We start from the raw sequence: 1,009,250 nt of genomic DNA on the forward strand, positions 1-1,009,250 counted from the left end.
TGGTCTTTGTCCCTGAGCCGCCAGTGCGCCCGAGAACGGGTGGAGTCCGGCTCCCGTGAGGGGCTGGGAGCCACACCAGACGGCAGAACGCGCACCTTACTGGAGATGCTCGCGTGCTTCACCCTCCCCTGAGAGAGGTGCACGAACGCCCAGCCTGGTGTTCTCGGACCCACGCGGCGATAGAGCCGATAGAGCCGATAGAGCTGGAGACGCCGCGCCCCAAACCCTCCCCTGGGAGAGGTGCGCGCAAGCCCGGCGCTCTTAGCCCCAGCCAGCGGGAAAATCTCAGTGTGCGATCGCTGCTTGGAACCTCTCTGGCGGTCTGGAGCTGCCCAGACAGCCACAGCTGCCTTGGTTTTGCGTACGAGCAGGAGATCCTGCGTCCCCAGGGACCGCGACTCAGAACCTGCTCTGCTAGCGGCCCAGCGGCTGCAGCACCTGCAGGGGAGCAGACTGAGGCTTCTCTCTGAGAGGGAGGTTGGGGTGCAGTTTTCTTTCCTCTATACCTCCAAAAACCATCAAAAGCTGTCAAGGCGAGAGAAAAGAAGTGAACAAACATAAAAACCTCCAGAGAACAAAAACCTGAAAAAATTGTTTTTCTAAGAGCCCACCCCCTTAAGGGGGTCTGGAGGACTTAACTCAGGGAAAATCATTGACTGAAAACCCACGTGGCAGCCCCCTCCCCCAGAAAACAAATCAGGAAAGGAAAAAAAAAAAAAAGACTACAAGAGAACAACCACCACTACTTCATAGATACAACTTTCATTTTTAATTCTTTCCCACGATTCTGGTTCATTTTTTTTTCTTTTTTTATATAGATAATTTTTTAACCTATTTACCATCATAGTGAGATGTCCAGTACATCAAATTCCATAATAAACTTCTAACCTGAATTTTTTGATACATACACATGTGTTTTTCTTTTGCTTTTCTATTTTCTTAATTTTTAAAAAAAATTTTTAGTTTAGTTTAGTCCAGTTTATTCCTTTTTTATTTTTATTTTCTAATATTCATATAGAGTTAAACTTCAAGGTAACCCCCTTTCTCCAAGCAATGCTACCCCTATAGTTGAACCAATTTTTAATCCCCCTTTTTCTTAGGAAAGTTGAGTCCTTTAACAAAGATATCAAGATACATCCAGGAAGAATCAAAATAACCTTCCTCACCCACACCGAGAATCTATAACCATGCTCCCATCTTTTTCTTCTGCCAGTGTCTCTGTGTATTTATGTTTGTCCTGATAGTATATAAATCTTATACTTGGGGTTCTTCTTGACAAGGCTCCTCCTTTTTCTGTTTATATATATATATTTTCTCTCATCATATACTTTTATCAGTCTTTTTGTTTGTCTGTTTTTGTTTGTATACGTCATAAATCTTACCCTGGGGCCCATTTGGGCTGAACCTTCTCTTTTATCTTCCTTTTTTTTCCTGTCTCTCTCTCTCTCTCTCTTTTTTCTTTTTCTTTTCTTTTTTCTCTCGTTTGGGTGGGGAATCCTGAGTGCTCAGAAGCGTTCCAGGGTGCACCTTGACTGCACCACGGTCGATACATCCAGCTACATCTGTCCAGTCATCTCTCACCAAAATGACTAGGAGGAGGAATCCCCAACAGAAGAAAAATACAGACGATGGGCCTTCTGCAACAGAGCTAATGGCTATCAACATAGACAATATGTCAGAAAGAGAATTCAGGCTAACAATTATCCAGGCAATAGCTAGGTTGGAGAAAGCCATGGATGACCAAACGGAATTGATTAGGGCAGAATCGAAAGCGACCAGGGAGGATGTTCATAATATTAGGGCAGAGCTGAAGGCCACCAGGGATGAGGTTCACAACGCTCTCAATGAGTTCCAATCTAATCTAAATTCTCTAAAAGCTAGGGTAACTGAGACAGAAGATAGAATTAGTGATCTGGAGGACAAATAGATAGAGAGAAAGGATCAGGAGGAAGCCTGGAACAAACAGCTTAGAAGCTACGAAAACAGAATCAGGGAAATAAATGATGCCATGAAACGTTCCAACGTCAGAATTATTGGAATCCCTGAAGGGGAGGAGAAAGAAAGAAGTCTAGAAGATATAGTGGAACAAGTTCTTCATGAAAATTTTCCCAATCTTGCGAATGGAACAAGTGTTCATGTACTAGAAGTAGAAAGGTACCCCCCCCCAAGATTATAAATTCAAAAAAAACATCCAGGCACCTCATAGTAAAATTGAGGAATCATAATTGTAGATACAATCTCTTGAAAGCCGCTAGGACAAAGAAGCTCCTTACATACAGAGGAAAGCCCATCAGAATAACGTCAGACCTGTCCACAGAGACCTGGCAAGCCAGAAAGGGCTGGCAAGATATATTCAGGGCACTAAGTGAGAAGAACATGCAGCCAAGAATACTTTATCCAGCAAGACTGACATTCAAAATGGATGGAGAGATAAAGAGTTTCCAAGACCGGCAAGGCTTAAAAGACTATGCAACCACCAAGCTGACACTGCAGGAAATATTAAGGGGGGTTCTATAAAAGAGGAAAAATCCTAAGAATAGCATTGAACAGAAATATAGAGACAATCGACAGAAAGAAAGACTTCAAAGATAACACAATGTCAATAAAAACATATCTCTCAATAATCACTCTCAATGTGAATGGCCTAAATGCGCCCATAAAACGACACAGGGTTGCAGATTGGATAAAACGACAGGACCCATCCATATGTTGTCTACAAGAGACCCATTTTGAACCTAAAGATACACCCAGACTGAAAGTGAAGGGATGGAGAAGCATCTTTCATGCCAATGGGCCTCAAAAGAAGGCCGGGGTAGCGATTCTCATATCGGATAAATTAGATTTTAAACTAAAGACGGTAGTCAGAGATACAGAAGGACACTACATCATTCTTAAAGGGACTATCCACCAAGATGATCTAACAATTGTAAATATCTATGCCCCCAATATGGGAGCAGCCAATTACATAAGAAAACTATTAATCAAGATAAAGAGTCATATTGATATGAATACATTAATAGTAGGAGATCTTAACACACCTCTCTCAGAAATAGACAGATCATCGAAGCAGAAAATCAATAAAGAAATAAGAGCATTGAATGACACATTGGACCAGATGGACCTCATAGATATATACAGAACATTCCACCCTAAAACAACAGAATACTCATTCTTCTCAAGTGCACATGGAACCTTCTCCAGAATAGACCACATACTGGGTCACAAATCAGGGCTCAACTGATACCAAAAGACTGAGATGATTCCCTGCATATTCTCAGATCACAATGCTTTGAAACTGGAGCTCAATCACAAGGAAAAGTTCAGAAGGAACTCAAATACCTGGAAGCTAAAGACCACCTTGCTTAAGAATGCTTGGATCAACCAGGAGATCAAAGAAGAACTTAAACAATTTATGGAAACCAATGAGAATGAAGACACTTCACTCCAAAACCTATGGGATACAGCAAAGGCGGTCCTAAGGGGGAAATTCATAGCCATCCAAGCCTCCCTCAAAAAAATTGAAAAATCCAGAATACACCAGCTGTCTCTACACCTTAAAGAACTAGAGAATCAACAACAAATCAAACCAACTCCACACGTAAGAAGGGAAATAATCAAGATTAGAGCAGAGATCAACGAGGTAGAAACCAGAGATATAGTAGAACGTATCAACAAAACTAGAAGCTGGTTTTTTGAAAGAATCAATAAGATCGATAAACCATTGGCCACACTAATCCAAAAGAAAAGAGAGAAAGCCCAAATTAATAAAATTATGAATGAAAAGGGAGAGATCACAACTAACACCAAGGAAGTAGAAACAATCATCAGAAGCTATTATCAACAGTTATATGCCAATAAGCTAAGCAACCTAGATGAAATGGATGCATTCCTGGAAAACTATAAACTCCCAAAATTGAACCAGGAAGAAATTGACAACCTGAATAGACCGATATCTAGTAACGAGATTGAAGCAGTGATCAAAAACCTCCCAAAAAACAAGAGCCCAGGACCTGACGGATTCCCTGGGGAATTCTATCAAACTTTCAAAGAAGAAATAATACCTATTCTCCTGAAGCTGTTTCAAAAAATTGAAGCAGAAGGAAAACTTCCAGACTCTTTTTATGAAGCCAGCATTACCCTGATCCCCAAACCTGGCAAAGACCCTACCAAAAAGGAGAATTTCAGACCGATATCACTGATGAATATGGATGCTAAGATTCTCAACAAGATCCTAGCAAACAGGATCCAACAGCACATTAAAAAGATTATCCACCATGACCAGGTAGGATTCATCCCTGGGTTACAAGGATGGTTCAACATTCGCAAATCAATCAATGTGATAGAACAAATCAATAAGAGAAGAGAGAAGAACCACATGATCCTCTCAATTGATGCAGAAAAAGCTTTTGACAAAGTCCAGCATCCGTTCCTGATTAAAACGCTTCAAAGTATAGGGATAGAGGGAACATTCCTGAACTTCATCAAATCTATCTATGAAAAACCCACAGCAAATATCATCCTCAATGGGAAAAAGCTTGCAGCCTTCCCATTGAGATCAGGAACACGACAAGGATGCCCACTCTCACCACTCTTGTTCAACATAGTATTAGAAGTCCTAGCAACAGCAATCAGACAACAAAGAGAAATAAAAGGTATCCAAATTGGCAAGGAAGAAGTCAAACTCTCTCTCTTCACAGATGACATGATTCTTTATATGGAAAACCTAAAAGACTCCACCCCCAAACTACTAGAACTCATACAGCAATTCAGTAATGTAGCAGGATACAAAGTCAATGTCCAGAAATCAGTGGCTTTCTTATACACTAACAATGAAAATACAGAAAGGCAAATTAGAGAATCAATTCCATTTACTATAGCACCAAAAACCATAAGATACCTCGGAATAAACCTAACCAAAGAGGTTAAAGATCTGTACTCGAGGAACTACAGAACACTCCTAAAAGAAACTGAAGAAGACACAAAAAGATGGAAGACCATTCCATGCTCTTGGATCGGAAGAACAAACATCGTTAAAATGTCTATACTGCCCAGAGCAATCTATACTTTTAATGCCATTCCGATCAAAATTCCACCAGTATTTTTCAAAGAGCTGGAGCAAATAATACTAAAATTTGTATGGAATCAGAAGAGACCCCGAATTGCTAAGGAAATGTTGAAAAACAAAAATAAAACTGGTGGCATCACGTTACCTGATTTCAAGCTTTACTACAAAGCTGTGATCACCAAGACAGCATGGTACTGGCATAAAAACAGACACATGGACCAGTGGAACAGAGTAGAGAGCCCAGATATGGACCCTCAACTCTATGGTCAAATAATCTTTGACAAAACAGGAAAAAATATCCAGTGGAAAAAAGACAGTCTCTTCAATAAATGGTGCTGGGAAAACTGGACAGCTATATGTAGAAGAATGAAACTTGACCATTCTCTTACACCGTACACAAAGATAAACTCGAAATGGATAAAAGACCTCAACGTGAGACAGGAATCCATCAGAATCCTCGAGGAGAACATAGGGAGTAACCTCTTCGATATCAGCCACAGCAACTTCTTTCAAGATATATCTCCAAAGGCAAAGGAAACAAAGGCAAAGATGAACTTTTGGGACTTCATCAAGATCAAAAGCTTCTGCATAGCAAAAGAAACAGTCATCAAAACAAAGAGGCAACCCACGGAATGGGAGAAGATATTTGCAAATGACAGTACAGACAAAAGGTTGATATCCAGGATCTATAAAGAACTCCTCAAACTCAACACACACAAAACAGATAATCATATTAAAAAATGGGCAGAAGATATGAACAGACACTTCTCCAATGAAGACATACAAATGGCTACCAGACACATGAAAAAATGTTCATCATCACTAGCCATCAGGGAGATTCAAATCAAAACTACATTGAGATACCACCTTACTCCAGTTAGAATGGCCAAAATTAGCAAGACAGGAAACAACGTGTGTTGGAGAGGATGTGGAGAAAGGGGAACCCTCTTACACTGTTGGTGGGAATGCAAACTGGTGCAGCCACTTTGGAGAACAGTGTGGAGATTCCTCAGGAAATTAAAAATAGAGCTTCCCTATGACCCTGCAATTGCACTGCTGGGTATTTACCCTAAAGATACAGATGTAGTGAAAAGAAGGGCCATCTGTACCCCAATGTTTATAGCAGCAATGGCCACGGTCGCCAAACTGTGGAAAGAACCAAGATGCCCTTCGACGGATGAATGGATAAGGAAGATGTGGTCCATATACACTATGGAGTATTATGCCTCCATCAGAAAGGACGAATACCCAACTTTTGTAGCAACATGGACAGGACTGGAAGAGATTATGCTGAGTGAAATAAGTCAAACAGAGAAAGTCAAGTATCATATGGTTTCACTTATTGGTGGAGCATAACAAATAATATAGAGGACAAGGGTAGATGGAGAGGAGAAGGGAGTTGAGGGAAATTGGAAGGGGAGGTGAACCATGAGAGACTATGGACTCTGAAAAACAACCTGAGGGTTTTGAAGGGGCAGGGGTGGGAGGGTGAGGGAACCAGGTGGTGGATATTAGGGAGGGCACAGATTGCATGGAGCACTGCGTGTGGTGAAAAAACAATGAATACTGTTACGCTGAAAATAAATAAAAAATTTAATTTAAAAAAAAAAAAAGAAGCAAGAAATATCTCACATAAGAGCCTAACGTTACACTAAAGGAACTAAGAAAAAAAAGAACAAACAAAACCCAAAACCAGTAAAAGAAAAGAAATACAAACGATTCAGACAGAAATAAATGAAATAGAAACTAAAAAACAAACAAAACAAACTGCAACAACAAACCAGTAAAACAGATCAATGAAACCAGGAGCTCGTTCATTGAAAAAAATCAATAAAATTGATAAACCTTTTGCCAGACTAGTCAAGAAAAAGAGAAAGGATTAAATAAACAAAAGCAGAATTGAAAGAGGAGAAGTAGCAACCAATAACAAAGAAATACAAAAGATTATAAGAGAATATTATGAAAAAGTATATGCCAACAAATTAGACAACTTAAAAGAAATGGATAAATTACTAGAAACATATAAACTACCAAAACTGAACCAACAAAACTCACAACAAACAAAAGTTCAGGACCAGATGACTTCATAGGTAAATTCTAACAAACATTTAAAGAATAATTAATACCTATTCTTCTCACATGGCTCCAAAAATAATAGAAGAGGAAGAAAAACCTCCACATTCATTCTATGAGGCCTGCTTTATTACTCTGATACCCACACCAGATAATGACACTACAAAAAAAAAAAGAAAGAAAGAAAGAAAGAAAAGAAAAAAAGAGAGAGAGAGAGAAATAGAGGGCAATATCTATGATGAACATAGATGCAAAAATCCTCAAAAAAATATTAGCAAAACAAATCCAACAACACATTAAAAACATCATTTACCATGATAAAATGAGATTTGTTTCTGGAATGCAAGGATGGTTCAATATTTCAAATCAATCAATGTGATATCTCATATCAATAAGAAAAAGCATAAGAGCCATATGATCATTTAAATAGGTGTGGAAAAACTTTTGCTTAAATACAACATTCCCTCATGATAAAAACCCTCAAAAGGGTAGGTTTACAAGGAACACACCTCAATATAATAAAAGCCTTTTATGAAAAACCCACAAATAACATCATACTCAATGGGGAGAAAATGAGAGCTTCCTACTAAGATCAAGAACAAGACAAGGATATCCATTGACACCACTTTTATTCACCATAGCACTGGAAGTCCTAGTCACAGCAATCAGACATGAAAAAGGAGTAAAAGGCATCCAAATAGGTAAAGAAGAATTAAAGTTTTCACTATTTGCAAATGACATGATACCACATATAAAAAATCCTAAAGATTTCACCAGAAAAACTACAGAACTGGTACCTGAAATTAGTAAGATTGTAGGAGGCAAATCAATCTACAAAAATCTGCTCCATTTCTATACACTATTAATGACGCAGAAGCAGAAGAAATTAAGAAAGCAAGTCCACTTATAACTACATTAGAAGTAAAATATCTATGAAAAAACTTGACCAAGCAGGTGAAAGACCCATACTCTGAATACTATAAAACATTGATGAGAGAAATTGAAGACAACACAAAAAAATGGAAAGATAGTCCATGCTTATTAATTGGAAGAATGATTATTATTAAAATGTCCATACTACTCAGAGCAATCTAGAGATTTAATGCAATTTCTATCAAAATACCAACAACAATTTTCACAGAACTAGAACAAATTAAGTAAAATTTGTATGGAAACATAAAAGGTCTTGGGTAACCAAAGCAATCTTGAGAAAGAAGAACAAAGCTGGAAATATCACAATTCCATATTTTAAGATATACTACAAAGCTATAGAAATTCAAACAATATGGTACAGGCACAAAAATAGGGGACATTAAACAATACACTCTTAACCAATAGGTCAAAGATAAAATCAAAAGGAAATCAAAAAACGTCTTGAACAACCAAAATGAAAACACAGCATACCAACAATTATGGGTTACAGAAAGCAGTTTTAAGAGGGAAGTTTATAGTGACAAATGCCCATATTAATTAAAAATAAATAAAAGTCATACAGCCTAACTTTACACCTCAAGGAACTATAAAAGGAAGAACACACTAATCCCAAATGGAATGGAGACTAGAAAAACAATAAATCAACAGAATTAAGAGGTTTTTTTTTTTTTTTGGAAAGGTAAATAAAATTGACAAAACTTTAGCTAGACTCAGAAAAAAAAAAAAGAAGACTCAAACAAAATCACAAATTAAACAGGAGACATTACAACTGGTAACAAAGAAGTGCAAAGGGTCATAAGAGACTACTATGAACAATTATGTGCCAACAAAGTTATCTATTCATAATTATACATCAACTAGGTTATCTAATAAATTAGAAACAGATAAAATCCTAGAAATATACAACATACCAATACTGAATCATGAAGAAGAGAAAATGTGAATAGACAATAAGGACTAAAGAGATTGAATCTGTAAACAAAAATCTCCCAATAAAGGGAAATCCAGACCAAGTGCCTTCACTGGGAAATTCTACCAAACATTTAAATAATTAACACCATAGTTTGCCAAATCCTGATCTATGAAATGGGAATAATAATGCCAGTCCAAGAAATTCAAGAGTAGAGAATACATCCATACTCATTTTATGATGCCAATATTACCTTGATATCAAGGCCAGACTTATGCACTATAGAAAAGGAAATTACAGGCCAATAGCACTGATGAATATAAATTTATATTTTTTAGTGTCAACCTGATTTTATAGATTTTCTTAAGAGTAGTCTGTGCCTCCTGGATCTGGATGTCTATTTCCTTCCCCATATTAGAGGGCTTTTCAGCTTTTATTTCCTCAAATAAATTTTCTGCCCCCTTATCTCTCTTCTTCTTCTGGGACTCCTATAACAACAAATGTCATTACTTTTGATAGAGTCCCTGAGTCTATTCTTATGTTGCATAATTCTTTCTCTTTTGTTCAGCTTTATTATTCTCCATTCATTATTTTGTCTTCTAGGCCACTAATTTGTTCCTCTGCTTCTTCTAGTCTGCTATTCATTGCACCAAGTTTGTTTCCAATCTCATTTATTGCCTATGCAAATAAATCCAATACCCGTAAATCAATGAATATATGTAAACTGAGGCACTTATTTGTCTTTTTGTATTATGTAGCTGAGTGGTGTCTGAAACTTTTAATCTCGTATAAAGTATTATACTTTATAAACCAAAATGATTTAAACATGTATACAATCTTGTATTGACATATATTAAATCATAATTTATTTGAGACAAAAAAATAATAAAGCACATTAGTCTGCTAGAGACATAAAGAGTTACAAAGAAAGAAATCGTGTATAAATATAAAGAAGCAATGGGTGAACATAACATGTAATTTATTTTCAAGAAAAAAATGACATTAAAATACCTGACCTTTATTAATAAGGCAATAAAATTCTTTGAAATTGTCAAGCCATAAACACAGATTGGAAAAGGAAAGTAAAATGTGCTTAATTATCATGGTATTTGTTAAAATGACATAGTGAGTTCTATGATAAAAATTCAGATACCTATTATTAATATAGTAAAACCTATAACAATTACCAGAGGACAGCTTCCAGGAGCTCAAGAAGAATAGAAAACAGCTATTAGAGCAGAAGGCATAGTAGAGTCCTGGAACTACTGAATATTTTTATTTGTTTATTTGGAACCTCAATGTTGGTTAGCACACTTGTCTCTGACTTTATCTTTCATCAACAACCCTTCTCACCTAAGCTTCCTTCTCCATTCCTGAGTTTTGTCTTCAAAAACATTGCACATTCCTATGGCAAAAGTGGCTTAACCTTGTGCTCTTCAGGATTGAAACATAATGCCTGGTATATAAATATGCCTGGTATATAAATATGGAGTATTAGTCAAACCTTCTGTATCTCAGTTTAGACATTTGTAACAAGGTTGGACAAACTTCTGTAAAGAATCAGAGAGTAAGTATTTTAGGTTTTATAGGTTATACTTTTCTTTCAGGATACATTGCACTCCAAAGCAGCCATAAAAAATATATAAATGACTGGCACAGTTATGATCCAATAAAATTTTATTTCCACAAGTGAGTAATAGGCCAGATTTAGCCCACAGACCATAGTTTGCCAAATCCTGATCTATGAAATGGGAACAATAATGCCAGTCCTAACTCTTTCACAGGGTTAATAAATACACAGGACCGGACTCCTTCATAAACTATAAACTGCTATATTCTTGCATGATGTGATTATTAGTGACCTTATAAATTTAGAATCCATTCTACAAGATACTTTTATGTTGAAATATCATATTATGATCCTTCAATACCATAGCAAATAACTTCACTCACATCCATGAGCAGTTTGATTATAAAATCTTCTCTATAATATTGAAATACAAAATCCTAGATTTCTTTTTAAAGATTTTATTTATTTATTTGTCAGAGAGAGAGAGAGAATGAGCACAGGCAGACAGAGTGGCAGAGGGAGAAGCAGGCTCCCTGCAGAGCAAGGAGCCCGATGTGGGACTCGATCCCAGGACGCTGGGATCATGACCTGAGCCGAAGGCAGCTGCTTAACCAACTGAGCCACCCAGGTGTCCCCATAATCCTAGATTTTTAAATATAATTTTAAGTGTAAAATATCAATGCTTCATCTATGAAGAATATATAGCATAAACACACCACTGTACTTAATTTGATTAATAAACATATGAAAATGGATTAAATTATAAAGAGAAATGAAATTAATGATACAAAATTAAGAATATATAATACAACATACTTTTTTACAGTGCTACCTTAGAGAAATAGAATGTTCTGAAATGAATTTCTATCAAGAGTCCTAAGAGATGAGACTATCCATTTAAATAGATTTTAATTCATTCTAAATTATAATTGAAATACAAAGCACATGAGATGACCACATTAAAGAGTCATTGTTGAGCAAGATGGAGCTTGATGGCAGTTTTGCTGTCTGCTTGGGAATGCTGAGCAGAGACAATGGCACTTTTGCTAGGAAATCTGGAAGAGCACATTTTATGGACATCTCTGAGGAGCAATTAAATTAACTGAATTCAATTAAAAATTGGCTTAAAATCAAGAGGATATGAACTTAGCCAGGAGAATAGAGTGATGTATTAAAATTTTTTCTTAAACCCTAGACTTTGAGGTAAGAGGTAGAGCATCGCTCTGACTCTTTCAGATGCTATCTCGAATAAGGTTGTGTTGTTGCAGTAATTACAAATCATTTTAATAAGCAAGGACATTCAGGAATTATTTCCCAGTCACTACTTCAAAGGATTAACTAAGAAACTGAGTATGGACCTAGCCAATGTATTTAGTTAGAAATCTCTCATACACCACTGAATTCATTCTAATTACAATTTGTTTGAGCTAAATGTGCCTTAATCTACCGATGTGATACATATACTTTTCTAAGTTAATCATTTTGATCTAGTTTATTATCATGATTTACGTATTTTTTCTACTTTACTGTTTCTTGTGTTAGCTGCATCAAAGCACACACAGACACCCCCCCACACACATACACATGCAAACACACATATGTAAGAAATCGTGATTTATGGAGACTATGCCAAGATGTTTGTCATTCTGTTATAAACATGTAGGTGAGTAGATAACAAGAATTACATATTGCCTTCTGTTCTTAATGTGAAATTTACTACTAAGTAATTGGACACCAAGGATAATGAAATGGACAGCATGTTTCTCTTCCTAGGCATTTTTATATTTACCTATTAAATATATGCTATTAATGTTTGAGTTTGATTTGTGGACCCAGTAGAAATGCTTGCTTTTAGTGTCAACAATAATAAACTATCTTATTTAATATTATTTACAAAATATTATTAAAATACTATAAATGAATAAATATAAATGAATAATTATAATTATTGGATATATTAAATATATAGAAAATGTTACATTATTGCTAATAGTGTAGCGATAAAATATATTGCTCACTATTGTGTGTCATGGGCTATTTACTGTGCTAAGCATTTTAGTTGCATTTTTTTCACTTATACCTCACAATAACTTTATGAAACAAGTATTATTACTATCTCCAACTTATATTGAAGGAACTAGGTATAATAATCCGTACTTAACACTCCTTACCATTAGTCCCCCAATGACTCTATTAGGTGAACATTATCCTCCCCATTTTACTGATAAAGAAACAGATTCAGAAGTTAAGAAACTCAAATAAATGGTAGTACTACAAATTAAACCCAGTACTCTGATTTCAGAATTCACCTTCTTAGCCAATACAATATGCAAAATAAGATCAGTCATATTAATATCAATGTTGATACTGATTTTGCTATATAAGATTGAAATGATCTTTATAGCTGGTGCTAGAACATTGCTTGGGGAGGAAGCATCTTATTTTGGAAAACTACATTGGTGAGCTTCCTGGGGGTAAGATCTCAATACAGGGGTACAGAGACATGATTGAAAACAAGATAAATTTTCAGTCACATTTCTGGAGAGGAGGAGAGAAAATATGCAAGAGGAAGATTGCTATATAATTAAAAGCAATTTTAATATAAATTTCTAATGTGGAATGTCAAATTATGTGTTGTGGGGTTTCTGGTGTAATTAGTCCACAGATGGGAAATTGGGTTTTAAGCATTTTTTTTTATGTTAGTCACCATACAGTATAACATTAGTTTTTGATGTAGTGTTCCATGATTCATTATTTGTGTATAACACCTAGTGCTCCATGCAATACATGCCCTCCTTAATACCCATCACTGGGCTAAGCCAATCCCCCAGCCCCTCCCCTCTGAAACCCTCAGATTGTTTCCCGGAGTGCATAGTCTTTCATGGTTTGTCTCTCCCTCTGATTCCCCACCTTCAGTTTTCCCTTCCTTTCCCTAATGTCCTCCATTCTATTCCTTGCATTCCACATATGAATGAAAGCATATGATAATTGTCTTTCTCAGCTTGACTTATTTCACTTAGCATAATCCCCTCCAGTTCCATCCATGTCGATGTAAGTCATGGGTATTCATCCTTTCTGATGGCTGAGTAATATTCCATTGTATATATGAACCACATCCTCTTTTAAACATTCGTCTGTTGAAGGACATCTTGGCTCCTTTCACAGTTTGGCTATTGTGGACATTGTTGCTATGATCATTGGGGTGCAAGTGGCCCTTCTCTTCATTACATCTGTATCTTTGGGGTGAATACCCAGTTGTGCGATTGCTGGGTCATAAGGCAGCTCTATTCTTAACTTTTTGAGGAAATTCTACACTGTTTTCCAAAGTGGCTGTACCAACTTGCATTCCCATAAACAGTGTAAGAGGGTTCCCCTTTCTCCACATCCTCTCCAACATTTGTTGTTTCTTCTCTTGTAAATTTTTACCATTCTAACTGGCTAAAGGTGATATTTCAATGCTTTGAATTTCCCTGATGGCTAATGATGTTGAACATTTTTTTTCATGTGTCTGCTAGCCATTTGTATGTCTTCTTTGAAGAAATGTCTGTTCATGTCTTCTGCCCATTTCTTAACATGATTATTCATTTTTTGGGTGTTGAGTGTGAGAATTTTTTTAAAGATCTCAGATACCAGTCCTTTATCTGTAGTGTCATTTGCAAATAACTTCTCCCATTCTATGGGTTGCCTTTTAGTTTTGTTGACTATTTTCCTTTGCTGTTCATTTTTGCTTTTGTTTCCCTTGCCTTTCGATACATGTCGTGAAAGAAGTCGCTGTGGCCAGTGTCAAAGAGGTTATTGCCTGTGTTCTCCTGTAGGATTTTGATGCATTCCTCTCTCACACTGAGATCTTTCATCCACCTAGAGTTTATCTCTGTGTATGGTGTAAGAGAATGGTAGTTTCCTTCTTCTGTATATAGCTGTCCAATTTTCCCAGCACCATTTATTGAAGAGACTGTCTTTTTTCCACTGGATTTTTTTCCTGCTTTGTTGAAGATTAGTTGGCCATAGAGCTGAGGGTCCATTTCTGGGCTCTCTGTTTTGTTCATTGACCTGTGTGTCTGTTTTTGTGCCAATACCTTGCTGTCTTGGTGATCAAAGCTTTGTAATAAAATGTAAAATCAGGCAACATGATGCTCCCAGCTTTGTTTATCTTTTTCAACATTTCCTTGGCAATTCAGGGTCTTCTCTGGTTCCATACAAATCTTAAGATTGTTTGTTCCAGCTCTTTGAAAAATGCCAGTGGTATTTTGATAGGGATGGCATTGAAAGTATAAATTGCTCTGGGCAGCACAGACATTTTAACAGTGTTTATTCTTCTAATCCATGAACGTGGAATGTTTTTCCATCTTTTTGTGTCTTCTTCAATTCTTTCATAAGTGTTCTGTAGTTCCTAGAGTATAGATCTTTTACCTCTTTGGTTAGATTTATTTCTTTTTTTTCTTTGGTTAGATTTCTTTCTTTCTTTTTTTTTTTTTTTTGGTTAGATTTATTTCTAAGTATCTTGTGGTTTTGGTGCTATTGTAAATGGAATTGATTCCCTAATTTCTCTTTCTACAGTTACATTATTAGTTTATAAAAAAGCAACTGACTTCCATGCATTTTTTTTTTTTTATCGTGCCACATTACTGAATTGTTCTGAGTTCTAATAATTTGAGGGTGGGTTCTTTTGGGTTTTCCACATAAAGTATCATGTCATCTGCAAAGAGGAGAGGTTGACTTCTTCTTTGCCAATTTGGATGCTTTTCATTTCTTTTTGTTGTCTGATTGCTGATGCTAGGACTTCTAGTACTATGTTGAACAGTAGTGGTGAGAGTGGGCATCCTTGTTGTATTCCTGATCTTAAGGGAAACTGTCTCAGCTTTTCCCCATAGAGAATGATATTCACTGTGGGCTTTTCATTTATGGTTTTTATGAAATTGAGGAATGTTCCCACTATCCCTGCCCTGAAGAGTTTTAATCAGGAAAGGATGGTACATTTTGTCAAATGCTTTTTCTGAATCAATTGAGAGGATCATAAGGTTCTTGTCTTTTCTTTTATTAATGTGTTCTATCACATTGATTGATGTGCAAATGTTGAAGCACACTTGGAAGCCCAGGAATAAATCCCACCTGGTTGTGATGGATAATACTTTTAAGGTAATGTTGGATCCTATTAGTTAGGATCTTGTTGAGAATTTTGGTATCCATATTCATTAGGGATATTGGTCTGAAATTCTCCTTTTTGATGGGGTCTTTGCCTGGTTTGGGGATCAAGGTAATGCTGGCCTCACAGAACAAGTTTGGAAGTTTTCCTTCTGTTTGTATTTTTTGAAACAGCTTCAGGAGAATAGGTATTATTTAGAATTTAATATTAAATGTAAACTCTTTTTCGATGATTATTAACAATCTGCTTTCTACTGTAAACACAGGACAGAAATTTAATTTTCTAATTACTTGGGTTTTATTATGGAACCATTTCATTATACTGTCAAAATTATATACTTTGAGTGTTTTTCAGAAGGTTATAAGTAATTTGACATTAGCTAGAAATATTCATCTCAGGATAAAACTTTATATTCAAAGTCTCATCTAGCAAACTTTTTAATCACACGGATTGGAAAAACATGAATTGTTACCATGTGTCTTGCATCCATTCTTGCGTAAACCTTAAAAATAAGATAATCATTAAGTAATCAAAATTGGAAGATAAGTTTAAGATTACAGTACCAGGTTGCTGGGGGGAGGGGAGGTAGGAAGAGGGTGGTGGGGTTATGGACATTGGGGAAGGTATGTGCTATGGTGAGTGCTGTGAAGTGTGTAAACCTGGCGATTCACAGACCTGTACCCCTGGGGCTAATAATACATTATATGTTAATAAAAAAATAAAAAATTAAAAAAATTATAGTACCATATATGTATATGTAGTAAAATTTAAAGAGATATTTTGATAGTTTACTATTTCTTCCATTGTCACTGAAATAAATTTGAGTTTAAAATGTTAACATTTTTTCTGAACTTTTTATTCATTTACCCAAGTTTGACTATATTAAATCATTCAGCATAATTAGGAATATATCTGAATCATGGTATTATACATCACTAATAAATATATGCTATAGTCACATATGAGAACAAATTTATGTATATTTACTGCTTAAAAAAATTCATAGCCTGTCATACAAGAAATATTTCTTAAAAGAATTTAAATATTTTCAGAATTTACTAATACCCAGTCAGACTCCAAGGTTTACTGCCTAAATGTTACTATCTCTAGGAAACTGTTTACTCAAATATTTTTCTTTTTTTTTTTCAAATATTTTTCTATAGTGGGATTATTTTCTTTTCTTTCTTTCTTTCTTTTTTTTTTTTTTTTTTTTGCTTTTCATGGAAAGAAAAAAAAATAGATAAATAAGCTTAAATAATTATATTTTAATAATTAAACCATATACACAAAGTAGGTATATATATATTAGCTATTTTTAACTTCTCTCTGCAGGGTATAAGGAATGTTTGATACAGCAAGTAGTGTCAAATCTAAATTAAATACAAGTAAATGACAATTACATTGTGCAATGTGAAGTCTTTCTTCTTTCTCTCTGCTCAGTACTGTGTTCACTGTTCCAGGTCAAACTTTTTTCTTTGCCTTGAGGTCAGGAAACTTTTATATTCATCATTATATCATCAGACATATAAATATGCTTGTAAACAGTGCCAAGAGTTACCAGTCATTGAGGTTCTTCTCATTTTCTCCATCATATTTGACACGTCTCATGTGATCCTTATTCATGACAATTAAATGAAGTAAGTAGTGTTGTCTTAATAACTAATTTTTTTAAAATACTGAAACTCAGATGTGAAGTGACTTATCCATGTTTACACAGTCATTAGGAGGCTGACTCAGAATTCAAACTTTATTCTGTCTTAAAGTCTATCCTGTGCACTAAGACATTTTAGTTATCTTTGCACTGTAGGCCTTGACAATAGTCTTTGAATTATTTAAAATACTGTACACATGTTGCTGGAACAAAGGCACAACAAACATTCTTCTTAAATGGTTGCATTAATAAAATTCTATTGGTTCTATGACTAGCCCTCTTTTACTTCAATGAATTTCATCCACAATTTTAATTAATTAATTTCAAAGTGTACCCATCAAAACTCTTATCAGTTAAAAATGTTTAATCTAAAAAAAAAAAAAAAAAAAAAAAAAAAAAAAGAAAGAAAGAAAAGCATTTAATCTGTCTAGGCCCAGACAAAATGGCTCACCAGGATAACTTCACATTGTGTGAAAGTTCCCATTCTCAGCAGCTATAATGCAGGTCCCAATGCAGAAAGATAAACAATGCCTAGATTTTATCATCAAGTACGAGACGATAATGCTATGTAGTTTTGTTGATATAATCTAACATAATAATAAAAACATGTACTTTGGAGAATTAGATGAATAATTATCTCATTCAGAAATTAAGATAAAAATATCAAAATAGACATCATTTTGGAAATGGTAATACTAGACCATAAAAAAACCTAGCATTTCTTCTCAGCTCTGGCTAGATAACTGTGGACAATTCACTGTTGATGCCCATGTCTCAGTTTTCTTATCTATAAAATGAGAATCTTGAACTACACCATTCTTTTCCAAACTTGTCTGATCATAAGAGTCACTTGAAGTCATGGTTACAAAAATAGCGTGGAATACCAATAGAACAAGAAGCTTTGAGGAATGGGCTTAGGATTGTGTACTTAAATGAATACCCCTGTTGCCACTGATGATGGGACAAGTTTCAGAAACACAGAATTGTAGTGTTTCTAGTGTTGGTTATAGTTATGAAGATCTATAATTCAATATTATAATTCTGTGACAAGCTTTTATGTGGAAAAATCGAGAGTAGATAAAACAAATGATTGATTATTGCCAATATTTGTGCTTAATTTAGATTTTTTCCAGTTTATAAATTATTTTCTTGAGGAAAATAAAATATAGCTTCATACATATTCTGTTGTTACTGGGGCACTAAATGAGAACAGCATGAAGAGTGAAATTTTGAGTAAAATAAAGTTGCATGTGTGAAACATGAAATCCTTTCTATGTTTAATGTCTTTGGTTACTCTGAAGGTAACATTTGTTCAATAAGGATGCTTCACTTTTAGCCTATGAAGAAACTGAATAAGCTGATATGGACCTGCATTTTTATATCTTAATAATAGATTAAAGTGAATTTTTTACTAGTTCTCATTCAGTTTGATTCAAGGGAAGCACAGAGGGAAAAGATTAATAAAATCCATGCTGAATCTTCTTCTCTTTCCTATAAAGAAAATATCTTCTATTTCTTATAAAGAAAATATGAAGATGCATTTAGATAACTGATATCAAATTAGCAGTTTGTTTTTCTTTTTAACTCACTGAATAATTTCTTAATAATTAATGTTTTAGGATTAAAATGTTACCTGAATATTGTGCCTACAATCTGGACAGCATCAACTTCAGAGCAATACTGAGTGGACTCTGGGATACAGAAAAATTATTTCAGATGTTAACACTGAAAGAGTCAAATAAGGTGGTTTAAGTGGCTTTTGAAAAAAAGAACAGTCTGAGAATTATTTACCAATTTTTCCCTTAGTAGAGCAACTAATATCATAGAAAGAGAGTGTTGATATGGAAATGGAAAATTTGCATGAGATTTAACCTCCATAGTAAAATCAAAAGAGAACTTATTTTTAAAAATTCCTTCTCTATAAATTGGACCTATCCAATTAATTCTTCATGGTATTAAAAATCAGTGTGTGTGTGTATATATATATATATATACACACACACACCCACACGAGATTTAGTAAACAAATTGCCTTCCAAAAAACTTTGAAAATTTTTATACATCACTTTAAGGCAAAATATTTTTAAAGTATTAAAAAAATTAAATCACCCCAGATGGATAACCCACAAAACTCCTGTTAATTTAGGCCAAAATTCTGAGAGACAGTCAGTTGCATCACTAGGAACTCTGAAACTTAGATAAAATTTTGTAAGGATATTTTTTTTTCTGTCTGTCTGTCTCTCTCTCTCTTTTTTTAAGATCGTATTTATTTATTTGAGAGACAGAGTGAGCAAGAGAGCACAAGCAGGGACAGAGAGAGAAAGAAGCAGGCTCCCTGCTGAGCAGTGAGCCCTATAGGACACATAGCTGAATCCCAGGACCCTGGAATCATGACCTGAGCCAAAGGCAGATGCTTTGACGAACTGAGCCACCCAGGTTTCCCAAAATTTTGTATGGATATTAAAAAGAGAGAAAAATGTCCACATAAAGAAAGATAAAACAAAAAAGTTTAAATATGTAATAATAACAGGAAGTATGAAGAAAACTTTATTCATGGCACAGAAGGTTTAAGTATAAAAAAGACAGAGGGAAAGTAACTTTATTCAACTCCTATTTCTATTTCCTTTTCTACCAGAAAATGAATGATCTTTCACTTTAAAAGTATGGTCTTGCAATGTTTGAGAGAGATGATACTCCAGAAATCAAGAAAATAGTAAAAGAACCCTTAGATATTTTATATTGATTCAAATGTCCTCATCTAGAAAAATCACATCACAGTATATGTAAAGAAAGTATAAAAGTTCTTTTGAAAGCTTTTCAATGATTTTTGAAAAATCTTGGCAAGGAAGTGGGCACAGAAAAATAAGACAGTTTCAGATAGTAGACACTGACTTTACTTTAAAAGAGGGAAAGAACTTATTTCTAGAAATCATAGTTTAATGAATTAAATACTGATCCCTGGAAAAATTATTGAATAAATTATTTAATAGATAGTTTGTGAATATATAAAAAACAAAATAGTAATAAGTAGAAATCAGCCTGGATATACTTAGCTATGCTGGGATGTTATAAGAGAAGAATGTTGTAGACATAATGCAAATGTTTCTTATTCCAAAATATCTGACATCATCTGGCATATTCCTGGAAAGGGAAGATTAGCATGGGTTGTTTGGCTAAACAGCAAACTGTAACAATTAAAAGAATATCAATTAGTGTACTAGCCAACACATTTTTATGGGGTGCTGTCCCAAAGGCTAATACTGTGACATAAGACAATATTCTGGCCCTCTAAAAATGTATATTCTAATAGAAAAGATTCTAGTTGTATGTTACTGGACACTGTATTTAAAATGGGCTTATTTAACACTGTCCACTAACTTGGATAAGCACATAAGAAATGGAGGTATCATGGATTATGAAATAAAAATTAATGTTTTGAATGATATAGTCCACTAAAGTGTCCATAAACAGAATGTGCACCTTGTATCACACATTCTTTGTATTCCTTCCAATGACAGAGGTGATTGCATCACGAACTAGAGACATTATTCTTAAATGCCCCCTCTTCTTCCACAGGCACCTTGAATCTGAACAAGCTTAGTGAATGCTTTGACTAATAGAATAATGTCAGATGTGATACTGTGCCAACTTCCAGACATAGGCCTTAATATACTGGCAGCTGTCTTTTTCTGAATACTGACTCATGGAAGGCAGCTGCAAAGCCATGTGTAAGATCAAGTAGGCCTATGGAGAGGCCCATGTGAAGAGGTACAACAGCTCCTGCTGGGCTTCCAGCCGAGAGCCAGCACAAAATGTCAGTCATGTGAGTGAGCCTTCTTGGAGGTGGATTTTTCAGATACAGTTGAACTGTCTATCCCAGACAATTGCAAGGCATAGAAACAAGGTTTCCCACCAGAAGAAGGTTGCATATTTATGACAAACGCAAAGGGCTGGTAGTATTTTATCATGTTCTTAGAGTCCCTTGGGACTCTCTCTTTTTAAAGATTTTATTTATTTATTTGACAGAGAGAGAGAGAGAGAATGAGCAAAGGGGAAGAGATAGGGGAAAGGGAGAAGCAGGCTCCCTGCTGAGCAAGGGGCCCAATGCAGGATTCAGTCCCAGGACCCTGGGATCATGACCTGAGCTGAAGTCAGATGCTTAGCCAACTGAGCCACCCAGGCGCCCTCCCCACCCCCACCCCACTCACACAGGATCAAAAAAATCCAGTTGTTTGTATGTGTATGTGTGTATATATATACATATATATATATGAATAAATAAACAATAAATAAATAACTCCATCAAGTATTATAATTGACTGTCACTTCTATATGAGCCAGCACTATACAGATTCACTAATAAATACCCTTATTCAAATACAGTCATTCTTACTATAGCAAACCATTGACAAATTCTATTGATTTTACCTCTAAATGTCTTTTGGATACTCTTTCTCCATCTCCATGAATGCCACCATTGTCACTAACATATTTGCCTCCTCACTTGTTTCTTCACATCCATTCTGACCTTCCTCAAATCACTCCTCATTCTGAAGTGAGAATGAACTGTCAAAAATGTAAATCCGAGTAACTTATTTCTCTGTTTGCCATCCTTTAATCAATATTGCTATTGAAATAAAGACCCACTGGTTTTTATCCTAATCTTTATCAACAAATTCAATTGCCACTGACCCCTTCATTCTTTTTATTCCCCTCAACTTTTCTTTCCTTTTCTAGAATGTGTTCTGTTCCTTCCTGCCTCAATACCTCTGTTTCCCTAGCCTGGAATGGCTGGTACTCTCTTACTGTCTTTCAGATCCCTGATCAAATGCCACTCTTCACATAAATGTTCTCTGCCCTCTCGCCCCAGGTCTCATATTTCCCTTATCCCACCACACACACTCCACACTTCTCATAGCATTATATCTTTATCCTCTGAAACATATGACACAATTGCAAGTTATAATTAGGTAGTGGCTAACTTTTAATTAGCTATCTCTACCAATAGAAGCAATCATCACAGGGGCAGGGATTATTCCTGTTGCCTCTTGAACATCTTACAATGTGTCTTATGTGGAATATGTGCTTAGTAAATATGTGTTAAAGACATCAAAAATTAGTTCATTTCTGGGATTTGAAAGCTTTTTGTCCTCATATGGAAGAGCATCAGATATTCACCCTTGTAACTACAGAGTTTGTCCAACTAGATACCTAGTGAATGTTTCTTCGTTTGAACAAATAGATTTTTTCTGTTTCTATACTGGAAGTTAAAATATGGCGTTCTTTTAACAACTATGACATCAAGGAGGTGTGACAAACTGAGACAAATCCAATGGAAAACAGCCATAAAGATTAGAGGCTCTGGAGACCAAGTCACATGAGAGAGGTCTGAAGGAAATAAAATATTTGGTCCAGAAAAGAGACAACTCTGTGATACAAATATATATTACATAGTTGCTAAAATTATACAGTTACATAAAATGACTCCAATGGGAAAAGCTAATGCCAGTATGTGGAATTTACCATGTTGCAAATTTCGAACAATTCCTTCACTATTTATTAAGCAGTTACAATGTGCTTTGCATTATGTTAGGCAAGAGTATATTGTGATGGGCCAATGAGGAAAACAAATAAAAAGCAATTAAAAATTAAAAATGAGCAAATATTATAAAACAAATAATTATCTTGAGAGAGAATATAAGAGAAGAGACCATACATCAGGTGGTTTAAAAAATAGAAAGCTTCCTTAAAGAGAGAATTTTTGTTAGTGAAAATGCAAACTGGTGTAGCCACTCTGGAAAGCAGTATAGAATAGACATTCCTCAAAAAGTTAAAAATAGTGCTATAATCAACAATAACCAAATTATGGAAAGAGCCCAAATGTCCACCATTTGATGAATGGATAAAGAAGGTGTTGTGTTATATACAATGGAATATCACTCAACCATCAAAAAGAATAAAATCTTGCCGTTTGCAGCAATGTGGGTGGAACCAGAGTGTATTATGCTAAGTGAAATAAATCAGTCAGAGAAAGACAAATACCATATGATTTCACTCATTTGTGGAATTTAAGAAACAAAACAGATGAGCATAGGGGAAGTGAAAAACAAGAGAGAGGGAAGCCATAAGAGAATCTTAACTATAGAGAACAAACTGAGGGTTGATGGAGGGGAGGTGGGCAGGCAAAATGGGCCAAATGTGTGATGGATATGAAGGAAGATACTTGTGTTGATCACTGAGTATTATATGTAAGTGATGAATCACTAAATTCTACTACTGAAACCAATATTACACTTTATGTTAACAAACTAGAATTTAAATAAATATTTGAAAAAGAAAAAGAATTTTCAAAAAGAAATCTGAAGGATGAGAAAAGTGCAGCCAATGAATGTCATCCCAACAGCAAGAGAAAGAAAGATCGTTCCTTACATAGGAAGGCTATATATAGGGAAAAATAAATTGATGTCTTTTAGGTACAGTAAAAATGTTAATACAACTTGAGCATCGTAAGTAAGCAGTAGGGTGGCTCAGGATGAAAGGGAAACAAGCATCAGATGATGCAGGGCACTGTGGGCCATGATTAAGGGGTTGGATTTATTATATGTGTCACTAGTAATAGGGTTAAAAAAATGAAACAAAAAAGATTTTCAACATTTTTTGAAAGGACCCATTTTTTTTTTCCTTTGAACAAAATTGATTGGGAGTAAATTAACAAAGAATATTTAACACCAGGTGGGAGGTTATTAGATGGGAGTAGGCAAAAGCTACATGCTTTGGAAAAGAAAGATGGCAGCGAAAAGGAAAAGAATGTTAGAATTGAAATGTATATGTTTGAAGTGTGTTATAGGTTTAGTTTCTTTCCTTCCCAAATTCATATGCTGACTCTCTACCTTTAGTATAATAGAATGTGATTGTCTTTGGAAATAAAATCTTTAAAAAGGTAATTAAATTAAAATGGGGTGTGGGCCCCCATCCAATCAGGCTGAAGTCCTTATTTAAAAAAAAAAAAGAGAGAGACAGAGAGACAGAGAGACAGAGATTGGGACATGCAGAGACACCCGAGGTACAGCAGACATAGTGGGACCACCATGAGAAGAAACAGCAAGAGCATGGCCATTTGCAAGCCATGAAGAGATCTCAGAGAAAATCCACTATGCTGTCACATTGATCTTGGATTGTAGTCTCCACAACTGTGAGAAAATAAATGGCTGTTGTTTAAGCCATCCAGGCAGTGATATTTTGTTATGGGTGATATTTTGTTATGGCAGTCCTAGCAAACTAATACAAAGTGGAACAGGTAGCAATCATCAAGGGATTGAACGTGAGAGTGATAGAAAAGGAGGCAGAAAGCAAAATTCCTATGTTTATAGGATAAATAATTGGGTGGGATAGTGGTATCATTTCCTGTGATGGGAAGATTGAGGGAGAACACATCTTTTTGGAGTAATCAATTTTGTTTTGATTACCTTAAATCTGAAATGACTGTGAGACTGAGAGACTATGAGACTGTGAGATATCAATCAGATAACTGACTACCTAAAAATCTAGCGCTCAGAAGAGTTTTTCTAGCTAAAGAAATACACGTGTGTGACTGTGTGTTTGTACGTAACAATGTATGTGCATATACATTCTTTTTTGTTATTTTATTTATTTATATATTTATATTTTAATTCTAGTATACTAAACATAGATTATTATATTAATTTCAGGTGTACAATATAGTGATTCAATAATTCTCTGCATTACTCAGTGTTCATCATGATAAGTGTACTCTTTAATGCCCATCACCTATTTCACCCGTCTCCTCACCTACCTCAGCTCTGGTAACCACCAGTTTGTTCTCTAGAGTTGACTCTGGGTGTTTTGGTTTGTTTCTTTTTTTCTTTGTTCATTTGTTTTGTTTCTTAAATTTCACATGTGAATGAGATTTGTCTTTGAATGGTATTTGAATGGTATTTGTCTTTCTCTGACTGACTCATTTCACTTAATCTACTCTCTAGATCCATTCATGTTGTTGCAAATGACAAGATTTCATCCCTTTTATGGCTGAGTAATATCCCATCTCCAGAGAAGACATACAGATGGCCAACAGACACGTGAAGAGATGCTCAATATCACTCATCATTAGGGAAATGCAAATCAAAACTATAATGAGATATATCACCTCACACCTGTCAGGCTGGCTAAAATAAAAAACAAGAAACAATGGGTGTTGGCAAGGATGTGGAGAAAGAGAAACCCTCATGCATTGTTGTTAACAAAGCTAACTGGTACATCTATTGTGGAAAACATGATGGAGGATCCTCAGAAAATGAAAACTAGAATTAGTGTATGATCCAGTAATTCCACTACTGGGTATTTACCCAAAGAACATGAAAACACTAATTCCAAGAAGATATATTCACCCCTATGTTTAGTTTATTGCATCATTATTTACAATAGCAGCTTTATGGAAGCAACCCAAGTGTCCATGGATAGATGAATGGGTAAAAAGAAAAGGTGTATGTATACATGGAATATTACGCAGCCGTATATACCTTCTTACAGTGACATTTGGTATTAAAGGATGTATTAGATCACTAAGGGAGAGATGATAGAGAAAATGAGGGAATTATATATAACAGTTATCCCTAAGGAACTGGCATTTTATGGTCAAAAAAAAAAGTGACTGGAAAGTCAGTGAGGTCTAGAAGGGTATGGTAAAACAGGAATCAAGATGGAAAGAAGTGGTATAGGAAGCAAAATAGTGTTAAAAGTAGGGGTAAATGAAAAAAGAAATTTATCTATGAACTTGGCAACATGAAGGCCTTTAGTGACCTTGGCCAGAACTTTTTCAGTGGAACAGTGAGGCTGGAAGCCAATTAGAATGAACTGAGAAATGCGAAGGAAGTGAGGAAATGAAGTAATTGTGATAAACTTCTTTTTAAAGATTAGTTATGACGGGGAAATAAGAAATAAGGATTGTTAATTAAAAATTGTTACAGGATGGCCATATTGCTTTAAAATATCTGCATACTGATATAAATGATCCAGGAGAGAGGGAAAGATTTTTGGTTGTGTGAGAAACCATAGAAATCTGAGATACTTATGGAGGGCATAGCTTTTGAGATAAGAGCAATATCTCTGTAGAGACTATAAGAAAGGAGAAAATGGGCAAAGACATAGGTTTAATGATTTTATTATGTAAGATGAGGGAGTTCCCATATGATCACATCTGTTTTATAAATGAAGAATAAAGAAAGTTATCAGAATTGAAGAGTTGAAAGGAAGATTTAAGATTTAATAATCAAGGAAAAGTTACAAAATATTCATTGGGTATAATAGGAGAGTGAGCTTGTAAGTGAAAGTTACGAGTGACAGCCTGTGTGGTGAGGCCATATGAACCTGGTGATTATGAGTGCATAGGGACATCAGATTGCCTAAGAGTGTGAATTTCTTCACCAGTGTTCTGCTTCATGGGTGTGGCACAGAGACAGTGGTTGAGTACATACAGTATGCATAGTGATTCAGCCATGGAAATGTAACAGAAAGTTGAAAGTTATAAGTAAATTATTATAATAATTGGCATGAAATCCATAGAATATGCATTAGTTACCTACAGTTATATAAAAGGTTATCCCTAAATGTAGCAATTGGAAACAATAAACATTTGATATCATATAGTGTCTGCAGATCATGAAACCAGGAGCAGCTTAGCTGAGTGGTTCTCATTCAAAGGCTCTCATGAGGCTACTTCCAAGATTTTGGCCAGGACATCTCACTACCTGACTGGGGAAACTTTCACTTCCAAGCTCATGCAGATAGCTATTGACAGGCTTGGAAGAAAACTTCTAATCAAACTCACCTGGGTTTCTCCATAGGGCTGTCTCACAACAGGACAAGGGGCTTACCTCAGATGAGTGCTATAAGGGAGAGTGAAAAAGCTCCCAAGATGGAAGACAGTCATTTTATATCCTAAACTTGGAAGCGACATCCTATCACTGCTGCCTGCTCAGTAGAAGCAAGTCTCTAAAGCTAGCTCACTCTCAAGTGGAGATGATTACACAAAGGCATGAATGACAAGAAGTAGGGATCATTGAGGGACATGTTAGAGGCTACCTATCACAGAGTATAAGGAGGAAAGAAAAGACAGGAGAAGAAAATAGTGGGAATGGGTTAAAGATCTGAATTTTCTGGAAAACTTGACTCCATGTGGTCATTGACCAGGTGAGTTTACAAAAGTAGGAGACAACAGGTATAGATTTGGAAAATTAAATTTGAAATATTGGAGGTGGTGCAGTCGTTGGTTATGACCTTTTTAGTTAAAGACCACAGGAAAATGTGGTTGAGTTGGTACGAAGGAAATACAGAAATTGATCTGAAAAGATAGACAGTATGCCATATAAGCCATCTACATGGATGCTGAAAACATGAGAAGACTGGAAGCTGGATGGAGAGAAAAACTGAGTGGCTAAAAGACTGCATGAATAAAAAGTAAAATTTGTAAGTCAGTAAGAAGAGAGAAAAAGGAAGAGGTGAAGCTACCAAAGGAAAATTATATAACCTCCAAGAAAAAGGGATATAAAAGTGAGATAAGAAGTAAATATTCAAAACCAGTAATAAACAACAAGGACACAAATCCCATCCACCCATAAACCCTAGTTAATCAGAATATGGGAGAAACATGCATGTTCCACTTGACATGGTTGCAAGAGAATGCCATGTCCTCACAAAATAATGGGCTTTAGTCAGCAGAAGATATAGAGAAAACATTCTGCATAAAAGTGTGTTGGAATAAAAGAGAAAAGAGATCTAAAAGTTCAAGTGAGGGAATCTGGTGGGAAGAGAAATGGTATGAAGAATGAGTCAGGACTGGTAAGGAACAGAGCTGGAGAAACCCAAGAGTTCAGAAATAATAGGTGATCAATAGACCTCAATCTCTGGTGTTGATTCAGGTCAACAGATATGCAGGTCCTTACAACTTAAGTTCTTATCATCATTGTTCGTAGGGTTGGGACTCAATCCAAGAGAAAAAGAAAAAAAAATTGATCACAGTGAGGGAAGGCTAAGAATGTAATGAGTTGTCTGCATTAGCAGGTGGCAGCCAGGAAGGAAGGGTAAAGCTGGTAAAGCTATGCAGGTCTTAAAAATTAAGACAGTAGAGCATTTCCAATGTTTGAGTGAAAGAAACAGTTTTGATTCTTCCTAGCCTAGAATTTTGTTGCATTTTTCTCTCATTGCTTCTCTGCCTTGTGAGATGCCTTGTTTTATTTAGAAGATATGAAGAGGAACCATAGTCAAGCCCTTTCCTGTAGGAAACCAAAGTCCAGAGAGTGCACAGCTTCTTGTCCATAACTAGATAGATAACTAGTATCAGGTTCAGGGTAAAAATGAAGAATCTTCATTTCTAGTTCATTTGAAATCCTAGGAATTAAAGGAAGAGGTATAAATATAGCAAATTTTATATAAATAAGTAGATAAAAACAACAGACAAGGGAAAAATTTGGGAGTGAGTTTATATTTAACCGCAAACATATTCTGAGCTTCTGAAGTCATATTTTCCAAGACACTTGTACAACACACAAAAGTGACATTGTGTGTTACCTTATCCATGGCATTTCCTGAATCCCAAGTGAAGTCTTGGTAATTGATGGCCAAAACCTTTTACCAATTTAAGTGTTTTACATGTGCCATTGTAGAGGGAAAGAATGGTAAAAATGGAAATTTGATGCAAATGGCCTCTGGTTAAAAATTGCTCTGGCTATGCATGGATGGGGCAAGGTTGGACTAACTAGCCCAGGAGAACCATCGTTTCACATATCCCTTTGTTCTATTCTACCCTTCTTCTTCCTTTTTTTTTTTTTTTAAGAACTTCTGTCATGTATTTTCTATTCTGGGATGTCCGATTAGAAAATGGTCAATTTGGGGGCGCCTGGGTGGCTCAGTCGGTTAAGCGGCTGCCTTTGGCTCAGGTCATGATCCCAGGGTCCTGGGATCGAGCCCCGCATTGGGCTCCCTCCTCGGCAGAGAGCCTGCTTCTCCCTCCCCTCTGCTTGCCTCTCTACCTACTTGTGTTCTCTCTCTCTGTCAAATAAATAAAAAATTTAAAAAGAAAAGAAAAGAAAATGGTCAATTTGTTTTTAGATAGGGAACTGAGAAGAATCAACTTATTTCCTGAGAAATTACATTATTTCATAATAAGAAGAAAGAAGAAGGGGAGGAAGAAGAGTAAGGGGAGGAGGAGAAAGAAGAATATGGAGATGTTCTTTCAGTTCATAGTAAATATGTTAACTTTAGGTATAAGGTACATACTCACCCATTTCATCATGTAGTATTTTGATCATTTATTAACACAAAATATTAATATATTAGTTGACCATAGTAAATAATAGTTAAGGTTCATATCTCTGAAGTTGTTACATTAATTTCCTTTTATTATGGAATTAGTGGTTTTCCAAAGTCTGTGTGTGAGTGTGTACTGGAGACATTAAGTATTGAAAAATTAAAGCATATTGAAAAGGAATAATCTACAAACTTATTTGTGCTTTTCTTTACGTTTTTAAATTTTATTTATTTCTTTTTTATTTATCTTACAACCCTGAGCTCAAGACCTGAGCTGAGATCAAGAGTCAGACATTTAACTGACTAAGCCACCCAGCTGCCCGTTTGTATTTCTTAAAGCTTTACTGAAGAAAAATTCTAAAATTTGGAAGTGGTAATATATTAATATTGCAAGACTGTGAGAGCAAAGGGTGAGGGGAAAGAAAACACTTTCTAGAACTAAGTAAGCATATTCAAAACATATTCTTATCATTTGAGTCCAAGAATTGTGCAGGTGATACTGAATTTAGCAATGATCCTGGAGGATGGGACTCTTTTTTTTTCCCCCCAAAGATAGAAGGAGAAAACTGCAAAAAATAAAAACCAATAAAAGAAAAAGATTATACTTGGAAATCTCATTTCTCTGAAGTAATCTTTAAAATGTATAAATAGTAGGAGAGATACATTTAAAAGACTTCGACTTTACATGCTTGGGCCAATTTAAAATACAAGTTTATATTCTGATGTGTTAACACTGGTTTCTTAATAGTCCTTTTGAAAGTTGGCAAGGAAACTTAAGTGAAAATTAGTTTATACAATTAATCTGGAAGTTTGGGGGTGAGACTACTTTATTAGTAAAGAAAATTAAAAAGGAACCTAGTGAAACCATGCTTCCAAATACATGTGTAATAACTGAAATATAAATGAACACACTTATATACATGTATGCGTATGCACTTAATATAAAATGTATGTATATATACACACATGTATACATAATGTGTGTGTGTGTAAAATATGGGTCTGTGTTTGTATACATACCAATGTATGTACACAGATACACACAGGCACTTGTGAGAGGCAAATGAAGGCTCATAATTGTAATCCGAAATGGTGACTTTTAAAAATGCATTAAAGCATAAAAACAGACCAATCTCAATAGGGAGGAAAGGACACAGAGAGCCTACAGTGTGTAAACTGCTGCTCTTCTTACTGTTGGGTCAATATGTCAGCAGTGCTTTCACATGGAACATAGTGCAGACATGAATCAGGGTGGTTCTTCCTTGCTTTGCCTTTGGATTGTGCTGTTGTCAGGGTCCAGAGACCAGATTCTCCATATATGATTCTTTTCGTGATTCTTGATTATGACCCCCTGAGGAAGTCAGACCAGCCTGGGGTTACTGGAGATGGTGTCTTGCTTGGCATATTTATCATCCACAAATCATCTGCTATAAATATACCTCAGCAGGATCATCATCAGGCTGGCTCAGTAGCCTGCAATTTATGAAGGTTATGGGAAACAGTGTGAAGGGTGAAGTGCTTTATTAAGGGTGGCTTTCTCCCTGACCCAGCCCTGTGTTCTACTTGAATATAAATGACCCTGGGAATGAGTACTCCTTTCCATTTAGGATTAAGTCTTTTTAAATTGTCCCTTTCAGCTGTTATTCTTATGTCACTATGTCATGACTTTAAGATTTTTCTAAGAAACATCAAAAGCACAGTGTTTGAAGATAATGTGAGAAATTACTAGATGCAGGATAGATATATATCTAAACCTCACATTGTTTCTTCTCCTTTTTCCCATTTTTGAGCATTTGTCATTAATCTCTATATTCTCTTGTGGCAAAATAACAGAACTGACCAAAATGTCTTGCAAATATCATAATTATAATCTCTACGGAAGTTGAAACAGAAGAAATGTGATTCTCCTTTGTATTGCTGAATGTTGTTTGTTTTTAAAAGAAAATGTTTTTGCTTTGACACAATGTTTTGGATTATGCCCTGGACATAAACCTTATTTTCCTTTCACATTCCCCTAAATGAATAAAAAATATTGTAATGAACCAAAAATGACACAACACCAAACGCCACACAGGCTGCTCTCTCAGCCAGTGAATGTTCCTGGAACATGGTTAAAGCTTGTTGGTTGGGGAATGATTAACTGTTTCCCTTACAGGATGTTATTCTGAACACTTGTCCTAGAAGAGAAAGCCTTGAAGAGGGTCACCCCATTAATATGTATTAAGAAGTAAAGGGCCAATTTTAATATTTCAAACAACTTCAGTGAATAAAAGATCATTGGCACCTTTCTGTTTTCACTGTGGTCCTCTTTTAAAATGATGTTCTTCACTCTCCATTTGCCCCAAGGGAGAGGAACAACAAGAGGAAGAAAAATGCCGAAAGAGTACAGAGAGAAAATGATGGAAATCTGTTTTATTCCACTTCACCTGCTGCTTAAGCCACTCACCCTTAGAAAGACTGAGACACTTTATATATGAATTACCCCTTGTGGTCTCCCCCACCATATTACCACACTATTTTGCCACTTGTTTTGCAAACCACCAACTGCGTTTACAAGTAGAGACATAATCAGTAGGCGAATGACCTTTTGCAGCATTGTATCTGAAGCTCGCTCATCAAATGCTTGTCAGCCAACTATCCAGGGGGCTAAATAAATAAATAAAGATGGGGAAATTTATTTATTTATTTATTTATTTTTTTGCTGCTAAATTGAGAATCTGGTAGCCTTTCCTCCCCATTTCCCTCGTTTTCTTTCTTTCTTTCTTTTTTTTTTTTTTTCCACTCCTGTCCACAAACCTGTTACTAGGGAAACTTGAAAAGGAATCAGATACATTAAGAAAACAAAAGTTTAGACCCCACAACCACGATCCCATTGCCATGCAGAAAGCAATGCAAGATGCCCAACCTCAGTCGCCGCACCGCGGTCCTGACAAAGCCTGTATCTAGCCAGAACAAATAAGATGTTAATTGCAGCCTCGCTGAGAAAAACTAGTATTGTTCCAGCCAGAGGGACACGCAGCGTTTCAGGAGCCGAGATATGCCCCCTCCGCTGAGGACTGGATCAATTCATCTGAATCCCGGTGATGAAATGACAGCTCTTCAGCTGCGACAAGTTCACGCTGAAAGAAAGAAAGACGATCAAGTCCAGTATTTACTTCCCACCCGGCAGAGTCTCCTTCCAGTCCTCCGCACCCCCCTAGTGAGTTTCTCTTACAGTTGGTCGCCGCCAGCCCCAGCGGTGGGAACTGAGGATGCAAAAACCTCCCAGACGCAGAAAATACTGCTTTCGGGACGTGCTTGGTTTTGAGTAGCCGTGACGTGCAGGCTCACCGCGGCCCTGGCTGGAGCACCGAGGAGCCCCCCTCCCGCCCGCCTCTCTCCCGCCCTCCCGCCGGGCCTCCCTCCTTTCTCACCCCGCCGCTTCCCTCCTCTTCTCTCACACACACCCGCCCGCGCCCTCGGGAGGCAGAACTCCGGGAAGGCACAGCCGGCGCGCCGCGCTCGTCGAGCCTCGGGCCGACCGCCTGGCGCACGGCACGGGTGCTAGCACGGGGCGCGCGGCTCCCGGGGACGCGCGCGCGCACGAGCACGCGGGAGACCGGCGCGCGGGCGCGCACCCCGGGGACGCGCACCCCCTCCCTCGCGCGCGCCCCGGGGAGAGCGAGGGCCGCGCGCCGGCGCGCACACCCGAGACAGAGCTTTACTATCTCGCTCCCTCTCGCGCCCCTCCTCGCTGGGCATTCAAACAGCTTTCCGACATCACCAGCCAAGGATTTTTTTCCCCCTCTCCTTAGTCGCGGTCCGTCCATCAGTACCTGCGGGGGGGGAGGAGGAGGAGGGAGGAAAGCGGAAAGAGGAAAAAGCATAAGCTTGAGCCTTCCGATCCGACCACGAACACTCCTGTAATAAACCCACCGCCCCAACAAATCTGCCTTAGCAGCCGCTGCTGTCGCCGGTCACTTCTCGTCTCAGCGCTTTCTTTGCTTCTTGGCTATTCGGTTTGTTGGGGGTGGATTTGATCAAACAAATCCTCGCCTTTAAGCCACTTGCATTTTTTTGTTTGTTTGTTTCCTCAGAGTCTCTCTACGGGGGGCTTCTCCCCCGCCCCCCCCACCTCCGTTGGAGGTTGGATTCAGTTGGATCCGGCGTCAGGCTCCGGGGTCCTGGGGGCTTTTTTCTCCTACCGCTCCCCTCTTTTGATTCCCCCCCTCCATCTTTTGCTTCTCTTAAGTGTGCATTTTAAAAAATAAATCCTGATTTTTGAAGCTGAGCCGGGGAAAATGGGCAACGGTGATTGGGACCGAAGGGGAGTCTCTCCGTCACTGTTGCTGGGACGCGTGCCTGTGCTGGTGTCTTAGAGCAAGAGCCTCCCTGAGCTTTCGGAGTGGAAGGTAAGGAAGGGGGTCCGGGGTCACCTTCCCTCTGCCAGGGGTCGCCGCCGAGGAGCTCTCCGTCTAGGTGTGTGCGGAGGGAGGACAAGGAGAGGAAAGGCTGTTGCTGGCAGATGGAGGGGCTGCGAGGAAACCCGACTGTCTGCATTTACTTAAACGCCGCAGTTGAAAAGTTAGAGAAGTCTGTTTTTCCAGAGATGTGCTGGGTCGGAAGGAATAGACAGGGAGACCCAGAAAATCTGAGGGTTGTGTGTGATTGGGGTGATTTTATGGGGAGAAATTTTTAGGTTAGAAGGAAGTTAAGATAAGGGGAGGCAGTGGGTCTTCTATTGGGGACAAAAAAAAATTAGTGGAGTGATGGCGCCGTCTATGTTCGACTAAACTAAAGTGTCACCCAGAAAATCAGTTTTGAGAATAGCTAAACTAAATGCCGGTTTGCTTCTCAGCAGGCGACAAATAAATAAATAAATAAATACAACATCCTTGAGACCTTGGTAGCCATCCCTGAGACACCCCCCACCCCAGTCTTTCTTTCTTAAAGAGGGAAATACAATTGTTTGAACTGGCCCTGCAGTTGAGGGCGGGGGTGGGGGGGATCGGCAGAGTTCAATGATTCATTTTTGATTCTTTAGAATAAAACAAGGCTCCGTATACCAAGGCTTAAGGATTAAAATAAAGAGCATTATGTTGAGGGGGCTCTCTTGAGCGAGCTTGAAAGTGAAATCAGAGCTATTTCCTCACTCTTTCTAATCCTTGATGAGCACAGCAATGCAGACATGCACTGTCAAATAAATGGAAGCAAAAGTACCGGATTTCATTAGGAAAAGAAATACGACCTCTTTTTGAGTTACCTATTATAAAATGAAGCCCCCTTTCATGGATGGAATTCCTAATTTAGACACTTATTGTCACATTGGCTCTCAACGCCTACACTCTATCCTGAAGAACACTGCGCAGACCTGCATTGCCTGCAAAGTGCTACAGCAAAAAAAGAGGAAATTGTTTCCAAAATTTCCTGCAACTTTACCAATTTTTTAACCTTTAAATGCTCATTGGCTTTATTTTATCAAGAAGAAAATGCATTATTCATTGAGCTGTATGCTTGAAAGAGAGAACGCTGTTTTGATAGTCCCAGCAGTTCTGATGTTATTTTAAACTGCTGCTATATAGAGATTTAGAGTTGGGGCTGTTTTCTCCTATATCAAGACATAGAATTTGAATTATGATCTGGAAAATGCAGATCTATCTTCAGGGACTTCGGTCACTGGTATTTGTGTGCATGCGTTGGTGTGTGTTATGCAATGGGAAGGAAGAGGGTTTTATCCTTTGGTTCAGAGAGGACCCAGGCAAAGACATGAAAACTCTTAACTGTCTATATGTCTGTATGTCTGTCTCTGTTTACAGAACAGTGGAAGAGACTGCAGCCTAAAGACTTTTATAATTAACTTGGCATCACTTTTCTCAGCTCAAAGGCTAAACAAAAAAGCAGTGTCATTTATTCTAAGAAATAACTTCTTAAAGGTTAAAGCTGAAAAAATTCGAGTTATTTTTGGATAACAACTTACAGAGGTAAATATAACCAAGGATTACTTTATTATGCAAGGCCAGGTTAAAAAATATAAAGAAAAGGAGCTTTGGAGCTCTTGTTGGGAAGAGAGCAATTCAGTAATTGAAATCTGCTAGGAAAGAAAATGCTCATGTCTTTTATCTACCATGTGTAAATCTTAAATTACAGTAGATAACTCTAGATAAAATAGCCCTAATTAAAAAAAAATTAAAAGGCTGAAGCCGGCTCAATTACTGTGGTTCTGGGATTTTTCACTGACATCGCCTTTGGATACAGATACTAATACAGTGATCCACTTTATGTATCCCAAGAGGGCATGTCACATTGAAATGACTGCCTTAAATCCTGGTTCTCACTGGTGATGTTGAACAACAAGTCTTTCCCTCGTATCTACCCATCTATGCCCTTTCTCAGATGATGGTTTTAAAATTCTATTAATCCACATGAATGCCAGTGTTTTTGCACAGGAATTCCCATCAGTTCACATGGTGGTCCCTGCAAAGACAAGTATGGACATTTGGGAGATGATGTTTCATCCTCAACAAATTATCTTTCATGTTTTTTAAAATTGTGGCTATCCTTTATCGAAATTGCTTTCCATATTTAAGATAAAAGAAATAATGTGATGACAGCTGTTCCTAGATTATCAGATTAGATTTTGTATGATGATGTTTACTGCAGGCCGAATGAGAAAATGTTGTATAGGTTGCTTAAAAATATTTCAAAAATTAAAATTTAGGTTATGATATTTTAAAAAGATATGTTTTCCTCTTCTTTCAATAGAATCATAATTCACTTGGAGGAAATCCTGGTAGATAAATTAGAGCATTCCTGTTAATCATCTATTAAATATTATTTTTAAATTGAATGTGGAGAATTTGGCCATTGTGAATGACCACGTGAGGGCGCTGTTCACACAGCAACAGATAATTTCCTAGCGTTATAAAATAAAAAAAAAAAATACCTGCCCTTCTTTTAAAAAGGCTTTTTTACTGAAATCTTGAAAACAGCTGGCTGTAATATTGGAAGGAGTTTCTTTTTTAAATGCGCGTAGACTCCTACTTGCATTTTACTTTCATTGCCATTTTTACAGGCCAAATGACATAGGATGAAGGCTGTTCGTAACCTGCTGATTTATATATTTTCCACCTATCTCCTGGTTATGTTTGGATTTAATGCTGCCCAAGACTTCTGGTGTTCAACTTTGGTGAAGGGAGTCATTTATGGATCGTATTCTGTAAGTGAAATGTTTCCCAAAAACTTTACAAACTGCACTTGGACGCTGGAAAATCCAGATCCAACCAAATATAGCATTTACCTGAAATTTTCCAAAAAGGACCTTAGCTGCTCTAACTTTTCCCTCTTGGCTTATCAGTTTGATCATTTTTCCCATGAAAAAATAAAGGATCTTTTAAGAAAGAATCATTCTATAATGCAACTCTGCGATTCCAAGAATGCTTTCGTTTTTCTACAGTATGATAAAAATTTTATTCAGATACGTCGGGTGTTTCCAACCGATTTCCCAGGATTACAGAAAAAAGGGGAAGAAGATCAGAAATCTTTTTTTGAGTTTTTGGTATTGAACAAGGTGAGCCCGAGCCAGTTTGGTTGCCATGTATTATGCACTTGGCTGGAGAGCTGCTTAAAATCAGAAAATGGGAGAACGGAATCATGTGGGATCATGTATACAAAATGCACCTGCCCTCAGCATTTGGGAGAGTGGGGGATCGACGACCAGTCGCTGGTTTTGTTAAATAACGTGGTGTTACCCCTGAATGAGCAGACCGAGGGCTGCCTGACCCAGGAGCTGCAAACTACCCAGGTCTGCAATCTTACCAGGGAGGCCAAGCGACCGCCCAAAGAAGGTAAGTGCTCAGCAGAGAGGGGGAGATGGGAGGGAGGGGTGTTGGGAAATGGCATTAAGATGTGCTATTTCAACACAAGGGCTTAATCTTTGGTCTTTAACTCTGTCATCTTTGAAGTCATTTGATTTGTGATCTTCACTAGTAAAGGTCTCTTAGGCTAGTTTGGGGTTTCAGGATTTTAGAATGGGGCGGTGAGGATAGGAAAGCCCTCATCAAGATGCCCTGGTAGTGTGTCAAAAACGTGGAGCCAGTTTGCAGTGGAGGTTGCTGAGGTGGGGGCGGGGGTCTTTATTGGCTGCAGCCCCTCAGGGAGAATCTACCTCTACACAATCACGCTCTCATGCACACTCCTTGAAAGGGATTTGTAGGATTTCTACTTGATGCTACAGCCCTGTAAAAAGTACACTTCCCTTCCTCTCACCTTTGCCCTCTCTGCCTCACTGTGTCAACCAAAACCCCTTTAGCTGTACTGCCCGAAGTTGGGGAAGCAGGACTAAAAGATGACACAAACTCAGTAAAGTGCCTATTTGGACTAAATGACTTTCTGACACCTGAAGACAAGGGTGTCCCCCTCCCCGAAGGCCCTATCATTAAAAAAATAAATAAATAAAAAAGAAAGGAAGAAAGAAAAGAAAAGTGCTTCTCACAATAAATCCCGTGTGCTTGCTCTTTCGAAACCCCACCGGGAAGCGCAGACTCTGGGGTCTCCTTGCTGTGAAGCCACTTGGAGGCAGGGTAGAATTAAAGCACAGGCTGATCCTGTAAAACCTGATTGCCCTCTTGCGTGATTTTTGCTCTCCTTGGTCCCTTGTTGATATACACGAGGAGAGTGGGAGCGTGTCAGAGATGAACTAGGTGGAACAAATAGTGCAACGGAAATGCAGAGGAAAAAGAGAAAAGTACAGGAGTGATTTATAGCTTTCTCCCAGTTCCCAGTGGGGGAGCTACTAGAGGATTTCAGATTGTGGATTACGTTTAATAATGCAAGAAAGCTGACATATTTTTGAGAAAATGACTTTCCTGTTTGGAAGGTTAACGGATGTGTTCCATTCCTTTGAGGACACGGCTGATGCGTATTCGTTCTCCCTCCCCAACCCTGCAACTAGAGAGTGTGTTGATTTTTTATGCAGGAAATGTTTTCTGATTGCCACAAAGATCCCTGTCTGTGGAAAGGGACAGCCAAGCTCCAGTCCCTCTTTCCTCCCCCTCCCCCAACAGAAGTTGTCTTTGTGGCCAATATAAAATTGACACGTTGTTGGAGAATTTTCTTTAAGAGTAGCCAAGGCTTTGTAAGGGGTGGGGGTGGGAGGGAAAGAGAGCGAAGGGCTTAACTAGCTAGATGCGGTTTCTCTGCTGAAAGCAATTTGGGGGATGGGGATTATGGAAGAGCAATCGTACACGGGGAGATGATGTGTTAGAAAATAAATGCAGACTAATGGCAATGAGAGAGGGTTGAAAACCTTTAAGATTTCTACAGGTCAGTGTTTCACTAACAGCTGTGGCTGAAGAAAACAAAGTGGTTTTAAATTACAGGAGTTCTTTTCTCTAGTAAAAATCCCAGAGAAGCACTTGCAACTGCAGGGATGGTATTTAACACCATTTAAAACTAATTAGTGTCCCCTAGAATAAGAAGCTACAGTACACACAGAAAATGTGATGCTACAAGCTGGCTAATAAGACAATTAACACCAGAAACTAGTATTTGTCTGTTTGTTTTATTGCTGTTTTAATAAAATCTAGAATCTCTTTTATCAGTGGTTACAATTCTGTCATGAAATTGACTGCCTGTGAGGAGTGGGAAAGTGAATCTAGTTTTGGAAGCTTTTTTTATGAATGGTAGCAAGTCATGAAAACAAAGTTGTGTGCGCATTAAGCATGATTTTCAAAGATTTTGCAGGTCATGATCGTGAGATGTGGGTTGAAACAGTGCTAGGATTTATAGAAGTTGGACTCGATTGTCATTTGTTTTGTAAATGAGTAAGAATATGAGTGATTTTACACATTCGATGTATAACACGTGGGACCATGTCTATGTGTTTCGGCTAATTAGCTGGCAAAATGAGAAAGGAATAGCTCCAAAACAAATAAGTGATTATGTTAAAATTGTTATTGTGTTAATAGAACTGAACTAGGAAAACTTTATATAATAGGGGAAGAATATATGCTGTATCAGTAAAATTGAACAGTCTGTATTCTCTTTATTCTAAATGTGTGTTCTTTAATTGTTTGGGTATTCTGAGTCAGAAAGGTAAGGATAAGTATTTCCTGATGACATAATTGTAGCTGATGCATTTATAAGTAGTTCTTATATATTCAGCATTCCTTACCTCATTGAAAGAAGACCTTTTTGACTATGCTGCTTTGTAGGAAAAGAATGTGAAAATCTGCAGACTCTTAAATTTTGTAAGATTTATGCAAAATATATTAAATCTTAAATATTTTATATAAACGCTATATAAAATCTTATGAAAGAATTATTTATTACCATTTCAAATAAACTACCACATAATGATATTAACAAGGTTAGAGGTTAATAATTACATACAGTTGTGCTACTCCTACTTAATTTTATTCCAAAATGTCTTTACTTTATATGGTAACATGTAATCCCAGGTTTTAAAATAAGTCTTTAAAAATTCTACTTACATTTTACATTAATAAATGACTTCCATTTTCTATAGAAAAATAGACTATAATTTAAGTCATCAAGGGAATAAATACACAATTATTCTCCATAGTTTTTCTTTTTTTTTTTCCCATAGTTTTTCTTTACTTCTGTTTTATTCACTGTAACAAGTACTGAAAACCTTGAGTGGAAATATTTTCTACATCCATTACATCATAGAAGTGGCACAAATTGGACAGAAGACTCTTTACATGCAATAGATGCAATTCTAGGTTGTTTTGTGCGGTGCTGGTGGTGATGGGAATGGTGTACCAAATGCTGAATATTTTGAATGTGTCCACTGAGATCACAAATCCTATTTAGTTAGTATTTGAGGAAATTATAGGCTCCCAGGACTGGGCTGTTAATTTTGTTGATGTAGGATTTCTACTAAAATGTCTGTTAATAATACATTCATGTACTGAAGAATTTCATAGCCAGAAAACAGCAAGAAGAAAACTACCACTGTTTATAGTGATGACCCCAGCGATTACAAATGTGATCTTGAATGTATTATAAAAGTAAATAATTGGACTGATGCTTTATTAAAGTATTAACTAGTTAAGTACTAATACATTTAAGTATCTTGTTTTTTAAGATCATGTTTGATATATTTGAGGATGATATATGATTATAAAAACTTAGTTGCCATTCCCCAATTTTTATGTGAAAATTTGAAAACCAAGTAAACCGACAAAATGAAGCCTTTTAAAATAATGATGTCTTATTTCAGGCATTATTTAAAAAAAAAAAAAAAGCTGTCTACATTTAATGTATGTAACTTTTTTTTTTTTTTTTAAAGAAAGCTCAAATGATATTGCTGTTACCTGGTTTTCAGATGTAAGTCTGGGAGGTACTAGCTTGTATTCTTGAGGCCTTTACTAGATTTTGTAGAACTTTTTTTTTTTTTTCCTACCATAGATGATTCTGGATTAGTTAAAATATATTATATATATAAATATTAGTTAAAATATAAGATGTGCTATAAGATCTTACTTCTTACCACTTCACCTAAAATAAGCAACTAAAACAGTTTTGGCAGAAAAATTCTCTACCAGGGTATCTAAGTCACATAATAAACCTTAATGGAACCTTTGTTTCCTACTTACATCAATGGTGCTACTTATGTGAAGGGAAATTGGGATCCCTGTATAGATTCCAGGAAATCTGAACACACATACTCATTTGTCTTTTCACTCTGCCTGTACTAATCCTTGATATTCTGTCACCCAAGGGGAAGACTCACTATGTGCCTGTGTAAAATCTAGCCTGGGGTTGTGTGTATGTTCACAGTTCTAGGTACCCGTTTTGTCATCTAGAGCAATTGGTGTCTCAGTGTGTTTTCATTTCTTTCTACTTTTGCTTTTTTTACCCTCAGAACTGTTCAGCACTTTTCACCTTTCTCTTTACTGTCCTTGGATCTTACTCCCTTTGTAAATGCCATGATCCCACACACTCTATTGGAATGTAGAAAGGCATATTGAGTCTGTTGTTCCTTGAAGATGCGGAGCCCGAGAGTTTCTCTGCCCCTTGGCTGCATCCCATAGTGCTCTGCACAAACTGTACTTCTGTTCTAGCATTTATCATACTGCGGTTTGCAGTGTATTTTCTGTTTATATTTCCGTCTCCCTCCACTAGACCTGGGAATTCTTCAAGCATAAAGAATGGGACTTCAGTGGTCTATGACATTCTTAATAGAGCTTCAGTAAATATTGAATGTCAAATGATCAAAACAAAGATCTCAATAGGAAAGATAGCAATACATGGATACAATCAAAAGAATAAAACTACCTCATTTGGGGAAAGAGGCCACCTTTTACGTTCTGTTTTTTTAGGGGAAGATGGCTACCATTTATTTATTTATTTATTCCTATTCCATCAATGTGTTATTTATGCCAGTTTCTGATCTCAACATTATTATTTAACATCACTTTTTAAACAAGAAAATTGAACCATTAGGAAATATTCTTAATTTATATATATATATATATATATATATAACAAGACTTATGGTCCATATAACTTTCTACATATGACTATCTACAAAAACAATGGTAAGAAAATTTGCCAGTTTCTGTTTAACTGTTTTCATTTCTCTTTATGTATCTCTTTTCTGACTCTAGCATTACTTGTACAGTAATGACATTTCCCAGTCCTCTCTAGCAGTTTGAAGACAAACATGCAAACTCTTTCCAAGAAAGAGGAAAGGAGGATTTGCATGTCAAGTTCAGTGCTTCTGTTATTCACTCCTATTTAATAATCTGTAAAATGTAATAAGAGTAGAATATCATTAAAATTATAGTTCTGATGAAGTAAAATGCCATAATTTTTACTTTTGCCATTTTTGAATTTTGACAAACAATTTAGGATATCTTATCTATCTGTTAATAAAACAAAATTCCATTATATGGCAACATATTTTTGTGGGCGATAAATTAAAATATTAACATGAAAACTTGTGGGTGGGGATGCCTGGGTGGCTCAGTCAGTTAAGACTGACTGGGTGGCTCAGTCAGTTAAGACTGACTGGGTGGCTCAGTCAGTTAAGACTGACTGGGTGGCTCAGTCAGTTAAGACTGACTAAGCCACCTTTGGGATGGCCTTTGGCTAGGTCATGATCCCAGGGTCCTGGAACTGAGTTCCTCATCAAGCTCCCTGCTCAGTGGGGAACCTGCTTCTCCCTTTCCCTTTGCCTCCCCACTTGTGCTCTTTCCCTCCCTGACAAATAAATAAATAATATCTTAAAAAAAAGAAAATTTGTGTGTGTGCACATATGTTCCATGCTTGCACGTATTTGTCAAGATGTGTCAGTGGGTTTTATGATAGTTGTAGATATATGTACTGTAGGTTGGTTTTCTTCCAAAATTGACAAGGAAATTTTGCTTAGAGTTCAGCTTCATGCTTTACCTTATGGACTTCATTTCCTAATAGAAGCGATTTTATTGTTAAACTGAAGGCTTTTATAAAATATAATATTCTTTAGAATAACTGGTATACATTACCTGAAGTCATGTGGCTGTTGGGTCTCAAATCAATGTTCATTAAAAAAATAAACTTTTCTTATTTTTTCAAAATATCTTTGCTGGGTTTTAAAATCTACTATTTCGAGTTTGAATCTAACTCTTCCACATCGTGATTGTTACTCTGTATTACTACTTTCCCCTTCTTAGATTGTTAGTGATGCTTATTTCTCAGGGTGTAGGAGAACAGGAAATGACATAATGCATTGAATTTGAAGAACCTAATAAAATTAATGGCTTGGAATATTTTAGTTCCTGTCAGCTCTGTGGAAATTTCTTCCCAAATCAATTAACTAATAAAAATCAGAGAGGTATGCAATTTTTCTAAGTATATCACTTCATTGAAATGCAAGGTATTTGGGTGTACACTTGAGTCCTCTGAATGACTCAGCCTCCTGGTAGCATCTGTCAGGTGACTGAGCTTGCTTCATCCATCTTCAGTAGTAGAGTGTTGAATTAAACGAGATTGAACATGTCGAACACTTAGTCCATTGCTCAAGTTATAGTAGGCCCTCAATTCAGCTTTTGAATGTCTTTTTTATTCTTTTGGCTATAAATGATAGAGGATTAATAATAAATAATGAAGCAGACTGTCATTTAATTATTTGAACTTGTTTAGGAATTTAAGGCATTAAACAGAGGATCGTTAAGCATCTTGAATGTTTATCTGTTTTGTATTAGATACAGAAAAGGTAGCATCTCAGTACCTGTGTGTTGATGGAGGCATGACTAATACGTCAAATAGATCAAGCTAGTGGTGTGTGAGTCATCCTAGGCCTGGGAAGATGTCCTTTGGATATCATTGCTGATAGCCTGCAAATCCATTTAAATTGAACAGTTTCATAACTATTTTACTCTTTGCTGCATTATGCAAAATTAAATTCATGTTTTGAAATGTATTTTGAAAAAGAATTATCATGAAATATTAGCCCATATTAAACTATTTGGGGAAAAAAGTAGGATCACTGGATTGTGATCACATACCAGTAAGCCCCAGGGTTCCCCCAAATGCTTATATATTCAGATATAGAAAAGAAAACAAATTTTTTTAGTACTCATTTAAAGATTCTGATGTTTTCTTGAAGAAAAACTACAAAATGTGATCTATAAGACTCCATGAAGTGCTAAATGCTCTATGTTCAATTATCTTTCAACTACCATTCAGAAATTTTGCTCACTTGCAGAGAATGACCTAGCTATGTGTTAAAGGTTAATAAATAATGTATTTCTGCTATAGACAGAAAGTATAATAAGTAACAAATTCATAATGAATACATTAGTATGGAGCTGTTTCTCTCAAAATTAAGTAAATAGGAGTCTTTTCTGAAATCTTACATGTTTGCTGATATCCATTTTCACTATAACCACGCCCATCCCCATCACATAATCGTTAACGTTTGGAACACCTTATAGAACATGAAGGTAAAATAGTTACTGTTTGGTTTTTACTATGTTAAATGAAATAATTTGCCTGCCAACCTAATCCTGGATATTATATTCTCTGAATATTTCTTCTGGATAATAAGTTTCTTTGGGAGTATTCTGTTGTTTAGGAAAACAGAATAACTATGTGCATGGAAAAGATACTAGAACACTGATAGAACCAGACTATAATACAGTTGACCCTCAAACACCAGGGAAGTTATAGACACAGTTGAAAATCTGCATATAATTTTCGACTCCCCCAAAATTTAACTTCTAATAGGCTGCTGTTGATGGGAAGCCCTACCAATTATATAAATAGTCAATTAACGTATTTTGTGTGTATACACACACACACACACACACATGCTGTATTCTTTTAGCAAGCTAGAGAAAAGAAAATATTAAGACAATCATAAGAGAAAATACATTTATAATACAGTACTGTATGTATATAAAGAAATCTGAGCGTAAGTGGACTCATTCACTCATTCATGGGCAATTCAAGCCCATGTTGTTCAAGGGTCAACTGATTTAGAATACAACTTAGATACACTTCAACAGAGTAAAAAGCATTAAAACATTTGGGGAGTCAACCAGAGAAGGCTACCTTGATGAAATTACTTTTTAGCAATAAATATGTTTAGGTGATAGAAACATCACAGAAATATCATCTCTCCTGGGTAATTCATGCTGGGTGGGTGTTACACGGTATTTCTTTCATAACATTTCTACTGGTATTCCTCACTTTTAAGGTAATTTTAAAATTTTTGATAATTTTTAAAAAATTAATTTCTATGCTTACGTATCTAAACAATCTGTTTTCCAGTAAATGTTTTAAAGAGAAGCCTCCTCTAATACCACTCCTGAGAAAAACAAGGGAGTAAAGTATTATAATAAGCATCTTATAAATTTAAAGAATATATTAAAATCTAACATTGAGAAAATGCTTTCCAGTTTTCCAGGCTCTGTTGCATATATTATTTTATTTCAAGAATAATTATGTGAAACACATACTATTTGTTCCATTGAATATATAGAATACCCTAAAGACTATGGTTTTCCTTTCTCTAAAAATTTAATACAAATTGGTTCAAATGAAAAACTAGAGGAGTTCTCACCGTCTCTGGAGTGCTTGAATCTGAATCACAATTTCTCAGATATATGAGGGACTTTAGGTGTTAGGTAGTGCAAATCTTAACCTGATTAATGGATTCCCAATCTGCAAATATATGATGGGAACATTGTTTCAGCCAAATTTAAGTCTTCTTGGAATTTATATTTAATACCATTTCTCTAACATGAAAGAGGCACAGTCATTTAGGACTGTGTGACAGTTCTACTGTTTGATTAAAAATATATATATATCTGGTATCTAGCCAGGATAATAATCAGAGTATACTTCACTATACTACTTAATACAGAGTGGTCTTTACAAATTAAAGCTTTGATCTATTAGATTGTTGTTCTATGTGGTATATATTATTTAAATAATCTGTTGTCAATCTCACAGAATAATTTTCAGTCTAAGCTCCTTAAATTTAAAGAGTGTTGTATTTCAAGTTCAGAGGCTGTGTAGATTTACTAAGACGATTTAGCAACATCTATCTTGGATTTTCATTTCAGTCTCATTTTCTAGGGAAATCTGTGTTTTGGGGGAAAAGCATGTCTTACATTTTTTAGTTATTCTATGGTACCCTGAGAAATAGTTTGTTGAGGGTGGGAGAAGAGAGAGGTCCAGACTCCCTTCTTCTGTTGAAGGTCAGAGCTTCAGTGAGGTGGGCTTACCCTTGGACCTCTGGGAACCCCCTCTCCTCTCATCCCTTTCGCCTATGGGGAGTATGGCTCTCTGCTGTTTCTAACCCTGAGAGCTGTGCTCTCTCTCCTTGGTTTCGCCAAGCACAATCCATGCCTTAATATTTTCTCAAGTTATCTTAATTGAGGACACCATTTTACCTTACTGGGACCCTGACTAGTATAGGGGTGTATAATTTTGGTGGTGAAGTGGTTTCTGATTTCTTTAGAGCATGGTCGGAAAACAGCATTTTAAGTTTCGAGCCTTTCTTTTAAGGGGCTAAAGGTCTTACATATTTTTTAGCCCTTTCACAGATTAGCATATAAACCAGCTCAAGTAAATGGGGAAATAATAAGAATTTAAAGAATTGAGTTAATGAAAATTAACATCAGTTGGCCATGTTTTTGGCTCAGTTGAAATGATTTTTTTTTTACACTTAATCCTCTCTCGGAATCAACGTGTTTATCTTTATAACTCCTTGAATTTAGGCCCTACAAGTATTTTTGTATATATACTTGTTGGTTTGTGGATTACTTAGCTAATTCTTAAATTATATAATACATATACATTCATATACAGCATACATTCCTATTCATATACAACATTTTCAGCATTGATGTGACCCCAGAACATTTAAACTGGCCTGGATATGTAAAAAAAAAAAAAAAAATTGTGAATTGATCATTAAAAACAAATGACTTCAAGGGGCGCCTGGGTAGCTCAGTGGGCTAAAGCCTCTGTCTTCCGCTCAGGTCATGGTCCCAGGGTCCTGGGACCGAGCCCCGCATTGAGATCTCTGCTCGGCGGGGAGTCTGCTTCCCCCTCTCTTTCTGCCTGCTGCTCTGCCTACTTGTGATCTCTCTCTGTTAAATAAATAAATACAATCTTTAAAAAAAATTTTTTTAATAAATAAATAAAAATAAAAACAAATGACTTCAAGATTCCCACATAAGACTTAAAAAATACTGACAGATTAAGATTTTGTTCTAATTTTATATCATCATGATGTAAGTAGAAGTGGAAATGATGGAAAATGGAAAATGAAAATAGAATTTCAGTTTCATTTTGCCTATTGATTTCACCATCCCCCTCAAAGCAAAACAAGAAAGCACACAGAAAGCATGTTTTTTCTTTGTTTCATTACAAAAACCAAATTGAGGCATCTAAGTTTGCCCTTGTAGTTTCATAATAAAAATTACAGTTTTTTACTTTTTTCTCCATGTTAGTCTGTTTGTTGCCTTTCATATCAAGGAAGGATCCCAAGAGGAAAAAAAAGAAGTACTTTTCAAAAATTATGTGCAAACAAATTATGTTGAAACAGAGCTTTATGATTTTTCTAAATAAGTAATACATAACAAATATTTTTTATATACTGGATGCTTTTGGAAATGTTTCTTCTTATGTAGCTAGTCATAATAATTGTAATGTGGAAAAGAGGGCACCTTGGGAAGACAAAAATCTGTTTATGTAATCTTTCTACATAAATCTGGCAAACTTTCAAAGATCTGCTTCTGCACTGTAGACTGAGAAATTTGAGTTTACTTTGGCTTCTCAGAGAGGTCAGCTTTCTTTATAGATATGTCAGGCTGTGGTCAGCTCTCTTTGGCTGGCCTTGGTTTTTGTAACTTGTAGGGCAAACAGTGTGTATTTTTTAATACATGTGCCTGAGAAATTAACCAAGAACAACTGCTTTAAAAAAAAAAAAAGTCAGTAGGTTTTACTTTCAAATATGATGAAGTAAATGGCTGTGAAGCATCATTGTTCCATTTGCACAGCAGAGAATATTTTAATCCCGTTGTTTGTAGTATATTACAATCTGCTCTCTTAAGAACCTATGGCTTGGGTGCCTGGGTGGCTCGGTGGGTTAAGCCTCTGCCTTCAGCTCAGGTCATGATCTCAGGGTCCTGGGATCAAGCCCCGCATCGGGCTCTCTGCTCAGCGGGGAGCCTCCTCCCCTCTCTCTCTGCCTGCCTCTCTGCCTACTTGTGATTTCTCTGTCAAATAAATAAAAATAAAATCTTTAAAAAAAAAAAAAAAAAACACCTATGGCTTTTTTCTGTCTTAGTGATTTCCCTGGAATTTTCTGATGACCATATTTTGGTGTTCAGTTGGTGATAAGGGCATAAATGAGTTCCAGGCATAATAAAAATGATGTGTACTTGCTCCTGGCCTCTGGATCCGGAGACCACAAAAACCACAGAAATGGAGCAGAGGAGAGAGTTTGGAAGCAGAATAGAAGTTGATCCACTAAGTTGTAAAAACTGATTAAGGTGAAAGAAATAAGTACATGTAGAATGTGAATTAATATAACGTTTCCTTTTTCCTTAGCAATGGAATATTTTTTCTAAATAAAAGCCAATATTATTTTAAAAAAAGGATGTATTTATTTATTTATAAAGATGATTTATTTATTTATTTGACAGAAACAGACAACAAAGAGAGGGAACACAATCAGGGGGAGTGGGAGAGGGGGAAGCAGGCTTCCCGCAGAGCAGGGAGCTCAATGCAGGGCTCCATCCCAGGACCCTGGGATCATGACCTGAGCTGAAGACAGCTGCTTAATGGCTGAGCCACCCAGGCACCCCAAGATTTTTTAAAATGGAGTTGTTTTGGTAGAGGTGGGAAGGAGGCCTAGAGCCTGACCTCATCAGTCTCCTTTCTTCCTGTGTTGGTCCCAGAGGCAACTCTGCTTGAAAAACCGCTGCCGAACTCTAAATCTTAGAAGACTCCATATGAAGCTACATATAAGAAATTAATGGCAGAAACTTTCTTCCTCTGAGGAACTAAAATATTTAGTGTTTTGATCACCAAGAATGTGTAAGAACTGGCATTTTGTTTTTATTGCATTTTGCTCAGAACAAAATTCTTTATTTGTTTGGAATCCATAGGTCTGTGGCCCATTTATCCGTGCTTAATTTTTCTCCAACCGCTGCTCCTTCCCATTCAGCACTCTAAAGTTTGCCTGGGTCTAACTCTCCAACCTCAGGAAAGCCCTCAGTCCATTCCGTCCTGCTTTTCAGGCATCTCTAATGCCTTGTGGGGATGTTCATAAGCTGACTCTGTTACTTTTCTGCCATGTCTCATCCAATTTGCTGGTCATTTGCTACCTTCTGCCAGCCAGTAGTGTTTCTGCCTATGCTTTACAGAGACCTCATGTGATGAACGCATGCTGTGTTTAGACCATAGGTGAGATCCCCACCCCTTCTTTCTGTCACACTCCTTGTATGAGACATGTTTATGGCCCATTTTAGTGCCTGTCATATAAACATTTCTTACAGAGTTTCTCTGGGATCAGTTAGTCCTGGAGCTCCATGCGGAACTCAGGATGAATGTCACAATTCTTCATTTTTTCTTCTAGTCATCCAGATTCCAAACCTCTTCTACCATAGGTTCCCAACCCTCCTGCAGATTTGCTTATTCCTGTTATGCCTCTTGCTCCCATTCTAGCTTGCCCAGATAAAAATGAATATTATTTTAACTCTTTTGACTCTTTAACTTTAGTTGATAAATACAGAAGCCCCAATTTTAAATCTTTATAAATGTAATATATTTGGTGCTATGCATTCTGACACTCTTCCACGTTGTTTGGTTATCCCCAAAGAGTTCAGTTGCAAACTGTCAAACACCTTGGAATGCATAAGGATAATAGGGTAGTGAAAATTATTTTGAGTTCCATTGATAGTTCACATATAAGGGAGATCCATAACTGAAAACAGCTTATGAAAACAACAGCGAAAAGTTCATTAGCATTGGCGTTCTATCGATGTGAGTGGATAATTGAGGTGTTCTTGAGGTTCTACATAGTGCTAGCCTTCTCCCATTCTGGGCACATGGAGGAATTGTGTTTCTGGCTGGGTGGACAAGAACATGAAAATCTCTTTACCTCTGGCATGGGAACCTGTCCTTGAAGAGAAGGGGCACCTCTGTCATCCAGAGTCCTTGAATGTCTAAAATGAGAGGAGGCCTCTGCCTTACGCGCTTACTGATCCTAATATTTGTGAAGCATGAGCAAGGAAGAACTTTTTCTGTTTTGAGACACTGGGAATTTTGGGTTTGTCTTTGTTACTACAGCCTAACCTAGCATATATAACTGATACAATATCTGGTTGTGGAGGGTAGGGGAGTAGTTGTGTTGACTGGTGTTGCTAAAAGTTTATTAGGCACATTGGTAACATATATTTTAATTCAAATGTAATGATATGACGGTGATGTCAGTCAATGATATTTTGGGAGGAGAAACTCACCCACATATTCCATAATGTACTCTGGGCAGCTGTATTTTAATTTATTGCTGGCAACACTGTGGAACTCATTTTAGGTAATATTTATCAATTTGTTACTATTTTATGTTTTAGCCTAATTAAAATTAATACTAAAATAACTACAGTAATTTTATGTTTATATTACAAGAGACCATTCTTTTGTTATTTATTTTAAAAGTTGTTAGATTTTTCTACATTTTCAGACCTACCCAGATCAGAGAGGGTATTGTGGTAGTCTTTTGCTGAGTCATAATTATCACAGAGAGAGTGAAGTAAAAAAAAATTCGTTTTAGCATGGCAGTTCTTGCCGAAAGGTAAAACTTGTCCAGCTCTCTGTCCCTTCCCCCTTCCCTCTCTTTTCCCTCCCTCCCTGTTTTTCTGTTACTTCTTCTTTCTTTTTTTTTTTTTGATACATAGGCTATGATTTATATATGTTGATCTAGATTCCTCACTGCAATGATTCGCAAAGAATCTGTTATCAATATTTGTGTAGGTGTTTTTGGTAAACAAATATTTCTATGGTAGTTCACGAGGAGCTTGTAATCACTTAGTAAGCATTGCTTCATTAATCTTAACAGTTTTCTTGCGAGTTTAATTATGGAGCAATAATTAACCTTCCCTTTGAGTAGGTGGGTTTTTGTCACGTTGAGAAGTATTCTTAACCTCCCATGAGAGACAAGAGGGGAAAAGTAGGTGGCTATGAACTATAAACAAGCCTGTGTGAGTTCCTTAGTGGAGAGTGAAGAGTTCTTCCCAATGTTAGTAGGCACCGGCAAGTTTTGCTCTACTGGGCTGTGCCTTCCATTATTTTTCTGGCTTTCCCCTTCTCAAGAAGCTTGGAGAATGGTATGCTCATTAATCACAAGAGACACACTTCAGGATTCAAAGGGGGTTATAGAAGCCATTGAGCAACTGAGAAATTAAAACAGAAGCAAAAACAAAGGCTTTCTGGTTGGTTGTTTTGTTGTTGTTTTCAATCTTGTGTTCTGAAGAAAATGCAGGGATGGAGGGAATGATCAATTCCCTTCCCACATGTTCATATTGATAGGCAGCACGCACATGTACACGTACTCACTTATGCATGCATTTATGACATTAAATGATCATAAGTATTATATATATATGATTTGAAAAGATACATATTTTTCAGTAGTTTGAGAATATATTCTCTGTTAAGCTGCATTTACTAATTTAATATTTGCTAAAAATAAATCTAACTAGAGTGACTTATAAGGAGAACATAGGAATGATAAGAATAAAAATACTCTTTGCAAAGGAAGCTTTAAACTTGAAGTTAATCTGTTCAAAAATTCAGTTGGAGGGGCGCCTGGGTGGCTCAGTGGGTTAAGCCTCTGCCTTCGGCTCAGGTCATGATCCCAGGGTCCTGGGATCGAGCCCCGCATCGGGCTCTCTGCTCAGCGGGGAGCCTGCTTCCTCCTCTCTCTCTGCCTGCCTCTCTGCCCACTTGTAATCTCTATCAAATAAATAAATAAAATCTTTAAAAAAAAAAAAAAATTCAGTTGGAGTGTTTTTTGTTTTTTTAAAGATTTTTATTTATTTATTTGACAGAGAGATCACAAGTAGGCAGAGAGGCAGGCAGAGAGAGAGAGGAGGAAGCAGGCTCCCCGCTGAGCAGAGAGCCCGATGTGGGGCTGGATCCCAGGACCCTGGGATCATGACCTGAGCTGAAAGCAGAGGCTTTAACCCACTGGGCCACCCAGGCGAGGCGCCCAGGAGTGTTTTTAATAAGTAACATTCAGAGCAATATTCTATGGATCTCGGATATCAGAAACTGAAGTTTTACTTAGGATTTAAGAGTAAGTCATTTGCCAAGCAGGTTTCTAACAGTTAAGAACAGGAGCGCCTGGGTGGCTCAGTGGGTTAAGGCGTCTGCTTTCGGCTCAGGTCACGATCCCAGGGTCCTGGGATAGAGCCCTCCATCGGGCTCTCTGCTCAGCAGGGAGCCTGCTTCCCCCTCTCTCTCTGCCTGCCTCTCTGCCTACTTGTGATCTCTGTCTTGTCAAATAGATAAATAAAATCTTAAAAAATAAAAAAATAAATAAAAGTTAAAAACACATGTCAGTTTCATTTGTAGGGACTCCTGGGTGACTCAGTCTGTTAAATGGCTGACTCTTGATCTCAGCTCAGGTCTTGATCACAGGATCTTGAGTTCAAGCTCCACATTGGTGTGGAGACTACTTAATTAAAAGAAAAAAAAAGTAAACTATTTACTTTTACATTTCTGAAAAATTCACAAATATTATAACAAATTTATACTCTTTTATGTTCTCTTTACTCATTGATTATTTTCTTCCTTTGGAACTTTGTTACCTACTAGGTCCTACCCATCCCAGAGCTATAAATTCAGTTTCAAATTTCAAATATTTCCCCATAGAAAGTAATTGCATAGTGGTTGAATTAGACCTCCTGAGTTCAGATCCCATTTTCTCTGCTTTTGACTTTGTGGTCCTGAGAATTATTACACACTTTTCTCACCCTTGGCTCCCTTTGTCTGTGAAGAGGTGATTATTACAGTGAGGTGACTAGGACATTGAATAAAGTAATTAATGTAAAATACTAAGCATGATTTTTGGACTGTATAGTAGAGACTCAGTAATTGTTAACTTGCACTAATTGGACAATTCTGGAACTCTTTACTGCATTAGATTTCTTTAACACAACAAATAAAATTGTGATTCATGATAAAAATAGTCAATTTGTTTCATTGACCCCAGAGAATGAAAATGCCTCTGGATCATTTAGCCTATAGAAATGTACTGTATTCTGGGGCGCCTGGGTGGCTCAGTGGGTTAAAGCCTCTGCCTTCGGCTCAGGTCATGATCCCAGGGTCCTGGGATTGAGCCCGCATCGGGCTCTCTGCTCAGCAGGGAGCCTGCTTCCTCCTCTCTCTCTGCCTGCCTCTCTGCCTACTTGTGATCTCTGTCTGTCAAATAAATAAATAAAATCTTAAAAAAAAAAAAGAAATGTACTGTATTCTATCTTTAATCTTTTACTCCCTCTGAATATCCACGTTCCTGAGAAAAAAATCCAAGCTAAGTAAGCTACCATGTCTATTCTCCTTTATACCTCATTTCAGAAACGAACCACCTATTTCATTGATCACATCAACATTTTTCCTTTTAAAATGGACTGGTCAGTGATATTTTACAGATTGTTTAACAAAGGGTAATTGCCCCAACTGACTTTTTCCTGAAGACCCGGATCCACATTAATCAAGAAGCAGTGTTGATTTTGTCCTTCTAAGCAACTCCATCCTCTGAATATTTTCCTGAAAATGTATGTGTCCCTTTGGTCTAGTCCTTTCTTCATAATATTGTGGTTTAAATAAATAAACCAATATGAATTTATTGGTTAAGTCAAGTTTAAGTCTATATCCTGATTTCTTTCTAAGGACTGATACACATATTAAAATGAAACAAGCTATAATTTATGTCTTGACCTGCAGTGAATCCCTTTTGCCTTCTGAGCAGAGTCAGATCTCCTGGAAAATGTCTTGCTTGCTGCCTGCTTTTTAAAAATTTGTTTTAAGGCCTGATGTAAGAAAATATCAACACAATATACATATTATATTTTTTAAAAGATCATACTTTTTTACATTCAATTTTTTAAAAATATTTATTTAAGTGACAGAGTTTGTTAATGGGGGAGGGGCAGAGGGGGAGAGAGAGAGCATCTCAAGCCGACTCTGGACTGAGCATGGAGCCTGATGGGCTCTATCCCACCACCCTGAGATCATGATCTGAGCCAACATTAAGAGTCAGGTGCTTAACCAACTGTGCCACTAAGATGCCCCTTTGCTTTCAATTTTATCCAACTTTTACTTTTGTCATTACAAACAAGAGAATTAGCAATGTGACATTCAAATTTCAACTGTCTATAGTCTTTGTATTAGAAGGACACTTGGATTGGAAGACTGAACAACTGCCTTCCAGGTGAGATTTGCCACTGTTGTCTGGGTAACTTTAGACAAGCCATGTCACCTCTGAGGAAGCTTCATTTTGCTCAGATGTAAAAATAAAAATGACTGTCTGAAATGCCTAGAGTCCATGGAGAGTCTATGCATGGAGAGTCCAACTGTACTAATACATGCAGGCCATTTAGAAAAGGAGAAGCAGTGGGGCACCTGAGTGGCTTAGTCGGTTAAGCGTCTGCCATCGGCTCAGATCATGATCCTGGAGTTGTGGCATGGAGCCCCAGAACCCCACATCCGGCTCCCTGCTCAGCGGAGGGTCTGCTTCTCCCTCTGCCCCTCACCCCATTTGTGCTCTCTCTCTTTCAAATAAATAAAATCTTAAAAAAAAAAAAAAAGAAAGAAAGAAAGAAAAGGGGAAGTGGCATCCAAAAATGTTCTTATTATTGTCAATATTAACTTATAAATGTGATTAGGTTTATTAGTTTAGTTCATAGTATGCATATGAAATAATGGTCTTGTCCTATGATGATCAGTATCACAAATTGTTGGATGGATTGTTAGGCTTGATATTTTTAGGTAAGACTCTGATCATCTGTCATTGGGAAAACACTCAACTCCCTTGGTTTTTCTTTTTCTTTTCTGCAACAGTGGAGGCAATAACAGTTTGAGCTTCACACTCAAGCATTTCAGTTTGATTCCCAGACCTGGTTTCCACTAGCTTTGTAACCTTTGGCCGTTTACTTCATGTTTGTGAACCACATTTTCTGCGTCTGTAAAAGAGACATCATCTCTATGCCATTTTTTAAAAATGTAGTCCATACAAAAAAACAGTAGTAAGACTAATAATGTGACAGAAGTGGTCAATTCTCTTAATTCAGCTTACGTAATTGAAAACCTTGAATTTTAGACTGCTCAGAGTAAATTAAAGTTATGACTTCAGTTGTGTTCAGCCCTAGCTTTCCTCACCAGCAGATGAAGATCAGAAATACAGTGCATCACTTCATTGTGAGATTCTACTCTTATGTCAGTCAGAAAAAGTTAGAAAACAAACACATCTTTTCTTTCCTTTTGTTTCTTTGGAAAGTCCAGTGTTAGCATTAGAGGAGAATGAGGACAGATGAATGCTGGCCAAAAAGAAACTAGGAGAAATTGTAATCTTACAGAACTACTTATTTTCCTCTAGGACACAAAGGCTGCAATATAAATAAGCAAGGGTTTCTGCGCCATGTCAAGTAATGAAAAGTTAAATGTATGAATCTTTAAGGAATACAAATTAGTTAAATTTTGCATCATGTAAATTTTGGAACTGACTAAAATATAGAAACATGTTCATAGACCTCCATAATTTCATGTTATTGTATGTTTATATTTATGTTTATATATATTTAATATTATATATATAATATATATTTATATATTTCATGTTTTTGTATTTGTTCTAAAAAGACTACAGATTGGAATCCATTCTTTACAGATCACAGGTAGGAATGTTTAGGAGGACAAATGTGTTCTAGCAGCCAGCCAGTTTTGATGGGATTACTCATCAAATTTAGTAGATAAAATGCCTACAGGTTACTTTTTTTAAAGATTTTATTTATGTATTTATCAGAGAGCCCGAACAGGTTGCAGTGGAGAGGCAGAGGCAGAGGGAGAAGCAGGCTCTCAGTTTTGTGCTTTTCACCAAGCATAGCAAACTTAATAGATGGCACTATACTCAGATTTTTTAAACAAACCTTGCTTAATTTAGGTTCTGTCACCCTAAATATTTGACTTGTAACTTTCTACAACTGACATTGAACAGTTTAACCCCTAATGTCGTAAACTTAGTTCTGTTAACCTTACATTGGTGGGGAATGGCTACTTCAGAAGTCCATTAATAGAAGTTTACCACAGATAGTGGAGATTAGCAAGGAAGTCACTTAGCAAGGAAGGCTGAATGATAAGGCCCAGTATCACGGTGAGAAGGGGAAGAGCTGAATTTGACTCCTTCTCTTAACCCTTACAATGTATTGCCACTCTGTAAAGATAAATACAATCTAATATTTTTCAGTAGTTCAAATGGTGCTTACCTCATCCAATCCTTTGTAACTACAAGATGTTTTAAAATAGCGTAAAGTTTTATCTTAAGCTCTCCAAAATACATTTCCTCATGTGTATTTTGTAGTCTCGTGTCTTGATGCTCCTTCCAACTCTCGGTCTTTTCCAAACTGTAGACCATTAAAGAAGCTTCTTCTTTAACCAAGTCCATTATTTAAGACCTCTTCAATCTAATCTCTCCCACGGAATTTCCAAGTGATTAAAATGGGAGTACTGATTTGACCTGCTCTGAGACATACAATGCTTATAAAACACTTTTTACTCATAAATATACATATTTTTGAATTTTTACATTTGCAATTAATGTAAATATTCATTTAGGTGTAAGTGTAGCTGTTTATAATATTTTCTTCTATTAAAAATATGAATTTCTTAGTCTTCAAAAGTATAGATGGTAAAGACTTTGATTTAATTACCTTGAACTTCACTTAGCACCACATTAACACAATAAGGTGCTTAATCTTTCCTATAATTACCATCATAGAAGATCAAAATAAAATTAGAATTACAATGATCTTTCCTTGTTTAAATTAATGATTTTAAGTTGGTAAGATGCCATTTACATTAGATAAAAATAGTTTAGAGTTAGATTAAGCATCTCTAATACTAGAAAATACAGCATACTTATAAAAAGAAACAGAGGTGAAAAGTTCATTCTCTACTTAGGGAATATGCTATTTAATCTTTGTCTTTAAATTAATTTTGTTAAGTCCTTTTTAAATTCTCAACTTTTATTTGCTTAGGCATTGAAAATGAGTGCTATCCAATTGGGAAAAAGAATAGATCCTGATCCATTCTGATTAAAATCATTCTTTGAATTTTCTTACTTGTGATACTCAAAATACTGAAAATCAAGCTGATGCCAACTTTTCTTTTTGAATGGTAGAGATTCAGTGTTTTGGAAATGTAAGGGTTTCTTGGGAGGAAGTAATCAAAACAAAATTACTTTTCTTCATAAAAAGAACAGCCATTCCATTTATTCTAAGAAGGGGAATTCAGAGACTTTTTGTAGGTCAATGTCAGTCATAAAACAAAAAAAGGAAAAGATAACTGAAAAATAATTATCTGAAAAGTGCAGGTATATTAGAGGATTTAGGATTTATTTCCATTTTCTCTTCATTTTTTTATGTTTTCTCAAATTTCTTTCACATTAAATGTGCTAAGAAAACATTCTTCAATAGATAGAATTTTTGTCTGTGTTTCTTATTGATTTTTATACATATTACATTTTTATTACAACACAAGTATACCTCATATTCTGTCAGCTGCATAATTATTTTTATACTTTATAATTTTAAAAAGTATTCTATTTGAATTCCAGAATTCTTATGTGAACTTTGTAGCAGAACTTTAGGTACATGATTAAAATATTCTATCATTTGCATAATTTAACAGATTAAGAAGAATTTAAGAAAAACATTCCCAGGCAATTCACTCGTCTTGAACATCTGGTTAACAGCTGGAGTAATGAAAGTTAACCCAGCAGTAACCATCTTTTACACTGATCCCCCATGCACACACAAACACCAGGAAGGATTAACTACTATTAATTCTTGCTTTCTTTTGCTGTAAGGATTTGCTTAAAAAAAGAAAAGAAGATTTGAGACTCCTTAATGGTACAGTATCAGCTGAAATGTATATGTAAAATGTACATAGCTGATTAATATGAGATTCCAATTTCATTAATAGAAATTGAAAAGAGAAAGGTAACTCTTGATAGTTGACACAGATAGTTATGATTGAATTTCATTGCAATTTATATAAATACATTTTAGGCAATAAACAGTATTATAGTAATAGCCACTTTCATATTTCATACAACCCTAATGTTGACTTGATTACTAGATAAGGGCTGAGCACACACCTTTTAAGATGTTTAATATATTTGTTAGATCACAAAGTTTGTATGTTTAATATATAATAAGTATCTATAGCATTTTTTAATACTGCAAGTTTTTACCTTTTCAAATGAACCTATTTTTACGTATTATTCTTTTTTTTAGATTTTTAAAATTTATTTGAGAGAGAGAGAGAGCGGGAATGAAAGAGTGAGAGGGAGAGCAAGAGCAGGGGGAAGGGTCAGAGGGAGAGGGAGAAGCAGTCTCTCCACTGAGCAGGGAGCCCTACAGAGCTGGATCCCAGGACCCTGGGATTATGACCTGAGAGCAAGGCAGATGTTTAACGGAGTGAGCCACCCAGGCACCTTATGTATTAATTATTCTATTTCTACCTAGTATGTTGATAACTTTGGGATGCTTTCATTAAAAATGTTAACTGAGGGGCGCCTGGGTGGCTCCGTGGGTTAAAGCCTCTGCCTTCGGCTCAGGTCATGATCCCAGGGTCATGCGATCGAGCCCCGCATCGCATCGCATCGGGCTCTCTGCTCAGTGGGGAGCCTGCTTCCTCCTCTCTCTGCCTGCTTCTCTGCCTGCCTGTGATCTCTGTCTGTCAAATAAATAAATAAAATCTTAAAAAAAAAAAAAATGTTAACTGAGCTTGCATGCTCAGATCCCAGTGGAAAAGTAAATTTTCAAATTTAACCTAAAAGATAATAATAATACTCCATTATCAGAAAACATCAGAGCTGGTGAATTATCCTTTCATATTCCTCAAAATCACTCAAATTGATACCCGTCCCTTTAAAATTTTACTCCTGTGTAAATCTCTAGCTGTATGTAAGGCTTAGTTAATAGAGTGAAAACAAAGATAAAGTTGAAATTTGTGTAAAATAAACCATAATGAACTTCTTTTAAAATGTCTCATCTTTGGGTACCTGAGTGGCTCAGTTGGTTAAGTGTCTCCCTTCGGCTCAGGCCATAATCCCAGAGTCCCCTGGCTCAGGTCATGATCCCAGAGTCCTGTGGATGGAGTCCCATGTTGGGCTCCCTGCTCAGCGGGGAGTCTCTTTCTCCCTTTCCCTCTGTCCTTCTCAGCACCCATGCTCCCTCTCTTTCCCTCTCTCTCTCAAATAAAATCTTAAAAAAAAAAAAAAAGTTTCATCTCTAACTAAATGCTTTGATAGCATAGCAAGATTACCAAGATACATTGTTTCATAGTTACTCTCATAGTAATTCTAGTTTTTAAACTATTGTCAGGGAATAAGATTGAGTTTTGTCAGGCGCTTCTTCTCTTTAGCAAAAAGTTAATTTAGTTCATCCCATACAATGGTTGTAGAGGCATATAAATAATTTATATGAGATAAGTTGAATAATTGGCTGAAGAAAAATCACAATTCTTGGTGTTGTCCTTTTTCTTTGTCTAAGATCCTTTTGCAAAAGTAAGATCATATGAGGATGAACGTTTATGTAATAGTTCACAAATATGTAACCACTAGCATACACATAGTGCCTCAGGGCTCTATAGTATATTGAGTTCAGTTATTTTATATACAAAAATGTTTGTTTTAGAACTTTATTTTCCAAGAAGTATCTCTAGGTATGCCATAAGCTAGAAATAGAAAGCAGTTTGCATTTGTTATGTCTTTTTTTTTTTTTAAGATTTTATTTATTTTTTTGACAGAGAGAGATCACAAGTAGACAGAGAGGCAGGCAGAGAGAGAGAGAGAGAGAGAGAGAGAAGCAAGCTCCCCGCTGAGCAAAGAGCCCGATGAGGGCTCGATCCCAGGACCCTGAGATCATGACCCGAGCCGAAGGCAGCGGCTTAACCCACTGAGCCACCCAGGCACCCTGCATATGTTATGTCTTGACCTTGAAATTAGACTCCTATAATACAAATTAAGAATATATTCAACATATACTCAAAATAAGAAGAATATTTAAGAATTCTGCAATTAGGGGTACCTGGGTGGCTCAGTGGTCAAGCATCTGCCTTTAACTCAGGTCATTGTCCCAGTGTCCTGGGATCTAGCCCTGCATCGGGCTCCCTGCTCCGTGGGAAGCCTGCTTCTCCCTCTGCTACTTCCCCTGCTTGTGTTCTCTCTCTCACTGTGTCTCTCTCTGTCAAATAAATAAATAAAATCTTAAAAAAAAAAAAGGAAAAAAGATTTTTGCAATTACTGGGAAGAAGAAAATACTATAAGTAGTAAAAAATAGATGACCCATGTGGTCCATGGCCATTAGGATTAGACTGGGCTTTTAAAGATGGGCAAGAATATAATTTAGATGAAGGAAATAGCTTTAACAGAGGTTACATAGGAAATGTTTATGGACTATTTTGAAAAGTGTAGAAATTGGATTATAAGAGGTATGAGTGCACACAGACTTAGGTGGGACAGATCAGAGGGTACTTTATTTAGGCTAGGCACCTTGGATTATGATCTGAACACAGTGGGAAGCTTTAGAAGGAATATGATAATAGTGCAGTGTGAGGCACCCAAGTAATCAGGAAGAAGGTAGAGGTTAAATGTAAGCTAGTAGAGTTAGACTATCTGGGAAGGGATCTATGTACCAGACATCTTGAGGGGACTAGTGATGGCATTTATGGAGTAATCTAAAGATAATAAGACTAAAACGGTAGTAATAGGAAAATAATGATGAACAACACTGTGATCAGTTTGAGATATTTAAAATAGCATGAGGTGATAAATTTTCAAATGAAAAACCAGAAGGGAAAAATAAAAGGCCTGAGTTAGGATGATTGTGGTTTTGGTTCAAGATAGGAAATTGCAAAGAGGAGCTGGTTCAAGTTGAGTAAAGTATATGGTTCAGAAGTGATGAGTCTGAGGTTTTGGCAGATAATTAAATTGGCAATGTCCTGTGAAAAAGCAAATAGACTTTCATATTATAGCTCTGTCACTTAATAGCTATGGGACTTGGCACATAAATAATTAAATAAGTGTAAGGAGCTTAGAATAGTTCTTTTCATATAATGCATATTTAATAATTTTGGAGAAAAAATAGTAAATAATTGTAGAAAATAGCCCAAGTTAATTTTCAGAAGAATAATTTGTTTCATATGATCAAAAATGAAAATTACCTGAGAGAAAGAATTGAGGTCCACAGGATAGGGCAAGATCATTGGGAGCCCTCCAGAGTAGTTGGGGGATGAGAGGTTAAAAACAGGATCCTGAGGCTTTAGAATTTTTGGTAAGGACTTTAAAGCTGTCATCATAGGACATACATTTTAGAAGTTGTATTTTTTTCCTCAAAGCATTGTAAAATCTACTGTTGAAAGTCAAAATAGTACTATGTAAGGCAAAAAGAAAGCCAAGAATAATCAGAATATGAAGCTTTTATATATATTATAGATGTTACATATAATGTTAGAATATAAAATTTCATAGAAAGTTTATACCACAATGTATCATATATAAGAATGCCATTTTATTCTTGTTAAAAATCTATTATGTGTGGGGCTGGGTGGCTCAGTGTGTTGAGCATTCAACACTTGGTTTTTGGCTCAGATCATGATCTCAGGGTCGTGGAATTGAACCCCACATACATCTCTGCACTCCACAGGGATTTCCTTGAGATTCTCTCTCTCCTTCTCCCTCTGCAGCTCTTTCTCTCTCTAAAATAAGTAAATAAATCTTTAACAAAATCTGTTATGTATCACAAAGGAATCATGAAAATAGTGCTTGTTGTCTTTCTTTCTTGACTGTTTCACAAATTAACAATAAGACCACTAGTCTAGAACTAGTCACTTAAAGGAGAAAATGAAAAGAGAAAAAATTAACACCTGAGATTTTAAGAATTGATTTTATTTATATTGTGAAGTAAAGTTGCATTTCTTTTCAGATATGATATGATCTTGTTGGTCAAAGAGACAATATTCATTACATCTAGTTCATCAGGTTTTAACATGTTACACAAAAACTAAAATGGTTAAGAAAAAATTTAAACAACTTATAATTTCTTTAGCTTACCTCTATTATTCTAATTCATTTTTCTAAAGTTTCGTAAATAAGAAAACCATTTAGATTTTTAATAGAATTTTGATATTTTGATGGCTTTATTGTAAATAGATTATAGTTTGTGAATATCTACATAGAACTATAACTGCCATTTCCCTATCAGTTTTATTTTGAAAAGATGTTGGAAATAGTGCTTAATTTTGGAATCAATTTTTTTCTTTCTAGAATTTTAAACGTATGCTTTACAAAAAATTTGCATAATGAATTATGTAGAAACACAAATCACACTTTAGTATTAAAAAAAAAAACAAACTTTGTATTTATGAGTCATTTTAGGGATTTTTTTAAACTTGAGATTGATAGAATTAAATTATCATCCAAGCCCATGCAACCAGTTTTCTGCCTTTTAAATTGCCTGTTTGTTGAGATTTACCATTAATATCCATATGTTCTTCCCATAGAAGGAAGTGCATCGTAGGAATTCAGAGTTATGAAGGAAACATTTTGCCTTTAAAGAAGATAGGATTCAGAAATGCCTGCTTAAAATTTTTGCTTTCATTCTTTGGAAGTCATTAATGGCTTTGAATAGCAATAATTTTAAAATAGGAATTCTGCAGCTATCAATGAGAAAATTGCCTTGATTTTAATATGAATTAAAAATGAAGAGCTGAACAGAGTATCTGGTCTTCCACTATTTCTTCTTCATCTAGAAACTTCATTATGAAATACGTGAAAGACAAAGATAATTCAAATATTTTAGTATACTACAGATGTGATCTTTAGAGTTAACATTATCTATAAATTACAAATAGCCTAACTAAAACATCTGCAGTGTGGCAGTTTCTGTGCAATTTAATTTTCACTAAAAGCATTAGAGTCAGTGAGAAAATCACCCAGTCAGCAGAATGAACATAGAAATTCCATTCGTGGAATAAAAGGGTAATTTTAAAATGGAGCAAAATAGGCTGAATGATATTTGTCATTTTGTTAATGATCATTGTTCTTATTTGTCCTAATTTATTTTATTTCCCCTATGGTCTACATTTATAAATTAGAATAATCACATTTTTAATATTTTATAATGTCATTACTACATAAAGCTGTGTCATTCTCAAAATCTGTGTCTTTTTAGTAATATGAAAATGTTTCAGATATGTTTGATAGTAAGGATAAAATATCTTCTCCCATTGTTTTCATGCTGTTCTGGCCCAAATGAGGAAACTGAGGGCAAGAGGTTTTGTGTATTGCTCAAGACACCCAGTAGCATAATGGTGTTGATCTTCCCAGAGGCAGTCTATCTCCAGGGCATGTGCCATTCACGAGCATTTGCCTGCCTCAAAATATTTGTTAAAAAATTATATAGGGAGAGGGCATGTGAGTCAGTATTTTGGGGCTGGGGTGTGGTTGCTAGTGAATAAGTTGGAGCAGCTTCCATCAGAATTTATAGTCTTCCATACATTCTTACTGTATCTTTTTAAGATTTCCTTTCTGCTGGTTGCCTGGGATCATGTCTCTTAGTTTTTGTTGTTGATATGCCTAATGTGTGGATCAGATTGGATCTTTAAGTCAAGGGATTGCCCCCCTTCCACCTTCACAGGTAGGTGTCCCCTCTGCCCTTTCAACTGGCCAGGATGCTTTAAGGAACTCTGTATCTTGCCTGTTGGGAGAGAAGTGATGTACCCCTCCGTAGCAACACTTTACGTTTCACGATACTTCTAAGTTGTCTGTAGCTGGTGTTGAAAATGGAGAGTTAGTATTTCCCTCTAAATGTGTTTTATTGTGTCCATTGGGTTTCAAGGATTGAGAGGGCTTAAGAAAGATGCTGATCCTCTGTAGTCTTTAACTGTGGCCCAAAATATTTTTCGTAAAAGCATTTTATCTAGGCTGATATTATAAGATCTTAGTATAATTTATATACTTCCTAGGATAAAAACAAAGTATATCTATTGCACACACCTGTGTTGAAGTTTAATGAAGCAGGCAAACATGTGCAAAGTGTTTCACCAAGTACCACATACCTGATAATGTTCAGCTGTCATGAATAACACTATCATCACGTAGTTGGGGCTTTTGTGGGGAGGAGGGAGCTGATAGTAAATCTATTTTTGTTTGGATTTCACTTTAAATTTTGAATGATTTCAAATTAAGAACTCCGTTAATACTTTATTCTGAATGTAATACGTAGTGAAATAATTCCAGTAATTTTATTTATTTATTTATTTATTTATTTATTTATTATCTCTCTCAGAGAGAGAGACAGTGAGAGAGGGAACATAAGCAGGGTGAGGGGCAGAGAGAGAACCAGGCCTTCTGCTGAGCAGGGAGCCCGATGCGGGCTCCATCCCAGGATCCTGGGATCATGACCTGAGCCGAAGACAGATGTTCAACCACTGAGACACCCAGGTACCCCCAGTAATTTATATTTAATCATCAAAGTGGAATTTGCTATCAGTATAGTCGCATAGTGAGCTTTGACATTATTACAAGCTGCAGTCATATGGATATAAATTTATATCACAAAAGCATCAATATATTAGTATCTAACTTCTGTATTCTTAAATTGAGCAATGCAGCACAATTTCTTAAAAGCTTACTTAACACCAACTGATAGACGAGACGTATTCTTAGGTTCAGTCTAGTGTCATTTAATTATTTATGGATGTATCTCAGCCCAGCTGGAATATACTTATAGGTTTTAATTACCCCAGCCTCAGATGAGACACTAACTTTCTGTGAGTCTCATGTTCTGCATTGTTAAATATCTCACAGATAAGTTCTAGAACCATAAACGAGCAGACCTGAATTTGTCTAGAGAAATGTTTTAATGTATCAGCATTGTGTTTAAGGCATTTTTTTAATTTAAATGTTTTCAGTCAGCTCATGGGGTAACAAGTTCTCTTCCTACTGTTCCACTCGTTATTAGTTTATGTGCAGCTACTTCATACGTTTATGTGAGGTGTGTGACCACTGATGGAATTTGGGGTTTTGACTCCTAGACCTTGTATCTCTTCAGTCTCTTCCAGCTGTAAGTATTTGTGTGTCCATGAGACACACATGGACAGTGTTCCTCTTTAGTAGAGAGTTGAAGAACCACCTGCCCCATCCATTATACTCTTTCACGGTACCTGCAACTGTCATATTCCTTTTGAGGGGAATTGTTGTTTCTGTTTTGATCATGGTCTCAGAGAATAACATATTACAGTTTTTTAACATGCTTGACACTTTAAAGTCTGTAAAGATATCTCAAGAAAAAAATGTGTATTATTAATTCACTGTTAAGAAAGTAGCAAATGTTGATTTTATCTTCTCAATGTTGTTATTTGCTGTTTTCATTATATTGTGTAGAATAAGGTATTTTCGTTTTTATTAGACTAATTTTTGAACACTTGTGAATGTCAAAACTATAACTTATTTTGAACTTCAGAAGCATGTTTGGATGACTACTCCTTAAAAAAGTAATGAATAAAAGATCTTGACATGAAAGTTATAGAATTTTGGTAGGCTAATGATCAAGATAATGAGGTAATGTAAAGGGAAGTGGCCTATACTCTTCGAAAAAAAGACCCAACTTAATATTATTATTTTTACTATTTTTTTAAAGATTTTATTTATTTATTTGACAGACAGAGATCACAAGTAGGCAGAGAGGCAGGCAGAAAGAGAGAGAGGGGAAGCAGGCTCCCTGCTGAGCAGAGAGCCCAATGTGGGGCTCGATCCCAGAACCCTGGGATCACGACCCTAGCGGAAGGCAGAGGCTTTAACCCACTGAGCCACACAGGTGCCCCTATTTTTACTATTTTATAAATATGAAGTTGACCAGCTACCATCAGTAGATCTGTTGGGAGTAATTAGAGTTGTGGTTCATAATCGATGACAGGCATTTATGTACAGTTAGTCCTTTTTTTTTTTTTTTTTCAGTTAGGAAGAAAAAGGAATATAACTGATACGTGAGGACCAAACATGGTCTCATTAGCTGAGATCACTTTACAGTTTTAGAATGACTAAGAATCTGCTCATAGTACAATAATACTAAAAATTCATTATTACAAATTTAAGCAAAACACATCAAACTACTTAGTGGTTTCCATGTCTACTAAAACTTGATTTGAATGTGAAAATATTAATTTATAAGTCGTTCTATGCTTAAAGTCAGCAATTCTGTGTCCTCTGCATTATTAAATATCTCACAGATGAGTTCTTGAACCATAAACGAGAAGACCTGAATTTGTCTGGAGAAATGTTTTAATGTATCAGCGTTGTGTTTAAAGCATTAAACAGCATTGTGTTTGAAGCATTAAAACAAGGCAAGAGGCTCATAAAATAAACTTTAGGAAACATGTCAATATAAATTTACATCATAGAACTTTAGAGAGTCAGACAAACAATTCTTAGAATTAATATGTGTTCTAGATAAATATTTAAATCAATATGATAAAAATTATTTTCACAATGGAAAAATAACAAAATTTTACAACTGTAGCTACAGAGAACCTTAATAAAAGTATATTAAGAATATTTGAGGAGCACCTGTGTGGATCAGTCGGTTAAGTGTTGGCCTCCGGCTCAGGTCATGATCCCAGGGTCCTGGGATCAAGCCCTGTGTCAGACTCCCTGCTCAGCAGGGAGCATGCTTCTCCCTCTCTCACTCCCCTGCTTGTGCTCTCTCTCTCTCTCTCTCTCTCTCTGTCAAATAAATAAAACCCTAAAAAAAAAAATTGAAAAAAATACAATGTTTTGGTAAAGAATGCATTTTTAATGGAGAAATATATTTTCTTAGAGGAAATATCTAAGAATTATAAATAATGTTAATTTTTTTCAAAGTTATATTATCATTTCAGTGGATTTTTTTTAGAGGGGGAGAGAGAGGGAGGAAGAGGGGGAGGGGCACAGAGAGAGAGAGAGAGAGAGAGAGAGAGAATCTTAAGCAGGCTCTGTGCTCAGCATGGAGCCTGACATGGGGCTCCATCCCACAACCTAGAGATCATGACCTGAGCCAAAATCAATGGTTGGATGCTTAACCGACTGAGCCACCCAGGCACCCCATCATTTCATTTTTTTAATAGAAAGTCTTGAAAATTTTATTATAATAATTTTTTTTCAGTAAGAGCTCTGAGGGAAACTCAGTTATTAAGTGATTATAAAGCTATAAGAAAAAAATTATATTTACCCAAGAAATGACATGTCAGTGAAATTTAATATAAAGCCCTAGGGACCCCAGTATAAATTGGAACTTAATATTTGATAAGGCAAGTATCACAAACAAATACAGATGGAATTAGCTATTCAACACATGGAATTAGAGAGCTATTTGGAAAACTACAACCTTAATTTTAAATTCTCCTGCCAAAGGAAAGGAAAAAAAAAAGTCTGGATGGGTAAAATGGGTCATGGGGTTAAATGCAAATGTATAATTATAAAATCTGGAAGAAATTGACATTTAAATAACTTCAGGATATTTAACCTTAGGGGGAAGAATAGATGCAAATACAAAATAAATGCTTAATAAAACTGACTACCAAAAAAGAAAAAAGGAAAAAGCATATTAAAAATGTTATAATCAAACTTAAAAGCCAATCTAGTAAGTGAAGTGTTTCTGGGTTCTGTGAGCCGCTGTAGCAAATTATCAAACCTGAGGAGGGAGTCTTAGGAACTCTGATTTATAGCCAGTTAGTTAGAAATACAGATAACAACCTGGGCTTGTGATTGGCATCTCAAATTTGTATATTGGGAATAGTCTTGTGGGACAGAACCCTTTAACCTGTGAGGTCTGATGCTGTCTGGGTAAATAGTGTCAGAATTCAGGCAAATTGTAGGACACCTAGCTGGTGTTCCAAGAATTGCTTTTTGGTGTGTGGAACCCTCCTCCCACTCCACCACCACTGCCCGCTCCACTGAAATTGGTACCAGAACCAATTAAAAAGGTATAATAAAGGTTGCACTATAATCTGCCATATCTACCTCAGTAAGCATAGGCTCTTTTTTCCTTTTGGTAATTGTTTTCACTTTTGTGAATTTTAAGACTATAATTTTCTATACAGTTTGATAAAGAAATATATCAACATAGATTATACTTTTGATAAAAGAAGATGTAATCTGTCTTTAAATTCATAATTGATTAACTCAAATACCAAGCAACATAGCACTTATTCTCTAGGACCAAAGTTCCCTGCAATTTTCTTTTTGAAGAAATTTGAAATTGTAAGAAAGCCTCATTTTTACTCAGTCTTTATCTCCATTGTCTGCCTAGCTATTGCTAAATTCCTTTATATATCTCAGGGCACACATGAAAGCTATTCCTTCTGCTAAGGTCTCTAGTTTCCCTTCTCCCCACCTCCAAAGTATAATTAACATGTACTCATCCTTTGGTCCCAATCTAAATACCACTTTTTAAAAAGATTTTATTTATTTATTTGACACAGAGAGAGAGAGAGAGAGAGAGAGAGAGCAAGCGCACACAAGCAGGAGGAGTGGCAGAGGGAGAGGGAGGGGGAGAAGCAGGCTTCCCACTGAGTAGGGAGCCTGATGTGGGGTTTGATCCCAGGACCCTGAGATCATGAGCTAAGCTGAAGGCAGACACTTAACCAACTGAGCCACCCAGGCACTTCTAAATATCACATTCTGAGGAAGGCTTTCCTTTATTCCCTGAACTTTGGCAAGGTCTCCTCTTGCAGGCTTGCATATTACTTCGTTATGATCTGATGGGGAAAATGTTAAGTCCATTAATTTAAAGAAAGAAATACCTGCCAAAGGGGCTAGCACTATGAAAATACTTAATAAAATTTAGCTGAATGGATGTATAAGGCCTGTTCATATTCTGAGGAGTTGTCATCTTCCTATCCTCTGTCAGTGAAGAATTCAGCTGCCTGGTCTAAAAGGAAATGGGGTTTCTGAGTTGAGCTTGTCTTGGAATGGGGTTACTGCCTGTGCATTAGAGACTGTGGTGGTTAATAGTATGTGTCAACTTGGCCAGGGAGTGGGTACCCTGTTTTTGGTCAAACACCTACCTCAATGTTGCTTTGAAGGTATTTTTTAGGTATGATAAGTATTTAAATCACTGATTACTATCGCCATAATGTGGCTGGCCCTCATCCAATCAGTTAAGGCTCCGAGAGAGAAGATAGAGAGGTCTCTTGAGGAAGAAGGAATTCTCACTCCAGATCATCCTCAGAATGGAACTGCTATAGCATCTCTTCCTGGTCCTCCCGCCACAGGCAAGCCTTGCGGATTTCATACTTGTCAACTCCATAGTCCCATGAACTAATTCCTTAAACTGAATCTCTCAATCTCTCTTCCTCTCCTGCACACACACACACACACACACACACACACACACACACACATCCTACTGGTTCTGCTTCTGTGGAGAACCCTGACTAATACAGAGAGAGCAAATGGAGGGAAACAAAGGAACTTTTGCTTGGATTTCTACTTACTATTAGCTATTTTAATTCCCATAGAAACCCTGGGAAGTGAGTTTAACTATTATTGCCATTTAGCAGAAGAAAAACTCAGTCCCAGAGAAGGGAAGATGTGCAGCACAGCATAAAGCCATCCTGAGAACCCCATTGTGTCAGTCTTCAGGCACTGCTATTCATAGATTATCTTGCTGCCTGCTCTCCCTGAGAGGAAGGGACTGTGAATCCTTGAGTAGCCAGAGAGGGCAGTTGTCCTAAAGTAAGAGAGCTCTGGGAATAGAAGAAGGCAAAGGATAAACTCTTAAATGTTATTGGGAACCTAACATGATTGTCACTTGGGTTTTACTAGCAGTTTTTTCCTCTTACTGCCCTGGGTTTCGGAGATGACAAAACAAATTCCCTGGAAAAAGAAAAGTAGTATTTTTCTAGACCTTTATTATTTTTATTTTTATTATTATTATTATTTACCTATTGGTGGATTGGAAAATGATTTTTTCTTTTTTTTTCCTTGTTTTCAAATTTATGGTTTCATTCCCTTGAAGCAGGTGCCACACTCTGATATTTCATGTAGGTTGGCCTACAACAAAGCTTTATACTACATGGAGGGTGTTTAGGAACTTTCTATTTATTAGGAATTAGTAACCATTAGTAGACGCAATTGCTTGAAGAGTGGCCAAAGTCAAAGTAGCCTTAGGAAGGAAATGTAAAATTACTGCACTTTTTAAACTCTAAAATATATATATGTAAAAGGAAGAGTTTTCTGATATTAATGTGCCTTCTTTCATTTTTGTTTGGCATTCTGTCAAATATCTTAGATAAAAATATGCATCAGGTGCAATATAACATGATTATAAAAGCAAATAATTTTAGAAGATGTGAGACATAGAAGATTTGGCAGAAAAGACTATGTTTTTCCTCCTGAAATAGTTATAAATAAAAACAGTTATAAGTAAAAAAAAGTTACAATTTAAAAACGACCATTATACAAATAGGTACAAATAAATACTTGGGGTCACGGAAGGAATTCACGTAAAAATCTTATTTTTGTATTTTTGAAAAGTTTTTCATCTATTAGGGATGGAAAAGAAAATACGAAGGACTAGCATTTTAATGCATCTTGAGGGATGCAGCTTTTGGTTAATCATGCAAGGGAAAAATGATTTCGAGTTTAGGTGATGTGTGAGATAGAACTTGAAGGGCACCTGTGATTTCAGTGTATTTCACTAGGAGAAACCCTTCTAGGCAGTGGTATAGCCCAGTGCAAGGATGGAAGCACAAAGAGCAGAAGGGAGAAGAGAGCTACATTCACTGGCGCCAGACATGAAAATAGTAGCTCCGGCAAGGACCTTCTCTCAAATACCAGAACCAATTAAGCAAAATAGGCAACATGGGTGTTTTTAGTTTCAGAAAACAGGCATTTTTCCAAAACTGTATTGGTAGAACAGAGGAACATTCTCAGGGTTCATAGGATTAGTTAGGTTTTGTCTGGGACAGAGAGTATGGATCAAGAGTAAGAGATAAAGAAATTTAGTTTGAAGTTAAGGTTTTCGATTCTGTATCAGAAGATGTCCTCATTCTGGTTGATTTTGCAAATATTGAAATTTAATATAGACCAGTCTTAACTTTAATGCTGTTTAGTTGCAAGCAATTGATTGTCAGGTACTCACTTCTAAACCCATGGTTAGAAGATGCTACAGTAGCTAGGAATAAGATAATCCCCATCCTCCTTAGTCTGACACATTGACATTCCCTCTTCCCAGCTAACATCATAAAGCTGGTAGTCACTTGGGGCACCTGGGTGGCTCAGTGGGTTAAGCCTCTGCCTTTGGCTCAGGTCATGATCTCAAGGTCCTGGGATCGAGCCCCACATCGGGCTCTCTGCTCAGCAAGGAGCCTGCTTCCTCACCTCTCTCTCTCTGCCTACTTGTGATCTCTCTCTGTCAAATAAATAAATAAAATCTTTAAAAAAAAAAAAAAAAGCTGATAGTCACTTCAAAACAGAAGAGAAAATAATGGATGTGAATAATTGATAAATTATTGCTCTGAAATTTGAGTTTAGGCTTAAGACCAGTAACTAAAATAAAATATAAAGAAGGAAAGAGGTACACAAAAGATTTAAGGTAAGAAATATAAAAGATTAAGAGTAGAGAGGAAAAAGAAAAATTATAATAGGACTTAGAATCCAAAATACAGTATCTGGGGGCACCTGGCTGCCTCAGGCAGTAGAGCATGTAGATTTTGTCTCAGGGTTGTGAGTTTAAGCCCACTGTTGGACATAGAGCTTATGTTTTAAAAAATGCAGTAGAACTAAGAAAGATAAAAGGTAAAATAAAAGTAAGAGAAAAATCAAAGTGAAGTTAGAGGCTTAAACATGGATTTAAGGTGGAGAGCGTAGAACAACTTACTGGAAAAGCTGAAAACCTAGCAGAAGTGAGATTAGGAACAGAAAGAAACAGCAGGAGCAAAGGGATGGAGACCAAAGATCTGCTGAGATATCAGTGCTGTGGTCTTTCCTCTGGCCGGTGGTGACTTCTCCGATTCATCTTTCCCTACGGGTGCACCTGGAGTCCATCCTTGTGGAACAGCCCTTAGGGACCTACTCCCTTACCTTGTACCCATTTCTTCCTAGAAGAGGAGCATTAGGTGAGGTCTTCAGTCACTTTGTAATTTGGAACCTTTCCTAATCACCCAAACCCAATTAGCAGTAATTGAAGAACCTGTTTTATGAAAGTCAGTGCTGCACTCTGATGACTTTCTTTTTTTCTAATTAGATTCATCCTAATTTAAAAATTTTATAGAATTATGCAAAGGCCCATTCTCTTTGCCAACTCACCCTTTTGTTTTCCACTGACCAAAACATGTTTATTTTTCTTTCGCCCATTTTAGCGTTTGTATTAAAATACTTTGTACATATTTATTCAGAATGTTTTGACCTATATAGTACCCTCCTTTAAAATTATTTTCCAACATTTTGTTGTTTGTTCCCTAAATGAAAGTGTGCCATTTTTACTGACAGTGTTATCTCCCTACAATGCTAATGCTGTAATGAAAGGGTAATAAAACTAACTCATAGCCAAAGAACTGCTGTTTAAGCACCTACCTATGTTGTGAATCTCTTTCAAGCTACATTATTATGCACTTGCTTTTGTTTTCTATTTCTGTAGTCTTCCATTCCCGACTAGATTGTAAAGTCCCCCAGGACAGGGACAGTATCTTACCATTTTTATGTCCTCCATAGCTCTTGGTATAGTGCTGAGTACAACGTGCTTTTTAATGTATGTGCCTTGAATTAATGACACAGTATTTAGGAGCATATAACTTGAGTCATGTGACGTCTCTAGGTTACTAAGGACTTTAAGCTTACTAAACCTGCACTTAAATGGAAAGAGCTTCCTCAAAAGGACAAGTTTTTTCTGAATTCCGGTAGTTCCTAATTCAACATGCCAAAGTGATGCTGTTCATTACTCAGGAGCCAAGCACTTCAGAATATTGTTTATTCTAATTGCATTTTGCTGTTTGATTCTAGAAATCTTAAATAAATCCTATTTAGCGCCATCTTTTTTTTTTTTTTGGCGAGGAGTGCACAGAAAGAGTAAGTACTCCATGCATTAAATTTTGGCGAGAATGCTTACTTTATATTGGCAAGGCTTTGTTGTTTCTTTTATTTAGATATTTGTGTTTCTTAAGAGCCTCACAACAAACCAAAACAGTGTGTGTATTACGTGAAACTGAAAGTTTATTTTTTTATGCTGCATATAGATTTCTTAAATAATAAAAGATGTGCTCTCTTCAGTACATTTCTACTGGCTTTGGTTCAGTATAAATCTTTGATAACTCTCAGTTTTCTGAAGAATTACTTTTTTTTTAAGTTATTTTCTTCTTGTCCACAGGGTCTAGCGCAGAATCTTTTTCATGGGCCATCACTACTCTTTACCTTTTATGTCTTTCTCCTCACCAGAATGTTTCAAGGGAGCATTCAGAATTTATTGATATAAATGGGCTACATAAAAAGAAGCATCCAAAGTTTTTTTTTTCCTTTTACTTATTCACTACATAAAAATTAAAAGAAAATTTGATGGCATGAGGTATAATACTAAAAAACTAATATTGATAATCTGTCTATTAATAAATCCATCATAGAAAAAGGCATCTTGTCTCTTTAGGGCATGCTAAATCAAAGGAAGGGCCAAAGTCTCCTTACTCCTGAATGATCTTTGCTTTTTATTTTCTTCACCAATTTAAAATATACTCTCAGTTATTTTCATATAGATAGAATCTTTAGAAAACACATCAGGGCAGTGTCCACAGTGTATTTTGTTTGCCTCCCAGTGTTTCAAAATTTAAGTTCATTTCATGTGTAGCTCTGGATTGTTATTTTTTCTGAAAAGAAAAAAAAAAATTGAAAGTTTCAGAAACACTAGACCAGCATTCCCACAAAGCTTTGTCTGGAGACTGGAACATGTGCTCCCTTTAGAGGGGACATACCCTCCTCCATTGCCTAACAAGCCCACCACTCTCAGGAAGTAGAACCCAAAGGCAGGGCTACTCCAGCCCCCTAAGACCCCCTGCTGTAGAACATGTAAAAGTTAGTATATAGAATAAAAAACTGTGGTTTAAGAAAAGAAAGTTTGAATTCATTTGGAGTGAGGGTGTCCTCAGAGGAAGGTTAAGTGGAGTAAAAGATAGGAGATTGGGAAATACACCCAGGGTCACATCGTTAGTTTCAGGATTCTTGCCTGTTGGATCTAACACATTTTGACTCTATCCTTTTTATGAATTTCTCATTTCATTAATTTTATTATGATTTTTAATATGCAAGATTGTTAGTATTATAACAATTTTAACACTCCATTAATTCCAGGATTCAGTTAAAATCTAGAATTAGCAAATTAAAATAGTAATGCTACTAATTCTAAGAACAAAATCAAAGGAACATTATAATAATAAAAACAATTTCAAAAGGATATTTCAAGTTGTCCAGCGACTTACCTGACAGGTGTTTTGGTGTTAGGCACACAAATGCAAATAATAGCTTTTCTTAACTTGGTTTCTTTTAAATTTATAACCCAGTTTAATTCCATGTTAGGAGTTTTACATTTCCCATGAACCTTCTTTAAATATTTACCCTGGGATTCTCTAACTTTCGGATTGTATGGGAGGCACTTGTATAAAATAAAGTATTTGTTAGATAACTCTGAAAATATTCAAGTCTACATGAAGAAATTCCTGAGATTGCTAAGTAGAGTAGTTTGGGTAACTTTTGTGTTGAAACAAACTCCAAAGTTCTAGTGGCTGAACATACAGAATTTCATTATTTGCTTATGTAACTGTTCAGTGAAGGGGTTCCTTGTTTTGGGGTGTTTTTCCTTCAGAAGGTGATACTAGGATTCATGTTCCTTCCTTTAAGGCTCTGCATCCCTTTGGAATAGGGTGCCTTTTGCATCCAACCAGAGCAAGGTGAAAGCTTGCAGAGAAAGCACACCTGCTTCTTATGGGCTAGAATTGCTACTTCTGCTCACATATGTATTGGCAAAAATTAGTCTGAAACCTAAGTCTGTACTCATCACAGTGGCTCTGATAAGCAAGGAGTCAACATTATTTTCAATAGAGATACTAGTAAAAACAACTTGAGGATACATTCAAAAGAAAGACATCATCAAAACACTTAAGGAGTGCTATAACAAATAATGAAAAATATTCTTGATAGCTATTTTGTTGTCAGATAATTAGAAAAAAGAGTGCAACAAAAAGAAAAGAAAAATCTTTTCATGTACCTGCTAACATTGGTAAGTTTTCTTTGCTTAAGTATCTATTCAGGTTTTTAGCCTGTTTTTTTAACTTGGTGATTAATTGATTGATTGACTGATATTGAGTTGTTTGAGTTCCTTACGTATTTCATTTCGGAGATTGAGTCCTTATCAGATATAGAATTTGCAGATATTTTCTCCCATTTTGTTAGTTGCCCTTTCACTCTGTTGATTGTTTCCATCAAATAGTTTGATGAAGTCTCACTTGTCTATTTGCTTTGGATGTCATATCTAAAAGAGTTATTGCCCAGACCAATGTCAAGAACGTTTCCCCTGTTTTCTTCGATTGGTTTATAGTTTCAGATCTTACGTCTAAGTCTTTACTCCATTTTGAGTTGATATTTATATATGATGTGAGATAAGGGTCCAGTTTCATTCTTTTGCATGTATTTATTCATTTTCCCCAAGACTATTTATTGAAGGGTCTATCCTTTCCCCATTGTGGATATCCATTGACTATAGATGCATATTTTTTCTGGGCTTTCTATTCTGTCCCATTGGTCAGTATATCTGCCCTTATGCCAGTACAGTACTGGTTTGATTACTGTGACTTTGTAATATATTTTGAAATCTGGAAGTGTAATGCTTCCAGCTCTGTTCATGTTCAAGATTACTTTGACTATTCTGGGTCTTTTGTGGCTCCAGATGAATTTTAAGGTTGTTTTTTCTGTTTCTGTAAAGGATGCCGTTGAGATTTTGATAGGGATTATATTGAATCTGTAGAGCACCGTATGTAGTACAGACATTTTAAACAATATTCTTTCAATTCATGAACAAGAGCTATCTTTACATTTATGTATGTCTCCTTTAATTTCCTTCATTAATATTTTCTAATTTTCAGTATATAAGTCATTCAACTCTTTGGCAAAGTTTATTTCTAAGTATTTTCTCCTTTTTATTTGTTATTGCAAATGGAATTTTTTTTCCTTAATTTCCATTTCAGATAGTTTATTGGCGAGTTGTAGAGAAAACGGAACCCTTGTACACTGTTGGTAGAAATGTAAATTGGTACAGCCACTATGGAAAACTACTTGGGAGTTCTTAAAAAAATAAAAAATAAAAACACAATATGATCCAATAATCCCACTTCTGGAACTGTTGAAATTAGTATCTTGGAGAGATCCACACTCTTATGTTCATTGCAGCATTATTTACAATAGCCATGATATCGAAACAACCTAAATGTCTGTTGGCAGATGAATGAATAAGAAAATGTGGAATATATACACAATGAATATTATTAGGATTATCTTATATTCTTCTTTTTTTTTTTTTAAGATTTTATTTATTTATTTGACAGACAGCGATCACAAGTAGGCAGAGAGAGAGGGGAAAGCAGGCTCCCTGCTGAGCAGAGAGCCCAATGCGGAACTCGATCCCAGGACCCTGAGATCATGACCTGAGCCAAAGACAGAGGCTTAACCCACTGAGCCACCCAGGCGCCCCTCTTATATTCTTCTTAAAGAAAAAGGAAATCTTTCCATGTGACAACATGGGTGAACCTTGAGGACATTATACTAAATGAAATAAGGTAGACACAGAAAGACAAATACTATGTGATCTTACTTATGTGTGGGATCTGAAAAAGTGGAACTCATAAAAGCAGAGAGTATAATGGTGGTTGCCAGATGCTGGGAGTTAGGGGAAATGATGGGAGTCGTTGGTTAAACAAATTTCAGTTGTGTAGGATGAATAATTTCCATAATTCTGAAAGGAAAACTGGGTCATTCCAGAAGCAAGTGACTTCCTAAATTACACAGATTGATTTGGACTTAGAACCAAGGATTGTCTGCATCCAGAACCTAAAGTCTTCCAGTGACATGACTCTGATTTCTCATCTCAGAACAAGTCACATTGCAAATCAGTTCATTATTGGGTGGACAAAATGGTGAAGTAAGTTAGAAGGAAGTATCTATGATATATTTTGTACGTAAAATTCTAAAAACAAATGTGTTTCCAAAGAACTTTGTAGAGAACATATTTTAAGTACAATCTATTGACACTTAAGTGAGAAAATTCCAATTTCTTGGAACATTTATATAGATGGAAAAACACATTTCATGACTGCTACATTTATAACCACAGAATCAAGGACTCTGTCAGAAGATAACTATGCATTTTCTCTTGGTTATTATTTTTTTAATAAACTTTCATGTTGAGTTATTATTCTTTCTGTTAGTCTGGGTTCTCCAGAGAAACAGAAACAATAGAATATATAACATAATATATAAATTTCGTGTATATATGGAACCAATAGAATGGATATAATAAGGAATTGGCTCATGCGATTCTGAAAGTTAAGTCCCAGCATCTGCAGTCAGCAAGCAGGAGAGCAGATGGTTTAAGTTCCAGTTGGAGTCTGAGTCCAAGAGCAGGAGGGGGAAAATGTCCTACTTTGGAGACAGTAAAGCAGAGAGAACAAATTCTGGGTTTTTCTATTTAAGCTTTCCATGGATCAGATGAAACCCTCTAACATTGGAGAGAACACTCTGCTTCACTTATTCTACTGATTCAAATGTGACTCTCACCCAAAAACACCTTCACAGACACACCCAGAAGAATGTTTAACTAAATATCTGGGCATTACGTGGCCCAGTCAAGTTGACACATAAAATTAACCATCAAAATTTCTAGGAAAATTTGCATCAGTACTAGTTTTTGTGTCATTATATATCTAATATAGTTACAAAAATGTATTAAACATTTAACATATATCATAAATATAATTAACCAACTCATTTTCAAAGCAAGTAAAGGATGGAGTGCTCTATTTCTTTCACCACTTTTACTTAAAAATGCTTTTCTTTTTCAAGATTTATTTTTTTCTTTGTTTTTTCTTTTTAAATTACAAATCCAAGATCAGAAAATTCATTATGGAAGTAAACTAGATTCAGATACCTTATGGCCAGGTATGCAACTGTAATGATAACAACCAAAGCAACAATAATCAGGGCATGATCAAACTAGACACAAGATTAGTGCACTTTAGAACTTACTTTAATTTAATCAAGGAGAGAGCCTGTAGCTATACATGTCAAATGAAGCTATTGACAAGTACCATATTCCACCCCCCCCATAGGCTTTTGTCCCCTCAAGTTTTTATTTAAATTCCAGTTAGTTAACCTACAGTGCAGTATTAGTTTCAGGTAATTTAGTGATTCATCAGTTACACACAACACCCAGTGCTCATCACAAGTGCCCTCCTTAATCCTCGTTACCTATTTAACCCATCCTCCACCCACCTGCCCTCCCCCAACCCTTAGCTTGTTCTCTATATATAGGAGCCTGTTTTCTGGTTTACCCCCATCCCCCACCCCATATATTCATCTGACAAGTAACATATTCTTAAACTGGTCCTAGGAATCTATGCCTTTACCCTGTCTGGTGTGATAGCTGGATTGACGAGTTGGTTCTAAGTGAGAAGTAGTCACTGATAATATAAAGAAGAGCTAGAGAAGGCAGGCAGATCAAATAGTAGGAAGTTACTGGGAGATTTTCTCAGTCAAGTGAGGGAAGTTCCTCTGTCAAGGCTGACACCAAGAATTTAAGGAAGAAATCACTGGGCTGTGTATTTGGGGAACCTAGTGGCAAACCGGTATCTTTCTATTCAACACTTAACAAGTGAAGCTCTGTTCTCTGACCTTTGGCCATCTTTCACAAGAATCACTTGAAAGTGATATTTCAAACACTTTGATGATAAGGAAGTACCTAAAGTGTGCCATTAATGCAGTCTGTTTTACTTGAAGTAATTTTATCTTACCTTGTTTTACCCCCAACTCAGGAATATCCCTGAAGACAAAGTTATTATAAAGATGCTGATAATAATCAGGGTGGCCCAAAGATTGAAATTAAACCTAAGAAAATAAATTCAGAACATTAAATTATGTTAATGTTGTTATTTACGTTGGTAACTTTCTTTTGGTTGTGCAATGTACTACAAAATTTAATTGGCAGGAAAAAAAGTTTAGAAACTCATTTCCTACCAAGTACCAGATGAAGTTTCAGAAGTATTAATGAGTTATTAATAATGAACATTTATAATAAATAATACATTATTATAAATAATAAGAGACAATATAGTATTAATAAACAATTATAACTTCTCAAGAAATTTATGTGACTATCTGGTCTTATCTGGCTTATCTGGCAGTGCTACTTTTTTTTTTTTTTTTGCAGTGCTACTTTTTAATCATAAAAAGCAAAGGAAGAAATCATGAGAAAATAGTTAGGTATTTGATTTATATTTGACTCTACAAATTAAAATTTTTTGTTATATACCAGTCACCTTAAATGAAATAAATGACAGATGACACATAAGTAGTTGACTCAGTGGTTTCTAGAAACCAAATAATTAAATATTTTTAAATAACAATATCCAATGCTGATTAGATTAAGGCTTAAGATATGCATTGCTAGAATATGTAAGTTGCTTTACCTGTCTACATTGTTAAATGAATTGGTTCACAGTTCTTTTTTGTGTAATTTCTCTTACAAAAATAGTCTGAGATATTAATATTTTTATGTTGGTAGTATTTAGAATCTACTGCTTTGGAAACTGAATATCCAAACATTGGACAGTAATTAAATTATGATATATCATAAGGCAATATATGATAACTACAAAAAGAAGATGATGTCTAAAACTTTTTCCTTTTTTTTTTAAAGATTTTTATGTATTTATTTGACAGATCACAAGTAGACAGAGAGGCAGGCAGAGAGGGACAGAGAGAGAGAGGAGGAAGCAGGCTCCCTGCTGAGCCGAGAGCCCGATGCGGGGCTCGGTCCCAGGACCCTGAGATCATGACCTGAGCTGAAGGCAGAGGCTTTAATCCACTGAGCCACCCAGACACCCCAAAAAACTTTTATTGAAATGGTAAATTTGTTTACATCATAATTATTAAGTTTTAAAAAGCAGACTAACAAAGATATGTGCATTAAAAACCATCATGGTGATTATTTTAGACTGTGGAATTATGAGTATTTTTTTTCTTTTACATGTTTTTCTATTTTTAAAGTTTTCCACAGTGACTTTGCATCACTTCATATGAAATACATATTTATATTAAGACTATTGGGTGAGTCATCGGACTCAAAACTAATTTTGTAGCCTGGCAGCTGGGGTTGTATTGATATTACAGGGCCTTTGGTTTCCACTCAGAGTGGGATTTGGCACCGATGGAGGGTTGTGAGCACAGGAGTGATACTGTCTGGCTTACATTTATAAATACTTGCTAACACTTCCTTGCCATTGACCTTTAAGGTGATTTCTTCTGTCTGTGAAAATATCTCATACAAGGCACAGCAAATGCAATGACCTATACGTATTACGTATTATGCAGGCACAACACTGGGTGAAGGGGGCCAGGTGTAAGTGTAAGGGAATGCCTACACTGTATGAGTAGTGGGGGCACCAAGAAAGTGTCTAGAGGGGACATCTGCTTCCTAGGTCCGGATGATTGCTGTCATTTGGAAATGGAGCAAGCATTACGTGATCTCACAGATTATGAAGAAAAGCTAAAAATCTAGACTTTCATATTAAAAATTTTGACTTTCAAATTAAAATCTAGATTTTCAAATTAAAAATTTTGCAACATGTGGCAATCCTGACATGGAGTAAGTGCAGCCCTGCAATGTCGCTTTCGGCCTTTGTTTTGTTCTCATTCACAGTGCCTTAGAAATTTATAATGTTCCAGTATGTTTCTTCATAGCTCTCATGTCGGCCCTCCAGTTTTCTCTGGCTTTATTCTACTTCGTTTATCTACCTATCTTATTTATTGATATGCTTTGTTCCTGAGCCCTTACCCAATGCCTTTCCTGGCTATTTGCTTCTTAATTTTAATTCCACTGCATTGCTTGTTACAGTTCGTATTAAATCAGTTTTAAAAAAGAAAAGAAAGCTCAATCAGTATTTTTAAAATCTTGTTGTTCAGAGGCAGAAATAGATAAAAAGAAGGTGTATTTTTTAGACCCTCAACAGCCTGATGCAGAATATGGCCATTTCTTAAGATTTGATCTTACATTTCATAATGGGGTCATTGAAATCTGAATTGAGATGTTTGGCCTACTTTTAATTAGGCCCTCTCTTTTAATATAGCCTTTATAAAAGGGACTTGATTTCCATTGGGAGAAAAATGAGAGCAATGTGATATAAATTGCAAGAATAAGAAAGTGAATATAGGGAAATTTTCCAGAAAAAAATTGAGGACGTGTTTACAGTAGATAAAGACTAGTTATACGTAAATAGATTATTTTTAGTAGTAGAGCTGATGCCATATACCATATAAACATATAGTTTAAGTTAATATTTATCATTAAAATCACCATAAAATTCTCTTTTTAATAATCAGTATTTAAAAAAAAAATTAAAAATTAAAAAAAAAATAAAAAAAAATAATCAGTATTTTTATTTTTATTTTTTTTAAAGATTTTATGTATTTATTTGACAGACAGAGATTACAAGTAGGCAGAGAGGCAGGCGGGGGGGGCGGGAAGCAGGCTCACTGCTGAGCAGGGAGCCCAATGTGGGGATCGATCCCAGGACCTGAGGCAGAGGCCTTAACCCACTGAGCCACCCAGGCGCCCTAATAATCATTATTTTTAAATAGAAGCCTATAGTCTTAAAAAATAGAGTATACTTTAAAATATAGAAATGTGGGACAAAGGAATGTTTGGACTTGGCTCCCACAGTCATAGGAGGCTGGGATGACATGTTGGACAAACAGGGGATGAAACTATGTGAAGAAAGAGATCATGCTTCACTCTTCTACTCCACTTGAACACAAATATTGGTACCACTTACATGCTTCAGTGGAAGACTGAGCAGAAAAAACTCAAATAAAAGAGCTTCACATACCTGAATGTTGAATGTCTCTAGTCTGAAAGTTGAATTTGTATTTCTGTGAATCCCATTAACTGGACACTTCCTGCAAAGACAGGCAGTGTTGAGTCAACTTATTCAGTGCTTTACTTCTGCATAAGTTAAGGAAAACCTCCAGTATTAAGAACCCAAATGAAAGGGAACTCAGAGGAAATGAAGAATTTCAGAGACAAAAGAACATATCAAGAAAGCTATCAATTATTATTCTGAAAGAAATAAAAGAATATATTGCTTCTCTGAAACAAAATGAGAAATATAAAACATTTAAACAAGAAGAACTCTTAGGAATTAAAAACATGAGAAGCAAAATAAAATTTCAATATATGAACTTGAAATATAAAATTAAAGGTGATAGAAAGTTGAAAAAGTACAGATATGGACAGTGAGGAAAAAAATTAAAAATATGTAGAATCAGTCTATAAGATGCAATGTTGGATAGCCATTCCAAAAATAGAAAAAATATCATGGGCAAAAAAAAGAGCAATTTTTTTATTTTTTTATTTTATTTTTTTTTATTTTAGAAATGAAGAGTAAAGGACATGGTATCTAGATTTGGTCCCATTTCCCAGCATAGTAAATTGTGGAGTGAGGGGTATGTGAATTATAGGCACATCATTATTAATTTCTAACCTTTATGAGTCAAAGGAAGATCTTAAAATTTTCCAGAAAAACAAAACAGAAAAATAGGTAGCACATACACAGTAAGGATACTGGGGACTAATAATGTCATTTCATAGAAACATTATAGACTAGATATAAAATAAATTCCTTCAAATTTTCATGTGTAATGATTTTTCTTGGAGAATTCTATTCAGGGGCTCCTGGGTAGCTCACTCAGCTAGGCAGTTCAGGTCATGCCTTCAGTTCAGGTCATGATCTTGGCGTCTTGGGATCGAGTCCCGCATCGGGCTCCCTGCTCAGTGGGAGCCTGCTTCTCCCTCTCCCTCTGCCTGCTGGACCCTGCTGCTTGTTCTCTGTCTGTCAAATAAATAAAATCTTTAAAAAAAAAAAAAAAGAATTTTATACCTAGCCAAATAATATTCCAATATAAATGTTGACTGTTGACATGTTAAGTCCAAAGCACTGCAAAAAGTTGCCTCCTGGGACATCTGCATGGCTCAGTTGGTTGTGTCAGACTCTTGATTTTGGCTCAAGTCATTATCTCAGGGTTGTGGGATCGAGCCCCGCGTCGGGCTCTGTGCTGGGCATGGAACCTTCTTGGGATTCTCTCTCTGCTCCTCCCCATCTCTCTCTCAAAAAAATGTAAAAATATCACCTCCCAGTATTCTTTCTTATGAAGCATCTAGGTGGTAGAGAGTAGAATACAATGTAAACCAAGAAAGGGGAAGGTACGGGATCCAGGAACAGAATTCAGGCAGTGGTAAAGAGACTTTGCGAACTAAAGATAATGGGAAGTGTTACATGGTAATCTGTATCACAAGCCTAGCAAGCAGTCAGCTCTGAAAGAAATCCCTAGAAAAGATTGCTCTAAGAGAAGAATACCTTAGATATTGGAACAAACCTAAAACTGTACAGAATTCCAACTTAAAATTCTAAGACCTAGCTCAAATGTGATTTCCCTCTAATTTTACTCAATCCAGAAACAAATTAGTAACCCCTCATCCCTTCCATATATTTAACTAATTCATCATAGTTGGCCATGTAACACTGGATGGTTTTAAGATGCTTCTTTGTGTCCATACCTAATCCACAGGATTCTAAGTCACTAGAAATAGAGGTTTCATTTTATTTATCCTGACAACTTCAGGGCTTCTTAGAGAGATCATGGTATGGTAGGTCTTTAAAATTTGGCTACATGCTGGAGAGCATGTATTTGGAAAGTGTTGGGCTGTTATTTCAAATTCAGAAAATATTTTGCTGTGGAATATTTAAACAGAGCTCATTTTATATCCATTAAACTAACCACAATAGCTAACTCTTGAATATAAGGCAGATTCTATCTTATGGTGTTAACTCAAAATAAAAAATGTTAATTGTTTCCATGTACCAGTGTATATATAATATAGGTATGTGTATATGGATAAAACTTTCAAAAAGAAAAATATGTGATGTAAAATTTAAATATCTTTCTCCATAACTACTCCTGCTGATAGAATCTTATTTTTCTCTGACTCCGAGTTGATATTTAGGCCTTTTCTCATATATTTAGAACATTAGAAATTTTGCCAAATGCATATGAATATTTTCCTATTACAATATTTTCCAAATGCACATTATTGTGTGTAAGTATATATGTGACCCCAGTCTACTAAAAGTCATTGATTGCATCTTATGTTTCAGAAAGCATATATTTTTTTAAAATCACTTCTTAATTTTTAGAGATAGCTTCTTAGATTGTTATATTTTCTTGAGAACTAGAATCTTTTTAATGAGAGGATATATTATCTGCAGTTCTTCCACCAGCTATAAATAATTCAAGAAAATTGGAACCGAATAAATAAACTTAGTGTGTGCTAAGTACAATTTTGTTGGTTACTTGGAGAGAACAAGAATTCAGATGTAATTAAAGATTACATTAGGAATAGATGACAATAAAATTTAAAGTTGTTATATAAGAATTGCTATGTTCGAGATGGAAATTCAACATTTCTGTACCCCTAATTTTAAGGATAAAAAAATTTTTGAAAACATTTTTTGGCTAACTGGATTGTGGAAGACTGTGGGATTTCTCTTTCTGTAGGTCTTTGAATATAAGATACGTTTTCAGCCACGGATGTTTGTGAGAAGTTGTGCCCATGCAATGGAAGTGAGCTAGCTAAGTCTTGTCAAAGAAAAAAATTATGCAGCCATAGTGGTTTTATATTGTTGGTGAAATTTTGCACATTATTAACCAGCATTCATTCACTGATTCATGAATAATCAACAAACACATACTGTATTGTGTAATTATTGTATACCACTCCCCATGAATCTTACCTTTTAGAGAAGATGTCAAGTATGTAACTTACACAAATCGATATGAAAGTATAAATTTTGACGCATTCTGTGAGGGAGAAAGAGAATCTTATGAGAATGCAGATGTACTTTAATTTGCTTGATGTTCACGTGTAGAATATCTGGAGTTCCCAAGTTCATTTTCCCACTGTACTAGCATTTATAAAATGGCTTTTTTTGAGGTACATTGTTCACTAAGGTACACTTACGTTTTAGTGTAAGAACCATGTAATTTTTCACCCTTCCTGCCAAACACATGTAGAAAGAGAAATATATTGTTATCTCTATTTGTCACTTGGGGAGATTGAGTCAAAGGCAGATTGAGCAACTTGTCAAAGAAAACTAAGTTGTGAAAGCTGGAGCTCTTAACATCTGGACCAGGTTGTCAGGGTTGGCTTATGGATAGAGAAAGAACCCAAGAAATTCTACTCCAGCCTCATCATTTTGTAGATGATAGGATTTAGATCAGTGAACCTGCCCACACTCAGAAAAGTACAGGAGTTTAACTAGTACCCAGGGGCCTCAGTTCTAAGCCTTGTGTTGTTTTTATGACCTTATGCTCTGATCAATAAGGTTGACTTCATTTTTAATTTTTAAAATATTTTATTTATTTTTATTTTTTTAAAGATTTAAAAAAAATTTTTTAGGGGGACAGAGAGAGAGAATCTCAAGCAGGCTCCCCACTGAGCACAGAGCCTGTCACGGGGGTTCCATCTCAGGGCCCTGAAACTATGACCTGAGCCAAAATTGAGTCAGGTGCTTAATTGACTGAGCCACCCAGGTGCCCCTAAGGATTTTATTTTTAAGCAATCTCTACACCCAGTGGGGGGTTTGAACTTGCAAGCCTGAGATCAAGAGTCGGTGGCTCTACTGACTGAGCCAGCCAGGTGTTCCAATAAGGTTAGATGGAATTAAGTCTGTTTTTTAAAGTTTTACTTTTTCTTTACATTTAAAAATTCCATACTCTAAGAGATGATGATTTTCTCCTCACTTACCTATGCTTAATTGGGTCAAATACTTGATATTCACCCAAACATGTAAGATCTCAAAAGGCTAAATCCCTAAGATTATTTAGAGTCATGATTTTATCTTTCTCTTCATGCTGGGATTTCTATTAGAGAGAAGGAGAATACATACAATTCCACTATTCCAACTTGTTCTTTCCAAAACACCAAGATATTTCATACTTACTTAAGTTTATAGCTTGTATTATCCATTCCACTGATTTTTATGCAGTCACATGCTTCACAGTGTGATTATGGCAATACATCTTTTGTTTCAGTCTTGATTTTCTAGAAAGGGCCTGTTCTAAATTTATATCCCTAATAATCCAGTAAAGTAAACTATGCAGTGGATGTTTACATAGATAGGATGCACTGAACATAAGCACTCAGTGTTTAACTTTTTGAAAATAAAAAACTTTCTTTTCCATGTATTGTTTTCATTCTTTAAAATTTTAGAAACATAATTGTTTTATTCATCTGACTTTTATTAACATACCATTGTTAACTGTGGGTTAGACATGAGTGCAAGGAAGTATGTACTACTTCCTCTTAACAGAAATATATATTTTGTTAATATTAGGGCTAATGTTAACCCAGTTGGTGATCTCAACTTCAACGTTAGCAGGGAAACACAAGGAAAACAAAACAAAACAAAACAGGTTTTGTGGGATCTGAAACCTTGACCAATTTTAAAATCCTTTTTAAAAAGAAAGAATACTGAGGGGCATCTGGGTGGCTCAGTGGGTTAAAGCCTCTGCCTTCAGCTCAGGTCATGATCCCAGTGGGATCCAGCCCCACATCTGGCTCTCTGCTCAGCGGGGGGCCTGCTTCCTCCTCTCTCTGTCTGCCTCTCTGCCTACTTGTGATCTGTCTGTCAAATAAATAAATAAAATCTTCAAAAAAAAAAAAAAAAAGAATACTGAAATACCACATTTAAGTCAAGGAAACGAATTCATAAGAAAATGCAAATTGCATGCCACAATCATTATGAAACACAAAACAATACTTTAAAAAATTTTAGTAAAGTGAGATAGCTCTTTAAGACTTTTTTTTTCCCTGAATTTTTGACTGCATACTTTTTAATCACTTCTTCATAAGACATCAACTTTATATTTTTTCTCCTAAGGAAAACAGAAAGTTAATTCAGTCTTCCGTCTAGCACGTATTTTATTACTCATAGTTGAGATTAAGAAAACATACGACTTTGCACAAAAACACATTTGCCACTTGTGGTACTTCTATAGTTTTTTTTTTTTTTTTTTTTTTTCTCTAAAAACTCATGTGTCCTGATAAGTTCTATTTCATACAATTCTCAACAGTAAGAGCGAGAGTACGGTATGTTTTTAAATAAGTGTATTGCCAATAGCCAAGAACTTCTGTTTTGTCTAGGCATTGATGAGAACCAGATCTCTACTTGGAGTTTTATATGGGCCTGAAGTTTGGGATAATTTTGCACAGAACTCATGTCATAGTCTATACCTTTCCCAGTCTTTTTTCCCCCTACTACCACATGCTTCTACTGCTAGGCTTGGTAGGAGATGTTCTTAATTGTGATAAAACCTTGTCACAAAGCTGGAAATTAACCAGTAGAAGGGTTCCAGGAATCCATCCTTACCTTGGGGAGGATAGCAATAATGGATTGATTACATATGGAAATGAGTATGACTACTTAAATAGATCCCACAAAACCCAAATTAAATGGATAGCTGATCTCAAATTGCCCGTGGCCATTGTATTGACACACAGCGGAGGGGACAATGTGATGGAGATAAAGTAGTCTTGGAAAGAGACAATACTCTTAACTGCTTGCAATTAAAATATCTAACGTCTGCAAATTTTACTAAAATAAATTACCATACAGACTTGTTGCTAAGTTCCCTTGAAGGGCCTTACTAGATCCTTGCAGATGCGGGCCCTGAAGCTTCAGATTCTGAGTTCGCTGCACTGAGCCTCTGGCTTCTGAAAGCTTAAAATCAAATTTGCAATCCACCTTTATCAGTAGAAGGACCTGATTTGAATATAATTCTGAAATCTGATCTTTTCGTTGACATTATTTACTTCTTCCATTAATGATTTTCCATTGTTATGCTTATTGCTTGTTTTATTTTGTCGCAATGTATATTTTTTCCCAAAGAACTTTGTATTGAAGTCCCAGCAAAAAACAAACACCTTCCAAGTGTTTCCCTGAGGAAAGTTTAAGGAAGGGCATATTTACAAAAGTGTGGTCAGAGTTCATGTATGCGTGAGTGGGAAGTTGTCAACTACCCGACACCTGACAGGAAAATGGAGGAAGTTGTGCTTTGAAGCCTGAAAAAGTTCAGGCCCAAGCAGGCCGCTAGCCTCTCCACCCCCAGCTTAGGTCTCCTGGAGGTGCCTCCCAGCTGACTGCTGTAAATAGGAAGCTAATGGAGAAGGGACTCTGCGTGTTGCAGTTCATAGGGTACAAAGCAGAGCAGACAATGAATATAGTAGGGAAACAAACCAAGATGAACCAGTGTAGGTCTCGTATGCCCTTAAAGTAAGATCTGGAATTACATAGATTACTATTTGATTATCTGGATACATGTTTATATGTGTTTCTAACACTATGAGAAATCTCTGGCACTAATTAAAACTCCATGGAAAAGAAGGGGAAACTGCTAGAGGGTTTTTTGGTTGGTTGGTTTTGTTGCTTGTTCTGTTGTTAATGAGGGTTAAAGAAGCAGAACCATCAAAAAAAAAAAAGTCTATAAGGTGCTGTGAAAGCATACAGTCGTGTGGTACTTGGGCAATTATTGCTAAACATGTTTGTGAAAAGTACATATTCTCAAACTGGGGTGAATTCTAATTTAAGCACAACCTAAATCATTCTGCAAACAAAAGTTCAGAACAGTTTCCTTGCCTACAGCGTGCACAAACCTCGTCTTCACCATGTATTCATTCTGCCACTCCTGATCCTTACTCTTACAATCCCTGTATCAGTCGCTTCCTAGAATCACTCCTTCCACTTCTTGGCGTAGTCCCTGTCCAGCGTGTCCGAGGTGGCAGCTTAAGAGGGTGTGACAGTGAAGCCCTTCTCAGTGAGCAAGAGGCAGCCTCGCCTTTCCTCCCCTGAGTTTGTGAACCTGCAAACTGAAATGAAGTGAGCTATTAATGAGGTTATAAATCATAGCCTTTAGGTGCTGCTTAACTGACAGGAGCAATGGGTGGGACCTACCCAGCTCTGGTGGGTGTGGGAGAGGTCTGTACCTGAAACTGTGGGGACATAGTACCACGTGCCTCTGTTGGTTTGTATATTTTGAGGCATGAAAGCACAACTTAAACATATGTTTACAGGCTACAAGTTTCTCCTCTCAAAATTGGAATTGTGAGAGGAATAACTCCTCTTTGTATGACATGATAACTAGGTTTGTAGCTGTCAGGATGAACGTTTCTGCCTACTGGTATGCTCTCCATAAACAGGATTCCTTTATATTTTAAATATACAGAAAAACTAAGAAGAAAAGTTTTCATTTCTAACTCCTGAATAATTCTAACATCAGTTTTCATGGAGTTATGGATAGAGGGTAGATTCTTTTTTTTTTTTTTTTTTAATTTATTTGACAGAGATCACAAGTAGGCAGAGAGGCAGGCAGAGAGAGAGAGGAAGGGAAGCAGGCTCCCCGCCGAGCGGAGAGCCCGATGCGGGGCTCGATCCCAGGACCCTGAGATCATGACCTGAGCCGAAGGCAGAGGCTTTAACCCACTGAGCCACCCAGGCGCCCCTAGAGGGTAGATTCTTGATTTAGGAAAGCTTAGTTTAGATTCATTTTACTAGTTTTGTAAAATTAAGGTTAACCTGGAAATCTGACTTTCCTCATTTATAATATGAGGTTGAATAACAGCTCCCTGGTATAAAGGATAGAAACATTTACAGGAGTTAAACTAATTCTGACTTAGTATCTCGCATATGGTTGACACTCCACATGTAACAGTTTCCTTCTTTCATCTTTTCTCCTGCTTTGTTATTTTATTTTTATTTTCTTGTTTACTTCATAAAGAACGCACGGTGGGTTACATTTTTCTCAAGGAAAGGAAGAAATTATTCAAATACATAAAAAAATACTAATAATCATCTCATAAAATGAGTGGGATATTTCTTCCAGACAATTAGTTACTTTACCCAACAATACCACATAGTTTTACACATTTTAGGGACTTCGTAAATGTGTGCCAAAATTTTTTTCACTGATTTTGTTTCATGTTTTACTACTGCAGACCTTAGGATAAAATAGATTAAAATACATACAGGTTTAGGTATAATCATATGCCCATCTTAGTACTCGGGGCATCCATCCAGCATGTATTTGATTGGCTTGTAACAAAACTAAATGTGTTTTAGAGAGTACATGGCTTTTTTCCCTTGATTAACTGCCTGAATTGTGGTAGACATGGCTGTAGGTTTCACATTATGTTTTCTTTCTTCTTTCTGAAAATAGCCACTGGCTTTGTAAGAGTGCTAAGTTACAGCTGCATGAACATACCAGGGCCTTGCAACAAGGACGTGGCATTTGGTCGATTGATAGATGAATGTGCAGTGTCTGAGTTTTATCCCTCTCAGGGAAATTTTAAAATTGATGTGGCTTTGGCTAGCAGCAACTTACACACACTGTTGGAAGCTTCTTTATTACCAAGTATCTGAATTAGTGGACTCCCCAGATTGAAGACGTTAAATTTATTTAAATTTATAATTTATTATATACCCACCTAAGTGTAAATGATTTTAAATGCATTGATTCTTTCATTGCTACTCTCTTATCCAACAGTTTTAGGTACTATGGCAGTCATTGGAAAGACATTAATTTAGTTTTATTTAATTCATATTTCCCATATTTAAAATAAATGTGTAACTATACATTTCATATCACAGATCATTTCAGTACAAAGCTAGTTACAGGTGTCAATGTTGACAACTCAGTAATAATAGTAGGCACTTTAAGTGCCAACTTCTCTTTCTACTCTGCTTGAGAGTACAATACTAAGCCTTAATTAAAATAACCATGATTTATAAATATGTAAATAAATTTAGCTTCCATTTTAGAAAAATACACATCTGGATTGCGTATACATTTCAAATGCATTATCTTTTCCTAACAGATACTAATGAATTCAATAAAAGAAGCTAGGTCCTAATTCACAAACATATTATTAGTGTCTAGAGGATTGACAAAAGAATGACCATATTTACACAATTATACAACTGTGTATATACACATTCATATACACAAAATCTATGATGAATTACTTTTAAAATTTCAGACCATACTATATGTATGAAAGAAGGAAGATTTAATATCTATTCCTAAAAATAATTTCAGATATATCCCTAAGAAATTTAGAACAGTGTAAACATTTTCTAACATTTTAAGCAACTGCAAAATCTCTCGAAATCAGTTTTTAGAGTCCATTAACTTTCATGTCATTTAAAATGCTGTTTACATATGGAATAACTACTTTGATTATTCTCTAGAAAGGCAATTTGGTGTTTAAAGCAATAAAATCTGCTTTCTTCCACATTTAAATTTACAGATGGAAAAAAAGAATACTAGTACAGCAAGCTAGGATACTGAAAAAAGTATAAGTAGGCTCAAAGTATGTGCTCCTGTCTTCTTTACCTTCTTCCTTCCTACCTACCTACCTTTAAGAAGTGAGACAATACTTTTAAATACTACCTATGTTACACTATTTCTGGACCTTGGTTTAAAAAAAAAAAAGAAAGAAAAAGTAAAATATACCATGGGTTACTTAAACCTGTACTCTAGGTACCCAAAAGCCCATGAAATACTCATTCACCAGCAGTGGTCCTTAACTAATGCTAAAATTAAACCAGCAAGGGAAGCCTTAGGGATATTTTGAAGTGGTTGTTTGAGACTAATATTGTCTGCTGGAGGTCATTGAACATTTCATTGCTGTGTTGTGTTAGTACAATTTTGAAATTGATGGAATTTTGAAATTCGATATCACTGTTTAAAAAGTCTACCTTTTGATTCTACTACTTTGAATTGTGGGAAAATGATTTTTCCTACTGCATAGGGGGTTGTAAAGAGAAATGAAAGTGGTAGCTATTAGTGTAGAGAGAGTTGGCCCCTTAAAAATGTTAGTAATGAAATAATGTTTTTAAAAGAGCCTTTAAAATCACACACTTAAAAACATATACTAAAAAAAAAGTTATTGGGATTTCTGTGACTCTCAGCTCTATACAATCAATTTAAGGAAACATAGAAGCTGAAAATGGACAGCATGTTCAATTTTAACTGTGAGCTTAAGGAAGGAAATAATAGTGGGAAAATGCTTGAAGTCAAATTTTTCCTGATAGAAATCTCTACTCTGGTGACTTCAATTCCAAATGACAATAATTCCAAATGCAGGTTTTAGGCTTAGGAAAATTGATTTCACAACAAGAAGAATGAATAAAATAAATTGTCAGGCTTGGGCTATGGCCATCTTTTGAAATATACCCAAGTGTATCCTGATCTAGTGAAGAGAACATTGCACTGTTGTATATTTTAGACATGGTCTTCCATATTTAAGATATTTCAAATTATTGAAAAGATATTGCTAGAAACTTCCACGTTAAATAACATAAACTGGTTAACTAGAACATGATATATTATTTTTCCCTGATTCCTTAGTAAGAATTTTAGAATTGCTTAGAAGTAAATAATGCATGATATCTTATATTCTTAGTGTTTCTTTTCTCTGATGTGAACTGCTCTTTGATTTTCATGTGTATTTATTCCTATGAATTACCAAAACTTTTTTTTTTTCATCCTGAACTTATGATATCAGCAGGACTGGATGTTCTATACTAATTGACAAATTAGATGGATATTAATCACCAGGAACACATGGCATCTACCCCCAAATTTGGAAAGTACTCAAAAGTATCATTTGCAAATTTTGGATTGTTAACAAAATGGACTTTTTCTTTGCACAAGGCATGATGCCAGGGACCTGGTGAATTGACATATCGAACCCTATTTATAAGAAATTATAAAGGGTATGAATATCATTTTTTAACTTGGATGGTAAGACATATATATCCATTTGGAATCACCATCCACAAGAAGGATAGAAACCTAATTTCAGTGAATTTCTGATACAACATTTCTCCCTCAATTGCTTAGGATTCATCCAAGTTCAGGGGCAACCAGTATCAAAGCACTGTCATGGAAGTGGGGAAGGGGAAAATGTGTGTGGGAAAACTACCATCTTGTTTTCAAGTTCTCTGTCTAGGCACATAGAGGTCTGCTGGAATGTCCATCACACCCTATGGCCCTCAATTATTTTTCCTGTAGGTAACCCAAGAGACAGTCTGTTCTCGTTAGAATGTCCTCTTAAGTTCTGGTGCTCTCTCCCTTTTCGTGGTTGGCAATAATTTAGAAGATTCCTCTAAATTTCTGGATTCCTCTCTACATCCCTATGAGTTTAAGCTTTTAGAAACCAAAGTCAGGAGTACTCTTTCCTTTCTTGCATTGGGCTATTTTATAACTCTTTTTATGAGGCATTAGACACAGTATAGCCTATTGTCAGTGCTGTCCCATAAAACTTGTTGTGATGATGGAAATATTCTCTATCTCTGTTGTTCAGTGTGGTAGCTACTAGCCACATGTGGCTATTGAGCTCTTGAAATACAGTTAGTGTGATGGAGAAACAGAATTTTTAATTTTATTCAGTTTTAATTAATTTAAATTTAAATTGCCCCATGTGGCTAATGTCTACTATATTGGATAGGATGAGTAGCTGCTTAAAAGTAGAGAAATGACAAAGGGGAGTAATATGAAGCTTCTAAAAAGTGGCTGTAGTTGCAAAACATCACAAATTCCTAAAATCGTATCTGGGAAGTATTGGATGGCATGTTGAATTTGAATTTTACTCATTATAATTCAGATTGCCTGTAAGGGGAAAAAAACAAAACAAAACTAAACTAAACTTTCAGGGAGAGATTTTTTTCTGAGTAAATTTTCAGTCTTTCATGAGAACTCTCACCTTTTCTTTCTAAGATGCCATCAGGCTGTCAAAGAAGGCCCGTGGATATGCTTTCTGGTGATGGGGAAGGGGCCGCTTGATTGCATACCATTCTTAGGGTCTCTTGGTCTGCTAAAGTCTGAGTTTGGGCAGGTGTGATGATTGGGCAGTGGCTTTACCCCTGCTATTAACAGTCCATGGTAAGTAGGACTCCTGGTCTGTGTTTAATGGTTCTTGCTGTGGGTGTCCTGTCCTGGTTTGACCATAATGTTGACAGGATCAAATTGCTGGCTCTAATGAAGATTTCTGACAGTCCAGATAGTTTCTGCTTAATTTCTCAGTGGTTTGGATTCTACAGATGCAAAATAGCTGCCTGTGCCACATGAAATGTGGTGGGGAAAAGGAGCCAAATGCTCACATATTCTTGGATTCTCCATTTGCACATCTGGAATTTCTGTGGTGGATTTTCTCAGCCCCTTGCTGTATTTGGCTGAGCCCCAAAGTGGTAGTCTTTTTTCAGGTTCTGTTTGTTTATCTGAATCTTCCCTACCTCTCCTCTGAAGGCTTTCCATTCCTCTTCCTGCCTGGGCAGAACTTCTCTTAAATCCTGTTATCAATGGTTCACAGTAAGCTTTTATGATCCAAATTAGTCAAGCTTGAATCTCAATATTTAAAAGGGAACTTTCAGAATCTCTCATTTTCTCTTTAAGCAAAGCCTGGCTTTCACAATTATTATGTCACTTTGGAATCAACTGCCTATTTTTTTTTTTTAAAGATTTTATTTATTTATTTGACAGATCACAAGCAGGCAGAGAGGCAGGCAGAGAGAGAAGGGAGGAAGCAGGCTCCCTGCTGAGCAGACAGCCCAATGCGGGGCTCGGGGCTCGATCCCAGGACGCTGGGATCATGACCCGAGCTGAAGGCAGCGGCTTTAACCCACTGAGCCACCCAGGCGCCCCTCAACTGCCTATTTTTTAAACTATAAAGTGAATATTGATTTTTTTCCTACATTAAAAATGCAAAGAAAATATACAATAATGTTAATAATGCCATCTATGAATTTGAGATTTTAAATTTTCTATACTTTTCTGTGTTTTTGAAAATTGACATTTGCTACTTTTGTATTCTAACAAAACAACATCTAAAAGGGAAAATTATGAAACATCACAAAACCGCACTTTAAAGTGAAAGTACAAATCACAGCTGAATTAATGTATTAAACTCTTGGGTATGATATATTATTGTTCTGACAGAACAAAAACTCCCTATGAACTTCTTTTAAAAACATTTAAATTTATAACAAGAGTATAATATTTCACATTATATGAAAAATTCTAATTATGAACACTTATATAATCTTTGTTCTAATGATGATAAGTAATTAAGGAGCAGTTTCTAATCTGACTCCAAATAGTTGATCATTAAATTGTTTTAGAGATCGTAGTGTATGGGTCCCTTAATCTAGAAAATTAGCCATTTTTTGTATATTATAGGAGATCAACATGAAGCAAATTTAGTCAAATTTTAGTTAACATTGCTTGTGCGTTTGCTTTAAGGAAGCCTGGAAAGCCCCAGGACCTTTTGATTAATCAAAGGGATCTTTCTTTCTCCTGTAAATTGATTCTATTATGTAAATCTCTTGTAGTGCGGCTCTTTTTACTCTTGAAGAATTATCACCTGTTCTCTTTAGTCAGATTAGTTAGTAGGAGAAAAATGAAAAAACCTCTGGTGACCAGAATCTTATGAAGTTACTCTCTGAAGAACTGAGTGAGGGATGGATCAAACCTTGAGATCAAAATGTTCAACCATGATTTTTATGTTTAAACAAATACAGCTTTTAATATTTCTATCTCGAAATTAACACCATTCTTTTTTTGTGGGACATCATTCTTGAGTTTATATTGACAAAGATAAATTTCATAAAATCACTGTTCCATTTTAATTAACCAGTTGCTTCCTGGTTCATTTTCGAATGGACCTCTTAAAAAAAAGATTTTAGATATTTTTGGCAGTTAACAATTTTGATATGGTCTGTTTTTTTGTTTTTGTTTTTGTTTTTTTGATATGGTCTGTTTTTGGTCATCTTTTATTGTCTATTCTGATCTAAGTGGCAGCTGACTGACTTTTTCTTCTTAGAGCATATAAACTACCATTCACTCACATTATTCTTTTAAAAACACATGAAATATGTTTCCATGCTGATTTGCTTTTTTCTGTCATTTATTTTTGTTTTAGGAGGTTAAGTCCTTCATAATAACATTCTTTGGTGCTGATTATACTGTTTATTTAAATCATTTTTTTTTAAGATTTTATTTATTTATTTGACAGACAGAGACCACAAGTAGGCAGAGAGGCAGGCAGAGAGAGGAGGAAGCAGGCTCCCTGCTGAGCAGAGAGCCCCATGCAGGGCTCAATCCCAGGACCCTGGGATCATGACCTGAGCTGAAGGCAGAGGCTTTAACCCACTGAGCCACCCACGCGCCCCTATTTAAATCATTTTTTGACTTTATTTTTTGTAGAGCAGTTTTAGGTTTGCAACAAAATTTAGAGGGAGAAACAGATTTCTTATTAACCCACTGCCTCCACACATGCATAGCCTCCCCCAATGTCAACATCCCTAACAAGATTGATGTATTTGTTATAATTGATGAACCTATATTGGTACATCATAAACACCCAAAGTCCATAGTTTGCATTAGGGTTCACTCTTAGTGTTGTATATTTTATGTGTGTAGATAAGTATCATAGAGAATATATTCACTAGCTTGTGTTCTCTCTATTCATTCCTCCCCCGCCAACCTTGGCAAACACTGATCTTTCTACTGTCTCCATAGTTTTTCCTTTTCTAGAATGTCATATAGTTGAAGTCATACAGTATGTAGCTTTGTTAGATTAGCTTCTTTCACTTAATGCTTTTATGTTTTATCCATGTCTTTTCATAGCATGATAGCTCATTTCTTTTCAGATAATATTACATTATCTGGATCTACTCACCCCCTGAAGGATATCTTAGTCGCTTCCAAGTTTTGGCAGTTATGACTAAAGCTGCTATAAACATCTGTGTAAAGGCTTTTATGGGACTTAAGTTTTCAGCTTCTTTGGGTCAATACCAAGGAGTACAATTTTTGGATCCTATGGTAAAAGTATGTTTAGTTTTGTAAGAAACTGCCAAACAGTGTTCTAAAGTTGCTGAGCCATTTTACATTCCCTCTGGCAGCACATGGGAGTTCCTGTTGCCCTATGTCCTCATCAGTATTTAGAGTTGTGAGTGTTCTGGATTTTGGCCCTTCTAATAGGTGCATAGGGGTTATTTTATTAGTAATTTAAATCATTCTAATGGAATGACTTAGCCATTTGTTCCAGCATAGTGGTGATCACTGTTCAGAAAGGATTCCATCCTCCTTTGTTGTCCTTGTCTTCTATTCAGTGAAAAATACCGTATAGCGTGGTTGTTCATTCTTCTCGTGGACAGTGCCATTGCTTGCCACCTGTCATTTAATCTTTAACATTTGGTAAGACAGATACCTTTCATCGTTTTCCATATTGTCCTGATTCCATATGTCCTGTTCTTCCTAGGGAAGAACATGACTAGTTCTTCCCTATTGAATATTTTCAAAGGCCAGAGAATTTGCAGGCGGAGGAACTTGAGATTGAATTCTGGCTCTACCAATTAATATTCAAATATTCTGAAGATGAGTTATAATATAAACTGGAATTTCTTTGTCTGTAAAATTGGATTAATAATGTAATACCAACTATTTAGGGTTGTCACAAAGATCAAATGGATATATAGGATCATAGATAAATATGGATATAGATTTAGATAGACTGTATATAAATTATTGAGTATAAAATATTGTAACTATTATAAAATATTATGATGCTTGTCATTTGTGTTTAGTTTATAACAAATGGATTAATAATTATATTTTAATTTTTCTGAATTGTCTCTCAATTTAGAACAGTTTTAAATTGAGGGCTTTTTATTTGATTGATAGTGAGCAAAACTGGGAAAGGTCAGCAAATCAAAGAAAAGCAAGTCTTAGAGAAAGTTTAAATGAGCCAGTAATCATTCAAGAATGTGAAATCATTCAAGTCACAAAAATAGAACCCAATGAGAAAAGACCAAAAAGAGCTTTAATTACACCACAAAGAATTGAAATAAGTTTTTGACAATAAATACAAAACTTTCATTCATAGATAAAATTGCCTATTAATTGCTCTGTTTTGTTTATTTAATCATCTTAACTCATTTGCTTCATTTATTCTATTCATTTTTTTAAAATTTTCTTGTTTATTTTAACAGACATCATTGTCTTACCGCATGACAAACATAAAGCATCATCTTTACCTTTCTGAAGGTTAGTGATGGGCACAGGGGCATTAAAAAACTTGGGAATAAAGAGAAATGGGATGAAAATATGTTCGAGAGAGGATGCTAGGAAAACGAATAGGAGAGGTATTTTGGGTTTGGGTAAGGTTCATTGAGGAGATGATGTAATTTGCCTTTGTGATGACCATGTAATATGAACCAAGAAGGACACAGGGAACTGGGATAGAATCAAAGATGTTGCTTCAGACTTGTTGAGTCGGAATCTTTCTTAGGTAGGTCTGGACACATATTATTTGTGCAAAGCTTCCCAGGATATTCTGATGGCTGTCAAGTGCGCTTTTCACTTCAACAAAAAAGTCTCTAACTTTTCTGTGTTTTTTTTCTCCAGAAAAAAAAATTCACAAAATGAATACAAAAGCACTTTTTTTAAAAAAGAAGTATTTATTTGTAATAAAATATTTCCTTACCCACTATGTATTTTGGACCACAGATCCTGAAGAGTTGAGTCCTATAATATGAAGAAACATAAGTTTTTCCCTATGTAACAGTAACTGGGAAAACTTATTCTTTGAATGATGAGTTTCCAATTTGCAGATACTTCAGGCTAATAAATCTTATCAGATTGGTATATCTACTTGTATAAATTACTGCTATAGAGAGAAAAAAACAGCCATGTTAATGAGATAATTTTAAGGGTAAACCTAACCAATTTGTTCCTAGAAATTTTCAGAGATCGGTATTTCAAAAATTTTTATAACATCAAATAGATATTCTTGGTATGTAATGATTTATTTTGAATACTGGCATAAGGGAATGAAACTATATAGTTTGGCTGATGAGATTTTTAATATGTGGAATAATTTTAGAAGAAGCTGAAAATGTATTGTCTGCAGTAGCTGGTGGTATTGGATCACATTTGCTTCTAATCAGAGAATCTCTTCTCTTACTATCCCATAAGTTCCTTTGAATGGGCATCTCTCATTTGGATACCCAAATCAGACCTGTTGGCATGGACACAATCACAGAAAGAATACAAAACCCCCTAACTGTGTGTTAGAGTGAAAAAATAAGACAGAGAAAGAAAATGATTGCACATCACCACCCAGAGCCATCAAGCAAGACAGCAGAGCTTCCTACCCTGTACCCAGCTTTGAGCTGTCTTCCCAGCTGTGGGGACATGGACAAGTGAGACACACCGGAGTTCCCTCTGCCAAGGGAGGTAGAGTTAGTGTTTCCAGCAGAGGGCAGTCTTCCACACTTGCATATGTGAGGTGCCTCTGGTTTTCAAAGCCATTTGCACTCTTGACCTGTTACTCCAATTTTCCCTTTATCAACTAATGGTGAAGATGTCCACTGCCATTTTTAGGAAATCAGTAAAATGCACAAATGCACACATACGCAAACAAACCAGGAGTTAGAGGAGATGAAGAGGTAAAAGAAAGAGTATATGAACAGGGTATGATCACCGTAATGCAGAGTCAGATGTTTGTATGAGTAACACAAAAGCCCATACAGGTGTGTGGATCAGAGAGCAGGGACAGAGCGTGGTCCTGAATGTGGGCTTTAGTGTGGAGGCCCAGCAGGAGTTCCAAGTTCAAAATATTTGTGCTCATAGCAAATTTTCAAGTAGGCATTTCATAGATATACCACCAAATTATTTATATTTCTTAAAGGCAAATGATACATTTTTTTTTTGCCCCTCAAGTAGGTCTTTTTTCAAAGCAGAAAATTTCTGGTTTTTACTTACTGCAGTTAGTATGAGAAGAGATTAAAAAGAAAATCTCTGCTGAGTTGGATTCAATTTAGTGTTTCCCAGTCATGGGGAAATATAAAAGAGATCTGCTATAATTTTTCTCTTCTAACTTCTGCCATTAAAACAAATATGGAACTATAATCAATGTTACTTTGTTTTGTTTTGAACGTGTTTGTTTTTTTCTCATCCACCAACGTCTAAACAGTTCAGTCAGTATAAGAAAAACAAGTAGAAAACCCTTCTATGAACCAATTGTTAGTTATGAAATTGAGCAACATTTGGATCTTTCCCTCCTTTGTAGCTAAGATAAATAGTTTTAACATTTTTTAGATTTAGTCCAGGAATTCTATAAATCAGATCACATGAAGGGAGTAGGTATCCTAATTGATACCTTTATTATGCTGAAGAAGCATGAAAAACATTTTGAAATGATTTGAATAACCAGTGGAACTTCCCATTATGATACTGTCATTTATTTATTTATTAAAGATTTTATTTATTTATTTGACAAACAAAGATCACAAGTAGGCAGAGCCTCAGGCAGAGAGAGGGGGGAGCAGGCTCCCCACTGAGCAGAGAGCCCGATACGGGCTCTGAGATCATGACCTGAGCCGAAGGCAGAGGCTTTAACCTACTGAGCCACCCAGGCACCCCTTTTTATTTATTTAGTTATTTATTTTTGTCAGCAAAAGAATGGCCTCTGAAATAAATCTTACAGTGTTGAAAAGGGTACTATATTAAAATGAAGAAATCAGTTCTATTAGTTGGATATTTCACAGCCGATGACTATAGTAATAGTCATTGTAATTTCAGATTAATTCATTGGTCAGGATTGACAAATAAACACAAATCTCTGCTAGTTCCTTCCGGCCTTTTTAACCACAGCCATGAGTCTCCACTCAAGGGTTCTTCTCCACCTGGCCCAAATGAGGACCTACTGTCATACTCCGAAGAGGGCTCCAGGCTGAACTAGCACAACATATGAAACCTATTCACCTCTCTCATATTTTTCCTATTCACCTCTCTCATATTTTTGTGTATATATAATACTCTCTCTGTATCTACCTGTACATATGTAAAATACTATACAGATATCTATGTATATAGTAAAATAATCAGAGGGAAAAACGCCTTTGTATGCAAGGTGTTTGTTATTATGATTATAACTCTGCAACATCTCAAATTAACAGAGTATATCCTTGAAACTTGTTTATTTTATTTAATGATCTCATTTTTACTGCATCTTGGTTCAGGGCTCTTGATAGACTGCTTGCAAAACACAGGTTCATTTTTCTCCTGTGCTTTGAAAGCCATTTAAATTGGCTGTTCAGTATTGTTGTTCTGCCTCAAAAATGGAAATCAGAAGTTTCCCAGATCAAGTGCCGCAGACAATGGCAACAGGACAATCCTCCTTTTCACATTTGTTCATTGACCCAATCCCTCTTTAAAGATAGAAATAGTGTTCATAAACACTTGAGGTCTTTGGTTTGTGTTATATTTTTCCTGAACTACAGGAAGCAAAAGAGATGAGGGAAAATTGATTCTGGCTTGACAAGATTGATAAATAGTCTTAGAGTCTGTGAAATTTAATTTTAGATATAGTCTTTCAGTGAACTTGTTCAATTCATCAAATTATATTTAAACTTCTTGATGATCTGAGTATAGGTAAAGTAGTCTGCAGCCCCTCTGCCCCACGGAATAGAGCAAGAGCTGCCTGGGATGGGATCTGACACTTAAAAAGCAAACCAATGAACTGCTTTTTGTCAAATGTTGGAACTTCTTAGTATTTTAATTTCATTAATAAGAATGCATATAAAGGTGAGATAATCCGTAATCAACCAAGATAAAAGAACCAATAAATATCTATGGTAATATTTTGGTCTTTTGGAACCATTCAGAGTGGTTTCTGTTTTCCTAATTGGACTCTGACTGAAGCATTTGACTGAATTATAAAATAAGTAGGATTTACTTTTATTTTCTGGATACACATATATGTAATTAGAACATGCATGCCATTTGTATCACTTTGGGCCATTACTTCACACAGTATTTAATTCAGATAGACCTATGATTTTTGAAATATTTTAAACTTGGGCTTTTAGCAATATTATTTAAAATGTTTTTAAGTAGCTGTAAGGTTTTTAAAAAAACTTAAATATTTGAATAAATACAGTAAACAGATGTACAATTCAGTATTGTCAATGTATTTATTTTTTTATTTATAGATTTATTTATTTATTTTAGAGAGAGAGAGAAAGAGAGAGCATGAGGGTGGGGAGGTACAGAGGGGAAGGAGGGATAGTCTTAAGCAGATTCCATGCTGAGAGCTCAGAGCCCTATGCAGGGTTCGATTTCATGGTCCTGAAATCATAACCTAAGCAGAAACCAAGAGTTGGATGCTTAACTGACAGAGTCACCGTGGTGCCCCACTGTATTTTTACTTTTTTATTTTTTTACTTTTTTATTTTATTTTATTTTTTCAATGTTCCAAGATTCATTGTTTATGCACCACACCCAGTGCTCCATGCCACATGTACCCTCCTTAATACCCTCCACCAGGTTCACCCATCCCCCCCACCCCACTCCCCTCTAAAACCCTCAGTTTGTTTCTCAGACTCCACAGTCTCTCATGCTTCATCCTCCCCCTCCAATTTACCCCAATTTACTTTTCTTTTCCTTCTCCTATTGTCCTCTGTGTTATTCCTTATGCTCCACAAGTAAGTGAAACCATATGATACTTAACTCTCTCTGCTTAACTTATTCCACTCAGCATAATCTCTTCCAGTTCCATCCATGCTGATACAAAAGTTGGGTATTCATCCTTTCTGATGGAGGCATAATACTCCATTTATATATGGACTCTATCTTTTTTATCTATTCGTCTGTTGAAGGACATCTTAGCTCTTTCCACAATTTGGTGATTGTGGCCATTGCTGCTATGAACAGCCCCAGTGTATTTTTAAATGCATCAGAAATAATATGGATTGATGATTGGTTAGAGAGATTAGTAATGGATAGATACTTAGAAAACAAGTATAGTAAAAGATTAATAGTAGAATCAAGGTAGTAGGTATAAAATTGTTTACTGTAAGATTCTTTGAACTTTGCTATAGGTTTAAAAATGTTCCAGATAAAATAATGGAAAAATATAAAATTTTGTGGATTCCAAAACATTTTTTTGACATCAGAATCAATGATGTAGTGTTCTTAATATTTTTGCTCTTCCTAATTTGGTAAAAATTAACAAGAAGCTTAAATAAAATTTAAATAGTCTGTCCCATAAACTATCATTATTTATGGGTCATCCAAAGACTATAACTTTGAAATTTTAGGAGCATCATCTTATTGTCATAAGGGCCAGATTCAGACATGAAACGTAAAAAATTATCATTATTATTCACTTCACTAATTTTGTAAAATAAATTATGACTATACTTGGGAACCTTTCCTATTATAAAGATTTAACTGATATTTTTACAAATTCCTAAAATATTAAATACAAGAAGCCTATTCATTAAGATTATATTGCTCTTGAAATACTCCATTTAAAGGAAGTCTTTTGGGTTGTGATGCCAGGGTCCTGGGATCGAGCCCCGAGTCAGGCTCTCTGCTCGGCGGGGAGCCTACTTCCTCCTCTCTCTCTGCCTGCCTCTCTGCCTACTTGTGATCTCTGTCTGTCAAATAAATAAATAAAATCTTTAAAAAAATAAAATAAAATAAAGGAAGCCTTTCCATGAAGCTTATAAGTATTGTCAGTATATAAATCAGTCACTAATACCTGTTAATAACTGTTTGATCATTTATATTTTACCATTGAATACCGTTTCACTATTTTAAGTGTAAGTTGTTATAAAACCCTGTTTGCATTTATTTTTTTTAAATTGGTGTAAATTGACGTACTGTGTAATTTTAAGGTGCACAGCATATTGATTTGACGCATTTATATTGCAATATGGTTGCCTTTGTAGGGTTAGCTAATACCTCTGGTGTCACGTGATTATTAATTCTTCTCGTCGTGGGAACACTTAAGATCTAGTCACTTAGCAAGTTTAATGTTTATAATACAGTTTTCTTGCTTATAATCCTTGTGCTGTGTATTAGATCTCCAAGACTTATCTATCACATTTTTATCCATTCATCCACTGATGTACACTTAGGTTGTTTCCACGTGTTGACTATTGTGAATAGTGCTGCAATGAACATGAGAGTGCTGATATCTCTTTGATACCCTGTTTTCATTTCCTTTGGATATATACCCAGAAGCGGGATTGCTGGATCATGTGGTAGTTCTGTTTGTCATTTTTTGAGAAACCTCCATACTCTTGTCTATATGTCTGCCTTTTTTTTTTTTTTTTAAGATTTTATTTATTTATTTGACAGAGATCACAAGTAGGCAGAGAGGCAGGCAGGGGTGGGGGGGTGGGAAGCAGGCTCCCTGCTGAGCAGAGAGCCCCATGCAGGGCTCAATCCCAGGACCCTGAGACCATGACCTGAGCCGAAGGCAGAGGCTTTAAACCACTGAGCTACCCACATGCCCCTATTTGTCTGCTTTTAATTTAAAGGTATCCCAAGTTGTTTCTTTTTTTTTTTTTTTTCTTTTTACAAAATACATGAAAAATACTTCCTGGAATATTGAGGTAAGCATAGTATTATTAAAGCATCAAGGCTATTAAACTCATATGTATCTTCATTGTAGAAGTTTTGCTCTGTTTTTAGATTTGGGGCATTTAGAGAATAATGCCAACCTGATTATCATTCTCAAGTGAGCTTTCAAGAGTTCATTAAAAGTTAAGAAGAGAACAGCATGCTCTAGGAAGCAGCTATTTTTAACAGCTCCAAATTTGAATTCACCTACTTTGAAGCTTTTCACTGTTTTTAGAAAATATTTCTATCAATAATTTTTAGATTACAAGTCTATTGAGGTCATAATTTGTAGCCTCTTATTGCAATGATCTCACATTTTTACATCCTGCAGAATTCATGAGGAACAAATTATTTCACTTCAAGAGCAGTCTAAATAGAGAAGCAGAGTATACAGGTTTGCTCTGAATAAACAAGCAAAAAAAACCCCGAAATGTTCAGTTTAATTGGGAGTCCAAAGTATGTATACTTATGCATTGATTTGATAAATGGCTGCTAAGCATTTTTGCATATGAAAACATCACTTTATTAAAAATGAAAGTTTAGGGACATCTGGGTGGCTCAGTTGGTTAAACATCTGATTCTCGATCTCAGCTCAGGTTTTCATCTCAAGGTTGTGAGTTTAAGCTCTGCATTGGGTTCCATGCTGGATGTGGAACCTACTTTAAAGTAAAGTAAATTAAAGTAAAACATAAAATTCCATTAAAAAATAAAATCCTATAACAAGCTGTAATCTGGTTTTAAATTAAAGTGAAAAAAAAACAAGTCTTGAAAGATATCACATCTTTTTAGTAATTTAGCTATGTCATAAACAGTGTATTTTTAAATGTATGTACAACTCTAATTATATCAATATAAATTATAGAAACTCTGGAAAAATATTTTTATGATTACAAATACATTTAAGAATACTTACGAGAAAAAATGCATTTTTGACATATTATGTCTGGAACAAATCACAAATCTCTCAGCTATTGTTTGCCTTATCTAGTATGTTCTTGCCTCTCTTACTTGCCCCTCTACTCTTTATTCTTGGGACCAGTTTGGTTGTACCACTTCCCTGTGCCTGAAGATTGACTTAGCTATGTTTCCCCCACCCCAAGTATAGCACTCTATAACACTTTCTACAATGTTTACTTGTATATTTTCTCCACTAGAATTGATGCTCAAATCAGTGATGGATTTGTTTAATGGTCATTCATTGCTATTTATGGCTCCCCCATGCTAAATGAATTGGCATAGTTGACTTATTCTCTGAAGCTTCCCTCTCTAAGTGTCATTCTAACATTTCTGTGCATTTCAGTGGTCTTGAAAGGGAGCAGACTAATTTCAAGAACTCCCTGTCTTTATTTTTTCATAATATATGTGTTTATTTGAGGAATCACAATGCAGCCAGTCTAAGTTAATTATTCTAGGTCTCTGTGTCAGCCAGATGGAAATGAGAAAGTTTCCATCGGAGAATGTTTAATAAATGGGGTTATTTAGAGGAGTGGGCAAGATTAGGTTTACCAGCCTGAGCTTGGAAGTACTTGAGAACTAGCATTAAAGAAAAACAGAGCTGGACAGTAGTTAAAATGGCAAAAACAGATGTTATTGAGGAACAATTGCAAGAGAGAAAGTGGGACCTCAGTATGGAACTGGGCTCAATTTCAAATACAACATGGAATTTTTAGCTAATACGCAAGGTGGGTGTCAGTGGATGGAAAATTACTGAGAGTGAGAAAGAGGGTATCTGGCTAATCCGACTCAATGGGATTCTTGCTGAAGGTAGGCTAGGGTGATTAGATACCACCTGGGGCTGGGGTGAGGCTAAGGTATTTGATCAGATATCAAGGTGATCAGATGTGGGTGGATTTCCTGTAAACTCAGATTACAGAAAAATTGATAGAGAAGTCTAGAGGTTGAGAACTAGTTGAACAGAGGGTTCCAGGAGCCTGACTACTGGATCATATGGTAGTTCCTTGATAAAGGAGAGAGCCTGCCACTAGCAATAGAGAAACCGTTGCTACCTCTAAGCCAGAGGCAAAAGGAAAGGACGTTGTAGGAGCGAGAGCTTACAAAATGTAGCCATTGCTAAAATTGTGACCCAGTAAGGAGGGAGCTGGACATGGGGAGGATTGGGCAGTGAAGAATAAATACCCCAATTGGTCAACCCCAATTGGAGGCCATTAAGCAAGGGAGCCCAAGTGTAGAGGTCAATCTCTCAGGCATAGGGCAAGACAGAGGAGGGTAAATGGAGACTGCAGGGGTCAATGGAGAATAATCAGCACATGTTCTAACTGGCAGGTACCTACTTTTAGATAAGTTACTCATTTTCTCTTAGCTTCTTTTCTCATCAATGAAATGTGAACAATAAAACCTAATCCCTAAGTACAGGATTAAAGGGAAGAAAAGATATAAGCCATGGTATATTACATTAATATATCCATCCCTACAATTTCCTTGTTCCTGGTGTTCTGGGTGTGGACCAACAAAAACTACATCGCTCAGGTTCCTAAACTTTGAACATTCTTCTGGTTTGAGAGTTAATATGTAAATTGAAAATATCAAGAATGAGCTAAAGAAGTAAAAGATATGGCAATGTAGTTAAAGCAGAAAAAATTTACTTTGGTGAACATAAAATTTTGCTATACCTAGCTGAGAAGGAAGAGAAATTTGTTGCAAATAATGGAGGTGACTGTATGTGTTCAGCATGTCTCTTATCTCTCTGTTTGTGTGGCAGCAGTGTGTTTGAACATAGGCTGTGAGCAAGGCTGGACATGATCATATTTTGGCTCTGATACTTACTGTCTATTTGACCTTGGGCAAGTTACTTAATATCTCTGTGCATTAATATCTACATCTGTGTAATGGGGATAATAATATTATTTGTTATAGGATAATATGAGATACATAAATTAAGTTCTGAGAACAAGTCCTGGGATGTAATAAGCACTTATTACATGTTAATATCACAACAGGGATATTAATTTTTTAATGCATATATAATGTTATATCCATCCATAATTTCAATTATAATTACGATAGTGTTGAACAAAGAATTTGCTGACAGTGACTAAAAGCTCATCTGTTTGTTTTTGTATAGCCCATTTGACCTGATCATCTGTTAGATTTTACTATAATTGGTCTTAAAACAAAGCCAAAATAGAGTTTAAATCACATCTTCTTGAATTGATTGTGTTCCATAGATAATTTCCTTCCTAGTACCATGTCTGCATTATATATCCATGTAAGTTAAGAAATTCCTTTAGTTAAATATTTTCTGTTAGAGTGAGGTAAAATCATTTGTGATGTCTATATGTATATGTGTATGTATTTGGAATGAAAATTATTTCAAATATACATAATTTATTATTATAAAAATCATACTCAGTGAAGAAACAAATGAGTTTGCTTTTACCCTTGTATCAATTGCTTCCAATTTGCACGTTCAGTTAATATAACCAATCAAATAGGTTGAAGATCAAACTATAATTTCTTGTAAGTATGAGATAAATTGAGTAATTATACTTATAAATTACTGAGAAATAATCTTTGTTCTCATTCAAAATAAATTCATCAAGTTATTATAATCACATTAACTAGTACAGTAAATGAAAGGATAAAATGGGGTGAATTATTTTTAGGAAGAACCCCAGCAATGTAAAACTGTAAGAGATTAGTTTGACCTTCCCTCTCCCAACCCCACCTCTGCCCTGATTAGAGAGTGGGCCTGCCCAGGGCCTCAAGAGGGATGGCCAAAGGGATGGGGCTGGTAGGTAGGACAACCAGATTAAGTCAGTTCTCTCTGGAGATCTGAACAGGAAGGTTAGAGAGCCTCAGGGGCAAAGAATTTGTGCAAGGGGACGTCTGTGTCAAGATGCAGGAAAGTCAAGGCATAGAAAGAAGCAGAGACAAAGAGCCAAGGTAGCCTTGGAGCTTGAGCAAGACCAAAGAGACAGACTATCTGGAGGTGTTCTAGTAAGTTTGAGGCCAGTGATACCTTGTATACTTGAGATCCATGAGATTTTTATGTAAACCTCTGGAGTTGAGTCATATCGTTCTTGTCCCCGAGGCACATTTGACTACCTGGCTCCCTCACTTTTTAACCGCATTAAATAGGGTGAAACCCCAGAACTGTCACTCTGTCTTTCTTTCTCTGAGAGAGAGAGAGAGATAACCCAAGGTAGATTATATTCATTTTTCTCCTTCTGATTATACAAGAAATTAAAACATTTTCTTGGGCCCGAAGCCATTTCCCCCCATGCCCAGTGGCCAAGTCCACCCTAACCTGAGCTGCTTCTGTGTATTCTGTCCCCTGTTCACATATCTCTACCAAAGAAGATAATTTACTTCAGTGAGATTTCTAAAGGGTTCAGTTCATGGATGCATACAGTCTGTAAAGTTAATAGAAGTTTAGATCATCTTACACTGTTAGGTCTTTAAAACACACAAACTAAAGATACTTCTAATTAAAAAAGTCTTGAATTTAAAAGATCCTAACCAATGACATCTGTGCCGAATATTTTTAAAAATATATATTTTAAATTATTTCAAGAATGGCTAATTAAGAATAAGATGATGGCTTGCTGTTGATATATATCAGATTTGAAGCTTCATTTGATTTCATTTTTTAAACAGTTTTGTCTTACAGAAAATTAAGTGAATATTTCATACTTTCAAAATGTATCTTATGAACTTCTGAAACTGAGCTTTTTTTAGAGCTTGATTAATGTCAATGCCTTTTATCAATCTGTACCTAATGTCATTTTCCTGCTTAATAGCATTGAAATCAGAAAAAAAAATCCTTATACCTCACTCGTTGGCACATACACTGGGGTTTTGACGAAAGGAAATGCATTTCACATGCACTGTTTGAGTAAGGATTTGTTTAAAATGTAGGTTGTTCTACTTTAAAGCTCAATGCTCTGGACATTTTGAACCTTTTGCATCATTAACTGCATTCATTCTAAAATACCTTTCAATTTAAAACAGGAGATAATTGTAATACCTTGAAGCAAATGAGATGTTATTGCAATAATTAAATCCAAAATGAGATGCAGATACTTTAGACCTGCCGCTGTTTCAGCTAGTTAATAGCAAATAACATTTCCATTGGTCACACTGATTTCTTTCTTTTCCAGTTGAGATGGAGTACTGCATACTAATCGTATTCTAATGTGTTTTACAAGAGGTAAAATGTGTATTAAGCTCTATCACACTATTTCAAATTAATTTAACTCGACAAAAATTATAATAATTATATGACATGATGCTTTCATCCCATACAAATATGCATCCGATTTAAGAAAATAATTTTACATAACAATAAGATTACTTGAATACTAAGTGCATGTTTTCCATTAATGAATCTGTTGGTCAAATCAGGGAGCTTTTTCTTAGTTCTCTCAAGCTTCAGAAACTTTCAGTGTTTAAGATGTGCCTCAGCATTTCAGCCGGAAGTTCAGGACCAGTTGACATGGTGGGATGTGGGATGGCTGTGCGGAGAGGAGAGAGCAGCTCTTCCCTTTGAATAGCGTGATTTGGGGAGGGGAGAAGAATATCATTTCCAACAAGGACACAACTATATTAAAATATTAAACTGGGATACTTTATTTGTGTCAAACTGCATACGCAAAGGGAAGTTTCTCTTTATAGAAATGACCTAAATTTACCCTTTCTCTTAAAAAACTACTTTAGGTAGATGGATTTTTCTTTCCGTGAAGATTATTATGCTCTTTGGTTTCTGAGAAACTGAAAATCACTATATTCTTCCTTCCCTTCATTTTAGTCCTTATTTACAGTGTTCCTTATTGCTTTTCCCTTTCTTTTATCTTAAATGTTACTTTTAAATCATAATAATGGTAATAATAGTAATAACTGACATGTGTTAACACCTACTGAACACTCACTGGGTGCTAGACACTATGCTTAATGCTTTGAAAGATTGCTTAATCCTCACAATAAACATATAAAATAGATGATCTTATCTGTATTTTATAAGCAAAAAATATATAAGTAGTATCTTTTTTAAAAGTTTTTTGAATACCTATACTCTTATCAGAAGAACCAGGGAAACCTCATTTCCTGGAAGTCCCTTTCTTCCCCTGATTCTGTTCGAATATTATGAAATGCTTCTGCTCCAAAGCTGGTGCAGTGGGTTTCCATTTTCTTGCCTTGGGCTCACCATGCTTGTACCTGTACTGCCACATCTTTTATTTTGGGTGGTTCTTGGTATTTTGCTCTTGCCTTTATTACTAAATTTTGTATTGAGATTGGCAATTTTCAATGACTAGTGCCATCTGTTATTTGGGTTTATCTGACCCCTTTCTTTGTTGCTGATTTGCTTTTGCTGAGTATTTAAAGAAGAACCAGATTCCATTTCCATTTCCATCCACACTATTTTTATAATATTTCTGCCTTAAGACAGAACCTTCTCTCCTCCTGCCAAAAGGAACTTGAGGGGATGCTTGGGAAACCGTCCCAGTGCACCACCCTGGCCCCTTCAGCATGCATCTCCACTGACCTTCCTTAAGGTGATTCCTTTGCAGAAACCACTCATGATTAAAGGGTCGCCCTGGCTCCTACCCTAGTTTCAGAGCCTTAGACTTGGAGATAACTATTTGTCCACTGTTTCTCCTCGTTTTCTTAGGATAGGTTCAGCAGGTGTTCTATAGGGAAATTGAACTCTGAAGGTGTGCATGGGTAGTTTGGCTTGCCTCCCACAATAATTTTCTTGTGGGGGGGCAGGGAGAGATTCCGTTCTTTCCTTCTCCCTTCTATTTCTTGAACTAAATACAAGATTTTGGTTGGGGGAGGGAAAACTATCCTAGTTCCCATTATTCCCTTTCACCCTTAAACTGCCATGAATTGAACCCCAGTAATTCTCCATATGTGTCTTTCTATTCTTTGTTTTTCTACCCAGGTCAGTCTCTTCATCCTCATGCAATGAGGGCAAGTGATGCTATCTTTATCTTTCCAGATCCCAGATCCACAACTCAAGACCTTATTTCTTTCTCTTGCCAAGAATGTGACCTTCTTATATCTCTCTTTCTCTCTCTTTTTCACCTTTTATGACACTTTCTTTATCTTGAACTCCTTTCCCCTTCAGAACACTGATAAACTGTAATTTTTAATCCATCTTTTACAATGCAGTTTTCAAAAACAGCACATAAAGTAATGTCTAATTTGTGTGAGTTTTTATGTTTAGTTCATAGAAAGTAAACAGAATTTACAAAGTTGGCAGATAATGACAGTTATGGAAATGCCAGTCCTCTGAAGGCTTAATTCAAAATGAAATGGGAGCTAAGTGTGCTTTCTCATCCTGAGATTAGAAATCCCTAATTCCTGAGATTGCCTCTTGACTTTCTGCATGGGTGTTCCCCTGCCAGCCTCTGGTTTTTATCTGGGGTCTCAGCCAACCCAGCAAAACAATGATATTCTTAGCTCCAGGAGAAGTGAGGTTGACTTGGCTGCTGCATCAGCTGTTAGTCCACCTGGTCCAGAGAGTGCTTGTTGTCCCACTTTTCATTCTCTTTAGTTACTCTAATTCATTAATTCACACTCTTGGCTTCAATCACCACAACTACTCTCTGCATAGTTACTCATCACATGACCCAAAGAAGCAACTTGCTTGGCCCTAAGTAGGTAAGCCTAATGAACATGGAAGTTTTTTGTGAACTAAGCACCATGAAAATGCCTTACCTACCTAAGATGAGGTTGTGTTGGAAGGAGTGGCTTTTGGGGGAACATAATTTGTTGGGAAGGCATAGTTTTAATGTGACTATGTCTGAAAGGTTCTGTCTGTTCTTGGCTTGATATATGTTGTGGAATTAAGGACAACTTGGGGGTGAATATTCTTAAAAAGTAAGAACGAAAACTCAAAAAATAATGACCGAGACCAAAAATACCATGAATAAATTTATTGACTTCCAAAGTACACTAAAATTTTTATGAAACAGAAGTTGAGCAGAGGCTTAATTTATGTGGGAAACATCATTATTTTGCAACTTATCTGAGTTCAGCTGAGATAAAACCTTTTAATAAATAAAGAGGCAGCAATTTTTAGTGACTATGAATAAGAAGGCAAAGGGCATAGCTATATTAGCAATTTTGGTCTTGATCTACACCACAGGCATTTCAATAGCTACTATTTCAAATTCATTTTAAACTCTTTTTTTTTAATTTTTGCATTTTAATAACTTTGCTTCTAACACTAGAATGCAAATGTGAATTTTTGCTTGTGGCATATTTTATCCCTACCTTGTCAAAATCACTGGGAATCTACATTCTGATAATAGTACTCTCCTGCTCTTTTCAGAGATCAGGGGAAGAAGGAATGTAGGGTAAAAGTGAGAGGTAAGGAAAGGACTCTTGGGAAAATGAGGCCAGAGATAGAGACAAAGAAATCGAAAAGAAGAGGAAGGATTAGGAAGAAAGGAGACCCCAGAGAGAGACAAGGAAAAACAAATTGGAAAGCATGAAAGAGAAGTTCAGTAAATTATGACTTTGGATAGTTAGACCAGCTGATTGGATTTTGCTTTCTCCCATTTACTTGGATAATAAACATTCTCAACTTCTATCAGTACTGTTTGGAATGCTCACTGCGTGACAGTTAAGAACACTCCTTTCTTCCGTGGAAAGAGCTTGCCACCTTAAATTTTCAGAGTTCAGAATTTTGATGTTTTTAAGATAAATCTTATTGAATACTGATGGTTTTGCTAATGAATGAAAGACTTTTTCTATACCTTTATTATGGAATTTTACAGATTTGGGTCAATTTATTACATGTACTTAAATACCTCTTTGACATTCAAACACTGACAGACGATCTCTCTCTCTTATTTTGTTTTGGTTTAGCTTTTGGATTATTAAGGTTTCCTTCCACTAAAATAGTTGAAGGTTATACTTTGAATCAGCAGATATTTTGTACTTCTCAGCCTTTCCTTTCAATTCAAACTCAGGTTTATGGTCTAATTAGGGATGACGTATGGTATGAACAGCAAAAACAAAATGACACCTTGATGGCACAGAAAGGTAAATGGATTAGGCACTTCCCCACAATTTCCGATTTTTGTGAGCATATCATTCAAAGAATGTTGTTCTGAATCAAATAATCAGAGTGCCACCATTTGTCTACCTGCTCCCACTATAGACACTGTCAACCTCATATTTGAAAGATTCCAATTTCCTTTTCACTGATATCCTGGAGTTCATGCTTTTCAATTCTTACGCATATTTTATATGATAACAAAATCATTCTAGAGCAGTTTTGTCTGGTAGGTCTTGACCTCTGTTCTGTTTCTCCCTTTCAGTTTCTCTGTCCATTGCTTTCTGAATCAAATAGAAGTTTTCAATTCTGCCTTAACATGTTCATTTGCTTTGCCAGCTTCACTTCCACTGTCATTTCCCACTGTGATTCCTTCATGTCTATGATTCTTGTTAACAGATTGCCTTTTTTTTACCCCTATGTTATAAGTTCCCATCTAGTATCTTTTCTTCAGACTGAATACTCCAAGAGTAACAAAAGGTAGCTTCTCTTTTAGTTACTCACATAGCTTTCTACACTCCCTGCTTTTTTTTTTCTAATGTGAAAGAGATTTGGGAAAAGTAAAGTGCAGGCATGAAGTCCTTGAGGAGACAAGAGAGAATGGCATCCAGTTCAGCAGGGAAAGAGTATCTCTCTATCTTTAAATCCAAGTTAAAATTTTATTTCTACTCCTAGAAAGTTGAAAGAAATATCTCTTTACCTGGAACATTTTATCTATATGTCTATTCTTTATATATATATTAATAATAAATACTATGTAATCATTACATAGGCATTATTAATAGGTATTATAAAATTTGCATTATAATGATTACTTAATTTAATATTTATGATTAATTATATTCTACATTTAAAATATAAATAATATATTTTATGTAGAAGGATCATTATGGAACAATTTTTAATAATTAAAAGGGTGGTAAATACTTGGTAGCTGATGTTTTAAAATAGTGGGGTTTTTTTTTGCAACATACAATCTAAACATTATATACCTTTGTTCTTATCTATAAAACGTAAACAGTTGCTTAGGAATTTCCATGAAATATTTGTATGCCTTGGTGGTTTTAAGTTGTACTTCAGACTCTAATTGCTGATAAAATCTTTTGAATTAAAATATCTTTAATTATATATTATTCACTGTAGTCTGTGGGTAACCTAAGCAATATTTTTTTTTCATTTCAAAAGACGAGAACATGTAAGAGAAAACATATCCAAAGAATTAAGAAGTTATTCAATTATGCTAAGAGTTTTTTGTCAGAACATTATTGCACATACTCTATTTTTCAGTCTCTTCAAGTCATGTGGCACTATTGACAGTGTTTGCAAAAGTTTCATCACCATATGGTGGTAGTGGGATGGCTGATGCTCAGGGTGCGTCAACCACACCGAGGTTCATTTGTTTATCTTACCTCAAGAATAATATGGAAAAAAAAGATGACAAATATTGGCAAGGTAGGAAAACACCGCTTGATTGAATGTTCTATGTACCACAATACTATTGGCATGCTGAAAAGTTGTTTTGAAAGTGTTTTAATGTGAAATGTACATGTCATCATGATCAAGAGGAAAATACTGAAAAGTTTATAAAATGTCAGGCTGTGAGGCTATCAGCTTTATAGTTTCAGATATGGCTTATTTAGGAATAACAATGAGTCATTTCAGAGAGATGAGGAAATATGAAAACATTGGTTTTTTTGGAGTCCTAAATATCTCCTATTATGATGCAGTAAAGGTTTGAAAATATATAGACTTTGGAATTAGATTTGAATATCCTTTTTCCTGACACTCCCAGCTTTGTAATTCTTGAAAGGTAAATTTTCAGAAATTGAGTATTCATAGTAAAGTTAATATGATCCATGTCTCACTTGAGGATATAAGGAGAATCAAATTAATCAATGCATATAAAGTGTATTAGAAAGTGCAGAAAGTAGTAGTTATCTTTGTTGTCATTATAGTTTTGCATTAAATAATTCACTTTTTGCGGCACCTGGGTAGCTCAGTTAAGCATCTGACTCTTGATTTCAGCTCAGGTCATGGTCTCATGAGTCCTGGGATCAAGCCCCTTCTTGGGCTCTGCACCCAGTAGGGAGTCTGCTTGAAGATTCTCTCCCTCTGTCCCTCCCCGCACTTGTGCATTTCTCTCTCTCTGTCAAATAAATAAATAAATCTTAAAAAAATCAATTCTCTTTTATTTATTACAAAACATTAAAGACTTTGAGATATTTATTTCATGACAGACCACAAGCACTGTGATGAAACTGTAAGTCTGTTAAGAAAATAATTGGAAAGTATTTTAATATTAATAACGATTATACCTCTGTACATTAAAATTGCATGAGAGACTTGAATGGATTACCAGGAAGTGTAGTAGTTTCTATAAACCTCTAGTTGGTAGCTCCACAGAGGTTTTTTGTTTTGTTTTGTTTTGTTTTAAGATTTTATTTATTTATTTGACAGAGAGAGAGAGAGAGAGACAGTGAGAGAGGGAATACAAGGGTGAAGTAGGAGAAGCAGGGTTCCTGCTGAGCAGGGAGCCCGATGCGGGGCTTGATCCCAGGACTCTGGGATCAGGACCTGAGCCAAAGGCAGATGCTTAACAACTGAGCCACCCAGGCGCTGCAGCTCTGCAGAGTCTTTAGGACACATCTGCTATTTATTTTATCCTGCTTCTAGACCCCTTCTATGTAGGGGCTTGTGAAGAAACAGGTTTCCTGATGTTTATCAAGCCCCAGTTGTCTGTGAAATCTTTTCACTTACTTTTCCTTGGTTATTTCTTACAATAATAATTTTCATTTGGCAAATTAGGTCCTTTAAAATAAATGGACAACCGGGGGATTGGAGAGGTTTGGAATTTTAAGACTGGAGTTTCCCCCAGTCATAGGACTAATAAATGATGTACCTGTTCTGGAGCTCATTCTCATTGCATAGCTCATTTTTCCATTAATCTTGCATGCTATTTCAAAGATTATGATTTATCCATCCTTCTAAAATTGTAAAAGAAAGAGACAAAATGACTTAGTAGCTGTGGGGGCAGCTTAGTGTACTTGGTCTCAAGCATTCCACTTGGTGCTTTACATATATCATGTTAAATCTCACCTGGACTCTCTTAGCCTTTTACTCCTTTTGGTATCCATTAGTATACTATTGGCTACAATTAGCAGAAAATACCTGAACTAAAAATTGTATAATAAAAATGCTAGTTATTTTACAAAACAGTATGTTCAAAAGTAAGAAGAGGAATGGTTATTGGGTTGATAACCCGAAGGATCAATGATTCCTCTTTTATGGAATCTTTTGTTGTGGGGGATGTTGACAGAATTTGGGATTTAAAACATTATGAGCTCCAACTAGATGCCAAGCATTATCCCATCAGGATTGGTACTATCTAGATTAAATAAATAAACTAAGGTTCAGCTAGGTCAAAAGAGTTTAAGGTTACACAAATATGGGCATCTGAATCCAGATTTTTCTGATTTTAAAATCTGTGTTTTGGGACGCCTGGGTGGCTCAGTTGGTTAAGCGGCTGCCTTCGGCTCAGGTCATGATCCCAGCGTCCTGGGATCGAGTCCCACATTGGGCTCCTTGCTCCGCAGGGAGCCTGCTTCTCCCTCTGCCACTCTGTCTGTCTGTGCTCATTCTCTCTCTCTCTCTGACAAATAAATAAATAAAATCTTAAAAAAAAAAATCTGTGTTTTTTCTGGTGAACACACAACTATTCCTCCATTTGCTTTGGGAATACCTGAAATTGATCTATTCATCTGTTTCCATTAATCCATTAATTAATATATATATATAGTATATATATATATAGTATAGTATATAGTATAGTATACTAGTATACTAGGTACTAGTATAGTATACTAGTATACTATACTATATACTATATACTAATACTATATACTATACTATACTATATACTATACTATACTATATATATACTATATAGTATAGTATATATACACATGGTATACATATGTAGTATACATATACACATATATGTCATTTTATATGAAGATATGTGATATATGATATAGACATATTGTAGGGAGATAGATAGATAGATAGTATAGTCTATTTGAGTAGATTCGAAATCTCGTTATCCTTCCTGATCCACTGCAACTTCTTAGTATGTCCATGCTCATTATGAAAGAACCATGAAAATAATAAAAATCTAAAGTTGTGGACCCAGTTATACTGGTCCTATAATGCAAACTTTTTTTCATATTTATTTGTACACAGTTAGTTTTCCTTTCTTTTTTAAAGGTGTGGTGGAACCAACTCATACCAGCTCACAGAGCTAGCATTTTTTTCCAAATACTCATTCAAAGACATCACATTGATAGCTTGAAGTCACACATAGGAGTGTCTATACCACAGAAGTTGGCAAACACTACATATTAGAGCTTCCTCTTTTCTTCCTTACCCATCTCCCATCTTCTGCTCTGGGAGAACCAGCTGTTACACTTTTTCAAACTCCTCACTGCTTTTAACTCTTAAACTAGGAAGTCTGCTGAAGTATTTGAAAGATTTGTGACAGTATGCATCTAAGCAAAATATTTTACCCTCCTGTTCTCTAGAGATAAGCTCTGACTTTTGCAAGTTATTTACTGCCTCTTAGCCTGTAAACTTAAGATTTAAATATTTTTCTTTATTGTAGGATTTATTAATTTTTTCATGTTCTTTATTTCCATGAAGAGACCTTGTGATAGAGCTGGCTTTCTTCGTTTCTCATTTAGGTGCTTATCTTTCTCCATGGGATATTCAGCAGTCTTCAAGTTCTACCCAAGAATGTTTTGTTTGAAAAGGCCCTCTTTTTCAAAAACTGCCACTATATTTCATAACATATTTATAAATAAATTGCTTCAATTTGCCTTGAACAACCTTTCAATAAAGGACATTAAAGGGAAATTTTTATTTCTGCCATATCAACAGTTTTAAATGTTAAGTATGCACAGCTCTTAAGAACGTTCTTATAGCAACAGACCTTACATAATTCACAGCATTTTATAATAATTCCAAATTTAGAGCCCCATAATACATGCTATTATCACCAATTCAAATCATACTCAATAAAAAGCCTTCACATTAAAAAATGATAAGAATTTAGAATGCTGCATCATAACAAATTCTGGTATTTTAGAATTTGTATTTTACAAGTATCTTAGATTTTCAAAATGATGAAAATAAAGGTTAATTTGTAGGAAGTCTGAATGGGTAAGAGAAATAATGAGTTTTAGTTAATGCAGATTGGAGTGAGTGTTCCTACTGACAACTCACTTGGGTCTAAGAAAGCTCTTGGACTGGGAAAGGACTTGAAACATCCAGTTTTTTGTTTTGGTTTTGTCTTTTTGCTAACTTTAGTTTTTATTTATTTATTTATTTTTAAGTAGGCTCTATGACCAGTGTGTATCCCAATGAAGGTCTTGAACTCACAGCCCTGAGATCAAGATCTGAGCTGAGATCAAGAGTCAGGTGCTTAACACTGAGCCACTCAGGTGCCCAGGTTTTTGTCTATTTAAAGTAATTGTCACATTTCTATTGATAAGAGAGGTCTTCATTCAAAGATGTTAAAAGTAACCTAAATGTTTTCTTATGATTTTATAAATTGATAAAGCCAAAGTGTATCTGCCATGTTATGTAAACTTCATTGATATGTCTCAAAAAGAAATATGGAGCAATTCCATTGGACAGATGATTTGGTCAAGAAAATGTGAAGTGAGGGATGGATATGAGTGAGAATAATGGTAAGGGGTTATATATTTCATTGCATTTCATTCCAGAGGCCCAGAAAAAGGACTAATTGAAGTATAAAAATTCATCAATGGGATGATATGATGATCACAGTGTTATTCTGTGAATTGAAATAAATTAGAATGAAAAGGAACTTCTTATAACCACTTGAAACAGTGAATTGTGAACTTTTGGAAACCTATTTCAAAAGAGTATGAATGCAGAAGACAGGCTCAATAAAAGTTGTAAGACAGTTGTGCTATGGTGAGTGCTTTGAAGTGTGTAAACCTGGCGATTCACAGACCTGTACCCCTGGGGATAAAAATACATTATATGTTTATAAAAAAATAAAAAATTTAATAAAAAAAATTGTGAGACAATTCAGCCTGTCTGTAATGTTTAGCTTGTTTTGAGTGTTAAAACTGTTCAGCATGTCTAAAATGATTAAGGAAATGTATTTAGAGATAGTTTAACGAACCATATATGTCAGTGGTTCTCAGGTGTCCATGTGCCTCAGAATCACAGCGGCGCTTGCTCAGAATGGAGATATCTAAGCAGTATCACAAATCTGAAGTGGAATTTCTGGTGATTGGGGCCCAGGAATCTAAATTTTAAGAAACAGAGATGATGCAGCTATGTATGGACCAATAGGAGAAATCCTGCTTTCTGTCGACATTTGGAAAGGACTAAAGAATGGTTGCCTCCTGCTGATATGTGTTCTGCTGCCTCTGTCAGCCCCAGTTACAATGATCTACCATGGACTCATTAAATAAGTCCTATGCTGTTAAGCCTTTTGTCTTTTCTCACATTGTTTCCTCTTGCAGAAATTCTCTTCTCTCTGTATTTACTTATTGAGGTCCTAGTCATCTTTTTTTTTTTTTTTAAGATTTTATTTATTTATTGGACAGAGATCACAAGTAGGCAGAGAGGCAGGCAGAGAGAGAGAGAGGGAAGCAGGCTCCCTGCTGAGCAGAGAGCCCGATGTGGGGCTCAATCCCAGGACCCTGGGATCATGACCTGAGCTGAAGGCAGAGGCTTTAACCCACTGAGCCACCCAGGCGCCCCCCTATTCATCTTTTTAAGACCCACTTCAAATTTTCCCTCCTCTGGGAAATTTTCCCCACTTCACTCAGTCAAAATCTATCACTCAACCCTGTGTTTTCGTAAGACGTTGAACATACCACATTTATCACAGTGAATCTTGCATCTATATAGAGTTCTTCACCTGTTATGGAAGTGTTTATCTATCAGGTAGAGCAGAGTTGGGCAAATTGTGGTCTGCGGGCAAATTCCAGCCCATGGCCCATTTTGTAAATAATGTCTTGTGGGAACACAGCCATGTCCATTCGATTACACATTGTTAAGACTGCCTTTGTGCTATAACAGCCGAACTGAGTAGTGGTAGCAGGGATGAATGGTTTTCAAACCCTAAGATATTTACCATCTCGTTCTTTAGAGTTTGCCAACCCCTGTGCTGTATTAATATACTAATTATGTATTAGCATTTAATGGAATATTTTGTGGAGATTTGGTACCCTGTAAATTATATAAAATAGTTGGTGGAAGAATGAAGAAATAGTTGGGAAATATATGCTTATTATACTAATAAAGAAAATATAAACTCTTCCCCCATTCTTGCCTTTGTTTTGAGTTCCCTGTTCTTGATTTTATTCTATGCTCCAACAGAGCTTCCTGAGAGGATGGAAAGTCTTCTCAGTCTATTCTGCCTAGTTCAGCAGCTAGGCCACATGACTGTTGAGCACTCGACATGTCACTTATGTGACCAGATAACTGAATTTTAATTTAATGTTAATTAATATGAAATTAATTGATATACTAGCTAGTGGATGCCATATTGGACAATTTAGAGGAAAAAATAGACAGATTTATAAATTATTCCACCTAAAGACAAACAGCATGAAACGAGAGTGAGAGGAAGAGAAAAGAATTGTTTAATAAAACCCGTAAGAGAGCTCTGATGCCTCTGTTTTGTTAATAGTTACATACTGGAGAGATATAGATATGTGTGTGTGTGTGTGTGTGTGTGTATCTATATACACACACACACACACACACATATATATATATATATATATATAATCCCTAGTTGTATTTTAGCTAAGTGCTCTAAGGTTTGAATGTAAAAAATAAAAATACAATCAAAAAGTTAGACTAAAATTTTTACAGATATAAGCTCTTTTAGTTTCCATTTCTTCTCATGGTCTTTCTGTACTTGCGTTGATTAATTGGCATTAATGGAAAGAGTAAATCGTCGGGCACCTGGGTAGCTCAGCTGGTTGAGGGACCGACTTGGTTTTGGCTCAGGTTATGATCTCAGGGTGGTGAGATCAAGCCCTGTGTTGGGCTCTGGTGTTGGCAAAGAGTCTGGTTGGTATTCTCCCCTGTCCTTCTGCCCCCTCCCTCTACTTGCTCTCTCACTCTCTCTCTCTGAAATAAATAAATCTTAAAAAAAAAAAAAAAGGGTAAATGGTGCCAAGATACAAGTGAGTGAAGAATGAATAATTTATCAGTTCTACGTGTGGGCTTGTTTGCTTATGCTGAGGTTAAGCATGGAGTGGCTGTAAGGAACAGAGAGAAAGGAGGGAGAGGCTGGCCAAGGGCTTTGGAGGCATTATCACTGGTACTGGAGCAGTGAAGGGCTTTTTTCTTTCTCCAACTTATTTGTGTAGTTATCATCAATCCACCTGTATTTATTGAACTTTAATTAAAACTTCTTGTGCATATGCACATATTTGATAAGAATCCCACAGCTATGGAAAAGTGCAAATTCAAGGAATTGGTTGTGAATTGATGTGTTTAAACCTATACACCTCCTTTGAGGCAGAGACACGAGACCTATCTAGCATACGATGAAATGGAGTAGGGTGGAAGAGAAGTTGTTTCTGATGTTACCTTGCAGAATCTAAGAGCAGTAAAACACTCATTGACTATTTTGTTTCATTGAGTTCTTAGAATTATCTTATCAAGCAATGTAGACAAAGCCCAGCTTAGTAAGATTTTTTTTTTCTTTTAGTAGTCGTATTAATGTTTTAAGTAGCTAATTTAATATGGTACTCAAGCTCTCTGAGAGTTTCCCATCTCAGTATATTTTTATACCTATATCTCTATTTATACCTATATAAATTTAGATATTGTATATATCATAAACATATATAGAGACATCTGTATCATTTGATGTGTGTACACACACACACACACACATATATTTAAAATATATTTATGTATACTTTTAAGATAAAGTACTCTGCTCTCCTCTAAATTGCCTAAGCAGAGCAAAGGAAGGGAAGACCATACATTAATTCATTATTTAAAAAAAAAATTAAGTCTATATTTTAAGTGAATCTATGTACCTGAAGAGGTGCAATCCCCAATATTAGGTGAATTCTCCTTTTCCAATGTGAAGATCTTTAAATTGGGGAGGGGAGAAAAGGACAGCTGAATAAACGTAGAAATGTAGAGTAAGCATTTATTTAACTTACGATATTTAATTTATTAATATAATCACACGCTCACATATTTTTCTTTATTCTCATTTATGAAACTACTTTCTTCATTCTTTTCATGTGCATTTCTACAGCTGTGACTGCATCATTACCAGGGTTATTTATATAATGCAGATTTATAGTATTATCACTTCCAACTTAATTATTTGAAATACAGCCCTTTTTGAATCATGTGTGATTTTATTCCAAGCCACAAGTATTCATTTCTATAAAGTAAGAATTTACAAAATCGATCCTGAAGTTCATAAGTGCCACAAAACATTATTGCTATTTAAAAGGTGAGGTTATACTGCTTGGAATAATGAATGAATTTATGTTATTTTTTTCCCCTTTTTTTAACCGAATCTATCAGATTACTTCTGTATACCACACCATCATTGATTGAGTCATTTCAGGCTGATGTATGTTTCCAAATAACACCTTGTTTTGAAAAATAAAGTGACCAGTGATTACCCCATAATATGAAGCAATGTGTGAAGGCTCAAATATCACTCAACTCTCTCTTCCCTAGGCGATAATTGTAGGGAGTGCCCCCCCATCTTGTCTATATTTAATTGTTACTTATGGTGAGGTTCATTTAGAAATGAGGCCAAGAAAACAAACAAAAATGGCAAGGAAAAAATATAGAAGTTCCAAGGAGAAAAATGTGTGCAGCAAAATGTTTCTGAAGGCATGGTGTTTTCTAGAGGGTTACTCTGAGGTCTTTCAAGGCTCTCATATGGCAGCATTCTTTAAGTGAATTTTTGCTGTATTCAAGTAACAGTGCTTGTAGATATCAAACATTCTGTCATATAACCAAATTACTTTGTTCTGATTTTATGCTCAGCTAGCAAACTTCTGATAATTTGGCTTCTCCCACATAGTTTGCTTATGAAAAGATAATATGAAGATTTGACTTGTTTTCACAAGATAACATGTTACATGGAGTCAGTCTTTGGATGGTTAGACCCCACGTTTGCCTCTATGACTTTCCCTTTTGCCTATTTTTCCCAGGTTGAGCAGCTCTCTGTTAACTGGTGTTTTCTATCTTCAGAGGTTAATACGTTCAATGAAGTTACAACCAAGCTCTTCCAATCTGGGGAACATTTGGCCCCTTCAGGATGACTTTTTATAGCTTCTGTCTTATCTGTTAGATGATGGGCTTGACAGTTTAAGTCTCAGAAAGTAGTCTTATTTTCTACTTAGATGAGGCCTCTGTAATCCCTGGAGAAAAATGACTGTAAATTGTGTTGTCTTTCACATAAAATATTATATGCATATAATTTTTTTATATATATAGGCAAGTGGAACTTGCCTATAAGGAAGTGAGATGATGCTGGTCTTCTAAGTTTACTCGGGAGCAAGGATAGGGATCATCTTCCATCAGTACTTATGAACTGGATATACCTTAGAACTGAGACATGTAATTGTAAGATTGCTGAGATAGACTACAACATGAACTCTTCAATACTAACACTCATTTTTTTTCAAGAAACATATTGAATACTTACTGGGTACCAGATGAGATCCTATGTGTTAAATATATTTAAAAAAATAAAAACCAAGTTGCTCACCATCTGCAGCAGTGGTTCTCAACTGGAGGTTATTTGGAAATGTTTGGAGACATGTTTGGATGTCACATCTCGGGGGAAGTAGGGATGTTGCTAAACATTCCACAATGCACAGGACAGCCCTCCATATCAAAGAAATATCCAGTCCAATAGTTCCAAGGTTGAGAAAATTTGACCTAGATGTTAAAACAAATGTAAGTAATTTTTTTTGCATGACATGTTAGTGTCTCTAACAGAAGTACATGTGACATGTTAAGGGAGCAACCTGAGCGGAAGTGTTGTTTTTGTCCAATAGATATTTATTTTATATGTTGCTTATTATAAACTGCTCCAGGAAATAGTGAAATCTCCACAAGTATTTTCAAGTTTCATAAAGATGTCATGTTATCACGATAGGAAGCGCAGCCTCCGTACTTTGATTCCTTTTAGCTTTAATTGCACAGATTCCAAATCCTGACTAGAAACAGATTTTAACTGTAGCACAGAGAATATGAAATTAATTTAAAAGTTCAGTAGACCTCTACTGACTTTTGGGAATTGGCAAAATATAGGTCAACTACATGTCAGTCCTCTAAGCCTCAATAGTTTATTGTTGTAGAAAGTATCTAATTTAATAACATCTTGCTTATGGTGAAAATAAGCTTTTCTACCTTGTGGATGCTACCAACATCTTTTAAAATAGTGAAAAAGGGGCGCCTGGGTGGATCAGTCAGTTAAGTGACTGCCTTCAACTCAGGTCATGATCTTGGGGTCCTGGGATCAAGCTCCGCATGGGGCAGGCTCTCTGCTCAGCAAGCAGTTTGCTTTTCCCTCTCTATCTGTGCTTTCTCTCTCTCTGTTGTTCTCTTTAAAATAAGTAAGTAAAATCTTAAATAAATAAATAAATAAATAATAAAATAAAATGCTCCATACCCAAAAAAATCCCACAAAGCTGTATTAGAAGTAAGCAAAAATAAATAACATTAAAATTTTAATCTGATACTTAATTTCAATCTGCCAAAATAAGAGAATTGATTACTGACTTTGCACATCCTTTTGTTTTCTAGATTTGTAATCTTGGTATATCCAGCCTAATGCATATAACAAATAAGCACAAATAAACATGAGTAAATTGTCTGTAAAAACTCATATCTCTTGATAAGTTATTATGAAGAACCTTTCTCATTCTTCTCTGTTTCTTTAACTTTTGTCATTAGGGGAAAAAAAATCCCAGAGCCATTTACTTAATTCATCAAAAAAATGCTTAAGTAGTTTATCAGGCATGAGGGATACAAACAAGAGCAAGACATGATCTGTGCACATGCACTTAACAGAAATACAATTATAATCAGTATAACAAAGGCACCAATACAGCTACCATACATACCAGAATTTCTAATGCTGTCTTGATGCTAAATGATATGACCTATAGTCTCTACAAATATATTTATATTTGTCAGACCTCATGCCTGTGCTATTGGGAGCCAGAGAATTTAGGAACCAAAGAAATATTCACAGGTTAGGAAGTGGTTGGAATATTCTAGGCAGAAGGGATGGGATGTTCAAGGGCACTGCAGTATGAACATACATCACAAATTTTACCAAGAGTAAGTCTGTGCCCTGAGGCAAAAATGGAATTTTAATCTAGGTTTTGAAATATACTGCAGGATATATTGAGAATTTTAGGGTGTATCCCATATGCAATTTAGGGTCTTGAGTTTTTAAAGATATGGGAATTATGTGATCAGATTTTTTGGTTTAGAAAGATAATTCAGACAGTAGTTCATTTGATGGATTAGATAGAAGAAAAATAGAATGATGGAAATTAATTAGGGAGCCACTTTGGTAGACTATGTGCTGAAGATCCAAACTAAGCCAAAAGGTGATATTACCCAGAAGGGTGTGTTTCTCAATAGTGTTTACACCACACATTGAATGGACTTGATGGCCAGTTAGATGTCAGAAGTAAGAAAAAACAAGAACTCAAGAATGGTGCCCTGGTTCTAGCTGGGTGACAAGGAGAATTGTAGACTGCAGAACCCTTTCGAGAGTAAGGATGGTTTTTCGTTGCCTGTGTCACATTTAGGGAAGAGCCTGATCTGGTCTTAGGAGAAAAGACAGAGTGGGACACGAGGATTTACGATACATTACTAACTACCGATGGTGGTTCTGATTCTGAGGGGATGAGGCTGCAGGAGTACAGGGCACAGTGAAAAGGGGGATATTTGACAGAGTTAAGGAAAGGACTGAGGAAAGGAGCCAAGAGTCTGAAATTAATTAAATTAATTAAAGAAATGCAGAGTCTGGGAAAGTGTTGTCAGAGTAGTCAGAAAGAAAACAGAGGAAGGCTGGAGGATTAACAACAGTATTAATTTTGCAGAAAGTCTAAGAAAGATAGACTGTGAAAGAGACCATCAGTTTGGCAACTAGGAAACTATTAATAATATTGACTATAAATTTTTCCACAAAATGTGTGGAAAAGAGCCAGAGGGTGGTATTAGGGTAAATGTTGGAAGGTTGCTGTTTATTTTAATTAGTCCTGGTGAAGATTATTTATCAAATACTGTATGCTATCAAACATTCTTTTATTCCATGACTTTTTAAAAAAAATCATCTTAAGAGAAATTTTTCATCCAAAGGTATGTACAGCCACATAAAAGAAAGGACAGGGATACCGGAAAGGGAGTTTGTAGATTATTATCTACCTACTCAATTTAGAGAGAAGGATATTAGAATAAAAAAGGTTAAGTGTCCTACCCAATACATGCACACAGTCAGCTGCAAAACTGAGTCTGGGATTGGTCTCCTGATTCATGGTCTGGTATATTATCCATTACTCGGTGAACAGAAAGATAGAGGTCATTTCTATGCAGAGAAAAACAAATGAGCTGTGTCATTGAAGAAATGTTCTGCATGGTTTGCTGCCATCTGTCTTAAAGCTCAGTCTGGACTCTGAGGAATTGAAACTGCTGAACTGCATTTAGATGGACCATGTGACAAGACATGGAAAATATTTTATTTGGAGGGCTTGGTTATTCCCATATGTGGAATATGGAAGATACAAAGTACTCAGGGCAAGATTAAGACCCTAGAGCTATGGAATTTTTGAGGACTGCCTTTGATTTCCTGTTGTGTAAGATTCTGGACCTTTATGTCTTCTTGTTAGACCTGCTGTATGTATGCTTGTTAAAATGCTGTTGGAGTAAAATAATAAACATTGCTTTTAGACAGAAAAATGATAAAGCATACAGAGCACTAGGGTGGAAATCAGGTAACTTGTATTTTACCCCAAGTGTGATACTTTGTGCCTCTGAGTACTTCACAGTTTCTGAATCTCAGCTTCCTTGTTGGGCTAGGTCAGGGTTTGGAACTGCAGGTCTTTTGAAGTCACTTGAAGACTTGTTTGGTCAAGCCCAGACAACTTTTGGAGTTTTGATGTCCTTAACCAGAAATGCTTTCTCTAGGATACCTGAAATCCTCTTATAGTATGTCATGACCTCGGTAAGCATCTGGCTTTCTGAATCCTGATGTCTACTTCTTTTTCAGTCCAGCCATTCAATGATTCTACAATAAAAGGATTCAGAGTTGGCAGCTTTGTGGAGCCAAATCTTCTAATTTAAAGTATTAAATTACTATGTTGAAACTGTCAAAACAAATGCCTTGAAACTATATCTGTGCAACAACAACAAAAAACAAATACAAACCTAGAACTGTTTTCCTGGCTTCTTATTTGTTGCCCATAACTTGCAAACTCCTGGAAAAAAACTAACCTTTAGGTTAAAGAAATATATATAATTGAATGTAATTAAGGTAATTCAAAGATTATCGGAGGAATTGCACCAAGGTGTGATCAGTAGGATGTTCTTGGTTGATTGTGTTCAAACAGCCTTTCCAAATTACTTTCAGTTCTATTCTGTAAACTAGGGAGAAAAAGCCAAAGTGGTATACATGGGAAATCTGTGGTGGTACATTCTAATTTAACTCACTGTTTCCAAAAGTCACCTTTTAAGCTAAGGCATGATTTTCCTCGTAAGGAGTCACTGCAATTCTATATTTTCTTTCATGGGGACTTTCTCAGTTTAATTTTAAAGGGCTCATAAGAGTTGTTTTATATATGGAACATTGGACTTTATATTCTGTAGAGTCATATGTTGAAAATCCAAATGTCACATGAAAAACTAGAAAATTGGTGCTAAGAATTATTTGTGTGAATTTACTTAAGTGTATTACATCCAGCCTGTTGACAAGGGGTCTTTCTGGGTGATAAGATGGTTGCCGTCTCAGTCAGACGACAAAAAAACAATTCTCCAGAGTCCAACTGAACTCCTTCAGCAAGGAGGACTGTTGAACTTTTAATAGTTTTTGAAAATGAAATAATCAGGCATTTATTTGTCAGAGGCTTAATATAAATATATTTCATTTGATTTTATCTGGGCATTTTTATTGAATCTTATTCGATTTGATTTTTCTGACTCTTCTATGAGAATGGCTTTTTGCTTGTAAGTTTCACTCAAATTGACATTTTGATGGTTTAACACATTAATGAAATTCCTAGAAGATAGGCTATGTTCTTTGAAAAATAAAATATTGACAGAGAACACTAAAGGGACATTTTAAAGTACATTTTTCTTTCCTTTGCAGCTTGATGACATATTTGCTGCTGTTTGGTAGTTCCCTAAGCCATACTTGCCGCTACAGGTCCAGATGATACTTGACCATGTTGCAGTACATCTTTCTCTTTCTAGATTTATGTATACAGATTGAGTTCTTGGCAATCTGTGAATACCACCAAACCTTCATCTTCCCGTCTAGCAATATGGAACCAAAAAAGTACTTTCTGAAACTATGAAGGGATCTTTTCTACAACCACTGAATCTTCCGGACCACACACAGAGTCTAATTAGCTACACAAAATTCTTTATTTTATTTAAAAAAAAAATCCCACAAAATGCATACATATATACACTTTCAGGGCACAGTGTCAGGCACTCTCCTAAATTATATGTATAATTCGTTTCATTTGTTCTAGATAGTGTCCTTATGGTATAGGGTCTATTACTAGACCTCTTTTCAGATGAGGAAATAAGGCACAGAGTCACACAGTCCACAAGAAGAGGCAGAGCCAGGGTTCAACAAAATATCTTGCCCTCGGGATTGCTGAACCTAACCAATAAACAGTGCTATAAAGCTCCGACTTAAATGGGCAGAATACTACGTAGGACTATAGTTCTCAGCCAGACAGTATAATTATCAGAAGTTCGTACTCAAACCAGAATTTTGCAATGTACTATTTTTTTTCCATTAAGAAGACATATGTAAGCTCTTTCCCTTTTCATTAGTGAGTAACAAATGAAGCTATGCCACTCTGACATAGGCAAGAAATTTAGAGAATGTGAGGATAGAATAATCCAAACTTAAACTAGTAAGTAAACAGAGAATTTTTTTTTTTTTTTGCATTGTAATCAGGTAAAAAAAAAAAAAACAAAACAAAACAGCATTAACAGTATAATAGTAGTCTGCCCACAGGAGTTCTTGTTCTTCTGCCTGGTTGCCCTTCTCTGAGCCATGCTCTTGGATGGCAGAGCTGCTGTGAAAACTCTTCTTGTTAGTTTTGTTGGTGTCACTGATGCTAAATCTAGGGGTCAGTACCCAGGGAAGAACCTTTGAGTAAGTAATCAGGAAAATACGGAGTCTCTTTGGAAAGTATAATCCTGAATTTAAAATCCTTTCTACATGCTCAAGTTGTCCTAAAAAGTATTATCTAAGTATCAAAAAGCTTCTGTTCTTAATTGTAAGATACTTTTTATCCTTATATATTTTTAATAACCTTGATTATACTAAGGAGACGACTCGCCATGTGATCTCTCATCCAGATAACCAGTTTGGGAGTGTTCTATCTAGTGTTGGAGAGCACGATGGAAACTGGATAAAAGTCCAAATGCCCAGTATGCAGCAGACTCTGGAGGGATTTCTCTGGCTCTTATAGATCTATAGCCTGAATTTTCTATGGGGTTTTTGTGCTCTAGGGCAGGCAGTTAAGGGCACTGAGCCAGGCTGGGGTCATGAAGCATCCCTGAGAATCTCTTTCCCATGCTAACTACTTACAGAATCAGAGCCAAAGTTTCAATGATGGTTGTGTGGTTGTTGCAATTACTGTTGCTATTATGGTGGCACTTTTCAGAACAGTTAACATCAGTGCTGTGCTGAGGGAAGCATAGTCAGATAATGGCTTTTCTCCTTGCTTTATTGATTCTCCATTTACAAATACACATTTCCCCCCCTATATTCTTACAGTATGGATCCACTTCTAGAAGCCAAAAGTCTATTGTGCCAAGTTATAAACTGGCAAAGCACTGTTCTCAACCCTGGGAATACAAAGATGAATAAGAAACTGCCTTTGCCTTAGAGTTTACAATGTAGTAGCAAAAGAATGTTTGAAATATAAGGCAATTGGTATTTGAAAATAAGACTGTATTTTATTCCATTTTTTAAAAAATTTATTTTACCAGAGTTTTCATATACAGAAATACTGAAAGTTGAAAGTACTACTACAGGGCTTAGAGTGAAAAATAGCAATTTCCTGAGACCCTCCCCAGAAACAGCTATATTCAGCTCATTTGGCTCTTTATTCTGATGTTCACCTCCAGATTTCTATTTTTTTTAATTTTCTTATAAACATATAATGCATTATTAGCCCCAGGGGTACAGGTCTGTGAATTGCCAGGTTTACACTTCATAGCACTCACCATAACACATACCTTCCCCAGTGTCCATAACCCAGCCACCCTCTCCCTACCCTCCTCCCCCTGGCAACCCTCAGTTTGTTTTGTAAGATTGAGAGGCTTTAATGGTTTATTCCATTTTTTTACTTGTCTGTCTATATGATTAAATAGTGAAATATTGGAAAATGGGGCAACTGTCCTATTCCCTTTTATATGTACAGGGCCTAACCCATTTACAAGCCTTTACAAAACTGAATCAGGTGAACATCTAAGTTCTTATGTTCAATTAAATGTACAGTAAATTAGGATTTAAGATTTTAGTTAATTTTTAGCCAAATACAATCATGTGACCTCACACAAGTCTTTTGGCTCTCTATATTTCTTGAAACATCCATAATAAGACAGAGAATGAAATTAATCCCCTAAAAGAAGTAAACTTTTATTTGTATATAGTATCTGCAGTGCTACACAGAACCTACATATTACCATGTCTCTTTCCTCTAGAAATTTGCATTTTAAGAAGGAATTATGACACATATCCAGCAAACATCCAATATGGATGATGACTCAGGCACTGTGGACCTAGAAGAAAGAATTAGAAAATATGGACACATAAATATTGCAATGATCCACATGGAGGAAATATACATGCAATTAACTCTTAGTTATTACAGGATTGTGAGTTATAGAGTTACCTTTCGTTTTTCCCGCTTGTTGTTTTTGGCCATTGTTTGGCTTACCCTTGTAGCAGGTGAACAGGAAAGGAGGAAGTGAAACTTGAAAGACAATTCCGTAATTTTTAACAACTCAGTTATAAAGAGAAGTAGTAGCAGAAGTTGCTAGAACTAATGGTTTAAATGAAGCTTTATATTATATGTAGCTTTCCGTGGTGCATAAGTATTCTTGTTTTCAGTTAATCATAAATCTACAGTAACTGTTATTCTAAATGTTTATCTGCAGATTGAGACAATGCATTGCTCTGTAGCACTGCTACTTGCTTTGAGATCATTCATAGGCCTCAGGGTTTTGGTAGAATCAAGAAAAAAATCTTAATTATCCAGAGAAGCAAGGAAAAACTTCTTTATGGAGAAAACAAGAAGGAGTTAATGATTTTTCTGAACTATGGCCAAACAAGTAAGTCAAGTGCACTGTTTCAGCAAGTTACTACAGGTCTATTATATGTTGTATTATTCTTATCAAAAAGAAATTTAACTTTAATTAGGGCTTGATTTAAGTCATTTCTATTTGAGTTTTAAATAGGAATATGAAAGATACTTTGATGCAGTAACGTAAACCATAACATAATTATATTTCAATGCATACCTTAAGCTCAATTTTAAGATGTCAAGATGAGTACAAACCAAATCATACAAAAAGAGTGACTGGAAAAAAAAAAAGCTTAAAATTTTAATCTATGACATTAGATATATGATTTACAATGCTGACATTTATATTAGAAAGCTTAAAGTTTAGAACATAAATGTTTTAAAACTTTGTATTCTTCAGGGGCGCCTGGGTGGCTCAGTGGGTTAAGCCTCTGCCTTCGGCTCAGGTCATGATCTCAGGGTCCTGAGATCAAGTCCCGCATCTGGCTCTCTGCTCAGCGGGGAGCCTGCTTCCTCCTCTCTCTCTGCCTGCCTCTCTGCCTACTTGTGATCTCGTGCTCTGTCAAATAAATAAATAAAATCTTTAAAAAAAATAATAAAAATAAATAAAACTTTGTATTCTTCAAATAAATATATTTTGTACTTTCTAATATGTATCATTAATGTTCAAACTCAAAATTTTTATACACATTATGGATTACTGAGATTTTAGTTACAGACATAGTTTAAAAATATACACTGACACAGTTTAAAACATACACTAACATATGCTTAAACCAAATTATTTTTATTTGTAATAAATCAATGAGTCATATTATCTTAATTACCTTACAATATAAAATCATATTTAATTTCAAGGATGAGAAAGAAATGAGATCTCTACATTTGGATATTACTAATTTATAGACAGGTGGATTATATTATAATAATGTACCAAAATTGATCACTGTTGATAAACAGAATAATGAGCTTGATTAAATTAAACAGTATTCCTTAACAACTTAAATACACATATGTATGTGTATATAGATATATACATACATACATACATATATATATTCAGTGCTTTCAGGTTGTTTTTCTACAATTTTATTGTTGATGAAGTAAAAAAACATCGGTAGTACCTATATGGGTATTTTTAGGTTATCCACTCATGAATGTACTATATTTTTATAAATCAATTTAGTTTTATTATTACTCCTTATAATAATGAAATAATTACTTATGAAATAATTGGTTTTTGAAAATAATTTTCTAATCTTAAAATTTTGCTCAATTACTTAAAACATTTTAATATTAACTATTTTTAAAAGAAATTTGTTTCTAGTTATAAAAGCTGTAACAACTTGAAATTCAGCAGTGACTAAAGAAGATTAAAGACCATGTTCTCCTATCATATGCCCAATGATAAAACTGTGGTGTGGTACTAGAGAGATGATGAGTAAGATGAGGACGGAGGCCTGAGGAATTGGAAAGCAAGAGGTTCAGGATAACTTTGCAGAGTATTACACTGAGGAGAAGCAGTTGAAGTGCAGGAGGTCTATGTGGGAGGGGAAGGAGACTGTGATGTTCCACATTCATTGTGTATCAGATTTTTTGTGAAACCTGGGGCTCTCGCCTAAAGATTTTATTCCTATGGTCTGTGATGAGTCCTAGGTGGCATTACTTAAAAGCCAGATATTTTTTAATGTGCATCAAGGTGAAGGAAAATTATTCAGGTTTTCAAACTTTGGAGAGCATCAAAATCACCTGGAAAGCTGGTTAAAACCAGCTAAAGCCAAAAACAGGTTACTGGACCCCACCCCAGAGTTTCTGACTCAGTCAGGCTGGGCCTGGACCAAGATTTTGCGTTTCTGATATTATCTCAGGTTATGATGATGCTGTTGGTCTGTGGACCCCACTCTGAGAACCACTACTCACTATCCCATGAAAAATTTGATTTTAAGATGTAAGAGAGTGCTGTTCAGTAATTAGAAAGGGTACTTTCTCAAATCCTCCGTGAAAGAAGTTGGTATCATAAATAGATATATAAACACACACACTTGAAAATAATAAACTTATAGATATATTTTTGTGCTAGAATATAGTTAAGAAAGAGTAGGATATGCAAAAATGTCTCATGGGACTTGAGAAGGAAGGACCTGTTAATGGTGCCATATATCAGAGAAATATAAATCACAGGCGGAAATGAGCAAAGAGTGGTTTTGAGCATTTCATTTTTGAGCATTCCTTTTCTATTTTCCCTTTTTTCAGCACTGCAAGCCTACCAATTATCTTCTATCAGGTTCTTACTCCCTATTCATAGCTAGGCATTCATATTTAAAAATTGCATTTTGTCCTTTTATCTTTTCTGGACTATCCTTTGGCAAAGGTAGCATTTGATGGTATTTTAACTTACCAAGAAGACCAAGGAAGTCAAGAATGTGGAGTTCTGTGGTTTTAGGAAATCCAGGGGGCTAAGGATCGAAACACTGTGGTGAGTGAAAGGAAATCATTTTTCTTCGCATAACAATGTGGGTTAAGTCTTGGGCATGTGTGGAATGAGAAAATACAAGAAAACATTGAATTTGAGGTTATGAAGCTTTGAAAGGGCCATCCATATTGGATATTAAAAAATATACCCAAGGTGATGCTAATTAGAAGAAAAACAGGTTCAGTAAGAACATTGAGAAGTGGCCTGAATACTGGGTGGAGGTGGATATAACCAGATGGCAAGAACATCCAAGGCTTTAAAAGGGGGCTACTAGGCAATCTGGCTAGATAGTTTTTCCATCTTACAGAGAAAACAGGAAGAGAGAAGAGACTGCTGGACTGCCATTTTAACAAGACATTTGGAACAATGGTTAACTCCTGCAGTTAAGTTTATAGGAATATGGTATGGGAAAATCTGGGTTTGGGATCAGAGTAGGTCTATTTATGGAAAACTTGGAGGTCAGTTGATCAGGCTACCTGCAAGATCTGCTATTTCCATCATACTGATGGAGTCTAACCTGGGCTTCTGCTAGGGTGTTCAGTACTTGAATGAGGAGAATGAAGTGATAAAAATGTAGAGATCACACAAGGTCAGTATTACTTATGAAAATGACAAATACTGATACAGAGATTCAAGAGAAATTTCAGAAGTTGTGATAGATTATATCATTGACCATGTCACTCCTAATTTAGTATCTTTAGTTACTCATTGCAAGTAAAAAATAAAGATTAAAGAAGTAAATCTTCATATCTCCACCCTCACCTTGTTGGGCTCCTTCCTCATTTGCCATTCTGTATCAAGTCATCTGGGGCTCATTTTGAATACTGAAAGTTCACCTTGACTTTCCTGCCTAATGGTCTTTGTTCTCTCTGTCTTTAATACTCTCCACTTCAGCCCTCTCTGGGACTCTCTTTAGGGTCACTAGTTCTGAGCCCCATGAACATCTCCTTTATACACCTATCATGCCTGAGATTATTTGCTCAGCAGCTGAGTCTGTCTTACTGTTCTTTATGACATGTCTAGAATATACATTGCATATGATAAAAAAAAATGCTAGTTTAATGAATGAATGATCAAGGTCTAGAATTTAGGTTGTTGGATAAAATGTAGAATGTAGATAGTCAAATCTCAGACACTTCTCACATGAAAAATAGGTTTACCCAGTTTCTGAAAGCCTATTCAGTGCTCAGAATTTATAACTTTTCTGTGATGGAGGATAAAATGATGATTTGATAGCAATCGAAAGGAAATAAACTACATTACATTTATAAGCTTATAAATATATATGATAGAGCAGGAAAGAGGAAAACATAGTGTTACAAATTACTGATAGAAAATACATCTATTGGGGCACCTGGCTGGCTCAGTCAGTTAGGCGTGTGACTCTTGGTTTTGGCTCGGGTATTGAAATTGTGACAAAATGAGGAGGGATGAATTTTACCTTCAAGCTGATTCTCTGGAAAGGTTCTAACCTGGCTGGTAGAGGTTACCCTGTCACCATACCTTTCACGTAACTGTTATTCAGTGGAGGCTTAAGCATTAGACTGATTTAATTTATAGAGAAAAAGAACTAGAGATTGCATAAGGCCATATTAGGCGTAAATTCTTAAAGCCTACTTTTTTTTTTTTTTTAATTTCTGTCTTACCACAGATGAATGCTTCAGATTTGGTGAAAGATTTTGAGTGAAAGATTTATAGTCTGCATAACACAACAACCACTGAATTCTTCTCTCCCCCTAAAAAGGATTTTATGAAACTGTTTTCTCTGAAGTTTGGATTTTGGGTAGAGGATGATGTGACTTTAAGTAGCTTATCAAAATTTTATAGTGAAATAGACCTATTTAAATTTGAAATCATTATTATGATAATAACATGGATTATTGGAATCATTATTGCCCTTATCAGAGTAACAGGAGGTTGAAATATAATTTCTCAAAATTTACAACATAAATAGATGTGAATATCTCCATGAAAATAAAAATATATTAAACTGCATTAATTCAAACCCCACTTCTCTACAACTGCTGATATCCATTGACAGCAAAGTTTGCTTCCCTACAATTTGAGTGGCTCTACTAATTTAGCCTTAGTAACTGCAGATCTGTTACTGTTCTGTGTAAATACTGGCAAAATTAATTTAATACTGACCCTAAGATAAAGACCCCCGGATGGATAAGTAACAGGGGGATGGGGTGGGGGTGGGGGGGGTGGTCAGAACAGGAAAACTTGAGAAGTCCCCAAAAGAAAATTAGGATCCTTTGTAGAGGGATTGGGCACTTATATGACTAAGGAAGAATAAAGATTGAGTTATATGAAAATAAAAGACTGGATATCAAATAAAAAATTTTAGTTGTTTAATTAATATTAGCATCTTTGAATGTATCTACATTCCTTAGGGGAGTAGGCAAATTTTTAAAAATTACTATTAATGTAGTAATTTCTCTTAGTATTTTAATAGTAATAGTAATTGTAATTTTCATAGTATTACTATTAAAGTAGTCCCAACATCCAGAGGCACTCAGAGCGAATAGTTGTTATATTTTCTGTCAGTCTAGCTCCCCCATTTTAAACATTCTTGAGTTATTCATGTTTAGCAATTTAATATCTCATACATTTCAAAAAGAATATTTTTCCTTAGGGGCTCCTGGGTGGTGCAGTTGGTTAAGCATCTGACTCAATTTTGGCTCAGGTCATGATTTCAGGGTCATGAAATCAAGTTCCACCTCAGGCTCCATGCTCAGCGGGGAGTCTGCTTGAGATTCTCTCTCTCCTCTTCCTTTGCTCTCGCTCCCCGCTCATGCATTCTCTCTTTCTCTCAAATAAATAAATATTTTTTTAAAGAAGAATATTTTCCCTTAATACAACATAATAAGTACTTTCCTATATAATAGGAAATATTACAAATAATTATGATTCATTCTGTGAACAAACCATAATTTGCTTAGTATTTTAAAAGATGTCATTTTTTAACATTTCGGTATAACAGGTGACAATGAGTGTCTTCGTGCTTTAATCTTTACATGCACCTCAGATTAATATTGCTCATAACTGGAATTACTAGTATAAAGAGTGATTAATACTCTTACAAGAGTTGTATCAAATGATTTTCCCTTCACGAGGAGCCAGTTCCCCACCACCTTCATAGCATGGAGTATTTTCCAATATGTTATTTAGTAAGTGAAAAAATTTTATAAATATTGCTTTGCATTTATTTCATTAAGTGATATAGCACATTTTTCACATGTTTATAAGTTGTTTCTTTTTTTTTCTCAATGGGATTTTTGTTGTTATTTGTTTCTAAATCCCATTTGAAATGTAATTGCACTGTTTCTTAATAGTAAGTCTTTAGCTCTATAAGGATGGCATCAGGGTTTGAATTCAGGTATCGAGGCTTGTAAAATACAAGTTCTTGCCACTTTCCCCATATGCAATATGGATGTTACTGTCAGGGACTAGACAGAAGGCAGGAGTGGCAAGGGGGACCGTGGAGATGCACGCTGGGAAACTGAGGGCCCTAAAATATAAGGATTCAAACAGAGATTGTCTCTCCTCCCTTGATGATTTAGTAGTAATCTCATTGGTCAGAAACCAGCCCAGCTTCCTATAAAAGACTCTTTCAAGCTAATGTTAAGAAATGCCAAACTGAAAGTCTCTAACAATAAATAATTTATTCATTAATAATTGATATATTGATATTAGTAATATATCGTATTAATATTAATTTATTTAAATATTTATGTTAATTATTATTAGTATCGATAAAATTAATATATTAATTTATGCTTCCTATGGGCCAAGCACTGCTTTAGGGGTTAATGATACCATAGTACAGAAGTTACACAAGAGATAATTGGAGTCCATATTTTGGTGGGTGAGAGTCTACAATAAACACATTCATCAACTATTTATAGAATCTGCCTGGTGGATGGAGAAAAATAAAAAAAAAAACAGAGCTGCTGGGGAGAATGAAATAAAGTTCGAAGAGAGTGTTCAGTGGGCCTCAGTAAGAAAGTGATATGTGAGCAAGAATCAGAAGGGAAAAAGGAGGGGGCCATGCTGCTATTTTGAGGTAAATAGTTCCCATCAGAAGAAATAGTAAATGGAAGATATAAAACAAGAGCATTGCTGGCAAGTTAGAGGAAGCATGGCAGGCCACTTTGGCTTGTACAAACTGAGTGAGGGAGGCAGTAGTAGCAGGTGAAGTCGGAGTGGTAAGACAGAACGAGAACTCATATCATTACACAGACCATTGTGTGAACTTTGACTGTTTCTCTGAAGGTAGATGAAGTATCATCAGAGGATTTTGTGTACAGGAGTGGCATTTTCTGACAGCTATTTTAAGTGGATCACCATGGCCCCTAGGCTGAGAAACAGTTGGGAGGACAATACTGGAAGCTGGGAGACCAGTTAGGAGAGAGACAGGAGGGTGGGTATTTCCATAACCCAGGAGGAAAAATGACTGTGCCTGTGCCAAATGAGGGTGGTAGTTATGGTAGTAGGGAGAAGGTGGTGGAGATGGTGACAGATTACTAGAGTCTGGCTATGTTTTCAGGAAAGAACCAACAGAATTTCATGACTGGTTAGGCATGGAATTTGAAGGTAAATGGGTAATCAAGAAGAAGGTAAAAACCTCACTGATCTTGAGGTTTTTGTCCTGAGCAACTTATAGTTGCTCAGTTATTTACTGAGATGAGGAAGACCATGGGAGAAGCAGGTTTTGCAAGATGAGCACTAGTTTGATTTGGTTCATAATAAACCTGACATATGTATTTCATATTCAAATAAAGGCATCATATATGCGACTCTGGAGTTCAGGAGAGGTCCAAGTTGTGATAAAAATATGGAGGTTTCCGGTGGATATTTAAAATTAATAAAATTGTAGTATCTTACCAAGAAAGTGGTTGTAGATAGAGAAGAGAGCTGAGGACTATGACCTTAAGAGGTCTGCTTACTCCAATATTAACCTTTGGACACACAAAAAGGATATAACAGAGACTGAAATGGGCTGATCAGTAAGACAGAAAACTAAGAGTGTAGTGTCCTGTACTGCACATCAAGAAAAGGGAATGACATCAGCAAAAGTTTCAAGTAATGCTATTGGGCAAATAAATGAGGACAGATCACTGACTGATGACTTAGCAACATGGTGGTTGTTGATGAACTTCCTGAGAGTTCTTCACTTCTGTGCATTTCTAAAGGACAGTAATCTGCATGACATAAATGGATTAGATTTAGGGATGAATGGGAAGAGAATGATTAGAAGTAGTCAGTAAAGACACCTCTTCCTGGGAACTTTATTGGAAAGTGGAGCAAATGAATTGGATATTGGTAAGGTATGTATGGTCAGGTAGGAGCATTGTTTTGATTTGTTTTTAAGGTGGGAAAAGGTTTAACATGCTTTTATATGCTGATGATAATTATACTGAAGAGAGGAGAAATTTGATGACATAAGGAGTCAAGAGGATAAAAGCTTGCCTTTGAGTGGGTGAGAGACGGATGGTTTCTGGTACACAACTGGAGAACCTTTCTTCAGTTAGGAGCATGGAAGGAGAGAAAGGAAACCGGAGTACAGTTACAGATGCAGGTAGGTGGCACATATGCAGATGAAAACCCTTGGAGACTCAAGCAGATTTTATTTTGTAGCTATAAACTCAGTTGTGAGTGGGGATGGGTTGTGTTGAAGGTTTGAAGAAAGAAAGGGGCTATGGTTTAGTTGGCCAGGAAAGTGAATTTTCTTTCCTTATCTCTGAATTTTAAAAAAAAATCCATAGTACTAAATATAATTTATATAATGTTTACATATCAAATTGTAGGTTAATGAATAACAGACATTAAGCCATCCCTGTAGTTCACTATACTTTAAGGTATCAGCAGTCATTCAGTTTCATTATCTCACCTACTTGGTTATAACTAACTCTCTCTGCTTTTGTTCAACTCTCTGCATTCCTGCTTGTAAAAGATTGTAGCATGTAAAGGAAGATGTTCAGTTAGCATTTTCAAGTGAATGACAACATTCATCAACACAGGCGAAACCATAGGAGATTTATGCTTATTATAGGCATGCGTTTTATTATTGTCCTTCACTTTATTGTGCTTTGCAAATACTGTGTGTTTTACTGATTGAAAGTTTGTGGCAACCCTTCTTTGAGCAAATCTATCATCAGTGTCATTTTTCTAACAAGATTTACTCACTTTGAATGTCTATGTCACATTTTGGTAATTCAATATTTCAAAAGTTCTCATTAGTGTGATATTTGTTGTGGTGACCTATGATTAGTGATCTTTGATGTTAACCATTGTAATGTTTTGGGGCATAAACTGTACCCATATGAGATGGTGAGCTTACTTAATAAGGGTCCTGTGTGTTCAGACTGCTTCACTGTCTTGCAGTTCTTGTCTCTCCCTGTCTCTTCCGGCCTCCCTATTCCCTGACACAAACCAGTATTGCAATGAGGCCAGTAACCTCATTGGCCTCTAAGTGTTCCAGTCAAAGGAAGACTACATGTCTCTCACTTTAAATAAAAAACTGGAAATGACTACACTAAGTGAGGAAGGTATGTCAAAGGCTGAGATGGGCTGAAAGCTAAGCCTCTTGTACCAAACACCAGCCAAGTTGAGAAGGCAATGGAAAAATTCTTGAAGGAAACAGAAAATGTTAATTTCAGTGAACATGAGAATAATAAGAAAGTGAAATTGTCTTGTTGCTGATATGGAGAAAGTTTGAGTCATCTGCACAGAAGATCAAAGCAGCCAGAACATTCCCTTAACCCAAAGCCTAATCCAGAGCAAAGCCCTAACTCTCTTCAGTTCTATGAACTCTGCGAGAGGTGAGGAAGATTTAGAAGAAAAATGTGAAGAAAGCAGAGGTTAGATCATGAGGTTTAAGGAAAGACACTGTCTCCATAACATCAGAGCAGCAAGTACTGATGAAGAAGCTGCCCCAGGTTTTCCAGACCTCGCTAAGATAACAAACAGAAGTGGCTACTCTAAACAACAGGTTTTCAGTGTAGACAAAACAGCCTTCTGTTGAAAGAAGATGCCATCTAGGACTTCCATAGCTAGAGAGAAGTCAGTGTTAGGTTTCAAAACATCAAAGGACAAGCTCTTTCCCTTGTTAGGGTCTGATGTAGCTGGTGAACTTAAGTGAAGCCTGTGTTCTTTTGCCATTCTGAAAATTGTGGGGCCCATATGAGTTATGCTAAATCTACACTGCCTGTGCTCTATAAATAAAATAACAACACCTGAACGACAACACATCTGTTCACAACATGGTTTACTGAATATTTTAAACCCACAGTTGAGAACTATTGCTCAAGAAAAAAAAAAAAGCTTCCTTTGAAAATATGACTGCACATTGATAATGCACCTGGTTTCCCAAGAGCACGGGTGAAAATGTTCAAGGAAATTAATATTTTCATGCCTGTTAACACAATATCCATTGTGCAGCCAGTGGCTCAAGAAGTGATTTTTCTTTTAAGTCTTATTATTTAAAGTATATATTTTGTAAGGTTATAGCTGCCACCAATAGTGATTCCGCTGATGGATCTGAGCAAAATGAATTGAAAGTCTTTTGGAAAAGATTTACCATTCTAGATCCCATTAAGAACATGTATGGGGTGCCAGGGTGGCTCAGTCGGTTAAGCGTCTGCCTTCAGTTCAGACCATGATCCCAGGATCCTGGGATTGAGCCCCGCATTGGGCTTTCCTTCTGCTGCTCCCCCTACTTGTGCTCTCTCATTCTCTCTCTCAAATAGATTAAAAAAAAAAAAAAAAAAGCCTTAAAAAAATGTGTGATTCATGGGAAGAGCTTCAAACATCAATATGAACAGGAGTTTGGAAGAAACCTCGTGGTTGATGTTGAGAAGTTCAAGACTTCCGTGGAGGAAGTAGCTGCAGATGTGGTGGAAACAGCAAGAGAAGTAGAAATAGAAATGAATCCTGAAGATGGGACTGAATTGCTGCAATCTCTTGATCAAACTTGAGCAGATGAACATTTGCTTCTTATGGATGAGCAAAGAGAGTAGTTTCTTGAGATGCAATCTACTGCTGGTGAAGATGCGGGGAAGATTGCTGAGATGACAATGAAGGATTTAGAATATTGCATAAACTTAGCTGATAAAGCTGTGGCTGGTTCAGATGATAGACTCCAATTTTGAAAGAAGCTCTGTGGGTAAAATGTTGTCAAATAGCACTGTATGCTTCAGCGAAGTATTTGTGAAAGGAAGAGGCAATTGACGTGGCTAACTTCAATGTTGTCTTATTTTAAGAAGTCGCCACAGCCACATCAACCTTCAGCAACCACTACACTGATCAGGCAGCAACTCTCATCATTGAGGCAAGACGCTCCACCAGCAAAAAGATTATGATTTGCTGAAACTCATATTGATGGTTAGAATTTTTTTTTTAGCAATAAAGAGTTTTTAAATTAAGAACATTGAAAAAAATTAAAAATTAAATTAAGAACATTTTTTTCAATGCTGTTGCATACCTAATAGACTACAGCTTAGTATAAACCTAACTTTTCATTTGACTTACTTTATTGCAGTATTTGCTTCATTGCAGCGGTCTGAAACCTAACCCATAATATCTGTGAGGTATGCCTGTATTAAAATGTAGTAGATTTACACAAAGCTTTCTGACACCTGTCTTTTGTCAGTTACTGTACATTTGATTAGGCCAATATTATGTTTTCTGCATGAATTTTTTTCTGTTAATCAATAAAGAATTCCTTTCAAAACAAATCTCAGTGTATGTCTAAGTGAGTGAAAGTCTGCACTGCTTATAATCATACACGATATTATGTGTTTGGGCAAGCTTTTAAAAGAGTTCTGGTTATACTGATCCTTAAAGTGATGAATAGAAAACAGGGACACCTGGGTGGCTCCATTGTTAAGCATCTGCTTTTGTCTCAGGTCATGATCCCAGGGTCCTAGGATCTAGTCCCACATCAGGTTCCTTGCTCAGCGGGGAGCCTGCTTCCCCCTCTGCCTACTCCTACCCCTGCTGTGCTCTCTCTCTCTGACAAGTAAATAAGTAAAATCTTAAAAAATAAAGTGATAAGTAGAAAACAAATAACAACAAATAAAATAGATAAGTACAACATATTTTAGAAAAGCTTAACTTGTAGCATTAACTTCAGAAGGGGGTACCAGAAGGGTGGGTTTAGAATTTGATACAGTGTTTTAAAAACATTCCAGTTGGCTAGTGAGAGTGAATCATAAATTTCTCGGGAACCATGGCATATATTGGCCACAATGTCAGTGTTCATTTTAAATGTACTTTCATTTTAAAAATATGTCCAATAGTTGCAGTTATTTTTTCACATATTATATTTTTAGTAAGACATAATATTTACTTGTATTAGTATGTTTTGAAAAACTAGCTTCAGGTCCTTCAGAGGGACATCAGTAATTTCTTATAGAATTTAGATTAGGATACAACCTATTCTTTCATTTCTATTCTCATAAGAAGATTGACTTTGTGGGAGCTGAGACATGGAGGCCAAGTAAAACCTTCACATGACTTCACCTCTGCTCCTACTTGTGCAGAGGATGATCTGCGTTTTAGCTGAGGGAATTAGGAAATTGATCTGGATTATTACAAAAGAAAAAAAGAAAGAATTATTTTGGTTTTCTGGAAATACTGTTTTTATCCACACAATACAGATTATGAAACTGAGGCAGAAGAGACCAAGCAACCTCCCCAAGTTTATACAGCTGGCGGGTGGTGATGCTGGTATTTGAACACAGTCTGGGTTTCTTTACCACTAGGTCACAGTGGCTTTTCCATCCAGGTATGTGGAAAGGTAATCTAGTATCAAGCTGGCTTACTGAAGGAGCATGTTGAATTCATGTTGCTAACTCCTGAGAGCCTAAAAATATTTGCTTCTGATGAAACATTCTTTTACATGTTCTTTTCTATCTTCCTATTTTACATTCTTTTCCTTATAATATTTCAGCTAAGTGTGGAAGTTCTCTCATCATCATTCGAAAGTGATTATGTTCCATTAGTAAGAAGGGGAACATGAGAAATTTCATAAAAATTTTGAACCCAATTCCTTTGTTAAGAGTTCAGTTAAAAACTGAACACACATGTATCTTATATGAAGAATTCAGCCTAAAAGTGAAGAAAGCTACACCACGACACTTTCTCTGAAATAAGAGTTGTAAGGGTCAATGATATCCTCACAGAGTGTACTGTTGCCTTGCAACTGACTTTTGGAATAATCCTGGAAAATAAATTGCTTATGTGTTATTTTTTCAGTCTTATCATAAATCATTGCTAATGAAAAGCTTCTTCATGATGTAAAATAGTTTAAATTCAATATACATTGTAGATTTTCCAACTCCTAATTAAACTTACTGTTTATACAGTATAGTGCAACATAAATTTCTGAATGAAGAGTCAAACCTTTCCAATAACAGGTGATATACATTTAAAAATAAATCTGGGGGCGCCTGGGTGGCTTAGTGGGTTAAAGCCTCTGCCTTCAGCTCTGGTCACGGTCCCGGGGTCCTGGGATCTAGCCCCGCATCAGGCTCTCTGCTCAGCGGGGAGCCTGCTTCCTCCTCTCTCTCCGCCTGCCTCTCTGCCTACTTGTGATCTCTGTCTGTCAAATAAAAAAAAATAAAAAAATAAAAAAGTCTTTAAAAAAATAAAAATAAAAATAAATCTGACAGTTTCCCTACTTTCTCTGGAATTTCTCTCTGACAGAGGAGAAAGAAAAAAATAAAAACAGTATATATGCCCTTCATTCCCAGAAATAAGGTTTTCTTTGAAAAATGAGTTGGTGGGGCGCCTGGGTGGCTCGGTGGGTTAAGCCTCTGCCTTCAGCTCAGGTCATGATCCCAGGGTCCTGGGTCCTGGGATCAAGCCCTGCCTCGGGCTCTCTGCTCAGCGGGGAGCCTGCTTCCTCCTCTCTCTCTGCCTGCCTCTCTGCCTACTTGTGAAATAAATAAATAAAATCTTAAAAAAAAAAAGAAAGAAAAATTAGTTGGTACAGTTGAAAGACAACAGAGAAAAAGGTTAGTTATTGTTTAATGGTATAGACTTTTCAGAATTCAGAGATGAAATGTTCCAGAGATGTTTCATAACAGTGTGAATATATTCCATACTACTCAACTGTACACTTGGAAACAGTTAAGAAGGTAAAGGTTATGTGTGTCTTCACTAAAATAAAAAAGTATTTTAAAAAATCCATATGTATCCTTCCATTCTTCCATAGGATTTTTGTGCATCACATATATATGTCACATATATATTTATCTTACTTCATATATCTGTGTATCTGTATATCTGTCTATATGTATTTAGAAATGAATTTAGAACATACCTATTAATATAATAATATAATATAATATAAACATATCTAGTTCCTGTTTTTTCCCCAGTGAGGTCTTATTATTTATTTTGTGCTACAGCTGGCCTTTTGCACTTCACAATATAACACGACTCTCTTTCTGTTGCTTTTTTTTATAGTTTGTGATAGAGGTATGTTGATGATAATGTTACAGTTATTGACAGCACATCATTTGTCAGTCACTGCCATTCTTCTGTTGTTGGCCATTTTTATTGTAAAAAGTGCTATAGTCAATGACTCTGTATAAATTTTCTCACAGATGCATTCCTGTAATTAGAATTCTCAATCACAGATATGTATATTTATGTTTTTCCATTTTTTAAAGATTATTTATTTGTGAGACAGCAAGGGAGAACATGAGTGGAGGTGGAGGGACAGAGGGAAAGATAGAAACAGATTCCCCACTGAGCAGGGAGCCTGATGTGGACTTGACCCCAGAACCCTGGGATGATGACCTGAGCCAAAGGCAGATACTTAACTGACTGAGACACCCAGCTACGCTGTTTTTGTTTTTGCTTTTTTAATTTTAATTTGTCCTGCAAATTAACTTTCATAAAAGCATTCCTTTCTGGTATTGCCTTGCCAACACAGGGTATTATCAATTTAAACAATTTATCTAAAAAATTAACAATATTTGCTAAATAATTTTAATGATCATATTATTGTTTTAACTTACCTTTCCTTGATTACTAGTAAGATGAGAAGTTTTTCCTATGTTTGTTAGTGATTTGTATTTTTTCTGGATACCTCTTGTTTGTATCCCTAGATGACTTCTCCCTCTTTATTATGATTATTTATGTTTTCTTATGATTTACAAGAACCTTTTTGTAATTTGTTAAGGAAGAATCTCACTATAGAAATTGTTACAATATTTTATATAATCAGATAAATTCACAGTGCACAAGCCATAGTGCCTTGTGACATCAGTGTTGTTTCAGTGGCCCTCAAGCATTCTCTTTCTTTGGTTGTGAAACTGTTCTTTTTCACTCTTCCTTTCTCATAGAGCATTTTATAATTCACCCTTGGGCTTTCTATCTTTTATTTATTTATATTTTCTTCTGTAGGTTTTCCAGGCTCCCCAAAAGCATTCATTTGATTTCTCTTGTAATTTTTTGAATCTCTAATCCTTTTAAACTAACATTTAAATCTTATTTAATACTCTTTGAAGATAATTTGATTTTCGTATACTCTAATGTTTCACTCTGTGTTCTTAGTCCTAGAGTCCACTTGTTTTCCCTAGTGGATTGTTGAATTTGCCATTATTGGGTTGTTGCGTCTTTTGGACAGATTATATCTGTCAAAAAACAGCAGGCTCAGAGTCATCTTATAGCTTCCATAAGTCACTACCTTGTTAAGGCTGCATGTGCGAGTGATGGTTCATCCAAAGTTTGGGTAGTCCTGACAAGAGGCAGTGAGACCCTCGGGAAATAGGAAACAAAATAGTTTTCTGTGAATTAAATTATATAACCACATGTAATATGTAAATTAGCTTATATATAAGTATACATTTATATATGTTGACATTTATATATGTGATATATATTTATATACATGTGTATTCTATATATATATCATATATTTTTTATATATATATATATGAGAAAATGCTTTAGATATGGAAATAGCCCATCTGAATGAAGACTCTTGTGTGGACAGAAAAATAGGCTCATGTAGATGTTCTGCACTGCATTGCTTCTCAGAGAGCAATGAATCATCTGTACATGCATGGTACACAGCAAAAATGGTGAAATCACTCAAAGGCAAACACATATATAACATTCATATTCATGACAGAGTTTGTGGTAATGGACCAATGGATTAAGAACTCCTTGTTGTGGGAGGTAAAATTTTTAAAACAGAGAATTATTAAAACTGCCAGATTCTAATGCAAAATAAACGAGATTATTGTCAACAGACCCATGGAAGCAGAAACAGAGCACTTTAAACCTAGGCCTTGTTGGTATCACGTTCTGAATCTCTACCCTGATGGGCTACTGAAATAACATGGGAATAGCACAGGTACTTTTGAATCCAAAACAAGGCTTAGGCCTTAGAGATTTTGGACTTGGGACCTAAAAACACAGCTCCGGGACCTGGCACAGGAACCCCAAAGACCTCACTTTCCTGAACCATGTATATGGAATCAGGTTTTCTTGAGAGAAACTGTTTTCAACAGGCACAGAGCACAAGAAAAAGCTTCAAACTGATTGATAATGAGCAGAGTAATTGCTAGAAAACACCTCCTTTCCCTCAGCACTGAGTACATGCTGGATAAAAAGTATTTTTAAAACAGAACTTTTAAATATAATCACCAGTGAAGTATAAATATTAAATAAAATAAATGTCTGCCATACAATCATCATTATTTATTCTCCATGTTTGTGAATTCATTCCTGCCTTTTATTTCTCTTCCAAATACTCATTTTACTTTTTTTTTTTTAAGTGACTATCACTGGATTAAATTTAAGTCTTTAGAGAGTAGAAGCTTGTGCCACCTACCTTTCTTAACATACAGCCTCTAGTGAACTCAATTTTTTTACCTTATTTGGCTTTCCAACCCAGTAAGAAGTAACTTTATTTTAAATAAAGGAGGAACTTGCTTATCCTAAAAAAAAAGAAAAAAAAGACATCTCTTGTGGTTTGTAGTCAAGTGGCATGCTTTTTGATCAATTATTCTTTTTATCCGCTTGAACCTATAGAATCCTTTCTCAGGCAACAGAAGGAATCTTATAGAATTGACTCAGAATCTGAATATGCCATTCCCATATACTTCAGCATATCTCAGAACTGTACATAAAATCATTTCAACAAGTTGCATTTGCAAATTTGGTGTTAATCATGGAGTACGAAAGAAGGTTGATATGAAAGTATGAAATGGAAGAACCTTTGAATAGTTGAGGGAAGATTACGAAACCTAGAAATAGAATTATCTAGTTGAGAGTTTTTTTGGCAACAAAATGCCTGCAGCCTTCATATTACCATTTGGCAAAAATTGTCACTAGCAGTATTACTATTTCATGGGCAATACTGCATGTAAATTAGTTCCATATTGTAATGTGGACTAGAAGTTGTTTCAAATAACTACATCACGATTAAGTTTTATGTCAGCGTGAATCTGTCCAATGACACTGGTTGTTAGGAATAGAGTGTCGTTACATTTCATAAGTCCTCATGGTTTAATCACTGTGGTTACAGACTATATCCTATTCATTTTTGCAGCAGCCACTGTGCAGTAGTTGCAAGGTACACAAAAAAAGGACTATGCCGAGTCAAGGATTATGACCACTGAAGGATAAGTCAGAATAGTCAAACATAGAGTAAAGCCTTCGGTAGCTGGTGTAGCAGTCAGCATTTCTACACAGCTGTCAGGGTATTGGTAGGCATACATGACCCTATAATAACACGAACTCCAGAAGCATAATCAGAATCAATAAAAACTTAGAATGTTTATAACAAATGAGGAATTCACTATTTTAGTTCCCTCAAATTCTTGGATAATTGGTGACCCATGTACAACATCTCTATGCAAACCAGGATATTTGATTAATGACATCTACTTTGTGACCATACTGGATCGTTGAAGACAAATTACACCAAAATTTCAGCACCTATATTATAAAACTGGGTTTATTGAAAGTCAGCAATTAACAATGCTGCCATCAACATCAATATTGACATATTTTGTGGTAAGAATAAAAAGTATTGCTCTAGAAAGAAGTAGCAATTTGTAGGTTTTTTTTATATTTAAGTTACTATTAAGACAAGGACCTTTTATTAAACACTGGGACTTCTTGTAATCACTGAGTTGTTATAAAAGCTTTTGTATGTTTCTGGACTACACAGTTCCAGTCTATGTGACTAGGGGGGCAGGATGGATTTGTGGGAGAGGGTAAGTCAAAATAGGACATATGCGTTATTGACTGCACAAGAACAGTGTTTTTGTATTCCTATTCTTTAGAGCCTGTGAATAAATGAATCCATAAATTAGAATACATTAGCCCTTATTTTTCCATATCATCAAGTGTAGTTCTTCTGTGTATTTGCACTGAAGCAAAATATTAACAAGAAACTGGTCAATTAATTTTTAATTTTATCTTGCTTACGACTTTGTTCATACCATTTTTTTTTTCTGGCATTTAACAACAGTTTATTTATTCTGCAAGATTTCCATTCATTTCTGCCATATTTTTAACAGCCTCTTTTGCTGTGTGTTTTAAAACCTACCATTTACCAGCAGATGGAGTGGAGGTAGAGGTAGGGGCTGAGGAGGGGGTGGTATGGGTTGATGGGAGATGTGTATAAGAGAGGTCAGAAAAACAGCACGTTTTTAAAGCATTTAGCTGAAATGTTGCAGACATCAGACATCAGCCTTTAATGCCCAAGCAGCCATTTGCCTAGATTGTAGCCTTCCTAACTGCAAGAAGTGTGTCCTTTCCCAGGCTCCTTTTTCCCATGTATTTTTGGGAGTCCCAAGGAACTTGTACTTTTCCCACCCATCTGCCCTGGGTTGCTCAGACTGTTGTCCTGCCTTTCTGGGGTTGTTTCTTGTGCCTCGAGTACAGCTTCCCTCTCGCTTTTCCTCCACCTTGATGAGCTGCTCTTCTAAGCCGGTCACTCAGAGCACAGCTAAATCCAAGCTGGACTATCACGACAGTACTTATTGAAAATGCCAGACACAGGCAAGAATGACCACAACTCAATTCTAGATATGACCGCTCTCAGGATCTGTAAGACTAGGTCCCTCGTTGAGCAAAGGTCCCATGCTTTGCCTTCAACCACGTTTGGTAGGTCAGTTTACCTCCCCTAACTAGGTCACTCTGAAACAGTTTATGACCACTTATCTTCCACCCCATCCCACTGCCCTTAATATGCCAAAGCTTAGCAGAGGAAAGCAAGTTTCCACCTTATCTCCCTTTTGCGCAGTCACAGACCAGCCTTCATATTCAAATAAAATAAAACAAAGCGGCAGAATTGTAAGTTCATAGAGACAGGAAGAAACCTATTTAAAAATATATCAATATGCAAAATGGTTGTCTCCTAGGTATTATAACACATTTACATAACCAAAAGCTTATTAAATTTTCTCCCATATCAAGGAAGCATTTTGCATGCAAATAATTCAAAATGCAACCTGTTAGAGGAATAAGAAAGGCTGATGGTTTAAAAAGAAAAACACAAATGTATCCTATCCTCACTCCTGCATCTGTTTGTAGTCATTGTCAAAACTGGGGTCCATTCACTGCTAGAAAATTCTGTTTCATACGTAGAGAGAACATAAGTGAAAGAAGACATGCCTCAGTTACTTTAAGTATTAAGTATATATGATTATTTATAGAACACAGACTTTGTGTGTGACACCACTGTAAATCCGGTGCCTACAATAACATAAAGTTCCCTGAGGATGTAATGTAGAAATATGAATGACTGGGAACTAATTATATATTTCCTGTAATTCTGTGTTAATTTGATTCAGTTATCATTAGCAGATTATCCCACATCAGCCCATACCAGATACTGTCAAAAATACAGACATTTATAACAAAGGTTCTAAATTTTCAGGAATCTATGATCTAATTGGGTAAAAATTTGTGCATGAAAATTAGAAGTGATAAAATAAGTAATATATAAATAAATTAAAAGGTAGTGCATTGTAAGTATAACAAGAAACTAAAATTGGGATATGGAATCAACTTATTAAAAGATTATGGGAATTAGCTTAGCCCAAAAAAGGTAATGGCTTTTTAGTTATAGTAGAATATTCCTGAAATATAGAGGCATGAATTAGCAAGTCTTAGAAATGTAAAGACTAAATAAGGGAAATATGTGAAATGAGATGATGGATCCAGTTGATAGACACTTTTTAAATGTCAGACTGAGCTGTTGGGGTTGAGTTCAAGAGGCAACATTAAAATTCTTACTCCAGAGGGCAGACGCACATACATTCCATGTTTGATTTATTGTTTTTGGTTGATAAAATCATATTTTAGTGAGTAAAGCTGGTGTATGCCTGTGAAATATTTTAGTGATGGAAGAAACTAGAAGCTAATTAACCTCAAAGATTCAGGTAGACCTTCAGCCATAAAAGAATGGAGTTGGCTTTGGAAATATTTAAGTAGCTGCTGATGGAAAGTAAAGGAGTTGTGTTTACTTTTAACAGAGATAGCGTTTGAGGTAGGATACAAGAAACAGAGGTACATGGGGAAAATGTTGATGGGGATAGGCCTGAATACGTGACAACTTATCATCAACATTTTCATCAAAACCGGAAGAGTGGCTGTGGAAAAGTCACCACCATGGGTGATAGAATGGAGTATGGTATAATATACTATACTTGAGGGGCACCTGGGTGGCCCAGTGGGTTAAGCCTCTGCCTTCGGCTCAGGTCATGATCTTAGGGTCCTGGGATCGAGCCCCTCATCGGACTCTCTGCTTAGCCGGGAGCCTGCTTCCCCCTCTCTCTCTGCCTGCCTCTCTGCCTACTTGTGATCTATCTCTCTCTGCCTACTTGTGATCTATCTCTCTCTCTCTCTCTCAAATAAATAAATAAAATCTTTAAATATATATATATACACACACACACTATACTTGATTTATAAGGAGACAGAATTTGTACATAAAATATCAGTAACAACTTGAGGGTAGGGCAGTGAAAGTAAAGAAAAGTCATTTTCTTAACCTGGGGCATTTTTAAGATGGTATGTCATTGACAAAAATAAAGTAGCCTGATGCTGATTGGAGGGGCTGGTAAATCCCTAAGACAACATGACAAATCTGGTTTGAAGTCTTGGAAGGGTACCAACTTGGAAATTTTTACTAGATTTAGAGATGTAATTATTTAAAAGCACAAGGTCATTTTAAAGTGGGATTTAGAAATTAAATCACCTGAAATAGAAGGACTTTGGGAATCAGAGAGGCTATATTCTTCGTCTGAGGTAACAGCTAAAAATATGAAGTGAATATAAATCTAGAGAAAATGTGAGTTCTATAAAAGAGCAAGTTCCTGGGGAAGAATCTTAGTGTCACATTGTGGTTTGGGTCACTCATTCAGCTAGGAAGGAAGTTCAACTTTTCTCTAGAAATCAAAGATTAAAACTAAGGATAAAAAATATATAAACTGCTTTCAAGTACAATGTGTATTTGATCTTCATGTTAACCATGGGGTATGCAGGATAGACAGTGTTATCCCCATGTTGGATTAGGAAAACCAGACTTTCGTTGCTCTGTGAACTCCTTCTCTGTCAACCTTCTGGTTAGAGGAGGAGGATCTTGAAGACCAGGAAATGAGAGAGGCAGGAATTTGGATGAAAGTGATCATGAGGTGTAACGTAGAGCCCTGGAAGCTGTAGCGAGGCCTCGCTCTCTCCCGTTCACTCCCATCCCATGCTGCGTGCATGCTACTGTACCAGTCACAGGTTTGTGCCTATGCAGGTGGACTCCAGAAACCAGCCCTCTGTTTTATTTCTATCCTTTACTTCTCAGCATTTAACATAGAGCACTGATGGGAGATCAGTTAAGTTTTCCTTGTATGCTGACTGTCTGCAAAGTATTGTTCCAGGGGAATTGAGAGGTAAGAAATGTATAAAATAGAAAATATGGTTCCTAAACTCAGGTACCTTAGAATCTAAATCTAGATGAGACTCTCTTCATTTGAAATTAGAATGCTTTCCTGTGGGATGTTACTTCTTGTGAGTGGAGAATAAGGAAGCAGAGGGAAATTTGCAAAACCGCCATTTGAGAAAATGTAGATTGAACATGGGTGCTCTCACTGATCTGCAGAGCAGAAGATTGAGGACTGAGTCCTGAGCAGTATTCTTGACTAGAAGGGTCTTGGGGTCGGGGAAGGAGACATAGGGTGTCGTCATGAGCAAGAACAGCCAGCCAAACAGACAAAGTAGTGGAGGTGTGGAGAAGAACTAGACAAGTTGAGTATAATCGTGTCAAGCAGAAAGAAAATCCAGAGAAGGTGAGATGTGTGCATGTCTGCCCATATGAGTTTTTGTGTGTGAGTGTGACTACACGTGTGTGAGTGGTTGAATGGATCTATAAACATGTCTGCTTTCAACATAAATGAGTGGGAGCAGAGGACAGTTTGAAGGCACTAAGGAGAGAAGAACAGAATCTTGGAGTGGCTACATGAATGAGCAGTAAGGTCACATGCATTTTGACGGTAGAGGATGATCCTTCATCATATGTAGATCTGATTATGTGTAATGACATAAAGGAAGGAGACAGATGAATGAGACAGAATATAGGCTGCCATTGATGAGGATAGGTGACAGGTCACCTCAGAAGGAGGAGATGTTGGTCGGGGGTCTGGGAAGTTTTGGCCTGACGGAGAAGGATGGGCTGTCTCCATTTTTTGACACTGGAAAGAAGGAGAAGAGAGAGGAGAGGAGAGTAGGATAAAGTAAGTATTGGGTGAAGTAGAGGGCAGCTCTGGTAATGAGCTCATGATAGATTCGATGGTCTGTCTGGATTTTTCTTGGAGAATCAGATGGCGAGCTCGCCTGCCTAGGATGAGGTTGATGCAGACCGAAAAGAAAGGGGGGTCAGTTGAGAACAACCACACTGTGGGAGGTGATCAGTGAAAGACAAAGATAATGGGAGTTTGAAGGGAGCACAGATCAGCCCAGGGAAAATTGAATGTTCAGTATTTGAAGGAAGGAGGGGAGAAACCACAAGGGGAGAGAGAGATTCAAAATATTTATGATAGAGGAGAGAAGAGCAGAAACCGAATGCTTTGTTTGTCAGGCAGTGGAAAGGTCGCAGGCAGGGGAAATATGTTTCTGAAGAATTTACTCGGGGCATCTGCTTTGTAATGTTGCACCTGAGACTTTCCATTTTCTGATGAACAATATTTTGTTGTTTTGTGCCAACCATCTGATATAGACGTGGTCCGTTTGTTTTGCTTCCCACTAAAATAAAATTCTTTTCAAAACTAAGCGCTTTAAAGGAAGATAATTCTCAGGGAGGGGAAAAATCCTTCTATGTTTTTCCAGGCCTTTTCAGAAAGAGCTTTTAGAAAACATTGATATATGTGTTCTCTAAGTCTAGAGTTCCGATTAATGGGCATGTTGGCATGTTTCCGCTTCCTTCACCTGCTGGCTAACTCAGCTCTGGGAAATCTCTTCAGGTCAAATTAAGGGTAGAGGACAGAGTACTAATGCCCCAGGAGATGGCTGTATATAACTTCCATTTAAATGCCACCAATGAAAAAATTGCTTTGGTATAATTTAAAACATTTGGTTAAGGAGAGAGTTACTTTATAATTAAATAACACTGCTTCCTTCCTATCTACCCCATGGGTATGAGAGTTAAGAACTAAAACAATTTAATAAGATAATATTTCAAGTGCATACAGTACTTCCCTTTCCATATGCAGAGCACTTTAAATCCAAGGGGAATGGTGTGTGCAGAGTAATATAGAAAGCTAGGCTTGTGGAAGAAAGCCATTGCCTAAATAGACACACAAAGTAGCAAATAAAAGCACAGTCTCCTTGTTTTTCAAAATCTGTTTGATAGAATGGCCATGGCTTATTTTCCTGTAGTGCAGGTGCTTACGTTACTGCAGGCCATATTCAATACAAAAAAAAAAAAAAAATCTGAGGGTTTACACAGCCTGCCCATGCTACACAGAGACTAGATGGGAGCTTGGGGTTGTTTTGTTTATCATATGGCTTCTAATGTTGGGGGGAGTTGCCTCAAGGAAGAGAGACTGTTTAATTCCAAAACCCTTGGTATTCTAATAGTTGCAGATATACTGCTTCTGCACAGAACACATTTTTACATTTATGGAGTGATTAAAATTTTGGGGGTATGGTTTTTCTCACAGTGTGATAATGGACATTTAATCACATAACATGTACCTTCCATTTGTGAAATATCATGCAGCATTCAGCCAAGTTCATGGGATTGTTACCAGCTCCATATCTCATGTCTGTAGCATGCCTTAACTTCCCCAAAATGGCTTTTACATATCTTCTGGTTCTTCTTCCACCTTTGTACTCTCTTCTCCACAGGGCCAGATTCCTGTCTGGGAAATTAGAAACCATTTGTTGAGGATTACTTTAACTTCTTTCCAGTTTGGTCATCTGTATAGTTTTTATAGGCATCCCTCCCTTTCTTTATTCTTTATCAAAGAGGTATGCAACCCCTTTCAGAGCATAATCTCTTCTGGCCAGGACCCTATCCTGGTCTTAAGGTCCTATTTCTCCACCTACCTAGATGTGTGAGTATTATCTCTCCTGATTTCCCCATTGCTGTGTTTTGTTCACCTCTTTCAACTTCATATGATCTCTTCATCTGCCTGCACTTTGAAAAATGATGTCATTCTTAGAAACTACCTTTTTTGAAGCAGAGCCTCTAAATTTAGTGCCTGAATCTTGGCAGTTCCCTTATCTCTACCCCATTGCTGTAACTAATTCTTAGTCTAAGATTCATTCTCTACCTGACCATTTATTTGAAAATAAAATGCCTTTAGTTTCTTAATCTGTGGCTTTGGCCAGCTTAATTACCAGTGTTTTAATCACACACAGTTTCATTTCCCCAGTGCTATGCCCCTTCATTTTCCCATATACTCCGAAATTTTCTTCTCACTTCTTATATTTTTTTTCTGTAAGCCCTGAAGATGCTTGAGACTTTCCTGTTGTAATAAGCAAAAGAGAGAGAAAAAAAAAAAATCTGTTGGTTTTGCTTTCTTCCTTCAAAATAACATCCTGTCTCTCCTTATCTTCCTAAAAACTCCTGGAGGCTTACCACCAATGTTTCAGTCCCTTATAGTCTGGCTTCCATGGTTACTACTTAGGGAAACTGTTCTCTAACATCACCGACCTCTAAAATGCCTGATTTTAGTATTTGCTTGTCATATTTATACACTTGTTACTTGATTCTATTTGAAACTTTGAAAGAACCTCCTCATTACATTCCCGGGCTTTTAGAGTGTGTGCCCCTTTTCTATCACAAATAGGAATCATTATGGTGAAAGTCTAAATATATGGGCTGCTGATTTGAAGGGCACATGCACGTGATGTTTATAGCAGCATTATCCATGATAGCCAAATTATAGAAAGAGTCCAAATGTCTGTCAAATGATGAATAAAGAAGATGTGTGTGTGTATATGTGTGTGTGTGTGTGTGTGTGTGAGAGAGAGAGAGAGAGAGAGAGAGAGAGAGATGGAATATTACTGAGCCATCAAAAAGAGTGAGATCTTGCTATTTGCAATGCCATAAAGCTAGAATGTATTATATTAAGGAAAATAAGTCAGTCAGAGAAAGACAAATACCATATGATATCACTATTTGTGAAATTTAAAAAACAAAACAGATGAACATAGGGGAAGAGAATAAAAAGAGAGAGAGAGAGGCAAACCATAAGAGACTCTTAACTATAAAGAACAAATTGAGGGTTGATGGAGGGAGGTGGGTGAAGGATAGGCTAAATGGGTGATGGGCATTGAGGAGGGCACCTGTTGTGATGAGCACTGGGTGTTGTATAAAAGTGATTAATCACTAAATTCTACTCCTAAAACCAATTTAACACTATAAGTTAATTAACTAGAATTTAAATAAAACCTTGAACATGGTAAAAATATATATGGACTGTAGAGCCTTTACAGACCTATCTTTTCATTCTGGCCTCTGATACTATGTGACCTTAACAGAGCTATTTAATTCTTCCAAGGCTCATTTATTCATCTGCGGTAGTTAAATTGTCTCCAGAGATTTGCTATTAACATTAGGGGTAAAGGGGAATAAAAGATTAGTGATAATGGATATTAACTTTTAGCAAGTTCATGATCCATGCGAAGAACTCACTAAGCAGTCAGTGCTGCACTGGTTCCTGACATCACTAACTCCACCATCACCCCACAATCACTGCGGTCACCATCACCGTATAACCATGATCATCACCTTTGTTTTCAGACAGCAAGGTCCTCTGTAGGCATGTTTTCACTCAATGATTCCTTTCTTGACACATCTGCTTCCATCAACAGTAGCACAACAACTGTAACAAACAGTGTTGCAAATAGCTTCATTGTATCACTTTCTTTGTAAAACAAAAAACTTCCAGTTATGACCCATTGCTTTATAATATGTCATTTATGTCATCTGTAAGATACTATTCCATACATGTCATGTTTCAGTCGCAAGATATCACATACTTTCAGTTTTCTGCACCTTAGTTTTTATTGTCCTATCAGTCATTAATAACATATTGTCCTATGTTATTTGCTGATGTTTCCTGCTCATGCAGTCCAGCTGAATTATTATCTCCTTCTTAAAACAATTTTTATAGCTCCCCATTTGGGAATAAATGATTAAACAGTCCTTCTGTTATGTTTATGGAGAACTTTTTACAGTTTTATGGTACACATGTTATTCTGCTTTGTAGTATAATGAGTTATTTATATGTCTATTTGACCACCCTTCTCCCTGTTCTGAAAGCTGCTTAGGATAACTACACTGTTTCATTCATTTTTAATTACAACCAGCTTACCCCTCTAATGGGTGATTTCTGAGACTGACAGCTTTACATATACCTGCCTGCATATAATTTATACACATAATTTCAAGGGTATTTAAGTATATACACACAATTTCAAGGGTATTTAAACATTGTAATTGTCCAGAATATGAAATTCTGGGCCATGAACTCTTGTGGGCATGAAGAACCTGAGAGAGGATCCCATGGGAAGAGGCACCCATGATAAAATATCATAAAACAAGCAACTTGCATTGACATTTTCCTTACCTGCTGATAAAATGGTAGATACCTGCATTATATAAGATCTAGATAGTTTCAATATATGTTACTTAGTGGTTTGTGGCCTGCTTATTGTTACATAGAGTACATAGCTATTCATGGCCAAGGAAAAGCCTTTATTTTTCTATGTATCTGAGGCAAAATGAAAAGAAAATATAATGGATATAGTCTAAAATATTTAAATTAATTTACTATTCCTTTGTGAGTAAAAAATGATTTATACATTACTGTGAATTTTTTTGTTTTATTTTATTCAGTTCTTGAAATTTCTGAGTAATCCTTATCCTTACCTTACATGGCCTAATTTTATATCAAATAGTGCTCATGAAATCTTTATATCAAATTGGTTTATTTGCTTCCAAGATGTTTCCAAAAAAAAGTATTTCCTTAATTTGTATATTCTTTTAAAAAATACAATTTAAATATAGAATTTTTTTTATTAATGAAAATCTTCTCAATATGTAAAAATAACTTTACTTTCCAGAAAAGTCAAGGAAACTAGGTCAACTGAGAGATGAAAAACGAGGGCTATAGTTTAAGAAAATGAATGTTAATAACATAAGCTATTTCATTACATTATCATGTATTATAAAATTTAACCTAAGAAAATTTTAGATAAATTCATTAACTAAAGGAATATCTTAATTGTTTGAAATTATTTCTTTTACTTCAGTTTGGTTACTATATCTTTGGTTTCATCTTAAAGTGTTTCTACCTTGGAAAATTACACTTAATGACATAATTAGTGAATTAGGGTATTATTTTTTATTAAGATGTGATTAAAAGCATAGGAGATAAGCAGAAACAAGCAATTGAGTACATTTGAGCATCATATATGTATATATGTACAGCATTTCATAATGAAAGTCATTTATTGGTTGAAGATCATGCTAGCTCCTTATTTGGTCAAAGTTGAAGAAAAAAATTTGGTATTCGAGTTATTTCTGAGAATGGCAGTTACACACACACACACACACACACACATCTCAAGGACATTTCTCTCCTAGGGGTGACTGGCATATCCTTCAGTAATGGAGACTAAATTCATTGTACTGAGTTGGATAGGGCTTTTCCTCACAGAGAAGCTAAAAGGTATTAAAAGCTAATTAGGAATGTATAGCAGGTTAATTTTCCATGTTAATAAGTCTTATTAAAGTAAGTAACCCATAAAGTATCAAAAGATTGTTTTGGACAGAACTAAATATAATGACGCTACCAAGTTATTGTTTCCTAAAAATAAACTAGGAGCTAGAAAAAGCAAATGAAGGCAAAAACTCAAGTCCAGCTCATCTTGCTTTTTGTCAGAAGGAAAACAACAAACATAATGTCCACACAACTCTATTAAATTGTGGCTGCTGGCAAAGAATCTGTGAAGTAGCAGCTGTCCATGCAGGTGGACCGCATCCCTTTTAGAATTCTAGCTAGAAAAAATCATGCCATTTGCCAGGATAAATTTTCCCTCAGCAAAACCTAACTGGGTATGAATTCTAGCTAGATTCAATGTCCAATTACTGAGCCTACCACAGGACACTATAATAGCAGTATGTCCAGTTCTCTGAATAAATTTGTCAGCTGCATTCAACGTGCAATTTAGATATATGGCATATAGTAGAAACCAAGGGGAAATATTCAAATACTATAATTTTTCTTTTTTCCAAACTTATAATTTCTAAAATATATTAGCATCATTTTTAATCTTGCTTTCTGGCTAAATGGCTTGGGTTATTTCCCTGCTGGAAAAATAAAGTTGATTCCATTGACAACCTTTCCTATTACCTCCTACAGTGGGTGTTCTCACTCCTTCTTGGTGGTCCTAGGGGACAGACAGAGCAGCTGCATGCAGCAGCAGACAGCAGTGCAATTCCTGCAGTCCTAGTTCAGCTTGCACGTCCCGGAGGGCAGTGAATCCCACACCTCCTGGTCTCCGTATAAGAGGAGAAACAAGAGGCATGCAGTGCCCTAAATATTCTCAAACAGGATGCTTTATTTACATATTTATACAAATGCCCTAAGTCTCCTCACTTTTGACCTGCCCAGGTTCTCAGTTAGTAACTTCCCGAGGGTAGTCTCTGGCATGCCCAGTTAGCCCTGCAGTGCTGGCTCCTTTGCATCTGAGTCAGACTTGGCCATCCACTGGTATTTCTCACACATGCCAGTGTAGCAAGGTTGCACTTAAGCATCCTTGGCAGCTAGGTTCAGTACCTGTGTGGTCTTTGCTTAGTTTTCTTCAATGTCCACATTATGCAGGAGCTACTTTTTTTTTTTTTTTCTGTCCTGTCATGTAGACTATAATTGGTGTTATATTGGCCTATTTTTTCATCACCCTTTTCTTTAGGTTCTGTTATTTTTTAGGGAAGTGTAAACTTGTTTTTCCTTCGATTAAGTTTTTAAAATATGAAAATGCTAATGTATTTTACTGCCAGATTTTCTCCTCATCATTATACTTTCCTGTCTTCCAAGATGATAGTTGAAAATGGAAAATGTTCTTATGGTGCCAATCAGATAATACTTGTGTCAAGTTTGCATTTATCTGGGAGATATTGTACATGACCATTATGTTGCCTAATATTTTTATATAAGAGTGACAGATTCTCATTATTATTCATATAGTGACTTAAGCCATGACATGGCAGTTAAAGTCTACTTTAATGTAAAATGTCCAACTCGTAAATATAGAAAAACATGTAAATATTGTGGAGACTTACTACAGATGGTCAAACTGAGTAATGTACAAATATCACTGTTTCCAAAATACTTTATAGATTGGATGCAGTCTTTCTAAGATTGACCTCTTCCCTTTTTTCCTCCTGTCTGCTTTAATCCCTTCTCCTCTTCTCTCTCTCCTCCTGGACCTTCTCTTCTCTTTTTCCTCCTTCTTCTTTTCCTCTTCCCTTTCCTACCCACTTTTTAAAAAAAGATTTTATTTATTTCTTTGAGAGAGAGAGAAAACACAAGTGGGGAGAGGGGCAGAGAGAGAAGCAGGCTTCCCACTGAGCAGGAAGCCACATGCTGGGCTCCATCCCAGGATCCTGGGATCATGACTTGAGTGGAAGACAGATGCTTAACTGACTGACCCACCCAAGTGCCCCCCACTTGCTTTTTAAGAACTTTGAAAGATAATACAGGAATTTATATGGAAGGGCAAATAGATGAGAAATAGCATATGTTTCGTTTTTTAAAAAGTGGGTAATAATGAGCAACTTGATCTACTAAGTGCTAAACCTTACTGTGAACTCATAATAATTAGCATTGTGCAGTTAAAGCATCAAGATAAGGGAAAATTAATTACCCCATCATTAGCCCAAGTATGAGTAAAACTATAGAGTGATAAATGTGACCAGAGAAATTGGTAAATCAAAGAATTATTCAGTAAGTAGAACTGGCAAATTAATTATTTGAAAAGTAAAAAAAAAAAAAAAAGTAACAAAAGAAAGATTGCTTTTTCATCATTCACCTAAACACAAAAGCAATGAAATAAATCATAAACATATTTGCATAAATTTTAAGTGCTATAGAATATACTTAAAGTTAAATAATATTATCATATGGTAACTGATAATTGGAACCCAAATAAAATTTTCAAAGAGTTACTTATAAATAATAAAATGAGAATTCTAGTGATAATGATAACATTTTAGTACTAATATAATATAGATTAATATTATACACAATTATAATGATATAGTAACAAAATAATATATAAATAGTACCATCATTTGCTGAAACCTTACATTCTGGAAAGAACTCTAGTAAGTGGTTTGCTTATAATATCACAGTTAATCCTCTATGAATCATACATTATAATCTTTATAATCTTTAGGAGAAGGGCATTGGGTTTAGTAAACTCTGAGTCATAATTTAAACCTTAGCCTGACTCCTTACATTTTGTTGAAAATACATAGTGTGTAGTCACTTAGGTTGGTTTCATTTGAGTGTTGTTATACTGCTGAGATGAGCTTTGTGATACACACACACCCATGCTTATTTAAGAGAGAATTATCACATTAACTGTTGTGTTTTAACCATTGAAAAGAATAAAATACTCTCATTTTATTCATTTAATGTCATATTGATAGACATTCATATTGCTTGTTGATTTTTCCCCTCAACAAATAAATTAGCATGATAATTTTCTTCTATCTCTCGAAACATATTGAAGGACTTCTTTCTTCTAAAATTACTGGATGAAATGGAATGTACTTTTTGAATGTTAACTAGATGTTTTTAGAAATGATGTCAGGTACTCCTATATTGTTTCTGATATTCATATATTGTTTATGACTTTAATGGAAATACACCTGAACATTGACCATTAATCTCACTTTAGATTTGTTTGTTTTAGAAGAGGAATTATTATTATTTTTTTTTAGTTGAGGAGGTTGTTTCTATTCTTTTTCAAGAAAACTGACATTTTTAGGGGCACCTGCATGGCCCATTTGGTTAAGCCTCCAACTCTTGGTTTCAACTCAGGTTGTGATCTCAGGTTCCTGAGATAGAGCCTTGTGTCAGGCTCTGAGGCTCAGCATGGAGTCTGCTTGAGATTCTCTCTCTCCCTCTCCCTCTGCACCACCCCCACTCTCTCTCTCTCTCTCAAATAAATAAATACATATTTTTAAAAAGCTAATATTTTTTTAGAAACAAACAGGCATGGCTTTATAAAATTTTACTCCCAATTGTTCTCTCATATGATTCTTACAATCACTATTAAATGCTGATACAAAATCTTATTGACAAAAGTTCTTCTAGTTCTGTTGAATGAAGTCCTGGAGCAAGTAAAAGATAGAACATGTCAGAATTTTGGAGCAAATCAAGATTTGGTTAGAAAAAGAAATGAAAAATACAGTAACTGAGCTGTAACATCTCAGGATGCCAAACATACTGTATTATTCCAAGTGAGAGTGAAAAGAATAAAAAGAAGTCTACATAACTCCTGTCAGGGGTATAAAAGCAACTTGAGGATCAAAATCCACCAAGCAAAAGATTAGCAGAAGACAAAGAAGAATGATTATTTCAGCTAAGATCGACAGGATATCAGATTGCTGTGGCTGATTCTGAAAGTGATTATGAAATTCCAGGGTCAGAATCAAATGAAGATGAGGTCACCAGGAAGAACCAAAACAGCAGCACTAGAAAAAAAAAATAAATGAATTTGGCACACGTTTTCAATGAAGATGTAAAAGCCAGGATGATGGAGATGAAGTCCTTTTAAAAATGCCCTCTAGTATACAGAAATCTGTTGCATCTGTACACTAATAAAGAGGCAGTAACAGAAATTAAGAAAAAAAAAAAAGGAGGAAAAAAAAAGAAATTAAGAAAACAACCCCATTTACAAAGGCAGCATAAAGAATAAAATGTATAGGAATAAATTTAACCAAGGAATTAAAAGACCTATAATCTAAAACTATAACACACTGATGAAAAAAATAGAAGAAGACACAAATGGAAAAATATATCATGTTCATGGTATTGATGAGAATTAATATTGTTAAAATATCCATTCTACCCAAAGCAATCTACAGAGTAAAAAATTCAACAAAGTTTTATAGGTAGAAGTAGCAATAGTATTCTTCACAGAATTAGAACTAAATAATCCTAAAGTTTGTATAGAACCACAAAGACCCCAAATAGCCAAAGCAATCTTGAGAAAGAAGAACAAAGCTGGTGGGGGTATCACAATTCCAGGTATGCTACAAAGCTCTAGTAATCGGTATGGTTCCAGCACAAGAGAGACACATAGATCAGTGGAACAGGATTGTCCAGAAAAAAACCCATACTTATATGGTCAATTAATCTGTGACAAAAGAGAGCAGTAATCTACATTAATGAAAATACAGTTTCTTCAATAAATGGTGCTGGGAATATTGGACAGTTACATGTAAAAGAAGGAAACTGGGGGCATCTGGGTGGTCCAGTTGGTTAAGGATCTGCCTTCAGTTTAGATGATGATCTTAGGGTCCTGGAATGAGCCCCACATTTCACTGGAATTGAGCCCTCCCCTAAGCAGGGAGCCTGCTTCTCCCTCTCCCTCTGCCTCTACCCCCCACACCTCACCCCACCAGCTACTTGTGGTCTCTCTCTTGCTCCCTCTTTCAAACAAGCAAACAAATAAATAAATCTGTAAAAAAAGAATGAAACTGGGCCACTTTCTTATACCATACACAAACATAAAATGAAAATGGATTAAAAACCTAAATGTGAGATCTGAAACCATAAAACTCCTTAAAATAATTGTGTTTCCTCAGGTAAGGGAAACAAAATAGAAAATAAATTATTGGAACTACGCCAAAATAAAAAACTTGCACATTGAAGGAAACCATTAACAAGATGAAAAGGTAGCCTACAGAATGGGAGAAGATATTTGTAAATGACATATCTGATGAAGGGTTAGTACGCAAAATATATAAAGAACTTACACAACTCAGCACCAAAAAAAAAAAAAAAAAAAACCACCAAAAAACCAAAAAACAAAACAAAACAAAACAAAAACAAATAATTTAACTAAAAAAATGGGCAGAAGACTTGTATAGACATTTTTTTCCTGAAGAAGACACACAGTTGGCTGACACATGAAAAAATATGCAATATCACTAATCATCAGGGAAATCCAAGTCAACACCACAGAATGGTGTATCAAAAAGACAAGAAATAACAGGTGATGGTGAGGATGTGGAGGAAAGGGAACCCTCACGCACTGTTGATGGGAATGTAAATAGAAAACCGAATGAAGGTTTCTCAAAAAATTAAAAATAGAAATACCATTGACCTAGCAATTCTGGGTATTTACCCAAAGAAAACAAAACACTAATTCAAAATGATACATGCGCCCTATGTTTATTTTAACATTATTTGCTCTAGGAAGATATAGAAGCAACCTGTGTCCATCAATAGATGAATAGGTAAAGATGTGGTATATGTTTACAATGGGATAATTCCCAGCCATAATAAAAAGAATGAGTTTCACCATTTGTGACCACAGGGATGGACTCAGAGGGTATAAATGCTAAGTGAAGTAAGTCAGACAGAGAAAGACAGATTTCACTCATTCGTGCAATCTAAAGAACAAAACAAACAAACAAAACAGACTCATAAGACATGGAACAAACTGGTGGTTGTGGGGGACGGAGGGAGTTGGGTAGTGGGGATGGGGATAGGTGAAATAGTGAAGGGGATTAAGAGGTACAGACTCCTGATTATAAAATAAATAAGTCATAGAATGAAAAGTACATGTTCAAAAAAAAGAAAGAAAGAAAAGTACATGTTGCATGGTGGTGACAGATGGTAGCTACCCTTCACATGGTGAGCATTGCGCCATGTATAGAACTGTCTAATCACCATGTTGTACACCTGAGACTAATATAACATTCCATGTCAACTATATTTCAGTAATACAAATTTTTTAAAAACCTGTCCTTTAAAATTATGTTCTATTCTTTGTTTTAATAACATTATCCTTATATCACACAAATGTTCTTCTAATAATTCCTGATGAGATTTTGATTTGAATTGAATTCATTGATTAATTTAGGCCAATTACCATCTTCAAATATTTCGACATGTTACATTACCTCATTTATTCATGTCTTTTATGTCTTTCAATAAAAATATGTAACTTCATTTGCAAAATGTTTCACATTTTGGTAAGTTTTACCAGTATATTTTATAAAATTTTATTCCTCAACTTTTCTGTACTAAAATTTATATTCAATTATTGCTGGTTTAATAGAATATTATTAAATTTAACATGCTGACCTTTTATCCGGCAACTTTTTGAACTCTCTCATTATTCTAATCGTTTCTCCATAGATTCTCTGTGTTCACATCTTGGTCATAAATGTCTGTTTTCTTCAAAATATGTTAATTTTGACTGCTTTATGATTCTTATACCCTTTCTTTACTTTTAAAAGTTTCCCCCCCTCCTCCCAGACTAGGCTTCTAGGATAATGTTGAAAAGCAGAGGTAATAGCTGGTATTAATGCATTGATTCTTATGGAATGCTTATAAAGTTATACCATTAAAAGATTATATTTATTTTAGGTTTGTCTGTTTTGGGAAGAGAGAAGACAATTTTTAATAGATCAAAGAAGTTACTTTCTATTCTGGTTTTTTATAATGCTTTTAGTCATGAATAGGCATTGAAGTTTATCAAATATGTTTTTTTGCATCTATTAACATTGATCGTATTTTCTGTCCTTTATGTGATGAAATTACATTGGTAGATATTCTAAATCTGGACCGTCATTGAAAAAACCCTTCTTGTCTGTGATATATAAATATTTTAAATATACAACTGGAGCAGAAGGTTGGTTAATTATGCTCCATAGTTCACAGTGTGTTATCATTATTGATCCCTGCAAGGTTCTTGTCTTATTTAATTCATCTTTATTTATAAGTTTGACAAGCTTATAATTTCATTTACATGTGATGCCTTGTAGTCCTAAGATCAAGGTTATACTAGTTTCATGAAATTGGATACCTTTGGATTGTTTTCTATATGATGTATATAAGGATTATCTATTTGTTGAAATTATGGAAAAAAAAATCTCTGCCAAGCCTTCTGGAGTAGGCACCTGTTTTTATTCATAAGTCAGTTTCTTATGATTTATATATTTCTTATATGCCTACAGATTTCTTGAAAAGTATTATTTCTTTTAGGTTTCCAAATCTAGGGACATAATTTAATCAAATATTCCTATTTTAGAATCACAAATTTGTGTGTGGTTATATCCATTGATATTTTTGTATTACATGAGTTTTATTGTATGTTTTTTCAGTCTTGTGAGATATTTTGGGTATTCTTAAAAAAAAAACAAAAAACAGGAAATTATTTTTATTGACCATACCAATCGTATTTTAGTTTCTGTTTCATTTATTTACTTTTTTCTCTTGTTTCTTTCCCAGTACATTTCTTGTGTTTATTATGTTTTTCCTTTTTAGCTTATTCCATTGAATGCTCAGATTATTTATTTTCAATTTTTCATGTTTTCTGTTAAATTATTTTTTTGGCTAAATATTTTTCAGAGGTACTACACTAGCTGCTTCCTACATAGTATGAGCTTTTTAAAGGACCATACACATACTCACCATTATTTTATAAAGACTATGCCAGTTTATACATACATCAGCTCCATGTATGAAAGCACATGGTTTTTGGTACCACATCATTTCTAGATCTGGAATTATACATCTGAGAAACAATTTGCAGTTTAATGAATAAAAATAATATGTTATTATTACTTTAATGTGATTGCCAAGTTTTCTTAGGTAAGGCTATTTGGAACATAATTTTATATTTACTTGATTCATGTTTTCTTGATTGTTTTAATAAACTGTTTCTCTTACAGACTATTGTTAACAAGTACATTAAATGATCCCAATCAGAAGTTATTACATCTTTTTTAATTTCTTGTCCCATTCCTCTTTAGATACTTCATAGTCACTAGTTCCTCTTGAACAATCTTCAAAAGATATACATCCATAGGTGTATCTTTATAGAAAAAAAGTTATAGCTTATTCATGATGCAAATATTATCCTGTCTGTTAATGATAAACTTACAAAACAACTACTAATACGAAATCAACTCAATGACATCTGATTAAGGAACCCATGTGTAATACACTGGTTTGTAACACGTCCTTCCAAGATAAATTGTATCAGCACGCTCTTCTTCAGGTTCTCATATACATTCTCACTACACCTAGTTATATTTCCTAATGCCAGGTGAAGTAAATTCTCTCTATAGTACCTATTTTCTCCATAACTTTAGACTTTCTTTAAAACCTTTTTAAAGGCTCATTTTTTTAGCGTCTTAATTGTATTTTTTAGAGGCATCAATTGTTTGTTTAGTATCTACACATCACTGATATAGAAATAATCAGAGTATGTTGGCCCATTTTTCACATATTATGAATTAGAATAAGTAACATTACAATACTGACTTAGTTGCAGTTAAATCAGGAAGTTGCCACTTACGAGATTTCATGAGCAAAGTTGTATGTCATTGCTCCCTTTAAAAGAATAGTGTAATATAACTTTGTGCTGAAAAACAAATGGGTTTTAAGTTTAAATTAGAAAATTTAAACTTGGGTATTTGGACTGTTAACATTTATAGTAAAAATAAATGGCTATCATATTTTATATGTCAATATATTCTAGTTATTGACCATAAAGGGAAAATAAAATTGGAAAATATTAGTGAACACAGCAGTTCCAGCATGAAGGATATAACATTGAATAAAAGAATAGGTTAAAAAAAAGAAGAAGAAGAAAATGCACATCTCTTTCTAGCAAAGTAAGTGACATTAAAAATACTGACATATTTTTAAAAAAAGAATAGTTATTAAAACATCATGCTTGTTATATTTTATGATTTCTACCTCACACTATATTATTTTTCTTAATTATTTTTCTAAAGATAATAGCTGAATTTATTCTAGAATATTTCAAATTATTTTTAAATTATGTAAATCTCCTTTAGGTTAAAGATGGTAAGGAAGAAAGCTGTGTATTCATTGTCAACACTTAAAAAGCTTCATCTGGAGACACTTGAGTGGCTCAGTCGGTTAAGTGTTTGACTTCTGCTTAAGTCATGATCTCAGGGTACTGGAATTGAGCTGGTTGGGCTCTGCGTTCAGCAGGAAGTCTGCTTGTCCCTCTCCCTCTGCCTCTGCCCCTCCGCATGCTCCTGCTTGCCCTCTCTCTCTCTCTCTCTCTCTCAAACAGATAAAATCTTAAAAAAAAAAAAAAAGCTTCATCTAATTATAAAAACGAATATGTAAAACACACATGCCAGGTTTTTGTCCCCATTCTAATTTATATGTAAATAAAGTTAATTAATTTAATATGCTGCATAAATAAGCTTACAGAAGATATTTTAGCCTGTATTAAGAACTCTAGAATAAAGGTTCATAAATCATTTCTATTGTATTATAAGAATTTTGATCTAATATAATCATAGCATTATTGTTTTTGAGAATATTAAATATTCAGAATTAAGTTTCCTTAAATTTCTTTTGCTGTATTTAGGAAATGAAGCTCTGATAAAAAACTTGAAATTGTACTTATTAAAAAAACTTAAGAGAAGCATAGCTATCAATGAGGTAAGGACTTATTTCTAGACTTTAACTCCTCTTACTCAACATAGAGGAAACTGAGAATTCATTGAGAGAATCCCCTAAATTTTTAATGATTTCCTATTGCAATTAACTGAAGCTGAATCATTAAAAACATGGCATGGCTTATCTTTATGCTTTCAGTATTTTGAATTACTCTGGCTGTTGTTCATTTTCAACTGACAATCACTGTCTTTATCATCCTAATAGAATGAGAAAAAGAAATCTGCATACTTTGTTTTCTGCTGTTTAAACACAAAATTCAGTAATTGGATTCTGAGACTCCATGCTCATTTTTATCCCAGGGCTCTTATTGATTATTTGGCCAGTAAAACAGGCACTCTGGAAGGAATACATTAAGGGAACAACAACACTGTCTGAGAAGTCGTTGCCAAAATCACTGATGTTGTAATTTTGGTAATGAACATCTCTGTCTTGAGTTATAAAGTGGAGAATATGTAGACCTTTTCTCATCACGTTATGTGTTATCTATGTCTTTTTACATCTTATTAGCATCTGCAATGTATTGTGAGCCCCCCCAACCAAAATTAAAAATAACCAAAAGGAATTAAAACTTTTTGATAGAACAGTTGGTAGACTTTTATGTTTTTTTACTTGACCCATAACTGCTAACATCATACCCACAAGCAATATAGATGAAATAATTAATTTTCTCTCCATGTGGGAACTTGTTACTAAACTGGGCTGTTGCAAGTAGGACTTATGTTCCGTTCTTCCTGTCGTGCAGGCATAACTTCATTGTGTTTCTAAAAGAACACATAAAGGTTTGTTCTCGGTTTTAAGAATATAATGTTGTGTTATTCTTTAGGTCTCGTTTTATTATAATTAGAAGAGTATTTATCAAATGTTACCAACCTGTGAATTATAAATAAAAGGAAACTAAAGTTCCAAGAAGTTGAGGTTAGAGAGAGGGCTTGTGCTGGAACCCATATGTTATGATCCCTGAGAATGGGCATGGGGTAGCGGCTTCATGGAGAGAGCTGAGTCCTTCCTGCAGTCAGACACACCTGGCTTCATATCCTTGATTCATTGCTTTGTGACATTGGGGAATTCATTCCTTCAGCAAATATTTGTGTAAGAGTTCCTTATTACACACTAAAAAGTTAGTTACTGCTTCTGAGCTCCCTATTAGCATTCATATAAATTTAGAGAGGGTTATGTGCAGTGTGACTAGCCTAGCATGGGTGGTCAGGAAATGCAATTTCTTTCTCTTAGTCCACAAAACACTAAGTAAACGTTCTTTTATATTGATCAAGTGAAGAGTGCATCCATTAACAGATCATAGTGAACGATCTTATTAGCACCACGCTCTAACCAACTGAGCTAACCGGCCAGCTCCTCATAGTGAACGATCTTAATATTTCATTTATACTTTTGTTATATAAACTTTTACTTTGATTATGGAAACATTTCAGTTTTCATGCATCAGATTTTGGTGACTTCAAAAATGAAGTAATTGAGCACAGAAAGGCTTTTGTTTTTGTTTTCTGTTTTTTGTTTTGTTTTTTGTTTTTCCGAAAAGAACTGTAAAGTGAGCAGTAACAAAAATCAAATACTCAATATATGCACAAAATTTGATTTGATTCAACATTTTCTGAACACCTCTAATGTGTCAGAGACCTTACTGGGTTTTAAAGGGGAATATAAAAAAAGACACATGACTGTGCTCATATATAGATTACAATCTAATTGGAGAAATTTAAATGTGTGTATCTGATTGTATTTTAAAGCTAATATGATAACAGTCCTATTCATCCATTTCTCCAATAAATATTATTTTGGTCCTTAATTAGAGTCTGGGTTCTGAGAATACAAGAATAAATGAAACAAAGTCAGTGTGCTCAATGAGTTTATATTCTAACAAAGAAAGACAGACAATTAACAAGTAAGCAAGTTAATAACATCACACAGTTTCAAGTGCCATGTAGAAAAACATGGCAGCATAAAGAGATTGGGAATGGCATGCTAGATAGGATGGGTAAGGAAGGAGTTCTCTGATTGCCTTGACATCTGATCAGCAAGGCAGGGGAAAGACAGTAGCACCGAAAAAAATAAGTAGAACTTGAGGGAGAAGAGGTTATCTCCCAGGCACGGTTGGTCAGACTGTACAGGGTTTTGAGTTCTTGATAAAAGAGTATGGCCTTCAAAGGCAGTGGGAAGCCCTTAACGGCTGTGTCTATTGCTTGCTCCTGTGTATAAGCAGAGGACCACTGTGAGGAGAATTGTACTTAGGCATGGAATATTGCTCCAACGGTCCTCTGTGGGAGGAATTGGAAGAGCAAAGCCCAGCTCAAGTAAATCTGTTAAGAAGCTTTAGCAACTCCCCAGGAAAGTGAGTAGTGAGATATTAATGGAGAAGAACGATGTGAATCATTGCTGAAGCCAAACTGAAAGTGCTCACAGCCTGATATACGTGCAAGAGGAGGTACGTTATAGGAATAAAAGCTGGGTGGACTGGAGGTTCTTCTGAAGTTTTGAACCAGGATAAGTGAAGGGATGGTGAAGGGATGGTGAAGCCATTAAGGGAGATATGGAGGTTGGATAGTAGAGCATGTCTCAGGAGTCAGGACAGGCCAATTTCAGATTTGAGCTTTTGAGGTAATGATAGGGCTTTTTGTTTGAGATAGCCAGGAATCTCATTCAACTATAGGCCGAATTTTGGAAGAAAGTGTGAAATTCAAGATGCAGATTTGGGAATGGAGATGTTCAGCATAAAAAAGTCCTACCTAGAACATGACTTTAAAACACGCCAGTAATTGATTATCATACTGGTAATCAGTTCTGAGAGATCTGGGCATGAAGATCTGGATGTGAGACGGAGGGGCAAAGAAAGGTTTTAGGCCTGAAGAGAGATAGAATGTTTAGGAACATAAATGGTAAGTTGGGGGGGTTCACATGTAAACTCAAAGAGGTAAGGTGGGGAAGATGATGGAAGGCCCTGATGTCTAAACTATACTTAAAACATAGAATTATATGCATTGAATTATCTTTGAAGAAGACAGAGTGATGTCAAATACATTTCAGATTTCTACAATTTTTTAAGTGTGTAAAGCTTATTATTATTTTTTTTTCGGACTATTACCTTGTGTGAACTGAGGATTTCCTTAAATAAGTGAGGTAGCCCTGTGATTCTTCCTATGATGATCTATTAAGTCATGGGGTCCAAGAAAAGGGTGGAAATAGTGGAGAGAGCAGTTAAGAGTTGGATTCAATAATTCTGATAATCTATTTCTGTGCACGCTGAAGGCTTTTTAGGTAGACAATGCTGAATTTCTCCTTGGCCTCTTTTTCTTTTTGGGGGGGATACAAAATCACTGCAGTTTTGAGTGAACTCCTTTACTTTCCTTTAAAAGATTTTATTTTTAAGTAGTCCCTACACCCAATGTGGAGCTTGAACTCACAACCCTGAGATCAAGAGTCTCATGTTCTACCAACTGAGCCAGCCAGGCACCCCTTGAGCAGACTTAGTTTAATATGGGTCTCCTCAGGGTTGCTTCCAGAAATATATGAATGTAGCTCTAACAACCCCCAAATTAAAGTAGATTAATCCCCACCTGGTTTTGTTTTTTATACTTATACGCATTTCCAGATATTTTAATTGCAGGAGAAGGGTCATGGGCACTGGGCATGCAGTGGCATGCGGCCTTTTTATGTTTATTGCTGTTAACTTTTTCACTGATATTCTGTTCAGGAAAAGGTAGTGGTTCAGTAACATTTGTTTCTGAGAAACGTTTCTCAAGATTGGAAGTACAATAGGAGGCCAAGAAATTCATCCCAGTTGGCCCCAAAAATATGTTATTTTGAAACAAATAGAAATTATAGGAGTAACATTTTATCAACAAGTCTGTTTATCCCAGGAGCAAACACATTTCTAGCAAAAACCTGTTCAGGATTCAACAAATGTATTCCAGACACTAAGCAAAATCCTGATCTATAAATATGCCCTCATCCTGTAAGGTTTTAAGAGGAGGAGTTCTGGAAGAGAACATTTCTTTATAGGCAAGAGGCATTTCAGTGATTTAAGAGAGTAATTGAGCAAAAGATGTGGAGATCTAGGAGATGGGGAGAGGTTCACCTGTAACATGGGAATAACAGACTTCCGTCGTGAGGGTTAATCAAGTCCCATAAATCCTTACTTACATATCTCTCACAGCAAATTGCTGGGGGCTGGGGGGCAGGCAGTGTTAGTTTTCTTCCCTGAACCCACTTCAACTCTAGTCTGCACTTTTCAGTGTCTCCTGACATGAGCTGGAACTGGGGGTGATCAGCAGAAGTCAAAATGATTGAGGCAGGGGAAGTTAGTGTCATCTTGCATTTCTTTAACTTGAGAGAACACGACCTGCTGGCCCAGGAGCATAGAATGTGGCCGCCTCTGTGCGTTGGGCACCATTTATGGGCCCCAGGCCTCTGCAGGTCACTGGACATGGCCTTGGGGGGGTGAAAGCCAGACAGTGCCTTCTTTTAGGGGGAAGAAAGCAAGATTAAGGTAGGAACTTCAACTGCTTTGTGCAAATACCCACCAGACAGGATCTGGCTAGGAAAAACTTGATGCCATACTCTTTAACAGTGATCCCCCCCCCGTCCAAGTCTTACACTTATCCTTGATGTCCAAAGTCGAATGAATTAATATTTATAAAACACTCAGAATGGGGCGCCTGGGTGGCTCAGTGGGTTAAAGCCTCTGCCTTCAGCTCAGGTCATGATCCCAGGGTCCTGGGATTGAGCAGGGAGCCTGCTTCCTCCTCTCTCTCTGCCTGCTTCTCTGCCTACTTGTGATCTCTGTCTGTCAAATAAATAAATAAAATCTTAAAAAATAAAAATAAAAAAAATAAAACACGCAGAATAATGTCTGACATGGAGTAGGAGCCATGTAACTGTTTCAAATAGAATAAAAATAAGGAAGCAAGACTCCCCCAAGATTTCAAAAACAACACAGCAATACTCCTTTTGTGCCTTACATCTTCTTTTATATGCCCTAGCCACAAACTTCTTTACTTCAGCCACTACCAATGATGACCTAACCATGAGAACCTTCCTCTCTTTTGATCCTCAGTTCACTTTGAATCCAGGACCCTTCTGCCAAAGGAGTTTTTCACTTACTTTTCTTTTTTCTTTTTTTTTTCTTTTTAAGAATACCTAGCTGATTTATTACAAAAACAGTTTATCCATACAGTATTTATTAAATCATATATTATTATTTTGTTGTGTTGAGTGGTATTATAAGTAAGAATTTGGAATTCACTGTAGAATTGTGCTGTGTCACGCCAGCATACAATTAATGTGGCCAAGTATTTTTCTTACATGCATTATTAGTGCATAGAGAGCGCATATTCAGTGATGATCCAGAGGTTGAGACAAACACAGACTTTCTGTTACTGCGAGAGCTTCTGTTTATCTCACTCTCCCATTTATTGGCCATTTCACTGCTTAATTGTACCTCAGTTTTTGTTGGATACAAAAAATAAGGGATACGGGACTGAGACTTGTTATTTTTTCCTGGTCAGAAACTCTATTAAAAGCCTTAGTGCAAAAACTCATGCTAAGAAAAAATTCACTTGCAAAATTAAGTCAGTGATGCTCTTCTTAACCCTCAGCAATAGACAACTGAAGAGGGATTACATATAATGATTTTTAAAAGTAGGATATAGTTTCACCTGCCTGGAGCGGCTGAAAAATAGACGAGGAACTTGAAGACTGGGCATGGATGGAGTAGTTGACCTCTCTGGATTCCTTTCAAGTCCCTTGATGCCATAATTTGAATGCATAATTTCACATGCATTTATTCAGAAATATGTGCACCCAGACTACTTTCTGCTAAATGCAGACTCCCACTCTTAAACATTGGAGAGAGACGCCAGTTAACTGACATTTGCAATTTCAGGATGGCACCGTGTGGGAGAGAGAACTGCCAATCATTTCTGCCAACATCATTCTCAAGGGGAGTCTAAACGAAGCTAGCTTAGTCCAATTAAAAGAAGCAATTATGAATAATGGAAAGTAAACAAATCTAAGAGAAATGATAGTGCCGATTATAGCGGGTACTCACAATGAAAAACTATAGTCTTAAGTGTCACCTTTGTTTCTAAAGCTATTAATCTACTTTGATTTTCTTGAAGATTTTTATATGAAATACTCAAAAAGAAACTGTTAATCTTCATTTCATAGCTAAGTAAAATTCACGGTAGTGGAAAAATTAAAAACCTCTTTACAGAGCTTTAATTAGGTCAAATTTCTACATGGCCTTTGGGTTAGGAAAAATATATAAGTGTTACATTGTGACCCATTTAGGTGCTTGATTATAGAAAATATTGCAAAACAGCCTAGCAGACCTGCGTACTTTTTTTTTTTTTTGCTAAGGTTAAATATAATATGTGAAATCTGCTTTGTTCTGTAATATAATCGAACTATCATAAAATGTAGACTTTGATAAGCTGCATCTTTATGCCTTCCCCTTTGTGCAGGGAAAATTGAACCTTGCATTGTAATGGCTTCTAAGTGTGTGTTCTTATCTCTGAAAGCATAGTGGTTGGGTATTTTTACCATTGTCAACAAACTTTGTGTTAAATTCATTGACCTTAGTTCACTTGCACAATGATGCAATTAACAGATGTCTGCAGACATCAACATTTTAATTGTATTTCCTAAATCGAAAAATATGCCCGCTCCCAAATTTTGGCAGGAATGTAAAAATAGTGTTTTCCAAATTATTTTCCTCCTCTGAATATCTCTATAGTTGGGTCATGCAAGATAAATTTATATTAGGGAGCCTAGTACAAACTCATAGTACCTACCAGTGATAACAGGAATGACCAGTGATAAAAGGCACAGGAGCGAGGGGAAATGTCTTTGGACGCATGAAACATGATGACACGTGGTTAAAAAAAGAAACTCAAGACTTTTTAATACTGGAAAATTGCTGATGGAACCAAAAGGAATAGGGAGCAGAATGGGGAATAGAGGTCAATTAATTGATCTCTCTGGGAACAAAAAAAAAAAAAACTAATGATAAGAATGGTTTGCTAACATGTATCTATGGAAAAGATTTTGAACGATCTCTTAAAGATGTTTACACCTGACTCCCAGTGGAGGGAAGGTGAAGGTCCAGAAGCCTTGTGTGCAGAAATGTACACTGTCTGCTTCAGAAATTCTAAATTGAAAGCTGAAGCTAAATTTTGATTTAGCTGATGTTAGGAGCATGCTGAAAAATGCTATCTTGGGAAGCAAGGTAAAGCAAAATCATCTGATCTAATAAGCTAGCATATCTTTACATCAATGAAGCAACAAACCCTGTTGATGCTAGTTTCAGTAGTTAAAAGACTACAAGTGTGAGTCTACCCATTCTTGTCTATGGAGCTGGCCATTTAGCCCATCATAGCCATCACATCAGGCATCCTGAAGTAGATGCTATTTCATTAGCCTCACTTACTGCCAGCAAATGACATGGTCTTGGAGCAGAGCCAAGCTACTGGCAGGAGAGTTGTATTAGTGATTCTGGACTGACTGGATTTCCCCAGGGAATGGATGAGAGCTACCTAGTCTGGTATTTGGTGAGAGATGCTATGAGAGACAGATGAAAAACTTTGCACAGCCCATGTTGTCGGGCAAACCTAGGTGTTTATAAATCCCCTTGTTACCACAGAAAGACAATTCCTTGAAGCTTGTTCATACGTGTGTACACATTCTAACTTAATTCTACCAGCAGTGCATCATCATGCCCACTTTCCAAATGAAAAAGTTGAGGCAATTTGTAGCTATGAAGCTGAGGTATATTTAGGATAAAAGCCACATGCAGATAGTGACTATAATCAGAGATTTGCACATGTTCTGTGTTTTGTGGGCTTGTTTTCAACTCTTGCAGTGTCATGGAGCAGAGCTTAGGTTAGTCATCAAAATATTTTTAATTCAGGCAGTTTCAATTGTTTGCTTTTTTATTTTTGCAGAACAGTTGTGATGAGTTTGTACAAAACACCTACATTTCATTTCTTACTAAACCAACCTGCGTATTTGTCAGTTTTTCCCATAGCAGAAAATACCAGAATTACATACGTCTATATCCAAAATACTACCAACCCCCACCCCTTTTTTTTCCCATCCTGATGCGGGACTGCCATCTGGTGGAACAGGGAAGGCACTTCTGGTTTGGACCTAACCAAAATCGTGGTTTCTATGTGAGGATTCCAAAGGAGCAGTATAGCAAATGGGAACCCTGTTTCTGGTCTCAAATGGAGATAAGCTTACAGAGAGGAGGCAATGATGATGATTATAGCAGCTGACAGTCTGGGAGCTGCACCGATAATAATGGACAATGAATTGGCAAGAAGAGATCACTCAGTTTTATTAGTCAAGTTTTTTTTTTAATCATATATGTGTATATATGTATTTATTCACACACAGTGTACACATGTACATGCATTATGAATATATACATACATTTTGGGCACATATATATGTGTGTGTCTATGTATGTGTAAAGGTAAAGAGCAACCAAAACAGAAAGAAAGTGGCCCTGAAAGTTGGAGCAGACGTGGTAGAGCTAGCATTCTCCCCTGACCCTTCCCTAAATGCGTCATGCCCACTCCCTAGAGTCCCTTACAGGGTCACACACTGCCCACATGATGCTGCCTGGGCAATGCTGGGTCTCTGGATAGAAGATTCAATTCTCTCTGTGCTGCAGCTCTATTACTCTTAGGGAGAATGTCTCTACTGCAGAAGACTTAAAATGACAAACCATGAAGTACTACTGGAGGTACTATTTATCAATATTTGGCATACCTACTCTTGAAGTAAAGTTAGTGTGACCCATCAGTGGGAAGAAAGCAGAGTCATTGCTCAGGTATTTTTCTGAATAATATGCCTACCTCTGGCTCCCGAGTTTTCAGGAAAAGGGCTTCTCATGTGCCAAAAAACCATGCCAAATTCATCTAAGCTAATCACAGACACTAGACATAGGTACTTTATTTTTTTTTATAAAAGGAATGGAGAGGCTAAGAACTTTTTCAGTTAGACAGCATTCATTTATGTCACAGATGGTGCACTCTGGGCAACTTTTTACATGTGAAGGAGGAAATAAGAGGGAAAGTATATTGACTTTTTACTTTCCCCATTTCTTATTCAGACTGTGCCGGTGGGACAGAAGTCACCTTTTAGGAGGAGAGAAAGTCCCAGGACAGACTCTTTCCTAGTCTATAGAGCAGTTTTCTTATGAATATGTTTGCTTCCTTGAAAGGAACGTCTCTGAAGTTAACAAATTTCATTTTCTCAAAGAAAAGAATGCATATACCATTTTCATCGGGACGAAAGTCAAAATGATTGTGTGAAATTACATAATTGCCCTCCCTGGTGGAGCTGGGGTTGAGGTATCGTCCTGCGTAACCATAGGAATCCCTACACTTGGGCTGGAATCATCCCTCAGATAGCTACAAGTCCGGTCACAGACATGCACAGAATTAAGAACGGGACTGTTCTATTTGTCCAGGTGTTTCTTATCCTTCTACTGCTCAGACAAACCGTACATATAAACCAAGAGGTAAGTATCATGAGGAACCGATTAGAGTCTAGTGTTTGGCTGATAGTTATATGACCTGTTTGTCATTTTGAAAAGTGAGCTGTGGAGGATTGGGTGACTTGTTGTCCTTGGATGTTCGTGGGGGATGACTAAAGCTCAAGCAGAGGAGTTGAAATTACTTCAAACCCGTGGCCAAATGAAGGATGGATCAGAAAAGAAGACAGAACATCACCTAAATGATAAAAGACATCAGGAGGCAAATGTGACAGCATATCCAGTGCATCATGGCTTGACAGTACATATTTGTGGAGTGATTTAAAAAATGCATAAGGATATTAGTTATGTGGCAGAGGAGGAACTGCATTTCTAATTTCATGCGAAAAGTCCTTTTAAGGCTTCGAAATTTGCACTTCAACTTTTTAATGGATTTTTTTCTGGAATATTATATATCCTCTTGACATACTAAGCACAGTATTTTTTTAAATTATTTTGAAATAGTTTTGGATTCACATGAAGTTGCAAAAATAGTACAGAAGAGTTCCTAGCTTCCCCCAATGATAAAATCTTATATAACCAGAATACATTATCAAAACAAGAAAATTGACATTGGTTCACTACTAACTTATAGACCTTATTTGTATTTCATCGTTATGCAGTTTTTAAAAAACATTATTCAACATGTCTTAGGTCTTAATTCTTGTCTTAAGTATTTTATTGTGACTAATAATTTTGTCTGGATTTTTTTATTAATTTAATTCAGGTATCTGCTCTGTAATACTTCTTTATTCAGAACTCAAAAATTTATGTGAAAGTTGGAATTTCTTACACAAAGCAAAGCCTTCCTATCTGCATTCGTGTTTTGCTTTTGTTTTTATATGTGTTGTTCTCAAGGAAATGGGTAATATAACCTGCCATTGCATGAATTCTTGCGGAGTTTAATGTGGTTGCTCATCTGCAAAATTAAGACTTGGAGGAAAATCTAAGGTGGCTGTCGTCCAAGTGGTTTCTCATCTTCAGTAAAATCATAATTTTCACTCTTTCTATCAATGTCTTCTGACTTATGAGCTCATAAATTCCTGCTATGCCAAACTCAGTTATCTTTGGACTTCGTCCTCCACTTTATTCAACTGTACAAGTTACAGGCATGGTGTCATTGGAAGACATCAGGATCCCTTAGAACATCACTGCTATAGGTCAGTGAAGCTAAGTTGTTTCTTTGCAATCAAAAATATTAAGAGCAAATATTGTATTTGTGTAACAATTTATACTTTCAAAATACTTACATGTCCAGAATTTTCTTTGATCCCATGCAACAACCCTGTGCAATAGGCAGAGCAAATATTTTATCTGCACTTAAACTTTGTGGATCACTAAGACTAAAGGTCAGATCCAAAAAAAAAAAAAAAAATTCGTGGGTTCAGCCCGAAAGACATATCTCTGCCAGATAAATCAATAGAGGGAATTTAATGTGAAGAATTTAATATGGTAGTTAGAATGAGATAGAAGAGGTGAACGGGCAAGTAGAGGAAAGTGAAGCAATCCTAGGGTTAATAATGACCTCATGCTGTCTCCATGCCTGTTGCTGGATGGACAGAGAAGAGGTGTGGTCGCGGACTGCCTGTGAACAGAGGCACCTTGTTAGACCAGCGCCACCCACTGGCCAAACCTACCTGGAAGCCTAAGGGCAAGGAAGCCAGGAAACCGTTTCATACCTATAGGTGCCCCAAGCAGGGGAAGGGAAGTGTTGGGAACTCACCTGAAAGCAAATGTACCGAATCATGTTGTGCTGGGCGAACTCATTTTTAATAGAAATGCTACATGATGGCGTTTTGCAGAGCACGGAGGATAAAGATGAAACGGATATTATCTCTGCTGTGAAGAAATTTTCGGTTTTATAAGGGGAGACGATCGTGTAAACAACAATCTCTGTCAGTATTACTGCTGCTAACTCTTACTGAGTACTACTTTTACAGAGGATAAAGTTGAGACTTTAAGAGATCAAGGGTCACAAAGCTGTGGAGCCAAGATTCTGAGGTAGACTCTGACTCTAAAATCTATGCTCCTTACCCTGCTCTATATTGATTGCTACCCTAAGTACAATAAGTGTTCAAAGTTCTAGGATCACTTCTACATCTAGGATGCAGCATAGGTACAAAAGAAGATGCAACCAATTTGCCCAGGAGGCAGACTTCAGAGGAGACCATACGTGTAAGCTGAACTTGAGTGAGGAGTGAGGGTTTCTCCAGGTGGACCAAAAGGCAAGCATGAGCAGAGCAGAGCAGAGCAGAGCTGCAGTATCAACATTGCATAACGTTTTCTAAGAGCCTGGTAAGCATGGCAACTGGCAGCTGATACAGAACTGTTGAGGCACAGTCTGGGAGGAGGAATTTTGAAGAAAAGAGAAAAGGCAAGGGAGACACGAGTCGTGCAGGAGCCCTGTCAGACTCTGGAGACACTTGACGCACAAGACAGTGGGAAATTGTTGACTGTGTGCTGGGAGAGAGTCGTAGCCAGTTTGGTTTTAGGAATGTGACCCTGCCTGCAGAGTTAGGTGGCTATTATGAACTGTTTGTGGAGTACATGGTCACTGTTTAGGACACCGAATGAGGGCTAGAAGGATGCCCTGAAAGTGGACTTGAGTTTAAGTGGTCCCCTAGTAAAATGAAGTGCCACCAGCTCCATCCTGTCCTTTACCATTCTTTTTCAACTTCTCAATGATTGAAAAACCAATGTTCTAGATAAGAACTCGGTGATATTTAGGCAGGCTTCAGCTCTAAATGCCTGATTGGGCCCTTTATTAATTTCATTTAAAATTACAACAATGGTATCTGAATAAATGTAGCTGTAGAGTTTTATACTTTACCACAAATCTTTCACATATATTTTCACATATAGTCCTCAAATAATTGAGTTTAGTGGCATAGCTGTATTTGCTACAATTGGAAGATGAAGAAAGTGAAAAGGAGCAAGGTGAAATTTTTGTCACAAACCTACTAAATAACAGAGCCAAGACCATCAACTGGCCTATTTGTTCAACCCGGTGTTACTTTGCATATTTTCACAGTTTTCTTGGGAAGCCAAATTATCTCTCATTATTCTCTCATAATTGTGCCATGTATGTGGTTAAAGGAATTAAATTACTATATAACTCCCCCAATTTTTCTGTGTATTGTGTTTTCTTTTCATATCCACATACCATTTTTTACTTCTCAGTAATAGACTTTATGATAGATTTAAATTTTTCCATTGGCAGTCGTCTACCTCTCAGAAATGTCACCTGTCAAGTATATCAATTTCTTCAGTAAATAGAAAGCTATTTAATATTTTTATACGAGCCTTAAACTTAGCTTCACCTGGTTTCCATTATGTTGCAAGGTGCTTTAGAGGTAGAAACGCGTTTTTAGTCTGCTCACTAACAGGTGAAAAATTATTTTCCTGCCTTCGATTTTACTTTCTTGTTGGCACTCATTTGAGTTACACATCATCTGTATGAAATGCAGCTAGCTTTGTATCTGCAGAGCAGGAGGGATTTTTTTTTTTTTAAGGTTTTTATTTATTTGACATAGAGGGAACGGGAGAGGAAGAAGCAGGCCCCCTGCTGAGCAGAGAGCCCTATGCAGGACTGGACCCTAGGGCCCTGGGATTATGACCTGAGCGGAAGGCAGAAGCTTAACAACTGAGCCACCCAGGTGCCCCAGGAGGAATTCTTGATAATGGAATAGTCCATGTTCCTTTCTTGTTTTCTTTTCCTTCACATAGTTTAATAGTGTGCATTGTATTTACCTGAATCTCAAAATTTTCTAGATTACTGCCTTGTTTTGTGATTTAAGCGGTTTGGATGAATGGAAAAGAGTAGAGAAGTGGCTGAATTTAATTATGGTTAATAAGCACATGATGAAGGGATGGAAAACTCTCCGATTCTCATAGAGCTTCATCACCACTATTTATTTCACAAAATAACTTAGCATTGATGAGCTTGTATTGGAATTGACATGCCTGATGAAAGAAAAAAAAAATCTTAGATCCTTAAATGACAATGTAGTTTCCTTAGTAATATTTCTAACTTGTCAATAGGCTTCATTCAGAGGAAATAGTTCAAATTGTCAGTATCATGATTCTAGAATGAATATTCATTTATGTCTTTCCACACTGTGGTTACATGCATCTATTCCCAGAGTGATTCATGATCGTGCAGATAACGACTAGACTATTGTTCTTAAAAAGAGTAAAAAGATTGTGCATTCAGATATTTATGTGTGAAATGTAAATCTTTGCAATATTAGTATAATGAAGATATACAACATAAAATGTTAAATTAGTTGATGATTTTTACTCTTTTTTAAAATTTTTTTACTCTTTTGGCTGATGTTGTTTCTCTGGAAATTGACTACTTAGGAAAATTCAGTTTCCTACTGGGAAAACTTGAATGCTGGGCAGTGTACAGACACTGCAGATTCTCGAGTTAGAAGACTTGAGCTTCACTTCTAGCTGTGCCCTTAGCGAGCTCCTGGCTCTGAATGATGAAACTATGCCTTATTTTCCACATATGGAAGTGTGAGCATGTCTTCCCAATCTGAAATGGTTTCTTGAAGGTAAAATCAAATAAAGCCCACAAGAGATTTTGATCAACAAGGTAAAAGTATTATTCAAATTATATGTTGCACATGACTTTTTTTATGTTTGAATCAGGTAAATTAGAAGTCAGTTAAATGTGACAGTAGACATTTTAGCCAAGCCAAGGATATTAAAACACTGTTTGTGAACAAATCTAAGTGATGGTTTGGAAGGGCCAGAAAAGCAAGTTTCTGAGTCGAAAGTCTGAAAGCTCACTGTAGGACTGGACAAGAGGTCAACCAGAGCAGTGTGGATATAACCTGTAGCTTAGCCAGAGAAATAATCTTTATTAAGAAAAAATTTGGTAAAAAGATAAATATTGCTTCCCTTCTTTTACCATCTGTAGGCCCTAGAATGTTGGCTAAAGGAGTTATGTATGGTGTTCCTGAGTCAGGTATCTCTAAACATTATTTTACAAAAAAATATTTTAAAGGTCTGTGTGTTGGTGAGAATGACTGACTGAATTCCACACTCAGTAATGATGCGGGAGTACAGCTTATTGGCTGTTGAATCTGTGTGTGCCTTCCTCCCTGAGGAGCTAGCATAGACCGTAACCTACAAGCAGGAGACCTGACTTCCTGTTCCTTGAGGATCCTTACCAGTGACCGGCAGTACTCCTGTCCCGAGAACTAGAATGCTCGGTTTTATTTCACCTCCCTTACTGCTAAGTCACAGGAGGTGCCTAGCTTCTTTTTAAGTGGTCTTTAAATTCTGAGTAAGGTCTTGCTTTTCGTTCCCTGTGATCTGAAGTGACGGTTGCTCCGTGGTTCTGCAGTCCTCCATCGCTCTGACCTGAATTCTTTCACGTCTGTGTCTATGCTGCCCTGGCAGCTTTATTTGTGCTGCACAATCAACGTTTCCTCTCACTGTCAAGAGCCCTGGCACTTTAAACCCCTTTTGGCAGAAGCAGTTTAAGCCTGGAGTCTGCACTGTAAATACATCTCGTGGTGGGCAGAAACAAGGATACTCTGATGCTAATTTTCCCTCAACAGTCAATAACCCCCCACCCATGCTCCCACTCTCACCCTTGCCTGAGCGCTTGTTGCTCTCTGCTCTCCTTTTAGGCCTCTTTGTCATTTAGGAGGACAGGTCAGATTTTCAAGTGGTCTACTGGAAGCTCCACGACCACTAGCATGGGGAGGAGTGAAACGTGAGAATACCTCGCTGTGTAGTAAGGGTCCGTACATGCTCTCACCTGGGGTTGCCCTCCCCCCATTCTGTTCTAGCATTCTTCTTCCTCTCGCCCTCTCCTCCTGTTTAGACCCAGGACCTCCAAAAATAACCCCTTTCTGATCTTAAAATGTTAATACAGAAGTTCTGCATAGAATACTCTTTAATATTAATAACTAGAATACTTAGCTCCCCAGCTGCAAGTGTTTGGATTCAGATACATGAGAAAATGCTTAGGCTTACCCCGTGGACAGTATGTAATACCTCCTTCACTGTGAAGACCCGGCAAGGTAATCCTTGTGCAAATATCATTCCTCACCTCCAGGAAGAACAGTTCTGGCCGTTCTAGATCGCTGCTGCTTCTCCTTTGTTTGTTTCTTTTTCCCTCATTTCTTGTTACCAAGCATCCAGAATTCTGGTAATTTTTTTTCTGTTCTCTTTAAAATATTTGCTTTATGATTCAGTTGGGGTTCCTTAATAAGCCTAACACAAGCCGTCATGGGCACTCACTTGTAACTAAATGGAGGGAGTCGGCACAGGTCTTCTGGGCTCTTTGGATATCGCAGTGCTCTGCTGCTGAGGCATTCCACTCTTGTGGGTGATAGCTGGATTTTGATGTTTAGAATTTACTGTATCTTTGGAATTCTTTGTGTGTGTGCATTATATACACTATTTATAGCCATAGATTATCCCTTTATCTACACAGTACAGTGTGAATTATGTTCTTAGCTCTGTGCATGCATTTGTTCTTAGGACATCCATAATTTTCTTCAAGGTTATACCCTGTCTTTTAAATTTTTAATTGGATAAAATTATCACCCTATTTACAAATTAGTTTATATGAGTTACCATCTCATTCATCATTGAAATAATCCTTCCTATTTTAAATCTGCAAACTATGTAGAGTTAGTGTTATTTACCGCCCTTCCATCCACGACAGAGTGAACCATTCCACTACTGCTTTCTCAAGATGCATGTAAAGCTGTCTCATTAGAACCCTAAGTGTTAAAAATCGCCTGTGCAGTTTGGGACTTGTATGTGAGAAGCAGTATTTCAGCTTAAATATCTTGTTTCTTACTTTCTACAGTATAACCAAACCAACAGTGGGACTCCTAGATGGAAAACTGCTTATGTATATTAGCAAATTTTATGTATCCTTTAAATTTAGAAATGATTCAAAGCTATAGCCAAAGCAAATGTGGCTATCAAAGTATAATCCCTTAAGAGAGAACCATATGACGTTAACCCATCTTTATATTTTAAGAGTGTGTATGTGTGTGTGTGCACGTGTGTGTGTTATTTCATACTAATCCGTAAATACAGATTAATAAAATAGAAGAATTACTAAAGCTGTGGATTCAGTTTGAAATGCAAGCCAACTCATTTTATTCTTCTATAAAATGAGATGCAGTGTGGGGAAGAAATTTATGCTGTGGAAATAGCTGCAGCATATTGAGCTCATATCATGTATCACTTTATATGCTCACCTACTTAATATTCACAACAACCCTATAAAGCAAGCAGTATTATTATTCCCACTTTACATATAAGGTGAGGCCTAAAGAAATTAAGTAGTTTACCCAAGATGTGGCAATTAGCACATCTACAACCTGGTGGTCTTTATTTCCTTTGTAGTTTTGAAGGAAATGAGAGCTACAGTGATGCACCATATGCCTGATAGGAATACAGTTCAGTAAGAGGCTGAATCAAGGATTGGGAGCTCTTCTCCAGACATTAATCCTCCCTGAGAGGTCTGTGTGCAGAAAGGATCACAAAGGTATTGGAGTTCTGTCGCTTAAATCCAGCTTGATTTTGTCCTCTATATGATTGTTAACTGTGCCTAGATAATTCTAAAAGTTTTAATGCCAGGCATTATTGGAGTCCTACGATGACAGAATATTGCATTTCCTCTTTCAATTCATGTAGCTCAAACAGACTGTTTTTGATTTCCTGGGGAAGTTCTATGAAGATTTTCATAAACTCTATTTTTCTTAACCATAATTATTTTTGTTAATTTTGAGATTATATAAAATGCTGACTAAAGCCATAGGTACCTAGGTGGAGCCAAGTTAGGGTGATTTTTGGTAACATGTTCATGAAAGTGAACGTGAAGGCATGTAGAGCCATTTAAACTCCAGGGCCCCTGAACTGTCAGGTGTGTCCAGTGATACTGTTAACTGTTCTTTCCTGCATATGCCATTGGAAATTCATGACTTTAACAATCACACATCCTAAGTCCTATAATCAGCCAACGGTATTTCAAAAGAAGGCAGGTAAAAATACGAAGTTAAAGTTATCTTTTATAAACTTTGGGTAAATGAAATTATCCTGGAGGAAAACAAAATATGTCTTGAAATAACATCTATAGTATAGAAAGGCATAGAGGTCCAAAATAAAGGAGATTTTTTCTTTCCAAACGAAGCTTGGTAAGACATTCAAGAAGCTAAAGGTTACTATGAAAAACAGGAGCAATTATATATTTCTTCTTAAAATAATCAGATGCAAGGATACAGTGATAAAAATGCAAATCGTAAGGTGCTCTTAGCGAGCTAGAGGTCAAATCAATGTTTTTCCTCAAATCAAAACATCAGAATTTTTCTTCAGTCAAGTTTTAATTTTTAAAGGTTGAATATTTATGGGGAATCTAAAAGCTAAAATTGTCGCAAGTCCTTGGAAAAAGGTTAAGATTTAAGTATTAAGTAAACGTGAAATGTTCATGAACGAACTTGAAGGTGTCCATGAACACCTTGAATTAAAATGCAAAGCATTCTGAAGAGAAAGTTTGTACCCTTCATCAAATCCCCCACAGAGTCCAAAAATTCATAATAATTATTTTCCTAGAGCAGTATTTTTCTTTTTCTTTTCTTATCTGTCTTCCTTTCCTTTCTTATCCATCTGTAAACTAGACAGGCTTGCAGGCTTCGTGCTTTATGTGTGTTAATGGCTTTTTATAATGTAGAATCTTAGATTCGCAGGATTTCAGGCTCCATCCTCGTGAATCTCTTCTGGTGTGGGTGCCAAGTAAATGATAAGCCTGTGCTTAAGAATCACTGGTGTGAAAAGTGTAAAGAGGAGCTTTGGAGCCAGGAAGATTTGAATTCAAAGTTTCCTCTGCTGCTTGGTCAGGTTTCATAAGCTTCTTGAGACCTTTTGTTCTCCACTTGTACTAGTGATAATTACATATCATAGGCTGGTAAAGAATTAAAGGGATAAGTATATTTACCTCATATATATACCACTTGGCATCTAGGTAGGCCTCCTTATCAGTCCAAGATATTTCATTCTGTGTTTTACCACTTATTAGCATATTCTGTATACTGCATTATTGACGGGAATCTGCCTAGATGTAATTTTCCTTCAATTTTTTTGAAGGCTTGTATTCATATGAATCTAAATCCTATTCAGCCTGACAACTCCTCCATTCTTTGTATTCTCATTGTCTTTGCCATTCTTTTGAGCCTGATGCATATGTTTTATACCGGAGTGTCTGTACTCATTCTGCTACCAGACCTTCCAAGTGATTTCTGAGGATTTCCTGTTTTGTCTGAAAGCTTCAGTTAAGCACTTTATGAATACAGATCTTCTGGGACTCTGTTTGGCCCATCTTTGAGGTTCACTGCATAGGTCTCAGGTTGTCTTGGTGACAGTTCTACTATTATGACCCAAATTCAGAAAACTGTGAAATGAAATGTTTGCTTCTATAACTTCTGATGCAATCAGTCCAGGGAATACCTTTGCCCATTCATAACAATGTAGACACGATTCCTTCTGTAAATGAAATAAAATAGAATGAATTGCCAGACACTAGGGTGAGCTTTCTTAGGTATCTATTTGTAGGTAGCCTCTGTGGGGAAAAAATTGTGTAGAAGAAAAAGAAAAAAGAAAAAAAAACCAAAAACACATTTTCTTTATGTATATTTGTATTTGTGCTATATATCCTCCTTTGTAAAATTAAGAGAAAAGAATCTCACAGGTCATGTTAGAAGCTATTTGAAAAATATTTCCAGAGACATAAATAATATCTTATTTCCCTAAGTTCCTAGGGTTTTTGATTGTTTGTTTGTTTGTTTTTGGAGAAAACATTCCATGACTAAAATGTCTACTTCTCTATACCAAGGCCCATCTAGCAGCTGAAGTAAGCCAGTACGTGGAAATGAATGAGCCATGGTGGTAATCCCTTATATCTGTCATCTCTGTATTTATTCCACACATATGCATTAAGTGTCTAACATCAGTCAAACATCATGACAGAAGTGTCTGGTACACAGAGGTGGAGAACAACATGACTCCCACTGTCTCACTGTCTAGTAAGAGGAGACAGACATATGAACAACTAAGTTGTGGAAAACGGACTATGTGCAGAAATATTCAACGCTTCCTGGGGCAGTAACAGAAAGCTTTCTGGGAATATTTTGCATCTGAGTCTCAGCAGTGAGGAGCAGGGACAAAGGAGGGTGTTTCAAGCAGAAAAAGCTACACTTGCAGATCTGCAGAGAGATGCCTGTGCACACGGAGACCTGTCAGAGCTCCGGCCCCACTGCAGTGCAGGGCCCTGGGTCCTTAAGAATCATTTCCCCATGTTACAGAAGTGAGAATGGAGCTTCAGGGTAGTTAAGGGCTTGGCATGGAGGCTCCACTTTATTAAATTTCCTCACTGACTTGAACTGAAGGCTTCCACCTCCTTGTCTACCAAATACTCCTGCTCGCTTTGGCTATCTGGAGACAAAGCAACCTTCCTTTCCTCAAGTGCTGCTCCTAAGATCTGGATTTGGATTTTTTTTTTTTTTTTCAGACGTGTATGCTTTCATCCCTGTTGAACAGTAGACATTAAGCAGGGAAGCTGAAATCATGTAATATAGTTGCTTTATTAGTAAACCATATAGAAGCATTTCAGTTTGGTGGGTTCTAACCGGTCATCAATGAATGTACCTCTGTGCCTTGCCTATTCTTATCTTGCTTTCCTTCTTCCTGCTTTCTTCTTGTGATGTTCCCACTGTTCTGATTTCTAGTATGAAGCAGTTCTCTACAAGACGCACTTTGAAATTAAAGACCCTCTTCCTGCTACCTCCTCCTTAGTGACAGACTTATTTTGCAAGTCGAGGGATGAGACGCGTAAATAAAATTTTAAATAAACTCATTAAAATGGATGGTTTATTGAAAAACAACTAACCTATACATAAGTTTATGAGAGTATATTTTCATTGAGTTCAGCAAATATTCATGTATTCACAAGCCTGCTGTGCTTCAAGTCTGTTCTAGGTCTTCATCTAGAGGATCAGAAGATAAATAAAACATTGTTCTCGCCTCTGAAGGGTTCTCAGGTTTAGTAGGAGAGGCAGACATTTAAGCTAATGAATGGGAACACTGAATACAGCGTAAAACAGTAGAAGCACAGTTAAAATACAGAAATGATCCTGAAGAAAGAGAGACTCAGTCCAGAGACTAAGGGCAAGTTTCCTGGAGAAAGGAACCTCAAAATTGCATTTTAAAAACTGCGTTTTCTAGGAGGAGGAAGATAATAGGAGCAGGATATTCAAAGTAGAAAGAATATTCTGTGCAAAGATGTTGATGGGCGAAATGTCATGTGTGGCTCCAGAATGTTAAGTCCATCAGCTTTAAATTTCCAGCATGAAAGCACGAGAGGAAGTCAGGTCCTGCCCGGGATAGGGGTGAAAATCTTTAGACATCCGTCTGATTCCTCAGACATCCCCCTCTGGGCTCTTAGGAGACAGTGGCGGGTTTAGAGCAAGAAATATAACTGAACAGACTCACAGCATAGAAAACATTGAAGGGGGAAGGAGTCCAGATTTAGATAAGGGAGACCCGTGAGGAAATTGCTAGAGAATCCAAACACAGGTAATAAAGTGTTAAAACAGAAACACACAAACTCACAAGCATAGACACCATTACAGCAAGGCAGTGCCATAGAGAAGGGAAGAGAAGATTATTTTGGAAGGAGAATCTTACTAGAAACCACTGGCTCATTGGATTTCAGTAGTGAGGAAAACAGGCCACACATTACTTCTAGATTTCATGCTGTGGAGGAAGAATAAGAGGTGGTACCACCCACCAAGGCAGGGAATGCACAATAAAGAGGTTTGGGGGGAAATAGTTAATCATTAATTTAAAAAATACCAGTAAATATTTACTCTATGTCGGTATTGCTCTAGGTGCTGTATATACAAAAAATAAAGCAGACTGATTTTCTGTTTACACTTACAGAGAAAACAGATAATGTGCAAAAAAACCGAAGTAATTCCAGGTAGTGGTAAGTTCTACTAAGAAAACTGAAGCAGGTAGGCAAATAGAAGGAGGATGTGCACTGGAGATGCTATTTTAGTTAAGACAGTTAGAAACAGGCCTCTCTGAGAAGGTGCTGTTTCATGGGAGAAATGACCGAAACGGTCACATGCGTGAAGATCTGAAAGAACATTTTAAGCCGAGCGAGCAGTGACGACCAACACCGCGAAACAGAAGTGGTTTGGGCGTGGAATGGAGGGTGTCAAAGTGAAGAGTAGAGTAAGAAATGAATTTCAGAGAGACAGGAATTGACCTTGTAGTAGAGAAGAGTTTGGATTTTATGCCATTTGAAAAGGAAATCCTGAAGGGTTTGACCGTCAGAGTGACATGGTCTGATTTGTGTCTTTAAGTAAAAGATCACGCTGGCTGCTGGACATAGAGAATGGATGACAAGAGGCAAGAGTAGAGGCAGAAAGACTAGTGAGAAAGCTCTCTCAGCATTTTAGGAGGGATAGCATGGAGTCTTGGACTAGGGAGAGGGTGAGGAGTTGAGGAGTGTTTAGATTCAGTGTGTCTAGATGGGTATGTGGACAGATTCAGTTCAATGTGTGGAAAAAGATCCAGGAAGAATACTAGATTTTTGGCCTGAGCAGTTAGAGTAAAGGGAGAGCAAAATTTGCGGGGACTATGGAGGAGGGAAATGAAGAGTTCGTTTTGGGGTATGTTTAGCTTGTGATGCCTTCTGGTCATTTATATAGAGAGGTTGGGTGTGTGGTTGGTTATCTTCCTCTGGAGTTAGGAGAGAGTTCCAGCTGGAGGCAAGGTGGGAATCATCAGCATATCTTCAATTGAGATCACCTAGATTAGAGGAGACAAATGATGGAAACAGGCAGAGAAACACGGAGCCTGGAGGAATGCTACAAAAATCAGAATCAGGAAAGCACTAGCAAGGAGAGGAAGAAGAAACAGGGAGAAATTTGGAGAATCTTAGCTGTGAATTTCAGTAATAAACATTTTACTAGAAAGAGGGTGTGGACAACTATGCCGTTTGCTACTGACATGTCAGAGAAGTTAAACATTGTTAGGACAGAGTTTTAAAAATTAACAGGCTTCTGATTTTGCACTAGCTCAAACATGAATCAAGACTAGTTTATATGAAATTATTGTACAAAAGGAAGAATATCATTATGGGTGAAAATAGCTGTCGTGGGACCAAAGACAGATGTGTGTCTAAACGGAGAGAGGAGGGGGAAGAACAAGCAGCTGACTTCAGAGCCAGAAATGCCTTTGGCCAAGTAGGCTTGCTTACTTACTTACCCCACAAACTGTGTAATATAAATACTTCATTCTGCGACAGAAGCAAAAAGAAGTCTGTGCTGCTGATGAGATCATGACCAAATTTAATTTTAGTTTTCTCTAGCTCCATTGGCCCGTGTGTATAGGCTTAATTAATATGTATAACATTAATTTAATTATTTTGATTGCTTGTTGCCCCTGTGTATAATGGAAAAGTCCACTCCTCTGCCCTGGTGTTCCCAGGGCATGGGTTCATCAAACATTCTGTTCTTAACAAAAGTGTTTCTCTCCCCTGCTCGGTGTCATGCTTTTTTCTTAGAGACTATCAGCATCACTCTTCCTTCAGTTTGGGACTTCAAACAGATTCCAAACTCAGCAAAAAGAAAGTCTCTATCCTATCCTTTCCATTTTTGATCTCCCCAATAATTATTAACCAAGCACACAGTGCTCACCCTTTCTTTGTTAAGCCAAAGAAGAATACTCACATGGAATGCATAAATCCACTCCTCTCCAGTCTGTCCCATTAGCTTGACAAATGTGTCCAGACATGTCTGAACCACAGCAGAGGACACAGCCTACGATTAAGCTGAACGTTTTGCCACATAGATTATAGGATTTGCAAGACACTGAAAGCCCACAATAATGAAGCAGATTTTTAAAAATGAGTGGTGTTTTAGAGCCTCAGGCAAGGAAAGCAAATAATCCAGCTCCTTTATTTTTTGCTTGAAGAAATTGAAATACAATAAATTTAACTGATACATCTAAGGGCACAAAGCTCAATTTTGTAGAACTTAGACATGTACCCAAATCTCCAAATCTCAGACAATTTCTCTTTCCAATTAAGTAAACAGACACCAAGGCGTGCGTGCACGCCCACACACATGCACAAACACAAATGCCACAGTAACTGAATATTAAATACAGTCTAAATACATTGAGTAGGTGAATTAATTTTACTGTACTCTTGGAAACAAGAACACTGCTTGATATGGGAAGCAAACATGGCAATATGTGGTTGTGTCACATTATGTAAGCAGAAAGAAAAGTAGGATGATGCTTGGTTAATTTCTTTGTGTTTCAAGTTTCAAATTGTATTCGCTTGTAATGTGGAAGCAATGATTTTGACCACATCTGATTAGAGGATGGGGAACTCAAAAAATGTTAACAGAGAATGTAAAATCTTAATATTTAATTTCTGAATGTTCATGAGTCTTGTGAAGAATAGCATAGTGTAACAAAAAATTCATAGTGATGTGTATTTGCTGAAACAACTGTCAGCTGAAACACAAATCTAATTGAACTAATTATTTGATTAATGAATCAACTCAATTGGTTAAACCGATGGCTTTTGTAAAGCATGTTAGAGTTTTTAGAATTTATTGGTGTAAATGGCTGGAAATAAGATTTTCCATGTAGATGGTTACATAAATACAGTCTCCGTCAATCAAGTCTGACTTCCACATTCCTACCAGAGTTACCCTGTTAAAAATCCTCTGCTAATTCAATCACCTTATTAAAACCTTTCCCCCTATTTGCCACAGAATGAATTTCACGTTTCTTTTTGTGGCACTCAGGGTCCTCTCCATCTATCTCAGTCTATCTTTCTGGTGGTGTCTCTTGTGTCCTTCTAGACATAATCATTTTTTCTCTTCTTTTTAATATTCTACCATATACCTTTTATTAGACAACTGCCCCCATATTATTTTGCATATAAACCTCACATACTTAGTCTTCTCTAGGCCTTTATGTTTATTTCTCTTATTGAAATGCCCTTATCATCTTTCTTTACTTACTGAAATCCTATGACTTCTTTAAAGATTTTATTTGTTTATTTGACAGACAGAGATCACAAGTAGGCAGAGAGGCAGGCAGAGACAGAGGGGGAAGCAGGCTTCCTGCTGAGCAGAGAGCCTGATGTGGGGCTCCATCCCAGGACCCTGGGATCATGACCTGAGCCGAAGGCAAAGGCTTTAACCCACTGAGCCACCCAGGTGCCCCCTATGACTTCTTTAATGACCCATATCAAATGTCAGCTCATCTGAGAATCCGGTAACTACTTATTGACTCCAATACAACTCATAATCTCTGTCTTCATAGGGTCGTCCAGGCTACTTAGCTGTCCCTTTTCCTATCCAAAATGGCATATATTTTCATTGCCCAAAGCAGCCAATTAAAATCTCACTAAACTTTTCAACCCTTCAATCCTACTACTGTTACCAGTCATTCAACTAACTTACTGAAAAACCAGTTGTTAGGTATGAACTCTACCAAATTGTATCCCTCAACCTCCAAATATCCCCATGTCCCCTCTCCAGCTTCTCTCTCTCCCACAAAGTAGTGTCACCCTTGTTCTCAGTTGCTTTCCTTTCCTCACCTGGGATTTTGCCGTATTTCTCTCTCATACTTTTGATATCTTCTTTTCCACTGTCTCCTTCCTATCATCCTACAGAACCCTTGTTTTTTCTCTTGTTTATTTTAAACAACAGTGTCTTTCAGGATTTCTGCCTCTTTCTCAAACAACTGCCACATTACTCATTGCATGTTTTTTATGTGATAAGCAAATTTTTGGAAATGGTAGTTGATACACACGACTTCACCTTGCTTCTGTTTCTTCTTCAGTTCCATGTACTCAGGTTTTTACTTCCACAGCACCACTGAGATGGTGCTGAAGTCCAAATGAGCGCTCCTCATTTTTGTTCTCATTTTCACTGTTCTCCATCATTCAGTACTGTCAAGCACTGTTCTTTCATGAAATACTGACAACTTTTGGTTTTAAGGGTATGGATCTTCCAGTATCCTCTCCTATTTCTGACTTTTTTCCTTGTGTGTTAGGAGCTAAGGTTGTAGTTGGACAGGTCTGATAATTCATGCCCTTCATGAAATATCATCAGGGGCTCCTCATTACCTACATAACAAACTTCATGGCCTTTCCCAATCTTTTTTCTTTTCTTTTATTTTTTTTTTTAAGATTTTTATTTATTTATTCGACAGACAGAGATCACAAGTAGGCAGAGAGGCAGGCAGAGAGAGAGGGAGAAGCAGACTCCCTGCTGAGCAGAGGGCCTGATGCGGGGCTCGATCCCAGGACCCTGGGATCACGACCTGAGCCGAAGGCAGAGGCTTTAACCCACTGAGCCACCCAGGCGCCTCAGCCTTTCCCAATCTTAATACAATCTAACTTTCATACAAACTTTTTTTAAAATTTATTTTATTTTCAGTGTTCTAAGATTCATCGTTTATGCACATGCCCTCCTTAATACCCACCACCAGACTCACCTAACCCCCCACCCACCTCCTCTCCAAAACCTTCAGTTTGTTTCTCAGAGTCCACAGTTTCTCATGCTTCATCTCACCCTGCAGTTTACTCCACTTCACTTTCCCTTTCCTTCTCCTAATGTCCTCCATGTTATTCTTTATGCTTCAAAAGTGAAACCATATGATAATTTACTCTCTCTGCTTGACTTATTTCACTCAGCATAATCTCTTCTAGTTCTGTCCATGTTGATATAAAAGTTAGGTATTCATCCTTTCTGATGGAGGCATAATATTCCATTGTATATATGGACCATATCTTCTTTATCCATTCGTCCGTTGAAGGGCATCTTGGCTCCTTCCGTGGCTTGGCAACTGTGGCCATTGCTGGTATGAACATTGGAGTACAGATGGCCCTTCTTTTCACTACATCTGTGTCTTTGGGGTAAATACCCAGTAGTGCAATTGCAGTTTTATAGGGTAGCTCTATTTTTAACTTTTTGAGGAATCTCCACACTGTTTTCCAAAGTGTCTGCACCAACTTGCATTCACACCAACAGTGTCAGAAGGTTCCCCCTCCACATCCTCTCCAACACTTGTTGTTTCCTGTCCTGTTAATTTTGGCCATTCTAACTGGTGTAAGGTTTTCCCTGATGGCCAATGATGATGAACATTTTTTCTTGTGTCTGTTAGCCATTTTTCATACAAACTTTTTAGTAGCCACACCAGAAGGCCTCCAAAATATCACACACATTCATACCTTCAGGCCTTGGACTATGCTGTTGCTTTCTGTCTAGAAGGTTGTTCACACTTTTCAACTTGATAAAGTCATGACTATCTTGTAAATTATCTCCCAAATGTCATTCCCACTGTGTCACTTGCTTCCTCTGATTATTACATGGAAAATTAGTAACTGTCTCCATGTTGCCTTAGCACAATATATGTGAACTACAATTTGTAATAATAATATACCATATTTTGGAAGTATTTTAAAAACTTTTTCTGTTTCCCATTATATAATTCCCTCAGTTAGATTAGGGTCTATATTAATCTTTGCATTCACTGTGCTTAGTACAGTGTAAATGACCACTAAGTATTGATTTATTTGATGATAGTCTTTCCTCCATCAAAGCTTTTGGTGAGGGGAATTTTATAATATTCCTTCATATGACCTGTCTCCATAAAAGGAATTAATGACGGAAATTGAATTAAAAATAGTTTCTCTGCAATTTAAATGGTAAATTTGCAGTAATTAGGGGAAATTATTTATCTTCATAATTACTATAACAAAATTTAAATCAATATTTTAAAGCATATTTCTCAATGTTTATTTTGCAAGTTAAATCATTCTAATTCAATTAATACTAGCTGTAGTTCTTGTTTTTTTATCTTAAATGACTTGTCTTTTCTGACTTTTCTGATTTCTCATTCTATTTTAGTATGTAGACCACGGTTCTGAAAAACTGTCATCTTAAAATGAGTCAATACTCTGAATGCACACTCAACAAGACAGAGTATGAACATTTTACAAATTGTTAATCTCTGGGGCGCCTGGATGTCTCAATTAGTTAAGCAACTGCCTTTGGCTCAGGTCATGATCCTGGAGACCCAGGATCAAGTCCCACATCAGTCTCTCTGCTTAGCAGGGAGTCTGCTTCTCCCTCTGACCCTCCATTCTTATGCTCTCTCTCTCTCTCTCAAATACATAAAATCTTAAAAAAAAAAAAAAAAGGAAAGAAAAAAAAATGAAAACAAATTGTCAATCCCCCAAAACCGTTGATCACTCATCTGATAGCTTGCTTCTTTCCTCAGTCTGATTTTACTTTATTTACTTTCTTGGATTCCTTCCCACTAATGAGTGCAATTAAATGTTTAAGAAAGACTTGTATGGGAAAAATTCCATCTTATTTTATATTAACCCATGAACTAACCTTCCATCCTACAAGGAACAGTCTGCAATTTTTGTCCACTGAAGGCCTTGAGGCCAGAAACAAAAGTTCATATACTTATGGTCATTGAACTGTGGGAGAACCAGATCATACTGTTCAGTCGGCAGAGACTGTGACTTAATGTGACTGAATAAAGAACTTACGTGCCAGAGCCTAGCACAATGGTTGTGTATTATGGATGTTTGTAAATGAAATAATGATGCCATGGTAGTTATTTTCTACACTTACACTCATTGTATGATATTTCTTGTGTAGTTTTAGGATTCTAAGAGTGTTTGCATATTCAGTGTTATGATTGATATAATTAAGGTATTAAGTGTTGATGGATTACTTTTCAACTCCCGGGATTTGCTTTTGTCCTTTTAAAAATATATAGACATCATGCCATTGCCTATACACAAATATAAATAAAATATCCATATGATTACACTTGTTAACTTTTAATCTAAATACTTAGGCTCATGTAGTCACTGCCCACATTCTAGTTTTATAGTCAGTAATGACCTTACCCATATACCAGACGTTCAGAAATAAAGAACTACAGAATGTGTAAACATTAGGACAGGCCTTTCATATTTATAACTATGATTTTGGATATACATACTTGAACTCAGACTTTTTTTTCAAAGAGCTTTATAATGGCATTAACATTTAAAATGTTAAAAAAAAAAAAAACACACAACAAAACTCAATTCCAGAACCTAGTACTAAATCATTAGTATTAATGTCCTATGTTCCATTCTGGATAACTTTTATATCCAAATTTGGACTCTTAGCAGGTATACAATTTTGTGTATTCACATTTTTCCAAACAGAATTATTTATGTTGCTAAAATCTGTTAAGTATTTATTTTAATTGTGGTATTATACTCTAGAGATTTGGTATTTTAAAATTTACACAATACTCTCAATATTGTTTATTTACAATATACTCATGTTTATAACAGAGCTATAAATTAGCAAGTAGCCTAAATTAAAAAGAAAAAGTACTTACAATTCCATTTTCCAGACACAATAACTGTTAATATATTAGAATGTATTTTGAATATTTTAAATATCTATCTTCCTTTCTATTTATACAAATGTGCATATAAATCCGTTATGTGTATATTTTTTAAAATGTGACCACATAATGCACAATAAGAGTACACAAATTATAATCAGACATTTTATAATAGTACATTTTGACCAGTCTTCACATCTATGAGTCAGAATTATCTGTATAGTATTTTCTTCTTGGAATATATCATAGTTGTTTTTTTAAGATTTTATTCATTTATTTTAGAGAGAGAGAGAGAGAGCGGGGGAAAGAGCAGAAGGAGAGGGACAGGCAGACTCTGTGCTGAGGGCAGAGCCTGATGCAGGGCTGGATCCCATTGTGCTGAGATCATGACCTGAGCTGAAATCCAGAGTCAAACACTTAACCGACTGAGCCACTGAGCATTCCCGGAGTATACCATAGTTTTAAAGTAGACCCCTACTTTTGCACTTTTAGAATGTATTTAATTCATTGCAGTGCTATGGTGAGCATCTATGTCACTATGGGTGTTGCCTTTTTAGTTACCCGGAATAAATTTCTAAAATGATGTCGAAGGTGTGCATATTTTTAGGGCTGATATTTGTTGATTGAACAACATTAAAAAATTTATGCAGTTATACTCCTAACAGCAGTGATGTAACACGAGTTAGCCTTTTTGAACATTTTTTTTAACTTTTTTTTTAAGTTTTTTTTTCTTAATTCCACTTAACATACAGTGTAATATTAGTTTCAGGTGATCAGTTTTTTGTGATTATTGATTCAATGCCCACACAACAAGATCATCGTAACAAGTGCCCTCCTTTATCCTATTTAGCCCATTTCCTTACTCGGCTCCCTTCTGGTAACCATAAGTTTGTTCTCTATTGTTAAGAGTCTGTTTCTTGGTTTGTCTCTTTTCTTCACCTATGAACATTTTTTTCTCGTATGGTATTTTCTTTGACTTATACCACTTAGCATAAAACTCTCTAGTTCCATCCACATCATTGCAAAGGGCAAGATTCCATTCTTTTTTATGGATGATTAATATTCCATGGGGTGTGTGTGTGTGTGTGTACGTGCATGTGTATCTCATCTTCTTTATCCACTCATCAGTCAATGGACATTTGGGCTCTTTCCATAATTTGGCTATTGTTGATAATGCTGCTATAAACTTTGGGGTGCCTGTACCCCTTCAAATTAGCGTTTTTGTATTCTTTGGGTGAATATCTAGTAGTGTAGTTGCTGGGTGGTAGGACAAGTCTGTTTTGAACTTTTTGAGGAACATCTACACTGCTCCAGTTTGCATTCCCACTAAGAGTGCAGGACGGTTCCCCTTTCTCCATATCCTCGCCAATACCTGTTGTTTCCTGTGTTTTTGATTTTCGCCATTACGACAAGTGTGAGGTGGTATCTTAGTAAAACAAATAAACAACAACAACAACAACAAAAAAAGAAAAACAAAACAAAACAAAAAATCCAGCTCTTTAGTGTAAGTTACAAATTTGCTTAAACCCATTATAAAATATCTCAAATAAAACTGTTTTTAGTTATAAACAATTTGAGACAATGGTTAATTTGAAAATGTACCTTTCATAGCATATTGAAATGGTCATTAATTTATCTTAACATGGCAGTGACTAGTGGTGTATTCTGTCACTTTATCATTAATTTCAAAATAAAAGTAGAGACAGTGTGATAATGATACACAGGCAGCAGCATCCCTATTATAAGTAGCTTGTAGACAGAATTCTTTCAGATTACAGCATTTAAAAAAGGTTTATGTGGATTTTACTTAAGTGAAGCTTCAGAAATCTGTGAAACATTGAGAAAACCAACTAGAGTTTTTTCCTAGGAGATAATGTGCCACTTTATAAGTGCAACCACTGAGAACAGCTCAGTGGTTAATTTTATCATTAGTTAATAGTTGAGATTCGTGGACGGAGAGTTATGAAAACATTTAGTAAGTATGTTACTTCCCATTTGCTTTTCCTGACTTTAATATCTAGTCACAATAACTTAGTTGTGCTTTTAAGAAAGCTCTAAAATATTTGTAAAATTAGTTCAATAAGAATATTTCAAGGCCAGATGAATCTAATTTCCTTTTTATCCTTGGAAAAATAAAGCCAAATAAAATTAAATCAGGCTCTGTGGTTTCTAGTATGGTAGTTTCTGACCTGACATTTAGTGGTGTCAGAAGTACAATCAAAGGGAGAAGTGCTTGTTTTGTTGATGTCATTTATCACCTTGTCAGCTGGATACAAGGAAGAGTTTTGGCTTCTAGTCCAGATAATGTTACTGGAACAGTTCTCAGTCTGACAGGCTTATTACCAGTATGCTCTGGTCAGAGAAAAATGTCTCACATTTCAAGACCTTCCATTTGCTAGTTCTAACTAGCAGGTACATTTAAGGGTTTTGGGGTTTTTGTTTTTTTTTTTTTCAATCTAGTTCATTTTCAATACTATCCAGATTGTATCTTTTTTATCCTCCAAATAGTCTTTATTTTGCACCTAAGTAATTTATGCTATGAATGGATGAAATGGAATATCAAGGTAGTCTTCAGACATCATAGTTATGTATATATTATGGTATCTCTCAGCATACATTAACATCCAAGAGATACTATACAAGATAACTCATATAAAGTACATTTTGTATCTATTCAATGGACACTGTCATCGGGAAGGAGGGGGAGAAAGGGAAAGATGAAAGAGAAGAGATGGAAAGGAGACAAAGGGAAGAAAGAAATATGATGAATGCTTAGCGAATAACAGAAGGTCTTTGCCTAGGTAGCTGCTCTCAGAGAATTAATTAAAACAGGATTTTTCCAAGTGTGTTCTGAAGACAACCTGGAAGGAGTAACACTCTGGGTTCGTTAAAAGTTGAGCTTCTCCTATGCTACTCCGTATCTGCTAACACAGATTCCTTTGGTTGAGGCTCAAGGATCTGTATTTGTCGTGACCACCCGAGATATGATCTTTTTGCCACTGAAGTTTGCAATCTATTGAATTAAAATGTAAAGTTAATTGAAAATTCTGACCTATGGCCTGACTGAAAAAAAGTTATATTGGCTTAGAAATTTTATTAATATATAATGGCTTGTCCTTAAGCATTAAGAAGAGTGTAGAACACTGAACACTCTCAAGAAAATAAACTTTTTATGGGGAATCCACTGGAAAGCAGAAACACTGCAGACTGACTTACCCTGTTCTGTTCACTACTTTTTGAAGGTGCATTCTAAAAACGCCAGCAGGAGAATTTTAGGATAAGATAACTTTTTACTTACAGAGTGATTTTATTTTAAGAGAATCTACATGATGAGTTTAGTAACTAATGTTTAAGTAACACAAAAATTAAGCTGTGTAGGTACAGCCTCTCTCTGAATTTCTGAAGCGTAAAAATTATTTTACAAATTTGAATACCAACACTGTTTGCATGCCAGCATATTTGCTATAAATCTATTGATGTTGAAACAAATTTTGTTCAGGCAAATACCTATATGCAATCTGAATAATAGATAATGGTTGGTGCTTGATCATTGTTAGTAGTGATTTTCCTTAAATTAAAAAAATACATTTGGGGGCATATTTTAATTATGACTTCTGAGAGTATAACCCTATTTCTCTATTTATATAATTTAAATACATTTTCTCATTTAAGAAAAAAAATTAGCATAAAAAAGCAAGAGATGAATTCACAGTCCCAAAGGTCAAATGCTAATTTTGTATTTCCTTCATTTAAAAAATATTACCAATATCAGTGTTGAAAATATTGATTATTAATGAAAAAACACACTTCCTATGGAGCTCTTTTTGACAGGTACATTTTAATCTGTGTTAAAAACATATTAATCTCTGCCTTTTTTCCCTCTAATGTTTGAAGTTGAATTGCAACACAAGGATATTATGCAAATCAAGACAATTCTTTTCAAAGCTTTGAAAATTTAATGTCAAAAAATACATATTTTAGCATATATTATTTAGTGAAAAGTTCATTTTTATTTTTTCTGCAAAAGTGCTCTAAGCTTTGGAGTAAGAGAATTTTGTGGGTGCCTGGTTATACCATATGTGTTAGAAGTTTTAGCTTCCTCATAGGTACCCAAAGATGTTAATATTTAAATATTTTCTGGTACTGCACCAATTTCATGTTCATTCTGTTATTACTGTTATTATGAGAAGCATAAATGGAAAATCACTCAAGAGATTAGTGACCAACAGCCATCTTACTCCTAGTCAGTAATTTAGGCTATGTTGGGAGACTGTGATACCTGTGAGGAGTAATCACCAACCCCAGTCCATTGACAATCATTGCCATGAACACTACAATAATGATAAGACCTTTAGTCACTTACCATGGACATGGCCTGGCATGAAGTAGGTGCTTATCGAAAAATGACTGAGTTGTAGATTTTGAGGCTAAGTGGCCACATGATGAAGTTTAGTGGAAGTCAGGAGACTTCCTGTGCAGTTACCACTGTCACTAACACTTTGACTCAGAGGAGATCCACCTGTCTTTCCAGGCTTCACTTTTCTCCTTTGAGAAGTGGTTTGAGATAGATGATTTTGAATGTTTTCTCTGGTTGCATAATAACACGCAAGGTGATAAGAAAAACAATGCGGGGCGACTGGGTGGCTCAGTCAGTTAAGCTGCTGCCCTCAGCTCGGGTCATGATCCCAGTGTCCTAGAATCGAGCCCCGCAGGGCTCCCTGCTCTGCAGAGAGCCTGCTTCTCCCTCTCCCTCTGCCTGCTGCCCTGCCCTACTTGTGCTCTCTATCTCAGTGTCAAATAAATAAAAACCTTTAGAAAAATACAATGCATAGTGATGAGATAGACAATGATAAGATCACAATGAAGTTAAGTGAAAGAATATTAGGAAAGAATAATTAGAAAAATATTGTGAGAAGAGTCTAAATATGGAACATGTTTGGGACAGAAATAAAATAGGTAGACTAAGAACAATAAAAGAAGGGATTATGAAAGTATCTTTAAAAGTAGAAAGGAAACAGACACTGGTAAAAGGGTCAGGTGAAAAAGAAAGAATAGCAGTATTTTTCTCTAAACTGGTAGTGAGTGGTTAGAAAGCAAATTAATAAAATGATATTTTTTAAAGATTTTATTTATTTACTTGACAGACAGAGATCACAGTTAGGCAGAGAGGTGGGGAAGCGGGCTCCCCGCTGAGTAGAGAGCCCGATGAGGGGCTCCATTCCAGGACCCTGAGATCATGACCTAAGCCGAAGGCAGAAGCTTATCCTACTGAGCCACCCAGGTGCCCCTAAAATGATATTTTAAAAGGTGCTTTTCAACACATCTTCTTTAGGAATTTTAACTATGTTTTTAAAATTATTTGATAAAAATAACAATATGGGTTCATTCTATAGTTCCTCACCCTTTGCTTTTTATGAGGACTATTTTAAATATAAAGATATCTTCCAAAACTGATTAAAAAAAAAACTCCATTTAACCTCACATGGTCAATAGCTAGTTAATGCCTGAATATACTACTGTGCTCTACCTTAATATCAACTTAACACATATCTGTTTCCACTCATTTGAACTGTGCTCTTTTATTTAATAATAATCTGGGATAATTTTAATTCCTAGACTCTTGCATTTTATATGTATTGGAATCCTGTTGAGTTTTCTACATCTATATATGAACAAAGAAAATAACCTAAGTTCGTATATGGTATAAACCTATATGATATGGATCTAACTAGAATTTGTGTTTCATGATTATTATTGTTTTTGGTATCAGCCTTATCATCATGACAAATCAGTCCATTTTTTTTAAAACGGTTGCTAACATCAGAATGGACAAGGCACTTTTCTATATACTATGGCATAAATGTGATATAATATAGCTATACAGATAAATAGGTGATGGTAGATAGACACACAAAAAACAGATGTATTATTAAATATATAAATATTCCTTGAGTGATCGAGTCAGCGAATATGAGTTTAGTTAGGAAGAGATAATTTTTAGTGGTAATAGATAAAGAAAGATTATAATGGTAAAGTTAGACTGATTCGGCTAGTCCTTTTATGGCTTGTGGGGTTTGAGCAGATGCAAGAGGTGCAGAGGGAAAGGCATGAGCCAAAGTATGAGCTTGCAATGTGTCAAGTGGTTTTTGGAGGCACTGAGTAAATTAGTAGACTAATCTTGCTTTTGCTGAAACCTCACACGGGTAGTGGTATATACTACCATCTAACTGGTTGGGACCCAGTTATAAAGACTCTTAAATACCAGACTAGCAAAGCTTGACATTTATCCTGTGGGCAGTAGAAAGCTTATAGATAATAGAAGTATTTACATTATTAAATATGCTTGAGGGTAGCATAATTCTATCTTAATTCTTATTTCTGATTTAACTTTTAAAAAAGAATATCTACTTTGTAAATATGTGTGTTTCAGAGAGTTTAAATACTTTTGTATATTGGATGATTTTATTAATTGCCAATGGTAGTAGAAGAATTTTAAGAACTTTAACGGTACTTATAAATAATAGTAGCACTGTCATAGTTATTTATCCTTTGTGCCTTGCCTAATGTGAACAGTTCCTTTGGGAATGATTGTACAAGACAGTGGCCTGCCTGTATAATACAATGAGGCTTATTCTCATCACAGTCATTTATTAGGTGCTTAATTGTGAATGTTGCTCCCACAAGACAATGTACAAAGATTGCTGCATAGGGGTTCTTTAAGAATTGAGTCCAGGGAATCTAAATGTTCTTAGCATCCTCAATATAGCACACTACTTCTCTAATCACTGGGCTAAATTGTGCTTGGTATAGCACCAGCTAAATATGTCAGATAGTCACAGGTACAAACAGGGTTCCAAACGTATCAGATACTGAACCTGATAATACCATGTAGCAGGTATGTACGCTCATATTAAGTTAGAGCATGCAGGAGCCAGACAGTGAAAAGAATTGGACTTGCCATGAATAACGGAGTGTTTTGTTCGCATCTGTTAGCCTATCCGTAGGCCCCTTTGTTCAGGTGCTCTGAGTATTCAATACAGTTTGAGTCAGAACTTAAATTTCAGTTCTTAATCTTTTCCTTTGTTTATGGTAGTCACAAGCTAAATACTCAATCTCAACACACGGGCCTTACTTAGTTGTAAATCTTTGTATCAGGTCATTAGAGCATTGATTTAATTAGCCGACAGGCTAAATTTGTCAAAGTAAACTGAACTTGTCTAATATTTCAGAAAGAAGTAAAACAGTATTCTCTGTAATTTTATTGATTTAGGAGACCCTTCTTATCAGTTTCCTAAAGAGAATATTTAGTTTCTTAGGTATTGCTTTTACTAACCCAGAAATACTTTTAGTACTAAACATTCATCTTTCAGAATACCCACATACGACTGATTTGATTACCATGAATACCTATATATATGTGTGTGTATGGTCCCTGTTTGATATAGTAGGTCCATGAAAACTCTTCCTGAATTATGAAATTCAGCCAAAGGAAAAAAACTCACATGTCTTACACATTTTGCACATATAATTGCCAAAAAATAGATGTATGTTAAGGATATACAACCAGAAATCTTCCACAAAGTTTACATTTTAATATTTAATTTAATATTAAATATTAAATATAATATATATATTTAATAATATATAATATATAATATATAAAAATATATAATATATAAATATTTAATTTAATATTTACATTGTTTTACATATTTTCTAAAACAGTGTAATAATTTGATTATGTTAGTGCTGTATTCTGACACAATAATTAATAATGCGTGTATTTATCATACTGAACTTGATAGATTTATTCACCGGACTCTTAAAATCATTTTATATACTGTCTTTAGAGCAATATTAAGCTTTTCAACTACAAAATGTTATCCTTCTCAAAATAAAGAACTTCCAGAGTGTCTTGTAGTTTCTCTAAAATTATAGTGGTCCACCATGTCATAATTTTAGACTATAAAAATACTTTAGAACAAAATATTTTTGATATTGTGATATTGTGATAACAGGAGAAAATTGCCTTTTGACGTTATAGTTTATCTAATAAAATTAAGAAGCCTTTAAAAATTGGATCCATTCATGTTTTTCAGCTTTCTTTTCTATTTGTTGGAGCATATGTGCTTTAGTTTTAATCTGATTATTATAAAATTGTATATCTTGAAAGAAAATCTTTGACAGTGTGGGCAGATATGGGGAGGAAGGCTTCCAGCATCCTTTCTTCTGTTTTTAGCTTTGAAAGGTCCCAGAGGAATTAATCAAAGATCCATCCCTGGAAGAAGAATAGAATAAAATAAAAGATGAAATAAAATTAAATACAGTGGACAAAAGCTTTCATTTAAAAGTATAAAACATTAGTTGATATTATATGAGAGGAAAATAATATTATTTCATTGATTTTAAATTTGAAAACTAAATTGACTCTGAATAACCAATTTAGGTACTCATTAATATACTGAGATGTATTAAATCTGAAATAAACCTAGAAATATTTAGTTTAGAACAAGTAGCCAATGCTTATTGAAATAAAATTTATGATTATTTATTAGCCTGAAAATGATTAAGAATCTGTACTGAGTTATGACACTGTTAAATGGAGAGTTATTAGAAAACATAACAGAGTATTAATATCTAATTATAGAAAATTGATTTGTAATTAGCTCTACAGGAGTGCAAAAATAATTCCTGCAGTATTAATGACAACCAGATAAAAGAGGAAAGATTTTTCCTCCTTGCTCTAATTAGTTTGGTTTGCAAATTCTTATTTATGAAATAAATATGTTATTTATTTTCCTCTAAATGTTTATGGCTCTCAAGCCAACTTTTCTACTGCATGAAAGGTTCAGTTGTGTTCTACTTACTTTGCCTTAAAGTTACTAATATAATCACACAAAGTGTACAGCTAGTGAGAAGAAGAGAGGGCAAAAAACCAGACCCAAACAGAAACCAATGTGTGAATTATTTCTAAATGTCCTGGTACTCCCTTTAGTCCCTTTAATTGTGTATCCCAGTCACCTTCCAGTGTTGGGAGCCTCGGCACCCTTGCTTGCACACCACCCAGCTTGCCCTCCTTAGCCCAGACCTGGGTTTTGCTTCTCATGACTCCCCTGCCTTACCAAAACTCGGCTCTGTCGGATACCGTTCCATTATGTCTTTCTAAATTTCCTGTTGGCAGCTCACTACTCTGATATGAAACTGCTAAATGCTATTCTCTCAAATATGATTTGGGAAATATGTAGAGAAAATTTCCTAGCCCAAAGAGACTTGTGAAGATAAGCCTTGGTTTTCATCTCCACAACACCCTAGATCTTGTATATGTCAGTATTGCATGCCTTTCTTCCCTGCTAGGCTACAATTTCTGAATGTAGAACATCTGTTTTACTCACCTCTGTATTCCTTAGAGGCTAACCCAACAGCAGTGCCATGTGCTTGGCCACTGTTGGCATTTTATACCTATTTGTTGAATGAATGAGTAGAAGAATAACTTAGTATCCAGTGTCAGTATCTCAGTATACAGAAAATGTATTTCAGTAACTGAGATAAATGCCAACAGTCAAGGGATTATTCAATGGTGAGGTAATTAATGATGAAAAGGTACTTATTCTTTCTATTTGTCTTTGTATGTGTGAAATTTGTTAACTCTATTTCACATCCCTTCCCTTTAAGGCATTAGTTTATTCCTCTAGCTAGCTATCCACCCCCAACCATGTCTGAATACTCTTTTCCAGCTGGTGCCCCCGTACAGTATAAAAAGCCCCTTTGATGTAGAAATGCTACTAGAATGCTAGAAGAGTACCTACCAGTTAAAGCATTACAAACACTGCATGTAAGCAATGCCTAGTGCAACGCCCAGCAACATCCCAAACGATTCTGTAGAATGGGCCTTCTAATAATCCTTAAGATGGTTATAAGTTTTGGTAAAAATGTTTGTATAGTATCTGGGATAGTACCCGGCTTCCATGGGAAGTCCTAAATAAACCGTAGCTATGATTGTATTTCATGCTGATTTTCAAGCCAAATGCATTTGTGAGCAGCAGAGAAGCAACTAAAAAGAATGGTTATGATCCATGTAGGAAAGTTGTAGGAGAGAACTTTGAGGAATAAACATGATCTGGTTTCACGGTTTTTGTTGTCATGTGCCTGCTCATTACTGTAAAATAACAGTTGTGCTGGTAGTTTAAATGTGTAGTGTCGTGATTTATGTCTTTGGCTGGAGTTGAAAGGAGATAGAAAAGAAAATGAGTAACCGAATTATTCTCTCTCTTTCTCATTTTCCTTTCTAAAGCAGCCAATCTGAGGGAATAGAATAGCTTTTTGTAACCGGGACCAGTTCCTCCTCCTTTGCTATGTTAGGTGAGAGGCTCACAGACCAGAGGGTCCAAAGGACACAAAAATGCAAACCAAAAGCATGGCGCTCAGCCGCTCCATCCACCCACTCTCTTTGCAGTCTGGATGGGAAACGAGCACAGACTTGGGAATTAGATACAGTTTGTTGGCTCAGACCTTTAGTGTTACGACACCTTCATGCAGAACGGGAAGCCCCGTGCCCACCTCCTTGAATGAGGACCGAAGGAGCCCGGGACTGATAGACATCCAGCAGCGTGCGTGGCCCACAGCAGATCCTCAAGTCCCTCCTCCCTCCTCTTTCCTTTCCCAGTGTCCCATCCAAGGTGTGGCGATGTGTGAAAGCACTGTTGAAGAAATGAAACCACAGTAAAAGGGGGAGATTTTAACTTAGAGTCAGTGACATAACTAATGTAGAAGCTTTACTGGAAAGGAGGAAAAGGCTCCAGTCTTGGCTCTGTCCCACCAGCTATATAATCTTGGCTCTCAAAACTTTTGGGGACCTCATTTTTCTCCCATGAAGATACAGGTTTAATTATTTATCACTTGCGGCTCTAATTATCTGCAGTTCCAGAATGAACTATCAAGTCTTCTTAGCCTCAGGCAGATGGACCCAAGAAATGTTATGATATTTCGCTAATACAAAAATTTGAAATACAGAAAATTTAAGGACAAGAAAGCCTCTCCATTCTTTATTTAATCTTCCAGACTTTCTTTCTTTCAAATTCTTAAAGAAAGCCAACTCTCTGAGGAGAGAGAAATTTCAAGGAAATCTACGGTGTTTCTATAAAAGATTGATAAGTACATGTTTCAGTATATAAAACATTTGACTTAAAAGGAACAGTGCACATGGCAGATGCTTCTTTATCTAGAAATTTCACAGCTGTCATCTGTTGTAGCAATGATGATGGAAGGAGTGGAATATTGTTTATTCTGCTAAGGAAATTAGCCAGCCTGCAGTAGAAAAAGACTTCTTTCATATTTCTCACCTTTATATCTGCAAGCAGTGGAATACATCTATCTTCACTGGTAACCAGCTGCACATTGCCAGTTGGATATGCTCCCCATGGCATTCATGCATCCCTTTAAAAATCTGGCTTCCAGCCATTTCACTCCGTTAAAACTGCTCATTCCCATTGCAATGACCACCTAACTGCCTGACCATTTTCACCTCTCCCTTCCTCAATTCCTGCACTCTGGTGCTTTCTCTGCCCTTCTCCACTATACATGCTCCTTAGAACTCCTCTGCACATCCTGCGTGCACCCTGTCCTCCTTGTCGTCATTATTAGCCCGCTTTCTTCTGTCCGGAACTACATTGCACTCTTAGAAGAGTGCTCCTTCTATAACTCTGTTTGGCATATTCATTCACTCTCATAAATTGAGTTTATGTCAGCAACCTCTAGGGCCTTGACTCTCAAAGCTCTATAGGTAGTGGCTGACATCTTGCATATATATGCAGCTGCTCTTGGGTATTTCTGCCTGGAGTTACCACAGGTCCCAAGGCAAAACTCATTGCCCATGGAAATTTATTTCTTCTTTCTTTTTCTGTTAATAGACATCAGCTCTGAAATTATAAAGCAAAACTTCACTTTCTCCTTCCCTTTTGCTTCTTGTTTGTTTTGAGCTATGGGATTTTCCTTCATGAATTCTTTTCAAAGTCACTATGTACTTTTTCCCCCACTATCACTATCCAACTTTTATTACCTTTATGTTAGCCTGAGCTATTGTAAGCTCATATCATCTCTTTTCTTGCCCCAATCCATCTATAACTCTTCTAGGATAGAGTTATGAAATATTCACATTGATTGTATAATTTTTCTGCCAATGTTTCCATTGCTTTATGCATTGACCTGGAATGTACAACCTTCCATGGAAGGGCTGGTCTACCTTACATCCAGTACTCTCCATCTTGTTAATTTAATGTAACCCACTTAGTTCTATGGCAACTGTACACATCTCTGTATCTTGCTCATGTTTTTCTTTCTTTTTTTTTTTTAAGATTTTATTTATTTATTTGACAGACAGAGATCACAAGCAGGCAGAGAGGCAGAGAGAGAGAGAGAGGAGGAAAGCAGGCTTCCCACTGAGTGGAGAGCCCGATGCGGGGCTCGATCCCAGGACCCTGGAATCATGACCCGAGCCGAAGGCAGAGGCTTTAACCCACTGAGCCACCCAGGCACCCCATGTTTTTCTTTGTTTATAAAACTCTTCTTCCTTTCCATTACAATAGTTCATTAAAACAATTCTCTCCCTCTTTTCCTTCATTCCTCCCGCACTCCTTTCCTTCCTGTTTTCTTCCTCCTTTCTATCTTTTTTAGTTCAGTTGCCTATCCTTTTATTTATTTCTATGTCCACCTATTTGACAGAAATTTCTTGAGCATTTATTGTGTGCCTGGCACAGTTTTGGATGTTGGGAATAGAATGCTAGAACAAAACAAAGACCACAGGGTATTGTCTCTTAGAGTTGAGACAAAGACACGGATGATGCCCAAGTAGTCACATATACTGTGGGCAGTACTGAGAATAGGAAGGACAGTGAAGAATGTGGAGCTCTCCTTTAGAGGCCTGGTCTCTTGTTCTAGGCTCCCTTCCCAGGATTCCCTTTCTAATTACTTGGCTGGGATATAAATGTTATATACCCATAAAAATATATACTTCATTAAGGTGAGGATTTTTTTCCATTTTTAATTTAATTTTTATATTCTGAAGAAGAAGTGATAGTGAATGCTCTATAAATATTAACCAAATGGATAAATGATTGTTAGGATAAAAGATCCTAGTTCTTTGTTTTTAACTTGTCCTGGGTCATTTATAGTACCATGTTTTATGCCATATTTATTTGCACATTAATTTTATCCTCCATTCGTCTGTAAGCACCAAGAAGTCAGGGACTACGCTTTACTTATTTTTCTAACCCTGCGATGGTTGGCCCAATGTACGATACTCTGAAGTATTTATTGAATTGAATAAACACTATTCATTCAAAACTATCTTAACTGATATAGTTATTATTTAAATACAAATGTTAGTCAAATACTCTTGTACTCATGTATTGACAGTCTCATTTTGCCATTTGGTAATATATTTTACAAAGGCATGACTTAATGGCCTCAACTATTGATTTGTTTCTATAAAAATTTTAAGTGTTGAGTGAAACTGACCATATATATAACCTGCACTTTGTTTTTCTAAAATATTTACAAAAGCCGGAATAGCATCATAGGGCTGGGAAAAGAATTGCTAATACTAATATGCTCAAATCACAGCAGAATTGCATCATTTTATTTAAACTTTAGTTGCATGAGTGAAGTTATGTATAAATTCCGGATATGTATCTTATTAAGAAACAAAAGAATGTTGTTCCATGATGCAATTGGATATTTGAGAAGCTGCAGATACTACTAATACTATGTATGTGTCTGACACAGTTCTTAAGACAAATATTAATCCACTTAATATTTTACAACAACTGTGGGAAACAGCACTGTTATTATTTGCATTTATGCGTAGAGAACCTGAAACACCCAAGAGTTTATGTAAATTGTCCAACATCAGAGAGCTAGTGAATTCAGTAAGTCTGACTCCAGAGTATGTGCCCTGAAGACCGTTGCTGCACTGGCTGTCTTAGATATGTACATGCCTGTGAGATGAGAAAAAGGAATGCTGACGGCATTTAGAAAATAAAGAGAAGAGAGACTAATCTCAAGTATCTTCCTAAATATGTTAAATGCCACTTAACAGACAGCTTCTTAAGTAACCAATTCCATCATCCCCAAAATGATTAATACTAAAATTAAGGAGAAGACACAAAAATAAGAAATTAAAGGAGAAGTGAAATAATTATTTATAATTTGATGCATACAATTTTAGAAATTATCAGAAAACCATGATCAAAAGCAGCCTGGTGAAATCATTTTTTTAAACATTTTATTTATTTATTTGGGAGAGAGACAGAGAGAGCATGAGTGGGGAGAGGGACAAACAGACTCCCTGTTGAGCTCAGAGCCCTAAGTAGGGCTTGATCTCAGAACCCTGAGATCATGACCTGAGCTAAAGTTAGAAGCTTAACCGACAGGGCCAACCAGGTGTCCCAAGATCTTTTTGATATTAGAGAATATGGTTCCTTTTTGACTTTTCCTCCTTTTCTCATATTTTGTTCCACTTATAATATCCATTATTTAATATATTTGAAATGTATTGTCTTAAGAGAGTAGTTTAAAAGCTTTCTTCAAATACAGCTATTTTGTCCTCTGAAGGCTGAAATTCCTATTGTTTTTCTTATAAAAATTCAAAAGCTGCCATTCAAGATCTGTCTGATGTCTATTTGTATGCCAGATCTCATCGTGAAGGAATAGCTGTTCATGTAGAATATATGAATATTTATTTTATATATTATATATATTTATATATAAAAGAAATATATATGTATTTCTTTTAAAAGTTGATATATATATATATATATTTGATATATGTATATTTCTTTTATAAGGTTGCAGTTTTAGATCCTTAGACTCTACCTTAAGAAACTCTATAGTGGGGCGCCCAGGTGACAGTTGGTTAAGCCTTTGCCTTCGGCTCAGGTCATGATCTCAGGGTCCTGGGATCAAGCCCTGCACTGGGCTCTCTGCTCAGCAGGGAGCCTGCTCCCCTGCCTTGCCTGCCTCTCTGCCTACTTGTGATCTCTGTCTGTCAAATACATACATACATACATACATACATACATACATACATCTTTAAAAGAAACTCTATAGTGATCTTCAGAAGTAGGAATTGTCATCCAATCATTTTATGAGGCACGTCATTTTAGACTCTGGATTGAATGGCTCTCTGGTGACTCAAGTTAGTGGCAATTTGAAGAGGCTACGCTGCCACTAAGAGTCTTTGGAAGCATTGTTTCCTTTTATATCCTACAAGAAAGTCGTATGGCTTTCCAAGCTAAAGAATATGTCATTCCACTTGTAGGAATCTAACTGGAAGGTAGAAACATAAAACACAAACAGTTTTAGACACAAAGATGAGGACTATGGTCCAGTAATTTGTAGCCACTGAAGAGGTCCTCTGCAGGAGCAAAGGCAGGCGGGTGTTGTTCAGCTGGTGTGGAGTATTATGGAGCCGGTGAAAGGTGCTTTGTAAAGGTGCTATTCATCTCAGCTGGGAGGCTGAGAACACAAAATTCTAGAGTCAATATGATCATAATTCTGAAAAGTTGTGCATAGGAAAAAAACAAAGTCAAGTATGGATACTTTTTATATTTAAAAATTGTTTACATTTTGAGTGAGAAAGTATAGCTTTTGCAATAAAAAAATGAAGTTAATTCCAAATGTTACAGCAAGTTCTCCCATCTTACTGTTGGGGAGCTTACAGGCTAGATAGACAAAGATAGAGAAGAAGATAAATAGGTACTAATATTCTGTGATTTCTTTAATAGTAGAAATGCTTATCACAGTTATGCAGAAGGAAGTGTGCTTTCTTTTGTATGCTCTTGTCCTCATTTTTTGAGACCTTTATAATAAATAATGATGAGCATTTTTTTTTCCTGTCATGGTTATTATTCCTAGTTGTACACGGGAAGATTTTTCTTAGAGCTCTTCACGTTTTGGTTAATCTTGATGCAAAACCATTCATGCTTGGTGTGCTCTGTAAAATGATGCAAGTAAGTTTGAAAAGATCTTTGGATTATGAGAATCATGTTATGAAATAGGAAATAGAATTTAGTTGCTTTATGAAACTTAGTAATCATTACTTCTTACATAACCGTCTTTCCAGCACTTACAAGTTCCTTCAGTGAGTTTGTTAGTGGTAAACTTGGTTAGATTTTGTATAAAAATGTCATCATAATTCCTCATTTCTGTATGATCATTTACTTAGGTATTCGGTTCTATGTTATTTTCTCTGAAAACTAAACATTTTACTCCATGACCTTCTGATTTCTGTTTTTTCTGTCTTGTCTAATAGTTATTCCTTTCGAGTATTTTTTTTTTTCTGTCAGCTTTTAATACTCTTCTCATTTGCCTGGTGTGAAGTTCTACTGCTCTATGTCTAGCTGTGGAATTTTTGTATTTGTCTGACTGCGGTAGATTATGCCTCCTACATCTGAGGTGGTTCATCAGCGATGTGAAATTTGTATCCATTTTCACTTTGAGCGTGTCCCATCCTGCATTGTATCAGGTTTATCATTGTGAGTCTCATGCTGTCATGTTAGAGATAGGTGGGACTTACCCATTCTCCATGTCCCTTACCCTCTCTTTCCTATTTCCATTTCTTTATATTTCAATGAAGAATTTTGTGTTGTTCTTCGGCTTTATCTTCTAAGTCGCTGTTTCTCATAGCATCATTAACCTACTGTTTACACCATCCTTTGCTCTTTACTTTCAAAATTTTTCCTTTCTATGACTTCCATTAAGATCACCTTTACTGAGTATAATTTACGTAAAATAAACGACTAATATCAAGTGTACAAGTCATTACGTTTTAATAAGTATGTATAGCTGTGCAACCACTACCATCATGGAAAACATTTCTGTCAGTCCTTTTTGTTTTACTTCCCAATATTTCTCAACTTTTTTGATAGTATCTTATTGCTTTCACATATTTTTGTTCATTATTTGTGTCACTTAAATGTGTTTATCTTGTGATATACATCCAGTTAGTTTTATAATCTGAACCTCTTGTGGTCTAATTACAGTTTAATTTTTGGTTTGTTTTGTTTTTGATAAACTATGCCTATGGTAGCTTTGCCTCTTGTTTGTTTAATAAATGTGCACTGTGAGTGCATATATTTGCACAATTTCATCTGATGATGAAATGACCATTTTTGTATGGTCTTCAAGGGGAAATTTGCATTTGCTTTTTCTAGATGCTCCACAGGTATCCAAGACTACTTAAAAGTATTTTTATTGTGTAGTAGCTCACATTTAAACAGAATTTTCATATATGTAAGGGAATACATACATATATACATGTATATGTCATATGTAAATGAAACAATAACAAAATTAATACATTTTTTCACTCCCCATAGATTAAGAAAGAAAACTTCATATTACCACTTCTTACAATAACTACTCAGCACCTAACTATATATTCTGGTCAGTTTTCTCCCTATTTTTGCACCAGAAAGTTTTTCTAATGAGGAAACCGTTCATTTATATTTTCAGCAAAGAGTTAGTGAATGTGTGCTATGTGCCAGAGACAGTCCTCAACGCTGGGAATGCATGAGCTGGCAAAACAAAATCCTCTGCCTTTAGAGAGTTCACATTCTAGTGGAAACAAGACAATAAAAATAATAAGTTACATACATCACATTTCTGATGGCAATAAATGCTATAGAGGAAAAAATTAGGGAAAGAGTTTGGAGAATGTTAGTGAGGGCAGGAATTAGACTTTCAAAAAGAAGGTCAGGGAAGGTCTCTCTGAGGAGAAAGACCTAAAGAAGCTGAGGAAATGAATAGTGAAGTTATGTGGAAGAGAAGTCGAGGTAGAGGGAACAGTAAAAGCAAAAGCCCTCATGGAAGGACATGCACAGGGAAAAGCCAGGGAGTCAGTTTGGCTGGAGCAGAGCGATTATGGAGCTGCAGACCAACTTGGAGCTGTAACAGGGGCCAGACTGCGTAGACATTAAATGAAATCTGGCTTCAGTTCCAAGTGGAACTGGGAGCTTTTGAAGGGTTTTGAGAAGAGAAATGATGTCATCTGATTTGTTTTAATGGGATATGCTCGGTTGCTTATTGAGCTATACTAGAATTGCTCAAAGATAAAGCGGGAAGATCTTCCAGGAGGCTCTTGTAACCCAGATGACCAGGGGTGGTGGTTTTGATCAGAGGGATGTAGGTGGAGGTGGTGATTTGTGGTCAGATTCTAGAGCTATGTTTAAGGTACAGCCTACAAGATTTGTTGATGGACTGGTTGTGGGCTCTGAACGAGAAGAGTCAAGAATGTTTCTGGTCTGAACAATTGCAAGGATGGATTTTCTGCTAGCTGCAATGGGGAAGATAACAGGATGACCGGAATTTGGAGAGGAAGGCCAGTTTTGGTGATGTTAGTTTGGGGATGCCTATTGGACATCCTAGTAGAGATTTCCAATAGAACAGTAGCTCAGAAGAGTGGTCGGAACCGGAGCTATACATTTGGATGGCATCACTTCATCGATTCTGTTTAAAGCCCTGACATTGGGTGAGCTCCTTGATGTAGTAAGGCTAGGAAAAAAGCTAAATTCTAGCAGTTGAGTCTTGGGGAGCACCATGTTGTGATTCTGGGAGATGAGGAAAAACGAGAAAAAATGGATTGAAATTGAGCAGGCCATTTACTAGACGGGAAACCAGATGAGTGTAGTATCTGAGAAGTGTGAGTGCCCTGAAGGAGTCATCAAGTGTACCAGGTGGTGTTGACAGTGTCACAGTGAAGACTGTAGATTTAAACCACAGGACTGGTCACTTGGAGGGCAAGTTTGAGGCTGATTGCAGTGAGTTCAAGAGAGAACGAGAAGAAAGAGAAGTGATTCTTTTTTTTTGTTTTTTTTTTTTAGCAAAGCAAGAAAATGGGGCCATAGCTACAAAGAAAAGTCAGATAAAAGGATATTTTTCAGATGGTGAAAAGAATATCATGTTGGGGGGGAATTTGATAATGCAGGAGAAAAGGGGGAAACTGGTGGGGCTTTGCTCTGTATGGATGAGAAAGCACAAATCTAATGCAGCAAAATTGGAGGAGTTGGCCTTTGCTAAGTGCCCAGACAGACTCGTGTTTAAAAGGATGTGTTTTGTTGTCGTTGTTGTTGTTTTAAAGATTTTATTTATTTATTTGAGAGAGAGGGGGGGAGAGAGAGAGCGAAAGAGAGAGAACAAGTAGCAGGGAGAAGCAGAGGGAAAAGCAGACTCCCAACACCAGATCATGACCTGAGCCAAAGGCAGAGGCTTAACCCACCCAGCCACCCAGGTGCCCCAAGGATGTTTCTTTTAAGGTGTTTCATGGATTTTTTTTTTTCTTATATAGTCTACAAGATTATCAGAAATGTCCATATATTTTTACAAATACAATGCATCATCTTTGTCAATGTAGGATAAAATGCTCCACATGCTCTAAGCCCCTTTCTTCATGGTCCAGCCACAATGCCCCTTCAGTTTCTGAAAGTGTCATGCTTCCCTTTACCACAGAGACTTTGCACATGTTGTTACACCTGCCTCTAAGGTCACCCTCTCCCTGGATTCATTCAGACCTTCAGAGCACTTTTCACAGCCATAACTTTAATGCCGGCCTTTATTATTAGGATTTAATCAGTCTTTACCATTAGGCTTTAAGTATAGGAGGCTGAGACTAGATCTCTTAAAATGTATAAAGAGCATGTAGAATATTGAGTAGCAAACAATGACATTCATTATTTATGGATTGACAAGCATGTTATAAAATATATGAATATATAACATATTAATATATAAAATATGATTTTATTCAAAAATATACTTAATTTGTATTTATGTGATACAAAGTAAATAATGCAGGTGTTTTTGTTATTCAGTTTGTCTGCCTAGGTGGTATATAGACTAAGCAGTTACTTGCCATAATTGTGATTAGCTCTCTGCTGTCCGGATAACATAGTTTAATGAGGAAAATGTCTTCTCAAGAGAGCAGCGAGTAGTTTACATTGGAAGGGGATGTTTTAGCACTTTGTTCAAAAGAACAGTATGATTCATTCAGAAAATGGTATTTAGCCATCCCAAACTAAGCTTACATATAAAAACCTTTACTTGGGCTTCTGCAACTTAGAGAGGGCCCTGCGTCCAATGTGTTTAATATTTGTTCACTAAAATAGAAAGTTCACTGGTCTCTAAAAGCATGTTTTGTTGGAGTGGGTTGATGTCGAATTTGAAGTTTGGGCAGGACTCTGGAAGCAGAGGATCACAAATGAAAATTTAAACAAAATAAAATTAAATCATTGGCTCCATGTAGATTCAAATGTATATACAATCAAGAAAATGAGGAGTAAAACTGTGTGGCTAAAATGTTTTATCAACACTCAAAAATCAAAAGACTTTCAACAATAATTAAAACCTAGTACCATAAACTATTGCATCAAATGAGGAATCAAATAAAATGAGTGTTTGGTCCTGACTCTTACTACTTCTGTGATTAGCAATAGAGTTTAGGGAATACAGTTCTGTAACAAATCTGTAACTGAGCGAGGGAGGCGATGGTATCCCTCTGCATGTGTGCACTTGTGAACACTGGCGAGTTCACAAGATAGAAGTGGAAATTGCAAGTATGGAGTTCCACAGAAGGACATTACCTACTATTATGCTATAATTTTTAAAAAACTTTCCATCAATAAATGTACAGCCTCAAGGTCCATATTATCCCTTTTGTGATTGTTCCAAATATCTCATACTTCAGGTGGAACAGACAAGGTTTTATGTACCTTTCAAGTAACTGTTACAAGGTCATATCTGCAGTACTGAAACGAAATTTAGCCCTAACAGTTTCTGGCTAAAATGAGTGGAGAATTTTATGATGCAAAGTCAAGGGAATGAAGGAATTAAGGTGGGATGAAGTATTGTATAAAATTGCTTGGATCTTTAATGTAATACTTTGCATTATTTCAGCATTAACAGAGAGAAGGAAAGAAAAGATGGTATTCTCCTACTTAGAGCAATGTGGAATTAATTCAGCATTTTATAAATAATTTATCCTTTTTCAAGGATAGCAAGTTGAATGTTGTGGTGGGTTATGGGCCAGGTTTAATTCTTTGACTTGAGTTGACTCAAAGCGAAGACCGTCAAAATTCCCAAATCATCCTGCTTAGTTGTGACTTCTTGTTGGAAAAGAAGTTAATAAGCCATGAGGATGAGAAAATATAAATTATTTAACATGCTTTTGATAGAGCTATATTAATGCCCAATATCCTACTTTTAGTGAATATAAAACAGGAAAAAATTTTATTGACACATACATTTAGTAACTTCAGGTACTTCTTTCTTAGGATCTGCTTTTAAATTAATGGGTACTCAGAAGAGCTCACTTCAAAGTCAGATGATTCAGGTTAATTTTTATTAATTTTTCCACATTCATATTTAAATGACTATCACGTAACAGAAGTCCTATTTTGCACATTGATTAAAACAGAAAATAATGTTCTGAATGGAATTTACTATTATTAGAAGATGAAATGAGATCGTCTCATATGAGCTAGAACATAATGAGAAGAGTTAGTATTTGAAATAGAGAGCTACATCTGCTTTTCAGACACACTGAGTTTATAAAATTATCAGTGAATAGAATTATTATACATTGTTCAAGAGAAGCATGAAATTGCTAAGATCTTACTATCACAGCAGAAGTAATAAGAGCTATCTAAATTTCCACCTTCAAACGGAATATTGGTAGAAAAATTTCATTGTAAGGAAAATCTCAATTTCTTGTGAATCACAGGTATTTCCATAATCAGAGCCAGTTAACAGTCTCTATTAACAAGTATTGTTTTTAATATTTGCAGTTCTATGATGGTATAGGAAGTGAAAATACCTTGCCCTTTATTGTCACGTAGACCAAAGAAATGCTAGATAAAAAAGAAAAAAAGGAGAAAAATTCAAATTAACCAAAGTTTCATATCCAAAATTGGAATTTATAATGTGAACTAACTTCTCCTATCATCTAATGTTTCAGTTCCAACTACAAATTCATTTTCTAAAGGAGCTTCCTTCCTACTTCTCTCAGGTACATGTTATTTGCTTTAAGAGATGTCTTAAAGTAATAATGTCTTTCAGTTTAAAGTAAAACAACTAGTGTATTAACATTTTAAAAAGTAAGGCAAATTCTCTTGCTGGATTTAATTTCATTGAAAATTTTTTTGCCCATGTGGCCATAAATTATATAGGTAAAAATACCACAGAGCTGAAAATGTCAGGAATTAACAGGAAGGGAATATTAGAGAAGGGACACCTTTGCTAATATTACAGAGGCACAGTTGGAACAATGGTAATGAACTAAATAGGAGTATAAAAAACAAAGATGCCAAAAATGGACACGAGGCTTCTTTCTCATTTACTAGGTGGGTAAATGATGAATGTTAGAGAAGACAGAAGGAAAGACTGGTTTTAAAGATTTTGAGTATGTTGAATTTGAAGTATTCCAGATTTTTATGGAGTCTTTAGATGCAAGGTCATTCAGCAGTTGAAAAAATAAAATGAGCATAGAACTCAAAAGGAAAAAATAGGGTGTATTTATTAGATTACTGAAAACTGTGATTTTCTGTCTATGGGATCTGCAGGTCTATCTTCTAAAGGTTTCAGTCATTGAGTGTAAATAGTATTGAATAGAGCAGTGGATAAGAGCTCCTAGAGAGAGCCCGTGGGCTGAGGCAAGAGGATAATCAAGTGTGGAACACTGAGAAAACCATTAGTTAGGAAAGTCATCAGAGAGCTAAGAAGAGAACAAGGAGAAAAGAGAGACTTGGAAATCAAGGGGGAATTAAGTTTTGTTTTTGGTTTTGGTTTTGGTTTTTGTAAGATTTTATGTATCTATTTATTTGACAGAGAGTGGGAGAGAGATCACAAGCAGGGGTAGCAGCAGGCAGAGGGAGAAGCAGGATCCCTGCTGAGCAAGGACCCTGATGTGGGACTCGATCCCAGGATTCTGGGATCGTGATCTGAGCCAAAGCAAACGGTTAACCTACTGAGCCACCCAGGTGTCCCGTAAGTTTTAAGAAGAAATAGTCAAAAGGATCAGATTCTTCAGGAAGCCAAATAAACTGAAAAATAAGTTGTACAGTAAAGATTGGGGAATATATTTATCCTAATTATATCCTAAATTACATCCTCTTGCCTCAAGTGGAATGTCCATCCATCCATCATTAGAGGGCCAAACTCTCTTTCAGAGCACAGGTAAATTTTAACTTCTACCATATTTAACACTTTGACTAGGCCCACAGTGATCTGAGCCCAATGGACTTAATGAACTTAGAGAGCCAGTGATGGCATTGCTAAGAGGATCATGGGCGATGATTAAGTATGAACTTAACGGTTGCCTTTTTTTTTTTTTTAAGTTCCAATACTGAGGAATTTAAATCAGAATATTTCATGTTAATTGCCTATATGAACTTTGTAGCCAAAGTATACAGAAATCAACTAGGGTTGAACAAAATTAACATAAAATCCTTAAATTTATTTGACATAAACACACTTGTTTTAAAAAACCCCAAAACGTCCTGAAAGTATTTTTTATTTTTTTATTCAAGTATACTTAATATACAGTACTATATTAGTTTCAGGTATATAATATAATGATTCAACAATTGTGTACATCTCTCAGTGCTCAACAGGATAAGTGTGCTCTTAATACCGTATATCTATGTTGCTCATCTTCCTCACCAACCCTCTGAAAACCATCAGTTCATTCTCTATATTTAAGAGTATGTTTTTTGTTTATCTCTTTTTCTTATTGTTTGTTCATTTGTTTTGCCTCCTAAGTTCACAAATGAGTGAAATGATATGATATTTGTCTTTCTCTATTTCACTTGGCATTATATCCATTAGGTCCATCCATATTCTTGAAAGTGGAAAGATTTCATTCTTTTTCGTGGCTAAGTAATATTCCATTGTATAACTATGCTATATCTTCTTTATCCACTGATCTACTGATGATCCATATTTTGACTATAATAAAAGATGCTGCAATAAACATAGAGGTGCATATGTCTTTTCAAATTAGTATTTTCATTTTCTTTGGCGAAATATACAATAGTGGATTTACTGGTTCATATGGTAATTTCATTTGTAATTTTTTTGAGAAACCTCCGTTATATTCTCCACAGTGGCTGTACCATTTTGCATTCCCACCTATGGTGAAAAAGGGTTCCTTTTTCTCCACATCCTCCCCAACACTTAATTCATGTGTTTTTTATTTTACTCATTCTGACAGATGGAAAACGATAGCTCATTGTGTACTTATTTGCATTTCCTCGATTATTAATGATGATCATTTCATGTGTCTGTTGACCATCGGTATGTCTTCTCTGGAGAAATGTTTATTCATTTTTAATCAGATTTCTTATGGGGTTTTTTTGGTTGTTTTGTTTTGTTTGTTTGTTTGTTTTTTGATGTTGAGTTGTGTTAAGTTCTATATTTATTTTGGATATTAAACCCTAATTGGATATATCATTTGCAGATAACTTCTCCCATTTAGTAAGTTGTCTCTTTATTCTGTTGATGGTTTCTTTTCTGTGCAAAAGCTTTTTATTTGGTATAGTCCCAGTAGGTTAATTTTGATTTTGTTTCCCTTGCCTGAGAAGACATATATTTAAAAAAAAAAAAAAAAAGTTTTTAAGGCCATTGTCAAAGAAATTACTGTCTGTGTTTTCTTCTAGGAATGTATGGTTTCAGGACTCACATTTAGGACTTTAATCCATTTTGAGTTTATTTTTATGTATGATGTAAGAAAATGGTCCACTTTCATTCTTTTGCACATAGCTGTCCAGCTTCCCTACAACAGTTGTTGAAGAGACTGTGTTTTTTCCATCATGTATTCTTGCCTCCTTTGTCATAGATTAATTGACCATATAAGTGTGGGATTATTTCTGGACTCTCTATTCTATTCTTTTGATCTGTATGTCTGTTTTTATGTCAGTACCATACAGTTTTGATGACTACAGCTTTTTAGTATATCTTGAAATGTGGGAATGTGATACCTTGGTTTTGCTCTTTTTAAAGACAGCTTTGGCTATTTCGGGTATTTTCTGATTCCATTAAAATTTTAGAATTATTTTTTCTGGTTCTGTGAAAAATGATGTTTATATTTTGATAGGGATTGCACCAAATCTGTAGATTGCTTTGGGTGGTATGGACAGTTCAAGAACATTTGTTCTTCCAAGCCATGAAGATGGAATATATTTCCATTTGTTTCTGTCATCTTCAATTTCTTGCATCAATGTTTTATAGTTTTCAAAATACAGATATTTTACCTCCTTGGTTAAGTTTATTTGTAGGTATTTTATTCTTTTTAGTGCAATTGTAAATGGGAGTTTTCTTGCTTTTTCTGCTACTTCATTATTAGTATATAAAAATACAAGTGGGGGTGCCTGAGTGGCTCAGTGGGTTAAAGCCTCTGCCTTCGGCTCAGGTCATGATCCCAGGGTCCTGGGATCGAGCCCCACATTGGGCTCTCTGCTCAGCGGGGAGCCTGCTTCCCCCTCTCTCTGCCTGTCTCTCTGCCTACTTGTGATCTCTGTCTGTCAAATAAATAAATAAAATCTTTAAAAATAAATAAATAAAAATAAACATACAACTGATTTCTATATATTAACTTTATATCCTGTGACCTCACTGAATTTGTTCGTCAGTTCTAGTAGTTTTTGGTGGAGTCTTTAGAGTTTTCCGTATATGATATCAGACCATCTGCAAATAATGAACATTTTAATTCTTCCTTTCCAATTTAGATGCCTTGTTTTCTTTTTCTTGTCTGATTACTTTATCTAGGACTTGGATCTGGTACTATGATGAGTAAAAGTGATGAGAGTAGACATCCTTGTCTTATTCCTGGTCTTAGAAGAAAAGCTCTGAGGTTTTTGTTTTGGTTTGGTTTGGTTTGGTTTGGTTTGGTTTGGTTTTGGGTTTTTTGGTTTTGTTTTGTTTTGTTTTTACCATTGAGTATGATGATATCTCTGGGTTTTTCATATAACGCCTTTAGTATGTTGAGGTATGTTCTCTCTAAACCTACTTTGAGAGTTCTTATTATGAATGGGTATTGTACTTTGTCCAGTGCTTCTGCCCTGTTGATATGATCATGTGGTTTTAACCTTTCCCTCATTAATGTGATTTATCACATTGATTGATTTGTGACTATTGAAGCACCCTTATGTCCCTGGTACAATCCAACTTGATTGTGGTGAATGATTTTTTAAATTTAATTTTAATTTTTATTTATTTATTTTTTTTTTTAGAGGAAGAGTGGGTGGAGAGGGGTAGAGGAAAAAGAAGAGAGAGAATCTTAAGTAGGTTCCACACCCAGCATGGAGCCTGACACGGGGCTCAGTCTCACAACCCTGAGATCATGATCTGAGCCAAATTGAGAGTAGCACAATGCCTGATGTTCAGCAGAACCTGTTGTTTCATCAGTGTCTCCTAATGTGGACTGTGTGTGCCCTACTATTGTAGCTGAGCCTCATTTGCCTTCAGTTCAGTTGGCTACAATGAGCCACTCTGCCTGTTGAGAGCTGGGTTTGGTCCCTGAGCTGTAAGGGGGCCAGTCTGGGGCTGCATGGGTTTGTATTTCAGTGGTGTTAACAGTCAGACCTAGTCACTGGGCTGCTGGGGCTGCAGTTAATTGGTGGTTATTTGCCCCCCCTTCCCAGGGCAGGCATCACTTTGGCGTGATCCTTGCAGGATAAGACTGGGAAGGAGCAAATATAGAAGAACTCTGGCCAAGTGGGGCGTGTTGAATGGGATGGGCCCGCAGAAGAACACAGGGGTGAGATGCACCGTGTTAGCAAGGTAGCTGCAGAGTGTTTGTGCTGGTTTCCACAAGTGTCTATTTATCTAGGCAGCATTGGATGTGGGGAGGTGAGAATGGCACCTGTCAGCTCTTTTATTCTTGGAGAAATCTCCTAAAGATCCCTACTGCTTCAGCACATGCTCTGAGATTAGTAAATTAATCTCCTTCATGTATATCCTAGGTACTTTTCAAACTGCTACTTCCGTGCTGTATCTAAGAGAGGTTGCTTGTTACGCTTTCTCTTTGAGGGCCAGGACTCAGTTTCCTATGGCTCTCTCAGCTCCCCAAGAGCTAAGCTGGCTGGTTTTTGAAAGTACTTGGAGTTAAGTCCCTTTGGTTATGAAAACAAACAAAGCAAAGCTCCACTAATTTTCAAAGCCAAATGTTATGGGCATTTGTCTCCCTAGTGCAGGTCCCCCATGTCTGTGGTGCCTGGTATGATGTCTGCTGCTCTTCTTTCTCTGCCTGTGGTACCCTCATATTTATACTTAGTTTTGCCGAGAGCTTGGTGTATGACTGCATCTTTGCCCTTCCTACCCTTACAGATGTGGCCTCCTTTCTGTGATTAATTGTGGAAGGTCTGTTCTGCCAGTCTTTGGGTCATTTTCTGGATTGGTTGCCCTGGTGTGGCTCTTATCTAAGTGTGTCCATGGGACAAGGTGAGCTTAGGATCCTCCTACTCTGTCATCTTCTCCAGCAATCCTAGGTAGGATTTTAATGTAATAATGGTGCATTTAAATCCAGCTCATTTGTTAAAAACTATTTATGCTTCTATAAACATGAATAAAGTATCATGCTGATTTTGTTTGCTTTTATTTTAAGTCTTTATCATTATAGTCTCAGTGAAGACATTTACCTTTTTTCCTTTTATTTTATAATTATTTTACTAGACATTTGACCTTTTCAACTAAACTCTTAATTTATCTAGTGAGAAGACTCATATCTGACTCATTGTTGAATTTCTCATATTGCTTTGCTTCCAGACCCAGAGTATAAAATTAGAGATATAGTAAAATATCTTCTCAACTTATCAAAATGACAAAAATGATATACCATATATCTGGTTTGCTGAGATTAATTTGGGTACTACCTCAATGATAACAGCTCACACTGTGTTGTATAGTTCTTCAAATTATCTGGTTTAATGTAATTTTCTCATTATGTCATTAACTGATTATTAGATTGTATATAGTATGATACTAATACGATTTACCAAAGGTTTGAATTTTATGTGGGACTTTTCGCTGTCTTTCTCAGAGCCACAAATTCACTCTTAACCTTGGACACATTTGCAACTATGCAATTCTGGTTAAAAATAAAGGGGCAGTAGGTGGACAAAAGTGGGAAAATCATTACAAATCCATTTCTACGCCTGGAAGATGAGTTCAAAGAACATTATCTATTCTCTCTGGAATATGTAATATGTTTGTTCTTAAGGGATAGCACATTTTCTTTGCCCTGCCCTAAGATCTGAATCTCCTGTATTGATGATCCTTGATATTGACCTGTTGGGTTCCACCCACAGTGTACCTTACTATGTGCTATTACCAGCAGAATGCTCAGAAATACAGTCAGCCCACACTTAAGAAATATAAGCCTATCTGAGGAGGATTTATAAAAGACATGTTTATTTCTAAGGCTTATGATTTTAAACCAAAATAGCCATCTCCATTCTGTATAGGAAAGAACATATGTAGGCAATTTAAAAATCCAAGATACCCTACTGTTTCTTGATTCAGTTTTATATTTGTAACTGTTTATGCTGAATTATTTCAAGAAAATTATTTTAGAAATGAAAGAAATTACTAGATAGGTTGCAAAATTTTTTCATTAAAAATAAATTTTAATGTAGTATGTTTAAAAGAAACTAAGAAAAATAGTGGGTATGGGAGAGAAGCTTGAAAATATTATAGTTATTCACTTTACACTATTACTTAGATACTATAAAGTCCTTTCAGTGTCAAAGGAGCACAGTATATCAAGTCATTCAGTTTGTGGCTTTGGTCATGTCTAAAAGTGTGAAATCTAATTGTTGAAATCAAGTATTATTACATTGTTTGTATTTTCAAGTAGTTAAAAGAAAAAAAAATCTGTATTTTAACCAGATACATATCTGATCTTTTAGGATGAAAATTATTTATTTAAAAACATTTTTTAGAGAGGGTGGAGGAGAGAGAGAAACTTAAGCAGGCTCCATGCAAAGCGTGTGAGCCCATCGATTTTTAAATTGACGTGGGGCTCAGTCTGACAACCCTGAAATCATGACATGAGCCAAAATCAAGAGTCAGATGCTTAACCAACTGAGCCACTCAGGCTCCCCAGGATAAAAAAAAAAAGTATTTTTAAGCTTGAATCCTCATCGTCTTTCTATTTTCCTGAAATCAGTATATAAATTAGCTAAATATTGTTTAACTTACTAAAGCAATAGAAATTCATTAATATTGTGAATTTATTTAAAATAGATAATTTAGTTTTCTAAAAGCAATTTAGAAATTACAAATGATTATGATTTAACTCCAGTATTACTGGGAAGAAAACATATTCATTACCCCCCTCTCCCAAATTAAAGCACGTATTTTTCTGGAATTAGAAAAGATAAAAAAAGAAAAAAGAAAATGTCAGTTTGTTTGATAGGATAACCAAGTCAAGAGGAGAATCTTTTTCTTTCTATAAGAAGGTAAGCTCTATGCAGACGAGGACTTTTTTCTGCTTTGATCGCTGCAATATCCTTAGCACCAATAATAGTGCTTTTATATACAAATATTTGATATGAATTCTTAAATGAGTGAAAAATGAATGTGATGGTCTAGAAATCAACTTCTATTTAAAGATCAACATAATTGTGCTATACAAAGAAAAGAAGAATATGTAAAGTCAGACTACAGAATAAACTCTTTGGTATCATTTTGCACAACTCTGGTCAATATTCTAGTCTATACAATACCCAAAGCCCTATGCCGTTACAACAGTATCTTGAGGTCCTCGGTGTTCTGCTCTCTTTAATTCTTAATATGTAGATGTCAAAAGTTGGTCCAAACAAAGTATGTGTGGATGAGCACAAAGTTAATAACTAAGTCGTATATATAGATATATCTGTATCTAGTTGAGCTGAATTCAGAGTTATAGAACAAAGCAACTTGAAAAAACAACTACTTAGTGTGAAAAACCAGGAATCCGGGTGATTGCAACAAAGCTGAAATTCTTCAGGAGAACACTTCAACCCGATATTTCTGTGGTCTTTTATATCACCAGTTAGGTTTGCTGAATTTATTCATGGGTGTTCCATCTGTTCAGCGTAGGGAGAGTCTAGAAGAATATGTTTATGGATGGCCTCTAACTCCAGTCTGATGAGTCACCAAAGCATGAAAGTACTAAGATCATGCCCAAATTGAGCAGGGTATGTGAAAGACTGTTTGTAAAATGAAGTTCAAGTCTTTATTTTGAAGAATCTGTGTCAGACCTTGAGCCTTTAAGTTTTGGACAAATCGGACATAAATATCTTTTCTCAAACTAAAAATTACTACTTAGTTAAATTGAAAATATATGAGTTGAGAAAACCAAAATCTAGGTCATTTAAAAACTATCAAACTTATTTATTTATGTAATCTCAACCCTTAAAATATTTGACATACCCTAATAGAGAAGAATAGTAAGAGAAAGTTAAAAAAATATTGTCATCTCCTAAACAAAAATATGGGCAGTAATCTTGTGGACATTGGCCTTAACACTATTTTCCTGGATATGTCTCCTCAGACAAGGGAAACAAAACTAAAAATAAACTACTGGCATCACACCTAAATAAAATACTTTTGTGTAGCAAAGGAAACCATCAACAAAATGAAAAGGGCACCTACTGAATGTAAGAAGATACTTGCAAATGATAAATCCGATAGGACTTAATATCCAAAATAAATAAAAACTTATACAAGTCAACACCAAAAAGACAAATAATCTGATTTAAAAATGGGCAGAGGACCTGAACAGACATTTTTCCAAAGAAGACATACAGATGGCAGGTGCATGAAAATACACTCAATATCACTAATCACCAGGGAAATGTAAATCAAAACCACAATGAGATATTACCTCACACCAGTCAGAATGACTACTATCATAAAGACAAGAAGTGGGGCACAAGGGTGGCTCAGTCGCTTGGGTATTTGACTTAAGTCAGAATTTGGGGTCCTGAGATCGAGCCCTACATAGGGCTCCGTGCTCAGCAGGGAATCCGTTTCTCCTCTCCTTCTGCCCCTCCCCCTTCCATGTTGTCTCTCAAATAAATAAATAAAATCTTTTTTAAAAAAAGACAAAAAATAGCAAGTATTGTCAAGGGAAAAAGGAACCCTTGTACATAGATGTTGGGTATGTAAATTGGTGCAACCACTATGGGAAATAGTATGGAAGTTCCTGAAAAATTTAAAATAGAAATATTGTATGATCCAGCAATTTCACTGGTGTGTATTTACCTAAAGAAAACAAAACATTAATTTGAAAATATATGTGCACTACTATGCTTGTTGCAGCATTATTTATTGTACCCAAGATATGGAAACAACCAAAGTGTTCATGGATAGATGAGTAGATAAAGAAGATGTGGCATGTATATATGTTTATATATATGTATGTGTGTGTGCGTGTGTGTGTGTGTTTGTATTCTCCAATGGAATTTTAATGAGCCATAAAAGCAGAATGAGATTTTGCCATTTGTGACAACATAAATAGACATTAAGTGAAATAAACCAGACAAACAGCATATCATTTCATTTGTATGTGGAATCCAAAAAACAATGTAAGCAAACAAACAAAAGTAGAAACAAACAAATACAGAGAACAGACTGATAGTTGCCTCAGGGGAGAGTGGTAGGAGGTGGATGAAATAGTTGAAGGAATTAAGAAATACACATGTCTAGTTATAAATAAGTTATGGGGATGAAAAGTATAGCACATATAGCCCACAATATTGTAATAACGTGGTGACAGATGGTAACTATACTTATCTTGGTGAGCATTGCATAATGTATAGAATTGTCTAATCATTCTGCTCTACACCTGAAATTAATATAACATTGTAAGTCAACTGCATTTCAATAATAATTTTTTTTTTAGTCTGTTAACATCTGAACACTAGACTCTGACCTTATACAGTTGGACTTCAAGATGTTTGGTGTTAGTCTGCTAAAATAAGGAGATATTATTTGAAACACCTTCTGTGGATTCACATACTGCTTTCTGATGGATGCATAGACCTTGCCAAGCTGCACAGAGGGGCCAGCAATTTGGTCATCGTGCACCAACACGATTTTCCTCATTCAGCTTGATTTTATATTATTGGCACATTGAAGAAGTTGATCTTCTGTGATTTGAAGTGACCAATCTTTCTATAGAGTTTATATTTAAACAAAATATGTACAAATGATATGTGGTGCTTCCTTACTCTTATTTTTTAAGAAGTGTGTCTTATGGTTCTTTTTCAGTTATCTTAGAAAAATAACTATCCTAAATGTAAGTGAAAATAGTCTAGATGAATTATTAAGGAACCAAACTGCATCCAAAACCCATATAAATATGAGGAATGATCCTATTATCTTTTTTTTTTGTTTTCATTTTTACTCTGGCTTTTCCAACTCAAATTTCATCTCTTGTTCATGTTTTAAAGAAGTTACAACTTCTGCAATTTCTTAGATTTCAAGGACTGTTTATAGTTTCTTGTCTGTTTACAACACAATTTTTCTTCTCTTGATTTTTTTTATCTGCCTTTATTTTTCATGGCATTTTCTCTTTGTGTGTGTCTTTTTCTTTTTTTTTTTAATTTTTGTTTTGTTTTGGTTTGGTTTTAGTTAAAATCCATTTTCTTCCTGAATACTGCTCATCATTCAGTGGAGGTTATCTTTTTGCTAGCCAAGCAATTTTGTACATGTAATGTAGGGAGATAAGCTGGTGGGGTATTAGTTGATCATTTCTGGGACTGGACCTTCTTAGCCCTCTACCATTTAAGGAGACCACCTCTGCTCTTGGCTAATGAGTTCACTGGGCTAACAGTGACTTACGCATTGCATTTCACTGTTCCTAGGCATTCCATGTTACTTTTCTCTAATACTCCAAAACACAGCTGCCTAGGTGGCAAATCGAAACTCAAGTTGTATTGGAGAGTCCATGAACATATATTTTCTCATCTGGCTCTATGCTCCCTGTGGCCCTTTAATGAGAGCCTCACCTCTCCAAACACCTCAATTTTGTCTTTCTAGATAAGGGACACTGGCTTGGCCCTGAGCAGTTATATGCTGCCTAAGAGCTGGAGTGAGGTGAGTTCACTATTTTTTTTCTTCTCTGGACCAGGTCCAATTTTCACTAGTTTTGGTAGGCTGTCTTCCTAGATCATCATTCAAGATTGTGGCCATTTTCTAGTTTCATCCAAGATGTGTGTTTCCTTCCTGTTTTTGTATTCTTGTTGGTTAGTTTCAGAAAAAAGAATCAGGCTGGGACAGCCTCAATATCAGTTTAAGATACTTCAGTATCTTAAACTAGAAATTTCAACATTTAAATATAGTCAGTGTCCTTTGAAATTCTGATGAACCTCTTTCTGCCAGATACTGATAGTTGCTTAATCTACCATGGAAAAATGATTTTTCCCAGTTTGTTGTGAACAGCAATGCAAATTTCTTACCTTAGCTTCAGGTACCTTAAGAGTCCAATGTCTGTGGAGTATATGTGTGAAGTGAAGCTAAAAGAAGCCATACATGGAAATATGGTGCACATGGGTTCAAACTTCATTTTTGTTGGATCATGAATTCAGGGTATTAGAAGTCCTTAGGTCTTCAAAAAGGTCACCGCCCTTTTGAGGATCCTAATTTAGAGAAAACTGAATGACTGTTTAGCTTTCCCCTTCTGCAACTCTCCACTCATCAATCCAGCTACTGACCTTCTCCACCAGCTCTTTCCTAGTCAAACCTTTTGATGGAAAGAAATGCATTACTTCATAGAATCATATACCTTATACACCAAAACCCAGGAACTGGATGAAAAATACTTTTCTCTGTAACTTGCTGGCTATTTTCCTGGGGCACAAGAATTAAATAAGCGTTTTGATTCATAAGGCTCATCTTTTTGACACTTGCTATACCATGAGATGGATATGTATATGAGAATAAATAAAGATGTTGGTAATTCAAACTATGACAACGAGCACAAAAATAAGTAAAAGTAATAGTTGATACATTTTACATTACGTTTACATTATTGAATAATAAATTTGTTTTGTAATTGGCATTAACTAAAATAGGTTATTTTCCCAACTATTCAAATATTCTTATAAAAATATGGTAAAATTAATGCATAATTTGTATGGCATGAGGTAGATAAATGCAATAATTTCTGTAATGTGTGTATCCTGTAAGTAAAAATGGGTTATTGGTAAAAAGCATTGTTTGCTCTTTTTGAAGACTTCAAATATGATGGAAACGTATTATGGAGGGATAGCTTATAGCCCCAGCCTGAGAAAGAGATATGGGCTTAAAGGTCACCTTTCCAAGATGGGATTATAGTCTTCTTATTTGAAAAATCGGTTTGGTGACCTGGGGGTCTGTTTCATGGCTTGTAAAGGCCAAGTTTACCTCGTGTGGATTTATCATTTAGAAAGCAACCTATGTGTTTAGACTCCCACTCACTCTCTCCAAAGAGAATACTGCTGTCTGAGGATTTAACCAGATTTAAAATCTATTTGTAGTAGCAACTACAGAACAGTAGCTCAAACTGAGCTGTAGGAAAGCAAATCAAAATTAACTTCCTTGGGTATTCTGATAATCATTGCCTTGATTCTGGATCTTAAATTTTCCGTATCTATGTTTCACTTTCACGTGAAAAATACAGTCCTAGGGGAAAAGCAGTGTTCAGAAAGAAAAAAATAAAATGTGTAGGGAAATACCAGACTGGAAAATGATAGGTAAGGGATGCCAGGAACTCTACAGTTGTTACTAAGATACCAGAATCTGGCTTTAGAAACCAGTCAGTAGATGCTTGCTGTAAAAAGGGATCTACAGAACCGTCATGTATTATCAGGGCTCATTTCCCAAAGTCTCCTTAGAACCAAAGAATTAGCATTGGCTCCGTCCATGACCATTTCCTTTCAGAACAGATCAGGACATCCTAACTGATTAGATGTGCCTGCTCTAACCCTGGACTCCTCTCCCTTTGTGGCTCATCTATTAACCACAGCATTTGCAGAAATAGAACTCTTCGAGGCATATCAGTAATTTGCCTCACTTTCTTTCGTCCCTCTTAACACCGTGTTAGAGGAAACAAGCAATAACTAAAACAAGCTACTGTTCCTGAGCTGAACTGGCTTTGCTCCATTTCTCCTTTTCTCTCTCCTTATTCCACAATGACCTTCTTTTCCAAAGAGTACCAATTTAGAGTGGATGTAACAGTAAATAATAATGTATTTATTTTCTTTGGTTAACTGTTTTGTTAGTAAAATTAAAATTACTACAGAAATGAGGTAATGGAAAGAACATTGGTTTAAGTAGGACTCAGGATCTAAGTTTAGAGTTCTAGATCTGTTACTTACATACCCATCTGGTTTATGTGAGTGACTTTACTTCTCCATGACTGGTATGTTGATTTGCAAAGTGAATATGCTATTTCACCTAATTCAAACAGTTGTTTTGCCAATTATCTCATGTCTGTTTGTGTGTATTTTTTCACCCTGCTTTATTCCAAAATCTGATTGAAGTGGCATACAGAGGCATATAAAATATAAATGGATAATTAAAACAAAATTAAGTTAAAGCAAAAACTGGACAAAACATGAGACTAACTTGGCTTTCAGTTCCTAGAAGTCAACACAAGAAGAAAAACGGAAACAGGTACATGATCTGAAGTTCTCCCTGTCCCCTTTGCTCTGAGTAGTCAAGAACAGAATGGTTCAAATTTGAAACATGGTTTTCATTTTCATGGTTTTTTTGAAACATGGTTTTCATTTTCATGGTTTTCATGCTACTATAGAAATCCAAGTATCACTTCTGTCATTTTCTTTTAGGAATTTCAACACCATCTAGCTTCTCACAAAGTTAGGTAAAGTTATTTTATCTTGCTGTCCTGCTCTAGTGTCATAGCACATTTTAGTCGAAGTTTATCTGAAACCATGAACTTCAGAATGTATAGCTTCTTATATGGTGACTTGATTATGTAGAATGTCAAAAGGCAGCACCATTCTAAAAGGTCAATTTTACCATTCCAGTGTGAACATCCCTTATTGTCCTGGGGAATGTTTGCACTGTCATTCTTTCAAGTGTTCAGGAATAAGAATTTCTGTTGAACTAACTTTAGGTAGACACTACCTTCTAGGGAGAAAGTTCCAATCTCCTCTTGGTGGTTTGGACATGCACTATTCATAGCCTTCTCCCCACTGGCCACTGTTAAAGAATATGAATTCAAAAGGTGTAACTAAAGTTAGGAACTTGAATTATGCATCTGAGAAACTAAGTCCAAAGAAGTTATCACCATAAAATATTTTTTAACAATGTGAGAGATTTGTTAAAATTTATTAACCATATTGCAAAATTAAGTAACATATCATTAAATAAAAATGAGAAAAAAGGTTTATAAATTGAAGGGATTAGAACATTTAAAAAATATAAAGAACTATGGAGTGATAACTATTAAAAACAACATTTAAAAGAGCAATAAAGAATAAACTTGAAAGATCATACTGGTTTTATTCAGTGATTCAGTGAACTAGGTAGCATCCCATTCAGCAAATAGAAACTTGCTCCACAGAAAACTGTACAAATGGGAGATTTAATTAGCAAAGGAGGACAGGGACCAGGAAAGAGCAGATGATCTCATCTTTATTTGGTGGCAGCAGGGGTCTGTATCTGCAGGATAGATTACCCCACCAGTGCTAAACAGGAAATTCCAGATTTACAGTTTAAGATTACAGTCCTGTGAAAGGTTGAAACTGCATTCAGATTGGGTATTAAGTCTGGGTTTGCGGATAATAGAGTTTAGCACAAATGACTCAATTTGGGGCCTGTTGCCTCTCGCTTTTTTTTTTTTTTTTAAACGGAAGAGTAAAAGCATAAATCTTCTATGTTAGATATTCAGTGCAAGGCTCTCTTCACTTTTACCTTGCACTTTGGTAAATACTATATAAAGAAAAGACATTTTATTATTCCTATTAACAGCAACAATAAAAACTTTCTTCTAAAAAGCAGAGGGAAAAATGCTGATCTTCACCCCTAAGAAATATTAACTAGGAAGACAGGTGGAAATTCAAGTTTTAAATATGTTCATTTAAAATTAGCTTTACCTATGCATATGTTGACTTTTGGGAGTAAAGTTTTATTTTTATAAACATGAACAGTATAGTGGTTATTGTTTTGAATTGATCTAAGAAACTAGCTGCCAAATACTTTGATTTTTAAGAAGGTCTTTTCTTTCTCAGGTTCATGAGATTTTTCCACCATGTTTTTTGTAATTTTACTAAAATCTGTTTAGGGGTTTTTGCATGTTTTACTAAATCTCAATTTCAAAATCAATAGGGAAAAGAAATATTCTGAATGAGGAACAAAATAATGTAAGCCATGTTTTTGTTTGTTTTACTAAAACTGGTTTCACCTTAAAAGTTATTATTCTCTCAATGATCAATCCTCTCAACATTTAATAAAACTTATCCATTTCATATATACTAACATTAAAACCTTCTCCTGAGATGGTATTAGAATCTTGTAAATTGCCCATTGACTTTTGAAATCTGACAATTCAAAGACTAACCCAATTTTTGTTGTACCTTCTCAGCAATGAAAAAGACCACGCATGCATTTTGCTAGAGGAAGACAGATTGATCTCCAAGGTTGATTAATTTTCTTTAAAAAAATGTTAATGTACACTCAGACTTGTGGTGAGTGAAACATTTGAACTGTTTTTCAGGAAGGTTTGGAAAAGAATTAATATTTGCTTTGATCTTGAATCATGGTTCTTGAATGATGAGAGTGCCGAATCCTAACCACTAGACCACCAGGGAGCGTCTTCTTGAATGATGAAAAAGGGCTATGGGTAAACATCAATGTACTTAAATTTAATCTTTCCCAGTGGGAATACTTCATGATATATTTTTATTAACATCATTTTTAAATCTGTATTTGGGGATTTTGCAGGAAAGTCCAAAGAATGACCAGAATGCAGAGACTGACAACTACAGTAAAAAGACTGAATGAAAATTAAAATGATCTCTTACTTAGGAAAGGAAGTATCAAGGGATGAACAGCTAAACTGTATACACATAAGTGTTAAGCATACAAATTATCCAAATCAACCTGTGAATAATCTTCATTTAGCATTCAGCTCTTAAAAATTGGAATATTAAGCTTTTTGTACACATCTGATTCCAGTTTTTTCTAAGATTTTATTTATTTATTTGACACAGAGAGAGAGATCACAAGTAGGCAGAGAGGCAGTGGGGGGGGGGGCGGGGAAGCAGATTCCCTGCTGAGTGGAGAGCCTGATGTGGGGCTTGATCCCAGGACCCCGAGATCATAACCTGAGCGGAAGGCAGAGGCTTAACCCACTAAGCCACCCAGGCACTCTGATTTCAGTTTTAAAGAAGAAATATTTCATTATTTTTAGCAAAATCTTATGTTTAAAGAATACAAGCAATACTGAGAATTAAAGATGAAAGATGAAATTTTGCCAGTCTAAAATGATCATCTTTAACATTAGCTGAACACCAGCCCATAAAACTCTCAATTCCCTTCTGTCTGCACAGAAACACAACCAGAAATTTGAATGCATGGGTGGGTAGGTGGATGGATACATACATGGAAACAATTTATAATATGGGAAACATAGTATAGATGTATTAATTAAAAACCAATTTAGGTAATATTTATTTGAATTTCATAGAAGAAAAATAAATGACATGAAATGAAGAAAATTGATGTCAAGTAAATGATTCTTCAATATAATATAGTACTTCTTAAAGTTTGCTGCTTGGGTTAAAGGGTGGGGGGATCAGAGAGAGGGGGGTAAGGAGAGAAAAGGTAAAGAAGAGGACAGATTAGGACTGACAAGAAATTACAAACTTTTTTTTTAAGATAGGGTCATTTCTCAACACTGCCATTTCAGTTTTAATTCCATTGACTCCCTGTTTGAAAGAAGGCTACATTAGCATTCTCACATCTTTTCGTTTTATTTATTTATTTATTTATTTATTTATAATTTATTTATTTGTTTGACAGACAGATTACAAGTAGGCAGAGAGAGAGAGAGGAGGAGGCAGGCTCCCCACTGAGCAGGGAGCCCGATGCGGGGCTCTATCCCAGAACCCTGGGACCATGACCTGAGCCGAAGGCAGAGGCTTTAATCCACTGAGCCACCCAGGTGCCCCTATTTTATTTATTATTTTAAAGATTTTATTTATTCATTTGACAGAGAGAGAGAGATCACAAGCAGGCAGGCAGAGAGAGAGAGAGAGAAGCAGGCTCCCTGCTGAGCAGAGAGCCCGATGCGGGGCTCGATCCCGAAACCCTGAGATCATGACCTGAGCCGAAGGCAGAGGCTTCACCCACTGAGCCACCCAGGTGCCCCACATCTTTTCATTTTAGTAAGGTATATTATTATTCTTACATGACATTTAAGAATATGATAACATCCATATTCTTTTCTGTAACCTCAGATCCCATGCTATTTCATTAGCAGTTCCGTATGTAACTAGTTTCAGCGGGCTTCACCGGTTCTTTTTCCCATGGGTTCTCAATTCCTCTGTATGTATTTTCATTTATCTCTTAATTGGGGGAATTAATCGTTTACTTGTTTCTGTTTGTTTGTTTCTGTTTTATTTTCTCAAGAAGGGCTTCTGGGCATTGCGGTATCTTAATTTGTTCCTGTTTGAGAATACCTACTTAGTGCCTTTACACGTAAGTAACATCTTGACAGGTTATGGAGCTCTTGGGTTACACTGTTGTTATCCTAGAACATTAGAGACATTGGTGTATTAATTACAAAGCACTGAAAGCTGGAAATATCTGATGGTGGCCTAATGTTTTCCATCCTATTAAGTGATTTTTTTTTTTTTTTTTTTTTTTTTTGAGAGGAAGGATAAGGGAGTCCAAAGAGTCCGTAGGTTGACTAGACTGTGTCCTGACATGGACTGTTCCATACTAAATTTATTTGAAATACAGTGTGTTCTTCAATGTTTAGTTTCAGGTTTTGGGTTTGTTTTTTGTTTTTTGTTTTTTTTTTGCAGGAATTATATTATAGATTTAAAATGTATCTTCTCTTGCATTTGTTGGGCTCTGTACTTCACAGATATAAATTATCTTTATGCTGGATTCCCTTTGTCTTGCTTCTATATTTGTTTTGTTCTAATCACTTTATTCACTTACATTAAAAAAAAATCCACATTTACTATATAAACCTCAATGTTTCCTCAATGTCCTTATTCAATTTTTAGTCAAATCAATTTTGTTTCTGCTGTTTCTTAATTACGTGTGATTATGTAATGGTGGAATTTTGATCCTCCATTTGTTCCTCCTTTCCTCCTTCCCCTCCTTTCTTTCCTTCTTTTTTCTCCTTCCTTCCTTCTTTTTTTTTCCTTTCTTCCTTTTTTTTTTTTTTAAGATTTTATTTATTTATTTGACAGACAGAGATCACAAGTAGGCAGAGAGGCAGGCAGAGAGAGAGAGGGGGAAGCAGGCTCCCCACCGAGCAGAGAGCCTGAAGTGGGGCTCGATCCCAGGACCCTGAGATCACGACCTGAGCTGAAGGTGGAGGCTTTAACCCACTGAGCCACCCAGCCGCCCCTCTTTTTTCTTTCTTTCCAGTGTAGGTGACACAAGATCTTTGACAACACCATACATTATGTTGTGCTCACCACAAGTGTAGTTCCCACTGTTCTTTCACTATACAGCACTGTTAGAACCTCATTGATTATATTCCCTGTGCTGCACCTTTTATTCCTAGGACTTATTCATTCTGTAACTGGAAGCCTATATCTCCTACTCTCCTTCACCCATTTTGCCCATCCCTTCCCCTCTGGCAACCATCAGTTTGTTCTCTGTATTTATGTCTGATTGTGCTTTCTGTTAATCTGTTTTATTGTGTGTTTTTTTAGATTCTTCATATGAGTGAAATCACATGGTATTTGTCTTTCTCAGTCTGACATTTCACTTAGCATAATACCTCGTAGGACAATCAAGAACACCTGACAAGGCTACCATTCAGATTTGAAGAAGAGCTAAAGAATTTCGCAAACAAAAGTTAAAGGAGTTTATCAGGGGCGCCTGGGTGGCTCAGTGGGTTAAAGCCTCTGCCTTCGGCTCAGGTCATGATCCCAGTGTCCTGGGATCGAGCCCCGCATCGGGCTCTCTGCTCTGTGGAGAGCTTGCTTTCTCCTCTCTCTCTGCCTGCCTCTCTGCCTACTTGTGATCTCTGTCTGTCAAATAAATAAATAAAATCTTTAAAAAAAAAAAAAAAAAAAAAGGAGTTTATCACTACTTAACTGGCCTTGCAAGAAAAATTAAAGGGACCTCTTTAAGTGGAAAAATGTGGCCATAATTAGAAAATTACAAATAAGAAAATTACAAATTGAGAGATGTAAAACATGACAGCACTGGTGCACCTGGGTGGTGCAGTCTGCTGAGTATTCAGCTCTTGGTTTCTGCTCAGGTCATGATCTCAGGGTTGTGAGATTGAGTTCTGTAATTAGTGACAAGTCTACTTGGAACACTCTCTCTCTCTCTCTCTGCCTCTCCCCACCCCCCCATGCTTCTCTCTCTCCTCCCTCTCTCTAAAATAAATAAATCTTTAAAAAGAAAAAAAAATGAAAACATATACATAAAACATGGAGGGGGGAGCAAAAAAAAAAAGAAGTGTTTTTTAGAAGTTGTTTGAACTTAAATGACCATCAACTTAATATACACTCCTATACACTCAGTTTGTGTTCTTGTTTGTGATAGCCATTTTAATTTCGTGTATTTGTTTCTTCTACACCTTTGAGCTCATTTCTGCAGAATGCACATTCTCGGTGTTATTTTATATCATGAAATAAATAATTGTGAGGAATTCCATTTTGTTCCATGAGTTACTTTTCTTCTACCTTAAATACTTAGTCTTTTTCTTTCTGTGCTTATATTGGCAATTCCAAAGAGACCTTCTATCTGCTCTGATAAAATATAGTTGACATGTTTACTCTCTTCCCACTGCCTCTGAGACCAGTTAGTTTTTCTTTCAAAGTTGCAGACTGAGGGCTGTGCATTTGGTTTTCTGTCCATTCTATCTATAGCATGAGGTAATGGCAGAACTAGTAGAAAGGGAAGGCTAAATTGAGGTGGTACACAGTCATTGCTGGATTTTTTTCTCCATCTGAAATTTTGTCCAATGCTCAGTTTTGGATTCACCTCTTTTAACATCGGGGGTGGAGGGGTATATGATTCCTGAAGCGCTAACCCTTGGACTTGGAGTTCAGTCTCCAATTTATTGCCTATGTCCAAACTTATTTTTTTTTTCTGTTCCTTTTATTTTTTTATAAAAAAATAGATCCAGAAAATATACACACTTCCGCCCAGCCGCCAGAGTGGGCTTTGAGGAGGCCAAAGTGCAATGGGGAAAAGGCAGAGGGATGAGAAGAGCCAGACCCGTCCTGGGTGCCCAGGCTTTGGAGAAAGGAGGTGCCCCCAGCCGGCTTAACCAGGCCTGCCCCTGAGAGATCAGAGTCTGGGCCAGCGGAACAGGGACAGAGCCGGTGGAAGGGGGAGGCAGCCCCCAGCTAGAGCAGAGGTGGCCAAAAGCAACTGGGGGCACAGAGGGCAAGACAGGGCCTGCCTGGGGCTGCTGCCCACAGAAGGTCCCATGACCTCATCCTCCTCCCCCGCAGGGACTTGGCACTCCCTAGTCTTCTCTCCAGCCTGCCCTCCGTGGGCCCCACCGGGCCTTCTGGGCCACAGTGGCCACACTCAGGCATTGATAGCCTTCCAGGGCTCACTGTCTGTGCTGTTGATGCACTTCTGCTCTATTTTACTAATATGGGTGCCTGTTCATTTTACTTCTACACAGAAGAAGCACTATTAGTGAGGACTCTCAAGATTTGTGATTTTGCAGTGTAGACAGTGTAAGCAGAATTACATGCCAGCAATGCCACATTAGGGAGCATGTGTCTGGTCAATGATTTGTCTGTCCACTTGTCTCTCCCCTGCTCCTTCTTCCTCTTACTTTCTCTTCTTCTTTTCCCAAGTCTTTCTCTGAGTCATTTCTTTCTCCCTGCCTCAATTGTTAGTTTTCGAAGATTATCATATTATGTTAGCCTATTTTGCTTGTCTGGGTACCATTGGTAATTTTTTATACGACTATTTGTTGTTCATTTTATTAGGTATCAGTGGAGAAAATTCTTATAAGGATATTTTAGCCATCTTAACTCAGAAGTCCCTATTTAATCTCTAAATTTCTGCAAATACATGGTGAAATGATTTTTCAAAGACCATATATAATCTTTGATGATCATTATATTTCGAAGATAATTATGCTACATGAACTGTGGCATTTTTAAAAATCTTGCATTAAAAAAGTTGTCCTTAATGACAAAGTTTATCACAATATATTGGAATGGTCCTTAAGTATATCCCTGGTTTTATTCCCCTGATGATTTCAGGTGGGTAAGATGACTTTTGAAGAGTTTCAGCATGGGAAATAGAAGTTGCCTTAAACATACAATTTTCATGGAGACAGTTTAGTCCCTTTTTTGGTATCATCTGATTCATAAACAAATTAGCTATTAATTTACATTGGGCAACGAATCAAGGTTTCCTTTCTTACATGAACAAGATACAAGAACATGTTCAAAATCTCTATGAATTATTTATTTCAACATTGATTTTTACAACCTATTGTAGTAGATTCTTAAGTCTTTGCACTTTAATCCAGTGCTTACTATGCCACTCCCCTAATAAATAAACAAATTATATTTCCTCTTTTTTTAAAAAAACAAGAGCTTAAAAATCATGTATCAAATGCCAGGTACTTACAAATATGTTCTAATCATGAGTGTCCAGATTTATCTGCTTATTTTGTTGTAACATTGAACTCTCTATTAAAAAATTATATTTGTATTTATGTCTTTTATTTCTAATTAGTATGGGCTCTGCAGATAAAAGCATTTTTGTAAAGAGGTTCAGGAGTCTTTAAATAGCTAAATTAGTCTACATTGAGCATATTAAGTGAACCTGATATAGGAAAATAAAAGAAATATAATAGATCTCTGATTAAAATGCTCAAATTTTCCATATAATTAGTAGAAAACTGAAATAGTATGTACCTAATAACTTGTGTATCTTTAAATACTCTATATAAACACTTTAGTTATTGTCAAAAAGTTAATAAAGGCCATGGATTTCTTCCAGAGGTAAATAAATGCATTTTGGCTTCATTAAACATTTTGATATAAGAAGAGATCCACCTTTTGGACTTATACCAACACCATCAGTGGTACCTTTTTTTTTTTTTTTTAAGATTTTTATTTATTTATTTGACAGAGAGCGATCATAAGTAGGCAGAGAGTCAGGCAGAGAGAGAGAGAGAGAGAGAGAGAGAGAGAAGCAGGCTCCCTGCTGAACAAAGGGCCTGATGCGGGACTCGATCCCAGGACCCTGAGATCATGACCTGAGCCAAAGGCAGTGGCTTAACCCACTGAGCCACCCAGGCGCCCAGTGGTACCTTTTTTAATAGTGTCCCCCAGTGGGGGAAATTCTGCATAAGCAAGATCCATTGTGGGTTTGTTTTTTTTTTTTTTTTTTAGTTTTAAGCATATATTTTTCTTTGTATAAAACCATGTAGCTTTCAATGTTGTACACCGTAACAGTACAGGCTGTCAAAGTCTGGAGAACTAATTTAGCTGGAAATGAATTAATGCCATCCTCGTCTCGTATTAATTTTGTTAGAATTGTGTCTCAAGTAGAAAATGTTGGCTCTGAGTATGAAATAATGAGTTACTTCTTTAGGCTCAATGAACTAAAATGCCAGGGATGGAAACCATGTCACCTTTGTGACTAGAAAACTAACTGATGAGCTGTGTGTATTGCTCAGCATCCGAAATCTCAATTTGTCAGTTTGGCCAATTACAATATTTAAATTTATGCCCGAAATAATGTATAGTTTGCATAGTATACATTCTATAGCCCAGATTTTTTTCAGAGAGAACTCTGATTCATTAGTGTATATAATTTATTTTTACCCATGGGTAAACTTTTAATCCTTTATGAAATCATGACAAGCCAAAGCAGAACAAATTATGATATATTGTTGTACAATAGTATCTGACAGAAATTGCCCAGAGTAAGTATAAAGAAAAAATTTCATTTGAGGAAAAAAGCAATTAACTTATGTCATAATTGAGTGGAGATTTCATAATCTGTATTGTTTTCAAAAGATTTTAAAGCCTGATATTTAATGATCATATGTTTGAGATAAATGAACATTTTCATTCATGTTTTTGGCAAAACATTTAGTTTTCCATTCTGTAGTGATTCTTATCTTTCTAAGTTAAGAAAAAACAGTTTATTATGAGAGAAAATCTGAAATCTGAAATGTTATTAGACAGAGAAAAGACATGTAGGCAATGGGGAAAACAACCAAAATCTTACATATCTGTTAATATTTTGAGTAAAAAATGTAATTATAAAGGACTTGTTTTGTTCAACATAGCACTTCTTATCTGCTCAGCCTGGGAATATTCTCAGCATTTGTCAGCTTGGTATCTATCTCTTTCAAATATCTTTATTTAACAATAACTGAAGAGGTTTTTCTAAGGTGGACTTACAAAATACAGCTTAAATGATGTGAGAATGACTGAAATCACACATGGAATATAATGTTTACGATTTATTAGACAGTTCACTGAAACATGAATAAGAATCAAATAGATTACAAATATTATGGCTCTGATGTTTACTTCCAATCTCTCCGAACCACCGAACTACAGGATTCTTTAGCTACACATGTGCAAAGGGAATTTTCTTCAACCGTGTATTCTGCAGATCTCTTATTAATCATCTTAGCTCTTAATTCTGCACCACCTGCTCATTTCTGGCTGTGTTTTTTTTGTAGTGATCATATAAGGATGGCTACTTCCTCCTATCCAGATGCATTCTAAAGGTTTTCTGTCTTTGCTTGATCAGAGGTTCTGTGCGCACAGACTCTGTCTACTGTCCCACTACAGCACTGATTGTTTCTTTTCTTGTGCAGTCTCTGCAGATCTCTGGCTGTGGCTGCTAGTTTTCTGGAAATAGTTTTTCCCTATTTAGTTTACATCTTTGCAAGTTCAAGAGCTCAGCTTTTTGAGTTCTGCTGGGTGGTGCAGAGAGGTGATCAGCCTGTGTGATGCTATCCTCATCCTGCAAAGCATTTGACTGTGGAGAATAGAAATGACCGGTCCCAGCATTTTCAGATTTAGAGACTGAACTGCCAAATCTGATACACAGCATATTAAACTTCATTCTCTTCAACTCTGAAGCCCAAGCACACTCCTCTCACTGTTTTTGTTACTTTGCCTTTCTGATTTTAACTTGACCCAGTTTCTGCCCTCCTCTGTGCCCCACCTCTCCCTCCCTCCCTGCAGGCTTTAGGTCTCTCTCAGCTTCCTTTTGTCTCTTCTCAGGGCAGGAATATTCATGGAGAATATCCTAGCTCTTGCTGGAACCTGTTTCTCCATGGAGCTTCTCTTCTCTCCCTGTCTCTGCCTAAGGAGCTAGACCCAGGCTGGACAGATTTGGTCAAGAAGGAAATTGCTTCCAAACTTACTCTGACATAAAAGAGCATCCCCTGTGCCTCAGGTCATTTGCTGTCTATTGTATTATTAAATATAAACTTAATGAAGGTTTAAGTTTTCTGTTTTCACACTTTTATGACTGCCCCTTACCATATAGAAATGTTGACTATTTCTGAATATCTACAGCCAAGGTGATGGTGGACTAAACTTTTTAAATACAACAAGTAGTAAGTTTAGCTCTAATTTGTAGTGTCTCCAAATATTTTATGTACACTGCTGGTAAGATAATCTACCACAATGGGAACTTTGTGATCCATGCAATTGATTTCAATACTTAATGTAAAACAAAACAAAAGTAGCAGCATTTGTAATTACTAGCTAAACATCTTGACATTATTAGTGATTTCTTAAATGTATCTTGCTCAAAGTATACCCTTTTTCCCTCAGATATCATAGATTGCTTTTCTACTTGAGATGATAAGATATATCTTTTTATTTCCCAGTGTGTGCCTTAATTAAATAAAATAGTTTTATAAGAGTGTGTGAGATGATTACAAATTCTACTCTGCAAAATATAATAGAAAATAACATTGTAGCAGTGCCTGGGTGGCTCAGTGGGTTAAGCCTCTGCCTTCAGCTTAGGTCATGATCTCAGGGTCCTGGGATCGAGCCCCACGTCGGGCTCTCTGCTCAGCAGCGAGCCTGCTTCCCCCTCTCTCTCTGCCTGCCTCTCGGCCTACTTGTGATCTCTCTCTCTGTCGAATAAATAAATAAAATCTTAAAAAGAAAAAAAGAAAATAACATAACTCATAAACTTCATTGTATTGCCAAACTTTAAGAGTGTACTGGATTAGTAACAGTTTCACAGTGTTTCTGCAACTAATATAGCCATTTAGAGCCCTTACATAGTGGAATGACATATTTTTTTAAAATATTTAATTTATTTATTTGACAGAGAGATCACAAGCAGGCAGAGAGGCAGGCAGAGAGAGAGTAGGAAGCAGGCTCCCTGCGGAGCAGAGAGCTGACTTGGGGTCCGATCTTAGGACGCTGGGATCATGACCTGAGCCGAAGGCAGAGGCTTAACCCACTGAGCCACCCAGGAGCCCCAGGAATGACATATTGTTAATTGCAGTGTGAAATAAAACTTTTAAAGATTAAAAAACATAACAAAACCCTGTACTTGTTACTAACAAAATGAAGGGCGGAAGTATTGATATTTATTGAGAAGATAATATGGGCCTGTTATTCCCTAAGCTTTTTGGACTCAGAACTACTTTGCATCTTTAAAAATTACTAAGGATTCCCCGCCTTGATTTTTTGTTTATGTTGGCTATATCCATCAATTGAAATAAAACTGAGAGCAATTAAAAATATGCATTAATCCATTTAAAAGCAAAGATGCTAAATTTGTAACTTTTTTATAAGCAATAAAATATTTTGTGAACAATAACTGTATTTTCCAAAACAAAACAAAAAATAGTGGGAAGAGTGGCATTGCTTTGTTTTGTTTTGTTTTGTAAATATCTTTAATGTCTAGCTGTATGGAAAGTAGTTGGATTTCCATATCTGTGTCTGCACTCAGTATGTATAGTTTTGACTACATATATGCTGTATGACTATGATGATATAGCTATCATATAATATATATGAGATATATATGATATATAATCTACATATATTCACATATATATTAGACATATTCTATATATATTAGACTATGTCTGTGTAGATATGATGTTTTGACCATATATAAGAAGAAAGTCAATCCTCACGCAGGTAGTTGAAAAAGAAAGGAGCTTTTAATATCCTTTTAAATAACTATAGGGAGTTTTTGGCAATACCCTAAAATTCAACATTGCTCATCCCTTACCGAAACCCATTCTTCTGTTGTGCACTTCAAATGGATCTTTTACCTACGTATGATTTTGACCTCATGGACCCCTGAAAATATCTTGAGTGCCACATGGAATTCCCGGACCCCACTTTGAGAACCTCTGTGTTAGTCCTTGCTTTTGCAAAGGAAAAGCACAATATTAAATAAATCCTGTTATCCTTTGTTTGCAGATAATGAGTTTGACTTGAGTACAGTGGATACCTAGACTTTATATTTCAGTTGTCCTGGGTTTGCAACCCAATTCCACCACTTCCCAACTGTTCAACTAAAACATGCCATGTCCTTACTCCTCAGTATATCACAGCCATGCAAATATACAAATATTTAGTATTTCATTTTCAAAGAGATCATATCAAAATTAACTCCCCTCAGTTTCCTTATTAGTAAGTTCCTTGATTTTGATTGAACCCCATCTTAGGTGATAATTAACCCAGTGTAATTCTTAGATAAGTGGACTCTTGGAGACAAATTTTCTCAGTTTAAACCCAGATTATGTCATTTTCTATCTGTGTAACTTTTAGATTCCTCATGTACTTTATGAAGTTGTGAGAGGTAATATATATTAAGTGCTTAGAACAGAGTCTGCCATATTATAAAGGCTAGATTAATGCATGCTAATTTTTTAAACTGTTATTCCCATTCCCATTAACATACTATCCTGCAGCCCTTGATCATTCTTACTTTCTCAGAAGTGAGTCAGGCACTGTCCTGCACTGGCTCCCAAACACAAGGAATTTATTTCAAGCTCTCTAATTGATCCTGTGGACCACTCTGTACCCCCACCATTAGGTTTGAGAGAAGGAGAAGGGACTCTGACTCCAGCAGTACTTTTGGGGTGGGGCAAGGAGGGAATGGGGACCTACTATGACACTTTCCAGATAAATGTCTTTGCAAATCCCTCTCCTTCATATTCTAATCATCTTTGAAGTCCTTGATCTACCCAGAAGTTAGGACATTGGTTTTCAACCATTTCTCCATAAAATCTGCCTTGGGGATATGCCTCTCACTCACTTCAGTTTCTGCTATCTATCCTATAGACACCATGGGTAAAATAGAAACAGAAGGTATCCCATCCTAATATTCCATTACACAAATAGTAATAATGCAAGAGAAAGCAGGAAGGGACTAAGATTTTGTGATTATTGTACAGGAGTGTTAACTCTTTACAAACATCTTCATAGTGAATCTGTGAAAAAAATATCCTATTTTACAGAGGTGCAGTTTGGGCACCAGAGCTCAGAGAGATTGAGTAACTTGTTGCAAATCACAAAAAGTATCAGAATGTGACCCCATCTGCCCAAGTTACCTTAAATTTGCCCAGGCTAAATTTGCCCAGCTTTGTGTATTAAATTTCCCTTCCCTCAATTTCTTTACTTTTGTTCTTACTATTGGTTTTCTAGGTCAATATATACAAAACATTGTTCATGAAACAATAATCCCTGTCCTTCTCCCCTTTCCATCAAGGCTATCGCTTCTGGGTTGGTTTGTTTGTTTGTTTGTTTGATGATTCATTTACCATTTACTTTCATGTCTTTACATGACATGTTTGTATCACTGCTTCTTGAAATGAAACAATGTTCAGAAATGATTTGTTAACTTTCTACCTACAAAAGCTCAGAACTGGTGCTTCTTCTTTCCCTGACACTGATGCACACATGCACCCTTTCAATCTTCTTTAATAGGATTGGGCCATTCTTTTGGTATAGATGGGTATCAAGGGTTTACATTATTAGTAGTTTACATAGTCATGTAAACATTATTCAAATTTATGATTTTTTTTTTTTACTTTTACACACTACTTTTTGGTTTCCCTGAAGTAAATAATTATTATACTTTTCATTTCCTTCATTTTGTCAATACTTACCACCATCTCAATCCCCAAATGTTTGCCAGTTATCTAAATTTTCCTACAAGGCATTTTATAAGTGTTGTGCAAATAAAGGAATGTTTTCCTTTCATTAATTTTCACATTCTATTTCCCACCTCTTTGGATTTTCAGAGATATTTAAGTGATTAGAAATCCAATTTTATCAGTACAGATGAAAGAAATAATCCTATATGTTCATTTAAGAAAAAAAAACACAAATTCTCATTCTAAATATCAGAAGTTAGTTGTTATTAAAGTTGCCTTATGTTTGTAAAGTAATACAGTCTACAATGTTTCTTGTTGCGTATTGACTACAAGTTTGAGGTAATTTGGAATACGTTGGCAATTAAGACAAGTCATAATGTTATTTCAGGGTAAAATGAATATATCTATTAAAATGACTATAATCCTAGTTATTAATATTCAGTAAAATTTGTAATCCTTTTAAGTGAAATGCAATTAATTTCCAGTCTCACACATTTAAAAATCTGTATATCCAAGTATATAGAAGTTGTTTATTGATGAACACACTTTAGAATATGAAATTAAACTCTCAACTATGTAGCTTATCTACAGAATGAATTGTCTGGATAGCTGAGTTTTCCAAAGGCCTGATGATTATTGCCTGTAAGCACAGAAATTAGCTTAACTTATCCAAAACTGCATTACATTTAACCATGCCTTCCTTAAAAGATCACAGCCTTTTTGAAAGCTCGTAATGAACTTTAGTTATTATTCCAGTGGTCCCTTAGGATAAAATAATGAGTGAATGGCATGTGCCTTATACTAAATATGTCTAGATCTTTGTGCTGTTTGAGTTGTCTCTTTTCCTTAATTAGATTTCCTTTCAAGATACCATAATTCGGTATGTTTCCACTTATCATTTCTTCTCCTCTTTCTTGTATTGGTTACTTCTTTTTAACTGTGGGCTTTATAGCCTATAATCAAAATTGTTTATTCAGGGTAAAAACTGCTCTGCAGATATGGAGGGTTCTTATGTAAATAAAGTACACCAAGCTTAGTGCATAGAGCTGCAATATTATTGGGACTGCCCAGAATATATTTATTACTTAATTCCTAGCTATGACTGTATCCATGTTGGGCTAAGCTAGCCATAAAAGTGATGTGTTAGTAACTGCTGGTTACTGATTGTCCCCTTATATATTCTCTCCTACAATAAGAGAACTTTCACTCTCAGCTGGGGTCATGGGGGCCAAGAGGAGCAGAGCAGCTATGTGACTGAGTTCTAGGCAATGAGATGGAGGGGAAGTGTGCCATTTTCAGGATGCAGCCTTACAGGAAGCAGTGAGGTTTTTATTCCCCTCTTTCCAACTTGCTGCTTGGAACTCAGAACTCCCCCTTGAACCGGGAGAGGGTAAGAGTCACACTCCAGAGATGGTGGAGCAGAGAGCTGATAATGAAGCCACTGAGCTAAGAGCAAAATAAACTACTTCTCTTTTGTTTAAGCCACTGTTGTTTGGAGTCTATGTTATGTTTCTGCTCATTAATCCTAATTAGTATTAGTGAACAGTTAATTGTGTGAAGACGGCATCTTCTCTGCTCAGGGTACTGGCCAGCTCATTTGTTTTGGGAGCCCTTGGGTTCAGGAAAATCCTTGGTACATTTTATCTAAATCCCACCTACTCAGGCCCCGCGGTTTGAAACTTTAGTTTTCTGAAGATAGTCGGTTGTCTTGAGGTTATTAATTTGTAAGGCAATGAAAAAGCAAGTAGAGCCTGAATGAGGTGTTGATTAGAACAGGACTCTCACTCCCAGTCTTCGTAGGATCTACCTCCAACTGAAAAATGAAACAATATATCCTAAATTCTCCTTATTTTAAGGTACTGAAGGATTTGAAGGAATGATGAACTTGCTTGTCTTCTCTTCTGCTGGCTAAATCTTGGTCTGCAGAGTTAATTGTATTTCTGGTTTCAGCTACCTTTCCTTCAAATATACACTCAAAAAATAAGCAGACCAACAGGAACCTGAGCCTAGGTGTAAACCCCGCCCCTTTATTGAGGAGTTTAACTCAGCAAGATGTTTAATTATAAAAGCTTTTTTTTTCCCCTTTAATCTTTGTCTTCAGACCCTTTCCCATCCCCTCACAGTATTTTGAATATGTTACTCAGTTTTCCTGTGAATCTGGTTATTAAAACCCCAGTTCAGGTAAAAATTTTATTCTGAACCTAATTAGAGTGTTATTTTTTTCTTCTTTCCCAAGCACAAACTTGACCCTGAGTGAGAGGCCTGAAGTGGGAAGGGAAGGGAAAGATCTGTCTCTTCAGGCCTCCTCTGGTTCTGTGGGGTTCACCTTCTTTATGATGAGAAGATGGAGTTCTGGTGCTCTTGTGAGACACTTAAGGACATACTGTGGGGCTCCTGCAGGGCATTCCTGCTACTCAGTTCCCTGGTGTGGGAGCAAGAGTCCTTCTGGAACACGACCCTTCAGCCCACTTGCCCTCACCGTGGGTGGAACACTTAAACCCTCTAAATGCAGGAGTCCTTTCATCTGGTGGGCTGCTATTTTGGGTGGACTACCAGCAGACTATGAAGTCCTCTGCCCTCCTCAGTATCCTCATGGCCCGTGGAAACTCACACATCTTTTCATACCAAATTCTGGGCAAGAAGGTGGTCCAGTCCTGCCCTTCTGTGTACCCTCCTTGCTGTCTCCCTCTAATTCGCTTTTGCTCAAAGAGGCGTGAGTCAGATGAGTTCGATCTACTATGTGAGCAGATACTCAGCCAGGCAACACCATGGTCGGACTTCCTCCTTCTTCCCCCCACAACAAAGAGAGGCACTTGCCTCTTATGTGTAACATAAAAATTTTCACAAGACATAATGACTCTTACTCTACCTCTGTTCTTTTTTCACCCACTTCTGAGACAGGAATGGGGTGTGTGTGGGGCGGGGGGCTGGAGTGAAGGAACCTGTAATTTCTTGATTCTTAGAGATCAGTGGTAGAGAGGTCTGGTACCAGTTATAGGTACTTCTCTTCAGAAGGCGGGTTCCTTAAAAAAATTTTTTTGTCCAAGTTTGGCACTAATCCCAGTCAATATGTCGTTACTTCTAGGAGGACATTCATAGTGGGGACCACAGATCATTTTATACAGACTAATACAATTTTAAACAAAATGACTTAAGCAATAAAATAGTAGTTTCACAACACACATTCAAAACAAACATTTATTTTCCCTTGATCCCAAAATACGTTTTCTAAGAGAGCATAAAATGCTGCTATTTTTAGGTTTTATCTTGGAAAATCTAGTTAAGGGAATTGTCATAACCTTGATAACTATTATAATCTTTCTCTGAGATGTTTTGAATAAATATTATGATACACATTTGTACAGTATTTCTGTGTAGGCATATGCCAGATGTGTAATGACATGTAGCCTTGGAACACAATAATACAAACTCCTGGAAGAATACTGAGAAGTATTTTATATACTAAATATAGAACTCTGGAGACAAGACTTGCAGATAGAGGTGTGTTTGTGTATGTGTTTATCTCAGTGTGTGTGTGTTTGTATGTGTGTGTTAACTTCATTTCTGTATCCCAGCCAGCTCTAAAATTCTGTGCTTTGGTTTTGCTGATGCCCTCTCAACGCACAATGAATCCTTTCCAGAAGATCCCAATGAAACTAATGAGTTTAACCTCAAAGATTTTATCCTTCTCAGCAGTCAACTGGAAGCTGAAGTACATCAGAGAGAAACTAATTACAAGATGCTTGCATTTCAATTATTCTGCATTTATCATCGCAATTACTAATTCCATCTATCTTTCACTTGCTAAATATGGGAAAATGAAAAACAAAGACCCCTAATTTCATAATCCCTTCAGAAATGTAAATAGTCGATATTCACACTTCTTTATATATTTATCATTTTAACTATACCTAAAACTGTCTTTAAAATTATTTAGAAATATTTTCTGCGGAAAGACATTAAGGGTATCTTTAGTGGTTTTAAGTGCGCTGGATGCATGGTTCAAATTTAGAGTGATAATTACATCTATAAAAGTCTAAATCTTCTAGACTGGAAAAACGGGGAGTGGAATCATGTAAAAAAATCAAAGATCAATTTGTGCATTTTTGATGAATAAAAGCTGACAGTAAAATCTAGTAAACAGTATTTGTATAGTCAAATCAGATCTTTCAATTCACAAATATGATGTAAAAGCCAAAATAATATTAAAAAAAACTGAGAAAACAATTTATGTTTCAATTCATTTAGAGTTCTGAAATGACTCCCATATGGAAAATCATAAATTCTACTTCATATAAGGGACACACACATGCAGTTTTGAATAATAGGGAAAATTGTGCTGTGGAAAGCAGACTCATCCATTTAATATGGTTAGCCACGTGGTTTTCACTGGATGACCTAGGTTGAAAACCAGTGGCATCATTTTCTTATGTTTCCCTGAGAAACGGCATTAAATATATCACCATGTGGGTATTATAGATGAGTTTTAGGGCATTGGTTCTGAAAGAAATAGAACTCTTCTGGTTGAGAAATTACCAACTGGTGGCTCATAGGAAGCATTCAACCACAGCTGTACTTGGCCTATTTAGTGTTTTAAACATTTTAAAATTTCACATGGAGAGAGATCTTGATTCTCAGCTTGTTCTGAAAATACACTGAGCTTGTCTAGCCATCAAGTGAAGCTGAGTTAACAACTAGTCTTTTTAGAAAGAGCACATTTCCGCCAGGTTTCTGCAGTTCTCACCATCCCTCGTGTCTTACAAACAGTATACTCCGTTATTTAGTGCCTGGATAACCTCCGAAGACATTTGAGGTTTTGAACCCCTGATCCAGCCAGTCCTTTAAAGGTGAAAACATTGACATCTCATTAACCTCCTGAGTTTTCTAAACAATAAAATGCAATGGGTAGGTAAGATAAGCATCTCTGGAATTAGTCTACATGGGTTCAAATCCCAGCTCAGCAATTTATCGACTCTGTGACCTTGAGCAAGTTATTGCACATTTCTGGGCCTTAGTTTCCTCATCTCCAAAGTGAGAGGGAAAATTGTACCTGCCTCATTGTGTTTTGTGAGGCTAGATCAGAAAATGTATGTGGTTTGCTTACAATAGGGGCCTGGCAAATTTTATACTCTAAGTGTTTGATGTTGCTATTAAATCACTCTATCAACAAGGCCCAAATAACATGCTCAAAGATAAATCCATCTGTGGCCAGGTGTCAAATTCAAGTACTGCTCATTTAGCCCTACCCATTGGATTCTTGCTTTTGGTCCATTCTCTTTCAGCTCTGAGTGTTTGAGGAAGGTGTAAGCAGCATTGGTGTTTGTGATCGTCCACTATTCTTGGACAAAGTGATCTTGAATATGAGGAAAGTGCTAAGGTTGGTGGAAAAGTGAGTCCCAGCATATAAAAGATAAGGGGCAAAAGTGATCGAGAAGAATTAAGAATTAATTAAGACATTTATAAGTTCTACTTTCTGTTGTTAATTTCAAGGAAGAGGAAGAATTTCCTTTTTTTCCATTTTTATTTAATAAATGCATTATTTATATTAATGTTTGAAAAGCTAGAAACAGACCACTCACTGAGGAGGGAAGGGAGGTGTGGCAGGACAATTTACATTCCTTCCCTTGCAAATTGATCTATAACTTGGTTAGATGAATTTAAATGGTGTTTTTTAGAATTGTATCGATTGCATTGGAGGGAAAAGGTTTTTTTTTCCTGACTATGCATATAATCAATTTCATATTCAATAAAGAATAATTCCATGTGATTTTGAACAGATATTTAGAGTACATCATAAGTTGTTCTCTTGTTGAAAGAGCTGTTTGTGGCAGAGTTTTAAAATATGTGCTCCCGAATGTCCTTTCCTATATTGTGTGTTGAGATTGACTTCTGAACATCAATGTGGAGGTTGTTCCTCTAAAATGTTCTTCTTTTCTAAGTAAATAATAAAGGATTAAAAGTTTTTCACATGCACTAGTGTATGCTCTGACAAAAAGGCTTGACAGTCCTTCATATAGAGGAAAATTTTTGTTTTTTGGCTTTGGGTTTTTTTTTAATTTTTATGTAAATTCTAGTTAGTTAAATATAGTGTAAATATTGGTTTTAAGTAGAATTTAGTGATTCATCACTTACCTATAATACCCAGTACTCACCACAAGTGCCCTTCTTTTTACACATCACCCATTTGGCCCACCCTCCTTCTACCTCCCTCCATCCCATCAACCTGCAGTTTGTTCTCTGTAGTTAAGGGTCTCTTATGGTTTGCTTCCCTCTCTCTTTTTTTTTCTAAAGGGAAATTATTTGTATTCAACAGATATTTATTGGACATATGTCATACTCATCAACATGTGGGACCTCCATGACCTCCAGTCAAATTAATTTTTTTTTTATTACTCTAGAATCAAGAGAGAACCTTTTTATGGAGTGAGTAATACTTCACTAGAATCTATTTCTTCTCCTTAATTTTAAAGTCTTTCTTCTGTCCATTAGTTGTTTCTTAATAAGATCGTTTCTGCTGCTTAAGCTTATGCTAAGGTTTTCTATAACAGATTAAATTATTTTCCACTGATTATAAGCAGTTTTTATGATTATTTAAATCATAAATGGTTTTTATTATTTTATTTAAATTTTATAAATTAACTTTCTCCTGTTCTACCCTTCATATAAATAAAATGTGTAAATACCTATATGCATAAGGCTCTGACATTTAGATAGTGATTGGAAAGAATACTATACAATTCAGTTAAGGCAGTATTTACAATATTTGTAAGTTAATGATTTTCACCAAGTTGCAGGAAATGAGAACCTCTTTGAAGATAAGTCTGTGCCAGTCTTAGGTAGCATTTGTTGGCCTGTGGAAGTACTATGTAATGACCTAGCCACCTGTTATTTCTTTTATACCATTCAATAGCTAGGTTGTTACTAATAGGAGAAAAAGAAAGAAAATATGGGGAAAGTAAAGATAACAATTGTTAGAAACATATGATTTGAACAGAAGGAACACCTATGAAAATGATTTTTAATGGGAAATATATGAGAAGAGAAAGTGAATAACAGAAGAGCAGTAAATTTGTTGGATAGAAAGTCTTTTTTTTTTTTTTAGCTTCATTCCTTTAATTGCCTTAATAACATTATTATACTCCCCAGAGTCCCAGATTATGTGTTGCTATTGTTTAGTGTATGGTACATAATATCCCAGAAAGATTGGTCAAATGCCTTTGGGAACGAATACTTGAGTAATCCTGTGCTTTATTTTACCTTATCATTTGAATTAAGGATGTAATTCTTAAAATAGCATACCCATAAAAACTACAGTACAAGCTGCATTTATGGTTTATGTGGCTGTATTTGTTCTTAAGTATAACCCAAAATGTGACTTCAAATGGACTTTTTAGTGCTTAACTGCTCTCTGTTGGTGACACATTTGGAGACAACTTGACAAGTTCTAGGATATCATAGAATTTTAACATTATTTTATTGTTATTTGAGCAAGCTCAAACATTCTAGGATCACTTATATATGTGTATCTCTGTGTATTGTGTATGTATGTATATATGTATATGTATGCATATGTATGTGTATACACACACACACACACACACACACATACACGCACGCACACACACAGAGTGTCCCCTCCTATTTGAAAGCAGATTAGCAAATTGTTCCTATGAAACTTTTCAGAAGCCAAAATAAAATGAAGAAGCAATTAAAATTAATTTATATGGAAATACATTTGAGCATTCCCAGACCCCAGAATATCCTCTCTTAGGCTTTTCTGATACCTTACGACTCATGTTGCTAATGGATACACACAGTAAGTGGAGATCAAGCACAGAGCTGCTTGATGCTGAGATGCTGAGTGTAGTTCCTGAGGAGGGAGCTTGGCGGGGCCACCCTTGCTGCTCTGGGTGCTTGCTGCCTCTGTAATGGTTCACGGCAAAACAAGCACTGAACACTATTTTTAAATTTTGTCTTCTTTGGAAAAGTGAAAATTTTCTTTGGATTTCTTTCGGTTAGTGAAAACAGGTACTAATGTAGGTTTTTCGTAAAAGCAAAATGATACAATGTGATCTGATGAGCAACATTGAATCATTGAACAACAAATGAATCATTGAACACTACATCAATAAAACCAATGATGTACTATATGTTGGCTAATTGAACTTAATAAAATTTAAAAAAAAAGATTCAATGTGAACTTTCAAAAAGCAGGAGATACTTGTATGCATATGTATGTGTACACACACACACATACACACACACACATACATCTCCCAAAGAAGGGGGTTTGGAAAAACATGTATTGAATATTTGGTGTTGGGACTCATAAATGCACTTACCAAATGGCTACAGACTCATCCTTCCCCAGTTTCCACAAACTCAAGACCACATGTGTTTCTCTCTGTCCTTAGCTACTGGAAGACCTGCTGACTTTTGGAAAACATCACTACTGAAAATCAAAAGAACTGAGATAGCCATTTATAAATTAAAAGTTTGCAATTACTAAAATTGTGACAAATCCTTCAAGATGTATTAAAATATATAGTATTAATATGTGGTATGATTGTATAATTGTGTGTATGATTGTATAATTCTGAACCAATGTCAGAAAAAATAATGATGAAAATCATTTCTAAACAGTAGGTGAGCGTATTCTGATTTTAGGTTTGGCTGCTTTCTATAAGATTATAGTTTGGATTACAGCCATTTTTCATGTATTTTTTTTCTCTGAAAGCTAATGAAAATCCCCTAGATGTAATGCCATTAATCCGTGGAGCAGAAATACCTGGGACAACATTTAGTCTAACAGATGTGATTGCTAAGTGCCAGCGATAAGATGGCAGTCAGTTTATTCACAATCAGGATTAAATAAGAAAAGTTGAGAAACAGCGAGTAAAGGTTCTGCTTGCCCTGAGGGAAATCTTGTGATAAAGCAATGCCTTCAGTTGTTATTTTCAATAATGTAAAAGTAATAATGCATAAGATTCAACCTTAAATTATTGAATCTGAGTTCCAACAGTGAAAAGTATAAGATACCATTACAAGATCTAAGGTTCTTCACCAAAGAAGCAATATTAATAAAATATTCACTCTTGGGGAGGGCAGTGAAAGGAAAGTAAAATTATGATAACTTCATTATACATAGAATTTATATTAAATATGCAAGAAGCTGATATTACATTTCTCTAAAGGTAATTCGGTATGTTTCAAAGGACATTTTTATTTTATAAAAATTTAGCATATATTCTCTCTTTATGCCACATTAGTTAACATAACTCAGAAAATTCTAAATATTAAATGAAAACTCTAAAATTATATTGGTTGTTAAATAGTGTAATTATAATGATTCAATACTGAACGTATCTGGATGTTAATATTCCACACATCACAGTATGTGCCGACTCTGAAATTTGACTTAGAGCTTTGCTGCCTGCATATATTTCTTGTGCTGTGTGACACTGTTGATAGTGTTAAGATTTTCTAATATGATGGGATAATATTCTCTGTAATAAATGCTATCATTTATAAGTGTGATTTTGGCAAGCGTAAAAATGTATGATTTCACATAAACACTACTGTCACTGTTTTCTTAAAACATGACCTTCTGGGAAATAACATGTTATGCTCTCATGATTTATTATTAGATTTCCAGGTAACACCTCAAGTTTCTAGGCCTAAGTCTTCTGACTATAAATTCTATAAAAGCATGAATTATGAATTATGGACTATAGACTATACTTTTTAATATTGCTACCTCAAGGAGCATTTAGTCTGGGAAACACCCTGCCTGGCCTCTTAGAAAGTTAGTAATAAATAAAATTTTCTGCTTCATGAATGAGCTTTATAGGAATCAATACATTAAATTTCATATTTAGGCAAACTTGAAAACACTATTTACATACCTTATACAAAAACCATATAATTTTAAGAAGATTAAGAAGGTAAATATTAATATTTAGTAATTCAAATGATAGACCTAGATCCCAGCAGAATACCATATATGAAATACAAATAAAGCCTGTTAATTAATTATTAGCATTGATGACTGTGTATTAAATAACTATTAGGGGGGCGCCTAGGTGTCTCAGTGTGTTAAAGCCTCTGCCTTCGGCTCAGGTCATGATCCCAGGCCCGGAATGGAGCCCCGCATCAGGCTCTCAGAGAGCCTGCTTCCCCTGCTTCTCTCTCTGCCTGCCTCTCTGCCTGCTTGTGATCTATGTCTGTCAAATAAATTAATTAAAAATAAATAAATAAATATTAGGGACTTCCATGGAATTTGCAACAAAATTGTTAAATTAATCAATCCATATATGAATGTGTCTCATAACTTTGTGATCATGATTCACATAATACATTTGTTGGTGCTTGATCTTCAAAAATTTCTCATTTTACTGGAGGGGAGGGGGTTGGGGGGTTGGGTGAACCTGGTGATGGGTATTAAGGAGGGCACGTATTGCGGGGAGCACTGGGTGTGGTGCCTAAACAATGAATCTTGGAACACTGAAAAAAATAATAAAATTTTAAAAAGTGATATATTAGTTAATTCCAAAATTTTTTTTTTTCTCATTTTACAATGAGGAGCACACGTATAAGTTAAAAGCAAGCTTGATCCCACAATGCCTAATGTTGCTAGGGGAAAAACCCATGTGTTAGGGTAAGTGCTCCCGATGCAGATAGAAGGCACTTCCTTTTCCTTCCAAGCCTTATGCCAGCTCACCTCAAGAATCAGTGTGGGCAGATAGGAAGTATTTTCTTTTATTCCTACTATTTTCTCCAAAGCAAAACTGTAAAGAGGACATTGAGTCTAAGCTCTCTTTCTCATTGATACTTGCTTGAATCAGCTGATAGATTTGCTGGAGATAAACGGGAAACTGCTATTGCAGAGAAAGCAGGTAGTTTCCCCAAGATAATGACGTGGTCATAGGATCACATCTAGCAAAAAATGTACGTAGAATTGTAAGAAATAGCTCCACTCAGTTAACAGACCTTCTTCCTCTTCCTGACATATGCCTGTCATTTACTGAGATTTCACTTTGTTTCAATCATTGTTGTGCTAACATGAGCTTCCTATGAGGATGTGGATGTTATTATTCCTATTTTAAAGATTAAGAAAACTGTCTTACTTAAGTCATACAGAAAGGTGGGATCTGGGGCGTGTGCTTGGCTCAGTCGTTACTAGTCTGCCTTTGGCCCAAGTCATGATCCCAGGGTCCTGGCATCCACTCCTGCTGTCTGGCTCCCTGCTTGGTGGGGACTCTGCTTCTCCCTTTTCCTCTCCCCCTGCTCATCATTTCGTTCTCTCTCTCTCTCTCTCTCTCTTTTGCTCGCACTCTTTTTCTCTCAAGTAAATAAGTACAATCTTAAAAAAAAATCAAAAAAGAAGTGAACGTTTTCCTCAAACTATTTTATTAGACAAGCAGTTTTGAGGTTTTTCTTTTAATGGGAAGAATAAGAAAACGCAAGCTTATTAATGTGTATGAATTTACCCAGTAAAATTATGTCTATAGACTATAAATTGAAATTAAGTTGTTAATGTTTCTTAATCCATGCTGAAGCATAAACTAGAATGAAGCTTAGCACAAGTTATTTTGGATACAAATTTTTAAAAAATTTAATATTTGAAACACTTCCATTCATATCTAACTTCATAAACACTAAATAATCTTAATTTTTAAGTATAAAAATTCATTTATTCATTAAATAAATAAATATATTGAGTATACTAGGCATTGAGCTTTGAAGTTAAATGAACCAAGGCACTTCCTATGTGGTGATTGCTACAGACATTCACAAGATGAATTGCAATTAAAAAGATATCAAACCCACTGTTGGTGGGAATGCAAGTTGGTGCAGCCACTTTGGAGAACAGTGTGGAGATTCCTTAAGAAATTAAAAATAGAGCTTCCCTATGACCCTGCAATCGCACTACTGGGTATTTACCCCAAAGATACAGATGTAGTGAAAAGAAGGGCCATCTGTACCACAATGTTTATAGCAGCAATGGCCACGGTCGCCAAACTGTGGAAAGAACCAAGATGCCCTTCAACGGACGAATGGATAAGGAAGATGTGGTCCATATACACGATGGAGTATTATGCCTCCATCAGAAAGGATGAATACCCAACTTTTGTAGCAACATGGACAGGACTGGAAGAGATTATGCTGAGTGAAATAAGTCAAGCAGAGAGAGTCAATTATCATATGGTTTCACTTATTTGCGGAGCATAACAAATAACACAAAGAACATGGGGAGATGGAGAGGAGGAGTTGAGGGAAATTGGAAGGGGAGGTGAACCATGAGAGACTATGGACTCTGAAAAACAACCTGAGGGTTTTGAAGGGGCAGGGGGTGGGAGGTTGGGGGAGCCAGGTGGTGAGTATTACAGAGGGCACGCATTGCATGGAGCACTGGGTGTGGTGCAAAAACAATGAATTCTGTTATGCTGAAAAGAAATTAAAAAAATATATATATGCCAGTTCTTCCAAAAAAAAAAAAAAAAGATATCAAACCAAAAGGTGACCTGCTGTTTTGTGAAGGACTCCCTACATAAAACTGTGTCTTGGTAGGCTCTGCAGAGCCTTCCTGGTGGTTCTGAAACTGAACTGTATCCATCTACCTACTGATGGTCAGACTTTGATAGACACACCCATCTTAACTAAACTTGTAAGAAAAGGATATAAAAATCAAAGCAATATTTTATTCATTTCTGGAAGGTAATAACTTCATAGGAAGTGCATAGACTTAAAATTATTACTAGAAAATTTGGTAAATATGCAGTCACAGTTAAGGGATTGAGATAATGTCAACAGATGGATAACTACATTCTCTTCTAGGTAATTAGCTCCAGTCTCTTCCTATAATCCTTTTTAGTTGGACGTAATACTCATATTTTTTAGATAATGTTAGTTTTTATAGGCAGTGATGAATAGATACTGAAAATGCTTTCTGTACACTTTTTTTTGCTTTGTGTTTAATATAATTTATTTAATTGGAAGTTTCTATAATTTATTTTTTCCAGTTTATTGAGATATAAGTGACATATAGCATTGTGTAACTTTAAGAATATTGTATTGTATTGTGCATTCTTTTTATAGGTTACAAAACCACCATTACAAAAATATTAAATAGGCTAATCGTTACATTTAAGTATTGTCTTTCTCTGGATATACCCTAGCCATCTGAATTAGACCTGGACATTTGCCTCTAGCAGAGTATTTGCAGAGTATATTCAATATTTTTGCATATGGATAAGTTTGCTTTTTATCAATGGTTTTAAGCAGTTTACATGAATGGTTTCTACTGACCTTATCTCAAGATTAGAAATCTCAGTTTATAAATGGCCCATAATGCATTGACAAAAATGGGTCTCATGTAACTGTTTCTTAATCTGAAATGTTTAATCAGCAAATAAGTACTTAAAACCTTTCAATTTGTAAATTCATCTATATAACATCTTTTTAATTTTTATTAGTTATAGTATTATTAGTATTGGTATTATTTGGATACACATTTAAGTCATTTTTTATTTATTTACCATCTTTTGCTAAGGTCATTGATAAAACTTTATTAATAATTTACATTTTTCCTGAAAAATTCATATAGATAAAATAGTTTACAGAAAAATTCAAATAGATAAACATATATATAAATTACTGTTTGGATATAATGAGATAATTGGATTTTTTAAATTTAATTTAATTTATTTCAGTGTTCCAAAATTCATTGTTTACGCACCACACCCAGTGTTCCATTCAATATGTGCCCTCCTTAATACCCACCACCAGGCTCACCCAGCTCCCCACCTGCTCCCCTCCAAAACCCTCAGTTTGTTTCTCGGAGTCCACAGTCTCTCGTGATTTGTCTCCCGCTCCGATAGTTGGATTTTTGTGTATCATCAGGGTACTGTACTTTTTTTGTTTCTAGACATTATTTGTCTGTACCCAACTTTAACCTTTAGGTGGCAGCATTTGAGAACAGTTACATATAGAAAGTTGCCACTATTTAGAGAAACATGATGAACAATAATAATACGTAGGTTCAGAAGAAACAGTTTAGGTTTTATCGTACTTTTTATTAGATTCAAGACAATCCCCTATCAAACCATAGCACAGTGTCATAATTTGGTGCATTAAAAAGTACTTCCTTATCCACATAAAAATATTTTATTCCCATAAAAAGGCCATCATGTTTTTCACTGATGTTTATTCACTGCTTATGTTTTATTGAAGGCAAGGGTGCTTGCAGATGGATACTCCCAAGCTGCCTCAGAATATGCCCAGGTTTAATGAGTCTTGGCTAATTAAGCATATCTGAAAATCCTTGCTCTGAAGTTCGTGAAGATAAAAAGAAATCTTCCTGTTTGCAATTCATTGGTTTAGAAGTATTTCACATGGATGTATAGCAAGAGATAAAAGGGGAAAATACAGTTGAAAATTAATTTATAGCAAGGATTTGGGTAAATAATACATCTTAGTTATTAACTAGAATAATCATCTCAAAGGTAAATTTTGCTGCATAAATGACAACTCCATTGACCTGACTATAACTCAAATCCTTGTTTTCTTTTTCAAAAATTTGGGTTAAGTAATTTTATTTCACTACTGAAGCATCTAATCAGGATTAGGCCATACATGACTAACTTCATTAAGAAACAAAATAGGGAAGCCTGTGTAGCTCAGTTGGTTAAGCAGCCAGCTCTTGATTTTGGCTCAGGTCATGATCTCAGGATCCTGGGATCCAGCCCTGAGTCTGGCTCCACACTCAGCATGGAGTCTGCTTGAGTTTCTCTCTTCCTCTCCCTCTGCCCCTACCCCACTTGTGCGTGCTCTCTCTCTCCCTCTGTCTCTAAATTAATTAAAATCTTTTTGAAAAAAGAGATTAAAAAGTGGCTAGAATCTATGATATTTAGTTGGATTTATGTTTTTAATATTTATAGAGGATCATGTTAGCTTTCCCACGGTGATTATAATTCTTGCTGCTGTATAAATTTTCATTTTATTAAAACCCAGAATTTAGGGCACCTGGGTTGCTCAGTCAATTAAGCGTCTGACTGGGGCTCAAGTCATGACCTTGGAGTCCTGGGACTGAGCCCCGCATCGGGCCCCCCAACTCAGCGAGAGTCTGCTTGTCCTTCTGTCCCTCCTCCCACTCATGCTCTCTCTCTCTCTCTCTCTCAAATAAGTAAATAAAAAATCAAAATAAAATAAAACCCAAAACTTATTTGGTTTTCCTCTATTTAGATTTTGATATATTCAAGAAAACCTTTGAGGGTAACTATTTATATAATAATTATTTTTCCTTTGATCCTATGCTTTCTTGGAAAATGTTCTAATATTTTTATTCTGGTTTGTTGAAAATATTTTATTAAAAAATTATTTCCTTATTATAGAGAGACATAAAATTTCAAGTAACTTCATTAAAAGCCCAATTTATGTATTGCTGCTCCAGAAAATTAAATAATCTATATCTGTTTGTTTGTCTAAAAAATTAAATAATTTTACAGAGAGTATAGTGTTTTCAGTGATGCCCATTGATTTTTAGAAAATTACTTTTTTTAAAGATTTTATTTATTTATTTGACAGATAGAGATCACAAGTAGACAGAGAGGCAGGCAGAGAGAGAGGGGGAAGCAGGCTCCCTACTGAGCAGAGAGCCCAATGCGGGGCTCGATCCCAGGACCCTGGGATCATGACCTGAGCCAAAGGCAGAGGCTTTTTAACCCACAGAGCCACCCAGGCACTCTGATTTTTAGAAAATTATAAAAAAATTCTCCATCAACCAGTAATTATCTTAAAAATTATAGGCATAATCTGAACTGTAAATATACTTCATGTTTTAGATGTTCATTTCTGTGTGACTGTTGAAAATTTGGAAGGGACCTAAAGATCCAAATGTGGGAGAATGGATAATCTGTTGATTTACATTATGAGATGTATACAGTCTTGATGAATATAAGATATAAAGTGTAGACAGTCTTTCAATACGTCATCTTTTATGGGGGTTCTTTCATTTGCATGAGTTACTCAAAATGGCTCAAACAAGAAAAAGAATTTATTAACTCAATTAGCTGAAATTTCCTGGGACTTGAATGACAGGATCTAGATGCTCCAACAATAATATCAGAAATCTGACTCTCCATCTCTCTTCTTTGTTTTCCTCCTGGTTGGCTTCATTCTCAGTAAATCTGTTCCAGTAGAGAAGTTTCCCACCACTCCAGACTGGCATTTTTGGCAGAAAAACTTCAGTGTATGTCTTTCTAATGTGCTTAGTGGAAATTCCAGGGAGGGCTTTCATTGTCTCAGCCTGAGTTACATGTTCATCTCTGAGATTATCATCATGAGGAAATAGACTTTGATTAGATGGGCCAGGTCCCAGGTCTCCTGAAGAGGAGAACAAGGTTAGCCTTAGCCTCATCCAAACTACATCCACTAAAGCAGGAGTAAATGTGGTTCTCCAGAGGAAAAAATGAGAATCTTTATTAGAAGAATGTGTGTGTGTATGTGTACATATATATGTATATGCCAGAGAACTAATGTAATAGACATCCACCATAGTACCTAAAAAAAATTAAATGAGACTATTTTACTAAAAATTCTAAGGTTGTATCCTACCATCTTTAAAACAGTTTTATCATAAAACCTTTGTAACAATTGCCAACTGTAGGTATTGGTATAGTAAAAGGCATATCTCAGATTATTTTTTAAAAGATACATCACATAAGAATTCTATGCAAATACAATTGCTGTAAAGGGACATGATGACAGAATCAACCCCTAAATTGGGGTAATTTAAGGTAGAATATTTACATTTGCTCTGGATCTACTTTAATTGTAATTGCTATAAAGGTACAATGTTTGTTATAAAAACTGTTTCCTATTCAGCAAGATGAAGATATAATAATACATTGCCATTATGAATGAGATGGGATTTCAGCACAAAAACTCACACATTGAGAATGTTCACCTAATAGTCATGGTATAAATAACACTTCTATGATAAAGATCATTAAAATTATAAAATCTGTCTTCTTTTTTTATTATGTTAGCCACCATACAGTACGTCATTAGTTTCTGAGGTAGTGTTCTGTGATTCATTGTTTGCGAATAATACTATAATAATACAGTGCTCCATGCAATACGCACCCTCCTTAATACCCACCACCAGGCTCACCCATCCCTCCATCCTTCTCCCCTCTAAAACCCTGTTTTTTTTCCCGGAGTCCATAGTGTCTCATAGTTCGTCTCCTCTTCTGATATGCCCTCCTTCATTTTTTCCTTCCTTCTCCTAATGTCTGTCTTCTAAGACTCACTGACAGAAAAATTAAATGTCATATATTTAGGAATGCAGGAAGATTAGAATTCAGTATATTCTTTTTTTTTCCCCTTCTCTCTCTCTCTCTCTCTCTTTTAGTTTTACATCCCAAGACTTACTTATTTTATAACTGGAAGTTTGTATCTCTTAATCCCCTTCACCTATCTCACTTACTCAACCACCCTTCACCCCTCTGGCAACCTCCAGTTTGTTCTTTGTATTCATAGTCTGTTTTGTCAGTTCATTTGTTTAGTTTTTTTTTTAGATTTTACACGTAAGTGAAATCACATGGTATTTGTCTTTGTCTGACTTACTTCACTTAGCACAACACACTCTAGGTGCAACCATGTTGTTGCAGATAGCAAGATCTCTTCCTTTTTATAACTGAGTAACATTCCAATGTATGTATATCACATCTTCTTTATCCATTCATCTATCAATGTAAAAAGGCTGTAGTGAACACAGGGATCCATATATATTTTTGAATCAGTGGTTTTCATTTTCTTTGGGAAAATATCCGGAAGTGGAATTGCTAGGTCATACGGTAGTTCTGTTTTTTTTAATTTTTGGAGAAACCTACACACTGTTTTCCACAGCGGCTATGCCAATTTACATTCCCACCAACAGTGTGCAAGGATTCTCTTTTCTCTATATCCTCACCAACACTTGTTATTTCTTATCTTTTTGATACTAGTCATTGTGATTGGTATGAGGTGATACCTCATTGTGGTTTTGATTTGCAGTTTCCTGATGCTGAGGGATGTTGAGCATCTTTTCTTGTGTCTGTTGGCCGTCTGGATGTCTTCTTTGCAAGAGTATTTATTCAGGTATTCTGCCCATATTTTAATCAGATTGTCTTTTTGGTTATGAGTTATATAAGTTCTTTATATATTTTAGATATTAAACCTTTATTGGGTATGTCATTTGCAAATATCTTCTCCCATTTCGTAGTTTGCTCTTTGTTTTGTTGATTGTTTCCTTTGTTGTCCAAAAGCTTTTTAGTTTGATGTAGTCCCATTTTTTTTGTAGTCCCACTTTAAAATTTTTGCTTTTGTTGCCCTTACCTGTGGAGACAAAGCCAAAACATATCACTAAGGCGTATGTCCAAAAGTTTACTGCCTATGCTTTTTTAGAAGTTTCATGGCTTTAGGTCTTACATTTAGCTCTTTAATCCATTTTGAGTTTATTTTTGTATTTATTTTTGTAAGAAAGTGGTCCCATTTCATTCTTTGATGTGTAGCTATCCAGTTTTTCTAACATCATTTATTGAAAGTACTGTCTTTTTCCCATTGTATATGCTTGCCTCCTTTGTCATTGATTAATTAATCATTTAAGCATGAATTGATTTCTGGGCTCTCTATTTTGTTCCATTGATTTATGTGTCTCTTTTTATGCTAGTACAACACCGTTTTGATTACTATAGCTTTGTGGTATAGTTTGAGATCAGGGCATGGGATACTTCCAGCTTTGTTCTTTCTCAAGATTGCTTTGGCTATTTGAGGTCCTTTGTGGTTCCATACAAATTTTAGGATTCTTTGTTCTAGCTCTGCGGAAAAGGCCATTGGTATTTTGATAGGGATTGCATTGACTCTGTAGGTTGCTTTGGGTAGTATGGATATTTTAACAATATTAATTCTTTCAATCTATGAGCATGGTATATCTTTCCATTTTTTGCATCGTCTTCAATTTCTTTCATCAGTGTCATGGTTTTCATGGTACAGGTCTTTCACTTCCTTGGTTAAGTTTAATCCTAGGTATTTTATTCTTTTTGGTACAATTGTAAATGGGATTTTTTTTCTTAATTTCTCTTTGCGATGGTTTATTATTGCTGTATAGAAACACAGCAGATTTCTGTATATTAATTTTGTATCCTGCAAATTTAATGAATTCACTTGCTAGTTTTAGGTTTTGTTCTGTTTTTTTGTTGTTGTTGTTGTTGTTTTGTTTTGTTTTGTTTTTGGTGAAATTGGTAGTGGCTTTTTTGTTTTTGTTTTTGTTTTTTAGCATCATGTCATCTGCATATAGTGACAGTTTTACTTCTTCCTTACCAATTTGGATGTCTTTTATTTTTTCTTTCCTGATTGCTGTGGCTAGAACCTCCTTTTATTGCCGTTGAATAAAAGTGATGAGGGTAGACATCCTTCTCTTGTTCCTGTTCTTAGAAGCAAAGCTTTCAGCTTTTCACCTTTGAGTATGATGTGAGCTGTGGGCTTGTCATATACGCTCTTTAATGTGTTGAAGTATATTCCCTTTATACCCACTCTGCTGAGAGTTTTTGTCATGAATGGGTGTTGAATTTTGTCAAACGCTTTTTCTGTATCTTTTAAGATGATTTTTAATCCTTCATTTTGTTAATGTAGTGTATCACATTGATTGATTCGAAATATTCTTTAAAATATAAACCTGTAAGGACTTTTTTAGACACATCTAAATCAAACCCCTTAGTTTTCATCTTATAATTGGCTTGTTTCGAATAAAGTCAGTAACTACAGGGTGGCAGGTAGGGTGGAGTATTTGGGAGGAAGAGAGGGAAGGAGGGGAGAATGTGCAGGGGACTCAACTAGATGTATGTTCCTTTCTCAATGACCTTGTCATTCAGTTACTTGCTTCCTTGTGATTATATTTCTTTTTCTGTATCTAAGAGCCTACTATTTCCAAATTTAAAATAGCCTTCTATGAAAACATTTAGTTTTCTGTAGTATGTTACGTATATAGGTACTGAAAAATATCAGAAGAATGAGGTAATTAATCAACATGTTTTCTGAGTTCAGTCTGTGATTAGGCCTTTACACAAATTTTAGCTCATGTACTGCCCAAGTCATTTTGGGGCATCGGCTGATCTTTATGCTCAGTAAAATTTGGGACAATTAATCCAAAGCGGATATTGAGGCTTTTCACATTCTTTCCATTGGCATTTTATATTCAAAGCATGTCTACATGACAGCCTAACAAATTGTTGATTACTAACCAGTTTCAATAAAATGAAATTGTGTATGTTGTAACACCTTTGTAATAGTAGCTAGGTATGATCAGACTGCTTGAATCTCTAGAAAGTAGGGAGATTTCTAAATAAGGGGACATTGTTAAATTATCAGAAGATTTGGTATGTCAAAGATGCTGACTTTGGACTTCCAAATAGCGCAGCCACTGCCTAGGGATGAGGGAAGAGTGTGGTAGGGTGCTGGCTGATAGCTCAATATCATGTGATGTTAAGTATAGTCTACCCCATCTGATAATAACTTCTACAGTGAATGTTAAGCATGGCAATAAGTTGTAGTGTCAGAGATGGCTTGCGTCATCTGTTCCACCTGAATAGTGTCCTGTTTTCCTATACAATTACATAATGTTATCACTTTAAAAAAGGACATGTAAGTCAAAATGTTTCCTAAAGTGTAAAAATTCTTACACAGTCAAAGCTTCTGTTGCATTAAATTATCTTTTTTGCTGCCTCATCATCCTAAGCATCTTTTTCCACTCCATCTAACAACACTTTTATTTCAAACTTGCTAGGTATGCTGTGAATACTGAGGAAACCACAAAGTTCTCCTAATTTATAGTACAGTATAAATAACTGCTAAGTCAATTCTCCTCCAAAGGGTTTGTACTGCCTAGGGAAGACTTTTAAAGGAGATATCAGAGGGGACTTTGCAATTAAAATTAGTGAGACATTTTTTATTAGAGCACCTACAGGGAAAAGAAAATCAAAAGAGCCATCATCCCACAAAACAAATTAATATAATCCATTCATGTATTTATTCTACAAATATTTGACTGCATATAATATTGTAGGCATGACAGATCTTTTTTTCTTTTTCTACATTGGACTTTTATTGGTTGGAAACTATGAGAAGAATTTTTTTTTTCACCAGGGAAGTATCATATACTAAGAGGGATAATAGGATGGCACTCCATTGCAAGGTGAATGAATCTGGGACAAAGAGTTTAATAATATGATAGCCCAGTTTTTAAACTACCGTTCTTCATAAAGTTATTTAGAAGAAATAATAAAAAAGTATGTGTTGAATATTTTCACAGATTTAGGGTCAAATCCACAATTTGGGACTGATAAATAACAAATATTGCTTCCTTGCATCTTTCTGTATGTTGCAGGGTAATCTCTCTCAAAAGCTAACTTATTATGTGCCTCTTCTACTTTTCAACCTTCAATATCTGCCTCTTGTTCTTAGGACAGACTTTCTAGTGTGTTCTACAAGTGTCTTTATGATTTCATCTAGGGCCATCCCTCCAGCCTCATCAGAGATCGTTTCCTCTCTATTCTTATATCCTGTTATGTTGCATACTTTTTAATTCAACTAATATAGCATGGTATCATTTTTACTAGGCACCCCACATTTACCTGCCTACATCCTTCTCATTCTTCAGGGCTCACTTTGTCTTAATGTCTTCCTTCAAAAGGCTTCCCTGATTATGTAATAATTTACCCCCCCCCAACATCCCATAACACACTCTTTTCATGTATCAGAGCATCTAGCATACATTATTGCAGTTGCTTTATTACTCACTGTCAAGTGGGTAATATTTAATTCCACAAGGGCAAAGACTGTGTTTGCTTTGTTTAATGCTTCGTACAATGCTGGCCCATAGTAGATGCTCAATTATTATATGTTTAATGGGTGAACGATGTTCCTCTGCTCAGCGGGAAGCCTGCTTCCCCCTCCTTCTCTCTGCCTGCCTCTCTGCCTACTTGTGATCGCTGTCTAATACATAAATAAAATCTCTTAAAAAAAAAAAAAGGTGACTGGGACACATTCTTTCTCTTCATGCAGCATTCTGTTTAGTATCTGTGGGCATTTGAGCATAAGTCATGACACAAATCCTGATAAGAGAGTATTACTGGGACCAAAGTGAGTCATTCATAAACAAATGGTTACAGGGATTTAGTCTCAGAGATCAGAGGTCATGGAATCTCTTGGAGATTAGAGCTCATTGTGGAACATTTCGGTTAGTGTTTTGGAAGGTAGCTCTTTGAATAGCTAGCTTTTAATTAGCTTTTTTGATAAATGAATAGAACATGGCTTTGTTTCCTTTATGCTTGTGCTTCAGTTTAAAAGAGTAAAAATGATTATCATATTCATCTGTTTCCAACTGAGGTCAATAAAATATTTGATGTATACTTAAGTATTACTATAATTATAGTTTGCATTTTGTTAGGCAGGTTGCATCCAGATTTTGTGTACGCAGTCCTGTGATTATAATAATCCATTTCTAATTGCTTCTGTGAAATCTATGAATCCTTTTCTTGTACACTGTTGTATCCTCCTAGGTGTTGATAAACTAGATCCATTAGCAATCACTAATGTTCTCTTAAGGTTATTTGACTTTGACTTAGAAGTGTTACATTCCCATTCATTTCATGAATATTCCTCTAATGCTTTTTCTAAACCTGGGACATAATATGGATCTTATTTCCACAGAAAATTATGGATATTATCAGTAATTGCTCTATTACCAAAAGGAAAAAAAAATATATTTAGATTGTAGAGTCTCAAGGTATTTCAAAAGATCTTTTGAAGCAGTGATTCAATATTGGTAATATATATAGTTTGCATACAAATAATAGTTATTATACTTTCATGTATAACATTTAAGTTACAGGATACTGAAGCTCTCATTTCCTGTTGGGAGTTTTCCATGTAAATGTGATACTGTTCTTTTATCTGAAGAGCTACAAATTTCCATTTATTGTATTAAGCATACAGCGGAATGATAATGTTTTGATGTGATTTTTTAAAAATTACTATATCAAAGGTCTTAAAAGAAGGCTCTGCTTCTTTCACATTGCATCCTCTTGTTCTGTTCTGTGTTAATACCCTATATAATTGTCTCCCTAAATTGAAGTTTACTCTGTGGATGGGCTCTGCTCTTTCTTTTTAGTGGCCCATAGACTCCTCCCTTACCCTATTACCTGCCATTTCTGTTGGGGTTTTGTAAGTCAGATGTGAGGAACCAGCTTGCAGGCCAAGAAAATGTTCATGATGGCAGATTTGTCTTTCTAAGGTGCTCTGTGAGATTGCTCATATAGAAAGGCACATAAGAAGAATTCGTTTTCTTATGTGTTTCATTATCCTTACTTCTTAACTGACCATATTATGATTTTTATCTTTCTTATATTTCTTATTATTCTTATATTTCTCTTATGTTTCTTATATTTTATAATGTGTCCTTGTGATATACTCAATAAGCTGCTTCGGTGAACCATCATACCATACAGATGGAAATACTGAGGCAAGATAGCTTTAAAACAACAGATATCTTATTTACTCAATTAAAAAGAGATTTAGTGAGGCTTGAACTCAAACAAGAAGTTAGGCATATGCCTAGATTGGTGTTATGTCAATGGATATTTCTTTAATCATATATTATGAATAAGAATGGAAGAATTAAAAAATAATTTAACGGGAGTGCAAAGTGCTTGATTTTAGTTCCTGCTTTGTCTCTCATTAAATGTGGGACCCAGGCTCTCCCTCCATCTCTAAAATGAGATCACTGCTTTGGTTTCCAGCATTTCCAAAATTCATCTAAGTTTAAAATAGATTTCATTTTTGGAATCAACATGGACTTTTCTATATTCTCTCACTTATTCGGCAGATACTTTCTAAGTACTCTCTTTATGCCAGGCACCTTGCTAGGCACAAGGATGGAGCAGTCCTTGTGCTATGGGGCTCAGGGTCTAGGAGGAGACAAACATTACATAATCACAGAAATAAATAGCCAAGTAGAAATTGTGATAAATGCTGCAAAGACATCATGGAGGGTGTCCCCGAAGGTGTTAAGAGAGTGAACCTAAATTGGATTGAGTTGGGACTTGTTTCTCCAAGAGAGCAAGAGCTTGAAAGTGAAGCCTGAAGAAGGAGGAAGCCATAGCCAGGTGAAGAGTGTAGCCAGTATTCCAGGTGGAAGAGAGAGTTCATAGGAAAGCCCTGAGGTGTGAAGTTGCCCATGGGTCTAGCACATGGTCTGAGATGAAGTTGGAGAGAGGGCAGCACATATATCATGGGAAGCCTGAGGCGAATTAGGGCTTTCATCTTAAATACAATGAAAATCTGAGAGTGACAAATTGAAAGGGGGGGTAGGTGTGGAAGAAAGATGTGTACAATCTAATGAAGACAAGAGTTGGGATGGGTGAGAGGTTTGGCTCCCCCCCCCCTTTGTTTTATAAAGACTTGCCTTTTTTTCAAAAGGCTGGGGAGCTATGGAATGGAATATGGAATATGGCTAATATGCAATTTAGGAATTTTAAAATGTTACTTAAAAGGCTTCCTGTACCTCCCCAGCTTGAAGATTACTGACATAAAAGACAATGCCTGCTCTCAGAGAGTTTGTAATCCAGTTGGATAGAAAAGACATGAATGTATGAAAAGTTAATTAATCATGAAAGTTTTAAATAACAATGCAAGATGATATTAGAGTAACTATTATAAGCAAGTCATGTACAATTCCTTAATCAATTGAGTAGACAATGACTTGTCAGAAGCCCATGATATTCAGGGAATTCTTTTGGGATTTTGAAAAACTGACAGAATATGAATGATTTGAAAGGAGGTTTTATGACATCTCAGGACTAACAGTATTGGAGATTATAGAAAGGAAAAAGTGGAAGATATTTTAAGGTGATTGGGATTTGGTGGAATAATCAGAAGTCAGGCAATCTGACTGCAAGGAATATGGAATGCCAGCCTTCAGAATCTGTACTTTAGTATATAGGTCATAGGACCATTGTAGGCTGTGGAGTGGGGGATGCTGGAATCAAAAGGACATATCAACAGTATCTAAAAAGAGCCTTAACAGAGATTGGAAAGAAGAAATGGTCTTTTAGAAATTTAGAAGCCTTGAGTAAGAATCCTGGCCTGAGTCAATAAAGGGCTGGAGTTATGAAGTGAAGAATATAAAAATAGGAAGGAAGAAGCATTTTTGAGAGATTGAATGAAAGTTAAAAGAAAAGAAAAGAAAAGACAGGACTGGGTAATTGTTTGTATATGGAACTCAAGAAAAAACTGATGCGTCCTAAAAAGCAGAAATTTACATGTTATAAATTTGGGAAATGGTTTCTATGATCATTTAATCAACTGAGATGTTTGATGAACTGTAATTCATTCAGTTAATAACGACATTTTCCAATAACATATATAGCTTAAACACCAACTGGAAATATTGTCTATTCCTAGCCTATGTTTCACTTCCTTGTCGTAATGGTAGATGAGAGCATCTGTATTTCCACTGTTGCCAAATCCTGATATTTTGACCTGCTATTTATAGGAGGCTGGTGTTTACCTTATTGGCCATTATTTACTCACCCCCTCACTAACTTAGTATTTCTCATAAACTGGGAAATACAATACGCATTACTTACTGGCCATACTTTCTTTTTTTTTTTAATTTTTTATTTATTTTCAGCGTAACAGTATTCATTGTTTTTTCACCACACCCAGTGCTCCATGCAATCTGTGCCCTCCCTAATACCCACCACCTGGTTCCCCCACCCTCCCACCCCGCCCCTTCAAAACCCTCAGGTTGTTTTTCAGAGTCCATAGTCTCTCATGGTTCACCTCCCCTTCCAATTTCCCTCAACTCCCTTCTCCTCTCCATCTACCCTTGTCCTCTATATTATTTGTCATGCTCCACCAATAAGTGAAACCATATGATACTTGACTTTCTCTGCTTGACTTATTTCACTCAACATAATCTCTTCCAGTCCTGTCCATGTTGCTACAAAAGTTGGGTATTCGTCCTTTCTGATGGAGGCATAATACTCCATAGTGTATATGGACCACATCTTCCTTATCCATTCATCCGTTGAAGGGCATCTTGGTTCTTTCCACAGTTTGGCGACCGTGGCCATTGCTGCTATAAACATTGTGGTACAGATGGCCCTTCTTTTCACTACATCTGTATCTTTGGGGTAAATACCCAGCAGTGCAATTGCAGGGTCATAGGGAAGATCTATTTTTAATTTCCTGAGGAATCTCCACACTGTTCTCCAAAGTGGCTGCACCAGTTTGCATTCCCACCAACAGTGTAAGAGGGTTCCCCTTTCTCCACATCCTCTCCAACACACGTTGTTTCCTGTCTTGCTAATTTTGGCCATTCTAACTGGTGTAAGGTGGTATCTCAATGTGGTTTTGATTTGAATCTCCCTGATGGCTAGTGATGATGAACATTTTTTCATGTGTCTGGTAGCCATTTGTATGTCTTCATTGGAGAAGTGTCTGTTCATATCTTCTGCCCATTTTTTGATATGATTATCTGTTTTGTGTGTGTTGAGTTTGAGGAGTTCTTTATAGATCCTGGATATCAACCTTTTATCTGTACTGTCATTTGCAAATATCTTCTCCCATTCCGTGGGTTGCCTCTTTGTTTTGATGACTGTTTCTTTTGCTGTGCAGAAGCTTTTTATCTTGATGAAGTCCCAGAAGTTCATCTTTGCCTTTGTTTCCTTCGCCTTTGGAGACATATCTTGAAAGAAGTTGCTATGGCTGATATCAAAGAGGTTACTCCCTATGTTCTCCTCGAGGATTCTGATGGATTCCTGTCTCACGTTGAGGTCTTTTATCCATTTCGAGTTTATCTTTGTGTACGGTGTAAGAGAATGGTCAAGTTTCATTCTTCTACATATAGCTGTCCAGTTTTCCCAGCACCATTTATTGAAGAGACTGTCTTTTTTCCACTGGATATTTTTTCCTGTTTTGTCAAAGATTATTTGACCATAGAGTTGAGGGTCCATATCTGGGCTCTCTACTCTGTTCCACTGGTCCATGTGTCTGTTTTTATGCCAGTACCATGCTGTCTTGGTGATCACAGCTTTGTAGTAAAGCTTGAAATCAGGTAACGTGATGCCACCAGTTTTATTTTTGTTTTTCAACATTTCCTTAGCAATTCGGGGTCTCTTCTGATTCCATACAAATTTTAGTATTATTTGCTCCAGCTCTTTGAAAAATACTGGTGGAATTTTGATTGGAATGGCATTAAAAGTATAGATTGCTCTGGGCAGTATAGACATTTTAACGATGTTTATTCTTCCCATCCAAGAGCATGGAATGGTCTTCCATCTTTTTGTGTCTTCTTCAATTTCTTTTAGGAGTGTTCTGTAGTTCCTCGAGTACAGATCTTTAACCTCTTTGGTTAGGTTTATTCCGAGGTATCTTATGGTTTTTGGTGCTATAGTAAATGGAATCGATTCTCTAATTTGCCTTTCTGTATTTTCATTGTTAGTGTATAAGAAAGCCACTGATTTCTGGACATTGACTTTGTATCCTGCTACATTACTGAATTGCTGTATGAGTTCTAGTAGTTTGGAGGTGGAGTCTTTCGGGTTTTCCATATAAAGAATCATGTCATCTGCGAAGAGAGAGAGTTTGACTTCTTCCTTGCCAATTTGGATACCTTTTATTTCTCTTTGTTGTCTGATTGCTGTTGCTAGGACTTCTAATACTATGTTGAACAAGAGTGGTGAGAGTGGGCATCCTTGTCGTGTTCCTGATCTCAATGGGAAGGCTGCAAGCTTTTTCCCATTGAGGATGATATTTGCTGTGGGTTTTTCATAGATAGATTTGATGAAGTTCAGGAATGTTCCCTCTATCCCTATACTTTGAAGCGTTTTAATCAGGAACGGATGCTGGATTTTGTCAAAAGCTTTTTCTGCATCAATGGAGAGGATCATGTGGTTCTTCTCTCTTCTCTTATTGATTTGTTCTATCACATTGATTGATTTGCGAATGTTGAACCATCCTTGTAACCCAGGGATGAATCCTACCTGGTCATGGTGGATAATCTTTTTAATGTGCTGTTGGATCCTGTTTGCTAGGATCTTGTTGAGAATCTTAGCATCCATATTCATCAGTGATATCGGTCTGAAATTCTCCTTTTTGGTAGGGTCTTTGCCTGGTTTGGGGATCAGGGTAATGCTGGCTTCATAAAAAGAGTCTGGAAGTTTTCCTTCTGCTTCAATTTTTTGAAACAGCTTCAGGAGAATAGGTATTATTTCTTCTTTGAAAGTTTGATAGAATTCCCCAGGGAATCCGTCAGGTCCTGGGCTCTTGTTTTTTGGGAGGTTTTTGATCACTGCTTCAATCTCGTTACTAGATATCGGTCTATTCAGGTTGTCAATTTCTTCCTGGTTCAATTTTGGGAGTTTATAGTTTTCCAGGAATGCATCCATTTCATCTAGGTTGCTTAGCTTATTGGCATATAACTGTTGATAATAGCTTCTGATGATTGTTTCTACTTCCTTGGTGTTAGTTGTGATCTCTCCCTTTTCATTCATAATTTTATTAATTTGGGCTTTCTCTCTTTTCTTTTGGATTAGTGTGGCCAATGGTTTATCGATCTTATTGATTCTTTCAAAAAACCAGCTTCTAGTTTCGTTGATACGTTCTACTGTATCTCTGGTTTCTACCTCGTTGATCTCTGCTCTAATCTTGATTATTTCCCTTCTTATGTGTGGAGTTGGTTTGATTTGTTGTTGATTCTCCAGTTCTTTAAGGTGTAGAGACAGCTGGTGTATTCTGGATTTTTCAATTTTTTTGAGGGAGGCTTGGATGGCTATGAATTTCCCCCTTAGGACAGCCTTTGCTGTATCCCATAGGTTTTGGAGTGAAGTGTCTTCGTTCTCATTGGTTTCCATAAATTGTTTAAGTTCTTCTTTGATCTCCTGGTTGATCCAAGCATTCTTAAGCAAGGTGGTCTTTAGCTTCCAGGTATTTGAGTTCCTTCTGAACTTTTCCTTGTGATTGAGCTCCAGTTTCAAAGCATTGTGATCTGAGAATATGCAGGGAATCATCTCAGTCTTTTGGTATCGGTTGAGCCCTGATTTGTGACCCAGTATGTGGTCTATTCTGGAGAAGGTTCCATGTGCACTTGAGAAGAATGAGTATTCTGTTGTTTTAGGGTGGAATGTTCTGTATATATCTATGAGGTCCATCTGGTCCAATGTGTCATTCAATGCTCTTATTTCTTTATTGATTTTCTGCTTCGATGATCTGTCTATTTCTGAGAGAGGCGTGTTAAGATCTCCTACTATTAATGTATTCATATCAATATGACTCTTTATCTTGATTAATAGTTTTCTTATGTAATTGGCTGCTCCCATATTGGGGGCATAAATATTTACAATTGTTAGATCATCTTGGTGGATAGTCCCTTTAAGAATGATGTAGTGTCCTTCTGTATCCCTGACTACTGTCTTTAGTTTAAAATCTAATTTATCTGATATGAGAATCGCTACCCTGGCCTTCTTTTGAGGCCCATTGGCGTGAAAGATGCTTCTCCATCCCTTCACTTTCAGTCTGGGTGTATCTTTAGGTTCAAAATGGGTCTCTTGTAGACAACATATGGATGGGTCCTGTCGTTTTATCCAATCTGCAACCCTGTGTCATTTTATGGGTGCATTTAGGCCATTCACATTGAGAGTGATTATTGAGAGATACGTTTTTATTGACATTGTGTTATCTTTGAAGTCTTTCTTTCTGTCGATTGTCTCTATATTTCTGTTCAATGCTATTCTTAGGATTTTTCCTCTTTTATAGAACCCCCCTTAATATTTCCTGCAGTGTCGGCTTGGTGGTTGCATAGTCTTTCAAGCCTTGCCGGTCTTGGAAACTCTTTATCTCTCCATCCATTTTGAATGTCAGTCTTGCTGGATAAAGTATTCTTGGCTGCATGTTCTTCTCATTTAGTGCCCTGAATATATCTTGCCAGCCCTTTCTGGCTTGCCAGGTCTCTGTGGACAGGTCTGACGTTATTCTGATGGGCTTTCCTCTGTATGTAAGGAGGTTCTTTGTCCTAGCAGCTTTCAAGAGATTGTATCTACAATTATGATTCCTCAATTTTACTATGAGGTGCCTGGATGTTTTTTTTGAATTTATAATCTTGGGGGGGGACCTTTCTACTTCTAGTACATGAACACTTGTTCCATTCGCAAGATTGGGAAAATTTTCATGAAAAATTTGTTCCACTATATCTTCTAGACTTCTTTCTTTCTCCTCCCCTTCAGGGATTCCAATAATTCTGACGTTGGAACGTTTCATGGCATCATTTATTTCCCTGATTCTGTTTTCGTGGCTTCTAAGCTGTTTGTTCCAGGCTTCCTCCTGATCCTTTCTCTCTATTTGTTTGTCCTCCAGATCACTAATTCTATCTTCTGTCTCAGTTACCCTAGCTTTTAGAGAATTTAGATTAGATTGGAACTCATTGAGAGCGTTGTGAACCTCATCCCTGGTGGCCTTCAGCTCTGCCCTAACATTATGAACCTCCTCTCTGGTCGCTTTCAATTCTGCCCTAATCAATTCTGTTTGGTCATCCATGGCTTTCTCCAACCTAGCTATTGCCTGGATAATTGTTAGCCTGAATTCTCTTTCTGACATATTGTCTATGTTGATAGCCGTTAGCTCTGTTGCAGAAGGCCCATCCTCTGTATTTTTCTTCTGTTGGGGATTCCTCCTCCTAGTCATTTTGGTGAGAGATGACTGGACAGATGTAGCTGGATGTATTGACCGTGGTGCAGTCAAGGTGCACCCTGGAACGCTTCTGAGCACTCAGGATTCCCCACCCAAATGAGAGAAAAAAGAAAAGAAAAAGAAAAAAGAGGGAGAGAGAGAGACAGGAAAAAAAGGGAAGATAAAAGTGAAGGTTCAGCCCAAATGGGCCCCAGGGTAAGGTTTATGACGTATACAAACAAAAACAGACAAACAAAAAGACTGATAAAAGTATATGACGAGAGAAAAAAAATATATATATAAGCAAAAAAAAGGAGGAGCCTCGTCAAGAAGAACCCCAAGTATAAGATTTATATACTATCCAGACAAACATAAATACACAGAGACACTGGCAGAAGAAAAAGATGGGAGCATGGTTATAGATTCTCGGTGTGGGCGAGGAAGGTTATTTTGATTCTTCCTGGATGTATCTTGATATCTTTGTTAAAGGACTCAACTTTCCTAAGAAAAAGGGGGATTAAAAATTGGTTCACCTATAGGGGTAGCATTGCTTGGAGAAAGGGGGTTACCTTGAAGTTTAACTCTATATGAATATTAGAAAATAAAAATAAAAAAGGAATAAACTGGACTAAACTAAATTAAAAAATTTTTTTAAAAATTAAGAAAATAGAAAAGCAAAAGAAAAACACATGTGTATGTATCAAAAAATTCAGGTTAGAAGTTTATCATGGAGTTTGATGTACTGGACATCTCACTGTGATGGTAAATAGGTTAAAAAATTATCTATATAAAAAAAGAAAAAAAATGAACCAGAATAGTGGGAAAGAATTAAAAATAAAAGTTGTATCTATGAAGTAGTGGTAGTTGTTCTCTTGTAGTCTTTTTTTTTTTTTTTTCCTGATTTGTTTTCTGGGGGAGGGGGCTGCCACGTGGGTTTTCAGTCAATGATGTTCCCTGAGTTAAGTCCTCCCAACCCCCTCAAGGGGGTGGGCTCTGAGAAAAACGTTTTTTTCAGGTTTTTGTTCTCTGGAGGTTTTTATGTTTGTTCACTTCTTTTCTCTCGCCTTGACAGCTTTTGATGGTTTTTGGAGGTTTAGAGGAAAGAAAACTGCACCCCAACCTCCCTCTCAGAGAGAAGCCTCAGTCTGCTCCCCTGCAGGTGCTGCAGCCGCTAGGCTGCTGGCAGAGCAGGTTCTGAGTCACGGTCCCTGGGGATGCAGGATCTCCTGCTTGTACGCAAAACCAAGGCAGCTGTGGCTGTCTGGGCAGCTCCAGACCGCCAGAGACGTTCCAAGCAGCGGTCGCACACTGAGATTTTCCCGCTGGCTGGGGCTGAGAGCTCAGGGCTTGCGCGCACCTCTCCCAGGGGATGGTTTGGGGCGCGGCGCCTCCAGCTCTATCGGCTCTATCGCCGCGTGGGTCCCAGAACACCAGGCTGGGCGTTCGTGCACCTCTCTCAGGGGAGGTTGAGGCACGCGCGCATCTCCAGGAAGGTGCGCGTTCTGCCGTCTGGCGTGGCCCCAGCCCCTCACGGGAGCCGGACTCCACCCGTTCTCGGGCGCACTGGCGGCTCCGGGACAAAGACCAGGTTTCTCCGCCGCACTCTCCGGCTCAGCGCCAGGGGATGCTGCCCTGGGTCTGGGGACTTAAGCCCCTATCCCTATCCGCCCCGATTCCCACAATTTCCCCGCGCGAGTCTTTGCTCTTTTGAGTGCTTTCAACAAGACTCCAAGTTAATGCTGGTCCCCAGATGCCGGGCACTCTCGTATTGGGGTATTATTTTCCAGTCGGTCGCCTCTGGTGGCTCCCTCCCCCTTTTGTTTATCTTCCAATATCAGTCCGACGTTCCCACTCCACTTTACCTGCCCACTGGCTTCTTCTGGCCCCCGTAGAGATCCAGATGTGTATAATTCTGATCTCAGGCTGATTTCATGGGTGATCGGAGTTCTTTGGTAGGTAATCAGCTCACTTTAGGGTGCAGGTTGAAAAGGCGCCTCCTCCTACTTCCCCGCCATCTTCACTCCCTGGCCATACTTTCTTTTTTTTTTTTTTTTCTTTTTTTTTTTTTTTAATTTATTTATTTGTTAGAGAGAGAGCGAGTGAGCACAGGCAGACAGAGTGACAGGCAGAGGCAGAGGGAGAAGCAGGCTCCCCGCCGAGCAAGGAGCCCGATGTGGGACTCGATCCCAGGACGCTGGGATCATGACCTGAGCCGAAGGCAGCCGCTTAACCAACTGAGCCACCCAGGCGTCCCCTTGGCCATACTTTCTTAATGTGATTTCCCGTGTGGCTGTCTTCCAATGAGGTGCAATTTGGGCTGTGATGACCATATGTAATTGTTTCTATAACTTTTCTCTGCCCAGAAAGTAAAAATGTAACACTAGTCAGAAGTATGGACACTCTCACATATATTCCCTCTTTGTCTTGATTCAGTAAGAGCCTTTCAAAAATCATAGTTCAACCTAACCATAGTTCATTTCCAAACAAAGAGTTATGATTTAATATAATGTCTACAAGCAAAATATCTTATTTATTATTAGAAAATTTTTCAGAGTGGTTTTTAAAATAAATATTTTAATACAATTATTCCAAATTAAGAAATTTTTAAAAAGAAAATTAGAATTAAAATTAGCCATAGTCATACCATCTAGACATAACTACTGTTAATGTTAGCATATATTCCCTCCAGCTTTTTTTTCCTGCATATACCTAAAATATAACTTCTGTTAAAGAAGTATGATACATATTTTATGTACTGAAGATGTGATCATTCTATATATACTGTTGTATGACCTGCTTTTCTGAAATCATAATTAGCTTGAATGTCTTTTCAATGACTAACTGTAATCAGCATCATCCCTATAACCTCTATGAAATTTTATTTCAGGAACTTTCTTCTTTTGTATGTTTAGATGGTTCTCAGTATTTTCTACTATAAACTGAGTTATAAAAATTTGCAGTCGTACATGTAGAGATACAGAAATATTTTATTTCAACACTGTTTAAACATATATACATACATACACATATGTGTGTGTGTGTGTGTGTATTCACACACTTGTCTGATTATTTTTTAGAGTGACATTATTTCTAAAAGTGACATTTTTGGGGTCAGAGTTTTACAACTTTAAGATTTGTCATACATAATTTCAGACTGTCTTATATCCCAAAGAGAATATGTAAATAGCCATTCCCACAACAATAAATCAATGACCAGTCTACTAGCAAGAACATATATCTTAGTTTGCATTTGGGTGGGGTGACCTGTAGGTGCACATCCTATTCTTGTTATTGCTCATTTGTGTTTTCCGTATTTGAACTGCCTGTTCATATTCTTTGCCCATTTTCCATGAGTGTTCAAATCAATTTCTTAAATATTCTTTATGATAATCAACCAACACAACCAGTTTTTTTTTAATATTTTATTTATTTATTTGAGAGAGAGTGAGCAAGAGAGAGAGCATGAGCAGAGGCAGAGGGAGAGATAGAGAGAGAAGCAGATCCCCCACAGAGCAGGGAAGCAGATGTGGCGCTCCCATCCCAGGACCCTGAAATCATGACCTGAGCCAAAGGCAGATATTTAACTGACTGAGCCACCCAGGCACCCCCAACACAGACAGTTTTAAAAGATTATTAAAATAATTAGATTTGTATGTCGGTCCTTACATTACAAAATAATTTTCTGTGCCATCGCAAAAAAATCAAGATATTAAACAGCTGGTATTGTTTAACATTAATAATTTAATGCTAATCTTGATAGTAATTTAGTGCTAATTTTACTAAGCTCTTTATTCACTGTCTTAATTAAAATTAATAAAAGTAGTGACATTTACCAACATTATCTTATATAAGTTATTTTTATTCTTTTATGAGGACTGTCTTAATAAAAACACCTAAATGTATCAAAAGAGATATATCTTATAAAAGTTATAAAATTAAGTAGTAGCCCTACACCACCACTAAATGTGAACCTTATTTTCTCCAATATAGGAGCAGGTGGCATAATGCAGAAATTTTCAAAGTTAGTTAGTGTGAATTGTCACAAAAATTGAAATTTCCACTCACATACCTGATAGGCAAAAGGGACTGAGTTTTTACTCTTCTCATATTGGTACTTCCTAGCTTTGCGCAGTGGCAGTATTGTAGCCAATGAGGTTTATCCGAGGCGCGATTATTGCTAATTGAAAACTTTTCTCATATTGGTACTTCTTCTCAAGTGTTTACTGCTTGCCAAAACAATGCCTTTCAGTTTGACACAAAATCTTATTTAATTAGAGAGTAAGAGAATTTAGTCTTCACATAAATAGAGTTATAGGTGGAAATTAAGGGATACAAGAGCAAATTGAGGTTGACCGTGGAGGATCAGATTATGATGGTGTTCATGGATTGATCAGGTGAGAGCAGAGCATAGCAGACAAGGGAGGGTCAGAAGAAAATACTGCAAAGCATGTGTAACCACATTTCCTAAGTGTTCACGGAGCTCAGTGGCAAAAGTGGCTTATTAATGCAGCTTAATAATCTTTTATGTATTAATAAGAGATGTGGTAATAGCATGAAATGATTTATTCCATAATTAACAATTCTATTTATTTATGAACATAAATTTTCTATATGACTATGGAAGTGGTATACATCATGAGTCTCTATGCATTTGATCATGCATATTTGAATAGTCAAATATGATCAATTATTTTCATCTCATTATTTATTCAATTGATGCTTATTTTTCAGATGTCAGACACATTTTGAGTATTGGTTACATGACAAAGAACAAAGCTCCCACCCTCCCCTTACATTTTAATTGAGAAATTGATGACACTTATAAAATACATTGAGGGTAATGATATTTTTCTCTGTAGAAAAATAAACCACAGTGAGGAGATAGAAATAAAAGGAGGCTTTTATTATTATATGGATGGTCAGTGTTGATTGCTTTTGAGAGAATGATGTTTGAGTCCTGGGAGAATTTTACAGGTATCTGAAGTAAAGACCATTTAAGGCTGAGAGAACAGCAAATAAGGAGTCCCCAAGACAGGCATATGCTTGGTTCTTAGCACCTTCAAGGATTATTAGGAAACTTTACTTATTAGGAAAGTTACTTCCTCATTTTCTTACTGAATTAATGTTTCTAGAATTGTATTCTGTAATTGTAACTGTAAATAAATTAATAGTTAACATCAAATCCATTTATTGGTCCAAATGGATATAAATAGGTAATATAACTTTTATGTTCATTAAGGGATTTGCTTGCAGACACACTGATTTTCCAATTTTATTTTTAATGTGAGAAATGACTCACAGATAAAGGTTCATTGAGGTAGATGTCAAGGAAAGATAGGATCAATAAGAATAGGTAGGACAGTGGGACAAACATATAATTTGTTAGTGTATAATTTTAGCAGAAATGTTTTAGTGGTGTGACTAATGACCTATAATCTCTAAATGAATTAACATCATCCAGCTTATCCAAATACTGAAACTAAGTTCTGATTTTAGCTCAGCATCTTGATCTCCATGATTTAAGATATAACAAGAAGAAGAAAAAGTATCATCTTAGAGCAGTAACTCTTCTAAAAATTATATCCACATTTGGTTCTGGGATTTTTACCGATAGCTAATCAGCCTGAGATTATAAGCGTATACAGTGTGTACCTAATGAAACCAGTTACGTATGATATCTTTATTCTAGACTCTGTGCTGTTTGCTGCTCCAGACTGACATCAAATAAGTAACTACTCCTGAGATCTAAATGAATAGCAGTAGTCGTGGAGCATGGAGCTTGGCAATAGCACTTGCAGATTAATCCAAAATTTTAGAATACAATTTCCATATTTCTTTGTATTTACATATATGTGTTGGATATATAACTATATATAAACTGTATTGAATTTATACATAGATATAAATAAGAAGTACTGTTGTGAAACTCTATACATGACCATCAACTAATTATGAATTTCAAAATATTTCAAATGATTTCTACAAAAGTATATGCAAATAGTAACACTTCAATGATATTTTCTGTATAATTTATGATTTAAATAAAGGCATTTTTTTCTTGAAATCCCTTCATTCAATAAAGTCCTAAGGAAATAATAAGGTTATTAGTTAATCAAGATGTTATCCTATTTGTTCTTCATTGCGTGTGCCGCCCATCAAGAGAACCGTGCTAAGAATCCAAGAGCAAATCATGACTTTTACATTCTCAGGCATTCATCTTGGGCTAAAGAATTTGAGAATTGAAATCTTGGCAAAGGTTGCTTTACAGGTAAGTACAATCACTTGAGAATTTCACATATGATGTTCAGTTTATCCTTAGCAAAAAACTTTTGCCCTGACAAAACAGAACATTTTATGCTTCTTTTCACAGGTAAGAATAATCCATCTGAGTGACTCCAATGTGATTGCTGACTTCAGTTCTCACTCCCAAACTTTTTTAAAGGAACATTGTTACACAAAAAAATCATTTTAAAGACACTTGACTTATTTTGATACTTAGATTAAGTCAGGCAGGATATTTCTTTACAGCCACAATAAAATCTGTAATGAATTTGAGATGTTTGTATATTCTATATAATTCAATCCAATGACTATAGTAGGTGCTGCCTGGGAGATAAATATGTTTATGTTCTTCTTACTGTCAGAGGTTATAAGGTATATTACATTATTAAATTCTGTGATGTTGGATATGGAATGGTAGAGTCAAGAAAAAAAAGGAATTTAAAAAATTGTACTGGAAATGGATCTGAGAAAATACCAAGTTTTAAATCTAACAGAGAGCAGATAGCATTTATGATGAGTCTTAAATAAAGGAAAGTTTGGACAATCATAAATGGGGGTGAGGTGTCTAATGCATAGGGCTGCTTTCTGGAACAGCAAACAAGCTATGAAAAAAAGTAGAAAACTAAAATTAGAAATCCAACATTATTTTTTATAGCAGTACTGGGAAAACATTATGTTTCTTTGAGGAAAACATATCTTTGAAGACCTCGGTTAAAACTTTAGTTTGAGAAGATTTATCTACCAATGCTGATTGGAAATGAATTTTATCAGGAAAATTTTAACTATAGCCTAGGCAAGAATTAATTGGGCAATATTGGAATAAAAAGCATTATGAATAATGCTTTTTTTATAAATAATAAGAGGCATTATGAAGATAGATTATTTATGATTTAGCAACTTATTGAACACCTGCCTGAATGGAAAGGAAGGAGGACAGGTGATTTCAAGCTGCTGGCTAAGAGATTGGTGACACCGCAATAAAAAATACAGAAGGCAGGACAAGTTAATGGTCTCAGGGAAAGACAATACATTTATGAACATGGTGAAACACTATGCAGTTGCCAACTTAAGAGCTCTAGGAGGTTGTACAACAGGCTGCCAGAAAGCTATGTCTGGAACAGAGAAAGAGAAAAGGGAAGAGCTAATGAGGAAAGAGGCATAAAAGTAATCATAGAAAAAGAAGAGTCGGGAATATGAGGAATAAGGATGAGGAAGCTAAGTATAACCTTACAGCTAACAGATTATTTAGAAATGTGGAGGAACTGCAGAACAGAGACCATGAAGATATGGCTGATGTTCCTCAGCAGAAATGCCTGGGAAGATGTCCCTGAACTGATGGAAATATCTCTATCTGTGCTGCCCAGTATCAGGACCAGCAAGCACATATGACTATTGAGAAGCTGAATCTTGCTTAATCTTAATTAATTTAAACTTATATAGCCATATGTGGCTAATGACTATTGAATTGATAAGTCTCTACCATTGTAGAGACTTAAAACACTTGTCTTACCACAGTCACTTTTCCACTCAACCATCAAATGACATCCCTGAAATCAGAACATGTCCTTCCCCTGCTTAAAATTCTCCAGTGGTTCTTCAGTGTCTGGGAATAACATCCAACCTACTGAATCATGGCTAAAGGAGGTGTCTCCAACTTCTCTCCCCCACCAAAGCTCTAGCTCCAACAGCCAAGTTCCCCAAATTCACTGATCCTTTTCCAGGTCAATGCCTTCGTCCTTGTTTGTCCAAGGCTTCCTGCTATTTCCTTCTGCTCCATGTGTACCCACTTCCATTTGGTCATTCATGTCTCTGTCATTCCTCAGAGAGGTCTTCCTTGAATCCCTCATCTCTAAATTAGTCAGATTGCCTCTCTTATTCTCCAGCTCAGCACTCAACTTATTTCCTTATGCCACTGATGATAATTTGTACTCATGCATTTTTTCCCTCAGCCTTTCTGCTGGATCGTAAAGTTCCTAAGGGCAGAGATCATGTGTGTCTGACAGTTCTCATCCCTATCAGAGGGTCTGGCATATGGTATGTGTGCAGTAATTATTGGTTGAGTGTCAACCAAGTATCAAAGAAAAAGACTGACTGATGATGAAAGAATATGTGACTAATAAACAGAAGTTTCCATAAATAATTTTCTGTTGTTGCTAAAGGAGCACATTTCAGTAAATGAACACTCAGATAAACTTACACAGATTGGTAAAATATATACCTAGAAAATTCTATTTAAACAGAAGAAACTAAAATAATATCAGTTGAAAGACACAATTTGGATAGTGCTTATGGGGAAGGAATTTGCATAACTTGTATACTTTACAAAGCCTCAAGTCTAGAATTCTCAGCTTCTCTGGTTCTACGCAGTTTCTTCCAACCCTAGAGGAAGATTGTGTTTCTTAGCTACACCTCTAATGCCTGCTTCTGATTTATTCTTTGAACTTCTATGACCCTTGAAAGCACTGGAAATTTTTTGCTCAGGGTATTTTCTGGAATTGTTAATAATAATGGAAGGTAGACACTACTGTTATTACTATGTAGAAAACAAAATAAAATAAAACCTGTGGTTCTCAGATTGGCAGTTTATTAGAGAAAGAGAAAGGATCTATTATAGCTTGGAAATGTATGGGAAATAAGGACCAGTTTATAATCCAGAAAAATAGTTGTTTACTTTCATTGTATGAGTGAAATAAAGCAGCTGGCCTTTGAATTTCTTCCATTACTTAAGCAACCAGGGAATAATACTTTCAATAAAATTTTATTTCACTAGGAATGAAATTGATGGTGCAACATTTTTAAGTTTTTAAAATAAAAGACCTTTGTCTAAGATATATCTTTTAAAAGGTAAACATAAAAAGAATTACATATACAAAAATCAGTTTTTTCCCCTCACCATTGAAATAAATTTTTTTCCTCACCATTGAAAATGAAAACATAAAATAATAATAATGATAATAAAAATAAGTAAATAGGGCGCTTGGGTGGCTCAGTGGGTTAAGCCTCTGCCTTCGGCTCAGGTCATGATCTCAGGGTCCTGGGATTGAGTCCCACTTCGGGCTCTCTGCTCGGCAGGGAGCCTGCTTCCTCCTCTCTCTCTCTCTGCCTGCCTCTCTGCCTACTGTGATCTTTCTCTGTCAAATAAAGAAATTCTTAAAAAAAAAAAACAAAACTAAATAAAATGAGGGTTCATGTCTACTAATAATGAAAAAAGAAACCCTGTCTCCAGGGCAGCCAGCTGATATATTTTTTTTTCAATGTTATGCTTCCTGCTCCACTGCTATCATTGTTTTAAAAATAAAATGAATAAAAAAGAAAAAGGAAAAAAGGAGGAAGAAAGAAAGAATATAGTATAACCCAATAGTTTCTATGAAGTGGGCAAGTTTTTACCCCTAGAGTATGAGTTGAATAAATGCTTAATTTATTTCCAAGTCTAAGTTAAAAATTAAATTCCATGTACTTAATTTTTATACCCATATATAGTCTTTATGAATATTAAGGGTCTAGGAAATAAAGTTGGATTCTAAGAATATATTCTAACTTTAACTTTATTCAAATTCTTATAGATTCCCCTTATTAGAGTCAGCAGGAAAAACATTATTTCCCATACATATCCAAATGTGTGACTACAGGGGTCAGTAGGAAAAACATAATTTCTTAAATGGGCATAGATAATATAAGTATAGATAACATACATGATTTCTTTTTAAATGATATTTTAATAATATAAGTCAAAGCTTCAATTATATAAAAAAAAATAGTTCAACTACAGTTGTCCCCAAATTGTAAGTTTAATCTTATGAATAATATTATAAAATATCTTTTCTTTTGAAATATTTTTCTAATTCCTTCATCTTCTTATCGAACTAAATATAGTCACCCCATAACCCCTACTTATTAGCAGGCTGTGTCTATTAAATTAGATAATCATAAAATTCCCCACATGGAAATACTGCTCTTTCTGGTTAATGTCCTACATTAAAGAATGAAAGGAAAATGGGCCTTTGTTTTAGCAATCTGAATGATAACTTGGGACATAAAAATGGGACATATTGTTTGAGCCATGAAAGGTTTTTCTGATATAATTGCTGAACTTTCAAAATGTCTATTCTGGGAAAGGATTCTTTCTTATATTATGTGAGTTACGAAGTTTATGTCATTAATTTGTTGCTCAAGTATGCTTTCTTAGGTAGAGAATTTGAGAAAATAAAAAACAGATGACTCTCAAGTGGTGAAAATTACAGCATGAATCCTCAGAAGACTATGTGCTTCCTTTATTTGCCTCCCTTGCCCAAAGGGGCATGTTAGAAAGTAGATAATTACCTTGTGAACTCATGTTGTATACACAGATGGATTGGTTAGTATGGAAGAAAAAATGCATTAATGGCCTGTGAAATGCAGATGAAGTAATTATTTAGATAGCTCCGTCAAAACACTAACTCATTCTGATCTCAAAAATTTAAATGAGTCTAAGGAACATGTGGTGTGCCCCAGTAATTTTGACATAAACATTTCACTTCAAATCATAAGAGTTAAGATACAAGCTTAATTTGTTACTTGAAATAACTATTAATCTACTTGCTGTGTGAATTAACATATTTTTATGTCAGTGTTCAGTGTGTATAATCAGACGAAATTCCATTTATCATTTGGTAATCCCTAACCAACTGCATGCTTTAGGTTATCGAAAGCATCACTTTTGGAAGAAAAAAGAAAACTCACTGTTGTCAAAATCATGAAATCATAGATAGAAGGAGTTAGTGGAAAGATAATTGCTATGGTATTATATATACATATATATTTTAAACACAGGAAACAAAAATTCTCGAAGGCATCCTCTTCTGCAAGAGACCCTATTCATTAGCATAATCCTTCCCATATGTTACTGTACTTTGGCATCCCCTTTTTCCATAGTTCAGAAAATATTCCATTGGCTTTGCAAGCTACTGAATCTGAAAAGTTTAATTTTTTTTTTCTAAGTTCAATGTTGTGAGGACTATACTTTCGGAAGTTTCAAATTATTTGCAACTATTCATACTGACTCGAAATGTCTTTTACACTTGCATTTGCCTTTGTTTTAATTTTGCAAGTCTTCTGAAATGGGTGTGTACTGTCTAGGATTTTGCAAAATTTTCGTGGTGCTAAAGAAGACATCATTTTGAGTTTGAGGTTCTAGAATGCATCAAGTGTATAGAATTGAACAAACTGCTCTGTGCAATACTCTATAGCTGCATTGTACATTCTGCAGGAGGGGAGGTGTACATGATGTATGTTCTTGCTTAAGAAGAATAAGTTGACTATCCCACACATGAAAATATTTCATATCTTAAATATGAGTATATAGATATAAATCCTTGCTGTCTTGAAATTTTATATTGGTGAAGGATTAACACGTTGCACGTCATGTCAATTATTCAGATTAATGCTTCAAGTGTTTTCTCAGGATTAAAGTCACCAAGAAATTTGTTAAAAATTAAAAAAGAATGTGCATATATATATATATACACATATATATACAGACACACACACACACACACATATATATATATATATATATATATATATATATATATATATCTCAAGACCCACAGCAGATCAATGAAATCTAAATGCCTAGGGGTGGGGACCTGAGAATTTAAGTGATCATCTGTTGGATGATCATCAATTTGTATATCCTTGAAGAAATAGTTTATGTTATTAGCAAATCATATCTGTACTAGTAGATAGAAAAAAAACATATAAAGAGTCAAAGTAATAATTTTTACAAACAAAATACATGATTATTTGTTATTAAAAGAAGTTACAGAGCTGCGGGCAAGAGGCAAAACAACAACGTTATATCTTTGTGTGGGCAACAACTTCATGTGGAGAAGTTAAAGTTCTAATATAAGGACCAGAGTCAAAGACAAGGTTAGTACAGCCTTTCTGTGGAGTTAAGAGATTGCTGGAACTAGAAGCTTCCTTTAAAAGGAACATATACACTTAACGATGAACAAGAGAAGGATAGGGATTCAAGTACAAGTAATCCTTGAAAGCTATACTTCTCTTAGAACTTGCTGACCTGACACCTAATAATGACTTAGTTTTGAAAAAAAAATGTATAAAAGAATTGGAGAATTTATAATAGTTTCTGAATGTCCTCTATGTCCTGATACATATTATGTAGAGGGAAGACCGGATAAAAAAATCCAGACTACCTTGGGATCACGGTCAGAGATTGCCATGAAAGGATACAATAGTTTCTTTCATGCTCATCCTATAATTGCTCTCAGCTAGTTAAAAAAAAGAGAGAGACAGAGACAGAGATACAAATAATTAACCAATATTTTCCAAAAATGACAATTTTAAAGTTATATAGCAAGCAGAAAATGCTGAGAAGTTTTTTGCTTTAGTCAAGAATCAGTTTTCTCTCTTTAATTGGCTACAATTTCTCCAAACTATTACCTTCCTGCCTTAATTAATCATACTTGCAAAGGTAAAATCTCATAGGTGTGCGTTTCACGGACACGAATCTGTTCCTTTGAACGCAAACACAAAATAAGTAGGTAAGGAGAGAATCATTGAAGAGGAATGAGAAAGAGATGGGGATTTGAACATCTGATGTTTCACTGAGAATTTTAAAGAGAAGTAACATTCCAAATTGTCACCTGATACAATGTAATTATCAAAGATAAAAATCTCAGTCCGCTGGCACGGCACTTAATTCTGTTGCCCCCGGCACTGATACTCTGGCTGAGGAAACATGGTTTCTAACACTTACTTTGGGGAATCAGAACCTATGGCTTTAAACAAACAAAGTGGAAAAACTAATTCCCTTATCTGAAAACCCCTGGCCACGCCCAGCAGCCCCTCCAGGTAGCTCTTCTAGGTTACAAGATCAACCTTAGACTTTGTCTTTTCCCCGGGCTTTTTTGAAGTGTGCGACTTGAATCTCAGCCCTGCTTTACCCGTGCTAGGACACACTTAGCCATAAGCCAACCAACGGATCTAAATTTGTGTGGTTAGCTAGTGGGAGGGTGGTTAGATATTGGAAGGAGGATTGCAGAAAGAAGAAGAGATGCAGATAATTTTATTGTGGAACATCAACACTTCCGGTTTAATATGTCTACTACAAGAAATGTAAAGGAACACATTATAGCAAAACTTCAGAGTACTTGCTTTGAGACAAAAGTCATTTCTGGCACTATTTTAAAAGTAGTGGAAATAGAACATGACTCCCCACCTATTAGATATGGAGTGCACATAGTGATTTCCTGCCAAAAGAGTACACGATGGAAAGAGGGGAAAAAATAACTTTACTGTGGAGAAGCCAGTGAAACACTACCTCAGACCAGTGATCAAGGTCAACAACAACAGTGATAAGTCAAGTTGGCAGCGTCTACCCTTGATATGATGTGATGAAAATGGCACTTTACCTCTGTGACCTTCCTCTCCAAATCCCATAACTCCAGTCCAATCATGAGGAAATAGTAGGCAAACTCCAACGGAGGGACATTCTACAAAAAACCTGACTAGTACTCTTCACAACCTTTAATTGACATTAAAACCAAAGAAAGTCTTTGAAACTATCATAGCCAAGAGGAACCTTAGGAAACACGATGACTGAATCTAATGTGGTGTCCTGGCTGGGATCTTGGAATGGAAGAAGACCATTAAATCTAAGGTAATCTGAAAGATATGGACTGTGGTAATAAATTGAAGATTTTTTAAAAAGATTTTTATTTTGATTCTAGTACAGTTTAACATACAATATTATATTAGTTTCAGATGTACAATATTACTCAGTGCTTATCATGATAAATGTAATCTTTAATCCCCATCACCTATTTCACCCATTCCCCCACCCACCTCCCGTTTGGTAAGGTTTTCTGTAGTTAAGATTCTGTTTCTGGGGGTGCCTGGGTGGCTCAGTGGGTTAAAGCCTCTGCCTTCGGCTCAGGTCATGATCTCAGGGTCCTGGGATCAAGCCCCACATCTGGCTCTCTGCTCAGCAGGGAGCCTGCTTCCCTTCCTATCTCTCGGCCTGCCTCTCTGCCTACTTGTTATCTCTGTCTGTCAAATAAATAAATAAATAATCTAAAAAACAAAAAGTTTCTGTTTCCGGTTTGTCTTTTCCTGTCTCTCTCTCTTTTTTTTCTTCCTCTGGTTATTTTGTCTCTTAAATTCCACATACGAGTGAAATCATATAGCATTTGTCTTTCTTTGACTGACTTATTTTCTTAGCATTATGCTGTCTAGCTCCATCCATGTTGTTGCAAATGGGAAGATTTCCTTCATTTTATGGCTGATTAGTATCCCAGTATATAAATATACAAATATAAAAAAATAAATAAATATAAATAATATATACACACACACACATATATACACACACATATGTATACATATAATGGCACAGAAAGAATGAGAGGTATTCCATATATCTCTATAGTATAGATAGGATTTATATGTATATATATGTACATATATAATAGAATAATATATATAACAATTAATGGCATAATTAATACCAATTATGGTATATAGTATATAATGGTATATATAGTATATAATGGAATTATATATATTTATTTATATACCACTTGCTCTTTATACATTCATCTATTGATGGGCATAAGGACTCCCTCCATAATTTGGCTATTGTAAATGATGCTGCAATAAACATAGGGGTGCACAAATCCTTTCAAATTAATGTTTTTGTATTCTTTGGGAAAATACCCAATAACATGATTACTGGATCATAGGGTAGTTCTATTTTTAATTTCTTGAAGAACCTCCATACTCTTTTCCATAGTGGGTGCACAAGTTTGCATGCCTACCAATGGTGCATGAGGGTTCCTTTTTCTCCATATCTGTGCCAACACTTGTTGTTTCTTTTGTTTTTTATTTTAGCCATTCTGACAAGTAGGAGGTGATAGCTCATTGTAGTTTTGATTTGCATTTTCCTGATGATGAGTGTTGTTGAGCATCTTTTCATGTGTCTGCTGGCCATCTGTATGTCTTTGGAAAAATATCTGTTCATGTCTTCTGCCCATTTTAAATTGGATTATTTGTTTTTTGGGTGTTGAGTTGTGTAAGTTCTTTATATAATTTGGATGCTAACCCTTCACCAGATATGTCATTTGCAAATATCTTCTCCCATTCAATAGGTTGTCTTTTAGTGTTGCTGGTTGTCTCCTTTGCTGTGCAGAAATGTTTTATTTTGGGGTAGTACCAATAATTTATTTTTGCTTTTGTTTCCCTTGCCTTAGGGGACATATCTAGAAAGATGCTGTTACAGCTGATATCTGAGAAATTACTGCCTTGCTCTTTTCTAGGATTTTTTATGGTTTCAGTTCTCACATTTAGGTCTTTAATCCATTCAGAGTTTATCTTTATGTGTGATGTAAGAAAGTGGTCCAGTTTAGGAAACAGTGTAGGGTATGTGGGAACTCTATAGGTGCTCTGTCCAACATTTCTATAAATCTAAGACTAAAATAAGTTTATTTTTAAAAAAACTAGTTGAGAACTACTTAAAACTTAATGTTAGAACCTTTTTGAAAAATATTGTGAGAGATAAAACTACTCCTTAGATAAATGCTTCTGCCATTCTTATATAATTATGATGATCTATATACCAAACTGTAGGGTAAATGGACTACAACGTTAAATATAAAAAATTAAATATGACAATAATAAGACTAAATTCGTCTCAGCAAAGTATTGTTCTAAGGTTTAATGTGTTAGAAAGAAAATAATTAAATATTAATATATAAATGTTTTTTAAACCTTTGCCCAAATAATGGGAAGCATTATATAGCACAATGAAAAGATTAAAAAATATGTAAAGAAGTCCAATGAATTAGCATTTAAAAATCAAGAGTTCAACAGATATGTAAGAAAAATACATGAACATATACATATACTAATTTTATAATATATATGTAATTAATCAGATGGCAGTGAAATGAATGTATTCACATACTGTTGGTGCTAGTGGAAAAATTAACAGTGCAAAAATAATAACTAAAAGTCAAAAAACAACATTAACTTTGACCTTGTAATCTAATTTTTGAGAAGGATCTTGACCAGAAGTGCATAACCAGAAGTGCAGTTCTACAGAGGTTCACAGATTGTGACTAATGCTTGGCTAGATTATTGGGGACTTGGGAGGAACATAATTGGAAAATTGGTCATAAGGATGTCTGGGTAAGAGGTATTTGGATAGACCTTTCCAGACAGGCAACAAGTTTGGAGATATTTATATCTCATTTGAATACTGACTAAAGGGTGACTTCAACAGAGGATTTTAATAAACAAGTGATCAGATGACCCATTCTAAGGACTTCGGTCAGTTTCCATTCCCAGCCACTCCTGTCATTGCCTAATGGGCTCATGGGCAAAGTGGCCAAGGTGACAAGGATAGAGGATATGCATGGGTTCAGTAAATGGGCTTCTACTGGAGCAAAATCTGGCTACTTCCAATGCTGAATGTTCAGTCTACTAGCAATAGAGCCTAACACTGAATCTATAATGTGTCATGATTCTCTAAGAGGCTGAACCACTTGGACCGCTTCCGTTACGGAAGTGGCAGTACTTATTCTTACTAAAATAAACACTTACTCTGGATATGGATTTGTCTTCTTTTCTTACAGTGTCTCTGCCAAAACTATCATCTGTGGGCTTGCACATAGAATGCCTTATCCACTCTAAAGAGCATCACTTCTGACATAGGAATTTGTTTCCCGGTAAATGAAATATGTTGGTTTTCCCATGTTCATGGAACTATTATTCTATGTATCCTACATCTGTTCTCTAAGTCTGTATTAGTTATCTATTTCTGGGTAACAAATTACCCTAAAGCATAGCAGCTTAAAATGACAAACATCTATTATGTCAGTTTCTGGGGGTCAGTAATATGGCTTCCAGCTTAGCTGGGTGCCTGTTTCAAAGTCTCTCATGAGGTTGCAGTTGGCTAGAATGCAGTCTCATCTGAAGAATCAACTGGTGATGGTAGTGGGGAGGGTGGTTCTCCTTCAGGCTTACTCACATGGTTATTTGCAGACCTGAATTTATTACCACATGGGCCTCTCCACAGACCCTCACAACACAGTGGCTGGCTTTCTCCAGGACAAGTAATCCAAGGGAATGTGAGTTCACACTCGGTAGAGGAATACACAGCCTTATTCTATCCCAGTCTTGAAACTGACATCCCACTATATCTACTATTTCTTTCTTGCCTTGCTTTTGTCCAATGCTGAATGTCCAATCTACTACCAAAAGAGCCTAATATTGAGTCTATGATGTGCCATGATTCTCGAAGAAGCTCAACCCATTAGACTATTTCCATTATGCAAGGGGTAGAACTTATTTCTACTAAAATAGACACTTATTCTGGACATCTATTATACTCTATTTGGTGAAAGTGACGTGCTAAATCCAGGGGACTATGCAAGGGTGTGAAAACCATGAGGTAGAGGTTATTAGGAGGCATCTTAGACACACCAAGTAAATAAAAATTTGTTTAAAATGTAGATCTCATGTTAAATGTACTTGTTACAATAAAGATCTTAAAAAGAGAAAAATATATTTTAAAAAACATTCTTTTTATCATGACTTATAATACTGCTGTGAAATTTAACAACTTAAATGCCAAGCAATAGGACAACAAATTCGTACATTAAAATACAAGTTAAAAAAAAAAAAAGAAAACACTTAAAATAATCATGTATACTACATAGTATAATGGAAAATTCTTATAAAATGATCTTAAACAGAAAGGCAGAAAACAAAATTATCCAAATATATGTAAGGACAAAGCTTGGAAAGAAAATCACATAAAGCACACCAAAGGGCACCTGGCTGGCTCAGTAGGTAGAACATGTGGCTCTTGATCTGAGGATTGTGAGTTCAAGCCCCACATTGGGCATGGAGCCTACTTAAAATAAAAAATAAAATAAATAAAATAAAAATAAAACAAACTTAAAAGGCAAAACAATGTGCTCAGTTAGACTGGTATTATTATCATGGTTAAGGTTTATTTTTTCCCCAAAATGTTTAATATTGTTAAAAATATTTCTTACGTATTTGAAAATGAGAGAAATGGTACTATGTTGGTAACATTTATGTTAATTTTTTACTTATTATCTGTAAGAAACATATTATTCATAATATATAAATTCATGTTAGGAAATATTATAAAATGGGCATGACTAAGAGTATGGATGACTCACCACAAACCTTTTATCACTATGGCATGAGGTTTTTAGTAACATCATTCCAGTGTGTATAGAATCCACAATTTTGTACCATGTGTTTTCTTATCTATTTTCTGAAACTGGTCTAAATGGAATTTAGGCATTATTCAGACTTCTACCTCTCATTCAAAATGGCAGGTACAGCCATACATATTTTATTATTTTATCCACTAAAGACTATGTCTATTATCCCACCAAAAAACGTACTAACAAGAAGTGGGTTTGTTCCCTGCAACCTTCTTAGGACACTAAATCAAACAATCTGTAGTAACGTGTTTTTTGTTTTTGTTTTTGTTTTCTGCTTGAGAAAAGATCGTTAACATATGGCAGTGTCAAATGACTTTAATTTATCTTTCATTAAGCCAGAAACAGCATGTCTTCTCTTCAGTAGCCTGGAGATTGTTTGCCTTTTTCATTATGAATCACTAATCAAAGAATATTGCCCACTACTCTTCCCCATATGATATCAGTAAAATTCAGAAATTCAGACTTGGGAGAAATATTGACATCATTCCCAAAGCCAGGGCTGTGGTGTGGAGGTGAACAGTGAATTTTCACTGTTATCTCCTATTGGGAGAACCCCTTTCTTGATCATAGTTCCCTTATCCTCATCTTTTAATCAGTTCCCTGTAGGTGCTAGCAAAATCAGAACCACCTCCTTTATAGCTGCTGGTAAGGTATACAATCTCCTATTACATTTACTTAGACTTACAAGGATTAGGACCTTTCTAAGTTTTCCTGTATTTTATTGACTTTTTTTTTTAATAACCCATAGACTTTTACAAAAACTTGTAAAGAAAGAGTTCAGTGCCAATTCTTAAGATTTTATTACCCTAGTTGATAGACGAATATACCCATGCTTATTGTAAAAACCCCAAAGAGTAGAAGAACTTTTCAATGCCAATTCTTAAAATTTTATTACCCTAGCTGATAGATGAATATACCCATGCTCATTGTAAAAACCCCAAAGAGTACAAGAATACATACTTTTTGACTTCTCCCATCTGACTTTGCTACAGATAGCTGATACACAGTTGATGTGATTCTTCTGAGACATTTCTATATGTGTGCACCCATGTACACACACACACTCACACACATTTTGGTGAAGATCTGAATAAATGGAATCAGGTGTAAGTTATCTGACACATGACAATGGGCCTTGGGGTTCCCTCCAAGACAATCACATAAATCTGCTTACTTTATTGTTTACAAAATATTCTGTATTTTGACTGCAACTTAATTTATTTAATTCTTGCTTATTGATAGACATTTAAGATGTTTCCATGGACATACTTTCAGCCATGGACATCCAGGAGCCCTCTGTTGTGAATTTCTGTTTTTTAGATTTCTCCTGTGATCCTGTTTAAAATACTGAAACTAATCCCCCATGTCATTCCTTCCCCAAGCACCTAACCTAATGAAGTTTTATTGTGATTTCTATCATTTCAGCAGTGTTAGGACTATTAAGAATGTCAGTCTTTCTTCCTTCTTAATTTAAAGTGAGGCATGTTTATAAAATTGATCGTGTTACCTGGGAATTGAATTTTACCCTATTTATAAAGATGGACATGACCACTGTTTATAGACCATGGATATGGTGACATATCAAATTGGGTGACATCATAATGAAGAAAATGAATGTTTAGGTTGTTGAGACTGTCTTCCATATTTTATATTATCTGGTCAATGTAAAGTATCATTATGGAAGAAATATATCTGTACTAATAGTCCCAAATAGGTGCCAAACCAGGCTGTGGTTTTTAGAGCTCTATTCCTAAAGATGAAAAACACATAATTTAGGATACACGTGTAAGTGTTTTGTAATTCATCATCAGGTTTACTTTGTGAATGCTACTCTTATCCTTCCTCCAGCTGATGTGAACTCCACAACGCCTCTTCTTCAGCCTCTAGCTTTAGGAATAATTAATAATAAGTTAACCCTGTTCCTCACTATATGACATCTCTTAATTTCCTGTCCATAAGAATTGAGCAAAGAAGTTCTCTTTATTGTGGATTTAAACTATAAAGCTAGGGAATAGATGTACTTTGCAGCACAATATGTTGTGGTCTCTTTTAATCACAACACTAGCAGGCTTCCCTTTCTGCTTGGTTGGCCAAGCGGACAATTACAGGTGTCCCACTTGAGAGACTACCTGCTGCAGGCTGGTCCATGACCTCCATCTTCAACCCCATCATTCCACAGCACTGAGCAGAAATGGTGATCACCCGCATGTCTTCTTGCTTCACAGCAGTTCTTTGTCTTCAAACTATAAATGAGTTTTGCAAATTAGGTTAAAAAGTTTCCCAAATATTCAAACTCTAGTCTTCCCTCTAGCTAATGCCCCAATTTACTCCTTTCTTTTCAGTTACAGAATGAACGAAATTGACCACTATGCTCATTTTCTCATTTTCTCACCTACTCTCCTTAAATACACAAATTGAGTTTCTGTCCCCATAGTTTAGAGAAACTGCTGAACACCAATTTTTAAAAATTCTCCTTCCCTGATTTTGAGAAATATTCTGTAATCATTGCGGATAACTGGAAAAGACAATGAATTATAAAGATGCAATTACAAAGACACAAAAATTATTTATGATCTTATAATTTATAATGTAGGCCTCTGTTTTTTTTTTTTCTGTTTTTTGTTTTTTTAAGATTTTATTTGTTTGAGAGAGAGGAAGAGAGAGAGAGCATGAGCAGGGTAAGAGGCCGAGGGAAAAGCAGACTCTCTGTTGAGCAGGGAGCCTGATGTGCGCCTCAATGTGGGGCTCAATGTGGGGCTCAATGTGGGGTTCCATCTCAGGACTCCAAGGTCATGACCTGAGCTGAAAGCAGACACTTAACCAACTGAGCCACCCAGGTGCCCTGTTTTTTTCCTTTTAGGGTGTTTTTGTTTGATTTTGTTTTTGGTTTTGTTTTTACTGTGCTTGTAAATGTAACAAAACAATTTACTTTGCCATTAAAATTTCTTAGAAAATGATTTTCAAGTACTGCATTAATTTCGTTACTTACTAGTTCTTCCTTAGTTTTTAAGAGTTTGATATTACAGGTGACTCTGTAATAAACATTTGATCATATGTGTTTGACCACATCTCTAATTTTCAATTAGATCCTTTTAGGAAAGTAGAATTGCTGAATCAAAGGATATTGACAATTTTAGAGTTCCTGGTAAAAACTGCCAAAATGCTAAAGACAAAGTTTTGGAATTGTTTAGATTCCAGTAGCATTCTTTGAGCACTGTCTAACTTTTAACTTTTGCTAATCTCACAGATTAAAATAATTAATCTTGGGGCACCTGGGTGGCTCAGTCAGTTGAGCATCTGACTCTTGATTTTGGTGGTGAGATTGAACCCCATGTTGGGCCTGCTTTGGAATCTCTCTCTCCGTCTGTCTCAATGCCAACCCCACCCCACCCCACCCTGCTCTCACACTCTCTCTCAAAAAAAAAAAAAAAACAAAAAAATCATTCTTATGGTAGTTCATCTTATTTGGGTTGCTAGTGGAGTGAGCATGTTTATTTCTTATCTTTATGTTTTGGGTTTGTTAATGATGTACGTAGGTAACATCACCACAAGTATCTTCTCTGTTTTGTTATTCAATCTTAGATTCTATTTATGATGTTTCTGATAAATGAAATCTCTTATTATGTACAGTACGACTCTCACAGTAGAGTCTGTCACATCGGTGGATATTTCCCTTGCCAGCAGCACTTTCTCTTCCTCTCTGTCCTTCTTTTCTTTACTCCATTTGTCCTCTCCCTGCCACCTCACTGTGAGACACTGGGCAAGTTTTTCATCTTCCCAAGCTTCAAAGGAACATAAAATATAAACAAAGGATAATTGTAAAGAATAAATAAGATAATATGGTGAAGCAGTGGCCACACTGTCTGACACACTAGTAGTTCTGATTAAGATTTGTAGTTGTGCTTCATATGGCTTCTGAATATTTAGTGTTAAATTAATTGTTTGTTTCACAGTTTGTTTTTAGTGTGTTTTTAGAAATTATTTGTAATTTACTGTTGATGTAACAAAGCTATTGAGTATTTTTTATCACATATTCAGGCATAATGAACTCTTATTAATTCCACCAGTTTTAAAATTGGCCTTTCTAGCTAAGTAATTCTGTTGTCTGCAAATACAATTTGTTTCTTTTCCCATTATTGTCTTTTGTATAAATGCTTTGAGTCTAATTGTGTTGAATTGACTTCCAAACCAGTATGAAATAATTATTGTTATTATGAACACCCTTGTTTTGTATTTATTACTTATGAAGATGTCTCCAGAGTTTCATTACTAAGTATGATAGGACTATTGATTTGAGACTTGTTATTTTTCCTAATCAGATTAAGGATTGGTAGTTTTAAAATAATTTTAATTAGGAAAAGTTGGCAAATTTCAGGCTTCTCCAGATCTTTTTTTTTTTCTTTCCTTTTTTTTTTTTTTTTTAGATCTTATTTATTTATTTGACAGACAGAGATCACAAGCGGGCAGAGAGGCAGGCAGAGAGACAGAGAGGAGGAAGTAGGCTCCCTGTCAAGCAGAGAGCCCCATGCGGGACTCGATCCCAAGACCCTGAGATCATGACCTGAGCTGAAGACAGTGGCTTAATCCACTGAGCCACCCAGGCGTCCCTTCTCCAGATCTATTTAAATGTATTTTTTTCTAAAAGATTTCTTGATACTAATTCATATTTAATTCCTCGAATGGACCCTACTTAATGTGAGAGGTTTGTTTTCTTTTCTTTCATGAACTATTGATTTCATCCTAGTATTTTATTTAGGATTTTTCACATAAATTATTTTGCTTTATGGTTTTTAATTTAACGCTCTTTGTCATATTTTGCTATCCATGTTTTCCTAATTTTATAAAACAAATTAGGTAGCTTTTTATTATTTTCAAGTTCTATAACTTTTTGTATATATATCAGAAAATAACTTTGTTATAAGTTTAAGAGTAAACCCCACCCCAATTGGAAGGGGAGGTGAACCATGAGAGACTATGGACTCTGAAAAACAATCTGAGGGTTTTAAAGGGGCGGGGGGTCGGAGATCAGGGGAACCAAGTGGTGGGTATTAGGGAGGGCATGTATTGCATGGAGCACTGGGTGTGGTGCAAAAACAATGAATACTGTTACGCTGAAAAGAAATAAAAAATAAAGAAAGAAAGAAAGAAAGAAAGAAGAAGAAAAAAAGAGTAAGCCCCACCCCAATAGTCCTTATTTGCATAGAGTTCTTTAACAACATTTTTTGTCTTCTTGGTTTATTGAACAAAATATTTTTCTCATTTCTTAAATTATTATTGCTAATCTGAAAATTATTAATTTCAAAAATCCTAATAATATATAAAAATAGATCATCTTTAATATTAAAATCAATAAATTGTGTAGTTATTTATTGTCCTTTTAATTTTACTTATATTTTTATTTCCTCATTGGACTTGTTAGAGTCTCAAAGAGAGACATATATTGGGTTTATCAACCAATGATCAATTCTAAGGCTTTTCTGTTTCTAATCAACTTATTTCATTTTAATCATTTTGGAAATCATTTGATTCTTGTGGGTCAGCAATTTCCAAATCTCCTAACCTTCTGAGTCCCTAAGAACATTCCTTCTATTCACTGCATGTGTCTCAGCTGGACTTCCCATGATGAAACACTTCTAGTTTATCTGTCTACTTTCAGTATTTCTTTTCATCTGACTTTAAAGTTCTGCTTTCCTGGGGCACCTGGATGGCTCAGTGGGTTAAGCCTCTGCCTTCAGCTCAGGTCATGATCTCAGGGTCCTGGGATCGAGCCCCGCATCGGGCTCTCTGCTTGTCGGAGCGCCTGCTTCCTCCTCTCTCTCTCTCTGCCTGCTTGTGATCTCGCTCTCTGTCAAATAAGTAAATAAAATCTTAAAAAAAAAAAAAAAAAGTTCTACTTTCCTCTTCCAACCCTAAATGGGGGCTTTCTCCTAAAGCAGTTCATGGTCCTAATTTGCCTTGTAGACCTCACCCAACCTCCATCCCAGTAAGAAGTCAGTAAGACTGTACCCTCATATTGACATTCTTAGTTCATCTGCTAACCTTTTCATTAAGAAGTTTCACTCTCACCTTCACTTCAAAGCAAAGTCATAAATTTCTCATAAGGAATTCCATTTGTGATTTGTTGATTGCTGACAGAATATAACATTTCTACTACTCCTAAATCTTTTTATCGTAAATCCTGAAGTTTTCCAAACATCATTCCCTTTCCTCAGCTGCAGAAACTAATCCTCTCCTGTCTTTATAGTATAGTCTCATAAAAGCATCTCCCCCTGGTACTCTCTCTTCTTTATCTGACAGCACTTGAGCTAGCAAGCAAGCCAGATGATTTAAGTGTATGTCCAATCAAGAAATGTTTTTTTTTTTTTCCCCCCTAAATTTACCAGTCATTCCCCAAGGAACTCCTCTTTTTCTTCTTTTGGGGGAAAAAATTTTTCAGTACTCTTATCCTGGCATGAGTCTCAATGGTAAAATCTGCCCTTGTGTCCCTGGGAGTCATTGAAGATTTTAATCCAGTAAGTTTGTTCTCAACTGTGAACTCTTTGCACTATTAGTTAACTGCTGACCTAAGTTCTCAAGAAAATATCATAACATCTTATTCCATATAGCACCCCCCCAAAATGAGTCTACAACTTAGAAAATAATGGTAGTAAGAAATTTTTGGTAGTAAAGTAGGGATACACATAATATATATTTTTTCTGGTGTCTTTATTTTCTATAATGAATTTTAATTACTCTTGTATGGGGAAAGGATACCCTGCCTTTCTGTATTTGCACTTAGTATTATAGAACAAAGAACATTGGCCTTGAACACAGACATAACTAATTTTGAAATTCAGCTCTTTTATTTATACTATAATGATATTATTACATTTTCCTACATTTCCTAAGTTTTAGGAAATTGGGTGACAAAGTAAGAATTCTTGTTTCACAGAAATAGTAATGAAATGGAAAATCTGTTCTACCAGCAGGTAGTGACACAGTAGGGGCTAAAGAAGTATTCGTATCAAAAAAAAAAAAAAAAAAGAAATGTTGTTATCCTCACTTAAGTACAAGAGAAAGGAAATATTGACACACATTTATGTAGACTCTGAGCTTAATTTCATACGACCACAATGGGGTGCCTGGGTGGCTCAGTGGGTTAAGCCTCTGCCTTCGGCTCAGGTCATGATCTCAGGGTCCTGGGATCGAATCCCACATGGGGCTCTCTGCTCAACAGGGAGCCTGCTTCCCTTCCTCTCTCTCTCTGCCTGCCTCTCTGCCTACTTGTGATCTCTGTCTGTCAAGTAAATAAATAAAATCTTAAAAAACAAATTTCATACGACCACTTTCCACTTTATGTTAACTTCATTAAAGTATTTGTTGATATCACTTACTGGTTGGTTCCAGGGTGGGATTTGAATGGTTGTAATTACCCTTTTTCAAATAATCTGCTGCTTAAAGTCTGGAGATTGTTTTTTATGGAATCAGTATGAGATTTGGAGCACAAAAATCTGAAGTCAAAAGAGAGCAAACCATGTCTTTAGATGTCTAAGTCACTGAATTTAGTGAGGCACTCTAGATCCAGCATAAGATCTCTCCATCTTTAGAGGAGGCTGCAAGAGAAGGAGGTTTAGAAATTAAAAAGAAAATGTTCACTAGAGTTATCAAAACTGATTCAGCAGTATTGAAAAAGTGATGTGAGAACTGATGGAGCATTTTTACTTTATCTGGACATTTAGCTTCACTAATTTCAATGGTGTTTGTAAAAAAAAAAAAAGGTTTATGGCTAGCAATTTCTTCTTTAGCTGGTGATGTCTTTTCATCTGCAAATTGTTTCTGGGAAAGTTTGAATGTTGGCTTTTTGGAAAATGACTTTATTTGCTACACAAAGGTCATTCTTAAATGTCAAACATCATTTGGTAGTTGTTCGTGTTTCATTTTTTAATGTCTGGAAGGATATTTTTTCCAGACTTGTTTTTGAGGTCAACATAGTGTTTTGAGGTAGTGGGAAATTCTGGTTCTCTGAAACCATAGGGTTTGAGAAAAACATAGAGCACTGTTACACAGAAAAATTAAATTCTTGTGTGATTCAGTTGTGACCTTTACAAGTAATTAACAGATTGCTTGTCTGGTAAAGGAGTTCAGTTCTTTCTCAGCCATTTACTAAGAAGAATTGAGTACTGTTGTGAGAATTTTATTCTTTTATTAGAATTAGAATCTGAAAACCTTCATAATCTGTAGAGGACATGAAAATTAATGCCTTTTCAGTTTCAAGAACTTAAGGATTGAATATATAAATTTCTCTGATTTTTCTATGCGTGTCCTCCAGAGTGAATCTAATACGGTCTGGTACTCACACTTCTAAATCCTTCATTAAAAATATAAATGCATCTTCTTATTTATGCTCAATAAAGGAAATTTTAGTGAAGGCAAAATTAAAAAGACATCTGTTGCCAAGGGTGAAAACATTAAGGAAGAAGCAATATGATACATTATTCACCATTAACATATTTCCATCATATCCAACCTCATGTTAATGACACTGTAAGATTTTGCTCTTTTTAGGGGGCATCTTAATATCAACTCATATTGTGAGCCTCTTAATTTAGCATATTTTTCTTCCCACGGAGTATCAAGGAAAACCTACAAAGCAGTCGGAAGGAACCTGCAGCTGAGATTATAAAACCTCTGAACATGTATTAGCCTGATTCTATATTCCACCATGATTAGCACCATAAAGCTACATATCCCAGTTTAGGGAGGTAAACCATGCAATGTGCAAGGAAATAAAATTAATTTTAAAGTTGTAAAGGGTACTAGTGGTCCTATGAACTATATGGCCTTACACATAAGAACATGACTTGGGCAACAATTAGATGTGATTTTTTGAGTCCCAGACCCAAAACATCTTAGCTGTAGTGATTTATAAGTACCATAACCTCTTAAAGTCTCATATTTTCTGTATCTAAAATGGGTTTAATAACAAAACCTAACTCATGAGGAAGATAGCACCTAATTATAGGCCTAACTCTTTGGAAAGAATTTTAAAGCAACATGGCAGAATGAGCTAATGTGGATAGATCCTAGATCTACTAAAAACTCATGGAAAGGCTGGATAAAATGTCAAGACAGAAAAATGAGCCAAGCTGAAAAGAAAGGGAAATGTATACATGCCCATAAAACACAATAGCAACAAGAGATAAAAGACAATATTACGGGTAAGCTGGGGGATTTTAACTGTTACTGTAAGTTCTAAATTATAAGTTCTAACTGGCTAAGAATTAGGATTTCAGTGCTTCTTCATAGAGTGGAGAGTGTCCTTGACCTATGTAGGTTTGGGGAACTAAATCAATCAAACTACATAAAGCCTGAAGCCTCACAGACTACCCCTTGCTTCAAAGGAGTTCTACGGAGACTTCACTCAATGGCCCTGGGAAGCAGTGGAAAGGAAGCTTGCCTTCATTCAGGAGTCATGGTTGAGAAATAAAAATTCACCCCCTGCCAAAAGCAGAAACAAATACTAGCACATATCATGTGTGGGTACCATGTGAATTTATACTTTTTGATGTAGCAACCTAAAACCAAGAAATTTACTGCTGTGAAAGGACACTTTTACACCGAGGCCATATTGCAGTTTCACAGGGGGAAAATACTATGTAAGATGAACCCTGAATAGAAATAAGATAAAATAAAACAAAATGAACTATAGGAGAAAACAAAAACCATGGAGGAGAATCTGCAGACGCAACGCAAGGAGGACACTAAAAACTGGGAGGGGAAAAAAGTTTTTAAACCATAAAAAATACATTTAAAATGATGTTTTAAAAAAGTAGAAACAATAAAGAGACAATAATAAAGAGTAAAGACTAGTAAAGAAAGAATAAATATAGAATAACATGGAAGAAAATACATTTGGAAAAACTAGAATTACCAAAAGTAAAACATAGTCACTGAAATTAAAAATTCATTAGATGGCTTAAGCACTAACTTGGACATGATCAAGGGAAATGCTTATGAATTGAAAGATAAATTTGAGGAATGCAGTAAGATTAAAAAATGATGTAACTCAATAAAATAATAATAATAATGTCTCCTTTTCTTGCTTGTCTTCCCCACCCCCTTTCTGTTTTCCAAAGCATTTTTTTTCAACCACTTAACAAGGTACAAGATACAGTGATGGACAAGATAGATAAGACTTCATTCTTATGAAGGTCACATTTTAGTGGGTTAATGGATACTATTATTAAAGAAATAACGAAACAAACAAACAAAAAAATCCCAAAACAGCTATTGATACATCTTGTGCAGACGATTAAAATCAGCTCTTAGAAAATAACTGTATAGGTACTTTGTATCTGGTGGTCAGTGAGAGTCTCTTGAAGAAAGTAAAATTTTAGCTTAGATAAAAATGGTAAGAATGAATCAACCTGCAAATACCAGAAGAGTTTCCCAGTTAAAGAAATCAATTAGTGTGAAGAAATGAGCTATGTGTGTTTAAGAAACTAAAAGAAGGCCAGTGTGTCTAGAACATGGTGAGATGGTGAGTATCTATACTATCACCATCTCTATGGTTTAGTATCTATAGTATCATATAGTAGCATCTATAGGATCACCATCTCACCATAGGGAGAAGAATGAGATGATGCTGGAGAAGTAGGCTGTGGCCGATCATATAGGGCTTTCCATAAGAGCCAGAATAAGGAGTATGAATTTTATTCTAAGAATTGGGAAGACATAAAAGGACAATAAGAGGATTTACATTATCTACTTTGCCTTTTAAAAGACCTATCTGTGTGCTATGTGGAAAATGCATTGTCAACAAGGGAGATGATGGTAGGGGTGGGCAGTGGGACACTTAGGAGATGACTGCAATGGTCCAAGTCCTGGGGGGTAGCTGGTAGAGTGATAGTGGTGAGAATGAAGAGATATGACATATTTGGAATGTGTTCTGGATGGAGATATGGCCGGAGTTGAAAATTGAGAGGATATGGGGTGCAGGGAAAGAGAAGTGTCACAAACTCAAGAAATCAGGGATAGATCCACATAGGAATTATCTCTACAATATTCATTAGTCACACAGTCATTGCTTAAGCATTCCCCATGATCCAAACCCTGGTGCTTCATATGACCACCCACTCTTTTTATGCACCCCAAATTGTTACAAAGTCCTTCCTATGCATTTGAGTTCTTAATAAACAATATAGCTACTTTATTTACAATCTTTCTGCTCCATGATAGATTTCCAAATAATCAAAGAAAATTACCATTCCTTCCTTTATGCAAATTAAATATTCTCAGTTTTTTATTCTAATAAGAATCTATTTGTATGGCACTTATAGTATTTATACGTCTATACTAAAGTTTAATTATTTAAGTTTTCCTTAGCTGTCCTATTAGATTTGATTCTCTGAAGTGCCTTATCATTGGGTTCTCAAATATTTATTTCTGACATTAAACTATAATTTTTGAGACAGTCCTCACCAATCTTCATGCTTTCACCCTTCTGATCACTCTTCTTTCTACATATTTTACTTTATCAATACTCCTCTTTTTAGAATAATGATGACCACAGCTAAGTGCTAAGCAACCCAAAAGTTCTGAATTCCATACTTTAAAAACTGCAGCCAAACCTTAGATTGATAATTTGGAAAAACTATTCAACCATGTTGACTCATCAAACTTTTGTCATCAAAACCAGTATATCCATTTTAAAATAACTTGTTAAGTCAGGTGTGTCCCAGCTGGGAACACACATTCTGACACAAAATTCTGGCAAAGGAATAAAATGTAAAGAATACATAGATTTGAAGAGAGATTATAATTAACTGGAAAACAGAAGCTAAAGCATTAAAAGAAAATAAAAGCTGCAGCATAAAAGAGACATTATTTTCCTCCAGAGAAGCAAAATCTTAATTGTTTCTCCCACTAAGTCTTGGTGGGAAAGTTCGCTACAACTGGGTAATCAGAGCTAGAGTTGCCTGTGAAAGCTGGGGTGTCGGAGGAAGAAAACCCCAAAACTGAAATAGGGAAGGATTTAGCATGTAAGAGATGCCATTTTTAACCCCTTTTGCCTGTCCTTGGCCACTTGGCCACTAGCCCCATTGAAACCTCCACCTATGATAATGAGTACACAACGTTAGACTCCTTGCTAAATTATGTTAAGATTAACACATGGTGCTGAAAGTACAGAATCAGCAGAAGGACCATGTTTGATCGACATTACCAATATGAGCAACCAAGAGACCAGTTTAAGAACGTCAACTCATTATTCTGGAGTTGATATCAATGTGCTCCCAAATTCTTCTGCCTTCTGAGGACGATCTTTATTATAATTTTTAAACAAACAGTTGGCTTGATCTGTCATGTAATTTAGAACTTGAAATTTAATATCTCCCTAATATTCCTAAGGATTCTTTCAGAGATGGGTTACATATATTTCTTATATATTTTCCTATTCACATGTATTTCTTATATATTTTCCTATTTACATATTTTAGCTATATTATCAACCATTGCTTTGTAGTTTCCTTGTGGGGCCATTCTTTCTATTCTGCTCCTTGCAAATCTCAACATGAAATTAACCTTCTTTTTCTTTTAGCATCTTCTTTTAACTGTTGCTAACACTGGTTAAATAAGCTTTTAATAAAAGTTGGCTCTAATGGAGAGGTAATTCACCCCCAGCATAGTACATCAGTGCTATTAAAATTGCTCCTGATAGTCCTTCCTCAAGGAATTTCTAATTTCTCCTCTGGTCTTATCCTTTTACCACTTTTATGGATAACTCTCTCTTTATTCCTCTCCCAAGATCTATTAACCTCCCCTCCCCTCCTTTTTCTATGGTCCCCTATAAGACTCACCTTTTGTCCTTCACAGCCTCAGTAAATTTCAAACTATTACTTTGTTATGTTACTCACCTTTCCAAGGTCTGGCCCTAGGGTCTATCTTTGCATAACCAAACTGGGCCCATCAAGATATTTTGATAAACCTAAAATTTTCTCCAGTATCTGGTCGGCTTTTAGTTTTGTTTTTGCTTACTCATTTGAGAACTATTTATTTTGAGTGCTGTATGTTTATTAAAGATAAATTTGAAATGCATAGCTAGGAGCAGCTCTCATAAGGAAAATAATTAACTGGTTTCCATAAATGCTAAGTTTGCCAGCAAAATATCTAGGTGACACTGTTGCACAGGTGGTCTAGAAGATGTAGATTGGTCCATAGGAGTGAAAGACTGATAGTTGTTTTCCTGAAAGTGATACTTTAGTCTAGGAATGGTTAGAACTTCTGAGGGAAAGAATGTTAAGGCAGGAGCTGTGGGAAAACTCACATGAAGGAATGAAGAGTCACTAAGGCAATTAAGGAGGCAGAAAAGCAGGCAGGAGGAGGAAGAAATTCAAGTTGTCAGTTTTGAAAGCCAAGGGAGGTGAGCATTTTAAGAAAAGTTGTGGGATAGGGGAGGGTGGGAGGGTGTCAAATACTGAAGGAATCAAGATGAATGTGACAGTTTTTAAGAGGCAGCTGACTTTCAAGAGAGCAGTTTCATTCAAGGAAGGAGGTTGAAGTCAGATTGCCTGACATAGTTGGGTGAGTGGGAAGTGAGGAATTAGAGGGGACTCTTTGGAAAGGTTTCTGTAAGTAGGAAAGAGAAGTGTTCAGAGAACGAAATGGAGAGTAGTATGTTGTGCACTTAACTCTTTAAAAATCAGAAATTAGGGGTTCGATTTTCCCGGAGAAGTTCTTAGTGAGTATGTAGGGGATTGAGATGGAAGCAGAATATAGCTTGCAGTAACTCCCAAACTCCACAGTGAACATGGAATAAAACCAAGAAGAGGGGAAGCTGGCATAGGAGAGAACAAATTCAGTGTGCTCAGCTAAAGTGCTGATCCTTGCAGTTAAAGGGAACAGGGAGTACCAAGTAAACTTAATGGAAAAGCCCAATGTCTAGACACATACTGGTAAAATTTCAGAACTCCGAGGATAAAAAGAAAAATGCTAGAAAAGCTTCCAGAAAGAAAAGCAGATTATCTTACCAAAAGACATCTCAAAGGCAATACCACATCCCAGGATTCAGTGTGAAAGGTATCTTCAAGGTACAATGAGAAAAAAAACTTCTTGACCTTAAATTTCTAGGCCTAGCCAAAAGAAAATTCAAGTGTGAGGGTAAGATAAATCAATTTTAGACCCTCTCTGTTACAGGATATACTGAAGCAAAATTAAAAACAGTCAAAGAAAGAAGATCTACAAAGAAATTAACACAACTAATGGTTAAGTCTAAATTATTGAAGCAGTGTATAAATATAGCAGTTGGGTAATAAATGTTGTGAGTGTCAAAGCAGAGAACAAGTGACCACATACCCAAATTCTTGTATTGGTTTGGGAAAGAGTACATATACTGATTCACTTAAGATATTGATAGATTTAGAAATACATTTCCGTACATGTGACAAAATTAGTATATAATGCTTGAATAATTGAAGTAAGAGATCTAGAGGACAAAAAATTCCTATCAATCCAAAAATATTAGGAAAGGGTAAAAATGAAGAAAAAATTAGATACTTGCTTAAGAGAAACCCTAATATGAGATGGAATAAATAAGTTTAACATTTTAACAAATATAATAAATGTGAGTGGGTTTAATTTCCTATTAAAAAGAGGAGGATCAGATGGGATTTTTAAAATCCAACTATACATGTTACATATAAGACACACATTTAAAACCCATCTGGAATATAGTAAGGGCCTATTTAATGTTTGTTGAATGACCTGAATTTGTTCATTCCCAGATACCTTTGGAAGCATATGAGTCTTCTTAAAAAAAAAAAAAAAAATCCCTCTCCAGTGTAGATGCTAGTAGCTACAGCATAGATGTATATGTTTAAATAAATATTAGAGCACTTGAGACCTCACATGCAAAGTAAACCTTGGTTTAGTGCTCAGACATGGATCAAATTAACTGTTCAACACTGTTTGACTTAAGAAAATGTTTAGAAGCAACCACCACTCTGTTTTACTTAGACTCTAGTGCATGCGAGTCTGTGTACAGACCCATTCATCAAGCTTGGTCAGGTCCTCTAGGCCTGTTCCTCTGCTGAGAGATAGTCCGTATGTTCATGGGCCAATTTCTGACCTGAGGGGAAAAAAATGTAATTTTAGAGCTTAAAAAGACTTTAGGAATCATGTTCCCAAAATTCCCTTTTACAGGAAGAGCAAACAGGCCAAGAGAACTTAAGGCTTGATGCTTGTGAAGTAAGAGCTGCACCTGCCAGTTGCCCATTGATTTGTCCATTCTCTATATTCAGCATTAGCCTATATTTTAGTTAAAGTATATGAAGCACTGCTTTGAAGAAGCTAAACGTTTTTAGTTCTCTATAGAATGCCATGTGGGCTTCAATACTAATAATGATAACTTACGGAAGCAAGTTTGAATGTATGTTCACTGATTTTAAGGATAATTAAATTCAAAACTAGAGAGCAATAATTTTCTTAAAATGTCTAAGTAAATACATGATTTTATATATATATATATAAAATATGTTATATATAATATAATAAATACAAAGGTAATATCTATCAAAAATATCATACTAAAAAGTCTCTTTTTTTTAAGCATATATTTCCTTATAAAAGACTTTTCCTATAAACTTTTTGGGGCACTGAAAATTGCTCTCGTTGCCAACAATTTGAACCCAGTGGTCCAAAGATGTACTCAGCCTGCAGTAAGCTATGACTGGCCAGTGTTTTGTGTGTGGTTCTATGTCTTTATCTAGTGGGGGTACCCCCATCCACCTGCCCACCCAAGCTAGGAGCTTCCAGTCAGCTGTCCATCAAACCTTCCTCTCAACCTGGTCACAGTCTTATATGGGCAATTGCAATAGCTTCCTCGTAGTTTATACTGCCCTAATTTTGTTCCCCATAGTCGCTCTGGATTCCTCAATTAACTTATCTAAAATTCAAATCAAACCATGATTCCTTGCTTATTGCTTAAACCCCTACAAATATTTCACATTTAGTGAAATAGAGATACATTCCAGGGTTCTGAGTAAGGCGTAAGGGAGGTTTCCGATTCCCTCCCCACCAATCCCTTCAGGAATATCTCTTGTCCGTCTTCTTCCCACTTTATCTTCCATTCGTAATAATAACTTACGGTACTAAACCCTGAATACCCACCTGCCTCAGTTCTCCCTATCCCCTACCACACATTTCTTAAGTTCTTAAATCATTGTTGGGGCCAGTTTCCCTTCAGAAAAATTTGGCTTCGCATCACTAGGTGACTCATTCATCTTTGTCCTTCCAGAGAAGCCTGAAAGACAAGTCTTTTGTCATTTCCAAAGCAGCCTTCCCCTCCATTTGGAAATCCCTACAGAGTCTACTCTGCCCCCAGAGGATCACTGTACATGTCAGAGAGCTTGGCAGGAAAGCAACCAAGCTCTGCTCTTGTTAAGAAAATATAGATATATTTATCCAGGGACAATTTAGTTTACTTTCTTATGTGTTAGATTTCCTAGGATCTTTGGGGGCCACTCTAGCAATAGGATAGTTCAAATCTTTTACTGTAAGAGTTTAAGTCCTCTGCCAGAGGTGTGAAAGCTCACAGTAAAGCATCTTACTTTGCCACCGATATGCTAGTGTGTTAAATTAAATTCTAACATAGGTCAATAAGAAACACATTCGGCTACTAGTTTACTATTAGAAGTAGAATTGCATTTATCATTTATGTGTTTCTGCATTTATTTTCCTTACTACCAACAAATAAGATATTTTTCAAGCAAATCATTACTGGTAGTTTATAAAAATTCAATAGTTATCTCAAAAAGAGATGAGGTCATAAAATGCAATTGGCTAATGTATAAGAAATATTAACAAATAATTCCTACATGATTACACACATTGATGATTTCTTACATGGAACGGTGCATCCAATTTACTAACATTTCCCAGAAGGATGACAAAATGAGAATAAAAATGATGATTTAAGGGTTTATACCCTAAATTTCTTGGAATTATTCTAAATAAGTTGTTTTGTTATATAGTTTTCACATACATATTTGAGGAGATCTAAAAATAAATCCATCATTGTGTGTAATTATTTCAAAGTTCCTATTTCGAATAAAGGTAAATTAAAATATAACATCATTGTCAAAGAAAATATGCACTAAGTATACTTGAAAATTGGTTCTACAATATATATTATGTTTTGTAATTTAACAACTTAATTGAAAACTGAAAACTCCTGAACATTGTAAATTTTCTATAAACATACTAGCAGTATGCCCTTTGACGATTCCCTGTTTTGTCCACTTTTAGAAGTGGCATAAAATTACCCATCTACTTAACAGAGTCACGCCAACTACCTAATAAAATTATTTCTGTGGGAGTATTTTGAAAAACAAGATTCTACTTTGTTATTGTAAGAAAGAGCCTCTTGGTTCCTATAACCGGGTATCTAACTATGGCAATGGAACTGAGAAATAATTTGAAGGAAAGAATATTAATTATCCCCTTAAATTTTAATGATGGATTTCTCTGATTTCTAATGTTTCTTAATATGTCTTAATTTATTTTATTATAAATACTTCTTATTCAGCTTTCTCAAAAATTATTTTAAATATTTCCTGATATTTCCTTTTTTATTATTTAAATTCAATTAGCCAACATATTTCCTGATATTTCTTAATTTCTTATCTAGCTCTCATTCTTGAATTCTTTGGAAATTGTCTTTTATCCACATATTCTATCCTTGTTTGGTTCTTGGGGAAAATGAAATTAGTATATTTATAATCAATAGTATTTTTAACCAGTGTCCTTCAGGATTTCAACTAATGATGTCTAATTTTAATATGGTTTGTTTCTAACATCCTTGCCGGTCTAGAAATGTTTTTGATATTACAGATTGTAGTCTTTCCCCCAACATTTCTATCTTTTCATAAAGCACCTGACTCTGTAGTCACTCAAATAGCTGTTGAATGAGAGAATACAATTTTGAAGTCTGATCAAAGGTCACAAAACATTTTCTTAAAACTCAGAAAACAGAAAGATATCGTAATGACTGATAATCTGGACTTCTCTTCACTATCTAAATACCTCCCAGCTATGATATGCACCAAAAATGTGCATACAAAACAATTGTGACAACTCACTCCATTTGCAAAAAGTGTAAAAATGAATGAACACATTTAGTAACTCATGCTTCTGACAAAATACAAACTTAGAATGCTCTAAATATAATAATCTTATTTTATAAAAATGTCTGGTTGCTTCTTACCAGACTTTATTTGTCTATACCACCATAATCCAGCCAGATGATAGAATCTTTCTTGTGCCAACCAGTTATACATTTAATATCCTTACTTGTTATGCTATGACAAATGAATGTCACTTCAAATGTCCAGTTGCATGGCTGAAGAGTTTTATTTTCTCTTTGAGACACATTAGCAAGCAAGTTAATTGTGATATTTAGGAAATTAATATAAAAACTGGGTTTTGAGTGGAGCTTCATATTTTGATTAAAATAAATAATTTTTTATATACCAAATATTTGGGTTATGTTTAGTGGATTTCCACGGACTATGAATTTCAGAATAGCAAAGACAATTTTTCATTTATCTTTGTAACTTTAGTGCCTAACATGTAAGTAATTACTAAATGTTTACTGACAAAAATTAAGCTTTGTTTTTAAGGCATTAAACTTTTTTTAGGTTAGTGAGATATAAGTTTCTTTAAAAAAAAAAGGTAATATTGCAATTATTTAAATAATAAACTAAATATATTTAATGGATAAAGAAATGTTGAGCATCATGATCATACATGACTACCTTTCAAGTACTTAACTAAAAATTTTACTTTTTCCCCATCAAACTGTTCACCAAGCAAGTTTAAGAAAGGGTTCTAGGCATCTAGAAAGTTGCATTTCAGAGAAGCAACTCTTAACATGAACGGTATTTATAAAATACAACTCTTAACATGAACGGTATTTATAAAATCCCAGCTAGGTACAAAGCAGGAAGTGATTTTAAAACTCATAAGCCATATTTCCTTCTCAAAGAAGTTTATAATCTAGTACAAGGAATAAAACAACCTGAAAATTAAAATGAAAGCCCATTATTGTGAAACATGAAATAGAAATAATTTAGAAATTATTGTGAAACATGAAATAGAAATAGAAACAGCTTGATTATGATTGGTTGATAATTCAGAGAATGGGACATGGGGAGGTGTTTTACTGCAGGCATGGATAGAAAAATGGGTATGTCATACAGAGAAAGATAATAGAAATGGTAGAGTGGTTTAACCATCTCCAAGACAAAGAGTAGTGCGGGTTGATAATAGAATGTAAGTAAGGCATAACTTTGAGAATTCATTGAGAAGCAGTCATGGTCAGGCTAGGGTGGTTTCTATGGAAATGCCAAGGAAAGTTAGTTAACAAGTAAAGTTAGTATTTATATCGCAAAACAGATTGCAGTAATAACTTATCAGATAATCTGATGCACCACTTGCCTGCACATTGAAAAGTAAACACTTGGTAAAATAGCAAATGGATGTGTGTATGTTTTCATTTATTGATGACTGTGATTTCATATTATTATAACCCTTGACTTCCAGACAAAAACTTCACATCTAGCTACTGACTGTCAAGAGTCAGTTTTCAAGGGGTGCCTGGGTGGCTCAGTGGGTTAAAGCTTCTGCCTTTGGCTCAGGTCATGATCCCAGGGTCCTGGGATGGAGCCCCATATCAGGCTCTCTGCTCAGCAGGGAGCCTGCTTCCTCCTCTCTCTCTGACTGCTTCTCTGCCTGCTTGTGCTCTCTGTCTGTCAAATAAATAAATAAAATCTTTAAAAAGAAAAAAAAAGAGTTTTCAATTCTATTTGTTTCTTAATGATCCTCTTATATATTTCTGGCTGGGGGAAGAGAAGGCATAAAACTATTCTTTTTTTTTTTTTAAAGATTTTATTTATTCATTTGACAGACAGAGATCACAAATAGGCAGAGAGGCAGGCAGAGAGAGGAGGAAGCAGGCTCCCTGCTGAGCAGAGAGCCGGATGATGCGGGGCTCTACCCCAAGACCCTGAGGTCATGACCCAAGCTGAAGGCAGAGGCTTTAACCCACTGAGCCACCCAGGTGCCCCCATAAAACTATTCTTAAGATAGCAAGTTTCTGAAACCTTTTTTTCATGTAGCTTTGAGTAAGTCTTACTTCCAGAGACTACTGTTTTTTTATTAAGAAGCACATTGAAAGATTGTATGAGAAAAATGTGCCTAAATATGAAAGTCACCAGCCATCATTTGAGTTTTGTACATGCAGACAGTTATTTACCCACCACTCCATTGATACCATCAATATAAATATATAGGAAATAACCCAGTATTTTCATAAGCCGTGTACTGTATTTGCATACACAGTATTATGCTGCATATTCCTTCATTTGATCTCATAACTTGCTTTTCATTGCTTACACAAAACAGATCATCTTTTTATTTGGTTATGCTATTTTCCTTGTGTAACTAATGTAGTATATTATCTTTGCCAACTCAGAATCATATGAATATAAATCAACAACCCATGAAGGACTTTTATTATCCAGAGAGCATGATATGCTTAAGGTTTACCTCAACCCACATTCACCACATAAGAAAATGATAGCAAAAATAATACCTTGTTTTTTTCTAAGTTTGGATGATCCAGCTGGCCTTTATTTTCACTAGAAGAAAAGAAAATCAAATCATCATGAAAAGGAGCACTCATGTTTTGAAAATATCCCGTTGTGACATATGGATGAAACCAAAACACTTGTTACTAAATCTTACCATTGACAACAACCCTAAAACAAAGATGTATTTTTTTTTTTTCGAACACTTGGCATATAAACATTAGCAAAAAAAACTCACTTGGTTAGATAATAGTTTACATGATTCACTTACAAATTCAGATTGTTTGAGGTCAGAAACAATAGGTCTGGAACATTCAAAAAATACCACCATAGTGTTGTTTTTCCACCTGAGAAAAAGAAATAAATAACACGTCTTCTGCCTTACAGGGAATTTAGTTATATCAAGCCATCCTATTAGTTCTCATGTTTTAAAAGTAGTTTTCCAGATAAATTATATTGACAGAAATAATCAAAATTTTCATTTGAAACCTTCAGTTATACAAAAATACATAATCAAGGTAATAGATGATTAAAGAATTTCTTCTTAAATACTGTAACCGAGTGTTAAGTATCCCAGTATTAAGTAGCAACTACTAATGTTCACATAACATTGATTTTTGATGATGAGTAGAATTGAGTAGAAGTGACTACAGTGAAGAATATTGAAATTTAATTTGTATCATACCTGTTTGAGAGATTTAAATCGCATTCCAGCTAACAATATGAAATAGTTCACAGAGATGCTAATATCTGCTTTTAAGATAAGTACTTTACTTGTGTTTAAACTTCAGAAATCATTAAAAATTTAATATGACACTCTTAAAATTATTTCAGCAGTGTCTGCCAACATACTTGGACCTGTAAATTTCAAGATTATAGTCCTCATACGAATAAACTATCTATTCTTAGAAAACAGATTATAGGCTATTTTCACGCTATCATTGACTTGAAGAATTGTCTTCTTCTAGAACAGGTAATAAAGTTACTTACTAAAAGAAGTTGTAAGGAAAAAAAAAAGCAGCAGCAGCAGCAGGAAAAAAAAGTTGTAGGCATAGAAAAAAAATTTTTTGGATATTCTTTTCCCTCCCCGTGCCAAAGCTTTGTTAATGTGACCATTAAAGCCTGCAACTTATTTATGCATACATGTACTCTGACTTAAATGTTCTAAGTGCTAGACATGCACACAAACACAATTTAAATGATAAATTCAAGAGGACTGAAGGTAAAACATAATGTTAATAAAAATTACTACTGAATTTCTTTTGCTGTTTCAGATTCCCCAAATTTTCAGTTATATATAATATTTTAAAATACTGGGTAGCATATAGGAGTCTAGATATAAACTTTCTAAGCAGTCAATTTCCAAAATCATTAAATGATATATGATTATCGGATGCTTCTTATTAGCATAATGAGACATAGTTTAGACAGCATACATAAATGAATGGAATGAGAGGATGTTGGCGGCAATGGAAAATAATGTTGGATTTTACAAGATTAAGCCAACTGACATTTTATGAAAATTTCCATTTCCTGCCTTGGATTTTATCTAAACTGACAAAAACAAACACACATTTAGTTTTCTCAGATTTCTCTTGGGATGTTCTCTTGGGTAGAATATGTGGAAAGAATTTCTGACAAATCAATCTGTCAGGTGCCACACTTTAATTTTTATGTGAGAACTCACCAGGATGGACAAAAATGTGTGCTATAATCTTTTCTCCTTATGTAAAATAATGTGGGTAGACTTAGTGCTTACAAAACACACTGCTCAATTGCACAAAGTGCGATTGTATTGTTTTAGCAGACGCCTAAAGATTAATTGGAAAAGGTAGAATTATACATTCCCAAATATTGATGTTGGTTCTGGCAATATATCTGTACTATCATTAGAACATGTTTTACTCAATCATCTTTGTCATGTATCCAAGTCCTGGTCTTAAGGGCCCAGCAATTGTCTTGATGTAATAGAAACACTGTGATAGCCTGCCCCTCAGGAATCCCCTTCCTCCTACCCGGCCTCCCTCCCTCCCTTGAGCCAGACTCAACAACTATCCCATAAATTTGGCTTTTGTCTTATTAAAACAGCACTGCTTTACAGCAACAGTGTCAGAAGCATGGAACGCTTGCAGAATTCCAAGCATATGAATTTTTCAAAAATATATTACATGGAGTCTGTTTTTTGTTCAACTTATTTTTTCCTCTTCCCCATTGTCACTGAGTTAGGCCCAGATATTTTTGTCTTTCATAGGAGGTAGAACATTAGGATGAAATAACAGAAACCTGGAGCCATCCCTTTTTTAAACAGAACTTTTAAAAGAGAAAACACTGTCTCACATGTGGTTCGAAAAGGGATGAGCAACTATTTGGGCGTAGGGCAGGAGAGAATTAGAATCACTTCAGTATCTATGAGCTTTCAAAGGACACTAAGATCAACTCCATCTTTGGACAAATACTCCATTAAGTGAATGTTTGTTTACCTTAGGAAAGCCAGGTTACAGGATTATTCATTCATTCCTCAAGAGTAAGTGTTGAAAAGCTCAGGGTGGGGGTGGGGGGTGGTTTACTACTCAGCAGAACAAGGGGGTATTATGCAGTCAGGATTCTCTCTCTGAAAAACAACAGTTAACACTGTGGTTGTATTTTTTCTGATGTATTGCTTGGAAACATTCAGAAAAGTGTACACTATTTGTTAATTAAGCTGACTTAAAACCTGATGTGTCATTCTATCAACTGTTACTGTTTCTTGAAAACTTGCTCTTGTTTATAGATTTTTTTTGACTTGAGTTTAGAAATATTCCAAGGAAATCAACCTCGAAAATTTAGAACTGTAAATTTAATCAGTAACTTCTAAGTATATGTAGGAACATATTGCATGAGACAGTAATGTAATTTGTGAGAAATGTCTACACACAAGCTTTCATATACCTTTATTCTGTCTTTAGAATTTGGAATGATGGGAGATCATACAATTAAAAGTCAGCGACCTCGATCTGTTCATGAAAAAAGGGTCCCTCAGGAACAAGCTGATGCTGCTAAATTTATGGCACAAACTGGTAATACGTTAGTTACATTTTTCTATTTATTGTTGTTAATTTAATGAAACCACTGCATGTTTTCATAATCTTTTGCTGCACATTTGTCAGTTTTTGGAGCTGATATTTTTTTGAGCCATTTTTTTTTTCGTCACCAGTTAAAGTCCATAAATGAAGTAGCTTTGAGTTGAAAAGCGCACCAAAAAAATGTGTAAGATTTATGCTGTTTTCAGTATGGGACATTTAGGATTTACATATTATTATTTACTCATGTCAATTAACTTCTTAACCTGTATCCTTAAACGTTTAAAGAAAGTCAGCAGTTATTTCATCAATAATTGGTTATTATAGGACTTTTCAGAATTAGAATTTTAAATAGGACTTTAAATGATGAAATTTAACTTAGCAATAGATGTCGAGTATTTTTTCAAATGTCATACATCATATAAATATTAAATGTTAAAATGTATGGAAATTAGAAACTTTTTTCAGAATTTGTTTTTTTATTTGAAAAGAGAGTTTTGCTGTATAAGCTTAATAATAAAAAATTGATAGTCTTTATTAGTAAGCCATAAATACATTCCAAACAATTAAATATCAACAAAAATCACTTTCTGGTTTGTAAAATTTTTAATCCTAAACTAATAAGATTACTTTCAAATACCTCCCTTGGGGGGGGAAATATATATATATAGTACAATTAAATACATTCATATGTTGGTTCATCATAATAAATGGGCTGTAATTCCATCTGTTTACATTGCATGTAGTACATTCTTAGATGAAAATGTATTTAAACTGTGTTGTGAACATTTTTAGCTGTCACTTTTATTTCAGGAAATTGCAAACTAACAGTTTTATCTATGTCTTTATAAAGTTTTATACATTCCAATCTGAATGATCTGTTTTACCATTAATACTGAAGTTTCAAATACTTGACCAGCTTTTTGACATGATAATGATGGATTTTGATGAAATTCTCTTGAAGAATAAATATCTCCTTTAGTTATATTTTCTTACACTATTTATTATGAACATTAAATTTGAATCTACAACTTAAAAATGCAAATATTCTTAATGGATTGTGCTCTTGGTAATGGGTGAGTAGTAGAATTTAACACATTAGTTGTAAGTAGGTCAAAGAATTCTTCAGAATAGGAAGAACATTTACAATAAATTCTACCTTAAGGACAAATTTTTAGCTTATTTTAATATATATGTTGCAGCCAGACCCAGAAATGAAGAAAACTTGCTTATCTGGATTGCTTTTGGTGCAGCTTCTTACTTAATGGAAGGTGACATATTTTTAGTATTTGCTCGAACAGGTCCAAAAGTGCATTGCCAGGGTCAGGTAAATTTTAAAATTATTAAATGTATTTTTCTCCCTTTCACGGAGCAAAAAGTCTCAAGCACTGACTAGAGATTGGGGAGTATTAGCCTCTAACTAGAGGCATAGGGCATGGGCTGATGACTCAGCCTCTTCCTGGTGCCCTCTCACAGGGGCATTTCTGCAAGATTATAGATGTTCTTCCTTTTTGCACAAGAGGTCGCAGGCACTGGCTTGCTGAAATTTATTAAAAATGGGGTCATTTGGGAGTGAAATGGTGAGCCACGTTTTTAAATTCCCAATAATATGGTAAAATTAGTTGATACATAAATATTACGCAGTTTGGCCAGGAGATTTTATATAAATTCAGTTTTTGCCTGTGACATAAACCAAGAGAATTCAGTTCTCAGCCAAAACCTTTTTTGCAGATTCAAATCACAAGGAACATGATGTTTTCTTAATGAGAAATTACTATTTTCTCTTTTCGTTTACTTGTTCCTTTTCAGGCATTGTTTTGTATCTAAAATATAATAACACATGATTTGGTAAAGTAGATGAAACACTTATTAAATAGATCCATGAGGAGCATTAAAACCGTTTCCTTATATTGTTAACAATACTTTAGAAAAGGCAATGATAAATTAAAGTTCTGAAAATATAAAAATAAAGTTCTGAAAAATTAAAGTTCTGAAAAATCCAATCTTGGATTAATGCATAATAAATACTTATTATTTTATTTTAAAGCAAAAATAGTTTAGGTAAATATAAAAACACCTATAATATTTTTTTTAAATTTAAATTACTACAATACTGATAGAAGACTGGGAAACTGAATGATTTTAAATAATGTTTAAAATATGTAATTTGACACTAAGCAACTAAACAGAGAGGCTGGTTTTTTCCCTTCAATACTTTCTGAAATTATACTTTCTTTAGGTGTTAAGGTGTTTAATCTGAATAAGTGCAATAAGTAATAAAATCTTACAAAAGTCAAGGTTTACTTATAAAACTTTTCTGTTGGTCTTTCAAACCAGGAAACTGGTGTTACAAATAAACAATGATAATATTTGCTAACCTTAATTTGAGAATGAAGAAAAATGCAATAGAGGTAAAATTGAATGAGGAAGACATTAGAATATATATTTTATATTAGTCATGATGGAAAACGATGCAAAACCTATAAACCTTTATAATTAAGAATTACTTCTCAAAATGAATAACCTAGCCTCTTCAACCAATCCGATTTGTAAATCCTGTGTCGGAAAAGCAAGCTTTCTATAAATAATAACATGTGTGGAAATTGTTTTTAAAAGAGTAACATTTGGTAAAGTAATGTTACTTTACCAAAATAACTTAATCATTTTGGTTAGTCCAATAATTGAGGTAAGCTAGTTTAAATATAACTGAATAGGCTATCTCCAATAGCCTAGAACACAGTTTCTATTTATGGTAAAAAATAAAATGAAGTGATAAGATACAGATATTTACTATAGACATCCAAATTAAATACCAAAAGATGGGTTAAGACAATTTAATTGCACTTACTTGTGCTTTTTAACATCATAGTCATCAAATGATCTTATAAACATGTTTAGGAAAGTGCTCCTGTATTCCAGAGGGGAAAATAGCCTATATTAGTAAAGGATAGCATGTTATCTAAAATAGAAATATAAAATTAAAAATATGTTTCTAATTTAATGATTTTAACATACTAGCAAAAATTTGTATCAATATTTTTTGTAATTTAAAATACAGTCTTATATATTATCTCATTTAATCCTCACATGTGCATTTTGAGGTAGATGTATTACCCAATTTATTGAGAGGTTCAGAGAAATAAAGTGACTTCCTCAAGGTCACAGAACTAATATTCAGTAGCTTCCCATCAAACACAGGTCCTCTTACTTTAATTACAGTGCTTTTCCAGTCCTCTTTCATGTTTCATGTCAGGATAAAGAGCCTTAATAGTGCCTTAGATACTTCAGTGTTCCATACCGTGTTTCATGTGCCTTCTCTGTTACAAGCTAAGGAATCAGAGTAGTTTGTGCTATCACCAAAGACACATATATTAAAAACAGTACACTTTGTATAAAACTTAGCTATTTTAATGTCAGTGAGTTTTTTAAAATATACATATCTTTCTTATAAAGTATATGAGGTATTTCTCATAGTTACCAAAACTGCTGGATCAGAATAGTCTTCACACTTTTTGGAATGAAGAAGTGTCAGCGTGGAAATCACAACTAGTTAGTGGAAATGTCATTTGAAACTATACCGTTTGAAATCTAATGAGGTCATTTGGGTAGGTAGGCTGGTATTTGAATGGCAAAATTTGATTCACAATGTGAAAGCCAATATGTATCTTATTCATTTATTTATTTTGTTTTTGATCAAAAAATGAACCATCAATTTGAGCGAGTGAAGGCCAATTTATAATATATGCTCAGAAGCAACCCAGATTTTTAAATATTTGTAAGAAATACATTTAAAAATGGATCTTGATCCTGATTCATTGCTCAATTTAATAAAACATTTTAATGCCATCATAACAAGGCAGGGTAAGAGAAGGACTGCTTTTGTGGAAAAATATAACAATTTTATGCGTAACCTTTATCATTTAACTTATAGAGTTCACATTGTTCAAGGTTTTCTAGCTCTTAATTAATAACATACAACATAATATTTCTACTTCACTTACTCTCATCACAACACAGGTTGAAATATCAAAAGAAAAAGGTTTGCATTATATTTTTCCTAACTTTACTCTTAAATTCTTCATCCCTAAATATTTATGTTCATATATACATATATGTGTGGATATTTTTTAACCATTGCCATATTATTGGGTTCCAGAATAATGATTTTTAATTTTTAGAGTATTCTTTAATGTAAAAGAACAAATTATGAGGCCTGCCTTTAAATATTATTCAAATGGTCATCCATTATTATGAAGTAGTTAAGTACAAATTGGTGAAGATGAAAAAGACTAAAATAATCAGGGTCATCTATAGAGGACTTTCAGGACAAACACTGATCCAACACTAAAAAAAAAGTCCTATTTGATGTAATACATCATCCCAGTTACCACTGTCTGTGCCCTTATGATATGTATCTAATCATAAATGCCTTATAATCTATGCCTCTAGGTGCATAACACCGACCAATATAAGAGCGAATCTTTATAATGGTGCTACCCAAATTGTAGTTGGTGAACCTATGCTTACCTGTGAACTCGTTTTCCCGGGACCCTGGGGAGATAAGAGGCTTATACCAGAATGTAAATTCAACTACTTAATCAAGCACATGTTTTATTTCAGCTAACTTTTTTGTTTGTTTGAAAAAAAGAAACTCTCAGTGAAGAAATCAGCAAGTTGAGTTTACATTCTGGTCCAACCTCCTTCTGTCCTGGAGTACCAGTCTATGGACCAGCTGTCTTGAGCAGCACTGCAAGTAATTTCTACGTCATTTACTAACCTTTCCAAAGAAAAAAAGATATGGACAAATAAATTATCATATTCTGTTTTTTGAATGATAACTCAAAGGCAAATTCTAAGCAGAACTTATAAAATATAAACTGTTCCTTGGTTTGTATAGTCAGTGATACAAAGTATTCAGAAACACTTCACCTGCAAACCTTTCCCACAACAAAATAACTAACGTTAAGTTCTTCCCTGCTAGCAGGTAAATGCCCCAATTTTGTATTTGGGGAAAAACAACTGCAAGTTTGCAAATCAGTGTTAAAAATCTATCCTGAACCTGATGTCAACAGAATCAGAAATCCATTGTGATGGTCTTAGGAATTCTTGACTTTAAGTCTTTTTTGGATATGACTTAGCTAATAATAGAAACTAGACGTAATTTTAGTGTGATGCTTCCTCCAAGAAAATTAATGAATTCAGACATTAAATTGGCTTTCTAGGGCCCTATTTTGAATAAATTAATAGAAATCATAGAGAAATTTTCCTTCCTTTTGAGTAAAACTCACTCCTCTACATCATCAGGAAAATTGTGAGCGGCAGGTTTCTAAATAAATTATCACAAAATAAATAGCTGTCATAGGATGAAAAAGCAAGAATTGCACTAGAAATAAATTATAAATGTCCATGTATAACACAGTAAAAATTAGATATGCCCAAACTCCCACCTCATTCAGCATCAGAAGGAGGCTGCTATGCAGTGAAGGAGTAGGGAAGAATACGTCCATACATTCCCGCTCCCTGAAGCCAGAGTACATTTAGCAGTACATTTTGCTTCCTCTCCCACCCAAAGGACAAAGCCTTAGATTGGCTTGAAGAGGATCCCTTCAGCAATCGTTGTTGAAAAATGCTGACTGGTCCCCTAGTGTGTGTAGCACAGTGGTTTTGTGAAGAGTAGTTTTGCTAACAAGGTTATAACAAACTTGGACCTTGCATCAGTGTCATATGTATCTCCCTTTATATATATTTTTCTCTGAAATGTTTTCTTGTACCTTTTGATGTGATGTCATATTTTTACATTTAATCTATTCGTGCATGTCATAATGTCAGTTTGATATGATGCTTAGTAGATGAATATTCAAAGCGGTATTTCATGTTTATTTGTTGTCTTGCACACAGGTGAATCTGGTGTGGAAGAGTGGTCCCAGTGGAGCACATGCTCAGTTACTTGTGGTCAAGGGTCGCAGGTGCGAACCAGAACTTGTGTATCACCTTACGGGACACACTGCAGCGGCCCATTAAGAGAATCAAGGGTTTGCAATAACACTGCCCTCTGTCCAGGTAGTGTTAGCAGCAACTACAACTGTGGATGTTATTGAATTGTGTCATGCTACGCATTTGGAAAGATTTGTTATGTTCATATGAACTGGGTATAGACATTTTAATTAAAGTGGATAAGTTTAACTCGTATTCAGCTGTGAAATTTTGTCATACATGTGATGATTTCTGCTTTCAGAGCAGTCAGGAAATTATGTAAGTGACTCTCCTACCCATGGCAACTACGCTTGAAGTTTCTGTATCTGCGTCTGATAGGATTCTAAGAGCTTTCCTTGTTTCAGGTGGCAAAAATGTCCAATTGAATATTTGAGGAAATGTAATCTGCAGGCATACTGGAAATGTGATCTGTATCCATTGTTTAAGGCAGTGGTTGATACAGTCTTTAAAGCAGTCAGCTGTTTTTCTATTACTTATTTGGCTCTATCAGAGAAAATAGTTCCCCTGACCAAAGGACATTCTGTTAATTTATTTCATTCAGGGGACTGTCCTTATCCAAGCCATCCACTGCATTGTAAACTTTGAAGTCATTAATGGGGGAAAAAAAATCTTCAATGTTAAACAGAGCATAGCCCGGTAGCTTGCCCAGGTGGGGTGAGCTTTTCCAGATGACCTTAACATTTTGCTCACATTTGAGGCCCACATGCATGTTATAGGCATCTCCCCTTGAATTACTGACTTTCATGTAAAAATGGGTACAAAAAGGAATTTGGGCTTTCTTTCACGAAGTCCAAAGCACATGATATTGTGAATCTCCTGGTTTATATTTTTGTTCAACTATTTGGTGGATGGGCCATGGTCAAAACATATTGACCATTGCAACTGACACTGAACTTGCATCCACTAGAGGCCTCCGAAACGGGGTGGGCAACAAGAGAAGGATAGGCACTGCAGCAGGTGTTCGTCTGCTACACTGTGGGTAAAAGTTTTCTGATGACTTCCATTTCCAGAGATGGCTGATTTTGCAGTTGCTAAAAGTAAGATTTGAGAGTGGGTGGCATGGGGGAAGGGGCAGGGATAGTCCCAATTTCCCAGCAGAATGAGCAAGGGCAACCCATTAAAAGACAGTCTGGAGGAACTGTTGTTAAATGGGTACAGGGTTTCGATTTGCAAAATGAGTAAGTTCTGGAGACCTGTTTTACAACAATGGGAATGTATTTAACACTACTGAATTGTATACTTAAAATAGTTTAGATGGCAAGTTTTCTATTATGTATTTTTTTTGTCACAATAAAAGAAAAGACAATCTGGAAGAAACAAAAGGGAAAGGAAATGGTGGGCAGAATGAGGAGAGCTGATGCATGAGATGGGAAATCCCTTTATAATGGAATTGGGAGATGCAGAGCAGCAGATTCAGGTAGAACTAAAAGCTAACCAGGGCAGAAAACTATGAGGAAGAGAAGACAGAATTTGCAGGAAGCAGCAAAATTTCCAGTGAACACAAGAAAAATCCATGAGAGTCAGTGGGAATTAAACTAGGTGAGAAGGAGCATCAAGTGGAAAAAAAAAAAAAAATCGGGGAATAAGTGCTTACAGAGGTAATGGAAGGGGAGGATAATTAAAAAAAGATGACAAAACCAGGGGTGGGAGAGCAAACAGACTCTAGGTCTGTTAGGCAAGAAAAAAAATTAGCTGAAGGTTTTCAAAATTAACAAATTTCTCAGTTTTGTAACTAAAATGACCTCATGAGTAAATGCTTGTGGATTTTCAGCTAGGTGTGGGTATAGTACATTGTCTCATATTTAAAGCTGGCCCCTAGTTACAGTATCAAAGTTCCTGTTCTGGGCAATGAGAAAAGTGTCAATAGAGAATTAAGCTGCGCTTGATATACACATTTATCTTCTCAGTATCCCTCTGAAAAATCAAGTTCCCTTCAACACACAAGGGTAGAGTCTAATGGTAAATGGATTCCCAAGTGGAAGTCTGAGAGGGTGCTAAAGTTTCTCTGCAATTCTCCATTCAGTGCTTACTTTCCAGCCACTCGTTATCCACAGTCGTATGGCTGACATATGGAAACTTCCATCCTTCTGCCAGGGACTGCTGATTAATCCCTTCACTGGGCAAGGAGAGCATCTGTAGTGGGACCAGAGTGCTCTCCCTTTCACTCTGTGTCTGACGTTTAGAAAACTGAATAATATTCTGATTGTAAAGTTTTCCTCAATTTCTTAAACCTCCTGCCATTATAGCTACTGAAGATATACATACTAATCATTAGTTCCTCTTCACCTTCATGTACTATAGGTTTGTCTTTCTAAATTTAGTTACATAATACGATAAGAAAAATGTGTCTTTTAATCATTGTTATAACTCAGATGTTGAATTTAAGAGAATGGAGAGTTTTGTTGATTTCTTTTTAATTTTCTAAAACTGAACACTAATTTGGCAACTTTGCTATTTTAAAAATATAGAATAAGTATTTTCACTATAAGAAGAAGGGTATCTTTTAGATGGTTATTGTATTCATTATGAAATACTTTGTATTCAGTATTTTGTTTGGGTACTTGCCATGCCAGTAAATATGTACTTTTTTAAAATACAGTATGTCATGAAAACTGTAACTGAAAGTAATTTTAAAAACTTAAATAGTACCTAAACAGTATAAATATCTTTCTAAAATAATACTTTAAATTCCCAAGTAGAAAATTAGCTCAGAAATCAATAGCCTAGTTGTCACACTATGGATATTCAAGTGAGTTTGGCATTTAATTAATGGAAATGACACAAGGACAAAATGAATGTCAAAGCCACTTTCCATAAAATATATGGGATGATAGAATTTGAGCTTGTATTTATTTGACCTACTAAAGCCTAATCTATAGTGTTATAAATTAGCTGCTTTTCACTTATATTATTCTAATTTCAAAAGAAGGGTTTTCTTAATTAAATTGCATAATAATGTGTTACTTCTGACATGGATCCTAAGACATCCAGCTTTTTGCAGACTGTTGCTTGGACATTATAGCCTCTTCAAAAATTTCTATTACTCAGAGCAGAAAATGATAGAGTTAAATAGCAAGTAAATTGAGAAAGTAAAGAGCTACATTAAATTATGTATTTACTGTCCTGGTTTCTGACTTACAGTTTTATGATCTCTTCCAGGGTTTCTCAACCTCGGTTCTATTGACATTTTGACATGGATAAATCTTTGTTGTGGGAGGCTGGCCTGAGCATTCTTGGATGCCAGTAGCGTCCCTCCTTCCCCTGAGCTGTGACAATCAAAAATTTCTCTGGACATTGTCAAATGTCCCCTGGGGGGCAAAATTGCCCCTGGTTGAGAACCACTGGTCTACTCTATATGTGTCCTAATCCCTTAGAAGTTTATTTGGGCTAAGGAATGGTTTGATTTTTTTTTTTTTTTTTGGGTACATGTCACAGTATCCATATCTATATATTTCATAAGAAAAAAAACCTTTCACTTAAAGGAGTTGTTTTATACATCCCAATGTAAATTATAAGGTAATTTGTATGCTTATTTCAAAATCTGGTAATAATATATTTGTATATTGTGTATTCCTCATTTCATCTTTAGATTGCACAGAGTAGGGATTTGATAATATAGCTAGTGTCTAAGTAAAGAAGAAAACTATAAAGATGCATTTATTTGATTAAAGTTTCTTGGTTTTATTAAGCACATTTTCCAAATGAACTAGATTATTTAGAGATTTTCATAATTTACTGAAAAGTAAAAGAATTTATATAATAATTTGTTGCTAAAATAAAAATATCTTTATTCTTTAAAATAAATCTTATGAATAGCATCTATAAAATTATAAGATGTGTGTTATAATTTCCAACTAATTCGATATTTACAATAAATTATTACTAATAATTTTGTTTTTTTAAGTATTTTTAAATTTTTTTTTATAAATGATGTGGAGGAGTCATGAAATTTCACCATAGAGCAATAGAGTGTTAAAAAGTAGGGAGTAACATACTTTTCAGAGGACTCCAGCTTCATGATTTAACTAAACCACCAAGATTAATCAACAGTTCTTTGAGATTAATAGAGAAAAATCTGCCAATTCAGCAGCTTTTTTTTCTTTTAGGCTTTGTTCAACGAATACAGAACAGTGTGATTTGATTGAGGAGAAAATTAACAGAGCCAGCAATATGATCTATAGACGCTAGGGGAAGAAAAGTTTGTTTTTAAATGGAGAAATCTTGGTAATTAAAAATAAATGCAAAAATTGATTAAAGATATATGTTTTATATGACAAAACACATTCATAGATAATATTTTAAAAATATTTTGCTATCATTGATCACATATACCTATATGTAAATATAAGTATATGCATTTTTTTTCCTTAGAGTCGAATATAGACTCATTATTTAATCTTACGCCAATAGATACAAAGTGGTTTCGGTTTTTCAACCTTAAATGAGAAAAATGTGAACATATTAATTTCTTTCACTCTCTGACTTTTTTTCTATGTAATATTTTAAAAATTATTTTCTAGCAACTTTCTCAGAAACTTGAATTTTTCACTGAGCATTACACAAACTAGGCTAACTTTTTCAATATTTCAATATATTTTCACAACCAGTTGGGGCAACTCAATAGCATAAATAGAAGAGAATGGGGTGCCTCATAATTAAGGTATCATATATGTGTCTTTAAAGTAACAACTTGGTTCACACATACAGGCAAAAGAGTCTAGGTAGACTATATTTACTCGCATAACTCCTCTGACACTTTGTATGGAATCTGCTTACCCCTACCAAAGTTGAGGAGAAAGTGAAATCTTTTTCATCATCCATTCTATATTTCTACTCTCCCTTCTCATTCTAGTGGGTGTCCCATCAAACTTCTGCTCATGAACTTCTAAGAGCATACTAAGACCAGAGGTTCAGCATTAAGACAGGAGCTTTTGAGCCAAAGAGCACATTTTGCCCAGCTTCTTTTTATGTGTATTATCCACAGAGTGTTATTCCTTACTATCCCAAATATTAAAAGTTGAGATGAGCTTGGTGATTTGACTGTGACAAAGAAGGAATCTAAATTCTGAACTCTAGTGGACTTTATGCAAAAGATATCAATAGGTATGCATAGTGGCTCATAGGGAGGGAGCACAAATTTTGTTGAATTTCTGATTAGTTTGAATCCATCATAATGGCATAATTGAAGTATTGGTGAATGTATACTTATGTTAGGAATAATCCTAATTAGATCATTTGCTTTCTCTAGAAACTTTTGTTTATTAGGAGGATTTCCAGTGCATCAAGTTATTGCAAGAAAAAATAAATCTTATTTGCCACTCATTTTAAAAGAGGACAAAGAGGAGAATCTTATGCGAGTAGATAGAGTTTTTGAAAAGACAGAGTAGATAGAGTTTATTCAAAGACAATGACCTTAAACACCCACATTTTTAAAATGGCAGAAATACATTTGTTTTCTAAAATGTGAAGCTTATAAGCTATTTAAAATACACACCATTAACCTTCAGATTTTTTTTTAAATTTTTTGACAGCATCGAAGTCGTTAGTCCTAAAATTTTAAGAATTAGGTTGATCCTTATATATTTAAATGCAAACTTAACTCTAGAAGATCATATCTGTTATAAGAAATTTAGTTTTCTATACTACCTTATAAGTTTATATTACTTGTATTTAAAAAATAACTCGTGGCAATTTTACTATGAGGGAGAGAGCTGTGTTTCTATTAAAAAAGAACACATTTAAAGTTTATGACAAATAACTGTTCAAATACAGAAAAAATGCACATGTCATATTGCCTTATGTTAATGAATTTTCAAATTAACCATTGTATTCTTTTGGCAAATAGGAATGTTAACTGAGCTTTTAAAATATCTTCATATTGTCTATTTGATGATTTTTTTTCTTTATAATGAAGAAAAAAAATCTTTGACTTTACCTCTCTGCTTTTGTTGTTGAAGCTTCTTTGCTTTATTACAGTACATGGAGTTTGGGAGGAGTGGTCACCATGGAGTTTATGTTCATTTACATGTGGTCGAGGCCAAAGAACAAGAACAAGGTCGTGCACACCTCCTCAGTATGGAGGAAGGCCGTGTGAAGGGCCTGAAACACATCATAAGCCTTGTAATATTGCTCTGTGCCCAGGTGAGCATATTCTGCATTTGGTGAACTTTGTATTTGTGTCCTTTGTATGTGGCCCCTGGTATATGTAGGAAATATCATGAACACAACCTTTATTCAGTCACAATGGAAAATGTGTCCTTTGGTTACTATTTCTTGCTTAAACCTGGGCACTTACTTGATCTTATCATATGCAGTGGTTTATAATATTTCCTTGACTGAGTGCCAAAGCTCACCTTTCTTCAGTTTCTATAATTTATATTAAGTCTTTCCACTAAGGTTTTGTCCATACTCAGTTTTCCCTCCTAGAAAAATTATAAGGAGCCCCAAAGACATAAGATTGGCTATTGCCTTGAAACTATAACTAGAGAGACTGATTTAGAGGCAGTCCTTCTCATTGTGAGTCGTCTCACATGCATTCAGTTAAGGAGTGGGGATTCACCACAGATCATGTATGGAAATGACAGATATTTGTTAGGAAAACAGACCTTATAGATTCACTGTTAGATTCATAAGATGGTTAGCTCAGAAATGACATGTAACTTCATGTATTATGAAGACTACATAGTCTGTTCATAGAGTATATTTGGAATCCTAAATTTTAGTTTCCTTTTAAATGTTTCAATGCTGTTTTACCTGAACTCGATAACTTCACCCATTATTACAGAGAGAAGTCTTTATAATGTTGTTTAGGTTGTTGAAACATTCGAACATAAAATAAATACCTAAAACTTAAAAAGACTGATCTTCAATTCAAGAGGCTTCCAACTTATGTGAGGAAAAACACATAGAAATGACAGAATCTCCTGGGAACTAGCCAAGTCATATTTTAGAGGAAGAGATAGACATGAGTGGGAAATGGGAAAGGCTAGAATGGCAAAGACCAATATAAATAACCATTGATCTACTCCTTGGGAGACTTTTTCATTATCCCATTCTGCATGCAAGCAACATAGCTGAGATCATGGTAATATTCTCCAAACATATTATCCAGCTTACATTCAGTCCCATTTGTACTCTCAATTCCCCAAAGTAATATCCTATGACATGAAGCAATGATTCAGTTTCTCTGGAAATTTTAAGTATCTAAAACATCTTGAGACTGAAAGTCCTCCAAAATGTAGATAACCAACGGTCATCTTGTTGTTCCCTTTTACTTTGGAGAAAGACTACTAGGTTCCTATATCAGAAATATACATTTAAAGATGTGGTAGTTATATTTACTCCTACAATTTTATGAATTCTATGAATTATGACTATAACTTGTACAATTCAATATTCATGTAATTATGAATAGTTGGGAGTCAAAATTATGATCCCTTATTTGCAAATCACTCCCAGAAAATCTATTTATGAAGTCAGTTATGTTCTGTTATTTCTGTCTCTCTATAAGTACACAGATAAGCACATAGACACACACACACACACACACACACACACACACATATATATATATATATATATATATATATATATATATATTAATGCCCTGCCCTTTCTCCAAAGATTTGGGCAAGCTTATACAAATTTTAGAGTTTTTTTAAATGCTGAGCTGTAACATTTACAGAGTCAAATATAGTTCATTCTTATTTGTCCATGGAATGTGAAAAAATAGAAAATGTGGGGAAATGAAAAATAATAGCTAACTATAGAATCTCTTTTAATATATTAGTTTTTATTATTTCTTTCACCTTGGTAAATCCCCATTGGTATAAAGATAAAAATGGCACTGATCAGTTAAAATGTTATCAACCATGTTTCACGTAGTCTATTTTCCATGAACTTTCTAGAAGTAAAATGCTTGGGGGTCAAGAGATAAGGATGCTGAGTTGTTAGAATTCAGATAAGAAAACTCATTTTTCTAAGTTGATATAATTGTTTTATCACTGAAGTAGTAACCACATGTTTTCAAGCTAGTTGTGTTTTAAATTATTACACTGTCATTGAAATCACTCAGACCATTAAAATTAGGTCTTTCTTTTGTGTAGGTCTTTCTTTAATTTTGGAATTTTATGTTTTTATTATTTGTAAAACTGGTCTAGCTCATATTCTCTCATAGGCAGTCATTCTGGATATATATCAGGTACTTAATAAATTTACTTTTTTTTTACTATTATTTCCATTCTTGAATTTAGTTGGATCATAAAAGATATAAAACTCTTACCATGTTGTATCCCAATTTCCTTACTATTCCAAAGGGAATTCTAATGGCTATGATTTAAAAAAAAAAAAAAAAGTTTTTATACTTTACCAAACATTTTGACATTATGCTTTTGAAATATGTAAGATTTATTTGGTGCAATCATTTGGAATTCTCTTTAAAAATAACTGTCTTATAGCTAGATTCAGGTGCCTTCACTGTATATAAAAGCATCATCATGTGTCGACAAGTTGTAAGATACTACTGAGAAGAATATATAGGTCCAGATCTCAAGAAATTTGTAATCTCTTTGGAGGATTCAGACATAAGCATGTGAAAAGTTGAATGCAGTTCTGATAAACACATATAAATACTCCACTTCAGTGAGTGGGGATAATTTGAGAATTCAGTGATTTTAGCCTACATTTCTTTTAGCCATCCAACCTGAGATCCCAGAGACATCTTTTTAAGGTGTAAAGCTGTGATAGGCAGTATGTCGGTAATGAAGAAAACATGCCAAGACCTATACCCTTGGTTCCCCTTGGCTAGGCCAGTTGTCAAGTGGAGACCAGAGGAGAACAGAAGAAACAATAGAAACAACAAATAGGGTCTCAACTCACCAACTTTACAAGCTCTGACCATGTGCCTTGTGGTGATGGGCAGTGATATTTCAGGGTGGGATCACGTTGGAACAGCAAAGCAGCATCTAGCATCATACTTTTAAGAAATATATATATAACCACCCTAATGAAGTGGATGCTACATAGGGTTGTTAAAAAAATAATGAAATATGTTTTATTTATGCAAATTTTGACATCAACAAAGTAGATGGCATCCTACTTTCATCAGGTGCTTTCCTTAGTCAATGTCCAACTTTCTCCCACTTCTTTTGAGGTAAGGGAAAGCTATCTGCCTGGGATCCATATAAGGAGAGAGGAAAGAAAAGAAAGGGTGTTTGCTAGGAAATGTGGTATTTCCTAGTATGAGTTATCAGTCCCTAATGTGTATCATATCTAAGAACAGGGACCAGTGTTGATGGAGGGAGATTGGCGAGAGATATAGAGCAACAAGAGGGATCCACTATGATTCATTCCCTAACTATAAACATGTTACCCCATTTTCCTCCTTTCTCATCTATACCAATAATTAAATGTGCTATTATGGAAGGGTATGTGTATGTATGTGTATGTCCAGTGGTCCTTGTGGTCTTTCTTATTCCACAAAACTTAGAATTTGTAACAGTCCATGTTTTCTCTTTTCTCTAAATTTTCATTGCAATCTCTAATCAAACATCAAATTCATCATGGTATTAATTAGTATATATGAGGAAATTCTCTTTCATTGCCTTTTGATCTCTCTGTGCAACTTTGTACTAACAGTATCCAATACATTACTGTTGAATGGATTTTCTTGATGGACATGTCTAAATTTTTAGTTCTCCTCTGCTCCAAAAAATTACAGGACATTTTCTGGGTATATTTAATAATAGATTGATGTGGTATAGTGGAAGCTGGCCTTCCACAAGAGAACACTTATTTAAATTTAGGTATCACCATTCAATACTTGTGTTCCCCCTCTATAAATGGGGACAATAGCACACCCACTTCACAGGACTGTGGGAGGACCGTGTGAGATGCTCTAAGGGAGATAACCTGGTAAACAGCAAATGGTGTATAAGTATCAGTATTATTATTATTATTATTATTATTATTATTATTATTATGTCAGCATCCTAAAGTCAAAGTCCATTGGGATGACACTTATAGTTGAACAAGTTATATTCCTTACTCTTGGCATTGAGGGAAAATTAACACAAGGAACTCTGGGACATCTTGGTAAGAGGGTGTTAGAAAGACTTATTAAGGGTTTAGACTTCTTTTGGGTGACTTCAAGGAGGGTTTTAGGAAGTGGGGCTTTGCTCTGGATTTAAATGTCTGGATGGGGGGAGAAATCTATGATTGGGTATTTTAATGAATTATCCAGGAGGAGGGAAACTTGCTCTAATTGGTGAACAAGTGACAGTCACTCTTACTAGCTGAGAGAAGAGAATGTTTGGAACTTTGTGGGTTGTCCTGTGACCGTGTTTCATTTTATCTCACTTTATCACAGTTTCAAAGTGACCTTGTCTGTTGTTAATGTACTCTGTGATGGTCTTAGATCCAACAGGAGATAACATAGCCTTGCTGTGATCACCAAGCAAGCTGCTAACAGCACCGAATTTAGCTGTGTCAGACCAGTTCCTGGATGTCACCTTGATGGTGATTCCCTGTCTGGGGTGATTTAATCACTTTACTGGCTTCTGTTTTTAATGTTCTTGATTTTTTTTAATATTCACATGGAGAAAGAAAAGTGTTACACATAATGGAATGTTTACATTTTCTAGGTTGGCCCTTTCTTAAAATTATATAGATGCATATGCCCAAAATAAAATTGACACTGCATTTTTGAAAATTAAGTTCTTTAGGGAAATAAAATGTTTATTCTTACTTCAAAGCCTCAAGGTTTATAGTGATTTTCTTTGTAGTATGTTACTTCAGAGTAATATATATATATAAAGTATATATTACATATATACCCTCTATATATATATATATATAAAATATATAAAGTTGTTTTTGTTTTTTGTTTTTTTTCCTGCTAGCTGAAAGACGGAAGGAACCAATGATTCAAGTTCAGTCCTCTTTGTTTCAGCTTTGACAGTTCTTATTCTGATATAATCTGTGTAGTAAAGTACAAATAATATAGCGTATAGGGGTAAGTAGTAATTGAGTGACAGACTGAAGACTAAAAGAAATGAAAGAATTATTGACAAATTAGTTTTCATTTATAAGCTGAAATAAATATAAATGAGTTTAATTTAATGATTCAGTGGCAAATACAGCAGTCTGGAATCCAGAAGACACAGATTAATGTTCAGTCCTAATCTTTAATTATCAATATTTACTTAAGCAACATATTCATCTTCTCTGTGCCTCAGTTTTCTCATTTGTAAAATGGAGCCAGCATCCATTTCCCTGCTATCTCAGGAGAGTGTTACGTGATTAAAATAAGGTGAAGGAATCCTGAAAAGTAAAAAACAACATAAAGTGGAGGATGTTTATCAGGATTTTTATGATAGTATTACTTTAAAAGTAAAGTATTTGGCTGGGACACCTGGGTGAGTCCGCTGGTTAAGCATCTTCCTTCAGCTCAGGTCACGGTGATCACAGGATCCTGGAATAGAGTCTCTGCTCAGCAAGGAGCCTGCTTCTCTCTCCGCCTGCCACTTCCCCTTGCTTGTGTGTGCGCTCTCGCTCTCTCTCTCTCTCTGACAAATAAATAAATAACATCTTTAAAAAAAATAAAAGTAAAGGATTTGGAAGAAATAGGTAAAATAAATTCAGGATATGATGATAGTTTTTGAGCTCTGTTTCTTACAGACAGCCTTAATCATAGACTCAAAGACATTTGTAGAGGAGGATTTCATTTTCCCTTCTACCCTTCAAAGATGTCCAGCTCGTTTAAGAATCAAAAGCTCGAAGTTTTATTATGTGTATGCAGAGGCCCAATAATGAAATTGAGACCAAAAGAAATGACCAAGGCAGGCAGTTTTTGTACTTTTTAGACAAAAACAATAAATCTGTGAGGAAGTGACACAACAAAGAAAACTTAATTTGGGAAGCTTCAATTAATAAGGAATTCTGAACAGAATTTGGGCCAGTAACAAGAGGGTTTTTTTGTTTGTTTGTTTGTTTTTTAAGGTTTTATTTATTTATTTGACACAGAGAGAGAAGTCACAAGTAGGCAGAGAGGCAGGCAGAGAGAGGGGGAAGCAGGCTCCCCGCTGAGCAGAGAGCCCGATGCGGGGCTCGATCCCAGGACTCTGAGATCATGACCTGAGCTGAAAGCAGAGGCTTAACCCACTGAGCCACCCAGGCGCCCCACAACAGTTATTTTATAGAACCTTTCAGACTCTAAATTTCCTATCTCCGGTGATAAGGATGTCTCTTTACCACCTAATACTGGGAGGGTACCTTTCACCTGGGAGATCTGCTGCTTGCTTTCTGGAGACAAGGGACAGGGACATAATATTCTTCTTGCCTTGGTTGTTTCTTAAGTAACTTTTATTTAAAATAATCGACATGGGGTGCCTGGGTGGCTCATATGGCTAAGCCTCTGCCTTCGACTCAGGTCATGATCCCAGGGTCCTGGGATCGAGCCCCACATCAGGCTCCCTGCCTGGCGCGGGAAGCCTGCTTTCCCTCTCCCACTCCCCCTGCTTGTGTTCCTGCTCTCGCTGTGTCTTTCTCTGTCAAATAAATAAATAAAATCATAAATAAATAAATAAATAGATAAATAAATAAATAATCGACATGTCAAAGTGGCACATTTGGGGGTGGCCTGACCTTGGCCCATACAAATTACTTCTGCCTAGTTTGAACTAGGGAGAAGCACACAATATAAGGGCTCATGCCAGTCTGTAGGGCTGAGCTGTGTCTCACTGGTAGTCCTGCATTTGAGAAATGAATCCCTGTGAATTCAGAACCTAATAGAGAGATCCTGTCAGGTTGTATTTTTCAGGTATATTCATAGTCTCTTACAAAACCTAAGAAGAATGAAAACATCACCCAAGGATAGGTCCTCAGGAACACAGCTGGACCCAAATATCTCTTTTACCTAGAGCAAAAGGCTTCAGTCTCCTGTGGACCTAAAGTTTGATTCCTCAGCAAGTATGAGAGGGTGATGTGCCCACAGTCCCTCTGCTGGGAACCCTTTCAATGAGGCTAGTAAGCAGGAAGATGCTAAACATTTGCCTGACCTTGGTTCAATAGTCTCTGGTTGTCTCTGCATGAGAATGTTATAATTTGAAACTCAAATGTTACCTCATTAACCTGTTCTTTAATTAATTTGCAATTTGTCTTCTTAACCTTCTGGCTTATTGTGTGGCAATTGTATTCACTTTGTGTCATTTCATATTTTTACCATTCTTCTGGTGATCTTCCAGTGGTTATGAATTTTTAAAAAACTGTATCTTTATTAATTTTGGCTTGCTTTCTTTTATTAAACTTTTTTTCATGCAAACTTTGTCTTAACTTCCCAACTGTTCTGTTTTTTTATTCTTCTTAACCTTACCTTAATAACTTGCTTCTGTTTTAATTCTAATTTTTAAATGATATTTCATTTTGATTTTTCCCCTTTTATGATTTATTTTAAAATGGCAAATGGGAACCAGGTTTATGCTCTCCAGCATATGCCCAAAGCAAGAGGTTGGCTTTTGATTTTTCAGTGTTATACCATCAAGAGGTCTTTCCGGTTCCCTGAGTAACTCCCAGCTCAAAAAAGAATCTGAGCTTTCCAAATTTGCCATCACTAAATCAGATAACTTCATACCACAGGACAGAATTCTTCTCCCCAAACTCCTCCCTATTGTTAGCGTCATCAATTAACAATAATCAACCCAAAAGAGTTGCCAAAATGATAGCTTTATTATCCAAAATATTCATGGCTTTATCTTGTGGTTTTTGTTCTCCAACCGATTCTATATTGTCACCAGTTATTGGTAAAGATGTGGAAATTGACTGAAACATGATATTTTCATTAAAATGTATCAGAATTTAATTTGGCCTCTGTACATGGCAGACAGGTAAACACAATTGTAACTCTATATGTATGGCAGGAGGAAGTTAGATAAAGTAAACCCTGGGAATCTAGCAATTTAACCTTTGCAATTTTAATTATTCTGGGTCCAGAAAATCTAGTAATGTGTCACATTGCTGAAGCGAAACTTTAACTGTCCCCAGGGTGACATTGTGGTATAAGGAAGCACACTGCACTATGGGAAGACAGGCTGATCTCTCAGCATTCTCCTGGCTTCAAAACACAGCCTTATTATTCTCTATTCTTAGTCACCTTTGTAGGATGGTTCATAAAGTAATAGGCATTTGCAGTTTCTAAATTGAAAAAATGAGACTATTAAAAAAATCAACCGCAAATGTTTATGATAGAAATGAAGAGAAGTTGAAAAAGTCTAAGAAGGTGTTAAATCTTAACCTAGCTGCATATTATAGAAGAAATTATGTACTTTAATGCAGTATTTACTAAACAGTGCTCCAAAAAGGGGGGAAAAGAAAGGAGGGATGAGTACATTTCAATACATTTGGGAGGCATAATTTCAAGTAAAGTTAATTTAATGTAGGACTTCCTGCATCATGATTATAATGGCATCACAAATTCGATGTGTCCAAAATAGGCATTTTGATTTCAGGGCTATATACCCCCTGGCCTGTTCGAATCCTAGTCCAACCCAGTTCAGTAAAAGGGTCCACCATTTACCCTTCTCATAAGCCAAAAATCTACAAGTCAACCTTGATTCTCTGGTTTTCTATATCCCACTACCAACCTATCAGCTTTACTTCTAGAAAATATCACAAATTCATACACTTCTATCTCGACTGATGATACCATAATCTAAGCCACTATCACCTCTGTCTAGAATACCATATAGTCCCCTAACATCTTACAATACTGATTCTTGCCCCTGTACAATACATTCTAATCACAACTGCAAACTTAAGTGTTAAAGTATAAATTCTGTCTCATCGCTTCCCTACTTGAAATCCTCTCATGGCTTCTGATCTTACTTGGTCACACAGACTACAGGGCCCTATGGAATTGGCTTCTGCACACTATTGAGCCCATTTCCTGTCCCTCCCCCCTTTTGGTGATCCCCACAAGCCCCAGCCTTTCCTCTTTTCTGGAATACACAAAACTTTCTTGACCTCAGGACTTGGCTCTTGTGTAGGGATTTTCACCGATCTTCACATTTCTGGCTCTGTTGGTGACTCAGGACTCTGATCTAGTATGTTTTTTTTTCTGAGAGGCGTGGCTGAGCATACCCTTTCACACTGCTCTCTTTCATCTCGTCGCCCTTATAAAACTTCTGGCTGAAACTCTTGCTCATTCATTTATTTATTTGTTTATCATCTGTCCCCACCACTCTCTCAGAGTATATGTTCCTTGACAACAGAGCTCGGCTGGTCTTTATCACCACAGTTTTCCCAGACTCTAGTAGGGTCACGGGGTAGCATCTTTGTAAATCTTTACCTAGGACTGCATTAGAAGACTCCAAGAAGAGGTCTGGAGTGTTTCCGTTTTCCCACATTATTGGTAACACTTTTCTGACCAAATGACAAGATGTTAGTCATCTTTCAATAGGAACACAGATTTAGACAGAAGGCTTTGAAGTATTTTCAGATTTGGGGGTTTGCAGTGATTCTGGGGTATATCTCTGACAAATGCTGGAAGTCTGTGGTACACAGGGGTGGGTGGGTGGTAAGGAGAAGGGTTGATTTTCTCTGTTGTCTCCATAATCAACCAAGTGGAAAGCAAACCTGAATACAAGGGCTGAAGGATTAAGATAAGCATCAGATAAAAACAAACAAAAAACCAGTCCCTTCATTTCTTGTAGTACTTAGATAAATGGTCATAAAAAAGATATTAAATAGATCATATGATGAATGGTTTTTATTTTTAAACATCTCAACACTTATGCCTGAAATATAATGTGTATGTCCTTCTTGGAAATGCTTAAATGTCTAAGACAGAACTCTAAATTTCCACTTCTCAAAAATCCTCCACTTTTTCCCAATTCAGTAAAATAACACTACCATTTCCTGAAAGGTCTTTGGGCTGATTTCCCTAAAAATAACACAATTACTGATTTTTTTTTTAATTCAAGGATATTAAACTGGAAAAAAAAATAAAACAATGCCCCACATTTGGCACTAAAAGACATACTTTCATGTATATATGTCTGTTGTCTAATGCTTTAAATTAAATTGAAATATCTCTGTTTCTAACTTCTCAATTTTTCATTTTCCCAGTAACTTTGACTTATCACTCTGAGGGAATATTGAGTTTTTCTCTTTTTCCTCAGTTACTTTGTCAAATCAAGTTTTTCATAATGGTGCAGTTAATGTTTAATAAAAGGAACTTCTAGTTCTGAGTGTAAAATAGAACACCAGAAACATCCATTTGATATGTCTTCAATTTCATTGCCGTATCTTTTCTGTAACTAACTTTATAAGCAAAACCATATGTACCCAATATACATGTTTTGTTGATGTTTATGGTAATGATGATCATAAAAGGGACCTCAAAAGGTCGCTCAAATGTCTAACGTTAACTTAATCTTGAACTTTAATCAAAACATAAAATGTATACATTGGCAGAAAGGACTGAACAACTAATGCTACAAATGTATGAATTTAAAATATTTATTTATTTATTTATTTATCTAATGGTGATGCAAAGTCTTCTTTCAGGAAAAGCCTACTGAGCAAAACACTTTACAACCCTTCTCATTTTTCCTAATCTCTTTTCAGCAAGATCTTTTCTTATTCCTCACCAATAATACAACACCCTGCCAAATTATCTTCTCTCTGATTTCCACATTTGACTTACTCATACCTGACTCTATATCTTAGCTGGAAAGACTTACCCTGTCTTCTTTGCCAGTGAGTCTGTAACTGTTACATTCATTTAAAAAAATTAAAAAGAGGGGCTCCTGGGTGGCTCCGTCATTAAGCATCTGCCTTCGGCTCAGGTCATGATCCCAGGGTCCTGGGATAGAGCCCCATATCAGGCTCCCTGCTAAGAGGGAAGCCTGTTTCTCCCTCTCCCTCTCCCCCTGCTTGCATTCCCTCTCTCGCTGTGTCTCTCTCTGTCAAATAAATCAATAAAATTTTTAAAAAATTAAAAAGAAAAATTTGTAAAAACTACAAGTTTACCTCAAACCAGAATTCTCAAGGACATCACATATTCCTTTATTCTAGTCACTTAGCATTGAATCAGGTTGAGATCCCCTAATTCATCTTTATTTATGCGCTGCTTTCTGAATGTTTTCAAAAATTTGAATACCTGTACATTCTTTTGCCAATAGATGGTAAGGTGCATGTATGAATCCTATTTTTTAAACTCTTCTAATAATGCCTAGGATAGTAAGGTTTCATGATGCAAGCTCAATGAGTATTATCTTTGAAAGGCAAAGTTCTGAAGTGAAAAATGCACTCATCTCCAAAGCCAAGCTGGAGAAGAAATGGACAATTTATAACATTCCATCGATTTGCTAGCCTTTTCTTGTTTGTCTGGTGAATGGAATACATGGCCAGTAAGAGTCTATCACGTACTTTTATAAAGTAAAATGCTATAATTACATCAATGGGATGATTAAATTGGCATTTTGTGATTTTTAATCTCACAAAAGGTTTATTAAGTACAGCTAGATACCTATTAAACAATCTTCTTTTTTAATAGCTACCTGCAAGGCCTGAAATGAGGTTGACAGCACTTACATATATTCTGCCAAGCTTTTTCGTTTGTTTGGATGGGTGGATAGGTTTTCACAGCAGTATTATCTTATTATCTTCTGTCGGAACTTTGGATTTATAGTGAATTCTCTTTCACTGTAAGGAAACTAAGAACCATGGAATGATATAGGAAAGAGCTGACAGTCATATATGAGTGCATTTATAACACTTATATTCTAGTTTATGCTTTCTAAATTGAGTAAATATTTTTGCACAATTCCTTTGTGTACTTGCATTTTGTGGCCTGTGGAATTATGCCTTTGTGCATGCTGTCCCCTTTGTAAATTGTCCAAATCTCACCATATTAATCTAGCATAATCACTCTAAGTCATTGTGATCCACCCTCTGAAAGCTTTCCTGTGCCATGTTGTTGCTGCTTTTAACCTTTTATTTACTTATTTGTGTGCATAACATAATTCTTCTCCTAAATTACAAGATTTTTGAGGGTGGAATTCATACTCTTTTAAATTCTATATTTCTCATAACATCTATTACATTATTCCTCAATATTCTGCAAGGCTGATCTGAAACTTCAGTTTGTCATGGAAGACTCCCCAGGCCATCTAATCTCTTACTGTCTTGAAATTATCCTTTGAAGTAATGTTATATAATTTATTTAACATTTAATTAATTGCTTAATTCATCGAGAGGTTCCTTCTTTAAAACATGAGCTCTATTAAGTTCTTGATCAGTATTTATTGCGTTCACTGCTCTGTGTACTCCTCTCCTAGCCCAAGGTCTTGCATTGTTGAGTAATCAGTAAATATTTTGAAGCAGTAAGTGGCTCAAAAGACTGGTGGGCACCCAGGTGGCTCAGTTGGTTAAACAACTGCCTTTGGCTCAGGTCATGATCCTGGAGTCCCAGGATCGTGTCCCACATCAGGCTCGCTGCTCAGCAGGGAGTCTGCTTCTCCTGCTGACCTCTCTCCTCTCAAGCTCTCTCTCTCTCTCAAATAAATAAACAAAATCTTTAAAAAAGAGAGAGAGAGAGATACTGGATACATAAAAGGAAGTAGAAGTGAGAAAATAAGGTAATAGTAGTTTGGGGGGATAATAAAAAAATGAATGCCTATGACTTTCCATTGTATTCACTTAGTGTCTCTCGGTTGGAATTCACCTCTGGGGTTGATTTTACTCTGTAGTTTCTGTACCGTCTTCTCTATTGGAGCATCTCCTTACACGGTCTCTCTTTCTGCTTTGGCAGTTGACGGACAGTGGCAAGAGTGGAGTTCATGGAGTCAGTGCTCAGTCACGTGCTCGAATGGGACCCAGCAGAGAAGCCGGCAGTGTACTGCAGCGGCTCACGGGGGCTCGGAATGCCGAGGGCCGTGGGCCGAAAGCCGAGAGTGCTATAACCCCGAGTGTACAGGTGAGGCCCGATTATCCATTTAAAGAATGCCTGCTATTTATAAAATGTGATAGAACCATGCCAGACAGTCCTGGAATAATTAGATAATTATGCATTTCTGGTAAATGAAGCCAGTGGTACCAGAGTTCATTCTACTATATGTTACACTAATAAAGCAACAAAATTCTGGAGATGCTTAGATTAAAAATAGATGAAGGTGATAAGGCTTATCACTGAACTGGTACTTTTTACAAGTAAGTTTCAGTGTCTATTGGAAGATTCTGACAAACTTGTATAAACTTGAGTTAATCACAGTGCTCTATCTTTGACTAGCAAGTTGAATGTTTGAACAGGGTTTATTCATAGTGGTAGATGAGTAAAAGTTGAGCAAACCGTAACGGTCCTCAGATTTTAAAATTCTTTAAACAGTTGCAGTAGGCTACTGCCATTGACCGTGACACATTTCTTTCAGCCAATGGTCAGTGGAATCCGTGGGGTCATTGGAGCGGATGTTCCAAATCCTGTGATGGCGGCTGGGAAAGGCGAATGAGGACTTGTCAGGGCGCAGCAGTAACAGGGCAGCAGTGTGAAGGAGCAGGAGAGGAAGTGCGACGGTGCAGTGAGCAGCGGTGTCCTGGTAAGAACGCGCTGAGACCACCTCAAGGGAGGCATTTTGTTACCGGGAAAAAAAGGTTGAACATTCTCATCACTCAGGGCAGTACTTCATGCATTGGAGGACCACTAACGATAAGGGGCAATGTACTTTCTCCATAATGTATGGGGTTTCCTCTGTTTATGTGTCATAGACTATTTCTTCCATGGGTTTTTAAGTTATTTGCTGCAAAATCCCATTGAAAAATATAATAATACGAAAGAAGCCACATTGAACAGTAACATGGCTAGATAGGATTTAAATTGGTTTGGGGTACTATTTTTTTCACTACGTTCATGAAATATTTGTTTACTGAGAACACAAAACCGGTTGCCTTCTATAATTCATAGCAGAAATAGAAAGACGTAAGTGCTAGATAGCTAAGTAAGAAAATAAAGAGATGATGTTGGAATTCAGAACCTTTTAAATTCTGCTGTTCATTTGTCTCCATGTAGGACTTTGGACATGCCCATTTCCTTGCCCTTGTACCATTTTCTACTATAAGGAACACATTTTGAAATAAAAACATGAGGTCTTAATTAGTAGCGAAAGAATGGAAATGCTGTTACAATAAAGGATCTTACATATAAACATAGAAAAAAAAGAAAAGTCAAAAATGGCCCAGATTATTGATCATATATTTTTAAAAAATCATTTATGACAAAGAATCCTTCCAAATTGTGCATACATTTCATAAAATATTATTGACACACTGAAGACTCAACAAATAAATGAAAATTAGGATTTTAGAATGATATCATAGGCAAAGTTCCTATAAAGATGCTAGAAAAATGATAGGATGAAATTTCTAAGGGTCACAGCTGGGTATAAAGGAATGCGGAACTTAAAGAATTCGAAGACCCTATTAGAGTCCTTTTGCTGCTACTAATGCTTTGTGGGCAAGCTAGCTTATCTCTCTGTTTCTGGTTCCAGAAGGTATGGAGAGAAGAGCTGTTGAGTTTCCTTTTCGGTTCAAAAAGCAATAAATTTCTGCTCTACCAAACATGACTACATCAACAACGAAACAACACTAACAACAAAATAAGGCATTTTGAGAGAGAACCCGGAGTCAAAACTTTGTATTTCTCCATAGTCTGAATTCTAAAGACTTCTCACAGTCCAACGCTAGTATCAATAGAAACTGGACTAAGAGTAACAATATGTCAGTAGGATTTTTTTAGAGCTTAGAAAAGATCTAGAATTAGCTTTGTTAATTCTTAAGGCCACATCATTCAGAATGATATGTATGAAGGAACCAGCAAGTAGGATTTTGTTGAGGAGACCTACACAAGATAAGTACTGTGAAATTCCTCACGAGGTGCATAAGAATTAAGAATCATTTAAACAAGAACATGTATATAACCAGAAAGAAATTTTATTAGGGCAGTAGTCGTAACTAAATAAGACCCTTTTAATATTTGAAGCTACGTAAACTAGTGTGAGCATACCAAGGTTCATAACTGGTCTTTTAAAACTGTCTTTCATCTGCATATATAGAGTTAAAATGGTGTTGCTGCAATCAAATTTACAAAGATTGCCACCTGCTGTTTGGAAAACATTTTACATTTCTATTTACTAAAAGGACGTTATACCTTATACCCTAGGTTTGTTTGCTGGTTTTCATGATTTAAGGCAGTGTGAAAAATTGTCATATAAGCCCATAATTTTTTATATTTTTATATATGTGATATTATATATTGGTGATATATTTTGTATATATATGTATTTGGTATTAACCTTAACATTTTCATTTTACCATCTTCAGTAATATGATTTGAAATCTCCTGAAATCACCAAGTATATAAATAACATTTTCTAATTAAAATGAATTCCTGAATCAGCTAAATAATTCACAAATGAGTGCTTATACAGAGGTAAAATGAGTTACTATATTACCAAGGTTGTGAAAATATCCTAAACTGATACCTTTATTTGAATCAGCATTATCCATCAAAATTTATACATGACTATTAATTTCAAATATGCCTCTGCCTCTGTATAGAGTGTTTTTACCAAGATAAAGAAAGATTTCCTTTCTATTTATTCTTTATCTTTTCTGTGTGCAGTCTTCTCATTCCCACATTATTTTGTCAGGAGGGCAGAATTTATAAATAACTCAGTTTTCCATAGTGGATTTGATTTATATATTGGCATTCCAGTCTCTTGCACAATTGCTTCTCTGTGGTCAATATATATTATTTTCGTGTCTAGCATACTGGACTCTGAGAGTAATGACATGTCAATAAGGTTTTTTACAGCTTAAAAAAGATCTAAAATTAGTTTTATTAATTCTTTAGGCCATGTGAATTCAAAATGATAAGAAGCAATCCTAATTTCCATCTTTACATTGCTCCAAATTTACATATTGACAATATAAATTGAGAAAACTTCGAAATTTTCTCAACAGTTACTAAGGTATTTTCCTATTTTTGTCACTGACAAAACCTCAAAAAATGTTTCCTTTAAGAAAATGTGTTGTTTTCCTAGTATTATTTTTCAAACTGTTTATCCTTAATTTTTCTTCAGATTGCTGGAAACTACTAGTATTTATTTCTATGCTTCACTTAATTTGGATGCAAAACAAATTAATCAAGTTTGCCAAGAGATCCTGTGTTGTCAGGAAGGAGAAGTATAATATACACACATCTTTGTCTGGATAATTAATGAAAATAATGATTAATCATCTGGATTTAATCAAAAGCTGTTACGATGTCTACTAAAAGTAGAAAATGAAAAATATTTTCCCAAAGAGAATAAGATTTTTTTTTACTGGAAAATAGATAAAGTAAACGTCATGAAGAAGAGCATCATTACAAAAGTATGATGTTATTTTTGTCTTCATAAGAAAAGAGAATTAGAGGGATGAAAAAATTATAGATGTATATTTTAAATACTGTTAGTTGAGGAACAGAGTAGCTACGGGAAGGCAATTAAGTTGCCTAACTTCTAAATTGGTCAAATTCACCAAATAATGATTTCATTGATCTCCATCTCATTGTACATCCCCAGACTTTGAGGGTTAAAATAGTAGGAAGGTAATAGCTTCTCTGATTTTGTGATGCTACAATGTGAAAACATACTATTTTTAGGCTCTGTGCCCACCCCCCCCAATATATCCCTGGTTAATATCCTTCAGAAGGCAGATGTTGCTGATAAATTAGCCTATGTAAACTTGTAGGCTTCCTGGGAACCTCCTTTCTCTGTTCCCAGAGGAGGAGCTGGATATTCCTGGAGCTCCAGTTCTTGGATCTATTATTCTTTAGACATTAAGAGTAATGCTAGTTGGGTCATACCATTCATGGGTAGAAGTTAAATTTAATTTATACATAAAATGTCCTTTTGGAGTTACAGTTACTTTATCTACAAATGGTGAGTAAAGCCTAGAGGATGAATGCGCTGAGAAAAACTTGGGAAATCAGAGAGCCATATCATGAATGTACCCAGTAATAGCAACTTACACCAGAAACGTAGCAATGATTGTGATATTTAACTCATAAGTATTCGTACCAAAGGCAGTCAGCAGTAATATTTGTAATCCCAAACTTGTCTTGAACATTGTACTGCATTCATATTTGAATTTGTGCTCTGTAATATGGTGACTATAAACTCCCCTCCCACTCCCAATGCTGCCAATTTAAGAGAAAATGCCGTTCTGGGATTGGTATTTCTTATCTCTATAAGGTTGCTGTCTGATGGGATATGCTTTCTTTGGAGACCATGAAAGATTTCATTTGGTTTCTGAGTGATTTTCTTTTATTTAGCTTTGGTAGGAAGAATCACAAAGCTTGCTTATTTTGAGCTCTTGTACTCATTGTCCAGATATGTGCTTTCAAATTTTAGCAGATCTAAAAATCACCCAGAGTTTGTTAAAATACAGATTTCCTAAACCAAACCCCCATAGGTTCTGATTCAGTCGGTCCAGTATGGGCCTTCAAATTTACATTTCTAACAAACCCTTAGGTGATGTTTCTGATACTGCAGATTACCCTTGGGGTTGCACTGGCCTAGAGTAAAAATAAGTAAGTGAGTAAATAAATAAATAAACAAACGAATAAAAGCTAGGTGATAAAATCAACAGAAGAGTGGAAGACTGACCTCTGCCTCAGCTACACTGTAGCTGAGCAACTTACACCAGAAACGTAGCAATGATTGTGATATTTAATTCATAAGTATTCGTATCCAGGAAGCCTACAGTGTAGGCTTCCTGGAACCTCCTTGCTCTGTTCCCAGGGGAGGAGTGGATATTCCTGGAGCTCCAGTTCTTGGATCTATTGATCAAAATTGGATCAATGGTCAAAATTGAGATATCTCCTGAACAAGATTGCAGAATTTTATTTTGTTTATACCACTTCATAAATATTGAGGGATTGTTCCTGTAATCAATTAATACAGGCAATCCATTTCAAGTCTCCCTAGCCAACTCATTCTTCAGCCAAAATAAGATATCTTTATACTCGTCACTTAAAAAAAATATGACTTTTAACTAGTCGTTGTGGACAAAATGGGGTGATTTACTCATTTTCAGATTTTCAGTTCTTCAATCTCTGTTGTTCCTTTTCCATGGAGAGCAGAGGAAGCAACTTGAGTATCACTGGAACACGTTTGATATAAAGTAATGTGCTGCCAGGACACAGACCTTCTGTAGTCCTGCCATCCCATCCCCAGCAACTCTCTCCCTCATCAGGAGGACATTTTCACTGCCTCTTAACCTCCAAGGTTTTTTGCTACTATCTACTTACCCAGGTGTATAATATTTGGAGTGGGGGGGACAAGTGTCAGAGAGCAGGATGAAGTCCTAGCTCACACAGACTTATTCTTTCCTCAGTTCCCAGTTGGAGGAGTGGTGAATTAATCACCATCGCTACATTTGTCTTTGATAGAGACAAGTTTAACAAGTTAATAAGTCAGCCTTCTAAATTGTATGGACCACTGTATTTTTAAGCTAAACATAATCCTTATTAGAAACCCAAATATGGGGGCGCCTGGGTGGCTCAGTGGGTTAAGCCGCTGCCTTCAGCTCAGGTCATGATCTCAGGGTCCTGGGATCGAGTCCCGCATCGGGCTCTCTGCTCAGCGGGGAGCCTGCTTCCCTCTCTCTCTCTCTGCCTGCCTCTGTCTACTGTGATCTCTCTGTGTCAAATAAATAAATAAATAAATCTTAAAAAAAAAACAAAAACAAAAACAAAAAAAAAGAAACCCAAATATGTGAGTGTAAAACTTATATTTCTAAAGAGAAAAAAAAGTATACTACTCTGTATTGAAATACTCATATACAAATCACATACATTTTTCATTCCAAACCACAAGGGTAATCACTAATAGTGTTTTTAAAAAGCCCCGACTCCGTTAGGATTTTATTTGTCTATCAGATGTCCTGTGTTTATCCTGTAAGGAATTATATTCTTACTTGTTCAGTTTCTAGAGGTTAAGGCAAATGTTTTCACTGGAGATTTTGGGACATAGCAAACAATGTTGCACCCAAGCGTTCACGCCAGTCACTCACCTAAAACCAACCTCCGAGTTCATTGTTGACAGCAGGTGGCACTAGGTATTGACTTCTTCCATCTCAGAGTTCTATTTGTTCTTGCCAGGTCACCTCAGATACATTCTAAAAAGTAGGGAAATAAATTAGAACTTAAAGATACCCCATAGGCAAGAGAGATCACCTATTGCTTAATAAATATCTAAGAAAGCATCTGATCCTCCTGAAAAACATGGGTTTTATTACCTACTCCAGTCCACAGTTCTGCAACAAATCAGCTAAATTTTATAGGCAGAATTAAGGAAGAACTACTGGGGTCTAAAATAATCAATGTGTATACCAGATAGTATTACATGTTCATTATTCAAACCTGTTACTATGGAGTTAATAATTGTCATAATTTGTCTTATCGGGTTGCTTGTCAGATAAGACTTTGGGAAAACTCTCACAGCTTCTGTCACGGCATAAACCTAAAAAGCAATTTATTGTAATCTTATATTACCCTACCTGGTCCAATTTAGAAATATTTGGCAACATGCTGATCATTCTCAAATTGAAACAGAAAAATTAAGCAGCACTTTTTACTCTTTTTTATTTCTTCGTTTCATCTGACATTGTTTTAAAATAAAAATAAATGTATGTTAGGAACCACTTGATACAATTAACATTAATGCAATTAGTAAAACTGCTTTTTAGGTTTAAAGTTTACCAAGACACTATTATTATTATTATTATTATTATTTTATATTACTATGATATAATATATATTAGTAGTAGTAGTAGTAGTAGTCCTTGACATTCCTCATTCTCACTTATTTCCCACTCCTTGCATGTCCTGACTTAGGAATGACCCTAAGATCCTGCCCCTGGTGTTCTTGGTTGTTCTCTCTCTCTCTCTTTCTCCCCTCGCCTTCCCTCTCTCTCTCTTATTCTTGACTTCAAATCCATTGCTGGGTAATAATTCTACCTACATTATTCATCACTGTTCTGTCCCGTCCCCTCAGTTCCCCACCATGGGGAAGTCCTGGCAAAGTCCTCTCTCTCTCTCCAACTATCACCTGTGAGCAGCACCCACAAATCTGCATCATTAGGTCTCATCTCCTGCAAACACCTGAGAGAGCTTTCCAGCTGGGTTAGCCAGTCATCCTCAGTGTCACCAGAAGAGCTTTTCTGTCTGACCGACAAATCCGTCTTGTCATCTGAAGTAATTTCTACTTCTTACTTTTCCTAGTGACAGATACCACCGCCATCAAGTCTTCCTTCAGTGACCCTGCTTTTTTCTTCCCCTGAACACCACCTGCTAGTGGGGAGGGTCAGTGAGACATTAAGAGACTGGGATGTGGAGTCAAAGTTTGGCTTTGGGCCTCAGTGTCCTCATATGTAAATTGGGGATAATAAGATGTGCTCAGGGGATCATTTCATGTATAAAATTATAAAATGCTGTAGGTAATTAAAATTACTAAATAATTCTAGTCCAGGTCATCCTTGTCCATTAACCATTTTATTGCAGCATCCACCTTTTCTAATCTCTTCCACACAAGTTTATCTGATTCTTCTCCCCTTTTTGACCTTAGTCATGGACTCACTTGCTTAAAAAGAAAAAAAAAAAAAAAAGCTATGACTCCTCATTACTTGCCCAATTCAGTGCATATTGGAATCCTTGGGATTCTAGTATCCCCATCTATCAGTTGATTAACTTTCAAGGGTCATCACCCTCTACTCATTTATAGATAAAACATACAGAACATAACGGATCCCATCCCTGGTTCCTGGATATGGAAACACATATTCTGTCCTTACTCTGCTGCTTGCACTTATTCACCTGGGCTCCCATCTAGTCCCGGTCCTGTCTCCACCTTCACCTGCTGACATGGGAGCATCTTGGGAGCTCAACCCATTAAAAGCTGTCTCCTCCTTTACTCATTCTTATTTCTCCCACAATTGCATGAGTGCTTTCTTCTTTGAACCTCTATATACTTGCTTTGTGCTTCCCTTATTATACATTGTTATTACATTTTATTATTATATGTTATTATATCTCTTAGCTAGAATTCCAGCTCATTACAGATGAGTTATCTATTTTCAGACTCCCAAATCCCTTTCTCTGCATTGAGCCTAGTTGAATGCAGACCACTAGACACATGCTCTTTTGAAAGTTTTTATTCCATATCATAGACATTGTAATGGGACCATTTGTATGACATACAATATACAATACAAAATACAATTTGTGTAAAAGCATGTGAATGAAAACTTCAAAATGACTATGATAGTAATTCCTTACCTTTTATAATCATTTTATTCTCTCAAAATGCTGTTAGTTTACCTAAGCAGAATTTGAATAGACATTTTTAGCACACATACTATTTTTATTTTGTAGTTACAATTTGTGGCAGGAGCTTTCCTTCTTTAGAAATAAATCATTGCAATGTTGGAGGTAAGAAAATAAGTATTTTTATAGCAAGTTCCTCGATTTCCCCAAATCTCAGCCCTGCATATACTTTTAGGCCAGAGCTCCTCGAGGCTGTCTCCTAGCCACCTGTCAGGCTAGGACTGGTCCCAGGTATACACAAATAGAGATTCCGAAGGCCTCAGGGCAGCTGGCAAGACAGGAGGATGTGGCCGGCAGCCTCCAGCCTACAGTAGTCTTGCCCGTTACCCTAGTGTGCCTCCAAATGTTACCATTTTCTACATGTGCCATGACCTGGAAAAGGCGATGAAGCAGGTTATCCTCAACAGTTCCTAAGATAATATAGAAAGGCAAATAAACGCAATGCTCTAGCAGCGTACCCAATATAAAACTTGTCTCACTTAAGGTTAGTAAATAGCCACTTAGAACTATTCCTCACAATTAAAGTTAGCTATCTTTATTATTATTATTAATCTTTTTAACAGGTTGGAATTAGAGTGACCTTGTCTGCTAAATTGAAGTACAGGATTAAAACTAAGTTATCAGATTTTTTTCTAGGGTATATATGTATAAACACCCATCCAGTCCTCAAACAGGCAATGCAACACACATTGTCTGCTAATGAGTTTAAAGTTTGTGGTTTGCTACCTCCAAGGCTTAAAGATAAACTTTTGCAAAATACATAAATACCTTGTTTACCACAACAACAAATGCTTGGTGATATTGTAAGATTCTCAGAGAATGGACCGAGAGTCTTGTTTGATTGACACAGGTCTACAGACCACCTCCTCGATCAGTGATTTTTCTAACGCCTTGGTTTCCTGATGTTTAAAAAGAGAATAACAATTTTATCTACTTCATTCTTATTATGAGAATGAGATGAATTTAAAAATGTAATGCACTTGGAAGAGTGCCTAAGTCAAGGTGATACATGATACCTACATATTGCTGTTACAATTATACATTCTTTCAACTTGACACTGATAAAAACCATTTCTATGTGAGGAATGCTATTACAAAACATGTTCGATAAGCGCCCTTCTTTTCCCCTCAGACCTTAGCAGCACTGTGAATTCTTCACATGGGTGTGTTCTCCTGCTGAAATTAGAGCTGTAGGCTATGTGAGCACAGAGACCAGATCTATCTCATTCACCTCTGCATCCCCCAGCACAAGGAATTCCCAAAACATAAGAATTAATGAACTGCCAACTAGTGAAATTTGAAATTGGGGTCACGCGTAGTGTATGGTTTTTTCCTCCCTCCTCTCCTCTCCTTTCCTTCCTTCCTTCCCCCCTACCTTCTTTTTACACTTCCTTCCTTCCTTCCTTCCTTCCTTCCTTCTTTTTTTTTTTTTCCTGCATGCCAACTCTACAGTGTAGAATCAATTTCTCTTTAATGCTGAAATTCTAGCATAAGGGTGAAAACTAATTTTCCACATCAAATTGATTTAAGCCCTGTATAATTTTTGCTATTTTTAAGATACAGAAAATTAGTTTGAATAGACAGATTAACAGCTAATCACTAGGTAATTGCTACCTTGTTTTAAGACAGCATGCTAACTACATACTTGTGACTTCAAGTACAGTTGTATCTTACAAATGGGTTTTTATATCTTTGCACTAGCGATAGCAAACAGTGGGATCTTTCAGCTGATGAACAGAGTTGCTGTTGGCACAAAAAACAAGAGTCCTTCATATTGCCCTACAATAATATGTTTTTATTTTGAGCATACAGAGTGATGTGAGCTAATTGTGTATTTTCTAATTTATAAAATATACATAGGTAGCATTGAACCGGGAAAAAAGCAAAAAACAAAAAACTTAACCCAAGTCTCTCTCTTTACCTTATCTTTTTGTCTTGAGCTTTATTTAGTTCCAATCACCAACTACTTTTTTGATAACACCAAGAGGTGCTCAGATATTTCAAATTCAAAAACTATTTTCAGCATCTATCCTCCTAACCAATACCTCCCTCAAGTGCTCTAACTGAAGCTGTGGCACAGCAGTCACTCTTCCTGGACACCTGACTTTCATCTTTTATTTCTCTTTCTTCCTCACCTCCTGCATCCAGCCATGGAGCTGAGCCCATTCTCTGTCCTAGATAGATTTTTGAATCCACTTGCTTCCCTTCCCATTGCCACTTCCCGTGATGTCATGCCCTTTCCCTAATTACCCCATTTAGATTCTCACAGGCCCCGCCTTCAGTCTCACTTTCCTTCAATCCATTCCCCAAACTGCATGTATAGCATCCAACACATTATAATAAATTTTCCTTGCCCTTGAATTCAAACTCCTAGTTTCTTACCATTTGTCACCCCTCCCCCTCCAGTAATTACCCACCTCTACTCATCCCCAGCTTTGTACTCTAGCCATTCTGAATGATTCCCAATTTCTTGGATATACCAGGTTCTCCTTGCTGTCTGGATCTTTCTGCATGTGGTTCCCAAGGCACACTTTCCCCTTCCTCACTGGCCCACTCCTAATTATCTTTGGACATTCCTTCTGGAAATCTGCTGCTGCTATACTCTCCCCCAAAGTACTCCTAGAGCAACCAGGACTTCTCAGATCATAGTGGGCATCCAAGTGTATTACAATTTCTCCACTTATAGTCTCCCTCACTATCTTGGTAGCTGAGAGACCCTGATTATTTTTGTTCCTTTTCTTTATGTGCAATATTTTACAAGGTGATAGGGACATTATGGGTGCTCAATAAATATCTGGAGAATGAATGAATTTCGTAAGATGCACTGAGAAGAGAAGAAACTTTCCTACTACTGGGGACTTCATAAACCTAAGGTGGAAGAAAATAAATTCTTATTTAATATCTAGGCTGTTTTGCTTTTGGTATGAGCATAAATACACCTGTTTTCTGAACTAAACTCTTCAAAGATATAATCTTCAATGAATGCCAAATGACCTTTGTTGAATTGTTTAAAACAGATGGGATTTGACATTACTACTAAAACGCTGAAAATCCTACAGATTTGCAAATCTGAATGTATGATTCCCTTATCATCTTCCTTTCTTATTATCTGTGTACTGTGTTTCCATCTATAAGAAGCACAATGAATCCAAAGCGCTATGAATTGATGGTGGAGAAATACAAATTTGTTGACCTCTTTAAGTTTGAAAAATTACTGTGATATTGTTTGTTTGTTTTGTTTTTGGTCTGGTTGAGGTAGGCCATACTGATTTTCATTAGGGAAATGGAAATTAATAATTGATCGCTGTGGTTGGATATATACAGATCACACTGGAGAATTCTGGACAGGGTTCCATGGACTCTTACCAAGTCAAACACAGCCCTGCAAAAGTCAACCTTTGTCAATACCTTGTACCTTGGAAACCCATTTTTGTTAATTTTTAAGTAAACTATAGTAATTTAACCTATAGTAGGTTAACCTCCCTCTCTTACTTTTCCTAAGCGAATATTGTTAACTTACTGCTCACTTAAACACACACATGCACACACTTAACACACTGTCCTCAGTACTTTGCAGAATCATCCTCATTTTCTGTCATCTTCAGTACGGAGATGATGGAAAAATAGATCTTTTTTAAAAAATATTTTTTTTTATTTATTTGAGAGAGAGAGCGCGAGCACAAGCAGAGGGTAGGAGCAGAGGAGGAGGGGGGTGCCAGCTCCACGCTGAACAGGGAGCCCTATGCAGGGCTGGATCCCAGGACCTCAAGGTCATGATCTCAGCGGAAGGGGGATGCTTAACTGATTGAGCCACCCAGGTGCCCCCAAAATAGAACTTTTGAAAGTATTTGATAATTTTTGGCTTAAAATATATGAGTATATCCATAGGCATCCACCTATCATTTGCTAGACTCCTAAGTACGAAGTGCTCTGGGAGTGAAACAAAACAGAAAAATTATTGTCTTCATGGTGCTCACATTCTAGTAGGAGAAGGCAATAAATAAACTAATAATAATGATAGTACTGCAAAATAAGAAAGCTAGGGACAAAGACGCAGAAGTTACAAGTACAACAATCGTTTTGGAGAAGAATAAAACAGAGGAAGGTGTAGGAGTGTTTGAGAGAAGTCAGGAAATTCCTGAAAAGGCAAGATTTTAGCAAAGATGAAAGGCAGTGAAGCCAAAAATCATGCAGACATTTGGGCAGGAGAGGGAGGGATATCTTAGAAAGAGCAAGTGCACGAGCTCTGAGGTGGAAGCACCCCTGGAAGGTTGGAGAAGCACCAAAGGGGCCAGTGTGGGAGTGGGGGAGGTCAGAATGTGGAAAGAGTGGAGGCTGAGGTAAGAGGCCAAGACTGAAAGGCCTTGTAAACTGAGGCTGGTTTTATCACTAAACGTCGTACTTACTGAAAAAGAATAAATTTTGTTTTTCCTCAAGTATTGTACCTTTAAAAAAAAAAAAAAAAAAGCGCTGACCTATATTCCCTAGCTGACAGTTACTACTTCTGCCCACCTTAATTTTGAACCTCATCAGTTTCAGCTGCGTTCCGGGTGAACATTTCACCCTATTGGCCCATCCGTGCCATCTAGTGGTTAACGCTTGCAATTACTAGAGTTTCTGACCACAGCCGACGGTGGGGGAAGGGCGTAGGGAAAAAGGCGAATTTTTGGCAGAATAACAATAGGTGTGAAAAGCTTTCTGAAACCACAAAGGGGAATAAGGAAGTCTAGGGTGCAAATTGCTTCTTCATTGCTTTGTGTCAAGATTAAATCAGAAACAAAATTGAATGCTCTGGCGACCCGTTTTATGAAATGTATCTCAAATTTCATCAATGGAACTAAGTTTAAAAACAGTGAAAAACAGAAAAAAATACAAGTGAAAGGGATTAAAAATGAAGAGTTAATGAGGGAGATTTTGAACAGAAGTTGGATGTGTAAATCGAACCCAAAAAAAGATCATTAGGTGTAATGGTACTAATAGGTTAATTGCTGGTGTATCTTCATTAAAAATGGACTAGTTGTTTTACACGGAATTCAATTATGTAATAAAATGTGCATGATGTAGTTTGTGAGTTTTAACATTTATTATGATTTTCCTTTTTTTATATTCTAAAGTAGTTTTGGTTGTCATTTACAGAAACACAGGCAAATGTGACCTCGTGTGGAATATTTGGAGGATGACGATTAATTCTGTGTGGCTGATGCGTAGGAGAATAAATAAGAGCCATAACTGGAATGCTAGCTTAGAGCTTGCTAGAAGGGCCTTTATTTATCACAGGGAGCAGAGTTATCTTTATCCTGTCAGTACTGGAGAAGCATGGAAAGGTTTTAAGCAGCAAGTTATGGGATTAAGCTTCATTTTGGAGATTACTTTGTTAATATGGCATGAAAATTGGATTAAAGGTAGAAGATACTAGAGAATAAATAGTTCTACTTTATACCCAGTTCTTCAGCTCAGAAGAAAGGAGGCATCATCCTTAACCTCTCAGTCCTTCACTCGCCACATTATTTAGTCTACTACTTTCTAAATTTATCTTGTGCCCACCTTTTCTTCGTCTTTAATCTAAACATCCTACCTAAAGCCACCATCATTTCATCACTGAAGCACTACGCTCACCTCTTCGATTGTCTTGCCCTACCTACTGCTCTCTGATCCCTGTTACCCGCAGAAAGCAAACCAATCTTCTTAAAGTTAAAAATTGAAATATGTTGATCTTTTGTTTAGCCCTTCGGTAGCTGTGAGGCCCTGTAGGCACTAATGTTAGCCTCTCTCTCAGCCCATCACTCCACACTCCTCCTAAAATTGTTCCCTCCAGCACCACTAGTCTCAGGCCCCAACCTCTTCTCCGCGTCCAGGCCTTTGCACATACTGTTCACTCTATCTAGACGCTTGCTGCCCCTCGTACAGTCAGTCACAATTAAGTGTCACTTTCCTCCAGGAAGCCTTCTTCTGTTCTTCAAAGTTTAGATTGAAGTGACATTCTGTACTTCCCATTTGCAGAGGTTATCATAGCTATACTCAAGTAATGGTACATGTAATTGTTTGACCTCTGCCTCCTCCCTTTGACTGAAAGCTCCATGAGACAGAAAGTGCTGCTGTCATGCACCATTGATTCTCCCTAGAACAGAGCCTGGCATGTGTCAGGTCAATGCCGAATGAACCAATGAGGTTGTTCCCCTCATTCAACTGGAATAGGATGGTTGCTTGGGTAAACAATGGAATCAGAATCATGGTAAGTTAACAAGAAGAGAACAATCCGTAGAAGATGAGTCTGATGGTTTTAGTTATGGGCACAAGATTAGAGACATCATTAACAGAGGTAAGGGAGTACAAGGAGAGGAAACAAGCAACATTTTGGAGAAAATGGTAGGAGCTGAAATGTAGGCAGATTGACTCCCAGATTTCTTTGGAACAGAAAGAACAAGCAGTAAGTAAGTGTCACTCAGCATTTGGATATGCCAGTCTAAAGTTCAAGACAGACATCTGAACCAAGGAAACACATATGTGTTGCCAGTCCACAACTGGAAGCAGAGGATGCACATCAGGGCTTGACTGCAACATAGCAAGTAAGAGCTGGGATCAGAAGCCAAACTGATCAAATTCTTACTGTGGCTCCAATATGTGCTAACTTCTCCTTCTTCCTACTATTTCCCCTTCATTGTCATTAATCTGGGCACCACCTAGCTGCAGTAGCAGTGAGTGACCTCCCTCCCACAGTCCTATCTCTGGGCTTTGTCTTTTCTTCCTGACACTGTCACCCCTCCTCTCAGGAGACACTTCCCTGGCCTCGTTGGCCATATAGCAGGAGGTTGGATGGGGTAACAGGGCTGGAAGCATCTGCTCTTCGTGGGGTGGGGATCACACAAAATGGGCAAAGTGGTTCCCAGTTTGCTAATCTCTGTGGTCAGTGGGAAGTGGGTGGTTGCATGTTCTTGGCTGGTGGTAACTGCTGCCTCCCTTAATTTAGTTTTCTGCTGTTTCTATTCTTGCGATATTGGAGGAGGGAGCCCTGTGGAGGGGCTGTCCCTACCTTCGCTTGAGTCGAACCATTTTTTGATTTTTAAAAAATTTTATTATTTTATATTTTTGATTTATGATGACTCCACCTCTATTCATCAGCACCACCCCCAGGCCAGACTCAGTGGCAAATCCTGGTCTTGGGTCCCAGGAAAGGGCCAGGCTAGCCTGAGCCCTCCTGCCCCCTGCAACAGCCTGGATGAGTTAAAGAGGCCAGAAGGGCACACTTGGCTCCTGAAGGGGGAGGGGTGGTGATGACTCCCCCTGAGAACAAACATGTAATAAAAAGAGTGTTTAGAATCTGAAAATAATAATAATAATAATTATTATTATTATTATTGTTATTGACCTCTCTGTTGCCTGTTTCCCATATGGTAAAAGAGACTACTAATCTCTACCTCATAAGATTATTGGGGAAGATTAAATGAGTCCATGCATGTAAGACTTTTAATAAGGGTTCACTGTTACTACTATTATTAATACATTGAAATCATCTAAGGAAAGCATTTAACAAAGGAAAAAGCAGGGCATAAGATGTTTCTGCAAAAGACATGGGGACCAAGGACAAGGACCAAGGAAGAACAGTCCAAGTGCCTTGTGGAGGCCTGACAGAGAATAGCCTTCTAGGACCCCAAAGAAAGTATTTTCAAGGAGGAGGGAGAAGTCAAAGTATAAAGCACTATGGAGACAGTCCAGTGAGTAATGCCTGAGATGAGAACATTAGGTTTGCCTTCAGGAGATCTCTGGTGGGATAAGGTGGAGACATTTTATGAAAATGGGGCTGGTAAAGGCTGAAATGACTGCTAAACCATCACCAAGCAAAGATTCCCTAAATTGGAAACTGTTGCCTAAGTATTTTAGTGAGAACCCAGACTATTAACTCAGCATGAGGGCAATTATCTTGAATAATTGGAAGTCGCCAAGAAGATACGCAGGAAGTCAAAGCAAAGGCTACTGAGTCAGGATTCTAGGATCTAGTCCTGCTGATACCTCCACCACTTCAGATAAGCCTCTTATTTGAGGGCCTTGGTGCCCTCGTCTGTAAAGAGGAAGGAGGTGGGATAGTTCATCTGCAATGTTCTTTTCAGTTCTAAAATGTCCACATGTTTAAACCATTATCTTGTGTTATCTGTCCAGGCTGTTGCAGGGGGCAGGAGGGCTCAGGCTAGCCTGGCCCTTTCCTGGGACCCAAGACCAGGATTTGCCACTGAGTCTGGCCTGGGGGTGGTGCTGATGAATAGAGGTGGAGTCATCATAAATCAAAAATATAAAATAATAAAATTTTTTAAAAATCAAAAAATGGTTCGACTCAAGCGAAGGTAGGGACAGCCCCTCCACAGGGCTCCCTCCTCCAATATCGCAAGAATAGAAACAGCAGAAAACTAAATTAAGGGAGGCAGCAGTTACCACCAGCCAAGAACATGCAACCACCCACTTCCCACTGACCACAGAGATTAGCAAACTGGGAACCACTTTGCCCATTTTGTGTGATCCCCACCCCACGAAGAGCAGATGCTTCCAGCCCTCCCATCCCAGATAAAGAAAATATTGTTTCAAGATTGTAATTTCTGAAATTGTATTCTTCTCCACTAATAGTTATAATGTATCCTAATGAGTTTATAAATTCTGAAATAAAATCAGTATCTGTAGATTATGATTATCATGGATTAAATAGTATATTCTCAAAGGAAAGAATCTCTCCCTGGGACTCACACTCATATATATACATATATATTAGGTACATATGTATACACATATATGTCTACACACATATACATACATATATATTGGGTACTTTTGGGGGGTCTATTTCCTTATTAAAGGTATTTATATATTGAAATATTGCTTCATTTATTTATTCAATTTTTTTTTTTTAAGATTTTATTTATTTGACAGACGGAGATCACAAGTAGGCAGAGAGGCAGGCAGAGAGAGGGGAGGAAGCAGGCTCCCTGCTGAGCAGAAAGCCTGATGCGGGGCTTGATCCCAGGATCCTGGGATCATGACCTGAGCCGAAGGCAGAGGCTTTAACCCACTGAGCCACCCAGGCACCCCTATTTATTCAATTTTGAACAACTTCTGTGTGCCAGACAAACCATTAGGCGCAAGATACTGAGATGAGAAGACAACAAGATGCCAGGCAGCTGAGGAACACAAATATATGAGCATATGCGTGGCAGTGCTGTATTAAAAAGTACAAGAGTAGGGGTGCCTGGGTGGCTCAGTGGGTTAAAGCCTCTGCCTTCGGCTCAGGTCATGATCCCGGGGTCCTGGGATGGAGCTCAGCATCAGGCTCTCTGCTTAGCAGAAAGTCTGCTTCCTCCTCTCTCTCTCTGCCTGCCTCTCTGCCTACTTGTGATCTCTGTCTGTCAAATAAATAAATAAATAAAATCTTATTTAAAAAAAAAAAAAAGTACAAGAGTAGGTGTGTCCAGAGCAAGGACTGGTATTTTCTTTCTAGGAGCAAGGTGTGAGGTTTAATGCAGAACAGAGGATAGACAGACTTTACAAGTCTTTGGCTTCCTATTAAAATATTTCTGGTATACCTCTGTTATTCTTGGGATTCCCTTTAACTTTCTCATCTCAGTAATTAAATTGAGTTTTTGAAAATACGAAGGCCAAAAGATCAAATCAGTTCATTTTCATATGATGTAGTGTGATTGACATTATTGCTCTTGTATGAAGAATAAGAAGTTACATATTCTTGCCTTTTATGTTTATTTCCTCTTAACACTTAGAGTTAATAATTCTGATATGGCTTTCAGTTTATTGGAAATAATTTCATTGCACAATATTTCAAAACATTATAAATATTGGGAAGATTTTTTTATATGCTTGAATGTAATGTTCAATTTATAAGCAAATTCAAATGACTTCTTTAAAAAGTCTCCACAATAAGCACTTTCCAAAGGAAGGACATTTTTGTGGAGAATTCATAGATAATGAAACGAAACCTGGTGGGTTTTTTGTTTATGAAGACATCGTTAACATCTCAGTAAAGAATATACTTTAAAGAAAAGAGTTCCACAGATAGAGAGATGCATTTGAGGACTGTTTATTGCCAATATTTAGAAAAACAAACACTGCTGGCATTCAAATCCCTCTGTTTTAAATTGCAGCACCTTATGAAATATGCCCAGAGGATTATCTGATGTCGATGGTGTGGAAAAGGACCCCGGCGGGTGACTTGGCATTCAATCAGTGCCCACTGAATGCCACAGGTAAAGTATCATGACCCACCGAAACCAAATTAGGATCGCCATCCACAAACAGCATGCTGTGTTGGCTTAGGAAGTCATCCTTTTGTCCTATATCCATCAATAAATCTGTCCAATAAGCAATTAATAATAAAGCAATTTTAGTAAAGTGCTTCATAGATGGAGCCAATGAAGAGACCTAGAAATTCTTGCTAATGCAATGGTTTCTCAGTGTGATTCACATGCACTATAAAAATAATCAATGTAATATTTTCACATGCATGTCTCCTAAGGCAGGAAAGTGTACAAACCCTTTAGTTCTTTAGCCTGCCTCCCAGTTATGTGATGCCTTCTAGCATCTCTGTTATAAAGCTTCTCTCTGTTCTTTGTGACACACAGGCACCACTAGCAGACGCTGCTCTCTCAGTCTTCATGGAGTGGCCTTCTGGGAACAGCCGAGCTTTGCAAGATGCATATCAAATGAGTACAGACACTTGCAGCATTCAGTAGGTGCAAAGCCAGCTTTAGTACTTGCTCTGTTTATTTTTCCTAATGATCACTGTGTGAGAATTTAACCTTCTGCTTTATAATCAAATCAGCCAAAATCTCTGAAAAAATGCCTGAAGGAAAAAGTGATATGACAGAAAGCTAATTTTTATAAGTCAGTGCTAAACTGCTTCATTCCTAGGGTTTGGGTTTTTATGGTTTCTGCTATTTAAATGAAAGAATTCCTTGTCTAATGGGGACAAGTGAGCAAAATTTGTTATTCAGTTTTTATCTATAGGAGTTACGTTATATATCATGATTAGCACAGATCCGTGTTGAATAGTATATAAGACTTACTTCAAAATACCATACATTTTTAAATTATATTCTTTTACATTTTAGTACTTAAGAAATGATAAGCTGTGTCACTTGGGTATCAAATTTCTCACTGCATTTTGACGTTAAGATATTGAAAAAATGACAATGTTATTGCACCAGAGAAAATTAATTACTTGCAAAAGATTAAGTGGGCCAAATTTTTCAAAAAAAAAAAAAAGCCCCTCTGTTCCCAAACATCATTGAATTATTCACAAAATATGATGTATGAATATTCTGAGCACAGATGAATTTCGCTTGGTATTTTACAAGTGCAAGCCATTGTCATTATTGGAGACTGTTGTTATCTCATCCTGACAATTGGGAGGAACTCTATCAAGGAATAAACATTGAATAAACATTGTGGAGTTTATAACAATATGATCATGAGCCAGCTGGAAAGTTGAACATTGACAGGGTTGATGTTTAGTTAAAAAAACTTTAACTTTTGTTGTGCTTATGTTTTCTTTTAATTTTTTACTGGCACTCACAAATACGCATAATTCTTAAAAAATAAAAAAACCCCAAAGAGGATTTTTGCTTGGGGATGGAGATTTAGCTCATACAATAATAATCCATATTGATGAAGCAAATATATTCGATTATCCAAAAAAACAAAAAAAATCATATTAAGAAAATCTGAAAACAAAATGTTAATATGTTTACCTATCAAATCAATAATAGTAATTAACTTGATGAGCGTTTGACTAGTTGGAGCCTTATTCTTGTTATTAATATATATATGCACAGATACATACACATATGTGTGTTACACAGAAATACTGACATGTATATCAGTTTATGCTGGCTACCCACAAATACCTCTATTTAATAATATATATTTATGTGTATATTGGTAATTGATAATATTTCATTTCACTGAGCCTTATTTCTGTCAAAATTAAAATACATATTTATATATATATATAGACTAAAATATGTAGCTTTGTTTCATAAAAGAAAATATAAGAATATGAAGTTATTTTATTAATAAGTATAAATACTTAGACCAGTATATTTCAGAATAAAGATTAACCAAAAATTTCCTAATGAATTTAATTTTAATGAGTTTTACTTCTCCCTAATTGTAGACATTCGACTTTGTTTACTTAATCTTAATAATATCCATATTCAGTTCCTGTTAATCCAGAGTAATGAATGGGAGTAATTGCATGTATTAGGTAAAACATAAGTCAATCCTTATGAATTTATTAATATGTAATGTCACATTTTTGCAGAAATTTTTTACTTTCTAAATTCAGTGTTTTATGTAGTAATACTTAAATGAGTTTGCATTCTGTGAGTGCAGGTCGTCTGATAATGGACAGAAACAGAAACACACTGTGAAATAGAAGAATTGATCTCAAATTGTGAATTCCATAGAAATCATTCAATCAATAATTTGACAGCCAATGTGTATCTGCCTTTTTTTTTTTTTTAAGATTTTATTTATTCATTTGACAGTGGGATATCACAAGCAGGCAGAGAGGCAGGCAGAGAGAGGGAGAAGCAGGCTTCCCGCTGAGCAGAGAGCCCAATCCCAGGACCCTGAGATCATGACCTGAGCCGAAAGTAGAGGCTTAACCCACTGAGCCACCCAGGCGCCCCTGTATCTGCCTTTTTGACTGGCATACATAAATCAGATGCATGATACTGTAGATAAAAGGCAGTCTTAGTGTACTCAGCTCCTACCAAGTATTAGGCACTCACCTGGGCACTTTGATAAACCAGCTTCAGCGCTCACAAGAAGCAAGGTGGTTATCCCTGCATTGGTTTGCATACAGAGAATCTGGAAATCTACAGGGGAACAATCCAGTTTTGTCAGGCAAAGAATGGAAGTTGTGCCCAGGTACAATTGCTACAAAGCTTAATGTATTTTTTAGAGGCCGTGCTACCTCCTGAACTTTTGATTTAAAATAATGTGCCCTAGATTCTGGTAATGAGGGCACGTTCAAGCTTTGTGTTTTACAGAAAAGTCATATGATCTCAGTTCTTAGTTTATTTGAAGTTACTAGCATCATCTTAACATCTCTGGAGATTTTACGGAAGAACAGATGACATACTATATACTGTTGAAATGCTTACAAATTGTAAAGAATTTTGTAACCATGAGGTATTAATACCTACATGTACAGAAAATACATTGAGTTAAAATATTATCTCAAAAAGAGTAAAATTTTAGAACTCAACATTTTATTAATGTGAACTGTACATGTGGAAAAATGTAAATAAAGACAGATGAAGTAGATAGGTAGATAGATGAGTGGATAGATGGATGTATATATAAGATTAATGTCACATGTGTTTTCACACATGAATTATGTTTAAACAGACATACAGAAATATACACACGATTGTATATGTTTACATACACACATCTAGTACTTGCCTATGGATCATGTCTCCTATTTGGTAAAGTATAGGGCCAATCTGTGCCTTAAATAATGCTTACCTAATACTTCGACTTAATCATGTGTATTCTAACTAAAGTCCATTGGAGATGGAGGTGAAACCAGCTTCCCTTCATACTCTTACTCCTGCTGCTTCTCATGCTTTGTCTGAGTAGCAAAGCTAGATAGTGCTTGTGCTAAAGAACAGTTCTGATACCCACAAGTTCTAAAATTACTTTGTGGACTCTGCATCTTCTTCTTTAATAGAATTTACTCTTTCACAATTTAATTGTTCTATTTTCTTTGAAAGATTTCATTTTGTGCCCCCCTCTATTATCATAAAGCTCATTAAATATTAATTGTTACCTACTATAGAGAATTATTTTAAGTAAATAGATCTGTTTTCCAACTCTTTTACATGTACATATATACATAGATTACATTATTTTAAATACCCATTCTATGAAATTATAGTCATAAACTAAGTTTGAAATGACATTTTATCATTAGTTAAAACATTAGTTGAGTATGTTCTATGAATTCTCTTAATTATAACCCAATTGAAGTAGACAGAATGGGGTGGTTAATCAGTATAATATATAAAATCACTAATCCATTACACTGAACATTTAGTTTGAATTCTTTGAGGACAAAAACCATGGTTTTTTTTTTTCTTTTAATCTTTATTTATCTAGTGACTAACACAGTGCTAAGCATATACTAAATATTCCATAGATGCTTATAAAGAATGACTCTGCCACTTTTCTAATCAGTAGAAGCACACTGGCAGCTGGAGGGTTCTCAGGTGATACACCAGACTTAATGTTCATGAATTTTAACCACGTGAAATTAGTAAGTATTATCCCTCATGTGCAATTTTCCTAGCCCAAAAATATCTAGAAATGTGGAGTGATTGATGACATTATTTTATGAAATTATTTGGCCATTGCAGAGGAATTTCAATAAGGTAATAATCATAAGTTGTTTGAAACCTTACAAGGTACAAAATTTAACATGATCCAACTGTTATTCATAAAAAAGACAAGTCACAAATGAATGCACACAATTTTAGAACATTGAGGGTAGAAGAATAAAGTGTAGTAGGATTCTTAAAATTTTCATATTTTCTCATATGTTAATATTTCCTTTCAATTTCTGGGATATTTTCTGAATCTTAGACCAAATAAAGTACACATAATTTTAGAGCCTATTGAGAAACAGGCACAGGAGTCAGACAAATTTTCTTGTTACTCATAAAGTTCTTTGAAGAAGAAGGATGAATATTGTGGCCAAAGTGGGGCTAGCTCTTCCTGGATCCCCCTGTGTCTGGTATACCTGGGCAGTCACAGACAGCCTCTTCTTACCCCCATCCCTCCTCTCTGTCTCTCTGTCTGCCTGTCTGTCTCTGGTTCTCTCCCCACTCTATTTTACACATGTACAAATACATGCTTACACATATATACATGCATACAGATGCGCGCGCGCACACACACACACACACACACACACACACACCTACTCCTGAAGTGATAAATTGCATAGAACAAGCAGGATACATACTCTGCATGTAGAGTGTTCTAAAGCAAAATTTGAACCAAGCATACCAATACCTTTTCCTAAATTCATCAGGCATATGTCATTCCTCCTTCCCTGGAGATGAGTGAGTGATCGGGGATTGAGAAAGGTCAAAGACATTGCTCTAGTAAAAGTCCTTCCATATGAAGTCATTGTCCCTTAAAGCGTCTTTTCTATTTTTCAGACCTTCATTTAACAAACAAGTAAATATGGAATTAGGAGGAGTAGTCTGGTCATCAAAAGTTGTTTTTGTGGGCAGGAGTGTCAAAAGCTTGAATCCTACTTTGAGGACTTTGTTTCTCCTATTTTCCTCTACTTCTATGGGTGGATTATTAGGTTAGAGAGACAAAAGTTAGAGCTATCTTCCTTTAGGGGAAGCTTGAGGGAAGAGAGAGGGAAAGAGACCCAGAGGGACAAAGACAAAGAGAGACAGAGAATAGATGTGCTTTCTTTTTTTTCTACATATTCCCTACTTTCCAGGTGAATTTTGCTCCATTGCAACAAAACTCTTCACGTGTTACAGTTTTTGGCCAATACTCCTTGCATAAGTACCCAGCACACTGCCTAAAAGAGTAGAATATTTTTTAATTTTTTATTTACTTTATTTTAATTCCAATATAATTAATATACAGTGTTATTTTAGTTTTAAGAGTACTATATAATGACTCAGGGAGGATAATACATTTTATTGCTGCAGCTAATTTAGAGGAAAGGAAGACAATAGCCACCATAGTTTTTGCTTACAAAAGATATTTAATGAGCCAAAAAATATGAAAGTCTTGTTTTTTTAATAAGTAGTTAAGAAACAAAGAACCCAATACTATGGTCCAGGCAGCCAGGAGAACTAACAGATGATTTTTGTTTTCAAGTAGTCATTAATTAAGTGGAGGTAAGTGAGTCTGAGATACGGGAGTTACTTGTTCTGCCAGCTTTTTGTAATACAGTATGGTTGGAACTCAGCAGATGATGGTGAAAGCAGGGAGAAGAAGCTAAATCAGAAGTTTCTTAATCCTGGCTGAACGTTATAATTGCATGGGAATTCTTAAAAACACCAGTGGTGAGATCACCTTAGGCCAATAAAAAGGAATTGTTACCATAGTACACATTTAGTAAATGTGAGCTATTATCATTACTAATTACAACATTAATTCGGTATTCATATACATGTATATATAATTACATCGTCCTCTCTTGGAAGAACGTGGACACCCTCATTTCAAGTACTAATGACATGGCACCGGACTTCCTTTTTGTTCTTGTTGCCAATTTTCAAGGTTGTCAGCATACTCACTCCCAGAGCTCAGATAGTCATTGCAAAACTCAACAATGACAAGGAGAAGCTCAAGAACATTATTTCCTTTTAAGTGGACAGAAGCCTCTTACTTTTATTCAGGATCAAATGTTGAAGTTTTAGGATCTGAGTTCAACCTCACAATTCCAGAGTATTTAGCATGTGGTCCTGAATAAAATTATGAGTTCACTAAGTGTTCAGCAAATGACAATAACTCACATTTATTGAATCCTGTCTACCCTGAAGGAGCTGATGGGGGAGAAAAGGAAGTAAAATGTTAACTAAATTTTAATGTTCTAAGCGATTCATATGCCAAAGTTCACAGTTTAATATATTTCAAGAAGATAGTGATAAGATCTGGCATATCTCCTAATTTTTATTAAATGCCAGACATTGTGTAAAACACATGTAGAGTTTTTAGACAATGTCAATGTCCACCAAAAACATTCCTCCTTTTTTTTTTTTTTTTTAAATCTAGATACACTGAGGAGCTGATACTTCAATGCAGTTGAGATTTGATCTGGGTTGAGGTGGTTTGCATTTTAGTAAGACTACTTCTGCTTAGTCCTCCTTCTTCCACTGTGCCCTTTTTAAAGATTTTATTTATTTATTTATTTATTTATTTATTTATTTTAAAGATTTATTTATTTGACAGAGATCACAAGTAGGCAGAGAGGCAGGCAGAGAGAGAGGGGGAAGCAGGCTCCCCGCTGAGCAGAGAGCCGGATGCGGGGCTCAATCGATCCCAGGACCCCGGGATCACGACCTGAGCTGAAGGCAGAGGCTTTAACCCACTGAGCCACACAGGTGCCCCCACTGTGTGTCTTAAAAGCTTTGGATGGAGAGCTTATGTTTGCCTATCCCATCAGCCCTGAGAAACTGTAGACGATTCAGTTCTCTCCTTCAAGAGGTACCAACAAGCTCAATACTTGAGCTTTCTTTCCAAGCAACTTCAAAATTTTTCCAAATGCATACTTACAAGGATGGAGAAAATAATACTCTGCATTTTAGAAGTTTTCATCTTAGCTTCTCAACTTCCTATACATTTCAAAAACTTAGTAAAATGTCTCATGGGGAAAAATTTTCAGTAAGATTTTCAGGGACTCTCAAATTTCCAATACATTTTCCTAGCGCTAGGCAAATAAAAAACATTAGTTTCTCTTTCTTCATTAGAGGTCCTCTTCCAGGGTTACACCTGTCCCTCACTTCTTGCCCATATTTAGCAACACCTCTGCCATGAGTAAAATTGTTGGTTACCTTAGAAAGGCTCTCCTTTTTCTGGAAATTTAGTTTATCTCCTCCATAGCTATGTGATACTCTAGGGAGTGTGGTTTTTGTAATTTATATGGATTTTTCTAGTTTTAGTGGCAAAATCATCAGCCTTAAAGGAATTACTGTACTAAACCAATAAACTTTAATTGTATTATAAAAAAAGAAAAAACTCTTCAATACATAGAATAGTGTTTCCTAGGGAATTTTAAGGGAGTCTACCATATAGATACATAATGAAATACTTCTCAAGTTATACATTACTTCATTTTTTTAAACTGACAATATATTGTTGATTATGTCTATAAAAACCCAAAAGAATTTTGGGGTTCTCCCAGGTTACAGATTTAGTGTGACTTAGAGATGAAATGTTAGGGTTAGTTTTAGCAGTTGAAATTCATTGACTTGAAATTTATTCATAGGATGATTTAATAAAATATACTTTATAGTGAATTAGGCTAATGTCAAAGGAAAAAGAAATAAAAGGAAAGTGTACTTTATTATTCAATCTTTCACCTATCCATTCAACTACCCATTAACTTATTCTACAAATACCTACTGACCTTTATGTGCAACAGAATGCAGAGACCTAAAGATAGAACTTGAATGTGACACACACAAATGCAAATAGAGTAGACAAGAAATGATATATAATTATACATTGTGATATGCCGAAGAAAATTAACCAAGTACCAACATAGGAAATAAAGTTTGGGGACTGCTTTAGATAAAGTCAGAGAGGTCTCTATGGAGAAATGACGTTTAAAGCTGTGGCCTGAAAAATGAGATGGATCTGGACATTCAAAGAGTGAAGAGAATGAGTGTGTCAGGAAGAAGAATGCCTTCCATTTGAGGGAAAAGCATTTGGAAAATCTTCGAAGTCTTTAAGTAAGTGAAAGATGACCTAGTGGCCAGAGGTATTGAGCAAGAAGAGAAGGTCATGAGATGAAGTTGGAGAGCTAGGTAGGGAAAAAAATAATTCTTTGCCTTAAAGACCTTTGCTAAGAGTTTGAATTTTATTCTAAATGCAATGGGAAGCCATTAATAGTAAAGAGCGATGTGACTCATTATAATTAATGAGGGTCATATGGTGTTCTATGGAGAATAGGCTATAGGGTAGCAGAACTGGAACCTGTCAAGCCTGCTGCAGTAATCCAGATGAGAGATGATGTTATCCTTCATTAAGGTTGAGTGAACACATTTGGCTGATGGGAATGTCATTTTCTGAAATGAGGAAGGCAGGACAATAAAGAACAGTGTGAAGCAGGTGTACTTAGGGGTTGCCAAAAGTTGTATTACACTGAGGTTTGAAATAAAGAACTTAAGAGTGCAACTAGTCAGTTTAGTTGTGATTTTTCTCCAGCACAGTTGAGCTGCTTGGATGCCCGTGCAGAGACGGCATTTGGTGGAGCTAAAACGTTTTCCGAAGACCAGAAGTATCAGCAAGCAGCACCTGGGAACTTGTTAGAAATGCAGAATCTGAAACCATGTCCCAGACCACCTTAATCAGAATCTGCATTTTGAAAAGCTCCCCCTGTGACTCATATGTACATTATAGTTTAAGAAACACAGGGATAGATTTTATCTAAGGTTGAATTTTTGGCAGAGGAATGCAAAGAAGTAAAATGATAAACAATGTAAAAAAATTAAAATATGAAGAAGGGAAAGTTTTGGTGGATGAATGCAAAGAAATTAAATGATTGCTAGCCAGTTCCATACCACAGGATATACCTGTGTTAGGTGATACCTAATTTTCCTCTTCTGGGCACATGGGAGGATTGTGTTACTTCACTTCTTGAAGTTAGGTATACACGTGTGACTAGAACTGTCCAGCTGGTTGTGTAAGGAAGTGGTCTTTGTCATGTTGGGGCTGAGAATGCTGTAATCTTTCAACCTCCATCACCCCAAGCCCCTGAATGACTATGATGAACAGAGACTTCCTGATGACCTGAGTTACATATATAGTGTGAGTGAGAAATGGATTTTTGTTGTTTTTAGGCACTGATATTTTAAAATTGTTTATTATCACAGCATAATCTATCCCATTCTGACTGGTACAGTATCACAAGAACTAGGAAATTTAAGTAATGGAAATATAATTGAAAAAACCATAGAGAAATACTGGGTTACTTAATGCTTCATCTCCCACTTAAGTGGTTCCTGAAAATTTGGGTCCCAGTCTGTGACTATTTTATACAGCTTTGAACTCAAGGAACATGCTCTGATTCTATCTCCTAGGTCAGAATATTAATAAGAGCTTCAGACTGATTTGATGTTAAGAAAAGAAATCTGATCTACCTATGTCCCTTGCTCAGGAATTGTACTTTTGACTAATTCTAGCCACTCTGAAATTAAAGCTAATTCCAGTGTATGTGTGTGTTTGTGTGTGTGTGTGTGTGTGTGTGTGTGTGTGTGTGTGTGTGTGTTTCCTGTTAGGTAAATTTACTATGTTCTCATAAATTTATAGGTTTTACAGGAAGATATGCATAGTGTATAGCTAACTGACTTTTCTTCATGAGTTTTCTTCATGACTCAGTTTATTCTTATAACAATAAATTGGAATCCTCAAGTTTATGGCACCTTATCTCTCACTTCAGGAATTCCTGGGGCAAGAAACCGGGGTACCAAATACCCATGGTCAAGGGTTATTTTTCCTGGGTTCTGTGCAGAACATACATAGTTCATGCAGGAGGTTTCTGGACTAAATCTCTCCACCAATTGGTCTCCAGACAAGAATTATCTTTTCAAATTTGAACCCCGAGCCCTAGAACAGCTCTAACATGAATGCAAGGTTTTTTATATCAGATATAGGGAAAATTAAGAACCATTAATAGAGTAGAACAAAGGGTATGCTTTCTTTTCCATACTGGATGATCTCTCTTTCCTAGAGACACCAGATAGATCTGTAAATAATTTAATACCATCATCTAACGAATGACTTTGGTCTTAGATAATTGATAGTTATGACCTGAAGCAAAAATATATACTTAGATTATTGTTTTATGAAAAGATTTTTGTATAATTATCTTTTAATTGAAGTCACTTAGAGCTGTGAGAACCTTTAAAATACCTTACAGATGGACTGTAGGAGTTGATGCTGAAAATAATATATAAATATATGATGTTTAAAGTGTGTCATTTGCACAAAATGACTACGATAAACCTTTTTTTAGGATTCACACAATAGAGACAACTGTGGCTGGCAGTAGGAGGCATAGAGTGAAAAGAATAAGGTTATTTCAGAAACACACCTACTCTTTAAACCATGACCCTCACCATATCTGTCTATATAAAGAACAAGAAGGCTTAATCCAGAACTATAAAAAGCAACTATTTTTAGACTTCATTTTTTTTTTTTTCCTTTTCACTGTCGATCTTGTCAACAGTATTAAATGTGAATGACACAGAAACTTTTAAGACTTGCCCTTTGGAGCAAAGATGGTTACAGAGTGCTGCAGTGTGAGCAGACTAAATTACTGATAATTATAATTTTTAAAGGAAATACCAAAATTATAAACCTGAAGTACTTCAGTGACTAAATTTAAAAAATTAGAAAATACAGCCCTGGGAAATAGAATCCTTGATATATCCATGGGGATTTTCCCCTCCACTTGAATAAACTACTTACAAAGTCTTTTATAGAGCCACCTGGGTGGCTCAGTCAGTTAAGCATCTGCCTTCAGCTCAGGTCATGATCTCACAGTCCTGGGATAGAGCCCACTTTGGGCTCCTTGCTCAGTGGGGAGCCTGCTTCTCTCTTTCCCCACTGCTCGTGCTCTCTCTTGCTCACTCTCTCTCGAATAAATAAAATCTTAAAAAAAAAAAAGTCTTCTATAGATATTAGTAAATAGCTTTAGGAATATTTACACACTAAATTCCACATAATGACTATTACTCAAATAATTGGCAGTACCTCAACAACCTGGGAAATTGCTTCCAGTCTCTTCTTTCTCGTATTCTTTTTTCATATGAAAAAAGATTTAGAATCTCTTTAAAACAAACATGATTAAGAATGATTTTTAGCAGCACCTGGGTGGCTCAGTGGGTTGGGCCTCTGCCTTTGGCTCAGGTCATGATCTCAGGGTCCTGGGATTGAGCCCCGCATCGGGCTCTCTGCTCAGCGGGGAGCCTGCTCCCCCCCCCCGCCTGCCTCTCTGCCTACTTGTGATCTTTCTCTCTGTCAAATAAATGGATAAAATCTTAAAAAAAAAAAGAATGATTTTTGAATATTTAAGCATTTTGACAGTTTCTAGCAGTTAAGCATGTAGTGGTTAAGAGCAGGAACTCCGAAATCTACTACTTGAACTTAAATCTTAGTGCAATTCCAGAGCTAAACAATCCTGGGGAATGCAGTTCACCACACTAAGTTGATACTCTTATCTGTAAAATATGAATAATTATGGCACCTCCAACAGTGGGTTTTTTTTTTTTTTAAAGATTTTATTTATTTATTTGTCAGAAAGAGACACAGTGAGAGAGAGGGAACAGAAGCAGAGGGAGTGAGAGAGGGAGAAGCAGGCCTCCTGCTGAGCAGAGAGCCCGATGCGGGGCTCGATCCCCGCACCCCAGGATCATGACCTGAGTCGAAGGCAAACGCTTAACGATTTTGCCACCCAAGTGCCCCTCCAACAGTGGTTTTAAAAGTCAAATGAGATCATTCATGTAAAACATTTTGTCCCATACTTGCCAGTTAATAAGCTCTCAATAACTCCTTTATCATAGTTGTAATTTTTGTTATTTTGTTCTAAAAGGTAGCAGTTATAGAACTATAACTGTAGTTGTTTAAAATTTCTGAAATCATTTGCCCTTTTATACAATTAGATATCTTTTAAAAGGCAGTTGTGTCAGGGGATATAAAATTTCCCCATTACTATATATTTCATTGTTTTGAATCATCATGGACTGCTATATTTTTACCTTTTCAGCTAGTGAGGTTGATAGTTACAGAAGGGAAAATCCATCTGTAGCTTCAGTTTAATTTAGCAAGCCCTTTGAGCAGGTACCTTTGTGTGCAGACAGTGAGATAGAAATTACAGGGGACACATAGTTGAATAAGAAAGTGCAAGCCCTTTAGGAGTTTATGGTCTAGTACAATAGATAAGAACACAAACACTATAATAATGTAAGATAGAGCAAGATTACTTCTTTGAGGCTTGAATCCAGAGATCATATCATGATTGCAGTTATCTGAGAAGAATTCAGGAAAGAGGAAGAAAAAATAACAATTTAACAAGTATATTTGGAGGGAACACTTTAAGTTTCAGAATAGCATAAGTCAGGGAGCAAAGGCAGGATCCATGGACTTTCTTTGGGAAATGGTGAGTAGTTCAGTCTGGTTGGTATTAGGAACCTATAACAGTAGCGGAACAGTGGGACAGACCAAGCTAATACTTCACAGATCATACTGACTTTTGTATAAACTGCAACAAGATATATTTGCAAATATTGCATTGCAGTTTGGCTCAAAAGAAAAATAGGGAGATCTTTAGATACAAGAAATTTGGAAGAAAAAGAAAGTCTAACTTGAGCTATAGGGGAGAGTTGATGATTCAGCAATCTATGAGAGTTTCAGATTATGTGAGACCTGGGTGCTGGAGCCTAAGATTCTAAAGCCCTTTTGGAGATACTGACCAGACCCCCCTCCCAACAAGCAGGGAGGGGGGGTCTTAGCCTCCTAGCCCCTAGCCCCCTGCAGTGAGCTGGCACTCTTTTTTTTTTTTTTTAAACTTTTTTCAGTGTTCCAAGATTCATTGTTTATGCATTACACCCAGAGCTCCATGCAATACGTGCCCTCCTTAATACCCACCACTAGGCTCACCTAACTCCCGATCACCTCCCCTCCAAAACCCTCAGTTTGTTTCTCAGGGTCCACAGTCTCTCATGGTTCATTTCCCTCTCCGATTTCCCCCAAATCACTTTTCCTTTCCTTCTCCTAATATCCTCCATGTTATTCCTTATGCTCCACAAGTATGTGAAACCATATGATAATTGACTCTCTCTGCTTGACTTATTTCATTCAGCATAATCTCCTCCAGTCCCATCCATGTTGATACAAAATTTGGGTATTCATCCTTTCTGATGGAGGCATAATTCTCCATAGTATATATAGACCACATCTTCTTTATCCATTCGTCTGTTAAAGGGCATCTTGGCTCTTTCCACAGTTTGGTGACTATGGCCATTGCTGCTATGAACATTGGAGTACAGATGGCCCTTCTTTTCACTACATCTGTATCTTTGGGGTAAAGACCCAGTAGTGAAATTGCAGGGTCATAGGGAAGCTCTATTTTTAATTCTTTAAGGAATCTCTGCACTGTTTTCCAAAATGGCTGCACCGACTGCATTCCTACCAATAGTTTAAGAGGGTTCCCCTTTCTCTACATCCTCTCCAACACTTGTTGTTTACTGTCTTATTGATTTTGGCCATTCTGACTGATACAAGGTGGTATCTCAATGTGGTTTTTGATTTGAATCTCCCTGATGGCTAATGATGATGAACATTTTTTTCATGTGTCTATTAGCCATTTGTATGTCTTCTTTGAAGAAGTGTCTGTTCATGTCTTCTGCCCATTTTTTTGATGTGATTATCTGCTCTTTGAGTGTTGAGTTTGAGGAGTTCTTTATAGATCTTGATATCAGCCCTTTGTAGTGTCATTTGCAAATATCTTCTCCCATTCTGGGGGTTGTCTCTTTGTTTTGATGACTATTTCCTTTGCTGTGCAGAAGCTTTTGATCTTGATGAAGTCCCCAAAGTTCATTTTTGCTTTTGTTTCCTTTGCCTTTGGAGACATATCTTGAAAGAAGTTGCTGTGGCTGATGTTGAAGAGGTTACTGCCTATGTTCTCCTCTAGGATTTTGATAGATTCCTGCCTCACATTGAGGTCTTTTATCCTTTTCGAGTTTATCTGTGTGTATGGTGTAAGAGAATGGTCAAGTTTCATTCTTCTACACATAGTTGTCCAATTTTCCCAGCAACATTTATTGAAGAGACTGTCATTTTTCCACTGTATGTTTTCTCCTGTTTGTCAAACATTATTTGACCAAAGAGTTGCAGGTCCATATCTGGGCTCTCTACTCTGTTCCACTGGTCTATATGTCTGTTTTTGTGCCAGTACATGCTGTCTTGGTGATCACACCTTTGTAATAAAGCTTGAAATCAGGCAACATGATGCCCCCAGTTTTGTTTTGTTTTGTTTTTTCAACACTTCCATAGTAATGCAGGGTCTTTTCTGGTTCCATACAAATTTTAGGATTGTTTGTTCCAGCACTTTGAAAAATGCCAGTGGAATTTTGATTGGGATGGCATTGAAAGTATAGATTGCTCTAGGCAGTATAGACATTTTAACAATGTTTATTCTTCCAATCCATGAGCATGGAATGCTTCTCCATCTTTTTGTGTCTTCTTTAATTTCTTTCGTGAGTGTTCTGTAGTTCCTCAAGTACAGATCCTTTACCTCTTTGGTTGGGTTTATTCCTGGGTACCTTATGGTTCTTGGTTGAGCTGGCACTCTTCTGACTCCTCTGGTCTCATGGACTAGAAAAACTGTAAGTCTAGGTTGTGTCTAAAAAATATGTAGTTAATACAAGGTTTTGGATGTAAGAGGAAACAGATGGGTTTTCAAAAGCTGAAACTTCTTATCTGAGCCATAAACAGAAGGAATTAATATGAAAATTAGCATGAGATGATTCAGCATCTTTGACTTGCTTCAGGGCCCCACCTATGAGAAACACACTCAAAACTAGTTTGTAACAACTCTTTTACAAACCAGCAACTTGGCCTCCCAGACAATAAATGCATCTCACTGAATATGAGTTGATAATAATGACAAATATCATTAGGGAGAATCAACAAATTAGGATCATTAGCAATGCAAGAAATAAAAATAACAGAAAATATGAAAGAAATGATAACATGTATTTAAAAAGATTTAAGAGATTTTGAAAAGGAGAATGGAAAGAACAGTTGAAGAATGGAACAATATGAAAAAGATTACATAAAACTTCTATAAGTGAAAAATACTGTCATTAATTAATGAAGAGACCAAATAGCCAAGTAGACACAACTGAAGAAAGAATTAGTAATCTGGAATTTAGTCCTAGAAAAAGATCACTCAGAAGGCAGAACAGATCAAGAAATGAAAAGTAAGAAAGAGAACTTAGAAAATGAAGAACAGAATGAGAAATTTTAATGTGTTTAATAGAAATTTATTCCAAAAAGAGACCACAAAGATTTGTGGGAGAGGCAACATTTTATGAGTTAGTATATAAGAATTTTTTTTAAGTTGAAGACTGATAAGATACTCAGATTGAAATAGTACCAAATAAGTAAAAACAAATCCAAATAAATGTAATTTGCATTACACTAAATACAAAAAGAAAAAAATTTAAAGCTACCACACACAAAAAAGGGGGAGGTGGTAATTTACAAAAGATCAGCTACTTTGTACTTGCAACAAATAAGGCACTAAAATCATATTATGAAAATACTATGGGGAAAATAAAAGCATCTTTATCTAAAAGATCAATTGAAAGTGAATATAACAACAATAACAAAAAAAGACGAAGACTGAAAAAGTTAGCATTCACAGAATCCTACCAAAATAATCACTTAAAGTTTAGAAAAAAAGGAAAATACACTCTGAAAGAAGATAATTTAAAAATGAATGGTTAAGAAGCAATTGTGAGGGGCACCTGAGTGGCTCAGTGAGTTAAGCCTCTGCCTTTGGGTCAGGTCATGATCTCAGGGTCCTGGGATCGAGCCCCACATCGAGCCCTGCTGAGCAGAGAGCCCACTTCCCCTTCTCTCCACCTGCCTCTCTGCCTACTTGTGATTTTGGGGCACCTGGGTGGCTCAGTGGGTTAAAGCCTCTGCCTTCGGCTCAGGTCATGATCCCAGGGTCCTGGGATCGAGCCCCACATTGGGCTCTCTGCTCAGTGGGGAGCCTGCCTCCTCCTCTCTCTCTGCCTGCCTTTCTGCCTACTTGTGATCTCTGTCTGTCAAATAAATAAATAAAATCTTAAAAAAAAAATTTAAAAAAAATTTAAAAAAAAAGAAGCAATTGTGAATAGACTGGTTAAAAAGCATTGCTAGTTTAAAAAAATCAATAATAAAAATAACAATAATAATAATAAACATTAATTTGAGGAATTCAAGAGCAAAGTGGATTCAATTACTAAGTAGCATTAAAGATGGAAGAATAAAACTGAAATAATCACTAACTGAGTAGAAAAAAATGTCAAATAGGGTTGGGTGGATACAATGAGATAAAGGGAGATAAAATATTAGAAATGTGGGTTAGGGTTATACTTGGATGGCCTTGTAAATCAAACAATGGAGAGGATATCTTATTTGATATGAAAATGGATGATTTTTTTGGTAGTTATATTTGTTTTTTGAGCCAAGAAGTGACATGTTCAGAGTTGAAAAATTAGGATAGTTTAGCATGGGAGACTCAGTGATACCTGTTGGGATACCTGTTGTGATGAGGTACTGAAGACCTAGACCAGCATGCATCTCTTCCCTATAGGTAAAAAGGACAGATGTGAGAAACAATACATAGCTAAGATTCAGAGGGCTTAGAAATTGAAGATGGGAAAATAAGGGCTAACTGTCACTGAATATCTTTTATCTAAATATCCTCAGCTTCGTATTAATCCTTCATAACAACCATATAATGACATTTGTTTCTTTTCACAGACAAATCAGAAAATCCTAGGGGAATGACAATTTGTCCAGTGACCTATGTGGTAAATAGTAGAACCACAATTTAAATCCAGGTTTTGTGACTCCAGCAGTTCTTTAAACTTAATATACTAATAAGATTTCCAGAGACAATGCTTAGTAGGTAATTGTTGAGTTTAATTTGCAATTTAAAAAATTGTGAGTTTTAGACCAGATTTCATACTTCCAATTTTGATTTTAAAGAGAAACAGAAAGAAGACAGTAGTTGAAGGGAAAGTAGCAGTATTTAAATAAGATACACTGTGTCAGGCTGTATTTTTATGAGAGGGAAAGATTGGGGAGGATTGGGTGGGATTCAAAATCATAGACCTAACCGTAGCCTTCAATCATAAGATCATAGAGATAAAAATAAGACAGGTGAAGTGAAAGTAAAGGACAATTTGAAACGGAGAACTGAACTCTATTTCTTCATCCAGAAAAGAGAAAAAACAGTCCAGCAGATAAACAGGGATTGGTCATTCTAGAAATAGCAAAAGTGTAGTCTTAAGGCAAGGAGAGAAACTTCCACAGTCTACTTGTGTTATAGAAGGAAGATCAAGAACCTGGAATTGTTTTTCAACTAAATATGTTCTGGATGGCTATTTGTCTCAACTGAACACTCTTTATGCCCTTTATAAATGCTGCCAACAGTCTACACTCATGTGTACAAATATTACAAGATATTTGTTCTGGGTGCTTTTCAATGACAGTGCCAGGAAGGATACTAATTAGTGACAATTGTGAGAGCTGGTGGTGTGATGGGGCACCTGTCTGCGAAGGGCTGGGCTGAGAACAACTCATTTCACAGAAGCCTGCTAAGCAGCTGTCAGATGGCAATGACATTAATTTACTACTGACTCGGGCTGCATTTGATGCTGACCCAGGCATGAAAGACTGCTTTTTTCTAGCTCTGATTAGTTGAGCCATCCACTGCCTTCTGTACAATTTTTATTGCAAGTAGAATATGTGTCTAACTGTTTTATTCCTCAAGATTTAAGTCAGTCTTATGTTTTTGTTTGAGGGGAAGGATATGTTAGATCTGTGCAGGTAAAATCCCTCACAGACAGAGGTAGGGGTTGCCAAAATAATGGAGCTGTTCTGAAGTAGTTAGATGATGTTTACCTTGGCAGCTGTTACTTACATTCTATTTCTAATGGAGAACATTCAAGTCCTCTGCAACCCTGAGTATCACAGCTGTGATTTGTACGGCCAGCACAAAACTAAAGACTGAGTTTTACGACTTTTTTTTTTTAAGTAGACCCTATCAATTTCATTTCTCTTTGCAACTTTCCTCACACTGTATCTACTGAACAGGACACTTTTCAGGCCAGAAGCTACACTGTCCCTTTAAGTCAGAAAGTTTATTTATTTCATGCTGTTTGATACCAATGTTTTCTGTTTTCAATGTTGATAAACACGCTAGCACAGCTTTCAAGTGTGCCTTACTTAATCCTATGACTTAACATAAACATAGAAGGACATTGGCATATTCATTCATTCATTTATTCAACATACTAGAAAGTCCTCTAGGTGCAGGGAATTTAACAGTAAAAAAAAAAAAAAAAAAAAGATGTCTTTCTTCACAAGGCTTATATTCTAATGGAAGAGGCTAGAAAACATATAAGCCAAGAGACAGATACACAATGGTTAGTAAGGCTGAGCACAATGAAGAAGGGTAAATTGATTGAGAATGACAAGGAGACCATTTTGTGTAGAGAGTCAGGTAAGACCTCTCTGAGGAAATGACAAAAAACAAACGAACAAACAAAAACATGTGGATTTCTGTGGGAAGACTCTTCCAGGCCAAAGGAAATGCTAGTTCAAGGGCCCTGAAGTGGACATGCACTTAATGTTGTACAACGAATGAGGGGACAGGTGTTGAAATTCTCCAAGAAATAGATCATGTAGGATATGCTGTCTGTGATGAAGCAAGCTTTCCTGTGTGCAGTAGCTGTACTCACTCTGTTATGCTTGCGTGAGTTCATTTGAAGTTAAAAAGAAAAGAAAAAAGATTAAAAAGAAATTTTAACTCTATAGGCATATTTTTTCTAATCTTACAGGAGACATGGTAAACTGAGTCTCTGATGGGTTCAATGACATAAATAATAAGTTGAAACATTTAAATAAAAATCTAGGCAGCTATGGCTTCAAAGCCCTTTCCATTGTATTACATTATGAAGGTATAATTAGGACACCATAACTGAAATGCACTCTAACAAACTTTTACTCTACTACATTCTAAGGCTGTGAATAAGGCATGGAACCTACCCTCAAGATTCAGAAAGACTATTGGCACAGAAAGACATATAGGCAAACATACTTCAGTGTGATAGCGTGATGTGTGTGTAAGATAAGAGAGCACAGGGAATGAACCCACGAACTCTGTATAGATATTTAGGAGAACCAGGAATAAATATGAGTGGTATATAAACATGGGCTAATGTAAGGGAGGAGGGTGAACTATTCAGTGCAGAAACATGAAGTTATGGAACACATGACCTGAACAGAAAATTGCAAATAGTTATCGATAGCAGAACTGGAGTTCAACTTGGTAGTACCTATCTTCTTGGCAAACCAGCTGCCTTTTACTCTGAAGGTCAGTCCTTTCTGATCGCCCAGTATCATGGTTAAATATGTTAATGTCATTCCGCAGCAAAGTCCATTGAAATTTTAGAGATATGCAAGGGCTCGATCATTATGCCGTCCAATCCTTGGGGCTTTAGTCAGTGGTCAGTCGCTGCCACTGAGGAGAGGTGAGGAGAATAATGAAAGAAGAAAAGAAGAAGAAATAAAATGTCTAAATCTGTTATTTTTTTTTTAGGATAACATAATGGGAATACAGTTTATCTCTGAAGAAGTTTATTTTATCAAAATATTTTAGAGAGTTTTAGAGGCTAAAGAAAAGTATCATCTGAAGTGCCAAGATAATTTGTAACATGTTTTTTTCAAATAATTCATAACTTTTGGACTAGTTCAGATTGATTGCATACTTTAAAGGATTTGTTGTCATATTTCTTAATGGGAAATTGATAATTACAGTTATCATACATTAACCTTTCTATTTCAATAATTTCTGGTGTGTTAGTTCTTTATTATTTCATACCCTTTTGAAAATTTAATCTTATCACAACTTTACCAGTGGAATGATATTGACCTTTTAGTAAACAAATAAAAATATAATGGATCATTGCTATCTCCTTACCTTTTCTTACTTTGCTGTTATACCACATTGTAAAATGTTGTTCTTCCCTTGAAATGTGAGATAAGCAAATATGACAATTGGTGGCAGATTTCTCTGGCCATCAAACTAATTTAAGCTTTGCATCTTAATTGTTCATTCTACTGCTGAAGACATCACTGCCTTTTTTCTTTTTTTGGTTATTTTGTTTTATTGTTATTGTTTATTTATTTTTTAAGTAAAGCTAATGTAACCTAGCTTTCATTTAGAGATGTCATAGTACATCTCTAAAATTTAGAGCATTTTCTTGAGCTAAAATTTTCATAAAAACTTTTTTTTGCTGTTACATAAAGATGTGTTTATTTTAGAAGGTAAGACAAAAATTACTAAGCTCACCTTATTAAATACAAATGGATATGTTTTTTTGTTTTAATTCCAGTATAGTTAATGTACAGTGCTTTGTTAGTTTCAGGTGCACAATATAGTGATTCGATAATTCTATGCATTGTTTAGTGCTCATCATGATAAATGTACTCTCAAAACCCTTCATATATTTCACCTATCCCCCACCTACCTCCCATCTGATAACCATCAATTTTTCTCTATAGCTAAGAGTCTGTTTTTCAGTTTGTCTCTTTTTTCTTTATTTGTTTTGCTTCTTAAATTCCATGTATGAGTAAAATCATACAGTATTTGTCTATTTCTGACTGCTTCATTTCATTTAGCATTTTACTCCCTAGATCTATCCATGTTGTTGCTAATGGCAAGTAATATTACATTATATAAATATACCACATCTTTATCCATTCATCTATCAACAGACACTTGGAGTGTATCCATAATTTGGCTATTGAAAATCATGTTGCAATATGCATAAAGTTGCATATATCCTTTTGAATTAGCGTTTTCATATTCTTTGGGAAGATACTCAGTAGTGCAATTACTGAACCATAGGGTATTTCTATTTTATTTTATTTTTTTTATTTTTATTTTTATTTTTATTTATTTATTTATTTATTTATTTTTGCGAGAGAGAGAGAGAGAGAGAGAGAGAGAGAGAGAGAAGGGGAGAGCATTAGTGGGAGAGGTAGCGAGAAAGGGAGATAATATCTCAAGCAGACTTCTTACTGAGTGTGGACCCCAATACAGGGTTCAATCTCGGGACCCTGAGATCAGGACCTGAGCTGAAGCTGAGTTGGATGCTTAACCAACTGAGCCAGCCAGGTGCCCATGGTATTTCTATTTTAAATTTTTTGAGGAAACTCCGTACTGTTTCCCACAGCGGCTATGCCAGTTTGCATCTGTGTTCCTTTTTCTCCACATCCTCATCAATACTTACTATTTCTTGTGTTTTTTATTTTAGCCATTCTGACAGGTGTGAAGTGATATCTCAGTATGGTTTTAATTTGCATTTCCCTGATGATGAGTGATGTCAGCATCTTTTCTGTCTATTAACCATCCCGATGTCTTCAATATCTGTTCATGTCTTCAGCCCATTTTTAATTGGATTATTTGTATTTTTTTGCTGTTGAGTTGTATAAATTTTTTATATAACTGGATACTTGGATACTAACCCTTTATCAGACATGTCATTTGCAAATATCTTCTCCCATTCACTAGGTTGTATTTTAGTTTTGTTGATTGTTTCTTATGGTGTGTAGAAGCTTTTTATTTTGGTATCATCCCAATAATTTATTTTTGCTTTTGTTTCCCTTATTTCAAGAGACATATCTAGAAAAAGTTTGCTACATTCAATGTCAGAGAAATTACTGCCTTTGTCTCTTCTAGGATCTTTATGGTTTCAGGTCTTACATTTAGGTCTTCCATCTATTTTGAGTTTATTTTTGTGTGTGATGAAAGATAGTATCCCAGTTTCATTCTTTTGCATGTAGCTGTCCAGTTTTCCCAACACCCTTTGTTGAAGAGGCTGTCTTTTCCTCAGTGCATATTCTTGCCTCCTTTGTCAAAGAATAATTGATCATATAATTGTGGGTTTATTTCGGGCTCTCAATTCAGTTCCATTGATCTATGTGCCTATTTTTGTGTCGGTACCAAACTGTTTTGATAACTATAGCTTTGTAGTGTATCTTGAAATCTGGGATTGTGGTTTTGTTCTTTCTTTTCAAGATTGCTTTGGATATCTTATGTGGTTCCATACAAATTTTAGGATTATTCATTCTAGTCTCTGAAAAAATGCTGTTGGTATGTTGATAGGGGGTGCATTAAAGCTATAGATTGCTTGGGGCACCTGGATGGCTCAGTCGGTTAAGTGTCTGCCTTCAGCTCAGGTCATGGTCCCAGGGTCCTGGGATAGAGTCCCACATCGGGCTCCCTGCTCAGCCAGGAGCCTGCTTCTCCCTCTGCCTGCTGCTCCCCCTGCTTGTGTTCTCTCTCATGCTCTCTCTGTGTCAAATAAATAAAAATCTTAAAAAAAAAAAAAAGGCTATAGATTGCTTTAGATAGTACAGGTATTTTAACAATATTTGTCCTTCCAATCCATGAGGGTGGAATATCTTTCCATTTGTGTCATGTTTAATTTATTTCATCAGAGTTTTATGGTTTTCAAAGTATAGGTCTTCCACCTCCATGGTTCAGTTTATTTCTAGATATATTATTATTTGGGGTGTAATTATAAATGAGGCTGTTTTCTTAATTTCTCCTTCTGCTACTTCATTACTAGTATATAGAAATTCAGTGAATTTCTGTACATTGGTTATGTATCCCATGACCTCACTGAATTAATGTCAGTTTTAGTCGTTTCTTGATGGAGTCTTTAGGGTTTTCTATATACAATGTCATGTCATCTGCAAATAGTGAAAGTTTTACTTCTTTCTTCCCAATCTGGCCTTTTATTTCTATTGTGTTGCTTGCTTGCTATGGCAAAAATTTCCATTATTATGTTCAATAAAAGTGGTGAGGGTGGACAGCTTTGTCTTGTTCTTGACCTTAGAGGAAAAGCTCTCGGCTTTTCACTATGGAGTATGATGTGGATTTTTCAAATATGGCCTTTATTATGTTGAGGTATGTTCACTTCAACCTGTTTTGTTGAGGGTTTTTTATCATGACTGAATGTTATACTTTTGTCAGATGCTTTTTCTGTATTCATTGAAATGATCATGTTGTTTATATACTTTCTCTTATTGATGTGATGTATCATGTTGGTTGATTTGTGAATATTGAACCATGAACACATCCCTGAAATAAATCCCACTTGATCATGGTGAATGATTCTTTTTAATGTATTGTCAGATTTGGTTAGCTAATGTTTTGTTGAGGATTTTTGTGTCTATGCTCATCAGAGATGTTGGCCTGTAGTTCTCTTTTTTGTGCAGTGTCTTTTTTTATGTGGCTTTGGTATGGGAATAATCCTGGCCTGATAGAATGAATTTGAAAGTTTTCCTTCCTTTTTCATTTTTTGGAATAGTTTGAGAAGAATAGGTGTTAACTCCTCTTTAAATGCTTGGTAACATCACCTGTGAAGTCATCTGGTCCTAGACTTTTGTTGGTTGGGAGTTCTTTTTTTTTTTTTAATTACTGATTCAATTTCATTGCTGGCAATTGGTATGTTTAAATTTTCTATTTCTTTCTGATTCAGTTTTGGGAGTTGATATATTTCTATTTCTTTCTCTGTTTTGTTTTTAAAGATTTTATTTATTTATTGGACAGACAGAGATCACAAGTAGGCAGAGAGGCAGGCAGAGAGAGAGGAGGAAGCAGGCTCCCCACTGAGCAGAGAGCCCGATGCGGAGCTACATCATGACCTGAGCCAAAGGCAGAGGCTTTTAACCCAGTGAGCCACCCAGGCACCCCTCTATTTCTTTCTGATTCAGTTTTGGGAGTTTATATATTTCTATTAATTTATCTATTTCTTTTACATTGTCTGTTTTTTGATATATGGTTTTATAATATTCTCTTATAATCCTTTGCATTTCCGTGGAGTCATTTTTTTATTTCTCCTCTTTCATTTCTGTTTTTGTTCGTTTCAGTCCTCTCCTCCCCTCCCCTCTTCTTGTGAGTCTAGTTAAAGTTTATAAGTTCTGTTGATCTTTTCAAGAACCGGCGCCTGGTTTCATTGATCTGTTCCATTGGTTTTTGTTTGTTTGTTTAGTTTCTATTTCATTTATTTCTGCTTTGATATTTATTATTTCCTCTCTTTGAGTTTTGTTTTTCTTTTTCTAGTTCTCTTAGGTGTAAGATTAGGTTGTGTATTTGAGATTTTTCTTTCTTCCTTGAGGTACACATGTATTGCTATACACATCCCTTTTAGAACAGATTTTGATGCAGCTCAAAGATTTTAGACAATTGTGTTTTCATTTTCATTTGTCTCCATCTATTTTTCATTTCCTCTTTGGTTTCTTGGTTGACCCATTCATTCCTGAGTAACATTTTATTTAACCTCATGCATTTGTATTCTTTCCAGATGTTTCTTATGGTTTATTTCTGGTATCATAGCATTATGGTCAGAAAAGATGCATGGTATAACTTCAACTTCACAGTTTTTGAATTTGTTGAACTTTGTTTTGTGGCCTAATATATGATGTCTTTTGGAGAATGTTTCACGTGTATTTGAAAAGAATGTGTATTCTGCTGTTTTAGGATGGAATATTCTGAATATTAGAATGATCAGGCCAAAGTGTCATTCAGAGTCACTGTTTACTTGTTGATTTTCCGTGTGGAACATCTGCCCCCTGATGTAAGAGGGTGTTAAAGTCCCCTACTTTTATTATATTACTATCAATTACTTCCTTTATGTGTTTTTAGCTTCTTTATGTATTTGGGTGCTCCCATGGTGAGTGCACAATATTTGCAATTTGTTGTATCTTCTTGTTGGATTGTTCCCTTTATAATTATAGAGTGTTCCTTTTTTGTCTCTTGTTACAGTCTTTGTTTTAAAGTCTATTTTGTCTGATACAAGTATTGCTATCTAGCTTTCTTTTCACTGCCATTTGCATGGAAAACATTTTTTCATTCCTTCACATTCTATCTGCATGTGTCTTTAGGTCTGAAATGAGTCTCTTATTGGCAACATATACATGGGTCTTATTTTTTTTATCCATTCCATCACCCCGTGTCTTTTGATTTGAGTGTTAAGTCCATTTGAATTCAAAGTGATTACTGACCGTTGTGTTCTTATTGCCATTTTCTTACCTGTCTTATGGTTGTTATTTTAGTTCTCTGTTCTTTTATTCTCTTGCTCTCTTCTTTTACAGTTTGATGGCTTTTTTTAGTGATATACTTGGGTTCCTTTCTCTTTTTCATTTTTGCATATCTATTACTGGTTTTTAATTTGTGGTTACCAAGAGGTTTGTATATAACATCTGCATATAACAGTCTGTTAAGTTTCTATTAACTTAAATTAAATGAACTTAAGTGAACACATTCCTTACCTCTCTCCGTCCCACATTTTAGGTGTATGATGTCATACTTTATATCCTTTTATTTTGTGACTCCTTTGATTGATTTTTATAGATATATTTATTTTTACTGCTTTTCTGTTTCTTACTTTTCTTATTCTTGCTTATGGTCTTTCCTTTCCACTCAGAGTCCCGGTTAACATTTCTTGTAGGGCTAGTTTCATGGTCATGAATTCCTTTAGCTTTTGTTTGTCTGGGAAACTCTTGATCTCTTCTATCCTGAATCATAGCCTTACTGGATAGTGTATTCTTGGCTGCTGTTTTTTGTTTGTTTTGTTTTGTTGGTCTTGTTTTTTCTTTTCAGCACTGATTATATCATTCCATTCCCTTCTGACCTGCTGAAAAGTCAACTTATAGCCTTATGATGTTTCCCTTGTATGTAACTTTTCTTTTCTTTCGTATGTAAATTTCTTTTCTCTTGCTACTTTTAAAATTCTCTCTTTATCATTAATGTTTGCCCTTTTAATTATTATGTGTCTTGGCATGGACTTTCTTGAGTTGATTTTGTTGGGGGCTCTCTGTGCTTTCTGGATCAGATTTCTGTTTCCTTCCCCAGTTTGGGAAAGTTTTTGCTATTATTTCTTCAAATAAATTTTTCTGCTCCCTTTTGCTCTCTCTTTTTTCCTCCTAGAATCCCTATAATGTGAAAATTATTATGCTTGATTGTGTTGCTGAATTCCCTAAATCTTTTTTTCACTTTTTAGTATTTTTTTCTCTTTCCTGAGTCTGATTGCTTTCCATTGCTCTCTCCTATAAGTCATTGATCCATTCTTCTGCTTCCTCTAGTCTACTATTTATTCCATTTTGTCATTTTTTATTTCATTTATTGAGTTCTTCATCACAAATTGGTTCTTTTTTATGTTTTCTATTTGCTTGTTGAGTATCACTAAGATTCTCCACTCTTTTATCAAACCTCATGAGTATCTTTATGACCATTACTTTAAATTCTCTATAAGCATATTACTTATCTCCATTTCATTTAAGTCTCTTGCTTTGCTTTTGTCCTGTTGCTTTTGGGGGGACATATACCTCTGTCTTCTCATTTTGTCTAACTCTCTGTGTCTGTTTCTATGTGTTAGGAATGTTAACTATTTCTTCTCTTAAAAGTAATGGCCTTATGTAGAAGAAGTCCTATAGTGCCCTGCATTGCAATGTATCCTGTTCACTAGCACCTGGAGCTTCAGGGGTATTTCCTACATGTGTTGTATGTGCCCTGCTGTTGTGGCTGAGCCACTTTTTCTTCAGTCCCATCATCTGCAATGGTTCTGTTGCCTTTTGGTTCCTGTATTGTTAGTGGGCCAGTCTGGGGCTGTCTTGGGGTTAAGTGACTCAGACCAGGCACTTGCCGTAGAAGCAGTAGCACTGAACTGCAGGAGAATGTGGGTGTGGGGCATGTGGTGCCAGAAATATCCATGCTAGTGGGAAGGAGCCTGCAGCTTATAGTGACCAAAGGAGGCTCATTGGATGGGTGCATCTACACAAGTGTTCAGCTAGAATGCCTGTGTCAGCAAGGTTTGTGTGGTTCTACTATGGGAGGGACCTTGGAGAGAAGGCCTGGCAAAAGGAGAATGCATGTGTATGGTGCACTGTTAGCTAGCTGGGTAATGAGTGTTGGCCTGGAGCTGTTTCCTGGAGGAGGGTGTATGTTTAGATGGGCCAAGGGAGGGAGATGGAGCCTGTCCTTTGTTCCTGGAGAAATCTATCCCTCCAGCACAAGATCTGGGATTAGTATACAAATTTTTCTCCCTCCCATATATCCCAGGCATTTTTCAAACTGCTGCTTCTATGCTGTATCTCCATGGCACTCTTTGTTGAGTCATTGTCTGTTTAAGGACAGGAACTCAATTTCTTCTCACCCTCCTGGCTCTTCTGCTTATTTAAAGTTCCAAGTTTTAAGGTTGCTGATTGTAAGAACTCAAAAAAATGTGGCCCCTCTAGTTCCCAAAGCCAGATGTTATGAGGATTCATCTTCCCTGTGTGTACTCCCTGGTGTGACTATCTTATTTCTCCCTTCTTTGACTACAGCTCTCCCTCTCACTCCCACCAATAGTCCCACATCTCTACCCTTCTTTTCCTCTTTGATGTGGCCTCCTCTCTACATTTAGCTGTGGAGAGTTTGTTCTGGGAGTCTTTGGGTCATTTTCTCAGTTATTTACACTGATGTGGGTGTTAGCTAGTTGTATTCAAGTGGCAAGGTGAGCTTAGGGTCCTCCTACTCCACCATCTTTCCTGGAAGTTAGAAAAATAGGTATTTTGAAATGTTTATAATCTCCTGTCTCTGATCACATCTTGCTGAATTTTCTCACTTGTTTATCACCTGCAAAAGTATTTTTTAAAATTTTTATTTCAATTAAAAACCCCAACTTTTGCCAATATGTTCAACTGTGTGTTCTGAGTACTAGAAAGGACAAGTCTGTCATGCCTGCCAATGTGTATATACTCATTAGTGTTTGTGTGCTGGATGTTTATACATCTGAGTGTGAAATGCACAAAATTTACAGTTTTGCAATGTTATTTTAAAGTTGACTGCAATTTTAAATAAATTTTTTGATATAAGTATGTAGATTAATAGTAATGAAGATTCTGATGTTTGTTCTGTTCTTTTGACCATCACAGATCAAAGAACACCTTGCTAAGGGGCAACGAACGTTGGCAGGTGATGGAATGTCCCAGGTGACCAAGACACTGTTGGATTTAACTCAGAGGAAAAATTTCTATGCAGGTGATCTTCTGATGTCTGTGGAAATTCTCAGAAATGTGACAGACACATTTAAAAGGGCAAGTTACATCCCTGCATCTGATGGTGTCCAGGTAAGAAACAATCCCCTGAATGAAAAGATTAGTGACATGCATTCAGGTTTTGGCCCTGAGAGGCCAGTGCTGCAGCCCTTTGGAGATGTTCTGGCCTGGAGAGAGAGAGCACTTACTCTTGCAGGGGACATATTTGGGTTGTGCTTAGTGTGAGCTCTGGAAATGACCTCAATTCCCTTAGTCATTGTACACCTTAGTGTTCTCAACCATAAAATGCTCATAATACACCTCAAGGAGATACTGAATGAGAATGTGTGTAAAGTGTTTTGAGCCCTCAGATAAAAGGCACTATAGCAAATTCAAGGTTGTATCATGGATATTTTATTCCCACATTTAATATCACCATCTTGCCATAAGAGACTATTAAAAGTACATTAAGCATAATGAAAGTACATTAACTATAACATGCAAAGAAGATATAGTTTAAGTTTTGTTGGGGTTTGCTTTCAGAAGGGGGAAGGCCATTTTTAATTTTGTGGAACCCTTGCCTGAAAATATTGGACAAATAGAGAATTGTTCTGGATAGGAAAATAAGAAATTCAATATCTCCTCATAGCGTGTTTTTCTTGTCATGGAAGACTTCTAGAGCAACATCGTTTATTTCCATAATAAAGTTTAAGTACTCACCCAATTTCAGTATTGCCTTTGCCATTAAAGCAAAGCATGTTGAATGGCAAACAAAGCAAATTTAATGCAACTCCTGTTTGAATTTCAGATTAACTCCTTTTGTGCTGTAGGCTAAAATGTACTCCTGCCAAGAATGCTGACTTGATTTCTGCATTTCCAGTATAATGCTCTTTCTGTATCTCCCCATAAAATTCATTAAAATAAGGTTTTGGCAAAACTCCCAGATCAGGTAGTTTTCTTTCAGCCTACTATTCATTTGGGAGTTTTATTTGTGTTTCACTTGGAGAATGCAGAGGGGTTTGTTTGTTTTCTTTTGCTTTGTTTTGTTTTAATCAGCTATTGAAAGAGGAAAAGAAGACTTTTTGAAATCATGGAATTGTTCATAAATAATATCGATGCCCTGATTTTTATAGAGGTACATATGTTACTTAAATTATATGCAAATATTGCTGAAAGTAACCCAAATGGGAATTATTGATGCTGCATTTTATATTATATCACCAGTGCCCAAGAATACAGTTTTATTTGTAAAAATATGGGGGATGGATTGTTACTGTCATTTGAGCATTTCAAGAATTCTTTTTTATGAAGAATGAAATGGTTTTCTGATTTTAAAAACTTGATAAAGTAAGCCACGCTGATATTTTCCCCGTAGTTCTAAAATACTTCTATCCATTAGAATTTACATTTAAAAAATAACATCTGAACTGCCTGATGCAAAATACAAGTTGTAATTTCAAAAAACCTCAGATACTGATGTTCACAGTTGAAACATCAGGTAGAATGATTAAATAATCTCTAGGCCCTCCTTTAACCCTCAAGAGTGTAGGACTTTAAGATTTTTCGATGCCGAAATTGAAAAAATTAAGATGACCAGGTTTTTGATTGAGTTACATGTTTTGATTTAGTTACTTATTAGAGTGCATTGGCTCAATGAGCAATTAGTTTAACCAAAGGGTTAGTCATGGGGACATTAGCTGGTTTGACTTAAATAGAGCAGTTTTGCTGATTATTTTGTTGTCATTTTGGCATAGTCAGAAATTTCCATCCCACTCTCTTATTAACCCTCCACACTACACACAATTCTCAGCATGCTGGTGCCCTAGTCATCCCTTCACAAACAGGAGCTGAATTTTTCTATTTCATTTTCTTTACTGGTGTCTTTTCAGGCCTCTGGAATGCCCTCGTCTTTTGGAATTCCTTCCTCTTCCATCTCTGTCAAAATCATTAACCTGGATCTAGCAAGATTTCTGAATGCCAGACCAGCAAGTCCCAAACTCCATCTGAAAATGATCATTCTCTTTTCTGAAATCCCAGACAACTTTGCACTTCTTTTATTCTACTTTCCACCACTTTATAGAAACATTTTATATATATTTATCATCTTTGCTTGATTATAAACTCTAATTTGTAACCTTACTCAACATCACCTGTACCTTACTTAAACTTCAGTCCTCTATTTCCAAGCCTCTGGGCATTTTTGACTGGCTGGCACCTCAGGATTAATATGACATAAACTCAGCTTATCTTGAATTGCAAGTTTTCTTGCATACTATACTTCTCTTTGTAGAACTAGTAGTCCTTAGGCTGGAATTATAATGTTATCTTGACTTTTCCTTCTTTTCCTTTCTTATAGGCTATGCCTACAATTGTATCTTTTCTATCCATTCTTTCCTCTCTTTTCCCATTGCTGTTATTCTAATTAAGCCTTTAATTGCCTCAGCCTACATTATTTCCATGGCTTCTTTCCTTTAATCCTCCCTCAGAGCTTTACCTACATCTCTATTCATCTTGTACATCATAGTCCTAGTGGTTATCCTAGGACAGCTCTGATTATGTCACTTCTTAGATCAGAAACCTTCACTGGAACTCCAAGTCCCCGTGAATGACAACTCAAAGTCTTCATGTTGTTTTCTAGTACACTCCACAGTATGTAGGTTACCTATCTTTACAGCTAAATGCGTGAGTTACTCCTCCTCTTCACAGACTTATGTCAATGAATTACTTCCTGCTTTAAAAAATTATTTTAGAGGGAGAGGAGGGGCAGAGAGAGAGAATCTTTCAAGCAGATTCTCTGCTGAGCACGGAGTCTGACATGGAGCTCAGTCTCACAACCCATGAGATCATGGCCTGAACCAAAACCAAGATTCAGGTGCTTAACTCACTGAGCCACCCAGCTGCCCCACCCCATTCTGCTTCTTGAGTGAACTCTATGTTCTTAGCTCTTGGTTTCTGCCTCCTCTGTGCTCTTAGATCGGCTTGGTTTCTCCCAGTCTCCTAAGGTAATTTCTTGGTACTCTGGGCCTCTGAATTCTAATGGTACTTTCTCTCCTATATCTCTTTATATCTCATATTATTAGCACTAATCAGTAATCCTTGAAAAAGAAGACATTTTTCTGATCCATCTTTGGTTCCCAGCCAAGCTCCAGGATATCCTCCTCCTCAAACAAGATTTAGCGTGGAAACTTAACCCCAAATTGGTAATTACATAGGTACCACTAAGTTTTTTTCATTCTTTTTTCTTAAACTGGGAAGTGAACAAAGAAAGATTAACTGAAATTATTTAAGAAGAATGCATTCTTTTCAATGTAGTTATGTGCAATGCATTTTAGTTAAAATGCTTAGTAATGCTGGATTCACTAGAAGATTGATTTGATGCATTGATGAAAGTGAGCTGCAATAGTTACAACCTATTAAAGTTGGGAGGAAAATAAAGTGTGGTTGTATGTCTTAAAATGATAAAGCATAATCGTAGTTTTCTTTTTGGAATTGGTAGAAAAGATATTCCAGAAGTCTTTTACCTTCTGATACACTGTTTTCCAAACTCGGGGGCTTTGTCATATCTCTAAGTCTCTCCTTGTTAGTTCTCTAGTTAGTTTATCCTTCTTGTTTCCAATCTGATGCAAGTTCCTTCCAGATCCAGTTAAAAAATCCTTTCTACTCAAGTCTCATAAAATCCCAGGCAGAATTCAAGTTTTTCCTAATTTTCTGGCCTTTTGAAACCTTGTAAATATCTCTGCTTCTAGCATATTTCTTGCATAACATTGTAATATCTCTCATAATATTCTAATTATTTGTTTCTAGGTCTGTTTTCAGCAATAAATTTTAAACTTATTGAGAGATGATTATATCTTGCAGCATAGTAGACACTCTAATATTTATTGAAGTAATTAATAAATGAATATAAATAACAGTAATTTGGGGGAAATTTACATTGTTCAAACACACACACACACACACACACACTGAACATCCAATTTAGAGAAAGAAGGGGAAAAAGAGGAAAAACACAATTTACTTACTTTTTAGCCACTGGAAAAATTTGTAGTGAGACTCATTCTATCAACAGAAAATTGAATTTGCAACATGCTGAAACTTTAAGACTTGACAGAATTAGACATATGCAAGTTGAAATCCCAGCTTGTCTAGTAACTATCTTGGTGTCTTCAAACATGTTACTTAATATTTCTCTATCTTATTTCTTCCTATCTAAATAAGAAATAAAGGAGACATAGAAGTATGGTCTATTTTCTTAATTCATGGTAGTTATATTGTGTAGATTTGTGGTAAACCATAAATTAATGAATACTGAACCGTTTACTCCTAGGGAAAATACAGGATGAGGTTCCTTTGAGAATTTGTTCATACCATTTTCATTAACCAATTAACACATGACCTTGTTTTATGTGTGTTACTGTTAAAAGACATTGTTTTTAAGGTATATGGTTAATCATTAACTCTGAATTCACAGCCAAGACATCTAATTCATGCCAGAAAAAGTTTTCCTAATACATATGTTTTCTCTGTAAGGTACATGACAGTCTTTTTGAGTTTAAGAATACTAGATAGTCCTTTAGCACTGTGCAATGGGACATTTTAAAATGTGAAATCACCAATAAAAAGCACACACACACAAAAGAAAACAAACAAAAACCAACGCGGGGGCGGGGGCATTATATTGGCTATGAAAAGGAACATGTTTATGTTATGCCCATTTAACAGGTCCGTGATTAAAGGAGTGAGACTGATACAAAGCGAAGGTCAAGCAAAGCTTTATTTCGCGCCAAGCATCAAGAATCAGACCGACCGTCAAACTGACCGGTCGGGGACGCCCCTACAGAGAGGTCGGCCCCTCCCTGCTTTCCAGACTAACTTTTATAGAGCAAAGGCCATGTGGTTGGGCCTGGCCACACACAGGTGGCTAATTGAATTACAATTCACCCCATAGTAGCCATGGAAACTAGCCCATCACCTTGGTAGCTAGGAGACAGTATGCGCCCCCCCCCCCCCCCCACTGATTGGGTGTCTCCACCTGGCCTGACCCACCCTTGTACCTGGGCTTTGTTTCCTGGGACTGGTTTCCGGGATTTGTTTTTAAGTCCCCTGGGGGAAGGGGAGCAAGGACAGTTTAAGGGTTAAACAACAAAGTTATTGTTTAACTTCAATGGAAGCCTCTGGCTAAAATAAAAATATAAAATAGGTCCTTACAGTTTACAAGTATGTGAGCTAAAACAAAAGTGAGAGCATTGCCATGTTTGGCATCAGCTGAGTATATGCGCACTGGGTGACTCAGATGTTTGCCACTCTGCTCACAGTCCATGTGATGAAGTTCTAGAATATAGGTAAGGTTCGGTGGGTTGAGGTCCGGAGCCGATGACCAAGAAAGAATTCTTGAGACATCTTTGGTGCAAAATGGTGGTTTATTAAAGCACGGGGGACAGGACCCATGGGCAGGAAGAGCTGCTGTCCCGGGGTTGTGAGGGATGGCAGGTATTGTACCACGGAGTTGGGGGAAGGTAAGGAAAAGGGAGGTTTCAATAGAACTTTCATAGGCTAAAGAGGACGACCTACAAGACACGGATACCAGAGGCCTTGCCATTGCCAGGTCGTTTTGCCCTCTAGCAAGGTATTAACATTAAGATGGGTGGGAGATTTCTAAAGAATGTCACATATGTCCCACCCAGGAGTGGGCGTGGGGGAAGGTTGAAGGGTGTCAGCTTTTGCTATGTCCTCAGCCAGCCTTCTGTTCCCCCATCACATGAATGACGGTAAAAGCACTGAGTTTTGATTTGAGGGTTACAAATAAATTTTAGCAAGTAATTGATTTGCAAATATGGAATCCACGAAAAATGAAGGTTGACAGTAACTCTTTCTCAGGGTTGTCATGAAGCTTAGAAAAAAAATACAGGTTAAATACATAATAATCCATGCATAATGATATTTGTGAATTTCTGGCCCATAGTAGGTACTCCATAATTCCATTGTTGCTAGTTTTGTAACTCTTAACATAATGGTACAAGATAAGCCTTGTTCTCAGGCCACTTACAATATAATGGAAGGGGAAAAAACACCTTATGGATGAGGATAGACTGTGGTGATGAGGAAGAGAGATAAAGTACAGTATGTCTCACTTCTAGGAATTCTAGAAGCATAGAGAGCTGAAAGAGAGCTGAAGTGTAGCGGTAACAGAAGAATTCATGGTAGAGTTAGGACCTGAGACAGAATCTGGAGAAAAAAGCTGGGCACAGAGACAGTAGTACAACTGTGCAACCAAAGGCATGAAAGTGGTGTGAACATGACACATTCCGGAGACCAAGGTTTGTAGAAAATGGGATACATGGGGATCCTGGGTGGCTCAGTGGGTTAAGCCTCTGCGTTCGGCTCAGGTCATGATCTCAGGGTCCTGGGATTGAGCCCCGCATCGCATCCGGCTGTCCGCTCAGTGGAGAGCCTGCTTCCTCCTCTCTCTCTCTCTGCCTGCGTCTCTGCCTACTTGTGATCTCTCTCTGTCAAATAAATAAATAAAATCTTAAAAAAAAAAAAAAAATGGGATACATGTTGGAAAATGCAGATCATAAAGACAGGAGAGTCAAAGCCAGAGAAGAGTTTAGACTTCATTCTCTATAAATGAAGTAACTAAATGTAAGTGTTATTTTTGGAAGTGGTCTGGCAGAGGAAGATAATGTGAATTAGTAAGTAGAGGAAGACTGGGGGAAAGAACCCCATGGAGAGACTTACAGCAGTGTTCTGAAGGTAAGGAAAGAAGAAAGCATGCTTTAATGATACTGGATCAGAAAAGGAGGAGTAATCTCTTAACGGAATGAAAGGGAGGCCCTTGAGATAACATATATTTGGGAAATAAAGAAAGAAAACATTGGAAAGAATGCACACATGGAGTATACACAATATGCTCATCATTGTGTATTGTGCCCCTTAAACTCACTGAAAGCAGAGACGGATCTCTATTCAGGCACCTTTCTGTTTCCTGATAAAACTGTTGATCTAACTCAGTGTTTTGCAAATGCTCTTGACTGTGACCCACTGCAGGATACACAATTTACATCCCTATAGAGTTGAAAACCAGAGTTTCACAAAATAATAGTTACCTTGAGTGCGGGTAATACACTCAGGTATTTTCTATTCTTTTCTATTTTGTTATGAGAAGTTGATCATGACCCTCCATCAGGTCAACACTTAATGTTTGAAAATAACTTACTTTTCTAATACATTCCCTAGGCTTGAGAATTTATTTCCCAACCATTGAGATTAAGCAGAAAACTCAAACCTTGGCTTCCAGTCTCTTTCTTAAATGCAAGCCATAAAATAAATAAAAATTTCAGGGGCACCTGGGGGGGGGGGGGCTCAGGCTGAGCATCTACCTTTGGCTCAGATCAGGATCTCAAGGTCCTGGGATTAAGCTCTGCATTGGGTTCCCTGCTCAGCAGGGAGACTTCTCTCTCTCTCCCTTTGAGCCCCCCTGCCCCACTCATGTTCTCTCTCTCTCTTTCTCTCTCTCAAATAAATAAATAAAATCTTTAAAAATTATTCAGCATTAACTGACCAAGGAATTAAATAAAAAGCAGAGTTAGTGATTTCAGGTAAGCCCAGCATCTTCTCCCTTCTCCCCTAAAACTCTGGATGAGCAAATTGTTTTCAAATTTTTCAGTTGTTTTCAGACATTAAGTGTTGACCTGATAGAGGGTCATGATCAACTTTTCATAACAAATTAGAAAAGAATAGAAAATACCTGAGTGTGTTACATACACTCAGACATGTGTACTTCACTGTGGACCTGCTTCATGCTGCCCCTCCATGGTGGCAGGTCACCCAGGGAGAACCTTGGGCATTGTTTCTCCTAAGGTCTCAGTGTGAGACACTTTTACCTTTTGCATACAAAGGACTAGATTGATCAATGTGGAAGCAACTATTGTATGATAATATAATGCTGTTATGCACTGATAAGCCTCATCTGTGCAAATAATCTAATACTTTTGAAAAAATAAGATCTAGTAAAGGCTCTTTAGGTTTGGAATTATGAAACAGCATTAGCATTCAAGATACAGCCTGGTGCCTTGAAATCCTTTGCTTAAAGAACACTGTGCAACTAGGAACATTAATAATTTCCTTGGGCATAAGTACGAGAGTTAAGAAAGGGAGTAGAGTGTGATGACTAAGAGTGCCTGCCTTGTAGGCTGAATCCCTGGCCTCAGGTCACAGCTCACAAGCTGTAGGATGCTAGACAAATTACTTGACCTCTCTATGACTCAGTTTCCTCTTCCATCACATGGGGGTAATAGCACCTACTTCATAGTTACATAGTACCTGCAGTATAGTAAAAGCTCAAGAAATGTAGCTACCCTTATTATCTGAGAAGGTGAAATGCTGTTGAAGCAAAAGCTTGAAACATCTCTGGATCATAGGTCCCTGCTGCCAACGCCCATAAGTACTTTGGTATCTCTCCCAAAAAGAGAGGAAGGTCAGATGTGCCTCATGGCACCACCTAGGGAAGTATAGCCACTTTTTAAAAATCACTTCTTACACAGGAGAAGGGTAGAAAATGTGTCCAGGAAAATAGCAGTCAGAAAAGAAGCATTAGTTCTTTTTTTTTTTTTAAGATTTTTATTTATTTATTTGACACAGAGAGAGAGCACTAGTAGGCAGAGAGGCAGGCAGAGAGAGAGAGAGGGGCAAGCAGGCTCCCTGCTGAGCAGAGAACCCGATGTGGGGCTCGATCCCAGGACCCTGAGATCATGAGCTGAGCTGAAGGCAGAGGCTTAACCTACTGAGCCACCCAGACACCCCAAGAAGCATTAGTCCTTAAGGTCAACATTGCAAGGCCATTTTAAAGATAGAGAGCAAGGGAACATAGAGGATGGCTTAGATCAGGAACTAGGATTTCTAGCTCAGTGGGAACCAAGTTGTGGACAGGACCACAGCCCCCAGCCGGCAGTCATTCCAAGTCATAAACGGCTACTATTTTCAATGCTTAACAGCTTGAGAGGATTTCCTATGGTTTCTCTGTGGCAGAGAGAGCCCTGTACAACAACAGCTCTTTCTAGGTATTATTTAAACCTTGCCCTTTTTATAAAGGTGAAAATAAGAAATTCAGCAACAGATGATTTCCTTAAATGGATGAGATATTAAGCAACAAATCTTGCTTCCCAAATCAACATGATTAAATCCTACGAGAGCAAACTTTAGAAGATGACTGCTGGCCGAGGGAAACTCACAGTCTGCACGAGAGTGTGCAAGGGTGTGCAACGATCAGGTGGGAAGAGGGAGGGAGGCTTAGAAGTTTTAAGAATATGTGTAGTACTGCCTATCAACTGGTAAATGCCATGTAATGTAAATAACTTTTTTCAATTGGGTTTTAAAAATATAATAAAACATCTGTTAGCTTTGTCTCTTTCAGAATTATACTGAGACTTGCATTAGCAAAATATACAAGTAGTTTTCTATTGTGATTCCACTTACTATCGAAGGTTTTTCTTTTCTTTATGTATATTTAAAGATTTATTTATTTATTTTAGAGAAAGAACGGGAGAGCAGGGGGAGGGGCCGAAGGAAAGGGAGAGAGAGAATCTCAAGCAGACTCCCCACTGAGTGCAGAGCCCAACTTAGGGCTGGATCCCATGACCCTGAGATCATGACCTGAGCTGAAATCAAGAGTGGGATGCTTAACAGACTAAGCTGCCCAGGTGTCCCTCGAAGATTTTTCTTCTAAAAAATTATTGGAGAATGCATTAGTTTGCTAGAGCTGTCACAATAAATACCACAGAGTGGGTGGCTTAAGCAGTAGAACTCTATTTTCTCATAGTTCTGGAGGTAGAAGTCCAGGATTAAGCAGTCAGCATGTTTGGTTTCTCCCAAAGCCTATCTCCTTAGCTTGCATCTGGCTGCCTTCTTGCTGTCCCCACAGAGCCTTTTTATCTATGTACGCAGGCTCCTGGTATCTCTGTGTGTCCTGATTTCCTACTCTTTTTTTTTTTTTTTTAAGATTTTATTTATTTATTTGACACAGAGAGAGAGATCACAAGTAGGCAGAGAGGCAGGCAGGGAGAGAGGGGGAAGCAGGCTCCCCGCTGAGCAGAGAGCCCAGTGTGGGGCTTGATCCCAGCACATCGAGATCATGACCCGGGCTGAAGGCAGAGGCTAAACCACTGAACCACCCAGGTACCCTCTGATTTCCTACTCTTATAAGGATTCTCATCAGATTGGATTGGGCTCCACCCTAATAGCCTCATTATAACTTAATTACCTCTTGAAATGTTCTTTCTCTAGATATAGACACATTCTGAGGTACTTTGAGAGGGGGTGGAGGAGGGGTGGCTGCAGTTAGGGCTTCAACATTCAGATCTGGGATGGACACAATCAGCCCATGATGGTGAATCTTGAAGGACTGTGAGAATTTCCTTTTAGCAAAGAGGCATGTGCCAGGCATCTTACACCAGGACAGGACCTACTATGGCTGCTGCCTGTAGTGTTGCCAGGGGTAAACTTGTGAAGTGTGCATGCTATTGGCACCTGCTGGCTCTTGAGTGTATCAGCCAGGCCTGCCAAACTTTGGTAATAGGTCATTATATCATTCCTTGCTTAAGAAGCAGCCCCTGTCTGGATTTGAGGATGATTTTGCCACACTGAGTTCTGTTTGTATAATTTTGGCTGCTCTGCCAGGCTACGTCTGGTTAATAATCCTTAGCATATTTAATCATATTAGTATCACTAACTTTTTCACCTTCCTTTTTCAAACAAGGACCCTTGAGTAGTGCCGATCTCAAGCCTGAAGACACTGAATGAAGGTAGAATGGCTTCCTTTTTTCACTTAGCCTCCCCCATCCACGGTACCTCAAAGTACACCCTCTCTGCTGCCTCTTGCTGGAGCTGTGGGTCCTGAACTTAGCCTGAAGGGACTGGTTGCATTGAGTGAAAAATCGCCCATCCAAGCTATTCAGAAACTCCACAAGTTAAACTGTCTTACATCATGGCAGAGCAATGAGGTAGTGTGAAAGGCAGCCAGTGTTCCCGCAACGATGTTCTGATGTCATTCTCAAAGTGAGTCAGAGTTTCTGTGAGATTTGTGATTTAAAGAAGAAAAAAAAACAAAGATATCTTTTAAGAATCTGGCTTTTTTTTTTTTTTTCTCTAACCCAGTGAACAGTAGGGGTATTTGCTTCAGTAATCTGCTCTTCTATTCCTCTAGATCTGGCAGATTACAGTGGTCAAGCTGGGACAGTCCAGCTCTGTTGGCAGGAGTCTTCTGACCACTACTGACCGATTGACCTTGACACCCTAATCCTTTTGGCCCCCTGGTTTTCCAGTGGCTCAGTTTCTTGTCTCCTATTCCCTATATATCTTGGTCCCAGGACCTGCCAAGAGCCAGCCTGGATTATAGTCTCCTGCTTTCCTGAACCTTGACAGTTTCTCATTTTCAATGGCTACTTGACGTGCTGCTTGGGTAGATATTCTAGTTAAAGGATTTAAGCCACAGTATCATGCCTCTTCACCCTAATTAGTTATGAGTTATTTTTTTCTATTCATCTGTTAAAAAAAAATAAGTTCAAGTACTCTTTAGGGGTGGTTAGTTTTTTTTAAAATATGTTAGGACAAACTCAGGATTATTTGTATAATGATGTTTCTCAATTTCACTTCCTTATATTTTTTTGAATAGAAGATTAAGAAGTAGAGTCATAGCCAGGTCAGAGGAAGTTGGGCATATGTTATCCATGTCTTCATCTATAATCTGGGTGCGTTCATGGTTTTGTATATCCTACACGCATATGTCAGTGGCCAAGTGCATAGAGGCTGAAAAAATACATGAGATGTACAGAACTGCGCCTTGAACCCTCTTTGGATTTTTACTCTTGTTAAATGCTTAGTCTGTCTCCTCCAGGTTAATCTCCCCAGTCCAGTGTCTTCTTTCTGAATTTATTTTTTTCTGTCACCTTTAAATCCTGCTTCTCTTCCTACCTTCTTATCTCCCATCTCCCATCTCTCTTACTTATTCTTCCTATCTAGTCTGTCACCAATGCTTTAACCCCTACTACATCCCATTCAGCTCTATTCCTGGTTATCTACCCCCCCCGCCCCCCCCCCCCCCCGCCAGAGTCTCCAGTTCTCAACTAGAGCTAATCATTCAGAAATGTTTACCTTTTAAGCTTCCAACTTTTAGTTAAAACAGCCCGCTGGGCCTCTTCTCTTAGATATATTATAGACCCTTCATACTCAAACTGAACAAAATGAAACTGACTGTCTTCTTTTGCAACACTGCTATTTCGTCTTTGGTATTTAGCGCGGCTAACTGCATCCTCATTCTAAACTGCCTGAGCTGGGAGCCAAAGACTGATCTTGGATGCTCTACTTTCCCTCCTGTGCAATCTGTCGCCATGTCATATTGTTTCTCTAAACCAAGCTACCATCATCTCCGGCCTCAATAAGCAAGACAGACTACTTTCTGACCTCCTTATTTTTCCTCTCACTCTTCTGCACTTTGTTTCCCACTCAGCAGCCAAAGTCAGATCTTTAACTCTAATGAAACTCACGTCACAGAACGATAGCCTGGGATCAAGACGTCACTTTCTTGACCTCCAGCTTCTCCATCCTGTGTTCATATTCTCCCTCCTCCACCACATCCGACCCCTGTTTTAAGACCACGCCAGCTATACTGGCTTTCTTTCTGTTTTCTAAAACTTGTCCATACTGTCGCCTCTACCCTGGGAAGTTGTACTTGCTCTTCGCATTTTTCCTGGAACTCTTTTCCTCAGGTCTTCCCAAGGCTGCCTCCTTCTTACCACTCTGTTTTCACCTGAGATGTCACCTTGTTAGAAAGGTGCTTCCTGCTGCGTATTCAACCCAAAGTAGTCTCGCATAAACAGACACACATCCCTCCCAACCCAGTCACTGTCTACTCCCATAAACTGTGTTATTTTTGTATTGCCCCTGAAATCATTATTTACTTGCTTATTTATTGCTTTCCAGTACCTGTTATAGTGTAAGCTCCATGAGAGTAGGAACCCTCATGTGCCTTGTTCACTGTGGTATTCGCAGCACTTACAAAACTGCCAGGTATTTACTAGGCGTTCAATAAATAAACAAGTAGATACACTTGTGCTTCTTGGGTATTTTCCATGTCTTCCCTCACCATTCCATTCTCACACCTGCTGCTGCCCTTGAGGTCTTCGTAATTTCGCTTTTGAGCTATTGAAAAACTTACCTACTGAGGTTGCTTTCCCCAGTCTTCTTCCTTACCAAAGCCCACTATGCTTTGCTGCCTGGGTTATATTTTTATAACTTTCTTTATTCCATTCTGTTGCTGAACAAAACAGCACTTCTGTGACCTTTGCATTCTGCCAGGGGTGGGATGGTGGTAGTTGTAGGACTAGGAAGGTTTGCTGTGTTTGCCAAAGAGTGAGCTGTATTTTTGTTTTTTAAAGATTATTTATTTATTTGTTTGACAGACAGAGATCACAAGTAGGCAGAGAGGCAGGCAGAGAGAGAAGAGGAAGCAGGCTCCCTGCTGAGCAGAGAGCCCGATGGGGGGCTCGATCCCAGGACCCTGGGATCATGACCTGAGCCGAAGGCAGAGGCTTTAACCCACTGAGCCACCCAGGCACCCCGAACATATTTTTTTTTTTTAAAGATTTATTTATTTATCAGAGAGAGAGAGAGAGAGAGAGAGGGAGGAGCGAGAGTGAGCACAAGCAGACAGAGTGGCAGGCAGAGAGAGAAGAGGAAGCAGGCTCCCTGCCGAGCAAGGAGCCCGATGTGGGACTCGATCCCAGGACGCTGGGATCATGACCTGAGCCGAAGGCAGCTGCTCAACCAACTGAGCCACCCAGGCGTCCCCCAAACGTATTTTTGAAAGAGGTCTCTTCGTCAGTGGATTTAAACCTGAGGACCAGGGTCAGCTATGCACAGCTCCTTCACATCCATTAATTAGGCCCCATCAATTAGGGCCTACAATGTCTCGGAAGTATGTCTGTGCTTAGAATGGTCCCAAGACTTCAGGATGCAATTTTAAATAGCAAGAGTTTGAGTCCACATTCATTCAAGATAACCAGTCTTCTTATCTGTAAAAGTAAGTGTTATATCTCCTTCCCTGGACGTAGTGAGGAACTTGCTGGCATTGATATACGGCAGAGGAAGGTGTTGATTTGGAAAGGAGGTAGAAAATTAGGTGGGGGCCATTTGTTAATTTTTTTTAATTCTTTCAATGTCTAACCCATTGTTTTATACACATTTTAAAATATTTGAGTATTTACATTTTCCTTGTATTATGCTGTACACTAGGGCATAAGAGTGAAATAATCCCAATGAGGTGTAAGCTGGGGAAGGGAAAAGCCCTGACCTGATCATTATACAAGTACATCATAATTAAAAATGATGATATAATTGAAGAGAAGACTACACAATGCAACTACAAGTCAGCATGTTTATCACCTTTTAAACGGGTGCTATACAGTTGGACGGCTGCCTGCATTACTATCCTCTCTTTTATGTTAAGGGGAAGTGCAGGTGTTCTCCCTGGGTCAGTCCATGGTAGTTCTGATGAGTCAGTCAGGCAGGGATGTAGAGACAGAGTAGATCCAGTGATGAATACTTATTCATCGTATATTGGGGAAAACCGACTATCAGGACAGAGAACAGGCGCCCTTTATATAACCATGTCCTTTACATCATATTTTTATGCTTGATTACTTCTATGAACTGATAGTTTCCTTTGTCCATGGATTTTTTGGTTAATTTTGAATGAAGAAGATAATGGTAAATGAAAAAGAAAAATGTTCACTGGTTAAAATCAGGAAAAAAAAAAAACATGCAGCCCCTGAAAACTTAGGGTGGTGGTGATGATCTGATAAGTTCCTCTTGAGGAAATTGCATGTAGATGTAGACATGAAGGACAAGAAAGAGTTATTTGGGTGAAGAACAGGAGATTGAGCAGTCAAGGAAAGAGAACAGCATTGTATAGGTCCAGAGGCTAAGCAGGGAAGAGTTTGGGATGCATGCAGAAGCCTAATGAACCTGTAATATAGAGACTGTGGGACAGGATAGCTTAAGGCGGAGCCAGAGCTATAAGAATGGGCTAAATCATGCATGGCCTTACAGTTATCAATATCTCTCCAGATTGGGGAGTCAATGGCCTATCCTGCTCTGTGCATCCTTAACCTAATGGCTCATCCCTGACTCCTTGTTTAGCCTTTATGTCTTTTTATGATCCTCCTAGGTTTCTAGTCAGGACCATCACGATTCCTTAGAGACCATCATGAATCCTTAAAACTTTCAGATCTACATTATTAAATCTATTCCTGGGGGCTTGTCTTCGTCTCTCAGTGCTCAAGCATTTTGTTGATGGGTGAAGAGAAGGAGAATACGTTTCCCAGAGCTCAGCTACCTCAAATCACTAGCTTCTTCTACAGCTCTGTTCCCACAAGGACTTCAGCAAAATCTAAATCCTCATATATGCTTCAGTTTATTTATAGAAAATTTTATAGAATACACAGGAAATTTGTCAAGCAGAAGCCAATCAGATGTAAAACAAATAATTAGTTACCACTTTTCATAAAATAGAGTGGCTTTTAGTCTCATGTGGCCAAACCTAGGACTTGCACTTTGAATGTGGCAGAAACATTTTATGGCTTCTCTTTATAACAGACATTGACTGCACTGATTTTCATAATACTCGCTGCAAAGAATAAGTGAGGAGTCGTGCCCTCCCCCACCTTTGTGTCCAGCAAACGTTTGTGCAATGCCTCTCACATAGTAGTTGTCCGATAATAACAACTCTGAAAACCCTCCCAGCTGAGTACATTTCTTAGGAAGGAGAGCTTTCTCCAGACAAATGATAGGCCCTGAAGTTAGTGGTGAATAAGCTCTGTGCTCCCCAGACTGTCTGGAAAGAAAGAGGCTATAAATGAGAGAAGGAGAGAGCACCCTGGGTTGTGAAAGTCTGTAACAGCCTTATGGGGCAGATTTGCCATCATGTGGCCATAAATACAAATCATGCCACCAGTCATAAAAAAGATAACACAGAGGGAATAAAATCATAAAACCGCCATATATTGAGCACTTACCGTGTGTCAGATTGTGTGCTAGGAATTAGCTCCAAGCTTCACTATAGCTCTGACAGGCAGCCGTTATCTCTGGTTTCTATCGTACAGGTTAGAGAAGGAGTGCAGAGGTGGGCAACATTCGCCTAGAACCACCCAGTTAATGAATGTAGGGGACATTGGAGCCAGGTCTGCCCTGCTGAAGCTCCAAACTCAGATTTGGCCAAGGACACTTAATTTTTCAGAACAGTGTAGGTCATAGAGATCGGGGCTGATAAAAGAAAAGGAAACAAAATAAAAACCTCTTGTCAGTTGCAGCTCAGGGCCTAACATAAGTGACCTGACCCATAAGTCACCAAAAGAGAGATCCTGCCAGAATGAGCAGAGTTCCTGAAGAACTCCAGCAAGCCGTACATCTGCTCTCAGAGAAGTTGCCTCAGACTTTCCTCAAAAATTCAGTCAAGTGGCCTAAAGTGTTATATGTCCCTTCTCAAAAAATACTGTTCAGTTTGATTCTACTCTTTTCTTGGTCTTATCTTTGAGCAAATGTCGAAGTGATTTGATAGAGAGATGAGAGCAGGGTCCGCTCAAGGGAATGATGCCTGAGTTTTGTTCGAGAGCCTGAGGTGTAGTGGCCGCGTGACTTCATTATTTCCTTTAAGTTAGGGCTCCATTAAATACCAGCCCAGGACAAGGCATTGTGTGTACGGAGGGTACACTGAGGAATAAGAAAATCTTCCCGTAAGTGCCCCCCATCCCCCTCCTTGGATTTTCAGGCTTAGCTCACTGTGCCCCACATGGTCTCACGGCAGATCATTCCCTGTCCAGGCAACAGAGAGAAAGAACTTTATTCTGTATTTCTTTTCCACCCTGATTAATGAAGTCCGACATATTGCCTTGGAAGGTGATACAAAAACATGTCTTATACTGCTTGCCTAGTTGAAGGTATATTTTAGTAATTTGTATTTTTCATATATGCCCTTTGGCAATTTAAGAAAAAAAAATTGAAATCTGAATATATCGCTTTGGTCAAGGAATTGTGTCTGTTCCCTGGCCTTCATATACAGCGCAGAGCCACTGACCCACTATCAGTAAAACCTGCTTTGTGAAATGTTTTCTCAGAAATGGATACACGTCTGCACAAATTGCTTCCCATTCTCTTGGTGTCTCTTGTTAGCGGTGGCATGCCCGTGTATGAAAGCTAGCGGGGATGAGGATGCAGACCGCGGCCAAGGACCTCACCACCACTAACTGGCATGGACAGGGATGAAATCTACAACTTTTGCCTCATTAGCAGCATGTCCCCTACTGAGTTAAGCAGCCATAGGCAATTGGAGAACCCGAAGGTTAATTCTTTCTGCCCATAGGTAGAGTTACAGCTCAATGGACTAAGCCCTTCAAATGTTATCACTCCAACCAGGAAATTTTAAGTGGAAAAAAATAGCTGGTAGCACAAAAAGGTTAAACGAATTGAAAACAGGTCTAAAACAGACTTGCAATTTTTTCAAGAGCCGCCTAAAATATTCTGTAACTTTTACAGAGGTTATGACTTGAAACATGTTTCAACCATGTGATTACTGGGAACTATTAAAATAAATAGCACAAATAGGGCAATTAAATATAGATACTCACAGCTTCAAAGCACAAGAGAAGAGGAAGTGAAGCAGCTTTGTTTTTCTTCTAAAAACAGGTGACTTTATTTGGAATTTGAATAAAGACCTTCTTTGGAAAGCTGGATAGGGAGGGAGGCTGATGAGACTAAAACATTGCGATTATTTCCCCCTCAAGGGGGTCTTCTCCTGAGCTGATGTATCAGTAGGAGGCAGTGCTCCTGCGAAATTACATACAAGGCAAGAAGAGATGAGCTCTGAGGACACAACCGAGGGACCACTGTCCGTGTAGCTTAAGATAAATGTCACAGCTTCACTTTGCACTTCCTAGGTCGCCTGTGACCCCAAGTCACTATTCATTTTCAACAGTCACTCTGATCTTCTCCTGGCCTCTGAGTTTTGAAGACACAGTGTAGTGTGGGAGAGCAGGAAGGTCTCTCTCTGGTCAAGATCCCTTGTGTGTCAAATGGGCACTAATGCAGATGATCTCAGCTGAGTCTCTGCTTGTGTATGAGAGCCCGAACACACCTGTCTGCACGGAAAGGGAAAACCAGAAACTCATCAGGGATACTGCTAGACCAAAGTCAAGCCAATAGGTCTTCAGCAGTTAGCCCCCAAGAATAATCACTAGGATTTGGCCCTTGAATAGGAACTTGCTACTGTGTCTATTCCTTCTTCCATTTTGGCTTGCTGGCAAAAGGCAGAATAAAGAATGATTATTTGAAATAGCTAGGATTTATTGAGCACTTAACCATGGGCTATCTGCTAGGTACTTGGAAAATTCCATGTCATCTTTGCAAGAGGTAATTGTAAAAGTTTAAGAAAAACAGCCAGGAAGTGCAGACCCAGGATCCAAGTGAGGAAGCCTGTCACATGCCTCAGCCTTTCCCACGGCCTGTGTCTTCGCTACAGTGTTCTTCAGAACAGCAGTATAACTAGCTATCATGGTTCACAATTAACTAGATAGCTTGTAATTAGACATACACAAGGGATTTTCACTACCAAAAAGGAAGAAAACTCATTTGCAAGGAATAATTTTATGATAGCACAACAGAATACAACACAGAGACTGTAATGGAGATATCATTGTAAGTAAACCCAAGTATTTTACCTATTCTGGTGTCTTCTGAGGTGTATATGTGAAGTTATAGAGAAATCCCAGAAGTATGGTACCGAGGAAGGGTCTTCGGAGACCTTCTAGAATAGTATGTTAGTATGTTAGGGTTATAAAGCAATACAACAAAGTGTTTGTACCCTTACCACACAGTCAGTTCAAATGGATGTTTTTGAAAAGTGGATTCCTCATGTAATATTAAATCTCTTATCCAATTTAATTTGCAGAACTTCTTCCAAATAGTTAGCAACCTTCTAGATGAAGAAAACAAGGAAAAATGGGAGGATGCACAACAGGTAAGTCTGGAGCCGTTTCAAAACTTACAACAAAATTGGTTAAGGAAAGCTTAAAAAGAACATGGAAAATATTTTAATATTTCCTTAAAAAATAAGGAAATGTTAAAAAGTATTAATAGTTTGCTGTCCCAAGAACATAAAAGGAGGCGTCTAAAAGTCATCTTAGGGACACCTGGGTGGCTCAGTCGTTAAGCCTCTGCCTTTGGGTCAGGTCATGATCCCAGGGTCCTGGGATCGAGCCCCACATCGAGCTCCCCGCTCAGTGGGAAGCCTGCTTCTCCCTCTTCTACTCCTCCCGCTGTGTTCCCTCTCTTGCTGTCTCTGTCTGTCAAGTAAATAAATAAAATCTTTAAAAAAAAATAAAAGTCATCTTAGATTGCATTATACTAATTTTAGAGAAAATAAGTGTTCTCTTTTATCCTAACAATCAATGGACTGAATGATGTTATAAATGTGGGAAAAACTGAACAGGCTGAAGTAATTCCTCACCTTGAGGTAGCAATACATAGTAACTATATGCCTTAGCAACCAGTTTCTTTCCTGCCTACAGACTATGGGAGATACAGCAAATCCAAAAGCATACATTACAAACCAAACGGGGGGGTAATAACAAGTAAAATCCCTTGCATTTACTACAACACTATGTATAATCTGGATCAGATATGCAGATGTGCATTTGGATTCAAAGCCAAGAGTTGTAAAAATGAGTTCTCATAAGAAAATTTGAATTTTCTTCTCTTTCTGCTATGCATGATCAGTGTAGCAAGTGGCCTTATTGGTTTAATTATTCTTTTAAAATACCTTTCACTGCCATTTGTGCTATACGGACGTATGTATGGTTAATAACACTTCCCCCCACCCAAATTACAGAAAAAGTGGTTTAGAGGTTAAGAGAGGGAGAATAAGCATGTTTTAAAAACTCTTGTGGAAATTTAATATAACTGTGTATTAAAATTCTTTAAGTTTTCTACTTGACCTTTGCTAATTCTGAGAGGACAGTGCAATCTTGAAAATAATAATATTTTCTGAGGTTCAAGTGAACCATCTATCCCTTTCCCCTTATAATCATGTTCTTGGCCTTCAGGAGCAAACCATGCCCTTTATTCCTGTTATGATGGGGGCTCTAAAAATAGTCCAGTGTGGGTCTACCTCATTATCAGGTACAAATTCTGTGCTTCTGGCCATAGGAAGAGAAAAGAGTACTCCTCAGTGTACGACCCTGAATCTATCTTTTTCTCCTAGCTTGAATTATATATTTGTCCTTGGCTTTCTTCTAGAGGAGAGCCTCATTCACTCACTGGAAGGAAATGGTGTCTTTCCCTAGAATACAGCTGCAGAGGCTAAGCACATCTTTCCAGAATGCAGGAGACTATTAATTATGGATATATTTAGAGTAAATGTATAACACCCTTTTTTAAACAAGACTGCAATTCATTGGATGGCATTATTTACTGTGAGGTCCCAACTTGAACAAACAGCGAGTAGTGTACAACTCCTCATCAATGGAAAACCCTGAAGCCCTAATCCATTCCTTTACTTGTGATTTTGAGTTACCTATATCCTTACCTTTTTAATATTTTTTCAGTTGTGATAATCCTTAATGCCTTTTTAAAGACAACTGCTTGAATAGAAGTAAATAAAGGTAACTACTTGAAGTCGAACAACGACGACAACTGTTTTGTAGCTTTTACTGAAAGGGATTATTACAATGGCAGCCACATGGTAAATGAGTCTCCAGGTTTGTGGCACAAAGGGTGAACCCCATCTGCCACACATAGTTCATCTTAAATTCACCTGGTAATGGGGTGACCCCTTGTTAGTTAACTGGCTTTATCCGAGGAGGGGGAAATAAGCTTTTTCTATCTTCATGCAAGTAGTTTGCAACTTAGAGCGAGGTGCCTGCTGAAAGTTAACGCTCCTCCCCTCCCATAGAAACTGAGAGATAGAGACCCTGTCTTCCTTGTTATCATCTCTCTCTCTGAAAGACATCCCTAGGTCTTCCCTGTAAGAGTCTTTTTAGCTTTTTTAAAAGATTTACATACATTTCAAAGAGACAAAGAACTTAACAATTATTATTTTTCAAAAGTAAATGCTTTAAGAAAAAGGATGAAGGATATGGAGCTGGGAGAGGGAGTCTCTCATTTTCAGCAGGGAGAATTAAGACTCCTTAATTTATATTTACCCTTACACAACACGTACTCATATACACCTACACAGAAACAGCAGAAAAAATACAGTAGTAGCAGAAAGCTTGGAGCTGATGGAAGTTTCATGCAGATTTTTGGAATGATAATGACAATGAACTCTCAGAATTCATATTTAATGATCAGAAATAGATAAGGAATAACATTTCTCCCCAGATTTTCCCCAAATTAAAAAAAAAAAAAAGTACAAGTATCCACGCTATACATTTCTAAGTGTAATAGCCACTGTTCATGTCTTCAAATGTATGTACCTATATGACGCATTCTCAGTGTCTGAATTTTAGCGGGGCGCAGCCACGACCTCCTGTAAACATTACACACTCCACCTGCACTTCGCCCTGCGCAGCATGGCTCCCTTTTACTCCAGTCCCCTTCCATCTCTGACTGTGTACTTCTCTGCTAATCAGACTGTCTCTTCCCCTCCTACACCAGCCTTTGTAAAGACAAAGCCACTACAATTCTAATTCACTTCATTTTTTCATGTCTCCAAGGGGCAGTCGTGCTGAATGGCTAAAAGAAATGAACCTAACGTCAAAAGCCTTTCTGCTCTAATGTCATTCTCTAATACAGGCTGACTGTATACGCATTATGGATGATACAGAGTAACATTCATATGACCTTCTAAATGACCTTCACTTCTCACACCCTGGGCTAGAATCAGGGTGTCTTTGAGCAAAGACTCCTCCGTTGGCAGCGTGTAAGGCGGTGTGGTGTTGGGTTTGCTATATGCATGTACCTGTGAAGCACCCACACTACAGCTATTGTCATGATCCTGAAATTATTGCCAACGTTGTTACTCATTCAATAGCTATTACAGTTGTAGAAGTAAATGTTTCTTCCAAGGTACAAAAGTTACTTTGCAGCAAACTTACTAGTTTGTCAATATTCTCATGATGGCAATAATAATTGCTTTTTTCTTTCAGTGGCCATCATATAGATGCTAAGTAAAAAATGTGAAAAGCCCCCAAATGTCAGTGTTTGTTCTATGCTGTACTTAAGTGGGGGAAAGGATACCGTCAAAAGTAAAGACGGGCAGTTTCTAAGGATACAATCTGTTAGATATTTTTAGTTTCCTTAGATTTATGGAGGATTAATCACTACATCATATCACTTTCAAAGTTCTTGCCGTGTGACACCTGGTATCATTCTCAATTAGTGATTCAAAAATACAACTGCTGCCAGTTGCAGAAATTCCTTCAAATAAATCAGAGTTCATTTGTGACCTCGTTATGTAGTTTTTGTTATTCCAGTTATATATTCCATTATGTAGACTTTTTATTCCTTCCAATCTTTGCTTCTTTTTGTAGATTTATCCTGGCTCAATAGAGTTAATGCAGGTGATTGAAGATTTTATACACATTGTTGGAATGGGGATGATGGCCTTTCAGAATTCATACTTAATGACTGGAAATGTAGGTAAGAAATAGGATTTTTTTTCCCCAAATCTTACTGAAATTAAAAAAAATTGCAGGTATCTGTGCCATATATTTCTAAGTGTCATATCCATTGCTCATATCTTCAGGTATATGTAAGTAATGTATTATGGATACTTACTGTCTGATTTTTAGATAGGCCCAACCACATATACATTATACACACACCCGCACACACACACACAGACCCACACATTTGTATGGATTCCTAGAGTGTTTATCTTGTCTGTATTTGCACATGTACATGTAAAGGGGAATATGTACTACTTTTTCCATTTGCCAAATGTTCATTGGTGTCTGACCTAATGTTGAAAATATATAATGTATATTCTTGAGTGTTTGTTTGTTTTTTTTAATGAGTCTTCATAATCTTCCATACATTGCTCATGAGGATGCCAAGTTACTTTTTTTGTAGGTATTCCAGGGATGTGCTGAATCAGCACAGGCTGTAGCATGTTTCGGGATAGCTTCCAAGGTCATGGTGCTATTGCTGCTGCATTAGTTTTCCTGAGTGACTCCCAGGCACAATGACTCTCTCCCATGCCTCTGTAGCGAATTCTGTATTTCCAGAGTGCATCAGTAATAATCAATAATTAATAATTGTCTCTAATGGGGAGGAATTACACAGAGGAGCAAAACCTACACACACTTTTCAGCACCACAATTACACTGAGCCAACAACAGTGATGTTAACCAAATGGCAGGTTTTTACTCTTTGCAGTAAAAAACATGGTGAGAGTACAGAAATCGTCTTTCAAATATTAGATGCACTGAGCTGATACAGGTTTACAGTTTTTTTCATTTCTTTAGAAGTTTCCTCTCATAATGTTGCTGTGATTCAGATTTTCTGTCATTTTTCACTGCTTTAGTAGTCTTCACCAAAAGACCACTGAACTATAGATAATATTTTTAAATAAACATAGCTTGCCTCAGATTCTTATTCATGACATGTTTAAGCTTTAATTTCTGGATCAGGAAGATACCTAACTTTTTGGAGTGATTAACTGGGGGAGTTCAACTAGTACAGAACACATAAACATATAATATATTTTATATATAATACATATATTAAGGCTTTTGATTGTTCACTTCACACTTGGTTTCTTCTGAAGGTATTTTAGTCCTATAGGGACTCATGAGATCATAAGATATCTTCCATCAGGATGACCTCAAATACTAAAGGATAATAACTAATTGCTGGTAATATTTTTCAGTTGAGGAGGGCCTACGCAATGCAGTCCTTAAATGGGGACATCTCCATGCCAATATTCCATCGTCATGCAGCATGAGACCTTTCAGTTAGATTTCTGTTTTAATCCACTTTCTGAGTCAGTTTGAGGGCCCAGACTTTCCCTCTGAGTGGATGTGTAGCAGCTTGTGCTGGTTCAGGAATGGAGTGAACTGTCCCTTACTCTAAACATTGAGTGGCGAGAAGGAAAGGGAACCCAAAATAGTATCTTTGTTGAAGAATAAATTCAGAAATCAGAGAAAATCCAAGTTAAATGTGCATTCCAGAAGTGGTTAGGCAAAGAGAGGAAAGATCAATTCTGTAGGAAAGGGATAGTATGTTGGGCTATGAGTTATCTGGTACAGGAAGGAAAAACCTAGAGAGATTCTGGGGATGCTGGTCATTGAAGCTGGAACCACTCTCTAAAGGGCTTTATGACTTCTGTGGTGAGGAGGACCCACGAAGGCTGCTGTGCCAGATGAGTCCGTTCACGAATTTCCGAGAAAAATTAAGGGGGAAACACACAGAGGTATTGCTTCTTTAATTCTTTTTTGTAAATGTTAACATCTAATTCTAAAAGTCATTGCCAATTAAAAGTATCAGATTGGGGAGGGGCACCAGGGTGGTGCAGTCGGTTGAGTGTCCAAATCCTGACTTCTGTTCAGGTCGTGATCTCGGGATCGTGAGATTGAGCCCGACATCTGGCTCCATGTTCAGGGCAGAGTCTGCTTAAGACTCTTCTCCATCTCCCTCTGCCCCTCTCCCCTCCTTTGTGTGCGCTTTCTCTCTCTCTCTCAAATATATAAATAATGAAAAAATCTTTAAAAGAAAGTATCAAATTGATACTTTATTCAGTTTGGAAAAAAAGCTGTAAAAAAAGGAATGCCAATCTCAGAGTCTAGTAAACTTCAATTTGGACTTAAGCACACTGTTTGAATAACAGTATATGAAATCCTCTACAGTCTAGTATAATTTACCACAAAAATTCTGTAAATTATGAACAGTTATTATTCTTTACCTTCCTTTTGACTTGCCAAAATTATGTATTTGAAAAGTTTGTGTATTTTTTGCATTAATATTCTGTTTTCTAAGTTTGCCTACATCTTTTATCATTGCTAAACTTTAAGACGTGTATTAAATATAGTAACTCAACGCAATTTAGTACTGCAGATAAGGCCAATATTGTCCTATACTGTCTCCAGTCTTGCGTAAGGACAGTGTGATTTGGTCTTCTGATCACTTATGTATAACTAATTATGTTTTTTAAAGAGGTTATATTCTGTGAATAAATATCCCAAATATTATTATACAATGTTATTATACAAAGAGATCTCATTTATTGTTGATTTCCTTCCAATACTTACCCAGAGACTGACTTATCATTTAATGAATAGACGAAGGTTATTCTCAATAACATGTTGGACTTTTCCAAAATGTATCCATATATTAGTTAGATTCTCCAGAGAAACAGAACCAATAAGACATAAGTCGATATATAGGAAGAGATTTATTTGGGGGATATTGGCTCATGAAATTATGGGGGCTGAGAAGACCCGTCATATGTTGTCTGCAAGCCGGAAGCCAGGAAAGCTGATAATGTAGTTCCATTCCAAACCTGAAGGACCCTAGAACCAGGAGCACCAATGTGTGAAGGCAGGAGATAGATACCCCAGCTCAAGGAGAGAGCAGATCCGCCCTCTACCTTTGTGTTCTTTCAGCTCTCAGGTGATGCCCACCCGCATCGGTGTTAGGGATCTTTACTTGGTCTATGATTCAATATTGATCTCCAGTAACATCCTTATAGACACAGCCTGAAATAACGTTTTACCAGTTATCTGGGCATTCCTTAGCCCAGTCAAGTTGATATATATAATTAACCATCACAACCCACTAGTATCAAATTGGATAATACAGATAATAATTACTAACTATTCATATACTTCATGTTATTCAATTTGGGGCTAACATATGTAAAACATCATTGTATAGTTTTATCTGATATTTGCGAAGTTTTTGGACAGGGACACACAGAATAATTTACAGTAGCAAATTATGAAATGTGAGAGTTGTCACTTATTTGTCTTACATCCTAAGTACAAATTTTAATTACCCAACATTAAGCTTATTATCCTGAACACACACTCACACACACACATGATGATTTGTGCACACATTTAAACACACATGTGCACACAGCTAATGAATAATAAATAGATACTAGATAACTAAGAAAGGATGCTTATTCTTTATGGCCATTTTCTACAGGGTGTGTTGGATTAAGACTGTTTAAAGAACCACAAGAGATCATCCTGTCTCTTAAAGAGATTTTTTTTTTTTTTTCCATTAAGCGTAGATGTATTGCCACCTTACTTTTCTGGGATATAGGTAAGCTCCTGAAGAAAGACAGAGTTGAATAGCCAAAAAGAAATATCATAAAGACCACAGAGTGTAGTAAGAACGTCTCAGAACCTTGCCGATCGTCTGCTTTATTTCAACTTTAAATATTGCTTCAGCGTTTCTGTTTTCTGGTTCCTGATTTAGATAGAATGAGTCGGAAGCAGAGATAGTGTTGTTAGAAACACATGTATAACAAATATAATACTGAAATGCTGAAACAATAAGGACAAAGCTATACTGAAAGAATGTAACAGATTATGGAGCCCCTGCTGTAGGAACAACCAGTTCTAAGACTTAGATGACACTTAATGTCTAAAATCATGGCCTCGATGCATCAAGATAAAAGTGTCTATAATCTAATTAAGATGGCAAGAAAATGAATGACATATCTTAGAAAGATTTTCTTCAGAATTAGTTGAAATGAAGTTTTAAAGTTTCTTTTTTTCTGAAAAATGTCCCTACCTGCATCAGCTTCTAATAAATGAAATGCTATTTTATGCTAAAAACCTATGAACATTTTGGTATAAATGCATTCATGTTCATTTTTGGAGGGGGCAGGTCCGTAGCTTTGATCAGTTTCTCAAAAGACTTATGGTCTTAAGAAAGTTAATACAAAGCTTGAAAAATTATTCTATGAACAAAGATTTTAAACAAGTTAAAAATTGTAGAATATATTGGGCATTTATAAAATAATTGGGCTTAAAACAGAATACTTATCTTTCATATTCATGTATGAATATGACATTCAAAATAGAGATATGATAATTATAATAAATGAAAATTAATGAGCCCTTACTAAAGACTAAGCACATAAATAGCTTATATAGTTACTGAATAAATGAATGAACATGAAAAATTGATACAGTACAGAGAGATTCCAATTTGTAATATGTCTCAGTTTATTGCAAAATTGTATTCTAAATGTTATAAATATGCTGCATAAGTAAGTGGTTTTTGTTTTAGTAAAAGATATGAATTTGTTGATTTTTTAAAAAATATTATTGTTATCAATTAGGTCAGGGGGACTATATCTTAATATTATTTAATATAACTTAAAGTTGTTTTTCTTCAACAAAAATATTCTTTGAAGAGTTGTTTAAACTTACTTTCTGTTCTTTCTCTGTAAGCATTTTATCTTCAGTCCCTTGCAGCCCTGTGTTTCCCTTATCACATCCCTGAAACTCCTCTCGGAAGAGCTTTCTGGAAACTCCTCCCATATTTTAGCCTTCATGTTCCCTGTGTTTTGCTAACCACTATCTCTTTCTTAAAACTGCTCATTCTTTTACCATTTTTTATATTTATTACAGTATAAACTAGAATCAAAGAATAGCAATTAGACTTAGGATTCAAAAGTGATAAGATTTTTGGAGGCAGTAACATAAAGCAAAGAAGGTGAAGCACTGAAAGCGAAAAAAAGTACATTATTTCTGGCCCAGCATTTTGTGTTCCAAGGCAGACTAGAAGGTGTGAGATCTTCCATGATTAGAGCCATGTGGCTCTAATGGATTTCCATTATTCTAAAAATTTGTCTAACCCTTTAGCAAGGTGTTTGATAATTTTTATTATGCTTTTAGCCATCAATTGTCCACAATAACTTCAAGTAGCCTTTATATTTACTTTATTTGTTGGTAAGAATAGATTGTTCTTTAGAAGTTAATTGTTTTGGACTTAGAACTTGAATTGTATTCATCAAACTGAATTCAAGGAAGATAGTAATGTGTTACATGTTGCTAGCCCACTGACTCTGTTCAATTAAAATCAAAAGAAAATTATCTCTTACTATAAGGAAAACCTTTAATTAGTCATTAAAATAAATGACTAATCTTCTGGCTTACAAGGGGATTGCAGCCTCATTTAGGACCTAAAAGAATTACATTAATAAATAAAATACACTTTGGTATGTGTCATATAAACCAAATGCAGAGATTCCTTACAAGAGATGTTATTCTGTATTAAGGATCTAGAGAACTTATGGAAGAAGGAAGCATTTAGTGTAGATTTTGAAGGATGACTGGACTGTTGACAGTTCAACATGAGAATGAATGGCAAGGAGATGGTTACATTCCAGAACAGTCTTTTGACGGCAATGGTATAGAGTTTCAAAGTTGAGATTGTGCTTAGCAGATAAGTGGTTTATTTTGATAAAAATACGTATGTACAGAAGTAAAGAAAAATGAAATAAAATTAGAGAAGCGTGGTGAGACATGGTGTAAGATGGTTCTGAATTCTGAAGACAATAGGGAGCTACCAAAGCTTGACCTGATGAGAGCTGTGCTTGGTAAGAGATTATGTTAGAGCAGAAATAGAATTTTCTTTTTGAGAAAGACTTTAAATGTGGAAACTGGAAGGCCTTTTACAATCCATGTAGGAAATAAGGAAGACTTGAGTTAGTGGTAATAGGAATAGAAACCAAATCATAGTTTGAATTTGAGGTCCCCCTCTCTCTCTGCCTGCCTCTCTGCCTACTTGTCTGTCAAATAAATAAATAAAATTAAAAAGAAAAAAAAAAGTTGTCCCTGTGTATAAACCTTAAGAGATATGATTCTGGAAAGTATAGTTTCAGTTCTTCCCCAGTAATCCAATAAAGCTAGTGTCTTGAAAACATTAAAGTTAAGACATTTTTCTTTGCCAAGCTAAATATCACCATCTATTCTTGGTTTAGAAATACAAAATACTGGGCTCTTCAGAATGAACATTCATACTTGATATTTTCTGAAATTGAATCCAAATTCGGTCTGAAGAATGGCATAATACAATTCTGACATCTCTTTTCTCTCCACAATGCTGTCTCGTCAACATCACATCTATATTATTTCTTCGACTCACTAATAAATGTAATCATTTCTGTCATAGAATATCCTGTTCTTCAATTGAGAAACCAACCTTCAATCTGATGATATAATTATAAAATAAAGTGGCTTCTCTTTTCTAGGCTTATTTTCCTTTCGGTCACTGCTTTGTTTTGTGGTTCATACGTCTCTGTCACTTGTTTAACTTTCCTTAAAAATCAAATACTTGTAGTCAGATGACACCAAGCCTGAGGAATACACAATTTACTGTCTTTTTTTTTTTTTTTTTGCGTATCTGTAGCACCTGACGTTGGTTCAGTCTGCTAGACTTGAGTCTGAAAGTGTCAGATTCTACCTCCTCTTTCTGGCTCTCTACTGCTCTTTCTTGCTAGACACGTGAAACAACTGGGGTGTCTTTATGTAGATCACAGAGGAAAACTAAAAATACCTGTTGTTGTTTTTTTTTAATTTTTTTCCTTTTTTTTTTTTTTAAATGGTACTCCCTTGAGAAGATAAATAGTTCAAACATAGTTTTAAACTATGATTTGGAATGGAATGCAGCACTATGAATCCTTTGATTGCTTCTCATTTAATAGATAATATTTCTCATATTTCTAATATTTCTCATAATATTTCCTATGATCTTCTTATTCCAGAACACTGGAAGGGGGTGGAAGTGCTGGGGAGATTACTGACAAAGGCTGTATCCAAACCCTCTAGTGGTAAGCAAGACACACGACTCAGGGGCCCTCTTCCACCCAACTGAGAACTCTATTTTAGGTGCTTCCAAGTATCACGATAATAGATTGATAATGGTCTATGGCTTTAAGAGGCCTTAGACATTTATTCAATAAAAATGTGCCATGTTCTGTTCTACGTTCTAAGAATTTCTCAGGGAACAAATCAGACAACATTCTTGCTCTCATGGAACTTATGTTTTGTTTTGTTTTTTTTAAAAGCTTTTTATTTATTTATTTGACAGACAGAGATCACAAGTAGGCAGAGAGGCAGGCGGGGGTGGGGGGGCAGGAAGCAGGCTTCCCGCTGAGCAGAGAGCCCGATGCGAGGCTCGATCCCAGGACCCTGAGATCATGATGTGAGCTGAAGGCAGAGGCTTTAACCCACTGAGCCACACAGATGCCCTGGAACTTATGTTTTATAGCAGAGACAGATGTCGAACAAGTACCATCTAACATGTCCAGTGGTTATAAGTGATATGAAAAGAAACAAAGCAATCCACCATGGTAAGGGAATAGAGAATGAAAATAAAAAAGAGTCATTTTAGACTAGATGGTCATGGAAGACCTCTAATCAAAGTAGTGATATTTCAATATAGACCTGAGTGCCTTGAGAGCATGAGGCACAGTTATATGTGGGGACAGAACATTTCAAGCAGAAGAAACAATAAGTAAAAGGTCTTGAGGCATCCATTGCCTGATATTGTAGAGGCACTAAAGGAGGGGGTGGTGAAGAGGCTGAGGTTGGTTCTGGGAGAGAAATGAAATCAGAAAGGGAGTGGGGAGCCAGCCTGTGGAAGGCATATGACTGTAGGTCTGAATGAAATGCAAAACCATTGAAAAATGTGGGCAGAAACATGACCTATTCTTATTTATGTCCTAAAAGAACGATTCTGAGTGTGGAGTGAAAACTAACAGGCCGTAGTGGGGTAGAACTAGCTATACAGACATAGTCAACCAACCCAGGCTGGGTATTTATTGCATTGTATTATTGTATCCAGATGAGACACTCATTGGTTTAGACCATATGCCAGTGGAAAGAGTGAGAAGACGTCAGATCCTGGAGACATTTTAAAGCTTGATCTTACAGAGCTTACTAATGGTTAGAAACAGGATGTGAAAAAAAGAGAGGGCTCAAGAAAATGTCTCCAGTACACTTCCAAGAACTCAACTACAAAAATAAGACAGATTTATGTCTAAATCTGTATCCTATAAAGTCAAAAACTTATTTTGGCAAACATTTAAATGTCTCTGAAACTTAGAATCCAAAGCAAGCTTGTCTTAGTTTATTTATTTTTTCTTTTCTTATTCTTTTTAAAATTTTTATTAAGATGTAGTTGACATATAAATTGTATTAGTTTTAGGTGTACAACATAATGATTTGGTATTTGTATATATTGGGAAATGATAACACGATAAGTTGAGTTAACATTCATCACCACACTTAGTTACAGATTTTTTTTTTCTTACAATGAGAACTTTTAAGATCTTCTCCATTATGGTGCGCGTGGGTGGCTCAGTCGGTTGAGAGTCTGACTCCTGAATTCAGCTCAGTTCATGATCTCAGGTTCATGGGATGCAGCCAGGCTCTGTGCTGATTGTGGAGCCTGCTTGAGATTCTCTCTCTCTCTCTTCCTCTGTTTCTCCCATTCCTCTCCCCGACTTGCAATCTTGCTCTCTCATAAATAAATAAATAAATAAATAAATAAATAATGTTTTAAAAGATCTCTCTTAGCAACTTTTATCTTTTTAAGGATTTATTTATTTATTTGAAAAAGAGAGCAAGAAAGAGAGAGAGCAAGAGGGAGGAGCAGAGGGAGAGAAGCAGGCTCCCCACTGAGCAAAGAGCCCAACATGGAGCTTAATCCCAAGACACTGGGATCATGACTTGAGCCAAAGGCAGCCGCTTAATGACTGCACCACCCAGGTGCCCCTCTTAGCAACTTTTAAATATATAATACAGTAATGTTAACTATGGTCACCATGCTGTTTATGTTTCATATATTCTTGTTTCTGAGTCCAGCAGACATCCTTGCTCCTGCAGTATAAGAAATTTTGTACTGTGAAGGCATCAGCCTTCTGTCATCATTCTACCCTCCGAATTCATGGAAAAAAGCTAGAATGAAATTGTTCCTTAAAATGACTTCTTAAAGTTATAACTCAGATTGAGCTGCTGGTTAACAATGAAATAAATTCTTTCTCCATCGTTTTAGTGTTTCTTCTATTTATAAAGTCATGGAAGCTCAAGAATGGAAAAATGTTTAGGGGTCAACCAAGTCCAGCCATAACTGGTCAGCTCTAAACTATTTTGTGGTGGGTTTTTTTTGTTTTTTTTTTTAATAAAAGTGTGTCTTTAATAAAAAAAAAATACATTAAAGTATCTAAGTTGGAAATGTCTCTACAAAAGCACCTTTATGTCTCTAGCTTAAAAAGTGTTATTTGTAGTAGTGCTAGTATCATGATTACAACCTGGACCTTAAGCAGAAAATATAGATCATATTACAATGTTTCAAATAATCAGTAGGCCTGTGTTCTTCTAGAAGGTAACTGGAGTGAAAATAGTTACATAATATTTTTAGGCTTATCTAATCTGTTTTATACGGTCTATTCAAGGACACAATTATTCATGTAGTCATTAAATAATGATTCTTGTCCCTAAAAAACTCAAACTAGAACACATTGTTAATAGCCATTATTTCTCATTTCAAATAACCCAGATGCCCTAAACTTTTCCTCCACTATTCCTGTATTATGCCAATTCCTAACTCTCATTCTAACTACTTCTCTCCTATGAATTTCTCATTTGGTCTCCAAATTTTTAAAAGCTTTTGCTTCTTATCCTATCTTAAATGCAGTTGTGAGAGAGTAGAGTCTACATTTTGCTACTTTAGAAGGTCTTTTTTCCTACTTCTTTACAGATACAATATTTGAGTGTATATTTTAGTAAAAATTTCCTAGTGTCACAAAGGGGCTATTATTCCAAGGAACTCTTTTCAGAGGTACCATTTGAGTACCATGTATAGGAAAATGTCTTTGCTTTTTCTTTTGTCACTTAGGCTTTCAAAAAAAATATTTGGTAAGGTATCCCTTATATTAATTATACAGCATTTCCCAAATTAACACTCTCACAAATATTCATGATCTTATTTATTCCTAACAACCTTGCTGCCACGGTGTTAAGGGCACCCACACAATTTGTCCTACATCAATGCTTCCCATTCAGAATCAATGCATTTTTATCCCTTTGCATCTTAGTAATTGAAAGTTAAAGATTTGTTTCATTATCTTGTTCAGCCAACCACACTCTAACCTACTTCTGTTATATAAAGAACTTCACTGTGGTTTTATTATGACTCTGGGGAAATCTTACTCATGAAGTCTGTATTTTTAGGTCAAGGTAAAATGACTTCTGACCTTTATTTTCTTTTGTAGTGATATTTTTCATATATATCTACTTTATTAGGAATCTCAAAATTGTTTTCTGGCCAATTACACATTTTTTGAAGAATACCTGATTACCTTTAATAAACCTTTTATAACATTTCCTAGCCAGAGAAAATTTTGTGAACTTGTTACTCATTGAGTCTTCATTCTTTCAGTTAACTGTCTAGTGAAGAATGTCTAGATAAGAGTCCAAATCTTGGGCTCTGAAACCCATTATTTCTTTTGGATTTTATATTTGCTGGGAAAATGCTCATGGTCTGAGGAAAACTAATGAGGTCACACAAATTTCAGTTGGGAATGTACACCATAGAATGCATAGTAATTCTCAGCAAAACTGGGACATGAGTAGGAAAAGCAAAAGAGACATTGACTCCTCCCCTCGCTATCAATACCTGTGAGAAAGAGTTCGCAGCCTAAAGAATGAAATGCATGTAACATAGATGGTGAAGATACATGCTTTAGTGGTGCATCTTGAACACAGCTTGTGAAAGTTGTCCTGAATGGAAAAACACAATTTCAAAACTTCAGGTGAGAATATAGACAGAATTCATGGGTTCTCACATGCTGACACATAATTCAAAAGCCATTTTGGGCTTGAGTTTTCTTAATTACTCTCTATAAAGAACATAGATTTTTTTTTTTTTAAAGATTTTATTTATTTATTTTGAGAGAGCAAGAGAACGCAGGAAGGAGAGGGAGAAAGACTCCTAAGCAAAGTCGACACTGCGGAGGGCTCAGTCTCACAGTTCTGAGGTCAGGACCTGGGCCAAAATCAAGAGTGGGACACTTAACCTACACTTAACTTACACTTAACTGACTGAGCCACCCAGGACCCAGAGCGAAAAAACATGAGTTTTTGCAAAGAAGTTGCTCGTGGCTTCTGTGCCCTATGGAAGCTCTGGAGAGGAATTTTGCATAAAAAGACAGTGCTTTCCCCCTGTTCAAGAGCTCAAGAAGGGTGGGGCACCTGGGTGGCTCAGTGGGTTAAGCCTCTGCCGTCGGCTCAGGTCATGATCTCAGGGTTCTGGGATCAAGCCCCACATCGGGCTCTCTGCTCAGCAGGGACCCTGCTTCCTCCTCTCTCTCTGCCTGCCTCTCTGCCTACTTGTGATCTCTCTCTATTTCTGTCAAATAAAATAAAATCTTAAAAAAAAAAAAAAAAGAAGAAGAAGAAGGGAAAGGGGAAGAGGACTCCAACTAGGGGAATATTTTTATTTTATTTTATTTTTAATATTTTATTTATTTATTTGACAGAGATCACAAGTAGCCAGAGAGGCAGGCAGAGAAAGAGGAGGAAGCAGGCTCCCTGCGGAGCAGAGAGCCTGATGTGGAGCTCGATCCCAGGACCCCGAGATCATGACCTGAGCCGAAGGCAGAGGCTTTAACCCACTGAGCCACCTGGGTGCCCCTAGAGAAAGACTTTTAGAGATGGGATTAGCATAAGGGCTAGTGACTCCCTAGTTCCCTAAAAACATTGTATCTAAAGCATGTTGGAATCCAGCGTGCCTACGTTCTTCTGTTAGAGGTTAATTCCTTCAGGATCTGGTAGACACTTACAGACCAGAATAGAAATAAAATCTAAAGCCAACCGAAAACAAAATTTGACTGTTATAATACTTCTGATCTCTATTGGTTTATATAAGCTTTTGAAATTACTAAAATTAGCATTCTGCATGCCTTCTTTCCAGTGAATTAGAAGGAAGTTGCTGTGAGTTTGTATGAATACGAAAACAATTCCATTCTAACTGTCTCTATGGCAATAATTGCTTTTCTCTATGCCAATAGTGGCCAGCCTCTGTAACAATAACCACTGAGGAGAAAAGAGACACTGATTTTAATTTTTTTTCTATTTTTATGGCTTCAGCTTTTCAAAAGTCTTATTTTATTTGGTTATACCAAGAATTCTATACTAAATTATTCCTCTTCTCCATTGCTTCTTTTGCTAAATTCCAAATAAATAGGTTCTTATCTGAATTTGACAACTGAAAAATATGACTCAGATTAAAGACTGGTGCTCTTTATGTCAGTGCTAGCAGGGATGCCATTTAGTATCTAGGAAAACACGCTGACTTTGGAGCTAGATTTGGCTGCAAAACTTGATTATACCACAACGAGTTGACCTTCTGCAAGTTATTTCATTTCTAAATCCCTCAGTTGGCTCCTTTCTAAAGTATAGATAATAATATCTTCCCTAAAGTGTTACTATAAAGATTAAATATAATATCTATTTAGCACCTGGCATGTACTAGGCTCTTGGTAATTGGTAGTGGACAAATACAGGGTCAAATATGGGCTCTGCTCCTGATTGGATGTGCGGTCATGCAACTCAGTCACCAATAGCCACAGTCCCTTCCTCCAGGGAACTGCTAAAGTTCTTACCTAAATTTAATACCCTGAGTTTCTGTTTGTTTTTTCTAGTCGCAATGTTATGCTTACTGTTTATTTCACAAAGCAGACCAGGATCTCAGACTCCTAGACAGATAATATAATTAAATCTAGAAAACTATTTGTGCTTTGTCTATTTTAAAATGAGTTTGTTACCAGTTGTCCTTTTAGCATAATGACTCTATAGGCCCCCAAACATTCCAATGGTATTTACATTTTGCTATCTTAAGGAGCTACTCTTCTCTTCCTTGCTTTTATTAGTCATTAGTCAGATCCTCATTCTCTGAATGATGAACACAGAGGATCTTTTCTGATTTAATTTGATAATTTCCGCTCCTTAACATGTAATACATCCCCTGTAGTCTACCCAGCTGAATCAATTACCCCTATAGATGCATCAAATAATTCTATAATGTAATTGTAACCTCTGAATTCATAAGTGAATTAGCCTCTTTTGTCTTTAAATAATGTCTTCTAAACAGTCAAAAATATTTTCTGCTTTATGCTACCTACTTACATTTTCCATATGAAGAGTTTTAACTTTAGGAATATAATTACTTTTATGTGACTAGTTTAATGTATTTTCTTTAATTCAATCCTCTGTTTTAGTTTGTGACATATGAATATGAGAGCCGATGTGGGTGAGTATGGTTGTGTGTGTATGTTCTAAAATATTTATTAGTGCAGTTGTTTCTGATACTATGAAATGCAGTTGTTTCTGATACTATGAAAATTTATACTCTGGAGTCTCCTGGGTGGCTCAGTCGTTAAACATCTGCCCTGGGCTCAGGTTGTAATCCCGGGGTCCTGGGATTGAGCCCCCTCATCGGGCTCCCTGCTCATTGAGAAGCCTGTTTCTCCGGCTCCCACTCCCCCCACTTGTGCTCCCTCTCTCGCTGTGTCTCTCTCTGTCAAATAAATAAATAAAATCTTTAAAAAAGTTAAAAAATAAAAAATAAAATTTATACTCTGGGCTTAGGGGAAAAGTAGTGTTTTTGTTTTTGTTTTGTCTTATTTTTAAGTTATGTCAAAATGTGAAGATGCTTTTTAAGAAAAGTTAAGCTGAATTAAATATCCAATAATAAGCTTTAAAGCCTATATACCTTTATATACTGGAAAATATTTTATTCAAGTCTTAGCTGATAACTACAAAATAGAATGTTATAGTTGTAGGAACTAAATAGTTCATAAGGAGGGACGCCTGGGTGGCTCAGTTACTTAAGCAGCTGCCTTCGGCTCAGGTCATGATCCCAGGGTCCTGGGATCAAGTCCCACATCGGGCTCCTTGCTCAGCGGGGAGCCTACTTCTCCCTCTGCCTCTGCCTGCCTCTCTGTCTGCCTGTGCTCACTCTGACAAATGAATAAATAAAATCTTTAAAAAAAAATAAATAAATAGTTCATAAGGGAATGATTTATATTGGATAATAGGTTATATACCCATCTATATTCTGAAATAAGGCTCTAAAATGCAATAGGAATATAGAGGGATATAATTGAGACTAAGACACTGAAACATTTTCTTTGCCACTAAAAGTGTTTTAATAATTGTCTTCAGCACGCATTTGGGCTACTTTATGACATTTTGGAATATGAGCCTTCCTCTTTTCAAAGAATCTGTCTTGTTATTTAGGAACATTAATCCCTGTTTCCCTTTTTTCTAAGTAGTCTCCTTTTACTTCGCCCAAATTCATTACGCAATTTTCTTTAACTTTCCCTCTTTCCTTTTTTTAAAAATTTTTCCTAAAATATAATAATATTCTTACTAAAGAGGGTAACCTCTACCATCTTTAAAATTTATTCTAAAAATCTTTTATTTATTCTAAAAAATTAATTCTAAAAATAATATTTCAAAAATATCCTGGCATATTAGAAATATGGAATATTTACATTTTAAATATTAATTTCTTAATAGAAAAGTAAACATGTTAATATAATTTAGACAACATAGGTGAAAGAAAACTGTAATTTATTGATATGCCTTTTTAAACTACATATAAATTCTAATGAAATAGAGCACTCAATTTAATTGCAGAGTGTGTGTTTTTATGTGTTTGTGCATGCATGTTGTGTGGAGAGGAAGAGTAAATTATTGTTTGCTTGGAGATTTTTTGTTTTTTCGTTTGTTTGTTTGGTTTGAAGATCCAAAGATCAAAAACATTTTCTGGCCTTGATGAGAAAGGAGTGAGGTTCACAGATACAGAGCTCATGTTACCTTTTTCCACCAGTCATTCTTTAGTTTGTTTATATTCTGACTGTGAACTCATGAATCATTACTACTACATTACATCATTACTACTACATTACATCTAGTCCATGAGGACTAGAGTGTTTTTGCAACATAAGGATCCAAAACTAGTCTGCAAAATGGGACTAATTGTATTTGGTTCAGAGTGTTGTGGAGCCAAGTGAGGTAACACATTATTGCTGGTATCTAACTGCTTAGTAGGTGGTCTCTTGTTAGTGCTATTTGTTCCTGCTTTTTCTTCAAAAAATTACATTTGGTTAGGCACACATGTCTAACTTCTGTTCTCCCTATATTGAAAAAGACATAAGGCCAATGGTTTCTTTTTGGTAAGGTGAAGTGGCTAAATTTCTCTCTCTGTCTCTCTCTTTTTTTGAAGGGAGATTATTTATTTACTTGAGAAAGAGAGAGAGTGCACTTGTGAGCATGCACAAGTTGGGGGACGGACAGAGGGAGAAGGAGAGAATCTCAAGAAGATTCCCTTCTGACCACAGAGCCCCACAGGGGGCTCAGTCTCATGACCCTGAGATCATGACCTGAACTGAAACCAAGGGTCAGACAGTCAACTGAGCTACCAAGGTGCCCCAGAAGTGGCTGAATATCTATGAACAACTTGAAATCACCTCTTTGTTCTAATTTACATTGCTTAGAGTCATGTGCTTAACCTTGGCCAGTCCCCTTTTCCCAGTTAAAATTAGTTTTTTGCTCTTCATTTCTTCTTTCATTATATTAAATCAATATTTACTAAGTGACTGCCAAGTACCAATCATCTTCTGGGCACAAAAAGATGAGCCCAATATGCCTGGTCTTTGTCCTTATGGAGGTTACATTCCGGTGGGGAAGATATTAAGTTTTTAAATATGAAACTTATTAGATGAATGAATGAATATATAATATGTATTATTGTATAAGGGAAAATAGAAGAAAAAACAACTTTTAAAACCAAAATGCATGTAGATAAATAAATAAATTCATAGACATATTTAAATTGTGGTAAATGATATGAAGAGAGACTAACCAAGATTTCTCGCTTAGGTATGGGGTCAGTGGTTGCTCAGTGCTAGAAAGTTCTTCTTGGCACTGAAGTTAAGACCTGAAAAGAATTCAAGCTAAGACTTGAATAAGAATTAACCAACAGAAGGGTTGATATGAAATGAAAGAACATGTATGAGTGGACAGCATTTGTAAATGGAAAAAGTCATGAGCTCACATTGAGAGGAAATCAGGTCATGGAGACCCCAGAAGAATTTTGTATCTTATACAAGTGTAACAGGAACTCATTGGGGAATAACGTGATTCAACTCTGCTTCAAAAATCCTCTCACTGTAGTGTGGAAAGTGTGTAGGAAAGGCACAAGAATGGAAGTAATGAATATAGTGAGTTTTTATTTAAAGATTTGATGGAAGATTGTGTAGGAGTCAAAACAGAGATTAAAAAAAACAACTTTAAGGTGTGTTTTGGAAGAGAAATATCAAGCACAGCGATGAATGAGATTCTGGGGATGAGGATATGGACATGTCAAGGGTAACTTCCTGTTTTCTGTCTTGGGGGAAGGTTGGACACTTTATAGAAATGGGGAACACTATATACGGAAACCATATTTAGATGAAGGGTGAGTAGAAATGAAGAGTTAAGCTTCAGATATGCTACATTTAAGATTCCTAAAGACATTCATTTGAACAGTTCAGTAGACAGGTTTGGAGTTCAGAAGAAATATTCTTATGACCCATTCTGCTCATGCTTAAGATATTTGTCTGAAACAGATGTCTTACTAGATTGTAATCTCTTTCTATGTAAGGACTTTTTCTTTTTTAATTTTCCACCATATTTTACACGAGGCAGAGAATGGTTGAGATAAAAGATAAAAGGGAATTGACATAGATTGTATCTTACTATGTGCAGGGAATGAAATTCAGCATAATCCTCATGAAAGACTGTGGATTTTTACAGATGGTCAAACTAACGAGCAATTAAATAACTTGCCAAAGATCATGAAATAGTTGGAAAACTAAGTCTTTTTGTTTCAAGGGCCCAAAGTTACCACATTAAGCCCCAGTTTCCTCTATTGAGTCTTTGGTAAACTTCATTCATTAAAAAAAAAAAAAAAAATATATATATATATATATATATATATGGGGGCAGTTGTGTTGGACCTACTGTATGTTAAGATCCTATCATACGGTGGTAAATATGGAAAATACTTTTCCTTTGAGAGTTTATGGTCTAGTATAGGAAACATATAATAAACACATGGAGTACATAAGCTAAACAATGTTCAACTGTGAATAGGGCCATAAAGAAAATAAATAGCTGATATAATAGAAAGGAATGATGGGGGGCCGGGTGGATTTCTTTAGAAAGGGCAGTTAAAACAGATCCAAGTTAGCAGAGATTCAAGGATAAAAATAGAAAATACTCTTTAGTTAGAAAGGAAACGTCCTGTGGTGGAAAAGAAAAGACCTGTACAACTTGATCTGGGTCAGTAAACAAGCAACTATGTATAATGTGACCACAGAGAGAGGCAGAAGCCAAGCCATGCAAAGCCTTGTAGGCCATTGTGTAAGATTTGGATTTTATTCTAAGAGCACTGGCAAGCTATTGAATTATTTCAAGTAAGGGAACAACAGGATCTGATTTTTTTTTTTTTTTTTTTAAGATAACTCTAGTTTCTAAGAGAAGAAACAATTCAGAGAAAAAGAGTGGAATCAAGAAAGCCAGTTAGGCAGCTCTTGAGTTAGCTCAGTTTGTAGATTCTGGTAGAGGGTAATGGAATGGAGATGGAAATACAGGGATTTATGACACGTTCTAGAAATAATACTGAGAGGATGTGTTGATGGGTGAGTCATAGGAGGCAAAAGAAAACCAGAAGTAAAGATGGCCTTTAGGTTTTTGGTGTGAACATTTGAATAGACAGTGGCACCTTCTATTAAGGTGGGTGACACTGGGGAAGAAAGTGCTTTAGTGTTGGGAAATCAAGAGTTCTGCCCAATAAATATTTGTTGAATTAAAAAAAAAACACAATACTGGTCACACAAGACATTTTTATTACATGATTAAACACCACATTTCCTTGCATGATCGTTCATTTATGAGTTGTCTGTGGTTGCTTTCATATCACACCAGCAAAACTGGGTAATCGCTTAGCCCACAAAGCTGAAAGTTTTACTTTTGGGCCTTTTGTAGAAAAGTTTGCCAACCTGTGCAAGAGAGCATGGCCTGAAACTAATCTTAGAGTATGGTTTCAAACCAAATCAATGGCTCGTCTTCATAATCCTTATAAAACCTTTGACTCTGCTTAAAGATACTTTCTCCTTATTAACATGCAGCTCTCCATTCCTAAATTAGTTCACTATCGCAGTCTTCTTCTTCTCTCTCTCCATTTATTTTTGGCGTCTTTCTCTTTACCCTCTTAAAGTGAGGCTTTCCGAAACTACATTTCCTAGCCTTTTTTTCCTGTCATCCCCTTAATATCTGCACAGCTCACCATCTCACTTCTTACAGATTATTGCACATATGCCAGCTAACCAAAGAAGCTTTCCTTCCTTAGTAACAATTCCCAACCCCACTCATTATTTCCTAATCATATCCATTATCTTCTATCTAGTTGTATTTGTTCCTTGTCTGTCTCCCCCAGAGATACCACGCCAGTCCCATGAGAGCAAAAACTTTAAACTTTTTTGTTCACTGGTGTATTTTCAGTGCCCATAACAGTGCCTGGCATGTAACAGGTGTTCAATTAATATTTGTTGAATAAATTAATCTGCCCTTTCTATTCTCTCTTCAGGAGGACTTAACCATGCCAACATTATCAATTATTGCTTGTAATTAGGCGGCATCTAACTTATATCTTCAAATTCTAAATTTGATCATGCTTCAGCTGTCTTAGCCTACAATATCATATTTAGCTTTTTGTCTTAGTATTTTTCTGTCTAAACTTTTTTGCCCTAATAGAAATATTACTATTTCTCTAGAGCATATTAAGTTTCCTCACCTTGTGCCTTTGAAGATTCATGTCATTCCTCCTGCCCAGAAGCTACTATTCTGATAGTTATGGAACATTACAGGCCTTTTCCAGGCTTTAAGTTTGCACAGGTAGTGTCCTCCTCCCTGTCAAACAACAGCTAGACAGCGCCTCTTCAAAGAGGCCTCTTTTGCCAACCAATCATATTCCATCTCGTCCTTTACTTCTTTCATACTCTCACAGTCTAGCCTCATCTGGAGATCTGCTCCCTTATTAATCGTGTGTATTCCCTACTAGACAATGAGCTCTTTCTTTCTTTTTTTTTTTTTTAGAAGGAGTTTTTTTTTTTTTTTAATTTTTATTTATTTATTTGACAGATAGAGATCACAAGTAGGCAGAGAGAGAGAGAGAGAGGAGGAAGCAGGCTCCCCACTGAGCAGAGAGCCCGATGCAGGGCTCAATCTCAGGACCCTGAGATCATGACCTGAGCCAAAACCAAGAGTCTAATGCTCAACCAACTGAGCCACCCAGGAGCCCCACTAAGACATTTTCTGTATCATTTTTCTTTTTACTATTTAAGTATTCATGCAAAAATGATTTCCCATATCACGTTTTATTTTGCCTTTATATTAGTAGTAAAAATCACGAACTACTTGGGTAGAGAAGATGAACATTTATAAAAAGTATCTGTCTCTAAAAGACCACAAAACATACTCTGAAAACTGAAAGAAAAATGGTGTAATCAGCTTAAATTTCCCCACAATACTCAGCATAAGCTTGAAAGAAAAAGTAGGAAGAATATACAATAGGTAACAGAATAAGTACAGAAATGCATGTATTTTCTGAATGTGTTTCTCTTTAAAGAAAAATTGTACTATTTTAAAGTAACTTCTCCATCACATGTCTAGAACAGAGGTAGGCATACTTTTTTTCTGCAAAGGGCCAAACAGTAGGTATTTTAGGATTTGTGGACTATCCAGTCTTCAGTGCAGCTACTGAACTCTGCCATCATCGCATGAAAGTGGCCCTAGACTCTAAGTCAATGAATGGGTGTGGCTGTGTTCCAAGAAGACTTCATTTGTAGGCACTGAAATTTGAAATTCATATAATTTTCACATGCCCAGAAATATTATTCTTCTTTTGATTTTTTCTAATCATCTAAAAATGTGAAAAACCATTTTTAGCTTGTAGACCATACAAAAATAGCAGATAGGAAAGATTTGGCCTGTAGGATGTAGTTTGCCAGTTCCTGGTTGAGACAGTTCAGCTTCAGTGAGAGTTGTGTGTAGGCTGTGGATGTACCCTGTGCATAGGTATGACTACATGTTAGGGAAGTAGTAGTGACCTGAGAAGAAGCCAAGGGAGTCCTCCATGGAAAGCACTAAAGTCTGGCAGAAATACCATGAGCAGCTATAAGAATGTGCCTTTCTGTGCTGAGACTGCCAGCCATGGATTAAAAAAAGCAGCCAATGGATAAAAACAGAATTTGAAGTTAATAATTCACAAGTAATTTACACGGATGCTGGAAAGGATTATGTAAAATGGTTAATTATTTTAAGTTTCAATATACATAATATGTTATTAAAAACTAACAAGTTGAAAAAAATATCCTCGAGGGAAGCCTGGGTGGCTCAGTGGGTTAAAGCCTCTGCCTTCGGCTCAGGTCATGATCCTAGGGTCCTGGGATCAAGCCCCGCATCGGGCTCTCTGCTCAGCAGGGAGCCTGCTTCCCTCTCTCTCTCTCTGCTGGCCTCTCTGCCTACTTGTGACCTCTGTCTGTCAAATAAATGAATAAAATCTTTAATAAAAAAAAAAGAAAAAATATCCTCTATATACCACATAGTTACTTTTTTGCCTAGTTGGTCCATTTTTAAAAATCAGAATCCTAGGGGTGCCTGGGTGGCTGAGTCTGTTAAGCAGCCGACTCTCAATTTCTGCTCAGGTCATGATCTCAGGGTCATGGGATCCAGCCCAGTGTGTCAGGCTCTTTGCTTCATGGGGAGTCTGCTTCAGGATTCTCTCTTTCCCTCTGCCCTTCCCCCACCATGTGTGCTTTCTCTTTCTAAGAAATAAGTAAGTCTTTAAATAAAAATTAAAAAAAATAAAAATCAGAGGATCCAATTATTTTCTGAAAAAGGAACACCTGTAATTCCTAATGGGAATAATTTTTCTCTTCTAAATCTCTGTGTCCTGGTCCTGGGACTTGGGGGTGCTTCCCTCTGCAGTGATGATGGTGGGATAGGACTGCTAGGGCGCTCTTAGAGCACTGTGGTCCTTGCCAACACCCCGGCCTAGTGGCTCTGTTTCCTGGGAAGTGATGGTTGCACACTCTTTTCTAGCAAGCCTTTTCCTTCTCTTTGGCCCTCCGTGTTCAAATCTCAGCTTTTCAGGAAAGGAGACAGAGTAAATGGAAGAAATAGGGAGATGAGAGAACAACCAAAATCTGTCCAGCTGACTGTCTGAAATTTCTTATAAACCACTCCCTGTGGCAGAATCCTAAAACGTGACTTTTTGTGGAGATGTTAGAACATAGTGATTATGCTAGATGAATTAAAATATTTGTATATATCCCTTTTTGATAATCACCATTCTTCAGTGGTTTCCAGGTTTGATCTCCTGTTGGACAAGTGAGAATGGTTTTATTTCCTGTCATTGAATCATTACACCTGTCTTTTATATTTAGTGCAAAAACATTATAATAAGACAAAGTAAATTTGCTGTTAGTTTGTTGGGGTAAAATCAAACTGCACCACACAGTTCAAAATCATATACTTCTAAGTTGGCAAACTGAGACTTGAGTCACAATGTTACCAATTTAACAGAGTCTGCTTCCTCATAAAATGAATGTAGGGATAATAACAATGAGGATACTGATAATAACGATGCCTCCTAGGGTTGTTTTAAATATGAAATAAGGGCTGTTCGATATATTAAACAAGATAACACGTGTAAAGGACCTGCCTAAGTGCTGTGCTAAGAAGAGTGTCTAGCTCAGAGAATACATTTGATACATACTTGTTGAATAAATTAAAGAACGGCTAACAAATGTTGAGGTCATGTCAAGTGTTCAATAAATGTCAGCTGTCCTTCCCTTCCCTTCCAAATGTCCTCAGTATTTTATAAGGCACTCGGCATTGCTATACAAATATAAAAATCTAGTTTTTAAAGCTGCTAAATGCCAAGGGATCACACTACAATGCAGGATTTTCTCAGCGCCTCTGAGCTTGCTATTGGTACACAAGCAAAACTAATAGTTGCTTTCTAACACACTGATGCAATGCAGAGTTCCTTCCCTGCCTCATTTTTCTTACAGAATTTCAAAACTGTGGGGGTGACCATCTAGTAATATTGAGTGATGTTTTCCACAAGCAAATCCATTTTGATAACTAGCCAGTTTTCTAATATTGATGAGTCAAGACCCAATTTGTAAGTTGTTCTCTCTGAATCAACATGAAAAATGATGCAAACTTTAAATATTTTGGAAACATCAATATCCCTCTTAAGGCATCTCTTAAACTTCTATTTCTGTATCCACCTCTACTTTTGTTTGTGATTCTAAGGTGCCCTTGCTTGGTAGTTTCCTCTACTCATTTATAGACTGAGCTGCTGCGCTAAGCACTTAGGTCACTGCATAAAAGTGGTGCTTTTGAAGTTCTCTTTGCAAACTGTGGCCTTGGTTGCAATGGTAATACTGAATTTGTCATTGAGGATACAGTGATTTTCCCTTTCAGTAGAGAATTTTAGCCTAGCTGACTTTGGGTTCCCAAATAACCAGAGAAGCCAACCTCTTCCGTTTGGCAGATTCTATTGGAAAAAGGAAAGGGAGAGAGAGAGAGAGAGAGATGGAGACAAAGACACACAGAAAGACCTGGTGGAGGAGGAGGAAGGAGGAGGAGGAGAAGGAGGAGGAGAGGGAGTGGGAGAAAGAGGGAGGAAGGAAAGAAAGAGAATGACTAAAAAGGAACCCTCAGCTCCCTGGGTGGCACATTTATGTACTAAAGGACAGCTCTATTTTAAGTGCAAGTCCTGCCTTTGGTTATGTGTATGTATTCAGTATAAAGTTTTAAATACATAACCTCAATTATCCAAAACAGCAGAGGTAAACTGGGACTGGCCTGGAAAAACAACAACAACAACAACAACAACAACAACAACAATAGGACATTATAGTTACCCTAAAATACCAAGATTTAAATCCCAGGCCCAGATCGAGTCCACACTTGAGCCATTCTGGTAGCTGTGATTTTCCTCTGTTGGCCTTCATTTGCCCATTGTGCTGGTTCCTCCAGCATTCATGCATGCACCCTGGCTCTCTCGTCTTTTCCTTCTACGTGCATTCCATTCTTGTCCATGAAGCAACTGATGCATCAAATTAACTAACTCCAACTTTTGTATGTGGACCATTCGCATTACCTGACATGACATTACATGACAGAGCTGCCATTCTCCAGGACCTCAATTAGGGTTAAGTGCTAAAACCTCAGTGATTTTCCCCAGGATCAAGGGTAGAAGCTCCACAGTTGCTGCTTTGGTGAACTGAAAGCAAAACAAAAACAAACAAACAAAACCCAACCCATATGCCTTTAGACCCAACTCCAGGAATTCCTTATCCTCTCTGATGAGAAGGAATTTTATGCCGCATATCCAAATTCAAAATGAAAGTTTTAAAATTGCAAAATGAAAGTGCAGCTGGTTTTGCTCCAAGGTTTATCAGTGATGAGTCACCTATTTTTATTGCATAAGAAATCAAATCTAGTGTTGTTGTAATGAAAACACGATACAGTGAATTTAGGATAATTCTTGGAGCATTCAAGACGTGCCTATTTGTTCAGGGACATTGTGTTCTCTAAGGTTTCTTCTGAGCACTTTAATCTTCTGTAAGAAAGGCATTTTCTCAGTTTTTGAGGAAAGATGCTCTATTATCTAACCACCCACAATGACTGGTTTTAATGCAGCAATTACTGCAGAAGCAGAGGATGGAGATTGTGCACTTATGCTTTGCATTTATGTTCCTTTGTCAGCACTGGACACATATTTGTATAAACTTGGCATACTTTAAAGCATTCATTTTTAATCTTACCTCTTTGGTATTCACTTAACATCCGAGCTTCCCAGTTCCCTAAAACTTCGTCTATGTTTTACTTAAGAGTTTTGGATTGTTAAACCTGGTGAAGGAGGGAAGCGATTGAGGTTTGAACTGGTCCAAGTGTCTGGTACAGAGACTGAAAGGAGAAAATAAAAGTCATCTTTAAATTATTTTTGCTAAATGGAAATAGGTTTTCTTGTTAATCATGTCAGGGTCACAAAGAACCACAGTGTCATCTAAGCTATCTTCCTAGATAGCTTTAAGGTTAAGATGTACAATTTTAAATACTTCATATTTTAAAACCATGTATACTCATAATTTGAAGGCTAGCATTGGAGTCTCATCAGTCTATGAAGCCATATTCCTTTTGATAATGCATTTATTGAAAATATCATCTTACTTTAAGAACTGCATTTCTAGGGGCGCCTGGGTGGCTCAGTGGATTAAAGCCTCTGTCTTGGGCTCAGTTCATGATCGCGGGGTCCTGGGATCCAGCCCCGCATCCGGCTCTCTGCTCAGCAGGGAGCCTGTTTCCTCCTCTCTCTCTCTCTGCCTGCTTCTCTGCCTCCTTGTGATCCCTGTCTGTCAATTAAACAAATAAAATCTTAAAAAAAAAAAAAAAGAACTACATTTCTACTAAAATCAATGAATAGGTGTTTGTTTTTATGTCCTCCTAATGCTCAAGTCTGCAATTCAAAGGACTTTTTGCACAAAATAAATAGTGATCCTAATTGATTTTTATATTTCTTTCATCTAGACTATGTTCAAAATTACAATATAATCTATATAGTCATAACTTAATAGCTAATGTGCCTTTAATTGAAGAATGAATGCATTTCAACATGGGAGATACAAGCATGTAAAATTATATCATTATTGTGTATTTAAGGGTATAATATTAGACTAGAATTTATCCAGGATAAAGTGATAGAGTTGGTACAGAATGTGCTTCCTCCACTTGTTATTTTTTCTTTTTGTTCATTTGATTTTTTGCTTTCTATCCAAGGTATGTAGAAACAGATGAATTATTAGACTTCAGGGTCCAACAATTTATCTCTTGTTTATTTTCCTTTACAACAGAAACCAGTCGTGTGGCAGTCAGAAAAATCTTCATTTCTTTTCATCAGTTTTTAGAGCAAAGGGGTGAAATAAATTTCATCCAAAAAAGCCAAAGTTAGAATCAAGGGATTTGGAAGCAGATGAACTTAGTTTTGCAGCTTGAATAAAGCTTATAGGACGCTTAAGAAAGAATGTGCTGCCAATTTGCTGACCTGTCCATCTATCTGCAGTGGAGGATTGAGACCCTTCAAGGACATGTGAACTGGGTTATTTATGTACAACAAAGACTGTATTGTTTGGAAAATTAAAGAAACTAAAATAATTACAGCTGTTATCCAAAAACAGCATTTAACATCCATAATGAATGTATGTGTTGCTCGGCACCCTCTTTCCTTCAACATTTAGAAACAAAATCCTTTTTTAAGCTTATTATGTCAAGTTACAGGCCATATGAAATTCCATCTTATGCTGATAATGGATGTCTATAATAGTCTGAAAGAGCTTTAGTAAAGTACAATAATATATAACCATTTCAATTTGGAACTAAGCCAGTGATGCAATATATTTATACAACTAATATAGTTAAATTCTTAATTTTCATTCTCTGGATTTAAATTACAAGTTTCTTCAGAGTGAAATTCATTTATGAGGAGCTGAATGGTTTCTTACTTTAGCTTACTTTTATAGTAGTTTTTATAGTTTTCTTCATTATTCCTCTGTGGGACACCTGAAGATTTAATGTATGTAGAACAAGTATGGACTTATGTAAAAGTTATACAAATTACACTTCTTAATTGGAAATGTATATGATCAATAAGCACTTAAGTATTTATCATTGTAGTTTTATGACATATCTGTGTGTGTGTAATTGTTACATGTAACAAAAAATACATTCAGGCATTACCAAACATCATTCATGATTTTTTTCAATATATATTTAAAATACTTATTGCAAGTAAAGATATGATCCTCGAGTCAAAGTATACATTTATTACTTTCAATTGTGGCGGATGTTTTCAAAGTTTTGTGTTATTAATCTATTTGATAAATCTTTTGGCATATTATATGGGCTCTGTGGTTATGGCATTACTGGTGCTCTTATTATTTGGAAAATGGCAGTTCTGTTGCCAAAAGCAATCAATACAGCTTTGCTTTCCATGCCTCCATGGTACCGCATTTAATCCATGAAAAATTTGTTCCAAAGATAACGTTCCGATGTAAATGCAGAAAATGTGTTTGGAAGACAAAGTTCAGATTTAAATGCAAATTTCTGCCTCCGGACCAAGTGTGTTAATCAAAATATTTAGCAAAAAATACAGTATGGACTTCTGACAATTGGAATGGGCATCAGCCATGAACAACCAGTGGCAGTACATACTGGTCCCCTCAGAATATATTCCACTGACCGTCAGTCCCTGATTCTTCTTGGAAAGCAACAGAAACCTAGATTGTAGGTAAAAAAATTGGCAACCCTCATGAATGTTGTCCAATAATAGGAAATAAGTCTGTTTTGTGGTTCTGATAAATATAACTTTGGCTCAAAATTTTATTTTGAATATACTGCAAGGTTTAATTTGGTCAATTTTGATTACACTGAAAGATCTTAGTTAACATTATTACTTTTTTCCTACTAGTGGCTAGCATTCAGAAGCTTCCTGCAGCCTCTGTTCTAACAGACATCAACTTCCCAATGAAAGGACGAAAGGGAATGGTTGACTGGGCAAGAAACTCAGAAGATAGAGTAGTCATTCCAAAAAGCATTTTTACTCCTGTGTCATCAAAAGGTAAGTATGTGAAGTAATTTGAGCTTTGAAGAAAATATTTCTAATAAGTTGGTTTAATAGTACACTAGATATAAATCTGCTTGCATCAAGTGACTTAGTAACAGTCTACTATCATGATTGTAAACTAATTTTGTAAATATAGAAAACTGACACTTGATTTTTAAATCTGAATTTATTGGAGGAAATAATCTATTAAAATGGGAAAAAAAATACAAGTGCAAATTCTAGACCTGAGCTTCGCATGGTTAAGTTTCAGGATTGACAGTTTTATCTCAGTGTAAAGTATGTGGCATAATATTTTAATTTTAGGTATGGAAATGTGTTGCATTTTCCACAGCATTTTCTACTTCTTCCTCACTTTTGCTTTGGTTTGTAGATATTATTTTGGTATATAAAAACAAATTTTAGAAAGAATTCAGTTTTGAGAACATCTTCAGCAGCCTCTAAAATTAATGGCTACTTTTGACAGCTACATCATAGTCTTGCTTTTTACCTTGGAGATTTTGACCTTCCTGCTTAGAGCTCCAAAAGAAAATAGTCTCTCTTTCCCCTTATCATTGGGAATTGAAACTCCCTAGCTGCAACTACAGCAGCCTTCTGTCTCAGCCTGGTGAGGGAAGGTTACTTCATATGACCCATATTAGTGAGCTACCATTAATATGTACAGTGTGTGGGCTAATCTGCCCCATGCATGGTTAGGAAGGCATTTCTTCTACTCACCTTTGCATCAGCAAGTACTGGAATGCCCTCATAATGAGCAGATTAAAGTTTTAGAAGACAGTATTTTTCTTGTAGTTTCATTAATATTTTTAATTTCATTTTTTTCTAGAATCAGATGAATCATCAGTATTTGTTCTTGGAGCAGTCCTGTACAAAAACTTAGATCTAATTTTGCCCACTTTGAGGTAAGCTACGAAGTAATAAGCTGTTATAATCTTTGTAAATTATTCCAAAAATGTGACTCTAGCTCATTCTATGAAAATAGTCAAACAAGGGGCGCCTGGGTGGCTCAGTGGGTTAAAGCCTCTGCCTTTGGCTCAGGTCATGATCCCAGGGTCCTGGGATCGAGCCCCGCATCGGGGTCTCTGCTCCACAGGGAGCCTGCTTCCCTTCCTCTCTCTCTGGCTGCCTCTCCACCTACCTGTGATCTCTATCAAATAAATAAATAAAATATTTTAAAAAAAATAGTCAAACAAGCTTTGTTAATATGAAGGCTTTTTCTTAAATTAAATAGCAAATACTCATTTAATGAACAGCTTATTAGCATATTATGCACTTCAAAACAAGTAGAAAAGACAATTGTGGTCTCTGATTATACCCCTGCAATTCTTTTGTAATTAATCTTGACTTGCCTTAAGACTAAGGAAAAAAAAAAATTAAGGAAAAGAAAAAACTCAAGTCTCTGTAGTAGAATGGGTTGTTGTAAAATTAATCTGTCTTCTCTCTTTATTTGCACTTAATGGTACTGTTCATCAACATTACATGAAATTAAAGGAGTGCCATGATGGCTGGGAATGCATGCTTTGTTCTTCATTTGCACAAGATCTCAGTTTGCCTCTAAATAAATATTCAATTATAGCTACATTAAGAAAAATGCTGTTGTTAAATTAGAGGACTATTTTTGGAGGAAATCCATTGATTTCTTTCCTCCCAGACATAAAAAGAAACAAGTACACATAGTAATTCTATAAACATTAATGTATTTGCTCTATTGTCTTAACTACTTTACCTGATCTCACAGAAAACATCATTCACACCTACTTGGATAGCGATGCTATCACTCATGAAGACCTGTTTCCTCCACCCCAACTCCTGGATGACGGAGACCCAGTTTTTTTTGCTTTTTGTTTTAGTTAAACATAGCCATATTTGCAGTGAGCTCTTACTCACACCCTTATGAATAAAGCTTCCAGTTTTTAGGGAGGAAAGACTGTGAATGATGTGTACAGTTATAGCGGGAGCATAACAAATAGTCTCATGAATAAACACAATTAGAGTTCAGTCCAGCAGAAAAAATGCCTTGCAATGAAGCAACCAAGTTTTCTGCAGCGGCAGTGACTAGTCATGATTCTTTGGAGAAAATCTCTCCATGTGCAGCAAATTATTAATACAGTCAGTAAATCTCTAGCTGCAATGCAGGCTCTCCTTCAACCAAAGAGACACCTCTGGAAAGTTGAGTTTTCTTTAATTCCCTTCTTCTCTGGATGGAATCTGGGCCTTCTGAATTTGAATTGGTCTGTGTTTGCTTCTGTTCTACCAATAATACATTTTCAAAACTGATGAGTTTTCTCTGAACTTTGCCACTGGTTTTGTTAAAACACATAGGTGTGCACAATTACAGATAAAATAGATTTATACTTACACGTTCTCTAACTTTGTGTATGCTGTTCCTTTGAAAAGAAATGTGTTGAAGTCCAATATACACAGATACTCAAAGTTAGACCCATATTTTCGTAGGGGGTTCATTTGTAAGAAGCTAATCTTTCAAGAACTCTAGATTAGACACTAACTTAAAATCAAAGGACTTGGATTTTAATTATAAGTTCACATAACAAAAAATTTATAAACTTATCCAGTCACTCAGAAATTGTCTGCCTTCAGGTTAGTCTTAAAATAAAAGCACTAAATAAATAAATGAATAAATAAACACCTCAATGTGCAATATTCACCCTACTTGCTGCTGAGGGATATAGTGAATGCAAACAAAATATTCAACATAAAATACTTTAGATTATGATTAGTTTTTCTCCCACATGCCTAACAAAGTTGCATTATGATTAACCTTGTTTTGTGTAATATCATAGAATTCACTCTCACCTAGCCAGGTTATTCCATGTTTCATAAATTTGTAAGTCCAGGGTGTTGAAAATTTATTTAGGGTAGACTAATAGGTATGTTAGGAATGATTTAATGGATAAAGCAGGGAATAGTCCAGAGCAGTGGTTCCCCTAGTACCACCTGTGACACAACCAGATTCAAATTTGGGGGCAAGTCATTGACTTTTTTGTATGTATATTGTATGGTTGAACTCAAAAAGTTTCTTTCCAACTTCAAAAATTCCTTGTCTTTATTGTAGTAAAGTAGAATTGTGCAGTTCTGACATATTCTTTTGCTTAAAGCCCTTAACAATCTTCATATAAAATCTATGAATATGTGTACCCACTCATACATTCTATATGTAAAGTAATTAGGTAAATGACTATAGGAAAACAATATTCACATTTAGACCAGAAATAATGACCATGGAACACTCAGAATGAAATGTTTGTTTAAGTACTCTTTCAAAGGAGAAAAATAAGCATTTACTTCTCACTTCCTTTTATTTTATACAGTAAAATAATGCAACTAAGCATTCTCAGGCTTGTTTTCTTCCGTCTTCTTCTTTTCAAAAAACTACTCCATAAAGTTGAGTTATTAACTGTACCAATGCTAGATCTGTCAAATAAGAATAAGCCTTTTAAAGGACAAGGGTGATGTCTTCGTATTAGTCACAACAGCAACCTGGCTAACTTTACTGTGTGAATTCTTTTAAATCTTCCCGACTGTTGAAACTCCAGAACAGTGCTTAATAAGTAATAAGGGTTCAAGAAATGTACTGGAATAATTAATTGTCTTATCTGATAGAATAGTCTACATAAGCCATTTTTATAAAATAATAAGGTACATAGAAATTTAGTGTACATGCCATATAAGTACAGAGGAATAAAATACATACATCTTATTGTTTTACTTATTAATTAGACTATGTGAATTGAATCCAGTAGGAAAAGGGATATCTTCCAATTCAACATGCAAAAATACGCAGATTTGCCCTTTATGTTTAGTTATTTACCAAATTTTCATGACACATTTTCCTGAGTGATCGTTTTACTAATTGTCTGTTGAAACTATTGGAGCCAAATTTCCCATACACCGAATAATGTTAGGCTTGCTATTAAGTTTCCAGAAATTTTATATTTTGATATAATCATTTTCAAAACAATACTTTGCATAACTTCTCTCATGGGGACTAAGAAGGAGAACTTAATGTAATGTTTGAATAGATATAATTTAGAAATTTCCCTTCATACATAGGCAGAAATAACTTTGCATGTTGACTCTTTCATTTAGAGATTTCTTTTCTTCTCTTGCCCTAATAGGCATTCAAGTATTGTTCGAGCTACAATTTTTATTTTGCTGTTTGATTGTCTTCCCTTTTACAATTAGGTAAATTCAGATTGTCACTTCAACTGAAGTAATGTGCTCTACTTAAGTCCGAACTAAGTATGTGCTGTTCTCAGCCTTCAACTTTTATCCCTCTTAGAATAATTTTCAATAGTCAAAAAGCATAGAACCAGGATATTAGTGCTGCAAGGTCCTTTAAAGGTCAGTACCATCTAGAATTCTAATTTTTCACATGAGAAACTGACCACCTTCTTAGTTCAGTGACCTACCCAAGATTATGTATCCAGCAGATGACTGAGTTCTAATCTAACTCAAGTCTTCTCTGCCAAACCTAGGAGTGTTCCACTGTCTTGCTTCCTCTATCGTGCTAGTATCGATTCCTTTGAGCAGTACAAGCTATGCACTTCAGTGTTAGTGTGAATACATATTGCTCTTAAGCCTAAAATCTTCTAAGGTCAAGGAGAAGGTGACCAGGTATGAGCAAACTCAGGGATACTTGGTGGTCAACTTGGTGGCCCCAACCCAAGCTACTGACATCAGGGCAGGAGGCTATCACTCTTCCCAGCCCCTCATGACCATTTGGGGGATGAAAGCTGGCCAGCAGAGGCCAGAGGATCTTTTGGGAGAGGCAAAGCCTCCCACACACTTCCCCAAATCAAGTCAAAAAACTAACAACCACTCAGAGCCTGAGAAGCTCCCAAACCACTGGGAAGGATTTTTAACTGTAATAACCTTTTAGAAGGACAGTTCAGCAATATCAAGAGGCTTTAAAAATGCATTGTCATTGATGCAGCCACTTCTAGGAATTTATGGTACAGAAATTATCTCTAAGGGGGATAAAAGTGTATCCAATCATACACTCAAGCTAGCATTTAAGAAACAGTTGTAAACAGTCATTTTCTGATTCATTTAATAGTCACAGATTCCAGTTGTATAGGAAATCACAATACTTTTGAGTACAGGAGTACTGTGTAGTTTTCCTGTAGGACATGTGGAAGATATAGTCATGTTTAAAAAAAAAAGAAAAAAAAGAGCATTTTAATGTAGCTATTAACATTCATGACATTGTAAAGGATCTAATGAAAATTATATCCAAATTCCACTATAGCATTAAAATGCAAGGCAAGGGGCGCCTGGGTGGCTCAGTGGGTTAAAGCCTCTGCCTTCGGCTCAGGTCATGATCCCAGGGTCCTGGGATCGAGCCCCACATCGGGCTCTCTGCTCAGAAGGGAGCCTGCTTCCCCCTCTCTCTCTGCCTGCCTCTCTGCTTGCTTGTGATCTCTGTCTGTCAAATAAATAAAATTTAAAAAAAAAAAAAATAAATAAAATAAAATAAAATAAAATGCAAGGCAAAATACAGATGAACAAAAAAGGAACTACGTTCTCATAAGCTAGTAGTGGTTTGAAAATTATCTTTTGAAAAGGAAAAAAAATTTCAATAATGCAAAAGCCCCATAAATTTGCTGTCAGGTGCACCAACCTAATAAAGATAAATGACACGGAATTTTTTTCATATTTAGCAAATGGAACTCATTTGAGTTCATATGTTATAGGAATTACAGCAAATGGGAAAAGCAATTGAACTAAATTACATTAGAAATAATCAAAAAATGAAAACGTAATTACTTTTAAACCTATACATTCTGAAGGCAATCAACCTGAAATTGTTGAGTCCTCTAAAGAGCACCTGTCCTTCAGTTGAGACGTAAGCCTTGGATCTTGCCTCTTCACTCCAAGTTTCCAGTGACATATTGTAGTTTTGCGATATCCTGTATCTTTTTATAATATCCTATTATGAGGACACTAGAAATTACAATTATCTATGGGAATAACAAATTTGCATAACTAATATTATGAAATATTATTATGCATTCAGTATATTACTTATAAAAATCTGAGTTTAATTTGGCCATACCTTTGGAAAGTGAATTTAAATCTCTGATCACTTAGCTTCTTACATCCCTTAGTAAACCTACCTAAAATTCTAATTCGTTTTAAAGCTCTAAATTAGCCCAATCCTACTTTTTAGCAGCCATCAGCTGATTTTAGTTTTAAAAACAAATATATTTAACTTAGTATTTTGATGAAGTCCCATTCCTAGTATATATGAAGTCATCTATTTTGTTTTGGTTTTATTTAAATTGGGGAGCTGGTTTTAAACAGTTATGAAAACTCTCAACTTAGAAGCTACATGAACTACAATTCTAAAAATGGAAAGAGGCTACAGTAATTTTAATAATTTTTATTAAACCATTAACACCTCTTTACTGTACCTTATCTGATTATACTTTATTTGCACAGTAAGTTCCACAGTCCTCTCCACTGATGTTTATTTGTAACACTGCAGTGCATTTCCTTTAATGTGGTAAAAAACACATATCATGAAATTTACCCATCTTAAGATACACAGAAGAGTAGTGTGCTTTATTGTGCAGCAAATTTCTAGAAATTTCTCATCTTGCAAAATTGAAACTGTACACTCTTGAACAACAATACCCTTTCTTTCACTTCCTCCTAGCTTCTGGAGATTTTCTGTTTCTAAAACTTTGACTACTTTAGGTACCTCATATGAGTGGAATCATGCATTATGTGTGTGTGTGTGTGTGTGTGTGTGTGTGTGTGTGTGTGTGTGTGAGACTGGTTTCTTTTAGCATAATGTTTTCAATGTTCATCTTTGTTAGAGCATAGGACAGAATTTTCTTCTTTTTCGGCTGGATAATATTCCACAATCTGTATATACCATATTTTCCTTATGACCTATCAATAGATATTTAGAGTGCTTCCACTTATTGGCTATCGTGAATCGTGCTGTAGTAAACAAGGGTGTGCAAATGTCTCTTTGAAATTCTGTTTTCAGTTCTTTTGGATATACATCCAGAAGTAGATTTCTGCATCATATGTTAATTCTATTTTTGATATTTTGAAGAATCTTCATACTGTTTTCCATAGCATTTTACATTCCCACCAACAGTGCCCAAGGCTTCCAATTTCTCCACAACAATGTCAACACTTATTATTTTCTGGGTTTGTTTTTTTTTATTGTTTTGGTATGTTTGTTTGGATAGTAGCCATCCTAACAGGTATGAAGTATCTTATTGTGGTTTTGAGTTGCATTTCCCTGATGATTAGTGATGTTGAGCATCTTTTCATATACTCGTTGGCCATCTCTATGTCATATTTGGAGTGATGTCTAAGTCTTTTGCCCATTTTTTTAATCCTATTGTTTCTTTTTGTTGTTAAGTTTTAGGATTTCTTTATATATTCTCAATATTAATCTTTTGACAGGTATATGGCTTATAAATATTCTGTCCTATCCCATAGATTGCCTTTTCACTCTGTTGATTGTTTACTGCACAGAAGTTTTTAAGTTTGATGCGGTACCCTTTGTTTAGTTTAGCTTTTGTTGCCTATACTTTTGGTATCATAGCAAAGCAATCATTGCCAGATTCAATGTCATAAAGCTTTTCCCCTATGTTTTCTTCTAAGAGTTTTATAGTTTCAAGTCTTGTGTTTGGATCTTTAATCTATTTGAGTTAATTTTCTCATATAGCACGAAGTAAGGGTCCAATTCCATTCTTTGCATGTGGATGTCCAGTTTTCCAGCATCAGTTGTTGAACAGATTATCTTTTCCCCATTGTGTGTAGCCTTGGGACCATTGTCAAAGATAATTTGAGCCCAGATGAGAGGGTTTATTTCTGGGCTTTCTGTTCTGTTCAGTTGGTTTATCTATCACTCGTCTTTATTCCAGGACCGTACTGTTTTGGCTTATTGTAGCTTTGTATTTGAAATAAGGAAACAGGAGGCCTTTGTCATACTTTGCAAAGATTGTTTTGACTATTTAGAGTGTTTTGATAATCCATATGAATTTCAGTATTTTTTTTCTATTTGTGTAAAAAAAGTGTCATTGTGATTTTTGATAGGAATTGCAGTGATCTTTAGATTGCTTTGGATAGTTCAAACATTTTAACAATATTAAGTCTTCAAATTCTTGAACATGAGATGTCATTCATTGATTTGTGTTTTCTTTGATTTTCTGTCAGCAAGGTTGTTTGTTTGATTTCAGCTTAAAAGTCTTTCACTTCCTTATGTTCATTCCTAAGTATTTTATTCTTTTTGATTCTATTATAAATAGATTTTTTCCCTTAATTTACTTTTTGGATTATTTGTTAGTGTATAGAAATGCAACTGATTTTTAAGTGTAAATGTTGTATCCTGTAACTTTGCTAAATTTGTTTATTAGTTCTGACAGGGTTTTTTGTGGAATATTTAAGGTTTTCTACATATAAGATCATTTCACCTTGAACAGAGATAATTTTGCTTCTCCTTTCCCATTTGGTTGCCTTCTATTTCTCTTTCTTGCCTGATTGCTTTGGTTAAGAATGCAATACTATGTTGAATAAAAGCATCAATAGATGGCATCCTTTCTTCATTCCTGATCTAATAGTGAACACTTCTCAGTTTTTCACTATTGAGTATAATGTTAGCTGTGGGTTTTTCATATATGGTCCTTACTATGTTGAGATACATCCCCTCTACGCCTAATTTGTTAAGTTTTTATCCTGAGAAAATGAATTTTTTTCAAATGTTGTTTCTGCATCAATTGAAATGATCATGTTGTTTTTGTCCTGTGTTCAGTTAATGTGGTATGTTAATTTGATTTTCATATGTTGAACCATCCTTGCATCTCAGAAATAATTCTCACTTGATCATGTTGTATGATATTTTTAATGTGTTGGTGAATTTGATTTGCTAGTATTTTGTTAAGTTTTTTGTTTGTTTTTTGCATCTCTCTTCATCAGGAATATTGCTCTGTAGTTTGTAGTTTTCACGTCTTGTATCTTTTTCTGATTTTGGTAGGACAGTCTCATAAAGTGAGTTTGGAAGTATGTCCTCCTCTTCAATGTTTTGGAAAAGTTTGAGAAAAATTGATGTTAATTCTTCTTTACGTGTTTGATGGAATTGTTCCAGCAAAACCATCTGTTCTTGGGCTTTTCTTTGTTGGAAGGTTTTGATCACAGATTTGATCTCTACTAGTTATAGGTATCTTCCATTTTTTAATTTCTTCATGAATCTTAGTCTTGATAGCTTTTATGTTTACAGGAATTTCAATTAAGTTATCTAGTTCATTGGCATGTAGTTGTTTATAACAGTCTATTGTAATCATTTTTATTTCTGTGGCATCAGTTGTAATGTCTCCTCTCTTCATTTCTGGTTTTTGTTATTTTAGTTTTCTCTTTTTTATTAGTTAGTCGAGTTAAGAGTTGGCCGATTTTGTTGATTTCTTTTTTCAAACAACTAATTCTTATTTTGGTTGATATTTTCTATTATTTTTGTATCCCCTATTTCATTTGTTTCTGGTTTAATCTTTATTGTTCTCTTCTTTCTACTAACTTTGGTTTTAGTTGTTTTTTTTTTTTTTTTCTAGTTCTGTGAGATAGGTTGTTGACTTGAGATCTTTCTTCTTTTTAAATGGAACCATTTACCTCTATATATTTCTGTCTTAGTTATTTTGCTATATCCCATTAGTTTTGATATGTTGTGTTTTCATTTTCATTTGTCTCAAGATATTTCTAGTTTCTCTTGTGATCTGTCCTTTAGTCCATTGACTGTTCAAGAGTATTTTATTTAATTTCCACATATTTGTGAATTTTCCAGGTTTTTTTCTTTTTTGTCTTTGATTTCTAGCTTCATTCCACTGTGGTCAGAACAGATACTTAGAATGATTTCAATCTTCTTAAAATTGTTAAGACTCTTTTTGTAGCATCACCTGTGATTTATCCTGGAGAATACTCTATATGCACTTGAGAAGAACGTATATGCTGCTGTTGTTGGGTAGGGTGTTCTTTATATATCTGTTAGATCCAGCTGATCCTTAGTGTTGTTCATGTCCTCTATTTCTTATTGCTCTATTATGTGGTTGATTTATCTATTTTGAAAGTGGGCTATTGAATTGAAATCTACTATATTTGTGTTACTGTCTATTCTTCCCTTTCATTCTGTCAACATTTGCTTCATATATTTGGGTGCTCTGCTGTTAGATGTGTATATGTTTATAACTTTTATATCTCCCTGGTGAATTGATCCATTTATCAGTATTTAATGGTCTTCTTTGTCTCTTATTATGGTTTTTTAATTTTAAGTCCATTTTGTCCATTACAAATATGGCCATCTCTGCTTTCCTTTGGTTACCATTTGAATGGCCATCATTTTCCATCTTTCACTTTCAGCCTGTGAATGTTCTTATACCTAAAGTGAGTCTCTTGTAAACAGCTACATTCCATTTTATAGTTACTTTTTTACTCTCTTTAGGATATGGTTTATGTACATGAAGTGCCTTAAGCCTTTGTAATAATTGTGACTAACAATTGTGTTATAATAATATTATTTATTATAACAATATACTATATATTATAAAGTATATAATATATAATATAATATTATAATAGCAAATGTGATAACCCAATAACTTGGGTCTCCTTTGAATGAATAACTCTACACATTTTTAAATGTTTTAGCCAAACCAACTAGCACAAATCTCAAGAACAGAAAAGAACTTTATTATTTTAGTCATGAAATCCATTTAGTTATAAGAGTTGCCTTCCTAGCAGTGAATATAAATGTGTACCCAGCCAGGAAGCATTAGTAGATCACAAAGCCTGACATGGCACATAAGGAGCCAGCTACTCACTTATGCAGATTAGAATAAATTGATGGAATAAATTAAAGATAATTTCACACACTGTACATTTTTTAAAAGGAACCCACTGCACATCGTAAATTTGCTTATTTTTCTTCATTAAGCATTTTAATGCCATGATAATGGATTACATTTTAATCCAACTTGATCCAAAGTTTGATATTTTTGTTTATTATGTGTTTATTTAATATGATATTTAAACATGTGTTAGCACTAAAATGTGTGAAGCATAATGCAAATGAGGATATATAAATGCTAGATACAAGTCTTGCCCTCATTGGACTTATAATCATGTAGAAGGAGACATACATGTCATTAATAGATGTTGTGCTAGAGATCATTACATATTAGTAGGACAAGGTGGGGGAGAGTACTCACATGAATGTGATGAGAACATCCATCTGCATAATTATATTGGCATGCATCCTTTCCAAGTTGAATTCTAAATAAGTTCACACACACAGCAGAAGTCATAAGGTGGGCTCTGTCTTCTAGGGGTCATCTCCACAAGGCCAGATGAAAAACTGATAAACCTGACCCAGAATAACATATCCTACAGAAGGCTGCTCATCTTAGCTACTTTGCTTTCTATACCCCAGTTTCCCAGGATCAAAATTCCCACATGCCCAAACACACAAACAGAACTTCATAAATATCTTGACAAAATTATGAATTCTTGTTTGGAATACTCACATCTGTATTTTCCAGTAAATGAACCACTTAGGCAATGTTAAAACAATACAAAATGTTTGTATACCATCAAATTTAACTAACATTTATGAAATTAAACTTAGCAGTTGAGCTAAATTAACATGGGTTTTATTTATAGCAAAGAAATGAGATTATAAATAGAACCAGAATAAAGAGGCGAAATGAATTAAAGTGACATGTAAATATTTTTATTTCGAGGTAACCAAACCAGAAATCAAACGTATTCAGGCCAATTTGGGAAAGGAACTTTCATCTGTGTGCTCAGGACTGTTCCCTGGGGGAAACCTCCATAATTTTTTTTTGTGGCAACAGACAAACATTCTCAACCCCAAGTTCTATACACCTTGTCATTCTCTGAGAATCCTGCTAATCTGCTAATATATCTGCTAATATAATTAATTGCCCGGCATCACCTCACAGCTTTGTTAATTCCATCTATTCTCACCTGATCCCCTGAACACTTTTACTCGGAGAAACAGGGAACAATAAATTTGCAAAGGGAACTTGGCATTTAGAGCTTATCTTCATATCCTTCTCAATGCAACTGACCTTCAATTAGTATTAAATGAAATAAAGTACAGTTAACCAGCCCTCTCTGTTTGCAGCTACCTTCCCCTAAGAAATAGAAAGTCCAATTTATACTTAGTTGTTCTTTACTTTTTACTGTTAGGCCAGATACCATGAAGCCGCCTGAGTGTTTAGGAACCTGTTACTTGACATTATTGAATACATAAGAGATGGGCTAAAAAATGTTATCCAACACAAAATATGTTTATAGTTCCTGTATTACTAAATATAGTAAATTCTTCATGGTGGCAGAGTCAGCAATTTTTTTTTCTGGTGAAATATCATGGCAAAGACCATTCCATTAGAGAAAAGATTTTCACAAAGAATGTGAGGTTCAACATTGTTCTACAATATTCGAATTATACGATTTTGATGGGATGGCCATTTCTGGAAACAGTGTGGCAATTATGCAGAAAATTAAACATGTTTTTACCACATGATCAAGCAGTTCTACTCCTAGGTATTTACCCAAAACATGAAAACATATGTCTATGTAGAAGGTGTGTATACCAATTATTTATAATAGCCAAATATGAATAGTACTAGTCATAAAAGTTAAAAATCAGAAGTAGCCCACAGGTTACTTACTTAATTGATGAGTAGGTCACAAACTGTGTTATAGCCGTGTCATGGAATAGTACTCACCTATAAAGAGAAACAAAATGGATGCATCTTAGAAACATTATGCTACGTGAATTAAGTCAAACACAAAGGTCTTTGTACTGTATGATTCTATTTAAATGAAATTCTAGAAAACACATGATTATAGTGGCAACATGTTCATTGTTGCCTGGAACCTTGGGAACAGGAGGGGGTCAGATGCAAAGAGCTCAAGAGAAGTGTTTCAAGGTAAAGGATCAGTTGTCTATCTTGATTTGGGGTGCTTGTATGGTAGTATACAAGTACTAAAAGCATTAAACTGCCCACTTAAAATTGGTGAATTTTATTATCTATAAATAACATTTAAAGCAACAAAAAAAGAGGGAAAAATTAAATTACTTCATCTCTGATACCTGTTACAAATTCCCCAGGACATTACATGTTCTGTGGAAGGACATGCTCTGTTGTTTGTTTCAAGTCAAAAAGAAGGGATGGAAGAAATATATATAGCTAAAAGCATAATTAAACTTTAAATCTCTAAATAAGAGGTGATGTGTGGCATTTTATGCATGTTAAGTAAAAACCGATATGTATAAGAAAGAGTTGGTTCTGTTTTATGTTTATGTTTATGGATAATTTTTGTATCTTGTAAATATGTTTAAAACTTCTTTGTGAGTGAACTGTAATTGGTAAGATATTTCAAAAGGCAAATGTATTCTTTACATGGAGCATATTGAGATAAAGAAGTGGCCTGTAAGTCTCTATTGCTGAAATGAATGATGGTCAATGATTAGCAACAGCGTTTATTTATATTTAAACTCTGCTTGTTTTCATGCTAAACCACATCCCAGTCATTCATCTTAATGAATTTTGAGATAGTCTAAAAAATGCCAAGATAGCACTTTACAAGAAGAATATTCAGTCTCCTGGAGAATAAAACCGTTAAGTCCACCTTGAGATAAATGGATTATATTCATTTAAAGATTGCCTGAAGGTTTGAATTCACAATCCATCTCTCTTGGAGGTGAATCAGATTTAAGTAATCGAAAGCTTGTCAGTGCGGCTGCTTTTTCATCCTCCCTGCATCTAAAATGGTACAGTCAGCAATAGCTTTCCCCTCCCCACAAAGTTCTCTAGTTCCAGATAGGGTTTGTTTATAAGAAGAAATGAACTGTAGCTTTCCATGAGAAGTTCTTCAGTATCATGCTTTAAATCCATTCCCCCAGTTTGTCTGTTTTCCTTAAGATAAATTAGGATATCTTTATTTATTTATTTAACATGCGTCCCAACATGTACCGAGCAGTAGGAATTCATACTTGTCATCCATCCTTTCTCCTTTTAATCAAAATTACTCTGTTTCAGAAATTACACTGTCGTTAATTCCAAAATCATCGTGGTCACCATAAGGCCTGAACCCAAAACAACGGATTCGTTCCTGGAGATAGAACTAGCTCATTTGGCTAATGTAAGTATCACCCGTGTGGCATTGAGTTGCTTATAGTATTTACCTTTAAAAAAAAGGTTAACAGTCACTCACTTGTTTAGATCAGAGCACATTTTCCTAGACTTTATTTAGGGTTGTAAGTGAAGTAATTTGTCATGAAGATATATATTATATGGAAACAAAAGGCCAGGAAATACCAAGTGATGTGCATGCATTTTTGATAACTCTATTTCTGGTGACTATATAGTTTGAAATACTGTTTTATAAAAATGTAGAATTTTGTTTAAAAAAATGCCAGATTACCCTATGCTTTTGTCTGTAATAAAATTCCCTTCAGTTTATCTAGGATAATAATTATTAAATTGTTTATCTATGTACACGTCTTTATTGGGCTCTGAGTCAAGCAGTGGAGGAGACCAAGATGAATAAAAACGTGTCTCCCCACGTGCTGGGGGAGACTGCCACGTAAATATGTAGGGGTAAGACGCATGCAGCCATAGAAGTTATAAACATAATACAAAGGTTAGTAATTAACTTCCGAGCACCCCGGAGTAGGAGAATGGGTGGGATGGCATTTGATAGTGCTGGGTCAAGGATCAGGAAGACTTCTTAAAACTACCTGGGTACACCAGTAATCCAAACCTAAACCTCTCATTCCAGAATGACAAGAACCCTTTCTTGAATCCATCCAACCACAACTGGAATTCTTTAAATCTTGTTCATTCCTTCTATAGAAATTTGAAATTTCTTATACTTTACACTTTCACTTTAAATGCTTCAATCACTGATGAGTAAGTAGGGACAAGGAAAGTGATTCCTATTAAGGCTCTGCTGATTATACTTTAATACTCCCTGTATTAAAGTGAGCCACTCTCGTGTGTTGCATTACACAGGTTTGGTTTTTTTTTAATTCCTTGCAAAATTTCTGTGAAGCTGACTTTTACATTCAAATAAGCACAGAATGTCATCTTCCCAAATTGATAAATTTAATGAATGGCAAAACAGAATTTATACTCAAATCCTTTGGTTTACAAAACCCATGTATTCTCTCCTATTTTATAATTTCTGGTTTCCAAAAAGAAAACCAATTATGGTTTTATAAAAAAGTGACAATTATCTTCCCTGCAAACCACTTTTTTCTAAGATGCTTCAGTCTTCCTAGATTGTTTAATGAAAATCACAATCCTCTTAGTAATGACTTTTAAACATCACAACTAATACTTAAACTATTGGATCTTTTTCTGCTTTTGCCAAATGTGACCATACCGGTTCTATTTAATTTCAAGAATGTGTTTTATTTCTATAAAATCTACCTCCTTTATACTAAGAATAATCTCATCTCTACCTAATCTCATCACTGCACTGAACACTGGGAATTCCTTTAACATTGCTTTTGAGTAAGAACTTATTTTTTTTTGTACGTTCAAAATTTGTTTAAAAATATTTATTTACTTATGTGTTTGTTTTTTATTGTTTATTATGATAATGTCTACCAGTTATAAGATCAGTGGAAAATAGGAAGAGATTACTTGTTCCCAGAATTCTTTGCTAAAAAGAAAAAGCAATACAATGTCAGAGTGAATATCATATTTCTTATGGAGAAAACACTTATGTAAGTGGACATCAACAAAACTTTCCTAAATAAATTCACTATTGAGAATTTAGAGAACGTATTAATTAAATGACATTTTTTTCAGAAGTTGAAGAAAGAGTAACCGAGTGACCTCAACAATAGTGTTGATGAAACCGTCTCACTAATGTTAATTCAGTAAAACTATTTGAAATTAACAGATTTAAGCTTTGAGTCAAACTGCTCTTCTGGAGGGATGTTCTGCCAGCCAACTTACAAAGGATATAAACCATGTACAGAAAATTACTTTTTATCTATGAAAACCGGAGTTTATCATCAATACATTTTATTAAGCATCAGCTAGACAGTTGGAGTGACAGGGAAAGTCAGAACATAAAAATGAGATAATTATCACAGGTCACTTAGAACAAATTCTGTCTTTCAATATTTTGAGCATATGAGTTGACCAGATTTTCGAAACAATATAATCTCCCCTCTAAAAGACATTCGTTCAAAAGAAAATAGACAAATCTGTTGAAAGGGGTTCTGAGGGAGAAGGAGAGGAAGAAGAAAAGCTTACGCTGGAGAAGAAAATATTGTCAAGTCTTCTCACACACTTCTACTGTCCCCTTGCTTGCAGTGCCCAGCTGCCCTCAGAGGCTAGCCCAATTAACAGCTACAAGATAGAGCTTCTCTGGGTGGCGGGATCCCTCATTTCTCCCCTTTATTTTATAAATACCTTTCACACTTCTTCCATACAATGCATACAGTCCTTGCTCTCCTGTTTTGAATTTCTAATGTTTATCACCCAAATTAGAGTTTGTAAAATACTTTACTACTCACTGAGGGAAGGGATATGTAACTGATTTGTTAAGTATCCTAGTATTTATTACCAATCTTATAAAAATATGCTATATATATATATTAATTTTAGCTTATTTCCATTGAAGAGATCATCAAAGAGCCTAGAGTGAAATATAATGACCTTCATTAAATGTGAAAAAAGATACATCTTAAACATGAAAATAGAAATTGATTAGAACAAGCTGAAATTTTATTATAACTATGTATATAATCACTGCTTCTGCCTTTAAAATTGAACTATTTTAGATATATTTCTAATATCAAGTCTACTTTCACCTATTTTCTTATATCAAAAGTATGTGCCACACTTTCCTGAGCTCAAAAACAGTAATGACTTGCAAATTTTATCTGTTTCATATACCATGTAGAAAAAAATGAAGAATGAGAATTAATAGTTATAGTGAGTCTAGGGAAAAGCCCGTTAACATTTCCTAAACGAAATGTGTTCTTTTAAAAAGCTTTTTAACAAATAGCATTTAAAGTATGTTAAATATAATAGGGCCCTTGGGAACTGGTAGAAATAGTTGGTAGAATATGGAATCTTGAAATTCCAAATTGTATTTAGCAAAGCCAATTGCAGTTTTATCCAGCTCATAAATCATTAATGACTAAGATGCTATTCTTAGTTCGGGTTTGGGGGGCTTATGGCTTTATTGTGATGACCTGTAGACTTGGGGTCTGTAGTGCTTAGGCATAGCAATTACTTACTTTTAAAAAAAATATCAAATTTGTTTTCCCAGGAAAATAATTTTATTTTTCATGTTACTTAAGATTTCTTCAGTTGTGAGATTGATGGTTATCAATATTGTTAGATTATCTAATACATGAGGAAAGTTACTAATTTTATTGAAAATAATTATTGAGTCCTAAATAAATATAGTGGAATGACCATATATACATGCATGCACACACACACACACACACACACACACACACAGCATTAAGATGCCTTGGATCTGACAGATCTGAGCCTGCTATGGCTTTCCAAGGTGGATAACATCTCCATCTTTAAAGATGAGTTAGAAGAATAAGAAATTAAATGCACTTTAGTTAGCTCATGCTCTATCAACTTTGTTAGCCTGAAGATAATTTCTTTTGCCAAATTTAAGAATATTTTTATGTAGTTCCATTTCTAGTAGAAAGACAGATTGGACTATGCCGGCCTGCAGTCTGCAGTCTTGCCTTTCTTTTTATTTCTTCCTCTGAGTAGTAACTTGTGCTCTAGGTAACATGATACTGCTGTCTTTCAACATTGAAAAAAAAATCCACAAAATTTATTCGTAGTTCTCAAATTGGTCATATTCACACACACAAAAAAAAAAAAAAGAAAAAGAAAAAGAAAAGAAAAGAAAAAAGAAAAAAATCTCATGGGAATTTGGGCTTCTAAGTTTTGTTTTCTTTGCCATATTTGCTTGCATACTAACAGGATCAAGCTAACAAGTGAAGGAGTTTGTGTTATGTGTATACACTAAAATTAATCATGAGCCACAGCCTTTGTAAATCATAGCTGAAAACACAGTGGAAGACTATAATGAATAGGCTTGTTAACCCTTAGAGAAGCATGAGAGACAATGAAGAGATTTCAACACTCATCAGTGAGTATTTTGCTGAATATCAACCGCTGATAACAACCTAAGGAATTAAAAATCACTTGGCAAAGCTTAAGAAAGTTGAGTCTGTGCATCTATAATTTCTACAAAGGGGTGTTTGTATCCCTTTACTTTTTGAATTACTTTTCTACCTAGCTTTTGTCCGTTTGAAAGAGATTTCTGATTTCTTTTTCCCCCTGCTTGAAGCTCTTGGTAACTTTTAAGGAAGTCTCGAAATGCTAACTAAACAAGCAGATTGATGCCTCTGCCATTGGCAGAAATGGAGTTAGAAGTTGTTTCCTAGCTACAGTTTTGGGTGTTTTTTTTGTTTTGTTTTTTTTTTTTTTTTTGGTTATATCCTAAATTCCTCAGTTTGAGTAAGCAACCTTCCCACTTACATTCCAAATTCAGTTTATTTTGATTCATAATATATACTTAATATTTTTCAAAAAGGTTTAGAATAAGTACCCTATTTTTGGAGCAGCAATTAGCAAACTTTTTCTTAGGAGTCATATAGCAAATATTTTTAGATCGTTGAGCCGTAACGGCTTCTGTCCCTTCTACTCAGTTCTGCTGTTGGAGCATAAAAACAGCCAGACAGTATATAAACAAATGGGTGTGGCTCTGCAATGAAATTTTATTTACAAAGATAGGTGGCCAGATTTGGATTCTACTGTACGAAGTTAGCGCCTGTATGATACACAGACTCATGCTCCCCCTTCCCGCAAAATGCCCACGTCCTAATCTCCAGAACCTGTTGTGTTACATATCAAAAGGGACTTTGCAAATGTGATTAAGGGTAAAGACATTGAGATGGGGAAATTATCTTGGATTATCTGGGTAGATCCAATTTAATCACCTGAGCCATAGAAAGTGGGTAACTTTTCCCGGTGGCTGTGGTCAGAAATACAACATAATACTCAACTATTGCTAACTTTGATGATGAAGAAGAAAAGGGCCTCAAGCAAGGGGTGTAGGCAGCCTTTAAAGGCTGAACACAACCCATGGTTGGCAACCAGGAAGGAAATCTGGACCTCAGTCCTACAACTGCAAGGAACTGAATTTTGCTGAAACCTGAATGAGCCTGAATATGGGTTTATCCTTAGATCCTCCAGAAAGTATTGTGATCCTGCTGATGCTTTCTTTGATTTCAGCCTTGTGAATCTCTTGAGCAAGAGATCCAGCTGATCTCACCAGACTTCTGACCTACAGAAACTGCAAGATAATGAATTCATGTTATTCAATACTGCTGTTTATGGTAAACTGTACAGCAGCAGTAGAAAACTAATAACTCTGCATTGGAACATTGCAAAATTAATTTTAGATTATGAAGATAATATATATGTAAGCATTAATAGTGCCATTTTGAATCAGACATAATGCAATACTGATGATATATTATTCAATAAGAATTAATTAGCAACTAGAGATTAAATTCTGTCCTGCTGATTATCATACCAGCGCTTTAGGAACCTGATTAAAGGAATCACCAGACAATGAGATGGCAGCTGTGAAGTGGCTGTGAGATGTTAAGGAGAATCAGAGGATGTCACAAGACAGTACCACCTAGGCAGCCATGGGAAGGGCCTTGTGGAACCAGGTGCTGGACATCAGGGGCAACTCTGGCATGTGTAGATATGTTGTGCTTTTGAAGCAATTTAGTAAAACTTCTCTGCTGGCAGCTGATAGACTGGAACAGTGCAAAACACCACTGTTGCCCTTGCCTCTGCTACAATCCTATAAAAGTATTGTTAAGATCCATTGCAACATCCTCTTGGCTGTAAAAGGAAGACTTAATCTGTCTGTTTCATCTATATGAAGTCTAGTTACTTAGCTTTTTTTTTTTTTTTAAAGTTACTGGCCACTCCAACTCATACTTGGAGAGTTTCTGCCCCTAGGAAACTCATGTGTTTGTTGGGAGGTACACCAGACTCCTGTGCAGACGTTGTTGGAAATGATGTAATCATGTAGTAAGACACTCTAAGATACCTACATAGAGGCAATGATTTTCTTTGAAGAACACACATACGAATAATCCCTGATAGTGGTTCGACTTTTTACTGTTTTCCATATGTCCAACAGGCAGTTTTCATTGGGAAATAATGTATATTCAGGTTAGTGATCTACCTCAGAAATTAGAGAAGCAAGCTGTTATCACATTCACAAAAAATGGTGTCGTCTGGTTAATGTGGGCCAGTGAGTAACCATAGCAGAAGCTGAATTGAAAATATGCTCTTTTTTAATGTCCCAATTAAGTAGCTGTGAACTCCTCAAGAAGACCTATGCAACATGGATGGGATTCCTCCTGATAAAACAATATTCTGCATTTCTCACTTCAGTGGTCTTTATGCCAGTCTGCCTTAGGGAAGCTAGCTTCTTCTTTTCCATATTGACTGTTCTCAACGAGAAGCTCTCTACAGAACACTCATGAATCTATCCCCAAATCCCTTTATATCCATTCTCCTGTTAAGTAAAATCACAGTATTATAGTTTCAGTGATGTTCTTTAGACTTCAGGTCAGCTACCCTTTCAGAAGAGAAAGAAGAAAGAAAGAAAGAAAGAAAGAAAGAAAGAAAGAAAGAAAGAAAGAAAGAAAGAAAGAAAGAAAAAGTGTGTTAAAACCAGATTTAGTTGTTTTTAAATATCATTTAAAAATATGAAAATACAGAACTGTACTTACCATAACCTTGAAAAAGGATATGGAGAACATTCAACAGATCATTTTCTCTTGTTGAGTTTCACACAACCTTTTTCAACTGTGTTGTACTCCTGGGTGGTATATTACACCTTCTTGAACTATGACGCCATTTATTTGTTTAAAGAAATACTCTCACTAATCAGCTTTTAGGGACGGGACCTCTCATAGATTTGACTATGGAAAAATTTACATCCACAAGCTCTTACATCCTCTAGCATGCATTCTTTAGGCTTTTTTTTTTTTTTAATGTGTCTTTTCTCAAGTAGTATTAGAATTATATGCAAGATATAAAATAGTCCTTTATGGGTCAGGTCAATCATTTTGGAAATGTTCTCAAGAGATTCCCAAAGTCTTTTTGTACAGTTATATAATAACTAGAGTTAAGCTTTAGTAGAGAAAGAAAGACAACATAAGCTTGGCAAAACCCAGATATTTTTAATGCAATACCTTTATGTCTAAAATTTTGAAAATTAAAGAAAGACAATGAAATGCCCGTTGAACAATCTTCCTCCCATCTATATTCAAGAAGTAAATGTACAGTGCACTAGAAGATGTGACAGGGAGAGGCAACCTGGAACATCTGAGTCAGAAAATTGGAAATGTTGATATAGTTATGATGAAGTCACTGCCCTTCTTCATGCCCTTAGATGCGTCGTCTGTTTGTTTACTTTGCCTCTATAGACAAGAGGATATTTGTTTTAAAAGGACTATGAAAGGTACAAGAAAGTTAGACATTTCCAGACTTGGAAGTTGTGATGGCATATGAGCGCTAAGCATTTGAAAGCTTGAAGAAAAATGGGATAAAGAAATCATATCATTTCTCTTGCGTGTGTCTTGAGCAGTGTTCTTCAGATTTGATGTGGATAAAAACTATGTGGATAAAAACTATGTATAGGCAGTAATAATTAAAATGCACATTCCTAGGGATAACCCCTAGGAATAATATGTGTTGCCAAGGACTCTACATTTTTAATAAGCACCCCAGTTGATTCTAGAGTAGGTCCAGAGAAAAACATTGGAAAACACTAAGATAGCAGGAGTGTAGTAAGCATAGCATGTGGATTGAATTTACTCAGAATGGAATAACACCGAAGAAAAATTAGAGAAACTTGGTCTTCATTAATTTTTATTGTGACTTTACTCTTATCTTTTCTGTGATCAGCTTCCTTCAGATCTCTGCTCAAATATCGTCTTATTGGTGAAGGCTTCCCAGTATATAATATTGCAACTAATTCACTTCCCATTCTTTCCTCTCATTGTGATTTACTTCTCATCATGGCACAGATTACCATCCAGCATGTTATATGTTTATGTGTTTATTTTATTTGTCTCTCTCCCCTGCCCCCTTCACTATAGTTAAGTCTATGAAGCAAGAATTTTGTTTTGTTCACTGCTGTATCCTCAGTGCTCCAAAGGGTACCTGGAATATAATAGGTGTTTACTAAGTGATTTTTTTTGTATGAATGACTAAATGAAATTTATCATAGTGAGAGTAATTTACCATAGGGAGATGTATTTAGGGTATTCTATAGGGAAAAAAAAAACTGACTTGGAAGAGAGTTTTGAAAAAAGAGGAATGCGCTTATGAAGTCATTCAGGAATCACTGAGAGCTAGAACTAGAAAGGATGTCCAAATTCCCTATTCTATTAAAAAGAAAAAAAGAAAGAAAAGAAAGGAAAAAAGAAAAGTTATGCAGATCAAAGGAAAAGAGAACCACCCATAGAAATACATTGACAAAGCCAGTGATATATTATACTGTTAAATAGGTATATTGGTTTGTTGATGTGGAAACAGGAGAGAAGTAAAAGAAGTAAAAGTAAAAAACAGCAAAGACTATTAAAGACACTTGAAAGTGGTATATTGAACAATTATGGTAATGAGGAAATTTGGGTCATGGTACATTTTTTAAATGCCTTAAAATCGGGTGAGTAGAAATATTTATTTAACTTGAGTTCAACTATTCTATTTTGAATGGGGTCAAGAAATTTTTTTGTTGTTGTTTGTTTCTTTGTTTACTTGTTTTACCAAAAATGTGTTTTTCAAGAATAGAGTATCCTTTCCAAAAGTTTTCAATACATGAAGTTTTTAAATTTTAAGTGTCAATGAGATTGACAGCTACGTAAATGAACTTTCTTAAGCACACTTGTCTCATTTGGTTGAGAATTTTTTGCTTCCTTAGTTTAATGCTTTTTGTTTGTTTGTTTGTTTGTTTATTCAACAGACAGAGATCACAAGTAGGCAGAGAGGCAGGCAGAGAGAGAGGGGGAAGCAGGATCCCTGCCAATCGGAGAGCCCAATGCGGGCTCTCCCAGAACCCTGGGATCATGACCTGGGCTGAAGGCAGAGGCTTAACCCACTGAGCCACCCAGGCGCCCCAATGCATTTCTTTAATCTACTTCTATAGACTAGTGCACAGCTCATCCATTATCCTCTTGCTCCTATCATTACGTTTTGTTACTCTCTGTTGGGCTCACCATTTCCTGTTATCAATTTCCTGTAAATTCCTCATAACAGATCTTATAGCAGATCTTGTAGTAGTATTTGAGTATTTCTCAAATACTTTGAGAAAAGTATTTAGAAATTATAACAAATATTTAACAAGTGGTTTCCCAGCAGAACCTTTTAGACAGTTTTTTTTTTTTCATATTTAGGATTCACTCATCATTGATGTTTGCTTTATGTTTTCCACTGTACATTCTTTTTCTTTAAGCAACTGGCATATCCAGATACTAAGATTCCTTTAATTTGTTTGTTCTGCTTATTTTTCTAAACTTCAAGTATTTAAATAACTGACCTCAGCTCATAGACCAACGTGTTGGTAACTGCACAAGAATGAACCCTCACAGATGGTGTCTGTCGTGTAAGTTCCAGAATGTAGAGTGAAACACATAATTGAGTGGTGCATTTTGAAACCTATAATAATTCTCAAGTGGATACTTTTAAAATTTTCACAAGGACAGGAAGAGAGAGTAGTATGAGATAAAATCGAAGAGATGAGGGGTGAAGAAGGTAGAAGATAAAACTAAGCTTAACGATGGCATGGATTAAGAGTAGAATAACCATTTCTCACCTTTATACTTTTATCTGAAAATGGAAATCAGTTTCATTAGGGGATTTAAAAAAGAAAGATATCCAAATAATTAAGGTTGTATTATATTTATTTTCGAGTATTATTTTTTGTTGTAACTTGTTATGAATTCTAAATATGAAATAGTAATCCTATAATCAGTATCCTATATTGGTTTACATAGAAATTTAACTTTACCTAACTCATACATTACTAAAAGAAGTGAACTAGATTCAGAAAAACTATTATCTCAGGTTCTTCACCCATAATTAGTTTCTGTATTCATGAAATACATACTCCCATACCCCTCATTGTGATATTTCAAGGATAATTTATTTTCTATAAAGTGTTCTAAGATCTTTTGAACAAATTCCCTGATAAAATGTAGTATAGCTTTATGATGCAACATTGTAGCTATGCTAAGGATTTCTTAGAAAGTCACAGACTGAACGAAAATTTTAACTAAAATCAGATAGGATCTCATGGGACAGGGGAAGAAAGCTATTTGGAAAAAAAAAGAAAAAATAGAAAGAATAGAAAAGAAAACAGTTTGAAGCACCATTCCCTTCTATGACCCTCCCTAGATCTATACTTCATGTAGAACCACATTAAGACTCACTTACTTAATAAAACCTGATCTAACACAAGCCATGACGTCCCTCATTTCTCCCTTACACAGTATATTATGACAAGTGACACTTATAAAGCCATGTTCATTTGTTGTTATATGAATATTAACATATATAAACATATAAACACATATGTGTGTTCCTCATCAACCTCCTTGAGGCTATAACCTTCTCAGGGAAGGAACATTTTTATGCTGAGAGCATAGTTTATAGGTATTAGCATTTGACAAGAAGAAAGATACCTTGGATATGCGGTCTTTGAGGGATTTTGGTAATGGTGTTAAAATATTGGAATTAGTCAAATGTCCTAATTAAAATGAAAAATAAAATTGGGATGGATTTCACAAATTTTAGAATCACTGTTTGGAGGTGAACCATGAGAGACTATGGACTCTGAAAAACAACCTGAGGGTTTTGAAGGGGCGGGGGGGTGGGAGGTTGGGGAAACCAGGTGGTGGGTATTAGGGAAGGCACGTATTGCATGGAGCACTGGGTGTGGTGCAAAAACAATGAATACTGTTACGCTGAAAATAAAAAAAAAGAAGAAAAATTTATTTCTAATGAAATTTTTGAACAAATCCAGTAAGCAGCACTTAGAAAGGCAACATTTTACAAAGAGCCTGCGTAGACTTTTAAAGAGCTTGTTTTGCTGGATATACCTTGGTGATTATCTACTAAAACAAGACTGAGGTGTAGGGGTCGCAGCCAGGGAAGGAGCATGTCCACCTATGGAACGGAGCCAATAGCCGGTTTCAGGATGGTAACTGTTACCTGCCTTGACCTAGTCATCATTTTTATCAATGACTTGGTTCAATGAGGGGATAGACACCATGCTTGTTTCCTAATCCTGTAACAATTAAAAAGTTTTGAATCAATAGTGAATGTGTGGGATGTCAAAATCAGGATTCAAAAAGTCTCTTCCAAGAGACTTTAATGTATAAGTAGTCAAGGTGAGGAAGAGACTCCCAAAATATCTGATACAGTCGTAGCTTGCATTATTAGGAATATGGCACCTTACAGGGAGGGACAATAACACCACTTTTTTCTGCACAGGTGGGACACATATGGATGGTTTCCCTAAACACACCTCAAAAGTATGTGCTCTAAGAAATGAGTGATGTGGAGAATGAGAGACCTTGAAACCAACAGAGTACGTTTAATAAAGAAGAGGACTCTTCATGGGTAGAATAGCATCATATAAAGGAAGAATTATTAGGCTAGTTTCAAAAGGGCAAAATAAGGCCCAATGAATGTGACAGACAGACAGAAAGAAAACACTTAGACGATTAGTACTCTTTAAAACAGAAAGCACTTCCCAAGATAATGAAAACCTCATGGCGTCATCCTGAGGGCCAGGGGGGCTACTCATACATATACAATTATTGAACAGAATAAAAATTTGGTGCTTTTTTTTTTTTTACATATTTTCATTAGACATGATTCTATACAAAGACAATCTATTGATTAAGAAGATATTGCAAGCCATGATGTATAAACTTGTCTAACTGCTATGTTAGACACCTGAAACTAATGTAACATTGTGAACTATTTAAGAAACAACAACAACAGTAACACTTTGCTGTGGACTAGATGTAGCCACATCTGCATTTTCTCTCAATTGATTTCAAAGGAATGAAATGGTCTTTAAAGGATAACAATAGCTCTACTGGGACTTGAGCGTTTTTACACTTTAGATTAGGCTTATAGGAAGGAAATGATTAAACTTTATATTTCTTTCCAAATTCAAAAGAACATCCCATTTTATGCTTCCATCTCCATCTTCACTCTATAGGTATGACTATTGTAATTAAGAAGACATACAAAGGGGTTATTAAATAGTGGATCTGGTTTAGTTCATACTAACTGTGAAATACACCCCAAGAGGACAGCCATGAATGACTTGCTAGGGGGAGGCGGCACAGTGGGGCAGAGAAGCTTGCATATCATGTACAAATTTATACTTAAAATCCCTTTTAATGACACTTATGTTCTTCATACTTTAAGGGAATACTAACTCAGAGAATGTTGTGAGGTGCATCGATTTTTATTTCGCTCATTATCATTATTGAATAAAATGGTCTTTTTAAAAAAATGCAGCCATTAATAACCCATTTTTAGAAAAAAAAAAAAAAAGGAAGAAAGAAAGAAGAAGAAGCTATCGCAATCCAACACGTTCTTTGGAAATGGACAGTTAATGTAACCATCTCTTGCCCCTAGGAAGGCGACCAACCAGAGACTAATAAGGGTGGCAGTGGTCATGTTTGTAACGTATGCATAATACAGAATGTTTCCCTGTGATTTACATTGTGTAGGTACTTTGGTCTTCAGAAAGGAAATAATCCAACAATTAATATTTTACAGGTAAAAAAAATGAAATCTTTTAGAAATTAGGTAATTTCTAAATTATCAAAATATGGACCTTGTGCCAAATGAGAGCTTCACTTTCAATTTTCAAAAGAAAAACTAAATATAGGTTATGACGTTTGTAATAAACATATTGTTTTCATGATTAGAATTTCATGAAATGCATCACTAAGGCTGAGAAAGGACAAATTTTTTATGCAAAATAAATAGAGATGGAATCTTTAAAGTATCCTACTGCAAGATAAGGAAGCTGCCATTCTGTTTGCATTTCACATAAACCTTCCATTTTTGTTGTATGTATTCAAGAGACATTTCTTCTTTCTCTGCTTATTTTTAGGGTACTTTGAATCCCTATTGTGTGTTATGGGATGACTCAAAAACGTAAGTGACAGATGTTTTCTTATATTACTCTGGGTTAAATATTCAAAGCACATTAAGTTATTTCAGCTGCCTGCTAGTCAACAGGAATATGATAAGTTAGTGGGATGTGAGTTACACTCAGAAAACATTCTCCTCTTTGCATCTGCAGGACAGGATGATGAATGTGTCTGTGTTTGATGATGCCATCAGATTACGTCCCAAGATAGAATTGCGTTACCTAATATGTAAGGCACATTGCAATGCAAATTCCATGAAGATTTTTTAAAAGCTCTAATATTTTAAAATCATGGAAGCTCAAATGCTGTTTCAACATTTTTCTCTAGTCATTCAGCTTAGCACTGCAGAATAAAATAGCAATCTCTATGGTCCTTTAGCCAATACATTACTTGCATGACCTTGAATCTATTATCAGAGTAATGTGATATTTATATGGCCCTTCCAAATTGTTTTATTATAAAAACATTGAGTGACATTTAATTTTCTTATTCATATATTTTATGAATTCATGAAGACAAAGGAAAACAATTGCAATAAATAAGGATTAATAATTCTTTGATACATTCTGTTGTACAAGAAATTGCAATATATCTTGTCAAAATCATCTTAGTCCTATCAGTAATTCTATGGGATTTTAAGGATAGTCTCACAGAGCAGAAAAATCCTGATTAAGTGTTAATTAGACTCTTATACTTTAAATACTTAGATATATTTATTTCCAGATTATACAACTGTTTTGTTTTGTTTTGTTTTGCATGGAGGGGAGATAAATATCAATCAATCCCAAAGGCTAATACTGCTATGTGGATGCTGTCAGATTGGGTACCATGATGTTGAGTTCGAGGTATTCTAAGATTTTCCCCAGTGTTCTTCACCCTAAATCTGATCTACAGCTGAGGTTTTACTATGCTACTTCCATCTCACCAGTAGCTGTACTGGAGAGTCTAGAAGAAGGACATAATTAGAATTCTAGGTAAAGAAAATATCTACTGGATATGATTATTTCTAGGATACTGATGTAGTTTACATTATAGTATTTATGTGGTTGATGAATCAGTAATGTTGGGCGTATTATTTGCTGTAGATTCTGATATTCCAGGGATCCTCTTCTTCAAGGAATTTTAGTGCCATGAGGAGAATCCACATTGTCGTGATGATAACATACACTGGATGTCCTCATAGATGTCATTATTTTTTCCTTTTGAAACACAATACAGAAATCCATGTTAGTAAAAGCTTTGCAAGCTTTGCTCTCTACCATTAGCCAGAGAAGACTCGAGTAGTATATTCTGACGCACTGTTTGGTATGTTGTATAGTCAAGAGAAGAATGAAATGCTACAAAAATCTAATTGAATATTTTCTACTTAGGAAAAATATGCCATCTGAAACTCCTGATTATAGCTACTTGCATATCTTTGTGAATAATAACCAACTTTGATGTAGTTTTATTATCTTTTTAGTGGTTAATGTGCTTCAATGTTAATCCAAACAGGGGAAGTGTTAGTTTTTCCTAAAGACCTTTGGAACTGTTAGAGGAATACTATGAAGAAACAGCATTCCTCTATTGTGTGACTCTCTTGGTTTCCTTTCACAGAAGGTCTAAGCTTTTAAGTTTAATGTAGAGAGATATTGGTGTTTGAGGTTAGCACTAATCTTGGGAATCAATCATACTCTTTCTCCAACATCTGCTAAAACATCACTCTTATCCATGACAAAACAAACAAACAAAACCGCAATGTCTTAGCTTTACAAAAATCAGCTTTTAAGTTGTCCTTGAAGAAAACTATTCAGTCAGAAGTGTGGTTATCTGCCTTTCAAAGCAGATTATCTGAAGAGACCAGTGTAGTTCATGTTTCCTTGATGTACCTGAAAAGTAATCAAAACGGACAGAACTTCTGTCCCATCACACTTTTTATCAGAGTGTTTTATCATTAAGTTGTTTTTCTGGGTGAGTTTTAAACAATGAAGGTTAAGACAACTTTATTTATTTTTTTCACACTTGTTTTATTTTGATCATGGTCATATATAGACATAATAACTTTACCGATGCAGTGATTTCAACTTTGAGTATAAGTGCTCTAAGTATAGTTAGTAGTGAAGAGATAAGGCTACTAATTTTTATACAGAAAAGGGTTGACTTTAACAATGTTTTCAAGATTGCATTAATAAAGTTGAAATGTAATTTTGGTTTATGTTATCAGACTGTCTTACCTTTTTCATTGAGGTACAATTGATATATAACATTATATTATATTATATTATATTATATTATATTATATTATATTGATATATAACATTATATTTGTCTCAGGTGTACAACACAATGATTTGATATTTGATATTTTTATGTATTGCAAAATGATCACCACGATATGTCTCGTTAACATCCATCACCACACACATAGTTATATATCTTTTTCTTGTGATGAGAACTTTTTTTACATTCAGATATGCAACACAATATTAACTATAGTCACCATGCTCTAAATTATATCCCCCTGACTTGTTTATTGTATAATTTTGTGTAACTGGAAGTTTCTACCTTTTGACCTCCTTCACTCATTTTGTCCACCTCTTACCCCCCTCCCCTCTGGAAACATCAAATTGCCCTACTTTTAATTTTTTAATTAATTTTTATTATAAAATTATTATCTGAGTATCATTTGCTTATAAAATTTTAAAAATAACTGCTAAGGCAAAAGTCCCCATTAATCATCATCACCTTGGGTGTCTACATCCACTCATCTCCCTAAGGTCACTTCTACTTATATTTTGTTATGTGTAATTTCAGGTATCCACTCATGCATTGACATATGTATGCAACCATAGAAATTAATACTATTTTTACATAAATAATATCATACAGTATGTAACATTGGCATCATCAATTTTTAATTTCACAATATAGTTTGGAAATTTAAAAAAACTGTACTACAAATGTTACACTTTCTTTTATGTACTACATTATATAGATCTATCATACTTGATCTAGTATTCCTAATATTGATGGCATTGAGGTGATTTTCAATTTTTTTAATGGACTGTATTGTGCTTCTGTGTACCTCCTTGTACATCCCTTTTTGAGGTTGTCTCTGACCATCCGGTTGAAAGTGTTATTGTCTTATTCTCTTTATATCACCCAATTTTATAGTCTTCACAGCATGTATTCCTACTTATTTATTTTTGTTTGCTTATTGTCTGTCTCCTCCACTAGGAAGTAAGTGCCATGAGAGAGAAACTTTATCTTTCTTATTCATCACTGCACTCTTAATGCCTAAGACATCTGCACACAGTATATATTCAACAAGTACTTCAACACAATTCTTGGGTTAGTTTTGCCCAAGAATAAATATTTGCATATTTCTCAGGTACTGTTTCTCTTGAAGAATTATTTCTATTTATGTTTCATCTTATTAATTCCATAACAATTAGATCTAACATTAGAAGTTTTAAAGGGAGAATGCTTTGGGGCACCTGGGTGGCTCAGTGGGTTAAAGCCTCTGCCTTCGGCTCAGGTCATGATCCCAGGGTCCTGGGATCGAGCCCCGCATCGGGCTCTCTGCTCAGCAGGGAGCCTGCTTCCTCCCTTCTTTCTCTGCCTGCCTCTCTGCCTACTTGTGATCTGTCAAATAAATAAATAAAATCTTAAAAAAATAAAATAAAGGGAGAATGCTTCATCTTGGTACAATACTCAGGTCCATTATAAATGGTCAATTTTATTTCTAATTATAATTACTCTGATAATCCCAAGCAAGGATATTTTTATTTTAATCTGATTGGGTGCAATAGTCTCAGACAATTTCAAAACATATTTTCATCTTGCTTTGGCTAACTAATTGACGGGATGCAGAAAATTTTCATTCTGGGTGACCCATGCAATTAATTGAAAGTAATTCCTTACCTCAGAAATGCTTTTTTGGTTAGGAGAAGAGTTTCTTTTTAAATGTTTAAATGTTTTCTTTTAATATAGCTTACAAAGTTATCATTAAGATAATAATTTGCACATTGTTTGGGATACTCTAAGTTTAGATTTTGTGTATTAGATCATTTTCTGGAAAACCCATAAATTACCTATGGTCTTTTAATTAACCTGTGGTTGTTCTCCATGGGTCTGAGTAACACCATCTGATGGTATCAGGTCTGTGAAGGATCATGTTTGTTTTCAGAAAATGTTTCAGAGTGTCAATCATGTGAATTTCAGTTATAATTTTATAACTATTGCTAAACAGTTTCATCAATCCATTTATAACTTATGTGCCTCCCTTGTGGTCCAAAACAAGAATTTTCAATGGGCTTTCCATTTTTCTACATTTCGAATTGATTTATTGCAGTTGGGAGTAGCAATAGTCACATTTTGATTGAGACTGATACTGGCTTGTTTTATCTCAAGTAATTGAATTGCTTCTTTTGCTTCTGTTGCCCTCATTTCTTCATCCCCGGGACTTTTCCCTCTCTTTTGTCATTTATATTGGTAGTCACCATTTCATATACCTGACAATATGATTCCTAAAAATATAAAACTAACACTCTGGCCTCATGCCGTCACTCCAGAGGTGTCACCATCATTTTCTTTGCTTTTCGGGCGACTGACATACTCATGCCATTGTGGAGAAATGATGTCATAACCTCAGGGACATACACTTAAAAAGAGATCTGTTAGCTTTTAGGAGTTCACCATAATTACTCAAAGCATTACTGTCACTGGGTAACCAACCTTTCCCCTCCATGTGATAACCAAAGGATAAAACTCTTTCATAAGGCCCCATTCACACTGTCAGACTCAGCAAACTGATATGGACAAAACTCAATATCCTTACGATTATTATAAAGGAGCAGAAAGAACAAGGGAGAGATCTTGGTGGGGACTTAATTTATACAAGAGTTAAGAAAGAAAGTAGGCAAAGAACAGCTATGCAAAACCATAATATGATGGTCCTATTGTTTTAGAGGACATACAGAAGCATCCTTTACAGACCTGCAATTACCTAACTGAAATCTTTTCTTGATCAGCAGTGGAAAAAAGGAAGTCTGTATTCAAAATATTCAGCATACATCCAGCCATGATTCCAGTAGAACACTATTTCTGGAATTTCTTAGTGAATTAAGTAACCAGACATAGGATTTTAAAACTATTTAACTTCAAAAAGTACTATTACTTTTATTGCATAGATTGCTCTGTTTAAAATACTTTAGGAGTGACTGGGTGATTCAGTCAGTTATAATGTCAGACTCTCGATCTAGGCTGAGGTCATGATCTCAGGGTCATGAGATCTAGCCTGGTGTGGGGCTCCAAACTCAGTGGAGTCTGCTTGAAAGCCTCTCCCTCTGCCCCCTCCCAACATGTGCATGTATACACACTCTATCTCTCAAATAAATAAAATAAATCTTTAAAATATATTAAACTATAATAGAATACATCATGGTAGTCAGTACCTTGGGAATAAATTACATGATTATATTACAAACATATGGCTGTTCAGTCTTCCAAATTAACATTGTTATGTGCAATTTCCAATATGTCCAGTATACCTCCTAGGTATCAACATGTTCATTTTTATTGGACAGTCTAAGGTCATGTTTGCCCTTCTGTAGTGAGAGTGGTAAGAAATAAATAACTATTTCTGACCTGCATTTATTATAATTTTTTTCTGAATTGGCATATTCTGAGCCCATATGGATACAACTGCAGAAACAATTAAGATGTCAGGATTCCATGGAATTTCCCACTATCCGTTTACTGATCAATTCTTAAATAATATAAAACTATGTTATTACGTTGTATTTCCTTTCATTATATTCACACTAACAGAAATAAGAATATTAGAGTTTTATGTTCTCAAAATACTAGTCCTTGTAAATTAAAATTGGCCAATTTCCAATAATTTAAATATTGTATCATGGATTAAAAATAATCACACCCAAATTCGTAACAGTTATTTGTTTTCAGATATATCATTGATAAAATATTGCTTTTGTTTGCAAGATATCTGTGCTTTTTTAAAAGTACTACAAAATCAATAGAAAAACCATAATACTTTGAGAAAGTAGCAAGACAATTAAAAATTCATTGGTAGGAAACTAAATGGAGCTTTCTTTACTTTTCTGTCTTAGACTGTACATTACTTTTTGAAGTTTTCTGGTATCCACAGTTGTGTGTTGCCTCATAAATCCATTATAATTCAAAATGACCTTGCTTTAGCTTTCTTCAGAAAAATATTTCTTTTTCCTTCCATTAAAATGTTTTAAATCTTCTTGGGGGAACTGGATGGCTCAGTTGGTTAGTGTCTGACTCTTGTTTTGGACTCAGGTTATGATCTCATGGTCCTGGGATCAAGCCCTGTGTCGGGCTCCATGTTCAGCTGGAGTCTGCTTGGGATTCTCTCTCTCCCTCTCCCTCTGTCCTCCCCCTCCCCACCCCTGCATAATCTGTCTCTCTTTCTGTATTTCTTTCTCTCAAATAAATAAATCTTTAAAAAATAATAAAATAAAATGTTTTAAATTTTCTTCAGAATGTTTTGAATTTCATAATAGATTTTATGGTATTGAATTAAGTTTCCTGAGGTATTTTTTGCCTTTGTTAGTGTATAAGTAATCCCTTTTTAACTGATATAGTTTAGGTACGTACCTCTAGTATTATTACCAACTCAGTATGTCCAATAGTGTGAGCAATAAAGTTCAAGAAACATTGCATTATGCCTTCAACAATGTATTCTGAGAACTGATATTGGGAGGAAAATGGAACCACATGTTTTTTATTGTAATCCATGCCTTGATCCTCTAAAGTAAGGGTTAGGAAACTGTAGCCTACAGACTGTGGAACAAATGCAGACTGGTATCTGTTTTTGTAAATAAAGTTTTATTGGAAAACTGTAACATCTATCTCTTTATGTACTGTTTGTGGCTGCTTTTGTCCTACAACCATGGTATTGAGTCATTGCAACAGAAACCATATGGCCCACAAATTTTGCAATATTTACTATCTGGTTCTCAACTGAAGAAAATTGTTAACACCTACCCAAAACATTGTTTTCCAGCATTTTCCATGTCCTGGTATACATAGAAAATAATTTTAAAGCACATTGGGGTAAATGAATGAAAATGTTTGCAAGCAGAAACAAGGTAGGTTGTCCCAAGGGTAGAGAGGATCAATATCTCCATTAGTTATGAAAAATTCTCAATCATTATTTTTCTAAATATGGACTCACCTATAATCTAACTCATCTTCATCCAGAACTCTAAAGATCATTGTTTTGTATTCTCCTGGTATCATAAACCATCTTCCAGATCTTCTGCTTTTTTTCCCGCTCAGTTACAAAATTATTTTTTAAACTTCAGTTCAGTATTTCTCTCTTCATTTTTTCTAACCTGTTATTTAATTATTTGTAAAGTTTTGATTTTAAGTTGTCAATTTTTCATCTCTAGAGTTTCTTTTATATAGTTTTTAAATCTATTAGATCACTTCTTGGAGTTTCCTAATTTTTACAGGCATTTTCAAGCTTATGTTTTATTTATTTTAACTTAGTAAGCACAATTGTTTTATAATTTGTGGTTGATAATTCCTATATTTGAAATTTTTACAGGTCTGTTTTTGCTCCTTTTGTTTCTCTTAATTCTCACTTACAGTACCTTATATCCTAGTTTACCAGGTTAGGTCATGCTTATTTTCCTTAATGTATTATTTGTGAGGATTCTTTGATGCCTGGGATAAAGGTATGTTCTTCCAAAGATAATTTGTTATTTGCTTTTCTGACCACTCAGTGATATTACCACCTCCACATCCCTTAAAATAAATTCAGTCTTGAGGTTACCTGGATTGACCATATATTTCAGCAATTCTACCAGTATTCAAATGTGAGGACTAACCTGAAAAAAAATAACTTATTGCTAAAAACAGGAAATCTAAATCAGTATCTTCTCAGACCTGTAATTCCTGAACAGCTCACAATATCCCATAGCATATCTGTTGAAAAGCACTGCCATACCATATTTTAGGTCTATAATTTTGATAACCCTTATGTTTTCAGCCTTATGTTTTAGTAATTTGATATTCCTTTCTAGATTTAAATACCTTGGTAACTGAGAGTGTGTCACATTTATCTTTGTAAATTCTGCTGTGCTTACCAATAAGATTTGCAAATAGATCTCTGTAAATTCATTAATTCAATCATTCTCAAGAATTCATTAATTCTTGAGAACCTGTTGTTCTTCTATTCAAGGTACCTGGCACATATATTAGTGAACAGACAAAAATACCTGACTTATGGAGCATACATGGAGGAGGAGTGCAGGGAGAGTCATAAGAACATAAACATAAAAGATAAATAAATTATATAGTGTGTTGAAAGGTAAAAATTTCATGGGAGGGCAGTTGATCAAGATAGAAGAATAGGGAATGCCATTTAATTCAACTGATTTATTTGTACTCCTTTGATTGACTTATCCCAAGGTGCCACCATTCATTTATTCAACATTTACTTAACAAGTGCCCAAAATGTGCAAGGTGTCACTTCAGTATCCATCTCTGGTTTTTTTCATGTTTGATCAAGTGCTTTCCCATGCTACCTAACTAGCTTTTACATTTGGTAATAGAGTTCTCTTCCCATTCCAGTTAGCTTTCTTTAAGTGTTTGGCCATCCATATTCATCTATATTCTGTCTAATATCTAAAATGTCTCTTCCTCTAGCCCCACAGTAGTCATTAGCCCACCTATCCAATTAGATTGTATAATGCCTAGAGAAATGTTAGACATGAACTATGAAAGTTAAATATTTTCTAAAACTGAAACAGCTAAAAATTCTAACCTAAAGATATTCATATTATATAAAAGGAAAATGTTTTTTAAATCAAAAAAACATGGGTTTATTAAAAAATTAAAGAGGCAGTCTGTTCTTTAATTTTAATTTTCTACATGCTCTTAGAATTCAGAAATTAAAATTCATTCACTTTATTCATAGATATTTCTAAATCCAAAATTTTACCAATGATATTTAGGTTTATAATTTTCTATAGATAATTATTTACCAGATAAATAATAATCTGGAAAGTCCACAGATTTTGGAGGAATAATATGGTACAATATTCTTCTTTACATTTCAGTGAAAATACTGTAAGAAGTAAGGGCTTTCAATTTGTCATCAGGGTTGTCTGCTTATTTGAGGATATGAAACTGAAAATTAGCTTCAACTTTTTAATCAGTAAGACAGAAAAAATGTGATAATAAAAGTAACTCCAACGTATCTAATCACTCTAAAATCTAGATTTGTTGAAAGTCAAAATGGTCATAATATTACCTATTGCACGTGGTGGTCATAAAGATCAACAGAAGAACAGCTCCAATAAACTTGGCCCAGTGACTAAAACATGGCAGATGTTTTAAAAAACATCAGTAGGGGTGCCTGGGTGGCTCTGTCAGTTAAGCGACCGACTTTCGATTTTGGCTCAGGTTATGATCTCAGAGTGGTGAGATCAAACCCCGAGTTGGGCTCCATGCTCAGCAGGGAGTCTGCTAGAGATTCTCCCTCTCTCCTTCTCCTCTGCCCTTCCCCCCCAATAAATAAATCTTAAAAAAAAATAAAAACAAAAAACACCAATAAATGCTGTGGAGCTTGGGTGGGTTTTCTGGTTGATTGGTTGGTTGATTAGTGGGAGATTCTTTTTTTTTTTTTTTTTTTTCAGGATTTATTTGAGCGAGTGTGTGCATGCGCATGCTCATGTGTGAGCTGGGGTAGGGACAAAGGGAGAGGATGAGAGAGAATCCTCAAGCAAACTTCTGGCTGACCAGAGGGCCCAACATGGTGCTGAATCCTAGGCCCCCAAGATCATGACTTAAGCCAAAATCTAAAGTCAGACTCTTAACCAACTGAGCCACACAAGCACCCCTAGTAGTGGGAAATTCTAACAGGGAAAGATGGCTATTCATATTCCCTTGCCTGAATAATGGCCTCATGTATCTGGAAAAATAATTTCTTTTGTATCAAAAGGAGATTTTTAATACATATAAATAATAATTATTTGTGGCAGTAAAGCATCATCATAGATTCGTTAGCAACGATTTTTTCCATTTAAACTCATTAAATAATGGTTCTTCATATAGTCAGTGGTATCTTAAGATTTATTGATGTGCCAGTAGTATTATCCTGAATATCTGACAGTCTTTTAACTTATTCTTATTGAAAATTTCATGGAAAAGTAATTTTTTAAGGTGTCAAGTACCTTGAGTATGAAAAGGAAAAAAAAAAAAATTAACCTGGACAAAGGCCAAAGGCTGCTGACCAAGTGTCTCCTAAGTGCCATAGAAAGCCCTCATTGGGATTTATGCATGATAGAAACCTTGCCCCATGTAGCCCCCTTTCCCCTCCTCATCCTCATAAAGGCATTGAGGTTACCTTTCAAAGTACTTACTTAAACTAAATGTTTTAAAAATAAATAAAAGCAAAACTGGGAATTCATCCAACATAATTTATACTGTCCTTAGGGGCCTTGGCATGATTCCAAGAGATCTTTTTGATGGGATTTTTAAAATTATGTTGTTAAAATATTAATGGGTATAGTATTAATAGGAGCAACCTGGAACTGGCTGGTGAGGATGAGCCCTTGTTGAACCTCTCTTAATTTGCTAATGTCTGTGGTTCTATTTCAGAAAAGATCCAGGTTTGAATTACTCAGGATATGTATTAGATAATTTTAGAACTATAATTTTTCAATTCTTTCAGTGACTCGGGTTAAAAACTCCCCCTACTTATGTCTACTATAAACAACAGTCTGGAAGTTTTCCTTAATATTCACTTGTCTATTTCCTCCTCTTTTTTTTAATGCCTCAAAAATGCTCATTTGTACCATAGTTAATAACTATACACAGCTTTGGTGTTAGAGATATTCAACCACTAAGGAAAGGTAGCTAATGTTGTCTTTCCTTAGGCATGGTTAACCAAGCAATTCACCAGGCATTTGTAAATATCTATTAAACCCTACTAATATTCTCTTGCAAATTATTTAAAATATAGATTTGGATGAGCATTAGTAAGCTTGAGGTCAATGGGAAGGAAATTACTTCAAGTTCAGTAATAAAGATGTAAGTTATAGATTTAACTGTAGGGTCCACTGAGGAAAAGCAATGGAATAAAAATGGTTCTAGTATTAGTAATGATTCTGACTTAAAAAATTAAGCCTACTCTTTAATAATTTTATTGGCTTGATATAATGGACATAAGTAATTATACTTGGGAGGTATAAATCAATTAATAACTATAACCACTATATCTTACAAATTATATTTGGAATCAAATTGAATTCTCATTGCAGACAACATTATTTTGTGAAGATTGAAAACAATAGAAGTCATTTTAAAATATGTATAAATATGGTCTATAAAAAAGAAGTAAAGTTGGAAATCTGCACTAAAATAGATTAATATCTTCAATATAGAACTAAAACACTATATTGCCAATGCCTAAGTTACAAAAGATTGTCTAGCTGTTCTTTCTACTTCCTACCAGCAGCTCTTTTAGTGTGTACTCATATTATGTGACTGCTTTTTAATGCTATTTGTAGAACTGGGCTTTGGCAAGAATTGGGCAAGTTTCATTGCCCTGAATTTTCACCAGCATCAATAGCTGATGGTAAGGAGGAGGAAGGAAATGAGAGTAGCACTGAAGAAAATCTTCCAATAGGATGTATTTGAAATAATCCTGAGCATCCCAGTGGTAGCTACCACGAATGGCTGTGTGGATGCCTGTGTTCTTGAAATATTCATTCAACTAAGTAGATTCTGAAATTTTATTAACCCAGCAAGACCCATCCCCTGGTTCCCTGTTCTGGTCTGCAAGGAATACTTTGCACACAGTCTGAGCTATTTTGTGAGGAACATAGTTGTAAAAATGTGCTGTGTCACTTCAGAATTCAGTCCAACAAAAGTACTACATACCAAAGTTTACAACTACTCAGCTTCTCTCGGGAATCGGGCACATATATGGATCCTTTACATCTTATAACTTGAGCCTAGGCTAAAATTAAAGCCAGAGAAGTCAGGGGTGCCTGGGTGGTTCAGTGGGTTAAGCCTCTTCCTTCAGCTCAGGTCATGGTCTTAGGGTTCTGGGATCAAGCCCCACAGCCCTGTTCAGGAGGGAGGCTGCTTCCCCCTCTTTTTCTGCCTGCCTCCCTGCTTACTTGTGATCTCTCTCTCTCTCTCGTTGTCAAATAAATAAATAAAATATTTTTTTTTAAAAAAGCCAGAGAAGAGGCCTAGACCACATCCATATCCTCTACCTAAAAGGGGAATCTCATTTACTTTCTTTAATTTCGGTCAACTTCAAGTCTCAGGACAAGATAGCTGAGATTTAGAGGGTAGAAAGTTTAACATCCCTGTCCTAAACTCATTGTCATCTGCCTTTCCTATGTTAGAAGCATGTGGAATCATGGTTATCCAAACAGCATTGCATACTGAACTGATGCTAGGAAATCAAAAGAAATTATGCAAAAGGTATAGATAGAGAAAACTGGAAAATAACTTAGAGACATAACTAGCCCATGCTGCAGGTAAAAGTAATAAGTAATATAAACGTCTTTGTTTGGAATGACCTCAGACCATCCATGAGTCTCTGTCACAGATGAACAGCTATCCTTTGAGTAATTACCATAACTAAAAGACATTTATGCCTCAGCTCAGTGTAGGTCCTGTGTTGATTGATAGGTTTTTTTCAGCCTGATCCGAGCATAGATCACAAGAACCCGACATGTAAGATCCCCTTCAAAAAGTGAGTATAGGGAAATATATATTCTCCAGTTTCAGGCAAAACTTAATAGATTGTACTGGATGCCATTGGTTTCTTCAGGGAGGCTCTCCTCCTCCCTGTATTTCTGTGAATTCCCTTGTTGTCTGACTCCCTCTCTGTTTTTCCAGCACCTAACACAGTTCCTGGAGCAGTGTAGGTATTTAATAAGTATTTACTGAATTAAAATTGAAAGAAGTGTTCCATTTTATAGTTAATTTGTATGGGTTATTTCCTTGTCTATGTAGATATGTTGCACAAAAATTGTAAGTTTTATATATATATATTTATATTTTTATATATATGTACATATATACACACACTGTATACACACATATGAATATACATATATACACATAAATAGTAAATTAATTAATAATAAATAATAAATTACTATTTTAGTGTTGATAGGTCATTTAGTGCAATGTGTACCATACAGCAAACTTATATGTTCCTGAAAGTTAAAATGTTCTTGTTCCTTTTTTTTCTTCAAGAGAGAAGTAAGTTCTTTTTGCCACAGAAAATATAAAATGATTCAGTGTTCATGGGAGGAATTCATAATTCAAGCTCTTATTTTCACACTGCCTTTCAAAACACCTACGCCACCCAGAATAATAATGTGCTAAGCTGCAGTGACTGCAAAGTATTTTAATAAAAGAAGGAAATTATTTTCATAATTACTGATAAGTTCTTAATTTGTTCTACTAAAGGGTAAATCAACCACAGTTGGTGAAAGAAGTGATTTTTATGTGTTGATATTAGAGGTTCAGAAAAGGAGGCTTACAATTGTCTTGAAATGGTAGGGAGTGATAATTTCATTTTAAGGAGATAAAGGGTTAATTAGTAGAAATTCTTTGAAGCACTAAAGAGCAAGTATTATATTGTTTTCAGATACTGAAAATACTCATTAAATTCATTTACAGAGTTCTATTATTGAAAGTAGACAATAGTATTTTTTTATTTAATAGTGTTGTAGGATGTCAGCAGGACAGGAATCATTTCAAACTGTGATTAAACTTGTCAAAAACTATTAACACAAGATATTTATTGAGACTTATCCTGAACATAGGCATAATCATTAACCTTATAAAGGTATGCTATTTCAGTTTTTTTCCTGATATATGTCAATTACATAGTCAATGATTACATATTAAAAGGAATATTTGTTAAATGAGTGAACGTTTACATGGTTTCTTTTCCTGAGCTAGTCTCCCCCCTTGCAGTATACCCAGGAACATCAGGAAATCTTCCGAGCCGCCATTGTTAGGGCTAACCAAATTAGTGATTCACTGACACCTCATTTATCCAGCGTTATTGCAAAGTGAGTGCTCCTGGTAAAGGAATTTGCTGTTAAGTGAAGAACCATTTTCCAGTCCTGCTCACTTAATCTAAATCTTTCTTGCTGTACTTCACCTCCTCACCTCTGTCTCATGGGTATGGTCCAGGCTGAGATCATCTAGCTGCCCTAGAGCATTCGCTCCCTACCAACTGACTGCGTCTCTCAACCTTGGCACCACAGGATATTTAGCAGCATCACTAGCTTCTGCCCACTGGATATCAGCGGCACTACATTCCCTCTTTGCTGGAGCAAGCAGAAGTTATCTCCAGATATCAGCGAGTGTCCCCAAGGATGGGCAAGGGCAAAATTCTTCCTGGGTTAGAACTACTAATATAGGGCAACTTAACAAAAAAGCAGATTTTTTTCTCCAACTCCAATCTACTCAATCTGGGGGCTGTGTAAGACCTGTATCTTTTAGCAGATTAAAATTCTTTGGTGCGTTTCACACACAGTAAGTTTGAGAACCACTATTCAGGTGCCCTTAAAACTTTCCATTTTCTAGATTTCTGTTACCTAGGTGCAAAATCAAATAGCCAAACTGAGTCTTTCAAGTTAGTTTTACATATACTTTTAAACCCTTGTTAGGTCGCTCCTCCAATTAAGTTCATGGACTATGAAATCATGAACATCTTCAGTACCTCTGGGTCCAAAGCTTTTTGGGGCCTATTAGGAAGCCTGAGCAGAGTGACAGTGGACTGTCATGTGAGGTTTTATACATGCCAAAGTGATGGGTGATATCTCTGGACAGACCATTCTTTGGATAGAGGTACACTATGGCCATGTCTTCCATTACTTGTGAATTTCCTTAGACTAATCAGGTAAATAGCAACCGTGGTGGATGGGGCATAACACCCATTCATTCATTCACTGATTTACTAAATTATTCAGTTATTTCTCTAATACATTCATGCATTCATTTATTCAAGAACTATTTCATTGGGCACCTACCATGTGTTGAGCACTTGTCGAATACTGGAGGATACAAACAGTAAGCAAGATAGGGAACTTGCCGTGTCTAGGGGAAATGTGAGAGATGTAACCACAAAGTCAAATAAGCCTGCTCAACCACTTGAAGATTAAACCTGAGCTCTTTGTCAGCAAAGGACTATAACTGAGCTAGCTGGAGAGGGGAGGTTAATTAGCAACTTATCTATACAGCGAAAGACATAGTACCCTAATTGTCTGGAAAAGATAATTTAGTACTCAATGTTTGCTCCGCTCACAACGAATATCATAGAGGAAATTAGCTCAACAGTATTATGAAATGTATTTCCTGTTTTCTTACTACTAGGGAGAGGAAATTTTCCTGAAATTTAATTAATTCATTATTAATTAATTATGTTAACATAATAGTTTAATTCTAGACATAAAAGGATGTTAAAAAAATAGCCTTCCATATCTCCCATTAATTTTAAATAAAAGAATCATCATGTTAAGTTTAGAGTATTTTTGGACAAGATTAGAAAACTGTGAAAAAGATAACTTTTACGTATGATTAAGTTTCTGTCTGGAGCCGATTTCTTTTTAAGCAGCCTGTGGGCATGGCCTCCTCTCCTGGGCCCTGGATTCCTTTTGTCTAGCTTCTCCCAGGACTTCAGAGGTCTAGCAGTTATATCCTCTCCTCCCATTTCTTCATTTTTGCCCTCCCCACAGGCTTTTCTCCTTTGCTAACAAAGATTCTCAAATCCCATTCGCCTTAAAAAAGAACTCCTATTTAAATTCTGCAGCCATCTTTATAGGCTGGAGTTTCAAGTCCTATTCTATCTTTTTTCAAGATCATTGACTTACCTTAATGAACTTCAGAAACGTCCAGCCCTTTATATCAGCTCCAGTGTTCATTCTGGAAAGAGATAGAATCATTAAAGCTGATCCCATATCTTACATGCTTATTGAATTGTTTTTTGAAGTACTGTTTCTAATTAACTTTTCATGAATTTACTTTTTTAGCCAACTAGATTATGAACTCCTTAGGGATAGAGTCTCAATTTTATTTTCTTCTCCACCCATCTCTAACCCCATCCCAAACTCATATCTGTCTTTGCATCTAGTAAATGATCAAAAAAAGTCTTTGGAGTTTGATTTGTTGCTGATGCTTGCAACCAACATATATGAAATATGTTTGGTGTGCAAGTCACTATTTTAGGCACCGGAGAACCTACGAATTAATAAACACAGACCCTACTGTCAAGAAGTTACAATTAGGGATACCTGGGTGGCTTAGTCGGGTGAGCGTCTGCCTTTGGCTTAGGTCATGATCTTAGGGTCCTGGACTGAGTCCCGCATTGGGCTCCCTGCTCAGCGGGGAGCGTCCTTCTCCCTCTGCCTGCAGCAACCTTTCCTTGAGCTCTCTCTCTCTCTCCCTCCCTCTTTCTCTGACAAATAAATAAATGAAATCTTAAAAAAAAAAAAAGTTACAATTAGTGGTGAAAACAGAGAAGTGACTATGTGAGTATGGTTGCTAAGTGAAAGAATGCATATAAAGCAGAACCGGTCAGACTCAGGGTTCCAGAGAAGGTCCTTCAGAAGAGATGGTGTCTGGATTGATTCCCAAAGGTTTTTGGTTGTTAGACAGACAGGGGAGTGTTGGTGGGTGGTTGGGGAGTAGAGGGAGGAAGTTTCCTAAACAGAATTAGCAGCAAGTATGACAATATGGAGGGGGTTAAAGTAACTACCTTGCTGAGAATGCTTGCAGCCTAAGCTTGGAGGAGGGACCTCCAAGAATGAAAGGTAGTCAGGGCTAGAGAGAGAAGAGCTGTGTTTGCCTTGCTACAGAGTTGGGGCTTCTTCTTGAAAGATATGGAGAGCACGAAACTTGTGTAAACCAGAGACGTGTTCAAAGAAACGTTATTATTATTTTTTTTTAATGTCGATAGTAATGGAGACAGTGGGGTCATGACTGTGGGCCAGAGGCCTCTTCAGAGGCTCCTACTGGAATCCAGACCAGACAGTAAGGAGTTTGGACAGTGGAAGTGGGATGAAGAGGTGTAGACAGAACAGAGAGCTGTCTGTGAGCAAAAACCAACAGAGTTTGGTGACCCACTGGCTGTAGGGCAGAGAGAGGGAGAAGAGTCGAGAATGACTCTTAGGTGGGCCAGGTGTGGGTTTATGCAACACCCTGTCTATGTGTCCTCTTCCTTTATTTTGGAAGGAAATTTTGATGACTCTCTCATGCTCTGACCTGCCAATTGTTGAAATGATTAAAGATGGTATTCTTTTCAAAACTATTCACTCATTAGTGGTTACTGCTTACTAACAAAGTTTCTGGTGGTGATATTTATTCAGTCAAACTACTTTCTGATTGAGCACTAACAGTAGACTAATTAATTTTTAGCCTTTGGATGCATGCATGCAAATTAAATGGACACCCAGAAGAGGAAAGATTGATTTATTCCGCTGATACCGAAATCTGTATTTCATTCTGTGTTTGTAACTGTGATTATCAGATGTTTGCTTTCATTACTCCATCAAAATATACTTCCTTTCTTATGTATCATTCAAATATTCATGGTTGACTATCTGTATAGAATATAACATTAAAATTTTTTTAAATGGATTAGTTTATATAAGATAATAAGTCTAAATCTCTAGTCAGATATTGTGGCTATATTTGGATGCCTTCCCATTTGCTGAGAAACCACCAATACCTAGATCAATCCTATCTAAAGTGGAAAACTTATTTAGAACATTTTAATATTCAAGTATCAGCAGACTTTTAAGAGGGCTTAAAATAATGCAGATCACAAGCTATCTCTGACTTACGCAACGTGAAGAAAACCAATGCTATGGACCTATTAGATGACATCAGGGTGGCCTTCATGCTTTAGGACTTTGTAAGGCGCTGGCAGGCTTCATTAATTCCTTCCCTCTTGGGTGTGGTTCCTTTGTTCTAAATAGTTCAAGTCAGAATTAATAAACCCAGTGTTTTTGAATGGACTTATGATTTTCTGTAGGTTCCTTTTCACATGTGACACCTACTGTGTCAGCAGGCTGTTCTAACATTCGAGAAGAATCTGGATTAAAAGACAAGAATAAATAGAAGAGCGATAGAGTTACTGAATCAGTTTTGCAAGTCCTAATTGTTTTAAAATAACAATAAGAAGGGGCGCCTGGGTGGCTCAGTGGGTTAGAGCCTCTGCCTTCGGCCGGCTCAGGTCATGATCTCAGGGTCCTGGGATCAAGCCCCGCATCTGGCTCTCTGCTCAGCAGGGAGCCTGCTTCCCCCTTTCTCTCTGCCTGCTTCTCTGTGTACTTGTGATCTCTCTCTCTGTCAAATAAATAAATAAAATCTTTAAAAAATAAATAAATAAATAAAAAATAAAATAACAACAAGAATGCAAAAACTTGATCATGGAAGGCTTTCAGCTGAGAAGAGTTAAGGATTTTGTGAAAGATCATCCACAGGTAGACAGGACCTCAGAGGCATGCATGGTTGATAGCAGCTTATCCGCTGAGGAGGGATAGTCAATTACTTCAAAGGCACAACCAACATAGTGAAAATAATGATAAGTAAGACAAGGAACACTGGTTAGTGGAAAATCTTAAAGTCCAGGCCAAGAAAATTGGGTTTAGCAATAAGATTTTTCAGTTTGCCTAGATGTTTTAGTAATTTGTCTGTCTAGAACAAAGTGCAGTGCTTTGGGATTTTTCTTCCTTTCTCCCTTCCTTCCTTCCCTCCCTCCTTTCTTCCTTTCTTTCTCTCTCTCTTTCTTTCTTTCTTCCTTTCTTCCTTTCTTTTTACTTTTTAGTCCATGAGTTCTGGGCATATGAAAGACATTTATTTAGCTTACACAGCAATCACAAAGTGGTTTCCAGAACTAGGCAAATAGAGATGCCTATTGCAGTTTGTTGCTTCAATATCATAGGATGGTATGTCACACACACACACACCACACACACACACACACCACACACACGCACATGCACAGGTGCTTGTTTGTACCATTATGCTGCATATTGTTTTTTTTCTTTATACATGTTCTATATCACATTAGTTTTTATTACTTCTTTGTTAAGATGGCATACACACAGGGCAGATATAAATAATGAACAGTAATCTAATACAAAGATCAGGACATCTAGAACACCTTTAAAGACAATTAAAATCAGCACCGTATTCATTCTGCTGCAGATTTTTCTGTGACTCACACTGCATTTTTTAGTAGAGCTTTCCATTTCTTTCTGGAAAATTTTAAAGACTCCAGTTGAAGTGTTTCTAATATGAGAAAGTCCAGAAGCTCTTTTAGGTTATAATTGAATATTTTAGGTTTCCTAATTTTTCACTACAAACTGTTAATAGTCAAAAGTTTAAAATTTAATTTGCCATTTTTATGTGATGGTGCTTTGAATCAGGATGTAAAACCAACGCAAGTCTCAAAGTTAGGAGAGCTTGCTTTAATTGGAAACAACTGTGTTCTGTTCAAGAAAGATGATTTCTTACCTTTCCTTGTTTATTACCTATTAAATTCGCCAGTTATTATATGTGTCTATTATGCACATCCAGATTTATTGAAAGTAAGAGAAGCATTAGCAATTATGTTAACTATTTGATGCCACTAGACTACTTACAATTTTTTAAAACTCTGACTATTAGCTCTCCTGTTGCCTTATTTTTAAAAAGTACTTAGGTTCTTAACTTTTTAAACTTAAAATGTGATATTTTCCTAAGCCCAAGCCATATAATTTTGCTTACAGTTTGTGTTTACCTTTCTTCTTTATAAAAATCTTAGCTCAGATCATTTCTACTCATGACCCTGTTCTCACAGCTGCTATCCAGTTTTAGAGATCATTGGTGCATCCTGCTCGAATACATTAAATCTCAACTTCACCTTTCTGACCTCCATAAGTGCCTCATTTAATCTCAGGGAACAGTTCAGGCACCCAAAGGTTTTGCTCTCCTGTGTTTTAACCACGCTACACAGTACATTTCAAATGAAATGTTTAGTGAACCTCAAGGTCTCTCAGGAGTCCAAGTGGAATTTGCATGGAGTCTGAAAGAAAGTGAAATCACATTCTCTCTGTGAGTTAGCTGTTTGAATTCTTGCTGTATATAAATACTAGAGGCTGACCCAGGTGTCCTATAGTGTTAGAATAAAAGGACACTGAGAAAGTGATTTCACTTTAAAAGCTGTAACTGGCAATGAGAGTTAAACATCACATTCTGTTTCATTTTATCTTTGGGGATGTTTAATAATTTTTTAAGATAGGTCATGTTGATGCCACTTACTACATTATGAGATTAGAATATCTGGGATTCAGCTTAAACTATACACGATGATCAGCTTAATAAGAATAATACAAATCAATCTATGGATTAAACATTCCAAATGAATATTTTAAACCAGATGACTCACTTAAAGAAAGTACTTTTCAAAAATAATTACTAGATCATAGGATGGATTAATCTTTTGCTGAAAGCACATTGTATTTTTTGTGATCTCTGAAATTATTAAATGAGAAACATTTCCTGGGTAGTTAGATGTATACCTAACCAATCATGTCTGTAGGCTTAAGACAACTTGCCTCAATAGATACGACTTTTCTCTACACTAGCAAAAGTAATTCTAAGTTCCAAAGCCATCTCTAATACCACCACATGCTTTCCTTAAGGCTGCATGTTGGAACCATTTCATTATAAAATGATTTTGTGTGTGTGTGTGTGTGTGTGTGTGTGTGTATACACACACATACTGTAGGCTGCTGCAGATGTTAGAAAAATCTGGATATACCAAGCACTTTGGAAGTGTTTCCTAAAATTATTTTAATATACAAGTATATTCACCATAGTTAAAAAATTATAGTCTTTCCTCAAAAGACCCTAGAAAACAGATGAAAAACTTTAATTTAAGCATTTATGAGGTTTTTAAAAAGATTTTATTAATTTTTTTAAGAGAGAGTGAGTGAGAGAAAACACAAGCAGGGGAGGGGCAGAGGGAAGATGGAGATGGAGAAGCAGACTCCCCGCTGAGCAGGAAGCCCTACTCAGGGCTCCATCCCAGAACCCTGGGATCGTGACCTGAGCCTAAGGCCGATGCTTTAATGGACTGAGCCATCCAGGTGCCCCAAGAGAGAGAATCTTCAGCAGGCTCCACACCCAGCATGGAGCCCAATGTGGAGCTCCATCTCGCAACCCTGAGATCGGGACCTGAGCCAAACTCAGTTGCTTAACCGACTGAGCCACCCCAATTATGAGTTATTTTAAATGCGACAATTGTAGTAATCCATATAAAAAGAAAAAGTAAAAATATAATTATGTTAGCATTAAATATAATTAGTTATATTTAATATAAGTAAAAATATAATTATGTTAACATTAAAACCAGATATTCAGTGGCTTCATTTATATATTTGGAATTAGATCATTTGTGTAAAATAGGTTATTTTCTTGAATTACCCATTGAATGACTTCTGACTTGAATAAACTACCCCAACTTTATCAGTTGTTTTCCAGTCCTTTATTCTACTTCACACACACACAAACACACACACACCCATACACACACAGACACGTACTCATGTAAAACTTTCAAGTAGGAGTGCAGCCTCCTGAGTTTTACTACTTTGAGTACCAGCATCACAGCTGAAACCAACCACCTAGTGCAAGTATTATTAACTTGAGACTCTATGAGGACAGCAAAAGAATTTTTTGAGAATGAATGAATCCACAGTAGGAAATATACACTCACAATTACTCTATATTAACTTGGGATGTTATGGGCTACCAACAAATGGCTTTCAACTTCTTACTTTACTAGAAAAAAAAAGTCCAAATAAAATGGCACATTATTACCATAAGGAATTACAGAAAGGACACTTTTCACATAAAATGGTAACTTTTAAAAATGTAATTAAAAATTATAAAGAACATTTTCATATCATGAAAGTCACTATGTTGTCTTTATTTTTTCTTATTTTATCTCATTTCAGTGAAAACATCATCAGTGCCAGTGGTCTCTCTGAGAACTGTGGCTTGGGAATCTTTTAAGTAATTGAAATGTCTACATAAAAATTTTGATAACATCAGTTTCCTTCCAGTGGTTCACAAGTGGGGGTAACTTTGCATCTCAGAGGACATGGGCAATTTCTGGAGACATTTTTGGTTGTCATGACAGGGCTGTGCATACCACTGGCATCTGGTAGGTAGAAGACAGGAATACCACTACAACCTACGATTCATAGGACAGTCTCCCACAGCAAGAACTATCCAGTCTAAAGTGTCAATAGTGACTGGGGCGCCTGGGTGGCCCAGTAGGTTAAAGCCTCTGCCTTTGGCTCAGGTCATGATCCCAGGGTTCTGGGATCGAGCCCCACGTCCAGCTCTCTGCTCAGCAGGGAGCCTGTTTCTTCCACTCTTTCTCTCTGCCTGGCTCTCTGCCTACTTGTGATCTGTCTGTCAAATAAATTAAAAAAAAAAAAAAAGTCTTTAAAGTGTCAATAGTGACGAGGTTGTGAACCTCTTTTAAAATATCACTTAAGGAACTAGTGATATTAAGGAACTAACCATATGGTTAAATTGCCTAAGAGGGTAACAGCTTGTTTTCTGATTGAGCCTAACTATCTTTGCTTTCAGAGTCTACTAAGACTTATGTCTAGTGCTGATTTCCTTCTGTATGGCAAATGTATTATAAGGACTCCTACCATGTTATTTATTATTAGCAGAAAGCTCCTCTTTTTGCTTATGAATTAGTGCAGAGTTCCTTTTAAGTAAATCTTTCATTTCTAGTATCCTAGGGAGGCTTTGCTTCTTTTCAGTATGTTTCACAAAAGGATGGCCTTCCTATGCTGTACTTGCTACTTCTAAGTCTTTATTCATTAACACTCCCCAAAACATATACCTTCCACATGCATTTGTGTTTACCAAATGGGTGTTTGAGGTAAAAATGCATTGCCTTCATTCCCAAGAGGCGGGAATGTGGTCTGTGTCACCAGTACAATGTCATTCCAGACATGGGTGAGATGGTCCCAAGGCTGATTCTGCTTAGCCATTCCTGGCCCAGTAGCACAGAAGCTGAACTAAGCAAATCAGGCTTAATCACATCATTCATAAGGATTTACCTGTGGAAAATGCAATATTTTTCAGTCTTTTGTTTCCTTATATAAATGTTTGTGGCTTTTGCATAAATATCCACAAGGTAGGAAACAGTGGAGTAATTCCAAATGTAGAAAATGCTCTTAAAGCCAAATTTGTAAACCTTATTATTAGACTTAGACATAGAGGTCATTTACATATGAGCAAGTTAAGTAATCGTGTTTCCCATGAGAAACAACTCCTACTGGTCTCCCTCCAGATACTATTTTAACTTTTCTTAGAGATACCCATTTGCATAGGAGTATGTGTAAATGTGTTTGCCTCTGTCAGGGTGCAGAGTCCCCTCTAAATCATTCTGCATACATCAATAATTTTTAAATGTATCTCATATATTAACTTTTTCTTTTAATCTTACTTACTTATTGGTTTTGATGGCTTCCATCCTTTCCATTCTGTGAAACACACATATTATTCATTATTCACCTGGAGGGTTGTAGCTGGGTACAAAATAACCAAAAAAATAAAAACAAAAAACAAAAAACAAACATTTGTTCCAATCCATAAATGTTCGCTGAGACTATAGTGTCTTCAAAATAACACCCCAAAAGTTATTGATGCACAGAAGCACGGATAACCTTCAACAAACACTGGGTATTTTATGCTTCTGTTTATTCTGTTGTACAACTGAGAGGTACATCCAATTTAGAGCAGCGTATATCAGGTTCTTCACACTCAAAGCAATAACCAGGGAGACAGTGGTATTCACAGCTATGAATATCCACATCAAGCATAAAAGATGAAAAATGCATGCTTCTCTAGACTAATTTTTTTTTTCTGTGACTCTGATGCCTAAGAAAAGTTGCTTTTGTTTTAAGAGGGATAGGAAGAAAGAAAGACAAAATCTAAATTCTCCCATTTTTTAATTAGTAACCAGAAAGTGTTACTCAAAACAGTCGACTTTCTCCTGTATTAAATGCGTTGAACCCGTATGGGCAAATGAACCTGTATGAGCCAATGGGAAGATAAGCAGACCTATCATGGATCACACACTGGCTTCTAATTTCAAATAAGATCAGGCCCTGATACTATTCTAGTTGCTAGAACTTCTTCAAAAGATACCTTAAGGGGCACCTGGGTGGCTCAGTGGGTTAAAGCCTCTGCCTTCGGCTCAGGTCGTGATCCCAGGGTTCTGGGATTGAGCCCCATATCGGGCTCTCTGCTCAGCGGGGAGACTGCTTCCCCCTTTCTCTCTGCCTGGCTCTCTACCTACTTGTGATCTCTATCTGTCAAATAAATAAACAAAATCTTAAAAAAAAAAAAAAAGAATCTGCCTTGTTTAAAAATAAGTAAGTACAAAATTTGCATAGTCAGTCAGTTTGAAGCCTTCACATTGGAATAATTTGGATTTGCTATGGTGAACTACCTAAAGTGGTACCAAATAACAGAGTAACACTTTTCCTGAAATTTTTATTGAGGGTTAAATAAGTCAGTATGGTGAGTGTCTTAGAATAAGGCTGCAACGATATTTCAAATATGTGTGTTTTTGTACACTTTTAAATGTACATATGAAACTCCTTTTGAGAAACACCAACTTGTTTCTACAACGTGTTTTAGCTTTCAAGAAGCAGCCGTCTAAATGCATGGTGTTAGAGAGGTGTCTGGCCTTGTGATTGAGGCCATGGTCCCTGGGCTAACACGAAGCCGCAGCATTCATGTCACCATGCATACAAGGTGATGGTAAAGCGTGAATCAGTGAACAGCGGTGCCACAAAGGCACACTGGTGAAACCCAAATGGAAAATGGAGCTTCAGTGATTTTGTACAATTACTTGGTAGGAAAGAGTCTACCTGGTGCCACATCTGATTTATGGAACAGATTGGACCCGTAATGAGAGTCCAGATATAACTGACCTCTTTCAAAGGAAGTCATAACCTTTTCTTGCTATACTTCATGTGTGGACTCATGAATAAATTATCACCGAAGTTTTTCATTCTATTCTGGAGCTCATTCTTATGTTGAGATTGATTCAAATATGTCCATGAGAATAGACAACCAGAGAATCCAAAGTAGAATTCATTTCATTCTTTTGCTGTTCTTTTCCTACTGAATATTTTTGTTAAAGAGGAAAAAAAAGCATTGTGTTATATTGTGTATTTGTTCTCATGACAACAGTACCAACAGGAAAAATATGCTTTGAATGAACTCATTTCCATGGTAATTCTCAAAATGAAAATTTCGCAGTGCTCAGATGTTGTCCTCAAAAAGCTAACAAAGAAGCTGCTGACCTCTGTAGGGAAGATGGCATAACCCATGCTGGGCCATGTACATATGAAATTCAGCTATAGTGAACTTTAGAGAGTCCGAATGTTTCTGGTATACTGAAATTCTGTTTCATTCAGCTGAAAGAAATGGGTTGTAACTATGAAATTGTTATAGTATTTGCCAAAATGAAATGTAGACCATGCCAGTGTATCAAGAGAAGCTAATTTTTGTTAAGCAAAGTAGGTACTGAAAAACTATTTTATGTAGCTCCACTTAGATGACTACATTAAACAAGTTATTTTTCTAGATTTAATTATACACATTATAAGTAGTGTGCCAATTGTCCTAACCTTCTGTCCCCATAACTATATTTTCTTAATCTGTTGGTTAAGGGGGTGGGGGGACAAAGCCTCATTTGGCAATGAGCTTTTGGATATTTATTAATTATGACAAATTAATGGCTTTTATCCAATTTTTAAAAATCTTTGATGATGGGGCGCCTGGGTGGCTCAGGGCCCTGATCATGACCTCAGGGCCCTGGGATCAAGCCCTGCATCGGGCTCTCTGCTCAGCAGGGAGCTTGCTTCCCCCCTTCTCTCTGTCTGCCTCTCTGCCTCCTTGTGATCTCTCTCTGTCTAATAAATAAATAAAATCTTTTAAAAAAAAATCTTTGATCCTCTCTTAAAATGTCCTGAATGTTTTAAACCATCTTTCCTATATGTGCCATCCTTAGTTTCATCCTGTAGCGAAATGTGTAAGTAGTGAGGAAGGGTGATTGCATGGCTCCTTTTTTATCTGCACTCAGAAAAGCTCTTTGTCATCTAGATATCAAGCGAGTTTGTGCAGAATATTTTTATAATTATAAAGTGGCATACATTAAGGCAGAAGCATTTGTGTTAAGAATTATCAGGTGGTGACAGTGGGGGAATTTATAAGCAAACTAATTAACAATCTCAAGGCTTTCATGGACACTGGCATTAATATTTAAATTATACATGAATATGCCAGGCACTGAATAATAATATGTTATGAAGTTGGGATTTTTTGTTTGTATCCTAGATTCCCTGAAACATCATATTTTAATTTGTTAAAGGTCCAGGACAGAGCATAAATTCTGCTAGTAGTTAAATTTTAGTTTGGGATTTTTTTTGGTTGTTTTATTAGATTTCTTGCAGCCTTTTGATAAAAAAAGTATAAACATAATAAAATTATTATGTGAAGAATGTTCTGCCCTTTTCTTTAATATGATAAAGAAAGCATGTGGAAAACCCTAACCAACCACATTTGTGGTAAAGAAACGAAGAATAACACTGAAAGCATAGTATTTGTTTCAGTAAAAGACCTAGTTGCTCGATAATCTAATATTTCATTGTTTTATTTTTCCATTTTTCTGGTAATTCACTTTTGTGGAAATTTCCAGGAATAATTCATATTTAAACAAGTCATTTGTGGCCTGCCTCAAAGAAATTTGAACAAATATGTACATTCTCTTTTACTACTTCATTACCTATTAATTTCATCTAAAAGATATTGTTTCTTTTGGAATACCTTCTTATTGGGAGACTCCAAATCATAATCAGCATATAATTTTTTTATGGTTCTCATAATACTTGGAAAATGAATTTGTTTAGCATTGTGGTTCATATCAAATGACTTGAGAATGGAGCTTCAAATAAGTGAAGTAGAAAGTTAGTCAATATGAATGGGTATAGTAAGTGATACAGGAATTGTTACATGGTGGATGTAGTCTGTGTACCACCAACTCTGGATTTTAAGAAATGTCTCGTCATTTATTTTTCTCAAAATTAAGTGTAACCTGACTCTAGCCCCCTAGCCTACTGAGTCCCCTGGAAATTCAGTCAACTGTTATTATACTACTCTTTTCTTTCTTCCAGACTGTCCTTCTGTTTATCCCAGTCCCTAAGGGTCTCAGGGATCTACTGAGGACATCTGGGGACTTCTGCTATCTTGACTTCACTTTGGCTACCATAAATGAGTAGCAGTTTCTCTACTACTTCTTTTGCCCTCTGGGCATGGACATCCTTCCCAGTGGTTGATCTGGGCACTGAAGTACCGCGCAGCTCTTCCTTTAACTTCCTGCCCCCTTCTAGCAGTGCTGTGAGTGAGGCCTCCTCATAACTATGAAGCCCTCTACCTCCTTATTCTTGAGTAATCTTTCTTACTCTTTGGTCCAGGCTCAGAGTTCATCACTTTCTCTTAACCCTACTCTCATTCCTGGCCTCATTTTGTTAGACCTCCTATTCCTTCTCTGTGAGTTTAGACTTTTATAAAAGAAAAATGATTTAATATTCAAAATAACCCTTATGGTGGAGATCTCTTATGGATGAGAAGACTGAGAACAGGAAGACAAGACAAGTTGAGTAAGGGGCCCAAGGTCACCCAGCTAGTTAGTGGCAGAACCTAGATTTGGACACAGTCTAACACTAGGGAGATCTGGTGAGACCTCATCAAATGGAGAAAGAAGAAACACAAGAACAAGAAACAAGTCAGCATCTCAGCAAATTATTGTTGTATCAGGATTTCTCAACCTCAACACCTCTGACATTTTAGGTTAGATGATTCTTTTTTGAGCAAGGCTTTTCTGTGGCACTGTAGGATGTTTATCAGCATCGCTGGGCTATACCCACTAAAAGCCAGTAACACCTTAATTATGACAATAAAAAGTATCTCAAGTCATTGCCAAATATTCCCTGAAAGGCAAAATCACCCCCAATTGAGAACCACTGCTCTCTCTATATGTGTACATACAATTAACTGTGAAATCAATACGTACTTTTATTTGTTGTGTAGGGATCAGTTTAGTATAATATTCTTTTAATCTCTTATTGCAAGCCTATCATGGTAAGGTATTGTTAGGGTAAAACAGGTCAACTGGGATACTGAATTGTCATCTTCTAACTGAGATCTGTGTGTCCCATAGCACAGCTGCTAAATAATCTAAGGTTGGCTTCACCATTCATCAGCTTCCTAACATGCACTTGTTTTCCTGGCAACATTGCAGATTAGTTTGCAGAAAATTATGTACCTCATTTCCTTTTTTCTTTTCTTGACTACACAGTTGATTTTTCCCTAGTTGCCGAATATACTATGAAATCAGTTAATAAATACAGAATGAAGTGATCTTCATCTAGAAAGCATGGAAATAGTCATATTTTAAAAAAGAAACACAGATTACCATGATCACAATAAGAATTAGACTTTCCCAAAAGCTTTCTCCTCCCCTCAATCAACTACCTGAACCAAAGGCATCTGGAAAGTTAAATATTGTGTCAAAAAATAATAATGACCTAAGGATATTATTTTTAAATAATGATCAAACTTGGTAATTTGTTATTTTTTGAACAAATTTAAACATTTTTTACATTATATATTTTTATACTTTTTACATTATTTTGCCACTGTTACTTGACTGAGGTATGCCATGCACTTCCAAGCACGTGCTTGTAAAGAGGTGTAAATTGCATTTAATGGATAGTAGTGTGCATAGCCTGACAGGCCTAGGTTGAAGTCGTACTTCTGCCACATACTACTTCTATTGGGCCTTATTTTTCCTGTCCCAACTAGCACTAAAAATGTGAGAAAATATGTTTGCATTTCTCCCCCCACCCCTTCCAAGAGGAAGTATATCATCTTTTGAAGAGTATCTAAGTAAATTTTGGTTCTTCAACCAGCTTATTTCAATGATCGTCATTGGTCGGAAATATGTGTTTGCCAGGAGAATTCAACAGATTCAGCAGTTTTCCAAGGCTTTAATTATATTCTGTATTGTGAAGTTAGAAAGACACTTTCCTCAAGGCACTTGTGTTGTAAAGGCTTGTGCTTCTGAGAGAACAATCATTTTGAATTGTTTGTTCACGCCTGTGCTCTTTGGTAATGGAGAGATAACCAGTGTGCTAGTGGCCATGTAAAAGACAAACCAAATGGGTAAATAACTGAAGGCAGATCACCTCAGCATTTAAATGTGCTTTGAGTCTTCCACTAGGGGAGCATCATAGTGTAACTGGATTCTGCACAAATTCAGCATGAAAAAATTTCCTGTCAGAAAAAAACAAAATGGAAGCAATTTTGATCTAGTCACCTTAGCACACTTGAACATAAATCCGGCCCAATACTCTGGTCTCTCAAAACTTTATTACTTCAGCAAGGATCTTTATGCTACTCTTCTATATAAATCTGTTCAATAATTATCTTCATCAAAGAATTTCTAAATAAATCTCTGATGTTCTTTCTAAATAAAACAATAGACTCTATGACTAATCTTTGTTAACCTTCTGTAAGAAAATTACATGGTGTGTGTAAGTGTGCTTTTCTTATTGATTAGACTTTTTTTAATAGCAAAAACCTTAAATACATTTCTGCCTTATGAGCCAGAGTCTCTAAAACCCAGGTTTCCTAAAACTGGTGTTTCTTTCTTAGTACACTGAATATATATATATATACATAGAGAGAGAGAGAGAGAGATCAGTTTCAACATACATTATTTTGACATATCACATTAACCATACATTATAATGTAAGAAAAACATTTATTTAACAACAATTAATTGTTTTTACCATGAGCCAGGTATTATATAGGGTTCTAGGAATAAACAGTTTTTCCTTCTCATATCCCTTCTTAGATTGTAGCTTTGTCGTTGTGAGAAATCAACCAAGAGTGTGTGAATTATTAGCAGTCACAAAATACATTGATACTTATTTATTATTATTTTTATTTTAAATATCACTGAGCTAAAAAGCAGCAGCCAAGGAAGAAGGAGCTGTCTCAGTTACATGGATCATGGAGTAAGTTGGATAAGGAATGTGAATTCTAGCTTCAGGCCACATTTTTTCTCCACCCCTTCTCCAGTAGAATTTTAGTTGAATTAAATCATAAGAGAAACAATGATTATTGCACACACTGTACTTGTCACACTACATCTGTTAGAATTCCCATTCCAAGAGTTGTTTTCATCTTCACCATCATCTTGAGCCCCCATTCTGTATCTTCCCCTCCTGTTTAAAATCTTCTCCCCACCCCCTTTCTGCAGCACTCTTTTCCTGACGGGGTCCCTTTTTTCTGAGTTGCTAGATGATGAAAGGTTTGCGGGTTCTGATGGTGCTGCTCTCACAGAAGTCTGGGCAGGAGGGTTACTGAGTAAGTAGTTGTTGTGGTGTCTGGGTGACTTAGTCAGTTAAGCATCTGCCTTTGGCTCAGGTCATTACCCCAGGGTCCTGGGACTGAGTCCCACATCAGACTCTGCTCAGCGGGGAGTCTGCTTCTCCCTCTCCTTCTGCCTGCTGCTCCCCCTGCTTGTACTCTCTTTCTCTCTCACAAATAAATAAAATCTTAAAAAAAAAAAAAGTTGCTAATCAATCTCCTGATGTCAAGGAATGGGCAAAGGACTGTCCCCAGTAGTGTCTGAAAGTCTCCATGGAAAGAATGTACCATGGAGGTAGTTGGTCTTGCTGGCAAGAGTAACAATGAAGAACTTGGGGCAAATTCCAAGTCCAATAATTTCTTTTTATAATCTTTGGTAAATTCCCCCGGAGGAAACATGGTGGCTAAAAAATTACCTCCTTTTAGGGGGGCCTGAAACTGCTAACCTTAGCCAAGAGACCTCTTTTTAACATTATAATTTCTCTACCCCCTGTGATTGAATAGAGCAAAATGGCTGAGTATTTAAATAAGCGATCAGATCAACATGGTCTAGGCAAATATGTGGTATATAAAGTCAAATGAACTTGTAACTAACTGGTAAGCTTCTCGTTTTCTTGAATTTCCTCTCAAATTAGGATAAGAATGCTTACACAATGGTTTTGGAGGAGATAGAATTCAAATACCATAGGCAAAACAGCTAACCTCTTCAAACTTATCATATTGAGATGAGATGAGAAAGACATACCCTAAACATGTGTGTGTGTGTGTGTGTGTGTGTGTGCGCGTGTGTGTAATGTCAAATTGTGTTAAGGGTTAGATGGTAAATAATGAGATGTTACAAGAGAGAAGAGTGGAGTAGAGGTCAAAATTTAGTTTGGGGAAATCCAAGAAGGATTTTTTGAGTAAATAAAAATCAAACTGAGGTCTATTACAGGTAAGAATCATCCTGAGAAAGATTTGGAGGGTTCTAAGAGGGTTCTGGGTGGATGGCCTTCAGACAGGAAAGAGTTTGGTGCCCTCAGGGGTTTGAAATGCTTATGATGTGGCATGGATGGGAGTAGGATGGGAAATAAATTGCTTCTCACTTGAAGAGTGGTTAAATAACTTATATTCTGACCTGGAAAACCCACTAATGAGTAAAGGTGGTAGGGAAGGGACCCTGATCATTTCAGAGGAACAGGAATCTGAACTCAAAGGACTATCCTGGGCACACAGGGCTGCTCAGGTACCCTACTGTTTGGCCATGTCAGAGAGCTTCGATTTTGTTCTGAGTGCATTGGGAAGGCACTGGAGGGCATTCAGTTAGAGGGTGACATTATCTGATTTTTGTTTTAACAAAAACTACTACTGTAGTGGCCCCAAGATTATAAGATTGTAATGTTTCTCTTAGTATAAACAAACGAACAAAAATCAGTTTGATGACATATTTTAGACAAGGCTGGATTTCTTTTGAAATTATTTATCATTAATGAAATAAATGGGGAAGAGGAAGTGTCTCTTGTATCTTCAAGAAGGATGTAGAAGTTCTTTTACTGTTGCTTAGTATATGAATATGCTTCTAAAATCAGTGGCAATGAGAGTTATAAAGTCAATACTCTCTGCCGGTTTTGCCCATCACAGCCTCTCATTTTCCTTGTTCCCTTATACCTCAATATATTGTTCTACTAGACCCCATGTAACTCAATAAGAGTCAATAATAAAAATAGTAATAATGGGGGGTGGGAAGGATGGGGTGGCTGGGTGATGGACATTGGGGTGGGTATGTGCTATGGTGAGTGCCATGAATTGTGTAAGACTGATGAATCACAGCCCTGTACCCCTGAAACAAATAATACATTATATGTTAATTTTTAAAAATGGTAATAATAACAACAATAGGTAATATTGATTACAAGAAAGCATGGCTATGGGCTTCACTTTCAATGTCCTATTTAATTCTCAAATTGTGAGATAGGTATTATTAGCCCTATTTTATAGATGAGAAAACAGTGCTTTATAGAGGTCAACTTTACATAAGTAGCAAGTGAAGAGTTGAAATTCATCCCAGGTTGTCTGATAGCAGAGCACCTGCTCCCACTCTATACTGGGGATGGCAGGTCAGTGACTATTCAGAACTCTGTTTCCATGATTCAGTGGGGGTCAGAGGGATAAAATTAACTTCCATTTGCTGGAAGTCTAATGGAACTTCTAATGGAACTTCTAATGGAAGTCTTCCCATTTGTAGCAAGTCTAATTTCTAAGGCCAATTGATGTGTAGACAGAGTTATGGGAGATTTTTGCTGCCTTAAGTTGTCATTCTCACTATTGTTAATAACCAATAGCCATGATGTTTTCAAAACAGAAGTGACTCAGTGACATCATGATTGCCTTCTTTATTTTTTTCTTTAATCTGATGAACTATTGCTACATTTTCAAGTCTGTAGTACTAAGTCCAGAAGGTCCCCCATGCCTACTATAAAATTAAAACATGCCGTGTATTGAGTTAAAGATGGAAGAAGGCCATATTTTGGACTTAATATCCCTAACAATAGTGGGGAATTATGATTGCCTAATCACTCTAACTTTGTTGAAAAAGAATTTTAAAAAGGTATCGTCATTGATATAGGAAATTGCTGTAGAAAAAAACAGAACTTGCTATAAAGTTTAAAAGTCTCTTGTGTAGATGAAATCTCATTGATTGTTGTAAAATTTATTTTGGTAATGAGTATGTGATCAAATCCTTAACATTCCTCCCCAAAGCTGTTTCATCCTTATCTTGTCCCTTTTCCTGATTAAAATGATAGAAGATAAGAAATTATTTTTAAAATTAACAATAATTTTAAGAACCCATTTATTTTGTATAATAACACAAAGCCCATCAAAAGTGATAAAGTATAAACAATTGGTACATAATTTCCAGGCTGTTGATAGTACCAAGAGTATATAAAGGAAGCAGGAAAATTAACAACCTTCTGAATATTGATATTTGTTATCTTCAGCTTACATATGGTGAACATTGTGAATCTTGGTCTTCAGATTCCCAGTGGAATATGCATGATTAGGCTTTCCATTTGTGGAAATGTTCAACTTCACAGAAGTAGAACACATTTAGGAATTTTTAAAAAAAAAATACACATATTTATCATTACTCAGAATATCAAGTGGATTTTTTTTCCTGATGACTTAGTTTTTAGTGGAATAATGTTGCGGTATAAAGATGTTCTCCTTTATCAACATATAAGATGGTCCTCACATAGAAACATTATTACAATCATATCTCATTTAAGCATATCAGAATCACTTAGGGATCTTCCAAATAAACTGGGATTAAAATATATTACGTGGTGTTTTGCTGCCCAGCATATATTTCCATTCCTCCTGGGAAGAATCACACAGCTTTTTTTTTGGAAATTTCATTCTTCCATATAAATCTATGTGTTTTGTGTCAAGTTTGATCTCATTCCTTACCAAAGCAATGGGATATGTTGACTGGCCTAAATCATGGCAACCTAATAGGTTTGGAGTAGACATATGATCTGAGGCTGTCCAATAAAACCATACTACATGGCTATTTCTGGAACAACAAATCCCATTTGTGTGTGTGTGTGTGTGTGTGTGTTTTGAATAAGATAGTACATAGAGTACATAGCCCTGCTCTCTACCTGTAGCTATCTTTTGACCTCGGGGAGCCAGCATTCATATAAAAGTATCAACATAGGAAAGCAGTGTGGAAAAATAAAAACATATCCTTGGTGTTGTGGATCCTCTGACTCAAGTCACATTTTAGCACCTACACTGTGTTCTTCAACTAAGTAACTCAACATGTTTGTCTAATTGTCTCATTTGAGTTTTCTGTGCATGAAACCAATATAATTGTAATTGATGCAATCAACTCTTTTTTAATGAAAATGTCATTTCAGTTTAGACTTGTGAAAAGCAGAAGAAACAGGACAGTTGAAGCACGTATGAGCCCATCATGTTCAAAAACCTTTCTACAATAGTATTAATAGAAATTATGAAAGAATTATTGTCCAGATGGGTCGCATACTGGGTGTATTGAAGTATGGGTCATTTTCAGTTGACATGAAGTAATCAGATCATTATAGTTCCAATGATTTGGAATACTTTCATGGGCAGAAATTATTCAGCCATTTGGGACCAGGAATCTCTTGATTGCTAATGGTATATGTGATAGAGAGTAGAGTAACCCACTATAACAACAGACCTAAAAGTCCAGGGGTTCAAACAAGGAAGAGGTCTCTTTTTCTCTTAACAGTCCATGAATACGCAGGCAGATCTAGAAGGGTAGATGGTTCTAGTCTGCATGGTCACCTGAGGACTTCCTCTTCCCCCTTGGTACTACTTTGTGATCCTTTGTTTGGCTTTCATCTCTGGATCAAAGGCAGATGCTCTACTAGTAACTCTTTCCCAGCCAGTAGAAATAGGAAAATCAGTGGAGAGTAAACAGAATAAAATGTGATTTGGTAGGTGTTCATATTGCTTCCACTCAATTCCTTTTGGCCAAAACTTAGTCAAAACCAGGTATTCTGGGTTGCCTGGGTGGCTCGGTCAGATGGGGCACAATTGATTTTGGCTCAGGTCATGATCTCATAGTACTGGGATGGAGCCCTACCTGGGGCTTCCTGATCAGCTGGTAGTCTGTTTGAGGATTCTCTCTTCCTCTCCTTCTGCCTCTATCCACACTCATGCTTTCTCTCTCTGTCTCTCTCAAATAGATAAATCTTTAAACAAAAACAAGCAAACATGTGTCTTACCAGTTTTCAATAAAAGCTGGGGAAATGTAGTCTCTAAAATTCTCAAGGACCCTAATGCTATAGAGATAAGAGCAGTAGAGAAAAAGTATGCACCATAAGTATATTTCTTCATGTTTCCATAAATGCTCTTCTTATACATATACCTATCTATATACCCATATCTACATGTGCATTATACTATGTATATTTTACACATAATATACACATGTACACATTCACATATGCATCCCCCTCCAGTTACTCCCCAGAAAAATACTTTCTTCTAATTATTATGTGACTTTACAAATGAATGGAAATTCAAGTCCTAAAAAAATAAACCCCCCAAAACAAAATGAAGTTATAATTAGTAACCAGAATAGAATGCCTAATTCCAGTTCTTTTATAATTCTAAGTAAATTAAGTGAGAAAGCAAATTTTCATTTCAGTAGATTATAAATATTTATATGAAATGACTAAATATAGCAACATATTACCTAAGTTCAGAAATTTATATTATTTGTTACATTTCCTGGCATGAAAATGTGAGAAGGATAAACTAACATGATTGAGGCTATTAGTCAATTATTTTGCTTCTGGGAAGTGATTTATTCAAAGCCTTTTCGTGAGCAGCAGTAGGCATAATTTTTATCTTTATGACTTTTCCTAATAATGTTTTGCAGTGTCAAATAATTGAATGACTATTACTTTAGGTCTGATTTAGACATTAATCGCATCACCTGAATCAGCCTCTGTGGTCAAATTTATACAGCCCGAGGGCTCTCTTTCAAGTGCAAGGTAAAACAGAGATTTTTGTTACTTGATCTCTTGTGCTCCCAGAGTACAAGTCCTACAGTATTTCTGGTTCTTACGACAGGAAAGGGCCCAAACAGTGACATTTTAGGAGGAAAGTTGGAGTGTTCCAGTAGCATCTCAACATGGATCTCGTATTTTTTTTTTTTTTTTTAAAGCCAGTACTTTCTAAGCACTCCCAGGCACTGTCCTAAATGCTTCACTTTTAAATCCTTACAACAGTGGTTAGGCAAGTGCTATTATTACCAGTTTAGCGGTAGGAAACCTGCAGGGAAGGTTTTGTTTTGTTTTTTGGGGTTTTTTGTTTGTTTGTTTTTGTGGGGTTTTGGGTGGTTGTTTGTTTGTTTGTTTTGGTTTGGTTTGTTTTTTTGCTGTATGGGCGGAGTAAGTGCAGTTCCTGAAGGAGGGGCACGGAGAGGAATGGCTGGGAGGAACTGTCAGGGGCAGCTCAGAAACCAGCAAGAATTGGGCCCTGGGCTCTGCCACCGTCAAGACTCCTCCCAGTCCCAGAGGAAGCCTGATCTCAGGAATTCTACGGGAGTAGCAGGTGAGTCCTGGGACCAGAAACAGCTGTATGCCCCACAATCAGAAGTCGCTCCGCCCACATTCTCGTCCTTCATAAGGAGTCAGCCTCATTACACCTGGCTGGCGAGCCCCAGTCCTCCTGGATGAAGTTTGGGAGTTCAGGGTAAGAGTTGATGTTCCAGTCTTTTTTTTTCTTTAGCAACTTTCAAATGTGCAATACAATATTATTAATTGTGGTTGCCATGTTTTACAACCCCGTAATTTATTTTACAGTTGGAAGTTTGTACGTTTTGTCCGCTTTCACCCATTTAACCCACCCCCACCAATCCTCTAACAACCACCAATCTGTTTTTTGTATCTATGAGTTCGTTTTTGTTTGTTTGTTTTAGATTCCTGAGTGAGATAATTGGGTATTTGTCTTTCTCTGAACTATTTCACTTAAAATATTGCCTCAAGGTCCATTCGTATTTTTCCAAATGGCAAGATTTTATTTTTTTATGGCTGAAAAAAAATCCCATTATGTGGAATATACCACATCTTTGTTATCCATTTATCTGTGGATGGGCTCTTATGTTGTTTTCATATCTTAGCTATTATAAATAATACTGCAGTGAGTGTGGGGGCACATATATCTTTTCAAGGTAGTTCTGTCATTTCCTTCAGATAAATACCCAGAAGTGGAACTGCTGGATCATACGGTAGTATTATTTTTAATTTTGAGGGACTCTCTACTTTTTTCTATAGTGGTTGTACCAGTTTACATTTCTACCAACAGTGCACACAGTGCACAGGGGTTCCCTTTTCTCCACATTCTTACCAATGCTCTTTATTTCTTGTGTGTGTGTGTGTGTGTGTGTGTGTGTGTGTATAAATACTCATTCTCATAGGTGTGAGGTGATATCTTATGGTGGTTTTGACTTGCATTTCCCTGATGACTGGTCGTTAAGAGCATCTTTTCATGTACCCGTTGGCTGTCTGTGTATCTTCTTTGCAAAGATACCTAATCAGATCCTCTGTGCATTTTTTTAAATAGAGGTTTGTGTGTGTGTGTGTGTGTGTGTGGTATTGAGTTGTGTGATTTCTTTATATATTTTTCACAATAACTTAGCAGATATTTGATTCGCAAATATTTTTCACCCATTCCACATATTACCTATTCATTTTGTTTACGGTTTCCTTTACTGTGCTGAAACTTTTTAGTTTGATGTAGTCCCATTGTTTAGTTCCCCTTTGTTATCTTTGCTTTTAGTGTCAGACCCAAATATCATTGCCAAGACCTATGTCAAGGAGCTTAATGCCTGCTTTCTTCTAGAAGTTATGGCTTCCCTTGGCCTTACATTCAAGTCTTTAATCCATTTCAGTTTATCTTTATGTATAGTAAGGTCATGGTCCAGTTTCATTCTTTTGTGGTTGTCCAGTTTTCCCAATGTTGTTTATCGAACAGACTGTCTTTTCCCCATAATGTAACCTTGGCTCCTTTGTGGTAATTTAATTGACCATATGTGTGTGGATTTATTTATGGCCTTTCTGTTCTATTCCATTATCTATGTATCTGTTTTTATGACCATACTGCTGTTTTGAATTTGGGTAAGGGGGTAGTTCTCGGAATTCAGGTAAGAGTTGATTTGCAGCTTTGAGTCCAAAATCCATAGGCCAGGCCATCAGACTGGACTCCCAGCCAGGATTTCTATGTTATAGGCTTGAAGCAGAATTCCTTGTTACTAGGAAACCCAAGTTTTCTTTCTTAAGGCCCTTAACCTATGAAAGGAGGACCACCCACATTATGAAGGACAATCTGATTAAAGACAACTGGTGATAATTTTAACCCGATCCACAAAACACCTTCACAGAAACATCTAGACTAGTGTTTGACCAAACAATTGGTACCATAGACTAACCAAGCTGACACATAAAATTAACCATCATGGAGGGTTTTCAGATAACACCTCACACACACTTACTTTCACCCCTGAATCTCCTTTTATGTATTAAGGACACAAAACTAAAATTAAAGAAACTGCCCTTAGGCTTCCTGCAGCTTTGATAGGTCTATGGGCCTGAAAGTTATTGGGCACAAAAGTTATTTTTCAAGACACAGACGAGGCCCAAAGTTGCAAGAAATAAAATTTTCTTGGATGATTCCCATGTAAGCTGGAGGAGGAATCAGGAAAATAAGGGATTGTGGATGATTATTTCCACTGATTACAGTGAAAACTGAAGGCAGTTTCTTGCCCTAGGAGGTATTAAGAAGGTGGAGCTTCTGAAAGCTGCAGTATTAAGCAGCAGTTGTGACTTATTTAAGGTTAACACTGCTAGAGTAAGATGAAGGTGTATGGTTTTCAGGAGAAAACTTTCATTAACAAAAGGACTGTCCTTGGGCAGGTGGCTTATTGCCTGGGGCAGAGTTTTGTGAAAGCACATTACAACAGTAAGCATGCTGTGCTTACTAATGTTCCTCCCTCATATGCGTGCTTCATTAGTGCCTGTCGAGGGGGACTTAGCTAGGAGAGTGGCCCTTGGCTGGTGGGCCCTGTACAGCCTCTTCCCTAAGCTGCCCCTTGCCTCCAGCGGAGCCAGGCTGACTTCAGAAGTCAAAACCCAGGGTATACTTCCAACTATGCTCCCCCCCCCCCAACTATCTTTTTCTTATTACAGAAACAATATGTAGTTCCTGAATAAATTTTTTTAAAAAAATGTATGGAGAAAAATTATTCTTAATCCTGCCATTTATGTTTGTGCATATTCTTAACCCTTTCAATTTAGCATGGATGTTAACGTGAAACTGGCTTTGGATCTAGGTAGACTATAGTTACAAAAATGGGTTTATGCTTTACATACTGTTTTATGCCCTGCTTTTTCATTTATTATATCATTAATATAGTTCTGTGTTAGTAGACATATTTCTACAAGGGTTGGTAGGGCTGCACAGAATTCCATTATATTTATATTTTCTACTAATGTTGAAGTATATAATCCACTGCTAAAGTATAAAGTATGTTATTCCACTGGAACACACATTCCTGAGAGTTTTGTAATTCTCAGGCTAGCGGGCATAATTTTTTTCTGTCTTTAAGCAGGATGAAATAGAAAAAGATATAGTACTATGTTCTAAATTGTCACCCTCTAGTAAGTAATGTCACAGCCATATTACAGGAAGCCAAATTCTTGTAGGCAATGGATAATAATATTTCAGGAGTAAACATTAGTTTAAAATTTAATTATCTCAACAAGTTCAGAACTAAGAGTGGTGAATCAGGACAGTTTATTTTAAGATTTTTCATTATCTTGAGGTTTAAGGCAGCAGGCTCTAAACCCAAGACAGATTTTCAGGGCCCTCTAACTATTGTCTTACCTTGAGTTTGAGTATGATGTGTTTTATTGAATTAGATTAAAAATTAAGTTTGGGGGCTTATTATAAATAGCAGTGGTCTCTAAGGAGCATAATTTCTCCTCACTGCTGCTTGTTGTAGGTATTGCTGGTATCCACAGTGCAAAGTTGTACCATTCATTTCTAGAATGACTGGCTTGAAGTGTGTAGATATGTGCAGCATCGTTATCTGATTACCACATTTCCCTCCCTATCTCTCTGACTCTTCTACCAATAAATGCATTTCACAAAGTTACCACCAAAGAAACAGTGTAATAAGATTAACACGTTTAGGCCCAGATATATGTGCATTAGCGAGAATTACTTTGCACAGGTAGGCAGGGGCCCCTGGAGTCTAGATACGGCTCTATCATCAGTTGAATTGAGAAAACAGCTGGCTCCCACTTTCATTACCCATTAAATGAGAAGGTTGAATGAAATAAGCATTGAGATCCTTCCCGATACAGTGTAATTCTGGTATAGTATACCCCTGTGGAGATCAAAAACTTCTTTTAACTTGTGCCTTGGTGACTAAGTATCAGTCTTGGGATTCCGTACTGGCCAGACTCAAATTGCTGAGACAGAATTCATTCTACCAAGGTTAATATATGGTATTAAGTGGCTTTACTGAATTGACAGAGCTGAGTTTCTAGAAGAGACCCCAAAGCCTCAACCCAGAATGTGGCCGGCACCTGGTTAAGTGCTGCTATTGCCATCATCCAGAAGCTGCATGTGAAATAGAGAGCTTCAGACTCCCCATCTTGGCCCCCTGCTGCTTTTCTTATTCACCTCAGTTCTAAAATTAGCCCTCAATCAAGGGCATGTAATAGGTGAAACCGAAGTCACATTCAGAACCCTATCTGCAAGGGGCTCTGGGACACGTCATATTTTAGATTTCCAGCCTCCGCAATAGAGGGCATCAAGGAGTCTGATCACAGCCTCAGATGTTCAGTATCTGAGTGCTACCAGAACCTCATAAATAGGCCACAGTTTTTTATCAAAAGAGTGTGTGCTTAGGTCTCAGTAAGGAATATGCTTATTTTAAGTGGGAATATGTTACTATATAAAGTTTTAAAAGTGATTATTTAATAATTAATTTCACAATTGGTCTATAATTAAAATTTTTTTTTGGTAACAGTATTCTAAATACTGTTTTTTTTTTCCCCTTGAAATGAAGAGTATATGATAAATATGCCCTAAGAGAATATAATATGAGTTAAGCTATACTTTTGTTCATATTTTATACTATTCAGAAAGAATTAGAGCTGCGATTGTAATGGACACATACTGGTACTTTGCATTGCAGATTTCTCAAAGCTGACATTTGTTATTAATAGTAGTTTGGGTCCACATGCCTTTCTGCTAGTTAATCACTGTCATAGAAAATTTCTGACTTACATAGAAGTCAGCAATTATTGATAATTGTGTTTTCTTTATCTAGCTGAGCTAAAAAGTTCAGAGAGAATATTGATGAATGGCTGAGTCTAAGATCAGATCGTTAGCATGAATTTATCAGATTGTGATGAAATGCTAGGTGAAAAGTCATTCACTCGCTCATTCATTCAGTAAATATTTATCTGTGCCTACTGTGTGTGAAGCATTAGTAGGGATTTGGAATACATCAGTGAACAAAACAGATTCCCGTCCTCTTGGAGCATATAATTCTCAAATGGGTAGATAGATGATAAATAAGAAATATAAGCAAATTATATTACAGAAGTTAATACGGCTGTGAAGAAAACAGAAAGAGCAAGGTGATATGGGTGGGGATTGTGGTGAGAGGTGGTCAGCATAGCTGTCATTGAGATGGAAGATTTGAACAAAAGGGAGGAAAATGAGAAAGTTTATTCATGTGACCATATGGGGAAAGAGGATTTCAGCAGTGGTGGGGGGGAAGCTGGGGGAAAAGGCATGAAGTAGGAGAGTGCCAGGCTTCCCAAGGGAAAGTGCAGGCACTGGAGCACAGTGAGGGAGAAGACTTAACTGGAGCTAAGCTCAGAAAACTGTAAAGCCCACATTATATAGGGCCTCATACCATTATAAGGACTTAGGATGTGGCTTTGAGGAAATGAGTCCTGTGAGGGTTTTGAGCAGAAGAGTGATCTATAAGCTTACAGCTTAAAATGTGGTAGAGGCCCTTGCGTGGCTCAGTCATTGAGCAACTGCCTTCGGCTGGCGTCATGCTCCCTGGGTCCTGGGATGGAGCCCCGCATCAGGTTCTCTGCTCAGCAGGAAGCCTGCTTCTCCCTCTCCCGCTTCCCCTGCTTGTGTTCCCTCTCTCGCTGTCTCTCTCTGTCAAATAAATAAATAAATCTTAATAATAAATAATAAAATGTTGGTAGCTACTGTGTGGACAACAGGCTGTGGATCGGGAAGGCTATCAGCAGGGGGGTCTAATACGAGTCCATCGCAGTGATCTGGATGAGAGATGACAGTGTCTCTATGAGGTTGGTGTCAGTAGAGGTTGTAAGAAGTGGTCAGACTCTGGATATGATTAGAAAGATTAGATTTAGAGTATGAAGACAAATGGGATTCAACAGTGACTTCAAAGACTTTGGTCTGAGCTACTGGTAGAATGGAGTTGCCATTAACAAAATGGGGAAAACTACACATAGATTAGATCTGCTGGATAGGAGCAGGAACTCTGAATCATTTTGTTAATGGTCAGAACATTTGTATTTGTATATTGCAGTGAATATTGTATATTCCCAGAGTATGGTTCCTGGATCAGCAGCATCAGCATCACCTGGGAATACGTTAGCCATGCATACCTTGAGCCGCATCTTAGACCTCAGTCAGCAGTCTGTCCTTTAGCCAGTTTGCCAGGAGATTCTAATGCAAGCCCAAGTTTGAGAAATATTGACTATTGTCTCCAAGAGTCAAGCACCAGAGACCACTTTTTAAGAATGAGAATATTGTGGGTTTTGACATTAGAAGACCTGGATTCAAATCCTAAATGACTTGGGCAAGATGGTCCTTCTACCTGAGCTTTAACTTCTATACCTTTTAAAGTGTGCATAATGATACAGGTGTCTCCAGATTGATATGAGCAACCAGAGAAAACAATGCAGGTTAACAAACTGGGCAAATAAAGCACCTTACAAAGACTGAGGATAGGAGACAAGAAGCTGGAGATGGGGAGGGGAAGGTCCTAGAATTTGCCCTATTTTTCTCTAATAACCCCCTGCTTTCAAGAAGAAATAATAGTGATTACAATTGGAAGGTACTCTGGTGGAAGATCAGAGTTTCTCTTGAAGTTTTGCTAGACCTTTAAAACACAGGTAATAAAGATGAGTGCTTGGCAAATAGATTGCCGATGCTACTTGTGTGATTCAGTAGAAAGAATGGCTGTTTAGTTTAATAATTTATTTACTTCACTTGGTTATAGAAATGAGAACTTTTTCAATGTGCGTTTTCTTCTCCAAGTGTATGCATTTATCTTTTTACATTTGTTTATATTTGGTTTGCAATCTTTAGGTTTCATTTTTCTACTTTTCCACAAAGTAGGGTATGAGGTTTATGAATTTTACAGAAGTCTGCAGATAATTTAAAAATAAAAGATGTAGTCTTGGAACCACTTGTCCAGGAAAACTCATTATTCTTTCATTTTGTTACAAGTAAAGGTATTCAAGCTATTTGCTAACACCAGGGCTCTGTGGTGGCAAAGCACTTTTAAGGATTAAAGGACTTGTTACGTGGCATGAGTTTTTACATTTGAGGTCACTAACATTTTGTTTTATCTTGTTTGTTGGGTTTTTGTTAAAACGTTTCAAACATGTTTGACACCAGCTTGGTTCTGCTATAGTGATTTTCAGACAAAAGTGTCACCTAATATTTATGCTAATCATTTTTCTAGGGTTCTGATTAAAGAGCTATTATGGTCTACATAGAAATGATTAAATTTTCAAAATATGGACTACCTTTACTGGTCTGAAAAATTACAAGTTAACTACCATTACATATTTTTATACATTGAATACAGAGTGAAGGTAATATATATGGGATTAAACAATAAAGTAAAGTTTAAAAGTCTTGATTTATATAAGTACAACTTAAGTCGATCCCCACGTGCCTGTTTTGGAAGGTTTTACTTCCTGTCTCTGAAATTCTCTAGTAATATTCTTGCAGATTGTTCGACATTCATTCAGCAAATATATGTTGAGCATATATCTGGATGCTTTGTGTGATATAACAGTAAACTAAACAGACAAAGATTTATACCCTCCTGTAAATAATATTCCAGTGGGTAGAGGTAGATAATAAACAAGATAAATTATTTATAATATGCTACATATGCTGTGGGGAAAGATAAAATGGGAAAAATATATTAATAGCACAGAGGTAAGGGAAAGATAATTTTACATAGAGTGCCTAGGGAAGGAATCACTGAGAAGGTAACATTTAAGTCTAGACCTCAACGGTTGTGAGAGAATAAGCCACATAGATATTTGGGAAGAGAGTTGTTGGACAAGGGACTGCAGAGGACTGGTGATGGAGTGCATATAGGAGCAACAAGGTGGCCAGTATGACCAGAGAGGTATGACGGTGAGGCTTAAGAGATGAGAATGAGATACAAAATATAGAGAACCTTGTGGACTTTTCTAAGAACTGAATTACTTGGAGTGAAATAGAAATCCCTGGAGAGTTCTGGCACAGAGCATACATGATTTGGCTTCTATCCAAAGATCTCTTCTTTTTGCATTTTAATTTGATTGAGAAATTACCTAGAAATAAACTTCTAGGATTAAATTCTCTCTCCTATAAACTTTGGAGTCACCAACCATGCAGCATTGCATGTGACTGATTTTTGTTCTTTAGTAGGTGATAATTTCAATCCTCTTGTAAGGTCTAGAATTTCTCATTGTCTTTATGTTTGACGTAGAGTTTGTGTCCAGGTAGCTGTTTCTATCTTCTTTTTCCAAAAGTTGTTCTCGTGTAGCTAAAGAATCTGATCTGTCTGCAACCCAATGAAAATTTCTTCTTTTTTTCTTCTTCTTCTTCATTATCTCATCTTTTGTAACATGCCTATAAGATAGATGATGGGCTTTCTGGATCTCCCCATCTCTCTTAACTTTTCTTTCTCTACTTTCTACATATTTATCTTTTTCCATACCAAACGCTCCAGAGTTAGAATTCTATTTGCCACTTACTTATTCTGTGACCTTGGGCTAATTACTCAATCTCCATATAGTCTGTGATTCTTCATCTATGAAATGAGCATGATTGTAATAGTAATACCTACAGTATAGGAACATTGTGTGGTGGTAATGACTTATTAGGGGATGATAAATCAATGTTAGCTATTTATCTTCCAGGTCACTAATTAAGTGTTCAGTATCTTCATTCTGTTATTGAACAGTTCCTCTAATTTTTTTTAAGGCAATTATAACTTCAGTTTCCAAGGATATTTTCTTTTTGACTCATTCTTTCTGCATAGCAGCCTGTTCTTTTTCTCGTGTATACAATATGCTATCAAATTTCCCTAAGGAAAACAATCAGAAAAAATGTGAGATTATTTTCTTACCCTAATTATTTCCATTTACTCTAAATTCTGTCATTCTACTTCTATTTACTAGTATTTTTCTTTTTGCCATTGGTTTTCTTCAAATGCCTTGAGAAGCTCAGTTGTCAGTTCATATTAATGGATGAAAAATGTGGGATTTTTATTTTGTTTTTGTAGATAGATAGCTGACATAGAGGAATCCTCTATATATTGCAAATTTTTTCTCCTCCAACTCTATGTTTTGGGTGGAAAGGCTCACTGCAGGGTCTGCAATACCAGATAGAGGTGGAGATCGGCAGGCTTCTTAAGATTCATAAGCATTGAACAAGCAGGTAGACCAGACAATTGACAACTTACTCTCCTGACTGGAAGGTACTATCTCTCCTGTGTGTAAGCTTCTTCCATATCATATATGGAAGTCCAGACCTCACCTTTAACCTGCACTCTGATTCTTTCTTTAGCTCTAAAACCCATACTAGGAACTCTCCCCACACAGATCAGTTACATTCTTTGGGGACTTCTCTCTTCTCAGTTACAGAGGAGGAGAGGACCTAATTGACCAACAATTGTCTGCTTCATTTCCTTAATGACTCTGAAAGTTTTCTAGTACTTCTTTAAAAAGAACAATGCTCACCTCTCTTTGAAGGCACTTTTATAGGCTTTGGTTTTTCTTTCAATCTAATTCTGTCTGTATCTGTATTCTCACAATTTCTACTTGGCCCTTGGGTCTTATCGTAAGAGTACATTTTATGTAGGAGCATCTCGGTGGTTCAGTTGGTTAAGCACCTGACTCTTGATTTTAGCTCAGGTCATGATCTCAAGAGTTGTGAGATTGAGTACCTTATTGTGCTCCATGCGGAGCATGGAGCCTACTTAAAATTCTCTCACTCTCTCTGCACCCCCCTCCACTTTGTGATCCCTGTCTCAAAATAAAAAAAAAATTTTTAAAGGAAAAGAAAAGAATACATTTATATCATTTCAGTGAATTGGGGAAGCGGCAAAGAGATGAAGAAGCTTGTGCTCTGTCCCACATTTTGGCCCAGGTCAGGTCCATATCTTTTAATTTGTACTCCCTGTGCTTTTTGCCTCAGCAACTGATTCTAAATATGGAGTAGAAGACTAAAGCCTAACATAATAGATTGCCATAGGAGGAGGTGTGTATCAAGATTCCCTTCCTCCTTTTCCTTTAGAATTTTACTCTTTCAACTGTAAGATGAGTGGGCTGGATTGCTGGAGAGGAATCTCCGAGATAGAACAATGGGGGCTAAACTCTTCAGCTCCTAAATTAAACCACCTCATTCTCCTTAGTCCAGGTTTTCTTCTTCCCCAGCTGAACATGAGGCAGAACAGATATGCTGGAATTTGCTGCCAGGAAGATAAGAGAGTTTAGGGAAGTGAGATTGAGTTGGAGTCTGGAAAGAAGAAGAGCAAAAATAAGACACATTAGTCTCCCCTATTCCTACCCACAGGGATGAGTATACTGGACATTTCAGGATTTCAAGTAGTAAGGGGAAATAGGACCCAATTCCTTGGCTAGAACTTACCTGGTTGTAGGACCTCTTCATCTACTCCCATAACATCATGAAAGGACTGTAGAAAGATTAGAAACTGTTAAAATAAATTAGAAAACATCAAAAATTCTCCTTCCCCAGTTTTTTTGCAAAGTCAAAATGAACATGATGGGAATTCATTTTTGGTTTTTTCTTTCCTTACTGTTTCCTCCTGTGTGGTAGGAATTCTGTATGTATGTATGTATGCATGCATGTATTTATTGTGGGCCTAGAGATGACCAAGGAAAGTAGCTTGGACTTCCATGTTCTACCCAGTGAAGTAAAGGACCCTATAAAGGTGAGGGAACATGCCGACCATTGGAAGTGTCATCTTTTAGGAGGATGCATGAAGTCTAGTAACTACACATGGGTACTTAGCTGAATGCCCCCCAAACCATCGAATAAGCCATCTAGTAGTCAGAAGCTGGATATGCTCACTGGACAGATGAAGTGAGGATTGGCCAGTAGAGAACTGGCCAAAACCAAACTCACAGTCTGTCGCTAACTTGTTCAGGTAACTGAGCTCCCTTTGTACAAATATTCTTTGGCCTATTCTAGGACAAATTTTAATCAGGTTCTAGAGTCAGAGAAAGGGGAATTTGGAAAGAATGGAAACGAGATCTTGGAAATGTTTGAATATGACTATATTCACCTAAAAGACACTATGTTTGAATCTAGACATGATTAGGAAAACTCTAGGACTAGAGTACTATTTATAAGGTTGAAGTGAATTTAGTTTTCCTGTTGAAAATCACTACAGATTGAGACTGGGACCATGTCAAAGGAAACGAAGAACAATTCTAAAATAAATACATGAAGGATTGCATGTTCATTTATAGTTGACTGCTAACCATGTTACAGTAAGGTGCTTTACCAATGTTGTCTAATGAAAATACTCAACTTATCCTTAATAGTAATCGTGTTTCAGTTCTAAATGATAAAAGACTCAACTGTGTATTCTGAGATTGGGTTTAGGCACTGTCATGGCAATTTGTTAGTGTTCTAGCAATCTCTAAGGCCCAAGGATAGTTATCACATGGATTGATCAGGTCACCTATGGTATGCCCAAAACCATCTGCCCAATACTCTTAAAAACTGAAAGGAAATTTAGAAACTGAAATTCCTCTTCCATTCTCCGTCTTAAAAATTGAAGCCCAGAAGTGACATTAAAACGTTCACCACAAGCCCACTAAGACACATCTTACTACTTTTGCTTAGACTTCTATACCAGGTTCTGTCTTAATATATTTTAGGAAATCAGTTAATATTGATTCAGCACTAGAGGAAAAAGGATAATGCAGTGTTTATGGGATCATTTACTGCTTGACATCCTCATATTAATTACTATTTGCATATGGGTTGACTGAAATGAATTTGAAATGAATCACATTTTGTATTTTTTTGCCTTTGTACTTGAATATTTATCATTGAAGATGATATTCCTAATTTCCAAACTGGGTTTTTTGCCATCTGTTGTATGAAAAAAAGATATAGCGCCCCATGTAAATCTTTTTGGTTCAAAATTACATGGTTCCTCTCTATCATGACAGTTCCTGAGCTGTGTTCTCTCTCTTTATAAGTCTATTTCTGATCTCTGACTTCTGTTAAAATTGATCCTGTACAGGTCAGTCTGACCCATAAACCACAAAAAATTGTTTTTGAGGTTTGAAGCCTTAATATGAGATAATGTCTAAATTTGCCATAAAAATTTGCCTTGTGCTTTTTGTTCCACACATAGTAATTACTGGCTTCATAATCATATTCAAGTCTTGATAGGCTATGTTGCTTTAAAAATACCAAGAGAAAAAAAAAAGTAACTACATAGTGTTGTTTTTTTTTTTTTTTCTTTTGGAAATTAAATACTGGCATCTACTCCTAAATGAAGACTTCCATAATTTTATTTTCTTTTTTTGTCCTAAAAGAAATGACTACTCTTGTAAATTTATGTTGCTAATATGGTTCCCTGGTTTCTCATAATTGAACATAAGTATGAGAAGAGTCAGCCGTAATTAGAAAAATCTCCCCAATATCTTAAAACTCATGCAGTCAGTCAATGTGACCCTTTCTTTAACCGTCAAGTGAGGGTATGATTGTCTGGTTATTTTTAGGTTTGAAACTACAGACTTAACCTCTAATCCAGTTTCTACTCTATCATTGAGTAACTTTTTGTGTCTGTCTTTCCTGTGTTATAAAAATGAGGTTATAATATCAACTACTCAAAATATATTGAGTGCAATATACAAAAAACAGCTGCATCATGGTTAGTATTAAAAGCATTTAAACAAAAAAAAAGGGGGGGGGCGCTCCTGGGTGGCTCAGTGGGTTAAAGCCTCTGCCTTCCGCTCAGGTCATGATCTCAGGGTCCTGGGATGGAGCCCCATATCGGGCTCTCTGTTCAGCAGGGAGCCTGCTTCCCTTCCTCTCTGCCTGCCTCTCTGCCTACTTGTGATCTCTGCCTGTTAAATAAATAAAATAAAATCTTAAAAAAAAAAAGAACTTAATGATTCTGCCTGTCTTTGTACTGCAGAAATCGTTTTATTCCAGAATAGATCAACTTCTTATTTAGATCTCTTTTTCTAAACCTCTTATTCAGACCTTCCTTCAAAACTCTTAACACTTAGAACACCTTAGAATCAGCTACCTCACAGCTCCAGAGCCCAGGAATTTGTGTGAGGCAAGAGCCCACAGAGCAAAGCTACAGCCAAGATTATAGTGTTCTTCTGGCATGACAATTGGGCACAGAGGCCTTTGAATGCCTCTTTTATACCCACCCCCTAAAGAGATACCAGAGCTGTCTCCCTATAGAGAAAGGAAATCACATTCTAAGAGTTAGCATAATGTGTTCACATAGGGACAGATTCTCCATTAAAAAAAAAAAAAAAAATCCAGTTAACTCTCTTTCGAGTGAGAAACTGTACCCAGTCTGTGAAGGGTGTAAGCTGATTGTGAACTCTCTATGCTTATAATCAGTATTTAAGACACCTCTACTTGTACTCACTATAATCTGTTTATAAGAGAAAGTATTCAAGAGCTGTCCCTTTATTTGAAAGTCAAATGTATTTCTCTATCTTTGCCACATCAATTTTACTAAAAGACTTAATTCCCCAAAGTGAAAACAACAAAATCCACAGCTTAGGGTCATTTTTAAAAATCTGAATCCTCAGTTTAAAAGAAGAGAACTGTTAGAGGGTCCTGTGGTCCATGATTTGAAGATAATTATTGATTCTGCTGTAATGCTGATCATTTTAAAGTTTCCTTCTTTGCCTTTAATATATAGTAACTGTAACCGTAGAATTTTTTAAGTCTTTTTCTGCCATTTGGTGAATCACATAGTAGTTATAAACCCACCCCAATCCCAAAGGAAAAGGAGGGAAGGAAGCTCCAAGAATCATTGATCTAGGCTTGAAGCCAAGCAATCTATTTTTAGTACTTTCTCAACAAGCTACACAATAAAAATGTAAATGGAATGGTGCTACTTTCTTCTTACACCATTTTTCAATGTGTAAGTTTGAAACTTTAAACTGTTGATGTTCAGATTGTCTACGAGGAACTTAGTTACTCCAGTTTGGGAGCCTTTCTGTATCCATTTAAAGTTAATCATAATTTTGGGGGCGCCTGGGTGGCTCAGTGGGTTAAGCCTTTGCCTTTGGCTCAGGTCAGGATCTCAGGGTCCTGGGATCGAGCCCCACGTTGGGCTCTCTGCTCAGTGAGGAGCCTGCTTCCCCCCTCTCTATCTGCCTGCCTCTCTGCATACTTGTGATCTCTGTCAAATAAATAAATAAAATCTTTAAAAAAATTAATCATAATTTTTGTTTCTTATAGACTTACGATACCTGACCTTTATAAAAATCTGAGGATCAGTTTGAGATGTCTTCCTTTTCCACGTTGTTGAATTTGCACTTAATCAGCTGTGTCTCATCTAAATCTTTTATCATTGGGATATAATTGACCTAGGACATTTTGCAAGTTTAAGTTGCACAGCCAGTACTTACATACTGCAATACCATTACATCTTAGCTTTCGTTAACACCTTCCTTATGTCCCATAATTAGCATTTCTCTTTTGTGGTGACAACATTTAAGATCTAGTCCCTTAGCAACTTTCAAGTATGTAGTAGAGTATTGTTATCTATTATTGACAGTTTTTTGCGTAGGGCCCCCAGGCTTATTCATCATATAATTGGATATATATAATCATCATATAATTCACCATATAATTATTCATCATATAATTCATCAACTCTTTGGCCAACATCGTCCCATTTCCCCCCACCTTCAGCTTCTGGTAATGACGATTCTACCTCTGTTTTTATGAATTTGGCTTTTTTTCAGATTCCACATATAAATGATAATGTATTTGTTTTTCATTTCCTGACTTATTTCACTTAGCATTATGTACTCAGGGACCACCTATGTTGTCACAAATGGTATGATTTTGTTCTTTCTCATGACTGAATTATATTCCAATATACAGATATGTCTCAGTTTATTGCACTTCACAGATACTCTATTTTTTACAAATTTAAGGTTTGTGGCAACTCTGCATGGACCAAGCCTCTCGATGTCATTCTTCCAGTAGCATTTGCTCACTTCATGTCTCTGTGTCACATTTCTGGTAACCCTTGTGATATTTCAAGCTTTATCATTATAATATTTGTTTTGGTGATCTGTGATCAGTGATTATAATTTGCTGAAAGTTCAAGTGATGGGTAGCGGTTTTTAGCAATAAAGCATTTTTTACTTAACAGCATTGGGGATTTTCAAACATTGTTGTATGTTGTTTTTTTATGCATAATGCTATTGCACAGTTAATAGATTGTAGTGTAAACAGAACTTTGATATGTACTGGGAAACCTAAAAATTAATTGAACTTGCTTTATTATTATATTTGCTTTATTATGATGGTCAGGGGGACTGAACCCACATTATCTCTGAAGCATGCCTGTATAGCATATCTTCTTTATCCATTCTTCCATTCATCATCTAGCCATTCTTCTTTTTTTTTTTTTTTTTTAAGATTTTATTTATTTATTCGACAGACAGAGATCACAAGTAGGCAGAGAGGCAGGCAGAGAGAGAGAGAGAGGAGGAGGAAGCAGGCTTCCTGCCGAGCAGGGAGCCTGATGTGGGGCTTGATCCCAGGACCCTGGGATCATGACCCGAGCTGAAGGCAGAGGCTTTAACCCACTGAACCGCCCAGGTGCCCCCATCTAGCCATTCTTCTTGATGGACACAGGTTGTTTCTGTGTCTTGGCTATTGTGAATAATGCTGCAATACTTATGGAGACCAGTTCTTTTCAGGTTATGAATTGTTTTTCCATGTGGCAATCATTTTAGTCAACCTCTTCTTAAGTTGCTGATTTACCATTAGATGATGAATTCCCTATGAACATGTAATCATATTGGAACTCTCTGTGTACTAAACCAGTGCCTTGAGCATATAATAATCATAAAATGCTGACTGTATGTCAGGCCCTGCTCTATGCTCTTTACATATATTATTTAATCTTAACAACTTAATGGGTATTACTGTTATCTTCATTTTACAGTTGAGTTAATCTGAAGTTAATCTGAAATGCAGAGGTTCTATGGCTAAACCCACACAAATAGTATGTGAGGTAGCAAAAATCTGAGCCCAGGCAATGCAAATCCTAACTTATATTGTCTATTAGTGGAGGATAGGAATTAAGTGCATATGTGTAAGATTTAATTAGCTCCTATGGAACCTAACAGAACCTTAAAAAATTATAGATGATGCAGACAGGGTGAGAACAAAAAAGTGAAAGAGAATGGGGCGCCTGGGGGGCTCAGGCATTAAGCATCTGACTTGGTTTCAGCTTGGGTCCATAATCTCAGGGTCATGGGATGGAGCCCCATGTTGGGTTCTATGCTCAGCGGGGAATCTGCTTGGGATTCTGTCCGTCTCTCTCTGCCCCACACTGCTCTCTTTCTCTCTCTCTTTCTGAAATAAAGACATAAGTTTTTATTAAAAAAAAAAAAGAAAGAAAGAAAGAAAAGGAAAGTGAAAGAGAAAACAGTAGAATAAGGAAGTTGGAGAGTAGCACTAAGGAAATAGGGAATAAGAAACCGTGAAGAAAAAAAATGAAGAATTAGCCTAAATGGAGGAATTCATGGTGAAAATAGGAGAAAAGAATTAAGAACCTGCTTGGAAGAAAAAAGGAAAAGAAAAAAGAAACAGGAACATTGGATGAAGAGGGTATAATATAGTGAAAGTCTGAGAAAACATTATTGGTGGGCTGAAGAGAGAGTATCACAAATTGGAAATGTAAAATTTAAAAAAAAGTTTTATTCTTAAATAGTTACACACTCACTGTTAGATTATTACTTTCCAGGTTACACTCATTGTAATCTTTCAGCCTCCCAGTCTTGGTCGCATGTGAATCTATAGCAGACACCAGTTCAGGGCAGATGCTAGGAGAGTCCTTTCACTGAACTGCAACTGTTGATGGCCTTTTACTATTCACTGAATCTTTATATTCTACAGAATCAGAAAAAGAGAAATTTATAGTAAGAATTTTTGCTGGTATCTTGAATAGTTTCCCCATGCTCTGTCTCATTACGTTTTCCCTTCCAGTAAATCTACTCTAATTATTTTGTAGAGATTGGTTGGTCAGAAAGATGCTGGGAAAGTCTTAGTTATCATTCTTGTGGTGCATTATCTTGACCAACTAACATGCTCAATTCACAACTCCTTTTTACCCCAAATCTATTTGTTCTCTTAAAGGCCCCATATCACTTGTTGGCACTAATATCCGTCCAACAGAGTAAAAGGTGCTATTATGAATTAAGTAGATTTGCAAGTGTCCCACCACCTCAGGCTTCTCTTTCTCCCTCTGTGTTTTCTTTTGGATTATTTGAGGCTTTTTGATTCTCTTTTCCCCCCACCTTCTCTGGTTTCAGAAATTCTTTTAATAGTTACCCATTATTTTTAAATGATAAACTTGATTTAACAAAGTCTAATGTGGATCTGTATCTCATCCCTTTTTTTGAACAATTCAAGGATTTGAGACTCTTTAACTCCTGTCCTCATGCACGCCTCCCTCATTCATTACTGTTTTCCAGACTTTTATATCTACCTTGTGTTTATACTTCCCAAACTTAGTCATAGTTATCTTTGTTTCAGATGTTTGTGCTTGTTAAATTTTACCTGCATATCATTAGTAAATTCTTTGTCCATCATTTCTTCTTATATTTCACTCCTTCCTACTGTATCAGTTTTCTTCTGCTTGAGATTTTAATAGTTCTTTGACCTAGCAAATCTAAAAGAAACTTTTCTCAATCTGTTTCTGAGCATGTTTTCTTCTTTGTGCAATATTAAATGATATGGGACATAGGTTTGGTTTTTTTTTTCTCTTATTTCCTCTCAATTTTTAATCTTTTTTTTTTTGTGAAAATAAAGTGTCTAGATGAGAATTAGGAATCATTAAATGGAATGATGTTCTGAAAAGAAGCCATGAATTTCAAGTGTTGAAAGATAGCCATTAATTATTTCAAGATTAAAACCTAATATAAATTAGCTGAAAATTAGGAAAAAAAAAGAATGTTTAACTCAAAAGCTTTTCAGTGTAAGACATTTAATTAGAAATCATGGACTTGTCATGGAGGTCAAATAGTAAAGTACTAAAAGCTAATATTGGAAATTATTTTTAACTAAAACCGGGTAGAGAGATGACACTGAAAATTCTCATTATGTCTAGCACTGAACGGTGTTGAGGAGAGAATTTTTAAGTTTGAGTACAAGTTCATGGTGTGTAATTACAACATGCACAGTTTCCCTGCGTGTCTTCACGGTTGAAGCACAGCGATTTACAATGGGACTATTTTAAATTGTCACTCGTGCATGTGTTCTAAATAAACATTCTCCCCATAACCATCCCTTCCAACATCCTTTCTTTTGCTATCACCATTCATGCTCTCCACTCTTCTCTACCAGTTCAACTCTTATCTTTGCGGAATGCTCAGGTTAAGTCCCATTGTCTCCTAAAAGCTTTTCCTCTTCAGCCTAACTTCCTGTAACTTTTAGAGCACTGATTATTTATTGTGGCCAATGATACACTACATTGTTGTCAGGTAATTTCCTGTCCCCTATTTCATCTGTTGAACTGTGAGAATATACTTGAGACGAGGAATCATGCCTTTTTGCTTCTCTGTAACCACATGGTACTTTGTGTGTCATGTTGCACATAGATGGTTCTTCTTACATTGTTTTAGTATAGTAGTAAAACTATCCTGTTCAGAAAAAGGAAGACAGAAAGATACTAGTAAATCAGAATGACCATTTCTGTCCCCATGAGCCTAATAAAGCAAGTCCTTTAATTGAGGGGACTTATATACGTATATACCTAAAATAATTGGAGAGCAGTTTGAGGATCATCAACATCATCAACAGAGTAACATCTCTATAGAATACATTTAGTCAGAGAAAGTTGACTACATAGGTTTTAATGTGTATGTTTTCTAAATGTAAATTTCACCTTTGCAAACAAGGAGCCCCTGATGAGAGTGTTATTTTTTTCTTCTGTGGAAAGATCCTCTTTTCACAGTATTTTCTGAGGAGTGTAAATTTCAATACATTGAGAAATTCATTTAAGAGGAGCCCTGAGATACTCCCTAGAGACATGAAGGACCATTTACCACATAGATGTTGAAATAAGAAGCTTTTTGAATTCCAAATAAATAACAGAGCTGCTTATGTTAAGTGGTGACCTTTGCTGTCCATTATAGACTTCTTACCTTGTTTTCTTTCTGAAGTAGCCAAACAGATGCAAATACTATTCAACAAAAATCACAAGTATATTTTTATTTGTTAAGGATTTTAATGCATTACATCAGGCCCTTTTATGTAGAGTGTTTTCAGATTTTCACCTGATGACATCTATTTAATAGGGCCCATAAAAATGTCTTCTATAAGCTAATTCAATGCCAACAAAAATATAGTTCTCTTTTTAAAAAAAGTTCTCTTAATTCAGCAGAACAAATGTACTGTCATATTAAGCAAGGAGAAAGGCTATACATGGATTAATTTTTACATATAAATTTTGAGAGTACAGACAACATGGCATTTATACTTTCTATGTCATCATTTAAAAAAAAAAAAAATTCTTGGCTCAAAAAATCCAGCAAGTTAAAGTACATAATTGCTAGAAATTTGCAGTCTCTCGTGTCTCAATGATACCAAAGGACCAGTTACGACTCTGACTTAGAAAATTCAGCAACTCGTGTTTTTGACTTATGATTATCAAGAATCTGCCGGAGGATAAAAAGGTCCATAATAAACAGGAAAAGAGACTACAGGGACAATTAAGAGAAGAAGAAAAAAAGCCAAATGTTGAATTTGGAAAAGCCATAACAGGTTTGTCTGTGGCAATAAACAGAACATAAAACAGAAAATGTTCTCTCTATAAGAGATTCCCTGTGTAATTGAAATGAAATACATGGAAAAATACCAACTTTGATTTAATCTTACTGAGAAAGGAGGAAAAGTACAGGGACCAAAATTAAATAATAACCTGTGATTTCTTTTTTAGCATATTCTTTAATGAAAGGAAGTAGTTTCAGAAATATGTTCTTAGTATGAATATACATACACATGTATACATACATATCTGTGTATACAAATATACATATATAATTATAAATGAGGTGCAAACTTAGGCTATTAAAAATATTAGGACATAAGAAATGTCATCCTGAGTAAAACATTTCTTTTCTTATATTCTAGAAGTAACACAGGTGTCATAAAATATGCCTAGAAAGAAAGTTATAAGCTATGATAACCTCAAAAAATTTTGGAATATATAACTAACATCTATTTTTCTTTGTGAATATATCACTTATAAATGCAAGTAAGTCCTTCTTCATGTGTTGTTTAGCCCATACTAAATGCTTCCAATGCTTTTTGCTACAGAAATATACATCTTACTATATTGAAAAGTAATTACTTTGATTTATTTAATATTAAATTCCTTGTCTACTTCTGTAGGCCTATAAATTTGGAATTCCACAATCAAATGTGTTTGCTTCTAAAAATTCCTTTCATGATTGTATTCCTTTTGGTTATTCTCTACCATGTTTTATTTTTCCCATCTTCAAAATGAAGAATTCTTTTTTTCTTCTGTCTTCAACTTTTTTCTTTGATCATTTTATTCCCTCTTTGAACTGTCTTCATTTTCTTTAGCCAGACTATATTTAGAACCCAGAACTTCACATAACAGACAATTTTGTTTTTATGTGTAGATGAGTATTCATCTACTTTGAATAATGCTCTTTGTGGCACTTTCTGGTTGTATAAATACATTAATTACTATGAATAGACAATATCTTCTACAGGGCCAGTGATTTCATAAAGTAAAAAACAGATTTAAATCTCTTACTGCTAGTGTCCTTTTAAAAAATAATTTTTTTCCAATAAAAAATGTTTCCTCTCCCTACGCCACCAATGTAGTAGTGTTTCTTTTTCATGAGGTCTCTTTGATCCTCAAATGTTTACTAAAAATAGCCAATGTGCTCCCTTACATGCCTGCATTCCATGAGTGTTAGGTGTGGAATCTTAATGCAAAAGTTCATAAATGCCTGTACTCTCCCCTCATCTCTATACAGACTTGTTTATTCTCTCAAACGACTGTTACTCAGTTGGTCATATTCAGTGATTATATTCAGTTTTTTTTAATCCTTTGGCAAAGAGCTCACCAATTCATAAAATGTTGAAATTAACCTATGAAAATACATTTCCTATGATTAATGGGATTCTAGATGGACTAGCTTATGCTATAGTAAATTAAAAACAAACACAAATCTCAGTGGCTTAAAAGAGCAGTTTCTCAAATTGCAGTATTCGTTGTATTGTAGTATACTAGTTTCTATAAGAAATTGTTCCTTAATTTGCAAATAATTCAAACACAATAGAGGATTTTCCTATGTACATTAATGTACATCCCTATGTACAATGAAATTCATGTCATAACTTAAATGACTAAGGAAAGCAAAGGTTATAAGAAGGATGTTCATGTGAGAAAAATTGCATTATGCCCACCAAAAGATGTTTCCTAGTGAAGTAGGTAGTGAGGTTGGCAGAATGGCCTCCAAGCTGTCATTCAGCAACCCACGTGATGGACACGTTTCCATCTTCAACATGTCTTCCTGTGTCGCTTTGGGACCAGGTCCATTCCATACAACAGAAAGTAGAGAAGAACATGGAAAAGCAATTATGGGAAGTTGTAATGACCCAGCCTAGAAATGGTCTCTATTGCTTCTATGTACATTCGGTTGGCTAAAAGTGTATCCTATCTAACTAAAAACGAACAAGTATGTTATTACTATACCTAACTACAAGGAAAAAGCCCAGAATAGGTGTTATACTGTGTTTCCAGGAAGAAGAAGAAAAAAGCTTTTTGGAGAATGGTTGACAAACTCTGTCACATCTACTTTACTCAGCAGTATTGTCCCAGAATCAGGACAGCTGTTGTAGAAGACAGCAGCTACAGGTGGTGTGTAGTTAAACTATTTCAGGATCTTTGTGTGTTCCTGAAGTATATTCAGCTGCCAATTTCCAGCTTCGTTTTGAGGCTCAAGTGTAACTATGTAATGGTTCTACATGATACCATCATCCTGTCCTCACAGGTTACTGTTAAGCTTATTTGTGGCAGGCACAAGTGTTCACAGTGTAAATGTGCCCAAATTGGAGTGACATTTAAAACAAAACATAATGACCCGAAACCTCCACATACACATTGACTAGTTATTTGATTCTGTCTTAAGTTGTTCTTTTGGAGAAAGGAGACTGGCCCAGTGACATTATTTGGTGTTTAAAATGAGTTATCAGGTGCAATGAATTATTTTTTTGTTGGGGGTTACTATTTTTTATTCCTGGCATTCCAAATTAATGACATTTACAATATTTATAAAGTGCCAGGTTAATGAATTATAATGAAGAATGAGAATATCCCATTGTAAAGCTGCCATATAGACTAAGAGGGAGAACTATACAATGAAATTCATATCATAACTTAAATGACTAAGGAAAGGAAAGGTTATAAGAAGAAGGATGTTTATGTGAGAAAAATTGCATTATGCCCACCAAAAGATGCTGGAGGGAAATATTATTTTCCTTTAAAATTAACTAGTGCATGGCCCTATTCAGAATAAGCATCTTGATTTGTGAGCTTACTCTAAGCCAAAGAATTTCTGTTAAAAACTGACCAATACTGAGAAAAATGACTCAGTATGAGGTAAGTAGTGCCTGTATCTGTGGTGGTTGCGAAGTGGGGGGAGAGAGCAGTGCCTAACAAAGTCCTGTCACTCAATATATAGTGACCCACGGATTTTGGAGCTGTTTAACCCTCTTTTCATCTTTTTCACCTCCCCCTTGCCCCATACCAGATACCTGGTGATAACTGACAGTCCTAGGCTTTCTTAAGGTAGGGCTTTACAGGACGTGACTTTCTAGCCTGGGCCCATATGGCTCACCGCTACTCAGCTGTTTATTCCCCCCATCCCCCACCCCAACCCCACTGGCAGTGCTCATCTACCCTGGCAGAAGCCTTATTGGAATTCATTAAACTGGCAAGCAAATGCCAACAAGCACCCATGCAACTTGGTACTATTAGGATGGATTCTTTAGTGCCCTATTAGTATAAAAAGTAACTGCTGATACAGGAATTTTAGGTATTTTGCACTCAGATTTTATTGTGGGCATATCTTCATTTTTCCCTCAAGTTATGTTGGATAAGGTTGCATTTAGTGTGACAAACTGTTTTTATTTGTGCATTACTAATGTAATGAAATGATTTATATACATTAAATATGTAGGAGTATGCAGAGAAAGAGATAACAATAGTTAACATTTCTTACTATTCTGTGCCATTCACTTATGTTACCTGAATTAATCCTCCCCAAAATTGTTTCTGGATTTTTATTCTTGTTTTACAAATGAGGAGCTAAGTTTTTAAAGCTATATTCATTGCACAAGCTCATCAGAGACAACGCGGGTCTGTCCAGGGCCGGTGCTAATGGGGTTAGTAACAACTAATTTATCTTGACTTCACATAGATATTTTTCCACTTTGTCTCTCAATATGAAGTGAATCCACTAGAAACATTTTATGTTTTGAAGGAAGCTTAGAGATCATTTTATCTAAAGCAGTTATTATACTGAGATCTATAGAAATGAAAGGCTCCTATTACAAGGTGTCTCAGTTGTGGCGCCCCACAACAAAGACTAGAACTGGAGTCAGTATCCACGCCTCTATCACACGTTGCCTCCTGCGCTCTAGCCTAGATGACTCATTGAATGTGCCATTTCAGAAACTGATCTCTGTCAAAACTTGTCAAAAGCTTTTAGCAACTTAGCATCTTAGATGCAAGCACAGCATCTTGGAAAATGTGTGAAGACTCTAAACTTAATAGCAACATACTAATTGGCAATATTATATCATTAAGTTTATGCTCTGGACTGAAAAGCCTCAGTGCTTGATACATACGATTAGAGTAGAACAATTAATGAAAACTAAAGTTGGACCCAGCCTTTCAGGGAGAGCACGGAGGAAAAACAAACAAAATGCAATCTTATTTGATCACATCCCAGATTAGAACATGTACATACTCCCACACAAAGGGACCCACTGGGAGAGAGATGCTCAGCAGAGGCCCCCCGCAGACATGAGGAGACATTCACACCGAGAAACAAAATTGCTGCTCATCTGCCTTTGTTGTCATGAGCCAGGGAAGTAACCAGCTTTACTCCAACTCAAGACTAATCAGCGGGTTGCCTGTGAGTATTAAAAGGATGCTGCTGACCCACTATCAGTATGGCATGTTCTCTGAGTAATCTCTTTTCCATCCACAGGGATGGACTTGGATGGCTCTGTCCCTCTGACCAAGGGCATGCATTTTCAAGACAGCTGGTCAGGGTTTGGGATGAATTCTGCAGCTGTGATGGGCCAGGGTACAAGCCTGCCTAGGGAAGAACTCCTGCTCCGGTTTAATTACCTTGAAGCCTTAACTAACTGAGCTAAATGGCCATAGAGCACTTTCCTGTGAAGCCCTGGTTATCTGTGCATGAACTCTTGTCTCCAACTGTAGACGAAGACAGATACATTTTACAGATGCAAATGACAGAGGAACATCTTATGTCCCCTAAACTAATTTTTGGATATTAACTTTAAGTTAACCCCCAAAGTAAAAAAAAAATGTCGGCACAGATCAGTTTAACCACTTGACATCTCTGTGAAACATGCTCCGTTCAAAGATATTCAATAAATGACATACTTGCTAAAAGTGAGATCAAAGCATAATGTTAGCGAATTCCATTTTCCTCCAATGCTTTATTAATTCAATTGTTCAGCTTAGGGTCACTGCTTTTAAACTCATCAGTACCAATCTCTAGTCTCCTTAAAGCTAACACATATTTCTTCCTGAACCGGTGGAAGTCGTGAGACTGCGTGTGTGATCTAGTTAGAATTTAGCTTCAAGTTCCAGCCCTGCTTCTCACTAGCTACCTATGTGCTTTGATTTCCTCATTTTGAAATGGAGTATACATAAGCTTATTCATAACTCAGATACAGTAGTTTCTCAACTTCAAAAATTTTGCAACACACTTTTCCCTTCCCAACAAAGTCCCCCCACCCCAGACTATTTGCCCACCTCTGTACTATTACCTTCAAGGTTCTAGATGAACACCTTCTTCCTTGACTCCCTCTCCTACTGCTCTCTCCTTTGTTCTCTCCATTTCACTCTGCCCCTTGCTTTCCTTTACACCAGCCACCCTCAGGATGGTCTTTGCGTGGCCTAGAATGCTTGCTCTCTAGAGACCTGTGAGATTTGCTTTCTTATTTCTGTTAGCTGTTTACTCAAGTATCACCTTCTTGAGGAGACATTTCCTGTCCACTCTTCTGAAATATCAACCCCCCTCCTGCCCCCACACTGACTCTTCCTGTCTCCCTTACCCCCACGTCATTTACTCTTCTCAGCACTTACTGGCCAAATACTGTATTATTTTACCTAGTTATCCTGTTTGTTACTTGTTCCTCTCCCGCACGCTCCATTAAGGGAAAGATTTCTGTCTTTTATATTCACTGCTACACCTAAAATAGTGCCTGGCGTAGAGGAGATCCTCACTAACTGTTTGACTAAGTGAATGAAAGAATGAATGAGTGAAATTAATCTTTTTCTTGAAATCCTGTTTAGGGTCTCCTGTCCATGTATTTTTAATGCTTTGAGTGGTTTGGCTTGTTGGTTATATTATTTGACAGGGCCCAACCAAATAATCACTAATTCATTTTAATTTTGTTTTTTAAAGCTGATATTTAGGGGTGGGAAAAGAATAATCTTATTTCTTCTCAAGCTCTGAATCTGATTTTTATGTGTCAAAAATACATGCATTTTTCTATACTTACCCCTCAAAATGGATTTATCTCAAGTAGCCATTGTTTCTTGTAGCTTCCACAGCGTCCAGAGAGAAATCCTGAAAAGATGGTGCTTAAATTCAGGTCCCAAATGTGACTCTCCTTAATGCAAATTGGGTGTGAATTTATTAGAAACCATTAGTGGGATAAATGTTCTCCTATTATGTAAATCTGTATCTTTAATCTGAAATGTGGAACTCGAATTGCTTTCCAGAATATCTAATCTGTGATTCTGTAATTAGACAAGCAGGTGGTTAATTACAGGTGCTGTTAGTGACTTGCCCCTCATCACAGGAACACAGATAGCTAATTCTATGTGTCCCAAGTCACTCATAGGGGCAGTTATTTTGGCTTCACAGTCTTTAAATCCACAAGTGTGTTAAGTGCCTGAATCCATAAGCAGAACTGGGCATGTGTTTTTGTTTTATAAATATCAAAGTTGACCCTTCACAACTGACACACATTTAAGAATTTTTTAGTGACATATTTATATTGATTTTCTGTAGTATTTTACAACAGCATTTGGTTGTCTAAGAGGAGCAGGTAGAGAAGACTTTTTTTTTTAATTTTTTATACTATACTATAACAGTATTTGCAAAGTCTATGTGAATTATGAAAGAGGTCATTTTTATCGATGGCTAAATTGAGGGTCATGGAGCTTCATAGAGGCACTCGATTTATGGTCTTATTTTCTAATAAACAAGTCAGGGTTTAAGAAACGATTATAAAACATTTTCAGATGCTGAGCTTGGAGTCCTAACCAACAACATATATCCATAGTAGTGAATTCTGCATAAAATATCCTCCCAGATATTAGAAAGACTGTTTCTAAAATGTAGGAAACCCAAGAAACCCACATAAAGAGTTGGATTTTCAGTTTTGTTTAAAGGCAGAAAATGTTCATAGAAGACAGAGGAAGCATAGCGTAGAGACAGATTGACTCATGGCAGGCAGGACATAGAGGAGACCATTTATAAAGTTGTCCTGAAAGAGTCCTCCTTCCCCCATTTCTGAACACATAACTTTGAGAGCCAGGGAATTGTACTGTAGTCTTTTTTCAAGCTTGATAACTCTAAAGGAAGATGGAATAATAAGCCAGAGCAGAGAAGAGTGGGAAAGCCCAGGAAGCCCTGTCGAAGAATAGGTTGAAAAAGTAAATGGAAAGAACAACAAAGATGACAGGAGTTGACACTTTGACTCCCAAAATGCTGTAATTGGCTTTCACAGAAGTGTGAGGCTCTTTTTCAACAAAGTATGACTCTATAGCCTGTCCTAAAGAAGAGTAAGTCAAGTTTAATGTCATGGCTATACAAAAATGTGGGAATTTTCATACAAAATCCTTCAGATAAAGATCATTAAGGTATCTCAGACTCCCCCCAAAAAGGTTAATATTAGGATTTTTTAAGGAATAACTTAAATTATATTAGAAATGCAGTAGTGAAAGTAGGTCTTGCCTAATTTTAGTAAAACAGAATGAGCTGTAATGATGTAATAATGAACCTAATTCCTGATCTCTGGTGATTTTATAGTCCCCTCTTATACATGCACTTCCTTTGCCCACAGTTCTTTGCTTTCTCATTGTCTCCATAATAGATCAATGTCCGGGTTTAAGGACAGCCCCTACTTTTCAGGTGATGATGAGAGACCTGTATTTATAATACAAAAATTGCAGTAAGAGACGTGATTTGACCCTTGGTCTTTGGATCTGGAATCTATCTTCCATTTTTCCACCAGAATATTTTCTCTCTTGATGGCTTCCCAACACCTCATTAGATAAAGTGCAGACTCTCCAGAATGATTGATGGGGCTCTCCATGATCCAGCCTCATCTCCCATTGTTCCGTCTTCTCCAGGACCTCTGCCTTGTCATGCCAAGTAGTCAGCCATTTGTACCCCCCACCCCCCTGACTCCCCACACTGTCCACACCTTGTTTTGTGCTTCTCCATCTGCCTAGAGCTCCCTCCGTATATTTCATCCCTGCCTGGCCCGTTCAGGTCACAACTTCAGCCCCACCTTCTGTTTTCCCAAAGCACCCTTCACTTAACCACTTTCTTACCACATGGCATGTGGTCATGATCTTCTGTTAGTGTCAGTCTCCACCCCGGAGGGCAGGTCTAAAGATGGAAGGCTTGCCCCTTCAGTTGCATTTCCTCAGCACCTAGCACAGGCTCTAGTTCACATTATATGCTCATTACATGTTGAGCTTAACTGAATAGTATTTGTGTCTGCCGCAGCATAGTCATCTGTCCCTCTACCCGTTTATTCAGACCACAGGTATTGGATTTCCCTGTTTTTACCAAGGCCCTTGCTACTTACTGAGATCACATATATTCTTTATACGTAAAATGATCAGCTATTAAAAGTCTTAAAACTGCAGTAGCTTTGACAGGCTAAAAGTAATAAAAATAACAGAGATCATTGGAAATACATTTCCCCTGCATCTGGTTACTGAAGTAGCACTAAAACTTATAATAGTTTTTACAAGTACAGGTTCCCCCTGTATCTGAAAGTTTGCTTTATGCCACTTAGTTTTGACGAAAGACCTACACTAGTAATTGTTTTCACTGACTGAAAGAAATCAGAAGAGGACTTTTGCTTTTACAATATGATAATTTCTTCTCTTTACACTCTTCAGCTTACAAAAGATTTCATAAGAATGCTCTACTTTTGGATAGTGGTGGTGGTGGGGGACCCTATATTCTAAAATTTAAGACCTGACTTATTAAGTTGGATATGAGACCTAATTTTCTTACAGCTAATAACCTAAAGTGACAAATTGCCTCTTGTAGAAGAATATGTACAACATAGTTTAGAAAAGGAGAGAAAAGAATAAAATGAATACTTCACACCTTGGCATGATTGTCCTTCCCACCCATATCTCCCAAAATAGCACCTCTATTAACTTTTTTTTTTTTTCACGTCCATTAACTTCAAATATCTACATTTTGGTATAGACCACCAGGCAGCTTGTTTCTATCCACCAAAATAGAAATGACAATTCACAATGTTCTGTTTGCTTCTGAGAAAATAAAATACAAGAAATACAAAATTTGATATTATGCCATCGTGTACCTCAGGGAATATCTTTTTGTTTTATAATGTACCTTTAACAAGGTACATTATAAATTCTACATTATTGCAAAATTTAAGCCAAGAGTGATTTTTAAAGGATTATTAGATGCAGGAAGTTGAATCATCACAGGGTAAGGAATTAAGAACAGCCAGCTCCCATCATCAATCCCAATCAGTTAATCGGCTGTCATCTAATATGGAGCTGTTTCTAAAGCAGATGTTAAGTACAATAATTTCTATCATTTGAAAATTTTTCAAAGGCCGACATGTTTCTAAAAAAATACATAAATTTTCAGTGCTTCTTAGAAGAGGAGGATATACTTAAGTAGAATGGAGAAAGATTTGTTTCTTCATTTGGAAGCTGCAAATGAGGGAAATCACATGACGATGACTATTTGACTACTGATATTTAGATAATAGTAGGTAATCCCCCCCAACATTAATCCTTTTCACTGATCTGGTGATCTGACAGTGCCTTTATATGTCCTTGTGTTTGTAACAAATATTTAATAAAAACACAAAATAGAAGACTACTTATTCATTTAGTTTTGTATATGCCCATTCATGTAATTTGAAAATGTTTGCTTATAAACCTATTCTCAGTTAAGCCCCAAAGTACTTTGATTGTCTTACCCAGAAATGAGAAGCTCCTTTTCACCGACGTATCATTATTTTAGATGTTTTTTTTTTTTAAATGGGCATGGTTTCTTCCTTCCAATTAATGAACAAAATGACTTCAGAAAGTGGAAAAATGATGTGAAGGGAAGAAAGCAGGGCAGTGTGATGAAGAACAATTGGGTTAATCAAGGGGCTGAGGGGGCCCGAGGTGGATGGCAGGTCAGCAAAAGCCACTGTGAGGAGGTGATGTTTGAGTTGAAATCTGAGTGAGGAGGAGCCTGTAAATTGCTGGGACAAGAGGACTTTCTGCTGAGAACAGGACAGTGGCCCTGCAGCAGGAGAAGCTATATATGGCAAAGCATAGGAAGAAGGTGCAGGTGGTGGGCACATCGTTGATAAGAAAACGGAGATAGTCCTTTGGACCCCAAAGGGCAGATCCTTTGGGGTCTGGAGAACATTATAAGGAGTTTGGATATTTTAAAAAAAGAGAAGTCATAGGGGGCCCTTTAAGGGAACACCAGGATTGCTTTAATTTTTAAAAGATTTCTCAGGTTGCTGTGTGGAATATGGATTATAAAAAGACAAAAATGCAAACAGTAAGAATAGTGTTGTTAAGAAAATAAGAGTCTGACTTTGAACTTTAGTCAATGCTACTTCAGTTATTGTCAATTCTGTCACTGAATGTTTAAGAGGAAAATTACTTCGGAGGTCATGCTTTTTTTTGGGTTTTGGGGTTTTTTGCTTGTTTTTGTTTTTCTTCTTCTTTTACAGAGGAAGAAACTAAAGCCCAGGGTTGTTAGGTAATTCAATCAAGCTGCATCATAACTATGGCTATTAATACTCAAGATAAACAGCTTCCTTCCAGGATGTCTGAGTTTGCAAATGAGAACAGGTACCAGGTTTTCTTAAGCCGCTGGGGAATTAGCACAGCCAACTGGTAAAGATGCCCAATCTGGATCCAAATGGCCTGTTTTTCATATCCCACCTCGCACTTTACAGATTGTGTAACTACAGATCAGTTATTTAACTTTGCTGAGCCTCTGTTTCCTCATCGATAAGCAGAGATGATAATAACCCCACCCACTAGGGTTGGTATGAGAATTGCATGAGTTCGTGTACATGAAGTGCTAAGAACAACACTTGATAAGTACTGTAAAATGGCTACAAAAAATATAAAAGAGTAGGTCACTGAAGCATGGAGATGTCGAATATTGCAAGCACCAGATACCAAAGACCAGGGTGGGGGCATGGATATAGAGTGTGGGGAGATTTGTATTCCAGTGAAGAATTTGGGAGGGCATCGCAGTAGGGGGATGATAAGGATGATGGATATTATACATTGCTCAATGAAATTACTTGGGGGGTGATATTTCTTAGAGCATCCAATATTGTTTTCCTACTCAGTAGTGATTTCCTTTCTTTCTTTCTTTTTTTTTTTTTTTTCTTTTTGGTAGAGCTCATGGCTCCCAACAAAAGCTCAGATGTCACACACATTCTTTCCCAGACTACATTTCTGGGCATGGCCATCTGATTCTAGCTAAGGAACATAGGGCAACATGTGTGTGCATAGTGGAGGATGAGGAAAGGCAAGTTTCTGATAACAAATTAACAAATTACCTCTTCAATTAAAAAAAAATCCTTCTAGAAAGATTCCATTTCCCTCTCCATGATTTTGAGTATTTCTGAATGAGGAACTGTTGTTTGTAATGGTAGCAGTCAACTTGTGATGATGAGGAAAAGTCCAAGTGTATTACAGAATGACTAGAGTCCTGTAATTATCGAGCTACTAAATTCTTCAACTATAGAATGACCTCTATCTGAGGTTCTTTTTTAGTGAAATTTACTAATAAATTCTTAATCTAGGCTTCTTTGGGCTGGTGTTTTGTTACTTGGAGTAGAATCATTCTGTCTGATACACTTTCCCAAATCATTCATTTTTTTCAACAAACAGTAACTAGATTTGTTTAATGCCATCACTTGCTTCATCTCAGCATTCAAATCTGAATCCCAATAGGATTTATGATGCTTTTTTTAGTTATTATTTCCTTCCATGATTCTTCCCTACTGTATTGTAAATAATTTGAAGTCGGGGATTTTGTGTTATTGTTGTTGTTACTGTTTTTGTTTGTCTACTCACCGCTTCACAACAGTTGATGAAGTTCTTTGGGGACCAAATGAACCTGATTAATATTTATTGAGTTGTACTGAATAGCTTTGGATATTTGAATCTTCCTCCCCCCCCATCTCTTAGAGCTCTAATTTCATAGACTCTAAGGTGATTAAACTTAGATTGAAAAATACATATTACATTATTAATTTTCTCACTCTCAGCTAAAATTCTAAGAAAGCAATACCAAGAAAAGAAAAAGAAAAAAAAAGTGTGAGCAGTCTCAGAATTAATATGAATAGATGAGAATTGCTCTAATTGAAAAATAATCTGGCTAAGGACTATGCTTCATTCAAATTAAAGATAAATTCATAGAAATAGGAAAATGACAAATAAAATTTATTTTGAATATGCATTATTAATAAACTTTTTTAAAAGGACACTGCTCATTGAGGATATTATGGAGGAAGAAATGTCCCTTTCTGATAAGTCTCTCAGCAATGCTAAAGTGTTGTGACAGCTTTCTCTGAAAACTGCTTGAAGACATTATTTTTTTCATTTGCTTCTATTCAGCTTTTTCTCATCTACTTCAAAGTGAACATAAGAGCACTTTCCAGAGTGAGCTAGTCTTCTCCCAGTTCCGAAGTATACAGTAATGTGGACTATAATTTCATTTGATTATCACAATTTTTCAATCTTTTTGATCTGAATAAAGCAGGATCGAACTTCCAATTCTAGTTTTCTTAGAGCATTATTACATTTTCTCTTACTTCTCTCAGGTTCCAAACCCCCTCCTCTATACTATGTTATGAAATTATTCTCAGGTTTACTCAGGAGCAGAACATGGAGAAAGTATGGCTTTAGTCTAATGTCTGAAGTTTCAAGATGTCCTTTGGATTCCTGTGTAGAATCTGAAATGCAGACACTCAGTAAACTGGACCTCAACTCCCTCTAATGCATCATCTCCTTTCATTATTTCTGACATTCCTTCCATACTCTGACCTCACTTCCTTACCCACGTTTAAGTTTTATGTCCTAGTACATTTTTGATGATCAAATAGCATTTAAAGATTCCAGACCAAACTGAATGGCCTTCCTTTGTATTCCATATGGTCATCATATTCTGTGTGGACTATAGTTGATTTTTGTCTTACTTTCCCTACCTCAGGTGTTCATTGAGTTGATTATAGTTAACGGACTATTCAAAAAACGTGGATTAAAAACCTATTATATGCCAGGTACCTGGAATGGAAAGATGAATATAAATGGGTCCTGGCTCTATGCATCTTGTTTTAGTTGTGGAGAGAAATGAACAAGAAGACAAACCAGGTCTAAGGTTTAGCTGGTTGCTAAAGCATATAATATATATTTGCCAAATGTTTAAGAAGATAAGGGAATGAGAAAGGGCTGTATTTGAATATGCACGTTTATTCAAGGAGTCGATTTTAACTGTTCATTCTCTCATCTCATCTAGTGTCATGTTTTTAAATATTGCATCTTAACAGATACCCCCAGATTTACGTCTCTGTCACCAGTTGCTCCTCTGATTGTATATCTGATTTCTACTTGGACATCTCCATTTAGATAACCTACCACAAAAACTTAACATTCCAAACCCAAATTCTTGAACTTTTCCCCCTAATCCTACAAGTTATACATTCTTCCCTACCTCAGTAAAGGACGACGCCATCCTTTCAGTTCAAACCAAAAAAGGTGACTCCTTTTCTTCCACACTCCATGTCAAATCCTTTAATAAATACTGTCAGGTCTGTGTTTGAATCATATCCAGGATTTAATCACTTCTTCGTACTTCCACCGTTACTATCATGGCCCAAGCATCTATGATCACTGATCTAGACCCTAGATTACTGAAATAGGTTTCTAACTACTCTAACTGGTCTATATGCTCCCCCCATTCCTATATTGTCTCTTCTCAACACATCAGCCAAAGTTGTCTGCTAAACTACAAATTAAGTTGTGCCCTTCTTTCTATTCAACATCCTTCAGTGATTTCCCATCCCATGAGGAGACAACTTCAAATTCTTTACGATGGGTTGTAAAGCTCTTCTTGATATCTCTCTTCCTTTCTCTCTCTGGCCTCATCTCCTGCTACCTGCTCTTTAACTCAATCCACTTCAGCTGCACTGGTCTCCTTGATGTTTCCCCAGTATGGCTGATACTCTCCTACCTCAGGACCCCTGCACTTACTTTTATCCAGTCATGATAGTCTCCTACCACAAACTGCCTTCTTGGTCTACATCAGGAATTTAGTCAGATGTTATCCTTTAGCGTGGGATTCTCTTAACTATTGTACTTGATATCAGAAGACACTTCCTCCACCACTACCAGATTTTCTATATATGTTCTCTATGTTATTATAGGCTACTTTCTCATTATCATCTAGGATAATTATTAGTTTTCAAGTACATCTTTTTAAGTGGTCTCCCCAACACCCAAATAGAATATAAGCTCCAATGCAATAATTTTTGTTTGTTGGTTTATTGTTTTCTGCTAGTGTAAATTTATAATATCTGGAATGTTTTCAGGCATATAATAAGCTTTCAGTAAGCATGAAGAATGGGCATGTATATTTGCCAGAGAGAGTCGGACAGTTTCATAAAGGCAGTTACTCCTGAACTTAGTTTGGTGGAAGAGGCCTTGAGACCTAAGAGGACACAGGGAGCTGAAGGAGCTGCAGCCTACGTATTCTGGGAAGCAAACTTTGCAATCAGATTCATTCCAAATCTTGACTCTAACAGTTCTCCATGTGATCTCAGGCAAGTCACTTTATCTTTCTGACACTTGTTTTCCTTAGTTTTAAAATGGATGATAATACTATAGTTTTCATAGAGTTTGGCTAGCAAATTTTAACGTGACATTAAACAGAGTGACCTGTTATGGAGTCTGTACTCAAGTGGTATCTATCATTACTCTCCTAATTATTAATAGATGAGGTAATGTATGCAGTTAGCATAGCCAGTTGGTGTGTTCAGCTGCAACTGCTGCTGCTGAAATGAGTTGGAATGGAAAATTCTCAAGGATGAATGACACAAGATGAGGGAACAAAAGTTTAAAAAGGAAAAAAAAAAGAGGGCCATAGACTGGGCCTCATAGTTTCAGCTCAGTGTGTTAGACTATCTTATGTAAGTTAATATTTCTCAAATTTGAACATGCACCAGCATCACCTGGAAGCTTTGGTAAAACACTGATTGCTGGGCCCTACCCTGAAAGTTTCTGGTTCACTGGGATTAGAGTAGATCCTCATAATTTGCATTTTTATCAAGTTCCCAAGGATATTCATTATCTATGGCTGCATAACAAATCATCACAAAACTAGTTGGCTTAAAACAACCAACATTTATGGCCTCGGTTTTTGGGTCAGGAATCCAGGTGAAGATTATAGTCAGGTAGGTATCAGTTAGGGCTTTGGTCTCATTTGAGAGCTCGACTGAAGGAGAAACTGCTTCTAAGATCACTCATGAGGTTACTGGAAAGATTCCCTTATCCAGACCATTGGACTGAGGACCTCAGGTCCTTGCTGGCTGTTAGCTAAAGACCTCTGTCAGTCCTGTGCTATGTAGACTCTCCACAAGGCAACTCACAATATGGCAGCCGGCTTCCCTCGGAGATGGCAAACAAGGAGAGGCCCCAAGATAAAAACCACAATCTTTTTTGTAACCTAATTTTGGAATTGGCATCCCATTTTATCTGCCACATTCTGTCGGGTAGAAGTGAGTCACTAAATCCAGCCCACATTCACTGAGAGGGAACTACGTGAAGGTATCAATATGAAGAGACAGGAATCAGTGGCGGCCAAGGTGATGTTGGTGGTGCTGATTCGGGGACCATAATTGGAGAGCCATTGCTATAAAGAATTTTAAGCAAGTGAGTGCCATGAATGGATCCAGCTTGGAGAGGTGCTGAAAATGGAGGTGAGACTACTCAGGAAGTTGTTTCAGTAATCTCTGTGACCTTTACGTTTAGGTAATTAATATTCTTGTATGTTTTGAGAATTGATATTTTTATTTAATGAACACATCTAACAATCATACCTCCAAATCTTGCTCTAAACTTCCTCTATGAAGTTTAATGTAAATGAAATATTTACATATTTACATATTAAAGTAAATGAAATATTTAAAAAACAGTTTTCAAGGTTTATAAAAAGATCTGTGAGGAGTTACATTACAGTAAGGGCTTCAATATCATCTTGTCTTTTTATTTGTCTTTGAGCATATATTTAAATCAAGAGCAGCTTCAGCCTGGACTATTAAAATAGATACTTTGGGCTTGACCACTAACAGTCTTCTGAGATGAAGGTAATGGATCCTTATAATACAGACGTACAGACATTCAAACACAGATCTCTCTCTGTCTGTCTCTCTCTCAATCTCTCTCTCGCACTCTTTCTCTGAAAGCTTAGACTAGACTGCAAATTAAAAATATAATCAAAAACACAACTGTTAAAATTGTTAGAAAAATCAAGATAAAAAATGGAGCAGGGTTTCATAAAATGAAGAGAAAATTAACTTAAAAGTAGAAGTAAATGGTTTTAAAAGTGTGGGAAATTGTGTAGTATGAGTAGACTAACATGTTATTTTAAGAATTATTTTTGCATAGGAATACATGATGTTGTAATTATTTTCTTTTATTTTTTTCTGAAGCTTGACAGTTGGGTTAAGACTGTACACCAAGAAGCCATCCCGTTAGCTGGGGCAGGCGACCTGCTTGACCCCATCAGCCATTCCCACCCGAACTCTGGGGTGGGTGACATCCAGTTTCAATAGCAGGTTTCATATTCTTTTGCCAGGGCAGTAGAGGGCAGGTTAGCAGCTCTGGCTGGGGATTCTGTTCCCTTGGCCTGCTTTTATGTCTGCAGTCAATTCACTTGCTTCAACCTGCTTTCACCTCCTGGTTATTGATTTTGGCTGACATTTAGTTCAACGTGTTACCAATTCTCTTAATCGTTTCAAAAAGAGAGAAGGGAGCAAAGATGTCCCAACCATTACCCATCATATCAGCCCAGGACAGCTTTAGGGCATTCGTTCCACAGACAGGGGCCCATGTATGAATACGTGTTTTCCTTGACATTACTTTAGCCATAGCAAAAGTAATAGAAAAGTTAGCTCATGTTTCTATAAGTTATCAAAGACTGGATTCTTCATTTTATTTTATTTTTTTTTAAGATTTTATTTATGTATTTGACAGACCGAGATCACAAGGAGGCAGAGAGGCAGACAGAGAGAGAGAGAGGAGGAAGCAGGCTCCCTGCCGAGCAGAGAGCCCGATGCGGGGCTCGATCCTAGGACCCTGAGATCATGACCTGAGCCAAAGGCAGAGGCTCAACCCACTGAGCCACCCAGGTGCCCCGGATTCTTTATTTTAATCAAGCAATTTTGTCTGCTTCTACGGCAACCAGGTGCTTCCCCACCCAACCCATATTACCGTGAAATAATTAATGTTTAGAAAAGTACAAATGGACATAATTTTGAAAAAGCTAAATATTACTCAGAAAATTAGCAAGCGAAAGCCTTTAAAAGAGGCAGAGGCAAGTTGCATTTTTAGTTTGGCCTTAAAAATGCTAATCAGTTCAGTTAGGGAATCCTAACGGACTGCTCTGAAGTGACCCAACACCCAGGTGAAATAGGATGGATAGGCAGATGTCTGTCACCAAGACCACCTGGGGGTAGTTGAAGGAACTGGTTGAATTGTAAATATTCCGTAACCTTTTCACTAAGTTAGTAAGGGTATTGCATTATTTGAGTAAGGAAAGAAGTACATAAGCTGAAAAGTATTACATTATTTGAAACATTGCTAGTTTCAACCGTGACTTTCTCCTAATTTCTTCTAAATTCTAGATCAGTATTTCTAATTGCCTCTTGAGACAACTTCCAGGTATGAGCCTGTTCCTCCTACATTATTCCCTGCCTCTTACAGGTAGAATTGTCCGTGTTGTGAGATCCCTGGAGGCAGAGGTAATGTCTACGTCAGCTTTGTATCGCCAGTATTTTTCCCCAGAGTAGAAAGGAGGCAAGCAGATATAATCACATATCTAGCAACCGGAATGTTTCCTTGAAGAAATGAATTTATTATTTTGTAACTTGTAAACCTTAGGTTAGCACAAGGTTTGTGTCACAAAGCAGGATCCCGTCATTAAAAGATAAGATAGACAATGGCACCATCCTGGAAACCTGTTTATATATCTTTATTGTCAGGGCAGGTAATCACTCAGAACAAGTCACCAGGCTGGGATAAATTGAGATCTTTATTCTATTAGATAGGCATTAATCGAGTACTTCTTGTGGGCAAGTTACTTTTAGAAGATAGATGAGTAAAACATAGCTCCTGAACCCTGAAAATTTCTTTTTAAAGGGACGCCCAACACTAATCATAGCTATAATTGGATAATTTTCCATTGTCTGTTTCCTCTGTTCTTTCAAAGCTCTGTAAAGGGAGAGGATTTTTTATTTCTGGCAGATAGCACAGTGCCTGGCACACCTTAGACATCCCACAAATCCTTGTAGAAAGAACTAGTCATTTTGTTCTGTTTTATTTTATTTTTATTTTTTAAATATTTTATTAATTTGTTTGACACACACAGAGAGAGAGAGAGAGAGAAAGAGAGAGAACAAGCAGGCAGAGTGACAGGCAGAAACAGGCTTCCAGCTGATTAGTGAACCCATTGTGGGACTCAATCCTAGGACCCTGGGATCATGACCTGAGCTGAAGACAGTTAACTTAACTGATTGAGCCACCCAGGTGCCCCAGAACTAGTCATTTTAATGCCAAATGGAGAGTGGTCACCCTTACCTCTCCACCCACTTTTTCCCCTCCCTCAGTCCCCTCTGCCTGCCACACCTTTAACAGGGTCCTCAGACCTTACTCCAGATCTCTCCCAGCTAGCCTCCTTCCACACTGCCACCAGAGGGACCTTTCTAAAACCAAGCCTGGTCAGGCTTAAAATCCTTACTATCCTCTCCAACCGCTAACAGTGGTTCTTGGCTTTCGGGATAGGATCCTTTTAAAACTCTGATAAAAATCATGGGACATTTTCCCACTTAAAATGCATCTACAAGATCTTGTACTTCATTTCTAGGTGTTTGTGGTCTTTCTGAAAGCCCATTTTGTAAGCCCAATAGAGGTCTAAGAACTCTTACTGAAGAATTCCAAGATAAAATACAAACTGTTTAGTAGGACCTAAGACCTGTGTCATCTTTGTATCCTTTTCTGGAACTGCTCTCTCCCCAGCAGCCATACCCTCAACCTCTCTTTACACACCAGCTCTACCAGTTTAGTGTACCCCCCAAAATATGTCGTGTTCTTGTGGACTCCATGTGCCTTCCTGGAGTCCATGTTCTCATTTCTCAAACCCATCCCTTGTTTGCTTAGTGAATCTTATCCTTCAAACCCAAGCTCACAGCCTACATTTTACAGAAAGCCTCCTCCAATGATAATAAAAGTCATCTCTTATTTCCTTGGGCTACTTCTGGTCTTTCATATACATATGGGGTTGCTTATCTAACTATAATCATCTTTATTCACATATGTCTTCTCTAAACTCTAGAAATATTACTATCAGTAACAATAATGGCTAGTATTCTGAGCCTACAATTGCAGGAGGCACTGTTGTAACCACTTATACATATAACATACATTAAATCTCGCAAGAATTCTGTGAGGTGTTATTTTTTTTTCAAAGATTTTATTTATTTATTTGAGAGAGAGAGAGAGAGAGAGAAGCAGACTTCCCACTGAGCAGGGAGCCCGGCACAGGGTTCGATCCCAGGACCCTGGGATCCTGACCTGAGCTGAAGGTAGATGCTTAACAACTGAGACACCCAGGTGCCCCAGGTGTTATTTTTATCTATATTTTACAGTTGAAAAAGCCAAGGTGCAAAGAAGCTAAGTTTAATACCTTGAGTCAAGAGATTTATCTGAAAACATGCTTATTAAAATGTATTGAATTGAGGTACAGTATTAGAAATATCAGCAAATTGCTGAAACAGGGCTTACAATGGCTTCTATTTGCTGAGAGCTGAGTACTGTTGCCGGGTACTTGGATTTTTACCTTATGTTATCACTAAGACCCACCACACTTCAGCAAGGCAGGTATTAGTTTCCACCCTTAATAATGGAGGAAGAACACCCTCTGTTTAATCCCTGGACAGATTGCTTTGTATGCAGTCTGAATACAGAAGAGGGAAGCCATGGGAAGACTTGTCGGAGGGGCTGGTCCATGGGTGAAGATGATGAAAACCCGAGTTTTGGCAGTTCTGTAGCCTGGAGAATGTGTACGCTGCATTACAGGCATGTCCAAAGGGGAGATCACTCAGTCTCTCAGAACAATCCCCAAAATGAGGAGAACTGTGCTATGGTCATGTAGTCTCAGCCTGTAGATCACATAGTCTCACTCTGAGTTCTGTTGATTTACAAACTTGAATAGTAATGCTTCTGGGGGTCATCAATTTCTAGAAGATTGACTCAATTTAATCATAATGACTAGAAACCAATGTATAAAAATTGAAATGCTTTATTAGGCCCTAATCCATTCATGAATAAGTACATCCACTCCTTGTTGCCCTATCTGTATGAGAATTTACATCACAATTAAAAAGATTGCCAGGAACACAGAGATCAGAACTGTGGGAGTTGATGCAACTTAATTTTCCAACAAATGCTGAGTGTATCTATATGTCACTCATGTACTGAGGGATATAACAGTGGTCAAAAAAGATGAAGATTCTGTGCTCACAGGTATTAAATACTAGTGTTACCTCATTAGGTCCTGTAATCCTGTCCTTACACCTGCATTGTAGGCGCAACCCCATTCTGTGCTCACAGTGATTACAAGGAACTCTCCTTTGAGCGATACAGTCAACTCCCAGTACATGCTCCCTGACTGCCCCTTCCCTATTGATAGTCTATATTGATAATAAATCTATTTTAGATTTCAGAAATTCTTTCTTGAGTGATGTTTGTTCTAACAATTAGATTATTTTCAAGTCTTGGTTGATAACCTTCCATCCCTGTAAAAAGACTCTATTTTCTGTTCTGATACATGTTGACTTAGTTTAACTTTCAGAGAGCAGGAGGCCTGGTTTCTCTCATCCCATTCGTGGCACTTCATTGCTGGTTTAATGCTTCCACTATGGAGATGAGTTTGAGTTGAAGTATGCTTCTGTACTTGCCTTCAAATTGGCAAAGAGATCATTGTGTCTGTACCTTGTAGTATAGAGAGAAAATGGGTTGAAAATGTAACTTGGAGCCAAATTAGGAGGATTGGGGGGAGTGGGAACTTTATTCTTTATTTATTAGAAATTCATCTCAGGTTTTATTAAACTGAGAAGTGACATAATCAGGTATGTGTTTTTAGAAGGTACAAACTTCAGGACAAACATTCACATAGACAAGATAAGTGCTTTCTTTTTCTAAAAGCTGATCCTAATTTCAATTTTATGCCTCCTCTGCTTCTAGTTCATACAGTTGAATCTTCTTCCTATACTTCCTTGCCACACATAAAAACAGAGGTTGGGCTTTTCCTGGTTTGTTTGTTTGTTTCCATGCCCATTCTAAATACTGTTTTCCTGCCTAGGGGGGTAATACGTTTTCCCTGATATATTTGTGAATATAAGAACAGAAGGGATGTGTGCCGCATTCCTGAAGAGGGCCCAAAACACAAACCAGCCCCCAGAGTTTTCTGCTCTCAGCAGGGTGTGGAAGCCGCACCATGGAAATGGCCGGCCTGTCCTGGAGCTTCGCAGGGTTCTCAGTTGCTAGTGTAAGGGGCAAGGGTCCTAGCATTAACATAGTTAATGTTCTTATGAAACCTGTGAGTTTCCCACAGCAATGGAATTTTTCCTGTGTGCCCAAGAGGAATGGGGAAGTAGTCGAGACGGAATTAGAAAAATCTAAAGAGTGACCTCACAGTCCAGAGGTGAAAGACAAGGCATGATCTGCTCATACTGAGAGATTATTTAAGTCCCGGGATCCTAGATGAAGAATTAAGCCTCATATGAGAAATTCAGGTTTAGAAAGTTAAATAATTTTACACATCTTTTATACCTAACTACTTGGCCTGGAATTCTGACCTCTGCATAGTTTCAAATCCAAAATCCATGACTATCAAGGAAAGTTGCCTCATCAATAGAAGGTTAGAGTATGCTACCAGGTAGGCGAGAACAGGGAAAATGCTGAGTTCAGTTTCATCAGTTAAAAAGCAGTTTCAGGCTAACACGACTGTAACTCTCTGAATAACTCAATATGGAATTAAAAGCAAAGTTCTAACATGGGAAAACAATCTATGGAGAAGCAACAAACAAAGTTAATTGACTAGTTGATGTAGGGATATACTAATTACCCAAATATTCCCTGAGTACCCAAGTTATGATGTTGATGGGGAACCAAAGGTTAAAATAAGGAAACTATTCTCCTATTAAGTAATGTTCTATAAAACTAGTCACCTACCCAATTAAAACACCCTATGCAATTCACAGTAGCATCTTCTCACACCAGTGCAGTCAAAGCCTTTTAATAGGCCCTCACTGACCGTGACTCATATAAAATACCCAACTTAGAATTCAATTGCAAACTGAAATTTCAAATTTGGCAAGATCTGATTTCCTGAAGTTTCTGTAAGCAATACAGGATTATTCGTATCCTACCAGAATTACTGATAGAATGCCATTTTGTCCTATCTTAATTTTTTGTTGGAAAAGTCAGAATTTAATTCAGTCTACAGTTGCTGTAAGAATTGATGCACAGTTGAATTATAAACTAAATTTATTAAAAACCAAGCATATTATAAACTTTTTTTTTTTTTAACTTTAAGGTAACATTCCCCTGTTTAACATGGTTTGTTTTAGAGATGTGGTGTGTTATAAAGGGAGAGAGCGGGGAAGGACAGAAAGGGAGGGGAAGATAGAGAATCCCAAGCACAGATGCAGAGCTTGATCTCATGACCCTGAGATCGTGACCTGAGCAAAAGTCAAGAGCTGGATGCCCAACCAACTGAGCCAGCCAGGCGCCCCTTTCAGTGAGTTTTTCTAATAATGAGTATCTCCTGTACTAAATAAAGCAGATAGAAGTGCACACAGGCAAAAAGATAGTTCCTCTGGAGCCATCCTGTCTAGAGGACAAATATACCTTAAATGGGAAATACATAGTGATGGTGGAGATCACTAGATCAGATTGATACATGATGGACTGGCAACCAAATGCCCACTTATCTTAAATCCTTATTTCTAATTTTACAACTGAGTACTGAAAATGCACTTATTTTAAAATATGTAGCCCACATTTAGCAAGTATGAACATGCATGCTCTGCTCAATATCAAGTCTTACTGGAGTTTACTTATCTAGCCTTATTTCCTTTGCCTGTTTCTCTTATATATTTATGTTGTACAATGCTGTAGGCTATCTCAAACAGTGTAGTTACAAAATGTGGTCTAAGTTAAATACAACAGGTACGAAGGATCTTGCAAGAAGTTTGCAAGGTGAATGTGCTGAAGATGAGAGTTTTGACTGTAAATGTAAACAAGATCTTCTGGAGAAAAAAAAAACACTAAAGAAGATTAATATTCTGTAACTACTGGTTTCCAATTTAAGAACTTGGGAAGAGTCAAGCTTGTTTAATGCAGTGGCTCATAAAATTTTTCCTGAGAACTGTGGCCTGCTTAGATGATAGTTTAAAGCTGACTTTGAATTAGATTATCATGCATAGCCCTTGCTCTGTTTTAGCAGCCTTGGGGTCCTTGGCTCTCTTAGTGCAGAAAAATTTAGAATTGGCTAGAAGGCTCTCTGGTGTGCTCTTGAAACCTAATAATTCTACCAGGAAGTCAACTGAAGAAGATCATTCAGGCTTCAGGAAACATTGCAATTTCTGAGTACCATTAATGAGGGAAGTTGACCCTCAGGAGAAACTTTGGATGGATTTTTCTTTACCTCTGTTCTCAAGGGACCCCAGAATGCTGAGATGTCATGAACATTTTACTACTGTTTTAGACTGAATTGCTTTGAGACACTCAAAAGTAATTTTCCAAATTTTTATAGTAAGGCCAAATCTAAGATGATTTCCCTCAAACCATTTTCAGTTCAATTGTATGTGGGCGGGGAAAATTTTGTTTGTTTGTTTGTTTAAAAAGCCCCTAGATCTAGACTCTTTGAATGATGTGGATTCTAAACTGCATACTTTTTGCTTTCCTAGGAAGAGTTCCTTTTCTTTATGTCACACAACTGGTATTTCATCACTTTCAAAAGCCCTCTGGACCCTTGCTTTTTCTCTAGCACACTAATTCCTCAGCCTTTCTTCCAGAATAGGCCTGTCTGTCCCTTTTGTTTCTCAGAGCAGCACTATTTATCCTCTCATCCACAGATATTTTGTTTAACTCCTATCACAGCCAAGGAGTTAAGGGAAGACACAAAGATTCAGAAACAAAACCTCTGCCCAGAAAAGAAAGCATGAAGTCTAGAGAAGTGCTAAAACACACAAACAGCTCACTGTAATATAAAGCAAAGGGTGTTCTCTGTCGTAAATCTGCACAGGAAGAATTGTAAGGTAGTCCGAGAAGGGGAGGATGTGACTTCCGATCCGGAAGGGACCATGGTAAGGCTTTATGAAGAGATGGCATTGTGAAGTAGGGAGTGGGATGTGGGGATGCGGTTAGTGCATGAGTTTAGGTTTGTTTAAAGGTAGAGGGAATCAAGGTAGATCTCATGTAATGTAGTGTCTTAGAAGGCAATAATTTTTTTTTTTAAAGATTTTGTTGTTTGACAGGGAGAGAGGGAACATAAGCAGGAGTGGGAAAGTGAGAAGCAGGCTTCCCGCCAAGCAGGGAGTCCAATGAGGGGCTTGATCCCAGGACCCTGGTTTTATGACCTAAGCTGAAGGCAGATGCTTAAGGACTGAGCCACCCGGGCGCCCCTGACAATACATTTTTTTTTTTTTTATTAGTTTTGTCCAGCTGACATATTGTAGGACCCACATATGTAGTTTGTAATTTTTCATAGCCACATTCAAAGGTAAAAACAAGTAAAATTCTAATAATACCTTTCATCTAACCCAGTAAACCTAATATATTAACTTATAACATGTAATCAATATAAAACTTATTAAAGAGGTATTTCTAATCTTTTTTTCATACTATGTCTTTGAAATCCGGTGTTGCATTTTATACCTACAGAACATATCAGTTTATATTAGCCATCTATGAAATGCTGAATAGTCATATGTGGCTACTGATCCCATATTGGACAGTGGGAGTTCTTGACCTGGTTTTAGTTAAATGAGAAAGGAAATAAAAACACAAGTAGATTAAAGAAAACTAGGAGATAACAGTCTTGTTCTTGTGATATGTTGTTTGATTTGAGTTGAAAAACATGAGTCACCCCCAAAATGACCCACTCGTCTCTTCCTGCTCTTGGCAATTATTCTGATTGTTAATCAGGTATCCCCAGTGTCTACCCACAGTCCTTTTGCTTAGGGGTTAGGTGACTCAATTTCTGTTGCTATAAATGTACAGGTGACTTAGTCCAAAGCTAATTTGTTTAATATACAGCTGTTGATTTAGTTATGACCAGTGAGATTGAAGGAAACATATTCTTGGGTGTATAGGAAAGATGCTTCCTCTCTCTATTGAGAAAACAACCTGAGGTGTGTCTGTCTGTCTCTTTCTCTGGATGTGAACAAAGAAATTTTAGGTGGAGATCACGAGCAAGACTGAGGGAAGAGTGGAAAGACAAAAAGGCTTTGGTTACACCAGTAAACCTCAGAACCTGTCTAACCTGATGTCTTGTGGGAGAGTTTGCTACCCAGTACCCATCTTCTCCTTTTGCCTTGGTAATGGGTCTCCATGTGTGATTCTGGCTCATGGCCACACACAATAAATACCATATCTCCTGGCCTCCTCTGAAGGGAAGGATGGCCCTATGACTCATTCTGGCCAGTGAGATGCACACTGAAGTGTTATGTATGACTTCCAGGAAGTCTCATACTTCATGATTTCCATGATAGCAGCTTTCTTGACCATGGTATGATCTTGGAGTTTGAAGGTTGTATGCTGAGGGTAGTGGAGCAGAAAAATTGGAGCCTAAGTTTCTAGGAAGATCATGGGGCCTCCATATCACTTTTCTTTTTTTTTTCTTTTAAAGATTTTATTTATTTATTTGACAGACAGAGATCACAAGTAGGCAGAGAGGGAGACAGAGAGGAGGAAGCAGGCTCCCTGCTGAGCAGAGAGCCCAATGTGGGGCTCGATCCCAGGACTCTGGGATCATGACCTGAGCCGAAGGCAGAGGCTTTAACCCACTGAGCCACCCAGGCGCCCCCTCCATATCACTTTTAACCACCTAAACCTACATTTATTTTATGTGAGTGAGGGATAAATATCTGCTTTTCTACAACCACTGATACTTTTTTTTTTTTAAGATTTTATTTATTTATTTGAGAGAGAGAGAGAGAGAGATCACAAGTAGGCAGAGAAGGGTGGGGAGGAAGCAGGCTCCCTGCTGAGCAGAGAGCCCGACGTGGGCCTCAATCCCAGGACCCTGACATCATGACCTGAGCTGGAGGCAGAGGCTTAACCCACTGAGCCACCCAGGCGCCCAATCACTGATACTTTGATTCTTTTATGGGATGGCTAAAACTCTGTTGAAGCAGGTCCTTCTTTTGGTGGTTGCATTAGTGACCTAATATACACAAGCCCTTGCTAGCAGGAGATCAATCTCTTATTGGAGGAAAAAAAATAAAGAAAACAGGTAAACAAGTGAAAGCGAGACTTCCCAGTAGAGATAGGAACAATGAGAGGAGCTGTCCTGTGCATTCAGGGAGGCTTCCTGGAGGAGCAGGCTTTGGAGCTGTGGCCTGTGGGGCAATAAGGAGCCTATCACAGAAGATCTGATCCAAGCGCTCCAGGCCAAAAGAGTAGGCAGACCAAGTGGCCCAAGATGAACATGGAAGGGATGCCAGTGTGCCTGGAATGGATGGACTGAGGGCAGGGGATAAAGAAACAGGAGTCTCGGGCAGGGTCCGGATTAGATAGGACCTTCTAGACCAGGAGAACTATTTGAACCAGGAAGCATGGGATAATTTTTTAAACAGAAGAATAAATGGTCTGAGTCCTTAACTTTTTATTTTCGTACTAATTTATTTTTTTATGATCACTTAGTGGATAAGATAGTAGAAATATTCATGGTAGAAAGTGAGGAACGATAGTAGCTGAAACTAAGAAGGTAGCAGTGGGCATAAAAATAGACACATGCATTTTTATTTTATTAAAGCATTAGGGAAGTAGAAGGGATATTCCAATAGTTAATTAACCTTGTAGCATTGATCTCTTGTTTTCTGTCTGATTATAGGTCATTGCTATTCTTTGTCCTTACCTAGGAGAGAGGAGGACCTAGGAGTGAGAGAAATGCTGAAAAATAATGGCAGGTGGATAAAAAAAAAAAAAAAAGGTCAGGAAATGGAAAAGTGTGCAAATCAGGAGAAAGCCGAAGGAGGCAGAGCAAAGGAAACATAATTGGGAGCACCCCAGACATTTTCACAACCTCCTAGATAAAAGACGATAAAGCAGAAAGGAAAGGGAGACATGGAGGAATGGGAATGTGCTCATTCCAAAGCTTCATCTAAGCCCTTTTTGCAGAAAATACTTTAGCCTATAGAATGTTTTGAGAGAACTGGGAAAGGGATTTTTTTTTTTTATCACTTACTGGTAAATAGTACAACTCTCATCATTTTATTTTATTTTATTTTATTTTAAAGACTTTATTTGTTTATTTGACACAGAGAGAGAGAGAGATCACAAGTAGGCAGAGAGAGAGAGGGAAGCAGGCTCCCCGCTGAGCAGAGAGCCCAATGTGGGGCTCGATCCCAGGACCCTGGGATCATGACCTGAGCCGAAGGCAGAGGCTTTAACCCACTGAGCCACCCAGGCGCCTCAACTCACAGTATTTTAAATGAAATGGCTCATTTAGTTTTGATGTTTTATTCATAATATATATCCTTCATATTTACTCTTCCTTCATAATATTGCTATTTTTTAAAAGATAGTATTACATTTTGATAGTCCTATAGAGTTCCTAAACTCATTTTTTTTTTAGTTTAAATGATTTTTTAAAAACTTTTCAAGGTACTATGTATGCATTACAAAAAATATCTAAGATGTAAAGATGTGCAGAGTTGAAAATATTCTTAATTCTGTTAGCTAATAGGTGAATTTTTTTGAAGATTTTTATACGGTTAAGATTGTACCATTTTTAACTTTGTTTTCCTTTATTTCCTAGACATTATCACATGAATATAGTCCAATGTTTTAAAAATATTTTTATTAATGTATTTTTAAGGAAATGTATTTCATCAAATATTTTTAAATTTGAATATTGAACAAATACTTTAATTGCATGGTCACCACATAGTTTTCTTATCACTTCCTAAATCTTGAATATTTTAATTATTCTCAATTTTTCACTAAAATAAATTATATTGAGATAACTATCTTTGTCCATAAATCTGTATCTTCATTTTAATACTATCTCCTTAGATTTGATTCCCCAAAGAGCTGTTAGACATGTAGATTTTTTTTTTTTAAGCCTTTGTTGGAACTATTCTTAATTCTGTGTTTTTCATCCCTTTTTAAATTTGGCTAATAGCTAATTCCTGTAAATTCTGTGTCTGTCCTGGGCCTCAAAGCAAGCCTACCTCCCTGTTCCCACTGCCATACTGTAGACAAGATCTGAATTACATGTAGATCATAATTCCTGCAGTGCTCTCCTCTCTGGACTGCCTAATTCTTCCTCTTCTCACTCAAATCAGTCCTATATATACACACTCTTGTTAGAGGAGCCTTTCTCAAGTATGTCCCTGATACCACTTCTCTGCTCAAAAAGCTTCGCCATGGCTCAGCACTGACTGCTTAACTAAATGAAAACACCTCATCCTGACAAAAAGGCCAACTGGCCACCTGGTAGATGCCCCAGTATTCTTGCCAGGTCTCCTCTATGCAACCCCTATGTGACACATGCGTGGTCTGTTACATCTTGCTTCTGTCAAGAACTATGAAGAATGTGAGATTTTTCCCCTGTTGGCAGTCTACTAGCCTCGTGGTTTCACGGATGCTGGTAGACCCCATGAGACTCCTGGAGCAGAGTCAAAGGACAGTTTGTTACGCAAAAACAGGAGCCAGCTTGTCAGTGTTTTTTGTGCCAGTTCCTCAAGCTCCACTTCACACAGGTTGACAGCAAGGGAGTGGGACAATACCAGTACTCACAGTGGGCTGTGAATGAACACTGAGTCCGGGACACTGGAATCTTTTATAAAATGAACAAGGAGAATTCCTGGCCCTTGCTCCAAAGGAGCAGACTATCTACAACTTGGCATAGATTCCAGAAAAAAATGTCAGTCGGTGACTTGCTCCCCAGATGTGGAAAAATGTGATAGACCTAGGAATAATTATCCCCAATAACTCTCAGATTCTTCTTTCTGCCTAGAATGTCATGTTTTTCAATTTTGTTTTATTAATTACTTATAGAGGCCATTTATTTTTTTTAATTCTTCATTTATTTATTTGAGAGAGAGAGAGAGAGAGCTAGTGAGAGAGGGCATGAGCGAGGAGAAGAGGTGAAGGAAAAGCGGGCTTCCCTCTGAGCAGGGAGCCTGATGTGGAGCTCCATTCCAGGACCCTGGGATCATGACCTGAGCTAAAGGCAGATGCTTCACTGACTGAGCTTAACTGACTGAGCACCCTTACTAAGGCCATTTAAAACTATTTGCTTTTAAAACTGCCTTCAGGGAGCCAGAAATAGTCTCCCTTTTTACCATGTCCATAGAACTGTTTTTATACTTCTATCTACCTTGTTCCTTTTTTTTACTGTAGTACTTTAGTAAACTAGATTTTCTATAGTCAAAAACATTCATAATTTCTTGTGTTTAGGGATAATATTACTTGGCATTGTGTTTATGTTACTATCTAGAGAAGATATACAAAAACAATTAAATTCTACAATATCCAGTGATTTCAGTAGGAGGACTTTCATGGAAGGTGTCTATCACAGAAATTGGCTCATGAGATTTCCTAATCACCATAATTTTGGCTTGGAAATATGTAAAGAATCAAGTATTTGTCAGCAAGCAAGAACTAAAAATGAAAAGATAGAGATGTGCACATGGGGCAGGAGGGATCTTAAAGCAACATGCATAAAACAGACTTGTAACTAATTCAAAATCATGAGTAAACATAAGCTATGACAGAGAAAAGTTGCAGAGTAGAGTTTGAAGAAGCAGCTAATAGTGGGAAGATAAGCATAGAATTGCATATAGAAGCAGAAATCTGCCCAAGGAGTCCCACGCTAAGATATTACTGCTGAGGAACCCAACTGCCTTGGATTCTGAACCACTGACCTTTAAGTTGTCATTTCAGTGACGCTCTTGCTTCCTCACTATTTGGTTCTTGACTTGGGACTCCTCTTGACTGAGAGTCATTGTCCCTTTAGTCTTTCAAAACCATCGTTATCCTCCCCATTATTTCAGGCAACCAGAGTGAGTCACTGCCCCTTAGAACTGGAAGATCCTAGCAGAGAAATTGATAGAACAAACCGGTAAGTAGTAGTATCCTAGGAAATGTTTATCAACTGACTCTTAGGAGGCGAAGGGTCTAATTGGTAGTATATTTCAATTTTGATGGCATAAATACTCCTACCATGACTTATTTCAAGCTACTAACATGTTTCAGAACAGTACAGAATCAGGAAGAGGTATACATGACTAGTTCTCTTGAGACTGTATAAATTGACCCCAGTATAACACTAGATTAAAAAATTAAACTTAAGTATACAGATCTTGTTCTTTTTTTCATCTTTCCTTATAAAAGTCAGTAAATGTATTCTGTTATGACTTTTAAAATCTGATGCTGGGTTGGGGGGCAACTAGCTGGTTCAGTTGGTAGAGCACGTAACTTTTTTTTAAACAAAGGGAGGGGGAGAGGCGGAGGGAGAGAGAGAGACTCTTAAGCAGGCTCCATCCCCAGCACTTGGGGCTCCATCTCACAATCCTGAGATCATGACCTGAGCTGAAATCAAGAATCAGAGACTTAACCAGCTGAACCACCCAGATGTGCCCTGAGTGTGTGAGTTCAAGTCCTATGTTGGGCATAGGGCTTACTTAAAAAGAAATGTGATATTACTGTTACATGAATGTTTACCCCTCCCATCCCATTATTTTATGCCACTTAATTTATAGGACATTTTAACTCCCCTGTATAGTTTGGAGGATACATGTTATTTTGTTTATATTTTTCTCTAACCATATGTACCCTATTTTTGCTGTAGTTTTGGTTAAATTTGAAATCACTTAGTGCATTTTGAGTTGTTACATTATAAAAACTGCTTGACTTACTTTGAAATTGAAAAACTTCAAATGAAACAAGAAAACCCATAAGTACTTCAGAGCCTTAAAACTGTCCTACACTATGTGTGATGATTTGAAATTATTGTGGTACTTTCCTTTTGGTTATAAGTACTTCTCTTTCTAAGTAGTAGGGACTCTGAACTTACAAAGTAGAAAATAATTTAAAATTATTGGAGTCCTTCAGGTTTTTAGGAGACCTTCATTCTTTCAAATTGGAATTCCAATTTGTGAAGTGCTTTAGTAAGTTTAAATTGCTGAATGCAGTAGACTCAAGATTCTAGTACAGAGCGAGCTCCTTACCAAAGCAGTTATTATACATTAAAAATCATTCAGCAGATTCTAAGAGGACATGGCCAGATTATTAATTTATTTTTTCCTTCAATATGCAATTAAGAACTTAAATGATATATGTGAAGAATAAAAGTAGATCCATATTTCCATCATAAATGTTAACTCATATCTTTACATTTTGATCCGTCTATGATAAAGAGGTTTGTATTAAGACTTTCTGACACACTGTGGACTTGAAAAGATATGAATGAAGATAAATTACTAGGTCTGAATAAACTCATTTTTATGGAAAACACTCTAATACTGTTTCTTGTGCCTTATGGGATGGACAACACAAATAAATTGTGACCTTAGATTTCAGTGTATTATGGTAATAGTTATGAAATTAGTGCAGCAGTTTTATTCTGGCTGAAATAAAAATTTTACAAAAGCTAGTATAGTAATTTTCAAAAATGTTAAATTATGTAAGCAAAAGAGTAAAGCCTTTTTTTTTTTATAATCTTCATAAATCAAGTAACAACTGAGGCTGGTGGCCATGACAGTTTATGTTTGTCCATAAAGAAATGGATTCCACAATTTCAAAGCACTTCTACCTCCTTATAACCTTAGCAAGTCATGACTGAAGTCAGTGACTCTTTGTAGGTCCATCCATTACAAAGAAATGAGTCCCCTTCCTATGGCTTCTAATGCCATTTCCATCACTTGGTACATATGTTTCCTAAATGCTATAAGAAGCAAACAAATGAATGCAACAGTTTGTCTTTTCTCCAATGATTTAGGAAAAACATAGATGTAAATTTCCTTCCCTCCATCCTAAAAAAAAAAAAAAAAAAGCTGTCATCATGGTAGCTACTACCACCACCAATAAAAATTATAGCAAAATGAAAACAAAAAAACAAGACAAAATACATCACTAATCTGTACGTACATTAGTTGTACATGGAGTTTAGTAATTTTCTAGCACAGAATTTGCCATCCTAAAACATGTATAAAATCCAAAAGCAGGATTGTTTTTATTTTTAAAGCTATAAACTGATTTAACATTACCTCCTTACTGGAAGAATTTGACCTTTTAAAATATTTTATCTTGGGGCACTTGGGTGGCTCAGTTAGTTAAGCATCTACCTTCAGCTCAGGTCATGACTCAGGGTCCTGGGATTGAGCCCTGTGTCAGCCTCCCTGCTCAGTTGGGAGCCTGTTTCACCTTCTTCTTCTTTCCCAACCTGTACTCTCTCTCTCTCTTTCTAACACCCAAATGAAATCTTTAAAAAATAGATTTTATCTTATTTGTTTCTTAAAAAAAAAAGTACATTCAGATCTGTGAAAAGAATAAAAGATATTTTCATATAAACCCAGAAGAACAATTCCTAATGGAAGGGAAAGTGTTCTGAAAAAATTCCTTGTTATTTTAAATACAGTTTTTATGGGGCATATTTGTTGGGGTGGAAAATGATGCGCCTTAAAACTTACTTGACAATTACTTGAGAATTCATCTTTTAAAATGTCTCGTTTTAACATTTTAAATTATTATTATTAATTTTTTTTAAGTAGGCTCCATGTGTGATACCCAACGTGGGGCTTGAACTCATGACCCTGAGAACAATGCCTGAGCTGAGATCAAGAGTCAGCCCCTTAACCAACTGAGCCACACAGGCACCTCTTAAAGTTTTAAATTATTAAAATCCAATCGATGGAAAAGAATGTTCTCTGTATGATGGTTTTTTGTTGTTGTTTGTATGTGTGTTTTTTTGTTTTGTTTATTTCTTTTGTTTGTTTTTTAAAGATTTTACCCATCCATTTGACAGAGATCACAAGTAGTCAGAGAGGCAGGCAGAGAGAGAGGAGGAAGCAGGCTTCCCGCAGAGCAGAGAGCCCGATGTGGGGCTCGATCCCAGGACCCCAGGATCATGACCTGAGCCAAAGGCAGAGGCTTTAACCCACTGAGCCACCCAGGTGCCCCTGTTTGTTTGTTTTTAAATTAAGCACAAGGAGCCACCCATGCATATACACACATGGAATTAGACTTTTTAAACGGTTCACATCCTTATTTTTTTTAATATTACATAAATTATTTTATAATCTAAAATAGGATTAGACGGTTTACAGGAAATCCCTCCTTAACATATTGAAAGCAACATATGCAGAGGAACATAGACAATAAGTGTGCCTTCACTTACAGTGGTGTTTTGGAAGCTAAGTGTTTTTTTTGTTGTTGTTGTTTTTTAATTTCTTTTCAGCGTAACAGAATTCATTGTTTTTGCACCACACCCAGTGCTCCATGCAATACAGTGCCCTCCTTAATACCCACCACCTGGCTCCCCCAACCTCCCACCCCCCGCCCCTTCAAAACCCTCGGGTTGTTTTTCAGTTTCTCATGGTTCACCTCCCCTTCCAATTTCCCTCAACTCCCTTCTCTCCATCTCCCTAAATTTAACGAAAATTCAAAAACATATAGTTGTACCATCCATATAGCCTCCCTCATCTAACTCTAATATTGATAAAATGCAGGTGAGCTATCCAGAATAGAGAATATAGCCTGAAAACGCAACTTATAGATTTACAGACTTTTAGTCACTGATATATTAAGAGTTTGACTGTAGCTCCTTTCACCATAGGACTGGTAAGAAAGTTTATAAGCCCTTTCACATTTTTCATGAACAGAAAACTACTGTATAACCAAAGCACCAGATTAGACCAGATCCAGGAACATTTCCAGCACAGAACAGAACATGGCATATTGGTACAAAAAGCAGGGTATTCTTTCTTAGAATTTCTGCTTTCATTTTATCTGCCACTATTCACACTGTATGCTCTCTGAATAGCAAAATGCTTTCTGAACTTTTAAAGGACCTCACTCATTTTTATCACTTCTTTTACAAGGAGCATATGTTGATCTTATTTCAGGAGGCACTATTTAGGTTTCTATTCATGTAATTGAAGGAAATAAAATATGTGTATGTGCCTTATCTCTCAAAGGCAGAACCTACTTATCATTGACTTTTAAGTTGCAAAGAATACAAGATGACTCCTGTATGCTCTAAGAAGCAATTAGCATATTGTGAATTCCCAAATGTTAAATGACAGCCTTATACAAGAATCTGGCATCTGATGCATTTTGAATTTATATTTCCAATAAAATATCTGCATGTTAAGAAATATCTTTTTCAGTAGCAAACACATCAAGTCAGAGTCCAAAAGGACCAAAGTGATGAAACTGAATAAAAGAAGGGAAATCAGAATTCTAGGTTTTGAAATACACCTGGTGTGTGTGTGTGTGTTCATGTGTGCTTTTTTTTTGTTTTTTGTTTTTTTTTTTTTTTTAACTAAGTCATGCTGTTACCAATTGCTTTGGCCTATAATCCCATGTATACTCCTAGCAAAATGTTTTTAAGAAGGTACGTAGCTGAATTGATTTGTCAATGTCCAAGTTCGGCTGTGAGATAACAATAATTAGGATAGTAAAAGTAACATTTGAAATGTGATTTTTTTCCCTGAAATTATAAAGGAGGACTCAAAAACAATACTTCTCTCTTCATAGTATTTATGCTGTTTTGTGTTTTGCAGTGTGCGTGCCTATATGAAGAGCGGGGGCTGGGACAAGGGCGTAAGATTGAGAGAAAAGGAAATCATTTTTGCTTTTAAGGTTTTTCTAGGTAATTTACTCAACAATTTTAAAACTAAAAAAAAAAAAAAAAAAGCGTATTTTAATGTTAGATCTTGAAGCCTTATGGGCCAGAGAAGATTTTTACCAGATATGAGGCTTAGGGCAATAACAGATGCTATCATTTCTCTGAGACTGGCGATCCACTAAAATTACAGGAGAACATCTGTATAACAATGGTTTCTGATGGAACTAATGAACTATAACCTATATTAGATCAGGTCTTTATTGAATGATATTCTTACCTTTAAAGGGAAATTATGTGACTCCTGTAATATTCAAATTCAGGCAGTAATGTACCATCAATAATTCCTTGTAGCACTGTTCATGTCATGACTTATCATCCCCTTTGAAGTTGTTACCTGATGGGTTTTGTTTCCTGGAGCTTAGCCAATTTAAAAGCAGAATGGAAATTAGTTACTTCATTTTCAGCACAAATCAAAGGCAGACATTGTCTAGGTAGATGTTCTCCACACAAGAACTTTCAAAAGCCCACCTTTCTTTGAAGGTTCCATAGCTTCCGACAAAGCTGGCTCTTGAAAGGAGATTGGAGACACAGTGGATGTGAAAGGGAGTAGCGGCTAGAGAAACTGAATGAGCCAGCATTGGCTGGTCACCAAGTTCTGCTTGCCCAAAGAGTCCTGAAATCAGCAAAAGTAAAAGGACCCAGCGGCTGTCAAGCCCCTTTAATTTGGGGTCATTTGGGAAATGAATGATTTTATGGCTTGTCCAAGTGATGACTAAATTGCTGGTAAACGAAAGATACTGGTTCTTTGCAGAAATCATGTTGAGATGTGATTTCTTTTGTAAGAGGACTCTTTCTTAAGTTTCTGTTCTCAGCTAGCTGATAATGTGATTGATAGCACCTTGCTCTAGATGTGGAGAATGGAGTGAGATTATCATTTTAATAAAACTATGAGTTTGTTCCTGGGTTTCGTTTCGGTTTTCGGCATTTTTTTGTTTTTGTTTACTTTTTGCCGTCATAGAAAAAGGAATATCCATAAAATGCCTTTTGCTCTGGGAATTATTACCCAAGAAATATTTGAAGGGCATTTTTATTACATCTCCTCCTGGAGTCTCTTTTTACTAGGTTTATGATTCAAGACTTTTCACAACGGATACATTATTTTGGTCATTGTGTGTCCAAGACTTAAATATTTAAAAACATAAACTCATTTTAAAATATCTTTGTGTCTGAAGTTAATCATTTTTAAAATTTTTGAATTACAACAGACAGGGTTTTTGGGATGTGCATGTCTGGATAAATCATTTGTCTCCATTTATCTTTATTGGACTGCACAAGTAACTGAAGTCGAATTATAAATGCCACTTCATATGTAGTAAAACTAAGTGTATATAGTAAGATAAAATAAAAATAATATCACAGATGCTCTCTGGTGTTTTAAAGTAAAAGATAGATTTTTAAACTGAATAGAACAGGAACCATTTTCATGTTCTTCCTGCCCATAGTCACTCTGTGAAACGATATCCATTGAAACCAGCATCATTTCTTCTGGAACACTATGTGTACTGTAACAACACTGGGAAGTAGAGGCAAAACGATAGTTCCACAGTTTGGGAATAACACATGTCAAATTTCTCTGTAACCTGTTTTCTCTAGTGGAATCAGAATTGTGACATGAATGGTTCATCAGTGCTTGACCCAGTACTTACGGCCAATTCTTTGGGAACTAGTCCCCTAAAAACGATGACCAGTTCAAGTATATTCCGTGCTTAGAGTTCTTACTGCTGCTTGTCCACGGTGGTGCTGTTTCATAGTAAAGATTTTGTATCAACAGTAAAAGATTTCAGGATTTGCTATTGACTCAGCACAAGAAGAGGCATAAACATCCTTTATTGCTTTATTAGGAATGTTATTAATGTGACTGCAACCAGAGTTAACACATATTAATATTCACATTCATTTTGTGAAGAAGAATTCTGTCTGGTAAAAATACCATTTACTTCAATATGATTCTCCTCAGGGAATCTCTCAGAATTATAAATAGGCACATCTATTATAATTTAGGCCAATTTCTGCTAAAGTGAGTCAGCAGTTGACCTTAGATTGCTCATCAATAACATTCTCATCTCTTTCCTTTGTAAGATACATACAGCCTATTCACTCTTATTTACTAATAGCTTCTAATCTTATTTTAGGATAGAGAGGTCCTTTGCAGAATATAACCATAATAATGTCTTATATTTTTATGATGCTATGGAGTTTACAAAACGCTTTCATATACTTAATTCCTTCTGATTCTCTCAACAAATATTACCTCCCCCTTGGAAATGAACTAGTAGCCTCCAAATATTAAGAATCCTCTTTGAGGGGCGCCTGGGTGGCTCCGTGGGTTAAGCGTCTGACTTCGGCTCAGCTCATGATCCCAGGGTCCTGGGATCGAGCCCCACATCGGGCTCTCTTCTCAGCCAGGAGCCTGCTTCCTCCTCACTCTGCCTGCCTCTCTGCCTACTTGTGATCTCTGCCTGTCAAATAAATAAATAAAATCTGAAGAATCCTCTTTGATGTTACACAGTTAGTAGTGGTGAATCTGAGACTGGACCCCACGGCTCCTCACTCCTAGGTCAATGTCTTTTCCGCTCCATTTCATTGAGTCAAAAGCAGCAGGATGCTCTATGGAGTCGCTGTGAGTGACTGTCTTTAAGTTTAGAGAAGGGAATTAAAACCGAAGTTTGGTTGGGGGTGGGGTGAGGGAAGGACAACTTGGCAGGCAAGACCCTGGTGATCTAACAGTCCTTAGCTTTAATCTGAGTCTTGTGGATTTGGGCCTATCAGTTCTCTGTTATTCACAGTAGAAAATGGTGAAGTCTAAAACTTAAAGTCCGTCTTTCAGTGATTTTATCAATTTCTTTGTGTCTGTGTGTAGTGCCGACCTATTCTTACGAGATCTTGCTTGTATTTTGAAACACTTAACCTATATTTTACTTCATAGTCTTTTATTTATTAAACAGAAATTTTGGAGGGCCTATTATGTTCCACATTAACGTAGGTAGGAGGGATACAACAGTGAATAAGACAAAAACATTCCCAGCCCACTTAGAGCTTTTATCTGCATCTCTTGATCATAGTTTTTCACTGCTGACCACAACGCTTCACTACAAATTCAGTTAGTTTGGGGAGGAAACATATACTTGAATAAATTATTCTTTTCCTAAAATTTATATGGGGAAATCAACGTTGATGATCATTCTTTTTCTTATGTTTCGATATCGTGAGTTCAAACCTCAAGTTGCCTTAAACTAGATTTCTTTTTGCTTTTAAATCAAGGCTTAAATTTACTCTCTTGAGATGCTTGTGTGAGGTACTCTGCCAGTTTTTCATCAAGCTGCCTGCGACTATCTTCCACATTCATCCCACCCCATCCACAGCCAATTTCACCCTCCAGATCTTATCATGTCGTCCTCTGACTCAGCATTCCGTCTTCTGCTGGCTCCCCTCTTCTCAGAGATGAGACAGGCGGGCTGTGAGGTAACCTCATCACTAGATAGGAGGAACTTGCCACCGTGAAAAGAAGTCCCTGAAACAAAAACTACGTTCTGTCATTTTTTTGAGTCTTTTTGCCTTTGTTGTCTCAATGAGAGAGAATTTTATGAAGGGGAATAACATCTATTAGTGAGTACAGATGTGCTTCATTCAGTGTCTGTACTTTTTCCTCAGGCCTCTGTTCTCAGTTCAGTCTTACACAAAATCAGGAAAGGGAAAGAGAGAGAGGGAGTGTGTGTGTGTGTGTGTGTGTGTGTGTGTGTGTGTGTGTGAACATATATGAACGTGTGTTTGTGTATGTGTGTGAAGACATCACAATGCTGAGGACTAAAAGAAGTAGATTTAGTTCACCTTTCCTGACGCTGTGACCCCACAGAAGAGCGCACTGCAGAGGCAGTATCATGCCGTAGAAAGAACACCGGGTTTGTAGTTAGAGCACCTGAGCTCTGCCACGACTAGCTGTGTGACCTCTGCAAAACTATTTAACCCTCTGAATATTAATTTTCTCACCTCCCGACCAAAATAATAACCTGCTCTGAATATGTCATAGGATTGTTCTATGAATTAGGGGACAAGAAGTGCCACGTGAAGTCTGAAGTCTGGCATAAATTAAGATGGCATTATTTCAGGACTTGAATCATGGGAAACCCAAGTCAAGTCTCATAGGGGGGAAAAATAGAGCCAGGAAAAGAGAGAGAGAGCTCTAGTTTACTCCAGTACCTGGTACTCGGTACTCTTTTTCTTTTCTCCCATTGCTATTTTCTCCCTCGTCTGTCTTCCCCATCCACTATATTGGTTTTCATTTCCATAATGTTCCTTCTCCCTGTCTTTCTCATCCTGATCACTTCTCTCTGTAAATCTGTAAACTAGTAAGATCCATTTTGAAATTTCTGTTTCTTATTTTTCCATTTACCTCAGGAGTTGCCATAAACTTCTAAAACAAAATAAACTTGGATTCATTTTAATTTTTTTAAATGTAAGTTGTATGACAGATGGTGAAGGAAATGGGAAGGAAGCTTACTGAAAATCAAAGAGCCGTGGGATACCGCATCTCCACAGAGCCCGGGTTGAGGATGCATGGGGTTTTACTTAGCTGTGCCTTACACAGCAGTTAGTACAGTGCTCTGTGGTCCTCGGAGGGCTTAGCTGTGTCAGGGAATGCTGATAAGGGCTGGGCTATGCCACTGCTGAGAAGGCTTTTATCTTTGAGGCTGGATGCTATAACTTGATCCTCTTCAGGTTTTCCAGAAGCTCGGCAGAATTTTTTAGTGCCTTTCTGGTTCCTTCTTGATAAGGGCATAGTTTGACAGCTTAAGGTAAATAGGTGAATTAGTGCTGAGTTCCATTCTCTGTTCCCAAATACAGTTTTTTATTGTATGCGAGTGAACCTGGATGTGAGATGCATTGGCTTCTAGACCCAGTTCTGCTATTTATGAATCATGTGATTGTGATCAAATCACTTAACCTCAAAACCTTGCTAGAGAGATTTTGGTACTCAAAAATAGAGTTTTTTATTATTAGAACCTATAGTGTTTGCTGTTTTGAGTGGAGCTTCTGGGTCTACACTGGCTGGCTTTGAGATCAAATAAATGTTTATTGGCTGTGTGGCTCTGGGCTCTTAGTACCTCTCACCTCAGTTCAGCAAAGTGGAGTAATAGTACAAGATTATGAGACTTTAATATGCTGATACATGTAAAGTGCTGAGAGCAGAGCCTGGCACTTGGCATGTACACAGTAAATATTAGTTGCTAATGCTTTTCATTTATTATGTGGACGAATGGCTGAATTTTAGAGATGGGGTGTGTCCTCGGAGAAGTTAGAGTTGGCAGACGCATTGTTCAAGTGGTAGTGAAACTGGAGAGAAAAATACCCCATATATCCTAGGAATTAAGGGATAAGTCTTCCCCTGCGTACCTACTTTTCACTGGGTCCTTGTTGGAGAGATTGGACTTGACTCCTTTCAGTTTTCAGAGTTTCATTAACGGAAATATCTCAAAGCTGTACAAACTGCAGAAACTACTCTCTGAGACTGGCTGGACCTTCACAGTGCACGAAGCAATTGAAAGCCCTGATTCTACCCATTATTCTTCTACACTTCTTCCCACATCTTTCCTGGCCTTCTGTCAGGCTTGTTAGATTTTCATTTATTGGCTTTATATTTGAAGAAACCAAAACACAAAGAGGTTTCATACATACAAGGCCAGACAAGACCAGACTGAACAGAGTACAAGCTGTATTTACAATCCCTTTCTCTCTCCCTGGACTACACCGTGTTTCTAAACATCAATTTAAATAAGATTGTTTTTTTCTTTATGCTTCACCAAAGCATAAATATGTCACAAGGTCTTATTTATCTCTTGAAATCTGGAGTTCAGGAAACAACTATTGATTTCAAAGGAAAAATGAATATTCTATTAGTAAAAGTTGTACTACCCGGAGAATCTCAATTTACTTTTAAACAGAAGTTTCCATTCATCATATGATATGTATGATATAATAAACAAGTGAATAATCTCATAAACTTTTGCATAACAAGAATCTTCCCTTATACCAATTTTATGTGAATTAAAGCCCTAACTAGAGTTCCATGTGATAATAGAGACATCACATTGGGTCTCCATAAAATGTCAAACGGGTCAGCCTTATTGCGTTTGTTTATTAGGGCTGTGGTAACATAATACCACAAGCTGCTTGACGTAGACAACAGACAGTTATTTTCTCACAATCTGGAGACGAGAAGTCCATGAAGGTGTAACCAGATGTGGTTTCTCCTGCGGCCTCTCTCCCTGGCTAGTAAATCGTGCCTTCCCACCGTGTCCTCCCACAGTCTTCCCCGTGTGCATGCACGCAGCCGGTATCTCTTCCTCTTCTTAATAGGATGCCAGTCCTATTAAGAATTAGGACCCCACCCGAAGGGCCTCATTTTAACCTAATCAACTCTTTAAAGGCTTTGTCTTCAAACAGGATCATATTCTTAGATACTGGGGTTTGCAACTTCAACATATGAATTTGGAAGGTCAAGAACAGTCCATAACACTTACCTAACGGAAGAGCACAGCAAATAAGGTGTCTGATGTTAATTGTTTTGTTTTTATTTAAAAAGAGACTTTATTGGGGGCACCTACCTTGGTGGCTTGGTTGGTTGAGCCTTTGACTCTTGGTTTCAGCTTCCATTGTGATCTCGGGATCCTCTGGCTCGCTCTTAGCGCGGCATCTGCTGGAAATTCTTTTTCTCCCTCTCTCTCTCCCCCTGTGCTCCTCTCCCCCCACCCCCACTCATGCACGCTCATGCTCTCTCTCCCCCTCGCTCTCAAATAAATAAATAAATAAATAAAATCTTTAAAAAGATTTAACTTTAAAATAAAACCTTAAAAAATTAAAAATTAAAAACCTTAAAAATATTAAAAATAAAATAAAAACAGACTTAACTAGACATATTGTGCTGATCATTTCACAATATATCCATACAAATATCAAATCATGTACATCTGAAATGAAGATGTTGTATGTCAATTATACCTCAATAAAAAATTAATTAGTTAACTGAGTGCGTTTATAGAAGGTCGACAAACTATATGTCTGGATATAGATCCCTAGAGGGAAAGGAAAGTAAATGCATAAATATAAGATAAGTTCTTTAGTGGATAGTTAAAATATAAAGGGTTTGATTGTTTCATTCTTATGCAACTCATTATGCACCAAATTCTGTTCTAAGTAATTCACAAATAGGGGCACACAGAACCCCCGGGATAGCCATATGAGGGTCTGTTACTGATCGGTCTCTTGCCTTCAGATTCAACTTACCTCTCTAATCCAGTCCCGATCTTACCACTTTCTGACTCAACACGGTTCAATAACAACCTTCTATAGACAATAAAATCCAATCCTTTTACTTTGGCAGAGAAGAAAGACTCTACACACCAGTCGTGGAGAATTCTTTGCCACAAGCAAAATTCTCTCCTACAGTTTTGCGCTTACACAAGATATCCCTTCTGCCTTTTATTATTTAAAGAGAAAGAGAGACAATTCTTTGGTTTGTCACAAAGGGTAGTTTCTCATCTAACAAAAGTCTGTGAGGCAGAGTGGATGAGGCACAGATTCAGACGGATCTGAATTGGGGTGCATTGGGGGGCAAGTTACTGTACCTCTCAGAACTCTGCATCTCCTCTGCAACGTGGAAGTGATACTACCACCCTGCCAGGTTGTCGTGAGAAGTAGAAATAATTGCACTTTGCACCCTGCTAGCCATATCTATGCACGTATATGCGTGTGTCTAACAGCGCTTGTCAGTTTATTACTAATAGCAATACTGTCTACACTGGTATTCCTCGAGTGCAAGACAGAGGTTAAAGATAAAAAGTCTGCTAGTCTGCTTTGAACTTTCACTGTTCAATTTCATACTCTGTTTTCCCATTTAGTAGTGTTAATATTTAGGTAGTTTATTTGCCGCTTCCTCAAATCAAAAATATTTTAGCATTTTTATTTTTTAAAATGTATGTATTTTACATACGGTAATTGTTTATAATGTTGCATGTATGTATATTAAGTAAATATTGAGTAAATAAGTTTATGTTTGGTCTCAATTTTGAAAGCAAGGGGCTTTTTTTTAAAGCCACTTTTGAGGTATTATAGAACTTGATGCATTTGGAGGTTAGTATAAACCTATCATCACCATCATCTGTGCCATAAACATATCTGTCACCTGCAAAATTTTCCTCCCACCCCTATTTATTATATTTTTGTGTATGGTAAGAATACATAACCTAGATCTACCTTCTTATGATCATTATTCTAATGATTATTTTTTTACACTCTTGGATTCTTCAGTTACCCACTTATATACTTAAGTGAAAAACTGTAATAAAATATCGACTCATGTCAGGGCTTCAAAATAAAATAATGTACACAACATATATGCATCCTTCTGCATGCTATTTCATGGAAAATGAATAAATGTCACACATCAGATGCTCAAGTTAAATTTCCACTGACTATTAAAACTTTACATCTCCCCTCACTTCTTCTAAATGTGGGACTCCTGGTTCCCTCTGTCATCTAATTAATTTTTCACAACTAAGGCATGGAAAAAGTTTGGTGTCAGGTGTAAATTAAACCTTCATATTACAAATTGTATCAAGCGTAGGTGTTTTATTGATGTGGGTAAAATGTCAACCAATGGTAAGAGGTTAGACGATTTAAAGGCTGGGAGAAAATAAGACCATCTGAAATAAAGAATGGTTCATAAAGTACTTTGGCAAAGATTTAATCTCAAGTGCATGAAGCTTCCCCCCTTTCGTACACATCCATCCACCCCATCTTCCCTTATTTAATTAGAAACTTACCTCCTTTGATTCCCTAGTACCCTTACCCCTCTAATCATTGCTTTTGTGTTTATATGAATAACGATAAGTTCATCAGTAGGATAGTATTTTCTACTTCTGTGCTTCTGAACCTCTTAACAGTGGTATGTACTATAGGTACCCAGTTTATTAACTTATTACCATCTGACATAATCAATGATCATTATTTTTATATCAGTCTTTACCACCAGAATATTAACTCTGAGAGCAAGACTTTGTCAGTCTTATTTATAATTATATCCCAGAATCTAGATCCCCTGGAAAAAACTAGGCACTCAAGCACATGCCATTCAGAGCACTGGAAATAGAGATGTATGAGTGTGACAAAGCCCGTGCTCTCATGAATTTATATTGTAGAGTAGAAAAACGGGAATGAACACACACACACACACACACACACACACACACACACACAATGGCAGCAGTTAGGATAAGTGTTATAAAGGAAAAGCAGAGTGAAAGGGTGGAGAGTAGGGCGGTGGTGGAACAAAGTTTTACATAAGGTGATGAGGAAGAATTGTGGACTCTTGGAAGAAGTGACTTTTGAGCAGACAGCTGAATGAACTGAGCGTCTGAGAATTGCAGAGATCATTCTGCGAAGGTAGCAGCAGCTACAAAGGCTTCTGAAGCAAGAATAAAATGTTAAATAAATATTTAACAGAAAAAAAAAAAAAGAAATAAGGGAACACAGGGGAAAGCTGTAAGACGTAAATCAGGGTGATTAACAAGGGCCAAATCCTGTAGGGCCTTATAGTCCTTATAGGAGTTCGAATTTTATTTTGAGTATGCCATGAATCCATGGAATTAATGAGTATAAAGTCAGTAAATCAGTGATATCCAAATATCATGTGAGTCAAATACATTTACTTAACCAATTAACTACTTAAGTGCTAGGATATCATTTTATACATACTCATCACACCATCTAACAAAATCCAAAAGAAGTTTGATCATTTAATATGAATCCAGCTCAAAGGCTGAGGCAAATGATGAGAAGGATAGAGCAACTGAATGTGTGACCAAATACAGACCCGTTCCTTGGTGCCACCAAAGCAGGCCGCGTGTACCAGTGGAGGTCAAACCAAAGTGTACTGACAGATGATGCCTTTCCTGACAGCTATGGGTGTGGAAGTAACTATCTCCAGAGTGGATAGACATATTCACTCTGATAACTTTATTTCCCTCACTTTTCTTTTTCATTGCTCAGCACATCTCTGCCAACACTTCTGTAGGTGCAACAAGACTATTCTAGAGGAAAAGCTTTCTCAAAAGACCAGTTGCATTCCAGATATTTTAGCTGACAGGTAATATGCACAGAGGTTAACCACACAGGCTCTGGAATGGGGCTGTTTTTTAAGCCAGCTGGGTGCTCTTGGGCAAGTTAAATTGCCATGGCCGTGGTTTCCACACTGGTAAGATGGGGATAATCCTAATAATCTTCATAATATTATTCTGATAACTAAATGAGATAATTCACTTAAAGCACTTAATAGAGTTCCTGGTGTGTGATAATTGTTCAAGAAACTTTTACTTCTCTTATTATAACCAGGAAAAGATAGAATTTTCCCTGACATTCAGCCTTACCAAGATTACTTCTACAAGTTTCTAAAAGCTAGGTTTGGATTAGCCTCTTTTCAAGAGAAGAAAGGCACATCCTGTTCTAACTTTCAGTGGTTCAGTACAAAACATTACTGTGATAGAAGCCGTGAACATTCTCAGCAACAGTACACACGGCTTGGCGGTAATGTGGAATTTTAGAGAGACCTTGAGGTCTGAACCCAGAATGCCTGGGCTTGCTCCTTAGCTATGCTACCTGCTTAATGGATGACCTTATGGAGGTTATTTGAGCTCTGTATTCTTCATAGTCTTGACTGCAAAATGAGGGTAATAATAATATCTCTCTTGCATTGCAAGATTTTTATATGAATTCAGAGTGATCATGTATACACATGTCCTTTGAAATTGTTACAATCCTAATCAAATATTAGTTTCTTTGGTATTAAAGTTTTTGAGCCTTCAATGTTGATCAAAACAGGATTTCTTAAGATGAAAAGGTGCATATTTCTGGCATTTGTTTTCTGAAGCAGAAGTAAAATGTTGTTTTTATATTTAGATTGCTAGACCTTGGTGTGATCAGTTCTCTGGTTTATGTACACTTTTTAAAGCAGAAATGAATTTTTAATTAGAAAAACAGAAAAAACTCTTTGGGGTCTGATATTTTCATGATCAAGGTGTTGGTTTACAATATGAAGTTTAAAGAAACCAAGAGGGCGAAACCAAAAGATAAGAGTGGTACTTGCATTTTATAAAGATAGCAATTTTGGTAATGATAACTGAAGAAAATCTTGAGATACCCTGTCCTTGACATTAGTTTGGCAAGCATATAGCACAGATGTGGCAGAGAGAACATTACGGCTAATTTTATAACATCAATCTGTTGTCATCAGTATACAAATGAAATTAAACCCACATTGACAGATCAGATTACTAAAGAGAGACACACGTGAGTTAGAAGGGAGCAAAGGGCTGAGAACATAAACCCTGATGACACCTGAGACTAAATGTTGAGAATCAGGGTCTAGGCCACCAACAGGGCATCGTCTATATGTAACATGCAATATTTATTTCACTGAGGATTCTAAGCAAAGTTGGGAACTTTTTGCTCAAACCCGAAATCTAGGGCACCTGGGTGGCTCAGTGGGTTAAAGCCTCTGCCTTCGGCTCAGGTCACGATCTCAAGGTCCTGGGATCTAGCCGCACATCGGACTCTCTGCTCTGCAGGGAGCCTGCTTCCTTCTCTCTCCCTGCCTGCCTCTCTGCCTACTTGTGATCTCTGTCTGTCAAATAAGTAAATAAACTCTTTAAAAAAAAAACCAACAAAAAAAAAAAAAAAACCCAAAAACGAAATCTAAGCATCTATAGAAAAGCAAGTGGCCGTTATGACCTGAGGAAAAAAGCTGGGAGATCCGTGAGGCCTCTGCAAGTTTCTGTGGCTGCATTTCCTTGTAGACCCACATGGCTTTCGTGAGTGACATACCACCGCTATGCTACATACTGAAACAGAAATCTGCAAGCAGGTTGTTTTTGGAAAACTGGAAGAAACCAACTCCTAGATCCATGAAGTAGAACTTTAAAAGCAGTCAGAAATAAAAGAAGAAATGGAAGAGAAGTTTTTCCAAGGCAAACCTGGGATCCATTATGCAGTTTCAAAAGGAAACTTAGAGCATGTTTTGCTATGGTTATTGGTTCACTAAAGAAATGCCCAAAAGATACATTTATTTAAATAACATGAGATGACAAAATGCTTCACAGAACATATGACTTCATAGCTTTAACATAGAAATCACTGCTCTTGTTCCATTCTGTCTCTGTCCTCCTAGGACCCTGTCCCGTAATACTTTGTTTTCTCTCTTTAAACACATCCATCCAGATTCCTTCCCTCTGAAGAAGTAATGAGCAAATAACCACCATCATTAGTTCTCCTTTACCCTACAGCATTTTTCTGGTTCTCTCGAAGTGACACTTCATTTCTTGACGTTCTTTACTAAAATATCTTCACAGGATGGTTTACACTTGCTGCCTCCTCATGCTTCCCACCCTGGCCGGATCTCGCTTCTTCCTCTGGTTCCTTAGAGTCTCCAGGACTCGTCTCAGATGTTTGTTTCTGGACCACCTCTCTCTGTAACATTGGCACTGTTGACTCCCTGCTAGATTTTTAAATTATCTACCTTTTTTTTTTTAATTGTCCAACCTCCTCCTTTTGTGTGTATTTTTCTTGCCCCATTCTTCTTTTTGTCTCTGACTCCTCCATCCTTCTCGTTTTATCTTATACCTCCAATTTCTTTTGCTTCTTAACTTCTAAAAGTGACCAACTCCTGAAACTCTGTTTTTGACTCCCTTCTCTTCTATACAGTTATCCTTTATGGATTTAAAATACCAGGAGTAGGGATGCCTGGGTGGCTCAGTCAGTTAAGCATCTGACTCTTGACTTCAGCATGGGTCTTGATCTTGGGGTCGTGGGTTTGAGTCCCATGTCGGGCTTCATGCTGAGTGTGGAGCCTACCTCAAAAGAGAAAGTCAGGAGCAGACACTTTCATCTATCTTACATGCTTGTGTTCTTAACTTTATCATTCTCAGCATCGCCACTCTCTTGTCCATTTCAGAATTATAACTACACAGTCCCGACTTTGGGTCCATCCTACCCCGTGTCTCTCCTTCCACAAGACATTTTGTATACTAGTGTTCCTACTTGGACCCTACTCTTTCCCTCAATAGACTACTTCAGTCACCTTTAGAATATTCCCATCACTCTCCAGTCCCACCTGTCATTTCATCAAACACCCATGTCTTTTATTATCTATCCTTTGTGATTTAAAATTACACAAATAAAGTGTCTAGTAATATTGCATCACTGTCAGTGCTCAGAGATCTTTCCCAGTCAAAAGCTGAATTCTGCTCTACAACTCTTTGTCTTTGAATTCTGTTCAAAGTATGCCAGTGGCACATGATTCCTACTTGTCAACTTGGTCTCCCAGTGTGGTTTGTAGTCCTTTATGAGTATTCTGTGTATCAGAAGTTGAACTTGGGTTTGTTTTGAGGAGACATTGCTTGTTAATTCACAAAAGTTTAATCTGGTGAGACTGTGTTTTAGTTACCAATATTCTTTTTTTTTTTTAAGATTATTTATTTCGGTGGGCACCTGGGTGGCTCAGTCAGTTAAGTGTCTGCCTCGGCTCAGGTCATGATCCCAGGGTCCTGGGATCGAGCCCCACATCAGGTTCCCTGCTCGGCGGGGAGTCTGCTTCTCCCTCTCCCTCTATTGATCCCCCTGCTTATGCTCTCTCTCTCTCTCTCTCTCTCAAATAAATAAATAAAATCTTAAAAAAAAAATTACTTATTTTGGAGAGAGAGAGATTGCACCAGCAGGGGGAGGGGCAGAGGGAGATGGGAAGCAGACTCCCTGCCTGGTGAGGAGCCCTATGTGGGACATGGGGCTCGATCTCACGATTCTGAGATCATAACCTGAGACCTAACCATGAGTAGAGCCCTTAACTGACTGAGCCACCCATTTATAAATATTCTTGTTATAAATATTCTAATGTTGATAGATAGGCAAGTTGTCTCATGAAATTGGTTTTAGGTTTCCATCTTGCTCTTTAAAATATTAAGAATAATTTTGAGATCAAACCAATGTCTAATTGAAGTTTTCTGTGATATTTGTGACAGATTCCAAAAACCACTATCCTTTTCCATATGCTGAAATGGATCCTGACTTTTCTCTTGCTTCTAAGGGATAAACACTTAATCAGTTGCATTATCCTACTTATCATAAATTCTGTAACGTTCCAATCTATACTTTCTATTCCATTTATTGTTCAGATAGGTAGATAGACTTTCCCTCTGCTTGTCTCAAAATCATCCTATAAGCCACAATTTATACCTGCAGTATTAGTAGACCTTCTCATAGGCAGAATTGAAAGTATTCTTCTGTATACCTGAAACAATACAGTAAAGTTTCCTGCTTTGGATTTCAAGTAATATTTAGAACTAAGTTAGTCTCCAACTAATATTTGATGTTTGAGTATATAGTAGCTGAATTTTTATAAACACCATTTCTTTCAACTACTGAATTGACAAAAGCAGGGTATGAGAACAGAGGGCATTTGAGCAATCAGATTCTTTATTGGCAGCTACCAGAAATAAGCACCTACTTGCTTCAGCTTCACTGGTTAAAAAAGTGATAAAGTCCACAGAAGTCTGAGTAGTTGCCAGAAGAAAGCCTCTCTCTGTCAGAACAGGCAAAATGTGATCAAATGCTTTAACAGGATGTTGGAGTTACATGACCTTCAATGATAATAGCCAAGTAATAAATTAGTCTTCCCAGCTGCTAGTGCATAATTATAACAGCAAATATTATGTGAAAATCAACACCATGACAGATAGCAATCATGTAACAAAACATATAGATCACAGCCACTAAAGGGTATAGTACAGATGCTTGAAAAGAGCTCAGGTGGTAATATAGATATTTAATAAAAAGATACTTGTGAAATCAGGACAGCATTATTCAGGAGATTGTGGAAAAAAATTTAGATCACACCTTAATCCTGGAAAGTACAAATTCATTGTCTACTGCCTAGTTTTATAGTCATTATCATTTGAGCAACGACACTTTGTATCTACATCATTCATTTGCAAAAGAGGCATTGTCAGGACCTTGGCTTTAACGTCCAAAAATGGCAGAGGCCTTTCTCTTGTCCTTTTTATTTTTTTTTCCTTCCCTTTACTTTTCTCACTTCATCCCTTTCTTTTACTCATAGTTAATTACACTAATATAGCACACCTGTTAGGAATTATTGGAGTTGGTAGATGTCAGGTCATTTTCCTTTAACATCTCTCTCATTGTTGTCCCCTCATCTACAATATAAAGATGGATGTTGAAAATGTGGCCCTTATATGCCCTCAGAACTGGCCCCTGGCCAGCCCTCCAGCCACCTCATCTGTTATTCTTTGCCAAACCTATCTACCCTCATCTCTCCTTTCATTTTTCTTCAGACCTAAGGGATTGGTATTGTCATGCATAACTCACACCTACTGAATGTCATACACCATTCTGAAGACCTGAAAATCCCTTTTAATGGGATGCATCATTTGCAATCTCATGGTTTAATTTTCTTCCATTCTTTACCAGAATTTTGCCTATAAATAATTCCAGTGATCTTTGTTCTTAGGGACAGGGGCCACGAGGGTTGCTACCGGTTTTGTGTAAATTATACCTCCGATTTTTTATATGAAAATTTTCTCAGTTGTCCTTACAATAATTAACTTTTCTGATAAGAGAAGTAAAGCTGCCATTAATCTAACTTTCCCCAAACTGTACCCTGAACACATTCAGCTCTCAATAAATGGTAGTGACCAACTGGCTGGCCAGCGGGTGGTATACTAAGAATAAGCACTAACCTTTATTCCTTTATTCCGGACTCATCAACCTAAACTTTCTAAGCCTCTCTGAAACTTTTAAGCCTAAATAATCTGTGCAAAGTAAATAAAAGCCCAGAGCCCTCGAAGTAATTTTCTCTTCTCCATGAGATGAAAGTGTTTTCATTAGACACTACATTTTTTAGTTGACACTTAAAATTCTTATTTTCCTGAAATGATAATGAAAATGATTAAATGTTTACAAAAAAAAAAAAATCCAAAGTATTTAAAGACCTGAAAAAACCTTTTGTACAGAATTGAGGTACATATATGTACCCGTAAGATAACTCAATATCTTGAGTGTTCCTTGTTCTTAAATTCAGTTTTCTGAAGATGATAATAAGATCTGGGTTAATAAAATTCATCTACTTGGCTGTTTTTTTCCTAGTCCTAGTTCATTTTTTTTTTTTTTTAACAAAGCAATGCACTTAGTAATTAGAAGAGTCAATTTCCAGTTATTTCTCCTTGAGCAACTCTTTTAACCTTCCTGATCCCTAGTTTCCTGGACTGTAAAATTGTGGAATTTTATAAATTATCACTAATTTCTTTTATAGCTCTGATACTAATGAACAAAGAACACCTAAAATTAGATAGGTTTTGTGTACTTTATAGAATTTTCAATTTCTAAAAATTACGGTGTATTATTAACATGTTCCTAATGTAATATTCAGCAAAATCGAGTACAGTACAACTGGGTTCATTTAATACTAGGGTAAACATTTTTTTTCATTATATGCTGTTATATATATTCTCTTCATTTAAAACATAACCCAAGTAAATGCTAAATAATTTGTAAAATTCTTTTTTTTTTTTTTTAAGATTTTATTTATTTATTTGTCAGAGAGAGTGAGCATAGGCAGACAGAGGCAGGCAGAGGCAGAGGGAGAAGCAGGCTCCCTGCTAAGCAAGGAGCCCGATATGGGACTTGATCCCAGGACTCTGGGATCATGACCCAAGCCAAAGGCAGCTGCTTAACCAACTGAGCCACCCAGGCATCCCTAATTTGTAAAATTCTTAACATATACCTAACCCAGTTAGAAATAAAGCCTCGTTAAAACAGAACTGTGTAGGCGGAATGGAATATTGCTTAGCACTCTTACCATCAAAATATTGACTCAAACACGCAGTTAATGTCCACTCAATACAAGAAAACTTTATTTAATTCCTATCATCTGGGGTCCTCATTGTTGCCACATTTCTCTACCCTCAAAGATGTTAGGAGAATTTCAAAGGTTCCCAAGAAAGAGACTCTTCCCGCCGGAGTTCTTATGTAAAATGAATCTTTTCAGATAATACTGGCCCCATATATTTGAGACAGCGACTGTCACCTTTATTCTTCCCTTCTTTATTAAAAAGGAACTCTTTTCATTTTTAGCTAAAACATAATCTTATGTTTAAAAAACAAACTAAAAACTCTACATGTCCCAGCCTTCCTTTCACCTAAGTCTGGCCAAGTTACAGTCATTGATCTCCAAGCACAAATACTGTCTATGACTTTCAAGAAGTTCCCTTAAGGAAAGGGAGGGCGTTCTCTTTCCATTTATTCCTTTGTACTGACTGGAATGGAATAGTCTGCCAGGAGTGGGATCAGTCATATTGGTGCTTGAACTGGAGGTCGCTCGTTATAAAGCAATAAAGCAATAAAAGAGAAGAAACCTGGGTCCCTGACACAGTAGAGGATCACACCAGGCCACTCTCTTTCAGATTCTATATGTGAAAGAGAATATCGTCTGCGGTTTTCTGACAAACCTAATCTTGTAAATCCATTATATTTTCTTTGAGTGCATCTAAGTGTCCCCCACTGCCTAAGCATTTTGCCTGCATTATATAACTTACAACAACTCTATCAAGTAAGAGGTAATAAAAGAGAAACTGAACTTAAAGAGGCCACCTTGCCCAAATAGAAGCCCCTGGCCCTCCCTGTCACTGACTGTGCCCTCACCCTCCTCTGCTTTATATTATATTAAATATTTATTAGGTTTGTTTTTTTTTTTTAATCTGCTTTCCAGTCCAGTGTATGAGCAGGAGTGTTGTTTTGTTCACAAATCCTCAGCCAGTCCTGGAACAATATTTGTTCACTTGAGTAAATGGCTCAAAAGCCTTACCTTAAGCACCAAGTTCTATTGCTCCCCACTCTCATGACCAATTCCATATATGTTACAACTAGGCTACATGTTCTTTGCATATATTAGAAAGTACATGTATTTTGTGTACTAGAAAGTACATAATCTGGAGAAATGTATCAAGAGAAGGAGAAAGAGACTCAAGCACATGTTTTATTTAGTGGAACTATTTTTATCCTTAAATATAAAAGGAAGTTTAGTATTTTTCTGGCCTCTATAAATCCTAACATAGGAATACAGTTAATTTCTAGTATTGACATAGAGAATTTGCAAGAAATCAAATAAGATTGTAGTAATCACACTTACAACAATAAAGTGTCTGAAAAAGCAACAAAACTCATTCTACTTGTTTCTTACTTGCCTCGCAAATGGGGGTGGTGATGGCCTTTTCCAATATTGCCCTCTAATTAGCTTTGCTGAATTGGTAAAAACATTAATTACATGCAGCTACATTTAAAATATTAAAGTGGGAGCAAGAGTTTATTTAGCCTGAAGTGGGAGAAACCTGAGCCTTTACATTTAGGAATAATTCAGACCACATTATTTTGAGTTCCCATTTTATGTGGAATACTGAATTTTTCAAAAGGTGACCTAATGAGAGCTAATTTACAACATTTCAAAATTAACTTAAGGTTAAAGATGTCTATCTATTGTATTTTTTCTCCATAAAAGTTTTATTTTAAAAAAGAAAAAAAAAAAACAGTCCTCAGTAGAAACTGAAATATGCCCTTTTCTTTTATTCCTCCAGACTAATGAACATTCATAAAATTGTACTCCTTGACTCTATTCCTTCCTTGATTGGGTGGGCAGAATGTTTGAAATATTTAATTGGCTAGTTATTCCTATTTCAAATCCCATTGTATACAATGAAACTACTAATTTGATAAGAAAATTTAATGTGTTAGAAAAAAAGAATGGGTAATGTTTGATTAACGGTCTTTGAGTATAACCTTTATTAGCAAGTCTGAACCAGTTTTTCGTCATGTTGATTTTAGAACTTTCTTGTTGATATGTGGGCCTGAGCTGCCTCTTTGCAGCCATAGGTAAGTGGTGGGAGGTAGCAGACATTATTTTAGTTTTAAATTTATAAAGAAGTAAGAGAGGAAAATGATATCATCTTGTATGACAAAGCTAATAACTTGACAAAAGTGTTTCTGTAATATGATCAAATAATGTTTCTGTTTAACCCACTAATCTAATGAGGTACCCAAGTAGGTAAAAGCAATAGATAAGGTCTTCATTTTACAGAGAGTTCACTTTTTTTTTTTTTTTTTGAGTAATGAATGCAGATACTTAGCACAAAATTAAAGTGCATGCACATGAACAAATTCAGGTATTTGTTCAGCTTTCACTCTCCCATTGCCCATCGAAAAGCTTTCAAGTGGATATAATTTTCTTCCCTGTATCTTTATTAATTCTAAGAACGAGAAAAATCCAACACATAGAGTTAATTTGCTGTTAACTTTCATACTGCATTTACCTTAAGAGTAACATGCCCCAGATCCCAAGGAGCTTTGTTCCAAAATCATAAATGGGAGTGGGAGGTAGGTGTGCATTGCTTGAACAAACCTTGCCTGGCAACCACTTAATACTTTAGCATGATTTCAGATCATTGCTGTGTTTTGTTTTTAGAAAATAATTTTTATCATATATTGGCTTTTGGGTAAATAAATCATCACACAGAACATTTTGTCACTGCACAGAATGGTCCCTTAGTTTTAATGACATTTTTGGAATTTTTTTTCGTATTTATCATAAGGCTTAGTTTAGATCCCATCCCTAACAAAAATGCAGGGCATTATAATGTGTACTTTGCTTGATAGACTCCTGGCTCTTCCCTCCCAAACCTCACTTTTTCATATCTATCTTTGTTTAATATTATTTTATCTCTCATTATGTATATTTAGATGTCACCTTAAATCTTTCAATAACCATAAAGGTAAAGCAAGATTGGCTAGACGATGGATCGATAAATAGATCAGTAGAGAAGAGAATATGATACAGCCTTTACGAGTTTAATATTTTTGAAGTTTGTAGTTCATCTGCTCAGTATTTACCATTGTATATGTTCCAAGTAGAACAATGTAGTCTGTGATGTTGAGGACCTGAAAATTGAGTAGGGGTGAAAGATACCCCCCCCCCACAATCAACCACTGTACAATATGCTATTTGCTCTAAACAAGTGTAAAGAATGCTACCAGAACAGAAAGAGCCAGAACACCCTGCAGCCCTGAGATGTGATATATCAAGGAAGAATTCACAGAGGCCAGGGCAGATGACTCGAGCTAGTGAAGGAGGAATGTTCCATGCAGCAGGGCAAAAGACAGAAGAGCAACATTAACAAAGGCATAGAGACTTGGATATGCATGATGAATTTAAAAATCTTTAATTCTCTTTTTGTTCCAATTGTCAGGGGGAGTGGTATTTTACTGGCACATCAACTTAATAACAAATAAGTAGATATGGGACCTGACAGGGGTTCTCAGGAGCCCTTGAAGACTACAGTCAGTGCTGCTTGCCTAGGTACTGAGTTAAAGCATCCTCTATCCCTGATGATTCAGATCCATTTTATTTTTCTGCTAAGCAAAAGAGACTGCCTTTATTTATATTGTTGGGCCAGGCAGTATATTGAAGAGCTCAACTGAAATTGTGGAAAGAAATTCTGGCAAAGATCAACCTAAGAAGTAACTAAACAGCAGCCAGACTGGTGACATTGGCTATACAGACTTGACTCCTAAAATCTGCTAAGGTTTAAAATTAAGAGAGCCCTCTCCACTGGAGTCATCAGGAGGTGACTTTAAGGCATACTAATGTCTAGAAGGAAATGAGACATTTTCTATCCCTATAAGAGGTTGCCCAAAATATCACCCATGTCTTAATTTCTAAAAGACTGCATATCCTCAGAAGAAAATACATTTCCTCAAAAGATACTTCTTTCTTTCTTTCTTTTTTTTTTTTTTAAGATTTTATTTATTTGACAGGAGAGAGATCACAAGTAGGCAGAGAGGCAGGCAGCAGTGGTGGGGGGTGGGGGGGTGGGAAGAGGCTCCCTACTGGGTAGAGAGCCTGATGCAGGGGCCCCATCCCAGGACCCTGAGATCATGACCTGAGCCTAAGGCAGTGGCTTAACCCACTGAGCCACCCAGGTACCATCAAAAGATACTCCTTAATTATAAATGGAAGAAGTGGGGAAATATAGCAAGTACAGTCTAACCAAGTGATCAGAGTCATCATCACCAGGAGTAAGCCCTAAGCGTATCCTGTATTTCCTGATGTGTGATGTACCAATAAAGGCAAAACATCATTTCTGTTACATTCCTGTCAAAAATGCATAACCTCAGTCTACACTTATGAAGATGCACACACATTTAAATTGAGGCCCGTGGGGCGCCTGGGTGGCTCAGTGGGTTAAGCCTCTGCCTTAGGCTCAGGTCATGATCCCAGGGTTCTGGGATCAAGCCCCACATTGGGCTCTCTGCTCGGCAGGGAGCCTGCTTCTCTCTCTCTCTGCCTGCCTCTCTGCCTACTTGTGATCTCTGTCTGTCAAATAAATAAAATCTTAAAAAAAATAAATACATTAAAATAAATTGAGGGGCATTTTACAAAATAAGTGGTCAGCACTCTTCACAGTTGTCAAGATCATGAAAAACAAGAACTGTCCCAGACTGAAGACTGAGGGGATATGACAACTAAATGCACTGAGGGATTCTGGATTGGATGCTGGATCACAAAAGGGACATTAGAGGTACAAGAGGTGAATTTCAAATATGGTTTGTAGATTAGTTAATAGTATATGCTAATGTTAATTTCATCACTTAGATTGATTATACTGTAGATATTTCAGATTAACATATTGGAGACAGCTGGGTAAGGAAATACAGGAATTCTTTACTATTTTTGCAACATTTTTATGTCTAAAATTATTTCAAAATGTTGAAGAGGGAACATATAAATTATGATTCTTCCCATTTCCCCTTTTTCTTAGTGCTAGCTTCAAAAAAGAGGGTAACAAAATGAACATAAACATAAACATATTTCATTGAAACTTTTCATCTTATGAAATGTTCATTGCTTTCAAAAGTCAGGTATTTTCTTTTCAGGAATATATTAACTGAACTTCAGCTTTTTTGCTTAAATAAAGAGTTGTAAGACCTACAAGACAACTAATGTAAACTATCCCTATGATTCTCATTAGAGACATTTTAAAGGCTTCAGTGTGGGGTGCCTGGGTGGCTTAGTCATTAAACTCTGCCTTTGGCTCAGGTCATAATCCCAGGGTCCTGGGATTGAGCCCTGCTTTGTGCTCCCTGCTCAGCAGGAAGCCTGCTTCTCCCCCTTCCACTCCCCCTGCTTGTGTTCCTTCTCTCGCTGTGTCTCTGTCAAATAAATAAATAACATATTTAAAAAAAAAAAAGACTTCAGTGGGTGGAAAATTGTCAGAACTTATTAGTAGTGGTCTTGTCCAGTCTCTCATTGTAATATTCTTAGGGCTGATTTAAAGACCTCCTCCCACCATTAAAATTTCTCTCACTTTTATTCAAGGGAGGGGAGTGTGAATATCTGTCTTTTACACAATGAAATGAATTTCTCAGGTCCTGGTAATCCTCAAGCAGAATGTTGTTAACCCTATAATTCTTTACATTTGACCTAGATGGTTACAATGAATTCAAATCTGAACGATTTAGCTGTCTTGACTACTTTCTAGAATGCAAAGATTATTTTCTCAAAATTTCTACTGGCATAAGAGACTATAATCAAAATAAACGTGTGTTTTCCCCTTCATATTTTTAGGCGGCTTCTAAATACTGACCTTATTTCAAATAGTATAATGGTTTCAGCATCAGAGTATCTTTTTTTTTTTTTTTAAAGGTTTGTTTATTTTTTTTGGCAGGGGTTGGGGGAGAGGGGACGAAGAAGAGGGGGAGAGAAACTCTCCAACAGACTCCCTGCTGAGTGTGAAGCCCTGAATCTGGGCTCAGTCTCACAACACTGAGATCCTGATGTGACCCAAGCTGAAATGAAAAGTTGGGCGCTTAACCGACTGAGCCACTCAGGCACCCCCTGAGTATTTTTTCACCTTCCCAAAGGTTCAGTAAATGTCTGACAATAGTAGGCACTTTTTTTTTTTTTTTTTTTATTTTTAAAGATTTTTATTTATTTATTTATTTGACAGAGAGATCACAAGTAGACAGAGAGGCAGACAGAGAGAGAGAGGGAAGCAGGCTCCCTGCTGAGCAGAGAGCCCGATGCGGGACTCGATCCCAGGACCCTGAGATCATGACCTGAGCCGAAGGCAGCGGCTTAACCCACTGAGCCACCCAGGCGCCCCAATAGTAGGCACTTTATTAAGAGGATGTGTAGAAGGCTTTAAACTAAAGAATTTGCTTGATTGAGAGGCTCTAATGGGTCTAAACAGAAATGCTTTCCATCTCCAAAGACTGCGGCCTGGGGTCATTTACATTTGAATACCTTGGGTTGGTGAGAAAATTTACTTAAGACTGATTCAAGATCAGGGCTCCTATTGAGAAGCTAAGTAATTCAAAGGGCTTTTAACACCTTCTTAAAGGAAGAGTCACCCACAGGGCCTTCTTGGGATTATCAGTGGGTGTTCCTAATGCTGTCCACCTAGACAAAGGAGATTACAAATGTAAGTAAAGCTGAGCCAACATTCAATGCAGTTAATGTGGTAAGACTAGGACTTGGCATAAGTCCATAATCATGGAATCTACTGTAAGAGATCAGAGGAAAAAGAGGACACTGGGATTTAGAGTCCCCTGAGCAAGCCCATTCCAAGTACACATGAAATGAAACCCCGGGGTGTTGGTTCTATAGAGACAGAAATGTAGCCTAGATAGACCTAGAAAAGTCCTATCAAGTCCCAAGACAAAGTATCTGCATGAACCAAATAAGTAGAAAGAGCCCACACATTGCTTGTGGAGCAACAGTGATCAGAATTAAAGGACACGTGGGATGCCTGGGTGGCTCAGTTGGTTAAGCGTCTGACTCTTGATTTAGGCTCAGTCGTGATCTCAGGATTATGAGATCAAACCCTGTGTCAGGCAGGCTCCATGTTCAGCAGGGAATCTACTTGAGATTCTCTCTCTCCCTCTTCCCTTCCCATGTGTGTTCTCTCTCTGTCTCTCTCTCTCTCCCTCTCTCTCAAATAATAAATAAATTTAAAAAAAAAGAATTAAGGGACAGAAGATCCCACTGGCTTTGATGTTTAAATGAAGCTCTTAGGTGGATAATATCAGCTCTCAATCAGCAGAGGAACTGAATGCCTTTGGGTTTAGAGATGAAGAGAGCACAGAGCTGCCAACCTTCCTGCCACTTGTAGCCTCTCTCATCCTGAAACCATGAAGGTGCTGTTAAAAAACAAAATTCAACCGACTAAATTTAAAAATCAAGTTAGCTTTATTCAGTGATTCATGAGTCAGGCAGCATTCTGTTTAGCAAATAGAAAGGAGCTCTGAGAAGCGGTGCAATCTGAAAGACTTCTGTAGACAGAAAGCACAAAGGTACAAGGGAAGCATCAATTGCATCAGGCAAACTCACTCTTCTTTAGGGAACAAAAAGGGTCAAGTGTATTACATCACTAGTGCCAACCAGGAAATTCCAGACTGATGGGTTAAGATTATATTACTGGGGGGAGATTAAATTTGCAATTAGGTTAGGTATTAAGCCCCCTGTTAGTGATGTGGACTTAGAACCAGTTAATCTGTTATGGGCCTGTTCTCTCTTTTTTAGCAGGGATTATTGAGGAAAAAAAGGAAATGACATTCAAGTGGTGTGAATCTAATTCCTGGAACAATAGAGGTACTTGAATCGGTGGTGCCCCTTTTCAGCCACTGTTTCCAGTCCCGTTTAATGACTATGAGAAGACTGTACCTCAGCTTCTCTGAGTCTTGAGTGGGTGAGATAGATGCCTCATAGAGAAGGGGTCTCACTAAAGTCTTCTCTGGAAACAGCAGCAATATGGTCCTCATTAGTGTGGACGAGCCCTCTGGAGGCCTGGCCGCAGTCACTGAGAAGATAGGGGGCTTATCAGTACTGCCTTGAAGGCCTAAAATAAGGTCTAAGATAAGAGCTGGCCTCTTTATCTCAAGGCTCTAAAACCCGCCTATACAATGATTGCAATTAAACCTGTATAGGGGAGAAGTGATTTTTATGAAGTAATAGGCAGCACTTAGAAAACTGGCAAAACCCAGCCTGGAGCATCTGTTTTTCCTGTCCGTTATTCCTGAGTGTTGCAGTCATAAATTATCTATAGTTCAGTAACATGGCTGAGAAGGAAAGCTGTGTGATACAGAAGGAATGCAGTGTTTTGTTCAAGGTGGCCTGGCTACCAGGGAAAGAAGCAGTCTGTCACCCACTATCCCATGGGCTGCGGCCCTTCTTAGCTCTGGTCCCACAGGGCCTTCGATTTGGCTGAAAGATGCAGTGGGAGATGGATGATTTGGTGCTAGCATATTTTCTCCTTTGTGCTGCTAAGATGATTAAAGACCCTGATTTGCTTCTCTTCACAGCCCCCTCGGCTGCCAGGTGGAAGATTTCTCTGTCCTTGAATCCTTCCTGAGGTGTATCTGAGAGTAAGATTTGAATCTGGCAGAATTAAGAGTAGTGTGGTTATAGCCTCTCCCCACCCTCATCCCTTTGGAGCTAGATAGGTATTTAATTAAAAAAAAAAAAAAAAGAGTGAGTGGCACCTAGGTGGTTCCGTCAGTTAAGCATCTAACTCTTGATTTTGGCTCAGGTCATGAAGTCAGGTCATGATCTTAAGGTTGTGAGCGCGAACCCTGCGTCAGGCTCCGCACTGGGCATGGAGCCTACTTAAGATTCTCTCTCTCCCTCTCCCTCTGTCCCTCCCCCACCTCTAAAAATAAATAAAATAAACATAAATAAAAATAAAAGAGTGTGATGCAGGTGATGGGGAATCCGGTTCAGAGTATCTGACTCTTACACAGGGACACAAGACCCTTTAATATCCAGGAGATGGTCTTGAGTTACTTCTTTTCGTACTTAACATTAATATATTTGGGTGGGCACATGAAAACCTTATTTCCATGTGATAAAAAGATCAAGGTCTTTTAAGCCTGACATTGTAAAACAAAGCAGTCATTGTTCTTCTATTGATAGGAAAGCTTTTGTCCAAAGTGGTTAATAAGTACTTGTTGTTGAATATTTGAACCCTTTAATGCCATGACTGAGTCTGGTACCCAAAGAAGCAACTCATATTTTAATAACAGTCCAGTCTTAGAATCCACTAATAATATTTTCCCCGTTCACGTCAGGATTCTATATACACTGCAGCCCTAGACAGTTTATGTCCCAGTATAGATGTATAAGCGGGAATTGCTTCAATCTGTACTTTGGTTCTCTGGGAAGAAGGAGGAAAGGAAAAGAGCCACTGAGTAACAGTGAATAATAGTCTTTTCTGTCCTGTCATATAAGATTTGAAAGAAAATCTAATTCATAAGGATATGACTAAATGAATTAGTTTAAGTATATCTGTACTCAGAACCTAAAAGATATCACACAAAACTACTGGAATATAGGCAGGGGACTCCAAAAGCAAGTTCTTTCTCTTTTTCCTATTCTTTTGTGCTTGACTTTCCATAAAGAATCTATTGCCTTTTATAGGAGGCTTTGTTTAGCAAGCCTGGTAGCAGAAGGAGCCTAATTAGGTGAAGGGAGCTCAGAAGCGGGGAAGAAGTAGCACTTACTAGGAGAAGTTGGAGACAGTGAGAATTTGTGGGGTCACCCACAATGGATTTTCTGAACCATCTATTGAGTTATTCAATATTTTCCCCAAGCAGCACTTAGTTCGTGAAATGTCCTTACTCTCACTTGGAGGTGCCATGGATTTCTATCAGCATTTGTCTCCCATATTAAAAGGTCCTGAAGCCACCTTAATAATATAAAACTGCTACTCTGGAATGTACTTATTATACTTCCCAGGACTGTTGTTGAACCTATGTTTGTCCCTGGGAATGGCTACAGTTAAACTCTAAAACACTGAGGATACATTTACTAGCCTGAATTAGAGAAGTATTAACATAAGTAATTTGTTTCTTTGTGTTAAAATTGCAAAGTTGGGGGCGCCTGGGTGGCTCAGTGGGTTAAGCCGCTGCCTTCGGCTCGGGTCATGATCTCAGGGTTCTGGGATCGAGTTCCACATCAGGCTCTCTGCTCAGCGGGGAGCCTGCTTCCCTCTCTCTCTCTGCCTGCCTCTCTGTCTACTTGTGATCTCTCTCTGTCAAATAAATAAATAAAATCTTTAAAAAAAATGGCAAAGTTGGAAATTGCGCAGAATAAATTTTACACAGCACTCTGAGAATAACCAGTCTTTATACCAGTCTTCCCAAATGTATCCTCAATAGGAAAATTTTTCTTATTTCCTGGGGTTTTCTATGTATTCTAGATAGTTGGCTACAAAACTAGGTTATTTATATTGTGGAACATTATGTTGATGTCTGATTCTCTTTAGAGAACTTGAAGTCCTCTTCTTCACTTGAAATTTACTTCAGTGGTAGATAATGTGTAACAACTATTCTTCATAAATTAATCAACTAAATATGGCAGACATATCTATGTTTTAACTTTTTTTTTATATGCTTGACTATGGTTAAGAGAAAAAAACACAACAACTGAAGGATACAATGAACACAACTGCAGTCTGCAACTTTGCTAAAAGATTATGTAACTTGTAGGTAAATGGCATGATGTCCTTGGTTTTTATGACTGAATCAGTAAGCAAAATTTAAAGAAGTGGTTGAACGACTTCACTATCTATATGGATTATTAATGTTCACGTCTTAAGAGATAACTTGAGCTATGCTTTCTTGTCACCAAGAAATAAATGTCAAAATTCCCTGAGATTCTGCAGCCTTTACCTAATAAGAATAATATTGTAACATATATTGTGCTATACTTATAACGTACATTATAGTAATGGGTCTGCGGCAGTCAGAAATGAGATATGATGATGGGAGAGGAAGCCAGGGTTTTATATTAGTGAAGCTATATTAATTATGACAGAGAAGGCTCTTCTATTATAAGCTTCATTTTTAAGATGCTTGAAACATTCCCACAGGAATTTTTCTCATGACAGGTTTTTTTTTTTTTTTTTCCCCTCCTAGTAATGAAAATAAGGAGATTGGTTTTTAATGTTTTGAAAGATTTTATCTGGGAATAAAAGTGTTTTTCTATCCATTAGAACATTTTTTTAGGTACTTTACTTTCTGAAACCTCAAAACAAATAGCTTTTTAATGACCTTCAAACTTGTCTCCAATGAAGAAGTTTAGTGCCTTTGGTGTGTTAGGCAGTTTGATTTGCAAATAATTAAATTACAAGCATTACCGAATGCTTCCTCTGCAAATTTTTGTGTCCCCAAATAGCAGTTAGCCCACTGCACCTTACAAATGAGGGGAATTTGCAATTAGTCGGTCAGTTACTGAAAATTAGCCATTCCTAGAATGTAAGTGTTGTGGGTACAGTTTTTATACATGCTAAAAAGGAAACAAGAGCTGAAAATTAGTTGTTGAGTACTGACATGGCACATTCAAATATAAGTGAGTTCTGCTAACAAAGGAGAGCAGTATCAAGCTGAAACAGTGGCCTATGTGGTCTACTTTTGTTTAAAATCTCACCAAGACAGAGTCACCTCATTCTCTGAGCTCAACAGATTGAGATCCACTCAGGAGACACAAGGTTGAGATCCAAAACAGGGAAGGCCTTGACTGCTCATTAAAATGTTAATTATGCCATGGAGGGTTCGATGCTGTCCTTCAACCATGAATTTTCACTGCTTGCCTTATTAATGTAGGAAGTAACCATAGTTCCACAGGAGCAGCAGCATGATAGGAAGATAGAATGCACATTTCTTCAAATATATGGCAACATGTATTTCTCTAAATGCCAGACTTTTGAGAAATAGACTCATGTCGTTCTTTCCTTTGTCACCACAGCACTAGCTACATACCTACAGTTTCTAACTGTGTTCTAGGTTTTGGAATTTTCTTAACTAGGGTGGGGATGGACAGGTTGCATATTTGTCTCCACTGTACCTGAGGGCAGAGACTATGTTTGTCTTTCAATCTTTGAAATCTCTATGCCTCGTACCAAAAAGGCAGGAAAACATTTTATATAAATTTACCAACGCAGGAGGTTAAAGCAGAATTTCATATTCTCCAAATTATGCAAGTCAGTATTTTAGGGTGTCTACATCAGTACCTATAAAGCCCTAATTTCACCTACCCATAAACTCCTAGAATACTGCCCTTTCAAGTTTATTCATGAGACTTTAAAAATCCACTTAAGGGGGTGCCTGGGTAGCTCAGTTGGTTAAGGGTCAGACTCTTGGTTTTCGGCTCAGGTATTTATCTCATGGGTCATCAGACCAAGCCCTTGTCTGTCCTTTGATCAGCAGGGAGTCTGCTTGAGCTTCTCTCCCTCTGCTCCTCCCCCGACTCATGTGGGACCATGCTCATGCTCTTTCTCTCTAAAATAAATAAGTAAATCTTAAAAAAAATCAACTTAGGCATTATCGTCATTAAGCATTGAACATTAAAAAGTCGGGTTACATAATTCGCTTAGAGACACTCCTGCCTCTTTATTAGCCTTTCTGCATGAGCTCCCATTGAGGAATTAAAGCACAGGCTTCCCTTTTCCATTGCTGCTCTCAGTTCAAGTTGCCATGTAGTCAAGAACGTATAGCTTGGCAAATAAATGGTATGAGATGTTCTTCTTAGAACAGTGCTTTCTCTGTAAATATTTGTCAGCCGTAGCAGCCACTGGACCCTCACTTACTTAACATCTTTTTGTTTTGTGGGAGGTGGGTAATTTATGGCATCCCACAAAACACCACCGTCTTCAAGATTCCTCAAAGCTAGAGGTTTGCCGAAATCACTACATTTTTGTAATTTCATATATTATTACTTTCCACTATGCTTATCAGAGCATTTATTTTAAATATTCCTAATATCCATAGAAAGTATTTTAATGGGAGGTTTTCATTGATAATTTCATGGTAATGGCAGTGTTTTGGGAGATAGGAAATATTACATCCTTTGCATTTCATGTCAGAATATGACATGTATTCCTTCCCTGGTAATATATACTTATCTTCTTCATATTTCATTAGCCCACCCATCGTACAAAGTGTGATGTAGCTGTTGGCCATGTGGTTGTATGATCCCAAAGGTTTTGTAATCTCGGGTTCTCTTTCCAGTTCTTACAATCTTTATAGTAATAGCAACAACAAAAAATTCATAGTGAAATTCAATTCATACCATCTCTTTCGTCTTCATAGAGGACATTAGTTACTTCATTTCTTTTAACTTTGGGTCTTCCAAACACAGACTTTGGCATTGCCTCTTAAACCTAGAAACATTATGGTGCCACGATAAGAGATAATCTTTAATAGGCAATCTTCTTCATGTCTCTTGACTCCTCTGACATTGTTTCTTGTCAGTAAAATGGTATATGTGATTATCACAATACATTTCATTTATTTAGGAATCTTAACTTTTAGAAATACGATTTTCATCTCTATTAATAATGCCTACATCGTATATCCACTGAACAAATGATTGATGAAAATATTCCTTATCTTCAGTTTTATCAACACAGTATCTCTATAAGATTGGTAGAACATGCAACAGTCTAATTTTATAAATGAGAACACTGAGTCCCAGAGTAGGCTAGGGATTTCCTCCAGATAATAGCATTCTGGTGCAGGACAGCTGAGACAAGAAACCAAGTTTCCCTTTGCCATATCTATGACTGAAACAAACAAAAAGCCCCACACACACAATAAAAACTATATGCAGGATAAAGATCATTGTTTTTCCATTGATTCTATAGATGATGTAAAAGGGGAGGAAAATTGGCAAGCTCTTTTGAAACTTGTCACAAGCAAATTCAAAGTGTAATTTTAGTTAGAAGGGAAAAACCTGATGAAAGTTATTGTAATACTTACTGAAGCCATTATTATAAAGCATGTACTTATCTCTGTCATCGTGTAGATACAAAATGTTTGCAGCATGTCTTTTATTGAATGAGCTGTTTCACTTTAAACACTGCAATGCTGGGATATTGATTAGTTTTTAAAGAATTCAGTAGTTGCAAATGAGTGATATTGGATCTGCTTCAAAGTTACTTGAATAATTATATGACTATGAACCACTTGGTTGTTAATAGATTATTTTCTTAGTTTACATTTTAATTTAATCCAGATTTTCATTTGCAGACCACTTTATTTCATTTCTATGTGTTTGTATATGGTAATACTTTGTTCTGTCACTCCAATCATTTCCATTTCCTTTCTACTAATATCCAGGTTCCCAAATTGTACAGAATGCACTGAGGAAGTGAGCAAAGAAACATTACTGTAATATTCTAGGTTCCCTGTATCAGAGTTCTAAGAATATCGTGTCATCCAAGTAGTCATTTAAACTATATATATGCCCAAGGATTTTTGCATTTTTCTGCATAGATAGTGATGAATCATATTTTTGAAGTATGATTAACTCTTCAAGATCTAAAATTTCTATTTTTGAAACTAATAACTCTGATATCAAAATCACATATTCCCAGCTTCATCCCAGAAACAAAGCATTGGGATCTTGAGTGACTTAAACGTCAACCTCTAATAGGTGTCTTAGTTTCACATCTCAACAGTAAGTTGTTAAGATCTATCCTTCTCATTTGGGTTAACATTACAGACATATGCTCAAATTTTTAACTTAAAAAACAGCTAACCTGTGACCCAGTGCCAGAAGTATGGCTAGGTCAGTTTACAGCCAGGCCACATCATAATTATAATTTCAAATGGAATGGGAGGAAAAAGCTTACTCAGTGATTCTGCTGTTGAATGTTTAGTGCCAGAGTTTTAGCCTATAGAAACCTGCTGTGAATCATAGGTATACCCCTACAGAGTTTTAGGAAATACTTTTGGCAAATATATGTTTATAGTATAGTGATTTGATTTATAGGTGTTAAGATCTATGGAGGAATTCACAACTCTTATCATTGCTTCCCAAGGTATTATTGTGGAGGAAGACTTTCCTCTGTCTTTCATGGTCTTTTTAGCTGGACTAAGAATCAAATAGACATGAGACCGATTAGCAGGAGAAAGTAAAATGTAATTTCCTCTGTACGGGGGTCCACACAGACATGGAATTCCAAAGACAGTCAGGCAAAATGAGGTATCTATATAATCCTGAACTACCGAGAAGGGGGTAGGGATCTGGGACTTCAAAGGGAAGGAACACACTTCAAAGGAAGACAAAAAAGAGTTAATGTAAACAACTGTTTGCTGGGCAACTTGGAAGCAATGGGCCATAAAAGACTTTGAGATTTTAATTCTCAAAATGCGGTCACCATTTCTGAGCACTGTCCCTGCATGTTCTTAACTCTGGTTTTGTGCTTTCATTGTATCTACCCCTCACTGAGAGAACAGAGAAAGGAGAATCTGCTTTGAAGTCTTGTAGACTTGGGTTCAATTCCTGGCACAGCCCTTTACCAGCTGGGCAGCCTTAGCATAGCCACAATCTCTTGGCTCCATTTATTCCTATTAAACATATAACAATAAAGCCAAAGGCAGGCAGTCCAGGGCTTGCATGATTGAGATATCTAGGCAGCTTCTAACCCTAGCTCTTATAGTTCTAGGGTCCTTATGATTCTAGAGGGAGGCATTAGGTCCATTTGTCTCAATATTCCTACCTGGGAAAATCACAGCAATATCTACCTTGATAACTTTTGATTTAGGATTTAGGATTTTAAAATAAATAAATATATATATACATATATATATACACATATTTTTTTAATAATATCTACTATAGCACCTAACATTGAGTTAGATACTCTATAAATGTTAGCTGTTATTTTCATTAGTGTGATTATTATTTGCTTATTGACTAATTAATGATGGCAGCTAGCATGTTGTAACCTTTAATTATTAATAAATCATGGTGAAGATATTTATACATATTTATAACCCAGTAGATTGGCCTCCTTAATGTTATTTCTTCCCATACTTTTTTTCTACTCTTATTATTTCCAATTTTAAAACAATAGCAAAAAAGATTAGTTTGCCCACTTTATCAGTTTTTTTTAAATTTTGCTATTGAGGTATAGGAATTCCTTATGTAGTTAGGATTTTTTTTTTTTAAGATTTTATTTATTGATTTGAGAGAAAGAAAGAGAGAATATAAGCAGGGAAAGTAGGAGAGGGAGAAACCGGCTTCCCACCCAGCGGGGAGCCCGATGCAGGGCTCGATCCCAAGACCCTGGAATCATGACCTGAGCTCAAGGCATCCACTTAACCTACTGAGCCACTCAGGTGCCCTGTATTTTGGATTCTAACCTCTTACCAGATCTTTGGTTAGCAAGTATTTTCTCCCATTCTATAGGCTGACTTCTCACTCTGGTGTTTGTTTCCTTTGTTGTGCAGAAGGTTTTTAGTTTGATAAATCCACTTGTCTAGTTTGGGTTTTGTTGCCCGTATTTTGGAGATGGTAATTGCTGGGGCCTGCGGAGAGGAGGAGGTGGAGAGTTTCTATTTGACAAGTATTAAATTTCAGTTATGCAAGATGAGTAAGTTCTAGAAATCTGATGTACAACATCAGATTTGTACTGTACTGTACTGTGCATTTAAAAAGTTAAGAAGACGGGGCGCCTGGGTGGCTCAGGGGGTTAAAACCTCTGCCTTCAGCTCAGGTCATGATCTCAGGGTCCTGGGATCGAGCCCCGCATCGGGCTCTTTGGTCTGCAGGGAGCCTGCTTCCTCCTCTCTCTCTCTGCCTACTTGTGATCTATGACTGTCAAATAAATAAATAAAAATCTAAAAAAAAAAAAAAAAAAGTTAAGAAGAGGGGCACCTGGGTGGCTCAGTGGGTTAAAGCCTCTGCCTTCGGCTCAGGTCATGATCCCAGGGTCCTGGGATCGAGCCTCAGCCCCACATCGGGCTCCCCTCAGCAGGGAGCCCGCTTCCTTCTCTCTCTCTGCCTGCCTCTCTGCCTTCTTGTGATCCCTGTCTGTCAAATAAACAAATAAAATCTTTAAAAAAAAATAAAGTTAAGAAGATAGATCTGATTTTAAGTGTTTTTACCACAATATAGGAAGTAAATAAATAAATATAAGCTATTACTGGCAATAAAACTGGTGCTACCATTCTTGTAAATGATGTTCAGTGACCCTTAAGGGCAACATGTTCTTGGTTTTAATGTGTATTTTATGACAAAGAGGCAGTGACACTACACCTACAAGATAATTTCCACTGAAGCTCTCAAGCTCCAAAAGACAAAGTACAAATCTAGTATGTCCACAGAATAACCTAGCTCGGTGTCTGCATCATATTATATACTGAATAAATATTTGTTAAGTTAAAAAAATGAATTAATAGTGTAGAAAAGTCCAACTTTTCTAGTCCAAAATCTATACTGGGTATTTACTCAATAAATATTTATTCAGTAGCTACTATGTATCAGACACTCTTTTAGGATCTGGGAATACTGAGGTAAAAAAAAAAATTCTAATAAGCAAAGACAAGCGAAAAATGAATTAAAACATAATGCATTAGATGGGATAAATGTCATGGCAGCAGCAGAACAGGGTAAAAACAAAGGGCATATGAGAAATTATTAGATGATGTATCAGTTATTATACAACAGACCACTTCAAATCTTAGTGGCTTAAAACAACAACTATTTTATTTGTTCACAATTGTATGGCCCGGTCATTTGGTTGAGTTCGGTTGGTTGGTTCTTCTGCTGGTTTCAACTGGTGTCATTCATGAAAATGCAGTTCTCTCTGGCAGTTCAACCTGGGGCGGAAAGATCTAGTATGGTCTCCCTCACATGTCTGGTCGTTAGTGCTCTCTCTCATATTTAGTGAAGCTCACCTGAGTCTACTCCACATGATAGCAGAAAAGATGATAAGTGATGAGTATAGAAACTGTAAGTTCTCTTGGGGTCAAGGCTCAGAAGTCACAAATTATTTCCATTGCATTCTTTTGATCAAATCAAGTCACAAGGCTTATGAAGATTCAAAAGAAAAAGAAATAAACTGTATCTTTTAGTGGGAAGAGTTATATAGAATTCATGGCCATTTTTAACCTACTACTGATGGGGAATTACTATCTTATATTGGATAACTGGTGACAACCTTTCTGGTAGAATGACAGTGCAGCGACCTACATGATGTGAGGGAGTAAGCAATATAATTATCTTTGAGGACTGCATTCTGGGCCAAGGCAATTCCCAGCATAAAATGCTAAGGTGAGAGAACAAAAAGCTCACTGCCTTTGGAAATGATGGGCAAAGGCAAGTAGGAGATGAAAGTAGTGACAGACCAGATATTATAGGTCCTTATAGGTCATTGTAAGATATGTGTCTTTTACTCCAAGTGAGATCAGGAGAACCACTAACAAATTTTTGAACAGAGTGACATGAGTTGACTTATGTTTCAACAGGAGCTCTCTGGCTACTGTGGTTAGGTGGCAAGAATGGAAACAAGAAGCCCAGTGATGGGATTTACCCAGACAATAAATGATGGTTCTTAGAATAGAAGGGTAGAATTGATAGCATTTTCTGGAATAATTTGTAATAAAGCAGAAAATATACTCTTGGATTTTATATAGTCTTCCCAACCAGACTGTCCCCGTGTCAAAAAAAGAAACTTATTATTATTTTTTTAAATGCATCTTCTACTTTAACATTTGGAAAGTACTCTCTAAAAATACTTACTGACGGGTCGGTTAGTGAAGATTCAGGTCTTGCTGCTAAACATAATCACTATAGCATGCTGAATCTTTCAGAATTTGTCATCAAATGGTGTTTGAAGACCAAAAACTAATAGATTAACCTGTTGATACACTTCAGATTATATTTCTACTATATGCTGAAGAACGACAAATGAATTGGAGCTAAGACGTTTGTTTGGATCCATCAGTATTAACAGTCATTGCTTGAAGTGTAAATAACCATTAAATTAACTAAACAAACATCATTTGGTACCTACTAAGTGAAAAGCCGCATGGCAGAGATTCAAAGGCAAACGAGATACAGTTCTCAAAAAACACTGGTATTCTAGTATGGCATGGGGAGTGTTAATTTTATAACTACAGAAAGTGAGGTGAATTTATCAACCAATATTCCTGTGTTCGATGGGAAGCATTAATAGACACACAGGATTGTTGCGGGGAGATCTAACTATAGAGTATTCCTGGAACTACTTCATTTCTCTACAACAAATTGGAAATCTAGTGTTTTGGTATAGAAGGGTCACTATTAATTCCAGGCCCAGCACAGTGGATGATAAGTGCTCTTTCTGGTGGTAGCAAGGTACCTGCTTCTAAATTTCATCCCAATGAATGAAGTGTATATGCTTTATGTGGATATTACTCTTCATTTATTATTACATATATACACACACATACTAGTATATAATGATATCTGTATATAGCATATGTATCTGCTATATACAGATATCATTATAACTGATGTAAAAATAATTTTGAATAACAGTCTTCCATTGAATCACAATACAGAGAATACCATTTTTAGAAGGAAAAAAGAACTTAGAACTTTTACCCATTATTCTGTTTTCAGAATTTGGAATTTAAGCTTTTATATCACCCAAAACAGCAAATGATCTCACTATAGAGACAGGAGATGTTTTATGTCATGAAAAATTGGTATAAACTCAATGTTTTTCTTTAATGCATCATAGGGTATATTACTTAAATATAAGATATAAATGATACAGTATAACAATCTACCTATCCTTTGCTAACTTTATCCATTGATAACTCAGTTTGCTAAAACTGTGACACTAGTACCACAATGGTTGCAAGTGTAAAAATGCATGACATTCAGATATTCTTACAACTTCATAGGACATGTTACATTCTGTTTTAAAAGAGATTGCAGTTAAAACTTAGCATTAAAAACTTCTGGTATGGAAGTGAGAAGCCCAAATTTGCTTCTCACTCTGACTTAAAACAAATCTCCTACATTAACTGTACTTCGCTTTTCTTATCTATAAAACTAAGTGCTTGAGATAGATCCGTGATTCTCAACCCTGGCTGCACACAGAATCATCTGGGGAGCATTAGGAGAGTAATAATGCCCGAGGCCCACCCCAGGGCTTAATTTTTAAAGGTCTCCAGGTAACTTTAATGTAATCAAGTGTAGAAAACCAATGGGCTAGAAGCTCACTAAGGTTACTTCTAGCAAAACTTTCCAATTATTTATTCACTGTGTTTTGACATAGTAACAGTTGCTAGAGATAACAATAGTTGCAATATTTGCAATGTTCTAAAAAGTAGGAATTAAACCCTCAAATACTACTTCAACTCAAAATTGAGAATATTTGCTCATTTGTACTCCAAAATTTTCTGTACTATGGGAATAACTTATACCAAGAGCCATATACACAACAGTTACTTGGGTGTAATCTATACATAAAAAAATAGTACAAATTCACCTAATTTTTAGAAATTAGTAACTATTATCATGGGAAAATCTTCTTTCAGTATACATACATGGTAAGAAGAATGTACTCAGAAATCGCGTGTAAATTTTTTGAATTTCCATTGTAGCTATTTTGATTTTGAATAAGTGGGCTGTTAATATCCTAAAAGTTAATAAACCTCCTAAAGTGTATAGCTTGTTCATAATAAATACTTTACACATTGATTTATTATGAAGTAGAATAGACAGTTTTATAAAAGAATGATTCAAGTGAAATGTCTGGTTGTATTAGTATTTCAAAAGATAAAAGTTTGGTTTCTTGGAACAGTTTTGAAATGTGTCACTGTAAGTTTTTGCTACCAGGTTTTACTAAATAACTTTTTGTCAAAGAGAACAGATAATGGGGCGCCTGGGTGGCTCAGTGGGTTAAGCCTCTGCCTTCGGCTCAGGTCATGATCCTAGGGTCCTGGGATCGAGCCCCGCATGGGGCTCTCTGCTCAGCGGGGAGCCTGCTTCCTCCTCTCTCTGCCTGCCTCTCCGCCTACTTGTGATCTCTCTCTCTATCAAATAAATAAATAAAATCTTTAAAAAAAAAAAAGAACAGATAATTTTTTTCTGTAATCATAAATACTAGAGAATTTAGTCACATCCTTTATTATTTAAAGCTCCCATGAAATCAGGAACCCAATGATAATCCTCACATCCAAAAAGAAACCAGGTTAGGAAAGAAACCCAATTAGGAAATTGGGGAACGCCTCAAATAAATATTAAGCTAGAAAGTAATAGATTTTGTGTCTCACATTTCTATGCTTGTGGGTATGTACTTTTGAATACTTGGGGTAGGCAGACTCCTCTTCTTTTAGCCAGCCTAATAATAGGAAGAAGGAGACGAGGTACAGATGACAGCTAACAGCTACCATGGTTGAATGTAGGTGTAACCAACAAAGAATGTTCTGGCTGTATAGAATTTCTGCAGGCCTAGTTATTTTTGAAAACTATTTGAAATAAATTTTAATGCCCAGAAAAGATATTGTGAAAAAGAAATATGCGATTTTCAGTATAATATGTATATCTGTATCATCATTCTGTGTTCTCTTCTGACATTGCCAATCTGTTATTCTTATTATATCTTTAATGTTCCTATATATTTTGTTGTATTTGTTTGCCTTATTGATGACAACCTAGACTTAATAAATACAAATAATTCACAGATAGACCATTAATCACGGCCTGCAAAAAAAAAACCTCTGATATTAGAAGAATAATATGACTGCTGCAATAGTCCACATGTTTGAAAATCTTGTTCTTTACAGATTGGAGAAGCTATTTTGCTTCACATTAGCTCTACCAAATATCAGTTTGCTTTACAAGATCTCCCTGAAATCAATCAGACACATGTACCATGCTTTCAAAGAATTTTGTGCAGTAAGAATAAGCTATGAAGTGTTTAAAAATATAGATGACACATACTATAGGTTTTGTAATAATAGTGACATGTATGCTTGTGATTTAGAAACTAATTTTAAGAGTTTATATGGTTTTAAAATATTGAGTTTTTTGAAACAATGTAAAATATGGTTTGAGAATGGTATCATGTTTATTGCTCAGCTCTTGGGATTGGCCAAATATAGAAGTTGGTAGTTAATCTTTTACTTTTCAAAATCTTCTCTACTACTCATCGGCTCCAATTTCTGATGTTCTCCTATTAGATGCATTATTTTGTGTTTTATACCTTGTTTTAAACTGAGAAGAGTACATCATACTATACTCACTCATGTTATTATATTAGTTTAATCATATAAAGTCAACAAAGCAATAATAATTCCAAAGAAAGGTAGGGACACAGACTATGTAGCCTCAGGAAGGTACACGTGGAAAGGGGCCCAGAAAGATTTGAAGCATTTCATGCTTGGGGGCAGTGAGACCCATGTCACTTTCCAGTTCTGCCCGAGGCTAGGTCAGGTCAGCAATGCAATCATTGTACAAACAAAGTAAAGTAAATTGACCTACTTTTCTAAAGATGTCATGTAAAATTTACAAGATCTTCAGAGTCCAGCATCATTCTATTGAACACAGACTTAATATCTGATAGCCAATGTTTAGTAATGCTAACATTTTCTTAATTACCTGGGTATAAATACATAATTTTGTCTCATATGAGGTCTTAATTACAGTAAAGTTTTTATTCCTTATTAAGACTTTACATTGGTTTATTGATCATAGCTACATAGTGTGAAAAGTTTAAGTACTAGACTCCATCTTGAAAGCACAGATACTGCATTAAATTAGAGCTGCCACCCAGGATGAATAATGCAGATATTAGGTTTTAAAACATGTCAGGTTCTCTTAACTATATCTTTCTTCTTTAAACTTTAATCAACTAAGCTAAATGTTTTTCATTTGGCCTTCACTGTTTGTCTCAAGCAGATAAGACACAGCTTATGAGATAAACTGAAGTGCTGCTATGGTTAGGTAGAAGTGGGATTTAATACTATTGCAGTTGGTTGAAGGTATTACTGATACATATTTTTAAATTTGACATGACTGCATGACGTCATGAGAAAGAAAAGAGACCTCCTGATTTTGAACTGGTGATATTTAAAAGTATTTGGGTGAACTTAGTTAATTTTTTATGTGGCCTTCCTCAAATTCCTCACTCAAATATTCCTTCTTAAAAGAACTTGTAATTAAGAGTATTTTGAGTCATAAATATTAATGATACAAAATCACATATATTAAAAACATTGTTTCTAGATACCAAAAAGGATAGTGTGAATTATATTCTGTAGCTCAACTTGGAAGTCCAACTGTCACAGAGAAGCTTCTCTCATTGAAATCTCTCAGAAATAGACTGCATGCATATTTAACCCAATAGCTTTAGGCATTCAAGGATGGAGTAGGTGAAATCAAAAGTACCACATTCAAAATTAGGTGTTATTCGCTTCGAATTTTAGAGTAATTTTTAACACAGATAATAATGTGGTTTGAAATTAAAACACACACATAACCAGGTTTTGCTAGTTGGAGAGTTTCCATACCTGGGGGACGGGAGGGGAGAATTGGTGCATTCAGTATGTAACACGTGTAATGCTAATAAAGTTGATTGGTCGAACTCTCTAGCCTTTTTTTTTTTTTTTCCTTTTCTTCCTCTTCCTGTAGAGTAGTTCAGCTGGGGGTGGAAGGGTTCTCCCCCAACTTACCCCCCCTACTAAGAAAGCGTAGGTTGATACCATTTTTATTGTTCTGCTGGGGTGGGAAATAAACCATATGCTTTAGAATTTTGAATGGCTATACCAAAGAGAAATTGAAGCAGGCCCTCTTTCCCCTTCCTACCAGACTTTGGGGTAGGATTATTCTTCCAAATGTTCTAGCAGACTTGGTGTTAGCTTAATGTTTCTACTCCAGGGCAGAGACGCAGGTCGGGGGGAGAAATGTCAAGGGCTTCAGAGACGTGTTGGGCTGAATGAAGTGTGGACTGGGAAGCTCATGTCTGAAACCTACCCCTCCCCTGGATACCAGGCAAAGGCAATAAGAGTCGTAACCAGCTGATGCCGCTGCTGCTGCTTCCCGTTTCCAGGGTGAAATTTTCACAGCAGCTAATTCTAAAGGGAGGAAAAATCCCTAACCAGCAGCGGAAAAGATCCTATCACCCAACCCAAGCTATATAACCTTTTAGGCAGGCTTTTCAGAGAAATCCGCATTTTAAAAGCCAGCATTCACGATCCAAAAATACAGGACGAGAATCAGAGCTGGTATGAAAATCTGAAAAGCCTCTTTACACTCTGAGTGTTTGAAACGATCCGATGAGCATAGGAAGTGGCTGCCAACGCTCTGGCGGCTGCTCGTGCTGCCACTGCCTCTGCCGTTCCTCGCAGAGGGCTGGACAGAGCTAGTCCCGGTTTCAGCACCTCCGGCGCTGGACAGCTCTTTGCACGCTGCACCCGCCCGCTTGCTTTTTCCAAACACTCTCGCTTTGCATTACTGGAGATGCATCTAAATTACGTTCTGTTCAACAACAAGTAGATTTTTTTTTTTTTCCTGAACGGGAATTACAGTAGACGATTCTCTCAATTAAATTGCATTTTCTTCTTTACGGATTTGGCCGTCAGGCGTATTTATCCCGATCTCCCCCCACCCCCCTTTGCAGGAACGAGTCTTTGGGAACGTGGTCCACCCAGGGATGTAAAACTGTGCTTACCGATGCATCCCATACGAAATGCTTATGTGATCGTCTCTCTACCTTCGCCATTTTGGCTCAGCAACCTAGAGAAATAGTAAGTAACAAAGGGAAAACAAGGCTTTAATGCAAAGGCAGGGACATTGTGGAGAGTGTTTCTCCAGGGAACTGCATTTTAAAAGGGGAAATGGAAAATGTTGCAGGGTGGCAAAATTGGGTTCGTCTCCTCCTTAGCTACAGTAGCATGGTAAAATGAATTCTAGTTGGTGTGCTGTAACTAAATTCTACTCAATTTTATGTCTTCTAACTTGAAATTTCTGCAGCATAGTTTTGAGGATGTACTCCATCATATTACTAATATGCTGCAAACTTTCAAATAAAAATAATTGCCAACTTAACCTTTATTTTAGAACTGTAAAGCTGGTCTGGGGAATTTGTGAGAATACTGTTGGTAGTAGAATGAAGACCCCAGAAACTATAAGCCAAACATATTGCATATCTGCATTGGATATTTTCAGTACAGGTTTTCTGGGGGTGTCCTTGGATATTTATTTAAAAAAAAAAAAAAACAAATGAAGTTTTCATGAAAGCTCGGACTGCCTGAAACTGTAAAATCATTCCTTAAAAGTGTAGGCTTGTAAAAAAAAAAAAAAAAGAGAAAGAAAGAAACTAGTTTCTGAAATAGCTGCATAAACTAAGAGAAAAATAATATCCTCATCAACTGTATTTTGAAAAATTATTTACAAAATATTGAAATATAGAAAAATAATTATTAAGATGAATGTGACTTTTTGTCTAAATTTGGCCTAAATATGCCTCACTCTTCTTACTTATTTTGATGACAAAAATACATAATGTAATTTAATGTGCATACCTAAGGTTTGGAACACACTTGATCTTAAAGTGTATTTCTTCAAACTTTCAATATTAAAAATAAGAAAAACAACAGATTTCATTAGTTAGTATAATCTTAGTGTCTAAGGAAAGAAACCTTTCAAGTCAGTAACTGCTTATAATCTTTATATATGTTTTAAAATATTTAAGGCATATTTGTCAAGGTCATGTATTTAGGGACTGATACTGGTATTGTGAAAATTATTTCTGCATATTTTGTTAATAGAAAAAAAAAACCACAAAATATGTTGTAAATTCTTAAATTCAAAATCTGATTTTCTTTTATAGCCTTAGAGGCCAAGCAAGTGAAATTAAATAAGAGAATACTTGACTTGGAACAAAGTTGTCAAAAGTCAGAAAGTTTGAAAATTTTTCAATATTTAGGTCCCAGGTTGGGGTTACAATGAGTTATAAGTGGGAAGATCAAAGTAAATTTTACCAAAAAGCATGCTATGAAATAATTGAAATATAGTTGTTGAAAAAAAACTGACTGCTCCTTCAAATTTCAGCTAGAGAAAATTTAACATGTGAATATTCACCAAGTTTTAGTTATAGGTATTTATTGTAAGCCATAGTGAGTAATATGCCATAATCAAGCATTTAAAACTCTAAGGCCTTTATTACTTCACAGTGGGAGAGAGGGGGGTAGCTAGAATTAGTCACTTTAGAGGTTGAGAATATATGAACAAAGTGATCACTGGGTAATTATCCGGTAACTATAACAACTCTGTTGGCTGTTTATGAGTATTAGGATAGTTTTGCTGAGTTTAGAAGTTATTTTCATTTATAATAAAAATTATCTCTCCTTTTTGTGTTTCTTTTGTGTAATTTACAGATCATGGAATCCTCTGGTACACCTTCAGTTACCCTAATAGTAGGCAGTGGCCTTTCTTGCTTGGCCTTGATCACCCTCGCAGTTGTCTATGCAGCATTATGGAGGTATGTAATCAATTAATGCACTTGAAATAGAATGCTCTCTTACTCAGATTAAAGCTGGCAATATGATAACCATTATGTCTCCTTTCTTTTTAACTTACTGAAAGAAGTATTTTTAGAACTAAGTTATAATTGTTGTGATTGACCTATAATAAATGAGCTCAATAATAGTAATAAAATTCTTACCTAATTTTCTTGTATTTGCCTATGATGACAAAATAAACAAAACCACATACTTTTCTTCCCAAATCAAATGATGATAACTTTCAACAAGTTGTTTACCCTCAAACATGGTATTCTTATCTCCATAGTTCAGTCAAGGTTTGTTTCTGTTTATCCCAATTGTTATTGAGCTTGAGAGTTTAATTGGTACAATCAAAGTAATTTCTCTGCTATAGAAATTCCAAATCTTAAGTTTTCCAAATTCTTAAGTCTCCAAATTCTTAAGTTTTAAGTCTTAAACTTAAGAATTTAAGCGCATGTTTTCAGGATATCCCAGACAATGAGTAAGTCTTCTATATTATTAACGCATTAACATAATACCAAAATGCTATAGGAAAGACCTCTTAGTTGAATCTTTCCAAAGAGTCAGATTTTGACAAATTAGTTAAAAGAAGTAAAAAATATATAAATAAGGAGATGTGATTGAAAAACTTTGTTCTCTATATCTGAAATGCATCTGCTTGATAGTACATGAAAATTTAGTATATCCCTAAGATTTCTTCTATTAATAAAAATTACACCTTTATATTTTAGATATTTTATTATGTCTACTCACATATTGATAAACAGTACATAACCAAATGGCCAAACTTCCTAACGGATTTAAAAAATGTTAAGTGTAAAACATTGTATATTCGTCTTGGTTATTAAAAATGTTCCAAAAATGGTTATTATACTAATAAATAGACAGTTGTATATTATTTCCTGAATATGTTCAATATCAAAATTGCAAAAGTAGCTAGTCCTTGTGTTTTACTATTACTTAAGTTAAAAAACAATTCAGTTGAAGAAGTAATTATGATTTACTAAAGAAAGGTCATTTGATTTAATGTCCTTTCCAAAAAAAAAAAAAAAAGTCCATTATATTTTTTAACTCTTTTGAGATAAGAATTAATTGTCCAGGATATTAACGTGTCAACGATATTAAAATTTGCATACTTCAAAAAAATATGTAGACATTCTTATCCCATTGACACAGGTACATAATAGATGTTCTGCCTTCCTGGGAAGGAGTTATCTGGTTGTAAAACACTGATAGAATGAGAAAACCTGATAAAATATGGACAATCCCACAAAATTAAAGAAATGTTTGGTCTAAGCATGGCATTAGGGTCTAAGCATGGCATTAGAGACAATAGAATCCAAGCTTCAGGGGTTAGTCAAGCAGACATTGCCCTGGGAATGGAAGAGCAAGATGGACACAGGCTGGGAATAAGACTACTTTGCCTCCCATAATTGCCTAAATGGCATTTTTGGAAAATGAGGCAGTGTTGAAAGGCCAGAACTTCAGGCAATCTCAACAGTGTCATAATTCATACTCACTGAAGTAATTAGAACTAAGTTCCATTTCTCAATCCTTAGAGTTCAGGCACCAATTCCACATTTTCTTAACCCCTCAACACCTGTAGCTAACATTAGCACCAACATTGCCAATATAAATGGCATGTAAAGAAGCACAAGATTAATTAGTCCATAATAAATTTTCTTTAATCCAGAAGATCCAGGGAATTCACCTAGTAGTTTTCTAATAATTACCCAAACACCTGGAAGGATCTTTATTAGTACCTGGTGTGAAACACAAGTGTAGAAAAGAGTATCAAGAAACAACACAAATTTTGATTCCTAACATTTAAAGGCAGTTCAACTCATTGTCTACAAATAGAAGAATTGAAGTAGTAGTAATAATTTTATAGGAATTCCAAGATTCCTAAATTATTAAGTGAATCTTAATGGCATGACAAATTTAATGAATGTTATAAACATGAAATTTATCTTAAGAGTATTACTGTGTGGTATTACCATACGGTAATACTCATGTTAGGCCTCTGCTGCCTTTTTTTCTAATTAAAAGTCTAAATTTTAACGTTTTTAATGATTTATAAAATATATGAACATCAGAATTATTTTATGTACAGTGTAGTATTTTGAAAATTGTTAGTGTCCTTTATAGTTCATTAGAAATGTTCATCAAAACATTACTATGTATGTTCTCTTCATCTACAAATATGTTCTGTAGAGGTATTACATCAAAGAGCAACTGAGCATATCTTTTTAATCTATGGATTGAAATGATGTATTTACAAGTTTTGTTTAAAACCTCAAGTATGTTTATAAAAAGTCTTGGAAGTTGAGATGTTTTATAGAAAATTTTAAGGCAATAATGTGTTAATGAATAATAGAAATATCTAAAGAGTCTTCAGGGTGGTCAGTCTGGGTCTTTTATCAACAGGATTTTCCTACTTATAGAGCAAATGATATCACTGAAACCCTTTTAGTAATGTCATCTGTGTGCTTGTGCTGTCACGAAGCCATTAACATCATATAAAGGGTCAATTTTGTGAAGCCCTTAAACTTTTTATGTTATATCTCCCACTCACAAAAGAAGAAACGACTTAATATTTGATGTTGTCTTTAGCTTCCCAGTGTGTGGTTTATTATATTTTTAGATACTGATGATGCAGGGACAAGGTTAAGCAATACTTGAGGGCATTTTGTATTGAGAATTGACCTAGGTTATTCCTATTTGGGTTGGTTTTGTGAAGAAAGGAAATTTTTTTATTCGAAAAAATTGCTTTTTGTACTTTATTATTACTCCTGTTTTTATTTTGTGTTCTCTTCTGAAATATGTGATGGAATGTGGGCCTAAATATTCCTCAAAGACAGAGATAGAAAAAAAACTTTGATAGATTTTATTTTCCAAAGAGTGCCTCCAGATCTCTGGCACCCCACCTAACCCTGCACAGTAAACCCACGCCTGCTGTGGAAAGTGATTCCATGTACTAATACAAATTGAACAGCCTCAAATACACAGCAAGTACAAGGATGTCTTTTTTGTTACTGTCACTCAGTGATTTACCACAGGGTACAGTAAAGCAAAATAACCGTTACCCTTTCAGGGTAAACAGCTGGTAGAACATTTGATTCTGAGCAGCTTTCTCTATGACTTACATTCTTGATGCACTTAAAAGTTATATAGCAGACTGTATATAAACACTTCTTCATAAGGGTGAAATATGGCAGACACCAAGTAATTTTCCAGCCTAATGGCAAATTATCATTTGTGGATTGGACTAGTTTTTAGAGATGAAGTTTCATTTTTTTTAGTCTTTTCTTTTTTTCTTTCTTTTTCTTTTTCTTTTTTTTTTTTTTTAGAGCAGTTAGGAAAAGAAAAATAAAAAGAGTAGCAAACTATATAAAAATATTTGAGTGTGTGAAATGGTGGATGAGTGCTCATGGTTTCATGAAAGTAATGGTTGCTTTCTAGTATACAAGGATATTGAGAATCTGTGTGGGGTTTTTCCTCTTGGTTTATATTGATTTTATATGATAATAAGTGTATTATATATATTATATATAAAATATATATATGCATAATGGTAATTATAGTAATTGTTGTATTTCCAAGAAATTTAATGTTTTAGTAAAAAAAATTATATTGATAGCAGTTACAACTTCAGTTCTGTCAGAAGTGCCATGTTGTCCGTACTAATGTCTAAAGAAAATAAAATTACTCTGAAGGACTCTAGGATATACCATGTCACTATAAAATTGGGTCTCTAAGAATAATCTTTATTAAAAAACCATTTTTCATATATCTTCTTCTATAAAGGATATATTTTAATGTTTCCTTTTCTGGATGAATTTCACCAGTTTGCATAATATGGATTTCTTCTTTCTGCTGAATTTTAAAGTTGGACACATTCTTTCTCTCTGGCTAGGTACATACGCTCTGAGAGGTCTATAATTCTAATTAACTTCTGCCTATCTATCATCTCATCCAACATCCTCATCTTGGTTGGACAGACTCAGACACATAATAAGGTATGACTGGTAATTATTCTATTTGTGTGTTTATGTTTTGACATAAAGCTGATTATTGATAATCTAAACATTCTACATAAAATGGAGAACTTCTGACAAATTTTTTTTTTAATAAAATTAGTTTCTAAATAAAAGTATTGCCTAATCTAGACCAGAAATACATTCCTTTGGCTTAACTTCCTGGGGATTGAGAGGCTGTTTACAATAGTAAAGATATGTTTATTAAACATTATATCAAAGCTCTATGAGTTCAAAGTCTTGGAACATCAAAAGAGCAAATTTTGATTCATTATCCTAATTGTAAATAGAATTGCCTGTGTTTTGGTCTACTTTATTAACACACTGATTCCTAAAAGTCAACTATAAATTGCTTACAAGTATAACATAGATCATGAAAATCTACCCCAAAATTGTCTGTCGGCAATGACTGAAGAGAGTACTAGGTAAAAGCAGCAATAGATTTTACGCTTTTCAAAAACTTGTATTTCACATTTCGATACTGAACCAGCATTGTTGTTCTTGAACTGCACAGTCACTTTGAGCAGAGTGTAGAAGCCTGAGCCCTATTCAGACGAATTGAATTGAGTTGGATGACCATGTTTTTTCCACCAATGACTGTCAGTTTTCTTTACTAAACTACTCTGAATGCATTATATGAAACCCACACTAGCAATCTTAAATTAATTTATCCCAGTCTCAAAGGAATTCTGATAAACATTGCTTTGATAACTTTTGTTGATTAATCTGGGCCTGTTGTTTTCTCAACTTTTTTACTGTCAAATACTAAAGCCAATAGTTGAACTTTCTTTTCTCCCAGAAGCTTTCATTTAAAAAAAAAAAAATTAATGTGCTTTTCAGTAAGTCCTTCTGATAGACTAGTAGGACATGTATCAACATCAAGGTAGTCGAATTTTGCTAACCCGTGCTCCTAAGACTGCTGATTACCAAGGAATCTGACTTTGGATCTGGGTAGTTAGGGTCTAGGAATCCGCTTAGGTGATTCTAATGAACATTTCTTCTTGAACCATATTGGTCTTGGCCAGGGGGAGAGTCCAAGGGAAAGGTCATTAACCCTGAAGGACCAAACAAAAACAATTAAAATCCAGTAAAGAGCCCTGTGGAAGTAAAAAGAACTTTGATGTATTTGAATGTTTTGTTTTTCCTATTTATGACTATTTATGACTATGTAACATAAATTATATATATATATATAAAATATATATATGAAAAGGAAAACAGGAAGAAAGAAGAAAGACTAAAGGTTGAGGAAGATGCCAGTTGGAATTAAGAGAGGAGAAAGAAATGTACAAATAACCAACAGCAGAGAAAGTAGGGGTAAACACTGGCACAAGCTGGGAAGTAAAAGGGAAGCAACGGGAATTTAAGTAGAGATGAGAGAAGATAGGACTGTAAACCCTAAGGAAGTACTAAATTACTTATCTCACCCTAACCTTTTTTACTTTTACCTGGGCAGGGCTTCAGATACACTAGAAAGGTTCATTTCCTTGTTAGTACCTATTCACAGTTCTTGAACTGTTTGTCCTTGAAACTCCAGGCCGAAGAGGAGAGCTTTTCCTCTGAAATAGGAATTATTTATTGGGTCTGGCAATGAGAAAAAAATCAAGCTAGAGTTAGCTTAAGCCCATAGTTTGAGTTTTTGGTTTTTTGTTGTTGTTTTTTTTTTTTTCACCAAAGCCCCCTTTCCTGTCTTAGTTTATCCTCCAAACACTCATTAAAATATGGAAAACTGTGTGACCTTCAGTAGGAAGTGTGCTTTTAAGGCTGTTTCATGCTGTATGGCAAAGTTTTTACAAGTTCTAAGCCAGATGGTCAAATGGTAGAATTTTTCACAAGGTTTACTACATATTACAGTGATTATTGTCTAAATCATCCCCGTCCAATAGAAATATAATGTAAGCCAAAAAGGCAAGTTACATATGCAATTATAATATTTTATTAGCTACAGTAAAAGTGAAAAGAGACAGCTGAAATTAATTTTAGTACTATATGTAACTCAGTATATCCAAGAGATGACCATTTCAACATATAATTAATATTTTTAAATGCTAATACAGTATTTTATAATATTTTTATTAAGTCTTCAGAATTGATGTGTATTTTATACTTCCAATACATCTCAGTTCAGACTAGCTGCATTTCAAGTGCTCAGCAGCTACATCCAGCCAGTGACTACCATATTATATAGGTCTACATAGTAATAATATTCAGAAACTAGTCTTAAGAAATTACATTCTTGGCCATTTTGCCTTTCCCAGCTTTTCAGCATCCTTGTTTTTTTATGGAGATGTCTTTTTGATATCTGCAAATATTAGGAATATCAAGGGCAAGATAAGACAAGTCTGGTTTTACTTTTCATGTCTGATTTAAAAGAATGGCTGGTATGTGTTTAGAAAAAAATATTAGTTTCCCCAGGTAATTATCTATGGAGTAGATTCCATATGGTTTTGGGACCATAGTAGTTTTGTTCCAGATAGCCTATGCTAATTTTTGCTGCTACAGTTACTGATGCTTGTGGGGAGAAACATTTGGTAGGTGGTAGTAATGGTGAGAAAATGGAAATTATTGGTTTCTCTTATGCTATGTTAATTTTGCTTTACTGGCTCTGAGTAGATGATTCTGCAAGCCTAGGAAAATTGACTATAGCATTGTGACTAGGAGGGAAAATATGAACACTGGGATTTTATTTTTAGTCATTCTTGACAATACCAGGTTTCTGGGGAAAATAATCATATATTTTATCATGATGTGCTGAATTGAATTAAATTGGCTGTACTCATTTTATATGTGAAATAGCAGTATGTGAAAGCTATACCTTTTTGACTATATTTGGGATTCATGATTTTAAAAAAAAAAGAAAAATACAAAATGTATCATCTGTATAAACTTATCTGTATAACTGCCAGGGAAGTATTTTAAAAAGGTAAAATATTGATCACTGGCTATAGTATTTTATTTAGGTAGTGTGTAGGACCCCATTACTGCTGTGGGCATTTTTTTTTTTTTCCTTTGGGCATTTTATAATTGACCAGATTCCATCTTTGACTTCCCTGGTAAGTTTTGATTGATTTTTTAGTATTCCACATTTGGAAAAATACAAACGTGTGAAAGCTTCTTGATGAACAAGCTCATTTGGTACTGCCTCTGAGAGTTGTCATGACTAGTTTGTGTAAAAACAGGTATTTAGTGCTGATGTCCAGAATAGTTTGGAAGTGTCATATTCGGGTCTTTCTCAGAACAGCTTGTTGAAATATAATTGACTCAGTTATCTCACTACTGAATATTCCTTTTGAGTAGGATAGAAACAAGCTGAAATTCATTGTTTAGGTATGAGGTATTCAAATCTTTAGGCTACAGATTCAATTGCTAGAAGTGAAGTAGGGAATCACATGCATTTCTTATATCTCTTAAGATACATTTATAAAATCTACTGATAACCCCATGTCTTTATATTTCAAACATTCTCATAAAAGGTCATTGCCTTTGATATCTTTGTGAATGGAACCAGGATGTTCTTGTATCACTGAAATGTTTGTGAAGATTTGTTTGTGAAGAAGTACGCAGTTTTTTGTTTTTTTGTGTTTTTTTTTTTTTAATATGTAGGCTATTTTTGGTCCTACTGTTTTGCAGAAAACAAAGATTATTTTGGAAACAAAAGTTCAGAATATGGTTTTCTTAATCACAAAATATATATCTGCTTCTTCCTAAAAGACATTGAAGTGATTAATCATATTAAAGAATTCATAATATGCTTTTTAAATGATGAAAGCCAAATTTGGCAAAACTATTTATTTATTTACTTAGACAATAGTAGTCACCCAAAAAGTTTGAAGTGCTAAGTGATAGCTTCTCTCCCACAACCTCACTACTGGTTATAATGAAAACAATCAAGTCCAGATTCTTTATCACACAGTTAGATATTTTTTAGATAAGTAGTTATTAGCATACCAGGAACAAACCTATTTTATAAGCTCAGTGAAAATCCTAGCTCTTTGTCATTTTAGATACTTTGACCACATGTTGTGTGCAACATTCTCTTGGGGTAGACATAGCAACACTTCAGAAGCATCTTCTGGGCCCTTCAGTCACCATGATGCAATCGGAAATCCAACTACTCTAATGTCTGGATACAGAATGACTGGGGATAACATTGTGGGCCCCATCTCGAAGACATGCTGGAAATAGGCTTCAATAAAATCTTTCATATAGTCACATCAAGAGTGAGGACTATTTAACTATATATATTAGCTAATCCACATATCCTTAAGCCTTTATTTTCATCAAAGGGAACCCATTAATACACCTACTATAGTGATTAACCAGACACTAGTTCATAAATAGAGACCAACCTTTTATATGTAGCTTGATGAGCAAAGTGTTAAGTGTGGACAAATCTACCTAGATCAAAAGGACCTGGAGTTGCCCCCTCTGGCGTATGGCCATTTGGAATATGGTGCCATCCTGTTGGCTGACCATCCTGTTGTGTGCATTCCTGGACAGGTCCTAGAATTAAAGATTACACTGACTGACACATACAGAGTATCATTCTGAGAATACCAAAGTGTTATGGAAGAAATTATAGGCATCCTAAAAAGACATCCTAAAAGTTATTTGAAAAATAATAGTCAGCTGTGAGAAGGCAAAGTTAGACACTAACTTTAGTCTTAAGAGACCCAGCAAAAGCTCCCATTGACATATCAAGGGGGGGCTTCCCAAATTATTTCAGATGGGCAAACATTTCCTTAGGACTGTTTAGAAGGAATTTATCTCGTGTTTCTTTATGTATATAATGAGCTATGTCTTTTAATTCGGTCTTACAAAAAACAAAAATTCTCTATGTTGGAGCACTTTTTAAGAGTCCATCCTCTACAAAGTTTGTTTTTCCTACATCTCTTGTTTATTCACCTTTTATAAAATGTTATTTTTGTCCTGTAGTTTGTATTGAGATAATTAGGAAAGATAAGTCAAGCTAAAAGGCAGTGGTCATTCTCATGGCAGATGTTTTTGTGTTGTCAGGATGATGTTTTTTTAGATATAAAATCTTGAATTTGAACACTTTCAATTGGGTGAAGCTCCTTCTGATGCACCTGTTTCTTCTATCTATGGTTTTCTTTTGCTGGAGACCAAGATTCTTCACCCATTTACCTACATGTGTGACCTCTGAATGTGTATGTGTTCAGTTTCCAAGGAGGAATATTGACTATGTATTTCAGCTACCTGTTCTGCCTCTGCTGGTGCCCTCTGTTCTGTCCCTCCTCTTGAGATTCAGTGCTCTGCATGCTGCCCTGGAGAGAACCATCTCTTGAGTGGTGGTGGTTGAAAGGCATTTTAAGCCAGAGAGACCTGAGCACCCTAAGCCTGCCACGTCCTCCTTGTATGATCTTGAGGATGATATTCAGTCTCTGTGGACCTTAATTTCTTGTTAAGGCCTCCCTTAGAGTGGTGTTGTCAAGGTCACATGAGATGGTACCTATGAAGGGCTTTAAAGCACCCCTTAAACAGTAGCTGTGATTATGGTGATAATGATCTTGATGACTCCCAGGTGTGCATCTGATATATGTTTCTCTTCTGAGCTTCGTATTTCCTTTTGTCCGATCTTCTGCTCACCACCAAATTCATCCCTTGTGTCCCTGCTCCACAATCCAACACATTATATATAAATTGAACATATTTCCTGTGGGCTCCAACCCCGTTACATAAGCTGGGACTCTGGGAGTTATCTTTAATGTCTCCTCCCCACTCACGTAGTAGATCCAATAAGTCACTTCCTCCCACCCCCGTGCTTGTTGCACCCTCACACGTTTCTCAAAGCCACCTTTTCCTCTGTCATGTACTAATCATCTTCAGTGGTCTACCACTGTCAGCATCACTAAACACGCTCTCTACTTTGTAGCCCAAGTCGTGGAGTGAAAATTCAAATCTGACCACTTCACTTCCCTGTGCCTTTGTTGCTGTTGTCTCACCTCCTCACAGAAGTGATTTTCAAACTACTCAGACACAAGCAGTGAAAAATGTTTTATTTATCTATGAAGGTTTCTATTCACTGATTTTCTTGCATTAATATATTGGGGCTCAGAAATAAATTTTGAGAAAGAGTTCTGTAGCTTAAGAAACTTGAGAAACCTTGAACATGACCTCCGTGCACCTCTCCATTCTCATTCTGTTTTACTGACTTTGATCACACCAGCAGGAGCAAACTGCTTATAGCTTGTCAAAATTATTTTATGGATTCTTGTTCTTTGTTACCCTTGAACCTGGAGCACTGTTACTCTTCTGCACCCCACCTGATTTTCCAAATGTCTTCATCTAGCTCATGCTCATTCTCTGACACTGCTCAATCCTTTCCTGTGTAGGAAACCCTTCTCTATCTTCTGCTCTTAGGTACACTTGGCTCTGGGGCTCCATGATTCCCAGTGCATACTTAAAGTCTTTTATTAGATTACCTGTTTCTAGCCAGACTACTCTTAGGGCAGGACTAGGTTACATTTATTCTCAAATTTATTGCCAACATACAGTCTGAGTGCATAAAGTGTATAGTATTTATTGGTTGAATGAGTACATGCATTTATCTGAGTCCATCATTTGGGCCTATACCTCTGAAGCTAATAGTAGTTAGTTTTATAAGGATTAGGGTTCCCCACTGTAGACAGAACTTAAGCAAATACAGTGATAAAGACTATTTTCCTGGGGCCTGTTTGAAGCTCTAAGTGATTGATGGCATATTTAAAGGTGATCTGGTTTCTGGGTTTTAGTTAAGGAGGCTCTGAAACCTAGCAAATGTGAAACTTCTCACTTGATAAGTCATGTAAAATAAGGTTCACAATCTTCAAAAGAAATGTGCTTATTTGTAATTCCTCTTGAAGAACTCACTTCCTGCCAATAATGTCCCAAATGTATGTTTATTATGTCTCAAATATGTGTGTGATCCTAATGGCTGAAGCTAAAGCTTCCTATTTAGATTTATTAAAATCTAATTTATCGACTTGCTATGATGTTTGTAGAAGGATTTGAATGCAGTAAGCTTACGTGTGATTCATTTGAGTCCATTATGAGGCATCTTCCTAATTCTGCCAAGACTTTTCTGGATTCTTGAAAACATTTATCTAACCAGGGAACAGAATGGTTGGTTAGTTTCCTGATTTTCCCAGGCTCCCAGCGATGAAGGACTATTTTGTTCACAAAATGACAGTGCGCTTTAACCTTCTTATCTCCTGATTATACATTTCTAGTTTTGTGTGATAGGAATCAAATCACATTATCAAAGCCAATTTCAAAATAGGGCAAAAGATCAATGTGAAGGATCAGTTTGAAACAAGCAAAGAAAATGAAAGTGGAATTATTTGACAATACAGAGTTACTAAAATGGTTTGAGATATCAGGTGCCAGATAACCATGAGTGCCAGTTTACACACTCAGTGTGTGTTCTGAGGTCAAACTACAAAGCTGGGCAAAAGTCCCAAAGTGAGCATTCATTCAGCAGGGGAGAAGCAGATCATAAGTCTGGGCTTCAATTCTGGTAGTTGCTTTGGAGATGCCAGGCCTACTCCTTTCTCTCTCTCTCTCTCTTTTCTTTAAGCTTTTTTTATTTATCTGAGAGAAAGAGCAGGGGGAGGGGCAGAAGGAGGGGGAGAAGCAGGCTAAGCAGGGAGCCTGACTTGGGACCCAGTCCCGGACTCTGGGATCATGACCTGAGCTGAAGTCAGGTGTTTAACCGACTGAGCCACCGCAGGCGCCCCATGCCAGGCCTACTCTGATTCTTAGTTCATTCACCTTCAAGCAGCAGGACTGTTCTCCAGGCAATCTAAAGAGACTCCTTGATGTGGCCAATTTCTAGTCTCCATCCTCGTTACCCCCACTTTAGAACTGGCTTTCATGATTTCTCAGTTGGACTACTATAACATTCTTCTAACTTTGGTCTGCTCATTTAGCTTTTGTTTGTGTAATCTCATCTTTCATATTACTGTGAAAAATACCTTAAATTTAAATAAAAAATAAATACCTGATTATGCCATTCCCCAGCTTCAAACTCTACAGTGGGTCAGTAAGACTCATGAAATTAACTGCTTTTTCTGATCATCACCCACATTCAGAGCTATCGCTCGTACATAAACTGACTTCATGGGAAATAAAAGCGCGTTCCTTCTGGGTAGATGAGTTCTAAAAATACCCTTCTCTCTCCAGGATGAAGACAGCCTCTCGAAGGGCTTTTGGTCTTCCATTTCTGCTCTCTGCTGGGGGAGAGGGCTGTCTCTGTGCTTTCCAGGGTATCCCCTGTCCACTGGAGTCACTCTTGCCCTGTGCCTCTGTACTTATTCTTACTTTGCCTAATAAACTCCTTCTAGGAGTTGGCTTATGTAAATCCTCTTAGTGAAGTCTTCCAGTACTCCTTTCTGCTTCCATAGTCCATGGTATATTTCCCCGTTGTCAGCACCAAACACATTATTCCACAACTATTCATTTTCTGAGCAGGCTTGCCCACTGTACTGCGATTCTCAAAGGTGGTGTTTTTCCTCTTGTTTCTAGGCTTTGAAGCCACTAATACTAGTATTTGTTTTATATGTGGTATAAAGTTAATAAATGTAGAATGAATGAATGACGCGAGCTATGGCTCTGTTAAGTGAAGGATAATATAACAGAAGTACAGCCACTTGGATAATTAGGAACCTGTTTGATATAATTGCAGCTTAGGTCAATCTTTTTGTGTTAATATTGTTGTTTTATGATGAGAGAAAGGAGGAAAACACTAAAGACTTACAGAGCACTTTGAGACCTTCTTTTGATGAGAGAGGACTGAATTGAATTGGATTTTATCTCGATTCAGGATATTTTATCTTGATTCAGAATATCTGAAAGAATTTGAGAACTTAAATGACTCTCAAGGAGTCTTATAAAAAATGTTGAAGATTAGCTGTTTTTCTCCCCTAGAATCAAGCCAATAAAGAAATTAAAAATTTCACTGTATGTATATCTTCTTACCCTCCCTCTTCTCAGTACATAATGTGAAGTGGTCAGAAGTTTGATTAATGTCAGCAAGGGAGCCATGTTGTATGATTAGAGCTGATAATGTTTATGATAATTCTGAATACATGGTAAAGTACCAAAGTGCTAAAAAAAAAAAAACCACATAAAGTGAATTACTTTTTTATTTTATTTTATTTTTTAAAGATTTATTTATTTATTTGACAGAAATCACAAGCAGGCAGAGGCAGGCAGAGAGAGAGGAAGGGAAGCAGGCTCCCCGCTGAGCAGAGAGCCCGATGCGGGGCTCGATCCCAGGACCTTGGGATCATGACCTGAGCTGAAGGCAGAGACTTTAACCCACTCAGCCACCCAGGTGCCCCAAAGTGAATTATTTTAAATCACATACTGCCACAAAAGTCAAAAGCCCTTGAGATAAGATTATAATAGAGTTTCCAATGGTCCATTAGACTAATTTGAGGCTATACCTCTCTAGGGTGAATATGGGATGAAGAGAGGAGGATTGAGGCTATTGCTAAAGATCATTGACCAAGGCAAAATTTGTCTCAGTGTGAGATTGGTGGAGAGTATAGGAGAGAACTCCTTTCACAAATACTTCAGGGTCTAATTCAAGGGTTGGCAAGCTTTTGGGGTAAAGAGTTGTATAGTGAAGACTTCAGGTTTTGTGGGTCATACTGTCTCTGTCACAGTGACTCAATTTTGCTGTTGTAGCTCAAAAGTAGCCCTCGACATGAAGACTTGGATGTGGTTGGATTTAGAGAGAACTGTAATGTAAGGTGAGGACAGGCCATTTTTAGGCTGATGGATTTATGTAAAAATGACCTTCATTCTGAAGTTGTCTACCCAAGGTTTATATCTGTGTAGACTACAGAACTAGAACAGGGACCTTTGCAAGTTTCTGAAAAGGCTTCTGCAGAGATAAAAAGGAAGTGAAAAACACTTTGAATTCTTTCCTTGGGAGCAAGAACTAAACAGAATTTCTTCACATATGGTGACTATTAGTTACCAGTGTATAGAAATTAAAATAAAATGTGAATCAAATCACTCTCGGCCATGCAGGAATTGAAGAAGCTAAAAGCGGTTAACAAATGCCCAGTACGTGAGACAACAAAGCTGGTTCTCTTTGTAGAAGAAAACTACTTAAAGTTCAGTCGTAAATGTTAAAATCCCTATTAAAAAAAAAAGTCTCTCACCTGGGCAGAAAAGTAACATTTGACACAGAAAATAGGGATGGCGGAGTTCAGCTAATTCTTCACTAATGTCACCCATAGAACAGATTTGGGGTGGTTGTTTTGTTTTGTTTTCAGCCTCTCAGCCTCTGGTCCTCACTCTTCCTAAAAGCTGGATTATTGTTGTTATTATGCGTATTCTATCATAGGCATTGCTATGGTAAGCTTTAAGAACTAAAGCGTGAACACTAATGCCTATTATCAGAAAAAAATAAGCATGTTTGAAGATTAAATTCTGGTTTTCACTCCTTTTGTGATGCTAGCCTGTTAATTTTAAACTTTAAGCCTTAAAGAAAGAAGTAGGCATATGACTGAGTTGAATCTTGTTCTTAACTATGAAATTTAAGATGTATGAAATGCAAAGTGAGTAAATTAAAATATTTATATTTATAGTCATCCTAGGTTGCGAGTGTACTGAGTTAAAGATTAAGGTTTCAATTGTAATGTAAGGAAGAAATGATTAACAGGAGAAATACAATGATAAATTTTAATCATGAGTATTCATAACGAGGGCCTGTTTATGTATTCTGTGTTAAACTACAATATGCATAGTTTTTATATATCTCTGTAGATGGATGTGTCTTTGGTACATGATACATCAGTATATACACACAGTTAGGACTAGAAAGAATTTTAAATGAATCTTTATGTATTTTACATTCTCGTTGTTAATGACATTTTACTTATATTTCAAAGTGATTTTTCCTAATGTATAGGAATGCTACATAATGGCTTTTAACTAAATATGAATTAATCTACTTTTCTGGCTTCTTTCTCATTTACTTTTAATTTCTTTCTGTTCAGAAACTTTTGTTACATATTCTCCTAACTTGTGAAATAAAGTTACAAAGTGAATGCTCTATACCTAAGAAAGAGCATCCTTTATAGAAATGGGATAGAAAATCTGTATTATCTGTTACTGCATAACAAATTACCTCAAACTTAGTGCCATAAAAGTAAATAGAATCCTCACGGTTCCTGTAAGTCAGGACTTTGGGAGCCATCTACCCAGGCAGTTCTCTCTCAGCATCTCTCCCAAGGCTGCTGTCCAAATGGGAGAGTAACAGTCATCTGAAGGCTTGACTGGGGCTGGAGGATCCACAGTAAGGTGGCTCAGCATTCCAGGTGTAATGGGATTGTGGCTTATTCTAAATGAGGAGGTTTTAAGCTTACCATTTACCGGCCGTGTACCATTTGTCAAGTTATTTAACCATTCTCCACACACCAGCCTAGTGATCTTCTTAAATTATTAATCAGATCATGACACTTCTCTGCTTAAAACCCTTCAATTAAAATAAGTAAAGTTTCTCTTACACCTGGAATGAAATCCAAAACCCATAAGATGGCACACAAGTTCCTAAATGACCTGGCCTCTGAGTACTTCTTCCACCTCACCACCTCATAGTCATTACCTTTCCTTTCACTGTATTCCTGCCATGCTCACCTTCCACTAGAATCTCTATAGAAGTAGCTAATAAGCCATTCGTCAGGTGACCATATGGCTAGTTTGTGCTTCTTGTCCTGCTGCAATTATTAGCAAGGTCATGTACAAAAGTGTCCCGTCAGTTATATGCTTTGCCTAGCATACAACTGTTTCCCTTGCCTCAGAGTTTCCTTACATATTCCTCTCTCTGCCACCATTTGTCTTTTTTCATTCTTAGGCTAGCCTAGTTAACTTATATGTGTCCTTTTCAGAGAAGACTCCCCTGAAATCCCATTCCCCCCAAGTCAAAATGCTACAATAGTTTTCTCATTACTATTTCTCAAGGAATTCATTATTTTCTTTATAATCACTGCTTTAATTTGTCATCTTATTTTTATTTAAATTCAGAAGGGAAGGGACATTCTCTACTTGATTTATACTACCTAGTGCCTCGCTCAGAGCCTGGCACATAGCAGCAAGAACCCATTAAATATTTTTCATTGAATGAAGGAAATCTCTAACTCTCTGTTATTATTCTTTTCTAATCTAGCACTGGGGAGGGGGACGTTATGAGGATCAAGTAAAATTATACCTAGGACATAACAAACCGACATACAATAAACTTTTAATTGAGGTAAAGTTTCCATGGAAATGCACAATGAATCATGTGATGAGTTTTGACCAACATGTACCTATGTAATCAATACTGCAGTCAAGATATGAAACATTACCATCACGCTAGAAAGTTATCTCTGCTCTCTCCCAGGCAACTCCTGTCCCCCATGGCCATCATTGCTCTGATTTCTGTCCTCCTACATCAGTTTTGTCTGTTTAGGAATTTCATTTAAATGAAGTCATATGAGTACATTTTTGGTCTGATTTTTTTCATTCACTATATTTTTGAGGTGCAACTATGTCATTGTGTATATTCTCAGTCAATTCTGTTACATTGCCGTGTATTACTCTCTTGTGTGAATGTAATACAGTTTGTTGATCCAAACTCCAAATGGTAGGGCTTCAGATTGTTCTCAATATTTTTGTTACTGTGAATAAAGCTGCTTTAAATTACATGTACAAATTTTCCTATGCTCATATATTCTTATTTCTCTTGGACAACTACCTAGGAGTAGGATTACTGGGTTAAAGGCAAGTTAGAGTATTTTTTTTTTTAATTTATTTTGGTTTTTCAGTGTTCCAAGATTCATTGTTTATGGACCACACCCAGTGCTCCATGCAATATGTCCCCTCCTTAATAGCCATAACCAGGCTCACCTAACCCCCCACCTGCCTCTCCTCCGAAACCCTCAGTTTGTTTCTCGGAGTCCACAGTCTCTCATGGTTAGTTGGAGTATTTTTAACTTAAAAAAAAAAAAAAAAAACTGAACAGATTTCCAAAATTATTGTACTGTCTCATACAATAACCAGCAGTCTGTGATAGTTCAGTGTTCCATATCCTTGCCAACATTTTAATTTACATTTTCTTAACAGCTAATAAGGTTTAGCATCTTTTCATGTGCTTATAGGCCCTTTTATGTTCTTTACTGGGAACTCCTTGTTCAAGTCTGTCCTTCCTTAATAACTAGGATTGTTTGTCTTTTTATTACTGTTTTGTAAGGGGTTTTTAAAATGTATTTGGGAGACAGATTATATATATATATGTGTGTATATATATATATATATAGAGAGAGAGAGAGAGAGAGAGAGAGACATTATACCTACACATTTTCTCTCAGTCTGTAGCTTACCTTTGTATTTTATTAATGGCACCTTTTGCTGAGTAGAAGTTTTTAATTTTGTGAAGTGTACTTTATTATATTTCTCTTTGTGTTTTGTGAGTTCTCTATAAGAAAGAGATCTTTGTTTGCTCTTTAAGGTCAGGAAGATATTCTTCCATATCATTTTCTGTAAGCCTTATAGTTTCACCTTTTATGTAGATCTGTGACATGTCAAATTATTTTTGTGTGTATGATACAATGTATGGGTTGGGGTTCCTTTCATTCCATATGGATATCCAAGTGTTGTGGCACCATTTGTTGAAAAAACTTTTTTTCCCCATTGAATTATTTGAAAAAAATATTAAGTCTAGATATCAGAAAATTTGAATTCTCTAACTTCAGTCTTCTTTTTCAAGATTATTTTGTCTACTCTAGATCCCTTGTCTAGAACCTTTTGTCTAGAACTGATACCTGCTTTCAGTAACTGTTAAGTTAGTGGCAGTGGGTATGGCTCTGCTTCATGAGATAGAATCATAAAGGTTTTATGACCAATTAGATAAGGTTACTGAGAAAGAAGGGAGCATCTCTAATTGTGGTGTTCCTTTGGGCTATGACATAATGCTTCTGTTTCAAATTGAAGAAAAAGTGGAAGAGAATCAGGAGTCCATAAAGCAATCCATATCCTTCTCTAGGGAAACTAGTCTGTTGCAAGCAATTTCTCCTTTCCTTTTTGTTGTCCTTCAATCCTTCACTCTTTTGGGGCTTTTTACCTGATTAGTTCCTAAATATGTTTTCTTTAAAAAGTGGAACTTTTAAAAAATGCCATATATTTCTATCAGAACATACACAGTTACAGACTTAATTTATTTTCTTTAAGTTTCTTGAGCTTGTTAATTACCAGGTGAGAGCAAAACTGTGTCTAAGATCAAAAGCTCAAGGACCACATTCTCTTCAGCATGTAGCCGTGTCTCTTTATATTCTTTATGACTAGGTGTATACAAGAGAAGTATTTGTAGAGAGTTAGAAAGTAAGCAGCTGTGTTCCTCTCCAGGAAATCAGAGGCTGGTAGCACACTTCTTATATGGGAGCAAAAAGTATTTCTCAAATGAAGAGGAAAAAGCACAAGGAACAGAATTTATGCCAAGCAAACCATCTCTGACTTCATGTCCAATGAATGAGAGCAAGTTTTAAAACCCATCAGTGAATATTCTGTCTAAAAACCATTTATGTTTTAAATTTCACTGACAAGGTTTTTCATTTTTTTGTTTTGTTTTGTTTTGTTTTCATTTATAGGCAGTATTCTGTGTCTCGTTTCCTTTAAATTGGTCAACACCCAATTATCTGAAAATAGCCTCTTTTTTGCCTGTTAATGCAAACATAATGAAAATTCCTATTCAGTAACTAAAATAAGACATTTATCAATGTGCAATTAATAGATCCTGGTCCTTTTTAATAATAAAGTAATAGCATGGTATGTTTTTTGTTGTTTTTTTTTTTTTTTTTTCCAAATACCAAGAACAATCCTGTTGTATTTACATTGTGTTTTACTCTTAGAAAGCTTCCCTAAACAACCTTGGGAGGCTGTATCAATGACAAGGAAACATGAATATATGTAGCATAATTATTTCTGTCATCTTTTTTTCTTTTAGTTTCTATCTTGTCAGTAAAAAGTGGTGCATTTTTGATCATTAAATCCTAAACTTATAAATCTTTTAATCATTTCCCAGATTTTCTTTGTTGAGTGTTTTATTCAATAAGGACTGATTTTTTTTTTCCCCCTGAAATGTGTTTATATTCTATCCTGTATCCATTTCCATCTCTACAAATCCTGCATCCGGCAGTCCTCTCATTTGGCTTCATTAACTATTGGTTGTAAATAAAAAGTGCCATCCGAAGTAAACAAAATACTGTTTACCTATTTCCACTGCTAGTAAATGGTGATAAAGTCAATTGAAAACAAATGGCAAAAATGCAATACACAGATGGGGGGAAAGTTAATTATTTTCCATTTTGTCTGCTGATCATGTTCAAGATTTAGTTGACTGGTCTGCATGAGGGCCTCAAAGGGAGATGGTGTGAATTTTGTGAGAGAAGTACATTTTCAGTGTACATTCTCCCCTGGATACCCACTTGTAATTTCTTTTGGTGATAATAGAGCTTAGCTATGCACATCAAGGGAAAACTAGATTCTTCAGGGTATCATGCAGGGTAGCTTGTCACAGTATTCTTTAATGCTTGTTGGCAGACCTATCTATTTGTAGAGATGTGGTTGTAATTCTATAGTGGAGATGCTGGAATATATTTGTGCAGCTTCCCCAATCTCATGGCCAGCTATGAAGAGGATCCTTGTTAAGTTTCCAGGGCCCATTTGCTGGAAAAGAGAGGAATTTGAATGAAATCTCTGTACCTAGCAATATAAAGAATATGCTTAAGCTCCATCTTCAGAAATGGAATTGTATTGACAGAGAAAGACTAAAAAAAGTCAATATTTCTACTAGTAGGGAGAATTCTAAGATCAGTAAAAGAATTCCTGGGGATCAGAGGAAAGCTAGCAATTTTCAGAGTTAAGAATAATGTTGACAGAAAGGAGCTGATTTTTCTACTTTTAAAAATCCCACCCTGCCATGATTCTTTCTTTCCCTTGGAACTTGAAGGAAGACATGAATAATATGTAATACTAATGTCCTTTTCATAGATTATTGCTAAAAGGGATAACTTGGCAATGTAAGAAATATCTGCATATTGAATCCACAAGTATATAGAAGTGAAAAACAGTTGGAAATTGTGCTGAGTATGAAAATACTCGATAAAGTTAATGCATTTTAGCAAAGGGAAAATTACAAAGTCATTAAAGAAATGAACTGCCTTTAATGTGTCAAAAATGTTAGCTCTCACAACCGTTTTTCTAAAGACTAAATGGTATAGAGTCCAGGGTCCCAGAGTGGGAATTATTACATTGCTATAATGGGATAAACATTTTTTAAAAGATGACTTATAAAGGGAAATATATTTAAGAACAGAAGTGCATATATTGGGAAACCATACTAAGGCAGTATGGTTCTCAAGCAGGATAAAGGAGACAGGCATTTTAGAACCACATGGCGAGTTTTCAATCTACTTTCCCCACACCCCCCTCCAGATTCTACTATGCCCTCAGGAATTGGATGACTTGATTGAAAATACTCCACAGGTGATTCTGATAGGCATCCTGGTTCTTGCAACAGAGACTGGAAGGGTGGGTAGAGTAAGAAATATTAGGCTGAGGTTTGCCTGTCAGTACTTGTCCTTGTTAGTCTGTTTTCATGTAATCTTCTACTTACCTTAGCTTTACGGCCTGTCAAATAAGGATAAGAATATGCCCCAGCAATGTTACGAAGATTAATATGAAACTCTTTGACCTTCCTGGAGAAAAGCACAAGATATTAAGAGAAAGAAATCCTGCAAAGCCAAAAATACCATATCATTTCAAATTGCTTAATAAGAAAATGAGTCAGTACAGTGTAAATTAATGCAAGTTCTTAGCTCCAAGCAGATGAGGTTCAACAAGAGCTGGGCCTACATGGGGAATAATTTCAAGTAATAGATAGCTTACAAGTTTTCAATAACTAGCCTTGTTGCAGCCAATTTGTCAGCTCTCCAACTGCACATCTTTAAGGGTTTCTCTCGTGCCTGTGTTCAAGAACATATGGTTAGTTCTAACCTTGTAAAGTTTAAACAAGAGCACGTTGACTGTTTTTTCCCCGACTCCTCTATTTGCAATAATACCATAGAGTATAATCCAGCAGACATTATATATGCACGTCATATTAATAGAATCAGATGTGAAGAAGGCATTGAATATATCTTAGAATAAAAATAAGTAACGGAATTCTTTCAGCTGGGTTACTGTTTTCCTGTTAGGTTATAACAAGCCATAGCACAAAATGACTGTGAGAGACTGGAAAAAAGTTAGCTAAAAGTTAGAAAAAAAAATTTGTTTAATTCAACTTCATATGACCAAACATCATCTCTTCTATAGGGCTTCCTTGTATAAAGTATTTTTTAATACACAAAATTATATATGTGTGTTTGTTTATGCGTGTGATATGGTTTGTGCTCAGTTACAGATTTTTTGTTTTTATAATTCTTTTATGGTGGGATAGAAGATGTGAGAGAGGGACATATTGAAAGTCAAACTGAATTTTTTAATGTATCCTGTCTTGTTAGTGAATAGTAGGCCAGACTGGATGAGCATAGCTTCTGGGAAAAATATTTTGTATTTGTTTTTACATAGTGAAGCTATATGATCCCGTATGTCTCACCAGGCTTTTGTATCCTATCTTCCCGAAATCAGTAATTCATACACACATGAGTAATAGGCCCCATGCTACACCTGCATTTACCTTTCTTTAAGGAGTACAAGGGGGAGGAGAGCAGCAGTCCTCAGAACAGAAATACATCCATTTACTTTGTCTCGGTATTAAGACTTCCTTCCAGACCCCATTTCAAGTCAGTTTGGCATAGCACAAGGGTCCTGGTCTCAAATACTAAACCTGTCACTAAACTGCAGATGGTCATAGGTAAGCCATTAGCCCCTCTCAGTACCAATTTTCTTAGCAGCAAAATGCAAATATATGTCTATATGTTTGGTGGAAGTTGGATGGCTGAGGTAGAGCAAGAGCAAGGGGAGTGTTGGACTCCACTTGGAGGGATTAAAGAGAAACCGTCTTTAATTTCCTTATAGCTTTGAGTTTAGGATTCTGATCTAGAACCAAAAAAAAAAAAAAAAGAGGATTTTTCTTTCCTTGTCCAGTATTATTTTGCAATTTCCATAAACTCCATCTTAGACCAGAATTTTTTATTCATATATTCTAATTTCCCTGGGCCCCGTATTAAACTGTGGGCATTAGCAGTAGCTATTGTATTTTCTCCCAATAATTTAGTGATGATACATCAGCATACCAAAGATGTGAATTATTTTGTTTATTATACATCTGAACCAATCTAAACTGTATTTAGGAACATTATCTTTCTGCAAATGGACCAAATCTGCCCTGGTCTCTCACACAAAAATCCTTCCTAATGGTAATTGTCAGTAAATACAGTGAATAACAAAATTGTGTCTAAAGTCATAGCAGTTCACCCGCTTTTTGGTGATTTTGCCATCATCTCCACATTCTTTTACAACAGGCTTTTGTATTTGAATAATTACATGCAGTTGCACTACTGAACAGAAAATTGTCACCAAAAAAACACTTTATAAGGAAAATGGTAGCAGCAAGGCTAATCTATAGCTGTGGCCTCTCTTAATGAGTGTTGCTGGGAAACTTTTCAGAACCCTGCAGGGAAATGCATGTTTTTGTAAGAAAAAGGTTTCAAGCTGTTAAAACTGATAGACTTTCAAAAATGCTCTAAATTCAGCTTGCAGTAGATTTGTAGGTTTTATGTGCACAATGAAAAAACTTCTTTAAGGTGTTCATTTAGAATCAAAGTTCATCTAGAATGAAGAACTACCAATGTAGAGAACTGAGAATAGGTTTGACCCTAAAATACACATTCAGTGGTTGCTGAATATAATAGAAGTTGTTGTATAAATAGGCTAATTTCTGTATGTTTATTATATCTATTAGAAAATTGTAGAGCTTAGAGAAATCATTCAAATGTTTTATTCAAGAGCCCTTTTTATTCTTTGATTCAAGTGCCACCTAAAATGTGAAGGCCCTAAATGAATAAACATATATGTACATATGAATTCATGTTTCATGGGATGGAATTATCTTTCAAGCTGTTATTACAATAACAGCTAATATTTTAGTAATTCACAGTAAATCCTTGGTTTAGGTTAGGTAGCATTTCTTTCAATCAACCAAACTGAAAATCACCAACAAAGACCAAAGCATTTTGCACTTTTTTTTAAAAGATTGATTTCTTTTTTAAAGAGAGAGAATCCAACCAGACTCTGCGCTGAGTGTGGAACTGAATGTGGGACTTGATCTCACAACCCTGAGATCATGACCTGAGCTGAAACCAAGAGTCGGACACTTAACTGACCGTGCCACCCAGGAGCCCCAGCATTTTTACCTTCTAAGTAAAGGAAAATTCTATAGCTTATACCAAAATATGGCCAGAATTGGAAAACTCTAATGTTAGTTGAGAATTCCAAATGCACATTGGTATTTTTTTTTAAATGCTGGAATAAATATAGTATTATACTCTGTTTTCTGAAACAATGTAGGTCAAATTAGAGGGTCCATCTTTTTTAACAGGTTATAAGCATTTACAATCAGTGTCAACATGCCTTGCCTGTAATGCATTCTCTATCTCCTATGAGTACATGTATAAGGCGAGACCAGGACACAATGGCCATATATCAAATTCTGGCTACTGCTATAGAAAATAGTATTTATTTAGAGTTATCACCATGGTCCATGGAGATCCTACCTTAAAGAAACAGGGATCATTTTATTTGCCTGCTTACTCCTGACTCTTCATTTTATTTCATTTTAAAAATGGAAATATATAAATTTTTGGCACTTTCGAAGTAAGAAGCCCTTCAGTAGAAAATACAGGCAGTCTTGGAAGGTATGTGAAAGAGAAGTACTTTTTAAGGAGAAGTTTTTACTTTTTCTTTATCCTTGTTCCCTTTGGTCTTATTAATATCAGTTCTTTACTTACACAAATGGTTTTGTCAGTGGGTGGTTAGAACCATGGACAAGATATGTTTTTTTCAATTTCTTCTGTGTTTCAAAAAAAAAAAAAAATCTACCGTTTATTGGCAGTTCCTCAGTTTTCCTTATCAACCCCCTATGAAAACTCCAACAATTGAGTTTTAAATATATAATAGTGTATCTGAGGCTTTTCACATAGCCTTTTTCTAAATACAGATGTCAGATTTCTCCAAAAGGGAGTCATTTTGGATTTGGTAAACTGGAAGAGTTTTGGGAAATATTATGAATCTATTTATTGAAAAATAAAGGCTAAAGATAGGGTTAATTTTAGATACCATTTATCTTTAGTAAACAATAGCTCTTGGGAGGTATTAAAGGAAGCCACAGTCATTAGTCTGCTAACTTTCTTCAGTTCACTGCCTGTAAGGCAAGGGGAGGAAGCAACTCTCTTTACATACTAACATGTGCAGAACCATGGCTGACATCAGTGAATGTTCTTTATGCAAGTACTAATGCCCATAGGGGACACCAATCCTCATTCTCATTCATCTGCTGTATTTAAGACATATAATTGGCTATGCTTCAGAAAAATCTCAAGTGTTTCTTTGAAAGATCTTGATGGTGAGAAGGAAGATTTTTTGCATGTGATAGCACCTAAATGACTATTGCATTTGACACAAGGACGTTGAATGACTTATGAGTGGAGTCACTGTTTCTCTCAAGCAGGATTCACATTTTCTAATAGCACAATGTTAGACAGTCCCCTCTGGAAGCAGTAACATTCTAACATTCTAGCAGAGAAACTCGTGTCAGACTTGCTTCATGTGTAAGTCTGTATGTTCACTCTGTGCTTAGAAATTGAAGCTAAACTTTAAAACTGCAACCCTCAAATTTTCAAGTCTGTTTTAAAATACAGGTGGATCAGTTGTCTGCTTTTCAATTAATTTGGGGAGGCTTCTACGTAAGTGAAATTTCAGGCAGATTAAATGCTAAGGGAGATGGATGTGATGTACTGGAGGGATTCATATAACGACTTAACGATTAACTTCAGTCAAGACCCTCACTTTACAAATGGAAAATGCAGGAAACTGAGACATAGTTGATCCGAGGAAATAATGGGCAACAGAAACAGAACAGATACTCAGCTTTGGCTGATTATTTGATGCCCGGTGAACCTCATTTAGGTCTCTTCTGTGTAAACAAAATATTACTCCCACTCCATTTATATACTACCCTCTCCTGGCAGGCAGTCCAGCTTCAGAGTCAGAACGGTAAAAGCCCGCAAGAGGAGTATCCTTCAACACGGAAATAGGGACATATATTATGGAGATAGGGACATATATTATAATCCGTATTCACTGCTTTTCTCCATTTTTTTTTACTAAATCAAAGACAAACACTGTGTGAAAACTACATCCAATTAAGATTTCTTGAAAAAGCCAATTTACAAAGTGAGGAGGAATCTCTCTAGGGAAATTTATTTTACTCAAAGTACAAAAGTTAAATACAAATAGGGTATCTGTGATCTATAGACTAAGGAGATTTACACCTAGAAACCAACCATAGCTATTTCAAGCCCAGCAGGGCTTTCCTTTCATGTACTAAAAACTCTGAGTGTGATTAGTCTTAACTGGAACTGTCAGTCTTAAAAATCTATTCTTTCTTCTGGCTTTATTACTGTATCTTCTTAACTATATCTTTCATCCTTTTTGTTTTCTGTGTATCTTTGTTCTAAGATCATCTTTCTCCCCAGACAAGCGTGTCTTCTTTCTCTCCCTTTTTCTTTTGGATTGATGTAATAAATTGAGTATTTTGTTCCAAAAGTCATGTGAGTGCTCCTGCACTGTCTCACTTTCCTGCTTGAACTCCTACTTGCATGGTCACTCTGGGTCTTCTCAAAACGTGCCTGTTCATGGCACTCATCTGAACTCTGCGCACACTCACCGAGCTATCCTGTAGGATACAAAGCAACAGCAGTGAATTGTAGTAAGAGTTGTTTTCAAGATTAAAAGACGTATTTTTACACAGTTCCCAGAAAAATATCTACTTGTTTCTAAACTAGCTGTCCTACAGCATTCTCAGGGTCTTGATTTTTTTTTGTATTTTATTGCTGCATGACAGTTCTGGAAAGTCTGGATCATTATTCAAAAAACACAGTCCCATTGGTTTCTCTCCTAGTAAGATCACTATCCAAAATATAATTAGTCATCTTACTCTCTTTCTCCCTCTCTTTGTCTCTTGTTGAAGTCCAGATAATAGCCTTTCAGCAGAAACAAATAAACTGGAACAATGATTGCCTGATACAGTAGTTCTCAACCTTGGCTCCTCATCAGAGTCACCCAAAAAGATTTCTAAAGTTGGGAGTCCTAGGACTTACAGTGTGAAATTGACTGGATTAGATCCTCTGAGGGTTGAGCCCAGGAAACTAAAGTTGTAAAAAAGCATCACAAGCGGTGCTGATATGCAACCAGGATTGAGTCGCATAGTTTATAATAGACCATGTAAGATGACAAGGGTGATTGACATGGGCGGGACACTCAGTTGTCCATAGAGCAAAATATAAATATCTTTACAGAGCATCACCCAGCTCTACATGGAGTTTTTTTACTTTCCACAAGAAATCTCTTCATTCGTGTGGCTAAAATTCCTTACACATTTGATTCTTACAACAAGCTTGTGGGTCCTGTTATTATCCCCCATTTTCCAGGTGGAGAAACTGCCTAACATAAAAAAGCACATCTTCAAATTTGATTAAAATTTAACTTTGTTATGAAAACATCTCTAAATTGAAAGCAATGTAGATAAAAATTACCAAATTACATGTTCCAAAAATGAAATAATTTTGGTCCAACTTTTTAAAAAAAATCCAAAATACTACTTCTCTACTCAAATACCTCAAAAACCTGAGGTTATTGGTTAATTTTAAAAACAGAAATTGCTTCTGGCCACATTCTTTCTATTTTCTCCAAATGCTGGCTCCTTATGTGTCCTAAAGCACATTTCAATTAGCTTAACCCAAATCTATGGAAGACTGAGGTAAGTGAATTGCCCTCTTTTTTGGAAAAACCAGCTCATCTACAAAAGACAAATGACTCCTTCAAGGCAAATGTGGTTTGCTTACCTCAGTCTTTGTTCCTTTCCATGGTCCATTATTTTCAGTCCCTTTTTTTTTTTTTTTTTTTTGGGTGGAAAGGGGGGGAAGGCTCTATCAGAAGGACTTGGGCCCCCATTATTTACAGTCTTAATAACTGAGAAAAAAAATACAGAAATATTTCAAATTATTTGAATCCTGTCAGAAAATATATTAAGAAAAGGAGAGTTTTCAAAAGCTTTCTTACTGTCTTTTGGGGGAAAGAGCAGTGTTTTTATGTCAATAGAGTTTTTACAAAATTTTTCTGCCGAATTACTTCAAATAAAAGAGCAAAAAATAAAGAGAAATACGGTTCAGAGCTACTGACATGAAATGTTTATTGAATAGTTAAAGGTAATAGATATTTGTGTGTGTATTTTCAAAGGACCACGTAGGACCAACAGTAGTGGGTAAAAAACAAAATCTGAATGTATTTGTATGTTTCCTTGGTTTTTAATTCAAGGATATCTGTTTTAGTTTTTTAGTATTTATATGTACTTTGCAACAGCGAGGGGAAGCAGCCCAAGTCTCTAGAAGCATTAGTTAGATATAGATAGAAAGTTTTCCCTTGAGGCCCAATGCACATTACTTTCCCCAGAGATCTTGGCACAAGAGGCTAATCTCAGTCTACAAAAGATTTATTATGACAAATAGAACATAAGAGTCATTTGTACTTGTCAGGATACTAATCCGTTCACCAGTTTCAATGTTACATTTTAGTAACATACCCAAAAATCTTTTCCTATTAGACTGTTTTAAAAAGCCACATTATATACATGATATTTGATATATCAAATAAAATACTTTTATATAGGAGCTACTTGAAGCTTTAAAATTACTGCTATAATAAAATAAATATTATTTAAAACTGAAATGAAATTGATTTTGGTTCCATTTAATTTTCAGTGAGATTTAAATTAAGCAATTTGCAGCTAGGTTTGGGAGTCCTGTCATCCTGGAGTAAGTGTGTGATGCTAACTGGCCACTGGGCAATAAATCCATTGGCAGTGTTCCCATCATTCACTTTGACAACTACAAAATCTTAAGTCCAGCCCCGAAAGTCATGGCATGAGGGCAATAATGTTACTTTTGTACAATGGCTCATTCATCAGTAAATGAATTCGGATTTGTCATAGTTGTGTTTCTGATTTATATTAAAATATTCATGAATGTAGAATATATGTATTTGCCAACCAGAAAGCACACTCAACTCAAAAATATTTTTATTCCCAATTTGTAAAATGTGAAGATTTGAAGATTCCTTTTTTTTAAAACTAACCTAAAAAGCACTTAGAATGTTTTTTACAGTTATACATGGCTGTATTACTTTTTTCAATATCATGGTTTTATTAAAAATAATAATCAGACAATAAAGGTAATAGACAATAAGGATTTGGACACTATAGTGATAGTATTTGGATACATAACTACAGAGATATGTCATACAATTTTTCAATGTTTTTTACAATATGCCATTATAATTTTAATAAATTTTTATATATGTGCAATTACAGATTTAAAGTCCAAGTTCATAATAGAAGGATTTAAAAGCTAAGGGATGATTATATCTTATTTTCTTGAGCAATGTTATTGAACTGAGTACTCCAAAGAGGCTACTGCTTTTTGGCTAGGTGAGAAGTCCGTTCCAACTTATTACATTAAACATTTATGACATTATATCCAATTGAATTTATTGCTATTCCTATTAGATTCCTCTCTAAGTAATCACTGTTTTGACAAGATGACCCCACTAACATTTTAAGGGAGCCGGAGGGTTGATTTGCTTTCAGCTTTCCAAGGCATTGTGGGTGTCCACACAGAAGTATTGACACATCCTTTCTTACGGGCCTGTGCCCTTTATTCCTTGGGCTTCTAGACCCCTTGTTCTCAGCTTGGAAGCATTTCTGTGGATGAAAACGTCATATTGATTTTCTGGGCAATCAATACAGTGATTTAACTTTGCTCTTCTGTCATATGAGATTTCTCTGTTCATTAGAGAAAAGCCTCATTTCACCTCACCTTTAGCACTACTTTCTCTGTGTTACCCACTCCTAAAATGGGCTGGCAAGGACTCGAGGCAAACCACTTAACAGAACAGTTTACAGGAAGTAATAAGGCTGATTTGATGGGGTTGTCACTGAAGCTCTCTGGGCCTCTCCAAAATAAGACAAACAGGTGATCATGGGGATTCTTTTTGACTCAACTATTTCACATATGCAGTTCAGACTGTTAGTCCCATTATTCGAAATCATCATCATGAGTATTATTATGATACCCAATATTTACTGAGCATTTACTTTCTGCAAAACATTATATCAAGCATGTTCTATAAATCATCATCTTTCCTCCTTAAACAATTCATTAAAATAGGGTCGTTTATTTCCCCCACTTTAGAAATGAGGAAGTTAAAACCTACAGATGTTACATATTGTGTCCAAGGTCACACAGTTAGTACAAGGCAGAACCAAGTATCAAACTCAGTTTTGTCTAATTCCAGAAATAATAGTCTTAGCCACAACAGAATAAAGAATAGAGAGGTGTTTATTAGAATGTAAAGAAAAATTATGTATTAAAATTGTCTTTCTTGAATAAAAGTATCCCTTGAGATTTCATTTGAAGAGGATAAAAATATTAAAAATCTCCATCATTTAAAAATGTTCTAAATGTAGGGATGCCTGGGTGGCTCAGCGAATTAAGCATCCGCCTTTGGCTCAGGTCATGATTCCAGGGTCCTGGGATTGAGTCCCGCATGGGACTCCTTGCTCAGTGGGGAGCCTGCTTCTCCTTCTGCCTGCCACTCTCCCTGCTTGTGTGTGTGTGTGCTCTCTCTCTCTCTAAAAAATAAATAAAATCCTTAAAAAGATGTTCTAAATATTAAAAAAACATTTTAAAGTAATACATCCTCCTGTAATTTGAACTAAGCTGATATGTACATTTTGATAAAGTAGTTCATGCTATAATTGTGCATTCAAAATTATTTCAAGTGGTTCTCTTAATCAGAATTTGAATTGCATCAATGTGTTTCTATCAAATTTTTGTATTTCCTTAGTTAGCCTTATATTTAATTAGCCTTATATTTCTAAAGGAGTCAGTACTAGCCCTAAGTTATTTACATTTCAAATCCAAGTCAGACAATATCATTGACTGGTGCACACACAGACATAATCATTTTGTAGTATCATATGAGTTTAGGGGTAAGGACTCAGAAGTGATCCAGGAAGTAAAATTTATAATGTTTCAGTTTTTAGCATACCATATTCTTGGTACTTTAGGTTTACCCAATAGGATTGCCCATATTATAACTTCCTCTTGAGATTTAAAAAACAAATGTTATGGAAGCTACATTATCCTTCACTGTCCCACAGACTTCTTTTTACCAAATATGAGACATATTTGGAGTACTAACAGACTAGTGAAGACGGTAAAGATTTGAGAGCAAATTTGTTAATTAAGGAACATTTTCTATAACACAGAGGTATAAAGTGGAATGTCTCTCCTCTTTATACCTTGGCTCGTTAGAGTTCCAGGCATGGCTATGGCAGTTTTTGAAGTTTGTCATGGGTTTGTTATACTTAATGAGCACGAGTCTTCCACTATGGCTGACATTTTGATGTTAGACTTCCAGCAGTGAATTCCTGTCAGAGATGGATTTTAGATCACTAGGCTTTCTGTGATTAGAGCTTTTGGCACATAATGTCAAGTACATTCATCAGTTAAATGAATTAATTGTAAATGAGCATACTGTTGGTAACACACCAACGAGAAGAAAGGCTGTTACAGAGATAAGCCTTGGGATCTGGAATACTTCCTCTGCTCTTTGTGAACACCAGTTCTTATTCAACCAAGGTCTCTTGAGTGAACTTTAGAGAGTTTGATTTCAAAAGTAGGCTTATGGGCTTGATGAAAATGAAATGAGGGGCACTTGGCTCAGTTGGTTAAGCATCCAACTCTTGATTTTGGCTCAGGTCATGATCTCAGGGTCCGAGGATGGAGCTCCTTATGGGGTTCCATGCTCAGCACACAGTCTACTTAAGATTCTCTCTCTGGGGTGCTTGGGTGGCCCAGTCAGTTAGGCATCTGCCTTCGGCTCAGGTCATGGTATTGGGGTCGAGCCCCTCCTCAGGCTTTGTGCTCATCAGGGAGCCTGCTGCTGCTTCTCTCTCTCTGCCACTCCCCCTGCTTGTGAACTAACTAACCCTCCCTCTCTCTCCCGGCTTCTCCCTCTCTCCCTCCCCTTCTCCTGCTCCCATGTGCTCTCTCTCTAAAGAAAGAAATAAAATCTTTAAAAAAAAATAGAAAACAAAATGAAATGAAAAATATTTTTAACAATAAAATGTGTCAATCTATAAGACTTCAATATTGAGAAAAGAAAGTAAGGTTATATACTATTTTGAAAGATTAAGAGCAAACAAATTATTCTTTTAAGAATAGATTATATATATATTACTGAGGAGGAAATTAAAGCATGTAGAGACTGAGTTGATGCAACTCAGTCCATTAGTTGACTTAATTGAGTCAATCAGATTTCAGTAACAATTTAAATTATAAGCCATATTCATATTGCAAATCACAGGAAGAAAAGGGATTGAGATCTCAAATTCTCCTCACTGCCTCACTGTTTAAGAATGGCACCTTCCCCACATTACACAGGTTAAGTCAGTGACGTAAATAAATTTAAGTTGATTTTCTATATGCTTTTAGTTTTGTTTTTATGCTGCTTTTACAGTGTATGTACTAATAATATTTTAACATAGAAAAATGTACACGAAGTAGGCATTTTTCAGGCAATTCAGTAAACTGATAGTATGACAATTTTCTCTTCATTGGCCTTAGATCAATTGACAATATTCTTCAAATGATCATTTGTCATAAAGGGGTGTGTGTGTGTGTGTGTGTGTATATATACACATATATGTATATATACATATATATGTATACATATACATATATGCATACATATGTATATGTATACATATATATGTATATATACACATATATCCATATATGTGTGTATATATATACACGCACACACACATATATACACAAATTTTATATATATATGTATATATATAATTTGCATTAAATCAGGGAAGCTACACATTGTGTCATTAATGGATGAATTTTCGAGTGTTGTTCTAGTAAAAACTAGAATGATAATTCCTCCTTTCCCATAGGAGGAATTAAAAGTGAGAACATGTAAATATGAAATAAACTGATAAGGAAAATGGATGACAGTTAAGACAGTGTTTGGATTGGGTCACTGTAAGTTGAGAGAGTCCAGAAGATTGAGAGGACCAGATGGTTGTGTATAGAGTATTTTCAAGGTTCTATCTTTTGTGTTGGGTGGTTGAGTCATGGTATGTTACATTATTAATATATCAATGAATGAGTGGATGAATGAATGAAAATAGAGAGCTATGTATAGATAGATCAGTCTGTGCATTTCACACACCAGAGATTAAGATTAATCCAATATTTTTACCCCTGAGGTCCAAAACTAAATTTTCTTTTAAATGCACTCATCCTGATTCATTTGTATAAGTAATATTTTGAGTTCTATGTAGATCAACAAGAAAGCATCAAGCTTCCCTACTTATGGAGCATTTTATCCTGAATTTTAGTTTTCTCTTTAAAGCCAACATATCATGTAAAACATATTCAGCTTGTTTCAGCTCAGAAATATAAACGCCTTTCTCTCTTCTTCTTCTTCTTCTCCCTTGTCCCTTGCTCTCTCACTTGCTCTTGAAAGCTCGTGCAAATGCAAAACACCTATCCTTCCAATAACAGGATGGAATATTATAATTAAGATTTCAGACTGATAATCAGAAAGACTTTTTGTTTTAGCTTTGTTATTTGGTTTTTGCTTTCTTAAATATGAATTCATTCCTAACTTAGGAAGTATGGAGTATTAAGAACACCTGAATTTTTTCTAGCTTATTCACAAAAATCACAAAAGCATTGTTCTTATTGCTGTGTATAACATAGGTCTGTACTTACCTGAAAGGTAAAAAGTAGTTCACATACAAAAAAATCCCAAGCAAATTAAGAATAAAAACAATTAAGAATAGAAATTTTTTATAACTATTTTTTAATTTCTTTTCAGTGTTCCAGAATTCGTTGTTTATGCACCGCACCCAGTGCACCATGCAATCCGTGCCCTCCATAATACCCACCACCAGGCTCACCCAACCCCCCACCCCCCCACCCCTCCAAAACCCTCAGTTTGTTTCTCAGAGTCCACAGTGAAATTTTTTAAATGATGTGAAACAGGAAAGGCAACCATGTACACACATGCATATGCACACACATACATCCTGACTGATGGGTACATATAGGAAAATTGGTTCCCCCAAAAAATTTTTGTTCAAAATAGTTATAGAAATTCCCATCTGGATTTGAAATATGTTCTGAGATACACTGTTGTAGCTTTCATTTCTTTCAGGTGCTAGGGGCACAGAGACAAATGGGTTTCAGTCCCTGCCCTGGAGGCAACAGGCAGGTCAGCAGATAATTAGGACACAGTGTGGTTATTGTCTAGCTCAAGAGAGAAGTCAGGCAATAATTCTGCACAGCAAATGTAAGAAAGGAAAGGAGAAATTAGGAAAAGCTCCATGGAGGACATGGAATTGGAAAGAGTTGACATATAAATAGGAAATCTATTTATATCTTTGCCAAGAAGAAAAACAGAATGAGTGGACAGTGAGGCAGTGCAATTACAACACAGAGCATATCTGGATAGAAAGGAGGGGAGCTGGAGCTGGATTGAGATGGGCCTCAAATGGCATGGGCATGATGTTGAAAGAGAATGGTACTTACATAAAGTTTGGCTGCAGTGTGCAGGATGAAGTAGGATGAGGAGAGCCTAGAAACAGGGAAGTAAAGTGAAACTCGGTTACAGGCAGGTGAGAGATGAGCTCATAGGTAGAGTAGCTATAAAGGCACTGGTGACTTTAGGGGCCAGAGGAAGAGAAAAGATTTGACATCAGACCAGCACTCTCACCTGTTTCCCTGCATCTAATAAGATCTGGAACCGGGTGGGAGAGGGGTACAGTTTGCACAGGGAGAAGAAGATCTGGGCCCACAATAAATTGTTTTTAAATCATTCCATATGTTTGATGTCTCCCCTCTATTCTAGAATCTTGATAACTATTTGCTTTATTGCCATTTTTAAAATAACTATTTTCTGTAAAAATTTACTTCTGTGAGTATTGATTTAGTTGGGCTCTGCTATTTGAAGTTCATGCTTGCATATGGGAATGTATGAAAATCCGTTTATCATACTCAGTTTTCTTGAAAAAAAGACTACCAAGAAGAGCAATTTTATTGACTATTTACAGCATGATTTAAAAAAAAATAAATGCACGCAATCTAGAAAAATGGAAAACTTAGTTCCATTTTATTATAAATGTGGAAATCCTTTGTGTTGGCTGTCTGTAGTACTCAAGATTTTGAAAATAGGACAGGTGTGTAGAAGATAGTGGATGAGGGTTAAGAACTGTAACAATTTAAAAAAATCCTCTCCTTGGTTTTTATCATTTTCTTTTTCGATCTGTTTTAAGAATGTTTACATGTTAAACACTTAAAAATAATGTGGCAGCTTTCAACTTTCTTTATGTGACTATAAAACCACTAATGCTGAGGAAAACACCAAGACGACCTTGAGTAGTTGTGGAATGCTCACAAAGATTTCAGATGCAGTGTGTTTCTGCTGGTGATGGAGGGGGGTGCCTGTGGTCTCCTGGACTTTTCCCTTTATCAGACGAACTATGACTATGGAAAACAAGGTGATACTGGGGATAAATTCTCATCAGTCTCCAGCTACCTAAAATATAGCTAATGCATTGAATTGAAATAGAAAAGACAGCTCTGGAAATTAAGCTGTGTATATTGAAATTGGTGCTGGGGTGTGGTAGTGGCAGATAACTTTAAGAGGTGGGGTAAAAATGTGAATAGAGACATCCCGGGTCAACAAATCTCCATTTAACCTAGAAGGACCTGAAATGGGCATTTTGAGCAAAACAAGTTCGAGGAGATGAAAAGAAAAGATTACCCATACACTGAAGTAGTTGTAGTTCCAAGTTGCATTTTAAAATGTCTGAGAAGGAAAAAACAAAAATCAATGTTTGCTATGCTGGTACACAAACCTTTCACCTCTGGGTAAACGCTTAGGTTCTAAGCCAAACCAATTTTGTGCGTTTTCCTCTTCAATTCCTGGGTCACACACAGCTAAACATTTTTACCTGACTTGCAGTGTTCATGCCAAGAAACAAAGAACTGTAGAGTTCATTATAGAAGCAGCGTGCCGCAGTGTGGGAAATAACATGTTCGAGAAAGAGATGGTCTTTCGTGTTGCTAGTTGTGTTTCTTTTTTCTTTCTTTCTTTCTTTCTTTTTTTTTTTTATTCTAGCCAAAATAGAAAGTTAAATCCAGTTGGACAGATGAGGCTGAGCTCTTAAAGAAGTCAATCAGGCAGCAGAAGGGTGCTTAAAATCCTCCTTAAATCCTCTCTTGGCATCTTCTTCTGACTAAAGGAGGCTCTGGACAGAGCAGGACTAAAACGCCAATGAGATCCTTGGTCAGGGAAAGAAACTAATGGACCAATGTTACTGCTCATGTTCCACAGCACATCTTTTTTTTTTTTTTTAAGATTTTATTTATTTATTTGACAGACAGATCACAAGTAGGCAGAGAGGCAGGCAGAGAGAGAGAGGAGGAAGCAGGCTCCCCGCTGAACAGAGAGCCTGAAGTGGGGCTCGATCCTGGGACCCTGAGATCATGACCTGAGCCGAAGGCAGAGGCTTTAACCCACTGAGCCACCCAGGCGCCCCTCTGCAGCCTATCTTATCCCCAATTTAGCATTCTTCATTTGGTGGACTATATGATTAATTCTTACCTAGTCCTCACTAGTATAGAGAAGATCTGTTTTTCTTGACTGGGAAAGATAGAGGAGAAAGACTTAAAGTGAACAGTTTGGGATCTCTTAGATTTACGAGGAGGAGCTTCCCAGTTCTACAGTGTGGGCTTGGGAGGCCAGGTGTGTTGCGAGCTAATGTTGCCTCCTCCCAGAATCCCACACGGCACTATGTTGAATAGGGTGAACTTCTTTTGTGAAACTCCAAAGGTGCTTTCAGAGCTTGAGTGGTCATTACCTTATAGTTTCTTCATCCACTGAAATTCTTGAGGAAAAAGTGCTCATGAGTCTAGACTTTGGTTTTTTAGAAATTGAAAACTAGGAAGGGAGCAAGGATGGAAGAAATATTACTGTTTAGGAATTATAATAACTTGTTGGCCTAGAAACCCCAACTCTAGCCTCTACGCAAGGCTTTTTTTTTTAACTTCACTTTTTTGGGGGGGTGGGGCAGGAGGAGGGTGGGCAATAACTGTGATTATGTTAGATATGGTCCAGATGCTACTGTTGAACATATTAAGAAGAACTTTTCCTATAAAATACATGAAATGATCCATTCCTGCATTGCTTTTTGTTAGATTTTGGCTAAGGAAGACCCTTAAGATAAAAATGATTATAAATTAAATAATGCTCAGGACTAGGTATAATTCTACAAAATTCAGTAGACCTGTAGATAGTTTCTCAGCACATGTGATTATAAGAGAATATTTATGATGATGTCTAAGTATTTTGAGGTTGATGGAACAATTTCTCCTGAGTTTAAAGCCAGTACTTTCTGGGGGGAAAAGAGACTCCTTCAAAAAATAAGAAAACAATATATTAAAATACATATGCTATAAAGCTGCCTTTTTTTTTTCCTATGTCATTTCACCAAATCCAAGTAAGTCCTAGCCATTTTTTCTTTCCACTTTAATTGCAGCATCCTCATGGTAATTAAATATTAGTTGTGGTTCTTTGCATGGTATTAAATGATATTAGTAATAAAATCTTACTTCATTAAAATTTGGCATAGACACTGGGCTTCCCCATAAGGTAAAAAATATGGACAAGGTTGTAGAAAACAATAATGATAAGTTACAGACAGGACTCTCCTGGATTTCTATAGCATCTGGTATATCTACCCTATTTCTGTGAAGTATCTTCATTTATACTTAGGGAGAGGGACTGGATGTCAACAGGAAGAGGAAAGTGAGAACCACTTTAATTACAGTCACAAATAACACTATCGAGATATTAACAAAGGGGCAAATGGAAGAGGAGAAATTAAAATCAGTAATCTTATGAATTCAGACTGCAGTCAGGGGACATGGAAACGAGTTTTGAAAAGGAAGCAAATAAACAATCTCTCAAGCATAAGTCATTCTAAATCAGAATCAAGCTAAAATAAAAAATGCCCCAAGGCAGGTAGGGAAAAAGGAAGTCCCTGTATGAGAAAGATGATCAAATAAATTCCTGTCAAAGATTTGTTTTGTCAATAAACATATATAATATTATGTGTAGGGCTTCTAGTTTTAACCACTCTTCTTCTGGGGCCCAGAAGGGGCATCCCAAGATCTTTTCATCAGCCACCAGAGGAGGATCTAGGGGAGAAGAATTGTCTTCTGAGAAGGAGTAACCTGACAAGATGCAGAGGGTGCGATTCAGCTTCTTCCACTCGTTTTTCCTTCGTATGGTCAGCTCGAAGACCTTCCAGACCCATGGACACTCCTTATCTGTAGGGTGCTTTAGGAACGCAGAATCGTTATTACAATCTCAAACCCCCGCTCCACGCATTCACCTAAAAATGGATTTTTATAACACTGTTCTACCAGTCACTGCCTTTCCTGAGCAGAGTAGCCCGTTGTCTTGCATTTTATAAGATCCAGCATAAACACATTTGGTACACTGGTAAAGTCAAGGCACCAGATTGCGTCTAGCAGTCACAGGACTGGCACAGCTCAAGCAGGACCTGCGGGTTTGTAAGTGTAAGCCTTGGCGTCGCGTTTCAACGGGGTTTACAGCTGCCCTCGCGTAAGTTGCCACAGTAGCAAGTTCAGGTAGCATCATTAGTAGCATTTTAGATTTGTGATCTTCTACTAATAATCTCTAGAGAACTAAAGCACCTCTCGCTCCCCATTATCATCATCGTCATCACCAGCATCAGGAAATAGAAGAAATGATGGCTGAGATCACAAGACCAGGAGTATGGCTTCCTGGCGACACCACTTACTCTGAGACCTTGGGAAAGTTATTTTGTCACTCTGGCTTTAGCTTCAGAATCTGTAAAATAAATGGAGGTGGTGATAAGAGTGCTCCCCCCATCGTGTTGATGTAAGGGATAGAGATAACATAAGTGAAGTGCTTAGAACTGTATTGCACGTGGCAAGGATTTGATGTTATTGCTCCTTAAAGGTTGCATCGTATACTAAGAATAGTGGTCTGTCCTTGGAAAGAATTGTGCTACATTTCGCATACAAAGTGTCTATTTTCTAATTTTTTAAATTCGAGTGTAGTTGACACCAAGGTGTCTTTTTTTCTTAATGATGCTTTATGAACATGTCTTTCAGGGAAAAGATGATTTTGTTTATTTCTCTCTTCAAAGAATAGGGTCTTGAGATACAAAATTCATAACCACTTTCACAGAATTCTAATGTCGATGTGCCATAGAGACACAGTGGGGGAAAAAAAGTGGCTAGTTCTTCTATATAGTGTAGCATCCTGGAAAAAGGGTTTTAATCTATTAATACAGTAAAAATATTTATGCATTATGATCACTTGCTTTTATGAAAAAGCAAGAAACACTTTGCTGTAACTTTGCCCTCATTTCATCAAGGCATTTTAAAAAGAGGTTAATCCTCACAGGTTTTAATTGAGTGAATTTTGATAAATTCTTGATGTTGCACAGCAGTAGTATATTAGTGATGAATTAATTTGGTATAACAATTGAGATATTAGAATTCTCCTATGAGCTCATAAATATATTTTCCTCCCATTGTGTGATAACTTGTATCTCTCTTCACTTTGCCCAATTTGTTTTTTGCTAAATAACAGTGATGACTAATTAATTAAAGTCAACAAATTCTCTGTTAAACCTCCAGCATGTGTAGCACTTAAGATATGGCAACCAGGTTTACAAAAAATTAGTAAACACTTATTTATTGTGTGCTGCAGAAACAAATCAGTGTCCTGCTGAAAATATCGGTCTCCCAGTTCAACTTCTTATGTCTCTTGCTTTTCTACTCAGATTTGACCTCAGTTTCCTCATCTATAAAATGAGAGTAATAATACTGTCTGTCTTAGAGGGTTGTTTAAGGATTAAAGATAATGTGAAATATATATAAAATACATAGCAGGCCCTGGCATAGAGAAAACTGCTCCCAGTATTTAAGCTATCAATAATATCACATTTAAATCACATTCAGAACTAAGGAATTCTTAGAAAAGAAAAAGAAGGTTTTAATGTCCTGATTTCACAGCCCTATAACAAGAATTCTGTTCTAAGAATTCACTTATTACTTCCCATCCTGTTTTCCTTGATATCTCACTTGGCAGTTCAAAAAAAAAAAATTATACACGCACACGCACTTTTATATATATGTGTGTATATATATGTAAACATACATCCTATATTTATAGGGTGTATTTATTTTTCTAGCTGTTTGTGTGTGTGTGTGTGTGTGTGTATACATAATGTATTTATTTTTCTAGCAGTTCTTAAATGTTTTCTCACCTACATTTAAAAATTGACTCTGATTCTGATCTATCATGTATTAATTCTATATACATTTTTACATATCCCAGAAAGACTAATTTTGAAATTTTTGAGAAATACGCTTCATCCTGACATTACCAATTTCAAGGTTAATAGTACCATAAACAATTCAATTAAAATGTGGACCTCTTTTGGCCAAAGAGTAAAATCTTGATGTCTGTTTATAGAACCCAGCCTTCTTGAGAAGGGATGTTGAGTTTTTCCCATTGGTTCACAAACTGGCCCCATAAACAAAGGGCAGGGAGAGACCAGAGAAAGAGACACACCACTCCATAATGGCAAATGGCAGGGTTTTTTTCTTCTTTAACGATTTAATTTGTTTACTTTGGAGAGAGAGAGCACAGAGGATGAGAGAGAAGCAGATCCCTGCTAAGCAGGGAGCCTGGTTAGGGCCTCAATCCCAGGGCCCTGAGATCATAACTTGAGCCACAGGTGGGTGCTTAACTGACTGAGCCCCCCAGGTCCCCTCACATGGCAGGTTTAAAAAGCAAGGGAAGTTACTTACAAGACTTGTTTTGTGGCCACAAGTCAAGTAGATCTCTGCACCCACCTGCCAGAATCTTAAAAGTTTATAGAGCAACCTTAACCAGGTTCAGTCATGTATACCTTCCAGATGGTCTTGATGCCACATTTCTTTTTTTTTTTAATTAAAAAAAATTTTTTATTAACATATAATGTATTATTAGCCCCAGGAGTACAGGTCTGTGAATTGCCAGGTTTACACTTCACATCATATCACATACATTCCCCAATGTCCATAACCAAGCCACCCTCTCCCTACCCACCTACCCCTGGCAACCCTCAGTTTGTTTTGTGAGATTAAGAGTCTCTTATGGTTTGTCTCGCTCCCGACCCCATCTTGTTTCATTTATTCCTTTCCTACCCCCTAAACTCCCCATGTTGCCTCTTAGTTTCCTCATATCAGGGAGATCATATGATAATTGTCTTTCTCTGATTGACTTCTTTCGCTAAGCATAATACCCTCTAGTTCCATCCATGTCGTCGTAAATTCGATGCCACATTTCTATTTCAAGGCTGTAGCCTAGGGGCATCTTCTGGGAGCAGGGAAGGCAAACAGAACCCACATTCCAGGGACAGGGGCAGGAGAGAAGAGCTTCTGATTGCTGGAGTCCAGCTCACTGGTCAACAGGTGGTCACGTCTTCTTGATGGCCCACCCCAACATTTTATTTCTCATAACCTGCTATTATAATCTTTTGCGTCCCCTTTTTTGCGGTGTACACTGGGTGGTCAGCAAAGGATTCCACTAGCATAGTGGTGGCTCCTTTGGTGGCTCTCTGGCTGCACTGTAGGCAGAGGCCAGAGCAACAGTACAGGTGCATGCAAGAGAAAACACAGATTAAAGCAATGATTTCCCAAATCAGTAATAATTTTTTTTCCACTAAGAGCCCCATGATCCAAACCACTCACTGAGTTATTAAGATTCCTAAGCTTGGTTAGATCACATGGGGCATTTACTTGTGTCCTCGTGTGATTTAATAAAGATGGCACATTAATAGATTCATGAGGTATGAACATACAGCATTCTGTTTGGATAAAGACACAAGTGACTCCTTGAGAGATGGTGATAATATCTGAGACCATTTATTTTGGAAGGCAGCTTTACTCATTAGAGATACTTCAGTGTTCAGTGCTCAGTAAAGGCAGGCTTTGCTGGCTAATATTTAAACTTGTTTGGTGGATTTAGTAGGGCTTATGTGTGTGTTATAACATCCTCCAGGCCGTGGAGGGAACAAAGATGGTGATGTAATGATTTCCCTAAGGATTGTACCAGTGGAATACGGAATGTTCCCCCCGGCCTCGAGGAGAGGGAATTTGGCAGTTTTGGGAATTTGGCCTGGGTGGGATACTGTACGTGTTGACCAGGTGAGACAGTAGTGTCAGGAGTAAGGAGATGGACTCCTAGCAAGACATAGCAGACCAGAATTCCTATCTTTCCCCTCTTCCAATGGGGTGTGTTCCATGCCAGGTAGAGTTTTAGTAGGTGTGGCTTGCAGCAGGACAATAGGATCCCAGTGGAGACTGAGTAGATGCCCTACGCCCATGGGTACAAAGTACTCCTCCGTCCTGCTGGGACATCTCATTGCAAATTCCAGTAGGTCATGCCTTTCACGGGCGTGACGCGGCTTGCTGTTCTCAACAGCACACATAGTGATCCATGGTGAGGGTCAAGGCAATGTTTCCCTCGACTTCCATACCTTTATGGCACTGGGTGCCTTGGCTGTGGTCCCCGGTGTAGCCTGCACAGCAACAGGACTGGCTGGTTGATCATTCAAATAAATGTATGAAATCTTGGACCAATACTTTAGTCCACCCAGCCAAGGTCATTTTACCTATTAGTAATTTAATCTGTTTTAATATTCCAGTTTTCTTTTTTTACCAACCATGTTTGTGGGTTATAGGGGAGATTGAAACCTCCATTTAATGTCCTGTAGGACTTTTTTTTTTTTTTGGCCCAGTCTTGCATACTATGACCTTTGATCGTTGTCTAGTTGATGAGGGTATGTTTACATGGTACTCAGCTTCTTTAATTTCCTGATGGTCACGGCCTGATTTGTGTGGTGACCGGAAATCCTGGGTTGGGTTAGACAGTGTTCACACACACCAGGGTGTATTTAGAACCCTCACTCAGAGGGAAGGAGCTGAAATAATCCATTTACCAATGCTTTACCAGTTGAAAACTCTGGTAAATGGCCCCAGGCTCCTTTGGCAGTTGCCTTGGGCATTGTTGAGAACACACAGGACACGCTGGCACTGCATTAACCACGTCACTAGATTTCAAGGACAATCTGACATCTTTGGCAAGATGCCATCTCATCCAGGTGCAACAATGGCCGCTCTTCACACGCACCCGACCTATTCTACAGGCACACCTCAGAGATACTGCAGGTCTGGCTCCAGGCCACTGCAGGAAAGTGAGTATTGCAATAAAGCTAGTCAAATCAGAGTTTTTGGTTTCCCACTGCATGTAGAAATTACGTTAACACTCTTCTGTAGTCTATTAAATGTGCAGTAGCATTATATCTAAAAAAACAATGTATATACGTTAATTATGTATATACGTTAATTAACGTATAATGTATATACGTTAATTAATTTAGCTTATTGCTAAAAAAAAAAAAATGCTAACCATCTTCTGAGCTTTCAGTGGGTTGGAAACTTTTTGCTGGTAGAAGCTTTTTTTGTCCGTGTTGATGGCTGCAGATGGATTGGGGTGGAGGCTGCTGAAGGCTGGGGTGACTGTGGCAATTTCTTAAGATAAGACAATGATGAAGCTTTCTGCATCGATTGACCCGTCTTTCATGAAGGATTTCTCTATAGTGTGTTATGCTGTTTGATGGCATTTCATCCATAACAGAACTTCTTTCAAAATTGGAGTCAGTCCTCTCCAACTCTGTTGCTGCTTTATCAAGGAAGTTTATGCAATATTCTAAATCCCTTGTCATCTCAACAATCTTCCCCGCATCTTCACCAGCAGTAGATTGCATCTCCAGAAACCACTCTCTTTGCTCATCCATAAGAAGCAAGTGCTCATCTGTTCAAGTTTGATCAAGAGATAGTAGCAATTCAGTCCCATCTTCAGACTCCACTTCTAATTCAAGTTCTCTTGCTGTTTCCACCACATCTGTAGTTATTTCCTCCATGCCTGAAGTCTTGAACCTTCAATTAGTAAAAACAAAAACAAAAACAAAACAAAACAAAAAAACCCCAGTGTCTATGAAGTTCAATAAAACGAGCTATGACTGCATCTCCTGAAGGGCTGGCCAGTGGCTAGGGCTTGTACCCAGGATAGTGCAGCCACTTCCAGATTGCCAAGGGGGTGTCAGTGCCCCCCGAGGAGGGATGTGGAAAACCAGGAGGACTGCCTCAGGCTCTTGCAAGCAAGCCCAAATATCCCCTATAGATCTTGACCCCACCAGGACCCACTCAGGATCATCCATCCCTTGACTTCATAATGTCCATGCCGTAAGTTAACCTCTGTAGAACGGCCCAGCTGTCACTGCAGAGGATTAACAGGGCTAGGGCTCTCAGCCATCACCAGCCCAGCTCTGAACTCAGCCCACTGGCTGCTGCGGTTTGCTCCTTCCAGACGGCTCTGTGTACATGGCTAGGAACTGTTGCTCTACGAGGGGATATAGATTTCTCTAGGAGGGCTATGAGGTTTCTGCCCCCTTCCAGAGATGGGACCCAAATCCTAGTGGTAACTCTTTCCTTCTGTTGTTTTTATCAGAGCACTGAACCCATATTTTCAGGAGTCACAGACACAACTCCCTTTTTAAACGGTAGTCTTGCTTGAGAGATGCCCAGAGCTTTAATAGGCATCACCAGTACTTTTGTCTTCTCAAAGGTGGCTTGCTACTCTGATACCCTGACCCACGTGTGCCTTTTCCTTACCAGGCAGAGAAGGGGATGGAAGCACTGTGCCAGGTGGGGACTCAAAATCCTCCCAAACCCCCAAATACCAGCAAAGGCTGTTTCTCTTTCATGTTCTTAAGGGTTGGCTGGGCTTGTATCTTACAGTCATAGCATTGGGATAAGACATGCCTTACCTGACCTGATGACTGCCGGAACTCTATGGTGGTGCCATAAAACCTTCAGTGTTCCGTGGGTTCTCTGTCTGTATTTTCCCTCGCAGATATTCCAGCAAAGCCTGCAAAGTGTTCTGCAGTGTAGGCAAGTCTTCACCTGTTAACCTTAAATCATCAATGTGATGAGCCTGTTTCACAGAGTGGGGGAAACAGGGACAGCTCTCGTTGTCATTTCGTGGAATTCATTCTTACTCGGTTCGGTGATTTTAGTTAGCAAACACCTGTATTCGTCAGTAGTTTCCAGGAATCTCCTTGAAGATGAAGGCTTTCTCTAGGAAGAGTTTTGCAAAAGCATCAGAGTAAAACAGTAATTGTCTGATAAAAGGTCATTACAGTGCAGTCGACAAGGGAGTTTGGTGATTTGTTTAAAATTACAACGTTATATCAGGACGGATCAGATTTTTTCAGGAATTTCCTATAAATAGCCTCTAAAAAGGTTGAGCATCACTTCTTATTTGATAGTGTTTCCCATGAAATTGAACATATACACAAAGTTGCACAGGTGTAAAAACACTAGTGCTTTTAATAGAGAATCAGTTTCTGTAAGTAATCAAAGACTTGATAAAGATAAAACAGAATTGTTATTTTCTAGGCAGATTATATTAAAGGTAAAGAAATTTTGGTTGCTGTTTTTTAAGAGCAGACCAATAATCTAAGAAAACTTTGTCCTTTTAACTGAAAGAAAACCAAATTCTAATTTTGTACCATTGTACCTTCGATATTAAAATTCTTCTTTTTTTCTTTTTAACTTAAATCCATTTTAATCTTAGCTTGGCTACATATAAATGACTTTCTCATTATTTCTTTTTCACAAACCTGCAATTTTCTATATCCACTTAGCTTTTGTTCTGTCTTTTTTTTTTAATCTAAGAACAATCATTTTATTTTAGAACAAAATTACTTTCTTTTTTTCTCTTTAAAACAAAACATGTCCCTCATGTCTTTCCTTATCCCCCCACCAAAGAAAACATTCTGTTTTCCTTACCCACTCTTTGTAGACAGTCATTTTCTTTCATCCTTATTTCTAGCAGTTTTGTGGTGGGCGGGACGGGGGGGTCGCGGTTGGAGGGGGGGGACCTTAACTCCTTTACGAATCAATTTTCACAATACCCTCTAGCAGAGGCAGAACATTACACACATAAGCACACTGACATATACAAACAGACCGATAGCTTTCATTCCCAAACTGTAGCCCTTAATGAGTAGCCTTATGGAGACTAGGGACTAGATTTGGGAGCAAGGGAGTTTCTCCAGCAGTCTGTATTTAAAAAACCTCTTTCCTCCTCCTTTTGTTTACTTCAGTCCCTCTAGGCAGTGTTTTGGTTATCTCCTAGAGTGCTACATTTTCAAGACGTGATAAGATTTATAATTTCAAGGGATGGAGAAAGAATGCAAGGTTTCTCTTAGGGGTTTCAGGGTGTATTTCTCTCTTATCAGAAGTTTGGTGGGGGCAGGGTTGCCTGTATGGCTCAGGTCACGATCCCAGGGTTCTGGAATCGAGCCCTGCATGGGGCACCCTGCTCAGTGGGGAGCCTTCTCCCTCTCCTTCTGCCTGCTACTCCCCATTTGTGCTCTCTCTCACTCACTCGCTCTCTCTCTCCGCCAGATAAATAAGATCTTTAAAAAAGAAAACGAAGTCTTGGGTGTTTGCTGTTTCCAGTTTTCCTTTGTATTCCCTATACAAAGGGAAATCGGTCATGGGGCACTCTGTCCATTTCCTGTCCATTTCCTCTCTGTCCACTCTGTCCATTTCCTCATCAAATCACCACAACACCCTTCTCCTCATTTTCATCACTGTTTTTTAGGGATTTCACCTCTTTTCATCCCAATCAGGTCGTCACAACCATTTGGGCCATAGTCCAAGACAATCTGTTCTTTCCTAGGTTTGCCAAATGACACACTAAGGTCTTCCATCATCCTGCTCTCCCACTTTGTCTGCTAGCCCCAAAGCCAGCAGAGTAGTGGACGTCTACACGTCCTTCTTTAGTCTTCGCACTTCTCACTTTCTAACTTGAGCCTCTAGTTGAGCCTCTGTGTCCAGTTGAGCCGTCCACAGACGCCAGCCCCCTGCGGCAGGTGTGCATTTCTCTCTTCTTTGCCGCAGTGCTTGATGCACAGTTCCTCAAACAAGCGCACGAGACAGCCTGCATTTTCAGGGCATCCCCATATTTATGTGGCCATCCTCAAGCATCTGACATATGCCTACCTCCCCCTCATAGAGGGCCATGGCCAGTGTGGGATTTCCCTCTCATATGCCTCTTTCCTAGGATCCATTTCTTCCCTCCCCTGGCTGACTAGACGATGGTTGGTTTCCATACTGGCCCCGTACACAGAGGGCAAAGGAGAGAATGAGGAAAGAGGCAAACGAATCCAGATTGTTAGGTGGCAAGTTTAATGAGCAAGGGAACTGGCTTATGAGGCTTGTCTTGGGCAGCGGCAAGACAAGTAGATCTCTGCATCTGCCCGCCACATTTTAAATGTTTATACAGAGACCTTAACCAGGCTCAGTCACGTATACTGTCCAGAGAGCTCAAGACCACATTTCTATCTCAAGGCTGTATCCTTGGGGCAGCCTCTGAGGATGGGGTAGGGAAGTGGATCACAGGGTCCAAGGACAGGGGAGGGAGTGAGAAGACCCTGATTGCCAGGGTCCAGCTCACAGGTCAGCTGGTGGTCATGTCCTCTTGATGACCTCTCCTCCAACATTTCCTTTGCCTAGAAACTAAGGAGGGGTTAATAGGAGGATGGGAAGGTCCTGTTCATGTGCATTAAACTGAAACCATCTTTCCCTTTCGTCTTTTTATACTAGGCAGCCACTACTGTCTCTTTGTATCTTGTCTCTCCAACAAACCTCCAAGGAGGAAAAAACTATATTAGAGAAAAGCCTCTTACTGCTGTCAGCTGCTGTAGTTATCGGCTTCCCACAGTTGTGGGGCATCTGTGCTCCTGGTTCCTGGACAGGCTCCCCAGTAATCGTCAGGAGATGCATTCTGCAGAGGAGAGCTGACAGCCAGAGCCGGGAGGAAGGGCAAAATAGTGGGACTTTTAAAAATACATGTTCCTGATTTTTACTTTTGCTCTCTATTCTGCTGAAGCAGAAAAATATTCTGGGTTACAACAGAAGAACAAGGTGAGATGGCCTGTGGATCTCACTGGACAAAACCACAGAACATTTCACCTTAACAGATCTCAGTGCTTTCCCTGAACTCACCAGGTAGCATTGCCCCACCTCCCATTTGTAGCTCGACCCCTGCCTGCAACCAATGGCGGTGTTGTTGTAGCTCGACCCCTGCGACCCCTGCCATGCAACCAATGGTGGTGTCGTGTGTTTATCTCTGGTCTGCGTCTTCCTCTGAGGTGGTATCATGATGAAAACCAAGGACCTGGGCCTCAGCCTGCCAGCTTCCTTGCCCATCTCTATCACTGCTTAGCTGTGTGACCTTGGGCAAGTGTTTCAACCTCTCTGCATCCCAATTACTTTTTATATATATTGAGAAGAATAACACCTACTTTACATGAGTGTTGTGAAGATCAAGTGAGTAGGGGCACTTGGGTCGCTCCGTTGGTTTAAGCATCTGCCTTCCACTTGGGTCGTGATCCTGGGGTCCTGGGATCGAGTCCTGTGTCAGCCTCCCTGCTCAGCGGGGAGCCTGCTTCTCACTCTGCCTGCCAATCTCCTGCTTGTGCTTGCTCTCACTCTCTGTCAAATAAATAAAATCTTAAAAAAAAAAAAAAGAGTTAATATGTGTAAAGCATGTAAAAGAGTGCCTGGTACACATGAAGTGCCACCCTAGGCTTTGTTTCACATTCTTGGGGACAGAGAACAGGTTTTAACCAGTGCCTCTAATCTCAAGAACCAAGTGTATTGACTGGCATACAATAAGTATCTGATGTAGTTCTCAAAGACAAAGGTATCCAGTGTCTCCAAATGGCCAAGACCACAGGTAGGCTTCTATGGCAAAAGAAAATTGTACACTCATGTAACTTCAGAAAAACAAAATGTATAAGAAACATAATGGGAAAAAGAGAAAAAAAAAAAAAACCACCAAGTTTTCTGTAACAGGAAACAGAGTCTCAGTGGGATCTCCTTTCTATCAAACTGAAATGTCCTAGTAACCAGTCTTTTAGAATCCCCTCCTGAAAATACAGCAGCACGCCAATTAATTAGTAGGAAAGCTTAGTCAAAAGGACAATGCTACCTGGAGAACTAAGCAATTCAGTCAGCCTCGCAGCATTTAATTAAGCCACAGACCAAGGAACAACTTGGTTTGGTAATTTAGAGCATACATTTCCACTGGAGCGTGTTTTCTGATTCAGGCCTTCTATATGGCTGCTTTTCTGCTGCTCGGATGTGCTCTGAAACAGAGGCGAAAACAGCATGCTCTGCCCACACAGTGGGTCCAACAGGGATATACGGCCAGACTCTTACACGTATTTATTAGGGAAATTGGAGCCTATTTTCAGACACAGATACTGATTCATGGAACATTAGCACTTGTACTCACTTTTCAGGAAACAGTCAATAGAATAAATGGGAAGCTAGAAGAAGGACCCCTTTGGCAGTGTGGGATTGCCTTACACAATTTGGCAGCCAGTGGGACTGTATCTGCTGCTTCTGGAAACATAGCCGAGAAGAGCCGCACCCCAGGGTAAAGCAGCTGCTTCTCTCTTTGCCAACCCCAGAGGCCCGGCCCCGGTGTGTGGGGAGGGTCCCCACCACTGCAGAGGGCCTGCTGCCCATCTGCGCCTGTGCGCCTCAGCCCACGGCGCTCCAGGTGCTCCCAGACACGAACCCCCATGGTACCTCCAGAACTGCTCTGGATCAGAGCACAGCCTGTCCTGCCAAGGTCCGGAGGGATTAGATAAAAGTGAGGCCATTGAGAAGGGTTCATTTCGAAAGAATCCGCTCTAAGGCAAATAGAAAGCCTTACTCTGTGTTGGGTGCCAATTGAAACTCCACAATGGATAGCTATGACAAAGAATGAAATTTATTAAATTTGGTGCAGCATATCCAATCCCTGGAGGAAAAGGTAAATTCCCTGGTGACAGGCGAAGCTAGCTTCCTTAAGAATTCATGGGCATCCTAATTCAGATGTAGTCGCGGGAGGGGGAAAGAGGCAAGCCTCAGTAGGGGGATCTCCCATAGTTCACTGACTAGTGTGCACGGCTCACAAAGAGAAGAGTGTGGCTCACGTTGTGCTTCTGCCAAAAGGCCCTCCCTGTGTACCCAGAGCTTAGCTGGGAAATCGGTCCTTTCTCAAACCCCCAAAGAGTCTCGCTTCTACCTCCCACCCAGTTTTCTCAGGAGAAAGAGTGCCAAATGAGAATCATTTGGCAAAGGGGATGAATATCAGGATGGGAACATCTGATTTAAGAAGAGGCTTATGTGGAAACCCACCCACTGTTTTGAGAAGCCATAAGACACTAGATATTTATTCCCAGAACCAAATGATGAGACGGGCTTTGTGAGTCTAAAAGGATAATAGATGCCAAGATAAAAGAGCAATTAAAAAAAAAAAGTCCCAACCAGGACACCTGGGTGGCCTGGTAGGTTAAGTGTTGGCCTTAAGCTCAGGTCATGGTCCCCAGGTCCTGGGATCGAGTTCCACATCAGGCTCCCTGCTCAACAGGGATCCTGCTTCTCCCTCTCCCTCTGCATGCCACTCCCCTTGCTTGTGCTCTCTTTCTCTGACAAATAAATAAAATATATTTTTTTTAAAATAATGCCCCAACCTATAAATGAAGAAAGAGAGAGAGACTTAATGAAGGCATTGGAAAGTCTGAATTACTTTTGTAAAAAGTGAATTGAAAGGCACTTAGGCCTCCATATAAGTAATATAATTTTTCAGAATTTGATTTTTTTTTTTAAATCTCAATTTCAAAATGTACTTAAGGGACTTCAGTCAGAGTTATGATAGTTGTCTTGCGTTCTGTTTTTTTTTTTTTTTCTCATAGAGGACAGATGGGAGGGTGGAAAATATATAAAAGCATTAATAATGGGATTGTTGAGGTTTAAACTGACTAATACTTATTGGGTGACCATAAGCTGTGTAGAACTAAATCTGATTCTGTAGGATGGGAGCTTAGCAAGTGAGTTCATTGTATTAATGGTTTTTAAGCACTCCTAGATAGTAGGTAGTAGACAAACAAACATAGCACAACACTTGTCCCTACAAAAGTGAAGTCATCTTAGCATTCAAAGTGCTATAAGATATGTGAAGGCGAGGGGTGCCTGGGTAGCTCATTTCATTAAGCGTCTGCCTTCAGCTCAGGTCATGATCCCAGTGTCCCAGGACACAGTCCCACACTGGGCTCCCTGCTCAGCGGAGAGCCGGCTTCTCCCTCTGCCTCTGCTCACCCTGCCCGTGCTCTCTCTCTCACTTGCTCTTTCATGTAAATAAGTAAAATCTTTAAAAAAAAAAAAAAAAAAAAAAAAAAAAAAAAAAAAGCTATGTGAAGGCTACGAGGTTCAGGTAGAATTCTGTGAGAGCACAGGGAAGGACGTCAGTGTAGATTAACTGCGTTTGAGCTGCTTAGCAAGGGACATGCAGATAGAAAAAAAGATAGAGGGGTGCCTGGGTGGTTCAGTGAATTAAGAGCCTGCTTTTGGCTCAGGCCAAGATCCCAGGGCCTGCTTCTCCCTTTCCCTCCGCTCCTCCCCGCTCTCATGCAAACTCTCGTGTGCATACCCTCTCTCTCTCTCTCTCTCTCTCTCTATCTGAATAAATGAATAAAATCTAAAAATAAATAAATAAATAAATAAATAAAAGGAAAAGACATAGAGATAGACTAATGAGGAAGCAACCATGCAAAGGAGAAAATCAAGACAAGAGCAGAGAGACTGTTAGCAAGCAGTCAGGTGGCTGCTCCAAAGACAGGATGTCAGAAGTAGAACGGAGGGAGAAGAGCCTGGGAAAATAATCAGAACTTTATTCTCTAGGAAGGTACCAGGGGTACTGAGAGATATAGTAGAAGATATTTGTCTTTGCTTTTGTTTTGTAACAGGGTAGGGACACAATTAGAAAATGCTTTGAGCAAGAGATTCGATTGTTATTGGAAATCATAAACCAATGATACCCCAGAGAGCAGCCAAGCCCAGGAGCCTGCAGACGGTTCCATGCTTCACCCTTTTGATCTGGGGCTGGAGAGGGAGCACCCTTCCACCCTGCTGACTGGATAACAGTTGCCATGTTTTCTGGAGAGGTCATCGTGTTCTTGATCAAGTGGGAGGCCGGGCTTCTTCATCCCGCTGGAGAAGACCTCCCGAAGAAGCTGGGCATTGTTTTGAACCTCTATTTAAATTTGAACTTGGGCAAATTACTGGACTTCTGAATATCTCAGTTTTCTTCTCTTGTGAAGAAAGTTCAGCACATTGGTTGGCATATGGTAAAAAGACAATAGCTAGTAGCTATGATTACAAATAGGAATTATGAAACAGTAAATTCACTTTGAGCCCATGATTTTTTTTTTTTCAGTAAACCAATGTGTAATTTGATATACAAACAGAGCTATTCCCATGTATTCTAAGGAAGTCTCACCCCATGTAGGTAAGGCATTCACATTTTAAACATTGGCTTAGGCCAACTAAGGGTGTTCAGTCAGGGTGACGTCACCTACAAGACTGAGCTTTGCATATATTCCCCCATCAAAATGCAGCACCATGTGATACTATAGTCTATAAGCCCTTCCCTGAAAAGATAAAAAAAACAAAACAAAACAAAAACAAAAACAAAAAAAATCAGCAATGACTCATGGGCTGCTGGTTTATTATTCCACAAAAGGGGACCTGGAAAGATGCCTTTTTCTTTTACCCCAAATTACTCTTGCTACTGTTCAATGTAAGTAATGAAGAAGCTCTGATCCGCATTGTTCTTAAGATTTATATTTGGAGGTTTTTCAGAAGCAAAGTAGAACTGAGCATCTATCACCATGCATCTTACCTGGCATTGCTGGCCTGCAGCAGCACCCCAAGATTTTCTCTGTTGTCCCTCATCCTCCCACCTACCCTTCCTCTCTTCTTTCTGGCACACTGCCGCTATGCGTATACTTTACATGTCGTCATCCTATTTTTCCACTACTTTTGCAATCCAGCTCTCCTCTGGACTTTACCAGGCAATGAAAATAATTGATCCCTGTTGTATTCTTGGTAAAGGTCAGAGAGTGGAATCCTATCAACTGACTCGATCTGCTTGACTGTGAGCGTCGTGATTCCCCACACCGGCAACTTGAGAGGGGTGCAAACTGTCAGAATTCAGACAGTAAGCTGGTCCGGGCATTCAACAAAGACCTGATAGGCATCACATAAAATTGGGCATGGAGCCCTAGTGACTGCTTTTCAACATCTGGCCCCTTCTCTGAATCTTTTCAAAAGGAATATAAATGCAAACCGAAGCAGGACTTTTTTCTCCTGACACTGTGTAGATTGCTCTCAATGATAACTTGGGTTTATTTAGATTTATATGAACATTGCCATTTAACCTGACAGTTGCCTAAAGGAGCTTCCTGAAATGTCTGGTCACTGGTGTATAACCGGTTATTTATGTGTTCTGACTTAATATTCTTCATTAAAAACGTGGAGAGGGGATGCCTGGGTGGCTCAGTGGGTTAAGCCTCTGTCTTCGGCTCAGGTCATGATGTCAGGGTCCTGGGATCGAGCCCTGCATCGGGCTCTCTGCTCAGCGGGGAGCCTGCTTCCCCTCTCTCTGCCTGCCTCTCTGCCTGCTTGTGACCTCTCTGTCGAATAAATAAATAAATAAAAATCTTTAAAAACTTTTTTTAATTAAAAAAAAAACATGGAGAGAAGAAGAAGAAGAAGAAAGATCATTATACTAGTTTATGGTAGCTGCAGAAAACCAGCAGGGAGGATTGAGAACTGTAAGAAAAACACTGAAGAAATAAAATAAGGCTTGTATTTAACAAATGAAGTTGGCAGGAAATTGTAGAAAAACAGCATTAAGAGTACAGTTATTCATTGAAAATGGGAAAAAATGATTAAAGTTGACAATTTAAAAAAAACACATAACACCTTTGGGGAGTAGTAAGATGCTCAAAGAAAGCTTTAGAATTTATGAGTTCTTATTTTGGGTTTGTTTGCCCAAGAGGCATAAATGTTTAAATAATCCATAGGGATTGAGATCTACTAGTTCCCAGTATGAAGAAGTCTGGAGAAGAAATTCTGCCAGAGGAAACAGAAACGACTTTGCTCCTATAGAGAGTGTTAGGAGAGAGAACATAAACTAGCCTCTGAGCCTGACTGTTGAGAAGTTCATTTGTGGTCCAGTCCCCTTACTGGCTCTATGAGCCTGCCTTCCTGCAGCAGCCTCAGAGTCGGCCTCTCCTTCCAAACCATCCTCCACCCCATTCACATATCTTCTTAAAATAGTACTCTCTTGTGACACTGCCCTCCTCAAGAATGACTTTCATGTGTACTCCGAGATTCTGTGTGATGTCTCCACACCTTACCCCTGTCCAGCCTTAGCTCAGACTCTTTCCCACTCTGACCTATTGGAGTCTGGCCTCTCTTTCTTCTTATCTGTTACCTCCAGGCAAACCAGCATAGGTCTACCTAGGTTTTGATAAAACAAGATATTTAATTAAATGCTTCCCCAGCTAAAGGAAGGAAGCAAAGGAATCCTGCCCCTGCTGCCCGATATGGCTTCTGCCTAACATGGTATCTCAGTTCTGAAATTTGGACCTCCTTGGTACCTTGGCTCATTCTTGTTCCACTCCTGCTTCTAAAAAACAGGCTGCTGAAAAAACAACAGAAACAAATAAGGATGAATAAACCAGAAACGATTTGCCTAGGGAAAGGCTAGCATTAGATAACTTTTCTTGACCGTTCGTTCTTAATTGTTCTTTTCTTTCCTTTTGTGGTTCCAGAAATTATGATTTGCCCCTTCCTTCCCTCCTCTCTCTCTCTTTTTAAAATATTTTATTTATTTATTTATTTATCTGAGAGAGTGAGTGAGAGAGAGAGAGCACAGGAGCAGGGGCAGGGGGATAGGGAGATGCAGACTCCCATGCTGAGCAGGAGAGCACATGTGGGGGTCGATCCCAGGACCCTGAGATCATGACCTGAGCTGAAGGCAGATGCCTAACTGACTGAGTCACCCAGGCACCCCTCTTCCCTTCTCATAATCCATTTTTGTTTTATTTATTTTTTTTTATATCTTCCTCTGTTACATATCTATCCTACTTCCTCCCACATTAATTCTGGAGCCTCTTGCTTCTTACTTTCAAGTGCTCATTCTGACAGCATTGTAGGAGCTCCAAGTTACAAAGGAGATGCTATTTACCTGTCCCTTTTTAATTGTCTTGTCACCAAAAGCTGTGTGTGCCAGACATCCCAGGTGCAGTGAGACCAGACTGTCAAATGAGGCTAGAATGAGCAGCACATCCACAGATCCAGAGGAAGTCCTGTCAAGAAAATAACTTGGGATCCAAGTAGAGAACATTGCCATCACAAATATTAGACCAGGAAGAAACTGAAGAGTTTTAAAAACTGGAAACCTGTATAAATACTACGTATAAAAATCCCCCATGTTTAAATCCACAGTACAAACCCACCCAACTCTTGATTTGGGAGCAGCTTATTATAAGGAAAGAGAATCACAATTCTAACTCTTAAAAAAAGAAGAAAGGTAGAATCAAGTTCTGTAAAATCATCACATTCTCTTCAGGAGTTAAATGACTATATAATATTTATTGCTATTAAATTGCAGAGCATGTTTATGACCAAGCATGTTAGCATCTCTGATGAGACTAATATTAGCATGACAACACACTGCTGATTTTAACTTAATATCTATCAGTCCCTTCTAAGGCACAGCGTTCTATAGAGTGTGTTGAACCATTTCACACTGTGCATCCATGTCAAGGTTGCAGCTCTAGATATCCTATACTCACATGATACAATATTCTGTCCCCATATTTTGTTCAAAACATAAAGGTATAAGAAGATCTAAGGAAAAAGTGAAGATAGCTAGAACGCCCTAGTTGTTTGAGGACGTGTGTGTGCAGTACATATGATAGACATGCGTGCCTGTCTTACCTCTCCCCTTCAAGGTTATGCTGCTTGTTTTTCAGTTTCTGAGGGGACTTTGTGCCTGGATTTTTAACACTTACCTGCAGAGTGGAGAATGACAGCTAAGTGAAAAGGGATGGCAACACCCCTTCAGTCCCCAAATGAATTAAATTTTCCTCTAGGTTGAGGAAATAATGGGAAAACTTCTAAAATGTGGATTCTGTTTTAAAAATGAAATAAATTACGTCAGCATTCAACACCATTTCTCATGGAAGAAACTATTGCAGTAGGGAAAAAAAAGAAAAACCCAAAAGTGAAAACAGAGCCTATCATGTAGCAGGGATCAAGCCCGGTACCTTCACAAATGTTGATTTATTGAAATTTCGCAACAGCCCAGGGACAGTGTAATTGCCCACAACCCCCCCCCCCTTTTTTTTTTTACTTTTGAGAAAACTGAGGCTCACAAAGGTCTAGGTCACAGAGATATATGATAGAGTCAAGATTTAAGCCCAGCTGCCCTGGACTCCAGATCCCATACTCTTTTTCACTGTACATACCTCTTCGAATACAAACTTGTGTCAATTTCTTCTCTAATAAACCAAACTGTTCTTGTGGATGAAAGTGATTTATATGATTGCCTAAATATCTGTTTGAATCTTTTCTGTAACTGAGAAATTCCAGTTAATATATGTCCTCTCAGGGATTCTCAATGCAGTGATTCTTATTTTCTATTGTTTAGGGAAGGTAATTTGAAAGCACAGAGGAACTTTCAGAAACTTGCTTGAAAAAAATAAGAGGTAGAGATTTGAAGTCTCAGTGTGTTCTGTTGCTTAGGTGGCTAAAACTTACAGTAGCCGTAAAACTTAGTTTCTGACAGTACTTTTTATATTGCAACTGAAACCTTCTTTCCTCCAAGTCCATTGCTTACCATTCTCCAGCAACTGAATTTTCACTCAGATCTTTTTACATTGTTACATCTTGATAGATTAGTTTCAGGTTCGACAATCCAATGGCAATTCTTACAGATATGTCTCCCCCAAGGGAGTCATTAGCTTTAAACACTAGTATACTTTCTGGATAAGTGTTTGGTTTTAATTCTCCCGGTGTAGTTGTTTATTTATTTGTTTTTAATTAAAGACTTTACCTTCAGGGCTGGTGCACAATTTCTGCTGATAATAATGGCACCACTATATGAGAAATAGTTTTAAAAAAATCATTTCTGTCAAGTTTTCTTTATATGTCAAAGTAGTATTATTTTTACAAGCAGAGTCTCTCTTTGTACTCCACACTACCTTCTCCACAACATTCTGTATACATACACATCCCCTACCCCTCTAAGTGAAATGTTTCCATCTTCTGTTCATTCCCTTTTTTGTGGTCTATTTGTATCCCCCTCCTCCTTCAAGTAAGAAGAAAGAAAAAGGGAGTTAGCTAATGAAATATGAAAATAACTGGAGAGGGGTGCCTGGCTCAGTCAGTAGAGCATGTGATTCTTGATCTCAGGGGTCGTGAGTTCGAGGCCCATGCTGGGCACAGAGTTTACTTAACAAAACAAACAAACAAAATGGGAGAGGAGGGCCCTGTCTGGGGAAATCACTGCGTAACACAAGGACATTTCAGAGGTGACCTCTCAAAAGAGTGTCCAGCTTTCCACCCAAGAGAGTGTCACTAATGATACGCATTGAAACAAATCACAAAGGAGGTAGGCAGCCTACCATGGAATAAAGAGATCATTTTGGAGTTATAGAGCCCGGAACTGCCTTACACATCACATCTCTGAGAAACCCATTGAAGTAATACCTGCACACACCAGAGGCCCTAACACAGCTTTCACTCACTGGAAAAGACGCGGGCCTCGGTAAAGGCCCATTTTGTCAAAATAACCAAAATCTCAGTGTAGCCCTTTTAGTGGATCTCTGACAAAAAAGCAAAAACAAAACCCCCAAAACAACAACAACAAAGAAAAAAAAAAAAATGAAGGGCAGGTATTGTTCACTGCCCCTCCTCCTTCATAATCCGGTAGGAACTGATTCCCTTTCAAGCCTTAGAGTTCAGCCCAGACTTTCCTCTGCAGCCACAGCTTTCACACCCAGCCCACTCAGTTCTCCGGCCCTGTTCTTTGCCTTGGTGACACCTGCCTGTATTGGCTGTGACGCGAGCTTTGGCTAGGTTTTGCAGCTAGGACATGCCAGGCCCTGGGGTGTTTGGATGGTGGCGAATGGAGGTGTACTTTCCTGTCCCCGTAAACCTCCTCTCCGCTGTGCACTCTCACCCTGGCTACAAACGGGGGCCTGAGCAGCCTGAGGCGGGAGAGCAGTTTCTCTGGCTCGTGGTTGTGCCTTCCCAGGGTGTGCGCCGCCGGCTCGTGGACCTGCAGCTTGCTGCGTGCATCTCGCTTGCCGCCACGTCACACGGTGGGCAGCCGGGGTGGCGTGCGACTGTGCAGGGCACAGCCATTCTGAGAATCCCTTTGTCATCTTGCCAGTGCACGCAGCCACATTGGATTTTCTTCGTTTACTTCTGCCGGTTACTGATATTTACACACCTCGGCACCACAGTGGGGGTGGGTCTGGCCCAGAGTAAGCAATTGCAGTGGCACTGGCTAAACGCGGAGGATTAATTGTGCTGGATATGATCAGAATGAAAGGGGGATGGTGGGGAAGGGTTGAGTCATCCTCATCATTGATGTAAGTGAGTGATTATAGACCCTTTCCCAGGAGAAAAATCAGCTAGTAACCGGCCACTGAAATATAAAATAGAATCCCAAAGAAGCCTGGCACGGGATCTGTGCTTTGTAGCTAAAAATAGCAAGGTTAATTACAGAAGGGAGTGACAGCAACAGGAAGCAGCAGTCGCGCCGGGCAGAAGTTGCGAGAGCAGAGTTCTGAAGTCATTAGTAACTCGGGCTGATGGTGGAGTCGTCAGACATTAACCCTTGTTGGCTTGGCTGGAGGTAGGGGACAATGAGAGGAAAGGGAGAGACAACCACGCAGCTCCCTGCCCCACCTCCACCCACTCCTCCCCCAGCCCAGCCAAGGTCACTTGTGGTTTCAGTTCAAGTTCTCCTGATAGGGCAGCAATGAAGTCTAAAACTGCTTATTTACCTGAGTTGGATTTGAAGTCTTTAATTATATTTGTCGACATATGACTAAAGCTCCTTAAATTCAAAATGTGTGATGTTCAAACATACTTATGCAGTTCTATCTCATTGTTATTCTCTAGCAAGCCCTAAATGCTATAATAAAAGCAGAGTCTTTATTTCAAACGAATAAGTAAATGAATGTCATAGTAAAAGTCTAAAACCCTAGATAATGAATTTTCTAGCCCTAAGAGTCTACCATATACAACAGTGCCCCACGCAGAATCTTATGAAACTACTTAAGAAATTAAGAATTTTTTAAAGCTACGTTAAAGTTTAAGTTAATATGAAAATACCTACAACAAGAACATAAGATTGACCTTTACTCAAAAGAAGTTTCCTGAACCTCAAGCATTCTTTTGTCTTATGAAAATTCTAAGCCAAAGTTTATTATCTTTACCAGAAGAATATCTGATATTCGTTTGTGTTCAGCTTTCACTTTGAGTCATATCTGATTATTTAGACAAAAAAATATTGGCAAAAGCATGAAGGTTAGCAGTGAGGAGTAAAATATTTAACACTGGAAATGGGTTTCTAGAGGCAGCTTTGTCATTCTCTCCTTAATGTTTCTTGCATTTAATTTTTGTGCGAATGTCTTCATTTGGTTTTCTGGAAAATAGAAATGAGGGCTACGTTAGCTCTGTGGTTTTGCATCCTCCCTCGGATGAGCCTCCCCCTTCCATGAATGCTTGCTTACTATACCTGTGATTATCATCATCGTGGTTATTATTAAGCACTACCGAAACATCTGCTAGATGACAGACATCCACTAGGGTATTCACACCTGTGAGTTATAACTTATAACTAAAAAGGTTGATACTATCATCTCTCTTTGAAAGAAGTGAAAGAAGTGAGAACCAGGAAACAGAGCTTGAGAATTTCACTGAAAGAAATACAATAACCACTCATAAACAGCCAAACTGAGAGTCCAATGTAGAAATTTCGTTTTCTCCAAATACTCTGCTGCTGCTTAACTAAGGTTTTCATAATCATTATTATGAATCCCAACTTCCTTAATACCATTAACATTAAGTAACCGCATTGTTAAAGATTCGGAATGGAGTTACGCATAACAGTATTTTCTGTATTTCTTAACCTGAAGCTCAGTTTACAGAAGCTGTCAAACTTTATGTAGATTGTGGCTTCTTCAGTGAGTAAGCCTGTAGCAGCCCCTGACCTCTTGGCAAACATTTTCTAGAGACAGTGGGATGAGTAATTATTATCGAAAAACATCATAGAGGTTGCAAATTGTCCCCCAGGTCACCCCAATTCTTTGTCCTTTATTTAGAAAGCAATTGATCTATAAGACAAAGACAGGTACAGTATGCATTTTTTTCTCTCAGAGTTTCTGAACCAGATATGTGGAGAAGTCCCCCCTTATCCACAGGGGACACATTCCAAGACCCCCAGTGGATGCCTGAAACTGAGAAGTGAAACCCCAGAGAGGGGAGGACAATGGTATGCAACCGTTGAGAATGTCCTCATTCTGCAACAGAAAGCCTTCTTTATTTATTTGTTTTGTGTGACATCCTTCTTCTGTCTGCTCTTATTTCTATCCCGGCCCCTTTTGCTGCTCTGCTCCAAATCCCAAGGAATTGTATTTGTCACACTCCACTGCCTTCGGGCTTCTGGGCTGGCTCTGCCGGTGGATGCTGTGGAGGAGGACTGGAGAGAGGAGGTGGTGAGAAGTCGTGGTATTTCTCTACGTACCGAGACTGCGCCTCTCTGAGACTCTGGTTCCTGTTGGACTGTCCCATGACCCACTCAGCGGCTCCCCACCAGGAGTCCAGCCTGCACTGGAAGGTTCTAGTAGTTGGGATTTGTCCAGCCTGTCCTATTTGTAGAACCCAGGGTGAAGGGGCAAAAGAAGGTCTGCATATTCATGTCCAATATTTAAAGGTTATCCGTCAAATACAGACAGTTAAAGTATTTTCCATGTTTCTATTTAGACAAAAACACCTTCATGATGACAAATTAAAAGAAAAAAAATCACTTGTTTGGGAATCCACAGGATATTTATCTACCCATATTTTCTTACTCAGTAGCTCTCATTTCCCACACCCAAGGCTTATCTGCTCATCTACCTATCAGTCTTTTCTCTTCCCACTGTCTAGAACTGTGAGAATCCCATGACTCCAGCCAGTCTAAGCAAAGGATTCTCAGCCCACTGTTTCCCTTACCTCGCCACCTACTTGGTGTTGACCCTTTAAGTTCCTCAAAGGAAACTAAGGCTGGAAGTCCATGCTCAAATTTAGGATCCTCAGACCCTCAGGCCTCAAACTTGCAGCACACCCCTCCTCTCTTTTTTTCTTGTCTCCTTTCCATACTCGAAGGAGCTGGGTGCACTCATTTGGATACTCTAGGCCACACCTAAGCTCTATCTGCCACTACTACCCACCCCTTTTTGCAAATGACTTTGGCCTCCTCTGGGTTCTAGGGATCTGTGCTGCCCACGGGTGGATAGATCCAAGGGAAAGGTCCTGTCAGGCCCTGGGAGATAGACTTCTTCCACCTGGGTAGGGAAAGCCAGGGATTTGTATATCCAGAGTGTCATCTGAAAGGGGGCAGGGCGTGGAACCTGAAGACGTATGTCCTCTTGATTCAGAGGTTTCTTTTCCCTGGAAGGAAAGTTCTTCCCAGCTAGGAAGGAACATAGCTGGGGAGCAACACAGCGGGACCTTGAAGTGGAGAGCCCAGAGCAGGGTTTCGTCCTGTCCAGATCTAAGGTTACCTCCCCAAACACGGTGGCAGTGCCATCATGCTACGTTACTCATCTCCAGGTTACATCCCCGTCCTCCCAGTGGTCCTCTCCCTTTTTTAGCCAATTCTCTGTGTTAAATTTACTCTTCTTGAAACACCTAGAATGCTTTCTGTTTCCCCGACTGCACCGTGATTGATGTAGCTTGTTTAAAACCTTTTTTAAAAGCAGTAAGATGGCAGGGCCTGATTGGTCATTCAGTGTATTCATCTGAACTAAAGAGAATAGGCCCCGTTTCCAAGATAGATTTGGAGGTATCAAATGTTTTCTGAAAAGCTAAATCTTTTTCTAACACATGCACATTTCATAAGTCGTATTTCAAAAGGCATTGTATATTTAGCTGTACCTAAATTTGCATGTGGAGTTACAAGGTAAATAGGACAGATGGAGAAAAATAGAAGTGGAATATTTCAACATGCCAAGCAGAGGGACAGGAAAGTGATAGTGATTTGACTAAATGCTGTCTCTTACCTAATATAGAGCCTTTGATGGCAAGCTGCAGCCTTTGGGTTCTCTACAATCCGCTTCGACACTTCCCACATTGAATCTTTTTCACGTGTCATTCTACTAGGGACAGTGCAGTGCTAGCTCTTAAAATAAGACTTACACATATGGTACTTATATAATGAAGATAAAACCTGTGCAGTGGGGCTGGAAATGTTCACATTTGGGCTCTTGATAACGCTTCAGGAGAGATACTGCCTGGATTATGTAACGATTCAGTTCCTAGGTTAGCCGTTTTTCTCATTCCTGGAAGGCACAGGAATTTGACATACATTTGACTTCTGATCTCCCCCCCCACCCCACCCCACACACTCCTTTTTGTTTACTAACAAATAAGATTTTTTTTTTACTAACAAAAAAAATTTTTTTTAATTTTTATTTTGGTGCTAAAACTTCCATTGTACATTCTGTATATCACCTTGTCCAGTTTAACACGGAAAATGTAATTACTGAGAAAAACCAAGGATCTGTTCAGTGACGTTTTGTCACTCCTGGCTTCTGTACCTTTGCCTGTAGCTCTCTCACTGCAGCAAACCTGCTCTGACTGACCTGGCAGGCAGTGCCAAGATTTGGCAGTACAGGGGAAAAAGGAAAGTAATCAACTTTACTGCCTGATGTTACTAAAGAACTGCAGCCAATTTTCAATTATCTATGTCAGTAGATGCAAGGATCTTTGAAATGAAGATCTAATCTATAAATAACAAAGCAACAACAGAAACACACCAGTGGAGCTTCATTTGATCAACAGTGGCAGCCTCTCCCCGTGTTTTTCAGTCAGGATCTCTGCCTGCCATTGTACTACCTTCCCATTGAAAAGCAGATCAAACCTTAGGTCAGGATTGCATCTAGTGGGGCTGGACTAAGGAACTTCCCCTTCAGGTAAACGGGCCTCCTGCTCCCTTTCTCCTCCCCCTCCCCCAACTCCGCACTGAACTTCCTTTCCCAGAACAATGCAGGAAGAGCCCCTGGAGAACTGAGGCTTCTCACCAAAGAACCACAATCTAATGCATTCAGGGAGAGTGGCAGGTGCTCCAAAGGCTGAGAAAAAGGTCATACTATCTGGAACAATAGTATTTCACACTTGGAACCACCCAACAGAGAGAGACAGGAGTGAGGGGGACTGCAGATGTCCCTGTGGTAATTCCTCCGTCCTAGGAAAAGATGCTCTCTCATGCAAACACCCATGCAGGGAACACAGTAGCCCCTAACACTTGCACCTGACCGGTCAAAGAGGTACAGCATTCCACGTTTATTTTTGACTGTAGCTACCATTCTTAATGGAGTCAAAGAAAGAAAGCCAATAATCTGCAAACTGTATAATCAACCATAGTGCCATGAAGGGTCAACTGTTAATGATCATTGCCTTCAGTTGTTTGTTCTGTTCCGAATGTTGGCATAGTCTCCTCAGTCACGTGGCCAGGCCAGACTAGAATACGTCTGTGAATCAGCATATTTCATTGACTTGGGGGACAATTTGAGAAAATATTTCCTACTTCTTAGACTAGTAGCATCGTGTTTACATATGTAAAATGGCTTATAATATTTTACAGCTAGCCTGAGGAGTTGTGTTATCCTCGCTGCTTCTGTTGACATTTAAGCCAAACATAAAATTGCACATTGTTGGTGACTCCCACCAAACATAGAACATTTTGTTCTAATTTCCATAGGAACTCAAATGATGGATGTCCAAAGTGAGAGAGGATTATTATTGTTAATAGAGGTAGTAAGTACAATTGACAGAATTGTACTAAAAATTTAAGGAATTAAATAGATGCATGAAGGTTCATCATGGTAAATAGCCAGTCTGGATGGTTATTTCCTGAAATAACAAGTTACAAATGAGAGACTCCACAGTGTTTCCGGTCTCTTCACTATTTATTCACTTATGTTATCCTTGCTTGCTTATCTCACTTTTCCCATCTCCCAAGTGCACATTTTGGGACATGGCTGTATTTATCAGCAGTTAATATGAATTGATATCTTCCTTAAAAATAATTAGAGTGCTACACATGTCAGAGAATTATGAGACAGAGTATCTTTCAGCTCAAGTAATGTTCCAGTGCAGGAGGCAGTGAAAACGTATTATCTGAAAATTACTCCATATAAAGCAAAGAGTCATGTTCTCACTTGAGTTCTTCAGAAACAGATGGCCACTCTCTTAGTAATAAAAATAATTCTCCTAACTTACCAAGCTTTTATTTCAAAATACATTCACTTGAATTATGTCATATTCTCCTCAGACCATTCCTATGAGGGACATAGAGACCAAGACATGATGCTTTAGGGAGCCCTCAGCAGAAAAGTCTGAACCCAGACTCTGAACTTGTCATCACCTTCAAGGGATCGCATGGCTCATTGGACTCCGTGCTAGGAATATGATTGATCCATTTGTAGACATTGTTCTTTATGAGAAATCTGCTACTGCCTGTTTAAAAGATTGAGGATACCAGTAGGGTAAAAGCAGAGTTTGGCTGTACCGTAGGCTTCTGTTGTCATCCTGCTACGGTAAAGCAGCTTGTAGGCTGACTCCTGTCTTTCTCAGATTTTCACTCAGTAATCAGTGCAGCTTAATTGATGCAAAACCACATCTGTGCACCAATGGTAGAAACTTCAGGAGTTTGGTCAACAAGCCTTTGTCCTTTGAATTAGTGCAGCTTAATTGATGCAAAAACCACATCTGTGCACCAATGGTAGAAACTTCAGGAGTTTGGTCAACAAGCCGTTGTCCTTTGAATTTTGTTGTGGCATTGATAGTGGAGGTCATGGTTTTTTCCAGTGGAGCTTGTCGATGTATGAAGTCCAAAGAACCAATACATGCCAACCCAACAAAGGCTGGGGAGACCCCACTCTGTCATCTTTATGCTTTTCATTAATTCCATTACAGATTAAGGAAACCTCTACTTCAAGAAAAGCCACCTCTAAAGTACTCTCATTTCCTATCATTAAGATACAAGGGAGGTAAAGGAGGTAGCTCTGAACTTTCTCCCCCAGCAGTCAGCTTACTAAAGCTGGTATGAAGGGAGGGGGGATGTCAGTTTTCAGAGGCCTTGAATGAAAGGAGAATAAAACATCTCCAGAGGATGGTGCACACATTGTACAAGATGAACTCAGAAAGAAGGGCCTCATTTGGTAATTTAAGGAACACCTTAAAATGGGAGAAGCAGCCAAGCAAATGAACACTAAAAAGGTACTATTTCGAGTTGCACTCAAAATAGACATTTTAGTTTTGTTTTGATGCATTATTTTAGTAAGAAAAATATATTCAAAATCAAATTCTGTCAAATTTCTTTTTTTACATGTATCATTTGTGTTTTTAGCTTTTCCTTTTACATAAAAAGTAAGAAGAACTTGGCCTTACTGAGAAGGAGCTCATAGTGTGAATTCCTGTTCTTCCACTTACTAAGTATTTACTTTGGTTGCTTGACCTCTTGGAACTTGTGTCCTCACACCATTACTATGAGAGTCATGTAGGATCACTCACGTAGGCACTCAGTGGCACTAAGCTTATTCCTCTTGTAAAAGAAAATTTGCACTGGACACTTGTTAAAAATGGTTTCGAAAAATGACAAGACTTTTTATTGCAACAGAGAAGAAAGACAATTACAATAGGGCAAAGAGATTGAACTCAACTCTGCCGAAACAAAAAGAGGGAGGATCGTTAAACTCTGGGGCCGACTAATGGGAAGTCCTGGACGGTGATGGGGGAAGGCTGGTCAATGTGATTAGGCCACCCATGTTTGCACATGGTTGCTTATCCAAATTTGGCTCTCACCCTTCTGAAGGGATAGGGAGACAGGGACACCATCTTTTTGATGAGTACATTTCAAAGAGATAGTTTTTAGGTTCTTAAGAAAGATGTTCCTAGGGGCACCTGGGTGGCCCATTCATTTAAGCATCTGCTTTGTTTGCCTTCAGCTCAGGTCATGATCTCAGAGTTCTGGGATTGGGCTCCCTGCTCAGCAGGGAGTCTGCTTCTCCCTTTCCTTCTGCCCCTCCCCCCGCTTGTGCTCACCCACAGGTGCGCTCTCTCTCTCTCTCTTGCACTTTCTCTCTCAAATAAATAAAATTGAAAAAAATAAATAAGATTTTTTGGGCTGTAAAAGATTTACATCTCAAAGTGGCCAAGAAGAAGTGCATAATTCCAAGTTTTCTCAAGTCAGTACTCTAAGGAAAGGGAGGTGGCCTTGCTTCAGGAAGAAGCCCCTCCAAAGTTGGGCAGGTCGCCCTTCTCACCCGTTATGTCCTGCAGTTCCTCACACAACACATTCCTTCTTACAAAGTTTTGGCCTATCTTCACTTCTTCTCATATCATTGATCCTTTCTGGAGGCCATCTCATCTCAAGCTCTGCTTGATTTTTATGCTCATTTTCACCCTAAGTCTTCTCTCCTACACAATAAGAGACACTGGTGTTTTGGTTTTTTGTTTTTTTTGTTTTTAATTTCACATAAAACTAATCTATCTCTGAAGGGCTTTTTGTGTAATGAGAGACCTGGAAAAAGTAGCTTTTACATTTCTAGAGTTTAGGGTTTGGTTTAGTCACAAAATAGAACCCCATCATCAGCTCAGTAATAACGGTCTCCTATGAATTATGACTCTCCTATCAAAGCTGCTGTCCTTGACCTCAGAGTGCTCTCCCCGCTCTGCAAATGCTCTCACTGCTCTGCCTCTGTTTGGGATCCACCTTATACTTTTATCTCCTTTTGACTTTTCTTTCTGTTTTGTTCTTCTTTCAATAATTTTTGAAGCAAAAATTTCCACCAAATCATATTTTTTTAAAAAATGAGTTTGTATGTTTATTTTCTAACAGCCGAGTTGAACCAAAATTTTAATACTCTTGGCTTATAACGGAAGGACAAAGCAAGTTGAACATTTTAAACCTTGGGTTGTTGATGTTGTAGGTTTTCTCCTTAAAAATTACGTTTCATGAATAATTACATCATCATGGAAAATCCCATTTCTTTTCTCCAGACTTTGAATCAAAACAGATATATAACATGCACAGAACCTGAATATATTAAAGAAGTTTAAACTCCTGATTCTGGGACTTCAAAGACTTTTTCAAAAAGAAAAAGATTTTAAAAGAAAAAGTTAAAATGTTCTTTCCTCTCCTGGATAATATGTTTCTTAGATTCTTTTCCTACCAGCAGTGGGAGTATGATAAAAATAGCTACTGGATGTTAATAAAAATGAAACTAGGTATCTTAGATGCTGCAACTTTTTGTCATCTTTATGTTTTAGCTATATTGATTTGGACTCTTAGGTACCTTAAACTCAAGTAAAAGTTACGTTTTTGCTTCTTTGGTAGTTCTATTTTGTCAGTCTTTGTATGTCAAAGCTATGTGTCCAATTGTGTCTTCTACTATTTTGCTTTGATCAGACAGAATGTGGCACTTAACTCTACAGAAGTTGGTAATGAATTATATTCTTGACTCCCACTTTGACTCCTGTCTTCAGAGGCATCATATTTCTTTATTTTTCCTCAGTTTATCTCCTCTAGACAGGCTACTTAGGTCTATTGACATTTTCAATTTTGAAGGTATGTGCTAGTCTTTCTATTTTTAAAAAATGGTTTGCAGGGCACTTGGGTGGCTCAGTGGGTTAAGCCTCTGCCTTCAGCTCAGGTCATAATCTCAGGGTCCTGGGATCGAGCCCGCATCAGGCTCTTTGCTCAGCATGAAGCCTGCTTCCTCCTCTCTCTCTTCCTGCCTCTCTGCTTACTTGTGATCTCTGTCTGTCAAATAAATAAAATCTTTTAAAAAAAATGGTTTGCAAATGACGGATTGTAGCTAATAGCATGTGTAAGTCACCAAGTCTGTTGTGGATCAGGTGTGAATCTGTAGTTTTCAAATATTTAAGAGAAAATATGGAGTCACGTAAGAGCATGGGCTGAGGAGTTCAGGGAATCTGGACTTGAATCCCAGCATATCTCATTATATTTTAGGGGACTTTGATCTTGCTTAATCTGTTGGAGCTTCATTTTCCTTATTTGTATGTGATTATAATAATAAATGATAATACTTTCTGGAAGGACTGTTATAAAAGTTAAGAGTAATGCAACTAACCACTTAGTTCAGTACTTGGCACATAGTAGCCATTCAAATCGAAACAAAACAAAACAAACAAAACAAAAGGAATTTTATTTATTTTTTATTTATTTATCTAAGAGAGAGAGAGAATATGAGCGTGCGCTCAAGCAAGGGGAGAGGCAGAGGCAGAGGAAGAGGGAGAAGCAGACTCCCTGCCGAGCAGGTAGCCCGATGCGGGGCTCAATTCCAGGACCATGAGATCATGACCTGAGCTGAAGGCAGATGCTTAACCAGCTAAGCCACCCAGGTGCCCCCCAAAAAGGAATTTTAATGGTCATTAAAAATACAATTTCCTAAATTATATTTATCCTAAATATATTTGTTCCTAAAACAAATGGACATTATTTAATCCCTCTTGGATTATTGATCACAAAATGTTCAAGTTGTGACAGTTCCACAAGCCATTATTACAGCAATTATTACTGTTTTCACAAAGTTTACTTTTTCTGGTCAATAGAGATTGGTAGAACATGAGTTACTTCCTGACTAGAACTGTGAGATTATCTTTCATTTATAATACGTTTCTGCTTTTCTGCTATGAATGAGATGCTCCTAACTCACTTCAATCCTTTTTTTAGTATTAAGGGTCAGATTTATGTCTTTCTGCATGTAAGTGCCTTCACCGTTACTCTGGGGCCAATTAAGAGGAGTGTGTCTGAATTTGTGATGGGCAGGATGGGAGGAGGGAAAAATAGTGAAACCAACTAGCTCAATAGGCACCAGCTCCAGGGCGTGGTCACATTTGTCAAGATCTGGCTTAAGTAGGCCATCCGGTCTTAAGCTCAGGTAAATAATCATTGGGCTGTTTCTTTGACCACAGAGCTTTCTCTTACTCTCCAAGCCCCTGTATAGTCTTTTATCATTGATTCTAAACATATGTTCATGTTGTTGTGGGGATTAGTAAATTAATATGAACTTTCTTTTACACCATAGAAATTCAGAATATGTCATGAATCATCTAGAACCATCATAATACTATCTACCAAAACCCAATGATGTCTTGGTGTATGATCATCCAACACATGATTTCTTTATATAGCAAGATCACTAAGATTTATCTTTTGTTTTGATTTTATCTGAAGTCTCTAACCTCCATCATGTAAAAATATAACATGTTGCCTCTTTTTACTCACGAGAAAAACAAGAACATCTTTTCATTTGTGAATCATCGATAACCCATATGCCGGGCAAAGTAACATATAGAGAAAATAGAACTGCTTTAGGAAGCTTACATTCAGGGAGGTAACTAAGCACATTAATACAGCTGTGCAAAGACAGAAACTGCTCCTTCATTCAGTGTAATTCTCTCACTCATCACTCATTCATTCAGCACATGAGTGTTTTTATTTCTTAGCACAGGTCAGGCTCAGTGCTCAGTTTAGGGGTATGCAATGACAGCAACAAAATTAAAGCAAATGGAAGCTCCCTCCTTGATACTTCAATCCTATTGTGTCTGTGTGTGTCAGGGCGGGGGGGAGAGGGAGGAGTGTAGAGACAAACGAGTAAACTATAATAATGCAATGTGAGACGAGCTTATGGTGCTGATCCAGTAGGACAGGGACCAGTGGAACGTATGAGGGCATATCGCAGACTTTAGAGGTCAAGCAAGAACTCCCAGAGTGTCCCATCGTGTTTTTCACACTCCCCTGGAGATAATAGCTTCTTACAATAGACCCCATCACACTGCACTGCAGTTTGTGGTTTACGGGACTGAAACCTTCTCATTCTCCTCTCTCTCTGTTTCTTTCTCAAGACACTGTATTAGTTATGTTTGTAAAAATAGCCTCTTTTGTCACCAACAACATTCTTGCTTTCCTAATTAGGCTCCTACCCTAGTTTCAAAGTAGAGTATGAAGCAGAGCTGCATTGCATTCTCAGTAATGACTCCTTTTTATCGACGTGTATTTGATTCTAACAATTTATCTTAATGTCATTATCCTTTATAAAGTTAGGATACTAAAGAATCCATCATATTGCATCTGATTACAAAATACAGCTGCATTTCTTAGGGATTTCAGAATCACACTTGTGCCAAGTGCTGCATTTTAAGCAAGGCTAAAAGTTGTCTTCATTCTTGAGTGATCTACATTAAAAATAAGTCAGGTTAAAAAAAAAAGTGAGGTTTTTTTTTTTTTAATATTGGTATATTTTGAGTTCCTGTGACATCCTATTTAAAATAGTTAAGTGGACATTACATTATTGCCATATCTCCTAGATTCTTCTAAACCTTTCTCAGACACTTTTGCAAGTGCTGTGCTTGACCTACTTCTGCTTTTATTTACTGAAACAGGTGGGATATTTTTTCTCCTAAGCCCTGTCAGTTTCTGGGTTCAAGATCTATAGTAAATGATACCAGAAGGATCACATACCTAGTAGTTCTCACTCATCACGGGCCAACTGGACATCCTAGTGGAAGAACTAGGGGAAGTGGTCTTGCTGATGGAGGAAAAGTTGGGATGTATGGCTGGCACACATGTTAACTCTTTCTTTGCCACAGTGCCCAATCCCAAATAAGGGTGTGAAGTGGTTCATTCCATGTTATGTATTAAATTTTAAACTCGAGTGTAAATTCTGGTGGTAATATCACATTTAGGACAATATGAAACACAGGAGTCTTGACATACATGTACTAGAAAGTCAGGGAGGAACAAGGTAAGAATTTTGTTTAGTGAGAAGCTTTAGATGTTTTGTGAGAAGATCTGCTCTAGTGTAATAATTTTAGATGATATAGGTCATTTCTAATTCAAACAGATCCACTGAGATCATTTGGTGTGAAGGAAAGTAAATGAGACCTGAAGTAAATCAAAGACATGACTTTGGATCTTACTGTGTGACTGTAGGAAAGTCTCTCAGCTTCACTGGGTGTGTTTTGTTCATCCATAAAATTAAAATTACAGTGATTATATCTACTTCTCCTGTTAGATATAAGGATCAAATGAGATAGATTTTTTTTTTTAAGATTTTATTTATTTATTTATTGGTCAGAGAGAATGGGAGAGAGCACAAGCAGGGGGAGTAGCAGAGGCAGAGGGAAAAGCAGATTCCCTGCTGGGCAGGGAGCCCCATGCTGGGCTCAATCCCAAAACCCTGAGGTCATGACCTGAGCTGAAGGCAGGCTTAACTCACTGAGCCACCCAGGCATTCTGAGTTAGGGAGTATTAAAGTTCTTTTTAAAACTTACTGTACTTCACAGATATTATTCCTAAGTGAAGGGGATTCCATGGAGTTGAGGAATAAATGATTCAGAGCCTATTAAATGAAGTGTGAATATTTGGATTGATTTCAGAGCTTAGAAAATAAGTATAACTTTATTCCAGTTGGTTCATAGGTCACATTTATTTAAGCGTAGTATATAATATTTTATCGAGAGAGCATGATGAAACATGTCTGTCTTTTATGTACTGATACCAAATGTAACCATTAGGCTTAACTGAATTATGGGAAGAACCCAAAACAAGAGTGATATAGAAAAGATAGAAGTTTATTTCCTGCTCACATAAATGTAGGCAGCTCCCTGGTCATAAGGGGCCCATTTCCTCCTGACCTTATTCTGACCTGAAATTTCCACCTCAGTGTCCAAGATTACTGTAACTAGCCCCAGCTGTCATGTAAATATTCCATCTGATAACAAAGGCAAACAGGGAAAGAAGAAAAAGATACTTTCCAAAGTTTCCCATACTATTGTCAATCTTCTGTTGGCAAGAATCTATTTATATGGCCTTAGAAGAAAGGCTGGGAAGTTCAGTTTTTACTCTGGATCCCCGTGTACTCAGAGATTACTTTTTTTTTTTTTTTTTTTTAAGATTCTGCCATGTGGGCAAGGACTGAGCAAGGATTGAGGAAGCTGGTCTTTTCTACAACAGTGATGAAGAATTCCTCACACATAATTATCACTAAGCAAGAACATATATATTCAGACCAAAATCTCCTTTGAAATTATTAATAACAGAGTTATTTTCTTAATTTTTTTTCATACGATAAATATTTACTGGATAAAACTTATGGGCTAGGTATTCCACTGGATTTCATAAAAGGAAAACAAACCTGACCCTAGGAAGCTATAATCAATGAAATAAGCATAAGAATAGAAGTTTCCAACAAATAATAGAATAATATAAGAGAAAGTGATTTTGAATTCAGAGAGCGAAAAAGGTGTATTATTCAGAGATACAATCATTATATGCTATAGTCCTGCATTAAATAGGATCCTAGAAACCTGAAAGAATGTGTATTCTTCTCAAAGTGCTTCATTTACTACAAGAGAATATTTCATGCATTGAGAGGCTGTAATTGAGAACTGAATATGAATCATAATCTGATTTCTTTTAGAAATACATGCTTGGCATATTCATATTGGACTGAATAAGATAAATAAGTAGGTACTTAGAAAAGACAGATATAATTTATATAATATTAGCTTGATTTGAAATGATTCAGTTATTTATAAAGTACTGTATTTGGTTCATTTGAATCAAGTCGATTCTGCACAAAGCTCTCTTCCTTGTGGAATCCTGGCATTAAGACATTGTGGTCAAAGTAGGAGGACAAGTTGTTAGATGTAATTGGATTCTCTTTCTTCTCTCTTTCCTGCTCCAATACTAACTTTGACTACTGCCACGCCTCTCCTCAGAAGGCAAAAATGTATGGAGAAGAAAAGAAGGAGGCAAGGTTGGAGGTGGGGTGAGAGGAGCAGTTTTCACCCTCTTAAAATGAGGAGAATGAAATTATAGCTCTTTCGAGAAGCCTGGGAACACATTTCAGCTCATTCTCCTCCCCTCCTCACCCTCTCCCCGTCAACCTTGGGCCCAGATCTCTTTTTCTCTCCCTACACTACTGTTATACTTGTGAGTAAAAAGGGAGGGAGTTTCTCAGCTCATCCACATTACTTTAAACAGTATAATTTAAAGTCATGATATAAGAATAGAAGACTATACTTAAAATATTTGGTAAAATCTATTTTTGACATAATGGTCTTTGGGATTTTGCTTCTATTTTCCTCTTGACACTTTTTACTTGGTTGTAATAAAAATCTTAAATATGATAAGAGGAAATGACATAAAGCATGACATGTCATACTGAAACCAAAGGAGCTTCATAACACAGCTGTGCTCAACCAAGAAACATTGTGATCCAGCTGTCACCATTTCTAAACAAAGTTTGAGGTTATTGTATAATACATTACTAATTTTTTAATGTTGTGAAAATAAAGAAAAATAATACTATACTTCCTGGGGCGCCTGGGTAGTTTAGTTGGTTGAACATCCGACTCTTGATTTCAACCCAGCTCATTGATCTCAGGGTTGTGAGATCGAGCCCCATGTCAGGGGCTCCTCATTCAGCAGAGAGCCTGCTTAAAGACTCTCTCCCTCTCCACCTCCCACAGCAACCCCCCCCAATACATTTTTTTTTTTTTAAATGTACTTCCTTCCTCCTTTCAACCAACTTTTTGCTAGTCTTAATTAGACTCTGGATTTAAAAGTGAACTGTACTAGTAAAATTCAGTTCTATTTTATAGTGATAAAAGAAATCAAATAATTTTAGGAATCTTATCAAAAAAGTAAATTCAGAATATGAAGTATCCTTATCTTCTTGACTTTACTCATTACAGTAATCCAACTTAAACACATGCATATGTCATAAATGCTTACAAGTGTGTTTTTACACATATGTAATTTTTATGGTTTCGTGTAAAATGTTTAAAACTTGCCTCATGCCGGATTTTTCATGCACTGGGTACTCAGTAACTATTTTGATGCTAAATCCTTCAATGATAGAATCTTTTAAGACATGGTAAAGGAAAAGATCACTTGAGGTTTGTGTGGACTAAACTGTTCTTTTCCAATAAATGAATGTCTTCCAAAAAGGTATTTATAGCCGTTGCTTGTAAAAGTAATGGTACTAGAAATAGTGTGTTTTGCCATCTGTTATTTTTGTCCAATCTGGATTATAGTACTCTGACTGTAGTCATCTGTTCCACCTGCTGAGAAACTGAGAATCTAGCCTGGTAGGTTTCTAAACTTTCAAAGGTAATTGTTTATCAAAAGATAAGAAGCTTGAGACACTTCTTCAATTTTGCTTCAGTGTAAGAGATTTGTTACATTGTGATTTCAGCATTTCCCAACCAATGGACTAAAATCTTGATTTGTTCTTGGTAGTAGCTAGCTTCCATTGTTTCCATAGAGCTGCCTTGTATACTCTTGGACATAATAGTAAGGAGTGCATCATGTGTAGTCAAAGGGGGAGGAAAATGGAACCATATACCAGATGGTCCATTAAAACAGGAACCCAGAGAAAACCCCTCCAGAAAAATAGCAAAACTAGTATTTCTTTACTTTTGCAGGGGACTAGAATTCGTGATTTCAGAGGTGGACGGAGGGAGGTATGTGCTGTATAGTCTTTGGTTTTGGAGCTGATAAATGCATGATTACTCAGCTCAAGGTAGCTTCAATGCTGCCTGGTGATTCCATGTTACCTGGTTTTCCAGTTCTCAAGAGAATTTCTGATTTGTTCAAACATATTCAAACCACTGATCTCCTTTCTACATCTTTAGCTTTAACAACAGACTCAACTTCTACTTCAAAAAGAATTTGGTAGCCATCATGTTACCTTCCCATCATAACATATTCTTATCTTATCTACATTTTCACCTAGTCTTTGTTCTTCCTGCATGCTTTAAATCAAGAGAGGACTTTCTTCTTATCAAAGGCCAGTTCTTCTCATGTGCTTGAAATTTCATTTTTATCAGATTTCTCCTGTCCTTGTACATTTTCTTTATTTGATTCTTCACTTTACATTTAAACATACTTTAGTATTTCTCATTGTAGAAATAAATCTTGTACTCAGTTCCCCTTGGAGTAATTATTAAAATACTGGTAACTATGAGTCATATTTATTTAGGACTTAGTATTAGCAGATATATTCTAAGAACTTTCTTTTTTTTTAACTTGTAGAGGGGAAAGAATAGGAACGTCTTGTCATACTTAGGTCTGGAGCTTCACTTCATTCTTGTCGAAAGAAGTAGGGCCACTAGAAGGGTGCTCTCTTCACAGAAATCTCCCTCTGTCACTAATACTTCCGGAGACAATGAGTGATGGACCCATCTAAGGTCATAGAAATAGAGAGGTCAGTGAGGTCCATAAACAAAAGGAGAATCTAGCTTAACAGGGAGGGTGAAAAGTTAATTTTTAGACATATCGGGTTTGAAATATCTGGGGTTGGGTGGCTCAGAGAAAAGTAATTTGGGATTTGAAAGGTAAACACAAATGGAACTATCCAAACTCAGGGTTGACATTGGTACTTTGGAGTAAGACCAGCCTTACTCTGTTGTGCTCTTTTTTCCCCCCACACCCTTCATTCTTAGCTCTTTGACTCTATTTTCATAGCAGAATCTATAAAGAAGTCTATCCGTTCTTAAGGTCATTCTGAGTTCAAATATAAATACATAGCAGAGGACTCCATTTTCATTACTCTTTCCAGAACTTTAGGAACTGCCTAAGATGAGGTAAGTTACGCTAAGGGGTTGAGAATTTGCATGAATGGTCATTACTGTTTAATACTTTTTAGAACCCCCTGAGAACTAAGCACTTTACATTTATTATGTGTAATCGTAAAATAACCCAATGTAGTAAATACTTTAACTCTTGTCCAACAGACCCAAGACTTTGAGGCTGTGAGAAGTGCAAGGTCACACATTTGGTAGCTTCCATGGCTAGGAGTCAGTCTGTGATTGTTCTAGTTGCTGATTGTGAGCACTGGCTGCCCATTAGAATCACCTGGCGAGCCTTTTCAATGCTGATGCTGAAGCTCCACTCTAGACTGACTAGATCAGAATCTTAGGGGATAGCATTAATAGTTCTGCGTTTTTAGAGCTCCCCAGGTGATCCTATGGCACAACCAAGGCTGAGAAATACTAGCCTGCCTCTGCAGACTAGGACCTTTTCATACTATGCCACCTCTGAATCAAAAACTATTTTTTAAATTTTTTTTCAAAGATTTTATTTATTTATTTGACAGAGAGAGATCACAAGTAGGCAGAGAGTCAAGCAGAGAGAGAGGAAGAAGCAGGCTCCCTGCCAAGCAGAGAGTCCTATGCGGGACTCGATCCCAGGACCCTGAGATCGTGACCTGAGCCGAAGGCAGAGGCTTAACCCACTGAGCCACCCAGGCGCCCCTGAATCGAAAACTATTTGCATTCCATATTGAAATAGTTTTGTGACACCAAGTCAGACTGGTGATTAAACTTGGTAAATGGAATAAACAAATGTCTTTTTGATATATAAGAGTTACTTCCCTTTGCCTTCCCAATCCTCAGAGAAATGTTTTGTCTAGAAACCTCAACAACAAAGCTACAAAGTTTTGTTTTCTTTGCTCGATACAAGTTGAAGGCAACTTTGTACTTCCATTACTGTCATCCTTTTTTGAATGACCCTATATGGTGCTTCATTACATTGGAGGGTATAATTCCACTCACAATTGATTTTTCTCTTCTGTTATAGAACACAGTGTAAATCAATTCTCAGAGATATCTTAGAGCTTATAACACATTTTATGAAATTTCTAAATTATTAGTAAAGCTTTAGCTGAACTCTTGGCCTTATTTAGCAAGTGACTTAATTATATTTCATTTTGAATAAAATTGTCATTTTCTAAGCCTGGAAATAACAGTGTATAATGAAGCATCTGCTGTGTACGATGTACAAATGTTTAGTCTCCCAAAGGACACATTTCAAAGACTCAGATTTTCCTGTTATGTGTGACAAACTTTCCAAGGTCTTCAAAATATGAACATGTTTTCTGCAAGATACATATTTTTGACATCTGTGAAACAGATTTTTATCTCTATTGACATCTATCTAGCATTTCTTTCCTTTTTAATAGTACTGCTTCATTTTAATATGAAATTATAAAAGTCTAGCAAATAAGAATTTTTATTGTTTGAGGTTCTCATATTTAGCAACTGCGTGTGTTTCTTCATTCATTCGTTATTTCATACCATACATGACTTTATATTAGCAATTTCTTCTGTTTTCCAAAGTGGTTTTTTTTTTCCCCAAAAAGATGGATCAGAGAGATAATAACGTTTCTTTATCATAGCTTTGTGCCGTAGTTTTTAAGGAGGTATTGCAACTTTTTAATAGTGAAACAAGAGTTTTCAAGAGAAAACTAAATCCTATAAAATCTCTTCTATTGATATTTTCCACTATATCCAAGAGGAGGAATGCACCAGCTAAGTATTTGGATCTATGAGAGACATTTGTCTGTTATCTACAAATGACATGGCTGTTGATATAGCATGTCGCAGCAGCTATGGAATGAAGGAAATTGAATGAAGTGACATTAATGGAAAGTTTTGATGGAGTTAATACCATAAAACCTTTAATTATAAAACGATGAAGCTTGTAGTCACAGTTCCCACTGGACATCTCATTGGGATTTGCTCTGTCCAGATAACCTCAAACTATGTTTGTACATGTGTTGATGGGCTCTTCATAACCAAAACTATATTTTTAAATGTTGCATCCTATTGTTGTTATCATAATCATCATCATCATCATTATCATCATCATGTTCAGTTAGCCAGTGATGCATTCTTCTTTTGGTTGTGATTTGGAAAAAAAGACTAATCACTTAATGTCATTTTTGTTTGTCTATCATAGCATCTATTATGTACCATCTCCCATCCTGCTATTGCACAACAGTTTGCACTAGCTTGAAATTATATAGTGTAACCATAGAAATAAATATATGTTGGCAAAGGGCAACATGTGGTAATGAAAAGAACATTTGCTTCTTCATTTGCTACATGTGTAACTTCAGACAAGTTACTTAACCTCTCTGAGCTTCATCTCCTCATATAGAAATATTTACCTTACAACATTGTTACAAAGTTGATGTTTAAGACAGAGTAGGTGCTTGATAAGTTAGTTTTTTATCATCCTTTAAAATGTAGTCTCAAACATTTTCAGTTATGTTTGTTATGCCAAATAAAAATTAATCCATGTATTTTAATTATGGATTAATTAATTATGCTTTTAATTATGACCTTATTATTAACAGCTATTATTTACTGAGCATTTACTATACATGGAGTTTTGTGTTATCTTTGTGCAAGTGCTTTTTATCCATTAACTTATTTCACACTCACAGTAATTTATTTTTAGTCTGTAAAAACCTCTTTTTTGAACAATGTAAATAGTTATTAGGGCAACCTTTTAAGGTCTGTCTTTGAAATCACTATAGTGATGAACCAGAATTTCTTCCCATAACATCATTTGCTTGTAAGGAGTTACAGGTGCCTCTCAGAATTAAAAGATTATGTGTCTTGAACATGTTTTATTCCACATGAATATCAAGGTATACATATTTATAATTTTTCTGGTTTTATTAGTAAATAACTGACATACATCACTGTATAAGTATATGGCATTCAGCATAATGGCTTGATTTACACATATTGTGAAGTGATCACAATGGGTTCAGCCAACATCATCCATCTTTTTATAGAGTCACAGTGAAAAGAAAAGAAAGAAAACAAGAAAAAATTTCTCCTTGTGATGAGAGCTCTTAGGACTTACCCTCAACTTTCCTATATGTCAAACTGCAGTGTTAACTATAGTCATCACGTTGTCTATTTATTTATTATAGACAAACTAGTGTGAGAGTGGAGGAAATTATCTAAATAATTCAAATAAGAATTGCTTCATATGGAGGAATGATTCCAGCTCATCTGAAATTGTTAAATTTTGCAGTAACTTCAGTAATTCTTGATTTCCCCACAAATACTGCAATTAAAGTATGCAGATATTGATACTGTTTGAGAGTTTCTAAATATTCTACTGAAGTGTTTCATCTCAAAATTCCGTTTTTCGTATTTCTAGCAAAAACAAGCTTCTCTGTATTCTCTATTCCTTGGAAGTTTTTTGTTGTTGTTGTTGTTGTTTAAATATCCTATATCTCTCCTCAAAAGCATGTTCTCTTTTGCTTTTTGAAATAGTTACATAATTGGTGTCAATGATTGCTTATTTTTAAATGCTAACACCCTTTGATTTATTTGAATTCTGGGAATAAGGTAAACATCGTTTGTTTTTTTCCTTAGAATCCTTGAAAGTCTGCCAAATGAAAAGAATAAATAATTATATTTTATACTTTAAGAAATTCATCTTGGTATTAATGTAATAATATTTTTCTAGAAAGTTGGACTTAAGGAATCATTAAGATTTGAAATAAATTAGTAAAGCAGGCATCTTTGACCAAGAAATAGGAAACATAGATAAGCAACCTTAGAAGCAAAAAAAAATAGTATTTCTTAAAATTTATGAGAACATTTTCTACAATCACATAGTAAGACATTGGAAAATATAAATGAAATGGATAATTTGTGGTAAAATATAAATTGCCAAAATAAATTCAAGAAATGAATAGCTCTGTTAGACTTTTAATTAGACAATATTCATGCTAATGTAGAATTTAAGAGTTAGGGAAAACTTTAAAGACCCTCTGAGAATGTTAAGGTCCAAAGTCTTTGTGGGAGACTTAAAAAAGTTCCATTTGTTAGATTTGGAAATTAGAAAGTCATAGGTGATTTCTGTAAGAGGGAAACTGAGGAGAGATGCTAGAGGGAAAGAAAATGTGTAAACATGTAGTAAAGAAGCTGATGGATAGCTTAACCTTTCAAGAAATTTGACCACAATTGGAAAGAAAGAGAACAACCCAACGAGAACCACTGTGAATAAACCAATAAGAAGAAGGTTGATTGGTTGGTTATTTGAAGATAGAGATTTCAACAGATTTGTAGGCTAAGAAATTATGTATATAGGTATATAGGAACTAACTAAAGGAGACGAGTATATAGTTGACCAAATAGAGGATCAAGCATGGTTACTATGTATCAAACTTATATGTATCATGCTCTTTAATCTTTACAAAAGTCTTATGAGGTAGAAGCTATAATTATCCTCAATTTTTTTATGAGAAAAGAGAGGCATACAGATTTTAAGTAACAACCAGTGAATGCAGCAGTCAGTGTGTGAACCCACAATGCCATTCCAGGGGTCTATCTCTTATCTCTATTACACCACCTCCTGGAAGGGGAAGGGCCTGATTTGGAAAGGAGGAAGGGGGTAAAGAGTATAGGGAATATGAAGATATGGATAATATGGATAGTCTGTGGCTCATCTGAATTGTTGAAGGCAAGGTTATCTGATTTAGGAATAAGAAGGAACATTGAGAGGATATAAAAGGTTGTGAGGATTAGACTATGGATGTGCAAAAAAAAAATTGTCAGAAAGCAGTGTGACAGAGTTAAGGAAATACACAGGCCCTAGAGTCAGAGACCATGTTTTAACTCCTCCTCCTAACTCATTAACCATGAGACATTGGCCAAGTAACTTAGTCTGTCCAAACCCTCATGTGCAAAATAGGGATGGTGATCATCTGACTACGTATTATTCTGTTTTATGTCATTGGGAAAACCCTGTATGCTTCTTTCTTTTATTTCTTCTTTTTTTTTTTTTAATTTTTCTTAGACTTTCTGGACTATTCTTTGTATTTGGTTTTCTCTATGACTTAGAATTGGTTTGGCAAACTAAAAGAAGAAAATTAAAATTTGATGGGAATGATATTGAATATATTTATCAGTTGGGGAAAGATTGACATTTATATGACACTGATTCTCCAATTCACATATATAATATATTTTCCCGTTTAATCATGTCTTGTTTTGTGCCCTTTAATTAAATGTTGTAATTTTCTACATGAAGCTCCTGTTAAATGTATTTGGGTTGTTTTATAGTTTCTATTGTCATTATGAATAGGACCTTTTCTTTCATCTGATAATCTTTCCCTAGTGGTTTTGTTTTGTAGGTGCAGTTCATTTTCTCAGTTTCTGAAGGACTTAGACTGCTTTTGAAGTTTTTATTTTTCTGTTACCACCATAGTCTCTCCTCACTCCCCCACTTTTTCTGTTCTTGACCTTCTTTCTTTTTTCCGTGTTGGAAGATTTTTTCAATTATCTGAATATCACTGGTTGTATATTCATATATAGAAGCAAGGCTCTAAAAAGTGACTTAAAGTTCTATATGGGTAGATGGACTTAATGAAAGATTTCACAGTATCTTAGTGAAGGATGAGCCAGCATCTGAAGATTTCTTCCCCCTTGGGGGTGATTTCAATTTCTGACCTGCTAGCATTCTGGGAGCAGAAGTAAGGAGAAAATGAGACGAGGGTGCTTAAGAGTTAATATTTACACCTGTATCTGCCTTGTACACCTACCCATTAATGAGACTGATACGTGAGTTCAGAACACAACCCATTCAATTTTGCAGAGAATAGACCTCCCTCTGACAGTACAGGACTTCACTGAGTTGGGGAGGAAACACTGAGTTTCAGCTATTCTGTATATAGATTTTCAACCAGCCTCTCTCTCTCTCAGCCCCATGCAAAGTCTTTCTTATGTTTCTGGTCCCTATTGTCTCCAAGTATTAAAACCTTTTGAAGGTCTGCAGAGTCAGTTGGGTCCATTACCATCAATATTTCCATTACCACCTCCCACACTCTATAAGCACTTAGGTGGTAACATTCTTTGTCACTCTAAGTCAGTTATGCCTTCCTTTCTCAACATCTGAACTGACACATCTTAAGTTCACTGTTGTCTACTGCCTGTTCTTTTTCCTGTGGCTTAATAATTTGGTAATGCTAACATGGTTTGGGAGGGAAAAGAGAGATAAAATTGTCATAATTAATTATAAATCTTGTATTACATTTTCAAATGGATATTGATGGTGTATAAAAATAAATTTTATATATTGATCTCAGTGTACAGGAAATATAATTTTATGCATTTGTCTTGTATCTAGCCACTTTGTTGTTTCTCATTATTATTTCTAACAATTTAAAAATAGATAATGAGATATATTTCATTTTTCTCTAAGTTTTTATTTAAATTCCAGTTAACATACAGGGTAGTATTAGTTTCGGGTACAAAATTTACATACAACACCCTGTACTCGTTGCAACAAGTGCACGCCTTAATCCCCATCACCTATTTAACCCCCCAACCCCTTCTCTGGTAACCTTCACTTTGTTCTCTACAGTTTAGTGTTTGTTTCTTGGTTTGCCTCTCTCTCTTTTTTTTCCCCCATGATCATTTGTTTTGTTTCTTAAAGTCCACATGTAAGTGAAATCATATGATATTTGTCTTTCTCTGACTGACTTATTTCACTTAGTGTGGTACTCTTCAGCTCCATCCATGTCCTTGCAAATGGCAAGATTTTATATTTTTTCATGGCTGAGTAATATTCCACTATATACCATTTCCTCTTTATCCATTCATCTGGCAGTGGACATTTGGGATCAATCAATTGCCATACTAGGAATTTGCCTAAAGGATACAAAAATACTAATTTAGAGGGGTACATGCTCCCAGAAATTTATAGTAGCATTATCAACAACAGCCAAACTATGGAAAGAGCCCAAATTTCCTATGAATTTCTGAGAGCTGCATATTAAGTCTTTCATTATAAACTTAGTTTTGACAGTTTATTCTTGTGGTTTTCTCAGTTTTTGTTTCACATACTTTGAAAAATTCTTATTAGTTTCATAGAGATGTGTTCCTTTGGAAACGTCTTTATCACCTGCTTCTTTATCACCATGAAAAGTCCTTCATCTCTTTTAATGCCTTTTTTTTTCAATATTAACATTGTAACCTGATTTTTGCATGTTAGCATTTGCTTAACATGTATCTCTTTTCATCTCTTTATTCCTAATTTGCCTGTGTCATTGGGTTGAAGTATATCTCATAAAAACATTACTAGATTTGGTTTTTTTTTATTCAATATAAAAGTTCTTAACTTTTAACTAATGAATTTAAAAAATTCCCATTTCTATAATTTCTGATATGTTTGGAATTATTTGGGGTTTTTTTTTTCATTTATCATATTTTCTAGTTTATTTTTGTCCCTTTGCCTGCCTTTAGTTAGGCTGATGAATTTTTTCTTTAGTTCTATTTTTCCTCTACTATTTTATAAATACATTATTTGTTTCTACCTTTTGTGGTTACCTTAACATCATTAATGTACATATTCAAACATATTCTTCTAACATCTAGAGCTAATTAGTATCTCTAATATTCCTGAGAACAACAACCAAAAGGCTTAGCATACATTTATTTTCTCCTAATCCTTTGTAACTTTCATTCCCTCACTTCTTAAGCTTCACTTATATTATTTTTAAATTTTATATTTAAGTGCTTGTATTTTAAAAATTAAAATTTGTACATTTAAGCTTATAAATAAACATTTATGTAAACTTGGTGTATTTTATTACCCTCTTTGCTATCCATTATGTCTTTTATCTCATTACTTCCTCCTGGATTTCTTCTTCTTATTGGTTTATATTGTCTAGCAGTTCTTTCAGAGAGAATCCTGAGGTAGTAAACTTCAAAGTTCCTTTAATTCTAAAAATATCTTTATTTCTGCCTCTCACTTGAATAATAGCTTTGGTGGGTGTAGAATTCGATCTTCAAAGTTATTTTCCCTTAGAATGCTCAAGATACTATTCTGTCTTCTTGTATCCTGGGTTGCTCACAAGGAATCTGATGTCAATTTGATGCTTCTTTCTTTGTAAGTAATCTTTCTTTTGACTCTGACAGCTTTTAAGATTTTCTCTTTATTCTTGATGTTCACAAATTTCATCACAACATACCAAGGTCTGTGTGTGTGTGCGCACACACGTGTGTTATCTTCAATTTATCCTTCAGCCCAGAGGATCTTTGAAGTTCTGAGAAGCTTTTCCATAATCTTTCTTTAAATGCTGCCTTCCTTGAAAATTTCTCTATTTTTTCCTTCCAAAAGTAGTTTCAAAAAGATGTTAGAACTGTGTGTCTTCTGTGTATCTTAATCCCCTATTTCCATGTCTTCATCTCTGCTTCTAATATCTTGCTTCGAGTTGGGGATTCCTTCAGTCTGCACTCACCTGTTTTGTTTTTTAGGCATTTCTCACAGACTCTAATCTACCATAGTTTATACTTCTTTTCTCTCCAGTTATTTCATGAAATCTTTTTCAGTTGTCCCTAAGGACTTGAGGTGAATGGTATACATGAGGGTGACAGGTATGAACAGTGCTCAGTTTGCCAATTTAATACCCTCTCAAGTTTTGTAATATTTTTCAACAACAACACTCATCAGTTGTAAAGGACCCAATGAGGTTCAGTAGGGCAGGTGTAGCAGAATCGAATGATGTGCTTGAGGTACTGGTGAGTCTAGGGTTTGAAATGACAAGCTATCAAGACTCAGCTGTTGTTTTGGGACAGCTGGGTGGCTCAGTCAGTTAAGCATCTGCCTTCTACTCAGGTCATGAACCCAGAGTTCTAGGATCAAGTCTCCGCATCAGGCTCCTTCCTCAGCAGGGAGCCTGATTGTGTGCTCACACACTCTCTCTCTCTCTCTCTCTCTCTCACAAAAACAAAAACAAAACAAACAAACAAAAACTCAGCTATTGTGGGAACCAAAAATAGACACACACATGAATAAGGAGAAGCTATAGATCTGGACAGTGACAGTGGATCCAGCAGTCGGCAGATTGAACATATGACAAGGTGTAAACCTGTTTATATAGACAAAGTGACTTGGGAGTTTGAGATTTATAAGTCTAAAAATCTCTAGTACTGAGGGGATCCAAAGGATGGTTGATCTTTGTGGGTTACTGACATGGGATTTAGATTATGTGGGAGAAAAAATCAGAGAATCTTGAGCCCTGAACATTAGAATGGCCTCCCTATGGAAACTGAGATGACAAATGTGGAAAATAAAAGCATTTATTTGAAAATTGCTGTTATAAAAGTTGTATTTTTAAAAGACAGCTTAGCAAATGTATCAGTAGAAAAATTGTGTGTTTCATTACGTAGAGTATCTGATTTTATACTGATTCTTCATATGATAATGAGGCAAAGTGTATTCCCCTTTCTTTATTTTTCAGGAACATACATTTTGTTATACTTTTCATGTATAATTAGTTTTGTGTCTTTAGACATTTTAGTCCATATATATATATATATATATATGTATATATATACATATACATACATACATTCTTTAAGTTGAGACAACTTTCCTTCATGGTTAGAGAACTTGCTAGATATATATGAATATGCATCTGATCATATTAGAATGCTATTGGTCGTAGAAATGGTTCTTACTTCTCTAGAGTCTATACCTTTTTTCCTACACATTGTGGCCATATTCTTATCCAGAGAGACATGAATTATTGCAATAAATGTCAGTAGCCCCAAATTACATGTATTTCAATTTGTATTAGAATCGAAGTACATATCAGAAAGTCCCAAGGCAACAAACATAATAAAGAAAGAGCAAATTAAAAGTCTCTGTATTGACATATTGAGCGTTTTCTTATTTCTTACAAAATTACAGTGCATCCAGTACTTAGCATTTAACATTTCAACATTTTTACATTGTTTTATATAACCTTATACTGATAGTTTAAAAATGGAGAAGGAATAATTTTGCTAGCACATACAATTGAGATGAGACAAACTGGTGGAAGGGAAGTGACAGGTGAATTAGAAAGTGTAGCTAGTCTTCAGGTATTAAAGGGAAGAATTATCTTTGAAATTCAAATTGGGATCAGGAACTGCAGATCAAGAGTGAGCAAAGTAGTCAGCTGTAGATATTCAAACCTTAGCTTGGAAGAAAAGTCTCAATGTCTCAAGTATGGGAGGGAGCACAGTTGGTTACAGCTACTACGTTATGCCTGAAGCAGGAATAAAGGTCTGAGGAAGAGGGTTTGGGAAATCCATGACTTTATCATACAGCAAATTGACATCTTTATGAAAATAAGTCTTGAGTAATTAAGTATATTTAAGTGCTACATGAAACAAGGAATCACATGCCAAAAACTAGCGATGCTTGTTTTAGTACCATTTGCAAAGTGATGATGATTGTGGTCATAATCAGTTCAACTACAGGCTATATGCCTAGCACAGTGCTACTCAGTTTCTGGACATTATCTCTGAACATTAAAAAAACAAACAAGCCTGGTGAGATAAACATGGTAAAGTTCTTTTTATATGGAGAGAGCTAAAAAGCTGAATTAACATCTGGTGAATTTTAATAGAATAAACAAATAATAGGAATAGTTTGGGCCAAAATTCTAAAAAGCTATTCTGCTTTAGCAGTATACTGGAGTGGAGGTGGGAAGATGAGGGTTGTACTTTTACTTCTCTGTTAACGAGTTTATTATTATTTTTTCTAGTTCTGTGTTTGCTCTTTTCAGTTTCTGGAAATAGCAAGATGGAAACTGACAGAGGAAGAGAGTAGTTTAGTTACTGGTTCTGCTTGATGAAGACTTGGATTTGAATAAGACTTACACAAAGATATTGTGCCAGTAGTGAAACAAGTAGCAGCCCTTACCAAAATGAACCTGCTCACCTTTGCAGATGAGTCACAAGTAACTATTGCTAGGCAGTAGTAAAGTAAAATATCTGTGAAATCATGGCTGTGTACTGCCACTGACTCAATTAACTTTTCAAAATGATTTAATTAGGACACACATTGTAATGTAATAGTACAGAACAATGTATTAAGGACTTTAAAATACATATGTTATTTTGTACTAGGCTATTAGCCAAATCTCATTTTATACTTTGCTCTTACACCAGGAATATCACACTTGTATAAAAGCAATTTTTCCTTTTGGATAGCTGTTGGGATGTAATCTTAACATCAATACAGATAAAAAAACAAAACAAAGAATTATCAGCTAGAATGGAAGGATAAAGAATGTAGCCAAAAGAATTATGCAAGATGTCTGTAACTTAACTTAAACCAAAGATACGACCATTCCCATAATTACATTTCAAGGAAAAAAACTTCAAGTAAAGTAGTAATTGTCATCTCCCTTGGGTTTTAATTTACATTCAGCCTTCTCCTCATAAAAAATTGAACATGCAAATGGAATTAGGACATATTTTTTTTTCTATCATAGATATTGTATACAGCATAAAGACTGCAGGGTTTCTAATTTCTGTAAATAATTACACTGTCACACAGGAGAGGTAGATATTTGAGATAAAAGCAATGAGTTGAAGATTAATGATCCCCTGGAGGACACATGATTCTCCCCCACCATATTCAGTGTGAGTCTTTTTTGTTTCCACAGAGCATCTGTACAACTACCACTGCATTTTTGCACTTTTTCTTCCTGGCTTCATTCTGTTGGGTTTTGACTGAGGCGTGGCAGTCATATATGGCTGTAACTGGAAAAATTAGGACACGGCTTATAAGGAAACGTTTTTTGTGCCTTGGATGGGGTAAGCATATTAATATACCCTTTCATGCTCTTATTAAAATGGCTTTGAAGACATATTGAAGCAGTAGAGTGTGATTATCCCCAGGCTACTTTTCTTTGTGTCCAATTTGATATGTGGAAGTGGAAATATATGAAACTGGTCAGTTTTGAACATTGGGCATTTGGAGCTTTAAAAAGGAGTAAATATTGGATGACCACGTAGCCAGTCAGTGAAGCAATGGTGTAACAGGAGTCCTGGGATAGCTCGAGGCAGAAAAGCAAAGTGTTCTCCGCTAATATGTCCTAAAAACACAAAATGTTCTAAAACGTGCGGGGCTCAAGACAGGTACACGTTATAGTCACTAGTCATGTACTCCTCATAAGAAAACTTTGAGAAGTCCGTTCTAAGAGAGCTCAAAGCAAGTAAGGGCTATAGCTATTCATGTCACAGGAAGAAAGTCATGTAGAGAATGAATGAAGCCTCACAGCTAGTCAGGGGAGGCCTCGGAGGAGAAAAAGAATTGTTGACAGACTGAGAATTAATTAATTTTTTTGCTTATCTTTATCAGGAAAAGTTTCCCTCAAATTGCCTTATGAAATGGACATCTTGAAGATTTGTGTTTTTCATAAGGCCAGTTCTAATGCTTAATTGGAATTAATTAATTAGCTTAGTTTAATTAGAATTAAATTAAGAATCTAGTTTCAGAAAACCTCGGGATTTTGTCATTTGCCTTTGTGTTTTGAAAGACTTGAACTAAAAAAATGGGGAATTTGGGACCAAATATACAGCAAATACCTACCATACCGATAGACTAGAGAATAGGATGCTTGATGGAGTCTGAAAAATTACAAGTAAGCAGACTTATTACAATAGCAGAATAATTCATACTGGAAAAATTAGGATCCAGATTATTTAAAGATTATCCGTAAGGTTTCAACAAGGTGCTGTCATATGTGATTAACATATGAGGGTTCTTTGTGCAAGCAAATGGGAAAGCCATTAAGAAGAAATTGGAGAATGTATTCTACTTACAGTTTTCATGAAATTTTTGTCTGGATTTTATGTCAAAGACCTTCTAAAGTTAGATTGGTATTGAATCAGGGAGCACTTTTATCATGAATTAGTGTCATAGATCCAAGAAATACAGAATCCAGGTAAGTGACTTCCCTTAAATATAAAGAGTGGCAATTTTCTGGATTGGTAACTAGCTTATTTCATAATATCTTTACCAAAGATCTTGAGGAGAGAGCTCACAGCTGGACTTCAAGTTTATAGATAATATTGCTACTACTCTGAGTAGCAAAAAAGCTAAGCGGATGGTGCTAGACTATCAGGAAATCTGAGTTGGCAGATTAGTGGCCTACCAATTTCATTATAGCAAAGTGCAACATAATAAATTTAGAAAAAAATAAATTGTACAAAATGAAGATTATTAATGCTTTAGCTATGACCCATATTTAGCTATGACTAAATATTTAGTAGAATATTTTCTACTAAACTTGGTCTAGTCAATCAAAAAGTCATATATATGTGTATACACACACACACACACACACACACATGCATGTGTGTATATAGGGTGGAGGGAGATGCATATCTGTTTAAAACTATGATGTGTCCCTCTGAGATGTTCCTCATTGTTTTTGGTCATTAAACCTCATGAAGAAAAGTGATGTCACTTAAAAAGACTCATAGAAGAGAATAGCAGGAAGGAGAGGAAATGATGGGAAGAAAGAAGATGGGCAGAAGGTGATTAGTTGATGGATTTTTCTACCTGAAAAGGCAAACATCATCTTCCTGAAAAGAAGTCATGATCAAAATGAAAAAAAAAAAAAAAAAAAAAAGAAAGAAAGAAAGAAAGAAAGAAAGAAAGAAAGAAAGAAAGAAAAGGTAAATAGCATAGATTAGACTGAACTCTGTTCACCAAGACACAGGGGCATGCCACTGAACTTGGGTAATGAGAGTGTGAGTCATATAAATATAAACTAAAAGATGTTAGGTCGGTATTGGCACAACTATGCAGGCAATTGAATTCCAAGAGGGACTGAGTGACGTGTGGAGAGATACCTACCAAGAAGTCCATGAAGAGGAACCGTTCTATATGTTCTGAACTTTGTTCAGGATTGTTAAAAGGAGGATCATCAGGAGGCCCCAAAATTAATTTCTTAGAGCCCTTAACCTTGATCCTACATTCTCGTTGTAACAAATAAATTGTAAAGAATTATGTGCTATGATTGATTTTTTCTCTTATTGTAAGTACAACCTGATGTGGATCAATACGGGGCCAACTGAATGTTCCACTTCTGTGATATCCCATCACAGCACAATATCCGTTTTTTGCCTTTCTGATTTTATAACTATAAATTTCCTTTATAACAGCATAAACCCCTAGGGAAAAAAATAACTTAAAAGATAGACTAAATCTCTGTTATTAATTTCCTTTAAACCCATGTCAAATGTGGTGGTAACCTAGCAACATTAGAGAAGTGCACTGAGTTAAAAGACCAGCTGTCGCTCTCATATTTTCGTACTTGAAAGAAATTTTATAATGGAAACATACTTCATGAAAGAATTAAAGCAATGGTAGTTCCCTCCATTGTAAGCATTTTGAGTCTGTCCTAGCTTTCTTGAGCCAGAGTGCACAGTGGTTACAGCTGAATGTGAAGTGTGACAATGCTTCTCTTGCAGGTTTACCAGCATTAGTAGTGGCCACATCAGTAGGCTTCACAAGGACAAAAGGATATGGCACTGATCACTAGTAAGTCCATCCACAGTGATACATCATGTTTATAATTAAGTAAATCATCATCTATGCTTCATTACTCTTGGTTGGCACTGCTGATGGCTTGCATTTTGTCACCGAGTCATTAACTAGGGTAGAAATCGCATTAGTGTGGAATGATGTAAGGTAGCTCAAATGCACAGAGCTAAGGAAGTGAATGCGGAAGCCCTGTGCAGAATCCTTGCTTCAGTTTCCCACTGTCTCATAAGACCAGTGCATTTCAAAATGTTTCAGTACTTATTTTGTGTGTTTAATCTCAAATACGTTTTTTTGGGAACTGAATAAACCTTGGTGGTTTACCTTTTAGCGTAAGATTCTGATCTGAGCTTCTGATTTCACTGATAATATATATTGGTATCAACCAAGTTGTGCTGTGTTAGTTCAAGTTTTGTTGCTATGTTTTTTTTGTTGTTTTTGTTGTTGCTATGTTAAGGTAATACTAAAACTTACAGATCAGGGGAACCAGTACAATAAAGGTTAGAAAATGCCTAGGCTATGGGGGAAATTAGAGGGAAGAAATAGGGCATGGTATCAACCCATCCTAATCACAGCTATAATACTGACAAATTCTATGAGAGAATGTATAAGTAAGGTTTATGTTTAACACTTCAAATGTAAAGCAATACACGTTCGTATTTTTCTTCATCTGCTCTTTCAAGCTGAGGAGGCAGTTGAGAAATGGAGAAAGAGATGGGCACATCTTATTAGAAGCCTAAATTTTTAAAGTGAGATTTTCTGTTCGTCTTCAGGTTTGAGGTAGGAATTACTGCTAATTAGACCTTCTGGTGGATTCATCCAAATGGAAATTGTGCCAAAAGACTTCATGTCACCTGCCCATCCAAAAGAAATTTCCGAAGAATTTAAAGAACTCGTGTCATTAGAACACTTGTTTTCTTCTGCAATCTGTATTATAAACACACAAACAGGCAAAACTCCCTGATTGTCTGTTGTAGAGTAGTGCTTACTACAGCGCAATTACCTTTAAGACATTACTTTTTACAACAGTATGACTCTTTTGGAATAAACCCAGTATTTGAAAGGCACTGTATTGGGAATATAGAAAGGGATAGGATTATAGATTATATGGTTCCAACTTTCAAGGAGTTTGTGATTCAGACAGAATACAATATAATGAATAATGTATCGGTTTGAAGATTACCTTGCACAAAAATATAGTAGTAATGTAGTGGCAGTCTGAGAGACACTGACTATAGTATTGCATCAAACTAAAGGCTTTTTCTCCAGTTATTTTATCTAAAAAAAAAAAAAAAAAAAGGATATTCAATTATCACTCCCAAAGTGGGAAAGTAGAATTTTATGTGTCCACTCCTGTGGTGAGGAGAACTAAGTACATGCAGACTTTGAATACATACAGACAGACACATTTGTGTTATGTATACATCGATACATGTATTGGCATGTATGCATGGGTAAATATATAAATATAAATAAATATATATGTGTATATATATAAACACACACATATATATTTTTATTTATAGAATTACTAGGTTAAAATTTTTAATTAAAGTATAATTTATGCACAGTAACATTTACCCTCTTCAATGTATAGTTCTGTGAGCTTTAATAAATGCTTAAGTCAGGCAACCACCACAATTAATATAGAAAAGTTTATTCTTAGAACAGATATAGGACTGTTATTGTTAATGGTTCTTAATTTTGGAGGCAGCATGTTCATTCTGCGGAGCTAGAAGTAATATTGACAGGGTCGCATGTCAAAACAGGTGCATGAAATAATGGGCATGACCCATTGCATCAGCAGAGATAAAACATTTCCTGGTGTTTTCCTTATATTGACTCTCCTGGACTCTGCACACACACATGGGCCACCTTACAAGCCCAAGTTGCACCCCATGTTTTCTTCATGGCCCTCTGCTGTGAGAAAACAAACGTTCTCACTCAAATGGATTACCGTGTCTCCACCATGTCTCTAGCAATGTAAACCTGCATCTCTTGGTGAATTGAGTAATCGAAATAAACACAGCTGCACTTATTTTTATTCAAAAGCTTATCTTTAGTGAATTTGCTTAGTAGGCTGGGGTAAAAGTAAAATCAGAGCTAAAAAAAAAAAAAAATAGCATAGAAAATATAGATTAGCCATTCCCTCCAATGATGGCTTTTAAACCAATTTCTCCCAGTATCCCAATGGCCTCAAGGAAGAACCCGTAAATGACATATGCAAGACTCTGAAAGCATGCTGTTCTTAGTATTTGAAAAATTTCATAATGGTTATAAAGCAGCATTTTATGAAACTTACGTAATAGTCACCTTTGTACTGAAAGTCAATATGAAAATCTCACTGCAAGAGTAATTTGTCTAAAATGTTTTAACTGCCTGAAAGTAAGGCCTTATAGTAAAGGTTTCTTTTCTGTGAAAGGTATATAATATTTCTCACACAGGAAATGCTCTAATTTTAGCTTTTTTCCATATCTCCTAATGCATTTTGTTTCATTACAAGTCTTTGAAATGTGCCAAAATTTGAATGCAAAGTACATAATTCAAGTAATTTGTATCATACTTCATGGTTTAACACTTATCACTAATTTCTGTTAGTTTCTCTCTGATGTTATTTTTAGCTGCTGGCTGTCTCTTGAAGGAGGACTTCTCTACGCTTTTGTTGGACCTGCAGCCGCTGTTGTCCTGGTAAACATCAAAGTCAACTTCTTCTGTTTTCTTAGCCAAGAAAGCCTGCTTTGCTTCAGTTAGAGTGATGGTTTTGTATTTGTTTTGTAGAAATTTCAAAGTTCAATGTATCATTCCTTAATTATCAGTTATTACTTAAACTTGAATATCAACTGCTACTTAGTCCCTTATTACTCTAAAATATTCTTATTTTGAAGACTGAAGACTATTAAACGTGGGAGTGTGGGATTTCTCTTACAGTAATTTCACATTTGTGAAGAAGTTCGAGTAAGTTTCAATAAATTCTTCCTCGTTCGTGGGCCAAATTTCATCATTTATTATCATACCACCTTATACTATTCTGTATGATCTACATCGTTGTTAAGATCTCTTAATTTTGGTAACTGCTGCCTACTGTCAAATATCAACAAGAAAATACCTATCCAGATGTCAGACTTTCTCCGCCTCAGTGCTACAGACATTTTGGAGAAGATATTTCTTTGTCGTGAGGCTGTCCTCTATATTTTAAGATGTTTAGTGGCATCCCTGGGTTCTACCTACTAGATACCAGTAGGAATGTCAAGTCAGTAAAAATCAAAAATGTTTCCAGACATTTCCCCAAATTCCAGTTGAGAGCCCCTGCCATATTTTATGCATAAGGATTTAAATTGTTTCTTTTTGGAGTCTTGCAAACATGAAAATTTTCTACAAATTCTTCTTGTCTAATAAATCTTTAAATGAAAATGTAAGGAGGGAAATGGTCTGAATTAAGTATGAAGATCCACACTGCTGTGCAATTAGAGTTCTTATTGAAAATTACCCTTTGGTTTCTTGAACGATTCATTCAGTATATTAGAAGCTAGCCATATCTTTCTTAATAACTCTGTATGACTTTTCCTTTCTTTAAAATTTGCTCTCCCTCCTCTAAACTACAACAAGAAGCAGAAACTGTGCATGATTCACAAGAAAAAAATCTAGACATGAGTGTTAGAGAAGAGCATAGGGAAATTGAAACTATTAGACACATTTTTGTCTGCTGCATTGAATTCTTATTTAATCAATTGAATTATTTCCCTAAGCTACTAAGTTAATATACATATAACCCTAAAATGGAGAAACAAAGAGTATGTGTATAATTGAAAAACCAAAGTTTGGTCTTTGGAGTAGTGATGGATTCCCTCATGATTAAATTGTAGATTAATAGAATCCATGGAATACACCTTTTTCTCTTAGTTCATGTAATGAGAAATGTGAAGATGAGTAAGTCTTTCTTTTGATCCAAGGGTTGTCTTGCCAGGGAAGGTAAGACAAGTGACAACTCCTAAGACCTTACCTAAGAGTTGCTTTGGATCTTCCTTATACCAGCAGTTAAACAGATTTCAGCTTTATGTTTTGTCAGGCCAATGTGCTAGGGAAATGGAATCAATCTTTCTTTCTTTCTTTCTTTCTTTCTTTCTTTCTTTCTTTCTTTCAAATTAGTCATCCTGTTTAATTTAAAACAGATTTTTGTGAACTGCTAGTTTTAATGTTAAAGACTTCACCATTTGCATTGGGGGATGCACTGAGATTCTGTTGATCATGGAGGGTAAGGGGCAGCAAGGCAAAACGAAGAAAATATTTTTCCTTGACTATCTTGGTTTCAGAGTTGGACTGGATTCCTTTTATCAGGAAGCGCTGGTAGGTTAGAGAATTGTGGGTGCTCGTCATAACAAGCTGCTACAAATAGACCACAGCGATCTCTACAGCTTTTTACAATTTTACTTGAGAAAGAAAAATATGTGTGATTTCATTTCGGATGTATTATGCAAAAGACCTTTTAAGTGAGAGTAAGAGAGTCTTAGAAAATGCTGAGAAGTGTTCAGTAGAGCACATTATAAGAATTGGTCTTAGTGTCCATCTCTTAAAGGATTCTGGTGAGTTGAATAGGCTTTCCCCCTTTTTCTAGAAAAGCATGGGACATGAAAATATGCTCCACCCACAGGAGGAATGGCCACACCTCCTGAGGAATGCAGGCCTTCTGTTCTCCTTGCTGGGGACAATGATGAATCCTTAACACCTTTGGCCGCCAGGGTTCAACCTGGTCTCACACTGTGAGACTAAAAGTCTTTTGACTCTCAGAGGGTAAAACTCAATTTGGCCAATTGATTTTAATCAGGGGTGACCTAGAATGCCAGATTGGCATAGTATGGCACCTTTTACGTTAGACAATTAAATGGTAATTTCCTTAGTGTTAACTGCAAAGCATGGAAATGAAATGTACTTAACGTACTTTAAAACTTTAACATGCCACTGTTAAATTGTTCTGTTCCGATATGCATTATGAAATATTTGATAGGTGATTTATATCACTGCTATTGTGAGTTCAGAATTCGGAAGCGATTATAAATTAATAAAAGAGGGTTTTCAGGAGAAAGGGGGACCTGATTCCCTTCAATATCATTGAAAGGTCAACCTTTGTTTCTGTTTGACAGGTCAACATGGTGATTGGCATTTTGGTATTTAATAAACTTGTTTCCAGAGATGGGATCCTAGATAAAAAGCTCAAACACAGAGCCGGGTAAGCTGCAATTGGTGGATTTTGAAGGTTCTTTACCAGTGAATCCCATACTCCAATTCCAGATCATCATGGACTGCATTTTGACTGTGCCTTAAATTTTGTTCCTGATGAATTTTGGTAGATTCTGCCATTAAAGTTTTCAATGTGCTATTCTGAAGTAATGTGACAAATATCTAAAAATAATTTGAAAGAGCATTAAGAAAGTCTGGATTTCTTTGTGCATATTGCCTGTTTGTAAGATAAGAAGATTAAATGTTAAGGCTGGACTTTACACACTTGTTATTTTTTTTTCAAGTTTTCATTTAAATTCTAGTTGGTTAACATACAGTATAATATTGGTTTCAGGAGTAGAATTTAGTAATTTATCACTTAACATATAACATCCAGTGCTCATCACAACAAGTGCCTTCCTTAATGCCCATCACCCACCTAGCCCATCCCCCCACCCACTGCCCCTCTAGCAACCCTCAGTTTGTTCTCAGTACTTAAGAGTCTCTTAGGGTTTGCCTCTCTCTCTCTCACTTTTTTTTTTCTCCTTTCCCTGTGTCCATTTGTTTTGTTTCTTAAATTCCACATATGAGTGAATTGGTATTTGTCTTTCTCTGACTAACTTAGTTCACTTAGCATAATACTCTCTAGCTCCACCCATGCCGTTGCAAATATCAAGAGTGCATTCTTTTTTATGACTGAGTAGTATTCCACTGTGTGTATATGGGTGTATCTTCTTTATCCATTCATCGATTGATGGACATTTTGGCTCTTTCCACAATTTGGCTATTGTTGATAATGCTGCTTTAAACATTGGGTGCATGTGCCCCTTTGAATCAGAATGATAATACTTATTCTTAGGTGAGAAAGGCCCCCTAGTTTGGGTCACAAAGGACAGGAGGGTACTGAACATAATGTCAGTGTGTGACACAGCTCAAGACAAGCAAACCATACTAGGGCAAAAATAGTACATTTTCTGTGATTAATTGTATATTTCACAAAATTTCTTCACATGAAATAATCACTAATGAAACACTATTTTTGTCATTTTTTTTTCATTCTTTATGATGTTTTGACTATAACTTGCTAGGAAGATTTATTCATAATTTTCACTTGCGCATTTAACCACTTACAAAATTTAGAAAAGCATCTCCTTTGATTTTACTGTCACTATGATATCACCACATTTAATGACTCATAACATTTCATAAGCAGGTTGATAGTGCCTTGTAAGGTTACATGGTTACCTCATCATATACATTTGTAAAAATTTGAATGAATTATTAATGTTTTGAATTTCCCTTTCTATCTCTTCTTGAAAAACTTTATATCTTTCTCCTTCCTGTTTAACTGTACTTTGATTCAAAACTTACCCTACAGTTATTATTTCTTTAATAACTTATATTATTATTTAATAGTCACAAAACTTGATCACTGATCAGTGAGAATTTTGAGTGCTTTATGTTTCTATAATCTATGTAATGATTTATATGGTATGGTAATCTAGGTATTGTTCCCCCTAGTAAAAGACTAGTAAAATGTTTTGAATACAAAAACTTTATATCCTTCATATCAAGCTTTAAAACTGCAATGGTATAATAAAAACATCATTGGAGGTTCCTTAAAAGGGGGGCATCACTCACCACTTAGAAACTTTTTTCACTTCAGATGAGTCTTCATAGCATCCTTAAATAGGTAAACTTGAACTTGCATACTGAACTTTCTATACCATTTGAACTTGAGGCTTTCACACTATTGCTCTTGTTGGTCTGCCATGTATGATTGGAATTGGAACAATAGCTTCAGTATTTCTGCCCAGATTAATCATGTAAGTATAAATTGATCATACTGAATATGGGGTATAGAAACTGGGTTCTGCCTCTAGTGGCATAAACATGTGTGTCTGTGTATACACACACACACACACACACACACATTATTTTTTAACTGGGGGCTGGGAGTTTAGTGGTTAGGATAAAGCCTTGAGGTAAATATGTTTGAACAAAGCCATATTCAATATCTAGCTCTGCACTTACTGGCTACGTGTGTCTTTGGGCATGTTACTTGGTTATCCTGGAGTTCAGCCTTCTAACCTATAAAATGGGGATAATAATTTTACCTCATAATAGAGTATATGAAATATAATATATACAGAGGATTCATTAGAGTAGCAAATAGCAAACACTCATTCAACAAATGGTGATTATTGTTATGACACATTAAAAGAAGAAAATAGATTGTTTTCAAGTGACCCTGACTTCTATCAGTCAAGCATCTGTGATTCTGCCATTCATAACATTGAGGTCAAAAAAGAAAAAAAAAAAGAGAGAGAGAGAGAGATGAGATCATCAGAATGAGTATAATGCTAAGGATTTATTAAATTTACAGTCAGTATTTTTTTCTCTTTAATCATTTTATATGTTGTATCCAGTTTGATTTACATAACATACGTTTAAGAGAAATGACAAAATTGTCACATTATGAATTTAGAAATTTCCACATCAATCTACACATTAATTTTCAAACATCTATTTATGAAAAAATTATTAGAAGTTACTTCTGCATTTTACTGGCAAAACAGAATCTGTATTTTTCCAGTTCAAAGGCATCCATCAGAGAAATAGAAATGTTAATATGTGTTATAAAAGCAGAATGATGGTTACAATTCAAAGCAGAAAAGAATTATCAACAAGTTAATGATTCTAGGCTTTAAGAACTTTTTTCTATAATATAAAATGCAACTTTTGCCTAAGTTTGTGTAGATGAAATTTACTATTTCTAAGTATGATTGAAGGAAATTTGTAGAAGATTTTAGTTCACAGAGAATCCATGAGAACAGTCATAAAGATTTCAGTGAACAATAAATAATCAGAATTAACTAAAGAAACAGTGAGAAAGAAGCTAATTAATTCCAAAGTTGATGCTCATCATAAATATTTCAGGTTGAAAATATCTAGATATCAAGTGTTTTTGGAACATTGTTTATTATTTAGAATCAACATGTTCCTCTTACCAGTTTTTTGTTCCTGTTTCCTCCTTTTTATAATTATTAGAAACTGCCAAACAATAGTTTATTCAATCAATATTTATAACAGAATGAATGAATGTTTAAGAAATAACATAGTAGCTTGACAAGTATATAATATCCAAATTATATTTTTTCTAATACACGAAATATATTTACAAAGGAGGGATTGATTGCAATTAATACATTTTATACAAAATAATTGAAAAGAATGAAAAGATGAAATGGCATGTATATTCAAATATGAATATTTTCCTTGTTAACAAATACCTCAAGCAGAATATTTCATTTTTTCCTCTCTTTTTTGCAATGGAACTTTCTTATCTACTATTTTAAATTGTTTTATCCCATCTACCTGAAGTTAAGGAAATTACCAGGGTCTTGTACAAATATCATGAGATTTTTTCCCGAAGGGAAAGGGAGTATTTTTTTTTTTTCCCCAAGGAATTTTATGTAGTATCAATAATGAACCAATCAGACAGGTTTTTGTTGTTGTTGTTTTGTTTTTGTTCTTATTTTTTTCCTGAGTAAAAGAAAAAGAAAATCGAGAAGGGAAGCTTATAGACTCAAGACCCTGCAGGAATAACCTGATAGATACCCTGGTAGATATGGTAACATTTGAACTTATGGGAAATTCAATTTTTTTTTTTTTTTTTTTTTTTTTACTGTTAGCACTTTCTATTTTATAGATATATCATTTCCCCTGTAACAAAGAAATAAAATTTTATTTCCCTTGCAGCAAACCTGTTTAGCATTTAGACTCTGTATTCTTCATACTATATTAATTTCTGTAGTGGTCATACAAACTAGGGGAAAATATCCTATCTCCCTGGGTAACCTATCTCTTCTCTGCCCCGTTATACATCTAATAATAGAATTCCAAAAGTGTCCAACCAGTTAACATCGAGCTTAGTTTTCAACAGTTGTTAGCTCTGATTAAGGTCATAGGCCTTTTAGTCACTTACAAATCAATCCCAAAGAGAAATAAGCATTTCAAATACTGGCTTAATACTTACTTTCAGGAAAGCCCATACCTAGATCATTTAGTTTTTCTTAGGGCTAAAATACTTGTTTATATTGTGTACTAAACTAAAATTAGTTTAATCATCTTTGGCTTTTCAGTCTTGCTTTGGAGCCTAGAGACAGTGCCCTTAAATTGAGGAAGATAGCCACATTTGTGTTCAAAGCACAAATACAAAATAGCATATCTTTTCTGATAAAGGAAAGAGTAGATTAGTCATGCCTTTTTAATATTAATCTGATGGAGCTTAATAAAACTGAAGATAACTCAGATACACAGTTAGGATAGTTGTGTGCATTCCTGCTTTTCATCAGAATAATCTCTGGGGCTTCAAGAAACACAGGTGCCCAGGGTCCCTGGGTGACTCAGTCAGTTAAGCATCCAGCTCTTGGTTTCAGCTCAGGTCATGATCCCAGGGTGGGAAGATTGAGCCCGACGGTGGGCTCCAGTGGAGTCTGCTTGAGATTCTCTGGCCCTCTCCCTACCCCTTTGCCCTTCCCCCCCAATTCTCCCTCCCTCTCTCTCTCTCTCTTTTTCAAATAAATAAATAAATAAATAAATAAATAAATATCTTTTAAAAAGAAGAAAAAAGCACAGATGCCTAAGCCCCACTGAACTGGAGTCTTTGGTGTTGGGTATATACATCTGAGGTGGCGTCACTGTGAGAACACCGCTGTAGATAGGCACTCCTTCGGCAGTAGTTTCAAACACACTCGCACGCCCATTGAGGCTCTAGTGATCCAACCGGATAGACCATTGTTTACTTGTTATTGTGAAAAGTTTGGTCTCATGTGCCAGGACATAAGTCCTGGGTTGAATCTGTAAGGTGAATGATGTAGTCCCCTATTTCCCACCCTCACATCTAACTCTAAAAGCTTTGATTTTTCTCCGGGGGTCAACTGGTCAATCAGACTACTTATTTAATAGCTTTCAGATTTATTATCTCATCCAAGCACTATCCAAAAATGAGTTCACTTCTTTAAACGAAGTGAGACAGTCTGAAGTATGATGATCTTAGGATTTTTCTCTATCCTGCCACTTTTTTTACATACCTGTCCACTGAATATTATTTTGAAAAAACCTACTGAGAAAACATATTTTAGACATTAGCACCACAAGAGAATAGACAAGAGAAGTATACCACAGAAAATCATTTCAAGATGTTTTGAACTTCAAGTAATTTCTTTTTGGTTTTTCATGAGAGCGTTATGTTCTAATAAACCAGTCATTTTCAAGGCACTCTTTTCTAATGTAAAATGTGTACAAAGCTTCTCTGGATAGCATGATTTTTCTTCTATGATATAAGAGGTTAAATCTGAATTATTTGAATCTGAATTTGCCTGCAAAATCCTCCGGATTAGAATAGACCATTTAAATGCTGTTGGATTGGAGTTTATGAAAAAATGTTCGAAAGACTATTTTGAACTTAATGTTAAATGTGTTTTATTAAAGCATTAAACTATCACCCTTTTTATTATAAACTAATATTTCATCAAATTTCATCAGCCCCTATATTCAGATCATCCTAAAATGTGGATAATACATTGATGCTGTGAGAAATTTAAAAATACGAATCTGTTGAGATAAAGGCTACATCGCCCACAAATGATTAAAGCCCTAAAATAGACATCTTCTTATACTGGACTTCTGATATACATGTTTACATTTCAGAAGGTTTTAACTGATATCATGTGCCTTCTGCAAATGACAATGAAAATCTTTGAGGCTGGGAGTCCTGATGTGTTTGATAATCAGGGGTCTGAATAAAGGGTTTTCACTGTATGTCTACACAAACACATGCTTATGTTTAACTCAGTGTATTGGACAATTTTGAACTGTAGACACCGGGCCATTTATGATGTAATTGATGGAAATATGCTTTGCATGCAACAAAGGCCCATCTTATTAAAAGGTAAATGTTACAAAAATAATGTGTAGTGTAAATGCATCTTTAAAACAACCCAGAGCATTCATCTTTGATAAATAAACTTTTCTGCATGAAATCGTATTTAAAAGCTAACTTGCAGCAGCAACGTCTTTTTTTTTGGTGACAATTCAATATTTTGTTCTTTTTGTGGGTGTTCTGTTTGTTTGCAGTCAGATGAGTGAGCCTCATAGCGGTTTGACGCTCAAATGTGCCAAGTGTGGAGTAGTTTCAACAACAGCTTTGTCAGCCACCACCGCCAGTAACGCCATGTTAGTCCCAATCATTTACATCTTCTTGTTACAAATCTTTTACGGTGCATGTGAGAAAATGCTATTGTGGAAAAAAAAAGTCGTGTTTGCTAATATTGGAGCTAAGAGCATACTTAAATATTTATAATTGCCAACTGCCTTTATAACTATTGTGGGATTGGCTATAAAAAATAAATAAAACTATCCAATGTTATCTGCTTTATGGTTTCCAAGTTAACGGTCTTGGTACCACATCCAAGAATACTTTGTTGAACGGGGGTTTGGTTATTGCCTGGGGCGTGACATGCAGCTACGTAATGTTGCTCTCCCTGTCTCTCAACAGGGCGTCTCTTTGGAGTTCCTGCGTGGTGCTGCCCCTTCTGGCTCTGACGTGGATGTCTGCAGTTCTAGCCATGACAGACAAACGCTCCATATTGTTTCAAATACTTTTTGCCGTGTTTGATTCTTTGCAAGGTTTTGTGATAGTCATGGTCCACTGCATTCTTCGGAGAGAGGTAAGAAAGAGAATTCCTCTGGCAGAGAGGGATGATGGTTAGATGGATATTTTCCTTGTTAACAAATAGGATCATTCATTTTAATACCTTGGGATTAAAATCATCTCTAAAGTCAATCATTTGGAAAGTCAAAGCTAAAGGAGAAGCTATAAGGCAAAGTTCAAGAGGGTTCTTTGGACCCTGAAAGTGACAGTTAAAACAGATGGGACTGTGCAAGATGCTTCCAGGGGTCTCAGACACCAGGGAGAGTAGAGTCAAGAGAGGTTATAGGTGGAGAGAAACCTGTAAGGGACACTGGTGGATGAGGGAGTGAGGTGGCATATTTTTAAGAGGCGTAGTTCATAAACGTAATACAGTGATATCTCTTAAACCCATTCCCAGCTGCTTCTTCACACAGCATATCCCCATTCCTTCATACTTAACTTATTACATTTTAAATGGAAAATGTTGAGGATTACTGAATGGTTTTTGTGTCTCTATACGAAATTAAGGTTGCTGAAGGTGCATGATTTTGAGATGGATGTTTATACTTTAAAAATACAAAAACAAAAAAAAATGTACACAATGCAACACGAAAGGCAGTGATTGTCCCCAGGAACTACAGATCTAAAATCACGGCATTTTTCCAGGTCATGGTTGAGGTTTATTGTCAGCAGTGAGGAAAACAAGTCCTCCTTCATGAGTTGAGACACTAACCTGCGCCAAATCCACTGAGCAGTGATAGATGTCGGACGTGATTTGTTCTGTGAGAAAATATTGTTTTCCAACCAGTGCAAAAATTATGCTGAGTGCTTGCAAGCACTGACACAGTGTTTACAAGGTTTATGAGTCATTTTTGTGTTTACTCTGGGGACAGTGGCAACTAAAACACAATGACACAGTGCCATGCTAGTAATTTTGAGGAAATGGCCTACACTGTCATTTCTCATTATCCAGCTTGTTTGAAAACTTTATTATGATGTGCACGTTGCAGAAAGACTCATGTGTGTATGACTGCACACCACACAGTTTTTACAGTGATATGTGAAGGTAACCAAAGGTTTTTAACCTGATTTACCAGATGGGGAGAACAATATTTCTGAGCTGCTTCAATAAGGTACAGATGTCAGCAATAAACCCACATGTGTATTCCAAGAACATTATATGATGAAAAGAAGAGTGACTTCACATTGCAAAGGAGGCAGTATTTCATCATCTAAAAATATGATTTAGCTTATAGTTGCCAAGCCCTTTAATTCCCTCATCACAAATTTCTACCTAGAATATCAGCATTAAAAATCTTGCAAGTATTCAATCCTTTGTAGACCCAAATTAAGTAAAAGTTAAGGGGAAACTGAATAATTTAGGGCTGTGTAATTCTCCAACGATAGCTGCCTTGTGGGTCTTCTGCATTATCTGTAGGGTGTTTATGTAACAAAACTCTTCTAAGCAAATAGACACAGGATGCATTTTTGATTGACAATTAAGGATGAACAGTTGTGGGTTTTAAGCAAGATACATAATATATTTATGCAGTTTTCAGACGATAATAATACTGTAGGTGTTAAAGAGGAGAAAAGTATCCTATCTCTAAATAAGCCTCTCTTTTTCTTCAGAAATAAGCTTTGGAGATAGCCCTAGGCTATGTTAAAAATATTCAGGTTTTAAAATGACAGATATTTTGATGGTTTATTATCAAATTTTTGCTCCTTACATGAAGAAAAATATTTGACATACAAATTTATCTCCATCAGAACTTTTCCATAGTTGCTAATTGGACTAATAACCATCAAAAACATGATTTAAGGGTAATTAAATCAAACCATATAATAAAAGCTTCTGCTAAGTAGATACCTGTAAATATATGTTTCCTGTTTTAATAGGGAGTAAAAGTATGAATATTGGCCCTGTTATTATTGCATTTTCAATAATTAGTTCAAATCGAATAGTTTTATAGCTGATAAATTAATGGCAGAGTGTCATCACTCTCATTTCCAAAAACTGAAATGAAGAATCACATATCCATTATTTTCGTATTGACCTTAAAAATACCCTGTAACACTGCTGTAGTACACAGAGCAGATGTCAGTTATAGGGCAAATCTCTTTCAGAATTTCTCAAAGGATGTTTTTACTGAAAAAACAAAAGAACCTTGTTTAAAAGGGTTTTGCAAATCCCAAGGACCACATCAAAAGAAGGCCTCACTGGGTTCAGAGAAACACATCTTGACCTTCTAACTGCATATGGCCTAACACACCAGCAATAAGTCTGTCTCGTATTACCTGTGATCACACTGTGCTAACTTTAAGCACAGTCCAGGAGAATAGGAGCATCTTCCCATATCCTCAATGTCTCCTCTGAACAGAAGTTCCATAAAAATACACCAAAGCAAATGGTCTAGATAGCTAGAATACTGGGTAATGACGCCTATCAAACTACCTGATAATCCCATAGGAGATTTTAGGAATACAATTTTTTCACTTTAAGATATTTTTTACAATAACTCAGGATGATTTGTATGGATTTTTCTTCATCAAAAATGTATAAGCAGTGTAAGAAATATTTCCTTCACTTTAGAGAGAGACTAGATACAGATACACTTTTTTTTCTGTGTATTTTTGACTTGCAGTAACATAATTTCATCATTTATAGTCTTTAATGATTCTTCCAATATGAATTCAAAGCCTTTTCCTATATTTACTTTTGTAATCTTCCTGCGAAGGAGGTGGGTGTACACAAGGGAGGAATATGGCCTTGCAGTTGAAGAAAGAGAAAAGAAACAAAATAGTATAACAGGCATTTTAAATGTGATGTGTATGGGGCTTGATTTATTCTAAATGTGCCTTTGCTTTTAGTGGATCCAATTTTAAAACCAAATCATTTCACGTCAGAAGGGAAGAGAAAAATGATCACTTTGGTTCTGGCAACTCAGTTATATTCCACATTAAAAAAAAAAAAGCAAATTGATTATTTGCATAACAATTTGTTGCAACCTCCAGATTGACATCTCAATATATAAATTTCATAAAATTTGTATTCTTGAAAATACAATTTTGTCTTCTGGAACAACTCTGTCTATTGAATTGCTTTGGTAGATGCTTCTGACAAAAGAGAAAACAAAAAGAGGGAATAAGAAGGAAAAAAAACAACAACATGATTTATCACACATCATTGCAGCAACAAAACATAGATCTTGGAAGCTAATATGTATAATACCTAATAAGACAGAATCTAATAGAATAAATATAGATGCTTTCTTCATTTATTCGTCATTCCTTGATTAGAATTCATTTGCATTAAACACATAACGACATCTACTATTTACTATTCTCCACATTGCTATGGAAATTCAAACTACACAAGTTATGAAACCTTTGAAATAGTTACTGTTGCTAGGAAACCACTTTCTTGGTGCCTGCACATTCTTCTCATCTCTCCTGTCTCTGGCTGTGCCTGGCTCTAAGACAATCTTACAGCTTAATGTCAGAGGGTGAAAATAACAAGATTGTGATACAAAATAAGCTACAATAAAACCCTTTCACTAAATGGAAGGAAAGAGGCAAGTGCTTAAATAGATGACTTTGTTGTATCAGTGTGTGAGGGTCCATGGCTGCTCTGTAGTGACAGTAGAAGGGCCAAGCTCCTCTTTTCTCTTTCCCCAGCACAGGCAGGAGGTCTAGGCTGCACCAGATGAGGTCCCAGAATCTTCATCCAAACCCAGGAAGCAATTTTGTAACAAAGTGCTTGAAATAAACATGAACAGCTTTCTCTTTCCTTCTTTCCCTCTTTCTCTCTTCCTCTCATTCCCCTCTGCCTTTTTTTTTCCTTCCAATTTCCAATTTGGTCTTATTTCCATAAAGAATACAGCTAAACAAAATGATTTATAAGCACATGACCGTGAATATATAAAACAGACAAGCATCCTTACCGATCTCATCTAAAACGAATGTTCTCCCCCAAATCATTAAAAAAAATAAATGAAGACAATAGCAGTGAAATAACTAGAGAGCAATTGGAAAAGAGGTCATACTGCATATAATATAGTTCAGATTGAGAGTTGCATGAGTCTCCAAGCCTGACTATTTACAGGGAAATTAGGTATGACTCATTATTACGGAAGTGCTTACGGAAGTGCCTATCTGTGCACGCCCTTAATGAGGGAGGGCAGAAGTTTCAATTGGCAGAAGTTTCATTGGAGATGAGGGAGTGGGTGATAGGAGACTTCAGAATGCAGTGGGTCCTGAGCAAAAAAAATTGGGGTCAGAGGATTAAGGAAGTGAAAGTTTCGTGTAAGGGAAGATGGAGAGAGATTACTAGGCATGAGGTTTCCATGGAATGGAGCCTGCAGTGAATATAGAGTAGTCCTCTCTGGGACCATCTGGGATACATGGAGGCATGAAGCAAGTGATGTGATCCTACATACTAGAGTGATTAAAAAAAAAAAAAGTTTATAACTGCAACCCCAAGAGAAGGACAGTACTGACAACATTTGAGTGCATAGCATTGATTAAGTGATGTTTTTAGAGCTTTGTCATTGGGCTGTTCAGTGGTCATGCTAAGAGGCCACTGTGTGTCATGTCATGAAGAAGTTCAATAGATTTCATAGAGTTAGTGAGTGGTCCAGGGTGGGAGGTTCAAGGTGCCACTGATTCTAAGATTCTCAGTTGCTCAGAAGGATAAAGATTTAAGGGAAAAGGGAGTGGGTTGCTAAGAGCCTTTTCTTTGTCAAGCTGAATTGAAAGTTCAGGAAGAAATACATTTAAAGATCATTTTGTTTCCTGTGTTTGTTTTCTGGGAATGGGAGAATGGCTCACGGTACTGCAATGAAGCTGAATTTTATCAGAACAGAGAATGGAAAGCATGAAGAGTGCCTTTAAATAGGAACATGGATGTGACATACATGAGCAAGGATCGTATGCTTCTATTCCTATGTACTGACTCCCAGAAATCACCAGCCTCCCTTATTCTGTTTCTTATAAATCCTACCTCTCCCTCCAGATTAGGCTTTCCTGACCTGAGCATAATCACAATTATATTATGAATATTTTATCAGTCTTAATCTGCACCTGTGGTTCTCCAAACCCAGGCAGAGATCTAGGAGCTTTAACCAGAGCATGAAATCAGATGAGTAAAGTGGCATCAGTGAACAAATTGAGACACAGAGTACATGGCAGAGATTGGCAAACTCAGGCATATCTGCCAGGTGGCATCCAACCCGGGCTTGCTTTACTTAAAATTCTTCTGAGTATCTGGCCACAAGGATAGGCAAATCCCGCTTCCCATTCCTCCGGGTTCCCTGGGATCCCACCTTGCAACATTGTTCAACTGGTGGCAGAAAGTTGAATGTGTCTAGAATAGAGGTTTAAAATAAATATAAGAATAGAGGTCAGAATTAAGTTTTCATTTTCTGCCATGACTTGGGTGGCATGAGGCTAAAATTAAGTATCTTCTGTGACGACCTTAGTGGGGGTGTCTGACATAGAACTTCCCTCCTTCCTTTTCTCATTTGCATGCTAAAGAATGGTGCTCCATTTTTTCAGATCATATATGTGACACGTCCTCTAGGGGAGCATACTGTTACCCCCCAAACTGGTATAAAACAAGGTAAAAAGCTGCAACAGTTTTGAGAGTGATAGATCCTTTAGGTGTTCAAAAATTCCAGTAGACGAAAGTCATTAGGACTGAAATTTAGGAATAAAGTCCCTATTTTTCCTTCCATGTAAAGCAAAGGACAAACCATTTTTATTTCCTTTGCTATCAGAGAAGTCAGGTAATGCTTTCATAATGTGAAGTCATTTGTGTTATGTCAGTTGGCATAATACACATGAAATTGAGAATAATCTTCCTGGTTCATTTAATGATTAAATTATATGGAATTTAATATGATTAAAAAGAGCTGAGTCATTTATTTCATATGAATCAATAGAAACAATAGTAGACATTAGATCCAGGAAAAAAATAGAATGCATAAGAAATCCCCCCCCCCAACAAGCTAACAATCTCAAATAATTATAAGGATGAAACTTAATTTCTTTGCTTGTCTTAAAATGATCCTCACGAATAGAAAATCAAGAATAACTGGAGGTAAAACTGCCTTCTTAAAAGATAAAGATTTGGGGTGTGAGCTGCTTGGTAGCTAAATCCAGAGCCCATTTCAAACAGTGCAGCTCTTGCCATGAGGTTTCTCTCAATTGCAACGCTGCCAAGCACTGCTCGGTGCTCTTCCCCAGCAATCTCTAAATCTGGCACCAACTTTCACAGTGACACTCTGCCAGCTGCCTTCAGAGTGAGGACCAACCGAGAAGCTCTGGGCTTACGCTCCTGAGAGGATGCAGACCGCTGTTCTGTGGCGGGTGGGGGGACACTGAAGCGAGACACACCCTGGCAAACATCTTTGAATTCATGCCTCACCCAGGAAACCATCCACAATAAAAGGGTGTGTGGCTTCGCGGGAGTTTTTAGAGCAGCCCCCGGCAGGACCTAGATGGGATAACTTTGGTGGTGCCCCTGATGGATACTTGCAAAAGACAGCCTTGATATCTTATTCCTTTCCCCTCACCTTGTTTTTGACATTCTTTTTTTAATTTCACAACATGACATCAGATTTCCTTAAAGTGCCCCAAATATTCAGAGACTGTTTACATACCTGTTCTTTGCTACTCCCCCAATACTTTTTAACCCTTGTCTGGCTGTCAGTTAAGGTTAAAGACCTACTGGAAGAGTATTGTAAGAAGAGGACATTTTGGAGGCTAGATTTTAATTGTGCCATAATATGTCAGACATTTAATTGTTCAAGACAAGTTTATTAAAAACCGTATTTACTGGGATGCCTGGGTGGCTCAGCCAGTTGGGTATCTGCCTTTGGCTCAGGTTATGATGATCCCAGAGTCCTGGGATAGAGTCCCGCTTCGGGCTCCTTGCTCAGCGGGGAGCCAGCTTCTCCCTCTGCTCTGCCTGCCACTCCCCCAGCTTGTGCTTTCTCTGACACATAAACAAAAATCTTTAAAAAATAAATAAATAAAAATTGTATTTCCTGGTCTTGTGTAAGTTTTTTTAAAAAATATTACAAGAGTTATGTAAAATTTTTAAAATTAAATTGTTACCTAAAATAAGTGGCTTGTTCCCCGCAAACAGTAAGTCAGGTAAATGAGTTTAAATGATAAATATGTGAATCTTCTAACAATTGTTTTTCTTCAATCTTAACCACAAGGCGAGAAACACCAAAACTATTATTGTCCTGCAGTGTAAATACGACAACTGGCACAGAAGATTTTAATATCGGGATGGGATAGCCAAATATAGATTCTGTCTTTGTTTTTCATGCTTTCTTCTTATCTAGAATTAAGGTCCTTGCAGACTTGCTTTTTAAAAAATTCCAGTTGTTCTCCACTAGTATAATTCACATTGATTCACCAAAGATAGATAAGCTTTTTTGTTTACTTGATAGAAAATTCAATTAATTATCAAAATGTTTCCAAATAGCTACAGATAAATTTTCCAGGTACTGTCTCTTCCGAAACCCTTTTTTCTGTGATGAAGAATATGCCTTATGAGATCTAGCCTAATCATTTCTCCCTGACTGTGTTGGACAAATATTTAAGGCTAATTCATCTAGACTGCCTGAATGCATTTTTAAGATTTTGTAAAAATCAAACAGAGCATTCGGAATCAAGTAGAATTTCTCCTGCAAAGCTTTCTGCATTAGAAGTAACAGAAGCACTGAAAGTGTCAGAGAATCTAGCACTTAAATTATGGCATTTATGTGACTATTAAAGTGACTTTGAATTTGCTGGAGAATTTTTATGCTTTTCTGTTTTATGTTTCTTCTTGACTGATTCACAAAGCTGACATCATTCTCCAGGATAGAAATGCCCTTAATCCATTGTCGTATTTGGGAATTTGATAATTTTAAAGTATTGATTTTGTATGTATATGTTATGAAAAAGATTTCTTTTGTGCCTCCTTTAAGCGATAGGGTAGTAGATTTTGAAGAGAAACTCAGCAGAAGTTGCTTTTCCATATTTCATTGTCAGACAAAAATGTCTGACAGCTAGACTCTGGAGGTCTGAAAATAGAGTGGTTAGCGTGGACCAGTTAAATTAATGTTTGGTATTACCAAGTGCCACTTTCATATGTTATATATGCTAGTATTTAGAAATAGATTTGAAAAAATTTGTCATGTGACAAGCTCCTGGAAGGCAACATTTCTAACATATGGTTGAGCTACCTTTATAAATTATGTTTCTTATCAGTCACCTTGGGGCACAAACAGAAAATTAGCACATACCTATTTTTCTGAGGTTAGTTCTTTGGGCTTTTTCTTTTTTCTTAGTGTTTTTCCCCAATGCAAATTTCTGTGTAGCAAACAGTGATCATCTGACAAACACTAGACTCATTACCAATTTTTGATTATTACTGTGTCACTCATGACTTATAGCTATTACTTCTTTTTTTTTTTTAATTTTTTTTTTCAAGATTTTATTTATTTATTTGACAGACGGAGATCACAAGTAGGCAGAGAGGCCGGCAGAGAGAGAGAGGGGGAAGCAGGCTCCCCGCCTAGCAGAGAGCCCAATGTGGGGCTCGATCCCTGGACCCCGGAATCATGTCCCGGGCCGAAGGCAGAGGCCTTAACCCACTGAGCCACCCAGGTGCCCATGACTTATAGCTATTACTTCTTAACCTAAAAAGGAGGATCCTGAAAGTATTTGCATCTAAAGAATCTAACTTTTCCCGTGTTATGAGTCCTTCAAGGGAGAAGCTGGAAGGTTTAGTTCTAAATATTTATCTAGTTCTTTAGGAAAAGATGATGAGACTAGATTTCCCTGAGCCTATACTTGTATTGATGTTTTTGAAGGAGGAAAGAAGAAATTATCTTGCTTATTAATAGCAGGCAACTCCTCACTCTTTTTTGCTAGTAAATCTCAGGTTTAGAAATATTAGAAGCTGAGGACAGAAAAGAGGTGAGAGAGTGTCAAGTCTACCCCCCACTCCCTAAATTCACAGCCATAGTGGCCGCATCACCAGAATTAGAAACCTGAGGTGGAGAAAAAGAAGTAAACAGAGGTCTCCTTATTGTACTGGTTGGCCAGGGCTCTGTGGTAGTGACTAAACCCCATGTCCTTTCCAAATCTTGCAATGATAACTTAGGACATGGGTGAGAGGGTTTTCTTCTGGCCAATACATACACTGTACACATCTCACAGCAAAGCAGTGACAGGATATTTTATGTCCATGCTTTTCAGAAGTAAAGACGGTTCATTATGTGTTTACTTTGGTTGCCCGTGTGACAACGCTTTGGTAAAACAGGGGATATGCAACACCATGTCTGCTTTATTTTTTAATCCAATAAAACAGATCATAATAAACTAGATGGAGAATACCAATCTTGTGAAGTCAAAACAACAAAATAGGAAAATGACCTTGTCATTGAGTGGAATAAGAAGCTACTTGTGATAATGCCTATCAATAGCTTGTTAGGAGCCTAATGAGCCACAGGAAGTGGGAAGGACACATTACTGCGACGGCATCATGTGATCAGAATAACTATCCATTGATTTATGCGTTTGCTATTCATCGATTCATGTTTACTCAATAAAGGATTTAATGTTCTTCAAATTTCTTTATGATATGTGTTTCTTTACTCAGAATCCAATTGTGAATGCTTATGAAGGAAATTTGTCTTTGCAAAGTGATCTTCTTCCTTTTATTTTTTTTTAAGATGACCAGGAAAAGTCTTTCGTTAACTTTTTGTTTCGTTATGTTTTGCTTTTACACCAGGGCACATGGTACTTGAAGGGAGATGAGAAATATTTGCCCCAATATGATCCTTTCCATGAGACATAAAGGGAAAAATCCCAAATCAGTTCCACTCAAAAGATCATGGAGAAATCTCAGTTCTGTGATGTTTAAAGCTATTATGAAGATTATGCCATAGCAAATAGGAAATCCCCCTTGAAAGACACACACATTGTTTGTAACAGTGAAAATAAATCTGCCTTCTGGCAAGAATTACTGATTTTTCAGCCAGACGCAGCCCTGGTGAGAACTGAGGAGTTCCCAGCACCTCCCCCTATAGATTGTGGGGAGTGATAGATGTGGTTGGCATAAAAGTCCAGGGATACTAGCGTATGTATTAAGAAGTAAGCAAAATGGGTATTAGATCTAAAACAATGATAGTTATTATTTCTCAGTTGATTGCCAATATAGACAATATCGGGTCATGACCAAGAGAGAAGAAAATTAATGGGTTTTTGCTCCCCCCTACAGGTTCAGGATGCATTTAGATGCCGATTGAGAAACTGTCAGGACCCGATCAATGCTGATTCTTCAAGTTCTTTCCCTAATGGGCATGCTCAAATAATGGTGAGCTTTTATTTTCCTTCTGACTGTTGATTAATTCATGATTTGTGACAGGAATAAAGAAAATATTCCTACTACTAAAATAGTATCCAAGTCCCATTTCGAGTGACTTTGGCTTTAGTTCATGAACATAGAGCTATCTGATAAGTGTTCCGTCCAGAATGCTTAGGAGTCCTGGATCTGTTATGGGCCCCCTGGTGTGTTGAGTGTGGGGTTTCTGTGGGGTTTCTGTATTTTCATCCCTGCACAGAATGAGGGATAACAGTTTGTCCACAGGAACATGTTTGTTTACAGACCAGAACACTATGGACCTGCACTTCTGGTCGTAAAGCAGTGGTTCTTAGCCTTGTCTGTGCATTAGAATCTACACTCCAGACCAGTGAAATCAGGATGTCTGGGGTAGGAACCCCAGGTATTGGCGGTTCCAATATGCAGCCTCAGATTAGAACCACTGCCCTAAGGCAGAAGGATGTGGCCACAATTCCAATTAAAGGTCAGTCATTGTACAGGAGCTGGACTGCTGGGATTAAGGGGTCCTATAGGCAAAAGCACTTTGATGTCTTTTAGAAATGAGATAAGATGTAAACTATGACTCATTAAAAACAGGGCTTAAATAGAGACTTCTTTGATCATATATTCAATGTGTTATGAGTGTTTTTGGATTACACAACATAAAATAGTCGAAAGGATATACTAATAACTAAGGCTTGGGAAGGAATTATGAATTCTATATTAAAATAAATAGATAAATACTGAAATTTCTAATTTAAAATATTAAAATAAATTTAAAAAATTCTAAATAATATCTTCCAGTATATGACTAGAAGAATTTAATTAAGACAGGCTAATTTAATTTTGTCATTTAAAAAAATTAACTGATCTGTTTGGGGGTAATATAGGGATGAAAGTAAACTCTAGCAGGTTGTAGACCAGATTAGTGTTGTTTAATCCTCAATTTTAATTCCTAAATCTCAAAGGCTTTTGTCAATTTGAATGAAAATGGATCATTAGAAGAGCCTAGTTTGACTATTAAAGGTTTGACAAAGCTATATTATATGATACTACATTATAAACAATATACTCAAAGTGAATACTTTATAAAAAACAAAGACATTTATTTAACTATGTTCATAATGATACACATTATTTTTGTGGTTTAAGAAATTATCTTGAAGCTCTATCCTTTTATAGACGGTGTCAGTCTCCCGACTGAAGATGACAGTGGGTAGTGTATTGCTTTATTAAAATTGTATGCCAGTTTTCTACTGCTTTAATTCAACATTTGGTCTCTAAGAAACAGGCTTGAAAACAATTTGATTATTCCTCAAGAAACTTCTTTTGCACAAAACAATAATCTAGTACTGCCTAGTCAGGTATCTGTAAACTTTAATCTAGTTAGTAAAAGTCACTCGAGGTCTTCATTAAAGGTTGATTCTATGCCTTATGATTTGTTGTTACAGACAGACTTTGAAAAGGATGTAGACATTGCTTGTCGATCAGGTAAGAATATTTGGATTTTGAAAATATCATTAGGGAAGTGAAATCACTTTTATGATTTTGATTTTAATGAAAATGCCACAGTTTACACATCACATATTCATGTGGATGAATAAATAGAATCTTTCAAAGGGAAAGCATTGTAATAGCAGAATGTGGTAGAGGGGGAGGGATGGAGGGTGAAGGGAGAATGAGGATTGAAAGAGAAACTAAGAATGGTTCATAGGAAGCACAGTGACAATGGGAAAGCCTGCACTTGGAGACATAAGACTTCCATTCCACTGCTCCCTGGTTGTCAGGGATAAGGCCAGTCAGTTTGACCTCTGTGTGCCTCACTTTCATCATCTGTGGACTATGGGTTATTGCCAGGATGAAATACATTGTGTGTGTTTGTGTGTATCATAGATGCTGCCATTGCTACCTGCTTAGCAGAGCCCAGAAGAAACCGTGCAGTGCTCTCTGCTTTAGAGAGCTAGGGTCCCATGGATGGTGTCCCTTATGGTTATCCTCAGCCTGGGGCTAAATTTTCACCAGGAGTCGATGACTTAAGAGTTTCAAAGGAAACTACGTGTTCCATTTTTTGGATAATTCCAGTTGTTGCAAATTTTTCTGTATATTGAGATATAATAATATACCTTATTTTATATTGTATTCATTGACTTTAGTGCTGCCTTCTAAAATCAGAGTGGCTGTCTACTTTATCCAAATATCCAGATGTTTGGAAGCAAATCCCATTTAGTACAGTCCAAGCCCTTTTTCTCCAGACTAAACAAACCATGGTTCCTCATTCATTGCTCATAGTATCCTCCCGGGCAGGCACGGTGCCCATGGAGCCTCCAGTCTGTCAGTAGATTTTAAATTATGGTGCCCAAATGTACACACTTATTCAGCATTTCTCACACTTGGCTCTCTACTTATATTAATGTTATCTACATTTGCATTTCATTTCATAACAACTGGTACTGTTACTACTGTCAACTTGTCAAGACTTCTTGTAGTTGTCAGGACCTTACCAGTAGAGGATGAGGTAAAAGTTCTGGGTTTTTTCCTTGAAGAAAAATCTGGCCTTGCATTTATCTCTGTTTGCTCTTTTGCTAGTTTCAGGTTAGCATTCTATCCATTTGAAATTTTTTGGCCATTGAAAGTTTGATGATAATACCTTCTAAATATTTATTCAAACTGTCAATCAGGGAATTGGATGGGAAGAGAATGGGTGTAGAACCCTGCTGTGTTCAGTAGGGCACCTCCCACCACCCCACACTGACTCCCTTTAAGTATACTTTTGAGATTCACCTCATAACCATGAAACATCTTTGCAGGTTGTAAGATCATAGAGTGTCATAATCACAAGAACATGAGAGAATAAGTTCAGAGTCTCATTTCTGAATTCAGTGAAAATACTCTGTAGAGTATGGTCATAGCAGAGCTGTAGAATAACTATCGTAACTTGGCAACCCACGTTGGGTCTGGGGGTAGGGGATTAGGAATCACTCTTTCTTATTGAGTATCTAACGAAATATTGCTAAGAAACAGCCTCATTAGTGTTTGGTTTCCAAAGTCTGCCATTTCTGTTTTTGGACAACTGATGAAACATTTTCCCTTGCTCTGTCTGCTCTCAATAATTTCTCAAAGATCACTGGCTATGGTGCCAGGTTCTACATCTGCGTTCTAAGATGGATGTGATCTGTCTGGGTTCCAGAAGCCCGAGTTTCTTTAAAATAATTAGTTATCCATTTAATTCCTATTTTCCAACATTTAGTTTAGCTTCCTTTCAGCCTTTTCTGGTGTACTCTTTATAGTTGTCCTTGATAGAGAACAGGAGAGGAACAAAGTAGTTTTATCCAGACCAACCTTGTTAGCATCGCCTGGGAACCTGTTCAAAGTGTGCACTTTCAGGCCCTCCTCCAGATCTACTGTGGGGCGGGGTACAGTTATCCGTGTTCTTGCCAGCTGTCAGGATACTCTAATGCATGCTGATGTCGGAAAACCGCTGTACTAGACCATCCTCCCCAAGCTGTGGTCTCATCCATCAGTATTCATCCTGCTCTCTTGTTAAGTTACCCTTTTTCCCCAGACTTCATGGCATTCTGGGATTTAGTGTTCCTGAACTGTTATTTTGTTGAAAAATATTCTTGTAATTTTCTTTTTTTCTTTTTGTCTGTGCCCCTTTTAACTGAGCTCATCAGGAATTTGCCTCAAATTTTCCCTAGAGGTTTCTGTTCAGTTCATTTTTAAAGTTTCAATTCATAGACTCCAAGTAATCTTCCTCTAAATTTTGTTGAAATTCACGTTCCCAAAGGGTGGAATACCTATCTGATTATGCAAAATACTTAGGTGCTTTTTGTTTTGCTGTGCTGTATGTATGTTTTGCCTTTTACAACTTAATTAATTTCTCGTAAAAGTCCCATCACTTTAACATCATGTTTGTAATGTGTAGGTGGTATGCATTTGTTTAGTTTTCCATTCAAAATTTGGATATCCATTTTAAGCAAGTCTAAGAGGCAGAAATATCTCTCATGTGGAGTAGACACTACTTCATAAGAACTGTCTTTCCTCAAATATTTAAGATAAACAATTTTTCAGTAAAGATGGCTGTGTCATGTCATAAAAATATGGGAACTATAACTACAAATCATATTAATTGATACAAAGCTAAATGAATTTTGCACAAATACAGATTATAAAATCAATATTCAGTACAGAAATTTCCTTTATGGTTTCTAATACATTCATAAAAGTGTAAAGCTATATATGCCGACCAGTTCCCATAACTTGCCTTTAAATTGTACTGCTATAAATTTTGGATTAGTTTTTACATACAGTTAAAGATTAAAAATATTCTTCCCTGAATTTGGAGATTTTTAAAAGTATTTTATTTAAAGTGCCATTAAGTCTATTAATTTGCCAATAAAGTCTATTACTTTGCTCCTTAATGTTTTTATGTAAATTTTTCCTGGCAACCACAGTTCATTACTGATCTGAGGTTGGGAAGTAACTTTTTTAAATTGAATTATTCTACTTTTTTGTATAATAAATACAAAAACTTACAACCAAATGTGGATTAATAAAAATTTATATGTAGATAGAGATTTAATGTGATTTTTAGTGTCTGCAATAAAGAGACCTAATACAATAATTAAATACAGCATCTCTAAAGATAAAAGATATTACATGAATGATGTGTTTTTTTTGAATGATGCATGTTTTGAAATAATTTTGAAGGCTTCTCCTCTTTGTAGTCAGGAAAGACGTAATCTTCTGGTTTTTAACCTCTGCTTTAATGAATAATCATTATGGTGCTATTTGAAAATTGGATAAAAATGGGTAAGTTTCAATATATCTGCAACTTTTCATGAGGAAACAATGAACCAAATATTTGTAGGTAGAACAACATTAAGTGCACACATTGAGCCAACCTACAGTGCTCTTCTGTGTGTTTTCAATACCAAAATTACCAAGAATATTTTTCAGAATTTCATTCTTTTCTACCTCAAAACTGATATCTGTTTACAACTAAGCATGCCTCAAGTCATTCTGCTGCTATTACCCATAATGTGTGACTTTCTTCTTAGATAGAGACAGGAGAAAAATGATAAAATACATTTTAATTAAAAATTCTGAATTCTTTCATTGGTTTATTTTTGTTTGGTTTGGTTTATGTTTTCATTTCTTCCCCCTCTCTTACTACAAGTCATCATGCATTTTCAATTTTTCTGAGTCATTATTTTGCAGGCTTAAAATTAAACTGAGTTTTCAGAGGATCATACGGTTTTTTCCTGCTTAAAGTCAGTGGCAATTTTAACACCCTCCCCCCACCCCGAGGGCATTCGAGCATATGGATTGATCTTGTGAAGAAATTCTTTTTTTTCTCCACATGGAACTGAAGATGATAAAAACTTTTGAACCCTGTATCTACCTTGACCATATGGACTTCATAGATAAATGCTCATTAATTTTCAACGTGCATAATTTTGGAGGAATTTCTAATGTAGTATGATGAAATTCTCATTGATTACCTCTTTCAAGAAGTATTTTAATGAATAGAACTTGTAGAATTCCTTAGGGGAAGAGCCTTTGAGAAAAAGTCAAATTTATGTGAATATATCCATGATTTCATAAAACTCTTTACAAAAGACTGGTGGAGAAACTTCTGTGGTGTCTGCCTTTCCCCTGAAAAGCTATGCAGAGTTGTTTAAGAATCGCATAGGGAGATTTTTGAAAGTCCATTAATCAACTTCCAGATGTGTTTAGCTATGGACTTCTGGAGATCAATAAAAGCATATCAGAATCAATAAAGAGTGACTGAGTAATCTGGACCATCCACAAGCAATAGATATGTAATTATTTAAATATTATTTTTTAATTTGATTAAAGATATTGTTTCATAGAGCAATGGCAGACTGCAGTAATGAAAAGCTAAAAACTCACTAATTCTCTCCTGTGAATTTTTGTTTCCTAATTTACAGTTCTTCATAAGGATATCGGTCCTTGCCGAGCGGCAACAATAACAGGAACGCTCTCTAGGATTTCTCTAAACGATGACGAAGAAGAAAAGGGAACAAACCCTGAAGGGCTAAGCTATTCCACACTGCCTGGAAACGTCATTTCCAAAGTCATCATCCAGCAACCCACGGGTATGCACATGCCCATGAGTATGAATGAGCTGGGCAATCAGTGTTTGAAAAAAGAGAACAGTGAATTGCGAAGAACTGTGTACTTATGTACAGATGACAATTTGAGAGGAGCTGATATGGACATGGTCCATCCTCAAGAAAGAATGATGGAAAGTGACTATATCGTGATGCCCAGAAGTTCTGTAAATACTCAGCCATCAATGAAAGAGGAAAGCAAAATGAATATTGGCATGGAAACCTTGCCACATGAAAGGTTATTACACTACAAAGTGAATCCCGAATTCAACATGAATCCCCCTGTAATGGACCAGTTCAATATGAACTTAGATCAACACCTTGCACCCCAGGAACATATGCAGAATTTGCCCTTTGAGCCTCGCACAGCTGTGAAGAATTTCATGGCCTCTGAGTTGGATGATAATGCAGGACTATCAAGAAGTGAAACTGGGTCAACGATATCAATGAGTTCATTAGAGGTAAGCAATAGAATAAGCCTTTCCTTGATACTTGAAATATTTGATATTTGAGAAACTGATTCATATGACACTGGATTGAGGGAGATGTGTCACATTACCTTTTGCAGTTACGTACCATACAAAAGTTTTTGGCTTGTTGGGGTTAAGATTCTAGACATATTTTTTTTTCCCCAGTAGTACATCAGAATGCTCTTTCTCAAGATCATGTTTTGAAAGGGGAGCTCTCGATAATCAAAATTCTTTCATAATGGGAATCAAGTAGAGCACTCATAAAGGAAAAAATAGAAGATCCTCCTGATACTTCTCAGGTACCAGAGATCGTTTTGGTGGTGAAAGTAGTTCCTGGATGGCATTACAAACTTAAACCAAAGTCTGTATTTTCTGTGTGAGGGCATCCATTAAAAATTTAAAAAATTGGAATGTTTCTGTGGAGTATTCCATTACACTGATTATTAACTCTATTTTTATGTTAGATCGATATCTTTCAGAGTAAGTGTTTTGCTCTCCGCTCTTGTAGAATGATGACCACTAGAATTTTTTATCTTAAATTGTGAGCTCTCAGGAGGGATGTACATTAATCAGATTAAGAATCAGGACTCTGAGGTCCAACCACATGGCTTTTCTATAAAAGCAAATTCTCCTCAGCTTCTTTTCAACGCATACAATGAAATACAGAGTAATCAACTGTTATCAATATCATTCATCGTATATTACAATTAATCAAGTAAGACCTAAGGAATGTGTCTTTTTTTTGTTGTTGATATGCACCATGTTACTGTTTTATCTGTGACTTTTATATCTTGTACCTTGAAATTTTGCTATAAACCTACTGCTGATAAATTACATATTTTAGTATACAATGCAATACATGTACTCTTTTGCATGTATTGCTAATTGTATTTAATATGATAGGTCATTTCATAAGACACTGTTAAGAGAAAGACACTATAACTTGTCACTTACCCTTTTCATCAGAAATACGCTGATCATCGTATGTTCTTGTGTTCAGAAGTGCACAGAGATAATTGTCCCTCCCTTCTCCCCACAAAGCCATTCCTTCTGCTAGGTCAACAGGAAAAGAGATCCTATGAGACTAGAGTAACTTGATGAGTGGTGTGATTTTGAGATTTTTTTCCCAACTGGATCAAGGAACTTCTAGATGGGGAAAATGGAAAAGTGGATGGGATCTAGAATAAACCCCTAGATTCTAGATCGATCTTAAACAGACTAGGGTTTCTGAAAAGGATCATCCCTTACAACCAAAAGCATAGGGGCAGTGAGGCCAAGTTAACTATAGAGGGGCAGGAGCTCCCACGACCATGGGACAAAAGTGTTCTGTCCTTCTGAATTAGCAGACTCGCTACTATTTCTCTTTTTCTAACTTGTGTATCCCAGAGACTAGCAGGTCACCTCCAGTATAATCACATAAGCACAAACTACCAAATATGTATGCAAAATCACAAACATTTCAAAAGGATTTTCAGTGAGTGTGCATGTAATAATATAAGTAATCATAATTCTGATGCACTACTTGAAAATCATAATGACCATATGAGTCCTTTCTATAAAGGGGCTCTTTAAAATGTGCTCAAGGGGTTAGAATGGAATTGCATTAAAATATTATAAAAATGCTTTACATCTAAAAGCCTAAAAACGTCTCTGGGTTTAATGTTGTACAGGTCATGTGTGCTTGAACAATAGACTAAATTTCCAAGTGTTGCTCTGTTCAGTTTGTAATTTTTCCAAATCTCCATATCCTTATTATTAAGTATAAGCATCATATGTAACTGTGATTCAGCCAAAAGATCTGCATTTAAATGACTTAGAGATCATAAGGCTTACATCTTAAAAAGGAAGAAAATTCAGGATTCAAAATGAAAATTCACTTCCTCATTTTCATTCTTTGAAAGAGTTTAATAGTAATTGCTTATGGTGACCATTTTAGGAGACAGCTGAAAGAGAATATATAGATGTGGGAATGAATAATAAAAATTAGCATTTATATAGCATCTTTCATTAGCAGATCCTCAAATCACCTTAAAAACATGAATTAATTAATCTTCACAACACCTCTGTACAATGGATAAGTTGTTATAATCCATGAAGTAAAGTCATTTATTCAAGGTTACAGAGCAAGTGCATAGCACATCTAGGAAAAGAATCTTTCTGTCCTGATCAATTTTGTGCTATCTAAAAGTGACAGTAATGTGTCTGGACATTAGCAGGAGAGCAATTTAAAGTTTGTTTTAACCCTTGACAGACACATGGTCTTACGGTGAATAAAGACATGACAAGAGTAAAGTTTAGGTATACACAGCTAACAGATTTTGGAGATAGGACTTTGGCCCATGAAGATAAAGCTGGTGGTGGGGCTTTCTTGATGAGCAGAGTGGTGCATTGTCAGGTTGAGTTATCAGCTCTGCTAGGCTGTATCTGCAGGGCCAACCAGTGAGGAAGATGATATCCTGACATTAGACAAAGAACCAGAAGATGACTATCTCCGTAAAGAGGGGATCCACGGTAACCAGGAGGTGCCTGGAGTCTTTTAGAAGACAATGTGAAGATGCCAGTGGGTGAATATGCAGATGACATGAGGCCCAAACCATGGAACAGTTTGAGTTGTCTCCCGCTCTGAGTGAGAAGGACGATCCCAGCCCCGGGAACTCCCAGCCCGGGAAGCTGCAGCAGCAGAGGACGGCCGGGTGCCTTAGGGTCCTTTCAAGAATATTATAAAAACGATGTTCATGTGATTTCAGGAAGTTTCCTCCAGAGGAGTGGGTCTTCACAAACTGCCACGGTGGGAAGAAGGGTTGGGGGAAGAAGGAAGAGAAGATGAAAGCTACCAGTTGTAGCCTAGAATGTGCTGAGCGTAAGGAGAAGAGAAGGCAAGGAGAAAGACGATTTAAGGGGGAGAAAATGAAAGCCAGAGTGGGTGAGTGTGTGGAAGTGTTTATTCAAATAAGCAGGAGGCAACAAAAAAGGACGGAGGCCCCCCAGCCCTGAAGGCAGTGCCAGCAGAAAAGGCTCTAGCCTCCAGGGGAGTTTGTTTAACTAACTCCCAATTCCTGAGTATAAAAAAAGTTTGATGAATGCATGAAGTTTCTTGGTGTAAAAGCTTATCCAGATTGTCTCCCTGCCTCATAGTACCTTCTTTTTTCTTATAATGTGTTATCTTCCATCTTCCAAACTGTATCCATTCTCAGAATGGGCTTGATGAGCAATTCTGAGAATTTTAGTTTCTGAAAGATTTAGTTTCCACAACTATGGGATAATTGCAATTTTAATATGGTAGAAATCCTCACATTGGCTCCAGCCCTCGATGTCCTCTAAGCAGTTTAAGGTCAAGAAGAATAAAACTGTCAGGGCTGTCTGGGTAGCTCAGTCAGTTAAGGGTCTGACTCTTGATTTTGGCCCAGGTCATGATCTTGGCGTCATGAGATCGAACCTCTCATTGGGCTCCGCGCTCAGCAGAGTGTCTGCTTGGGATTCCTTCTCCCTCTCCTTCTGCTCCCTCTAAAATAAACAAATAAATGTGTTTAAAACAATTTTAAAAAAAAAGGGAAAAATGAAACTGTCTCCAGCACTCATGTCATTCACTTTGAATTAATGAAAAGAATGTGTTGATATTTGGTGTTTATATAAAGCAAGTAACCACTACATGCTATGGAGCACGTGGGGAAAAGATTAAGGTATCATATAGTTCTTAAGCCATTTTGAGGTCTTTGAAACATAGTTTAAATTTTGGATTGTGGTTCTATTTATTTTTTTTAAAGATTCTAGATAATGTCATTGTAAGATAGGTCAGAATTTACTTTGAATCTTTGGAACAGTGGTATTTATTCCACAGCCTGTAGCTGTTAGATTTAAATAATAAACACTTCCTTACTCAGAAATCTTCCCAGTTTGTATGTATGTCCTGGGCCTGTTTGGCACACGGTCCATTCTGCACCCTTTTCAACAGTGTCACTCAGGGCCCGTGCAGGTTCTGGGGCTTCTGGCTGGGAGAGATTGGCCACTAGGGGGCGCTGGGGAGAGATTGGAGGTGGGCAGAAGAGAGAATCGCAGGATATCTCTCCCTTGGTCATCCATTCTGCTTTGGACACCATCTTGTGCTTTAGCTACAGTTTCTTAATGTTTCTGGCTTTGGCCAGGTGCCTCAGCCCCTGAGCCTAGGTGACAATGCCATATCCTTTTGTCCAGCCTGGAGGCATATTCACTTTGGCTAATCTCTGGGTTACCTCGTGATCCTGTATGTGTAGCTTCTCAGCTCCACTATCACTAGAATTCTTATGAAACACTTTGCTCCGATGTAAATACATAAGTGGTTCCTCTTATTCTCCTGACGAATTGTGTCTTAATTTTTCTTATTCCTGAGGAAACCCTTAATGAGGAATCAGAGTTAGATTACAACACGATTTTATCAAGACCAGAAAGTTCTGCTACTCCAGCTTTTCTGACCATTTCGGTATAAACTTAACAATATATCTGAAAACGTTGTCAGATAAGTCTCCCTCAATTTATAAATGGGTAAAAAGGGATGCCATTCTAGGCTCCTTCTTTATACTCCAGTTTTCTGTACATGAATTATAGAGCTCTCACCATAATGGGTTTTAAAGGTAAAACATGTTAGCTATAATGTCACATTATAGTTGCCTCCCATAAAGCTCTTGTGAGGATCAAATTAGATAATGATGTGCAAACCCTTTGAAACTTGTAAGAAGCCTTTCAGATGTAAGGTTGTGTTATTTCATTACCATTATATCTTGAATTTCTGTGAAGAAGCTTGAATGCTATATTAAATCAATATTTACGGCTTTAGACAAAATAGTATGGCCTCACTTGGGAGCTGGGATACCGTCACTAACAGATACCATTATAAAACTGACCTTTGAACAGAAGATACTTTTTCTTTTTTACATTTTTTTTCTCACCTAGCTGTGCTGAAAGGAAGGCTTGCCCTTCTTTACTGTTTGTTTGTTTGTTTTTTTATTAAGATTTTATTTACTTATTTGACAGAGAGAATGGGAACACAAGCAGGGGGAGTGGGAGAGGGAGAAGCAGGCTCCCCACTGAGCAGGGATCCTGATGTGGGGCTCGATCCCAGGACCCTGGAATCATGACCCGAGCTGAAGGTTAACGACTGAGCCCCCCAGATGCCCCCTTCTTTACTGTTTTGTTTTTGCTCCTAGGTTAGGGAATTTTGTCTTTTATGAAGGCATGCAAACAAAATTAGCTGAAATAAAAGTCATTTTTCAAAATTAATTATTCTCAGGTTTTATTTTCACAGATATTTTGAATGGATTTGGTATCAAAGATTTCTCCTTGAGTATGTTCATGGCTCACTCCATGATAAAACTTTTAATGGCAGTCATATTGCCATTTATTAATCACTGCAATTTATTCCTTGCAGTGAATTTTCTAGTGTCTGGTCCAGTTTAATTTGAAGTGACACAAACAATGAATTATTCCCTCTGAGAAACTATTCATTATTCTAGAGGATTTAGATATGGAGAGATGCCTCAGTGCCTGTACTTGCTAAGTATTCCTCTGTGTAGCCTCATACTCTTGTGCTTTTTTACTCTTAAATCATCCTGAACTTTTTCCCCTTCCATTAGTGATAAGCCTGCATTCCCCTCAATTGTCTTTTAATTGGCTGTCAGTTAATCCATTCATAATGGTTTTCTTTGTGTATTTAGTCTGCCTGCTTATCCATATTCTCCCAAAGAATGAGAAAAACAACAACAAAACAAAAGCAAGAAATGAGTCACATTTTGGACTTGTTTAGCTGCGGTCATGTACCTCCTCCAATTATTCATCAATACTTTTGTGAATTATTGGGCCAGGCCCTTTGGTAGATGATAGGGATATAAATGTGATCAAGAGATGTGGATCCTATCCCTGTGGTGAATAAACTGTATGGAGGAGAGAGATAATTAACTGGTAACAAATGAACAATCTGTTAGAGTGTACTAGGCTGGGTCAGGACCATGGAATGTGAGGGAGAGACTTGATAAGGGGGTCGAAGACTCCCAAAGTGCTGTGTGGAGTGAAGTTAAGAAGGAATATGGCTTATGAGGCTCTGTCTGGAGGTTGAGGGGATGTTTTAGGCAAAAGAAACTGTAATACAGAGATAGGAAGGAGTTTGGAATACTTTTCACAGGATTGGAAGTCCTGTGTAACAGCAGGTGAGCTCCTTAAGATGTCATTGGCATAGGAAGAAAAAGCCAGATTTTGGAGAGCCTTGTAAAACAATTGAAGCAAACAAGGACTGTTCAGTGAAAGATGGGCATGATTTCTCCATCTATCCATCCATCCATCCCTTTGACGGTTTAGAGGGAAAGATTAGGATTCAGTGGTATTAGGAGAGGGGATAGAGCAGAAAGCTGGAGGACAGTTAGGGAGCTACTGAAGTTATCCAGACAGGACAGGAGAATGCCTTTGACCCAGACATGATAGTGAAGATGGAGAAGAGTAGACGGATCAAGAGATTTCAAAGGTGGAACAGACACCACTTGCTGGTAAATTTGATATGCAGTGTGAGAGATGGGGGAAATGAAAGGTGACTCCTACGCCTCTGACTGGACCAACTAGATATCTGACACTTTCTGGATGGGAAAGACATGAAGAAAAAAAGAGTGGAACTTAAAGTGGTATTTACCACCATGGAATGAATGCTATCATCTAGGAGAGAAGATGAGGAAAAAAAGAGAATTCAGGAACTCAACACTTAGAAGATAGTGAGATAAGGAAGAGCCAGCAAAGCACACTTGAGAATGAGTTACAGCAAATAGGAAGAGGAAAAGGAAAAGCTAAGATCATGAGTTTTTTTGGGGAAGTGATCAAATTTCAAAAGCTTCTGAGAGTCCATCAAGCTAAGGACAGAAAGTTGACCTTGGAAATTGACCAGATGGAGCTCATCAGAGACTTTAACAAGAAGAATGTGAATGGAGTGTTAAGGATAGAAACAAGTTACAATGAGTTCTAAGTGGAAAATTAGGAAAAGGAAACCACATAGAAGACCTGAAGAGATTTTTGTATGCCCTACTATGACAAAAAGGATTCTTTGTATTAAGTTATTTGAGAAGTTGAGGATACAGAGACAGAGGGAATCTGTGTCTTCATAAAGTATTTTAACACCACCCTGGCTTATTTTAAATTTATATGCAGCAGTCCTTCAGTTGTCAACTTTATCAGAAAAATTGTTATGACTTGATCACTTTTATTAATAGATTTTTTAAAAAGATTTTATTTATTTGACAGAGATCACAAGTAGGCAGAGAGGGAGGCAGACAGGGGAAAGCAGGCTCCCTGCTGAGCAGAGAGCCCAATGCGGGGCTCAATCCCAGGACCCCGAGATCATGACCTGAGCCGAAGGAAGAGGCTTAACCCACTGAGCCACCCAGGCACCCCTAGATTTTCATTTTTTAATGTATAACCACTTTTTCTAACCACTTTTGTACCTTACAATAACTTGCCAGCATACTCAGAGGGACATTTGAATAAATGTGTAAGTCAGTCACAGTTGCCATGAACTTGGGTACTTTTTGAAAGACTTTCCAGCTTATTGCATGTATACCAAGGATAACAGAACTGAACACTCCGGTTCTTGTGACAACATGGTTTCCCAGTGCCAGATATCCTCTTTAAGGTAAACTAGATTTTGCAATGGGAGGCACATCATGGAGGTGGAGGTCAGCTATTACGTGTTATTGTATGATTGCTTATAAAATATCCCATATTCGAATGGTTTTTAAGTTATTGTAGTTAACACAATTCTTTGACATTGCCATTAGATTTTCGCTCAAAGAAGTAACATGTTGAATGCTTTTTTTTCCTCTTTTAAATATAATTGACAAGTAAAAATTAATCTGCTTGAACTTACTTTATGGCTAGAAAACATCTCAGTCCCACTACTGTCAGCCTTGGATTGACTGGGTCCTCCATGCTTACTCTTGCTGAGTTCCAGTCACAATCAACAAATTTTCACAGGCATTTTGGCTACAAAATATTACCTCTTTTACCCCTAAGCAAGCAGTGAGAGACAGTGGATAAAACACAGGGTTTAGAGTCAGAAGACCTGAGTGTGAATCCCAGCTCATTTGCTTACTACCCAGTTTTTAAGTGAACAAGTCATTTCAACTACACTGGTTCTCAGTGTCCCTAATTCATAGAATAGATATTAAAAAATGATACTTTCCTGACCATCCCACAGGGCAGGTAGCATGTTCAAATGTGAAGGCACTTTATAAACTATGAAAGATTGGTACACTTGGTCAGTATTGTGGGGATGTGAATAAGAGGACACAAATTTTAACCTCCCATGGGCTCTGAAAATCTGCCACATTTTTCCCATTCTCTAATTTTTAAGTCTTCACTGCTTATCCCTACCACCACCATCTTTAAGCTCTTTTTTTTTTTTTTAAAGATTTTATTTATTTATTTGACAGAGATCACAAGTAGGCAGAGAGGCAGGCAGAGAGAGAGGAGGAAGCAGGCTCCCCGTTGAGCAGAGAGCCTGATGCGGGGCTCGATCCCAGGACCCTGGGATCATGACCTGAGCCGAAGGCAGAGGCTTAACCCCCTGAGCCACCCAGGGGGTTTAAGCTCTTTTGATTGAAATCTGTGTGCTTCATTTATTTCTTGTTCTAATCCTTCAAGGCTGCTGGTTATGATATACCTTTAGGTTAGAATTTAATTTTCACAAAATTAGATAGAAAAGAGAGAAATGGGGGTGCCTGGGTGGCTCAGTGGGTTAAAGCCTCTGCCTTTGGCTCAGATCATGATCCCAGGGTCCTGGGATCGAGCCCCGCATTGGGCTCTCTGCTTGGCGGGGAGCCTGCTTCCCTTCCTCTCTCTCTGCCTGCCTCTCTGCCTACTTGTGATCTCTGTCTGTCAAATAAATAAATAAAATCTTAAAAAAGAGAGAGAGATAAGTGTATTTATAAAAATATATCCATTTTCTTTTTCATATTTTATATCAACATAGGTGCATAGGTGACATCAGCTGTCAGAAGCAGAATCTCTTTCCAGTGTTCTTCTAGGTTCCCATCTCTTGTTCTTGTTCCTAAAATATGGGGCCTGTGGTAATATGTGTCTATTAGCATTTCCAGTTCTTAGGCTACACAGCTTTGCATTCAGAAACAGAGCAAGGTACAGGTGTTATGACCACTGGCAACAGAGAACCCCTCAATCTGTGCAGCAGAAGGGCCTCTTGCTGGCTAGCGGACCCTTTTCCATAAGATCTCACTATTTAATTTGCAAGTGGAATGCAGAGCTCATGATTAATGTTCTATAATAATGGCTTAAAACTGTTCCCATGTTTGCATTTTGCTGTATTAGGGAAAGAATTTTGCTTAATGTATAGTTACAAAAACGTCCTGCTGAGTCACAATGCCAAGAAGGCAAAGCATTCAAGAGCAGAATGGAAACACTGACATTCAGTCTAGCATACGGCAGCAAAGTGTGATGTGCTACATTGGAGCCTGCTTTTTTTTTTTTTTTTTTTTTCTATACAACACTGTTAGAGAACAATAATGGCAGGAGATGGCAAAGGAGGCCTGGGTTAAATGCTGCCCTACACACTTTTCTCCTTCTGGGATGTCACCACGGCTAGGCTACAGTGGTGCTGGAGACAAGGACCTAAGTGAAATCAATGTGCCATTTCCATTTAATAAAGTCATTTCCTTCCTAGTGCTCTCCATCATCATACTTGAAAACTGGATTCTATAATCCAGCTCCACCAAAATCAAATAATTTCAAAACTTTTAGGCTTTTTTTTTTTTAAACAAAATCTTTCTTTTAGTATATCCCCTTCTGTCTAGTAAAGCATGCTATGGGGAGTTGGTTACATAGGGAGGTTCTGGTTCTACAGTGATGTTGTAACTCTAGCTGCAAAAATGCAGACAGGTTTTTCAATAAACTATGTTAGTGTCTGTCTGTCTCTGCTATTTAGCAGTTACAAGAATCAACTATCATGGGTAGGATTCCCTGATAGAATTTAAGGTAAGTAAGTATTGGGATAGAAGAGGAAGAAAAATTTTAAAAAGTTTGTCTAAAGGTTTACATGATATTCAACTGCCTAAATTTTACCTGTTTTTAATATTTATTTTTTGTTTCACCCGCACTTCCTCCCAAAAAATCCAAATTAAAAAAAACAAAACAAAACAAAAAACGAGCCTCATATTGGAAACTTGCTTTTGTTCTCTAAAAATTTGGAGGACCCTATCTACATTTACCAGATATCTCCTTCAATATCAAATCCCTCTGAGCATATGCTAAGTGTACCTTTCCTACACTAATATTCAGAGTCACTTTAATTTCATTTAAATAATATTTCCTGATTTTATCAGGCTTATTGCCTAATTATTTTATTAATACATGTTGATCTGGAACTAGAATTAGGAGCTGCTTAACAGAGTCAGAGGCATAGAGGAACACTGAGATACTGACATCTACATTTATGTTTCTCTAGGGTTGGACAATCATCATTATTTTTTTATTAAATTAGAATACTTCTGCTTCTAAGAACTAGCAGTTAGGACTTTCCTATCACGGAGAATTGTCAAATACCAAAAAATCTGTGGTTGAGACGTACAGAACTTTAGGACTCAGCGGGCCAGAGAGACTTTGGTAGAAATGAAGCCTGGAGATAGGCTGCTGGAAGTCTTGAGATGACTAGATGATTTTTTTTGTACATAGCTTTTAATCCTTTGTGTCTCTAAAGTAAAAAACATAGCTTTGCTATAACAGACGTAAAGTCTCCTTCAAGATTGAATGTTTTGTGTGAATTTATATTAAAAAATTCTTACTGAAAAATTAGAGTTAAGAGGTCAAGATGAGAAGTACTCTGTGTTTTTATACTCTTCCATTTTAAAGGAAGTTCAAAATAAGAATGAAATCATTTGGATGAAAGAGATGAAATCATAAAAATTTCAACATACTCTTTGAAGGAAAACTTGTAATACAAAGATGCGCAGGACATTTTATTGAAAATAATTTTCATTTTATTTGAATGACTAAACATAACTTTATATTGGTTTTTCTTCTTTTTAAAAAAATCTTACAGAGAAGAAAATCACGATATTCAGACCTTGACTTTGAGGTAAGTTTCTATGGATTTTCAAAATAATTTTAATTGCTTGAATTCAAGATTGACATATAATTACTTAAACATATTATGCTGCAGTATGTAGGAGCTCTACTTTTTTAAAAATTAAATGAGAAGTCAAACATTTTTTATTAGAGTTCATACTGTAAAACTACTTGTAGAAAAAAAATTTAACTTTTAATTGACTTAGATGTATGCTAAACTGAGATATTCCAAACAAGGAATCCATTTTATAAATACTAAGACAAATGGGAAATTTGTGGTAAGGATTGAATTTGATCAATCCAGTTTGTTGTGAGGTAAGAATGTTGTTTTGTTCATTTCTCACATTTACAACAATTACATTGGTTTTACTTCAGTAGCTACCTGAAAAGAGAGCCTCTGAGGACGCTTTGGCTGGTTAGCTAGGCTTTCTCCGGAATTGCCTTGTGTACTGATTCCTATTATTTAGGTTCTCTGTGATACATTGCAGATTCTTTTTTCCAATAGCAAGTGTTGGTTCAATGTGCTCCTGTGTTTTTAAATGCCTTTTCACAGATATAAACAAGATGAAGATGTTCATTTTCCAATTTGCATTGAATTTATATTGATGTTGTAATATCGATGCTAGAAATTACTGAAATCATACCATTTGAGCAGCTTATGCTAAGCACAAAATTAATGATCTTTGAGTGTCACATAAAAGGCACTTATGCATCTTGATAATTGGATATGATTCACAGCCCGCCGACATAATTGGATATAATACATTATAAATGTCTCTAGCATATTTGTACTGTTTTGATGCTTACATAGAACTTGATAATTTTAGTTGATATTCCTAAAATTATGGAAACCTTTTAGTATACGGAAGCTCCTAAATCAATCATTTTGTGTATGTAGATGAATGTAGCTCAGCAATATACATCAGGTATCAAAAGTGAGACTTAACTTTTTATTTACTGCATTGGTGAACACACTTCGATTTTATCCTAAGGAGAATTGGCCTTTTTCAGTAAAGCTTCAGAGTATAAGAAACAAAGTAACAATAAAGAATCTGACCTCCATGATTATGTGGCAAAATTTCCTACTGATGCATCTCAGTTGTAGCAACCTGGCATGGGATAAAAACTTCATTCTATTCTAAGTTTTAGGGTACAAAGAAAAAACATTCGACAATCTTTTTTTTTTTCTTCACTTTTTACCACCTTGTAAGGGACAAATAATTTGTTTTCTATTCTTTAGGTTACCCAAAAATAGAGGATCATTGTGTATTTACTTTTATGTCGTAAAATCAGTAAGTTGTGTTAGCACAAAGAAAAGGAGGTGGGAATTAATCCATGAGGCATCAGGGACAAAATATAGTAAAAACCTAGATCTAAAATTAAGTCTCAATGCAACCAACCAAAGCTATGTAATCATAAGCTCTGAAAAGAAATCTAATCATATTGGGTCACTTGGAGCATTAGAAAAACTATTCCTTTTTCGTATGTTCTTTATAGAGACTGGTATCAGATTCCTTAATCAGATGCTTTCCCCCCACTGCTTAGTATCCCAACATGTAACCGTGGTGTTACCAAAATATTGACTGGTAATGGAGAGATGTTGCAACACAACAAGCCTGGGTAGTTAGCTCTTTAATTACTCTTTATCTCATGATTGCCAGAAGTATAGAATTGGGAGCTGGGGGACACTTTGAGATTATTACATTTTCTTTACAAACTTTTTAGTACCATTCCCCTGAGTCTGTGTGTCTGTGTGCAGCTGTAGGTATGTGGCAGATATCTTACAGATGGTGCTCAGAAAAATTACTGCCAGCTTTAAATGATAAATTTTAATATGATATATTTGTACTTTGTGGATGGTCCTTGGAGAAGAGTCAGAGTTGTCTCCCTCTCCTTTAAATCAGGCTGGATAAATTTTGTTTATATCAAACTACTTGCTAGTCCCCCAGTTCCCATCCCATAAGCTTTACCACACAGTAGCCAATGTAGGCATTTTGCCACTGACAAGCAGATTTGTCTCCTAGGCTCCTGAAGATATCTTCCCTTTGGGCCAAAGACACTCCCCAAAGTCTATACACAATAACAATATTCTCTCAACTCGTACATCCATAAAACATTGGCCAGGAAATGTTATACCTGGGGAAAAGTCCTTTCATGTTGCCAATCTACTGCATTTTTTGGAATAAAGTGTTAACTAGTCAAAATGATGTAACATCACTTCTTACTTTTGGGAAAGTATACAGAAAATACTATAGTGATATCCCTCTATTCCCCTTCTATCTCCTTACTGGATTTGCTTTCTCAGCTCCAAGCAGAGATCTAGTATTTAGTGTCAACCTCAAAAATTGAACAAATTAGAAACAAAGGTTATCATGCAGCAAATGAGTTAATTTGGGAATTGCAACTCAGGACATGCAAGCCTGGAAAAGAAAAGAGGAAGTTGGGAGGTACTGTTTTAAAAATTCCTTGAAAGCATTGCCCATCAAGAGTCAGGTTTTCTGTATTTAGTGATTTTGTCCCCTGGTGCCGGGAAGGACCTTTCCTGGTTCTCATATCCCACTGTGCAAGGAAAGAGCATGGTTATTGGAAACCATTTAAGGCCACATTTGAGTAACAAGGGTAGAAAGGAGAACTCTCAGGCATTTCCCACTTAAAGACTTTATCTTAAAGAGGGTGGAAGCATTAGAGATCATCTTTAAAGGTTGAGACAGCATCACCCTATTGGATAGGTTATTTCTGCAGATGTTTGACAGACAACAGGCACAGAATTTTTAAATGATTATACAACACAAGAGAGGCAGAATAATAAATCTAGTTTATGGGGGCACCTGGGTGGTTCAGTTGGTTAAGCATCCCACTCTTGTTTTTGTCTCGGCTCAGGTCATGATCTCAGGGTTATGAGAACGAGCCCCACATCAGGCTCCATGCTCATTGTGGAGTCTGCTTGTTCCCCTCCCTCCTCCTGCTTTTGTTCTCTCTCGCTCGTGTACTCTCTCTCTCTCTCTCTCAAATAAATCTAGTTTGTATATATGGTCCTACTTGAGAAGGCCAAACCTGAAAGTAATGAGCTATAAATAGATGAGATATCAGGAATCAGTTAGGTTTTTTTTCTCTAAGCCTGAAAAAAGACAAAACAATAAAAAATGTTTTAAATTCCAGAGTTTAATCCCCCTTAGCCACAGCCTGGGAGATACAGGTGATGGTTTTATTTTTCTAGGCCAATGCCAAGGTAAAGGAAAGAAGGAGGGAAAGACCTTTATGTTTAAAGTATGAGGTCTTGATGTGGTGTCTTGAGTGGAAGTAGTCTGTCTTGATGTCTGCTACTTCTTTTCCATTGATTGAAAAATCTCCAGGGTTTGTACAAGACAGGATGTCAGGTGCAGCCATCTTTAGCTGTGGGATGTATGTCCAAGATTCAAACCCCTGAAGCCTGGCTGTCATTCAGGTGATGAGGAGGAGCTGGTATAGTTCCTTTCAAAGAGGTTCAGGGGCAGTCTTTGTTCCAAATCAAAAGCATGGGAAAAAATTGGAAACATTAGTTTGGAGAGTGGTAGACAGATATTTGAGAAAAACAGAAGAATTCAGGATCTAGTACAGTTTAATACAGGATTAGAATCTAATATAGAGAGAGGTTCAAACATAATTTTTCTCTCTATACTTACCCTGATATTTATCAAAGATAATCACCGTAAAACTAATTTGTGTGCCTTAAACTTGGCCTATTTACACAAGTGTAGCAAGAATAGTGATTGGTCATATAAGCTCTTTTTAAGACTGCTTTGCTGGAGGGATGCCTGGGTGGCTCAGTTGGTTAAGCCGCTGCCTTTGGCTCAGGTCATGATCCCAGGGTCCTGGGATCAATTCCCACATTGAGCTCCTTGCTCAGTGAGAAGCCTGCTTCTCTCTCTGACTCTGCCTACCACTCTGCCTGCTTGTGCTCTCTCTCTCTCTCTCTCTCTCTCTGTGAAATAAATAAATAAATAAGATCTTTAAAAAAATTTAAAAAAAAAAGAATTGCAGTCATTCAGTAAATACAAAAAGCAGAAAATATTTAAAAAAAAAAAAAGACTGCTTTGCTAGAACCTTGTAATCAAGGTGCCAAGTTTATTTTTCTGAGGAGCTTTATTGGCTCCATAAAGTAGCCTTAATTCCTTAAAACCTGTCCTGTCAAATCTGAGTCTATGCACATCTCTCTCAAAATAATCCAGAACTTTGGTAAAGTAGTCAATATTTCCAATTGTTATTACAAGGAGAATAGATTCTCACTGAATTTATGTAAATAACTATATTGCCATGTGAAAAAATCCTCAAGAGTTTTGAAATTCTGGAGGGATCAGGTAGGGAGAAAAAGTAAATTTTTCATCTTTGTTTACAAAGATATATTTTACCAAACTGCTGTATTTCATAGATAGCTTTAAAGAAAGGAGTAAAAGGGGTTTTTAATGTAGCAAGCAAAATATTAAAGGACCAGTAATGTTTGAAAACTAGAAGTCATAAAAATTATAATCATCTTCCTCCATTCATTCAATACCATGTTATTCTTATTACGCCTGAATTTAGTTTTTACATTCGTTCTAGAAATTTTTACCCAGTTCAGTTTATTATCTCAAAGTTATCAGAAACCTGCACTTTTTTGAGCTCTTTCCCTGAATCTTTGAGGCTGAATTACTTCTGTAGGTACACTTTTGTAAAAGTATCAGAGTAAAACCATAACTCCCTATAAATGACAAAAGATTTAAAATGCCCATTCCTAAAGATCTGATGCAAGTTCATTGTAAAGGAGTTGACAAGAAAATTTGGTTTTCTGTATATTTTAAGATAATAATGGAATTATGGCCAATAACATTATACCAAGACATCAGATTTCTAGGAATTTCATATAATTTCTAAAATATTTATATTAATAAAATTCACCTGCATAACATAACCGGGTGGTTTATCATCACTTATTGGAAAATGCTTCTCATGTAATTTAACATATCAAATAACCCTACAGGGCTTAATGCGTCTCTTTTTGTAAGGAGAAAGAACAAATCTATCGAGATGTTTTAGGGACTTCTTGGAAAACCCAAAGTTAGTTCAAGGTCAAAAAGACTATTTAGAATTGGATTTGGGGAAATTTGTCAAAAATATCAAAAGGTTTTAAAGCTCTTGGTCAAATAGGATTGATGAAATAATAGTTATCCATTTAACCATGGAAACAATGGAAGATGTTAAAAGGCAAATATAGAAAGTCAGAGTTCCAAGTTAAAACTTACATTATCAAAGCCCTGCTAAAGACAGCAAGTACAGAAAATTACTTTAACAAAACACAGAATCCTTTTTTTTTTTTAAGCCAGATTACTTTAAAAGAAAAAAGGAGGACTTTTTACAATCTGTTATCAAAAGCAGACCAATAGTCTAAGAAAAATTTGTCCTTTTAGCAAATAAAAGAAAAATTGAAGTTTAATTTTACATAGATATACTATTAATTTTAAAGCTTATTTTTATTATTATTTTTTTAATTTTATTTATTTATTTGACAGATAATGATCACAAATAGGCAGAGAGGCAGGCCGAGAAGAGAGGGGGAAGCAGGCTCCCCGCTGAGCAGAAAGCCCGATGCGGGGCTTAATCCCAGGACGCTGAGATCATGACCTGAGACAAAGGCAGAGGCAGAGGCTTTAACCACTGAACCACCCAGGCGCCCCTAAAGCTTATTTTTAAACCCTTATAAAAAATTTTTATTTAGCTTGATCATACATAAAAATTTTCTCCCAAGATTCCTTTTTCACAGACCTTATATAGCTATGTCTATCTTAGTCTGTCCTGTTTCCCTCAACAGAAATGGATCTCCATACCTCATATTTTTTTAATACCTTTTCTAACCAAAAAACATACCTTACTTTCCTTGTATACAGAGTTATTTTTCCCTTATTATTTCTACTAGCTTTAATTACATATTTAATTAGGATTGTTAACACTTAGAAACCTTAATTAGAATTTTTAACCCTAAGAAACCTTAATTTTTAGTGAAAACTAAGCAAGCAATTATGAACTTTTACATTAGCATTTTTTAAGGTTGGCAATTTCATGAATACATTTCATAATTTCTAGTATAATTTTTCAGTGTGGTACAAAACATGTTCATTAATAGACCCAAATATCTTTTGTCTCTCTGTATAAAAAAGAAGCCAGAAATGGATAAACCTATGTTCAGTAATTAAGGTGTCCATCTTCTACCTTATTTAGAAATGATGTGTGAATATCCATCATTTACTTTAACTTAGCAAAACTTTAAGGTTACCAAAATGTATTAGGGAAACTAAAAGTTTACCTAAAAACCTTTTATCTTACTTACATTTATTTTAACTTATTCTTAAAATTATGTTTAGATTACCCACAAAAACGTAATGAGATATTAGACAACTAGCCATCAGCCCAAGCTATTTTCTTGCTCAGAAATTTTGTAAAAGAAATAACATGAACTTATTGCACTTTAATAAACCTCACTAGAACAAAAGTTTTATATTTAATTCTGAGAACTCTATAATGTTCATTTTCATTGAACCAACAATCTTAAACTAGCTTTTAGAGCAAATATTTTCCCAGATCATGGGAACCTGAAAAGTATTTGGGTGAGTGTCTATTAATATTTCTGAGAATTTATAAGTGCTTCATTTTCAAGCCAATTAAATAGGGCTCCTTTCAGAAATTAACTTTGGCAAGTTACCCAGAAGTAGAAAAATACCATATCTATAATAGACATACATAGACATTCATAGACACACACAGAGATGCAAAAAAGGACCCCAGAAGACACCAGAAGGTTTTTTTGGTTTTTGTTGTTGTTGTTGTTTTAATTTACTAATCTCAGTAGGTAATCCATTTATAAAAACTTGAGGATCTTCTCTGGGTTTAATAAATTCTTTAATTATGGTCCATAGTTTGGTAGATGAGGAAGTGGGGGTATACAAGAGGTGGGGATGGTGCAGAAGGGAAAGAAGAAGTTGGTAATGAAGATAAAGAGGACAGGGAAGGGGAAAAGTGGCCTCAGAGCCCCTTTTGTCTACTTTGAATTGTTTGTGTGTCTTGGGTAATTTAAAAACCTGATTTTGCAAAGAGGTGATTTTAGTCTTGGATACATTTGGAAGACACCGAGTACCAACTAAAACAGGCACCCTTTTTACTCTGTTTAATTTTAGAGCTGTGGTCTTCCAATTTGGTTCTGAGAAAAACAAGTTTGGGAGGTCAAAAGTTTTCCACAGTGACCATTGGAATTCTACATTATCTTAGGTTGAGTTGGTCCACTTGGTTAAGAAAGTGCATGAAGAAGGGCCATAGTTTTGAAAACAAAACTGGCCAGGGTCCCAGAAGGAGGTTCCTTTGTAAAGAATTTAGAGGATTGTGAATCCCATACTTTAAAACCAGAGGCACAGCAAACAAATTAACAGTCACCAAAAGGCTGATGCCTTGAAGAATAAAGTCAGAGAGCTCAACCAAACGGAAGAAGCATAACTCTGAAAAGAGGTTTACCTTGCCAAAAGGAAAAAAGATGACGCACAGAGGGTGCACGAGGCTGAAGTGACTACCATACACAATGCCTGGGGTTGTTGGTTCACCCGGGTTCATCGCCTTCAGGTCCCACTTCTGACACCATATAATGTCAACCTTAAAAATCAAATAACAAGTATTACTGAGCAGCAAATGAGTTTATTTGGAAATAATGGAGGAACTGCAATTTCACACATGCAAACTATGGCAAACAGTAAGCAAGTCCAGATAACAAAGAGGGACAGCATCCTTTTGTAGAGGAAAGAAGGAAGTTGCAAGAGGTTGTTTTGAATAAAATTTCATTGGAGGCAAAAAGGAGTTCGAGGTGGTGGCAGCTTCTCATTGCCTGCAGGCAGCTTGCTGCTGCCAGGCTGAGAGAAAATCTTTCTTTTTCCTGCTGGTTATGCAGACTGTGATGAGTGGAAGTGCGTGAGAGCTCTCCCTTCATGGATTCCTCCATTTTGAATGAGGATTCTTTTATTCATTTTCACAATAGTAGGCATTTGATAAATTACTTTGTAAAGGATGGTTTAAAATTGAAATTAGTTCAGTTTGCTTTAATAAAAAGTTATCAAACAGTATGTCTGAGTTGGGGCAGAGACTAGTATAGAAAATGGACTAGGGAGTTAACACCTCAAAAAGAGCCATACTGGACATCAAAGATAGTTACATGCTATGCAACATAAGGAGATGAATAGCAGGTTGAGATTCCAGGAAGAGGAAAAGTATGGAGGTTGGCTAAGGTATGGCATGTTTGAGAAACCAGAAGCAAATTAAAATTCACTGAAACATGAGGTCTATAGATAAAAAGAGGAAGGAATTTAGAAACTATATAGTGAACAGCTTGCACCCCAAGTAAGGAGTTTTTACCTAATTTGTTACTAAAAGCTGCTAAAACATTCTGTTCTATTTTGTTCTGTTTGTTTTTTAATGAGGAATGATTTGCTCTGACCTGGAATTTAGAAAGAGGACTGTGGCAGTAATAGAAAGGAAAGACTGGAGTAGAGTGAATGAGGAAGTTGAAATACAAATTTGGAAGTGACTAGTCCAGAAAAGAAAAAAGAAGTGGTAGGAAAGGATAGGAATGAAGGGACATGGCAAAGTCAAGATCTATGGAGTTTGGTCCTTAACTAAACATAGGAGAGGATCCTACAGGTCTGAGCCTGGATTTCTAGTAGTATCATTGACAGATATAGGAAAATAAAGCAGACATCTAGTTAAGCCAACTTGCATTTTAATAATTTGGGGATTAAGGTGCCTAATAGGATGTTAAATCAGAAATATCAGGCAGGTAGTTTAAATTAGCTTTCTTAAATTGAGGACAAATCTCAAGGAATTCTTAGGAATGCAGGAATACAAGCATCTCAAACTGCAATAGACAATACTATCCATTCCGTGTTAAAAAAAAAAAGAATGTATGTGTAGAGAGGTATTTTTATCTTCTCTTGAAAAAACATGGAGATAAACCTTGTCACATTCTTCTATGGAATGATGTAAGCTTTTAAAAACACCTTAGAACATTCCTTTGAAGTCCCTAATGAACCCCACACATCAAGTAAACCCATGCTTTTCAAACTGAGGAGAGGATATAGTGAGCAAAGAGCACAAGAAGTCATCAATCCAGGATAATTATGCCCATCTTTGTGGGGACATGAATTTTTAGTAGATTTGGGGTAATATAAATAAGATAAAGTACTTTATGTTAATTTTATATTGTTATGGACACAGCTAAGCTATGGCATAGAAGATAAAATTTCTATTACTTCCTAAATATAAAGCATATTTGTGCCCATCCCCCGCAGTAAGTGCACTCTGTTAGGCAATCAGTACACTTTGAGAGGAAACATTTGAGCAATCCAATCTTATGCTACATCTGTCTTTTCTATAATACTAAATTAAACTATTGCAAATATTTGCAGCCAAATATATCCTGGGATGACAGTGACAAAAAATAATACATACCTTATTCAGTTTTTTTTGGATCCTTTGTCTAAGTCCTGGATATATATTTATTCAAATAGAAATATACTTGAAACATAACTAGACACTAGTAATGTCAGGCAGACCATGGGGCTCCAGGTTCTGTCTTAGGGATACTCTGGGACTCTGGCCAAGGAAAGCACACAAATCATTCCCTTTTCACAATACAGCTTCAGGAATCAAGATTAATTCCTACAGTGTGTGTTGCTTCCTTAACATAGTTTTCGTTCACTTCAAACTAGTATTCAACAACCCACTCTGGATTGAGGACTCCTATGCAGTGCAAAAAGAAGAAAAATAAGCATAGGTTTATACTGGTAAATATGAACAAGGAGAGCATAGGTGTCTATATTCCTAAGGCTAGAAAAGGTAATTAAGGCAAAGTGCTTTCTAAAGTCTATCAACATGATTTCCAGGCCCCATAATCTAAAATTTATAGCTGGGAGATTCTCCAACCTTTTCTAAGAGGTTTCTCTGTTTCTAAAAATCTACATATAGTAATGCCTACCTTATCTGTAGTTCCAACTTAAATCCTAACTCAGTCATTCACACTTAATGAGTTTAGAAAAGAAAACTTCCAAGCAGTTTGTTTCAAACCCACCTGCAGGCCCTTTATTAGCCACTTGTATGGAAAAGAAGAGAGCACAATAGGATCAGAATAGGAGATAGGGATCCTGTCTGGGGCCAGTTAAAGAAGTCTCTTCTTCAGCTGGGAGACCCCTTAAATAGGAGAGAAGACCAGATTTATGAGAGCCTCTTCCACATTGCAGACACCTTCCCTGGCCTTTATACATATGTATATGCACATTTATTGAGCATCTGCTAAATATCAATCATTGTGTCAGGTGTCAGGGATACAAAGAAAAGTCACTGTCCACAAGGTGTCCAGAGACAAGACATGGAGACCAGCCCTTCAAAACATAATGGCAGTACTATGGGATCGTTGCAGGGTGATCAATATCCCGGTTATCGGCTTACTACAGAAGGCAACTAACCCACCCTTGTTTCTCTCACCAGCTTTTCCATCTGAATAGGGCATAATCACAAGCTTGAGTCACCGAAAGGAGGGTGCTCCCTGAATATGGGATGTATCCAAGATAGCAGCATGCAAAGAAAATTGGCTTTGGATTCACAATGCGTTCCAGCTCTCTCACCACTGATGGGAGCCTGGGAGATTTACTCAGCCTCCTGAGCTTCCGTCCCCTAATCAGCAAAGTGAGATAATGACTCCTACCTCCCTGAGTTATTGTGAGGACTGAGAAAGATAATAATGCCTACCATTTCTGAAGTGGCTCTTACATGTTTCCTCTGGTGATAAGCGACGTGTATCCCTTTTTCAATCTTCAGAACAACCCTGTAAGGTTACTCTGAATGCTGAAACTGGAGCGACGGGGAGGTTACATTTTGTGCCTCCGACCACATAATTTGAAAGTGATGGAACTGAGATCTAAATCCAAGTTTGTCCAGACCCAGAGCTGTAAGATTTGACATGTCTCAAGCATTTAATCTAGAAGAGTGCCTGAGATAGAGTACATGCTCCAAAAAATCACATCCCGATTGTCTCTCAAATACCTGATATGTCATGAAAGTACTAGAAAACCTATCACTTTTTCTCTCGTATCAACAATTAAAGGCCTCCCTTGAGTTATAAATATATAAAATGACAGATAAGAGTATAAAGTAAGCTATTTCAGGAGATATTTTTGTGCAGTTAGGTTGCTGGTCCTCTCAGGATGGGGGTTCCTATGCAGCTTCAAAGAATGATGTCATCATAACCTGAGTGGAAGGGAATATTGCTAAGCATTTCTCTTTATTGCAAAAGATGCCAATGGTATTTGACAGGAGTTATAACTCAGGCAACCTGAATTCTATATATAGTGTCAATTAGAATATATTTGCTTATTTAAAAAGAAAATCTACATGAGTTATAGCTTTATCATCTTCCCAAGGTTCTAGAAAATTGAGTTTTTCACAGAAGTCAATTTCTTTGGGACACAGTATGTTTCAGTCACAAAAGAAAGAAAAAGATAAACAGATAAAACCCTAAGGTGAGTAAAATCCAAAAAGAGGATTAAAATGGGCCAGTAAGATTTATAAGCACAAAAACTTCTAATTAGATAGTTAAGACCATCAAAGGCATGAGTGCTGCAAATAAACAGTTACTCAGACAAGTAAATAGATAAGGGGAAACCATACTTATTTGTGAGATCTAAAACCACAGCTACTTTTTTTTTTTTTTTTGACTCTGAAGAAATGATTTAATTCATTTAAGGTGAAGGATGATTATTTACAGTGACCAGATCAAGATGTGTTTTTATACATGCTTTCCCACTAGGCTCTAAAACCCCGAACTGGAAAATTTCTTTTCTTAAATCAATGTAATTAATCCTCTGTGAAGTCTTCCCTGAGTTTCACGGAGACTTTCCTTTGACTGCCACTTCTCCTGGTTCACCTACAAGTGCATGTATAAAAGCAATTAGTTTTGGCATTACTTTACATTTAGTTGATTTTAATTAATTCACTTATTTTTATTATTTTTTTTTAATATTTCAAGAATATTTTTTTCTTTTCAGCGTAACAGTATTCATTGTTTTTGCACCACACCCAGTGCTCCATGCAATATGTGCCCTCCCCAATACCCACCACCTGGTTCCCCCAACCTCCCACCCCCCGCCCCTTCAAAACCCTCAGGTTGTTTTTCAGTGTCCTAAGTCTCTCATGGTTCACCTCCCCTTCCAATTTCCCTCAACTCCCTTCTCCTCTCCATCTCCCCATGTCCTACATGTTATTTGTTATGCTCCACGAATAAGTGAAACCATATGATAATTGGCTCTCTCTGCTTGACTTATTTCACTCAGCATAATCTCTTCCAGTCCCGTCCATGTTGATACAAAAGTTGGGTATTCATCCTTTCTGATGGAGGTATAAAACTCCATAGAGTATATGGACCACATCTTCCTTATCCATTCGTCCATTGAAGGGCATCTTGGTTCTTCCCACAGTTTGGCGACCGTGGCCATTGCTGCTGTAAACATTGGGGTACAGATGGCCCTTCTTTTCACTACATCTGTATCTTTGGGGTAAATACCCAGTAGTGTGATTGCAGGGTCATAGGGAAGCTCTATTTTTAATTTCTTGAGGAATCTCCACACTGTTCTCCAAAGTGGCTGCACCAACTTGCATTCCCACCAACAGTGTAAGAGGGTTCCCCTTTCTTCACATCCTCTCCAACACACATTGTTTCCTGTCTTGCTAATTTTGGCCATTATAACTGGTGTAAGGTGGTATCTCAATGTGGTTTTAATTTGAATCTCCCTTATGGCTAGTGATGATGAACATTTTTTCATGTGTCTGATAGCCACTTGTATGTCTTCATTGGAGAAGTGTCTGTTCATATCTTCTGCCCATTTTTTGATATGATTATCAGTTTTGTGTGTGTTGAGTTTGAGAAGTTCTTTATAGATCCTAGATATCAACCTTTTGTCTGTACTGTCATTTGCAAATATCTTCTCCCATTCCGTGGGTTGCCTCTTTGTTTTGTTGACTGTTTCCTTTGCTGTGCAGACACAGCTACTTTTTTTTTAATCCCAAAACATTGCCAGATTGGAAACTCTCCAGCTTATTTACCATAATGCTGGCTTCCATGTCAATGGAAGCTTCCCTGACTGAAAAAGCTGAAAGGTGTACTTAAATCTGTGAACATGCATGGAAAATCAGACTGAGCCCTGACAGGTGCACTCTTGATTGGCAGCTCTAATGTGGTACTTCTGTCGGAGCCATCAGGCCATCATTGCCATGGTGATTTCTGGCTGTGCGAAGGTGACAATTTCAAATTAGAATGACTATCTGGCATGCAGATGGATTTGCAAGTAATGTGTCTGGTTAGGAAGAGATTTCAGCACCCAAATTTTTAATTTCTTTCCATCTTCTTTGTGGCGTCCGTGAGCTACTCAGAGTAGCTTTTATAAACCTATGTAAAACACTGCAGAAGGTTTTTTGGTTATAGAACATTTGCATTCACCATATATATTTTTCGTAGTATGTTCTAACAATGTAGGTCCTCAAAATAAAATCCACTCAGTTCAGAATCAGCTGCTACCTATTCAATCAGAATCTGATGGTAAAAACTTCAATCATTTAATGTACCCTCATTGCCATGGGATACATTTAACACTTTACTTCATTAAACATGCTTTATCCAACAGAAATATTTGGTTGCACGAGACAGAGTGACTTTGACTACCAACCAAAAGAGAACTTTTGGAAAGGATATGGAAAAGCTGACCTTTGGCCAGTAGACAGTAGGGACCTCCATTGACATTTCCGCCACCATTGGCAGGCATAAATCCCCAAGGCAAAGTCAGGAGCTTGTCATAAGATAAAAGACAAATGGAGACTGCACAGACAAAAATCATCACATGCCCACCTTAAAATGAGGAAGCTGTGCCAATAACATCAACTATCTTACAAGAAAATGAGCTTCTTGTCTTTGGAAAGGAATGATCTCACTGAGAAAGGGCACAAAAATAAGAATTATACCAGAAATTCTCCGAATTTTAGAGAATGGAAGAGACAGAACAAACAAGATGATGAATAACCGATTTGGGAATTTTCAGCTTCAAAATGACTATGTGAAAATTTGGAAATCTGCCTCACTTGCATTTATCTTAGTGACTTCCCCTACCACTTACTCATATAGACACACCATTTATTTATCTCAGTTCTAACATAATGTGTATTTGAGTTCTTACGTGATTAATGCCTATGTCCTCTATTCTGCCTTGAGCTGTAAGAGGGGAGAAGCTCTACTGGATTTTGCACACCATTGTCACTTCAGCATCTAGCACAATATATGGTGCTCATGAATATGTATTAACTGATAGAGTGAAGTATCTTTAAAGAAATGACAGTAGCGTGACTTTAGTCTTCCTGCAGCCCAGCAAAAAATAACTACCTGGTAAGATTCATTACTATGAAAAACACCATTCAAAAGTTAGAGCCAGAGTTCATATTCTGATGACCATAGTTGTTGTTGTTTTTAAGGTATTTCTTGTAACACAAATCAGTATTTTAATCAGTGTCTTGGGCTCTCGTACTGCCTGGGAATATTTGAGTGCCCAGAGATAGAATGTATTTCATTATGTTTGCCAGCTATGTGGTCCTCAAAATCCCTCCACTGAGTTGCTTATGCAAATCCTCCCTCTCATAAATCTCCATCAGCCATTGCTAGTAAAATTATGTTTGCCTGGTGTTTCTCTGTAAATCCTGCAAATCTGTTTCCTGTACTCTCCCCAAAACTGATGGGAAGTTAATCGCTCTGTAATTGCTTGCTATGTTTCACGTCCTCATCATGAGTAATGTTGCCATGTTCTCATCCTCAACCACCTGATTTGTTAACAGCCAACTCCTAGAACTAAGGGAGCACAGATGAAAATAATTTGGTTAGAGCAAGACTTAAAATGTCAGAATTCTCTCATAAAAGTAGGCTAATGAAAATAGAAGAAACTAGCTAAACAAAGTATTACCTAAACACAGATTCATTAAATACAGAAAATTAAATTGGCATAATAGAATAAGGCTTTTAAAAATATGTTAAAGATTTAATTTGCATTTCTCTTTTGCTTTTTTCCCCCCCTCAAGGAGATCATGTTCTCTTCAAGTGTCTTTTTAGAAGAAAATTAGGCATTATATATATTTCTTCCCCAAAGATATACTTCTATTCCAAAACAAATCCTTACTTTTGAAAATATTTGTTAATTCAAACAATAGGCCAAATGTTGAAATCAAAGCTTAGTCATGAATATAATACACCTACAAAGCCCACATGAGCAAATCATGATTTATGAAGTACATGCTTTAAAATACTATAAAATCTTGCACAAATATGGAGGCGCAATCTTGGAACAATCACTGAAATACTGATTTTTAACATTTAAAAAAATCAAAATTGAGGAAGGTGTTTTCTCCCTTAAAATAATACTTGTAAATACAGGGGATTTATTATCTTCTCTGTTAAACGTTCTGTAATAGAAAAAGATTCAGCCCATGATACTTACCCTGGGGTCATTTTTATTTAGGATTCTATTTGTTGAGTTATGATAAAGTTGGGAGAAAAGGATATAACCAAGGATAAAAAGTATTAATATATTTTGGGGAAAAAAGATTAATATATTTGTACTGGTGATTTGAGAAGCTCATCAACCACACAATTTATGCTCTGAGCCCTAATTGTTAAGATTCTGTACCATCTCGTAAATAAATATATGAAGCCTATGGGTCAGATTTTCCTTCTGAAAAGCTCAGTCATTATTCATGGAAAGTGTAAGATTTTAGATCTCACGTATATTTCAGATGCTTCAGAGCTTTGAGTCAGCCTTAAATGGCAGTGCCTGGGATTTTGCTACCCCTTTAGGATAGCCAGCTAGGATTTTAGTGTTTATGGAAATAATACATAAAAAAGTAGTATTTCCCATGACAAACATTGAGAGACTTGGGTGCTTTACAAGTCCACGTTTTTAAACATTTTCTTATATTATAACAATTTTTGTAAAACAGCTTTAACTTTGAATGATGGAAATCTTACACAGGAATGACTGCTGCATTTTTAATGCACTCACAAGAGAAAACTATTTTTTGGTTATCTCGTAAGTGGAAATAAAGCCAATTCTTCATGTTCAAGAAGTGCTGACTATGAAACAAGGATTAGCAGCTTATTTGCATTTTTGGTGTCTTTCGGGACTTCCTGATTCCTGCCAAACTTGATTTTCCTTATTAGCTAAAGTGAAAATAGTAAATCTCTTTTTTAAAATGTACACAGCAAATTGGAAACGAGGGCCATTCTGTTCTGTTTTGCAGAAGGTCATGCATACAAGGAAGAGGCATATGGAACTGTTTCAGGAGCTGAATCAGAAATTTCAAACTTTGGACAGATTTCGGGATATACCAAATACAAGCAGTATGGTGAGTGCGCGTTGTGCATCAGTGCCGGGTAACAGTAATGACGTGTCCTGTCAGCCATTATTCTAGCCCTCCAGGAGCTTTTCATCGTCTTGTGAACACAGAAGTGGCATACGTAGAAAAAATAAATAATGCTCCACAATGTATTTGGAATGTACTAAGAAACAAATTAGGAATGATAGACTCTTTAAGCATTTTTATTTGTGTTTTAAATGTTCTCAGTTATAAGCTTTAAGTGGAATTAGTTATATATCAAAAATGTATTAGGTTCACCTGGCCCTTTTATCATCATTAAAAGTCCGTTAATTCAAATACCTAAATAGATGACTAAATTTTTCCATTTGCATTTGAAAGTCTGACATTTTAAGGCCATAAAATGTAATTATGTATTTCTTTATATTATGCATATTTATAAACATATATGTACATACATATACACATTTGAATGCACACTCTGTTACCTGAAACCGAAGTGATAGGTTTTTGTCTCCCAGAGACTCACATGTTTTGTGAGAAAAGTTTTGGGAAACACTCTTTTCCCAAGAGTTTGGGAAACTTCGAAGGCTTTGATTATTCATTGGGCCATTTTCTTCTCATTTGTTCACAGTACTACAATCCTAGCATAGGAATTCATCAAATGATAGTGTGCACTTACCATGTCCATGGCCTAATCATGGCTCCAGAGAAGGCTACAAAATTATTTGTGAGAGCCCTGGATCAAGAGAACAAAACTCAACCCAGACCTATCTGGTCTTGAGGAAGTCACTCAGCTTGGGTTTCTAAATCTCAATTTTTCATAAACTGAACAAAGAAAAGGGTAATTAATAAATAATGCTTTCTTTGACTCTTATAACACTTTCCAAAGCAGGTAGGGCACGTGAGATGTTAAGAAGCTGAGACTTGACAATGAGAGGCAGAGTTGGGACTACCATCTGACTCCACTGTTCCTCACTCCAGATAGGGTGCTGTTGCTTTGCCTTATACCTTTGCAGCCCTGCCCCTCCTCCCAACATCTGGGGTTCTGGGGTGTGTGTGTGTGTGTACATATATATGTATCACTGTAAGAGATAAGGTATTTGATCACCTTCTAACTCCCGTGAGTCTTGGATATGTGTGTTGTGAGTCTAAGTCCTAGCTTCCTGATTAGTAACATCAATTTATCGAGAATAAGAATTTATGTACCTTTGTTTTCTCTGTATTCCTTTTAGTACTAGTACAATGCTGGTCATGGTAATGGTCTGTGTTTGTTAAGTCAAGATTATAAGAAATATAATAGACCCTAACTCTTAATTGGTCTGTAAATAATTCATGTGTATATCAACATATTTTCCTCCTTACAGCAAAAATCATGCATTATTTGTTATCATCACCACAATGCTGGGCAAATAGAAGACACTTATATGTAGTGAGTGGGTCTTTCTTATCTACTCCTCCTAATATTGGGCTGTCAATTTTTAGTTCACCAGGCAAATGAGAACTGCACCATTGAGATTAGACCTAAACACATTAGCTACTCATTCTGGAATACTGAGAGCTAACATTGAAATAAATTGAAGAAACTTCATTTATTTAAAAAAAAAAAAAAAGGAAAGGGTTATGTTTATAAATCTGAAAGTCTTATGCAACAGATACAGCTGACTGACTACTATAATATGATTGTAATTTCCCCTTGTTGTATGGTCTGGGTATTAAATCATTAATGACACAAATATCTGTATCTCAGCTTCCTGACAACCAAAATAGCCTACTAATTACACCACATCTCTGCAGCAGCACGCCTTTTCTAGAAAAGATTTATAAATATTTATCATTTGGGAGGTTAAGAGTGGGAAGGATAGAGTTGTCATTGCTGCTTGACTATTGTCCTAAATATCTGAGAACAGGAAAAAAAAAAAAAGAGTTCCTTATTCAGTTTTGATTAATAATGAACATGTGAGTGAGTTCATTATCCTTAATTCAGTCATAATTCGTGTGGCACATTGCTAATGAAAAATCGCATAATTGGATAGAGAAAGACATTTTCAAAACAAAAACCTCAAAGTCTTTTCCTTTATTTCTGGCTACTAACTCACAACACCTGTCTAGCACTGCAAATGATAATTATGTAGAATTTTGGGTATCAAAGGGAACCCAAAAGACCATTTAGTCCATTTCCCTGCTTCCAGGCAGGACAACATCTAAATCAGACTACAAAGAAAAGGCAGTGTTGAAAGAATTCTCTTCCTCTGAGTTTGTGTCTCAAACTATTCTCCATCAAGATCCCTTTCCCTCAAGGAGCTTCTCCAAATTCTTGCTCTTTTGGAATATAGAATAAACAAATTCTCATTCCCTGGTCCTCATTACTGCTAGGTTGGAAGAAGGAAAGAGAAGAGAGGGAAGGAGAAAAAGAAGGATGGATGGAGGGAGGGAGGGACTGGTCTGGAGATAACAGTAGCCTGCTCCTAGACCCATGAACTATGGGAAATGCTCAGGGACCCCTGTGGTAGTCCAGGTGGCCCTGAATTCTAATATTGAGCTAATATTCCATTTTTGTGTATACAGCCTAAGACCAAATTAGCATCTTCGTAAACTTCATGCATGTTGGCATATATTGAATTTATAATTTTTTATTGTGATACAATTAACATAACAGTATTAATTATGGTTTGGTATTTGTATATACCGCAAAATGATAACCCAGTTAATCTAGTTCCTTCCTGTCAGCATATAAAGTTACGTAATATACAATATTATTGACTATAGTCACCATTCTGTATATAACATCCCCATGACTGACTTGTCCTAGAAATGTGTATCTTTCGGTCTCCTCCCATTTCACCTTCCCCCCAAACCCCCTCCCTGCTGGCAACACCGATCTATTCTTTTCATTTCTGAGTTTTGTATTGTTTCTTCATTTGTTTTGTTTTTTAGATTCTATATATAAGTGAAATCATATGGTGTTTGTCTGACTTAATTCACAATGAGCATAATAACCTCTAGTCTACACATGTTGTCACAAAAATGCTAAAATTTCATTCTTTTTTATGACTGAGTAGTATTCCATTGTATATCTATATACCACATCTTCTTTATCTATTTGTCCATCAGTCATACACTTTGGTGGTTTCCATACCTTGATGTAAATAGTGCCACAGTAAACATAGGGGTGCATATGTCTTCTCAAATCAGTATTTTAATTTTCTGTAGATAAATACCCAGAAGTGGAATGCTGAATCATATGATAGTTCTATTTTTAGTTTAGGAAGCTCCATACTGTTTTCCACAGTGTCCACACCAGTTTACATTGCCACCAACTGTGCACAAGCGATCCTTTTCTTCCACATCCCTGCCAACACTTTTTATTTCTTGTCTTTTTGATAATAGCCATTTTCACAGGTGTGAGATATTTTACTATGGTTTTGATTTGCCTCCTTTGTTTTAAATTTATTGACCATATATGCATGAGTTTATTTCTGGGCTTTTTTTTTTAATTAGCCAAGATATATTACATCATTGCTTTTTGATATAATGTTCAATGATTCATCAATATAATACCCAGTGTTCATCACATCACATGCCCTTGGAAAGGGAGCTGGGGGGGTGGTAATTGGGTGATGGGCTCTTTGTTCTGTTAGTCTGTTTTTATGCCAATACTATGCTGTTGCGATTACTATAGCTTTGTGATATAGTTTGAAATCAGAGAGCATAATGTCTCCAGCTTTATTCTTCTTACTCCAGATTGCTTTGACTATTTGGGATCTTTCCTGGTTCCATGTAAACTTTAGAATTGTTCTATTTCCGTGAAAATTGCCATTGCTATTTTGATAGGGATTTTATCAATCTATAGATTGCTTTGGGTAATATATTTGGACAATATTAATTCTTCCAGCCCATGAACATGGTATATCTTTCCATTTTTTTTGTGTCTTCTTCATTATCTCTCACCAATTTCTTATAGTTTTCAGTGTATAAGTCTTTTACTTTGTTGCTTAAATTTACTCCTAGATACTATATTCCTTTTGGTATAATTGGAATTGGAATTGTTTCCTTGATTTTTCTGATAGTTTGTTGTTAATGCATAAAAACACAAAAGAGTTTTGCATATTGATTTTGTATCCTGCAACTTAACTGAATTTATTGGTTTCAGCAATTTTTTGGAGGAGTCTTTAGGGTTTTTTACACATAAAATTATGTCCTTTACAAATAGGACAGTTTTACTTTTTTAATTTTTTTCATTTATTTCCTTTTCTTGCCTAATTGCTTCAATAGTGTATTGAACAAAAGTGGCAAGAGTGGGCATCTTTGTCTTGTTTTTGATCTTAGGGGAAAAGCTTTCAGCTTTTCACCGCTCAGTATAACATTAGCTGTGATCTTGACATATATATCTATTATATCCATCTGGTTTAATGTATCATTTTAGGCTTATGTTCGAATTTCTGTCTGCATGACCTATCATTGATTTAAGTGAGGTGTTACAGTCCTCTAGTGTAATTGTATCATTATCGATTTCTCCCTTTATATCTGATAATATATGCTTTATTCATTTATATGCTTCTAGGTTGGGTGCATAAGTAAAAATTTATATCTTCTTGCTGGATTGATCCCTTTACCATTTTGTAATGCTCATTGTCTTTTATTAGTCTTTGTTTTAAAGTCTGTTTTGTCTGACTTAAGTATAGCCACCCAGCTTTCTCTTGGTTTCCATTTTTATGGAACATCTTTTCTCATCCCTTCATTTTTAGTCTGTGTGTTTTTACAACTGAGGTGAGTCTCTTATAGGCAGCATATATATGTGTCTTGTTTTTTTGATGGAAAACTTTAGTGCATTTACATTTAAAGTAATTATAGTATGTACTTAGTGCCATTTTGTAATTTGTTTTCTGGTTATTTTTATAGTTTTTCTCTTTTCCTTTTGTCTTCTCTTATACTCTTCCCTTGTGGTTTGATGTTTTGCTTTTTTTTTTTAAATTTAATTTTTATTTTTTCAGTGTTCCAAGATTCATTGTTTATGCACCACACCCAGTGCTCCATGCAATACTTGCCCTCCTTAATACCCACCACCAGACCCTCCCAACCGTCCACCCCCTCCCCTCCAAAACCCTCAGTTTGTTTCTCAGAGTCCACAGTCTCTCATGGTTCATCTCCCCTTCCAATTTCCCTCAACTCCCTTCTCCTCTCCATCTCCCCATGTCCTACATGTTATTTGTTATGCTCCACGAATAAGTGAAACCATATGATAATTGGCTCTCTCTGCTTGACTTATTTCACTCAGCATAATCTCTTCCAGTCCCGTCCATGTTGATACAAAAGTTGGGTATTCATCCTTTCTGATGGAGGCATAAAACTCCATAGAGTATATGGACCACATCTTCCTTATCCATTCGTCCATTGAAGGGCATCTTGGTTCTTCCCACAGTTTGGCGACCGTGGCCATTGCTGCTGTAAACATTGGGGTACAGATGGCCCTTCTTTTCACTACATCTGTATCTTTGGGGTAAATACCCAGTAGTGCGATTGCAGGGTCATAGGGAAGCTCTATTTTTAATTTCTTGAGGAATCTCCACACTGTTCTCCAAAGTGGCTGCACCAACTTGCATTCCCACCAACAGTGTAAGAGGGTTCCCCTTTCTCCACATCCTCTCCAACACTTGTTGTTTACTGTGTTGTTAAGTTTGGCCATTCTAACTGGTGTAATGTGATATCTCAATGTGGTTCTGATTTGAATCTCCCTGATGGCTAAAGATGATGAACATGCTTTGCTTTAATTTTATGTATTTACTATAGGTTTTAGCATTGTTACCATGAAGCTTATATATCTCAGCCTATATATATGCCAATCTATATTAAGTTGATAGCAAATTAAGTTTGTACACATTCCAAAATGCTACATCTTAATCCCCCCCCCCCACATTTGATGGTTTTGATAACACATTTCACATCTTTTATTTTGTGTACCCATAACTAGTTGTTGCAGTCATTATTTTTTACTATTTTTATATTCTTGATTGGGATTTTTGCTTTTAGCACTTTGAATACATCATGCCACTCCCTTCTAATATGCAGTTTCTCCTGAAAAATCTGCTGATGTACTTATGGTGGTTCCCTTATACATAACAAGCTTTGTTTTTTGTTGTTTGTTTTTTGTTTTTTGTTTTTTGTTTTCTTGCTTTTTTTTTTTTTACCTGCTGCTTTTAAGGTTTTCTCTTTAACTTTTGACATTCTAATTATAATGTGTCTTGGTGTGGCTGTCTCTGGGTATATCTTATTTAGAAAGCTCTAGACTCCCTCGACCCATAGACCTGTTTCCTTCTACAGGTTTGGGAATTTTCAGCTATTGTTTTTTCTAGTGAGTTTTCTGTTCCTTTCTCTCTCTCTCTTCTTCTGGGACCCCTAAATATTGCTTTATTCAGTGTTGTCCGACAGGTCCCTGAAGTTATTTTCACTTTTTGTTTGTGTGTGTGTGTGTGTGTGTGTGTGTGTGTCACTCTGTTTGGCTGAGTTCTACAGCTGGGTGCAGTAGTTCTTTATCACTAAAGATGCATGGGCCTCAGACCTAACAGGTGTCCAGACATTTATGAACAATGGCAAGAACCACAATACTAGCGGGAATACCATGGGGCCAGAGTAGATGAACAAGAAAGCCAACCTTATTAATTATATAACCTCTCAGAAATTCAGTCAGTCACATCCTGGCAGTAATACTGTGATAAATTAGAATCTAGACATTCTGATTTTAAAAAGTTTAAAATTGGCCATTTTAGTTCATGGATTCATGATGCTTGATCTTCAAATTATAAATGGAAAATCACATCTGTTCCAAACATAATGAAACCCCTATTTTCAAAGCAAATGTACAAATAATTTACATATCCTGAATCCTTTTAGGATTGAACTAATTCAACTTTTTCAGACTAAGGATTTCCAGAAAGCTCCTTTAAGACATTGCCTTTGTCTAAGATGGATAAATCCTATCCATGGCTTGAGGCAGCAGAATTCACACCAGTGAACCTTTCAATCAGTGATTGATGATTCAGGTCACTGTAGTGCCCTGAAATCTTCCACTATTCCCCATTGCCTAAAAATAAATTCCAAATTGAGTGTCCTGGCATACAAAGTCCCTTATGATCTGGCTTTCAATTCACCTTCTGCCTATTTATTCTATTCTTTTTCACTCCAACTAAAATAAATTGGTTACGTTTCTCAGAGCTGTCCCATCCCATCTGCATGCTCTCTAGATTTTTACTTCTCAGTATGCTTGCCTGTTCAGTCACCCAGCCTCCACTCACACGTGTTTATGACCACGCTCATTCTTCTATGACAATTCTAGTATCACTTTTCTCGGAAAGGTTTAGATGCTTTCCATAAAAGGAAGCCTTATCTCCACCCTTGTCTGTATCCCCGTCAGCACTTCTCCTAGATTATAGACACAAATATAACTATATATTTATACCTTCATTTAACTATAAGCATCTTCACAATAAGTATGATTACTACCTAGTGACCATTTATTAAATACTAAGTGTTATGCTAGGCCCCTTACCTTTTTTATTTTTGCAACCCCATAATGTAGGTAATCTGCAAATGTTGCCAATTCCTTTGGCCCCCAGTACAAAACATGTGTCCGTTTTGCAAATATGAGGTTCACAGAAACCAGGTAAATTGCTCAGAGTTACATTCATATAAGATGAAGCAACTGGAATTTGGACCTGCATATATCAGGCTTTAGATCTTATGCTTCCTAGTGAACCATGTGGCTTTCTATCTTTGGTTCATCATTTTATCCTCCCTAATGCCTAATACCATGCCCAGCACAGAGCAGCTGATAAATATTAGTTGAAGAGACCAAGGGAGGAAGTGGGGGGGAAGAGTTTTAAGACTATATAGTTCATAAGAGTTTAGGATATTAGACTAAATCAGACTAATCTCCTGCAAGTATCCTAAAAGTTAAATTTTATCACATCTTAGCTATTAGCTGTTGTTTTCTTATATGTCCTCATGATTAAGGCTAATAAGTGTTAAAAACATCTAATGCATTGAGGACTTTAACAATTTCTAGTTATGGTACATATTTCTATAGGTTGTCTCTTTTGTTTATCTATACTTGAGTGATTTTTATTATTGTCAATGGAACCCAGATAATAACTGCAGTATCTGTTTTACATTCCCCCTACTAATTAATTATAAGCAGTTGAAGCCTAGAATTTAGGGTGAAGGGGAAGAGATAAAGGGCATATTCGACAATTATAGTTGTTTAAGTGCTTCAGCTTAATTTGTTCTAAAGAAAACTCAGTCATTATTTCCTTCTTGTTCTTTGATGTCACTCAGCACAGTCTATTCCATTCAAATTCCTTCATTTTACAGAAATCTTTACACAGTTTAAAATAAATCAAGTTCACTGCTAAATCTTAGCAAAATATCAGGCTATAGAAACTTTGAATAATGTCTACTCATATTTATTGAGCCCCTACAACATGGAAGGTCTGATGGGTGGAGTCATAATTAGGCAGATCTTAAATCTTAAGTAGAAAGAGGGTATATACTATGGAATATAAGGAATGCTGGCTGGTAGACATTCTTTAAAACCCCTTATATTGCTGGATATATTTTTCCAAAAAGTTGTGCTCTTTGAAGGGAAGAATGATTTTTGCTGAATTAGTGTGCTGCCCAAATACATAGAAAATTGTGGGGAATAGACAGCAGGGAAAAAATAGATTACGCAAGGGACATAGTAGCATGTTAATGTTCTAAAAAGGATAATTTCCTAAAAACTAAGCAAAGTTAATGAAATCCAGCTTTATGAAATATGGCCAGTTTGGGGACTGTTTTTATTATTACCTAACATGCCCCCTTACATATCTTCAAATTTTATTTCACCAAAGATTCTGCCCAAATACTTAAATTTTCTACATTTAGTCTTAGCAGGAACACTCCTTTCTACCTGAGAGAGCTATACTGACATTTCACAAGATACCCAAAACAAAACATCATCTACTTTGCCTTCCATAAATTATTCAATTCCTTTGATTGCTGGAAAATTTTAGGATAACATAAAGAAGGTGTTCATCAGTTTGTTCAATGAAAGAAAACTAAAATCAAAACCATTTCCTGCAGCTGCCCACAATTTCAAATCATCTCTGAATCATGTGAACTGGATTAAGGTCACAAACATGCTTGCTTCCTGGGAACTTCCACAAGCAGTAAGCCTCGTCATCCAATAATGACTCTCTTCTCCTCTCTTCTCAACAGGAAAACCCAGCACCAAACAAGAATCCATGGGACACTTTCAAAAACCCCAGTGAATACCAACATTACACCACAATCAATGTCTTAGATACAGAGGCAAAGGACGCTTTGGAACTGAGGCCAGCAGAATGGGAGAAGTGTCTGAATTTGCCTCTGGATGTGCAAGAGGGTGACTTTCAAACAGAAGTTTAACAGAATCAAAATGGACTGAGGTGGATATAAAACAATTTATTGCACTGACACTTAAGATTTGGGAAGCCTGACATTTCTATCTGGACAGTGTGACTATCCTATGTCAGAGGACCTTCATGTGCCAAATGTCAGTGGTGTTTGCATATGGTAACTTCTCACTAGTCAGGCTAGTGGAGAGAGGACCAGGTGTACAGTTCTGACCATCCTGTGTTGTAAGTACCCGTGGAATGGATTTGTAAGGTAATCTTTATAGATAAACCTCAAGCAACGATTCATGTTGTAACCGCTTCATATGGTTTAGTTTTCAAAAAACTTCACCATGAAGCACAATGTATATATTTATGCAGTTTTTAAAGTTTATAACAGTCTGTTTGGCCATTACTACACTTTTTACTTTATAATATAAAAGCAAAGTTTTTGTCATTAAATGAATGTTTGTTGAGCTACATTCTTCATTGCTTTAAATGCAATAAAGTAATAATCTCACTTTTATATGAATAATATATTTCACATCTTTATTATTGCAGTTTTCTCCAGAAAGCTCTGAGTAGCTTTCTCTGCTGCAACTGTGTATAAAATATTTAAAATGTTGTATGGTGTAAATAAACTTTTGTCTACATATCAGTTTTTTAGTGCATTTTATTTTGGATTTGTTGAACAGGAATTTACATATTTATAAAGTTTTTTTTTGAATACAGATACTGAAAATGTATTCACAGTTTTAATAGCATACCGTTATTACTCCTTTGAGGCTAATGATTTCTCAAATGTAATAGTAGGTTTGTATAGTGCTTCTGTATTTTCTACTCAAGAATCCTTTGGAACAATGTAACATGTAAATGGGGCTTGTCAGAAATCTGCCATCATAGTCTTACATAAATATTTTTTTTTCCTATCTTGTGGCAAAAAGAAAACTACTAGTAGAAAACACTAAGTTGCCATACAAAAAATAATACAGGGAAAATGTTTATTATAAGTAATGAATTCCATTGCATGTTTCACAAAAGAAACTACTTGTACTATAGTTCTTCATAGCATACAAAACAATGAACTTATTCAGGATTTTTAAAAAATCTTCTCTGTATATTCTCTAGCAGAAGGAAAAGGGGAGTGGATATATTTGGTAGATGCTTTCTCTCTGGTTTGAGAAGTGGGAAGTCTGAGGTGAGCTGGTCTCTAGTGTCCTCTGTAGTGGAAAGCCACACCAGTGAAGTCTCCTGCTTTCTCAAAGCTTCATTAATGAAACACGGTGCAAAGGGTTTTGGCTATTTTGTCATCCTTTCAGTGGATGATGAGATTGTCTTTCAGTCTAAGGGGAGTATAAAGAGTGGAAAGGAGAGGAGAGTCTTCAAAACTCCTAGAATGTTTATTTAGTTTGTTGTTAGACCTAAGCTGCATGGTCTTGCGTGGTCTGTCAGAAACTCAAGTGAGCTGGCTCCGGCTACCCATGACCTGGGGGACCCGGCCCCGCAGGCCATGAGTCCAGGCAGAGACAAAGGTGCTTCAACACTCAAGTGCACCCCGAAGCTAGAGCCTTAAAAACCGCCCAGCTCAGGCTGAACTGTCAGATACTTATACTGTTCTCAATGTAAAGATGTTAAAAAATATATTTTTAACCAGATTTTAAAAATAAAAGCAAAATCAAAATATAACATAACTAAGGAGTGATTTTTCTATAGAATAAACTTCATGCTAATTATAATGTAATTGTAATATTAAATGTTTATTAAATTTATAAGAAGACTTTCTGGTGATAGGAATATTTAGTAAATTTCTCTCTCATTCTCTTTCTATATCCATGTATCTATAAATACATACATATACACATATGTATGTATGTGTGTGTATATATATACCTACATATGTATGTGTGTATATTTATATACACCTACATATATATACACATGCTTAGCTCCATCACAGTAACCTATAGAGTGAATGAAAACCATGTAGGGAGTTTCCCATTTCAAACTGTAAAATCTTGACTGAAAAAAGAAACCCTCAATAAGTGTATATTTAAAAACATAAATTCTATGTTTAAAAACCAAATTCAATATATTAGACTAATATTTCTTGTAAAACTACAATAGTCACTGCCATAAAATGAAATCTTATATTTTTTTCAACTCTATTTTTCTCTAGTTCTAGTAACTCAATATCAGATTAATATATGAAAGTTAACCAGAAATTGCATACTTGAAAATGTTAGGGCCATTTTTTTTTTTTTGTTATTTTATGAGGGATGCCAAGTTGTAGTGGTGCTTTTCATTTGTTTTTTAATCTATGAGGAAAACAATGCAGGCAGGTCAATAAGTACCAAGGAAGCATAATTTTAAGGAAGCTCTCATTTTAGTCCATTTTTTACAAGTTTCCACTGCACGTGCACATACGTGTACTCTGCCAAAGCTCAGTTGCAGTTGTCCCCTCCGACAGTCCTGGGCAATTCTCTCTGAGCCCACTGTACTCACGACCTGCCAAGAATTCTGTGCCCTTAGACTGGTAGTCCTTCCCCTCCCACCACATATAATTTTATCTATGCTTCAAGGTCCACCTCATATTTCATCTTCACAAAGTTTTTCATGATTTTCCAAGCTAGAAATAATTTCTCCTGTGAACTCTTATGGCAATGCTTCTGTACCTCTCTTAGGACTTTTTAAAAAAACTTCTACCTTGTTATTTATACACATTTCTGATATCCTCTGGTGGACTGTAAGTGCCTGGAGGGCAGGATTCATGTCTGATCCATTTTTGTATCTCTTAAGGGACCTAGCACAATAATGTTCACACAATAAATGTTTGTTGAATTATTTGTGGAATTTATTTTAGTATTGCTTACAGCCATGCATTCACATCAAGTTACACATTCAAAAGTGCTTTTTGAATAACTATTATGTATTTACTTGTTTATTAGGAGGATATAGGACCTGTGTTTTAGGGAGCTCACAATCCACTAACGATGGAAAATACAAATGTGAAAGTGATAATATTATTTAAATATTATAAGCTCTTACTACCTTATATTGTCTTTTTTGCCCTTATGATGATCATATGAGGCAGGAATTAATTATCCTTCAAAAATGGAGACTCAGGCTAAGCAATCTAAGGTCACCATAAGTAAATGACAGACCCCATATTAGGGCCTCCATCCTCTCACTTGTACTTGGATCATTCCCATGATACCATAAAGTTTCTACTGTTCCTTCTATATTATTAAGTCCCCAAACCAAATAACCCAAAATTCACGGAGATGTTTTTCAGGCTAGTAGTAGAGGCATAAAACAGTACATGCATCATCAGCTGCCATGGGGGTGGTGAGGCCAGTAGCTAATTGTAGCAGAAAAGCATGGCTGATCAAAATAGCAAGTGATCTTAAATAGATTTGGTCTATTGTGCACTGGGTGGTTCTATTTGCGCCACTCTACTTTTCAAATCCTCTTCAAATGTAATTGCTGTTTCACAATTTTTGTGATTACTTGCACCTATACAACAGGAGACAGAAGAAAGAGACCAACCTGAATTTTCAGACTGGCTTCAGACACTCTTTAAAAACTAACAGACACAATTTTTAAAAGTTGCAGTCAGTAAATCACTGCTTGAGAAAATTTAGATTGAAAATTTAAAATCATTCTCAGCTTCTTAGAGAATGTTTACTAGTTTTTGTTTTCTCAAGTTATCTATGTTAAAATCAATTAATTAAGTCTACAAATTTATATTACTTTATGGAAGAATACAAAAGCAAATAGGTCTCCAGCATCTCAATCTGCACAGTTTTCTATGATGACAAAATCATCTTCCCCCGACATGCTTGCGTAGTTAAATTTGTAACTGAGGTAGTAACAGCAGAACTGAGACTCCTAGAATGTCTGAGATAGAAGACATTTTGTCAGTCAATGAAAATGGCAATTATATTCAGGGGTCAAAAAACAAATCCAGACTTAGGTAAGGAGAGACTTCATTTGAAAAGACTATTGTCCTAAGGGCAGAGGGACTATTGCAATAGGGAGGATACTCCAACTGTAAACTCTGTAAGCATCCCAAATGCAAGGCAGAAAGGGTTTTTCTCTCATAGGGGAGAGTCAACAAGACTAGAAAGAGTTAAATGTGGGAGAGTGAGGTGAGCAGATGTGATTGAGTAGTTGGACAGCAAGTGTCTTTCATTGTGGCCAGCCAACCCTGGGAGAGATGGTTAGGGGAGATTATTCAACCTTCCAGGGTTTAGCTAATCTCCCATACTTGTTTAAACTAAAGAATGGGCCAGAATTCAGAGGCCTGGGGAAAACAAGACACCTAACTGAAGTTTGGTGAAGTTAAGTTAGCAAGTATTTTGTTCAGATTTGTCAGGGAGGACAAGCCATTCACTTACAAATTTCTGAGACAACAGATAGGAATTGGAAGGGTCTGTGTCTGACTTTGTCATAAGTATACAGGAGGTTCACTTGAGAGTCTTAGCCAATGTCAGAAGGGTGGTTCCTTTGCAATAAGTTGTTTCCTAGAACAAGGAAGGGTGTGGGGATTTCCTGACTATTGCTGTTTTCCCAGCTCCTAGGGCTCATTCAAAACTTTCATAGGGGAAGAAGGAAGCCCACTGGAAATGGGAAGATTTTTTCGATAATGTTCAGCCAACAGTGTTTAATAGAAAGGATTTTCTAATACTAGACAATAGCTATGTTTTGGTTTTGTTTTAAGATTTATCTATTCATTTGAGAGAGAGAGAGCATGTAGGCAAGGAAAGAAGGAGAGGGAGAGAGAGAGAGAAAAACCTCAAGCAGATTCCTGCTAAGCACAGAATCTCATGCAGGGCTCAATCACGGGACCCTGAGGTCATGCCCTGAGCCAAAATGAAGTCAGATGTTCAGCCAGCTGAGCCATGAAGGTGCCCAACAGTACCTATAGCTTTTTAAACAAAAATAATTCCAAAGTGAAAATGGTAAATATTATGAGGTAGAAGAGAACACTTAATTTTCTTTTATCTGAGTTTACCAGCCCTCCCTTGGTTTGGATTCCTGATTATGCATTTACACCATACAACTTGCTAGTCAGAGTCCAGGGGCCGAGTGAAGAAGCCACCTGTCTAACGTTAGGCTGAGGTGAATATTTTGACCTTCTTGGTGACAGAATAGATTGACACCTAAAAACCAACTACATTGATAAGATGCATCTGTGTGTTTAACCCAATAGAATCACCTCAAAACACCTGCCAGCATTTCTTACATAAAGACAAACAATTCATGGTGAAAATGATTCTTCCGAAAGCAACCACCCATAAAAATGTGTAAAAACCTTTTGAGGGTTGTCTCTGAGTACAACCATCCTTACCCAAACCACAAAACTCCAGTAAGAAGGCCAGCTCACTTTTAATAAGTAATTCTCAACCAAGAAAAGAATCGCAAAGATTGGAATAGAAGGTCAGCATTTCAATTCCTATTCTTTTAACCACTTCAGAGTTTTGTCAACTTTCCAGATGAATGCCTAGCATTATCTAGAATCGCTTTTTCTCCTAAATCTAGAATTTCATTTCTAAAACTCGAGTATTTTATATAGACACTGGAAGATAATCTTTGGGAGTAAGAATGTTGTGCTTTTCTGAGGTAGAATCAAGGTGTTTATAAAAATATATACAGAATTCAACAAATACTTATTTAGAACCAATAACCATCTAGATCCTGTATTAGGAGGTGGTGAATCAACAGCAAACAAAATTTGATTCCTATTTTCAAGGGACTTTGCATCTTTGGGGACACACAGACCAGCAAAAAGAATTACAATAAGTTGATGGATTTATAAGGAAAAGAATGAAAAGCATGTAATGGGAATATCTGGAAAAGGCACTGATTATATAAATTAATAAATAAATTCCTTAAAATGAGCAAAGACAATCAAGATGACACAGAAATTAATGTAGTACCTGAAATGTGTGCCTCAAGATCCTAGGCTCCAGTCTGTAGTGTAGGAAATGATGACTGAGCTTCTCAATGACTAATGTACACATAGAAACTGCAATTAGTTATATAGTTTGTAGTGTGCCAAGATAAAAGCCAGCATTTCCTCTACAGAAGCAGAAGACCAACCAAGAAGTGCCTCTCACAAAACCTCATGCTGAATTACATATTGAATTCTTTATCAACAACTTCCTTATAAAATCTCTGAGCTCTACAAAAGTATTTATGTATTTTGTTGAAGGGTAATGTGATAGTTAATTTACATTTCAACTTGACTAGATCACAGTATTTAGATACTGGTCAAACACCAATCTAGGTGTCACTGTGAAGTTTTTTTTTTTTTAGGTGGGATTAACATTTAATTCAGTAGACTTTGAGTAAAGCAGATTATACTCTATAATGTGGGTGGTGAGCCTCACAAAAGCAATTGATGGCCTTAGGAGAAAAAGGCTGACATTTAGAGCTGCAATATCAAATTTTCCATGGGTCTCCAGCTGCTAACCTGCCCTCCAGATTTCAGACTTGCCAGGCCCACAATCACATGACTTAATTCCTTAAAATAAATCTATATGTGTACACACACACACACACACACACACACATACTATTGGTTTTGCTTCTTTGGAGAACCCGAATACAAGTAAGTATTTAATACCCAAATACAATGGCCAAAAACATTTTTTCAAGAGTCAAAGCACTGTACTTCAAGTACGAAGCTACCCCATGAACTGGCTGAGTGAAAAAAAAAAAAGAGAAGAAAAGGAGAACATTGTACTTCAAGAAACTGCCATGAATATGATTTCCCAAAACAAAAGTTTTGGAAATAATTTTAAGCTCTGAGTGTTATGAAACCTTGTAAATATTTATAAATATTCATTTAACTCTCAAAATTAGCCTATAGGCAAGTGCTATCAATATTTATATTTTACAAATAAAGAAATTGAGGATGGGTCCCTAACTTGCCAGTATCACGCAAGACAGTAAATGGCAGAGCCAAGATTCATCCTCACAGTTTAGCCCCAGAGTCTAAGCTCTGAATAATCTGCTAAAAACTGAATAGTTTTTTGGCAGCATAAAGTTCAAGGTTAAACTCACTGGCAAGTATTTGGGATGAAATAAGGGCAGATCTGTAGGATGAAGGAGAGAAGGATGGTATCCAGAGGACCACTCCCCCTCGCACAGAATAGTACTGAGGAAGAAGCACCAAGAACTTGCTCAAAACACAGAGTTAGGTTTGGTTCAACACAAGGGCATAGGAGAGGCAGAGATCCCAAAGATCTACATCATAGAATATCAAAATGATGACTTTTGTTTAGAGAATATTATCAACAGGTTATTGAACCACATTATGTTCAATGAAGTTTTTTTTCTAAGTTTGGTATGTAAGAAAAATCTAACTTTGAAGTGATTTAATTTTCCAGTGATTCTTATAGGATAAACTGGCTTAAAAACCTAATCCAAAGTAACAAATTATTATTGATGAGTCAATCAGATATTTACTAAAAATTGCAATTAGGACTTTGAAATCGGGCACTTAAAGTCATGCTTGCAGATAATGATCACATCAGAGGTTGACATATCACTTAGGGTCATATTATTTCATGATCATAAAGTCATATTATGAGGGGATACTATGAAGATTAATTATTATCTTTCTGTTCTATACATTGGGAAGGAGAGATGGTAAGATACCCAATTCATTGAGAAGTGGTATCAAGTCATTAATGTGAAGGAGCTAGGACACGGCCTAGTTTTATCCCACTGTAAACTCTCTGACCTTTGGAGAGATAATTACCACAAATTTTGACTCTCAGGGGAAAAATTAAGACACAGGTTATATATAAACATCATTATCTAGAGAGTCATAAAGGTAAATAAAAGCTACAGATAATCTTACGATTTACGTTTTTATCCCCTCAGAGAATTCCCATCAAAGTGAAAAAGAGCATAACAACCCTCAAAGGAAGATTAGCTGTGTGTCCAAAACTTACTAACGTTCTCTCGATTTGTGGCCCAAGAAGACCAGACTTGTGACATTTTTCCCTGTAGCAAAATGTCATGAATTTCAGGCAAAACGTCTAGCAACTAACAGTTTTAATTATGGGAGGAGTAACATGTTGTTCTTAAAATAATTATGCCAATAACCTTTTTAACATTAACCCATAGCAGGATTACTAATTGTGATGATACAAATGTCAAACTGGCCAGGTTTATTTACAGATACAGTTTCCTATCTTTACAGATTTATAACTCATAGTTGTCATTTGAATTATGTAACCAAACTAATTTGGATAGTTTTAGATACATTTCAGTACAAACTTTGACCATCTAATGTCTTTAAATAAGAAGTGCTAAGTACATGCCCAGTGATTCTCATGTCTGAGCCAGGGTGGTGGTGGGTGGGGATGGTTCCAGACTTTTACACGGTGGCTCTTTGCTAATTTTCCTTTTCATGGGAGCAGAGGGAAATTGAGCACTGGAAGGAAGTGACCTTTTGGTGCCCATCCTTGCCAGTGATTCAAGAATCAGGAAAGCAGAATTGAGAATGGAGCAAATTCATGGCCAGGCCTCCTTCTCCCTCAGAGTCTGGCCATCTCCTCACTTCAGAAGACAGATTCAGCTGCCACACTTCCTAAAACTCACTCTGAACAGCTAACCTCCAGCATGAAGCTGTTCTACTGAGGGCTTTTCTTTGCTCTGGTTTAGGATTTTAGAGTGTAGCCAGCTTTCTGGCAACTATTCACTTCCTTTTCACTTCCAGAGATCCTTGGACCCAACCTCCAGACGGACAAGCCACATCAAATGGCCCATTGGATGGGAGACTTGGGATGGAGCACTTAATTTTCACAATTTCATTGTTGGTCTTTCATCAGACAGGTGACAGCTGGACCCACTTTCCCTCATGGGGAGGTGCAGAGCTAAAGCACGTCACTTAACCAGGCTTTGTATTAAAGCTCCCCAGTTACTATAATGGTCCTGCAATTTTTTACTGCTCTGGGTCCTCACTTGCTGGGAAGCTCATTTGTCCAACTACCTTAAAGAAGGAAACATGAAGGTGCATGTGAAACTGTGCTGAGGCTGACTGACATAGAATGCTGCTTGGGATGGAACACCAGCCTCAATGTGAGCTGAGTGCTTTTCTTTTGCCACCGAAAGGCACAGAGGAACAGTCCAAAACAACCCCTATCCCTGCCAAGTTTGGCAACAAATAGAGAGTCCTTCATAGAAATCCATTCTATGACCTCCTGGACAGGGACCAGGCATTTGTCCTCAGCACAGTTCTTTCGACTGAGCTCGTCATTTATCTAATGAAAAACTTTATTAGGCTTTTAAAAATACTTAAATTGTAATTAGGGTTGTGGTCTTTTTTCTAAATCGTTTTTATGAAGGTATCAGAAGAGAATCATATCCTAGAGATGGTTTTGTATATAAAATGATAATTCGTCAAGTGCTTTTGTGGAATAGCCAAGAAATTGTTAATAACCACATTGTATTCAGATTTCTGAGGAACCCAAGCAGAGACCCTCTGCCTGTGTTTACCCGACATGTTTTCTGGGACATCTCAGAGCTGAGGTTGCACATCTTTTCTGTTGACATCGACATTACGACAACCATGTGTTTATATAGCCGGATGCTATCCCTTGTCCACAATTTCAAATGCTTCACTTCACCACAGCTGTGCAGAGACCTTCCTGACCCTCTTTTAATTAGTATAATTAACTTCCAATGTTATAATTCTAGCATGGTAGATATATTTTCAGGATTTATCATTTGACACTCAGAAAGAAAAATCTTTGAAAATTATTTTATTGCTGGAAGAAATCTTGTTTCCTTTATGCATCTAAGAAAAGCTAGTAGGCATTTACAGGCATCTGCCTAGTTCTACATCATATTCTGGCAAAACTGTATATATTCACATACCCTGTAGTCAAGCAGGGCTGTCCTAGAAATACTTGCTATGTTGAGGGTGAAAGCGGCTGAGCAATCCATTTTTCTTCTGTCTCACAACCACATATGCAGAAATTGAAGTCATTTAAAAATGACTCCCTTTTTTCTAAGTTTCAAGTTATACTTACATAAACCTAGGTGTTTCAAATTTCTACATATCAAAGTTTTTCTGCTGATAAAAAAATTTATAAAAAGTGGAAAAGAAGTATTCAAAAATACAAATAAGAGAATGAATATCAATTTACTACTCTCTATGGTGATCACTGTTTTTCAGCAATAAATAGATTAAAAACACGATCATTATTTTTAGCTGTGGTGGATGGGGGAGCAGAGAGAAAGAGGGTCAGGAGAAGGTAAAAAGAAGGGAGAATGAGAATGCGAACTGATAGCTACACTGAGAGACACACAAAAGGCATATATGCAGACCAGGAAACAAATGTGTGCTTCTCTGTTAGCCAAAAGCATGTAAGACTCATGGGGACTATAAAGCATCTAGTCCTTGGGGAAAACACTGTGCAGAAAAGAAGGACCAAGAAGCATTTTAAGTGGAGTGAATGGCAAGGCATGGCAAACACTGAGAGGGAAAGAAACGTAGGTAAGTGGTGGAGATGCAGATGCGACATGGATAGACCAAAAGGATTATTCAGCTACAGGGTACTTTGTAAAGACTGGTTTCCTGGGGTTTTCCAGCTGCATTCAGTTGTTGCTATGAACAATGAAGCTTAATTTTTTTTTTTCCAATACAGGTTTTTTACCTATGTGTCTAGGGAAAGTTGGATCTCCAGTAAGTGATATAAAATCATGGGAGAAATATGTTTATCGCACCACAGAAATATTGTAACTAGAGACACTAATGCTGCCTTTTAATCTGCCTAAAGCCCATTTTTATATTTTACCAAAGTACTGATAAAGATGAAGAGTAAGACTCTTTCTGTTCAGGAGTTCATTCACCTTCAGCTAATGATTAGTGGGAAAAACAAATGCGAGCTATTCCCAGAGGTCCAAAGGAACAGCTGTTCTGATTACTTACGGTGAAGAGATGAAAATCTATTGGATAAGAAAATATGGCAGAGGAGAAGGAAATAAGAAGAAGGAAAGCAGGAGGAGGCATTTGTTCATGGACATAATTATTTTTCTAGTTATATAGGAAGGAGGACAGCAAAGTAGGACTGTTAATAACTTTACTATCTGAAGGAGAGACTGTTGAATCTGATGTCTTGAGGTCTACTCTATCTTAAACAACCCATGATTCCAATGAAAGATTTTGACCTAGAAAATGTAGAATACTGGGATTAGTCATATTGGCAAAATATATGAAGTAATATTGGGGAAATATATGGCAGTAAGGAAGCCATGTGATTCTGTATTTCACGGCAGAAGTTTCTGGAACATGAACCCCTTTTCCTGGATGCCACCTTATTATTAGCCCATGGCTTGTAAGTGATATTAAAGTGTTCCATGCTTCTGTCTGAGGGGAGAAGTTCATGCCTCACTTTACTATTTGATAAGGAAGACTAAAAATTTACATTTTTTTGCTCTCACAACATTTTTAGCAAATTAGTTTTGTTTTAAATTTGAGTATAGTTGACATAAAATATCTCATTAGTTTCAGGTGTACGACTTAGTGATTTGACAATTTTATACATTATGCTATGTTCACCATTAAGTATAGTTACCATCTGTCCCATTATATATACCACATCAATAAAACAAAGGACAAAATCGCATGATAATCTCAGTAGACTCAGAAAAAGCATTTGACAAGATTCAACATCCATTCATGACAACAATTCTTAAAGTGGGATCAGAAGAAATTTACCTCAACATAATAAAGGCCATATGTGAAAAACCAAAAGCTAACATTATACACAGTGTTGAAAATTTGAGAGCTTTTCTTCCAAAATGAGGAACAAGACAAGGATGTCCACTCTCACCATGTTTATCCAAGATAGTACTGGAAGTCCTAGCTACAGCAATCAGTCAAGAAAAATAACAGGCATCCATACTGGTAAAAAGAGGTTAAACTGTCACTATTTGCAAACAGCATGATACTATAATAGAAAAATCCTAAAGACTCCACCAAAAAACTACTAAAATTAATAAATGAATTAAGAAAATTTGTAGGATACAAAATTAATACCCAGAATAACGTTTCTACAAAGTAATAATGAAGTAGCAGAAACAAAAATTAGGAAAACAATCTCATTCACAATTGTGCCACAACGAATAAAATACCTGGAGGGGGGTGACGCCTGGGTGGCTCAGTTGGTTAAGCGTCTGCCTTTGGCTCAAGTCATGATCCCAAGACCCTGGGATTCAGCCCCCTATCAGGCTCCCTCTACCTGCTGCTCCCCCTGCTTGTGCTCTGTCAAACAAATAAATAAAAATCTTTAAAAAAATAAACTAAACCAAAGAGGTGAAAGACCTACATTCAGAAAACTATAAAACACTGATGAAAGAAACTGAAGATGACAAAAATGGAAAGATATTCCATGCTCATGGACTGGAAGAACTAATATTGCTAAGATGTCCATATCACCCAAAGCAATCTACAGACTCAGTGCAATCTCTATCAAAATACCAATAGCATTTTTCACAAAACTAGAACAAATAATATGAAAATTTGTATGGAAACACAGAAAACCCTGAATAGCCAAGCAACCCTAAGAAAGAAGAACAAGGCTGGAGGTATCCAGATACACTGCAGAGCTGTAGTATCATAACAGTATGTTACTGGCACAAAAATAGATACATAGATCAATGGAACAGAATAGAGATCCCAGAAATAAACCCACAATTATATAGTCAATTAATCTATGACAAAGAAGGCAAATTTTTGTTTTTAATGAAGTGAAATCATGAATGCTCCCAAATCCTATTGAAAGAAAAGAGAAGAAAGTTAGAATTTTCGGTCCATCATTGCATACCATATAACAGAACATAGGATGGAGTCCATTGTTGTTTTGGTAACAAAACTTAGTTACATAATATGATAGGAAATGTCCTATGAAAATACTTTCTTTCTCCAGGGAGTGTAAGAGGTATTGAAATATATAGTAAGACTGACCTGGCCCAGCATAAAAGCCCACCAGCCACAATAATTTACTCCTTTTTCTGAGAATAAAGAAATTTTTTTCTTTTCTCACTATGATAACAAAAGCAATTAAGAACTAAGCTATTAAAAAGTAGATTATCAGCTTGGAGACTCGTTTCCTGATATAATCAGTAAAACTAAGAGGGTATTTTGGGATGTCAATAAGGGAGAATTTGAAGTGAAATACATCACTAATATTGGTTGGTGAGAGGGTGCACAAACCCTTGTGAGGTGTAGTCACTTATTTATTTTGCCTTATCTATAAAAGGTCTTTTCTCCCTTTGATTCTAAGCTGAATCTGGCTTCTCAAATCAATTTTTCCTAACATAAAGTAATAGTGTTCAATAAATAATTATTTTTTACCTAAAATTAGCTCCTACTGAATTGAGCCTTGCCTAAACTTTCTCCTCTGCAGAACTCTGACACTCAGCAGGGTCATAACAGCGATCTCCAAACCTTTCCTAACCCTGAACCTGAGCCTCACCTTGCCTACCATACCAAGTCTGGGAACATTCTAGAAAAGCTTCTCCAGTGCAGTGGTTAACGCTAGGTTATCAACACACAGTGAAACATTTGCAAAGTATGAAGCAATATCCTGTTTTATTGACCTCAGAATTCAATCTGTTATTTCTAAAAGAAATACAAGGATACTTATTCCTTAGAAAAATAACATTATACAAAAAGAAAAAAATTGCCAATGTTTACTTGAAAATACATCTATATATAGACTTACTGGATCCTGAACTGCTAAAGTAATATAAAAAATTCCCTTTAGTTCTTTACTGTCTCACAATGAAAGACAGTGAGGACATAAAAAAATGTTATCTAACCATATAATAATAATTACTGAGATAGCTTTAATCTCACTCCTTCCATGTAAAAAACACAGCACTTTACCTGCAGTCTAGACTTTTCCAGAACACTTCAAAATATCTTCAGATAATAGATTTTTTTAACCACAACTTAATGTTTTAAGTTCACAGAAAAGACAGATATTTGAATTAAATTATTAAGATAGAAGAGGGATTGTATTCAGATACTGTGCCCATAATGTCACTGTCAACAGCACTGAGTATGTGAGAATAGATAACTATCACAAAGTAATTTAGTTCTCTGGCAAAACATTAAGAAATATTTGCCCTTTACAAAATGTGGTCTTCATTTAGCAAGTTTCTTTTCATCAAATGGTTGAACTTAGAGCTTCATAGATATTGTTTGACCACAATTTTATGATCAGTGTGGGCCCAAATATAATTCTCCAATTTCCAGAGGAAAACAAATACATTAATTAAAAACTCAAAATGCTAGCTTCACTACTTATTCTAGAACAAAAACTTTCCATGGCATATACCCAAATTCCCCTTATCATCAATCATGTCTTTGAAAAAATAAGAAGGAAAACATGCTGACAAGAAAATTGCTTCTGAATTATCTTGTACTACAGAAAGAAAGATATTTTTAAAAATTAAAGGATAATTAAAGGTTAAAAAATTTCTGACAAATTGGTTTAGATTCCTGCTTTGCTTCAGCCTTGGAGTCAACACACACCTGTGTCCCAGGTGTTTGATCCATATGAAGCCATATAGGATACCTGGAGCTGTGGTTGCCAAGAGTGATGGGGACTTGTGTCATGATTTGCTCAATTCACAAATCATTTTCAGGTTTCTTAACAATCAAAAAGTTCCTCTCATACCTAAAGAACATTGAAGCACCCCTTCCTTTGTGCATCATCAAAAGAGAGTCAACATTTCTTGCAAGGAATTCTCAGCAGATGGAAAGAAAAGGCTGTGGGGCTATGAAGAGGGGAAAATCATCCCTAGGTATCCTGCAGCACAGTGGGTCCCAAATTTTTCTTGTGCTCAAGACATCTACACATTCTTAAAAATTATTGACTACCCAAAAAATTTTCTTTATAAAAATATTTAAAATACACAAATATGGAAATGCAGAATGTTAATTTTAAGTTTTATTCATTTATTTTAAAATGTCACCTGGGTGGCTCAGTGGGTTAACCCTCTGCTTTCCACTCAGGTCATGATCTCAGAGTCCTGGGACCGAGCCCCACATTGGGCTCTCTGCTCAGCAGGGAGTCTGCTTCCCCCTCTCTGCCTGCTGCTCTGCCTACTTGTGATCTCTCTTTCTCTCTCTATCTCTCTGTCAAATAAATAAATAAATCTTAAAAAAAAAAGTCAATGTTATACCCATAACCTATGAACATAAATAATGTATTTTAGGAAAAAAATCATTTTCTAAGACCAAATAAAATTTAGTGAGGAGAAGAGCACTGTTTTATATTTTTTACAGATTTCTTGAATGCCTAGGTGAATAGGAGCTGGATTCTCATGTCTGTTTCTGTATTTAATGTACTATGGTATGTTGTTTTGGTTGAAATATATGAAGGAAATCAGGTTCCACACACGCATGTATTTGGGAAAGGGACAAGTCTTTTGATAATCCCTTTAGATAATTCTGGATTTTCTTCTTTGATACTACAAAAATGTAGCAGCAGGATTATCTTAGAAGTTAGTTTGCCAAATTTGAAACCATATTAATAAATTTTTCATATTCTTTTACATTAAAATCCATTGGTCTATCTTGTACTTTGAGTGGATCTTGTACTCTGCACAATTTTGTAATATCACACTTTGATCATCTGGAAAATGTCAGTTGAGTTATATAGATCTTCCAAATGTTAAAACATTTTATTTTTAAATATCAAAAAATCACATTCATGTCTATCAATATCCTCCAATCTCATCAAAAAAGTCTTTAAGTATTGGGAAGTATATGGTGGCAAACAAGTTTTCCAAAATTCTAATTTTCATTTAAAAACTCAAATTTGGGGGATCAAGGTAATGCTGGCATCATAAAATGTGTTTGGAAGTTTTCCTTCCACTTCTATTTTTTGGAACAGTTTCAGGAGAATAGGTATTAATTCTTTAAATGTTTGGGATATTCCCCTGGGAAGCCATCTAGCCCTGGGCTCTTCTTTGTTGGGAGATTTTCGATTACTGCTTCAATCTCCTTACTGGTCCTTACTGGTCTGTTCAGGTTTTCTATTTCTTCCTGGCTCAGTTTTGGTAGTTTATATGTCTCTAGGAACGCATCCATTTCTTGCAGATTGTCTAATTTGCTGGTGTATAGTTGCTCATGTTTGTATAATTATATTTCTTTGGTGTTGGTTGTGATCTCTCCTCTTTCATTCATGATTTTATTAATTTGGGTCCTTTCTCTTTTCTTTTTGGTAAGTCTGGCCAGGGGGTTATTCATCAAAAAGGAAAATAACAAACCAATATCCCTGATGAACACAGATGCAAAAAATTCTCACCAAAATACTAGCCAATAGGATTCAACAGTATATTAAAGGATTATTCACCATGACCAAGTGGGATTTATTCCTGGGCTGCAAGGCTGGTCAATCAATTCATGTGATACAATACATTAATAAAAGAAAGAACAAGAACTTGTTGATACAACACTCTCAATAAATGCTGAAAAAGTATTTGACAAAGTACAGCATTCTTCCTTAACCAAAACTCTTCGCACTGTAGGGATAGAGGGTACATACCTCAATATCATCAAAGCCATCTATGAAAAACCCATAGTGAATATCATTCTCAATGGGGAAAAACTGAGAGCTTTTCCCTCAAGGTCAAGAACATGGCAGGGATGTCCACTCTCACTACTGCTATTCAACATACTACTAGAAGTCCTAGCCTCAGCAATCAGACAATGAAAAGAAATAAAAGGCATCTGAATCAGCAAAGAAGAAGTCAAACTATCACTCTTTACAGATGACATGATACTTTATGTGGAAAACCCAGAATATTCCACTCCCAAACTGCTAGAACTCATACAGGAATTCAGTAGTGTCAGGATATAAAATCAATGCACAGAAACCACTTGCATTTCTATAAACCAACAGCAAGACAGAAGAAAGAGAAATTAAGGAGTTGATCCCATTTACAATTACACCCAAAATCATAAGATACCTAGGAATAAATCTAACCAAAGAGACAAAGAATCTGTACTCAGAAAATTACAGAATACTCATGAAAGAAACAGAGGAAGACATTAAGAAATGGGAAAACTTTCCATCTTCATGGATTGGAAGAACAAATATTGTCAGAATGTCTATGCTACCTAGAGCAATCGACACATTTAATGCAATCCCTATCAAAATTCCATCAACTTTATTCAAAGAAATGGAACAAATAATCCCAAAATTTATATGGAACCAGAAAAGACCCCGAATAGCCAGAGGACTGTTGAAAAAGAAAGCCAAAGTTGGCAGCATCACAATTCCAGATTTCAAGGTCCATCACAAAGCTGCAATCATCAAGACAGTTGGTACTGGAACAAAAACAGAGACATAGATCAGTGGAACAGAATAGAGAGCCCAGAAATAGACTCTCAACTTTATGGCCAACTAATCTTTGTTAAAGCAAGAAAGAAAGTCCAATGGAAAAAAGACAGTCTCTTCAACAAATGGTGTTGGGAAATTGAACAGCCACATGCAGAAGAATGAAACTGGACCATTTTCTTATACCACACACAAAAATAGACTCCAAATGGATGAAAGACCTCAATGTGAGATAGGAATCCATCAAAATCCTTGAGGAGAACACAAGGAACATCCTCTTTGACCTCAGCCACAGCAACTTCTTCCTAGAAACATCATCAAAGGCAAGGGAAGCAAGGATAAAGATCAAAAGCTTTTGCACAGCAAAGGAAACAGTTAACAAAACCAAAAGACAACTGACAGAATGGGAGAAGATATTTGCAAATGGCATAAAAGATAAAGAGCTAGTATCCAAAATCTATAAAGAACTTAGCAAACTCAACACCCAAAGAACAAATAATCCAATCAAGAAATGGGCAGAAGATATGAACAGACATTTCTGCCAAGAAGACATCCAAATGGCCAACAGACACATGAAAAAGTCAACATCACTCAGCATCAGGGAAATACAAATCAAAACCACAGTGAGATACCACCTCACACCAGTCAGAATGGCTAAAATTAACAAGTCAGGAAACAATAGATGTTAGCGAGGATGCAGGCAAAGGGGAACCCTCCCACACTATTGGTGGGAATGCAAGCTGGTAGAATCACTCTGGAAACAGTATGGAAGTTCCTCAAAAAGTTGAAAATAGAGCTACCCCACGACCCAGCAATTGCACTACTGGGTATTTACCCTAAAGATACAAATGTAGTGATCCGATGGGGCACGTGCACCCTAATATTTATAGCAGCAATGTCCACAATAGCCAAACTATGGAAAGAACCTGGATGTCCATCAACAGATGGATGGGTAAAGAAGATGTGATATATATACAATGGAATACTGTGTAGCCATAAAAAATGAAATCTTGCCATTTCCAACAACGTGGATGGAACTAGAGGGTATTATGTTAAGTGAAATAAGTCAATCAGAGAAAGACAATTATGTGATCACTGATATGAGGAATTTGAGAAACAAGATAGAGGATCATAGGGGAAGGGAGGGAAAAATGAAACAAGATGAAGCCAAAGAGCAAGACAGACCATAGGAGACTCTTAATCTCAGGAAACAAACAAAGGGAGGTGGGTGGGAGGGATGGGGTGGCTGGGTGATGAACATTGGGGAGGGTATGTGCTATGATGAGTGCTGTGAATTGTGTAAGACCCGTACCCCGAAACAAATAATACATTATATGTTAATAATAATAATAAATAAATGTCAGTTCCATGAAAAAATAAAAATAAATAAAATAAAACAGTAAGCTTAAAAAAAAACACACACCTTGAATTTTATCATTGGCAACAAATACTGTCAGTTGGTTTCTTTGAAGTGGCCAAGTCACTTTGTTCAGTTTCAAGAAATTGTCTTCTAGCTACCCAAGGGAGGTGCATATGCACTCTGTTGTGTAAATATATTGCTCCATGAAATAAGTAGCTCATTCAGTTTATAACTCTACTGCCAGTGGTTTTTCCTGAGACAACCATAGTACTTCAGTAGATAGCAGAGGTGTTTTATCTGTATTTCCTATTTTATCACACACAGTACTAAAAGACTTGCACTCAAGGGTTGAGATTTAGCACAATTAACAATTTTTACAGATTCATTAATGCCATTCTTATATGTAACTGGCTTTGTGCTATGCTTTTTTTTATTTCGTACTGAGAATGCTTTGCATTTAAGAATAAAACAGTGACTTTTAGTAAAGTACATTGCACACTGCTTTTATTTTTTGAAGATTTTATTTCTTTAACACACACACACACACACACACAGCACTCACAAGTAGGGAGAGTGGCAGGCAGAGGGAGAAACAGACTCCCTGCTGAGCAGGGAGCCTGATGTGGGACTTGGTCCCAGCACCCTGAGATCATGACCTGAACCAAAGGCAGACGTTTAACCACCTGAGCCACCCAAGTGCCCTGCCACACTGCTTTTGTTTGTAATAAAGGAGCACCTGGGTGGCTCAGTCAGTTAGGCATCTAACTCTTGATTTAGGCTCAGGTTGTGATCTCAGAGTCCTGGGATCCACACTCAGCACAGAGTCTGCTTGGGATTCTCTCCCTCTGCCCCTCCTCCCACTAATGTGTGCACACACTCTCTCTCTCTCTCTCTCTCTCAAATAAATGAATAAATCTTAGAAAAGAAAGAAAAGAAAAGAGTAAAGAAAAGAAATAGAAAAGGAAAAAGAAAAGTAGAGAAAGGAAAAGAAAAAAGAAAAAGGCAAATAGTGTCTTGGTATTATTGTGAAAGTAATTTTGAATTTGTGGACCCCCTAAAAGGATCCTGGGGACCCTTAGAACCCAGGCACCACACATCGAGAACTACTAGGATAGCAGAACCTCCACAGAAATCAATGATAAAGAGAAAGTACACTACACAGATCAACTGTGAATAGCATTTACATGGTTATAATAACGGAATCATTGATGTTGATATAAATAAAATTATAATACAACTATATTGGGAAACGGGGAGGGGTGAAATGTGTGTTAATGGTGGGTAAAGTGAGGTGAAAGAGTTAAACCACGTCATTGAAAATGGGAAGAAATAAATAAAAAATTAAAAATCAAAATTAATAATATTCCTATTTGATCAAATATGCTTAATAACAATAGAAACTGCTACAAAAGGTGTAAACTATTGTCCTGACTTGTGGTGTTCTACATGGTTTACTCCTGCCTTACCCACCTATTCTCATCTCTTCCTCTACCTTTTTCTGAGCTTCCATACCAGCTTCCTATGCTTCCTTGTATACACCAGTCATTGTTGCCTGCTTCTTTGTTCTGTGCTGTCTGGTCTGCCTGGACCACAGTCTGCCCAGATATCTGCATACCTTTTTAAAATTATTATTGTTAATTTCTTTCTTTTAAATTCAATTAATTAACATATGATATATTATCAGTTTCAGAGGTAGAGTTCAGTGATTAATCAGTCTTATATAATACCCAGTGCTCATTACATCACGTGGCCTCCTTAATGTCTATTACCCAGTTATCCCATCCCTCCACCCCCACCCCTCCAGCAACCCTCAGTTTGTTTCGCATGATTAAGAATCTCTTATGGTTTGTTTCCCTTTCTGGTTTTGTCTAGTTTTATTTTTCCCTCCCTTCCCCTCCACTCTTCTGTTTTGTTTTTGAGAAACAAATTTGAGTTTCCTCTTTTGAGAGATACATCTGCACACCTTAACCACTCATTACTTCAGGTCTTTCTCGACAAGGCCCATCTTAGAATTCTGTCTGCGATTCCTTCCCATGTTCAGGATTCCCTTTTCCTTACTCTTTTTTCTCCCCCGCAGCTCCTACTACAAATAAACATACTATATAATTTACTTGTTTGTTATATGTATTGCTTTTTGTCTGTGCCTCCCTGGTCTGATAGAAGCCTATGTGGACAGGGATTTTTGTCTATTTATTCACTTATGTATCCCAAGCACCTAGAGCAATGTGTGGCATATAGAAGTCGCTTAATGCATATGTGTTGAATATACGCTTGAATGAAGAACAGGAAATGGTGAGGCGTAACAGGTTGAGTCTGCTATTTCTCATAAGAAGACTTATAGAACCATTTGAATTTTCAACCTGTGTATATGTTACCTTAATAAACATAAAAGACAGACCCTGAATAAGTAAAGCAATCTTAAGAAAGTACAAAGCTGGAGGCACCACACATCCAGATTTTAAACTATACTACAAAGCTATAGTAATCAAAACAGTATGGTACTGGGGCACCTGGGTGGCTCAGTGGGTTAAGCCTCTGTCTTCGACTCAGGTCATGATCTCAGGGTCCTGGGATCGAGCCTCATGTCAGGCTCTTTGCTCAGCAGTGAGCCTGCTTCCCCCTTTCTCTCTCTGCCTACCTCTCTGCCTACTTGTGATCTTTGTCTGTCAAATAAATAAATAAAATCTTAAAAGCAAAACAAAACAGGATGGTACTGGCACAAAAACAGACACATAGATCAATGGAACCAGATAGAGAGCCCAGAAATAAACCTATATTTATATGGCAACTAATCTACAACAGAGGAGGCAAGAATATATAATGGAGAAAATATAGTCTCTTCAATAAATGGTGTTGGGAAAACTGGACAGCCACATGCAAAAAAAAGAAACCTATTTTCTCATACTGTAAACAAACTCAAAATGGATTAAAGACCCAAATGTGAGACCTAAAGCTATCAAACTCCTAAAAGAAAACATAGGCAATAAACTCAAGGACATTGGTCACAGCAGTGGTTTGTTTTGTTTTGTTTTGTTTTTTGTTTTTGTTTTGGATCTTTCTCCTCAGACAAGGAAAATGAAAACAAAAATAAGCAATTGGGACTACATCAAACTGAAAAGCTTTGGCACAGCAAACAAAACCATCAACAAAACAAAAAGGCAATCCACTGAATGGGAGAAGATATTTTAAAATGATGTCCAATAAAAGGTTAATATCGAAATGTATAAAGAACTCTTGTAACTCAATTCCAATAAAAAAAAATCTGACTTAAAAATGGACAGGGCACTTGAAACAACATTTTCCCAAAGACATATGGATGTTTAAAAGACATATAAAAAGATCTTCAACATCACTAATCATCAGGAAAATGCAAGCCAAAGCAACAATGAGATATCACCTCAAGTCTGTCAGACTAGTATCAAAAAGACAAGAAATAATGAGTGTTGGTGAAGATATGGAGAAAAAAGAACTTCTATGCCCTGTTGGTGGGAATATAAATTGATACAGCCTCCATGGAAAACAGTATAGAGATTCCTCGAAGAGTTCACAGTAGAATATTGTACAAGCCAGCAGTTCTACTTCTGGCTATATATCTAAAGAAAATGAAAACACTAATTTGTAAAGATAGATGCACCCCTATATTCATTGAAGAATTATTTACAATAGCCAAGATATGGAAGCAACCTAAATGTCTACTGGTATATGAATGGATAAAGAAGATGTGAGATAAGATGTGAGAATGGATGAAGAAGATAGATACATATTATTCAGCCATAAGAAATAATTAAATCTTGCCATTTGTGACAACATGGATGGGTGGTCCAAGAGGATATTATGCTAAGCAAAATAAATCAGGGAGAAAGACAAATACTGTATGATTTCACTTATGTGTGGAATCTAAAAAGGAAAACAAAGAGAACAGAAACAGACTCATAAACACAGAAAACAACCATGTTCTGGTGGTTGCCAGAAGGAACAGGGGTTGGGCAATGAAGGTACAAAATCAAGAGGTACAAACTTGCAGTTATAAATAAAGTCACCAGAGATAAACCATAGCAGAGGAAATATATTCAATAATACAGAAATAATTTTATATGGTAACAGATGGTAACTATATTTATCATGGTGAGAATTCTGTAATGCATATAAATATCAAATAACTATGTGGTATACCTGAAACTAACATAATATTGTATGTCAAGGGGGCACCTGGGTGGCTCAGTAGGTTAAAGCCTCTGTCTTCGGCTCAAGTCATGATCCCAGGGTCCTGGGATCAAGCCCCACATCGGGCTCTCTTCTCCATGGAGAGCCTGCTTTCTCCTCTCTCTCTGCCTGCCTCTCTGCCTACTTGTGATCTCTGTCAAATAAATAAATAAAATCTTTAAAAAAAATATATTGTATGTCAACTTTACTTCAAGTAAAAAATAAAAGACAAATTTATAGAAAGAAATATATAATAATGTCAGAATTAGTAGAAAATATAAAATATGAATTTGGGAGAAAGGAAGACAGAACAGAAGCTAAGAGGAAGAATCAGGAGTTTTAAGAAAGGCAGAGAGAGCAAATGGCAGGAGCAGCTGGAAGTCATGGTGGGAGAAAATTTGATTGAAAGCCCCATGGGAAAGCAGGACTGTCTATAGCATTGCCTCTAACCCTTATGGCAACTTTGCACAACTCAGAAGAAAAAACACCCTTTCCTGGGTAGAGGCATATCTTCACAGGACACATGGCTTGGAAAGCAAGGGATGAACTAGATTTCAGTCACATAATACCTACTTGACCAATTGTGTTTTTTTGCAGGAAAGGTCCTGCACAAATGATCTTAAACAGCCCTGAGAGCTGAGTCCTAGGGGAAGTCCATGATAACAAGATCCATTCTTCTCACCCTCCTTGGGCCCTGAGAATGTTAACGGCAGCTCTAGCCCAGTAAGATCACAGCTCCCTTCTAGAACAAAGCTTAAAAGAAAACGGAGGGCAAGGAAAGGCAAAATGACCAGTCTCAAACCCATATGTCTTTTAATAGAATGGGGCAGATACTAAAAGTGAGAATGTTTGAAGGTGAGAAGGTAAAGGATCAATACCAAGGGGAGAAAATGGCACAGAAAGTGGAGATTGTGATGAAAATAAGTATAAATATCTGGTGGCAGGTGCTTCCCTCTTTTAATAGAAGGGGAAAAGTGTGAGGGTAGGGAGAAGGGGACAGAAACAGAGAGAGTCAAGGGACACAGAGAGGGCACAAAAAAAAAGCTTCACAGTTTGGCTTAGAGTCAACTCTGTTTACCAACAACTGCATGTGGCCAAGTAAAAGCTGCAACAGACATGCTATTGCCTACAGGTACACACAAAGACCAGTCCAAACACATTGAACACATAGCTGACACATCAGCTTTAGATTTGCTTTAACCTCACCCATCTCATCATGAAAAAGCTTCAGTCCTAAAGGACTCATATAGCCATCAATTCATTCAGTTAACAAATATTATTGTCTCCTATGTGCCAGGAATTGCTCTGAGAGCTGGACACAATGGTGAAAACAAATATGATCCCAGACCTTGTGGAACTTGTAGTCTATAGTAGAGACCACTATTAGCCAGTAATTCCTAAAAAAAAGTGTACCGAGGAAGAGAAGTGCTAGTACACAGTACCATGAGAGCACATAAAGGGAGGATCTGACCTAGTTGCAAACCTCATGAGCACATCCATAAATAAAAATAATTGAGCATCAATGTGATGAGAAGGTATTACATGTTACATGGGTGAAAAGCAGTAGATTAGGAGATCAGCGTATGCAAAGTCCTTGTGGTGAAAGGGTAAGACAGAGAATGAAGTTCCAAATAGCCATGTGCTGAAGAACACACAAAAGGTTGAGGCTTACCAATGGCAACACCAAATGGAGCACTGTGGATTATCTTATGAAACTCTTTAGCCAGAGACAAAAATGAGGAACTTTAAGTATTTTAAACAAGAGAGTGATGTGTTCTGATCTGCCTTTTGAAAACATTACTGGACAGAACTAGAGATGGGCTTGGTGGGGGTTGTTGAGAAAGACAAATCAGGATGTGGCAAAGTAGGTGTAGGGCGACAGTCATCTGAGATAAGATGGTGGCTCAAAAGAGGAAGAGAAGCAATTGGATTTAAGTGTTAGATGGTAAAGTCAGCGGAACATAGATTGTGTTGAGTAAGTGGAAGGAGGAAAAGAAAGGTATCAAAAATGGCTACTGATGTCCAGATTCTGCAACCAGATGGATGTTAGTGACAATCTCTGAATAGACAGTACCTGAAGAAAGTCTTAGGGTGGAGAGAGGAAAGAGGAACATGAATTTAATTTGGGGCTTGTTAAATTTGAGACGGTTTGGGGAAATTCAACAGAAGTTGGGTAAGGGGATGAGCAATCAGTCTACAGCTGAGAGGAAATATGTGCACTGGAGAAATACATGTGTGGGCAATCTGCCATTAGGTGTCAATTGAACTTACAGAGTAGATGTCACCTCAGAGAGAGCAGAATCAGGAAATACAACCTAGTAACTGTAACATTGAACATCATAATAAAGGGGTAGAGGAAGGAGAGCCCTAGCACTGTCAGAGGAAAAATAGCCAAGGAAGGAAGAAGTAGTGGGATCCTGGGCGGGGACATCCTATATAGCAATTTTTTAAAATAATCTTTTTTATTGTGTTATGTTAGTCACCAGAAAGTACATCATTAGTTTTTGATGTAGTGTTCCATGATTCATTATTTGCATATAACACCCAATGCTCCACACAAGAGGTGCCCTCCTTAGTACCAATCACTAGACTCACCCATCCCCCCACTCTCCTCCCCTCTAAAACCCCCAGTTTGATATCTGGAGTCCATAGTCTCATATGGTTCATCTCTGATCCCCCCCCTTCATTTTTCCCGTAGAGCAATTTTATTTGAAGAATATTTTTCCATGAAAAAATGGGAGTGCACAGGAGACACAGTAGAATTTACAGGTGTGATTTTTAAAGTTGCTCTTCTCTCATGACTTGTTCTCCAGTGTTTGCCAATCCGAACAGGAATTACTTCATCTCAGAGATCATAAATCTCAACAAGTTAATATAAAGATCAGGAGACTCTCCCTCACCTCCAATGTCCCTGACTCCTATAAAAGACTGAATGAACTGTGCTGAGGAGAGCAGAGACTGACCTATCTAAGGACATCTTGTGGTGAGATAAGAAGCAATTATGAAGTTGGGCAGCTAATGGAAAGAAGTGTAAGAATGGAAAAAAAAATTACATTCAAGTTCAGAGAACAAGGCTGTTTCCAATCAATCCTAAACAAATTATATCTCTGATAAGTAGAATATGAATTCAGGAAAGACAATATGGCAAAGATAGCTGTTGCCTGCCAGGAAACCATTCTTCTCTTAGCTTAGATTTTTAATCAGTCACAATGTTATCCTGTTAGAGGACTACATTTCCCAGCCTCTCTCGCAGCTGTGTGTGGCCATGGGCTGTGTTGCATTGGACTTCTAAAAATCCCTCTAAAAGAGAAGATTGCACTTCTTACTCCATCTTGTTGGCTGTAATGCCAATGAGAAGGCTGGTACTGACAGCCATCGTGGGTGGTGAAAGCACAAATGGGCAGCAAGAGAGAAGGTAGATGGGTCGCTGCTGACTCTTGACCAAAATGGGAGTCCTGGGCTGCCATGAGACATCCTTTCCCTTGTGAGAAACAGGAATGTCTTAACAGGGTAAGCACTGTTTTGATGGGTATCTGGTATATGCAACTGGACCTGGTCCTAAACAGCTTTAAGTGATGATCCAAGAAAGGTAAAAATCCATGGGAGACTTTAAGGGTGAGGAGGATAGGTAATAGAAATTAGGAGTTTAACAGAATAATGTTCTTTCAGAACATTAAATAGATTCAAAGAAAGATTCCATTCTCTGTAAAATTAATCAGCTTTGGAGTGTGAAATTTAATATAGGCAGATCAAAGAACTTTTGTGTTATATATCCTTTTTAATTTGTTTTCTAGGTTTTGAACTTATTTTCCTGTAATATTTCCTATTTCATAAAGTAGAGTTGAGATCACTTCTAAGATTGGTAAAAAATCAGAATTTAAATTTCAGAAGAGGCACAAGGAGATGGTGATAGAGCACCCAGCCCTTTGAATGGACATGAGCCTCAGGGAACAGATGAATGGTATGTAGAAATGCTGAAGAATAAGCAGAAGTGAACTCAGAGCCTCATGGTGTATTCACGGAGGGATAACAGAGCCTGGGAAATGTGCCAGGGGTGAGATGGGCAAACATCCCAGGAATTCCAAAAACTATAGATCAGTAAGCTTAATATCCATCTCAGGCAGAGGTTTAGAATAGATTATTAAATGAATGGCCTATGAGCATTTTCGGAAAAAGGGAGTAGAATTGATGATCCCCAACTACCAGAGTAAAATTTCCTTCTTATTCTCATCTGCCAGTTCTTTTCTTCCTTATGTATTGTTGTTTACCAGGAGACCATCATCAGGTCTGCTGACTCCACATCTGTCTCACTGGGATAGCTCATATACATTCATGGCTTTAAGTACCACTATTCAGGGGGAGCCAACCAGACAGTGAAACCCCCAAAGTAGAAGAGATTGTGAAGCATGCTAATACAATTATACAGGAAGCATTACAGTGTGTAAATATCAGGCCAGTGGGGGGAACTGTTTCTAATTTGGACACAGGAAGTTAATCTGCCTGTGAAAAAAAGGAGGGAATGTTTTCTTAATTCTCTATATAATATTCCTCAGCTCCTCTTCTTCCTCCCCTTGGAATGGAATACAGGGCACATGAGGGCAAAATAAAGAAAAGATAGTCAAGTTGAAGGTGGGGGAAACAGACCAGTCATATGGGAAAAGAAGAAATTCCAGGATTAATAACTGACAGCACCTAATTTAGGATAAAGCATGAAATAAGGAAACTCTGAATACCATAGTATTGGCTGTGTTCTAAAAGTGAGATGTGAGCATTACAGATAAATTTATGAGCAGCACTTTCTGGTCATCATGGGATATAGAGTAAGACCGGGAGAACCTGGAAGAAAATAATCTTCACCACTTCTGACTAAATATTTTCACCAGTTTCATGCTGTAAAAGGTCCAGACTTGGATGTGACTGAGTGCCACTACTTACTGCAGATTTCCCATCGTTCGGTTAAACTTAACTGTATTTACTTCTAATTGTTTAGGTAGATTCTCTTATTTTCAACTCATTCTTTTATAATATTCCTAAAATTCTGAAGAAAGACTTCCTCCCCCCATGGGTGTTGTTATAGGTGAAGACATTCCTGATAACTGTAGTCCCCACCTGATAACTGCCATTAAGATTCTGCTGTCAAGAGTAAGCAACCCTGTAAACAGCACAGAACACTTCCTTCACAAGATTCATTCAGGTCCATGCTGGTAACGATGAAATCCATTGACAGATTATACCTTCCCCATTCCCTACCATGCTTCAGTTTAACAAACTCCCACGGAAACAGGATTGAAGACTTTGTCTTCCCCAGCACTGTCCTCTACCTTAGTCAGGGGTCTCCCCACTGTCATCCATCCTGTCTAATCAAGCTACATGCCTCAGAGTCACCAGCATCCTTCTCTGTCCATGTACCCTTCCTCCTTCCATCAAGTCCTATTGATACCACCTCCCAAATTCTCCTGTATCAGTCAATTCCAGTATCTCCTTACCCTCTGCTGCTGCCCTAGTTCAGTCTCCTATCCATTCCTGTCTGCAGTTATCTTTCTAAAGCAAAAATCTAATTATTTCACAGCCATACTTTAGAAAACCTTCAATGGTTCCAATCTGTAGACCAGATGAAGGCCAGCTCTTTAATAAAGCTTTCAAAGTCCTTAAGAATTGAGTTCTACTTTTCCAGCTGCCTTATCTCCTATCCCCTCACTTCCTCCTTCTCTTCTCCCTCCCTCTCTTCACAAGACACACACACACACACTCCTATACTGGAATCACCAAAGGCTAAGTTTTCTAAATATAAACAACAAACATTTACCTTCTCAGAGCTATATCACAAGGCTTTTCCTCTGGGCCTGGAATTACTGTATTATTGTTTTCATAAACACCATTAACACCAACTATAATGCTACTGATTCTCAAACCCAGCTCAAATACAACCACTCTGATAAGTCTGTCCCGATTCCTGAAGGCCAAATTGGTAGTTGTCTCCTTTGAGTTTCTGTAACAATTTGATTGCAATGCTGGCTTCGTTCTTTTTTGAGTGCCTACAATGTACCAGGACTGTTCAGAGCCCAGTAGAGTCAAGGCTGGAAGAAATAATACAGGTCTGAGGTCAGGTCATGTGGTGAGAGTATTAGCAGTTGGGCTGAACAATCCAGGATTATTACTCAGAAGGTGAGAAGTAGTGTGGGGGCAGGGAGTATGGAAGTATGCAACCCTAGAGAAAGGGTTTCCATTGGCTTGGTTCTTTGGACTTTGTTCTTCATATTCAATATTTTATCAGTGGCTTTGATAAGACAGAGAAGGTACATCAAACAACTCAGCAGATGATGTAATACAGGGGAAATGCCTAAGATAGTAAAACACAGAATGTGAATAAAATATATAGAAGTAGGTGATTTCCAAGGTAAGCCAATGAAATATACAGGGATAATCCAAAGGTATGCACTTCATGTTCAAAACACAGCATAAGAACCAGTGTTATAGGAAGAAAGGGGGCTGATTTAATAGTGATTCATGTAAATTGGGTCTACTTGAAAAAAAAAATAGTTAATATTTGCTGACTATAGATTTTGTTCCAAGTACAGTAATACTTTATCTACAGTGTCCTTTTTTTTTATGCTCATGACAATACCCATCCTCATTTCACAGATGAGGAAACTGAGGGACAGTGTTTAGTTTAAGGCATATAGGTAGAAATGATGGACCAAGATATGAAATCAAGACATCTGACTCTGAGCCCTCACAGTTAATCACCAGGCAAGGCTGTTTAGCCTGAGCCATGCTATGACAGTTTCAGAATATGACTAATTTAAATAGCAAATGCAATATTGGGTTATATTAACAGGAATATAATATCCAGATCAAAGGAGTAATTTTTAGCTGTAGCTTATTGCTCACTAACCAACTCAAGTATGGAATACTGAATTTACCTTTTGAACTACATTTTTTAAAAGATTTTTAATTTTTTTATTTGACAGAGAGAGACAGTGAGAGAGGGAACACAGCAGGCAGAATGGGAGAGGGGGAAGCAAGCTTCCCGCTAAGCAGGGAGCCCGACGTGGAACTTGATCCCAGGACTCTGGGATCATGACCTAAGTAAGCTAAAGGTAGACGCTTAATGACTGAGCTGACCCAGCATCCCAGAACTACATTTTAAAAAGAACATAGACAAACCTGAAAGGACTCAGGGAAAGATAGTTAGGAACCTATATGTCCTGACATTTAGATATTTGACTTAAAGTTTGAAGATAGCCTAGAAAGAAGAAAATTCATAAGACAGATATTAGCTTTCTTCAGCTGTTTAAAAGGAACCAGTCACACAAAAAAGGATTATATTTATTTTGCATTGACGTAATAAGAAAAATTAGGACCACAGAAGAAGCATCTTTTGACTCAGTATTTAAAGTTGTGAGCAAATAGCTCTCCTTATGGACAAGTAATCTCCCTATGGTGGAAGTACCAAAGGGGAATCTAGTGGAGCATGGGCAAGGTAGATTTTCCCTATATTATGTGGGAAGTTAAATCAAATAGCCTCTGAATTCCAATCTACTCTACCTACTCTAAGGTTTGCTTTTCACAAGACTAATTTGAAAATACTACAGTTAAGTAGAATGATGCATAACGAGTTTTTATATAAAGCTGGGGAAGACAGATGCTCAACCGTTATGCCTTTATGGTCTAGTTATGGATATTTATATTCAGAGAATTTCCAAGGTCAACATGATATATTGATATATTTCTGTAAATAATAATGTCATTTTAAAACGTAGTCTCAAAATTCTTTGATATTCCTCTGATTGAGAGGTTGAATCTATGTCCCTACCCCTGTACTCTGTGAAGACTTGTGCCTGCTTCAACCGATAGTATATACAGTGTGGGTGATACAATGCGACATCTGAGACAGGGCCATAAGAAGTAATGAAAGTTTTGGCCTGTTTGCTAGGATACTTGCTCTTAGAGCCCTGAGCCATCACATGGGTTGGACCATTCTGAGGCCGCCATGCTGTGAGGAAGCCAAGCCACAGAAAGAGGCTACTTTGCCAGCACACTGGTTGCTAGTTTTAGCCTTGGAGTCACCCAGCCTGGACGTATAAATGCAGGAGCCTCCAGACGAGTCATCAGCCAGCCATGAAGTAATGTCCAACCTCAGAGTCCTCCCAGCTGAGGCTCCAGACTTCATGGAGCAGAGATATGCCGTCATTGTTACGCCCTATCCAATTTCCTGACCTGCAGAATCTCTGACCATAATTAAATGATGGTAGTTTCATATGACAGAGTTTTGGTTTCTTTATTACACAGCAATAATAACCAAGGCAGAGAAACATTTCACATGCAAATAAAATTTCTAATCTATGTGGGAGAAAAATCCATGACGATGGTGGAGTATGTGTGAAAGAAAGGTCGTAACTACTTGTAGTCAGGAGGTGCTGATAGTGTGGGAACAAGCACTCTGCAATGACATTTGGGTTACTACAGACCTTTTCATGCTCAAGAAAATCTACTTTAAGGTAGTCCCCAGTGACAGGACTGTCCTGGGATACTTAAGCTACATTAATCACTCATTCATTTGACATCAATTGACCTTGTGATTTCACACAAGGCAACATGGATATTGCAAAGATATGAATATGAGTGAGTTTGTTGCAGTAAGCCCCTGCCCTATATAAAAACTGCCCAAAGCTATTCCTAAGACTGGGAACAGATGTTAGGTTATTCTTTTATTCTCTCTCACAGAGTTGCAACTAGATAATAACTTTGACTGCTTTTGGAAAATTATACATTATATGCAATTGTTAAAAAGACATGTGAATGGTTTGCAATTTCTAATTAGCTTTTACCTTTTTACATTTTTTAAAAGATTTTATTTACTTACTTAGAGAGTGAGCAAGAGGGAGAGAGAGAGAGAAAGTGCATGAGCTAGGGGTGGGACAGGGAAGCAGACTCCCCACCGATCAGGGAGCTTGATGTGGGACTTGATCCCAGGACTCCAGGACCATGACCTGAGCTGAAGGCAGATGCCCAACCACCTGAGCCACCCAGGTGCCCTTTATCTTTTTATATTTAGGTGTATTATTTTTATCCTCTTGTTAAATAAATATATAGAGCCACAGTCCAGGACTTGCTTTCTTTACATCACCAAGTAAAAATGTGATTGTAGTGAAACAAAAAGCCAGGCCCCTTAATGCTGCTGGCTCTTGTGGGCCAAGGTATAAGAGATAGTATAAGCTCTTGAAAAGTTGAAAAGTGCCCTCTGGTCTCTCGTCCTGTGGAGACGAACCAGTTACCAACAATCACCATCTATGCATATCCAGTGGTGGATGGTAGGAACTGATAGGGTACTGAAAACAAGTGTCTACTGAACACCTACTGTGTGCCATTATGTAGGAGGTACTATGGCGGTTATGAAAGTCTAGCACTAGGATCTTTCAGAGAGATGGGTTGGGCACGTAACACAATTAGAGATTCCTGACAGACTCATTTTTTTCCATTCTTATAAAGCACACTCTATGTTCCAAGACCCAGGGATAAAAAGAATAAGACAAAGCCCCTGCCCAAGAGAGGCCTGAATTATACTTTAAGAGAAACATGTATAGTCATATAAAGCATCACATTATAATGAGGCAAGTACTCCAGGAGAGAAAGGAAACACCATGGGACAGGGAGGACACAGGAGGACAATTTTGCTGGGAGACTGAAAAATACACCTACAGAGAAATCTTGAAGAATAAGTTTTTCAGGCAGACTAGATAGAAAAGCAAAGACACAGACATATAAGCCAGGGGCCTGGTGGTTTCTGGTTATGGTGGTCTCTGTGTGGGAGAAGTGAGGCTGTTACACCAAGCAAACTCTAGCTGTACTGCAAGAAACAGACCTGAATGAAGAGGCAAAGTTCAGTCCTGCTCTTTTCCTCTAGAGGAGTATAGAAATGGAGAGGTCAATGTAGGCTACAGATAGAAAAAGGCTTTATAGAATACATGGAACCTAACCTAGACCTTTTTAAAGTGAGTAAGTTTGATGGGTTGATTAAAAAAAAAAAAAAAAAAAAGGAGACAGTCATTCCAGAAAGGAACATGCTATGAACAAAAGCATACAAAAGAAGGAGGCAGCCCATGCTCAGAGGAGTGGGAGTCAGGAGGCTTGTCTGAACTGGAGAAGAAGGCAAGAAATGCACAAAATGGGAGCAAAGTGGGTTATTTAGGAAGCTGGTCCCAGAGAGGCAACCTCATTGTCAATTATAAACTTGCAAAATAACCCACACTGATATTTCAAAGATCATTAAGATAATACAAAATACCCCTGCTTTACTAGCTTTTCTTCCTTTGGAAAAAAAAAAAAGTGTATTTTTTTCCTCAGTGGAGGAGGAGAAAATACAGATGCCTAATATCTACCAATCACTATGCTGAGACATATTAGGAGGTATTATCCCATTTAATTCTCAAAATAGTCCAACAATGTTGTAGTTAGAATCCTCTTATTAACAATATGCAACCTAAGGAAACTCAGGCGTTAACCAATCAGTCACAAACTCAAGGTTGTAACCCAGATCTGTCCGGCTTCAAAACATACTTTCTCAGGAAGAGGGTGAGATGAAGGCTGAGAAGAACAGAGTGAACCAGAGCCGAGCCTCTACAATCGAGTCAAGTCTTAGGCCAATGTGCCTTAAATTATTGCTATTTTATTTTTATTTTAAGATTTTATTTATTTATCTGAGACAGAAAGAGAGAAAGAGCATGAGCAAGGTGAAAGGGAGATGCGGGGCTCCATCCCAGGTCCCTGGAATTATGACCTGAGCCAAAGGCGGACACTTAACTGCCTGAGCCACCCAGGTGCCCCATAGATCAATACTACTTTAAACACAGAAATGAAACAAACCATGCACAAACATTCTATCTTCTTCCATCTCCTGATGCTGTCATTAAGATGAGCTGCACTGTTCAGCCATATGGTGAGGGAAGAGAGGAAAGGACGAGCCCAAGATGAGTAAGGGCTCGTCTGACTTCAACTCTGAGCTCAATAAGCTTCCTGGCTTGCGACGCTCGGTGTCATTTTGTGTAGGCACTGTGTCAAGAGGGTTTGCCTTAGGGTGAGGATATCTAAAAATATCAAATCTGAGAGAGCTGAGGCAAAAAATCTAAACCAGAACAAAACAGAGCATTTGAATAGGAGACCAGATGGCTGAATGGAGTCCTTCTCAAGGGCGACAGGCTTATTCAGTGCTGTTATTATACAAGTTCATAAATAACTCACACATTCCTCCTTTAACCCCCTACAGGGTGTGTACCATATTTACTTTGGGCCCCTAGAGTTTAACCTTCCTTTCAGAAACTTTCAGTAACCAAAAGCCAAGTCCACTTGCTGTAAATAAAAACCCAAATTGATTATATTTGAACACTCTCCTTTTCATCCAAGTTTAGGGAAACATCATAAAATCTGTCTATCCCCTTAAACCATCAACTTCCTGGCAACTAAGTTAGTCATCACTTTTCTTTAATATACGTGTAAGCTGTTTCCATGGGAGTGGGGTACATGGCAGACATAATCATCCAAGGCAGAGATACACTTTCCTCCCAAATAGAATATTTATTCTATTGAGTCTTGCATAAATACTCTGCATAAGAGATGATACAAGGCTGTAGCTCCACTTCATTAATATTTGTTTCATTATTTTACTAGAGGATGAAATAGACTTAATAGGAGATAATTATATTATTGGCTTTGGGGCTCCAAAGAGAGAAAGAAAGAACAGTATTACATTTGCTACTTCCTAATCCCCTAACTCTTCTCATGAATTCAAAAGATAATTGCCTGTAATTCAGAAGGTTCATGAGTTAATTTAGTTAAGACCCTAGAAACACACATAAGACCCAAGGAAGACCTAGGGACACCATCTATAATCTTCTCCCTAACAGGATTATTAAAGACAAGATGATTCTGAAGATGCTGGGCTAAAATGATAGGATTTTTTTTTTTTTTTTTTTTTTTTTTAGTTTGCATGTCTGCGCAAAGCAGAAATGAAACAATATATTTAATAGTGTTGGTACTAAGAAATATAAGTTTTAGCATTTTTTTATTATGAGAGAAATATATGTTTGTGATTTTTTTAAAAGATTTTATTTATTTATTTGACAGACAGAGATCACAAGTAGGCAGGGAGGCAGGCAGAGAGAGGAGGAAGCAGGCTCCCCACTGAGCAGAGAGCCCGATGTGGGGCTCGATCCCAGGACCCTGGGATCATGACCTGAGCCGAAGGCAGAGGCTTCAACCCACTGAGCCACCCAGGCGCCCCTGTTTGTGATTCTTTTTTAAAGACAAAGGGGTTTATGGTAAACAACAAAATATCCCTCTTTACCCTAACTGCCAGCATAATCTAAACATTATCTCAAAAAGTAACTGTTATAAAAGCTTATGTCCATATATAACATTTATCCATTCGGGTTTTTCTTTATATTATCTTCTTTAAATTTTTTCTATATAACAATGTGGCTTGGATATATTTCCTACAAAAATGTATTTATAATGGTTCCCCAGTATTCCATTTTATAGCTATACAATAATTTTATCACTCGTATCCTATTAATGGACGTTTAGGTTACCAGGTTTTCGCTTTTATAAGCAACATTGCACTGAGAGTTCTTAACCCTACATGTTTCCATATACCGGAAGCCAAGTCCACGATTAACTCCTACTAGTGGAACTGCTGGGTCAGGAGGTATATGTATTTTTTAACTACGCTAAATCGGGTATGTGCTTTATATCCATGAGGATAAAAATACTAATTTCTAGATGAAATGTATAGTAAAATATGAATTTGATTTTATGTGAAATGAGCCAAAGGCTTATAATTAATGATTTGCCTCCAAAATATGAGGGATCTTAAAATGAACTCTTTTCCTTTATAACAAAAGGTTTCAATTCCTGGCTTCAACATTCCACAAAAGGACTTCCACACACAATAGGACCTGGAATTTATTTTAAAAAGAGATTTCGAATGGTGTTTCATTGTTAGGTATTTCACAGACTCCAAGAAATAAATATAATTTGTGAACCAGTGTAGAAAAGGAATACTTCATAGGAGTTCATTATTTGCACCATAACAAAAATAAAATCTCGTCCTCAGCAGATGAAAACTCTCCCTGCTAATTCAGACTACTGGTACCGCTTGGCAATGCGAGCACAACATGTAACAAGTATGACAGCATGTAACACAGTGCACAGAAACATGTAGTTCCACCTGTTCAAATATTCAAAAGTCATTTCATGGTTGTTATCTTCTAAGATAAATCTCCTTGGACATGCCTAGTCATGCATGCATTGCACATGCCTCTCAGCCAAAATAAACCCCATTCCATCTGAAATGGAAAGCCAAAGCCCGCGGTAGGTCCATTTCCGATCCTGTTCTTTTTCAAATACTCCTTTTTGTACTTCCTTCTCTAGATTCTCTCTCTCAATTAATACAGGGATTTTTCTAAGGAAAGTTTCTAACTATATTATATATAGTAATATGATATATATATATATATACACATATATACATATATATATATACGATATATGTATTCATTCTTCAAATGTTAATATGTCATTCCCCAACCCCCCGCCCCCACCCGGGATAGGCTTTGGTCTCACTGTCAGAATTGCTAAATAGGAAGGCACAGGCAGCCTGTGATGGCTCCCTTGTCAATCTCAGTGGGCATGAGCAGTCGCTGGAGCTTGCAGTATCAGTTGCTAGGCAACCTGTTCATCCTCTGAACCTGATATTTCAATTCGGCAGCGGTAAACGTCTGCATGTTACAGCCTTTCAGAACCACCTTCATTACATAATATCTACCATTATAATAAAGGGGCTCCAAATGTTGAGGGGTGTGAGGGTAGCAAGGGAAATCAGTGCAGCTGTGGCACTGAGATAACGTCAAACGAGACTCTCTGCATATAAAAAGTATAAAATGATGACATATTTAATTCTCAGTCCTTCCTGGCAAAGCACTGACAAAGCATCATGCTGGGGCTATTTACTTGATGGTATCAAATCAAATCTTGTCACCATTCTAGAGAAGTTTGGAACCGCCGTTATAATGAAGGTAAAGCAGCAATGACTTACAGGAAGAAGAATATTAATGTTCTGGGTATGATAAATCAGGCTAGCATACATAGCCAAGTATTTGTCCAAAAGACAGTTCTTGGGAACAGACTTCCATGGAACTTCACTGAAGTCTGAAAAGCAGCAGCTATGTAAATATTTCAGGTTGCCAATCATGCTAAAACATTTTCCTAAATAAATGTCTGAGTTGCTAGTATATTCATTGGAAAGGATTTCAAAGAGTCCACTCTTACCCTCGAGTTTGTTTTAGAAGAAACAAATAAACAAATGTAATAAGATGGCACAAGGCACAGTTTTGTTCTCTTATCCACTCTGAGTCGAAGTTCTCCCTAATTCTAAAACAGAATTACACTAATTACAATATGGGTTTGGTAACCAAAAACCCCCAAGCAATGCTGTCTTAAAGACAGAAAGTTCTTCTTCTCTCATATAACGATTTGGTCTAAAAGTCCAAAGCTGATAGCACTCCTTCTGCCCTGGATGTTACCACGGTCAGCTTGGAGTTTGGATCTCATGGGATGAGACTCATTCCAGCCAATCAAAGGCTAAAAGGAAAGCACACATAAACTCCTTCCCTTCAAGAGAACAACCGACAATTAAACCTATTGCTTCTGCTTACATCCCAGGGGACAGAACCTGGTCACACCTAACAGCAAAGGAAACTGGAGAATGTGGTTGTTGAGAAGACCTGTGTCTGTCCAGCTAAAACTCAGTGTAGCTATTAGAAAGGAAAAGCGGAGGTGTGGCTATTGGGGACAGCTTGCTGTCCCTGCCCTAAGAAAAAACATGAACAACCCTCAGCAGTGCTGTAACAGAAGAAGTAATACAATTATCTTAAACTATAAAAAAATCATTTTTATAAGTTATAATAATACCCCAGGAATGGAAGGAGACAGACAGAATAACTAAAACTAAAACAACAACAAACAACAGAGTTCACTCCTTAACTCACTTCTTTAAGGGCCTGAAGAGAATGGGCTTGGAGATCAAAATGCAATTCCAGGGTGACAAAGAGGTCCATTTTCTTGATTTTAGTGGTGGTTTCACCTGTGACTACTGAGGGGATTCAGAATAAGCCTACCTAAAATGTGTCACTTGGGCATGTGGGTTATTTTGAGCTGAAGACAAGTTAAGTCCCAAAACACTCAGAAAGAGCTTTTTACTTCCCTCTGAACTGCCTCAAAGAATTCAGATAGAGGTCCTGGTCCAGGAAAAGAGCTACACCAGAGAGAACCACAAAAGAGTGTAGGCTAAGTGCCACAAGCTGGGACAGCTTACAGGGCCTGTTTGTTCAGATTCCCCTCTGTGTCTCACTGTCTCTCCTCGGCACCACAAACATTCCTTTACCAAACATCTGTTCTTCTCATCTTCCTGTGAATTGTTTTCCTTTCTTCAAAGCCCCCACCTCAACTCCTTCTCCTTAGCTCAGGGTGGCATGTAAGCCTCAACTGCCCATTTCATGTCTTCATTTACATACAATATTAAATCTGATTTTTTCCTACTAATCTTATGTCAATTTAATTAATACATCAGCCCAAAAGAAAACAAAAAACCAAAAACAAAAAACAAACCAGATGAGTAAAGAAAAAATTTTCCTCTCCTGTAATACATACTTCAAAACTAAACTAATTCTACACTTCAAGTATGTGTAGTTTATTGTATGTCAATCTTCCCACAAAAAAAGTTTTTTTTTAAAAGAGCATTATATATGAATAAAAACACATTTTTTAAAATGCCACACCTTTCCTTAGGAAAACAGTTGTCAAGAGGTTTTAAACTTGAGGAATTCAAGGTGATGCTTTCATCAATAAACTCCCCAGAAGAAGCAGAAAAACCCAAAATGTGACCCTTTCCTAATACAGAGAATATGGAAAAAAATAAGAGGATTTTAGCTGGAAAGGGAGTACCGAGAACACTTGAGCAAAACTAGATTTGTTCAGAAATTTTATATATATATATATATATATTTTTTTTTTCCCCATGATATGTCCTGGGTCATTAGCATGAGAAACTTCTAGGTTCAGGTCACGGTCAAGATAATTGTGATGAAGTAAAGGAAGAACAGTCTTTCTGGGGGAAGAATAAATAAATAAATAAAAAACAGGAAAATATGCTTTCTTTTGGAACAGGAGTCTGGACCTCCAAGCAGCAGATAATGGGGAAAAAAACAAAAGTGTAGCAAATATGCTTTGTTTTTCTGTAAATATAAATAGATGGAGGAAGGGCAAGGGGGACTAACACCTTCCCGTTTGTAGCATCTCACATTCAGAAGGCACGTGTGTAAAGAGCCACAAATTTACCTATCCCTCTGCCTGGTCATTGACACTTGTACTAATCTCAGTCATTCTTATTCTCATCTTTACATATTTCATATTCATTCTTTCATTCAAAAATTTGAGTGCTGACTTTATAGGTTCTGAACACTTTGCTAAGTGGTGGGGATGGGTGGATGGATAAATTCAACCCTAACAAAGAGGCAGAAACAATAATCTCTCCAGCACAACTTCTCCATTTATTTCAAAGTTTTGCTATGCCGTTGTAAAAATATAAATACTGCATATTTCAAGCAAGCCCAGAAGAAATAAGTGCTAGAAAAGTGGCAGAAGACTGCTCTGTGTCCTAGAACCAGAATTCCTTTCTTCTGTGCATCATCAGGAATTATTTTTTATCTGTATTTCAGAATATCAAACTGGGTGGGCTTGGCCTCTGCATATCCTTGGCATCTTCTCTTTCCATGGTACGATAATATATAAATAGAAGAAGACAGATTGAAGAGTAGAGAGGCATGCATAAATTTCACAAGTGAAATAAAAACTAAAACCTTTGTATTAGAGCCAGAATAGTGAGATTTAATGTGAAGGAATGATCTGTAACGAGTGTTTTATTGTATATTTCACACGATTGTTTTACATGTTACTTTGGCTTTCATCTTAGATGGATAAATAGATCTGAAATGTTACTTACTATATTAGATGATTTGTCCATAATAACTCCATACCTTTCCAAATATAACCCTATCTTTTTTTTTTTTTTCCTCCCGGAAGGGATAAGAAATTTGTCCTCAGAAAGAGATGACCTCGGGGTTGACATTCTCTGCTTCCTAGTGGGGTGACACATTTTGGATCCATTATATTTGGATGGAAGATGAACATGTGGGCTTATAAAATGTGGTAGGATCAAGCTCTACCACAAGGGGAGTACAAGGAGAATGTCTAAATGGCACTGGTGACAATGATCTAGGGGAGAATAGTCTTACATCATTATAATCAATCTATAACAAGCCCAAGATTTCATAATGTTAATTAAATTAATTTATGTAGAAAGGGTGATTCATAATTTTAAATTTGCATATCTCCTTACCCACGGTACATTTTCCACGTCATCAAAAATTTTTCTAAACTCTTTCTAAACCATGATCTACTTAGTGCTTTCAACATCTTTGTAACCTGTTGGTTGAACATTTCGTTTTCATTTTAATACTTTCATTGAATCAACAGAACATATGCAGAACAGTTTGGCTTTGCAGAGCATTCACCATAAGCTGGAGGAGATTTTTAAACCCTAACGGCATTTTCCTGATTAAATAAGGCAACTGAATTATAAAGTAGTAACTGTGCTTCTGTAAGCAGACAAGAAAACCTGATGTTCAGAGGGGCTATACGTTCTGTCCTTCATAGCCGAAAATGTAACTGGAGCGCTCCCAGCCTTTTCCAAATTTTCCAAATTACCAACGCTGCCGTGAAAAATTTGAGTGCTCGAGGAGTAAACACATTTTCCAAATTACCAACGCTGCCGTGAAAAGTTTGAGTGCTCGTGGAGTAAACACATTTTTCAAAGGCAAAACAAGTCTTCAACCCATCTATCAAAGCCTCATCTTCACTACTGATATCAAGTTTTCAAAGAAGTTAAATATAACGAAAAACTCATAACACAAAACTCCAAAGCAGTACTGATACTTTCACTTATAAGTTTTCTAAAAACTGATGATGATTATCTTAATTTGAAATAAGAGGTAAATCTTTCCCCTCCTCTTTTTTTTTTAAGATTTTATTTATTTAACAGACAGAGATCACAAGTAGGCAGAGAGGCAGGAGGAAGCAGGCTCCCTGCTGAGCAGAGAGCCCGAAGCTGGGCTCGATCCCAGGACCCTGGAATCATGACCTGAGTCGAAGGCAGAGGCTTTAAACCACTGAGCCACCCAGGCACCCCTTTTCCCTCCTCTTGATCCATGGTTGTTATCACCCAATTAACAGCTGTGGATTCATAAAAGAAAAAAATCATGCTTAGGGTTGCTATTTTGCAAATTCTATAATCTTGAATATATTATATATTGGTTACTGTGGAGTCTTTTCCCACAAAGCTGTGGGTTCAGGGTGTGAAACCTATGTGCATTACCGTGGGCCCATGAGTGGCACACTGGAGAAAAACACTGCAGGGACACCTTGACCCTCTAGCTCAGATTCTATCCCTTGGGAGCTAATCTCAGCCTTGGAGATTATTAACAGTCAAGAGTTTATTTGCATTTTAATAGGGGACTCTTGAAGGAAGTCTTTCAAGTCAATAGAAGTAAACTCAAATGATAGATTAGGGTTTATGTTTTAGGGATGTTTGTTAGACATACCTCAATTAAATCACAGAGATGTTTGCTTAATCTCTAACATATAGAAGAAAATACTTTAACTGAAATTACATATGCCTGAAAGAAAAAAGAGTGTGGCCAGATAATTTCCAAGGGCATAGATCACATTTTGGCAACTTCTGTGTTTCAATGTTGCTAACCTCCTGCACATATCAACCCACATACATTACTAAAATATTTTTATTGCTTTATTCAATTTATAACCTTCATGCCATGAGCTCTTTAAGGTATAGGGACTTCAGTAGAGACTGAGACTGATATGGTCTTTCAGACCACTCCAGAAATGGTCCAAAGACTAGTGGCGAGGAGCACAGAATTTCAGAGGAAAAGGGCCAAAAAGAGGCCTGAACAAATGAGGCCAGAAGGAACTGTAAGTTAATTCATCAAATGAAACACTGTTGGTAATTACTGAAAAATTACCCCCAGATACCACAAAATTCTCCCTAAATCTCCCCCACCCTGTTTCCGACCCCGATTTTCACATATGTTCGAGATTTAAATCGCACAGCAGATGTTTCTTAAAGCACACATAATGTGTCTTACTCAACAGCAATACTACTGGAGTACAATCAGGTGAAGTAATAAGAAATAACAACAACACACCCAAAGCCATTAATCTACTACACCAACATTTGTCAAGCACCATGATTACGTTTTACTACCTGGTCTAGTAAAAGTGTCACTTTCATGAAGCATTACATATTATATCATAAAGATTAGAAATTGAAAAGCCTTTATAAATCATGTCATCTTGCCCCACTCATCTGGGGTGGCAGCCCTAGGAATTTCTCAGTGTGCCAAATCACCAAGCAGGTGTACGGTAGAAAGTGCTCACACAATTCAATCTCAGCTAATAGGCCCCCAAGAACCAAAAATTCAAACATGTCCTTTTGCCTTATTTTGAGCTGATAAAGACTGGTCATTTTGGAGAGAGAGTATCTCCTTTTTTGTGGAACTGGGGATGAGGTCACCAAAATATCAAGGGTTCCCTGTTGATGTTTTTGTGTACCTCTACAAACTGGGGAAGTAAAAATTAGAGCCTCCTTTGTATCTCCAGAATCAACTAGCTCAAGTTTTTATTTTTCCAAAGCTCAGGTCTTGCTTGCCAGGTGACAAAGGATGGCTGTTTAAAGATTCAGACCACCCCAGCTGAATGGTTGTGATCTGCAGATCAAGCACACAGGAGAAGGCTGTTAAATCAGCCAGGAATAAGAGCTGACTTTATGCTTGTTGTCCTAGTACAATTATTACTAGCACTTTCTCTTGATTTCCAAGGATTCCTACTTTGGAAAACAAATTACACAGTTCCCTTATAAACAGAAGAAAAAAGGCTGGTGATTTCATCCATTTAACCAGGGCTCAATACATCTGCAAAGCTGGTATTCCGGTACAAGAGCATACCCAAAGGGTCTTGCTTCCACTGTAACATTCGTGATGTGAAGTCTGCTTTTGTACCTCTATTGTGGGCAGTACAAATTGCTTGTGCAAGAAAGATACCACAGATACAGTTTCTAGAATAGTCCCCTGGTACAGGACAGATGCTCCATAAATACTTCCTGAATGAATAACTCAAGAAATTAACAGCAGCAGGCGCCTGGGTGGCTCAGTGGGTTAAAGCCTCTGTCTTCGGCTCAGGTCATGATCCCAGGGTCCTGGGATCAAGCCCCCGAATTGGGCTCTCTGCTCAGCAGGGAGCCTGCTTCCCCCACCCTCCCCCTCCTCTACCTGCTTCTCTGCCTACTTGTGATCTCTGTCAAATAAATAAATAGAATCTTTAAAAAAAAAAAAAAAAGGAATCAATAGCAGCCTTTCAGATCACGTTACATGGGAATATCAAAAGACACTACGTTTCTTTTACATAGTTACTGCTCTGTCGTTCTAACACCCAACTGACCATGTCACCATTTTAACTTCAAGAAATCAAACATCCTTTCTTCTGGTCTTTTTTTTTTTTTTTTTTTAACCCTGAGTCTCTGATAGGGCTTTGTCTAGAAACCATGAGACTTCCAAAGAACTAATTTACTCCAACAATAACATTATTTTTCATTACAGAGAGAACCTGTCTAGAACTACATATGAAAACTATAGCTGTCCCTTCCCCTATGTTTAGTCACTTGTGAGAACTAACAAGGATCTTTTTCCAGGTGTCCCCCACCTGGAAACATATTTCTCCCCGAAATATGGAAACAAAATAAAACATGTTAGTGATGTTCATTTATTTTTACTTACTAAGATTCAGGTTTATTATCTCTGAAAACAGCAGAGCTGATACCTTCAATACCAAATGTATTTTTTTAGAAAAAATGGAAATTCAAATCAGAACATAATTTATTTAACTAGATGTTGGTGTTCTCTTTTCCTTCTCAAAGTTTATATACCATTCACTTTCCCACTGTGTTCATCCCACAAAATCCCTCTAAGGATGGTGCTTCTCAACAAAAGGCATTTTTCACTTAGAATGTTTTTTTCAGAATTTAAAAAAAAAAATGTCTGGAGGACCATAAAAAGATCTAGCACAGGTCTTAACTACATATAACAATGGATATTCGCCAAAACTATGGATCATGGTCAAGGTCAGCAGGGTCTGTCTTGTAAATACACCCCTCCTCTATAACTCTCCTGCCAGAAACACGATTTATTTTCTTTTTATCATTTTGTCCCCAAAAGACTGGGATGGTTATCCGCAGAGGAAAGTGAATGTGTCTCTCAGTTTAGAATATTCAGTTTCTCTGTGACAAAAACCTAGCTGGAACTAAGAAACTAAGATAAACTAATGAATTCTCAGAATCTAAGAACAGCTGAAGGTACAAACTCTGGCAAAGGCAGAGATAAATGAGGCCTCAGGAACACTGAGATGAGAATCTTAATGGAGACCTCATGACAGGGATTCCATTTCTAACCCTCTTTTATAAAACTTGTTGGCTTAATTCTCCTTTCCGGCTACCAAGAGGATTTCTCCACATGGAACGGAAACAGAACATGGTTGTCAGGGACATGGAGTACTCTGACTGGATCCAGGTCATCCATATACACACATAGCCAGCCCTATGATTCGGTATTTCAACAAATCTTATCTCTAAGGATGGCAGACTGGAGTGGGAATAAAGCTATTGTCGGTAAAGAAGTAACAGTCACTCCTACGAGAGAGGGTGGGACGTTTGGTATTTTGTAGTCTTGCACAGTGACCTTTTGTTCCCCTTATCATGGTCTTAGAGTAACTTTGTCTGATGTTGATGTTCTTTGAGATGGTTTATGCCCATAAAGAGAACACCACGGTCTAGTTGTGAGAGTCAGACCAGTGTGCAGTAAGCAAGGCCTAGCTGTGATTGCTTTTGGATACCAGAAACTACTCTTTTTTTTTTTTTTTCTTTCTTTCTTTCTCAAGGTCTTGATAACAAGGAAATTAGTAGAGACGTTGAGAGTCACTAATGGTTGGGAAATAGCCAGACCTCAAAGGACAGAGTTTGGCATAACTAGTGAGTAAATGGGTATATATAAACTTAAGAAAAATTGGCCTTGAAGGGAAAGATTGGCCTTGGAGGAAAAAGAGAAAACTAATGGCTTGAAAACACCCAGAGGCGGGTGGATAGAAGCCAGTGGAGTAGGGTTTAATAAACACACAAGGTGCCCAAGGGAGTGAGAGGGAGGGAAATAAAGAATTAACCCCTTATTCTGCATCAGAAGTAAAGAATATGATGAATAAAAGCAGAAATTTTGAAATGAAAAAGAAAATTTTAAAATAACTTACTTGGTGGATCTCACCATCATAAGATACTCTGCCTGGTAATGGTCATTTATCCATAGGTTTAAGATTAAAACATAATATTGGTATTATAATAATTTAATTTTTAGGCAAGGTTGATTTCTTTTACTGTTTCTTCTAAAACTGTACCTGAAGTATTACATTTTGGGAAAAAATTCCATTTCTTCTTTGTCCCAGGGTGCCAAAAATCCTACTATGCTACTATTTCTATATATTAATCTATAAATTTTTATCTGATTTGATAGATTTAATGAGTTTCAGAGAATTGTAGGAATATACCCAAATTCCAAATAATTTTGTATTATTCCTCTGGATCAGCTTATGAGTAAGTGTTGTTCAGTTTCCTCAAATACGAGCTATGAGCTAGAAAAGAAAGAGATCAAGATTATAATAACATGACTTGACATGATTCCACTTAATTGCCAATAAGTCAGATTTCCTATATTCTTTATCAAATTACCACCACAGTTCTGCTCACATACGATAGGAGACATATTAAATCAGGAAGATTTTCTGCTTTGCTAGTGGCTGCAGATATAGATCAGGTTTTACATAACATACACTCGAAGTTAATTTGACGAGATTATGGATGTTGTATAGTAATGGACATTATTTAAATCTAAAAATCTAGTATTTATTACTGAGAATTCAGCCCAATAGAGATTTTAAAACTTGCTTGACTCCATTAATTCTAAGCTCTGAATCCTGTCTTGCTTTTGAAATCTCTAAACCTGGTAAGTGAACTCTCCTGGGTAGAGATCGAGCTTTTACAATTTGCACAGAATGTTGAGACTTTGAAAGGCAAGGTCTAAATTCCCTCAATCCAAAGAGTTTTATTAATTCAAGTTTTGAAAACCTTGAACCTACCTAATATCAAAGAACAAATTAGTCCTCTTGTGATTTTAACCATGGCATCTTCTTTTGTGTCGGATAATAGAGCTGATCATTAAATAAAGTAATAATGGCCAATTACCATGAGGAAAAGAAAAAAAAATTTGATTCCTGAAAATGAATTAAAAATCAGTTATAATTTCATACTGTTCTCATCAGAAACCTAAAAAATCCCAAATGAAAATGTAATATGACTAATATTTCCTAGAGTAGATTATAAGACCTCATTTGAAGACCATGGATTTGATAAGGTTTGATTTATTTCATATAGGTCCAGGGCATGACCAAATCAAAGGATTAGGACATCTCTTATTCTGACTTAGCCTCTACATAAAACTAGTTTTACCACACTGCCAACATCTAAGGCAAGCTCATAAATTTAAAACTGTTGTGACCTTTCCTTACAGTTTTCTTCCTTAAAATTCTTACTTTAATTTTAGTCCAATGCTAATTTAAGCTAACCAGATTAAATTCACTGGAGTCTGAGAGGGGCAATTTTAATTAACTGTTCCAAGGAAAGGAACTAAAGCCACATGGAGATTTCTGCATGGCTCACTTGGGTCATTGTCTCAGTGCACAGCAGCCTCAGATGTAGGAATAATTGTCCTGCTTTTGAAGCAATGGTTTAAAAAATCATTCACATTAGTTGAACAGAATATTGCCTTAAAGGGCACCGATGTATCAGAAAACAAAACAAAACAGAACAAAAAACCCAGAAACAAAAAACAAAGACAAAAGTCAGAACAGAAACAAACCCACAAACTGAGATTCAAGTAAGGAAAGGCTTCTATTCAAAAGGATTATTTCAAGAGGGGAAAAGAGACTGTTGCAATAGGGAGTCCACTCTAACTGTTAAGACCTGAAGCCTCTCCAAGTTCCATAGAGGGGACTTCTCTTTTTAAAGGAGGAATAAACAGGGGCGCCTGGGTGGCTCAGTGGGTTAAAGCCTCTGCCTTGGGCTCGGGTCATGATCCCAGCGTCCTGGGATCGAGCCCTGCATGGGGCTCTCTGCTCAGCGGGGAGCCTGCTTCCTCATATCTCTCTCTCTGCCTGCTTCTCTGCCTACTTGTGATCTCTCTCTGTCAAATAAATAAATGAAATCTTAAAAAAAATATTTAAAAAAAAATAAATAAAGGAGGAATAAACAGGACTAGACATAAGGAAGAGGGGAAAGGCCTGGGGGTGGGAGAGGGAGGGGGGGGAGGGGGGGGAGGGGGGGAGGGGGGGGAGGGGGGGAGGGGGGGAGGGGGGGGAGGGGGGAGGGGGGGAGGGGGGGGAGGGGGGAGGGGGGGAGGGGGGAGGGGGGGGAGGGGGGGAGGGGGGGAGGGGGGGGAGGGGGGAGGGGGGGAGGGGGGGGGAGGGCAGTGACAGCGGGTGCAGTGACAGGACAGTAGATCAGAGAATGTTTTACCCTGAGGTGAGCCTATTAGGAGAAGCTGTATGCTGATTCAGGTTGAGGGTGGGCCAAAGTTCAGGGGGGGAGGGAGGGGAGAGGGGGGGGAGGGAGGGGGGAGGGCAGTGACAGCGGGTGCAGTGACAGGACAGTAGATCAGAGAATGTTTTACCCTGAGGTGAGCCTATTAGGAGAAGCTGTATGCTGATTCAGGTTGAGGGTGGGCCAAAGTTCAGGGGGGGAGGGAGGGGGGAGGGGGGGGAGGGAGGGGGAGGGAGGGGGAGGGAGGGGGGAGGGCAGTGACAGCGGGTGCAGTGACAGGACAGTAGATCAGAGAATGTTTTACCCTGAGGTGAGCCTATTAGGAGAAGCTGTATGCTGACTCAGGTTGAGGGTGGGCCAAAGTTCAGGGGGGGAGGGAGGGGGGAGGGGGGGGAGGGAGGGGGAGGGAGGGGGAGGGAGGGGGGAGGGCAGTGACAGCGGGTGCAGTGACAGGACAGTAGATCAGAGAATGTTTTACCCTGAGGTGAGCCTATTAGGAGAAGCTGTATGCTGACTCAGGTTGAGGGTGGGCCAAAGTTCAGGGGGGGAGGGGGGGGAGGGAGGGGGAGGGAGGGGGAGGGAGGGGGAGGGAGGGGGGAGGGCAGTGACAGCGGGTGCAGTGACAGGACAGTAGATCAGAGAATGTTTTACCCTGAGGTGAGCCTATTAGGAGAAGCTGTATGCTGATTCAGGTTGAGGGTGGGCCAAAGTTCAGGGGGGGAGGGAGGGGGGAGGGGGGGGAGGGAGGGGGAGGGAGGGGGAGGGAGGGGGGAGGGCAGTGACAGCGGGTGCAGTGACAGGACAGTAGATCAGAGAATGTTTTACCCTGAGGTGAGCCTATTAGGAGAAGCTGTATGCTGATTCAGGTTGAGGGTGGGCCAAAGTTCAGGGGTCTCAGGGAAGGAGAGAAGTTTAACTTCAACTAAATCAGATTTATGGGCATTTTGTTTCCATTGGTTAGTGGATACAGAAGAATTTTGCTAATTTTATGAGCCAAAGATTGGGAATTTAGAGGGTCTTTATCTAGCCTTTCACAGGTAAGCTATTTTTTAGCATTTCGGGGTTTGAGTAAAGGTCAAAATAGTTGGCAGATAGAGAAAAATTAAAAAATAAACAAAAAACACCCGATTAGTCTATTATATGCAAGGTAACAAAAATTTCACAGAAGCTTCTCTTACTCGGTGATGGGCAGAATTCCAACCTGACTCCCAAGATTCCTGCCTCTTGCTGTACATGCTTTATATAATCCATAACCCCCCCCCAAGAATAAGCAGGACTATTAATAGGATGGGGTATCATACCCACGATGATGTTATATTGTATGCAAAAGGGATCTTACAGATGTAATTAGGTTTATAATCAGATATCCTTTTCCTTTCAGCAGAAAGGATGCAGAAAGCCTTCCCATTAGTCATATTTTCATGTAAATCTGTCTGCTAAGCAGACCCATATCCATTTGCCTACTCTGCAGGGGCTAGGCCGCATAACATCAATACTCATTTAGTGCTGTAGGATACTAAATCACAATTAGAAAATTGAAAACCGAATAAACTCCTTGCTTCACCCAGCATTGAAGAGTCCCACCCTGAATTGCCACTGAGCCACCTGTACTGTTGAACTTCACTGACAAAATGAGTGATAGAGGTTTTTTAAATTCTTGAGCATGGAGTTACCAAAAATGGGACACAAAGGGAGCTAGCTGGATAGGGCAGAGCTGGTTGAGTGCGGGTTCTCAACCACAACCAAACCACACCCACACATCAAAACTTTCTTCTCAGGCTGCGTGTCTCTAGGCAAGTTCTGAATTTCTCTGTGCCTCCTATTCCCCATGTGCAAAGTAGGAACAATGATACTATACTCTCAAGAGGTTATAAGAATAAATTGAGATACCACATTTCAAGATATACTATAAAACTCTCATAGTCAAAACAGTGTATTCCTGATACAAAAATAGACACATAGATCAACAGAATAGAATGGAGAGCCCAGAAATAAACCCATGCTTCTATGGCCAATTTATTTATGACAAAAAAGACAAGGAAATACAATGAAGGAAAAACAACCCCTTAACAAATGGTGCTGGGAACACCGGACAGTTATATGCAAAGGAATGAAACTCACCACTTTCTCACACAGGCACAAAAATAAACTCCAAGTGGATTAAAGATCTAGATATGAGACCTGAAAACATAAATTCCTAGTAGAAGAAGAAGAAGAAGAAGAAGAAGAAGAAGAAGAAGAAGAAAGAAGAAAGAAAGAAGAAGAAGAAGAAGAAAAAGAAAGAAGGAAGAAGGAAGAAGGAAGGAGGAAGGAGGGAGAAGGGAGAAGGAAGAAGGAAGAAGGAAGAAGAAGAAGAAGAAGAAGAAGATACTGCCCATGTCTTCTTCTAGGAATTTATGTTTTCAGGTCTTGGACCTGAAATCTTGGACCCTAGGTTTAGCAGTATTTTTTTGGACCTGTCTCCCCCGACAAGGGAAACAAAAACAAAATAAAACAATTGGGCATACACCAAAATAAAACGCTTATGCACTGCAAAGGAAACCAGCAACAAAACAAAAAGGCAACCTACTAAGTGGGTGAAAATATCTATAAATGATCTATCCATTAAGGGGTTAATACCCAAAATATATTAAAAAAAAAAAAAAAACTTATACAACCCAACACCAAAAAAACAAACATTTCAATTGAAGAATGGACAGAGGACATGGGTAGACATTTTTGCAAAGTCATCCAGATGGCCAAATGACACATGAAAAGGTGCTCACCATCACTCATCATCAGGGAAGTGCAAATCAGAACCACAATGAGATATCCTCTCATGTCTGACAGCATGCTAATATCAAAAAGATAAGAAATAACAAGTTTTGGCTTGATGAGGAGAGATGAGGAGATGAGGAGAAAATAGAACCCTTGTACAATGTTGGTAGAAATGTAAACTGGTGCAGCCACGAAGGAAAACGGTACGGAGATTCCTCAAAAAGTTAAAAATAGAACTACCATACAATTCAGTAATTCTATTACTGTGTACTTGCCCAAAGAAAACAAAACCACTAATTTGAAAAGATATATTCACCCCTATGTTCACTACAGCATCATTTACAATAGACAAGATATGGAAGCAATCTAAGCGTCTATCACTAAATGAATGGATAAAGAAGATTTTATTTAGCCATAAAAAGAACGAGACCTTTCCACTTGCACCAACATGGAGGGACCTAGAGGCTTTATTCTAAGTGAAGGAAGTTAGACAGAGAAAGACAAATGCCATATTATTTCACTTATATGTGGAATCTAAAAAAACACAAACACAAAAACAAAAACAAAAAAACACCAAAACCCACTACCATCTCTACAAACAAATGGACAAACAAAACCAGAAACAGACTCATAAATACAGAGACCTAGTGGCTGCCAAAGTGAGGGGTGCCAGGAGATGGATGAAATAGATGAGGGGGATTAAGAGGTATCAATTTCCAGTTATAAAATAACTAAGTCACAGAGATGAAAAATATGGCATATGGAATACAGCCAATAATACTGTACTGACATTATCTGGTGATTTATGGCAACTACATTTATCATGGTGAGCAGTGCACAATGGATAGCACTGTCTAATTACTGTGCTGTACACCTGCAACTAATATACTATTTTATGTCAACTATACTTTAATAAAAATTTTAAAAAATAAAAAAGAATTAAAAAAAGAATAAGTGAGAAATTCTGTTTCCACATATAATAATTATATTGCTTAACTGGCAGAATAACTGCTAGTTATATTTACACAAAGAAGCATTATAAGGAAGTGATAAATGATTTTAGTTTTGTTTTTGCAGTTTCTATTAAATTTTCTGCCTTGACAAGAATGTGCCCTTAGTTTAAAAATCTCTGAAGCTTTGTTACCGTTTTCGCTGGTGGTGGTCTTGGTTGTTTCAACCAGTTGTTTTTGGATTTTTGTTTTTTAATTCCAGTAGAGGTATAAAGAAAAAGATTTTAGAGTTAGAGTTTTACTTGTCAAACCATTTCACTTGTAAAATGCTGTTTTGTACAGAAAGAAAGAGGGTGCTCTTTGTTTAGAGGCAGTAACAAGACAACCAAAGAATCTGTCAAGTTGCTGAGGGGACTTATATTCTGAGAAAAAAAATACAACAAGTCTTAATGCTAGAAGAGACTGGATTTGAATACCTTGGCTACTAAGGCAAAGTAGACATAATTGCTCTTATAACTGCAATTTTGATTGACTTAAGAGAACAAAGTAAAACTTGAAGAAAAATTTTACTTTAGAGACCAGAAAAATATTTACCTTTAACTTTATTCTAGTTTACTAATCATGCTGTTCTTTTTCCCTAAAGTGGGGAAGAGGGGTTAGAGATTAACTGAGGAAGGCCTTTTCAAGTGAATTTGTGGGTTCTGATTTGGTTTTCATTGGCTATATCAGCTTTGCTGTTCAGTTAAAAAAAAAAAAGCTATTTATCCAATTTTCCAAATGAACATAGGAGCAATTATGGGTTTGTTTGTTTTTTTTAATTTTGTTTTTGTTTTTAAGTAGGCTCCATGGAACTCAGGAACCTGAGATCAAGACCTGAGTTGAGATTAGGAACCAGATACTCAACTGACTGAGCTACCCAGGCGCCCAGAACATAGGAGTAACTGTATAGATGTTAAATAATGGAAACATTTTTGGATTTTGTCCTTGGTATTAAATTATAGCTACCACCAGCTGGTTCTTGCTTGGCCATCAAAAGCCTAGGAAACACTGCTCATTGAAGGTTAGATCTATGGTCTTAAAATAAGCACAGAAATCCACTTGTCATTGATGAGTTCTCAGTTAATCAGAGAATAGCAAAATTTAATGCATAAGAGTTTGGAGATTGAAAATGGCTAGCATCATATATGTTCTTTGGATATCCAGATGTGTGGGGGGTCGTGGGGGGACAACAGAGGGAAAAAGGAGGAGGAAGGAAAGAAGAAAAGACCTATTCCTTGGGAAATTTTCCGTTTTAGCTATACAGCACCCTTGCTCCTCCTGATAGAACACATCTCAGGGCTTAACCCAAGAGAGTATTCATAACATCACACTCTCCATTTGTACTCAGGATGAATTTATGCTTATGTACTCTATCTGTGATTAGAAAAAGGGAATCCAATGTTACTTCATAAGGAATGGAAATATTTATGGGCCTTGTTGTCAAAGCCTATTTGCATGTGTGTGTGACAGTATCTATGATATTCTGGCCACAGAAGCTCCGATCCCAGACATTTCATTCCAGTGTTTTCTTGCCACCGATGAGATATGGGTGTAGGGAGGCAGAATAATTTATTGGGGATGACAAAACCCTGATCACAACTTATAATGCCTAGGTTTATTGTCTATGCAGGCAACTTTAGTTATTGTTATGCAGTTTTAGAGTACTTTATAATTGGATTTCAGATTAAAATCCTTGTGGAAATGATTCATCATCTTACTGAATGAAATTTCCCTTTTGTTTTTCTTTTCTTTCTTATAGTTCTTCAGTTTCTACCTACCTATATTTTATTATATTACCCACTGCTATAAACTAATGCTCCCAGTTCATTTTTCAGCTGTTTCATTAACTTGATATTTATTCCTTATTCAGATTCCCTAATAAAAATGCTAATTATGATCATATCTAATGGTGACTGCTGAGGCACCCCACCAGTTCCTTCCTACCTCCAACTGGACCTACTCACATTTATCATCAGGCTTTGGTTTGTCAGCCAGATTGCAATATTCCCAACTGCTCTTCTTCAAGCCTGCTAAACCCAGTTTGGGAAATCAATACAATTCACAAGATACTCTATCAATTATTCTAGCACACCTCAGAAGCAGAGCCACATTCTGTTTATTTACTAATGAAATACCATTGGGAAAGAATAAAAACTGAAGATGAAATCAAATTTATTCTTACCTGTTCTCATAATCACTTTACTTATCGCTCCTATATGTACAGGTTTTTCTATGATCATCTCTCCTAATATTGAAGTTTCCAAGTTTACCTACCTTTCATGAAGCTGCAAATATCAATTCTATGCTGCACAGAATTCTTGCCTTTTACAATCTCCAATCCTGATTCACAAAATGTATTAAAACATGAATCTGATCTCTTGACACTATTTTAATATTCTTGAGCATTCTTATTATTTTTCTAAAAGCTATTGTGACAGATTCTTTCATACTCTAAAATAGAAAGATGTTTTTGTTAATTGATTTAAGGAGCACAAGTCACTTTTAAAAAGTCTTCATGTTCACTACACAATCTTTGCCTTATTAGAAACACTTCTTCTTTCAAATTTTACTTTCATCATTCAGATATTAAGTTACCTATTTCATCCTTTAAAAATATATCTATTTTGCTTTTGCCTCGTTGCGTCCGAGAGAGCAAGATGGGTCACCAGCAGCTCTACTGGAGCCATCCGAGGAAATTTGGCCAGGGTTCTCGTTCTTGCCGCGTCTGCTCAAACCGGCACGGTCTGATCCGGAAATACGGCCTCAATATGTGCCGCCAGTGTTTCCGTCAGTACGCGAAGGATATAGGCTTCATTAAGTTGGATTAAGTGAACTTCCTTGAATGGGTCATCCAAGATACCTACCTGCAGATAACCAAGATACCTACCTTAATGCCAGCTCATTGTACATAAAATAAAAATCCTCAAATTAAAAAAAAAAAAAAAAATATATATATATATATATATATATATATATATATATATATATATATATCTATTTTGCCTGATATTTAGAACCTGGAAAAAGAAATCGCTGTGCCACAAAGGAAAGAAAACCATAGAAATGTTTTAATGTAATTAGCTTAAACAATGAGGGGCCCTTGTGGAAACCCCTTGTCTTGTTGAAACTGGAATGTTTCTACTTTTCTTACAATGTTCAGAACCATTCCACCACTTTTTTCCAGCTTGCCTTATTTTCCTCTGATATCCAGAGACAAAAAATTCTATCGCTACAATTGCACCAACAGACTCACTCTGAATGTCAGTTTTGGTCCACATCAGCTGTACGCCACACATGTATCAGCTCTATTAATGCAACCAAGTCCTTTGGTTTGTGCTGCCATCACAATGATTTGTTTTTCAGCTCACAGCTACATATAAATAGTTCAGAAGAATTTTGCTGCCAGAAGTTGAGAAGCAGCTCTGGTTTTCCCCACAGGACTTGGTCTCCTCTTGTCTAGGTTTTGAGCACATAATTCTAATTCAGTACCATCCTCACTTTACAAGACTTCTAGTTACCACAGCTCAGTTAAATAACAGCAGTTCCCCAACAGCACAGTTCAAATTTCAGTTACCATGTTATAACAACTGTGAGTACAAACAAAGGTAAATAACAGATGTGTTTCATCATCAGTGACCAATCACATCACTTCTTTCAAAGTCTGTCAGTGATTAGTTACTGCATTTCCCCCCTCCAGTTCATTCATAAAAAAGTTCCCACTTGTGGTGCCTCCTTGCTTCCCAGCTGTAAATCCATGCGACTTATTATAAAAATGGATAATCAAAGAGGGAATTGGCTGACAAAAATGAAAGTGCCACAAAGAAACCAAAAGTGGTAACACCAGAAGATAGATTTGAATGGAACCCAAATGGAGTCTTGTCTGACCAGGGGCGTGGAGGGGGGTGGTGTTGACACTGCTGCCATTGAGGATGATGTAAGTAGCCAGAGGACACAGTGCAGGTGAAGTTGAAGCTGGGGGCATACACGAGGAGTGGTTTTGAGGAAAAGGACAATCATGTCCCAGAAGAAGTGACACTGGCAAAAACTCCTTACTAAAGGAATTCTTGGAGATTCTTCAGAACACTCAAAGGGCAAAGGATAAAATGGTGAAAGCTGACCCAAACTTAGAAAAGAGTAGGACAATTGGCCAAGCCATGGAAGCATGCTCAGGCTGTATTATAATCTATATGACAACAATAAGGCAAAAGCTGTCGCCCGTAATTTCTTATTTTTTATTTTTTTTAAGATTCTATTTATTTATTTGACAGAGAGACAGAGAGATAGGAAACACAAGCAGGGGAAGCAGGAGAGGGAGAAGCAGGCTTCCCACTGAACAGGGAGCCTGATGCAGGCCTCAATTCCAGGACCCTGGGATCACGACCTGAGCCAAAGGCTGATGCTTAACTGACTGAGCCACCTAGGCACCCCAACCTCCATAATTTTTAAAATGAAACCCTTTAATTACTGTTTCTAATATTTTAAATGGCACCAATAAATATGAGTTTCAGTATTTAAAGACATTTTCCCGTAGAGTTAAAACCAACAAATGAGAGAGTTTTTAATGTCTGGGCAACTATTTCTAATGGCCACAGATCATACACTTTTTTCATTTATTAGTAAGCTCATGATACGTGGTTTCTGGTTCCACAGCCATTTAATGCTCCTGCCTGCTGTGCAAAGCAAAGACTGCCTATAGTAACAACCATGACAAAAAACTTTGCTAAGAGGGGCCTGTGGCTTCCCACTAGAGTCTTATTTCTAAACCGGGGAGAGAGGTCAGAACTTTACTCATTCACTGGGCTTTCACTATACTATAAACATTCAATTTTAATACTTCTGTATCATAAAGCATATTCCCAGTTTAATTCTGTACATTTTCCCCCCATAAGCTTAATCTAAACGCTGTGCAGGTTCTGATTTTCTTCCTTCCTGTACACAACTCAAGTAGCTTACACTTCTGATAACAGAGTTGTGTATTGTTCTCACATGAGTGCAGATGTCTACATCACCCGGGAAACCAAAGATGTAATTCTAAAAGGAGCTCTCAAGGGCTTACAATTGACTGAGTTGCATTGGATGCTGGTGCTAAATTGCACTGAGAGCTTTGTGTACACATGTTTGATCCCAACCATGGCTGTGGAAAGACTGGAAGAGCTTTAGCCAACTCGAGGGGAAAAAGAGCTCACAGGGAGTTGACGGAATATTTTTCTCAAATTTGCAGATTGTCTAAATTAAAACTGCCACTCAAAGTATGAACACAGATTGTCTCTTGTTTATTCAGACTCATAATGGCCCCAAAGAGCAAGTGATTGCCAAAGGGACAGAGTGACTAGAACAGAACATGAAGTTCCTATCCTACAATACTTTTTATTCCAAAGGATGTTATTTGAAACCTCAAATACACTTGCTACTACTGTCAACATTATACATGGTGGACATGCCAGCCTACAGAAACCTATTTAACCCAAAGTGCAACCCAACTGCAGTGCTAATTGTTATATGGCAGTAACCCTTCATTTCTCTAAAGATTATTTTATTCAACATGCTTAGGGTAGGGAATATAGCCAGAACATAGGGAGGATATAAAAAGTCTACAGAAACTATCTTTAACTTGTATCATTTTGATTAGGAAACCCAGATAAACAATTTAAAAATATCACTTATAATTCCATCACCCATAGATAACTGTGTTTAGTATTTTGACGCATATTATCTGAGATTTGTTTCTGTACAAACACATATGTATATGAATGTGTGTGATGCTAATTTTTAGCAAAAGTATAATTATACTATGCATTTTAAAACCTGTTTATTTTCTCTACTTAACATATTACAGATATTGTAGCAAGAAATCTATAGCTAAAATATAATTGTAAATGGCTTTACTCATTAAATGAAGTATAACTTGACAAATGCCTTTATTTTGGGCAATTAGATTGTTTCTTTTGTATTATAAATATACACATATGTGTATCATTGAATATCTGTCTTCACATACTTGTTTCCTTTGGATAAATTTTGACAATTAAATGTTAAGTCAAAGAGAATGCCATATTTAATTTTTATATATTGTTCCACAAAACGCCTTCTATAAAAGTTGTATTATCTTGCATTCCACCACACAACGTACATGCCCAGTTCCCCACACTGCCGTCAACATATTCTGTAAACTATATAAGCCTGCTAATCTGATAAGCAAAAAATGTCATCTCCTGTGTTTTCAGCTACATTTCTTATGGCAGCCGAGATGGAATATTTTCCACATTTCCCAGCAATCTGTATTTCTTCATTTATAAGGTTTTTTTTTTAACCTGTTTGTGCAATTTTTCTATTAGAAATTTGACTCTATTAATGGATATCTTCATATTAAAAATGGTAACACATATGGTTAGAGATGCTTTTCTTGCTTGTATTTTGATGGAGGGTATTCATTTTACAATAAAATTATTTGAGGTGGAGGTCATTCTCAAAATGGTACCAAATGTACAAACTATTTTTTTAAAAGATTTTATTTACGTATTTGACAGACAGAGATCACAGGTAGGCAGAAAGGCAGGCAGAGAGAGAGGAAGGGAAGCAGGCTCCCCGCTGAGCAGAGAGCCCAATGTGGGGCTCTATCCCAGGACCCTGGGATTGCGACCAGCGCCAAAGGCAGAGGCTTTAACCCACTGAGCCACCCAGGCACCCCCAAACTGTTTTTTAAAAAGAGAAAAATTTATAAACCATTATGAATACATCAAAATAAAAAGCTTCTGCACAGTAAAGGAAACAATCAATAAAACTAAAACTCTGTGAAATGGGAGAAGATATTTGCAAATGGCATATCCCAATAAAGAATTAGTATCCAAAATATATAAAGAACTTACAAAACTCAATTACCCCAAAAATGAACAATCCAATTAAAAAAATGGGCAGAAGATATGATGTTTTCCTAAAGAAGACATACAAATGGCCAACAGATACATGAAAAGATATTCAACATCACTTGTCATCAGGAAAATGCAAATCAAAACTACAATGAGAAATCACCTCACAACTGTCAGAATGGCTGAAATAAAAAAAGAAAACAACACAAGAAACAACAAGAAACAACAGGTGTTGGTGAGGATGTGGAAAAAAAAGAACCCTCTTGCACTGTTGGTGGGAATTCAAACTGGTGCAGCCAAAGCGGAAAACTGTATAGAGTTTCCTCAAAAATTATTAAAAAGAATTACCCTACAATCCAGCAGTCACACTACTGGGTATTTACCCAAAGAATGTAAAAACACTAATTCAAATGGATACATGCAGTCCTATGTTTATAGCAACATTATTTACAATAGCCAAATTATGAAAGGAGTACAAGTGTCCATTGATTGATAAATGGATAAAGATGTGACATCTATGTGTGTGTGTGTGTGTGTGTGTGTGAAGTGGGGTATTATTCAACTATAAAAAAATGAAATATTGCCATTTGCAAAGACATGGATGGAGCTAGAGAGTATAATGCTAAGCAAAATAAGTCAGTCAGAGAAAGACAAATACTGTATGATTTCACGCATATGTGGAATTTAAGAAACAAAGCAAATGAGCAAAAGGGGAAAGAGAGAGAGAGAAACCAGGAAACAGACTCTTAATTACAGAGAACTGATGGTAATGAGAGCAGAGGGAACTGGGGGAATGGGTTAAATAGGTGACAGGGATTAATAAGTCCACTTGTGAGGAACACCGGGTAATGTATGGTACTGACTGATTCACTACATAGTATACCTGAAACTAATATGATACTGTACGTTAACTAGAACTAAAATAAAAACTTCCAAATTGTAGAAAAAATTTTATGAAATAAAAAATAATGTAAATATTAGCTGTATTTTTGAATATTTTATGGCTTTACTTTAAATACTTTACATTTTTATATAAATATTACATATTTTTACACTTAAGTCATATTGTCTGCCGCAAAGTATCAGGTGGAAGTCTAATTTTTTTTTCCCCTCTCAAACAGTTGTTCCTATACCATTTATTAAAAACATACAGTTAAGTTTTATTTCAGATTTTTTTTTTTTAGATCTGGGATTTTCATTTAGTTTCTTTTTAAACTTTCTATACCTTTCTTGAAATTTATTTTTTCTCATTATTTTTATCTTTTTCTGTAGATTCCTTAGTATATTAACTATAGCTATTTTAAAGTCCATGTCTGCTAATTTCATGGAAAAGATCCGTTCTGTTTCTATTAATTGTATTTTTCTCTTGACTATAAATTATATTTGTTTCTTCATATCTCTAGATCTTTTTCCTATTGTATACTAAACATTGCAAATGATTCACTGTAGAAATTTTTTTTAAGCCATTGCTATCTGGAGGGTACCCTCCTGTCCAGCTGCATGCAACTGAACCTAATACAGTACATGTGTTTGGGCTTGTTTATGAGCTATTCCATTCTATTGATCTATTTGCCACCCCCCCACTTGGATGCCAATACAGAAGTCTGTTATTTTTCTTTGAAGAGTATTGAGTTTTGTTCCAACAAACAATTACATAAGTGGAAGAGCACTTTGAGCATGTTTAAGGCTTTGTTAAAGCAGGTCCACTTCAGTGTGCCCATTACACTTGAGACACGGTTTTTACTCCTAAGCTATGGCCCTCCAGGTTCTATGGATAGTTTGAAGTATTTCCCAAATACCACTAAACTGGTAGGAATTAAACTGCAAATTCTGTCTTCCCAGCATTCAGACAGCTGCTAAAAATCTCTGTGCAGCTCTGCTGTTCTCTCTGGGGTGGATAGGGAGAGGCCAGGTGGGGGAGTAGGGGGTTGGCAGGTGGGAGATGGGTAGAGGCTTGCTCCAAACACATGCAGTTCAAGAATCAGCCAAGGATTTAAGACTTCATAGACAGATTTTGGGGCTCCCCCTTGTGTCTCTCTCCTTTCTAGGCTTTTCTCTTATTTTTAATTAGAATTCTTCTTTGTGTAATAATTGCAGGAGAGATAAGCAGATAAAATACTTTGAGCTGCTCATCTGCAAATGTCTTTCTTACTCTTCTAATGAACAACAGCTTTTCAGGGAATATATTCTTCCTACTGTAACTGTGCTGACATTTCTTCCTCATATTCCAGCATTTAGTTTTGCTAAAGAGAAGTATGACAAGTGATTTTCGGCTTTTAGAAGTTTTTCTGATTGGATGCTTAAAGGAGTTCCCTTTTATTTTTGAAATTCAATTTGTTAGAATATGTCACTTTTTATTAAGTTTGCTTGGTATTTTATGGACCCTTTTATTATGAAGATAAGTCTTTTTTCAACTCTCAGAAATAATAAATGTGTATGTATTTATTTTTACATTTTCTTTTGAAGTTAGTTTGATTTTTTTCTCTTTGTTTGTGGCAGTGTTTCCCAAAATTTCCATATCATTACAGCCACTTAATGTTCTTATTTTGAAAAATAGATATGCCTAAGTACAAACTCGAGGATACTGGACTAGTGATTTTGAGGAACGGGCACAGGAAGCAGAAATTTTACATCAGTGTTCAGGAAGCTATTACATTCAAGCACATTTGGGAAACAGTTATGCATTTTTATAATGCCTATATATGATTTTCTGGATTTATCCTCTATGTTCTTTATACCCTATTCCTTTACTTTCTTCCTCTATGTTCTCTGATAGAAGAACAGCTCAAGAAACTAATTCACTGACCTACTTCTCTATGGTATCTAATGTGGCTCTAACGCCTCAAATGTTTTTTTTTCAAATTCAGTAATCATGAGTTACCAGAAATAAAGCTTTGCTAATTTCCAATTCTGTTTGTATAAATGCAAGATCACCTTGAATCTTGTTTGTTTTTTTTTAATTTGTCATTTTTCTTAAAGAAGTCAGTTCCACAGGGACCATCTTGTCTGATTTGTCTTCTCCCTTTGGACTACTGAGTCATTTCATGTATACACTGATTTCGTTATACTTACAAATCCAGACAACATGGACCCCTCTGCTTATTAGAGAGGATATGTTTGTGTCTTTATACAGACCAAAAGGGAAAAGAAAAACATTGTTACTTTCTATAATTTTACCTGCATACTATGGTAATTATTCAATGAAATGACTAGCAAGGACCCTTAACACGTTATTTGATTTGTAATCAATCGTCCTTTGAGGAGGAGGGCTGTATCCCCATAGAGCTTCGAGATACCCTACAAATATTATCAAGAAAATTTCCCTTATTGGGGATGGAAGGAAGCTGAGGTGAGAACAAAATTTCTCAGTGTATACCTCTTGTTACTATTTTAATTTTTGAAGCATATGAAAGTACTGTTCATTCAAAAAAAATGAATAAAATAAATGTAGAATAATATACAAAGTCTAAAGGCACAAGGTAGGAGCAGTAGAGGCAGCCCCGACCAAAAGTATTTGGTATTTTTAAATAATAAAAATTATGTTCTTTAGCAATGGAACTGAGTGATCAACTCGATTTTAGTTAGTTGAGGTCTTTTAACCAAAAATCAGCTTTTAAATAAGTGTCCCTGAAAAGTCCTTCGGGATTTTCTCTAATTTGTTTGTTCTTTATTGAAGTAACTATGCCCATTGGTACTTGTACTGCTTTTTTAGGAACCCATTTAAGTTTCAGAGAATTGACAAGGTTAGGCAAAGGAAAATCAGAGACCTTGATCAATACACTTAGAACAAGCACACCAATTTCTAGTCCCATGTTTCCTAAAGAAAGAACTTCAATATATATGTTTTAGTATTACCCATGCCAAGTTTCACACATCATGATGAAATTTTCAAATAGTCATACATATTCTTAAAAAACAACCTTCCCCAGATGGTAGAGTGAAATACTGCTACATAAAGTCCTATCTTGCTTCCAAACTGTATAAATTAAAGGAATATTGATCTTAAAATCCTGGTACAGTAAATAATTGAAGCTTTAGCCTGCAATGCCACTGGCATTGTTAGGGATTTTGTCTTCATAATGCCCTTCCAAGCAAGCACTTAAATAATCAAGCCCATTTGCTGCTCTTTATAGAGATCAACTCTGTCAACTTATCGACAGACTTCTTTAAGCACAGATCTCTTTCTTGAGTCTGATCACTCGCTGTGGCATAGTGATGACAAAATGCACCATATTATCCGAACACTCATTTAAAGTAGCTATAAACACCTGCCTATGAGATGAATGCAGGTGAAAAAGGGGCACACTCTTCTTACCTTCTCTTAGTTTTCTGTTACACACACTAGTTTGAAGTAAAAAGTATTGAGTATTCTTTGGAAAAATGGCAGGACATGAATTCACTGATTTTAATTGCCATAATACCAATACTACCAATACTTCTCCTCTTTGATAAATTGAAAATAGTCTTCACAACAAAAAAGTTTCAACATGGGCATTAGAGTTCTGTAGGAGAAAAACTATAGCTGCTTCTTATGAAAATATTTGCAGATTTAAGTTGAAATCACTTATTAGTAAAAATAACAAGAGTATATTGGTGAATATAAGGTGTGAGCATTATTTCACATTGTCTAGCACGAAGGAAAAAAATAGTTCTTTTGGTGACAGAAGCTTTCTCAGGTTTTTTGGTTTGTTTGTTTTGGGTGTTTTTGTTTTTGTGTTTTTTGTTTTTGTTTTTGTTTTTTTTCTTAGGAAAAGCACAGGACTGGAAATCAGGAGGCCAAAGCAAACTGTCCAGCAGGGTCTGGCACATAGCAACTTAGTAAGTGTTCATTAAGTCAAAATCAGAATTGGGTTCTGAATCTGTCAGTTACCACTTTGTGATTTTAGATATTTTGCTTCTCTATCACATAGCTATCTCATCTAATGTAACAGAATGTTTCTCACAGAATAAAACGTTACAGCATACATAAACATTTGAATTGTTTAAAAGGAGCATATTATCACAACATTTTACTATTTGCTTCACTTAGAAATTACTGTCTTATTTTGAGACATCAGAACCATGCTGGAACAAGCCTAATACTCCGCTATTTGCTCAAATTTACATGCTTGTGTGGACAAAACATTAACATAATTGATAAGATTCCATCATTTGGCATTATGTAGATAGACTAAAAACAAGCTGAATTCTGCAATTTTCTGTTTATTCAATGATCTCAAGCTCCAGCAACAGTTTCCACATGCCCATTCAGCCTTCCTTGTACTTGAGCTGAATATTAGAAGTAGAACGGGGGGCTAGTGTTTCTGCTAGGATCTAACCCTGGGGAGGGTTCTCTGCGTCCCATACACACAAAGCTGAATCTCCCTTCTTTATTCAATGCTCCCTCCTAGTTTTTCTTGATTTTCTAAGTATTTTTCCCAATCCCATCCACTGCTGCAATCCGTACTTACCCTGAGCCCCAGTCTTCTTGATTGGGGTCCTGACGTCCTGACTAGTTCTTACTGGTATCCTCCTAGCAAAATTCAGACTCAATTCTCTTTACTCACCTTCCTCTATTCTCTATCCAGTCATGCACAGGCATTGGCTGGAGACTTGATTCAGCCTGAACTAAACTTCTGAAAGCTATCTCATTACCACCTGGCTATTAATTGATCCAATAATTATCCCAAACTCACTTTCAGCTTTTGGCCTTGAGTCCTACCTCACTGATAAAACTGAAGCAATTAGAAGAGGACTTCCAGATCTCTACTTATATCTACACCTATATGCTCTGTCTGCCTCCTTGCCTGTTACTAGAAATGAATGATCTCTACTTCTTTCTAAAACTGAGCCATCCACACGAATAATGGATTCTATCTCTTCTTTACTACTCGAGGACATCTTTCTAGCAATGCTCTTCTGTCTATATTACATCAAGAAGTATTCTCTGCTATTAACATACAAATGCAATTATTTCTCTCATATTTAAAAAAAAAAATGTCCTTTCTCTATTTACAGCCAGGTAACACCAGATTGCTTTGCTTTCCTAGACCAAAATTCCTTGAAAGCATTGTCTATACTGTCTCAATTGCCCTCTTCCCATTCTTTAACTATTAAATGTGTCTTTTATGCTCAACTTCACCAAAACTATTCTTGCCTAGGTCATCTGTAGCATCCACATTGCAATTATTTCTCAATCCTTATCCTCCTTTGCCTATGGACAGTATTTGATAGGCAAGAGCCCTTCTCCTTCTTAATACACATGGCAACTCTACTCTTCTGCTCTAAGAGTCATTCTTCATCTGGGATGAAAAAATCCAGGAAATCCCTTGGCACTGCCCTCCAAATATACCCAAAGTCTGAGAACACACATCACCATGCATTGCTAACCCAAATACAGCCATCATCATCTCCCTTTTGATTATTTATTTTAAAGATTTTATTTATTTGAGAGAGAGCACAAGCCAGGGGAGGGAGAGGAGACTCACTGCTGAGCAGGGAGCTTGACTCTGCTGATTCCAGGACCCCAAGATCTTGATCCCAGGATCCCAAGATCTTGACCTGAGCTGAAGGCAGATGCTTAACCAATTGAGCCACACAGGCACCCCTACCTTTTGGATTCTTGCAATGATCTTCTAACTGGTCTTCCTGTTTCTATCCTTGCCACATTACAATCTTTTTTCAACATTTCAAGCAAAGGCAATCTCTTTAAAATGCAAATCATTTACATTTATATGTTCCTCCCCTTCAAAATCTTCCAATGGCTTCCAGTTTCATTCAAAATAAAACCAAAGTCTTTAAATCACTTAAAGAGACCTATAGGATAGGATCACCAATCCTCTCCCCTGAGACATTCCCCTCATTTGTTCTGCTCCAGGACAGTCCTTTTTGTTTTCTCAAACGTACTGCCAGGAGAACCCTTCTCCCTTTATGGTACGGCTCCCCTGTCACTGCTCATTTATGCCTCCAAGTTTTCTGTGGGTTTATCTTCTTGGCAGAACCTAAAGATGCACAGAACCCCAGCTGCAAGGGAGTCTCAAAGTGTAATGTGTAGAAAGCTCTTTCTGTAATATAAGAAGGCCATATAGAAGATGGATGAAATGATGCTGAGTAGGACAATCTAGTTTCTATGTTACAGCAATGAATAACTAGAGTTTAGTGGGGAGAATCGGTAGTGGAAATCATAATTTACTTTGCAACAATGCATGAAAATAAAGAGGCTGCCTTTGGGTATGAAATCAACAAAATAGCATACTTACATTGAAAACAGTAACATTAATTATACATGATAATTTGAATAGTATAACAGATATATCTTATGTAAACTATTCAGCAGAAATGCCAGAGTTAATAGGTCCTTTATAAATATATACTCTGTCTCACTGTCACAATTTACAGAGGTGAAATATAAAATTTCCATTTCAAAATCTAACAGAATTTTAAGAGCCTTCTCTGGTAAAATTTTTAAATAAATGTGTTTACTTCTGGTATAAAATAAAGAGATACATAATGACTGGTTCAGCACCACAGGCACAACCATAGGTAAATCCCAAGAACTTGGTATCTTGATTCTGCTTTAAATTAAAAAATGTGGTTATTTGAAATAAAGTACAAGAAGAGCTTGTTAAGGGGCGCCTGGGTGGCTCAGTGGGTTAAAGCCTCTGCCTTCAACTCAGGTCGTGATCCCAGGGTCCTGGGATTGAGCCCTGCATCTGGCTCCCTGCTCAGCAGGGAGCCTGCTTCCTCCCCTCTCTCTGCCTGCCTCTCTGCCTACTTGTGATCTCCGTCAAATAATTAAATAAATAAATCTTAAAAAAAAAAAAAAAAAAAGAAGAGCTTGTTAAATGAAAAGTGGGCAACATACATTAGTCATCTCTTCATGGCAAGTTTTATAGTTCAATAATTCTGAAATCCAACAGGAATATCAAAGTACTGACTTGTTCTTACTTTCTGCTATTGCTGCATTTCTCCCACACTATCACGCGAGTCCTTTCAGATTCTATTCAGTCACTGCTGAAACTGCCAACCCAGCTCAAAAATGCTTTACTATTGGATTATTTCCAGGATTTTTGTGGCACTTTTCTTGGAAACAGGTTTGCTACTCTATCCAGTTTCTCCTACACATTCCAGACCATCATTATCCACAATGCTCTACTTCGGATTTATTTCCAATATTCATTTTCCTGGAAAATAATATAAAATAATACAAATAATTTCTCCATTGTTTTCTATGGGCTAGGATGGCAGCTCCTTTTGCTGTACATTCTTACTAAATGCTATTTTATACATTTTATGGTTTCCTAAACATAGTTAATTGAATGAATACATACTGGTGTTGATAATGGGGTAACGAAGAAGACTGCTTTGATGGCTTCACTGAAGAAGATAGCATGCAAATAAAAGTGATAAATTCTTCATCTCAAGATTAGCATCCCTCTAAAAGTAATGCTCCAACAAGCTTTCTCCCTTTTTACCTGGTGACGGTAGCAACTGCTGGTTGTTAAAGAAAGCAGTTGACAAATATTCTGCATTTACTAAATAAGAAGAATAGTTTGGATAATAAGAGATTCAAATAGTGATAATTTTTGTTGTAAGTTATAAATATATAAAACATACCATTACACTTTAATATCGTAGTGCAGTACATATCTAGGAAATGGAGCAACCCCAGCTGGGGCATTAGTCTTTGCCTGAGTGTAACTTATAATTTATACTATGATCAAATAATAACACAAATAAATACAAAATACTTCAAAGTATTTCAAAGGGTAGAGCATGCTTTTAACTGGGGGCTTTGACGGAGTAAGATTAGTGATGGAAATTTCAGGTAACACTTGAGCTTAGATACGAAAGACTAGTTGGAATTAATCAGATACAAAGGGAAGTAAGAGGGGTCTAGGTAGAAGATACAGCTAATGAAAAACCTTGGGGTGAGTAGAGCACATCAAATAGTAGACTTTGAGAGAAGGTCAGTGTGAATGTAGAAAAAAGGGGCCAGACTATGCAATGGCTTATTAAAGAGACTGGTTTTTATCCTAAGAAAAACTAGAAGATTATTTGAAGTTTTGTATGTAGTTGGGTAAGAGCCGCATTAAAGAACAAACACACTGGCTATAGCAAGGGGAAATAAACTGCAGGAAGGCATGGAGAAAGGCTCAAATATAAACATTGCTAATAATACTACACTTTATAGAGAGAGAATATGTGGGTGAAATAAGATATTTAACACTTCCTAAAGTATGTTTCATGAAACACCAATGCAAAATACCCACAAGGCCAAGTGTTCCATGATCCAATAACTTTTGGAAAGGCTGCTTTTTATTGCCCCTTCTTGGAGATCTGCAGCAAATGTAGATTAAAGGCTTATGTTGTGAAAGAATACAGCTAGAAAACAAAGCACGTTTAACTTGGTGAAACCCGTAATAGCATGACTGAATCTAACCTTAAAATTCACTGCACACAAAACACAGATATGAATATAGACTATCTTCTATAGATATAGACTATCTCTTCAAAAGACACAGAACTAGATTTAGTAGATGACTCTAACTTTTCATATTGCTATTATAGAGAAATATTTTCCCCATAAGTTTTTAGGAATAATATTGGAGAAAAACAAGAATAAACCATTAGACTACTGCAAGTACATAAACATGAAATAATTTTAGAAGTATTTAAAAAAACTGAATAACAGAGATAGGTTTACTTCTGTTGTGAACTGTTGTGTGGACAAAAAGTAATTTAAAATGCACACATTTTAAAATGATAAAAATTATTACTTACCTCTAAAAATATGAAATAGGTGTTTGATCAGTAGTGAGCTTCCAAGCTATCCATGATGATCCACAATTCCTTTAGAAAGAACCAGAGCAAGGTATTTCTCCAATCGTGATAATCAGCATCAAAAACAAATAGGAGGTCATGTTTAAATGTGAGTATCTAGACCCACCACAAAGAGTAATCAGTAATATTTTTAAATTTTTAAATCCTTTTTTATAGTATTCTTTTTGTCTCAATTGTTTATTTAAATTCTAATTCATTAACATATAGTGTAATATTGGTTTTAGAAGTAGAATTTAGTGATTCATCACTTACATATAACACCCAGTGCTCATCACAAGTGCCCTCCTGAATACTTATCACCCATTTAGCCCCACTCCTCTTCCCCTCCATCAACCCTCAGTTTATTCTCTATAGTTGAGTCTCTTATGTTTTGTTTCCCTCTCTTTTTTCCCCCTTCCCCTATGTTGACCTGTTTTGTTTCTTCAGTTCCACATATGAATGAAATCATATGGTTATTTGTCTTTCTCTGACTGACTTATTTTCCTTAGCATAATATACTCTAGCTTCATCCATGTGGTTACAAGTGGCAAGAGTTCATTCTTTTTGATGGCTGAGTAATATTCTAGTGTGTGTGTGTGTGTGTGTGTGTGTGTGTGTACACATATATATACATACACACACCCCACATCTTCTTTATCCATTCATTGGTCAATGGACACTTGGGCTGTTTCCATAATTTAGCTATTGTTGATAATCATACTTCTTGCTATTTATGTCCTTGTTTTATACTCTTCTATGCTGAATCATGCTACCATTGACCAAGAGAATGTAGTGGGAATGTATTTCAAGGTGAAGTAATAAAGAACACTACAACTTCCAGTTTGGATGTTTGGGTTCTTGGATTGCTTACTCTGGGTGAAGTCAGCCACTTTACCATAAGGACGCTCAAGCTACCCATTGGAGAGACCCAGGTGAAAGAAGCTGAGGTCACTGACACCAATAGTCAGCATCAAATTGCCAGCCAACTGAGTGAGCCACCCTACAGAGGATCCTCCAACCCAAAGCATACTTTGAGATGACCACAGCTACTTGAGAGACCACCAGGGAGAACTGCCTGGTTGAGTCCTTTCCAAATCTCTGGCCTAGAGAAACCTTGAAAGACAATACAAGATTGTGATTTTAAACTACTAAATTTAGGAGAATGTTTAGAAGCAGCAGTAGGTAACTAGCATACAGAGTTCTTTTAGAAAACAAGATTGTTCTAAGTGGTGCTTTGTCAAGAGCTGTACATTGCCCATTAAGCATTAATGTTTGTGAAAGCATTTTTACCTGCCTTCCTAATTAGGTTACACTATGTTTTTCAGAATGAAAGCTCCAAGAATATCACCTGCTAATAGGCAGGCAGGGGGTGGTTGGGGTGGAGAGACTCAAAATTTCATGATATAGCGGTGCCTGGGTGGCTCAGTTAGTTAAAGGTCTGCCTTTGGCTCTGGTCTTAGCATGTCATAGGGCTCCCTGATCAGTGGGGAGTCTGCTTCTCCCTCTGACCACCCTCCACCCCCGCCAATGCACACACATGCAAGCTCTCTCTCTCAAATAAATAAATAAAACCTTAAACAAAAAATTTCGCGGTATAGCATCCCAGATGCTAATGTATAACCCTTCCTCTTTAGTGGAGGCAAATTGTCACAGAAGTAGGTCTTTAAAAGACTGTCAAATCTTGAATAGGATAAGCCTTCTCTGATGATGAATATGACAAAAAGGCTTTCAAAACTGCGTTAGTCGCTGCGAATGAAGTGAAATTTTTCACAAGGTGAACAGAATGAATCTCACACTTTTGAAGGTCTTTCCCTTAGTAACACCCACCAAACTCTTTCCAGTCCTATTTTCTATATAGTCTACTCAATTAGGGATAATAGTGGCCTGAGAAAGAATATAATTCATTTCCACAATCCCAACTCTGCATTTTATCTCAGCTTCGTTCCTCGCTGCTTACCTTATGCTTCCAACGGAGAAAAACACATCTTAGGCTGGATTTTTTTCCCCGTCTTCTTTCTTCCCCACTCCCAACTACTCAAGTAAGTCTTATTGACCAAGAGCAGTGCTCCAAATCAGAAACACTTGGAGGAAAATGTGACAAGGCACAGCTACAGACAATCTGTAAGTAAAATAAGTCTTTGGATAAGTAAGGTTTGGCTACTTTACTTTTCAATATATTCATTTATATTTGTTTTTAAATCATCTTGACTGAGAAACTCCGTGAAAATTCCATATTCATTGAAATTGTTAAATACAAAGTCTTACGCTTTTATTTACAAGAAAGATATTCAACTTCTAGTTCCCGCTAGACACATGAAAAGCTTGGAAGAAGTGACACTGATTCTTACACGAAGAAAAAAGCTGGACAAACTGGAAACCAGTGACTTCTTGGATCGATTAGAAAGCTGAAGTCACAGGGCAAACTACTACAAATCTGGAGAGATAAATTGAATACAGAGAATCACATAAGAGATCTGTTGGAGTCGAAGCTGCTGGATCCATAAACTGCTAGAAACATTTAAATGGTAATTTTAGTGAATTGCTAGAGGCTGAGTCTGGACTAATTTGAGAGTGAGAACACCCGAGGGTACAGTCTTGTGGGAGGGCGGGGCACACCTTTAAATATTTTACTCTCAGCAAGTCTACCAGGTTCTCAGGTGAAGATCCAAAAAAAGCCCCCTCAGGGCTCTCCCAGCGGGAGAAGGAAAGTAATGCTTTTGAAATGTGCCCTGAGTTTTTCTCCATAACAAAGGGAAAGGACTTTATAAAATCCTTATCTTACTTGGGAAAAGTGTAATTATCTAACTCTACTCCCTTCCAGCCTCACCTAAGAGGAAGGGAGCAGGGGAGGAGAGGGCGAAGAGTTACTTGTGAAGGTCGCAATCCAGGGGTAAGGGTCTGCGGAAAGACTGAGTCTTAATCACAACATTGTGGACACTTTCCCCTCTCCCACACCTCGCCACCACCGCAACAGAGCTCCTGGATATCAGCTGAAGAAGCTAATACAGGAAAGCTACTGTTTAAGAGAAGTTATTGGGGAAACAAGAGACAAAAGTGGGAGGGGAGGAGCCAAAACAATGATACTGGAGGAGTTCTTGACACCTGCAGCTACAGCAAACCTGAAACAAAATCCAGCTCCTAACCGCATTAGCATAAAGCCTCACAGTTAAAGCTTATACATCTCAGTTTCTATTATCTATACATCATACTTGACTTTAAGTAAAACTTTATATGCATGTTAGGGTGGCTGGGTGGCTCAGTTGTTTAAGCCTCAGATTCTTATTTTTGGCTCAGGTCTTGGTCTCTTGCAAAATGAGATCAAGCTCCCCTTCAGGCTCTGTGCTCAGCAGGGAGTCTGTCTGAAGATTCTCCCCCTAAGCCCCTCTACCCATTCACATTGCATACATCCCAGCTCTCTCCCTCAAATAAATAAATCAATCTTTAAAAAAAAAAAAATCGGGTGCCTGGGTGGCTCAGTGGGTTAAGCCACTGCCTTCGGCTCAGGTCATGATCTCAGGATCCTGGGATCGAGTTCCGCATTGTGCTTTCTGCTCAGCAGGGAGCCTGCTTCCTTCTCACTCTCTCTGCCTGCCTCTCTGCCTACTTGTGATCTCTGTCAAATAAATAAATAAAATCTTTAAAAAAATAAATAAATAAAATAAATAAAACCTGACCTATCATTTTTAAAAAATAAAAAATATTTACAATGCATGCTAAAAGGCAAGGAAAAACTATTTGAAGAGACAAAGCATCAGAACCAGACTCAGGACACAGATTTTGGTTATCAGATAAGGAATTTAAAATCATGATGATTAATATGTTCAGGACTCAGACAACAGGCAAGAGCAGATAGATAATGTAAGTAGAGAAATTGAAACTCTAAGAAAGAATCAGAAGGAACCACTGCAAATCAGTAATAGAGTAACAAGAAATGCAGAATGCTTTGATGGGCTCATCAGTACATTGGACACAGAAAAGGAAAGAAACGGTGAGCTTGAAAATATGTCAGTAGAAACTTCAAAAACTGAAATGCAAAGATAAAATAGAATCAAGGAAAAAAGAAAGAACAGAATATTCAAGAAGTGTGGAACAATTTCAAAGGTATAAAATATACTTAGTTGAAATTTCAAAAGGAAAAGACAGGGGTGCCTGGTGGCTCAGTGGATAAACACCTGCTTGGACTCAGGTCATGATACCCAGAGGTCCTTGGATGGAGCCCCACATCCAGCTCCCTGCTCAGCTGTGATCCTGCTTCTTCTCCTTCGCACTGGTGCTCTTTCTCTCTCTCTTTCTGTCAAATAAACAAATAAAGTCTTGGGGGGTGGGGGGAAGGACAGAGAGATGGGAAGAAAGAAAGAATATTTAAAGTATTAATAACTAAGAATTTTCCAAAATTAATGATAAATACCAAACCACAGGCCCAAGAAGCTCTGATAAAACAAATATAAAATAAATAAGCAATATAACAAACAAAATAAAATAAACAAACCTAAGTATATTATATTCAAACTGTAGAAAACCAAAGACAAAAAGAAAATCTTGAAAGAAGTCCGCAGTGGTGGGAGAACATCTTACCTACAGAGAAACAAGTATATGAGTTACATTGCACTTCTTTCTTGAAAATATGCAAGCAAGAAGAGGGTAGAATAAAATATTACATTGTTGAAAGAAAAAAAAAAACACTAACCTCAAATTCTATACTAGTGAATTTTACCCTTCAAAAATGAAAGAGAAATAAAGCCTTTCTCAGACAAACAAAACTACCTACAAGAAATGTTAAAAGTCCTTTCTGGAGAAAAAAAAAAATATATATATATATATACACATACATACATATATATATAGGTCAGAAATGTGGATCAGTGTAAAAAAAAGAAGCAGAGCATCAAAGAAGGTAAAAACAAAATTTAGATTTTTAATTTTTATTAATAGTTGACAGAACAGACCAGACAGAACAGACCAGAACAGATCAGACAGAACAATTTTACTAAATTTTACTAAAAGATAATTGGGTGTTATGTCAGACAGAATAACTCCACTAAAAGAAGTCTGGTGTATCCATTGACTTCTAAGGGAGTCTTAAGAATGGGGAAACCAGGGTCACTCTCTGGAAGTAGAGGCAAGCCTGGGTAAGTGTAACTCGCCCACACCTTTGACTGACAGGCTCTGGCTGTCAGTCACCTGAATAGCTAGGGCCACACATCAGGAAAACATGAAGAGGAACTGAGGTTGGGGATGCCTTTTGCTCTCTTCCCAAGTCTCCTTGGTCATCTATAAGAAACTAAGGTAAGGGATGTCTTTTCCCCACTTCTTGTAGGCACCACCCTGCTGGTGCCCAGATATTTGGGAAAATACTGCAAGAGTTGGCCGCTGGCCCCAAGGGGACTCTAGAAGTGCTCTAATGAGCTGCCAACTGGGTCTTTTACAGTCAGGACCAAGAGGAGAGTGAGGAACAGAAGCTAAAGTTATGTCTTGAGGCTTTGGTTGTGGCCTTGCATGCCATTGTCAGCTTGGCCTCCCAAAGCCCTGGCACCAAATGACATCTCTGTGGACACCCAGGACATCGGAAGTGAGAATGCCCCCAATGGCAAAAACTAAGGCCCTGTAACCCTTGTCCCACTTGTGGAAGGGGACACTGGAAATCTGAATGCCCTCAGGGGCCTCAATCTGTGAGGGCTCAAGTGGCCAGCGCCCCAGATCGGGACTGAGGGAGCCCGGGGCTCTATGTGATGGCTCCTCTGAAACACTCACCATAGAGAACCCAGAGCCTCAGGTAATTTTGGCTATAGAAGGAAAACCAGTCGATTTCCTTGATACTGGAGCCACCTTTTCTGTTCTACTCTCTACCCAGGGCCAACTGTTCAATCGCAGTATTGTCGTTAAGGGCATCACAGGGTGACCCATAAGCCAAATTTTTTCCGTCCCTTCTGGGATGCACCTGGAGAGATCCAATTTTCTCTCACTCTTTCTTAATGCCTAGGGGCCCTACACCTCTCTTAGGTAGAGGTATTAATTTTCATATTGATAGTCCCTGGGCAGACCAGCAGTTGCCTCTCCTTAGTTGAGGCTAACATTAATCCCCAAGTCTGAACAACTCAGGCTGAAGTGGGTCAGGCCTTAACAGCAGTGCCTGTTCCCACACACCTTAAGCACTCCACAACTTCCCCTTGCTGGAAAGATTTTTTGGGCATAACAGGACACTGCTGCTTGTGGATACCAGGATACAGGGAAATAGCATGCCCCCTCTATTGGCTGATCAAGGATACCCAAATAGCCAGTACCCATCCAGAGTCTGGGATCCAGAGTCAGAAAAAAATCTTTTAAAAATCTCAAGAGGGGAAAAAAAAAAATCTCAAGAGGGCCTTGCTCAGTGCCCCAGCTTTTAGTATTCCTACTGGGAAGGCTTACAACTTGTATGTGACAGAAAGAAAGGGAATGGCTTTGGGTGTCCTAACCCAGGCCCAGGGGCCAGATCAACAACCAGTAGGAAGCTACAGAACTAACTCTGGGACAGGATCTTACTGTCTACACCCCTCATAATACCCAAGGCCTCCTATCAATGGATAGCATCATTGGCTCATGGATAGCTGCCTTCTGAGATACCAGGCATTCTTCCTGGAAGGCCCAGTCATGCAAATGAAAACTTGCTTAACTTTAAATCCCACCACCTTCCTTCTAGAAGGAGGCACAGGGTCAGAGCATGACTGTCAGCAAATCATAACCCAAACCTATGCTGCCCTGGAGGACTTAAAAGAAACCCCAATAGAAAATCCAGAATGGACTTTATTTTCTATTTCATTTATTGAACAGGGCACCCAAAAGGTTGGATTATTTAGTTAGTTAGTTAGTTAATTTTTTTTGGATGTGATTTTATTTTATTTTTGCTATAAACATACTATTTTATTTTATTTTTATTTTTCATTATAATTTTATTTTATTTTTTAGTGTTCCAAGATTCATTGTTTATGCCAGTACACCCAGTGCTCCATGCAATACGTGCCCTCCTTAATACCCACCACCAGGCTCACCTATCCCCCCACCCCCCTCCCCTCTGAAATCAGAGGGAGAGATGAAGCATGAGAGACTGTGGACTCTGAGAAACAACTGAGGGTTTTGGAGGCTGGATCTTTATATGAAACAATAGAGAGTAACCCTCTCCCACCTGGGTCAAATGTAAAACTGGCTGACCTGAGGGCACTCACCTGAGCTTTTAGTAAGGACAAGAGTCAACACATATACTGACTCCAAATGTGCTTCCCTGGTTTTACACACCCATGGTACAATATGGAAAGAGACATTTTCTAACTGTGTCAGGTTCTCCTATCAAGTATCATCAGGAAATCACACAGCTTCTGCAAGCCATAAATCAATACCCAGAAATAGCAGTTGTACATTGCAAGGGACACCAAAAAGGAGCAGATGAAGTATCAGAATGGAACAGATTGGCCAATGCGGCCTCAAATTCATCTGTCAGCTCAACTACCCCTGTGGTTGTCCACTTAGTCTGGGATGGTTCCATAACCCAGGAAAGACCCTGATATTCAGTTGAGGAAAGACAATGGGCAACAGAACAGGGGTATACTCCCCGGTCTACAGGCTGGCTCCAGGCAGAGGATGTTAGGCTTCATCTGCCAGCCACTAACCAATGGAAGGTCCTAAAAACCCTACACACCAAACCTTCCATTTAGGTCAAGATAAAACCCTACAAATGACCTGCAAACTCTTTACAGCGAGAAATTTAGATAGGGCTATTAAAACATTTTAAAAACGTATGAAGCCTGCCAGAACAACCCATCCTCCCATTCACAAATCCCCAGAGGCAAATAGCAAGTAAGAAGTTACCTAGGGAAGATCAGCAAGTGCACTTCACTCATGTCTAAAATGCATGGGTACAGGTACCTCCTGGTTTGGGTAGATACCTTCATGCACTGGACTGAGGCCTTCTCCTATAAAACCAAAAAAGCCTCAGAAGTGAAAAAGGCACTAGTAAATCCCTTGGTTTGGACTCCTCTAGGCCCTTCAGAATGATAACAGAGGGAGTAGCCAAGGCTTTGGACTTTAATCACTTCATCCCTCTTATAAGGAGCTTCCTAATTCCCAGCCCCCAAATAACCAACTTGTCCCATTTTCACCCTGGGAAGCAAGTGCTTGTTAGAGCTGGTCTGGGAAGGCCTATATACAGTGATTTTTAGCAACTCCAATAGCAGTCAAAATGAAGCCTGGATCTATCCCTTCAGAGTCAAACCCTGGTCCCACATTGGGGGGACAAACAACAAGAAACCAAAATCCCTCTGCGAACCCAGAGAGGACCTCAAACTAGTCTTGAAGTGCCTTTTGCCTGCCCTCTCCTCACAGTATTTGGGGAGTTCACTAAAACATCCTCTATCTCTTGCCAGACTGGCTGTATTCAGTCTTGCATTATGCTTTGGGTCTTGCCTCCTAAATGCCCTAACCCACTTTATATCTTCCAGAATAAATGTCATCAAACTCCAAATGGTGGTGGTTCAGAAGCCTCACATGGCAGTCAAACCAGACATCTACATGGGGCCACTTGATAGATCTGGATGAAAGGAATACTCACTGTTGTCCCATCCAATACCCCTGACCAGCAGGAAGTAGCTATGATTGGTCATCAACCTTCTTCCCTAACAGCAGTTAGGGTTACCTCTTCAGAGGGGGAATGATGAAGGATAACTGGAAGGCAGGCAGGGAGAAGGGGCCTCCACCCTAAGAGGAAACCACACTTGAAAGGATTTTACACTGCCCTAGAAAGAGCTCCCCACGCTTTTCCATCTGATAGGTAAGAAAAATCTGATCAGATGGCAGGTACAGGGATGGTTAATCCGATTAAAACAGCAGGCCAACAAACCCATAAAAACCCCTAGACTTAGAAACTCTGGTGGCAACCCCTTTGGGTCCCCTCCCTCCTCAGGAGCTTTGTATTATCATCTTGCTATTGTTCAATAAACCTTATTTTGCTACCCCCCTCCCCAAAATGAACACTCCATCAAACAACAGAAAAACATACATATGATTCTCAAGCTGATATGGAGTATGGCTCAAGATAGACAACATTCTGGCGTATAAACATACCATAAGAATTTTTAAAAAATAGGAATCATACAAAGTATGTTCTTAGATATCAATGGAATTAAACTGGAAATCCATAACAGCAAGATGGCTTGAAATCCAAAAATATTTACAGACTAAATAGCATATAAATAATTCATGGACCAAAAAAAAGTTTTAAGAGAAATTTTTAAATATTTGAACTACATGACAATGAAAATAAAACATTAAAATTTGTGAAATGCTGCAAAAGCAGTGCTTAGAGGGAAATTTATAGCACAAAATTATCTATATTAGAAAAGAAGAAGACCTGAAAACTGGTAATCTAAATTTCCTTCTTAGATGATTGAGTGAGAGAGAGAATATGTGTGTGTGTGTGAGAGAGAGAGAGGAGTACTATAAGTGAAAAACAGGCAGTAGAAAAAATAATTAAAATAAGAGCAGAAATTAGTAAAATTAAAATCAAGAAATCAATATAAAAAGCCAACAAAATTAAAGGCTGGTTCTTTGAAAAGTTCAATAAAATTTATAAACCTATAGGCTAACCAAGAAAAAAAAAAAAGAGAGAAGGCCTAACTTACTAATATAAGTAAAAGAAGGCTCATCACTACTGATCCTATGGATATTAAAAGGATAATAAAAATTATGAACAACTCTATGTTCCCAAATTTGTAATTTAAATGAAATGGACCAATTCCTTGAAAGATACAAACTACTAAACATGATACAAGGAGAAAAAGATAACTTCAATAGTTGTATATTTATGAAAGAAATCAAATCAAAATACCAGGCCCATATGGTTTTACCGATGTATTTTATCATATATTCAAGGATGAAATGATACTGGTCCTCCATAGTCTTTTCCACAAGACAGAAACAGAGGGAACACTTTCTGACTCATTTCATAAGGCCATTCTACTACCAAAACCAAATAAAGTAATTGAAAGAAAGGAAAAATGTCTTCCATGAACATAGATGCAAAAATCTTCAAAAAATATTAGCGAATCAAATTCAACAATGTATAAAAATCATTATACAACATGCACCAAGTGATATTTATAGCAGGCAGTCATGACTGATTTAACATTTGAAAATCCATCAATATAATCCACCACATCAAAGGCTAAAGAAGAAAAAAACAAATGACATCACCAACTGATGCAAAAAGCGCATTTGACAAAATCCAACATCCATTCACAATTAAAACAAACAAGCAAACAAACCTCTCAACAAACTAAGAATAAAGGAAAATGTCTTCAACTTGAATAGAACATCTACAAAACCCCTACAGGTAACATCATACTTATGCTAAGAAACCGGATGCTGTCTCCTTCACATTGGGAAGAAGACAAGAATGTCCCTTCTCCTATACCTATTCAATGTTGTACTGGAAGTCCTAGCAAATACAATTAAGATATAGATAGATGATAGATAGATAGATCTATAGATAGAAGAGTTAAAATAGCCCTTTTCTGCAAATAACGTAATTGTCTACATATAACATCCCAGAGAATTGACAACAAAACTCTTGAAACTAATATACAATTACAGTAAAGTTACGGGGTACAAGGTTTATATATGAAAGTTAATTGCTTTCCTACATTCCAGAAATGAACAATTGGAATTAGAAGTGAAAAATACAATACCATTTACAATAGCACCCCCCAAAAAATGAAGTACATAAGAATAAACCTAACAAAATATGCAGTTTGTATATTTGTGTAAAACCACAAAATTCTGATTAAAAGAATTAAAAATAGATCTAAATACATGGAAAGGTATTCCACAGCCATTGACCGGAAAACTCAGTAGTGTTAAGATTTCAGTTGTTCCTAATTTGACTTATAGATTCAAACCAAATCATTATCCCAGCTAGCTATTTTATGGATATGAGCAAATTGATTCTAAAGTTTATATGGAAAGACAAAAGACCTGGAGTAGTCAACAAACCAATAAAAAAGTGGAAAGTTTCAGGACTGACACTAACTTCAAAACTTACTAATCTACAGTAATCAGAACAATGTGGTATTGGCAGAAGAATAGACATATAGATCAATTGAAAAGAACAGAGAGCCCAGAAACTGACCCACGCAGATATAGTCAAACAATCTTTGACAGAAAAGTAAAGGCCATTCAATGGAGAAGGCAGTCTTTTTAACAAACAGTGCTGGAACAACTAGACACCCACATTGAAAAAAAGAAGAATCTAGTCACAGTCTTTATACCTTTCACAAAAATAAAATCAAAAGGGATCATAGACCTAAATGTAAAGTACATTAGACATTAGACATTTAGAAGAAAACATAGAAATTTTAGGTGTTCTTGGGCCTGGCAAGGTATTTTTAGATGCAATACAAAAGCACATCCATGAAAGAAAAATGTTGAACTGTATTAGAATTAAAAACTTCTGCTCTGTGGAAGATACTACTAAGAGAATGAAGACAGGCCCCAGACTTGGTGATAATACAGGCAAAAGATGTATCTGATAAAACACTTATATTAAAAATATACAAATAACTCAAAACTCAACAATAAAAATAGAAGTGACCCAAGCAGAAAACGGGAACACTATAGGGAACATAAGGATGACAAATAAGCATATGCAAATATACTTAACATCACTTGTGATTAGAGAATTGCAAATTAAAACAACAACAATATATCACTATATACTTATTAGAATGGCTAAAATCCAAAACCTGACAATACAAATACACAGTTACATATTTAGAATTAAGAACTATAGACAAATTTCTTATAATTTTTCTGTTCAAACAAGTGAACATTAAGAAGGGGCTGAAGAAGCAGCTTAGTGAGGAACTCCATTTTTCTCTGAAAATTTAAAAAAAATTATTTGTATCTAGGGAACAAAAGCAGGTATGGAATGTATTTGGTTATAGTACTGGGTAGAGAATACACACCCAATTTCTGTTTATCTGATATGGGAGGTATGGATTAAGCAATGTATTTTGAACCAAAAGTAGCAAAGAGATACTGCTAAGCCACAAAAAGCCACAAATTCTCAAATCTTCTAATGCCAAAACTGTCAGAAGGCAATAAGGCCAACCATTCAGAGCATAAGATGTGACAAATAAATTATGTGGTTGTGTGAAATGACCAAAGGGGCATTAAATCATTCATGGTTCTCTTCTTCCCTCCTTCTAAGGCATCATTCTCATTCAGGCTTCCTGGGGTCCTTTAATTCCCAAACTAGGACTAATGGATGAAGAAATTTGGACGGTCATTATTAGCTCATTTTAGATTTTAAAAACACAGGGAAAACTGGATAATAAAAGTAAGAACTTGTATTCATCAAAAAAAATTACTAATAAGAGTATAAAGGTAGTACATGAAGTGGGAAAATATATTCATAATAGAATATTTTTAAAAAATCTATTCTCATGCTCATTTTGGCTGCACATACACTAAAATCAGAAAGATACAGAGAAGATTAGCATGACCCCTGGGCAAGGATGACACACAACTTCATAAAGCATTCCATATTTTTGAAGGTTGCTAAGAGAGTAAATCTAAAAAGGTCTCATCACAAAAAAAAATTTTAAGTTCTGTAACTGAGTGTGGTGATGAATGTTTAAAAAAAGAAAAACTACCTTGAATATATAAAGAGCTCCTATAGATCAACAGGAAAAGGGCACACAAATCCAGTACAAAATGGGGAAAAATTGCTGAACAAACACTTTACAAAAGAGGATATCCAAAAAGCCAATGAAGATCTTCACCGTCATCACAGAAATGCAAGTGAAAGCCACAAAGAGGTTTCACTACACACCTACCGTGATCATGGAAAGGAAAACAAACCAACAACAATGGAAAATAAGTGTTAGCGAGGATGTAGAGCAATCAAAATGCTCATGTATTACTGCTGGAAGACTAATTAGTACAATCATTTTGTTAAACTGGCAGTATCTGTTAAAGCTGTCTATGTTGAGAGGAAGGAGTTAAAACAACTGGGTTTTGATCCAATCACTACACCAAGGAAAAGTCCTTGCGAGAAAAGCTCTTGGGGTCATCCAGTCTAATCTTCTTCATAAATGGACTTGTGGATAAATAGACTAATGATATTTGCTAGGAAGAAGTGACCTTATCTCTGAAATCCCCTGCTTAGGATGTCCTAGTCAAGAATTATCTATAGGAAAAGAACCCAAGGTTTATGAGAAATGGCCCTCTGGAGGATTTCACCTAAGCTACACAGCTCCCTGGCTTCACAATTTAAATGCTCCTGCTGTGTGAAGTGACTTTGCAGATGTAACATAGAGATCTTATCCATTATTCTGAGCCATATGTTGGACAGAAAAAGATAGGTCCTGGGAAACTACCTTTGATGACCTAAACCTCTCTCTGCTCTTCCTGAAATTTTCAATTGCCTTCAAATAGAAATTATTTAATAAAGTTTGCTAAAGGATAAGATCCCTGTGATTTATGTGGGTCTCTGACTGGATAATTCCATCCCGTGTGTTAGCTTATACAGTTAGACCCAACAACCCTACTCATAGATAAACGCCAAACAGTAATCATTCACATGTTTAGCTAAGTCCCAGAACAGTTGTATTTATTCTTAATGCCCACAAACTGGAAAATATCTGAATGCCTATAAAGAAAAACGGACAAACTGTGGTATGGTCACACAATGGAATGTTATTCAGCAACTAATAACTTCAACTACATGAATTAGCATGGATGCAACTGAGAAACATAATGTTGATTGAACTAATCCAGACTGAGAGGTGTGGTACATTTCTAAAAGCATAAACACAGGCAAAACTAATTTAAGCTGTTAAGTCAAGCAATATTACTCTTGTTGGGGGCCAGTCTCTCAAGAGACTTCTGAATAAATTTGTATAACTTTCAGTGGTTTTTTTTAAAGGCACATTATTTATCTATTCAATGTGACAAAAGGTAGAGATTACTGATGAGACGGGAACAAGAACATACTAGGATTATCACTGAAAAGGAAAAAAACCCTGCAAAACAGATATAAGTGAAAACACTTTAGATATAGCAGTCATCTAATTGTTGATATGTGTAAACTTGGGTATTTTGGCTTTAAGAAAATGTTCTTGTATAGAGTTTCTAATAAAATAAGATAAAAACAGAGAGGTAGGCAAACCATAAGAGACTCTGCAGTTAAGAGAACAAACTGAGGGTTGCTGGAGGGAAAGTGGGTGGGGGATGGGCTAAATGAGTGATTGGTATTAAGGAGGGCACTTGTTGGGATGAGCCCTGGGTGTTATATGTAAGGGATGAATCACTAAATTATACTCCTGAAACCAATTCTATACTATATATTAACTAAATTGAATTTAAATTTTTTAAAAAGTTGATTCTGCCATATTTTATGCCATATTGTTAGCAAATACTCAACTTTATTTTTTAGTATCTTAAACTGAAATATTATTAAATAATGTTTTATATTATAACACTATTATATTTACATTATAACATTATTATTATAACATTATTATATAACATTTATAACATTATTATTATATTATAACATTATCAAAACATTATTGCTAAATTAAGAATTCCAAATATATATTCCTCCCTTCTATAATAATGAGAGTGGTGATGATGATGGTAATAATTGTAATGAGAAGTATGTCTCAAACTCTCAATCTATAAGATACTGTGGCTAAACATTCTAATACTAGGGTTCTCAATTTGGAGTCCAGTAAAAATCAGGAGTTCATAAATTTAAATGGAAAAATTATATATTATCAATAACCTTTAACTGAAATTTAGCACCCTTTTCAGTAGAAATTTAGCATTTCCTTCAAAAGAAATCACAAATATTTTCATCACATATTGCACTTTACAACATATACCTTAAAATCATTGTTTAAGCTCATCACTACATCGAAATTATGAATTATTAGACTTAGCATCAGATCTTTTTATTTAATGTGTAAAGAATCATATATACTACTATATGATATGACCTTTAACAATTTGATAACTCTATTTAAAAATTATTGGTTGGCTTCTTTATGAGTCTATATGTTTTATTTTTTTTAAAGATTTTATTTATTTGATAGACAGAGATCATAAGTAGGCAGAGAGGCAGGCAGAGAGAGGAGGAAGCAGGCTCCCTGCTGAGCAGAGACACCCCCCCGCCCCCTCATGCGGGCTCCATCCCAGGACTCTGGGATCATGACCTGAGCCGAAGGCAGAGGCTTTAACCCACTGAGCCACCCAGGCGCCTGTTTTATTTTACAGGTTGAAAAAAAAAGTTATTTTCAATTGCACCAAAGGAGTCCATGGCAATAAACAGTTAAGAACCCCAACAATAACTCATTTAATTCTTACAACCTTATGATATTGATATTATCATTCTCATTTTAGAGCTAAAGGAAATGAAGCAGGGGAAAGTTGAATGACATTCCTAAGTTCACAGGACTAGTAAATCCCAGAGTTAAAATTAGAAAGTAGATCATCTGGCTTTAGAGCCTGTCCTTTTCACCTTTGGTCTGCATAGCCTGTTAGGAATTTCTAGCCCAGTGACTTTCAAACTGTTGTCTATAGAGGTCTGAGGTTGTTTGTATGTGCCCCAGGGTATGTCATGAGAAGCAGGATTAGCCAAACTTCAGGGAGAGTGGCCCTTGGTTGATAGCTTAGTGTTCAACTTAAAATTTTGCATTTAAGCAACTATTAACAAACATAAAGGAAGAAATCAATAGCAAAGCAATAATAGGAGGGGACTTTAATACCCATTTATATCAATAGATCATTCAGACCAAAAATTAAAAAGGAAACAGTGGCTTTGAGTAACACATTGGACCAGATGGATCTAACAGATATATTCAGAACATTCCACCCCAAAACTGTGGAATACACATTCTTTTCAAGGGCACATGGAACATTCTCCAGAAGAGAGCACGTTTGGCTACAAAACAAATCTTAATAATTTGAAAAGGAATGAAATAATATAATGCATCTTTTCCAATTACAATGGTATAAAATTATCAATCCATCACAAGAAAAAAATCCGGAAAGAACACAAATACATGGAGGTTAAATAACATGCTACTAAACAATGAATGGGTCAGCCAAGAAATCAAAGAGGAAGTAAAAACATACATGAAGAAAAATAAAAATGAAAACATAATAGTCCAAAATCTTTGGGATGCATAAAAAGCTGTTCTAAGAGGAAATATAAATACAGGTGTACCTCAAGAATCAAGAAAAATCTCAAATAAACAACCTAATCTTACACTAACATGAGCTAGGGAAAGAAGAATGAACAAAATCCAAAGAAAGGAAATAAAAAAGATTATACCACAAATAAATGAAATAGTGGCTAAAAAGCCAGTAGGATGTATCAATTAAAACATTTAGCCAGACTCATCTAAAAAAAAAAGAGACAAAGAAAGAGTGAAAAAAGACTCAAATAAATAAAATGAGAAATGAAAAAAGAGAAATAATAACAGACACCACAGAAATACAAAAGGTAATAAAAGAATATAATAAAAAATTACATATCAATGTAAGGGCCTATTCAGCCAGAGCAGCCCCACCCCAGTTGAACTGCCATTTTGTTGTAAAACTTAAATTGAACTCCCCCCCCACCCCCCCACTCCCCCCCCACCCCCCGCAGGGGAACTTATTTAAAAGCATGCCTGGGAAACCAGTCCCAGGTAACCGCCCAAATACAAGGGTGGGTCAGGCCAGGTGGAGGTATTCAATCAGTGGGGGGCGCATACTGTCTCCTAGCTACCAAGGAGTATGGGCCCCGCCCTTTGGGCGCCTTTTGGGCGCCACTTCTGAACTAGGTGATAGGCTGGTTCAAATGTCTACTAGGGTAAATTGTAATTCAATTGGTCACCTAGCATCACTGTGGAGTTTCCTATGTGTGTTACAATCTCATTGGCCACCTGTGTGTGGCCAGGCCCAACCACATGGCCTTTGCTCTATAAAAGTTAGTCTGGAAAGCAGGGAGGGGTCGTCGTCTCTGTAGGGGCGGCCCCGACCGGTCTGTTTGATGGTCGGTTTGATTCCTGATGCTAGGCGCAAAATAAAGCTTTGCTTGACCTTCGCTTTGTATCAGTCTCACTCCTTTAATCACGGACCCATTATTGGGGTACCCTGTTTTTGAGGGACCCAACATCAACAAATTGGACAACCTAGAAGAAACAGCTAAATTCCTAGAAACATATAACCTTCCAAAACTTAGTCAAGAAGAAATAGGAAATTTATTTTTTTATTTTTTTTTAAGATTTTATTTATGTATTTGACAGAGAATACACATGTCACAAGCAGGCAGAGCAGCAGGCGGAGGGAGAGGGAGAAGCAGTCTCCCAACTGAGCAAGGAGCCAAACATGGGGCTCGATCCCTGTGATCAGGACTTGAGCCAAAGGCAGACACTTAACCAACTGAACCACCCAGGTGCCCCTGAAATAAGAAATTTAAACAGACCAATTACTGGCAATAAAATTGAATCAGTAATAAAAAATTCCCCCCAAAACAAAAGTCCAAGACTAGATAGTTTCATAAGTGAATGTTACAAAACATTTAAAGAAGAGTTACAAACCATAAGTGACTTGTAATTTTAAGAAACAAACTGAGGTTTGCTGGAGGGGTAGGGAGTGGGGGCATGGGGTAGCTGGGTGAGGGACACTGGGGAGGGTATGTGTTGTGATGAGTGCGGAGTGTTAAGACTGATGAATCACAAAACTATACCCCTGAAACAATACACTATATGTTAATTAAAAAGAAAAATAAATAAATATAGAGTTAATACCTATTCTTCTCAAACTCTTCCAAAAAATAGAAGAGGAAGGAAAGCTTCCAAATTCATTCTATGAGGCCAGCAATTCTCTGATACCAAAACAAGATAAAGACATTACAAAAAAATGAAAACTACAGGTCAAGATCTCTCATGCAAAAATCCTCAACAAAATATTAGCAAACCAAATCCAAAAATATTTTTTAAAAAATCATTCAACACAATCAAGTGGGACTGCAAAGGGGTTCAAAATTTGCAAATCAATCAACATTATATATCACATTAACAAGAAAAAGGATAAAAACTGCTTATCTACTGGGTATTTACCCTAAAAATACAAATGTAGTGATCTAAAGGGGCACATGCACCTGAATGTTTATAGCAGCAATGTCCACAATAGCCAAACTATGGAAAGAACCTAGGTGTCCATCAACAGATGAATGGATAAAAAAGATGTGATACAATGGAATACTATGCAGGCATCAAAAGAAATGAAATCTTGCCATTTGCAACGATGTGGACAGAACTAGAGAGTATTATGCTAAGCAAAATAAGTCAATCAGAGAAAGACAATTATCATATGATCTCCTAATATGAGGAATTTGAGAGGCAGGGCAGGGGGTCATGGAGGGTAGGGAGGGAAAAAATGAAACAAGATAGGACCAGCGAGGGAGACAAACTTTAAGAAACTCTTAATCTCAGGAACAAACTGAGGGTTGCAGGGAGGAGGGGCAAAGCATAGGGTGACTGGGTTATGGACAATGGGGAGGTAAAGAACAGGGTGACTGGGTTATGGACATTGGGGTGGGTATGTGCTTTGGTGAGTGCTGTGAATTGTGTAAGACTGATGATTCACAGAACTTTACCCCTGAAGCAAACAATACATTATGTGTTAATGAAACAAACAAACAAGCAAACAAAACAAAGCTTATCTCAGTAGATTCAGAAAAAGCTTTAGACAAAGCACAACATCTATTCATAATAAAAAAAAAAAACCTCTCAACAAATTAGGTTTAGAGGGAACATACCTCAAAATAAGATCAACTAAAGATCATAAATGAAAAAACCACAGCTTACATCATATTCAATGATCAAAAGCTGACAGCTTTCCCCATAAAATCATGAAAAAAACAAGGATGTCCATTCTCACTATTTTTATTCAACAAAGCACTGAAAGTCCTAGCCCCAGCAGTCAGACAACAAAAAGAAATAAAAGGCATCCAAACTAATAAGGAAGAAGTAACACTTTCAGTATTCGCAGATGACATGATACTATATATAGAAAACCCTTAAGACTCCACCAAAAAACTACTAGAACTAGATAAATGAAGTCAGTAAGGTCACAGGATGTAAAATCAACACACAGAATACAAGTGTTGCATTTCTATACACTAATAATGAAGTAAACAAAAAGGGAAATTAAGAAAACAATCCCAATTACAACTGCACCAAAAAGAATAAAATACCTGGGGATAAACTGAACCAAGGAGTAAAAGACCTATACTCTGAAAACTTTAAAACATTAATGAAAGAAATGAGAGATGAAACAAACAAATGGAAAAATAGCCCATACTCATGGTTTGAAAGAAAAAATGTTGTTAAAATATCTGTGTGACCCAAGGCAATCTGCAGATTTAGTGCAATCTCTATCAAATTACCAACAGCATTTTTCACAGACTCAGAACAAATGATCTTAAAATTTGTATGGAACCACAAAGGACCCTGAATACCCAAAGCAATCTGAAAAAGAACAAAACTGGAGGTAACCCAATCCCAGATTTCAAGGTCTATTACAAAGTTGTGGTAACCAAAACAGTATGGTACTGGCACAGAAACAAACACATAGATCAGTGGAACAGAATAGAGAGCCCAGAAATAAACCCACAACTATGTGCTCAATCTTTCTTCAAAAAGGAGACAAGACTACGCAATGGGGAAAAGACAGTCTCTTCAACAAATGGTGTTGGGAAAATGGGATAGCTACATGCAAAAGAATGAAACTGGACCACCTTCTTACATCACACCCCAAAACAAACTCAAAATGGATGAGAGTCCTAAATGTGAGATCTGAAACCATAAAAATCCTAGAAGAGAGCTCAGGCAGTCATTTCTCGGACGTTGGATGCAGCAACATTGTTCTAGTTGTGTCTCCTTTGGTCAGGGAAACAAAAGCAAAAATAAACTATTGGGACTACATCAGCATAAAGAGCTTCTGCACAGCAAAGGAAACCATCAACAAAATGAAAAGACAACCTACGGAATGGGAGAAGATGTTTGTAAATGGCATGCCTGATAAAGGATTAGTATCCAAAATATATAAAGAACTGTAAGACTCAACACCCTAAAAATGAATCATCTAATTAAAAATGGGCAGAAATCATGAACAGACATTTTTGCAGAGGAGACATACAGATGGCCAACAGACACATAAAAGGTGTTCAATATCACTCATTATCAGGGAAATGCAAATCAAAACCACAATATCACCTCACACCTGTCAGAATGGCTAAAATCAAAAACACAAGAAACAAGTATTGGTGAGGATATGAAGAAAAAGGAACCCTTGTGCACTGTTGGTAGCAATGAAACTGGTGTAGTCATTGTGGAAAATAATATGGGGTTCCTAAAAAAAATTAAAAATAAAATTACCATATGACCTAGTAATTCCACTACTGAATATTTACCCAAAGAAAGTGAAAATACTAATTTGAAAAGATATATGCCTCCTTATATTTATTGCAGTATTATTTAGAATAGCTGAGTTATAGAAGCAGCCGAAATGTCCGTTGACAGATGAATGGATAAAGAAGATGTGGTATATATACACAATGGAATACTACTTGGCCATAAAAAAAAGAACGGAATCTTGCCATTTGCAACAACATGGATGGATCTAGAGGATATGATGTGAAAGCAGTGAAGTAAGTTGGCCAGAGAAACACAAACATCATATGATTTCACTCATATGTGGAATTTAAGAAACAAAACAAATGAACAAAGAAAAGAGGAGACAAACCAAAAGCAGACTCTTAATTATAGAAGACAAACTGATGGTACTTAGAGGGGAGCTGTGTGGGGAATGCATGAAATTGGGGAATGGGATTAAGAGTAATTTATCATAATGAGCACTAAGTAATGTATAGTATTGTTGAACCACTATACTGTACACTTGAAACTAAATACTATATATTTGAATTTAAAAAATAGGTAAAGCACAGAGAGTTTTCAGAGTGTTGAAAATAGTCTGTGTGGTATTAAAATTAGGGAGAGATTAATTACAAATTTGTCCCAACCCATAGAATATATAATACCAACAGAAAAACCTAATATATACTATAGACTTAGCATAGTAATGATGTGGCTGTGCAGGTACATCAGCTGTAATAAACATACCACTAGGTTGGAAAACATTGTGAAAAGAGGTGGGTATGCAAGTATAGCAGCAGAGGGTGTATGGGCAAAATTTTCCTTGCAATTCTGTCAACCAAATCCATTCTAAGAAAAATAAAGTCTTAAAAAAGAAAAAAATATATATAATTTTACTTTTAAAATTTATATCTTCTAGTGCTAAGAAGGTTCTAAATTGTCCCAAAATAACACAAAAATATGCAAATCTTAGTCACAAATCAAACTTTTAAAAATCATTTATGGGGTAGATATTTTTGTTATCAGCCAATTGAGTCAGCATCTTCTTCTTAATCTGAGAACCAAGTAGGTTTTTACAGACCTGATGGAACATCTTCATCCTTGACTCTAATAAGTCAACTACAGAACAGAAAGAATCCCAGTACTTCCCAAGATGATACCCACTCCATCCCTAAACTCAACATCCTAAATTAACCCTATACAAGATCTATACAAGATTTTCCATGAGCTGGTGGAATTGGCCATGCTGAAAATATCTGATAACTGGCCACATGCTAGACTTAAATGTAGAATCTTTTTAATACACAATCACTCCAGCCTTATTTTTATTTTATTTTTGTTGTTAAATCAAGCTGCCTGGCTTGATTACTCAACCTAAGATTTCTGTGAGTTCCATGGAACAGTTTCAAGATTATAGATAAGGCAGAGTTTTAGCTTTGAGTAAGAGGCACCCAAAAAAAAGCAACGGATTTCTCTTTTCAGGGATATTATTTAGGTTCAGAGGAGTAAAACTGGGTTAGGAAAGAAGACTTTTTTAGGATTCATCCCTTTTTTAATGGGTCAGAAGGAAATATAGAGACTGACTAGGTCAGAACCGAGAAAAAGCAGCTGATCCAGTCTTCTTGTTTCTGCCATTAAATGTATCAGAGTGACCAAAAAAGACATCACTCAACACTATTAACTTCCCCAGCAAGTACTCAATGGATCTTTGAATGTCGTATCCGAGTGCATCAGAATATAAGGAAATGAATGAGAAATTACTTAGGAAACAGATGCTGCTAGGTGAGTGAGAGAATATGATAAAATCGGAGAAAGATAGAATCATAGTTGTGGAGCACGCTTGCCCAAAAATCTCGAGTAAAACAGAGCATCTCTGATCCTGGCTTTCTTATAACTGCAAGAAGTAGAGAAGGTTTTTTTTTTTAATCTCTGCCTCTCCAGAATCCTACAGTTCAGAGGAAGCTCTCATTACCTTGTAATCTATCCTCTCCAACCCTGTTCCCTACAATACAACATCAAGGGAATATAAATGATCTACATGTAGTACTGTGTATTTTATTTGACACTTTAAGCACAGATTAATCTTCATAAACTATAAAGATGGTTATTACAGAAACACAGTATATGCAGTAGATTTGATTACCCAAGCCACCACTTTCTTTTATAGATTACCTCTGATCAATTATTATCAACCTTAAATGGATAAACTGTTCTTGCTCTCTGTCTGTGCCACATAAACATATCAGATAAATATCAAAGGAGAGACACAATTTAAGCAAACATCCAAGTCACAGTGAAAAGTCCAATAAGTGCTACAGGCATGAGTGATGGACACAGGAGACCGGCAGGGCCAGGGGCAGAATTGCAGTAATGAGATGGGGAAGCAAAACCCGAGCTGCTAAAGGAAACACAGTACAGCAGTTCATGACTTGAAAGAAAAGTACCTCAGGCCTCCCTGTAACATAATCAACATCGTGACCTCCTTATGATCTATCTCACCCTCTCAACATCAAAAATTTTCCAGCCGTATCTTTCCACTTTCATATTTCACCAGCATGTTCTCAACCCTGAATTGCCACAGAATGACATATACAAAACCTCCTTCTTTGAAATGGAACCTCTTTATTTGCTGGGATAGACCCAGAGCCTAAAATAGTGCCAGGCACACAATGGGTTCTCAATGTCTGTGTTGGATGATGATTTATGACTCACTCAGTATAACTTGTTTATTTCTCTGAGCAACTTGATACTATATGAATCCTATAGTCAATCATTTGTAAATGTACATTAAATGGAGATATGTACAGACAGCTCATGTGGGTGATGCTGTTAACATGAACCCCTTCCTGCCAGGGCTTACAATCTAGATGGAGGAAAAGATATTCCTAATAACAAAATAAACCATGTGACTCAGCATGTGATATTTGTTGAAATAAATTGTATGCCCTTTATGTATTTATAGGAGAAAACCACCACAGATAAATGGATCCAGGAAGGAAATCTTTATGATAAGAATAATAATAACAATAGTTACTCAGTTTTTAAGCAAGTTCTTTATGTATATTACCTAATTCAAAGTGTTTCCTACCACCTTATAGAGTATGTACTCTTTTTTCAAAATTTTATTTATTTGTCAAAGAGAGCGAGAGAGCAAAGCAGTGGGAGCATCAGGCAGAGGGAGAGGAAGGCTCCCTGATCAGCAGGGAGTTCAATGTGAGGCTTGATCCCAGGACCCTGAGATGATAACCTGAGCCGAAGACAGACACTTAACTGACTGAGCCACTCAGGAGTCCCATGGAGTATGCACCCTTAATATCTCCATCACACGGATGAGAAAGCTAGGGGTCAGGCAGGTGAAGGAGCTTTCCTCATGTCACAGCTGGCAAATGGGGACCCAGCTCTGGAGCCCATACTTTGAATGACTATGTTGTACATAAAGGAGTATAGGCACATATTTATTAGTAGTAATAATGGTGATAGGTTCTAATAGATATTGAGTGCTTTCCCATGTATAAGATACTACACTTAATGCTTTACATATACTATTTATTTAATGTACACAATTTCATTTATTTATTTTTAAAGATTTATTTATTTGTGAGAGAGAGAAAGCGAGCAGTGGGGAGGGGCAGAGAAAGAGAGAGAGAGTCCCAAGTGTAGTCTTTGCTAAGCACAGAACCAGATGCAGAGCTCGATCTCATGACCCTGAGATTATGACCTGAGCTGAAACCAAGTCAGTCACTTAACCGGGTGAGCAACCCAGGCACCCCAATCCACACAATTTTATAAGGTAGGCTCAATTGTGGTTCCCACTTTACAGAGGAAGCAACTGATAGAAAGGTTCAGTAAGCTGCCCAGATTTTATAGGCAGTGATAAAACCAGGTACTAGATGAGCCAGACTAGCTGGAGAGCCTGTACACCTAACCACTATGCAATAGAGACCAGTCTTCTGTAGCAGGCAGCTTTAGAGATTAAACCATTCAGTGGCAAAAAGTACAGTACTATGTGAGCATTTAAACCAACTATATTTTCTGCCCCTTTTAGAGCAATGTAAACTTTCTGAAACTTCTGCCTGAATGGATACTGTTCTCTGCAATTGAAAGAAAGTGATTTTTGGCTGTTAAACAGAGATCTATTTGATATGGAATTCATTGTTGTAAAGAGATTCTCATTGTATAGGTCTGAAATCTGGGCCAGGGGAGTAGAAGTCTCTTCAGAGAGCAACTGACCTACCTCGAAGCAGGTACCTGTGAGCTGAAGAAATAAATACCCCTCTCATGACACATACTACAGCAGTCATATCAAAAATAAGAAACCACAATGAAGAGACCAAATTACACTATCTGATAAGCACAGAAAGCAATGCATAAAAAGATTCCACTCTCGTGTAGCATGTCTTACCATTGTTGAAATCACTAACAAAGCGTCTCTGCCTCATCTGTCAATGAAGACAATAATACCTACTCCTCAGAGTTGATATTAGAATTTAAATGAGATAATATTTCTAAGGTTCTTCATACAGCGCCTGGCACAGAGCAAACACCCAGTAAATGCTGTGTACAAACATGTATAATTGATATTACTATAATCCAGCACAATCATTAGTAATAATATTCACATCATCAATTATCATGCATAGCACAAAAACAAGAGGTCCTACTATTTGAGGGAAGGAAAGGCAGAAGAAAATGATTCTGGGGAGCAGAATGAATCACGGCCAGTATAAGTCAGAGAGTGAGGGAGTGTAATTCAGAAGAAAAGAATTACAAGTTAAAAACAACTATGAGGTTTGGCCCATGCAAGGTACATATTCACCTTCTGAAAAAATTACTAGGATATAATATTTAATGAGATACTTAGACACTAGCTGTGGATTCTTACTGCTCCTCACAAAAGAAAGAACTAAATCATGATGGTGGGGAATGCTGTGTAAATATTGGGACAAGAGGTAAATGTAATTTATGTTCAATATGCCTGGGAACTTAAAACTACTCTAAAAAATACAAAGGGTCCAAGTATTCAGATGTTATGTAAAGCTTATTGGAGTATACATGGATTTTTTTTTTAATAAATATGGTCAGGATTTTGTAAAAAATTCACGGTAGAGAACAAAACACCAGTTAAACTCTTACTGTTGTTCTTCTTCCTACCTATTCCATAGTCTGAAAAATAATTTATGATTTTTTTGGTGATCTTTATCTGTGTATTTTATGGAATCTTATGTCTTTCAGAGTTTGCAAGTATTCTTTTGAAGTTTATCCTTATAGGTCTCCCATCCATGTTGGAAATTTTCACACACTGATGCTGTAATATCTTAACACATCAACAAAGCATTATGTATTATACCGAAGTAGCTCAACTCTCAGAGTCTCTCCCATTAATTACTTGGTTTTATATGTATAGTGATCTGAGCTTTTAGAAAAATTTCTCCCAGATGCCTCTTCTCATGTTATGAGAATGAACCTAAACTGGCCCAGAGAATTTGACAAGACTCATAAAACCCATATTTTGATTCATCAGCTGCATCTCCTTTCAAGATTTATGCAACAGCAAAGACTTCTTGGTTCCTTGAGGTAATAAAATTGTATATCCTATGTGAATCTATAGAAATGTTTCAAGATAAGAGTTTCTTGAGTCTTATCTTGATTCTAAGACAGTTTGGGTTCATTTCAATAATGAAGGAATGGGATAATCCTGGAAGGAATGTAGAACATAGCTCTCAAGGCTTGAAAGTCCTGACTAACAAAGAACAGTTGGGAGCACATATATAGTTTTTCAAGTGTACTCGATGCAGAAAAAGCACTTGACAAACTAAACTTCCATTCATGGCAAAAACCCTCAACCAAGTAGGTTTAGAGGGAACAGACCTCATATATGGTATCCGTACATGAAAAATCAAACTAACATCCTCCTCAAACTGAGAGTTTTTACCCAAGGGTCAGGAGTAAGTCAAGGATGTCTACTCTCACCACTTTTATTTAACGTGGTACTGAAAGTCCTAGATACAGCAATCAGAAAGCAAAAAGAAAAGGCATCCAGGGCGCGTGGGTGACTCAGTCAGTTGAGTGTCTGACTTTGGCTCAGGCCATGATTCCAGGATCCTGAGATCTGGCCCTGTGGGCTCCCTGCTCAGCAAGAAGTCTGCTTTCCCCATCTCTCTGGATCCTCCCTTGTGCTCTCTCTAGCAAATAAAAATAAAATCCTTTTAAAAATGTATTTAAAAATAAATAGGGGTGCCTGGGTTGCTCAGTTGGTTAAGCACTTGCCTTTGGCTCAGGTCATAATCCTGGGGTCCTGGGATTGAGACCTACATCAGGTTCTCTGCTCAGTGGGAGCTGCTCACTGCTGTTCCCCCTGCTTGCATTCCCTCTCTCTCTCTCTCTGTCAAATAAATAAATAAAATCTTTAAAAAAAAAAACAACTTTAAAAATAAAAGGAAATAAAAGCATCCAAACTAATAAGGAAGAAGTAACACTTTCAGTATTCGCAGATGACATGATACTATATATAGAAAACCCTTAAGACTCCACCAAAAAACTACTAGAACTAGATAAATGAATTCAGTAATGTCACAGGATGTAAAATCAACACACAGAATACAAGTGTTGCATTTCTATACACTAATAATGAAGTAAACAAAAAGGGAAATTAAGAAAACAATCCCAATTACAACTGCACCAAAAAGAATAAAATACCTGGGGATAAACTGAACCAAGGAGTAAAAGACCTATACTCTGAAAACTTTAAAACATTAATGAAAGAAATGAGAGATGAAACAAACAAATGGAAAAATAGCCCATACTCATGGTTTGAAAGAAAAAATGTTGTTAAAATATCTGTGTGACCCAAGGCAATCTGCAGATTTAATGCAATCTCTATCAAATTACCAACAGCATTTTTCACAGACTCAGAACAAATGATCTTAAAATTTGTATGGAACCACAAAGGACCCTGAATACCCAAAGCAATCTGAAAAAGAACAAAACTGGAGGTAACCCAATCCCAGATTTCAAGGTCTATTACAAAGTTGTGGTAACCAAAACAGTATGGTACTGGCACAGAAACAAACACATAGATCAGTGGAACAGAATAGAGAGCCCAGAAATAAACCCACAACTATGTGCTCAATCTTTCTTCAAAAAGGAGACAAGACTACGCAATGGGGAAAAGACAGTCTCTTCAACAAATGGTGTTGGGAAAATGGGATAGCTACATGCAAAAGAATGAAACTGGACCACCTTCTTACATCACACCCCAAAACAAACTCAAAATGGATGAGAGTCCTAAATGTGAGATCTGAAACCATAAAAATCCTAGAAGAGAGCTCAGGCAGTCATTTCTCGGACGTTGGATGCAGCAACATTGTTCTAGTTGTGTCTCCTTTGGTCAGGGAAACAAAAGCAAAAATAAACTATTGGGACTACATCAGCATAAAGAGCTTCTGCACAGCAAAGGAAACCATCAACAAAATGAAAAGACAACCTACGGAATGGGAGAAGATGTTTGTAAATGGCATGCCTGATAAAGGATTAGTATCCAAAATATATAAAGAACTGTAAGACTCAACACCCTAAAAATGAATCATCTAATTAAAAATGGGCAGAAATCATGAACAGACATTTTTGCAGAGGAGACATACAGATGGCCAACAGACACATAAAAGGTGTTCAATATCACTCATTATCAGGGAAATGCAAATCAAAACCACAATGAGATATCACCTCACACCTATCAGAATGGCTAAAATAAAAAACACAAGAAACAAGTGTTAGGATATGGAGAAAAAGGAACCCTTGTGCACTGTTGGTAGGAATGCAATTGGTGCAGACTCTAGAAAACACTATAGAGGTTCCTGAAAAACTTCGAAATAGAATTGCCATATGATGTATTAATTCCACTACTGGGTATTCACCCAAAGGATATGAAAACACAATTTTGAGAAGATATATGCACCCCTATGCTATTGCAGCATTATGTACAATAACCAAATTATAGAAGCAACACAACCATCCACTAATAGATGAATGGGGAAAGAAGATGTGGTGTATGTACACACACATACACACTGGAATACTACTCAGGGAAGAAAAATGAAATTTGCAGCACAATGGATAGATCTAGGTCGTGTAATGCTAAGTGAAATAAGTCAGTCAGAGAAAGGCAATACCATATGATTTCACTCATATGTGGAATTTAAGAAACAAATGAACAAAATAATAAGAGACAAATAAAACCCCAAAACCCCAGACCCTTAACTATAGGAAAATGAGTGGGAGATGGATAAAATCAATGATGGGGATTAATGAATGCATTTATCATGATAAGAACTGACAAATGCATAGAATTGTTGAATCACTATGTTATACACCTGAAACTAATATAACACTATCTTAGCTACACTGGAATTAAAAAAATTTCAAGTGAAAATTCAGCAGATTAAGAAAAAAATTAAGGTAAAGTCCTAATAATAACTTCAAATAATCAGTTTCTTAGATGCAGAATGGAAAGGAATGTTTGACAGCAGGCAGTATGAAAAAGCTCCATGATATTGGTACAAATACAGTAGTATCCCACAAGAATAGGACAACTACTACAAATCGGATACAAACATATTATAGAAGTATTATATACAATTAAGGGAAGACCAAAATCCCCCCCCCTTTTTTTTTTTTTTTTTTTTGCTGGACAGATACCAAAGAGTCATATTCAGTTCTAGTTTATCCAACCTGAATAGCTTTGTTATGAAGTAGATATACCAGAATAGTGGGCTGGACAACCCAAGAAAAATGCTGAAGAAAGGAGGTCTGCTTAACTTGACCTATTGGTGAGTAAGAAACACAGGAAATGCATTTTACTTGCTGAATAAAAGTTATGTGAAATGTGTAGATTTCTTTAGGAAAGAGGTAGAATCAATGGATGAAAATTAATGATTAATGTTCAACAATTGAAATGAGCTACCTCAAGAGATAGTCTCATTGGGTATTACATGCAGCAGCTTTAAGGACTTTTCCAAATTTTTTTTGCTGTCTTCCTGAAAGGTTATCCTTGCCCTTTGCTATGGAACTTGTGGTGTTTCCTTGTGTGCTTCCTTGACTCGTGCTGAGTTTCAGCACGTTGAAGAGCTTTGGTCAATGATCATGAGGAGGTATGAGGTACACCAGTGTTTCTCAAATTTTAATGTGTCTATTAATTAGTTGAAGATCTTGTTAAAATGATGGTTCATATACAGTAGGTCTAGTGGGGCCTTGAGATACTGTATTTCTAATAAACTCCCAAGTGAGGTTGAAATTGCTAGTCATCAGACCAAACTCTGAGTAGCAAGGTTTTATGCAGCATCTAAGCTTTAGGAAGCATTCTGAGTTTCCTTCACCTCTCTTGCTTTTTCCCTTTGCCACAAAACCAGCATGTCCTAAATTTGGGCTACGCCTTCATCCTCAGTCCTGGAATGGCATATGCAATCACCAGTATTAAGATAAATATGAAATATATACTTTGGGATTATTTGTTACTACAGTAAGTCTAAGATTCATCTGTGAGGGATCTCATAGAGGGCATTCTCAGGAAGAGAATAAATCTGGACCTAATTAATTCCATGTGTCTTTATAAATATAGACTTTAGCTCCTATTTGTGCCAACCTTCCCTAGACTATAGTTTGAAGAGGTCCATGTACACTAATAATAAGCTAATCAGTAAAATCCTGGGGTTGGTTGTCACATCTACTATTCTCTTCAATCTCATATCCAGATGGATCTGCACATGTGAAGTCCTCTTAGCCTTCTGCTCAAAAGTGAGAAATTACCCATCTTGTGGCAAAAACATTAAACATTCATTGTCACAGGAATCTAGCTTTTATATAAGCAACACAGGTATGAGGTTGAGATGGTGACTATGGGACTTGACTTGTGTCAAGAGGCTTAAAAGTAACTGTGTTGAGTAAACAAGAAAATTGCCTGAACCAGAGGAAAGTATATTTTCCTCAAGGAAGCCTGAAAGGAAAACTCCCCTCATTTAGCTCCTCAAACCAGCTGACAGACACACTTGTGAGATTATAACTTTGGCAGCATAGAGAAAGAAGTGTTGCCAACTTCATTGTCAAACCACTGAATTAATATTTTTTTATCTTAATTAAACTGATTATTACAACCCTACACTGAGTGTAGCTGTCCTGTCTCTCCTATATTTCCAGGAGTGCTAGAAAAGGAAATACACTAGCCCAGCAACATTCCATGACATCAATTATGTAGGGAAATTTGCTAGATTGGGCTCTAATATAGACGCTTTGCTTGTACCTACTCTTTGGATTTTGTGGTTAATTCTTATGTTGGTTGGAACAGGGGTGCCTGGGTGGCTCAGTGGGCTAAGACTCTGCCTTCGGCTCAGGTCATGGTCTCAGGGTCCTGGGATCAAGCCCTGCATCAGGCTCTCTGCTCAGCAGGAAGCCTGCTTTCCTCTCTCTCTCTCTCTGCCTGCCTCTCTGTCTACTTGTGATCTCTCTCTCTGTCAAAAAAATAAAAATCTTAAAAAAAATTTAAATTGGTTGGAGCAGTAATAACACCTTTTTAAGAAAACAAATTCCTAAAGGAAGCCTCCAACTAGAATCTACTGATTTAATGTTTAATATATTAATAATCAGATCATCTGATTCATAAACTTTGGTAGGTAATCACCATTTACGAGAGCTTTGTGAAATATCTATCTTATTGCTAATCAAATATGTACTGTTAATATTTCTCTTGTTCTTTATTACCAACCTTAGAGTTTTGCAACATATTAATTACATATTGGGCTAAGTAGCAAAACCATGTATCATAGAACCTGAGAAAAATCACCTTTCATCCTGAAATGTAATAATATACATTTTTAAATGCTCTAGGAGACCACATCGTACAAGTGTTTGTGTCAATTGTTGTATCTCTTCATTGAGAATGGTTTTCACTTTACTGTGTACCTAATTGCATACACGCTGCTAATGAGCAATTCATTTATATTCGTAGTTATAGTACCTGTTTCATCATCCAAAATGAATTTCATATTTCTAGAAGAAGCTTCTCCCACAAAGCTAAAGATGTTTCCCACATAAACTGAGAATGACCATGAGGTGCTTAGCAGTAATCATCATCGTCAAACTATACTCAGGGAAATCAAACGTAGAGGTATGGGTGCTTCAACTAAATGAACACTCTCATAACTAAGTAAGTGCTTTTTTATAAAATTAACATTGTCATTAGTTTTTGGGTTTTTTTAAAGATTATTTGTTTATTTGACACACACACACACACAGAGCACAGGCTGAGGGAGCTGCAGGGAGCTAAGCAGGGAGCCCAAGGGAGGGCTCAATCCCAGGACCCTGGGATCATGACCTGAGCCAAAGGCCGACACTTAACTGACTGAGCACCCAGGTGCCCCAATGTTATTATCAGTTCTAAGCTTCATTTGTCTTTTTATTTCTTTCTGGGTTTTTTGTTTATTTGATTTTTGTTGGTGTTTCCTTAATTAGCCCTTAGAGTCTTAACTGTGTTAATAGTTTCTCAAGGGAATATGAAGGAGAATCCTAAATTTTCTGTGCATCCTAGATAATGACTTACCATTTGACTCTGAGCTAAGGTTCATGACAACACAATTCTCTTCTTGGTCAAGATTACGGCTCCATAGGAAAATAGTATTTATTTACTTCTCCAGAGAGCTACAAATTGTAGTTAATGCTTCTGAAAGAGCTTTTGACCTCCTTGAGCACGTACTAGCCCTCCTGTAATGACCTCTATTTTTGGTTCGGTCATATTTTTAAAATTACTTTCTTGGCAGTATTACAATAAGATGTTAGGTAAGTTAAAATTAAAAGCCTACTCAATTTAATGTTAGACCACATTATATTACACATAAGAAAAAGTTGCCCTGTGACCTTCAACAGGGATTTAACAGAAACCTAAGAACTCCAACATCTTGAAAAAGTACTCTATCTGCTTGGCATTTCTATAAAACACTGCTCTCTGTGACCTGAATTTTATCATTACCAAAACAACTGCATTCCAAGGTATTTTTTAAATGCAGATGGAATGACTGTTAAGTAAAATCTGTCATGATTTTTATTCTTTAACTCAAATATTACTGCTTTCCCATAAGAATTTAAGAATAGGAAAGAATTTCTTAACCCCCCAATCCATACTATCGGCATGTTTATGAAGCTAATGCCTCAACATTTAAAACCATCATTTTAAAATGTTGGTTTCTCTGATTTTATGCCCACCTTAGCTTTTTTCATCACAAAGTCAATATCTGCCTCAAATAATTTTCTTTTATATCTAGACTTCTATCTCTATCTTTTTAATGTTTTTCTTTCTTAAGCAGTTTTCCCCTTATCTCTTTCTAAATATTATGGAGAACAACTATAAACTAATATTACAAACAAGACACTCAGCTTTAATTCTAAATATAGATATTTATATAAATGATACAAAAATCGATAGAAAACAATTATGTTGCCTATTTCAACTAGTTCATACCCGCTGTTTACTTGTCCTAATCTTCAAGTTATATATGTCCAGGGTTTACATTATGTTCTCTTTCAAATTATGTAGTTATGAAGTATATCAAATATACAGAAAATATAGAAGACCATAAGAGAGATACTATGCAGTCAATTCCTGAAGCCAGCAAATATTAATATTCTACCACAATTTACCCATTTGATTTTATTACTCCCTCTAGAAGCAGCCTCCATTTTGTCACAGTTATTACAGACTTTCCATCCATGCTCTCATATGCATACATTTCCATATACAATACAGAGCAGAAGTCAGCAAACTATAGTCTATTTACGCAATCCAGACTTGGCCTGTTCTATATGGCCCATGGGTTCTGATAATTTTTGTATTCTTAAATCATGAAAAAAAGACGTATATATGTCACAGAGACTGTATGAGGCCCACAAAGCCTAAAATATTTATTATTTGGCCTTTATAGATAAGTTTACTAATCTCTCATATGGAGTGTGTTTTTGTGTGGTTTAAAAATTTACATAAATGGGGCACCTGGTTGGCTCAGTGGGCTAAAGCCTCTGCCTTCGGCTCAGGTCATGATCCCAGGGTCCTGGGATCGAGCCCCGCATTGGGCTCTCTGCCCAACAGGGAGCCTGCTTCCCATCTCTCTCTCTCTGCCTGCATCTCTGCCTACTTGTGATTTCTGTCTGTCAAATACATAAATAAAATCTTTTTAAAAATTTACATAAATAATATATTAAAGAGGTCTTTTGCCAATTTTTTTAACTCACCATTGTGTGGCTACACATAGATATAATGCACCTTTTATATTGCTACATAGTTAAAATATCACTAATGATCCCACAATTTATTGTATAATACCCCTACTAGCAGACATTTATGTTGTACCCAATTTGGAGTCATTAAATATAGATCTCCTCATACAGAGGAGATCTATATAGATGTCCTCATATAGATGTCCTCATACACATCTCCTCGTCCATGTGTGCAATATCCCCTCCAGCATATACACCTAGAAGTAGCATTGCATGCTCTAAGATATGCCCACCTTCAACTTTGCCCAATAACCAACTCTTCTTCAATAGTTTTGTTGATCACATTCTCGCCAGCACTGCATGACTGTTCTCATTTCCACGCATCCTTGACAATATCTGGTATTATCATACCTGTTTGTTTTGTCAGTGATATCTCTTTGTTATTTTACATGCATTTTTCCTGATGACCCATGTGCCAGCATCAATTTACTAACTCTTAACTCCAAATCCACGCTTTTTTGTCCAGTTCTGTGATACTGAAGCTGTACCCTATAAATAACTGTCCTTTTATGTTAGGTTCTGTCAGTAGAGGTCACTGGAGGGAGTGCAAAGCCATACTGAGAGAAAGAGGCAGCTCTTCCTCAATCCAGGGTCCTTCAGCACAGCAGCAAGTGAATTAATATGCGAGAGACCCAGTAACATACACTCACCTCAGTGGCCTGCACAGTCTGACTCCAGACTACCCCCATGCTCTGGGAAGCTTCTCAGCCAACTGGTTAGTTGCTTCTATGGATCGATTCCAGCCCACGTCTTCTTCCCATTGACAGCTTTAGGAGAGAAGACAGAGTATTCTGACTTCTTTATTCTTTCCTGATTCATTCTCCCTCAGCTTAGAAAAAATAATTGTTTTCTGTGGTAGCAACTGTAGTACACTTAGAGGGTTGTTTTTTTTTTTTAGCTTCTTTTAGCAGTTTACCACTTTTTATTAGTTAATTTTTTATATTAAAATCTCCCTGTTCAAAATTGGTATGATTAATGTTTCCTGAGTGGATCCTGACTGGAACAATGAGTGAGGTTGAACATATTTTTATATGTTCATTAGCCATTCAGCATTCTTCTATGAATCGTAGGTAGGTAGGTAAGTAGGTAGAGAGAAGGAGACATACCCCCACACACACAAAGAAAAAGAGAGAAGGGGAGAGAGAGAGACACACATGCTTCTTTTCTTGGGAGGGGTAGATATTCTTTATGTGTTTGGGATATCAATCCTCTGTCAGATCTGTGGTTTGCAAATATCTTTTCCAAATCCACAACTTACCTCCACAACCAATGGTATCTTTTAACATAGAGAAATTGATCAGTATTTTCATTCATGGTTTGTGCATTTTGTTGCTTATTGAAGATACTCTTCATTATCCTGATGTCATAAATATGGTCTCCTAATTTTCTCACGGAACTTTTAGAATTTTGTTTTTTTCTATATGTCTTTAATATGCCTGGAACTTTTGTGTAAATTTGAGAGTATTATTTTAGTGATTTTTGTCTCAGCACCATATCTTGAATAGCTAGCCTGTCTCCACTAATATATAGTACAGACTCATCATTTGACAAGTTATTATAAACATGGGTCTATCTTAGATTTTTAAATTCTGTTCAGTTTGGCCTGTTTATCTAATCTAGTACCAATATCACTGTTTTGACTCTGATGGCTTTATGGGTTGAACTCTGGTAGGATAAATAAACATTCTTCTATCTCCTCTTCTTCTCCTTTAAAATTATCTTCTATCTTTTGCCTTTCACTTCCCCATCCAAATTTTTTTTTTTTTAGAGTAACGTTATCAAGTTCCAAGAAGAGTACTTCTGAGATTTATTAAGAATACATTGAACTGATTAATTCATTTGGGAACAATAGAAACAGTTACAACATTGGGTCTTTCCACACATGGTATTCCTCTCTTTATTTAGATTTATCTTCGGTAAAGATTAAACAAAGAGGACATGAGCCTGGGGTGGCTCTACTACTTTGGTAGCCTACATAATAACCAAGACCTAAAGCAAAGACATGAAACTTACGAACCAATTACAAACAGCCAAATAAGGCTTTCCCAAATAACGGCAACTGCTTAAGTCACAGCCAATCAAATAATTTCCTTGCTTGGCTTCCATATTTTCTCTATAAAATACAAACTCTCCTCTCATTCCTGTTGGTTGAGCTCTTCTAACCACTTCTGGTGGAGTGGTGCCTGATTCCACCTGATGTATGCGCAAAAAAATTTCTAAAAAATTTAACATGCTTCAGTTTATCTTTTAAAAATACCATACAGGTTTGGTGTTCTTTTTGGTTTTGTTTTGTTTTTGTTTTTGTTTTTTGTTGTTTGTTTGTTTGTTTTAAGAGTTATTTGACAGACAGAGATCACAAGTAGGCAGAGAGGCAGGCAGAGAGAGTGGGGGAAGCAGGCTCCCCGCTGAGCAGAGAGCCCGATGCAGGGACTGGATCCCAGGACTCTGGGATCATGACCTGAGCCGAAGGCAGAGGCTTTAACCCACTGAGCCACCCAGGCGCCCCTTTGTTTTTGTTTTTGCTATATTGAATAAGCTTTAAAAACCATATACTCTAATTAGGTCTTGGTGGACTATAGAAATGTTATTAATTTTTGTGTAATGATTTTTGCATCCTGCAAACTGGTTGATCTCATTTCTTTGTTCTAATAGTTTGCAAATTTCTTGGATTTTCTATGCAGTTAATCACATCATGTGTGACATTTTGCTTTACATTTTGCTTTACATGGAAGAGTGGAACATTCACTACTAAGAAAATATTCATCTTAACATCTCTAAAAGGAAAAGTTTCCTCCAAAAGAAAGGTTTCCTCTAAAAATGAAGTTTAGCAGCATTGAGAGCCCTCATGTGGAAGCAAGTCCAGAAAAACCTCAATTATATTTTGTTTCTAAAGCCAGATCAGTCCAAAATTTAACTGATTTATTGATCCTTGTCAGCTTTTAGTTAAGCTGAAAATTTCTGAAGCTTAATTTAACTGTGTTTTAACAGAACAGCAAGCTATTAGGCATGGGCTAAGTGTCCATAAAGATATAGAAAGAGACTTTTCAGCCTCTCAATTTATACCTACTGGCAACTGTATAAAATTTCAAATATCCAGACCAAAAAAACCAAAACCAAAAACAAAAACAAAAACAAAAACAAAAAAAACCCAAAGGAATGGAAAGAACCAATAAGCACATAAAAATCAGCTTCACTATTAATAAAAAATGGAAATGGTAGTATTTTCTTTAGCCACGTAAAATAGTTACAAGTTTTGAAATTGGTGTTTTGAAATTGGTTTTTTAAGGAGTAAGGAGAGTAAAGGGGATTTTTTATATTGTTTGGGTCTGGGGGAAAAGGAACTCTCACAGATTTCCCATGGGTGGTGTCAGTTGGTGAGCAAGTGGGCAATATTTACCAGAAGTCTTTAAATTATAAATGTCATTTGATTCAAGAATTTCCTCTCTATATTTTTATTTTAAAGAAAGAGCCACATCTATGGCACACATGGAAATGAAAGGATGTTGGTTGTGGCATTATAGTTATAATGACAAAACAATACATCTAATAAGAAGGAATTTGTTAAATTGTGATACATTCATATGACAAAATACTATCTAACCATTTAAAATCATATCATAAAAGACTACTTTATGGACTAGAAATTATTTTCCTAAAATGTTGCTGAAGTTTAAAAAATCATTTTTATAGTATAATCTTAATTTGAATCAGCCATATGTACATAAGAATAATAGTTTTCATTTGCTACATGCCAGGCATATACATGTATAAACTTATTTAATTTTCACCAACAATCCTATGGAAAATGCTATTATTATCATCATTTTAGAGTTGGAAAAGCCAAAACACAAAGAGATTAGTAACTTGCTCAAGACTGGGCAGTAAATGGCAAAGCTGGACACACACACACAATTTATGCCAGAAAAAATAACACAGATCTCTATGTAGTGGGAGTATGGGTCATTTATGTTTTCATATTTTGCATGTTTTATATTCTTTAAATTTCCCAAAATGAGCACTTGTTACTAAACCCAATAAATCATATAACTATACAGATGAGTATTAATGTCTATTGTGAGAGCTGAAGAAAAAATGCCTACTTAATCACATGTAGTATGAAGTCATACTAATCCTCTTCATTTATGTTTTTTTGTGCCAAGGTCTGGAAACTGAGCCCAGCCTCTGTGTTGATTTATATTTTGCTGTGCATATAGTTTCTATGAAAACAACAAAAAAAATAGTAAACAATTTAAATGCAATAGCTTTATTCCCACTGTCAGTTACATTTAATGTTGGAAGGGGGAGGGAATGTCTGAGCCCTCACTCCCTGAAAATAACTGATGTCAGGCCACAGATCTTCCTGCGTTCTCATTACCCTTAGCCAGAAAGCAATAGGTTCTGTAAGGAAAAATATTGCCCCATTAAACAAAGTGTCATCATTGAAGAGCAATCATTCTTTTTTATTTTTCCTGTGAGGTTATCTTAATAACTCACTCATAACAGTTATCTCCCAGGAAACATCTAGTTCATAGAGTAAGACTGTTAAACAATATGAATCTGGTCCAAATAGCACAGGATGAATGTTTCCAATCATGAAGGGTCTATATTTATTAAACATCTGTATGAGGCAAAGACCACTGCATGCTACTGCCTCTCTTTGGTGGAAAACTAATTTAGTCTTCCTTTCTTGGAGCTTTTCATTCCTCCATACGCCAACTTGTCACATTAGAAGCTATCTTTGATCACAAAAAAAGAAACAAAGTAAAATCTAATTGGTAAACCTAAATTGGATTTGTAAGACTGAAGATTTGCAAGAAATAATGAGTAATTGCATTTTAGACAATCATATTTTAGTATCACTGGACATATATAATTCTTTAATGAGGTGAGGCAATCCATTTTATTGCCTTTCCTCCAACATGGGATTGGCAGGAGAATTACAGTGAAATCTTGGCAAAATATAGCTTCTTGTTATTATGGGGACTCCACACTCATACACATGCATAGGGGCTTATGGGATGGAGCACTAACTCAAGGTGACACAGGGCCAAGGCTATATATAGTCTTCTTGTTACATTTATGCTTTCTGCTTAATCACCATTTGTTTATAATACAGACTTACTGAAAGAATTATCATTGAGGTCAAATACCAATTTTTATCATTCATTGTAGAGCAAAAAGAAAATGTTATTGGAAACATTGATCAAAAGTTGGTACTTCACAAACCCTGAGCATGGGGCTCAGTGCACAAAGCTTGAAATAATTTATATTGGAGACCAGCACTTCTAAACTTACTGTATTTTATTTTTTCAGTCCAATACTAGTTTTTCACTGATGAACACTTTCCAGAAAGGAATGAAGGCTATACAAAGGAAAATAAATATCTAATTGTTTATCAATCACCTGATTTAGGGTGGTTATTTATATTTTCCAAAGTAGGGTTTCATTCCACTTTCTTGCAGATGTTAGAACTAAGATTTGCTTTAGTTATCACAGTATATTAGTCATCCATTGTTGTGTGACTAATCACCCCAAAATACAGTGACTTAAAACAACAAAATGTATTATCTCACAGTTTCCGTAGGTCAGGAAAGCAGGTGTACTTTAGCTGTGGCTCCTTCTTCAGGGTCTCTTATAGGCTGCAGTCAGGGTGTTGGCTGGCTGAGGTCAATGTCCACCTAGGGAAAAATCCACTTCCAAGTTCCTTTTTGAGATTGATAACAGGAATTAACTCCTGTGAGTTGCTGGACTGTGAACCTTCCTTGCTACCTGTTGGCCAGTGGCCACTCTTGGTTTCTTTCCATATGAGTCTCTTCCACATGGTAGCTTACTTCATCATAATGAGAAAGCCAAGAATGCCAGAGAGAATCTTCTAGGAAGTACCCTACCAAGGTGTCAGAGTCTTCGCTAACTTAATCATGGAAGTGACATTCCATCACTTTTGATGTACTCTCTTAGAAACAAGTTCCTAGGTCTAGCACATACTCAAGAAGAGGGGATTACAGGGGTGCCTGGGTGGCTCAGTTTGTTAAGCAACCGACTCTTGGTTTTGGTTCAAGCCCTGGTCATGTGGATTGTGAGATCAAGCCCTACATCAGGGCTTCTCTCCCTCTGCCCCTTCCTCCACTCAAGCTCTCTCTCTCTCAAATAAATAAATATTTTGAAGAAGAAGAAGAAGAAGAAGAAGAAGAAGAAGAAGAAGAAGAAGAAGAAGGGATTACACAAAGGCATGAATACTATCTTAGAAGTCAGACCACCATATACAATCATAAACTGGGAATTAAAACATGCTCAGGGGGCACCTGGATGGCTCAGTCAGTTGGGCATCTACCTTCTCGGCTCAGGGATGATCCTGGGGTTCTGGAATAGAACCTCACATCAGGCTCCCTCTCAGCCAGATGTCTTCTTCTCCCTCTCCCTCTACTTCTCCTCCTGCTGTTCTCTCTCTCTCTCTCTTTCTCTGTCTCAAATAAATAAAAATCTTTTAAAAAAATAAAGCATGCTCAGATTAAGAAGCAATATAAACCAAATCCTTATTTCTTTTAAGTCTATTTTTAAAGTAATTTTCATCATAAGTATATAATGATATCAAGTTATTAAGCGCATGCACACACACACACACACACACACACAGTGAGAAGAGAGGGGAGAGAGAGACAAAGAGATCAACTTGGAATTTAGAGTTCCAAGAGCAGAATAAAGCATAACATTTCTTGAAAATATTTTTTAAGTGATGCTTAGGACAGAGATAAAAGTCACCTGACTTTCATAACTGCTTCCCTCTGCCCAGTTAAGCAGTTTCACCAACTGGCTCAGGGGGCATCCTCACCCTGGGGTTGATCTCCATGGTTGCTGCATCATTACTGCTTCCCCGATTCTAGGCTTTACATTCCCGAGGACAGGAGCTGGCTCCACGAAAAGGCTGAGGTGAGAGTGAGTATGTGGGTCAGTCTCTTTGCAGCCAGTCCTAGAGGGCTTTTACCTTTTCTCCCAGTGGGAGGAACATATGCTCCTATTCTTTTTTCAGTCTATTGCTCAAAGTTGAATCCGATAACCTTTCTTTCACAGATATGGATCCCAACATTCCCCATTAAGAGTGTGGGGTTGGGGGCATCTGGGTGGCTCAGTCGTTAAGCGTGTGCCTTCAGCTCAGGTCTTGATCCCAGGGTCCTGGGATCAAGCCCCACACGGGGCTGCCTGCTTTGTGGGAAGCCTGCTTCTCCCTCTCCCACTCTCCCTGCTTGTGTTCCGTCTCTCGCTGTGTCTCTCTCTGTCAAACAAATAAATAAAATAAAGTAAAATAAAATGAAAGAGTGTGGATTTGGTTTGGTTTGGTTTGATTTTGGAAATCCAAAGCACATTAAAATGTTATGTTTTTTTCTGATTACTGTGTCTGCTTTGAATTAAAGAAAAGAATCCATTTAGGGCCTTAAATTACTTTTTTTGTTCTGGTATCTGTGGGCCCTCACCTGTAGCAAAGGCCACTCAATAGGCCAGGACATAAGAAAATAAATGGGGTCAGAGAATTCTTTAGTTATTAGTTCAGAATATTAATCTAATAGATAAGTCTGGGTTTGAGATATAAGACTATTTTTAAACTCCCCAAATAATTCTGACTCACATTCATGTTTGAGAACCCCTGATTTTCAAAAGCATCTATTTTATGGCTAGTGTAGTGAGTAGCCCTTTGGGTTTAAATCAGTGCCACTACTGAGAAACGCTGGGCAAGTACTTTATGTAATTTATAATTTATTATTGGAGTGGATAAAATAATACCTATGAAGCTTTTACCTCAGTCCCTGGAACATTATGAACACAAAACAAAGATGGAACTGTGCTAATAATTGTAAACGTATATTGCAATATAATATACATTAAGTATGGGGCGCCTGGGTGGCTCAGTGGGTTAAAGCCTCTGCCTTCGGCTCAGGTCATGATCCCAGGGTCCTGGGATCGAGCCCCACATCGGGCTCTCTGCTCCTCGGGGAGCCTGCTTCCTCCTCTCTCTTCCTGCTTCTCTGCCTACTTGTGATCTTTGTCTGTCAAATAAATAAATAAAATCTTTAAAAAAAATATATATATATATACACATTAAGTATTTGTCATTTATGATTCTATTTAAGGTACATAATCTATCCCTGACAATCTCCTAGGATTATTTTGAGGATATCTGTTATAGCACTACTGAAATCATTTAAGTACAGGTGACCTTTAAACGATGTAGGGGTAAGGAGCACCAACCCCCCAATGCACAGATGAAAACCTGCATCTAAGTTTGGACGCTCTAAAATCGTAACTGCTAATAGTCTACTGTTGACTGGAAGCCTTGTTGATAACATAAATGGTAATTAATACATATTTTGTATGTTCTATGCATTATATATTCTATTCTCACCATAAGGTAAACTAGAGAAAAGAAAATGTTATTAAGAAAACCATAAAGAAAATATACTTACAGTACTATACTATATTTATTGAAAAAAAATCCACATGTAAGTGGGTCCACACAATTCAAAACCATGTTGTTTAAGGGTCAACTGTACTATATAAATAAAAGAACATATTTTTATTTTATTCATCTGTCCATTTAAGTACAGTTCTGGGCACTGGGGATACAGCAGTGAGCAAGACACACGAGGCCCCTGACTGCAGAGAGTTTGTACTCTGGGGAGACAGAGAGTAAACAAAAAGCATTTGTTATATGATGTCAGTTAGTGGTTGTTTTATGAAGAAAAGTAAATCTGGGCATAGAGAAAAACAACTGTAAAGCTGGGAGAGTGGGGTGGGGGTGGGGGAATGTTGCATGTCCTTAAATAGGATGAGGAAAAAAGGTTTCTCAGTAAAGGTAACAGCTGAACAGAGATCTAAGGATGGAAATTTCTGGGAAAAAAAAATGAATCTTGGAACACTGAAAAAATAAAATAAAATTAAAAAAAAAAGTATTCCAGACAAGGGCACAGCAGTAGAAATAGCCCCAAGAATCACTGTGAATGTGTTCAAGGAGCAGCACAGAGGCAAGGAAGGCTACAGCACCACCAAGCAAAAGCAGAAGATGGTGAAATTAGGGCCAGAAGGTGAGCAGGGGCCCAGAATCTCACTATCTGTGTCCTTTGGGTCTCACTTCTTTCACTTAGCATGTTTTCAAAGTTCATCCATGTTGTAACATAAATCACAATTCTGATTTACATTTTTGAAGAACCCATTCTGGTTACTATAGTATAAACTCATAGTAAGGGTGCAAAAGTGGAAACAGAGAACAGAGACAAAGAGAATGCTGAACCCTGGTCAGAGATAATGGAGGTTTAGTTCAGGATGAGAGCAGGAGAAATGCTAGGAGAAGGGACTAGATTCATGATCAGTCTGTTCACTTAGCCAGGCTGTTAGCAAAATGGTGATTGATTTTCAGTGATTTTCAGTGATTTTCCACTTATGCTGCTGTCCCAGGATCCAGTCCCCAAATCTCACACATCTTCAGGCATCTGATAGAGCCCAGGAAGTATAATGAGAATTTTAAAATGTTATCAGTGAGAGCATTTACCTTGGAAAAAGTGTGGAACCTCCCAAGATGACTGACAATATTCATTTGGATGTTTAATTCAGGTTTTGCTTAAAACATCAGTCTCATTTCTTTATTTAGACAGACTTTACAGCATAAACCCTTCGCTGCTCACCTCCCAATGAGTATTTCTTACCTAGGTTATAAATAAGACATGGCATGGTCCTAGTTTGGGGTAGAAAGTATACACACATAAGACAATGAGAAAATAATTTTAAATTTAAAATTAAATCTGGAACACTGGATTATAAATCAGCAGATTTTCTATAAAATGTTGAAATACTAGTGTGTTACAATCAGTTGTTAATATCATTTAACGCTATCTCCACTGTGACATATTGTATTTTCCAAAGATGTCTGTAACAATACCTCTTATCCTACATCCTGTTCTAGAATGCTGCCACACTCTAACAAGAAGTAGCATTTATATTCCTTCCCCTTAAACCTGGGTAAGTTTTTGAGACTGCTTTACCCAGCAGAGTAGGGAAGATTGATATTAAGTGACTTCTGAGGCAAGGTCATAAAAGTGTCATGTACTTTTGCCATGTTTTCTTGGGACGTTTGCTTTTGGAAACCGGTTATCTCCTGTGCAAAAACCCAGGCAGCCAACCAAGATCCTCACGTGGAAGGGAACTGACACTTCTGTCTCCCAGTTCTGGCTCAGCTTATAGCCACCAGCCAGCGCTAATGTGCTAGCCGTGTGATTAAGCCATTTTGGAAGCAGACCCTTCAGCTCCCCCACCAAACCACCCCTACTGACACCAAATTAATATTACTTTGTTAAGCCACTAAATTTTGGCTGGTTTGTTTCCCAGTAATAGATAAATGAAACACCTTAAAATACCAAACTTCACTTTCACTTGTATTGCTCTTAAATAGGAACAAAAAGGGTAGAGTTAAAACTCTGGAAAATGAGTATACCCCACAATATGTTTCAATTAAGCACAATTGCACAGAGTAAATGTTACCAGTGTGTCATTTATAACTACTCAATACATTTTAAAATAATTTTATAAATACTATGCAACAAAATGAGCTTGCAGACCTGAAAATATTTCTCTATAGTTCTGTCAAGATGTGTGTACACACAGTGGGAGTAGGTCTTGAATGTTTACAAGATCCATCTTGCTGAATAAAGGGAAAAGATTTTTCAAGCAGCAAGTTTAGAGAAGGGGAAAATGAATGAGAGTCAGGGTACTCAGGGAAGAAATGCTCAAGGATGTGGAACTTGGGCTGCATGTTGAAGGAGGGGTTTCATCGGAACAGCCAAGGTGAAACATACCAAGTAAGGGAAATACCATGCACGGGTTACAGTCTCAGGGTCTTTTCTGGACCAACTAGTCTAGGATAGAGAAGAAACCTTAAGAAGAAGCAAATGAAAAGAAAGAAAAAGCCAGATTGCTTACAAAGCTAAAATGTAAAATCCTTTAGCCCTGGTTTTAAATCTGGATGGCAGTTTTAGTAATTGCTGTCAATTTGCCCGTTGTATTTATATGCATTAATTAGGAGTCCAAATAAATCTCCTTTTCATAGATTTTCTTTCTTTGCCTCTGAGATGTACAACAGCACACTTTTCATTAAAAAGAAGTTAACTATTTTTTCTCAAACATTTCAAAATTTAAAAAGCACATATTAGTTATGTTTGTATCTCTAAAGTAAATTCAATATTTCTGTAACAGAAAGAGTCTATTGGTTTAAATTGAGTTCTCAGTCATTTCAGTCTTTCCTATTAATCTTAATAGCTTGAGTAAAAGGTACTACAACCACATGCATCAGCTCATAGGCAGTTTCGAAAGTGTGTAAAGATAACCCCAAGTTTTGGCTATAGTCAACCAACCTCTGTCCCCCATCCCAGTTCAGAATCCTCTTCCAAGTATCAAGTTAGACCTTCTCATGCTTTAGCATTAACACATTCATTCATTTATGCTCTAATTAATATGTTCTAAGCACTCTTCTAGTAACTAACATTTGTGACCAAGTCTCTGAAACAATGATTTGTTAGTTCATGGGAACAGATATCAATTTTCAAGGTCTTTGAGGTAACCTGATAAATAGTTCTCCTCTTACTGTTCACATTCTGAACCCAATAAGATCAATATGTTTCAGGTCAAAATATTACCCAGATAAATCGCAACTGAAAGATGTAGTTTATGTTCGTGGACAAGTGAATTTCCCAATACTGACATCCAGGAATCAACAGATGTACTTTGTATGGGACCGGAGAAGTTTTCTTTGATACATAGTGTATCACATCCCCAGTCTGGCAGAGCCTTTCTGGAGGAACAGTGTACTGTGTACTGAGTATACTCCTAGCTCCTAAAAGCAAAAGGAACAGAAGGGGTACAGCTACACATGCCGTTTCTCCCTCCAGACTCTCGAACAGAGTGACAATGTTAAGAGATCTGAAACCTTATTGCTAGAGAACTGCTTGCACATAGCACAGGAGTAGGCAAGTTATGGCTGATGGGACCAAATTTGTCTATCACATGCTTTTGTATATATAGCCTGTAAGCTAAAATAGTTTTTACATTTTTAATTGTTAAAAAAATTAAAAGATGAATAATAATTTGTGATACAAAATATCATATGAAGTATAAATTTCAGTGTCCATAAATACAATTTTATTGGAACATAGCCAAGCTCATTTGTTTACCTTTTGTCTATGGCTGCTGTCACACTCCAGGGACAGAGCTGAGTCATTGTGACAGGGACTGTATGGCATGTAAAGCCTAAAATATTTTGCTGTTTGGCTTTTTGTAGAAAAAGTTTATTGACCCCTGACAAAAAAAAAAAAAAAAAAAAAAAAGGAAAAACCTGGGCTGGGGAAGAAGAATCTCCTTGGGATTTTTACTAGTGATAGAATCTTCTCCTACATTTCTCTCTTTGATGTGGGACCAACATCCCTTCAGTCCCCCTGCTCAAAACCTGGCAGGTACTTGATGACAATCTTTAAGCCCCTTGTCCAATGAATTATCATTTGTTTTCTGTTTATTTTTCTTTTAAAATGTCTTTTAAATTTTCATTCTATTTTTCCTGTTATTGCCAGAGCATCACCATTTCATACCAGGATCACTGCAAAATTTTTCCAATTAGATATCTTAATTCCACTATCTCCACAGTCTTTTAGAATTGAAAATAACTTTAGAAAGTTTCTTTTCAGTTCTCTCATTACCAAAATGAGGACACTTGTTATTCTGTGAGGCAAAATGACTTTCTTAAATTTGCAAATCTAATTTGTGACAGGCTGGGATTGGACCCAAGATCTTCCAAACAATAGCTCAGTGGTCCTTCTACCCTGGCATGATTTCTCCTCACACTGCCCTTCACATGAAATTTTCAAAGACTCTTATTGATCAAATCAAGTTTATAATCTAGACCAGGAATCAGAAAACTATAATACATGGCCAAATTTTGCTTTCAATCTGCTTTTTGTAAATCAGGTCTTATCAGGACACAGCCAGGATCCTTTATTTATGTTCTACGGCTACTCTTCTACCACTGCCTATGTAAGAGTTAAATAGTTACACCAAAGACGATGTGGCACACAAAGCCCCAAATATTGACTATCTAGCCCTTCACAGAAAAAAAGTTTGCAGAACCCTGATCTAGACTCATTCAAAGTATTCTACCCCTTTCCTCATCACCTTCTATGGCACTGATGACTAATTGTTCCCTATATCCATTCTTACCTTCTGTAGTAATAAAACCTCCAATTATTTTTTCAGCTAAACACAGGACAGCCTGAAATGAAGACTACATTTCTTGGCTTTCCTTGCATCTTGGTGTAGCCAGTGGAATCCATGAGAATCCCATGAACTTGTGTATACAACTTCCAGGAAGTATCCTTACAGGAAAGTAGTATGTTAAAGGAAGGAATATGCCCTTCTCTTCCCTGTGCCTCCTTCTTTCTAGATAGAATGATGCCAAGATAACTGGAAAAGCCAACGTGTGATATAAGATGGTTTGGGACATGAGTTAATATGTAGTCAAGCAATGAAATGGAACAATACTGGGTTCCGGACATCAAAGTGTTTCTATTATCCTCAGACCACATACCTCAGGATTTTTACATGAGTAAGAAACAATTTTATATTAAACAAGATCCTCCATTAATTAGGATTTGTCTGTCACTTACAATTCATCGTAAGTGGTATGCTTTCTAGTAGGAAACTTCTTTTGTGGAGAAACTAGTATCTTTATAACTTGCTGAACTGGCTATGATTATTTCCACACCTTCATTCTTTTGCTCATGCTGCTAGCTCATGCTGGACCACCCACTTTCTCCTCCTCCATTTGACCATCTTTTATAAAGTATTCAAAGCAATTAATATTCAGTCCATATCCTGAAGCATGTTTCTTTTTTTCACTACCTAAAATTAAGTGCGCTATATTAAAAAAAACTTAGATTGCCATTGTATTACATTCTTTGAGTCATGTGTTTTGAACCTTTATGCTCAAAGAGAGTGTAGACGTTTAAAAGACTGGGATCAATGATTTTTTTAAATTTTATTTTTATTTTTATTTCCAGGGTCCTCATACTATACACAACCACAAAATGCCTGATGGATATATGTGAATAAGTTTGGGCAAAAGCAAGCCACACTCACTTATGAGATCACAGATTCTCATTTTTAAAACACAGAACGTCTTCCAGTGCCTGAATCATAATGTATAAACTGAGCCAAAGAAGATCTGTCCTAGAATAGGTCAAACAAAAGTTCGTATGATGGACATTTAGGCAGAGAGTTATGTGCTGCCTAGGAAAACCCTGATGAGACAATCCACATTACCATTATGTATGATAAATTGGACAAATGTGCCATGCTCTCACTGAAGTAAATTGGTCTAATTCTACTTTGAGATTTTTCCTCTATTATTTATGAGACGCTCTGAGGCTCTGGAACTTACACCACCATACCCTCTGCCTAAGTCCTAGCACCTGAGATACATATATTTAAACTAAGAAAGGAAAAGTTTATCAGATAATGTTTATACTTGTTCCAGTTCATGAAACAAACAGAATACTGCCTTGTCAGGACTCAAACATCAGAACTCAAATGTTTCCTGAACCAACATCCAGCCAGGTTGCTCTCTGTGGAACTGCAGGCATGGACTAAATCTTTATCCACAGAGTGTGGGGCAATTTATGTAAACCCAGCCTGCAGTTTTTCAATGGTGATGTGTCGTCTGTCTGTTTACATTAACTTACAGAAGAGCGCTTAGAACATTCTTACAAATAAACTGATGCCAGTGGCAGCCGAAAGTCTACCTACAGATAAGTATCAGGAGCAGCTGAAGGGAAAACTGAATGAGAACCAGATGAGAACAGATTTTTGGAGCACATGAAGGTTGCAGGCTACCAATTCTTTGCCCTTACTGTTTGAGGTAGCTCTATGGCCAGCCTCCCCTGGGGAGGCAGACAGTTGCCTGTCAGCAGAGGGAAGTGAGATTACGGAAGGGGCAGAAAACTGTCAGATGGCATGGGAACAGAGTGGCTCTCAAATCTTCTGTTTGTTTTAGTTAAACTCTTCCTGTCCATATCTCCAAAGACTGATTCTTCTAATTTCACTGAACATTATCTTTTTCTTTCTTTGTCAGTTGTTGTTACTTTTTTGACATACTTGTCTGAAATCTTCTTTTTCTTAGAGATAAGATGTCACTAAGTTATAACTTTTTGCATAGCTTCCATCAGCCTCTGTTTGAGACAGAATTCTTACTGCTTCACCTGGCTTCATGCCGTCAGTCCAGCCCTGCCTGCTTTAGGAAAGCCACAGCCTTTAGATGCCTCATTCTTAGACCTCAATCCCAAAGGTAACTATGAAAATAGGGACAAAAATCCCAAAGGTAACTATGAAAATAGGGACAAAAATCCCAAAGGTAACTATGAAAATAGGGACAAAAGCCACTGACTTTCATTTTAACATAACTGTTCTTAGATACCTTAGGTCGCCGGTACGGTCCTGCCCCATGTGCTCTTAGATTCTCTACTACGGTCTGCTTTCAGTTATTTCTCCTCCCTGTCTTCTTCAGAACCCATTTCAGTCAGTGAAATTTATCTTATTCACTATAAACACTCTTCTCTCCTTCATGAGCCCTCCCTTACCTGATTATGTTGGGAAAATACAATTAAAAACAAAATCTTGCAACATAGAAGTGCTCTCCACAAAGGTAGTAAAGAAAGAGAACTTTGACTATTGAATAAACATTAAACTAGAATGTGATGTGCATCGAACGGTCTGCTTGGGGATTGCAAAGACAGAAGGAAATCTCACACTTTCATGTAGCTGAGCAGATACAATCCATTCCACATGTATTTTCAAGCTAAATAAACTAGTCCTTAAGTAAGAGGTCTTGACAGCAACATATGTCCCACCCAGTTCCTCCTAACTTTACCTGGTAATTGGAATGACCATCTGTGTTAACTAATTGGAAAAACAAACTTGTCATATTTTTATGACAGGAAGCAGTTTTGCACCTTGGAACAAGGCACCCACGAAAGTGAGGCTTCTACCTCCCACAGTAGCTGGGAGATAGGGGTGCTTTCTCCCTTGATGTTTACATTTCAAAGAATGGACTCCAGGTCCTTGAGAAAGACATCCATAGGTCATAAGTATGACAAACAGCCTATGCGGTCTCCAAAAGGATTTATGCAATGTTAAAGAGAGGAGAACATACAGTTATGAGTTTTCTTAAGTAAATGTTCTAAAGAAAGGAATGGGAATAAATTTCTTCCCTTATTTTCTACAGGAAGAACTAGGCCTCTTATTTTTAATTTGTCTTTGTCCTTACAATTATACTTTTCACTTCAATCTCCTGTTGTAACTATTGTAATCATACGTAATGAGGAAGGAGAGGTTTGGATACCACTTATAGAAAAACTCCAAAAAAGGAGATTGTGGAGAGAAATCAAGGAGAAAAGGAGTACAGACCTTGCTGTGAGGTCGGAGAAAAATATGATTCTCGAATGTAGTTCAGAAACACTCATTGGTTATCACTCAGAGATGATAAGTTTGGTGGGATTCCTGAACCCCATCCCAGACATTCACATTCAGCAACTTTTAGGAACTTAAGTTTAGGTCCAGAACTTATAATTAAAAAGAAACTGTCCCAAATGATTTTGATCTGCAGCCAGGTTAAGGTACCACTGACTTGAGGCATGACAATGCGAGTTATTGCTCTCATTTCCCTAGTCAGTCCCAGAGAGTTTGTCCTAAGATCTTGCAGAAGAGAAGAGAGAAATACATGAAATACGTACTACAAGTAGTTTACTAACAAATAGATGAATAACAAAAGGCCATTCCATTCAAAAGTTTTTTTTTTTTTTAAATGGAATTAAGGACTCTTGTCCTGCTGTAGAAAAGAGAGCTACTTTTTTTAGATTCCACATGTGATATCATACAGTATTTGTAGAAACAGAGAGTGGAATGGTGGTTACCAGGGAATCGGGGGGTGACAGAATTTGGGAGATGTTCAAAAGATACAAACTGGTAGTTAGAAGATGAATAAGTTCCGGGGATCTGATGCACAGCACTGTGATTACTGTTAACAGTAGTGTGTTATATACTTCAAAGTTGCTAAGAAACTAGATCTTAAATGTTCTCACCACAGAAGAGAAATGAAAATTGTAGGACTTGATGGAGGTTTTTGCTAACTGCTATGGTGGCAATCATATTGCAATATACAAATGCATTAAATCAATACATTATAACCTTAAATGTACACAGTTATATGTCAGCTCTAACTCAATAATAAGAAGAAGAAGAAGAAAAAGAAAAAGAAAAAGAAAAAGAAAAAGAAAAAGAAAAAGAAAAAGAAAAGAAAGAGAGATGCTGCACATGGTGCCTACTTTCCTCCTACCTATGTTATGGCGTTTGAGAGCTGGACACCAGGCAAGGCCCTAGGGCTTCAGGGAAGGCAGCAGAAATAAGAACCATGGGAGTCTGTAAGAGTCACAGGGAGAGATGGGAAAGATTTGAGCGGGAAGGGGACATCTAGGGATGTCTAGGAAAAGACTCAAGGTAGCCCACCATTATCTTTATCCTTATCCTCTTAGGTTTTAGATGAAAAGCCAAAGATGAGCACACCATTTCTGCTGATAGATGACTGACAGCAATAATTAAGAGCTAAGCTCGCTTGATGGCTGGACTTTCTGAATAGCGTTTGGACCCTTGGGGATGATAAAATATGAATTTCTCAGCACCTGCCGATAAACTGGAAAGTCTACAAAAGATGTTTTCAAGATTTCCTGGTAGGGAGGAAGTACTGTTCAGCAGCAGTGTTCTGTCTAAAGAACAGATGGTCTAAAAGTAGTGTCTTGAGCACAATGGGGATGGGTGGAGAGAGGGGAGGGCAAGATAAAAGTGCATGGGGATATTTTTATAAAGCAATATGATTGAATAAACAGAAAAGGGGGAAATCAAAGAGATGTGATGCCTAGTCTAATAAAAGGATTTAAGATGCAAGATGGCCTGGGATCAGGTGCCATAAAATAAAAGATTTTTATTTATCCATTTGACAGAGAGAGCCATGAGAGCTGGAACTCTGTGTATACTTCTTTTTTTTTTTTTTTTAAAGATTTTTATTTATCCATTTGACAGAGAGAGCCATGAGAGCTGGAACTCTGTGTATACTTCTTTTTTTTTTTTTTTTAAAGATTTTTATTTATCCATTTGACAGAGAGAGCCATGAGAGCTGGAACTCTGTGTATACTTCTTTTTTTTTTTTTTATTAAAGATTTTTATTTATCCATTTGACAGAGAGAGCCATGAGAGCTGGAACTCTGTGTATACTTCTTTTTTTTTTTTTTTTTTTAAGATTTTTATTTATCCATTTGACAGAGAGAGCCATGAGAGCTGGCTTTTAAACGTAAATGCTTTTGGAGGATACTGCAGGTAATATGAATCTTTTATAACCCTATACACTAAGTAGAAATATATACAAAACTGTAAAATTGGACTAAATACCAGCTTATATCACTTCAGTAATGAAAATAAAAGAAATGGTAGTGACTCCTGTTCTCAAGTGAAATTCAGCCTCACCTGAGAATTACGAGGGTATTCAGTTTCCCAAATGATGACATCACATCAAGCAAATCGACCACTGAACATGCGTATGTGAACAACATCATAAGAAACTGGTCACTTGTGGAGTATCTATTCTGTGCCAGGCAGAATGCTAAGCACCCCACACATTTTCTCAGAAATTGTAGGCCCAAGAATTAGGTATTGCTTACATTTTATGTACATCTGAGTTTCTGAGAAATAAATTGCCCAAATTATATAGGGAATGGTGGAAACAATTGAAACTGGGGACTGCTGGACACAAAGCCCTTCACATTTTCACTCTGGTTTTCAGTATAGATTCTGGATTGCTCTCCATAGGCTTCTGCCTATAATTCATCTCAAAAGGGTCTTGAGACAGAGGAGCTCTCTGGTTAGTCTTTTTCTCATTCAACATGCAATCACTGGATGACTTTAATCACCCAATTATCTGCAAAAGGGCAATCTCTCATTCTAATTTCCAAATCAGCAGGCTCCAAGCTTCTCCCATAATGTTTTCCTAGCAGTACAAAGTTTTTGATCATACAGTACCAATATATGCATATTTATTTATAATTTTTACTAATATATTAATATATTGTATGCATAACACTTATTCAAAGATAGAAAAATTGTAAGTGGAAGTTAATAAACATTTCTGATGTATTTTCAGTACTTTTAAGCTTTATTTATCAACATTGCCCAAACATATTGAGTGCAATGTGATTGAACTCTCTGCCTTATTTTTGAAAATCTTAGTTTATTATTTTCTTATACATTAATTAAATTCTAGGTCAGTTTCTAAGTTAATTTTATTTAAAATTTATGGGAGTCATTTTCTTTTTTTTTTTTTTAAGATTTTATTTATTTATTTGACAGACAGAGATCACAAGTAGACAGAGAGGCAGGCAGAGAGAGAGGAAGGCAAGCAGGCTCCCGGCCGAGCAGAAAGCCCGACACTGGGCTCAATCCCAGGACCCTGAGATCATGACCCCAGCCGAAGGCAGAGGCCTTAACCCACTGAGCCACACAGGCGCCCTATGGGAGTCATTTTCATTTGACCATGGCAGTCATTAAAAGCAAATCCTTGACTAGTAAATATGCATTTTTCCTGATTTCAATCAACTGTCTTTTAAAACTCTTGGGACAGTGTTACTTGTTTATGTTTTTAACAAGTGGGTCCAAATAACCAATAAGATATGAAACATTTTAAAAACATCTAGAGAATTCTGTTTCAAGTTTCTTAAACGTGATGTGTATATGTATGTGTGTGTGTATGTACCTGCACACACACACATATGTGACTGTGTGTATGTATGTATAAATATAAAAAGCCCTCTATCACTGGCTCACTTATTGCTGAAATGATGAAAAGATTTCCAAATATCCATTTTCAATAAATTCTTTCCATAATACAAAAGACAGTCATTTTCTCACTCACTGTTAATATAAATTTTTTTGTGGATAATTGTGAATGTATTTGGTGGGCCCTGTCAGATCTGAGCAGATATCATTGCCTTGAAGATGGAACATTGCTGACATAGAGCACCTGGGAGAAGTGTCAGCTCTAACAATTTTTTTTGTGGTGCACATGTGCTTATAATATTGATATAAATTTTAAATGACAATTCCCATATTAACATTTAAGGCCTTTTCCCATTTCCTGAAGTATATTTCATTAAGACTGAAAAATGAATTTTGTGATTCCACTTATCCAATAATGTCACTGTGGGGCAGGGCCCTGCTGAGACACGTGAGGGTGTCACTGTGAGCCCACCCTCAGTGCAGAACTAAACTCTTTTTGCAGGAAACCTCACCATGCATAATAAATCCTAATACAGAACCCAGAGACCACATGCCAAGGCCAATTTATATTCACAGGGTCACTTAGCAAAGCTTAATTCCTTTCTTTAAAAATTAAAAATAAATACAAATGGAAGTTCTAATATTTTCTTCATATACCACAATGAGTGCCCACACCCCTCTCTGGAGACTGCTATGGAAAAACTCATGTAAAATACCCTGGACCAACTTATCCTAAACAGAACACCTGTCCTTTATTTTCTCCTAAAACCCAAAATGAATCCCTTTCTTGTGTTCCAATCATTAAATATTACAAGAAAAGTATAAGAATCAAGGAACATTTGTTAAGTATTTACTAGGTACCAGGCAAGACAATGTAAATTAATACTAAAATGTAAATATCCCTTTTTTTAAGATTTATTTATTTATTTTAGAAAGAGAGAGAGAGTACATATGTACGCAGTGGGAGGGGCAGAGGACTAGAAAGAATCCTCGAGCAGATGCCCCACAGAGTGTGCAGCCCAGTGTGGGGCTAATTTCTACGACCCTGAGATCAGGGTCAGGGTCAGCAGAAATCAAGGGTCAGCCACTTAACTGACTGAACTACATAGGCGCCCCTAAAATGTCAATATCCTTAATCTCTAGTGTACTTTTATAAACTGATAAGAAAAAGGTGACGGTTTTCTATAAATGTGTTAAAAAGAGTTGATCTCATTAGTAATCAAATTAACACAATTTGTAAAAAAAAAAAAAAAAGAGAGACCACTCCTTATCAATCAACTTATATAATATACTTTAAATGGCCATACTTTATATTAGTGACAAAGGGAATGTCCTTTTTGGAAGACCATTTGACTAAATACACCAAGAATTTTTAAAAAGTTTGTATCACTTTAAACCATGATTAACAATGTCATTTCCATACATTTATTATAAAGAAATAATCTTAGATATATAAAAAGATTGATTTAAATATTAGTAAGAAGTTAGAGATAATTTAAATATCCAATAATTGGGGATTATATAAATGAATTGCAGTGACTCCAAAGAAGAGACCACTATGTGATTATTAAAATCAGATTCTGGAAGAATATTTAATGATATGGGAAAATGTTCATGACGTAATTATAAATGAAAAAAGGCAGGTATAAAAGAGTGTAAAGATGATCTCAATTTTGTAAGAAAAATAAATTCTTTTTTTTTTTTTTAAAGATTTTATTTATTTATTTAACAGACAGAGATCACAAGTAAGCAGAGAAGCAGGCAGAGAGAGAGGAGGAAGCAGGCTCCCTGCTGAGCAGAGAGCCTGATGTGGGGCTCGATCCCAGGGTCCTGGGATCATCACCTGAGCCGAAGGCAGAGGCTTTAACCCACTGAGTCACCCAGGCGCCCCAAGAAAAATAAATTCTTAAAAAATAAGAAATGGAAGGAAAAATCTTAACAATGGATGTATCTAGGTAATGGGATTATAAGTGATTATTACTTACTTTTTTATACACGTTCATATCATGTCCATAGAGAATAGAATGTGTGTGTGTGTGTATGTATGTATGTGTGTGTGTGTGTGTGTGTGTGTATATATATATATATATATATATGTCGGGGGGGCGTGTGTGTGTGTGTGTGTGTGTGTGTGTGTGCCTATGTGTACACATCTATTCACTATAGACATCTTTAAAAATATGAAATGTATTTAGATTTTCTACGATATGCAGCCCTCCAAAATCCTATATATATGTATTATGGTATCAGATTTGGCTGTGCATCATAGAAAATCCAAACACATGGCCTAAGCCAGATAAAGGTTTATTTCACTTAACAGAGGTCTAGCAGCTCCAGAGTTATCAATGACCTAGGTTCCTCACAGCTTTCTGTTCCACCAGTAGAACATAGCTTCCTTCTTCAGGTCACTTTACAGCCCACTTTATCTGCATTCTAGGCAGGAAGAAGAATGAAAAAGGGTAGACAAAAGCGTATGTCCTACCACGTCAGGCCCCTTTGAGGAGCCTTCCTAGAAGCCCTACCCAACAACATACGATTGCCACCACACTCTGCAACCTGGGAACTGGAGATTCTACTTGCTGCTTGGAGTAAATGTCAGGTTTCTTTCTAAGGAAGGAGGAAAGAATGATATGGAGTAGGCAAGTAATAGGCTCTGCTACACTTAGAGTAAGAAAACAGCCTTAATTTTTTTTTTAAAGAATGATAGTGGCAGAACAACAAAAAAAATCTACATAAGAGAAAAAGAATGGAAGAGAAAATAGGAAGTGCAGTTAAGAAATTATGAATTATGAAATCAAAGAAGATTATTCTGATACCCATAAGAAGGGAAAAAGAGCTCTACAATCACTTCAACTATCAGCAATTTAAAATTTTAAATATACCTTATATCACTTTCCAAAAAAAAATTTTTTTTCAAGGAAAACTTGAATTTAAAAAGACAAAGAAAAATATGATGGACTATAATCCTGATATTCCATTCTATTCACTCTTCTTACTTCTTTTCAGGATTCCCAGAAGTTAAAGTAAATCTTTGGAATACAGTAGATATTGGCAATTGGAGTCTGATTCCTCTGTTTCTCCCTGTGTAAGACAGAGAAGGTTAGAATTCCCACAATGTATAATTTATATCTCAAATAGATCAATGTTATCCATTCTCCTACTCCATGGGGTAAATATTTCTATATAATATTTGCCATTACATAAATGTCTTGTTCTTCATGTGAATTTGCTGCATAAATATGAATATCAACAATACTTAAACATATATGCAATTTTAAAAGATACATTTTAAATATATATTAGTATGTATAATAATTTTTAGCTGTAATAAGCCATTTTTCACAATAAATCTCAAGGGTAAATTATGCAATTATTAAGGCAAAAGAATCTTTTTTTTTTTTTTAAAGATTTTATTTATTTATCTGACAGACAGAGATTACAAGTAGGCAGAGGCAGGGAGGGAGGGGGGAAGGGAAGCAGGCTCCCTGCTGAGCAGAGAGCCAAATGCAGGCCTCGATCCCAGGACCTGAGCCGAAGGCAGAGGCTTTAACCCACTGAGCCACCCAGGCACCTGAGGCAGAGGCTTTAACCCACTGAGCCACCCAGGCACCTGAGGCAAAAGAATCTTAAATTCATTTTGAAGTTAAACTCTACACCAGGCACATGATTTTAGAAAAGTTGGAGCACAGGAACAACAAAAAGTATTAAAACTAAGTAAATACGATGGATTTTGTATTTATCCAGTTATATAGCTAAAGAAGTCACAAGAAAATACAAGACTTCTATGAAAGTTGTAGATTAGCTAATTTTAATAATTTAGCACTTCTGAGTAAACAGGATGGTCAAAAAATTCAAAGAAAATTAGATACCTAGGTTTAAATGGAAATACAATAATTAGAAGATGCTCAAAATTAAAGCATAGAGATCTTCTTTCTTCAGAACTAAAGCTGAAATCTATTATCACAACATTACTTTCCATGCCATCCCAAGATTTGAGATTTTTTTCTCTATTTTTTTATTTGAGAAGTATAAGATTATGTATGTATTTGCAGAGAGCCTATTTTGCAAAAGAAATAAGAATAAAATATCTATGAATGCTGGTGACATATTCCACGATCAAGAGGAACTTTATGCTGTTCCCTTAAAAGTGACAGCCCCCTCCTATTCTAAGCTGTCAGATCTATTGTCAGAAACCCACCTCTATGGAACACAGAACTGTCTTTATTTAATTTCCCCACTTAATGTCAGTAGTAAATTTGGTTAAGACAAGACAATACCATTTTCAAACAACAGTTAGCAGATCATTGAAAGGCTACTAAATTATGCCATGGAATCTTTAATTTATTACTGCTTTATATTCTACTGACTCATTTATCTGTGGCACCAGAAAGCTCCTAAATTCTGAATCTTTCTCATTTGATTGTTCAAAATCATGCTATCGAACAGCATTTAGGCATATTGTGCAAGAGTGGGATTTTTACCAAAAAACTTGTGTATAAAATATAGTTCCTGACCTCTGGAAACTTTCTTTGTGAAAATGAGAGTTTGCTAAAATTTTTAAAAGAGCTTTTAGAGTTGCCTATTGTGTATTATTCCTTGTCTTGGTGTTGTACTAAGTGTGTCACAATAACCCAGCAAAGTAGGCAGAATTATTATCCTCATTCTGTAGAGAAAGAAACTGAGGCTCAGAGCGGTAAAGTGGTGGACCCCAGATTACAAAACTAATAATTAATGACAACAGTTTCAAACATAACCAAAAAAACAACACTACCCTGAGCCTACATTGGAGCATAAAAGACCAACTTACCTAAACTGTACATCAACATAGCATGACTGCTGTACATTTAAGAAAGGGTGTTTATATGGTTTTGCAACATAAATATGAATATGTTTTATAGACATATGCAAAAAGAAAAAAAAAAAACCCAAAACATCCCTTTAAACTGAAACAAGTCAATCCCGGATGAGCACTACCCCCACCAAAAAAAAAAAAAAAAAAAACCTGAACCAAGTCCACATTGTTTAACTTCATTTAATCAACAAGGTTGAGGCAAGGTTTTTCAATGTTCAATAAATAAGAACAACAACAGTAATAATAAAAGTGATGTGCTCTTAGGGGCAATTGAATAATATGAGGAGTGATGATATAGAAGGTGTTTCCTGATTATCATTCTCTTGCTTTGAAACCCAAGTCTCAGATTTAAAATACATGATGTTTCCCTCCCCACAGATGTCACTTGGCATCTACTTATCCAACTTTATTTTCCCCCAAAAAACATGTAAAAATGAAAAGTAATCTTCTTTCTTTGCTATGAGACAGCCAGATAAGACAAGACCAGCTGTTAATGCAAAAAGGCCTCTGCTTCCTTCATCACCTAATACTGGACTAAGTTTCTTAAACTTAGGAAAGAAATTCCTTGGGAATAGATCCCCCACCCCGATCTTGTCTCCTGGGTATCCCTCAGTGAATCCTGGCTGTCTCTACCGCATGTACCACAGTCTGCTTTGCTGGGTACGTAGCAAGTACTTATGATTAACAGAATAAATGTCAAGGAGGAACTGTAAGAGCACAGTTGTCAGCTGTCATGGGATCGACTATATTCTTCTGAATCTGAGAGTAGCTTTACCCAACATAACAATGTTCAGGATACAAAATATAGCAACTAAACTACACTCTATATTTTCACACCATGAAATTCATCACTAATGTAAAAAAATTCATCTAACTTAAATAGTCTCCATAAGTCACCCTCCATAACAATTTCCAAAATAAAAACAAAAGGCAAAATACAGGCTCTAGTCTGAATTTATGGCTTGTTCATGCCATAAGACAAGAAATGTATCCTGACAAGTTCTTTGAATTGTCCGTTTATTATACCGCTGAGCCTTCCACGTGATTTATCTTCTGGGTATAAGGCCAATATTTGCATCTTGACTCATTTTTATAGCCATGTTACTGGATTGTCATGACCCAGAATCCAGTATACTGGTATAAAAACAATAAACTCTTAACCTTGTAAACATTTTATTTCCATTGCTTCAGAACAACTAAAAGGTGCTAACTCTACAAGCTTTCTTTGTACAGTACAGGTCATATATACTGCATTAGACTACCAAAGTAAATGAAATATTTTGGAGTTTAGGTATCAAAGGTGTCAAAATACTGTACTGACCATGTTTATATATTTTATCCAGTGTAGTATTAGTTTATTCTCCTGGGAAAGGATTAATATTTATGTTTAAACAAACACAATTAAAAATCAACTTGTAATTGTCAGCTTATACCAAAAGATTATGATTTAAGATGAAAAGAAGCTAATTTCATAGACTTCAATTCAACTATTTCTACTTCAAAATATTTAATGGCCAGTGAAATATTGTTTCACTAGTTGAATTATAGCCAATATGTAGATGTCTTTAGAGATAATGTATGCAAGAATACTTGTACTTTATAGCTTCTTTTGATTTTATAAGTATTGTATTTTATGATAATACATGGAAAGGACATATGGATTAATATATTAATACATGGATTTTAAATATGAATATGAATTCATTTTTCTTAGATTTAATAGTAAATGTTCAAATTTCTAATCTCTATTTACTAATTCTGTCTCACTAGAATCTAAATACTTCAATACAACATGGGAATTGTAATAGTTTCTTTAATCCGACTAGTGGTATGGAAACAACTTAGTGGGATAAAGGAACAAAGGATGGGTTTTAGATTTAAACAGACCTTGAGAAAAAGAGGAAGGAAGGAGGGAAGGCAGACGTATGTACATACATACATAGAATATTTTGTCATTATCCTGTGGATTCTAGTCCTTCACTTACCTCTGATAAATCTTTGGTTTATTCTTTTGATTTTAAACATAATTGTTTTAGCTTTATTTTTAGACTGCTCTATTATTTCCTATTCTTTTGGAACAAATTCTTCCTCTCCTGGTGTGGATTAGTGTTGTGTGCTTTGCAGTTTTGCCTGTGAGCTCCTCTTTAACAGATGCACATTCCTGATTATAGAGGCTTCCTAATGACCAATTTTATTCTGTTTTAAAATTGAGGTAAAACAGAAAACATAGAAAAAGATATAGAATGTTTCCAACATCCTTTTGGCTAACACCCCCTGAAAGGTATAAAGTATATCTATACACTAGTTACCTTGATATAGGTAACGAATAACTTAGTATTCATATGTTTCCAATTCTGTTCTTTGGTAAGATTGCCTTTCCTATTCTAGGTCCTCTGAATTTCGACCTAAATTTTAGAATCATCTAGTTAATACCTACTAAAAAAACTGTTAGAATTGTGAGTGTGATTGAACTGAATATACAAATCAATTTATGGAGAATTGACTCCACAAATATTAAATTTTTAACTTCAAAAACATGGTAAATCATTCCATTGATTTGGCATTCTTTAATTTCTCTCAGCAATATTCTCTAGTGTTTCATACAGTTATACTACACTTATTTTTCTCTCTATGATTTTTAGTACTATTATAAATTATATTTTTAAGTTAATTTTTAATTGTTTCTTATAAATACAAATATGGTTATTTTTGTATATTGACCTTATATCCAGCAACCTTACTAACTGCATTATTTCTAATATTTGTAGTTTTTGAAAGATTTTCTATGAATGTAATCATGTCAATGGAAAAATGTGACAGTTTTCTTTCTACCTGTATAGTTGTTATACCTCACCCCCCCCTTGATTTAATCAAAATGTTAAATAGAAGCGATGAGAGGAGACATCTTTGTCTTATTCCCAACTTCAGGGGAAAAAATTCAATATTGTATCATTAAGTATGTTGCTTTCTGTAGGTTTTTTATGTATACCTTTTGTAATATTCAGAAAGTAATCTTTATTCCTAGTTTTCTGGGAATTTTCATTATAGACATTTATTGAATTTTAGGAAACATTTACTGTATTTATTGAGATGATATCATTTTTATCCTTTAATCTATTAATGTGGTAAATTCTATTTATTGATTTAAAAAAATATTAAATCAGACTTGCATTCCTGGAATAAATATTTATGGTAAAATTTTAAATAGACTGTGTTCATAGCTCTATGTAATTCACTGTTTCCAGATAGCTTTTTACATTACTATCTCAGGAACTATGGTAGTTCAAATGAGAACTATACATAGTAATCTAGAATCATTCTGTAGGTAGATTAGTGAGTAAATAATGGATTTATATTATTCTGATTATGACTCACTTCTCTAAACAGAGGTAAGGAGCTTAATAAAAAACAAATAAACTAAAAAATAGCCAAAATACATTTATATGTCCTTAAAACTTGTGGATTTTCTTAGGCATTGACTTAGTCTGGAAATAAGTAAATGAGGAAGTTAGGAAAGAGCTATAGGCCGGAACAGGGAACAAGGAGGAATGAAAGCAGATACAGGCAAGACTGCAGCTGTCTGTGGCCCTCTTGTGGAGATCAGAAGACAAACTTCACAGCTTCTGGGAATGGGCCTCACATTATTTGTAGTACAACAGCGAATGTTTATAAAGATGATCCTAAGTCACCTACAAAATATTAAATTATATTTAGTTTGTTCTAATTAAGAAGATGAAAGGATTTTTTAAAGATATTTTATGTAAAATGTTTGACATTCCATATCTGATAAAGAGACAAATCTATACTTATATATAAAATTATATATAGTTGTATGTAATTGTATACAATATATAAACTTATCAATGCTTATATATTTATGTCTATAATATATATGTATGTATACATATATAAAGTTTATATATAGTTACATACTTATATAGTTGTACAGACTGTAGTTCAGCCATCTTAGGATTCAGTTTCTCAGTCTTTAGAATAACTGAAGTCAAACTTTCCTGTGACCATTCTTTGTCACTCTCTTGTGTTTGTTTGTTTGTTTGTTTGTCATTCTGTTTTTAAAGAGCAAATGCAATGCACTCACCAGTTAAGAAATTTCACCCGGCAAACAATTTCAGCGATGGTTTGAATAAACAACAGCTGTCAAAATAGCACGGATTTACCTGTTCTTCTTCCATTCTTGCATCCATAAAATAATTTCCTTTTACCCAAGAGTGTACTGAGGAGTAATCAGTGTTTTTAAAAACAGTCTGAAGGTATAAAATTACTCTAAAATGTTAATCTTGATTATTATTATAATAGCCAAAAAGCATACAGATGTCCTCAACCATTTGTGGAACGGGTAAAGAAAAAAAAAAATCCTTTGGGCCCCACTGCAGAAGCAAGGCAGCAAATGCAAAACTGATGATGGCTAAAGTTTTGCATTAGAGAATCCTAATTAGATTCTCTCACCTTTTGCCTGACAGAACACAATCTTCAAAACCCATTAAGCGAGCTGTCTTCAAATACATCCTGAAATTCTCACAAAACTCTGTTTAAGCAAAACTGAGCTAGGTACTGAAGCCCATCGTAGAGTAAAATCTAGTTTATATGACCTAAGTTATCAACGATGGTAAATTTAACTTCATGGTAAAATATATTTGCTTTTGGATCCTGGATATTTCCCATCCGCAGAGTAAGTGTATGCTATGCTATGTGTGTCCATATAAACATGTCCCATAACAAGTACATGTTGATAACTTCCAGATGTATAGCTATAATTCAGACATCTCTTCTGAACTCAAGTTAAGCAACTATTTGATATCTCCAGTTAGGTGTGGTATAGGCATCTCAAATCTCATGTATCTAAAAATTAGTGCCACTAATTCTCAGACATCCCCACAGATGGAATCAGTATTCACTCGGTTGCTCAAACCTGAGGACTGTTTTTGATTCCTCCTTCTTTGTCCTCACTCATATTTAATCTACCTCCCAGCCTTGTCAACTCAAATACAAAAATGGCTTGACTTCCTTCACTTCTCTTCACCTTAACTGACACTGCTATAATGAAATCATCTCTTGCCGAGATGATTATATCTTATCTATGTATACTCCCGTCTACTTTGCTCCCTCTGTTTTCAATACAATCACCAAACGATCTTATAAAAGTGTAAATCTTGCCATGTCACAATCCTGTTAAAAACTCTCCAGTGACTTCCCATTTCACCTAGAATAAAATAAAACACTTTACTGGCCTACGAGACTGCATACTCTGGCCCTGCCCCATGGTTGACTGTTCTTTGCTCTTCTGGCCCCTCACATTCCAGTCACATGGACCCTCTTTAACAACGTCTCAAACACACTAAATTCTCTCCTTCCTTAAGATCATTACAAAAGGCTGTTTTTTCTACCTAGAATGCTCTTTCCCCTGACTACCAACTTCTCTGATCTCATGTCTAACTTCAAATATCATTTCCTCAGGGAAGCTTCTATTAACATTCTACTCTCTAGAGTGGTTGTCTCACTCCCCCCTCCATTTCCCAATAGTCTCTCTTACTGTACACTGCTATCTCCTCTTTGTAGCCTGCAGAACAATGGGTAAGGTATTTGCTTATTTGTTTACTTTTTTCTTTTTGTATTCCTCTCCAAACTATAAGCTCCATGGAAACCAAAACCATCACTATTTTGTTGACATTGTATATAGAGTACCATGTAGTTGTAGCATACATTTGTTGGAATGCTGATGAGTTTGTGTTATGGAAATAGAGACTCTTCAGTTAAACTTAGTTCTCATTGCACTTAGTTCAGAGGCCTATTCTTAAGTGGGGAATTTAACAGTGGGAAGCTAGGCAGGGTTACTGGAACACTTTCTAATCAGGTTGAATGTTCACCATATGTGAAGTCTTTTCTTTACTATCTGTATTGTATCTCTCCTCAATTAGCAAAAAGCTAGTTCATCTTCCTTTGCTGCTGCAAAAATTATCTTCCTCCTCAAAGGATTTCAGTGGTGCTCTATCTTGCCTTGCCAAAAAGTCTGGGTGTCCACATCTCCCCAGTACGCCTACCTATATCACCTCTATCATATTCCCCACCTGTTACCAGCATACTAATCAAGAAATACCACTCACTTTCCCTTCTGTCTCTCTCCTTCTATAGATGCTTTATAGGACAGTTTATGCTATTTCAAAAACCTAGAACAAACTCCCATCTGCCATCTGTTAAAACATAATTTCTCCTTCATTAAAAATCTTTCTTAAACTCAAGCTTATTTCAGAATAAGTATGAGTCTGAAAAGAAGTGAGATGTCTCATATTTAGAGTCATGTGTCTGGCAATGTACTTTATGTCTACCTTGGTTTTCTTAATAAGAAAAAAAGATAAAAAATAAATTCTAAAGTAGAAAAGCAAAATTATAGTATTTATATATTTTGAATATATGTGACCATATTTATACAGACACATATTCTATGTGTGACATGCTGCAGTGTTGCAAAATTATAGGAAACCAAAACTATGCTTCCCTTCTACACACTGCCTAACACACTGTGGAGACACAATAAACATACATATGTGTTATCATAAATGTGCTGATGTACAAATTATAGATAAATATATATGAAGTTTTCAAAGAGTTTCAGAATTTTTAAAAACAAAACTACTGGCATGCTTCTACTACTTGAGAAGGTACCTCTATATAGTAATGTCAGGGTAGTCAACCAGTAAGTCTCCCATTCCTGAAGTATTTAAATATTTTGTGTTCTTAGTGAGGCTGTCTTTACCAAAGTAGGATAAAGAAATTCAACAGTTCCCCAATGGGATACAATATGAGTATGGGGCCAGAAAAAGGGATGATTTCACCATGTATCCTCAGTCCTCTGAATCTTGAAACAAACATTACACTAGTCGTGGAAAACACTGGCTGGAAGCAGGACCACATCTTTAAAAAGTGGGAACTGATAAGAGACCATGAGTTTATTATGAGTCAAGACTGGGTTCTTTAAGAACTCAATATTTAGAAGAGTTGGTCAGATGAGAACAGGCAATAATTCCCCTATACTTGTATAGGCTTAATGTTGACCTCCATATTTTAAAAGCAATTTGAAGAATTTGAAAAAAAAAAAACCACACACACACACACACCTGGGAATAGCATGCCAAAATGATGGGTAGGATGATAATAAAGACAACAAAGAACAAATAAAGCATTTAGGGTTTTTCAATTTGCAGAAATGAAGGTAATGGGATGATAACTACTTAAAAAAGCAGAAAAATTTTACATAAAGTGTATTTCCCAGCTTTACAAGGTGGGTAAAGTGGGTTTAAATTGTTATTAAAAGGAGATTTACGGGGCGCCTGGGTGGCTCAGTGGGTTAAAGCCTCTGCCTTTGGCTCAGGTCATCATCTCAGGGTCCTGGAATCGAGCCCCATATGGGGCTCTCTGCTCAGCAGGGAGCCTGCTTCCTCCCTCTCTCTCTGCTTGCCTCTCTGCCTACTTGTGATCTCTGTTTGTCAAATAAATAAATCTTAAAAAAAAAAAAAAGAAGAAGAAGAGATTTACACTAGGAAAAAGGAGCTTGGTTTGATAAACATTATAACGTTCAAAAAGAGGCTTCTGCAAAATGAACAGTCTCTATCCTCAGAGAGCCTGAGAATAAGATGCATGGTAATCTACTTTATGTTGCTTTGATGTTGGAGAAAATTGTCCAGTGAGTTCACACTTAGGTGTCACTGAAGAATTAGGGGTCTTCCATTCTACTTTCAGTGACTCTGAAAACTATTTCCTTAATAATAACAATTGTATACAAATAGTTTATGAAATACTATTTTAAGGCACAAATGTTTATTACTAGAAATCTCTACAGTGTGATAAGAAGGTGAGATGTGAAACTGAGGAGATAAAAAGGGAAGTAACTTTTCTGTGATCATAAGTTAATTTGAAAATAGCACATCTCTTTCTCATTCTTCTCTCCTGCATAATTCTGTAGGTCAATTCTGACACAATACACATCCAGGAGTGAGGCGATAGAGCACGTATAACTAAATTTAAACTGTAGGAAAGTAGAAGATAGGGAACGTCATAAATTGAACATGTCACAAATATTGTACGTTGAAGAATTGGCCTTAATTACACACAGAGGTGTCCTCATTACCAATTTGGAGTACCATTCAAGAGTGACGGATAGGGTCACCCCTATATCATGGATATAAATTCTACTACCCTCTGTCTGGTTCTGACATTTTCCTTCTGCAAAAAGTGCATCATGGCTCAGTTCCAGTCCAACCTTCCCTATAATGGCACACCCAAAATAATATCTGCAATAGCAAAAGGAAGTTCCTGAGCTTGACCTTTACCTATCACAGGAAGGAGATTGTGTTATAATAGTACTCTTTGCAAAAACATTATGCTTGTGAATTGATAAACTTTTCATTCACACACACACACACACAAAAAAACAAAACAAAAACAAAACTATTGCTTCAGGATAAGTCATTAAGAATTACAAAGAGCTCATAAAATCTAAATAAAGACACTGTCAGCACTAAACATGTGCAATTACGCTGCATTACCAAAAATTTCACCTTATTTATGGCAGATATTTTACAATTATAATCAGGATGGGTAAAATAAACACAAGTGCATTTATCTAGTTAAGTTTCTCAATTTTGCTGATCTTCTGTTTTTCCATTTAGGAATTTGGATTACAGCTGATTTCTGAGAACTTTCCAATTAAAAAATTTTAAAAGTCTCAATTCAGTAAGTTCCTTTTGATTAACATAGTAGTCCAGAGAGCACAAAATGCCTTCTCTCGTGATACTCATTTAAGTACTCTTTCTGCTTGCTTTTAGCCAAAAAGTTCATTCAGAAAACCAATCTGTAATACAAACATTGGAACGATGCAAGCAACACACCCCACAAACATGCCCCATCACCATTATCACCCCTCAAAATCAAGGTATTTGTCCTAAAGAAAGGGGCGGGGGGAGAAAAATATAAAGCAACAAAAAGATTATCTCTAGTTGGCTTAAAATTTCTAGCAATACTTGGAGTAAGAGGATGACTGACAAGGGAAATGTTGAAAAATATAGTTATACACATTGTAACCTATCTGAATTTTAACAAAGAAAAAAATCAATTATTTGATTATCTACATTTTTTAGACATCTGATTTTGTTTCTAAAAAAATACAAATAATTGACAGAATCAAGCTGCCTTTTAAATGAAACTATGGGGGGAGGAGTCAAGATGGCGGAGAAGTAGCAGGCTGAGACTACATCAGGTAGCAGGAGATCAGCTACATAGCTTATCAATCCATTGCGAACATCTACAAATCCAATAGGAGACTGAAGAGAAGAACAGCAACAATTCTAGAAACAGAAAATCAACCACTTTCTGAAAGGTAGGACCAGCGGAGAAGTGAATCCAAAGCGATGGGAAGATAGACCACGGGGGGAGGGGCCGGCTCCCGGCAAGCGACGGAGCAACAGAGCACAAAATCGGGACTTTTAAAAGTCTGCTCCACTGAGGGACATCGCTCCAGAGGCTAAACCGGTGTGAAGCCCACGTGGGGCCAGCGTGGCCCCAGGTCCCGTGGGGTCACAGAAGGATCGGGGATGTCTGAGTGTCGCAGAGCTCGCAGGTATTAGAGTGGGGAAGCTGGCTACAGAGACAGAGCCGAGGAGTGAGCTCTCAGCTTGGGGTTACCTTGAACCAGTCACAGGCTGGTGAGCTTGGAGCCCAGCCAGAGGCCAGGGACACGGGAGTGATTGAGCATTGCCCTGGAGGGTGCACTGAGGAGTAGGGTCCTGAGCTCTCAGCTCCTCCTCCAGGCCGGAGACTGGGAGGCAGCCATTTTCATTGCCATCCTCCGGAACTCTAGGGAAAGCATTCAGCAGACAAAAGCTCCCAAAAGTGAACCCGAGCGGATTACTTAGCCTAGCCCCTGGTAAGGGCGGTGCAATTCCGCCTGGGGCAAAGACACTTGAGAATCAGTACAACAGGCCCCTCCCCCAGAAGATCAACAAGAAATCCAGCCAAAACCAAGTTCACGTACCAAGGAGAATAGCAGAATCCCAGAGAAGGAGAAAGCAAAGCATGGAATTCATGGCTTCCTCCCCATGATTCCTTAGTCTTGCAGTTAATTTAATTTTTTTAATTTAATTTTTTTTCTTCTTCTAAATTTTTTCTAACTTTTACCCTTTCCTCTTTTAATGTTTTTTAACTAGTTTATCTTAACAATAACTTTCATAAAAAAATAATAATAATCTTTTTTGAACCTCCATTATTATAGTCATATTTTATCCTTCATTGTATCTAACTTTATTTTTTGTATACACATAGGGTTTTTTCGTTTAAAAAATTGGGGGTTCAACTTTTTCTAATAGATCAAAATATGCCCTAAATCTAGCTCCGGGCTTGTTCTAGGCTCCAGCCCAAGCAAAATCTCTCCACTTTCTTTTTCTTTATTCTCCTGACCAACTTACTTTATCAACTCCTTTTTTAGAAATTAAAAATTTTTTTTTCATCTTTATAGGCATATTCCATCCCTTCATTGTGTTTACCCTTATATATGTTTTTCATTCTTTAAAATTTTGGGAGGTAGTTTCTTCTAAGAGACCAAAATACTCCCAAAATTAAGTGGCTGACCCTGTTCTAGCCACCAGTCTAGTATATATATTTTTTTCTTTTTTATATTTTTTTTACATTTGTTTCTTTTTTTTTTTAATTTTTTTTTCCTGAACTTTTTTTACCCCCTTTCTCACCCCCCATGATTTGGGGTCTCTTCTGATTTGGCTAAAGTGCATTTTCCTGGGGTCTTTGCCACCCTTTTAATATTTTATTTGCTCCTTCATATATTCTTATCTGGACAAAATGACAAAGCAGAAAAACTCACCACAAAAAAAAGAACAAGAACAATACCAAAAGCTAGGGACCTAATCAATATGGACATTGGTAATATGTCAGATCTAGAGTTCAGAATGATGATTCTCAAGGTTCTAGCCGGGCTCAAAAAAGGCATGGAAGATATTAGAGAAACCCTCTCTGGAGAGATAAAAGCCCTTTCTGGAGAAATAAAAGAACTAAAATCTAACCAAGTTGAAATCAAAAAAGCTATTAATGAGGTGCAATCAAAAATGGAGGCTCTTACTGCTAGGATAAATGAGGCAGAAGAAAGAATTAGTGATATAGAAGACCAAATGACAGAGAATAAAGAAGCTGAGCAAAAGAGAGACAAACAAATACTGGACCAAGAGGAGAGAATTCAAGAGATAAGCGACACCATAAGACAACACAACATTAGAATAATTGGGATTCCAGAAGAAGAAGAGAGAGAGAGGGGAGCAGAAGGTATATTGGAGACAATTATTGGAGAGAATGTCCCTAATATGGCAAAGGGAACAAACATCAAAATCCAGGAGATGCTAAGAACGCCTCTCAAAATCAATAAAAATAGGTCCACACCTCGTCACCTGATAGTAAAATTTACAAGTCTTAGTGACAAAGAGAAAATCCTGAAAGCAGCCCAGGAAAAGAAGTCTGTAACATACAAGGGTAAAAACATTAGATTGGCAGCAGACCTATCCACAGAGACCCGGCAGGCCAGAAAGAACTGGCATGATATATTCAGAGCACTAAACGAGAAAAACATGCAGCCAAGAATACTATATCCGGCTAGGCTATCATTGAAAATAGAAGGAGAGATAAAGAGCTTCCAAGACAAACAAAAGCTGAAAGAATTTGCAAACACCAAACCAGCTCTACAGGAAATATTGAAAGGGGTCCTCTAAGCAAAGAGAGACCCTAAAAGTAGTAGATCAGAAAGAAACAGAGACGATATACAGTAACAGTCACCTTACAGGCAATACAATGGCACTAAAGTCATATCTCTCAATAGTTACCCTGAATGTTAATGGGCTAAATGCCCCAATCAAAAGACGCAGGGTATCAGAATGGATAAAAAAACAAAACCCATCAATATGCTGCCTACAGGAAACTCATTTTAGACCCGAAGACACCTCCAGATTTAAAGTGAGGGGGTGGAAAACAATGTACCATGCTAATGGACATCAGAAGAAAGCTGGGGTGGCAATCCTTCTATCAGATCAATTAGATTTTAAGCCAAAGACTATAATAAGAGATGAGGAAGGACACTATATCATACTCAAAGGGTCTGTCCAACAAGAAGATCTAACAATTTTAAATATCTATGCCCCTAACATGGGAGCAGCCAACTATATAAACCAATTAAAAATAAAATCAAAGAAATCCATCGACAATAATACAATAATAGTAGGGGACTTTAACACTCCCCTCACTGAAATGATCATCCAAGCAAAAGATCAACAAGAAAATAAAGGCCTTAAATGACACACTGGACCAGATGGACATCACAGATATATTCAGAACATTTCATCCCAAAGCAACAGAATACACATTCTTCTCTAGTGCACATAGAACATTCTCCAGAATAGATCACATCCTGGGTACAAATCAGGTCTCAACCGGTACCAAAAGATTGGGATCATTCCCTGCATATTTTCAGACCACAATGCTCTGAAGCTAGAACTCAATCACAAGAGGAAATTTGGAAAGAACCCAAATACATGGAGACTAAACAGCATCCTTCTAAAGAATGAATGGGTCAACCAAGAAATTAAGGAGTAATTGAAAAAATTCATGGAAACAAATGATAATGAAAACACAACTGTTCAAAATCGGTGGGACATGGCAAAGGCAGTCCTGCAAGGAAAATATATAGCGGTACAAGCTTTCACAAGAAACAAGAAAGGTCTCAAATACACAACCTAACCCTACACCTAAAAGAGCTAGAGAAAGAACAACAAAGAAAGCCTAAACCCAGCAGGAGAAGAGAAATCATAAAGATCAGAGCAGAAATCAATGAAATAGAAACCCAAAAAACCAATAGAACACATGAACGAAAGTAGGAGCTGGTTCTTTGAAAGAATTAATAAGATTCATAAACCCCTGGCCAGACTTATCAAAAAGAAAAGAGAAAGGACCCAAATAAATAAAATCATGAATGAAAGAGGAGAGATCACAACCAACACCAAAAAAATACAAACGATTACAAGAACATATTATGAACAACTCTATGGCAACAAATTTGACAATCTGGAAGAAATGGATACATTCCTGGAGACATATAAACTACCACAACTGAACCAGGAAGAAATAAAAAACCTGAACAGACCTATAACCAGTAAGGAGATTGAAACAGTCATCAAAAATCTCCAAACAAACAAAAGCCCAGGGCCAGATGGCTTCCCAGGGGAATTCTACCAAACATTTAAAGAAGAATTAATACCTATTCTCCTGAAACTGTTCCAAAAAATAGAAATGGAAGGAAAACTTCCAAACTCATTTTACGAGGCCAGCATCACCTCGATCCCAAAACCAGACAAGGATCCCACCAAAAAAGAGAATTATAGACCAATATCCTTGATGAACACAGATGCAAAAATTCTCACCAAAATACTAGCCAATAGGATCCAACAGTACATTAAAAAGTTTATTCACCACGACCAAGTGGGATTTATTCCAGGGCTGCAAGTTTGGTTCAACATCCGCAAATCAATCGATGTGATACAATACATAATAAAAGAAAGAACAAGAACCATATGATACTCTCAATAGATGCTAAAAAAGCATTTGACAAAGTACAGCATCCCTTCCTGATCAAAACTCTTCAAAGTGTAGGGATAGAGGGCACATACTTCAATATCATCAAAGCCATCTATGAAAAACCCACTGCAAATATCATTCTCAATGGAGAAAAACTGAAAGCTTTCCTGCTAAGGTCAGGAACATGGCAGGGATGTCCATTATCACCACTGCTATTCAACATAGTACTGGAAGTCCTAGCCTCAGCAATCAGACAACAAAAAGAAATTAAAGGCATCCAAATCGGCAAAGAAGAAGTCAAACTATCACTTTTTGCAGATGATATGATACTACATGTGGAAAACCCAAAAGGCTCCACTCCAAAACTGCTAGAACTTGTACAGGAATTCAGTAAAGTGTCAGGATATAAAATCAATGCACAGAAATCAGTTGCATTTCTCTACACCAACAACAAGACAGAAGAAAGAGAAAGTAAGGAGTCAATCCCATTTGCAATTGCACCCAAAACTATAAGATACCTAGGAATAAACCTAACCAAAGAGGCTGAGAATCTATACTCAGAAAACTATAAAGTACTCATGAAAGAAATTGAGGAAGACACAAAGAAATTGAAAAATGTTCCATGCTCCTGGATTGGAAGAATAAATATTGTGAAAATGTCTATGCTACCTAAAGCAATCTACACATTTAATGCCATCCCTATCAAAATCCCACCCATTTTTTTCAAAGAAATAGAACAAATAATCCTAAAATTTATATGGAACCAGAAAAGACCTCGAATAGCCAAAGGAATGTTGAAAAAGAAAGCCAAAGTTGGTGGCATCACAACTCCGGACTTCAAGCTCTATTACAAAGGTGTCATCATCAAGACAGATGGTACTGGCACAAAAACAGACACATAGATCCATGGAACGGAATAGAAAGCCCAGAAATAGACCCTCATCTCTATGGTCAACTAATCTTCAACAAAGCAGGAAAGAATGTCCAATGGAAAAAAGATAGTCTGTTCAACAAATGGTGGTGGGAAAATTGGACAGCCACATGCAGAAAAAATGAAATTGGACCATTTCCTTACACCACACACGAAAATAGACTCAAAATGGATGAAGGACCTCAATGTGAGAAAGGAATCCATCAAAATCCTTGAGGAGAACACAGGCAGCAACTTCTTTGACTTCAGCCGCAGCAACTTCTTCCTGGGAACATCGCCAAAGGCAAGGGAAGCAAGGGCAAAAATGAATTATTGGGATTTCATCAAGATCAAAAGCTTTTGCACAGCAAAGGAAACAGTTAACAAAACCAAAAGACAACTGACAGAATGGGAGAAGGTATTTGCAAACGACATATCAGATAAAGGGCTAGTATCCAAAATCTATAAAGAGCTTAGCAAACTCAACACCCAAAGAACAAATAATCCAATCAAGAAATGGGCAGAGGACATGAACAGACATTTCTGCAAAGAAGACATCCAGATGGCCAACAGACACATGAAAAAGTGCTCCACATCACTCGGCATCAGAGAAATACAAATCAAAACCACAATGAGATACCACCTCACACCAGTCAGAATGGCTAAAATTAACAAGTCAGGAAATGACAGATGCTGGCGAGGATGCAGAGAAAGGGGAACCCTCCTACACTGTTGGTGGGAATGCAAGCTGGTGCAACGACTCTGGAAACAGCATGGAGGTTCCTCAAAAAGTTGAAAATAGAGCTACCCTATGACCTAGCAATTGCACTACTGGGTATTTACCCTAAAGATACACACGTAGTGATCTGAAGGGGCACATGCACCCGAATGTTTATAGCAGCAATGTCCACAATAGCCAAACTATGGAAAGAACCTAGATGTCCATCAACAGATGAATGGATAAAGAAGATATGGTATATATACACAATGGAATACTATGTAGCCATCAAAAGAAATGAAATCTTGCCATTTGCGATGACGTGGATGGAACTAGAGGGTATTATGCTTAGTGAAATAAGTCAATCAGAGAAAGACAACTCTCATATGATCTCCCTGATATGAGGAAGTGGAGATGCAAGGTGGGGGGTTTGGGGGGTAGGAAGAGAATAAATGAAACAAGATGGGATCAGGAGGGAGACAAACCATAAGTGACTCTTAATCTCACAAAACAAACTGAGGCTTGCTGGGGGGAGGGGGGCCAGGAGAGGAGGTTGAGGTTATGGACATTGGGGAGGGGCTATGTGCTATGGTGAGTGCTGTGAAGTGTGTAAACCTGGTGATTCACAGACCTGTACCCCTGGGGATAAAAATACATTATATGTTTATAAAAAATTTTTTTAAAATTAAAAAAAAATAAATGAAACTATGAAGTGAGTGGCTAAAAGGTAATCTCAGATTTTACTAATTTATTTCAAGTTTTTTTGAAAGAATTAAACATAATTCTTTTTCTCCTACAAACAATTTCAAAAATTTCAGTTTAAAAGATAAAGCTTGACCATCACCTAGATTGCCGAATAGATAAAATATCCTAAGAATGGCTGTCATTAAAAAAAACAAACAAACAAAAAAAGGCAAGGATGTGGAGAAAAGGGAAACTTTATGCATTGCTGTTGGGAATATAATCTGGTAGCAGCCATTATGGAAAACAATGCAGAGGTTTATTTAAAAAACTAAAAATAAAACTACCATATGATACAGCATTGCCTCTTCTGGTATATACCCAAAGTAAATGAAACCAGTACCTGAATGAGACATTTGTGCTCTCTTGTTATTTGCTGTATTATTCATAATAAACAAGATGTGGAAACAATCTAAGTGTCCATCTATGGAGGAATGGATAAAGAAATTACAGTTTTTATACACAAAATAGAATATTATTCAGCTTCTAAAAAGGAGATCCTGTCATTTGCGACAACATGGATGAACTTGGAAGACATTATGCTAAGTGAAATAAGTCAGACACAGAAAGAAAAAAACTGCATTGTCTCACTTACATATGGTATTGAAAAAAGTTGAATACATAAAAGCAGAGAGTGGTTACCAGGGCAGGGAGGTGGAAGAAATGGGGAGATGTTGGTCAAAAAGTATAAGGATGCAATTATCCCTCCTATCAGGTGTACTTTCTGTCCTTTAATCCAGAGCTTCTCTGGGTCAGCTGCTTAGAGAATAACCTTCTGTTCTTAGCTGGGATGTTGCATGTTTATTGAGGTGGTAGAGGTGACCTGGAGGGTATAATGATTCTTACTACAAATTTTCAACCTGTTGAAATTACTAACAAATTGATTCCTATTTTCTACTCCACTATTCACCCCCAACCTTCATATGTATATGGTGTCTTCAATTGTTAAGAACTATGAATGATATGGGAAAATAGTAATGTCTTTGTTGCATGTTCTTATTATTTTAGAAAAGACTGCTTACCAAATTGCTTTCCCCAGTTTATGAGTTTGCTGGAGCTGCTATAACAAAGTACCACGAGCTGTGTCACTTGACCTACAGAAATTTTTTGTCTCACAGTTTTGGAAACTAGAAGTACGAGATCAAGGTGTCTGTCCCATGCCTCTCTCCTAGTTTCTGGTGGTCTGCTGTCAATCTTGGAGTGATGGTGTTTTTCTTTTTCAGTTTTTTGTTCTGGGTTTTTTGTTTGTTGGTTGGTTGGTTTTTGTTTGTTCGTTTTTTGGCTTGTAGATACGTTACCTCATCTCTCCCTTTGTCTTAACACTGTTCTCCCTGTGTCTCTATCTCTGTGTCCAAATTTCCCCTATTTATAAGGAAACAGTCCTGTTGGATTAGCACTTACTCTAATGATCCTATGTTAACTTGATAACCTGCAAAGACCCTATTTCCAAATAAGGTCACATTCTGAGGTACTGGAGGTTAGAAAGTCAACATAAAAATTGGGGGGCTGGGGAAGAGAAGAGACACAATTCGATCTATAACACCCATCTTAACATCATGTTGAGAAAAAAGAAAGTCTGCTGATCTTAATAAAGAGTGGGGAGTAGACTAGGCCTAGAAGCTTCCTGTAAAAGTGGTCTAACAAAAAGCACCACAATGAGGGAATCCAGCTCCCTAGGCCGGAGAAGGAGGAACTTCACCAGGAATAAGGAGGGGAATAATCAAGAGATAATCAAGAGGGGAATAATCAAGAGGGGAATAATCAAACTGATGTCTACCTCTCAGTAAGAGGGGATTTTATGTGGCTGGACCTTACTGTTATGTATAATTTGCCTCTTATTTCTTATTTCTTTTTTCCACAATTGACTTAATTACATTGCCTTCTCCCTAGCCAGAAGCAGTCAAATTTTCTCTCTCACTGAGTGGGGGGAAGGGGGAGACTCGAATATTACCTGGTCCCTTCAACTACCTCCTGACTCCAGGACTAATAAGTAGTATTCTTCAGCAAAGGAGCTGTCACACCCACTAAATTCCTAGTCCTAGACCTGTATCAGCAAAGAAGCATAGATTTCACCTTAGAATTGTCATCCTATTCTTCCTAAAGCAATCATTAGATTTAACAATTACCTTCCTTGGATGGACAGGTAATAGTTTCTTATCATCTGGTGCCAGCTCAGAATCTATGTTAACAGTAATAACCTACCTATAACATTGAATTCTTTGTCACATCCAACTCTTAACTTCTTCCTAGTGTCTTAAAGGGAACCATTATCTCTCACCAAGATTTGAAATTTCCTTTCATCATTAGAATCCTGGTATCCATCCAAGTGGTTCAACACTAACTACTTTCACTAGTGTTGTAGATTAATAGTACATATAGGCAAATAAAAATAACACAAACAATAAGGGTGGCAATAGTTTAAGATCATTGTTAAATTAGTATTTTAAGATTAAATGAATGAATTTTCAGAGAAGTAGAGAAGATTATTACCTGTTACTGGTGATAAGGAAGAAAATGAGTAAAACTAATAACTGTACATCATAGTAAGAGTTGAAAATGCCTGTAGACCACATTATTCAAATTCATTTTATGTATGCGATGTCTTTCATTGCCACTCCAGATATCTTTTTCCCTTTTTCAAGCTCACAAATTATAATCTATGAACCCACCTTCTACTTCCCTGAGATCTTTTCCCATTCCCTTTGGTCCTTAAAAAGGACTGGCACAGTGTGATGATCTGGCTAGCCAGGAGGACTAAAGTCCAAGTCTTGAAATTGCATTTACAAATAAGCACATTGGTTTTCATGACATCATATTGTTTTGGACCAATAAACATAAAACATTCTAAAGGCCAGGTGGGGTTATGGGGTTATGGCCATTGGCAAAGGTATGTGCTATGGTGAGTGCTGTGAAGTGTGTAAACCTGGTGATTCACAGACCTGTACCCCTGGGGCTAATAATACATTATATGTTAATAAAAAATAAAAAATTTAAACAAATATTCTACAGGTCATATTCTAAAGGTCATTTAACATTAAGAAAAAGTAAATCCTCATTGTAAAGATGATTATGATGATTTGTGGTTGTTTTGGTGATAATTCTGGAGGTATGTGGACAGGGCTAAAACTTCTAATCCACCACTGATATTATCCTAATGTTTCTGTAGATTGCTCCTTTTTCCTATTTATCTCTCTCTGCCAAAGAACTATGTCCTGCCTCCTTTTCAAAGTTGTGTTCTTAGCATCCTAACCTCTGTCTACAAGAATTTAACTCATGAATTATCTTCTTCTCCATACTTTAAGTATATACCTTTATGTATAGTCTACATTCTGGGAGATCTACAAATAATAGTCTTTTCATTGAGATATAACCGGCATATTAGTTTCAGGTGTACCTAATGACTTGGTATTTGAATAAATTGCAAAGTGATCACCACAATAAATCTAGTTAACATTCACCAACATACATAGTTACAAATTTTTTTGTCTTGTGAGAACTTTTAAGACCTACTTTCTTAGGGGCACCTGGATGGCTCAGTTGGTTAAGGCTCCAACTCTTGATTTTGACTCAGGTCATGGTCTCAGCATCATGAGATCAAGTACCATATCAGGCCCGTGCTGGGTGTGAAGCCTGTTTAGGATTCTCTTTCTCCCTCTCTCTGCCCCAGCTCATGTGTACTCTCTCTCTAAAAAATAAAAAGAAAAACAGAAACAAAAACCTACTCTCTTAGCAACTTTCAAATATACAAAACAGTATTATTAACTATAGTAACCAAGCTGTACCTTACATTTTTATGCTTCTGTAAGGGCAAAGGCATTTAGTGGAGTGGTTAGGAGGAGAGACTGAGAGGCCAGGGCTCCATCTAACCCCCACCCATCACTACTATCCAGACCATCAGAAAAGCTCTTACACATCTTGGATTTGAGGTTTCCAGTACAACTTTTTCTGAAAAGAAATTTTGACTGCCAGGAAGAATGTTAAAGAAATCCCTGGCATACAAATATGCTTATATTTTCCATATACCATGTGTTCTTCCCTATTTAATAAGATTTTCCCAATTAGAAGTCAACCTTTATCTTCCTTTCACCTCCAAATAATCTATAGCCATTATCAATCACTTTCTATTACTATTCTTACTACTTTTACTTCCTTCTTCTCTCCTCTTCCTCTAATTCTTTTTTCTTTTTTACAGTTTTTTGGGTCACTTTCTTCCCACAGGAATGTTAAGCTCCATGAGCACAGAGATTTTGCTGTTTTGCTCATTAATTTTTACCTCATGCCTAGAATAATAACTAGCAAGAAGTCAATATATAGTTGCTAAAAAAAAGTACAAAATATTGGAAAAACACAGAAAAATTTAATAAACAAAAAGGAAAGACACTACTAGGTATTTACCCAAAGGATACAAACATTGTGATCCAAAGGAGCACCTGCACCCCAATGTTTATGGCAGCAATGTCCACAATAGCCAAACTATGGAAAGATCCCAGATGTCCATCAATAGATGAATGGATAAAGAGGAGCCTTAAGAGACCTAACTACAGGAAACAAACTGAGGGTTGTTGGGTGGGGGGATGGGGTAACTGGTGATGGGCATTAAGGAGTGCTTGTGCATGTGATGTAATGAGCACTGAGTATTATATGCAATTGATGAATAACTGAACTCCACCTCTGAAACATACACCATATGTTAATTAACTGAATTTAAATAAAATAAGATAAAAAATTTTTTAAAAGATCACAAATAATCTCACTATCCAAAGCTCATAGTTATTAACATTTTTGTGGGATCCTGTTCTTTGCAGATCTATACAATATATTCTTCCAGGAGCTCTCAGTATTTTTGAGGAGACAGAAATATAAGTTGTAATACAAAATACTAAGTACTATGACTGAACAAAATGCTATGAGGCAGAAAAGATAAGTAATTAATTCTGCCTGGCAGAGTAAAGGAGTATAACAAAAGCTGAACTTAAAATACGAGTTCAACTTGCCAGATTTCTATGGGAAACTTTAAAGAAAAGCCCTAATTCCTATTACTCTGCTATAAAATTATTTTATTTTTATTATTATTTTATTATTTTATTTTATTTTAGTATTTTATTTATATATTTATAAACATGTCATTGTTGTTTCAAAACAGGGCATGTCAAAGATTACAGCACCCATTTCTTTTTTCCTATGAGATGTCTGCATATTTGCACTAAGTTAGGAAGACTAGTACATTCAAATTTCCCTTCCTAAGGTTCCATATTCCAGGTTCAAGGGCTAATCCCCCTATATTAGTTTAAGTATTCTAAAAACTTTGCTTATTGATTAGAATTAACCCTCAAGGAGGATGTAAATAAATTTTATCAGCAGCCATAAGTTCTGCCCTTTTAGCCCCTAAAAATAGAGAACTAGGATATCATCTCCAGTTCCTGGAAGTGAGAACTTGTAATTCTCTCCTTCACCACATACAATGTATTCCAGGACCCAAACAAAAGCAAACGAGGTCTAGACCTAAGATTGTTCAGTATTCTACCCTTTAATGGAAGACCAAGAATACGGAAGTAATAGCTAAGTATGTTTTGAGCATTTATTTATTGAGAAATAAATGAACATTAAAACTTTTTGCCCTATTTCTGATCCTGAAGACATGAAATTATCATGCTATTGAAAGGAAATGAATCAAGATGATATAGAATCTGGACCACAGAGTAATGTCACCTCAAATTTTGAGTAGATTCAAAGACAGAGATAGTAATGGTGAGCAGGAAGGTCCATGTAGGGAAAACGGATGGATTAGGTGAACCATATACTGGGGAAGAATGAGAGCTTTGCTGTGGCAGAGACAGAGGGTACAAGACAAGTAGGTATTAAAGATGAGACAGGAGGAGTAGATTGGGGAAAGATTGTCAGAGATAGTTTATACTAATGTGAGGAGTATGGGATTTACACTACCCATCATCATAAACGCTGGTTATTATTGCTAGACAGCAAGTTGACAATTCAAGTGGCTTTTATCAGGTGATAGTGAGGCTCAATAAAAACATTAGAGTATTGTGACATGGTGCGGAGTATTTCCTAAAACTAATCTCACTTCCATCTCTGCCTTTACACTTTGCTAAAGCCTGAATGCAGCCTCAAGGCTTTTGTTTTGTTTTTTATTTGCTTGTTTTTTTTAATTTTTTTTAAATTTTTTTGCATAAATATAGATGGAAACAGGAATAATGGGCTTGTCCGAATAAAGTTAAGACCAGGCTGAAAACAATTTTGCAGAGCAAATACATATAAATTAATGATTTGGGGTGAAAACTTCTAGTTGAACTAGAAGAGAGTGAGTTGGCAATAAAATACATTGATTTTTATAAATTAAGAAGGACATATTATAGCAAAAAATTATTACTGTGATATTTTCCTTGAAAAGGGCCAAATAGTAAAAAATTTAGACTTGAGAGCCATACGGTATACTTTGCAACTATTGAATTCAGCAATGATACCATGAAAGCAAGCATAGACTACAGACAAATCCAATAAAACTTAATAGAATTTGAATTTTATATAATTTTACATGTCACAAAATATCATTCTTTTTTTCTCAAACACTTTAAAATGTAAAAAATATTCTTATTGCCCATCACTTAGCTGATGGGCAATTCCTCTTTTGGCTGTTTGGGGAATCCTGAGAGGTAGGTGACAAGAGGTAAGGCTACTTCGACAACATCCTTTCTGCTTTATCCTCAGTCCTTTTCCTTTGGCCTTAAAAGTAATTTTTTTTTTATAAACATGAAGCAAATATAAATGAAAAGCTTAGAAAATATGGGAAAATATATTTTTTATGGTGTATCTGGTTGTTTAGCATTTTATGATTCAAAGGAGTTCCTTTGAAAAAACTGAGAGGAAAGTTTTTAAAAACTATAATAAAAAGTAAATCTTTAATCACAATCTTTTTTAGAAACTTATAAGGTAGCAAATATATATATTTTAAATGCTGGTGATTGCTTAGATTTTATTCCCTGTCATTATGTAGCTCTTACCACAAGAGCACACAAACACCAGAATACAAATCGGGTCAGCTGAATATATTCTATTTTAGTGCAGCAGGAAGAGGCAGAGATGTCCCAGTTTAGTCAATTCCATTTTTGGTTTTACAGGTCACACACCAGCCCTCAGTTCATGAAGTTTCTCTCTATTTCTGGAATAAAAGCGTCTCTTGCCTGTAGAGCACTTCAACCATGTCAACTCAGAGAGGAGAGAGCTGATAGGACTGAGTTCTCTGCTGGATGTTGTGAGCAGGACGGCGTGAAACTGACAAGCTTAAGGATTCAAATGAAATATCCCAATTAAAGTAAAGTTGAAATGTGAAGACCAGTACCACGAGCAATATATATGCCAAAAAAGAAAAGAGCATAACTGTGACCAATGTTACACAAGAAAAGAGCATGGAGCAGGCATTTCAAATGAGGAGTTTTCTAACTCTAAAAGGAGGTTATAGACAACAGGACAGAGATGAGAGATAATATAACCCTGCAATAGACATAATGCACTTCACTAATGAGACAGAGCACTGCAGTATTTAGGCTCACAGAACCTCCAAAGGGAAAAAGAGGGAAGGAACAGCTTTTTTATAAGATTTTCTGATCATCTCAGAACAGTACAGTCATATTCTATTTCAGTGTGCTTCAGATGTCCACAGCTTCACTTTCTGTCTCCGTCTTTCCCCCTTTCCCTCCTCTCTCTCCTTCTTTTCAGATGTGCCTATTTGTCCTTTTAAGTCAGAAGAAATGAGTGAACAATTTAAATTTCAGTTAGTTAACATACAGTGCAATGTTTGTTTCAGGAGTAGAATTCAGTGATTCATCACTTACATACAACACCCAGTGCTCATCATATGAAGTGTCCTCCTTAATACCCATCACCCATCCAGCCCATCCCTCGCCCACCTCCTTCCATCAACCCTCAGGTTGTTCTCTATCTTTAAGAATCTCTTATGGTTTGTTTCCTCTCTCCCTTCTTTTTCCCCTCTCCTATATGTTTATCTGGTTTGTTTCTTGAATCTGCATATGAGTGGAGATCATGTGGTATTTGTCTTTTCTGACTGATTTATTTTGCTTAGCATAAGACACTCTAGGTCCACCCATGTGGTTGCAAATGGCTAGACTTCATTCTTTTTGATGGCTGAGTAATATTCCATCGTGTATATATATCACATCTTGTTCATCCATTCATTTAGTCGATGGACATTTGGACTCTTTTCATAATTTGGCTATTGCTGATAATGCTGCTATGAACATCGGGATGCATATACCCTTTCAAATCTGTATTTTTTAATCCTTTGGGTAAATACCTCATATTGCAATCGCTGGATCTTAAGGTAGTTCTATTTTTAACTTCTTGAGGAACCTCCATACTGTTTTCCAGAGTGGATGCACCAGTTTTAATTCCCACCAACCATTCAAGAGAGTTCTCCTTTCTCAAAATCCTCACCAACATCTGTTGTTTCCTGTGTTGTTAATTTTAGCCATTCTGACTAATGGTAATTAGTAAGTAATAAGGTAGTATCTCATCGTGATTTTGATTTGAATTTCACTGATGATGAGTGATGTTGAGCATCATTTCACTGTCTCTTAGCCATCGGGATGTCTTCTTTTGAAAAGTGTCTATTCCTGTCTTCTGCCCATTTCTTAATTGGATTTTGTTTTTTAGGTGTTGAGCTTGATAAGTTCTTTATGTATTTTGGATACTAACCTTTTATCAGCTATATCATTTACAAATATTTTTTCCCATTCCATAGGGTTATTTTTGTTTTGTTTTTCCATTTTTTAATTTAAATTCAATTACCAACATATTAGTACATCATTTGTTTCAGATGTAGAGTTCAATAATTTATCAGATGCATGTAACACTCACTGTTCATCACATAACCTGCCCTCTTTAATGCCCATCACTCAATGCCTTTTAGTTTTTTTGATTATTTCCTTTGCTATGCAGAAGATTTTTATCTTGATAAAGTCCCAATAGTTCATTCTTACTTTGGTACCCTTGCTCTGGTGACCTGTCTAATAAGAAGATGCTACAGCCAAGGTCAAAGAGTTTGCTGCTTGAGTTCTCCAGGATTTGATGGTTTCCCATGTCTTACATTTAACCCACTGAGCCACTCAGGCACCCCTCCCATGTCTTACATTTAGTTCTCTAATCTGTTTTGAATTTTTTTTTTTTTTTTTGGTGTATGGTGTAAGAGTGGTCTAGTTTTATTCTATATGTTGCTGTCCAGTTTTCCCAATTTATACAACATTTAAAATTTACTTAAGTTAGTTACCAATATTAACAAATCTAGAGAGTTTATATAAAAATACAATTTGCTGATTCACTTGGGTCTCTAGTTAATCCTGGCTCCTCTAGATGAATGATCTGGAGTAAGTTACCCTCTGTGCTGCATTCCCTCTTCTATAAAATGGAGACTCACGTAATAGACTTTTTGTGAGGATTAAATGGCAATGCATTGAAAGTACTTGGAACACACCTGGCACAGTGCAATTATATAATACTTACTAGGTATTAGTAGTAATTGTTGTATTTGACAAACTGACCTTTGAAATCTTGAGGCAAGCATTCAAAGAAACATAAGAAAATGACTTAAAATTGATCAGGAAGACATATTTTGTGAAACAGATAAACAACTGCATTATATAGACACCCAACATGATGATATGTTTTAAGAGAGAATTGCCTGTGCTCAGTGACATGAAGAATCCCTTTCAAAGCACCTTCCATCTTCAAAATTCTATATAAATTGAAGTAACTGAACACAGGCAAGAGAAATTTCATCTTGTAATGAAAGAAACATACTTCAAAATATGATTGTCTTATTTAAGTGAGTTCTTAATAAAAGAAATCATCTGAAGCAACATTACAGGAGCAAAATATCCTTTTCCCTCAATACAAGTTTAGGACAACTTCTAAAACTTACATAAAACTTCTAACAAAGACTTTTTATTTTACTTTATTTTAAAATATTATTTATTTATTTATTTATTTGAGAGAGACAGAGCATGAGCTGGGGAGAGGGGCACAGGGAGATGGAGAAGTAGACTCCCCACTGAGAAGGGAGCCCGATGCAGGACTCAATTCCAGGACCCTGAGATCATGACCTGAGCCAAAGGTAGACGCTTAACCAACTGAGCCACTCAGGTGCCCCCAAAGAGACTTTTTATAAACAAATTTCAAAACAATATGCCACTGTAAATTAATACCTGCTTTAGTCATATTGTTATCTCAAATCTAAAAGGAAACAATATATATTTATATAGGCATTTATTTATGTTTATGTAAACATTTATATTTATATAGCCATTTATATGTTAAAAAAGCAAAATAGAAAAGTGACATATAAAAATCCAGTGTAAGTATGCTATATACATATATTTTAAAGTCTAGGAAAACTTTTAGATTATTGAATATTCATTATATTAGATGACAGTTAAAGGATTAATAACCTTAACACAGTTGACTTTTGAACAATGCAAAGCTTGGGGTACTGACCCTCCACACAGTCAAAAATCCATATATAACTTTTGAATCTCCCAAAACTTATCTACTAAGAGCTTATTGTTTACTGGAAGTCTTACCAATAAATAGATAATTTAACACATATTTTGTAAGTTATTATAGGTATTATATAATATATTCTTACAACAAAGCAAACTAGAGAAAAGAAATGTCATTAAGAAAATTATAGGTAAAATCCATTTATAGTACCATACTGTATTTACTGGAAAAAAAAGGTATAAGTGGACCCAAGTAGTTCAAACCTGCTCTTGTTGTTCAAGGGTCAACTGTATATAATGAGCATTTATAAATCCATAACAAAAAGTCAACCATCATAAAATAAAAAGCAATTTAAGTATATAATCATTTTCTAAAAGAATAAATACAAGTGAAAACATTTTTATCTCACTTGCAACTAAATAAATATAAATTATACCACTAAAGTGATTATATATTTCACCTGCAAATTGGAAGAGATTTTAAAAAAATTTTTTAAGCTTTTATTTATTTGAGAGAGAGAGAGAGAGAGACCATGAGAGGGGAGAGGTCAGAGCGAGAAGTAGATTCCCCACCGAGCAGGGAGCCCGATGTGGGACTCGATCCTGGGACTCCAGAATCATGACCCGAGCCGAAGGCAGTTGCTCAACCAACTGAGCCACCCAAGTGCCCCAAGATTTTAAAAATTTAACAAGGCATCTAGGAAAGGGGACTTGACTCTCATCTATTGTTACCAATTTCTACAAATTATGGATTATGGTATATGAATAGGTATCAAAGGCCTTAAAAATATGTCTATTCTTGGATTCCAAACTCCACTTTTAGCAATTTACCCAAAGAAAAGAAGTTATCAAGTGGGATAAAAATGGAGATTATATTTCATGGCCTATGACTTGGACAGGTACGACAGCAAGAAGCCTCATTTACAGAGAATGCTAAGCTTAAAAAAAAAAAGAATGCTAAACTTATTCTCATGTGAGATATATATCTCACATGAGAATATATGTATATAATATATATATAATATATATATATATAAAATAATGATTGTCTTCCTCTAACTCGATTACTTTAATCTTCTGGTGGCATGCCTTAAAACTTATTAAATTGGGTTGGATCACTATCACAAGTTGAGCATATTATTCCTAAGAGAACTTCATTCTCTTGAGCTCATTCCCAAATAGCACACAGAAGATCCAGAGAGCAACAGATGTGATCTACTGGCAAGCTCATGATTCAAAAGAAAAGTCAGAAGCTAGTAACAAATCTCACAGAAAAAAAAAATTAACTTGACTACATAGCAACTTTAAATGTCTGCATCACACACAAAAATTCACAAGCTACGTAAGAGACAAATGAAAGATGGGTAAATTTATTTGCCACATATATGTCAAAGACCAAATATTCTCAATATGCAAAAAGAGCTTACAGATCAGTACAAAAAAGACCGTATCTCCAATAAAAGACAGGCAGAAGATATTCATTGCTACTCAAATAAAAATAAATATGTGTTTCAAAGCTTTTCAGAAGAAATCAACCTAAACAAATTTGTAAACTTGCAAATGCAAATTAAAATGGTGAGAGGCCACTCTCTACTTCTCAGACTAGCAAAGACCAAGCTTCATAGCTTGGTGCATTGACATAGTGCATTGACATAGAATCTATCACACATCACTGATGGCTGTGCAAGTTGATACAGTATCTGGGGAGGTCAAGTCAAAAATATTTATTACTATTTACTATGAACACATGCTTTCATTCAGCAATTCCACCTTGAAGAATTGATCAACAAATATATGCGTACATGCACATAAAGATGAAATAATTCATTGCAACATTGTTTGTACTAACAAAAGACTGGAAAGAATCTAAATATTCATTATCAATAGACTTTCATAAATAATAATACATCTATGCGATGTTGTATTATGAATTATTTAAAAAGAAAAGGTAGGTGTATATATGTATATACTCATACAGAGTGATTTTGATTTTTTTTAAAGAGGTACAGAAGCATATACACAGCTTGCTTCCATTTGTTTGTGTAAAGCACATGTGCTTTTATCTGCATAGACTGTCTCTAGAAGTATTTATAAGAAACTTGCTAGTGATAGCAATAGCTAAGTTTTACAGATCACTTAAAATAGTCCAGACATTGTTCTAAATGGTTTACTTATGTTATTTTATGATCAAAACAATTCTATATGTTAGGTGAAATTATTATCCCCATTTTCTAGATGGGGAAACAGGCACAGAGAGGTTAAGCAATTTGCTAAGGTCACATAACTAGCAATTGCTAGGTGTGATTTGAACCCATATAGTCTGTTTCCAGAACAGGGTTTTTAACCACTAAGTAATTTGCCTCTGGGGAAGAAAACATGGGGGTCAGGGTTTGGTGGAATGCTTTCCACTGTATTCTCTCTTGTTTTACCATGTGCATGTACTATGTTTTCAAAACATAAAAATAAAAATTATTCAAAATATCACACAAATCCTAAAGCCTATCTGGAAAAACAGGAGGAAAAACTCCCCAAATTCTGATAATGTGTAATGAAGGAGGACTGGTCCCACCAGATGGTAATGCCTGCTGTAAACATAGAAAATTTAAACAGTGAAGAACTGACAGAAGAATTAATAGAAAGATCAGTGTAACAGGAAAAAAAAAATAGCCTGGAAGTCAATCCTGGTAAAATAGGATTTAAGATTTTTAAAAACATGAAAAAGTGGAAGGATTATTCAATTAATATCACTGGGTAGATTGACTGATTACCTGGAGGAACATTCATTTATGGTGTCATCTGACATAATATGCTAAATATATTACAAATGAATTAAAGAAATAAATGTAAAACTGAAGTATAAAAATCAAGAAATTAGATAGATCGATCGATCAATCTGCTCCCTGAATAAGGAAAGACTTTTTTTTCTTTTTAAAGATTTTATTTATTTATTTGACAGACAGAGATCACAAGCAGGCAGAGAGGCAGACAGAGGAGATGGGGGAAGAAGGCTCCCTGCTGAGCAGAAAGCCCGATGTGGGGCTCGATCCCACGCCCCTGAGATCATGACCTGAGCTGAAGGCAGAGGCTTAAACCACTGAGCCACCCAGGTGTCCCAAGGAAGGACTTTCTTAACATAAAGCAAAATGGAAGAAATACTTTAGGGGAGGATAAGGCAACTTTGCCAATACCAAAATTCTAAAACTGCTCATTTAAAATATAAACAGAATTCAAGGCTATGAATTGGGAACCACTGTTCACAACAAATAAATTATTAGCATTTATGATTATAAATCAATAAATAAAACATTAAAATATTTGACCAAAAAAAACCCAGCAAAAGAAATTAATTGAGCACAGAAGAAAAATACAAATAACACACAACTTATTGAATTCTATCTGTAATGTGGATATAATTTATTTTACCATTTCATAGATAAAAACTGACACTCAGAGATTCAGTACTTGCCCAACGTCACACAGACAGTAAGTCTTGAGCTGAGATCTGAACAAACGTATTTTGCTCTGAAGTCCTTACTCTTAATCCTGAAGCTCCAGTCTCTAGATACCGATGTACATCCCTATAAAGATACACAATACAGCTGTAAGAGTATGTCACTATCAAAAGCAAGACTGAAGAAAACAGTTTCATGCATATAATTGATGAATTGGTAGTTACTCTAAGTTATTTCAAAAGAATGTTATTATGCCTAGTCAATTTAAGGATATATCCTTAACACTTTTCCTAATGAAACAGCCCAGTGGTATTCTTGTGAGAGTTTGTGTTTGGGGAGTACAAATGGAAAAACAAGTGTAGATGTCTCAATGGGAAAGGACTAACCACGTTTCAGATTGAATATTGCTCTGTCTATATAGCAGTTTCTCAGGAAGGCAGAGACTGAGTACCAATAACTACCTAAGGAATTTTAAACCTGCAAAAGCATCACTAGGTATGTATTATTACCAAGAAGAAACCGAAATTTTAAAAATATTTGCAATATCTAATTTGAATTGTTTGTCATTTGTTTGCATTATTTAAAATAATTTTGTGACCAAGATAAAACCTGATGGTGTTTCTGTTTAAAAGTTAATATGGTAGGAGAGATAGGGTGGCTGGGTGATGGACATTGGGTATGGTATGTGCTATGGTGAGTGCTGTGAATGGTATAAGACTGGTGATTCACAGATCTGTACCCCTGAAACAAATAATACATTGTATGTTAATTTAAAAAAATATTTTTAAAAAGTTAATATCTAGGGACACCTGGGTGGATCCGTTGATTAAGCATCCAACTCTTGATTTTGGCTCAGGGCATGATCTCAGGGTAGTGAGATCTAGCCCCACTCAGGCTCTGAACTGGGTGTGGAGCAGGCTTAAGATTCTCTCTCTCCCTCTCCCTCTACCCCATTCCCCACAAAGAAGAAAGAGAGGAAGGGGGGTTAGGGAGGAAGGGAGAGAGAGAGAGAGGAAAGAAGAAAGAGAAAAAGAAAGAAAGAAAGAAAGAAAGAAAGAAAGAAAGAAAGAAAGAAAGAAAGAGTTAATATCTACTGAGTTAAATCAGCCTCCTTGTCAAACTGTGGGCCCAAAGTGCTAGTATTGCTGAAGTCAACCAACCCCTAGATAAGGAACGATAACATCAGCTTTGGTAGCAAAGGTTATCACTGAACCTTCTATAAATTCTTGCCAGATCCAAGATCTATTTAAGTTGAAGATATCTGTAACTCTGCAAATGGCTCTCTTATGCTTCTTCTTTCATCTTTTCCAGTTTCCTTCAGCCTGGAATTCTCATCTGCTCTATGCCTCCTGTTGCTTTCTTCTGTAGCTTAACTCCATGGTGACATATATTTAGGTATTTAAATGTATCTATATTCTCTCTCTCTCTCTCTCTCTCTCTCTATATATATATATATATATATATATATATGCACTATAACTATAACTCTGACTATTCCAAAATTCATAGGTGGTGTTGGGAGGGATCATCATCTTTACTCCCAAATCTACCCTGAACACTACCTTTTCGAGAGAAAGAAAGAGAAAGAAAGAGACTCTGTGGATGGCTGAACGGTTGAGCCCTACCCACTAGAACTCAGGTACAGTTATTGGTGGATAAATGCCGGGGGGTAAGAATAGAGAAGAGGCAGGTCTTAAGTGCCAAATTTCAGCTTCAACAATAACTATTGCTGCCAACTGGCATGACTTCAAATATCCCCTCACCCAACAGGTGTCATGAAAGTTTCATCAGTGGAAAATAAAACACCTTTTAAAAAGAAGTAGATATTAAAGAGTTGAACCTGGAAGTTTACATAGGTTTTATCTCACAATTACACCTCCACTAATAAAACTCTGCAGAATATGGAATATTATTAAAGCACCCACTTAGCTAGTATGTTTTAAGTACTTTAGATCAAGTTCTTGAAATGTACTATGAATATGAGAGTATATATTTTTACAGATCAAATATACCAATATCATATAAATAAGAGTTCAAACAGAAAATAAAGAGCCATGTTGGATTTATTTGATTTCAGTACTAGAATAATTCAAAGGAAATGGAAAAATAGAAATTATGGAAAGCATAGGCATTTAAATTCTTAAACCAATGCACAGATATGAATCCTATTAAAAGTTACCTAATTATTTTCTGTTCTCTTGGGTTCCTTAAAAGATTATGGTCCAAATGCTCTTCTTGTTGCCATAGGTTATACTGTCTTTTAAACAATCAGTATTTTGTATAGGACCTTTTCATCCGTTCCACAAATATAAAACACAATTCTGTTCATCGTATGTTCAAAGCAATGCCTTGGTAAGAAGAGGACACTAGCAAGGGTTTAATCTTAGCAAATGACATCCTGGGTGGCACAAAATGGTCAATTTCAGAAGCACCAATGAGTTATGATAGCACTTGAGCCCTCATCACTGGGGATTTTTTTATTTGTGCACATTTGGTGCTATGTTTTAAATACCTGCCATTTGTAGAAACACTTACAAGTGGTCGTACGCTATGCAAAATAATAAAACAGATGTTGCTGCTCGCTTACAATATGCCAAAACACACTTGGTCCAAGTAACAAGGGCCAAATTTCACCCTGGAAAGTCACAAGCTGCAGGGTTCCTAGTATTTCAGGATTCATCCAGGCTAATTACTTACCTCAATTCTACATTCTACCAAATGGAGAGTTTTAGGAGTCTATAATTTTCATTATGTTAAGGCTTGGATAAAAAGAGCAAAATGAATTTAAAAACCCAAAAGGCAGAGTAAAAAATCAGCATGTAAAAAGGTGTTTTTCATTTTAAATATGCTGATTTTTTAAAATACAAAATTCAAAATGTCCTAACGTAATAGGAAAAATAACCACCCCTGTCCCCCCTTTCTCCTTTGCCATCAGTTTCTTGTGGCTTTTTCCACAGTTATTTCTATGTTTAAGCAAATGGATATGTAATTTTCTCTTTTTTTAACCTAATAGGGCTTACTATATGGATTAGTCTACACTTTGCTTATTTCACTAAACTTTTTTCAAAGACTGTTTCCTGTCAGTACATAAAGAAAACTTTCTTCTTTCATTGCACAATAGTCAATTATATAGATATCCAATTAATTATTAAAATTCCCTATTGATGAATATTTAGATTGCTTTCCATGTTGTATCATTATAAATAAAGTGATATATAGAATCCTTCTAGCCTAGGATTCTGCTTAAGTCCTAATCTTTTTAAGTGTTTAGCACAGTGGCACACTGTCATACTTGAAACCATTTCATCTGGCGGCTGTATCCTTTATACCCTTTCTAACTTGAACTGCCAAGTATAGCAGTAATCTTCAATAAACGTTAAGAACGATTTGACATATTAATTTTTATTAGAGTTCTAAATGGCATTACCAATAATCAGAACATTGCTTCATTGGAGGTATTGTTTGACCCTAATTGGAGAACTCAACTTGGCTTTCTTTGTATTGCCTGGGTGAAAGGAGGAAGGAAGTAAACTACATTAGTTTTGGATTTGTGACACCAAGCTCTGACTGACTTTCCCCATTTCATAATTCTTTAGCATCAGTGTTTGGTGGATTAGCATTTAACTCTTCCACATTACTCTACAGAGACCTTAGCAAGCTATTAGGATTCAACTTTGGTTCACTTAGGCAGTAAAATAGTTAATAATACTGAGAGATTATTAAACTGTCTAAGGGACAAGGCCTAGAAAACAGAAACTAATGTCACTCCAGGAGGAACAGAAAGCAAAAGAATATCAACAACACACTGTCACTACTGCCCCTGAAGACTCCCACAGCAGCCACCAGTGAATCCCCATCATCCATCAGCAGCATTTTTCAATCTTTCTTATCTGTATCCCACACCAAGGAATAGATTTATATTTTATTCTAGTATGCCCATACACGTATAACTAAACCCATTTCATTACAACAGGACTCATTCCATTGTGCAACACACTCTAATATCATATATTCCCTTCTTCTTTATTTCTTTAACGCTGGTTACAACTTACTAAATTGATTCAAGACCCACTAATAGATCAGGACCTCTAGTTTGAAAAACACGGCTCTAGAGAGATTGATTTAGACAACAGTGTCGCTGTTGATAAGCAAAGTGAACAAGCTTGCAGAGGAGGTAGAGTAAAGAAAATAGAAGACCAGTTTGTGTTTGGACAGGGACAGCGTAGAAAGAATGGCAAATGAAGCTTGCACATAATCCTTTATCAGCAGAATGAAACAAGCATGACCCTAATTTAATACAATAGCAAAGATCAACCCAGACACATTACCTCTTAGCACGGAAGCAGTACAAATCATGGCTTTTCAGACCAAAAAAAAGGGGGGGGGCACGGGGAGAAGGAAGGAAGGAAGGAAAGTAGGAAGGAAGGAAGGAAGGAACAAAGGAACGAAGGAAGGAAGGAGGGAAGGGCAATGCTTTAGCTTTACATGCTACTTTTTCTTATAATCCAGCAGCTCAAATTCAATATAACTGCTCTGAAAAATCTTCAATTATTTCAGAGATAATACTTGTTTTCTTCATGCCCTTTTCAGCTTCACTTTACAAGCATCTTTCCCCCACCATTACTTAGGTTGGAGTCTGGTTGTCTGACATGAGCTGTCAATGTACTAAGAGTCATAAAATTAAAAAGAGTAATCTTGTAGGATCCAGCTGCTTCTGTACACATTCATCTGGATCCTAGACTAAATTCTTGACATACTGATACCATGACATAAATCTAAACTCAGTGTTGAAGCTATGTGTTGGGGCCCATGATGCCGCCCAACCTTGGTTCAATGTGGTGATCTGTGGATAGATGACATTTTCCTCAATCTCTCCCCTTGTTCTCATCAAGTGTGTAACTACCACTTTTCTGGGAACATTCAGCCTTCCTGCAAGGTTTCAGCCTTGGCATTTGTTCCACTACAGTTCTAAAGTTAGTAGAGAAATAGAAACATTTCATTTCCTTGATTATGCCTCCACTCTTTCAAATTACTCCCAGGAAATGTCAATGCCAGAAGAAATATTTTGGAGACTGTGACTGAATTAAAATTGTGCAGAAGAGTGGCCTGTCTTAATGAAATTATCCAGGACACCCACATTGGCTGGTGAATCCCCTTAGCCAAAGAAAAGCCTTTCCTCACTGGCTTTCCTGCTCAGAGGATAGTCTAGTCCTCACTGGCTGTCAGGGTGCCCTCAACAGGCCAGGAAAGGCCAGCTGGGATATCTAAGCTAATTACCATGCTCTGTGTGGCAGGTGTTGCTCACTATGATTTCTTCAGCTTTGGAGAAAATTCCCTGTGTTCACATCTATTTTTAGTCACATTTGTAATAATGGAATGAAAAATAAGTGACTTCTTGAACTTCTGTTACATGTCAGTCAGGGAGAACAAATATAGCTCACTCTGACAGTTACTAAGCTGGAGCTAAAGAATTTCTCAGCAGTTCAGGGGTGTGAATTTGCACATTCTTTAAGCTGGTTGTTTCCTGGGTGCTCTGCCTCTGCAGATAAAATGTGAAACATAGTGTGGAAGCGTATTTGGCATTCACAGGTGACAATCAGATTCTTGTAAGTCTAATAATAACATAAAGGATTATCAGCAAAGAGCTGGATTCCTAAATGTAATGGGTGGTGAGGCTGTGTCATCACCATGAAACTTCCCCCTAACTTCACCTCTGTCCCAACCCCATAAACCCCAACCTCACAATCAGGGCTAAAAGGACAGTATTACAAAACACAAAAATTATCAGACTTTGGGATCAAAAAGAAAACAGTGGGGCACCTGGGTGGCTCAGTTAAGTGTTTGACCCTTGATTTCATCTCAGGTCATGATCTCAGGGTCATGAGATCGAGCCCTGCTTTGAGTTCGGTGATGGCTATGGAGCCTGCTTGAGATTCTTTCTTCCTCTGCCTCTGCCCCTGCTCTAGCTCACATGCACTTTCTTTCTCTCTAAAAAAGAAAGAAAAAGAAAACATGGTACACACAAAAAGTGTGTTTTCCTAAAAAAAGAAAAAAAGTTAATAGATGCAAATTGCTTCTGAATGTCACCTTTGGGGGCGCCTGGGTGGCTCAGTGGGTTAAAGCCTCTGCCTTCGGCTCAGGTCATGATCCCAGGGTCCTGGGATCGAGCCCCGCATCGGGCTCTCTGCTCAGCAGGGAGCCTGCTTCCTCTTCTCTCTCTGCCTGCTCCTCTGCCTACTTTGTGATCTCCATCTGTCAAATAAATAAATAAAAATGTTTAATAAATAAATAAATGTCACCTTTGATTCCTCTTTAAATCCATAAATAAAATGTTAAACCTATTGTTTCCTGATTTGATTTTGTTTTGCCTAACATTCTTTTATGTTGTCAACAGTTTGATTTCCTAAATATCAGTTCTTCTATTTTACTTTACCAAATTATTTTGAATGAAATAATTCAATAGGCAGGATTTTAAAAGAATAATTTGTAGCTCATAATAAAGATTTCCACCTCATGTCAGGGAATATCTATTTTGTAATGATGATTTCATTACTTCCATTGTACTAGTTTAATACTCAATGTTTGAGAGTATCTAAGATATGATACTTGTATGACTTCTGTCCACAAATAGATGGTATTAAATTTTGTCTCACATAATCAGATTCAATGTCATTTTTAAGTCCTCAGCTCTATTTATTATTATCTCTCTTTAGCCTAGTAAGTGAAATACACAATTTTCTTTTTTTTAATTTATTTTTTCAGTGCTCCATTGTTTATGCACCACACCCCCAATGTTCATAAATACAAGATTTTTTATGTTTAAAGACTGAAATGCAAAGATAATCTTCATTTAGTTTTTGTCCCGAAAAAGCATTGCAACTAATCCTATTCTTTACATCTTTATTTACCTCAGTCCAAGACTTCTAGATCACCTTTTATAACTTGTAATAATTATACACATGCCTATAGACCCCCTAATCATATCTAATCTCCTACCCCTCCAAAACATTCTAAGCAATGCTACTAAGGACTTCTGGAACGTGCAGCTTAGCATCAGTAAAATATCCTTCACCCTCAAACTCATAACTGAGTATTTACTTCACTTTTTGCTGAAACTGAAATTGTGCACTACCCTGAGAACTATACCTATAACTTGTTTAAGTGGTGGACTTTTTTTCTCCAATGCCGTATATACTTCATGATCTGGAAGGAGGATAAGTGTTCTCCTTGTCTGGGGTATTAAGGGTATTGGGTATTAAGGCTTTAACATGAATTTGGGAGTGGATAGAGTTCAGTTCATAACAGTGGTCAAATTTAACGTTACCAATAATGGAACTAATTGATAGTTTATGCCTCTTGATGGGATGCACTAAAAGGACGTATCACTTATGTAGTCTTTTTGCCCCAAGCACTAACCAAATTAATCATGAAGAATCAATCAGATAAACGAAAGTGAGGAAGATTCTAAAACAGCTGGTTGTATCCAGCTCATGAAAGGAAAAAAAAAAAAAAAATGGCCGAGGAAGCTTTCAAAATGAAGGGAACACTTCCACAGTAAAGGACACTAAAGCAACACAACAACTAGTTGCATTGTAAGAACCTCAGTTGCCCGAAGGACATTGCTGGAACCATTAGCTAAGTTTGAGTACAGACTGTCTTTTAGATAATAACGTCTTTTAGATATCAATGTTATAACAATGTCAAATTTCCTGAATTTTGTAACTGTATAATGATTATGTAAGAGAATATGCTGTTTTTGCAAAACAGATGCTGAAATAATAATAATATGCAATAGATATGTAGAAAGATAAAGCAAATCCGATAAAAAAGTTAACAATTCATAAATCTAAGAGTAATGTTCTTGCAACTTTCCTGAAAATTAAAATTTTTTTTAATATAGAAAGTTTTTTGACACCTCCCCAAATATTTATGTAAATATATATTTAGTAAGTAAATGTAAAGTAAATAATGCAGGCAGCTTCACTGCTCTATAAAATCTCACTAGAAATTATTTTTAAATAGTATAAATCCACAAGGACAGAGAGATCCACAGAAGTAACAGGACTTGGGAAACAGAGAAGCAGATGGATGCATGGTGATCGACTGAACAGATCCAAAATGCTGAATCTTAAGCCAGTGGTGGGGCTGGCCGGCTACTTCATACTACAGAATTCCCCCAAAAGGCCCAGGCTTTGGCAGTGCCAACGACCTCTGAGGATGACACTAAACAAAAGAAGTGGTTATGTGACTATTTAAGAAGCAAATCGGGAGCCTGGGAGGCTCAGTGGGTTAAAGCCTCTGCCTTCGGCTCAGGTCATGATCTCAGGGTCCTGGGATCGAGTCCCACATAGGACTCTCTGCTCAGCAGGGAGCCTGCTTCCTCCTCTCTCTCTGCCTGCCTCTCTGCCTGCTTGTGATCTCTGTCTGTCAAATAAATAAATAAAATCTTTAAAAAGAAGAAAAGGAAGCAAATCTGCAGTTCTCTTCCCTGTGTCAGCCCCCTAACTGCTTCTCTCTCACCTAGCAGAAGACAAAGCCTTTTCCCCTGGAAAGGACAAAGCAGAGGGTGTCTGGAGTAGAAAGTCCAAGCACTCTGGGAGCAGGAAAATGTGACTAAAACAAGAAAGAGAGTAAGGAAAAGTTGATATTCATACAAGTCCTTTTATCTTCAGGCTGTGTTCCCAGGACAGTTGGTCACATTCTGACTCAGCACACTTTTTGAATTTGTTCAAAATTAAAAAAAAAAAAAATTGGAAGAAATCACTAACCAGAGAAGAAACAACTTAAAAGCATTACCGGCAACTCTAAAAAGTCACTAGATCCACAGAATTCATTAGTAAATTTTGTTAAACTTTAAAGTGACTGTCATGCTACCTAAACTGTTCCAGAATGTTTATTAAAAAATGAGTCAAGGACTTGAATAGAAATTTCTCCAAAGAAAACATACAACTGGCCAAGAGGTAGATTAAAAAATGCTCAAATTTAGTAAGCATCAAAGAAATACAAATCAAAACCACAATATTATCTCACACCTGTTAGGATGGCTATTATTTTCTTTTAAAGATAGCAGGTGTTTGGGAGAATGTGGAGGACTCTTGTACACTGTTGGTGGGAAAATAAACTGTTGGGGGGAAAGAATATAGTATGGAGTTTCCTCAAAAAAAAAAAAAAATCAAAAATAGAACTGCCACATGATACAGCAATCCCTCTCTGGGCGTGTGTGTGTCTGTGTGTTGTGTGTCTGTGTGTATGTATATAATTTTATTAACATATAATGTATTATTTGCTTCGGGCGCCTCTCTGAGTATTTGTCTAAAAGACATGTATCTCAAAGAGATATTTGTACTCCTAGGTTTATTATAGCATTATACATAATAGCCAAGATATGGAAATAACATAAATGTCTATTGATGGTGGAATGGATAAAGAAAATGTGGTATACACACAGTGGAATATTATTTAGCCTTAGAGAAGGAGGAAATACTGTCATATGCTACACGATGGATGAACCTTGGCATAATGCTAAATCACATGATCCAATCACAGAAGGACAAATGCTGTATGATTCCACTTATATGAGGTATCTAAAGCAGTCAAACTCTTAGAAGCAGAGAGTAGAATGGTAGTTGCCAGGCACAGGGAGGAGGGAGAACTGGTGTAGCTATTCAACATGTATAAAATTTCAGTTATGAAAATGAATATATTCTAGAAATCTGCTGTACAACATCATAACTATAGTTACTAATACTGTATTATACTTGTTAAGGGTTCGATCTAATGTTAAATATTTGTTAAGGGTTTGATCTAATGTAAAGTGCTGTTACTACCACTACAACAAATATCATAAAGTCACCTGAGTTTTATTTTACCAAGCTGGTATAAACTAAATAATAACCATTTAAAAAGATAAAATAAAAATAAAACCACAATCCATTATCACCATAAACATAGTTGTGAAAATAAACCAAATTTTATTAAATCAAATTATTTGGCACAATAGTAAAAGAATGACACCCTTAGCAAACAGGACTTCTTTCATGAAAACCAAGATGGTTTAAGAATGGGCACTTATTAATATAACGATCCCTATTAATAGGTCAAAAAGAAAAGTTCAGACTAATTGGGTTGACATGTCTAAATTCATTTGATAATTTTCAACAAATACTCCTGATTTTCAAGCAAAGGATTTCCTCATAAAATAATAAGAGCAGAATACTTCATTAACATGATATAGAAGACATATTTACCCCAGAAGCCAACCTCATATATAACTGAGAAACATATACAGAATTACTTTATTTTTTTCAAGATTTTATGTATTTCCTTGCCAGAGAAAGAGAGAGAGCGCCCAACCAGGGGAAGCAGCAGGCACAGGGAGAAGCAGACATCCTGTTGAGCAGGGAGCCTGACTCCGGACTGGATCCCAGGGTGGGATCATGACCTGAGCTGAAGGCAGATGTTTAACCAAATAAGCCATCCAGTTGTCCCTATACAGAATTACTTTAAAGTCAGGCATAATGTACAGATAATATGCATACAGCTACTTCTATTGCTTGATGCTATCTGGAACTTTTGATGACACAATAAAAAAAATTTAGTCAGAAATTTAATGCATTGAAAGGTTGTCCACCTAGAAAATTGAAATGAATCAACGAGGAAAAACTTTAGAGTGTTAATAGACTACATGAATTTGGGCTGTTACAAAAATAATAGCCTTTTTAAATAAAAGGATGTCCATTTAGAAAATGTAATAGATGAAACTTTATTAGCACAAGAAAATTTAGCATATATAGGAATAAATATTTGAAAATGTTTGCAGCATCTATATTGTATAAATGACTAAGTATTTCTCAGAAACATAAAAAGAACCTGACTAAATGGAGAGACTTAATATGGTAATTTTCTAATCTCTTTCAAATTAATGTGTTATTCTAATGAATTTCAACTTAACCTCTGGTAATTTTTTTTTAAATTGAAGAAGTGATTCTTAAGTTCATAAACTGAAGAAGCAAAAAAATTTATATGAAAGTAATGATGAAATTTTTTTCATCAGTTAAAACTGAGTACAAATTTAGTAAATAACATGAGGACAGACAGAATAAGTGAACTATCACAGAAGTCAGAAGCAGACAATACCGTAAGTCAGAACTGAGCATAAGATAATAGTGGAATTGTGAATCAGTAACAAAAGAGCATTGTCTCAAGAATGATGGTGGAATAATTACCTAATGTCTAGATATTTAAAACTAGTTTCTCACTTACAGCCTCACTCAAAACATAGTCCAGATAAGTTAAAGAACTGACAGTATTAAGTGAATAAAAATAAAGAGACAAACTTATAAAAGTGGTCAGTGGAGGGGCACCTGGGTGGTTCAGTGGGTTAAGCGTCTGCACTCTGATGTGTATAGCAGCATTATCTACAGTAGCCCAACTATGGAAACAGCCCAAACGTTCATCGAATGACGAATGGATAAGGAAGATGTGGTATACACAATGGAATATCACTCAGCCATAAAATTTAATGAAATCTTGTGATTTGTAACAACATGGATAGAGCTAGAGGATGATGCTACGTGAAAAAGGTCAGTCAAATACCATAGGATCTCATTCATGTGGAATCTAAGAAATGAAATGAAACAAACAGCAAATGGGGAAAAGAAGAGAAAGAGGCAAACCAATATACAGACTCCTAACTATAGAGAACAAAACGAAGGCTGCCAAGAGAGGAGGTGTGGGGGGGCAGCGCATGAAATAGGTGAAGGGGGTTAAGGAATGCACATACGGGATGATGTATGGAAGTTCTGAATCACCGTATTGCACACCTGAAGCTAATATTACACTGTAAACTAACTGGAATCTAAATAAAAACTTCTAAAAATTCAGGGACCATAACTTCCTGTATGAACTTGGTCAAGTCATGTAACTTCTCTAAGCCTCAATTTCCTCATGGAGTATCATGAGAATTAGAGACAATACACTAAGTACTTAGAATAACTCAATAAATTGTATATATATTTGGCTTGGATACAATATGTATATATTATTTTGTAATTATATGAAATGTTAAAATTTTACATTTGAGAATTTCATAAGCTACTTTCAATACCATAGTAAAGTAAAATTGTCTATTAGTAAATATCATTTTCAAGAATTCAGTCAATTCTGAGGAGCATTGAGCTGGCCCAAAAAGCAAACTTTATATCTGATTTTAAAGAAGCAGTTTCACATACTGTTAATGCCCTTTTCCTTCAGAGGAAGAAATTTGGAGATGTTTTTAATCTCAGGTGAAAGATGTGGATCTTGAGCTAGTCGCACATTGTCTCATTGGTAACTAGCAGTCAGAGTAATCTGGCCTAAGGCAGGGACATGAAATGTTCACCCTGCTTAAGAGGTTGTGCCCTGGCAGGAGAGGCATCTGAAAGCAAATCAATGTGACCCCTGCTTCTTATTTGAATAAACCAGTAGATACAAGGAGTTTTTCTAGGATTCGAGTCCAGAATTGTTCTTCCTGCATGACAGATTTTCTTTGTCCCTGATTATGCTTTTATTTAAAACCAAGCAATCTATCTCTCCTGTCTTTCTGGGATATCTGAGGAATGAAAAATTAAAACTCAAGTAAAATCCAGGGGAGCAACCTAATGTTGCAGTAAGTAGTTTCCAGATCCCCCTCACTGGATAGCCTTTCTCCTCCTCTCTTTTCTCTTCTCTCTCTTTCTTACTCTCTCTCTCTCTCTCTCTCTCTCTTCTCTCTTTCTCACTCAGGACTGTTATTTAACCATTGAAAGATTAAATACCCATCCAAATATGTTTCATTCAGATCAGCAAAATTTCTGCATTATAAATCCATACTTCTGCACATCACAGCTATCTTACTCTCTTACTCCGGAACACTGGCTTTCTTTCAACTCCATAAACACTCCAAGCTTCCAAGCTTCCTTCAAATCATTCCTTCCCATCATAGAATCCCAATACCTGAATTCGCTGCAACAGTGCAGACATGCCCCAGATTCTGCAGTCAACACATCTGCCTGAGACTTTAATTTAGATAGTAGTTTTAAAAGGAGGTAAGAGAATGCAGGACCTCCATTTAGCTGGGGTGGGGGGAGGGAAAAGCGGTGTGATTTGGAGTCTGTCACAGCAATTGTTCCATCTTCTGTAGCAACGACAGCTTCTTGAGCCAGCTGTAGCAACAGCTTCCTCTCCAGGGATGGTTTTGGAGGTGTGTCTAGGAACCCCAGCCCATAGTCTTTTCCTCCAGCTCTTCCTGCGGTTCTTCCTGCCATGTAAGTCTTCCTACACACAATGACTGGAGTGGGTGCTTTATGGTCTCCACAAAGATTCTTCCTGTGACTCACCTGACAAGGTTTTGTTTGCATTTCTTGGACACTATTCATAAGAGATTTGGAAAAATACTGAGAAGTTTTAAAAGACTGTATCAAGTCCAGCAGAAAGAATATGAATGGCAGAAAAGGCCATTATAAAATTCCAGTGAATTTTGATGTGTCAACGTAGGTTATTGAATTTTAACAGATGTACCACTCTGGTGGGGGATGTCAATAATGGGGGGAAGCCATGCATTCTGGGGAGTAGGAAACATATAGGAGTCCTTTTTACTTTCCTTCAATTTTGCTGCTCTGAAAAAGTCTTAAGAAAAATTCCAGTGAACCGACACGACCCTGTCATTTATCCAATATTGCTGTTCACTGCCACGTACGAGTATATTGGACTAGGTTCTAAAGAAATAAACATGAATAAAAATGGCCCCATAATTACAGGTCATAAACACAAAAAGACAATACAAATCATAAGGATAATTACATATCACATGGATCATCTCACTTAGTTTTTAACTAACCTTGTAAGGTGACGACTGTTACTTCCGTATTACTGATGAGGCTCACAGAGATTGAGGGACTTGCCTGCAATCACAGTGCTAACACGGGGCCATGATAGGGTTTAAATACGAATTTGACCACAGTAGCCAAGCTCTGGACACAACACAGCAGCAAATCACATGGAAGTTCATTTACTTATTCAATGAATAGTTATTGACTCCGTCAGTTCTTATGCCAGGACCTCAATAATAGTTTAACTCACAAAAATAGGAAGTCAGAGAAACAAAGCCATGGCCAGTGACTAGAGGCAGAAGTCAGGCACAAGTCAATGTTCTATACACACACAAGGAATTCAACGGAATCAAATATGGTCAAGGGCCTCTAGGCTCCAGACATTTTGCTTGGAGTTGAGAAGAGAGAAAAGATCCAGTTCTACCACTGTCTGTGTATTCGTCACTTGCTGTGGCCTCAGCACAAAGCCTCCAATGTATTTGTGTGAGGAAGGGAGAAAGCAATTTCTGAGATAGTCCCATATGGTAAATTTATAGTAGTAGAATGAATAAATTCTGTGCAGGGGGCATCAGAAAGGAGTAGTGAGAGGTCAGAAACATTTCAAAGAAAAAATAACTGAGCCTTGAAGAACGAGTAAGCTTTTATAATGAGTTTTTTAGATCAATCTTCCCTAGTTATCCTACTTGAATTTCTTGTCACAACACTGTATTTTAGGAGTTTCTTAAGGCTCTGAACCTATGAATACAATGCAAGAGTGAATATTGTTAGATAAATCTTTCAAAACTGGAAATTTTTATGTATGTCTTTCCCATTTTGCTTCATATTTATATAAAGTACTTGTTATATGTGTCCTCATTCTATGAAGCTCAAAGCATTTTGTGTGGGTATATATATACATGCATAAGTGTATACATACACATATACACAAACATTTGAATATACATATAAGCATGCATATGCATTGCGTTTACATATATATTTACATACACATATATACATGCACCCATAAATGCATACATAAGATTATTCCAGCCTCAGCATTTTAGCAAAATGTCAGATGGCATTGACAATACCAATACTTGTATTAAATGTGGAAGCACCTAATAGTGAAATCGCCCCTCCTAGTCTGCTTCCAGTCTTGGTTCCTTTGAGGCAGGCATTGCCCATTGTTATTCCTATCATTTCTAGCATCCATGCCCTGCTCACTTTCTCTCTTTTCAACCAAATCTTGATAGAAAATGATTCCAATAAACTGGGACTTGGAAGACACAGTGACAGATGAGTTTTCACACACATGTATACAGAAATAGTTTTCTTGTTTCCTTGGGAAAATATATATTGGACATATTTTTCAAAGAACTTGTGAGAATCTCCACAGCTAGTATTGAATCCTAGGGAAGAATATAATGGCAGACCATCCATCCCCACTTACAGATGAAGAACCAGGCGAGGAGAGTTACAGCAATGGCTCAGAATCATGCATAATGTCAAGAAACTGGGAGTGGGGCCCATCATTCCCAAATCCAAGATTATCCCTTTTTCTCTCTGTTATCAAACACTAACTTTTAAGGTTGCTAAATATATAGATAAGAAAAACATTTTGTTGCTAAATTCATGCTTTACTTGACAGACAAATGTTGAAAATACTAGACCTTTTTTTTTTCTTTTTGGCTTTTGATACAAGAAGTTATTTTAACTAGTAAAGGCTTAATCCCAGGTACTTTCTCCTTTGTAAACTTTTATATTGATGTAAAGGACCAGTGAGTTGATTTTGTCAACTTCAGAAAAACCACTGCCTTGCTTGCTCGTGAAACTATGGTAAATCTTTGGAAATATTTTTTTTTTGCAGCATTACTTAATATTTTTTATGACAAGCAATAAGATATTTCTTAGGCATTTGTCCCATCTCACATTAATGAGTCATATGCTTATCCTAGGTTCTGTCACTTGATGTTCTTCCATGTGGAGCTTTAGGTTATCTGATGACTATATAATTATACAGGCAAACTTAACTGGGAAAAGATGACACCAGATTGCAGAACACCTTGGTAGTGTCAGAAAAAGTTTGCCAAGAAGATGAAAATTACAAGATTGATACAAGCATGTGGGACAGGTTACCCCCCGCACTCTGTTCAATGAGGGCTGATTTGGGAATGGTTCCCATATTGCCTAGTATATTAGTTTGCAAAACAAAACAAAATACCACATAACAAAATACCACAAGCTGGGAAGCTTACACATCAGCAATTTATAGTCTCACAGTTCTAGAGGTAGAAGTCCAAGATCAAGGTATTGGCAGCACTGGTTCCTCCTAAGGGCAGTGAGGAAAAGAGGTGTTCCAGGCCTCTCTCCTAGCTTTTGGCAAAGCTTGGCATTCCTTGGCTTTGCTGCATCACTCTGATCTCTCCTTTCATTTCTGTATGGATTCTCCCCATGTGTGTGTATCTGTCTCTAAATTTTCCCTTTTATAAGGATACCAGTAAAATTGGACTAGAAGGTCCACCCTACTCTAGCATAAATTCACTTTAATTAATTACAACCAGAATGACCCTATTTCAAATAAGGTCAAATCTTGAGGGAATAGGGGTCAGGGCTTTAACATATGAATTTTTGAGAAACACAATTCAGCCTATAATAGCTAAGGATAGAAGTCAGTTTCCAAACAAAATGCCCAATAGATGTGACGTAAGGTGTTGGCTCAATTTTTCCCCAAGACTACAAAGGAGGCAGGGACATAGAGTCTAGTGCCAGAGGATCAACTAGAGTTATACAAAAGGAATAAAAAAAATGCCTTGAGACCACAATAAATGTGTGGCCCTGGTCAGTTTAGGTAGATGAAATAGCATGTAGACAATTTAGCAGGTAACATCATCACCATCGGAATTACCCAAATGTATGACCTCTTAAAGTGGTTCAGACCTCTTTTATTTATAAGATAGAACAATGTTATTGCTGCTTAGAGAGCAGTCTGTCTCTTGATAAGATGTGAAGAAGCTGTTCAGAATCCCTGGAGCAATGTGCTTTTCAAAAATGATGAATGGAGATTGTGCCGCTCCCTCATCTTGGTATCCAGGAAAAGGATCATGTGAATGAGGCCAACCATGTGGTAAATAAAAATAACACATATTCTCCTTTGAATTTCATAGACTTTAAATGTACAATTCTGTATTTGTTTTCTATTGCTACATAACAAAGTATTGTCTATTTAGCAATTTAAAACACTACTCTTTTATCACCTTACAGGTCTATGGGCCAAAAGTCCAGCAGAGTGTGCCTGTGTTCTCTGCCCAGGGTCTCACAGGCATTGGCCAGGGCTGCAGTTCTCATCTGGGCTCAGGGTCCTATTCCAAGCTCACTGGTTGTTGGCAGAATTCCTCTCAGGCTTCCCACACGGCCTCCTCCATCTTGGAGCACGTAACAGTATATTGAGTCACCAGTGCTTTGAATTCCTCTGGCTTTCTCTGTGACTTCTTTGGCATCTAAAAGACTTCTGTGATTACACTGGGTCCACTTAGAAAATCCAAGATAATCTCCTTACTTTAAAGTCATCTAATTAGTTACCTTAATTAAATATCCAAAGTCCCTTCATAGCAATACTTATGTCGGTATTTGAATAACTAGGAAATGGAAATGATGGGGGACATCTTTAAAATTCTGCCTCCCACAAGATCAAAAAATCGCAAACCAAAGGCATTAATATGTAGCTAAGTAATGCTCAAATTTGTTTTAAGCAACTATGGAGAGAGGATGAAACATATTTATAAAAAAACTTTTTTTAAAAGACTGAAAAAACTGCTAAACATCTTGATTTTTGCCTTGATCCTGGTTTTAATTTTTTTTAAAGATTTAGTTACTTTAGAAAGAGTGAGCACAAGCACAAGGGGAAGAGGGACAGAGAATTTCAAGCAGACTCTGCTCTGAGCGCAGAACTCAATTTCATGACCCTGAGATCACAACCTGAACGAAACATGTAACCAACTGTGCCACTCAGGCTCCCTGACTTGATCCTGGTTTTAAAGTGCTTTAAGTGATGGACTGAAGGTTAGTTAGATGAGAGTTTAGATCTGGAAAGTCTTTACACATAATGGTGCTAATTGGGGTAGTTAATATAATCACTGAGCCTTAGTTCCCTCATCAGATAAAAAGTGAATAATATTAATGTTTTATATGATGGTTATGAGATTCAAATGAGATCATTTCTAGAAAGTGTTTTTGTAACTGTAGAGCCTAAAACAAATGTGAATTATTAAGACTGTCACAGAAAGTCTTAGCTTACTTCTGAAAGAACCGGAATTTCCAAATATTCCTTCTGTGAAACTGAATAATCACCCTAAAGGGTTATGAAATCTGACAGTCAAGAAATCCAAACTTCAGTAGAAATTTGTCTAACATTGATGTTAGGATATTTCTGTGAATTCATAATTGTGTGTGTGTCTGTGTGTCTGTGTGTGTTTTGGGAAGATACGCCATGTTGAAATTGCACTATACTAATTCAATGGACAACATATTAAGATTAGAGAACATCCTGATGAAAGAAACACAGCACTAAGTCTTTAAAGAAAAATCCAAAGACTTGTCTCGAACCAAGCAACTGGAGGTGAAACATTAACAAAGGAAAGAAGAGGAAAGCATTTTCAATATTCAAGAAAATCATTCCATGTCATGTTGTGCCTAGAAAACCTTTGTAGACCTGTCTGGTTTGGGTCAGCTTCATTTGATAAACAGATTTAAGTCATCACATAAATAAGTGTTCGGGCACTTGCTGCTACATTTCTATTATACCTCTGATCATCCATCTCATGGAACATTATCACTAACATTTATTTCAGCCCAAAATGATTAAATCCTAAGAATTCTTTTATTTATGCACTTAACTAGCTCTTATATGTGTTATATGCAAGGCACTGTCCTAAGTTCTTTATTAATATTAACTCATAATGATGATTCATCTTGATAACAACCCTATAAAGTTGAAACTATTATACTCACTTATTAAACAAATAATAATTTGTTTCAAAATATTTTTCTTCTTACAAAAAGGGGAGTATTTTTCCTCAAATGGTTGCCTCTCCTCTTTCTATCATGTCTACAATTTATATCAAAAAAGATTTGAAATGCAATTGCTAAAGACTTTATCTTAGTAAAAATGACAAAACATAGGCTGATTTCAGTAAAATTTTTGAAGTGAACAGATTAGCCACACACAAAACACACCATGATTAAAGATGACATTGAGATTTTCTAAATAGTGTCAATTTTAATGAAGGAACATTCCCTCCCCACACAACAAAAGGCACTAACTCATCTTTTTTTAATTTACTGTTTCTTGAGCAGTGCAGTGCTTTTCTAGAGTTTAAAAGTGCATACAGTTCAAAAATGCTTTGATTTTATTCTTACTACTTTCTAATAAACACGATGAAAATCTGCCATTTCCTATTCAAAGCAGGAAAGACATGTTCTTGGTCTATTTTCTTACATTTTATTTTTTCAGAAAAATTTTCTACAATTTCTCCCCATTTATTATGCTGTTTCCAGGTTTAAAATAATCAGAAAAAAAAATATTGCAAAGCCGTAGCCTACTCTGCCTTACTCTAACCTTGTTAAGCACACAGTTAACCCAACTGTGACACTGCCTAGTAAAGCACGCCTGGTGTCTAAGCTCAGGCTGCATAACAAAATATCATAAAATAGGTGGGTTATCAGCAACAGAAATGTATCTCTCATTGTGCTGGAGGCTGGCAATCTGAGATCAGGGTGCACCAGCACAGCCAGCTTTTGGTGAGGACCTTCTTGGTGGTTGCAGACTGCTGACTTCTCATTGTATCCTCACAAACAGAGGATACAAACTCTCCCTCTAATTCTTTTTTTTGTTAAGATTTTATTTCTTCATTTGACAGACAGAGATCACGAGTAGGCAGAGAGGCAGGCAGAGAGGAAGGGAAGCAGGCTCCCTGCTGAGCAGAGAGCCCGACGTGGGGCTCGATCCCAGGACCCTGAGATCATGACCTGAGCCGAAGGCCGAGGCTTTAACCCACTGAGCCACCCAGGTGCCCCTTTCTCTCTAATTCTAATCCCACTCTAATCTAATCCCATTCATGAGGCCTCCATGTTAAGACCTCATCTAATACTAGTCACCTACCAAAGGCCCCACCTCCTAATACCACCACACTGCAGTTTGGTTTTCAACATATGGAATTTCAAGGGACACACAGGTTCAGTTTGTAACACTAGGTTTATTCTGAAAACTCATAGGTATAAGTAACAGAGAAAGCAAACAGCCAGGAGCAGGATTGATACCTTTTACTTAAACAGAAAGGCAGTTCTGAAAAGAGTTTTGGTAAATTTAAATTTCATTTTATAATTCTATATTTCAAGTTTCAGATTTGTACCAGATGCTTAAAATTCACATAACATTGTCATCAACATTAACCAGAAGGTAAAAGTTTATTGTAAACAAGAGCACAAGACATCTAAGATCAAATCTCCTCCTTTGAGAAGTTAATTTGCCTGGTTCTGAAACTAGATACATCTTCTTTATGAGTTCAGGGGAAAGACCATACACTGAGAGTTAAGCTGTGAAAAGATATGAACATTTTATGAATTTGTCTCTCACGCAAAAGTATTTGAGGTTGTTTTTATGACAATATTTAACAAGCAACTGCTACCACAGTCTTAAGACAATCAGCTTTAAGTGTTGGCACATCAAGACCAGCCCCAGAGCTGTGAGTGACCAGGGCCCAGAAGAAGATTGCCTTAAATGCTTGATTTGAAAATTCATTCATTGGTCCCATTCCAACCAGCCTCCAAGATTTCTGATAATGTATGCAGGTCATTTTATAAATGTAAATCACCATCTGAGTGTGAGGTTATAGAACTATAGAAATAATAATAGCTAATGTTTATTTTATGTTTACAGTGTTCCAGACATGTTGATAAGCACTTTACAACTATTATTTATTATCTTTGTTTTTTAAATGAGGAGATGGAAGCCTGAGAAGTTAATCTTTCCAGGGTCCCAGTGCTAGTAAGTCAGAAGTAGAATCCTGGCAGTCTAGTTCAGCAGCCTATATTCTTAACCACACAATTCTGAATCAAAATTCTACCTCTTACATAGATAATGAAACTCCTTTCCCTTAGAAGGTACACTCAAATCTCCCACATACAATTTATAGCAGTCATTAAATAACTCAGGGGCACATGGGTGACTCAGTCAGTTAAGTATCCAACTCTTGATTTCAGCTCATGTCATGATCTCAGGGTTGTGGGGTCAAGTCCTACATTGGGCCCTGCATTCAGCAGGGAGTCTGCTTGAGATTTTTTTCTCTCCCTATCCCTCTCCCCCTGCTCATGCTCTCTTTTTTTTTTTCCTCTCTCTCTCTAAAATAAATAAATAAATACATCTTTAAAAAAACTCACCCCTGAATATTTATATGTTTGTTATATATTGCTGCTTAATGAATTATCTCAAAATTTGTCAGCTTAAAACAATAAGCACACATTATCACACAGTTACTGGGGGTCAGGAATTCAAGATGAGGGCTTTGGCTCATGGACTCTCATGTTGCTCTCAAATACTCATCTGGGGGTTTGATTGAGGCCAAGGACCTGCTTCAAGATGCTTTACTCACAGGGAGCCTGGGTGGCTCAGTGGGTTAATGCCTCTGCCTTTGGATCAGGTCATAATCTCAGGGTCCTGGGGTTGAGCCCCGCATTGGGCTCTCTGCTCAGCGGGGAGCTTGCTTTCCCCTCTCTCTCTGCTTGCCTCTCTGCCTACTTGTGATCTCTCTCTCTGTCAAATAAATAAATAAAATCTTTAAGATGCTTCACTCACATGGCTGCTGGTTTCAGTTTTTTTGTCACACAAACCTCTTCATAAGGCTACTTGAGTGTTTCCATGACATGATAGTTGGCTTCCCCCAGAACAAGTGATCCAAAAAGGAGAGCAAGGCAGACACCATGTGTCTTCTATAACCTAACCTTAGATGTCACATACCATACTTCTGTTTTAGCCCATCATTACAGGGTGAGTCACTAAGTCCAACCCAAATTCGAAGGGAAGAGAATTAGGTTTCATCCTTTGAAGTGAATCAAAGAATTTGGACATATTTTAAGCCCACCACTTACATCTATCTCATTGTACATAATTTAAATAATTCTGGCTCTGTGACATGTTTTCCTTCTGTTATCTTGACTCCATTGCAATGGAGCTAACCACTTAGCCGAACATGCTCTCAACTTGTCCCAGGTCACCATTCATACGTATTGGGAGGGGCTCCATCAGAAGAAACACAGAAGGTCATTTATGTAAGCCCTACCCGGCAGCCATATGATACTCTGAATATCCTATTTCTGTCACATTGACAAAATTGATAAATAAGCAAAGTTTATCTCACACTGTGGTTGTCAGAAATTTTTCCTGGATCGCAGAATCCTCCTTCTACCTGCCCTAGGGCAGGCTTCCCCACTCAAGAATGCCTGGTAAGTCATTCATCTCCTCAGAACCTTACTCTCAGCTGGCACTGAGTAGACTGATTCAAGGTATGCCACAGTTTCTCAACTCTGGCACTATTAACATTTGAGGCTGGATAGTTCTTTGTTGTAAAAGCCATCTTGCACATCATAGGATGTTTAACAGCCTCCCTGGTCACTACCCATGAGATGCCAGTTAGCACATCCCATTTGCGATTAAAAAAAAAAAGTCTCCAGGCATTGCCAAATCCTCTTGGGGGGGGGGGGTAGGGTTGGTCACAAAACTACTCTTGATCAAGAACCACTAATCTAAGCTATTATAACTGAACTTGGCTGAGTAAAATATGTGATAGTATCACCATCAGATAAAACATATGCAGAAATGTCCCATGTTTCATCTACATGAAGTAATCCAAGATACTCAGAGTTAAGGAAGAAAGATTTCAGTATGACTCAAGTATTTAATTTAGATAATGTCTCTCCAATTGTCACTTGTCTTTCCTTCTACTAGCTGATTTCTGGGAGAGAGAAGATGCTATATAAAGCAGGTTATGATATGTTATCTCAAGGTTACAAATACTAGAAGAAACTGGAACAGGATAGAGGGTAAAGAGAATGAGGGAAAGTATAATGAGAATAAGGGTAGTAGTAAAAATAACTTATTATTTCCATGTTCAAATTATTTTAAGATATCTATTAGATGGTTGCCTTCATAGGACATGCCTTTATTGCAACCATGGACAAGTCACTTCACTAAACATTTTCTCAAAATATTAACTAATTTAACTTTTCAACAAATCCATGCAGCAGATACTATTGTTTTCCTTTTGACACACAAAGAAGTCTGAGGCAGAGTATTATCTTGCTTTATAGCTAGTTTTAAAAATGCTTTCATATCTCTCTCCCACTCCATGCTCCCTCAGGGTTCTGTTTTTGTTCCATTCATACTTCTCACTCTTCTCTACAGTGAGTCCCACAAAGCATTGAAAACTTAGAAAAAGAATCACAGAAGTCCTTAAGTACATCTAGCTCTCCATCATCTGGAGGGAAATACTAAATACTGGAGGGTTAATACTTCTTATTGACCTAGAGTCAATAGGAAGAGAAAGGTAACCTGACTAGAGATGCCAGTGCTAGGGTGAACAGGAAATTGGCCTTGTTTTCAAGGAGGTTGGGGGGAAATAGGCTGAGCCAAGCCAACAGGAGATCAAGATTGGAGGGTGATTGAAGACAAAGTAAAAAGAGGCATTTTTGTAATGCAGAGGACAGATATAGTTAAAACACAACTTAGATTTTAGTAGAAACTTAACCCACGACCTTGAATGAAAATAGGACTAATCCGAGGAAATCGATGTCAGTATTAGAATGTACCTAAAAATAAAATGTGATCCATGGGATGATATCATGAAAAACTGTTGAGCGCCTACTTTTTGTGTCCAGTCATGCCCTGGGTATTAACTCTCCTCACTTCCTCTTCTCAGAAGTCTTCAGCACCTCTCTACTGTCTCCTTAAGCTGGTGTAAAAGGTCTTCTATAATCTTACCCTATTCTAACTTCTCAGTCCATTTTCCCTGAAATGCTTTCCCACCTCTAACCTCAGTTACCTCTACTTAAAATGCCTTTTCCTTAGTACCTGCTCTCTTAAAATTTGACCATCCTTCAGGGCTCAGACAAAATGTCCCCTTCTACATGACTCATCTCTAATTAACTCCAGTTGAAAGTACCCTCTCACTTTGATTCCTACAGTTCCTTGTTTCTACCACTTTGAGAGAAGTTTGGAATTTACCCTGTATTAGAGCTGTGGGGACATCTGGGTGGCTCAGTCACTTAATTGGCTGCCTTTGGCTCAGGTCATGATTCCAGGTCCTGGGATGGAACCCCACATTGGGCTCTCTTCTTGGTGGGGATCCTGCTTCTCCTACTACCCCCTGCTCATGCTCTCTCTGTCAAATAAATAAATTAATTAAATATTTTTAAAAACTAATGAGCTGTGTATCTGTCTATCCAGCTGCTAAACAGTGAACCTCTTAAGGGGAAGGAAGAAGTTTCATTCCTCTTCATCCACAAACTTTGAAAGTCACAGTGCTCAATAAATATTTGTTGAATTAAATTGAAATCTGAGTGTTTGACATGTTCATTTTTAAAGATTAAGAAAAAACTAAGCCAGCAGAAGAATTTCTACTTCCTGATATACGCTGCCAATGTCTTAATAACCTTGGCTTTTGTAGAACATTTTTAATTTCTGAAGTGCTTTATAATTAAGCACTAGTTAACCTTCCAGTAGCCCTGGCCTTGTTGTATCAAGTAATAGGGGGATGATACCATACCCCTTAGGATAACACTGGAGAGACTTTCTATGAAGGAGTGAAGTTGGATGCTTTTCAGAGCACAGGGAAGCAAGAAACCAGCAAATTCCAAATGCAATGATCTGCGAGTCACCACAGAGGGGCTGAAGTGAAGGTAAAGACTTTGTTTTGTTTCTCCTTTTTCTTTCTTACTGTAGATGACATTATATTCCTATGTCTCTGTGCTTATTTTTATAAATTCTAGAAAATAATTCAAGTTCTCTCTAGTCTAAAGTTTATTTAGTCCTAAATTGAAAAGTATAAGTTACTATGTATGGTTGTGTTAGATAGAAAGAGACAAACAGACCAAAATAACTTTGTTAAACTCAGGAGAGCATAATATCACAGACACAACCAACTTGAAACCAAACCATTATGTAAACATCTAGATGAAAATCAGACATTTTAAAACACCAATTCTTCCTTTTATTACAAGAAACAATGCCTGTTCTCTCTACAATAGCCACTAATTCATAAAAATATCAGATTCCACATAATTTTTCAGGAGCATATTTACTAACTAAATTAGAACACATGTGTATATAGATTTTAAGAGTTTGCCTACCTGAACAGAATCCTTCATTTGTTCATGGTATTTCTAGGGCTTATGTTTTGGCATCATCCACAGCTACAGCAGACACTCTTCCTTGAGAACCTCCACTCCCAAGCTTTCAGTCAAGCTTTGCCCAGAGTGGTCCTCTTGTGGCAGAAGAGTTTAAAGACAAGCTGCTGCATGAAGCTTTCTCTAGTATTCTTCCCAATAAAGAATACTCACTCATTCCCCTGAGATAGCATTCCCTTGAGAATCATATTTAATAGAATTTATCTCAATATATCAGTCAAATATTTGCTATGTGTTAAGTACATACATCCATTAAACCTCTGTGATATTCTGCCTTATATCATAGTTAAATGTGTACACAGTATTTCTAAGAAATTATAGGCATTTTAACTAAGAACTAATTTTTTTAAGAACTAATATTATCACTAAAACATTGTTTGAGGAACTTCATGTATACTAAAGCATTTATTATTTAAATTGGATAAGACTTGAACACATTTTCCCGTTGAAATGTTAAGTCCAGTAAATAGTCCCACATCAGGACATAAAGGTGTATTATGTTGGCCAAGGTAGGGAATCAAGCTTCCCCTTCAAAATCGTTTGTCATGTTCTAAATTCATTTGTAAAGAATGTCTGAATTTGGTGATAAATACATCATTCTTACAAGAAAATTGTGCAAAGAAGTTTGTATAGTGAAATCAGGACTCATGTATAACATTATAAATTAGAAGCAACTTACATTTCCAACAACAGAAAATTATTTATTAAATAGAACAGTAAATTTTATTTTGTTCATACACTAGAACACTATAAGCCATTAAAATTATGTTACAAAAATTAGCATATTGTGAAAAAATATTTACAATATGCTATTAAGTGAAAAAAAGAATGAACGCTTTAGAATTTGTCTCTCACCCTAATATATCAGAACTCATTTTTATGACAGTATTTTATAGGAAACCATCACTATAATCTTAATTTGTCCTAAGTACTGAGCGCTCAAAACCAGCCCCAGGGTGTGTGTGTGTGTGTGTGTGTGTGTGTGTGTGAAGGGTCCAGATGAAAATAGCTTTTAATGTTTGATGTAAGAATTGATTCATTAAGCTATTACTAACCAGGTTCCTGACAACATACAAAAAATGGTTTGTAGAAGAAGAGAAAGAAGCAGCAGGAAGGAAGGGAGAAAGGAGAGGGGGAGGGGGAGAAAAGGAAGGAAGGAAGATCTAAGGAGGTAGAAAGGAAGAACTTGAAAAAGGAAAAAGCAGAAATAAATAAAATATAAAACAGAAAAGAGAAGTGCTGCCTAAATGGTGCAGTTGGTTGAGTTCTGACTCTTGGTTTTTAGTTCAGGTTGTGATCTTGAGGTCCTAAGACTGAGACCTACATGGCACCACACTCTGTGTGGAGTCTGCTTGGGATTCTCTCTCCCCTTGCTCCTACTCCCCATTCTCCCCTTCTTCCTCTCTTTCTCTCAAATAAATAAATAAGTCTTAAGAAAAAACTAAGAAGGGGAATTTTAAAAACCCAAAACTGATTTTTTGAAAAGCAAATCAAGTCAATAAATCCCTGGCAAAAGTGATCAAGACAAAAAAAAAAAAGAGAGAGAGAGAGAGAGAGAAGACATAAATTGCCAATTTTCAGAATTAAAAGGACTTCACTTGATATCTTACAGATATTAAAAAGATAGATTAAATAAGTGAATTGCTTTAAGAATCCAATTAACCAAAACTGATATAATAAAAAACAGAAAATCAAATGCTCCTATATCTATTAAAGAACTGTAGTCTATAATTTAAAACATTTTCACAGAGAAAATTCCAGGACTAGCTGACCTCATTAGTGAATTCTTTCAGATACATAACATCAATCTTATGCAAACTCTTCCAGGGTTTTAAAAAGAAAGTGCAATTTCTATGATGCCAGCATAACTTTGATATTAATAATTGGTAAGAATATTACAAGGAAGTGGCACCTAGGTGGCTCAGTGGGTTAAGCCTCTGCCTTTGGCTCAGGTCATGATCTTGAGGTCCTGGGTTCAAGCCCCACATTGGGCTCTCTGTTCAGTGGGGAGCCTGCTTCCCTCCTCTCTTTCTGCCTGCCTCTCTGCCTACTTGTGATCTCTCTCTCTGGCAAATAAGTAAATAAAATCTTTACAAAATAAAATGAAATGTAAAAATAAACAATTATATGTATTTTAAAGAAATTAAGAGGAATGAAATAGAATTATATATTTACAATGGTATTTGATATTTCTGATGTTCTTTATTCAAATTACCACCACATTTCTTAGTTGTACAGAGATTACCAAACCACAACATTTGGCTCTCACCTGGCATGAATGCATAAATTACACATTAACACTGCCTTAATCTTTTCTCTTAAGATCATGATAGTTAAAACAATACCACTTGGCACCAAAAATACCAGCCACCTAGAACTTAATTTGAGATATATGTAAATCAGTACAGAAAAAAATAAACACGGATTTTACAAAACCAAAATAAATGGAGTGATATACCTCTCAAGGATTGAAACTTCAATATTTTTAAGATACTAATTTTCTTCAAATTGCTCTATAGATTCACTGCAATCCCATTCAAATTTCAGCAGGAATTTTGGTAGAAAGTGACAAATTGATTCTAAAATTTTTATGGAAATTCAAAAGGGGTAAGGATAGAGAAGACAATCTTGAGGAAAAATAAAATTAAAGGACTTCTACTAAACATTAAGACATTACACTACAAAATATTAAGAGATTATAAAGCTATAGTAATTAAACAGTGTGATATAATGATAAACAAACAGATTGTTGAAACAAAATACAGAGTTTAGAAATAGTCTAAACAGTCATTACCTAATTTGCAATGAAGGTGAACAGCTACAGAGTTGAAAAAGGAATGTTCAATAAATGTTCAATAAATGGTACTGAAACAAATGAAAATCCACATAGGAAAAATAAATAAATCCTAACTCCTCCTACACCACACACATCTCAGATAGATCATAGATGAAAACATGAAAAATAAAACAATAAAGCTGTTAAGTAAAATATATAGAAAAAGACTTTGCAATCTTAGGAGGCAAGGATTGCTTAAACAAGAAGAAAAATGCAATAACCAAAAAAAGGTAAAAAATAATTCAGACTTCATTAAAAAGCACATCAATTCCTCAAAAGACATCATTAACAATATAAAAAAAAATAAGAGAGAGGAAAGATGGCAGAGGAATAGCAGACTGAAATGACATCAGATCCCAGGAGTTCAGCTAGATACCTATGGAACCATTTGGAACATGTACAAACTCAACAGGAGATAGGAGAGAAGAAGAGCAGCAATTCTAGGAACAGAAAATCGACCACTTTCTGAAAGATAGGATTTATGGAGAAGTGAATCCAAAGCTACAGGAAGATAGACTGCGGGGGGAGGGTCCAGCTCCTGGAAAGCAGTGGAGCAGCGGGGCACAAAATCAGAACTTTTAGAAGTCTGCTCCACTGAGGGACATCACTCCAGAAGCTAAGCAGGGGTGGAGCCCTGGCAGGGACAGCGTGGTCTCAGGTCCCACGGGTTCACAGAAAGATTGGGGATGTTTGAGTGTGGCAGAGCTGCCAGGTATCAGAGCAGGGAAGCTGACTGCAAAGACAGGGCCAAAGAGTGAGCTTTCAGATCGGGGTTACTTTAAACCATGATCCAAGGCACAGTCAGACCACTGCTCTTTGAGCAAGAAAACCACAAGTGGCAGAGAGACTCACCTTCCTGCTCCAGAGGAGCAGCATGACAGGAATTTGCTGGGTTTGGAGACTCCAAATGGGGCTGTGCATCAGAGATAGAAACACTTGTTCACAGGCCGAGTAAACTCGGAGTGCGGCCAGAGACCAAGGAGACAGGAATGATTGACTGTTTATCTCTGAGGGCACACTAAGAGTGGGGCCCTGAACTCTTGGCTTCTCTAGGCTGGAGATTGGGAGGCCACCATTTTCATTCCTGTCCTCCATAGTGGTATGGAAAGCGTTCAGGGAACAAAAGCTCCAAGAGCGAACCCAAGCAGATTATTTAGCCCGGTCCCTAGCAAGGGCAGTGCAATTCCGCCTCAGGCAAAGACATTTGAGAATCACTGCAACAGGCCCCTCCCCTAGAAGATCAGCAAGAACACACAGCCAAGACCAAGCTCACTATTCAAGGAGAATAGCAGAACTCCAGAGCTAGGGGAAAGCAACACATACTATTTATGGCTTTTTCCCCAGGATCCTTTAGTCTTGCAAAGTTAAATATTTTTTATTTTATTTTTTTCTTATTCTATTTTTTTTAACTTTTCCTCTTTTAATGCTTGTTAACTAGTTTTTCTTAACAATAACTTATTAAACTTTCATTGTTATAGTCATATTTTATTTCTTCATTGTATTTAACCTTATTTTTTGTATAAATATAGTATTTTTTTTAAATTTTTGGGATACAATTTCTTATAAAAGATCAAAATATACCCTAATCTAGCACATGGCTTCGTTCTAGTCTCTAGTCTGAGCACATTCCCTCCTCTTTTTTTTTTTCTCTTTTTCAACCAACTTATCATTTCCTTTTTTAGAATTTTTTTAAATGATCATCTTTACAGTCATATTCTATCCCTTCATTGTAGTTATCCTTATTTTTGTGTATATATAAGTTTTTCTTTCTCTAAAACATTGGGAAGTAGTTTCTTCTAAGAAACCAAAATACACCCAAAATCAAATGGGTGGCTCTGTTCTATTCACCAGTCTAATACACACACACACACACACACACACACACACATATGTATATATATATATAAATTTTTTTATTTTTATTTCTTTTTTCCCCTTTCTTCTCCCCCTGGTTTTGGGTCTCTTCTGATTTGGTTAGTGTACATTTTCCTGGGGTCTTTGCCACCTTTTTAGTATTTTATTCTCTTCCTCATATATTCTTATCTGCATAAAATGACAAGGCAGAAAAACTCACCACAAAAAAAAAAAAAAAAAAAAGAACAAGAGTCAGTACCGATGGCTAGGGACCTAACCAATACAGACATTGGTAATATGTCAGAACTAGAGTTCAGAATGACGATTCTCAAGGTGCTAGGTGGGCTTGAAAAGGCTTGGAAGATATCAGAGAAACCCTTTCTGGAGAAAAAAAAAAAATCCCTTTCTGGAGAAATAAAAGAACAAATATCTAACCAAGTTGAAATAAAAAAGCTATAAATGAAGTGCAATAACAAATGGAGCCTCTTACTGCTAGGATAAAAGATGCAGAAGAGAGAATTAGTGATATAGAAAACCAAATGATGGAGAATAAAGAAGCTGAGCAAAAGAGAGACAAACAACTACTAGGCCATGAAGGGAAAATTTGAGAGATAAGAGATACCATAAGACAAAACAATATTAGAGTAATTGGGATTCCAGAGGAAGAAGAAAGAGAGAGAGGGGGGCAGAAAGTATATTGGAGTGAATTATAGTAGAGAATTTGCCTAATATGGCAAAGGGAACAAGCATCAAAATCTAGGAGGCACAGAGAGCCCCCTCAAAATGAATAAAAATTAGTCCACCCCACCTCATCTAATAGTAAAACTTACAAGTCTTACTGACAAAGAGAAAATCCTGAAAGCAGCTCAGGACAAGAAGTCTGTACCATAAAATGGTGGAAATATTAGATTGGCAGCAGACTTATCCACAGAGACCTGGCAGACCAGAAAGAACTGCCATGATATATTCAGAGCATTAAATTAGAAAAATATCCAGCCAACGAATACTATATCCAGCTAGGCTACCATTGAAAATAGAAGGAGAGATAAAAAGCATCCAGGACAAAAAAAAACTAAAAGACTTTGTGAACACTAAACCAGCCCTACAGGAAATATTGAAAGGGGTCCTCTAAGCAAAGAGAGAGCCTAAAAGTAGTAGATCAGAAAGGAACAGAGACCATATACAGTAACAGTCACCTTACAGGCAATACAATGGCACTAAATTCGTATCTTTCAATAGCTACCCTGAATGTAAATGCCCCAATCAAAAGTCAGAATGGATTAAAAAAAAAAATCAATATGCTGTCTACAAGAAACTCATTTTAGATCAAAGACACCTCCAGATTTAAAGTGAGGGGGTGGAAAACAATTTAGCATGTTAATGGACATCAAAAGAAAGCTGGGGTGGCAAACCTTATATTAGATAAATAAGATTTTAAGCCAAAGACTATAATAAGAGATGAGGGAGGACACTATTTCATACTCAAAGGGTCTGTCCAACAAGATCTAACAATTTTAAATATCTATGCCCCTAACATGGGAGCAGCCAACTATATAAACCAATTAATAACAAAACCAAAGAAACACATTGACAATTATAAAATAATTGTAGGAGACTTTAACACTCTCCTCACTGAAATGGACAGATCATCCAAACAAAAGATCAACAAGGAAATAAAGGCTTTAAATTACATGCTGGACCAGATGGACATCACAGTTCTATTCAGAACACTCCATCCCAAAGCAACAGAATACACATTCTTCTCTAGTGCACATGGAACATTCTCCAGAATAGATCACATCCTGGGTCACAAATCAGTACCAAAAGATTAGGATAATTCCCTGCATATTTTCAGACCAAAATGCTCTGAAGCTAGAACTCAATCACAAGAGGAAAGTTGGAAAGAACTCACATACATGGAGGCTAAAGAGCATCCTACTAAAGAATGAATGGATCAACCAGAAAATTAAAGAAGAATTGAAAAAATTCATGGAAACAAATGATAATGAAAACACAACTGTTCAAAATATGTGGGACACAGCAAAGGCAGTCCTGAGAGGAAAATATACAGTGATACAAGCCTTTCTGAAGAAACAAGAAAGGTCTCAAATACACAACCTAACCCTACACCTAAGGAGCTGGAGAAAGAACATCAAACAAAGCCTAAACCCAGCAGGAGAAGAGAAATCATAAAGATTAGAGCAGAAATCAATGAAATAGAAACCAAAAGAACAGTAGGACAGATCAACAAAACTAGGAGTTTTTTCTTAGAAAGAACTAATAAGATAGATAAACCCCTAGCCAGCCTTATCAAAAAGAAAAGAGAAAGGACCCAAATAAATAAAATCATGAATGAAAGAGTAGAGAATAGCTAAAATTAACAAATCAGGAAACGACAGATGCTGGCAAGGATGCAGAGAAAGGGGAACCCTCCTACAGTGTTGGTGGGAATGCAAGCTGGTACAGCCACTCTGGAAAATACTGGAAAAAAAAAAAAAAGGTTTCTCAAAAAGTTGAAAATAGAGCTTCCCTATTACCCAGTAATTGCACTACTGGGTATTTATCCTAAAGATACAAATGTAGTGATCCAAAGGAGCATGTGCACCTGCACCTGAATATTTATAGCAGCAATGTCCATAATAGCCTGAATATTTATAGCACCTGAATATTTATAGCAGCAATGTCCATAATAGCCAAACTATGGAAGAACCTAGATGTCCATAAACAAATGGATGGATAAAGAAGATGTGGTACATATATGCAATGGAATACTGTGCAGCCATCAAAAGAAATGAAATCTTGCCATTTGCAATGACATGGATATAAGTAGTGGGTATTATGCTGAGTGAAATAAGTCAATCAGAGAAAGACAATTATCATATTATCTCCCTGATATGAAGTATTTGAGAGGCAGAGTGGAGAGTTTGGGAGGTAGGGAAGGAAAAAATGAAACAAGATAGGATCGGGAGGGAGACAAACTATAAAAATACTCTTAATCTTACAAAACAAACTGAGGGTTGCTGGGTGGGGGTGGGTATGGAGAGGGTGGTTGGGTTATGGACATTGGGGATGGTATGTGATATGGTGAGTGCTGTGAAGTGTGTAAGCCTGACGATTCACAAACCTGTACCCCTGGGCCAAATAATACATTAGATGTTATAAAAATAATTAACAAAAAAAAGAATATAAAAAAATCAAGCCAAAGCTCCAACATGTAAAGAATGTGGAAGCCATCAATTTCATCCTTAAAGAAACAAATGTAAACAAACTGAATATAAACAAATTTGCCTAATCCATTAGAGAAATGGGATTGCAGGGCAAACCACCACTCCAAAATCTGGTGAAACAGGCACATGCAGAGTTATAGCAACTGAGGTCAGCTTACTTAGAGCAGAAGTCACCAAAGCCACAAATTTGTAGAAGTACTTAAATGGTGATTTGGAAAAATTAATGTAGAGTATGACAAAGCGATCTAAGTGTATTAATTTATGAAACAACTTCCCTGATGGATATGGGTGTTCAACTAAGTAGCTCTGGAATGAGCGAAGTCTTTAACACAAAAGGCAAAAGAAACTGTATTCTATTTGATAAAGTTGTATCCCTCAGGTGTACTGTGTTAAAAATTCTGGAACCACTATACATGTATACTGGAACTGAACAATTAAGTGAATGGGTGGTATATGGTGGGAGCCGGATTTTTTTCAGTTCGACTGGAAGGTTATTGATAAGCAAGCAAAAGAAGCTAGGTCCATGAAGTATGGATTAGAGTCTGCATATGAATTCATTTAGCCAAATATAAATTCATCAGTGTGAACTCATTTAACTAACATAGAAATAAATGTTTACATGTAGAAATACGTATAGATACATGTGCATGCAGGTTAGCACATACACATACATTACCTTGCTCTATCAGCTGAGAAGGCCTAGAAGCAATATTCCAGTAGTGATGAGCCCACCTAGTGCCCAGATCTTGGTTTATCATTCTCCAATAAAAGGAATCAGAGCTCCTTGAAGAAACAGCTGATTCAAGGACTTCAACAAGAATTCTATGAGACTAGAGCATCTTTCTAGTGCCAGAAAGTGTTAAAAAAAAAAAACACACAATATTTGAGGTCCATCAAAATACACAGGAGCTACTAAAAGACCTCCTAACAGGCAAAACTGGAACAATTTGAACAACAAAATAAAATAGCATTGGATTATAATTCAAAATATAAAATAAATATCTTTGAGTTCATATTGATATAAGTTGAGTAAATTAATAAATTGGGGAGAAGAGACAAATCCTCCATGGAGAATATTTCCAAATAATTTATACAGATACTCTGTCTTCAAGGATGGGGAGCAGAATAGCATAACTCTTCACTCCTGAAGTGCAGGCTGAAGATAGAGACTTCCTTCTAAAGGGTCCAGTATATAAATGGAGAAAAAAGTTTTTGGAAGAGAAACCTGACCAACACTACCTCAACCAGGTGGGAAGGGTTAACATCTGCAGCAACAAATCATGTTGACAGTATGTATTCTTGATATCATGTGATGAAAATGACACTTTACCTGTATGGCATTCCTCCTAAAAGCCCATGATACCAGTTTAATCATGAGAAAAACATCAAATTCCGATAGAAGGACATTTTACAATATACCTGACTAGTACCCTTCAAAACTCTCATGGTCATCAAAAACAATGAAAAAATCTAATAAAGTGTCACAATCAAGATGTGGTTAAGAAGACATGATACCTAAATGTAATGTGACAACCTAGATAGGATCCTAAAACAGTAAAAGAACATTATCCAAGACTAAGAAAATATGAACTTTAGTTGATATTAATGTATCAGTATTGATTCATTAATTATAACAAATATATCATACTAATATCTGATGTTAATAGTAGAGAAAACTGGGTATAGGGTATATGGGAATTCTGTGTACAATCTTTGTGACTTTTCTATATGCTTAAAACTGTTCTGAAAGTTTATCTTTAAAATAATTTGCAACCCAGAATAGGGGCAAATATTTGTAATACCTATATCCAAGACACAACTCATATACAGAAAACAAAAAGAACAGATTTGTCCAGAATGTATAAAAAGAAGACAATCTCATCAGAAAAAGAGTCAAGTGAATTTACTAGGCATTTTACAAAATAAGATGATACAAATGGTAAATAAGCAATGTGCTCCATATCATTAGTCACCAAGATAAAGTAAATTAAAACTCTAAGAAACCATTTCTCCCCCACCTGAGTGGTTATAATTTAAAAAAAAACTTACAGTACTGGGTGTTGGTGGGATAGGTATCAACTGGAGGTCATAATTACTGCTGTTAGGAAGGTAAATTGGTACAAAAATTGTGGAAAATTAATTGTTATCTATTAAGGCTGAATGTACTTATATCCTAGGCTGAGCATTATTCACAATATCCTCAAACTAGACACAAACCAAATCCCATAAACAAATAGAATGGATAAATAAATGCTGGTGTATCCATATAATAGGATATTTTATAATGAAAGGGGACATTTTATTGCTAAATAAGCAATATGGATGAATGTCATAGAAATCAACAAAATGAGCCAGGTACAGAAGAGTATCTACTATATGATACCACCTCATAAAGTTAAAAAAAAAGGCAAAAAGAGTCTGGGATAATAGAAATCAGAAAGGTGTCATCTAAAGGAGGAGATAAATGACTTAAGAGGAACATAAGAGAACTTCTGAGATAATGGCAATATTGTCCCTTGGTTTGGATAGTGACTGCACATGTATATTCACTTCAGAAAAATTAATGATATCCTATATATTAGATTTCTGTACTTTACTGTATGCACGTCATACTTCAAAAAAATAAGCAAGTACACTATCATTTTTTGCCAACAGTTTGTCAAAAATTCAAAAGTTTGACAATGTACTATGATGATGAGGTTGTGAAGAAAGGGGCCTTCCAAGCAGTGTTTGTGGGAATGCTACATATCATAACCCCTATGGAGAATTTGACACTGTTTTTGGCTGCATTGTGTCCTCTCAAAATTTATATGCTGAAGCTGTAACCCCCAATACCTCAGAATGTGACTATATTTGTATAAGGAGATAAGGCCTTCAAATAGGTGATTAAGTTAAAATGAGACCATTAGGATGGGCCCAAATCCAAAGGAGAAACAAATATATGGGTGCACAAAGGAGATACGCAGTCAGGACACAGCAAGAAGATGGCCATTTGCAAGCCAAGGAGAAATGTCTCACAAGACGCCAAACCACTGACACCTTGATGTTGACTTCTGGCCTCCAGAACTGTGAGAAAATAAATTTCTATTGTTGAAACCACCCAATCTGTGGTACTTTTTTCATGGCAGCCCTGGCCAACTAATACACTAATAATTTATAAGGCTAAGTCTTAGAGCAGTTTTAAGTTTTATTAACTTCAAAACTTAAATACTATAAGCTTTCAGAAAAATTTGATCACATGGTATCTTTAATTTTTTGAGGAACATCCATGCCATTTTCTACAGTAGCTGTGTCAATTTAAATCCCAACCAACAGTGCACAAGGGTTCTTTTGTTTCCACATCCTCACCAACACTTGTTGTTTCTTGTCTTTTTTATTCTACCCATTCTAACAGGTGTAAGGTGGCATCACATTGTAGTTTTGATTTTCATTTCCCTGATGATGAGTGATGTTGAGCATCTGTCATATGTCTGTTGGCCATCTGGATGTCTTCTTTGGAAAAATGTCTATTCAGGTCTTCTGCCCATTTTTTATTGGATTATTTTTGTATGTGCTCAGTTATATAAGTTCATTATGTAGTTTGGATATTAATCTTTTATCAGATATATTATTTGCAAATATCTTCTCCAACTCAGTAGGTTGCCCTTTCATTTTGCTGATGATTTCCTTTCTTGGGCAAAGGATTTTGGTTTGTGTAGTCTCAATAGATTATTTTCCTTTTGTTTCCCTTGCCTTAGGGAAAAATGTATCTAGAAAAATGTTGCTATATCCAAAGTTAAGGAAATTACTGCCTATATTCTCTTCTAGGAGTTTTATGATTTTAGGTCTCACATTTAGTTCTTTAATCCATTTTGAGTTTATTTTTGTGTATGGCATAAGAAGGTGGTGCAGTTTCATTCTTAAGTTAAAAATAAAAACACCATACAATCTAATAATTTCACTACTGGGTATTTATCCAAAGAAAACGAAAACACTAATTCAAAAGGATATATGTACTCTTATATTCATGGTAGCATTATTTACAATAGCCAACATATGGAAGCTACCCAAGTGTCCATCAACAGATGAATGTATAAAGAAGATATGATACATATATATCATATTATATATATATTTCATTATGTATATATTAAAATATTACTCAGCTATAAAAAAGGATGAGATCTTGGCATTTGTGACAACATAGATGGTCCTAGATGGTATAATGATAAGTGAAATAAACGAGAGAAAGACCTTATATATGAAATCTAAAAAACAAAACAAACAAATAAAAGGCAGCATGAGACCTATAAATACAGAGAACTGATGGTTTCCAGAGGGGAAAAGGGCGGGAGGATGAACACAGTTGGTGAAGGGGAGTGAGAGATACAGGCTTCCAGTTATGGAATGAGTAAGTCATGGGAATAAAGGGTACAGTGTAAGAAATATAGTCAATGGTATTGTAATAGTGTTTTATGATGACAGATGGTAGTTACACTTGTAGTGAGTATGGCATAATGTATAGAGATGTTGATTCTCAATGTTGTCCACCTACAACTAATGTAACATTGTGTGTCTACTATATTCAAATTTAAAAAGAAATAATTTGGGGGCACCTGGGTGGCTCACTGGGTTAAGCCTCTGCCTTCAGCTCAGGTCATGATCTCGGGGTCCTGGGATCAAGCCCCACATGGGGCTCTCTGCTCAGCGGGGAACCTGTTCCCCCTCTCTCTCTGCCTGCCTCTCTGCCTACTTGTGATCTCTCTCTCTCTCTCAAATAAATAAACAAAATCTTTAAAAAAAAAAGAAATAATTTGAATATTTATATTTCTTATATACCTATTTACTGTTGTGAATTTTAAGTAGAAGTTATTGTTTACTTTTCACACTAATAGAATAAGGTAAATATTAACTAAAAATTAAGAATAAAATACTATTTTTTAAAAAGAAACTATTTTTCCAAACTCACAAAGTATATAAATAAAATTTAAACAATTAGGGGCACCTGGGTGGCTCAGTGGGTTGGGCCTCTGCCTTCGGCTCAGCTCGTGATCTCGGGCTCCTGGGATCGAGCCCTGCATTGGGCTCTCTGCTCAGTGGGGAGCCTACTTCCCCCTCTCTGCCTGCCTCTCTGCCTACTTGTGATTTCTCTCTCTCTCTATCAAATAAGTAGATAAATCTTTAAAAAAAATTTTAAACAATTAAATTGTCAAATGATATGTTTTTATAGGTGTTTCACATTTATATTTCTGACATTGTATATGCATGTACCCTTTGGTCCAGCAATCCCACCTCTCTCTATTCCAAAGTTAGACTGAAAAAATATGAAAAGATAAATCCAAGGAGTTTTGTATTTCAGCATTGTTTATTGTGGAGAAAATAGGAATAGAAGCTAGGTATTTAAAATTTTACCTTGTTTTGTATATTTTATTTGAAGCTAAAAGTTAAAGTTAAATTTTATCTTTTTCAAGATTATTTATTCTAAAGAGACAGAGAGAAAGCATGGGAGGGGTAGGGGGCGGGAGAAGCAGAGAGAGAGAGAGAGAGAGAGAGAGAATCTGGAACTGACTCCCTACCAAGTGTGGAGCCCTACAGAGTGTTCAGTTCTACGACCCTGAGATCATGACCTAAGCCAAAACCCAGAGTCAGACACTTAACCAACAGAGCCATCCAGGCATCTGAAACTAAATTTTAAAAGAGCAATCCCTAAAAACTGAAATTAACATAAAAAATATACTGTGTATCCATCCAGCTGATGTAATAATCATACAAAGTGGCACTGATCCTGATGACATTAAAGCATAGGCACATGACTGTATATCCTTGTATGTATACCCTTAAGAAATAAATGCAAACAAAAGTTTAACTGTTATAATAATCATATTAATGACATTTTCAGTGGTAATATTGTTATTTTTATTCTGAGTATTATTTTCTTTTGTTAGAGAAAGAAATGGACAATTATGTTGGTGTCAATGAACTGGGATATGGGGCACAGTGAAATAAAGGAAAAAATGTAACATCCACAAAGTAAAAACTTTGTTGTCCTGAATTTGAATTAGAAATGTCTAAATCAATTAATTTATTGTTAGATTTTAAATGTCCACTGTAAACTCTGACTGGGATACAATAGTCTATGGGTGTCTCACAGTTCTGCACAACTTGTGAGCAGAGGCTTTGACTAGGCTTTGACTGTACTTTGCTCCCAACTATTATCTTAAGTATATCTGTATAGAGCAGTATCTTCCTCCATAGCAAAGGTCAGACATGCTTATAGTCTATTAGAAAATATCCAAGTTCTCTAAGCTCAGTGTTCTTCTATAGTACTCCCACCTCATATGCAAGTATCATCTGGCCCTCCTTGTGGGAAATGGGGTTTGAAATATTGATGCAAAAATGCCTATACTCTGGCTACTTTCACTGAGTTAAATAATAAACTTTTTAATCTTTGTCCTAGGAGTCTCTGGTCTTCTTCCAATATCAATGAAACTACGTTAGGGGAATTTATTAGCTCACAAGTGGATAAAATCTCAAACCCTTCATAGTTCTTAAAAGTACCTAGAGGAGCGCCTGGGTGTCTCAGTCAGTTAAACATCTGACCCTTGATTTTGGCTCAGGTCATGATCTCAGTGTCCTGGAATCCAGCCTTGCACTGGGCTCTGTGCCTCAGCAGGGAGTCTGCTTGAGAATCTTTCCCTCTGCCCCTCCCCTGCTAGTGCTCCCATGCGCTCTCCCTCTCTCTCTCCATCTCTCAAAATAAATAAATAAATTGGGGCACCTGGGTGGCTCAGTCCTTAAGCTCAGACCTTAAGCATCTGTCCTCAGCTCATGTCGTGATCCCTGGGTCCTGGGATTGAGCCTCACATCAGGCTCCCTGCTCAGCAGGAAGCCTGCTTCTCTCTCTCCCACTTCCCCAGCTTATGTTCCCTCTCTCTCTGTCAAATAAATAAATGAAGATCTTTAAAAAAAATTTTTTTAATAAAAATCAATCAATCAATCTTTTAAAAATGCCTAGAAACTGGATCTTGCCTCAAAGGAATAGAATAACTAATTCTGTCTGTTACCCAGATTTTCTCTAAATACCTTTTCCCACTGTAAGAAACCAGGGTTCCTTAGAGAAATGACTTAGTCCAGCTCTGGGGCAAAAAAATGTATTAGAATGATCCTGGAAAATCTTAGTATCTCTGCAAGGAAAACCCAACAAACCTACTGAAAACCATTAGGATCATGTCAAAAGAACTCAGGAATCAACATGAATAAACTCCCACTGGAACACTGTGAGCATCAGAAAGGATAGAACTTACAATACATGACAACAAAACAAAATATGTTTAAGTCCATGGGTACATACCAATACATTTTTTGGAAAATCTCATTGATCACCTTTGAAGTATTCTCAGAAACCAAAACAAACCAAATTTTGAAAACTGAAAGTGAAATAATTCAGTATATTTCTGCTTCCCCTACATGTACTATACCTCAGCATTAGCAAACAGTTAATGAGGGGAAGTTTCTCTTCATATAAATAATCCAACTATTACATGGATTTTCATATTACCATTTTACAGTGATCATGATATAAAAAATAAATAACTAAACTCTAAGTACCTCCTGATGGAAGTCCTCAGGACCACCTATGAAGTAATTTTGCCAAAATAATTAGACCTAACTATGATGAAGCCTCTAGCTCTAGCTATCAATTTACAGGAAATAAGGGCAGGAGAACAACGTAAATGATAATACAGGAATGCAATTCACAAATTTTAAAGGTTAAATATTCAATTTGTTAACAGAAACAAGGAAAAAAAAAAAAAAGGATGAAACATCTCCAGATAAAATAACACCTTGTTTTGACGCCAATTCAAACAAACTACAAAAACAAAATTAATATTTACATAATGATAGGGAAATAGGAGCACTAGATATTTGAGGTTAAAAATTATTATTTACTTGGGGAAAAGTGTGATGATAACATACTGGCTATATTTGTAAAGGAAAGTAAGTCCTAGCCTTTCAAATACAGTCTGATATTATAAACAGGTGAAAGATGATATCTGAGGTTTATTTTTAAATAATTCCACAGGGAGAGAGGAAATAGAGCAAACATTGTGATGATGAGCTGTGGATCCCTGGAAATTTATTATAATATTCTCTATTTTTGTGGTTGTTTGATATTTTCTATACTAAAGAGCTTTTAAAAACAGAGTAAATTTTTCACCATCATTATGATGGTGAAATAACCAAGAGAAAAGAATTCTTAAGGGGAAATACATCCTGAAGTATGGATTCTCAATTGATTTTTCAACTCTGCCATTGACTACAGAAAAAATCTCCCCATCTTTAGATGATGGTACGCTGAAATGAACTAGTCTCTTTAACAATTTGCTTGCAGCATTTAAACCACTGATGGGAAACACTGCTCTGGCATAATTCACTTTACAATTACCCAGAAGCAATTCATAGTCCAACCTAGTCTAAATTCATAGGAATAAGATACCCAAGGAATTAATTACCATCTAATTTATTACTTCTTCATATCATCTAAGCTCCTGAAAAAACTGGTTACCTGGAAAATTATGTATTTTTAGAATGCCTGTCAAATTTAATTTAGGTTGAGTTAGGCAGAATTAACAAGCATTTTCCTATTTCTTGTGCCTAAAGAGCCATAGGTGTGTCTTCTACAAGGACAGTTGATGGTAATTAATTAGAGTAACCCCACTCTCTATAGCTGTGCAGTTAAGGCTACTAGAGTTTAACATCTCAAAAGACATAACTGCAGAAATCTCCACTGAATTTAGAAGCTGTCAACAACTAATTGCTTGGAAGCATACCTGGTTTTCTCATATCATGGTGATTGATTTGAGATTTGGACTGAGACTTGATGTGTTACATCAAAATTATATGCATTCTTAAAAGCAAGACCTGTATTTTAAAAAAAAAAAAATCAAAGTCCTTCCATTTTCTTTCCCTGCCAATTTAGTTGGAATAAATTTGGCTGTCCTGACACTAGAAAGTGATCTCAGGAGGTTCACAGGGTGCCTTTATGTTTTATGTCAAAATATAAACACTGATATTCAAATATTATCTTCTGATTTCCCATTAATTTGCCTCATTTAAGTTTTGCCCTCTCATGGCTGCCATACAACAAATAAAAATAGAAGGTGGGGGTGCCTGCGTGGCTCAGTTGTTTAGGTGGCTAACTGTTTGCCTTCAGCTCAGTACATGATCCCAGGGTCCTGGGTTTGAGCCCCATGTCTAGCTCTCTGCTGGGAAGCCTGCTTCTCCCTCTCTCTCCACCTGCCACTCCCCCTACTTGTGCTCTCTCTGTGTCAAATAAATAAATAAGATCTTTAAAAAATATATAGGACACTCAGTTAAGTTTGAACTTCAGATCAACAATGAATGTTTTTAGTATAACTATGTTCCATGAATATTTACGATTTAAGGATGTTTCATGCAATATTTGGGATACACTCATACTGAAAAAGCATTTCTTGTTCATCTGATATTCAAATTTATCTTTGTGTTCTCTATTTTATCTGGCAACTCTCTCCCTCCCCATCATTAGAGACTAGCTTCCAAAATCTATAAAGAAGATGAGCCTTTTTACATCATTTCAGGTAGTTCTATTCTGACTGAATGGAAAACTGCAATAGTCTGGTGTGATGTCTTCGGGGATCATTGTTGAGGGACAGCCAACTGCACATACTCTGTCAAACTCCATCTCAACAGCAAATTTTCATCTGAGAAACAAAATCATTAGAGTAGGTTAGTAAGTTCCAAAGGTAGATTCACTTGGAAAAAGAGTTAAAATTCACGGTTGGGTAACCTGGCATTCAAAGCAAAGTATATTTTAACTTTTCTCTGTAACTTGGGGGGAAACACCATCTTGCTGAAGAAATCAATTCTTTACTAGGGAATTGCTTCTCAAACTTGAAGAGTGTGCAAACCAGTTGGGGACATTGTTAAAATCTTCATTCTAGGTCAACAGGAAGGAATCCTGCCTCTCTAACAAGATCTCGATGCTGCTTACCCATATATCATAATTTGAGAAATGAGGGACTTGAGTAAAGCAATCTGTATAAGAGAGGCTGTGGAAATTTTGAGACCAAGAGAAGCTGTGAAATGTCAAGGACTTAAGTCGCAGGAAGGCCTTGAGAATCAAGGTAAGTGAATTATGTTTAAAGCTGGGAGTATAGCCAAAATTTGCTTAAATAATGACTGAGAACGTGCTGAAGACATCTCTCATTGTATATAACCCTTGCCTAAGATAAAGTAACAGAAATAAGTAATAGAAACCTGGATCAGAAAACTAATATTTATGGAAAATGTTTTAAAAGGTAAGTAGTCCATACACATCTAGATCGGGAGCACTTACCTTGAGATACATAGGACCTAAATGGTCCAGAAACATATTTTGGAGAAGCTTAGGAACTTCCTGACATTTTACACAAATTTGGGTGTTAATCCGGAAAACAAATGGAGAGTTTTAGAAGGGAGGATGGTGGGGGGATAAGTGAGCCTGGTGATGGGTATTAATGAGGGCACATATTGCATGGAGCACTGGGTGTTATATGCAAACAATGAATCATGGAACACTACATCAAAAACTAATGAAGTGCTGTATGGTGACTAACATAACATAAGAAAAACAAATACTGCAGGGCTGATATTTAAAATATTTAACCACCAGTATGTCTTAAGCACCATCCAGTAAGAATGTATGTTTGACCAGTCCAAAGAACTGCCAGCCACTATTAACTGTGCTGTGTCCCAGGTGAGTATCAACACTGTTTACATGTTTGTCTACAATTTTGAAATCTTTCATCAGGCTTTCAAAGGAGTTAGTGATTCAAAAACTGTCCTAAACTACAGCTATCAACAAATTGTATCAGATGATAGAAAGCAATACACATCAATAACTGGACATATTAGATGATTGCTGAATGTTAGTATATTGTTATTAGCATAATTTTTAAAAATTACTTTCACTGAGTTAGATTTTAGAGTTATCAGTTTTTACTGATAATTGACATAGAGTTTCATGAAATCAGTTACTGAATTTTCCTAAAAACTGTACCTATTACACCTCATTGTCTGGCTTACATGAAACAGTTGTAAATCAATTTACAACTGAAATTTACTGAAAGTCAATTCAGGGAATGTCCAATATGCAAGTTTGCTTTTTTTAACAAAAACCTCTTAGTTTCCACTGACTAATGTCTGTTTTGTTTTTATAACATCATTATGAAGAATAATGAAGAATATATATCTACCTTAGCTTCCCACTGTTATAGCAGGTTTGAGGGTCAGAGGGGATGCTCAAGTTCAAGCACTTACCCAGAGCAAACCTCAGATGGGTGTGTATCACTGGCCTATCCCTCACGTTTTCTTATTCCCATCTTTTCTGTCCCTGTGTTATCTTCCTTATTCTCATAACCTAAGTCTGAGTCTTGTTAGATCTGTATCAGGTCTTCACTATGTTCCAAGCTTAGACTGGTCCTTCTTTTTTATTTAATTTTTATTTAAATTCCAGTTAGTTGACACACAGTGTAATACTAGTATTGGGTGTGCTGTTTAACAATTCAGCACTTCCATACAACACCCAGTGCCTATTACAAGAAGTTCACTCCCTAACATAAATCTAACCATGTTAAAAAATTTCATGAACACTGGACTTCTACTTCTGGGAAGATGGAGTAAACAAGCTCTTCCCTATTGCCCCTCTAAGTACAACTAAACCCCCTGTATGTTATATATAAAACAAACATAAGAAAACTATGAAATGTAGAGGGAAGAAAGCAGTCTAATTAGGAAATTTGGCTTGAGAAATGACACAGTGGTAAGTTCCTTCAATTTTCTTTTACCAAATATATGCCAGACCAGGTCCTGAAGAAGCCAGTAACAAAGAAATGCCAACAGAAAACAAAACAAAACAGAAAACTAAAACTAAAACTAAAACCAAAAACCAAAAACCTCCAACAAAAGTCTGCTCTCTCTAGTCAAAGGACGAGGAAAGGTAGAATGCAGGAAGGTAGAAAACTTTTAGACAATAACTGCTCTATTTCCAGAGGAAAGGTAGAATGCAGGAAGGTAGAAAACTTTTAGACAATAACTGCTCTATTTCCAGAGGAAAGGTAGAATGCAGGAAGGTAGAAAACTTTTAGACAATAACTGCTCTATTCCAGACAAACACCATAGATATTATCCCATCTCCATATACCCAAAAATAATGAAGTGGAAGTCTAGGTAGTAACACGGCATCCCTACACTCCCACTGGTGTTTTGTCACAAAGGCAAGTAGGGAGCCAAAATGCTCATACCCACCATCTAGTAATGCCCACCAATTACATTGTCAGTGGAGATTACACAGCAGCCTGGAGTTTTACTCCCACCCAGCAGAAATGAGGTGCCCCTCTCCCTCCCTCCTGGATTATTCTCAGAGGAAGCATAGGAAAGAGTCAGGACTTTCAATGTTGCTCAGTATAACACAGTCATCCTAAACATGGTGTCAGTGGGAACCATGTGGGAAGCAGACACCCTTACTCTCGTCCAACAGTAATGAGGTATCAACAGAGTCTGAGTGAGATACCTGGACTTATAATTCCATTTGGTGACCACCTCCTGTGCCACTTCCCCTGCCAGACCAGTTTCAGAGAAAGTCAGCTAAAATAAAATTGATTTATAACTTTATACGAAAATGTCCAGTTTTCAATTAATAAAAAGAAAGAAAACCAGGGAGATCTCAAATTGAATGAAGAAAAGGTAATAGATGCCAATACCAAGATGACTGAGATGATAGAATTGTCTGATAAAAGTTTTAAACAGCTATGATAAAAATGCCCGAGCAAACAATTACAAACACACTTGAAATGAATGGAAAAAAAAATTAACAAAGAAATAGAAGACATACAGGGAAATGGAAATTTTAGAACTGAAAAACACAAGGACCAAAATTAAAATTCAGAATCTGAGCTCAACAGCAGAAAGAAAAAGATAATAGGAGATGCCTAGGTGGCTCAGTCAGTTAGGCATCTGCCTTTGGTCATGACCCCAGGGTCCTGGAATCGAGTACCATGTTGGGCTCCTTGCTCAGCAGAAGCCTGCTTCTCCCTCTGCCTCTGCCAATCCTCCTGCTTGTGCTTGCGTGCGCTCTCTCTCTCTCTCTCTCTCTCTCTCTCTCTGACAAACAAATAAATAAATAAGATATTTTAAAAACAAAGATAATAGGAAGAATCAGTGAATTGGAAGATAGAGCAATAGAAATTACACAATCTAAACGAAAGAGAGAGGAAAGATTGGGGAAAAAAAAGAAAAAAGATCCTCAGGGGACTGTGGGACTGTAATGAAAGATCTAACATTCATGTCATCAGATTTCTGGAAATAGTAGAGAAACAAGGTGGGGCTGAAACATACTCAAAGAAATAATGACTGAAAACCTTTTTAAAGCTGGAAAAGACATAAACCTGCAGATTCAATAAGCTGATCAAATCATGAATAGGATAAATCCAAAGAAATCCATACCAAGACATCAAAACTAAACTTCTGAACATAAAGACAAAGAAAAAATCTTAAAAACAGAAAAACAATACTTTATATACAGGGGAAATAATTCAAATAAATAGCAAAAATTTTCTCACTATGAACCATGAAGACCAATAAGACACTATATTTCAAGTGTTGGGAAAAAAAAAAAAAAGAAGTTTCAACTCAGAATTCTGTATCAGTGAAATGTTACCAGCTAAAAATTGACTCTTAAGTTCTGCCCTGGCCTGAACAAACTTACTAAATGATAGAGAAATATATCTCTGTTAACACAGTCCTTGTCATATAACAGGGCATATCTGTAAATCTGATGCTGAATTAGCTTTCTTAGGTCATTATAACTTTTTATAAATTTTTTCTTTTCTTTTTTTTTCATTCCTTTTAAATCTATCTATCTATCTATAGATAGATAGATTTTTTTTAACATATAATGTATTATTTGTTTCAGCGGTACAGTCTGTGACTCAACAATCGTATACTATTCATAGCACTCACCATAGCACATATCCTCCCCAATGTCCATTACCCAGCCACCCTATCCGTCCCTCTGCCCAACAGCCCTCAGTTTGTTTCCTGAGATTGAGCCTCTTATGGTTTGTTTCCCTCCCCAGTCCCATCTTCTTTCATTTTTTCCTCCCTTTTCCCCACAAACCCCCACCCTGCCCTTCAAATTCCCCAAATCTTGCCATTTGCAACAACGTGAATGGAACTAGAGGATATTATGCTAAGCAAAATAAGTTAATCAGAGAAAGACAATTATATGAACTTTTTATAATTTTTTCTTTAAAATGATTTCACTAGGGTATACTTTCATTTATAGATATATATAAATGTTTACATATATGTATATGCTTTCATTTATAAATATATACATATTTATATATGTATATATACTTTTATTTATACATATAGACTTTCATTTATATATTGTGTGTGTGTGTGTGTGTGTGTGTATATACACACACATACTCTTGATAGAGGTAGAGTGACATTGTATAGTTTGAAATCTTATAGAGATACATGGTGGTGGTTTGTTATAGAGGGGAAATATTTGGAAAGCACTGTTGTTCATAATTAAATAGAATGCTTGACCTTCTTAGCAAAGAATAGAGTCAAGTTTCCATTGATATAACAGGTTTAGGCCTTTGATTCTGCAACATTTTAATGACCAGAAGTTGGAACCAAAATATCAGAAGAAACCATTAAGATGATCAAAAGACAGAGATGGCAATCCATACAACTTAAATATTCTCCAAATTTTATTCAAACTTTAAGTGCTCTAATTGCAGAAATATGACAACTCCAACCTATAGACCTTTACTTCTGAGTTATAGTCAGGGTTTTCCTTATGCAAAACTAAATGGGTGTTGCTAAATTGGTTAGTTGTTTACCCAATGCATTTATCTTCCTGGGCAGTCAGCTAGACTACATTTTCCAGACTCCCTTGCCTTCATCCATGCCACACACTGAGTTCCAGCCAGTGTACCGTGAATAAAGAGCTGATTGACTTCCAGGCCTGGACGACTTCACACTTAATCTCCTAGGTTCTTGTACGCTCTCTAGGTTTGATTTAAAGTAGCTTAGAAGCCACACATTAAAGATGGCAGGGCCATAAAATGGAAGGAATCTGGATCCCTGAATCATAGCTTGGGAAAACAGTTACTTGATAATCAGAAACACTTGTTTTGGACTTCCTGTGAGCAAGAAATACATTTCTCTTGGACTAAACAACTGAAATTTGTAGGTTTATCTATTATAGCAGCTAGTGCTATACTAACTAATGCAGTAGGTTTTATCTTCCACACCTGTCTCCTGAACTCCCATTCCCCATCCATTTACCACTCTTTTCATGATTTTCCCTCCTCAGTTCCCTCTTTCTTCCTTTTATTCCCACATACATTTCACAACACTGTCTCCAGCTCCTAGGCCTACAACAGGCTTGAGGGCAATACCCTTTCAGTCCCTACACAGAGCTCTCCTTTTGCGACACTGTACATGAGGCACCATTAGAATAGGATCATTCCTGCCAAAGGAGAATTTAAGCCTAGCTTGAGCTCCTGAGAACAGAAAGTAGAGCAGAAATGGGAAGGGTGGTGACCCAGGTTCCCATATGCTCACTGAGGGCTGGAGGCCAATCTGCAGACATTTGAGATTGCAGTACAAATGCTGTAGGGGGAGGTCTGCCAAATCATCCAAGCAAGGAAAAACCTAACTCCTGTAGCTCAGGTCAGGTCTTCTTCTTAAGACAAGGTTTTGTTATTGTCTGTGCCCAGGGCTTATGATTGCTGCAATTTCCTTGTCCTTTTTTTTCTGGGAACCATCTTGCCTACCTCCTTTTTGTGAACTTATGAAAAGAAAAACACAAAACAAACAAACAAACAACACACCTCTCTCCTACAGAGTAACCCAGTCAACCTTTAAATTAAAAAGCCACAAGCTTCCAATAGTCTGCTTCGGACTATTCTGCATGCAGCCTGACTGCCTGCTGATAAGGAGTGATTCGGAAAGTCTCCCATAAGAAAGAAGGGTCTGGAACAAAAAGAAGCAAGGGATATAGAGAAAACACAGTGGACCATGAAAAGGAGTTGGGATACAAAAAAAAAGAAAGACACAGACTTACGTCACCGGTGGAGACACACGGTTGAGAAACCAGCTTTGAAATGACAACTATTTTTAGTTGTTTATCTGTACATCACAAATATCAGGTTGAATGCAGTTTTTCAGTAACAGTTTTGAGGAGAAAGGTGATGTGTACTTTTTTGAAGAGTAGCTGATACACTGTAGGTGCTCAATAAATTACAAATGAGAGACTCTTAAAAAGAAACCAGGCAATTTTTTAAATAAAAAAATGGGAGATGGCTACCACTCATATGACTACAAGACATTCTTTAAATTCTTGAAAGAGTGATGTCAATGATATCTTTTTATATAAAGAAATCTCATTAGGCCATGTTCAATATGGGCAAATTTATTTTAGCACCATTTAGTTCATCAATCAGAGGTTGGACTGGCATAGAAGGTGATTCAAAATTCATAATTAAAGCAGATCTGGCCAGTTACCATGTAGACTGAATAATCTTCCTTTCCTTGTGTAGCTAAAATAAAATTCTTTTGGTCTAGTTTCTCTAATTTGTCTTTGGTGCTTTGACTGAAACCTATTATTATTTCTTCTATTCTTCTGCCTTGTTACAGTTTCTTACCTGGCCTCAACCCCTTGGAATATAAACTGATTTCAATCTGAAAGAATGAAGAAGGAATACAGCTTTGCTCAGTCAAGAGGCAGAGGAGACTGACTTTCAAAGAAATAGCACAATATTCTAGTACATGTTCAATATTATTCCACAGCAGATGCGATAATACCCACATTAGTATTGCAGACCAATGGCAGGTCTAGGCAAAACCAAGGCAGACTGCTGTTGCATTCTACACCCATCAAAAGGACCCCTGAAATATGAATAGTGAAATATGAACCACTGTGATACTACTGCTAAATTAATAATAACTGAATAGTGGTGTGACCCTGGGTTAGTTAGCTCTCTGCACCTCAATTCCTCATTTGTAAAATGAGGAGTTTTGCTAGGATTAAAGGGCCTTCTAGTGAAGAGTGTTGACTCAACCCAACTTGGACTTTTAGAACTTTTTCCTAAAACAAAAATACTGCTCCAACCACTAACATATGAAGCATTTTATTTGCTTGCTCAAGGTTCCCACAAACATTCATAGCCTCCACGGTGTCATGAAAGAGAGATTTGTGAAAAATTATACAATGGAAGAGGCAGAACATATGTATTCTCTCTGCATTGTGAGTGCCTAAACTTACAGCATTGGAAAAGTCATGTTAATTTTTTTTGCTGTTAACATAATGCTAACATGTAACATATGTTAAGTCATATAGCATTCTAATTGCATTCTAATTTGCTTTCTCCCTTACCTGTCCATTTTCCCTTCCTCCCTTATGTAATTATGTGACTAGATTCTCTAATATGTACTGTGGAAGAGACCAAAAATGATTTAGACAAAGGCTCACCTTTAAAATATTTGTAGCTGAGATTTGTATATATCCATGTATATGCATACATATTATCCATTTATATATGTAAATATATCTTTTACTTGGTAAATACATTATATATTTTTGTGCTTATTGAGTATTTTATGTATGAGTGTATCTGTGTGTATATATGTATGTATGTACAGAGATAGATATAATTGCTAGGCAAAGATACAGTGCTGTGGCAGAAGAAAAGTATTTTTTATAGCTGGATAAGTGAGGGAGAAAGACAAGAGAATTTGAGTAGTTTTTAGGGAGGAAATGGCATTTAGAAGGATAATGAGGGTTGAATTCAATCTGTGGAGACATAGGAGAAATAATATTTATGATGAATTAATTTGAACTCATATTGACTTTAAAAGGGTTTTATTTTTTAGTGGGTATGGAGCAACAGATGCTTTTTAAGCAGGGTGAGGAATAAGGTCAGGCATATGTTTTCAGACCATAATCTGGCAGCATTATAAAGGGTAAGAATAGGAAGAGATTAGAGACAAGGAAAGCAGGTAGGAAGTTATTTCCAGGTGAGGAATAAAAAAGATCTTAACTTAGCCTGATGACTGTAGCAATGGGGATGAGTCAGCAGATATGAGGATAGATTCTACAGTGTTCAACAACAACTGATTTGTTCCCTATGGCAAAGTGAATAAAAAGTGGGGGAGGGGAGAAAAATTACCACTGTTTGAGCCCCCAGTGCTCAATAGGATAATGGAGTCCCTATTGGCCCTAGGAGACGGGTTATGTTTAAAGGAACATGATGAGTTCAGGTTGAGGGGTAGCGTACTTGAGGTACATACACAGTGGAAAGCATAGACAGAGATGCTCAGAGGTAGGGAGACCTGAGCACTTCCATTCCCACTTCCCTTTCTTCTAGTATATTACCCAATGGGAAAATACCAAAATAGAGTATATGTAAAAAAAAATTTTCTATGAGCAATTAATGCCTTTAGTAAACATCATAAAATAGCAATGACTGTCTGTATGATCTTGGAGATAATATCACAATGCCTAATTTTGCAGTGGAAGAGGAAGCCTTTAGTCAGTTCTAGAAATGGCCAAGAATGAAAGCCTGCATGTGATAGATACTGTGGCTGTAAGCAGCAAGAAAGAGTGTTGTCTGAGGAGTTGGGAAAGCAGTAGTAATATATTTAAGTGGTTGTATTTAAATTTAAAATAACTGGGAATTGACTTTAAAGGTAAAGTTGACATTATTATCAAAAATTTTATTACTTTTTTAATTAGTTTTTATTTTGTTTGTGAAATTATTTTTTATTATAACACATATTTATAATGGGTATATAAAACACTATGCCTTGAGAAATACCTTCTAAAGACATTTCCACCAAATGATAATCCCAGATGCATAATGAAAAATAAGATATGCTGTTGTTAACAGCAGTCAAGACCTATCGAAAATTATATATCACTCTACTTATAAAGTTCACAGTATACACTGGAATACAAAGTGTCCTGCAAATCTACCTTTTATCAAACTTACACTCTGTGAAGCCCATGCTAAGCTCCTTAAATTATCTTACCTGACCCTTAAGAACAATCCAATGCCACAGATGACATGATTATCTCTATTTTGCAGATCAGGAAATTGAGGCTTAGAGACGTCAAGCAAATTGCCCAGGTCTTAAGGTTACTGAATAGATGTAAAATCATGTTTTTCCTCTGAACATCAATTAACTTGAGAAATGTTGCCCAGAGCGGATTGGTTTTCTACTCCCAAACCTAGTCATTCCTACTTCTCTGTACTGACTCCCCACTCCAAATACAAGGCAGTGTTAATTTTTTTGCAGGGCTAGGGATGTAGGGGGGCAAAGGGAGCTAGCACTGAGAAAGCACTGAGGTCATAATACAAGAAGGCATTAACTACCAACTCAGCTCTTACATTCCCAAATCCTCAAAGGGTGAATTCAACATGAATTTCCACTTCTCCAATAAGACATTCTAGGTTTATAGGTTATAGGTTTAGACTATTTCTGATTATTTTACAGAGGCTCACCACTTTGGATGCACCCAGTTTAGCAACGAGAATAAAAACTACATTAAGTGGGCCCACATTTAACTTTTTTCTAGCCAACTGCACACATAAAAAGAATTGTCCCTCAGGGGAAAAAAACAGACCCTATATTTAAAGAAGAAAATTAATGAATTCTCTCTTTATAGGCCAAGTATAGGAAGTCCAAGCAAGACTACCCAAATCCACAGTTTAATTTGCAGTTGAATAATTAGAAAACAATAACATGTGTCCTAAGTCACCAGTCCAAACCCCAGCTAAGGCTGTCAGCTAGCAAATGATTCTAATTATTTTAGAGGAAACGGTGGATGTATGTATATATGCTAAATACCTAACAGAAAATAAACCCTTGATCAAAAAAGGAAATGTTAACAACTCAGAAAAGCATATAAGATCCTTATGATGAAAAAAGATATAAGAAAATGTAGTTTTCTCAAAATTGCTGTCAATATCAGCTGCCTGGCAAACAGTAAAACCTAGGAATAGAGAAAACAATGTAACATTCAGCTTTTAATCTCTATCCTCTCTTTTGTTCAGAATATATCAAAATAATACTTTGTTTTATATTATAGAAGAGTAGCTTCTTGAAGTTTTAAGAAGGATATTAAAACTTGGATGTCACACAGCTCATTAAATGGGGAACCTTTACTTCCATAGCACAGAATAACTTTTAAAATTGGAACCTGATATTTTTATTAAGGAATTGTGATCTTATATTTTAAATCCAAAGTAATAAGTGTGTCCTATATAATAAAAATAAATTTTATATTTTTCTGGAAGTATTTTTTGTGCTATAATTATATAGAATTAAATGCACTTACTGTTTGCATAATTGTGAATTTTAGAAAGAAAATTGAGTCAAATTGGAGGCTGACATTTTAAAATATGTAGTATATAAAAATTGCAAGTAGAATAACACATACTTTTGTATTTATAGTCTTTTGTATTCAGGGCAGGAAATATATTTGTGTGTCACTAAGAAACAATACTATGCATGTAGTCAGTTCTTTAGATATAATAAATTCTGTACACATTTATGCGAGAGTTTCACATATAATTCACATATTTGGTTTCCTAAAATTTCCCAGTCTAATTATAATATGTTTAACACCTTGACTAGATCAACATTCGATCCCACTTTTTGAAATTCAAGAGTTTTAAATATTGATAACTAATTCCACTTGTAGATCATTAATCATCTTTGTTTCTCTATTCATTCTCTGACTTGTTCAATCCTCTTTCCCCCACCTACCTCCCACTCTTACCTCATGCGGCCCCACATCTTGATGAGCACACATAATTCTTGGCCTTTGTGGTCATTATCCTCATGGTGGTGTCCTGTGTTTGTCCAGGAGAAGTATAATCCTAGTCCCTGAAGAACTTCCTAAAAACTTCTAAATTAGAAGAAAAAGGAGTTTAATTAGAGTTCAAAAGACTGAGGTAAGTGAATTCAACAAAGTCCTATAAATATTTATGACTGAAAAGGCAAAACAGACCCTTTACACAAACTGGCAATTGATACAATTGCTATCCAATCTACCATCTATTGTTGGATCTTAATCTTTATATTCTTTCAATGAGATGTTAAGAAACAAAGGCATTTTTAGCCAGCTGCTACAGTGTAGACTTATAGACACACACGCACATTTCAGAATCTGTTGGTTCTTTTAAAAATTGATATGTACAAAGACTTTTATTTTACAACTGAGGAAAAAATTAGCTAAAATCCAGATATATGTACATCATTGATCTCTGGGTTAACATTCTACAATGTCTCTTAGATTTCTAGAATGTTATTGGACATACTTCACAAGTGGGCATTTGCAAATGCCTAAGTAGAGGAGCCAAGAAAAAAGATTTCATCTCCCTGTGTGGAATATGAAAAAATGCTCCAAGGAATCTTAGACCACCCTGCTCCTTCCAGCTATTGATGGAAATCAAGACCATGGCCATGAGTTTTCTGGGAGTACTATTTAATTTAGATGACAGCATCAGCATCACTGGGACCTAGGAAGAGCCTGAAAATCCTCTCCTTGTGGCAGTGGACTTCCTTGGATTTGTCCTGTGACAAATGTCCATTTTGCTAAGCCTCAAGCAAAATCTATAACGCATTAGAAAGCTGCAACAAGAAATGAGCTTCAACTCAGAAAAGATAGAGGCAATGCATTAATTATAGGTAATTAAAAGTAGTCCTGGGTCCAGTGTCTCACTGGAAGACATTAATATAAGAAAGAGGAAACCTCAAACCAGAAATCCAAAATAAAGACTCAGGATAGGTTCAGTTTAAGTTCCTATAGCTGTAACTATTGACCAGTCAAATAATATTTTATATAATTTTGTGTTACTTCTGAGAGCTTAGAAACTATATCATATCAAGACACTGACATCAAGAAGAAGCCTGTAATAAGGGCTAATACTTATTAAATGCCAGGCATTCTTCTAAGCATTTTACACATATTAACTTATTTAGGTTATTTAATCCTCACAACAAATCTCTCTGATCCCATTTTACCTGTAAGATAATTGTAAAGAAACTGGCATTCAACTCCAGTTGCCCTGCTCCAGTGCCCATTTTTTAAAAAAATTTTTAAAGGTTTTATTTATTTATTTGACAGACAGAGATCACAAGCAGGCAAAGAAGCAGGCAGAGAGAGAGGAGGAAGCAGGCTCCCTGCCGAGCAGAGAGCCCAATGCAGGGCTCGATCCCAGGACCCTGAGACCATGACCTGAGCCAAAGGCAGAGGCTTTAACCCACTGAGCCACCCGAGTGCCCCTCCAGTGCCCATTTTTAATCAGTATACTTTGCTTTTCTAGCTTTTGCCAGAAAAAAGTTTTTTTTAAATTTTTTTATATTCTAATATGTATACACACACACACACACACATATATACATACACACACCTATATGTACGTGTATTTGTTCACTTATTCATGTATTTATTAAAAAATATTTTCTGAGTACTTCTGTGTGCTAGGCACTGCACCATGTGCCAGAGATGCAGTCATAAACAGGATAGATGAGGGCCCAGCTTTCATGAAGCTTATAATTTAGTAGGCAGAGATTTTTAAAAATATATTTAAAAATATATATAATCAATGTTTCTTTAATTTTCATAAATGATCTAAAGAAAATAAATCAATATAGTGGTATAGAAAGCAACTTCTGGGTGAGGGGATGCTACTTTCAAGAAGGTGGTCAGGGAGGGCCTCTGAATCTGACATGATGCGAAGGACATAGATAAGTGAAGAACTGGAGATAGAGCATTCCAAGCAAAAAGGGACAGCTAGTACAATGACCATGATGGAAGGACATTTTTGAGGAAAGGAAAGAAGGCAAATACGGCTTATCATGGTTAGAGATAAAGCAAAAGAGATAGAGGGACAAAATTATCTAGGACTTTCTAATTCTATAGTAACTATTAAGTCTTTGGCTATAAGAAAAAGTTAAGGTCCCCTATCATTAATTTTAGACAGTAAATGTATGGAGGAAATCCCAGTGGAGAGAATCCAGATAAGGGGAGTGATCCAAGAGAAATCCTGAGGACACCAGGCAGAAAGAATTAATGCTTTTTTCCAAAGCAGTGGAGCTCTTCTTTCTAGCTTGTCATAGACCAGGACTGAAGATGGGAATTTGGGAGGAACAAGAACAATGGTTTATTCCAAGAATATCATCCCATGGTCCTGAGAGACAGAGAAAACGCTACGACTTATGTTTTTATGCATCTCTTTTCTTTTATTTTGGATTGGATCTAAGATAGGTAGAAATTCAAATTTGAGATAAAAATGCATTCAAAGAGGTTTTTTTTCTGTATCTGTTCCTACATCCAAATTTGCAGTACTTTTCTGATTTGATCTCTCAGTTATGAACTTGCTTCTCTTATACTCCAACTTATTGTCTAAGTTATAGAAATGCAGAGTAACCTGCTTATTAGCCAGAAAGAAGGAGGATTTCAGATTAATACTCTGGTACAAAGGAATAAGGGTGTTGCTGAAATTGGAAATGGTTGGCCACATCCTACTGAGCTCAGAAACTAGAAAAGGCAATTTAAAAGGAAAGCAAAAGTGGTCAAAGGCTGAAAGGGCCTGTGGATATTCTACTACTTGAACTGATTTTTATTCATTTACTGATATCATCAGTAGGGGAGAGGGCTAGTCCCAATTGTCAAATGTATGGTATCTCAGAGCAATAGACAAATAGTGAATGATAGGGTGACATTTTAGATATTTGGGATATTTTAAAAGTTATTTCTCAAGAGTCCTCTCAAAACCACATAGATATATAATAGCTTAGCTCTCTCCATGATAACATCCTACCAATGCTGCTAAATCTGAAATCAGTTCTAGGACCTTCAGTTTCCCTCATCTTGCCAGGACTATGTTAGGAATATTTCCCCACCCCCCTGCCATTTGCTTTGCTTCCATTTTCTACTCACAAGTTTTCATTTGTCTTTTTCAATTTATCTCAAAAATGTAATGAACACTAGCCAAAAAAGGTCATAATTTAGTGAAATTGCACATACTGAAATTTTGTATAGGCAAACTCACTGCTGTACAGGTGATTTTTGGCTCCTTACAAATTATAAGGTCAAACATCCTATAAAAGATCTTCATCATTATTTCCATGTATAGGAATTCCTCAATTTTACATAGTCTTCCCATCCCTTTTAAGCTACCCTCGTCAGTATACTTAAATACCAGAAGTTTCTTAATAACTTTTTGATACTCGGTCTCTTTGATACCATGTACATCAATTTCTATAGGATTTATTTGCTTTGGCGTAATGCAGTAGCTCACAAGACAAGTTCACACAAGGTTGAGAAAGGATCAGTCTTTCATAGACACTGTCATTAATGAACACATTATCAATCACTTTGTCTTCATTCTGAGGTTTGTCACCCTTTATCTCCCAGCTCTTCATACCTCTTTTGCTCCCTTTCCTTTACTTTTTACCACATCTTTTAATAGATCTACTTAAGATCCCTGTCATGCCTGCCCAACTAGTTGACATTTCTGGGTGATCTGCTTCATGTATTTAGCAGGTAATGTAACTTAGTAGGCTCACTAAGCCTGTATTTCATTGCTTATACAATCTCTGGAAGGAAGAACAGAGAAATCTAAGTACCAAAATTTGATCTTGGTTAAAAAATTATTTAAATGAATTATTGGAATGTTGTTTGGAGATACAAACATAATTAGAAAAGGTTTGATAACCTTTGGATGACTTTCTTGAAAATTTATGCATCCCTAAGATTTAACCCTCTATTAATTTAATTTCTGAAGTAAACCTAACAGGTTATAAGTGGGAACAACAAAGATGTCATTTTTTATCATCCTGAACTATTTTTAGTCTGAATAATTTGACAACAGAAGTAAGGTGGGGCCAAAGCCAGCTTTCAAACCAAACATGTTTGAGAATGATAGATAAATGTTTTCCTCTCCTTATATATTCAGTTAAAGTGAATCTCTACATGTAGAATTTACTTGCGTAGCAAGAACCATCTGTATAATGTAAGACCAGGCTATCAATTTCATTACATGTAAGTCACTGGACAGTAATAAGCAACCCTGATTAATTTAGTTTCTTTTTTGCTCCAAGCCAAACACTTCAAAACAAAGTAGTTCAAATGGACAACTAGAATATTCCTCAGTATTATCAGACAAGCAGGAAATAAAATAAACCCATATCCATTTTGAAGAGATGTCATGTAAGTGGATATTTTGCAGGTACTGATCAATTTTTTTATTCATGACAACTTGAGAGCATCTACTGAGGATAATCTAGTTTCCAAAATTAGTTAACTGTTGTTATTTGAAGGGGACTTTTAGAATGTAGAATTATAATAAGGATTGAAAGAACTTGTAAAAATCACAAGATACTAATTGTGATGTGGGGAAGAAGTCCTACCTTACATAGAATTGGGCAATTTAAGGGATAGTCAACAAAAATAATATTGTTTCTTCAAGGGGCAATCATCCTTTACAAAAATGTTGGAATATTTATGTATTGCAGGTATGTATGTTATGCAGGTATGTATTTCTCAAAAGTATATAAGCAGGTATGTATTCCTCAAAAGTATATAAGCAAGGTATGTATTTCTCAAAAGAGAAATGTTATGCAGGTATGTATTTCTCAAAAGTATATAAGCAAGCAAATAAGCAAAAATGATAGGTACATCTCCATGTATGTATACACACATACACATATATATGTTTAAACACACACTCACAAAGATCATTTTTAGCAGAAACACAAAGTTCCACAAGACTGTGTTAGTATAAGAAAAAAATAGTCTGTATCATTGAAAAACTTTTGTAACACTAAAGTAGAGCAAAACTGTGGGAGCTCAGAGATAAACATAACCCCAAAATAGATTTGCAGCAAGAAGATTTTAGAAAAGGGATAAAATCTATTCTCAAAGAGATAAAAAGGGACAGGACATCTATTAAACAAGAACAGTCCAGGATAAAGTAAAAAACAAAATGAAATCTGTAATAGACCAAATAAAAGCACTGTTGGAAGCAGCCAAAAGCTGGTTATTATGGGGAGCTGTTGTATGATAGAACAAAGAGAGTGTGAAAATTGGAGTCCAAACATCTGATATTAAAACTGGCTTTGCTATTTATTCTCCATATGATCATGAGAAAAATCACTCAACCTCTTTCTGTTTCTCCATATGTAAAACAAGGTTAATGGTATGTTCTAGGCTATTCAGAAACACCCCACTGTATAATCCTGAGGACTATAAAGTAAATGGTGTCCTGCAGTTGTATAACGTAACATGCTAAAGTTCTCCAGTGGAAAATACTATTAATATTGAACCTATTCCTAGTACACAGTAGGCATTTTGAACATGTTAATTTTGCCTGAAACCAAACAAAACCAAGCTCATGACTAAATGTTGAATCAGTAAGATAGAACGTGAAAGTGACAACCATAACCTTGTCACTGAAGAAATAACTATATATATTATAAACTTGCAGAAAAATGACCTTCAGGAAGAATAAAGCAAGCACTCTATCCTAAAAATGATAGCATTATCCTAAGAACACAGGATAAATGGATGTTGGCATCACTAATAAAATATGTAACTTAAAAAAATTTCCATACATAAGAAAATTGTAACTTAGAAATAGGCATCATCATGTTTCAGGTTTTAAAAAATAATTGGCTACAAGTAAAAATGATTTTCAAACATATAATTTGAAAGGGGTATTATATTAAAGTAGTCAAAAATAAAAAGTCAGAAAGACATTTTTCTCCTTTGGATCAATCTAGGCCAGAACAAAAGAGTTCTATCTGAAGAAATCTCATAAATAATCCAAAAAATGAATCAAGGTATTATTTGTAGGGGAAGTCACCAATATGACATTCTCTGGTATGCAGATTATCTGACAATGTATTAAACTTTTTAAAGGAGCCAAGTGAAGACATGCTCCAGAATACTGGGAATAACTTTTGAATGGAGATGATACCATTAAAAAAACATAATCAACATTTGATATACATTGAATTTAATGAAAAAAAATAAGACATATGAAGAATAATTATTTGAAAGTATAAAGAAAAATAATTCACAACCCTGGAATTCCAGGAAGATAATGACCTGAATGTAGCATTCTTCTTTTCCAGCACCAATTTCAATCATTTGGTCCCATTTGAGTCAAATGGCAACTAACAGACAACCAAATGAAGTGAAGCTTTGGATCCAGTGGGCTGCCTAGATGAAAGAAATGGTGTGAGGCTAACTGTTGCAGTAGGGTTAAAACCTGGAAACCAGCACCAGGAAGCCCTAGGTGGAGGATCACAACCAGGTTCTTATGAATCCCAGATGGAAAGGTCAACAACAACACTGGGGAAGTGTGTGAAGACTCCCTGGCCCTGAAAAGACCAAGGAGGAGTGAAAGTGATGGAATGAGTGATCTCTGTCCTGGAGCATGCAGAGTATAAAGACAGCAGAAGATAGGCAGTCTTCTCCAGGTATCTTGATTAGGAGACTTAGAGCCCATCTGCTTTTCCATGGCTGGATTATAGATAGAAATAGCTGTACATTATACCAGTTGTGGATTTCCCAGTGAGCTGGCAAGGAAAAATAATTACATATCATGTAGGACCCAGCAACCAGAAAAAGAAGTGTATCAGTCAGGACAGAATGTTCAACAGTAAAAGAGGCAAGGGAAAACATGAATATAGTAATAATAAGCACACTTAAGGATACTTAAGAGTGCACACACAAAAAAAGAATTTTTAAGATAGTGGAGTAGGAGGTTTCTAAGCTCACTTCTTCCCACGGGTATACCTAGATAACATCCACATCAGTGCAACTAACCCCCAAAATGACCTGGAAATGGGAAAAATATACTCGCCATCTATTATCATAGAGAGGCTGTCATATAAAAAATAGGAGAAGGACAGAGACTCAGTCAGGAACCAAATTCCCAGAAAGACTAACCACAAAGAGAGGGATACCACAAGCACAGAGAATAGAGAGGAATGGACCCTACACTAGGCACCCCACATACTAGGGATCTACACTGTGAAGCCAAGTCCCATAACATTTGGTTCTGAAAAACAGCAAGTCTTAACTTTGAGAATTTTTGCAATTAGCGGGACTTAACTCCAGGTTAAAAATCAGCCAAGGGATAACACCCCACTTACATCAATGGATAGATCATCCAGCTGAAAAATGAACAAGAAAACAGTGGTTTTGAATGACACATGGTATCCCATGAATCTGACAATTATATTCAGAACATCCCATTCAAAAACAGTGGAATATACATTCTTTTCAAGTGCACATGGAACATTCTTCAGAAGAGATCACGTTAGGCCACAAAACAAGCCTCAATAAATTCAAAAGGATTGAATTATATTGTGCTTCTTATCTGACCACAACGGTTTGAATCTAGCAGTCAATCACAAGAAAAAAAATCTAAAAAAGAACACTAATATGCAAGGGTTAAGTAGCATTAAAAAAATGAATGGGTCAACCAAGATCTCAAAGAAGAAATTAAAAACTACATGGAGACAAATAAAAATGAAAACACAGTGGTGCCAAATCTTTGGGATGCAGCATAAGCTGTTTATGAAGGAAGATTAAACAATACAGGCTTATCTCAAGAAGTAAGAAAAATCTCAAATAAACAACCCAATTTTAACCTAAAGAACAAACAAAGCCCAAAGCCGGTAGAAAGAAGGAAATAATTAAGATTACAGCTGAAAAAAAAAAAAAAATAGAAACTAAAAATAAGATAGAATAGGTCCATGAAACAAAGAGTTGGTTCTTTTAAAAGATTTTTAAAAAATTGATAAACCTTTAGCCAGACTCATGGAAAAAAGAAAAGGAAGGAAGGGATTCAAATAAATAAAATGAGAACTGAAAAGGGAGAAATAACTGAAACCACAGAATACCAAAATATCATAAGAAAATATACCAAAAAATTACATGCCAACAAATTGGACAAACTAATAAAAATAGATAAATTCCTAGAAACATATAACCTTCCAAACCTAAATCAAGAAGAAATAGAAAATTTGAACAGAATGATTATTAACAATGAAATTGAATCAGTAATCAAAAACTCCCCACAAACAAAAGTCCAGAAGACAGATGGCTTTACAAGTCAATGTTATCAAACATTTAAAGAAGAGGTAATTGCTATTATTCTTAAATTATTCCAAAAATAGGGGCACCTGGGTGGCTCAGTCAGTTAAGCATCTGACTCTTGGTTTCATCTTAGGTCATGATGTCAGGGTTGTGAGATCAAGCCCCCACGTCAGGCTTCACACTGGACACAGAACCTGCTTAAGATTCTCTCCCTCTCGGGAGGAGTCAAGATGGCAGAGGAGTGGCAAACTGAGATGACATCAGGTCACAGGAGTTCAGCTAGATAGTTATCAAACCATTCCAAACACCTGCAAACCCAACAGGAGATGGAAGAGAAGAGCAGCAATTCTAGAAACAGAAAATCGACCACTTTCTGAAAGGTAAGATGTGTGGAGAAGTGAATCCAAAAGCCACAGGAAGATAGACCATGGGGGAGGGGCCCGCTCCTGGCAAGTGGAGGAGCAACAGAGCACAAAATCTGACTTTTAGAAGTCTGCTCAACTGAGGGACATCGCTCCAGAGGCTAAGTGGGGGTGGAGCTCTCACGGGGACAGTGTGGTCTTAGGTCCCGTGGGGTCAGAGAAGGATCATGGGTGTCTGAGTATAGCAGAGTTCGCAGGTATCAGAGCAGGGAAGCCAACTACAGAGAAGGAGCCAAGGAGTGAGCTCCCAGCTTGGAGTTATCTTAAACTGTGACCTGCAGCACAGTTGGGTAACTGCTCTTTGAGCAGGGACCCCACAAGTGGCAGATCTGGGGAGATCCACCCTCCTCCACCAAAAAGCAATACAGCAGGAATCTGCTGGGTTTGGAGACTCCAAACACGGCTGTGTGCCAGAGAAAGAAATGCTTTGTCACAGGCCGGGTGAGCTCAGAGTGTGGCCGGAGACCAGGGAGATGGGAGTGATTGACCGCTTTCCTCCAAGGGCACACTGAGGGATGCAGCTCTGAGCTCTTTGTTCCTCCAGGCAGGAGATTGGGAGGCTACCATTTTCTTTCCCGTCCTCCAGAGCTCTACAGAAAGCATTCAGCAAACAAAAGCTCCTGAGAGTGAACTTGAGCAGATTACTTAGCCCAGCCCAAGGGCGGCACAATTCCACCTCAGGGACACATTTGAGAATCACTGTAACAGGCCCCTCCCCCAGAAGATCAGCAAGAACATCCAGCCAAGACCAAGCTCACTGATCAAGGAGAACAGCAGAATTCCAGAGGAGGGGAAAGCAAAGCATGGAATTCATGACGTTCTTCCAATGATTCTTTAGTCTTGAAAAGTTAATTAAAATTTTTTGATTTTACTTTTTTCTTATTCTAATTTTTTTTAACTTTTCCTCTTTCCTATTTTAGCGTTAACTAGTTTATCTTAACAATACCTTTCTAAAAAAAAACTTTTTAAATCTTCATTATTACAGTCATATTTTATCCTTCATTGTATCTAACTTTATTTTTTGTTTACATATAGGGTTTTTTCTTCTAAAAAAATTTTGGGATACAATTTCTTCTAATAGATCAAAATATATCCTAAATCTAGCACAGGGCTTTGTTCTAGTCTCTAGCCCGAGAAAATTCTCTCCACTTTCTTTTTCATTCCTTTTCCAACCAACTTATCTTATTAACTCCTTTTTTAGAATTTTTTTTAAATTTTCATCTTTACAGTCATATTCCATCCCTTCATCATGTTTACCCTCTTTTTTGTATATATATAAGTTTTTCTTTCTTTAAATTTTGGGAGGTGGTTTCTTCTAAGACACCAAAATACATGCAAAATCAAGTGGGTGGCTCTGTTCTATTCACCAGTCTAATTTATATATATATACACACACACACATATATATATATAATTTTTTAATTAAAAAAAATTTTTAAATTTCTTTTTACCCTCTTTATTCTCCCCCTGATTTGGGGTCTCTTCTGATTTGGTTAGCATACATTTTTCTGGGGTCTTTGACACCCTTTTAGTATTTTATTCTCTCCTTCATATATTCTTATCTGGATAAAATGACAAGGCAGAAAATCTCACCACAAAAAAAAGAACAAGAGGCAGTACTGAAGGCTAGGGACTTAATCAATATGGACATTGGTAATAGGTCAGATCTAGAGTTCAGAATGACAATTCTCAAGGTGCTAGTTGGGCTCAAGAAAGCATGGACGATATTAGAGAAACCCTTTCTGGAGAAATAAAAACTAAAATCTAACCAAGCTGAAATCAAAAAAGCTATTAATGAGGAGCAATAAAAAATGGAGGCTCTTACTGCTAGGATAAGTGAGGGAGAAGAAAGAATTAGTGATACAGAAGAACAAATGATGGAGAATAAAGAAGCTGAACAAAAGAGAGACAAACTACTACTGGACCATGAGGGGAGAATTTGAGAGATAAGTGATACCATAAGACGAAACAACATTAGAATAATTGGGATTCCAGAAGAGGAAAGGGGGCGGGGGGCAGAAAGCATTTTGGAGTGAATTGTTGTAGAGAATTTCCCTAATATGGCAAAGGAAACAAGCATCAAAATCCAGGAGGCACAGAGAATCCCTTTCAAAATCAATAACAATAGGTCCATACCCCATCATCTAATAGTAAAACTTACAAGTCTTAGTGACAAAGAGAAAATCCTGAAAGCAGCCCAGGAAAAGAAGTCTGTAACATATAACGGTAAAAATATTAGATTGGCAGCAGACATATCAGAGACCTGGCAGGCCAGAAAGAATTGGCATGATATAAGAATTGGCATGATATATTCAGAGCACTAAATGAGAAAAATATGCAGTCAAGAATACTATATCCACCTAGGCTATCATTGAAAATAGAAGGAGAGATAAAAAGCTTCCAGGACAAACAAAAACTAAAAGAATTTACAAACACCAAACCAGCCTTACAGGAAATATTGAAAGGGGCCTCTAAGCAATGAGAGAACCTAAAAGTAGTAGACCAGAAAGGAACAGAGACAATATACAGTAACAGTCACCTTAAGGCAATACGATGGCACTAATTTCCTATCTTTCTTTCTTTTTTTTTTTTTATTTTCAGCATAACAGTATTCATTGTTTTTTCACCACACCCAGTGCTCCATGCAATCCGTGCCCTCCCTAATACCCACCACCTGGTTCCCCCAACCTCCCACCCCCCACCCCTTCAAAACCCTCAGATTGTTTTTCAGAGTCTGTAGTCTCTCATGGTTCACCTCCCCTTCCAATTTCCCTCAACTCCCTTCTCCTATCTTTCAATAGTTACCCTGAATGTAAATGGGCTAAATGCCCCAATCAAAAGACACAGGGTATCAGAATGGATAAAAAAGCAAAACCCATCAATATGCTGTCTACAAGAAACTCATCTTAGACCCAATGACAACTCCAGATTTAAAGTGAGGTGGTGGAAAATAATTTACCATGCTTATGGACATCAAAAGAAAGCTGGGATGGCAAACCTTATATCAGATAAATTAGATTTTAACCCAAAGACTATAATAAGAGATGAGGAAGGACACTATATCATACTCAAAGGGTCTGTCCAACAAGAAGATCTAACCATTTTAAATATCTATGCCCCTAACATGGGAGCAGTCAACTATATAAACCAATTAATAACAAAATCAAAGAAACACATTGACAATAATACAATAATAGTAGGGGAATTTAACACCCCCCTCAATGAAGTGGACAGATCATACAAGCAAAATATTAACAAGGAAATAAAGGCCTTAAATGACACACTGGACCAGATGGACATCATAGTTCTATTCAGAACACTCCATCCAAAAGCAACAGAAAACACATTCTAATGTACTGCACATGGAACATTCTCCAGAATAGATCAGATCCTGGGTCACATATCAGGTCTCACCCAGTACCAAAAGATTAGGATCATTCCCTGCATATTTTCAGACCACAATGCTCTGAAGCTAGAACTCAATCACAAGAGGAAAGTTGGAAAGAACTCACATACATGGAGTCTAAAGAGCATCCTACTAAAGAATGAATGGATCAACCAGAAAATTGAAGAAGAATTGGAAAAATTCATGGAAACAAATGATAATAAAAACACAACAGTTCAAAATCTGTGGGACACAGAAAAGGCAGTCCTGAGAGGAAAATATACAGTGATACAAGCCTTTCTGAAGAAACAAGAAAGGTCTCAAATACACAACCTAACTGTACACCTAAAAGGGGCTGGAGAAAGAACATAAAACAAAGCCTAAACCCAGCAGGACAAGAGAAATCATAAAGATTAGAGCAGAAATCAATGAAATAGAAACCAAAAGGACAGTAGAACAGATCAACGAAACTAGGAGTTTGTTCTTAGAAAGAATTAATAAGACAGATAAACCCCTGGCCAGACTTATCAAAAAGAGAAGAGAAATGACCCAAATAAATAAAATCATGAATGAAAGAGGAGAGATCACAACCAACGTTAAAGAAACACAAACAATTATAAGAACATATTATGAACAACTATATGCCAGCAAATTAAGACAATCCAGAAGAAATGGATGCATTCCTAGAGACATATAAACTACCAAAACTGAACCAGAAAGACATAGAAAACCTGAACAGACCCATAACCAGTAAGGAGATTGAAGCAGTCATCAAAAATCTCCCAACAAACAAGAGCCCAGGGCCAGATAGCTTCCCAGGGGAATTGTACCAAACATTTAAAAAAGAATTACTAGCTTTGCGCAGTGGAAGTATCATAGCCAATGAGGTTTATCCAAGGTGCGATTATTGCTAATTAAAAAAGAATTACTACCTATTCTCCTGAAACTGTTCCAAAAAATAGAAATGGAAGGAAAACTTCCAAACTCATTTTATGAGGCCAGCATGACCTTGATCCCCAAACCAGACAAAGACCCCATCAAAAAAGAGAATTTTAGACCAATATCCTTGATGAACACAAATGGGAAAATTCTCACCAAAATACTAGCAAATATGATCCAACAGTACATTAAAAGGATTATTCACCACAACCAAGTGGGATTTATTCCTGGGCTGCAAGGTTGGTTCAACATACGCAAATCAATCAATGTGATAAGTACATTAATAAAAGAAAGAACAAGAACCATTGATATTCTCAGTAGATGCAAAAAAACATTTGACAAAGAACAGCATCATTTCTTGATCAAAACTCTTCAACGTGTAGGGATACAGGGTACATACCTCAATACCATCAAAGCCATCTATGAAACACCCATATTATTCTCAATGGGGAAAAAATGAGAGCTTTTCCCCTAAGGTCAGGAACACGGCAGGGATGTCCACTATCACCACTGCTATTCAGCATAGTACTAGAAGTCCTAGCCTCAGCAATCAGACAACAAAAAGAAATAAAAAGCATCTGAATCAGCAATGAAGAATTAAAACTCACTCTTTGCAGATGATATGATACTTTATGTGGAAAACCCAAAAGACTCCACTCCAAAACTGCTAGAACTTGTACAGGAATTCAGTAAAGTGTCAGGATATATAATCAATGCACGGAAATCAGTTGCATTTCTATACACCAACAGCAAGACAGAAGAAAGAGAAATTAAGGAGGCAATCCCATTTACAATTGCACTCCAAACCGTAAGATACCTAGGAATAAACCTAACCAAAGAGGCAAAGAATTTGTACTCAGAAAACTATAAAGTACACAGGAAAGAAATTGAGGAAGACACAAAGAAATGGAAAAACATTCCATGCTCATGGATTGGAAGAACAAATATTGTGAAAATGTCTATGCTACCTAAAGCAATCTACACATTTAATGCAATCCCTATCAAAATATTATCAATTAAAAAAAATGGAACAAATAATCCCAAAATTTATATGGAACCAGAAAAGACTCCAGATAGCCAGAAGAATGTTGAAAAAGAAAGACAAAGTTGGTGGTATCACAATTTCAGACTTCAAGCTCTATTACAAAGGTGTCATCATCAAGACAGTATGGTACTGGCACAAAAACAGACACACAGATCAACAGACACACTTTCAATAGAAAGTCCAGAAATAGACCCTCAACTCTATGGTCAAGTAATCTTTGACAAAGCAGGAAAGAATGTCCAATGGAAAAAAGACAGTCTCTTCAACAAATGGTGTTGGGGATAATTGGACAGCCACATGCAGAAGAATGAAACTGGACCATTTCCTGACGCCACACACAAAAATAGACTCCAAATGGATGAAAGACCACCATGTGAGACAGGAATCCATCAAAATTCTTGAGGGAAACTTAGGCAGCAACCTCTTCGACCTCAGCTGCAGCAACTTCTTCCTAGAAACATCACCAAAGGCAAGGGAAGCAAGGGCAAAAATGAACTATTGGGACTTCATCAAGATCAAAAGCCTTTGCACAGCAAAGGAAACAGTCAGCAAAACCAAAAGACAACTGACAGAATGGGAGAAGATATTCACAAACTATATATCAGATAAAGGGCTAGTATTCAAAATCTACAAAGAACTTATCAAACTCAACACCCAAAGAACAAATAATCCAATCAAGAAATGGGCAGAGGACATGAACAGATATTTCTGCAAAGAAGACATCCAGATGGCCAACAGATACATGAAAAAGTGCTCCACATCACTCGGCATCAGGGAAATACAAATCAAAACCACAATGAGATACCATCTCACACCAGACAGAATGGCTATAATTAATAAGTCAGGAAACGACAGATGCTGGTGAGGATGCAGAGAAAGGGGAGACCTCCTACAGTGTTGGTGGGAATGCAAGCTGGTGCAGCCACTCTGGAAAACTCTGGAAAAAAAAAAGTTTCCTCAAAAAGTTGAAAATAGAGCTATTCTACGACCCAGCAATCAAACTACTCGGTATTTACCCTAAATATACAAATGTAGTGATCTGAAGGGGCACGTGCACCCCAATGTTTGTAGCAGCAATGTCCACAATAGCTAAACTATGAAAATAACCTAGATGTCCATCAACAGATGGATGGATAAAGAAGGAGTGGTATATATATATATATGTGTGTGTGTGTGTGTGTGTATACACACATATATATGTATATATGTATATATATATATATATATAATGCAGCCATCAAAAGAAATGAAATCTTGCCTTTTGCATGACATGGATAGAACTAGAGGGTATTATGCAGAGCGAAATAAGTCAATCAGAGAAAGACAATTATCATATGATCACCCTGATATGAGGAATTTGAGAGGCAAAGTGGAGGGTTTGGGAGGTAGGGAAGGAAAAAATGAAACAAGATGGGATTGGGAGGGAGACAAACCATAAGAGACTCTTAATCTCACAAAACAAATTGAGGGTTGCTGGAGGGAGGGGGCTATGGAAAGGGTGGTTGGGTTATGGACATTTTTGAGGGTATGTGCTATGGTGAGTTCTGTGAAGTGTGTAAGCCTGACGATTCACAGACCTGTACCTCTGGGGCAAAGAACACATTATACGTTAATTTAAAAAAAAAGATTCTCTGGCTCTGTCTCTCTCTCTCTCTCCCTCTGCCCCTACCCCTGCTCACACATGCTTTCTGATGTAACACTGTATATAGTTATACTTGGATAGATGGATGGATGAATAGACAGACAAATATTTCAGTAGGAAAAGTAAGAGATAACTGTTTTTGATACTTGAATTAAAGGCATAAAGAATCGGCACAAGAAATATCTCAAATCATGGTTTAAAATATTAAAAATCAGTATATTAATTTCTTATTGCTGTTGTAACAAATTACAATAGACCCAATGGCTTAAAACAATACAAATTTATTATCTTATAGTTCTGGAGGTATTTAGAAGCTTAAACTAGGCTATTAGGGCTATTTCTTTCTGAAGGCTCTTGGAAAGAATGTGTTTACTGTGTTTTCCAACTTCTAGAATCACCTATATCCTTAATTCATAGCTCCCTCCTCCACCTTCAAAGCCAGCTATATAACATCTCTCTTTTATAACAGTCTGCTTTCCTTAAAAAAAGGAAGATCCATATAAAAGGACTCTTGTCATTACCTTGGCTCAACAAAATAATCCAGGATAATGTCCTTAAGTCAAGATCCTTAACTTAATTACATCTGCAATGTAACATATTACAGTTTCCAGGGATTAGGATGTAGACAACTTCAAAAGGAGGCATTGTTTCGCCTGCCCCAGAGAGAATGATGGAGAAGGTAAGAGTTGAATGAAAGAGTTGGGAGATATAATATGAAAATCACAGTAGTTTCCATTGAAGACAAAAAAACATTACAAAACCCACAAGGAAGATGAAAAACTATTTAAATATTTGATAATAATAATAAAATGCCTAGACTGAAGAAATCTTTAATTTGCAGATTCAAATGACTTGATGAGTTCAGGCAGGATCCAGTAGGAAAGGAGACATCTAGGCATATTCTGGTATATTATGGCATATTTGCAAGCTCTTATGATAAAGGAAAAATCTAGCCTTGGAACAGAACAGCAAGGTGTTTTTTGTTTGTTGTTTTTTTTTTTTTTTTAAGATTGTATTTATTTATTTGAGAGAGAGAGCACAAGTGGGGAGAGAGTGAGAAGTAGGCTCCCTGCTGAGCAGGGAGCTCGATGCAGGGGTCCATTCCAGGACCTTGGGATCATGCCCTGAGCTGAAGACAGATGCTTAACTGAGTCACCCTGGCACCCAAAATAGCAAGTTATTTAGATGAAAGAAGACTCACGTTAGCATTGAACTTCTCATATATAACACTGGTAGTTGGAGAAGGCAGTGAAAAAATCTAGACTCTGAGAGTTCATGCCTTTCCTGTCACCAGCATTGCTTATGAAATCCAATGATAAAGAGACTCTTTTTCTCCAAATAAACTGTAAGAGACAACTAATGGGAAAAAAAGTATTACAATCTAATAATTCTATACCCAGCCAAAAATACGACCTAAAAGATTTTTATATACATGTAAGAAGTTAGAGAGCATATCACATACTCCAGTTGAGAACAATACCTAGAAAACAACTTGGCTATTCAAACTGTAAAAAAATGAAGCAAAACAGAGACCTCAAGATGGAGGTGTAAGAAAGAAATAATGGAGAACACAGATTAGTGTGAATAGATTTATCTCTTAGACCTTCTGGAAATGTTAAATATATGTAATTCTAATATATTATATATTTTATAGGTGACATTAAATCATATTATTATTAATGTTAATATTATTTAAACACAAAACAAGCACCCTAAAACAAAGTAGTTTTCTTGCAAAGAAAATTCAATGGAAATTCTAATCGTGATCTAGAACTAAAATACACAATTAATATACCAAAACCTAAGATTTCATATAGTGGAAAGGATATAAGGAAAGCAAAATTTTTCCAGATATTTCATGTATCTGGGAGTGACACAGAGAAGAAGTCAAGATATTACATGGGTCTCACCTAATAAAAGTTGGGAGCAGGGGAAAAAAAAACAACTAGGTAGGAAAATAGAACATCTGAATAGACAAAATAATTGGCAATATATTTTAAATAATAGCAGTGAAATAGATGACAGATTATGAGTGCCAAGAAAAGCAAAGTAAAGATTCATGAGAAATGGAAAAGTGTAGTTGAGCTCCAAATTAACAAAGGAAAAAAACAGCAAGTTGATGGAAACTACAAAAATAAAGAAGAGAAAAAAGCAATGTAAAGCAAATCATTCAAACAAAACAAAATAAGACAAATCATCAAATAAAAATGTTTCAACCCTGGGGTGCCTAGATGGCTCAATTGGTTAAGCATCTGCCTTCAGCTCAGGTCAGGATCCTGGGGTCCTGGGATCCAGCCATGCATCTGGCTCCCTACTCAGCAGGAGGGCTGCTTCTCCCTCTCTCTCTGCCCCTCCTCCCCCTCATGCTCTCTGTCTCTCTGACTCACTCTCTGTCTCTCAAACACAACAAAAATAAAATGATAAAGATATATTACAAATAAAGAGAGAAGTAAAGAGATTCTAGTCAAATGCAACAAAAATAAAGATGTTATAATATTAATTTCAGACTAGGTACAACTAAACTTGAAAGGACCAAGAAGAATTAAAGAACAGTATATAAAAGTAAAAGGCACCATTCATAAAGATGTTACAATAGTCACAAACTTACACATGCAGTTTATATATTAAAAATACAAAGAGAACAAAGTGACCAAAGTCCTTTCATGATCAGGGCTCTGCATTTCTTTCCACCCTCATCCAAAAACAATTCTCGCTTTCCCTGTTCATTTAGTTATTAGAACACATCTTTTCTTAGCTATTAGAATATATCAAGCACCTTTATTAGAATATATATTTATTAGAATATTAGAATATATCTTTTATTAGAATATTAGAATATATCAAGTACCTTCTGTCTTGAATGTGGTTACTATTACAGGCAGGTTAAAGGTTATAATCCAAGTCATACCTGGTTCTAACCAAGTTGTAATAACAGGGGTCAGATTTACCTTCCAACTAAGACAACTAAAAAATAAAAATAGATAAAGTATTAACAGTTTTTAAGATATTGAGTACCAGGCAATGAAGGGCAGTGATCCTTGAGAGCCAGGAAACAAATGAGGATAGCTCTAGAATCGAGCCATCTCACTACCTTGGGAGAGAGTTCGGTAGTGGCACCAAATTTTTTAAATGAAATTAAAACTCCTCATATATGTTAAACATCAGATTAGAGATCTGGATTAAGGTATATAGTGATTCTGGAGAAGTTATTCAGAATGAAGCCCAGAGAAACAAAGAGATTAATACTATGAACAGAGATTTAAAACCACAGAGAATAGTCTAAAATACATTTTACTGGAATTCTAGAAAGAAGGTAAAGCCTAAGAATCTCCCAGATTTTTTTTTTTTTTTACAATTATAATCCTCATTTGGAAGAAGGCCAGTGAATTCCAAGGGAGAATGATGATACTGCATCCTCTGATTGATTACTCCCATCCTTAACTCTCCATGGTTTCTCACACTCCACATCTAATCTAGTAGAAATCCTGTTGGTCCTACCTTCCAAATGTACCCAGAATCTGAACACATCTTATCACCATCACTGCTGCAAATTCAATCTAAGTCACCATCATCTCTTACCTGAGTTACTGTAATAAATTTCTGTACTTCTTTCTGCTTCTACCTTTGCTTCCTAAAACCCATTCTCAACTTAGCAGCTGGTCAGTGATCCCTTTAAAGCAGGTGACTTCTTGTCACTCCTTTGCTCAAAATGTTGAATAAATATCCAGTCCCTACAGACCCTGCATCATGTGCCCTCTGTACTTCTCTGTTGTTTCTTCCTATTGCTCTATCTCATACTTGCTCTATTCTACCTCATTCTAGCTACACTGATCACAATGTCATTACTTCAACACAATAAGAACATTCTGACCTAAGTGTGGTTGTTTCTTCTGCCTAGAATGCCTTCCCCCACGTGTCCATTTAGCCCATGTTCTCATTCATGTCTTCCCTCATGAACTATCACCTTCTTAATGAAGCATACTCTGACCACCTTGTTTTCTGCTGCAGTTAGATCCATCCTCTCAGAAATCCTGATTACCTTTATTTACCATGATCTACATTTCCCCCATAGAACATATCTAACATATTGTTCATGATGTTTATTTTTTTATGTCTCTTCCTACCCCCACAGACTATAAACTTCCTTGAAGGTTTTTGTCTTCATTCTTCACTGATGTATTCCAAATTCCTAAAAGTGTGCTCAACATAGAGTAGATAGCCAATATATCTGCTAAACAAATGAAATCCAGAACAAGACACATTAGGATGAAGCTGCCAAAGACATTTTAGGCAGCTAGAGAGAAAGGGAACCAATGGACAGCTGCAGTCTCAGCAGCAAACAACAGAAGCCAGAAGGCAGTGGAGTAAGTTTTAACTATTAGATAATTATGCATAGAAAAACTACTCTCCAGGAATGAGAGTAAAATAAAAAACATTTTCAGATAAAATGAGTTTTCACCAAAAGATATTCACTAAAAGAAAAATCTAAAAATACAATTCAAGATAGAGAAAACAATTCCAAAAGTAAGATCTTGGAAATAGGAAGAAATAGTGAAGAAAATGGTAAATACATGGAAAAAACTAAATACATATTAATGTAAAACAAGACTAAGTAAAAATTTTTAAAAAGCAATAAAATAGTATCCAATTTGTAGAATTTTTGAAAAAGAAATTGCTAGATTGCGTGGCAACATTTTTTAAAAGATTTTATTTATTTATTTGACAGACAGAGATCACAAGTAGGCAGAGAGGCAGGCAGAGAGAGAGGAGGAAGCAGGCTTCATGCTGAGCAGAGAGCCCAGTGTGGGGCTCAATCTCAGGACCCCGGGATCATGACCTGAGCTGAAGGCAGAGGCTTTAACCCACTGAGCCACCCAGGCACCCCATCATGGCAACATTTTTTTAAAAGATTTATTTATTTATTTATTTGAGAGAGAGAGACTTGGGGGTGGAGAAGAAGAGGGAGAGGGAAAGAGAATCTCAAGTAGACTCTGGGCAGAGCATAGAGCCCGAAGCCAGGCTCAGTCTCATAACCCTATGGTCACGACCTAAGCCTAAACCAAGAGACAGACGCTCAACCAACTGTCCCACTAAGGCGCCCCATCATGGCAATGTTTGAATGTAGACTGTAAATGAGTGGGATGGCTAGTTTTGAAACATTCTAAACTATTTGATCCTCCTGATAGACGTTGCCAAACTACAGTGCTTGGACTAAATCTCGCTTTTCTCCTATTTTCTTTTAAGACAATAGAAATTTCTTCTCTCACAGTTTGGGAGTCTAGAAATCCAAAATGTTGGAGTTGGCAGTGCCCTGATCCCTCTGAAGTTTCTAGGGAAGAATTCTTCCTGGCCACTTCTTAGATCCTGCTGGTTGCCAGCAATTCTTGGTGTTCCTCGGGTGTAGCTGCATCACTCTAATTTCTGCTCTGCCTTCACCTGGCCATCTTCTCTTGTATCTCTTCATGGCCATCTAATAGGAACACCAGTCATTAGATTTGTGGTCCATCCCAATCCAGTATAGCTTTACCTTAGCTTGATGGTATCTGTAAAAAGACTATTTCCTAATAAAGACATATTCACAGATACTGGGAGTAAGAACTTCCACATATACTTTTGTAGGGGCACAATTCAACTCACAATAGTCTTGTGTCTTGATATTCTACCTTCTGGGCTGTTGGCATTGGAGGAGGCTCCACCCTCTAGGCAACTGGTGGCAGCTCAGCATCTAATTTCATAAAGTTTCACTGGCACACCACCACATTTATTTGTTTATTTAATGTCCACGGCTGCTTTCATACTATGATGGCAGAGTTGTAGATGGTGAATGACTCTATGACCTGAAAAGCCTAAAATACTTACTATCTGCCTCTTTACAGAAAAAGTTTACCAATACTCTGGTACTAAAGATACTGATACTGACTATAAAGATACTGACTATATCTAGACTTTAAATTCCCAGAGTATGAACTGAAATAATAGGAATAGAGATAATTCCCAGTGCAATACAGCTTGATCAATTCAAAAGAAGAAAAGAAAGGAGAGAAGGAAAGAAGAAAGGAAAAATTGAAACTAAAAAAAAAAAAATCAGGATAAATAAAAATCTCAATACATAAGAAAAAAATCCATGAATAATCATTGTTATATATATGAATAATCATGGTTAGACAGTACTAAGAAATCAACTAAAAATCCAGCTATACTGAGATTACAAGGGACAGAGAAAATCTGATGTAAATGGATAGCAAAGATATACCAAAAGATTGCCAGTCAAAAGAAAATTCATAAATCCAAAGTAATATCAGACGAAACAAGTTTTAAAACAAAAAACACTGTCTTAATGTTAATATGTCATTTTCATTCAAATTTAAGCTATATATTTAAAGAGATTCTAGAAAAATATTCTAGAATAAGAATTTAGTGAAAAAACTGTATACTATCAGTAACTTTCTAAAATTTCCTTCCCTAAGCATTCAGAAATAGAAATTTTAAATATCAAAATATGAAGCTACTATAATAATGCAATATGGAGTGAGCAGTTGTATTTTAAACACTAATCAGCTTCCAGAAATATTTTAGTGTATATGACAATTAACATGATCATTTTATATTATAACTCAGTGGGAGGATGAATTAGTTAATAAACGGCTGCTATTCCAACTGAGTATTCATCAGGAAAAAAATTAAAATGTTATCTTTCTCTTATACAACAATCCAAAACCAAATTTCAGTTATATTAAATATTTCACTGTATAGAAAATTAAGAATTATAAGAAAATCTAAGATATGCACAAACTAATGTTTAGGAAATATATTAAAAAATAAAAGCCTACAAGTTTTTACAAAATTGTGTATTAGTCAGGATCCAATAAGGAAAACAAGAAATGCATTGTTTATTTCAATGAAGGGAATTTAACATACCAAACTGGGTACACAGGTGTTGGAGGGCTCAGTAAGCAAGAAGACACTGAATAACCCAGAGACAGTAATTGCACGAAGAAGTGCGTGCATGTGCACTCACTCACTCACTCACTCACTCCAGGGCTGGGAGAAAGAGGGAAGGGATTGGTGTTATCAAAACCTGGACCCCAGGGGTCCTACAAACCTGGCTTCAGACGCTGTCTCATACCCAACAGGAAGCCAGTTCCAAGGAAAAAAGTGGTTTGCAGAGTCTCAGCTCCAACATTTGGAATAACTTTGGAGTTAAAAAGAAAAATTTAATAACTGGTACAGATAGAGTTGACTACATAATCCTTGAATGCTTTATATGACAAAAAAGATCATAAACACAGTTAATAGACAAACAATATATTTTCAACAAGGACAAAATCACCATTTTCTTGGCAATCTATCATATAATATGTAGGAGCATCATGGAGAACCACCTCTGACACCTTCTTGCATATAATTATAAATTCTGAAAAAAATGTAATATTAAAAAAGTATTTAAAAGCAATGGAGAGTGACCAGAAACAGGCAAAAACTGGAAGGGATTCAAGCCTTGAAAGAATGGAAATACATGGTTAAGACCTACGTTTAGGCAGCCTTTTTTCCCTGAGGGCCCACTTTAACCCAAAAGGAACAGAGCTACTAGAATTCAAGCAGAAAACACTTTATTTGCCTGAGATGTCAAGGATAGAATTTGGGGCTACCAGAGTGGCTGAAAATTGAAAGGAAAAAAATTCTCAAAAGGAGCAACCATTCATTGGAAGTAGCCCAAAATCTGTGAAAAGAAACAAACAAACAAACAACAACTTTCAAATCACTGGATGATATCTAAATTGAACTTGTTTAGGGAAGACTCCAAAGTCAGTAACAAGAAATTGTTTATTGAAAAATTTAATTTCTATAATAATTATGCCATTTTAATTAAATTTTAGTTAAGTGGTTACATATTAAAGTTTAAATGATCATATGCTAAATATGTTAAATCGTTTAAATTATGTGCACATATTTTTCCTAGAAATTCTGTTTTTGTGTTCTAACGTCATCTCTTTAAGATTTATTTTTAGTTCTTTTGTGTCTTCACTTCCTCAAAGGGAATGCTGTGTTCTTTATGATCCGTTTGGCTTTCCTTTTCTGGGGTTACACAGTCTCCTGAAGTATACTCTGGTTTTGCTTTGCTTGCTCATGGTATGTTGCTTCAACATTCAGATTACTTGGCACCCTCCATCACTGTCCCCAGTGAGTGTCTGTTTTGGTGGATCAATAGTGAATCAACTGACCAGTTCTAGGAGAGAGGGAGCCTCTGTCAACAGGGGCAGGAAAGGGGGCAGTTAAGTCCACAAGGTGGTTCCTGCCCTGAGCTTCCCCTCAACCAAGACTGTTAAGATGTGGCAAGCCCTCCTAAGACCAAAGACAGCAAGCAAGCAGATCCATTCCCATGCTGGGTCCTGTGCCATCTCAGGGAACCAAAGAAACACCAACATTCGTGAGTCCTGGAGGAAAGACAGGGCCTCTGAGCCACCTTTGGCACATCAGCTGTTTCAGTCATCAAGGAAAATAATTTCTATACCTACCTTCTCCACTGGGGATCATGCCACCCCAGATGTATAGGCTACCCTCTACCAGTTTGTCTGCCTTCTTGTTTGAGTCCACCAGAAAAGAAACGGAAGGGAGATACAAACAAACTACTTGAAGAACTGTATTTATTAGATGACTTTACTAATTCTAATAGTTTCCTTAGCAAATACTTTTCTATTTTCCATGTACACAAAAGTATAAGCCATATGTAATAACATTTTTTTTCTTTTTTATGAAAAAGGGCTGAGTCATTCATTTTATTACTTTTCCAAACAACTGTGACTATTAGTTCTATATAATTTAGCTTCAACTCAAGCTTTGGCACAGATTAACCACATTATTACACTATGAAGGAAATGGAGACATTGCATTGTATTTCCTTTCAGGGATCAGATTTAGGCCTAAGTGTAAGAAAAATTTAAGATATATTTCAGGAGCTTTAGATCCAGTTCAGAAGCCATAAATAAAATTTTAAATATCACACTAGAAAAGGAGTAAATACCTGTCACTAGGAGAAGTCTTTCCCTACTAAGAATTGATTGGATTGGTTTATGATGGAAGTAATAGCCCCTTATTTTATTTCATTTTTTATAGCTCTTTTTAAAATGTTGTTTCATTTTTTGTTTGTTTGTTTGTTTGTTTGTTTTTTCATATATACAACTTTATGAAGTACAACTGCACTACATAACCTCTCATGTGAAATATTCCTCCTGGGGTTGTGTCCTGTAGCACCCCTGGTGCACATATAACTTTATGTAAATGTACACATATGATCATGCATGTACACTGATCAAAACTTAGCGAACTCTCTCTGGGTACCGCTCTCACTCAGCTGAACTCTATCTCCCCTTCATCTCTTTCTTTTATACTGTTTCCTACCTCTGCAAACCATAAACCATGTAATGACCTACCATGTAAGAAACCTCTTATATTAGTCTTATATTATAGTCTTATATTATAAAATATATATATTAGTCTTATATTATAAATTATATATATTAGTATAATATATATTATAAAATATATATATTAGTCTTATATTATAAATTATATATATTAGTCATATATATAGTCTTATATTATAAAAAACTAATATAAGGTTTAAGTTTAAACCTCTTTAAACTTAAAGAGGTTTAAATAACCATGTTTATACTATATTTAAGCAATTATAGGTAATCTACAGAATCCTCTTTTTTTTAAGATTTTTAAATTTATTTAAGAGAGAGAGCACAGAGGAGGAGAGAGAGGGAAAGGGATGGGGGCAATGGTGGGGTGGGAAGCAGACTCCCTGCTGAGCAGAAAGCCTGATGCAGGGTTCAATACCACCCTGAGATCATGACCTGAGCTAAAGGCAAATGCTTAATCAACTGAGCCACCCAGGTGCCCTCTACAGAATCTTTCATTTTAACCTTTATTTTATAGGAGATATTATACATTTATTTCTTTATTTCCTTATTACCTTACTGGTTGTATGAATCTCAACAAATCATCTGGCATATCTCTATTTTCTTTTTAAAAACCTTTTTTTTTGTTTATTTTACATTTTAAAATTATTTTTCAAATAAAACTTGCATCTGTGAAATACACAGATCTTAAATGCTTAATCTTTTAAAAATATTTTATTTATTTATTTGAGAGAGAGTGAGCAGGAGAGAGAGCATGCACAAGTGGGAGCAGGGACAGAGAGCAGGGAGTAAGACGTGGGGATTGATCCCAGGATCCCGAGATCATGACTACTTAAGCTGAAGGCAGACGCTTAGCTGAATGGGCCACCCAGGCGTCCCTAATTTAATGACTTTTGACACAATATACACATCCTTGTAACCAAAACCCCAATCAACACCTTCCATCATCTTGGAAAGCTCCTGAGTGGCACCTTGAAGTCTGGTTTTCAGCTATCACCAATAAGGTTGCTATAAACATTTGCATACAAGCTACTGGACAAATGAATTAACTTACCATGGAAGGACTAAAAATAGCTAAAACTAAAAGGATGGGCCAACATGAAGTGTTGGTGAGAATGAACAAGCAAGTGAACTGTCATGAGCTACTGGTGGGAATGACAATGGTACAGTCACATTAGAAAATAGATTGCTTCTTCAAAAGCTAAATAGACATTACTGTATGACCCTGCCATTCTATACTAGATAGTGTTGAATGAAATGGATGCATCTGTCTTTTCTCCAGGACTCAAGAATGTTGGTGTTTCTGCGGTTCCCTTAGGTGGCACAGGACCCAGCATGGAAATGGATTTGCTTAGTTGCTGTCTTTGGTCTTAGGAGGGCTTGCCACATCTTAACAGTCTTGGCTGAGGGGAAGCTCAGGGCAGGAACCACCTTGTGGACTTAACTGCCCCCTTTCCTGCCCCTGTTGACAGAGGCTCCCTCTCTCCTAGAACTGGCAATCACTGGTCAGTTGATTCACCATGATCCACCGGAACAGATACTCACTGGGGACAGTGATGGAGGGTGCCAAGTAATCTGAATGTTGAAGTAGCATACCATGAGCAAGCAAAGCAAAATCAGAGTATACTTCAGGAGACTGTGTAACCCCAGAAAAGGAAAACCGAACTGATCATAGAGAACACGGCATTCTTCAAATACAGAGAACAAACTGGTGATTGCAGGGGGGGAGGTAGAGGAGGGAATGGGTGAAATTAATAAAGGTGATTAGGAGGTACAGACTTCCAGTTATGAAATAAGTAAGTCATAGAGATGAAAGTACAGTATTGGGAATATAGCCAATAATATTTTAATAACATTGTATGGTGACCACACTTATCATTGTGAGCACTGAGTACTGTATAGAATTGTCAAATCAGTACATTGTATATATGAAACTAATATAACTTGTAAGTTAATTATACTTTAATAAAAAAAAACAAAGTATTCTTTTTGAGGAAGAAGTGAAGAAACAAAAGAATTAAAGATAAATCTCATAAATGACATTACAGCACAAAAATAGACTTGCTAGGAAAAAAACGTATATGTTACTTAATTAAATGATTTTATTTAGCATGTGATCACTCAAACTTTAATATATAATTTAACTAAAATTTAATTAAAATTATATAATTATAACATATAATTATATGTATAATTAGTAGTTAGAAATTTCAATAGACAAACTAAAAAGGAAGACAGTCACAGCTGAGAGCAGGTTTACTAGTCTGTAACATTAAAAAAAGTCTAAAATACAGAGAAAAACATGGTGCTGAAGAGGACAGAAGGGACAAGGGAAAGACTGCTCTGGAAAGCTGGGAAGTATGGGGGTCTTTTCAGGGTACCATCTGGATAAATCATCTCCATTTGAGTCTCCTTCTCCCATCACTTTTCTTGTGACGCTGATGCTCCTGGTATGGGAGTCACACTTCGAGAAAAATGAAACTGGAGAAACCAGAACACCAAACAAGTTATCACAAAGGCTGCCTTTTCTGCCTTGTAAATATAACTTAGTTTTTAACAATTGAAACTTCAGAAAAAAATTGAAACTTCATCAAAAAAATGTATAAAAAGTAAAAATTTAAATATATTTAAAGTGAGAAAATCATAGAAATAATGAATTTCACCATACTAACCAATTATTACATTTTGTCCAAAGTGAGGATACAATACAAGGAATTTGACATGAAAAATTATTATCCAAGTTGGCAAGATTCTATAACTTTTTAAGTCAAAATCATAAACCTAATGTTAATGCATACACCAGATTCATCTCCTTGCACAGCTTAAAATGAACCTCCAAAAAGTTATATTCATAGTGAATTTCTGAAAACTAAGCTTTCTTCACTGACCTTTTTACTTTTAAACAGGAATGTTTCCCTTTCAAAAATAAATGGATATTCCAAGTCTTAATAAGAATGAAAGTATAAGATTGAACATGTAGGTGAAAAGTATTTTTTTGAAAAGTCAACTTGATTAATATTTTTAGTATAGTTTATTAGAAAGTACAAACTACAGTGAACCCAAATCAAGCCTTTGGGCTCAAGGAACATGAGAGGGAGACAACACAGAAGTCACAGAACTGTTTCTAATCTCTCCAAGTATAGGAATGGAGCCCCTGCTTCTCTCTGGTATGAAAGAATCCATTCACATGTCTGTAAATATTTATTTTTAAAATCTCAACATCATAAATCAAACCCCAACATTAATATTTCCTAATCCTTTACTTTTGTCAGGTTGTTTACCTAAAGATTTTTGTATTTAAAAGGATCCATACCTTCAATTTATTCATAAAAACTCTGACTTCTTTCATGCTCAATTACCAGTAAGGTACAATAAGCAGCCACAGTTGGTATTCTGGCCAGAAAAAAATGATGAGGACTATGTCAATTACTAGCTTGCTGGGTACAGTTAAGAGTTAAAACGGAGGTACACACATGCCCTGTATAAGGTGTGTTCTGGTGTTTGATGGAAAATACCATTACAGATCAAGTGGCTTACAATCAAATAAAAAAAACCTTTTAGCAAAGTCCACCAATTATTTGTGGAGAAGATGCTGGAGGACTTTGGAAATAACGTCTATAACCAGCAATGTCCAGCCAAAGGTGGACAGAAGTCTTGGTGATGCAGACTGCCTCACACACTGTCATCTAGAGTCATACAATCTGGTTTTCTGAGAGCTTCTGTGTAAGCCCATTTGTGAAATGTGACTTCCTCAAAGGTGTGGAAGGATTCTGTCTTGCAGGTTACATTTGTCTTTGTAATCTCAGCATCGCCAGGAGTCTGGCACACAGTAAAAGTTCACAACATGTTTCTGACTGAAAGAGCTTTGCATTTGGAAGTCACCATGACTCTTTAAAATAATTGCTGCTCTCTGGCAAATAATGTCATAGGAATGCTGCTGTAAATGTAAAGAAAGATACATCTTGAAATGTCAACAAAGCTACAGCTAGATTACCTTCTCAATATCTGTTAATTGAAGGTTGAATAAAAGACTAAGGTCTCTACACTTTCAAAAATTATGTAATTCTTGAAATAATTGCGCAAGTTCCTTTTCACAGAAAACATCTGCTGTGCCTACATGCCTAAACATTCCCAACAGGGATGACTTTTATCCAGGGAGGGTGGGGGAACGTGGATGGATGGAATCAATTAGCAAGTCATTATTCCAGCTATGAAGACAGAGAGGCTGTTGGGAAGGTCTAGCTCTGTTTGCAGGAATACCAGTGTGTGTAAAATAATGGCAACTACCTTTTGTTGAATGTCTACTACAAGTCAGGTATCACACTAGGCACTTTACATATGCTGTCACTAATGTTGTCGCAGCAAGATGCCCCAGATCCCAGAGTTAACAAGCAACTGGGCCAAATGCAAGCCCAGGATCTGCCAGAATCCCAAGTCCGTATGTTCAGGTCGGTGGGCTTCTCTAGGGGCTGTTCCAGGAAAGGCAAGGTGCAGGGGGGGAGCAAGCAAAATTGCTGAGCAGCAGCAAACAAAAGGTGGGGTAACAAGCTGAGACTGGGTGGGAAATCGGAAAGATGGAGACTGAGATGGAGGGCTCAGAGGAAACCAGGTCTGAGGAGAATGCAAGGCAGGGTTATTCAGTTCTCATTAAATATCAGTCAAGCTTCAGGGATAGTTATGTAAATGATGACACAGAACTGGAAAGCCCTCAGGGGGGGTTCCTAAGGCTATAGCCAGGGCCTTTCCCTTGACCCCACTTTCTCTTTTGTGGGGTCATTTGGAAATTTGTAGATTCCAATTATTTTACTTTTCTTTAATGATTCTAAAAGTGTTTTATCTAACAAATACATGCTATTTATATCTCTATTTCAAAAGGACAGTCAGAACAGAGTATGTAACTTTGGTGTTGCTGTGATTTTTATGTGGTGAGAGCAAACTGATTTTTGTTTTGTTTTTGATTACTTCACTTAAAAATTTATAGCAAGGGAACAAATTCATATCTAGCTTTAAAATGTGTTGGGTTGTTTAGGTGCATTTTTCAAAGTTTCAATATATACAGGGGAATGTATGACGCTTTTACATAAGGACAACCTGGATCAAGGCAAAAAATTTGCAAAAGCTATAAAGAAATTCAGGAGAAAGAGTTGACTGTGACAGAAAAAGTGAGAAATTTTACTCTATATTCCTGAGTAGAAAAATAGTGTCATGCTGGGAAATGTGGAGCCTCCACAGTTGAAATTTCTTCCTTTTCTGTCAAATTAAAGAGAAGAGAAAGATAGTTTTGAAAGGGAGAAACACAAAGTCCTTGGAGATTACTTCAACTAAATAGGGAGAGGCTGATATAACAGACAGCTACCATGTTGAGAAAGGCTCCTAGGGGTCGTTCATCTTTGATAGTGTGAAGCTGTATTTTTACACCAAAAATTGACACTTGAGGTAACATAGGTGAAAAATTAGAGTTCAGTCTTTATTTTTTAATTTTTAAAAAGATTTTATTTACTTATTTGAGAGAGAGAGAAAGAGAGCAAGAGAGTGAGAGAGTACAAGGGGAGGGCAGGTCAGTGGGAGAAGCAGACTCCCTGCTGAGTGGGGAGCCTAATGCAGGACTAGACCCCGGGACTCCGGGATCATGACCTGAGCAGAAGGCAGTCACTTAAGTGACTAAGCCACCCAGGCACCCTAGAGGTTCAATTTTTAAAGCTTTAGGAAAGGATTAAGACTAAGAAGACAAAAAGGTGAGATAGAAAATTAATTCACTATGTTTTGGTATTTACATTCCTTCAAATATTGCCACACTAACTTGCCCTATATTATAGTGTGTGTGTGTGTGTGTGTGTGTGTGTGTATATATGTTGTGCAGGTATGCACAACAGTCTTTGGTGACACTGAGTGCCTACTATGTGCTGGGTGCTTTGAATTCTTTTGATAACTCAGAAGGGCGGGTAATGGGAACCCATTTTACAAATGAAGGAATAGGCCTATAGAAGTAAAATAACTTGCTCAAGTTCACCTAGCTACTAAGTAACTCAGGTTGGATTTTGATCCATGTCTATCTTTTCTACTTTAACCACATTGTTGATGGAAGGAAGCTTGTTGGCGGTGTGAGTATGAGGAAAAATCTTATGTAATAAATTGCGAAGTCCAGCCTCTAAAGTGACAGCTAACATTTCATTTCACTGTTTTTGCACTCTGCAATGATGGTACATGTATAGTATGTTATTCACTGTAAAAGGAAAAAAAATGCTTTACAAGTGTTATTTTTTTTAATTCACAATGTTCCCATGATAAACTGAAGAGAAATTCTTCCCTTTCTGCATTTAACAGAAAAAAAAAAAAAACACCAAAAAACGCTACAAGACAAAGACTATAATGTAATCTTTTCAAAGCAACCCAGTAAGGGAGCAAGTGAAGAAGACAGAGCACAATGGCTTGGGCTTCCTCATTAGTGCTCTAACTACAACACACCACTGCTATGCTGGAAATAACTGGGACGTTGCATTCTTGAATTTCATTATTCAGAGTTTTGAAATACAATTTGAAGAAAATAAGATCTCTAAAAAAAAGAGACCGTAATAGTGATGAATTATATTATAAAAGTTCTTTAATGCCTCAAAAATATTTACTCTCTAGGGTTTCTTACACTCTGAGCTTTCATAATATAATCAAATGCTTGTTTTTGAATCTAGTAGGAACTTAGCCTATAGGCCGAGGTAGAGGATCATTTCTCAAACATAAAGTGTGTGGAGACTTGATAATTAAAGAGCATTACGAAATAAAGGAAACCATCTTAGAAATAACAGTAGCTAAGAAATACTGAAGGTTAACCACCTAAAAAAGTACTATACTAAACATTTCATACTAATTTAGTGCCTCTAAGAACCCCATGAAGGGGATAGTATTATCATCCCAATTTTACAAATGAGGGAACTGTGATACACACAAAAATTACTAGTGCAATTTTCAACCCTGGAGTCACATTTATAACTCTCTATGACCAAGAGAGGAATAGTATACAAACATCAGAAGTGGAAGGTACCTTATAGATCATGTCGTCCATCATTTCTCCCACAGGGTTCCACGTAAGAAGATATGGGTCAAACAGATACCTGTCAAATAGATTTGGAGATCACTGCCTTTTCCTCTCTTGGTCAGTCACAACTTCAGATTGTTTAACTTCTTTTACAAGTTCCCATCACCTCAGAATAAAAGTTAAGTTTATTCATTTTAAAAAAAAAACCATGAAACATGCTAAAAGCATTTGAAAAAGTTTTTTTGTATATATTAACAATTCTCCTTCTATAATTTTATGTTTTGTATGTCATTAGCCAACTTCACTTTGTTTAATAAAACTACCTTAAGCAAAATAATTAATTCAAGGTTGGCACACTACAACTACGAATCCAAATCCAAGAGAAAAAGTTTTTAAGTTTTTGTACAGGTTATAAAAAGAAAAAAGGAAGGAGAATATATGATAGAGTCCTTATGTGACCCTGCAAAGCTTAAAATATATAGTATCTGCTCCTTTGGAGAAAAAGTTTGCCAACCCTTCGAATAATGAAACACGGAAAGGGGAGGTACAGTCTAAGGAGGCTTTTCTTATATGATGTAAATATGAGGTTGTTTTCTCTATTCCACTACTGGAATAACTAATTTACAGAATTAAGTGGCATTCAAACCAAAATGTTTACTAAGTGTACTTAGCTTTGACAGGCAAAAACGTTTTTAAATTTTTTTTTAAGATTTATTTATTTGAGAGAGACAGAATGCAAGTGGGGTGAGGGGCAGAGGGAGAGGAAAGAGAGAAAATCCTCAAGTAGAGTCCCCGCCAAGTGCGGAGTCCAAAGCAGGGCTCGATCCCACAACCATAAGATCATGACCTGAGCCGAAATCAAGAGTGGGACACTCAACCGACTGAGCCACTCAGGTGCCCCGAAAAACACCATTCTGAAAACTCCGGAGTATAAGAAATAGAACTTATTTCTGTAACAACTTAATTTCTATTTCTCATTCTACCCAGGGAGTTGAAAGTTAATGCCAATTTGGGATTTCCTTCTTTTTCCCGGTGTTGAGAGTAATTTTGAGAGGACATTTGGTTACAAAGTACCATGTGCGGCTGCTGCTGAGACAGGCCTTCCCTTTTCTGCTCCTTGATTACTGGTCTGTCTTACCTCTATGCAGCCTGCCTTCCCGCTCACATGGCCTTTTCAAGACTTCCCCACAGTTACCTCCTTACTGTCTAAGGCCATTATAACCAGTCTCTTTCTGGTTGGAGAATTTATTGCCTGTAATTGTTAACACTTGCTTGTCTCAAGTCTTAGGCCTTTCCTAAGCTTTAGAAGATACCACTCTTAGCTTCACTATATTCAGTAATATTCAGTAATAATCTCTCTTATAGCATTTGTTTACATTATAATTACCTATTTTTTAATTTGTTTGCTCCATGGCTTCTAAATACCTTTTGAGAATAGGCACCATTTTTTTTTCATTCATGTGTCTCTTGTTCATAGCAGTGTCTGATACATATTAGGCCTCAATTACTGGTTCATATTAATGAGTCACTAAAGTTTCTCCATTATAGAGGACTTTTCAGACTTCATCATAGTTTGGTCAGCATTTGAGTTACTGTATACATCAGGATAAACATTACATTTCCCTTATTCTTCTACTGGACAGACTGGTCTTCCTTTACATCAAATGAGATTTTTGTGAACGTATGTAAATATTTACACACATACACACACTCCTGAGGTCTTTAATGGAACACTGCATCAAAAACTAATAATGTGTTTTATAGTGACTACCATAACACAATAAAAAAAAAGTTGCAGATAAATGTAGTAAAAAGTGGAACTAGAGCTGGTGAGAACATTAGATATTACCAAATTTGATAGAGCTTTTCATTAAATATTAAAATTAGGTCCAGACAGCACATGGTAACCACCAGCTGGATAGATGCTGAATGAACTTAGTACAAATATAACAATTATTTATTTTAGTACACATTTTGTCTTGGCCTACAAATACCCTAGCTCTTGATATGAAAATAGAATAGCTCTAAGTGCCTCCTAATTTTTCCAGGTATTAACTTTGTTGCTTGCTCATCCACTAAACAATAGAAGACGTTGCTTTACATACCTGTCAAGTAGCTCAACCTTGATCAGAGTTCCATCCAGTAGCCTCAATGTAGAGCTGAAGCAGATATGAGCTGATGAAGGAACCATGTGGAAAGCTACATACCTCACTGTACTAGCTTAATTCTCTACAGAAACATTATCCCTAAATTATGACTTCATATTTGCTTATTGGCTTTGTTTTGAGAAGCAAGTTTAACACACTCCCTGTGAAATCACAGTAGAAGACAATGGGTGGTTTTAGAAGGGGGTCAGCTGAAATTCAGTTAAACACATTGATATGTGTCCAGGACTGTGTCCAGGGCAGCACAACTCAATCTGGGAAACTGGACAATCTGGTCATTCTGGAGGTGGTCTCCACTGAAAAAGAGGTGGGTACTTAATCAAGCATTACCAAATACCTGAAATGCCCCTTAAAATTACTTATCTCACATCACTTGAACTCCATGCTCAAATAGTATTCTGATTATGACATGAAGAGAGAAGGTGTTGTGGCTTAGAAATGAGAGGATTCCAGTTACTGGAATGTTTTCCATTTTAACTCAAAGTTGACAAAAGTGATTTTTAAAATGTATTCGTAACAGACACATACAATCTTAGTAGTTATTGATAAGGTCCAGTTATTGCTAAGAACCACTCAGCTACAAAGTCCTAGAACAAGTTCTGAAAGGTTGGGGAATATCTTCTTTAATCCTAGAAAATCAGTAGCTGTCATCCAATGCCTGGAATATGTAGGAGACTGCGTATTTGCTGAGTGGAATGAATAAATGATGTACACATGAAGCTAATTCATTTTGAGGCTTCTTGGTAGCCAACCATATTTCTACCCGTTGTTCCCAACTCTGTCTCTTTGCATATGCCTATTTAAATTTTAGCGAAGACATTTGTTCATTGTTAACATTCTTTACATAAGAACTCACAATGGAACTTCCTTCTAAGGTTTGGTGCCAGAAAAATTGTCTCCAGGAAAAACTACACGCTTCCTTTTATCAAATGTAAAAACTTCATCATCCATCATAGTCTTTTTGTCCTTGCTGCCAGGAAATTCAAAGATATATTTACATACTATTACAATGATTATTTTATCTTC

The 1,009,250-nt window shown here is 36.5% G+C and overlaps 2 protein-coding genes across 2 annotated transcripts; both read left to right on the forward strand.

The window, feature by feature from the left end:
* Positions 1-36,732: 36,732 nt before the first annotated feature.
* Positions 36,733-763,119, forward strand: ADGRB3 (adhesion G protein-coupled receptor B3; the record flags this gene model as incomplete). Its single annotated transcript, XM_080805127.1, has 30 exons — positions 36,733-37,489; positions 322,857-322,967; positions 328,869-329,030; positions 334,941-335,105; positions 347,773-347,937; positions 348,389-348,553; positions 366,519-366,620; positions 366,996-367,102; positions 394,912-395,106; positions 414,008-414,076; positions 417,588-417,696; positions 444,676-444,825; positions 445,655-445,730; positions 458,928-459,030; positions 472,129-472,172; positions 605,368-605,494; positions 607,127-607,230; positions 611,169-611,271; positions 694,361-694,511; positions 697,179-697,248; positions 699,870-699,936; positions 702,387-702,472; positions 708,604-708,702; positions 709,025-709,196; positions 719,445-719,540; positions 720,998-721,037; positions 725,501-726,144; positions 737,210-737,245; positions 753,604-753,708; positions 762,931-763,119. The coding sequence occupies 30 exons, from the start codon at positions 36,733-36,735 to the stop codon at positions 763,117-763,119; spliced, it is 4,569 nt and encodes a 1,522-aa protein (XP_080661253.1).
* A 54,108-nt stretch (positions 763,120-817,227) lies between these two features.
* On the forward strand, positions 817,228-817,533 carry LOC308344671 (small ribosomal subunit protein uS14). The gene has a single exon (XM_080806405.1). The coding sequence runs from the start codon at positions 817,250-817,252 to the stop codon at positions 817,418-817,420; it is 171 nt and encodes a 56-aa protein (XP_080662531.1). The 5' UTR covers positions 817,228-817,249; the 3' UTR covers positions 817,421-817,533.
* The last annotated feature ends 191,717 nt before the right edge of the window (positions 817,534-1,009,250 follow it).

Source organism: Martes martes (genome assembly GCF_963455335.1).
Source record: "Martes martes genome assembly, chromosome: 6".
Lineage (NCBI taxonomy): Eukaryota > Metazoa > Chordata > Mammalia > Carnivora > Mustelidae > Martes > Martes martes.

What these genes read in the sequence shown, in the direction of transcription:
- LOC308344671 (XM_080806405.1), top strand. Translation starts at nt 817,250, where the DNA reads ATGGGTCACCAGCAGCTCTACTGGAGCCATCCGAGGAAATTTGGCCAG.